The sequence below is a fragment of the Panthera tigris genome, chromosome C1 (assembly GCF_018350195.1).
Source record: "Panthera tigris isolate Pti1 chromosome C1, P.tigris_Pti1_mat1.1, whole genome shotgun sequence".
NCBI lineage: Eukaryota > Metazoa > Chordata > Mammalia > Carnivora > Felidae > Panthera > Panthera tigris.
Window position 1 is genome coordinate 122,775,840 of NC_056667.1, and position 1,153,433 is coordinate 123,929,272.

Genomic DNA, 1,153,433 nt, shown 5'->3' on the forward strand with positions numbered 1-1,153,433 from the left:
TTCAAAGGAAGGGTCTGTGGCTGGGCTGAATACTTGTGGGGTTCCCAACTGTTTTCTATTGAGAAGAAAGAAGTGGGCAGGGCTGGGGATGTGGCACCTTATGCTGCTGGTGGTGGTGGTGGAGGCAAGGTTCTTCCTAGACCTCCTTCTCAGTTTCTCTGGGACAGCAAACAACCAGCACCTTTTGCAAAGAAGTCCATTCAGGACTCTGATGTGTAGTTATGAAGCCCCAAGAGTCCATGCTTGCCCTGTGCATTTGTGGGGGCAGCTTTAAGGCCACGGAGGTCATTTAGCTAAGCACAGTGCACTAATAAGGAGATGAGTTAGCATTTTTTTTTTTTTTAACTCCCTGAGACAGGGTCAAAATCAAATATTCCCTGTGATCCTCACACTATGTGCCCAGGTTTGGGTTGAGAAAACACAATCCCTGTGTCTCTATGTGCATCATTCAGGAGTTCTTTGTATAGCACCCATTGTGCTCCCAGAATTCCCTCCCTGTTAGGAGTGCAGGCTCAGGGTTTGATAGATCCGGGCTAATTTTCAAGTTTCTCACTCACTCTTTTATCTTTTTGGGGAAGTATCTATGTGGCCACTGCAGTTTCTTCATCTTTAAAATCATCACACCGCAGGGTGGTTCCTGAGATTCTTCAAGGCTGTTTTTAGCACAGGGCCTCAGCTAGTCCCTTGGGATGGACACAGAAATGGGATCTATTTTCTTCCTTCCAGGCAGTGGTTCTCCACCTGGGAGGATTTTGTCCCCCTAAAGGACATTTGGTACGTCTGGAGGCATTTTGGCTATCACTGTTGGGGGGCGGGCATGTAGGAGCTAAACACCCCACAGTTCACAGGACAGCCTTCTCCTCCTCCGCATCCATTACCTATGATTTACCTATGATTTTGGAATTAGGAGCTGAAATGGGTCCATTAGAGGTTTTCCTCTCTCTGAAGAGAGGGAAAATGTCCTGATCCTTAATGCCATTTTTACACTGTGTCCCTGTTGGGGTGGCCTTAGTGTCTTGGTCGCAGGTCCCTCAAAAGGACGCGCCTCCCATGTGGGCATCCTGGAGGAGTGTGACATTCTCACATACACCTGCTCCCAGTTAAAGACTTCGCGAGGGCCCCGCAGTGCGGAGGAGCACAACTGAGGGGCGGGGGTCGCGTTCCTCCGGTCCCTCCGCAGCAAGGGAGGCTCTGGAGAAAGGCAGGGCTTTTAGGGAGCTCCTGGTAGCTTCCTTGGGGCTCACTTCGTGAGGCAGCTGGGAACACCCCGAGCGTCGGAAGATAGGGCACCAAGGAGGCAACTGCTTGCTGGCTCCCCCAGGGCGGCAGGCCAGGGACGCGTGCACCTGGGTCCCGCCGCTCCCATGCTGGCGGTGGCACAGCGTCTGAAGGGACATTAGGGCAGGGAGGGGAAGTTCGTCGTCGCCAGCCTCAGCCCTGGACTGCAAGTCCGGGAACGTACTCCAGCTTCCCCGCGGCCGCGCCTCTCCGGAATGCGCTTCGGGACAGGAGGCGACCGCTGCCCCGGCGGTGGCCGCGTGGGCGGCGGGGCCACTCGTTGCCCTGTGCTCCGGGGCCAAGATCTGATTTGGGGACCACGACTGCGTGCTGAGTCAAACCCCGCTGCCGGGCTGGGTCTGCAGCGGGGCCCCGGAGCACAGTGCGCGGAAGTTAATGATTAATCGCTGACCGCTCCTCCCCCCGCAGCTCTGGAGAGGGTGCTGCAGGGGGGTGGGTTGGGGCCCGCAACGGCAGGGAGCCCGGAGCCGGGGCGGGGGACTCCCTGGCGGGGCGCGCCGAGCGGGGGCAGCGAGGGGAAGGGCGGGCGCTGGGGGTGCCGCGGAACTCACTCCCCGCGGGGAGAGTAAGACCTCCTTCCTCCTCTCTCCCCGCCTGGCTCGTACACACACACACACACACACACACACACCCCAAACTCCACCCCCAGGCGCCTCCCGGGCCCCTGCTAGGTTGGGCTGCTCCAGGAAGTTTCCATGAAAGCACCAGAAGTACTAAGTTACTCTTTCCAGGTGAGCGCGGATGAGCAAGCGCTGGGCCGGCCCTGGTGAGTTGCAGCCCAGAGCTCTGGGCTCTGCTGGCAGGAAGAAGGCAAGTTGAGGAGGTCTTTGGACCGGGTGGCGTGGCTTTCAACCTCATGGCTTCGCACAGGGAGCCCAGCAGTGACTGCTCCTATGTCATCGATCACACCCACGTCCCCGAGTTCGAGGTGGCCACCTGGATCAAAATCACCCTCATCCTGGTGTACCTGGCCATCTTCGTGGTGGGCATTCTGGGGAATAGTGTCACCATTCGGGTCACCCAGGTGCTGCAGAAGAAAGGTTACTTGCAGAAGGAGGTGACGGATCACATGGTGAGCCTGGCTTGCTCGGACATCTTGGTCTTCCTCGTTGGCATGCCCATGGAGTTCTACAGCATCATCTGGAACCCCCTGACCACGCCCAGCTACGCCGTGTCCTGTAAGATTCACACTTTCCTCTTCGAGGCCTGCAGCTATGCCACGCTGCTGCACGTGCTGACGCTCAGCTTTGAGCGCTACGTTGCCATCTGCCACCCCTTCAGGTACAAGGCCGTGTCGGGGCCCTTCCAGGTGAAGCTGCTGATTGGCTTCGTCTGGGTCACCTCCGCCCTGGTGGCGTTGCCTCTGCTTTTTGCCATGGGAGTCGAGTACCCCCTGGTGACCGTGCCCAATCACTGGGGTCTCTCCTGCAACGTCTCCCGCACGCGGCACCACGAGCAGCCGGAGACCTCCAACATGTCCATCTGTACCAACCTTTCCAACCGCTGGACTGTCTTCCAGTCCAGCATCTTCGGCGCCTTCGTCATCTACCTCTTGGTCCTGGTCTCTGTGGCGTTCATGTGCTGGAACATGATGCAGGTGCTTCTGAGGAGCAGCCAGGGCACGCTGGCCGGGAAGGGACGGCGGCCGCAGTTGAACAAGTCGGAGAGCGAGGAGAGCAAGACAGCCAGGAGGCAGACCATTATCTTCCTGAGTGAGTCCTGGGGGGAGGGGGGGAGGGGATAACCAGGGAGCTGGCCTCCCCCTCCCCACCCCCCATTCCCTGTGCTCCTCTTAGCTGGTCGTCCTGCCTTGCCGGCGTACACCTCCGTTTGCTGGGGCTGAAGAGGCATTGCTCTGAACCTCTGCATGCTTCTTTCCTGTGTTTTGGGGACTTGGGTAACAGAGAAAAGAACCCTAGACCAGGAGCCGGAGTCTGCCTATGTTTCAGGACAGCAGCTCTGTGACTCTGGCAAGTCACAGAATACCTGGAGTAAAGTGGAGTTAAACATACTGAGAAGTGTGATGGTCATTAGGTAATGTGGGAGAGGTGAAAGTCCTCTGAGAAGGATCAAGGTCTGTGGAGATAAAAGGGGGCATTCTTATCTAGCTGTCTTTACCCTGGAGAACCTTCCTCAGGCAATTGGATTTTGTTCCCATTTTTCTCCTCCTTGGGAGAAGCAGGCTGCCAGAAACACACACTCTCCAGGCTGCAGTTACATTCCCCTGGAGAGATCTACCCAAGTCTTAAGAAACTGGAGCTTTCAGACACACGGTCCTCAGGGTACTTCTCAAGTTTCTCTTGTGTTGGCTCTATACCTTTATCAGAACAGAGAAACGTGGCAGGTATGGCCAGCCTGTTTGATCCAGAAAATCTGGTGTCACAGGTTCCTGGGACTTGATTGATCATCCCAAATACTCAATTCCACTGCAGAGAAAGCTGTTTGCTTTCCAAACTTTTGTTGTGGTGCAAATATTTAAAGCCAGGTCCTTCTGTGTGTCAGGAAAGAAGGAAGGAGCCCTTTCTAATGTGGCATCAGGAAAAGGAATAAATCATGGCACTGTTTGTTTTGGTGTGGGAAACCTGAGTAACAGGTTCAAGGGCCAGGGGGTTGACATGGAAGAAAATGTGAAGGCACTTGAGAAGGGATGGAAAGAACCTGGTCTTGTCCCAGCCCTGCCCCTGGCTTCTGCTGTGTCTGTACAGCAGACTTGACTTTTCTGTTCTGTATAAAATGAGAGGAAGAGCTTGCAATTTTTGGATGCCTACTCTGCATCAGGGGCTGTGCTAGGTGGTTTATATTTCCATTTCCTAGAGGAGGAATTTGAGTCTAGGAGAGAGAAGATCTAATTCAAATAAGCACAGCTCCTACATTGTGACCTTGCTTCCCAGGGCTGGGAAATGAGTGGTTCCCAGTGGCTTACACAGGCTCATGTTGAAGTGAAAATGAAACAAAAAAGGACTTTGAAAAGGAAGGTGCTACCTAGATTAGGCTGGTGGTGTTGCTGCCTCCTAGGGCCAGCCTCTGGAAGTTGGAGTAAGGAGTCTGTGGCAGGTGTTGACATCTGGGGACTTGGGAAGGACACCCAACCCAACTCAATCTCTCACCCACCTCCTGCTTCCCAGAGTATTCCAGGAAGGAATGGATATTAGATTGGCTTGAATATCCATTGAAAGGCTAGTTCTCTCTTCCCTGGTATACCCTTAGGCATGTCTTAAACTTTTAGCAGTAATTTATACTATAGTGTGAATGAATCCCCCTCCCTTTTTTTTTCTGAGTAAAGTGCACTACCTCCCGGTCTAATTTAGGAATTAAGGCTTCATTTGACCAAGGAAAAATAATTTATTTATCTTTGTTCTCTGTTGGGCCAATCTCTGTATTTTTTTTGTTGTTGTTGTTATCATTTCTCTGAATAGTGGGTAATTTTTATATTTATCCCAATGGGTATTGTTCCAAGTTGAAGTCAGTCTTCATTTTGTAGCATCAAATTGGAGTACCACAGACTTATACTTGGAGATGAATAGGACCTTGGGGATCCTCTCCTCCAGTTAGTAATTGCCTGTGAGGAGTTTGTTCTCACTGCTGCTCTCATTCTTTCCTTCCACTTCTCTCCTTCTTTCTTAAAACAACTATGTATTCATCGCCCACTGCTTTCCCGGGCAGAAAGATTGTTGACTGGCAATCAGGTGCTCAATGTGCGATCATGTCTTGGGGGAATTTACCGTTTGTATTAGCTCATTTCCTTTGCAGTGGGTTTTCAAAGCAGTTCTTGCAAATGTCCCTCTCTCCCAATGAATTTCAAAGAGCTTTTAAAAATAGGAACCTCGCTAATTAACTCAAGTTAGGAAATAAATTAATGGAGTGAAGAGGAAGAAATCACGGCCTGCCTCCATCAGATTAATACAATGCAATTTACTTTGTGGGTGTCATAAAACTTAGGCTTTGGGGCATTTTTAACCCAGAACAACTGAATATATAAGTTGTTTACAAATCGCTGAATTTAGTATAGTGATTTAGCTGTCTTTTTAGCATTTCAGTTAACAGATGTATCAAATTAAAACAAATATTTGCTCATTTCAAACATATTTTGCATTTAATGTGAAATGTAAATGACGACATAGCACAAGATGTCTTTGGAGCTCTTGAGGCAATAAAAAAAACAATTAAAGATTTTCCCCCCTCATTGTTAAAAATGCTAACTTCTGCATAACGGAAGCGAAATTCATAAATCTACCCGAGATGAGGAAGTCTATGTAGAAAATATTAATTTTCCTTTCTGCCTCTTTTGCTATTGTGCCTCATTCTGGTTGAGGTTCTCAGCTGGGTGAATCATGAAAACAAATTGGGAAATCAGGGAAAGAAAGAGATGCAGGGCCGCCTCCTGGCTCTCAAGCAGTTAGCAGGAGAAAACAATAGTAATGTAAAAGTGAACATTCCGGGAAACGTGAGTGTCTCTTGCCTCTTGTTAGCCCAGTGAGAAATCAGTACCAGATAAATTTCCATTTGCAAGGTTATGGCTGATATGGCCATGGTAATACTTGGTGATGCCAGAACAGAGGTTGTTGGCCTGGAGAAGAGAAACTGCTGCGTTATTTATTCCTTGGATGTTAAGGATATGCAAAATAAACCTTCCTTTCAAAACATTTTCCCAGACCTTCCATTTTATCTTTCTGAACTCTCACTTGGAGTTATCCACACCACATGTGGCATCTGGGTCCACAGACACCCATGTTTGTGTCTGTGGCACATGAGGCTTGCTGTCCAAATGTCACCTGCTCAAAGTGGAACAACAGAGTAGTTTAAAAGAAGTATAGTTTTAATTAGTAACTTTCAAGAGCGTTAAGTGGTAGAGACTAGGTTATAGTTACCTCTGAGAGATCTGTAGGCAGTGATTGGCTTTCAACTGTGATCATGAAACCAAAAAGCTTTACAGAGAATCAGGAAATTACAAAATTCAGGAAACATCATACAAAATTCAGAACTCTGTAATGATTATACTTCTTTGCATTCTGATTTCTTCTCCTGAGTGACAGAAAGGGGAGTGAAATGTAGGGGCAGGAACTGCAATACCAACGTGGGTAGCTCATAGGAGACTATCTTGAATATGGACATCACCCAGTCAAGTGCATCTGGGCGGAAAAAAGATTAAGAGTTGCTGCTGTAGGGGCACCTGAGTGGCTCAGTTGGTTAAGCTTCTGATGGCAGCTCAGGTCATGATGTCCCGGTCCGTGAGTTCGAGCCCCACGTCAGGCTCTGTGCTGACAGCTCAGATCCTAGAGCCTGCTTCGGATTCTGTGTCTCCCTCTCTGTCCCTACCCTGCTCGTGCCTCTCTCTCTCTCTCTTTCAAAAGTAAATAACCATTAGAAAGAAAAAGCGTTGCTGCTGTAATGGAGTGCTCTAAAAAGAAGGTTGATGTGTATTTAGATATGTGTGGGTTGAGAGAAGGAGGTAAGAATCATGTCCTCTGGGTTTTAGACCCCAGATTTGGAGGTCAAGTCATGTCTCCTGTGTGTGTGCAAGTCAGAAAAAAAAAGGGAGGGGGATTCATTCACACTATAGTATAAATTACTGCTAAAAGTTTAAGATATGCCTAAGGGTATACCAGGGAAGAGAGAACTAGCCTTTCAATGGATATTCAAGCCAATCTAATATCCATTCCTTCCTGGAATACTCTGGGAAGCAGGAGGTGGGTGAGAGATTGAGTTGGGTTGGGTGTCCTTCCCAAGTCCCCAGATGTCAACACCTGCCACAGACTCCTTACTCCAACTTCCAGAGGCTGGCCCTAGGAGGCAGCAACACCACCAGCCTAATCTAGGTAGCACCTTCCTTTTCAAAGTCCTTGTGAGTTCCAGCCCCGCGTGGGGCTCTGTGCTGACAGCTCGGAGCCTGGAGCCTGCTTCGGATTCTGTGTCTCCTTCTCTCTCTGCTCCTCCCTGACTTGTGCTCTGTCCCTGTCTCTCATAAATAAATAAATAAATAAATAAATAAATAAATAAAATTCATTTTGCACCTCAGAAACATTTTCCATGTAATCAGTTGATACACATTAGTGTATAGGGGTTGATTTTTCAATTATATTTTGGGGTATGGTCTGCACACGAGGTGCAAAATTTCATGAAGTCAGTGACAAAGGAGCTGAAGAAACACATGACTCACATGGCGAGTCATTGACAAAGGAAGGTCTGGCCACATAGACCAGTTAGTCCTGACAGAATGGAAAACTGACAAGAAAGATGCCAAGGAGAGGTGCTTCAGTGAGGGTGATTTAAGTAGCAAAGAATTAGGAGACGCCCTTGGGAGAAAGCCCTCTTTACCATCTTGCTGAGAAAATCAAACACAAAGGCTATCACAGAATTTTGTCAGGAAAATCAGGCCCTCAAAAAAGCCACATTCTGGCAAATTATTCTGAGAATTAACATATAATTACAAGCTATGTTTTATAAAATAGGAGACAAATTTCTTTTCGTGATTTTTGCCTTTGTTTTTCACGATGGAAGTCCCAATCAAACCCGTTTCCACATGAAATTTTGGACTCAGTTTTAAGGAGCTAATTTTGGGGTGCCTGGGTGGCTCAGTCGGTTAAGTGGCCGACTTCGGCTCAGGTCATGATCTCACGGTCCGTGAGTTCGAGCCCCGCGTCGGGCTCTGTGCTGACAGCTCAGAGCCTGGAGCCTGTTTCAGATTGTGTCTCCCTCTCTCTGACCCTCCCCTGTTCATGCTCTGTCTCTCCCTGTCAAAAATAAATAAAACGTTAAAAATATATAATTATTTATATATATATAATATATAAATATTATATTATATATAATATATATGTAAATATTATAGTATATATAATATAATATATATATAAACATATAATATAATATATATATAAAATATGTATATAAAATATATATATATATAATATATATTTAATTTAAAAAAAGGAGCTAATTTTAACAGTTCTTTTTAGGTCCTCACCGTCCTCAGATGAAGAGGACCCACTGCCACCATCTCAGCTCCAACTAAGCCACCCAGGTGCCCCATGATTTTCTTAATAGTGTTTTCTTTTCTCTAGCTTACTTTATTGTAAGAATATAGTATGTAATACATATAACATACAAGATATGTGTCAATCAAGTGTTTGTTATTGGTAAGGCTTCTGGTCAAAAGTAGGCTATTAATTCAGTTTCTGAGCAGTCAAAAGTTAAATGCAGATTTCTGACTGGGTGGGGGTTGGTGCCCCTAACCTCTGTACTGTACAGGAGTCAACTGTAGTTGCTTTTTCTTGACTAGTTTAAAAACTGATCTTACAATCACGTTTATATCATTAATTTTCTTATCAAAGGCTATTTCTTTGCTGTGAAGCCCTGTGCCAGTGCAGTCTTGCAGGGAAATATCACGAAAATTAACTTAGTGACTTTTCAGATGTGAGATATTATTTTGGCTCCAATATTTGGATATTTCAGGAAAACGTTTTGCCTCAAGTATTCAGGTTACCCCCTCTATTCTAGAAGGGAATTTATTGGTGTAGATGTGACTGTAATAAATAGTATTTCATGTGTGTTTTTCTATTTGGGATATCTGTCATAAATTGCAAGTGTCCTGTGATCATCCTGGCAGACAAATATAATAATGCTCCTTTATTTTTATAATCAGGCTGTCTCAAAGATTTCATTTCTCTGTTGGAGAGATGCATAGTTCCCATGGAAGGGGACATTGGAATCTCAGTCCTTATTCATTAGCGTGCCAGTTCATCCGTCTTAGTCGCACGCCTCATGGGGGCTGCCACAGTGTAATAAGGCAGCAGAAGCCTCAACTGAGCAAAGTGTTCAGCTTATTAATGCTAAAACCACTCAGAATAAAAGCCATTTGTGAGTGGAGACAGCACAGAGGAAGAATATTGAATTAGGAATCAAGGATCCCCATTCTGCCCCAATAGACCAGGTCCCCCGATCACGTGGATGACACTGTCATCTCTCACTGCCTTTTCCTTCTGTCCACCTCCCCTGCCGTGCTGCAACCCTGGGCCAACCCAACGAACTCTCCACCCCTACTCCTTGGTTTCTTTGCCCTGGAGGAAAGAGTGCTCATCATTGCTGCTGAAAGTTCCTGCAAATAGACAAGTGTTCAGCCTCACCTGGGCCCCCTGTTTGGTGAGCACCTTCCTTGGCAAGTGCCTTTGAGAGGCATGAGCTTCTGGAATGCCTCTCCTATCTTGTTTCCAGCACATGTGCTCTCTGGATGAGAGACAGAGAATTGGTGCGTCATGGCTGGAAGAATATCTGCATCGACTCTCGCCCTTGTCCGAGCGGCTGTTATTCATTGCACAGCCACTGGGATCTCGCTGACACCCCCCTCCCCAACCCCATTAAATTCAGACCTCTGATCAGCTTCCCATGGCTCTTATGTCAAGGATCAGAATCCTTAACATGAAGCCCCTCATGGGCAGCCGCCTCTCCACCTTTACAGAGGACAGTTTTCCCCTTATATTTGTAGGTGTGTGTGTTGTGACAAAATACCACAGGCTGAGTGGCTTAAGCAGTAGATATTTATTTTGTCACAGCTCTGGAAGCTTAGAAATCTGAGATCAAGGTGCTGGTAGGGTTGCTTTCTGGTGAGACTTCTTTGGTTTGCAAATAGTCACCTTCTCACTGTGTCCTCACTTGGCTTTTCCTGTGTGCATGCAAAGAGAGAGAAAGAGAGAGTCCTCTGGTATCTCTTCTTATAAAGGCACCAGTTGTCTTGGATTAGGGGTCCACCCTTATGACCTCATTGAGCTTAATTACCTCCCTGAAGGCCTCATTTCCATATACAGTCACAGTGGGGGTTAGGGCTTCCACATATGTATTTTGGGGGGGTACATGCTTCAGTCCATAACATCCCTTAATCGCTCCACCCCAGTGGGCTCTCTTCAGTTCCTCAGACAGATCATGGTCATGCTCTTTCCTACCACCTGGCCTCAAAGTTAATGTCTTCAGACCAGCCCCCAGGAAGCTTGGCCCATCCTCCCTGACTTGACTAACCCTTCAAATAAGACTCATAGTTGTAATGTTACTTTTATTTTTCTTCTTCACTTTCTTTTTTTCTAATTTTTCTTTTACAATTTGCTCTATGAGATTATTCGTTTGACGTCTGTCTGCCTTCTCATTTCTTGAGGGCATATGAGCTCTCATATTTTGCTCAACACTGCACCTCCATCCCAGCATAGTGCCCATTCCCCGTCTCCCCCCGCCCCCCTGCACACAGCAAATGTTCAATGGGTGTTGGTTGACTGAATACATAAATGAGCAAGCCTCGCCTTGGAATTGGGAAGCAGCGTCCTGTTTTCCCTTGGGCAGGTGCTCCTATAGAAGTGTATCACACTACACAATACATTTGGTCAGTCTGAAGTGAAAGATGCTCTCTTTGAAAGGAATACGATTCCTCCCAGGCTTCCAGAAAGTCAGGCCATCATGGAGGACACGTAAAATTTTCTCTCCCCTGAGCAAAGAAATAGTCTGTTAATCAGCCCCTGAGTATCAGCTTTCACCATATGTACCTGCCAGAAGTAACCATGAAATGAAAGTGATTAGGGTGATGTTTAACAGTCCTTGTTAAACCCTGTTTAACAAGATGTTAATGCAGTGAGACAGCTCTCAAAATTATCTCTTGGCAGGCCCTTTCGCCACCTGTTCAGAAGGGGGTTCTCAGGATAAAGGGGAAGAGGGTGCAGTGGGGGTAATATTTTAAAAATATTCAACCCATATGTTTTCTCTTTACTCTTAAATTGCATGCACTTGTAGCCATCCGCCCCCTGTCTGAGCCATGAGGCTTCTCCCCCAAGGGGGAAAAAAGCAGGAACTACCTGGTACAGAGGTATTGCTGATCAGCGTTCAGTCCGGAAGCCAGATTGCTTGACCTCTTTCACCCTTTGCAATGGGTGCAAAAGGGCTGCTGAAATATGTAGCTCTTCCTTTAATGTATCATCAGCTTGGCCTGGTGTGCTGATTAGCCACCACACAGCCACTGCCAGGGAAGACCTTAGCTAAGGGCTCGAAATTCCTCCTTGGAAGCCATTGGAGGATATTAAGGAGTAAGGCAGTAGAGTGAAATCTGTGGTGCCGCTGGTGGGGTGACAGCATGTCTGGCACGGCACTTCGAGTCAACATGTAGGCCCAGACATGTTCCCAGATTGAAAAAGAGGAAACCCTTTCATTGGGCCACAGTACTGGTAGAGCCGCTGTCACTGGTGAGTCCTTCCTGCCGGTAGCCGGACCTCTGGCTCTTGGTGTTGGCCAGTCTTGCTGCTGTCGCAGACCTCCACAGCCAGAGACCCACTCTCCTTCTGCCCAGCTCCTCACATCGTCCTGGCACAGAGGCCCCTACTGCTCAGCATTGCTTTGGCTCCAGTTGGGAGGCAGCTCCAGGCTGCTGAGCAAGGCCACGGAAGCTCCAGCTATCTCTGTGGTGCGGTGGTCTGCCTGTTCTTCACCAACAATCTCAAGTCCTTGCTTCTTCTGTGAAGCCTCCTGCACTGATCTTCCTACAAATGATGAGCCATGTTAGACATTTCTCAGAGGGGGGCATAGATGTGGTCTCCCGACTCTCCTTGGAGCTCCATGGGACCAGGGATGTTGCACACTCCTATTTTTTCAACCTTCCCTATGAGGCTGAGGCTGGGGACACAGTGGCTGTACATTGTTTTGTAGGTTTAGAGAATAAAATCCCCGGACACTGGCTGCTGCTCCGGAGAAGAGGGAAGCCACATAAACTGTGATACTCAGGGAGGCACTGTGACTTTATCTGCCTTTTCCCTCTCCTTCCCTGGGGTGGGCAGAAATCGCAGATGGCTCCAGAAGTTCCTAGACCTGGAGTACACATACTTGCCCCACTTACTCGTTGAGGTGGCACCGTGAAGGGATTTTGCAGAAGTAAAGGAGGTCTCAGATTGGTTCACCTTAAAGTAGGGAGATTTTCCTTATGGGCTTAGTCAAGTCACGTGACCCTTTAAATCTGGGTCTAGAGGTCAGAGACAGGAAAAGTCAGAGATTTAAAGCAGAGGAAGGGTTTGATGAGCAAGAAATTCTCCACACTGGCTTTGGAGCTTGAGGGGACCCCTGGCAGGGAATGTAGGTGGCCCAGAGGAGCTGAGAGCCAGCATGGCAATGGAGACCTGAATGAGCTCAGGTGGATTTCCCCCAAGAGCCTCTAGAAAAGAACTAGCCTGGCCAGTAACTTGAGACCCTGAGCAGAGATCCCAGGCATGCCATGTCTGGAGTTCTGATCTACAGAACTCTGAGATAATAGATTTGTTTTAAGCCACTAAATTTGTGTTAATGTATTATGTAACAGTCAAAAAACAACAACACATTCCCTGAACTCTGATAGAGGGGCTCCAAGGTAAACATATGTCCTGCCTTAGTTATTTCTTTCTAGAAAGGCCCAGTCTCTAGAAACTTATGTTTGATAAGTCTCACCTTCCAAGAACTGCACCATTGGCCCAAGCATTCATTGACTCACTTCCCATTGATTGACCCTCTGTGAAGCACTCTGTGAATGGAAGTTTACCAAGCTCCAGGGCACCATAGAATTTTCACTAGGCTTTTAGATTCTTATTTGGGGAATTGAGAATGTATAGGTTTGAGTCCCACCAGCTAGATTTTTGGAATCTTGGATACCTTGGTTCTCAAAGAGGAAGACTGTAGTGGATTGATCGAATTACCATCCTTTGGATAGCTCTTTTTCCCCCTAGGCTGGCACTTAGTAGGTGTTGAATAAATGTTTGGTGAATCAATGAGTGTCTGGGCAGCTTTGCTGCTTCCTGGAGCCTTCCTCACTGGAGGAGAGAATGCCTACATACTTGGTCATTTAGCTCCAAATGGGTTTTGGGGGAGAAAGCCAACCCCATTGTTGAAGGCAAGTCTGAATAAGAGAGATGTCTCAGGCTGACAAACTTTACCATTTTCTGACATTAGAGTTACTGCCAATTGAAAAACTTGACAACATTTCCTGTTTGTATTTCCTGTGTTTAAGAGCCATTCTGGCAGCCAGAGGCTTTTTAGATACCTCATCACACTGCTTTACACATCTCAAGGGTGGCTGGGTACTTGGAGAGCAGTGGCGTTACCAGAATCTGACAGATGGGGATCAGGAGGCAAGGGTACAGTGTCAGATTGCTATTGTACTTGTTAAATGTCTAACTGGCTATGAAACCCGAGGCATGCAGAAATGGGAGTCAGGCCCAGTTGGGAGCAATGAGGTTCATTGAACTTGTAGAGAAAAGCCATCTTCTTTTTCTAGTGAGGGGGGAAAAACATCCAAATTACCTTAGAAATAAAACACTATCCATGGGATGTTTGGGCAGAGCTGAAGTCATTTGGTCGTTGAGTTTATGTATTATTATTCTTTGGAGGACACGATAAACTCAGCAGAAACAAAGCTTTCTGGGAAATTTATGGGTTTACTTTTTATATGCTGCAATTCTGAAGGATTAAATATCGTGTGGAAATGACAGCTGCGTATTTTGTTTATTTAAAGGATAGCTGATGGGTTGTCACTGTTTCTCAAGTTCAAGTTGTCTCTACAGGGGAGGCAAATGGGAGGCCTTGGTGATTGAAGGTTGTTTTCCAGAGGATAAAGGAAACGTACACAGAAGCAGGCTGTTTTCCTTCTTGGACTTGGGGTTTCCTCACTACTGAATCAATTGAAAGACCTACTTCCTCTGGGAAGCCTTCCTGGACTGACTTGCCCCTATCAGGTCTTTAAGTTTCATTTTGGTGGTTTATTCAAGTATTTATGAAAGCCTAAGATGTGCATGATATCATTTGGACCACAGAGATCAAGGTCCTGATTACCCCCTTCAAGGAACTTAGTATTTCTGTAGTTGGAGCATCAGGGTGTAGAGGTAGAGCCTTATAAAAGGAAGCCTAAAAATACCCTTGGTGAAGGGGCGTGGGTAGTGGCTATTTATCAAGTAAGCTGGTTCCGGAATTTTTAATAGGGTAATTAATTGGACTTCACTCACCCCAGAGATATTGTCTATGATTCTGATATTCACAGCATGGTGTATGGATTTGCAGCATCAACATCACCTGGGAAATTGTAGAATAAACTGAGTTTTGGGCCCACCCCATACCGATTGAATTTCAATCTGTATTATAAGCAGGACCCTGTGATTGCTCCGCACATTGAAAGTATGAGAAGCCCTCGTCTATGACGCTTGAAGGGGATTCTTTAACTCAAAAGGAACACAGAAGGATGAGCTGAGAATGGCTAACCTCACCATTTGTAATAACAACTATGAACATCTTGCAGTGTAGTTGTGACTGGTAGGAATTTGCTGCAGGACACTTGGCTGCAAGAAACTTCACATTGTTTTTAAAAAGAAACTTAATGGGGTGCCTGGGTGGCTCAGTCGGTTAAGCATCAGACTTCGGCTCAGGTCATAATCTCACGGTTCATGGGTTCGAGCCTGCAGGGCTCTGTGCTGACAGCTCAGATCCTGGAGCCTGCTTCAGATTCTGTGTCTTCTTCTCTCTCTGCCCTTCCCCTGCTCACGCTCTCTGTCTGTCTGTCTGTCTCTCAACAATAAATAAACATAAAAAATTAAAAAAAAAAAAAAAAAAAGGAAAGTTAAATCTGGCTCCTAGCCTCCATTGTAGAATAGTGAAAATTCAATCTCAGGAAAGTGTGGGGAAAGCTTCCCCTTCCTCATGGGCTATGAAGATTCAAGGATTCTGCTTCCAAGGCTGCACCAAGTACGGGGACTGGCCAGCCTGTATATCACATCACCATCATGAGGGTAGAACTATATGCACTTTTCAGAATTGCTCAAGGTCATCACCCATTGAGATTTGAGCTGGGATCTCACTCCAAAGTGCATGCTGTTTCCCTGAGCAGAAATATGGGCTCTTAAAAGAAGATGTATTCAAGCTGGGGGACTTTTTATAGGCAGTGAGGGATGGGAAGAAAGAAACCACAATGCCAAGTCTGAGGTACATTTGTCTTGCTTTTAGGCTAGCCAGCAGCTTTTGAATATCCTTCTTGTGTTTGGAGGATTTCCCTCTCTTTGAGTCCTGCTTCCCAAAGGTGGTGGTCAGAAACTTGCTTTCCCAGCATCCCTTGCAGCTAGGGTTCAGCACGTGGCCTGGGCCACATCGGTCAGCTGCACTGGCATGAGATGCTCCTTTGTAAGAGAGTGATGGGAAGGAGCAGCAACCATAAGGAGTCTCCTTGGGGACAGGGCCAGTGTGTGACAAAGTGATATTGAGAGCAAGGTTGCTTTTAGAGAGAGCAAAGACAAAAGAAATAAGGGTAGCATCCCAGGCCAGGGGTTGGCAGTGTCTCTGTGGAAAGGTCTCCACTGGCATCTTGGTGGGATAGCCTGATATGATTGTTGGTTGCATACCCGATTCTCTGGCCCTCCCAGGGCTTATGTAAAACAACAACAACAACAACAACAACAACAACAAACAACAACAACCAACAACAACAAAAAACAATAATAACACCAATAACAACAAAAAACCCCAATGACTTCATTTCCAGTTTAAACTGGAATGAGCTTTGTTGTTTGCACTAAGAACTCTGCGTGTCCAGATTATAGGTAATAGAACAATTGGATTGCAGTGGGGGGCCCAAAGGGGAGCAGTGAATAGTGAATCTAGATTGGAAAGTAGGTGGGGTCAAATAGGAAGGAAGTTGATAGCTAGTGAAAAGGATTCACGCTACATAGTAGAAGCAGTGGGGAGCCACAGAAGGCTTTAGAGAAGAGGAGTGGCAGGAGGAACTACAAGAAGACTAATGCAGCCCTGGTGTGTGTTGCAGGCAGGGGAGGTGATGTGAGGGGTGTGGGTATGGAAGTGGTTCTTGTGCTGTGGGTTCTAATGATGGTGAATGGACAGGTTTGCCCCTGAAGCGTTATGAGGGGTGGTAGTTGTGAACCGTGCTTACACATTAGAATCACGTGTGGTGTTAAACCATGTCCCTCAAAACCTTTGGGGATGGGTCCCCGGGCATTTGTATTATATCAGCTCTGTAGGTGATTCCCGTGTGGGGCCAGGACTGAGAGCTGGGGATGAGGGGTTTGGAAAAGCAGGCTGGGCCTAGAGACCTCCACTTTGGTGGCTGCACTAAGGTTCTTTGGCTGCAAGCCACAAAACCTGATTCTGATTCTTCTTGAAGGAAAAAGGAGTTTTGTGGAAGTGTAAGGAGTAGTTCACAGAGGCAGAAGAAGGGGTAAAGAACCAGACTGTTCAGGGATCCAGGGGAAAGAAGTTCGTGGACAGCCTGCTCAGGCTCCACCATCACGGAGAGACTAGCTTCAGGCATCCTCCTGTGTCTTGTCGCTGCATCCAAGGTCAGGTTCCCACAGGTGACTCTTCCTGGACTGGCCAGGGTTTTGCTGTGCTCCCTGGTGAACAGCGTGGTGGACAGTGCCAGCAAGACTGCATGCGATGAGAGGCGTGGTCCCCACAGGAAAGCCAGTGACAGAGACAGGTGCAGAAAACACACCACCTCTGCAGGGCCTCATGAAGCTCGGTGATTAACATCATCATAGTGGCGTCTTCACTCCCTATAGACTTCCTGAACTCTGTTCTTGTGGGTTATCTCTCTGTACCTCCTCTTGCCCCTTGTTGAGTCTTTAGGGATGTTTCCCAGGGCCCAGGTCATCTTAGTGTGTGAGCCAGCTGGAGGGACAGCCCAGAGACTAGCAGCAGAGCCTCTGTGTTCCTAAATGTGGCTGCTGGGAGGCTGGTTAATACCAAATCCACGTGGCATGCTTCCTGCCTGGGAACCTGACTCATTCACCCAGGTTCCTGACCAGGTATTAGATTGTGGTTTGTCGTCACCACAAAATCAGTTTCTATCTGAACCTCGACCTGGAAAACAAAGGTCTCTGGTGGTGTCTCCAGGTCACCTGTGCCCTCTGCTTCCTCGGGGAATTTCCCAATTATGTCTGAATACCAGGCCAGCCTTAAGCCAGGCTCCTCATTTCAGATGTAAAATCCCACCTTTGATGTCAAGTGTATTTCCCATGCAAAGTAGGGAGTAAGACAGGTGCATTCATTGCCTTCTGGAAATTCAAAGCAGTATGTAAGAAAGAAAAAAGCCACTTGTGAGGAATTTGGTTTAGAAAATGTTTTAGTTTCATGTTGTAATGCTGATTATTCTTTGATTTTTAGATCAGCTAGATTCCATTACCAGGCCAGTTGCTGTTTTCTATCCCAGCAAGTTGAGAAGCAAGGAGGCTGCCCTCCCAAGCACAGTCTCACGGTCTGTCCCCGTGGTGGTGGTTCCAGGGTGGGCGAGCACCCTGAGCCCTCTCCGGGGAGTCGGACATGTGCTGTATATAGAGAGCAGGTGGCAGGAGGAAGGCGCCCGTGGCCCTCACAGTCAGAGGACGGGGCCGTAAGTGCTCAAGTACTCTATCTTGAGTTGTGTGATGATGGCAAGAGTGGTGTGTTAGTTTCCCATGGCTCCTGTGACCAAGTGCCACAAACCTGGTGGCTTAAAACAGCAGAAATGTGTGCTCTCACAGTTCTGGAGGCCAGAAGTCTGAAATCTGTTTTACCAGGCTAAAACAAAGGTGCCTACAGGCCATTCGACCTCTGGAGACTGGGAGGGAGAGACCCTCCCTTGGCCCTCCAAGTGTTTGGTTGTTGCTGACCTCCTTGGCTGTGGCCACCTCACTCCAGTCTTCAGGATCTTCACGTTGTCTTCTCCTCTGCATGGGTCATCTGTCTCTCTTTCTTTCCTTCTCCCATGGGTACATCTGAGGAATTATGGCCCATGCTCTTAATTCAGGATAATCTCTCTGGCTCAAGATCCTTAGCTTAATCACATGTGCGAAGATGTTTTTTCTTTATCAGGTAACACAGACTCTAGGGATTAGGATGTGGCTTTCTGGGGAACCTTTCTCAGTCTACTACAGGAGGCAAAGGGTTGCAGAAAGTGTAAATTGAACGTGGTATGTGATCATAGTCTCCTGAGCCATGAAGAAATGCTGTGGGACATGACAAAAGAACTATGTTCCGATCCCCTTTCCATCACTTACAAGTGGGTGTGACCTTAGGCAAAGTGGCTCAGAACTTCAATTGCCTCATCCATAGGTTGGACAGACTCTGACCTCAAAGGTTGATTTGAGTTTCAGTGGGAAGCATGTGGAGGCCTCCAAGGCATAGCCTGGCATGAGGTAGGTCCTCAGTAAAATAGAGTGACCTTGTTGTAGTGCAGAAAGAATTCTGGTTGAGGACGTGAAAGAACTTTCTTTTAGTTCTTGCTAGCCTGCTGGTGTTATCTTCTTCAGTGCATCTCAGCTTTTCTCTTTGAGGAAGCCTGAAGGGGGTGAAAGGGGTGAACTTGAGGAGTTTGTCTGAAGAGTCTCCACAGAAATAACACAAAAGGGGGATCTGGGTTCTAGTCTTCACTCCATGGAGTAGAAAATCTGTGAAGTCACCTCTTCACTGTAAAGATGCGTGGACATTTGCGTTTCATTCCACTATAGAGCATTGCAGGATGCAATGTAAAAATGTTTTCAGTTCCCTTCCACAGAGTAAAGGTGGCAGCCAAGGAATGGTGACTCTTGATGACTTTGAGGAGCTTCTGGAACATTCTCAGGTGGCCCTAGCTGTGTGCTCATCCCGGCTGGAGAGGTTTAGGCTCAGAAGCTCCCTACACTTAAGAAATTGTTTGCCTTTGACCTTTACTCCATGGGAAGTTACTGGAAGAACACGAGCAGCTTCAGGCCCTGGCAGCCCATTCTGGGTGGGAGCTGTTGATGAATGAATGTGCTGATGTTTTCTTCACGCACCTGTAAGGCCAGAGCATTATTGGCCGTGGCAATCAATATATCAAAATGAATTTTTGGAAGAGTGTCATCAAGCTGAGGTTTATTTCCAAAAACATGAAAAAAAACTCTGCCCCGGGGAGGGAAAGATGACTTTCATTGTGAAATAAACAAAGTTGATGGCTTAGACATTACTTACGTCGTGCTACTTGATCTGAGATGTAGGCTGTGTGGTAACCAATTGTTCCCAGAATCCACATTCCCGACACCCATTAAAACTCGCAGCACTGAAATCATGTTCTCTCCATTTCGCCCATTCTAATAATAATAATGAGAACGTTAAAATGACATTTTGAATTTATATTGCACTTGTCTGCACGGCGCTCTGAGCACTTTCCAGACAGTGTCTCATCAATCCTTATCACAAAATGGTGGGATGTTGGTAGCAGGTAACATTTGCAATTATATTCAACTTAGTAAAGAGCCCCCTGGGCTGGAAGGAATTCTGGTGATAGGGGATAATGCTGCCTTGTGGGTAGAGAAGAGGTGGAAACTCTGACTGCAGGTTTGACTCTCTGCTTTACACATCTCTCCTGGCCTCACTTCTATCTGTCAAATGGGATAATACCCCACATCCCTCAGCAGTGTGATGTGGATGCTTGTGTGTGCTAATCCTGTTAGCTAACTTTGTGGTCTTTTGAGTACTCACTTTGTACCAGGTGTTCCTTTTTTTTTTTTTTTTTTAAAGAAGTCTTCAGGCCCAATGTGATGGTCAATGAGGGTCTTAAACTCATAACCCTGCGATCATGACCTGAGCAAAGTTCAAGAGACTGACACTCAACTGACTATCACCCAGGAGCCGCTATGTGCCAGGTATTGTAAGAGTCTTTTGTATACTCATTGAATTTTCACAAAGACCCTGTCAGGTGGGTATAATAATTTACTCTACAGAAAAAGCAACTTGAAATGCAGGGAGGTTAAGGAACCTGCCAAAGGTCACACAGCAATTAAGGGGCAGAGGTGGGTTTGACCCTGGGAGACAGGCCCCAGAGCCTGTGGTGTTCCCACTTCCTTAAGAGTTCTTTGGGAGCGGCTGGGTGGCTTAGCCTGTTAAGCATCAGACTCTTGATTTTGGTTCAGGTCATGATCTCGCAGTTGGTGGGATGGAACCCTGCATGGGGCTCTGTGCTGACAGCACGGAGTCTGCTTGGGATTCTCTCTCTCCTCTCTCTGCCCCTTCCCTGCTCATGTTCTCTCTCTCACTCAAAACAAACAAACAAACAAACAAACAAACAAACAAACAAACTGTAAAACAAAGTTGCATGGGCTTTTATACTGCAAACAGTACACAGATGCACATGGGTACACTTGCACACACAGCAAATGGAACTTTCACCAGACAGTATTCACCCACCTTTGACAATGTGAAACGCAGTTTGGTATTTTCTATTCATTTCGTTAATACAAATGCCAGCCTGAGCCACTAAACTGATTTTATGGTCACGGGTAAGACTTGAGCCACACTTTGAAAAGCTTTGCACTATACCATACACCTGGTGCATGCTCGTGGAAACAGGCTTGGGAAGGGAGACGCATGGTGTGTGTGGTGGGGGGCGTGGGGGCTCGGAGAAGGCCAGAAAGCGTGAGGGGTGGCCCCAGCGCTGCTCCCACAGCATCGCCTCTGGGGATGACCGTTTTGTGTCTGCAGGAGTGTACCTGGGCCTGTGGGTGGGTGGGCGTGAGCAGGGGCCACCTCACTGTCGTCTCCTGCCTTGCACTGTAAGGGTCTTTAGTGTCTTCTCAGCCTGTGTGCCTGGGCTTCAGCTCGAAATTAAACCGAGGTCTTCGCAGAGCAGCCAGTATGTGCTGGGCCCGTACTTCTCAGGCTCTGTATGGGAGGGGTCCTGACTTGAAAGGAAATCGCAAGCTCTCAGGAAGGCAGACAGACAGGGGAAGGGAGAACCAGAGGCAGCTGAGAGGTGAAGGGAGCCAGAGCCTCAGATTCAAGTCCTGCTTGGCTCCTCCTAGTAATGAGACCTTGGATGACATGCTTGCCTTTTCAGAGCCTCTCTCCTCTGGCTACAATCGAAGTTTGAGTGAGAGAACAGGGAAGTGTTTGGTGGCGCATAAAGTGTTAGGAGGAGGGGAGCAGCCTTTGTCACAAGCGGTATTGCCACATACTGAGAACCTGGTATGTGGCAGGAGTAGGGAATGGGCATGCTGTAATAGTCCATGAAGACTTCCTGGAGGAGGCAGCATTTGAGCTGAATCTGAAGGAGCATTTTCAGTTTCTGGCCAGAAGGATCGTGGCTGCACTCGAGGGGTGGACAGAGATACGCCAGGTCCGACCAGTCTTGTTTGATTCATGCTTATGTCTAATCAGATCATAACTCCGACTCAAGTAAGAGGATCCTGGGCTCCTTCTGGAGTTCTGTGTGCCCTCTTGGCCCGAGGTCACTAGCACACAACCACGTAATTTGCTGAGGCCAGGGTTCAGCGAACCCATGGGCAAGACCTGTGTTTTGTAGTTCATGACCTATAATATAAGCCTGAATTTTACATTTTTAAAGAACTGTAGGGAAAAATAAGGAGGAATGTGTGACAGCAACTATGTGGCCCTATAAAGGCTAAAATATGTACCACCTGGCCCTTTAAAGAAGTTGGCCAACTTGTGCCTTAGGCCCCAAAGTGCATGATCGTTGTTTTATGTTGAAGGCCTTACTTAGTTCTGAATCACCCTTTACTCATTCTTCCTGTCCTTCTGTCACAACCTAAGGGCACTGGAGAGAAGGGGAAAATATGCACGCAATTGCTCATTTTCTCACAGCACGGCTGTCAGGAATTCCCCTGCTTTTGTCTCATGGCACATTAATATGTAGCACTGAGCATGTATATATTTAATTCTTTTGACGTGTGGCACATCAGTGATTAGTGCCAAATGCCAAAATGCTGGGCTACAGCCATGATGCCATTTATAATAACATTCATAAGAATATTCCCCCGTGATACAACTTTCCAGTTTTCCAACATAAATAACCTGGGAGGCCAAATTGCAAACATGATTTCTCTTCATGCTTCACCTGGCCATTTGTAATAAGAAGGCAATGTGAAATTTGATCTTAAACAAGAAGTTCAACCTGGAAAATCATAATGTAGTCAGGCCCATCATTTATTTTAAAAATCAAGAGAAAACCAAAGGTGAGTGGCTACTTGGTGTGTGTGTGTGTGTGTGTGTGTGTGTGTGTGTGTGTTTTACTAATGGCATCTTGATGACAAGCTAATGTGCGGCTCAAAATAAAAGTAATAAAAGTATTGTGGATAGAGATGGCCTTTCAGACACACTGAGACAATATGCCAAGGGGCTTTTAGCAAATGGCGGTGAAGGAGGACAGATTACTTTAACAGCTCTGTTGAAAATAGAGAGTTGTCCTGTGCAGGTGGCTCAGACACGGCTATACTTGACAATGGTGGGACTTTTGTTACAGGAAGATTAGATACCTTTGGATGGGTCTGAGATTGTCCTTGTCTTTTCCATATAGAAAAATGCCACCACTTAGAACAGAAAGTTGAAGAAACATCCTGATTGAACGTCTTCCATAAAAGGGATGCTTTTGGGAGAAACACTTCAATTTGCTTCTGATGATTGTTTGGGGGCTCATTCCTGAAGTGGTTTCATTCTGATACAGGCTTAGATGGCTCTGAAGAGAGAAGTGATTTTTTTTTTTTTTTAATTCCAGGGAACACAGAGTGTTCATCCATTTTTCCAAGTCCTGAACACATCTCACAAAACACAGTGTAGAGATGAGAGGTGGCCAGGATAAGCTTTGTTTGTTGGGCCCAGTGTTTATCTGTGCATTTGTTAAAGAACTTGACTACCACCAGATAGCACGAGCTGCCTCCAGCTTGCCGCGGGCAGCCCTGTTCGGCTGCATCAGGCTGTTTCACACGTTTGTCTAGGAAGGAATGGGAGCTCAGGATGCATGGTCAAGGTTTGGGGGCTGCACCAAAACATGGCACCTTCCCAGCCCAGCAGCTTGTGACTATAGAACCCCAGCAGGCGGGTCCCTGAGGCTCAGGCTTACTTGTAGGGAAACAGCTCCGAGACCCACTGTGCTGATGGCAAGTCACAAACCCCAGCCTTCTCCAAAGGACAGAGTTCTATTGCTGCTGCCATCCCTGGAAGAAATGTGAGGTGAAGGGCTGGTGATCGTTTTCTGGCAGTGGCTAATTACAGCAAGTAGTGTTGTAACAGAAAGTTCTGTAAAGCCGCTTCCACCTGCTCCACAATAGGCTGAGCTGTGGTTCTTGGCTAGACAGGGCCAAGGGGTTGCTGAGTGAGGAGCGTGGGTTTCTGGGCTCCAGTTTTCTTTCTTCCCCTCACTGGGGGTGTGAGCTGAGAGGCCTGCCTGGCTTCTGAGGGGAGGAGCGTGGTGAGCTGGGTGAGAGATTGGTAGAGGGAAGGGGAATAGCAAGTGGAGATGCCCTTGACATTAATGTGAGTTCCAGAAGTAGGCAAGTAAATGCCAGCCCGGTACTTGGATTAATGGCTTGATGGGCACAAGAAAGAGATCTACCAGTTAACAGAGTTTAATGGTGACTGATGTCAGGTCAATGGTGAGGAAGGGATTAATAGTGAACACAGCTTAAGTACTTTAGAGCATATTCGGGTTTGAAACCTTTTCAGTCATTGGGGTTTAAAAGAAATAATCATAGGTCTGTCATTAGAGAGACAGAGATGAAAGTGTCTGGTTGGGACCAGAATGGAGATGAGAGGCACTCACGCCCTGGATAGGGTGGGTTTCAGCAACCGTAGGGCATGGGAGTGCTCAGAACTGACGGTCCGTCTGGCCTGCCCTCTTTGTCCCCCTGAAGGACACTCTGCTCTCTGCCTTTTGTCTATGTGAGTGAAGGCCTCAGCAAACAGCCATTACTATTTCAATTAAAAGTCCAGGCAGGCTCATCTTTAGCTTGTAATAAGCCTGTCTTGAGTGATTATCACTATTCTTCATTTCTTGATTCTTTCCAAAAATAAGTACAGTGTTCCCATTTCTTGATAACCTCTACTCTGGACCTCAAAGTGACGGGAATACCGCCTGCCCTCCAACCCCCACCCCCACCCTCAGTTCTACCCAGCAGCTTCCAGTACTAGAAATGAGAAGTGTATATAAGTGACTTGGAAGCTAGACCCTGTGTGGTATGGTGGTCAGGCAGGCAGTTCCCTCCTTGCAAATATGTGGCATTCCACAAGTTAGTTTATAAAGCCTTGGTTTAAAAACTGGACTCATTTGCCAGTTGAGACCTTCTTTTCGTGCATGAATGCACTTTTTTTAGACAGAAGATATTTACTGAATACCTACCATAGAAGGAACTGAGAATACCAGGAAGAATAAGCATTGCAATGTCCTTCAAGTGGGGGAGATAACTGTCCTTAAGAAACCAATGTGGTGAAATGCTGGGGTTGGTGCTTTACACTGAGGGAGCTGTGTAGGGGTACCAGGGTGGGCTCTGATACATGGAGGTGTTAAGAATTGCCTCATTTTCTTCCTCTTCTTCATCAGCTCCAAGCTTCCATTTCTTCAGTTCATCCATTGTGCTAGGTGTTGGAAGGAAATCAACTCATTTCATTTGAATTTACATGTGACTATGACTTTAGGGGGATGTCAGTACCCTCCCTGCCAAAGGGAATTTTCTGTGTCTTAATGAGCTAAGACTCAGCTTCTCCAAGGTCTGGCCCTGGAAAGAGACTCTTCAGACAGAGAGGATCATTTACCCTTTGCTCTGACTCAAGCTCATGAATGAATTTGTACCTGCTCTTGATAGTATTTTGCTTCAGTCCCCATCATACCTGCTACTGGGGTGTTTCTCCTTCGTGGTGGAGTTATCTCTTATTTGGAGACTAGGCCCTAAAATCAGTGTAAAGGCAAAAGGCCAGTGTGGCTCCAATTTCTCTTGAAGTCACAAAGGTCCCACACTGGAAATCAAATTACCTTCTTTCAGTAAGTGCAACCATGTTTCCCTTCCTGCAGGAACAGATCTTGTGATTGTTCATTCAGAAAGCAGGCAAAATGGGTGGGTAGAAGAAATAAACAGAAAACTACAAATTGTGAAAACACTAAAATTGCGCTCAGTGTGGGCCCTTGGAGGCCCTTGGTGACAGGAGCCCATTGAGACCAGTGTTGATTCCCAGATGTCATGTCAAACTCACTCCATGTCTCAGGGGCATGGAAATTCTGCACTTTGGTCTTTGTGTGTGGGTCTGAGGGGCTCCAGCCCTGAGTTGTGCTTTAGAATCACAAATATACACACAAACTCAGTAAACACAGAGTGTTTACTCTGCCACTTAGAACTTGTTTCATGACCCATCACTTTAAACATGTGTTCTCTTGACCACGATTACCACTGCTCAGGTCCCAGGGAAATGCTTTCCCTCAGCTCTTGCCCTGTGTCCTTGAAAGCAGGTGAGCCTGTGTGAATGCTGTGAAGGTTTTTGGGTTTTACCACTGCAAGAGTCAGACGCTGCTTTGGAGTGCAGGGAAGATTTGAGTGGCAGAAGTGTTTAAGTAAGAGGAAAAAACAAATTAATTATCTTGTCAAATTTCTCCTCTCATATAGAACAGATGCAGTGGATTTTTGCGTGATGAATACTGGTTTTCTAGTAGTGCTGACCGCCCATTTTCTTGCTTCTCTTTCTCTTCCAATTTGTGGTAGCAGAGGTACTCCTGGATCCCCAATGGTTGCATATGGTAACTAAGAAAGGCAGGAGAGGGTGCCTGGGTGGCTCAGGCAGTTAAACTTCTGACTGTTGATTTCTGCTCAGGTCATGATGTCATGGTTCATGAGATCAAGCCCCATGTCAGGCTCTGCCTCTCTCCCCCTTTCTCTTTGCCCCTCACCTGTGTGTGTGCTCTCTCTTTCAGAATAAATAAATAAACATTAAAAAAAAAAGAACTGTAGGGGAGGGAGAAATCTTCCTCTACCTTCAGGGTCTTCTAGCTGGACTTAGAACTAAATTCACATGAGACAGGTAAATGGGAGGAAAAAACCCCCCAGAGATTTATCACTTGCACACAGAGCCCTAATAGTGAAATGAGACCAAAAGAAATGACCAAGGCAGGCAGTTTTTATATGTTTTACATAAAGAGGTAAGAAATTTATGGATAATTTACAAGAGAAGGAAAACAGGTGTTTGTGAAATTTAGTTAGTAAGGAACTCTAAGTGGAATTTGGGCTGAGGTAGTAGATTAGTGAAAAAGTGACAAGTTTGGTGTTTTACAGATTTCTTAGCTTTAGAGTTCCTATCTCTGTCTTTTTACTTGTCAGTGTAGGGAAGGTATTTTTCATATGGGAGGTTTGTTTCCTGCTTTCAGGGGGACAGAGGAGGGTTTGGGTGTCCTTGTGCTGACTGTTTCTTAAGTAACTTTTATTTAAAATCATCAATATGCCAAAGAAGACATACAGATGGCCAGACACATGAAAACATGCCCAGCATCACTCATCATCAGGAAAATGCAGATCAAAACTGCAATGAGATATCCCTCTTACACCTGTCAGAATGGCTAAAATCAAAAACACAAGAACCAAGTGTTGGTGAGGATGTGGAGAAAAATGAACCATCTTGCATACGATGGTGGGAATGCAAACTGGTGCAGCCATTCCGGGGAACAGTACGGAGGTTCCTCAAAAAGTTAAAAATAGAACACCCAGCTCCATGATCCAGCAATCACACTACTAGGTGTTTACCCAAAGAATACAAAAAGACTAATTCAAAGGGATACATGCACCCTGATACTTATAGCAGCATTATCTACAACATCTGAATTATGGAAGCAGCCCAAGTGTCCATCGTTGGATGAATGGGTAAAGATGTGAGATATATGTAACGGAATATTATTCATCCATAAAAAGGGAAATCTTGCTAACTGCAACATTATGGATGGGGCTAGAAAGTATAATGCTAAGCAAAATAAGCCAGTCAGAGAAAGACAAATACCATGTGATTTCACTCATATGTGGAATTTAGGAAACAAAACAAATGAGCAAAGAGGAAGAAAGGAAAGAGCGAGGCAAAACAAGAAGTAGACTCTTAACTATAGAGAACAAACTGATGGTTACCAGAGGGGAGGTAGGTGGGTGGGGGATGGGGATTAAGGAAGGCACTTGTGATGAGCATCAGGTGTTGTGTGGAATTGTTGAGTCACTGCACCTGAAACTAATAAAACACTGTGTTGACTAGCTGGAATTAAAAGAAAAACTTAAAAAAAAATTAAGTGTTTTAACATTATGTGTATTTTCTTGACATCTCCCTTAGCCATTCATTTATTGATGAACACGGGGCTGCTTCCAAGAGGCTATGGTAAGTAATGCTGCTATAAACATCAGCGTGCATGCATCCCTTTGCATAAGCGAATACCTAGCAGTGCGATTACTGGATCGTAAAGTAGTTCTGGTTTTAACTTTTTGAGGAACCTCCACACTGTTTTTCAGAGTGGCTGCACCAGTTTGCATTCCCACCAGCACTGTGAGAGGGTTCCCCTTTCTCCACATCCTTGCCAGCACCTGTCATTTCTTCTGTAAAACACTTGATTTTTAACAACATAATTAGCATTTTCGCTGAAATGAGGGAACATAAGTTGTATGAAACAAATGTATAATTTATGAATTATTTATGCTCATTCAGCATTGCTGAAGTATTAACAGAACACACAGACATGTGTAATGATCAGTAAATTTGTTCATCTTTGATATTTTGCAACTTGCAGCCCTGTAAAAAAAACCTTAAACACATTTAAAATACCATCTTTATGAAGGTGTATTGGTCAAGGAAGGAAGAGAGAACACATTTTATTGAATAATTTGGCAGCTTGACTCACAACTTAAATATTTATGTGGGCTTCCATTTGTACTCTTGGACTGACGCCAAGCCAGAATCACTCAAACTATTCAATTATTCTCTCATCTCATGGCAAATAGTTCAATTCTGTTAGTTCCTAGTGGGTAGGGCTATGAGATGCTCCTCTAACACTGTGATCTAGTGAGGCTGCTAAAAACCGTCCATTTGCTAGAGTCTGGATTATGCCTACTTGTGGAATGGAGAGAGAGGGCATTTTGCAGTTGCTTTAGAAAACTTGTTAGGCCTGGTAATTGTTTCAAAGATGTACATTGATGAAGTGCCCAGAGCTATCAGCTGGGAGTGTCATGAAGGAGGAGAGAATGGCTTCGTATCTCCAGTTTCTTTTGCCGTCCTTGTAATTTAGTTCAGAGTAGCAGGGGCCCTTCCAGATTAGAAGCAACATGGAATATCGTGACGCGTCAGTGAACAAATGTTGAGTCAGTCTTCATTAAAGAAGGACAAAATCACTGGGTGGCATGTCTCCCTTACTGGGAACCAGATAACTTGCCCTCAGCTCATGGGTTACAACTCTCAGGTCCGTTTAATGATGCCAGCAATCCACTTCTCAGTCCCTTTTTGAAATTGGATGACACTACTGCATTTTTTTTAAATGACAAAACTGTCGGGGCACCTGGGTGGCTCAGTCAGTTAAGCGTCTGACTTCAGCTCAGGTCATGATCTCGCAGTCCGTGGGTTCAAGCCCCACATCAGGCTCTGTGCTGACAGCGGTGAGCCTGGAGCCTGCTTCGGATTCTGTCTCTTCCTCTCTCTCTGCCCCTCCTCCACTCACACTCTGTCTCTCTCTCTCTAAAAAACAAATAAACATTAAAAAATCCTAAAAAGATAAATGATAAAACTGTCATTTGAAAATCATTCTTGATTCATCATCCTGACACATTGGTTTCATTGTGATGTATTAACACACACACACACACACACACACATGATTGCATTATTCCAATCAGCGTGTGCATGTTATTTATATTTTCTTTGTTTGTGTTATATGTTATCATATATTTTTACTGTGTTCCTGTGGTCCCCACAATTTCCATTTTTAGAATCTGCATAATACGGTGGGATGATTTTAGATCTCTTTTTTGTTAGATGGAAATGTGAGAGTAAAAGAGGGGACTAGTTCATATCCCTTATAGAGCTTTGAGTTTTTATTAGCCCTGTGGCTTCCCAGTCACTCCTTAAAACCCCTGCTGATTTGGGGCACCTGGGTGGCTCAGTTGGTTAAACTCCCGACTTTTAAACTCAGGTCATGATCTCTCGGTTTGTGAGTTTGAGCCCCACATCTGGCCCTGAGCTGACAGCTCAGAACCTGATGCCTACTTCCGATTCTGTGTCTCCCCCTCTCTCTGCCCTTCCCCCACTTTCCCTCTGTCTCTCTCTCTCAAAAATAAATAAGCATTAAAAAGAATTTTTTTAAACAAAACAAAAAGCCCTGCTGATTTCAACTTGGCCAGGAAACTGATTTGGCAATCAAGGTTCACTAATAAAGGTACGTATCAGAGTTGTCATATTTCTTTTAGGTAAAATTTTATGATATAATGGACTTAACCTTGGTGTATGAACCCCCATATAATTGACGTGCATTGGACATTTAAGCCTGTTTTCTAGGTCTTTTCTTTCATTGTTTTATGAGGCTTTTAAACGCAATACAGAGATTTATTGTTGTGTCTTTGCTTCTATGACAAATTGTTGGTCATACCTGTGATTTATTTTTTTACTAATTCATTCTCAGAATGAACAACCTTGAAATGTAACTCTTCAATGCAACACTCATCCTATGGGGAAATGAGGTCTGCACTCTAATAGTCTGCCTTCTAGACACTTCTGGGTTAAAAAGTAGCCACTGCTGTGTTTGTACCAGATAGATACCAGTTGAGGACGGCCCCCTGTACTGATGAGAAGTGATGGTCACTGGTCAAGAGGAGCCTCAGAATTGTGTGGCATAGTCTCTCCCACAAACATTTATGTAGCTGTAGGCATCATTCAGGAAAGTGTGGGGGAGGCAAGGCAAGCCAGGAGTGGTGGGGGCTGCTTTAGGAAAGCAAGGGAGTGCAGAGATAGGACTCATGAGAGAAACATGTGGGCAAGTCTTGAAATAATAGGGAAGGGTTAGTGGATTAAAACCGATTTTTAAATCACGTTTTCAAGATTTTCTTAATTGGCATGGGAAACCCTAGGCTGAAATCTGTATCAGGTGCCTGGCCCCGTGCTGACACACTGTACTCAGCGTTTCATTCGCTCAGCTGTTGTTGAGCATGCTGTTTGTGCCAGAAATGTGTGGGGCCTCAGAGGCGCACGTTCACTAAGACATGGCCTCTACCTTCTATCTTTTTCTGGTTCAATGGGACAGACACACATATAGACCAGATGCTGCAATTCGGAACGGACTGTGAAGACTGAACAAAAAGTGCTAACACAGGGCCTTGGCAAGGCGCCATGGAAGCACTCATTCGCTCAGCGTGTCTTTTGATTTTCTGCTGTGCACCAAGTACTGTGCAAGGTGCCGGGGTACAGGAGAGAACAAAGTGGGTAACAGTCTCTGCCTCGTGGAACTTAGGGTTCAGCGATGCCAGGATTCCGCCAGATAAAGGGTTTTGTGGTTTCCACCTGGGTCCTGGAAGCCTTCTTGGAGGAGATGCTGCCAAGGCTAAGTTCATTCTTATATTTTTTCAAGTTTATTTATTTTCGAAAGGGGGGTGGGAGGGGAAGAGACAGAGACAGAGGATCCAAAGTGGGCTTTGCACTGACAGCAGAGAGCCCCATGCAGGGCGCAAACTCACAAACCCTGAGATCATGACCTGAGCTGAAGTCTGACCCTTAACCAACGGAGACACCCAGACGCCAAGTTTAAAGAGAAGTAGGAGTGGGGTAGCAGGAATGAAGGTAGGGTGGGGGCAGGAATGGAAGAGCGATGGAGGTAGAGTAGGGGCCAGTGATAGAGGTGGGATGGGGGCAGAGGTGGGATAGAGTGGAGTGGAGGGTTGGGGTGGAGGTAGAATGGGGGGTGCTGATGGTGTGGTGTGGAGGCAGGGAGGGCAGTGGCATGTGGGAGGAGCAGATGTTTTTCTAGCACAGTGAATATAATGGCACCAAGACTCAAAGCAACTTGTTTAGGCCTGAATATACATTCCATTTGTGAGGAGAGATCCTGGGGCCACGGGCTATATGAACAATGTTGGGCAGACAAGGGAAATGCGTGAAACAGATAAAGTCCTTGTATGGCCTGGTGGAAGAAGGTGATGAATTTTGCAGCCCCGGGTGCACATTGCTCAGCAGCAGAATCCGAGTAGCCAGCCTGTTGCAGCAACCCTTGATCTGGTCTCCATACCTAAGTCCTCACCCAGCCCATCCCTCTAGTCAGTTGTGAAATATTTCCCAGCAGCTCCTGAGTCCTGGGCACAGTAGATTCTGCCCATACGAAGGTAGTGATAATTAAAAAGGAGTCTGTCCTTCTAGGGCCTCGTAGCTATTAGAAGATGAAGGTAAATGTATGCAATACCCAGGAGCAAAGAGCATTGTTTCATCTGAAATCTGAATGGAACATAGAGGGTCTGGCTGACATTTTCAGTAGGGCTTTGTGGCCGACAACATGTGGTTTTAATTTCTTAATGCCTCATTCTTGTCTGTCATTTTGCTGAAGCCTGCTCCCCACGCTCTTGCTTATGAAGATGCTCAGCTGTGGTCTGACCACAGTCCATGTTCATGAATTTCTCCAAAGGCTAGTATTATAATAATTGACTGAATGCATGTCCCAGTTAGAACTGCAAGTGGCTTGAGGATAGGAGACTTCTTTCAGAGCCTTCTCTGGGCACTGGTGCAGGTGTTCCAAAATATTTTCCCACAATTGGAGTCACTGGGAAGAATTCATGAAAAAAATCTTTAGAATGTAAGAGTAAAAAGAGTGTGGCTTTTTGATAAAGCTATTAGTCCTTTGATTCCTTTTAAAAAATGCTTATTTATTCTGAGAGAGAGACAGGGAGAGAGAGAGAGAGAGAGAGAGAGAGAGAGAGAGAGACAGGGAGAATGAACCAGGGAGGGGCAGAAAGAGAGGTAGAGCGAGAATCCCAAGCAGGGTCCATGCTGTCAGTGCAGAGGCTGATGTGGGGCTTGATCTCACCAACCATGAGATCATGACCTGAGCCACAATCAAGAATTGGATGCTTAATTGACTGAGCTACCCAGGTGCCCTCTTTGATTCCTTTTGTTGAGTGCCAGCTCTCCAAATATCACCAACAGAATGCAATCTGTTGATAAGACAAAGCTATGTTTACTATTTGTGCAGTATGGGAGAACAAAGCCTTCATAGCTTTGGTGGCATCTAAGAACAGAAAGTCATGGTTGAAATGTGCTAAGAGTTGGAAGTTTGGCCTAAAGCAGATCTAGATCTTTCAATGGGAAGATTTAAAAAAATTTTTTAAACGTTTATTTATTATTGAGAGACAGAGTGTGAGTGGGGGAGGGGCAGAGAGAGGGGGAGATACAGAATCTGAAGCAGGCTCCAGGCTTTGAGCTGTCACCACAGAGCCTGATGAAGGGCTCAAACTCACAAACCACGAGACCATGACCTGAGTTGAAGTCTGACGCTTAACTGACTAAGCCACCCAGGCACCGTCAATGGGAAGATTTAATAGGGATGGATCCCCATGTAACCATTCAGGATTGGTGGAAACAGCAAGGCGAGGATATTGGAAGCAAGGGATCCCAAGAATTCTAGGATGTAAGCTGTTGATGAATGCTTTCTGTGGAAAAGTTGATGGGTCCTTCTGGAAATTCCTGTGATGAACAATCATTATGTGCCTAAGCAGGAGTCTCCTGGAATAGTCAAATCGTAACTATGACAGTGAAATAGTGCAGTCATGCTAACATAGACGGTAAGCTGTGTGCAGGGTGGATGGTTTTGAATCTTAGCCAAGCAGGAGGTAATTGATGGCAGGAAGAAAAAGGCAGGGAAGGCTTTCTCTAAAGTTTTGTTTGGGATCTGGGGTTTTGCTTAGGCACATACAGAAGCAAAGGGGGCCTTCTGTCCATGAAGATGTGCTCCACGGAGGAGATCAGATTTGTTGACAGGTGGCTGGGTGCTGACCCTTGGGGGCTTGTCACATGCACCCGGCATCCTGACTTTCTGTCCTAACTCAGCGAATACCAGGCCTGCTGCAATCCAGCGATGTGGCAAGTCTCTGTCATCCCTTGTTCCTGTGTCACATCTTTCTCATGACATTTATCTTTCTCATGACATCTAGAGGATGTCTGCTAATGCAGGCACTCACCAGATGAAAACGTTTAACAACCTCCGGGTACTGTATTTCGTATTTCATTAAGTCAAAAAACTGCCATGGCTCTTCCATTTCATGCCTACTACAACCAACTCACCTCTAAATGCACTGTGAGAGAATCATTCTTTTCTTTAATCATGTGGCAAAATCTCACCCAAGGAATCTGAAATTGATTTCTCATCCTTTCTGTCCAGACGGTGCAGCCCCAGACACCTTTTTGGTCCCCTTGTGGTGAAATGGGAGGTCAGCCCCTTGTCATCTGGGCTGATCCAAATTTCAGGGAAAAACAAAACAAAACTTTACCTTTCCCAGCCTGTTCTCTGCAACACCCCCCACCTCCAGGCAGTTTGCTGATGGCAGCTTTTCACATACCACCTTAGATAGTATTAAACCCTCTTCTTTCAGTCCAAGTTGAGCAGTAAATAGTCAAAATAAGTGATTGAGTTTCTGAGTAGTAACAGGTGGGCAGTGACTGTAGCCGGGGCAGTCATCACTACGCACAAGGTTCCGGCAAACGTCCTTCCTCCCCAACAAAACATGTGGCCCCTCCCTTTCTTAATGGAGCTGTTTGAAATTCCACATGTTTATCTTGGATATGAGGGCTTCTCACCAGCCTTTTTCTGTTATTTTTACTTTTCAAAACCATTCTATTTCAGTTCTCATCATCTTTGTTCCTCAGTTCCTGAGAACAAGTGTGTTTTTAATGAAGCACTGATCCTTTTTTTTTTCTAAGTGCTTTTCACCAGGCCTACATGATTGGCATTTATTATCATTTTCTGTCCACCTTCTGTGTAAAATGTAGAGGATCTTTGGAATTATTTTCTCACCTTTACTAGGGGCCCAGTGTGATGTCACTTCTTCCCTGCTTACCCCCCACCCCCCGCCATTTCCTCTACTTGTCTTCTTTCCCTAAACCTCTCAGCACCTCCTGATACGGAGCACCTCCTGATATGGAGGCTCTTTATAATCTGTAGGGTGGAAGTAGCTGGGCTGACTCAGACAGTTGAAAAAGAAAGAAGGTCCAGGCAGAGAGGATCCATGGCAGAATCTGGTCTGTCAGCTTGCTGCTGGTAGCTTATGGCACGGACCTTTCAGGGCTCCCATTGCCCTCTGTCAATATCAACATCCTTTGGTCATGACCCAGGCCCCAGCACGGTTAAAGAAGGCCTGAAATTACAGTCCCTGGGGCTGAGGTTTGTAGCAGTGTGCTGGAATCAAAATTGCCTGATAGGAGTCTGGACGGAGCTCTTTAATCCCGATATTGCAACTGTGCCTTCAGCAATCTCCACCGCTGATCACAGAATTCATGCAAAGCAGATGGCCACCAGCACTGTGTTTTCTGCTGTCATCCTTCCCTGGTTGTGCTTTGCAGAATTTCAAAGTAAGGGGAGTTGACCTCCATCTTTCTGCTGACACCCACTTTGTTTTTTTTTTTGTTTTTTAACTGAGAAAACCGTTTTTTTTTTTTTTTTTTTGGATTGGAGTATAATTAGCATATAGTGTTTTATTAGTTTTGGGCGTACAATATAATGCTTTAGCAAGTCTATATATTACTCAGTGCTTATCATGGTAAGTGTACTCTTAATCCCCTCCGTCTGTTTTACCCATCTCCCCACCCACCTCCCTTCTGGCAACCATCTGTTATATGTATTGAAGAATCTGTTTGTTGTTGTTGTTGTTGTTTGTCCCTTTTTTGTTTGTTTATTTCTTAAATTCCATGTATGAGTGAAATCATATTGTGTTTGTCTTTTCTCTGACTTATTTCACTTAGCATTATACCTTCTAGGTCCATCTATGCTGTTGCAAATGGCAAAATTTCATTATTTTTTATGGTTGAGTAATATTCCATTACATATATAAACCACATCTTCTTTATTCATTCATCTTTTGATGGACACTTAGGTTGCTTCCATATCTTGGTTATTCTAAATGATGCTATAGTAAACATACTATAGTAAACATAGTAAACATATAATGCATATATCTTTTTGAAATAGTGTTTTTGTATTCTTTGGGCAAATACCCAGTAGTGTAATTACTGGATTGTATGGTATTTCTATTTTTAATTTTTTGAGGAAACTTCATACTGTTTTCCACAGTGGCTGCACCAGTTTGCATTCCCACCAACAGTGTACAAGGATTTCTTTTTCTCCACATCCTCACCAACACTTCTTATTTCTTGTGTTTGTGATTCTAGCCATTCTGATACTTATAAGGTGGTATCTCACTGTGGTTGTTATTTGCCTTTTCCTGATGATGAGTGATGTTGAGAATCTTCTCATGTGTCTGTTGGCCATCTGGATGTCTTCTTTGGAAAAATGTCTATTCACATCCTCTGCCCATTTTGTAACTGGGTTGTTTATTTTTGTTTTTTTTGGGGAGTTGAGTGGTATAAGTATATATATATATATATATATATATATATATATATATATATATATCACTATATATATATAGTGTTAACTCCTCGAATATATCATTTGCAAATATCTTCTCCCATTTAGTGTATTGCCCTGCTGTTTTGTTGATTGTTTCCTTCATTGTTTAAAAGCTTTTTACTTTGATGTAGTCCCAGTAGTTTATTTTTGCTTGTATTTCTCTTGCCTGAAAAGATATATCTAGAAAAATGTTTCTATACCCAATGTCAAAGAAATGATTGCCTCTGTTTTCTTTTAGGAGTTTTACAGCTTCAGGTCTCATATTAGGTCTTTCAGCCATTTTGAGTTTATTTATATGTATTGTGTAAGGAAGTGGTCCAATTTCATTCTTTTGTGTGTAGCTGTCCAGTTTTCCCAACACCATTTGTCGAAGAGACTGTCTTTTCCCCATAGTATATTCTTGCCCTCTTTGTTGTAGATTAATTGACCGTATAAGCATTGGTTTATTTCTGGGCTCTCTGTTCTGTTCCATTGATGTTATGTGTCTGTTTTCGTGATGGTAGTATTCTGTTTTGGTCATGACAACTTTGTAGGAAATCTTAAAATCTGGGATTGTGATACCTCCAACCTTGTTCTTCCCAAGATTGCTTTGGCCGTTCAGGGTCTTTTGTGGTTCCATACAAATTTTAGTATTAATTCTAGCTCTGTGAAAAATATTCTTGGTATTTTGATAAGAATTGCATTAAGCCTGTAGATTGCTTTGGGTATTATGGACATTTTAATAATATTTGTTCTTTTAATTCATGAGGGTGGAACATGTTTCCATTTGTTGGTGTCATCTTCGATTTCTGTCATCAGTGATTTATAGTTTTCAGAGTATAGGTCTTTCACCTCTATGGTTAAGTTTATTCCTAAATATTTTATTCTTTTTGTTGCTGGCACCCACTTTGTAATAGAGATTTTATTATGGGAGCTTGGCTGAGAGGTTTGTACATTTTTTGACATTAATCTTCTGAACTTCCATTTTCTTACCCGCATTATTGTTATTACCTATGCCTGGGATTTGTAAAAGTTCGGCAGGAAAGCATACATTAAATACCTGGTGCAGAGCCGGACATTTGGCGGCCTCTCCATAACTGTTGATTCCTCCCTCCCTGCTTCTTTCACTTACACTGTCTGAAGCTCTAGCCAGGCAGCTGGGTGCTAGTAGGTGCCTAGGGAATAGGCACCAAATTGAGTGCCACTGGAGAATGGACAAGAAAGCTTTCTGTATTGTGTTTGAACTTCTTCCCTTCCCTCTGCCAGCTAGCTGAGCTAACATAAGATCAATAACAGCCAACCATTTCCTTTTAATTGGTATCTCCAATTCTGAGGCTTCAAACAGCTCCAGCAGACTGCAGGGTTTAGTTTTTAGTTTGCTTAGAAAATACTCTGCAGCTAATTTGGTGAAAGGTACCCACGTTTTCTGTAGCAGTCTGACTCTGTTTGCCATGTGAGCTTGATTTTATCTGATTTTCAGCCCAGATTCTAGCTTTTCCAGTGCTCACAGGTGGAGGCCCAAGGAAAAGGGCTGGTGAGTCTGTGAGCTGCCCAGAGAGCTTGAACAGAGATGATTAAGACAGGAGGCAAGGGGACCCGGAAGCTGTTGGAAGCAAGAGCACATTTCTACTGTGGAGGGCATGTGTGTGTGTGTGTGTGTGGGGGGGGTGCGTGAGTGTGTACCTGTGTGCATGCATGTGTGTGGAGGGAGTGGAGGACTCACATCTACAGAGGTAAACTGCCTAATTTTGGGGAGGAAAACCCAGCTACCTAAATTGTAGGCCTGACTGACTCAGGCATTTGCTAGGTCCTTATCTGCCCCTAGATGTTTGCCCTTGATGGTTCATCTTCATGGCAAGCTCACCTGTCCTTTATTTCTGACCTCCAATAGCTTCTCTCCACTAGCACCTCCTTACTCTCAGTCCTCACTCTGCTTAATTTTTCTTCATAGTACTCACCACGACTTGGCATTTTATTGCACAGCTATTTGTTTATATTATGTCTCTCCCCATTAAATGTCTGTAAACTCCATGAGGGCAGGAATCTTGTCCATTTGGCTCATTGCCTTATCCTCAGCACTGGCACATGCTAGGCACTTAATGAATATTTGTTGAATGAGTGAGTGGGTAGGTAAATGTTAGAGTGTCTGGGGCAGCAGGCAGAAAGGTGAGAGGTTATTATATGACATAGACTTGACAGAAAATGGGAAGGAAAGCTATCAGATTGATCTTCTGCTAGTACATTCTTCTTCCTTTTCCTCTCATCTTTCACTCTATTTTATGGTTATACTAGTTTTCTTAGTATTTCCCTTTCTGCTGTTAAATAAATATGTTTATTAGGTTTTAATATCTTTACCTTCCAGCTATAAAAGACAATGAGTACTATAGGTTCTTCCTCCTTCCTCTTCTGTGAGATCAGATCTATGCTGTCAGGGATTATAGCATTTATAACCCATTTCTTAATCATAAATCCCAACTTATTTGAGTCCTACTCCTATATTTAAATAGATTCAGTGTTCTCCCCCAGGCTTTTGCTATTATTTTCCACTCATCTCTTAGAGAGCTGGAAAGTTCTTTAATAGTTTCTTCAGGATAGGCTCATGGGTACAAAATGCCTTAAATTCATGCACGTTCAAAAATGTTGGTTTGTTATCATTGTAATGAATGATAGTTTATCTGGGTATAAAACTCTTGTCACACTTTGTGTTCTTGAGGACTAACTACAAAGCTGTCAACCTGCCATCTTCTGACAGTAAATGATGCAGTGTTAAAGTCTGAGTCCAGTGTCTTATTACCCCCATCATCAGTGAGGGGTGCCTAGATGCCCAAAGATTCTTTCTTTGAAGTCTTATAAATGTACCAGATGACTTTGTCAGTTTCTTCCCTGAATATTCTGTGACCTTCAATGTATCCAAGTCTTCTGTGTCTGGGAAGATTTATTGAATCTTATTTTAAATACTCTTTTCTGTACTCTACCAATCTTCCTTTTTTATCATTTTCTCTTTAATCCCTTTAAATTCTTCATATATTTTTATTTCATTTTTTCCCCTCATATTTCCTATTATTATCCTTCCTTTTCTATTCCTTCTGTGTTTTTAGGAGTGTCTTGTTTTCCTTGTGCTGCTTTCAATTTTGCCTTTATTTCTGTTATTTAAAAAAAAATTCCACTTTCTATATTTCAGCTACTTTATGCTTTAAATTATGTGTCTTACCACATTTTTCGTGAGCTCTTATGTATCTGCTGTATTGTGTGTGTGTGTGCGCGTGTGTGTGTGTGTTTGATTGCTTCATTAACTTTTTAAAAATCTATGGCAAAATATTTAATCATGTGCGTTTTTTTTTTGTTTCTGCCCCACAGCAATATTTTTCTGGAAAGTACCCTTTGCCATTATTTTTCTTGTTCTTTTCCTTATTTTTCATACAATATTTTTTAATACAGCCTATGCTAGTTTCTTTTTGATGACTTAGTTTTGACTTCCATGGTTTTTTTGTTGTTGTTGTTCCAGACCAACTATTTATAATTCATAGGAGGTTTGTATAAGGAAGAGATCAGTATTCAAGGAGGGATTTTTCCTTCACTCCAGTGTGTTGCGTGAAGCCTTTTCACCCTCACCTCTGTCAGCCAATGAAGCCAGCAACTGCAGAGCCCTTCACACGCTAAATTCCTTTCCTCTCCCATCATGTGGAAAGACTCATTTTGCTCACATGACATGTCTGTGTGGCTCCTTATTCAACCCAATCTCGTCTGCTTCTTAGAACAAAGCTGGGTCTGGAGAGGCTCAAGCTGACAGTGTTGTGCAGCCTATTTCCATTGTATTATTCAAAGTAAGGGAGTTTGATTCTTTACTTCTTGATGTGCTCCTCACCTTAGAGTGTGCCTTTCTTCTTCTGAAATGGCAGCCCAAGTGCATCTTCTCTCTTTTTCTGGTCTTCCTTCTTATTGTGTGTTCGTATTTTCTTGTCTTCTGGATTCATCAAGAGTGGAATTTGTGTTTGTGTCTTGATTCAGAGTTATTGTTGAAAGAGGAGAATGAGTGCTGTGTGCTACCACATTCAAAATGGAGGACCTCAGCCCTTTCTGAGCTATCTATCTCTTTCTTCTCTATCATAAAGTCTGATTTTCCACACTTCTGGTTCTCCCAAAGAGCAGCTGTTTTCTTGTCCCTTTCTGGCCCTCTTCAGGTTTTCAAGTGAGGTCAGATTCTTTGTCCCCAGAAGGCTTTACCTTGACCATCTCCCTCTGGATCCCCATTATACTTATAGTCTATGCTGAGTGTAGCAAATACTGCCTTACATTGCTCCGTATTTTTTTTTTTTACATGTGTGTACACTTCTTTAAAAACATGATAGGGCATTTGGGGGCATAGTCTGGAGCATGAGTGCTCTGTGTCCTTTCTAGACTAGCACAAGTCATTCTGTGCAGTAGGTGCTACATTCATGCTTATGGACTATTCCCTTACTATTATGGTTTGCATTGATTTTTGAAATACTTTTATCGTGTCTCATTAATTCTGAGTTTGTGTATTTTCTTCCTGGGCATTGTTCTTATGGAATTAAATATCTGTGTATTTGGCATTATTATATATGATATACAGTCATGAAGATTTTATAACACATATACTGCCTCTGATAATGAACTGTGGGTAAACACCCTTCTTGAATTTAAATGACATTGGTCAATGTCATTAGAAATCACTTTAGCTTTTAGTTGTCTTAAGGATTATATAGGTGAGTGCTCCTTTTAAAACCACTCTCCCTAGGTAGAGCCTTTGTCATCATGTGGTGATGTTCCTTATAGACTATATCCTATAAATGTTAGTCACATTCCAGGTGTCACACCTGAAAGTAAAAGGGAATCACTAGGCCAATGTTTCTTATAGGGCTCTCAGCCCTGCTTAAGTAGATGCATTTCAAAACTTAGGATTGAAGGGTAGATAGTTTGAAAAACCAACACAAATATTCCGTGTAATCCTGATAAAACTCCTAGGGACCTGTGTCCCTATCTCCGCCTCCAGACTCCTAAAGATAAATGATTCAGTCTCCTGCCTGTGCTTCAAGGTAACATTTGACCTGGGCATTCCTCCCAACCTGGTTTGCTGTTCTTGCCCTTCATATGATAATCTACAAACCACAGATGGACAATTTCTCTGATAGATGGATCTGATGCATCTGAAGGTCAATGAATGCTAAAGTCAGTCTTGGTGTCTGGGATGGGTTGAGTGGAGGAAGAAGACACTATTTTAGGAAAAAAGGAGCCAGTAGAGCAGAATGGAAAATGTACATTTGACACCAATCAATGAACCTGTGTTCAAACTGAGATTTTCAAATATGATAAAGGACTAGAGAAGCTAAAATGGTAATTCAAGCCAGAGCAGCCTCTTTGACCTCAGCCAGTTGGAGACTCAATGGAATAAACCATTGCTTCTCCAAAAAGAAAAAAAAAAGAAGAGGAGGAAAAGGTTAATTTCCAATTTCTGGGAAGGTATACCTAAAACACGACAGATTTGAAACCTCTGCCAACAGTTTCTCTTTCTCTGTCTTTTTTCCCCTTAACTTTAACTTTACTGTTGCTGAGATACTAGTCTTTTAAATTTCGTTTAATGTCAGTAAGGCAACTCCTATCGTAACCCCAGATGGGAAAGAGACGGATAGCTATGGAACACATCCAGTTCTGGACAGGGGCTTGTTCTGGGTTAACGCTTTGGATGTATGGGTCAGCAGAGTCAGTAACATGCTGCCAGAGACATCCTGGAACTCATTGGCACAGCCTGTGCATACCTGGCAGAGGAACAGGCTTGGGGGAGGGATGGAGTGTCTAAGACATTTGGCCTGCATTGGGTTTTGAGATGCAGAGCTGGGATGGATGAGGAACAGAGTGGCTGCTGACCCTGCCAAGTAAATTCCAAAACCATCTGGCTCCTTTGATGACTCTTGCCCTAGAATAATGATGTGGGACCCTTGTGGATATTATTCTCATTCTGTAAATGAAGAAAACAAGGTGCTGATAAATGTGGTGCTTGCCTCTAGTTACAGAAGTAGCTGCTGACAGCTCAGTTACAGTCCTTAACTCTGCGCCCTTACCTCACCATCCTTTCCACAGTATTTCACAGTGCTCTTTCTCTCTCTGCCTGTTACCCCTAGTAGATATTTCCTAAGTACTTGCTAAAGGCTAACATTACACTAGGGTAATGTGATGTAAAAAGTTGTTACAACAATTCCAGCCTAAGAGGAACTTACTTTAAAATATTATTGACTACATTTTCTATTTTGAAAGTGACATACCACATTTTGGAAATTTTGGGAAATAGCAAGAACAAAAAACATTTAAAATAACCTCAGCCTGCTAACACAACTGCTATAATTATTTTGGTCTATGGCCTTCTGGTCATTTTCGTCATGCATTTAGCTTTTTAAAAATTCTCGTGGAAACTCTATTGCACGTACAATTTCACTTCTTGTTGTTTTTACACAGCCTTTTGTTATAAGTAATTTCCCCCATAACCACTTTAATGACTGTGGGATATTTGCAAAGAACTTAATCACAAAGCAGTTACTAACCATAGTATTAAAGTGTTTTATTGTATTAATTCAAGAAGTGTCTGTGAAGCGTCTTGTGCCCAGGCTCCACTGGCAGCCATCAACCTGGTGACTGTTACCTTGGTGTGCCAAAGGGTTTGGACATTTGGAACCGTATTAGTGGGATCCTCATATGAGTTACTGAGAGCTCCAGACTTTATTTTCTGGTCTTTCCTACATTAACAGACCGCCTGATGGCACAAACCTCATTCAGGCTATCTGGGGCCAAGATGCGCTAAGACCATCATAGATCTAGTGAATTCATCCTCATGACTGTTGTAATCACCTCCTCTTCAGGCCTGTGGTGAGGGAGGGATTCCCTGCCTAGGGTTATGGGGATGGCCAAACACACAATATCTGACACTAGATAAATGAGGTCAACATTTCACAGTCACATGTACTGACAGCTTGGTAAGGAGGACCCTGCATGCCACTCAGGGCCACACAGGGGTTGCAGTCAGGAACAGAGGGAGCAACCAGGGCTGGGGGAGACAGACTTTATTGTATCAGAAGGTGGGGTGCCCCTGGCTCTTTTGGGAGGATGCATTTTACTCATTTGGATAATTTGTGGTCTGGCAAAAAAGTGAAACCTACCAGTCAGTGATAAACAGGAACTGAATGTGGTCTGATTGATAAAGAAGGTAGTTTGGTTAGAAAAAGCACCTAATATTGAGCTTTAATTTTAGATCTTACACCCTAGGCACAAAAACTGCTTTTCCTTCCTACTGGCCCTGCCATTTTCTCCAAATCTTCCCTCATATATACTTTTTTTTTTGTTTTTGTTTTAAACTCCGAGTTTGGCTGACTTATCTTTAAGAGGCTGTATGATGTGGTGATTAACAGTATACACTCCAAGACAGGCAACCTGGGCTCACGTCCAGGCTTGGCCATGTGCTAGCTGGGTGGCCTAGGCAAATTACTTCCCCTCTTTGTGCCTCATGTCACGTTTCCTGGGAGCCAGCAGGTCCCAGTACGCTTAGCTATAGCCACCGTTTTGAAATGATGATTTGATTTGCTTATTTGCGGGATATGTTTGGATTTGTGAGTGTAATTTATTTGACTGGCAACAAGAAGGTGGTAATTTGGAATACGTGGAAGTGATTGGTTCCCTCTGCCCAGCATCTTCCTCTAAGTGGGAAGAAATGGATTGAGACAAAACCAAAAACAAACACAAAAGAAGCCCATTTGCTCTGCTCAGAACTGGACAGTTACCTGGAACAAATCTGTAGGAACAGATTACTGGACCTGCCTCCAGTAATCTGCATGTCTCTGTGTCCTCAGTTTTTAAACCAGGTGGCCACCATCTCCCAGTCTTGGGAACCCAGTGGCTGCTGGCATGTGTAACTACGATAGAGGGAAGGTCAGCCCTGGAACTCTTTGCTCTGCTTCCCCACACCCTGTCCCTAGCCTGTCACCCCGGTGCAGTTGGCTGTGAGAGCAGTTGCGCTGTGGGATATCACTGGTCCTTTGCTGCAACCATTGGTGTTTCCTGGGGAGTCTCTGGTGGCAAAGAACCTGGTAGCCAAGGAAGAGGCATCTGGGTCTCCCTCAGCAGGTGTAAGCAGGTTTGTCCAACATGCTAGAGTAGTCAGAGTTTTTGAATGAGCACTACTTAATGTTTAAGAAGGAGAAGGTTGTATAAAAAGAGGAGTAAAGGACATAGAGTTTAACTGAGATGGGCTCATTCTTTTACCCTGCACTTCATAGCTGTGTGACCTTTAGTAGATTAATTAATCTCTCTGATCCTTAATGTCATAAACTCAGAGCAGTAGTGCAAGAAGAATGAGACAGTGTGCATCATCCATATAAGTTGGTGCCTAGCATAATGTAAATACTTAAATTTGAGTCCTAGGTGATGGAAATCTAAATGATATGTTTTTCTTTTTGTTTGTATGTGTAATATTGGCCGAATTTTCTGTAATGAATACGTATTTACTTTATAATGAGAAAAAGAAGATTTGAAACTTAAAAGTTTAAAAGCCATCTCCTTGCCATGCCTCACATGTTGTCTCTTGGGCTGAGCCTTTCCCGGGTCACCCATGCTTAACATATTCTTGACCTTGGGTCTCTCTGAGCAGTCATAGTACATTAACATCAACAGGGGCTTAGAAGGGTCCATTACTTAACTGAGTGAGTGAAGAACTATTTGTCACTGACATGGGTAGAGTACTTCAAATATTTTCTCAATTTTTCAGTAATTACAATTTGAATTGATTTTTTTCATCCAGAATCATTTTCTCTTAGCAGGGTCACTACCTGGATGTTAAAAAAAGAGGGGAGAAAAGCCTTTTCCTTTCATGCGATTGTCCTTTTTTCCAAATGTATTTTCCTTGTGTTTTAGTTTTTGTTTCTCTTCCAGCTAGTAATGAGATGCACTTTGCAGGAAAGGTCAGGGAGGGCTCCTGCAAGCTTTGCAGCTCTGAGGACAGTTCACGGGGCCAGGGTCAACTGAGTTCTGCGGAGTCTGCTATGAAAACCTCTGGGGTGCCAGGCTTCTGGGTTGCTCTTCTCTTTTAGGGTAAGTGCAAAGAGGGCAGTATAACCCCCAACCTGATAGGTCTGGGCCCTTTTTAAGAAACTCAACACATAGGTAGAGTGAGCTGAGTGAGAACTCCTACTGTGTGTAAATTAGTTGTTGAGTCTCCTCTGTTATTCTCTTCAGGTCTATAAAACTTTAGATGGAGAAGGACCGGTGGAGGATTTCAAGGCTGTTTTTTCATGGGTAACTTCCAGGATGTAGAGAATGGTATTTGCACTCAGATAGCGCTTGTTTTTTCAACAGTCTACTTGAGCTAAGCACACCCTGACTTACTCTACTGGGTACGTGGAGTTGTTTCTCCCAGCCTGGACTATAAACTCACTCACCCTGCATGTCATGGCTGCTCACTTTCTGCATGTTTTGTAATTTTTGATGTCTTGAAAAGTACCTGTCAAAAAACAGAGCTTATATATGTTTACTAATTGGCAATGAAGACCTAGTGGGAATTGTAGGAGTTGGAAAAATGTTAGGCAACAGGAAACATCAAAATAAATTTCCTCCAACCTCTTCTGGAGCTAAGTGGAGACGCTATAGCATCTCAGTCTCTATGGGAAGCCCATGAAGAGTGAATCAGTCCAGAGGTGGGTTGTGAGCACAACTCCTACCTTGCAGGCCATTGGCCAGTGGGGAGCATTCAGAAGCTTCAAATATAATCTCTCTGTAGTCAGGTCGGTGAGATAGGGGTGCTTCCTATGAAACTTTGAGCTGTGTGGTCCTAAAGTCCGTGAAGCCAGGGAACATAGTGGCCCAGCTTGTTACAGGAGGCCAGAGTGAAACTGGAGTATCAGGGTCAGGTGGCATCTACACTGATTACCTTTTCATACCCATTTAGAGTGAATCTCCTTCCATTTCTCTTAAGCTTCAGAGAATCTCCCAGAATTTAGATGATTGACCAAGTAGCCCTGAGCTGATAAAATCTAGTTGTTAATTTCCACCCCTTTTTCACCCTCTCTTGAGTATCTTGTATGCTTTCCATTCCTCAAAGCCTCAGTCCTGGTATCCTCTCCTCAGAATTCTTGCCCCTAACACTCTGCCTGATGCTTGATAGGGGATTCTTTTCTCAGCTAAATAAAGCCAACCCTTGTGAAAGCCCCACAAAATAAACACTCTTCAAAATTAAATTATACCCAATATTCATCAAGTCCTTGTGGTTTTTCTCTGTGTATATAACTCAGATGAAACAGTGAATAGTTTCTTGACCTCATAAGACTTTACCTTCCAGACTAGGAGAAGAAAATAACTATATTGCAGGATAGAGTGTGAGAGAAGCATAACAAAGAAGGATGAGATTAACCCCAGAGGGGCAAGGATTCATGGAGGTGGAGGGATTGGGCTAAGTCCATAAGGAGCTTGTGAGATTTACAAGTATGGAAATTCACAGTGAGCACAGGGGTGGTAGGACATTACATCCATAGGGCACATTTTTTTTAATGTTTATTTTTGAGAGAGAGAGAGACAGAGAGAAAGAGAGACTGAGTGTGAGCAGGGGAGGGGTAGATAGAGAGGGAGACACAGAAATCGAAGCAGGCTCCAGGCTCCGATCTGTCAGCACAGAGCCTGACGTGAGGCTCAAACTCATGAACTGCGAGATCATGACCTGAGCCAAAGTTGGATGCCCAACTGACTGAGCCGCTGTAGAGGGCACATTGTGAACAGAGCCACAGAACTGACAGGAACAGGAAAGAGTCCAGGTTTGGCTGGGGCCAGGGATATACATGGGGGTCAAGGCCGTTAGATTGGAGCCACAAATGGCATTTGGAACATGATGCTGAAAGGTTGGGCCCTATCCTTGAGGCAGGGAAGATGCTGGAAGAATTTTGAGCAGGCAAGGGATGTGAACTTTAAGCTGGTTTTTCTGGCATGTGTGTGGAGCAGAAGGCTGTGAATTGAGAGCGGGAGGTGAACTGCACTGGAAGGACTGGTAAACATTCTATCTGGCAATCACCTACACTGATGGTAATGCAGGCTGAAAGTAGGGCAGTGGTGGTGGGCCTGGAAGGAGGGGACAGGTGAGAGAGACAGGCCAGGGGATGCTGTGCTTGTCTTTTTTCCTCCCCAGCTAAGGTGACACTGTCACATAGGCAGTCATTTCAGGATTGCAGGAATCTGATGCTTTTGACCACAAAGGGAATGCTGCCCTTGAGATTTGACAATGAGAGCCAGAGTCTATCTGGCTAGGAAGTTGTTTCATTGATTCGGAGGCCTTGGAGGAGCATCTCTGGGACTTTGGGTGTCTCACCTTCCTGGGAGCTGCTCCATTCTTCCTGTGCACCTCCCCTAGATGGGACCACTCCCTCGCGCTAGTGCGTGGCCGGAGGCCCACTCCATTCATTGGGCAGACAGCCTGTGCAGATGCAAGGGAAAGGCTAGGCTCCCATTTTTACCTTACAGCACTTTACAGCCTCTACTGACAGATCCTATTCAAGCTAAAATGAGTGGCTGGGGGCAACTCATACATAATTTCCTTCTATTTAGTGACTTCCTACACCATGGGTCTGCATATTTCTGTTCATTTAATTAAAGGTTATATTGGCAAATTGTTATCCTTGGGAGTGTGGGTGTGCAGGGAGTGCTTTTGGAATACATTACAGGGTAATTCCCTTTGCCCTTTATTGCCTCTGCAGGCCATGTGAAATTGAATCACAAATAACACATTTTGGAAACAGGCGGAGAGACTGAGGCCTTAGCTTCCTTTGGCTTTAATAAGACAGTAAGCATGTGTATGTAAACGACTCTCTGGTTATGCAGGCAACATGGAGGAGGCAGAGTTACAGAATGAAGGGGAATGATTTCTGCACCCCAGACAGTGAGCTCAGATGCCTTTCCTCCCACCGGGGGAACTTGAATCCAGTAGCTGGTTCTGCCTTTGAAACATCCAGAGGGTCCATTACTGTTAATGGGAGTCTCCTACGAGCACCACTAGAGATGAGCCCCACTTACATGCTGACTGGAGGAAATGCAGTTGATGAAACTTTCCGTTTCCAATCTTCCTCTCCAGAGGTAGCTGCAACTCCCAAAGTTCTTGTGCATGAGGGAAGGACAAACAGGTGAACACTGTTATAGCAAAGTTGCTCCCTGCCAGAGCAGATGGCAAAAGTCTGGCAATTTCAAAGAATGTAAAGTCTTTAAGTACTGAGAAGTCATTGCAGTATGGTGGGGTAGGGTATGGGCTGAAGGCATGTTGTGACCAAATAAGACATAGCTTCTTAGAACCCTCCTCTTATGTGGGAAAGGACTATCATCATGAGTGGATATGGCTGCCTCCAGTCTTAGGATGCATTTGTTCCTGAGGTTGAGGGACTGGGTGTTAATACCTTTGTGCCCTATAACATCCTTAGTGTTGGTGAGCCATTTCTACAGAGGAGAGGTGTGGGGCTGCCATCTTGTTTGCAGTGGGGATTGGGATTGCTATGGAAGGAGGGCATGAAGGTAGGTAGGCATTCACATTAAGTTGTGTAGTTAAGGTAACCTCCCTGAGAAAGTAACATGGAAACAAAATTTTGAGGAGGAGAGAGAGTTAGATGTCCAGTGGGAGACTCCTTCAGACAGAGGGCACTGGCATGGAATCCTGAAGCAAGAATGTGTCTCATTGATGGAGGAATAGGAAATGTGAGTGGAACAGAGTGGGCAAGGAGGAGAGGTCAGAGGTGGGCTTGGGAACAGAGTACAAATTGCTCTGTTGGCCTCTGTAAGAACTTCAGCTTCTCTCTGGGTAAAATTGGTAACCATTATGGTTGAGCAGTGGAATGATGAGGCAGACATGAAAATAGACAATCCTGTATGAGGCAAATGTGTGGATCCAGCTACATGAAGGAATCACAGAGAACTGACATCTCTTCCAGCCTAAGAGGAGGAGACGGAGAGGGCAAGGAAAGTCTTCTTAGGGGAGGTGCCAGCATTTGGCCTGGGTCTTAACTGATAGCTGACCCATGACTTCCTTGCTCCCCTGACACCTGACTTCCTTTGTGTACCTCTTACTGAGACAGCAGAGGATGGGCTTCTCTTTTCTGGATTTTTGGACTGCTATGGTGGTCCTTCTTGCCTGTGATTTGTCTGGAGTCTGTGTCCAAGCTATTTGTGTAGGGCTCAGTCCCCACATGATGCTTAGGACCCTAACTCTGGCTGGGAATCCAGTTCCTACCCACTGCCTCCTGGAGATCAGGACCCATGTAGCAGTCTCACCTAGCGGAAACCTACCTGCTAATACTTTCTTAAGGGCTGCAATCTCAGGACAGAGTGTCGGAGAGAAAGGACATGAAGAAGGGAAGAAGGCAAAGTAGAAACAAGAGTGTCTATTACCAAGCTGGCCACACCATCACATGAAGATAGAGCTACTTCCTTGGTCACATAAAACATCTCTGGACAGGCCATACAGAACCACTGGAATAGTCCATCAGAGTTAAAGTGGAAGGGAAAGGAATTAATTTCTTGGCAACATCATGAGCTAAGAAATACTACTATTCCATCTTGGCCTTAGAACACTGTAGATATAGTCATGCTTAGCTCATGATGGACAGCTCAGGTCACATGGTTACTGGGTGTTCCAAGGTCATTGTTCGTTTCAGCTAGGACTCAGTTACACACAAGGAGCTATTTAAAAACAAAGTAGTTCTTTGCTGCAAAGGAGGTGGTCTTGTTTCAGAACTCTACAAGTCTGTACTGTAGATCTCATATTGGAATTAGCCCTGTATCCTGATCCACATGGATCCCACGTGTCATCCCAGTTTGCTATAACATGCTATTCAAGTGGCAGGCAGCTTGTACCACAGTCTGAACATGCTATGGGGTCTTCTCTTCTTCTGGCAGCCTTCTTAGTCACCAGATAAATAAACCTGAGTTTTTCCAATTGTGCTAAGTGCTGCATCAAAATTCAAGAATTCTAACAGGTACTCTGCTGCTTTTGTAGTAGTAGCTATACAGGATGTACCGATTTCTTCCTGAGAGGCATGTCCAGGAATGCCCCAAGGCACGTCCAGGAATGCCCCAAGGCACTGGAAGCTCTAGAAATGTCACTGATTGGGTAGTCCCCAAGTATCTTTGGGATTTATATCTCATTTTCCAACATGTGTGAATCTTATTATTTTTTTTTTTTCAGGGACAAAGAACAGTTTATTATTCACAGCAATAGCAACTGCCAGAGTATCGCTGTTTTTTCTTATACCAGTTTACCAAAGACTAATTCCTGCAGGGTGACACAGAGTCAGGTAATACCTGCAAACATAGGGGTGCATTAAAGGAGAGGAACCCTGAGCTTAGGGAACACAAATCTTTTTTTTTTTTAACTTGTTTTATTTTTTATTTTTTAAAATTTACATCCAAATCAGTTAGCATATAGTGCAACAATGATTTAAGGAGTAGATTCCTTAGTGCCCCTTACCCATTTAGCCCATTCCCCGCTCCCACAACCCCTCCTGTAACCCTGTTTGTTCTCCATATTTATGAGTCTCCTGTTTTGTCCCCTTCCCTGTTTTTATATTATTTTTGTTTCCCTTCCCTTACGTTCATCTGTTTTGTCTCTTGAAGTCCTCATATGAGTGAAGTCATGTGATTTTTGTCTTTCTCTGACTGACTGATTTCACTTAGTATAATACCCTCCAGTTCCATTCACATAGTTGCAAATGGCAAGATTTCATTCTTCTTGATTGCCGAGTAATACTCCATTGTATATATATACACCACATCTTCTTTATCCATTCATCCATCGATGGACATTTGGGCTCTTTCCATACTTTGGTTACTGTTGATAGTGCTGCTATAAACATGGGGGTTCATGTGTCCCTTCAAAACATCACACCTGTATCCCTTGGATAAATGCCTAGTAGTGTAATCGCTGGGTCATAAGGTAGTTCTATTTTTAGTTTTTTGAGGAACCTCCATACTGTCTTCCAGAGTGGCTGCACCAGCTTGCATTCCCCATGTATTTTGTTATTAAAATATCTAAGATATTGCCATTTCCTGCTCCCCAAAGCAATTAGTGTGATAATCATCAAAATAATGGACCAATGTGTTATTCTAGAGAATGTCAAGTTCCCGGAAGACTAGATTATAACAAAAGAATTAACAAGCCCTAAAGCTATTATGGTGAAGGTGTACTATAAGTCAAAATTCCTTTTGATTCTATCTCTAATGGGTATTGAAAGGCAAAAAGCACTCATCAACTCAGTAGCAACATACTAAGTACCAGAGTCCATATTGGCCTGCTTTAATGATGATATTACATCTAGTCCACCAGTTGGTATTGAGGCTACTGCTTGGTTAATTTTACAGTAGCTTGTGGTTATCAAACACAATACATCTGGATCCTGCAGAGGCCAGTCAGGTAAATTGGGAGATATGATGCAGACCAATATCCCTATCTCTTTCAAGTCTTGGGTTGTGGCATTAATCTCTTTGGTTCCTTCAGGAATGTAATATAGCTTCCAATTTATTATCTTGGTAGAAAAGGGGGCACTGACAGGGGATACATTTGGCCCTTATTACTACAATGGCTCCTATTCCACAAGTCAGCAAGTAAATGTGAGGGTGCAGCTAGCTAGTGAGTGTATCTAACCCAATTACATATTTAGTGACTGGGGAACTAACCACAGTGTGAGTCATTGGCCTCATTAGGACCACTGTGACTTAGGCTAAGTAAGTCCTCTAACCAAAATATCATGGTGGCATGTTTTAGGTCCTTTTGTATTCGTGTTGGCTCAGACCCTATATTTAACAGTTCTTTAAATTTCTGGATGTTCCCTTTTCTCAGAGGCTAAGTTACCCAGGCAAATGGTCACAAGTCTCTTTCCAGGAGGAAGGAGAGGTATATTTTCTGCATATACTTATGCTAGTGTGTAGAATTCTTCCTCAAGGAGAGTTAGCCTCCTTTTCTGTCTGCCTCCACTACCCTCGTGTCTGCCAGACCAATAACCATGGGCAGGATTTACTACAGTGTGAGCAGGGCTGAATGGGCCCTATTCTAGGAAGTAATAGACAATACAGCAAAGGGATTCTAGGGTTTGGCTAATGTATACATTGAGTATAGAGCTTTGCATCTGTGAACTGGCTTAAATCTGGAAAAGAGACAAGAGAACTGTTTCTAATTCTCCATTGTGGTTGATGTTAGTCTTCTGCTGCTCACCAGCTCTTGTGTGTATCTGTGTGTGTGTTTATTTTTTATTATAGAAATCAAACAACATCCTAGTCAAGCTTCCCAACTTGCCTCTTGGAACACCATGCTCTATCACCTAACACCATAGACCGCTGTTGGTCAAGGGACCTCAAATGCTACTCCAGCCTTGCTGCACATTATAGTAATTGTGTCAAACTTTCCTCTCCTTGTCAAGTACTGCTTCCTGTACTTCACCATTCTGGGATCCCAACGTCCTCTTTATATCAGGGAACTCTGTTCCATGGTCGTATATTCATGGCAACTCCTGTTGACAGGGGGCACCACCATAAAACATCTCAACAATTCTTGGGCCCCTTCATTGGTACATTTCCTACTTCCAGAATGAAGAAGTGAGCTCTCCCAGAGAATTTAATCACATGGTGGAGACTCAGATTTTATGTAGTAAATCCCTTCTAACAGTTCACCTCTCTGAACCCTCTGACCCCTTCTTCAGAGCTATGCCAACGAAGGTCCAATGTCTTCACCTCATCTATTTAGGCCACCAGAATTCCAGTGTTTCTAGGAATTTTCCCAGCATGATGTTAGGATTAGCCTCTGGTGTCCTGGTCAGCTCATTGGATCCCCAGTCTGAGATGGTGCCCCTCACCTGTCCCTTATCTGTCCTTTTACTCTGCCCTGTATGTGATCTGTCACCCTCAAGATTCACTTCTGCACACATGCAAAGTCCTGTAGATCCTTTGGTGTATAGTCTGTTACTTCCTGGAATAAGGCCCGTATATCCCTGCTCACACTGTGGTAAGTCCTGGAACTGGTTATTAACCTAGAGTTCATGAGTGGTAGTAGGCAGACAGATCTAGAGAAGAATAAATGCCATTTGCCAGGCATCTTTTCTTTTAGGTATGCTTGGTACATGGTCTCCAGGCAGGTTGAGGAGGAGGGAGGGGGCTTTTTTCCCTCTGGCAGTGGGGAGAGGCTTCCTCTACTGGCCCGGGGGGTCCAGGATTCTCAGGCTTAAACACAAAAATGTCCCCATCCCAGGTTTCACAATCCCACTCTTACCAACTGGGACTCTGATGCTGACATAGGAGACATGCTGAGGCTGCACATTTAATTTCCTTTGCAGATCTGCCATATGTAAAAATCATATCCTGGGCCTGATTTTCTGCACAGTCTGCCTGAAATTGCAGTGTCTTTTAAAATGACATAGAGTCTAAACTCTTTTAAAACATGCCTGAAATTGGCAATTAGATGCCCCATTTAATTTTCTTTTTGCAGAGCCTCCAATGCCTTCGAAATAACCATTTTACACTACTATGTTTTTAGTTATCATTATCCCCATCCATCAAGTGATGCAGCCGTTTGACCTTTCAAGGTGGTGCTTTACCTGAACCTCATCTCAATCAGGTGAAAGCTTTACTAATTGTGATGTGACTGTGTGCCAGGGATTACTACCATCCTGTGGTCACCAGACAGGTGGGTGTCAGGAACTCTGAAGAGTAAGACTGGACTCGAGTCACAAGCCAATCACTTAGCCTGACAGTTTCATGGATGCGGGCAGAAGACAAAATCCTTGATCTCTTGCTCAGCCGGGCCATGTTGTCTGTAACAGAGACTCATGGAGAGTTGTCTGCCAGCAGTGGGCATTCCAGCTCCAAAGTCTTAGACTGAGGGTCTCCTGTTCCCAAGTTTTCTCACTCAGCATCCCTGGAAAACAAAGCCTAAGGCCAGGTTTATGCCTTCATGTAATTGAGGAATATAATTCACAGGGCACTGAGAATGTAGGGGACAGGAGGTGAGGTCAGGCTGGAGGAAAGGCAGATGCCACCTTGCCAAGCTGGCCTCAGTATCACAACCAAGAACAAACCAATGTAAAGTAGTCATTTTTCCCATTGTGTAGGCCAAGCTGTTGTGCATCAGAGCAGTCATTCTCGAGCAGGAAGGGGGAGGATGAACCTGCAGACTCCTGTCTGTGGAGGCACTCACCAGCCTGTTCTTCCCAGTGCTGCCTGCCTCTTGGGCAGCCCCTGGGGAAGCGAGATATGGTGCCCACATCTCATTCTGGGCATGGTGGGAAGAAGCCCAGCCTCTGTGGTCTCTCTTCCTGTTCTTCTACCTCTGATTCTCAAGATGGTCTGCTTCCCTTTCTCGTTCAGCAGGAATAAGAATGCCTGCACTGCTTATGTTGAAAGATTATTGCAGGAAAGAAAACATTTTGGAAAAGTGCTGTAGAAAAGCTATTTACTTTCCAAAGATTTCTTAAACTTGCATCTGTAGAGGAAGAAGGAGGACTTGAACAGTGCTTGGGAGCACGGGTAGAAGATACCTAGATGGAGGCACAGGGAAGGGTTTCTCAGGTGGAGCATTCTGTAGAAGCAAGGGACAGAGAGGGGAGATGATGTAAAACTGGGGTTGGCAAACAGGGCCAAAGGCCAAACCCGGCTTTTCACATCTTTTTGTAATACAGTTCTATTGGAATGTAGTCACACCCATTTGTTATTCACCTTTGGCTGTTTTTGTAGTATGATGGTAGAATTTGGTAGTTGAGACAGAAATCACATGGCCCATAAAGCCTAAAATATTTACAATCTGATCCTTTACAAACCCCTGATGTAAGAGAAAATGCCAAGTATAATACAGTGTAGGTTATTAATAAATATGAATTGCCTTCCTCCTTTTACGTTTCTTCTTTAATAAATAATGAATAGTGATTAGAAGTTTCACTCTTTATAAAGATATTTGATACCACGATTTCTACCAAATAAAGAGTTAATCCCAACACATTTACAAATTTAACATTATGACCATATGCTGAAAAAAATGGGAGGCAGTTTATTTTATCTCCTTTGCTCTAACCATAGTAACAGCTGAGACGCTGTGATCTCATCTGTTAATTGGGTCTAGGACCAACTATTTGAAATTGGACTGTTCTAGGAAATCTGGATTAATTTTGATTCAGCTTTACAATGACTCTTTAAAAACTATAAACTGTGATCAGGGACATACAAATCAAAACCACAATGAGATACCACCTCACACCTGTCAGAATGGCTAAAATGAATAACTCAGACAATAACAGATGTTGGCAAGGATGTGGAGAAAGGGGAACCCTTTTACACTGCTGGTGGGAATGCAAACTGGTACAGCCACTCTGGAAAACAGTATGGAGTTTCCTCAAAAAATTAAAACTAGAACTACCCTATGACCCAGCAATTGCACTACTCGGTATTTATCCAAAGGATGTAGGAGTGATGATTTGAAGGGGCACATGCACCCCAATGTTTATAGCGGTGCTGTCAATGATAGCCAAAGTGTGGAAAGAGCCCAAACGTCCACTGACTGATGAATGGATAAAGATGTGGTGTATATATATATATGATGAATTACTAATATATACATATATATACATATATATATGATGAATTACTAAATTCTACTCCTGAAATCATTATTACACTATATGTTAACTAACCTGGATTTAAATTTCAAATAAACAAACAAACAAACAATGGAATACAAAGACTAAGTTTCCACAGTCACCAAGCACACAGTGGGATATTACTTGATAAAAAAGAATGAAATATTGCCATTTACAACAATGTGGATGGAACTAGAATGTGTTATGCTAAGTGAAATAAGTCAGAGAGAGACAAATATAATTTTACTCATATGTGAAATTTAAGAAACAAAACAGATGAGGGGTGCCTGGGTGGCTCAGTTGGTGAAGTGTCTGACTGCGGCTCAGGTCATGATCTTGCAGTTCGTGAGTTCAAGTCCCGCATCGGACTCAGTGCTGGCAGCTCAGAGCCTGGAGCCTGCTTCTGATTCTGTGTCTCCCTCTCTCTCTGCCCCTCCCACATCTTGCACTCTGTCTCTGTCTCTGTCTGTCTCTCTCTCAAAAAATAAGCATTAGAATTTTTTTTTAAAAGAAGCAAAACAGATAAACATAGGGGAAGGGAAACAGAAATAAAATAAAAAACAGAGAGGGAGACAAACCATAAGAGGCTCGTAAATACAGAGAACAAATTGAGGATTGCTGGTGGGATGTTGGCTGGGGGGATGGGCTAAATGGGTGATGGGCATTAAGGAGGATATTTGTTAGGATCAGTACTGGTGTTATATGAAAGTGATGAATTACTAAATTCTACTCCTGAAATCATTATTATACTATATGTTAACTAACCTGGATTTAAATTTCAAATAAACAAACAAACAAACAATGGAATACAGACTAAGTTTCCGCAGTCACCAAGCACAAATCTGAACCATTTCCTAGACTCCTTGAGGGGAGGAATCATCTCTTATGTGACTTGGAATCCCCAGTGCCTAGCATAATGCCTGACAAATAGAAGGAATTTAATAGGCTTGCTGACCAAAGGAAGTGTCTGGAACAGTGCCTGGCACAGTTCTTGGTAAACGTTTGTTGAATTATCTCGCAAAATTCTCCATTCATTCAAATGAGAATTTTTAGGCTACGGAACATAGACCATTGATAGACCCAGACTGAAGATCTCTGTAAGGTGCACACAAATAATTTAAAATCTACATCTAATTTATTTTTCAGAGTGTTGTATCACCACTGGTTGGCCCCAAATACTGAAAGAGCTATCCAATCAATGTTGTCTAACAGGAACAGCTATATGGCAAAGATGGAGAGCTCAGTTGGGTGAGACCTCATGGCTATGCTGCTTTAAGGCCAATTAGCTAGTGCCTGACATCTTCCAGTAAATCTAAATGAAATGCATTCTTGTGAATTCTAATTTCAAGTGAGTTTAATTGAACTTGAGAGAGAAGCTACTATTTAGTGAGTAAAATGAAAATGAAGTAATTGAATATTTTTCCAGAATTGTATTTGAAATGTGTGCTCCATCAAATGTTTCAGAACCCAAATGACCAGCTGCACGTGGTTAATATTTGGAAAGGAAGAAGTATTGAAATGTCAGCTTGTAGCCACTAGGAGGGTAAATGAAATAGCCAGCTGTTCAGTTACTCGACGTGGGCTCTGTTTGGCATTCAGAAAGATCTTTTTTTTTTTTTTTTAATTGGAAGCTAAATAATGTGATCAGGAGAATTAGGATGAGTCTAGATGACTGAAAACCAAAAACTAAAATCTTTCCCCAGTCCCATCTCCCCCTCTTCTCAACACATACAAAAAAGAGAATGCCACTGTTGATTTGAAATTGTAGATGTTTTGATGTGCTTAGCCAGCTGATTGCACATTAAAATGTTGAGTCTTTTATTTGGAACTATTGAAGGCCTACAGTGTTTTAGGCACTTGGAAGACTGATGATTGAACAGGACTCAATCTGGGGCCTTAAGGAACTTTCTGTTCAGGGTGTAAGAGGGGACCCAGGAATACATTAGTGTAGAAAAGGTAAATGTGACACATACCATAAGAGCAAGCACGGAGTGCTGAAGGAATAGTTTTCTGACTGTGCAAACGTAGCACTCCTCTTAGGGGAGATGCTGTCTGGGGTGTACATATTTGTAGGAGGAAAAGAAAGTATGGGCCCTGTTTGGAGTATGATGAGGCATTTAATGGGGCTGATGTGGAATGAAACATTATGAAATAAGATATATGTGGTGCAATTATGCAAAGCCTTGAATGGATTTTACCTTATTCATTAGGCAGCCTCTATGAGGGGAAAGAGTTTGACCAGAGATAGGGAACAAAAAGATAGATGTAATGCTCAATATCATTCATCTATCAGAGCAATGCAATTTAAAAACCACAGTAGATACCACCTCACACCCATTAGGATGGCTACTGTCAAAAACCCCAGAAAAAGACAAGTGCTGGCGAGGATGTGGATGAGGAGAAATCTAGAAACCTTGTACACTGTTGGTGGGAATGTAAGATAGTGGAAGCACTAAGAAAAACACTATGGAGCTTCCTCAGAAAGTTCAAAACAGAATTACCATATGGGCCAGCAATCCCCACTTCTGGGTAGATGGCCAAAATAATTGAAAGCAGGCCTGGAACAGATATTTGTACACCCATGTTCATCACATCTCTATTCACAATAGCCAAGAAGTAAAAGTAACCCAATGTCCACTGATGGTGAGTGGGTAAACACATTGTGGTATACACATACAGTGGAATATTATTCAGCCTTAAAAGGGAAGGAAATCCTATCACATGCTACAATATGGATGAACCTTGAGGACATTATGCTAAGCAAAGTAAGCCAGTCACAAAAAGGTAAGCATCATGTGATTTTGCTTATATGACATATCTAAAGTAGTCAAGCTCACAGAAGCACAATGCGGGTTTCCAGGGATTGTACAGGAGAAGCAAAAGGGGAGTTATGTAATGCGTATGGAGTTTCAGAATTGCAAGGTGAAAAAATTGTGGAGATGTGTTTCATGATCCTGTGAACATATTTAACACTACTGAACTGTACACTTACGAATGGTTAAGGTGGCAAATTTTATTTTTGTAGTTTTTACCTCAATTAAAAAAAGAATACAGATGTAGTAGGGTGGTGTGAGTTGGCTTGTGGGTTGGGAGAGGAAATGCGAAATTAGTTTAGGGGTCATTGTCTTGCACTAGTTCCCTTAGTGAGAAGTAACTAGGGCAGGGACAGGGGTAGGATGGGCGAAAGGAGTTATCAAGGTTGAGTTAGCAAGAGTTGGCTCCTTCCAGAAGCTAGAATGAGGGCACAAGGTCAGAGGTGCCTTGGAGGTTCCCAACTTGAGATAAGGAGGAAATGATGGAATCTTTCCCGACAAGAGTTACTTATGTGGGGAGAGAAGGAATTTAGTTTGAGATGAATTCTGACTGCAGCCTCTGGTGGGTTGTATGAGATCTGGTCTGATTATACTGTGTTTTAAGAGCTATTGGAAGCTATTTTTTTGTTTGTTTTATATTTTCTCTCATTTTTCCATGTGTTTGACCTTCACCTTCACCGTTGGCCTTGCTCGGTAGTTTTTTGCTCACTCTTCAGGTTAAGGGTGGGTTGCACATTGCAGAATCTGGATCTCGAGGAATTCTTTTCCCCAGTCCCTCAATGTGAGGCTGAATGTTCTGTAGAGCCATACAGTCTAGGGAGCTGTGAAGCTTCCTTTCCTAAAAAAGACCCTTTTTGCCCTTAAATTTTTTTCCCTCATCTCTTTCATTAGAAACTGTATTTCTAAGCTGGTAAAATGGGCAATACCCTTACCTTTTGTTCTGTGGTGTCTTATTCATCTAAGCTGGAAGGAGCCTCGGAGGTATGAGCTCATTATTTTTTATTATTATTATTTTTTTTACTTAAGGCATTTCATGGTGACCAGAGGCTTACAGAGGTATTTGTGTTGTGTGCTAGAAGGTCGCCTCCTCCAGATTCCTGGTGTGGTGGCAGTGGCAGATTTGAAATTCCAAATCTGTGTGTTCACAGAGAATTGTGTTGAGGATGGAAAAAGAGAGCCCTGAAATAGCCTGATTTCACCCCCATGTGGATTGGTTTACAGAAATAATTACCCATTTGAGTCCTGCAAAGTGTCCTTTTTTTTTTTTTAAGTAGGCTCCACATCCAGCATGGAGCCCAACACAGGGTTTGAACTCATGGCCCCTGAGATCAAGACCTGAGCTGAGACCAAGAATCAGGTGCTTAACCAACTGAACCACCCAGGTGCTCCCTGCAAGGTGTGTTTTTCATATACCAAGAGGTATAGGAAACATTTGGGGTATTTGCAGAGGCCGGAATCTGGGATTGTAATGGAGTGCACTTTTATGGGCTTCAGTGTGTCACCTGTATCAGAAAGAATTTTATTACTGATATTTGGGGACAAATGGTTACTCATGCTGAAGTGAGGTTGAGCTTTGCTTAATGCCTTAACATAAATATTTCAGCCCTGGAAGATTCAAATTCTTAGAAAATTCACCTCAGGCTTTGGAGAACAGCTTATATTCTGAGACAGGAATTTTAATGACCATATCTGACTCTAAGAAACTGTAAATAACTTTTATTTTGGAAATTTCAGATTTCCATCATAGAATTTTTAGAAAATGTAGATGAATACAAATGACCTAAATTGCCACCCCCGTAACAGACTCCTGTTTGTATGGCGTCCCCTGTCCCAGTATTACGGGGGTGTGTCTGTGATGTGAGCATATGTGTATTTTGAGTGTGACCGTATTGTGCATATTAGTTTGCAATCTGATTTTTTCTTTTAATATATCAGGTGTGTCTTTTCATATGACAGTTTTCTCTTTTAACATCTTTTGTAAAGGTCACATAGTTTTTATTTTACAAATTCTCCCTTCTGGACACTTAGATTGCTTCTATCTTGCACTATGGTTTATACCTGTTATCTCCTGGCTTATTGATTACTAGCATTTCCTTTTCAAGTCAGAAGTGTCCCAGTTCGGGCGGCAAAGAATAATAGCTACCCTAATTATTAAGAAAAATGGTGGAAATGGATACTATTTAAATTTTGTGCATGTCTGTTAGTATGTCCTTGATGTAAACCTCTTAAGAATAGAATGTCTATGGTAAACAGCATATGCTGTCAAAGGTACTTGATGCATGAGAACAAGTTGCCCTTTAGAAATGTTATAAGGAGACTATAACTTTGGCCAGTACTAATCACCCTGCTAAATATATATGTATGTATTTAAATATGTACTTCTGTTGACTTAGTTCAAAGTCATTTTGATCTTTAGTTAGTAGGAAAATAAGCATAGATATTATAGACTAGGAGGTGTTAAGGAGTGGAGGGCAGGGGGAGATAGTGTAGAATATGTTGGAGGTAATTGGAGAGTAGCACAGTTATAATCCTACAGGTACTTGATGGTAATGATGATGTCAATAATCATCATCATAATAGTGGCGGTTCCATTTATGGTGGGCTGAATATCTGCAATAAACTATTTACTTCTCAAAGCAACTCTGCAAATAAATGTTACGTTCCTGAAGAAAGAATGGAGGTACAGACATGTTGAATAAGTATATACAACTAGTAAGATGCAGAGCTGGAATCTGAACCCAGTGTATCCATTTCCAATACCTAGTTTCTTTCTGCTTGGCCAAGCTTCCTCCCTTGATTCTCTGATCTGCCTTATCTTTTGGATGTCCTCATTTTTTGCCATCAGACATTAAAGATGGATGAGGAGAGAGGTTGATAATGGGAGCCCATTGTCCAAATCCCCTGTGCTAAAAAGTTGCTATCCATGGTTATGTCTAGGCAAACTCAAGAAATCCACTTCACTTTAAGGGCTACCTGATTTTCCTTATGGATTGCTCAAATAGAACAATTTTCTTGTTAATTCAATAGTGTAACAAAGAGGCAAGATGATGGGAAAGTGCTGAGGTCATTGTTTGGCGGTCTTCATTAAATAGTTGAGTTTTTCACTTATTAGAAGACAAACTGAGAGTCTCTGTTGCTTTGATAATCAGAATATTAGAAAATAATTGTAGAACAGACAGAACAGATGTCATCGAAATTTTTTAAAAATCAGATACAATCACAAGCAAGCGTTTGTTAAACTCACACTTAACAACAGGTTGAAGATTTTGAAGCAGGGCATCAATTAGGCAATAGAAATAGATTTATGTGTGGAGTAATCCGACTTTGACTTATTTCATTGCATTTTGATGGAATATTTCCCGTGAAAAATTATCCTCCATTTACAGTCATTATCAAGTTAAATATTGTGTTAAAAAGGAGCCACTGAGTTATCATGTACAGAAAATGGTTGAAATGGGACCCTGAAATGGGACAGAGTTGAAGGGGAACTCTAAAATGAAAGTCATGTTATCTTTAGATGCGGCTCCTAGCCAATGACCTTCATGCTACTGCTCAACACTGGATAAGAATATGACACTCATAGCAATGTCCCAGCCATGGCTGCCCTCCCCAGCCCTCCTCATGACATTGTTGGAAAGTGCTTTCCTACAGATGAAAGCTGTACAGAATCTGGGCCCAGGGAAACTGCCTCATTTAAACCCATCTTATTGACACAGCCAAGGGAAGCTGAACCTCTCTAGACTGGACAGTGACTTGTGGGTCCTTCTCTGTGTTGTTGATTTTCCCTAAACAATGGATCTACATTGATCTTGGACTGTTGTCCAGAGTGGATCAGTGATTTTCCCCTTTTCCTTCTCTTATACCTCTGTTTGCATCCTAGCAATGAACTGATTAGGTCCAAAGTTTAATATTTGACCTATGTTCTCTTTTCCCTCCCAGCTTTATGGACTCACAGATATTTTGTTCACTGATCTTGTCCCAATATTGACAGGTCTTTACACCCAAAGTGTCTCTGATTGTTGTCCCTAAGCTCCTCATTAACAAGACATTTCTGGCCTGCCTTTCCCTCTTCAAGATGCAGAATTACGGATCAGTCTTTTTTTTTTCTTTTTCTTTTCTTTTTTTTTTTTAGGAGTTACTGGGTTTTTGTGGGTGAGAGAGAGAGACTGAGGCTCAGGCCAGGGGTTGCACAGCTACACAGTAGCTACTGGGGGCAGGCAGGTAGCTTCAGTAATGGCAGGCCTTAGTTCCAGAATGGGATAGGATTTTTTATGCTTGGGCGTTCATGCATTTCTATGTTTTTAATATAATAATCACTTTGCTAAGTTACCTGTCTAGGTCTAAGCCAAAAGCATCTCAGGTTTTAGTCTCCTACTTTTATTTGAGCTAACTTCCTCATATTATTGCATATTATTGCAGATTTGACAAACTATATTATGTATTATCATAGTAATCTATGTATCTATCTTAGTTATCTTTTGCTGTGTAATAAAACCCCTTAAAACTTAGGGCCTTAAAACAACCATGATTTTTATTTCTCATGATTCTACAAGTTGGGCAAGGCTTGGCTGGCGATGTTTCTATGCCATCACGGTGCCATTCAGCTGCAGTTAGCTAGTGGCTGAGCTAGGGTGGGGACCAAGAAGGTTTCACTCATGTATCTGGTGCCTCAGGGCTCCTCCATATGTCTCCTTAAATGCAGCTAGCTTAGCCTTCCTCACAGTCTGATGGTCTCAGTATCACTGGGTTTCTTAGAGGATTGCCGGCTTCCAAGAGCACAGAAGTAGAAGTTGCCAGTCTTTCTTCAGGCTTATGCCTGGAACAGGCACATCATCACTTCTACCACACTACGGTAGCCAAAGCAAGTAAAAGGCCAGGTCAGATTCAAAGGGAGAGAAATAGGCTCCAGGTCTGAGTAGGAGAGTCGCTGAAGATGAGGAATTGTGGCCATGTTTGGAGACAATTATACTACATATTGATTTCTTTGTAAGCACCAATATTGTGATACCAAACTGGTAATACCTTTTGGGTTCCATTGAACCAATATTTTTTAAGGCTTTGGATATCTTTACCTGGGTTCCTGACTAATAGTAATTTACAAATCAGATGGAGTCAAATTATAGCAATGCCAATTTCTCCCTCAGTGCTTTATCTTCCTTTAACAGAATTGAAACTCATCCACACACCCTCTAAAAAGAAATACTTACAGTCTAAGTGTTGAGTGACTATCACAACTGACCTACAGAGTTATCTTATGTACAGCATTTAGCTCTGCAAGAATATTCCTACATGGTATATGGCATTGTAGTGTAGCAGTGGAAAACAAAGCCTCAGGAACCAGTTGCCTGAGTTTGAATATGAACTTTGTCATATATGAGCTGTATAACCTTGAATAAGTTTCTTAAGCTCTTTGTGACTCCATTTCTTTATAAAATAAAGTCTTTATAAGTAAGACACAAGCATATAGCATTGTTATAAAGATTAAATGTGGTCAGAGCTATTGTAGACATATTAGTAACATACAGGATATGTCAACTATTGTTATTGACCAGGACCAGCCCTTTAGGGCAGGATGTGCGTGAGACAATTGGAACAGCCAAGGTACAAGGTCAGCTGTCATCAGTCAGTAGAATCTCGTGGGTTCTAGCCCACAACTGTGTCCCATCCTTTTTGCCTCATCCAGCTCACTGGTGGGTACATGGCACAGATGCCAGCAGTCTGGGCAACCCTTGATGTTGGTTTCACTTCCACATAAGATGGAGAGGGTCTGTAGTCCTTTGACGTTGTGCTAGAAGTATATCTCTGTCACTCAGGCTGTGATTCACAATTCTAGTCTCATGGTTATATGGCTAATGCCAGTCTTTTTGGTTTTTGGTGTTACACCAGAGCACAGTACCAGGTGGTATGTGTCTCTCAAAAAGGTATCTAACCCTTAGCCCCTGTTGACGTTGTTTGACTCCAGGACCTGGTTGCTCTTTAGTTTTCCCTCAGTGGAGATCACTGACTCCGCACTGCACTCAAATTCACCACTGAGAATTCTAGCTTTGCATTCTCTTCCAAGGCTTATGCTCTTCCAAGCCCCAAGAAGGCCTTTTGGTGTCTGGAGAGCTGCCTCTTGGAGCATTAATTATAGCCTTCCTGGATACTTTGGATAGAAGCTGCTGTAAAATTCTTAGATTGGAGAAGGCTGCGAGTAGCAGTCCTGGGAATCCCTGTGGTACATCAGCTGCCCTCTTGTTAGTAGGTGGATCAGATGTAGGAGCTTTTCCTGACCTTGATAGGAATATCTCTGCTCAGCCTCATACACTTAACCCCAAGGAACTGAATACATAACGCTGGCCCTGGATCCTGTTCAGGTTAATGACCCATCTTCAGTCCCTTAGATAACTCAGTAAAGGTAAAAGTGTACTTTTTAGTGCAGTTTCACCTTCACTCATGATCACTGGTGTGTTGCATTAGCTACAGGCTGGTGGCTAGCTCCAGAGGCCAATATTCAGTGAACATGCCTGTGGCCAATTGCAGGATGTTAACATATCCCTGGGGCTGCATGGTAAAGACATCCCTGTGTCTTCCTTATCCAGCTGCTTAGCTGACTAGAAACCTTGACAACAACTTCCCTGCTTAAAAGAAGTGAAAAATACTAGCTAAACCATTGAAAAATATTTTAAAAGGTATTGGTGAGCTAGCAAGAAGCAAAGACACATAGAGGTCACAGACTAAATGGAAGTAGGTATTTGAGAGGTACTGTGGACCCATGTGGGCATTTGCCAGATTAGATGAACTTGACCCTTGATGTGTATAGGCATGGGACACAGATCCCTAAAAAAACCCCAAATGAGAAGCTCACTTCTTCTGTCCAAAGTGGGAAGTCCACTTGGAGACTCTGAATATCCTAAGTTAGGACTGCAAATGGTTACAGACTCAGGGTAAGGATGAATAAGCCCCAGGGGACAGTAAGAAACATTGTCTCCTCCCTTGACTGAATGGAAGGGAAATATTCTCCCACAAGTGTTCCTATATATGAATGTCCTCTCATAGGTTTGTAGCCCGAACTCTCACTATATGGGTGGTTTGAAAAACCTCACTTGGAAAATGGAGTTTTAAGTTGAAGTCAGTGTTGGTTGTACCTTGGGCACCTGGCAGAAGGAAACAAATCTTCTCTGGAGGAACTCGCCTGTAACCTAGGCCTCAAGGAATCCTTACAGATAGCATTCTGGGAAAAAAAAGAGCTTCTACTTTGAGAAGAAAATTACAAAACCACATATGGAATCAAAGCACTAAGAGCAAAAGCCTGAAAAACCAAGACAGCTGAAGCATAGCCGTAGTAGTTTCAGACATCAGAGCTATAAGGCGCAAATTATAAAATAAGTCTAGGGCGATAAACAAAGTGACTTAAAAAATAAGACAGGGGCATGAGATTTTAAATAATCACACAGATTTGACAAAGACCAAATACAAATTTTCAAGGTGAAAATTATAATAGTCAAAATTCAGCAATTCTATTTAACAGATTTAATAGCTGATTAGACATAGCTGAAAAGATTAGTCAACTGGAATAAATTTAAAGAAATTATCCACTAACGCAGTCTAGAGAGGCAAAGAGATGGGAACATGAGAATTAGCAGTTATGAAGGATAGAATTGCAGAAGGAGAAAAGAGAATACTGGAAACAGATGATACTGAAAGAGATAATGGCTGAGATTTTTCCAAAACTGATGAAACTAAACAGATTCAGGAAACCCATTAAATCTTGAGGCGATCAAATTATTTTTTTAAGTTTATTTATTTATTTTGAGAGAGAGAGAGAGCGCAAGTGGGGGAGGGACAGAGAGAGAGAATCCCAAGCAGGCTCTGCACTGTCAGTACAGATTTAAAAAAAAAAAAAAACATGCTTAGACACACCCTAATGCAAATGTGATATCAAAGAAAATATAATTAAAATAGCTAGAGGAAAAAAATGTACATAATTTTCTAAACATCAGCCCATTTCTAGGTCCTATTTGCTTTCCATATTGGTCAACAGAGAAACTGAATGTAAGTAGGCAAATTGCTACCCTTTTCTGGACCTTCTTGATTTTGTGTAGTGGTCTTAATTTTACCAGAGGAATTTCTGGTGAACATTTTAGAGAGCTCTGCAGACTTCAGTTAGGATAATCACAGTGACTTGCAAGTCCTGGGTGAGAAAACAGTTGTGTGTGAGGGTGGGGCATGGGGGGGGGTGGACAGAAAGAGGGAGAGGGACACCTTTACTTGATCAATGGTCATTAAATAAGAATAGAGTCCCAAGCAGGGTCTGCAGTGTGAGTGCAGAGTCCCACATGGGGCTCAATCTCACGAGCTGCGAGATCATGACCTCAGTGGAAATTGAGTCTGATGCTTAACCGACTAAGCCACTCAGGCATCCCTAAATAAGAGTGTTATTACTGCATGGATCAGACCTTTGTTCCAATTCTTTTCATATCCTTTTCTTGTATATGTGCACCACCATCCAAGAAATTTTGCTGTGTTAGGAGTGCTGTGTATTTTGTCAATTTTTAATACATCGTAAACCTAATCTGTAACTGGAAGCTGACAAACTACTTTAGAGGGTAGAAGAGGCTCAGAGCCCAGTTTGTTTGGATACAGACCCAGGAGCTAGAGGGCCAAGGGTTAGCTCTGGCGAGACCTCTGGGAGAGTCTGAGGGGAGCTGTGTGTCTCTCAGCACGTGGTCCCCAGGGCGCCTGGCTTATAGCTGCCTGCTTCCCTGTACCCTCTCTTGCTTTCCGTACAGCCCAGTCAGCAAGCCACGCTGTTCTCTGAAGCCCAGCTCACCCGGGGTGCAAAGGCCTTCCCTTTAGGAAGATCCAAAGGAACGCCTCCTTTTTAAGAAAGGAGGGGATGAGAAGGAGATGGAAGACTGGGGGTGCACGAAGTAGCTTGTTGATGCACATATACTTCTCTTCATTGTGGTGTTGGAGACAGCTGGGAGATGGAGAGGAAAGAGGGGGAAGGGGATATTCCAAAGGAAAAAACCTAAGAATGAGACATTGCTCGTAGTGTAAAGAAATACAGCTTTCAGTCCAAATCCTCCTTCATGGAAATCTCTAATCATAAGCTCTATATTTAGACTAAGGGGGGTTATTCAATATTTATCATATATTTAATGGACTTCTATTATATCCCAGGCACTATTCTTTTTTTTTTTTTTTTTTTTATTTTTTTAATTTTTTTTTCAACGTTTATTGATTTTTGGGACAGAGAGAGACAGAGCATGAACGGGGGAGGGACAGAGAGAGAGGGAGACACAGAATCGGAAACAGGCTCCAGGCTCTGAGCCATCAGCCCAGAGCCTGACGCGGGGCTCGAACTCACGGACCATGAGATCGTGACCTGGCTGAAGTCGGACGCTTAACCGACTGCGCCACCCAGGCGCCCCCAGGCACTATTCTAAAGAGTGGGGGATATAATAGTGAAAAAGATAGACAAAAATGCTGACCTCACAGAGCTGACAGCCTAGCGGGGGAGCCAGAGGGCAAGCCAATAGTTCCTGGTAGCTGGTAAAGGCTGCAGAGATGAGGCAAGTGGGGAAGACGAAGGAGGGGCTGGGGAGCAAAGGGTGGCTCTTTTCGGGGTGTTCATGGGAGGCCCCAGAGGCAAGGTGACAGGAGCAGAGCTCTGCAAGAGGTGGTGGAGTGCCGGTCCCCAGGTGGTGGGCAGGCTTGCTTCATATTGGACGGAAGCCCATACAGCCCCTCCGTAGCATGGAGACGTCAGCATGCCCTGATGGTGGGTCCCCAGCTCCAGGCAGGCACTGCTGAGCCGGGGATATCCCAAACATCGCCCCAGGTTGGAGAGAGTGGAGAGACACTCTTGAAGGCTGGCTGGCTGCAAAAGCTGGGGTCGGGGGGGGGACAACCATGGAAACCAGGCCCTCGAGCTGAATCTATAACTGGGTGCCAGCTCAAGTGTGAACCACAGCACAAGGAACTGCTATAATTTGCGAACCTTGAACCAAGCTGAGCCCCAAATTAATTTTTTTTCCACTGAGCTGAGCATTCAACCAAGGATTTTTCAAAACAGCAACACCTAGTAAGCCAGTCTGAACCAGAACCAAGCCTATTCATTTTCTAAAAGTATTGAACTGGAACAATATGGGAATATTAAAGTATCTTTCAAACTAAACCAGAATTGAACTGATCATTCACAAGTGCTCAGCTTGAGATGGGAAAAAAAAAACTTTTTGGAGAGACAATTTTGTGTATATTAAATGTCTGGCTTGAGAGTCCACTGCCCGTGACCTCTTTTAAATTGTAATCTTGGGTTTAATTCTTACATTTAATTTTTTCATTTGTGCATTTTATTTCCCTGCTTTTTCAACATGTTCTTGACAACAGGAGCCCCATTTTGTATTGCCCTGTGATCTCAGCACAATTCTGGTACATGATAGGTGTGTGGGTGTGTATAGGTGTGTGTGGGGGTGGGGAGTAGGAGGGGTGGGCCAGTGGCATGAAGCCACTAAGAGATTGAAATTTATTTTTCAAGTCAGAGGAAGCCAGGGGAGGGTTTTAAGCAGGGGGCAGTGTGCCCAGATCTGAGTTTCAGAAAGATCACACTGTAGGGCAACAGTGTTGAAAAGGGGCCGGGCCGGAGGGGAGGCAGGGAGGCAGGTCAGGAAGTGATTGTGGTCATCTGGATTGGAATCCTGGCTTCACATTTCTTTGCCTTGTGACCTGGCACAAGTCATATTTGTCTGTGCCTCAGTCCCCTCTCTTGTGGAGTGTGGAAGCTAATCGTGCTCACTCCATCATGTGTTCATGGTTTACACGACACATCACGCGTACGGTGTGGAGAGCTTAAAAACAGTGCCCGACAGTAATTGGCACCCAATTAATTTGTATTAGTGGGCAATGGAGAAAAAGTAATAAATAGGAGGCACATGTAGATAGTAGAATCAATGGGTTTGTATATAGGGAAGAGTGAGAAAGGGTTAAGGATGAGTCAAGTTTCTGATTTAGGCAGCTAAGTAGATGGTGGCCACAAGAGTGTAGGGAATTTGGGAAAGGACCCAGGTTGGAAGGCAGTGCTTGAATGTACTGAGACAAAGGTGCCTTGGTCTCATATATCTGAGTATTAACAGAGCAGCAGAGGCTGTAACTGGGTACAGACATGCGAGTCATTTGCAGAGCCCCTGGGTGTGTTGAACTCCCCAGGGAGAGGATACAGAGTGAGAAGGCTAACATTCAGGGGAAGGCTGATACTTCAGAAGCAAATTAAAGAAGGCAAAGCTATAGAACAGAGGTTGAGAGAGCCCCTGAAGAGGTAGGAGGCAAACCAGGAACGAAGGGGAGTCACAGAGCCCAAGGAGGGAATTCCAAGTAGGTCATGATCATCAATACCAGATTTCAGTGGTGACATGGCTTCATTGGCCCCCACTAAGATGGTTTCTCTGGAGGGAGTAGGCAGATTCCAAGGGGCTGAAGAACAGCTGGGAGGGGAGGGGTGGAGAGGGCATGGGTAGGCAACTCTTTCAAGAATCTTGGTCATAAAGATGTGGGAGCAGATACAGATTCTCAGAGTTGCTTTCCCTGAATTAGGGTTTGGATTTTCTGGCCAAACTGGGGGATGTTATAGAAATGGTCCAAATCTTCACCTGGCTGATGTCTCTGCATCCTCTGAGGAAGACGTACCCCTCTCCCAGTCTCTCTGTTGAACCAGTATGGCAGGAACATGTTGTCTCCCTCCCTCTCTCTCTTTTCTTCCCTTCCTTCCTTCCTTCCTTCCTTCCTTCCTTCCTTCCTTCCTTCCTTCCTTCCTTTGTAAAATACAAGGTCCACAAAGGCAGACATCTTTCTTGTCTGTTCCCTTCTGTTTTCGCCTCACTAACTAATGTCTGGCATTAAGTTGGCATTAATTCCTGTAATTCACTTTATCACACAGGGCTCCTATTGTGGGATCCAGGACAGAAATTTCCCTCAGGCTTTTATTCCAGGCATGATTTTCCCTGAGCAGTGGAAATGTTTTCATCACATGGACATTGTGCCTCGTTTCATGTTTCCCTCTGATTATGTTCCTCTCTTTGAGGAACTGAGTCAAATTTGCATCCCATTTAGCAGATGATAGGACATTCAGGCATGTTTTTGTGTGAATTCATTCAACACATCCCTAGCTTCAGTTTTATTTTTCTGTCACTTTATTTTTTCATTTCCCTGGTTTCCTCATTTCCTAATATTTATTTTCGTAGCCTGAATGCATCTTTCCAAGTTTCGTCAAATACTTTCTGAAACAAAGTGTGTGTATACATCAATAATGGGAAAGATAGGGTGGTAACTAGAAGAAGCTGTGAGGAATTCACTTTGGAGGCTTAAGAGAAATGAAGTGGGGAAGGGGCTGAGATAATAGGTAAAGGGAGGGGATGTGATCCACAGCTCCATTGGGTTTCCAAGGGATTTCAGCCTTGTTGGAGACAAATCAGAGACACAAGGAAGAGAATAATAATATAACAAGGCCATACGAGCGTACGTCACCATAAATGGTTCAGGTGAGGAGGTATATGGGTATCAGGAAAGATCATCCTATGTGACTGGCATGTTCTAGAAGGCTTCTTGGAAGACATGGGACAAGAAGAAATGAAATCTAAATAGTGCAGATAAACCTTATGTTCACTGAGAAAGGATTGTGAATGGCAGTAGCTAGTGAACCAGGTGGCTGGGCATCTGGATCAACCCATTCTGGGAAAGAGGCACCCACTGGAATTAGGACTATGACTTGTAGGGGTCAATTTGTAGACCTCCATTTGGAAGCTCAGAGGTGGGTGTCTCTGTCAAGGTCAGAACAGCACAAGACAAGTTCTCTCTTGCTTGACTGCTTGACCTGCCTTTCCTGGCCAAGGTTTTTGGATAAGCATACTCATTCCTGCCCATTCTGATCTGCTGTCTACGCTGACCTCAGTGTCAGTAGAGAGGGCAGGCTGGATTGAAATTCTACTTAAGGCTCAGAGAGCACACCTTCCTTGCCGATTCATCAGTCAGCAATAAATGGAACTTCTTGACAGTTTTAAATTTCCTGCCAGGAGCAGCTGGTCAGTGTTCTTCCAGAAAAGCAGTCTTGGGGAAGTTCTATCAGCATCTAGCTAGAGAATGTATTTTTTCTGTCTCCTCCCTTTTCCATCTCTCCCCTCCCCTCCCCTCCCCTCCCTGCTTCTCCCCTTCCCTCCCCTTGTCCCTTTTACCTTTAAAGATTCTGCTCCTCTTGGGTCCCTAGTCACTGAAAATTAATTTAGGGACAAGAGAAGGCTTTCTCTGCACAGCCTGCTGAGTTACTCATTACCGTCTTTAAGATTCAAAAAGCAACTCTCTTTTTCAAGGTTCTTTTAATGAGCCATTTCAGCATCGGACTTCCAATTTTCACCCCTGCCAGACAACAGCCGCTGGGAAGGCCTGGAAAACCAGTCTCGCTTCCAGACACTTGCAGCTACTGGGCCACAGGAGTGATATAATTATTCCCCATTAGTGCTCTGTGAAAGTGCAGATGGTGTGCAGAGGCCTGATGCTGTTTGGCTTGCCTTTTTCCCTCACTGAAACATTTTGGTTTATGCCCCTTCATTTCAGAAAACAAGGGTAAGGCCTGGCTCAGTGTGTTTACCAATCTCTCCTGCTGGACAGGTTAATATCAGAGTACAGTGTAATAAATTTCCTATACGGAACCTATAATTACTTATTTACCCAGGCATATGAAGATACATGTTAGCCTCCAGCAGGGAAACGTGTTAATCAGAACTCCCTTTGCTGCTGCAGGAAGCACACAGTCCAAGAACATCCGTTACCTGAAACCGAAGGCAGAGCTGAAAAAGAACCTGGTGATAATTTTATCACTGATCACCAACAAGACCATTAAAACAGAAATGTAGCTGTCATCTAGGGAGGAGATTGTGGGCCTTCACTGGGCTCAGTCTGCCCCTCCACCAAACCCTTTTTGCTTTCTTTCCACTTTTCCCTAGCTCCACCTCTGTTTGAGATTAGAAGTATTTCTGACATGCTGTGCAAATATATGCAAATTCGATATGAGTTCTTGTCAACTCCACTTTGCCCAGTTTGGCTGGGCTGCTTTTGCAGCATTGGGCGGCTGGCCTCCTGGAATCACAGCAATATGGCCCATGCACCCCATGCCAGGGGCCATTAGCAGCCTTGATGAGTCGGATTAAGGAGCTCTGATGGGTCCACGGTCTCTGGGTGTTATACCGGGCTCTTAGGGTGTGGAATGGCACTAGGTGATGTCAAAGGCAGGAGGGAAAGAGCTGACTTTCACTGATATTTACAATATCTGCTTGGTTTCTGAGTCTTACTTTCATTTTTATGCAGCCATCGTGGAAATTTGCTATTCTGACAGGAACAATTATTTGATGACATCCTTATTCGTGTGTCTCTTTCAGAGCTGGTCTAACAAGCCAGTGATCACTGCTGAGACTATCCAGAGGCAGTCATGCTGATGTGTGAGTGACTGGATGCAGAGATACCATGTATAGATACACATTAAGAGTGCCATCATGACAAGGTCAACATCTCACTTGCATATGAATTCCAAATAACCATTATGTGGCTCCAAATATGGACATCCTCAAGCAACTGGAAATTTTTCTCTATTTTCTTGAGGTCGTCATGGGCCATCCTCCTCTCCTTTTGCTGAGGTCTTTCCCTCCCCTCTTCACTCACCTTGATTGCCTGTTCTTTGTAGCTGGAGGTGAGAGGAAGAGTGGGTTCTGGTTAGGTGGGGGCCAGAGGAAAAGTTGCAGGTAACTAGAAGAGAATTCTATGTACTCACGTGACTACCATCACCTTTAAACACAGCTCTTCTTAAACCAGCCCTGCTAGAGAGCAGGGGATCCTTAGTGGAATCTGCAGTCTTACCTTTCTTGCATATACATCACTGTGCAAACAGTAAAAAGATGAATCTTGGACTCCTTTGGGACTTTTATGTAATTGTCATAACTAATTAAGAGTCATAATTATTTCCCACTTTGGAACAAAGCTCTTTGTAACACTCTACTTAGTATGCCACATGTGGAATGCATATGAATAAATTCCTGTTGCTCCCCACCCTGAAGCTGTCCAAGTAAGAAATAGCTCAAACACACCTTAACCCCCTGCATTTAGAGTGTGTGCCCTAAGGACTCACTAATGGTTCTTGAGAAACATAATCTCTGCAAATGTCTGAAAGAGAAGTGAATGGTTTGAAGAGCTCAGTAGAACCCCGGGAATAAAGATTTCTCTAAACCACACCCTGTTGAAATGCATAGCTGTTAGCTGGAAAAGGATCTGTACTCTGGGTGCCTGAAATAGGCCCCACCCTGACATTACCATTAGAAAGACATCACTTAGCTCAGTGGTCAATTACAGATGACAATTGTGTCCAATTTTTAACATTAAACTGGTGCAGGAGTCTTCAGCTACTAAGAGTCTAAAACCATCATTATTTCCTTTTGCACGACATCGAAATATGCATTTCATGTGTCTCTTGACTGGCAACAAAACGTCCCTCAGTAGAACTTTGGTTTCCATTACCTGTGAAAGAAAGAGCAAGCCACTTCCAACTGGTGTCAGTTGATTCTAGCTTGGGCCCTGGTTCCAGAGACTCTGAGTGGTGACTGCCTATTTTTTGGACACTCAAATACTCCTTGGGCTTGAAGCCCTGAAGAAAGACCATCTATCTCTACCAGCTTCAAAATGTTCTTCCTGCAGGTGTCCCTTATTCACCCTTAGAAGTGTCTGCCTTTCCCGATAGGCTCTCACACATAAGTTTCCCCTCAGATGACTGTAGGACTCTGGTCCTTGTCAATTTTAGCTGTGATAATGGCATTTTGTGTGACATATTTTCCTTGTGTTTACACATTACCTAGAATTAAAGCAACCACTTAAAAGAATTAATCAACATTTGGTGAGTCGTTGTCATACCCGTAAAGTTCTAGCACAATGGAAAAATACATATCCAGTTGTTGAACTCATTTGTTGAACTGTGTAAAATAATTGTTTTTGGTGTGAAAGAAAAATAATTGTTGCACTCGGATGGCTCAGTTGGTTGAGTGTCCAACTCTTGATTTCAGCTTGGGTCATGATCCCAGGGTTATGGGATCAAGCCCTGGGCTGGGCTCAGCACTGAGCATGGAGCCTGCTTAAGTTTCTCTCTCTCCCTTTGTCCCTCCTCCCCTGCCCTGCTCCCCTGTGTGCTCTCTCTCTATATATATAATTTTTAAAATTATAAACAAAAGAAAAACAATTGAAGTGCTTCATGGGTTCCCCAAAGGAACTTTCTGTGTACTGCTTAGCCTGTATTTGTGGTGAAATCACCTCCATATACCTCTTCAGATTTGCTGAAATATCATCCAACTAATTCTCTGTTATATGCTAATAAATAGGTATGTAAAAAGGACCAAACTTTATTTATATGCATATATGATATCTAAACTAGTTACTAGAATAATATTATGCAGTGCTCAGCAAGATGTGAAAAGGGGTGGGGCAGACCAGAATATTCTCTATTGGGTAAGACCTTAACACAGACAATGAGGTCTTTAACAACTGGGAGTCTAAAGATAAGGAAAGGTAAAGACAGAAGTCCCTATCATGCTGCTTGGCAGGGTGTAGGTCTCAATAATGATAGGTAACATTTATGAATGCCTACAGATACCAGCTGCTCTGAACATTTTACATGTGTTTTCTCCCTTGAATGATTCAGATGTAGGCACTGAGAATTGAAAAGATAATGGCACAGTAAATGGCAGTGACACAGCTAGAAAGTCCCAGGGTCAAGGTTAGGACCCCCCCACCCCCCCGCCACTGCCAAAATCTGCACTGAAATTCTGACTCTATCTATCTGGAGTTGCATCATATTTCACAGCTTAAAGACATGATCCCCACGAACCTGCTTTCACTGCAGACACAACCTGGAGGCTCCCTGGTCACCCACATCTCTGACCAATTAACTACAGATTCTGGTGTTCCTGTGCCTCTCTTAGGTTTGATAACTCACTAGAGTAACTCCCAGAACTCAGGAAAGTTGTAGACTACGATAATAGTTTTATTATTATAAAGGATACTAATCAGAACTAGACAAAAGAGATGCATATAGGGTGAGGTCTGGGAGGGTCACAAACACAAAGCTTCCATGTACTCAGAATGTGGCACTCTCCTGGCACAGTAACCAGGAATCTCCACTGAGCTTTGGTTCCAGAGTTTTTATTGGGGTTTCCTTATGCAGACAGTTGGTTGAATCATTGGACAAATGATTGAATTCAATCTCGCCCCACTGCCACCCCACCTCTTCTTCCCAGTAAGGAGGCTAGGCCATACCACCGGGTTCTAAACCCCAATCCTCTAATCCCAAGGCTGGTCTTTGGCAAACCAGCCCCCATCCTGAAACTATCCAGGAACCTTGCTGAGAGCCACTTCGTTAGCATAAACTCATGTGTGGTCTGAGGTACCCACCTTGAATAATGGACAGGTCTGTCACTTAGGGGAATTCCAAAGGTTTAGAGGCTCTCTCCCAGGGGCCAGGACAAAGGCCAGCCAAATTTTTTATTATAGAACACAGCCTAACTGCAGAGACACATTACAGCCTACAGAAGCCTCTCTGCTCCTTTCTTTCCCTGGGCCCTGCATCAAGCCTCTGCAGTGTGCCTCCTGGCTGAACAAAGACTTCTGTTTCTGAGCCCTGGCCAGGTGGGTAAGGAGAAGGGCTACCCTCTGAGAATCAGATGCTGAATGCTCAGGATTGGATCAAGTTTCCTAATGAAAGATGTAGATTTCCCCTACAAAGACAGGAAGCCACCCATTTGGACAACAAACTTTTCTACTTTTAAATGGAACAAGCTGCAAAAGCTTTTCCCAGAGACCAAATGCACCACATTCTTAGGTGCAAGAAAAACCATATTTATATGCCACAGAGGGCAGTGCTGGGCTGTTATCTGCTATCAGCAGCTGGGAGCCCCGGAGCCTCTGGTCTACCATTTTGCAGACAGAAATGTTGGTGAAGGGGGTGGGGCCACAGACAGCCTGGGGCAGAGAAATGCCCGTTGACACTTCGTGTCCACTATTACCAGCCCAGATGCCTTGGACCATGGGACCCAGCTCCTAGGTACAGCACTCTGGGTGCTTGGATTAGCCCTTGAATCCACAGGCTTCTCAGCTTCCCAGGAGAGGGAAGACAGATAGGGAGGGAGAGCCTCCTAGAAATCTAGAGTGACTGTGTAGTGCAGGAGAGAGGGAGGAATCAGAAACTGCTGGGGAGGGTCCAAAGATGGGAAACCAGAAATAACTGTTTTCAGAATCTTCCCTGATCACTCTATCTTCTCCCCAGCATGATTTATCCCCTCTCACCTCCAGGCTTCTGCCTGACAGCCCTGAGGCAGACTGACTCTCATCCTGCTGTGATGGGGGTTGGGGAATGAGCAGCTTAATATGAGTTGCCTGGATATGGAAAAAAAAAAGTCCCAAACCTTTCTGATTGTTAAAATAATATATGAGCATTAGAGAGAAAGTGGAAAGATGTGCAGAGCAGAATAAAATTCCTAAATGCTGCCCATTCTATAACTCAAAGAGAACAACTTGATAAATTTGCTATTTTCCCATCTAAAACCAATGCCAACCTAACCTCAAACACCACACATACTCACACACACATGTACACGCAGGCTCACACACATCCACACATGTGTGAACATGCATGCTTACAAGAATGCATGCACACCTACATGTATATGCCCACACATATACCCCCATATGTGTACACACACTCACATGCACATGCATTTATACATGCACACACTTCCATATGTGTTCATACTTGTGTGCACATGTACACTCATACACTCACACATGTCTCCTATTTGATTACTCATTGTCTGAACATGGGAACCAAATACATTCAGAAATGGAGCCATGCTTATAATCATATTTCAAGAATTTTACTTACATTATATTGTAACTATGTTTGCATTCCTCATAATTCTTTAAAAAATAAAATTTTGGATAGTTGTGGCCTTGAGCAAATCTCTTAATTGCTTTGACTCTCAGGTTTTTCGTTTGTAAATAGGCATAGGGATCCCCGCCTTACAGACCAGATGATAGGAGGTCTTAATGAGATGGGAGGTGAGGAGGCACTGACACTGTGCAGGTGGTCAACAGATGACACACCGCCATTAGTGTGTCACCGTTAGTTCCATGTCTGACTCTGTCACCATTGTCTCTGACAGTTTTATCCTAACCCCATTTTGGCTCACCTGTCTGCAGACACCTGTCCAGGTGCTGAAGCATCTAGGTGGAAAATGCCACAAAAGTATAGAGGAGGGAGGCTCTCAGGAGGTTGTTGGCCATGGGTGCAAGGAGTGTCATCCAGGATGGGTAGGAAAGAAGTATTTCCCAACCAGTAACTTTAATTTTTAAAAATCTGTGTATGCCCCAATTGTGACTGAGAGGCCCCTCAGCACCATTGCTGTGGATCAAATGAATGGGCTCACGGTCAAGTCGGTTGGTCATGACAGCTGTGCGCACAGCCCTAGTACACGCAGTCAAGTAAGTGTAACAGGTTATTTGAATTTTGACTCCTTGAAAATTAGCCATGATGGTGACTTAGACTGCTCTACAGTATTAAATTCTTTTTGTTCTTGGTTTTACTTTGTTTACTACCATAATAGATCTGGTAACATGGATAAGGCACATTGATGTTGAAATGTGTGAAATGAATGAAGAGCATAAACATGATGATAATTCTTCAAATGTGCTTTGAGATGATCTTTATCTGATTGCACATTGCAGTCATTGGATTGTCACTCATGCGTCGTGCATCAGGGTAGCTCTCCAACTCCAAGAGCCATTGTTTAAAAAGAGAAAGTAAAGCCATGATTATATTCAGTTGGGCTTTTCATTTATTCAGAATAAAGAGTATCTTTATCCAAAATATGTTATTTGCAGATATGCTTAAAAAGAAACTCTGAAAAGAAATAAGCCTCCTTTATCTCATTATCTAAAAGGAAAACACAAGAATTATAAAAATTAATGAGTTTACTTTTAAAGTGCACATTGCAAGAATTCTCTGCATCACATCATGAAACAGGGTTTGGTTCAGATGTGGCCATGAATTTTAATATATATTCAGTCCCCAAATCAAACTTGATATATTACAACACTTTGAAATTTATTGTCAACAAATCACGTTTTTCTTACATAATTAATCTAGAGTAAATTAAACTTTGTGCATCACTTGGTAAATGCAAATATGTACAAATTTGACTACATATTATGAATATTATTAAATACGATTGAAAGTAAAATTTATAATGAATTCTTTAATAGTATACTGATCTCAATGAGATATTTTAAACTTAAAATCAGTTCTGTATGATATTCTAAACACAAATGACTAAATGGCTTTTAAAATTCTGGAGGCAGTTGGTTAAGATTATATATTACTGCAGGCAGCATTCATGAGTCAGGGCATGAAATGCTGAGAGGGGGCTCCGGAACTCTCCTGACAAGCCTGTGGATTGAACATCCAGAGTAGTGTTATAGGTAGGCGGTGGTGGTGATTAATGTTTCCTCAAGTAGGCATGTTAGGGTTGGGGGCCATTTACTGTCTTGGCAAATAACAGCAAACACTTATTTAGTGCTACTATGTGCCAGGCATCATTAACCACGCACTTCTTAGTATTAGCTATTTAACTCTCTCAGCCATTGTCTGAGGCAGGCACCATTCCTAATGTCATCCTCATTTTATAGACAAGGAAACTGAGACACAGCAGTCCAAGCCAGGTGATGACTGAAACCCAGGCTGTCTGGCTACAGACTCCATACATAGAACCACTGTGCCACATGCTTGTCATAAAGCCCACAGACTCATGGTTGACCTCTCATGGTGTGTGGCTTGTCATTTTTCCTCACCTTCAACCCCAAGCCCTCAGCCCGAAATCCAATGCCCTTGCCAGGGATATGAAGTTCGTCCTGTGTTAGCCTGGGCTCTGTCCTCTCGTGAGGGAATTAAGCTGTTTCTTGACCAAATGTGTCTGGGGATAAGTGTGTGAGTCAAGAATAATTATATTTCTTCATTCTTGCCTCTACAGTTCTGCACTTTTCAGGAGCTGCTACTGAGCTGTAACAAATACAAAGCATATAGATACTGGCATAAGTACTATACCATTTCCTGGGAGAAGAGGCCTAGTGTAACTGGGACTGGCATAGCACACCACCCCAGCCCAGCAGTGGGGAAGATTGAAGGGATTCTAGAAGAGATATTTATTCAGAGACAAGGGCACCCAAAGGATGAGAGTAGGGCATGGCCCCTCTTTCTTGGCATTCTCTCAAGACCTCTTAATAGCTCTAGTCCTCTCCATATAGATATATTCTGGTTGTCCTTGATGGTTTTGGTTTGTCTTTGTGGAACTACCTCAGGCAGAGCAGAGGTTGGGGACCCCAGGTTAGAAATCAGGCTGGGATGTGTGTTCTCCTCTTTATCAACTGTGTGACTTGAGGTGACCTCTCTGAGCCTTTGTGATCTCACCTGTATTCTTGGGTTAATGATAATTTTTACTTAACAGGGTTATTGTGAAGATTATGCTTGTGAAATACCTGGCCCAGAGTAATTACAAAGAGCGCTGTCACATATTTGTGTTCATTGCACTTAGTTATTTGTTGTCAACAACATATCTATACCTATACTACAACACATCCTTATACTGTAACGTGTCCATATTTGTATGTAGGATGCATACATGTATTTCTTCTTTTTTATCCCCCTGGGTGCCTAGGAATCTTAGACTTACTGATTAATATCTTTATTACAAAAACTTGACTGCTTATAGCCTACTGCAGACCAGAAGTGTTACTGATAATGTAAACAGTCAGCCAACACATATTTGGTATGGTATATGTATTATGTACTGTATTCTTACAATAAAGTAAACTATAGCAAAGACAATATTAAGAAAATTTTAAGGAAGAAAAAATACATTTACAAGATTAGGCTGTATTTATTGGAAAAAATCCTCATATAATGGATCTGTCCAGTTCAAATTCAAGTTGTTCAAGGGTCCACTGTAGTAGCTATAATTGTAGTGGTCATTGTCTCCCATCAAGATCATTTGCTCAGTTTTTAAAAAAAAATTTATTACATTTATTTATTTTTGAGAGACAGAGAGCACAAGTCGGGGAGGGGCAGAGAGAGAAGGAGACACAGAAACTGAAGCAGGCTCCAGGCTCTGCACTGTCAGCACAGAGCCCGATGTGGGGCTTGAACTCACAAACCATGAGATCATGACCTGAGCTGAAGTTGGATGCTTAACCAACTGACCGAACCAGGCGCCCCATTTGCTCACTTCTTAGTGGCAAGTACCAGCTCTGGTTACCCTGATAATGGCCTGCCCTGTGACTTTGGCAAACCACCAGTGGCAGGTGGGATTCTGCTAATGTCTCCACCACATCCTCAAGGCCCCTTCCAGCCTGCTGTCCCTCATTCTCTGTCATCTGGCCACAGTAATTGCCTGAGGGCAGTGGGTGAGCAAGTGTGAGCTGCTGACCAACTGACACTTAGCAAAACTCTTATTTATTGAGTGACCATCTCTCCAACTAGAATGTGACCTCCCAAGAGCTGGGACTGTCACTGCTGTATCCCCAGCAGCTAAAACAATGCTTGGCACATAGCGTACACTCACTAAATGTTTGTTGAATACTGAGCAAGTGTTGAGTCACTCCCACTGCTCCTCCCCAAGCACCTGTCTCACGAATGCCTTTGTTTCCACTTCCTGGGGCCAGCCCAGCCCACAGAGGCTCACTTCTGTGCCCTGTCTTGCTTACCAGGCTTTTGGGGGGAGTGAAATTCTCAGAGTCATTATCATTGGTAATTTTTCACAGGTCTCCTTAGAGAGCTGTGAGTTGAGGAGGGCTATACATTTCTGACTAACTCAGCTTCTCAGCATACAGCTTATTGCTGGGGTCTGAGTAGCAGGCTCTGCTTAGTCTTTGGTAGCAGAAGGACACCTATACTCTATACCAGAGTGGAGAGCACTACCTCGGGCTGCTGGTCAGCCTGAGGAGGAACAGCCTGGGTGTTCAATATGAGGCAGAAAAGCACCTACAAATGGTAAGAGAGTGTTTGGGGGAAGGGGAGTGCAGCTGACTGATATTTCCTATTCTGAATATTCTCCCACTGCAAGCACAGGACATAGAATGTCAGTGCTGGGGGCTTGTCCACAGACAAGTAGGTCAGCAGTTCTCCAAATTTTTTAGCTGGCCACACTTTGAGAACCTCCAAGCTGGGTGTTCTACCATTATGTACAAGTACTTCATAGAAAAAAAACCCAGTGTGTGTTGTGGATGATCTGCTCTCTGCCTCCAAATGTAAGTCTATCCTCCTTCAACGAGCTGTGATGGGCCAATGTGACATAACCTTCACCCTCTGCTGGGGCATCTTAGTGTGGCACCTGGTACAGGTGGACACACAGTGAATGCTTATGGGGCAAATGAGTGAATGACAAAAAGTGAAGGGAGGGAGAGAGGAGTGGAGAATTATTTCGTATGGATGATGTCAGTGCTAGTTTAAAATCCCCTGAAATTTTATAGTAGCAAAATATTAAAAAGAACCCGAGTGTCAACCTTGGGGGTCTGATTAAGTAATTGCATAATGCAGTACAATGAAGCAGTTAAAAAAAATGCAGACGTTCTCTATGTACTGCTATAAAGAAACTTCCAGATATTAAATGCAAAAAGCAAAGTCACTTTGGTGTGTGTGTGTGTGTGTGTGTGTGTGTGTGTGTATGTGTGTATGTATGTGTGTGAAACTACTTTCATGAAAAAAAATGGTAGGGGGGACAGAAAAATAAGACCTATATGTTTACATATGTCATAGAAGCAAAAGAAACTCTGAAAAACTACATAAGGCCTAATAAAAGTAGTTAGTTTTTGGGGGGATCTGGAGAGTCTGATAGGGAGAGGAGAGGAGACTTTTTATCATATATGCATTTTATGCCTTTTATAATTGATGTGCTTGGAAAATGTATTATTCCTTCAAAAAATGTAAGTTCCTTAAGTCAAGACTACATTCTAGTTGAATTTTCGTTATCTGGTGCCCAGCATAGCACATGACTGGAGCTCTCCCTCAATCATGACAAAATTGATTTCCTAATAGAATCTGATCCTTCTCATTCTAGCCAAATCTACCTCATCTGAATTGTTGCTCTCCACTTACAAGAGAGAAAAAGAAGATGGCCTGGCTTGAAGGACATGCTTAGTTACCGATACATCTTTTCACTTCTCAGCTGGGGTGAATTATACTATTGATCTCCAAATTTGTGGACAGTTTTCACCTTCAAAACTATTCAGTTTTACAAGTAAATGGTTTTAGCTGTCAAAAAATTGATAAAATTCAAGTGTGGATACGACTTGCCATACTTTCTGCAAAGATGCCTAGTCAGAAACCAGTTTGTTTTAATACCTTTTCTCTCTCTGTCCTTTGCACCTCGAGCTTTCTTTGAAAACCTATCTGTTCAACATCTTTCATGGGTGTGACTTTAGATGAAGAAAGTCAGATACATGTGTGGGTGTGTAGAAACCACTGATATGTCCATAAGAGTCTGCCCTTCCTTTCTCCCTTTCCCTCTTTCTCTATGTTTGGGAAAGAATGGTAAATTATTGCACTATAAATGTATTGGCATAATAAGTGGCTGATATTCTTTAATAACAATTGGTAATTTCCTGAGCCATTATAATCAGGCTTTAACATATTAACTCAGTGAAGACTTGATCAATGTCTTTATTGAAAAAATATGTTACGACCCAGCACATTTCCATCCATTACAGTGTTCTTGGTCAATAATCATAATTTTTATTGTAATTATTGAAAGCTCGTTTCCCCTCTTGTGCAGAAGATTGTGAATGTAGAAGTACGTGATTGTGCGGGATCAAGGTGTCATCTGTAATAGCACATTCAGCCGAATTTATGTCCCTCTCCAATTAGGGGACAATCAAGCTCAAATTAATTTAGCTCTCAGCTACTAATGAGCAACAGCAAAATCAGCTCACTATAAAAATTGTTATTGAATTTTATTTCCTTCAACTTGATGCACCTCAGTGCACTGGGAGGTAATGCCGGCTTGAGGTCTGGGGGTTAGGGACCTTGGGGTTGTCTCACCTGTTCTGTCCGTGGGCTTCCTGACAGCTTGGTCCCCTAGAGGACCAACACCTAATGAGTTGTTAGGGGTCCACAGAGATGGGCTGCTTTTACACACTCAGCCTTCCCGGCTGCCTTTTGAGTGAATTCTGTGGTCTAGACTGTCATCCAATGTAAATAGAATTCAGGCCAAATTTGTAACTTAAAATTTTCCAGTAGCCATGCTTTAAAAAAGGTTGGAAAAACAGGTGACATTAGTTTTGATATATTTTATTTCATTCAGCAGATCCAAAATATTATTTCAATGTGCCAAAAATATAAAAATATTCATGAGCTAGCTCACGTTATTTCCTGTGCCAGGTCTTCAATATTTGATGTGTAATTCCCATTTGCAGTATTTCTCAGTTCAGCCTGGCCTCAGTTAAGGTGAGAGATCGCTACGTGTGGCTGGTGGCTGCCACACTAGACAGGGCCAGGCTGAGTGAATTTCTTCATTTGTAACAAAGATTACTCTCCTCATTAGGGTTTGCGGGTTGGGGGCGGGCATGCCTTGGGTGCTCAGTGGCAATAAAGAACACACACACACACACACACAAAACACACAAGCACGAGAAGATACTACATTTTCATTTTTACTATTAGTCTTGCAAGTCATTGGCAAATTTACAATCTCTGTGAATTGGCTTACAGCTCCTGTCACCATCTACCTTCTACGCTAATAAAGGCAGAATAGATCCTCATAAACATCCTGTTTCCTCATTATCAGAGCTTGGCTTCACCCATTGTGGTCTCATAAAAAATAAGGTTTTGAAAAAATATTAGTATTATTTGTTGCTATGAAAAATGCACATTTTTTTTTGATGCCTGACTCTGGTGCTTTTGCTTTGACATCAAACAGAGCATGAAGCATATTGGCAAATATATGTTTGGGGAATAAGGAGCCGCTGAGTATTTTATCTCACTGGCAGTGTTCCTGAAGAAAGCACAGACTTAAATCTAGGAAAGATTTTAATTGTTTAATATTATAAAAGTTTAATAGGCATTCCAAGGCGTAATGCAAGGACACCATTTGTCACTGAACTTGATTACTGCAAACCAGGAGACATGTGATGTGAGCCTGGAGCTCTGGCGTTTTTGTCACTTGGAGACCCCCATACTCTAATGCATGGACGCTGGGGAAGGCGGAGGAGGCAGGGAAGCCACCCTGATGCTCCAGTGGATGTCTGTTGCCTCAAATGAGGCTGCTGCTTGCCAGTGCAGAAGGCCCTTGGATGCCTCCCTGACAGGCTTCAACCTGGCACATCTCATCTCAACACTTATTCCTCCTCTCCTTTCTCTTAAGTGAGTAGGTGTGCCACATTCCTGGTCACCATGTCTTGTCTTGTTGTCCTCAAATTTATCATCCACAAAGCTTCCAGGGAGATCTGTCATGTGCCAGTGGGAGCCCACACCTCACTGCTAAGCGTACTTCAATGCCTCTACATTGCCCTTGGGGCAAAGACTGTTTCTTGAGAGTGGTGCATGGGCTGCCCTGTGATCTGGCCCCTGCTGACTTCCCTTCCTCTCTCTCCCTGCCTGCTTGCCTCCCTCTAACCTTTAATTTATGCCCCTCCTTCTCCGAAGCTCCATGATGCGCTAACCAGATGCTTTCCCCCACTGCTCTCCTCGGGCCCCTTCCTCACTGAGAACTTTAGTGCATCTCCTTTATAGGACTATAGGCTCCACCTCCTCCAGGAAGCCACATCTAAGCCTTCCCAATTCCACTCCAGTCAGGTTAAATGCCTGCGGTACATTCCATGCTATAATACTTTTAGCAATTATACATGCATCAATCATAATGCCTGTGCACCGTCTCCCATCTGAATAAGGCCTTGCCTCACTTGTTTTTTGAATTCCTTATGCCAAGTTCAGTGCCGGATGCAGATGTTTCGTGGGTGTCTGCTGATGGGTTGGACCAGTTCTCTGAGACAGAGGTTTCTGGGCCTTTCCTCTCTATTGGCAGATGAGGCGTGATGTCTCAGTGAGCTCCAGGGGAGGGTCAGCCATTCTCCTTCAAGGCTGAGCCATCCAAAGCCTGCTTTCCATGGAGGCCTGACCACACACATTGCATGGCAGTGAAAATGGATTGCTTTGGTTCGGTGTGATGAGGTCTCAGAACCCCACCAAGAATGTAGGGTTTGGAAATGGAGAGGAGGGGAGGAAGGATAGAGAGGTGACGCCTGGGACGTTGGGAGTTTAATCTCCATCGAGATGACAATGGGAGCATTTTTAGCAGGGAGTGGAGAGGACGTAGAGCCCACCTTCCACTGCACATATGTCTCTGTTAGTCTCTGATCGGGGGAGTGCAGAGGACGAGGCCAGAGGTATCAGACTTATATCAGTTAACAGCTGCATTATGTTATGGGTGCAAGATAGGGGGTTATGTTTCTTTCACGTGACCTGAAGCCTGGAAATGGGCCATTCAGGGCTGGTGCAGGGACCACAGTGTCATCAGTGTCTGTGTTTCTTTGCTGTTCTGAGTACAATGGACTTTGTCCTTAAGGCCACAGGATGGTTTCCCCTTTCAAGCAGGAACAAGGGGGAGAGGTTAAGTTCAAAGAGCCAAGAGAAAAGCTGCCAAGTCTCTTTCCTGGATGGCCACCCAGTGACCTCTGGTGGCAGCTCATTGTCTGGCTTGTAACCCATGGACACTATTCCATGGACATTGTGAGCTATAGAGGAGCCTAGGACATTTTGTCCCCCCCCCCAAAAAAAAGGGGTTCTGTTAAGAAGGAATGAATGAATATTGGGTGGGCAATCAGCCTTACCACTGGTCTTCTACCATCTTCCTGTGAGGTCATTTTATTTTCCTTGTAGCACCCAACACTCTCTAGAATTATTTATTTACCTGTTGGCTGGTCCACCCCTAGAATATATTCTCCATGAGGAGGAGGGCCTTGTCACTCTTGTTCGGTCCTGCCCATTTTGCCTGTCACATCATAGAGGGTCTTCTTTTTTTTTTTTTTTTTATTTTGCTTAAATTTTATTATTTCCTTTCAGGTTTATAAAAATAATTTTCTTGAGTATAGTTGACATACAATGTTACATGGTTACAGGTGCCTAACATAGTGATCTAACAACTCTATACATTATGCTATGCTCACCACAAGTGTAACTACCATCTGTCACCATAAAATGCCGTTACAATACTATTGGCTATATTCCCTATGCTGTACCTATTATTCCTGTGGTTTATTTATTCCATAACTGAAAGTCTGTGTCTCCCACTTGTTTTCATCCATTTTGCCCATCCCCACACTCCCAGTCCTCTAGCAACCATCAGTTTGTTTTCTGTATTTATAGGTCTGATTCTGCTTTTTGTTTGTTTTTTAAGATTCCAATAAAAGTACAATCATGGTATTTATCCTCTGTCTGACTTATTTCTTTTTTTTTTTAATTTTTTTTAACGTTTATTTATTTATTTATTTATTTTTTTTATTTTTTATTTTTTAATATATGAAATTTACTGTCAAATTGGTTTCCATACAACACCCAGTGCTCATCCCAAAAGGTGCCCTCCTCAATACCCATCACCCACCCTGCCCTCCCTCCCACCCCCCATCAACCCTCAGTTTGTTCTCAGTTTTTAACAGTCTCTTATGCTTTGGCTCTCTCCCACTCTAACCTCTTTTTTTTTTTTTTTTTCCCCTCCCCCATGGGTTTCTGTTATGTTTCTCAGGATCCACATAAGAGTGAAACCATATGGTATCTGTCTTTCTCTGTATGGCTTATTTCACTTAGCATCACACTCTCCAGTTCCATCCATGTTGCTACAAAAGGCCATATTTCATTTTTTCTCATTGCCACGTAGTATTCCATTGTGTATATAAACCACAATTTCTTTATCCATTCATCAGTTGATGGACATTTAGGCTCTTTCCATAATTTGGCTATTGTTGAGAGTGCCGCTATAAACATTGGGGTACAGGTGCCCCTATGCATCAGTACTCCTGTATCCCTTGGATAAATTCCTAGCAGTGCTATTGCTGGGTCATAGGGTAGGTCTATTTTTAATTTTCTGAGGAACCTCCACACTGCTTTCCAGAGCGGCTGCACCAGTTTGCATTCCCACCAACAGTGCAAGAGGGTTCCTGTTTCTCCACATCCTCTCCAGCATCTATAGTCTCCTGATTTCTTCATTTTGGCCACTCTGACTGGCGTGAGGTGGTATCTGAGTGTGGTTTTGATTTGTATTTCCCTGATAAGGAGCGACGTTGAACATCTTTTCATGTGCCTGTTGGCCATCCGGATGTCTTCTTTAGAGAAGTGTCTATTCATGTTTTCTGCCCATTTCTTCACTGGGTTATTTGTTTTTCGGGTGTGGAGTTTGATGAGCTCTTTATAGATTTTGGATACTAGCCCTTTGTCCGATGTGTCATTTGCAAATATCTTTTCCCATTCCGTTGGCTGCCTTTTAGTTTTGTTGGTTGTTTCCTTTGCTGTGCAGAAGCTTTTTATCTTCATAAGGTCCCAGTAATTCACTTTTGCTTTTAATTCCCTTGCCTTTGGGGATGTGCCGAGTAAGAGATTGCTACGGCTGAGGTCAGAGAGGTCTTTTCCTGCTTTCTCCTCTAAGGTTTTGATGGTTTCCTGTCTCACATTCAGGTCCTTTATCCATTTTGAGTTTATTTTTGTGAATGGTGTGAGAAAGTGGTCTAGTTTCAACCTTCTGCATGTTGCTGTCCAGTTCTCCCAGCACCATTTGTTAAAGAGACTGTCTTTTTTCCATTGGATGTTCTTTCCTGCTTTGTCAAAGATGAGTTGGCCATACGTTTGTGGGTCTAGTTCTGGGGTTTCTATTCTATTCCATTGGTCTATGTGTCTGTTTTTATGCCAATACCATGCTGTCTTGATGATGACAGCTTTGTAGTAGAGGCTAAAGTCTGGGATTGTGATGCCTCCTGCTTTGGTCTTCTTCTTCAAAATTACTTTGGCTATTCGGGGCCTTTTGTGGTTCCATATGAATTTTAGGATTGCTTGTTCTAGTTTCGAGAAGAATGCTGGTGCAATTTTGATTGGGATTGCATTGAATGTGTAGATAGCTTTGGGTAGTATTGACATTTTGACAATATTTATTCTTCCAATCCATGAGCAGGGAATGTCTTTCCATTTCTTTATATCTTCTTCAATTACCTGCATAAGCTTTCTATAGTTTTCAGCATACAGATCTTTTACATCTTTGGTTAGATTTATTCCTAGGTATTTTATGCTTCTTGGTGCAATTGTGAATGGGATCAGTTTCTTCATTTGTCTTTCTGTTGCTTCATTGTTAGTGTATAAGAATGCAACTGATTTCTGCACATTGATTTTATATCCTGCAACTTTGCTGAATTCATGTATCAGTTCTAGCAGACTTTTGGTGGAGTCTATCGGATTTTCCATGTATAATATCATGTCATCTGCAAAAAGCGAAAGCTTGACTTCATCTTTGCCAATTTTGATGCCTTTGATTTCCTTTTGTTGTCTGATTGCTGATGCTAGAACTTCCAGCACTATATTAAACAACAGCGGTGAGAGTGGGCATCCCTGGCGTGTTCCTGATCTCAGGGAAAAAGCTCTCAGTTTTTCCCCGTTGAGGATGATGTTAGCTGTGGGCTTTTCATAAATGGCCTTTATGATCTTTAAGTATGTTCCTTCTATCCCGACTTTCTCAAGGGTTTTTATTAAGAAAGGGTGCTGGATTTTGTCAAAGGCCTTTTCTGCATCGATTGACAGGATCATATGGTTCTTCTCTTTTTTTTTGTTAATGTGATGTATCACGTTGATCGATTTGCGAATGTTGAACCAGCCCTGCATCCCAGGAATGAATCCCACTTGATCATGGTGAATAATTCTTTTTATATGCTGTTGAATTCGATTTGCTAGTATCTTATTAAGAATTTTTGCATCCATATTCATCAGGGATATTGGCCTGTAGTTCTCTTTTTTTTTTTTTTTAATTTTTTAATATATGAAATTTACTGTCAAATTGGTTTCCATACAACACCCAGTGCTCATCCCAAAAGGTGTGTAGTTCTCTTTTTTTACTGGGTCTCTGTCTGGTTTAGGAATCAAAGTAATACTGGCTTCATAGAATGAGTCTGGAAGTTTTCCTTCCCTTTCTATTTCTTGGAATAGCTTGAGAAGGATAGGTATTATCTCTGCTTTAAATGTCTGGTAGAACTCCCCTGGGAAGCCATCTGGTCCTGGACTCTTATTTGTTGGGAGATTTTTGATAACTGATTCAATTTCTTCGCTGGTTATGGGTCTGTTCAAGCTTTCTATTTCCTCCTGATTGAGTTTTGGAAGAGTGTGGGTGTTTAGAAATTTGTCCATTTCTTCCAGGTTGTCCAATTTGCTGGCATATAATTTTTCATAGTATTCCTTGATAATTGTTTGTATCTCTGAGGGATTGGTTGTAATCATTCCATTTTCATTCATGATTTTATCTATTTGGGTCATCTCCCTTTTCTTTTTGAGAAGCCTGGCTAGAGGTTTGTCAATTTTGTTTATTTTTTCAAAAAACCAACTCTTGGTTTCGTTGATCTGCTCTACAGTTTTTTTAGATTCTATATTGTTTATTTCTGCTCTGATCTTTATGATTTCTCTTCTTCTGCTGGGTTTAGGCTGCCTTTGCTGTTCTGCTTCTATTTCCTTTAGGTGTGCTGTTAGATTTTGTATTTGGGATTTTTCTTGTTTCTTGAGATAGGCCTGGATTGCAATGTATTTTCCTCTCAGGACTGCCTTCGCTGCATCCCAAAGCGTTTGGATTGTTGTATTTTCATTTTCGTTTGTTTCCATATATATTTTAATTTCTTCTCTAATTGCCTGGTTGACCCACTCATTCGTTAGTAGGGTGTTCTTTAACCTCCATGCTTTTGGAGGTTTTCCAGACTTTTTCCTGTGGTTGATTTCAAGCTTCATAGCATTGTGGTCTGAAAGTATGCATGGTATAATTTCAATTCTTGTAAACTTATGAAGGGCTGTTTTGTGACCCAGTATATGATCTATCTTGGAGAATGTTCCATGTGCACTCGAGAAGAAAGTATATTCTGTTGCTTTGGGGTGCAGAGTTCTAAATATATCTGTCAAGTCCATCTGATCCAATGTATCATTCAGGGCCCTTGTTTCTTTATTGACTGTGTGTCTAGATGATCTATCCATCTCTGTAAGTGGGGTGTTAAAGTCCCCTGCAATGACCACATTCTTATCAATAAGGTTGCTTATGTTTATGAGTAATTGTTTTATATATCTGGGGGCTCGGGTATTTGGTGCATAGACATTTATAATAGTTAGCTCTTCCTGGTGGATAGACCCTGTGATTATTATATAATGCCCTTCTTCATCTCTTGTTACAGCCTTTAATTTAAAGTCTAGTTTGTCTGATATAAGTATGGCTACTCCAGCTTTCTTTTGGCTTCCAGTAGCATGATAAATAGTTCTCCATCCCCTCACTCTCAATCTAAAGGTGTCCTCAGATCTAAAATGAGTCTCTTGTAGACAGCAAATAGATGGGTCTTGTTTTTTTAACCATTCTGATACCCTATGTCTTTTAGTTGGCGCATTTAATCCATTTACATTCAGTGTTATTATAGAAAGATATGGGTTTAGAGTCATTGTGATGTCTGTATGTTTTATGTTTGTAGTGATGTCTCTGGTACTTTGTCTCACAGGATCCCCCTTAGGATCTCTTGTAGGGCTGGTTTCGTGGTGACAAATTCCTTCAGTTTTTGTTTGTTTGGGAAGACCTTTATCTCTCCTTCTATTCTAAATGACAGACTTGCTGGATAAAGGATTCTCGGCTGCATATTTTTTCTGTTTAGCACACTGTAGATATCGTGCCAAGCCTTTCTGGCCTGCCAAGTTTCAAAGGAGAGATCAGTCACGAGTCTTATAGGTCTCCCTTTATATGTGAGGGCACGTTTATCCCTTGCTGCTTTCAGAATTCTCTCTTTATCCTTGTATTTTGCCAGTTTCACTATGATATGTCGTGCAGAAGATCGATTCAAGTTACGTCTGAAGGGAGTTCTCTGTGCCTCTTGGATTTCAATGCCTTTTTCCTTCCCCAGTTCAGGGAAGTTCTCAGCTATAATTTGTTCAAGTACCCCTTCAGCACCTTTCCCTCTCTCTTCCTCCTCTGGGATACCAATTATGCGTATATTATTTTTTTTTAGTGTATCACTTAGTTCTCTAATTTTCCCCTCATACTCCTGGATTTTTTTATCTCTCTTTCTTTCAGCTTCCTCTTTCTCCATAACTTTATCTTCTAGTTCACCTATTCTCTCCTCTGCCTCTTCAAGCCGAGCCATCGTGGTTTCCATTTTGTTTTGCATTTCGTTTAAAGCGTTTTTCAACTCCTCGTGACTGTTCCTTAGTCCCTCGATCTTTGTGGCAAGAGATTCTCTGCTGTCCTGTATACTGTTTTCAAGCCCAGCGATTAATTTTATGACTATTATTCTAAATTCACTTTCTGTTATATTATTTAAATCCTTTTTGATCAGTTCATTAGCTGTTGTTATTTCCTGGAGATTCTTCTGAGGGGAATTCTTCCGTTTGGTCATTTTGGAGAGTCCCTTGCGTGGTGAGGACCTGCAGTGCACTTCCCCTGTGCTGTGGTGTATAACTGGAGTTAGTGGGCGGGGCCGCAGTCCGACCCGATGTCTGCCCCCAGCCCACTGCTGGGGCCACAGTCAGACTGGTGTGTGCCTTCTCTTCCCCTCTCCTAGGGGCGGGATTCACTGTGGGGTGGCGTGTCCCGTCTGGGCTACTTGCACACTGCCAGGCTTGTGTTGCTGGGGATCTGGCGTATTAGCTGGGGTGGGTAGGCAAGGTGCACGGGGGGTGGAGGGGCAGGCTTAGCTCGCTTCTCCTTAGGTGATCGACTTCAGGAGGAGCCCTGTGGCAGCGGGAGGGAGTCAGATCCGCTGCCGGAGGTTTGGCTCCGCAGAAGCGCAGAGTTGGGTGTTTGCGCGGAGCGAGCAAGTTCCCTGGCAGGAACTGGTTCTCTTTGGGATTTTGGCTGGGGGATGGGCGGGGGAGATGGCGCTGGCGCCTTTGTTCCCCGCCAAGCTGAGCTCTGCTGTCCGGGGGCTCAGCAGCTCTCCCTCCCTTTGTCCTCCAGCCTTCCCGCTTTCCGCGCAGAGCTGTTAACTTATGACCTCCCAGACGCTAAGTCGCGCTTGCTGTCGGAACACAGTCTGTCCGGCCCCTCCGCTTTTGCCAGCCCGACTCGGGGGCTCTGCTTGGCCGGCGAGCCGCCCCTCCGCCCCGGCTCCCTCCCGCCAGTCCGTGGAGCGCGCACCGCCTCGCCGCCCTTCCTACCCTCTTCCGTGGGCCTCTAGTCTGCGCTTGACTCCGGAGACTCCCTTCTGCTAATCCTCTGGCGGTTTTCTGGGTTCTTTAGGCAGGTGTAGGTGGAATCTAAGTGATCGGCAGGACGCGCTGTGAGCCCCGCGTCCTCCTACGCCGCCATCTTCCGGAACCCCCCATAGAGGGTCTTCTGTACTTCCCATGCCTCCAGACCCAGAATAGAAATCCTTAACTCAATTCCCCAGTGGGATATTTGGAAGCATCTCCCAAAGGGTCAGAGTCTTTCTGACACTTTTCACATGATTCATTTCACCAGGCTTGTTGCCTTGTCTCCATCTCTGGGAACTTTATTTATTTTTTTCCCTCCTAGTGAACAAATTAGCCAATGTGACACTGGACAGTAATTAGCAATTTGTATAGCAGTTTTTTTAAAAAATTGGCAGAATTCCATTGTTTTTCTCTTTAATTCTTAATCTACATTTTTAACGTACTGCGTCTTCATTCATATGAGAGGTTTCCTCTTCTGAGTATGTCCTTAATGGAACAACGCATTCTTCCCCCTCAAGTAATTATGAACATTAATGCGTTGGTCAAATTATTCAGTCATCTTATAATTTGAGCTGAGAATATTTATGGCCTTTTCTCTCCTTCCCTTTGAGCCAAGGTAATAGTCACTTGTGTAAGTGTGGCTCAAAATGTAGTGGCGTTTGATACTTCTAGAACCTTTCCTGTGGCCCTGCATGCTGGAGATTTTAGAGTCTTTGTCCTCCTTGACGTAGGACATCCTTAACCTTTTGGTCAGCCTTGTACTGTCATGTAAGTGGTCAACACCTTCATATCTCCCTCTTAGGAGTCCCTCACTGTGCCCACCCTTCTGGCTCCCATGTTAACCTGTGCTTCTACAAACAGTTCTTCCTTTGTTATTAGATTGCTCCTTTATTTGTTCAGCAGAGGTTTTGGCAGGGGAGGAACTATACCCTATCCATCTATATCTCCCTAGTCCCTCAAGGGTTGGTAGATACCGATAAATGAGTGTGAAGAACTGAATAACAATAAAAGCCCACATCCAAATGTATTCTGTATGACAGGTGCTGTTCTTGGTTGCTTTAAATACATTCATGCATTTAATCTTTACAATTACCCTATCAGGCAGGTCCTGTTGCTTTGATTTAATCAACGAGGGAGCTACCAGAGGGAGTCATTGAATAGCATGCCCAAGATTACATGACTGATACAGAGGAGAGCAGGATTTGGCCCCAGCCATGTGACACTAGGGCCCACCTGCTTCTACCCTGCACCACCAGGTCTTCTGGTGTGCATGGAAACCACCACTTACATATGTGGCATGAGGGGTGGGAAGCAGAGCTTTTCTCTGATTCAGAGGTCTCCCAGTGGGGATCCCCATGCACTTCCCCCACCTGACTCCAACAACTATCTGAGAATAGAAATTAGTGCAGATGGCAGGAAGCTGAATTGATGTGAACCTTCCTTAATGCCTGGGGACTCCCTACCAGATAATCTCCTCACACTTTCCCTAGGCCTGCGTCTGTGGCTACCAGCAGCCCTGAGAAAAGGAGGGTCACCTCCATATGGGACAGAGCCCTTGAAGAACCTGCAATAAGGCTAAAGGGTAGAGGACTGGCCTACGGAGTAAGTGACTCTGCTGCCACCGATGCATGTGACACGTCACTTGAGCCACTTTATAAAATACAGGTGTTCTCTAGGTGCTGGGAGGCAGAGTGGCAGAGTGCTGTCACTAGGAATTTTCCAGACCAGAATTTTTTTTAAACGGAGAAGGGACAGAAATTAGGTCTTCATCTATTTATTTTTCCACGTAACATTAAAAAGGGAAAAAGAAAAAAGATCTCTTGCCACCATCATTTGATAAAAGCACTTTAACTCCCTAAAATGTAAGTGGGATTATCTTAGAGAAAAAGGAACAATTCATGAAACTGAGCTCAGATGGTTAATGTCATGAAAAACTCAAGACTTTTTGTTTCGTTCAGTGCAACTTGGGCCTGTGAAGATGCTGTCAGCCATCACTGAGGACCGGTTTATGGGAACAACTAATGTAGGAAAAACGAAGGGACCTGCTGTCCACTATTTGTGTAACCTCAGGCAATCTATGTAGCACAGCCGAGCTTCGATTTTCTCCTCTATGAATTGGGGGCTGCTTTCCAGGGGCTCTGGGAAGCTCAAATGAGATGCCTGTTGAGGATCCATTACCTGGGAGTTCAGTCCATGCTTAGAGATTTTAGAGCAGTGGTTATCAAACAGTGGTCCCTGGCAGGAAGCATCAGTGTCACCTGGGAACTTTCTTCAAATGCAGATTATCCAGATTATCAGGCCTCACCCCAGACCTGCTGTGTCAGAAACTCTGGAGGTGGAGCCCAGCGATCAGTGTTTTAAACAGCCCTCCAGGTGATTCTGATGCATGCTCTGGTGTGAGAGCCAGTGCTGAGGAGAACACGGCCATCTTTGCAAGGGCGGCAGCAGCAGTGGCTGGTGTTTGAACTCTGACAGAGCTCCAAGAGCACCTGCGAAGAGGGGCAGTGAGAAGGTGCTGCTATTCCTGATAATTATCCATCTCAAGCTGCACTTTATTCTCCAACCATCCCTCCTGGAATGAGGCTTTTCCTGGATGTGTTAATCATAGATCATCTGCTGGCCTGTCTCTGTCAGATTCCTCACAGGTAAGCTCAGAGCACCAGTGGCCAACTTCTAGTCTGGCAGTGGGGCAGCACTCTGCAGAATGGGGGTCCCTCCACCCATCTAGCTCTCTCTGACTTCCATATGCCAGGAGCTAGGGCAAGCTACACCCTGCACTTTGTGGTTGACTAGCTTTTCTAGATATGTCTCTCATTTCCACTGGATGAAGCTTATAGGTAGGTGCTGTGGCTGGTGTCCCTGTTTATACAATCTCTCTGCTCAACTCAGGTTCTATAGGACACTCTCAGAATCTTTGACCCAATGAACAACTTTGACTGAGTCACGCTTCCAATCAAAATGGTCCCTTCCCAAGCCACCTGCAGAATAAATCCAAAGAATTTGGGGGGCACTTGGCTGGATGGTTTCTCTCTGAACCATATAAACTTAGCTGGGATGGCTGGAGCATGTACTTCTGTCATGTTCTGTTTGACAAAGTGCTTACAAGTTCTGAACAGATTCAAGAAGGGAGGAAAATAGACCCCGCCTTCTGATGGGCACAGCAGGATTGCATTACAGGATTGCATGACAGGAGGACATGGGATGGGGAATACACTACTGGTTTTGGAAAATACAGTCCCCAAAGGGGGCTTCTAGGCAGATCATATGCCTGTGTGGAGGAATCTGAAATTCTAGTGCAAAGAATTATGATGGAGACAACTTGTGGTGCAGAGAAGCAGAAATATGATTGTTCTTCTTTATATATGTGTGATGAGAAAAGTAGGTAGTTGGTGTTAGGAGGGTGAAGAAATTCCATGTGCCTCCCTCTCACCCAAATCCTACCCACCCCGCCCTCCCCTTCCTATTCCCCCATCCACAAGGTGCAGAAAGCATCTCCAATGTCTGCAGAATGTACAAATTAGAATATAAAGGTTAATGCTACAAAATATAAAAGTTAGGATTTAGTATTAAGGCCTGCTAAAGCTTATAATGAGCGCTCCCCAGAGAGTTAGGTGTGAGCTCAGGAAGGCAGTATGAGCCCCAAGGCCCTGGAGAATTACGGAAGGAGGGGCGCACTCCTGGTGGAGGGAAGTGGTCAGGAAGGAAGATCCAGCTGTCCTCATCTCACAGGGGCACCGAAGGGGTATTGCTGGGCCTGGTGCCTGCCTCAGCTTCCCCTCTTCTTGCCAAAGTATCATCACCTGATTCCTTCAGGGGACCTCCCCCCCATGTGCCACGTGGGTGTCAGGATCTTGTGAGCTGGAGGCGAGAGCATCATGTTTCAGAAATTTGGCTAGATTGACAGGCAGGGGAGAAACCCACCAAGGAGCACTTTTATTTCAGCATGTTAAAACAGTCCTCATCTGGCCACCTGGGCCTGTGGGGTTTGTAATTTTATCTCAGCTGCTGCCCATTACTGCAAGTGTGCTATTAAAGGCAATCTTGCTGCCACTGCTGTGAAATGCCAGCTGAGAGCTGCCAGTTTCCTGGCTGACCGGTGACTGGGGCTTCCATATCTTTTCACTCCAGAGTGTGGTGTGACATCGAAATTGAGTTGGGACTGGATTCTTTCCTCCAGATGAGCCTCCTCTGAAAGGAAAAGAATCCCTATAAAACCAGGGATCAATCTGACTGATGAAGCTCCCACACTGGCAGGCAATCCCAGGCCTCCATGTTGGATTATGTGCTTGGTGGCATCTCTGAGATGATAATCCTGCCCTGGCTGCCCTGCGTTCAGCTTCTCCTGCCCCTCATTTTTCTCTCTGAACTGGGGTCAGCTAGCTGGAATAACAGACCTTCTGGAATATTCAAATCATAGCCTGAATTTTGGGAGATAAAGAAGCACATTTTCAGTATTCCATAGTTTTCTATGATCTATGCCACTAACTCTCTCCTTCATCATTGACAACATTTCCTCACTGAAAAGCTAAGGAAAATGATGTGGCAGGCCAGTTCTGTGGGGTGAAGAACCAGGGTGGCGGGACCAGGGAAAGGAGCAGGAGTGAGGGAAATCCCAGAAGGAAAATAGGCAGGGTTTGTGCAGGGTGTTTTGGGGTGGGGTGTGGGCAGAGGGCTTGAACTTTTTAGCTCACTTGTTGTCACACCATTTGTGAAGGAGGCAGAGGCAGTTGGACCAGTTTATTTTACCAATGTGGGCTTTGGTGTTCTCAATGGAAAAATGGAGATAATAGGAATATCTTTCTCATTGGGTAGATTGGAAGATTCAGTGAGACAATATGTGTGAATGCCAAGAATAGTGCCTGGAACAAAGGAAATAATAAAGGTTCACTGTCATTGCTACTGTTACTCTTTGATAGAAGACTAAATGAAGGCACAAGGAAATGAATGAAAGAAGGAGCACATAGAAAAGAAAGTCTGCTGTGCCAGATGCACATGGGCAACCCTTGGGTCTGTTGGGGAGGAAAAATTTTCTCTGTAAATCAAGATTCTTCTAGCTTATCTAAGAATTAAATTGACATGAGACAGATTAACAAGAGAAAATCAAATTTAATTATGTACATATGGGGAATCCACGTAAACACAAAATTCCAAAGATAGTTAAGCAAAATGATGGATACATGTTGTCCTGAACTAAGGAGAAGGAGGTGAGGATCTGGGACTTCAAAGGGAAGGAAGACAACTCACAAGAAGATGAAAAAGATGAACTGTTTGGTAAACAAATATTTTCTGGACCATACAGAACAGTAGGAAACAGAGAAGAATTTTAATAAACAGACTTTGCTAAATTCCTCCCTAGTTTATATTATAATATAGTTATCTATGGTGACTGCTTCTTCCTGGAGCTGGCCTTCTGCCTAATTTTTTCTAGGCAGTTAGGGAAAGGGTCAAAGGTCAGGTCAGAGTCAAGGTCTTTTGGGCCTTGATGTTTTTAGCCTGAAGTAATCTGCATGCCAAAGGGGTACATCTTGGGGCAACTTGTTCTGAATTCCTACAGGTCATAATCCCAAATCATGTGACTTTGGTAAATTCTTTAACCTCTTTGAGCCTAACTTTCCCTTCCTGCAAAGTAAGAAGATTGAAGTGGCTGGTTTCTAAGTCCCTCCTACTAGAAATGTTATGAACCTTCTCTGAAGAATTCAACATCAATTAGGGCTTCCCATTATAGACCTAAAAGGGGGAGGAAGAAATGAGGGTGGGATGGAAGGGGGCATGTGGAAGCTGGGGGTGGGCATGGGATTCCAGAAGCATCTGTGCCACTTCTAGAGTTTTGCATAAATGGTCTGGGGCGATGTGGCCCTGTGTGGGAGTGGATAGAGCTGGTGGTGGTTTTAGCAGGGTGTGTGTGTTGGGGGTATGGGGGACAGGATGGCTGCTTAGGAAATGTCCTCAAGTAACAACTGTCATTACAGCCCCTGCAGTTGTCCTGGGATACTTTTGAAATGACCTTGATTCATTGGGTTAGCTTGTCTCCCCCTGGTTGAACGCTGAGTACTTTGTGGGGTCAAGTCCTTCTGTTGACATCCTGAAGGAATGGGCTGATGCATTTATTCATTGTGAAAATTGTACTTCTGAGACCCCGCAACTAGATTGAGAGATGGCCCCCTCAGCAAAAGGTGATGGAAATACTGGATATCCAGAGTCCAAGGAGGAGGAAGAGGCTGGAATGGGAATTCTCCAGTAAGAGAGGTCATTGATGCTCAGCTTAGCTCAGACAGGGTCCATGGGAGAGAAGCAGAGGGAGCTTCATAGCTGGAGGAACTTACATTTCCCCAGCCCGTCTTGTCACCCACATGGGAAAACTGAACCCCAAATGTGGAGAAGGTGCATAAGGCCTTTTGGGCACAGAAACAACAAAGTTTGGTATTTGGTAATACAAGGAATAATGCATTATATATGCAGGGTGGTCTGATGTCCCCTCTTCTGCATCCCTGTCCTGCTCTCCCTGACCCCTGTCCAGCCTCTCCTCTCCATTAAAGAATCACACAAACACCCAGCAACACCAAGCTTCTAGGTGGCCTCATCTAATAGAGAAGTATGAGCTGTGGGTAGACAGTGTCCCTCAACATCCATTCTCTCTCCTTCCCTTATTAATAGGATCCCCTGTTTGAATTGGTCACAGGCCATGCAGGTAGAGTCTGCATCTTCCAGCCTCCCTTGCTCAATAAGGCCAGTGACCGAACCAAAGCCAGGGGGATGTGGGCAGAAGTGATGTGTGCAGTGAAGGGCCCCCCTCCTCAAAAGGAAATTGCCTTCCTCCACACCATTCTACCTTCCCACGGGAACCCCAGCAGGGGGTTGGAGGTCCCATTTTCACTTAGAGCATGAAATGGCATTGTAGGAGGGATGGCACACCTGGGTGGCCACGTGCAGCAGAGGCATTTTAACCTCTGGGTCCCCTATCTTCTTGGACTTTTTCATGAGACAAATATAAAACTTCTGTTTTAAGTCCCTGTTACTTGGTCTTAGGTTAGGTCTTAGCAGCCAAATAGGGGTGCCATGGGAGTGGGGATGGAAAGACAGTAGTGAAAAGTAATTTGTGTTGGGTCTTGAGACAGTGACAGTATCTAAAATATTGCCCCATCTGAAGCCTGGGCTCTAGCCCCTGATTGGCCAGCCCAGGAAGCCTGGGTTGGAGGCTGGGGTAGTGGTCATTTCACCTCTCATCTGTGACTTGGTAGGGCCTGACCTCCAGGACCAGCATTCTCTGATCTTCTAACTTTGGATCATTATAGATGACTCCACGTCAGTCACTTTGAAACTGACAGCCGTTCACTTCCTCTCCCAGAGAGGTTGGGGAATCAGCCAGGTGGTACGTGGGAGGCAGATGCTTTACACACTCTGCATAGCCAGTCTTTTGTGATTGGGCATGTGGTGGGATTGGAGAGTTGTTCTCCATAAACTCCCTCAGATCCACTGTGCACCACAGGGTTTGCAAACCCACTAGTAGAGTTTATTCCTGGATTGAGTTATTCCAGGCTTCGTAAGGGTTCAAAAACAAGGATTCAAAAAGAAGTCCTTCATTCACTGTTAGCATTCACTCACCAGACACATATTCATGCTGAAGCTCATACAGCTGGCTGGACTCTAGATACCAGAGACCCAGCATTGAATAGAGCCCAGACTGCCCTAAAACTGCCTCACATCCACAGCACGTGTGCATGTGTGTGTGTCTGTGAATGTGCAGAGAGCACTCGACTATGACAGTTCTCCACCTTCAGTGTGCCTCTGAGTCCAGCGGAGACCTTACTAAATGTAGGTTCAGATGAGCATGTCTGCGGTTGGGCCTGAATTCTGGTTTCTTAATTTTTTTTTATGTTTATTTTTGAGAGAGAGAGAGAGAGAGAGAGAGAGAGAGAGGGAGAGATGGAGCACAAATGGGGACAAGGCAGAGAGAGAGGGAGACACAGAACCAGAAGCAGGCTCCAGGCTCTGAGCTGTCAGCACAGAGCCTGACGCAAGCCTCAAACTCATGAACCGTGAGATCATGACCTGAGCCAAAGTCAGACGCTTAACAGACTGAGCCACCCAGGTGCCCCGGAATCCTGGTTTCTAACAAGCTCCCATGGGATGCAGATATATGACACTGCATAACAAGGGACAGTGAGACCCTGTGGTAATTATAGTTGCCCGGTGAGCAGAAGGCTCACACAGGAGAGAGAGAGTTTTCCAGGCCAGTGGTTGGAGGATTGGGGAAGGTTTCCCGGGAGGTTTCGTGTTTATCCAGGCCTCCCCCAGATGAATAGGCCATCAGCATCAGTAATCCGATTGGCATGAAGAACAGTTTTTCAGACTTCTTACATTTTTTTTTTCCAATCTGCATTAATGACACACAGCCAAGAGTCAGCTTTGTCTGGGAATTTGGCATGTGGAGAAAAATGGAAGACATTTGTAGTAACGGTTCTGAAACCCAAGTATGCATCAGAATCTCTGGATGGCTTGTCCAACACACATTGCTTGGACCCCACCCCAGGGTTTCTCATTTAGTGGGCTGAGGCTGGGACCCAGGAATTTGCATGTGTGACAAGTCCCCAGTGAGTTTTGAGAACCACTGGTTTATAGTAAGAGCCCCCCTCACCACACTGCCCACAGGCTGTGATGCGGGCAGCAGAGAATGCTGTGGTGGGAGTGATTACTGGGCATATCAAGGGGTGGGCAGAGAAAGAGAGACAAGTATATCAGGAGTGGTTGCTGGCAGGGATTTTGCTAAGACTTGGTCCAGTACAGTTTGTGAGAACAAGATGCTGAGTTGTGAACTGTGGTTGAGACTGCTCATCTACTCTTATTTTGCTACCACCCTGCACTGAGAAGACCCGGTCATCCCAACCAAAATTACTCTTCCTCCTTCCCTCTGCTCTTTCGGAAGCATGCTGACTTCCAGAGGCTGGCTATAGAAATGAAGATCCAGTCTAGTCCCACCAGGCCTCAGTGGACATTGGCACCATGGGGACATTGGCACGAGGTCAGGAGGCTCTAGAGCTTGACAGAGCCTCCATCTTTAGAGGAGCCTCCATGGGAAGGAAGAGGCATCTTATACAACTATGAAAGGAAAAGAAGAGAGGGAGGGACTGGCTGACATTTTGGCTGTTCCTGGATCTTCTAAGAAGAAAAACCATTAGTGCTTGGATTAATGTCAATTCAATGGAATATTTTCATAAAGTTGTCCTTGGAGCAGCAAGACGATGTGTTTCATATTTTCTCCGGCCCCTGGCAAACCATGCTGATGGATGGTCACCAGGGTTGCAGTATGAGGAATCTCACTAATTATATTACATGGGATGTTTGTGCATTAGCTTGGATGGAATTGTCTCCTAACAGAGTCCTTTGGGGAAGGGTGCTCTTTCAGGTGGAGGATGGAAGAAAACGGAATTGATAAGTAATTGGAATTTGCAAAGGACATTTCCTTGGGCCCTAGACAGAATGGGTTCCGCACGTCCAGCAGGGGGCAGCAATGCTCAAACATTATATCCTGTCATGTGAATCCAAGCTCGGAGTTGTCTCCGAAATCACAAAGCCATGAGGATGGCTGAGGCCTCTTACAGAGGATCTCCAGAACTAGCCAAGCTGGGCCTGTCACACCCGCCCTTTCCCCGACAACCAAACCTTTGATTTTTCTCGGTATGCTGAGAAGTCATTAAATGTTTAGGTCGGCTGGGTTTTAATTCTAGAAATTTTCTTTTTATCTTTTGGCTGCTTTGTGTAATTTAGAATTTCTGCAGCCTGACTGAAAATTATAAGTAAACTAGGATTAAGAAGTCGGCTTTATTAATATGATAGTTCATATAATAGACATTTAAAAATTGTCATGCAATTCATCTCCTTCTCTGGGTTGAAATTTTATTAGTGCTATAATTGATATGACACCCACACACCCAGCTGGGGAACTTATTTGTTGATATCCATTTTAAAGTTGAGGAAATGAGACTGACAGAGTGCAAGAGAAGAAATCTCAAAGAACAGTCCGTTTTCCCCCATTTAGGGATAGAAAAGACCTATTCGTTTGTCCATTCCTAAGTCTAGGATATGTGGCCCTTAATATATTTTCTCAGCAATTTGTCAAGTTTGCTTGTAAATGACTTTAATGATAGATGGCTTTGCCTGCTTTGCTGGGCTGGAAAATTCTGCAGCCTGGCATACTTTTCCTTTGGGAAGCTTCTTGCATTTTGTATAATATTTCTCCCCACCATCCTCTACCATTATCCCCCCTCCCCAAGGTTAATTTAATCCTGTTGTTCTTAAATGAAACACCCTAAATCATCCTCCTCCCCTTCGTTGTCTTCCTCCTCACTGTTTAAACCCTTCAAGGATGTAATAGTCTGGAAAATATTTCAATCATCATGTCTCCTTTTCAGCCGGCCAATTCCATTTGGTGTGTTCTCTGTGGCTTGTGCTGAAGTGCAATTTTTCACAGCATTGTTTTTAGTTTAAATAACATGCAGTGCACAATTACTAAAGGTCTTCTGGAACATTCCACTTGGGGTCTTGCCATTAAATAATATTTTGATGGAAAACTAACCCAACTTTCCATAGGAGGAAATGCTATTGGCTCCCAGCGCTAATTGGCTATAAATTTAGCTAAAGGTCCATCTGCCTTCAGAGTTAGACCATCTTCTCTGAGCTCAGAGTGGTGCCCTGTATTAGATGTTTAATGGATAGACTTAGTGAATAAATATGTATTTGTAAGTGCATCATTTAGAAAATAGTCAAGTGCAAGGAATTTAACTCTGCTAAGCTAGCAAATGTAATTTTTCTCATTTCTTACGCTATCTTGCCAGATGTCAGCTCAATTTACCAGCTCTATGACCTTGCATGTGTTACTCAACCTTGATGAGTCTCAGTTTCCTGCAAACTAGGGAAAGCAAGATCTCTCTAGGCTTGTTGTGAGGACCAAATAGAGGTGCACAGTATTTAGCAGAATGTATAGGAAGTCTGTAAGACATAGCAGTGACTTTTCACTGTTTTTATTATCATCACTACTCCTCTTATCATTCTGTGGTCTAAATCTCATGTTTGGGTGAGATTTTTTACCAAAGTCCTCTGCCTATACATTCTCATTTTGCAACAGCACACATTAATTACTTAAAGAAGCCTTCTCTAACCATCCAGACTAGGTCAGGGCCCCTCCCCTCACCTCCATGAGTCCCTACTCTTCTTTTCTCCTAAATAGTCATGGCAAGTACACCTTCATAGCCCAAGTGAGGCTAGGAATCCCCAAGGGCAGGGGTGAAGGCTTTCCCTATCAGTGGAGCCTGCGTGACCTCACACAGGACTGGACACTTGGAAGGCTGCAGTGTCTCCCTGTGGGGCTATGAGACAGTGAAATCTTTGCTTCTGGGAGAGGTCTTATCCATCTTTGGTGCCCAGAACATGCCATACCTGGAGCCTCTACATGGTGGGTGTTCAGTGGGGGTTGCTCTGCTGATTAAGGCAATATGCTTACCAAGCCGTGTCCCTCCATACATGGAAGCACGTTTCCTCTTAAGTGTCTGTTTTACTATTTAATATGACTGAAAGGCAGCAAGTCCAAATCCCCACATTATTTCACTTTGACTGTGGAAGATTTCCTTAATTAAGGGCGTTAGAATGACATTCTAAGGTACTTGCCCTAAGAATCCCATGTAACAAATGGCCTGGACATGACTTCTTTTTAGTTAATTTACATGGATGCCAAGAGATCAGCATGTCTTCTTGTGATGTTTGAAAACAACCTGTTTAATAATCCATGTTGCATTTTTAAGGAGGACTTAGGTCAGGATGAACTGCCTATACATTCTGAAATCAGCTTTTCTTCTTTCTGGAACTGGGGCATTTGCTCAAGTACTATCTCCTGTCTTCTCTAGGTGCCTGTGGGAATTACTAACAGATCCTCTGAATATTTTCTTGAATATTCCTCCACATCCCACATGTAAATTTACTGATCTGACACCTATCCATTACCATAGCTTGACCATTTCCTACTATCTCCTGGCTTGGTGTGGACTTGGATTGTTTCCTAGGACCCTGGCTCTGCCCCGTCCAATTTGCAGACGCTTCTCAGTGCCAGAGAACATAATAGCCTGGTTGGAATTCTAACACTTCGTTTTGTGTTGCCTATTAATTTTGCTCCCACCAAATATTTTAGAATCTTCTCGTGTTGTCTTTATTTCTCATAAGCCTCCATAACTTTTGGGATTTTACCTGGATATGTTTCTTACAAGACCTTGACATATTTTTAAGATTCATCTTGACTTGCGTGTCTCTCTCCATCTTTTGCCCTTGACTTTTAAACACCCGAGCTGAGCAAAGAGGACCCTGCATAGCTTTCTTGCTTCCTTTAGAGGTTGCCCCTCTCCTGCCGTTCCTTTCTTCCTAACTCAAATGTGGTAGTGTGGTCAGAATTACATCTTGGAAGCAGGAGATTCTAATTACCACACAGTGGCAGCTGGAGCAGCTTATCTATATAGTCCTCCTGTCCTCCAAGGGCAGCTGCTAAGAGGGTGATGATTGTGTAAGCAAACATGGTATTAATTTTCTCTCCAGGGGGGCTGGTATGGGGAACAGGAGAACAAATGGGGATGGTTATGTTTCCCTGGAAGGAGAAATAAAGAAGGCAGTGCTCAGGAACAGTCAGGCAGGGGAGGAATAGCTATAACAGGTGCCACAGGAGGTTTGGTTTCCAAGCACTAGTGGTCGGTCCCTGGCCCTTCCCCCTGGACTCAGATGACAGTTGGGGTTTGTGCTGGGCTTCCATGCCAGCAGTGGCCAATCACTGCCCCCAGGGGGTAGAGTCAGTGACATCACTCAGTCTTCCATTCACCAGAGTCTCACCCAAGCCTGTCACCTGGTGGTTCTATCAGAATCATGTGGATTTGAATTCTATTAGCATCCCCGTGGGTGAGGTGCTGGTGTCTGCAAACTTCATTAAGATGATTTTCACATCCTGGGTGTTCCTCTTTCTTTCCCTGTCTTCTCCATTCTTGGTTATGTATGTTCCATTTTTATTTCCCAGAAGGCCAGATGCTTTTCTGGGCTTACTTATAGCCAGAATTCAGGTCACCCAGTGTGTGCAGGCTCAGAACCCTCATCCTATTTCCCAATCTCAGGCTCTTCTTGTCTCCACATTTCCACCTACCATTGTCTTCTCAAATCAAGACTTGTATATTTAGCTGAGAAATGTTCTTGAATTGCTGAATCAGGAATCACTTCTACATATGTATATTTTTATATTATTCTGCTTTGAAGCTAAAATATATGGGTAAAGAGGCAATGTGACAATAAATGTGGAAACAATGATAGAATTCACAAAATTTACATTTTGTAATTTACGGTGAAATTGCTGATTCAGGCAATGATCATCAGTGAATGCCACCATTAGTTAAACTTGATGGAGAACTTCACATGGGGAGGAGTCAAGCTGTCACCTTCTGAGCCCACTCATTAATGATAGCATCATTAAGAGGACAACTGCAGGTCAAGTGCCTCTTGAAATACAAACCTTTCAGCCCTACCTAGAAAGTATTCTTGGAAAAATAAAGTTAAACTTAGATTTAATCAAGCTGCAAAGCTGAATTTCATTTAATAGAGAGACAGGGAACAGAGGAACATATAAAATGACACCACAGAGAGCTAAGCTGACAAATTAGGAATACAAAGCATTCTACAGATGTCACTATAGCAAAGGCATAAGACTTCAGAGACAAAACAATCAAATGTAACCAAGTACAACATGGGTCATTGTCTGGATCCTGATTTGAGCAGGCCAACTAGACAGTTGAGGATATTTGGAATTATTACTAATTTTGTTTGACATGTTAATTGTATTTTTAATATTTATTTATTTAAGTAATCTTTACAGCCAACATGGGGCTTGAACTTACAACCTGAGGTCAAGAATCACATGGGGCACCTGGGTGACTCAGTCAGTTAAGCATCTGACTTTGGCTCAGGTCATGATCTCCAGGTTGATGAGTTCGAGTCCTGTGTTGGGCCCTGTGCTGCTGGCTCAGAGCCTGGATCCTGCTTCAGATTCTGTGTCTCCATCTCTCTGTTCCCCTCCCCAGCTTGCACTCTGTCTCTGACTCTCTCAAAAATAAATAAACATTAAAAAAATTTTTTTTAGAAGTCACATGTTCCTCCAACAGCCAGTCAGGAGCCCCTTGACATCTTTGTTTTAAATCAGGGTGATTAGTATATGGAGGTTAGTTGAGCCATCTGATATTTCAGTATGTTTGAAAATGTTTTTAATAAAAAATGCTTTTTGTAGATTAAGAAATGAAGCAAGCTGGTCAGTTTACTTTTTTTTTAAGTTTATTCATTTATTTATTTTGAGAGAGAGAGAGAGAGAGAGAGAGAGAGAGAGAGAGCATATGAGCAGGGGAGAGGCAGAGAGGGAGGAGACAGAGAATCCCAAGCAGGCTCCAAACTGTCAGTGCAGAGCCTGATGTGGGGCTCAAACCCACAAATTGTGAGATCATGACCTGAGCTGAAATCTAGAGTCAGACACTTAACTGAGTGAGCCACCCAGGCACCCCATGGTCAGTTTACTAAGACAGAGCGTCTAATATACAATGACCAAAGTGAGTGATCCTGCCTGATTTATATCCTGTTTTTAATAACTTAGGAGACTTGTTTCTAAGTTTAAAAGGGGGGGGGGGAGGTGGAAATTATTATTAGTAGAGTGGTTGGATTTTTACAATAACATGTTTATTTAACACAGCTTTGGTTTTATCATGGAACTTGGAGGTTACATAACTGCTTTCTTAGTAGATACAGAGTATCTGAAGTCTTGAAGGAACCTGGGCATCCATTTAATCACCCTTTTCTCTGAGCTGGACCACTGTAAACCACCCAGAAATGATGGACAATAGATGTTCCTAGTATAGTCTTCCAGAAAGGTGAATATGTTACCTGCCCGATAACCCAAATATAATAGTACTCACTGTCAGGGAAGTCTTCCTGAGATACTAGGCACTCTCTGTCTTGTCCTGTCAACCAGGAAGAGGAGGAAAAGCCTCTTGGCAATAACTCTTCACATCCAGAAAGACTGACATTAACTACGTGGCTCTCGGGTTCCCTTCCTTCTCTTTTCCTTCTTCTCCCTCCTCTTTGGGGTTTATGCTCCACCCTTTCAACCATCTAGAAGGTTCTTCTCTATGACCCCCTGCTTTCCTTGTCCCCTTAGAGGTGTGGGGGCTGCCGGTGTTGAGAATAAGGTGCAAGTTCCTGAGTACACTCCCACTGGCCCCACGTCTTCTGGCCCTTGTCTTGGAGTTGCCCTTTCCTGATTCCACGACCCTTTTATAGACCTCCTAGGAAGTCCCAAACACTCTCCCTCCACTCTGCTCATTTGGTAAGTGTGCACGCAGAGCAAGGCCTCAGTTGTTTGGATCCTACGCTTCCAGAATCCACAGGGCTCAGAAACAATCCAACTTATAAACACAAACATGAGGCCTTGTCAAAGAGGACCTGAGGGGAGAGTGAAGGTGAGTCCCAGATGTAGGGTCAGATGGCCTGGTGGGAGCAGGGCAGCTGGTTGGGTGGTGGTATCTACAGAGTGCCAGCTTTCCCCACACAAGCTGAGGAAGTGAGAGCAGGTGGAAGAGTGGAGAGAACATAGAGCAGAGAGGTGGTGGTGGGGGGGCTGGAGAGGGGAGTTGAAACATTAGCAGCCGTCCCTCTGTGAGCACACTGGAACATGCCAGCCTGCACTATGCAAGCTGTCCAAATAATGGTCTTCCCTTAGGGGTGGAGGGCTGCCCTGACATCCATGCACCCACCTCTCCCCCATTCAGTTAAGGAGCCCTACTCTGGGCTCATGGTGCCACATGCATACTTCTGTGCTGCCCTTAGAACCCTGTAGTACAGTATTCACTTATCTGTGTCTTCTACCTGACTGTAGGCTCCTGAAGCCAGCAGGTGCCCCCTTTGATCTCTGATTACCCAGCACTTAAATATGCCTGGCATGATGCCTGCATCTCTGTACAGTGGCTTTGGGAAGCTGTGCAGGGTGTGACTCTGGTGAGGGAGAGAAAAGGAAGACATCTGGGTACCCTCCTGAAAGCCCACCAAATTATTCAACCCAGTTGACTAGTTCAGAATTCACCACACAGCACAAACCGAGCTAAATTTGGAATAATAAAACACTGTAGCCTGGACAATAATGAATATGTAAGCAGCATAACAAAGTGGAGTACAGAGAGCATTCTATGGTAGATGGTTTAATCTTCCTTTAGTGACAGATCGAGGACAACAGCACAGAATGATTGTGCTAATTTGAAAAAGAGAAAATGGATAAGTAGCTAATATGGACAGGATGAATATAGGGAAGCGTTGAATCAGTCTATCCGTGGTTTGGGTATTCTGGAAGACGGCAGATGTAGGTCTCTGGATACTAAGGGACCAGCACCTACCGTGGGCCGTATCTTCCTCCTGGAGAACACGTTAGGACTCTGCGTTGCATCTGTAGTTTGCATGGTGTGAAACTGCCACTACCTTTGCCCCAATGCACTTTGAAGAGATAGTTCATATTTATGAGCAAGTGGGTTTGTCCTTTCAAACTTACACAAGGCATTAGAATGTCAACTCCAGAAGCTGGAAAGCAGCCAGCAAATTAGGAGGCCACAGAAGAATTTTGTGAGTTTTTATTTCAGTCTTTAGTTTACATAGAATTTACATAGAATGTCCTCCCTTCCCTGCCAAGGGGATCCCCAGGTTACCCAGTTTAACTCCTTCATTGTATAGATGAGGCCCATAAACAATGACTTACCTGAGATAACAATGTTACTAGTGGTTAGAGTTTGAATTTATGGTTCCTGATTCATGTATCAGTGATTGTTCCATTATACCAAGGCTGTACTCCCATCCAGAACAGTTTTATAATGCTGATTAAGCTGGGTTATACTGGTGAATTTTGCCGACACATCGTAGATTTCACCAAGGCTAATTTGTGAAGGTGGCTGTGTTAAAGCATTAGAGGGCCTCCTGTGGCAGTTTCCCTAGAGTAAGTGGAGGAAGAGCATCGACTGCGTTTACTCTTGCAATAAATAAGCTTGGTGGCTGTAATATACTGCCATCACTGTTATTTAGGAAAGCTTTTGTCTTAGTGAAACAGATAACCTGACCACAATTGCTAGAATGAATGTGGGTTCATTTTTCTGACATTACAAGAAGTCTCGATGTAGGAAGCTTTGGTTTTAGTTTAGCAGCTTAGTGATGTCAGGACAGATGCCTGATTCTCTCTTGGCCTTTGCCTCCTGGTCACAAGATGACTACTGCAGTTCCAGCCATCATGTCCATATTGGATGCAGGAAAAAAGAGGACTGGGTGCAGCCCCGTGCATCTTCCTTGTTACTAGGGGAGAAAACACTTTGCCATAAATGCCGAAGAAGTCTTCTGCTAGGATCTCATGGCCACAATTTTGCCATGATGCAAAGAAGCTGGGAAAATGGGGAATAGGAAGGCCTTAAATTGGCTTAAACCAGTCATGATCCATTCCCTGGGGCTGAACACATAACCAAGGCTTTCTAATGCTAATGAAGAAGAGAAAATAGCTGAGTATTCCATATCACCCTAAAACTGTCAAGGTCCCTCATGTATATATGATATGATCCTTTCAGAGTACAATTTTGATGCAAAGATGGGCAGTGGGTTTTTTTTTTTTAAGTGTCTGATTCTGTAATGGTTTTCTGCCTTTAGTGGAAGATTATTTCAGTAACAAACGCTTATCTGAGGATAACAAAGCAATTCCATTGCCACACATTTGTAGTGCTTAACCAAATAATAAATGTCTGGAACACTTTTTACCTGCACCTGTAATTCAACCTGTAAACCTAGGTTAAAGGAGAAATTTTATGAAAAGTTCATTAAGAGTAAATACTAGACAGATCTTTAAATCTCATAATATAAAAGGTATAATTTTTAAATGTTGCCAGAGTTCTGTTAGGTCATGTAACAGTAGCATACCAGTGACACTTTACAGTTTTCAGAACTCATTCAATAAAAATTTGAGCACAAAGTTGTGCTGGGCTCTCTTGTAGGTACCTGGAATATATCAGTGAACAAATAAGAAAAAAAAATTCTGGACAGATGAATGGAGAAAGAAACTGTGGTGTATATATACAATGGGATACTGCTCTGCTTTTAAAAAGAGGAAAATTCTGTAATATAAACGCAATATGGAGGAACCTTGGGAACATTATGCTAAATAAAACAAGGCAGTCACAGAGAGATGAATATGCTTGATTCTACTTATATGAAGCATCTAAAACAGACCAATTCACTGAATCTAAGATTGGAATGGTGGTTGCTGGGGGCTGGGGTAAGGAGAAATGGGGAAGTACTAACTAGTGGGCATAAAGTTGCAGTGAAGCAAGATCAGTAAATTCTACAGATATGCTGTGTAACATCATTCCTGCAGTCTGCAGTAAGAGGCAGATCTCATATTAAGTGTTCCTCCCACAGTGAAATAAAGTTTTATTTTTTTTAATGTTTATTTATTTTTGACAGAGAGACAGAGTATGACGGGGGGAGAGGCAGAGAGAGAGGGAGACACAGAATCTGAAGCAGGCTGCAGGCTCTGAGCTGTCAGCACAAAGCCTAACAAGGGGCTTGAACTCACCAAGCTTGAGATCATGATTTGAGCCGAGTTGGATGCTTAACCGAGTGAACCACCCAGGCGCCCCTGAAATAAAGTTTTAAAAGAAAAAAGACAAGTTCAGCCCTTGTGGAGTTTACATGTGGGGTGCGGGTCTTGGGGAGTATATTAGTTAGTGTTTTCCAGAGAAACAGAACCAGCAGTGTATATGCGATTGTGTGTGTGCGCGCACACACACACACACACACACACATACACACACACTCACTTTATTTTCAGTAGTTGGCTCACACAGTTGTGGAATTTGACAGGTCTAACATGTGCAGGGTAGGCTGACAGGCTGAAGTCCTAGGTCCAACTTGATGTTGCAGCTCTATACCAAAGGCGATCTGGAGGCAGAATTCCCTCTCTGACTGAAGTTCAGTCTGTTTGTTCTTAAAGCCTTCAACGTATTACACGAGGCCCACCCACATTAGAGAGGGGCATCTGCTCTACTCAGGGTTTACTGATTTAAATGTCAGTCTCATTTTAAAAATACCTTCACAGCAATGTGGGGACTGGTATTTGACCAAACATTGGAGTACCATAGCCTATCCAAGTTAACACATAAAATTAACCATCAAAGGGAACCAGACAATAAGCATAATAAATAAAGTTTGTAATACCCTAAAAGACAGTAAATGCTGTAAAAAACAGAGCAAGGTAAGTTGCAACTTAAAATAAGGGGGTTGTGCCCTTAGGAAGAAAGCCTGAATGTATGTAGAAAGATTTTCGAAAAGTCTTTAAGGAGCATTTACTACATGTCGAGTGCTCTGCAAAGGAGAGAGAAATGGGGAGAAACACAGTCTCTATCCTCAGGGGTTGCTTCACCATCCATGAGATGAACAAGACCCTCAAGGTGCTACGTGGTGGGTCCCTGAGGAGCACGGGGCACACGGGTGTGGGGACAGGTACAAGTGTCCTCTCTGACTCCATTATCCCTCTAGGGTAGGTCCAGTGTGAGACTGAGAGAGCTGGACTGATTTAGCTCAAGTTCATAGAACCCAGCCCCCCTGGCTTATCTTCCTGCATCACTTTCTAATAAGGAAGACCCAGAAGGTGTTGGCACACAGCCTCTCTGAAAGGTTACCAGGGAGGGCATCCTTTACTCTGCATGAGGGAAGACAGTACTGGGCATTGAGGGGAGAAAGCAGCAGACGACGTCAGGAGCCCGGGGTCCTTGTGGCTGGCTGTACATGGGACACAGAGGACGCTGGTATTGTGGAACTGCTCACCGCCACAGCAAAGGGGAAGAATGTTCTGGAGTGTGAGGAAACCTCTGGGTATGAGGCTGCTTCTGCTCTGCTTCCCTCATTCACACTGTGGTGCCTTACTAGGCCCTTGGGAGAAAGGCTAATGATCCAGCTGAATAGACCATCTCGAGATGGACACGTGAGAAACTGGTAGCAATGGTGGCCTCCAGGGAACAGAACTGGTGGGGACCCTGACTTTCATACCTTTTGGGTTTCGTGCAATGAACATGTATTACCTTGAAGTATTATGTTAAGCCAATACCAAAGATTTTTCTGAAGACAGCGAGAGTTCTTTGAAGCCCACCTGCTGGATTACAAAGGGCTTGGGCTCTGAGTCAGACCGTCCACAGCTCTGCCACTTATTAGCTGGGTGACCTCACTTATCTGCTCCAGGCAGCAGTTTTCTCCCCAGGAAATGAGACAGTCATAAGTTTGTGTGAGGAATGAATGAGGGGGTTTATGAAGGTTCCAGAAACCAGAAGTTGGCCTTGTTGGTTAGCCTCCTAGGTGTACTGAAGGCGGTCACTGACATGCAGCCCTGGGTCCCCAGCCATGTGCCCTGCCAGATGTCACAGAGATGACATCTGTGTGCCCTGTATGACTGGTTTTCACAACAAACATCTCACCTCATCAACAGCAGTGACTTCCTATTGCTTCTGCTTCAAAAGCTCAGGAAGGGGATAGTGTCTTTAGAAAGGGGACAGAGTAAAATGCTGTTCCAGGGTTTCAAGGCGGCTGGAAAACTTGACCATGCAGCTTAATTTGTTTTTCAAAGAATTTATAGGATCATTTTTCTCCCCTAGACTTGTGATCTCTTCATAAATACCACTTAAAATGTTTACTTTTAGTGCATATGCCTCTTATGTCCCATATAAGCAGTAAGCTTCTCTTCGGAAAAGACCTTCTTTCATGAAACTTCATTCTGTTGAAACCTCTCACGTGCAACTGCCTCCAAGCAATTTCAGTACCCTGCGATTTATCTGCTGCTGGTTATCCATGGCTGTGCAGCAAATTACCCAAACCTTAGTGTCTTAATTCTCACATTTTCTATGCATTAGGAATTCAGGAGGGGCTTGGTTGGGTGGTTCTAGCCCACGGTCTCTCTGGAGATTGCAGTCCTATGTCAGCTGGGGCTATGGCATTTGAAGGCTTGACTTCCAAGGGGTCTCACTCACATGGCTGGCAAATTGGTGCTGGCTAGTGGTGTCTCAGTTCTATTCTCACGGGCTTCTCCATAAGTCTGCTTGACTGTCCTCATAGCATGGTGGCTGGGTCCTACCAGAGCAAGTGAGCCAAGAGACCAAGATGGAAGCTACAATGGCTTTTATGACCTAGCTTCAGAAGCCACACGTCAGCATTTCTGACCACTCTGTTGGCCACAGAGACCACTGGTGATTCAATATGGAAGGAGACTAAATAAAGGCACGAATGCCAGGAGGTACCCTGGAGGCTGTCTTGAAGGCTGACTGTAATACCAATCTCATAGCACACAGTAGTGCTTAGAAAGTACATGATAATTTCTTACCTGTGGGTATGAGTGGTACAAAGAGCATACAATATATAAATGGTGAAGGCCAAAAGTTTGTTTTACTTTTTCTGGATAGAGTTTAATATCTCAAACTTGAATGTGCATTGCAGTTACTTGGAGGGTTTATTAAAGCACAAATGGCTGGGTCCGTTCCTAAAGTTCGCAGTTCAGTAGATCTGGGGTGAGGGGGAATTTGCATTCCAAAAAGTTCACGGGTAATTCTAATGCTCCTGATTCAGGGCCACACTTGGAGAACCACTAATCTAATTTGTATAGAGATGCTAGTGGCTCTTTAAGAATATTTGCCTCAAAGCAAATACCACCTTGGCCTCTTAGAGCTAAATACCAAATGGTTAAATTCATTATGCATGTTATCTTAAACCTGAGGTTTGCTGAATGATATGGAGATAATGTACACATTGGAGAAAGGACAGTATATGGGCAGCACTAATCAATGGTGTACTAGCAAATTCTCCAAAAGAAAGAAAGAAAAAAAAAAAAAAAGAAAGAGGGAGAGAAGGAAGGGAAGGGGAGGGGCTTTAATTTGTAACTTTTGCTGATTTCCACAGTGTAAATGCTCCCACCATGGCCAGTTATCACCAGATTCCCGAAGGTTTCACAGCTGACTCCCTAGCAGGTACAACACCAGCTGCAGCACACCCCTAGCTCTGAGCAAGCTCTTCCCTTGTCATGTGTGATTCTGGAAAGCTGCAGCCCAGGTGGGGTCTGTGCCCGGCCAGTGGTTCTAATAGTGAGTCCTCTGTACGCTGAGGCTGTTAAGCACCAGGTTTGGTTTTCTTCCTGGCTAGAGGGAGACTTTCTGAGGAAGCTAAAGTGACAGGATATAACTGTGCAGACAACTCCATGTGCCATAGGCGAATGCAAAATGTGACTCCTCAAATTCTCTGAGACACATGCCATCCCCACCTGGTCCAGTCAATTCTAATGACTGCTCCAGGCCTTCTCCTAATCAGGTTCAACCTCTTAGAGCTTCCTCCTCATCAAAGCCCTCGCTGGCCTTCCCTCCCTTTGGAAACTCCCCTCTCTCAACACGCCTTTCCTCAGGTGGGTGACAGGAGCTACTTTAGTGAATTCAAATTTTGAGCTGCCAGGATGCCTGTTAAGAGTATAACATCTGAAGGTGTATAGAAATTGCATAGAAATTTCATCTGGCAATTCACCTTGTAGGAGGCTGGAGACTTCTCTTTACCACCCTGAACTGTTCTTTAGATTTGAAGTGGCTGTTTAACTTGTAAGCTTCTTGAGGGTATACAGGCTTATTTCTGTATGTTCCCCACAGCGTCTCCCATGGGGCCTTGGGTAAAATAAACCCTTATAAACATTTAATGAGTCCTAATTTGGAATTCTCTCCATTACAGAAAACACTGTCATCCTAACAGAGAGCTTTAGTTGCCTTAATACCAAAGAGTGAGTAATTTGGGAATTTCAATTACCATGAGAAATAAGTGGAGTATGGTTCTTCCTTAGGAAGTCCTTGCGGGGTATCCCATAATGCTTCCTTTTGTCATGTAACAGACATAGTCTTTGAAAACTGGAGTCATGACAATTTAGTGCAATAACAATAATAAAAAAAGCATAGCTTTTGAGGTGGGCAGATCATGACTCCTATGGGAGCTCATCCTTAATAGCCTTAGTAGCTATCCTATTCTGGGTGGCTTTCTTAGACTCTCTGAGTCTCAGTTACCTGGTCTCTAGAATGAGACTGATAATAATCACTTTGCAGGTCTTTTGTGAGGATGGAATGAAATAATCTGTGAAAAGTGCTAGAATGGAGGCTTATGGGGAGTGGACTTATGGTAAGCTCCCTGCCCCACTTCATTATTTGAGGGAATCCCACATACTTGTTTCAAATAAATCCAGGGCCCCATGACTGACTCTCCTGACAAATTCTTATTTTTTTGATGGTACATGCTTGTTTTGCTGTGAATTTCTAAGATATTTCTGTTTGTTTGTTTGGGTGTTTTTTTTTTTTTTTTTTTTTCAATTTCTAAGGCAACATTAGTGACAGTGATAAAGGTCTTCTTTCCACACAGCATGACTGGCAGGTCTAATGAGCTGGGGGGGAGGGGGGAGGGGGAAGGAAACATCTTGAGTATTAGCATCTCTGGAAATGTTTAGTAGGGAGAAAAGAAGCTATTTCTTTAGGGCCTAACCTGATTAATAAGATGATAGGTTTGAGATTCTGTGGGCTGGATTTCTCTGCTTTCTGTCTATTTTCTGAGGCTCCTGGGTTTCCAGGTTATTTTAATGGTATGGCAGATACTAAGCAGGAGTGATCAGTCATGAATCCCAGGTTTGGAAAGGACAACTCTGAAAGACAGGGGCAGATCAGGAAGAAGGAAATAAACACTTAGCAGGGTGCTTAGAAGATTGCCCCACAATTAATATGCTTCTTGGTCCAGTTTAGCTGTGAATGGTAAAGTAGGGAGATAGTTCCTCTCCACTTGATCGGAAACACATTGACTAGGCACCAACTATGTACTAAGACCCAGAAGGGATAGAAAAACAGCAAAGGGACTGATTTTTCTACCCAAGAATTTACCAGGTAGATTAAAAAGCTATACATGTTTGCTGTTTAGTTGATCATTCTTACTTTATTAGAAAACAGATTTCCTACTCAGAAACAAGTAGAGGAGATTTTCACACTTGGAAAATTAAGTCATGGTGAACCTCTGATATTTTGAAACACTGCATTTCTTTCTAGCCACTTAGGAAAAGAGACTGCCCAAGTTTGGGACCTGAGACCTGAGCTTTATGGCATGCAAAGTAATCTGAAAAAGTGAGATATGGCTTTCTGAATTTTTATAGAAAACAGCAAACCCAGTGCTTTCCCAAGTTTTTGGGTAATATCAAGCAAATGAACAGTAAAGAGTTGGGGCTTGATTTATGGCTTTATTTGTTTAGTATTTTAAAACAGGCATAACTTTCCATGTGCATAAAATTGTCACAATGTATGGCTTAGGACGCGGGAGTGGGAATCAAGGGTCTGGATTTCATTCAGAAAACACATGAGCACCTTATAGGGGACTGGCTTTATACCAGGCAACCTGTTGGGTGCTCAGGATAGATGAAAGCAACTTGGTACCATCCAGATAAAGTCTATGGATACACATTTGAGGCAGCAAATAGTTCTTCCCAGCAAGGTCTTGGGGAGACTCAGAGAGAAGGTAAAACTCACAGACTTTTTTTTTTAAATATGAAATTTATTGTCAAATTGGTTTCCATACAACACCCAGTGCTCATCCCAAAAGGTGCCCTCCTCAATGCCCATCACCCACCCTCCCCTCCCTCCCACCCCCCATCAACCCTCAGTTTGTTCTCAGTTTTTAAGAGTCTCTTATGCTTTGGCTCCCTCCCACTCTAACTTTTTTTCCCTTCCCCTCCCCCATGGTCTTCTGTTAAGTTTCTCAGGATCCACATAAGAGTGAAAACATATGGTATCTGTCTTTCTCTGTATGACTTATTTCACTTAACAACTACGTGGCAATGAGAAAGAATGAAATATGGCCCTTTGTAGCAACGTGGATGGAACTGGAGAGTGTTATGTTATGACTGACAGTCTTAAAGAAGGAGTAGAATTGGTGAGAGACCCGTGTTGCAAGCAGAGTAAACAATGGCACGCACATTTCATGGTGTTTGGAAGGCAACAAGAACTGTAGATGACAAAGTCTAGAGCAGTGGTTCCCACCTGGTATTGTACATCCCTGTGGATCTTGTTACAGGAGGTCTGGGGTGATATTTGAGATAGCACAATTCTAACAAGTTCCTGGCTGATGCTCAGACTGCTAGCTTAAGCCCACACGTTGTGTAGGGTGGGGGTCGAGCCTGGAATGTAGGAGTAAAAATGGGGGCTGGATGGAGGAAGGGGTGAATGGTGAGGGCAAGGGCCTGTCACCTGGGGCTGATGGCTGCCCCTGGCATGTCTGAGCTATCCCCACCTTCGTACTGGTGATAACGTCTGTGCCGTACCCATTCTCCTGTAGGCCTGGTGCAACACTCAGCCAACACGCTTTCTCAGTCCCAATAGCAGTGATACTGAATTTTACTATTTTCCTCAAATCTCCTGCCACCATCTACCATCATGGATTCATCAAATAGTCTGTTTTCTAATCACAGAGAAAAGAGATAAATTATTGGATGGCGTTTTCTTAAGGTATGCATTCTCCCTACCCAAAGCCCCACCTGTGTCTTTCATGCTTTTCTTCCCCCACCTGTCTACTTCTGTCCTTCCCTCTGCTTCAGGCTGAACCCTCCACTGCATTCTGGAAGGTGTCTCCTCTTCTGTTTGGCTTCTTGTGGTCCTCCATCCATCCATCACTCTCCTTTTTCATGTGTGTCCCACCTCTTATCTCCCAGCTGTTTCTTCTGCCATTGATGTGCTCAGAGATCTCCTTTCTTGCACTCGCCCCCACTGAAAAAATGGCCTTGATCCTGCTCCCCTTCTAGCTACAGTCTGACCTCTCACCCTCCCCTCATAGCCTGATTTCTTGAGACCAAGTCCACACTGCTTCTCCTCATCTGTTCTCTGCGGACTACTATCATCTGACTTTTGCCTTCCCCACTCCACTGATGTGGCTTATCTGAAGTTAACTATGCCCTCCCACCTGCCCGGTCAAGGAATTTCAGTCCCGGCCCTATTTATCCTTCACATTGGCAGTGTTGACCTCTCCTGCATTGTCTTCCGTGCTCTCTAGATCCTATTTCTTGGGTTTTTTGTTTGTTTGTTTTTTAAATTTATTTAAATGAAAAGAAACAAACAAAAACAGTTCATCCACTTCTCCAACCTCCCATCCCCTGCCTCTGGCAACCACAATCTGAATCTGTTCTCTGTATCTATGAACTTGTTGTTTTTTTTTTTTCCCTCAGATTCCACACATAGGGGAGGTAATATGGTATTTGTCCTTCTCTGACTTAATTCACTAAGCATAATGTCCTCGACGTTCATCCATGTTGTCGCAAATGGCAAGATTTCATTCTTTTCTGTGGCTGAATAGTATTCCATTTCATATACACACCACATTTCTTTATTCATTCATCCATCAATGGACACTTAGGTTGTTTGCATGTCTTGGCTATTGTCAATAATGCTGCAGTAAAAATAATAATGTGCATATATCTTTTCAAATTAGTGTTTTTGTTTCCTTCAGATAAATGCCCAGAAGTGGAATTGTTGGATCATAAGGTACTTCTGTTTTCAGTTTTTCTGAGGAAACTTCATACTTTTTTCCATAGTGGCTGCACCAATTTACATTCCCTTCAACAGTGCAGGAGGATACCTCTTCCCCCACATCCATGCCAACGCTTGTTATTTCTTATCTTTTTATTAATAATTATTCAGACACATGTGAGATGATATCTCTTTGTGGTTTTGATTTGCATTTCCCTGATGATCAGTGATGTTGAACACCTTTTCATGTACCTGTTGGCCATCTCTATGTTTTCTTTGGGAAAATGTTCAGGTCCTTTGCCCCTTTTTAAGTTGGATTGTGATTCTGTTTTTGCTATTGAATTTTTTGAGCTCTTTATATATTTTGGATATTATCCCCTAAGTGGATGTATGGTTGCAAATATTTTCTCCCATTCAGTAGGTTGCCTTTTCATTTTGGTGATGGTCTCCTTCAGTATGCAGAAGATTTTTACTTTGATATAGTCCCAATTGTTTATTTTTGCTTTTGTTGCTTTTGCTTTTGGTGTCACGTTCAAAAACTAATTGCCAGGACTTATGTTAAGGAGCTTACCCTCTGTGTTTTTTTCTAGGAGTCTTATGGTTTCAGGTATTATGTTCAAGTCTGTGACACATTTTACATTTATTTTTGTGTATGGTATAAGATAGTGGTCCAATTCCATTCTTTTGCATCTTGCTGTCCACTTTTTCAAGCACCATTTTTTTCTTACAGTATTTTGCAACTTTGTATTATATTTAGTATATACATATATGCATAGGAAAAAAAGTAGGATTAAAGATGTTTTCTCTTTGCTCTGCTTTTCTTTTTTTCTCCAAATTTTTATTTAAATTCTAGTTAGTTAACATATAATTTAATATTGGTTTCAGGAGTAGCTTTTAGTGATTAATCATGTATATACAACACCTAGTACTCATGATAATAAGTGCCCTCCTTAATACCTTTCACCCATTTAGCCCCTCTCCTACCTCCCTCCCTCCATCGACCCTCAGTTGGTACTCTTTTGTTAAGAGTGTCTTATGGTTTACTTCCCTCTCCTTTTTTCCCCCTTCCCATATGTTCATCTGTTTTGTTTCCTATATTCCACATATTAATAAAATAGTATGATATTTGTCTTTCTCTGACTTATTTAGCTTAGCATCATACACTCTAGCTATATCCATGTTTTTGCAAATGGCAAGATTTCATTCTTTTGAATGGCTGAGTAATATTCCCTTGTGTGTGTGTGTACACACACACACACACACACACATATATATCTCACATCTTTATCCATTTATTAGTCAATGGACACTTGGGCTCTTTCCATACTTTGACTATTGTTGATAATGTTGCTATAAACATCTAGGTTAATATACCAGTTCGGATATATATTTTTGTATCCTTTGGGTAAATACCTAGGAGTGCAATTGCTGGACCATAGAGGGTAGTTCTACGTTTAACTTTTTGAGGAACTTCCATACTGTTTTCCAGAGTGGCTATATCAGTCTGCATTCTCACCAACAATGCAAGAGGGTTCCCCTTTCTCTGCATCCTTGCCAACATCTGTTGTTTCCTGTGTTGTTAATTTTAGACATTCTAACAGGTGTGAAGTGGTATCTCATGGTGGTTTTGATTTGTATTTCCCTGATGACGAGTGATGTTGAGCATCTATTCATGTGTCTGTTGGCCATCTGGATGTCTTCTTTGGAAAAATGCCTGTTCATGTCTTCTGCCCATTTCTCAGCTGGGTTGTTTGTTCTTTGGGTGTTGAGTTTGATAAGTTATTTACAGATTTTGGATACTAGCCCTTTATCAAGTATGTCATTTATAAATATCTTCTCCCATTCCATTGGTTGCCTTTTAGTTTTATTGTTTCCTTCACTGTGCAGAAGCTTTTTATCTTGATGGAATCCCAATAGTTCATTTTTGTTTTTGTTTCCCTTGCCTCCAGAGACATGTCTAATAAAAAGTTTCTCTGGCTGAGATCAAAGAGGTTGCTGCCTGTGTTCTTCTCTAGGATTTTGATGGTTTCCTGTCTCACATTTAGGTCTTTCCTCCAGTTTGGATTTATTTTTGTGTATGGGTAAAAAAAAGTGGTCCAGTCTCCTTCTTCTGTTTGCTGCTGTCTAGTTTTCCCAACACCATTTGTTGAAGAAACTGTTTTCCATTGGATATTCTTTCCTGCTTTGTCAAAGTTTAGTTGACCATATAGTTGTGGGTCCATTTCTGAGTTTTCTGTTCTGTCCTGTTGATGATATGTGTCTGTTTTTGTGCCAGTAGCATACTGTCTTGATAACCACAGCTTTGTAATATAGCTTGAAGTCCGGAATTGTGATGCCTAAAAAACAGCTTTGTTTTTTTGTTTTTTTTGTTTTTTTTTCCTTTCAGAATTGCTTTGGCTTTTTGGAGTATTTTGTGATTCCATATAAAATTTAGGATTGTTTGTTCTAGCTCTGTAAAAAATACTGATGGTATTTTGATAGGGATTGCATTAAATGTGTAGACTGCTTTGGATAGTATAGACATTTTAACAGTGTTTGTTCTTCCAGTCCATGAGAACAGAATTTTTTCACCATTTCTTTGTGTCCTCTTTAATTTCCTTCATAACTATTCTATAGCTTTCAGAGTACAGATCTTTTACATCTTTGGTTAGGTTTATTCCTAGGTATCTTATTGTTTTGGGTGCAGTTGTAAATGGGATCAATTCCTTGGTTTCTTTTTCTGCTGCTTCATTATTGGTGTCTAGAAATACAGCAGATTTCCATACATTGATTTTATATCCTGCAGCTTTGCTGAAATCATGTATTAGTTCTAGCAATTTTTTGGAGGGGTCTTTTGGGTTTCTACATAAAGTATCATGTTGTCTATAAATAGTGAAAGTTTGACTTCTTCCTTGTTGATTTGGATGCTTTTTATTTATTTTTGCTGTCTGATTGAAGGGGCTGAAGACTTCCAGTCCTATGTTAAATAGTAACAGTGAGAGTGGATATCTTGTTTTGTTCCTGACTGTAAGGGAAAGGCTCTCAGTTTTTCCCTACTGAGGATGATATTAGCTGAGAGTCTTTCATATATGGCTTTTATAATGTTGAGGTGTGTTCCACCTATACCAATTTTGTGAGGGTTTTTATCAAGAATGGATGCCATATTTTGTCAGAAGTTTTTTCTGCCTCTATTGAGAGGATAATATGGTTATTATCCTTTCTTTTATTAATGGGGTGTATTGTGTTGATTGATTTGCAAATATTGAACCAGCCCTGCAGCAGAGGAGTAAATCCCACTTGATCATGGTGAATAGTTCTTTTAATGTACTGTTGAATTTGATTTGCTAGTATCTTGTTGAGAATTTTTGCATCAAGTTTCATCAGGTATATTGGCCTATGATCCTCCTGTTTAGTGAGGTCTTTGTTGGGTTTTGGAATCAAGGTAATGCTGGCTTCATAGCATGAGTTTGGAAGTTTTTCTTCCATTTCTAATTTAAAGAACATTTTGAGAAGAATAGGTATTAACTCTTCTTTAAATGTCTGGTAGAATTCTCCTGGAAACCTATCTGGCTCTGGACTTTGTTGGGAGATACTTAATTACTGATTCAATTTCTTTGCTGTTTATGGGTGTGTTCAAATTTTCTGTTTATTCCTGTCTCAGTTTTGGTAGTTTGTATATTTCTGGGAATTTGTCTATTTCTTCCAGATTGCCCACTTTGTTGGCATATAATTTTTCATAATATTCTCTTATAAGTATTTATATTTCTGGGGTGCCCAGCATCATTTATTGAAGACACTGTGCTTCTTGCTTCTTTTGTACACTCTTACCTCCTTTGTCATAAATTACTTGACCATATGGACATGAATTTATTTCCGGGCTCTCTATTCTGTTCCATTGAGCTATATATCTGTTTGTATATTAATACCATACTGTTTTGATTACAATAGCTTTGTTGTATAGTTGGAAATCAGGGAGCATGATGCCTCCAGCTTCTTTTTAAGACTGCTTTGGCTATTCGGGGTCTTTTATGGTTCCATACAAATTTTACATTTCTTCTATTTCTGTGTAAAATGCCACTGGAGTTCTGATAGGGACTGCATGGAATGTGCAGATTGCTTTAGGCAGTATGGACATTTTAACAATACTGATTCTTTTAATCCATGAACACGGAATATCTTTCCATTTAGTTGTGTCCTCTTTGATTCTTTCAATTAATGTGTTGTAGTTTTGGGTTTTTTTTTTTTTTGAAGTTTATTTATTTTTGAGAAAGAGAGAGAGAGAGAGAGAGAGAGAGAGAGAGCATGCACTAGCAAGGTAGCAAGGGAGGGGCAGAGAGAGAGGGAGAGAGAGAGAATCCCAAGCAGGCTCTGTGCTGCCAGCATAGAGCCCGACGTGGGGCTCAAACACACGAACCATGAAATCATGACCTGAGCCAAAACTAAGAGTCAGGTGCTTAACCAACTGAGCCACCCAGTTGCCCCAGGTGTTGTAGTTTTCAGTATACAAATCTTTCACCTCCTCCTTGGTTAAATTTATTGTTTTTTTTTGTGTTTATTGTTATTGTTGTTGTTTAAAATGTAAGATCCTGAGTTCTTTTCTGCCCTTCTCAGCCTCATTTCCTGGTTCTTGTTTCTGTGACCGGTCTTGACCAGTTACCATTTCGCAGGATTCTAGCCTCAGCTTTATTCTCCTCCAACCCTAAACATCCTCTCTTAGGCATATCACTCACACATGACACTCACTAGTCATATATGTGTATGTGCCCCACATTAAAAAAATAAACCTGGCTCCTCCTCTTCTCTCCTAAACCTTCTCTTCCTTCTGAGTCCCACTCTAGGTGAATCGTACCCCTTGTCACAAACCCCAGGCTTGGGGGTTATGCTGGACTCCTCTCCTTAACTTGCCAGCCAGCCGTAATGGTCTTGTTCTCTGCCCCCTTCAACTCCTATCTCATGCATGAGATACCTTCACTCCATTACTTAGATTACTGCCTTTGCTGCTACCTGAACCTTCCAGCAAATACCTGTTTTTTTTACCCCAGCCACAAAGAAATCACTTGGAGAACTTTTAACAATCCTCACGCCCAAGTCACACCCCAAACCAATTATGTTAGAATCTTCAAAGGTGGGGCCAAGATGATTCCAATGTGTAGCCACAGTTAAGAGCCTTGCATTGCATCTCTTCTCCCTCAAATCCATTCTCCACACTGCCACTAAAGTGTTTTTCTTAAAACTCAAATTGGATTATGTTTGGTTCCCTGTTCAAAAATCCTTCAATGACTTTCCATTGCCTTTGGAAAAATTCTTTAGTGTGTTATACAAGCCTTTTTTGGCTTGTTATATGAGACCTTTCATGATTGGCCCTACCTAATTCCCTAGCCCTACCTCCTGTGGGTCCATCAAAGGCACCATACCCAGGCCATTGTGATCCACCTCCCCAGGCTTTTTCAAGGCTCTCTGCATGTGCACAGACTCAGGCCTCAGTCTGGAGTATCTGGCCAACTCAACTCTCTCTGTGCTTTAATATCCTGTTTAAGTGTCATCACTTACAAAAAGCTTTCTGGGGGGTGCACCTAGGTGGCTCAATCAGTTAAGCATCTGAGTCTTAGTTTCAGCTCAGGTCATGATCTCACGGTTTGTGGGTTCAAGCCCCATGTTGGGCTTTGTGCTGGTAGCACAGAGCCTGCCTGGGATTCTCTCTCTCTCCCTCTCTCCCTGCCCCTCCCCCACTCACACACACACTCTCTCTCTCAAAATAAATAAACATTTAAAATGAGAATGACAACAAAAAAACTAAAAAGCCTTCTGGGACGCCCTCATGTTAGGTTAAATGCTCCTTCTCTGAGCTTCCTGGAAACTAGGCTGCTTCTACTACAGCAGCTTTTTTTTTTATCTCTACCACTAGCACAGCTGCTTGATGGCAGGGGCAATCTCCTGTTTACACAGCACCAAAAGGTAGCACACGGTAGGCACTCAGTATATGTACAGTGAATTTATCCATCCATCTCTTCCCACATCTCTAACCTCATAACAAGCTCATGTAGCAAAACAGAAATATAGAGTTGAAAGCTCAGTGAGTTGTTACAGCAAAGACTTAAACCCAAAGCAGTAGGCTGTTCGGACCTTTCTCCTCATTACACAAATGTGCACTTAACACAGGTGAACCCTCCCCCCCCTCCTTAAAGCAGCAGCATTATCCACAGAGGTCCAGCACAGCTGAGTGTGCTGAGTGTGCTGGCACACAGAGGGTGGTCCTGTCCCCTGACCCCACTGTTACCAAATGGGTCCTGCTACATTAAGTGCAATGTTTGCTTTGATTCCAGAGATGAGGTTAAGACAGAGCTCATTTTATTTTTTTAATTAATTAATTTTTAAATTTGAATTTCACATTTTTTTTTCTTAAATAAGTTCGTTTTTTCCAAACTCTTAATTTATATATATATATATATATATATATATATATATATATATATATAATTTATTGTCAAACTGGTTTCCATACAACACCCAGTGCTCATCCCAACAGGTGCTTTCCTCAACGCCCATTACCCACTATCCCCTCTCCCCCACCCCCCATCAACCCTCAGTTTGTTCTCAGTATTTAAGAGTCTCTTATGGTTTGCCACCTTCCTCTCTGTAACTTTTTTTCCCCCTTCCCCTTCCCCCGGGTCTTCTGTTGAGTTTCTCAGGATCCACATATGAGTGAAAACGTATGGTATCTTTCTCTGCCTGACTTATTTCACTTAGCATAACACTCTCCAGTTCGATCCACGTTGCCACAAATAGCCAGATTTCATTCTTTCTCATTGCCAAGTAGTATTCCATTGTATATATGAACCACATCTTCTTTATCCATTTGTCAGTTGATGGACATTTAGGCTCTTTCCATAATTTGGCTATTGTTGAAAGTGCTGCTATAAACATTGGGGTACACGTGCCCCTATGCATCAGCACTTGTGTATCCTTTGGATAAATTCTTAGCAGTGTTATTGCTGGGTCCTAGGGTAGATCTGTTTTTAATTTTTTGAGGAACCTCCACACTGTTTTCCAGAGCGGCTGCACCAGTTTGCATTCCCACCACCAGTGCAAGAGGGTTCCCATTTCTCCACATCCTCTCCAGCATCTATATTCTCCTGATCTGTTCATTTTAGCCATTCTGACCGGTGTGAGGTGGCATCTCAGTGTGGTTTTGATTTGTATTTCCCTGATGAGGAGTGACGTTGACCATCTTTTCATGTGCCTGTTGGCCATCTGGATACGACAGAGTTCGTTTTAAAAGAAGAGTTTGGACCAGAGCAATTCAAGTACAAAGGCAATCAAGTTTCACTAGTTCAGAATAAAGAGTTTGAAAACAGACCAAATGTGGAGAGGGGGTGATGATATTTACAAATGGATTCTTCATCTTACTGAAGATCTATCTGCCAGAGTATCCTTTCAAACGGGAGCTTACTTTGAGCACTTAAAATTAGCATCCAGCTTATAAAGGTGCAGGGCAGGTGCACATGACTTACAAAAGAGATCCTGCTGGATCATGCCTTCCCTGCCATGCAAGGATGGATATGAAAATGACTTGGAGAGCTAATAAAGCAGGCTTACCAGTGAGGGACAGGGTCTGGACCTTCTTCCCGATTCCCTGGCAGATTCTGATCCTCATCACGATTATGGTAAGGGTGACCACAATCGGGCTGTGATCCGCCATCACCCTCCAACTTAGTGCTTCTTAATACTGGCTCCACATTAATCTTTGGGGGACTTTCAAAAATCCCAACATGCGGGGCGCCTGGGTGGCGCAGTCGGTTAAGCATCCGACTTCAGCCAGGTCACGATCTCGCGGTCCGTGAGTTCGAGCCCCGCGTCAAGCTCTGGGCTGATGGCTCGGAGCCTGGAGCCTGTTTCCGATTCTGTGTCTCCCTCTCTCTCTGCCCCTCCCCCGTTCATGCTCTGTCTCTCTCTGTCCCAAAAATAAATAAAAAACGTTGAAAAAAAAAAAATCCCAACATGCAGGTCTTACACCAGGCCAGTTAGGCATTAGCCCTAGGAGTGGGCCACCAGCACTGGAAGTTTTAGGAGCTCCTGGAGGATCAGCTGTGGGTCTGGGGATCACACCTCTAGCTTCCTGGTTCTCAAACTTGGCTGAGCTTTGGAATCACCTAAGGGCCTTCAACAAACATTCCAATGCATGGGTAGGCAGGGTATACAGTAGTATCTAGAGATACCATTGTAATTGCTGTGGGATGCAACCTGGCACCCACATCAGGATTTATAAACGCTCTTTGGCAATTCTAAAGTGCAAAAAAGTGTCAGAACTACAACCACAGTTCATCCTCCCACAGTTCCTAAAGAGCTCTTTTACTTTGATAGAAAGAATCCATTGTCATAGGAAGATGAGAAACCCAACTTGTCAGGAACATATTTATCCTCCTGGCTGATCTCAAGTGACTGAGGTGGGAGTTCCCTTCAGAAAAAACGGTTATTATCTGTGCTGGAGGGAAAGTAACAGAGTTAGTTAGTTTACAGATTAAATTCATGGACACCAAGGGCCCCGCTTCCTGTGCCACCGGCTGAACATCCCTCAGTTCCCCCACTGCCTGAGTGATCTCAATTGCCTTGACAGGTCGCCATCCCTCCCTGGAAACATGTAGAGTGGCATTACAAATAATAAACGGATACTACTAATGGACTCAATTATTGTAAATTTCTGGGTCATTGCTGATGGCATTTTCCTCCCTTCTTTCATCCTTTATTCAAAATCTTTCTCCTTATACTTCTCTATTTATGGATGTGAGGGCTGAGTTAGTGCCCTGTTTTGGGTAGGCAGGCTACAGACTGCCCCTTTCCACCTCATCTCTTCTTTATGGTGTCAAGGTGGTAGCTTGCCCCTTCATCTTGAAAAAAGGCATCCTCTTCTGTAGTCCCAAAACGGGTTCAGGTGACACCACTCTCCATCTAATCTTAGAATCTTAACACTCCGGGGGTATACTCTCAAACAACTCCATTAAGTCAGTGATGAGGATTCTCATATAACACTTTTTAAAAAAATGCTGGGGCACCTGGGTGGCTCAGTCGGTTAAGCGGCCGACTTCAGCTCAGGTCACGATCTCGCGGTCCGTAAGTTCGAGCCCTGCGTCGGGCTCTGGGCTGATGGCTCAGAGCCCGGAGCCTGCTTCCGATTCTGTGTCTCCCTCTCTCTCTGCCCCTCCCCCGTTCATGCTCTGTCTCTCTCTGTCTCAAAAATAAATAAAACGTTAAAAAAAATTAAAAAAAAATGTTTATTTCTTAGAGAAAGAGAGACAAAGTGTGAGCGGGAGAGGGGCAGAGAGAGAAGGAGACACAATCCAAAGCAGGCTCCAGGCTCTGAGCTGTTGGCACAGAGCCCTACGTGGGGCTCAAACTCACAGTCCGTGAGATCATGACCTGAGCTAAAGGTGGACGCTTAACTGACTGAGCCACCTTTGCCCCCCCCCCCCACTTCTTTGTAATGAAGATACTCATTGGTTCACTTGGATGTTGAACATAGGATAGCGGTTTTGAACTTTGGCTTCACACTGTAATTACCTGGGGAGCTTTAAAAACTATTGATGCTTATGACTGTCTCCTAGAGATTCTGATGGAATGGTGTGGGGATTGGCTGGGTCAATGGTATTCTTTTTTTCAAGGCCTCTCAGGTGATTCCAGTATTTAGCAGAGGGTGATACCACTGATATTTGTCAATAGGAGAGACAGAAGAGAGAGGCCAAAGGATACCCAGAGAACATCTCTCAAGTCTCACTCTTCCAAAGGATTCTCTGTATGAGCCAACAGAGGCATTTGTCCCATTTAGATTCTTTATGAGCACAGGTGGTTGAATGAATTTCCTAGGAGATCAGAAGCAACAATAGGCCACAGAAGAATCTCAATTTCTTTTCAGGGGCCTTTTCTTCTAGAAGTGCTCATCTAGGGCTGCTGTCCCATGGCTCCTGCTGGCCCCTCTGTCCCCATGGCCCATCAGCATTTGTGCAGTGTTTCTTGGGTACCATGGATGCAGGAGAAGAAACTCCATGCCCTGCTGAGGGTGAGCAGGGAGGAGTGGGATGCTGTGTGAAGTGTGAGATCTTGAAGAAGCTCAGGATAACCGCTGGGCCCGCACACACTGTGCTGCCCTCCCAGGTGGACATTCCCTGGTCATATTTGTGGTTTTCCCCTCCCTCATCTTTCCCTCCAATCCTCTTTCTTTCGCTGAATGCTTTCCTGTCCTGTGTGCCGTGTCTTTTGAGTGCCACCAGTGGGACTGCCTGTGACGGCCACAGTCAATGGCCTGCTCAGCACCCATGTCCCTCCACCTCTTTGCTGCCTGCAGAACCTAGAATTTTATCAGGCCTCTGGCCCAGCAGCAGGTGGTGAAACTTGATTAGCCCAAACAGTGGTTTCCCATATTGGCTACCTATTAAAAACACCCAAGGGGTTGTTGAAGCAACGCTGATACTTGGGCCCCACCTCCTAGAAACTCTGATTTAATTGGTAAGTAGCAAAACCTCCCAGGTGATTAAAATATGCATCCAGGATTGAGGATCACTAGGACAGTCACGGTATTTTAGTTCCCCTCACGAATGCTTGATTCAAGATTGGGCAATGAGGCCATTTGGGTTGTTGAAACACGTGGATACAGGGTGGGGATGGGGAGATTTGGAAAGAGGTTTCCTTGGCGTTCGGAGAGGATGGTTCTTCTTTTTCCCGCATGGTCTCAGGAGTTATTTGGGGGAAGGATGAGATGCTTGGAGCCACTGCTGCTGTCTTTTACCTGTGAGTATCCGTGCCAGAGGACATAGATGTTTCTAATGAGAATGGCAGAGTGCAGTGTTAAAACGAGTCTAGGTTTTAACAATGTCTCTGAGCTGCTCAGCTGGTCAAAGTGGGAAGCCCCTGTTGTCCAGGCTTCTTGGTTTGCAAGGCCTGCCCGTTTTTCCCAGCCTCACAGCAGGCCTGGGCTAGAAACGGGTCACGATCCCACGTTCCAGGTTTCCAGAGAGGCATTTGTGAGCGTGCCCTGCTAGACAGGCACAGCACATCTGGGGGTAAAGCTCCCTAATGCTGATGAAGCCATCCACCCACCACCAAGGGGCCTCCAAGACCCAGCCACCTTGCTGGGCAGGTTTTCTGGGGAAGTACTGGCAAAGCATGTCTGCCGTGGAGAGCTCTGTGCCACGAATGAGGCAGGGGAAGTCTTGGTGGAGTCCGGCCAATTCCGGCTTGAATCCTGGTTACTGATTGTGAAAATGAAGTCAGTGAAACTCTGTGTGCCTCAGTTTTACCATCTGTACAATGAGTTAACCTCAAAGAGTTGTTGCTATAGGTCATTTAATAGATTTAGCACAGTACCTGGCACTTTTTCTTTACTGTTAGTAAATGGCAGTTTTTTTGCTATTAAGGTTTTTTTTAATGTTTGCAAGAGAATTTGTGAGGTGGGAGGGGTAGAGAGAGAGGGGGGCAGAGAATACAAAACGGGCTTTGTGCTGACAGCAGAGACCCTCATATGGGGCTCGGACTCACAAATCTTGACATCATGACCTCAGCTGAAGTCAGATGCTTAACCAAGTGAGCCACCAAGGTGCTCAAGTTTTTGTTTTTGCTATTATCTGTTGACTCTGTGCTGTAATAAGCAAGAGGTAAAGTTCTTGAAAAGAATGAGAAGAGAGCTGGTTGATTTTCATAGGCCTGACTACTGGTTTAACACTTCAGAAAGACTGAACAAGTTTGTGCTGGTAGTTCTCTCTGCCTGGAATCTGTCCACATAATTTGAGCATGATTTGCCAAGTCAGCATAGATGCTGGGTCAGGTGTAACTGAGCTCTGTTCCCACCCCAGCTGCTGATGGGCTTGATTGATATCAATCAATTCCATAACTGGCTGCTGCTGGTTTTGGAAAGGAAGCAGCTGGGCGTGGGGTCACACCTTCCTGGAGGCTGTACCCTGCTTGCGACAGGAGCTGTGACAGAGAGAGGAGGCTGGTTAGCCTGTGAGGGTTGGGTCTTCCAGTGCCTCTTGGCTTCAGAGCACTGTCCACACCGGGGTATCCTCTCTCCCTCGGGACTGGCTGTCAGCCCTGACTCACGCCTCCAATCAGGACTGGGGGTGTGGATATTGGACTGGTGTCTCCAGTCGGCTGCGAGGGCATCCCAGAGATTCTCAGAAGGCTCACTGACCTAGTGCTCTCCCCACTCATCCTCTTCTTCCTTCCTCCGTGTCTCTGATCCATGTGTGTGTTCTCCTCCCTTCTCTGGGCTTCTCCTCAGCTTGGCTGGGACATCCTCTGATTTCCACCTCCTGCGTGCTCTGACTGTCCTACTCCATGTCCCTTCTATCACTTTGGCCCCCTGTTGGGCTTCTGTCTCTTCCGGGAAGCCTGCCTCTGGGTACTTCCACGAGCACCTGCTTCTCGCCAATCTAAAACGTCCCTACACCTCCCGCTGCCCACCTCTGCTGTTCAGACTTAATACTTCCTCTGGGCTTGATCTCTGCCCCTGGTGACCTCCTCCCCTCTGCCAGCAGCAGTGCTTTGCTTCTTTTGTTTTCATCACTGTTGTTTTATTCTTGAATTCCCTCCAATGTCTCCGCCTCTGGTCCATATTTAGTTAGAATATTCTCTCCTCCCACCTTTCTGGGGGTCGTGCTCTATCACTCTATCAACCATCCTTTATCTCTAGAACTTGCCATTTCTTTCTTACTACTTTTTCATCCATTTTTAAGTATGTTTAGGTTTCTGCTATCTTAAAAAAAAAAGGGCAGGACGCTCTCCTTCCTCTACTGTTCCCATTTCTGCTCGAGTTGGGCCTCTCCTTTTCCCCACAGAAAGAGTTGTCCAGGGGGCACCTGGATGGCTCCGTCTGTTAAGCATCTGGCCCCTGATTTTTGGCTCAGGTCATGGTCTCACAGTTTGTGGGATTCAGCCCTCCATCAGGTTCTGCACTGACAGCTCCGAGCTTGATTGGGATTGTCTCTCACTCCCTTTCTCTCTGCCCTAAAATAAATAAGATAAAAATAAAAATAAACACACCTGAAAGAGTTGTCCAGGCTCATTGTCTCCCGTTCCACTCCTCTCCACACACAGGAGTGTGTCACCTCCTCACGTGCTTTGGAAACTTTCTCCCCAGGGATAACGGATCACCGTGGGTTTAACTCCCGAATTTTCCAGAGGCAGTACAGCCTAGGGGGATAGGCCTCTTTAGAATCCTGCCTACCTCTTAGTCCAGGTTTGACCTTTCCACTAAATTGCTTAATTCTTTCGATGGACTTGAACTTTCTTGAAGGCCGGGGCTGTTGACTTCCCAGGGTCTAAGAATAATTAGGGTGAATACATACTGCAGGGGCGATGGGGAGGTCAACTCTACGGATACTGTGTGCTTCTTCAGTGGAAGATCAAAAATTTTTGCTGGATGAATGAATGAGTTTTGCCCAAAGATAATACTTAATATTCCCACAACCATCTTCTTTCCATTCACCAGGTCCCTGGTTTATTTTCTGATTTAAGAAATCATAAAACAAAGGTCTTCCTTATGGCCAAATCTGAGGTGTCTTCTAAACTGACATCTCAGACCATTTGAATCTAAGCTAGGACTGGAACAGGAGAGGTGCCTTTGGAGTGTCTGCTCATAGAAGAGTCACATCTTGATCTGGCATTTGATTTCAGACAGTTAAGTTAATATCCCTCAGCAGTGGAGATGTGGTCCTTTTGGTTGTGATCAGGCAAAACATGTTTTAAATTCTAAAATCCAAGCCCTCCTCTGCTATTTGTGAATATAGAAAACCAGGGGTTAGAAAAATCCCCCTCAGGGTCCTAGACTGAAGATCTTTTAATGGGAAGGAAAACTACTGTGTAAAGAGAAGCAGGTAGGTCAAATGGGCAGTTAAAATCAAACAGTTGAGGGGCGCCTGGGTGGCGCAGTCGGTTAAGCGTCCCACTTCAGCCAGGTCACGATCTCGCGGTCCGTGAGTTCGAGCCCCGCGTCAGGCTCTGGGCTGATGGCTCGGAGCCTGGAGCCTGTTTCCGATTCTGTGTCTCCCTCTCTCTCTGCCCCTCCCCCGTTCATGCTCTGTCTCTCTCTGTCCCAAAAATAAATTTAAAAAGTTGGAAAAAAAAAATTAAAAAAAAAAAAAATCAAACAGTTGGATGTCTTAATTGGAATTTCATTACCCTTGTCCTTGGGAGTGATTGTAAACACCGGCTGGGAAACAGGGGGGTGGGGTCTTAATCAGTGGGTGGTAGGGGTTGGTGAGATCTACTCAGTGCAGGGCCTGGGGATGGGGGTTCTGGGCAGTGGGAGCAGAGGCCTGGGCTTGACACAACTTGCAGTCTTCTTGAGATTAAACTAACCCCATAAAAAGCAGAGCATTTGATGTGAGACAGTGTAATTAAGTGCTAAATTGTGGCACAAGTGCTAACTGCTAGCAGAAACTGGATGAGAAGTTCCAGGAGTCCTGGAATAGCTTATAAACCCATAGTAGGGATGAAGGATTCCATTGGAGTCGTAAGGAATGGGCCAGGCTCCTATGACTCAGGGCTGGATAAGCCGAAAAGACAAGTGAGGGGTGCTGGGCAGGTACCTTACAGTCATAAATGGTGAGTGAGATGAGGCCCTCCCAGTGAAGTGATTGAATAGGCTGTACATCCCTGGGCTCTTCCTGGCCAGAACTTGGTCCACAAATCCTTGTGGGGTGCTAATGTGTGCTTCTTATCTCCAGCCTTTGCGGCTGCCCTGTGGTATCTATCTTCCTCTCCTGACCTGCTTTCTATGGTGGCAGCTACAGGCTACTTTTGTGATCTTCTCAGGTCTGTCAACCCAGGCAAGCTCCTAGTGGCCCTTCTGCCCCCCTTCCAGCTTCCCCAAGACATGCTGGCTACCCATTGCCACATCTCTCTTAACCCCCTGGTGATTAGAAGCCCCTTCTCCAAAGGACGCTAGGACAGGCCCCTGAAGGGCTAGGAGTGTCATAGAGGGTCTCCACCAGCTGCTTGATGTGCTCTTACTTTCCTTCTGACCCCTGGGCCTGACTTCCCAGATCCACCACTCTCTATGTTGTGTATAAGTTAGTTGTTTTTCCTGAGAGCTTTTAGTGGAACTCTTGGGGTTGGAAGAGATGGAAAATGCATTGTAAGCATTTTGAAAAGGACAGATGAATTTGTTGAATCTTGAAACCAAAATCTACAGGTGTTTATGTGTGGCTGAATGCAGGTGATGCCAGGTGTCTATGGGAGGTTGTTGGGCTCTCTTGGGCATAGTCCCTTTTCCCAAATGACCACCAGCAGCAACAGGCTTCCACTCTGCCAGCTAGACATCTTGCCCTAAATAGTCCTCTTCCCCATAGTCCTATGGAAGAAATCACTGAATTGATCATGAATTGTCTGCTTTGGATCATCGACCCAACCCTGAATCATTTTGGCCAAGGAAATGAGATACTGCCATTGACTAGGACTGTGTCACATGCCCAGTGGAGGTAGACTCAGGATGAGGTATTTCCCTAAATGGAAGATGTGGGTTTGTTACCAGTATTAAGAATGCTGGTCAGGCCCCAAATGGTGTCCAGTAGAGAAGTAAAATGGCTCTCCCAATGGCCAGCAGCTGTGATGTCTAGTCATGGGTCCCATATTGCTCATATGTAGGGCTGCTGCACCAACTCTTACTCTCCCTCAGAAATGCTCAGAGGCAGGCCTGAGGCTTCCAGTTTGGGAGTCCAGTCGAGGCAAAGCACAGAACTAGATTATGTGGGGAAATGTGGCTAAGATTATTTTCAAAGATTTTGGAAGATCCTCAAAAGCCTTCATTTCTTCCTTCTGCCTTCCTTATTTCCCCTCCTTTGTGGCAGTGGTTGACAAGGGAAGCTGTTGCGATCACGCAGTTCACTGGTTGTTTCTTATTTTGTTGAGCGACACCTTGGATTCCCAAATAAGAAATGCAACCAGGGAGGTTTCAGAGTGATGTGGAGAGGGGAAGAGAGCGGGCCAGGCATTTTCAAGCAGAACATTTGTACAAGGACAGAATGCCAACCTTCCTGTAAGGTTGGCAGATGTGCCCCCCTCCTCTGCCCCCCAGCAGGCAGTGACAGAAAGGTAATCAGAACCATTTGCCACTTTCCATTCAGGGAGACATGGAACCAAAGTGGGAGCAATGCGTGATGATAAATTGGTTTTTGCTCTTCCTTTGAACTTCAAGAGCCATCCCCCTGGGTCCCTCCCATCTGATGGATTGATGGACAACTCAATGGGCTTAGAGAGGATTCCACATCCAAGCATCTGAGCTGCATTAAGGGGATTCTTCTAAACTAATTGAATGTGAATGTCAGCTAGCACTGATGGAAGAGAGGAAGAAAAGAACCAGCTTTAGCAAGGGAGCTTTCAAAGGCTGAGAGAGAAACCAAGTGGTAAGAAAAGGCTCCCGAACCTCTATTCGACATCTTTGGAGCCCCAGCAAAAGTCAATTTTTCACTGGGTTTTAATTATTTTAAGTATTTATTGCCTTTCTGCAATCAAGAAATTGGAAGCTAGAAAGCAATAAAATTTTAATTGACATAATTTTATATGTTCAGTTTTACATGCTGATGTTTTTATTACATCATGAACATTGTAAGCTAATGCCATTTTTCAAAGCCATCACGAATGGCTATATAACATGCTAGGATAAGGGTGTGCCGCACTGCATTTCAACGTGTCTTTCTCTTTGGTCATTTGGAGTATTTCTGATGTCTGATGACACATTGTTCTAGCTTCATTCCTACAGCAGTATGGAGCTGTGTTCATTCATTTTTACCAACATTGAATATTATTTTAAGTGGTTATTCTTGAGAGAGAGAGAGAATGAGAATGAATGCCTGAATGAGCAAGGTGGGGGGAGGGAAGTGAGGGAGAGGGAGATACAGAATGTGAAGCAGGCTCCAGGCTCTGAGCTGTCAGCACAGAACCTGACATGGGGTTCAAACTCACAAACGGTGATATCATGACCTGAACCGGAGTTGGACACTTAACTGACTGAGCCACCCAGGTGCCCCTGAATATTACTTTAAAAGTCTCCTGCTGGGGTGCCTGGATGGCTCAGTCAGTTGAGCGTCAGACTTAGGCTCAGGTCATGATCTCACAGTTTGTGATTTCGAGCCCCGCATTGGGCTCTGTGCTGACAGCTCAGAGCCTAGAGCCCTCTTCAGATTCTGTCTCTCCTCTCTCTCTGCCCCTCCCCAACTCCTGCTCTGTCTCTCAAAACTAAATAAATGTTAAAAAAAAAAAAAAAAAGGTTAAAAGTCTTGGGGCGCCTGGGTGGCTCAGTCTGTTAAACGTCTGACTTCGGCTCAGGTCATGATCTCGCAGTTTGTGAGTTCAAGCTCCACGTCGGGCTCTGTGCTGACAGCTCGGAGCCTGGAGCCTGCTTCGGATTCTGTGTTTCCCTCTCTCTGACCCTCCCCCACTGTGCTCTGTCTCTCTCTATCAAAAATAAATAAATGTAAAAAGAAAAATTAAAAAAAAGTTAAAAGTCTCTTGCCAATTTGATAGGTAAAATGACTTCTCTTTGAGCCACATATCTTTGATTCCGGATAAGGATATTGTTTGCCATATTTATTAATCATTTGTATTCCAACTTCTGAAAATCATCTTTATGCTCTTGGCACATTTTTGGTGACAGTTAACAAGATATTGATACATTAATGTATTTAACATAGTGTAACATCCTTCATATATAACTATCTTTTATAAGATTGGTTAGTAACATTTTGCTCTTTGTATTTAAAACTAGCATAGAGGATATAACTCTATTTTTCTGATACTGTTATTTAAGAATGATTTTTTGAAGAATAGTATAGTCACAGGATACTATGAGTATTCACTGAAGTGTCTCCAGTCTTGCCTTTGTGTCAGTTCCCCTTCTCAAATCCTTTGTTACCAATTTCATGTGTACGTTGAGTTCCTTCTATATAGTACACATTTACAAATTTCTGTATTCCTTTTTCCTTTTTATACAGGTGCTAAGGTAATATCTGTACCCTATTACAGCTTTCTCTTTCCCTTAGAGATTTGAAGTTCATTTTCTATCATTACAGAAACAGCTTCCTTATTCTTGGTATGGCAACATAGTATTCTATTGAATGATGTAGAGTAGTTTTTTGAGTTACAACAATTTTTAAAGATTTTATGATCCTATCTGTATCTTTTTATTTATAAATGTATCTATTGATTTTATATTTAAAATTTATATTCAGCCCTGCAATCATTTAAACGCGCCTCTGTGTTTTCTTCCTGTGTGGTTTTGGTTAGACTTTTCTTTTAAGGTAAATGTACATTGACATGCAATAAGAGGTAATACAGAGACATTCCTTGTATCTTTTACCTAGTTTCTTTCAATGGCAACATCTTGCAAAACTGTAATAAAATAACACAACTAGGATATTGATATTGATACAGTTAAGGCAGAGTGTTTCTGTCACCTCAAGAATTTCCATGTTTCTGTTCTATAGCCATGCCCACTGTTTCTTGCGGTCTTTAATCTCTGGCAACCACTAATCTATTCTCCATTTATGTAATGTGGTCATTTCAAGAGTGTTGTGTAAATGGAATCCTACAGTATGTGACCTTATGGGATTGCCTTTTTCACTCAGCATAATTCCCTGGAGATTTATCCCTGTTACTGTGTATATCAATAGTATGTTCGTTTTTATTCCTGAACAGTATTTCATGATATGGATGTATCACAGTTTGGTTAACCATTTACTCATTGAAATACATGTGAGTTCCCAATTTTTGACTATTTAAAAAAAAATTTTTTAATGTTTGTTTGTTTTTGAGAGAGAGACAGAGCATGACTGGGGAAGTGGCAGAGAGAGAGAGAGAGAGAGAGAGAGAGGGATAAGAATCTGAAGCAGGCTTCAGGTTCTGAGCTGTCAGCACAGAGCCCAAAATGGGGCTTGAACTCACCAACTGGGAGATCATGACCTGGGTGAAGTCAGACGCTTGACCAACTGAGCCACCCAGGTGCCCCAATTTTTGGCTATTTCAAATAAAGGTGCTATAAACCTTTACATACAGGTTTTTGTGTGAACACAGGTTTTTATTTCTCTGAGATAAATGGCCAAGAGTACAATTGCTGTGTTGTATTGTAGTTGTAGGTTTAATTTTGAAAACTGTAAACGTGTTTTCCACAGTGGCTCTACTATTTTACATTATAACCAGCAAGACCTAATGACGCAATTTCCTGCCTCCTCACTGGCATTTGACATTGTCACCATATTTTGTTTTAGACAGACTGATAGTAATGCATCGATATTTCAGTATGGTCTTAATTTGCATTTCTCCACTGGCCAATGATCTTGAACCTCTTTCATGGCTTATTGACCATCTGTATGTCCTCTTCATGTCTTCACACTTTTTTCTACTTTGATGGTTTTTTTTTTTAACTGCTGAGTTTTAAGATTTCTTTATATATTCTACATTCTAGTCCTTTGTTGGATATGTAATTTGAAATTTTCTCCCAGTCTGTAACTTGCTTTTTCAGTTGGGTAACATGGTCTTTCGCAGAGAAAATTTTTAAAACTTTTAATGAAGTGCAATACATCATTTTTTTTTTTTTCCTTTTATGCATTGTGCTTTGGGTGTCGAGACTAAGTATAGCTCTAGATCTTGAATTTTTTTTTCTACAAGTTTTGTAGTTTTATAGTTTACATTTAAGTCTATGATCCAATTTTATTTTTATTTTATTTTTATTTTTCTAAGTAGGCTCCACACCTAACATGGGGCTTGAACTCACAGCCCTGAAATCAAGAATTAGCTGCATGTTCTATCAACTGATCCAGCCAGGTGCGCACCCTATGATCCAATTTTATATAAAGTGTAAGGTTTAGGACGGTATTTTGTTTTTCTTTTGGCCTATTATGTCCAACTGCCCCAGCACCATTTTCTGAGAAGTCCGTCTTTGTCCACTGAATTGTTTTTGTACCTTTGCCAAAAATCAGTCTGGCATATTTGTATGGGTCTCTTTTTTTCCCCTCAATTTTGTTCCATTGATCTAGGTGACTAATGCCTCTGCCAATACTACACAGTCTTGATTACCGTAGCTCTCCAAGTTTTGAAATTGGGTAGATGGATTCCTCCTACTGCATTCTTTGTCAAAATTGTCTTTAGTATGTTAGTTCCTTTGCTTCTCCATATAAATATTGGAATAATCTTGTCTCTATCAACAAAAGCATTTGTGGAGATTGTGGAAAGAATTGCATTAAATCTGCATGTCAGTTTGAGGGGAATTGACATCTGTACTGTGTTCAGTCTTCCAATCCATGAACACCATACGTCTCTCTGTTTAGATCTTCTTTGATTTCTTTTGTCTGCACGTTGTATAGTTTGCTGCATACAAGTCTCAGGCATGGTTTGTTAGATTTCTATTGAAGTATTTTTTTGACTAGTTTTTAATTTTTTTAAGAATGTTTATTTGAGACAGAGACAGAGTGTGAGCGGGGGAGGGGCAGAGACAGAATCCCAAGCAGGTGGCATGTTGTCAGAATGGAGCTGACATGGGGCTCGAACCCACGAACTGTGAGATCATGACCTGAGCTGAAATCAAGAGTTGCATGCCGAACCAATGAGTCACCCAGGCGCCCCTTGGTCTTTAGGTTTTGCTCTTGCTTTGTCTTTGATTTTTGACAAAATGATCTGGGAAGTGTTCCTTCCTCTTTTCTCTAGAAGAGATTGTGGAGAACTGCCGTTAATTCTTTAAGCATTTGGTAGAATTCTTCAGTGAAACCATCTGGATTTGAAGATTTCTTTTGTGGTGATTTTTTAAAATTAAAAATTCAGTTTCTTTAATAGTTACACGTTTGTTCCAATAATTTCATCTTGTGTGAGTTGTGGTAGGGTTTAGTGAAGAATTTGGTCTGTTTCATGTAAGGTGTAAAATGTATTTTGTAGACGTTGTAGTAGTCTCTTAATATTTCTTTAATGTCTGTAGTAATATATCCTGTTTCATTCCTTATGTTGGTAATTTGTGTCTTTTTTTTTCTTTGTTAGTCTTGGTAGAGGTTCTTTAATGTTATTGATATATTCACAGGACTAGCTCTTTGTTTAATTTATTTTCCCTATTGTGTTTCTGCTGTCAGTTTCATGGATTTCTGCCCTTTTATTTCCTTCCTTCTGCTTACTTTGGGTTTATTTTGCTCTTTTTTGGATCCTTGATGTAGAAGCTTAGATTATTAATTTGAGGCTTTTCCTCTACTCTAATGTATGCTGTTAGTGCTATAAAATTTCTCTCAGCCCTATTTTGGCTGTGTCTCACAAATGTGGACCTTTTCATTCAGTTCAAATCATTGAATTTTTTTATTCCTCCTGAGACTTCCTTTTTGGTCCACAGATTTTTAGAAGTATGTTCTTTAGTGTACAAGTGTATGGAGAATTTTCTGTTACCTTTATGTTTCTGATTTCTAGTTTGATTTCATTACAGCCAGAGAAACTATAGAATTTCAGTTCTTTTAAATTTGTTGAGGTTTGTTTTATTTGGCCCAGGATTGGGGTTATTTTTGGTATATGTTTTGTAGGAACTTGGGGGGAAAAAGTGGATTCTGCTTTAGTTGGGTAGACTCTTCTATAAATTTTGACTTGATTCTGTTGATAAGGATGGTGGGGCTGAGTTCTGTTTCCATGGTGATTTTCTCTTTAGTTCTGTTGAGAGAGGGGTGTTGAAGATTACCAACTAGAATTCGGAATTTGCAGATTTCTTCTTTCCGTTCTATCAGAGTTTGCTTCACATACTTTGTTCTTAGTTCCTGGTCTTTGGCAGACATTTTAATTAGAACGTAGGCTGCTAGACTGAGTTGACAAAAAATTGAGTTGCCACTGTTGGATTTCTGAGCAAACGGTTTTTAGAAGCTGTTGAGAGAATATGTAATTTGTATCTTCTGATTTATCCTGAAATAAAATCTTGTTCAGCACGAAGCACATTGTATTTCTTAATTGTTCTTAAATGTTAACATTCTGAGTTCCAAGAGGGGAATGAAGAGGCTGAGTTCCCTGTGACAGGACCTAAGGATTATGTATTATTGGGATAATTGGTTGTAAAATGCCTCCCGTTTTAGTCTGCTACTGACATCTTTTCTTAGTTCCTTTTAGGTTAATTTTTTTTCTAACCTATCTATTATTGTTCATTCAGAGATTTTGGAAATTGTGTTACAAAAGGCTGCTAGAAAATTGTGTTACAAAATGATTAAAAATAGGGGCTTTAGGGGCAAAGCCTGGGCTTGGAGTCCTGCTTACACAGGTAAAGTCCCTGATAGTTGGCTCATTGGTGAAATGGGAGTGGAAACCTTTCAGGATTGTTTTAAGAATCCAATGAGTAACCCAGTGACAAGCGCTTCATCAATCTCTTTGTTTTTATTGCCTCGGTTAGAAAAAGGGACTGAACCAATGAGTTTGGCATTGGCTTTACTTCCAGTCCTGAAAAGTTTTCCCATCATAGAACAGGTTTCCTTTCAGTTGACCGTCATGGTCATGGGCCCTTGAGCCACAAAGTGTAAATGGCTGGGAAGTAGTCTGTCCACTTAACCAATCCATGTTTCCGATCATGGGTCAGAAACGTCATCTTTTGAAAGTGAAGGTGTGTTTACTTGTATACTTAACCCCACTAATGGGCTATGACACAGAAATATTTCTGCATATTTCATTGGGTACACCTGAGTCATGGAGATATTTGGCCATCCCCCAAGTCAGGTATTAGAACCAAATACAGTGTGTGCCATCCAAATTCTGCTTTGTAAGTATTCCTTCTGATCAGACATTAACTGTAAAACTGGCTTCTTTGAAGTGATATAAAGATGAAAAAATATTCTGTGTTTGGTTTAAAGAAACAAAAAGGGTGACAGTGGTTGGGAGAACCTCTGAGGAAGAGCAGGTTTTACGAAGACTGAATATCTTAGTTTTACAGTGACATTCTCCCTGTGGGTTTCATTTCTTAAATCATCTTGATTTAACAGAAGACCAAGAGACCAGAGCAAGAGAGGCTAGTTGGTGGGAAACCTTTAAATCTTCTATTATGTATTTGTTTCATTTGACACAATACTCAGTTGGGGGTCTTTCTAGGGTTATTGGAAAGTAGTGACTTTCTTTTCTTCTTCTTCTTTTTTTTTTTTTTTTTAAGGGGAAGAATGATCTTTTCTAAATCTAGAAAAACACTTAATAGGTCCAGGAGTTCCAGAAGCCATGCAATGGCTTTGTAAGGCCTTAAAAATATTTTAAAACAGTACTTGGGGACAAAAATGGGTCCCCTGGATGGTGACCTCATGATCTTTTCTCATGCCCCTTCCCCCACATCTTTATTGCTCTCCATATCAACGATCAAGAAACTAGAATCAAGAAACTAGATGTTTCAGGCTGACCCTGACCTCACAGCTCGCAGGGCTCGACTCCCAATATCCATGGGAAAATGTAGTGTGGATCACAGGGGAGTGAAGCCCTGGGGTTTAGGGGCAAAATAGATGGTCTCTAAAACTAATTGGAGGGAGGAAACATATTTAAAGAAACCAAACTGGTTTTTACAGCCACCCTCTTCAGGGAAGGAATTATCTCCATCGAGAAGCTTTTATTAAGTGGCTAATGAAGTATGATGCTCCCTGGGCCCATCTTCCTGTAGGAGTGGTTCTTTCTTGCTTTCTTTTTTAAACTAGTTATCCAAATAAGAATGTGTGTGAACTCCAGTTTCACTGAGTTCTTAACTGACTGTGGTGTTATTTATGGGTGGTGTTGATAAAAACAAATGGGTTTAAACCAGCTTGGGCAGGAGGCCTGGTGGTTAGGGGAAAACTATGGATTGGCTTTGCCTGCTGCTGCTGGGGTCACCTGGCAGCCATGTGAGCCGGTGATTAAGTGACAGGTGTGCTGGGGCCAGGGCCAGCCAGCTGTCCTCCAGGCCTGTTGAACGCCATGGCAGGTGGCCACTACTGGGTGTGAGTCAAAGCTGTAGGTGATGAGTGAGGATGTTTGCCTCCCTGTGGTCACCTCCGGAGGGCCATGTACTGTTTGGGGGAGGGAATGTGCTTATAGAGGAGGAGGGAGGAGGAGGCTGTGCTTATAGATGGAGAATAAAACCAAGTCACTGCCTGAGTGACAGAGACTTCATTCTTAAAGATGCTAGTGAGCCATGGTGTTTCACTTCATGACTCTGTGAGGAAGAAACTGCACAATATAATTCTTCAGTATTTGGCAACTTGCCTTCTCAGGCAGGCTTTATTGCAGTAATGTACCAGGCTAGTCTCAGAGCTGTTCCTGGAAACCAGATGAGTGGGTGCTGGCTCTGTTCTCCAGCTTAGGATAGAGCAGGGGGAGAGCAATGTAGACCATGGGTCTGGTCAAGTCCTGCCCTCAGATCTTCACAGAGCCAGGCATTTATCTGCAGTGGGTAAGGTCAAGTTGGCTGAGCATCTCTGAGGCCTGGGGCCCTGGTTGGGATTCCTAGCGGAGGGAGTGCTATAGGCTGGCAGACAGTGCCTCGAGGGAACTCTGCTTAGCTCTGCCAGGTTCCCATGCCTGTCTTGGACCATCACTATTCAAAGCAGTGCTCTTCCCACTGTGGGCTGCCACCAACTAGTGGGTTAGGAAACTGATTTAGTGGTTTACAACAAACATTGGAAAAAGGAGAACAGAGGATCAGAATTCACAAGTAGTACATACTATTTGAGAGTATGCTGCGTTTTTGTTTGCTGGGTAATAATGTAAAATGTGTTTCTTACCATAAGTCAAAGAATTCCAAAGCTATTGGACTTTTCCCTTGCAATTATTTCTTTCTACAGATCTCCCTTCCCCCAGCAGACACACATCCTCGAAAGGGAAGTGTTGCCAGTCCCCCAAAGACAGGCACATTTAATCTGCCTTAAAAGAAAGAGACTATTGTAAGAACACTAGTCAACCTGTCAATTAAGGTTAATTTCCTCTGGTCCCCTGTGAATTCAGAGGGACTGAATTTATAGGAAGAGGGCTTGGGGGACATTTCAGTTGTTATTGCTGCAAAACAAACACTATGGTAACTAAGTGCCTAATGAGCACAGGCCCATTCTATTATGCTGATGAATTACATGTGTTAAGAATCAGGGATGACCTTGCCCCTTCTTGTCTAAGGCTGGAAATCTTGATGGCTGGAGGTGATCTGCCCCCCTGGGGGCTGGAATCAGCTGGAGGTGTCTTCACTCGAAGGTGTAACATTTGTGCTCTTGGTCAGGGAAACCTCAGCGGAGGCTGTTAGCCAGAGCGCTGCCCTGGGCTCTTTGTGTGTGCTCCAGGCTTCCTCCGGCTTCTTTCATAGCTGGCCAGGGCTCTGAGCAGGTATTCCAGAAGCCGCTGGAACCCATGTGGTCCTTTCTGACCCAATCTCAGAGGTCCATTCTGTTGCATTCTAACAGCTACAAGCAGGTCCTCAGGAGAAGACCTACACCACCTATATTCAGGGAGGAGAGGAACATTTTCAGGGAAAACTGGTGAGAAGTTTTAAAGTTGCCACGGGTTAGCTGAGATGTCCTTTTTGAGAGGGGGAAGGATTTTAGTGACTTTTAAAAGAAAAGCTGTACTTGAACGTGGGGGGACAGTGCCCACCAAGCCAAGGCCCAAGGGCACATGACCTCTTGCAGAAGGGAAGGGGGGAGTAGTGGCTAATAACAGTGGAGGCCGTGGGACCAGAGAGCTACGGTCAGACCATTTATTGTTTAAATGTTAGATGCAAGGCATTCCCCCAAAGGCCTGAGCATTACACGCTAAAGCAAACAGACTAGCATTTCACTAATAGACAAACCAGTCAAGAACAGCCATTGCTAGGAAGTCACTGTAGGAAGAGGAAGATACTTAAGCAACAGGTGTGGTATAGATGACACTTTGGTACTTAGGGTTTTACTCCATTCCAGGAAAAGCCCAGGGACTTACCTTGGGTTGGGGAGGTTTGGGCCTGGGATTCTCTGCCCTATTCTCAGAAAGCCAGGTCTGCTTTCTGTCTTGGTGGGGAGGCCTGGCCAAGTCTCCGGCTCTTTCTGAAGGAAAACATGGTTTCATTTCAAAAGTGAAGATAAAAGGATTGGGAGATTTACTCACTTCTACAAGCTTCTAAGAAAGAAAACCCTGTTTCCAAAAGCAGACCTGCTCCATGCAAATAAGGCTTTCAGAGACAATTTGGTCGGAAATGGGATGCCTATTACAGGATTACCACACAGTCCTTGCTCTCCCAAATTTGAATAATCCTCTTAATCTAGAGGCATTCATTTGGATAATCTGCAAAATCATATTTACGGACTTGTAACAATTGGAGAGAGAATTCGTGCAGACTGATTTCCACAGATCGCAAAAGCCTGGTCAAACAAACCTGGACATGGGGGAAGGGATGGCCAGTGACACAGCCAGGTTGCTCTGTACCACCTTATCCCATCAGGGTGGGGTGGTGGGCCAAGAACGCCATTCATAGCTTCCCCCTCTCCCTCCCCCCCCCCCCCCCCCCCCCCGCGGCTCAGCCGGCTAAACACAAAATTAAACTAGTAAACTAATATTTTTGTATCACTTTGGTCTCTTGGCACTCTTTAATATACCAGGAACTCCTAGGTGCATAATAAACCTTCTCACCTGTGAGGGATGTTGCGCTGATTTGGGGCAATGTTCTCTAACACCCATCACTTTCCCCTCCAGGAACTTTCTGGCTGCCCTGGACGCTCGGCGGGGGATCTCTGCTGGCTTGCAGGGGGTCCCTGGCCCTCCTCCAGACAGCCCCTATCTGGCTGAGGCAGAATCCGCCCGCCATGTTAATCAAAGCGAAAAGCTAGATTTCCCTCCGGGCTTCAGGGTGATTTCCGCGAGTTGCCAGGTGCACATTAACAAACTTGGCCCAAAGTGGCTTTTCTTTGCGTGGATCGGCTGTCTGTGTCTTGAGGACCCAGCCTAGGCTGTAGGCTGCACCGTATGGCACCATGCCTCACCCCCGTTGACGGCACTTGCTCTTGTGCGCCGTCTCGGGGCCCTTGGGGGCGCCCGACCAGGGCTGGAGCAGAAAGCCGGGACTTGGGGGGCTGAGCGGTGGCGGGGGGGGGGGTGCTGTTCGCTGGGTCTCAGAGGCCAGGCCAGCAGCATGCTTTCTAACGACCTACCTCCTGGCACTTCGGAGCTGGAAGAGCTTTGCTGGGCATGAGCGCGCCGCTGCCTCTCTGCGCTCCTGGGCCCCACAAGGCGGGGGCCCCTGGGTTGGGCCTTAGTTGCTTCGATTTTGGGGTGGGGCGGTGCGTGGGGGCGGGGAGAGAGGAAGAAAGGAAGCCCCAGCGGCAGGGCTCCTACACAGGTTTTTGAATGCTCTTCTCAGAGCAATGAATTCCAGGGCGAGGCTTCATTAACACGCCCGTTAGAACTCTTTGATTCACTGCCGCTGCCGCCAGAGGAAAGCTGGAGCCTCCACTGGGAGGGCAACTGGGCTTCAGCTTCAGCTAACGCATGCGTTAATGACACTAATGTGCAGCATTTGGTGTTCCTCAAAGAGAGTAAACCATGCGTGCCGTCTTCACCAATATTTTAAACAGAAAGGGGTTGGGGGAGGAAGCCACACCAACCAGCCAAGCCGTCCACTTGCAACATTTAGAGTCCGCGTTCATAGAGGAGAGCAGCCTGTTGGGCGTTCCAACCGGACCGCGCCTGTACGCAGACCCAGCTGCCTGCCTTCTTCAGTGATGCCCATTGCAGATGCCTCCCGTGTGGACGTGAACTCGGGCATCTGAGTTAGAAGAGCATGCTGGCTTACAGAAGAGTTTCCCTTGTCCTGTCCTCTCCTTAGAAGGAACGTGAGGTACCATCTGTTTGCTGTGTTTGGTGGCACTCCTGAGGATTCACCCAGTTGAGGCACCTTTAGGGGCTCCTTGGAAATCCTGTGTGGCATCAAACAATTAAGCAGCTTCAACTACTGCTTTCTTGGATAGACGTCAGTCAAGTTGTTTCCATAGCAAAGCTGCTGGAATTGGCCCTGACAAAGCATCACATTCCATACTTACACCACAGGATGAGAGCCTCAGAGCTTTTAATTAGAAATATTCTAGGGGAATTAATTCAGGCCTTGATTGCATGGAGCACAGAATCCGGGTCTTGGAATTAATATGATACTGGTTGAAATTGCAGGTCTGTGCTCCTTGTATGGGATTCTTGATTTCCTCCTTCTACCAGGCTTAAAATGATTTTGAGCAGTATTTGTTTTTTGTTTGTTTCGGTTTTTTGTTTGTTTGTTTGTTTGTTTTCTTCCAGGAAACCAGGTTTAGTTTGGTCCTTTAGACTTCCAAGTTACTGCTATTGGGGGACGGGAACTATCTCTGACATAATTAACTGGCTGCAGTGGAGAGTGACGTTTTAAAATCTGGGACTCTCTCAAATTGTGTTAAGAGCAAGTTTGTACATTGAATCTGGTTTTCTGGTTGGCAGTGTTAAAAGATTGAAGATACGTTCCCACAGCGAAGAAGATTTTTCAAGTCCTCCAGCAGGGACTGCATTTAAAAGCTTCAGTTCAGGACGGATTAGGGTGGTCTAAAGCGACTCTGATCCAGGTTGATTACTGCGGTATTTTGCCAGCCCTCTGCCTGCTGATACTGGAAGCTGTGAAGTGTTTCAATGAAGTCATGTGGTCTTGTTTTCTTTTTCCTTTTCTTGTTTTTAATAGTGTTTCCAAATAGACAAAGCATAGAAACCAAGATTCTGTAGCACGTTAGGAGATCTGTGGCTCTCTGGCTGTTACTTCTGTTATTTTTAGTTAATTCTCTGCATAATAGACCAAGAACTAGGGTACTATTAGAAAATCGCTCTCTCCTAGCTGGGGCCAGTGTTAGGTTAAGGTACTTCATGCAAGTATAAATTTTTTGTGTCATTTGGCCTTGAGCTCTGGTAAAATACTTGGTTAAAAAAAAAAAAAGTTTCCTTTCTGGTTTCGGTTTGTCTTGAATAAATGTTAAAATAAGTTATTTTCCCCTGGCTATGCACTTTCTGGTGATGGAAAATAGAGGGAAGGTTATTATGAACATAAAGATTTGGGATAAAACTAATGAATGAAAAGCAGCTTTCTTAAGGCCGAGGAATTTCATGCTAGTGATGCCCAGGTCTCTTACCCAGGGATTTAATTGCTACAGCTCATCAAGTATGGAGTGTCTGCATCTGATTGAAGTCTTGAAGATTTAGTCTAGGAGAGTGGATCTGGTGGCTGAGAAGATGGGAGGTAGGGCAGGAGGGGAGAGGCAGTGGTGACTGTGATGGGGGACAATGGTGGAGTTCATTAAAGGCACAGAGTGGCTAGCAGTCTTAGGATTACTGGCCTTTGGGGGACTGGTCTGGCTCCTGTCCGAATTCCTGTTGTAAGGGAGTCTCCCACTGTGGCTTCCTCCCTACACAGCAAGTGCTACCAACTCTTTATCCTCTGGTGGGAGGAAAGGATGACTTATTTCTCTACTCTGAACATTTCTGACACCAAATATGTGGGTTTTCCACATCACATGATTGTCCAGTTCTCTCTGTGGACATCAACTGGGTGTCCTATAATTCAGTTCACTTCTGACACTGACCAGAGTTAACACAAACCCCACAGATTCAAGCGTCAGCCCCAAAAGACTGCCCCCAACTACAGATGCCAGTCTCAAGTAAGGGACAAATACAGGGTTTCTCATGACCCCCTCCTCAGGTTTGATAATTTGCTATAACAGTTCACAGAATTCAGGGAAACACTTGACTTAGATTTACCAGTTTATTTTAAAGGATATTATAAAAGATACAAATGAACAGCCAGGTGAAGTGGTCATAGGGCAAGGTGTGGAAGATCCAGAGGAAATGAGCTTGTCCCTGTGGGGTTGGAGTGCATCACCCTCCTGGCATGTGGATGTGTTTACCAACCCAGAAACTCTATGATCCCCATTGCTGGAGGTTTTTATGGAGGTCCCATTACATAGGCATCATTGATGAAATCACTGGCCATTGGTGATTATCTGAATTGCCAGGCCTTCTAACCTTCCCCCAGGTTGGAGGTGGGGAGAGGGCTGAAAGTTTCAACCGTCTGGTCACCTGGTTGTTTTATCAGGCAACCAGCCCTATCCTCCAAGAGCATAAACTCAGTCATGGTGGAAAGGAGCTTATTATGAATAACAAAACACTTCTCATCCTTGTCACTCAGGAAATTCTAAGGGTTTTAGAAGCTCTGTGCCAGGCACTGGAAGAAGACCAAATGCGTATTTCTCATTACATCACATTATCGTAGTGGTTAAGGGTCTTATTTTGGTTACTGTTGTTAAACTACCTCAAAATTTACTGACTTAAATCACGGTTTCTGTGGGTCAGGACAGGGCACAGTGGGAATGTCTGGTCTTTGCTCCTTGATGTCTGAGACCTCAGCTAAGAAAACACAAAGGCTGGGGACTGACTAGATGGTGTGGGGCTGGAATTATCAGGAGGCTGCTGCACACACTTGTGTGAGACCTGGCTGCTGGAACCAGTAAGGTGACTACCTGTCACTTGGCTTCTTCACAGCATGGTGGCCTCTGGGGACTCAGACTTAAGTCTTCATATATTGAGGTTCAGGGCTTGAAGCCAGTGAATGTTCCACTGAACAAGGCAGATGGTCCATCATGTTTTATATATGGCCATGGAGGTCCCACCGTGTCACTTCCATCACACATCATCCGTAGAAGTACTCCTAATGTGTACCCATGCAGAAGGAGAGTAGGACTGGACTCTACCTCCTGATGGGGACACATTGCAGAAGAGCACGTGGGATGGGAGATACTGTTGCAGTGGCCTTGGGAAAATACAGTCAGCCACAGGTAGGAAGATAGAGGAACCAAGCAGAAGAGATCCAAGGGCAAATCTGGCTGTTCTTGCTCCAGCCTCACTTTAGAACCCCTCTAAGACCGGTTTGTGCAATGCCAAAGCAACTGATGGGTCAAGTTGATAATTTTTTTTTTTTTGAAAAATCGATCAGATTTGTCACTATGGGTTGCATAAGCCAAAGAAAAATGGATTGACAGCTTTTGACCTTTCCAGTGACTGTGTTGTGTTAGTTAGGTCCAAGTAGGGAAATAGGGGCCTTGTGTGCAACAAAAAGCTAAGAGATGCCTTTCTGGCATGTGTTTTCCCCCAGCCCTTCTGCCTCCTTGGTTACTAATGGGTTACCTGGCAACCAGGTTTCCCCCACATCAGCTGCAGAGCCAAGAGGCTCAGCCTTTCTCTTGTAGCTCTCAAATCTCCCATGGATCACTGGGGACAAGATACATAATGAGATTTTAATTGTCACGTAGTATCTGATCTTTTTTTCTGTGTGCGTATCTTCTAGGCAGAGATGTAATTTCAATTAATTTTGCTTATCTGATAAAATTTTCATATCCTTTAAGCTAATTTTATTGGAACTAATAGGCACCATGCTCCCTTTTGAGTTCCAGCCTGGATGCCTTATCCAGAGCAGAGATCTCCTGCATACTCCATCACATCAAAGAATGTTTGGATTGTACATGTGGAAGTAACCTTGAGAAGTGGCCTCTCTTCCCAGATGGAGCTAGTGGGGTCTTTCCTTTTCTTTCTTTCTTTCTTTCTTTCTTTCTTTCTTTCTTTCTTTCTTTCTTTCTTTCTTTCTCCCTTTCTCCCTTTCTTTCTTTCTTTCTTTCTTTCTTTCTTTCTTCTCTCTCTCTTTGTTTTTCTTGAAGAGCTTTACTAAAAACTGAATTGATTTTACTGTTTTTCAGATAAAGGCATCAATATTTCCCAAACAATAGGTGCCCCGTTGCTTTCAGTGTCAGACTCCTCAAGATTAAAGTTATATTCATCTTGAAAGAGTTCTTATTTTCCTCCCTACTTCTGCAGGAAAAGGGGCAGCTCTATCGCAGTGTTGGGTCTGGGTCTTTGTTTTATTAAGAGAAAAAAGACGGTGGGGAAGGCCTTGTACTTTGTTATGTGAGGCAGAGGGCTGATGCCATTTCTCAGTAATTCCTATGTGTGTGCCAGCTCATGTTAAAATTCATTTGAAGCAGAAATGTGCCTTTGTAAAAATTAAGCTCTTCCCATTTTTTTTTCATATGGTACAGCTAACCTACAAACTGAGTTTCTCATTTATCCTTTGACATGGTACTGAGTTCAAGCAAAAGCTTGAAGTGTCAAGGAATAGTGGGTCACATGCAAAATGCAGAAAGGCAGTGCTTCAACAAAGCACACACGGATCTTTGGTTTTTGTTGCTTGCATTTGCAAGCTAGCAAGTTTATCTATCGCTTACCATTTCAGGAAGAGAAATCTAAGGACTACGAATGAAAGGGAAAGGTTTAAGCAAAGGGGAAAACAGAATTACTGAGGCTTAAGATATACATACCTTACCCACACCCACGCATATTAACAGGGATGATTGATTGTTAGGCCCTCAGAGGACCAGCCTTGGGGTTCTAGTCCAGACCGTCACTGGTTAGCTGTATGACCTTAGACAAACATTTAGTACCTGTTCCTACATGGCCAGAATGAGGAGTGGAGCAGGACCTAAGGGATATAGGGCCCACTGATGTCTGCCAATCTTGGATTCAAAACCTTGTGACTGGAGTTGCATTGGGACCGCAAGGGCAGACACTGAGTTAGGAGCTCTCCGGAAGTGCAGAGATGGTAGCAAAGTGAAAATTGATTTGATGGCATCACCCAAGTCCAAACATTGCCCCTCACCCTCCCTGTCAGTGTAGTGAAAGTGGTTTCATCTCTTAGGGATGGACTCATACCCATCACCTGGAGCGACTGGTGTAAACACACACACACACAAAACAAGTGCCAATTTGAACATTTATAATAGAAATGTAGCGTGAAAACCACATTTGTTATGTAGATACCAGTGTTTGTATCTGCATATCCACACATTCATGATGGATAAGCATGCTACAGGAAAAACCAACTGGTGCTCACCTGTTGAAAGACCTCTTGGTTATTTGTAGTTTGGGGCAATTATGAAGAAAACTGCTATAAACACTCACATACAAGCTTTTGTGTGGACACAGCTTTTTAGTTCATGGGTAAATAACTAGGTGTGGGACTGCTGGGTGGTATGGTCAGTGTATGCCAATGTGTGATTGGTTTTCAGCCAAACTGTCTTTCAACGTGGCGGCACTGGGTTTGTATTCTCACCCAGCAATGAATGAGAACCCGAACTGTACTGATACATTTATTTGCTGAACAGGGATTCATTGTGCAATAAGTGTTTGTTGAGGGTTCACTAAATGCCAATGTGTACTCTAGAGATTGAGAGTAAAATAGACAAATTCCAGTCATTATAGTTAATAGTTTAATGGAAGGGTTGATAAAATTTTAAAACACTACGAAGAGTAGGTATATAGCATGCTAAAAGGTGATTAGTGCTCAAGAGAGGACCAAAACATGGGCATATACTTTGAAATAGGATAGTTAGCAAGGATGCAGTGAGAAAGTAACATCGAGCAAAGACCCAAAAGAGGTGAGGGAGTAAGTGAACCATGTAGGTATCTAGGGAAAGAGCATTCTACATAGAGGGCAGGAAGCTACAAAAGCCCTGTGATGGGAGTATATCTGGGATGCTGAGTGACGAGTGTGGTGGAGTAGAGTCAGGGAAGAGGGGTGGTAGCAAATGAGGTGGAGGAAAAGTAGCAGTGAGGGGACCAGATCCTGGAGGAAAGTGGTGAAGACTTGGTGTTTTTCTTGGGGTTGGATGTTGAGCCATTAGAGGGTGTAAGCTGAGTAATGATCTGACCTAAAGTTTTAACAGGGTCACTCTGGATGCTGTGTTGAGAATAGCAAAGAGGAAGAGGAAGAGAAGAAGCAAGGAAGATGATTAGAAAGCCAGTGGGGTGGGGCACCTGGGTGGCTCAGTTGGCTAAGTGTCTGACTTGAGCTTAGGTCAATGATCTCGTGGTTCATGGGTTCGAGCCCTGCATCAGGCTCTGTGTTGACAGCTCAGAGCCTGGAGCCTGTTTCAGATTCTGTGTCTCCCTCTCTCTCTGTCCCTCCCCTTTCTGCATTCTGTCTCTCTCTCAACAATAAATAAACATTAAAAAAACAAAACAAAACCGTTGTTGTAATCCAAGTGGGAACCTAGGGCTTAGGCTAGGGTGGAAGCAGTGGAGATTGTGGCAAGTGATCAGATTCTGGGGGCAACTAGAATGGGGGACTCATACTAGTTTAGCCATCAGGAAATGACCTTCTGCTATTTACTGTCATATCACTGGGAATTACTTCATACTCACCACATGCTGCCTTCAAACTGACCCTAACCAGGGGCAGTGGATCACGTGACCCTGGGAAGTCACTTCAGTCCATTAGGGCTATTGGACATGACTTGTAAAATGGAAATGGTTGAATTTGATGATTTCCCAGGTCTCTCTTAGCTAAAATGATCTTTTGGATTGCTGCTGCTTGTATGCGTATCTGAGTAAGTATGCCTGCACCTATGTGTCTTGCCTCCCAAATATAGTCACATATTTATGATGGGGAGTTAAGAGATTCTAGAGCAGAACAGACCTGACTTGGCTTGGTCCCGTCTAGTATTTCTCTCCTATCTGTCTAGACATAGGAATTGGTACATATTAAATGCTCAGTAAATATTTAGTAGTAGTGAATTGAAACTTAATTTGAATCTCTTCCCTGCCTCCCATCCAAACCAGACCAAACACTTTGGGCTCTGGGTTCAAAATATTTTGCGCACACACACACACACACACACACACACACACGTGCACACACACATACACACAAAGGAAGTAGGGGAGGGACAGAAGAAGGCAGGGAGGGAGGGAAACTTTTAAAGACAGGCTACAAAGGCAAGAGTCCATTTCTGGCTGGGTTTTATCCCCAGTTCACCACTGCAAACTCTTTTAAGGATTACTTTCACCACTCTGTGCTCCGATTTCCTCATCTGTAAAGTAAATCTCACAATCATACTTACCTTATAGGGTTGATCTTGGGACTCAACAAATTACTATTTGTAAAGTACTCAGTGTGCTGGGAGTAGGGCATGGCCCACAGTGGAGGCTGTATAAGTGGTGGTCGTTGTGGTGGGTCAATGGTGAGCTGACTTTCTTTTTGGTCCAGAGTCAGGACTGGCCAGATGGGCTGTAACACCTGTAGCATGGAGCTTGTTCACTTAGCATGGAGGACTCGTACTGGCTTAGCCATCAGGGAATACTTTCTGCTATTTACTGTCATATCACTGGGAAATATTTCATACTCACCCAAGCTAAGGTTCCTAAGGACCTAAATTAGTTTTTGTCAAGGGGGAGATGAGTTCCCTCTCTGTTTCTTCAGAGCTGCAGCCTGTGGGTCTCTGTCCTGGATCAGCAGCTGGCCGTAGGTGAAAGTCATTCCCCTGGAGGAACGGCACTCCTGCAGAAAATGACTCCTGCGACTCCTGTGAATCTCCAGGTCACTGGACACAAATGGTGGCTCCTTTCATTTTTAGGAAATATTCTTTATTTGTGTTTGAGGAGAGTGGGGACCAAGTCTAGTATCAGTAGAATTTACCCCTCATGATGGCCCACTTAGCACAATGTGCAATTTTTTGTTCGGATCAAAGCATATTTCTGCTCCTACTGAGACCCTGAGCCTCGGAAACAGAGCAGCAGCTCGGGTTTTACAGCCGAGGTACGAACCGCTAAAACAGGTTTCTAATGAAAATGCTAAGGAAACTTTAATTATAACTGTGCTTTTGGGCTCCCTTGGCAGCCTCTTCTTTTTGATTGTTTTCAGAAAAGGAAAAAAAAAATGAAGCTGCTGTTGATAGTTCATTTTCAGGGGCCTCCGTGAACTTGAGGCTTTGCAAAGCAGCCAAATCGTCCACCCCCCATGAAGAAGCAATTCCTCCCAGGTCCTGGGAGCCCTGCTTCCCTCCCAGCGGGCCCGTTCCCAACACAGGGCAAGGACGAACATCTTTAGGAGGCTGGCAACTAACTGCATGTGAGAAGGAAAAAGACCAGGTTGTGCTTAATGAAAACCCTGGGGTTGTTGTGTCCCCTGGGATTTTATTGAAATTGATTGCCTAGTGCTGTTGACTGGGCTTTGGGGGGACAGGTTACACGTGTTTGCTCAATCTTCTTCATTCTCACTGTGAAAAATTCCCTCCCTTCCTCTCTTCCCTTTGTTGCCTTTGTCTCCTTGTTCTTTCTTTTTGCCCTCTCTTCGTCCCCCTCTCTGGTGAGGCCCCGGGCTAAATGCGCGTGGCACCCAGTAAGCTCTCAAATACCATTAGTGTGCCTTCTTGCCATCTGGGTCTATCCTGGGCCTGTTTGTTTTCTCTTTCTTCCTCCCGCCTTCCCCAACACTTATATTATCTCTATCTATTGGCCTGGCCCCCTTTCCCCTGTCCTTTTCCTTCCTGCCCTGGGTTTTTCTTCCAGACTTTCTCTGTTCCCCTTCATTTCATTTAATCTCAGTCCAAATCTCTCCCCCTCCCCCCATGTCTCTTCTTTTTGCCTCCCCTGTGGTCTCTACCTCTGTGTTTTCAGTCTCCCTTTGCCACAATGCTCCTTAACCTTGGCTTGGAACATTATAATCACTGGAGAAGCTTTTTAAAAAATCCTAATGACCAGGCTGAACCCTAGACCAATTAAATCAGGTTTATGGGAATGAAAGTCAGGCATCAGTATACTTTAAAAGCTCCCCAGTTGATTCCTGTGCATAGCCCAGGCTGAGAAGCATTGCTGTTCTCCTGGTTGGAACATGTTTGTTGTGCGAAGCCAGCTTTATGTTGCTGTGGCTTATTAAGATGTCTCTGGGTGGTTGGTGTACTTGGTGTGCTTCAGTCTTGAATTTGGTGGAATGCATTTCCTCTAGTTGGGGCCTGGGGTCCTTGCCCTTCTTTCAAGGTCATAAAGAACTGTTCAGAATTGAAAGAGAGATGAGACTGGGCTTTGATCAGTGTGGGAGTAGCACAGGGACTTGGGATGGAGCCCAAGGAACTCTGTATTCTTGGCATTATCTAATGCTGGCCTAAATGCAAAGAGACAGTAAAGGCATAACCATGGACTGGAACCTTGTTTTAGACACTTGAGTGGAAGGCTGGCTTGGGTTTGGGTCAGACTGCATCAGATGGGATACGTGCCCTGCAGGAATGTCAGCTGCCCTGTTGGGGGGGGCAGGGGACACAGAGAGCATGCCATTACTGGCAGTCTCTGCAAATGAAGAGAGTAAAGGCGTTTGTTGCACCCCAGAAGGAAACCAAGCATTTGCTTAGTGAACTCAGATCCCTAGCACTTTGTCAGGCAGAGGAGGAAGCAGCAGATCCAGAAGATTTCTTGGAAACACTGCCTAGTGGGCTGATGCTCCGGGGGTTTTACGAGGCAGACTGTGTGGACCTTACTAAAAAGTTCTAAAGGGATAGGCACTTGGTGTGTAGTTTTCCACACTGGACATGTGTTCACTGACCACTTACACAAATTGGTTGAAAAGTGTCTGGTAGCTATAAGGAGACTGAAGTCAAAAAGCGAATAGGAAAACGATCGTGGACCTTTCTCCATCAGGTTACAGGGGTGGAATACAAGGATTCAAATACTATGGGCCAACTAGGCAGATGTGTCCTCCACCTCAAAGTCGAGAAGAGAGTGCAGCGAATATCTCTGGCTCTTCTGACTTTGTTGTTCTCTGGTGAGGGTGCTGAGCCAGCCCAGCCAAGGTCCGCTAACCCACCAGTAGCAGTTTATTCCTGAGAGTGAGCAGCAGTAAGCTGGGGCAGCAGACAGTGGAGGACATTCTCTGCAAGGGCTGGGTGGCCTCCTTGGCTGCGACGTGGCCTCCAGCTCAAAGGTGGCAGGATGAGTTGGTGGCAGCCCCTTGTGGGGCTGGAAATTCACTTTCCTTGCTGAATTTAACCTTACCTTTAGTGAATATCTAGGGGGTACTGGCTGATGGATACAGATCTGTTTAAGGCTTCTATTACTTGAGACATTTATTTGCATGTATTCATTCAATTACTCTGCTTGAGGGTAGCCTGGTGAAGCCCAGTGGCTCTCAACTCGAGCTAAATTTAAGAACCATCAAGCATTTTTTTTCTGTTTTTGTTTGTTTGTTTGTTTGTTTGCTTGCTTTGTTTTAATATACAGAGCTGGTGCCCAGGATCTATCCCCAAAGTTGCTTATTTGGTTGGTCTTGGGTGGGTATCTTATTTTAAAGCAATTGGCGGTGGTGGTTTTTAACGACCCCTAATTTTAATGTGAATCAGGGATGAGGACACTGGTAAGGTGGAAGGCACATGGACCGGCCAGGATAACTGAGTTCTGAGGCTCTAGAGTTCAGGTTTGCCACCCATAGATGTGGAACTGTGGAACGATCAGGCCTATACTCTGTAATTTGAGGTGTGGGCTGCATAGAAAACTAGAATGAATATCAGACTTCACCAGGGAGTCTGGAAGCTCTAGGAAGTCTCAGGTTGCCATTGCTAGGGGGTAGGGAAGGGTAAGCAGTCTCCATGGGTGATGCTGAGCCACTGTCTTGGAGGTCCCTACAGGCTAGAAAGTTTAGGACCCTCTGATTTCAAAAAGTGGCACCTTGCTTGTGTGGGAACCCAGACATCTTGCAAAGTCCTAGTCCTCAAAGCACTAGAACATGGTTGGCCAAGGTGGGGCACATGGAGAGAGCAAGGGACAGGGAGCTAGAAAATGAAGCAGCCACAAAATGAAAAATCTCAATGTCCATTAATAAGAAGGCAGGAAAGCTGAGGGGTGATGCCTATGCCATTTACACGACTGTGTGAGAGGGCTTACTGGAGGACAGTAAGTTCCCTGTCTCCACCAAGAACTCTTAAGGATCTAAGTTGTAATGAGAGCAGAGGAAGAAGCTCCCACTGGGGCAGATACGACCGTCTTCAGAAGACTGTTTTTAACAGGCTTCCAAAGGAGCTTATGGGTTTTTTCTCCCATGGGACCTTAGAAATAAAACTTGTTTAAGAAGTAGAGGAAAAAGTCTGCTTTTCCCATATGGCAATAATTTTCTGCTGACCCATCATGAGAAAACATGGTGAGTCTTTTGTTTTGGCATGTTTTTTTGTTTGTTTGTTTTTCAGGAAAAGGGATGGCTGGGCGGTTTTTGCATTCTCTTCTCTCCCTTGGTCTGCCTTTGCAAGACTGCTGTAAAGCAGTGGACGAGGCTAGAGGTGCTATCTGTGGCGCCGGGGAGAGAGCATTTCTTTGTAGGGATGACAGCTCCATTTCTGCACTGCTTGGATTCTGGCAACAGCATCACAAACCAAACTGTAGGGTTGTGGGCAAATCACTCCACCCTGTGGAGGTCTCAAGTGTCCACATCTGAAGCAAGTGAGCTATATTAGGTGGTCCCAGAGATCCCTTCTAACTGTGATCTGTACTCAGATATAAATGAGCTCATTATTTCTAGGGAATAAAACCTGGAGACTATGCTCTATAATGGGATAACATGAGGGCAAGGTGCAGTAGTGGGGGCACTGGTGAGTTGCTCATCCTCCTCTGGACTTCTTGGGTCCTACAAGAACTGTTAGGTCCTACAAGGGGGCCTAGTCAAGGGTATGGGGTTAGATTGGAATCTAGCTCCAACTCTACTTGCCAAGCTGACCATGCTCTGGTGGCAATCTCTCCAAGGAGGTGACATTTAGCCTTACTCTTTTTTTTTTTTTAAGTTTATTTATTTTGAGGGGGGGAGGAAGGGCAGAAAGAGAAGGAGAGCAAATCCTAAGCCAGTTCTACACTATCAGTACAGAACCCGATGTGGGGCTCAATCTCATGAACCATGAGATCATGATCTGAGCTGAAATCAAGAGTGGGATACCTAAGCCCCTGAGCCACTCAGGTGCCCCTAAGCTTACTGTTAATAACACCATAGGTCTATCCCTGCTTGAAGTATGGGTAAAAAAGCGTCCTTTTTAGATACTGGGCACATCTGTCCGGGAATGCTGTTTCTGTCTCACTGCTGAGTCTCCCCATACAGGGGGCCATTCCATACCTGTCTACACTTAGAACTTCTGCTTAGCCTAGAGTCTCCAATCAAAAGGTAATTACAAAGGGTGTGCATGTATATGTATGTGTGTAATGGGTTCTTGAAATCCACTGAAGTTGGAAGCTATTCATCAAAAGCTGGAAAGGTTGGCATTGTTTTCAACAAACTTTTTGTTCACATAGACTTCCAAGCAGTAAGGGCCACTGATTCATTCCCAGGACCAGAAAGACACTGGTGTTTAGGCCTGATTTTTAAATGATGCATTATAGTGTTGGAAGAGCATGGGTGTGAGAAGGGAGAGAGACCTAGAGAGATGGGTGCACACTTGTAAGTGTGCATGTGTGCCAGTGTGTGTATTTGTGGTGAGTGTGTAGGTTTGAAAGAATCTACTTCCGAAGACAGCCTAGGACTTGGCGCCTTCCAGAGCCTCTTTCCTAAGCAAGATATCCCGGGTTTGCATCTTTCCTCTGCCTACTATGTGAACTGCATAGCATGTGTGATCTTGTTTTTACTCTGAGTCTCAGGCTGTTCCGTGTATGTGTGAAATAACCTACCACACCTGAGAACCATCAGGTCAAGGCACTGTCCTCTAGCTGTGAGTTGTGTACATCACTTGACCAGGCAACTGGCCTCACCGTCTATGGTGCTCATTCCTTCTCTCTTTCCGTGGCAGGCAGTCCATATCTGGGCACGTGATAGATGGACCATTAGCCCTTGCCATAATGACTTTGAATTAAGAAAAAAAAAAGAAAAAAGGAAGCGTTCTTCATTTGAACTACAGTAGCTCTCAGAACAACCTATCAGATGCTAAGGTTGTTGAGGGCATTCATTATCACCAACAAAAACCTTTGAGTTCTGAGCTCTAAAGACATAAAAGGCACTGGCTTTGGCATCATAAGAAGCTGAGCCAACAGTCCTGGGGAGAGAACACAACCTATACACAGAAGGATCCAATTAAACCCAGCATATACCTCCGAGCTTGGTGCTAAAGACGTAAAGATGAATGTAACTCATCTCTTGAGATCTGCAGTTTGATGGCACATACAGACTTTTAAACAACTAACCATAAAGCAGAAGGCTAAGCGCTTACATATAAGGTTATGTATAAATTTTGTGAACACATAAAGAAGGGACCAAGTCTGTTTGCGTGCTCGAAGAAGGCATGTCAGAGGAAGGGGCATTTGAATTGGACTTCACAGGATGACTAGAAGTTTGTTGGGCAGAGAAGGGGCAGTAGAGAATTTTAGACAAAGAGAATTAAGACAGGACCTGTAAAAATGCATGGTGTTTGTAAAGTGGGGAGCAGCTTCATGTAGCTGAAACTGATGATACCTGGCTGTGTAGATTATAGAGGGCAAGAGATGAAATTATGTAGCATTTACTGAGTGCTTACCATGTATTGGGTATCATACTAAGCACTTTACATGTTATTTACTTAATGTTAAAAGCATGATTTATAGGTACTGTTTGCCTCATTTTACTTTTGGACAAATTGTGTGGGAAAATGAGTAATTAGGAAAAAAATTTCTCAAGGTGACATAATGAATAAATGGTGGCACTGGGATGTGATCCCAGGCAGCCTGAAACCAGGCCTTGTGCCCTTCACCACTATCCTGTTTGTGAATATTCCAGAAGTCCTGAGGATTCTTGATGGATAGGGTTGGGGAGACATGGCTTCAGGGAGGAGGCAGCACCAGGAAGGGGTAAATGAAGAAGAGGCCGGTTAGGGGTGGGGTAAGAGGAGGCAGGGGGTACCTTGCAGGCAAGGAGGAATGTTGTGATCAAAGACTGAGATGCAGGAATGAGTACATTCCAGGGACATGGATGTGCTCATTGGTCTGGTCAGTGGCTCAGTTGTTTTGGCACAAAGGAAATTAACATGTCATTGGAAGTCCCTGGAGCATTTCTGCCCTCAAGAAAGGTCCAGTAAACTCTCAATTTCTCTCTGGTCCTTTGCTTCAAACTGGCTGAGGAAGATGTAAGCATACAAAGGAAGGAAGACCGAGGGCTGCAGGAAACCCATAGGGCAGTCTTCCCCTCTGTTACATGTGGTTTCAAAAATGTGTCTTCTCCCAAGTATTCCTGGGTAAGGACTGGTGCTATTAGTGCGATTTAATGAATCCAGCAGTGCCTTCCTTCCCATTATGAATCTCTGAGGGGTATTCAGCCTGCAGAGCAGTGGAAGGTTCCAGCTGCACACATTTAAATAAGAGAGACATCAGGGCAGTGTAGTAGAGGCCAAAGGGAGAGTGCTCCCCAAGTGAAATTGAATTTTCTTGGAGTTAAATTGAGATGCTGAGTTGTCTTTTTATAAACATATTCATGGGATTGGCTGTCACTTTCATTTAGTGGGCTTGTCATCTGAACTCTAGTAGGCTGGCCTAGCGGTGGCCTCCCCTGCCAGGGAATGCAAAGCTTCACCCCTGAGGAGCTGGGAGCCTGGGTGGGGTGGGGATTATGTAAGGAGGGACAAGCCCAAAGGAGGGTCTCATCCACAACTGCCACTTTCCCTATCAGCTGCTTCCCCTACAACCTGGCCAAGAAACGGCAAGATGAAAATTGTAACATGACACAGGAGAATAAGCATGCTAGTCCCACAGACGGGGTGAATAGCTATGTGGACATAGGAGAGTCCTTGAACCCCTCTGTGCCTCCATTTCCTCCCTTATAAAATGAGCTTGAAAATCATATTGATCTTAGACTCATGGAGACAGCTAACTGAACTAATACCTGGGAAGTGCTTAATTCAATGCCTAACCAGAAGTAAGCCCTTAATAAAGGTAACTTAAAAAAATCATGTATGATAGGGGCGCCTGGGTGGCTCAGTCAGTTGAGCATCCAACTTTGGCTCAGGTCATGATCTCACAGTGTGAGTTCCAGCCCTGCGTCAGGCTCTGTGCTGACAGCTCAGAGCCTGGAGCCTGCTTCCGATTCTGTGTCTCCCTCTCTTTCTGCCCCTCCCCTGCTCATGCTCTGTCTCTCTCTCTCTCTCTCTGTCAAAAATAAACATTAAAAAAATTTTAAAAAAATCATGTATGATAAACAAATTGTATGCATGGGTAAGTAGGAAGGCATTTGTATTTCATGATACCTGCCTAGCAAGGATGAAGTTTCATCCTTTGCAGTATGTTCCTCATCCTTAGGCATTGCCTTTTTGAGTCTTTTTTATAAAGTTTTATTTGCTTGGGAGGGAGCCATGGGTCAGTTCTAGTAGAAGGAGGTGGGAAGCACCAGGTTAGTGTAGCATGGCAGGGGCGTGAGGTAGGTAAGGTGGGAGAGCTCAGTGCTGATGAGGAAGCGAGACAGACTTCATCATTTGGTGGAGACAAAACCCTGGGTAATAACATCACAGAGAGGTTGTTACCAGGGTAGGAAGGTAAGAACAAGGGCTGTTGGGAGGGTGGTCCCCTTGGGGTTTGCAAGGTTTTCTGTAGGAGAAGGCATTGAGGGTTTGAACTGAAGATGCTGTTCAAGGTCCTGAGGGAAGAGGCGATAAGTTTAGTGATGGTCTGGGGAGCTCCTGTGGGGGAAGGTGGCAGCAGTGCTTTCTGTCTGTTGTCTTTAGTGATAAGTGCTTCTTTCTCTTATAAGGGTTGCTGTTAATGGAGATAGTGCACAAGGGATGCCTTGAACAATGTCAAAGTGAGAAAGGCAGCTGGCAGAATTGAGAGCCGGGAACTTTCTTCCAGACTCATGGCCAAGGAAATCCAAGGCTCAGGTTCTCTAGATTCTTGCCCTGTGACCTTGGACAAGTACCTTCTGCTCCCTGGGCCTTTGTTGCTGTATAATGCAGGAGCCAAACGAAGGGCCTCATGTTGGTCACTGGGGCAGCACAGTGAACACGTGTGCCTCCGGAGGGGCCAGGTGCCTCCTGCCTCTTTTAGCCTCAGTCAGAAGCTCTCCCTGTCACCCAGGCATCTGACCTCAGAAGGTACATGAATTTTGACTGCATACCAGGCAGATCAGATGATCTGAGGTCCCTCGGTGCTCTGTTATGTCAGTGTTCTAATGCCTGACTATAAGCACCCTCAGCTCTTAACTTAGGGGTTCTTAATCTGGGGTCCTCAGAACCATAAGGGTTCATGGGACAGAATTTAGGTGGTTCATGAAATTGGATAGGATAGAAAAATAACATCTCTTTAATTTCATCATCTCCTAATGGAGATGTAGCACCTGCCTGTGCTCCCTAACTTAGGAATCTAGGTAACAAACCACAGTCAGAGTAGCAGTCCCTGCCACTCTGTCACCAGTGGAAATCACAGGTATTTCCCGTTACTGTTTCTCTGCCCTTGGAGAGTCTCTCCATCACGCACCTGGGCTGGGCTGGTGACATGCTTTAGCCAACTATGAATGTAGAAGAAATGATGCCATATCAGTCTTGGACTTGGCCTTAAGAAAGCCGGGTAGCCTCCACTTGTGTCTTTTAGGGGGATCCCTGAGAAGCCATATAAAACATCTGGCCACCCTGCTGGAGAGACCACACAGAGGGGTTGTATATATAGGCCATGTGGAGAGAGGGAGGCCCTGGGACTACATGGAAATAGAGAACATTCTCCCAGTTCTAGGGCCTTCGCTGAGCTCAGCCTTCCAGGCGTCCCCCTAGGATGTCCCCCAGGGACATCACTCTCTGGAATATTCTAGCCCATTCCAGCCTCCCCGCCCCATGCATGCAACCCCAACTACCATGATGTGAAACAGAAGAACCACCCAGCCAAGCTGAGTCTATTCACAGAATTGTGGGGTATGTTAAAACAGTTTTCATTTTAAGCCACTAAAATGATAATGCAGCAAAAGGCAATTAAAATAGAGCCTTTTTAGTTTCACTATGTAGAATCTAAATTGAGTCCCAAAGTGTCTATATCCATTTGATCTACCACATTTCCAAGTGTTTGACATCCTTTGTGAGCCAGCAGGGTGTGCCTACCATTCCAAAATCATTACATGATGATAAAAATCACAGTGGACTATTGGCTGGCGTCTACTTTTGAGACCAGCTGTGATGGTGTTCGCTGTGAGGAATGCCTAGAACTCCTAAGAGCTGGATACACAGCCCTTTCTTGAAGAAACAGACCATTGACAGCTGAGTTCTACCCTGACTTGGAGCAGGAAAGCCTCTTAGAGAAGACTTGAGTCCCACTTGGAAGGAAGGGCAAAATTTGGAGTGGTTGAAGAAAGAAGGGAAGATACATAGTGTAAAAGAGCTATAAGCAAATTCACAGATCAAGAATGTGATGGTTAATTTTATGTCAACTTGGTTGTCCAGGTATTTGTTTAAATATTATTCTGGGTGTTTCTTTGAGGGTGTCTTTTTTCTTTTTAATTTGATTTTTTTTGCGTATAGTTGATAACCAATGTACATTAGTTTCAGGCATACAACATAGTGATTCAGGAAGTCTATATGTTATGCTGTGCTCACCACAAGTGTAGCCACTGTCTATCACCATACAATGCTATTGAAATTATATTGACTACACTTACTATGCTGTACTCTGTATTCCCTTTGCTTATTCATTCCAAGCCTGTATCTCCCACTCCCCTTCACCCATTTTACCATGCCCCATTGCCTGCAACCATCCATTCTCAGTTATTTGTAGGTCTGATTCTGCTTTTTGTTCATTGATTTTGTTTTTTAGATTCCACATGTAAGTGAAATCATATGGTATTTGTCTTTCTCTTTATGACTTCTTTCACTTAGCACCATACTGTCTAGGTCCATCCATGTTGTTGCAAATGGCAAAGCTCTCATTCTGTTTTATGGATGAGTAATATTCCCGTGTGTGTGTGTGTGTGTGTGTGTGTGTGTGTGTGTGTGTGTGTGTGTATCTGTATCTGTGTGTATCCATATCTCACACCACATCTTCTTCATCTATCCATGGACATCTGGGTTGCTTCCATATCTTGGTTATTGGAAATAACACCACAGTAAGCATATCTTTTCAAATGACTATTTTCTTTTTGGGGGAGGAATTCCAGTGGTGGAATTATTGGATCATATGGTATTTGTATTTTTAATTTTTTGAGGGACCTCCATATTTTTTTCCACAGCATCTGTACCCATTTACATTCCCACCAACAATGCATGAGCATTCCTTTTTCTACACATCCTTGCCAACTCTTGCTATTTCTTTTTGAGTCTAGCCTTTCTGACAGGTGAAAGGAGGTACCTCATTGTGGTTTTGATTTGCATTTCTCTTATGATTGGTGATATTGAGCATCTTTTCATGTTGGCCATTGTATGTCTTCTTGAAAAAATTTCTACTCAGGTCCCATGAGGGTGCTTTTTGTATGAGATTTATATTTAAAAAGGGATTTTGAGTAAACCAGATTGCTCTCCCCAGTGTGGGTGGGTCTTATCCCATCAGTTAAAGGCCAGAATATAGCATAAAGCTGACCTCCCCTGAGCAAGAGAGAATTATGCACCAGAGGGCCTTCAGACCTCATCTTCAAAATCCACTCTTCCTGTTGCTGTAGTGGATTGCTTTTGGACATGAACTGCAGCTCTTCCCTGAGTCTCTGGCCTACTATTCTCCATCATCAGATTTTGGATTCACCAGCACTCCACAAGCACATGAGCCAGTTCCTTGAAATAAATCTCTGTCCATATACATACACATCCTTTTTGGTTCTGTTGCTTAGGATAAATTGAGTAATACAACGAGTGGGCTATTCATAGTAGGAGAAGACCTATGAGCAAATTCCCCAATCAAGGCCAAGCTTGTTCAGAGTTTAATAAATTCTTATCGGAGTAGAGGATTTGTGTTGACCAGTAGAGAGTTTGGTGTTTGATCAAAGGAGTTTCAGGTACTAGATGTTTGAGTGTTTTCTATCAGTAGAGGAGGCAATGGAAGGTTGGAACAGTTGAAATTTAATAAAAAGTATTTAGTGGATGCCCAATTTCTATTCTAATCCACACTGTTCTCTCATCCTGTCCTCTCTGGTTAGCCAAAATAATCTGGTTGAACCATTAAGTCACTCCTGAGATCCTGGAGCACCAACTTTCCTTCTGGAATCCCAGAATGTCCTTGCAGAGTGAATACAAGGGTGGGGCCCAAGGACATAGGATGCTTCCACTCCCTTCCTAAGGCAATGATTTGCCACCATGAGGGGCAAACAATTCAGCAGGACCTTGCTCTGATCTGCCTGTATAATTTTCTCTACTAACTCCTTATCTGAGAAAGCTGTTGAAAGGCTGAGGGCAATGTGGATGAGAGCTTCCATGATGAGCATGAAAAGGAAGCAGAGGATATGCATGCAAAAGTGATTTGGGTCTTATTTTGTATCTCAAGTATTAGCTTGCTCTGGGCTGTAGATTTCAGTAGGTGACAGTAATTGCAAAGTTTGCAAGATGTTGTTTTCTTTTGTTTAAAATTCTAGCTTATCCTTTTCCTGTCCTTTGGTAACTTTCCATATTCATCCATTCATTCTTCATTCATTCATCCTATGTTGAATGAACACCTGTGTAAAATTTATTGGGTTGACCAGAAAGTCCATCTCTTGCTCAGCCCTGAAGGAGTAAGAAATACCGAGTCAGGGGAAGAGGAGTATGCAGGATGGCTTTAGGCTTTGCAGGAAAATGTCTGCGATTCTATTTCTAATGGCCTCAGGGGCCAGTCTGAGTGGAATCTGCCCTTTTAAAATGATGCTTGTCTATAATTAAGAGAACCTTGAGGGAGGTTCTCTCCTGCAGTCTAAAGTTATCCTTGAGGTCTGACATCAGCAAGAGGCAAATTTTATCTCAGGAAACAAGCCGCTCATCCAAAGGAGATAACAGCTGTGAGAAAAATTCCCCCAATGCTGGTCCTGTTGACTTATGTTTCAAAGGAGAACAATTTCAACATGGAGTTGCACTTTCCCTCGAGCTGCTGATGCAAGAAAATGGCTGTAAGCTGCAAAAACTCTTTCAATATGGCATGTATTAAACCTTTCAGAGGTAGTGCTTTGATTTTTAATTTTACGCTCTTGGCAGGCAATCAGGGGTCTTTAATAGTATGGAGGCCAGAGGGAGAATGTTTCAAAACAGTGAGGATCTTATCATAGTGTGCAATTAATGAATAATTATTAAAACCCAGAAATAGCTGGAAGAGAAGGCAAGAGGTGGCAGAGCAATTCTCTGGTTTCAGGCCTATAATGAAACCTCCAGAGAGGAGAAATATGATATACAGTTCCATGCAATTAAATCTTCCCCTTCACCCCCACAGGAAGATCAATTTAAATAGAAAAATAATGCCCATCATGTAAAAAGAAAAAGTACAAGTCATTTACTGACATCGATGCATCTGTCCAGTTTCATTTTTCAGCATTTGTGATTACACTTAATAATAATAAGGACAACAGTGAAACACCTCCTTGACATCATTTTCTGAGAGTGGGCAGCAGAGTTGGGGCTTGTTGGGGGCCCCAATTAGAACTGTTAAATTGTTGTACAAATGCGCTGCATGAGCCACACAAGTCCGAGCTGTCACAAAGAGAGCCCCTGTGCTAGTCTTCTGAACACACGTCCCCCAGCTTCTGTCGTTTCCAGGCCCAATTTTGTCAGCTCCTTGCTGTCGGGATCTCTCCCCTGTAGGTCTCAGTCCTACTGTTACCTTTTTGAGGCAGCTCTAGAAGACCCTGTCATCTGTCAAAGGGCTGTTTACAGTTCAAACGCCAGCCTGCCCAGCGGTCCTGTCTCTGGCTGCCAGTCAAGCACACAGGCTACCACTAAGCAGGTACAAATGACCATCGCTCCTCGGAACCCCTCCAACCAGAAAGCCCGCCATGCAGGCAGGCAGCAGTGTGACCGCAGACAGAGCATTTATTCATTTGTGAGCCACCGGCTGCCCCTGGGCCCCTGCTGGGGCGGGGGAGCATCTGGGGTCAGCTGGCCTTGAAGGAGCCATTAGTTCCCCCAGCTGTGAGGCTGGGGCAGGTCAGAAGGGAGGGGAGCAGGTGGAATCGATGGGCGCTTGAGATGGCAATTTCCCAGCATGGGGTAGCTCGTTACTGAGGGCCTCAGTGCAGACCTGTGTTTTGGTGATTGATCTCAGCGGCATTTCAGGAGGCCCGTCAGCATCAAGGGGCCAAATGGGCCTTCACAATAAATAAATAGGTAGATAGACAAATAAATGAGTAAGGGTAGGGGTTGCTGTTATTTAGGGAGCAGAGAGAGGACATTTTCCAGCATGTCACATGGTACAAAGGTGCCTGGGGTCATCTTATTTGAAATTCATCTGTGGGAAGGCATAGGACAGCAGATTTTGAATTTGAGGGTCATGGGACCCTTAGAGGCCAGATGTGCTATACTCTGCCCAGAGTATAGGAATGGGGGTTTTAGGGAAAGGATTGGTTCATTTTTTTCCCCTCGTTGTTAGCCGCATCCCTCCCTTACTTTAGTCAGGCCAGACACTTTCTCTGGTCAGGATACTAAGAGCTGATCGTCTTTGAGCACTTACTGTGTGCTGAGCACTGTGCTGTGGGCTTCATGGATGTCCGCCCATGGAAAGCTTTGAGAACAATGGCAGTCACCTGGTCGTTGTAGAATGGAAAAGAGCTTATAGAGGTCAAATCACTTATACAATGTCATATAGTTAGGGACCAAGGGGTGCAACTGGATTTGTGGGTCCAGTTTAACTTCTCAATCGGTGTTCTTAATCACTCTTCTAGATGGTTTGTCACACAGTCCCAGGCTGCCCCTTGTAGCCTCCCACCAGCAGGGGGAGTTTCTGGGGGCATTGAATGCCAGCTGGCTCTGGACTCACAGTAGTAAGTTTACTTGCCCCTCTCATCCCTGGTCAGTCTCTGCAGCCCCCTCCTAGCTAGGGCCCTGTTTCTACTCTCTGCTAATGGACTCTCTGTTCTTTCTCTGCCAGGGACACACTCAGAACAACTCTGCTGGGTCCCAGTCCTTCCTTCCCACCACCCTGACAGGAGGAGGGTCACGTTTTTGAGCATGGTCTCAGAGACACTTCTTTGGTGTCCTTGTTGCTGAGCCCCTCTCCAGAGTCACTTCTGGCTGCACTCTAGCCAGACTGACCTTTGTAATTTAGCGCAAGGGCTATTTCCTTTTTCTACAGCTCCATCCCTTCCTCTGCTCCACTTACACCTCTACCTGGTCCCTGCTTGTTCATTCTTCAAGACTAATTTCAAACATCGCTTGTGTGGAAAGCCTTTCTTTATTTTGCAAGACTATCCACTTGTAAATCCACGTGTAATCTACTCTAACTCTGAATGCATTCATGCTAACGATCTGATCTGGTTACCTGCTTCCCTCATGCACTGGACTGTTGCATGAATGGGAATACTTCACCCTTTGATTCCTACATCCTCTGTCAGGTCCAGAGACTCTAAATGCTTATGTGCTCCTGTGGTTTGTTCTTTTCTTTTGTTCAGTGCAGATGGTCCAGAATGGCCTTGGCTTCAATACCAAAGCTGTAAAATCACCCAAATGTTCTAGACATAGTCATAATCCAGGAACATTCTATATCAATTAAGAAAACATTATCTGCTGTAACAAACAAATCCAAAATGTATCATGGATTGAGGTTTATTTTTCCCTTATGTAAAACCCAAAGTGGATGTTCCTGATTGTTAATAGGCTCCCCAAGTGATGATCTTTCTTGCTGGGGAGCCTGCTGTCGTCAATTCATGGCTCCCAAAGTCCTTGAGCTCAACTGAATCAGGATGACAGAAGGGGAAAGAGCATAGAATACTAAGTGTGGGAACCTTCCGGGGCCAGGACTGAGGGGGTTCAATTACTTGTATTTTCATTTCATTGGCTAGATCACATGGCCCTGCCTGATCTTCAGGGAGGCTGAGAGATGAAGCTCCTTGTGGGCCAGTTAGTCTCTGCCATACTATTTCCTTCACCATAGCACAGTCTGCAAGATTTTGAAGCACCCAACTTCCTATGTTCCAAGTCAGGGAAAAGGGTCTCTTCTCAATTCCTTATGGGAGAACATGATGCAGGAAAATCTGTCACTTCCAGCTTGCTCCAGTGGCAGCTGCATCTGTGATTTTTCTTTTCTGGCAACCTAAAGGGCTGCAGAAGGGCTAGCTTCTAGATTTATTAGGGCTCTTTTACTTGGCTGTCAAAGATTTCCCACAATGCCAGGTGGTGAAGATGGATGGCCAGTTTGGCAAGTTGAGAGTAACTCAGGTAAAGCACTCTTTCCCCTCTGCTGTCTTCTAGAAGCAGTCTGTCACTTGATGTAGTTTTTATTTCAAGCAACAGCAAGTGCAAGTTTAGGTGAGAAATTAGTAACCCTCAGAACACTGGGGAGAGATGAAGTCATTTGCATATCTCTGCTTGGGTCAGGATTTGCATATCTCTGTTTGTCCATTCATCTCGTTTGGTGGTTATGACCAATTTTCTTCTAGGAAATTGCTCTGAAGTCTGCTCGAAGGCCTAGTGTACTGATTTGCAAAACAGGAGCTTCTTCTAAGACATGGCTCAAAGCACCCCTCCTCTAAGAAACTTGATCTGATAATGTCACTCTATCCTCCGAACACCCTTGACCCCCTATGCCCTTCGTATGTGGGACCCAAATTATACAGTATCAATTACTGAATTTGACTCAATTTTTTAAAAAAGAAATTTCCTTCTGTGAGCATCTACATGTAGTAAACATCTTCTATTTTCCTTCCTCAGGGGCAATTAGTGAAGTGTTTATTGGAGGCATTAGCTTCTATCATGCTGAAGCAATTGAATGCCCTTATGACCAAAACTGGGTTTTTCATCTGCATACTTACTTATATTACAGAATTGTCAGCCTAAAGGAAAGCAGCTACATGAGTTCAGTATGCATTTTCCTTTGCCCAGAAGCTCTTCCTGCTCATGATTGCTCTGGTGTCTTTTTCCATCCACCCAATGTTGCAGCGTCCTGCATTGACCTCCCTAAATCACCATGTTAAACTATAGGAGCTCAGGTCAGATACTTTTTTTTTGCTTTAAGACACCAAACTCAGACATCCTTTTCACTTTGTTCAGCTTTCATTCCTTACTAGAAGTGAAATAAAGTTTTCTTTCTGTCTCAGGAACTTCCGCTAGACCCATGCATCTCTTTCCTTCCTTATTCCTACTCCTTTGACACCGAACAAGTCTTGCTTGGTTTATGCTTTGCTGACATGAGAGGTATTTTTTTTTTTTTAATTCTCTGACCCTGTGGTTTTAATCAGGTCCTGTTTCATTCAGTTAGTGCAAGGAAATGTTTGCTCACTCCAGGACTTGAGGTGCTTCTGTGCTTCCTTCTAAAACATCTTTCACCCTTAGATCAGCAATCGTTCTGGAATTGATTTTTGTGTATGGTTTCAGCTAAGTCACAAGATTTATCTTTGCTGTTTGAAGATCCACTAGATCAAGACTCATGTATTGAAAAGTCCATTCTTTACTGCTCTGAAATGTTACTTTGTCATAAATCAGGTGACTGTATATGTGTAAGTGTACTTCTGGATCTTTTGTGTTTTGTTGGCCAGTTTCTCTATTCTTGTGCTAATACCACACAGTTTTTAAGTATTAACACTTTATAGCATTTCATGATATCTGGTAGTATAAGTCCTTTATCTTTGTTCCTCATCTTCAAGATTACCTTGGCTATTCTTAGCTGTTTGCATTTGTATATAAATTTTAGAATCAGCTTGTAAATGTCTACAAAATAACTTCTGGGATTTTAACTGATCTAAAATTGATTTGGAAGGAATTTATATCTTTATAACATTGAGTTTCCTAATCCATGAGCATGGTATACACCTCTTTATTTAGGCCTTCTTAAATGCTTTCATTAATATTTAAAGGTTTTCAGTGTACAGGTCTTGCCAGTATTTTAAAATTGTATTTCTGTATTTAAAAAATTTCCATTTTTTTAAAATGCTATTGTACCATTTACAAATCAACTTTGTATCTAGGGACTTCATGAGATTCACTTACTAATATGAACAGTTCCTCTGTAGAAGCTTTTGGATTTTCTGTATATGATCATGTTGTCTGTGAATAATGAGAGTTTTATTTCTTCCTCTTCAGTCATTTTTCTTTCTTGTCTTGTTGCTACCTGCTCCAGCTTTGTCACACTCCAAATAGACTCTTGTGCAACAGTAACAAATGTGTCTGTAAAACTTTCAGTTCTCTGTTGTACAAGATATGCTAAGTGCTGTTACATCCACCCAGAAAACCCTCCCTATTTTGATTTTGTTTAGGTAAAATTCAGGCACCCTTCAGGTCTCAGCTCAAACTCTTGCTTCTTCTGGAAGATTTCATTGATCCCTCTGAGACTGGATGTAGGGAGTGGGAATTGCCCATCATCTGAGGTGATAGAGCACAGCCCTTAGGATACTAGGCTGAATTTGCTTACTCATGAGTTTGTCTCCTCTGCTGAACTGTAAATTCTTCAAAAGCAGAGACTATACCGTTTATTGCTCTATCACCATTATTTAGCACACTGTGTGGCATATGATAAACACTGCATATATGTTAGATTATCATCATTCTTATCCCTACCCTAATGCTTGTCTTCCTCCTCTAGATAATGAAGCATGACCCTCATCAGGGTCTATGGAAATTGTTGAGTCATCCCTCTTTTTCACCAGATCATGATGTTCTCAAGGGCAAAAATCTTTTATGCTTCTATCTCCAGTGTTTCACACAGTGCCTGCCTCTTTTTAGACACCTAGCAAAGGTGTGAGAAAGTAAAGGAGTAAATGAATGCATTGGTGGATGAGTAGCCTTCACTCTATGAAACTGAGATCTATACAGAATGACTTGGGTAGCAATTTATGATACTCGTGCTGCAGAATTATAAGCCTAGAGCCAAAGCTAATTAGTTCAGTGTGAATTTTTCTTTGCCCAGAAGCCCCTCTTGATGTCAATTCTCCTCACATCTCTCCACCCATCCAGAATTACAGTGTTCTGATAACTTTCTTAAATCATCTTAAGCAATAGGAGCTCCACGACACTAAGGCTAGATACTTTCATACAGTAAGAATCAATACTACTTATCATAATTTTCAAAAACCTTTGGCATTCTTTCCTCCTCAGAATTAAAGTTTGCTTTTGATCTTGGGACCTCTCCCTCAACCTATGCATCTCTTCCCTTCCTGGTTCTATCTGCCCCTCTCTTCACCCCAGTCTTGTTGCTTGGCTGCTTAAAAACTTGAGAGGTGAGGGGCGCCTGGGTGGCTCCGTCGGTTGGGCGTCCGACTTCGGCTCAGGTCACGATCTCGCGGTCCGTGAGTTCGAGCCTCGCGTCAGGCTCTGGGCTGATGGCTCAGAGCCTGGAGCCTGCTTCCGATTCTGTGTCTCCCTCTCTCTCTGCCCCTCCCCCATTCATGCTCTGTCTCTCTCTGTCCCAAAAATAAATAAACGTTAAAAAAAAAATTAAAAAAAAAAAAAAACTTGAGAGGTGAATTCTCAAGTTTTCAGATACCATGGATTTAATCATATCTGCAGGGACCTGGAAAGAGCTTGAGAAAAAAAAAAAAACTATTTTTCATGATCTGTCATCAGGAACTGTGGAAACTCAGCCATAAACTCACAATCCAGGGACCTCCATTGCATACGTTTGAAAAACAGAATGAAGCTCTGCAGGGTGCTTCCCCAGAATACTTGATCTCCAACAGGGCAGGTGACTTTCTTTCCTTCAGGCTCACCTGGAGCCCTGCCCCCTTCTTGGTGTTACTTTCAACTTGCAGGCCTTTATAGAAGGCATCCTTGCACATTGCCTTCTCATCTAAAAACTCAGTTCCACCCCACTGAGATGAGCCAGGCATCAGGATAGGTCCTGACAGCAGCATGTGCTTTATTGGAGAGAGTGGAGCCTGGGATGTTAATATCAGCTGACTAGAGCATTGCAAAGAGTGGGGTAGGGCCAATGAACAGGGGAGACAAGGACCTTGTAAATACAAACTCTTGCCCCAGGCTTCCTAAACTACAAATTATAACTACACTCACCCACCTCTCCTCTTACTCCTAAATAAGGATGTCTGTCCATCCAGGGCCATCAGTTGCTTGCTTCTACCTAAAGAAGTTTCACTATTTAACTCAAGAAATTCATTTAGAAGCCACTGTTGTGACCTGGCTCAGGACTAGGGTAAGGCAAGGTAGGCACCTTGGCAAGAAAATTTAAGGAGATACTCATTCCCAGGTGCTGACTTTGCACTTGAACTGCCTTGAGAGTGAGCACCTCCTTAAGTTTTTTGCTATAGGCACCTTTCTTGCCTCACCGCATTTCTAAGTTTTGATCCAAATGTTATAAGCAGGTGTTCCTTCAACACAGATTAAGTAATCATGGTGAGATAGATGTGAATGCAGAAAACCTTCCCTGTGATGTTTCTGTCGAACCCTGGAAGGTTTTGTGAGTCCATATCTGCCCTGCTTCTTCCCTCAGATGAGGGCTATTTGTTGACAGCTTGATAAATGCTGGATTCTGGGTGAGGTCCATTCTTGATAATTTATTGCTCTCCAAGCAACTGGGTAGTGTTACCCAGTTTTGTGGATGAGAAAATGAGCAAGAAGAGGTTGTTCCTTGCCTAACTCTAGAAAGAAGAAGAACCAGAATTAGGCCTAGGTTTGTTGGACACCCTGGCATTCATGCCCAAGAGGGCATCTGCAACCACACAAGGTAAAGCCGTTGAGTTGTTCAGTGGCAGGGATTTGAGTGTATGGGAAGGCAAGGGGCCCAAGAAAGGAGTGTAGGGAGGAGATTCTGGAGGTAATGCAAAGGGAAGGTCAGAGAAGCTCCACTCTCCAATTTGAATTGTTCACAGCAGACTTTAAGCATGAGACATAGAGGGTAGTGCTGGGCCAAGGTGAGCCTCCGTGGATTCCTTTGGCAAGGGGGCAGCCTCCTCTGTGCTCAGTCCACCTGTCTGTACCTCACCTCTGCCTGGCGGCAGCCCTGCCCTTATTAGGGCTATACTCCGATGTTTTTAGCTTAGGCCTAGACCAGAGAATGAGTATAGAATGGCTTTGCTTAGCAAAATGTCACTTGATATTCTCTCAGTGCCTTGCTCATGTCCTCCCTTCCTTGATACCTTTTTCATCCTTTTCAACTAGTAAAATGCTACTTCTGTCTCAAGGCCCATTGTGCGAATCACCTCTCTAAGAAACTCTCTTCAGCTTTTCACGTTCTCCCTTACCTTCTGCAGAGGGAAATGGTTCTCTCTTGCCATGAATCTTTATTCTCCTGGTTTTGTGGGGTCTCCTGTTGTAGAGTTGTTTGCCTCTGAATGCAAGTCCACTTCTGATCCATTATGCACTCCTTAAAGGCAGAGGCAGGGCTTGTTTTAGTGATTCTCTACAGTGTTCCAGTTGTACTATGCGTAAACCTAGAGCTTCTTTTCCCACCTTCTTAGAGAATGTCCTGTTTGTCTTAATAAAGTTAAAGAATCAAAATGCATCAAGCTATATAAAGTGGAAATTGAAACTCCCTTTTCCTCATCTGATTTTACTGCTCAGTGGTGTCCACGGTGGATGCCTCTCCCAGAGGTTTCCCTATACAAGCACAAATGCACAGATGCACATCTAGCATCTAGACCCATGTCTCTTATTTCTTCCAAGAGCACAAACTAGGCATGTGTTATGGATTGCTTTTTTCTACTTAATGGTGTAATGCGGTCTTGGTCTATTTCAGTGCATCCAGTATTGGTTCAACAGGTATGTGTAGATGTACCATGATTATTAAATATCCCCTGTTGTTGGATATTTGGGTGGTAATGTTTCTGGCAGTGAACTTCCTTGTACTAAAATATTTGTGCATCTGAGGGGCACCTGGGTGGGTTCAGTTAGTTAAGCGTCCAACTTCAGCTCATGATCTCATGGCTCATGAGTTAGAGCTCCCCGTTGGACTCTGTGCTGACAGCTCAGAGCCTGGAGCCCACTTTGGATTCTGTGTCTCCCTTTCTCTCTGCCCCTCCCCTGCTCACGCACACTCTGTCTCTTTCCTTCAAAAATAAATAAACATTAAAATAGTTGCACATTTGAATATTTTTATGGCTTGGAGTCTCAGAGATGGAGTTCCTGGGGAAACTAGTATGTGCCTTTGGATTTGGATTTTGTTGCTTCCAAGGGGACTAAGCAGGTTTTCTCTTTAAAAATTTTTTTTTAACGTTTACTTATTTTTTTGAGACAGAGAGAGACAGAGCACGAATGGGGGAGGGTCAGAGAGAGGGAGACACAGAATCTGAAACAGGCTCCAGGCTCTGAGCTGTCAGCACAGAGCCCAACGCAGGGCTTGAACCCACGGACCGCGAGATCATGACCTGAGCTGAAGTCGGCCGCTTAACCCACTGAGACACCCAGGCGCCCCAGGTTTTCTCTTTAAACAGTGAATGGGAATGCCCCCTCCCTCCTTCCACCTGAACCTCACTAACACTGTATAGTACCAATCTTTAACACCTAGGTGAAAGGTGAAAATGATTCTTCATTGCCGTTTTGATTTACATTTCTTTCATATATTGGTAAAGTTAATTATTTTTTGATGTGTTTATTGCTATTACTACTGCCTATTCACATCCTTTGTCTATTTTCCTTTAGACTATTAGTCTTTCCCTATTGATTTCTAAGAGCTCTTTATATATATAATATATATATATATAAAAATATATTTTATATTTTTATATTATATAGGCATTTGTTTGCCATATGTACAGGAAATATTTTCCCCAGTTTATGTTTTTATTTATTCTCTGGGTTATTACTATTAATATTTTTAATGAAAGTCTTTTTGTACTTAAATACTTCTTAAAGAGTCCGATTTGCTTTACTGTAAAATAAGAGCATAAGCTTCGAACTTTGATCAGAGTTCAAACACAGGCCACACAGCTGTCTCTGTGGACTTTCCCAAACCTTTTAACTTCTCTGAGCCTCAGGGTCCTCATCTGTTACTTAGGAATAATGCTGGAAATAAATCAGGTATAGAGTAAGCATTGACAAGAATGCACGGAATCAGCAGAGAACCATCTCTGGACAGTGGAAGTAGGCTCTCTCTGGCTCAGTGCTACCTGCCCTTCCTCTACTGCCCTACTGTAGTTCTTCCCTAAAACTTTCCTCCTTGGTCTAGGGGGTTGCTTCCCCACCAAACGTGCCCCTCATTTTCCCACCTGTGAAAAGTCAGGTGAGGAGATCCTGGATGTCTCCTCCCTGATTAATAGGGAAGATAGAATAAGAAGGCATTCATTCCCGAAGTTAAATCTCTGCTCCACCGGCCAGGCCATCTGGCCACCTGGCAGAGGTCACCCCAGCATTCTCCCACTTACGTCGCTAAAACTTACTGAACCTTATCATTTCAGCCTCAGATCAGTTTGCTAGATTTTCATTTTGTTTGCGAGTTGTTCATTCCCTCTTGCATTCAGACTAGTAATTTCAGGGGCTGTATTATAATTTCGAGATGTTGCTTTAGAAGCATTACAAAACATTAAAGTACATTTAGCCTTGAATTGTCACTTAAGATTATTGCAGGAAATGAGGGCTTTCTGGATCACAAATGTGACAATAGATTGAGAACACAGCTTCTATTATGACTAAATGGGGACAAAGAGTAAAGAAGTGCTAAGTACATAGTGACTGCTTGTGTGGGTGCCAAGGAACCCAGGGGAATCGAGGCTGCCAGACGATGGGGGCTGGCCTGGGCCATGGTGCTCCGGAGGGGCATGAACCATCCCTGAGTAATGGCACACAGAGGCCTGGCCCTACCTGAGAAGCATGCTGAGTGGTTTGTGGGATGTGGGAGCACAGACTGGTTTTTCTGTTCACCTCCCACCCTACTGCACTCCCGTCCTCTTCTACCTTTATCTTGAGCGTAACCCATAGCCAGCCTGGCAATGCTTGCAATGGTCAGTTTCCCTTAAGGTCGGGGTGTCTGCCCATGACCACTGCGGTTCTCACGGAACTGCGGCCTTTAGAAGGTGAGAAGGAGGCCAGGGGCACTATGTGGGGGGTTGGGGCACCCTGCCCTGTGTGTTTCTTTGGTTTGGGGTGGAAATGTGCCAGGAGTACCAGTGATGCTCCCTGGGACTCTGCGGGAGTCTGTAGCCAAAGGCGTAGCTTGGGGCACTACAACTGCCTGCGAGCCGGAGAGCCCCCTGTAGGTGGTGGCCGTAATCTCTAAGGTCCTGCCTGGGTCTTGGGCTCCCAGCCCACAGGCCTGCCGACAAACATTTGCCTCTTCTGCCTCTGCTCTGAGGTGGTGTCCCCTCATGTGCTTTTCCAGGGTACCTGGTTCCTGATGTGGGTCTTGCAGCCTAGCTTGTTTTCTTCTGGACTTGAGGTCAACTTGGCCTGGCATGAGATCACTGCCAGGCACAGTGTGCAAGGCTCAAGGTCTCTTTGCAGCCAGATTAGGACACATGTGTCCTCAGGGCCAGCAGTGTTGGCAGCAACTCAGGCCTCGGGCAGGATGGCCAACAAAGCCAGTGGAAGGTCTGACAAGTGTGAATAATGTTCCTATAGCAGGCTTCTTATGCTCTTGGCCAAAATGAAGTGAAGCAGGCCTCCAGGCCATGGCACCAACACAGGGTCCCAGCAGGAAGGGGGAAATAACTTCCTTGCTTCCAGTTTCCAAGAGCCCAACTCTAGTGGCAGGCAATAGTAGCCCCATTTTACAGATGAGGTGCAAAGAGGTCAAGGAAGCAGGCCAGACAGTACACACAAGCCAGAGGGAGAAGAGCTCCATGTGGGCCCCAGAAATCTGTCACTTTGGATAAACTGGGTGTTCATTCACCTCTGTGTTGACCCTGTCTTGCTGCAGACCGTAGCAGCCTTCAGTCTCCTATCCCTTGTCCAAGCAAGAGGAGCTCCTGAGAACCCATGTTTGTCCTATATCTGTCTTTGTGGCTGGAGGGGCGGGGAGGGGAAATTCCTCTTCCCGCTATGACTCCCTTGCCATCACACAATTCCCTTGGCCTTCTTGCCCTCTGGTGCTTCCCCTGGCTGTTCACAAGCTGCCCTGGGCCCTTCCTAACCTCTCCAGGAGCAGAGTCCCTGGGGGAGGGGCAGGCAAGCAGTGCCTGGCCCTGATGTATCTTGGATGGATGCATGATGGGAACATGTCCTCTCACCTCAGCCCTTGTTCAGGTTTGATGGAGCTTTGCCCTTCTCATCAGTTGACCGCATCCTGCTGTCTACCTGAGGCCATATATCCTTTTAGGGCAGGGACGAGTTCTGCTCATTCTAGACTCTATCATTTAAGTACAGCTGTTAGCTTGGAGAGGATATCGGGAGCCTGAGCCTGGGGACTTGGTCTCCTAAGTCACTTGTTCTGGGTCCTTAGAAATGCTTGAGTACTTGGTGCCCAGGGGCCTGTTGCCTAGCCAGACATTCCTCAACAAAGAGTTTCCCAGATGCTGAGAGGAAATAGCCTGGTGTCCTGTGGAATACCCATCCCCTTCAACACTGATCCCCCTGATATAGGAGGCCCCCCTCTCCCTATGCACTTGGTGCCAAGATGTCAGCCTAGGGCCATCACCTTTGCATGGGTGGTTTTCTCAGGATGGCTCCTGATGCTCTGTGCTAGGGCATCTCAGCACTGTTTAGTTTATGACACAGGCATGTAAAGGATATTCTGGGGAGAGGAGGGGGCCTCTAACAACCCACTCAAGCATCTCCTGCCACCTTCCCCAAGTCCTTTTCTCTCTATTGCAGTTTCCTGGGACTGTGAAGCTCAGAGGCCATGCTGTCCCCAGGCTCGTTGCAGACACTGCCCCGTAGTGCCCATACCTCACCTCCTGGGGGATCTGTGTAGCTCAGAGCCCCTCCTTCCCTGCCCCTGGACAGGATCACTTGCTCTGTGACACACAGGAAAGGTCTGGGAGGATTCCTGCTTCAGGAAGCCTTCCCTGCCACCCTCCTGTGTCTCTAGGAGCCACGTTTGCTTTACTTTGCTTATGCCCAGGCACTTGACATCACCCCATATTTTCCTCTTTATTTCTCTGTCACCAGTGGGTCCTATTGAACTCATCAAACTACAGCCTTTGCATTTTTGATATGTCCATTCTCCAGAGAAATCTGGAAAGGCCTACTATGCAGCTCTTCTGCTTCAGTGGTTTTCTTTTGGCCACAGCTGTTACCTGGCCTCAGTCCCAGCCCCCAGAGCCCCTCTCTGAGCTGCCACTGGAAGATTTCCAAGTTCCTGCCTGATTTCCAGAGCTGGCCAGCTGAAAGCTGGTCCCTGAGCTCCAGTGAATTCCCTTAGCTCATTACCAAAGTGTCTCTCAAATAGCACATTAATAGGGGAAGAAGAGTGTCATTGGCTTGCTGCAGATGTCTGTGACTTAGAGCTTACGCTCCCTGTGCTGGTGTCTGGAGTGGCCATTGCCCAAGGTCTGAGCAGGATGGTGTATAAGGTCAGCAGCACATTCTTAATGGTGATAAGTACTGCTTTGTTTCCAGTTGATTCATCCAAAGGAGGCTGTTTTGTCATCACTACCGCCAGATATTTGTGGGACAGGCAGTGCCTGCGAGGTATCTTACCACCTGTAGTCCTGGCCACATGGCTCATCTATTCTAATACTTGCCAATTTGCCATTTTTTGGTGCAAACGGGGCAGTGGGGGCACAGTAGATTGGGTGAGTATGGTGGGGGCAGAATTAAAATCTGGCCCCAGTCTATCTAGCTGGTGTTTTTGGTCAAGTCTATGTTGTCTGTTAAGTGGATTGAATGATCCACTTCCAAGGTTCCAGCTTCCAAGGTTATTTTGATGGTTGGATTTGTAAAGCCCCTGAGCTGGGACAAGTCAATCCATCATGGCCTTTTGGTTCCCTCATTCTAAATAAGAAGGCTGCTTGTCTGTTTCTAGTACCTTCCATGGAGTCCAGTGTTGGAGAGGCCCCATCACAGAGCTCAGGCTGGAGACAAAGGGAATATGCATTGAAAGGACCACTCCTCCACCCACCTCTGCTCATGTTTACTGACCCCCCTCATCCTTGGTTGGGGAGAGGAGTGGATTTCTGTCTGGGGAGAGTTTTCGGAGAGGCTTGCTCTGCCACCCAGAGAGCAGCTGGTGCCCACTGGGTAGATGGGGAACCATCTGTACAGAGTTTCAGTGATGTGCCTGAAGGCACACAGGTGGAAGAACCCAGCACCCTGGACTCTATATTCTCAGACACTTGGAGGAAATCCTGCAGTGGGACCGAGGGAAGAATAAAGAGGATGGTGGGAGAAGGGAAAATGGGGGAAAACATGGAGATGATAAGCTTGTGTAGGTGCAGCTTTAAAAGACAGAAACAAAGCTAAAGCTTATGAAGGAAGCTAAACTATTCCTTCCCTACATCTCCTCATCCCATCCTCCAAAGAGAGGAAGGCAAAAATGATTCAGTGCACAAGCCCTGGTCTGGAAATCAGAGTGTGGCAGCAGATTTAGCCCCCGCTCTACCATTAACTAGCTGTGTGACTTTGGGCCAGCCTCCTAACTTCTCTGGACCTTTCTTTGCTCATTTCCTCACTCATTCTCCTCCAGAAGGCTTGATGAGAGCACCTGTTGTCTCTTCTAGCTGTAAAATTTTCTGTGACCATTCAAGCAAAAATCCCAGAGCTCTGACAGTTGTGTGAATGCTCTGAGATGGGAAGCCAGCAAGATTACCTTAGGAGACCTGCTGCCTTATTCTTCAGCCAGAGAAGGCTCTGGAATGATGGAAAAGCCTGGGGCAGCCTGAAGCTGATGCTGGTGTAGAGGAGCAGTCTCCCACCCATCCCTTCCACTTCACCTCCACCCATGCTGCCCAAACCTCTTTTACCTCCCAGGGAAGCGCCTATGTAATATCTCAATACTGTGTGTGAGAGGAGGTCACAAATAACCAGGGTGACTGTCTCAGTCAGTGTGCGTGGCCATAACAAAATCCTGCAGACTGGGGTGGTTTAAACAACAGAAATTTATTTTTCTCACTATTTGGGATGGTAGAGGTCCAAGATCAAGAGGTCACCAGATTTAGTTTCGTGAAGTTTTTCTCCTTAGCTTTCAGATGGCCACCATCTCACCGTGTCCTCACATGGTCGTCCCTCTGTGTTCCTTTAAGGATACCTGGTCATATAGGATCCTAATCCCACTGTAATTGTACCATTTTAACTTAAATACGTCTTTAAAGACTATCTCTAAATACAGTCCCATTCTGAGGTATCTGGGGCTAGGACTTCAACATAGGAACTTGTGGGGGGCAGGGCACAACTGAATCTATAACAGTGTCTGTGACATTTATTGTTCATGCTGGAATTCTTTTTAAAAAATATTTGAGTTTTTAATTGAAATATAGAATGCACACCAAAAGGTACACATCTTAGAAGCTTACAGCTTGAACACATTGACATAAACAGATTAAGAAATAGAGCATTACCATTACACTAAAATTTCTCCTTTTCCCCTTTCACTTACCCCCACAAAGGTAACCATTATCCTAACTTCTCCTACCATACATTAGCTTTTCCTGATTTTGTACTTGGTATATACAAAATCATAGAATATATAATCTTCTGTGTTTTCACTCAACATTATGTTTGTAAATTTCATCCATGTTGTAGGGTATGTTTGTATTCTGTTGATCCTCAATGCTGTTGCTGGTGTATAGTGTCCCACTGTGTGAATATTCCAGTTTATATGTTCTACCATTGATGAGCTGCTTCAGTTTCCAGTTTGGGACTGTCATAGACAAGTTGCTATGAACATTCTTATACATGTCTTCAGGTGTTGGTATTTTATGCAGTTCTGTTGCCGTATACATAGGAGCAGAGTTGCTGGGTCATAGGGAAGGCATACATGCAGCCTTAGGAGAGACTGTCACATAGCTTTCCATAGTAGTTACAAATTTTAGTCCCGTAAACAGCTTATGAATGTTATGATTTATCCATAGCCTTGCCTACACATGTTTTATATCTCTTTGTATTTTCATTTTAGCCATTTGGTTCAGTGTATGGAAATATCCCACTGTGGTTTTAATTTGTGTTTATCTGATGATTAATACTGTGGAGCATCTTTGTATTTGTTTATTGGCCATTTGGTTCTTTTTGTGAAGTGTCTGTTCAGGTTTTTTGCCCTTTTTCTTTTCCTACCAGATCATCTGCTTTTTTCTTGTTGTTTTATAGGAAGACTTTACACATTCTGAGTCTCCTGATTTGGGGACAATTTTGAGAGGAAAACAGGGGAGCTAATAATAACTAGGTGTGACCAGTATTGGAAGCCAGGATCATCTTAGGAAAAGCAGGCAAACTCCAGCAAGCAACACACAGTGGGTTTGAGTTTTAACAAGATTTTAAAAGGCAAATAGGAAGGCACCAATGGCTCATGTGAGGTGGAAACAAAAAGAAGAAGAAAAAAGTTATGTTTGTAGTACATGGCTTTTCAGGGCTCTCAGTTCCCTCTTTTCCTGTATCCTCCTGAACATGCTTACCTTCAGATTCCAGTATTGGAGGGAATTTTTATTGCCATGTGATGCTGATTCAGCACTTAGCTTTCTCTCTGCCCACAATGTGCTTTAGGGTCATTAAACTTGTGACATTTTATGATCCTCTTAGTCCAATCTCTGATTTTATTAATGAAGAAACAAATCTTAAGTGGTTAAATGACATTCCCAAGGTCACACAGCTGGTTGGTTAGAGAGCTGGGACTAGATTGCAAAGTTGCAGTTCTTTCTTCAAGGGCATTTTGATGTCTCAATATTTAAATCAGCCCATGTGCAAGGTCACTGCAAGGAATTGATATCTGTTGAAATACTCGGTGGGAGGGTGGAGGGAGGGCACAGACCTGGAAGTCAGAGGCTCAGCCATCGATGGTGTGAGGTTTGCCATTCACCTTCTGTTTTCTCATTGGTCAAATAGGACTTTACTGGAATGTCCTCTGATACACCTTCCAACTTTAAGTCCTACATCCAAAAATATTTTGCATGAGGGAGGAAAAAGGGATATTCAAAAGAAGGTTTTTGCAACAGGAAACAAGTAAATAAGTATAGATTTCCTATGAAAGGCAAGGATTGGGTTGCCTTAATCAATAAAGAGAAAAGAGAGAAATCAAGCTTCAAGTAGATCAAGTCCCAGTGGTATGAGTGGTGGAGAGCAGCCACTGCTGCCTCTCACTTTCTCTTTTACTTCAAATAGGCCAAAGAAAATGTTTGTTTATAGGAGAAAGGGTTCAGGTTATACTTGAGAGACTGAGTGATGTTACCTTAGGAGGTTGAAGAATCTCCTCTGTAGTTCACTAAATTAAAGACATTTATGTAATTGAGATTGTTATGGTTGGAAATAAGAGAAAACCATTTTAAATTGGCTTAAGCAAAATATGTGTAGAATCCAGACTCAAATAATGTTAGAAACCCATTGTCCTCTCTCTTGCAAATCTTCACTTTGCTTTCCTTTGCGTTGTCACCCATTTCAGGGAAGACTGTCCCATCTTAGGGTAGTCATGCCACATGCTTATAAGCTTGTATTTTTCTGTTTTAGCAATTCTAGCAGAGTATTTTTTTCCTAGTGGTTTCAGCAAATGCCCTAAGACTGGCTCTGATTGGCCTGATCTGGATCCCTGTTCATCACTGAACCAGCTACTGTAACTCTGATTGTCCATTCCTTTGTTATCTCTCTACCTTTGGGGTTGGAGAACAGAGTCAGCTCCCAACATGAATTTCAGAGATTGAGTCATGGATGGACATTTGTTCCCCAAAGGACTATCAAGGTTCTCTTCTGGAAGGAGGGAAGATTAATTCTAGGCAGACAGAAAAACTAATGTGTACTTTACCACCTGTGATAGTGTGATTTATAAGAAATACACGTGGTCTTTGGAATTTGTCAAGTGAGGAGAGCAATCAAGGTATCTTCTGTCATGTTTATGAGGTGACTTTTTCAACGTTTTTTTTTTTTTTTTATTTTTTTTTATTTTTGGGACAGAGAGAGACAGAGCATGAACGGGGGAGGGGCAGAGAGAGAGGGAGACACAGAATCGGAAACAGGCTCCAGGCTCCGAGCCATCAGCCCAGAGCCTGACGCGGGGCTCAAACTCACGGACCGCGAGATCGTGACCTGGCTGAAGTCGGACGCTTAACCGACTGCGCCACCCAGGCGCCCCATGAGGTGACTTTTGGAAAGCATCTCCTGATGGGGCTGGTTGCCAGCAGAACCAACTTTGTGATTAGAGGATTGGAACTTGCAGTCCTACTCTCACCTCTGTGAAGAGAAAGGGGCTGCTGCAGATTAAATTATTACCATCAGTGATGGATCCAATCAATCATGCCTCCATAAAACCTGGAAAGGATGGGATTCAGAGTTTCTTGGTTGGTGAACACATGGAAACAAAAGGAGAGTGGTGCCCCAGAGAGGGCATGGAAGTTCCATGTCCTTTCCCTCTACCTTGTCCTCTGCTTCTCTTCCATCTGGCTATTGCTGAGTTACATCTTTTTATAATAAGCTAGTATCTAATAAGTAAAATGTTTCTGAGTTTGGTTAGCTGCCCTGGCTAATTAATGTAACCCAAGGCGAGAGACATTGGAACCTTGAATCTATAGCCAGTTGGTCAGAAGCACAGGTGACAACCTGGGCTTGGGACTGGCATCTTGAAGTAGGGGCAGGGGGCGGTCTTATAGGACTGAATCCTTAATCTGTGGGACCAGATCTATCTTCAGGTAGACAACATGAGACTTGAGTTGAATGGTTGGGCACCTCACCATAAAGTTAATGCAATCCACGTGCAATGGTATGCAGAATACCATGTTCCAGGGAGGATGGTGGCAATGGTATTACTTTGTCTTTCCCTCCAACCCAGGATTCTAGGAAACCTAGAAGGGAAATAATATTTATTGAGTAACAATATGCAAAATATTGACATATAATCTCATTTCCATTGGCTATATATGTATGTGTATATATTTGCATATATATGCATATATACATATGTATATGTAATACATATATACATATGTATATGTAATATATATATACATATGTATATATGTAATATATATATACATATGTATATGTAATACATATATACATATATATTTGCAATAAAAAGAAACGATAGCAAGAAGTTTAAGTTACTTGCTCCCCAGGATCATACCACTCATGAGTGAAGGAGCCCAGTTCTCAGCCAAGGGTTCTAATCCTAAAACCACCATCAATGCACAGTGCTATTTTCTAAACTGGGGCTTCAGTGCCTCAGGCTGTGAAAGTCCTAAATGTCAGAGTGAAAGGCAGAGTCTGGGCTGTAGGAAAGGAGAAAGGGGTCGGGCTGAGGTCCTGCTCCTTTCCTAGCAGCTGGACAGCCCTGTGACCTGAGATGAGTCTCTCCTGCTGTGGACCTCCCTTTCCTCATCTATAGTATGGTGGGGTTGGACATATCTGTAAGGTTGCTGCAAAGCCAAGTGTGACCAGTCTGTGATCAGGTGAAGAAGGGTGCCTGGCCATGCTGGCTCTAGCCTGAGCAGACACATCCTAAGGGGGCCGTGGATTTACACTGGGGGGCTTCTGACCACGCTCAGTCCCAGCATGCACCAGGTCACGCTGGTGCCCCACACCACCTAGTCTCCCCCTGGTGCTTTGATTTTTCCCCCACCTTAGATGTGTCCCACAGTGTGTACCCACCCCCTCCACACACATTGGGACTTTGCTCCAGGCCATGCCAGTGCCTCACACTCCCCAGTATCCCCCTTATGCTTTGTTTTCCCCCCACCTTAGATGTGTCTTGCAGCATGTGCTCTCCTCACCACACCCGTCTGGACCTGCCAGTGCACACTCAAGTAGAGCCTTGCCCTAGGAAGCACTTGTTCTCAGAGGAGTTCGAGATCTGAGGCCCAGAAGCCTCTGCCACCCTCTGCATTCCAGCCTGCCTTTCCTGGGTTGGGCCGGTGTGCTTGAGGGGCTGTTTGGTCTCCTGAGTCTTTCTTCAGCCTCTGCCAGACTCACAATATGCCCAGAGACTTGTTGCCACTTAAAGCCTGAGAGATTTGCAGATTCTAACATGGCCCCAAGCAGGGCTTTGGCAAGAGAGAGGAAGATTCCTGTTCTTCATCCACCCAAGACCAGTTGGGTGGTCTTCCTGGTGAATAATGGAGCTGTCCCAGTGCCTTCCTGCCCTGTCTCCAGGTTCTAGAACAACCTAGAGTCAGTCTATTTTAAGTGCATCTTCTCAGGTTGGGAGAAGTGGCATCTGATTTTTCTTCTAGAAGTCCAAAATCATTTTCTAAGTACCATTCCCTAAGGAATAAAATGGTGTGTGTGTGTGAAATCAGTGCAGTAGGGTTACAGTTTAGTCAAAAATTCAGGATAGGACCTTGGCATACATTTTAATGGGATTAAAGATTTTCATACTTTTAAGAAACATGTGTTGAGGGCTTATTGTGCTATGCTAGGCATGAGTCAGTGTCTGGAATATGTATGGCCTTTGCTCTCCAGTGATTACAGTAGGCCAGCTATGGAAATTCATCATTAAAGTAGTGTGGTTATAGGGTGCTTAAGTGTTTTAGTCTGTTAAATGTCCAACTCTTGATTTTGGCTCAGGTCATGATCTCTTGTTTTGTGAGATCGACCCAGCTGAGAGCACGGAGCCTGCTTGGGATTCTCTCCCCTCCCTCTCTGCTCCTCCCCCTGCTTGTGTGCAAGCACTCTTTTACAAAATAAATAAATAAACTTAAAAAAAAGTGTATTATCGTGCAAACAAGGACAAGGTCGGAGAGGTTCCTTCTCTTTGAATGGACAGGGAGCCTTTCCCAGAGGAGGGAATACTTGGTCAAGTAGGAGATTCCTGGAGTCTGTTGTGAGCAAAGACCTGGTATGTCTTGGAAATTAGGAAAGGTATGGGGCTAAGTAGGGGAGTGGTAAAAAGGCTCAGAGGACAGGCAGCAGGAAAGTGGGGAAAGATCGAGATGCTAAGTGATGCTAAGAAGCTTGTACACTGTAGCACAGGCCACACAGATTCTGATCAGCAGGTCGGTGCTGGGGCCTGAGAATCTGCATTTGTAGTAAGCCTTCAGGGGATGCCATGGACCACAGCCTGAGTGGCAGGAGTGAAGCCATTTGGCTATCACTGAGGACTTTACATAATGAAATGATTGTAATCCTTAGAATTTATATCCCTGGAAATCCTAAAAAGTATAAGAATCCTGTCTAATTCATACAACATCCCTGTGAAATGTGATTCAGATCACCCATAATTTTTTTAGATGAGACTCCTGGCATACAGGGAAGTTAAACTAGAGTCTCACAGGTGGAAAGGGCCTCAGATAATCTAAGATACACGCGTATTTTACAGGAAAGGAAACTCCTTTGTCATCTCTGAGGTTTTGGGGGCGTCTAAAAGCCCAAGTTTCTGAAATTTGACTGTGTAGCTCAGTTAATGCAGGTCCTTGCAGACAATGGTTAGATTCAGATCTTCAGTCTGTCCTGGGAAAGGTCCTGCACTTGCCTCCCTCTCCTGGGCTAAGCTGTGGGAATGGGTGTGGGACTGCATCTCTGGAAGAGAGGGTTACAGACATGGACATACAATGCTGGAGTAATGTACTTAAATTTGTGAGTATCTTTGGTTGGAAGATGCCAGGTTTTAAGCTTCCGGTCTTTTACTCATTTTCTTTGTAACCAGTATCAAACCGATTAAGTGTCATGTATGTCACCATTTTTATCAGTTAAAAATAGGGATGGCAGCCCCCACCCATCTACCTCACTACATGGTTAGGAGCAGCAAGCCCTGGCAGGTCTTCCCTCAGGTATTGTGCACGCCTATGTGCCACGTGCTGTTCCAGTCACTGCAGACCTAGAATAGGACAGAGCCAGCTCTAACCCCATGGAGCTCACATGGCTGAGAAGACAGACACAAAAGGCACATATTCCAAGTTAAATACATCAGAATGTAGAGTGTGATCAAGAAGTATGGGGCAATGGGGGCTTAAAACATGGGTCTAAACTGGAAGTCTCAGCTTGTTGGAAGAAGCAGTCTTTTAGCAGTGACTAAAAAATGAATGTGAATTAGAAAAATGAGGGGAAGGGAAGCTGGCTGGGTAAGGGCTCTGAGTCAGAAGGGGTTGTCTGGCTCTAGGAAATGAGAAAGTGTCAGGTGTTGGAAGGAGACAGAGCAAGCAGAGAGGGTTGTGTAAGGAGAGCCCGAAGGAATAAGCCAGGTAAGATCCTATAGGACTTGTTAAAGACTTGGGACTTTATTCTAAGGTCAATAATATGCCATTGGAAAGTTTTCAGCAGGGGAGTGATGTGAACTTTTTAATTTAACAAGATGATCCTGGCTCGTGTGGAGAGTGGTTTGGTCAGGAGTGATTTTGAACAAGACCAGTCAGGTAGCTGGTCCAGGCATGAGAAAATGGAAGCCCGCATTAGGAATGGGATGGGGAGAAGGGAATAGATGATGGAGGTATAACTGATAGGCTTGGGGACTGAGTATGGGAATAAGGAGGAGGAAATACAATAGGGAGACTTTCAGGTTTCCAGCTAGAAAAACTCAGTGAGTGGTGGAAGAGTTTATTAAGGTTGGGAGTAGTGGAGGGAGGGCAGGTTGGATGAACATATCTCATTATAGGTGCAGATGAGCTATCCAAGCCTTGATGTTGAGTAGGCTGTGGATGTCTACCAAGGCTGGCAACATTGACTTGGGATCGCATTATCCATAGAGATGGTATTTCAGGGTAGAGGCATAGAGGAAGTGCCCACCTTCTAGATGGCAGAGATCTGGGGACAGTATCTAGAGGTGCTCTGCCATTTGGTGGTCAGGTGGAAGAGACAAGTGAGATAACAGATAAGGACTAGCTTTAAACATGAAAGCAGGATGTTACTGTTGGGCTGGATTGGATTTAGTGTGTATAATAATGTGCATCTTAGACAGTTACTGCTACACTCGGATAGGAGAGCTCACGCTTCATTTTCCCAAGTCTACAAGGCTATTTCCTCAAAGTTTTTTTTGCCCCTATGAAAAGAAAAAAACTACCAGGAGGGATTTATTCTTATCCTGTCATGCAACAGTAATTTCATTTTCAAATCATTAACAGGAAGGCATCCTTATCTGATCATTCTTGATACAAAACTCTATCTTAGAAGCCTGATACCATCTCCTCAACTTCCCAGAGAGCTTTACTGATTTTCAGTTGAGAACCCTCAGCTCTAAATAAGCCACAGTATAAGCCCAGCTCCTTCCTGAACCTCTTTTGGTATCTCTCCCATCAGCTGATTCCTTTTTTTTTTTTTTTTTTTTTTTGCCTCCTATCCTGGCATTTTGCTATAGATTGTTCCCAGAATTTCTTTACTAACTTACAAGATATGAGCAGATAATGGGGAGCTGAACTTACTTTCTAATTTACTTTGAAACAGAATTTTAGATTGTATTTATGAGGAGGGGAAGAGGCAGCCTGTGATGGGTGAGAGTAGTCTTTAACTCTGAATTTAAATGAGTCTTCATAGGAAAGTATCCTTCTCGAGAACTCTTGCTGTGGATAGGAGTGGGGGTGGGGTAGAGGTGCTTGCTTTCCATAACATAAATCCAGTCCAAAGCAGACCTTCTCTAGTCTAGCCTGCCACACTTCTATTCAAAGCTAGTTTGTTTCTTTGAAATCCACCAAGCTTTTCTCTTCATAATCGGAAAATGCTAAATGTAAAAAAGGCCCTTTCAAGCTGATAGCATGCCTTATCAGAGAGATGTGTTGGGAAGGGGTGTTTATTTTTACTTATTTATTTTTAACCTTGTAGCCATTTGAATTGAAATACCTTAATTTGAGTTTGGGACTCGGAAAGCATTTGATCTCTGATCCCCCTGAGGGGTCCTGCAGCTGAGGGCAGCCTGCTGGGGCCGGGTGATGAAGAACACCAATTCTGGCTGCCTGGGTCTAACTTCTGGCCTGTCCTGGCCAGCTGTGTGAGTCTGGGCAAGAAATTTAACCTATCCACACCATCACTTACCTTATCTGTATAATAGCAACAAAAGTCAGTAGTGGCCATCCAGTGGGGCTTAGTGTAAGGTTTAACTAAGCAAGTTTAAGTCAAGTGCTCAGAAGAGTGTCTGAAATACATATGCACTGTATTAATTTTAGCTGGTATTGCCTTCACCCTGGGGCAGCTGATGGGATTATGTAATGAGTAGTAGGAGCTGTGGTTCATGCAGTGCTGCTGTGCTAAGTCCTTCACGTGTATGCATGTCCTTGAGCTTTTCTTACACTAACTCCATGAAGTAGATACTGTTATTTTACCCATTTCACAGAGATGTAAGTCTATGATCACACGGCTGGTAAATAGCAAGGCTGAAACTTAAACCCAGGTCAGTCTGACTCCAAATCCCAGCCCTCACTCCCGCCACTGTACTAGAGCTTAGCCTGAGGTGACAGGGCCATGGGGCACTGGGTGTGGGTGGGGATGTGTGCTGGAGGGTGGAGTAGAGGATGGAGGAAAGAAGCAAAGATTCTTAGCTGAAGTGACCAGATGAACAGGCAGTCATGTAGCCTCCCTGCCACTTGTCATTCCTCCTGGAGAGGAATTGGGCAGAGACAGGGACTTGGGGAAGGGCTCAGGGCTCCTGTCTTCCTGGGATTTGAAATTTGTCCTTTCTCTTTAAACTTGCCTTCTGTTAGTTGTTTCCTTTATTATGGCCTCTACTCATTGACTCTCTTCTTAAAACCACAAATACCCATATGTAGCTATTGAGGAAGGGATAAGTGGTTCAGAGTTACAGAGCAGAGTGACAGAAGCTTTAAACCTAAGTACTGGAAAGAACTTTGACTAGGAAATGAGGAGACATAAGTCCTGGTTATCTCTCTGCTACTGATGAGCAGGACAACCCGGCTAAAGTCATGGAATCATTCTTGGCTCTATCTATAAGTTAAGGATCAGAAGGTGTCTGAGATCTGGTGGATCTAGGCAGCCTTCCCCTGGATCTCTGATCTCTGGGAGCTATCTGGAAGTGATGGCAGTAGAGGAGGTGATGGAGCCAGTGATGATGGTGGAAGTGGTGGCAGAGAGGGTGATGGGGTGGAGGTGGAGATGATGACTGTAGAGGAGATGATGGAGATAGTGGTGGCAGAGGTGAGGATGGTTGGTAGAGGTGGAGATGATGATGGAGGTGCTCATGGTCATAACTACAAAAAGCCCTTGTCTGGCAGCAAGCACTGCATTTAGCACTTTATTGCCACATTTCATCATCCCAGCAGTTGTTCTTAGATCCATTTTGTAGATAAGAAGCCTGAGCTTTAGAGAGGAAAGATGGGCATTCCTTGGTGGGTGGAGTTGCCCAGGTTGGATGGAAGCAAAGGCAGAGGTGCCAGGAAATACACTATTGGAACATTAGTTCCTGCATAGAGCAGGAGGGGAGGTAGTTTGACCTTCCTTGTGTTCTCTCCCCAGATCCTCTGCCTCTGTGACCAAGTTGTGTCCCAGTGGAAATTGAGGGTTATAACTGCAGGACTGCATTCCCCTGGGGCCACACAGCATGTAACATAGAAAGTCTCACCACATTGACCAAATGCTCTTCTAGGTGCTTTCTCTTCATCTCCAAGTTATCACGTTGACTGCACACCTCAACCCTTAGGCTTTGAGTCTTGGCCTGCAGCTTCTCTGACAAAGACTTGTAGCATCTTCATGGGGGCCATGATTTATCACATTATTTTGGGACAAATGAATGTCCTCTAGCTCCTCTCTTGGTAAATGTGGCTTTTCTATAACCTGTTTAACGGGCTGACCCTCAGGCCATCTTGGAAAGAGATTGGGCAAGAAACACATTTTTAGTGTAGATCATCCAGGGATTGGCTAGTTAGCACAGTGGGGTGGGACACTAAAACTGTTGACCCCTGAAGGCCTTGGTCAGACTCAAAATTCTTCAACCCCTCTTTCTTGGGCTTGGAGGTTCTTGTCTTGCTTAAATGAGAAAGTGATCCCTTCATGCAATTCCTACTGTCTACTTCTCTTCACCTGGGGATGGGGGATTGGAAGCATGAAGGCACCAGGCTCTGTGTTAGGAGGATTAGTACTGACCGCTCTGGTCAGGGAAGGTAGCTTCAGATTGATTGTGTGTACATCAGAATACACTCCAACACCTGGAACCTCCAACACTCTGCCTGCCCCCAACAAATGTTGATGGAACAATCAGTATGTAGCAGTTTTCTGTTGTGTGCTGAGGATACAACAGTGAAGATGGGGCATCCTGCCCCCATGGAGTCGATGGTCTCGTTTATGCTGTATTGTTATGATGACAGGGACAGGAGTAAAAGATGCTGGTGAACCTGTAGTAGAAACTTGACTGAGCCTTGTGGAGACAGGAAGGCTTCCTGGAGGCAGTGACACTAAGCAGAAACTTGTAGAATAAGAGCTGGGCAAAGCATAGGCAGTGGGGGGAAAGGAGGGGGAGGGAGGAAGGGACACAGGAGAACAAAGAGCAGAGGGTGGGGAAGATGTGGTCTGGGCCCAGGCATGTGCAGAGTCTTGGAGTCTAGGAAAGACACACTAAGGGGCTGCTTGCCTCACCTGGGCCTGGCCTGCCTCAGTCATAGGCACTCAACACCAGTTCTCCCAGGGTCTCCGTCTGTTGTGCTGTACCGAGGGGGCATGAGCAGGGAACGAGAGACGCAGGGGGAGATCTGCAGGTACTTTGGCTGGTCTCCACACTCCCAGAATGCCCGTGTTGCCTCTGCTGAACTCTTGGCCGAGTGCGGCTTTACTCAAGGGCTGTGTGGTTTTTGTGTGTTCTGAGGGGAGGTCGTGGCCAGTGCAGACACCATCAGACTGAGAGGCCCTGTTTTGGACTCCGAGGCTGTGTGAATTTAGGCTCCTCATCCACTTTGCTGGGGATTCTGCTGGTTCACCAGTACACTCAGCTCTTAAGTTTCTTGAGTGCTAGCATTCTGAGGCTTTCTCTACCATTTGCAGGAAACTAAATTCCATTAAAAATGGCAGGCTTTCAGCCATAAAAAGTGATGGGTGTTTATAAGTGACATGGCCCAGGTATGTGAGTGGGAATGAGTTGATCCATTGAAGGGCGGCCTGGCCATCCCACAGGCTTAGAGGGCATCATGGCCCTGGTTCCCACCACCCACTCCTGTGCTGTGTGTTACGAGGCAAGAAGCATTTGCCTTCATCTGTCTTGCTGAGGAACAGCTTTTGGCATTTGTAGCTACACCACCCATGGGGACTTAACCATCAGTAGATTCAGAATAGATTCTTTACATAGAAAGCCACACAGCTGCATACAATTGAGATCCACATAGAAAAATATTTATTCAGTGGATTCCAGTTGATCATTTAGCATGCATTAATAAATGAATAGAGGCACTAAACCACCACGCTGACTCTAAATGCTGTTTACTTTGAGTGCATGTGGCTGTCCTACAGCTCCCAGACAGCAGGGCTTGCTTTAGAAATATATATCTGCGATTGTAGCGATTTATATAGGTTTTTCCTTGTCCTGAAGCTTGTAGAGCAGAATGAGATGGATGTAATGCTTAGCAAATTGAAGGCCATTTTGGAATCTGGGTCTCTGGCCTCCACATGGTGGCTGGAGCCACAATGGGGACAGAGTCCTTTCATAGGCTCCATCAAGTAGCTGGGGCAAAGACGGGACATCAAACCATCTGTCTTCCTGGACAGAAGCGGCCATCTGTGGCCTTTACATCATTTTAAAGTTGTGGCCTGTGCCCTTCTCTGAAAACAAATTCTAACAGCTTTTTAGTCTTCTTCTAAACAAAATTTTTCAATAGAAAAGGGTGCAAGAGGCAGATGGGTTTAAACAATAATCACTAAGCTGACTAGTCACTGGAAAAGTGACTGCAAGTATCCAGGCAAGCCCTGGCAGGGTCAGAGGGCATGGGATGTGGAGTGGACTCCCAGTGGGGGTATGTCCAGTGCTTGGCCAACACCCAGGTCCCTCACATCCCATCAGCATTGCTTCCAAAGCCTCTCAGATTTCCTTTGGCAAGCCCTAGCAGTGCATGGTGACCACCCATCCAGGAAGCCACCTTTTAGCTGTTAGGAACTTGCCTGCTCCTGATGGAATCACCTTCTCAAAGCCATCCTAGAAAGTAATGGAGAAGGAGAGAAGGTGTGGGTGGGCAGTGTGGGTGGACAAGGGCTGTATATGGCCTGGTTTATGGTGACCTTAGGAAAAGATGGAGGGGAGAAAGAAGAAAAAGAAGAAAGGTAGGACCAAGGCAAGGGCAGTGCTCAGGAATGAGGGAAGGGGGTCTCGGTTATTATGAGTTCAGTCTGCACTCAGGAAAATGGGATGCTTCAAAAGGTGGCCAATGTGATAGTGATAGAACCACAAATGCCTGAGAACCCAGGCTCCACCTCAACTTGGGGTTGTCTTAGATAAGTTCTCAAATTGGAGTAAACATCAGAATCAACAGGTGGGCTTGTTAATTCCAGACTGCTAGGCTCCACTCTCAGAGTCTCTCATTTAGTAGATCTGGGTTGGGGCCTAAAATGTGTATTTCTAACAAGTTCCAAAGAGGTGCTAAGGCTGCTGTTCCAGGAACCCTGCTTTGAGAGCCACTGTCTCAGAGATTAGAGACTAAACCAAGGTTGGTGCTGATTGGGGCTCCTTGGATGGGACAAAGTCAGTGAGATCAATGTCTCAAACTGGCTAGCAGAAGCAGATTGGCAAACACAAAGATATAAATTGAGTAAGTGCTAAAACCTTTTATTGGATGTATTTGTCTTTCCCTAGCTCTTCATTCAACTAACCATATGCTTACTTTCCACTGACAATTGCTATTTAAATGTCTCTTCACAGGCAGCTGTTCCTCATCCTACTATATGCTAGTTGATTTATTGTTCACAAAACCTGATGGAGTGTTCTCTAATGGGCCTCATTTCCCACAGTCTCTACCCACCCTTCATGTTGTTCTGGCTCTGGAAGCTGGCAGAGTCAGCTGCTATTACAGTCTTCCATCCCTTGCTCATGCTGTGTTTTTGCCTGGGTGCCCCTTTGCAGGCTACCTCTGACTCTCCTTTAATTTCCTGAGCGTTCACCCCCCCTGGGAGGGTCAACCAGCTCTTTGCTTCCATAAAACTGTACCCAGATAGCTCTCAGGACCCTTGGCAAGCAGTCACCTGGCTGTGGCTGCCTCTTCCTCCCCAGCCTTTAATCACTAGTGCTTAAGAAAGGGTCTGTAATAGGCCCCAGCTAATCAGGAGATGGCTGCTGAGTGAGTAAAGTCCAGAGAACTTGAATTAGAGGGGGGGGGGCAGGGGAGATCACTAACTCCTGCTCACTGTGGTCACAGTTAGAGAGAAGTGGACTATTGGGGCAAGAAGAGGTGGAGAATCTATGCTAAACACAGAAAACCTAAAGCATTCTCTACAACCTCCTCTGTATCCCAAGGCTTCAATAATTCAGTAAAATGGGACCCTAACACCAAGTGGAAAAGCAAATCTTTGTGATTCAAATCACACAAACTACCTTGACTGGATAAAGATGGAATTTCCTGAGCTTTTTGGAAGCTCAGTATTTAGGAAGCTAAGTATTCTTTTCTAGCAGGTACTCACGTAAGATGGACAGTCTGATGGATACATGGAGTCCTTATCAGCTTGATCGCAAGGTCGTAACCTGGAGTCATACCTTGTTTTCCAAACATGCTTCAGCTCCCTTTGGGGAAAGCTACATTTCACCTTCCTTTAAAAGGGGGAAAATATGTGCTCCAGGGCTTTGTTGTGTGCCTGTTTTTTGAGGAACCTGGTCCTAAAACTGAGTCCAGACAGTGTACAGAGCAGGTGTTGTGCTGACTTTAGGATCTGAGGTTGGCCTGCCTTGCATTGTATTCCAGATGGGGGATGGCCAGCATTTGGGCCTAAAACTGGAGTGAAGAAAACTACATTTAGGTAAAATGATGGGGGTGCCCCGTGGCTCAGCTGGTTGAGTGTGTAATTCTTGATTTGGGCTCAGGTCATGATCTCACGGTTTGTGGGAGCGAGGCCTGCACTGGGCTCTATGCTGACAGCGTGGAGCCTGCTTGGGAATCAATCTCTCTCTCTCTCTCTCTCTCTCCCTCTCCCTCTCCCTCTCTCCAAAATAATTAAATAAACATAAAGAAAATAGAATGATAGGCTTGTTTGTCAATCAAAAGTCAAATCCCATGTTCTGAGCCATAAGACAAGAGGTAGAGAGAGTCGTGCCACTCTGCCTTTGGAGATCTTGGGTGAATCAGCCTCAGTTCCATCATTTGTAAGACAGAGGGGTTCTGGGCCTAGTTTCCATGGGAGACCTGCTCTCCCATTCTCTGACGACTCTAAGGTGAACTCGGGATCACAGGAACAGCTTCCTGCACTGGAAAGGTTTAGAAGGGAGAAAACAGAGCCAGAGTCAGATGTTAAGAATGTTGCCACATCCCAGGTGGCATAGCTTCACGTTTTCCGCAGATGAAACCATGCAGGCTGACTCAAATGCTAGTATGACATGTTGTTGGCCATCTCTATTACTTCTGTTTTTTAAACAACATTACTTTGCCGAGAATAAATCTGTGTCATCGTCTAATGGCACCTGTCATTTTAGCGTAGTGATCACGGAGGACAAATGGAAGTACTTTATGTGGAAAAAACAGATAAGCTATGAAGGTATTTCTTACCCAGAGGGCAAGGCTGTCTTCAATATAATACAGATCTATCAATAATATAGTTAAAACAGTTTGCCGACTTAACATGACTGGGTTCAGTTCACTGATCTTCATTCAAGTTCATAGTAAAGTTGTTTTTAACTGTGGGCTGCACATACCATACAGACCAAAGCATTATAGATTTTTCCAAATGTAAGTCCAAATCTAATGCAGCCAAACATAAATTTAGTCAAACCTTTAATATACTCTATTAAGGCATGAATGTAAGATTTTAAAGCTTTGTCTCAGAGTAGCTGGGACTAGAGCTGAACTAGTTGCACAAAACCCAATAAAAAATTACCTGGGACACGACAGTCTCAATGTCATCTCAATGCATTTTTTTTTCAAATGTAAAAGTGAGCCATTACCTTATAAAATGACAAATTTTACAAGGGGGCTGGTTTGTTCCCCCTTGCTTCCCACCAGAGGCTAACTTCTATTACATGACCCATGGAGGCACATGTCACAAGTACCAGTGGTGGGTGCCTGTATGCCTAATCCTCCATTTTCCTAGAACAAAATTGTGTTTCAAAGCAAGGAGGAAAGACACCAGCCCTTTTTCCCACCTCTAGTTGTGGTGGGAGGGTTAAGAAACATATTAAAATAGATTTACCCTGTTTTTCTACTTTCTGAATGTGACTATTCAAAATTTTAAGTTGTAAGCCACCACAGTAGCTTACATTGTATTTCTAATGGTCAGTGCTGTTTTACATCCATTTTACAGGGTGGAATTATGGCTCATATTTACTTGCCTGCATTTTCTGTATTTTTCAAATGGAAAAAAGGAGAAACAATACTGTGTCGTTCAAAAAAAACACAGATGTATAATGGCTTTTGGAGCCTAGCAAGCCTGTGTCCTAGCTATAGGATGTGGGCAACTAACCTGAGACACAACTTCTTCCTCTGTACAATGAAGATAATGACAGCTTTGATCTCACCAGGTGATTATCAGAAGTGAGAAACACATAGGAAATAAACACAGAGTGCTTAGCACAGAACCTGGCAGAGGGAACACTCAATACATTATTCCTGGTTATGTGTCAAGACCTTTCTGATGCTTAATTGTTAACCTCTGTGGATTTCTAACTCAATTTCTCCTCTCTTGTTCTCCAAGTTCATATTTGCTATCCTACCTTGCTACTCTACACCCAGAAAGCAGAGATTTCCCCTTTCCTCATCACTGGAGAATCTTGGGTCTGGTTCCCTATTTTCAGCAACTTGTTTAGAGTAAGTTACCTCCCACTTATGGACGAGCTCATTTCGATTTCAGAGCAAAAATTTTATCCTGGCTAAAACGACAAATCAAGTTACAATTCTTCATCTGGTCTTCTGCCTTTCCTCATACCCAAGATATTTGGTCTTGCTTTTTACTGCACTCTGCTTCTTTAGACAGGAAGGTCAGTCAAGGACAACTGATGCCGGGTGTAGGGGGTGAAGGTAACCAGCATAAGGGTCACGCACATAGGAGAGGGCCAAAGAAAGGACACAAAAATAATGACTTTGTAACTTGCCCCACAGCCCTGGCCCCTTTCCTCACTGCCTTTCTTCCCTGGGCTTGAAAAGTGATGCTGTGTTCAACCAGAGTAAGTACAAGTGGGTTCTTGTCCCCTTGCTAGATTCTTGCTGCCTGAAGTATGGCCTCCCACAGGGGATCATAAGACACACCTAAAATCCTGTGCTCAATTTCCATATTCTGGGAAATACGTCTTCAGATTAAGATGGTTGTACTGATCTGAAATGCAGTGGTAGAGAAGAGAACTTAAACCTTTGTGAAGACATATAGCTTCCCTAGGTAGGGGAAGCTTCCCAGCTGCTTCAGTTAATGAGATGAACCTTTCAGTCAGAACTGCTTCTGCTAAAAACAAGGAGAAGTAACTTATGAACCCACTTCGAAAAGTACACGTCTGGAAGCATCCTTGCTTCTCAAAGCAGTGGGAGGAAAAAAGCCCCCGCTTCCTTGTGCAAGTATTTAAACACAGAAAAATGATGATTTTTGTTCCCTTCCAGCAGCTATAACTAGCTGATTCAGAATATACTCTTGACTTAAGGTGATTTTTTTTTTTTTTTTTTTTTGCTTTTTTATCAGATCAATACGTTACTTTGCTCATTGTATTTTTAGACTTAGGTTCTCAGGGAAGCAAACACAAAGGAAAGAGATAAGCAAGTAAGTTTGTGTTTCCAGCTTGGGCTGAGGGTTGACAAGAGAAACGCTTAGAAATGATCAGGGGAGCAGAGTTTCCAGAACCTTCTTTGCTGACAGCTGGGATTTGTGGAGGATTTGTTCAGGGAACTGGGTTATTTCCGGGGCAGAGAACATACCTAGGGCTGCTCAGCTACCAGGTAGGGCATGCTCAGGTGAGTGTGTGGGAGGGCGAACCCTGGTTGCATAGACATGGCTGGTTTTCCTGGAGCATTTATCAATGAAATATTTACTATGGATCAGAGGCAGAAAGGGATTATTGCCAACCATCACTTCCTTGTGGTTTCCTAGAAAATACAAAAGTTCAAAACATGAATGAATTTTCCTTATTATAGTAATCAAATTTAGGAAATGGAGGAAGTATTTCTGACAATCCAAAATACAGCTTTAAGATCCCAGCTCTCCACACAGGAACTTACTTTCTGGTGTGTTGGCTTCAGAGCAAAGCGCAAATGTTGTGCAGATTCCTGATCTTCCTTTTCTTGGATGTTTTGTCACTGTAGATAAATGCTCCTTTGCTCTGTCAGAGGTCATAGAAATAGAGATGGTGTAAGTTGGAAAGCAAACTTGTGGACATGCAAACATGTCCATTCAGTCAACTTTTGATCTCATGGGGTCACCAAGTGGTGTCCCTTTAGGGCGTGATCATTTACCGTAGTTCAGTGCCACAGGCAATGAGCACACTACTGGCTAAACTTTAAGGGGGTTTTAGATCTGTTGTCTGTGGGTAATGGTCTTTTTCCCCCATGAGGGTGAATAGACGATATAACTAAAAATTTCTAAAAACAGGGTGCTGTTGCAGATAGGAGCATGAGAATTACAGGTGTGCACACTGCACGGAGTAGACATGTTCAAAAACCATTCTCAGTGACAGGCTATTCCCGGTTTTGTGTCCCTTGAAATTGAATGCAAAGTCAGTGTCACTAAATATGCTTCTTTGTTACAAGGGACACCGTTTCCATTTGTCTTGAAAATATCACTGGGTTGTCTTTATGTAGACATTCTTTGAAATACAAATATTGTTTCACCTGATACGACATAGGGTACACATCTATTTCCTTAAAACAAAATGACAGATTTTACTGGACTATATAAAATGCTTTCTGGATACACAACAATGAAAACATTTTTTTTTTTAAATGAACAGCCATCAAAAGGTATGCATAAATACTTGAAAGCATTTAATGGTCTTTAACACAGTCAACTCCCCCAGCCTTGAAACACACTGTTCGATTCTTTTTTGCTAGTGGCAAAAGAAGCAGTCGAGCACAACACTGAAAAATTGGTAGCATTTCCTGGCCAGTAAGCACAGAGCTGGGGAGCTAAATATTTTGTGGCTTTGATTGTTGTTCTCATGCTGTTTGTGTCGGTCTCTCCTTTTGCCTGCTCAGGGTTGATTGTTGTGACCTTGGCTGTCTGCTGGATGCCTAACCAGGTGCGGAGGATTATGGCCGCAGCCAAACCCAAGCACGACTGGACAAAGTCCTACTTCCGGGCGTACATGATCCTCCTCCCCTTCTCCGACACCTTCTTCTACCTGAGCTCGGTCATCAACCCGCTCCTGTACAACGTGTCCTCGCAGCAGTTTCGCAGGGTGTTCGGGCAGGTGCTCCGCTGCCGCCTGACACTGCCGCACGCCAACCACAGCAAACACCTGCGTGCCCGCGTCACCTCTGCTGCGGACAGCGCTCGCTCGGCACGCCGCCCCCTCATCTTCACCGCTTCCCGGTGCAGTTCCTCTGCAAGAACTAACAAGGTTTACTTGAGCACTTTCCAGAACGGGGCCGAGCCAGACTCCAAGCCCCAGCAATTGAGTCTTGAGGCAGCAGAACCCAACGTGCAGATGAAACCACCCAACTCTGCCGCAGGGAATGGTTTTCAGGAACATGAAGTGTGAATGTCAACTATGGAAGCCTTGAGGACTAACCGGCGCCCCCAATGAAAGCAACATGATCCTGACACACGCAGTGACAAAATAAACCATGCCCCTATGAGGGACAGGAGTGGAAGCGAGGGGTCTTGGAAAAAATGGATGCCTCCCTAAGTGTCTTCCAGGGACTGATTCTGCCAGCCCGGCCTTGCCTCTGGTAATAGGGGACAGACTTGGACTCCCCTCTTCCCTTCAAGTACACACTGAAAAGTCAGACTGAATTTATTCAGAGCTTACAAAAACTGTTTTACACCGAGCTCTTTGATTTGCAAAGGAACTGAAAGAGAATACGCTCCCTCCCAACCCACAAAAAAACGACACCCAGGAGAAGCTTGGGGAGCAGGGGGAGCGAGGGCCTGAAGGACAATGCAGGAGGGATGAGCATCTCCAACTTCAGCAGTGAGCCAAGAGGAGGGCAAGTTTCAGGAGCAGGATGGTGGTGGGGAGCCCCGGCCGCAGGGTCAAGGCAGAACTGCTCCGTTTCTTGGGCCGGGGCCCATTGCAAAGTGGGGTGTTGCAGCAGCTGATGCACACTGAGTTCAGTTTCCCAGGGGAGCAGAAGGATTGGTACCCAGCAGAGGCGATGAGGCAGGCTGCTGAGGAGGCACAAGATTTGCGGTACATGATCCCTGCAACACAACCCAAGAAGTGGGGTTAACTGGAGTTGGCCAAGATTCAGCTCCTCCTCATTCCTCCCACAGCCCAGCTACTTGGTGGGACCAGCAAGGTACTTTTGGTTGTTTCACTGAGCACACCACCCCCCCCCCCACCAAAATATAAGTGATGATGGCTTCTTCACCATACAGCTCCAGTAACTTTTGACAAATTGTTCCAAAAGCTATTAGATATTGGTATCAGCAATGAGCTATTAAAATCAAAGTTCACTTAAAAAAATTCACACACAACTTATATTTGCCTTTTGTTGTTGTAACTATCTCATGCCATGGAGAATGAGATGTTTATTATTTTATAAGTGATACAGAGAAAGCTGTCATCTATGTGTTAAATCCTAGAGTTCCCTGAACTAATTCCCATGAGATCCCTACTGAAGGGGCCCTTATTTTTCTGAGGTTTCAGGGTCCACTAGAGATACTGGTTACAGGAAATAAGCTTTGCCCTCAGAATATATGGCCACCTGCCTAGTTAGCATCCACAGCCACCATTTAGTAAGGTACTGTGAAGGCACATAAAGGAGCACATAGGACACATGGGAATTGCAGCATAGTCACCAGTTAGGTTATCTTGACTAATCATTTAAGTTATTAAAGCTGGAACCTTAATTCAAATAATACTAACTTCATTTAAAGGCTTTCCTGTGTTCCAGACACACTACAGAGGGCTATGGTGTTCTAGTTGATTTATCACTACAGCAAGCCTACAAGGGAGATCCCCATTTCACAGACGGGAAGCATAAGGGCAAGAGAAGTTTACAAATTTGCCCGAGGTCACACTACTAGAAAATGGAGAAGTTGGGATTTGAACCTAGAATTCTGACTCCATTCTATCCATATCCTTACTAGTATACATACCAAAGTAGCCAGCCAAGAAACCACAAAAAATGTTTTTTGGGGGGGAGGGTGGGGTGGGGAGGGGGAGATAAATAATATGTCTTACAAAACTGGGCTTGGAAGTGAATGGCTTTAGCTTCTGAACTTCCCCGCACACCTGAGGGCTCCAGCATATTCGACCAGTAGCCGGGGTCCTTATTCTCTGACTCCCTGCAAGGATGTGTGTTTGCAGGCAAGGCTTTGGTTTGTGCCTCCTTCATCTGCCTTATGAATTGTTGCTTTGGGTTATGGAGAAATGGCAAAAAACTGAGCTACTTCAGACTTCCAAGTGGGAGGTTAAAGAAATACTTTGGAACATACAATTTTAAGTCATTTTTGTTCTAGAACTGCACATTTGAAAGGATGGATTTTCTAACACTGATAGAAAATCCTGGACAGTAGCTGCTCTGGTAAGATTTATCAGGTAAGATAAAGTCCACACAGAGGGTGTGTGTGTGTGTGGGAGAGGTGCTGTATGATTTCCAAGAAACCTGCTATGGGGCTTTGCCCATTTATGGATTTCCCAAAGTTTCTACATTTTCTATCCGTTGCCCATTTTAGGAAATTTTACTGTCATTTGCTAGTTCAACTTCAATAAACTTTCTTCAAGTGAATTGTAAAAGTTAAAAAGAAATAATATACTTTTCACTGTAAAAAAAAAAAAAAAAGCCCAGGGAGATCAGGTGGAAATGCCCCCTGACCAGATAGTTGCTCCTCAAAGGTAACCACTCTTGCCAGTTTGGAAGGCCTCCTTCTGGGCCTGTTTCTATATATGTATGTGTGTGTGTGTGTATATATATATATATATATATATATATATATATATATATACATATATATGTATATATATATGTATATATATATGTATATATATATATACACACACACACCCATGGAAAAATAAAGTGTATGTATATGTGTACACACACAGATTTGTTACTGGTGTCACATCCTAGATGCTGATTTACAGTTTGCATTTTTATTTAGTGACATGGCTGGGTATTTATTTTTAAGCCTAACTCTATAGGGCTCAGGAGTGATGATGAGGAAGGTTAATTAGGTAATGAATGCACAAAGACAGCCCTGATTTTTGTGACTGCCTCCCAGGGGATACCTCAAGATCACCTGTTCTGTTGGCCAGGCGAGCTTATGCCTGTGGTCCCACAGGACCAATATGTATACACAGATATTTCTATTTCTTAAAGGTGGTGGATGAAGGTCTGGCTTCCAATAAGCCTGAATCTAGGTGCTGAGATCTTCCCTTTGAGGACACTGAGTGGGCTTGGCACATCCTCAGCTGCTGGGAACTATTAAAGTAAACATAGGCTGCTTATAGAAACACGAAGAAGAACCCAGCAAAATGAAGAATATGCTCCAAATAAAAGACCAAGATAAAACTTCAGAAAGAGCCTTACAGAAACAGAGGTAAGTAATGTTCCTCAAGAGGCTCACCAAACTGGGTGAAGAAGGGATGAACACAGAGCTTCAACAAAGAGAAAATCTCAGTATCAAGGAGAAGTCACAGAACTGAAGAACACAATAACTGAACTGAAAATAACACCAGAGGGTTTCAACATCAGACTAGCAGAACCAGAAGAATGGATCAGTGAACCCAAAGACAGGGCAGAGGAACTCACCCCATTAGAGCAGCAAAAAGAAAAATAAAAAGTGGAGGTAGTTTAAGGGACCTAAGAGACCACATCAAGTGGCTAACATTCTCATTTATAGGAAACCCAGAAGGACAAGACAAGGACAGAAAACTTACTTGAAAAAATAATGGCTGAAAACTTCTCTAACCTGGGGAAGAAAGAGACATCCAAGAAGCCCGGAGAGTTGCAAATAAGGTGAACCCAAAGAGACACACTATAATTAAAATGTCAAAGTTAAACACAAGGAGAGACTTACAAGCACCAAGAGAAAAACAACTTCTTATGTACAAGGAAACCTCCAACTATACTATCAGCAGACTTTTCAGCAGAAACTTTCCAGGCCTGAAGCGAGAAGCATGATATATCTAAAGTGCTAAAAGGAAGAAAAAAACTTCCAAGAGTACATGGCAAACTGATCACTTGGAAGTGAAAGAGAGAGTGTCCAAGACAAGTAAAAGGTAAATGAGTTAATCACCACTCAACCAGCCTTACAAGAAATGTTAAAGGGACTTCTTTAGGCTGAATAGAAAGGGTGCTAATTTGTGACAACATATAAAAGATATATATCTGATAAATATATAGGAAAGGTAGTGGATTAATTACCTATAAAGCTAGTATGAAGGTTAAAAGACAAAAGTAGTAAAAATAACTACTAGTTAGTAGTTATTAGTAGTTGCTAGTAATTAGTAATTATTAGTAATTAAAGGATACATGGGCTAAAAAAAGATGTAAATGAAATGAAAAAAACAAAATGGAGGGGAGAAAGTAAAAATGTAGAGCTTTAGAACACTTTCAAGCTCATCAACTTACAGTAGACTGTTGCAGATATAAATTGTTTTATGTAAGCCTTTCAGTAACAACCTAGCAAAAACTATAAGTAGATATACAAGAGATAAGAACTGTAAGCATACCACCAAAGAAAGTCATCAAATGACGAAGAGAGCCACAGAAGGAACAAAGAAACTGCCAAACTGCCAGAAAACAATTTTTAGATACAAATACTAAATTCTTCAGTCAAAAGATATAAGTGGCTTCATTAAACGACATCAACAAAATAAGACCCATCTATATACCGCCTATAACAACTAATTGCAGATCTGCATATACAAAATAAGCTTTAAAACAAAGACTGTAATAAGAGACAAAGAAGGGCATTACATCAAGGGGTCAATCCAGCAAAAGGACAGAACATCTGTAAAGAAGTATGCACCCACCATAGAAGCACCTAAATATGTAAAGCAAATATTAATAGACCTAAAGGAGAAATAGTACAATAATACTTGGGGACTTTAATATCCCATTTACATTAATAGATCATCCAGACAGAAAATCAACAAGGAAACCTAGGCCTTAACATATACAGAACATTCTATCTGGTTCAGTGTTACATCCATCAGAAAGCAACAAAGGAGATGGAAAGGATGTCACTACTAGTAGGAGGTTCCTGAGCTCACCTCATTCCACAGCTATACCAAAGCAATAACTACATCTATATAACTAACTGAAAATTACTTGCAGGCTAGCAGAACAGATCTTCCACAACTCCTCACAGAGAAAAGGGTAGGAGGGATAGGGATGCAGTTGAAAAGCAAAACCCTGGAGCAAATAACCAAAAATCAGAGAGACATCACAAGCACAGAGGAGTGAGGGGATCAGATCCCACAATGGGTAGCCCTAGCCCTGAGGATTTGCACTAGGAAGACAAGTCCCCACAACGTCTGGCTTTGAAAATCAGTAGGGCTAAATTCTGGGAGAACCAGACGGAAATAGGAAAGAAAGTCCCCACCCAGAAAGAGATGGCCAGATAAACTGGCCTGAGACACAGCACAGAAACAGTAGTTGAAAAGCACCTGGCATGTATGTAAAGAAGATTTCTTGACTAATCTTAGAACTTGTGCTCTAGGGGCAGGGATCTTTAGGAGATTTCTCAGGAACAAATGTGCTGGTGGGCACCATTTTCCTGTCCTCCCCTAGCCTAGGCAACAATCACTTGCAACAAAACACCCTTAAAACAAACTTGTGGCTGCTAGAGGGGAAGTGGGTGGGAGATGAGTGAAGCAGATGAAAAGGATTAAGACTCACAAACTTCCAGTTCTAAGTCACAGAAATAAAAGAAGTACAACACAGAGAATATCATCAGTAATATTGTAATAATGTGTGTGGGGGGAAGCAACAGAATATACATTCTTCTCAACTGCACATGGAACATTCTTCAAGATAGATCATATGTTTATAGGACACAAAAACAAGTCTTAAGAAATTTAAGACTGAAAACATATCAAGCATTTTTTTCAGACCACAGTGGTATGAAATTAGAGATCAATTAGAAGAAGCCAACTAGAAAATTCACAAATATGTGGAGATTAAACAAGTTACTGAACCATCAGTGGGTCAACAAAGAAATCAAGACAAATTAAAAAATACCTTTACACAAATGAAAATGGAAACACATCACACCAAAACTTCTGGAAAACAGCTAAAGCAATTCTAAGAGGGAAATTCATAGTGATAAATGCCTACTTCAATAAATAAGGAAAGTCTCAACCTTACCTTACACCTCAAGGAACTAGAAACAGAACTGAGCTCAAAGTTAGAAGAAAGGAAATAATAAAGATTAAAGCAGAAATAAATGAAATAGAGAACAGAAAAACAATAGAAAAGAATAAATAAACTAGGAGTTGGTTCTTTGAAAAGATAAAATTGACATACCTTTAGCTAGATACACCCAGAAAAAAGAGGATTCAAGTAAATGAAGTCAGAAATGAAAGAGGAGACATTATAACTGAAACCCCAAGGATCCTAAGAGACAACTATGAACAATTACAGGCCAAATAAGAGTCAAAAATATACAATGGGGAAAAAACAATCCCTTTAATAAATGATGCTGGTGTAACTAGATCAGTCTCTAACACCAAAGACAAACATTAACTCAAAAAGGATTAAAGGCTTGAACGTAAGACCCAAAACCATACAACTCCTAGAAGAAATCACGGGAGGTAAGCTCCCTGACATTGGTCTTCATGAGGATTTTTTTTATATTTGACATCAAAAGCAAAGGCTACAAAACCAAAAATAAACAAATTGAAAAACTTCAGAACAACAAAGGAAACCATCAGCAAAATGAAAAGGCAACCTACTGAAGAAAAAATTTATAAATCATATCTGATAAGGGATTACTATCCAAAATATATGAAGAACACATATAACTCAACAGTACAAAAAACATTCTAACTAAAAAATATGCAAAGGTTCTGAATGGACATTTTCCCAAAGACCTATAGGTAGCCAATAGGTACATAAAAAGATGTTCAAAATCGCTGATCATCAGGGAAATGCAAATCAAAAGTATAATGAAATACCATCTCATACCTGTTGGGTTGGTTATTACTAATCACAAGTGTGAAAATTTTGGGAAGGGAAACTCTTGTGCAGTGTTGGTGGGAATGTAAACATGTGCAGCCACTATAGAAATAGTATGGAATGTCCTCAAAAACATTAAAAAAAGACATACGATATGATTAGGAAGTTCTACTTGTAAGTATTTATCTGAAGAGAACACAAATACTATTTTGAATAGATATATGCATCCCCATGTTAATTGAAGGGTTATTTACAATAGTTAATAAATGAAAACAACTTAAATGTCCATCAACAAATGAGTAGATAAAATGTCACATATCTACAATGGAATATTATTCTGCCATAAAAAAGAACAAAGTCTTGCCATTTGTGACAACATGAATGGGCCTTCAGGATGTTATGCTAAGTGAAAAATGACAGAGAAAGGCAAATACCATATGATCTTACTTATATGTGGAATCTAAAAACAAAAGAAAACCAAAGTCATAGATACAGAGTACAAATTACTGGTGCCTAGAGATGGGATGTGGTAGGTGGGTGAGATGGGTGAAGGGAGTCAAAAAGTATAGACTTCTAGTTATAAAATAAGTCACAGGGATGTAATGTACAGCATGGTGACTAGTTAATAATACTGTATTGTCTGTTTGATAGTTGCCAAGAGAATGTATCTTAAAAGTTCTCATCACAAGATGGGGCACCTGGGTGGCTCAGTTGGTTGAGCATCTGATTCTTAATTTAGGCTCAGGTCATGATCCCAGGGTCATGGGATCAAGCCCCGTACTGGACTCTGCACTGAGCATAGAGCCTGCTTAAGATATTCATTCATTCTCTCTCTCTCTCCCTCCCTCCCTCCCTCCCTCTCTCTCCCCCACTCATGCTCTCTCCACCCCCGCCCCCCCTTAAAATGTTCTCATCACAAGACAAAAGCCTACAACTATATATGGTGATACATGTTAACTAGACTTACTATTGTGATCATTTCGTGATATACAAATATTGAATCATTGTTGTCCACCTGAAACTAATAATGTTAAATATAAATTATACCTTAATAAAAAATATATTTTTTCAAAACCCTGGAAAAATAATGCCTGAAGTTACAAAGAGATGTACCAACAGAACCACAACCTGTACTTTTGCTGATACCCTCACATCTTTAGTTAGAAGCCATTTATCTTTGTAAGATGTATGTGTGTGTGTGTGTGTGTGTGTGTGTAGTGGGGGGGGCAGATTTATGGCCAGGTGAAAGCCCTTAAGAAGGTAGTTCATGAATAGATACCACAAAAAAGACTCCAGGAGGGGAAAAGTTGTAAGCTCCACCCACCCACCCCCTCAGAGGTGTATTTACCTCACAGAGAGAGGGAAAACAGAAAATGGGTCTGATGCAAGAAAGACATGTTAATTGAATGGGTGGCCACTCCAAGCCAGGGCACCATGAGGAGGTCCAGGAGTAAAGAGAGTCTGGAATGATCTGCCCATGATCCACGAGGTTCAGAGCAGCTGCCCTGTTCATAGACCACTGTGAGCCTTCCACAGTGGAGTCCAAGTCCTGGAGACTACAGCTAGAGATACTGTGGATGAAATCAGAGGTGATTAAAAAGATTTCTAACCAGATGGAAGGAAATTTGGAGCTAACAGATATCAAAACTAACTGATGGGCAAGCAGCTGACATTGGGGTATTAAGACCCTGGCTTTGGAGTTATTCAAGAAGAACAAAGAAATGATGCTCTAATACTCAACTGTTGGCAGAGGTAGAGGAAGGAGTAGGAGGTGTTATACTAGTAGGAATGGGCAAGTTCAAGATTAAAAAGAACTTTGAGAAAATAGGCACTTTACTCATCTTTTTAAAATCAAAGCAGTAGAAATGTCCAGCTAAAACTGCCTTTGAGAACCTGGGGACGGAGCTGCGTGGTGAGGCTGGGACAGAAGTGCTGCTGGTTTATAATCTGCAAAGAAGAGAAAAACAAACCTCAGAGTCTCAGAGAAAGAGGAGGCTTCCAGTTCCATTCTAGGCTCTACAGCAGGGAGGATGGGATGGGGAAGAGGGCTGGGGACAAACACGAAGTGGTTTTGGGGAATGCTGAGAATTTCCCTACAAGGAGTGTGTGACTAGACATCACACAGGCAGCTATGGAGCTTTAAGTAAATGTCCCTGAGTTTAGATGTGAGGAAGTCAGGGTGACGTGTGATGACGGAAGTGGTTAAGAAGACCACGGGAAAAATTCTGCAGAGGCAAGGGGTAGGCATAAAGAATAGTAATCAGGCTGAAAGGAAATAGGTAGGTTGCTAAGTGTGGAGGGTCAGACCACAGCTTAAAAGTATTTACCAGTGCCATCACTCACAGCTTATCAGGATAAATTCCAAGTGGCTCTAAGATGTAAATGTTGAAAAAAATCATAAAAGTACTAAAAACCACTTTGGGACCTGTGAGATTTGTCATTTAAGAGTAGTGAAGGCTATTCTATGATGCACACTCAGAAACCATTAAAGAAAAGATTAATGAATTAAACTGTGCAAAAATTTTAAAAATTCAGAGATAGAACAAGCAATCTTAAAATTGGTATGGAACCACAAAAGGCCCCCGAATAGCCAAAGCAACCTTGAAAAAGAAAAGAAAAGCTGGAGACATCACAATTCTAGACTTCCAAGTTGTAGTACAAAGCTGTAGTGATCAAGCTATAAGTATGGTACTGGCACAAAAAATAGACAAATAGATCAATGGAACAGAATAGAAAACCCAGGAATGAATCCATAACTATATGATCAATTAATCTTTGACAAAGTGGGAAAGAATATTCTGTGGGAAAGAGACAATCTAACAAATTGTGCATGGAAAACTGGACAGCTACATGCAAAATAATGCAACTGGACCACTTTCTTACATGGTACACAAAAATAAATTCAAAATTGATTAAAGACCTAAATGTGAGGCCTGAAATCATAAAAATCCTAGCTAGAGGACAACATAGGCAATAACTTCTCTGGCCATAGCAACTTCTTTCTAGACATGTCTCTAGAGCCAAGGGAAACAAAAGCAAAAATAACTATTGGGGCTTCATCAAAATCAAAAGCCTCTGCACAGAAAGGAAATAATCAACAAAACTAAAAAGCAACCTTCGATATGGGAGAAGATATTTGTAAATGACATATCTAATAAAGGGTTAGTATCCAAAATACATAATGAACTTAAAACACCCCAAGCCAAATAATCCAGTTAAGAAATGGGCAGAAGACATGAATACACATTTTTCCAAAGAAGATATCCAGATGGCCAACAGACACATGAAAAGATGTTTAACATCACCCATCATCAGGGAAATGCAAATCAAAACTACAATGAGCTACCATCACCTCACACCTGTCAGAATAGCTAAAACTAACAACACAAAAAACAACAGGTGCTGATGAGGCTGTGGAGAAAGGGGAACCCTCTTGCATTGTTGGTGGGAAAGCAAACTGGTGTAGCCACTCTGGAAAACAGTATGGAGGTTCCTCAAAAGTTTAAAAATAGAACTACTCTATGATCCAGCAATTGCACTACTAGATATTTACCTTAAGTATAAAAAATAGTAGTTCAAATGGATACACGTACCCCTTTGTTTATAGCAGTATTACCTATAATAGCCAAATTATGGAAACAGTGCAAGTATCCATCAACTGATGAATGGATAAAGAAGCTGTGGGGTGTGTGTGTGTGTGTGTGTGTGTGTGATGGAATATTAGCCATAAAGCTAATAGCCATTAGCCATAATAGCCATTAGCCATTGTCACTTGCAATGATGTGTTTGGAGCTAAAAGAGTATTATACTGAACCAAATAAGTCAGTTAGAGAAAGACAAATACCATATAATTTCACTCATATGTGGAATTTGAGAAACAAAACAACTGAGCACAGGGAGGAAAAAAAGAAAGGGAAGCAAACCAAGAACCAGACTCTTAATGATAGAGAACTGATGGTTACCAGAGCGGAGATGGGTGGGTGGGAGGAGTAAAACAGGTGATGGGGATTAAGAAGTGCACTTGCTGTGATGGGCATCGGGTGTTCTATCAAAGTGCTGAATCCCTATATTATACACCTGAAACTAATCTTACACTGCATGGTAATTAACTAGCATTTAAATAAAAACTTTAAAAAAATACAAAAAGTAAAAAGCAAATTACTAAAAAAAAAAAAAGAAAGAAAGAAAAGAAAAGAAGAAGAAAATAGCATCAGTGAGCAATTCCCTGAAGTAAAATAACAAATTTCTTTCATTAATAAATGTATAACAAAGGTACGGGAGATAAACTGATACCAGAGGTAAACTGCAGGAAAATTTGTTCTTATGGGCACTTGATTTAACATTATATCATTTTAAAAAGAGCATGATTCAGTGATATTTCACGTTCTAGGAGAGTCCATAAGACTACATTTTTTCTCTTGAAAAGTATATAAGTTGTTTCCTTGTCATTATTATTTTTTATTTCAGTCTATAGAGTGCTTATATCCAAAAGAGTGCTATTGATACAGAACAGGGAAAATAAAAGTCTTGCTTAAAAAATAATTCCGTCTAGTAAAATCACTAAAAAGTGAAATATTGGGAAAATAATTGCAACTCAAATCACAAAGAGCAAAATTACTTAATATGTAAAAAGTCCTAGAAATCAGTAAGGAATAAAAAAGAACCCACTAGAACAATGGGAAAAGCAAATAAAAAGTTTACAGAAAAGAAAATAAAGTGAGTTTTGAAACAATAAAAAGAGATTTACTCTCACTCCATAAAAAGAAACACAAAGCTACATTGAGATACAGTAAAACCTTGGTTTGCGAGCATAATTCATTCCGGGAACATGCTTGTAATCCAAAGCACTTGTATATCAAAGCAAATTCCTGCATAAGAATAATGGAAATTCAGATGATGCATTCCACAACCCCAAAATATTCATATAAAAATGATTACAATACGTAATAGAATACAAAATAATAAAGAAAATGCAAAATATACAGAAAAATAAACAAATTAACCTGCACTGATCATTGAAAATCTTTGTGGCTGGTGTGAGGGAGACAAGAGAGGAGGGTTATTGTGTAGGACAATTTTCACTATCACCAACGGAATCACTGCTATCTATTGGCTCAATGGAATCTTTTTCTTTTCGTGCAACAAAGAACCTATCCAGTGACACTTGCTTTTGCCTCCTTTTGAGGATTGTCATTAAAGAAATTCATTGCTTGCACTGCTACAGCCTTATTTGGGTGTTGCTTTTCTACAACATTTTGCACTGTTTTCCACATTTTCCACATCTCCCTAATCTCATTTGAAGAGAGGGATTCCTCCACCTTTTCCTCCTCCTCTGTATAGGAGATGCAGACATCGACTTCTCATAAAATCTTGCAATTTTGGCCACTTGCATACTTCATTCATCCTTCTCGATGATTTCTTTCTTCACTTCCACTGTAATCATCTCTTACCGCTTTTCCTTTCAACCTTTTTCTGCATAGGGGCCACTGTGTACACTTGCACGGATGCTGACTACAGTACAGTATTAAAAAGTTGTTGTCATACACTGTATTTGATGCTACTGGCAATAATGGGGCAGAGAAAAGGGACTATATGTGCAGGCAGCTTTACCTAGAATGAAACAAAGCATTCCTAAGCTTACCCTTGTATGGAAAAGCAAGGACTGTCCATACGTGCTTTGAAGTGACAAAAAATACACCAGTGCCAGTTGTGGGCACCTTTGAACGTCTTGAAAAATCACTGATTTCTGCCAAACACCGCAGCCTGAGGCTGAGCATCTGAGAATGGGAAACAATCACCCACATTCCCACAGCAAGAGACAGAGAGAGAGAGAGACAGAGAGAGAGAGAGAGACAGAGAGAGAGAGAGAGAGAGAGACAGAGAGAGAGACAGAGAGAGAGAGAGACAGAGAGAGAGAGACAGACAGAGAGAGAGAGACAGACAGAGAGAGAGACAGAGAGAGAGAGAGAGACAGAGAGAGACAGAGAGAGAGAGAGAGAGACAGAGAGACAGACAGAGAGCGCGCACGTGTGCTAGAGAGACCGAAAAAAACCCATTGTCTTGTTGCGGTCATGTGACATTTGGCATCATGTACCACTTGTATTGCTAGGCATCGCTCATTTATCAAGTTAAAATATACTAAAAATGTTCGCTCGTCTTGCAGAACACTCGCAGAACAAGTTACTTGCAATCCAAGGTTTTACTGTACCATTATTATTATTTACCACTTGGGCAAGGATCAGAAGTTGATCACCATATAGCCATGAGTCTTGGGAAATAAGCCCTTTTCCACACTGTCAGTTGAGAGAGTAAATAGGTATAAATTCCACGAACGCAATATTGTGGTATCTATCAATATTATGAAATTTGACCAAGCAATTCCAGTTTTATGAGTTTAAGTTGCATATACAAATTCACACACATGCAAAATGACTATATATGGGGTTATTAATATCAGAGGGATTTGCAACAGCAAAAAAAAAAAAAAAGGACAATCACACTATCCATCACTAGGGTCCTGATAAACACCGGAAGCTCATCCACACGATGGAATGCTACACGGCTGTAAGAGGAGGAGGAATAAGCTCCATGATATTTTTTTTTAATGAAAAAATAAAACATGACACCAGAGTAAATATTGAAAATTATCATGGGCACAAATGGCAAATAGTACATACACATATATACAATTTGCATACATACTCATATTATTGGAAGAATACACAAGAAAAAGGCAATAGTGGTTGTCTCTGGTGCTCACTTTAGCAGCACATATACTCATATTGGTTGCTCTGGGGAGGGGTACTGGGTGGCCATGGGATAGGGTTAGAAAAAAAAAACCTGTACAGCTAGCTTTTATAATCAGAACAACGCAAATGAAGCACATATATTTTTTAACCTCCTGAAATAAATTACGCCCCAAAGAATCATTTTATTAGATGCCTTCTCTTTGTGTCTGGCACAAATCCCTTCCTGTCTGTGTCCACCAGAGGGCTTCTGGGAATAAACACACCCTTAAGAAGAGAGCCACGAAAACTTGGCCCCAAACCTAAGCCTCGGGGTCACTGGGCAGAGGTACTCACTCGTGTCTGTCTTTTCATTTTCCCTTGAACCCAGTCCCCAGGAGCTCAGGTCTCGGCCCCAGAGAGTTAGAGGCTGCAGGGAAACCAGAAAGTGCACTCGTGGCTGCTGGAGGAGTAGAACAGCAGTTTGGAAGGATCTACACTAATTTGAAATGTACAAATCGAACAGTGGCGTTTCTCAGCATTTACCCTTCAAAACAAAACGCACTTTCGCACGTGCACAGCCTTAGGAGGAAAAGGATGCACTTATACTGTGGGATGTTAAACACCAGTTCAAGGTCATGTGCAGAGTTCTGTACTTATCTGGCTCATTATACTGACTGAATCACTCCATATACTGATGTGGTTTTCAATAAGTAGAAAAATGAATTTCCAAATGATATACATGTACGATTTATGTAAAAAAAAGTAATACAATGTGTGCTCTTGCAGTGTGTGCTATGTGTGTGAGTTTATGTCAGAGACAAGGGGCCATAAGGCTATACACTGAGAAGTGGTTATCCTTTTAGAAATGGGCCACAGTCAGGAAGCACTTGTGCTTCATTTGTGATATTTTAATGCTGTGCAGAGGGAATATGTTTGTAGATTGTATCAGTAATGACAAATTAATAGACACGGAAATTATACACGGAGTAAGCCACTTGACTGACCTGAGCTTGAAGTACACAGCAGCACATGGCTCCAGGAGGGCAGACAAGGGTCCATACCACTGCACCACAATATAGCCCTCATGGCCTTGGGGCTTCCCTAGAACCTCAGGCAGGTGCCATCAATATGGCCATGGTTCTGTGTGGCTTCAGCAGCACCGTGGGCAAGAAGTGGTAGGTATAGATGGTCATGGGTTTGGTTCACCTGCACCTTTGTGAATGCCCTACAGCCCACAGCAGCCACCCACTGCAGGAGATGGCAGTGTCTAAAAGCAGCAGTGAGGGCACCTGGGTGGCTCAGTCGGTTAAACGTCTGACTTCTGTTCAGGTCATGATCTCACGGTTCGTGGGTTTGAGCTCCGCATCGGGCTCTGTGCTGACAGCGTGGAACCGGGAGCCTGATTCAGATTCTGTGTCTCCCTCTCTCTCTGCCTCTCCCCCACTTATACTCTCAAAAATAAATAAACATTAAAAAATAAATAAAAGCAGCAGCGAGTCACCTTTTGGACACTTCCCCAAACAGCTGAAGGACGCTCCTTCCCCATATGACCTTTCTTTTAATCACTAATATTCTACATGTTTTTACTATCAAATCATTTTTAATAGAATGTAGCTCCAGTAATTAGAGCAGTGCTTGATACCTAAATGGCTCAAAAAATACTGAATGAATGAATAAGGGAATGAAGGGGAAAAGGGGAGAACACAGAAGGAAAAGGATCATTTAAAGGGGGCCCAGAGGCCCCATGATAGTGGGTACTTTTCTGACTAGTAGCAACCCCAAATTTTATTCTTGGGCTGGTGGGGCCTGGGTAACAGAGGTTACAGAAAGCTAGCACAAACCCACAGGCCTTACTTGAAACAGGCCTGCGTGAAAGGCAATGCCTTGGTAATGGGCTTTCAGACCCAGAGCTGGCAGGCTCTGCAGGGTGATGAAGTGCTGTCCATCACCCACAGCTGGGCTAATCCCAGCTTGGGCCTGCTCCCAGCCATCCCACCCTGCAGGGACACAGGGACGTGTCCTGCCTGTGCCAAGTCATTTCTCACAGCTCCCATCTGCAGACCAGAAGTGTACTTATGGAACATACCACCCACTATCACCAAATTGAACAAGAGCCCCAGCACTTAACACGTTAATCCTCTTTAAGTCTTTCGAGGGGTGATGGCCTCCTGGTAGGGGAACTCTTGGATTTAGATGGGTGGTTATACTGGCTTTCAAAATACCACAAATTGTTCTCCTGGAGTAAGTCAGTCGTATTAATCTGCCTTATTTAGGATAATGATAGCCATGGAGAGGAATGAAGGAAAGGTAAAATAAAATACTGAGGTTACTTCCAGGGAAATTCATTCCACTGTAGCAATGGTACCTATTTCCTGGGACTAGTGAAATTAGACTTTGAAGGAAATCAAGCTTGCAAGAGTTAGGCTGAAATCATAAAACATGGAAACAGGAGAAAAGGGATTAAATCATATGTGCTCTACACACTGGAATTAAATGTAAAGTGGGAGGAAATGCATCCAAATAGATGGTATGAACACATTTCAGTACCACCACGTGTCCTCCCTGTTTTACAGACACTAGAAACGATCTTTCCAAGTTAAGAAACTTGGAAAAAGTTCCTGGCACAAAGTAGGTGCTATATAAGCGTTTGCTGTTGCTATTTTTATTGTTATTATCTGTCCATGGTGTGTTTTCTAATTTGAACCCTTAATTCACAGAAGTGGCTACTTATTAAATTTATGCACACCACGGTACATCCCTCAGAGGGGATAGCGACTTCAGTAATTACTGATCTGCTCCATCATTGAAAATCACTGGCTCCTTTTCCCATTCTGTCTCCATTCCTCTTGGACTATATTTGGGTCACATTTTAGCCAACATGCTCAGTTTGCATTCAGATCAAGAAAAACCAAAGGCAGACCAGGAGACGGGGCAGCAGGGAGAAAGAACGAAAGAAAGAAGCGTTAGAAGTTAGTATGGATGCTGGATGGCCCCTGTCGTCTTCTTTGCAGCAGGCATTCCATCAGGCATCGGGCGGGCTTTACAGGGTTGAATTATTGATTATACAGGGAGAAGAAGAAAGATGGTGTTTTCTCTTTGCTTGAGTCCAGCTCTTTCTGCCTGCCCCTAACACAGCTGGGTCACCACAGATGGAGCAGGCAGAATAAAAGGCACCTGGAACAACTCTGGTTGACATCAGCCCAGAAGTGGTCAGGGCTTAGGAATACAACATCAGGGAGAGTTACACCATGGCTCCGAGGCTGGCATTCTGACCTGGAAGTCTCTAGGCTGACCTGGCTGGTGGCACACAGTGCAAAAATCTTTAATGTGCTAAATCACTGGTGTGGCGATACCTTTGGCCCAAACTCTCCTTCCTCGAGGTTCTTTCCTGTGCACTTCACTAAGGGGCCTGTTATAACATGCACCCGCTCTCCAGATGGGACCTGGAAAGTTCTAGAACCCCAGCAGGTAAAAACTGCCCAAGCAGTGTTTCTCAGACATCATTGTGCAGAAGAGTTACCTGGGCATTCTTTAAATACAGATTCCTAGAACCAACCCCGGATGATTCAGACACAGGTGGCCGAAACTTCCCAACTGCCACTTTGGGGAGGGAGCGGGCACATGTAGGTTCTAAATGCACAAAACACAATTTATCCAGGGAGAAGTCTTTCACTACCTGCAAAGATTTCATTCGGCGTTACAGGCCAGCCCCTGCTCTGCCCTGCACGGTGAAGGCTGTGACAACTCTGATGATCCACAGCCATGGAGAAGGAGAGACGAGCCAGTTTTTCTTCACTGCTTTCCACTCTTCTCCTGGACCACATTTGGTCCATTGCTACCTCCCTGTCACAATAGGTCTGTCCTATCAGCCTCATTTGAGGACAGGCTCCTCTGCCTGCTCTCCAAGGACTTCAGTGATTGAAGGTGGGAATGTTCACTGTCAACCACTCAGCTTGGGTGTGAAATGACCAGCTTAGAAGACCAAAACACTCCTGGAGGTGATCAGGCCAGGGCTAGTTTGAGTACCTGTCAGTAGGGGTTTTTCTTTCTTCCCTTTGGCCCATTCATATCCCACTGGGGTGGCTTTTTCTGTTTAAAAGCAACACTGTACATGGTAAGTTTCTACCCAGGGGTTGGCACACTTCTTCTGTGACAGGCTAGATAGTAAACATTTTGCTTTTGAGGTTAAATAGTCTCCATCACAACTACTTGATTCTGATATTTTATCATGGAGGCTGCCAAAGATAATGCACAACATATGGGGGTGGCTGTGTTCCAATAAAGTTTCCTTTATAGAAATCGGCCACAGTAGTCCACTTGGGCTGTCACAATAAAATATCCCAGGTTGTGTGGTTTAAACAACAGAAATTTTACCGGAGTTCTGGAGGCTAGAAGGCTAAGACCAAAGTGCTGGCAAAAATTAAGCTTCTGGTAAGAACACTTCCCTGGCTTAGAGTCAGCTGTGTCCTAATAGGGACCTTCCTGTGCATATCTCTCCCTCCCCTATAAAGAGGTCAATCCATTGGAAGCCATACCCTTGGACCTCATCTAACCCTAATTATTCTCAAAGGCCCCATCTCCAACTGCAACCACACTGAGGGTCAGGACTGCAATATATAAATTTGGTGGGGGCTGGGAGGGCAGTTCAGTTCATAACACAAGTATTGGGCTAGATTTGGTCCAGGGGTCAGAGTTTGCTTACCTCTGTTCTATCAAAATCCAATCACCTTTACCTAATAACACCTATCCCTTTCACCTGGTCTTTCCTCTCTAGTTCTATAAGAAATACAACCCACAGTTTGGAACATTTACCTTTTTTTTTTTTTTTAAGTTTATTTATTTGAGAGAGAACTCAAGCAGGGGAGGGGCAGAGAGAGAGGGAAAGAGAGAATACTGACAAGGTTCCACACTGTCAGCACAGAGCCTGATGTGGGGCTCGAACCCATGAACTGTGAGATCATGACCTAAGCCGAAGTCAGACACTTAACTGACTGAACCACCCAGGCATCCCTGGAACATTTGCTTTTTGAAGAATGTCAGAGGGGCGCCTGGGTGGCTCAGTCGGTTAAGTGGCCAACTTCAGCTCAGGTCATGATCTCACGGTCCGTGAGTTCGAGCCCCGCGTCGGGCTCTGTGCTGACAGCTCAGAGCCTGGAGCCTGTTTCAGATTCTGTGTCTCCCTCTCTCTCTCTGACCCTCCCCCATTCATGTTCTGTCTCTCTCTGTCTCAAAAGTAAATAAACATTAAAAAAAAATTAAAAAAAAAAAAGAATGTCAGAAAGGATCTCTGGGTTCAAAATTCGACCAAAGGCCTTTGCTGGCTTTAAACTATTTGGAGAATTTTATATCCATATTTTACTATGTTTTTTAATTGAACCGTCTCTGTAGAAAGTACATTCTTCACAGCATACACAAACATCCTTACAGAAGACATAGGCACAGCTTGAAGGCAAAAATGAGGGGGAAAAAAAGGGCACAGTTAGAACCACTACAAGAACACTGTTTCCAGTGTGGCAGGATGCAGATTGATTAAAACTCACATTTAGAGGTCTTGTGGTTCTGTTGTACGTAAGCCAAAATGGAGCAGACCCCACCCTGGGCAGACCCCACTTTCCACAGTGTATCTGTGCAACTGTCCCTAGCAGTCAACATTTTCTGACATGCTCTGTCACAAGGTCCTGGGGTTTTTTTCTACAGTGGCTGTGAGATAACCAGAAACCACCTTATTTAAGAAGCCTAGTTAGTTCATGTGATGTCCTTGTTTAAGCCATGGTAGATCCAAAATACTGCCTGTGCTCCATTGTTCTCCCATATTTTCTGCTTTGAAGAAGCCAAGAGTGCCTCTTAAAGCACATTATAAATATTGATGCGGTAACCTGTTTCCCCTATGAGTTTAATAATACTTTTCTAGATGTACTTTCAGGAATTTAATGATTTTCTAAGTCTTCTTAAAATCATCATATATCGAAAAAAAAAAATAATGATTTTTTTTTCAGAAAACACCATTTTCAAATGAACTTATATTGCCAAAGAGATAAACTGGGAGTTCAAGAAGCAGCACTACTTACTAGGAAGGCATTTGGTAGCACAAGGGGCTCCTGTTCAGGTTTTTTTTTTTTTTTTTTTTTTTTTTTGTGTGTAATGTATTATTTCTTGACCTATCCAAAATGATCACTTAAGCTCGAAGATGAGTGGCATCTCGTCATTGCTGGCAAACCCAGTGGGAAATTGTATGTCCTCATAAAGCAAGGAAAGGAAGTTTCAATAATAAACTGAAATTGTTAGAAATTGTTAAACTTAATTTTTTACCAATAAAAATCACCTTAGAAGAATTACAGTGTTAGATGTAAAGAAATATTAGCCTAAGTGCAAGATCAGGGTCTACCATTAATTTCTCCCATTAAGTTCTGGGTCTTGAAGAAATCTTAATCTTCTCATTTACAGACCAAGGTGGGGCAAGCTGAAGTGAATAAGTAAAATGTTCATGTTTCATTTTGCTTCTGAATAATTCTTTACATGGTGGAAAAAACATGGACTCTGAAGTCCAACAGGCTTAGACTAGACTTACCACTGAGATAACACACTAAACTTCTCTAAGCCTGTTTGCACTTTTGAAAAGGGAGAAAGGTGTACTGACCCAACAGACTAACATGTGATGATTAAGGTGACAATGACTGCAAAGCACCTATGATTGTGTCAGTCCATAATACGTAACTAAGAAAAGTCAACTTCCAGGGTACCTGGGTGGCTCAGTCAGTTAAGTGTCTAACTTCAGCTTTGGCTCAGGTCATGATCTCGTGGTTCATGAGTTCTAGCCCTATGTGGGACTCTGTGCTGACAGCTCAGAGCCTGGAGCCTACTTTGGATTCTGCGTCTCCCTCTCTCTCTGCCTCTCCGCTGCTCATGCTCTGTCTCTCAAAAATAAGTAAAACATTAAAATTTTTTTTTTAAAAGTCAACGTCCTTGACTTGAGGTGGTTTTTTAAAATTTATTTTTATTTTAGAGAGAGAGAGAGAGAGAGAGAGAAAGCGCGCATGTGAGCAGGTGGAAGGGGTAGAGAGAGAAGGGGAGAATCTTAAGCAGGTTCCACGCTTACCACAGAGTCCAGTGTAGGGCTTGATCCCATGACCCTGGGATCATGACCTGAGCCCATATCAAGAGTTGGATGCTCAACTGACTAAGACACCCAGGCACCCCTTGTTTTTCATTTAAAATACACAACTACCATGGAGAAGTGATAAACAAGGCTGAGAGAGGGAAAATTAAGATGAGTCTGGAGTATCTTATCTTGTGGTGCCAAAAAATAAGGAAGTCTTCAAAAAAAAGATGGGGCATGCTGAAAGGACACGGAAGTCAGTCTCCCAGGGGATAGCTAGGGGAATCTGAGCAACAAAATAACAACAGTACTGGATTAGAACCCACAGCATGAAGTGAATATCCACCAGTTCACCTTTATAGAAATAAATAAACGATTAAATAAACATTTGGAGGAGCAGGGACAGCTATATATTACAGAAAGATTCCAAATAATAAAGTCAGAAGAAATTTTGCAGAAGAATAGAAATTTTAGAACACCACAGGAATAACTTCCACAGTAAGGGAGAGATATACCAACAGGTGCTGATATTAGTAAGCAAAGTTTGAGGAGAAACAAGATATCCGTATAGTTTCAAAGAATTTCCTTCAAGTTATCTATTAATTACAAAGAGAAAAACAGTCATTTGTGGGGAAGCCCAGCAGACACCATCTTAATTAAGCGATCAAAGTTAACATCACTAGTCATAAGACATGCTGACATCAAGTACCTCTTGATATAATGCACTGAAAAATGATAGCACATCACTTCCAAGTAGTCTTCCACAATCTAACCATCAGAAAACATCAGACCAACTCAAATTGAGGGACAGTATACAAAAAGCTGACGGGTCCTCTTCAAAAGTGCCAGCATCACAAAAGACAAAGAAAGAATGAGGAATTGTTGGGAGACTAGCCGAGACCAAGGAGGCATGACAATGAAATGCAATGTGTGATCCCAGATAGGATCCTGGAACAGAAAAAGGAAAACCTGGTGAAATCCAAAAACAAACCATGGGTTAATAGTGTTGGACCAATGTTAATTTCTTGGTTTTGGTCATTATACTGTAGGTATGCAAGTTAATCAACATTAGCGGAAACTAGGTGAAGAGTATATATAAAGTCTGTACTATTTCGCAGCTTTTCTGTGGCACATTATTTCAAATAAAATTTTTAAAATAAAAGACATGACTATGAGTGAGGGTCAAGTCTGTATCACTTTTCTATGTACGACCCAAACATAAGCTACAGTGAAACATCCCCAGTCACTGCCCATGCTGATGACCAACACGTGACCCATGCAGCCCCAAACATCTGTGCCACTTAACTACTCCACTCTTGCCTCAAAGATCTTGGAGAATCCTGAAGTGACTATTTTTGGGGGTCGGGGGAAGGGTGGACTTCAAGGAAGATTACTGGGGGAATGTTTTTTTGCCCATCTGTTTCTTTCCACACAAAGGGAACTAAGGGTACTCTGGGCCTCTCTCAACCTCTAGTCCCTCATCCTCAAAGGAGTGACCTGATTGGTTAATTTGGGAAGAATAAAGCAGACACACTTTGTTCATCTGCTTTCTTTTCCTTCTTGGGAGTGAATGGCTTATAGCAAATAGGTGTTCTGCCATGCTCCTCAGGACAAGAAACTTCCCCTCTTTGGCCTTTATGGACCGGGTAGACCAGCTCATTTGGAAGCCTATTTGACATTCACCCCAAAGCTATTCCCTTCAACTTAGTCTTTCTCAGTTACTATGGTGATATTTTTGCCCTCGTCTGCCCTGTTCCGTTTTATTTCTCAGTATGCTCAGAACCTGGGTAAGAAGAAAAGCTGATAACCAGTGGGCATTCTCTAGACCCTGCCAGGTTCCATGTGCCCCAGTCTACGTGGTATCCTAGGACCTAAGTCTGTAGCCATGATTCTCTCTGAAGTTGGGAAGCATTTTCCAACTAATCTTCTATTCCAAATAGACTCTGGACTTTGAAAATCATAAACAGTAATGACTTAACATTGTTTTTTTGCTGGGTGAGTTGAGCTGCACTGGGGCAAAAAGAGGATCAAGACCATCATACCCTCAACCCACTCTCTCACACACACACACACACACACACACACACACACACACACACACAGATGTATGTGCAAATCTGACCCATCCCATAGAGTATGGGACTACAGTCCTGTTAGGACACACTGGCTCTAAAGAGGTTTTTAAAATGAGCTATTTTCCTGGTTTTCTCACTTTAGTCTCTGCCCCAACAGTCAATTAAATAGAGGCATAAAGCATGTGTTCCTTCCTTTTTACGGACCACAGTGCATTTATCTTTTCCAACAGTTCCCTTTGTGTCTGCCTTCTTTGCTGGTATAAAGATGGAAATTTCTCAACAGAGCCTTTAAAAGTCCATTACTTTCACCCCACGTTGTACAATTTAGTTTTAAAGTCAACTTCTATGGTAAACTGCTACTTGTGTGAATGCCCGTCTGGGAGTGAGACTAATCTTCCTCTACCCAAAGAATAACCAACACTTACTGCACCAGAGTTATGATTACATCACAATAAATATTCTATGCAGAACTAGGAAGAGCTCCTCAAAGAAAAATGCTTGGAAACGGGTAATTGGAATGAACTATATGCATTTTCACTGAGCTTTGAAAGAAACTGCGAGAAAAAAGATCTTCGATCTGTTCTCAAGTATTTTTTTTTCTCTTAAAGAACACCATGTGAGGAGTTTTGACAGTGTCTGCATTCTAATGGGAACATCTCAGGAAGAAGAGGCTTATCTATATTTGTGCCTTGTTACTGCCATGATGGACACCATTTATCAGGCATAAAGAAGGGAGAAAACCCAGAAGGGAGTTCTTCTCTGGACAGTTTTGTGTTCTGGCTCTTAATTACTTTTCCTCTGCCATGGATGTGAATATTTTAAAAGCCAAAGAAGCCCCTCCATTTGAGCTACAGATGGCCACAGGAACCAAATAAGAATGCGAACAACCAATTTTAAAAGGCAAAAAACAAAAACAAAAACAAAAAACCCAAAAAAAACAAAAAACCCTTAAAAAAACCCAAAAAAACTCAAAATTCAAAAACAAGGGAAGTGCCAAGTTCCACATTGCACATCCAAACTGATGCCAAGTCCATCTTAACCATGCTGCTAGGACCAGAAATTGACAGTAATGTTAAGGAGCTGCAGTGACCCCGAGGGTAAAAATAAACATGTCTGTTAAAACAAGCACCACCAACACCAGAAAATAGACATGAAACAAGATGCCACAGGAACATTCCTTTTCCTTATAACAGGGATGTGTTAACTTCACTATTCAGAAACCTTTGATTACCCTTTTCAAAAGTTTTTTTGGTTGAGTTTAATTTTCAAGGCTGTTAACCACTTGATGCCAACTTAATTATAACAAGCAAGTAACCAACCCATAATGTATGAGGCCAATTGTTAGTTTCACTTTAGCTTCACTTTAGGGTTGGACTTCTCTGTTCATTTGTAACTTCCTGAACCAGGAAGGTTCTGTACAGTCACTTGCTTTTCCTCAGCTGGTGTCTTTGTTTCCCTGTTTGCCATGGAGGCTTGGGGGAATAGATATTTATGACTTATTATCTCAGTGTTAACAGCGCCCTTCAATAATTTATGAAACTGGGCTCTTGGATTTTTAACCTTGAAGTCCCTCTGATTATTGTTCTGAAATGCTAAGGGCTCAAACTTTAATCATCAGATTCTTGCACAAAAATTCACTCAAAGGTAGGAAAAACAGGGTTGCTAGTGGCATGATGGGTCCAGATGGGGTGGGCCAAGAACACCTTAGTCTTTAACCCTAACTTCCCTTTCACCTGTTGCCAGAACATGGCATTCTCTTCTATAGAAAATATCCTTGTTTGGGGCACCTGGGTGGCTCAGTCAGTTGAGTATCCAACTCTTGATTTTGTCTCAGGTCATGATCCCAGGGTCATGGGATTGAACTCCACTTCAGGCTGCTCACTGAGCATGGAACCTGCATAAGAGCTTAAGATTCTCTCTCTCTCTCTCTCTCTCTCTCTGCCCCTCTCTCCTACTTGTGCTTGCTAAGAAAAAAGAAAAATATCCTTGCACCAAAATGTAGTTACACTCTTATATCTCAGCATTCAGTAAACCCAAATATTCTGGAACATCACAGACATCTTGAATTAAACTTCAGGACATCACTTGCCAGTGTGTGTGTTTCTTTCCCTTTCCAGAATGTGATAATCATTTAGGATGACAATGCATTTCAGTGTTCACTTTAGGCAAAAGAGAAGGTGATGTTCAAGAAAGGGAATTATCCCTGTTCTTTCTCTAGGGGATCCTGGAGGCATTGTGCCCGATTTTTCTGATTTTGTGCATGGATTTCTCAAAAGGTGATTTGGCAGACACTATAGCTGGCCACCCAATAGCCACCCTCTACCATCTTCCTTATAGCAATAATGACCATGAGACCATGTTCTGACCAATAAAAAGTAAGCAGAATTCTCTTGGGGAACTTGGGGAGAGTAAAGCTGAAGATAAAAGCTCCCGATGCTATTCTTTCTCTTTAACTTGAACAGAGAAGTCACCTTGTGACCAAGAGGTAACAAGCCTGACAGCAAAAAGCCAATACGCTTAGGAAGTGAGAGGGCAAATGAAGAGAACCGTGTCTTTGATGGCATCACTGAGCTGTGGGAACAACTCCAGGACCACCTACATCCATACTACTGGTTAGGTAAACAATAAATGTCTTTATGGCTTAAGTCCCTATTACTTGCCACCAAAAGCATTCTTCAGCAATCCAGAAAGTGATGTCTGGGATGCAGGTAAGAGAAATCTGCCCGCAGCAATGGCTGGTTTATTCTTTTGAAGCTGTGCCCCATAGACTAAAGAGGGGATAGCACAGTGTTTTATTTATTTAAATATAATTTACTGTCAATTTGGCTAACATACAGTGTGCTCTTAGTTTTGGGGGTAGATCCCCATGATTCATCCCTTACATACAACACTGTGCTTTCTGATGCCTGGGAGCTATTGCAGCCGCTTCCTTGAGAATGGCACCCGGGTCTCAGGACAATGATATTAATGATAGTTAATAAACAGAGCAAGAATACAAACAATTAGTTGGCTCTTAGAGTTCAGTGAAACACAGTGTAAGTATAAGGCAGACAGTAGGAGAGCAAAAACATGGTCTTTTTTTCATATCCCGTGTTTCCCTCTATGGTTTAGTCTGTGCACACTCACGGGTTTAGAAGTATGTCCCCCAGCTCAAAGTCTGGATGGTTTCTATCTTGAGTAGCATACCCATTTGTATTTCAAATTTGCATTGGTGTATGGGAGGGATCTATGGGCGGGGGCAGAGGTCTGCCAGGGGAGAACTAGTATATGACTATGTGTGGGGTGGGTTACTTTCTCCCTTAGGAAGTTCACGACCAAGGTGGATCTCCACTGTGCAACAGAGTTCCTAATAACGTAAACCGCCAGCTGACCAGATTGTCTAAGTGGTGTCCTGTCCCTACCTGGCTTGATTACCAAACTAGCTGGATGTTTAGGAGGGAGGTATATGTGTTTCTTTCCAGAAAACTCCTATGCAGAGCACAGCCAGATTGGCCTCAAAAGTGAGCTGACAAACCAGAAAAACTGGGTTTATTATACTTCGGAGTTGTTCCTTAAATGATAACCGTGACTAACAGGCATCAGTTGGCTTTTTCTGGTTTAACTGAAAAGCAAATGGTATATTAAGCTTAACTTTGTTGTATTTTTCTTCTTACGCTAGAGATTTAAGCTCCCTCATTTCTGGTCTATTATTTTTTAAATACCAATCAATCTATCTGTTTTTGCTTGAAACTTGATTTCTTCAAGTACACTCATTCAGCAGGTATATATTGTGTGTCTTCATATGAGCGAGCGAGTCTAGGTGTGTGGGTGTAAGAGAGACAGAAGGAGGGGGGCGGTGGGGAGTATGCAAGGGAGAGAGAGGATGAGAACAGCTTCCTTTCAGGAGCCCTGTATCCAGAAATGAAAACCATGAATGGGCTCTAGTGCATGAAACTGAGGTTCAATTGGATTAGGAAAAGATACTCTAAAAACACTGAAAGGCTCTGTCGCCAGGCACACTGCTGGCTGGAGAATGTGGAACAAAGATAAAATTGTCAGAACATCCTGTCTCCACCTACACCAGGAAGGTCAAGTCTAAGATGCTCGTCCAAGGGCTCAGGTAAGCAGGGTCCCTGGCTGGCTTTTCCACATACAGCCAGTTTTAACAGGGGTTGGTTTAGTCTCTCTAGATCTTAACCCACTCTTAGGTAAAATGCCTGCTTCCGCCTTGCTTTATTCTTCTTTCCCTCCCAACAGCCAGTGCCAGGCTGAGTAGAAAGTTGTTTGACCTTTCAAACAAAGTTAGCTAGCTCTTCCCTCAGTAGGGGCAGCTCCGCCCACCAGCTGCCTCTCCCTCTGAAGGCAGGGAAATTCTCCTAAGAATCGGGATTGGCTTTGAAGCCCAGATCTCTTTGCACTCCTAGTTTGGATGTCTTCACTGGGTGGAAAACTAGCCAACCTGCCCAGCCTCTTGTTATTTCCGAACAGATTCTCTGAAGTTACAGGAGACCCAAGTGGTTTGGTAGATTTTGCATAAGCAATAAAACAGTGCATAAAACCCACGGCCCAGCATCACTTAATATACCTGCTTCCGCAGACGCTCTTTGAAGAAGCCTCAGCGGAGGGCATTGTAAACTGCTATGCACATTCGTATTCATGCCGAGCACAGCATGCACGGGTACAGCGGCCGAGTGCCGCACGCCTGGCGCCACCCGCCTCTGGCACTGTCTCCAGTCATTCCTCTGCTCCCGCCAACAAGTCCAAGAAATAGAAAAACATAAAAAGCTATTGTCCATGTCCAGTGAGAAATGAAATGCACTGGACCAAGTATCACAACTTCCTTAAAATAATACAACACTTCATCACTTGTGCATCTGGATCCCTCTTCGTGGTTTGCGAAGTCATAAAGCTCGAAATCGACATCCTGAACCATCACTGCTTTTTTCTATTTAAGTGCATTCCTTTAAAAAAGCAATTTATTAGCAGCTCTCTATGGTTTCACCTTATCTAAAAAGCACTTAATTCAGTTCATCTCCTGCTTTGCTTTGTACTGTTGCAGGCAATCAGAAGATTGAAAGCAACGTATTAATAAGAGAACATGCCCCGAAGCTCTGGCCCATGAAAACAGCTCCTGAATCACAATGTAGCCACAACCTGAAGTTCACCATGGACAGAAAGAAGTAATGACATATATCATAATTCTTTTTATTTGTAGGCTGATTCATCACAGATTTGGGTGAAACTCCTAAGTTATAGACAAGACCTTTTGTAGAATGCCCAGGGAAGGAAACGTATTATCCACTACCAGAAAGTCTCCTCTCCCCAAAATACAATCACTTCTACCACAATGAAAAAGTAAGGCAAGGAAGAATCCAGCCTAGTTTTTAAGGAGGGAATAACAAAGGGGGGAAATGGAGTAAATGGTACTGCCTACATAAAAGCTATAATCAATGATTTGGTTTGGGAGAAAAAAGCCAGACTTGCACAAGTTCCCTAAGTATTCATTGTGGATGACCTAATCATTCCAGAATCCCATTGCCTTAATAAAAATGCCTTCCCAGAATAGGTCTCAACCTGCTCTACCCTCAAGCCTTCTCAAGGGAAGAAAGAGAAATGGACTGCTCAAGATGTTTAAGGCCTCAGGAAAAAAAAAAAAAAACTCCTTTCTTTTCATCTGTAAAATTATAAATTTAAGATCTCTTCTAGCCTACAAAGTGCGTGATTCCTGAAAACCCTGGCCTATCAGTGATGCTGATCAGGGATGGGTAGCTGGGATCCTGATAAGAGCTTCAGGCATTAGGAATAGTGCATCCAAGTGCCTCAGAATTCTTGCGTTAACACAAGCCAATTCAAGATTCCCTCATGGAGAAGCAGATTGACTCTTTGATAGACAATGGGTGGAAAGCCCAGCACTTGGCACATAGGTGCTTGATGAACATGAACTCCTTTGCCCTACAGTTCACTGGAATGATTTGCTCTTGGCACAGGTTTTTAGTTCAGCTCAGTAAATTGGCTAATCATCCCATGGAGTTTCAAGTTCACCAACCACCCCATCTTATCCCCTCCATAATTTAGGCATTTTCCCAACCTGAGCTTTCTCTTCAGTTCTTTGTATAAGCAGAAGGAAGGAGATCTCAAACTGAGAGGCGAAATGGATGAATTTAAAAAGTATTACCATAAGCAAAAGAAACCAGGCACAAAAGGCCACATACTGCATCATTCCATTTATATGAAATGTCCAGTAGAGGCAAATCCATAGAGACAGAAAGTAGATTAGCGGTTCCCAGATTAGTGACTGCTAATGGGTACAGGGTTTCTTTTTGGGGGTGATGAAAATGTTCTGGAATGAAATATCTATCTGGAATTAGATTATATTTACAATTCTGTGAATATACTAAAAACCATTTTAAAAGGGTGAATTTTATGGAACCTAAATTATAGCACCAAAATTGTTATTAAAGAATGCCCCAAAATAGCATTATGATGATTGCAAAAATCCTAAGGAAGGCAAAGGACTTGAGTTTTAGTCCCACTGGATGTGTGGCCCTGAGCAAATTGTTCAACCTCTGTGCATCTCAGATTCACCCGCTATTAGTTAGGATGTTATCTCACTGTGAACCTTCAGGCTAATTACAAGGATCTTATTGTAAGGGATCAAAGGTTACATTCAAGGGCGCTCTCAGTCTGCAAAAGGGAGAAATAATATGCCAAGTAACCTAGACTAAGACCTCTGGGTCATCTTCAGAGACAGGTAGAGATAGGAGATGAAGCAACTCTGTCAGGTTTCTACTTTCAGGATCGATTTCTAAAGATGGTTATAATGACAGCAATCCTCAGTGTCTTGTATCTCACAAGAAAACAGCTGGCCTGTTCCTATATTTTACAGGGGAGGAAGCTCAGCCCCTGGGACATTAAGTTACATCTTCCTGGGGAGCCTGAAACATGGGTGTTTTCTCTTCCAAAGGAGCTAAGTGGCCTTCCCACTCAACTAGTAAAAACCCCAGGGGCTGGGTATTGAATCCTTGTAAGTAGTGTGATAATACTATGCCATGTTTGGGACTTAGAACCTAAGACATTCAATCCTTTTAGAAATTTGAAAGAAAAAAGAAAGGAAGGGAGGGAGAGAGGGACAGAGGAGGAAGAGGAGAGAGAAAGACTCAGGAGACAGGCAAGAAAAAGAAAGCAGCGGGGGAAGGGGAAGAGGGAGATAGAGGAAGCAGGCTGTAGATTTAGATCTTTCTCTTTCAGGAATATACAAGGGAAGCAGGTTTCCTTTTCCAAGTTCAAAGGAAACGGTGTGTTTTGTTTTCATACTCCGTTTCATTTTTCACTTGGGAAAAAACCCAGCTTTGAAGCCTCTCTGTTTAAATTCATTAGGAAAACCATCAATGATGGAAGCTTTCATGAAATTGTAGTGGGAGGAATTAGTGTTATGGGAGAGCTGGATCAATCTTCAAACATTTTAGCTCTGGAGTTGGGAGGTCCGCATTGGCTGCTTGTTCAGCTGGAAAGTTAACATAAACAAATGCTTCACTTACTGGAGAGTCCAAGGGACTAATGACACTTGATATTTACTTTCCAAATACTTCCTTAACAGCCAGCTATGCCTGCCACCTGAAAAAGATGGATGCTTCTTGAGAGCTAAGTGACCAAAGTGACCAGCAGAATGTCTCGCCCCGAAGAAAAAGGTTCTTTTAGAGGCCTGCCAGAAAGGAGGTAGTGATATTGACATGCACTGCACAGAATCTTTTCCTGTGTAATTCATAACCTGATCAAGTTGGACATGGAAACCTTTTCAGCATGGCTGTGTTAATGTTTAAGGAGATCCTTCTTGGCATCTGAATCTTTCTTAAAGTGTTGCAACCTGTTGGACTCTCCTTAGCAAAGTTAAAATAGGGCAATTTGTTTTTGACTTCTGTTTTTCATTTCATTCTCAGAGCATAGTCCATAGCACAGGTGATTGATTCAAAATGGATTTGAGGGTGACAAAGTAACCACTACAGGTGGGATGCAGGAGAGGACAGTGAAGACAACGGAGGAGAAGAAATGATATGGAGCAGACAAGAGGGCACTGGAAGATTAACAGATACTACTGATGCTCTTACAAAATCGTTCTGGGAAAAAAGTTAGAAAATGTCTTCATGCATACAGTGTAATACAGATTAAGTAATTTATGATCTGAATGTCTGCAGAGAAGGATGACTTTTTTTATTTTTCTGATAAGAATTATATAGGTGTATGCAAATGAATACAGGTAAAACTGTAAAAATATACACACATTCATGGATATGCCATTGTGTGTGCATCTGGGTGCACAAACATGCATATGTGCACCTTAAATAAATGAATCCATGTGCAAAAGAATTATGATATAATATTGATTAGCAGACTTCTTCCTGACAAGTCTACCCCAAGGACAAACTAGAGCCTATTTTTTTTTTTAATTGAGGTGAAATAAGGAGTGCATAGATATAAGAACACAAAGGCCACAGTTAGATTTCCATTTCTACAATGGAAACTACAGTGGGTAACTCCTTGTTTTAGGGACATCAGGTCCTCACTTGCTATCCCTTATTTAGCTTGTGAGAAAATAAGGCATAAAATTAATCTATCCAAGGCATGCAACCATCCCTGCCCAACTTAATGAGTGACTAACTAATCCAAAAGGAAAACAGCCATTACTTATACAGCTATAGCGTAGATGCAACATGGCATATAAATCAGTAACTCTTGTATTGCAAAACAGACAAATAGATTAATGCATGTTGCAAAAGATGGGTGAAGAGATCGATTAGGTTACTGATTCAGACCATGAACTTTCTCTCAATATACTGCATTTAACTTTTAAATAAGGTTTAGGAGAACCTGTAACATTTTGCTCACTGACAGAGCTATATTTTACTTAGGGCAGAAATTGGCTAGTCTATAAAAATTAAATTATGCCCCTTTCACTGTATCTAGTCAAGAGGAAAAACTCTAATTACAAGATTGCACTGTCAAACAAATGCAAATTCACATTCTTTATATCCTGGTTTAAAAATTCATATGGGGGGAGCTTCTATTTTGAAATGAGAATCAATATTTGAAATATTTTTCGGAACGCAGTGATAAGCAAGAGCAAAAGAAATGTCATTATCAAGGGTGCTGGTAAGTAGAAGCTAACTCATTAAGAGCAGAGCTTGCTAGAACAAGTCATTCGTTATGCAAACATTTAAATATCAATTAGTAAGGACAATGAATGAAGGCTCTCCTTCCCCACAGCCTGGTGCCTTATAACTCCAGAAATGACCAAGGGGACAAAAAGCAGTGGAAAATCTCTGCACCTAATAGGAATGCCACTCTGGGGAATAGGTAAAGGTTAATTTTAAATGTACTTCCCAATTGAAAATTAAATGTACCTGCCTCCAAATTCATAAAAGCTGAGTTTGCAGACTTAATCCAGAAAGGACTAACTAAAGACCTAGGCATATTGCATCGCTGGTATTTTTTGGAAAGAGAATGCCTTTCATCACTGCTTAATGTCAAACTTGCTTGGTTCATTAAAATCTCTTCGTCTGTTAAAACTGTGCTTTTCCTCGACCTGTGAAAAAATGCCAATCCATACAGCGCTCAAACTTTAAAAATCCTACTGTTGGTTCTCATATTCATTTAATATCAATTTCATGGCCTGTCCAGTCAACCAGTTCACAAAGCCTGTAAGGTGAATATGGTGGACATGAAAACCATTTAAATATTTAGCACTTTGCTTGCATTATCTTCTCAGGCAAACCTGGTGTTATATTTTGCTAGAAGGTGCTGGCTCAGAAAAGCAGGTGCGTCTTGGAGAAAGTCGGCTGGTGGACATAGACCAGATGCGGAACTTTTCTGGCTGTTGTTTCCCTCCTCTACAAACAAAAGTCTGGTTTTTCCAGACTTAGGGGACCCCACAGTCACGTGGGGAGCTTATCAAAGACCCACGGCTGGGTATATCACAGACTAACTGAACTGGCCGCTTCAAGAGTGACGGGAGACATATGGATTTCAACAAAACTTCCAGGAAAAATCTGACGTGCACCCTGAATTCTGAGTCAATGGGCCTTTTCAGTTTTCATGCACTAAGATTTTCAGAACAGGTTATTGATCCAATGAAAATAATAATTCTAACTTCAGTACCTAATACTATTACGTAACAGGTATGACCTTCTTTCTCCAAAGTGGAAAGACTGAAACTGCAGAATTTATCACTGGTGCGTTAGGGGTTAGGGAAACCAGGACCACAAAAGAGGACTACTGGATTTCATGAGACACTCTGTGTAAGACCCAGGCAAGTAGCTGCTATGTTCCCATGTTCCCATGTAGCCCATGTTCCCAGGACTGTGATGCTTGCATTCCATGTGGTCACTTAACAATCCAAGTCTTAGCTTGGCTCTCCGTCCCTGTCAGCATCAGGAGGGTTAAGTGTCATGTCTATTCATTGGTCTAACAAGTACATGGAGACAAAAATCCAAGTACCTTGGAAGGAGCAGATCCCCAAACATTGCTCTTTTGACACAGGAGCACGCATTTGGCTAACTTTACTGAATTCAGGCTTAGAATGTGTGTCCTTCCCGCTTATCACAGGCTTTTCTTTGGAGTCCAAACTGTGTCTGTTTTCCAGACTTCTCAATTGGTATTGCTTTATTATTTCACTCTCTGTGTACCCTTTGGCCTATGGTCTATGGCTGGAGGAACCTAGTTTGGAGAGAAGGTATCCACTTGATCCAACTAATAGCAATTTCAGCCCTGGAGACTCCCTGTGCTAAAGGTTCCCCTAGGTAAGACAGGCATTATAATGCCCCCCTCTGCCTTTTTTTTTATAATGTTGTTTAGAGGACAGAATAAAGCAAGATGAAGAACACCACTATGAAAATGGAGTGTGTGGTATTTATCTTACATATACTTCTAGAGAGGAAGAAACATCTCTCTGAAAAAGGACATCTCTTCTGGCTATAGTTTGGGTTGTATCTTTTTCTTTCCTTGTCTCAACCATATCCCAGCTCATAAAACATGATACCCAGGTAAGCATTGGCCTAGAGGATCCAGAGGAAGTTCCTAATGTGTCCACAGTTTATCCCTATTTTTTTCTGGCTCTAAATTACCATTTGAAAGAAAGCTGCAAATATTTGGCAAAAAACAAAAACAAAACAAAAAAACAAAACCCCAAAACAAAACAAACAAAAAAAAAAAAACGGTAAAGCGTTCAGAGTGATTACAACTAAAATTGCAGCAGTACCTCTGGAAAAAGGGCAGATTTTACAGGTAAAATCCTCAAGAATGAAACACAAGGAGAAAAGAAACAACTTACCAAAATCATAGTTATCAATCTTAGCTACAGAATCGTCACTAAATTTTATTTTGCTTTTGTAATAGCCCGAATCCCATGACAAATGACAGAACAATGCATGCTGCTTTTCTTGGGACAAATTATTCTTGAGAGCAATTATGTATCAGACTTCCCAAGAGAGCGCTTTCCGTGGAAAGAATCCACACCTAATGACCTAAAAAGAACAGCTTTTAAAACTGCGCACACATACCCTCTCGCCACACATTGATGAGCTAGCTATCTGCTCATCAAATATCTGTGCGGTTAGTAGCAAGGTATTTCCAGGCCCTTCTCTGAGAAGAAACTACTTTTCCAAGGTGCTGCCTTTAAAACTGTAGCCTTTGCATTCATTTGCTAGTAGGTTAAGAAAAGCACTTGACAGATTTAATCCCTTCAACCAAAAGCTCTGGGGGGCTATGCAGTTCAGCCAACAAAAGAGGAACAGAACTTCGGTTCACACCGTATCATTCACCACATGATGCAATTTCCCCTCTTGTTAATATCCTGAAAATGGCAAGGTCTAGCATTATGGGTTTGACCTTGGAATTCAAAGTAGAGTTCCATTCCTTTCCCCAAAGTTCCAGGTGCACTTGTAGGGGACTTTGATTTCTGGTAAGGCTATTGGGAGTGGCTGGGGAGTTCCACATCAGGGAGAAAACTCTGGTCAGCTGAAGTAAGTGAGGTTTGCTCTCACAGGATGCCCTCCTTCTCCACATAAAGCGCAGCACCTTTCATCAGCCAGCTAGCAGCTAAGCTTGTGGGGCTGGAAACTACATTCCTTTGAACATCTTGGCAATTGGTGCCTGGAATTTGATGCAGTAGCTCTAAAATTAAATAAAGATCCTGTAGTGTTCTTCTAAGAAATACGGCGTGGCTCTATGACAAAACACATTTTTCAAGCTCTGACCTCTGGGAACTTCAACTAGCTTCATATTTCAGGCTGACACTGCTCACAGGCTACTGTCTAGTTGCCCAAGCCGAGCTGGTTATCCATCTATTTTCCAGCCTCCTGATCAGCTTTTAGCAGAGAGATGAGGAGAGTAAATAAAAAGAGGAGAGCCACTAATTTAAATGCACTTCCCCTCCAGAGTCCCTTGGGGAGAAGCCCTGGTAATTAACTCTAATGAGATTAACTTGGAACTCTTCCGTTTGCCAGCATTGTAAAAGTAAATCTGTGGTAACCAGTGTGTGTGCATTAAATCAAAGTCAGTCCCCTTTCTTGTAATTTAATGCCCCCCGGCCCCCCACCTCCCACTCCTACCCCTAACCCAGGCTGGAGGCAGGTGAGCGCTGCTTGGTTCTTACCCGCACTTTGCTCCATCACTTCTTTCTGACACATGTCTTGAACATTCACCGTGCAATTCACTATAAACTCGGGGGAGGAGCAGTCGTTGTTCAGCTGGAATTCTTCACATTGGTAACACTGGATTTGCAGCGCAAAGCCTGTGGGGACAGAAGCAATCGGATTTAGATCCAGCCCTCACAGAGACCACCCCAGAAACCGCGGCCCTCCTCTGCCCCAGCCAGCCACGGATCCCGACCTCTGGGGTCCTTGGGCTCGGCACCCCTGGGTCTCCAAGAAAGGCGTATGCGGCTGAAGCCTGCAGCCGGCGGCGCGGACACCGAGGGTCCTGCAGGACAAATGAATTCTGTCGGCGACCCCCAGACCAATGCTCCAGAAACAAGAGAGCCCGTCCGACACCACACCTGGCCCTTCCGCCACGGAAGTTGAGAGGCCGGGTGCACAACTCGAGAGCGAAGTAGCTCCAGAGACATGCTTCAGCTCCAGTGTACAGCTAAGGATTTGCCTAATTGTTAATTGGTTACAAATTGCTTAATTACTGTTTTGGCACCATTCGCGGTTGCATTTGCAGACGCCTTTTTAGTTTTAGTTTTTGTCGTCAGCGTTCCTGTGCTGGGGCTCCGAGGCTCCCTACGCGACCACCCAGGAACCCAGGAGGAAGTGCCAGACGCCAAGTGTGCTGCGCCCCGAGTGTCCGGCCTTTCTTCGGGACAGTCCCCGCAGCAGCGCTGGGCGGGGAGGCGCAGCGTGTGCAAGGGGCGTGTGTGTGTGAGCGCGCGCGCGCCCGAGCCGCGACACCACAACCTTTTCTTCTTGGCTTTCAGGGCAACCATTTGGCTAGGGTCCGGTGGGGGTCCCCGCTCTGCAGCGCTCGCTCGAGAGCCGTTTGCATAATTCAGAGGACCGAAACGTTTTCGCATCTCGCAGCGTTCCAGCCTGGCTGCTCTGCCTGGATCAATGAGCTCCTGTCTAGACCTAACACCCCCTGCAGCCGGACCCCCGGGCTTCTTCCCAGCTCCACAACGGCGGCTCTCCGGGCGCTGCAACCCAGCCCCGGCGCGCCCGGGCCACAGGCTGCCCAGCGCTCCCGTCACCTGTCGGCGGCGCCACTCCCACGGGTTGCTGGAGACGCCTGCTAACTTGGTGGGGTCAGGGGCTTTTTATCACCCCCTCTCCGTCGGCAAGGCCCCAGCACATCTCGGACCCTCCGTCCTCCCCAGCTCAGCTTCTTCTCCCGCAGCCCGGGCATCTGCAGCTCGGGTCCCACAAACCCATCGCTCCCGCCTCTCCTCCTGGAGACTTTCCCACGTCGCGACTCCGGGCACCAGCACCCGTCACCGCCGCCAAACTCCCGCTGGGCAACCCCTGCGCAGCACGGGCCCGGAGGTGGGTGCCAGAGGGGCGAAGGGGCAGACGGGTAGATGGGGTGTGCTCGCCTAGCGGGGCCGGTGGTTTCTTCGTCTCCCTACCTTGAAGCAAGAACAATCCGCAAAAAGTTGCCGCGATGCCGAGGACCCACATCCTCCCGGAGCCGCGGAACCGGGAGAGGGCAGGCGCAGCAGAGGCGGCGACCGCGGCGGAGGCGGCCCGGGCCGCAACGGCTGTGGCTGCCGAGGCTGCTGGGGCCCGCGCTCCTGCCGCCGAGGCCACCGCCGCCGCCACGAGGAGCCGCAGGTGCCGCCGGCGGCGCCAGCATCGCCCGTGCCGGGACTCCCGGCTGCGGGTCGCTGCTCCTCCCGCGGGCGCTCCCGGGCAGAGCGCGGCGCCTCCGGAGTTGGCGGCTGAGACTGGAGGAACTACTGGCGAGCCGGAGCACCCAAAAAACTCTCGTCTCTTCTCCCCACCTCCCACTCCAGGCACCACGTGACGGCTGCCGAGTTGGGGTGGGGGTGGCGGGCGAGGAAGGCTGGGACCGTCTTTTCAGGTCCCCACCCCCTTCCTATCGCCCTCCTCTCCCGCCTCCGCACGTCCCCAGGACAGGGACGCCAGAAGGAGAGGCAGAGTGTAGTTTTCCAAGGTTGGGAGGCTTGGAGATTGGGGAAGCGTGAGGAGGGCGCAGCAGGTGCCGAGGGGACTGGCCGGGCGCTGACTGCGGGACCTGCGAGGTGGGGTCGTAGGACCGCGTGCCCCACTAGCCCTCCGCGCCCCCCGGGGCTGGTCCACCCAGCTGGGGTTGCTGGGAGGCCCGCATTGGGAGCCCAGTGCCGGGGGCGGCTGGCTAGAGGGGCGCGTGCTCCCCTGAGTAAGACGAAGTTGCACACCTGCAGGCTCCCTGAGGGGGCCGGCGCAGCTGCGCCTTTTCTTCCTCGTAGAGGCCCCTGGTTCAAGACCAGGCTTGGCTTCAGCGGCCGCAGAGCGGGCGGGGTGTGGTGAGGACCCTGCCTGGACAGGCGCCGTTCGCCCCGGGCGGCCCTCCTTCCGTCTGCCCGCTCGCACAGCTGGAGGGTGCAGTGACATCAAGCCTAGCCTAGGACAGGTTGGCCTCCCGGGGACGACTGTCACGAGTTCCCACCAGAAAGCAAATCGGGTGAAGAAGGGAATATCTTTGCTCTCTTTTCCTCCCAAAGGCCGGGGATCTTCATCCAGCTTTTCTCAAAGTCACGGGTTATTATTAGTGCGTCCTCCCAGGTCCTCTCCTGCATCACGCTTTCCCAGCCCAGGAGTCAGTCGCAGGCTGCCTTGCGCCTCTGTTTTAAGACCCCGTCCCATTCCCCCTCTCTCAGTCAAGCGACCCACCTTGAATACTCCCGGGACGCCACCGGGCTGAGTTCGTCTTCCTTGGAGCGGAGCCTTGCAGCAGGTGGTGTGGGAGCCTCGGCGCCCCCGCCCCCAACCCCGCACGTTGTCACCCTTCCCCCTGAGTCCCTGGGGAGAACCCATTTCTGTGGAAATCGCTTCAGAAGCTTAGCTCCTCTTCACCGCCTGCCCTTCCCTTCCCCGCGAGGAAGCTCTCTCAGGCCAGGACGCTGATTATTTATTTTCCCATCCTGCCAGCGGAGCAGGTCTGGAAATGGGCTTAAATGACTTTCTTGTAATTCCTCTGCAGAGATCGTTCCATATCTGCCTCAGGCTCCTTCTCTCCCTTTGCCCCCCTCTTCTTTTCATTTCTAGTTGGTTAACCCCTCGGGGAGACTGAACGCTCTGACCATTACACCCTTGTCTGCAGACTCTGATCTTACAATTGGCTGAATTACTATCTCGGGAGCAAAGGGGGCCAGTTTATTTATTTCTTCCGGGAATTGATTGTCTGGAGCACGTGTGAGAGCAAACAACTGGGCCAAAGGATCCTTGAACAAGTTCTTTGCAGATTTCAGAGGGTGCCAACTGTGATAGAACTTTTATTCAGAAATGAAACAAAAGAATTTTTTCAAAGTCTGAAAGACAATGATACTTTACATAATTTTCATTTAGGACAACAAAATTCAATATAACAAATTGCACAAATTAACCAAATAACACTGATTATACAACACTCTTTAAACATACAAACGTGTGCTGAAGTAACCATATAGATCCTAAAAATATTTCTATTAGGCCTACTTTACAAACTCCTGTACAAAAGCAATTATAAATAGTTCACATCTAGAAAAAATACAAATAACCTTTAAAATAGAATTTATCCTCACATATACACAGACTTTGTAGGGAAAAAAAAAAAGATCTTAAAAAGTAAGAATTTTTTGTAGCACCAGCAATTCATTTTATTTTTAAAAAAGTGAACATGACAGACAGGAATTTGCTTTCATTTCTAGTTTCCCCAGATTTTAATAAAAAGAGTAGGAAGATAAAAAATCAAATACTGTTGAGAATCATAGAGAAGCACTAAGCAGAAGAGGTTGTAAGAAAATGTTTGGAGGGAAAACCTGTGGTTGAACATAGAATTAGGTCACTTCTGATCCACATCCTTTCCCATCAGTGTCACACTGGAGTACCTGTTACATTTTTCAGTGGAAGCAGAATTACACTCACTCCTAGAACCTGAATCTCCCTGGTAACAATTTTGAAATTGCATTAGAATTAAAGTTTATATCACATTGAGATTGTGAGTTGGAGAGGACAGTGAGCCCTCTGGTTTTTGGCAGGCCCTGTTTTAGCTTTACAGAGTGTACCCACAAACAATTTGAGGACTAGGACAGTGAAGTCAACAAAACACTTTAGCTGGAATTTTTGAAAAATATATTATCAACTTCTAACACTTAGTACATCATTTCAAGAGCATGGCACTGATTCAATTTATTGCTGTCTTTTTTTTTTTTTTTGCTACAAATATAATTTCTTTTCCAAAAATTTACAACTTCTGTACAAGTATTCAAAAAAAGTGCAAAATTAAGACTTCTGCATTGTGGGTGTGTTTACATCTAATCTTGGTGAAACACAACAAATGGAGTCTATTGCCCTGTCAGAAAAGGAAGCTCCAGTGGGTTACTTGTTATGAATCTGACAATGGAGGCTCCGTTGTTGCCATGGTTTATTGTTGCCATCTCTGTTCCCCTCCACACAACTGTTTCTTAAGTGCTCCATTTTCAGCTAAGAAAAAACAACAATAACAACAACAACAAAAACGGTCCTTTATACATCATTTGAACCCTGACTTGCACAGGAAGAGAAGCTGTCATATAAAGAATCACTCAGGGATTCCAAATTGTCTACCCCAGGCCTATCTGAGCTACTCAAAGATGCCTCTTCAGTTTTTTCTTTTTCTTCCTTTTGTCTTTCAACCGTGTTTAGAGAGTTCTTCTCTCTTTCTAACAAAATCATAGTTTTGCTGTTATATTTATTGAATGACTCCAGGGAAATTTTAGATAATCTATTCTCAGGATCTTCTTTTGTTTCTTCAACTTGTTTCAATTTCTGCAATAAAAAGAGGAAAATATTAGAAACATATTTCTTTGGAAAATCAAGTTATTCTATCCAATATTCAATTATTGTCTGTATAACGTGCAGTTTAAAGGGATAGAGAGAGCCTACAAGTCTTTAACAACCTTCTGGTATAACTAAAGGTAATAATAAAGGCTATTTTAGGGATAAATCAAGACTTTAATCATTTTACTGAGATAAATAGGTCCCGATTTGCAAACCAGTAAAGTGCCACTTAATTTCATTTTAAATGGATCCATTTGAAATTTGTTCAGGTAAAGTGCCTTATATTTCTTCACCAAAGTTTCAGACTCCTCTCTTTTCTTACTAAGTATTAGTAGTTGTCTTGTTTTTAAATATGGATAAAGGATTGAGTTTCAGCCAGAAGTTGGGGTTATATGGGGGGTGGGGTGGGCAAGGCATACAATCCCTTAAATTGCCATGGGAAACATTATCATATTTCTGTTTTCTCCCTTTATGAGCCCAAAGATATTTGAAAGAGATCTCCAGGTCTGTGGGTGTAGATTCTAGAAAGCCCAAAGGTGGGGGGGGGGGAACATAGTAACACTTCTGCCCATTAGTAACCTCTCCCTCCAGGAGGTTCCAGTAATACCACTCTAAATGGGGATATTTGTAGGATGCTACTGGCAGTCTCCAGGACTTTATAAAACACTGCAGCCATATTCAATAATTATACTAGGTGAACTCTATAAACATGAATATATTCTATTGCTCAAGTGGTTCCTAAGGTCTGAGATGAGAGAAGAGAGAGGTACAGATACAAAAGCAACACATGTAGACGTGTTAAAGCCACTAAGGCATTTCCTCTTTGGGCAACAATTCTATCCAAACACCAGGAAAAGGTAGGAATAGGGGCTTAGACATGGTCATGATAGTTACGATTTATTAAGCATCCACCATGTAAAACTCAATGAATATATTTTATCTAGAAGCATTTTCATAGGGGACTTGCAACTTACACATCTTCATTTTAAAGAGGAAGAAAACAAAGCTCAGAGCAACAGAGCTACTCGCCCAAGGTCACCCAGCAAATGGCAAGAGAACAGGATTTGAATTCCAGGCTGGCTGCCTTCCATGCTCTTGTTCCTATTAAACCATGCTCTTATGTAATAAAAGACAAGATGTCCTGTGTTTTTGTTTGTTTGTTTGCCATCCATATATTGTTCATTTTGCCACCCATATATTCCACTTAAGTAACTTGCCAAACCATCTCAATTGCTACTGTCCCAGACTCTGATAGTGCAGTTCTGTTCCCCAACCTACCACAACCCCACACACATTGTTACAATGCATGCACACAGGCACAATGAGGAAATTGTGTTCTGATCCAGGGAACAACACACATAATCCAAGCCTATGATTCTCCTTTGCTAAATATGTAATAGAGAAAGAAAAAGATATGTAAGTGGATGCCTTTGGTGTCCTAAGAGCAGGCCGAGACACAGTTTCTCTTTCCATTATGGAAATGGCATAATTCTATAGGAATATTTGAAAATCACCCTTGAAGTAGTACTTATTTCATTAGACTGTTAATGTACAGGAGCATTACTCTCGGAGCTCATTTTCAACCCCAAATGGCTGCCTTGAAATCAGAAGCAAGCTAAGGAACAGATTTCTAGGTGATTACAGAAAAGTGGCTCCATAATTAGGAATAACACCATGCAAAAGCCCCTTTTCATTGCCATGCCAATTTTTAGACATTTCTAATAAAGAATTATACAGTACCATCCTAACAATGCACGGAGAACAGGAAATGCTTTGATGTACCAAATGTAGGTAAGTGAAGGACCTTCACTGCAATTTTCTCCTCACCTGAACACCTTCTCCCTGTCTCTTTATTCAAGAACCACGAGCAGTTTCCTTGCCTATTTCTGGTCCATATGGATCTCAAAGTCACTTAATAAACACTTAATAGAGAAGGGGGCATGACACAGGTGGAAGGTGTTGGTGTTGGTGTTGAGTATATACAGCTAGGTGGCAAGGGGAGCAGGTGAGGCCCTGGAGGCAGACACACCTGAGCCTGAATCACACCTTTCCCCTTTTATTGGCTGGGTGAGTGCCCTCCAGCTCCCTTCTGCAGGTGTAAAATCGTAGGACACACTTTTATTTCAGGATTGTTGGGAGTAGTCGAACTAAAACACCTTAAGACCTGATACATAGTAGTAGGTGGTCAATAAATAACAGTAAGGCAGGATTCTTTTTCTAGATAGTGTTTCCGAAACTGCTCTACAGGCCATCAGCATGGGCATTTGGGAAAGCTTGTTAGAAATGCAAATTCCTGAGCCCCACCCAGACTTACTGCATCAGAGATGCTGAAGCCCAGCAGATGTTTTGAACAAGCTCCCCAGGTGATTCTGATACTTGCTAAACTTTGACAATCACCTAGTCTGGAAGAACTTGAAGTCTTGGAAGGAAGATAGATGATAAGTATGACTCAGTGTATTAAGGTAGAGATGAAGACGGAATTATTTACCACTAAAACACCCACTGTGTCAGATATAAATAGTACGTCATGTTTTTCAAATGCTTCGTGCTTGTCAGTTTGTTTCTTCAGCTGGTTGAAACAAAGGCCTATGGAGGTGATGAAAATGAAGGAGTGGCCCATTTTAAGAAAAATCACATGGCTTTCTCAGTCTTCCTTTTATTTTCACAGTTTTTAATGAGATAGTTCTTGACTATCAGAACAGTATCAGTGCAAGAGTGACCAATACAGCCACCTGGCACCTAGCCTCAGTGTTGGGTAGTGACACGGAGTGGTGAGGACTGCGGTCAGCTCAGAGCACGTGCCTGCTCTGGAGACAGAAACAGCTACTTAACATCTAGCTTATTGTCACCATGCAGAAACGTGGGCCCAGATCTTTAGATTTTAAAGAGGAGGCTATCAATGTAGAAGACTATTTGCTTGTGTTTAAGATCCTCTCATTTTTAATTAGTTTGCTTATATTAAGAAAAAAACAAAATAGCAACCCCTCCGCCCCAGCACACTGTATATGTCCAATCGCAGTCTTCTCTCTGTTTGGACTTCTGAGGTAGAGATCACGTTTTATACATTTTATGTCCTGTCTGACCCCCTCCTCCTCCTTCCCCCACCAGCTTTCTCCCCAAAGGCCTTGTCCAGTGCTCTGTCATCAATAGATTCTCAGTGGAGACTTGATGGGTTCAACCTTCTCTGGTTCAACCCTCTCTAACAGTCTCAACTGTTTGCTTGGGTTTTGCCAGTGGTCCTGCCAGCTAAGAATAAAAGCACTAAAGTAGCTTCCTTCCCTGTCTCCAATTAGAAGCACACCAGGCTGTCCTCAACACTGTCTTGTCAGATCTCAGTTATTTTTAAAATTTTGAGGTCCTATAACATTTACATTTAAAATACAAGGAGGGCTTGAGGTCAAACAGTAATGTGCTAATGATGTATCTATCGAGTGGCAACAAAACTGCACATTGGTTGGCAGTGACTGTATGTGAAGGTGCTTTGCAAACTAATCATGGTAATAACAGCATTTAATTGAGAGTCTGTTCTGTGCAGACACTCTGCTAAGCACTTTGCACAGCTTATCTGTTTTCATCCTCACACCAGTTCTGTGGCAGAAGGTGTCACTAGTATCTTCATTTGGGGCCAATCGGGGCTTGAAGAAGTTAGGTAACTTGTTTAAGGTCAGGCAGCAGTACCTGTGGAGTGTGGATTTGGACCTAGGCAGTTTGCCTGCAGAGGCCAAGCTCTTAACCTCTATCCTGGAGACAGCTTTACAAATACCAGCCACTATTATCTTTAAGAGGAGCATCTGAAATAAGGATTACAGAAGAACAATATTAATGATAAGAAGCCCTGTGAAGGTCAGTGTTTGACAAGGATTGTGTTGGTTCCATAAGACATCTTCATTTCTTTCGTATATTCATCTGGATTGTGATCAAACTAATGTACTACATTTGTCACCTATAGGTGGCAACAGTTGTACAGTTCTCTTTCTGGTGGGGCTTTTCACCGCACTTGGGAACCAGGTATGGCTAAACAGGGCAGGGGAAAATATATTTTCATGTTTAAAATACATAGCTTTGCATATTCTTAAAATACTTTTCTGCCTTTCGTGTAACCGTGGCGTTACTGGTGATAATTCAAGCAAGTGGATAGATAGAGTTTGCGGAAATCCCCTGGGAATTGTAACTTAACTAATTTAATTCCTTGTAGTCAAACAGTTAATCGATCAATGAAACCAATCTGCTATGTGACGGACTTTGTGTGAATAACTGTGTGGTCTTGACTCTCAGAGAAAGTTCCACGGAAGAGGGGCTGTGGAAATGATTTTGATTTGTGAATATGATGGAGATATATGGTAAGTAAGAGGGATGGCATTCCAAGGAGTTGCCATTTAATAGGCCCCTGTTGCATCTGTACACCGTTCTGTGTCTACTTTAGGCCCATAGGTCATTGGAATAGTCTCTATCCTTGCCCTTTTGGGTTCTGTAATGGACATAATCACTGTAAAGGCAGAAACGCAGATCATAAGGGGTTCTAAGAGCCCCAACCAGGTTCAGTTTTAAGTATCAGCTCAGTACCTGGGTTATTAATAATAAATAGCTTTTGTTTCCAGACAGCTTTCCCATCCAAGATTTCACTTCACTCTTACATCATTCTGGAAGGTGAAGAGGCTAGTGTTGGCTGTTCTCTCCATGGGGTATTTATGGAATTTGTGGTTCATACAAATTCAAATTCAGGGGAAATTGGACCTGGAAACTCGGTCCCCAATTTTCAACACAGAAATGCATACCATTTTTTTCCAGAGTCAACAATGATCGTAGACTAGAGATTCTGCCTAGACCAATATCCTGAACTCTAGGAAGGATAAAATTGAAGGCTATATGGACCCTCACCATAAGGAAAAGATGGGAAAGATTATATAAAGTGATAGAGAAAAACTTAAATGGTAAACCAGAAAAAAAATATACGCTTAATGACATCAATTTCAAAGAGGTGCATGCTATACATGTACAGCCAGAAACTCCTGCCCATAGGGGAAAAACAAGTCATAAATTCATGAAATAGTGTAATGGATTAGTGTTTTATGATGGAGGCTACTCTTTAATTATTTCAAAGAAGTTTGCATCCATTGATTGTATCTTGAAACTTGGTATGTCTACTACAAGCTGTCAGAAAGAGATTCACATCTTGTGAAATTCAAAGGCAACATCACTCCTCTGCTGGACATTAATCCTTACAAAGAGGACTGGCATTTTTAGCACAAATTAATGTAAACATCAACATAACATAGTCTTATTTCTCTATTGCTGTAGAGATTTGCTGCCAATCAGTTCGAGAAGACATGTGGTAGGAAAATAGCTACGTTTATAAAGTGTTTTTACTATGTGTCATGTCCTGGGTTGAGTGCATTGAACGAATTATCTCATTTAATCCTTCTCCTCCCCATTACTTGCATTAATGTTAAAACACAGGGTAGAGAGGTGTAAATATTAGCCACATACTCCTGGTTAATAAGTTAGGGAATTAGAATTCAAGCAGAAGTAGCCTGACTACAGAACTTGGGATCTTAATCATTATGCCCTAGAGCAGGTATTTGGAAACCAGTGTTTAGTTCCCTGGAATTGTGTTAATTAGCTGTGTAACCCCTCTATGCCTTAGTCTTTACATTAAAGTTTTTAGAATCTTCCTGCTCTGTAAAGCTCTGTGACTCTAAAATATTCTTAATTGGGTGTCTTCCAAGCATCTATTATTGGCACAATAAATAGCTCTCTTCCTCACCTATGTTCTGAACAAACTGAAGAATAAGATGAAAAGGCTGGTGGGAGAATAAAATATCAGCTTCATTAATGGGGAAGCTTACATTGGAGAATGAGGTTTCTAACTGCAAAGAAGGGAGTTTCCTCATACTCATTCTAGAAATAGGCTTGGTAACTAGGAGCCCTGGACTGGGGGCAAGTGTCCTCCCATAAAGCTTACAGCACAGCCAGCCTGACTCCAGAGAGAGGGTGAGAAGAGGGGGAGGTGGGTTTAACATTCCCTGTTCTCCTAGACTTGCTAATTACATAAGCCAGCCCTCCTTCTTTCCTGGACAAGTGAATGAGGGGAGCCCAGAGTTGCTGAGCTCCTAGGAAGTTACCCCCTCCTGGAAAGAGGCACTTGAAATTGGGAAGAAGCATCCCCACCATGCTCCCTACCACCACCCAACCCTTTTCATTATGTATGGTGATGTAGATTTTAACTAGTCATAAATGCCCCAAGGCCAAGAAGATGCAGGAAGTAACACTGGGGGGGGGGGGAGGGGAATCAAGTTTATGAATGCTCTGCCACTTAGTTGTCATTAAAAATTATTTTTACAAAGATGCAAAAACACCTCATAGAGGGCAGTAGGTGAGGTTGGGCAGAAAAACCTCCTCATAGGCAAAGAAATAAGAGAGAGGGGAGTTAGTAGATGTGAAAGACATAAGAGCTGCCAGGTGGATGCAGATAAATCTAATAGAGGGGACAGTTTGGCTAATCCTGGACATAGGGTTCATGTTGAAGGTCTGATTTCCCTCATCCCTTTCATGATGAGTGAATCTTGGGCACTGGGAGGATGGATCCATGGCAGAGTTTTGTGTTATGGTCTTGTTGTGGGAATGGAGAAGAGGTATTTTAAGCCAGGGATTCTTGGTTGAAGCTGTGCGCACATTGCAAAGTCTACGTTAAGTGATATTTGCTGGGGGAAGGCCAGTCTCACAGGAAAAGATGCAGCCGAAGTCATTTCTCTTTTCTCAGAGGCACTAATCTCTTCTTTAATGCCACCTCTTACTGTATTCCTGGCGGAGCTACTTTCTGAGTAAGACATAAAAATAGATAAAATGACCTTTGGTGAACAGGAGAGACCCTCCAGACTTTTCTTGAGAGTTGTGGTGTTAACCCTGTTAACCTGGTCGAATTCCAACCTGGATAATTACTTTCTCCCTGTGCTCAGTTCCTTTTATTACCTCAACTGGACACATTACTCTTCACTTGCCCTTCTGAAAAATTAATGTGACGGATCGGTAATAGAGAACCACTCTCTCCATCCAACAACTGGTCGGGAGATGCGATTCAGCACTTGGGGCACTCTCTGTTTCCTTACTGGGGTCCTGAAGATTCTTCAGTATCTCCAGGGCAAACTGGTTTTATTAGGTGAAAGAGTAATTTTCAGCTGAGATGTGTTTTTATGACTATATTATTAACTATATTTCTGTCCTTTACCAGGATCAATGGCTTTTAGTGACCTCTGCTGGACCCCCTGAACCCAGAGGGAAAAAAGCGAGCTTACTTTTTGGAAGAAAAAAAAAGAAAAAAAAAAAAAGGCAAGCAGAGAGAAGGTCAGTAAGGGAAGAAACAGGGTGGCTAGAAAACAATATACCTTACAGAAAGAAAAAGAACTCAGCTCAGAGATAAACAATGGCCCTGAGGACATTTAAAACTAGATCCAAAGGGCAGTAGGAAAGAGAAGCCATTTTATCAGAGAGATCAGAAATGCTCCCATATATGGAAAATGGAGGAAGATGTGGGGCCAGGTGTGTCAGTGGGAAGAGAAAAAAGGAACATAAAGAAAATCACAAATGTAGCTCATGGCAGATTAAGGCATTTGGAAGAGGAAAGGCCTGTCATTATAAGTTTGACTTAAACTACTTTATGAACATGCAAAGGACATGTTTGTGAGTTCTGTGAACTCTAACATTAGTGCCATCACATGCCCATTTAAAGTCATACTTTTTGATTTTTGTTTTCCAGGTTGTGGATGAATCCACAAATGTAATTTAAAATATAGGCTGATCACCTTAAGTAATGCATTTGATGGGATCAATATTGTTCAATGTCTCCAAAAGTAAAAACCTGCAGTGTTTTAAAGTGACCTAGAATCGGGATAAGGATCCAGCTCATTGATAGTGGTTTGTGTAATTAGCTTAAGTAAATGGAACATGCTAACCTCTGTTCTTAGATTCCTTTTTCTTCTTCTAGCACAATAATATTAACTACAAGTTTTATTCAGGAATGAGAGTTGTATGCTGTCTGTGCAGCATAAAGAGCTCATGAACTTCATCAGAGGAAGATACAGCATGAAGGGGCCATCTGTGTATTCCAGCACCAGATAGCTATGTTTTCACTTTGGACTGATAGATCTGAGGCTGCTCTAATAAGAACAAAAATACTCTTATTTGGAGGATGATGAGTGTAAAAAGGTTATACTAATTTTTCCCCCCATGGAAGTTCTCCGTCCAAAGATCTCCAATACCATCATAATGGTGATCATCATAAAAGTGTATCTGAAAGTGCCAAGTTTTTATTACAATGTATTCTGTGAGGGCCAAAGCCAGGGAGAAATATTCCGTGTTATTCAGTAACTGAAAATTGGCAATCTGAAATTACTTCTAATGGAATTTGGTAGACCATTTAAGAGCTGCAGTACACCATGGCAGCCAATCTCTTAGGCACTTTACTACAGTCATTGAGTCCAATGGGACTGTACAGTAAGTTCATCCAGGAATGCACAGATATTTGTACATGTTAGAATGTTCACTCTCTTCATATTTAAGCTATTCATCTCCTAATGCAATTCATGTTTCAGTAGGACTGGTCAGCCTTCCCATTGGATGCAGTTATTCCCAAGGATATGTGACATATTGAGTCCTAGAACCAGGGCAACTCAGAATCAGCAATTTATTGATCCTTGTTCTAAAGAGAAGATTCCTTGGTGGCAATTGTTCTAAAGATTTAGGAACATTAAGCTTTACATTCTGTATTGTATTCTATTTTATTGTGACAATTGTAAGATGCTCTTATACCTCATTACCCAGTAAACATGAGGGATCCTAGGATGGAAGGATGTGCTAGTTGGGACAATGTCAGTGGAACGTGCTTTCATTCTGGATTCCATCCCTTGCTCTGCCACAGTATGACAGCAACAGTCATTACCTCAACTCTGTACCCAGATCTTCACGAATATTTAAATATGGATTATGCTGCTCTTGCCACATCACTTATTTATTTATCTATTTATTCAACAGATATTTATTGGGCACCTAATATGTATTACATGGTATTCTAGACCCTGGGGATAGAGTGGTATACGAGGTAAAGCTACTGCTCACATGGAATGTACTTTGGAAAAAGTCTTTAGTATCATGTCAATATAGAACAAAGCTTCAGATATTTTAGGAGATTAACCCCTGAGAAATGGGCTGGAATAGTCTATCCAGCCTGCTCTTTGGCCTAATAATGGCACTTTAGAACTCAAATATCTTGTCAATCTCAAAGTTGTGGCTGTGTCCATTTTACCCCAATCCTAGTTTGGAATGAATGCCCTCAACTTGCTTAGCGTCTTTTGATCTTCTTCCATTCTTAGTCTGTAACAGCTTTTGGGCAAAACATTTTTCACAGGTTAACTAATTACTATTTCCATTCACCTTTTTTAACCACCCCGGGCCTAGTCATCTCCTAAATTCAACATGCTTAAATGAGAATTTCTTCTCTTTTCTTCAGTTCCATATTGTTGCCAATGATAACCAAGTTTTACAACCTGATCCTTTTTTTTTTTTTTTTTTTTTGTTATTCAGAGATACTCATTCTGTTTCTATAATAACTCATTCAAAGGATCTTTTCCTCTATGAATTCCTGGCCTAAATGTCCAAATTGTCCATTTGACTCTGAACTTATATCCATTCTATTTTATAGGCTGTTTCCATATCAATGTTCCACTTCTCAATTAGATTATATACTTCTTGAAGCCATGGACTAGATTATTTTCTGCTTTCTTTCTCAGATTCTGACACTATGCCTTGTATCTCTTGGAGTTGATATTCATTGCATATCCATAAAGGTAGTCTGTATTAGATCTGTTTTTACTACACCATTTCCTCGGGACCTCATAGACTTGACCAAGTTTTCTGTAATGTCTGCTTTTCTGTGCTGAACATGTAAAATAGGATCATTTCAGATGTTCACGTGACTTGTGATAGTATGGCCCCCAGACATATTAGCAGGGGCATGGCCTCTTGGATTCCAGGTTAGCATCACGAACCAGGATGACCCTTGCAATATTGGATGTCTGACTATTATCTACTTCAAAAAAAGCAATCCCCTATCTGCGTCAAGGGCAGAGACATGTGCACTCACACACAATGGCCATGCTGGTCGGGCAGCTGTGCTCTGAGTCAGCCTCTCCCTCCTGAACCCCGGTGGGTGTGGCCAGAAGTTGGGTGACATGGCAGCTGCCATCATTTCCTGGAAACCCAGGAGTGCTAGCCAAGATAATAAAGCTTCTCAGGGGATGAAATGTTATTAAAAAGAACAGGCCCATGATAGATGGCACAGACATTGGCTCTCTTTCTTAAATGCTTCCTTCAGCCAGCGAGTGCTGCCTCACCTGATCTGAGCCAGTGGCAGGCAAGGTGCTCAAGTTCAGATTCTTATCTCCTTAAAACAGGGGTGGGGGAGAACTTGTGATGGGAGTTACAGTGTGAACATGAAAATGATGACATTCTTAGGGGCAGCAACCAGACTGACTGTTGAGGTGACAAACCCACCGACGTTACTGGGTATATCAAATCAAGAAATTAAACTGCATGGAGATTACATTACAGGTGCCTTGGTACAAAATTCTAGAACGAGGCAGCATGCGGAAGGTTTCTGTTCTGTCTCTGCCACCTGTAATAGATTCAGTTGGCAAACTGACTCCTGCATTATAAAAGGTATTCTCTTCATAAACCACCTAGGCTGGCTCAGTGCAACTTTATGAGGTTTAATTTAGCTATCCACTACAATAAAAAATAAACTATTTTTGTCTCAAATGCACAAAACAATTTAATTTTTAAATTAATGTAAAAGCAAAAGGCGCCTTGCTTCGAGTGAAGCAAGTTTGCCCCACACAGCTGTGTAAACAGAACTCGATCCCTATGAGAATTAAGTGTGGATCAACAAAATCAATAGTTAATTGTGTAACTCAGGGTCTTTCATTTCAGATCTAATCTGTAAAGAAGGTCCAGGGAATGTTTGTGTTTTGATTTTCTTAAGATATTATTTAAAACCTTTCTGTCAGGCACAAGAGTTCACTCAGTCTTCACATCATTTCCCTAACTTATTTGGCTTGTGAGCAGTCAAGGTCGTACTGACCCTTCAGCCTCTCCAGTCTTCACCTTCTAAAGTTCGGTGTCTTTGTCAGCCAAGCCACCTCATTCGGGAGTCTGGCTGGCACTAATGCTGAAAAAAACTTTATTGCAGAAAACAACCCAACGTGATAGGTGTCTCGGTACCAGACATGGCTGCATTAGTTGTATTATGAACTACCTTTTGGTCTATTTCACCACACTATGTATATAGCAACTAGGCAGCCACCTTCACCCCCACCCCCATCAGTAAAATATATTGTGCTGTGAAGATGCACGGTTTTGTGATGTGGCAACAACACGTAGGTTAAGCCAGTAAGAACAAATATGCTATCTGTTCCAGCAATCTGAAAGGGACCCGAGGGAGGGGGTGCTCTTTGAATAGAACCTATAAAAAAAGTCATCCAATCTCATTAGCCCAAATGGATGAGAAGGGAAGGAGGGCAGGGAGGCCTCCTTTGCAAAGGGGATAGTACAATAACATTCAGAAGACCACGGGAGTAACAGATGGACTGCCTTGACCCTTGTTATATTATGGCAGAGCTAAAAATGTAATGTTTGAACTTCTTTTCCCTTTAAAGTGTAACCTTTCATATAATAAGTTAAGCCTTTCTCTCTCTTACATATTGTTAGAAGCCTTCATCCATTTTGGGGACTGAAGGCAAAATAATTCTGGAAATAATGAATCATTTTTCTTTTTCCAGTGTGTCCAGAAATCCCATGATTATTTTGCTATTGCAGACAGTGACCTTCTCAAAGGAGGCCTATCAAACATTCAAGATAAATAATGAGAGGGTCTCTTTTTCCTGCCTCAAGGAAAAAACTGCATGGAGGGAAGGTGTTTGTGAAAGCCTCACTATGTTCATCTCAGGAAGGGCAACAGCGTCCTCCAAGTGAAATAGAGCAGCACGTGTGTTTGTGTGTGACCAGCGGCCCCATCCAGCGGGACTCCCAGGCAGCGTCCTTACAGGGACCTTGGGGGAGACACCTAAACTTTTCACCCAGTAAAGCTGGAATTGAATGTTTCACTGGTGACAGGTAGAGCACGTTTTAAACTTCTTGACTTGTAAGCTAGTTAACTAAAGGAGAGGAAGCTCTGGTTAACGCCTCCTTCCAACAGTATAGAAAAACATGGTTTAGGCAGAGTAGGGCCCAGGAGCTAAGACTAATCGTAATGAATCTCCCCTTCCTCCCATAGCCCCATCTTCCCACCAAGCAACAGATACTCAAAGGGCAAAAGGAGCCTTTCTTTTGTTCTCCCTATGGAAGCAAGGTCTAAGTAGAGAGCCGCAGTTGAAATAGCAACTTTCCTGTGATTTGAGCACTCTGGGGATGCACAGGAGTATGGGCCAGCTTATCAGAGAAAAAGTTATCTGTCCACCTTTTTATGTCTCTGTGGACAGCTGTACTCAAGTCTCTGTGGACAGATGAGGACACAGACCCTAACTTCAGGAGTAGGTACAAGACCTTCCCAGATATGCCTCCAGTCTCCTCCTTTCCTTTGTTGAAACTCCTACCTTGCCCCATAGATGGCTAGTGGATGGCCTGGTTCTAGACCAGGGGAAGAAAATTCATTGCCGGTGAGGAGGATCTGACATAAGCACAGATGGGTGGATGGTGTGAGTGGGTAGTGGGGACTGTGGTGAACTCAAGAGCACCTGCTCCAGTCAGTTAGTGGGGCAGCTAGTGCTTATTTAACGAACACCTACGTAGTACTTATTGCTATCACACATAGGGTAAGGAATTATCAAAACACACTTTCACAATGAAGACCGTGTGCATTTCTATAGGTTTGCATTGCACCTGTCACTGACTGTTCTGTGACTTCCTTCTATGATTTTTTTTAAATGTATAGGATTTAGGTTGATATCTAGGAATATAGCAAGTCTAGTAGTTTGTGTTTTTTTTTTTTCCGTGTCAAAATGAAAAGCCAGTGATGAAATAGAAAGACATTTCAAAGATATAGGGCTCCCTATGGAAAGGGGAAGGAGAATAGGGGAGTGAGAAAGAAAGTGCTCTATTTCCAGGCAAGCTCAGGAATCAATGTGTTCAACTAGGCAGTATCCAGTGGCAATGCAGGGGCAAGGGTAAAAAAGCAATCTCAAAAGTAATCAGGATACAAATGATCCAGGGCTTTAAAGATAAAATTGAAACCGTTCAGCAACACCTTGAAAACAAGCCAGTAAGCATGCAGATAAGGATCAAGCACATTACTTAGCTGGCCAGCTGAGGATGGCAACCAGCTGAATTTTGAGCCCAGAAAGGCAGTTAGTATCTCTGTGTTCTGGCTCACATATCTTCCTCTCTCCAGAATGTCCTCCCCACTTTTCACGCCAGCCAATACCCACTCATCTCTGGAGATTTGGATGGAGGAAAATATCCTATGAATTCTTTTCTAGCCAGAGCCTTGACCACTTTCCCTTTTTGTTCTCACTTCATTCTCTGTGCAGACTATTATCATGGCATCAGTGGGCCTTGGATGTATATAGTGGTGGCCACAGCTCAGTCTCCTGGGTAGGCTATGACCCTCTTTATCTTTTCATCCCTTGTGTCCAGAACACGCCTGACACATAGGAGGTCCAGAAACATGAGTGGAATGAAGGGAGGATGCTAATTATATTTCTTATTTACTGATCATCTTTTTTCTTTTCTATAATGTTTCCTTATCTTTTACCTAATGCCGTTTATTGCCTTTGAAAGTGATTGAGTCCCAAGGATAAGATGCTGTACTGTCTGGTAGGGAACATTCATTTATTTCCCAAGGGGTAGTTGATGGTCTAATTACCCAGAAGACACTTAAGTTTCCTTTATTTAGAAAGTAGCGATAATAACCTCCCCAGTAAGTAAACAGGAAAACAGATTTTCATTTTCAAAAAAATTTGATTAACATACAATTTTCATGGAGTATTTCTATTGCCACAAACCAAGCTCCTTACAATAATCAGCAGCACTGGTTACACAGATTAAAAGACATTAAATAAGTCAAGATTATATCATGTAGCAATGGGAAGATTAATATGTCAGTGAGGCTTTCTAAACATCCAAGTAGTTTCATGGGACAGAAAAAAATCCTCATTGTGCTCAAAATGGGGGAATTGCCTTAGAATGAAGGTTTGAGAATACTATGATGAATTTCAAGAGTAGTGGATGTCCTTAAAGAATACAAGAGATTTTGGAGAGTTGTTGAATGACTGCATCCCCTAGATGTAGGACAGGGTGACAGCTTAGGGTCAACTCGGGAGATGCTCAGCCTGGATTGTGTCCTTAGGCACACAGGGGAGAAATGCAGTGTGGCAGAAACAGATCACTGTAACAGGTAGCAATTTTTCCCATATCAGAACTAGCATCGGCTACAGTCGTGTGGGTGGGGGACAATTCTCTTTTCCTCAACTCTGTGAAAACCTAGAGTTTCAGTGAGTTAAATGTGAGTGGGCCGGTGTTTCTCTTTGCTGGATTCAGCGCATATGGTTTCTCTGTCGTGTGTATCTACAATTCTCTTAAGTGACTGGAAAAAATACTTTTTCTTCCATCAGTGTTAAAGAAGTCACTGGCAAACTGTCCCTTAACTATTCCTGTTGGGTGATATCAAAGGATTACTTAAAGGCTGTTCCAAAAGCTATTCCCCATTGGAAAATGACTAGGAAAAAGACATTTCAGGCCAGGTCTGCTATGCATAGATACTTACATACACACATATGCGTGAGCGCACATGCACACACACACGCATCCTTCTGATGCTTTCAGGGGATGGCTATAGAAATGTCATTTGAAGCAAGGAAAGAAAAAAAAATCACCCTCACAAAAATGTTTAAATGAATTTTGGTCTCCTGGTCAGGGCCAATAAAGATCTCTTGCTGTGAGCCAGCTCGAAAAGTAATGCGGTGAAGGATGTTACACTTTATGTGGTCTGAATGTGATTAGTGATTAGCACGGGTAGCCTCGGTCAGCTGGGAATAGCAATCAGGGTTTCTCTCCTGCAACCCTGAAGGGCTACAAACATGACTGGCTTCCATTCCATACGATGATGGGATATTAACTGAAAACCTAATTAACCTGTGAATGAATTATGGCCTAAGAAATACACTGTTTTATAATCAATTTTAAGTGAGTCCCTAACAGAAGATAAGAAGAAGAAAAAGCTGTAAAATTATAAGAGGTTAGTACATTCTGTTCACTGTGACTGATGATTTTGAGGGAGATAATTTTACAATCCATCAAATTTTAGTCATTTCAAAAATCATGCCTCCCAATGTATGCTGTAAATTAATTTTAAAATTTACATATTCATTAAAAATCGTACTGAAAACAGCAGGAAGTGAGCCCCATTTGAATAATAAAATAACTTGTTATTCCACTGGAGATAAAAAAACAAAAAAAATTAAAAGATTTTTATTTGTTGCTAATAATCACATAAATTGCTATCTGAGTTAGTTAAACCAAGAATTTACATTCACCAGAAGCATTGCCATAGTATTACAGATAATCCCCCAAATTCTCATTTTGGGTGGAGGAAGCAGGTCTTGTAACATGTAAAAATCACCGGAAGAAAAACAGGAAGGTGAAGACCATGGCTCTTAGCCTGCTGGGTGTGCATGTCTGAGGCAGGGCTACAATCACCCTGGGGGGAGGGAAAGGGGTTTGCAGACAGGAAAATATGGCCTGGCTCTGGGGAGGAAGAACACTTGACTTATTATTATTATTATTTTTAAAACCTCTTTATTTTACTTTGCAAAATCTATTTGGTTGGATTTCCCATAAAAAATGGAAGGCTTGCCTGAGGTACAGAACATTCCAGATGTCTGCATTAGCCTTGACTGCTGAGGGGCTGGTGACCAGCAGGGGTTGACTTCACAACACCAGGGACGTAATTGGAAGGGCACAGAATTGTAATTAGAGAGCGAAGCCATGCTACATCTGAGTGAACACAACCATTCGCTCTAGATTAACCTCATAATAGACCATCGACTCAAAGATCTGGCCCCACGGTATGAACAGCCTAGATTCATCTACAGAACAATGAAAGAGTCAAAGGGAACAGAGGGGGTATGAGGCACCATGTGAATTCCCTAGTAGAATGTACAATCCACTGGGCAGGACACAAGGTGATGTTCTCTTCAAATTCTGGGGAGAGGTAGGGGAATGACAATAACTATTTGCCATGAAATTCAGTTTCTTTGTGGCTCTTTCTTTCCACAGGGGATTCAAGATAAGGTATTACCATTATCTTTAAGAAGACAAGAGATCCCTTTACGAAGTGCTGTTGGTGAGGTGCTTGGCTTACACTGGCTCCACTATGCAGAGTTCACTGCTTGAGTGTACACATGGCTAATATTAGGCACTTGTGTGGCAACTGCTTGCTACATGCCCATGGCAGGCAGTGCGTACCAATCTCTGTACCCCACGCCCCCAAACGTGGATACACTCTCAGACCCCTTTTCATACACTGATTCAGGCAACTTCTGCCCATTGGTTGTTGATATCATTTGAGATGAAGGCTATTTGAAATCGCTGCTTAATGTGTGTGTCTGTGTATCTGTATACATATGTATATGTATATGTACATATACATATATACATGCACACATATATACATACAGAGTGTATACTAATGTATATAAATATACTTACATATCAGAGTATCTTTATATTAATGGGGGAGGTAGGTCTCTTAGTGTATGTGGCTAATATTAAATATGTATATTGATGCCTTAGTATATGGAGAATTTAAGTTATCTTTGACTCTTCTCTTTCTCTCATACCCACATCTACCAGTTTTATGACAAATTGCCTGTGTGTTCTCAGATGCATTCCTCTCCTTTTTGTTGCTTTGCTCTGCATCATAGGGAATGACATTTTCCAGGTTCCTTCTCTATGTGGCTTCTGGGGAGACTCAGCCAATAGCAAGCAGTGGCAGAAGACTAGAGGACAGGAGAAGGGGAAAAAACAAGGCATTTCTTCCCTTCTCTGTGACCTGTGGTGTTCCTGGAAGCAGCTTCTCTAAGGCTCCATCTCCTGTCAGATTGTCCCTCCCTGCCATGGTTCCATTGGTCTAGCTACTGGGCTTTACTGATACCTTCTGCTATTGTCTCTCCACCCCTAGGAGATGACTGTCACTTCCTGCCTCTGCTTGTCCCTGGATTGACTAACTGTCCCCTATAGAGCTCAGTTACTCCATTATCTAAGTAAGTGATTCCCTGTGTTAAATTCTAGAAAGACTTAGAATGGTTCCTGTTCCATGCTAGACTGTGGCCAATACAATCATCTAATTCCATTTGCTCTACTTTTTAAACATACCCTAAATCCAATAATTCTCCATCATTTGTTTTCTGCTACCATGTTAGGTCAGGATACCATCACCTCCTGCCTGGATGACCACAGTGGTTTCCTATTCTGCATATAGCAGCTATAGCATTCCTCAACAACCGTAAATCAGATCAGATCATATCACTCCCCTGTTCAAAATCCTCCAACAGTTTCCCTTTGCCAAGGATGAAATCTAATGTTGCTGCCACACCCACAGGGTCCTATGTAACTGGCTCCCGGATTCTTGTCCACCCTACTTGCCTTTCTCTCTATCTCTCTGCTCCAGCCATAATGGTCTGGATATAAGTAGAAAAATATGAAGCGTGATCCTACTGTATTTCTGCTGATATGCATCTCCTTTAAATAGTAACATTTCCATGTTTCACCTCCTTCAACTTTCTTCAAATGTCCCCTCTTGAGATAGAATTATCCAATCACTCTCTCTGAAGCAGTACCCTTATTTCCTATCTAGTTATTCTGCTTGACTTTTTAATAAGCTAAATCACTACTTTATATTATATTACCTTTTGTCTGTTTATTATCTTTCTTCTCTATAAAACATTAAATCCATACAGGCAGGGGCTTTGCCTTTTTTATTTTTAATTTGCTTTGCTCTCAATGCCTAGAATGCTACCAACTAAATAGTATGAACTTTATAAATACTCTTGAATCAGTGAATATGAATGATAAGCCTATATCAGACTGTGAAAAACAAGTAACACAAAGGAATAATTAGTTGTGTTATTAAGAATACAAATAAACATATAAACACTTTTCTATTTAAATTAATATACATGTTCAAAATGGAAACTAACTGTAAGCCACGGTGTTGCTTGGTAGTTATGAAACAAGCTAAGTTAGTGAGTGAACTGTACTCTGATTTTATTCTTTCCCATGTTCACAACCCTACATATGTCCTTTTCAGGCAACTTTCCTTGGTACCTATGTTTAGTGCACTTGTACACGATGTGGAAATACTCTGAAATTCGCATTAGTGAAAGGGAACCAGATAGTTTGTAGATAAAAATCCTTTGGTTTACTTGTTTCAATTATATAAAGTAGAAAAATATATCTGAGATGTCTAGAGCTATTGTCCCACCACCAACTTCTTCTGGCCAGCATTACAGCTATGAATGACCTCTTGTTTAAGGGACCTGATATTGATAAATCCTAAGAACTCAGTAAGTCAAAGCTGATTTCTTCCTATTGAAGTTGAAAGTCTTAATACTTATCCTGTCATCTTTGCTTTTTGACCTTGAGTATTCTCATGGGTTGATGTGTCCCCTAAAAAGATACGCTAGCCTCTGATACCTGCAAATGTGACTTTATTTGGAAATACAGTCTTTGCAGATGTAATTCAGATGCAAGTTAAAAGGAGTCATGTTAGAATAAGATGGGTCCTCAATCCAATACAACTAGTGTCCTTATCAGAAGAGGAAGAGAGTCAGACATACACAGAGGGAAGATGTGGAGAGATACAGGGAGACACACACACACACAGAGGGAATGCCATGTGAAGACACAGACATACAGAGGGAAGGCAGCCATGTGACGATAGAGACAAAGAGGAGTGTTGTGTGGCTGCAAGGTAAGGAATCCTAAGGGCTGTTGGCAACTACCAGAAGCTAGTAGTTGGCCCTGCTAATATCCTGATTTCAGACTTCCGGCCTCCAGAACTGTGAAGGAATGCATTTCTTTTCTTTTCATTTTTTTAAGTTTATTTATTTATTTTGAGAGAGAAAGAGAGAGAGAGAGAGAGAGAGAGAGAGAGAGAGAGAGAGAGAGAGAGATGAGAGTGAGAGCTAACAGGGGAGGGGAAGAAAGAGAGAGGGAGATAGAGAATCCCAAGCAGGCTCCACACTGTCAGTGCAGGGCCTGATGCAGGGCTCAATCCCTCAAACAAATCAAGAGCAGAAATCAAGAGCCTCAGGCTCAACCAATAGAGCCACCCAGGCACCCCGAAAGAATGCATTTCTGTTGTTTTAAGCCCCTCAGTTTGTGGTGTTTCATTACAGTTTGCAGCAGACCTAGGAGACTAATAGATACTTGATACTCTCTAAAATATCTGTTATCATTAACAGAAGCCATTTTAAGGCACTAAAATTCTAGGTTTATCATCACATGATTATTAGGTGTTTTGTTTGTTTTTTTAACTGCTGAGGAGAAGTAAAGTAAGCTTTTTTTAGTCATTTTTTTTATTGGACTTAAAAATGTGATGCTGAAAGGGTGCCTGGGTGGCTCAGTCGGTTGAGGGTCTGACTTTGGCTCAGGTCATGATCTCGCAGTTTGTGGGTTTGAGCCCTGTGGTGGGCTCTGTGCTGACAGCTCAGAGCCTGGAGCCTGCTTTGGATTCTGTGTCTCCCTGTCTCTTTTTGACGCTTCCCTGTTAATGCTCTGTCTCTGTCTCTTTCTCTCAAAACTAAATAAACATTAAAAAAATGTGATGAAGATTAAAAAAAAAAAACTTTGGTTTAACTGTGCCATGTGAAATTGTGAAATTATGGTTGCATTAATTTTATAAAATATTAAAAAAATTCATTTGAAAAGGAAAATAATCAGAAAGGAAGTTATATTTAGAGTATCAGGAAATGATGGAATGCAACATTTGTAGAAAGCTTTTGATGCTAAGCTGTGCTAATGTGTTAGTTACCCTGTTTCCCTTGTTGGCTCACTCCATGAGTGGTAGAAAATTGTAATCAACATTTCCTTGCAAATGTGTACTTGGCTCAAAACTCTTAGAGTGCCAAGGTTCTTTCTCTTTAAAAACATATTCAAATTTAATTCTCCCTTAAAATTTGAAAATGCTAGAATTAGGCACAAAATTCTACTTCTACCTAGAATTTCTCCCCACAGCACGCAAGTGGAATATAACTGGAAGGCTGTAAATATAAAGGGCTTAACTTCCTTCTTTCACTTAGGGATGATATGCAAATGAGGGAGTTACAGACCAAGTTAAACTCATGCCAACCAGAGGGCCATCTGGCATAATGATCAGAATATGACCAACTCATTTGAACCCGCTCTTCTTGGAGTCCCTATTGCGTCATGAAAGTTAAGGTTGGCCCCAAAATTTGAGTCAAAGATGAACTCAGGTGCTCTCCCCCGAACTCCAGCATGGTCCTCAATAAAGTTTTGGACCCACTTGGGTCAGGTTTTGCTTATAATGGAGGAAGAAGTCTCATCTTGGAATGGAAAAGACCATTTGATATTTTCTTGGTAAGGAGAAAAAAAAATCTCAGAATGAACATCGTTTCTGCCCCAGAAGGTATATCGAGAGAAACCTGGTTCGGTGATGGAAAAAACAATCTAGAAGGATGTAGATGTCAGAGCTTACTATGTCTGTAAGGTAGGAATGGCCTTTTGATTCTAGAGCTTCTTTTTATTCCTTGCTTGATTCCTGGCCATAGAGCCCACTTGTGCCTCATAATACCTAATTAAATGATGGGTCATGACAAATTTTCAATGGAACTGCCTCTATCAAGAGGAAATGTGTCAGTCTTAATTCTACTGGTTACATACTATGACCTTTGGTGCATAAGGTGGGAATGATTAAAAAAAAAAGTAAGCCATAGAGAATTCCCGTATCGTATAAAATTGTGCCTGTATTTGAAACAGGCTATAAGGATACTTTTTGCTATTCCTATTCACTTCAGCTCATGTACCTTTACATTTCCCCCATTTGACTTTTAACCTTTTACACTATACAATTTACAATTTTATATCTTTCCTACTGTTCTATTGTTTTTCATTTCTTTTAACTCTTAAAACCTTTAAAATCATCTCACTTCAGAAATGTATATCCTTCTTAGCTTTGTTGAATTCCTTTTTCTACTGAAGATTAGATGTGTCTTCATATATCACCTATACTAGCAGTTAACTTTCATTGAGTATTTTGGCTTCACTCAACCCAAAGCTAATAAATCGTGGTTTTGTTTGTTTGTTTTTTACATTAAACACTTAGGGAAATTAGTTGGCAACAAATGTGCATATATTTATTTTAAAGTTGCGATTATGAATTTACATGGACAGAGAATGAACAAATAAAATGCATTGGCTTTGTATGTAAAAATGAGGCCATGACGACCCCACAGAAGGGAAAATTTAATGACTTCTATTTTTCGGTAGCACATATAGGTTTCTTTTGGTTGATCCATTCTATATAGTCTAGTCCTCCTTATGACCAGGAGTTTACATGTACAAAAAGCTTACTAGCATTGGGATGCTACAATTTTTGTGAGCAGTTAATGCTATTATTTTATTAAAAGCTAATTGGCCCATGTAGAGATAGTGATCATGCAAACACCTATTAAATACTTCCTGTGTTCAAGGCACTGTGATAGAGGCCCCATATACATCATCTCCTTGTGATTCCATAACTTAATGGAGGTAGATTCTCTTATGCCCATTATAGAGGTGACAAAACTGAGGTTCAGCAAAGTTAAGGAGTTTATGTAAGGACAGAAAGGGCTTTCAGATTCTAGAGCTCATAGTCTTTTTATTGGGATCATTAGAAGAAAGTTTAATTGTCTATATTCACTGGCCATAAATTTGGACAGATTTTAAAAGCTCTCAGAATTGAGGGAGAGAAATCAAAACTAAGGAGTAATTCTCCTAGATTGACAGTTGGCAATGCTTTATATGATTACATTAACCATCCATAAGTAGGTCACACTAGAATAATTAAAAGAGAGCAGGGGTGCCTGGGTGGCTCAGTCTGTTGGGCGTCTGACTTCAGCTCAGGTCATGATCTCACAGTCCGTGAGTTCGAGCCCCGCGTCGGGCTCTGTGCTGACAGCTCAGAGCCTGGAGCCTGCTTCAGATTCTGTGTCTCCCTCTCCCTCTGCCCCTCCCCTGGTCATGCTCTGTCTCTCTCTGTCTCAAAAATAAATAAACATTAAAAAACATAAAAGAGAGCAAATAATATAGATCTCTGAATGGTGGATGGTCTCATGTCCCCATGCTTCTAACTACGGTCCCTTAAATGGAGAGCTGTCCTTTTGTTGTCTGTCAGGATGTGCTCAGAGGATATATACAGTTCAGTATAGACCAAGCACCATGATAAGTGCCACTTAAGTTTATATTTTACTTCGGGTAATTTTGTGCATTTATATTTAAAATGTTTATTTATTCTGAGAGAGAAAGAGAGAATGAGTGAGCATAAGTGGGGGAGGGGCAGAGAGGGAGAGAGAAAATCCAAAGGAGGCTCTGCACTGTCAGCGCAGAGCCCCCCATGTGGGGCTTTATCTTATGACCCCATCAAGAGTTGGACACTTAACTGACAAAGCCACCCTCTGCATTTAAACTGCAGAGCTGTAAATCGCAAACTATCCAAATCATCTTTGTCATTCTTTATTATTAAAAATACTGGACCCCCTGAGAGAATGTCATATTAGGTCCTTTTCTGTTCTGAAACTTACAGGCTTCTCAGGATATGAAAACAACACTGGAAACACTAACAAAAATAGAAAGAAAAATGGCATCATTGTTTTCTGTTGAGCCTTTTGTGATTTTTCTAGAGGCTTCCACAGGTCAGCTTAAGGTACCATCTTCAGGTACCATCTATGGAAAAAAATTTCCATATCCTGAAGAAAGCTAAGTGTATATATGATGACATTTTTCATTTTAATATAGTTGATCTATTTTCCAGACTGTAGAAAACCGGGAAATGACTTTTCATTTAAATATAAGTTGAAACCCTTTGGGAAAGTAAAATAATTCAAGAAATATGGACAAATGGTTGTTTCCAAGCCAACAGGAGAAAGGGAAAGTCTTTTTGGTTTTCAAATCAGTTGTTAGGGAAAACGTTTTTCTTCCCATCAAACTTTCACTTTTCCTTCTTTAAAATAGATTAATCATAGCTGTGTAGGTTTGGTTTCCTGCCTGCTTGTTAAAATGTGGAAAATATGAACAGTGGCTGCAAACTTTTATGAGTAAATTGTCATTTTGTGCCTTTTATTAGCCTATATTTCAAACCTCACATTGTGGGAGCTCACTGCTTACTTCTGAGCCTTTCACTGGTAAGAATATGCTAATGGGTTATGCAGACCATGTCTTTATGAACTGACAGTACAATTCCAGAGGACAAAACAGCTTCCAACCATAATTCAGTAGCACAGAAGTGTTTTGTCAACCAATTTGATGGGTTTTTGGAGTTCACACATTTTAGGACCTAATAATACACAGACACCTGTGTATCTTTTCCTGCTTTGAAAAGACCAAACTCATTCTGTGCTTTTTTTATTTATCTTTTAAATTTTGTATTAATTATTTTAGAGATCAAAATAGCACCACTGTAAAACTATACAACCTGCTTTCATCTTCAAAATGACTCTTTAGAGCACAAAAGGCAGCCATATTTGGCAGAGCTGCCAAAATATGAATATGGCTATGTGATGGACAAGTCATTGAACTTTTCTATGGTTCAGTTTTATCATGTTTAGCATGAGGACTAATGCAGAGTAGTCAGAGCAGTATGTCTCAACCTGTGATCCCCAGACCAGCAATATCAGCAGTACCTGGGAACTAGTTAGAAATGTAAATTCTAGGGCCCTACTCTGGTCCCAGAGAACCAAAACTTCGGGAGTATACTAACTGTGTATTAATCCATGTATTACCAAGCCTCCATGTGATTCTGATGCACACTCAAATTTGAGAACCGCTGCCATAATGAGTGAGAGAAGACAGCTCTTAGCTACAATCTCATAGTGAATCAATTGTAAAACCAAACTGTTCCATCAGCTGCTGCTGCGTGGACCCCTTTCCTACACACGAAGTGCTGGACAATCATTTGAAAGTCCCTAATGTTATGCCAGACACTGTGCAAGGTGCTGGGCACAGGGATTAAGATGTGGTTTCAGCTCTGAAGGAGCTGATACAGGTAGAAAAACACAAATAGTTTTGCTGTCTTTAGAAAACAAACAACAACACTTATTTCTATGGCATGTTTCCTACCTAATTTGACAATCCAAAGCATCATTCTTTGATCCCAAAGATAAAAATGGTGAGGTTAGAAGTCAACACTGGGTTTCCCAAGGCCAACTAGAGGGAACCTGAAATCTACCCTAAGTTTCCACTTTGAAAGTTAAAGGAATGAAGAATACATGATGACAAATGATATAGGGATGATTGTATTGTGCTGTGCTGTGATTCACAATGGCTACATCTGTCAGACTTTTTGACAAATGGCCTCAAATGTTCCCCAATTAAGTGAACTGTGTAGAATTGAACAGTTGCTGGGAATAAAAGAATGTGTCCTTCCATTTTGGGGAATAAATTTACTCCCATTCACACAAGGATGGGTCATCATTAAAAGTGTTTATGTGCCATAGGAAAAAATAAAATATAAGAAGGCAGTGGACGTAATGCATCCTCTAAGGACCTCCCAGCCAGTGCCAATTTGGCAGAGTTTGTGATGGGCAATGAGGAATGACAGCTGCTCCCTGGTGCCACTCTTGGATGCTAAGGACCCAGAAATGAAAGGAAACTTCAACTTCTTCTCTACCTACCTCCTAAGCAATGGGAAGACATTTTAGATGATTAGTTGGCCTTGGGGAAAGAGGTGGAAGAAGAAAGACTAACAAGCCGTAAACAGGTCAGCCTAGAGGTGCAAGAGACCCCTTGAGATACAATTATCTTCCCCTAAGAGTTTGGACTCCGAATCCAAATAGTCCCCAAGGCTCACACACTGTGAGGGAATGGCAATCTGTTCACACCACTTACAGAACACTTATCAATTTCTAGTTCTTGTCTTTTCTGTTTTTCATCATCATATCTTGCCTGCCACCATCATCATCAAACCCACTGTCTCCTCCATGTCACTAAGTTTCCTTATGGAGATTACCTTTAGCTGTCATTCCCCAGCATCCCCATTACTTTCTTCCAGGATCACTATAGGTCTAGGAACTATAGGTCTAGGAATCTCTGACTTACCGAGTGATTTCTAGGATTTTCTAGTCTGTTTCCAATTGAAGATAAAAAATATTCTTTATTGTTAGATTTCCCACAAGATTGTGAAAAATTTTCAAATAGCTGACATACTCAGTTGTTTGCATCCAAGCAAATGCTGTTCTTTTCAATATAGTCACCTTAGACATATATAAATTTATTCTAATAATTCACTTTGGAATATTTTCTTTTGAGGTTCTTTTCAGAATCAGTTCATCAGACTCATTATTTCATAGCCACATTTGGTATTGACCAAAGATGGTATTATTGCCTGGATTCGCCAGATTTGCATCCGAATCATGCTGATTCCAAAACCCAAATTCACCTCCAGTGGGTGAAGATATATGCTCCCCTGAAGGGAATATAGACATCATATTAATTAATGAGCTGGATTTTCCTTCTCAATTGAAATGGATAGACATGAATTGGTTGAGTCATTCATTCATTCACTCAATAAACATTTTTTTTTCCAGCACTTATTTTGTGTAATCATTGCTGTCAACACAGAGCCTGATGTGGGGTTTGAAGTCATGAACCACGAGATCATGACCTGAGCCAAAATCATGAGTCTATGCTTAACCAACTGAGCCACCTAGGCACCCCAAAAGTTCATAGTCTTTTAATCTCTAATAGTATTTTGAATAAATTCAGCATTACTGACATAAATGTATAATTCCTGGCACTCATTTAGATGTCTAAGTTCTTTTTGTTTATTTTTTAAAAATTAAAAAAAAAATTTAATGTTTATTTATTTTTGAGAGAGACAGAGACAGAGTGTGATTGGGGGAGGAGCAGAAAGAGAGGGGGACACAGAATCCGAAGCAGGCTCTAGGCTCTGTGCTGTCAGCATAGAGCCCAATGCGGGGCTCAAACTCATGAACTGTGAGATCATGACCTGAGCCAAAGTGGGACGCTTAATCGACTGAGCCACCCAAGTGTCCCAGGGTTCTTTTTTTTTTTTTTTTTTAACGTTTATTTATTTTTGAGAGAGAGACAGAACACGAGAGGGGACAGGGCAGAAAGAGAGGGAGACACAGAATCTGAAGCAGGATCCAGGCTCTAAGCTATCAGCACAGAGCCCCACACAGGGCTCAAATTCCCAAACTGTGAGATCATGACCTGAGCCCAAGTCAGACGCTTAACCGACTGAGCCACCCAGGTGTCCCAAAGTTCTTTTCTTTTAAGTTTATTTATTTATTTATTGAGATTGAGAGAGAGAGAGAGAAAGAGAGAGAGAGAGAGAGAGAATCCCAGGTAGGCTCTGTTAGCACAGAGTCCAACACAGGGCTTGAACCCATGAACCACGAGATCATGACCTGAACTGAGATCAAGTGTCAGACACTTAACTGAGTGAGCCACCCATGCAGTCCTTGGATGTCTAAGTTCTAATTTGTTAGATAAATATACAATGATTATTTAAAGTCATTCCTTATTCATATGTGATCACAACTGTGACAAAGACAATTGTCACCCAATATCTAATATGCTATTCTGTCTTTTAATATTTGAACCTCCTGAGGTTTAATTGATTCTTTTTCTCCCACCTACAGACCACGTTTCATAAGTACCTTTGCATATAGGTATAGTAATATAACTAAGTTCTGACTGCTGGGACCTGAGTGAAGTGATATGTGTGTCATTGAGGGCATATACATAAAATAGAGATCTTTGTCCTCTCATTCCTCTTTTCCCCTTTCTGGGCACTGAAATATGGATGAGGTGCTGGTGAGTCAGCTTTGGATGTAAGAATGAGGTTAATACCCCAGCAGATGGTGAAGTAACAAAAGGAACAGAAGTATCTGGATGGCCTTATGGAGCAATGCCAGCAGGAATCATCTTCCTACTTCTGGACTGTAATTTAGAGGGAAAGAGACTTTTCTCTTGATTGACTTATTGTGTTTTGGGGTCTAACCTAAGACTAGTTTATATTCCAAGTCTATATTCCAATATATTCCAGACATATTTCAAGTCACATGTCTTTTCCATTTTGAACATTTACAAGAAAACAAATTAAATCCTTTCATTCATCTCTACTCTGTACTGGGTCATCTAGATACAGCCTATGCCTGCTTTTTTAAGAATTTTTCCACCATGAATGATAAGAGTATCCTTCCTTTGGTCTCTATATCTCTTTCAGAAGCTCTGAAAGCTCCCAGCAAAACCACTCCTCCACTCATCTCCGTACCACCATTGTCTGGAGAAGTTTAGAGGAAAAAGTTCTTCAGATAAGAATGCACTACTCTGCAACTCCACATCATCACTGGCAGAACTGCTTCTGGAAAGACCTCTACTATCCTCTTTACAACACAATAATATCCACAGTCTTGCCATTATTATTTTCTTTGGAATCTCATGATTAATCTCATTGAGCCCCATACACGTGTTTTTATTACTAACCACAGGAACCTTAAGGCTCTGAGGTCATTCATAATTCCCTAGACTATTATGTTCATTTGGGTCTGTATAACCTCCTTTAAGGATCAATTTGCCACCCCTCCTATGCCCCTGTGCTCTTGAAACTCAACGCTAATTAATAGAAAAATTATCTTATATAATCTCAACCTCTTTTCTGAGTACTCACTTAAACTTCTAGTTCTTTTTTGGGGGGTGCCTGGGTGGCTCAGTCAGTTGAGCATCCGACTTCGGCTCAGGTCATGATCTTGCGGTTTGTGAGTTCAAGCCCGCGTTGGGCTCTGTGCTGACAGCTCAGAGCCTGGAACCTGCTTGGGATTCTGTCTCCCTCTCTTTCTGCATCCCACCGCCCCGCCCCCCGCCCCCGCCCACGCTCACGCTCTGTCTGTCAATAATAAATAAATGTTAAAAAAAAAAACAAAAACTTCTAGTTCTTTTTTTTTTTTTTAATGTTTATTTTTGAGAAAGAGAGAGAGAGAGAGAGAGAAGGGGCAGAGAGAGAGAGGGAGACAAAAGATTCCGAAGCAGGCTCCAGGCTCTGAGCTATCAGCACACAGCTCAATGCGGGGCTCAAACTCAAGAAATGTGAGATCATGACCTGAGCCAAAGTTGGACACTTAACCAACTGAGCCACCCAGGTGCCCCAACCTTCTATTTCTAACAGAAATCAGACCTCTGGGGAAATGACTTCCCATGGAGTCGTCTCAAGTGGTGGCTACTTTCTTCCCTATACCCTTTGTATCACTGGACCTGGAGGTGGAGTATGTATCTTTCTCTCCTTCCTTGTTGCCCCAGGATTGATTTTCATGCTGTCTGATTGCCACCCATTTCACGTCCTTTTTATAATCATCTATGGATTTCCTGGTCATTTATTCTAATTTACTAAAGACTGTGGTTCACTATCACACTCTCCAATACAACTCTATTCACAAATCTCGATGATTTCAATGTCCATGCAGATGATCCTTTGAACACCCTGGTGTTCTCTCTCTCTTTTCTATTTTATTTTATTTTATTTTATTTTATTTTATTTTATTTTATTTTATTTTATTTTATTTTATTTATTTTATTTATTATTATTTTTTAAACTTAAAAAAATATTTATTTTTGAGAGAGAGAGCGTAAGTGGGGAAGGGGCAGAGAGAGAGAGAGAGAGGGAGACACAGAATCTGAAACAGGCTCCAAGCTCTAAGCTGTCAGCACAGAGCCAGCGCGGGCATCAAACCCACAAACCGTGAGATCATGACCTGAGCTGAAGTCAGTTGCTTAACCAACTGAGCCACCTAGGCATCCTATGTGTCTTCTCTTTTCTATAGATCTTGTCTTCTACCCACTTCCACCACCACCTAGTGAACGCCTCAAGAAACTCAATTTTAAATTTCTCACTCTCTCAGTTTCCTTGTTTACCAGATTACTTCTTCTAATACTTTAACCTAACAATCTTTTGATTGGAATCCAACATCCATTAATTCTACTAATTTTTTAAGATTCCTAGTATCCTTCATGTACACATTTCGATTCTTTTAAGTTGTCAGATAAGATTTATTAGTTCTATTTTATGAGTAATTTTAATTTACATTTATTTATTTATTTATTTATTTATTTATTTATTTATTTATTTATTTTAGGTTTTATTTTATTTTTTCCTAATTATTTATTTTTAAAATATAACTATCATCAAATTTCAATTCTTATTCAGCTTTGTCTCCAAGATTTATCTTTGCTATCACTTCCTTTCAAACACAGTCAACTCTATTGCTCCTTTCTTTATTGTACCATCTGACCCAAACCCAACTTCATTAAGTCCAGCTCTCTACCTATTTCATTATTGCTGCTGAATATGCAAATAGATAGATACAAAACCCTGCTTATTGGTCTCATTTAATTCACAAATACTAGCTTCAAGCTGACAATCCTCATAATTTTTCTAGTCCCCCTCTTCTAGACTGTTTCACACGTTCTCTTCTTTCTTCACAATTTCAATATGTCATTAACAATATTTAGTCTCAGCTGATGACCCTACTGTCTATTTTCCTAAGAAAACAGAAGCAATCAGAAGAGAATTTTTATAAGGTCCTGCTCATATCATATCTAATTGCATCTGCCCATAAATTCTCCTACCCTCTAGTCATCATGGATGAGCGTCATGCTCCTCTCTAAGAACAATTCTCCCCCGCACCCTTGTACACATCTCCAACATCAATTTTTCTCCCACTTTCCTGGATTATTTCCATCAGCATACAATGTTTGGCAATTTATCCTAGTTTTTAAAAAAAGCCCTCTCCAGTGCTCCATTTATCTATGCCCTGTTGCAAAAATACTTAAAAGTTTTAGATATACTTACTGTCTCCAATTCCTCTCATCCTACTTTCTTGAGTTCTTCCTAATCAGAACACCGACCTATCACTCAACTGCTATTTCTCCTGTCAAGATATTCAGTGTCCTTCAGATTACTCCAAAGGTTAATTTTCAGTATTATTTGACATACTTAATATCTTTTCCACCTTGAGAACTCTTTCATAATCATATCTTCATAGAAAAGTCTAGTCAGGTTTCATGTAAATTGCTGTGCAAAGTCTCAGTCGTATCAAATTCTGAATTAGGAGGTATTCACCTGTACATGGGAAATACTGGAAGGAAATGAAACAAATAATGAAGAAGAAGGAAGACCCAAGAGCTTGTCTTTAAAACTGATGATGCTCACATTTTAGAAGAGATGTCTGTAAGCTAGAAAAACCTTTAGAATTTGTATAGTCCAACACTTCTGTTTTATAATGAGGAAGACACTGAGGACCGGAGGAGTAGTGATTTCTCCATTGTTACAGAATGGCAGAGTTGGGACTAGCACCTAGGACTTCCACCTTGGAAAGCTTACTTTAAGCAGTTTACACTGCTATACCTCTGATTATATATATATATATATATATGTATATATATATATTTATATATATACACACACACACATATATATGTATATGTATATACCTCTGATATATATATACATATATATGTATATATGTACATATATGCATATATATGTATATATGTATATATGTATATATGTATATGTGTGTGTTAATAAATACTTTAGAAACAATTATATAAATAGATATACAGAATAATATATGTACAAAATATATAAATATATATACATAGAAATATCACATATATACATATATATGTACGTATACAAGCATATAACATCTATGTATATATATTTTCTTAAGATTGGTTTCTCCTGAATGAAAGAAAGAGCTCATGCACTCCCTCTCTGTCCACTGCTCTCCTCTTAGATATCCCTACTTGCTCTCTGCGGGTCAAGCCCATCTTCCATTAAGACAGAGCTGATACTGAAGCAAAGGACTATAGGAAGCCCTTGATTTGGCAGACCACTGGCTGAATATAAAACTCACTGCCCTGTAGCACTTTTTTTGTTCTGCTGATGAAAAGAAGCTGGATCGGGGGATTAGGGAGACTTAGCTCTGGTGCTGGCAAACTCACTGCGTGACGTTGGATCTCATCTGAACCAAGAAGAGGCTGTATTAGGTAAAGTCTTCATTCTTCCCTTCTACCCTGAACTGCCCCACTGCAGGGTACCTAGAACCCCCAAGTTACCTATAACTTTTCCTCCTGATCTTTGCTCCCTCTCCATGATCTACTGCCACCTCAGCACTGAGCTTCTTGCCTACCTGATTGTCTGTCTTGATTAGCTGAACTGACTTCTATAGGTGGGATTACTGGACTATACGATCTGGGGTTTTTGCCAGCACCCTTCCTATCTAATTTGACTCTTGGTTCAGGCTACTGTTAGCTACTTCCCAGTATCCAACATGACATGAAAGAATGAATAAGCAATGGGGAAAGCTGGTCTTGTGAGGCAAGAGAGGCAATTCAAAAGAGCACTAGAGCAAAAGGAAAGACAATAAAAGGGAAGATGAAAAGAATGGCATTATGACACTCAAGCATAACACTCTCTGATACTGATTCTGGCCTAGAAGAATACAAGGAGCCTAGGGTAATATGTGACTTGTAACTAAAAAGAGTGTGGCATTTAATACTGATTAAGAGTCCATGAGGTGCCAGCGTGGCCCAGTCAGTTGATCATCTATCTGACCCTTTTTTTTTTTAATTTTTAAATGTTTATTTTGGAGAGAGAGACAGAGCATGAGCAGTGGAGGGGCAGAGAGAGAGGGAGACACAGAATCCAAAGTAGGCTCCAGGCTGTGGGCTGTCAGCACAGAGCCTGATGCAGGAGACCGACGTAGGAGCCCAATGCGGGGCTTGAGCTCACAAACTATGAGAGCATGACCTAAGCGGAAGTGGGAAGTTTAACCAACTGAGCCACCCAGGCACCCCTCTGACTCTTGATCTCAGCTCAGGTCTTGATCTCAGGGTTGTGAGATCCATGTTGGGCTCCACACTGGGTGTGAAGCCTGCTTAACAAGAAAATGAGTCCTTCTAACATCTAAGAAGGTTGCAAAAGGCAAAAAATTGGAGGTAGATAATTTGTGGGTGTGCAACTCAAAAAAATGGAACACTGGAAAGTTCTAGAATTCTAGAGGTCTCAGATCAGGCTATTCTTTAATGGTCACTTTTCCTACAGTTATTTTAATATAAAAGAGATTTAAAAAACTTGGCTCTCAGATTCCCAGAATGGGATTAATCACAATCTAATATTCATGACAAATTATTGGACTACACATGGTCCTTTTTCATTAATGATATTTATTTATTATACTATAGTGAATGACTGTGGAACCACTACCTAATCCAAGGACTAGGATGTTTTAAAATTGCTTATGTCTGCCTACTTTTTCTTCTGTATGCCATCCTGTGCCTTCCCTACATAAGTAACCACTATGATAAATCCTGTTGTTATCATTTCTTGCTTTTCTCTTTGTTAGTTTTATCACATACATAGGTATGATAAATAATGTTGTTTAATTTTCTTGTTACTGAACTTTATAAACAGGGTATCATACTACAAGCATTCTTGTGAGACTTGCATTATTCATTAAATATGTTACTTAAATAATTCCATAGACTTGGTTCTATCTATGGTTCTTTCCATTTCCCTGTTGCATAATATTTTACTGTGTGAATATGGCACAATTTGTTTTTCCATTAACATGCCAATGAACATTCTGGAGGTTTCCAGATGTTTTTACAATTACAAACTGCTGTGGATAGCCTAGGACAACCTTCCTGGTACCCATGTGCTAGACGATCACAAGGGCATGTTTCTAAGAGTGAAGTCAGTGGATAAAGGAGCATAAAAACAATCACCCTTAAACAACAATGCCAAATTCTTTTTCAAGGTGATTCTTATATTTACACTCTCAAAAGAAGTGCAAAAGAGATCTTGCAATTTATGTCCTTCTTCAACACAACACATTATTAGATTTTTAAATTTTTGTCAATTAAATACATATAAAATGGTATTTCAATGCTGTCTTCATAAAACTTTTCCTGATTACTAACCTAGTTAATCATCTCTTCATGTGTTTACTACCCATATAATTTTTTCTATTCTTTAAAATGCCTTTTCATGTTGTTGGACCTTTTATCTCTTAAATCCTTATCTTTTTCTTATTAACCTATAGGAAATCATTACATATGCATGGTGCTAATCTTTGTTAGCTATATGCAATGCCAGTCTCATTTCTTAGTTTGTATTCTGGATTTCTTTTTTTATAAGGTATCCACTGATGAACAGAAGTTCTTAATTTTCATGTGCTTTTAATGCTTTCTGCATCTGGTTTAAGCAACCTCTCTTTTTACTCAAGTCAAAAGGAATTTTTAAAAGTTATAGTTCTAGTTAATTGTTATTGTTATTAGAAATACAGTAAACTCTTTTATATTGATCTTGTGTCCAGTCACTTTGTAAAACTTTCCTGCTATTTCTAGTAAATTTTTTCAGTAAATTCTTTAGGGTTTTCTATGGACATATCTATAACATCTAAACTAAAGGAAAGAAATAGTGGTATACAAAAAGAAAAGAAAAAAAAAACAACTCCAAAAACCAAAAATATTTGATCACAAAAAAGGAAAGAAAGGAGATAAAAGAAATGTGGAAACATAAAAAATGAATAAGCTACATGTTGTGAAATAATTAAAATGAATAAAGATGAAGAATAAAATAAATGAATATTTATTTAAACTGAATAAAGATGAATAAAGATGAAGAATAAAATAAAGAATAAAGATGAAAGAAGGGGAGATGATAAAAAATAAGAGTAGAAATCAATAACATAGGAATTAAAAATATTAGGTTTAGCAAAGTTAAAATTAATTCTTGGATGAGACTTAAAATTTGACAAATCAATGGTTAGCTTGATTTAAACAGAAAAGGTTAAATAACTTATATTATTAATAAAAAAGGGGATGTAACTACATATATAGTAGGGATTAAATGGATAATGAGCAAATTCAATCAACTGGTGTATGTCAATAAACATGTAAACTTAGACCAAAGGTCCATATTCCCATAAAAATTTATATTATTTATCAGAACTGACAGAAGATGAAATAGAGAGCCTGAAAAACTTTATAACTTAATGAAATGGAAGCAATCACTAATCTTTCCACAAAGAATATATCAGGTCCATATATAAGTAAGTTTTTTTTACACTTTTTCAAGGATTAGATCATTCTAACTTATACAACTTCTTAAAAAATAACAGAAACAGGGAATACTCTCCAATCATTTTATATAACCAGTATTACTTTGGTAGTAAAGTACATGAAAGTACGAGGTAAAGAAAGCATAAGAAAATAACAACACTGAGCCATTTCAACCCATTTAATAAAATGAATTAATAATAAATAAAATAATAATAATTAAATGGGTTAATATATAAATATGGATGTAGAAATCTTTAGCAAACTATTAGCTAACTAAATTTATCAATACATACAAAATATATTATAATGTAGCTAGATTAGGTTAACCCCAAGGATGTAAAGCTGGTTTGACATTTAAAATATATAAATATCTTTTACTTTATTAAGAGATTAAAGGTAAAAATCACATGATTATCCAAATAGATGCATATATACCTTCTGATAAAAAAAATCAACATGAATAAATGATTAAATTAAAAAAAAAAAAAAAACTAGGGTTCTTTGTTAACTAGGGTTAAAAGAAAATATCTCTAACCTGATAAAGTTAATTTACCAAAAAATAAAAGCAACAACCAAAAAAGTTATAATGAACATCATCATCCTAAGAAACATTGGAAGTAACCCCTTTAAAAACCAGCAATAAGACAAGAATGCCTATCATTGCCACTTCAACATTAACTGAAGCTTCTTTCTTCTAAAAGCATACATCCTTTTCAGAGAATCTCATATCAACCTTCCCTTTAAATGTAACTCTAGAAACAGGTGTTCATAGATGCAAGGTATAGTGTTCTGAAGAGGTAGAACACTACACCCTCCCCCAAAGTCATTATCAAATTTCTTTTCAAAAATAATGCTCAGCAGCATGGCACATTTTAACAGTCATTTAAAGAATGGAAAAAAAGAGGAAAAGTATAATTTTACATAGTTAGTTGTAAATCTAGGAGCATTATCCAGGCTAAATATCATCTCATTCTGGGACCAAGGAATTAAACTCATTTTGCTTTTTCTTTTCCAACAAATGCAGACCTTAAAGAGCGGTTTTAGCCCATAATTTTGTTCATCTTATGATCCAACTGGTATTATGCTGAAAAACATTTGTAATTTAACTCTATTATGTGTGTGAACTTTGCACTACAAGGAGAACTAAAGAGACATTTTATGGCACTGAAATGATAATTTTTTAAAGCCTTTTTTTTTCCTTTTGAGAAAGGTATCAGAGAATCTGTTCATTTATGCTTTGGGTTTTTAGTGAAGAGAATGACTTATTTCAGGACCAATGCCTTTTGCTCATTTAACACATAGTTATTAAGTGCCTCTTGTGTGCCAGGCACTGTTCTAGGCACTGGTGATACAACAGTGAACAAAACAAAACATTCAGTCCTTATGTTGTTCAATGTCCAGAAACACATGAATGCTACTCAGTAACAAACAGGGCAAGGATGAGTCCAGGAGGGCCTAGAATAAGGGTCCCCTGTCCAATATGTGCTTTCTTCCTCTCTCTGAAAACCTTTCATTACTACATTTTAGGTACAAGAAAAGTGTCCAGATTTATCACCTTCCAGTCTTCTCTCACTGCTCCATACTAGAGCTACACCTCACCGAGTTTTTCTTGGTAAATTAATTTATAGTAATAACAATAGCCTGAACTGAAACAGCATCTTTCAGAAAGGTATGTTGCATATGCTGTTTCATTAAAATCTTGCAGTTAGGTGTTATTATATTATTTGACAGAGGAGAAACTGAGGCTCAGAGAAGCTCAGTGATACTACATATTATGAATAGTAATTTGACTCTTAAGAATTCATGAACATTTTCTGTTATATCTGGTTGACTGATTCATTTTCTCATGCATGCATGCATTCATTCATGCATGCATTCATTCTTTCATTCACCATCTCAGCAAATGCTGAGTTATATATCAAAGAAAATTTTGGATTTCATGTTGTTGTCCCTGAATGCTGAGTGTAGTCTTTATCTACAATCCATCAATGCATGGATATTCCCCACCTATGTAACACTGTACAACCCAAATGTACACACATTTTCCTTACCTCTTCCTTCACCAGTGTATGGCATAAAAAAACTCAATAAACAATAGTTTGAACAATTAGAGTTTTTTTCCAACAGAATAATATCATTTGTAAAGTGATGAATACCCTAATTACCTACTAATGGGAGAATCCAAGCAGAGGCTGAATAAGAATAGGATGAGGAAGATTCATTAAAGTATCCATTGAATGCCAGGAATTAGGAGACTGTGGCACAAAACAAAACAAAACTCTTCACCCTCATGGAACTTACATTCCAGTGATAGGGAAGGTAGATGAGAGGACTCACAAATTCTCTTCAAACATAAAATCTCTAGGTTATTAGACATGGGGATAAAAGCAGAAAGAGAGAAAGTGAGTTTTTTGTTTGTTTTTCAGCAAAGGCTATAGGACAGATTCATATGTAAGCACAGATTCTGGGAAGAGTGACTGCAAATCCAAGCCTGTTCATTATCTGTGTCTGTGCTGACCCTCTGCTCACCTTTCAAACTCACTGGCACACATAGATCACAACCACTGCCAGTTGGCACCGGCTTTACATTACAAATTACTCTCATAAAACCATATGTCCTTCTGTTCTGTTAACTGCCGAGGGGGAAGGCTGGCAGGCACTGCAAGTCACTGCCCTCTTCTGACCCTCTCTTCATTCCCCAGCTCACTCACTTGTCCATAGGAAAGATTCCCTTCTCCTTCATGCCCACTCAAACTTGACTCTTCAAGGCTCACCCTAGAAGTCCCTCCAGGAAGACACCATGACTACTTTATTCCTTTTGCTGGGAACCCTGTTGGCACTCAATGTCAAATGCACAGGCCATTCAGTTACCCAGGCCTTCAATAAACATTCAGTGAGCCCTTGGCATGTGCTAGAGATTCAGTATAAAAGGTCACAATTCCTGCCATTAAGAAACAAGTAGGGGAGACATATGAGGACCGTAGCAATTTGACAGTTATGGTAAGACTAGAGTACCTCGGGGGCACCTGGGTGGTTCAGTTGTTAAGCATCTGACTCTTGATTTTGGCTCAGGTCATGATCTCATGGTTTGTGGGATCAAGCTCCATGTCAGGTTCTGTGCTGACAGTGTAGAGCCTACTTGGGATTCTCTCTCTCTCTCTCTCTCTCTCTCTCTCTCTGCCCCTCCTCTGCTTGTGCACTTTCTCTATCCCCATTTCAAAAATAAATAAACATTAAAAAAAAAAAAAAAAAGAGGACACCTGGGTGGCTTAGTCTGTTAAGTGTCCAACTCTTGATTTTGGCTCAGGTCACAATCTCAGTTTATGGGATCAAGCCCTATGTTGGGCTCTGTGTGGAACGTGGAGCCTGCTTAGGATTCTCTCTCTCCCCCTCTCTCTGTCCCTCCCCTGCTCATGCTCGCTCTCTTTCTCTTTCTCAAAAATAAATAAATTAAAAGAAACCCTTTATACGTTAAAAAAAAAAAAAAAGACTAGAGTACCATGGAATCACAGAGGAGGGACAGAAGCCTAAATCTAGAGTTCTGACTTTGAAAGCATCTACTCCACTTGAAATGAGAAATAAGACTTCATTTGACGTGGGAAGAAAGACACTATGATAGTTCAAAATGTAAAGTCACAGAGGAGTTATGAGAGGGGACAGGAGGGTATGGGTAGGGGTGGGAGGCTCTGTATCATCCTTTTGGGAACTTATTTATATGCAGCTGGTCTTATTAGTGGATTTTTTAAAAATAAAAGTATAATTTTCATACAATATTCTATAAGTTTCAGGTGTTCAGCACATTGATTCAATATTTTTATGCATTACTAAATGATTCCCATGAAAAGTATAGTTATATCCCCATGACTTATTTATTTTATAACTGGAAGTTTGTATCCTATTTATTTATTTATTTAATGTTTATTTATTTACTTTGAGAGAGAGAGAGAGAGAGAGAGAGAGAGACAGAGACAGAGACAGAGAAAATGAACATGAAGTGGGGGGGCACAAAGAGGGAGAGAGGAAGAGAGAGAATCTCAAGCAGGCTCCAAGCTCAGCATGGAGCCTGACGTGGTGCTCATTTTCAAAACTGAGAGATCGTGACCTGAGCTGATATCAGGAGGTAGATGCTTAACCAACTGAGCCACTCAGGAGCCCCTGTATTTCTTTTAATGTCCTTCACCCATTTCATCTGCCTCCCAACCCCTAGCCACTCTGGCAACCGACAGATAGTTTTCTGTATCTAGGAGTCCATTTTTGTTTTGTTATTTTGTTTTTTAGATTCCACATATAAGTGATATCATATGGTATTTGTCTTTCTCCCTGTGACTTGTTTCACTTAGCACGATACCCTCTAGGTCCATCCATGTTGTCACAAATGGAAAGATCTCATTCTTTTTTATGGCTGAGTCATATTCCACTGCCTATCGCTACCACATCTTCTTTATTCATTCATCTATAGGTGCTTCCATATGTTGGCTATTGTAAATAGTGCTGCTATAAACATCAGAGTTCATGTATCTCAAGTTTATAATTTTTCTCTACAACTAGACTCTAAGCTCCATGTGGGGAGGACCATGTCTTGTGTTCCTTCTCTATTCCCCACAGAACTTAACTTAGTAATGATGCATGGTGAGTTTCTAAAAGTACTGAGTCTCCTCATAATCAGTATAAAAGGAGAGACTTTACTGTCTAATTGGCCTAAGATCCTTCTCTTGCACATTTAACTTCCTTTCCTTCCACATGTTCAGGCCTCTAATATAAGTGCTTCAAAGATCAGTTAGTAACAGAAGGATAGTACACTCTATGAATTACCTGGAAGGCTCTTGAAAACAAGCACTTCTTTATCTATACATAGGTCTTATGGTCCTTTTCCATCAATTAGGCCTCATGGTGAAATGACTTAACACAGCAAACTCCAAACTCCAGAATGTGGGGATAAAAGGCTCAGGCTGGTCAGTTAAATCCAGCCTTTAAATGTGGAACAAACTGGGATCTTTTTGTTTTACCCAGTTACCAAATTGTCTCCCTCATGTCATAAAAGAAATGGATTGACTTTTTCTTTTGTTAAATTATTCCTTTAAAACAAAACTGACTTGAAACAACTGGATAGTCAAATTAAGAAGTTAGAGCCATATGTGAGGAAAATTCCAAACTGTATGGGTACAAGAGTAAACATGAGGATTATTTTTTCCCAATAACTTTGGAGTGGGAAGGGGCTTGTCATAAAATAAGAGATTTATGAGCTTGTCCATATGAAAATAAAACCTTCTGCACTGCAAAGAGCATCATATGTGATGTCACAAGCAGATGAAAATCTGAGAACATTTAGTTTGTATTATAAACAAAGGAATATCCCTAAACTGAGATGAAAAAAAGACTAACAAACCAATAGAAAATTGGGCAAAGGTAACAAACAGATGATTTACAGAAATAGAAACACCAGTGGCATTTAAGTAAGTTTAAACAAAAGTTCTCATCCTCACTCTTTTTAAAAACATTTTCAATGTTTATTTATATTTTGAGAGACAGAGAGAGGCAGAATGTGAGTTGGGGGAGGGCAGAGAGAGACGAAGACATAGAATCCGAAGCAGGCTCCAGGCTCTGAGCTGTCAGCACAGAGCCCGACGCGGGGCTCAAACTCACAGACCGCGAGATCATGACCTGAGCCGAAGTCGGATGCTAAACCGACGGAGCCACCCAGGCACCCCTCACCCTCACTATTAATAAGAGACATCAAATTCAAACCATACTGGAAAATTATTTCTTCTGTGTAATATTGACAGGACACAGAAGTTGACCTTGAATTTGTAGGTGAGGCTTTGGGGAATAAGGCATGTTGATCACTGCAGGTGGATCTGAAAGCAGCACAAGTCCCCCGAAGATACATTCACTTTTTGACTCAACAGCCCTATTTGGGAATCTATTCCATAGAAAACTAGTTAAATTAATTATAACACAGCCACACAATATAGCTGTGCAAAAGAACATGGGAGACTTTTATGTGCTGACATAGAATGGTCTCCAGGATATACTGCTGAGTGGAAGAAAGCAAAATGAAACAAGATGCTGACAGTGTAGATAGTAAGCTTCCTTCTGAACACAAAATATTTATCTGCATTTGTTTGTTGTGCACAAAGACTGGGAGGATAAACAAAAAAACAGTAAAAATGGTTACCCCGTATGGGGCTAGAGGCACGGAGATTGAGAAGGGACTTCTGTGATCAATGCAATAAGATCAAAGTTTGAAAAATGACACCTGAGGGAGACTGCAAGACCTTCTCCAAATAGCGGAGACTGCTGAATACTGAAGCATGAAGCTTGACAAGTAAGCGAATGCAGCATTTGTGCTAGCATGTGTGATAGAACACTGGGCAGAGGGATGGGAAGACACCTGCTTGTTTCAAGTTTTGTATTTGAGTCCTTCCACACCTCTCAAAGAATCATGGGCACAGGATGCAATGAATGATGTCAGCACAGCTTCAGGCCTTCCCTAAAAATATTGATCCTATAGACTTTTCTACAGAATCCTAATTAAGGCTCAAGGAAGGTGGGGCGCCTGGGTGGCTCAGTCGGTTGGGCATCCGACTTCAGCTCAGGTCACAATCTCACAGTTCGTGAGTTCAAGCCCCGCGTCGGGCTCTGTACTGACAGCTCAGAGCCTGGAGCCTGCTTCACATTCTGTGTCTCCTTCTCTCTCTGCCCCTTCCCTGCTCATGCTGTGTCTCTCTCTGTCTCAAAAATAAATAAACATTAAAAAAAATTTAAGGCTCAAGGAAGGCACCTGATGGTTTCTGGGGGCAGGGGCGTCCCAGGATGAAAAGGGTCAAAATGACATAATTATAGCACAGGATGGGCCAAACAGATCAAGAAGGTGAAAAAGACGAGAGGGGAAGAAAACACTCCTGAAAATGCTTTTGGGGGCTCATAAGCAGGGAAGCTGGGAGCCAACCACCAGCCTTCTCTGCCTGCACAAGAGGGAGAGCCAGCTTGGCCAATACCATGGAAAGGACGTTATCTCCTTTTCTAATTAAATTCCTTAAAGAGTGCGCTGATTTATTAATTTATAATAAAATCCCTGGTCTAATTAAAAATGGTACTTTCTCCCACCTGATGTAACTTCACCATATTTCTGATTCCCATGTAATTGAATCTGAAAACAATGATGCTGAGTGATAGCTTGGGATATTGCTACTTATTGTGAAAATAAATAATAAGGAAGGAGAATGCTGCTTGGCTTGTTTCAGGGAAGTTTAAATCACCTCTTTCTCACTTCGACTGAATTTTAACAACATTTAAAGATAATATGATATTTCCCATAATGAAACTGTATAATGTTGGCTAATTTATGGGAGAGGTTTACCTCTCTGAGGCTTTAGCATCCTGTTAATTTGGCCCACAGTTTGCAAGGTCTCTGAACTCCCCACCCCTATTTCATATCCTCAACCTTAAATTCCAGGATTTGTTTTTTCTTTCAACCCATTGTACATAATACTGCTCATATTTATTTAGCACTCTGCAAATTGGAAGACTTGTGACATCTATTGTCATGTCTGAACTGCTCTGGGAGAAGGAGGCAAGGTGGGCATCATGTGGCAGACAGAAGGGAGGCTCAGAAAAGTCAACACTGGTCATCCAGGATCACAAAGTCTATTTACACAGCTTGACCTAGAACCCAGGTGTCCTAACTCCTGATTGTGGGCATGTTTAACATTTCCAGCCAAATGACCAAAGTTTTTGGTTTCTAGGTTCCAAGAGATTCACAGGGCAGCTAGTTGTGTTATTCACTGAATGATGCTTGACAATTTTTCTTGGCAAAACTCCTGTTTGCTGCTTAGGAAGGAACCGTGTGTGTGTGTGTGTGTGTGTGTGTGTGGGTGTGTGTGTGTGTGTTTCCCCATGAACTCACCTGCTTGGTTGTACCGTATGTGTATGTTTCTAGGTTTCTGGCTGGTTGAGGAGGAGCAAATTGGCATGGGAGAATGTTAGAAATGATCCCTTTCTCTATCCTTGAAGTTTAAGAACAAAGCACTCTAAATAATTAGAATATACCCATCTTCTTTCCCTTCATACCTCAAAGGTTTGCATACCGTATTCCTGGTTTGCATACTATAATTACTTCTAGAAATAGTTACTTCTGAACACTAAGCCCCTTCTTTTTCCTACTTACCCCATTTCTTCAAGAGCCTTTCTTCTATTGACCTCAGCAGTTTTATTCCTGATATTTATGTTAATCTTCTAAGTCTTACACATTCAGAGCGAAGAGTTCTGGCAAGAGGCCCTTTCCAAATGTCACTATGTGCTTTTTAGCCAAAAATGAAACTCTAAGGTTCCCAAGGAAACCCAAACACCTGTTGACTATGTTTTTTCTTCACTTTTCATCTAATTGCAATTTACCTAATTCACTAGAGCAGTGTGAGGATTAACTGTCCTCTGGTTTCTTTCAAGTCTATAAAGGATTTCCGCCTCCTCAGGGCATATGTTCTCTAAGAGAGACAGAAATGAAATACTAATAAGAGATTTCATGTACAGCAGTCTCAAATAGTCTGTGCTCTGTGTTACCATTTCAGGCAGTTGGTGTCTCCCTACCACCCTCTGACAAAGGCTCTGGTCATGCGGTCAACAGCCCAGTGTGAAAGGCCCAGACAGACACATGAACTTCTTTTCAAAGCCCGTTGGAGGAAGTGCATTTTAACTACCCATTTAGGTGCTGAACCAGGCCTGGGGTGCCTGCTGGGAAGGCAGAGGGATTTGGCTGCTATCATATTTTGGCATAAATATTTGACAGCTTGTCCCTCCCAATGAACATTTCTGATGCCTTAAAGGGTAATCTTCCCTTGGCTTCTTCCCGGTATTGTTGACATTTTGTGCAGGATAATACTTGGTTATTGGGGGCTGCCCTTGTGCATTATGGGATGTTTAGCAGCCTCCGCAGGCTCCACACACCAGGTAAGAGTCCCCTACCTCTGAATGTGAAAATTCCAAATGTCTCCAGAGATTGTCAAATGTCTCCTGGGGGCACGACCATCCTGTCTGAAAGCCAAATCCTGTGTGAACACTCACGGTATTACTTGGATTATGGGCAACCTCTACAAAAAAGCCATCCTTCAATAGGCTCATGGGGCTGTCTTGGAGGTCCAGCAAGCGACACCCCCTTCTGCTTCCCCTGCATGAGGCTGAGAGGACGCACAGTTTCCCAAATGATGTGTCATCCAATTCACTGCTTAGATATTTTGTTTCAGATCCTTTGCCCAGTTTTCTTTCTACCCTGGCAGCCAAAGATGGCTAATTTGCACAGCATTAAGTATTATTTGCTCCCCCCACATATTCCACAACAACAAGAGATTTTTTACTTCGAAATTCTACTTTGCAAGCTCCTGTTTAAATGTTTCGGGCTACCACACATTTGAAGTTGAGAAGGTAGCACTGGGGGTGCTGTGGTAATGATTGGGGGGAGAACGTCCGTCAAAGAGTGACAAACTCCAGGAGGGGGGCGTCTCTTCCCTCCAAAATGTCTCATTAGGGTCCCAGACTTGGCCTCCCTCTCCTCTATATCCCACAGTCCAATTTAATTGAGCGACGGCCTCGCCACGGCACACTGCTCTTTCGACAGGAGGGTAAACTCATTCTGTCCATCATGACATTTGCTTTCTTAAGGGCTTCACAATATGCAGCTTAAATAATTAAATTCAGGTCACATCTCAGCCTCCCTTTTCAAGCTTGTCTGAAGGCACATTGGGTTTTTATTTTTTTCTTCTGATGGTTACATTTTGACCATGTGATTTTTAGAAGCCAGTGGGGTTTTTGCTTCTTTGGTTTTATTGTTGTACATGACACTTCTTCCCACTGAAACCCCCAAATCTCAGCATAGTACAAACCCCCTCCAAAAGCTGAACAAGGGCTGTGGGTTTTCTGATGGTGGACAAAAGGTGACAGAGAGAAACTTGAGACCCTGGTTACTGTAAGGGTCTCAGAACAGCCTGCTTGTCATGGTCAGTACTTTTCATTTGTCACCCAGGAAAGTTTATTGCTAAGAGATGAATCCCTTGTGTTTTATTGCCTGTGTCCATTTACCTTGAATTGGGATGAGCTTGTCAAAAATAAAGCAAATCTTTAAAATGACCTAATAAGAGTGAAGTTCCAGGAAGGACTAAGGACAGCTCTTACCTGGAGTGTCCATTTTAAACAATAGATTTCTCTGGGGGAACCTGGGAGTGATTATAATGAGTTTGGATTTTGTTTAACCTAATGCTAATTTTGCACATTACAGAGATTTGTCATCTTTAAGTCATATGCCAGATGAATGCTTTAAAATAGATGCAACTTTGTGTGAATTTTCTATAATATAGCAAAATCTGATTGCTCTATTAATAGCCAAAGTCCTCGGCCTTGGGAAGGCAGGGTGGCAGAGTTTTTAAAATTCATCTTCTCTGCATAATTAGTTGTGAATCTCTAAGTATTCAAGCTGAGGAATTAACCAGGACCTGGAGCTGTTATCCTTCAGGGTCCCTTTTAATATTGTTCCACAGTCATCATTTCCCTGTGTTTTTCTAATTACTGCAAAACCAATTGTTTTTAACTCAACTGCCCTAACTCTTTGCAATTTGTTGAATGTAATCACCTTCAAAGGAAGAAAGTACACTTCGTGTTCAGAAAATTGGAGCTTGATTAGATCAGCATCATCAGGTGGCTATGGGACCCTGGTTCTGAAGCTTCACTTATTTGACATGATCATTACATTTTGAGGGCATGGGGCTCAAGGAAGGAGGGAGTGTTCTTGAAAGTGAGCTCAAAAGTGTGATCCATAGATCCTCGTGGGATTTAATTTGGAGAAGCAGATTTATGAAAACTCAAAAGAAATAGGAATTTAGCTTTCTTACTCTGAGAAGCCAACAGTATGGCCTTGGGCAGTAGAACACAACTGTTTAGGGTCCTTGATGATCTCCTCACTTAGATGGTGCTTCAGGTTTAGAAGCATCCAGGGAGCAGCGCTGTCACTAACCTGGCCTCAACCCCCAGTGTCCAGCATTGGTATGGACACCAAGCAAGGGCCAAATAAACCAAAATGAACTAGTTTAGAGGCCAATCATCTTCTTTGTTTTTATTCTTTTGCCAGTCTCATTTACCTATCCAGTTATCCAGTTCAACATGGAAATTTTCAAAGAACAAATATGGCAAGAACAAAGGTTTTCAATCTTGATTTGTCTCTTTCAGATCTCAAGGGTATGATGCATTTTCATCAGTAAGACTGACTGTCTGTGACAACAATTCCCAAAGTGGGGAAGAGATTATGAAAATCAAGCCAGGGTTCATGGAGCCATATGAAAGAAACAAAAAAGCAACAGATTCTGAAATGCCTCCTCAGCACCCATGAAGAATCATCATTGAAGAATAAGCTAAAATTCTACATCCTTAAAAAAAAATGGAAAATGGATTCATTGCTTTCTCCAGCACAGCCACCAGGGAAAGAGAAATGTCCTAGTAGGTAGCAACTCTGGGTCTTTATTTCTCGGAACAAGGAAAAGTCCAAATGGAGCTTGATTAGAGGAGCTAACCAAAGGCCTTAAAAAGTTTTGAGAGTTAGTTATAATTTTATTCAATATTTATGATGCTGTTTAACATTTATTAAACTAGGCCTTGTGTTAAGTGCAGAACATAAATGAGGGGCAATCTTGGCATTAGTGAGAGAGTTTACTGTGCAAAGAAATAAGTACAATCTCAAGTGACGAGTGGCAGAAATAAAATCAGGGTATTACAGGAGAAGAGACAAGGAAGAGTAATTGAGGTATGGCTGATGGAGGAGCATCTGGGAGGACTTCCTAGTCTGAACTGAATCTTAAAGACTAAGTTAGTAGGAGTTACGTGAAGGTTAGAGAAGAAAGGTATTGATATGAAAGATATTCCAGGAAGTGAGATCACAAGAGCAAAGGTATGGAAGACCCTAACAGCATCATGTATTCAGGACAGAGGGAGCATTCTGATGACACATAAAATTTAAGACAGAAAATGGAAAAAGATGAAGTAGGAAAGGCAAGGCCAAGGTGGGCCTTGCAAACCTTATGGAGGAGGAGATTGGATTTTTGTTCGTGGGTAATAGAGAGTCCTAGAAAAGCTTCCAGCAAAAGGAACAACATGATAGGATGATGCATTTGTGTGTGTGTGTGGGGGGTTGGGACTGGCAAGAGGGCTGTGTGGACCAAGGAAGGCCCTACAGGGGCACGGGTAGAGGAGCTAGAAAGAGGGAATATTCGAGAAGTATGTGGTAGGGAAGCCAGCAGGCTCTCAGGACTGCCAGAATGTGGAAGGTGAGAGAAGGGTCCAGGAAAACTAACTTCACAGAGTATATTCCTAAAAGAAGGGCAAGACCACCAGTTAAGACAGAGAGCCTGGGAAGTAGACATTTCTAGAGAGAAAAAGACCAGCTTCAGTTTGTACTTCTACCATTGAGGTACCTGGGGGGATTGGTAGTGGTGGTGCGCAGCCTGGTAGATGAGCTAGAAGCTTGAGAGACAAGCATCAGCTAGAGACTGTTATTTGATTTTTTACTAACCAGGTCCAGCAGGTTTGGCAGGGGTGAGACTCCCCTACCTCCCTTCAGAGATCGGGGCTCCATTGCTGCAGCTCGCTGGGTCTTGCCTCATCTGACATTCTGCCCCTGGCTTGCTCTCTCTCCCCATCCCCTTCCACCTTTGCCCCATGCTCATGCCTTCTCCAAGCCCCTGTATGCAGGAAAGAGGCAGGAATGTTTGTTATGCCCAGCTTGGCAAATGAGAGTGGGCATCTCTGTGGAAACAAAGCCAGAAAATTACTTCTGTTGGAAACCTCACCCGCTGGGCCACCTACCCAGCTCCTAAATCCTGCTCCTGCTGCTCTGCTCTAACAACCTGGACTTTTCAAATATATTTCAAAGTTAAGCTAAAGAAACCAACCTTGAAAGAAAAGACATGTATTTACTTTAGTGTTTTATGAGCCCGTAGGCAGGGTTTTGGAAAGTAGGTTTCTTTGGCCACATTCAGTATGATTTAAAGAAGCAAGTGGGGAGGAGAAACCAAGGGAATGTGGGGTCACAGGACACTCCGTTTGAAAGGAAAGGCTTCCCAGGCATGCTGTCATTGGCAGGGCAAGTGGCTAATGATCGAGCAGTTGCTTGGGGGAGGGGTTGGTGGGTAGCGTATGGGGTGCGAGGCAGAGGTCCCTGACTCTGCGTTTCCCACAAACCATGGAGGGAGAGACTGCCAATGTCAAGAGCCTTCCTCTACCTGTGGGAAATTGCAAGAAGCCAGGGAGAGAGGGCGTATTTGAGAAAGGACCATATCTTGGAGAACATCCAATAAAGCTTCCTGGTCTACTGGCAATTCCATTCTGCAGGGTGGGGACCTCTATTACAAAATCATGTTACTTAAACAGGGAAGGGTGGGTCACTTTCATAGGTGCATGTGATGAAAACCAGGCAAAATGGTGACTGGAAGGGAAGACAATCTTAACCACATATCCAGGACATGCATTCCTTGTAGTGTTTTTCTCTGAATCGTTTCTATTTCCTTTTCAGATCAATTTTGCCAGCATTTAAGAAGTTAACACTGCTGCGTCCACCATACCTGCCCCTTCCTGGGGTTTCTTGGAAGCCAGCATGCACCCACAGCCACGCCAGCTGTCTGCATACGTTCTTTCTTCCTGGCAACACTGTCATCAGCCAGGATGAGCGGCCACCTGCTCTGTGAGGGTGTGTAGATGACACAGCTCTGGCAACAAGTTCACTATTAAAGGCAGAGGGCAGGTGCCAGGCTAGAGGAAAGCATCTTCTTGCTGGTGGTGCTGCTTCCAGAGTTACTCTACCTAGACCTTAGCTTCTTATCCAAAGAAGCACCATTCACTCAGAGGCTGCAGCAATACTATGAAAGGAGCCACTCCTCTCAGATGGGATTTGTTCTGGGTAGAGAGATTAGGATGAGCAAAGTGAGTACATTGAGAAAACAACTCAGTCTGAGACTCCCTTCCTTTTGCAAAAAGATCAAAAAGAAAAGTTAAAGGAACAAGTTCACTGTTTACCAGGATCCCTGGCCATCCCCTAACGTTCATTCCTGATTGCTTTGCATGACTCATTTAAACAGAGCAATGTTAAAATTTGCACCCTAAAGTAAGTTCTTTCATACTCCAGTAGCTGTTCATTGACACAGTTTGGTTTAATCTCTTTCTCTCTCTCTTTTAAGTTTATTTATTTATTTTGAGAGAAAGCACAAATGAGCACACATGAAGTGGGGGGAGGGGAGGGAGGGGAGGGAGGGGCAGAGAGAGAATCCCAAACAGGCTCCTCACTGTCAGCGAGGAACCCCATGCAGGACTTGATCCCACAAACCATGAGATCGTGGCCTAAGCCAAAATCAAGAGTCGGATGCCTAACCGACTGGGCCACCCACACACCCCTGGCTTAATCTGGTTTCCTTTTCCAAGATGTTTTCAAATTGCCTTTGGACCATCTTCCTCTTCCTCCACTTACTTCCCTCCAAACCCCACCCACCCCTACTCCCCACTGGAAGCCCACTGCCAGAGGGAGAGACAGGACCACTGAATGCAAAGCTTGTATCAAGCTACATATGGAATCATGGAACTCCCCCTCAACCTCTGACATCTTTCTACACCGGGCTCCTAAGACACCACACTTCCCTGGGTCTCCTGCTCACTCCCTACTTGCTTCTGCTCAGTTTCCTTTGGGGGCTGTTTCTTTTCTCCCTGACCTGTCAACTTGGGAGGACCAAGTCCTCTCTCTATCAATACTCCTTCCCCTCCTGGCCTCACTTGGATCTGCTATGTGCTGATGCTCAAATTTACATCTCTAGACCAGACCTCATCTGCTGAGCTGCAGATGCCTACAGTACGCTGCCTACCCAACACCTCCACCTGCTTCACAGGCAGCTCACACTGAGCATGTCCAAGATGCTTCCTCAAGCTCCAACCTCAGCCTTCTCCATTTCAGTCAGTCAGTCCCTGCCAGGACCCAAACATCAGATCCACCCTTGACTCTGCTTTTTCCTTTACCCCCACCCTTTAATCTATCAATAAATTATGTTGTCTTTTTAACTAGGTCTGGAATCAGACCATTCTCACTCCCTGTGTTGTATTAGATGCATGTGGTTATTAATATTTAAGTTGAACTTAATTAAAATAAAAAATAATAAAATAGAGGAAAAAATGGAATGGGCCAAGTAAGAACTCATAAGAAAACAAGAGCAAAAATTAAATTTAAAAATTTAAAAATTAAATTTAAATTTCCTTACTTATACTAGCCACATTTCAAGTGCTTATGGACCACATGTGGCTCGTGGCTCTGGTACTGGACAGTGCAGATGGAGAACATTTCCATCCCTGCAGAGAGCATTACTGGCCAGTGCTGCTCATTCCTTTCACTGAGACCACCCTGTTCCAGTCACTAACATCTCTTGCCTGGATGACTATAATAGTCTCTGAGCTGATCTTGCTTCTTCAGTCTTCACGACATGGCAGCCAGAGTGATCCTTTGGAAATATCTCAGGTTATGCCTCTCCTCTGCCCAAGGTTATCTAAAGATCCCATGCATGTCTATCAGAGAAGAAGCAAAGTCCTCAGAATGGCAAGCAAGCCCTTATGAGCTCTGGTACCTTTTACTTGTCTGACCTCATCTCCCCCACCTTCCAAACTGCTCTGACCACAACCATGCTGGCCTCCTACCACTCCAGCCTCCAGGTGCCCACACTGGCTGATCCCTTTGCTGAGCATGCTTTTCCCCCATATGTCCTCCTGGTTCACTCCCTCTACTCCTTCCAATCTCAAACACCACCTTCTCAGTGAGGCTTATTTAGACACCTTTTAAAAATGTTAACCTCCCCCCAGGCAGTCCTGCCCTCCCGTACCCTACCCTGCTTCACCTTGTCTTTTCCACAGCACTTATCTCCTTTCAGCAAATGATATGCATTTACTAGTTAATCATATCTATTGTTTACTCTCTGGCAGGGAATTTTGTCTAGATACTCACTGCCGGAGAGCTGGCCCAGAGGAAGCTTTCAATAAATATTTGTTCAATAAATAAATGGAATTTTGGAGTTGGAAGGGGCCATGGAAATCATTCTTTAATGGAGCAGCTGAAGGTCAAGTTAGCTGGAGGTGAAGTGAGTCTCTGTGGACCCACAATAAGTTCAAGGGAAAAGCTTGGACTAGGAGCTGGCCTGGCCCTAGGTGTCTTCTGGACAGTCCCATAACAATGACCTTCCCTTCCCCTTTCTCTGCCACAACCAGAGGGGCACTGACAAACCACAGGGAGCAGCAAGGACAACAAATGGGGGGACAACAACCTAACTACTATGCCAGGGGTATTTGTCACTTCCTTCCTGGTAAGACTTTGTATGACTTAACCATTGGTCTTGCTTCTCAGATGACTAGTAGGAAGCAAGGAACAAATTGGAGGCTCAGGCTAATGGCCAGTGCTGGTCACTCCTTTCATTGAGACCACCCTGTCCCAGTCACTAACATCTCTTGCCTGGATGACTATAATAGCCTCTAAGCTGATCTTGCTTCTTCAGTCTTCACGACATGGCAGCCAGAGTGATCCTTTGGAAATATCTCAGGTTATGCCTCTCCTCTGCCCAAGGTCATCTGAAGATCCCATGCATGGCTATCAGAGAAGAAGCAAAGTCCTCAGAATGGCATAGCCAGAATAGGCCCATATGTTATATTGCCAAGACTCTTGGAAACTGGAAACACATGCTTGATAGGTTTTCCCTAAAGCAATATATCAGTCTTGTTTTAAAAAAGAAAGTCATGCTTTCATCATATAATTGATAAATTAGTATTAGAAAAAAGTTGATTAGTATGAACAAAATGATTCTCCATTGCATCACTGAAATACTTTGGACAATCCAGAGTAGATTACAAGGAAAGTAGATCCCAGATCCCAGTTTGTGTTATGGGTCCATCTGTCCTCCTGTAGCTATAAGGAAGGGCCATCTGAATATACACATTTTTAAATGCCTCGGGATGATGGTTTTTCTGCTGCCAATTCTGATTCAAGAAGAAAATACAGTGAGCAAGTCTGAACTTCACAAACAGATCTGTTCATAACAGCATGGCTCACAGGTGCAGAGCTACACAGCACGATATTAGTAAAAGGCCTGGAAGACTCCATCCATGGCTCACTGGATGATTTAACTTGCCAGAGGATGTAATTAAGAACAAAGTTATCTTTCTAGTCATTCCTTCATTACAGAGATAACTCAATTGGAGACTTTTTGGGAGTTGCCAGATTTGGAAATAAAATCCTTATAGACTGCACTGAAATGTCATGAAGATTATACCAGAAAACAAATTGATACACATAGACAATCTTCTGTACATAGCAGAAAATTAGATCTCAGGAGAAAACGCGGGGCTAAGATGTAAAGTCAAGGGTGGGGGCATGGAGGCAGAGTACTGTGAAAGGCAAAATCAGCGGCTTCCCAGAGAGAGAGGAGCCCCGAATGCCCAGGTGCTCCCAGAAATTACCTTGGGTGGCGCTCTTCATTGCTTTCACTAACTTGCCCCTTCCAGCTCCAAAACCATTATTTCCATAGTGCAGGTCACTGTCACTATCATTGCCACCACTGGCAGAGTACGCACACATTCTGGGTACCTTGTCCTGAATAAGTAATACGAGACTGTTAAGATTATTCACGCAAGTCAAAACGGGGCAGAACATCCTGTGAGAATGGCAAACAGTTCACAGTTGGCTGTCATTGTGCGCACAGAATTCCATTCTGCTGCCCCACCCCCAAGACCAACTCTGCTTTTCCTTTCTATCTGCCTCACGCCGAGCTGGCACAGTTTACTCAATTATTGGAGCTGCAGAAACAGGGCTGTGGTAATGAAGCCATTGACCACTCGGAAGCCATTGTCCCAAGCAGAGGAAAGTCCTTGCATTTACCCGCTCTGCATTTTGTACCCTTCTTTATGGGGTCTTATTTTTCTCAAGTGCCTATTATGAGCTGCTCTTTTAAGCCTAATGGCTTATTTGTTTAACTGATCTCAGCATTGGCTTTCGAGTATCAGAGGGTATGAAAAAAATCAACCTTAAGCACAAAAGAATGCATGCTTGCCTAATTTATAATTTTCTTCTATCCCTTGAAAGGACAGGAGCCTTTAGAAGTGTGTGATTGCTAACCCGATATAATCCTTGAATCGATTGAAAGTTCATGGGTTGAGGGACTCAGTCTCCCCTCTTGCTCACATGCACACACAGCCTGAGTCTTGAGACATCACTGGTGTGGTGATGCGGCCTTGCCAGGAATTGCTGAGGTGGTTGATAGTGTACAAACCATTTCCCCTTTGTGCATAGAATCAGAATACTAGATCCAAGATTGCAACCCGGTGTAAGGAATTATAAAAGAATGTCTTTTAGGTTTGAAGGCTTTCCCATTAGAGCCCATTATACCTCACCCATCCTAGACAGTTCAGGTACAGATGTATGGGATAGGTCTCTAAAGTCTGTTAGGGAGGATGTCATTCAGTTGGAAATTATAAAAACTCATTTTAGGATGTAAGCTCCCTCAGCTAGGGTTACAAGTTCAAGCAACAATTCATTTCCTTTATACCTTCATTCATGTATTCATTCATTCACCCATTTAACAAATGTTTATTGAGTGTCTATTCTGTGCCAAGAGGTGTGCTAGTCTCTGGGGTTACAGAGCTCAATACAAGAGATACCAGTAGCCCAGCAAGGATGATGTCCTCATGGATAAATGTCCTGGCTGTTCTACGGGAGCCCCACATCTAGAGTTCCAGCAGGACCTCAGTAACATTTTCTGGGTATGATAAGATGCACATTTTCATCTCTCCATTCAATAAACACTAGTGGAACCAGGCACTGTGCTGGTGCTAGAAATGTAAGCTAACTCTTGCTTCTAAATTTCCTTCCCTGGTAGTCAGCAAAGCAGGGTTCTAAGTTCCAAGCCACAGCAATCACTCTCTCAAATCAGAGCAGGATTTCCAGTGGGCAGAGCTGGGGCAGGATGAGGGAGAGAACCCCAGAGAGGGGTATGTATTTGGTGGGCATATATGTTGGGGGAAGAGTGTTCTTCCCTCACATACAGGGGGACAGCAGTCCCTGGGCTGGCACTCAGTTGTTATTACATTTACTTTCTTGAACTTGCCTAAACCTCTTTGCCACTGTCACCACCTGTTGTTTTTGAATGATTTCCCTTCCAACTCTGGGTGTCTTTAGGGTTTTCTCAACTTTCCAGTTCCCAAAGCAAGCACAGAGTCCTTGGGACAGCCCATGGACCAGCAGCATCAGCATCACCTGGGAATCTGTCAGAAATGCTTGGACCTCAACCCAACAGTACCAAATCAGACATGGTATGCATGGATCTATAGCTGTCCAGGTGATTCTGATGCCCACTCAAATTTGGGAATCATTGATTTGGAGGAGTCTTAACATTTTTATGTTTAAATTAAGGCATGATAGGGGCGCTGGGTGGCTCAGTCAGTTAAATGTCCGACTTCGGCCCAGGTCAGGATCTCACAGTTCCTGAGTTCAGGCCCCGCGTCAGGCTCTGTGCTGACAGCTTGGAGCCTGGAGCCTACTTCAGATTCTGTGTCTCCCTCTCTCTCTCTCTGCACCTCCCCAGCTCATGCTCGCACTCTGTCTCTGTCAAAAATAAATAAACTTAAAACAAATTTTAAATTAAGGCATGATAAAGTACACTGGCTTACTCTTTTCCCTCTTAGGCTCCTGCCTTAGAGAGGCTACCCTTCTGAGTGTTAGACATGGAATTCTGAGGGCTGAATTCTAGTCCTGACTCCTTTCCTGTGGACCCTGAGCATGGTCCAGCTTCTCTCTGGAGTTGTGTTCTCTGCTATAAATTGAGACTCTGGGCCCAGAGGATCTCTCTCTCTCTCCTTTTCCATAACACCATACTGAGGTGCTAAAGGCTGAAAGAAGGTTCGGCCCCAGTGACTGTGGGGGACCCCAGATGTGAGCTAATTTGGGTATCTTCTCAACATAAGTTGGTAGAAACTCTAGTAGAAATAGCAATGGGTGCTCCTAATGCCAAGTTTGGGAGAGGCAAAGGCAGCAGGAGTGGGAAGATTCAAGGAAGGGTGGGGGAAACTCTGATAATTGATCCATATGTTCCTCTTCCCCCACCTTGTCACTACCAGGTGCCACCAAAGACACTGAAGGGGCCCAGCCCCAGGAAGTTGAGAAACAGTGAACAGTTTGAATATGGCCCAGGTAACTAGCTGGAAAAGGTAAATAGGAGGAAGCCTAGGAGAGAATATCAGGTAACCCCAAGGGATGATAGAATGTCCTTGAGCCATGAGCAACTTCCCAGGTCCAATCACACATCAGGAGGCATATGTGTGCCATCTCAGGGTGGATGAAGATCCCATAGCAAAACGATGGGACTGAAGACACAGAGATCTCACTGACACTCTGACACTGGCAAGTCACTGGCCTACCCCAGACCTCAGTTTATTCCTCCCTAAAAGAAGTATAATTATACCTCCTTTATCTGTCTCATAGGAGCAAGGTAAAGGTTAAAAAGTAAGAAGAAAATAATGAAAAAGTATCACTGAATCATTCTCAGTGGTGTTCTTATCTTGGGAATGTTCTATGCCACCTAGTCTGGACAGATCATCTATGCCTCAAGAATCTAGGTGCAGATCTGTGGAGGCGTTTCACTTCCTCCCAACAATCCATGCTATCACTTAATAATTCAGGCAAAAAGGTGAGCTGTGGACCTTAGTTTTTATTCACCGAGCCAATGGCAAATTTGATTCAAAAGTTGAATCTATTGTAAAAGTGTTTAAGGAGATCATTGTTCACCGTCGGGGCAATAAGTGGAGGTACCCTTCTGTCAGCCTCTCCCTTACCTGGGTCTCAGCCGTGGGGGCTGCACAGCCCCAGTCTGGAAGCTGCTCAGTTGCCATTGTGTTTTCAGCATATTCAAATGACGAGCAGGTCTGAGGCCTTGGCTCTGCTTCATTCTGCTTTTGGGAATTGATTTTTCCTAAATGAGAAAATGTACATCAAACCACAATCAGATTTCTTGAACTCTTTACAAGTTCAGGGAGGGAAGTGAGGGAGACATGCAGGAAAAAAAAAAAGTCCAAATACACTCAAAGCTGGGTAGCCCAACATTCTGTCCCCTGTAAATCTGTGCTAATTAAACATCTGCATTGCATGTTGTGTGTATCTGTAGAGGATGTCCACCTTGGAGAGCTGAAGGCAAACTTTCCCACAAAACGATGATAGACTTTTCACATTAGGAAGAGGTTAGGGGGAAAATCATTTGGGAAACAATGATTAGTCCTCAAATAGTGTTATCCATCAAATAACAAACAGGTTTCCTTTTTGGATCACTTCTCAGAGCCTTCATTGTGCTACTGGAAGTTGTCATGATGTCCAAAAACAGGATTTAAATTAGAAGCCCTTCCCAAAGATACTTGGGCAGGGAACCCTTATTTTCCTAGAATACCCATTATGGTCATTCCCAATGCACTCATAATGTACAACGGGAAACTTTGCTCTTAAAGATCTGGCAGGGCAGTGCTTCTCAAGCTTTTATGTGCATACGCACCAGCCGAGTTTTTGTTAAATTGCAGATTCTGAATCAGGAGGTCTAGAGTGCGGGTCTGAAAGTCTCCATTTCTGAAAAGCTCCCAGGCAATCCTGATCCCAACTAGCCGATGGATCACACTTTGAGTAGCAAGGGTGTAATTAGCAGGGAATGATTAAAGAAAGTGCCTCCATTACCCTTAATAGTAGATTAACCTGCAGAGTGTACTCCTTCCTTGTGCCAGAAAGGAGAATTGCTATTATTATCCTCCAGCCTCAGTGATTACCGACAGGACATGCTGTGATAGCCTCTCAACAGCATTCTGCTTGTGAGCAGAAGCAAAGTAATTGTATTTTCATCAGCACTGAGAGGTTTGTACAGTTACCTCTATTTTTGATAGGGGAATAAGTGAAAAACCAATTCAAATACAGGCATTAGGGGAGCCTAGGTGGCTCAGTCTGTTGAGCATCTGACTTCAGCTCAGGTCATGAACTCACGGTTCATGAGTTTTCAAGCCCCATGTCAGGCTCTGTGCTGACAGCTCGGAGCCTGGAGCCTGCTTCGGATTCTATGTCTCCCTCTCTCTCTGCTCCTCACCTGTTCACATTCTGTCTCTCTCTCAAAAATAAATAAAGATTAAAAAAATTAAAAAAAAAAAACAAAGAGGGGCGCCTGAGTGGCTCAGTCGGTTAAGCGGCCGACTTCGGCTCAGGTCACGATCTTGCGGTGTGTGAGTTCAAGCCCCGTGTCGGGCTCTGTGCTGACAGTCAGAGCCTGGAGCCTGTTTCAGATTCTGTGTCTCCCTCTCTCTGACCCTCCCCCGTTCATGCTCTGTCTCTCTCTGTCTCACAAATAAATAAACGTTAAAAAAACAAAACAAAACAAAAAACAAAGAAAACAAATACAGGAATTAAACAGGAAGTGACTCCTCCTCTAGGCAGGAATAACCTCACTCTCCTTTTGTTCCAGCTGTTTTTCCACTCCCTGGCTTTTTAATTGAGTAACCAATGGCCATAGAGAAAAGAGAAGCCTTGGAAAGGCAGCCCTGCCTCTGGACCACAGTGATGGCATCATTTGATAGATAGGAAGCTTTGGGGTGGGAGACACAAAAATACCCTGCAGTTATGTTGACCTCACTCTCTACCATATACTACTTTTTTATAACTCTTCATGACAATTTAATTAAGACACAAACCTCCAAAATCCAGCACAGTGGATATTAGCAGTAAGATCAGAACAATCTCCTTCCAATCCCCTTCTTATGAAGCAATTCAAGGCTTGTGGTTTCTATTCAATTTGTTATAATGACAGTGTTTAATCATGAAGTCTACTTGGCAGCCCGCCGCTGAATTGAGGTCACACATGTGACTATTCAAGCATGGAGCATATAATCTATAACTAAGATCTTGCCCCTGAATCTCTGGAGGCTGTGTCATTAATTAACAATGCATTTATTTAAAAAATAATATGCATTACAGCCTTTTAAAATGTAGCCTTGGCTTGAAACGAGCAGAAGTTTGTGATGAAACATTCATGGCAGTTAGTATTATTGTATGAAGAACTCAGCCATGGGATTAGCTCAATCACATTTATTCAAAGATATTTAATTAAATGCCTTCTTTTCTAATTTCTCAAAAGCCTATAGTATAATTTCTACTTGTGGCTCCTTTCTAGTCATCAAATTATAAAAAATTATAAAAGAAAGTCTTTAGAGTTCTTGTTCATATGCTTATGCATGTCATAAATGCAACATAAGCCATGCAAGTTAAAAATTATTTAGTATCATCCTGCACTGCAATAAATATTTTTAATCTTGAGGGAACAATGAAAAAAAAAAAAAAACTTTGACCCTTAGCCTGCTCCTGTCTTTAATCATGGAAGCTTGTTTCAATTGACGGTGACGAAGGGCGGTACGTCTCAGTGCAGAGGCTCATTCCACTGCATTGCAGCTAATGCACAATCTACTGCTGAGATATCAAACAAAGTTTTTTATAGTTCAACATATAAATATATTTGAGCAGGATGGGAATATGTCAGAAGACATACATTTCTGGTTAGAGGGCAAACAACATTTCAGCTAAATTTATGTCTTGAGGCTAACCTGGTCTATATTCAGATTTAGGTTTTACAAGATAAAATCCTATGGGTATGTTGTGTTTTTTTTTCTCTTAATCAATTTATATATCCATATACCTGTGCTTAGGTGCTTGTTTCCTTTATATGTGTGTACACTCTTTAATGTAATGCTAAGAGTAGATGATGTTTAATAGTCGTCTTTTTACTTTTTGGTTGAGGACTTACAGGAATTTTCATGCATCCATGTTTCCATTGGGCAGAGGTCACTGACTGACCTCCTGGTGGAAACCTTCTCTGCTGCCTGTTTTCCACTTTTTTTGTTTTTTAGCAAGTGCATTATTTTGGTGTGGAAACAATCTAATTTGGAAGGTCATGGGTGTTTTACCTGAGGAGGCTGGTTTGGGGAGGCGACTTTCAAGAGGACGCATCCCCCTGGTGGTCATGATGGGGTCAGATGTGGAATGAACAATGGCATTATCTGCAGAGACATGGCTGTCTGCAGAGGAAGGCACTTCTCGTTCAAGGGTCTGAGCTCTGATAGAGGAAGCTGCACAAAGTGCTGGCTGGAGAGGCAGGATGGGTTCGGTGTCCTCTGGGGAGTCTGGGTGGCATATGTACCGCCCTGTGGAGCGATTTCCAGAGTCTGGGAGTGGGAAGGTTCCGATCCCACTGTCCAGTGTCCTCATCAGGCAGTTTGATTCTAGACAAAGTAACAACATAGTGAGGATTAAAGAATATTCACATAAAGGAATAAAAGTATCACAGGCATTTGTATCTAATCTGGAGGAAGGGAGATATCTAGAAGGAAGAAATACTATTAATGGGGTAGTAAATTTCCAGTGAGTGGCATCATAAGATTTAATTAAACATGGAGATACTCCCTTCACTTAATATGAGGTAAGGCAGCCAGCCATTCCTGGCAGTGAGAGTCACATATACATTTTCCTGGCTGGTTCTCCAGAATTATCATACAAAAAGAACAGTCATTAGAGACCAAAACATATTTTTGGTAAGCTTTATTTCAACTGGGAATCATATGACTTCAACCAATTAGGTGAAATTTATTAACCGAAATATGATGAGTAATGAGCACACATAACACATTGAAGTGATGTCCTGACAAAGGTAATTGTGCATCTCTTACATGAATTATCATCCACTTGTCAGTTAACGGAGTCTCTGGCCTCTCAAATTTAATTGTGAGGGCAAGTAATTCACACGCTACAGGGATCATCCCCAAACATACCTTACCCATGATAACATCACTGTATCAAGTGGGCTTCATTTGGCCCAAGTGCCATTTGAACTCAATTTGTTGAGAAGACCACAGAGCCACTTCATGTCTTTCAGTGACTTTATGCAGTGACAAAACCCATCAGTACCTTTGAATATCTTGTCACTCCCAGAGATCTCACTACTCCCTAAAACAAATCAAGTTGATTTTACCATATGGGGGTAACATATTCTGCTGTGTCTCATCTTTAAGAAATTTTATACACAGATAAAAATTCAGTATCTGAAAAATTTATTATGTATTTCACTTCTAAAATGGTGGTATGATTTACCAAAGCCAATGAGACAGCTTCCAAGATCTGTTTGTCACCCCAAAAGTCTCATGTTTATATAACAATCTTCGAATAAAGTATCCTTAGTAAAGTTTTTGTCAGCAGCTTATACATCTAAGACTAAGTAAGAGGCACAATTCAGCACCCTTTTAGGCATGGCAGAGAATATAACGGAATAGGGCATAATCTTTGCATCAAGAGGCTCAACAGTGAATATTTTACAGTGAACAATGGTTTGGAAAATGGTAAAGTCAATAACTTTTACACGACCCCAACACAGGATTCTTAACCTCTTGAGGTCTCAGGTTCCTCACAGGATTGCTGTGAGGATAAAAATGTTTGCCAGCAAATTTCTAGAATTGAGAATGACACCAAGCATACTGTGAAGTGGCTGGAGGAATTAAATAATGAACAGTGACATACACAAAATGCTTAGTATATATATTAGATATTAGCAGATAGTTTATCCATCAGTGCTTTTCTTACATAATTGCCTTTGATGCTGAGCAATTAGTATCAGAATTCCCAAATCTGTCCATTCCCTACCCTCTTCCTCAAAACCTCTTTGCTGTAAATGAGTGGAAGAATTCTGGGAATTTCCTAATAGTAAGGTAAAAAAAAACAAAAGGGTAGGGGTGTGGACAGACGTGGTTGTTGTAAGTTCTAGTAGGTTTGATGCTGGTTTTGGAAGCACTGGGAAGACAGTCCCTATCAAAGGAGAAGCTTCTGTTTTCAAAGGGATATTTAGTGGGAAGATGCAGATACGCTCTTGCATTTAGCCATCTCCTATGCCATCTGATCTCAGATACTGGTTAGGGATTGCAGGGGCCTTGATTCATATGACTATGTTCTGGGGTAGGCTTTTGTTTTGCAGGATCACAAGGGCTAAGTTTAGCTCCATTCATTTCAAGGCCTCCACCTGGGCAGCTTTACTCTCTATCAATTTTAAAGATTATTCTTTATCTTCTCCATTCATTTTCTCCTCAATTAAGGGGACCTGATTGTTACAGAAGGGCCTTTTTGAAAATGAACAGATGTTTGCATGGGGAGGCATTGCCAGAAGAGTTCAAAAAAAAGACCCTGCTATTCAGAATTTGAGGTCCTTTTTTCATTTTAGCCTAGAAACACAAAACCCCTCGGCTTTAGCATATCCACGCGTTGTACTTGGGGCAATTCTAAGAGGCTGAACTACTTCAGTATCATTCATACAGGAGCACGTGGGTCTTCATCAGAACTGGTCCAGTGTCTGGGAATGGGAAGCAGACTCAAGGCACACAGCAGTGGAGGTGTGTTAGTCTCCACGTGCCCCAGGCTACCTCCCGTAATAATTTACTCCCAGCACCTTCAGGACTGCACCTGAACTAAAGAGTGCTCATCAGGAGGAGGCAGGTGGAGCTCTTTTCCTTTTGTGGGCATGCATCATCAAATCCAGTTACTTATTGTGGCCAAAGGACTTTACTCCTTTCTTTGCATCAGTCTTCATCTTCCAAACTTATAAGGTAAGAACTATTATCACCATCTGCAAATGAGGAATCATAGCTCAAAAGGTCCAAGTAACTTGCCCAAGGCCTTGCACTATAAAAAAAAAGTTTGGATTTGAATCCAGTCAGATATATTTACAAAGACCATGCTCTTAACCATCAAGCTATCCTGATACTTGCCCAAAGTACGGATAAGTCCAGATGTGGGGTCCACTCATTTAATAGCCATTGAGGCAGCCTTGTGAATGCAAAGCTCACAGAATGCCCCTCTGCTCCTAAGCAGGAGTTCAGCTTCTCCTCTGGAATTGGAGCAGGTGCCTGAATTCTAGCTGGTTCTCCTGCTCCCCATCCTGAGGTCTGAGTCTACTGTTGACATTCTCTGTGTCTAGGTGGTTGTTGCCCCATCATGCAAGATGCCTGCACACCCTGATCTGCATGGTTCCTGAGAACCACTATTGCTCAGTAACTCTTCCCTCTGTCTTCTTCAGTTGCATCCATAGACTTCCATGCCAACATTTTTCTGGCCTTAATCTTTGCTCTCTGGACTAGGTGATAGGCATTGTCTTCAAGGGCAGTTTTTCTGGCTTTGTCTAAGAACTCTCTCCCCTACAAGTATTCGATGGGGAGCACTGAATCCAATCCTCTCAAATGGAGACTCAAAAAGCAAAATGAGATCCATGGCTGCCTCTTTAGTGAGCTTCTGGGGAAAAGCTACAGACACCAAAGCCTGTGTGTGCTGTCCTGGCCTATAACACAAGACAGAAAATAGGGTAAGGAGGGGTATTGGGTAGGAAAAATGATGAAGGCTGTTTAAGTATGGTACTCTTTGGAAAATACCAAAATTTTCTGGTTTCTGTCTCCTTAAATCATTTTTCTTTCCCTTCTTTCCTTTTACAATACTGTCATACTAGAATATATAAAACAGGACTTTTGGTATTCCTGAGTTCTCAGATTCTCTGAGAAGTGTGTGACACTAAACTCACAAACCACTAGCTATTAAAGTCATTTTTATTTCTAATAATTACAGATGCCAAATGTAGTGAATTTGAAGAACTCATTTGTAAGTACCTATGAAAAGAGGTGTAGACAGTCAGGGACTCAGACACCATATGCCAAGTTTCACCCTCAAGCAAATTTCTCCAGAATTGCATCAACCTTTGGAGGTGGAGTTTATATTGAAAAATGCTGACCCCTTCGTTATGTACTTTCTTTAAGGTGCTGTAAGTTTCTCACAGTTCATAAAAATACTGTAACCTGAGAAAGTATAAGATATTGTACTTCTGAAGCCAGTTTTTTTTTCTGAGAGAATTATAAGAACCACAACGTAATTAAATGGCTGTGATAGGAACAAAGTTCAAAGTGGCAAGCTGACCTTGCATCTCAAATGAGTTGACAGTCTTGATCTTGACAAGTCTAAGTTCACATTTGTGGCTGTGAGAACAGATGCCAACAGGGCCTTGCTAATGAGTTCAAGGGTTGGGTCTCTGGATGGACCCAGCAGGTTTCATTCTTCCAGGGTCACTAATCACTCCTGTGACCCTGGTCAGCCCTTCCATGTACTTCTCATTGTCCCATTTGCCTTTATCTCCCATTCTCTCAAGGTTAAGTTCTCTCACTTATGGGCACCAACCAGCCCTAGACATTTCATCAATGACTCACAGTGGTGCTTCCCAGTCCTTTTAAAGTCATGGCACATATAGAAATTTGTAGCTCACTGAGGAAAACACTGGCTACACCAAGGAAAACACTGGCTACTTGAGAGCTGAGGGCTCACCATCTCAGCACCCCTGAGTCCCATTTAGGGTGTCAGCAGCAGAATGGCAGGGAATCTTTTACAGGATGGATTCAGAATCTTCTGCTCACCCCTCGAACCTAACCACCTTGTAGATCTCTGGCAGGCAAGGAGATGGATATCTTTTTGGTCTCTTAGCAGCTGATACAGAAATTTCTATGCCCTCCTTCTTTGGGAAAAAAGCTCAGAGTCCTTGGGTTAGGAATACTGTCTGGCATCAAAGCTTCAGTACAGGGGAACTTTACTGTACATAAAAGGGAGAAAAGCAGCCCATGAGTGGGTGAGTAGCCAGAAAGGGTGAGGTTCTGCATTGGATGGTGGCAGAGAAGAAATTCTGGAGAAACCTTTCTATTGCAGATTTGCCAACTGTTAACTTAGGGTGCACAATGTAAAATCCCCACTCACTTCACCAAGGAGCATTAGCACTTAATGCTCCTTGTACCAGAAACCTCAGCAGGTGGTTTTAGTTTTCTCATCTGAAAATTAGATCATACAGCCTTCTTCATGGGGGAGCACTGAGGACTAGAAACATAGTACCTAATACACATAGCATGGTGCCTGGAGCAGGCACAGAGCTAACATTCAGAAAACAGCACAATTCTCAAAATCAATGTTATTAGACTGTAAACATCCTGGGGGCAGACTGGATCTTATTAATTTCTTATATAAGTCCATTCCTGATTCTATATTTTCTTTTTTCAACAGTATGGTAATTATATGCTGATAGAGCTGATAATAACAATAGGCTGATCAAGTATTCTCCATCATCAGTGCTCAGCACAGCACCTGACACATACATAGTTCTCACTGAGTGTAATGAAAAGAACGGGTGGAGAAAAAAAAAATAACAGCTCTAATCTTTAGAAAATTCTTCCTGAAATTAAATTTAATATGAAGCTTTGCTTTTGAAATCCCAATCGGCTGCCTTTTGTTCTGACTCTAGCAACCAAAGAAAATAGCTGACTTCCTTCTTCTGTATAGCTATTTTTCACATACAGCCAGACTTCATTAATTCAGATAGCCAGAGGGATAAGATCATTGAGAATTATTGGATATTTTAAAGACCAATTTCTTAAGACTTCCAAGCCGTTAGAACAAGAGTCCATGACCAAGACAAAGGACAGCACCTGGGATGATGTTTCCGTGTCCTCCTCAATCTCCTGCCCCTCCTCTTCCGCCCCCCAAAGCATCACTGGTCTGAAGGTTTCAGATCTAACAGGAGCCAGAGTGGCATCATCACCCTGGCCCTCATCCTCAGGAATTCTTGATGCCATGCTGAGTGCTGGAGGCCCACTTGACATCAGTGCCCTTAGTACTGTACGAACTAAGCTCTTACAGAGTCAAGTTCCTGGGAACATTTGTAGTGAGTAGATGAGATTATGCAGTAACATCTTATATGTATTTACACAAAACAATGAGTTTCTCTCTTTTAAAACAATTTGTTCTCTCATGTGGATTGTCTAGGCTTCTTCCAAACTTGTTTTGTACTATTTCTTTACACAGTAATGTTATCTTTAAAAATAGCTGCAAAGGGAAAAGTTTATTTCCAGCACTGTTTCAGTTAATATAAATTTCCAGGTTGGTGGAATCTGAATTAGCAATGATTTTGAGTGTTTGGAAAATGTTGCTGATTTTCCCTCAGCCTTCTCCTCTATGGATTAAAGTGTCTCGAACGTTTTCTCACACAATTCTCTTTTCTCACACATTTTTGTGATCCTGTGGCACAAATCTTAATTGCTTGAGTTTGTAAACCCAAATTCCTGGTATTATTAATGTATTTGTCCAAAGAGATTATTTCACAGAATAGGCTTGACAAAACCTGACTTGAGTTCTAAGTTACTCAGAATATTCAGAAGAATGAAGTGAAAAAGAATAGGTGAAGTGGAAAGGAACAGGCCTCAGAGCCGGAAAGAGAAGGCTTGAAGACCTGTGGGGCTACCTGCTAACTGTGTGACAACAGGGTTTGGAAACGATTCTGACTGCATACAACGACAGCACATTTGTAATGAGCCTGGCGCAGTACTCATGACAAAGCAGGTGCTCTGTAAGTTTCACAAGTGGTTGTGAGGGAAAGGTGGGGGCCCCTCACACACACTGTCATGGAGCCCAAGGTAAATCAAATTTCCATCTGCGTGGTTAGTATATTACTGCAGCACCTGGGTACATTTTACCAAACAACTACCTTGTGTTTGTTTCCTAAGAGATTACCTTTTGGCAACCATTTCCTTAGGCCGGGGGTGGGGGGGGGGTGGAGGGTGGGGGGTGGGGGGGGTGGGGAGGAGGGGCAGTTAGCTGATTGCAATCATTAATGAGCAATTGTGAAGATCGAGCAAAGTACTTGGAGTTGGCTGCAAGCTGCCTCATATATAGAAAAGGTGGAGTCTGTTCTCTCAAGAAGTCCATTTTGGAGTTGGCACCTGAAAGGCTTTTTAAAAGCCTAGATGAATGATGCTTACTGATGTCGCTTTACCTACAGACTTATTACATTCTCGGGGAACATTCAAAAATTAGTAAGCCATGATTTTCCGTTAGCAAGGGTACAGCTCATCTATCCTAAACAGTGTACTTGCTCCCATGCAGTGATCTACCCTCTCTCACGGAATCAAACAAACTACTTTAGTAACCGCTGATTTTTGTCCTCTTAAGCACTAATAAATCCTAGAAAAGTGGAAAATTTAAAATCCAAACTCTTTTTTACTTTGAGCATTTCAATCCTATCTACAAGTTTCAGCCCAGAAATGCAGTGAGGATCCAATACAATGCACCAGCCAGAAAGGGTGTCTATATGGGTGCTTAATATTCATGCCACATTATTAATTGGCATGCTTTCTTCTAATGCAAGTGGTCATGTAAAGAAATCTTTGTATGAGTTCTCTCCAGGTTCCTAAACATCTTTAAGCTACGTGCGGTGTTGGCACCAGAAATTTAAACCACAGATGGGAGAACAGATCTCTTTATTTGCACATCCTTCTCTTCATCTGTATGACTGAAACAAGTTAAAAAAAAATAATCCTGTTGCCAACGCCACAACAATTACATGGAGGTTATGCATTCTGAGTTGGCTCCATGGTTTTTTCAAAGTCGTCAGAGATGACTATATTGGCTATTTATTCACAACCATGGGGTAACTTTGGCTGTGGCATTAAGATGACCTTTTGGAAGAGTAAATTCAATTTGATGGCTTTGGAATGCATGAGAATACTCAGCCTCTGAATTCCAAGTGGATTTAAGCTTTCTGAAACTTGAAAAGTTTATAGAAGAATGGAAATTTGTTTTCCATTCCCCTACACTCTCTTTGATATAAAGGAAGACCTGGATGTTGGATGTTGGGGGTCTGGAATTCTATTACACAGGGAATGAATATGAGAAAGAATACAGGAAATTAACATGACAAAAAATTAGAGGGACAAACCAGACCATGGAATTTCTTTATAAAGATGAAGATAAGTTATTTAAACTAACATAGAAGAAATGCCACCTTAGGCTGGGGTTGGTTTCTGGTGAATAAACATTCTGCATCTGATAGTAGCATCACATAAAATACTGTAGTGAGATGTCATTTAAGAATATAAACTGGAGAAGGTTAGAGACGGGTTCTAAATGCCCATGTAGACCATCAATTCATAGAAATACTTCTTGAATTTAGTCCCATATGCAGCTGGTAAAACCCTTGAAGGAAAAAAAAATCCTTTGCTTGCTATGTGTTCCTTCCTGTCACTGACACTAAAACAACGTTTAAGGTTCTGAGGGTGGTCTTGGTCTAGTATTTTGGGATTTGTTATGCAACTTTCCAAACCCTTCTTGATTTTAAAAATGTTAATAATTATCTCTATTCTCGTATCCCCCCCAGACTGAGCAATCTTGAGATCTTCACATATTCCTTCATTTCATGCTATGCTACTATGCTTGTTGTATAAAACTATGCTCAGACTTGTATGCAATATTTACTGTGATATAGAAGAGTATGACCAGTATGGTTTAACTGACAGCATCTGTTTGAATTGGTCAGCTGGTCTAGGAACTTTGATCACAGACTCCTACATCCTATTTTGGGAGTCACCACTTCAGGTCAAAGTCTTAGATGATGAGTATACACATAGATCCCTCCTAACTCCCCAAAAAGCAATGCCTACCCCTTGACCACTTTCCTATCCACATGTCAAGTCTTGCCCTATTTACTTTGATATTATTCTAACTTAAAAGAAAACAAAACACAAACATAGTACTCTCATTAGCCAAACTTTCTAGAATATAACAATGTGGAACCACAATGGTTCCAGCCCTGATCTGTGATCACAATGTTTTATTTGGAGAAATGCGAGCTTATTTCTCCCTCTTGTTTCCTGTTATCCTTGTTCATTCTCTATCCATGACAGAATTACTCTATCCTCACCTTTTTTCCTCCCAATCTAATTATAACTTAGCTGTCTGCATCTTCTTTAAATATACTTTTGGACTGGTGCTCATGAACGGCATGTTAAACATCTAAACAAATGATGTTTACAGATTCTCCTTTGTTTGCAGACTCATTATATTCTCAGATTACATTCCCAAATTAGTAAATCATGATTTCCTTGTAGAGAAAGTACAGCATATCCATCCCAAAGGTTATCCTTGAATCTGTTCAATAATCTAACTTCTCTCCTGCATTCATTCCATCTCTATCTGTCCTGCCAAAGGAAGTGAAAAGTTAAACAATTATCTGGTGAATCTGATAGACACAGATGGCTCTTATGGGTAATTCTGTGTCTCTAAATCTCTTTTACTCCATATCAGGTTTTCTGAATTATATGGACTACTGCCTCTATTCTCCATTTCACCTGCCTAGATAATATCTGCTTTGATGAAGCAACTGAGGGAAGGGAGGAAAGAAAATAAATTGGGGGTAAGATGTTGCAGGAAGAGATTCAAAACAGTTTGATTTGGTAAGAAGCATATAAAAACAAAGAAACACGGGGAGATGCAGACATATCAACTTAATAACAGATAAAAATTTATTAAAGATGTTTACAAGAGCTAAAGCATCTTATGTATTATTACCCAAACTTTTTTTATATTAATTTTTTACATGCTCTAAAATTGCAAATTATTTCAGTTTGTTCATATTATTGTAGTTATAGATATTTAATGAAAGCCTCCAGAAAGATACAAATGTAAAGTTCACAGATGTTTTTCTCCATTTGTCTCTATATTTAATCAGTCTCAATGATTTTTTAAATTATATGCAGAAAGGAAGAAAGCCTGAGTCTTCATACTCCTAAACTTTCTTTTTTTTTTTTTTTTAATATTCACTTTAACACACCTTACTTGCTTGGTTCAGGATTTTAATTATTATATGGTGATCTATTTTAAGTGAATATTTAAGGACCATTTATTTTTCTTTTATGTGACTTCAGTTGAAATGTGGGTGAAGAGAAGGCTGAGGTTAATGCGAGCCTATCTTTCCATTTCAGCTGCCACTCTCCACTCTCCAATATTCCATGGTTGTCTCTACAGGAAGATAATAAAGAAGTAATGAAATCCAACAGACCAATGGATATGGATATAGGTAAAAATACAGAGAGGTTTTTGCTTCTGTCCATTAAGTATTAACTGCAACAATGCTATTAAACACTTTTTCAGATATTGGACAGTAGGCAGCATACGACTTGACCTCTGAATCATGGGAAACAAATGAGGTGAGCCCTACAATCTCCCCAGCCTTCTTCCTGACTACCGTTTCCAGACTGAACTACAGAGAGAAGGAATACAGAGCCTGCAGGTCCTGCTGAATTGAAGAGATAAATATAGGTGCGTGTGTTTGTGGGGTGGGGTGGGGATCAAGGTTGCTAGAATTTGCAGGGCGGTATATTGTAAAGAAAAGATAATAGCAGAGGTATGCCTAAAGTCTTTGGCCCTGTACTAATCTGAACATGCATGGGGTAACTACATTCATGATGTCAGAGAAACAATTACTATGAAGCACTAAGTTAAATAATTTCTTGAGCTCACATAAAGCTGAAAATAGTTTATGTTTCCACCATTCAGGGAGGCTAGGCTTTCCAATATATGGGCTATAGGCTAGAGTTCTAAGAAGGGACATACTTAATAATGAGGCTAAATTATACTTTGAATAAAGGTTTCCCTGAACAAAGAACAAAACTTGACAGTAAGCCTTGAAAAATAAAACTAATCTGCAAATACTTTTAAAAGAATCCTAGAACATAGTCCAAAAATTTTTATAGGACTACTGAAATCTGGCACCCAACAATGTAAAATTTATAATTTCTGACATCCGGTCAAAAAGCACTAGGCATGCATAAAACGGAAAAATATGATCTGTAATCAGGAGAAAAATCAATCAATAGAAACAAAAGCATTAATAAGAGATAATGATGTTCAGGAGAAAAATCAATCAATAGAAACAAAAGCATTAATTAGAGATAATGAAATTATCATAAAGAACCTTAAAATATTTTTTTTTAATTTTTTTTAACGTTTATTTATTTTTGAGACAGAGAGAGACAGAGCATGAATGGAGGAGGGGCAGAGAGAGAGGGAGACACAGAATTGGAAGCAGGCTCCAGGCTCTGAGCCATCAGCCCAGAGCCCAATGCGGGGTTCGAACTCACGGACCGTGAGATTGTGACCTGAGCTGAAGTCGGACGCTTAACCAACTGGGCCACCCAGGCGCCCCAAGAACCTTAAAATATTATAGATATTATAAATATGTACAAAGTTATAAAGTAAAACTTGAACATAATTAAGAGATATCAGAATAATAAAAATACTCAATCAAAATTATAGACAGGAAAAAAACTACTAAAATTGGAAAAAAAATACACTATCTAGGATTTATAACAGATTAGCAGAGATATCAGAAAAGAAAAAACCAACAGTGAATTTGAAGACATAACAATATAAATGATCCAAAATAAAGTATATAGAGAAAAAAGACTTAAAGAAATAGAGCATCAGTGACCTTAGAGTCAATATGAAGTAGTTTAAATATGTATAACTGGAGCTCCAAAAGGAAAAAGAGAAAAGAGAAGAAAACTTATGTGAAGGAATAACCAAAAATGTACCATATTTGATAAACTGTAACCCTAAATCTAACAGACTCAATGAACCCCAACCAGAACCAACATGGAGAAAACTCCAGTAAGACATATCATAATTAAGTTGCTGAACATTGATGATAAAGACAAATCTTAAAAGCAAATGAAAATAAAGATACTTTACAGAAGAACAACGATAAAACTGACAGTAGACTTCATGTCAGATGCTATATAATCCAGAAGTTAGTAGAATTACATCTTTAAAGTGCTGAGAGAGAGAGGAAAAAAACTATTAACCTTATAAAATTAATTTAAATTAATCAACTTTTCAATTATTGTAAAGATCAAGGAAAAATAAATATTTTAAAAACAAACAAGAGCTGAGTGAATTCATTGCCAGAGGATCTTTAGTGTAAGAAACATTAAGTGTATTTTCACAGGCAGATGGAAAATGAGTATCAGGTAAAAATCTGGATGTAGGGAAAAAAAAAAAAAAACACCAGAAATGGTAAGTATGTGTTGTAATATAAAATGTATTTCTATTTTTAAATCTTTTTAAGGATAAGTAACTAAAGCAAATATAACAGCATATTGCAAGGTTTCTAATATATGTAGACATAAAATATAACAATAGCATAAAGGAGGGAGAGGTTACAAGAAAGCAATCTATGATATATTATTTAAGATAGTGCTAAAATAAAGATGTAGACTACATTTAAGCATTACATTAAGCACTAAGGGATAACCTGCAAGTAGAGATAAAGGGGAATTATGAAAAAAATGACTTAAAAGAAGACAGAAAAAAATGCAAAACTATGAAGAACAGAGGGGACAAGTAAAAGGTAACATATTAAGATGGCAAATTTAAACCCAACCATTTAGATAATTACATTAAGTGTAAATGGCTTAAACATGCTGATTAGTAGGCTGAATCTGTCAGAATTGATTACCCCCCCCCCCCAAAAAAAAAGCAAGATCCCATTATTTTCTATCTATGAGAAATCCACTTTAAATATGTTCATGGATTAGAAGATTTAATACTAGGGGTGCCTGGGTGGCTCAGTCAGTTAAGTGTCTGACTTCAGCTCAGGTCATGATTTTACAGCTCATGAGTGTGAGCCCCATATGGGGCTCTGTGCTGATAGCTTAGAGCCTCGAGCTGCTTCAGATTCTTTGTCTCCCTCTCTCTCTGCTCCTCCCCTGCTCATGCTCTCTCTCTCCTTCAAAATAAATACATTAGAAAAAAAATTTTTAAAAAGAAGATTCAATATTATTCAGATGTCAAATCTCTCCAAATTCATCTGTAGATTCAAGGCAATTCTAATGAAAACACTACCAGTCTTTCTTACAGACAGTGACAAACTGATTTTACAATTATTTAGAAAAAATATTTGGAAAAATTATTAAATTTTTTTAACTTTTTTTAATGTTTATTTATTTTTGAGAGAGAGAGAGAGCGAGCAGGGGAGGAGCAGAGAGAGGAGATGCAGAATCTGAAGCAGCCTCCAGGCTCTGAGCCGTCAGTACAGAGTCCCACGCAGGGCTCGAACCCACAAACCATGAGATCATGACCTGAGCTGAAGTCAGATGCTTAGCCGACTGAGGCACCCAGGCACCCCAGGAAAAAAAATATATATATATTAAAAGTAAAACAATGTTAAAGGACTGATGCTACCTGAATTCTATGTGGCTATACGTGGTACTGGATGAGGAGTTGCACATTAGACCAGTGGAACAGAACAGACATTCCAGAAATAGACTCACACATATATTGTCAATTGTCAAAGATGACAAGATAATTTAATGTAAGAAAGATAATGATTTGAAAAAAGGTACTAGAAACACTACATACTCATATGGAGAATAATGAACTTCACCTCTTTCTTCACACTGTGTACAAAAAAGTATAGACTAAAACATAAGAGTGAAAAACCATAAAAGTTCTAGAAGAAAACAGAGGTTATCTTTGCAAGCTTTGATTAGGCAACAGTTTCTTAAATAGAGCTCAAAAGCAAAAAACATAAAAGAAAAATGATAATTTAGACAATCAACATTTAAAAAAACCTTACTATTTAAATACACTATAAAGAAAATTAAAAGGCAACCAACAAGCTATAAGAAAATAGCAAAAAAGTATATCTAACAAGGGGTTTGGATTCAGAATAAAAAGAACTCTTATACTACTAAGAGAATAAACAATTCAGTACAAAATTGCACAAAACTTTGAATGCCTACATCACCAAAAAAGATATGTGCACACCAAGTAAACATAGGAAAGGATGTTCAACATCATCAACCATGAGGGGGATGCAAATTAATATCACAGTGAGATACCACTACATTCCCATAAAAGCGGCTAAAACAAAAAAGACCAATAATAATAAATGTTGATGAGAACGTGGAGTAAGAGGAACTCTCATACATTGTTCTTAGGATCACAGAATGGTAAAACCACTTTGGAGAACAGTTTGGTTGTTTCTTGTAAAGTTAAACATACACTCATCATGTGACCCAGCAATAACACACTTGCTCAAGAGAAGATAATATATATGTCCACCCAAAGACTCATACACACGTTTAGAGCAGTTTTGTGTATAATAGCCCAAACTCAAAATAACCAAAGTGTCCACTGGCTAGTAAATAAACAGATGTGGTATATCCATACAATGAAATACCAACTGGTAATGAAAAAACGAAAACACAACTGTGAAGACATACAATATAGATGTTTCCCAAAAGCATTTACATTAATTGAAAGATTCTATTCACATTAAATTCTAGAAAAGGCAAAAGTATAATGATAGAAACAAATCAGTGGTTATTTGGGACTAGTGGTGTTGAGAGTAGATTTTATGTAAAGGAACATAAGGGAATATTTGGGGGTGATGAAAATGTTCTGTACCTTGATTGCCATAGTGGTTACACAGCTCGTATACTACTCAAAACTCATGAGACAATATACTTATATAAGCCTGCATTTTGTTGTATATCAACTATGTCTCAATATTCCTGATTCTAAACATTATATGCCCAGCCTTCTGATAAAGAGTTCATGAAATCCAAAAGTGCAATCCTGGTTATCTGGGTTATCTGCAATCCTGCACTTATCTGGTTGAACATGGCTCAATAGAGGAACTGGGCTTTCTGAGGTATAACCTTGAATTCTCCTTACAGGCATCTGAACATCATCCTGGGAAGGAAGGGTCTTCAGGAGTCACTAGGGAGCCAACTGAGGCTATTCCTTAATCCCAGATCAGGCAGCACGCAAAGGACTTTGTTTATTCCTTTCTCCTTTCAACAATCCTGGCAAGTAGCTACTATTATCCCCATTTGACAGAGGAGGAAAGCAAAGCTCTGGGAAAACAGGGTCACTTGACATAGTGCAAGTCTGACTCCGAAACCCAGGCCCTCTCTATTCATTAACCTGCCTCCCAGTAGGGTTGGTGACCCCTAGTATCAGAGATCCTGCCAAGTACTCTAGAGCCCAGTATTTCTCTAGCTTGGGGGTGGTGCACAGACTCCTGGATTCTCTGGCTATGTGCCTGACTCTCCTCTGCAAAGGTCTTTAAGGACCATAGCCACTGAATCGTGGCTGGACATACCATGTGGAAATGCATTTGACCTTCACCATCCCTCATATTTCTGCAGAATAACAACATTTGCAGATTGCTAACTACAGGGTGAATGCTGTACTTGTGTCAGATCATGATAAAATATGCAGCGGACACATTTTACATACAAGGAAACTGAGATTTAAGAAGGTTAATAAAGTTTTCCATGGTCATGTAGCTACATGTAGGAGAGCCAGGATTTGGAGTAAGGCCTATACAAATCACAAAAGCTCATAGGGCTGACTGCTACGTGATTTTAGTGTTGTCTTCTATATTCAGTTTACCAAGCACTCTGAATCAGTAAGGATGCCTTTGGTGGAAAGTAACATATTAAATAGTAAGGATGCGTTAGCACATAGTCCAGAATTCAAGCAAGCTTCAGGGCTGTCTTAATCTAGAGCCTCTGTCTCCACCTCCCTGCGGTTGTCTTGGCTCTGCCCATCCTGTGTGTCAGCTTTGGCTTCATGTCTGTAGGAACCAGCTCTAGGAGCTCCATACCAGTTAGCTGTATACTCCCAAGTCCAGAAGGAAAGAGAAGCTGGCTCTTCATGTGGTTTCTCTCTACACCTCCAACCATTCTGTCCCCTGAAGACTAGCCAAATGAGGTCACAAGCTCATTCCTGGACCAATCCATGTGATTTGGAGAAGGCCATTCACTGACTGGCCCAGCCCAAGCTTCTTGAGCCAATTGTTTGCAGGGAAAATTACCATAAATGCGTTAATAACTTCATACCCCTGAGGTGGAAATGAATATTGGGAGGCCAACCATAATGTTTGCTACATTCTTTCTCAGTTGTTATTTCAATAGAAATTTACAGTAATGCTATGCCTCAGTGACAATCTCCTCTTTACAGATGAGAAAACAATCAGAACGTGTATGTCTCAGGAAACAGGGACATGTGCAGCAGCTAGGATTCGAAGTCACGCCTTCTCATTCCAAGTCAACAGCTCTTTCTCCTACTTGGACAACTGCTATGACTGTACCCCACTTGCCTTCTTTAGACCACATTCCAAGATGTTGCTGAGAAGATACTCATTTTCGAGCTCTGAGCTTCTGGTATGTATCATCATTTTTTCCTAATTCAGTAACCACTCCATTACGGACTCCAGTGAACCATTTATAAACAAGTCAGGAGGCTTTTTTTCAGCACTTCATTTCTAATGAGGTTTTATAGCTATCATTTAAAATAAATACATAGTCTGATGTACCTTAAAACCTATTTAGTGTTTTGTAGACATTCTGCTCTTTTCCCTCTTTAATTTCACTTTCTAAACAATCTCATGTTCAAAAAGACTGTCCTTTTCAAATTCTTCTTCCACATCTATGGTCAACACACTATCAAAACATACCCCTGGCCTCTGGCTCTCATCAGCTCTATTCATTCTCTGTAACAGACCTAAAAAGAAGGTTCTGGCCTTTGGGCATTTAAAGCGAGAATGTCACAAAGGCAGTATCTTTTTCCTTAAAAAGATGAATAAGATTAACATGATGGGGAAAAAAAACCCTCAAATATCTGCTTAACTACACAGGGCATTGTTTCAACTAGAGTTCCAACAGAAATGGGGAAAGATAAAAGGCTGGTGGATGATTGTGGCTTCAGTACCTAGCAGAGCCCCAGATGTTGGTAAAAGGAATCCCTTGCACCTTGGGTCTATCTTACATTTAAGGCATGCTGTCATGAACCTGATGTCCTTTGATTTTCTTGGCAATAATGTCCTGAGTTGGGGAAGGCAGAAGTCAGTATATCCAATTTACAGACACAGAAACCAAGGCAGCAATCTGCTTACTAATAAGGGACAAAACTGTAACTAAAACTTAGGTATTCTTCTTCCAGGTTCAGCGCTATTTATGCCACATTATTTTGATACCTAAAAAGTTAGGAAAGATGTATGAAAGATATGAAGGCTCAGAAATTAGTTTAGCACCTCTAACTCCAGATTTTAAGTTTGAATGTTACATATTTTTGGCCTTTCCTTGGTGTTAAGGAAAAGTAAACAAGACTTGACAGAAAATCTGATGAGAAGCTGCAATCATTGTGACCCAAGGCCAATACATAAAAATTCAAAAGATGTTATCAAGAATATATGTTGGTACCAACTAGGCCAACTGTCATAACACGGCCTTATCATTGCATGTTAATTAATATCGAATGCTATCGATTCTTCAGACAATGTGTCTCTCTGCAAGAACAGAGGAAAGGGATGAAAGAGGCATAAAAAAAGACTCTTATTTTTCTCAATGTGAAGAACTGGGAGTAATGGGGGGAGGTCTTTAAAATAAGGAGCCTAGCTGGAGCATGAGGAAAAGATCACAATAGGGAAGTGACCATGGTGAGGAGGAGAAGAGGAGGCTGAATGGAATCTGGACCTTGGAGGCCATATTGAAACATCTGGAGTTCAGCCTGGAGATTTTGTTTATAAACAGTGTTGCTGGGGAAGCAGAAAGAACAGCTATAACCAACAGCATTGCTGAAGGTGAGGTTAAGGAGGAAGCCAGAGGCAGCTGAAAGAGCTTCAGGATGTAAAGGCTGGACATGTCTCTGGGAAGCTCAAGCAAGTCATAGGACACTTAGTGATCCCTAGGCCCTCTCTCTCCCTAGCTGATTGGAAAAGGGTCAGGAATGGAGCAGAATGAGGCAGAGGTTGAGTGGGTCTTTCTGTGGGATCCTGAGGACTGTGGCAGAGGGGAACATGCTAGAATGTCAAAGGTTTTTGATAGCTAAATCTGCTTAAGTGTGCTGGGGAAGGAGAAGCTTTACTCTGAATGACACAGCTCAACCTATTTGTTTCTGAAGAATTCCTCTTGGCTTCTATTCCAGATGCCTGTAGAACATCACCCTACAAATGGAGTTTATTATCCTTGTAAATACACACTCACTAATGAGGCATGGCTTATTGTGAAGCAAGGCACGTGCCCCACAGCCGTGTCTGATCCTACTCCAAGACCTCCATCATCCCAGGACACTTCACTCAACATGGCAGGATTCACATGCTTGATGCAAAGCCTGACTGGATTCAAGGATCCTTGTGCAATTAAGGAAGCAGGGGCAGGTATGTGGATGTGACCCTAAGGTGTCACTTTCTCATATGGAGGTTGGCGAACAATAAGAGTTTCTCACTCCATGCACAGCAGATTGCTTTCTGTCTGGCAGCTTAATTACAACATTCTATACAAGTTATATCTATAAATGAAGGCCTAGCACAAATTCATCACAGCACCTCACACACTGTGGAATCCTGGACATGCTGCTTTGAGGGGAGGAAGGCCATTTACCCCTATTCCCTGGCAGCCCAGTCTTCTTGCAGAGCAGAGCAGCATGCGAATTGCACAGTGTGCTAATTGTCATCCATGCCTCTGGCCATTCAGCACAAGTGCTTACATGGAAAGCAACTCCCACTGATTTCAGCAGGAGCATCTCATGAACACCTGAAATCATCATTTTTGCCCTTAGAAGAGTTTGCTCTAAAACACCAATTCTAATAGGGATCTATTACTATGTAATGAATAAATATTCCATGCACATGTGCATGCATTTTTCCAGGGGCCTTGGGCCCTTTCATCCTGCAAATGCCTCTTGAATCTTTACTCCCATTGGGTTGAGAGGAGCTCATCTGTAGAGGGCACACACCTCTTTGAGGAAGTTCACATCTTACAGACGTCAGAATGGGTTTTGATCCCGGATTCGGTTGAAGTAAAAAAGAAAAAAAAATCTAGCTTTGTTTGCTCATGTGAAAGTGGAATGCTCAACTGGAGGGCTCCCAATACCTGGGGGTCCACTAGGGCCTCCCACTCCCCTGTTTTACATAAATGGTGATGATGTGGGCTGTCTGATATTTGACTCCTGGCATTTGCAGTCTCCCTAGCCCCTGCCCAGTTTATAGGATAAATTCATCTGCTCATTTTTTCCTTGGCCCAGATGAAGCAAACTGGTAGTCATCTGCACAGATGACAGCAGTTCAACTTCCTCTAACTAGCTGATATTCTAATCATCTTGTTAAAATCTAATTACGTGTATTGTACAGAGAAACAGAACCAGTAGGCTCTGTGTGTGTGTGTGTGTGTGTGTGTGTGTGTGTGTGTGTGTGTGTGTTGTAAGGAATTGGCTCATACAGTTATGGAGTTATGGAGGCTGGAAAGTCCCAAGGTCTTCAGGGAAAGTAGGCAAGTTGGAGACCCAGGAGAGCCAATGGTTCAGTTCCAGTCTAAGTCCCAAGGCTTGAGAACCAGAACTGTCAGTGTACTTCCAGTGTGAAGACCAGCAGACTCGAGATCTAGGAAGAATTATTATTCCAGTCATTTCTAGTCTGAAGGCAGGAAAAAAACTAACACCCCAGCTCAGAGGCACTCAGGCAAGAAAGAGAATTCTCTCTTACTTTGGGTAGGGCCAGTCTTTTTTTTTTTTTTCTGTTCAGGCCTTCAACTGATGGAGGAAGCCCACTGCACTTAGAAGGGCAGGCTGCCAATGTAACTGTTAGTCTTCTCCAAAAACATCCTCACAGAAACATCCAGAATATGTTTGATCAAATATCTGGGCACCCTGGGGCCCAGTGAAGTTGACATATAAAATTAATATCACAGTAATTAAGGAGTGGTTGTTTGTGGCACACAGTGATGATTAAGAAGCCAAAATGTGTGTGGGGGGCATTTTTAAATTAAAACATAATTTTTATACCCCCTTCAAGTAAGCACATGCAAGATGGCCGATTTAAGATGAGCTTAATGGAAACCATCCTCCTAATACCCTCCTCCTCCCACCCCAACGCTTGGAAAGACATTGCTATTACTTAGGAACGAAATCACTTTTTTAAAACTGCTTTCCTAACATTTTCTGATGGAGACTTCTCAAACCTTATGGAAATTGACAGAGAATAATGCTAAGTCCTCTTCCCAGATGAGGCAAATGAGGCACATGGGGGAAGAAATAGCTTGTCTAGCATCGTAATATTTGGAAAACAAATGTGTCTGCACTTTAAGAACTCAGGATTACATCCCCCTGCCTCTTTTTAAAAAGTGTATGGTGCAATTTCCTCGTGTAGAAAATGATGGATATGTTGGTTATTAAAGAGCTGATTAAAAAGCAGGTGGAAAGCAAAGGATTTAGGGGCTATTACTTTTAAACAGGGGGAACTCCAGTAGGTGTCCCCACAACAAGGTAGCTTCTTTTTTGAGACATCTGGTGCTAGTGTGGGGTACCAGATTTGTTGGTTTTTGGATAGCATGCTGGCAGTCGCTGGCCCATCCACCTTCTAGAGACTTACTACTTGAGTGTGCCCCTGCTGAACTTCAATTGTCAGTAACTACACCTCTTCCCCCGAAGGTAACAGCCCCAGAATCAGCCCTTGGCTAATCAATGATGGGAGGTGGTGACGAATACCCAGTTTCCTCAATCCTTAGGTAGGGAAACTGCAACTGGGGTGCTATAGCCTAGTGTGTTCCTTCTGTCACTTACATTGATAGCCAGGGCTGGCAGCAGGTGGGTGTGACCTGTGTCCTGCTGTTGCTATCTTGAAATGCTTAATAACTTTTAGACAATGGGCCCTGCATTTTATTATACACTGGTCTATGGGAAATATATGGCCAGTCCTGGTGGTAGCTGGCATGATAACCCACCCTTTATTGGTTGATTCCCCTCCCCTGTCTGACTTCTACTAATTGTTCCTGTACTAATAATTGACTCATCTCTAATTCCTTTTTACAGGGTCTACTTCTGGGAGACCCCAAATTAAACTGTTGCAAATGTCACCAGAATCCTGACAAAAACACTATGAAGAATTAACAAAAGCCATGCTACTAGTTTTTAAAAACAAAACAATAGTGCACATGGGTTTAAAAATTACTAAAAATAGTGTGGTGATTATATAAGCTGTCATTTCCACACCATACTGTAATATCTAGGGAGGTTTTATAAGCAAGTAGTACCCAACTCAGCTTCCCAACTTTGCTGCATCTCAGATCAAGTGCCCAGGTGAATCCAGCACGCAAATATCTCCCTGAAGAAGTAGGCCAATAAATAGCAGCAGAGTTGACATTTAAACAATGGCTCTGAACGCCATCTGCTTTAAAGAAATTATTTGTCTTTGCCAGCATGTCAAGAAGAATAAGTTCACGTAATTTAGGAACTCCTAAGGCAAATAAATTCTTGATTATTTACAATGACAAGACTATCTATAGCCAACAAGTTTCTTTTAGTAATGTCCGACATAATGTCTTAAAAAAGGGTTAGGGAAATTGACCTAAGAGGAACATACTAGAGCGATTCAATCTTCAACTAAAGTTTAAGAAAGAGATGTAAATGAGGATTCTGGTTCCAAATAAGATCAGCTGAGCTCACCAAATCCAAGAGCCCATGTCGTCTCTCTTTTTGTATTCCTAGAGTCTAGCGCAAAGCCTGGAATAGAGTCAGTGCCGAATCGATAATTAGGAACTGACTGAAAGTTTTATGGCTGTGCCTTTGAGGTTTGAGTACCAGAACATGAAATTGTCTCACCTCTCCTGGGGAAGAAGCTCTAGGTTTTCCCGTTGGCCCTATCTTACACACTGAAATTTGTTAAATGGGTGTAAAACCAGTGCATGAGGACCAAGTGAGAGGAAGAGACGGGTGGGACACTGCATGTGGTTGATGGTTGTGGTTTAGGTGCGTTGGCAGCATGTGGGGGACGCAATACTTGAGAAATGGCTGGAGAAACATAAAGCCATGTTAGGTCTTTCTCTCCATGTGTGAGATGTACATCCAGGAACTTCTGTGACCAAATCCAACCATCCTTAAGTCATATTGGTTTTCACTGTGAATCCTGTTACCACCATGTGGTGAACTATAAGACAGAAAACCTCGTTGAGCCTCACTCTCCTCATCATTTAGAGAGATGATATCCAGATTAGTGGCTTTGTAACAACGGACAGATATCCTGACTACTTCCCTCACCTTCCTCAGGATACATAAATGTTAGTGCAGTTTGATGGTTAAGTGAAGCTGTCCCCAGAAAGGCTAGGCTTTTTAGGCTGCTTACTGGATAAATATTAAGGACAGAGGGGTTAAGAGGTCATATAAACCCATTTGGAAATGTTTTAAAATTTAAGAGTTTGTCCTGACCAATTTTGGAACATGATGTATCTTTCTGATCGAGTTGTATGAAAACATTTTTCAGTGAAAATTCTTTGTCCAAAATTCTTTTGGACATACAACCAGTCCAGATAAAAAATGTGGGTGAGAATTTAAAGATGAAAAAAAAAAAGGTAAAGTTCTGATTACTAAGTGGAACACACTAATTTTGTACCAAAGGGGGAAAACAAATCCCCAGTACCTGGAGAGTAATGGAAGTGAGGTAAGAAGGGAATTAATTATCTTTTTTTTTTTTTCCCTCAGAACTATTCCTGGATGCTTTCCCCTTTTCCTGAATGAAAACGCTCCCCATGCTACTTTTCCAAGCTGCTGGTGAAGGCCTTGCAGTCAAAGTGACCGCTGAGCCTAGGATCACACCTGACACCACCAATCACAAGACAGCGAAGGTGGCTTAGCTCCTATATTTTCCACAGACGACACTTATGTATGCCATTGACTCATGGCATTGATAATGACACTGATGCCATGGACAAGTAGAGCTGTTTGAAACTGAATGCAGTATCTCTGTAACCAAGAACTAACCTGAATTATTTCTGGCTAGATTGGGAATCACACAGTTAGGAGCTCCAAGATGGGCAGCCACATGGGGCCCATTAACCTGTACCTCTGACTCATGTTTGTCCTGTTTGGAGTACCTTAAAGACTGTAAACCTTTTGTGTCCAAAAGTACCATGTACTGTCCATGGAAATGTCCTTCTTGTGTCCACGAGGATGACCCTATCAGTGACTACCATGACACTATCTCAGCCTGGATGGAGACATTCAAGTCAGCTTCAGATTAATTGTGAACCTTTAAGGGGAATAACTGAGGCCAACGGTTTGGTCTCACACTGCTGTATGGAGTCCTACTGATAATAATTTTGCTGTAAGACGTTTTGGACAAGGGCCAAGGTGACAGATTGCAAAGAAAAGAGTTGTCGTAGCAGGTCTGACCAGGCTTACCTTTAGAAAGGCCTGATTGCAAGTCTGGCCCTTTACTAGCACTGGGGAACGTGGATTTTGAGAGGGTTCCCAGCACCCTAACTGATGAGAGTGACTCACTATGCCTAAACCGTTCACGTGAACAACGTGGTTTGTGGTAAACACATGCTTTCCTTTGGGGAAAATGGGATCTTTATATGTGCTGGTCAAGATGGTACCTGTGTGATCAGCCCCCAATAAAAGCTGGGCTCTGAGTCTCTCAAGAGCTTCTCAGGGGGATAGCATTTCACATGTGTTGTCATAACTTGTTGCTGGGGGGATTTAGCATGCCCACAGGAAGGGGACCCTTGGAGGCCTGGGCCTCATTACCTCTCAGTGATGCTCCATATGACATTTCCCTTTGGTGGTTTTGCTTTGTATCCTTCACTGTAATAAGTCATAGCTATGATTACAACTAAAAACAAAAAAACAAAAAAAAAACAAAAAAAAAAGGAAAGAAAATGATGTCCATAGATACCTATACTTTACCCAGTATCTATCTTAATAATAACTAGACTAACAATGAAGACGAAGAGTTGAGTTCTTGCTAGCCCCTGGCATAGCTGTCAAGCACTCATCTGCAAAAAGCTCATTTCCTGCTTCCAACAACACTTCAACGTAGGTCCTTCTGTTATCTCTGTTTGGCAGATGAGGGAATGGAGGCTTAGAGAAATTCAGGAGCTTGCTCAAGATCACAGCATCTGTTAGGTGGCAAAGCGGGACCTGGAACATAGGCCTATGTGACTGCATCCCCCTGGCTGGGATTTGAGGGGATCCATGGGAGCACTAAAAAAACAACAACAACAACAAAAAAAAACCGCAAAACTTTAGGCAAATGCACGATGGGTGACGCTACTGTGACAGATGATGACTAAGTCCAGCCCAGAAATTGTGAGCATGTTTTGAAAATTTCTCCTTTACTCTCCTTTACTGTGATTGAAACCTCGTCTTCTCACAGATTTATGAGAAGTGGGGACTTGACATGGACTGGCATCTTGAAGATCAGGTATACCCCCATTCCCTCAAAGAGTGTTAGAAATTGGTCTGGGCCAAAAAAAAAAAAAAAAAAAATAGAGACTACGTAAAATAAATTCTCATCTTATGATTGAGGAAACAGAGAAATGCAGCATTTTGCACTAAGACATAAAATCCCAGACTGGGCTTTGGATCCTGACTCCATTCATTTCCTCAGGACACTGCCTCCTCCTTGCCACTTTTCTCTTTAAAATCAGACTCCAATGTAACCCAGTATATGAAGAGTGCTTGTATTTATTATTTTTTAAATTATAACTTACATAGGAAAGTGACCTGTCTTGAAGCAGAACTATACACAAAATACTTCTGACATCGGAGAAACATTCTGATGACTGGGTCAGTGGTGAAGGGAATTAACACCTTTGGAAATGTAATCCACTCATCCAGAAGCAGGGCAGCAGATGCCCACTCCAAATGTGTTCTTACACACATAGGATTCCTTCCAAATGGACCCTGAAGGCAGAACACATGGCTGAGTTTCAAATGGGCAGAAAGTCACCTTAAAGCATATTTCCCCTCCATTTGGGAGTTGACACAATCGAGTTACAGGCAGAGACTGTTTATCAAGGTGGCATGAAAGTCTCTCTTCAAATTCCTCCTGCTTTTATAATCAAACAATAACATCTCCAGAGTATAGGTTTTAGCTACATAGGAAACATATTGGAAATTGATTCAATGCTGCTGGCTTGGCTGTAACAATGTTTCATAACCCAGTAACCTCTCTGTTTGTTCTTCCCCCTTCCCGAAAGCTTTTAGCTGTACCAGGGTGGCAAAGCATAGATAAAGCAAACATCATCCTTTTATCTGATTGTGTGCAAAATGAGTGGAGAGGCATTGTACCACTGATAAGATGATTGCTAAATGAGTCTTCTCAAATTCTATCAGTGGGCTTATGGAAGAAATTAAGACTGACATTGATAAGTTACTTTCTCAGGCACTACCTTTTTCACAAATGAGGGCTTGTCTTTCACAGCAGTTAAGCCCTACTTGCACGTGTATGATTCATTAAAAAGTGCCCTGATCAGTTCCATGTTGTAACAGAGTCACTGAGATGCCTTCCTTTCTCTGCATCCTGTTCTCTTCTCTAGGACGCTTCTTGAATATGGATTCATGCAAGTCAAGAGCACCCTATTCCCAAGATCACGTTTCTTCTTTCCTTCCTTAGTAGCATATTTCATTACACAACTCAATTTTCATCTCTACAATTTTCCATTGCCTTCACCTGATCTATCATTCTGGCACTCTACACTTCCCTTGTGCTAAGGTATTTGCTCCAATGTGCCAGACTTAATGAACGTATTACTGGGATTCCCCATGGACTGGATGTGAGGATCACCTTAATTGAGGTTTTTTTTTTTTTGTTTGTTTTTGTTTTTTTCATCAGATATATACTATTGAGTTCTTACAGTAGGAACAGAGCCTTCCCAGTGTCTGGAAAGCTACAAGTTCCTCTCTGGCAGGATCTCTCTCTCCTTCCTTTTCCCCTCCCTCCCTTTCCTCCTTCCTCCCTCCCCTCCCTTTCCTTCCTTCCTTCCTTCCTTCCTTCCTTCCTTCCTTCCTTCCTTCCTTCCTTCCTTCCTAAATCACATCTACTTCTCAGTCACTAATTTTTCATCACCTTCACACATAAGCAGAACTGCTGGCTTTAACTGCACTTAAAGCACAGTTGGTTCAGCCAATCCATAATGTGTGGTCAACTCAGAATTATCTGTGGTCGACTGGACAAGAAAAAGACAAAAATTCAAGAGTTTCCCACAATCTCTGTTTCTGACTTATTCCTCTGACACTTGATGTACTTCAGAATTGATGATGAGTAACTTAATATGGGTGGTCAGGGCCGTGTTCCTTTCCTCCCCTCTCCCTCTTCTCTAGGCCAGTCTCTCTTCTGGAGATGATAAAGGGCCAGCCAAATGGTAGGAGGGAATGGAGTGCGGTGACGGATGCATGGTATAGACCAGAAGGATAAATGGAAGGCCCATTCAGCCCACAGATACTTGCCAAAATATATTTGTGTTTTGTTTTGGATGGTATTTTAATTTTTATCTTTTTTTTTTTAAATTGTCAAACATACTATAAATACAAGAGTAGATACAACATATAGATTCATTTAAATCACCACCATAAAAGAACACCCATAGCCAACCTTAACAACAGAAAGAGTGTTTTTAAGACACTCTTGTGCTCCTCTCTGGTCATATCCTTCTACTCCTACCTCTTCATAAGACAATCACAGTGTTGAATTTCATGTTACTCATCCACTTTCCATGTTATTTTTGTTTTTACAGTAAAAAAATGACATTTTTATTAAATTTATATATAAGCTCATCTACAGAGTTGTACTGATTTATGATGTAAACATTTATTACTGTGGATACTTGTCTAAAAGTTTGAAAGACATGGCCATTCAAAAAATCTTGGCAAGGACATCAGGGAATATATGGCACAGTGACCACAGAAACATTGTCATAATAGAAAAAAATGGAAAACAATCCAAATGTTCATCAACAGTAGAAAGGATAAGTTTTAAAATATGCATGCTATGGAATACTATAGAGCAGTGAAAACTAATAAATAGCAGGTGCATGTACCCTCATAGATTCATCGCAAAAACAATGTTGATATAAAAAAAGCCAAATGCAGAATACTGACAGTATGATTCTAGTTGTATAATGAGCAAAACTAAACAAAACTGTAATAAGGCTATCCAAATAAAAATGAATATTAAAAGATTACATGTGTATTATATATATATATGTGTATATATATACGCACACACATATACATGCATACATACATACACACGACAATTTCTTTACCCATTCATCTGTTGATACACTTCGATCATTTCCATATCTTGGCCACTGTGAATAACGCTGCAGTGGATGTGGACATGCAAATGTCACTTTGAGATAGTGATTTTACTTCCAAATAGAAAATAGAGGTATCACACAATGCAGCAACCCCACCTCTGGATAGGTATCTGAAGGAAATAAAATCCCTATCCCAATATGTAGATTTCCTTTTATTTATCTTGCTTGGAACTAATTTGGCTTTCTGAAACTGAGAATCAGTAACTTTCTTTAATTTAGAAAATTCTTAGTCATGAATTCTTTTAAATTTTTTTTTTCAACGTTTTTTATTTATTTTTGGGACAGAGAGAGACAGAGCATGAACGGGGGAGGGGCAGAGAGAGAGGGAGACACACAGAATCGGAAACAGGCTCCAGGCTCCGAGCCATCAGCCCAGAGCCTGACGCGGGGCTCGAACTCACAGACCGCGAGATCGTGACCTGGCTGAAGTCGGACGCTTAACTGACTGCGCCACCCAGGTGCCCCAGTCATGAATTCTTTTGATATTATGTTCACCCTGCTCATTCCATTCCCTCCTTCGTGAGCTATTATTAGATGCATGTGGATTTTATCACCTCTTACTTAATGTATTTTACCCTCTCCTTCACTTATCCACCCCCTTGGTTCTCTGTGACACATTTTATATAATTGTTCAACTCTGTCTTTTAGTTGAGTAACACTCTCATCAGTGGTAATCAATACTAACAGCTTTTGATTTTTTGAAGTTCTTTGTATCCTTTTTTGATATCAAACTTTCATTTGTTTGTTTCTTTGTTACTGTTCATTTCCATTTGTGTTTACTTTGAATACATAAAATATTTTTATTTTACATCCTCTATTGGATAATTCTCAATTCTGCAGTCAATGCAGGACTTATTCTATAGCTTGCCTTTTTTTTCTTCCCTGCCACTCGCTAATGAAATTGTTATTTCCCCTTCTTAGTGATCTTCTATTGTGAGTTAATCTTCCTTGGAATTTTATCCATGTGTAAAGTTTAGAGTGGTTGCATCAAGAGAAGATCTGCATTGGATTCTGCCAGATTCCTACAAGCACTATCACCTTGAGTCTGCGCTTTTTAAAACTTTTCATTACGATAAATTTCAAATATTCTCAAACAGTGGGGTTGCACGGCTCGAAAAATATTAATATTCTGCCATTCATGTCTCAACTATTCCAGTTTCTTCCAGTTTCTTCTCTGTAGTATTTAAAAGCACAGTTCAGAACACTTAAAAAAAATTCAAGCTGGGGGATTTAGGGGACACAGAGAGTGAATGAGTGCCTTGATCCACAGGAGTGTGAGCTAAGGATTCAATCTTCAGAGGAGACTTTTTTTCCTTTTTTTCTTTCTTTCTTCAGCTAGAGTTAAGACTGAGTTGAGGCTAAGTTAGGAGCTTATCCTTACGGTCTTCCTCTGGGTTTGTTGCCACTGCTCTTGGGAATCCAGCCTGATGCGGGTGGGGAAGGCATGTTTTTGATCTAACACCTTGCCCTGCTCAGCCCCTGGGCTCTCATTATGTCAATAGTTTAGCTCCTTAACACCAGGCTCCAGGGAGGATGACAACTGTTCCATGTCATCCATATCTGAGGGACTTCAGTACTAAGTGAAAGTGAAGGCAAACTAGGACAGCTGGTCACCCAAGCCCTTGGTCATCAGACCCTGGGGTAAGTGCTGGTTACAGCACTTCCCCCCACTCCCCGCCATGGATTCTAGCTCTCTTGCCATCCCTGCCTCTGACACATTCCTTGTAGGCAGCTCCACCATGCATTTAAAAGAATATGTGTATTTTTATATTATATTCTACACTTTTAGTTGTGAAATTCTGGGAAAGGACTTTGAAATTCTAATCTGAAATATTGCCAGATAAAAGAAAGTCTCTGAAGATTTGCTTTTTACAATTGAGCCCGCATTTTAAAATGTATCATATGTCACATAAAAAATCTATATTTTTTGGCTTCTGGTGAAAAATGGAAGGACTTGGTTACATAGGACCAGCCTTCTTCTACAGTGACAATGGAAATTGACAAGTAGCTGCTCCCCTGGGGTGCGTTGTATTGTCTCCATTCCTTAAAACTCCCATCACTCATGTAATATATGCTTGTATATGCCAAGTCTGGCCTATCTCACTCATTGAACCGGGGGCTTATTGGAGTTTTCAACCCCCAACCAAGCAATCTACTAAAGGGATCCTTGAACTGTGGTGCCTGCAAGGTGGCCAAAAAAGTACCTAGCCATCATTTAGCATTCTTGGGGGTTGCTTTGGTTCACAGCTATGGACTGAGCTGGGTTTGGATGCTGGCTCCATTCCATACCAGCCACGTTGCTGAACAGAGTATGTAACCTTTCAAGACATCCATTTCCCCACTTGGAAAGGGTGACCATAGTATCTAAGCTGCAGGGTTGCTGTGTGGATAAAGCAAGGCAACATACATAAAATACGCTGGTCAGTGCCTAGCATATAGAAAGTTTTTAATAAACAGCAGATATTCATATATGACCATCTTACTTCTTTTAGAATTTACTGTCACACTGGGCAGGTTTCTAGTTCAGGGTCTGAGGCACTCTGCTTTTTGACTTTGTTTTGACCTTTTGCCTATTCCTTACTGTGCCATAAGTTACATACACGTGCTTATGTTTGCTTTAATTGAATGAACTTCCTCTTAAGAAATTGAGGGAACTCTACAAAATGAGGTCTATGTATAGCTATTTCAGATTCTCCAACTTACACTGTACAGTGATAGGCCTTGGAAAAATGTGGGAAAAAGGGCAAAAATTATTTAATGTGTCTACCATTACCTATTTGGTGAGCCCTTTCCCCTTCTCGCACCTGGGTTAATTCCTGCCACCCACTAGGGCTTCAGGTCTGCCTCTGCCTCCAGCAGCTGAGTGTCTCCATCTGAAGAACACCATGCTTACCTTTCCTAAATGTCAAGCTATTCCTTCTTCTGATTCTCAGTTCCCTGGAAGGAGAATATACCAGCCTCATGACTCATCCCTTTAGGGTCTTGCTGGTACTAAGCTGAGAAATGCACTACTGCTATTAGTCAGTGAGGCTCAATGTGCACCCTTTCCAGAGACCAGGTATTGTGTAACAAGCCACTTGAGGGCCTTTCCTAAAGGGGTCACCAAAGGGTAGGGAATTCTAATATGCTACCAGGAGAGATCTTTTGGGGCAGAGACCCCTTTGGCAACCCTTAAATAATCCTGGGTGTCTACCCTTTCACGTAAATATGTGACTCTATTCATCAGAGCACACCATTCAGGAGGAATCAATATGGTGCATATATATAAAAAGGTGTTACAATTTTAAAAGTTGGAACATGAACATGAAAGTGATTGGATGGGCACTTCTGATCATGTTAGCCTTTCTTTAAAAATCTCCACAGTTTGTGTGTTATTCTGTAGGATAAATTTCGAATATCTAAGGCTGGCTTTCAAGGTCTCCACAATCTAGTCCCATCTTACAAACCAACTGTATCTGTACCTTATTCTCAAAAATTACTCTCTACTCTAGCCAAGCTGGTGTTCCATTAACTATCATCCCCTGCAGTATGCCACATTCCTATCTTCAGGCCTTTGCTTACCCTCTTGCCCTTGAGTTGAAAGACATCTCCCTGTCCCCTTGGCTGATGAGATCCTAACCTTTAACGCAGTGGTTCCCAAACCTTGCTCCCCACCGGAATCACTTGGGGATCTTTAAAAAGACACTAATGGGTAGCTCTTATCTCCAGAGCTTGTGATGTGTTATGGGGTGTGACCTGGGCATCAGCATATTTAAAATTTTTTATGTTTATTTACTTTGGGGGGGAAGGGCCAAGACAGAAGGAGATGCATGAAACAGGCTCCAGTCTCTGAGCTGTCAGCACAGAGCCTGATGTGGGGCTCAAACCCATGGACCACAAGATCATGACCTGAGCCAAAGTTAGATTCTTAACAGACTGAGCCACTCAGCTGCACCTGGGCATCAGCATATTTAAAGACTTCCCAGGGGATTCTGATTTGTAGCAAAGTTTGGGAAACACTGGTGTAAATGGAAAATTCACTTTAACTTCAATATCTTATTCTCTTACTTTTGTCTTTTCCTCACACATGAAAATCAACCTTCCTGGCTTTACCAAAGCTGGATTCTACACCAATCTGTACACTCATATGTATGCAGAGTATTCCTGTAACTTAATGTATGATCACAGTGTATCTGTTGGCTTTTCTGTCTCCCTACTAGATGGCTGTTCGCACAGTAGAGGCACTGTGTCTTACTCATCCCATATCCCCAGCATCTAACCCAGGTAGTGGTTTGTAGAAGATACTCAGTATAGGCTTGTGGACCTAAATAGAACTCAGCTTCCTGGTGTAATCTATAGGAGCAAATATTTTCCAGGAGTAAAAAAAAAAAAAAAAAAAAAGTCATACATTCAACTCTCCAAGTCTACAAATCTCTATCTCTAGTGAAAGAAAAACAAACAGAGGAAGGGAGTCACAGACCAGACTTTAGTAGGCTCATAAATACAGAAATCTCCACCAGAGCCTCAGCTAGTGACTCTCTCTGGTAGTTAGAGGGAAGTACTTATCAGAAACAAGTTTACAGATGACAACAACAGAAACCCAGCCACAAAGGAATGAAAAAAACAAAACAAAAGCAAAACCAAGGAGGATGACCTGTAATATTCCAAGCACAGGACTTAGTATGTAATAGATATTCAATGGATGAAAATTGATATTACTCTTTCCAGTCCTTGTCAGAAGAAATCAGATGGTCCTATTTCCATGGTTCTACCTTCATGACAGGTAGTCATGGCTGTCAGATGCAAAGCTTCCCCTTTAGAGTTTGTCACTTGCAGTTGTAAATTGCAGAACTCTATGTAGTCACATGGAAGTGTCCTTTCCCAACCTATTACTTTATAGTACCTCTTAGATGTCCAATTTAGGTACACTACTCCATCTTGTTCCCCATCCATAGACATTATTATCTAAATAGTTCTCAGTTCAGTGCCAGTCTGTTAGCAGTCAACAGAACATCATTTACTAAAATTGTTATTGAGAACATTTGTACTTCCCACTCACATTTTGTTTTGATCAATAACTCACCCTTTCTACAATTAAGCTTAAACATGTCGGCACACTATTTAAAATGTGACATTTGACTTAAATAGCCATCTACTCAAAAGTTGTAAAAGTCTCATCAAGTTTCTACAATATGCTTTAATTTTATTTTTAGTATGAATGACACTCCCTGTATACAAAATTCCTGATTTTTTTCAAGTTTTCTCAGTGGGAAAATTGGTAATATTCTCAAAATGAGACAGATTATTATCATTAACTTTAATTGACTGGCACCTATAGTCCTGAAAGGCCTGGTACCCTCTTGGTTTTAAATCTAGAGAAAGGAAAATTCTAGATACATTATATTTCAGAGAAGATTTATGTGAGCCTTTATATACTTTGTGGGTGACTAAGTATATATTACTCATAGACACAGTGGTGGCAAACTAATCCCCGATCAATATATTTTCTCAAAAAGTTACTCAAGATTAACTATACTAATAGAGAGTGGTTGCTCAGGTCATGCAAAACAAAAACTAAGCATACATCATTAAAATTCTGTATTTTCCAAAAACTCTTCAAATTTATTTTCTATAGTTTTCTTAAATTACAGTGACAATTTATGTTTCTACCAAGGAGGTAAGCTTGGTAGGGGGTGAGCAGCAGGCTAAAAATGGTATGTGTCCTCTGAAAGCCATTGCCCCTTTCTTCCAAAGAACTTCCTTTTTTGTTTTTCCTCCTGGACATATGGCTTGCTGCCTGGCATGTTTCCTATCCTATGTACTACATACTGGCCAATGGCAGAAGGCATGGGTCAACCGCTAGGAAGTATTCACAAAGGGATCTTGCTGGTTGGAAAGTGAATGGTTTTTCAAGCCATCTTGAACCATGAAGCGGCCTTGGGAATGGAAAACATATAAACCAGAGGGGCAAGATAGGAGAAGTCTGGCACTGTCCTAACATCCTGGATTACCTTCTTCTGGACTGTCCTGCGTGACAGCAAGAAAATTCTGTTGTTATTTAAACCACTGTATTTTGGGGTATCGTTCACTTCCATCTGAATCTAACCCTACTGATACTAATAATTAAGGGAAATCCAGTCTTGGATTGAAAATAATTGTGGTCTGGGTAATTCAAGCTGTATAATCTATGTACAGATAATGACGGTTGACCATATTGTATTAGGTCATTAATATTGATGAGGGAGCAAAAGGCAAGCTAAGGACAAAGCAAAGCTAACACCCTTGCACCCCCTAGCCCCAACCATGTTGCAATATGTTTGCAATTGTCTTAATGATTTACAAGAAAAACAGCAATCTCTAGAAACCTATAGACTCAATTTCCTGGAGCCCTAATATCTCCCCTCCATAGAACAGAAAATCTTATATGATCACTCTTCACAGCCCCAGTGCAGCCTTTTCTTTCCATGATCCTGTCCCTATGCTTTAATAAAATCACCTTTTTACACCGAAGACATCTCAAGAATGTTGGCCGTAGGCTCTGAACCCCAACACTCCAAACCACATCAATATTAATATAATAAGATAGGTTCCAGAACTCATTCCATTCGGATGAGATCCACATCTAGGTTTTGATTCTTAAGTTCTCCATGTAACTGAGGTACTTGATTCAAGAGTCTGTGAGACTTTCTCTTTCTCTCCTAAGAACCACAGCCAGAGACACTTTGACTTCAGTCCAGGCCTTCTCTCCTCTGCTGTGTGAAGAAGCTACTGCATTCCTTGACCTTCATTGGAATGTGACAATAGAAACTATGTGTCATATGACCCTTTCATCCTTTCTGTTTGTATCAAACTCCAGATTGGGCACAATGCTATGTGGATTCCATGCTGTATGGCTGAGTGAGAAAAGATTAGGAGAATGAGGTCTGTATATTAGGCAGAGGTGAAATGGTGATTGTAGCCGGTTATCTAAATCTTCTCTACTTGGCTCAACACAGCTTTGTCCCACTGCTTAGCCTTCAGGCAGTCTATTTCTCAAAAGTACAGTTATATGACAAAATAATTTTTCCTCCCTGGCACTGTGCCTTGTGCTATTTATTGTCTGAAATCAGGTTAATTCTGTCCTTTCTTCCTCACCCCATAATTTGCTCAAACCAGTGATGTGAATGCCTGAAACTTTAATACAAGTTTCAAGAGTTCCTCTTAACTGGAGGTAAAACTTTTCTTGAGTCTTTGTTGTAATGCAAATATGTGACCTGAAAAGATACCTGCTTCACCTATTACTCCACTGATGTGAGTTAGTCTACCAGATTGGCTAGCTAAAGTCTAGGAGAGAGCAAGGGATAGTGAAATGAAATGTCCTGGGAAAATGGAAATAAACTGGTGAATAGTCTGGTAAGTAAGTCAAAGGGGATCTTTATTGAGTACCTGTTATCCTCCTGCATAATATATTAGCTGCTGGCTAAGGCCAGTTTGGGGAAGAATGGAAAAAGGAGGAGGACAGAAAGATCACTTGGGGGAAATTCCTGAGGTGGGTAGGAGGGTACCAAGCAACTCCACAGAGCTACCCAAAGAAAGCCAGATTCTTGGGGCTAGACAATGCCCTTTGTCATGCTCTCCTTTGGTCATAGGAGCCAGAAGCCTTCCTTTAGAACTAAGAGACAAAGAGGGCAACCAACCAACAGGGGAGGGTAAACAGATTTCATGCAGCCATGGGGCACTGGGACATTTGACCATTGGGCTTTTGGACAGATTATTCTTTGTAACTCTTTTAAATTTGGAGAAAATAATACATATCCTTCATTTCACTAGAGCCTACCATGAATCCTTGTCTTCTTGGATATCATTCAATTCTGCTTGGTTTCTTCCTTAAACTCCTCAAAAGACATTTCCTCCTCTTTAGAGGAATTTCCAGATCCTCTGCCTCTGCTTAGAGGATTATTTTTGATACTATCACTGGCCAGTGTTCTTAATATGAAACAATGTTTTTTGAATTCCTACTGATCATTTAATCCCATTAGATAATAAATATAATACACAGGGTGAACCTATTATAGTTAAATAGCAGGAAAGAACAATTAGAAATATGAGCTTTATGATCATTTGTGATAGCACTTCTATTAGGCTGGGCTAGTCATTTTCTTGTTGTTTATTAACATGGAAGTCTGACATTTATCAGGGTGATTTTAAAGAAAAAAAACTAGTTGTATTATTTTAGTTAATTTATGAATCTTGAATTTCAATATAAAGCAGGCTTAGTTAATGCTACTTTATGTTATAACCAACTCCTAATATTTTGATTAAACTAACATGACAAAAATGTAAACATTCAGATTCACAAATTTTCTGATTATTCTTCTTTGTTAATGACATTAGCTGTTATTTGGTTAGAAGGATAACATATTTAGATTTGCTCGGTTGCAAAGCATATTCTATGCTTATATAACATTTTGAGGCTATGTGACAATACTTAGCTTAGACAAAATGAAGAATATTGGGTTTACCAGCATGCTAAAAATACCTTCTCAGTCATTCTTGTGGAATAAAGAGAAATACCCACTTGTTTGTTGAGTCTCCTTCAGTCTCCAAATGGATGAAGTTTTTACAAGGTTTGCAGTGATCTTATGGATTGATTAACCCAGGGAATGTTCTCAACCTTGTTCTCTCTGCTACCTTATGCAATAAAGAGTAGCAATATACTGACTTTCCCAGCATCCTTTGCAGCTAGGATTGTCTTTATAATCTGGTTCTCCTCAACGACATGTAAGATGGAGTCTAGCAGGTGGATTGTGATGGAGCTTTTACTCTTCCTTATACTTTGCGCCTTGAATATAAAGGAATGCCCAGAGTGGTGGAAATCAATTTGCAACCCAACAGGTCTGAGGACAAAAAGCCAGGGCTTTTGATAACATTGTTGAGCTGCTACCCATCTTTCATGTTTTCCTTCTTCCAGTTTTTTTAATTGTGTAAAATGATCAAATGGCTTTATTCCATATAATGATTACTCAGATTTGCAGTTGTTGTTTTATTGGTAGCCGATAGCAGCTTATTCACATAGTTCCCCCCTAGTTTGAGGAGATAAATCTCCATAGTGTGAAGACCAGGTCAGGTCTCTGTCATAAGCATGGTCCAAATTTACTTCCAGGAGAGTAATCTAAAGCAGCACTTTCCAACAGAGCTCTGTGTGATGATGGAAATGTGCACACAGACCACATAGGATATGTAGCCAGTGAGCACCTGAAATGTGTGTAGTGCCACTGAGGAACTTAATTTTTAATATGACATAGTTTTAATGAATTAGAACTGAACCTGAAATGGCAACATGTGGCGACTAGCTATTGGGTCAAACAATGCAAACCTAAAAAATCACTAGCCTATGAAAGCATACATTACTGTAGTTCTTTTGAAAAAAAATCAGCCTCGAATTTTATATGTTATTTTACAGGCCCGAGAACACCTCATTATAGAAAAATGATGATCCAGCAGGGCATTACATAGTGTCATGTTTGAAGGTTGTTAAACAATATTTAACTTGCATATTAGCTAGCTACACAGAACTGATACCAATTTAAGCATTTTACATTGACAACTATAATAAAAGATGTCTTCTTGGAATAATAATCTTATTCAGACTGCACTCATTCAGCTGTTTGTTAAGGTTTTTGGCTCCTCAATTACAAATGGAAAGAATAATAATGGAGTGCTGGTCTCATTAAGCTGTGGGGGTACAATAACTCTCTGAGAGAAACTGTAAGTTACAGTTTGCAGAAGACTTCTGGGTACACGAGAAAACCAGCCATGGAGGGTCTCTATAGGACCCAAAGAGTGGGGAGGTGCTTGAAGCTGGCAGCTGAAGATACAGGAGCAGTGGATACTCTAACCAGACTAGAAACCAGAAATGTGTGGGGCTGTCATGCCCTAGAACATAGGATTCGATATCAACTGCTATACCCAAATGTGATTAGAAGAAATTATTCCATCATGCCTTGGTATCTGGTGTAAAACTCCTTAATTGGCATGCTTGCTTTCATAGCTATTTTTGGAGCCTGAGGAAAAACTAATTCTGTCATCATCCAAGGTGGCTGCTATCACCTGACAAGGATTATAGTCACAGACAACTACCCCACCAGTTACCTCCTGGCTGCTGAAAACAGGTCAGCAAAAGGTCAGCAAAGTCTTTTCGTGTTGGGAAGCTGAGTTCCTTCCACCTAGGCCTAGGCACGATTTTAAGAAATAGCTGACAAATCAAACTTATTTCACACACACGGATACTTGTAATCAGGGTTCTAACAGAAATGATGAAGAAAATGAGTTGTGAAGTTTCAGCAAGCCATGTACACCGAAATCTATTAGGTTCTGTGTGTAAAACATATTCAATTAAAAAATGATTCCATTTAAGAAAGCTACCACCCCACATTTCTATGGCAGTTGTGCAGAATGCTTCTTGAGACAATTATAGAAGCTGGATCGATTCAAAGTTGATTTTTTTCCTCAGAGAAATTATTTACACTCAGCATTGTTTCCATTTCATCCTGACAAGTACCTACTTCTCATCAGTTTGCAGCGCATTGCTCTGAAAACACGCATGTTTTCTCTATAGGTCCTGCTTTGAACCACTTACTTTATGGTAGCTTCCAATGCCTGAGAAGATAAAAGGAAGCCTGTGTGAGAGGTTAAGACCCAGTGCTCACAGAGGTGAGGCATGGGACGTGCTCTGTAGGAACACACTGTGTCTGCAAGAAGGTTGCATTAAAAAAATATCACCCATGAAGATGTACATGACGTGGATGTTTACCTATGATGTGGCTCTGAAATGTGGGCTCCGCGATCACATCTTCATCCTCTTGCAGGTCTCCGCTTGCTTCTTTTATCTGCGGCAAGAAGAAAATACTGTAAGTTCTTCTTTATTACATTCAACAGATTGTCCGCAATCCTCAGAATGGTGGTTGGTTCTGTAACAAATGTGGGCATGTGTGAGTCAGCTTGTGTATGTACATATACATATACAAAGATTCTTCATTCACTTGGCTTTATGACAAGTTTTAATCACAAGAGCATATTTTCAGAAATATAACCCCAGACCTGAAAATGAGGATTTTCAGGGTAACTAATTCTCCAAAAAAAATTAGAGATAATAGCGTTGGCTTTTAATACTTAATAAAGTCATAGCTGTTAGGAAAAATTAGAGTCAAAGGACATATAATTCCTCCAGAGACAGTGACTTTCACCACAAGTTATTTTAATAAGAAGAAAGAAATATACTTAGATCTCCTGGCCCTTTCCTGGAATGTAACTCTCTAAGAAAATTATTTTTTTTGTTCTTTCTGTGATGAAACATAAGGTGACTATGATGTATGCTTAGTGGACTAGAGCAGTGACACATTTATATCGATTTTTTAGGTCAAAAACATTCCCCTTATATTTCAGTTGAAATATCCAGATGCTGAAGGGGGTAGCATTCAGCAGAACTCTAGAGACCTGAATAAAGTCACAGTGTTTTACAAATGAGAATTCTGAGATCCAGTAAGTTTCCATAAACATATTGTAAGTGGAAATGCTGGGATTACAACTCAGGTCCCCTCCTTCTCAATCTAGTGACAGTAGTAGCAACAATAACATTATCAGTACCAACCGTAATTTAAGATTTTTTTAAGTATATTTATTTTCAGAGAGAGAGAGAGAGAGAGACAGAGAGAGAGACAGAGAGAGAGAAAGCAAGTGCAAGAGATGGGGAGGGGCAGAGAGAGAAGGAGAGAGAGAGAATCCCAAGCAGGCTCCTAGCTGTCAGTGCAGAGCCCGATGTGGGGCTCAAACTCACAAACCATGAGATCATGATCTGAGCAGAAGAGTCAGATGCTTAACCGACTGAGCCCCCCAGGTGCCCCGGTACCAGCCATAATTTAAAAAGCAAGCTCTTAAATACTATAGAGCAGGAGCTGTTTGAGCTCTTAATGCCTATGATCTCATAATCCTTAGAATAATGCTAGGTGCTATTGTTAGCCTCCTCTTCCTGAAGAAACAGACAAGTAATTACCCAAGTGGTGGAACCAGGATTCAAACTAAGTAGTACCGACTCCAGATTTGTGTTCATTTGAGGGAAATTTGTTGTTCTCAAATGTCCATTTGACTATGCCAGTAGACTTGGCTTCAATATCAAGGCAGCTTGTGGTCCTTGGCAGAATGACCCAAAAAGCCCTTTTAAAATATATCCCCATCGGTCACCTGGGCAGCCAATGATAATGATGTGAACCATGCACTGAATGCAATGGAGTTCTGCTTAGGCACATGCATTAGAGGCTGCCAGTGGACATGTGCAGGGGCTTGAGTAGAATGCCAAGAAACTCTTATTTCATACTTGCAATGTTGAAAGTCATATGGTGCATAATGATCTTGAGATACATTTAGCTTTTACCTATTTTTCATATTTAATGGAATAAGACCAATATTTATATCTTAAGACTGCAGTTCCAATATCAGAATGTAATTGGTGCTTATTCTGTATATGCTGATAGTCAGACGGTGGTGGACTCAAGAGAGTATGTAGATGGCTACCTGAACCTCACAAGGAGAGACCAAGGGTTCAATATCCAGAGGCCATGCTTCCTCACTTTCTTTCCTCATCAGCCTTTTGCTCTGCAGGCATCCCCCTGTTTGTTAGCATGTCCAGAAGAGGAAAGTTAGGGAACGGGGCAGGGTGTGGTCGGGGGGAAAGCCTTCATCAATAATCTCTGTTTTCAGTAGTGGACATTTATGCACAGCAGAGAAGAAAAATGCCATGAGCATCAGCAAGGCTAATGTGTTACTTATTTGCCTTCCAAGCTTTGCCTAGCTCAGGGATCTGTTTGTGACAAGGCGATCAAAAGACTCACTGAAAAAGGGATCCCAAAACACCTTCATTTCCATCAACCCAATCTGAAGCTTCCAACCTCATTTATAGACACATCAAGGAAATCTGTTTGTATTTTCAGTGCATACCAACTCTTATGCCAACATATTTAATGTTTTTCCTTACCTGTTATGTAAAATAATATTTCCTTTAGGTTTTCCTAAACTGGGGGTGCCCTGCTAACCTGCTGGAATGTAGATGAATCATCATCTTTATCAGTCTGTGAGATTCTAAACTAAAGATTCCAATAATTAAAATAAGATTCTCATCTTACAGATGAGGAAGAGGCTCATACAGGGTTAGTGATCTCTTCAAGGTCAGAAAGGATTTCAGTTTTAGAGGGGGCGCTCCTGGCCCCTATTCATTGCTATAATTAAATTTTTCATAGTGCATGATACTGTCACAGATGTCCTTTCTAGACCTTCCCAAGAACTAGGATATTTTTTTAGTGTCTGCCAGTTAGATATGTAGGCAGTACTCCACGTATATACAAGCAACATTTTTATTTAAGAGTAGCAAAAATTTTCCAAGTGTATGTGTGTGTGTGTGTGTGTGTGTGTGTGTGTGTGTGTGTGTGTGTTTAACTTCCCTGCTTCCCTTCCCTTCTTGTTTCCTAACCAATCTGTGGAACTTCACCACCACTTTTCTCCAAGTATCATATTCAAGACAGAAAAAAAAGGCCATCCTTTTGTCCTACCTTTCAGCTCTCTGTCAGAACTTTTCTAGGGCGTTCTGTGCTTAACAGCAAATGTTAAACGTGGCCTCTGGGTATTTATCAGAGGAACAGGGCTTGTAGACAAGGTCCCTGGTTCTTTCAGCTTTCCTAGGCTGATGACCCGTGAGGAGTAGATGACCCATGAGAGGAAAATCCAAAGGAGATGGGTGAAGAACTAGCAAAGGAGTGGAAAATGAGGCATGCCTCAGAATGGCATACTTGTTGGTTCTAATCATCTATACAAGTAGATTCCAATGTGAAGTGGCGAGGAATTAAAAAAAAATCCATTTGCCTATGGAAATGAGGGGCATGATTTGTTTTGGCAGCAGATTCCCCTTGCTAATTATATTTTTCATCGGCTGAATTTAAAATGAATTTTCATTCTTGATCGCACAGGGTCTGGGTATTGGTGAGTCATTGTAGGAACTTTGCTGGGGATCAGGGGCTGCCAACTCAAGATTAAGAATTTGCCAAAGATAGGCACAAGTGGGACGATCTTCACATGACGAAGCCCTTCAAAGATAGGAGTGGTCACAAAACCCAGAAGTTTGGCTCAGAAAAGAATAGTGATTAGAGATGTAGAATTTTCTCAAGCATTGTTCTACCAGAAACAGACACAACCTAATGTCAGTAATGTCCTATTTGATAAGAAGTAGCAGGTAATTCAAGCAATAACTATGGGCTATTTTTGGTTTAAGTTTGTTGTCAGTATGTCAGGGGCCTTCTAATGGTACACTTCTAACTTCTGTCCATCTTTTGGGGTCTGCAGTTGTAGCCAAGAACTGTACCAAATACTAATCCCTAACAGGAAACCAGTAAAGTGTCACTGTGCCCATTATATTCTATTCACCCCTACAATTAGAAAAGGCAGGGAGGAATGAGTTTACAAAGGACCCTGGAGGAAAATGGAAAAAATAATTCAACACATGCACACACAGACACACACCCAACATTTGGGGATACCCTTCATTTGGAATTCTGCTTCTATGTCTTCTATAAATCATCCCAACATAAACTGCTTCCCAGAAAACAACATTTATTGCAAAAGAACAGAATATAATGAACCTAAGTGAGACAAGAAGCGATCTTTGGAAGGAAAACTCTAAAAGGCATTACTTTTAGAAAAGTTAGTCATTTAAAAAAAATTGCAGGAGGAGGTCAAAATATGCATGCTTCTTATTAGCATCAAAATGCATTTAGTACAGAACTGTTCAATTAAGGATGTTGAAATTACAACATTTTGCAGAACTTAATAAGATGATAACAATTTGCGTAATTATTGTACTATTTTATGCTATTTCATCACCACCGTATCATTTTCATGGGATAGTATTTGATGCTTTTTTTATTAGCATATGTGATTTTTTTCACACTATGGGACACTGGCTGAAAAAAATACTCATAATTTAAATTAAAATACCCATATTAAAACGGCCATCTCTTCCCAGCGCATGAAGAAGGTATACGATCTCGTTAATTTTGTTAACAATTTTTATTTTGTCCAGTGATAGTCAAGTAGGAGCCTGGAGCTGTCTTCCCTTGAGACTTCTTATTACACAAAATTATCTGAATCCATAGGAAGGAAGGATTTATAACACATAGCAAGTAGAGTGCATTTCTTTCTTTCTTATTTACTTAATACCTATGCAATCTTTCCTGGGGATGCCTTTTCCCCTCTTGTCATGATTTTATATAATTCAAGTAGAAGTACAAAGTAACATGGCCCTTGTCTAAATTACACAAAAATTAGAGCTAAGTGGTCTGTGAATGATGGCCTAAATGGGGACATAAGCCTCTAATTAAGGTTCTGAAAAGAGAAAAAGATTGAATTCAGCAAAGAATTAATGGGACTTTTACACATATTTTAAAATGTATCTAGCAATCCTGAAAATGGGTATTGATATGCAGCTACCAGTGAATGCAGTGCAGGTCTGCTACATACATGAATTTGTTACATGTATGGAAATGCTCATGTATCAGCATAGATTAGAATACAGTCCCTGAGGACCCTCATAACTGAATATAGTCTTGGTGTGTAAAGGGAAGAGATGGTGGTATATTATAACATTTTGAACAGTGATTTCACTAAAAAACAAAACAAAACAAAACCCATGTGACACGTAATGTATTATGCGTAGCTACTGTTTTCATCCTGAGTGAATACTGTCAGAAAGATTCTCTGCAATAGAGTTTAAAATAAGCAAATGGGAAATTTACCTTGAGCTCTAGTAGGGGAAAATTCCCTCAAACTCTGAATTTTAAGAGGTTCATGGGCATTCCCATCAATGTGCTATGGTATTACAATATATCCTATTTTGCAACTAATTTCCTTCCTGTACAGGCTGATAACATATAATAAATAGGTTTTCACTGCTAGTCTTGTACTAGTCCCAAAGGAGACTATGGCAATGTCCTTTCTGAAATTAGTAATTTTAGTCCATTCCACATTGATGATTATGGAGATGAAACAAAAAAACCCCACTGCATTTTACATTAAAAAAAAAAAAAAAGACTAGGTGGTCAACTATCCAGGTTAATAATATTCCTCTGTATGGAAAAGCTTCCCAGCATGACTAATTTCCTCTTGCAGCTAACTAGAAAAAATTAGCATATCCCTATTGATTATGTATTTTGGGGTGGTTAAGTAATCTTTGTACTTCACAGAAAATAATAAGAATGTTTCTTGCTGATATTCTGGAAGGACCAAAGGACACTTATTACTACCCTGAAATGTAGTAATTCAGTGAAAGACTGAAGACGAGAGACAAAAAGCACAGAAATTACTGTAGTGTTAGGAAGTAACGAGAAAGTAAAAATGAAATTGTGAAAGCCAAACAAAGGTTTTTTGTTTTTTTGGTATTTCTGTGCAGCAAAGATATATACCCTAAGCTGTCAGAAACATATTAAATGGGGCATAGTTAAATTGAGTGCCTCTGATAAGAGGCTCTGCCAGGCTATCAAAGTTTTAGATCAGTTGGATTGAATTTCTGGCATATTGCACGTTTCCACACTGTTCATTCTCTCTTTCCTTTCGGTGACACTACAAGGGCAGCCTTACATATGCTTATAATTTGTGATTTTACAACGCGGGGGACATTTACATTTTCAAAGAAGGGAGGATACCATGGAAGCCCAGAAGAAAAAGGCAAAAGGTGGGGGGGGGGGGCCTTTTGCAAGGACCTAGTTTGCAATATGACTTCAGAGCATTTGACTTTATAGCTCTTCTGAGTCCAAAGCTATTTGAAAAAAATGTGCATTTGTGTTAAATTAAATTATGTCTATGAAATTCTAAGGGATCCTAAATATCAAGAATTAATTAAACTAGTAATTAATAATAATGAATGCCAATCATGATTACTTCTAAAATCTCCTGTGAAACACTCTAGAAAAAAAATGTATAATTACTTTATATTTCAGGTTTTCCCTAAGAAAATGGTAGTATGTACCATATTTTACAATCTCTTTTATTATAGTACAAAAACATATGGATACAGTAATTCTATAAAAAGAATTTCTTTTTGTTTGTGGAAGTGCTTCAAAACTTATACAAAGGAACAATAAATATCACCAAATCAATTATGCAAGAACAGAAAGAAGGTAAGGAGAGCAAATGCAATTTAAGGTAATTTTAAAACCAAAATATTATTTGAAACAAGCATATCCTGGGGAAATATAAAAATACTCTTTCATTTTTTAAATATTTATTTTTGAGAGAGGGAGAGGGAGAGGGAGAGGGAGAGGGAGAGGGAGAGAGGGAGAGAGGGAGAGAGGGAGAGAGGGAGAGAGGGAGAGAGGGAGAGAGGGAGAGAGAGAGCTCACATGACACATGAGCAGGGCAGGGGAAGAGAGAGAGGGAGATAGAGAACCCCAAGCAGACTCCATGCTGTCATCACAGAGCTAGACTTGGGACCAGATCTCATGAATCATGAGATCATGACCTGAGCCAAAATCAAGAGTCAGCCACTTAACAACTGAGCTACCCAGGCCCTTTCATTTCTTAAAAGAAATTACCCCTGAGTTGAGTTTTTCACTTCATAATTAAGAGACTCAATAATAGGGAATCAAGTTCCAAAATAGATTTCTTCAATACTTTCTGTCTTAGGTGAGAGGAATTGGTACATACAGCTTTCAGAAAAAAAAAAAAAAAAAAAAAAGAACAGTGCTTAAATCGAGCCATCAAAATAGCCAACAATCTCTCCAATTGTTTAGCACTATTATGTTTTATAATCATGTCCACGCTTTTTTGTGTTGTTGGAAATGAAGGAAATGATCATCAAAATAAATCCCCTGCACGGGAGCCTAATCTGAAGATGACACCAGCCTGTCAGTTGCAGGCACTCTGGTTATACTGCCCTGAAAGGCAGCTAACCCAGAAAAGATCCTGGAGGCAGCGACTCCATTTGCAATATTGCTCTCACTTCTCTGCTGTCACCAGGTGTCTCTCCTTTTCCTTGAACTTTCTCCCCCCATTCACCCAATAATCTTGTGCTTGTACATTGCCATCAGCTTAGCTAGAAAGAACCCAACCAGATTCACTTCATAACCAGGATGGGGGGAGCACTTACCAGGGAGCTTTTCGGTATTTCCACATCGGCTTTGGTTTTGATGTTTTTCTTGTGGTTTCCTTGAGTGCTCGTAGAGCTGCTGGTGAGGCAGGAACCCTGGGAGCTGCCCTTTAACACACTCCTGCAGGAAACATTATTTGATCCACTTTCTGTCTGTTGAGCGGCTTTCTTATCAACTCTGCAGGTAGAAAGTGATTCCTCTGATAAATTACATTGCTCTTCTTCAATCACTACTTTTCCCAATCCTTTGATGTTTAAGGTAACCTCTTTGTATCTCTTTGTCTTTAAACCTTTGAGTGATAAATGTTTGTCAGTGGCCTTGATCAGATCTTCACCTGACATCCCAGGAGTGTGTCAGTTTAGATTTGATATTTATTTATTTATTTATTTATTTATTTATTTATTTATTTATTTACTTACTTACTTACTTACTGCTTGTGAGATGGGGGAAGGAGGGAGCAAAATAAAAGCCACTGAAGAGTGATTGCTAAATACATGTCTGGCTTGAGATCAGCAGGAAATGTAATTACCTCTGGAACGTTTCTAAGTATACGTTTGCTTGCTTGGCACAATCAATGAGGTCGGCATACCTTAAAACGTATGTGTAATTTTGTTCCATTTCATGCCATGTGGGTACAATCCACGGTCCCAGTGTAGGCTGAATTTCTATCAACCTTGATAAAACTTACCATTCTTTAATTTCAAAGACCATTGATTTGGTTAACAAAGTAACATGGACTAAATTATCATTTTATGGCTAACTTTTATTTCATTGTTTAAATTCTGGCTAATGTACAAAAGACTGCTGCCACTGTGCATTTCTATTTGCATGAAAACATGCTTGACCAGCATTTCATGTGCAGGAAGCAAACGACCCTCCCTGTTTTGGGGGGGGACCCCTTGACACTGCCACCCTCTTTGCCAAGACCTTACCTGTTCAAAAGTTCCGTCATAAATGTATCTTTCGTTGAACATGTGACAGGGCTGGGTCTACTTCTTGGTTCAAACTTCGTTTGGTCATAGACGTCTTGTGGGGTCTTCAAAGTATTTTTGCTTTGTAAACTACTGTCTGGACTCTGTGCCAACCTAGTGTTCCTGGCAAGCTCATTTTCCATTTTACACTGCAGCTCAGGCTTCTTTTTCTCTTTTTTTCTCTCCGATTTTAGCTGTTTGTTTCTAAACCCCAAACCTTTTGCATCCTTTTTTTCCACTTTGGTTTTGGAGACATCCATTTTCTTGCTACTGAGAGCTGGAAGTCGACTCCTCCGAAAACCAAACCAGCTGGCTAAAGAAGGCCCCGGCTTTGGCTTCGCTTCCACAGAGGGGGACTTTGTTTGCACTTGGCCCTTTTCCACGTTTTCCTGAATGCACAACATGACCTTTTCTTCAATTGTGGGTGAGAGGGGGGCTTCGGGGCTCACAGCACCAGTCCTGGTTGTAGAAGTATCTGGACACATTCCAGAAGTTTCTAGCTTGGAGGTCCTGCTTGTTTCAAAACTGTGTGGACGCTCTGTCCTCCCCGGATTCTGCGGGGCTCGTGGGCAATCTGCTGGGGTGGGTGGGCATGTGTAGTGGTCACTGTTTGGTTCCTCAGGGACAGCCATGGTGGGACATCCTCCCTCTGCATAGCCCTGCTTGTCTTCCATTCCACAGGGGACAAGGAGCCCTTCAGATGTTGGAGGGACCCTCAAAGGCAACTTGCTTGGGCTCCCATGCTGGTTACTGGGGCTGCTGCCTGCACTCCCTAGGGAGGCTTGCCTGGTGGAGAGATGTCCCAGAGGCCTCCCCACACTGGGGAGACTGTCAGACATGGGAGCAGAAGGGGTCTTGTTGGGCGAGACTTCCGTGGAGGAGCTCTGTCGAGTGAGGGAGTTGCCTCTCTCAGCGGTGTTGGTAATAATCTGAGTTCGAACTTTGCCTGGCCCTTCCATGGGGGGAGTAGGGGGCTTGTCACCCGAGTGAGCACTGAAACTCTGGCTGCGGGCTTTGGCTCCATTCATGCCTAGAGCTGGTTTTAAGTGTGGCTTATTGGAGGAAAGGGATCTTTTCACAGCCCTGTTTTCTACCCCATCTTTTCCATCAGCCTCAAGGATGCTATTATCCAATGACTCTGGCATTGCCGTTTCCAGGGGAAGCCCTTCAGCCAAATTGCCTTGTGCCTGAAAACACAGTGGAGTCACAGTTCTTTCTCCCACTGTGGTCTCCATGCTCACTGGATTCCCAGCATCCTCTGGCTTAGCCTTGCTCACAGCCACAGAGCTTTTAGAGGCTTCATTCAGACTGTCTTTTTCATGTTTCCCTGGCACTGTAGAACTTTTCCTGAGCAATTGGGGAGATTTCATGAGGACTCTGAGCCCAACCGGGAGGCGAGTTTTCAGCCCTTTCTCATGAGCGCTTTGACAACCATGTGGGGTGTTATGGCTTTTGGAGGAGGGTGATGATGAGTGACTGTTACCCTGAGATGATGGTGATTCATTCGCCCCTAAGAAGGCAGGCTTGGGTGAGGTGGGGACACAGTCATTCATTTGTCCTTTTCTTCCTGGGGACACACTTTTGGGGGATGATATTTCCAGTGGCTCAGGGCCTGAAGGACAATTCTTGGGAGTCCGTAACCCTGTGTCTGCTTGTGTGATCCCAAGCGTTTGTTGAGGTGGGGTTCTGGGGACACCTCTCTTTGGAGAGACCTTTAGGGGCCCTGGGGCCATCACAGCAAATGAGCTGCTTGGGGTATGAGCGGAACATCTGGTTTGAATCACTCTTTCTGTGGAGGGCAGAGGGTGAGTGAAGATAGGCTTTTTGAAGGCCACAGAAGGTTTCTTCCCTGGCACTTCTGTCATGATCTGATTAGAAGAGATAATAGGAGCAGAGGATCCCTTCAGAGGTGGGGATTTGAATATGGTCCTTGCTGTTTCATTGGGGACCCTGGTGTCAGGCTTGGCAGATGAGGGTGGTGGCAAATAGTCATAACTGGGCCTGATGAGAAGGGAGCCTGACCTGTCTGGAGGGGGTGGGGGGGGAGGTGATTTCATCCCTGCCTCTGGCCCAGGGTCACAGTGTTTGTCCCTTGTCGGGGGTTCTCCATTGTCACCTGGCTCATTGAGGGGCCTTGGCAGTAACTGTGATGCTGGAATCTGACTCTTGGAGCACTGAACCCAATCCTTTCTGCTGGACATTTTGGAGCCATGAGGAAGTTGGCCAGGGTGTTTTGGAATGTGTGAATCTGGCTGCAAATCAAAAAGGGGTGCTGGGCCCTCAGTCTTCTTGAACCGTGAGAGCTTCCCAGGAGCTAAGGCTGGTGATTTTTCAAGAGACACTGGGCCCGATGAGGGCACTCTTGAGGAGAGTTCAGGCTCTATCATTTTTGATTTCTGAGGTGAAGACTTGCCCCTGGCAGGGATTTTTGTCAGACTTTGTTTTTGATAGATACCCATGGACACTGAAGACCTAGAATTACTCTGGCATGACACAGTGAGTGTTGGTTTGGCTGGTCTTGGTTGCTGAGTATTTTGTGTGACTGTCCTGGGGCTGAAAGAGTCAGTGGGTGCCACAGTAACATTATCTATGTCATCTTTTGGAATGTTTTTCTCAGTTTGCTCTTCAGGTCTGTTCAAGAAAGTGTAGTCTCTTGCTGCAGCTCCTGGCTGTAAATGAGCCATTCCCTGAGGTAAAATTTCAGTGTGTTCTGCCTTGGGTCCAGTAGGGGCCGAATTGATAGAAATTTCATTTCTGGTAACAGTGACAAAGCCAGTCTGGTGAGAGCTGAATTCAATGGGCTCGCCATCTTCCGCGTCAAATATGACGGTAATGCATTCTTCTGAAGAAGTCCTTTTTACAACCCTTTGCTGCTTAATGAAGCTAAATGTCTTTGGTCTACTCTCTAAGGGGATGGGCACTTGTTTTTCCTCCTCATCAGGAGACCCCAGTTGAGATTTTCCAAATCCCATAAGGATGTCCAGATTCTCCATGGATCTGTCAGTGTCAGCAGTCAGTGACAAGTCTGAATGGCTTTTCTCGTCACTGCTACCAATGTGCAATTCATCAAAGGCTTCATTGTCATCGGTGTCTGAAAGCTGTAGACTGAGAGCCACATGGCCCTGACCGCGTGGCTCCCTCTCTCTCTGTACTTGAGGCGCCTGCACACTTGGGCACAGCATCCTCTCCAAGGGGCAGTTGCTGGCACAACTGGTCCGATTCTCAGGGCTTTCCCTGGGGTAAACTGAGGACATACCTTCTGTAAAGTGTTTTCTATTCAGCTCCCAGCCAAATAGGCTGTCAGAAACACTGTGGGTTAATTTATGACTGTGCAGCCTGCAGCTCTGGTTTGGAGCTGCCTGGAGCAAGGCTAAGGAGGAAGAGTCCTCATCAGCATCATCATGGGAATCTGTGTCATAGACAAATGTCTCGTGAGGCTCCTTGCTGGGGCTCCTCGTGTCAGTTGGTTTGCAGGGGGGATACCCCTTGATGCTGCTACTCTTAATTCCTGGAGAATATATTCCTTCATTTGAGTTCATGCAATCTTTATAACCCCATTTTGTTATCACTGACGGGGGTTCAAGTAACACCTTTCGCTTCTGTAGCTTTCTTAGTCCTTCCAAAATGTGACTTTCCTTGATACGAGTGGGAGGTAGTTCATCTGTCGGACTAGCGAAGCCACTTGGGAGCGAAGAGTCAATACTTAGCCTTTTATCCCAGTTTTGTGATGATTTCTAGGAAAGAAAAGTACATGTCAGACATCATTGAATCACGTGGATCACAACTACAAAAAGGAAAAGTACGTGATTAGACTTCATTCTGGTGGTTCAGTATTCCTCTATAAATGCATACCTTAATTAATTAATGGTAATTAATCATTAACTATGTAGCAAATCTCTGCTTTGCCAGCTTCTGAGCTAAGTAGCCCATGATGTAATAAAGTAGTAGATAAGGACCCTGCCCTCAAGGAGCAAGCAAGCCAGCAGAGGAGAGGAGACTTGACACAAATAACCAGAAGTCAAGGGGGCAAACAAGGAGTATGAATGTAGTAGGAACTCCAGAAATTCAGAGAGAGGTCAAACCCCTGTTTGGAAAAGCCATGAGAGGCATATATGAAGATTTTTGGTGTGTGTGTGTGTGTGTGTGTGTGTGTGTGTGTGTCTGTGTTTCAAACCTCCCTAGCCCTAAACAAAGGATGAGTTTGCCTTGGCTGAAACCTAGGGGAAAGGATCTCCAGGTAGAAGAAGTGGGATGGCAAAGACCAAAATAGTGAAGATATGTTGAAGGTGCACTTAGGAAATAATCAGAAGAAAATATGACCTCATTGTACAGTATTTACAAGAGGTAGAGTGGGTAAATGGAAAAGCAAGTTGGTCCCTATATTAATGGTCCCTTCCATTCTAAAATTTGATAGTTCTGGGTCTTCATGACTTTCTTTGATAGAAGGGGAACATCTGTGAAACACATACGTACATCTAACAGTGGGACACTGGCTGCTAGAACCCTATAGTAATGATTTGCCTACTATGAAAGGTCAATTTTCTGTTCTTCATACCATCCCAAATAGTAGTGCTGATTTTGACTAAGAATGACACAGAAAAACCATTCTATCCTACACAGACCTTCATATTTCTCATAGTATTGCTAACCAGAAGTGGAGGGCAGAAGTAGAGAAGTAGCATTTACTGACCATCTGCTGTGTAGCAACCACTGGAACAGGGCTTTGAATTAATATTCAGAACAACACCATGAGGGAGACATTATCAATTCTGTTTTACTAGGGAGAAAACTGAGAGGCAGCATGGTTAGTCTGTTTAAGATTACACATTTAAGGAAGAGCTGGAACAAAGCTTTCAAAAGCTCTGATTTCCAGGGCTCTTCCTGGGACTCGGTTCCAAAGTAGCATTGCGGAGATTCGAACCCAGGCAGGCTGGCTCTCGAGCCTGCATACCCATTGGCAATGCTATGTGACTGGAGCCAAGTCTCTCTGTCCTCTTCTCTATATTGTCAATGTCATAATAGAGATCATACATAATCGTAGACAATCTTCACACCGCTCACACCCCTCTCTTGAATGGAAACTGCAGAGTTTTATCGCATACCAAGACTCAGGGAAATCGGTGGGATTTGGGCACTGACCTCAGTCTTTTTTTTTTTTTTTTAAGGTTATATGATTAAAGGTGAAGAACTTCTATGAGTGAATCTGGTGGTTTCAGACGTGTGCTCTGTGCCCACCTTGCCTAACAGTGCAACTTCTCTTGGCATCTCCATACCAGCTGCCCCCGCCCATAACTGACCACAAACCATGTGCAGAGGTTGAAAAAGTGTCAGAAACTTCACGTTGTAGCCTTGGCTTTTTAGTAATCTGTGAACATTTGTTTACATCTAAGACATTTCCATTAAAATTACTCTTGCTATCTACACCACATGGTGTTTATTTTTTTATCTGTTATTTGTTGATTGTTTTTAAGTCAAATTATATATTTTCTTTAGAAAACTCTCCAGTATCAGAAGTTGCTGTGGATAAATGCTATTTGGTGATGCCTCCCCTTTCCTCTCCTTTTCCTCTATGCCAATAAAACTTCTTTGGAAATCAGGAGAAATCCCATTAGTGAGTTTGGGTATTAGAGACCAACCAGTGGGAGGGCTGCCCCTCCTTGGGTTTCTAAGAAGCTCCATGATCCTGATAGTCACGTTCACAATAAGAAGAGAAGCCAGGCAAAAGTACCCCGCAAGAGCTTGAAAAAGGCAGATTTGTTAAACCCATAGAAGATGTGCTCAGCCGAGCTCACTCTGCCTCTTTAAAGCCTGGCTTCCTGAGGTTGGATTCATCCCAGGACCAGTGACCATAAACCTCCCAGGGCCCAGCTCTCTATCCTGTGGAAAACCAATTGAGGAATGTGGTTAATCTCACAGGATGGAGAGCTGGGCCCTGGGAGGTTTTATAGTATTCAGTAATTCAGTAATTTTTATATAGTAAATATATAGTATTCAGTAATTCAGTAATATTATAGTATTCAGTAACATGAGAAAAGTTTGGAACAATCTGGAAACTTGAAAAAAAAAAGCATGAATCTTCTATAGGAGAGATGAGGGAGGAGCTGGCATTTCCACAGGCAACTTCATGCTGTGCCTGGAAAACAGCTGCTCTGGGAGGCAGTGCAATTGGCTGAAGGATGCCGCTGATAACATAGGGGCCTAGGTTCCACGTCCATAGTCTTTTTCTATTTCTTGACTGGACAATGGTTTCACACAACTTTTTTTTTTTTTTTAATAACATTCTTGGTCTTAATGTAACCAGTCCATCCCAATAATTTGAATAATATTTCAAGCTTGGCTGATTCAACAGGGCCATGACAGCAGAATGGCAAAGAGTGAAAGTTCTGGAACCAACTAGTCAGCTCTGCCACTTACCAGCTATGAGATCTTTGGCTAGTTACTTAATTTCTCAGTAGCCCAATTGCCTCATCTGTACAATGGGGGAATAGGCAAACCTACTTAAATAGGCTCTTATGAGCACTGAATGAGCTAATACTTGTGAAATACTAAAAGAGCTGGGTGGCACATGGTAATTATTCATGAATTAGATCCAGATTCCTCCATGCAGAACAGCCTAATGCATCTCTTGCAGGCTTCCTTTCTGTTTCTATAGAAAAGAATATTAAAAAAAATAATTGTGAATTATCAAAGAGCCATTGGTCACATATTTATTATTATGCAAGTTATTATTGTAGTCATGTGAAAATTCATAATACATGAATTTATTATGTAAGTTAATACTAAATGAGTACTTGGTACGTGGTAAGAACTGTAGAAGTTTCTTAAATAATATAAATTTAAATGTCTTTATGGGCTGGGTCTAGTTTGCTAGGTCCTTGAAAACTGGGACTATGTGAGATGTGACAGGTGTGCTGGTACTCCAATCCATTCTGATTCAGGACCTTATGAAATCCACAGATGACAGTCACCTGAGTGTGTAAAAATTACATAAGAACCTAATTTCTCCTTTCTCAGGGAAGAGGTTTCCCTAAAAGATTAAGGGTTGCTCGAATTGTAAGAATTTCAGGAAAAAGAAAAGAAAAAAAGGCAAGCAAGGCAAAGGACAAAAAGACAAAGGCTCTGAGGGGGGAAGGGGGGGAAAGGGGGAGTGAAGAGAACAGAGCAAGGGCTCTGGAGCCAGTGACAACCACAAAGAGAGGGAACATTCCTGACCATCTTCCCAGTTTGTTAAGAGTCAGGCTCCAGCAGCCATTATTCAGAACTTTGAACATCTACTCAGAAGGAACAACTTTGATAATACACACATGCTGTATTAGGAGTCTGAGTCCAAGGGAATAAGCTCTAAATTCCACTTTGAAATTTTTTCTGAGTTCTTGTTCAGAGTATGACAAAGCTACTGCCTCACTATTATTTTCTGGCAGTTATGAAGCCCTCCTGGCTTCTATGCTTCCAAATCATAAATGGGAGTTTACGCATATGATAGGAAAATGACCTCTGAAACTTCTGATTCAGGGTTTCCATTGTTGTGTACTTTCTGCTTTTCTTCAATATGGGGAAAGGGCAGAAGTAGCTCTTCCACACCCTCTGCTTATGGCAGCCTGCACAGATGCTTGTTCGCTTGTGAGGGCCCACCTAGCAGATGGGAGGCATCCAGCAGCAGGAGTTACCTAACAACCTGGTGAAAAAACTCCCGGCATCTAAGTCAGCGCATGCCTGCCTCCAGTGGAGCCACAGTCCCTGTCATCTACCATGGTATTTTCTCCCTCTGCCATGCCACCCTCCAATTTATAGTCAATTAGTGCTTTATGAGGCTATAAAACTGAGTAAAGGAGGTCAATATAATACATGCCATGCTTGAGTAGTAAATTCCTACAAAGCTAATGATACTTTGAAAACTTTCGGCCATTTATTCTGAGATGATGTACCATCCTCCCTATCATCTGGGAAGAAAACAACATTCGCTTTGAGTTCTCAAGGGATGCTTAGTCGGGGTTGGCTTGGCCAGTGGCCTTGCTCACTGTCATTTGCAGTGGGCATTAGCAAGTCTTTCTGAGCATCCCAGCAATAGAGAGTGTCCATAAAACTAATTGGAAACATCTGAGTTGGCCTGAAACATCGTCACTTTCATTAGGCCAGGGCTCTGGGTTCCAACTTGATATGAATCTATGAGCTTGGTGGGCTCCAGCAAAGCACAGAAGGAAACTGTCTTCTTCCTCCCAACTCCCTCCCATGCTGTCCAAGTCATTTGGGTTAAATCATCCTTCCACCCCTCACTTGCTGTGGGACTTCTGGAAAGTAACTTAACATTTCTGAGCCAGCTTCCTCTCCCATATAATGGAGGAAATGAGATCTCCCCATATAATTCTGTGAGCAGTAAATGCACAGGTACTCAACAAATGGTCATTCTCTTCCCACCGTCCACCTTCCTGCCAGAAGAGGATTCTTTCCTGGCTCACTCTTATGCTAAATTGTCTCAAAAGGAGGCCTTACCCTTTTCCTGAGGTTCTTTCCATCATGCCATGTGTGGGAGGAGCCGCTGGAGTTCTCACTGCAGGTGCTCGAAAGAGACAGCTCACTGCTGCTGCAGCTGTTTCGAGGACAGAGATGACCAGGGATGACGATCCCCAAACCAGGGCATTTCAAAGCAGGGGCACCTGATTTTGCATTCGGCTGGCATTCCTAAAAAAGCAGGACAGCTCTGAGCTAAGGCTTTGCTTAGGGGACAGTAAATACCAACTTGACATCACAGTGAGGTAGAAGCAAATGTAGCCGAGTGCTTCGAAGGACAGCTTTTGGGGTCAAACAGCCTAGAGGTCCAAATCTTGGCTCTGCCTCTTGCTAATATACTAGAAGGAATTATTTAATCCCTCAGAGCTACATTTGTTCTTAAAGTGAATAATGATACTATTATCATTACTGCTTACCTTATAGAGTTACCACAAAGACCAAATGGGGTTCTAGATCAGAAGCATATCACACAGTACCTGGCCTAAGTAGGTACTTGATTATGACGAACTGCCATCACAATGGCAGAAATATCACAATGGTAGTTTCCCACTTTCTCCAGTCAGATGGGTCAAATAATCAGATCCATATCAAGCCATGACCAATGGCACAAAAGAATGAAGACAGAGTAGCATCTTTGGCTGTAGGGTTCAAGAGCATGACCACTACACTGGGAGTTTAGTGACCTGGATCTCAGGCTGCATGTTACCCCTGGCAGGAGACACTGAGTAAAGAAAGCATTTAACTCCCATGCACCTCAGGGTCTTCCTTTGTGTGTGTGTGTGTGGGGGGGGGTGGGGACAGTTCCACCAGATTGTTCTCCTGGCCCCACACACAGCATCATTCTGAGTCAGGAATCAAATACCGAGGAAGTCATGTCTAGTGGCACATCAAACTGAGGAATTAGGAGGTACTGTTGGAAAGGTTATGGAACTTTCCATATCATTTGGCCGTCTAAATGGTAAAGACTGCCACATCAACTAGATCTGGGTTCCATGCCGAAGACCCAGGTGGGGGCACAGGTGACAAAGTTGTAAACATCTAAGCACATCCTGACAGCCATATTCTTGGCCCCTAATTAACAGATGAAGCTCCATGAGCTGGACAAGCTAAATTAATTTAGCACCCTGATCACGAGAAGAAAGTCTCTCCATTACCGTCTCATTCCACTCTCCTATCTATATAAAGCTTTGTCTCAGAAGCTCTTTGATGGGGAACCATCTGTCTTTGTGTCATTCACAGAATGGCAAAGCCTCTTACTTATGCAATTTATTGACACTTTATGGGTGCCTTTATTACCTGAGTACTTATCACTGTTCTCCAAATGCAATTCCAGCTGACAGTGACTAAATCCCCACTGGAGGAAGGAAAGGCATGCTGTTCTGGGAGTACTCAGGGAACATGCTAACCCCCTGCATAAGTACAAAGGGTATATTTAATTTCCTCTCTAATCAATATCCATAACGCTTAATAAGGTTAGATTTTCAACATCAAGCATTGCCTGCTATCAATACTTCATTTTTGCTGCATAACAATCCCTTTAAGTGATCTAAATATGCCAAGAAATTTTACTATTCCATCCCCCACCCCCGAAATTTGGCTCTAAATAGCACTGAGAGGAGAAACTTGTCTTAAAATTCAGCATTCAGCAGTATCTGTTGATTTATGACCTTGTTACTGCTGCATGTAACTTACTTAAGGAGAGTTTATTATTTGCACCTTGACAGATGTCTACAACCAGTAGTGCTATTGCACAGGTTGCCTGACATCGACACTTGGGCCACTGCGTACATCTAGGACAAACTTTCAGAAGTAACACATTACACTCCCCTTCTACTCGTGCACTTTCCTATTTTCACCATCCCCAAACCTCTTTCATATTTTGTTGCTTGAGTAAGCAGGGTGGTGGTTTTATTTAGGACTGCCTCTGCTCTGGCAGACTGGTCTGTTCTCCAGAGGGAGATTGTGACTGTGTCCTGCGAGACCATCCAGATCTAAATTTTTCTTTTTTCTTTTCTTTTCTTTTTAATGTTTATTCATTTATTTTGAGAGAGAGAGATCTGGGAAGAGGCACAGAGAGAGGGAGAGAGAGAATCACAAGCAGGCTCTGCATTGACATTAAGTAGCCCAACATGGGGCTGGAACTCATGATTCATGAAATCATGACGAGCCGAAATCAAGAGTTGGACACTCAACCATCTGTGCCACCCAGGTGCCCCTGATATAAATTTTTCTAATGGCCCTTTTCACACTCTGCATGGCTTTCGGTTACCGTTTGTACTCTACCTTTTCTCGAAGCACCGAAACTTCCATGATTTCCCTGTCTTTCCCACCTATTCCTTCCTACTATACCTATCAAAATTCTATCCATTTTTACAGCTCAACTCCATTCCCAGGACACTTTTTACAAATAAGCATCCTTGCCCAGTTGTTTCCCATGTGTGTACCTCCTGTATGGATGCTGGATTAAGGTGACAGGAAATTTAACCTCAGAGCTACCAAAGGAAGGAATTGCTGCATCTGCCTTTGACCATGAACTTGAGATGAGCCGATGTGATGGAGCATACTTCAGGGAGGTGGAGAAAACCTATTACTGTCATGTAGAGGCCAGTGGGGTTGGGGGTGCTTAAGCAGAGAAGTATCTTCCAAGTCAGGCTTCCCATACTTCAGTGTGTACATGTATCATCTGGGATCTTGTTAAATGCAGATTCTGAGTAATTCTGAGGTGGAATCTGATGTGTAGTATTTTTGACAAGTTCCCGGGTGCTTCTATGCTGCTGTGCCAGGACTTTGAGTAGAGGGTCCCTAGGGGAAGGTATGAAAGAGGTCTACCCCTGATGTGGGTTGCTTGGTAGCAAGTTGTATTACCACACGGCCTGACCTGGACTTTGGAGCAGGATGAAGGGAATGGTCTGAGCCTACCCATGGACCAGTGCAGTGGGGAGAGAATATGAGTATGTGTGTAGGGGGGTGGGGGGGGGAATTTACAGGGTAATTCCTTAAAAGAAGAGGAAGGGTCAGTCCTCCATATCGGATATTCTCCCATATTTCCCCCACATTAGACAATCAATATTTGAAGGGACCTAGAATCAATATTTAATAAGGGACCTAGAATCTCTTACATCATGGCTGCAATGCGAGCTCCTTTTTCCTGAAGTCTCCTTCATCAGCACATGATTATCAAGCAGGATTATCTACTCCAGCGAATAACTAACTGCTGTGTGGTTGAGTGCTTGAACTCTAAGGCCATTTATTAGGTTTAAACTCTGGCCCTTCCACTTGCTAACTCCTTAACCTTGAGAAAGTTATTTAACCACTCCATGCCTCAGTTTCCTTATTTGTAAATGGAGATGATGAAAGTACATATCATACAAGATCACTGTGAAATCTGGACAGCCCCTGGCATACAGCAAAGCTTAGTAACATTTAGGTGTTCCTACTATTATTTTTTTTATATACATGTGTCTTGACTCTCAGACTAAATCACAAGTTCACAGTCTCCCTAAGAGACTCTACGTTATACTTTCTTGTGGTGCCAGTATTGTCTGACACCTTGCACACAGGAACTGGACTGAGCAACAGCCAAAAGTGTGGGTGCCCTTTGGTTCTGGGAATTATTGATATGAAGTTCGGAGACATATACTAGCAGATACTGCTCTTTGTTATCATTCCCCATCTTTGCCACGGTGTTCTGTGGCTGTGGCATAGTGCCGATTATGAAGAACAGAAGAGTGCTAAACGGCAGAAATCTTATTATTGCCCCAATACGGTTGGTGGGTACTGTGGTACATGAATTTTATGTATTGTGGGATTTCATCCTCACCACGATTCTCAGAAATAGAAAAGAAATATCATTATGCTCATTTCTCAGATGGGGAACTTGACGCACAGTGGCATTGCTGTCTTGCGTAAGGTTACCAAGCTAGTACAACATTCTGAAGTCAGGCCCACATCCTAGCCATTATTCTATGGCACCAAGTAAGGACCTTAACAATAAGCAGAAATCCTGGACATATACAGACCATAAAGTACCCAACAGGGAAGAGATCTAATTAGTAATAGATGATTATTATTAAAAAGATTTTTGGCTGAAAAAATGTATAGTGGTTTCCACTGTAACATTATCTTAATTATGTTGACTTCATTGGCAAAATACACCCCTTTTGCACTAGTCGAAATGTTTTTTTCTCATTGTGTATTTTAGATTACTACCTTGGGTGACTCATGCTTTAACATCCTTAGTGTGAGAAATACAAACAAAATCTGTAATTAAAAAAAAAAAAATAAGGAGAGAGGACTGTCTACCCTAGAGAAACCGGGACAACCTGAGGGGCCATAGGTGGGTGATTGCGAACTAGGGGAGATAAAACGGGCTGTGTAGGCATGGAGAGGAGGGATCCCCTTCTGCAGAGAGACAAAGGGAAGAGAAATTGTGGCTGGGGAAGCATAGGACTGTATCTGGACAACAGAAAAAACATCAGATCGGGAAGGAGAGGGATCCCATCTGTAACTGCAGGTTAGAGGATCTCTAACTGCAGATCCCATCTTTGGACTGGGGCTGGTTGCCCTGTTCATGTACCTGGTGAGGAGGGAGCCACCTCTGGGTTCGGTGGTAGATCAGGGGCATGGTCCGCAGCAGGAGAAACCGGTCCCCTCCCCTGAAGTGCTGTGGCACAGGACAAAACCAGCCAGGACCACATATCAGGAGGCGTTTCCCTAGTACCGGGGTGCACAGAGAGGGAGTTTAAATCCCAGCCAAGCACCAAGGCCACAGAGTCAGAGAAGTGAGACAGACAGCCTAGTCTGTGCCCGTGGCACAGTGAGGACGGCTTCAAAGGAGTGATTTGGGACACCAGGTTGTGGAGGAGACACTGGGGGGTTGCCATTTTTCTCCCACCACCACCAAGGCAGGGGTCTCAGGGAACTGACCTCGGGGCCCAGTGGAGGTGGGACCTGCCTACACCAAACCACGCCCCTCCAAGCCAGGTAACCGTGTATCTACTGGAGTGGGATAGATGTTGTGGAACCAGACACACCCCCTCCTCCAGACCAGTGCTTCTGCATTGCCTGGATTAATTCTAGGACAATTCTCACTATACAGATGTATTCTTCCTTCCATTTCTCCTTCTTATCTCTTCCCTCCTCTAGGCTGGTTACTATGGCTATTGGTTTGTTTAAATGGCCATATTTAATCCATTCTCTTGATACAGGTTCTTCTTTACATTCCTTTCTTTCTCTCTGGAATAATCAACCAGTACAGTTTCTCTGTCTGGGTAACTTTACCTTCGTTTCTTTTTCCCCTACCTCCTTATTTTCCTTTGTCTATCTTTGGATTAAGCCTTTTAGTTTCTCTGCCTGGTCATTGTTCATTTTTTCTTTTTCCCCGCCCCTGGCATTTCTGTCTTTGTGTGTGCTCTTCCATCAGCACCGCCTCCACCCTGTTCTTTACTTGTAGCTCATGTTTCTGGTTTTTTGCTTTTGGATTGTTTTTAGTTTTTTGATTTTGTTGGTTTGTTTTATTGGTTTGTGTGTCTGCATGTTTTTGTTTCCTGTTTGTCTGTCTGTTTTCCTTTCCAGGGCTACTTCAAGGAACAAATCTAAGTACATCTGGTAGAGGGTCCAAAACATCACTACAAGTAGGGAAATAAAATAACCAAAGTCACAACACCAGAGAGCAAGTAACACTCTCCAAAAAACACTTACTGAAGGGCCAGGCCCTGGACAGTGTATGACCCTCTTTAATATAGCAGTGCTCACAGGTGCAGAACACATAACAAGCTTTTAAAAATCAAAAGGACAGAAAACTAGCCAAAGTGATGAAACAGAAAAATTTTCCTCAAAAGAAATTCCAGGAAGAAATGACAGTTAAAGAATTGATCAAAAAAGATATAAGCAACATAACTGAACAAGAATTTAGAATAATAGTCATAAAATTAATTGCTGGGTTTGAAAAAAGCATAGAAGACAGCAGAGAATCTACTGCTGCAGATATCAAGGGATTAACAAATAGTCATGATGAATTAAAAAATGCTATAAATGAGGCGCAAAATAAAATGGAGGCAGCCACAGCATGGACTGAAGAGGCAGAGGGGAGAACAGGTGAATTAGAAGATAAAATTATGGGAAAAGAGGAAGCTGAGAAAAAGAGAGATAAAAAAAAAAATCCAGGATCATGAGGGGAGAATTAGAGAACCAAGTGATTCAATCAAATGGAACAATATCCATATCATAGGAATTCTAGAAGAAGCGGAAAGAGAGAAAGAGGCTGCAGGTGTGCTTGAACAAATCATAGCTGAGAACTTATCCAATCTGAGGAAGGAAACAGGCACTGAAATCCAAGAGGCACAGATAACTCCCTTCAGATATAACTTGCATTGATCTTCTGCACAACATATCATAGTGAAACTGGCAAAATACAAGGATAAAGAGAGAATTCTGAAAGCAGCTAGGGATAAACGGGGCTTAACACATAAGGGTAGACACATAAGGGTAGTAGCTAACCTATCTACTGAAACTTGGCAGGCCAGAAAGGAGTGGCAGGAAATTGTCAATGTGATGAACAGGAAAAATATGCAGCCAAGAATCCTTTATCCATCAAGCCTGTCATTCAGATTAGAAGGAGAGATCAAGGTTTTCCAAAACAAACAAAAACTGAAGGAATTCATCACCACTAAACCAACCCTATAAGAGATCCTAAGGGGGACTCTGTGAGTGAAATGTTGCAAGGACTAAAATGTACCAGAGACATCACTACAAGCATAACCTACAGATATAACAATGACTCTAAACCCATATCTTTCAATAATAACACCGAATGCAATGGACTAAATGCTCCAATCAAAACACATAGGGTATCAGAATGGGTAAAAAAAGCAAGACCCATCTATTTTCTGTCTACAAGAGATTCATTTTAGACCTGAGGACACCTTCAGATTGAAAGTGAGGGGATGGAGAACCATCTACCATGCTACTGGAAGTCAAAAGAAAGCTGGAGTAGCCATACTTATATCAGACAAACTAGACTATAAGTTAAAGGTTGTAACAAGAGGTGAAGAAGGGCTAATGCCCTAATTACAGGGTTTGTCCATCAGGAAGAGCTAACAATTATGTATGTCTATGCACCAAATTTGGAAACACCCAATTATATAAAACAATCACAAACATAAGCAATCTTATTGATAAGAATGTGGTAATTGCAGGGGACTTTAATATTCTACTTACAACAATGGACAGATAATCTAGACAGAGAATCAGTAAAGAAACAATGGCCCTGAATGATACATTGGACCAGATGGACTTGACAGATATACTTAGAACTCTACATCCCAAAGCAGCAGAATATACTTTCTTCTTGAGTGCACATGAAACATTCCCCAAGATAGATCACATACTGGGTCACAAAACAGCCCTCAATAAATAGAAAAGAATTGAGATCATACCATGCACACTTTCAGATCACAATGCTATGAAACTTGAAATCAATCACAGGAAAAAGTCTAGAAAACCTCCAAAAGCATGAGGTTAAAGAACATCCTACTAAAGAATGAATAGGTCAACCAGGCAATTAGAGAAGAAATTAAAAAATACATGGGACAAACGAAAATGAAAATACAACAAACTAAACCCTTTGGGATGCAGCAAAGGCAGTCTTAAGAGGAAAATAAATTGCAATCCAGGCCTATCTCAAGAAACAAGAAAAATCCCAAATACAAAGTCTAACAGCATACCTAAAGTAACTAGAAGCAGAACAGCAAAGATACCCCAAACCCAGCAGAAGAAGAGAAATAATAAAGATCAGAGCAGAAATAAACAATATAGAATCCAAAAAAACAGTAGAGATCAATGAAACCAAGAGTTGGTTTTTTGAAAAAATAAACAAAATTGATAAACCTCTAGTCAGGCTTCTCAAAAAGAAAAGAGAGAGGACCCAAATAGATAAAATCACTAATTAAAATGGATTTATTACAACCATTCCCTCAGAAATACAAGCAATTATCAAGGAATACTATGAAAAATTATATGCCAACAACTGGACAACCTTGAAGAAATGGACAAATTGCTAGACACCCACACACTACCAAAACTCAAACGGGAAGAAATAGAAAATTTAAACAGACCCATACTTAGTAAAGAAGCTGAATCAGTTATCAAAAATCTCCCAACAAATAAGAGTCTTGGACCACATGGCTTCCCTGGGGAATTCTACCAGACATTTAAAGCAGAGTTAATATCAATCCTTCTCAAGCTGTCCCAAAAATATAGACATGGAAGGAAAATTTCCAGACTCATTCTATAAAGCCAGCATTACTTTGATTCTAAAACCAAACAGATACCCAGCAACACAAAAGACTACAGGCTAATATCCCTAATGAATGTGGATGCAAAATTTCTCAACAAGATACTAGCAAATTGAATTCAACAGCATATAAAAAGAATTATTCACCATGATCAAGTGGGATTCATTCCTGGGCTGCAGGGTTGGTTCAATATTCACAAATCAATCAATGTGATACATCACACTAATAAAAGAAAAGAACCATATGAACCTGTCAATAATGCACATTTGACAAAATACAGCATCCTTTCTAAATAAAAACCCTCAAGAAAGTCGGGATAGAAGGAACATACTTAAACATCCTAAAAGCCATTTATGAAAAGCTCACAGATAATATCATCCTCAATGGGGAAAAACTGATAGCTTTCCCTCTGAGATCAGGAACACAACAGGGATGTCCACTCTCACCACTGTTGTTTAACATAGTGTTGGAAGTCCTAGCATCAGCAATCAGACAACAAAATGAAATAAAAGGCATCAAATTGGCAAAGAAGAAGTCAAACTTTTACTTTTCACAGATGACATGATACTCTACACGGAAAAACCTGACAGACTCCACCAAAAGTCTGCTAGCACTGATACATGAATTCAGCATAGTCGCAGGGTATAAAATCAATGTACAGAAATCAGTTGCATTTTTATACGCCAATAATGAAGCAGCAGAAAGAGAAATAAAGAAACTGATCTCATTCGCAATTGCACCAAAAACCATAAAATACTAGGAATAAACCTAACCAAAGATGTAAAAGATCTGTATGTTGAAAACCATAGAAATCTTATGAAAGAAACTGAAGAAGACACAAAGAAATGGAAAAACATTCCATGCTCATGGATTGGAAGAATAAATATTGTGTTAAAATGTCAATACTACCCAAAGCTACCTACACATTCAATCCAATCCCAATCAAAATTGCACCAGCATTCTTCTCAAAGCTAGAACAATCCTAAAATTTGTATGGAACCACAAAAGACCCCGAATAGCCAAAGTAATATTAAAGAAGAAGACCAAAGCAGGAGGCATCACAATCCCAGACTTTAGCTTCTACTCCAAAGCTGTAATCATCAAGACAGCATGCTATTGGCACAAAAACAGACATATAGACCAATGGGATAGAATAGACACTCCACAATTGGACCCACAAAAGTATGGCCAACTAATCTTTGACAAAGCAGGAAAGAATAGCCAATGGAAAAAAGACAGTCTCTTTAACAAATGGTGCTGGGAGAACTGGACAGCAACATGCAGAAGAATGAAACTGGACCACTTCCTTACACCATACACAAAAATAAACTCAAAATGGATGAAGGACCTGAATGTGAGACAGGAAACCATCAAAACCCTAGAGGAGAAACAGGAAAAAAAACTCTTTTACCTCAGCTGCAGGAATTCCTTAGTCGACACATCTCCAAAGGCAAGGAAATTAAAAGCAAAAATGAACTATTGGGATCTTATCAAGATAAAAGCCTTCAGTGCTGTAAAGGAAACAATCAACAAAACTAAAAGGCAACTGATAGAATGGGAAAAGATATTTGCAAATGACATATCAGATAAAGGGCTAGTATCCAAAGTCTAAAATAATTTACCAAAACTCCACACCTGAAAAAAAATCCGGTGAAGAAATAGGCGGAAGACATGAATAGACACTTTTCCAAAGCAGATATCCAGATGGCCAACAGACACATGAAAAGATACTCAATGTCACTCATCATCAGGGAAATACAAATCAAAACCACACTGAGATATCATCTCATGCTGGTCAGAGTGGCTAAAATGAACAAATCAGGAGACTATGATGCTACAGAGGATGTGAAGAAATGGATCCCTCTTGCACTGTTGGTGGGAATGCAAACTGGTGCAGCCACTCTGGAAAACAGTGTGGAGGTTCCTCAAATAATTAAAAATAGAACTACCCTATTACCCAGACATAGCACTGCTAGGAATTTACCCAAGGGATACAGGAATGCTGCTGCATAGGGGCACTTTTACCCCAATGTTTATAGCAGTGCTTTCAACAATAGCCAAATTATGGAAAGAGCCTAAATGTCCATCAACTGATGAATGGATAAAGAAGATGTCGTTTATATATACAATGGAATACTATTTGGCAATGAGAAAGAATGTAATCTAGTCATTTGCAGCAACATGGATGGAACTGGAGGGTATTATGCTAAGTGAAATAAATCAGGCAGAGAAAGACAGATACCATATGTTTTCACTCATATGTGGATCTTGATAAACTTAACAGAAGACCATGGGGGAGGGGAAGGGAAAAAAAAATGTTACAGAGAGGCAGGGAGGCAAACCATAAGAGACTCTTGGATACTGAGAACAAACTGAGGGTTGATGGTGGGTTGGGGAGAGGGGAAAGTGGGTGATGGGCATTGAGGAGGGCACTTGTTGGGATGAGCACTGGGTGTTGCATGGAAGCCCATTTGACAATAAATTATATTTTAAAAAACAAAAATGGATGAAAAAAAAAGGAGAGAGACAGAGTGAACGAAGGCAAGAGTTTCTTGGATATAAATTGCACACTTAAAAAATTCCTGACCTTAAGGCCATATTATAGATTGGAAGGCATTAATGTCTTCATGAATGTTTAAAGTGACAGAATTCCACTGAAATTTAATTCCAATCTAAATTGAGAATATTTACCTTTGATATAGAATATCCTATCTACATTGATAAAGTTATACAACAAAATCAAAAGCCAATTATCCACAAATGTTCATCTGTCACTGTTTTAAGCCTAACATTTTTCATTACATATTTATTTGGCTCTTGTATTTTTCAAGTTGCTTTCTTTATGTCAATGAGAGTTAAAAGCCATGCTGGTTAAAGTTTTGCCCAATAAGCACAAAGCTAACCCTAGCTAAAAAAAAATGTACAGCCCATGAATTTTTAAAAGTTCATACATAATATATCATAAAAGTAGGATGAATAATATAGGACATGGGCTTTAATAAAAAGCTCCTTGACCATTTCTCAGAGACTTTGAGATGTAATCAATACCCAAAAAGGTATCTTGGGGACAAAGTCAAGATTTATGATATTTTTGCCAAGAGTGACACTTTCTGCTTACTCTATCAGCTGGGGGACATAATATTGAATTTCAGAGAACACAAGAAAGGAAGGTATTTTTATCTGCCTGACAATGCTTCAAGGATGCGCTTTATGGTTCACTTGTGACATCATATTTGATGGAAGGAAAATAACCTGAACAAGCATTCTGAAGGCAAGAGGGAAACTCACATGAATCTCAACATCAGTTCGTGACTGCGTCAGACTTCGGCTTCTTTCCACGTCTGAGAGCAAATCTCCAGATGAAAGATCTAAGATGCGTGAGTGAAGTTTCTAGGTAAAAAGCAGAAATGTTGCACCGTGGTGATTTAATTGTTTGTTTCCAAATCCTGCCTTGGCCAGCTAAATCTCAAAGGAGTTGACATTTCTAGATTAGATAATACATGTCCTAACCCAAAACATTTATTCTAGTTTATGAGCAAGCCATATGTATGTATGTGAAAACTATAGCTTATAAATAGTAATCACACTCTCACTGTCTGTCAGTTGTGCTGGAAAGTATTAGTAGGAAAAAATAAGTAGGAGGAAAAATGTGAATCATCCAATACACTTACTGGCTAGTATGAAAAATAACTTTCGATATTCACATTAGAAAACAATCACCATGTTAACCTTATTATGTTGAATAGTGGTTAAAATCTGAGCAAATAATTATAAAAGTGACCTTATTTCTAAACAGCATTGATCTTGTAAAATCTTCCCTTGGATACATTTTAACTCAAAGTCATTAATGTCATCTGTTAGGAACAATTAATGTGAATAGAAAATAATTGCATCTGGGAGCTGGGGACGTGGAGGATTTTGCGCATTAATATTCACATGCTATTTGATTATATACTCAATTCTTTATTTCAGCTTTGCTTGGGAGGCCTGCTAAACCAGGGACATTTCACTATATTAATCTTTATACTAATTACTAAGGCTTTTCTGTGGACATTAAATTTGATCTGTTTAATTGCAAATACAATAAAACTCATGATTTATGTCTAATGTTTCTGCAAGGCTGATGACATTTTAAAATGGTACTTGTAGCCTGGTTTGTCTTGGTTACAGCTTTTGTGACTTCAGACACTAAAAAATCGAATTGAGTAAGTAAATAATGTGGCTAGGCGTGCCTCCCTCACCTCTGAAAAGTTTTTCAATTACTTTTTCTCCCTGGAAAGGCCTTGCTGCATACAGATGTTGATCCAGGAAATGTCTGAGCTTCTGTGTCACTAATTAGTGTTAGGATCATCTTAGAGTACAGGGGTGGCCCCACCGGTCACTCTGTTCTTGCAGATGTGCCATTGTCAGCAGGAACCCTAAACTCCACTAAAATGAGGCACATTCACTACGTTCTCCATTTGACTCCCCTCGGACTGAACTTGCATGACAGCCCCTATGTGTGTGGTGGTTAGTTGGCCACTCAACGAACATGCCTTCAGCACCTGCTGGAGGATGAGCACTGAGGTAGAACTGTGCTGCATCCCTCAGCAGGAGGGCATATTTCTATTATAGATCATTGTCCTCCTTCCCAGTGAAGCTCTAAATCACTATTTTCTTAAAATCAAAAAAAAAAAAATAAGTTTTTAAAAAATGTTTATTTATTTTTGAGCGAGGGAGAGAGAGAGGAAGACATATAATCCAAAGTGGGCTCCAGGCTCTGAGCTGTCAGCACAGAGCCTGATGCGGGGCTCAAACTTACAAACTGTGAGATCTTGACCTGAGCCAAAGTCGGATGCTTAACTGACTGAGCCACCCAGGTGCCCCTAAACTCTATCTCTACCCCCATAGTGGGGATTGAACTCACGACCCTGAGATCAAGAATCGCATGCTCTACCAACCTAGCCAGCCAGGCGCCACCCGCCAACCCCCCACCCCCCCGCCATATTTTTTAATGTTTACTTATTTTTTAGAGAGAGATAGCACAAGTGGGGGAGGGGCAGAGAGAGAGATGGAGACACAGAATCTGAAGTAGGCTCCAGGCTCAGAGTTGTCAGCACAGAGCCCGATGTGGAGCTTGAACTCATGAACCATTAGATCATGACCTGAGCCAAAGTCAGATGCTTAACTGACTGAGCCACCCAGGCACCCCCACTGTTTGCTTTAGACCAATAATTGTGCTTTCCTCAATCTGTGTTTGTGGGGCTCCTTTGACCAAAAAGGGCATAAATTTTAAACTAGCTGCCTGTTATTTTGAAAATTCTAACTTTTTCAAAAGAGCTAAGACATCAATAGGTCACTAGAGTCAGGATGTTGTTTCTGTGCAATTTTTAGAATCCTTAGCTTGAGCTCCCTCTAGAAACTGAGTCAGCTGGGGGCAATAGTCATTTAATCCCTGGGACCTATCACAGTGTGTAATAGTAAGTAGCAAGTACCCAACTGATGCTTGTTATAGTCTATAAAGAAAAAGATGTCTTTGTATTTTTTCTACCCACATATACATTTTAAAGATTGAGAGACTGCCAAAAGAATGATAATGTTTTGAGACATAAGGATCCATTTATCAATATGCAAACAGTCCAAGTTATAGGAAATGACATTCAAGAAAAGAAATGATGATTTTGAGTGGTATATCATGTGATATTGGGGAAGAGTCCTTCTAGGTTAGCTATCTGATGTAATTTGGTTCATGGTTGCTCTTCACTCCTTATCAAATATATGATGTCATCCTTTGCTTTCTGTGTGAATCTATGTATGTATAAATGCATCCTCCTAAATGATGTTATATTTTAGCAGTTTATATCCAAATGTTCACTTCCCCTCAATTGAAATTAGTAACATGGTGTGGGAGAGGGGGCAGGTCCTAGGACAAGGGGCCAGGTGATCTGAGTTCCAGCTCTGTCTAAGAGTTTTACCAGATCTTGGGAATGTAACTGCATCTCTGTCTCTGATTCCTTGCTGGGTATGGAGGGATGGAAGTGGCTACTTAACCTACCCCACAAGTAGGGAGAGGTGTTGCCATGGTTAGGAACAAAAACAGACAGGACAGTGTGCGGAAATTCACACAGCCTTACACCAATTACTGGTCAAAACTGAGAGTTGTTGGTAGATAATTTCTTAAATGCTAAGGTACACATGGATCCTCTGTTGTTAGAGTTTCCACACATGTAAGGCAAAGTTCCACATATGCAAATACAAATTGACTTGGGAAACAAAATCTATTTCTGTGTTAAGGCAGTAGGCAAGAAAATGGTGGGTAAATATCATCTTTTCACACAATTTGCCTTAAATAACCAAGAAAGCTCAAAAGTCCATATATATTACATTTATTTTTTGTTGTTGTTACATTTCTTATAAGAAGAATTTTTATGAAAGGCTTATATTTTCACATATGTATAGGTATATATAATACCCTAGTGAACATATTCTCATGGACACACACATACAGGGTGTACAAGAGAATTAGCACATCACTTTTCAAACTGGTACTGTGATGTTATCTGTGCTTAGTAACGATCTTGGCGTGGAACACCTGGGTGGTTCAGTCAGTTAAGCATCCAACTTTAGCTCGGGTCATAATCCTGCGGTTCGTGAGTTTGAGCCCCACATCGGGCTCTATGATGACAGCTCAGAGCCTGGAGCCTGCTTCAGTTTCTGTGTCTCCCTCTCTCTCTGCCCCTCCCCTGCTCGCATTCTATCTCTCCCTCAAAGATCAATAAATATTAAAAATACATAAATAAAGATCTTGGTGCAAAGTAGGTAGAATATAGGTATGGGGAATTCAATTAAAGTTATTGTCAGAAAGAGTATAACTGACAGGAGAATACTGTGACCTCTTGAAAGAAGTCTCCCTGCTTAGTTAGAGGGAAAATTCTCAGCACATACCTATCTATAGTTCATGTTCACGGATAATGTCCATCTGGATAAAATCTCTCACCTGAAATAATTCAAACTTATAATTTTTAACCTGAAAATCGAGAGGAATCTTGGATTGAGACGTGAGTTTTTAAATGTCTTAGACATGAGAGGTAGCAAGATTATTCAGTAGAGGTTTAAAATTGACCTCACATCACCTCTTATATTATCTCAGTAACTTAGATTCCACTTGGTGTTAGAAATACAGATTCCCAGCCTCACACATTTCCAAACCAGAGGTCAGTGAGATCTGTTTGCTCAAATGCTCCCTTTGATGGAGACAGTCTACCCCTCCCTTCCTTCCAGACTGGTATTATCCAGTCCCTCTCACTTCTGAGCTGATGCTTTTGTCTATCTTCTCATGGCACACCTTCCGTGCTCCTTCCCACCCACCTAAAAACCTGCTCATACCTCAGGATTGCATTAAAACCCTACCTGTAAGGTTGTCTGTCATCAGTAGCCCATACTGGATTCCACACTTAGCCAGATGATACCCCTGGCCCATTTTGGCCCTGAACCTGAGGGCCATGATGGCTGAATGGCTCCTGTATGTAGGGTCTATTTTCCTAACAGGGTGATCAGCTCTATGAGAATGCAGGTCCAGCCCTGTATTTCTGCTTTGTCCCTGTGGCAGGGACTGGCTAAGTGTCATGGAATGGATTTCCTCTTTTCTCTGGGCACATAGTTAGATGGCATTTCCCAGCCTCCTTTGCAGTGAGGTGTGGCCATGTGACATAGTTAGTTCTAGTCTGTGGAGTGTGAACCAAAGTGATGTTGTTCCTGGCCCAGGAATACCTTTGGTGTGTGGTGTGCTAGGCTCTTTCCCCTCCACTGGTTTGATGTAGCCAACTGAGCATAGCAATCTTGTAAACCATGTGTTAAAGATGGAGCCACCAGGGAGAAGGAATTTGTGTTCCTGGATTGCCGACTGAAAGGGTACCACCTAGGGACCAGAGATAACTTTTTGGACTTTCAATGAGGAAGAAATAAATGTGTACTGGGTTTGAGCCATTATTCACTTGGGGGTTTGCTATCATGATTAATATTAGCCTGGCTGAGATAGTCCTCCTCTGAGATAAGCACTCTGTAACATACAGGATAGCCACTCCATCAGTCAGTCAACAAACACAGATTCACACACACACATACACACTACACATACAACACATACATAGTCACACGTGTATATAGGGTTAGGTCAGCAGGCCAAGGGGACTTCTCCCCCTGAGGACTTTCAGCTTCACAGGGAAAAGGCGTGCTTTCTGTCACTATGTAGAGACAGGGGTGGGGATTTATGTGATGTGCTAAAGTGTATTGCAATCCATAGTCAGAACACTCCCTCATGCCAGTATAAAATACCAAGCTCAGCTCTGGGGGGCCTGGTGATGCTGGGGCGGCTAGTGCCAGAACCACACCAGGTCACTGATATTTGGTGGATGACCCTGTCTTGGGTCTGCCCACAGTATGTTCTCTGCACGGTTCTGAATCTGTAATTCAAAGCAGAGAAACGTTCCCTTTGACAGACTGTGCCCAGGGCCAGCTGCTCTGTATCTGGTGGGATGAGGGCAGAGTGGCCCCTTCAGAGCAGCAGATACTGATTTGGCAGCTCACCAGTTAACGATGGTAGTGGAGACTGGACGTGGCGGTGCACTTGGGCCTTCAGAGCTGGGCTAGGGGACCAGTTTCCCTTTTCCTGTTTCTCTCCTCATTCACGGAGCTGCAGTTCTCCGGCGCTCAGTGAAGACTGTGCATTTAATAGAATTCTGCCTCTGGGTTTTTGCTGAGGATGGAAATGAGGTCTTCACTGTAAGGCCGCTGATTTCTGAGGTCAGGGAAGCACTGAATCCTCATTTAGTGGCACAAGGTGAGGGTAAAAAGTATATCTTTATCTGAGAAGTTTGGGCAGCGTGGGAAACCAGGCTGGAAACATCAAGTGGAGCAGGGTGATAGAGCAGGTTCTGTGTCCATCAATGTACTTCCTAACGTGTGAAAAGGAACGTGTGGGTTTTTTCATGCCAAGATCTCAGAAGTTATTAACTCAGTGTAAGATGTAAAGAGGAAAGGGCTTTCTTCCTTTAGTCTGATTCGGTGAGAGAATTATTCTAGGCTTATAATCACTCATACAATTTATTCTCCCCTCTAACTATGAAAATCCAAATATTGTAAAAAAGAGAAGTTATGGGAGTGGATATGGTGTACATATGATTAATGGGTTCTACCAACATGAGTAATTTAGGCTCAGCAGCAGAGGTAGAAGTGAATTAGTGTTTTTAACGTGATTTGCCTCAATACCCTTGATTTACTTGACCTTGGTAGATACTATTGTGTGGATATCCAGAATTCTACCTCAGGCCTGTTGTATATTCTCTCCAGAGTTGCTTTTTTCTCTCTGTGAAAAAAGTCTCTCAGTTAAAGGGGATGGCTTCAAAGCATAAGAGACTGTTAAAAACTGAGAACAAACTGAGGGTTGATGGGGGGTGGGAGGGAGGGGAGGGTGGGTGATGGGTATTGAGGAGGGCACCTTTTGGGATGAGCACTGGGTGTTGTATGGAAACCAATTTGACAATAAGTTTCATATATTAAAAAAATAAATAAATAAAGGGGATGGCTTCTGTGCCCACAATTCCTGAATTCCTGTTTTATTTATCAAGTGAAAAGGTCTGTTAATTGCCACACGAACTACTGCTAAACCTTCTTTAGTGACATTTCCCTGAATTCTGTTCACAATATGCTCCACCCATTTGAAGGTATCTTCTACTCTCAAAAGTGCATGGCAGGATATTTAGAAGAAAGATGCAAGAATTTTTCAAAATCTGCCCCCTCACCATTGGCATCTTTAACTGTTCAGCATCCGGCCCACGAGATGGGATATCAGGGCGTCCTCCTCCCCTCTTCCTGCCTGCTCCTTTGCTGCGCACTGCTGTTCCCACTCTCTTGGCTGGCTGCTCGTTTGAACTTGGACTTTTTTAAGGGATCACCCTCACTTGCAAATCTAGTGGCCTGGATCCTGGGCTGATTTCTCGAGTGGAAGAACTCATTGCTTTTTCAGCTCCAGCTTTGTTTGCTGATCACCCTGACTCCACTTTGAAGAGCTCATCTCAACTCACAGCCTCCAGAAAGCTTCCTCGAGCCCCACTCCTGCTCCCTCAACTCAGCCCCAGGTTGGCCCTGGGGCTCCTGTTTCATCTCCTTTAATCCCACCACATGGGAAGCAAGTCTGGAGTGCACTATTATGAAAGCCTCTGAGCGTCTTTTGATACTCCTAACTTCAGACGATTTCCTGCAATTTCACCACCTTTCTGGATAGCCTCTGTTACAGAGGCAGAAAACACAAGTGGTGGATTTGGTATGTTTAAGAGACGTGTTCTAAATATGGCTCTGAGCTAGACATAACCAGGTGAATAAGCTTTGTTCCTCCTGTTGGATAACAAGGCAATTTTCATAGGTATGTGTAGGCTCCGGAAGGAAATTCAAAGAACTATCAATAGTGTGGAGACTGATTAAGATAATTTCTCCTTGGAAGCTTTACTCACCAGATTATTATCCAAAAAAAACCAAAACCAAAAACAAAAACAAACAAAAAAAACCAAAAACCAAACCAAAACAACCAAAAAACAAAGTTTTACTTTATGCACATACTTAGACTTAATATTTTTGCCATATTCAGGAAATGTGATTTTTCATCAGCCCTTCCAGATACCATCAGGAGAGCAGACCCCTGGTTCACATGTTACAAGTTTCATTCCATTTCATTAAGAATTTATTATAAAACAGAATATGACATAACTGTATATTACATAACTGAGTATAAATGATCATTTCTTAGATTCACAAAAATTTGAGCCTAGGACAAAATCTTTTTGGATAAGAGCTGATGTTTAATTAATTATGCCATTATTTCCATTTTTGGATACAAAGATAAAACATAATATCTGCATTCAGCCACCTTGCTGATGCGACAGAGTATGGTTTTCAAATGTTCTCCTGGAAGCTTTTTAAAAAACACTTTCACCAAGATTTGATCTCACTTCAGAGTCTGAAATTTTATCTCTCTCTCTTTTTTTTTAACCACATACAACAGTTCTTGCTGCAATTATATTTTTCCCAACAACTTCTAGACTTGCCCTGAATATAAATCTTTAGATGCCCTGGGTACATTCTGTTTCACTCTGGATGCCTCTGTAAATGACATGGTCCTACATCCTCTTTTCTACTTCTCTGGGATCGAAGGTTATAAAATACTTTTGAAACAATTATTCCAGAACTATATTCAAAACCTTCTTTAAGGGTCTCTGCTACCATGACAACCTGATTATCTGGTGGCTGCCTAAGGGAGCATTTGGGTTTGATGACTAGGAAGTTCATTTGGGCACTTCTGCAGCTTAAACTGATGACTGGAGTATCTCAAATCTGCCCTGTCCTCTGAAACTCCATTAACAGTGCCCCGAGGACCCACAGGGTGAGAACCAGCAGGAAGATGAATGGAGATGAAAAGAGCAGACCTTGCCCTTGGGAACCTCCACTCTAATTAGTTCAACAAGAAGCATTTATGAAGCATCTACTGTGTACAGAGTCTCGACTATGAACTATGAACAGACTCAAGGAAGCTCATTAGTGGAGCTCACTCAATATCAATGAAGAGCCCACAGAGATGAGACAAAAAAAAAAAAAACATAAGAATTCTTAAGGCAGAATATGCAAAAGAGATCATGGTAGAGTAAGGGTGATACGAGGCAGAAGTGGGGAGGGATGGGGGTCAGCCTGGTAACACAGTTACATATGAGTAAGATAACGTTCTGTGTAATAAATGTTCACACAACAGGGGCTTAGTTCTCACTCTCAAGCTTCCAAACCTCTTGGTCTCTTTATAGAAAACAACAAAAAAAAAGATTCAGAAATATTTAATATGTAACAGCGAAGTGGCAGAATGTTGGGAGTGTAGGGTTAGGGGTTCCACAGCAGGCCACCTGTGGGCAGGTGGGGAGCCAGTTCCGAAGAGTGATTCACACTTGCTTGCCTGTGAATAATCTCAAGACTCTCTGAAGCTTTCCTTTTGTGTTCTTCCCTGACTCTGATCTGAGACAGGAAATGATTCAGCACAGCCTGAGCCTATTCTGGGATCTAAGAGATACAGAAGTGCGGTGAAACTTCCATTTTTATCACTAATTACTTTAACAGGTACTTTAATAAGTGCTTGCCAATTGCCCCTGCTGTTTTGTAAAATTATCTACACTGCATTTTACATTTTTAATCAAGCTTTATTTTTGAGAAGTTTCCTGGATTGCTGAAGCTTTTGCTTTTTACATGTAGGGGGACAAATTTTCCCTCTGATTTCATAGAACTAAAGAAATTAGGCAGGGGTCGGGGGTAGGGGGGGACCTGGCCTGCTATTTTTACCAGGCCTATTGGAAATTATGGTGGTGGCCACTGGAGTCGAACACACCATTTCTTAGGAAGAAATGAATCACTTCCTGCCCTGTGGGGTACGAAGGCTCTGTATGAAGTCTCTGCCCTGAATCTCTATCTCATGGATCCTCACGCTAAATGTGGAAGAAGTTACTATCTTAACTTTTAGGGATGAAGAAATTCAGGTAACCAAATCTAAGGAAGGGATCCAAAGTCAAAAGGTTATATTCCAGTAAGAAGTAGAGCCAGGATTCTTTCTCAGATATGTGTCCTTCTAAGTCCAGACTTCCACATTCCGTTTGCTTCTCACGCGAAGAGAGGGAATTGGTCTCTTTTGCAAGGTGAGTTGTTTATTTCTGCTAAGTGTTTTAGCCCATAATTTGGGTCACTCCCATCAGTAGCTGTAGACATTTTCTGAGCTGTGTTTAGCATCAGGTATGTCTTTCATGTATATTATTCTTCGAAACGCTCATCATCACCCATAGTAAGGACATCATCATTCCCATTTTATAGGTAAGAAATTGAGGTACAGAAGCTAAAAATCTTGTCTAATGTCACATAAACAGTATCCCAGGTAGTATGAGTGCAGGGTTCATTCTCTTAATTTCTATAATTGGAACTGGCTTATGATGGTTCGTTATATAAAATTTACAAAAATAACAATACAAATTAATTAGACAACAAGACAAACCATGTAAGATTAAAAAAAGAAGTACCTCGAAGTATAATGTAATACCTTCCCTTACTACACTCAAACATCATTAATTCATTTATCAAAAAACATACTTTCATTATTATTATTTCATTATTATTATGATCGGTAATTTTATTGGTACTGGTGATGTTTTTATTTCCTCTTTAGAGCTCCACATTCTTTCTGGAAAACACAATTTTGTATATAAATTTGGATCTAACTTAAAATAAAACTAACAAGAAAAACAGCAAACATTTATAGACTACATGCCAGGTGCTATGCTTAGTGCCCCTATTATTTTTTTCTAATTTAATCCTTATACTCACCTCATGAGGTAGAAACTATTATAACTTTGATTTTTCAAATGAGAAAATTTAAAGAACAAGAGCAGGTGAGGTACTGTTCAGTCAGGGATTTGAACCTGGACTCATATGTCACGCCTGCCTGTGATAGGGTCCCCTCTCTAAGGAAAAACACAACAAAATAAAAACCTCAAGGCAACCTGGCTATACGCATACCTGACAACATCCCTCACGACCTTCTAACATGAGACCACTTAATCAGACCACATGTTTGTGTGTTACCATATATGGGAGACAAAGAAGTAAAAAAGGTATTAAAAAACTACGCCACATGGCATTCAGGGCTAAGTTTCTAGGGTATCAACCCAACTGAGCCGTACTGGCACAAATAAAGTTACTTCCTGAAAAGAAAAGCTTCCATGTCATGACTCTGTGCGAGAGTCCTGCCACATGACCTTTTTAGGACACCACATTCTCTGCCACTGTGATGTCTTACCTAGGACACAATGATGAACAAACACAGTCCCCACCCCCAAAGGCACAGGTAGGAAGACAAGCCATTGGGCACCCTCACTGTCATGTGCCATGTAAATCTCAGCAGGAGGCTCCATGGAGGCTTTCCTGAGAAAAATAGCTAAATAGAGAATGTAGGAACAAGAAATGATGACTCAGGTGAAGGAGCCAAGAAAGGAGGGGGAGAAAAAAAGGCCTTCTGGGCAGAACGTATGCAAAGGTCCAGAGATGAAAGAGTGTGACATCTTTCTGCAAACAGTTGAGCAAGACCATGGAGGCAAAAAGATGAGAGAGACATCTCAGCAGTAAGGAACCTGTGACAAGTCATACAGTGAGTAGTAAGGGCTCAGACTTGAACTCATCACTGTCTCCAAGGCACATGCTTTCCCCTTTATCCCTTTGCCAGGCCCACATTTTTTCCTAATGCTGAACTTAGCTGTGGCCTCCGTTACTCTTATCTACGTAAACAAGCAAGGCGAGGTCTATAAGAAGGGACTGGAAGGGTCCCTGGAAGGAAATGCAGACACGGTGGAGACACACAGAGCTTCTGTGCCTTTGAGGGGTGCTTCTTGGTTGCAGGGAAGGCAGGGGTTCAACCTATGATGCTTATTTCACCACTGCGTGCTAAAACTGTGCAGATTGCTGCTAGCACTCCAGAGGTCTCTAATCGCTAATCAAGAAGATACAGGGTGATTTCCTTGGTGAACCAAAGGGGTTCATTTTCCAGGCTGTTGGCAAGAAATCATACCTGGGCCCTACTCTCTTCTTGCAAGTACAACAAGGAGACATCAAAATAAAGAATTAGTGCCTAGCACTAGAAGATTAAACTCCAAGGAAGGGGAAAGGTCTTGGTGTTTTGGAAACAAACAAAACAAAAAACCAAATAACAAAACAAAACAAAAAAACAAAACCGAAAAAAAAAATGGAGAATTATATATAAGATGTGTGCCTCCTTACATTATTAAAAGAAAGCTGAGAACAAGTGAAATTCAGAGTTTGGGAGATAACTGCTGGGGCCTTCACAAACTATAGGATTCACCCTCATGGCACTTCCTGGCATGGAGGCTAGCGTTAAGGACTAGATCAGACGCCCATGAAAATGACTTTTGTGCTATGCACTCATCTGCATTTTATAGGCCAGTGTCCTTGTTCTAATAGGACAAGTTCCTGGAGTCCCATTCATTTAATATTTGTGAAGATGTATTCCGTAAGCTCAATTTCTGGCTGAATGTTCAACGAGGGCCCATAGTCTCACTGCCCCTGATAGTTAATACTAAGTTGTACATTATCAGGGTTTCAGACTTATTACTTCAGTTTGCTTTATAGGCTTTGTTGCCACAGATCCACATCAGTTTCCCTGTGGCTTTATCCCCACAGCAGTTTTTTAAATCCACTGTTACTTTACCCTATGGTAAGAAATGCCTCATGGTGTTACAAACAAGCGGTTGAAAATTGTTATTTATGTGGCTCTCTAATAGCAATTTGAAATATAGGGCATAAAATTACTAACTTACAATACTGTTCAATATTAACAGTGGGAAAGGTAATATGTTAAACAGCCATTAAAGGATTAGTTGTAAAATACATTTCACTAAGCTAAATCATTTCTTGGCAAATGGCAGTTTTCGGCTATTACGTAGGATTTATCAAGTCAAGTGGATTTATTTTTATTTTTCTATTAGTTTGCTAAATATATTCTATATTTAAATTTCAATCTTGTGGATTTTTTTCCCCGGCATATTAAGAGAGGCTGTTGAAAACAGAATGTGAAATAGAAGTGATGCCAGACTTTCAAGTCAAAATCGCTCCTTGGTTTCTCCAGCAAATCCTCCAGCAAATCGACTAAAGACTCAAACGTAACATCCAAGAGAAAAGTAAATGGATATGATTTTACAAACATTTGTATGACAGATAAGGGAGTTACGACTGCATCAGAGAATACAGTAAAAAGGCATGTTCTCCACAAGACATGAAACAGTGTTTCTACTCTTTTTCTTTCTTTCTTTCTTTCTTTCTTTCTTTCTTTCTTTCTTTCTTTCTTTCTTTCTTTCTTTTTTTTTTTTTGCTTCAGACAACACTTTGTTCTAATCAAGCATGTTCAGTAAACGTTTATGTATTTGTGAATCAGGCACGGAGGAAGAAGGTGGAAAGAGAAATTCCTAATCTCCCAGGGTGGAAATTGTGAAGCATTAAATGGATATCCGATGCATAAATACAAATAACATAATCTCTCTATTTTCTTCTGAGACAGTCACCAGTTACAATAATCCTAAAATTATCCCATCTTCTCAAATCCCTCAAGATTTATTAATTTTCATAAACTGCTTTGATGGAAACTTTCTTAAAAGATGCAAAGTAACCTTTCTCGAGCTCTCCTTTTACTTCAGATCATGGACAGCATTTTCAACCTCAGAATACCAAAAGTGAGTTCTTACTTTTCAAAGGAATTGGTTATGGATCTATAAATAACTATTACAAAGAAATGAGCATTATGGAGCAAAGAAACTGCTCTTATACTCATTTGAGAAATGATGACAGGATACAGATTCCCAAGAAGTAATTATTATTATAAAATTAAGGGTCTGCTTTGAACACTTGCTAATCATCATCTGGTTTTAAAGACAAAATTTTTTTCCCCAAGACTGTGAGTCGCAGACGATAAAGATTTCTCCCCAAATGTCCCTGTTAATAATTCTAAATGGCTTCAAAACATTTATTACATATAAATCTTTACTTTTTTTGTTCAGCTGTTTTATGTGGGATGGTAAATTTCTTTTCATAAATACTTTTATATTGATCAAAAACTAATGGAATAAGACGCTGTCCAACTTGAGTACATAAAAATACAGTCAGCGTGTAAAATGTGCGTCACTTATTCAGAAAGCCGACGGTTGGTTCCTGGAAGATGTCACCTAGCCCAGCAAGTCACTGAGCTAGGCTAGGATGGAGTCCGGGCCCACGCACTGCGGCCATGTTCATCGCATCACCTGGACACCTCCATCAACTGGAATCCAATGAACCCCAACCCTTGATTAGCTGACTTACTTATTATTACCTTTTTAGCTGACATATTTAAGACAAAGATGATCAACAACTAGAAAACTAGCTTTTAAACATTCAGGATAAATCCTGGGTCTGAGTTTACACATTAGCTCCCTTCCCCATTTGCCACATCCATAACCAGGGAGGCAAGGCTGGCACGTGGCCAAGGTATGATCAGGCTTGGGTTCAGATCCTGGTTTTGTGTAATTTAAGGCAAGTTACTGTACCCTTTGAGCCTTAGTTTCCTTTATGGATAATAGTAACAACATCAACTCAAAGGGCCTCATTGAAGATTTGATGTTCAAGAGAAGGAACTCTGGAGTTATAAGGTTGTGGTAAGAATTCAATTCACCAAGGGGTTTGGACACATGAAATGCTCAACAAATGTTAGCTATTTTCATAACCAGTGACATAACTTGTGCAATGCAGGGGACCATTTGTAAAAAAAAAAAAAAAAAAAAAAAAAAAAAAAGATACTAAGAATTTCACAGTGGTGACAGAACAGTATTACATCAAGCACAGGGCCCTTCTAGCCCCTGTGTGACTGTACAGATTTGCACCCAAGAAGTCCACCCTGGCTCTTATCTTCTCTGATTATTTATTATTAGACTCGGAAAGATACTCCCAGACCAGAAAAAGATCTGGTTATGTTCCCTTTGCTAAGCTTGCTGAGGTAAGAGTAGACTTGAATCTTAACATAATTTTCAAAGACAGAATAGCATGATTCCCACCCCCTCTTGCATCTACCCTCAATTAGTGTCAGTGCCAAAAGTATGCCTGATAGTATAAACCAAAAAGAAGTCCTGAGACAGCTTCCTAATATCATTTCCAGTGAAAAGCCACCATTTCGGTAGCATGTAGGTGATAATTTGCAACACGAGACCTCAAACTCCAGAAAATGCCAATAGCAGGGTATCCAGTTGAGACAGAAAAAAAAATACACAGAGCAAGGGAGAGTGGGGTCAATATTTCTTGGAAAATCAGTTTTGTCAATTCTGAGGTAGCTGCTTTATAATCAGAATGTTAGGTAGGAGTGGCTTGTTCTAAGTCCCTCCTGTTTCCACTTATTTCCTTTCCTGTTCCTACAGGAAGATTGCCCATATCCTGGAAAATGCTCCTGCCTGGACAGGAAACATGGGAGAAACCCCTTGCTGAGACATCAAGATGGCTCCAGGTGAAAGTAAGCTGAGCTGTGTCTTATATTCACATTTTCATTTCTGTGCCCACCCACCTGACTTTCCTGTCCCACTCTTTATTTTGTAATGTTTATTTTTGAAAGAGAGAGAAAGAGAGGGCACATGCATGAGTGGGGGAGGGGCAGAGAGACAAGGAGACATAGAATCTGAAAGCAGGCTCAGGGCTCTGAGCTGTCAGCACAGAGCCCGAAGCGGGGCTCGAACTTGTGAACTGGAAAATTATGACCCGAGCTGAAGTTGGACGCTGAACTGACTGAGCCACCCAAGAGCCCCATTTCTTGTCCTACTCATTAGCAACCCCTTTGTCATAACACTCCCTGATGTTCCCAATCCTGAAATTCACTTATACTTGTCCTGTTGCTACTCATGGTCTCTAACATGACAGAATCAAGGAGCAGTTCTTAGTAAAAACCCTAGGCAGACAAACAATGAAGTTATATAAAATGGCAAATAATGACTTCAGAATTCTACCCATATAACCTTTCCAGATAAATCTCTGAGAACAGTTTCCTTTGCCACTGCACTATCTAGACATGGCCTCCCAAAGGATACATATAAGTCAGAGCACCAAGCTATTCCCCTCCCTAAACTGTAGTGTGTAGCTATAATTGCTAAGTACAAAAACAGCTATTATTATATTATACCATGTGGTACCACTATCACATATCTCTCAATATGAAAATCCTTTAGCAATGTCCAATTAATCTTAGCCTGGGCCAAGACAGACTCTGTCATGTGCCAGCAAAGAACCATGTAGCCTGCTGCTGGTCAGTGGAGTAATTGTGAACCTCTTAAATTCTTTTTTCACATTTACTTCTTGAATCTGTCACCAGACCCTAGAACCCTCTGAAAGAACTAGGCAGTTTTCAGTACGATCTCATTATTGACATTTATGTTGATTGATGTTGGCTCTTACAGAATTGGAATCTGCAGATCAATTTCCTTATTAGATTCTTTCTCACTGCTGCCATAATCATTTTATCACATAGGCTGCTGCTATCAAATGCTGCTTTGTCACTATGTAATGGGACAAGCCAAACCAGTTCCTCTAGTCTGTTACAAGAAACAGATAATTCTCCTGGTTTTAAATCTGACTTTCCTCGGGGCGCCTGGGTGGCGCAGTCGGTTAAGCGTCCGACTTCAGCCAGGTCACGATCTCGCGGTCTGTGAGTTCGAGCCCCGAGTCAGGCTCTGGCCTGATGGCTCGGAGCCTGGAACCTGTTTCCAATTCTGTGTGTCTCCCTCTCTCTCTGCCCCTCCCCCGTTCATGCTCTGTCTCTCTCTGTCCCAAAAATAAATAAAAAACGTTGAAAAAAAAATTAAAAAAAAAAAAAAGAAAAAAAAATAAATCTGACTTTCCTCAAATTTTAAGAAATTCCCGGATAATTATACTTGAACATCCTCTTTGTAAAAACTATGCCCCATGGAGGAACCAGTGATAATCTTAAGGTAAATGCACACAATACTACTTAGAACCATTTGTCCTTTCCTCTCTGAGACTGTCCAATGTCAAATTATGAAACAGGTGCCATGCACATGGTGACTTTTGCCAGCTAGGTAGAGCAGGTGATCATGTCAGGGTCTCTGGTAGGCTTCCCAAACCTGGCCAGGTAGTTTTGTGTAAAGGGGGAGAAACAAACCCTCCAAAGTGCTTCTAGCCCCACAAGTGGTCATCACTTGTAAGAGAGCTAAGAAAACAAAAACAAAAACAAAAACAAAAACAAAAACAAAAACAGGGTGGCTGTCATCAGAGGATGCATCCCTACTCTAGAGAGAACAACTCAAGGGTATTAAGTAAACATTGCATGGAAAGAATAAATAATCATCCTTGTATCTACACAGGCCTGCAATTCCTAGGAAATATACAGACTCTCGGGGTTCCTTAATGTGAGAGCTCAGAGATCCATGAGTAGAATTCAGAGCCTTTGTGAACTTGGAGGAAAAAACAATGCATCTTTAGTTTCACCAAACTTGAACTAAAATTTAACATTTCCTTCAGTTATGAATGTAGGCATGAAACTACAGTGGTATTAATTGGTGACTGTCACTACAAGAGATCACAGACATCTTCATGTCACATTGCAGTTGTAGTAATATCTCTAAATATTATATATTGGAATCATTACATAAGAACTAAGTTAGAACTTCCATTTGAGCTTGTTATCTCATGCTCTAGGAATGAAGCTCATCTTACATATTTTTCAACACCTTAGTAATGGCACCTCAGTATAATCGGTTTCCTTTTATAATCCCATGTCTTCGTGCATGTAATAGCATTGTTCTGAGAAGGGGACCAAAGGCTTCTCTGGTCTAAAAAAAAAAAAATGGGCCATGGCTAAAACATGGTTATCAGCCTCAATTACGTCACTACTCCCGAACCCTCCATCTCACGTCGTGTGTGATGGTGTGATGTGGAGACCTTCTGTTGTGGCTCTGACTTCCCACATGTGTGAGGAAGAATGGGTGGATTTCAGCCATCCTGGGTCCTGATGATTACCTCCAGCACCTGGTAATGCTGGCTCTGGTTGGGCAAGGAACGTACATTAATTTGAATCTCCACTAAAATAAATGAGCTTTCTTTTCATTGCCAAGCTGAGCTCTACAGCTATGATTGTTATGTATCGTTGCAATCTAGGCCTTAATGGCATTTTAGCCCTGTGGTGGGTTCACAGAGAAACTATTTTCAAACTTCAAAAGGCCATTAAAACATGTGCAGATGTCTGGAAAATTAATACTATTATCTAACTCTCACCCTTTGCCTGTAGGAGGCAAGGAAGAGACAAGGCTCAATAAAGATATTAGAGATCAATACATGGTCATAAAGCAAAGTGCTGTCCTTCCGGGGAGTGCGGGTGGTGACAAGTAAGGAAGCCGACAGTGCTTTTGAAGAGATTTTCTCATTAGATTTTTTTGTCAAAGTCATTCACGTAATCTATTAAAAATTTAAAGAGAGAATAGGGATGGCATGGAAGGTAGAAGAAGGGAGAAAGAGATAAAGATAATTTTCTGCTACCCTACTTCAATTTTGATGTTCAAGGTCCTGAGATCTCAAGAGTGGAGGCGTTCATTCATTCACATGACAGAACCCAGATTTGTCAAGGTTAATGTTGAACAAGTTACAGTTTCTGTTCTCAAGTGTTTTGAATTTGAGAGACTTCAGCACATTCTGTAAATTCTCAGGATACGGAGATATTCTCATAGTTTCAAGGCTTTTATAAAGTTTTTAGAACCATGGTCTCTTTTCTTCCTTTTTATCATTTTATTTCTAACAGATTTTATTCTGTAAGTGTCCCAGCTACCCCAATAAAACATGAAAACAAGACTTAATTTTTTATCACAGAATGGAAGCTTTACACTTTTATTAAAGGATTTCTTTTAGAGAGTTCTTCAATATAGAAAGAGGAAAGAGAAAGAAAAATGTTTTAGAAGACATTTTCAGCAGTTTTTTGTCTGTTTTCTCAGATGGATGGAGCTGACCATGGGAAATATACTGGAAATTCTTAAAGCATTATATGGAATCATCTCTACAGATAGCCCTTCATCAAAAAACCTGAAAACATTAACAGACTGTGGGTAGCGCATCTGTTTAAATTCAAGAATAAAGAAGACTGTGTCAGCCTCAGCCAAGATTGCACCTACCTGTAAGAAACAGAAAAACTGACTCTAAGGGGCTTAGGCATAAACAAATCTTAGGTATCTGTATTCTTACAAAGCAAGAAGTTCGGAGCTAGGTGGTCAATGAGATTATGGGGGTTATTTGTTAGTACATCATAACCTAGCTTATACTGACAAAGCAAGCTCACATGAAATGACACCCAAAAGACCTGTGGCAAAGGGTCTAAAACAGGAGAATGTATTAGCAATCTCTCAACCATATTTTAATTTCACTGGGGTAATTGTGGGTAACACATCCTTCCAAATGGAAAGTTTTCCTTTTCAATTTCAAAATAAGGACTCTCAGGATTGCATTCAGCTGTCAACAACAACAACAACAACAACAACAACAACAACAACACAAAAAGCCTGACTTACAATGTCATAAGCTTATAGTAGCGTTTATATTTCTCACACAGCAAGATGTCTGGAGGTAGGCAGTCCAGAGCTGGTGGTGTAGTTCATTGATATCATCAAGAAGTCAAACTCTTCTCATTCCTGTCTTGTTCTGCCATCTTTTGTGTGAAGGCTCATGCTAAGATAGCTGCTATATTTCCTGGCATTGCCTCCACCTTCCAGATAGGAAGAAGGGGTAAGCATAAATGAACACTATAGCTGTGTTTCACCCCTTTTATCAGGAAAACAAAAGCTTGCCATAAATCCCCACAGCAGATTTCCACAAAGGTCTCATAGGCCAGAAGCAGGTCAACCTGGACTCTCTTAGTACAAAGGGAAGCTGAGAAACAGCATATTTGTCTTTCTAGTATCTGGGGTAGAAGAAATAAGGAAGAAAGGTGTCCGCTGAGTGTGGTGGTCATGAATGCTACTTACTAAATATGTCCAATTCTCTTTCCTTCTCGGGACATGTCTACTTGTGTTTCTTAACGCCTCTATGGTTGAGTGGGGCCATATACTTAGTCTGACGAAAGCATTTTTAATAGTGATGTGAAACCATCCATAGCTCTCTTCTTCTCAGCCTGGTGATTGGCAATGTTTGAGATGGTGGCTACTCCATCAGTAATGTCTCCTGAGTGTCTAAGATGTGTGGCTGGCTCCCGTGCTGACCTACAAAAGTAATCTAGCATAAGAACAAATCTTTGTGTCTGAAGCCACATATATTTTGCAGTTGTTTGTTACTACAGCTTACCATAGCCCATCCTGACTGATTCAATGAGTCAACTTAAAATGTCAACCAGAAGGAACAAGTTTGAGAGGCAAGTAGTCTCAGGTAGGCCAATGTCTTAGAGATCTCTGAAGCAATACTGATTTCAGTGGGATGATATCCTGAGGCCAACTTTCTCTACTTCAAGCGCAGTTAAGTGGTCTTTAATTCATACTGTTATAGCTGTCCTTGTACTGCCCATGGGACATAGACAAATTATCCCTCTCTCCTGTGTCTCTACACAGGTGAGTAGCTAATGAAACATAGCGTGTTCAAGGTAAGCCACCAAATTTAATATGAACTTCCAGGATGACCACCCACAAAAATTTAATGTATGATAATGACGGATGGCATAGTTTATGACAAGCCTAGTTAATGATACAATTCACATGTCTGCATTGCTGAGACTGTCCTTAAGAGGAAGCCAAAAAAAAACTAGGGGTGCGGGGAGGTGACTAAGAGTTAAAGCATTAATGGCCTCTTCAGTTACATTAAGAATCTGATTTTATCTCTGAATATACTATTTCACAGCCTCAGCAAAGTCAATAGAAATTCATTCAGTAGTGACAGGGCTTTTCCACAAGGACTCCAAAGCCACCAGTATCAAGCCACTGTAACAGAGGCAAGTCATTTGGGAGAAGAAAGGGGACATTAGGAGACTTTAGTACAAAGGAGGTGGATTGCTTGACTAGTTGTTTCAAGTTTCACTGTTGCTCATGTTTCATTTTAACTACTACCCCTGGTCTTACCATGGGATGAGAGAAGTAAGCCACATGGATTTGTGCCAGCAAAATGCTTAGTTTCACAAAAGATAGCAACACCGAATCTTCCACGACATGCTTCTGTGCTAAAAGTCACTTAACATAACTTCAGGCTCATCTGGATGGAAATGCGTGGAGAGTAGGGGGAGCAACAAGGAGAGTACTCAATGGCTACAAGTGTCAATGCTGATTCAGTCCCTTCTAGACAGTCATGTTCCAGTTCCCACTTGCAAAGGTCAAAGGTTAGTTTGAAAACAGCAATGGAAGAACAGAAGGTCATTGTCACGTAATGCTACACTTCCATGGGAGCTTTCAAGTGCTCCTTTAAAAGAAGGTATGTGAGGGGTGCCTGGGTGACTCAGTAGGTTAAACCTCTGACTTTGGCTCAGGTCATGATCTTGCGATTCATCGGTTTGAGCCCCACATCAGACTCTGAGCTGTCATGGGTTCGAGCCCCGAGTCAGGCTCTGTGCTGACAGCTCAGAGCCTGGAGCCTGCTTCAGATTCTGTGTCTCACCCTGTCTCTGCCCCTCCCCTGCTCACATTCTCTCTTGGTCTCTCAAAAATAAATAAACCTTAAAAGAAGGTGTGTGATAAACTCTTCCTTTTCTAAACTCCAAGTACACCTTCCCTGCATGTGTACCTGCCTCATTGTGTGTGTGTGTGTGTGTGTGTGTGTGTGTGTGATCTTCAAGTGTGAATTTTTAAAGCAAACATAAATATTGTAACTTTAGGGGCATTAATAATAACGGTTATAGCTATAGTTCCTTCTAAATATTTCAATGGATTCCCACTCTTCCATAAAAAAACATAAACCCTTTAAATCTTTGAATCATTTAATTTTATGTATTCTTTTGGTATTTCATTTGGGAGTTATGGGGTGTGAAATATGCACCATGATGAGAAAACAATTAACCAGCACACCTGTTGTTTATGCATATCGTATTGAAGAAGGGCCAGCTGGAGCTATTATTTTAATCCACAGTATGGTGTCAACCAGGGGGCTATCAGAGGTGACCTGATGACACTGAATTATACTTTCATTTGTATTACATGCCTTGCACTTGGCCCTGATGCTGGAATGATACTTCTCAAGTTAAAATTGTGTCTTTAACTCATAATTAGTGAGATTTTCAGATTTAGTAGAAAAATTAAAGTTCAGATTTACTACAGAAGTAGTAAGTGATAGAATTGTTTGTTTTTTAATTTTTTTTAACCTTTATTTATTATTGAGACAGAGAGAGACAGAGCATGAACGGGGGAGGGTCAGAGAGAGAGGGAGACACAGAATCCGAAACACGCTCCAGGCTCTGAGCTGTCAGCCCAGATCCCGATGCGGGGCTCAAACTCACGGACTGCGAGATCATGACCTGAGCCGAAGTCGGACCCGTAACCGACTGAGCCACCCAGGTGCCCCGTAAGTGATAGAATTGTATTAATAACAGAGAAATTGCCATTTATTATATTACTATAAAACAGGGAATTCACAGGTAAAAAGGTAGGGAAAAACTGGCCATTCTAGATTTGTTCCTAATACAAGAGGAGAAATATTCTGTTTGCTACCTTTCATTAACAGACTGTTGACAGTAGATGGAAGCAATGCATATTTTAAAAAATCTTAACCTCTGCTTTAAAATTTGATTTGGGGCACATGAAACCAATAATTATATCTCTGGCATGCTAAATGTAGATATGTGGGGGTGGAGGGTTATTTTGTTTAAGACAATGGTTTTCAATCTATCAAACCTAGTGCCCCTTGTAAACAAATATTTTTTAATTCCCCATTTGCTGCATGCCAGTGATTTTCACAGTTATTATAACTTACTATACAGTAAAGAATTAACATTGCAGGCCTGACTGCTATTTCTTAAAAGGCTTGCTTATAACCTAGGCCCTGGGCTGGAATCTGAATTACAGAAGTTTCCTACTGTGCTTACTGATCACGGTAGCTTACTGTGCCTAAATTGTTTATACAAATAATGTGGCTCATGCAGAATACCTGCTTTCCTTCTGGGAGTCTAGAATTTGGGTGTGTGCTAGGCAGAGGGTGCCTACCTGACCTGCCCTATTAAAAACCCTGGGAACTGATGCTGTATGAGCTTTTCTGGTCAACAGTATTTCATATGTGCTGTCACAATCCACTGGGGGAAGCAGATGCATCCTGTGTGACTCAAACAGGAGAGTTCCCTTGAAAGCTTGCGCAGGTCTCCCCAGACTTCACTCTATGCCCCTCTGCTGACGGCTGAGTTTGCTTTGTATCCTGTCACTACAATAAACCTTAGCTGTGAGCACAACTAAATACTGAGTCCTGTGAGCCCTCTTAGCAGATCGTTAAACTTAGGGGTGGTATTGGGGACCCCTGAAACACACACACATACCAACTTCAAAAAAATACATATAATATATAAACTTATAGGAAAGGAAATATATGTGTAATTTGTAATAGAACAATACGCTTGTCAATATGCAAATGCTCAGGCATTACTCTCCTACAGGGTGTAATGAAGTGGTCAGATGCCTGCACCGTGGAATGACCACAGCTGTGACACCATAAACACAGACTCTTACAGGTTTCTTGTGTCGGAGACTCAAATATAATGAAGACCGCTACAAACAATGGCGTGCTTTCCTCAAATGGGGAGCAATTCTTGGTGAAACTATAAACAAAACAAAGCTCAATTCTTCCCTTAAAAAATTCTGACCAAATTCAGCTTACATTAAAACCATCCCAAAAATACTTTGAGTTTCTGCGTAAAACAGTGTGAGATGCTCTGCTCAGATAATCATGAGCCCACAGTAAGATCAGGTGGGATGGATGAGGCAGCAAGGTGCACGGGGCTAGGTGTGGCATCTTTGCCTCCAGTCTCTGAAACGCTTCCTAAATACGCTCCAACCAACGATATGCGCCAAACACCTCCTTCACAAGGTGCACCGCTGCTCTGTTCAGAACTACTGGTCTTGGAGAACACATAATGACTCTGTGGGGCCCAGAAGTGGGGCTTATGGGGAATCTGATGTCAGGCGGATGGAGATGCTAAGACTTAATAATAACATCAAGGAATAAAATAGAGAGTGGGTTTCCCTAGTAGCTGAGAGCAGACTTCAGTTCAAATTAGTCTAACAAACCCTTTGTAGGCACGTACAATGTGGTGGGAAAGGACAAGGCAAAAGCAGAGGCCAGGAGAGAGAAAGTGCTTATATTTAGGGGCAAAGAGTCATTCCAATTATCCCCAGAGGTGATGATACAGAAGGGGCTGCTTTTCATACTTGAGCCGAAGAGCACAAAGAGAGGGCGGCAAATATGAAGTGTGTCTGTCATTCAGCTGGGGACAGAGTGTGGGGGTATAGTCATAAAAATAGTTACAAATGCAACAACTAAAACTGTCACCAGCTAGACCCCAGACCTGACTTTTAATGTCCACCTGCTTGTACTCATTAACCTTTATCTTACATTCTTCCCTAAGCTCTTCTTTCTGGTTTGCCTCTTAACTCAGGCAAATGAGACCCTAAACCACCCCTCGGGTGATGGTGACCATCCTGACAAGGCATCCCACTGGCCAAGGCCACCCAGACTGCTTGAGCTAACCCAGTGACCCAGGCCTGCGCAGATGGATTGTGGAGTGAGTCCTGGGATGACTGGCAGTTAGTTTTACCTCTTTTAATACTACAATCTCCACCCAAGGAGGCACCTCAGCCTCATTTGCATAACATACAACGTGTGTATAGGCATGTTTCCTTAAGGCACACGTGTGACCTTACGGCCGCCTCTAATCCAGTGACAAGACTTCCTGATGTAAATATTCATCCTAATCCATGCACCCTCTCTGGGGAGTCAAAGCTTTGGAAGTGATTCCTCACATGATTTCCTTTCTTTGTGCAAAAACACACTTGGAGTTTCTGACTCACCAAGGAGCAAAGTCACACTGGTTGGGTTACAAAATGAATGCACAGCTACTGTGTGTCAGGCCAGGTCCTTATGTGTTATTTCAATCCTCACAACTTCCCTGGGAGGTGGCTATGTTTATTAGTTCCATTTTACAGATGGAGAAAATAGAGGTGGGGAAAGATAAAACAACTTGCTCGAAGGAAAAACCTGGACGATCTGGCTCCAGAGTGCGTGCCCTTAAGTTCTATGCCATGAAGAATGCATGGGAAGCTGTTATAATCACACACAAAATTTCACAGGATTTTCTGAGTCTGTTGATTCATGATCTTAAATAAAGTCTGTTTACTGATTCTTGTTTTTGAATAAAGGCCTCTAAAAATAGATGGTTTAAATGTATTTCAGTTGAGTTTCTGAGATGTGATGCAGCTGCCACATAGCTTTTACAAAGCCCAAGGCTGACCCTGTACCTGTTTTTAGTTCACAGCGGGGCCACTACTATATAATTAAGACATTGGTTAAGACATTGGCTTTGAAGTCAGACTCAAGTTCACATCCAAGCTGAAGCATCTACCAGCTGTGTGATCTTATCTGTTATCTGCAAGAAAGGAATATGTTTCCTCATAGTATTTTATGGTAATGAACGGATACCCTCCAGGGAAAGCACCTGATGGCGCACTGAGGCATGCTCAGTGAACAGTCGTTCTTATCATGACTCCCCTCACGGTGCACAGTCATGTACTTGGTTCAGTCCCAGAAGGGAATTGCCTCTCAGGCCACCCCTCTGGCAGCCTGGTGAGTGTGCTGGCTCAGCACAGAACAAGATGGAGAAGTAGGTGTTTCCTGTTGGCATTCTCCTGTCCAAAGTTCCCTGGGAGTCTTAATGCCCAACACACACAGCGCCCTTCTACAGCCCTGCTCTGAGGCCTGTGCAGGCCCAGTCTGGGCTGTGCTCCATATGACAGGTCTGTCTTCATGATGGCATAGTGCCATCTCAGCTGTCAGCTAAGAGACTTCGTGTCTTATGAAGAAACTGGGGATGGAAGGCTGAAGTGACCATAAAAAAGCACTTACAAATATTTATTTGTATTTACTAAAATGATAGCAAGTCATCTCGCCAAACGATGAAAGTATTAGCTATGCTTTACTTATGTCAGAGTAATAATGGGTACAATGCAATTAGTTTCCAGTTAACATACACAGTATAGCCTTTGTAGGGAAATAAAGTTTGGATTCTAGGCTTGCTAACTGAATGCCTTTGGGCAAGTTTGAAGTTCATTTCATTATCTATAAGGTGAGGGCAAGAATGCCTACCTTATAAAGTATGGGGCAAAAATAAACGAGAGAATTTATAAAAAGTATCATACTTACCCCACAGGAAATTCTCAGTAAGTGGGAGCTGTTACTATTATCTACAACAGGGACTTGCGAACCTATGGGCTAAATCCCTGTTTTTGTAAATATATTTTTAAAGGAACACATCCACGTTCATTCATTTATACATTATCTATGGATGCTTTTGTCTACAATGGCAGAGTGAGTAGTTCAGACAGATACCTTACAGCCTTCAAAAACTCAGATTGTTACTATCTGAGCCTTTACAGAAAAAAAAAAAAATGTTTTCTGATTCCGGATCTAGAGTAGGAGTTTTTCAAGCCGTAGCATGCATCAGAATCACCTGTAGGGCTGGATGAAACCCACACTGCTAGGAGTTCCCAGCTTTCTGGTTTAGATCTGTGGTGACCTGAGAATTTGCATTTCTGACTTGCTGCCAGATGATGCTAATGTTGCTGGGACAGGAACCTCACAGGGAGAACAAACCATCTACAGAAACTTTACCCACCTCTCCTTTCTTCAATTTCAATAGTATACATACATATCATAGGGTTGCTCTGTTGCTGTTGATACAGACATAAGAGGTATTTATATTCTCTATTCTGGCGTTCCAGCCAGATTTTCAGATTGCATGACTAGTGAGGACGACTTTTCATCCCTTGGTCCCTACTACAGTCCAAAGACATGACAGATAAGACTCAAGGTTTCTTCTCCTCTTCCGCTGGCTAGAGTCTGTTCCTTTCTTCTAACTGAAGCAGAAGCAGAAGCAGAAGCAGAAGCAGAAGCAGAAGCAAGGTTTGAGTTTACTTCCTTTCAGCTTCCTTTAACCCTCCACCAAGGTTTTACTGAAGTATCCATTCTCATGTTACCCTTTTGAGCTCCTTTCCAAGTTTCAAAAATTATATTCGGTGACATGCACAGAAATAAAAAAATACCAGAAAGTTCTTGTAAGTGGGACTCCAGTTTTTATTGTTGTCATTGCTGTTCAATGTTCTGTTTGGTTGCTTTTTGAAGGAAGTGGGGAGATGATTGGCTCATTGGCACTTCTGATTATTACGCTAAGTGCTAAGGACAGATAATCCCTTGCTGTTTTCCCCCTTGCTGAGTTACCAGGAACTCAGGAGAGTAAACAGTATTTTAATCCAAGGAACAAAGGACCAAGGTGCAATGTGGGCTCTGGTGGTTGACAACAAAAAAAGATATTTTGGGGACATGAGTCATCCCCAAATCACACCACAGAGATAATAGCACAGTTGACCTTACTCTACCCATCTACTGAGTACTTGGATATCCTTAATATTGCTTCCAGCAGAAGTGAAAATAGTACAAAGCAACTCTCCTCTCATTGGGGCGGATAAAGGTACATATTTATCATCTGCTCAGTGACATCCGGAAGCTGGTCAGTGTTTAGAAGAACAAAATAATTATCAAAAGAATATCAAGTGGATCAATGGCACTTAGTGGCCTTTTAATTTAAAACAATTATATATGAATATATATTTATTATAAATATAAAAATGTTTATCATAAGAAATACATATCCTTATAATAAAACTTCAAATAACATAGAAGCATATGAGTAAAAGTGCAAGTCTTTTTAACAATTTCCCCCTCTTCTCCACCCCCGATCAGTTCTTTTTCCCAGAAGTAACCGTGGTTTATATTTGGTGTGCATCCTTCCAGAATTTACAAACACATGCTGCATTAATTATGCTTTTTTGTTCGTTTGTTTGATGTAGTTTTGATGCTTTCACATGGCGGAGGCTTGCCGACCCTAGAGAGGTGATTTCTCCTAGGTTTGGCCATTTCCTAACCGTAATAAATACTCATGGAAGGGTTGTCTTTCATATGCAAACTAACCAATCCAAAACCCCTACTCCTCAACTATCTCCTTTATTGGACTCTTCTACTCTATTACACTGTCACACTGTACCCCTGCCCTAATCACCTCAGGTTAAACTTCAGACACCTAAGGGCACCCCTACACCCCAGAGCCTGCTGAAATTATTCAAACTAGTCAGTCCTAAATCTGTTTACTCTGCCTCACCGGTTCCTTCCAGCATAAACCACAGTAAAGGTCCTTGCCCACGTTTTCTCTGAACTCCTTCGTCATGATCAACCCTGGTGCTTCCCTGGGCAGCCCCTGCACAGCAATGGCATATATCATTCTCTTGGAACTGGAACAAAGGATCTTTTCAATGGTGATGGTCTCCTCATGCGCTGGCCTCAGCATACCTGACTAATAATAAAACTTGCATCTTAAAAACACATACTAACACACATTTATATATATATATATATATATATATATATATATATATATATATATATAAGCTGATGACAGTACTATGAATATTGTTCTCCAACTTTTCATTTTCCTTTCTTTATGAAATAGACTATTTTGAAATTATTTTTGTGTTCAGTAGATATAGGTAAATCTTACTCATTTTTCTCACTTCACAGGGTTCTAGCACATGGAAGAACCAACCATCCTACTTTGGTTGTTTCTAAGTCATTGTTCTGAACAAGGCTGCAATAAACACCACAATAAATCTATACATGAATGTGTGCAAGAATTTCTTCAGCAGAGAAACCAAGATTAAGCATTTCTGAGACTGAGAACATATATACTTACATTTTTTTTAAAGTTTATTTATTTTGAGAAAGAAAGAGAGTGTGTGGAAAGGGCAGAGAGAGAGGGAGAGAGAGAGAATCACAAGCAGGTTCCACACTGTCAGCACACAGCTGGATGCAAGACTTAAACTCACAAACTGTGAGGTCATGACCTGAGCTGAAATCAAGAATCAGACACTTAACTGTCTCAGTCACCCAGGCTCCCATACATTTTTGCAATAAGGAACCAAATAGCCTTACACACAGACACACACACACACACACACACACAGGTACCAATTCATACTCAACTATATTTGCTTTTCATGCGCCAAATACTGGATGTCAGTTTTTAAAATTTTTGTCAGTTTCTAGTTCTTATCAAAGTACATAAAATAGCCTAACAGGATCTGATTTAATTTTCATCAATCTGGGGAGTTAATATTGCTATTCTTGAGTATTCTCATCCATGGACACTGCATTCTTCCATAATATATATTTCTTACTATCCAATACAATTTTATAGTTTGCCTCACCTATGTCATAGAGCTCTTAAATGGGCTTATTTCTTATTTGTGTTTATTGTGTTAATATTAATGCATTTCCTGTGATAATTTTCTAATTAGTCCATATGTAGAAATGGTGTAGAAGTTTTTCTACTTTTATATTACACATTAAAGAATTTTCTCTCTGTAAAGTTTTTCTAGGAATACCTTGGATTCCATGGATAATGTTTTTCAGAAATAATAACAACTTGGGGTGCCTGGGTGGCTCAGTCAGTTAAATGTCCCACTTTGGCTCAGGTCAGGACTCACAGTTCATGGTTCGAGCCTTGTGTCAGGCTCTGCACTGACCACTCAGAGCCTGGAGGCTGCTTCAGATTCTGTGTCTCCCTCTCTCTCTGCCCCTCTCCCACTCCCACTCTGTCTGTCTCTCTCTCTCTCAAAAATAAATGAACATTAAAAAAAATTGAAAAAAGAAATAACAACTATGTGTCTTTCTTTCCAATACATATGCCACATATATCTTCAGTTTTCTTATTGACCAGTAAAAATTAAATAGCAGTACATAAAAATTTATTTATATTTTTTATGATTTGAATTTAAATGTTTCAACTTTCAATATTGAAAATAATACTTGCTCTTGGATTCTAATAGACAATTATTATCAAGTCTCTTTTAGCTTTTTTTTTCTCTTTAACTAATGAAATATAATTTCTGGCAACCATTGAGATGATCATATGAATTTTTTTATTTTTATTATTTAAAAAAAAATTTAATGTTTATTTATTTTTGAGAGAGAGAGACAGAGAGACAGAATGTGAGCAGGGGAGGGGCAGAGAGAGAGGGAGGCACAGAATCTAAAACAGGCTCCAGGCTCTGAGCTGTCAGCAAAGAGCCCAATGCGAGGCTTAAACATACAGACTATGAGATCATGACCTGAGCCGAAGTTGGACGCTTAACCAACTGAGCCACACAGGTGCCCATCTTTATTTTTTTAATTAGAGGATTACATTAATGAAATTACTAAAGGTAGAGTTTCTTTGTACTACTGGAATTAGCTTTGCTTGGTTATAATTTGTTGTAACTTTTAATACATCACTGGATTTTTCAAACAACGTGTTGATCTTTATAAAGACTGCATTGCCGGGGTAAATGAGGAAAGTTCCTTCATGCATCAAAATCATAAGACTTTCTTTAACACTGAGTATGGCCAAAATACCCTTTCCTCCCATTTCTTACCTTTTCCCAAAATTGCTTAGTGATCTACAGAAGAGGGTAGGTCTTTTACTTACAAGTGTTTAGATTTGAAAGAAAAAAAATGGTACATTTGAGAAGAGGTCTTATATGTATTTGAAAAACAAGGGACCCACAGAATTTGATATGAACAACAGGGAAAATGACATACAAGCTTTTACATACTTCAATTGAATGTGATTGTTTGATAGAGAAAAACATCCAACTGTCTTGTTTGGTTTTGCTCCTAGTTCATTTCATAACTTTCGGAACATGTGACATAAAGTTCTATTGATTAAGGGGGAAGAGGGCTGGTTAACTCTTCATTCCCCTCCCCCATGGATGTAGAAATGCACATATTTTACCTATGTATCCATGAAGCTATAAATATGCCTTTCTAAGAATGTAACTGCCATTATTGTAAGAGCCACTTGAGGAACGTGAGCATGGGGAGAAGTAGAGAAAGAACCTTGCTGGTAATAACAGCAATCTAGAACTGAAAGCCAGATAAAGACTGTTATACGTCCTGCTTCTTAACACAGTTCAAACTTCGCTGTGGACTTCAGTCCACCAAACATAGATGAGAGAAGGATGCATTCCTTTTACCTCCCAGACCACAGAGCTGAGAACACTGGGGGAGTCCTCGAAGTGGTCCTTGTGGTTGGCAGTGAAATCATGCCCACCTTGTTTTGTGCCAGTTTTGTTGTTCGCAGGAACAGCTTCATAGGGAACGACTGACTTGGAATAAAAGGCAAGTCTCCGTAGGATGTTATGTATCAACATTTAAGATTATTGTGTTTTTTTTTTTCCATATGTGTTTCATGAGTAGAGGCTTAGACTCCGTGTTCATGTGGGCTCTTGTTGCCTAATGTCACTATCTGAGTCAGCCTACCCTTCTAGAATGGGAGAGAAAACTTCCCAGCTGAAATGGTTTAAGTAACGATAAAAATCATCTGTGTCAAAAAGATCAGGTAGTACACTCTTGTGAAGGTGTTGCTGCTTTGTTGAGGGAAGGATCTTTGCTGTTCCAGCTTCTTTCTGGGTCATTGGGCGGCGAAGGTTTCCTACCTTCTCTTGAGATGATTTTCTTCTTTTATCTTCTATAGAACATTATGCATTCAGTTTTACTGGTATAAAGCTCTCCTTATCTGTAGTTCACACCATTTTCTAATTCCTAATGTCACTTATTTGCATTTTTACTCTTTTTTTCCTACAACAGGCTTGTTCAAATTTCTCTTTGTTGGGGATGTCTGTTGATTTTTTTCACTTCCCTGCCTTTCCTGGATTGATTAATTTTTCTTTGTTCCAATTTTCACTGAAATAGTTATTATACTCATCATAGCCCTATTCTCATTGTTTTCCTTTTAATCTTTAACTGCCAGTTAATTTCATGTCAATTAATTTTATTTTATCCACATAAAATACATAAAAGTTTAAAATTCCAATATTACTAAATGGTTTATAATTAAAACAAAAAATTAAAAGTCTCTTATCCCACCCTTCTTTACCTCTTGGGCCTATAATCTACTACTGGTTTCCCTGGTATTTGAGCTTCAGCTTTTGGAATAATCATCATAGTTATGGCTAATAAAGTGCTTACTGCATATCAGATACTATTCTAAAAATATACACACAGCAAAGGAAACCATCAAAAAAATGAAAAGCCAACCTACTGAAAGGGAGATCATATTTGCAAACCATATATCTGATAAGGGGTCAATATCCAAAATACATAGAGAACCCATACATCACCAGCAAAGAAATAATCTGATTAAAAAACTGGCAGAGAATCCGAACAGACATTTTTTCCAAATATGTACAGCTGGCCAACAGGTACATGAAAAGTGCTCAACATCACTAATCATCGGGGAAAAGCAAAAGAAAACCATAAAGAAAAGTCACCTCACGCCTGCTAGCATGGCTAGTATCAAAAAGACAAGAAATAACAGGTGCTGGTGAGAATATAAAGAAAAGGTAATGCTTGTGCTCCATTGGAGGAAGAGTAAATAAATGCAGCCACTATGGAAAACAGTATGGAGGTTCCTCAAAAAAAAATTTTTTTTTAAATTGAACTACCATGTGATCCAGGAGTTCCACTTTAGAGTATATATGTTCAAAGGAAACGCAATCATTGTTTTTAATAGACCTCTATACTTCCACATTCACTCCAACATTATTCACAAGAGCCAAGACCTAGAAACAATGTTCAAAAGTGTCCATTGATGGATGAATGGATAAAGAAAATACACACACACACACACACACACACACACACACAATGGAGAATTATTCAACCATAAAAGAGAAGGAAATCCTGCCATTTGCAACAACTTGATAGACCTTGAGGACATTATCCTAAATGAAATTAAACAGAGAAAGACAAATAGTGAATGATACCACTCATGTGTGGAAGCTAAAAAACAAAACAAACAAAAAACCAAAAAAAAAAAAAAAAAACCACCCAAAACGCCCAAAAAGCAAAAAGCTACAAACTCATAGAAACAAAAAATAGATTGGCAATTGTCAAAAGTGAGGGGTGGATGGTGGGAGAAATGGGTAGAGATCAGAAAGTACAAACTTCCAGTTATAAGAAATAATTTTTCTAAAAGTAATAAAAATATACATATGCCATTTAATTCTCATTATCTTTTATTACTGGTGGGAAAATCACAGTTCTGAATCATTAAGGAACTCTCTTAAGGTCACATAGCAAGGAAGTTGCAGAACTAGGATTCAAATTAAGGCAGTATCTGTTAAAAAGAGGTACTGCCTCTCAAAAATGCTTTGCTAACATGTGTTACAGTTATTTCTTGATTTATCAACTTTAGACATCATCTACTGACTTTGCATTATAGTAAATAAAGACTAACATCTCCTGTTACACACCCTCTCCTCCTGCCCCTTCTTATCCTTCCAACACAGTAATCTGCAATTGCTATTTATTTTTTAAATATTTATTATTTTGAGAGACACAGTGGGAGGGACTGAGAGAGAGGGAGAGAGAGAATTCCAAGCAGGCTCCATGCTGTCAGCACAGAGCCTGATGTGGGGCTTGAACCCACAAACTGCGAGATCATGACCTGAGCTGAAATCAAGAGTCAGATGCTCAACCGACTGAGCCACCCAGGTGCCCCTGCAATTGCTATTTAAATCCATAACAATTATATTATCAGGGCCATTGATTGCACAGTTAACCAAACTGCACTATTTGTAATAGGCTATTTCATAATACTATTTCAAAATAGTGACGCTTTTAAGAAACAATCCCTTATTTTCTTAGAAGTAGCTTTAAAAAAATCCTGTTTTGTTCTGAAAACCTGTATTTTATAAATCTCCAAATGACCCTCAATATTTTCCATATGCTCAGATATAAAGTTTCCTTTTTCTTAAAGTTCCTGATTTTTTTGTTTTTGTTTTTGTTTTTTTTCCCTAGAGCCCCTTCCCAGAGCCCTGGGGTGAACTGGTTTCAGAGCCTGCTGCACAACATTTCATTTTATTTATGGGTCTACCCTTCACCATCATTTTCAGTCTTCTCTGTTGATTTTCTGTGTCAAATCCTCCATTAGGAGAATATCACGTTTTCCCACTTACTACTCTATGGTAGCTCTAAGAAACAGGATACCTGCTAGTTTTAGTCTGAGTCCCCATAAGCTGGAAAGTATCTTTAGTCTACCCTCATGCTTGATTAATGTTTGGTTGGTTATAGCAGGTTGAACACATCATTTCACTGTCAGCCCAACAGTGATGCTACTGAGAAATCTGATGCCATTCTGTTTGTAGTTCCTATTTTGTGACCTATAATTGCCCTCTTAACCCCTTGATGACTCTTGCCTTTAAGGAGCTTCTTTTTTCCCCAAGTGTTCTAAAATTTCATGATACATTTCACGTTGGTGTTTCTTCAATCCCTGCGTTAGGTACTCATTGGACTTTTCAGTTTTAATGCTTGTGCTTTTTCCTGCTTGGAAATTACCTTATTCATTTCATAATTGCCTTCTATTTTCTGTCGTCTCTTTCTGGTATTCCTATTCCTTACTCCTGCATTGTTCCTTTAATTTCCTTATTTTGGGGATTCTAATATTTCATCTCTTTTCTCAACTTTCTGGAAGATTACCTATATTTAACACTACAACCTTTCCATTGAATCTTTTATTTTGGTTACCACAGTTTAATATCGAAGAATTCTTAAATTTCTCTCATCTCTTTTCAGGGTAGTAATTTCTTTACCGATGGATTTAGTATTTTCTCTCATATTTCTGTTACGTCTGGGTCTCTCTTTCCCATTTGTTTTGGTGTCTTTTATTTTTGAATTTATCCTGAAATGGCTGCTCATTCTTGATTGCCCATAAACATAGGAGAAAGTATTTCTAACAGCTGATTAGAAGCCTCTGCTCATGGGCGGGGCTTGTCTGTGGCTGGGCTCAATGAGGATGATGAACTGACCTTCCCACTGGGGAGAGCCCCAAATGTCAGGAATTGGAAGCTGTTCATCATTTCTGAAATGAATCCTCCAAGCCCTTTCCCGGCCTGGAAGCAGGGTGTTATATATCTGCATGTTGATGTTCTGGCAGCTGGACAGAAGAAGGGCAGGTATGGATGGGACTCTATAGTGCAGCATGCAGACTTTCACTTAACTCCTTTGCAGCCCTAGTATCCTTAGCACGGAATGCTCCCTGCTCAGTTTCTTCACAGGATCAACCCTTTACTGCTCTGTGCATGTGGTGATGAGTGAAGTGAATCTGGAGGTCTAGCCACAGACACAACCCTCCTCTCTCTAGCGCCTGAGGGTCTACCAAAGGTACCCTGAAAGAGTTCTGCAGGGAGAGTTACTTGCCCAGTGACAATACTTAGGCTGCAACTTCTTCCACTTCATTAATTCTGCTCCTATTACTTGACTTGCTTTACTTTTCTAACGGCTTATAGAGGTCTTTGATCTACTTTTGTTTCCCCTTCTGTACTGTTTTAGTGTCATGGGCTAATTTCTTATTTCTACAGCAAAAGAGACCTGGGAGTAGAAATCCTGGCTGAAAAAGAAGTATGTATTTTTAATTTTAAATATTTTTATTTTTATTAGAGAGAGAGAGAACACAAATAGGGGAGAGGGGCTGAGGGAGAGAGTGAGAGAATCTTATGCAGGCTATGCTATCAGTGTGGAGCCCAATGCAGGGCTCAATCTCACAACCCTGGGATCATGACCTGAGCCAAAATCAAGAGTCGGATGCTTAACCCAATGAGCCACCCAGGTGCCCCTAATTTTAATACATACTGATGGCTGGCTTTGCAAAACTGTAACATATCATAAACACGACAGTACCCTCTCCATGATATTCATTACAGTAAATTAGTATTATTTCTCTCCTAATTATTGCTATAATTGGATTAAAATATATCTAATTTCTGCCTAAATGTTAATTACCGTGAATTCTAGTAAATTTCAGTATCTTTTGAAACATTTGTTGACCATGTGGGTTTGCACTTCTATAAACTACTCTCTCATATATTTGCTCCATTATCTAGTGTATCGTATGTTCCATTTGTCAATTTGTAAGAGCTTTTTGTATATTACAGATATTTGTCTTATGTGTCACAAATATTTTTTCCTCTGAATCCATCTGTCTACTAACTGTGTTAGTGGTATTTTTTTAAGTACACAAAGTTTTTATTATTTATAGAATCAAATATATTCACTTTTATAGCTTCGGGGTCTTCATTTGATTACACATGTGGGATCCTGTATTAGTTTGTAATATCTATCATTTCCATTACATTGACATCTGTACTCTATCTAGAGTTTGTTTATAGGGAATATGATAACCAAGTAGACCTATTTTCTCTATACCTATTTTTTTACAGATAGTTGGCTAGTAGTATAACCACCATCTTTCAAATAATCCACTCATTTTCTGCAGAATTAAAATTCTGACTTTATTGCATGTTATATTTTCAAATATATTGAGATCTATTTCTGAATCTTGTATTCCATTCCCCTGGTCTATTTGTCTATCCCTATGCCAAGACCATATTGATTATTTTTAATGTTTATTTATTTATTTTGAGAGAGAGTTAGTGGGGGAGGGGCAGAGAGCAGGGCAGACTGAATCCTAAGCAGGTTCTGCACTGCCAGCACACAGACCAACCTGGGGCTCAAACTCACAAACCAGGAGATCATGACCTGAGCCAAAATCAAGAGCCAGATTCTTAACTGACTGGCTGGGCCACTCAGGCACCCCAAGACCATGTTGATTTTAAATAGAGTACATTTACTGTATGTTCTTATCTAAGGACACAGGTCCCCCTGACATTTCTTCTTTTTTCACACTTTTCTTAATTTTTTTTTCTTCCTAAGCATCTATTCTTCCAAAACCATGTTAAAATAATTTAATCTAATTCTAATATTTTGGTGTGTGACTTCTATCATGGGGTCCACTACATTTCTTTCTTTTTTTTTTCCTCAGTGTATTTCTTTTAAAATGTCTTCCAAAATGCCTTACAGTTTGAGCCCTGACTACAAGAGGAGTTGACTTTCTGTTTCCATTCCTAGGTGTTTATTACAAGAATAGGCAGAAGCTACTAATTTTTGTTTTATTTTGCCTTCAAATGAACAAGGTTACCATTTTTACTACTTTACAAGAAATTAGAGATGATTTCCAAGTATGTATTTTAAAATGAGTAAAAGAAATAGTTGTTAAGTTCTCCTTTTCCAAAATTTATACCTGCCATTTCATTTTTGTGTCTTACCGCATTTACTGGAAACTCCAATACAATGTAGGCCAATAATGGTGATATCAAGCACTATTGTTTATTTTCAGATTTTAATTGACATTATTTGTTTGCCAAAGAATTGCTACATATTTTCTATTACATGTAATTTGTTTCCATCTTCTCCATCTTTCTTAGAAATTTTAGTGGGAATGGGTACTGAGCTTTTCAAGTATACTTCCAGTATCTTTTATCTTGGTCCTATGGCTTTTCTATTTTAATTTGTTCAAGTTGTTATACTGCATTATATTGACATACTTCCTGATATCGAAGCACCCGGGCATTTCGGGAACTACCTCATTTGGTCATAGTGTATTGTTAAAGATATTTCTTGATTCTGATTGCCAATATTTTCTTTAGAGTATGTGCATCTAAATTCATGAAGGCTGTTTATCTACAGTTTTCATATATGTACTATCTTTCCCTGGTTTTGTGTTATAGTTATGATGGTTTCATCTTTCATATAATCTGAAATGATTCAGATACTATTGGTATTACATGCTTGTTTAAAGGTCAGGCAAGGCTCAGCTATAAGCCTATCCGTTCCTGGGAACTTTGTGAATGGTTAGTCTTTAATCACCTTTCCAGGGTCTTCTGCTGTACACTTCATTTTTTGTTTTTTTTGGTCTATATTTTTTTAGGCAATAGTGACTTCAAATGTGTTGCTATAGACTGGATGTGTATTTATTATAAACTTTTATATTTTTTTCTCTCTTGTATCTTCTGTGACTATGTTTTTTCTCATTCTAATATAGTTCAGTTCTCCTCTTTTCTTTTCTTATTTCTTTTTGGTTAAATGAGAAGATTAACATTTTATTGGTAATTTAAAAATATCTTTTGGAAATATACATATTAACACACATATAAATTTTCTATTTATTAATTTCAGCTTTTACTATTAGGTAATTTCCACTTTGTATTTTCCTTTGGTTTATCTTGTCCTTTTCATAATTTCTTAAAATGAAGGGTACCTGGGTGGCTCAGTTAAGTGTCTGACTTTGGCTCAGGTCATGATCTCATGGTTCATGAGTTTACGCCCTGCTTTGGGCTCTCTGCTGACAGCTCAGAGCCTTCAGCCTGCTTCAGATTCTGTTTCTCCCTCTCTCTCTCTGCCCCTCCCCTGCACGCACTCTTTCTTTCTTTCTTTCTTTCTTTCTTTCTTTCTTTCTTTCGTTCGTTCGTTCGTTCTTTCTTTCTTTCTTTCTTTCTCTCTCTCTCTCTCTCTCTTTCAAAAATGAATAAGCCTTTTAAGAAGTCTTATAATTTTTAAAATGTGGATTAAGTCACTTCATTATTTTTCTCTCCTTTCTAATACTAACAACATTTAAAGATATTCAATTTCCATTTTGCTATGTCCCATACACAACTTCTGCTTTTGTCACCTGCCCATAGATTCTGGGCTGTAGTCTGTATCTTTTCATGGCTTCCTAGATAGTCTGTAATACCGGATTTGCCATCGTCTTTGATCCAAGGATTGTCTAGGAGTATAGTTTATAATTTCCAATTAACAATACGTTTGATAACTTTTTACAATTTATTATTTTGTCAGCTTATTATCAGAGAAACAGCCTATAAAATCCACACACTTTTTATTTCATTAAGGTTTTCTCTGTGGCAAGGCATAATTGATCTTTCCAAGTGTTCTGAAGGCATATGAAAATAATGGATATGCCTTATTGAAATGATACAGGGTTTTGTATATAGCTATTATGTCAAGATTATTGATTATATTATTTGTATCTTTATAGCCTACCTACCTATTATTTGTCTATCAAAGTTGCCCATTTCTAAAAGAATCCACGTCTTTGTGTTCTGAAGTCTTCCTATAATAGTAGGTAGTATATTTTTTTACTACATTCTCTTGGCATTTAGGCTGGCTGCTTTGTAAAGTAGCTGCTGTGGTATTTGGTGCATACAATTTTATGACTAAATTTTTATTCATGGCTTATAATTTTTTTATTATCTAATGTCTCTCTTTGTCTGTTTCAGGCTTTTAATCTTAAATTTCACTCTATCTGTTATAATTCCTCCATAACTGTTTTATGTTTGCATTATTTGGGGATCTTTACTTATTCATTCATTCATTTCCCCTTCACTGCTTTTTTTTTTATTTTGTTTTTTTGTTTTCTTTACATCAATTGCTTACCATTGGGTGTTATTCTCTAACACAATCTGAAGATCTCAGATGGGGTCTATCTTACTTTCGATATCTTATGTTATATTGTTCCCTTTTCTCTTACCAATTCAATATTTTAATTTGCTATGTGTTTCAATGTTATCCCCTTGCTAACTTAAAAGTTCTAGTGTTCTGCCCTGAATAATACACAGATTTCCCACACATTTGAAAAAAAAGCCACGAGATCAACTTTTTCCCCCACAGAGACACATTTCTATCTTTCCACTTCCCTGACATCCTCATTTAAGGCCTGAAGAATACTTACTTCTGCTTCCCCCTACTCTTTCTCACCTTTGTTCTTCCCTTCCCTCACTACTCCCCACTGTAAGGTTTCACTAAGGACAGCTTAGCATTTTAAGATATAGACAAACAGAATCTTCCTTGCAATTATGAGTCATTTGTTTTGAGCCATACGAAATACACATATTAGACATTCTCAGAAGTCCATCGCTATAAACGTATGTGTATGCTTGCCTATGTGTCTATAGCATGTCTCTATATACATAAGTTATTGTATTATTCTCAAATTTATAACATTTTCCTGCAATTGATGTTATTTTAATTTACTTTTATTCTAAGTAATGCTTTTCAACTATATAAGTAATATATGAATACATTTTCACTGTAAAGAATTCAAACAATACAAGAAAGAGTCATGTGGCCATCCCTCATCCTATTCCCTTCCCTAACGCAGCCACTGTTAGAATATAGCATGTAATTTTCCAGACTATTTCCCATACACACACACACACATACACACACACACACACACACAGACATATATACATACATACACGTGTATTTAATATAAATGGTATCACGTGATCTGTACAGGTTTGCAACACACACACACACACACAGACATATATACATACATACACACACGCGTATTTAATATAAATGGTATCACGTGATCTGTAAAGGTTTGCAACTTTACTTAATATATTTTAGAGATCTTTCTTGGTGAGCAAATATAGTTGAACATACTTTGTCACATAATACTGTATAGCATGTGTGTAGCATAGTTTTTTGATGGACATTTATGTTGTTTCTACTAATTTGCTATTGAAAACAATGTACAACCTTTTACATGTCACCCTCTAACATGAATGAGGGCTTCTGTAAACACTGGATCTATGAAATTGCTAAGTCAAAGAGTAGTGTTTTACTATTAAATTGCTACCCAAGAATTGCTGTACTTAACCAGCATTGCATGGAGTTTAGATTTTCAATGACAGTGCATGATGATCCTCTCTAGCATTTTTTTTTTTTATGCCTTTCTACGTGCATTACAAAATGGCTATCATATCCATTCAGTGAAATGACACTGTGTTCAATGTAGTAAATGATAGTATTTTTCCAAATACCTTTTATATGTCTGTGTGTTGAAACACTACTATATGTGTACTATAGAAGGACTAGAGTATCCATTTCCTGAAATAACACTATTTTGCACGTAGCAAACTCTTGGACAGAACTTAATATGATTAAATTTTTTTTACGCTAGTATGTTGGGGGAGAAAAGGTATGTTGTGTTTCAATTTCTACTTAGTAGCAAGGTGAGCATCTTCTCATGTTACCTTAGCTATGTGTGTTTCCTCTCCTGTCAACTGCCTATTTTCATTTTTTGTCTTTCTGCATCTTTTTCTAACGTAAAATTCTAACTCTAATTCACAAGTTATCTATTTATAGAGTTTAATCCTTTATTATAATATATGTTAAATTATTTCTCCCAGTCTGTTACTTATGTTTACCTATGTTTATGGAATACTTGGTCAACACAAATTTTTAAACTGTGAAGTAATCAAATGTAAAAATTCTTTCCTTTAATATGTCTTGGTTTTACACCTTGTTTGAGAAAGCATCTAATACACTAAGATTAAAAAAATATTCTTCTGCAGGCATCTAGGTGGCTCAGTCAGTTGAACATCTGACTTTTGATTTTGGCTTAGGTCATGAACCCAGGGTTGTGGGATCAAGCCTCACATTTGACTCCATACTGAGTATGGAGCCTGCTTAAGATTCTCTCTCTCCCTCTTCCTCTGCCTCTCCCCTGCTTGTACTCTCTCTCTCTTAAAAAAAAAAATTCTGTATTTTCTTCAGTATTTATATGGTTTTGTATATTTATGATATTAATGCATGTAAAATTTATATTTCTTTATGGTAACATGGGCTGTAATTATTATTTTTTTCAAATGGATTGCCAAATGTCCTCCAACCATTTATGCATAGTTCATTATTCCTCACTGCCACCTTTATCATAAAATAAATTCCTACTTAAAAATAGGCTTGTTCTTGGACTTCTCTTACATCAATCAATTTATCTCTTCTTGGTTCAAACCCACACCATTCTAATTATTACAGTATTTTTGTGTATTCTGAAATATCAAAGGATAATTTTTCCACACCACATTTTGTGTAGTGCTTTATTTTGAAAGCTGTCTTGGTTACTGGAGAACATTTTTACCCTCCCAGGTGTATTTTATAATCAGCTTGAAAAATCCCATAAAGAATTCTGTTGGATTTTGATTGAAAATGCATTCAATTTCAGATTGGCTCTAGAAGAAATAACATTTTTATAACATTGACTTTTCTCATTTCATGGATATACAATACTATTTCCATTTATTCATTTCTTCCCTCCTTTTCTAATTAAAAAGTTTTGTCATTCACTTAGATCTTACATGTATCTTATTAGGTTTATTTCTAGGTAGTTCAGATTTTTTATTTATATTATGAATGGAATCTTTTCCCAATTACATTTTCCAATGGGTTGTTACTGAGATAGAAGAAACTTCTTGGATTTAGTGTGTTTTAATGTCAGGCTACCTTGGTGAACTCAATAACCACCAAATTTTCAAAAATTTCTTAAAATTTTGTTTCTACTAATGAAAACTGTATTTTCCAGTACTAAACATTTAATGTGATATAATAAATTTAGAGTTAAGTTTCAGAATCGGCTTTCAAGTCTATGCGTACAGACTATAACCCCCCCCCCCTTATATTATTTCATGCTGACTCAGCATTCAATGAGTCCATACCCCCATTCCATTCCTCTCCCACCCCACCCCCCAAGATTAAGAGAAAGAAGGATTTCTGTTTCTTGCCAAATCCCTCATTTTACCTAGTGAGACCTAAAGAATTTAAATGACTTGTCCAAGGTCATACAATGTAGCACTGGCAGAACTAGATTAGCTTCTGGGAGGTTATTGCCATTTCTAATGTTATAAGAATAACAGTCACTTTTATAAATTGTATATGCTTCTAATATACAGCTTTGTCCGTTTTAGTATTCCATGATATTTGTGTAGGATTTTATGAGTATGTAAGAAATAGGCACATTTCCATGTCATGAAAATACTGCTGGCTTTCAATTATATTTCTAATTTTAATAATTTAATTAACTTTTATTTTAATTTTAATAATTTAACTTATTAATACTTTTCATAAGTAGGAAATGGGTCATATTTATATTGTAACACTATGTAAGTATTTCCAAAGTGGTTGAAGACAATTATCAAAATGCTTGGGAATGAAAGCCAATGAAAAGTTATTAAACCCCCAAAATTCCTTGAGCATTAAGAGTCAACGTGGTGTAAAAAATTGGGCCAAAAATATAATTAAATAGCTATTATCAGCAGTTTAATACACTATACTATGTACTTCACATACACTATCTCACTTAACTCCAAGACACATACAACAACTAAGAGACAAATATTATTGTTCTTACTTTTTTTTCCCTTTCACAGAGGAGATACTAGAACTTTAGAGGCAAAATTGCTTGTCCAAGTTCAAGACATTTGTCAGTAGCAAAGACTGAAGTGGAACTCAGGTGTATTTAACTCCAAAGCCCTTTTCCTAACTTATTTGTTTATTAATCTATTTTGCTTAGAATCCAGCTAAGGATATATATATCCACCCATTTGGCAACACTGCATAAGTACACCAAGTCCTGGGGACATTTTAAACTATTAACTGAGACACAAATGCATCTGTAACCAAAAAGCTTGTCGTGTAACTTACTGAACATTTTCCATGAGTGCCTCTGATGTAGTATTCATGACATATCTCATCACAAATTAAAAAAAAAAAAGTCTTTGTAGAAGAACTGATATATGCAACTACATGGATGAATATCAAACACATGCTAAACAAAATAAGCCAGACACAAAAGAGTATATATTATATGATTTCATTTATATTAAACTCTTGAAAAGGCAAAACGAATCCAGAGTCACGGAAAGCATATCAGTGGTTGCCTGGGGCTGTGTATTATGGCGAATTGACTGGGAAAGTGAACAAGGGAATCTCTTGGGGGTAGATGATACCTAATGCAAATATTCCCTAGAAACAGGTCACAACCATTGGTTGAATTAATAATATACCATGTGGATCTTAAGGTTTGTTTGTTTTTTTTTTTCAATCTGGTCAGAGAACAGCAAAATTCAGCTACTAAAATAAACAGTCTGGAAGCTTAGTGAACAATCAATTGTGATAATCCGTCTAGCTGAACAAAGGGCACACATGAACATCTCCAATGTTCTATTTTGATATGGGATTCATGCAGTGAGTTGTTGTTTCTTCCTTCTTGCAATGGACAGGAGATTGTAATGAGAAGATAATTTTGCATCAGAAGCAGCAGTTTACAGATTATCTCTTTCAGTTTTTCTCATTCTTACGGCAAATTCTGCTACAGCATTCAGAGTAATGGAATTTTGCACTCATATTATTATAAGATTTTTACATTAATTCAAGGATCTCAATGCTTGCCTTGAACAATGTCAAATATAACGGCAAAATATGAGCAAGACTTACTGGAAAACATCTGTATGCATCTCATAACAAAAAAATGCACAATACACTCTATTTTGAAATTCGGATTTTCTTCACATTAAAATTGCCTTCAAATATACCTATTATGCAATATGATTCCTATGACATGATCCTTTATCCATTATCCCCTCCCATTTAATATTTTGCTATTTAAGAGAGAAAAACAATCCTAAAAAGGAAAAAAAAAATGAAGACAATTCTCTCTCTTAAGAGAACTTGTACTTTGAATTTATAAAGGTGAATATTCAGGGATCTAGCACTTTGGCAAAGTTTTCAAAACAGGTATGAAGGAAAAGAAGGATATGAAGTAGAAAGTATCCAATACAAGGTGAATGAATAAAGGTAAAAGGACAGTTATAGTGCACATCATCAGCATAGATTAAATCTTAATTTAGGATTAATTTCTTAATTAAGGAAATTAATAGATAGACTTCACAAGGTCCCTGGACATGTTGAGGTTATAAGCAAATTTTTCACTGCATGTAGGAAAAAAGCCTACTGCCTTGTAAGACTCTCCAATGATTCTGGCCATATGCCGCCCACATTCCCCTAGATTAGATACGTAGCTAATTCAGGGTATATCCTACTTATCCAACACTAGCGTATCTCATACACATATTGTTGCTTAAACATTCACTCTGAGCCACAGAGCTAAAAACCCATAAGGATCTCCTTAGAGCTAAATATTCCCAGAGAATCCCCAGAAATATAAATTCCCAGGAAAATCCAAAAACAACCAAAAAGCCAAGAGCAGAGAGACACTGACTTCATTTTGGGTCTAACACCTCAGACTGGTTTATCAAAAATATTCCTGCTGAGCAAATGGAACACTTATTGCACTTTCCCTGTTCCCTTGCCTCCCCCACACAGGCCAATGACCTCATAGGCAGAGAAAGGAAAGAAGGCAGCATTTGTTCAACTTCTACTCTGTGACAAGCAATGTGCTTGGCATTTTGGACACCTTTCCATGCTTTGTTTGGATGGAAAGTTAAGATTCTGGGAATAGCAGCAAACTGTCCTCACCCAAGCAACCTGTGGTGGAGTGTGGACTTGAATCCCAGCCAGCTTGGATCTTAGCAAATCTTTCTGCCCAACTACACAGTGTCTCCTGCCCCTCGCCTCAACCTCTTTGGTCCTCTCCCACAGGGAGTTGGATGTTTACAGCCAGCTCACTCCAGCTAAACCATTTCCTAGGGGCAACTGGGTGGTTCAGTCTGTTAAGCCTGCAACTTCAGCTCAGGCCATGATCTCACCATTCATGAGTTCGAGCCCCACGTTGGGCTCTGTGCTGACAGCTAAGAGCCTGGAATCTGCTTCAGATTCTGTGTGTGTGTGTCTCTCTCTGCTCCTCCCCTGATTTCTCTTTCTCTCTCTCTCAAAAATAAGTAAACACTTAAAAAATTAAAAAAAAAAAAAAAACATTTCCCAAAGCTGCCCATTACGCCACAAGCAAATTTCTTAGGACAAGCGCACCCTCGTCCTTCATTTAGGTAAATTTCAAATGTATTACTGCATGCTCATGGTGGGAAAGGTACAATGCTGGGAATCAGGGTGCCTGGCTTCTAGCCTGCTCTAAAGAGACTATGTGACCTTGTACCAGGCGCAAATCAATCTAACTATCAGATGGCGAGGCGGGTAGATTACACGATCTCGAAAGTTGAGATGTAATATTCCGAATCTATTATTCCTTGGCATAAACATGTTTCTAGGGAAAGTCATTTGATCATGTTACCATATTATTAGATTCAGTGCCCTTATTCAGGGAAATATCAATTATGCCCACAATGGTTTAGTCCATAATTCAGATTATTAGGACATCACCCCAGTGTATTTTATTTGATTTGTATAAAGTGTAGCACATTGCTAAATCCAAACAGACCCTTAAATGCCATTTAACCAGATGATTTTCTGAAAGCTACTGCAGTATTCTTTGCATGTGCAAGCCTGGGGAAAGTGATGAAGGTGAAGTTGGAGATGAGATGAAGCTCTGAAGCAGGAGAAGAAGGACCATGGCTGAAAAAACGCAACAGCCTCTACGAATTTCATTTTCTTGTATTTAAAAAAAAGCATTAATAATCTAGGTTTCTAGTAAGGGTTCAGTGGGATGATTCTTGTCTGCTAATAAGGTATAAAGTGACCTCAAAGCAGAAAAATCAGGCATTATTTTAGATCTTGATTTTGAGACATGAGTCTGACAGTTATTGATAGAAATTGACCCAGGTAAGGGATACAAGCTGCTTTATAGGCAAAAAAAAAGCTGCTACAACTTGATTGTATAAAAATGACTTTATGGACAGGAGAATGTGGTATTTTCTTGTTTTTTCAACCACACAAAAGTATCCTATTACCTCACTTGTTCAGAGATTTCCATCAGAATTGTGGAAAATTTGACTGGGGCTTGTGTATGTATTTATGTATGATAGTGGTGGTAGGTAGGTAGGTGTTCCTTTGTCCTTGAAGCCAGTCCCAACTGTTCTGGGGCAGCCAGGTACACAAGCCATGCATCGATCATCAGGGGAGGAAAGCACCTTGTCCTGGTATTATTTATCTCTGTCTTCTGACCAGTTTGGAAGCCACTGTGAACCTAGTCCCAGCATATTTCTTAGCAACGGCAGAAGTCCAGGCACAACTAAAGGCCAATCCCATTTGTTTCTAGTGTCTGACCACCCCAAGTTACACTGAGCTTCAGACCTGCCTGAAGTTCTCCCCTCATGGAGACACAGCCTGGTCTGGGCAGGCTTTGCTGAGAGTTTCCAGATGCTTCTATGTGCCTTTTTGGTGTATATCCCTCATTTTCCCCTCCCTTCCCTGACCCATGCAGCCAAGACTTCAATGATATTCTGATAGGTTAAACACTTGTTCTGGAGTCTCCTGGATAGTTGGCAGCAGACTGCAAAATCACTGCCCGGTTCCAGAAAGTGGCTCTTGATTATGTCAGGGTAGGTCTCAGACAACTGTACCCTCATGGCAAGAGAAGTGTTAGAACAAAGCCAAATCGCTTTTTGCTCCTGGAAACACTGGTCTTTCATGTCAGAGTTTGGGTTACTTAATCTTTTTGTGCCAGGAATAAGATTTCCCTGGTGTGACATCCACTGATAGCAATGGACATTCTATGACTTGGAGTGCCAAGAAATTAATGCTTTAATCTGCATAATCAAATCCCCAGGTAAACATCACCATTCTTTTCTCAGTACTTTCTATCCCTTGCATTCCCAAATCCATCCTTACATTTACCCAAAATTCATAAAAATGCAATACTTATAACAATTTTTACTGGGGGAGCTTTTAAGGTTCCTGTGATAAACATTTACTGCATGAAATTCACTAAATCCAGGATCATCAGGTTTTCTTATGCGTTTGAAATATGAAAAAATATATACAGCCTGAATGTTGCATGCTATAAGGTACATTTCTTGAATTTACATTTCAATCACTTAGTCTATTTCAATATACTGTTGATTTATATTCAGGTTTTAAACCTCCATTTAATGTTAAAATCCTTAAAACAAACGGAAGCCACAGAGGGCTTTTCATTTTTCATTAGTTTTCTTAACTCAGCTTAACTCGATTCTTTCTCTTATAAAAAGCTAGAAAGAATTGTTGTTGAAGGGCACAGTGACAGAAGACTCAATTAGCATGATGCTCCTCACAGGTGTCTGTTTCCCTCCAGAGCTCAGTGGGTTAACCTGATATGGTTGGAAGGGACTGGGGAGACCAAAGGAGACCAAATCAGGTTAAGGCGATTTTATGATTTTCGAATTCTGATTAAAGCCAGGATGTGTGGTTGATATAAATTCCAGTATTAAGCTTAGCCTGGAGTTTAGTCTGCAAATTGCTTTTAGAACAAACAACTGTTCCTTGTTCAGTTTCGTGGCCAGCACCTCCTAAGACTTTCCTCACACCCCAGATAGTGTTAATCATTCTTTTCTCAACTCGTAAATATTTGTCTCATTTACTACTCGATCGCACAATTGTTTATTCATATTACCTGTCTCCTTATTGAAAAAAAAAAAAAAAAGAAAACCTGTGTCCTCAGTAGGTGATCAATGAATTGTTGTTGAAATAATGAATACAGCAATATATTCTGGCTGTACTGGGAATATGACTGTGAAGTCTTGTACCAGGTGTTCTGAGCATGTACATCATATTGTAAGATAAACCCACCCTCTCTAGAGCCAAGAAAGAAAAGCAGGTTGAAGACCAAATACAACCCACAGATGTTTTATTGGAGCTCTTTGGTATTACCAAATAGTTAAGTTGGGTGCCTATGTTTAAAAATTGAGAGACTGACCACAAAAGTCTGCATTTCCAGGTTGTTAAAATACCTAAAGCTGTGGAAACACCTCATCAGCATTTCTATGTGGTCACAACTGGCTGGAGCTGGCAGTGGAGTACACAAAGTCCTTTGCTTATTCCTTCGACTGGCTCAGCCCCTCATGGCATTTCAGTTCGCCATGTTGGTCTTATGGCTTGAGATTTTTCAATGTCTCAGGTAGGAGGATGGTTTATGCAGAGGCAGCTGTACGCTCTTGAAAGCGATATTTGGGACACATCTAGTTTTAGGAGGCTACAAAGAACATGAAGCCAGGTGCCTTCCATTAAGTAACTTAAAATTTGGGTAGGGGGTTGGGACAGGAGAGAGAAAAACTCATACCTCTGAAAAAATACAGAAACATCAGTTCCTCGGCTAAAGGCATATCTATGCAACAAAATTCTCTACAGCTCCAGGGAACAAACAATTCCAAGATGAAACACAGATGAGACCCTGAGGTCTCACTGGCAACAGGAAGACATAAAGCAAATGCAAAAAACAAAAGAAACAACGTCAACAAAACTACAGTTCACTTAAAAGGAGAGATGAAGTTCTCCTCAGCTGTTCCAGCTTATCTCAACACAATATTGCAAAGTCTTTCTTCTCTTGTGTGCACAGTACCCTAAGGACTGTGCACACTTCCTTCTTTCTTTTCCACTCCTCATGGTGGCCTCATTTGTGAAGCCATTTCCTTCTAAGCTCCTCTGTTGGCAAGCCTTTCCATGTGCCTCAGAGATTCACTCAATCCTTAATTCACTCTACATTTACTGAGGCTCACCTTTGTTTAAGTTAAGTACTGGGAAGATTCTAAGGTCAATAAGGCAAGGTTGTGGTCCCTATGAAGATAAAAGCTAAAGCAAGCAAGTGAAGACTAGCAGTCATACCCTGACTTCCTTATAAAAGACCACTTGTACCCCTGACCGTTACATAATGGTGACAAGAAGCACATCATAACACAGCATTTAGACATGATACATGGACAATTAAGGCCAGGGCCAACTGACTTGGGAATGAAGAGTAAACACGTATGAAAATAAAGTAGCCTACTTACAAGGTGACATATCAGTACAGCCTGGAACCTGGTGAGCAAGGTGTGTGTAGGACACGGAGGGGTGGGGATGGAATGATTTTATTCCAGGAGCACTTCCAAAGCATATACATATAAAACAGGATTGGAAGGAGGAGGGAGACCTTCCCCATGCCTTCACATCTTTGCATAGGCTGTTTCTTCAGGCTTGTGTTTATATTCTTCCTCGTCCCCTAACAAACGTCTATTCATGTTTCTAGACTCACAAGGAGGCATTCCTTCCTCTGTTAGTCCTTCCCAAAGCCCCTGACCCACCAGGGTTAGTCCTCCTGCCCTGCTGCCCTGACCCTGTAGCATCTCATGCGCCTCTCACCACAGCACCACATTCTCCTTGGTACTTATGGACTACAACTGCTGAGGAAATGCATTTCACCACCGAATCCCCAGCACTAACCTACATTTGGTGCTTCAGATTGATTAAGTGAAAGAAGAGGGATAGCAGGGGTGGATGGGAGGGGTGGGAGGAACAGCATTTCCAACAGGGGAATGACATACAAAATGGAACAGTTGAAGGAAAACCTATGTTATGCTCTGTGGAGTGAAAAGTATTTCTGCTTGGCTAAAGTAAAGAGTTTGTGTCAGAAAGGGAAAAAAAAAGAAAAATGAAGTTGTTGGGGGTGAAGCAAGTCTATAGACGGCCTTGGATACATTACAAAGAGGGGAAAATCACATCTTGCCATAACCTGAAGATTCTTCCCCATATTCTCTGCTACTCTTACTTGATTCCAAACCAACCTTGCATGGGGCATCTAATAATTGAGAACCCTGCCCTGCAGAAGCTGTGTGATCTTTCAAAGTGTCCTTTGCTTCTCAGAAAGGCCATTCTCCATACTCCAGACAAGTGAATACCCTTCCCAGAGCTTATTGCATGAGAACCCCTGCCGCACATTCCTACTATGTTTTCACGTTTAACAGATACCCACAATGAAGCCACCAAAGTTCTCTGATCACGCAGGATAACAAATCACCACTGGCGGTGCTCTGCCATCTGGGCTCTGGTGTCACTCACCATCCCTACAATATCATGACAGACTCCTCCTGTCATCCTGTGGGTATTTCTAAATTAGACACCGGGTCCATAGAGCAGAGCCAGAGGCCCCTCCACACCTGGCACAGAACAGTCCTGAGGGAAGAGCTGATCAATTTTAGAAACTCATAAGGCAAATTTATATCTTTGCAGGGTGGGAAGCCAGGTAGCTGCTCTAAATATGTATGGATTTTTTTTTTTTTTGCCACTTCTCTTGACTCCTTCTTAGCTTGTGGCTCAAGAGAGGCCCAATCAATCCGAATGAAAAGCCTCCAGCTCCAGAAGTGAAGAACCATTGTCCCATTCTTTATCCAGTCCTTTACCCACTCACCTCCTTCTCCCTTGATGCTTTTTGTGTTATTCTAAAGTCTCCTAATTACTTCTTTTCATCTCACTTTTCACCTCAACTCTGTATATTTAGAAAGTACCCTAAAGGCAGGTGTGCACACCTTTTAAAAAGCAAATATGTACAGTTAAAAACATTTAACTGGTTGATGTCTTCTAATTCTCAGAATGACCAAATACCCTGGAGAAGGTACCTTCATGTTGGTTGTTAATTGATTGTTCAGCTCTGGGTAGTTCTGCGTGGCTGTGTTCTTTATGCAATCACAAGTTCTAAGGTAGCAAAGAGTGTAAACGCCTAAAAAAAATCCTTCTTCTCAGAAATAAAGAAAGGATTAAAAATATAAACTGGGTACCTAGCTACAAGGAAACTAATGGAAAAATATACCTAAGTGGACAGAAAATGGCATAATCTTCAAACTAAGATTACAATCTTATCACAGTTAGAAACATCCCCCTCAAGAAGGAAAAAAAAAAAAAAAGAGGTTAGAGTGGGAGAGAGCCAAAGCATAAGAGACTCTTAAAAACTGAGAACAAACTGAGGGTTGATGGGGGGGTGGGAGGGAGGGAAGGGTGGGTGATGGGTATTGAGGAGGGCACCTTTTGGGATGAGCACTGGGTGTTGTATGGAAACCAATTTGACAATAAATTTCATATATTGGGAAAAAAAAGAATGAAAAAAAAAAAAGAAACATCCCCCTCAATAGTGATGTGATCAAGATGGTGATAGAGGTTGCTCCTGACTTCAGTTCCCCTCACAAGAAGACCAACCATCCCTAGATAGGACACCATTATGAAAGTCCCCAAATACAGGAGTGAGGCGGAAGCAGCCCTTTGGACTACAGAGACCAAGAAAGACCACACTGGAAGGGTAAGAGAAACAACTACACTGTGACTGCATCAACTCTCCAAAAGACTGACAGACCACTGCACCAAGAGGGCCCTTGGAGCCTATGGTTTCTCCAGTGGGAGAAAAAAGAGCCTGAGATAGACATCCAGGTCCCTCAGCATTGTGGGTCACTGCCTGAGAGGTTCATTTGGGTCTCATCCCATGGGGATTGCAGAGGACTCTGTGGAGCTTGAACACTGGAGATCAGATTGGGACAGAAAAGAGGGGCAAGGCTTACAGTCACCAGTGCTTGGATCTAGGCAGACCAAGTTCCTTCATGCAATGGCACCTGAGATTCCAGCCAGTGGGTTTGCCTATCTGCAGAGACAAGCCAGTGACCTCATGCCAGAGTACTCAGTATGCAGTTCTGTCTGGTATGGGTCCCTGAACAATGAGCAGTGCCAGCCTCTGGACCTGTTCTGCTATCCCACACAGACAGTGGAGCAGATTTGTAGCCCCAATTACTATTGTAGCTTCCAGCTCCACCTGACCAGGAAACCTAACCAGAGCACCTGGGAAGCTGTGTGCCCATCCTACAATGCCACTTATAATGGCATTTGAACAGAGAGCTCAGCCAGCAGCTCTTACCATCTGCAGAGACCAGCTGGTGGCCTCATACTGCCAGGAAACTTGGTGTACAGTTATGCCTGATTTGAGTCCTTGGTTAGTGAGTTTTCCCAGCTTTGAAACCTGTTCTGCTGTGCCAGCAAGGCAAGGAAGTGGGCTCAAGGCCCCACCTATTGTTGAGTATAGATCTCCATCTTACCTTCCCAGGAAGTATAACTAGAGCACCAGGAGGTTGCATGGCCCACTGTAGAGCCATGTTTTGTAGTGGTACTTAGAAAACCCAGCCAGCAGCTCTGCCCATCATCAGAGCGGATGGCCCTGTCTGACTAGGAGCTCAGTGAACAGTCTTTCCTGATTCTGGTCCACAACTAACAACGTATAACAACTTTGGACCCTGTTCTATGTCCCTGCCTAGGCAGGGAAGAAAATTCACAGGCTTGCTCAACTGCTATGTAGAGCACCCACTCCCACCCAATTAGAAAGCCTAATCAGCAAATGTGGAGCCCATCCTCCAGCTGCATTTTGGAAGGGACCCAAGCCAACAGTTCTATCCAACTGTTCACAGCTAGTGACACTTCCAACCTAAGGTCTAGATCAGTGCCTCACCCAAATGGAGACCCCCCTCAGAGCAAACCCCACTTGCTACCAGCTCGCCTTGCCCAAGAATGCTACCAAAGATATTCAGAAACCTCTTCAGAAACCTATTCAGATATATAAACCTCCTGACAAACAATTAGAATTATCCTCTTAAAGAAGTTTAGTAAACTACAAGAATGCATAGGCAACTACACAAAATTAGAAATACAATGCATAAGCAAAATGAGAAGTTTAGCAAAGATGAAGAAACCATCCAAAAAACAAACAAACAAACAAAAATCATAAAGCTGAAGAATACAATGACTGAAGAATTCAGCAGAGAGCTTCAGCAATAGACTCAACCAAGGAGAAGAGAGAATTAGTAAACTGGAAGACAGGTTATTTGAAATTCTCCGGTCATTGGAGCAAAAAGAAAAAAAGAATAAAAAAGAGTGAAGAAAGCATATAGCACTTATGGCACATAGTCAAGAAAGAACAATAAACACATTAGGAAAATCCCAGAAGTTGAAGATAAAGAGAAAAAGACAGAAAATATATTTAAAGCAAAAATGGTTGAAAACTTCCCAAACCTGGGGAGAGAAATGGACATCCAAATTCATGAAGATCAAAAACTCCTCAATAGGCTGAACCTGAAAAGGCTACACTGACACACATAATAACTAACTTTTCAAGTCAAAGACAGATAATTTTGAAAGTAGCAAGAGAAAAGTGACATGTCACATGCCTGGGAACTTCCATAAAGCTATGGGTGAATTTCTCAATAGAAACTTTGCAAGTTAGGAAAAATGGCACACTATATTAAAAATATTGAAAGAAAAAAAACTAAACCCCAAATACTATACCTAGTAAAGCCATCCTTCAGAAATGAAGGAGATAAAGACTTTCCTAAACAAACAAAACCTGAGGGAGTTCATCACCACTAAAACTGTCTTACAAGAAATGCTAAAAGGTGTTCTTTACATGGGAATAAAGGTATGCTAATTAACATTATAAAAACACATATCTGTATGTGCAAAATTCACTGGTAATGATAAATATGTAGTCAAAGACAGATTTTCTATTATTATAATGATGGTGCATGTCCACTTACAACTCTGGTTTTAACATAAAAGAAAATGCATTAAAAATAAACATAAGTACAATAATTTGTTATTGAATATACAATATAAAAATATGTACATTTTAAAATCAATAACCTAAAATGTGACAGGGAGAAAAGAAAGTGTAAAGCTCCCATCTGCTACCCAAGTTTAATTGTTATCAGCCTACAACAGGATATTATAAATATAAAATATTTCAGATAAGCCTCACGGTAACTACAAAGGAAAAACCTATAGCAGTTATAAAAAAGATTATGATAAAGGACTAAAGCATACTGTTACAGGAAGTCAAAAAATCACAATAGATAATAGCAAGATAAAAAGCAAGGAACAAAACACCTACAAAATTAAAAGACAATTAACAAAATGGTAATAGTAAGTCTCTAGCTATCAATAATTACTTTAAACATAAAGTGATTAAATTCTTCAGTTAAAAAACTTAGGATGGCTGAATTGAGTCTTATAAAAAAGATCCAATGATATGCTGCCCACAAGAGACTTATTTTGGCTTTAAAGACACACATAGATTGAGAGTAAAAGGATGGAAAAAGGTATTTCAACCATGGTAAACCAGGAAAAAAAAACAAGTAGCTATATTTATTTAAGACAAATGGACTTTATGCTAAAGATGGCCAAAAGAGACAAATAATGTCATTATATAATTATAAAGGGGTCAATCCATCAAGAATATATAATAATTATAAATATTTATGCACCCAACATTGAAACACTCAAATATATAAAGAATATGTTAACATAACTAAAGGCAGAGAGATAGCAGTACAATAATAGAGAACTTCAACACTCCATTCTTAACAATTGATAGATCCTACATACAGAGAATCTATAAGGAAACAGCAGATTTGAACACTATAGACCAAATGGACCTAATAGACACACACAGAACATTCCATCCAACAATAGTAAGATACACATTTTTCTTAAGCACCAAGGGAATATTTCCTAGGATAGATCATATGTGAGAAAACAAGTTTTAGCAAATTTAAGAATATTGAAATCATCCAAGCACTTTTTCTGACCACATTAGTAAGAAACTAAAAATCAGTAACAGGAAGAAAATTAGAAAACTTGCAAATATATGAAAATTAAACAATACACTCCTGAACAACCAATGGATCAAAGAAGAACTCAAAAGATAAATAAAAAAGGTATCTTGAGACAAATAAAAATGAATACACATCAAAACTTGTAGGGCACAGCAAAAGCAGTTCTAAGAGGGATTTTTACAGTGATAAACACATGCATCAAGGAAAAATAACAATCTCAAATAAGTAACCAAACTTAACCCCCAAGGAGGTAGAAAAAAAGAACAAATTGAGCCCACAGTTAGCAGAAGGAAGGAAGTAATTAATATTAGAGGAAAAGTAAATGAAATAGTGAACAGGAAAACAATATAAAAGAATAACAAAACTAAGGTTTGGCTTTTTGAAAAGATAAGCAAAATTTGTAAACATTTAGCTGGACTAACCAAGGAAAAAAGACAGAGTATTCAAATAAAAAAATATAAATTAATGAGGAGACATTATAAATGATAATAAAGAAATACTAAGGATCATAAGAAACTACTCTGAACAGTTAAGTGCCAATAAATTGGGCAACCTAGAGAAAAAAACCAGGAAAAATGTCTAGAAATATGCAACCTAGTACAACTAAATCATGAATAGAAAATCTGAAAAGACCGGTAATGAGTAAAGAAATTGAATCAGTAATCCAAAACTTCCCAATAAAGAAAAGCCTAGGACCAGATGGTTTTGCTGGTGAATTTGACTAAACATTTAAAGAAGAATTAATGCCAATTCTTCCCAAATTCTTCCAAAAAACTGGAGTTTATAGAACACTCCCAAACTCACTTTACAAAGCTGGCACTACCAAGATACCAAAGACAGATAAGGATACTACCAGTAAAGAAAACTACAGGCCAATATCCCTGATGAATGTTGACAAAAAAATCTCAACAAAATACTTGTAAACTAAATTCAACAGCAAATAAAATAGATCATACACCATGATCAGCTGGGATTGATCCCTAAGGCACAAAAGTTTCAATGCATGAGAATCAATAGAAGTGATACATCACATTAATAAAATAAAAGATAAAATCATATGATCATCTTAGTAGGGACAGAAAAAGCATTTGACAAAATTCAATGTTCATTTATGATAAAAACTCTCAACAAACTGGGTGTGGAAGGAACATACCTCAACATAATAAACACCACAAGCTAACATCATTCTCACTGGTGAAAGATTTTTCCTCTAAAATTCGGAACAAGACAACGGTGCCCACCCTCACCACCCATATTCAACAGAGTATTGGAAGTTTAACCAGAGCATTCAGTCAAGAAAAATAACTAAAAGCCAATGGAATCAGAAAGAACCAAGTAAAACTGTCTCTATTTGCAGATCCAACAAGCAATTAGACTTAATGAATTCAGTAAAGTTGCAGGATACAAAATCAACATAAAACATCAGTAGCATTTCTACACACAATGAATTATCGGAAAGAGAAATGAAGAAAACAATCCCAGTAACAATATCATGAAACCAATAAAATACTTACGAATGGATCTAACCAAAAAGGTGAAAAATTTCTATACTGAAACTATTAAACACTAAATTTAGAAAGAAATGAAAGAAAAACACAAATAAATGGAGATACTGATGCTCTTGGGTTGGAGAAGCTAATTTTGTTAAAATGTCCATATTACCCCAAATCATGTATAGGTTTAATAAAATCTCTATCAAGATTTCAGTGGTATATTTTACAGAGATAGAAAAAAAATCCTGAAATTAGTTTAGAACCACAAAAGACCCCGGAGAGCCAAAATAAGCCTGAGAAAAAAGAAGCTGGAGGCATGACATTTCCAGATTTCAAATATATTACAAAGCTACAGGACTGAATTTAAATGTTATTGGTAGAAAAATAGACATATAGATGAATGGAACAAAAGTGAGAGACTCTTCCCACCACCCCACCAAAAAAACCCCATGCATATATGGTCAACTAATATCTGTCAAGGGAGCCAAGAGCACTCAATGGAGAAAAGACAGTCTTCAATAAATGGTGTTGAGAAAATTGGATATTCACATGCAAAAGAATGAAACAAACAAATAAAAACTCCTATTTTATACCATGCACAAAATCAACCTGAAATGTCAGGGTACAGGCTTAAATATAAGACCTGAAACCATTAAACTTCTACAAGAAAACACTGGGGGAAAAAAAGCTCCTCAAAATTGATCTGGGTAATGATTTGTTGGATATGAAACCGATAGCACAAGCAACACAATCAAAAAGAAACAAGAAAGACCGCATCAAACTAAATGATTCTTCACGGCAAAACAAATGATAAAGAAAGAAAGAGAGAAAGAAAGAAGGAAAGAAAGAAAGAAAGAAAGAAAGAAAGAAAGAAAGAAAGAAAGAAAGAAAGAAAGAGAAAAGCCAACTTATGGAATGGGAGAAAATATCTGCATATCATGTTTCTGATAAGAGGTTAATATCTAAAATATATAAGAAGCTCATGCAACACAATAACAAAAAATCAAGTAACCCCATTTAAAAATGGGCAAAGGGCCTGAATAAACATTTTTCCAAAGAAGCTATTCAAATAGTCAACAGGTACATGTTTGATATAACTAATTACCAGCGAAATTCAAATCAAAACCACAAGCTATCATCTGATACCTGTTAGAATGCGTATTACCAAAAAGACAAGAAATAACCATGGAGGTTCCTGAAAACATTAAACATAAAATAATCATATGATCCAGCCACTTCTGGGCAAATGTCCAAAGAAAACAAAATCATTATCTCAAGGAGGTATCTGCACACTCATTTTCATTTCAGCATTACTTACAATTGCCCAGAGATGGAAACAGCACAAGTGTTCATTAATGAATGAATGGATAAAGAAAATGTGATACACACACACACACACACACACACACACACACAATCCAATGACACATGAATGAACAAAAAAAAATGTAATATGGGGCACCTGGTTGGCTCAGCTGGTTAAGTGTCCGATACTCTTGATTTCACCTCAGGTCATGACCTCAGGGTCATGAGATCAAGCCCTGTGTCAGGCTCCATGTTAAGCATGGAGATTGCTTAAGATTTTCTCTTAAGAATGGAATATATACATATATTCATATATATATATATGTATATATATGGAATATTATCAGCCACAAAAGAGAAAATCCTGGCATTCTGACAACATGGATGGACCTTGAGGTCATTATGCTAAGACAGAAAAAGACAAATACCATACGATCTCACTTATATGTGGTGTGCAATAAAAGAGAACTCATAGAAACAGAAGAGATTGGTTGTTGCCAGAGGTTGAGGGTGGGAGGTTGGGGGAAACTGGTGATGGTGGTCAAAACTTCCAATTATAAGATACATAAATCCTGGATATATAATATACAACATAGCGACTAGAATTGACAATACTGTATTGTATATTTGAAAGCTGCTAAGTAAGTAGATTGTAAATTTCTTATCACAAGGAACAAATTATAACTATGTGAGATGTTGGATGTTAACTAAACCTACTGTGGTGATCATTTCATAATATTTATGTGTATAGAATCATTCTGTTATATACCTTAAACCTATACAACGTATGTCAGTTATATCTTAATTACTCTGGAAGGAAAAATAATAAAGAAAATGACATTGTTGCACACACAAAAAACACAAACAAAAGAAAATTCTTCCCCCCTCAAATTATATCCCATAAAAAGGTCTGTAATTAAGTGTTGAACAATCACTAAGTACATAAAATGAATACATATTATGAACAGTGATAATATCGGTGGGAGGTAAAATGCCACATTCAGCATGGTTCTTGCCCTCATAGAGATTGAAAGGAAAGGTTAGCATAAAACCACAGTTCCTGGCATTTCCACTACATGCCTTCCACCATCCCTGCCATGAGAGATTAGGATTATATAATTCCATACATGACCATGACCTGCTTAATTGTGTGGGATGGGTCATCAATACTAACGGAGCTTCAGCAAGGGGAAAGTTCCAGGAGCACTGCCATGGCCCTGGGGTCCTTGAAAGCTGGCAGCACCAGCCTAAGTCTCAGAGAATGGGATTCATTGTTGTGGGTAGGTGGAGAGGCCAGTGTACAGTGTATTCTCCTGTCAAATCAGACTATTGAAATAGATTTACACTCTGAAAATAAAGATTTAGGGGAGAAAAAAATAAACAGAAGTACAAAAGAATTTTAAAATCCTCTAATATCATATGAAATAATACCATAAAACAAAACACTAGCAAAAAAAAAAAAAAACACTCTAGGAAGTGACAGCAAATGTTTACACCTTGGTTCTAAGCTGTCAGATTCTCAACTGTTTGCGTGAATAATCTATATTACGCCATTTCTTTTCTTTCTATTTTGGCCTAAGGATATGGGTATTAGGACCCTTTGAAATATCCAATGAGAAGGAAAAGAAAAGAAAAACTGTGTTAGGCAAAAAAATATGAGAATAATGTTTTATCAGAATAAGGATAACACAGGTGTCCAAAATAAGACAAAAACAGAACACACAGGAGAGGGGAAAATCATGGATGCCACAAATCAAGAGGCTTTCAGAAATGTGTAAATATGGTCGTTGCCTTGTTGTGATTTTACTGCAGAAGCCCTCTGATCCGACCTGATCACATGGTCCAGTTAATCAAAATGTCAGTTACAGTATGGAATCAGAAGTTCCTCATTATCATTTGTATTCCATAGAGGGAGCACAGAAGGGAGGGGGAAAGGAGGGACCTGAGCTAGACCATGGGTTTAGATTCCCACTCTGTCAACTACCAGCTGGGGGACTTTGTGCCTAACAGTCCCCATTTGTAAAAATGGGTGCAATGATACTTCCTGCCTCATAGGATTGTAATGGAGACTAAACTGGTGAGCATTGTAAAGGCTGTAGAACAGTATCCTACACATGGTAAGCACTATGCGTTTGTTAAATAACATTGTTGGTAGGGCCAAGGCCACTTCTTTGCCTGGGGATCCTATTATTAGAGTCTGTTTTTTCAGGAGGGAGGGATATCAAACACATGCTTTATGCGATATCTATGCATATGTCTTTGTTTTGGGTTTTCTTAACAATGTAACAAGAACTTAAAATGATTTCCGAAGCAATATGCATACAGAATGCCTCCACAGTTAATATAATTCTCCAGCTCCCATAATTTTTTTAGTTAGGCACCTATATTTCATTTGATCATAAACATTTATTTAGTGACTTGCCTTTATAGATGGCTTTCAAGTATTCAACTTTGTTTTATATAAACAATTCTTACTGTACCCTATTTCATCCCTATATAGTAGTTTAAAAATTACATAATTGCCATTTTAAGTACTACTTGCCTAAACATACTGAGTCACAAAGATGGCTCATTTATGGTAAGAATTCAATTCACCTCACAAGAGAAGTAAAGACACTTAGTAAAGAGTTCTCTACCAGTTTCCAATGTCTGATAAAATGACTGTTGTTTAACATGATTTACAAAAGGAAATGGTGAACGTTGGTTAATGGGCTCAAATAAGGTTAGTTAGAGACTCAAGTTCCATTAAGAACACTACCTTGGAATTTTATTTGCTGTACTGGCTTCTCAAGTCTTTAGAATTTAGCTCAACTTGTTTATTTTAATAAAGGGGCTTGCTACTGTGATTTGTTACCTCCCCTAGTCCCAGAAATACCATTCTGGAAACTGGAATCACCACAGAACATTACTGCTATTCTTAAGAATTTAATTTTCAGGTTAGTTTCTCCCCCCCACCCTGCCTCCAGCATGTACCTGGTCCCTTTATAAATTTCCCAGATTTTTGTAAACTAGCCCATAGAACTTCTTTTTTGTTTCTCCTATACACAAAAAATTGCTACATAATATCTATGTAACCTCATTTTCTATTTCTCAGGACAAAGAACTGACTGGTTCTTATGAATTATTTCCTTTTCTACTTTTTACAGTCTATCTCCTAAAATCATAATGGGTTCAACAATCTTCTTTCTGTATTTCTCTTCAAGTGGGCACTTTACATTGTAGATAATCATTAGGCCGTATTCGGCAGGGAGCAACTAACACAGGTTTCTATGACATACAGAAAACTAGTTAGAAATGTACTGTACTGAGTCTCCAGTCTATGGGCAGAAGCTGTAAGGTCAATAATGTTTGGAACCAGGGGCGCTGGTGGATTTGCCATGCCCCAAAGCCACACACTCCAAAAGGTTCGGCTGGATGGGCACGACTGGGGAGTTCCAAAGCATCCACATACGACAGGAAAAGTTCAGAAGAAGTGAGGGCATAAACTTCCCTTAGGTGTATGCAAAATAACTCCCAACTTACAGAATATATTGGTGTCATTTATTCATTATTCCGTTCAACAAATAAAGTGCTTCCATAGGTGCAAAGCACATACAGCCTGTTTTTATTTTTAGCCAGTGCTCCATCGTGTGTATTTGTGCCACCAGACAATGAAAAATGCAAGTCACATAATTAACAGACCCCCTGAAAAGCCAGAAACTCCGTCTATCTGTGATAGATGGTAGAGCACAGGCATCCCGCTTTCTACCATTCTTCTTTACAGAACCATTAGCAACCTATCTTTTAGAAATGTTATTCAAATTAGAATGGCTCCCGAAAGTGAAGACTATTTGGGGAGGAATACAAAGTGGGTTGGCTGAAAATACCCAGTGAATAAACACTGAGTTCTATTGTTAGCATACGCATCATTCTCTGCCATTTGGATATGGATTTCAGAAATTTGTGACAACCAATGAAAAAGTTTAAATATCCATGGCACATGTGTTTACTCTGGAAATAAGCCACCATGATTCATAAACAGAGACGATAGATCCTTAAACATTGTTCTCAAAAAGCCTGAAGTTAAACTAAGCAAAATGGAAAAATTCATGTACATGCAACAGCTGTTAAAAGTAATTATAATATTGGATCTTGATACGAGAGCAAAAGAAATACAACTTTTTACAGATGCAAGATTCTCTATGATAAACATTTGTTGTGGTTGGGACCAGGAAACAGAGATAGACCAATTTTTTTCTGCATAATTTTTGAGTCATAAATTATGAATGATGCTGTAACAGATAAAGCAGAGAGGAAATTAATTTAGGAGATGAGATCTATTGTGCAATTCAGAGGCTGGTTTTAATTTGGGGAGGGGGAAATTATATTTTGATGTTCGGCTTTACCAAACATCTTTCTTTCCCTGAAATAACCTGCAATTTCTCATTATTTCCCTGAGGAGTCAAGGAAAAATGTTCATACCAAAGTTCAAAGGGTAAATTAGCAACAATGTCCCAGCCATATGGAAAAGTGTTGTCCTGTAGAACTTCCTATGGTGATGAAAATGTCCTATTTACGCACCTTCCAAAATGGTAGTCACTGTCCATATGTGGCTTTTCAACACTTCAAATGTGGCTAGTATGTCACAGGAACTTAATTTTAATTTAATTTTCAATTTCCATGGCACCACATGGTTAGTGGTTACTGTGCTGGGCAGTGCAGTCTAGAGGATACCTCTGTCTTTTCCCTTTCTCTCAGCCAATTAAGCCAGACAGCTGGGGATTATTTTTCGTACGTTGCCCCTGTGAAGCCTAACCCTTTGCTAGCTTAGCCTCAGAAGTGCTCTAAGCAAGGCTCATGGGAGCTTGTCTGAGCAAATATACACATTAATAGGATTTGAAAAAACTCAGAAAACAGCAAAGATCAGCCTTCCAGACCCCTTTGCCAATTCATTTGTCTCCCTACAAATCAGATATAGTCTCTGGTGCTTTTTCAGGGATGGCTTCAAAATGATTCAAATGGCTTGACTTTCCATGACTTTTCATGTTATGAAGGAAAGTAAAGAAGGAGCTCAGGGAGAGCATTTAGATAAAGGCAACCTGAAAACACTGAGGCAGGATATAGGAGGAATCGTGTGTGAGCAGGAACTCTGCACAGAGAGAGGTATGAAAGAAAAACAAATCCCAGAAGAATTTTTGACTACAGAGGGAATGAAATGAAGAAATGTGCTGTGGCATTGCATAAAACTCTTCTTTGCTTATCATGGAACGCAAGATTACTAACATTAGTCCCCAAAGTAATCAATTATTTCCTGACTCTATCCCAAAGTTTACTACAGGACACCTTCTGTCCCTTTTACCTGTTTATTATTTGTTGATGTATTTCATTATCTAAACATAGCTTTAAAAAGTCAGAAATTTAAGAGACATTCAATTTTAAAGACATTCCTTGAAAAGGAAAAGAATCAGGGTTCTGATACACTATGCCTTGCCTATGGAGATCCTGGAAACTTTCAAACTAAAGTAACTTCTTGTCAATAGCATTTCAGTAGCAAAGATTGTTTCCACATAAGCACATACCTGAAGGAGCAGATCAGAAGTTGGTCTGATTCGCTGTTGGAACAGGATGCTTAACGTTCGATTCTGTTGTTCTAAATCAAACACTCTTGTTTTCAACTTTACACATTCCTCCCTTAGATCCTACAACAAACACAGTGAGAGAAAAAAAAATCCATAACTGAAAGACACCCTTGCATATTATAACCATATTTTATCTGATATTTCAGACACATTAGTACAAAAACAGTATTTTTATCCTTCAAAGCCCCCAGGAATAAATCACACACGATGCTTTCTTCCACAGCCCATTGTCTGATAGAATTATTATGTGCAGGGAAGACCAATTTGAAAAAAAAAAGTACCTTGAAATCAGAAGTGCATTAATCTAGTATGCTATTTTTGAAGATGGTAAATGCTAGCGATATGAAGTCAATTTAAGTTTCCACCTATATATTTTGCCTTTTCACTGTCTTCATAAAAGCAATCATAAAGCACAAACCACAAGGACAATAATGTTTTTGCAGTGAATAGAGATGTGATGAACTAAAGAAACTATCACTTTTGATAGAGCCTTTTGCTGTCATTTGTGGAAACAAGTTGGAATTTTCAATGCTGGGGCTAATAGAGCCAGTGATGCATTTAGTGAGAGAGAGGCAACTCTGAAGTGAAGGCTTTAAAAGGCCACTTGAAACTGCTCATGCTCTGAACTAGTGCATTTCCATGTGTTTGGAGGGGTTCATCTTGGTGCTGGGGAAGAAGTTGAGTAACCGTACCTGGGCATCCTTCTGGAGCAGCACTTTCGAAGAGTTCAAAGACCACAGAGACCTTGTCCCCAGCTTTCATGAGGGAGGCTAAGGCACAGGGGCTTTAGGATTCTCTGGAATATACCAAGGAGCTGTCCTGCAAACCAATTTGTGATAACGATACGTGCAGTGCTTAAATGTCTACACCCTCTTTGATGGGGGTTGAGAAAGACCAAGTAGAATAATGTCCCAATTCAGAGTTCTTTGAAAGCTGACCCTTTCCTACATGTCAAACTTGATATTTCTCTATTTCCTAATTTCTTTTTTTTTAAAGGCATCTGCTCTTGCCATATGAAGAACAACTGTCTGCTGTTTCGTTCTCAAACGCTCTCATGCACTCCTGCTACCCCCTGCCCCCACTTGCCATCATGTTCCCTTCTCATCTACCTCGTTGTTCATTGTGACTGATGTCCATTTCAAAATCTGTATCCTCTCTGACACTTCTTTAAAAAGTTTATTTTGAGAGAGAGTAAGTGTACACATAGGGGAGGGGGAGGGACAGAGAGACAGAGGGAGAATTCCAAGCAGACTCCACACTGTCAGCACGGAGTCCGATGTGGGGCTCGAGCCCACAAACCATGAGACCGTGACCTGAGCCAAAGCTGGATGCTCACAACTGAGCCACCCTGGCTCCCTTCCTCTCTGATACATTTATCTGGCATCCCCCAAAGACCATTACTTTTTCTGAACTCCAGTAAGCCTTCAGTACCTCTTACCGGACATTTAGTATACACTGCTTTGTACTGATTTCATCTTTCATGCTCTAGACTTATCTTGTCAATTAGATGGCACATCCCTCAAAGGCAGGCATAAGAAGACAGACCAATAAACAACACCACAAGTAGTTTGTCCTTTCACTCTTTTATTCCATAACCTGGCAAAGCACCACATACAGTATGACCTTAATAAACTGTGTGATTATTTTGGTAACCGGGATGATGATGATGCCAAATTCTATTCTCTAGTGTTAGTGTGACTGAGGCTTTAAGTTTCTCAGCACTTCTAGTTTGTGCTTCTATATATTCTGATGTGGGACAGCTACAGCCTTGCTAAAGCTCTGCAAGGAAGAGAGAGAGCACCAGGCAACAGCTCTGATCCCCAGGCCCTAAACAAGAGTCACACAGGTGAGTGTGCCTGTCCATTAACCTTGTGTCAACCTAAGTGTGAAGCCAGACAGTTCTAGCTTCTGAAGCTTTACCAGAGCCTCATTATATCCAGTTGTATTTCTTCTATTTACAGAGGGCAGGGAAATAGGCCAAGGTGTGGCTCACGGCACAACTTACACTCTCCTCATATTTTTAGTTAAATGGGTAGAGTTTATGCATAGGATGGTTACAACTGATTATAACCTACAAATGCAGAGCATAGAAAAAGAAATGTCATGTTCTTTTAGGCAACCAGGTCCAAGATATAGGAAGGCAGCAGCCATTCAAGGCAGGGGCAGAAGTGTGCGCGCGAAGGGTGCTTGGGTGGCTTAGTCGGTTAAGCACCTGACTTTGGCTCAGGTCATGATCTCATGGTTCATGAATTTGAGCCCTGCGTGAGGCTCTGTGCTGACAGCTCAGAGCCTGGAGCCTGCTTCGGATTCTGTGTCTTGCTCTCTGTCTGTCTCTCCCCCACTCACACTATGTCTGTCTGTCTGTCTGTCTCTCTCAAAAATAAATAAACATTAAAAAAAGTGTGTGTGCACATGAGCAATATGCATTTGGCAGAGGCCACTTTGGGGGCCTAGGCACCGCTCAGATTAAAGGCTAAACTTGTTTCCTTTATTTAGAATTCAACCTCTCTCTGTGTCTCACTTATTCTACTTTTTTCTCTTAACATGCCTAAAACTCCTCTGCACCCAAACACTAATTGTTTTCAGTACTGGTAATTAAGTAATTAATAAAATTTGACTGTGAGGTAAATAAATATTAATAGTACCTATTGTGTTGGAAAACATAATCATTCTCATCTGCAGGTGAAGAAATGCAAGTAGAAACACACAGGTGAGGGTTTGCAAGAAAGGAGACCTGTAAGGAATAGCACTGATGATTTTTTTGCAGCAAAACTGAGATACCTTGAAACAGTTCTTCAGATGGGTAGAAAGAAAAGAACGGAAAAGAAAAGAAAAAGAAAGAATACACACACACACACACACACATACACACACACACACACACACCAAGCTATTCTATAGAGATTTTTGGTACAGGTGCCCAAATTTCAATGGCCATTACTGTTACTTAAGATGGTAAAAGTTCATTTATCAGGGACACGAATTATTGACCTGGAAAACTGTTCATTGGTCTTGGCTCATCTAGATCAGCGCATGGCAGAGGGGGAAATAGAAGGCTTTAGGAATGTGACCGTGGTCTTACGATCGTTGACAAACAGAATTGAACTGGTCTGAGAATCTGTTGACATAAAAGCTCATAATCGCCTATATTGTTCTAAATTCTTGTTCTCTTTACTTAAGTCATGGATGGTAAGTGATGTCAGATAGTTATTATCTTAAGAAAATGTATTAAAAACCATGGATGTGTGCCCATGTGCACACACATAAGCACAACCAGACTGGGCAGATGGAAAGAGCACAAGAGAAAAACAGTAATTTCTCTTACCACTACTAGGCTGAGGCCTAGGCTGACATAAAGGGACATATGACACATATAGGCTGGCTACAAGAACCATTATTTTGACCCTGACAGTTATAGAGGTGAGACCTAGACTATCCTTCTGGTAAAGCGTTAGAAACAAATGAATTCTCCTCTGCTTAGATGCTATCACTGGTTCACAGTGGGGGCTGGGCCACCTGTTCTCTTTCACATCCTTCTTTTTCTTTTTTCCTAGCATGTTCCAGGCCTCAAGACGAGTACCCCACTGAAAATATAGGGTTGTGTCTTCTGAAATGAGAAAGAGACCTTATATAAAATTTTATTTGGGGGAAAATGATGCCAACAGTTTGACTACATTTAATCTCACATAAGAAAGTACATGGGTCTTTGGGTCAAGAAAATAGCCAGACCTGTTTTCCTTGCAATCTACATGTCACTAACAATTGAAAATAGTAAGACAGTAAAGCTGAATACAAGGGCAAAATATACTGAGCAATACTGGTCTAAAGGACCCTGTGTGTCTTCATGATCTCAAACCATAACTTCCCTGGAGTATCCATACACTATAATCCTGGTAAGTTTCATCTGCATTTGGGACTAAAGAAGATTCTGGATCTACTTCTATATAGTACCTATGAGTATAGCTGCTTTAATGCATTTAGAGCTAAACCATTATCCATTGAAGTCAATTTAATAACATGTTGACTGCTTAGGAGTAGGACATATACTGACATCACTAGAGTATTGTTGAAAACTATATCTGATTTTATCATGCAAAAATGATACTATAGTGGTAAAACTGCTTAAGATGGAATGCATATCATGGGAATACACATCAGATTGGGAGTTAGGGGTCTGGACTCTGGTCCTCGTTACCCGTACGACCTTGGAGATGTAATTTATTCTGATTTTGTCTCAGTTCCTTTACCTATAAACTGAGCGACTGCACAAAACAGGGCTTTCAAGAGAATGAAAGTCTCAGCTGCTTCGTGAGATGGCTTTTCAAGTGTCATCTAATTCCTTCCCTGAAGCTTAATGGCCACCATACCTACCTGCTTCTCCTTGTAACAGTCCTTCTCAGTGGCTGTCACTGATATATCCCTATCTTTTCCTAAGATGCCAAGACTTCTGTAAAAAGAAAAGCCCTTTCTCAGACTAACCAAGGGCTTCAACATCAAATATCTAAAAGGCACGGCAGGTAACAGAGATATGTGCCTGCATCAGGCCAGCCCTAATGAACAGGGAGTCGTTAGTCCTGTGGCAAACTGAATACTGCAAGCCTTCATCCCAAAGGCATTTGGATTAGAACATCACTAATCTGGGTGATGGCTGAATAGTTTATGTAATCATAGTAAATTAAGCCCATTACCAAAGCTAGTTGACAATCTCAGTATTAAATGCTTGTTAATAAGGTCCCTGGCAAGTGTGAGATTCTAGGGTCCAAAATAAGATGGATTCTGAGAAAGCCCAACTCCAGATTTCCAGAGTCAGTTTTGACTCCAATATATGCTTTGGAGATCTCACATGGTTTCCTTGCTAGCCAGAACTGGAATGTTCCCAGAAGTTTTAAGAAATCCATTGGCTCCCTCACCTTTTTGTTCTATTTCCTGCGATCTCAACTAATAATTGAATTTCAATCCATCTGTTGATTTCCACAGCCTCATCCCTGGCTGCTGAGCTACAGTGGGGAAAAACAGTAAGTGATCCAATGGAATCTTGGGGGCTGAACACCGCAAAAGGAAGGGGATGGATTTGGAGTGTAATAACCTTAGGCTGAACATATGGGCTTTGCCACTTCCTGCAATCAGAGCTACGGGAGCACTATTTCCTTAGTCCTATCTTAACGGGGTTGCGGTGAGAACAAAATGACTTAGTGCATTTAAAGTGCTTGGGGTGCCTGGGTGGCTCAGTCAGTTGAGCGGCCGACTTCAGCTCAGGTCATGATCTCACGGTCCGTGAGTTCGAGCCCCATGTCGGGCTCTGTGCTGACCGCTCAGAGCCTGGAGCCTGTTTCAGATTCTGTATCTCCCTCTCTCTGACCCTCCCCCGTTCATGCTTTGTCTCTCTCTGCCTCAAAAATAAATAAACGCTAAAAAAAAATTAAAAAAAAAAGTGCTAGACGTGAGGTATGAGTCCTTGTAAGTGCACAGTAAACATGAACATATCCTCTCCGGGGGACTGGATCCTACACACACCAGAGCCAGCCAGGTAGACACAGGTGGCCTGACTGCCCCTCCACAAGGGACAAGGGATATATGTAGAAGTATGGAGTTCTTTCAGACACAAGCTACAGAACTCTGTTTTGCATCTACCCAGTGGCTGCACTGCTGGGTTCTACCACACAGAACCTTATGCCGTGTAGGGAAAGAAAACAAAAAAAAAAAACACCATGTAAATAGTTGCTTATTCTAAAGAACATGCAGACAAAGCTAAAGTTGATATGCTGGAAAATGGCTACAAGAAAAAAGATTTTCTTTGAAGTTTGGTGATAGTGGCAAAAACATAACAAAACAAAACAGAAAAACCTATGGCAGTAAAGAACCTAGGACAGTTACATTTGCAGTGAGTGTAATTGACTTAATGAAGATAAAATATATTTCAGACAAGAATTTGAGGTAAGCCTGAATTATTGATTCACTTGCACTTGTAGCCTTGGACCTATGATTTGGAGTCATAAATGGAAGTGAGCTGGGTTTAATATTGTCACTTTAGCTTTATTGATCTAAAGGATGGACAATCTGCTGTGTTAAGGGAATCCACAGGTTTCTGAGATAAATTGAATTACTTGACTAGAACAGTATATGTACATTTAACAGAAAGTGATAAGTTCGTGGAAATAAAATTTTTTATCAGTATTGGGAAAAAGAAGTACATTCTGTTATTTCAAGATGCTTATCTTGGCCAATTCATGAGATGCCAGAAAAATGCTTCTTTGGTTGTTCGTGGTAGATTTTCTTTGTGTCATAACAAAACAATAAACTCTAAAACTGCATGCTTATGACTGTAATTTCACCTCAAAACAATTTTTTTTGTGTGACTTGGATAAATCACTCAAGATTTCTGCTTTCACTCTGTGCCAGCTACAACCTCTTTAGAATCAGTTTTTTCATCTGCATTTGGAGTACATTTTATTTCCTATATCATGCTCTTAATTAAAAAGAAATCTGAGTCCTTTTGTAGCAATTTTACAGCCCCTATAAAAACCAGGAAGCACACGTTTCTGCAGAACATGATTCTTTTGGAATCCTGGAAACTCCTGGCATCTCTTTTTGCCTCAGAGTGTCCCCGAGGTATGCTATCTCACACGGCACCATGTCTTCTATGTCTTATTGCTTAACAGTACCAAGGTAGATTTATCTGTTTACTAGTTATTACTTGGATTTGTGTAGCTATTTTTTTGTGGCTGACCTGAAGGTCCCATTTTCCTTTATATTGTATCTGATGGCTTCCTTTTCTCTTTCCTGAGGCACCGCTAAAAAAGATGGGCACGAGAAGGTTTCAACAGTTACACGTAGAACTCTCAACAATGCTTCCTTCATTCCTAGGTTTGTAATTAAATGAGCAAAGAGTTTCCACCAGGAGGAAAGCAAATGAGAAATTAAAGCCTTTGAAAAAGAAAAAAAAATCAAGTATCTTGTGACAGAAATTGTGAGATGCACAAAAAATCTGTTTTTCCCATTTTTCCACAATACAATGCCAGTCAATTTTCAGCTGGGCACATACCCAGGATAAAGGCTTCATTGTCAGCTTCCTTAGGTGTGGCTGTGTGACTAAGGTCTGTTCAAGGAGATGTAAATAGGGAGGTAAGAAAGCTTTTGGAAGTCTCTCTTAAAAGGCAGCTAGTGTGTGCCCTTTACCTTCATTTGTTTCAGCTTTTCCTTCTTCCTGATGGCTGGAATGGGGATGTGTTGGCTGGAGCTAAGCAGCCATTTTGGACCGTGAGGTGACCTTGGGAATGAAGGTCATATTCCACAGAATAACAAGATAGAAACCAGAGACCTCATGGAATTTATGGAGCAGAGTCACTGTATCAACCCTATACTGCCTACCTATAGATTTAGATATGAAAAAGAAATAATAGCTTAGGTTATTTAAGTTACCACTATTTTGGATCTCTGTTACTCACACTGGAACCTAATTCAACCTAATAGGTGTATTTAAATCTCTTTATTTATGTGATATTAATGCAAAATCTGAACCAGTTAAAATCATTTGAAACAGAAAGCCATGATATTTTAACAAAAGTAGTTGAGAAGAAAATCTAGCAAAAAATATTATCACAAGGCCTCCATAGTGTAAATTAAAAACGATATTTATTTACATATCTCCATGAGAAGTGGTCAAGCCCTAATAAAATTATGTTTAATGAAAAAAAATTAAAATGTCACAAATTATTTTGCTATCATTAACCATGTATTCCAGAATATGCCACATGATCTAAGATTTTCTTTTACAGAGGAAGTCCCCATCTCACAGAGAGGTAATTCAGAATACACAGAGAGGTAATTTCAGATTTAGTAATCTGAAAGAACTAGAATTTAGCTTCTGAAAAACATTATAGAAAGAGATGGAAAAGTTTCAATAAAATGGACCAAAGCAGCCAAATTTGAGCAATTATCTCCCTCTGCCCATTCTGGCCCAAAGACATGATTGATCTTCATACTATCTGAAGCCAGAATAGGGACATGGCATAGGAGAAGACATACAAATCTCATGCTCAAAAATCATCACTTGTTTTTATCCTTCAACTTTATTGAGGAATAATTGACAAAAATAACTGTATATATTTAAAGTGTAAAATGTGATGATGTGCTACACCTTACAGAGTGGGATGATTACCAAGATCAAAACAACTAACACATCCACACCTCGCAGTAGCTTCTTTGTTTGGTGGTGAGAATGCTTAAATCTACTGTCAGCATCTTTCAAGTATGTAACACTGCCATTTTTTTTTCCATTTACCATGAACCAATCCCTATAGGAACTCCCCTATGTGCTTTCTTTCAAAGAATGGCCACTGCAGTTCTGGGAGGGGGGAAATGTTATCCCCACTCTACAGAAGAGGAACTAAGACCCAGAAAAATTAAATAATTCCCCTAACCTCTAAGACCTCTTCCCTGAATTTTAGGCTTCTGTTAATGCTGTCCATGAAGGCTATTCATTTTATAGGAATTGGAAGAATCCGCTGATATATTTAATGTCTGTATTTACCAAATAAATGGGTGCATGGTAATCTTTCATCTTCTATTACTTTACCAAGAGTTTGAATTTTAGGATTCTATTGGTCACTGATGTTACTTTGTATGCCCATCTAAAACACACACAATTTTAACCTAAGTGAATAAATAGAAAAGTATTGCATCTATCAATCACAATTTCCTAGTTTGACAATATGAGTTCCAACCTATTCACATAAGTACCTTGAAAATAATAAGTCAGAAAGTGACCTACCTTTTGAGTGAGCAGAGCTTGCACAACTTGGTTGGCTACCTTTAAAAAATAAAGAAAGAGTTGCCATTTATAATAATGAGACTTTAGATGCATAGACTCTAATTTACCAATGTGTTTCCCACAGCTTATTCTACCTAATTAGCTCCTTATTTGCCTCTCTCCTCCCCATGTAGAGAACCTGATTATTTTCATAATAGGCCTATCCTTCTAGGTAATATTTTGCTTTTTTCCAAAGGTGACCTTGTTGCTAATTAAGATGGTTAGGTTGGAAAGATCATTCATACCTTGACTTCCACATTTCCAAATTTGGAAAAATAATATCCTTTCATATGTAAAGTACTGCAAGAAGGCTAAAAAATGATACAGTGTAAAACACAATCCTAATTATCTGTACACAATTTCTACACTTTGCTGATTTACAATGTCCTTTGCCTCTCCTTCCTATACTTCTGCTGTGTGACTATTTCACTATTTAAAATGACTTGGAATAGAGATAGGTTTGAATGGTGAAGGATGAGAGCAAATCATCGTTCTACCTATGTTCTTCTTACATCCCCCATATCTTAATTTGTGCCATCCTTTTGTCACTGCTACCAGTAGCAGAGTCTGATAGTTGGTGACTCTTGTATCTATTTCCCCCTTTCTACTAAGTAATAAACTCTGATTTTTTGGCTGAGTACATTCAAATACATACCCTACCCTTCCTTGTAGCTAAGTGTCACTTTGTGACAAGCTTCCGACTGATGAGTTATAACTAGACTTTTCTTGGGCTTATAGAAAGTATCTAAGAAGAAGAGGGCTCACCCTTCTTCCTTTTCCTGTCTAGGATATAAAACTGATAGCTGGAACCTCAGCAGCCACCTTGACAGTGAAATTCACTGAGCCTGGCCCTGATGATATAGGGAGTTAGTTGCACTATCTCTATACTTCTATGAGAGAGAAAACATAAATGTCTACTTTTTTTTTTTTTTTTTTTTTTAGTTTCCTCCAATATGCAAACATATGGAGTTCTAACTCATATATTAACATAACCCTAGTTTTTTTTTCAGGTATCAGTCAAGTTAGGGCAGTAGGAGAAGCTCTCCTCAGTAGAAGCCCCTCTCAACCCAAGAAGGTGAATCTTGATTAATTTAAACCAAACACAGCAATTCCATTTAGTGAATGGTTTAGGAGTGGGTATGTGCACCATTCCAGCCAAGGGCCTCATATAAAACTAGCAACATGTCTCTGGTATTTTGAAGATCTGGCATTTTCTCTAGATAACCATTCATCATTTCTCTGTGCATTTGTGCTAACATTTCTTTTTCACCTGCAGGTTTCAAAAACACTATATAGAGGGGCGCCTGGGTGGCTCAGTTGGTTGAGCGTCCGACTTCAGCTCAGGTCACGATCTCGCGATCCATGAGTTCGAGCCCCGCGTCAGGCTCTGGGCTGATGGCTCAGAGCCTGGAGCCTGTTTCCGATTCTGTGTCTCCCTCTCTCTCTGCCCCTCCCCCGTTCATGCTCTGTCTCTCTCTGTCTCAAAAATAAATATTAAAAAAATTAAAACAAAAACAAAAACAAAAACAAAAACAAAAACACTATATAGGAAGCCACTCACTAAACTTGACCATAACCTTGAAGCTATATACCCATATAGCTACTATTGATAAAATTAAGGTGGGCAGGTGAATTACACAGTGTTTTTCAGGTAGTACATAAACTGTATACACTTAATGTGATCACTGAAACTTATAGCCTTGAAGAGCAATATTTAAATGTCTTAGACATCAGGAGAATGTCTAATGTCTCATTCCTTTCTTCCTTCATTTATTTAGTATAAATATGTAGAGTATTTGCAAAGCTAGATGACTGGAATGTGTTCCTTGGTTCAAAGAGAATATAACTAGTAGGAAGTTGCAAGAACACAATTATAACACAGTGTGATAGGCATGTAATCATCTTGGTAATTCTCACATTCAACCAAAGCCTGACGGACACGCTTTCATCTTTTTCTCTTGATAACCTATTTCTTTTTGGTGATACTCAACTATGTGTGCTTGTTCTCCTGTCTAGTATAGTGGAACAGATTAGGGTAAGAATGTTTTCATGGCGCTTAATTGTTTCTTGACTCAATATTGACAAAGTAGTGCATCCTTAACGACAGTTGGCTACCAATAAGTCTCACAGAAAATTAAAATACAGGCTGTCATCAACTGTGGTTCGGAGGCATTCACAGCACAAGCAGTAAATGATTAAAATCAGATTACCTATAATTGATTAGTTGGACTGTAGGCAGAAGAGGTTTTTTTTTCCTATCAGAATCCTTGCCAAATTTACATTGCTGATATTAAGCAAATTAGAGAGACCTTTCATTAAAACTAACTATAGTTTTGAAATAAAAGTATTATTGATTTATTTTTTTGAAGTCCATCCCAAGTTAAAGAAACATATGTAAGGAATCTCACAGACAAAATTAAACCGTATTTTCCTTAACTGGTAATTTTTTCTTTTTCCTTTATCATTTAATTTATACATGATCATAACAGTGATAAATGTTATTCAGTCCTACAAATTGACCAGTAGTGTCATCTTGAAAATCTTTCAGTTTTTAAACATTCATTCCAATTCGTAAGTCACTGAGAATTTAAAGTCAAACTGGAGGTCATCCATTTTATTCTTGGCAAATTAAAAAAAAATACAACAGAAGAATTCAACTATTCACGCAGCTTGAATCAGGAACAAGGCACCCAAATTAATTCATACCATAAATAATTTAATGCTTTTGGATCTCAAACTTTGGATTTGATTTACAGTCTCATAAAACTGCCTAATATCAATATTTTCTTTCCTTTCTCCAAACTGGTCCCTCACTTAAACCGGGCTGTGGAACAGTGGTCACATAAAATAGCTCTCTCCATGATTTAACGGGAGACATAAATGAATATCCTAACTGTAACAGCCCGCAGGAGGGAATACGTTCTATCTTTGCAATCCGAGTATGTTGCCCTATAGGCTCCATCTCTGACACAGCTCCTTCTGGCAGGTACTTTGGACAATTGCTCTACCTAATAATTGAACAAAGATACACGAATGCATTATTTCTTTACCTACTGACATGGGGTTATATTACCCAGAAGGACTCGCAGGTCCTCTGCAGAAGAGCAGGCCGGTTTGTACAAATGCTTTCCCGGGTACTGTCTATAAAGACAGTTTCCTGGGTTTCATTACTACTTTTAACAGCCAGCTTCCCCGAAGCATCAATAGAACAGCTGTTTGGAGCTTGCGCCTGCAACCTCTAATAGGTTCACAAGATGACCCCTGGAATGGGCCCCTGCCCTCATCATAGAATTACACCCTTAGCACTTGGGTTGCAAATAATCACACACCCACAGGCCCAGCTAATGAGAACAAATAACTTCCAGTGTCACCTGACAGCTTTTCTCTCCAAAGAAAGGAAAAATAGCAGCTGGGCTGGGCCAAGGGGACTTGAGACACACTGAGCAAAGCTGACAGTCCTTAAGCCTCTGGCTTGTTTTACAACCTGCCTTAGGCTCTCTGTGGAGACCTCCCTGCTCTGCCTCAGTGGAGCAGGACTATAGGGGAGCCCGAGATGCCAAGGAGAGAGCCCAGGAACCTCTCTTTTCCCCTGGGTAAGAATTCTCTCAGACAAGCCAGCCCCTCTGATACCGGGCTCATCTTCCACCCACACAGGTCTTTGTTCTTCTTCTTCTCCAGCAGGCTTCCAGGTGGCATCTCCCACCCCCAGTCCCCTGTTGCCGCTGCACTCCCCAGGAAGCAGGTGGGCAGAGGGAGGAGTCAGGGCTGCAGTATTGTCTGCTCTTACTTTCAAAATCATCCCTGAGGCTGGATGTGAAGTCACACTGGTGTGGAATAAACCACACTTATTCCAAGAGGGAGCCAATCCTCACCACATCCAGAGGACAGCCAGGGCTGGGTCAAGGGTGGTAGAGTGAGAAACTCAAAATGCACCAAGCTCTGACAGGGCTCCTCCTGCCTCACAGTCCTGCTTTCATCCTTGCAGGTGCTATTTTATCATGCAGAGCAAGTGTCCTATCAGCACGCCCCTTTAAAAACCTTGTTAAGAAAGGACAAGTTTTGGAAATTGTGCTTTGGAGAAATTTTCAATGCTTCTGAGTTTGATTTATCATACTGAGACAGCTGGGGGTGAGCGAGTGGAGTATTGGGCAGAATCACGAGAAGGACTTGGGTTCAAATGCTGCCTGTGTTGATTATACACTGATATGTATGGGGGTGGGGGGGCAGCTTAACTCTATACATCTATGGAGGAGGGGGAACTGACTACCTCTCAAGTGGTGAAAAGTGCATGAGATGATAACTATAACCGGAAAAACCACCGTGGACAGTACCTGATAAAAAGCAGTCACCCAATGAAAGTTAGATCTGAATCTGAACATATGAACTTCAAAGACTAAAATGCATTTTCGGGTAAGTAGTTAAGAATGGTTTGAGAATAAAAGATGTTATTTACATAGGAATGAAGTGTTTGCATGTGTGCGTTTATAATATGCATGTATAAATATGAATCACTAAGTACCTATATTATTTATTTGCTCTGTAAAATACTGGGAGTGGGAGAAAATCATCTAAATGTGTATGTGGGATTGCAGGGAAAATTAACTGGGAAATTAATTTGGGGCTGGTAATCTCCATTCATTAATTTAGTCATTCAACAAATACACATCAAGTGCATAGTATCGGCTACAGATTATGCTGGATCTTGGAGAAATAATGGTGAATAGAACACGGGTGCTGCTTCATGGTGGTTAGAGTCTGGAGCAGACACAAGAGGTCCCTTATCTGTTGATTTCCTGGTCCATTCTTGCAATGGGCATTTGAAGCATGTGAAAGCCACAAGCAGGATCATCCCCCATCTCCATCGATAAGACACTGCTTTTCAAGATTCCTTAGGACCCAAGTGAGGGACACGCACTGAGAATGTCTGATGATTCCACAAGTCCTGGCTTACAGCATGGGAATCAGAGAGGAAGGTCAGAACTGCCCTTAACAACGTACTATTGCCTTTATTTAGACTTGGTTTAAAAGAAATTCTGGGGCTTCTTTTTTTCTTTTACTGAACTACCTCCAAAGTCTAGTTTTTCCTGCCATTGTGCTCTGAAATAGAGAGCACAGAAAAGTCAAAGACCTCAAATGTGGATCCTCACTGACTATAAGGAACTCACCCTATTCTGATGGTTTGAAGGGGAAGGCAGGTTCTCTAACTTCTGTGTGCAAAGGCTCTGCCTAGGAAATCTGTTAGGTGGCCAATTTCCTCACACTCCATTCTGCTTGGATTTTCAGCTATTTAACTGTGTGAGGTATGAGGATCTGCACGTATTTTTATTTTTTTCTGCGTCATTTTTATTTATTTTTCAAATTTTTATTTAAATTCCAGTTAGTTTTCATATAGTGTAATATTAGTTTCAGGTGTAGAATTTAGTGATTCATCACTTATATGTAACACCCAGTGCTCATTACAAGTGCACTCCTTAATCCGTATTACCCATTTAGCCCATCTCCCCTACCTCTACAACCTCTCCTTGAGTAACCCTCAGTTTGTTCTCTATATTAAGCATCTCCTTTCTGGTTTGTCTCTCTTTTTTCCCTCCTATGTTCATGTATTTTGTTTATAAAATTACACATATTACTGAAATCATATGATATTTGTCTTTCTCTGACTGACTTATTTGGCTTGGCATAATACACTCTAGTTCCATCCACGTGGTTGCAAATGGCAAGATTTCATTTTTTTTGATGGCTGACTAATATTCCATTGCATACATAGACCACATCTTCTTTATCCATTCATCGTCAGTGGACATTTGGGCTCTTTTCATACTTTGGCTATTGTAGATAATGCTGCTATAAACATCCAGATGCATGTATCCCTTTGAATCCGTATTTTTGTATCCTCTGGGTAAATACCTTGTAGTGCAATTGCTGGGTCATGGCGTAGTTCTATTTTTAACTTTTTGGGGGATCTCCATACTGTTTTACAGACTAGCTGCACCAGTTTGCATTCCCACCAACAGTGTAAGAGGGTTCCCCTTTCTCCACATCCTCACCAACACCTGTTGTTTCCTGTGTTAATTTTAGCCATTTGGACAGGTGTGAGGTGATATCTCATTGTAGATTTGATTTGCATTTCCCTGATGATGAACGATGTTGAGCATCTTTTAATGTGTCGGTTAGCCATCTGGATGTCTTCTGCAGAAAAATGTCTATTCATGTCTTCTGCCTATTTTTTAAATTGAATTATTTGGGGAGGGGGTGTTGATTTTGGATACTGATCCTTTATCAGATATGTCATTTGCAAATATCTTCTCCCATTCTGTCGGTTGCCTTTTAATTTTGTTGATTGTTTCCTTTGCTGTGCAGAGCTTTTTATCTTGATGAGGTCCCAATAGTTCATTTTGCTTCTTTCCTTTGCCACAGAAGATGTATCGAGTGAGAAGTTGCTGTGGCTGATGTCAAAGAGGTTGCTGCCTGTGTTCTCCCCTAGGATTTTGGCCTCACATTTAGGTCTTTTATGCATACTGAATTAATTTTTGTATATGGTGTAAGTGGTCTGGTTTCATTCTTCTGCATATTGCTGTCCAGTTCTCCCAGCACCACTTGTTGAAGAGACTGTTTTTTCCCTTAGGATATTCTTTCCTATTTTGTCAAAGATCAGTTGACCATATAGTTGTGGGGCCATTTCTGGGTTTTCTCTTCTCTTCCACTGATCTATGTGTCTGTTTGTGTGCCAGTACCATGCCATCTTGGTGACTACGCCTTTGGAATATAGCTTGAAGTCCATAATTATGATGCCTCCACCTTTGTTTTTCTTTTTTCAAGATTGCTTTGGCTATTCGAGGTCTTTTGTGCTTTGAACATCTGCATGTTTAGCAATTGCTGCACATCTTTCTGCAGAATGGGCCCAGAAACACACTTTGACAGGATTTACTTTTTGCTTGCTCAGATACTGTTGAGGAACTAGAAATAACCCAAAATTTCCACATGGGTCTGTTGCTCTTCTATCATCATATCCAAGTTTGGAAGAGCTTCTATCTTCTTACTGGCACTTTCTGAAAATGTTCTCTAAAGCATAGCATTCAGAGGGCCTAAGTGCAACGGTTCTTAATCTTGGCTGAATATTGCAACTCCCTGGAGTCTTCAAAATTTCTAACACCCAGGCCCCACTTTAGACTAGAATTGGATCAAAATCTCCAAGGTGAAGCCCAGTTGGCAGTATTCTTAAACCTCCCCAGGTAACTCTGAAGTGCAGCTAAGGGTGAGAATCACTTGGACTTCACCTGCTCCAGCTCCTTTGGCTAAAGACGCCCTTTCAGTTCTGTCCCCTTCACTGCTGACTCACCCACTGTCTCTCCTGCTCTTTGGTGACTGTCTTATATGTTCTCAAAGGCCCCAGTGCACCTCATTTTCTGTGTGAGTGTCTCTCATTTCATTCTTCTGTGATTAAGCATCCCCCTCACTTCTTCTGCCAGGCTGGGACCACCTTGACTTTCCAGGTCTGCGTGACACTGACACCCAACAAATACTTATAGGATAGACTGAATCCATCTAGATGTAAGGCAATGGTTTGAGAAAATGTTCTTTTGCTTATTTTTATATGTGTCATTATCCTTCTGTCCATGGGAATTAGTCAGTTCTAAAGGAACTATGGACAAAGCATTAGTGAGAATAAACAGAAATTCACTGTTTGCTAGCAAACCGTATGTCAAACAGCTAGATGAAGAAACTAGACTCAAACATGAAAACCTCCAACCTGCTTAAGAAATCCTTGGTGTTGCCTTTGTATTGCAAGGCAAGGAGATGAGGATCTAGGTAGCAGCAGAGGCGATGTGAAGTGGTGAAGTGTGTGGGCATGCGTGTGTTCTGGCAAGCCCGTGTGTGTGTCTGGATGTGGCTCTGCGTCCTTCTAATAAACATACCCCTTTTTAAGAATACACAGAGGGGATTTCCTACTCCCAAGCGTTTTTCTCAAATCCTCAACATGTTCTTCTTTTCCCAGAAAATAACAATCAGTGCAAAAGGGATTGAAGCACATTTTAAATTTAGATTATACCCACTTGTGTATGTTTTATGAAACCCACTAGCAAGGAAATAGCGTACACGAGGCCTTACCTTGTTAGTTTGTCTAATTAGTCTAAAAAGCCTTGAAAACAATTTCCAGTTGGCATTATTACTACACTCAACTACCCCTTTGAGAACGTTCTCTTACAATGCATGGAAATGGATTGTCTACCCTCATGCAATTAGTTTCAAAACAACTGGCATGTGTAATCAGGGGCCAGTATTATGAATACAAAACATCTGTACTGCTAAGAGGGGTTCTGAGCTGCCAATCACCTCTTTGGCAACAGTTAATTTTTGCAATCAAGAAAAGAGGGACTCTCCCTCTAAAAATTCTGTCTTCAGAAGAAACTCCACGCGAAATGGTTCTGTGGATGAAAAATTATGGTTGGCTCGACACATCCCGACAAAACCTTCAGCATGCTGGCAGAGGGAGCATATGGAAAACAAGACTATGAGTTTCCATGAAGAAGTGCTGTGAGCTTTTTGAGTGATGGGGAGGGATGACCAGTGGGAGAACTGGGACAAATAAGAAGTTTCTATGGTGTGATTCACATAAATTTGACTTCTGAATACAGATATGGTTTTCTCAGAAATTCTGTACAGGAGGTTGAAGTGAAACCTGGCTGATCGATACATATGGCCCAAGGGCAATATCTGTTTCTTTCAATATCCTTGGATGTATCTGGTCTTTCTTGCCCTAAACTTTGTTGGACCAAGAGCCTGGGGGACAGGGTTTAGAAGTGCTAAACTGGCTTTGCTAGACTGAGTCATCGTTCCCCACTTATGTCAACTTACTTCAGCTATTCTTTCAATTTGGGGCCTTGTAAAGATGATTCTGAGTCTTTTTAAGTCCTGACAGGGCAGAGTACTGCAAATGCCATTTTTCTTGAGTAACTAATACATATGGCTAGAAATATTAAACAATTAAAGAACTTTCTGGAAACATGGTGAGGGTTCTTCAACCACACATCAGTAACCATAAGGCAAGGTGGTCCCGGCTATGAAGACAGTGGGTCTCAAACTGTAGGGTGTATCAGCATTGCTTGCAGGGCCTGTGAACACACAGATTGGTGGGCCCGCTCCCAGAGTCCCTTAGTCTGGATGTCTGTTGTGGGGCCTCAGAATCTGCATTTCTAACAACTTCCCAGGTGAGGCTGATGCTGCTGGGTTCAGAGGTCACATTTTGAGAATCCCCGGTGGAGGAAAACAGCAGCCCCAACTGCAACTCTGAGGAGAGAGGCCACTTTGGGTTTGGAGGGAGGGGGGGAAGGTGTAAGGTGGCAGCAATGATGTCATAACTGGGATTCGAACCTGTGTTCTTTATGGCGTCACCTGTCACCTCCCGGGACAGTGTGGGGAAGGGGAAGAAAGATCAAGAGGGGTTTTTTGGAAAAGATTTTCCTAATTGTTAGTGAGGAGAAAAAGACTGAAGATATATATGCTAGTTTCCACCAGTAAGGTAATGGAATGCGATTAAACGTAGCTTTTCATACTTCCTTAAAACCTGTGTCAGCATTTCATAACAAACCTTAAGATGAACAGACAGATATATGCAAGTTTTATCTTTATTTGGACAGATGACTAAAAAAGCCATCCCGTTAAAGTAATAACCACAGTCGCCAACAAAATCCCAGATGAGAGCGTGTCTGTGAGGTGAAAAGCCAATCCCGGTTGGATGATCCAGCGGGGGCTGAGGGTATGATCCGGGGTGGAGTGTGAGGGGAATGGCTGTGAGCAGAACGAGGGCCCCACACACTCTTCCATTTTCCCCTTTCCCACCATCCTTGCCTTCGTCTCTTTATTATCATCAAATAATACTTATCGGGTTTACTCACACGTGTGGCTCTGTCTTCTTCCACTCTGTTCAAATTTTCTTCCTCACTTCCCTTTCTCTTTGTGGCTTGTTCTCAATCTACTGATCCTTTCCCTCCGGCTGCCAACTGTGAACATCATCCCCACCCACTACATCGAGGGTTTGCTTTTTCAGACACGGCATCCAACTGGCGATGCAGCGTGCCTTGACATAGCTTTTCTCATTCACAGCCTGGAATCACACTTACTGGGCGGAAGAAATTTATCATACAGTGAGGCGTACCTCAACTGTGCCACAAGAATATTAAGTAGTAACCAAAAGGAATTTACAGATGCCTGTACAGTGAAATAGGAAGAGAAGGGAAGAGGGAGGGAGGGAGAGGCTGACCTTCCTTCTCAGTGTCCACATACATGTTTGCAACCTTCCTTTGGAGATCAAAATGCTAATGTTCTGTGGAGGCTGCTAACAGACCTATATTAAGATCTGACCAAGGGAATCCTAAATAGTTCAGCCTTTTGTGAAGAGCCCTTCTACTCCACTTACCTCATCAAGACATCTCTCATACTGTTCCCTTTGATTTTCATTTTCCAAAGCCAATGCTGAATTCTCTGCCTGCAGTGAGATACAAAAATAATACAAATAAATCAATGAAATGTTGTGTTAGGTGACAGCTTATTCAATACAGTTACTAAATATACCTCCTCGGGATCCAAAATAATCTTTGAGAAGAATCTTTGACAAGTTTGCTCTAAGTACTATTATAAATAACTCAGGGATGACTTGTGTCCTATCAACTTGTTCACAAAAGTACATTACCATCTCAAGAAATGCAAAAACTTGATATTCTGAACAGGTAGCAAATAAAATCATGGCCTGATATGAGAGCGTTCTGTAAAAAGATTACAATGTTTATTTCATTCTATGAAAATGTCAATGTAAGAAATGCCTTAATCCACTTCATTAAGACCTGTCACAGTTTCACAACCCAATATTTGTTTAGGCCATAGAAAAGAATCTCAGGTATATTCATGAAAGCATAATTCCAAATGCAAACCAAACACGTGGCTTTCCTTGTTAAGCAATGGCTTTTGAACATAAGAATATAATGAGAAATTTAAGAATTTTACTATATTTGAGCCCCTCCCCCTCCCCCTCCCTTTTAAAAATTACTGCCTCTCTGCTCCCCAGAACCATGTGGGTGTCTGAATGTTAAATAGGTTACTATAGGATACTAGGTTGAATATGTTACAAGTGGAATAAAAACGGGAAAACGTCACGCTCATCAGCATATTAGGTTTTAGAAGGAACATGAAATGGTGACATGGGCACTGCCCTCCACATCTGGTGACCTGGGTCCCCTTCAGCTACTACTGGCTCTAGTCTGAATCCTGAACTGTCAAGTTAACCCTTCCCAAGGCTGCAACATTGACCACACACCCTGCTCCCCCAAACAAGCTCCCCCAAGCAAACTGGCTTCTACCTACCCTTCACTACCTACCCCTTCACCCCAACCTGTCTTGACATTTGGAAGCGGGGGTATAGAGTTCTAAATCCGTTTTTTCCCTCAAAACAACGATGGTGATTTCTAGGTGTTAGAAAGAAAGATCAACATTTTCCCCTTATAGTTTCCTCCTACCTGTTTTTTTAACTTTCTATTTGAAATAATTTCAAACTTGCAGATAATTTGAAAGTGGAAAGAACTCCCTCATACCTTCTCCTCAGAGCCACCAGCTGTTAACATTTTGCCACATTTGATAGATCATCATCTCTTTCTTTCATTGTTTTTCCCTGAAACTTGAGAGGGAACTGCAGGCATGATGTGCTTTATCCCTAAATACTTTTGTGTATGTTTCCATTTTCTTACACAACCAAAGTACAGTTGTCAAATTCACGAAATATTAATTCATACGATACAACAATCTTATCTTCAGTACCTATTTCAACTCATCCATTGTTCCAATAATGTCATTACAGCAATTTTTTTTTTCCAGTCCTAAAACCTATCCAGGGTCAGGCATTGAATCTATTTGTCACCCATATTGGATCTCTTAATCTGGAACAATCCTTTGGTCTTTCATGTCATTAATTTCTTTTTCTTTTTTTCTTTCCTCCCTCCCTCCTTCCCTTCCTTCTTTCCTTCCTTCCTTCTTTCCTTCTTTCCTGTCTTCCTTCCTTCCTTCCTTCCTTCCTTCCTTCCTTCCTTCCTTCCTTCCTTTTTTCTTTCTTGGAAGAACACAGGTCAATTATTTTGTAGAATGTCCCTTAATTTGGGTCTGTTTCAAGTTTCCTCTTGCACACTTGTCAGGAATAGCACAAAAGTGGTGTGTGTGTGTGTGTGTGTGTGTGTGTGTGTGTGTGTGTGATGCTGGGTCCTTCTCAGTGCACATAATTCTATCATATCCATATACCTGTTATTGGACATGTTTACTTTGATCATGTGGTTAAGGTGGGGTCTGCCAAATGTATTTCAAAATCACTTGCCTTTTGTAGATAATAAATAAATCATGCAGAGATGTTTTTAGACTATGAAAATGTACTATTTCTCATCAAACTTTTATCAATTTGTCTTAGCAACCATTGAATCTTGCCTGAATCAATGATTATTACGTTTGCACATGTTGATTTCTCACTCCATTATTCTACTTACACTTATGAGTTTGCATTCTTTTCTAAGAAAGTGCTTTTCCTATTTATTATTTACCTATATGAATACATGGGCTCTTATATTATTGAAAGGGTTCTAAGTCATTACTGAATTTATTTTGATGCCCAAATTGTTCCAACTTTGGAAAGGTGAACCCTTGTAACCTGTGCCTTTTGACATGTTTCCATCATTTTTCTTGATGTTTATTCATTTAGTTGGAGAAAGAGAGAGAGCACAAAGCTGGGGAGGGGCAGAGACAGAGGGAGAGAAGACTCTCAAACAGGCTCTGTCAGCCTAGAGCCACACACAGGGCTTGATCCCACGAACCATGAGATCATGACTGAACCGAAGTCAAAAGTCAGATGCTTAACCGACTGAGCCCCCATATTTCCATAATTTTGAGAAAAGACTCTTTTTAGGCACAAGAAAATGTTTCAAGCCCACTTTGCTTTTTCTCTGCCCCATTCCTGAAATCAGCTATTTCTCTAAGGAATCATGTTTGCTTTTTGTTGGGGAATGATATTTGGAAACTATGATCTGAGTGTTAATGTGTTCCCATTGCTACTGAGAGGTCATTTCTTCCAGTCCCTTTCAGTAAAAGGGTTTCTCTCTTCTTCTCTTCACTACACCTACACACACACACACACACACACACACACACACACACACACACACACTCCATCCCTTACAGAATTCTTCCTTGCCTTCTCCTTTTCTTATTTGGGTCTTCCTTTTCTGCAGGGAGAACACAGGCATTCACTATTATTACATTTATTCATTTATTCAACCCTACTGCGCATACAAAATTGTTACACTATGAAAAACAGTAGTAAGAAGAGTTCACAATTTGTTTTTTCTTTAGAATGCAGGTATACATAGTAACAATATTGTGTTCAAAAGTTACTAGATTGGTAACTGTCCCCCTTTCATAATGGTTATGCTATTCATTCCTTCCTGCAGTTCAGTCCATTTGTTTCTGATGGTAGTAATATTTAATTTCTCTTCTTGTGCATTTCACCTCCATTTTTGAATATAGAAAGTGTTAATATGATTCCCAGTGTCAAAACTATACTAAAAGATACACTCAGCAAGGGGTCACTTCCTCTCCCACCCCTTGTCCTCCACGGCCCTCCACCTCTTACAGGTTCATTTATAGTGTTCTCTACTCCCTTCTGTGTCTTCCTTTATTGTTACTATCAAGTTACAATGATGTCCCCTGGCCCTCTGCAATTACATATGCCACAATTCCTACCAATCCTCTTGTCACATTCTTTCTGCTTAAATCAGCATGTTTCACATTCACGTCCCGTTCTTCGACCCTGCACCTATCCTTGTTTTAGCTTCTTTAATACATGATGATTGGAGGAGGTGGTCATATATTTTTCTTCATTTCTTTAGCATCTTAGAATTTTCCCTCTTCCTTTTTCTATCAGAACCAGATCTTCAAATGGCACCTCTTCCTTTTTCCTTGCTTCCCTCTCTCCAGAAACGTTGCTTTTATGAGACAGTTACCTCAGGTCCCCCGCACTTTCAAGCCCTGCCCTACAGCCAGCACTGGGCACTTCCCGTCTCCATCCATGGCCAGTACTGGGAATGTTTTCCCCACACCCTCTGCTCCCACCCTCGCCTGGGACACACAGGCTTGTAGCCTTTGTTCTGTGGATATTTCATTTTTATCTTTCTACTTAACAGTGATTTGGAGTTCTAATGTTCTATTTTCCAGTAACTCAGAAGACATGGGTCATATGTGGTTTTCTTTGTGCCTCTGATGACTGCAATGTTTTCTTTGACAGATACATTAAAAGCTCCAGCTTTAGACCAGTTTGTTAGTTTAATCAACAATGAAATTCAGGTCGAGTGATCAAATGACAACGGGGCACAAAAGTTGAGGGAAATTGCTGGGAGAAGCCTTTTTGGATGTGGTCTTGCTAGTGTTAGATCATCTCACCCTATTCCTGGTTTGAGTCCCAGGATTCAAACCCCTGTTTCTTCTTCAGGTACCAGTACTAATACTCGACTTTGACTTCTTTCCTACATTCTTGTCATGGGTAGACATCTGCCACACCGTCCAGTGATTCCACCTCCTGCTGATTATCTGCTTATTCAATATTGGTTATTCCTAGGCTGTTTCTTCTCTTCGTTTCCACCCCCCCTCCCCCCCACCTTCCAACACTCAACTGAAAGCTGTTTCCTTTTGATCGCTGCTATTTCCTTCAGGGACTGCTGTGGCCTGTCACATTGAACTTCATTCATACCTGCAGCTGGTGTTACCTCCCAGGTCCTCCCTCAGTCGAGGTGGGAGGACCAGTTCTAGGTTCTAGCCCCAGTGTGGCAGTCTATATGGCAATACTCATCATGAAACCTTTAGCGAGCCATTTAATGTTGCTGGGTTTACAGTTCTTTAGGTAATAAATGAAGGGAACAGCCTAGCCAATCTACAAAGCGACTTCCAGTTCAAATATTTGAATACTGTGAATCACAGGGGAACTGCCAGAATTCCAATTCTATAAAGTTGCTGCTTTCTTTGGAGAAATTGAGCTTGTGTGGGGTCTGCTGGTTTCAGTAAGGCAACTGCACAAAGGATAATGGGAATAGATAAAGGAGAGAATGGCAATGCCAGTTTACGTTGTTTTCACTTTAAACGTCTTGGAAAAACTGTGTAAGGAAGTAAAGCTGAAAATGGGAATTTATATGGGATGTCTCTATCTCACTCCTACCCACAATATCATGTTGCAATAACACTACAATCGATCCATTCAGATAATTACCATCATTACACCACTTACATTACTTGCCTCACGTTTACTGCTCTGACAATCTATTACAGGCAAGCAAATTAAATACCTAAAGGGTTCTGGGGAAGACAAAGTCGTCACATTTATGGTTAATGCGTTCTGTTACAGAGACCAATTTAATTGATGTAATCCTACATATCCCAGGGGACAATAGAGATATTAACAATTATGCCAGTGAAGTTCAAATAATCTTGAACCTGTGATCTTCTTTAATGCATTTGCACTTATTAGAAATTCAGGATTTACCTGCTACCAAGATGAGGCAACAGGGGAAAAAAAAAAACAAAAGAAACAAACAAACAAAACAAACCTAATTAAATGTGATTTAAAGAAACAGTGGATAATTTTATGGCAGGGATGGGAAAGGACAGGGAGAGAGGAAAAGAGAAGTAGGTGTTACTACTGAGACTTACAGAAATGACAACACGGGTCTTTTTTAACTTTAAGAAATTATGTTATTAACTCAGTATACTCAGAGGATGTAACTAGAGCATGCATGCTAACTAAATGTACTGGGTCTTGGTATTCAGTTTTGCCTTCTATAACAACCAAAACCTTTTGCCAGACTTACTTCCTGATTTAGAGCTCCGTGTGGTTTCCTCACAACCCCCAGGTGCTGGGATCTAAGTTCCTGATTTCATCTCTAAAGTTCTCACACATTTTTATAAAACTGAATAGCTTTCTAGAGTAAATCTATATCGTTTGGGTTTACTGTGGAGGATGGGTATAAATTAATATATACTTAAAAGGAACGATGTTTTTCAAAGGTCTTGCTCAGTGAATAAATGTTAGCCAAAACTTACAAATGACTGAACAGACCGATGCTTCTAGATTGCTGCTGTACATTAATTCTCTAAATGCTTATTATATTTGAAATCTCTCTATACCATAAATAGCTTAATACATCTTTGATGACTGAATATCTGTGTTCCCCCAAACTCCATATGGTGAAATTGTAATGCCTGATGTGATGCTACTAGGAGATGGGGGAGTGGTCTTTGGGAGTGATTAGGACATGAAGTTTGAATCCTCCAAAATGGGATTAGATTTATATAAAAGAGGCTCCAGAGACCTTGCTAGCTCCCTTCCACCATGTGAGGACACAGCAGGAAGGCGCTGGCTGTAAACCAGGAAGCAGACCCTCAACAGATCTTGACCATGCCAGAGGCGTGATACTGGACCTCCTGGCCTCCAGAACCGTGAGAAATAAATTTCTGTTGTTTATACACCACCCAGCCATGGTATTTTGTTACAGTGTCCTGAATGGAATAACACAACATCCTCTTCCATAGCCAAAGGTAGGATATTTCTGCACAAGAAAGTTCCCTCTGCATTAAGTGACAATTCCACCGTAAGCTTTTTACCTTGCATAGCCTTCCCACTCACCTATCCAACATCCATCTATCTGTGTTTGCTGCTTGAGAGCATGTGGCAGCTCTCAAGGCAGGCCAGCCTCCTGGGTCTCTTGTGAGGACCCAGATCTTGTTTCCTGGGCTGCACGCCTTTGCTTCTGCTGCATTAGCCTGGAGTCTGCCCCACCTCCCTAGTGGCCCTTCTAAATCCCACTCAATATTTTGTGGTCTGATTCAAACATGAACCTCAAAAGCTAAAATGGGGGTGTATATTAAATTTTAAAAAGCAATTTCAGATGTACAAAACTATTTGGAAACCATTACAAAGAATCCTCCTACCTTTCACTCCCAATGCCTCAAAAGGTTACCTTTTTGCCACACTTACGTTATTACTTGTTTATAATCAGAGATCACTAAAAGAATTTTTTTCAAAGTAAGATGCAGACATGATATCCCTTTACCCCTTAATACTGTGAAGAGTATTTTACAAAAAATGCATTTTCTTACATAGCTGCTGTATAGTTATTAAATTCAAGAATTAACTTCCATACAAAATCCTAGTCCACTCTACAGACCTTGTTCACATTTCACCAATTATCCCCCTAATGTCCTTATTGAGTCCGGGATCAACTCCAGGTTCCCTGCACTTAATTATCATTTCTTTGTAGTCTCCTGTAATGTGGAATAGTTCCTTTGTCTTTCGTGACTTTGACATTTTTCAAGAATACAGGCCAGCTATTTTGTAGAGTATCCATCAATTTGTTTCATGCTTCCTCATGGTTACATATAAATATTTTTGGCAAAACTATCACAGCGATGATATCGTGTCCTTCTTGGTACATGACATGAAGAGATATGTGGTGCAGATTTATCTCATGACTAGCCTGCTAACTTTCATCACTCAATTAGGTTGGTATCCACCAGATGTGACCATGAAAAAGGTATTTCTCTTTATAATCAGTAACTATCTTGTGGGAAGTTACTTCAAAAATATATAACTACCCAAAGTCTTTGAGATTATGCAAATATCTAAATAGCCACACATTGTTCATATATTTTAGCATCCGTTGATAATTTTTTGCCTGAAACAATTATTACAGTGATGGTTACCAAATAGCAATTTTTAAATCCCAATATTACTCCTATGTTCATTAGTTTGACCTCTATTATAAGGAGGGGGTCATACATTTTAACAATTAATTATAATGCCTTCAATTGGGATTAATAGTTTTATGAATATTGATAATATTCTCTCAAGCCAAACTGTAAGCCCTTTGGGACCGGGATGATGCCTTATATGCCTCTTTTCAAAAGAGTAAGATTTAAAATTTTACTATAGTTCTGGGTGGAGCTAAAACTCACTTTGATATTTATATGTACTTAATACCAGTGAGTTTGCACAAGCAGTATGTCAGGCACTTTTACCTATGTGCTCTCTGTGGTGGTCACAGACATACATACAGATATATCCTGATGTATCTTTTTGATAATAACTTATTCACAAGTGGGAAGTTAAACAAATGACAAACAATTTTTACTCTTTACATATGTCAATTTATTATTATGCTATCTATTGTTTCCAAACAACAACAAACAGTATACATCATCTGACACATTTTGACAACTGGCAGAATATTTAAAGTTTCTACTTCTCTATACTAAGCAGTATGAGAAATTGGGTTTTTGTTCCTAAAGTGTTAATTTCACTCATCACTAGTATTACCATAGCGGTAGATTAAAAATGACTGAAAATGCTTTATGACGTATGTCCTATACTCTGGACTGGCCTTATTGACTTGTCTGGCTAATAGAATGTAGCTGAAGTGCCATTATGGGGACTTCCAAGGCTAGACCATGAGTGTTTTGGCTTCTACTTTGGCCTCTCAGAACACTAGCTCTTGGAGTCTTGAGCTACCACGTAAGAAAGCTGGTATGTTCACGTGGTATCAGGCCAGGGCCACACGGAGAGGCCCTGGAGGATGAGATGCCCTGTGGAGAGATACAGGCCAGGGAGCACTGAGAAGCCAGATATGGGAGCAAGGAAGCGATTTTGGAAATGGATCTTCTAATTCTAGGTTGGAAATGAATCCAGCTGTGTCCTTTTCAAATTCAGGACCCACACAGTTGTGGGAAAAAATAAAACAGTCATTTTAGGCCTCAAAGGTTATACAGCAATAGATAAGTGGAATGGACATATTTAGGAGATGAGCCAGAACATCAATTTTTCCCTGCATACATCCAGTTACTGATCTCTCACTGTTCTCCAAGAAATATTCTATGGAGGCTACAAAGATATACAAAATAGGGGTTACCTCAAAGAAGGAAATAGCCTCATAGAGGAAACAAATTAATTTCTCGCATTGAAAGCTATCATACAATAAGATTAGAGGGAAAAATAATCGGCTAATTTTACCTGAGGTAGGAAGAGGGAACTTGACCTTTGAATGAGCCTACTCAATAGGCATTCAAACCAACAGCAAAAGTCCTCATTGGAATGAATAAAAGAAGTATTACAATTTTGAACAAAATACCAAGCAAATGACATCTGGCTTGTATTAGGAATTGGAAATTATCCCACCATGATAGAATCCTGGGTGTAGATGCTGCCAAATTATTATGAAAGTGAATAATGTCAGGCACCAGTAAATATCCACTGCAGAGAATATCTTGGGTTCAAGAGTGATGAACAAGAACAAACTGATGGCGTGCAAATGAAAGCAGTAGAAATGCAGCAGGGATACTGTGGTCTGGAGGAAAGAAGGTGGAAAGAGGAAGGAAAAAAGAAAAAGAAGAGAAGTCCAATCCACAGAACTTAAAAAGGATGCATCCCTGTGTCTACCTCTGCTGCAAAAGGTGGTCTTTTTCAGAATGTGTCTTCCCATCTGACCGAAAATCTTTCAGTTCAGCAAAGGTACACAGGTCAGAATAAGGGTAAGAAGGCTATTTGGGAAAGTGTGTTCCTTTACAACTCCCACCCTGAATTGGGGTCCTGTGGTGCTCTAGTTAAATAACTTACTTGCTAACTACAGTGCCATCCAACTCTGGTCTCTGGGCCAAGGAACCTCACATCCAGCCTTTTGAACAAAACAAGGCATGCCCCAAAAATCCAGAATTACACCATAGTCTGTTCTATTTTGAAAGCTGCCTAGAAACACTAGGAGAATAAATCACCACAGGAGGGGCTAAGTCTGCCATTAAGCATGCCATCCAAGTATGCACATTTTGATTTAGTAGAGGGGTGGAAAACCTGATTTAGTAGAGGGGTGGTGTCCTTTGTACGACACCAAGAACTGGACTTGGATATTGAATCTCCTTCCCTTTATCACCATCAAATGAACCTGATGGGGTCTGTATCATTCACCTTATCGTAGCCCGTCACTGTAGTGACTGTGCTAGAGATAGGTGGCTAAGGGGTGTTTCCCACTGACTGTATTTAAGAGCAACAGTCTCTTATACCCAGGCGGGGTCTAGGGCTCCTATACATTTTGGAGGAAAATTCTGTCATCCTAAAAAATTCAGGAAATAGTTATGAGCTGTGCCCATCCACAACAGGAATGAACATGGACACTTGTGTACCCAAACATGAAGACATATCACCGAAATGTCCTTGCTCTTGCACTCTAAAGACCTTAGGGATAGTCGCTAAGTCCAGGCCTAAAACAAGGCAATGGGCACATAAATTGAAATAAAATGTTATCCCTCTTTCAAGGAGTTCAGGATCCCATGCAATGAGAATGTGTTATGTAGGACCTGTCTGCAGGTTCATTTTTGAAGAATTAAATAGAAAACATTTCACAGTGAAACTTCTGTGTACTTCCAGAATTTAAATCCTTAGGTGGGGCTCTAGACCAGTGGTTTGCAAACTTGGGTTTGCATTAGGGTGACTTGGTGTGTTTGTTAGGTCAGCTTGTCGGGCACCAACAGTGTTTGGATTCAGCCCATCCAGGGAAGGACCCATGAATTTGCATCTCCAAGTTCCTAGGTGATGCTGATGCTTACTGGTCTAGGAACTGTATTTTGAGAACCAGTGTCTCAGTAGGATCAGTTTCAGAATGAAGGCAGTGATTACTTTGCACCACCCCCAGCTGTCGCCAACTTTGAACGGCTCAGGAGTTTCTTACTGCTTTTCTGGATTTGGAGGTGGCTGCCATGTGTGTCTTCTCCACCAGAAGCCCTCAAAAATCTCTTGAGTGGAACAGGTGCCTGCTCTCTGCTTCCACAATGTATCATCTGTGTGCCTCTAGGAGAGCACCTACTGTAAAGATTCTCACTTCATGTAGATGAAAACATACAAGTTTGTGCTTTGCTTTCTCTTATTCATTTTATGAGTCCGCCTCTCTCCTCTTACCTCAGTGATTCTCACTGGGGAGAAACAGTCCCTTAGAGGATATGTTGATGTGTGTCTCTGTTTCTGTGCGTGCATGGGAGCAAGTGCGCATGCGCGTTGTGTGCGTGTATGTGTGTGTGTGTGTGTGTGTGAATAGGAAAAAATGTGTGTCACTTGGACAAATATTTGATATTGTACTATATCTGAAAAATAATAAAAGGTAATGCTTTCACAGTAGAAACAGTAAAGAAAGCTCCATAATTTTCTTGCCTACAGGGGACATTCAGGAAAGAAATCCATGTATGGAGTTGGGAGGCGGTAGGAGTGGTAAGAAGGGTATATCATCCTAGGAGCAAAGTCTGAGCAAATGTCCTCTCATTAGGGAGGACACAGTGTGCTTTTTTAATTTCCTTTTTATTCTTATTTTTTATAATGGAAAGAGGCCTGGCCTTTGAAGTCAAGTAAGTGTTTATTTGGATCCTGGTGCTGCTTCTTGCCTGCCATGACCGCAGGCAAGTCACTTGGGCTCTGAGCCTGTCTTTCCTTGGTAAACGAGAGGAAAAGGAATACCCATCACTCCTTTGATGTTGAATGGCATGATGAATGTAAGGTACATCTAACACAGCGCCTGGCCCCTTATAGGATTCGATCAATGTCCGTTTCCTTCTGTCCTTTGTAGAACAACTCTCGTCTGAATCTGGGCCGCTCACAGGCTTCAGCAGGGGGAGAGGCGTCAGCCAGGGGGTCTTTGTGGACTGGGGAGATTCCAGCCAAGAGCAGTGTAACATGGGCCCTCACACCTGGGTCTTTTAAACAGCCTTGCACATAGGTCAGCTTCTGGCACTGGCTCCCTTCATCTGAAGCCTTCTCTTCTCCTTTCCCTCCCTCTCTTACTCCTCATTCCCACTTGCCAGAGCCCATTTATCTACCACCCTCCCCTGCAGAAAATTCGCTATCACAGAGATACTCCCAACTTCCTTCACATTAAGATTCACAGCTGATAAATAAAGCACTAAGAGGATTTGCATTTTAAGAGAGGATTAAGGAGTGAATCTTTAATTGTAGCAATGGCTGAATTAGAAAGCGGGAAAGCAGGCAGGTTTGCAGGGGTGTAGGTTGGTCTGGGATAAGCCATCGCATTTCACCTTAAAGCCATGTCACAAGTGATCACCTACTGGGCTCTCTTGTAAGGCCTAGAAGGACTTGATCATGAGAATCTCTACTATGTTATAGGGCAGTTGAAATGAACCATGTCCCACTTGGTTCTTCCCAAACTGAACATATGAAATAGTCATCTCTCTTGTGGGTTTTGGGTGCCACTGAGCCACTAAGAACAGGGTGCCACCTGTTCTTAGGTGCCTATTCCCTGCCACCCCTTGGCTACAGCACCCGCCACATGCAGTGCAGGGTGGTTGACATCCACCCAACCCCTGGCTCAGTGAAGGCAGGCCATGTTGTTTCCTCCATCCTGCACTGCCTGGGACAAGGAAGGGTAACCAGACCATTTGTAATTCTGACCCTTTCCACGTACAATCCTTACTTCCCAGGGATGTAGACTGCAGCTATGATTATAAAAAGAAATTTTAATTGGTTAGGGGAATAAACACTTCTGTTTTATGCGTCCAAGGTGCTGTTTCTTGATTCTTCTCAAACTTACCTTCAAACCCTTGCCACTTGCCAAGGCCACAGATAGGACGTGTTGAGAAATCACCACCATTGCAGATTCCATCCCCACCCCTACACGCGGTACTATAAACTATAACAGAAAAGTCCAACTAAACCCCTTAGACTGATATGGAGTAAGAACAATCAAGCCAGGCTGAGGGAGACACAGGATAGCCAATGGCTCGGGGACATGAGACAAGAGCTGCACACAACCTCCCAGCAGCGGGACCACATTCTCACCTTCTCAAAACAAGCTCCTCTTTGGGAATGTGCTGGCAAATGTTTAACAATCTGCTCTCTGGGAGAGAAGAGTCTCACTTGGAAGTCTTTTCCAATTTCCATGGTGTAAATACCGCCACCATGATTGAGTCCAAGGCCCCAAACACAAAGTTGGGAGGAGATGCGTGGGAGCATATCATCATACAGTGTCCTCACCATATAGGATATAGAGCTCAGATAATAGTAAAATGGTGTCACTGATTTGAAATGAGATGTGTGCCCCTATGTTTATTGCAGCATTATTTACATTACTCAAACTATGGAGGCAGCCCAAATACCCATCAATACATGAATTTGTAAAGGAGATATGGTCTACATACACAATGAAATATTACTCAGCCATGGAAAAGAATGAGATCTTGTCATCTGCAACAACACGGATGGAACTAGAGGGTATAATGCTAAGTGAACAAAGTCAGTCAAAGACAGATATTATATGATTTCATTCATAGGTGGAATCTAACATAACAAAATGAGCAAACACACAAGCAAAAGCAAAAACAGACCCATACATATGGAGAAAAAACTGGTAACTGATGGGAGTGGGGGCAGGATGGGAGGTACAGGCTTCCAGCTATGGAATGAATAAGTCATGGATGAAAGGTATAGCATAGGGAATATAGTCAAGGGAATACAGTCAATGGTATTTTAATATTGTTGTATGGTGACAGATGGTAGCTACAGTTGTGGTGAGCATAATATATACAGTTGTTGAATCACAATGTTGTACACCTCCAACTAATGTAAAAAAATAGTAAAATGGGGTGCCTGGGTGGCTCAGTTGGTTAAGCGTCTGACTTCAGCTCAGGTCATTATCTCGCAGTTCATGAGTTTGAGCCCCGTGTCGGGTTCTGTGCTGACATCTCAGAGACTGGAGTCTGCTTCAGATTCTGTGTCTCTCTCTCTCTGCCCCTTCCCCACTCAGGCTCGCTCTCACTCTCTCTCTCTCTCTCCCAAAAATAAACATTAAAAAGTTAATAAAAAAATAGTAAAATGTAAAATAATCAGGAAGTGATGAGTTTTGAGTGTGTATTGTCTTTGCCGTTAAATGTAACTGACATAATTTAATTAATAATACTTGCTGTGTTTAATGACAGGCTCACAAAATTCTTGAAAAAATAACAGTTGGATCTCCAAAGCTGGTATGAGCTTCCTTCCACACACCATTATTCCCATCTATCATAGATCTTGAGACTATCTCTCCGATGGGGTAAACGTACCCATTTATATCTGATAATACAAAAGGGTTTACTGATTGTGTTCTGCTTGGAATTTTATTCAGAAACCTACTTGACTCAGCAGTGACCATCAGGCCTCTCAGCTTGATGTCATTCCCAGCTCTGCTCTCTTCCTGAGGTCTGTTTATGCGATTTAGTTTCAGAAACTCAAGTGTCACATAAAGTGTCATAAAGCTGATAGCACAGGGGCCTCCTCCCTCATTTAATGAGGTGCCTTCCTTCACCTCTGAACTTGCTAAGGAGGTTAGCCTCACCACCCCTTCCCTGAAACTCTTTCATCCACCACTTCTCAGGCCCTGTCCCCAACCCCACACAAGCTGGAAGAGGAAAACTGATGCATTCAGCTTGCAAAAGACTGCTTTTGAGAGTCAGACATGTGTGGATTTAGGGAAGTGAAGATTTGTGGGTCTGATGAGTGTGTGTCTTTAAAGGCTGATACAAACATTCTATTATTCCAAACATTTAATAGCACTGTCAAATTATGCCTATTAAAATTGAAAATTTCAGCAATTCAACAAATTACATATTTGAGCTCAAGATGTAACAAGCATTTTCCAATCATGACAGAGCCAACAATTTAGGTACTCTAAAATTCTTAGCAAAAGCAACCTTTACACATATCTCCCCCACCCCCAAGATGTGCTTCAGACATAGAAAATCTATGACTTTTAAGTAATTCCTCAACCTGAATCACCTGCTTCTTAGTAGAGGAAGACAACGTCTGGTCTCAGACATTTCTCAGACTATATTTACTTATATTTTGTTCTTCAAAATATTGAGGAATGGGTATTTTTCCCCGGTACCAAGAAGCAGGTGATTCAATTTGAGGTATTAACTGGAAATTCCTTGAGGAATAGGATTATTTGACTTCTGAGCTATTCAGGAACTGAAGGACAAATGGGAAGAAAACAAGAGCAGACATCTGTGTTCCAGGAATCATTTTACGCCAAACAGGAAGTTACTTAAAAAATGCAAATAAAAGTACAAAGATATACCATCACACACACACACACACACACACACACACACACACACTAGACAGGCACAAATTGAAATTTTTATATGCAAGTGTTGGCAACAAGAACTCTGAGATACCACAGGTGGGAGTGTACATTAGTTATACCCATTTTAGAAGAGTTTGGCTTACAAACAATAAGAGACTCTTAAAAACTGAGAATAAACTCAGGGTTGATAGGGGGTGGGAGGGAGGGGAGGGTAGGTGATGGATATTGAGGAAGGCGCCTGTTGGGATGAGCACTGGATATTGTATGGAAACCAACTTGACAATAAATTTCATATTAAAACAAAACAAAACAAAAACAAAAAAAGAAGAGCTTGGCTTAACCTGATAAAGGAGGACACTCATACATTCTGACCCAGCAATGCCATTTCTAGGTATATTAACTATACACACCTGTGAACATATATACTAGGATGCCCATATACGTGTATTCACAACAGCTTTGTTCTTATCAGCTCCCACAGAGAATTCAAATGAAAATTTACAGTGCATTGGATAATTTGTGGTAAATTTATATGAGAGAATCCTACATAGAAGTAAAATACAGTGGAGTAAAACTACATGGATGAATCTTGCAATCACAGCACTGAGCAAAAGAAGCAAGATGTATATTTAAACATACATGTGTGTATGTATACACACAGGTGACTCTTGAACAACAGGGGTTTGAAACGCAAGGATCCACTTATATGCAGATTTTTTCTACAAATGCAGCATATTTTCTCTTATGATTTCCTTAACATTTTTGTTTCTCCAGCTTACTTTAGTGTAAGAATACAGTATACTGTACATATGACACATGAAATACGTGTTAATCGGCTGCTTATATTATCAGTAAGGCTATTAGTTAAGTTTTTGGGGATCAAAAAGTTATATGCAGAATATCAACTGTGTAGGGGTTTGGTGCTCCAACCCATATTTTTCAAGGGTCAGCTGTGTGTGTGTGTGTGTGTGCGTGTGTGTGTGTGTACCTGCATACATATACACACATATATAAATATACACACACACAATACACACATACATCAATACACTGACATGATTTCCTATACAGAGTCTAAACAGTGAAAAAGTTAAATTATATTGTTTAGAAATACATATATAAAAAGTAAAACTCTACTTTTTTTTTTCCCCCAAAAGTAAGAGAAGGATCATTACAGAAATCAGATTAACTAGTATCTCTAGTAGGGAGAAAGGAAGCTGTGGTAAGAGAAGAGCCCGTGCAGGAGTCCATGGTACTGGCAATATTTCATTTGTTAACCTTATGGCAGTTACTTAATTTCTTTGCTTTATCATTCTTATCTGTCAACGGACATTTCAAGTTCCTTTCTGTACAACACATCACAAACATATGCACACATACTTATACAAACAAACCCACAAATAAGTGATAGAGCACTGGGCAGGACCTGAGGGCCAGGCATTTCTGGAAGGGCCTCAGTGGGTTTGGGGAGCTGAGTTCCACAGTAACAGGTCAGTGAGTAGATAGTAGGTGACACTAGTTAGGGATAAGGCCACAGAGATGGAAGGAGCCAGATGTCAGGGTGAAGGAACAGGAGCAAATGTATATTTCCCTTTTTTTTTAAGTTTATTTATTTTGAGAAAGAGAGAGAAAGCACAAGTGTGGGTGGGGCAGAGTGAGACAGAGAATCCCAAGCAGGCTCCACACTGTCAGTGCAGAGACTGCTATGGGGCTCAAATCCATGAACCATGAGATCATGACCTGAGCCAAAGTCAGACACTCAACCAACTGAGCCCCCCAGGTGCCCCACAAATGCTTATTTCCACTAACTAACCCCAGCACCAGTGACTGAAGGGACTGAAGAGAAGAGGGAGAGATGAGAAAACACATGACTGTCAAGGACGACATGGAGGAGGGGGAGAAAGACATGCATTTGAGAGACAATTCAAAACAGATTCATCAGCTCCCAACCAGGAGCTACATGAGGAGGAGAGCTGAGAAGTGAAGATGTCATGAAGGTTTTTATCTCAGGTCTCTGAGAGTCTGATAAGGTCTTTAGTAGAAATGGAGAACAAAGTGAGATAAACAATATTATGGGAGATTTTTAGAAAAAAGTCTATTGGTTTGCTACGTAATGATTTTTTTTCCTTCCTGCAGAGAAGACACAATGGCCACAAACATATAAGCCTGGTTCTTACGCAAGATTTGCTGGTAGTCACCCTAACTCCTCTCCTCTTTCTTCCATTGTTGGCACGTTTTTATTAAATTCTTAAATTTTTTTTAATGTTTATTTATTTTTGAGAGAGAGAGAGAGAGAGAACAGGGGAGGAGCAGAGAGACAGGGAGACACAGAATCAGAAGCAGGCTCTGAGCTGGCAGCACAGAGCCCAATGCGGGGCTCAAACTCACAAACTGTGAGAACATGACCTGAGCTGCAGTTGGACACTTAATCGACTGAGCCACCCAGGCGCCCCTTCATGAAGTTCTTTTGTTCAGTCATGCCAGTGGCTCACACTAACTCTTCCCTCTCTCTTTAGGGAAGAATAACGTCCTTTTGCTTAAGAATCCACAAGGAAAACATATTAAGCTTTAGGAAGATTGTGGTTCACTTTAATTATGATGCATGACTTCTGGCCTTTCCACTCAGGACAACTGCCCTTCCACACAGGTGGAGGAGACGGACAGTGGAGAGTCAACGGAAGGCAACCTTCAGCCCTGCTCCCCACTTTCATCTACTTCCAACACGAGTGGGCAACAGCTGCCCTAAATGGAAGCTGTCTGCCTTTCTGCAAGGATAGAGTGCAACAGGTAGCATTGTGTCTAAGGCTAATCTAGTCTGGGTTTGGTCTTTAGCTGGAACTTACAAGGGTATATAAAACCCCTGGACTTCTTTGTATCATTTGGTGTCTAGAGATTTCCACTCGGGTTACAAAAAAAAAAATCTAAACAAGATCTGGTCATGAGAGAGGAGTTGCCCTTGAATTTGTGGCAGCTCTCGAAATAATTCTGAAGAAATCATGAATTCAGTTTTGTATATTTGAGATGTGAGAGTAACTTCTGGAAAAGGTGTGTCCAGGAGTTGTAAGCATGGGTCTAATTTAAGACAAAGCCAGGCTGGAGCCATTGCTGTACCTGGGATGGAGAAGAAAAAGGGAGGAGCTCTACAAAATGATGATGATGGTGGCAATGACAGTTAACAAGCACTGATGATGACCATGTGCCAGGCTCGGTGTCCAGCACGTAATATACTTCATCTTCAAAGGGAGAATATGTTGTTCTCTACACTTTGTAGAGAAGCAACCTGAGGCTCAAAGACATTTACTGACAGTCTTTAGCTCACACAGACCTGACAGAATCACAGGTATTCTAAATCAGTACTGTAAACACCTTCCCATTCTGAACTCCCAAATGTTACCCTAAACTAAATATCCTTGTAAAAACCACATTTCCTGTTTCCAAGTCCAAGAGCTGAAAGGGGGTGGGATGATTTCCCGCTCCTCTTTAGAGAACTGGCAAAGCAGCAGGATTTGCTTTGAAAACGGTGGGGAAAGAAGAAAGCTAACACATTTATATACCATCCTAATTCCTCCCAATCCAGCTTTTAAAATTTCCTGGGCTGTTTTGTGTGGGTGAGTGGGTGGGAGCTGGCAGATATTTTTAAGCAGTTGGGACCCTGGGGTGATAAGGGATGAGGAGAACTGAAATGTAATTCCTTTTTGAGGGCTAGGATAAAAGAAGAGTAAACACCTCAGCTTATAGCTCAGCTCAGGTACAATAATAGACATGTAGGCTGAAAGCTAGCAGCCACCAATTTTATTAAAAGACTTTTTCTGTTTGAATTACACATCGCTCTACCAAGGTAATACTGAATCTCTGTGCACACTGTGTACTTACCCAGTGATGCTACTCAAGAGGTATTTTATACCTAGATGACGTCTCATAGAGATATTTTAAGTATAAGCATAGTGTGATATCCAGTGATCTGGTTCTTTAGTTGAGTTTGGTGGTCTTAAAAACATTTTCTAGCAGGATGATGTGGCAGAGAAAACACGGTTTCAAATTCTGGCCACTTACTGCGGCAGTGATCAAGGTGTTTAATTTCTTTTGACTTTATTTTTCTCCCCTCGTAAACTTGCCAGACTCCCTAAAGCCTTTTCCAGCTATGAAATCCCAGACGTCCTCGAATTTATATAGTAATTACCGCAATACTAATCATCATAAAATCATATATTCTTAAAAGATGATGAAGACAATCAGACTTCTACTTCTGTCATGGTTCAAACAATCTCTTTTACAAAATTCTGAAATATATGGCCCTCACTTGTTCCCTTCTTTGAGTCCCTGAGGAGATCAGCCAACTCCTGCCAGAACTCATAGAGCCTAGCTGGCCTCGTTTCTCTAAGCCAGACTTTGATGCAATCTGTTGATCAGAGGGAAGGGTAACCAAACCAGAATGAAGTCTCATTAAGACAAACATAGATGAAATGTAGGGCTGTGTACAGCAAAGCTTATTTCCATGTCTCAACAGATGGCGAGGAAAACAATGTCTTGTTGATCTGGTTAGAGCAAATTATATATGAAGAGTTCTTCTATATAATGAGAGAGTATGTGTTGTGTGTGTGTGTGTGTGTGTGTGTGTGTGTGTGTGTACAGCATATGCCAGCACTGTAGGAATAGGAACCACTCAAGTACCCCAAAAGTAAGGTCTATGAAGAGTTTTGTAAAGTCCTATTTCATGTTGAAGGAAATCAGCAGTGACATATGAAGGGCTTGCAACAAGGTCCTAGAATTGTCAGAAAGGAGCAGTTACAAGTACTGTTCTAAATGTTAACACCTAATGCATTCACACTACTTCCTCTTACTATCATGTTTGTGAACTCCAGAAGAACTTTCTTTGCAACTTGTATAACATTTTCTGTTTTCCAGGTCTTACACATCAGTCTGGTGTACCAATCAAAATGTTTGTGATCCCCGTTACTATTGATTTTGGCCTTGGAGCAAACCACATAAAATAAAAAGATGAAAACCAAAAAGAATAAATAAATAAAAACCCAAAACAACACACACACACACACACATCCCTCTCTACATACATACAAAATAGGGTTACTCAACCTCAGCACGACTAACATTTCGGACCAGATTTTTGCTGTTGTTGTTTTTGAGGGGCTGTTCTCTGGATTGCAGGATGTTTGGCAGCATCCCTGGCCTCCACCCAATACAGACCCATGGAACTTTCAGCTTTGTGAATGCATTTTATTACCTTTTAGACTGGGATATCAAGTCTAAGTGAGTAATTTTATAAATAAAGGAAACTGGAGCTCAGAGATGTAAAATAATGACTGTCCACCTGACCATCATAATGCATCTCTTGGTATAAGACACAAGAAGACTGGAGCTGAAAGAGATCCCAACTTTATCAAAGCCAGTCTCCAGGTTGCAGACAAGAATATGAGACCTCGCTTTGTAATTTTTCTGCCCTTCTACCCATTACACTGATCATCTGGATAACTGGTTCTGATAGTTTGAGTATTAAATAAATCTTCATTTTACCCTTCCAGGTGGCAGGATTTGGGCCCAATTTACTTGAGAAGACATCTTCACAGAGCATGTTCCTTTTGATCAAGTAAGTGACGACAGGTTGAGACAGCTCCAGGCTCAGGTCTCACACCTGCTGAGATCCACTCAGGTCCCATGGCAGCCAGAGCACAATTATCTAGTCAATTGCTCTGGAGGGAACATCATCTCAAAAACATGACCAAGTTCACACCATCGTAATTAATCAGACAACTGCTCTAGTGTGATGGCAGTTAACACTTCATAGACTTGGAACTGTCTTTTTTGATCCAGAAAACACTATTCACATTAAGACTGAGTTGTATTTACATAACCGGAGTCCCACATTTGGATGCTAATTAGCAAAATAATACCCACAATGCAATCCCACTTAAATATTTCACCTCTGGGTGGAAATACATTAAGTAAACAACATGTAGAATGAAATAGGATTGTGTCAGTATATTTACAACAGAAAAAGTACTTGAAGTCCTGTATAAAAAAAACAGGCTCTTTGTATTTCTTTAAGCTGTCCTAGAATTACTGTCTTTGAAAAATGTAGCTTTGGGATACTATAAAGACAGGACTATATAAAGAACTACTTTAAAAGAACAAAGAGCAGAGTTGCTCTGTGCATTAATTGCATGTAAGTGTATGTCAGGAGTCTGAAAGGGGCTGGTTGCAATTTGCAAATCCTAGTACAGGGTTTCAGCCATAATGATGTTAGATCATCTTCTCATGCTTGTGAGCAGAAATGAGACTTAGTCATACTTCTAGGTGACATGTATTTTGCTTTTCAAAACCAAAGGTCCTCATTTTCTGTTAGCATTTGAGCATTAGTTTGTTTCACAGCATTTGAGGATTCTTGAATTTCTGTGCATATTGATTTTTCACTTACCAACATTCAAACACAAAAGGATTTATTATTGTGCATCACAATGATAATAAAACTGACTTTAAAGTATCCAGGCAAAAAAAATACCACCTATATTAGTCTGGAATGAAGTATTCTTAAATCTGAGGAAGTCTATTATTATTCAAAGATCAATCACAACATGTTAAGAAGTGAGCAATTTAAGAGAGGGCAAGGTGGGAAAGAGGCATTTATCAGACACTGAGGGGAAAGCCAACGAGGGTTGATAGGTGAGATGTCCAGTTAGAACTTGACTAGCAACGCAAATCTCTGCTAGGTATCACTGATAAAGGTCAAGGGGAACAGAGTTATGACAGTGAACTTTAAAAATACTGACAGGAAACAAGAGTACTGGTTTCCAGGTGCATTGCTTTGCTATTCACATAAAACCATTAGTCCCTTCACAGAAAGGTTTATTGATTTACACAGACACTCATTTGTCACATCCTGTAAAGTACATTAAAAGCTGCCCAAGTATTTCAAATGTACTCAACAAATATGCCTTCTCACCTGTGTGCAGTCTGGGGCCCTGGCTGTAAGATATTTTCAATGTGAAGCTCTTGATTGAGGAGAAAGCAGCAACTAAAAAAGTGTGTGTGGCCTTAACACCCCTCCCTGATGTCCTGCTGACAAGTCCCTCCCCTGGTTGGGAACTTCTGGTGCCGGATTTCTACATATAAGAGGATTGCATTGCAATGGGTTCAATGCAGAAGGGATTTGCCACAGAGGGCAAGACATGGTTTCATCTTGCTCCTCCCCCATTCCCAGACTTCCCTGTAGTTTGTCACTTCCACTAGCACATGCCTGTCAGGTGGCAGACCCTGCATTTAGTGTGGGAGACAATACAGACTAATGCATTACAGCCGCTCTGTCATCACCCATGTGGTGGTGAATTACAGTACCACAACTTATTTTTTTAAATTTTTTTTAACGTTTATTTGTTTTTGACACAGGGAGAGACAGAGCATGCATGGGGGAGGGTCAGAGAGAGAGGGAGACACAGGATCTGAAACAGGTTCCAGGCTCTGAGCTGTCAGCACAGAGCCCGACATGGGGCTCGAACTCACGGACTGCTAGATCATGACCTGAGCCGAAGTCGGACGCTTAACCGACTGAGCCACCCAGGCTCCCCTACAGTACCACAACTTATTAGCACACTCCTTACCACGTAGCTTCCTCGCCTATAAAATGGGGATATAAAGAATTCCTGGGTTGCAGGTTATTGTGAGGCTCAAATAAGATAGTGCATGGGAAACACTAAAGATCAAGATGCCCACTCCACAACAATGCTACACTGTACAGCTGCATCCACTTGCCACTTGTGGCTATGTATTTTGAAATTAAATTAATTTAAAAATTCAGTGTCTTACTGGAACCCTCTTGCACTGTTGGTGGGAATGCAAACTGGTGCAGCCACTCTGGAAAACAGTGTGGAGGTTCCTCAAAAACTTAAAAATAGATCTACCCTACGACCCAGCAAGAGCACTGCTAGGAATTTACCCAAGGGATACAGGAGTGCTGATGCATAGGGGCACTTGTACCCCAATGTTTATAGCAGCACTTTCAACAATAGCCAAATTATGGAAAGAGACTAAATGTCCATCAACTGATGAATGGATAAAGAAACTGTGGTTTATATGCACAATGGAATACTACGTGGCAATAAGAAAGAATGAAATCTGGCCTTTTGTAGCAATGTGGATAGAACTGGAGAGTGTTATGCTAAGTGAAATAAGTCATACAGAGAAAGACAGATGCCATATGTTTTAACTCTTATGTGGATCCTGAGAAACTTAACACAAGGCCATGGGGGAGGGGAAGGGAAAAAAAAGCTAGAGAGGGAGAGAGCTGAACTATAAGAGACTCTTAAAAACTGAGAATAAACTGAGGGCTGATGGGGGGTTGGAGGGAGGGGAGGGTGGGTGATGCGTATTGAGGAGGGCACCTGTTGGGACGAGCCCTGGGTGTTGTATGGAAACCAATTTGACAATAAATTTCATACCAAAAAGTAAAAACTAAAAAAAAAATAAAAATTCTGTTTCTCAGTCACACCAGTGACATGTCAAATGCTGTTTGGCTCAATGGCTATCATATCAGAGGACATAGCTAGAGAACATTCCCAACACCAGACAAAGTCCTGGAGAGCACTTTCTAGAGGTTGATATACATTATTTTAATTTATAAACTAATGCTTTATAGGCATTATTATTTAATCGGAGGCACAGGACCATGCCTGACAGTCACCAAAAATTAATTAATGTGTTGACTTGGGACATATATGGTGACAAAATCCAACTTACTATATCTTTATTATATTTTTTTCTTCCAAATCATGTTTCCATCTTTATCTCAATTTATCTTCACAGTATCCTTATGAAATAAATATGTTGGACATCTATCATTTTCATCTCATCAAGAGGGAAACATATAAGTAGAGTATATATATTCTATGAGCAATGTCTATCCTTTGGAGAGTTTTGGGAATAAAACAAATAAGGTAATAAATGCTCATCAGCAGTAATGAAGTTCTCATTTTTCCTGATTTGAAATTACTAAGACCATTTTAGAAAAAAAGTGAAATGTACACAAAAGTATGAAGAAAACAAAAATTGCTCAAAATTACATAACCCATAGATAACCACCATTAACATGGGGTCACTTTCTAGAGGTATAAAATGTATATTGTACATGACAGTTGATTTACTAAATGATGATTCTTTTCTCACTTAAAACAAAGTGGATATTTTCCCACACCATTAAAAATGATGACACATTTACTGAATGCAAAAGCGTTTATTGTGGGATATATACTATAGATTATTTTACCTTGTCTCACTTGTACTAGTAAAAATAATGCTACAAAGACTGTGCTTAAACATAAATCTCATTTTAAATCATAAATTATTTCTTTGGAATGGAGCACCGCAAATAGAATTAATGGGTAAAAGCCTTAGAATGTTTTCACTGATTCCTGATACACATTACCATTTGGCCTTCTGTAAAGGCCTTATCGATTTTCACTTCCCCTGGGGTGTATGTGAGTGCTACTCTTCCTTCTCCAGCACCGATTAGTACCATCTAAACATGTTGCCAGTTTTGTAGGCAAAACATCCTCTATTATTATTTAACATTTTATTTCTTTGACTACACGGGAGGCTAATTTTTTCCTATGTTTATTAGCTAATGGTATTTTCTCTCCTGCGAATTGTCTCTTTATATCCTTTGCGCAGATTCCTGTCACAATGTTTCTATTACGAATTTATATTAAATCTTCACGTATTGAGGATAGCAAAAATTGTTTTAGTTCTGATGTCTTCTCTTTTCATGTCTTTTAATTTTGTTTGTAATATATTCAGGTTCATAACATTTAAATGTTTATAAAGTTAAGAAAATCTTTTTCCTTTGTGATTTTCTTCATTGACTTTATAATTAGAAAGTCCATTCCCACCCAAGAGCAATTAAATAGTCACTTTCCTCAAATTTAATAATGTTTCAATTCCCCTTTTTGGTGCATTTACCTCTTTAACTCATATGGGATTCACATTATGCTGTCAGATAAGCATCTTATTTTCTTTCCAAATAATGAAAAAATTGTTCCAGAACATTTACAGACGCAGCCTTTGTCTCCTGGTTGATAGGTGATATCTTTTTTAATTTATTTTATTAAAAAATTTAATGTTGATTTGTTTTTGTGTGTGAGAGAGAGAGAGTGTGTGCGTAGGGGTGGGGCAGAGAGAGAGGGAGAATGTGAAGCAGGATCCAGGCTCTGAGCTGTCAGCACAGAGCCTGATGCGGAGCTTGAATCCATGAACTGTGATGTCATGACTTGAGTTGAAGTCAACACTTAACCTACTGAGTCACCCAGGTGCCCTGGCTTTTTTTTTTTTTTTGAGTTTATTTATTTATTTTGAGAGATAGTGTGTGGGGGGAGGGGCAGAGAGAGAGAGAGAGAGCGGGAGAGAGAATCTCAAGCAGGCCCCACACTGGCGGCGTGTAGCCCAATGAGGGGCTCACCAACTGTGAGATCATGACCTGAGCCATGGTTGGTGCTTAACTGACTGAGCCACCTAGGCACCCCTGTGATATCTTTTTTAGAAGTACTAAACACTTAAATACGGTAAAGTTATTGTCAGATGACTTATACTGTTTTATTGATTTACCTGATCTAGAGCTATAAGCACACTTTAACTACAAGTTGATACCATTTTAATACTTAAGCCATCATTTGTTATTCTTCTTCCTCTCAAACATTTCTTGTTTTTTTTGTTTGCTTCTTTCTACATTGTCTATAGAATCATTAAGTCCTCCTCATTCCCCTCCTATAATCCAATTGATTTTCACTTCTTTTAAAAGGTTATAATCAACCTTTAAATTATTTGGGGAAGAAATATCAGTTTTGCAATATTTGGTCTTCCCCTGCAGGAACATGGTATACCACTTTATTAAATTCTTGACTTCTCTTGATAAGTTGTATACATTTATTTAAATGAGTTCTACACTTTTCTTTAAATAGTATTTTATGACCTTCCTTACAATTATACACTGAATTTTCCCCAATTATTTTTTGAACCATTATTCCTCACTGACAGAAAACAACTGATTTTTGTAATAGTCATATCTGACCACTTTATTACACTCTTTTATTAATTCTTAGGTTTATTTCACTTAATTTCTCAGGTTTGTAGTATAGAGAATGCCACCTGAAAATAACAATATGTTTTCCCTCCTTTCCAATAGCAGTGCAATTTTACCTCTGAATCATGTATTAAGGGAAGTGGCAGAACTTCCAAAAAGGCATTTACAAAGTATGCTAATCGCTGGCACCATGGTCCTGACTATACTTCAATATCTACAGTATATTTTCCTATTGAGAGTGATAGTGGCTGCCAGATAAAACTATTTATCTTAGTAAGGAATTTTACTTTTAGTTCTAATTTTCTAAGAGTTTTAAATAGGGATTGGTTTGGAATTGTCTGCAAGACTTTTGGTCTATTTCTCTAAGGTGGCATTGGGTTTTCTTTGTCAGATTTGGGTATCTTTCTCTTCTACTCTAACTTCTGGAATAGCTAGCAGAACATGAGAAGTACCCAATACTTGAAATTTTACAAGAATATGCCCATAGACCACTTGACTAGAGGGACTGAATTCCACTTTAAGTAGATGAGGGACAAATTAGCTGTTAAAGGAAGTGCCAACAACAGTGGAGAAGCAGATGGGCATTTTCCAGATGAGTGATGATGCTGCATGCAGGAAGTTATCTGGGACTTGTCATCACCCTACAGAAGCAATATGGTCTCATAACCCTCACTCCAAAATTTGGTTTGGATGTCGAGACTGATGATACCACGTATGCACCAAAAAGTTAAGAAAAGATTTATTACTCACACACTGAGTTTTTCTGGGGAGATGAAGGAAGGTTTCCAGGGAGCTCTGAACATGGCTTGGGCAGCCAGCACTTGCAAGGTCTGAACTTTCTGACTGAGACAAAGGAAGCCTTTCTTATCAACTTGCTGAGATGTGGCACAGAAGGGAAAGGAAGAGCGGTGGGATTTGAAAGCTGTCAGCAAACATCCAAAGTGGAAGCCAACTATTTATTTCAGTAGAGGTTGAGGGAGGGGCACAGGAAGACAGACTTGATGATAGAGAGGAAAGGCAAGAAAACTGGTGTCTCTAAATGGCGTTAGGAGTTTGGGAGGCAGGAAAACAGTAATCCTCCTCCACATACTGAAAACTGCATGATGCATAAGGGATTTAGGGTACAAAAGAAATTGTTCTTTTATCTTCACTGGTATAACTTGAATGGCTTACCATTTGGAAGAAAATTTCGTGGATTTATACCATGTACTAGAATTGTGACTTCTGTACCATAATCAGAATATTTGTCATTGAATTCCGAAAAAAAATATTTTAAACATGCAAGAGTAGAAACAAAGAATTTAGCCTCTTCCTAGCATTATGTCTTCCATTTTCGTACACAGAATTACCTGTAGAATCCAAACAGACAAACTTTCTACAGTCATAAGCAACTGAACCAACACTGTGTAATAATACGTACTTATTAATAACATCAATAGCTAAACTTATTGAGAATTTACTACGTGCAAAAGTGCTTAATACTGCATGCATCATCTCATTCAATCTTAGGGCAATCTTAGGTATTCGTATTATTAGTCCTCCTCCTACCCCACTCCCTTTATAGAAGAGGAAAGTGATGATCAAGGAGACTGAGCAATTTACTTCAGATCAAAGAATCAGTAAATGAGGGGCTAAGTTTTCAGCCTAGAACCCTTTGATTCCAAATCACCACTTGCTTTTAACCACTGAGCTGCACTGAATACCTTGTCTATGAACCTACACCATAATAAGTGTGTGGTTCATAGGGTGGGTGCCTGAGCTCATTTGAATCCTAGCTTCCACTTACTAGCAATGTGAGCAAGTTTAAAAAAATTCTGCAAGTTACAATTTTCTCATCTTTAAAAACTAAGATATAACAGTATCTACTTCCTAGGGTTCTTGAGAGGACTGAATGATTAAACATTTTTAAAGGATTCAGTATATTATCTAGTACACATAAATTATGTGCTTAATCTAGGTTAACTCATTTTAGTAATAAGGTCATAGGTAGGAACATTAATTTTTACCTAGGAGTGGTGACAAAATATTTAGAATAATATGTAAAAAAGCACAAATACCTAGGAATTGAAAACCTCTGGGTTGACCTTCAACTCCAACCAATTATTACATAACCAAAGTCAAGCATTTCTGAGGTTGTATAAATGCTTTTCCAACTTAACCTGATCTTTTGCCTAAAAGGTAAGCCATTTTGAGGAGGACCTGAGTGGCTCAGTAGGTTAAGCGTCTGACTCTGGATTTTGGCTCAGGTCATGACCTCATAGTTTGTGGGATTGAGCTCCACATAGGGCTCCATGCTGAGCATGAAGCCTGTTTGGGATGCTCTCTCTCCCTCTCTCTCTCTCTCTCTCTGCCCCCCTCCTTCAAAATAAATAGATATCAATAATAATTTAAAGAAAAAAAAAAGTAAACCATCTTGAGTACCCTACCCGGCTCTAACATGGATGTTTCAGAGATTCAGATCTCTATGGCAATAAAGCCTCAGGTCTACTTCTTGCCAAGAATTTAGAGAAGCCTCTTCAGTTTAGCCATGAGGTATAAACTCCTACATAAAGATGTCTAATTTACTCATACAGACTCATGTTCACACTCTCTTCCTTGCAGCATGGAAAAGATACTTCCCATTGCGTATTCCTGAAGTTATCATTGGCATTAAATAAGAGGCAAAATGGCTGCCCTACAAGAAGACTCTCATCACTGGACAACACAACTTGGAACCATCTACATAACTATTCAATTTAATGTAATCATTCTTTTAAAAGCCTCACATTCAAAAGACGTTTATTTGGTCAATGCTTTTATTTTTATTTATTTATTTTTAAAGTTAATTTATTTATTTTGAGGCGGGGAGGGGAATAAAGAGAGAGATAGGGAGAGAGAGAATTCCAAGCTGGATCCATTTTGTCAGCGTGGAGTCCAACGCTGGGCTTAAACCTACAAACCATAAGATAATGACCTGAGTTGAAACCAAGAGCCAGATGCTTAACTGACTTACCCACCAGGCACTCCTGGCCAATGTTTTTCTACGTTAAAGCTTGTTAGCTCCAAAAACCAGCTCATGGTATAAGTGGACACCTCTAATTGTTATAAATTCTTTCTTTAGATTTTCACCCCTAAAATCTTTATTTATTAACTCCTTTTTGCCTTAAGAAATATATTACATCTATCTATATATGATTCCATAAGAAAGCTTTTATAATATTCAGAGACCTAAGTGATATGTCTTCTTGATTTTTCTTTTCCCAAATTAAGTAGCTGTGGCCTGAGTTCTTTCCATCTTTCCCTACAACATGGTTTTTAGATCCCTCTAAAGGCAAACTATTTCATTTTCTTTCCTTTTCTTTTCTTTTTTTTTTTAATACACCTTCTGGTTTGTCAATTTCTCTCTTGAAGTGAAACTATCTGGAACCAAACCCTTTAAGATGTGGTCTGCATGAGGCAGAATGTGGCAGGGCTAATCACAGTGTCTAGAGAAAACATTATCCTCCTATTAAGCATCCTCTGTCTGACTTGGCTCTTAGCACACTCTTGATGCATACTGAATTTATTTTTAACTACTGTCCCAAGTTTTCCTCCGAACGCTAATTGCTTTGAAGCTCCGGGATTTAACAAATTAATTTTTAACCTACAAATGCAGGAACTAACATTTATTACTGTTAAATTTTATCTTGTTTACCACAGCCTACTGTTCTAAGATACTAAGATATTATAGAACATTCAGAATTATGATTTTGACAAGATCACAGCTATTCTCCCTTCCCAGCTAGTACTACCTATACATTAAAAAACTTGCTTGCCTTCTAATAGTCATGTCAGTGATAACATATGATGAGTAACGTAGTTCTGAAGATAGACCTCTGTGGCATAGGTCTGGAAAGATTTCTCTGAGTTAATTAGTCTTTATTTGGCTAGATCTGTGTACAATGGGGCAGCTGATTATGCATCTATCCAACTGAATGATCCACCAACATATTTCTTAATCCTCTCTGAACATTATCCTGAGTCAAAAGATAGATGCCTTAATGAAATCCTGATACAACCAACTTATAGCAGTCTCATGATAAACAGTTAATTTTTTTAATCTGTTAAAAAAAAAACACTTTATTTTTAGTGAGCTCATGCTGTGTCTTAGTGATTCCATCTTTATCATTTGTTGCTTTCTAGACATTTTCCAGGTACCAATATCAAGTCCCTGTGCTCTGGTTTTTAGAACTTTTTTTTTTTTTTCCTTTATAGAAATAAGAACTGTATTTTCCCATTTTCTGGTCCTTTCGCTTATCTCCAATATGCCATTTCCTCAGGGATTATCAACAGTGGTTCTAGAATAGTATCCAGTACTTGGAATGCAATTTACCCAGACTGGAGAATGATGAGTCATCTAGGGTTGCTAACTGCCTTACCAGTTCTGGAAATCGATTCTCCCCTTGGGATAATGAACCCATCCTTCCCAGTGTGAGAAACACTTTACAGAGTCTACAGACAGAAAGTACGAGGTGACTAACTTTGCCATTTACTCTTGCTGCTGCAAATGCTGCTGTTTTCATGATGTTACCAAAAGGCCCAAGTGGTTGAGGAAACATATGTGTTTTTTTTCTTCTCAGAAGGATGAGAATAGTACAAGGTTTTAAAAAGCCCTCACTGAATATGCTAGGCCTTGTTAAATATTTTCTATAAAGTATCCCATTTAATTTTTACAATAAAGCTATGATAAAAGTACTGTGATTGTTCCCATTTTACAGACGGAAAAAGCTTACAACTGGAGTAGCTAAGGAACTTGCCCTAGGTACAGCTAGTAAGATGTGGACTTGATATTCAAACTCAGGTGTTCCTGATATCAGTGACCATAAGTATTAACCATTATGCCACAGGGCAATTTATTTAAAAAATGTAAATTTGGTTGACACTGTTAACGTTTGGGTTTGGTAAATTTTGGCTTATTAACATTTATATTCAAATATGCTATTATTTTAAATTTGTGTCTCTTGTCCTTTGTAACAGTCCTTTCGTCTAGTGAATGTGCATACCCTTTAAAAATCTGGTTTTATCATTGAACTCCCTGTGTGATTATGTCATTATGTTAAACAGCTCACTTCCTTCCTTCTCACCCTACTGTGGTTCAAGAGATTTGTTATGAGTGTGTCCATGCACGCACAGATGCTGCCACTGTCTTCAAAGTGCCTCCCACGTGCGTGGCCAAGCTGCCCTTTGCCAGGGTAAGTGGCCTCTGTTAGATGAGAGGGCCCTGGTTTCCATCTTAAGGTGATAATGGAGAAATGTCTCTGCAGCACAAAAGTAGGAAGATTTGTTATTTCCTGGGAACCCATTATATGTGTCTATTCTACTTTGTGGTGGCTTTGGTCAACTCTGGGGCTGCTGCCAGGGGGCCCTTCCAGGCCCTCCAGCTGCTTGAGAGCCAACAATCACTGCTGCTGGCTGCTGGCATAACCTGGATGAGCTAGTGAATCAGGGCTGTTTGCACAAGCTATGAAAGTGCGCCAAAGAAGCTCATTGGTGAAAACAGCCAGGTGAGGGAATAGTTCACATAGTTACCTATTCAGCAGAGCCCTCACTCTCAGAGCCTTCTGTCCAAAGTCAGATGCTGACCTCCAGGGACAATACTGTAGTGACAGAAACAGGCAGGCGTGGGGACCTCCTACAGGGCCACACGGGGACTGCTCTGCCTGCAGTCAGCCATGCTCTCCTTCTGTGGTATGATGCCATTTAGGAAAGATCACCAAATTTGAGCTCACGATGTAACAAGAGTTTCCCAATCACGACAGAGCCAAAAATTCAGATACTCTAAAGTTCTTAGCAAAAGAAAGAAGTTTTAAACATATTTTAGCCCCCACATGTGCTTTCAGAGATACCAAATCTGTGACTTTCATGCATAGAGTGAATTTTGTGCTGATCCCAGGCCTGACATGCAACTTCATTTCAGTCAAGCACAAGAAGGCGAGTAAGACAATGTGTTCAAACAGAGAACCCTCAGGCTTTAGATGGAACACTCAGACTTTTTCAGAATATCTAGGGCCCACATTAGAACCTTCAATCCTTTGTGGGCTGTGTTCTCTTTCAGAGTGTCCATGACTTCACTGTTACATTTTCAATGAATCGTTTGATATCTTACTTCTCAAAAACCAGGTAGGGTATACAATCTAACTATTGCTTTGGTTCCTCTTGTTCCATGGATGCTCATTTGCTTTCTTAAGTTTTTCTTTATGGCCTAAAATAATAATAATAATAATAATAATAATAATAATAATAATAATAATAAAGGGGCGCCTGGGTGTCTCGGTCGGTTAAATGTCTGGCTTCAGCCTCTGTCATGATCTTGTCATTACCAAGTTCGAGTCCCACATTGGATTCTGGGCTGACAGCTCAGAGCCTGGAGCCTGTTTCAGATTCTGTGTCTCCCTCTGTCTCTGCACCTCCCTTGCTCATGCTTTGTCTCTCTCTCTCTCTCAAAAATAAACCAACATTAAAAAAAGTTTTCCTTTACTTCCCAAGAAGAATCAGATCCCTCCCGATGCTCCCGATGCTGAGTTAAGCACACAGTTATGACCCCCTCTTCTCCCTCTGCTCTCAGAGAGGGAAGCTACTTCCGAGACAGGTCAAGAATTTATGAGAGGCGATGCTTGCCGCAGCCTGAAATTCCAGCAGGCTAGCTGAGATCCCACACCACTACTTCTACTGATGGTTTCTTTCAAATCAGATGAGATTAATCATCCTCCACCTGCATACTCTGGCTTCATCTCTCAACCCTCCTGATATGTGCTGTGCAGCTGTAAGCTACTCATTTCTGAGTACAACTTCACAAACTTCTAGTTTACTTCCAAACTTGACTTTTACCCCTAAAGGATATTAGAAAAAACATGGTTTTCACAACCTACTAATTGCATATTAAATAAACTGAATAAATTATTCATTTATTTAATAAACTAAATTATTGTGGTTTCTTTCCTGCACCTAACGTTTGGAGCTGGGCTATGCCCTGGATATGAGAGCCAAATCATAAATGTGGACGGTGCTCATTTACTGATAACCCACTATGTGCCAGTTGCCTACATAACATAGTCCAACGCTGAAATGTTATGTGGTAATCATACAGGCCTACATTACTAATTTATAAGAAAAAAAAATCAACTAATGGGCACAGATATTCAAGTCACATGGTGGTTCAGAGAATAGGCTCTGGAGCCACATGGCCTGGGATCTGACACTATTAGCTGTGTGATCTTAGCTAAGACTTTGAACCTCTCTGTGTCTCAATATCCTTTTGTGTACGCACAATAAGAGCAGCTGCTATAAGCTTTTGCAAAGAGCAACTACGAAGTGAAAAGTGCTTAGAACATGTTGGCTACATAGTTCTCTCTCAATGAACGTGAACTGTCATCTTAATTTTCATTATTATTTATAAACCAGGGATTGACCCACATGGCATTACAGATGTGAAGAGCCGTTTTGGGGTATAAGCTTCCACCAAAATGACTCAGACAACACCGTGTACATCGTGCGCTTATGGTAAAAATTTGTTGAATGAACATTTGAATAAACAGGCCTTCAATTTTTAATATACCCGCAAAGAACAGGACCAGCACCGACTGCATGGAGAAAATTCTCATCATAATTTTCCATCTTCTCTATCCTCGATTAGCATACTTATCCTCTTCCTCAATCTACAAGTAAATTTGAAAAACTAATGGAATTCAGATTTATTTATGAAAATGAATCTGCTTCTTTGTTTAGGGCAATGGACCCAGTTGGTAATATTTCTCAAGGTGTTTTTTTTTTAAGATTCTTAAAGGAAACATATAGTTAAAACTCAAGCCAGTTTAATACACCTTGAAAAATAAGCATAAGAGCCTTAATTGCCTTTTTCTTGGCATACATCAATTCCTACACATAAAAATGCAGCACCGAATAACAATAGTGAGCCACGTTCCTTTTAAATAGCACATCCATGTGAATACTAGCTGTCTATTATGTTTCTTAAAATCTAGGAGGCTGAACCATATTTGTGAAAAGAAACTTTTTAATAAAATTTAAAAAGCCTAATTCTCGTGCAAGGAAGAAAAGCTAGAAATGTCTTTCTCTCTCTCTCTTTTTTTAATTAATACAAAACCTCCCCACATGCTTCAAAACAGTAACAACGTGATGTTAATATAACTCATTATAACTGCAGTCGTTTATTACAGAACATTCTAGGCAAAAAATAATGCTGTGTAAAATATAAGAAAGAGGGAAGAGGACATTTGGGGAATTATAAGCAATTTCCTTTTCAGATAGAAGTTTATAAGTCCTAACAGAGTTCTGTTGTCCCTTTGACCAGTACTCACAAGTATTCCCATAGAATGATACTTCCATTGAAATACAACCCTACATTTGGGGAGCCTGGGTGGCTCAGTCAGTTAAGCATCTGACTCTTGGTTTCAGCTCAGGTCATGATCTCATGGTTCTTAAGTTTGAGCGCCTCGTCATGCTCTGCGCTGACAGTGCGAGTCTACCTGAGATTCTTTCTCTTTTCCTCTTTCTCTGCCCCTCCCATGCTCAAAGTCTCTCTCTCAAAATAAATAAACGTTAGTGCCTGTGTGTGTGTGTGTGTGTGTATATATATACATATATATATATATATATGTATATATATATGTGTGTGTGTGTGTGTGTGTGTGTGTATCCCTACATTTTTTTCTTAAAGTAGATTTCAGAAGCCTGGATATATTTTTTTTTTTCATTTTAGAAAATCAAAATGAAGTTATAACAGTGTTCTTATGCACATCAGTGACTAGTTTCACATAAAGCCCCAAAATTTTATGCTAGAAATAGTCACTGAAAATTCAAGTACACTCCCCATGTCCCACTGGTTTTTAGGGGAGCTAAAAAATCTCTTGACACTGGTGGTCAGAAATGAGTCCTGGAATTGATTTCACTTATTAGAAGATGTGACCCTGCCTGTATCTCTTCTTTGTTCCTGATATCTATAAATTGAAGGGAATAGAATCAGAATCAACTGGAAGTTAAAAAGCAATCCCTCCCTCCCCTGACAAACACACACATACCAACTTCATTACAGAGTTTTTAAAGCCTAAATGGTTGGGCGTTATGGGCAGGAAGACTGTACTTTTTATAGAGAACACATGTGATCTTGTTGCACAGCCTGGTTGAAGGACCTCTTGGTTCTATGATCGTTGAAGTTATTCAGAGATTGAAGATCTGTGCATTTCACTGTCCATAAATTTTATTTCAATAGAAAAAGTGATAGCTTTGGGGCACCTGGGTAGCTCAGTCAGCTAAGCATCTGACTTCAGCTCAGGTCATGATCTCGCGGTCCATGGGTTCAAGTCCCGTGTCAGGCTCTGTGCTGACAGCTCAGAGCCTGGAGTCTGCTTCGGATTCTGTCTCCCTCTCTTTCTCTGCCCCTCCCTCACTCATGCTCGCTCGCTCTTGCTCTTTCTCTCTTTCTCTCTCTCAAAAATAAATAAACATTAAAAAATTTTTAAAAAGTGATAGCTTTGTGATTCTGATGGTCACTGAAAATGTTATTGGAAGCCACTGGGTAAAAACATCTATCCTGCGAGGAAGTGTGCATCTCTGGATATGTGAGCTCTGTGGCTTCACCACTGGAGCAAACACTGCTATGTTCTGACACCCCAGAGAAATCATCAGTTCCCATCCTGAGTGTCCTCAGTGGCAATTTAAGATGTAGCCAGAACTCAACCAGACATCAAGTAAAGCTATGGTGAACATGTCTGTGGCATACCTTTCATGTCAACCATGATGTTCCTAAGAATTTATCTAAGGACAGAATTTAAATGATAATTACAGATGTGCACAAAAGATTCAGGTGCAATATCCATATGATAAGCCTAAGTCAGGATGGGTCACTTGATGCACCTGCCAGACTTAAGGCCAGGGCAGTGCCGGTGTGTGTCTGCCTGAGTTCACGTTCTTTGGAAAGGAAGTCTGCAAGGCGAGAAGCAGAAAATTCCGCGGTGTTATATCATAAAGGAAAAGGAGAGGTGGGCATGCTGTGTGATTTCCTATAGAGAAAGGGACAGGAGGCTCAAGTGGATGGGTCTATCTTTTGATAGGATTTGGGAACTAGTACTCTCATCCCCGGAATGACACTTTGGGGCCCACAGGGGAAAGGGGCGTTCCTGCCATTTTTTCCCCCTAGGAGACCTAGGGAATGCAAAACAATAGGAACAAAATATCTGAGATAAGGCACAGCAGAGCCCTCAAGATTATTAGTTGTGCAAAACTGAAGACAGAATATAGCCTAGTGAGGGAGACACCAGGGTCCTTGTGGGGGTTCCTAGAGCAGCAGTCACAGACAGGGGCCTTCTCTAAATTGCTTTCCACCCAGGGCTGTGTGTATTGGAGGGTCAATCAGGGAATGGGAGAATGTGTTTTCATGTACATATAAATGAGCTTTCTGGGGATTTCTGAAATGACTGTGGAGCAGTTGTTTTTGTGTGTGTGGAGGGAGAAGAGTGAACTGAGCTTCTGTATCATCTGGAGGTGGGAGAAGATGGAAAAGAGCCAGCAACATTTGAGTCCTTCATGTGACATAATATGAACTCATAGGCAGATGAGTTAGGGAGATGGGGGAGTTACACTTATAATATAGTAAATTTGGAAACAAAGAAAATGTCCAACAGTAGTGAGTGAGAATTAAGTGAACTATCACACATCCATACAATGTAAGGCAGGGCTATATGACTCAAAGAATAACTGTGTATATTTTCTATGTATTTCACAGCCCACTATTCTCATTCTCACTGTTCCTCCAAGAGCATCCTGAGACCTCAGTGAGCAGAGGCAAAGCTCAGAGAATTTGACTGCCAAAGTGAAGACAGTATATTCATGTCTGCAGAGCCTGCCCCCTTTTCTTATCAGCATCCACAGATGGGAAATTCTGCTGCTGAAGGAAACGTGGGGCAATTAAGAGGGGCTGGCAAGTTCCGCCTGGGGTTAAAAATGTCACCATGCGTACAGTGACCATAAACTTTATGATCAAGCATGGTCACTACTGAGACTAAAAGAAGGCACTAATTGGATGGGCAACTGGGGCTTACAGTGTCCCATTTATGCATGGGGCTGGTGGACCCCCTGCCATTGTTACAAATGGAAAATGGATCACTACACAACCATTAAAGTTGAATCTATAAACCACACATCATGATGTGTAAAGGCTCCACCTGTGACATTATAAAAAGTCATATTACAAAATAGTACATGTATATGCTCCCATTAAAATAGGAAAATACATAGAAAAGAATAACTGGAAGTCCACATGTGGAGAAGAATGATTATTCCTGGGTAACTGTATCAAAAGGATATTTAAATTCTATAGTTTTCAATGTATGTATTAATGAACATTTATTACTTATACAACTAAATTTTATGTAAAAAATATGAAACAAAGTTGATGTTGGGCCAAAAGTTTAAAATTTTTTTAATGTTTTTATTTATTTTGAAGGAGAGAGAGGCAGAGCATGAGCAGGGGAGGAGCAGAGAGAGGGAGACATAGAATTTGAAGCAGGCTCTAGGCTCTAAGCTGTCAGCACAGAGCCTGATGCGGGGCTGGAACTCATGAACTGTGAGATCATGACCTGAACCAAAATTGGACACTTAACCAACTGAGCCACCAGGCGCCCCCAAAGTAGAGTTTATATGTGGCACTAGATGCTTAATTCTGAAATACAAATTCTCGCCAACATTTGGAATTATGACTACTGTTTTTCAGTGGACTCAAGTTATAATTTTCTCAAGGATATGATCTGTGTCTTATTTCATGTTTTACACATTTATAGGGATTGGGATAACACCAGTTTGTAGTGTGGATATAGGTTAATATGTGGCCTCTGTTCTGGGGTAATCAGATTGAAATATTACATTTTAGGTCTTGATTCTCTAATGCAAGATTTACATAACAGTGAGACCCAAATCCTCAGTACCGATGCCTATTAAAGCTCATAGAATGACTTCCATGTACCCTCTGTCAGGCAGTATTCTAAGCCGTCTACATGCTTTATTTAATTCTTACCATTATCCTATGAGAGACTACGAACTCTTATCATGCCTATGTTATAGATGGGAAAGCTGAGTTAGAAAGATGGGCAGTGACTTGTCCAGGGAACTAAAATGCATCATCTCTCCTCCATCTACAATGGCCTTTCTGAGACTACTCAGCTGCTCTTAAGTCCACTGGAAAAAGGAGAATTTCAGTGGTTTTCAACCTTGGTGAAGATTTTATGCAAATAGCTGTTTTTTTCTTAATTTTAATATATACCTTTTTATAACTCACCTATAAGATACATACGTTTGGTTGCTTATTATAAATAATTTGTTTACAGGTACACTTTACTGTTATACTGAAAAGGGCATTGCAATTATAGTTCACAGACTCAGGCAACATGGCCCTTTAACTTCCAAAATGGGTCACTTCTGGTTTGTCCTTTAATCTACTAGGGTGGTTTGTTCCTTTGTTGTAAAAACTTGCTGATGCTCTAGTGAAGGTATCTTTTCTGCTGTAAAATCTGTAATTCTATGATTATTTTTATTTGCTGACCAACCTGAAGAACAAACATAAACAGTGCTGATGAACGTTCTTTGACTTGACTGGCTCCAGACCAGGAAGACACAGATATGCTGGAGCACCTGTGTTCACGAGCAGAAGTGGGACTTCACTATCCAGTCCCCATGGGCTCTTGACTGAGGCCATTTGAAACACTAGCCTATAACTCTCATTCCTTTTAACGTGTCTTTAGGGCTACAAACAGTAAGACTTCCTTCCCACCAATCACTCCATCACTTTACTCTGAATTCCACTTACCTCATTTCATAAATTTACTTTCTCTGGGGATCTTTCTATTCCTCTGAAGAAGGACCAATTTAAATCATCATTAAATCATCACATTAAACACCAGTTACCACTGGCTACAAGCGGAGCCAAGAAGTGTATTATACCGAGTCTTAAAATGCTGTCCATGCCTTTTTAATTTTAACATAAAATCAGAACTAGCTATTTTATCATGGAGGATTTAATAAGTTTACCTTTTAAACTAATGGACTATAATGGGTTCCTTAAATTTTGCATGTAAAAACCCCTGGGATGGGAAACTTTCAATTTCTCCTTAGTAACTCATCACTATAAATCAGATTCTTTTAATATACTAAACACCAATGCCGTAAGGAGCTCAGAAGGAACTTGTACCATTTTCCTTCTGATGTTTCGGCCACAAGGAAAGGCTAGTTTATTTCTGAAAGGTAGCACTCAAAGCAATTTCATTTTATTTCCCTCCACAGAAGATATCAGATATTTAAGCACTCCCATAAAAGATCTACCCTTAGATATTTCAGAATGACCAGTTTCTTGGAGATTTCATTGGTTTCTCCCTTGCCAGAGAATATTTTTTTTTTCCTAAATAGGTTTTAATTCTGTCATCGTACATTCAGTGAATATTTTATAATATAATATTGGTTTTTTTCACAACCAGTAGTTAAATATTAATAGTACAACACATTTATTGGATCGTTTCCCCTCCAATTAAAATGTTGCACTAATTATGATAATGGTGCTGATATAACATCGATAATGTCAATGCTATTGTAAAATAACAACATTGATTTATTTTTGGTCCTTCTCCAACACTTTGCATTCATCTAGATTTCTACAATAATAAAAAAAGGATGATAAAATCTAAGTTGATTCAAAGGTCAGTATAATGTAAATAACAATGCTTTCTGAAGATTCCAAGTTTAAGAAAAGCCATGAAAAGAAACTGTTTCCTGAATACTGCACAGTTAATCACAATCTGGTCCCTAAAGTTCTCCTACAGTGAAAGGTCTACACACTGTCAATTATCAGGATGAAAACTCAAAGTTGTTTTTAAAAATTCATGCTTTCAAACATCTGATTTCAAACAAAAGAAAGATATTCCCATTCATTCACAGAGTTGGTACCATGTTAAGTCATGGATGGCCTGGATTAGCTTATTCTTTAATGATTAAAGGATCTAATGGTTCATTTCATGGGCCTACAACCTCAAGTCAAAGGGGGGAATAGAAATTGTCAAGTTTTCTTTATTTCAACTTAGCCAATGTGACATTTCATATGGCAAAGTGGATTTGCAGTGACAAGAGAGGAAACGGATTTACATGCATGGTTGGACAGTTGATATAGCCCTCTTGGTCTGGGGCGATAGAGAAGAGAGTGAAAACCACACATAGAGGCAGGACACTCCAGGGTGGTGTTTACTTCAGCTACGAATTCATCAATTACCATGCCACTGAGAATCCCAAGATTATAATATGCCATGCAGTCAGAGGATGTGGAGGCGCAGAGCCTCTGGTAAAGAATGTTCCCGTCTATCCTGTTTTGATTGTGGGTTCTGCACAGTGGCACACAGAGCCCGTTGGAACCAGGGCATCTGGAGAGAGGGTGGGCGTGAACTGCAGCTGAGGGGGAATCGTTCACTGAACATACTTCACAGAAATTGGCTAAATGTTATCAAGCCACAAAATTAATGTCAACACCAATCATAGGATTAAATATACAACATTTGATGCAAAATCAACAGGAAGATGATGGTAAAGCTTCTGAAAACAGGTATACTCGACCATAAAGAAATCAGATCAGAGTGAACAACAGAAAGAAAGGGAGAGACTGAAGGCAGAAGAAAGGAGATAGGAAAGAAACAATAGAGAAGAGAAAGGAAAGAATAAAGGGCTAAGGGAGGAAAAAATACGATCTCTAGCAGACATGTTGTATACCTCCTACCGCACCATGCATCAGCTCTAGAGAAATTGAGAGTTTATGTGAAATACAGCAATTTGTCTCAAAATCATTGAAAGATGCTGAGGCTAAATGGTCTCTCATGCAGCTTTCTCATGGGCAGGAAGCACCTATAAAGCTAGAAGGAGAGGCCAAGCCTGCCTTGTCTCTCTACCTTAAGGTACCAATGGGAGGAAAGGTGCCCTTGTGGCGTAGGTGCCAGTGATGGTCATGGTACAAATTGCTAGAATCCATTTAAAATCCAAATAGCAAGAGTGTTATCCCTTGGCTATTGCCTACATATATAGCTGTGCCTATGTGAGTGAACGCCCGGGTCCCACCATGAACACCTTCTCCTCCTTATCACAATAGGCTTCTTATTAACTTTTCTTTGGTGATTAAACTGCTAATGGTAAGCTTTGGGTATACTGATGTCAGTTCTGAGGTCAGACAGTTCTCAATCCCGTTTCACCACTTACTTAGCTTTGTTACCTGAGACAGGTTACCTACCCTCTCTGAGGCTCGTTGTTCCTGGGTAGGAACAACAACGTGTACCTCAGAGGAGGTCCCTATGCCTATTTTACTCTCACATTCTACAAACATTCTCAATTATTCTCCTTGACTATGTACTGAACACTATCACTGGACTGGTTGACTAATATTGTACAAACTACATTTTAAAACAATGACTATAACAAGATACAAAGAAAGGCACTATATAATAATAAACGGGACAATCCAATAAGAAGATATAACATTTGTAAATATTTGTGCATCCAACATGGGGTACCCAAATATATAAAGCAATTAATAATGCACAAAAAGTTAGGGACACAAGAAAGAGGCCTCCTTTTGTTCACATATCACCTCAGAAATTAGGGGAGGGATAAGGGGAAAAGTCAAGCCAGGAATTAAGCAAATGCTTAAAAAAATCAATGTGAAAATACTTGCTAATCATGCATCTCGTAAGGAACTGATATTCAGAATATATAAAGAACTTCTTTGACTTAACAACAAAAAACAAACAGCAGATTAAAAAATGGACGAAGAATTTGAATTGACATTTCTCCAAGGATGATAGGCAAATGACTGATGAGTATATGAAAAGCTGCTTAACATCACTAATCATTAGGGACATACAAATCAAAACACAATGAGATATCACCTTAAAATGGCTACCGTTAAAAAAGGAAACAAAACAAAAACCGAAAATAACACATTTGCAAGAAGGTGGATAGAAGGATGGAGAAAGAGCCCTGAGTCTAAGACACGATATGGGCTTGCAAATATGGCTATGCAGAGAGTTTGTTCTGAGTAAATACATCGCCCTAATGGCTTAAGCCAGCTTGCATTGGATTTTCTGCCATTTGCAACTGAGAGAGTCCTCACTAATAAGATAGTTAAGGAGGAAAGGCATGTTCTAGGAAGAGGGATCTACATATGCAACAGCCCAGAGTCCAAGTAACCAAGTGCCATTCTGTGTACATAGTTTGGTGAGAGCGTTTAGTAGGTGTGAAGAGTGATGTGGAGAAGCTGCAAAAGTGTGGAAGAGCCAGATTCTTCTAATTCAGTGTCACTCTGCCAGAGCCACTGTAATAAAATGCAAATGTGATTTCAGAATTCCTCTCCCCTGCTTAAAATACTTTAACGACATCCCAAAGGTTTTAGGATGAAGTTCAAACCCATTAGCTTGGCACCCAAGGCTCCTGATGACCCGCCTGCTTCTTCTCTCTTAAGTTCCATTTACCACATCTCTCCCATGGGTACCCTGTGCTCCAGAGAAGTGGAACTACTTACTGTTTTCCAAACATGCATGCTGTTTCATGCCCTTGTGCCTTCATTTTACATGCATTACATCATTTACTCCTCACCAGAGCCCCAGTAAGTGGGTGTTACTGTCCTCATTTTCCAGATTGGGGAAAACAAGGAGTGTAGAGAATTAGAGGAACATCAAAAGCCATACGGTCAGTAGAAAAGAGAGTGGGATTTGAACACATGTCTGTCTGACACCAAAGTTCTCATTCTTTCTTGTTGTTGTCACTCATCCTACCTCTTTTGCCTTCTGGTCCATGGATCTGTATATTTCATAGACTGGTCTTTTAATGAACTAAATACAATTTTAGGATCTCTGGAGTGGGGCTGCAGAGATGCTTACCAACCAATTCAAGCTACTTTGCTACTAAAATTGACACTTGCATTTTCTTCATTTAGTCCACAAACATTTCTGAGCATCTCCTTTGTGCCAGGGAGTGAGCAAGGTGGTGGCACTGCTGGGGTGATATTTATAGCAGCAGTTTCAACAATTGCCAAATTATGGAAAGAGCCAAAATGTCCATCGACTGACGAATGGATAAAGAAGATGCGGTTTATATATACAATGGAATACTACTTGAATATGAGAAAGAATGAAATCTGGCCATTTGCAGCAACATGGATGGAACTGGAGGGTATTGTGCTAAGTGAAATAAGTCAGGCAGAGAAAGACAGATACCATATGTTTTCACTCATATGTGGATCCTGAGAAACTTAACAGAAGTCCATGGGGGAGGGGAAGGGGGGAAAAAGTTATAGAGAGGGAGGGAGGCAAACTATAGGAGACTCTTGGATACTGAGAACAAACTGAGGGTTGATGGGGGGTGGGGGAGAGGGAAAATTGGGTGATGAGCATTGAGGAGGGCACTTGTGGGGATGAGCACTGGGTGTTGTATGGAAACCAGTTTGACAATAAATTACATTTAAAAAAACCCCAAAAAACACAAAACAAAACAAAAATTAACAAACAAAAAACAAAGCTAGCCATAGCCCTTGACTCCATGGTGCTTACAGTGATCTACGCCTTCCACCTGATTCTCATTGAGAAGCCTTCCTGGCTACACACAAGAATGAATACCTTTTCGCTTTCATATACACATAGCACTCCATCATTGCTGCTGCTGAGGAAATATCATCAGCTGCGTTATTCTCAACCAATGCTTATGAGTTATATCAGAGATTAATTGATCAGGTAAATGGGATAAGGAGGAGAATAGACTGGGAATAAATCAATGAAGGAAATAGTGTGCTGTGTCTTATATAGCTGGGATCAATTGTGTTATAGCTCACTCAGTGAGGCCCCAGATTGCAAAACAGCCTGCTTGGAAGGGGTCATGAACAGGGCAAATCACTGATTTAACGACATAAAAAATTTTCATTGCTTTATTTATAGTCAATTTCTTACTAAAGTGAACACGGTCTCTCAATAGTACTAATTCTGCAGGATCAAAAACTAGCAATGTGTTCTTTTCTATTAATTGGGAGAAACCTGATCATCATTCAATAGGCTCTTTGTGGAGAAAGAAATATGTAAGAATTAAGAATTAAAAAAAAGAACACAAACCACAAATTCAGCACCAATAATCCAGTGAAAATAAAAAAAAAAACTGTTTTAAGATCAAATCTTTAAAGGTACTGTTAGAAAATCGAATAATTACATTGTACCTATTATTTGATAGGCTGGGTTATGGTAGAAAAACTGATGGAATTTTGCCAACAAAAATTATAACCAAAAAATAGGAAAATATTATTGAGAAATGAAAAATTCAAAGGGAAATGTCTAGTGTCCAAAAGCACCTTTTGTGAACATAAACCTGTATCAGTCCTTCATTCCCCAGCGAGAGCTGGATGGGGTCTGAGAGATGAAAAGCTGGACGCCGGCCTGGTTGGGCTGAGAAGTGATTAAGGCATCATGGGAGGGAAAATGAGCAGCTGGTCCCAAAACTGGTGGGAGAAGGCTTCTCACTGTCCTGCAGGGTGTGCAGAGGGGAGGGCACGCTGGTGCCCAGAGAAGCCTCTTTGGGCAAGCAACCTTCATACACCTCAGCTGCTATTCATGGGCAGGGGCTTTTTCTGCCCTGAAAATGTTGTTTGTGGCAGGAGACATTCTATGAGCAGGAAAAAAAAGCCGTTATCCCACGTGGGAGAAAAGACAGTTTTTTTGTTTTTGTTTTCGTTTTTTCAACTGCAGCGGCCATAAAAAATGGACTCATTTTTCTTGTGCTGCACCCTGGACCCAAAAAATAGTTTCAGAATTTCTAAAAAGACTGTATTGTAGATGGAAGTTTTGTTGCAACCAGCCAGTCAGAAGTGAGGATTAACTTAAAAAAGACTACATTTCAAAAAGGCCCTAAATCCCCAAATTAAGAAAATGTAAAATGTTACTGAGAGATCTCTCCTTTTGTGTGTGTGCATTGATCATGTTTATTCAGTGAGTCACACTTGAAATGCAGCATGTCAAATCCTCAAATAGTATTAATTCTTTTAAAACTACATGAAATTTCCCGTTATCAACACGGACCAATAAAATACAAACAGGCATAATTGGTGGAAGACAACCCTTAACAGCTAGTGCAGGTTAATCCTTTGGTGTGGATTAGATTATAAAAGGTATAAATGGCAATTAATCTCCAACTCTTACATATACATTAGGGATTTTATTTGACTAAGCTTGGTGATTACGTGAGTGTTAACCAGAGTAACTTAAGAGGCAGGGAAGCCCCACACCAAATCACATTAAATTACACAGGAGTTGGAGGGATCCAAACTGAATTGAAGAATTAACATGGAAAAAAAAAACTACGAAATATTTTCATTACAAGTTAAAGAATGTGAGATAGATCAGGACAGATTTTTTTTAAGCTATGGGATGAAATGGAGATTTAATAAGAGCAAGGCAAGAGGAAGATGCTACCTTGAGATTCAGAATTATATGCTTTGCATTTCATATCCCCACAGATACTAGCTGTGTCTTAGACCAGTTATTTGCTACTTTGGGGGGATGGTTAATTCTAGTCTGAAGGTCATCTGTTACAGTTGAGAAAGTGATTTTGCCCACAGTGACATATTAAAGAGGGGGGAAAAAGTTATAAAATTGAGAGTTCTTGGGCATCTGGGTGGCTCAGTCGATTAAGCATCCAACTCTAGATTTTGGCTCAGGTCATGATCTCATGAGTGTGAGAGTGTGAGATCCGTGAGTGTGAGCCCCACATCGAGTTCTGTGCTGACAGTGAGGAGCATGCTTGGGATTCTCTCTCTCTGTCTCTCCTTCTCTCTCTGCCCCTCTCCCTCCAAAATAAATAAATAAACTTAAAAAAAAATTGAGATTTCCAGACAATTAGGTATTGGTAACTACTATTATTTAAATCAAGAACTCGGTTCTATCACTAAGCAGTATGCTACGGAAGTTCACAAAGCAATTTCATTTATTCCCTTTGCTCTTTCTCATGGAGAAGAGGCAAAGAGACAACATCCTGCATGTTGATTTATAATTGTTTTCCAGTTTCACATGTATGACATATATCTGTCTCTTCAAGTAGAAGCATATTTCCATCCTTCTCTTAGACTTCTCTATATGCCATCCACAGTGCTTCGAATATGGGTTTTAAATGCTGTGGGAAACAGCATGGGGGACGGGTTGAGGTCAAACTGCCTGGGGATCCAATTTCAGCTTCATCATTTAGTAACCAATTGATCTTGAGTAAGTTATCTAACCTCTCTGTGCCTTGGTATCTCCATCTGTAAAATAGTTATAATAATAGTCTCCGCTCAGAGGGTTGTTGTGAGGATTATGTGAGTTTTTCACGAAGCTCTGAGAACAATGCCTGGCACATGGTGAGCAGTATATAAGTGTTACATTCAAATAATTTTTCTTTTTTGCTAAATGACCAAATATTGCTTTGCACCTATACCAGTTAATATTATTCAGCAATTGATGAGGCTTCCCTAACCAAGACGTGGTTTGAAAATTTGCTAAACTTAGAACAACTCTCTTACTATTTGAGATAAGCCAGAAGATAAACAATAGCTATGACACACATACCTATCTTGTACGATGTTTCATAATTATTTATTACTTGCTGAAAAACTTGAGTGGGCAAAGGGAGGAACAAAGCAGTCATGTTAACATCTAAACCTCATACAGAGATTTGAACATAACTGCTAAAGTAAATTCAATGGGATCTCCTAAATGGCCAAATGTCACAGTGGGGGCAGGTAGGGGAGCTGAAAGAGCCCAAATATCAGTGTTGGGTATAGATTTCAATGTCTGAGATGAAGTTGATATTAGACTCTTACTTACTGAGGCATTTTATTTGAAAAATATATATATAGTATGCTAATTTTTAATATGAACATTGAAAAATAAAAATGATTGTTAATTTATTAAAAAGGAAAATGAGTAAGTGACAAATCAGATTGAGGGAATTATCCTCTTAAAAAATATACCAATGATTACTTGGCATGGAAGGTATAGTAAATGACAAAAAAAAAATGGCCATATTTTTTTTCTTATCTCTGTATGTTTATCCTTTGCAATGTGACCTTGCCATCCTTCCCATCAAGATATAGGATCTATTTCCAACCTCTTGAATCCAGACTGGTCTTGTGACCTTCTTTGACTAATAAAATGGAGAAGTAAAGTCATAGGAGTTCCAAGTCTTGGACTTGACAGGCCTTGCAGCTTCTGTTCTCATTCCCTTCTACCATCATAGGAAGAAGAGTGGTCTAGCCCACTGAAGGACAAAAGGTCACTTGGAAAAGACATGATCCATATCTGCTGAAGGCTTCTAGATCAGATAGCCAATCACCAGGCATGTGACTGAGGCCATCTTGGACATTTGCCAGATGACTGTGGCCACATGGGTGATCATTAAGAAGAACAGCATGAAAACCACCCAGGCCAAATTGTTGGCCCAGAGAATTATGAACAAATAAAATCATTGGTTGTTTTAAGTCATTAAAAGTGTGAGGTTAGTTTGTTATACTGCACTAGATAACTGATACTGATGGCTCTCAAACCTCTTAAAATGAAATCAAAATTAAGGAACTATAGACATTCAAAATGAGTCAAAGTAGGAAAAACACACAAAAGACTTTGCTGTTTCTACCTACAACTGTTTGATATAAAATATTTTCAAAATTAACAATTAAATTGGAGAATTCTTGGCTCTCCATGCAGAGGTAACTTGTTTTGCTTGATTTGTGTTACCCGAGCTAATAAAAAAAAAAGGTAAAAGATAAAATATCATATTTCAAAATCTAGAAAGTATTTTGGGAACACATTTTAAGAAAATAAAGTCCATTAGATTTTTTTTTAAAGTGTATGAGAATCATTTTTTAAGTCTTTTATTGAGGGAAAGTACTAAGAAATGAATCCACATGTCTCTCCTTTAGCTGAGCATAGACGTCTAGTGACTGGGAGCAAGAATATGGGGAGACCTGTGGAACTTTGCTCCATGGTCCTCAACACACAATCCCCTCAAAATATGGGTAAATTAAGTTCAATGTGTATCTCATTTCCTCTTGGTTGCCCTCATATTTGTCCTCTCTTATGCCTATTTCTTCCTACTTTTGGTCTCTGCGATGGCTTTGTGATGTGTCAACCTCGGTAGGCTGAATTACATTTCCCAGAATCCCCTTTCTTGTCCATTTCAGAGTCACAAGAAAGATGCTTAGGAGATCTGGAGGAGGGAAATGAAGCCATAGACATTGTGTAACTCACACACGTTGTTACCGATCTGCTGATTCAACCGGTGGCCATGAAGCAACAACTGGGCCTGCAATTGTTCTATCTTTTGCTGGATTCTTCTTCACTTTTCCTGACTCCTGAGACAAGGATGTGTGTTTAGCTCTGTGACAAATGGCCCTTGCAGGATGCTGTTGAAACCAAGGTCAGAAGCAAGGATACGAGTTTCAGTTCACCATTATGGACTTCCACCTCATAGCTGTGGGCACCAGCCTACTTGTGATCTTCCCTGACTGCCTTCCCTGTAGACTTGAAACTCCAGCATCGGAGGCAGACACCACAGCCTTATGGAGACCATTTAACCAGCTCCCACAGCTGCATAAGCCAAGTGCCTGTAGCATATTTGCTGGTTTTGGTTTTCTGGTTGAACCTTGACTGACACTGTCATTGTTTTGACCATGATGACACTAATAAGGTTATCTCCAGGTCGGTAGATCCTCCACATCTCTGGAGAAAAAACAAAGAGCCCTCAAGAGACTATAGAAGTGGCTTCACAATTTCAGAGACGGTGGAGATGATGATAGAAAGATAATACATATATAGTACATACTATGTGCAGGTTCCCAATGCTAAAGACTCATTTTATTCTACCAACAACCCTATGAGATATGTACCATTATTTCCTCTTCCTCTGTGCTTTGAGAGTCAGAGAGATTAAATAACTTGCTAGTAAGTGCAAAAGCCAAGAATTAAGCTCAGGCATTCCAACTCCATAATCTATGTACTATGTACTGTTATGATCTATTACATGGCTTCAAATCAACCTGTATCTAATGGTTTTCATTCTCTGGTTACCTCACCTTTTAGAAACATTTCATGTGGGAAGCTAGCCTATGACAGTGTATCAGGACATCTCAGTGCTGTTCCTGATTTCTGATGTTGCTACTAACTAGCTCTGCCGTGGACAGGTCATGCTAACTCCCTTATTCATAAAATGATCTCCATGTTTTCTTCCAGCTATAAAAGTTCACAATTCTATAATGTTCTGACAATGACGTTATAAGGTCTTTGAAGGAAAACAATTATATACAATAAAATCAGATTCGAAAACCTTCGTCTATGGATTTTACTTCCTTGCATTTGCTTTCCACAACTTCCCATATCAAAAATTCCTCTGTAGCTTCCTATGTCATTATAATTATAGGTTTTTATTCTTTTCATATGTGAGGACCCCACTAATCTATTTCTACACACACACACACACACACACACACACACACACACGAAGACTTGTGAATAACCACATAAGAAATATACTTTGACTGTAAATTGAAGAAATATATGACAAAGGCCAAATGCTACATATATACCAATATATGTACCAAATCCTACATTTGGTAATGCTTTTAAGAGAAGTTGTTTTTATTAAGTGTAAGAACATCTGAAGGCATCTGAAAAACATATTCACTGTACAGGAAAAACTGCATGGAGTTACTGATCTTTGGAAGTCTTGGAGTTACATTTTCCTTTCTCCGTGGGTTCTTGGAGTACACACTAGGCAGGTTTTGCTGATCATTTCACTGTTATTCATCTATTTTAATTTTATTAAACTTACGGTACAAATGTAATTATTCTTATGAAATATATGTCAAAAATCAAAAGAAGAATAGTTCTAAATGCCACAGCTTTATCCTCTTTAGACTTACTGCCTAGTTTTTGTTGTTGTTCCCAATGCTAAAGACTGTTGTTTGTAAATCTGTAGGTTTTTGGTCTTATAAAAGTTTCTGATCAGGAATGTCATGTCACTTAGTCACCATCTTTCAGGAAAAGATTTTACAAGAGTTAAAAAGTCAGGAGGATGGGGCGCCTGGGTGGCGCAGTCGGTTAAGCGTCCGACTTCAGCCAGGTCACGATCTCGCGGTCCGTGAGTTCGAGCCCCGTGTCAGGCTCTGGGCTGATGGCTCGGAGCCTGGAGCCTGTTTCCGATTCTGTGTCTCCCTCTCTCTCTGCCCCTCCCCCGTTCATGCTCTGTCTCTCTCTGTCCCAAAAATAAATAAAAAACGTTGAAAAAAAAATTAAAAAAAAAAAAGTCAGGAGGCAGGTATCAAGTTGGAGACAGGGAAGCAATACAGGGTGTAAAAACAATTCAGAAAAATTGAACAATCAGCCCCAGAAGAGTAAGAGATGACTGCTTTTACAGGCTAGAGTCCAAATCAATGGCCTTCAGTATTTGGTTGAGCTGATGGCTATAAAGTAAAACGGTAGTACTGGCACTCACCAGAAGGGTTAAGGTGACATTGCACTTGGAAATGTAGCAATAGCTAAACAAAACGTGGACATGATAGGAACAACAGCTGTGCTAGCTATTTTTCTTGTGTCTGAGCCTATGCCAGAAAGGGGCTTACTTTTCTGAGAGAGAGAGAGAGAGAGAGAGAGAGAGAGAGAGAGAGAGATACACTACATGCATGTATTATGATACTCCTAGCTACACACCCTAGAACTCATTACTTAGAGGACACACAGCAAAAAAAGGTCATTCACCCCATCCCTGGCAAGTTACCTTCTAGGGACAACCTTGATGGGGTTTGAAAGTGATGAAGAGAGGATTAAGGGTTAACTGGCATAGTTCAACACTGCCACCTCAGACAAATCTTTTCTGATGATCCTCTGATTCTACCCTTCAACCACAAGCTGAACCACCCTCACTTCTATATTTTGCCAAACTTGTGCTATTATACATGGCCTTATACTGCACTTTAAAAGTACTGTATATATCTATCTTCCCCATTAGACTGTGACTGAGGGCAGGAACTATGTCTCATTCATTGATCTGTTCTTAGTATCTGGCGTGGAGTCTGACTTATGGACAATGCCCAGGGAATGGGAAATGGAATTAAATAAATCCTGTTATTTTACCCTAGAGAGCCAAATTTAGGATAAGAATCCATGTGGAAATTTTTCCAAGTATGTGTACCAGTTTCTCTGGGGTTGATGACAACTGCCTTTAATTGTGCATAAAATAGGTAATATTTATTCTTTTGTAACTTCACAAAAGGCAACAGCAAAAAGCCTTCAATATGGACATGATCCAAATTAAAATTCTTCAACTCCAAAGAAATAACATGGATCTGATCAAAATGTATGAGTTGCTTTTTTTGTCACCATAATTTAAAGACAGATAAATGGTATTTAGGATTTACATATACATGTGGAGTCCAACCTCATTATGATGATTGTACCTAGAAGCCAGGGAGTTTTGAATCTTAAATGTATTTTCAGAAAAAAAAATGTATTTTCAGAGAAAAAAAAACCCTACAACAATAGCTTTAATTTAACTGGAGACATTTATTGCACAATCCCCAAAGAGCAGGATAAATTGTTGAGAACATCAGCACACTGTCTATTCATCTGGCATATTAGCATGAAAGGGGGCTTTTTGCCCACTGGAGGCTGTTCTCTTCTCTACAGGATCTTGCTTTTGAGATCTGTGAAATTGCTATTTCAAATACAGTACATTGAGATTCACTCTAATCTTAACTATGGAATTAAAAAAGTCATTATAACTTTAAGTATAACTTGTTGGTATATTTGGCCAAGTCACGAATCTTGCCCTTGAGACCAACATCTACATTATACCAGAAAATAGACACATGTACAGCCAATTATCTGTTCCTTTCAGTGATGGCATGCAAAAACTGTGTAAAGGCATGGATAACTAAATATGGCAAAAATCACTACATGGGAAAGATATTCTTTAAAGAATTATCTTTAAAGATATTCTTTAAAGAATTAATGATCACATAGTAAAATGTAGCTTTGAAAATCACAGTTAAAAACATACCTTTTAAATCAATTAAAAACCGACTTGGTGTTCAGACAAGGGTGACTGTTCCTAAGGGATCACATGTGATATGTAATACAATATGGTATCTCTACAGCCCTCTGTGATCTAGTGTGGAAAACTACGTGGCCATCTACTTGACATGCATTCCATTTCTCCTATGAGAGTACAGTGTATAAAAATCATAGGGCTGGTCAGTATGGATCACGCTTTTTTAGGTCTTGTTACCCTAATTTACCTTATCAAATTAGGGTTATGCCATTCCCCTTGTGACAGTAATTGGTTAATATATCCAGAGGATAAACCAATCAGTACCTGGCTTTTTTCTGGCTTTTCTTCTTTTCAAGGGGCTACTCCAGGAAAGAGTATGTAATCCATTTTAGACCCAAGAAGGGGAGGCTTCTGGAGATGGCTCTATATTTTTCAGGGACTCCTGTGAGAGATAGCTTTGGTAATATATTAAGTGGATATGAAACTTGGATCTGCTACAACCATTTATCTGCCTTGAGGGAGCCATCTTAGAATGATGTGAACATATGGAAAGGTCAAAGGCAATAAAAATTATACAGAAAGATGTAGCCTGAACCTTCACAAAATTGTAGCAAAAGCCCAACCTATTTCTGGACTCCTTTAAAATGCTCAATATCTTGACCTCAGTTTTCTATTACTTGCGGCTGAGTGCATCCTGATTATTACAACAGTAAATAGGAACTGTGGTATCAGAGCTGATTTCTGAACGAAGAATACGATTTTGACAAGCATATAATAGGAATAGGAGTCTGCAGAGCCCTTTCCAGGGTCAAAAAATTGCAGGAATAAAAGCAAACAAGTATAGAAGCACACAACGTGACCAGGTTCAAGTGCAGCATATAAGAAGACAGGTGGTAAGTGAAGCTGAAGGGCAGGTGACTGCAGTTGAGTGACCCTTCCAGAATGCTAACTCTGGTAACAGATGGCCACTGGACCAGAAGAGGGAAAGCTAAACACAGGTGGCTATCACAGTAATCCGGATGAGAGATAATTAAGACCTGGGCTTGCACACTGCTGAAGATGGAGAAGAAAGGATGAGTTCAAAGGGTGTGTCAATGACAGAATTGTGGTGTCATACTGCATGAGAGGAAGAGAGAGAGTAAAAAATGGACTGTGATGTTTCGATCTTGAAACATCATTTGGTAAAGGCTAATGCCTTCCCATTAATCAGAAATAAGAATTCAGGCAGAAGCGCGAGTTAAATCACATTAAATCATTTTTGGAATATGTTCTGTGTGATTTTTTAAATGATAGTTACGGAAACAATCTAAATACAAAATAACAGGAAGTTAGATGAATTATGGCACATTTACTGAATGAGCGAAATACTATACAGTGAGTTATTAACATTTTCCTGTGGATGGCTCACTTGATTGCTAATATTTCCATGCCAAACACATCCCCATAACAAAGGTTCTTTGCTCTGTGTGGCTGTAGCAAGACGGTGGGTTACATGTTCATTTCAACTCCATCTCTTTCTCTGCCACTAATAAATCCCTGGGCACCCAACAGTTGATATCCTTTATGAAAAAGAATGTCAAGAAAAATGCTTTAGACTTGGGGAAAAATAACTAAAAGAAGCACTGTTCTGATGTGATGCCAGTTTTGAAAATTAAGAAATATATATACACATGGGAAAAATAAAATATACACCACTTTGTTTATAATCATTAACTTGGTGTGGTAGGATGTAAAGTATTTTTTCTTTGGCTTGTTTATAGTTTTTTCCCCTAAAATGCACATGTATCAATTATATAATTTTAAGGGAACATTGTCTGTTGGGTTCCCCAGAGGCAGATAATGAGATAAGGATTTGCATAGAAGTGATTTATTAGGAAGTGTTCTCAGGAGAAGCCAGTAGGTGGACAGAGGAGTGAGAATAATCAAGGAAGGAGACCAATCGAAGGTATTAAATCAGATAAATCCAATTGGGGATGACTTGAGATCAGTCCCTCAAGGTCAAAGGAGCTGGAGATATTATTACCACTCCTCCTGTTCCTCACTGGTTAAGGGCTTCCCCTGTAGAGATAAAAATGATTCTCTGTGCAGGAAGGAAAACTTGAGGGCAGTCCACCCACCAACAGAGACAGGTGTTGGCTGTTAGGAACACATACAAAAATAGCAAAGGGATGTTAAGGAGTGTGCATGGTACACTGACTGCATCTGCTAGACATATTCATAATATGAAGTCTTCACTGTTTTGTTTAATAAATATGAAAGCCTTTATTTGATGACTATGTCCGTGCATATTAAAACTGTTTACTTTTAGGGGCACTTGGATGGCTCAGTCGGTTAAGCGTCCGACTTCAGCTCACATCATGACCTCACAGTCCGTGAGTTCGAACCCAGCATCAGGCTCTGTGCTGATGGCTCAGAGCCTAGAGCCTGCTTCCAATTCTGTGTGTCTCTCTCTCTAACCCTCCCCTGCTCATGCTCTGTTTCTCTCTGTCTCAAAAATAAATAAAAATGTTAAAAAAAAACTGTTTACTTTTGGTAAAAAAGTAAAAACCCCAGAGGACTGAATAATAATGTACTATTGGCTCAGAAATTCTACAAAGGGAGGTTTGAAAAGTCTTACATTTTAAAATGGGTATGTTAGAAATTAGGACCATTAGGATGTAAAACTTGATGACATCTGGAGATACCAAATGTTGATTTCTTCTTGTTGTTACCAAGCCAAGATGGCTGAAACTTAGCAAAAGGAATCTCCCTTCCTGACAGCAACATGCCAAACTTTTAAGAACCTTTGCAAAAATCAATGGTGGTCTGAATTATTCAACTAGTGTAAAACAGGCTAGAGTGGAATGCAAACTATTTTGTTTCCATCGAAGATCTAGGACGGCCATCAATTATGAATCCCCAATGTAAATACTCCTTAGGAAGAAGAGAAAAATGCCAGATTTGAGAACATTAGCTAACTGAGTTGACCCTAGCTAAACCCCAATGTCTTCTCCTATTTGCTAATAAGAAGAACAGACCCATTGGCACAACATAGGTTGGGAAGACCATGGGCTCTTGTTATGTTTCAAAAGGGACTGGACCAGGCTATACCATCTTCTGAACTTTAAGCTCTCTTCTCTTTTCAATAAATATTCAGTATGTTGAACCTTTAAAAGGCATCTCCTTCTCCAATCCCAGAAGGCTCAGTCTATATGGGTGGCTGCCAAGGTGGCATAATTTAAGGTGTTTTGGAAAAGTTCTGTTTATCCCCAAATAGCTTCTCTCTTCTAGCCTCTCAGCCATGGAAAATCAATCAAAATGGGATATTTTAGGAATCAGGAGCAACAATGGAGAGCAAAAATGAATAGGGATACTCAGGGATTCTTACCCACAGCAGAAGTGATTTTATGGATAGACTTCAAGAGTTCTGGGATCTCATGAAAATATTTGAGAAATATTGCATGCATACATATGAGTACTTTTTTAGGTAATGGAATCTAGGAGTTACATTATGTTTTCAAGGTAATCCATGACCCATGAAAGGCTAAGGGAACAAAAGTGAGAGCACACCTGTATTCTCTATGCTTGATTGGCTACTAACTGGCCAGGTGATCTCATACTGAGACTTTTCCTCCCTCAGTTTAAGATTCATAAATTTCTGAGGACCCCACTTTTTCACTTGGTTAGTTTCAGAGCTCCAGCGTAGTGCTTTTTTGTGCTGCTGTTGTGTTTGTTTGTTTGTTTTATTGTTTTTCGGAGAAGCAAATGGCCTTCTTTCAAAGACTACTGAGGAATATGTCCAAATACTTCTGTTGTACCTGTTCCTTATAGGTCACTCCTATAGCTTGGGGAAGAGTAATAAAATACAACAACATTGGGGCACCTGGGTGGCTCAGTCCATTAAGCATCCGACTTCAGCTCAGGTCGTGATCTCACCATTTGTGAGTTTGAGTCTTGCGTCAGGCTCTGTGCTGACAGCTCAGACCCTGGAGCCTGCTTTGGATTCTGTGTCTCCCTCTCTCTCTGCCCCTCCCCAACTTGTGTGTGCTCTCTCTCCTCTCTCTCTCTCTCTTTCTCTTCTCTCTCTCTCTCAAAAATAAATAAACATTAACAAATTTTAAAAATATTTTAAAATAAAACAACACTACTGGAGAAAAAGGGGGAAGATACTTGGGGGTGAGGGAGGGAAAGAAGGAAGGAAGTCAGAAGGGGGAGGGAAAAAGAGATGGCTTTCCCTAATAATATGGTGTTATCTATGAGGCAGAATTGAACAGAGGTAATGGAAAGTGGTTGTAGGATCAGATTTTTGCCCTCCCTTTCACTTCCTTTGAGTATCGCTGCAACATTCAAATTTTTAAAAGCTCAGTTTTAAGAGGTTTTTAATTAAATTAGGATGGGAGGCAGGGGGAATGCATACATGTGTATATTCTCTTTAATTTTTACATTTTCAGTTATCAAATCATCCATGTCCTCCAATGAGTGATAAAATACAATAAAGTAGAATTTTTACAAGCCTCTTCATTTGTTTAATAGTGATGATGTGGAAAAATGACCTTTTAAAAACACTCAAACATTTAACTTTTGATCCTAAGTCTTCTCCCCACAGCTTAGTTTATTAAAACTGAACACATCTTGACACTATAAATTAGGAAAGACGAGAGGGCAATCCACTATAATTAGAAGTCTGGGCTAGGCATTCTAAGGGATAGATCACTACAACTATTATAATGCAGTTTATTGAAAATTTTATTGAGTCTCATTCGTGCACAAGTAATAGAACTGCCACTCATGAATTAGGCTTGAATAAGAAAAGTCAAAATTGCAACAACTTCAGCAATCCCTGTAGACTGAGATCAGCCTTCTTTCATGCACAAATGTGCTTCTCTCATTAACAGAGGTAAAGGTAATAACTATGGGGAGGGGTAGGCAGAGAAAACCTTTCCAACTCTTTTTGTGGATTCCACACTCCTGACTGTGTGCTCACTTAACACTGATCATCAGCATAAAACAGATTCTGCTCGCACAAGTGCTTGTATGGGCCCATTACACTTATTAAGTACCTAGTGTGCTCAGCATAATTCCTTAGTTTTATTTATGGGAAGAGACCAAACTGGGATTGAGATTAGAGACAGTCCCAAAGACATAACAAGAGCCCATGGTCTTCCCAACCTATGTTGTGCCAGTGGGTCTGTTCTTCTTATTAGCAAATAGGAGAAGGCATTGGGGTTTAGCTAGTATTTAGCTAATGTTCTCAAATCTGGCATTTTTCTCTTCTTCCTAAGGAGTATTTACAGGACTCAGTAAACATTGGACCATAGATGCAGTTAACAAATATGGCCTCTACCACTGCACTCCTACACTTTATTGAGGTATTTACACTTAAAATATATCAAATAGAGAGACACCAATTTGTGGCTTGTAAATACTAGTTATACCTCATCTTCCAGGAACATAAAGTGATATAGAAACTGAGTAACAGTTAAAAATTAGTAAAAAGCTAAATAAGCAACAAAAGAGTAACATGGCAGCATATCTTTGACAATGTAGAGTGCAGCCATTGAAATTACAGTAGATTCTTATGATGAGATGTGAAATTTTAAAAAGTAAGTTTTAAAATGTAATATATTCTTTTGCAAGGATCTGAGCCTGTAAATGTTATTCTTTTTCAGAGATCTGGGTCTGTACTCATGCCAGATGATTTTAATTAAGAAAAACATACAGGAAAAAAATACAATAATAAAACAAAATAGGATGCTAATACTGTACCATGGGGAAGAATAGTTAAAATTATGAGTGATTTTTAACTCTCCTTCTGAATTTTTTATAATTACCTTATAAATTATAGTGTACTCATAATTAACTTTTATACTAATAAACACATTAATAATGAAAATAAACATTAGTTACATTCATATATGAATTCAAAATTTTAAGTATTTCTCCTACTCTAACTTGATTCTTCAACTACCACTTGAGGATAAAAACAAAAATACTAAAAAACCAAGCTGTCAGATCTGAAGACGAAAGACAGTGAGTAAAACTTGGTCAAGTCTGCATTGTTGGTGGACCACACCAGTTGGTCTGGAGCAAAATATATCCTGAAAAACAAGGTTGCTAATACCCAATTTAGCATTCCTTTCTCCCCAAATCACAGTGCTATTTTTGGTATAAACTAAGTACATCTATTAGAGAATGTACTTAAGGGGAAAAAAAATCCCTTTCTGTTACTGCTTTTGAGGACAAGATTTCTGCTGTTTCTACTTCCAGCAACCATTGTATCATTCTCTGGCATCTTTCCCTGATTTTCCTTTGGTAGACCACTCTTCTCTCATTCATGGTCCATACAGATTTAAGTAGAGCTAACTCTATCTCTCATGTCCATGATTATGCAATGGCTGAGTTCAGTGGGCCAGCAGTCAGCACAGTCTAATGGACTCCAACCTCATGTAGTGTGAGTAAGCCCTGAGATCCTGTTGGACCTTAGTTGGAATAATATTCTATCCATTGGGGTTGCTAGGCCAGTAGCAAAGGAACCTAGTGCTACAAATGATCTTTTTTCCTACACTTTGAAAGATCCTGTCTGAAAATGGAATAACCCAAAGAGGAGAACAGCTGAAAATACAATGGGATATTTTCTAGTGATATTGTCTGAAACCTGGATCTAGCAATACCTGAGACTTGACACTATTACTGGACTTTTCTCTTACATAAGTTGATGAATTCTGTTATCTCTTTAAGCTAATTTGAATTTTGCTTTTGTTGTTACCTGCAGCCAAAAGATCCTGGACTCGTATTTCTGCAATTATCCATCAAAATGTACACAAACATACTTTCTGGTCAAACAAATGCTTACTGATTAAAGAAACCACTGTAATTAGATATAAGGTTGTCAAAACTGTAATCATTCAGAACTGTTGTGATCCATTGTACTTCCTCCCCTGGACAAATGTATTTGAGCACCTTTTAAGATACTAAATGAGAAAATACTGAATTAAATAGCTATAGCTATTTGATTTATCTCAAATGTATGTGGTATATAGTTCCTCAATAATTTTGGAAGGAAACAAATTACTTCAGATATGCTCACCCACATTGGGCAATCTAAGTGTCTATGGTGTTTAAAAATGGGTTTTGATCAACAGGTCTTAATTGACAAAGCAGAAAAAGAAGGTGCTTAATTAGCCATCCTTATCATTAACATTAAACCTGAAAACATTTTTATTAATGGTCATAAAATATAATGTAGATTGGTGATTCTCAAACTTTAGCTTGCATCAGAATCACCTGTAGAACTTGTGGAAAAAAAAAAAATTCCTGGCCACACTCCCCAGAGTTTCAGATTCAGTGAGTCTGAGGTAGGGCCCGGGACTTTGCATTTCTAACAAGTTCCCAGATAATGCTGATGCTGAGGGTTGAAGAACTACAAGTTAAGGATCACTTGTTTAGATTCTTTTTTTTTTTTTTTTAAGTTTTGCATTTGGGCATAACTGCTTATATTTATTTGGTGTCTTTGTTTTAAACACGTAAGCTCACATCTTCTGACATGCAGGTATATTTTAGGTCTGAAAATTCTGGACATAAAGGTCATGATGGGCTTTAAAGGTGGATGAGGAATAACACACTTTAATCTGGGCAAAAGCTTGATTAAAATAACTCATTATGGAAGCCAATCAACCTTAATTTCCAATAGGTGACAGGATCAGTCAGGCATTCTGCTACATCAAGCAAAAGTCAGGCTTAAATGTTGTCCAGCTGCATTTATTAGCAAAGTTCAACAGGTCAAAGTAATCAAGATACCACAAATGCTTAGGTGACTCTCTACCTCTGCCTAATAGAACTAAGTGGTTTCTATCTGCCAATAGGGACAAGTAACTCTTAGCAGGAGCAAATAAACAGTTTAGCAAAACCTGTGTAATCTGCATCCAGTCATTAAAATGAGAGTACAAGTCAAAGAATCTGCTAATATCAGGTAGAAATGCCTTATTATTTTGTAATAATTTAATGATACCAATCAATTTCATTCAAGTAAGAGTTTCTTGGACTTGAAACTAGGGAAGGGTCTAAATTGAGTGTTATGGGGCCAAAGCTCAAAATCTCACTGGCTTTCTCTAGACTTGCCTAACGGGGTTTCTATATTGATAAACCACCACATTTCCCCCTATATTCCCATTTAAGCCTTAACCACTGATGAAGTAAGGATCGTTCATAGTTTAACAGCTAAGATTGCATTGTAACAGAAACTTCATTATAAGTTCTATGTAAAATATCTTCTCTGACTATCAATATGAACATAGTTCATTTTAGCATATCTCACTTGAAAAATATATACTTGAAAGGTAAAAATGTGCCAGCATTAGCTTTAAAGCTGGTAAATCACAATTGGCAATAAGGATTTTTATTTCTGTATGGTAAGGAGGTGTGATAACATAGAAGCACAGAGTTGGAGGAAATCTTAGACCTTCTGCTCAATCTCTTCCTTATACAAATGAGGGAAGCAAACTCGTAAAATGGCAATTTATTGTCACAGGAGTTTAGCCAGCTATGGAAACTTATTGAGGGTCAGAAGTTTCTTATTTCCCCAATCAATAGAGGTGCCTTTTCAACACATCTGCAGATGACACAGAACAGGGTGGAGAACACAGATGTTGGGCACAAGACTCAGGATCCAGAAAGGTTCCAAGAGCCTGAAGCAATGGATTACACTAGAATACATCCAGCAAGGTAAAATTTAAGTCAATACAATGCCCCACACTCTAGTTAAAAACCACCATGCCAGAAGGGGAAGAAAAGACATGGTGTCAGCACATGGCACAGAGGACTGACTTAGGGGTTACAATGAGCAGGTGGCCTCAACATTGGTCAACAGTGTGATCACACACCAGGTGTACTTTAACAGGTGTGCAGCACATGCAGAGGGGAAAGAGGGACAAGATTTTATTTTGCCCTTTACTGCTCAAGTGGGACCTGTCATTATGTTCTGTTGGATTTCCCACTCACCAGGCATATGGAAAAATGAGATTGGGGCTCCTGGGTGGCTCAGTTGGTTGAGTGTCAGACTCTTGATTTTGGCTCAGATCATAATCCCAGGGTTGTGAGAAAGAGGCCAGCATTGGGCTATGTACTGAGCATGGAGCCTGCTTAAGATTCTCTCTCTCTCCCTCTGCCCCTCTCCTTGCCTCACACATACTCTCTCTCTAAAAAAATAGTAAAAAAAATTAAAAATGAGATCAATCAGGGAGAAGAATCAGGATGGTGAATACACTGGAACTATGTCACATAAATGCAACAGCAGAAGAAACTGTGGCTATTGAGCCCACAGGAAAAAAGTCTTGGATGGGATGTGATGGGGGTTGTCCCTGAATGAGACAACTTGTCATGGAAGAGGAATGGAACTGTCCCACGTGGCCTCGGGAGACAGAAAGAGCATTCTTTGGCAGAACTAGACTTCAGAGAATTCTAAAAAATGAAAGTCACTCAAAGATGGATGATAGCTAAATAAAATTTTGGCTACCATTTTCTTGAATCCTTATTTTGTGCCAACCTCTGTGCTGAGGATTTTTTGTTACCTCATTTCACCCTTCTAACAACCCTGTATTAGGTTAATTATCATCTTTAGTTTAAATATGAGGCAACTATAGCATAGAAAGCTTGAGTAACTTGTCCACGAAGGCATAGCTGGCTGGTGTGGTACCCTGGATTCAAATCCTGGCTCTCTGCTAAGCCAGGTGCTCGACCTCTGCAGCACACTTCTTTGGGCTGCTTTGAAAAATAGGTTACCTGCCATTGGCAGTGTCCTAAATGTAGGCAGACACTGAGTTAAACATAACCTTAATGTTCTCTTCCAGTGAGAAGAACCTGAGACTCTGTGCTTTGTAGAAATGGGAGAGCCACATTTTGAATGTCTAGCTGTACTCACGTAAGGTAACACAGAAAAGGGTTTTTTTATGAACAAGAGAAAATTACTCTACGAACATTGTGAAAATGCCCTGGGATTCTTCCTAAGTACCACTGTCAGCTAAGGAGTTACTGCCTTCCTGGGACAAAGAAGGGCACAGGGGGGTTGGGGCTTCAGGTAAAACATTTCCCCGAAAACATTTGCCTAAGTATCTGAGGAAAGCAGTCAAACCAAGACAAATGAAAGACTGGGACTGAGGGAAGACTTTGCCCAGGTGAGTTCAGGGGTTAGTGAGTCTGCTCTCATTCCAGAGGCACAGCTACTGGACAAACACCATGAAAACAGTGGACAAGACCTGGGCTTGGCATACAACAGGGACAAGACCTCGAGGCAGGCTATAAACAGGACAGGCCCCAAAACTGTCCATCACCCTATGCACCTGGTAGGGGAAAGGCTGTGCTATTGGTCCTCAGAAGACAGGAGAAGGGAATTTTGGATAATGTGTTCCCTACACCTACACCCCTGAGGAAATGAGGGGCCTGGGGAAGGGGCTCACAAACCTTCCACAGACACACCCGAAGCATGAAACACTGGCGAGTGATTTATCCCTCCTGTGGGGGTGGGAGAAGGAGGAGGAGGGGATGGTGGTCAGAGCACTATCAGGGGTTTCTCCAACTCCTTAACTTACTGAGAAGACCAGAGGGCTGAACAAGTCACACAGGGGGTGTGGCAATCAATGCCAGCAATAAAATTGCCTAAGGAGCAGAAAAGAGGATCTGTAAGCACTTGGGGACTGATGAAGTTATGTCCCATCATCTGGATGCCTGATTAGGAGAGCACAGGTCACTCCTAAAAGGTCACTTTTCCCACAAGCTGGGTGAAAAGAATTTCCTCCGTCTTACCCAGACTTAAGATTCTGCTATTCAATTAAGAAGAAAGAAAGAAGTGTCCCTTATACCACACTTCATGCTAGCTTTTAAATATAGTAGTCTTTGTGGCACAGTGGATTGAGCATCCGATTCTTGATCTCAGCTCTGGTAATGATCTCAGGAACCGTGAGTTCAAGCCCCACATCTGGCTCTGTGCTCATGGTACAGAGCCTGTTTGGGATTCTGTCTCTCCTTCTCTCTGCCCTCTCCCAGTTGTGCATGCTCTCTCTCAAATGAATAAAACCTTGAAAAAAGAAAAGCATTACTTTTTCATTTAATGCATTTGCATATGTATTATTAGCCCATCTTAGAGACACTGTAGCAGAGGCTCAGAAGTATTGATAAAATTCCCCAAAGTTAATAATAGGAGCAGGTTCTGAACCAAGGACTAAAGATTTCAGTCTCTGAGCTCCCTTCTACCATGACGCCTCAACTTTAGGGAAATTTCAAAGTACAGAGGAGTCAAGAACCAAACAGGATAAGCTCTCTTTACCTTCAGTTCTTTGGCTAATAGGTACAGGCAAGTCCCATTTGGCTTTGCCAGAAGATTTGTGTTCAGGTGACAGTTATCCCAAGATATTTGCATTTAACTATTAGACTCTTGGAGTGGGGTAGGGAGCTAAAACTAGAGGAAATGAGTGAAAAGGGGGATAAGTGAGGACATCAGATGGGAAGACAAAGGAGGCTGGTCATGTGATCACCTCTCAGGCTGTTTTGGTAATCAATGTCCAAGTCTACTTCTGTAAAAGCAGCTGGGAGTGAGGTTCTCAGCCAGATACTTTTTAAGAAACAGGCTGTCCTCTGGCAGAGCCAAGATAGGTGACCTTCTAGGACATCCAGAGGAAAAGAGGCAATGGATATCATATCCAGGGCTGTCTTCAGGGTGAACACCCGGATTTAATTCAGTGGTAATGAGTAATGATGATATTTTTTGCTGGTCTTTGGGATTTATAATGACCCTATGGGAAACAGCTGCCCTCAGAAAACATCTATCTTTCTGTGAGTGCTCACTAAAAACTCACTGCTCCCACTTCCCCAAACCATCTCTAATTTCTGTGTTGAAAACCAATGAGTAAGTAAAAACTTACAAAAGTGAGCTAGCAGCTTCACTTCATGAATGTTTTATCACCTTCTGAAGTTCATATATGAGACCAAATTATCACAGGATTTATTTTTGAAAAGCAAAAGTTAATAAGGCATTTGAGAAAGATGGATGAAGTCAATGAACAGGTGTTTCCTACACATACAATAAAGACTTCTTTCTCCCAGGGGCGTGCTACATCTACCCAGAGGGTCAGGGTTCATTTAAAAGGTTACTTGTTTATCACATGCTTACTGTGGGTTCAAATACAGGTGGCAATCCTTAAATCAAAGAAAAAGCATGGTGAGACACAGAAATCGAATAGGAGAACTACAAGAATTACACACTTTCAAGTTGTTAACATTGGGATCTTTTAAAAAAAAGCTCTTATCTTGGGTGTTAAAAATAATAAAAGACAACCTATGGATTCGTTAACTCTGCCTAAAAGTCATTACATGGCCTTGCATAGCAGCGTTGATTTAAAAATAAGATATGCTAATTTATGTACCTATAGAACAAATGAAAACTAGAAATGATGCAAAGTAGGTGAGTCTATCCTGGGCTTTGTCATTTCTTGGTTTATCAGTGTTAGTAATTATGTGTAATTTTAAAATAAAATGATTCCTTTAGCAGATAGCACACAATTCCCCGCAGCCCATGAACGGAAGACAGCCTAGTACTATGACTATTATCTTGGCTTACGATCACTAAAGCAGGGCCCCTCTTCAGCTTTTAAACCTTTGTATTCATGTGTAGAGTCCATGGTCTGGAAGATGCAGGCAGACACCACAATTCAAGCCTGTGGGCACTGTCCAACAGGGATACAGGGTGAAATTGTCACTATCTGTCCTTGCCCTCCAGGAGCCCACACGTTAGGGTTGACAGGACACTTGTTTTCTTTTGGAACTTAAATCCCAGATAAGGGAAATGTGAATTCACAGCACCACACTTTAGGGGACAAATATACTGCACTGCTTCACCGGTTTCAGTTGTCACCTGCCCCAGGTTGCCTTGTGAGAATTGCTTCTTATTCCTTAGAAAGGATTAATACATACTTTCTGCTATAAAATTAGCTCCAGTGCTGAGATACACAAACTTGCTACCAAAACTGAAATCATCCGGACCCAAGATGCATGGGGGCTTCTGAAGTCTTTCTCCAGTTCCTTGGCATCCTTATAGTGCCTCCTGAAGGAATGCCCAAGGGATACAAGGAAGGGAGGGGAGCGGGGACAAGTATCTGCAGACTGGCTTAGATAATGGTAGACTGTAGTGATGACTGTCTTTCTGTCTTTCTTTCTTTCTTACTCTATTTTTTTTTATCATCAACACAGATCCCATGCATTTACTATTTCATATGAATCTTTTCTCTGTACTTTTCCTGAAGCAATGATACAAATGAGCCTCCAGAGAAAAGTGGGCTTCTTTATGAATGACTGGTGTGGGGGACTACTGTGGCTATATGCAGGTTTGCAGCTCGTTGTAACACGATCCATCTCAGCCGGTTATGTGCGGAGAGCAGCTGGCAGCAGGTGCCCAAATAGCTGCTGAGAGAAGTTAAAAGGGACTACTGCCTGCTGAGAGAGCAGAAGAATGGCTTTAAGGACTCCCTATAGCACAGCCTCCAGCAGCCAAGGGGGCATTGGCAGGGAGGCAGGGAAAACAGCAGCAGCTGACAGCCTCACTGACAAGCAGTTGGAGAAAACATAAATTGGCCATTCAGAGTGAAGGTCTGGGGACCAAATGGGAGTCTAGGAGGTGGAGTGACAAATGGTGACAAGCTATTTGGACAACCTCAAAGGAGAGGCTGAGTACGAAGAGATCCATCCTCCAGGCTCTCTCTGTGCAAAGTCCAAGATGAAAGACACCAGCACAGAGGCAAATCTTGGCCAGCTGGAACACAGAAGCCCTGGTTTTGGAAATAACCATAGACCCAGGTAAACATTTTGCCTTCTCCCCTCCCTCCTCCTCACACCTCCACTTTGGCAAGTGAAAAGCAATCCCTCTGCACAAATAAATCAAGTTTAGAAACTAAAATATCATATGATTAATATAAGGTGACTAGCCGATTCATTCTAAACAACTCATTATGTGGAGGGAGAGGCAAACACAAATGGAATGAAAAGGATAAATGGAATCAGCAAAAAGAAATGTGATGAGGAAGAAGGACAAGAGACCCCCTGTCCCTGTCCATCTACCCAGTGATGAGAAGAAGCAGAGAAGCTGGTGAGTGAGTAAAATAGGAGGATCAGTAGTGAAAGACAGTCTAGAAGTTTGGAAGCAAAATAGCCCATTGTCCCTAAGTCACAAGATGCACTAAAAGAATGTCCATTCTCAGATACCCATGCAGCTTGAGGGGGCAACGCAGTTGTGTGCAATGCACATACACATGGGGTGTGTGTGTGTGTGTGTGTGTGTGTGTGTCTGCCTGTCTGAGAGTAAGTAAAGGAGGATATAAGAGTGACAGAAGAGAAGGAGGAGGAACAAAGAATTCTTCTCTACCTCTTTGAAAACTGCCTTTTATAACAAAGACATTAATTTTTTAAACAGACCAAACTTTAATCTGTTCACTATACATTTACTCCTAGCATGTACCTTACTAAAAGTATTTTTGAAAAATTCCTTCTTTTGGAATTACAAGCTGATACAGTTTAAGATTCATATGAGATTATCAGATAAGTATGTTTTAATATTTCCCCCCCCCCCCAAATGTATTACCAGTACATTTACCATATTTCTATCCGGCTGGCCTCAAGAGGTTGCAATGTTATATAATTGTTATAATTATTATATTCAGTATATACTTATTAAATAATGAGCATAATTTAGATTGGCTCTGATGATCTATGAAGCTTTTAACACCTTTGTGATGAGGCCTTCAGACTCGCTTTTGGGGCACTGAGAATTGGGTGAGGCCACAAGTGGGGTCTGCCTTCAAGAATTTACATTCATCTCAGAAAACACCCAGACGCTGAATTTGGGGTGAAACATAAAATCTGTTTCTTTTCTTATTTGTCTCTCTCTCATAAAACTAGACTGCTGGGGGATTTTTGGGTATTTGGGTTTCTCAGGAACCCATTTTATCACATGGACTTAGACACATCGGCACTTCAACACACTGTCTGCCTATAGTTGCTGCTCATTTGAAGCTGGAATGACCTACAGAGTTACTTCCCTCGAGTTACAACACTGTGCGGGAGGCAGTCTCCTCTAAATGAATTCATGATGAGCTTGGTATTTTATGAGATTACCAAAACCAATTTGACTTTGACCCTAGGCACATAAAAAGCAAAAAACAATAATGATGCCACATGAAAAGGTGTTTGTCATGCTTCTAAGAAAGTTCCTGTGGCTACGGCTACAAATGAGACACAAGTGACAGAAACCTCTCTGTCCTGAGAAAGAAGATCCAAACTTCCTGAACCGATTATGTTCCCTGATTGTAACTGTAAAAGGATTTCTTCTTTTTCCTTTGCTATGTTGAAATAGTGTCTTCACCCAACAAACAATAGGCACTTATTACAAACCACACCTTCTTGAAAGCACAGTGGAAACTTGCTTTCTAGGAGAGCCCCACTTCACTGTATTAGTTGAAAATACTTATGAACATGGAGCTCTGAAAGAGAGGTTGTACCGACTTGCGGTGTGCTATCACTAATGAGCCCCAATTAGGAAGCCAGGGATGCTACTGGGCACGCTGAGGATGTTTACATTTCCTAAGTTACATTCACAAATAAGACCAAAGACGTATTTTATGTGGTTCTAAAACAGAAGTGATTATCTAAACTAATACTGTGGAGATCCTTCCACCCATGGTCCTTTGCATTTATTAATCTCTCCCCTCCCCGCCATGTTCAAATCTCAAAATCCCTGATTCATTCTAGCAGTTGGTCACAGTGCTTTGGTAATAAAGTAAAACTGTATATTTCTCACTCCCAAAGCAGAAAGGCTCTAGGGTTGGGGCTGATTTGAATGCTAATGAGTTAGATCCCCCTCAAAAGGCCGCCATGAGAAATCAGAGTAAGTAGATTCCTTACAACACTTCATAGTGTTAGAGTGGCCATATTTCCTGACTCAGCTGCTAAAGGTAATACCTATGCATATAACAAGGACACATTTCTGGACCCCATTCTGGAGCCATTTCTCCCCCCAAGGCTGTGTAACATTTTCTCCTACCAAATGAACAGAGTTTATAGAATGCCCTGGTTCTGTAACTGGGACTGCTCATCAATCATACTGCTTTTTGAATCACAGCTTCTAATTTTTATTCATGACACTCAGGTATGTTACTTAGAAACGTCACATCTAGGACAGCTCAGACACCCACTGTGGAAAAAGAACCAAGATTTGGGGTTTTGTTTTCCAATTATACTCATGACATACTAAGCTTAATCATACTTTGTAGATAAGGATTAAAATGCTAATTGGCTGTAACTGAGCAAATTGAGGCCTTTTGATTAATCAAGCCGGCCAGCTTTCAGTTTCTGACATCAAAATTTATACTCTCCAGGAAAAAAACAAGGCCACGGCTACATAACATTAAACCAACACACAATTAACAACACTTTGTTCTAATTATCTGTGGGCACAATTAATGTTGGCTCTATGGTTCATTTTTCTTCTTTGATGGCTCTTAAATATTTATGGAGATTAGTCCTTGATGCATTAGCCTTCTCTAAGATCTGGGGTTTTCTTACAAGCTCCCACGCAAATCTGAGTAGGGCAAAGTAACACATTTATGCAGATTAATTCCTGACATATTGGCTGTTTTCTAACATCCGAGGTATTTCCATCAAGCTTCCCCCCAGATCTGGCCCCACAGGGGCATTGTAGCCACAGGTGCCCTAACACTTGAGCCCACCACCTCCCACTGAGGACTTTTTCTTTCCCCTCAGCAGTTGGTCATAACCGATAAAAGGTTATGTCTTGATTGAACAAGCTTCCAGGAGCTGGAAGGCCAGAAGGGCTGCTGTAAAACAGTGCTGTAGATGCTAACAAAACCCAAGGTAAGAGGAATCCTCGGCTGCCTGTTACTGGGGAGAGTAAATTGCAGACAAGTTGAGCTCCCTCGCATCAATAGTAAAGAGACAGGCAGAAAGACAAGGAGCGGCGATCAAAGGCTTTCAGTGATTGGTACAACTTCTGTTTATGGTACGCACGTATTTTTCTACACTCCAAAGTCAGTGGGGGCCTAAGTTTTAAGGCCATAAATATTCTCCCCAAGACTCAGAACTGTTCACACTGCCACTCGTGTGTTTGTTTGGCCATGTTATGTTATGCGGTAAGCGGGACTGAGGCTCCTGGGGAACTACAGCTCCAGGGTACTGTGGGGGCTGGAGGGGCTGTTAGTTACAGATGTCTCTAGACAGATCGGAGGTGTGATTAGACAACTCCATAAATTGTAAAAAGGGGGGGCTGGCACCTGGGTGGCTCAGTCAGTTAAGCATCCCACTCTTGATTTAGACTCAGGTCATGATCTCATGGTTTGTAAGTTCGAGTCCCACACCTGGCTCTGTGCTGATGGCAAGGAGACTGCTTGGATTCTTTCTCTCCCTCTGTCTCTCCGCCCCTCCCCTGCTTACTGTCTATCTCTCTGTCAAAAATAAATTTAAAAAATAAGCTTTAAAAAAAAAAGAAGAAATATTGTTAGCTCTTAATATATATGTGTGTGTTGGGTAGATGGGTATTTCCATGCACTTGCACACAAAGGACAGGAAAAGGTTTTCATTCTAATTTATGACCAGAAGTACCCTAGACTCAGGCAGGCCCACTTGCTGGTGGCTCCTTGAGACTTGTTCAGGCTTTGCTGCTTTTATCAAGGCAACTCCCTCTGCTTCTCCTCTTACTGTTTGCCTGTAAAATTTGCATACAGCCTTAAAAACTTGGTTCAAGCGGCACCTTCTTATCTCTATGCATTCTCGAAAAGAATCCAGTCAGGTACTTCCATCTTGGTGTTTCATTGATTCTCGTACATAATTTTTAATTTTTTTGGAAATTTTAGCACACATTATTATTTTCATTATTTAAATTAGCATATTTTTGTCTTCCTTCCAACAGTGTGAATGTCTCAAGGACAGAGAACATGTTCCATGGATCTTTGTAAGTCCAACATCCCATAGCAGTGAAGGTCTAGAGATGCCAAAGAAGGGAGAGAGGAAGGAGTGGGAAAAGATAGAAAGAGGGAGAGAGTGGCAAGGATGAAGAAGAAGGAAGAAGAGAGAAGAAAGAGAAAAGGAGGAGGTGAAGGAGGACGTGGAAGGGCGTTAGAAGAAAGAAGATAAGCACAGAAGGAAAAGACTATATCTAAGCACCAACCTACCTTCCTGAGTGATATGAAAGCATTTCTGACATTTAAGTAACCAAAACACTAGAACTTTGCCAGATCATGGAATTGATGGGCCTATCAGTCGAGATGCTCTACCCTCCAATGGCCAGGGTATGAACACATGCCAATGTCGCCCCTCTCTGGAGTCTGGGAGTTCTCACAGAACTACTAGAAAGAGAAGCGATCCTTTCACTGGTGTTGCTGATTCAGTGGGACACTAACCTGGAAGCTTCTGGTTGCATCTTTGCCAACACATAAAGAGAGCCTGCGTAACAATGAAACCCACTCAGAGGTGCCTGGGTGGCTCAGTCAGTCAAGGGTCAGACTCTTGATTTTGGCTCAGGTCATGACCTCATGGTCATGAGAACATGTGTGGGATTCTCTCTCTCTTTGTCCCTCCCCTGTGTGCATTCTCTCTCTCTCTCTCTCTCTCTCTCTCTCAAAACAAACAACAAAAACAACAACAAAAACTTAAAAAGAAGAATGGAACCTACTTAGAGGAAGGCAAAGCTGAGCGAGGGCAGCTGCTCCCTGACCGGCCTGAACCTCGGCATTCACCTGTGCCTCCAGCCATCGTTATACCTCAGTCTCTAGTTCTGGCAACATGCTATTGCCTAACTCAGCCAGAGTAACGCCTCTATGATTTGTGATTGAAAGAACAATCACAAACAATACTTTGAAAGAAGAGCAGGATGGCCTGCATGGTGAAGTTTTCCCAAGAATTCAGATCTCTGGAATTGCTTGAGCAGCCCCTGAACCATCCTATCATTTTATCCTGTACTGAACAACCAGGGTGGCTCCCTAAAGGGTGGCTTGGGGGCTTTTCCCTAACTGTGCTGTCCCCACCAGAGTCACCTCTGGAATTATTAATTTCAGAGAGCCATTTATTCTTAATTAGATATGAAGAGATCTGCCTACTTGCATAACTTTAAATTTTTTTAATGTTTATTTATTTTTGAGAATGAGAGAGAGAGAGAGAGAGGGGGCAAGCAGGGGAGGGGCAGAGAGACAGGGAGACACAGAATCCAAAGCAGGCTCCAGGCTCTGAGTCGTCAGCATAGAGCCTGACGCGAGGCTCGAACTCATGTACTGTGAGCTCATGACCTGAGCCAAAGTCAGACGCTTAACCGACTGAGGCACCCAGGAGCCCCTAACTTTTTTAAAAGAATGGTCATATTCTAATATTATATTAAAATATACGCATAAAAGTCTTAGGTACCAGGATTTTCATCACAACATTATAATAATGAAAAAGTGTCAACAACCTAAGTATTTAAACCAGAGATTAAATAAATGGTACTTTGTATCCATTTGACAAATTTTTGCACAGCCATTAAATCATATTTTAGAATTAAGATAGAAAAATAATATTGATGTATTTATTACACGAAGGAGCAAGCTACTAAACTGTATAATGTGATATTTTATAATTTTCTAATTTGATTAAGTACAACAGAAAAAATGGAAATAGACATGTCATATAACATATTTCTGAGTGGTATGATTACAATCTCTATTGCCTTGTATTTTCCTTTCTATGATATGACTGCTACTTTTATAATCAGAAAATTGCTAGTAAAAAGTTATATACTGACATAGGATTTTTTTTAACTTCAAGCCCCTTTGCTGAAGAGAAGTTTTTGTCTCTAATCCTAGCTTTGTGATTGTTGCTAGGTGACCCACAGTTGGATACAAATTAATCAGGAGAAAGATATACAGCAGATGCTTTCAGACAGGGATGTCTGGAGTTACCTGTCAGCAGACTGTCATAGAATTTAAAGATGAGAAGGAAACAGTTAAGGATTTCTATTCAGACTACCACCAGCGTACTGCTTTATTCCTTTAAAATTTCCTTTTATGTTATCTTAGGATAGGAGAGGGTAAAAGTGAGAGGAAGGACAAGATAAGAACTTAAAGCTAACTGGGAATGTTAAGAAATGACACCTCCTCTCATCAGCAGAGAGCCAAAGCTAAGCCCGGTGTATCACCCCCAATGCCATGTCAGGGGAGCCATCCAGGCAGGGCAGAAGACGCTTCAGAGCACTTGTGGTTACAAGCTTTCCTCAGGCTCCAACACACTCTGGCACTGAGCATGTGAAGGTGGGACTTCTGCATCTGAGTTTGAACATTCGTGGAAAGGTCTACTCAAGACTGTGTTTGGTACTGAACTGAACCTAAGGTGTTTGAAGAGCTTTTAATATCACCCTAAGACTCTACCATCTGTGGTTCTCAATCCTGGCTGTGCATCTCAATCTCCCACAGGGCTTGACGACAACACAGATGTTGATTCTCCATTTCAGACCTCACGCGTTGGAGTTTCCTGGGTTGTCATCTAGGCACCTGAAGTATTAGAAGCTCAGTTTCTGCCCGGGTTTCACCCCCTGTGGATTTCACTCCTACATTTCTATTTCTCTCTCCTGCATCAGGGATTTTGTCTTTTCCACCACATCACTCCTATTGGCACACTAGCATGCCCTGAACAGTACCCTGCTTTTCTTTGCTGTTGTTTTTAAGGGCTTGTACTGTGTCTCTCTTCAGGCAGGACTGTCCCCATGTCGGCCCCACTTCACAGGAAAACTTCTCAAAAGAGCCTCCTGTATGTGTTTTCTCCACCTCCTTGCCATCCTACCCATTCACATCAGAAACTGTTGCCATCCAGCTTTTAGCTCTCCCCATCCCTTGCCAGAGTCAGTGATGGATTCCGTGCTTTATCTTTCTTATTCTGTTAATGGTACTGACAAGGCTGCCCTTGAAACACTTTCTTCTTTAGACTTCTATGACACCTCACCTTTCTGATTTTCCTCCTACCTCACTAATGACTCTTTCCCAGTCGTGTTGGCTAGCTCTTCATCCTCTGCCAGACCTCTAATGGAGGGGCACCCCCGGGGTCTGTCCTCTGCCTTGTTAAGGTCCACATTTACACTTACTTCTGATGTGGCCTTATTAAGTCCCATAACGTAGAATGCCATCTATATGCTGATGACTCTCAAATCTATATGCCTCCAGCCCTGACCTTGGCCTTGAGTATCCAACTGCTTACCAAACAACATCACTTGAAAGTTTAGTAGGAATCTCAGCTTAACATGGACAAAACGAACTGATGATAGTATATTCCTTTCACCAAGTCATCTTTCCTCCAAGCCTGGCTCTTTTCAGAGATCTACTACAACCCCATATTCAGTTGCTAAGGCCCGAACCTAAAGGTCACTCTTGATTTCTCACATTCTCTTACATTCCACAGCCAATCCTTCAGTAATGCCAGTAGGCTTCGCTTCTAAAATACATACTTACTTGACCATTTCTTATCACCATAACATAGTGGAACCATACTGGAGTTCAAATTCTGACTCTCACACTTATTGACTGCATAGCCTTGGGCAACTTACCTAGCTTTTAGGGGCTCAGTTTCCTCATCTGTAAAATGGAGATGATAATCTTATCTACCCACCCCCACAATGTTATTATAAAGATTAAAATAGTGTGTGTGTGTATGTGCACGTGTGTGCATACATGTGTATGTCTATATTCACAGACAGGTAGATAAACTGGAACAGTGCTTGGACATACTAAGCTCTAAGTCAGAGCTTGCCACCACTGTCACTATCATTATTCCCCTCTAGTCCACTGGTCTAATGATATTATTATATATTATTATTTCCTATTAGTCCTAGGTACCCGTTCTAGACCGGTCTACTAACACCTCCCATCTAGACTCTAAAACTACCTCCCACTTGGACTTCCTGTCCTGCTATTAGCCCACAAGCAGCAAGAGTTGTCTCTCTAAAGCACAAGTCAGACCATGTTATTTCCCTAGTTAACGATCGCTGATGACTTCACTTTAAATTCATAATTATATTCAAAGTCTTTTCTGTGACTGTGGCCTATAAGATTTTAAAGGGTTTGGCCGTTGTCTACTCCTCCAAATTCATCTTCTTCCCATTTTTTAACCTTATACCTGTGTCCTAGGGCAAAGATCTTTCTTTTGTTTCTCTAACTTGCTAACTTTTCTACCATATCTAGGCTTCCTCACCTGCAGTTTCTCTTTGTCCTTTGTCCACTGTCCATGTCTTTATTCAGTTGTCTCCTTTGTGTTACTTATGGCCTGGTATCAGCTGCCATTGTAGGTAAATAACTCCTCTGTTTCTCTTCTCCACTCTCCCTAGACTATCTCACCTGACTTTTCTTTTTCAGAGTCACCCATTTGCCTATTTATCTGTTTGCTTGCTTATTTATTATTTAAGTGTATAATTTCTGTCTCTGTTCACTGGGGTTTTGGACCATGAAAATTGATCTACTCCTAGTGTTTGGACTATAGAAGGTATTCAATAAGTATCTATTGACTATGAACTCAACATATAATTGTGATGTGCAGACAGCTTTGAGAATTATTATTTTAAACTACCTCATTTTAAATAGGAATTACTGATTAGCAAAAATGCTTATGCTTAGCACTTTAATTGTCATACTTTCATGGAAAGGTATAACTGAGTAGAAAAAGCTGTTATCTACTTTAACATATTTAATTGCCATATTTTTCCGCACAAAGTAAATCTTTTATATAAGAAGCCAAGTTCCTCTGACCTTGAGGCTATAGCTAAGGCATCAGCATTTACCTGGAGGCTCAGAACTCCCAGGTTGTCTCAGGCCTGCTCTCCCTCTGGCTAGAGTCTGGGAATCAGTGATGCTATGGGAGTTGAGAGTGAGAAAAGGGTATGTCCAGCCCTTTTCTAGTCAGGTGTGCAGCTGGTCAATGAGTGACGAGAAAGAGCAAGTGGGAATGTGGGGAGAGGGGCCTGAGGCAAACAAATCATGTATTTCAAGGAACATGCCCATAAGCAAATCCATAAGCAATCCTGAGGCCAAAACCCAGGGAAGACACAAGATCAAGTCAATGGATTGTGGAGGTGAAGTCTGGGAAAATCCCTTGAATCAGTGGTCAGGGATAGGGTTGGAGAGAGGGGTGGTCCTTTCACAGATGTGGTCTGTGACAGGGAAGTGCTACTGAAATGATGAGCTTGATCCTAAGTTGAGTAAGCAGTCTCTTAAACACAAGTCTTGGAAATGAAACATTTTTAGAAAACACTACAACTGGCACTATAAAGTTATAGAAAATATGCAAGTGGCATCTGAATGACCCATGTGGCCCTTATGACACAGATATAAAATACACCAAATGGCTCCTCCACCAGATATCAGGACCCTAAACAAATATTACAATCTAGGGAGGGGAAAGTAGTTGCTGGGTGGTGAGGGTAATGGTCTACCCTTCTTCATGAACACTTGAAAATTACTGAAACCAAGATACTGAGCAGAGAGAAAACAATTCACAAGGGGAGGGGGAGGAGGGGATATTAATAATTATTTTGATTTCTGGCCCTGGAGCTGTTTTTGGAAGGTAAATGTCTTATTTAGCAAAATACCTTGATGAATTCTGGGAATGGGATTGAATGAGACCAGAATTGGAGTACAAGGACAGAGTATAGAGCTCTGCACAATTAGTGATCGGGGCCTTGGCCATGGGAGAAGGAGCAAGTGGGAAAGACCTGGCCACCTCCTGTGCCAGGAGACTAAGAAAGGGGCAAGGGAGAAATGCCCTGTAGCTGGAGGACTTGGAGGAAACAGCTAACTAAAGACCAAGTTCAAAGCCCTTAGCTTTGAAATATTCTGCCATGGAGTACCCTTTAGTGAATATGTGTCCCCATATGCTTTGTGGGGTTGGGTTTTGGAAAAATTAAGTAACAGGATTCTGTTTCACATGAGGTTGATTCTGAAAGGAAAAGAAAGAGGGACTGAAGCTGAATCATGTAGGAACTAATCCCCAGAAAGGACCACAACAGGGAACAATCCTGGGGTGGGACTGGGAACACTTGACTCTCCTCAGGTCAGGGAATAATGTGCTTGGACAATATGAACTCAATTCTCAAATTCAGGGGCTCCTCAGATATGTTTTAGGTAGCTTTTGAATATTATTGTAATATTAATCATGAACATAATATTGGAATTTAAGTCTATGAATCTTCTCCTTTGGCACACTTTCCTGGGAACTGTGTGGGGAGTAGGAATTAAGAAAGGATGATTTCCATCAGCCTATGGAACATCCCTCTCTACTTCCTCTAACACCAGGAGCCAAGAGATTAGGGTACACAAAGGCGAGTGTTTCAAAAATACACTGATGGAAAATATTTTTTGTTTTCCTAAAATCGTGTTATATAACATCAAATTTTGCCAAAGTAAGTTTGAAGCATTATGGTTAATTCCCCTGCCATCTTCCAGAGGAACATTTTGTTAAAGTGTATACATCTGGGTGGGGGGACTATGCCCAGCTCTGAGTGCATTCAATTTTCCTACAATAACTGCTAACTTAAGCAAAAGATTCTATACAGAAAGCACATGTAATAGATGTTTAAAAATTAAATTAAGTAAAATATTAAATTCATAGGTAAATTGTATGACACATATATATGGTTTGTATGTGTATTTTATATGCACACACATATATATTAATGAAAAAATATAAATATATATAATGAATATCTATTTTTATTTTCCATTCAAATAGATGGTGGTGAGCATTGTGGGCAAGGATAGAGTTCAGTTAATATTGAGCAAAAAATTTTAGGAAACGAGCAGTGACACTGTGACCAGAAGAAACTAATTTAGAAAATAAAATATTTTTGTGGATTAAAATTGTGCGGATTAATCACACTTAGAGATATCATCAATTGCATCCAACTAATGGACGCAAGACTTGTTGCCTGAAGTATAAAGATCTCTGCGAAAGAAAAAAAAAATACTGTTTCTCTCTTACTCAGCGAGGGTTTAAGAAACATTTGCTGCCAAAGATATTTTTAAAATACCTCTTAGCTTGATTAAATAAAATGTCCTTCACAAAGTTGTCTCAGTGACAATTAGATGAACTAAGAGCAACTGTCACTATAGTTAGGAATAAAACTAACAATTTAAGCACATGGTTCTGGGGAAATAAGAAACTGTAGTATCAACTCATTTCTACTATTACATCCAGGTAATTCAAACTCTAAACGAAGCTATGATTTTCTCAAAAGTCTCAGAGAGCAACCTCAGTCTCCCTTGAGAAGGTTTTCCCACCTTCCTCAGTGACTGTCTGAGAAACGACACAAGTATGAGAAGCTTTGGGAAAATAAGGTTGATTCCTGGCTGTTTGCCCCAGGGGAGCTGCCAGAAGCTCCCTAAACTGACTTCTCTTCTGCCCCATGTTTGGTATCAATTGCTTAACTTGTCAATCCTTAGTCACTCATTTGTGGAGTAGCTCAATTTTTTCATTCATAGTTCTTGTGTTAATCATTATAACCAGGTAAATAAGGACAAAAATGATTTAGCAGAAGTCAGGAGCCTTGCAGTAGGTGGATGGAGGAGACCATGTGCCAGGCACCGCTGTGCAGACATTAACTCTGCATCAATGACCTATAAGGTAGGTTACTGTTATGATCCCCATTTTTGCAGTTGAGTAAACAGAGGCACAGAGAGCCTAGTGAACTTACCAAAGATTTCAAAACTAGAAAGTAGTAGAGTTGGGATTCAAAAACAAAAAACAAAACAAAACAAAAAACCACATGGGAATCTGGCTCCAAAGTCCATAATCTTAACTCTTTTGCTTTACCTTTGCTGAGGAAATTAGTGTGGAAAGGGCATGCTCACTATAGACAACATGGTAGATTGGAGGCAGAATTGCAGTGACCAAGCATAGGAAATAAGACCTCTCTGGGGTCTTGTTTCTTCACATTAATTTTCAGGCTTCTGTAGACCCTACTGTTGAACTATATTTTGTAGATGTTAGCTGAAGGATCCTTGCACCTAGTTAAGATGAGATGGGCTCACCATAGGCTGGTTAAAAAGTAATTCTGTTCCTATTCTATGCTAAATCAACTCATAGAAAAAGGCATGTTCACTGAGTCTTTCAGCATGTGAGATATCAATCAAGAATAACTGGAATGTGGGGTCCCTGAGTAGCTCAGTTAGTTAAGCATTCAAGTTTGACCATGGTCTCATGGTTCGTGGGTTCAAGACCTGTGTTGGGCTCTGTGCTGACAGCTCAGAGCCTGGAACCTGTTTCAGATTCTGTGTCTCCCTCTCTCTCTGCTCCTTTCCCATTCATGCTCTGTCTCTGTCTCTCAAAAATGAATAAACGTTAAAAAAAATAAAAAAAAGAATAACTGGAATGTTCTTTGAAGACTTCTATAAATGTTCAGGATTTAGCACTTGCAGGGATGTCAAAGGCCACTAAATAAAAGACCAGTGGTTCCAAAGCGCTCTGGAGGCTCCAAATCCTCCTTAAAGTACCCTTAGCTCAGCCTCACCTCTACATGTATCTGTTTTCTATGCTAAATTTCCACATAGGTTGTTATTGTTTTTGTTTAAGACATGCTTCAACTACTTAAAATTTTTTTTCTTGCAATCATCTTTATATAGTAATGGATATTTTATTTATTCACTCACTCAAGTATTCATTATATTAGGCATCGGGAAAACAAAGTGAAATACCACACAGCACCTTCCCTTGAGTGCATGCCATTTTAGGAGTACTGATCCAGTTTGAGGGCTGAACTGAATTTAAAATGAATTATTGTCCTATGTACACTGTTTAAGGCATTCCAATCAGAGTCACTAGGGCAAGACTCTCAGTGCTACAAATTTTAACCGCTTACTCATCAATTGCAAATGATTCACAATGGGAGATCTTAGGATCCTATTTGTCTAGGAGAACCGAGAAAGGAAGACTTATTCTCACTCAAAACCAATGTTAATAAAAGAAGCAGAGCACTGTCATTTTTCCTCAAACATGAAAAAATTGTTTCATTTCTTACCTCTAGAGCTTTCAATCTTTCCAACAGCAGTTTGGTGTTTTCTTTCCCATCGTCGACACTGCTACTTTCGCTCCTCGAATCCTCATCCACCACCATGTGAAGACCTTCCAAAGCTTCCTTGTGTTTTCTCTCTTCCTCTGACAGTTTTTCCTGAAGTGAGAAAGAATTATTGCTTACGGTAATCTCCCCTGAAAAATAAACAAGAGTCTAAGGCATAAAAGTTTGGAACCTCTCTATTGCTTTTGCATTCTTTTGGGGCTGAGGTAGAGAAGATTTTGTTAAACAAATTCTCAGTGGTGCTTATATTAGTAAAACACAACAGAGAAATTAATGAATCCTCGCAGGATAAAGCCATTGGGTCAATACCTCTGAATGCACAAGTCCTCTGCCCTGTTGGAGTTGACCCAGCCAACAAAAACCTTAGGATGGGATCATGCGGTTAATCCGTTTTTAGCTGCACCATGGAATTCAGCTGTACTCTAAACTGGGAAAAAAGAATAAATCAACCCTTATACCTTGACATGTGAAGAGCTTAGCTCCAAAACGTAAGATCATTAAAGTCACTGGACATACAACTATTTAATTATTCTAAGGGAAAATAAAATATTATGAAATATTGAAATGATAGTGATTTCAGATTTCTAAGCTGAAACCAATTAGTTCCTTTGGCTTGATGACACAGCTCTTAAGGACCCTTTAGTTCCTTTTCTAACACTTCAGGATTTGTCGTATAGCCTTGAGGCAGACATAAAATGTTGTTATCTTGTCTTTCCTCCCTGTTGGAAGCTCCTCACTCAACCTTATCGCTGGCAGCTTTGGGAAGTTGAGAAGTGTTAATTTGAGCCTTATGATTGCCTCTTGTTTTCAAGGGAAAAAGAAATGTCAAGAGAATATCATATGAAAAGAAAAATCTCATCCATTCTATACATATATTAATACTCATGTGCTCCGGAACCAGGTGACATCATTCCATCACACTATTTAATTCTAACAACACACTGCAGAAGTCCTTGTCTTAATACAACTGGTTGTCAACCATGTGGGCTAAATTGCAACATCAGAGGTGAGAGACTTCTTTACATTTAGCACTAAATAAAATCATTTACAAATAAGAAGCACAAAAGCTAGAATTCTTAACCTCTAGGTCCCTGTACAATCTACTTACAGGGGGAAAATTCAGGTTTTCAAACTGTTCCCAAACTGTTCACAAAAGTGCTTTGGAGGCTCCAAAAATGTTTGATTTAACGTATTTTTGAAAATAAATTATAAAGTATGTAAAATATGTCTTAATGTATAAGTACATATATATAGATATACATATATTTGTATATAGGTATATACATATACCTGGAGACCACATGGTAACTTGACTCATGTTACTCTTCTATACAGATTTCAAGATAGAATTTCTTCTGTCATCTCTCTATAGAAATGCACAATTGGTTAGGAAGGTGAGAGCTCTTTACGAAATCAGGCCTTGGCATGTTTAACCACATACGACAGGCAGATATGTTCACTTCTATAGCACATATATTTCAGCCCAGATAAATGTCAGGCAAGTTTAAGGTGGACATCCTCAGGGCAGGGCAAAAATCCAGGTTATGACAGCATTTTTATAGATTTGATTCTTTAAGGTCTGGTCACTTGTCAGACTTTCATTTCCATGATAAGGAACATAAAGTATATAGAGTTACCAATTGAAATGAAGAGGTCCTTTTATTTCTCTTTTAAGATTTGAGACTGTAATTACAGTCTCAACACTAAACTGGGGTTGTAAAGCAAGCCATGTTTTAAAAAATGCCATCTACATCTATTTCTCTGTGTGAATCATGGTTTGCTCGTTCCTCCAATTCCACATGTTTTTTCTCCCCCTTCCTCCCTTTATGTCTTATAATAATTAGGATTCTACACCTAATTAAAACAAACAAGAGCTACTGGTGTGGAGAATGAGAAACCAAAAGACTTGGTTATATGACAACCGGATTCCAGATCTACCATTTACCTGCTTGGCAAATAATCTTGGGCAAACTCCTTAAATTTCAATAGCTCTTGGTTTCTATGTCTTCTAAATACCTAAATGAGGTTAATGCCAAAAAATAGAGCATACACACATATTTAGTCAATTCTCATTATTCCTGATACTTCTGTTCCATAAAGTTGCCATGAACACTGAATTAGCAAATACTGCTTCTACGGAAAATACAGGGTTAGGTTCCTGTAGGCAACATTGTCAGCACTAATCAATACATTGTCTTGATTTATGAGTGTTTCTATTTAAAGACACCTTATTTAATATGTATTGCTAATTCATTTACATTGAACTAGCAGCCTACAGTTCTACAATGCATACCTGAACAAAGTTATCTAACACCTGTTTTCTCCATAAGGCACATCACAGCCTTCTTAGGAACACTAGGTAGCATTTCAGTCCTATGTTTGGAGGCCATTTTGAACAGCAAAATCACTAATAAAAAGCATAAAATATGAAAAGTGTGGTACTAAATAGAACACCAAAGGACATTTATTTACAGTAGGAGATCAAAAACAAGCAGGCAGAGTGGTACCTTGTTTGACCTCAGCCGGGAATGTGTGTGTTAGGTGACTCAGAGTTTTCACTGTTCTGTTAAATTTACCATCAAAGCACTGCACATATTGACTGCAACCAAATTTTAGGGAGTAGGTGAATTCAGAAATACAAAATCCAGACATAATGAGGATTGACTGTAGACACACACACACACACACACACACACACACAAAGTGTCTAGGCACAGTGCCTAAATATTATTATATGAAACAACTGGAAACGATTCAAGACGATATAGATTATATGTGAGTGCTTAGATTACATAAAATGCACGAGTGATTTTACACAGTTTGAAGAAAGGGCGATCAATGAGGACTGTGGGATGTAATTTCACGGTAATGTAACATGACTTATGCTTTGATACAGTGATACAACTTGAATAGTTAAAGAGACAAACAGTGGGATTTTTTGGTTGAAGAGAAAACTGAAACAAAGGCCCCCAGGAAGGAATTAAGTTTTGTCCCTACTGGTTTATGAGAAAACCAGTTAGATTATATTAACACACGAAAATATTAAGAGAGTAGGTGAGTACAGGATTGTAGAGTAAAAAGAAAGGATTCTGGGAAATGAGTAATAAAAATTCAGACACCATTCATTAATCTGTTCATCCTATAAATGTTTATTGAGTGTGAACTATTGGCCATTTGCTGTTCTAGGTGCCGGACATATGGCAGACACGACAAAATTCCTACATTTCATGAATTTATATTCTGATGATGGGAAACATTCCTAATGCCAAATCAAATCAAGAAGTTATATAATTGTAGCTAGTGGTAAATGCTATGAAGAAAATAAAACAGTATGATGTATGGTCAGCAGTGTGTCTAAAGAAAATTTTTAGATAGGGTGATATCAATGTAAGGTGTATCAGCATAAGAGAAGGTGGCCATGTGAGCTGAGACCAAATGATGAGGAGGAAGCAGTCAAGCAACGGTCTGGGATAAAAGCATTCCAAACAAGTTAGAGCAAGGCCAGAGTCCAGAAGCAAGGCTAAGGTTTCCTTGCTGACCAGCTAGGAAGGAGTCCGTGACTGTAAGAGCATAGTGACTGTAAGAGCAAGAATAGTAGGAAATGCCATCAGAGAAAGAGTTAGAACATGGGAGGTCTTGCAGAGCATGAAAGGAGTTTGGATTTTATTCCAACTGCAGTAGAGAACTGGAGGCTAATTAGGGAATTGAAAGATTCTGGTTTACATTTTAGAAACCTCATCCTGACTGCTGCAATGGGCTACGAAAGGAAGGAGCTAGGAGACTGGCAAGGACACCTTTATATAGGAAGAAATAAAAACTAGGAACACTGTGAACTTTTTAAACAAAAAATTCCCAAAAACAGTTCTCATACTAGATGGAAGGTCAGAAGCCCTGGATTCAAAGCCCAGCTTTTACATGTTTGCACCTTACTGGGAAAATCATCCAACTTTATTAGTTCTCAGTTTTCATCCAGATGTGAAATGAAGCGGTTGGACTAACTGCTCCTTCCATGGCTAAAGTTCTAGCAATTCAATTACACAACACAATTTTCAGGAAGGAAATGTCAATATGCTCAATGGTGGCAGAGATGACAGGAGAACAGAAAAAGAGCCTCTACATTTTGTAATAAGAAGGTTATTAGTGGAGCCCTGAGAGCTAAAGTGTGATGATGGTACCCACATTGTCAGTGGTTAAGCAAAAAGTGAAAAAAAGAGATAATAGAGGCAATTTTCGTAGATGCTTATCTGAAAGTCTGGCAGGGATGGGAAGGAAATACAAAAAACTGTAGCCAAAGGGCATCACAGAGATAAGAGGAAACCTTTCTCAAGATACAGAAAACTGAGCTGTTTGAGGAAATAAAGAGAAGAGGGACAGCACAGGTGGGAATGGTGAAGAGGAGACCTCCCAAGCAGAGGGGGCAGAGGATGAAGGACACTGATGGAAAAGTCAAGGTTTTTCAAATGTGGCCCCCTGAAAAATATCACTTTGCAGCTTAATTCCTGAGTTAGTGTTTCTATATCACTGGTTAATGTCTAGCTTAAGTTCTTAAAGAATGAAGATCTCAGAAACCAGGCAACACAAGGATGAGAGTGACCAGGGAAGAGATGGGAGCCATTAAAGGGCATAACACAAAGCAACTACAGCTGAAACCACAGAACACTCAGAAAAATGGGGCCAAACACAGGCTCAGAATCATTCCACCCCAGAGGTGAGGAAGTTGGAGTTTTTAGGCACCAACCACATAAGAACAATGGTTGTGGCTACCTGCTGGGATGTCAGTTTCCTGGTATTTCCAGCCTGCCATAGGCAGTGAAACTACCCATACTTCTCACATAGAAGTACCCCCTGGCACAAACACTGATAGCTGGAAGTCAAAGGAGTACTCTAGATGATTCTGGAGCATGGGCAGGGCACTGCCAATGCCAATTACAGACAAAGAGGGGACTTGCAACTGTTGTGATATGACACTGTCTAAGAAAGAAAGCCATATCTGTCCACTGCTTAGACCAGTCACCATCCTAAAAGCACACTTTGCTGTGTTCTGTACTGTAAATGCCCTGAAACCAATCTGGAAGGTAGGATGATCTTTCCTGTCCTTTCCTTCACTTTTGTGTCTCAACCACTTACTGGTGTGAGAATGTTAGAGTATAATGTAACAACCAGAAAGAGGGAAGATAGAAAGGACATATACTACATAAGTAGGTGAGCAAGAGAAAAATAAGCAAAGAGAAAGTGGTGGAAGAGAGAAAAATCTGAGAGAGCTGGAAACACAGCTATACCGTACTTGACAGGTCACTACTGTCCATTTCAGAAAAGCTAGCTACTGAATTTATATTAGATGCATAAAAGCATGACAATATATTTTTTAAATCAAGTATCTGTATTCTATCCACATGTAAATAACTCATTTCAACCAGATTTTAGTTTGTTTGCTAAATAATCATCTGTGATACACATGGCAAGAGAGAAGACAAAAACATCTGGTTGTAAATGAAATATATTCTTTTGAACCTCCACGTAGAAATAAATAAATAAATAAATAAATACATACATACATACATACATACATACATAAAAATAAGCCAAGTCTACTCCTGAGGATGTCAAACTGTGAACAGAATAAGTTGATTCCAGAGGTGACCTGTTTTCATGTTTTAGTTCTTTATGGACTTTAATCAGCAGTGAATTCTATAAAAGTGAGGCCAGCACACAAACAACTTTCACTCCCCACATATTTCATATATGGTTGAGACCATAAGCTTGTTTGCCTCAACAAATACCAGCCAGTATGCAGGAAGCTAAAGATTTAGGAGCTCAGTTACTCTCCAAGGGTTTAAATCAAACTTTGCCTTGTCAGTACATAAAGCAATCCTTAGCGCTGTAAGTTTCTCTAAGTGGTTACCAGGGTAATGATTCACCTTTGGGGGAGCCCTCATCTTTTGTTCTCAAGTGGTCAGCATCATCAGGCCTGTGTAAAATAATATCAATCAACACAAAGCTCTGGGTCATATCGGTTCATCTCAGACAGATGACAGTCCAGGGAGCAGAGAGCATGCAGTGTAGCTCTTCAATGATGGCCAGCGACTGTTCACTCAAAAACACTGTGGAGGAAAACGATCATAATGCGCTTCCCCCAAAAGCATCTTTTACTCATCTTTGGGTCACCAGTTTCCCCCAGCCCAGCACACAGTGGGACCCAAGGAAAGTTTCATGTGGTCACCTTACTCAATAACTAATTAATCCATCCATCCAATAAATAATTACTGAGCAGCTCCTATGTGCCAGGCACTGTGGAAGATGTCTTGGGAAGAAACGTGAATAAAAACACAGGTGGCCCCTGTTCTCGGGAGCGTAGAGTCTTGAGGAAGGAGACAGTTACTCAAAATGTCACAAGCAAATGTAAAACAGTACTGCTATATGCATTGTGAGAAAGACTTTTCAGTTGCTCTAAGAACAAGTATCAGAAGGATGCAAAAGAAAGGCCGGAAAAGTGTGGGAGTTAGCCAGGAAATGACTATGAGTTGGGAAGAAGAGAGGTCAGTTTAAAAAGTCTGAAAGGAGGCCTGATGGGCTGATGGGACTATGTCACAAGTCAAGGAACTTTGCCTTTACCCTAAGATCAGTGGGAAGCCATTGTTTTCCTCTGCGCACCTGTGTATGTGCATGTGGAAGAGGTGACAGGGTAGATTTGTGTTCTCGACTAGCCCTGTGGTACACTGTGAAGGATGGATTGGAGGGAGGTTAGCATAGATGTGGGGAAAATAAGATACTACTGCAATCATCTAAGTAGGAGTTCACTGAACAATGATTAAAATGACAGTTTCACAAAATGAGACCTCATAGTTTGTAAATCATCTTGTAATTTTGGTTGTTTAGTAAGAAGCTCCTCCCACAATGACAAATAACTAACACTTCCTTGGGTCACTGTTGTTCACATAGTGGGCCAACAGCAATTGGCATCAGAGTCAGGGTGGCAGTGACAAGGAAGAAGTGTTGTTTGTTTAAAACGCAGATACCTTGGCCAACTACGGCACTAGTCAGTCACAGTGTCTAGGAGTGGGGTCAGGAATCTTTCATTTTAGAGAACACCCCAGGTGATTCTAATCCATGCTTAAGGATCTCTGGATGAAATGCGTAAGCATAAAACATAAATCACTTCAGATAAGCTTTTATGGCTGCATATTTAATTCTTTATAAATTAATATGTAAAATGGACACATAACTAATCATCCAAACCAATACCCACTGGAGACTAAAGGGGGATAGTGGCTATTCGTAGTAAATTAGGACAGTAGGTGTAAGCCAGGCAAACTGGGACATAGTCACCCATAACTTGCTAAATCCTACTTCGGTAATAGATGTCAAATATTGACATATAATAGAAACTACTCTATATTAGTGTGACAAGATGCCCTTGGGAAATTCCTATTTGAGGTCTGACACTTCAGTGCCCACCATGTTATGATTGTTCCTTCTCACAGATGGCATTAGTAGTTTATAACTATTAATTCTGCAGCAAGGAACACTAAATTTCCAAGAGATAGTTTCTACATGTGCAGTGTGAAAGAGTTACAACTCCCTTGCTGGGAAAGCCTTCCTAATTTAAAAATAATGCTTGCTTTCCCCTTTCTTTGGATTGAAAAAATAAGGAGAAATCTGCCCATTAGAGATTTACATGAGGTAGGAAAGAGGCAGCTGGTTGTCACAATGATACTAAGAAAAGTGATGAAAGAAGTTTAAACCTTCTGGCCCCTTCCCCCTCTTCAGTCCCACTGGGAGTGTAGTTGCCTGGTTATGGTACAAAGGCTTGACTTCAAGATGGTGGCCCTGTTGTCTCCTACCCCATCCCTGGGGCGTGATGCTAGGTCAGTCCAGGACTGTAAGGACGAATGAAGCACCCCAAGTCAGGGCAGAGGTAAGAGGCACTGTGTGTCACTATGTTGGCATTTTATTTGACAGGAGGAAAGGAGAGTCAACCTCATCCATTTCTTGAGGGCCAACAAGTTCCATGTCACTGTGATCTATTCTGATCCACAGTGGGAACAAAGGCCCTTTGTACCCAATTTCAGAATAAGTAGAAATAAGAAATCTACTTTATAGTCCTAGCTGTGCCACTAAACAGCTGTGTGATTTTAGTCAAGTCACATAATTTCTCTCTCCCTTGATTTCTTCATCTGTGAATAAAAAGCACAGAAATAGACTAATCCAAAGGTCTCTTTAAATTTATATGATTTTGGGGCGCCTGGGTGGCTCAGTCGGTTAAGTGGCCGACTTCGGTTCAGGTCATGATCTCGCGGTCCGTGAGTTCGACCCCCACGTCGGGCTCTGTGCTGACAGCTCAGAGCCTAAAGCCTGTTAGATTCTGTGTCTCCCTCTCTCTGACCCTCCCCCGTTCATGCTCTGTCTCTCTCTGTCTCAAAAATAAACAAACATTAAAAAAAATTAAAAAAAAATATATGATTTTGAGCATCTGTAAAAACTCAGCTTGGGATGATAAGTATATAAAATACTGCTGAAAGTTTAGAGATTTTAATACAGAATTCTATTAAGATTAGATCCAGAAGATACCTTGCCTCCTAAAATCTTTGTGCTTCTTTTCCAGCATGTATTTTTCTCTCTTTATCCTTTTTTTTTCCCTTGAAAAACCCATTCCTCTTTTTGCTGTGTACTTCTCTTGGGCCCTAAGATACAAGTCACCTAATGTGGGGCGCCTGGGTGGCTAAGTCGGTTTAGCATCCGACTTCAGCTCAGGTCATGATCTCACGGTCCGAGGGATTGATCCCCACATTGGGCTCTGTGTGCAGACAGTTCAGAACCTGGAGCCTGCTTCTTGGGGCGCCTGGGTGGCGCAGTCGGTTGAGCATCCGACTTCAGCCAGGTCACGATCTCGCGGTCCGTGAGTTCGAGCCCCGCGTCAGGCTCTGGGCTGATGGCTCGGAGCCTGGAGCCTGTTTCCGATTCTGTGTCTCCCTCTCTCTCTGCCCCTCCCCCGTTCATGCTCTGTCTCTCTCTGTCCCAAAAATAAAATAAAATAAAAAAAATGTTGAAAAAAAAAATTTTAAAAATAAAGAACCTGGAGCCTGCTTCAGATTCTGTGTCTCCCTTTCTCTCTCTGCTCCTCCCCTGCTCATCCTCTATCTCTCTCTCTCAAAAATGAATAAACATTAAAAAAATTAAAATGTTAAAAAAAAAAGAAGTCACCTAATGCAACCTTTGCATTTAGCACATTCCATTCCCTGCCTGTAAGAAACAAAAAAGGTCTGGTGAGCAACAGTAAGAGAGTTTAGGGAAAGACACTTCTAACACTCACAGGAAATGATGCCCAACCAGAATCCTTTCTGAGGGCATTTGCTGATGGGAGGAATGACAACAAGCATCTACTGGTCACCAGGCTTTAGAAATTTTTTTTAAAAATTACTCATCTATCAATTTTTATTATTTTTTAACTCTGATGATTGGCATAAAGCCAACACACAGACACAGTGGGTGGATAGTAGTGATAGTTTTACTCTGTTCTAGCATATTACTTATTTTCTGATGGGGACTACCTTATCTCTTAGTCCTGCTCAAAAAAAAAAAAAAAGAAAAAGAAAAAAGAAAAGAAAAGAAAAGAAAAAAGAAAAAGAAAAAGGAAGGAAGGAAGGAAGGAAGGAAGGAAGGAAAGAAGGAAGGAAAGAACCCACCTCAAGTACCCATAGTTTTCTTACCTGTAGACAGCAAAACGAAACCAGGGTGAATGTGAAGACACATTAAACTATCCAACCTTGGAAAGCTAGACAGTTGTAGAAGTTAGATTAGAGTTATTTCATTTTAAATATCCAACCATGTGTTAAATCCACTGACTAATTAACAGTAATAATACTTTAGGACCGATCACATAAAGCAGAGACTTGGGAGATGTTAGCACGAAACATCAAGTTCCTTTTAGGACATCAAAGGCACAATAAATAGCATCTAGTATTGGTATAACACCTCGGAGTTAAACCAAACAACCTCATAATACCATTTTCCATGCTCAGAGCAATGGGGACATAAGGCAGTCTAGACCCCCTTTACAGACAAGAAAACAAACTCTAATAGGTTATTAAGTGATTTGTTAACAGGAAGTCAGAGATCAAGAATTTAAAAGCAGCTCTGATTTCCAATGCCATGCTCTTTCCACAGACTCAAGTTCTTTCTTCTAGACTTTCTCATGCACCCATAGATTCATCCTATGTGGTAATTTTATCTGAGAATCGGGATATTTATCTAACTATGAACCATGCTGCTAACAACATCTCTTCCAAGGCTCCTGGGCCATTACTCTAGGGAGTGGGTGATTTTATCAGAGATGTCAGGTTTGGCCTTAGACTATCAGCAGAACAGGTTTAACAAACCACTACCACTTCCATAGTTAATGATGATTCAATTAGTTCAAAATATAAACACACACCATGATACAAGCTAAATGGAAATGTAGAGGCCAATTGTCTGGCCTACAGCCACCCCAGTGCACACTCGTGGCTTCAGCTTCTAGGATTTATTTACTCATTTGTTTTCTGGTGGTGGGGAGGGTGTACAGAATATATTGTCACTTTAGATAGCACTTCACCAAATACTGTAACAACATTCCCAGGGACTGCTAGCAGCTTTTGTTCAGTACCAGCATACTAAATTTTAAAGGGGGAAAAATAGCGCCATATAAATCACAGGATTTTAAAAGAACATCCCAATTTGTTCACAGTTTAACATTACTACTGTCAGGCAAAACATATAAAACTCTTCTTTTTCATCCCCGGATTTGACTTACAAAGTGAACCAAGCACACAGTAAAATCCCCAAGATTAAATGTGTATGATGGATAAGAGAACAAAGTGTTTTCTTTATGTCTCTAATATGAACCCACGACCACTGGCATATCAATTCACATCTACTCCACATTATTCTTCACTCAAAACACTCCTCAATGTTGCAAACTATCTTCCATATTGAACAGTTCTGTGAAGTTACGTTAATAAATTTTCAGATGATGCTTTTATTGTCTGTTCCATCTATCAGCAACATTTATTTCCTCGAAAAAAAAGTTCAATTCTAAAGGCATTTTACATAAAGGAAAACTCTACTGTGGAAAAGGATGGTGTAAAAAACTCGGCCATAATTTTCATTAAAGGTATGCTCCAGATGGCTGGACATCTAAGAAGATTAACAACAGAAATTACATGTTTATAGTCCCTGGATGGTTGTCTGAGTGTAACCTGTGCAGAAAGAAACCAACAGCAGTCAGACTGTCATGTAGATGAGGAATTTCAGTGGCTAATGGTTAAACTTAAACACTTGGAGCTCATTAACAATAACTCATAAATTAATGTCAAAATTTGCACCCAATCTTTCTCTTCCTCCTCTGCCCCCTCTTGCCCTGCCCCCATTTTGTGAAAGAATTCATAGGACAGGGGATCCAGAGAGGCTCGAGTGGGAAGCTGAGCTCATGAATTGAGCAACGGCCATCCCAAAATGAACTGATAATTAGGCATTAACTAGTTAGCAGTATGTGGGTTGCTATATTACTGATGTCTTTATATATGTCTTCAATAGCTATATGTCTGAGATTCCTGGAGAACATTTTAAAGTAAATTCAAACAATTTAAAATTTTCTCTCTGTCCCCATAAATACACATTGTTGAATGACCAATATGTCCAAATTTTTGTTTCAGAAAATATGGTCAACACTATATATATATATTTTGATCATTGATGGCAGAAATTAATTTATCTTCTGTGTCTGTTAAACTCAAGTGAATTGGGAGGCAATTTTGCTTCTGCTAAGAGAGAATTCTTTAAGTGCTCAAATATGATAATAAGAAGAGTAACAACAACAACAACAGCAGCAGCAGCAGCAGGGTGCCTGAGTGGCTCAGTTAAGTATCTGACTGTGGTTCAAGTCATGATCTCCTGGGTTCTGAGTTCAAGCCCTGTGTCGAGCTCTGTGCTGACAGCTCAGGGCCTGGGGCCTGCTTTGGATTCCATTCCTCTCTGCCCCTCTCCCGCGTGCGCTCTCTCTCTCTCAAAAATAAACAAACATTTAAAAAATTTTAAAAAATAACAATAGAACAACAACAAAATAGTTCATATGGAGAAGAGACTTTATCATTCTGATTTCAGTAAACAGACACTGTATGTAGTTCAACAGCTCCCAATTATAATTCAAGACCTTCAGGGGCAGGAATAACATTTTACATATCACACCACATCACTACACCCTGCACAATACAGAATGCACTCAATGAATATCCAATATTGTCGAAAATGATGATGTTTAATGAGGATGATATTACCTTGTTTTACTTCTAATGATACTGTGTGTAATATTAATGCTGAATGACTTAAATATTCATAAGAACTTTCGACAGAAAACTATTTTTAAGCAAGTATTGTGCCATTAGAAACATAAAGCAGTGGACTGATAGAATATTTGCATAGAAGATAAAAGAACCATTAAATTGATTTCCACTCTTAGAAAATGAGATTTTGCAAGCTTCTCCTTTAACTGACATGCCCACCAAATGTATCTCATACAGGAACACATCAACTTTTAAGCCATAAAGTTATCTATCCTAAAATATCCTGGGAATTTCTGGAGACTCATAGACCCACTCCTAGCAAGGCATTCCATTCTTCCCACCTTTTTTCCTTCCCAGGGTTACCTAAAAGAAAAGCTCTAATGAGGTGCATTAGTTATACTTTTGAAAGTCAGAGATGGATTATATAGTTAATTCTCCTGAGGGCTTGTGTCAGATCAGACAGAAGCCTCACCTATTTGCACCTAAATGGAACTTAAGGATAAAGCAAGAATATCACATTTTTTTCTAGCACAATTTACATAATACCTGCTCTCTCTAGTCAGGCAAAGCTCATAGAATAAGACCCAACTGAAGATTTCACTGAAGAAATGTTGCCAGAAATACTGTCCTGGTGTGCTTTTTGACATTAAAACTATTATTTTTATCCCTAACCTCTGAAAGCAGCAGGAAGCTATCACTTGAGGTGCTTCTTTGTCATAGAGTGGGATGTACATTCTGACAAGCCACTCCGAGCCACAGTGGGAGTGGTGAAGCAAAGGGCTGTCTGGTGAAGATACCTATAACCCTGTCAGATGATTCATCTTGGTGAATGAGGGAAGGAAAAATTCAGATAAATTAGCAAGAAATAAGCATGATCCTAAAAGATAATCAGAAAAGTCATTATATAAATATATATTTAAATATAAATAAATATATAAACATATACATGCATCACAAACTTACATAGCCACTCTTCATGCAAAGTCACTGTGCATTTAAAGAATAACGAACTGGGCAAGTTGTGGCTCCCAAGACAAACGCCTCTCCTACAGGTCTTCCAACTTGCCCTGACAAATAGTCTTCTAGATCCCACCTCTGGTCATCTTAGGGCTTCCCTGTTGCCACAGGGAAGGAAAAAATATAAAACTAGCCACGGACCTGGTTTCTTGTTCCAGGTCTGCTGCTCCTGGGCAGTGTGGCCTTGTGAAAGCCCTTTGGTTATCTGTGACACTATTTTCTCACATGCAAAATGCAGTGGCTAGATACTGGAGGTAACTTTCCTCCTGAGCACCTTAGACTTGCTAACTATCCTGTTCATCTCCACACTATGACTCACCTTCCTGTGTCACACAGCAACTGCTCTCTTAGAGAATATGGATAGCAGAGACTGGCCACCTTGTACACAGCCACATGACAATGAACAGCTGGTAAACACATCCTATGTTCTTGATTACACTAATAATGAGATTATCCAACCCCTTCCAAGCAGCCCTCCTCTCCAAGATACCAGAAAACCAGTTTATAGACTCTCCCCATCACCACAAACACTAACCCTGAAGCATTCTGCCCATAACTCTGGCTACACAACACAGTAAGCATGCCAGTTTCACAGTGTGACATGCCATGAAACTCAGATGATTTTGTGCACCCAGAACTATCCCAGATGCTGGTAAAAGTGTCAGAAGCAACTGTGCTTCAGGCCATTCTGGAAATTCAGTTCCAAATGAAAGGCTTTGAACTTGTTGGGATGAGAGGGGTTCCAGGAGTTCCTTGTGAGGATCAGCCCTGGGTTCTGGCTGTTTACATCCTCTCTGCCAAGTTTATACTGTCTTTCCAGGGCCTGCCTTTCATTATGCCAAGGACAAAGTCTTAGTTTGGTAACTCTCTAAAACTTGCTAATTGTTTGAACTTTACAAAAGGAAAATAGGCCTCAAGCTCAGTTAATAGGCAACACTAATTAGGGTGAATTTAGAATCATGTCTTGTTTTCTTTGTGTCCATGATTCCTTCCTATTTATGCAAGTGAAATGGTTTTCCATTTCCAGCAGGGTCTTCCTACCAGCAGGGATTTCCTTGACACTACTGTTTCCTCAGACCTCTGCACTAGGGCTCACTCCTTCCAGGCTGAGATCTCCAAGCTGGGCCTACACTATGCTCCGGTTATTTTCCTGAGTGGCTCATGGACCTAGCTGTCTCAGTGCCCTCATGTTCTCCCAACAATCCTGGCCTGCCTTCTACCCCTCCACTGCCTCCCCAGCAAAGAGCTCACTATAAATCCACGGACTGAGTATGACTGGGAATAAGGTCCCTAGGACCTCAAGAGGTTAAGTCAATCCTCAGTCATTACAGCTTGCATGGCTCAGTCGGGATCTGGACCCAGGCTGTTGGTCTCTTTAAAGGCTTTAAGCTCACCCATAATCCTCTGGTGTCTCTCGTCAGGATACCCATAATCCATTGCTGAACCTCACTGGAATATCCAAAATCCTCTGCTGTACCTCACTGGAGTTCCCATAATCCTCAGCTGTCTCTCATCACAGTATCCATTGAAGCAAAGGATCTCTCCATTTATCTGAATTTTAGTTTCTTTCAAGGACCAACCCACCTCCCACATTCTGCAGAAGGTCAACATGCCTCCTAAGCAAAAGGGACCAGGCCAGCTACTCTGGAGGAAATGCTGGTGGCAGGATAATGAAAACAAGACCCTGGCTGCAGGATGCTTTAGCATGATGAGCAAGAAAAGAAAAACATATAGCTGAATCTAATGCCTAGTCGTGTAGTGGTTCTCAACCCAGACTATGAATTAGAACTGACTTGGGGAGATTTAAAATTTTGGGTGCCCAGAACACACACCAGATCAATTAAATCAGAATCTCTGGGGTGGAACCAGGATATCACTAATGTTTAAAACTCTCTAGATGACTTCAAGGCATAGCCAAATGTGAGAACCACTGGTGTAGAATGTAATTAATGCTACCCCTGCAAGACTATGGGACTTGGAATCAAGAGGCCAAGTTGACTGGAGCCTAATGCTGTATGACCTTTAGAAAGTCAAGTGCCTCTGTCAAACTCAGTTGCTTTAAAGTGAACATGAACTTATTGTATTTTGTATTTTGAGAGGTTAATGTGAGGATCAAATGAGATGGTGTTGTGAAAGTCTACACTGTAAAAGAGAATATTAATTGTTACTGTGGCAATTTTCACTACTGTTTCTCTAATGGTGTTGTCTAGATGTTTAGGAAAAATAGGTAATAAGAATTCATGGAGGGGTGCCTAGGTAGCTCAGTTTGGTTAAGTATCTGAGTCTTGATATCAACTCAAGTCGTGATCTCGTGGTCATGAGATTCAGCCCTGTGTTGGGCTCAGTACTGAGTATACAGCCTCCTTGGGATTCTCTCTCCCTCCTTCTCTACCCCTCCACCCCCATTCAGGTGCATTCACACGCACTCTATCTCTCAAATAAATACATAAACATTTATATAAAAAAGAATTAATGGAAAAGAAAAAATACAATAGTAGGGCTAGACAAGTTAAATATAGTGACCCAAGAGAAATACAACCTAATTCAGATCGTAGGAATACATTTACAAGTTATTTTGTAAATGAAATAAAAAGGTTGTAAGAGCATGCTTGCAATGAAATTGTTTTCAGACCATCACTTATAATTACCACAGAAGTTTACTTACTCAGACTAAGATGTAAGCTTGGCATTAGTGGGGAGAAATGGATTTAACTGTGCTAATTTATTTATTTCTATGAAAAATTTTTAACATTTATTTATTATTGAGAGACAGAGACAGACAGAGCATGAGCATAGGGATTTGGGGGCAGAGAGATGGAGAGACACAGAATCCGAAGCAGGCTCCAGGCTCTGAGCTGTCAGCACAGAGCCCGAAGCGGGGCTCGAACCCACAAACCACAAGATCATGACCTGAGCCAAAGTCGGACGCTTAACCAACTGAGCCACCCAGGTGCCCCTGATTGTGCTAATTTATTAATTTAGTTCAAAAACAAAATTTATTGGGGGAGAATGACAAACCAACCAAATAGAAACATGCCTGGAAAAATGCATTTTGTTCTGTTTACAAAACAATGCAATCATCATGAATGAGGATCTGTCCTTGGCTATTCATTTAAACAGGTAAGGGAAGAATATAAGCCATTGTAAGACCCCAGTTCAATGAGCTTGCTCTAAATTTCCTTTCAACCTGTCAGTTTGCCACTTGGTACAGTCCACAAAGGACATGCAGTAAATGGTGCTGGGACAGCAGGCCATGACTTCAATAGTTCATTTTGATAGTATCAGCCTGAGGTCTGAGCCCTGAGAGTACGAGGGGGGGAGGGCCAAGAGGAGCAATGCTTCCTCTCTCCTTTGTATGCATATGATGCCTGGCAAACCAGAGAAATGATGGCTGTAATTTGCAAGTTGCATTTGCTCCTTTTTCTCTTCACTTCTTTATCCCTATGCTACTTCCTAACAACTCTGTTCCCTGGCACTCCTGGTCAAGAGGGAGTCTCACCCAGACTTAACCCAGAGGCTTATAAACTCCTAAATTCCTTTAGAAAAAGTGTTTTCCTTTCCCCTTCCACTCTAAACCCCACATCCTAAATTCCAGTGTTCTGAGACAAGCAGTAAGAACAAAGCCCACAGATTTAACCAGTTCACACTAACATGTGAATGATCTTCCCTTGAGTATTTTATATTCTGGAATCTTTATTTCTTACATGGGATGGTGCTTTAATGGATGGAATTTCAGAGAACCATATCTAAGGGAGAAAATGTTGGCAGATAGGGTCTGGGGATGACAGATGGTGTAGTAGGAGGAGATATTACCACAAAGGCCAGCCCTATCTGGGAACCTGACCTGGGTTCAGCACTCTTGAAATGTTGACATTTCTAAGCGTTCCATCATTTTCTCCAATTCTGAACTTTTAGGTTCTCAATAGCCTCCATGGCACTAGCCACTAAGGTAGACTAGAGTGGGGGCAGGGTAAGAGGACAATCTGCCTGTGTGAAGAGAAAGAATGGACGAGTAGACAGGGCTACAAGTGTCATAAGAATACTAGCGACTGTGTGTTGAATACGTAAGATGTGCTGAACACGTTACCATGTGCTATCCCCCATTGTTAGATGAACCATCTGGGGAAGCACTTTAAAAACGGCAGCCTTTCTAGTTAGCCTTATTAGGCCCATTATGGAGAAGAGAAATGGGAGACTCACGTTAAGTTGCCCCAGCTGACAAAACTGAGTGAGAAAAATGAGATCCGCTCCCAGGTCTATCTGACCCCGAAACTTTGTCTTTAATTCCCCTTCATATGTTCTCCAACCATAATCCTTTATATGCATAGTCTCTAGAAAGTGAGGAGCTGCTGAGAGTTCACAGCATCCTTTTTCATGATCCACAACTTTCCTCTCCTCAGATGTTTCTTCCCATTATTAATCTGAATGAGCTCTTACACAGGAAAAGGAAGAAACACTGAGCACTGTTTGCATCTCTATTAGAATGAGGGGCCAACAGACTGACATGGGATGGAGGGGGCAATGCATGTTCAATGAACTTCTCCACTATCTCCACCCTTTGAGAGCCTGAGGACTTACCAAGCCCAGTGCACAGGGGGCAAATCCTCTGTCTTTGGGCACTGGCACAGCTGGCACAGGCCTTTAGCATCCTCAGCTTCAGTAACCTCTTGTTCCAGGCAATAGAAAAGTAGGAGCAGGAGGGAAAGCAATCATTGAGTTGTCGTTGACCTTCTACATTCCCCTCCACCTATAAGTCAAATGTCCTTATGATGCTACTTCCTCCACTGCTCTTCACAGAGTTGGGCTGGCTAGAAAAGATCTCCAAGATCACAGAGTTGGCCCATTAGCAATGCTAGTGACGTTAGAATTACCTGGAGACATTTTTAAACACACCAAGGCCCAGGCTCTTCTGCTGGAGAACAGGTTCTAGGTCGAGGCTCAGGCAGGTTGAGACCTAGAACACAGCCTAACCCCATGTCTTTCAGCTGAGTTCTGGGAAAGACACATTCTGGAAGTGGGCCAGAATTCTCAAGCCCAGAAATTGCTGTACAGAGAGCAAAGACAAGCTCCTGAGCCTGCAAGGACTGTGGTTCTGCTCCTCAGACATGTTGGACAGGCCAATTAACACCTGAATCCTGCAATGACTTCAATGCAGACAGCAGACTCCTAGCCAACCACTCTCCTCTCACCCCACACACCGTGATTCCTCTTCACTGCATTGCAGTGCTTGGTGTGCAGATGAAATCAATAAGGACAATACAGCTGAAAGGTTACTGTACAGGAGCTCTCAGTAATGAGTGTGTGTGTGTGTGTGTGTGTGTGTGTGTGTGTGTGTGTGTTGTCCAGCAGATGCTTTCCACTTCTTTCTTAACTATTTCCTAATTCCAAAATTGTACATTTGCCCCCACAGACTATTTTATCTCCATTTTAGAAGGCATTTAGCCAAGTCCTAAAACAAAGAAAATTACAGTTTTATTCCTTCAGGTGAGTTAAGAAAATAGGATCAAAGCTCATGGACTGATATCATCATGATTTTGCTCTGTTCAAATTCATTTATTTCTAAGAGGAAGAAAGAACTGATGTGCCTGGTTAATGATGTGAACTACCCAAAGTGTCTGCATGAGCTACACACTTACTAAAGGGCAACATCTTTTGGTTTCTACCTACAGAACCTTTTGACCTAAGACATGTACTGGGTATTCCAAAGTAAAGTGTGGCCCTTCCTGAGATGAGTTGAGGAGAGCAGCTCTCAAGTTCATTGGCAATAATCAGCTCACCTGTATGAAGAGAAGGTGCTTCTCCAGGGCACCATTCTATTCATAAGTTACATTTGTTTTAACAGAGAGACCATATTCTGCTTTGACTTGGTAAGAGTTCCGTTCAGGGTCAAAACATCTAACAGAGAAAGTGTTCATGTCTGAGCACAAAATTTAGACAGAAACTGAGAATGAGAAAGTAGAGTCAGAACCCATTAAACCAGGGAATTTAAATTCCCGAGAAGAACGGAGGTAGTTATTTAAACTCTGAGTGCTATTATTTAAAGCCTCTGTTCCTTTCAAAGTATTTAATATGACTTTGGCATTTCATAGGTGAATGCTCTCCTCAGTCAGATGTCACCATATGAGATTGTTTTGAAAACTTCTGGAATTCTGGAAAGTCTTCTGTAGAGTGCAAAATCATAAATTCTTCTTATGGAATAATTTCAAAGAGAAAACGATTTTATGAAAGACAATGTTCTTAGCTGTCCTGAACCTCATCACACACTTTGGTTTTGAGAAATCCTGTCTCCTTTACCTAAATTTACTATCTGAATAGAAGATGTTGCTTAAAACAAAACAGAATAGGACAAAAAGAGGAAGGAAACCATTTCCTCGAGGAGCAGTTTCAGCCATTTAAGACTTAACACACAATAAAAATACTCCTTTTATTACCATTACTCACTTCAGCAGCTACTCAAAGTTCACAGCAATTCAAAGAAAAGGCCAAATTTCTTAAAGCGGAATCAAAGGCATTTGAGATTTCCTGAGATTACAGGTCACAGACATACATAAAAAAGCTCAATAAAAATATTTCATATTCCATTGTGTATTATAATTTTATAAATGCCTATGCAAAGACTTAGCCCTCTATCAACAGATACTCAATAGAATTTTAAATCATTTTTTTTTTCCCAACTGGTATGCACTCACAGAAGGTACTCACTTTTGATCTGTTTTTGCATTTGTTTACCACATTCTATTTAGATTAAAAAAGAACAGGGAAAAAACCCCACTTTTCTAAATCACTTATATGAATTACAAACAAGCTCTTTAAAGAGTTCTAAAGAATTCAGCTCTCTTGGCTAATTAACTGCCAGAGCGCTTACTGAGATAAATACTGTGCATGAAAGAATCAGTATAGATGCATATGCATGCACTGGGCTGAGAATGGGGCTCTGAACCTCAACTCTTGTTTTCTCCTTTGCAAACTGTGGGAACAGGGGTGGTGGAATGGATGGATACTAAAGTACCTCACAGGTTCCCAACATATTTATGGACCAGAAGAGTCAAAATGACTCACCAAACTTAGGGGAAAAAATGACAAAACAAAAGAGATCATCCTAAAGAGGGGTCCGGAGAGCTCAGTCTGTTATGATTCCTTCAGGTGATTCTGCGACTCAGCCAGGAAATGGAGCCAGGAAACTTGTAGCTTCTAAAAATCACAGGTATTTCAATTTTGCCTTGCATTTACATATATTCATGAAAAATGGTTTTATGTTAAAAGTTTGAAAATATCACACTTGAAATACGCTAGGAATATTGCTATTGAAAAGAGCTTTCTTAGAAAGGTAACTTTTGTAATCGATTGTTTAATATAATTTTTCGAACTTAACTTTTCTTTCTAGTGCACTGGAATTTTTTCACTGAATTTTTTTAATGTTTATTTTTTGAGAGAGAGAAATAGAGAGAGAGACAGAGAGACACACAGCACAAATGGGGGAGGGGAAGAGAGAGAGGAAGACACAAAATTAGAAGTAGGCTCTAGGCTCCAGGCTCCAACCTGTCAGCACAGAGCCCCACACGGTGCTTGAACCCACAGACTGCGAGATCATGACCTGAGCGGAAGTGGGACGCCCAACCGACTAAGCCACCCACATGCCCTGAGTACACTGAAATTTTTGAATTTGCTTCAGTCATTACAGGGAAAAGAGGTGAAGTTTAAAGTCAAAACTTTCCCACTCCTGATAAGAATTCTAATTTGTGAAATAAGTAACATCTCGGCTGGGCAGGTCTTGAGCTAAATCCTGGCCTATGTCAGGTGCTTTCTGTGTACATAAAAGGGTCTGGATATATTCTTGATGACTGACAGATTTTAGGATAACTAGAAAGGATCCCTTTCCCCAAGCCATCACCTGGTTCATCATATCTGAGAATACTTTGAAGGAACTGCTTAAGGAAAAGTCATTTTGATTTTCAATTAAATCACTTCAAATGGAAATGATTTGGGTAACACACTAGATTGCTTTAAACACAATCTACAGCATCAATGACTGAACATAAGCCATCGTTGGAAATAATGGAGCTGGACTCAGAAAACACACAGCTCAGGGGTGCCTAGTTGCTTGAGCGTCCGTCCGAGTCTTGATCTTGGCTCAGGTCCTGATCTCATGTTTCTTGAGATTGAGCCCTGTGTCAGGCTCCTGGCTGACAGTTCAGACCCTGCTTGGGATTCTCTCTCTCCTTCTCTCTCTGTCCCTCCCCTGCTTGCGTTCAAGCATGTGTGTGCTCTCTCCCTAAATAAATAAATAAACTTAAAAAAAAAGAAAAGAAAAGAAAAGAAGAGGAAAGGAAAGGAAAGGAAAGGAAAGGAAAGGAAAGGAAAGAAAAGAAAAGAAAAGAAAAGAAAAGAAAAGAAAAGAAAAGAAAAGAAAAGAAAAGAAAAGAAAAGAAAAGAAAACACACAGTTCAGGGCTCTCCACGGAGGTGGGACAGAGTAAAGGGGTAAAGAGAGGGAGACTCAGACACTGATGCAATGTGCTCTCTGCTAGGACAATGACTTAGGCACCTTTTGGAAACAACTCTACATTCCATTGTTATGGTGATTTACTCACTCTGCTAAAAGGGTACAAAAGAGCTCAGGCAACCTAACAAGGGTAATGTGTAACTTTTGGTAATATGTAATTTAACCTCTCTGTGCCTCAGTTTCATCTTCTGTAAAATAAGGAAGATGATAGTACCTACTTCAAAGCGTTCTTGTGAAAGTCCAGTGTGTTCACCCTTGTAAAATGATTAGAATACGACCATCCATAGTAGGTGCTCAGCAAGTGCTGGCCAGCAGTAGGTCAGAGTGCATACCGTCGCTAGAGGCACTTGGTGCCCATACTCTGCGTAGACCAAGCCATGCAGGACTGCAAAGAAGTGTCAAAATCCCAGAGTTCTAAGAGCAAGAAGAAACCCTAGAAATCCTCTTTCTGTTTTGAGGATTGGCTTTAGACTAGCATATTTTACGCAGTCCATGTATAAAAAAATAAGCCACTATTTAAGACTAAAAAACCCATAAAAACTGGAACTTCAATCTTCCTTTGAAACATAAGGCCATCTGCCCACACTGGTGACTTCTGGGTGGGACTGTTTCCCTGAGACCACACAGAGGCTCTCAGGGTGCCAGTCTCTCCACCACTCCTGAACGCCCTTTGGCATTAAACTGGGTGTGGGTTGCCAGTGCACAGTTTTCAAAAGCAAGGCTTTTGTCTTTTAACAAAACAAACAAATCAACCCCCAAAAAACTCTCTCTGTACCTGTTTCCCTACCGAAAGTAGAAAAATAGAACGTGAACCCTTAGAGAAGATTTGACCTTTCTCATACCTGGTCCACTTGGGCCATATATTCATATGAATATGAATATATATGAATATTCATATTCATATGAATATGAATATATATATGAATATGAATATATTCATATGAATATATTCATATATTGGGCCAATAATTCTGCTATTATTATATTAACTCAGTGATAAAAGCCTCAGAATAAACACTTCCACGATAGAAAATGAACCAAACTCCAGCTTTCCCATGGGCTTTAGCTTTCCCTGGGCCTCCAGCTCCTGTCAGAGAATTCTCACAGTTGGAAAATCTGAGTCAGGTGTGCTAATAACACCCCAGATTATGAAGTAATAGATTTTCCAACTCTTACCTAAAACAAGGAGGTGTTAACTGTGTGCTCTACTGAGACCGCCATACACATCTTGCACACCCTCTTTGGGCCCCTCAGCCATATTTAGACTAGAATCAGTGACATGACAAGGACCTTCTTGGGACTCAGTGCCAACCAGCAACACTCTTCTTTCTCTTCTCTCCATTCTGTTCCTAGAACCCTCAGAGAACAAGGTTGTGCCTGGTACATACTACAAGCTCAATAGATATCTCTTGAATGTATAAGTGACTTTTATGGATCATACAGCCCATGTCTCTCTCCCATTTTCCAGACAATGAGCCACAGGCCAATTAGAGCAATAACTAAAAAATCCCTTCCATGTTGCATGAATTCGACTTAGTAACTGTCTCCTCCCAAGAGAGAGGAGCTAATTTCTCAAATCCAGCAGACTGGGTTATAGAGAGGAAATCGTTTTAAATAACATTTTTAAAACTGTATCTGTTTTTCTAAGTAGCTTCCAGTTTCACAAAATGAATTCTGATGCTAAGTGCCCCATAATGAGGAGATCTGGAAAAGCATAAGAGCAACACTGAATTATTTAGCTCTAACTAAAGCCTGGTGTTACCTTGAGGAGGAACAAATGACTTATGTTTCAGATTCTTTTAGGTTGCACAGAACCACTTAATGCAGAACCAAGTCCTGTTTTACTTGTACCTCCATTTTCTACCAAAGCACAACTAATACTTGGGAAAACTTTAGAGCGAGGAGGACTTAAATCCTTATCCTAACTTCGGGTGACCACACATCAGGAAGAGCTGGGCAGGCATTCCTTGTGTAAAGACCACCCCTTGAGAAGAATCTAAACCCTTTCCCTAGAAATGGACGTTAGTGATATTTTTTTCCTGTTTTTTTGGAGCTAACTTTCATCTCTTCTCTGGTAGCTTAAGTCAATGGCTTGCACTGTTGTCCCTGGAGCTGGAGAACAGATGTTCCCCTTATCATAAAGTAGCCTTGTATGCTTCAAGAGTCAAATACTTAGTGCACACACTTGTTAAGGCTACCCATGCCTAGATTTCTTAACTTCGTGTAATACTATAACGTTTATTATCTGGTCCCTTCTGATCTTCTTCATAACAAGTTGGGTTGTAGACCCCTGAATCCATACACTGAGGGAAAATCATGTGACATGATCTTTACCAGACAGGTTTCCATGCGTGCCTCCCCAGACACTCTTGCTTTTTAGTCAGAAAAAAATCTAGGGTTGCCCAGTGCTTACCCCCAAGTTTCTGCCCATTTCCTTGCCTTATTTAGCTGTTGGGGCTCCCTATGCTTAGTTGTACAATGGATAGCAGGTCTCTATTTGTGATTTTAAGTGATTTCCAGTAAAAGTCTTCAATTTCTCTATGTCGGGTGCCTGTGCTCTTTCTGCTGTATTTCCCTTTCCCACCTTGCCAGAGCCGTCTCATCTGTGTGGCCAACTTGGGTCGTGCTCAGATCGGAAGCCCTTCTTACCATGCTGGCTGCTTTGCTGTGTTACAGAACCATGGAATGAGGATGATCAGAAGACAGTGACTGGCCACTTTGTCTACCACTTACCAACTTGGACCTCTTCTGAGTCTACAGTGCCCAAGGTGCAAGGCCACACCCATGAGCACAACATACAAGCATGACCTCATCCAGCTCTTCCAAGTACCCCCAGTCTCACCATCAAGATTTTTATCTCATCAGGCCATTATTTACTTACTTTGAACTTCTTATTCTTCTTGAGCCTGCCATGCAAATTCACACTACTGTACCTTTCTCTAGGCTACCCTGCTGTTGGCAACATCCTTCCTCCTGTTCTCTCTCTCTCAGGTCCCTAAGTGTCATAACTCTGAAATATACCAAGTGTCATACCTTCTTGGAGGTATGGCACTTAACTTCCCAGACAGGATGAGTCACTCCCCTCCATATTCCCAGAGAATGCTACAGATACCTCTGTTATCACCCTGACCATGGAGTATACACTGAGGTACTTTTTATTTAATTATTTCGAGAGAGAGAGAGAGAGAACACAGATGGGGTAAAGGTAGAGAGAGTGAAATCCCAAGCAGGCTGTGCACCGTCAGCATGCAGACTGATGCGTGGCTTGACCTCACAAACTGTGAGATTATGACCTGAGCCTAAATCAAGAGTCAGATGCTTAAATTGACTGGGCCACCCTGGTACCCCAAGTACTATGGTACTTTTATAGGTTTCTCTGTTTCACTATAAACTTACTTTTTGCAGCTTCCTATGACCCAATCTACAATTTGTTTCACAGAGTCCAAGATATGAAGGAGTTAAATAAACATGTATGTGATTCCTTAAGCAGAGGTGACTGTATGGTTCCCAGCACCTGGGTCTGGACCACACTTGTTTATTTATCTCTGGGTCAGGGAGGACAGAGTTAGAGAAATACAAGAAAAACAAGCCAACTGGTGCCCAGCCAAGAGTGAGAAACGTGGTGTACCTGATAGACCATTATATTAACAGTTTCTTCTTTTTTCTGCTCTGGAGGCCCTTGACTCTGCAATAGATTTCGCACTGTTTCTTCCATCCTGAGAAACAAACAGACAAAATAAAGACTTTCTTTAGAGATGGTTTGATTAACATGGGGCTATTCCAGTTAGTAGAAATATTTCTTCAGTATAGTTCCAGTATAAGCTTATACCTGGAAATCTCTTTTCTCTTCTCTCTCCTTCATACCCTCCATTAGGAATCTGTCATGAAGTCCTTTAAAATTAAGAATGTCTCTGAGTTCTCTTTGTCTTTACCATTCAGGTCCCTATCACTGGCTTCCTGCATTTGTACTCATGCAAACATCTCCCACTATCCCTCTTCACTTTCAATCACTCCCCTTTCATTTGACACAATGTCACCACATTAATCTTCCTGAAATACCACTTTTTCTTAAATCAATTTTCAAAGTTGGTGACGAATATTACATGAATGCATCTTCGCTGTTAACAAACTGTTACATCTTTCCAGGGTGGTCTGTGTCAGCACACAAAGATCTATTCTTTTCAGGTACTTTCTGGTATTTCATGATGCGAATGCACCATACATTATTTAACCATTCCTCTACTGATGGAACTTAAATTACTTCAGATTTTTTATTCTTTCAAATAATAAACATCTACACATACAGCCTAGTGCACATTAATTAGTATTTCTATGGGTTATAATGTAACTTATATTGTATGTTATAATCCTATATTGTCTTACATTCCTACTTCCAATACCCATTCCCCATTGCCCAAAAGTAAACAGTAAAAAAAAAAAAACAACACATTTCCATTTCCACTTTGAGACACTGTCTCATGTTGTTACTCCTTGAAATGGCAAACCCTGCATCTTCTCATTTCCATCCATCTTTCAAAATCTACTTCAATTTCACTACCAAAGAAACATCTTCACGGCCTCCCTCCACATTTCCTTGAATTTTTACAGCCTTATGCTTTACATCACTCATTCTATCATTCAAAAACTCCCCACTTTAATGCTCAAATTATATGCATGTTCTTTCTTCTGAAATTAATTACAATATTTGGTATAAAACCATGTCATAGATTTCTTATGTGTCTCCCCCCAACTACAGATAAAGTGGGTACTCAGTAGACAGTTGCTATATGAATCCTTTGTTAATGCATTTTTAAAAAGTATTAAGTAGTTACTCTGTGCCAGGCATTGATCATGTATATTCAAACTGTGTTTGGATGACCTTGTCTCTGGGGCCCATCTATGAGGATACATGGACCATACTCTTAGGGGAAGACACCTGAGCAGGATGCTCTGGACACAGTGAGTGCTCTCTTGCCCAGAACCTGAGTTGGCTGTTTCTATCAGTCCCATCCTGAAGACTGTATTTCAGTGACTCAGTATGATACTAGTTTAAAAGATCTGAGGAAAAGCAGGCTCATCCAGCTTCTTTCTCTCACTAAAAGCTTCTGGCAAGACAAATTAAGGGCTCCAGGAGGCGACTGAATTCATGAAGTGGCAAGACCATTACAGTAAACAAAGGAGTACAGTTCCAAATGCCAAACTTTCTAATATGGCATAAAACTACTTAGTGGCAGAGTGAGGAAACTTCAGATGAACTGGGCCAGTTCAAGTCTAGGTTATAATTGGAGAAATTCTGCCTTTACAGGGTATGCCATCAAGATCCACTCAAAATTTTAGAAGACAGTGGACATTGATTATGAGTGCTCAAAGAATGATTTGTGACTATATTTATATAAGCCATCTCTTTGTGCATCCAAACAGGAGAGCAAAGTCTGGCTCCCTGTATTTTCACAAGTCTTACATTATTAATGATAACATCAAAATTAAACAGTACTTTCAACTTGTTGAAGAACTCTCATCTACTAATCATTACAATGTACTTTTAAAAGATCACTACATCACTACTACACTGTGGTGGATGAGAAGCAGAGACACAGAAAGGTTAAAGGCTAACTGACAGGATCACAGCTAGCTGGGTAGGTTAGGATGAAGCCATTTTGCCTGAATATCAAAGAGCGGCTTCTTTCCACTAGATCTTATTTACATACAGGAAATGATTTTAAATGAAGAAGAGTCTTAACTTCTAATCAAGAGTTACCATGGTGAACATCTATTGGGTGCTGAGCCCAAAAAGGCAAAAACACCATTTCTGACCTTAAGCTCTGAGAGTGCTCACGATCTTGTAGAAGAGACAAACTGAATTTATTTACCAAAAAAAAAAAAAAAAAAAAAAAAAAGAAAGAAAAAGATATAGGGGTGAAGAAAGCACAGATTCTGAAATATTAAGTGATCAGAGCCAATTTCTAATATTCTATTTCACTGTATGAAAAAAACAAATTATCTCTCAAATGGTAGCAGATTTTCCATGACGTTTGTCAAATCTATCATAAACAAAAAAAGTAATGATAATGGTGAGGAGTTGCTCAAGATCAGGCAGCTTGTGTATGATAGATCAGGGACTGGCCCCCAGCATCCTAAATATCAGTCTATTTTCTCTACCTCAGTACAGAGGCTGCAGGTCTTTCTTATTTCAATCCATATTTCATTCATTTATAAATATTTGGTTTAAAATGTGTCTCAAGTTTGTTAGATTCAGTTAAAATTAAATCTTGTCTTCTTTTAATAAGTTGAAATATACCTCTGTCAGTGCATATCTTGCTGAATTATCTCTTCTGTATAATTAAAAGTTCCATACAGAAGTTGCTAGATCAAAAAGAAAAACATCTATTCACCTTCCCCCATTTTTCTTGGCTTTATGTTGAGAAAAAAGAAAAGAGAAAGAGGCAGGCAGGAAGCTGTTAGATTCTCAAGCAGCCAAGACCCACAGTAACACTGTGAACATCATTTTCTGGCACTACTTCATGATTAATTGAAACCAATTACATTTCCAAGCCATATCTTGGAACAGAGTTGCAGGGACCCAACCCAACCTTTGGTAAAAAATTAACTTGTCTCATCTTTTCATAACCTTTATGAATCTGGTCATAGACAAAATAGTTTGAACCTGATGAGAAGATACGATTATTTATTCCCTGATGACATCTTCTTTCTTTTAATTCTCATTTAGCAAACATCTCTCTTCATTTTCCTGAAAATCAAAGACTGTGAAGCACCATTCATTGTCGTTTGAGGTCCAATGGTATTTTACTTTATCCTATTATTTTGATAGCTGATGCGTGAGGGTGTGCATTACCAGCCTTTACATAAAATACTTCCACTATCTGTTTTTCCAAATGTGGCTAAAAATAAGCAAATTTCTTTTCCCAGACCAGATGTGGGCAGAGATTTTCTTTTTTTCTTTTCTTTTCTTTCTATTTTTACAAACTGTTGATTGGCTTAGCATCACCCTTAATCATTGTCTTTTAGCTCTTTTTTCTTTTTTTTGGGGGGGGGGTCTAATCTGTGACTAAGTTCTTTCTTCTCCTAAATACTGGTCAAGTGGCAGTCAATGAAAAATACATAGACCTTAACTGCATTTGTTGACATGTTTTAAGCTTTAATGTATATTAAGAGAACTATTTTTAAAAAGTTAAGTTCTATACACATCAGAGAAAAAAAACTAAATTCATTTGTCAACAGTGTATTTCAGATACCATAGGTATAAATGTAGGAGTTTTTGCCTCATGAAGCGCTAGATACTGAGCAGAACATTAGACTGAAATGTTCTTTTGTGACTCCTCTGATCAGATATTCAGTTTAGCACAGGTTAGTTTTTGACAGAAATAGAACAAAATAAATGCAGAACAAGAAGCCACTCTCCCCAACTCAAACTGATAACTGATGGGACTCTTTCAACTGAAAGCTGAACTGAGTCATATTTCAAGAAATATTTTAATGGGTACTTGCAGATTAATCACATAACACATTAATAATGAAATAAACAATGAAATTACTCAATATTCTCTCACTGTCTCTTATGTGAGAGGTTGCAAGGTCATAATCAATTCATTTCTGCCTTATTAACAAAATCCGAGTTTCTTGAGGTCAGTGGCTCTGCCTTGTTGCTTACGTTATCTCTAGCAACTCAGCATAGCTACTGTTACGGGATAGGTAGTCCATAAATTCTTTTTAAATAAATGAATGAATCTAAGTGTTTCTTCACTCATCCATCCCTTGGCTCCTTTTGATTTGCAAACAGACCAATATGTAAATCTGAGTGGTCAGAGAGAAGTAGACAAATGAGAGGAGCCAGCAAGACTGGAGGGTAAGTCTTACACTGACATTTGGGGCTAAAATGTCCAGCTCCTGGTCATTAGTAAAACAAACTAGCTATCTCTCAGAAATAACTCCCTGCTCTTTCTGTAACACTGAATGTGCAGTCTACTGTCAGTATTAGGCTAAACTAAGCTAAGCCAATTAGCTTAGATGGCTAGAACAGAACCTTAATGAGGCCAGGGTTCTAGATTCAGTCCCCAGCCTGGACATCCTTTAACACCATCAGACTCCTGGCTGACTAACCTCTGCACAGACAGTCCAGTGTTCTGCTTCTGGGGCAGAGAGGATAGAATTATCTAAATGAAAAACATATTTTGCATGACCTCCCATATCACTTGCTTTCAATTTCTTTTTCTCATTCCACTTCCATTGCTTTGATCAACAAGCCATTTTACCTCCCCATTTTAATTGCAGTACAAAGCTTTCTTCAAGTTTAGGAGTGGAAAGAAAAGCCTACTAATTTTCAATTCCAAGAGGAAACCATTCATGTGGAAATTTTGCTGGTTTAGTATAGGGTTCTGCTCAACTGAACCAACTTGTTTCCTCAGAAAATGAGAGTTTCCTCACTTAGAAGCTAGCATATCTAAGCATGTAGGCATGGACAATCCCCAGGTCCACTGTGACTTTAATGTTCTTAACCTAGTCTCTGCTGATCCCCACTGCAATAGTTAGGAACAGTAAATCTACAGCGAAAATAACTGAAAACTTCACAGAAACTGAAGCTCACTCTGGATAAATGTCGGAGGGCCAGAATCTCTTCTTTCTTTCCTAGATGATATATATTTTTAATTCAGCACAAATTTTGCAAGAATAATACTGTTGCCCAGAAACCACAGTGCTCTAATTCACTCGTGGGGATGCAACACCATTCATAAACAGATCGAAAGGTGCTGGTCCAATTTGAATTACTGCATCATATTCTCTTCAGGGCCATCTGTATGTAAGCAGAAAGCACCATAAATTTTCTCCTAGGCAGGCTTGTGCTGATCCTGCACTGGGAGCTTGCTGAATGGCAGACATGGAGAAGGCAGGGGAGCAGAGATGCCATTCAGGGGAGAAGCCCCATTTTCCACGTGGAGTTGAAGGGAATCCCCTGAATGTTAACAGGTAAATCTCAAGTGTTTTTGCTCACTGGTGGCAAAACAAAGTTGCATTTATGGATTCATGTGACTGTAGAGTTCATATTCATCCAGAGAGAAAAAGAGAGAGACTCCCATGGGTGTGAGTGCCAGAAAGAAGTGTAGCACACCTGCTTTCACTATGGTTAACACTGGTTAACACTTTGAAGGTAGGGTTTGTACTATATACCAAGAATCCTTGAGAGGTCTGTAAAATGGGTTACTTCCCTTAATTGAGTGGAGGTTTTAATTAATGCAATAATTATTAACTATTATGATGATGTCTTATTAATACAAAATAATTAATGGTCAATATAACTACCCATGTCCAGTCTCATGAGATCAAGAAGTTAGTAAACTTCTAAAGCTATCCTTGTATAATGAAGTTTCATAAACAAACCCAGATTTAGTTCTTTTTAAAATTTTCTCAAGTAATCCAAAGCAGGAATGTTCTTTGAGTCTGATACAACTCAGAAAGCACTTTGAATTGCCAAGATAAGTAGTTTTAATATAAATGTATTACTTGAGGGATAGATCTTTATAGTTCAGCATTCAAATGTTAGGGGAACTTTGAAGATAGCAGACAGTTCAATTCAATTTATTGTTGGCCTTCACTATTTATTCTTTTTACCTATGTTGATATGAATAATAAAAAATACTTGAATATATCATAAGAAAAATTACTGAATTTTAATTAGAGACTATTCTGTTCTAGAAAACTTATGTATCAACTTGGAACATCATTTTTCCATTTCTTAAAACGAGAATTTTCTAATTTTGTCTTAGTCAAGGAATAATGTGAACTGGACAATCAAGATTTCTTTCTTAATATTCATTATTAAACTTTTGAAACTTTAAATATAGCAATATAATGGTGTTACTCAAGATGAAGTTCACTATGCTTCAGACAAGTTATGCATTTCTCCATAGTTGTAATTGGCTCCTCAGCAGATAGTTATAACCCCAAAGAATACATCAAACATATGATACTCTCTTCTCTCACAGTTCAGACCTGTTTGGGATATGACCCAGAGAAAATTAAATACTTGAATGAAATGATTGGACTTGATTCTCATTGGCAAACTCATCTTGAATTTGATTTTCATTTTCCATATCTTAAAGGCTTTTTATTGGGGGGGAGGGGACCTTGACAAGTGTTAAGTCATTAAAGCTTAGGGAGGTTAAATCAACAGTGACACCGGATTTTAATAATGTACAAGGCACAGTAAGTAAAAGGTGCTAATCTGTGACTTTTTTTTTTTTTTTTTTTTTTTTGGTATGTAGGAGAAGATCAGGAAAATCCAGTTGGCCCTATTTGGGATCAAACTATAGCATTAAATTTTCTGGAAAAATAAAAGTATAATTTTGGCAAAGAAGTGCATTATGAATCCATAAAACTGGCTTCTGTATCCTCATGAATGTCCATAGGGCATTTTCACTGGGCCTGCTATTTAAATCACATAGTTCTTGTGGCGTTTGATCCACAATATTTCAGAGTGGTTTCTCTTAAGCAAGTAGATAGGGCAAAACCATAGCACATCCAGAGAAGTGGTGTTATCAAATCCTCTCCCAACCTCAACCCCTGTGGCCACAATATAGGCAGTATATCTCAGTCCCTGGCACTCCCTAAAGTGGCAAAAATGGGTGTGGGGGTAGATATTCTTATCAGCAATATAACTTAGAACAAATAACTTTCCCTTTCTCTTTCTTTTCTTTCTTTCTTTCTTTCTTTCTTTCTTTCTTTCTTTCTTTCTTTCTTTCTTTCTGAGAGAGAGAGAGAGAGAGAGAGAGAGAGAGAGAAAGTGGGAGAGAGAGGCAGAGGGAGAGAGAAAGAGAGAAAGAATCCTAAGCAGGCACTGTGCTCAGTATGGGGTCTGACATGGAGCTCAATCCTACAACCTTGGGATCATGAACTGAGTTGAAATCAAGAGTTGGATGCTCAACTGAATGAGTCACCCAGGCGCCCCAGAAAAATCACATTTTCTAAGCCTCAGTTTCCTTATTTGCAAAATGGATATTTCATGCCAGCTCTACTTACCTCAGAGAGATGTTAGGAGGATTCAATGAAACAAAATGTAAAATGCTATATAAATTGGCACTTGTTTTCATTGTGGTTTATAAAGATAGTTCTTTTAGAAGTCAAGGCCCTTTGAAATAGAGATCCTTCGGCAGTGGTATTAGAAAGGCAAAGAATAGGCTCCTTGGGATTATCAGCCAATCAAGCTAATACTTTATGGAGGCACCCACCTTTATTGCCTTTTTCTAAAAAGTATAGAGAGATATAGCACTTCTCTCCAAGTTTCAGACAACTGGTTTGAAGAATAACTTACTGTATTGGTCATGATACAATAGGTTATGCTCTAATAACGAACAATCCCAATAGCTCATTGACTAAAAAATAACTAAATTTCTTATTGATCCAAGGTCTGATCACCTTAGCAGTCAACTATTCTCCTGGAGTAGAGAGGTTCTATGTCCTGGTTTCCCAGGACAGTCCAGTTGATGTCTATTATACCGGTATAATTAGTAATAGCACCCTTTTTATTGCAAAAAGTGTCCTGGTTAGATCCCTGTCAGTGGAATAACTTAAGTATTCTGGCTTCTCTAACCTTCTCAGCATGAAACGTTCATCATTGCTGGGAAAAGAGAAACTGGAGAATGTTATAGGGATTTTTATTGCCTCATTCCAGAACTTCACTTCAGTTTGAAGGCTATTGGCCAGAACTAGTCACATGGACCAAATAACTGCTAGGGCTGGTGATAAATTTAGTTTTGTGAGAACCCAGCAAGGAGAAGAGAACCAGTTATTGGTGCTAACATAATGGCTTCCATACTTGTATTTTCAGAACTGAAGACATATATGGAACTACGTCTCAGTGACTGTCTACTCTGCCTGTGTAACTACACAAAGTTTTTTCTAGGTGACTCAGTGTCCAAATACAAGAAAGGCAGGAAGCAGTGGTCTTCTTGGCCCTTTCTTATTGGGTATTACTTATCTCCCTCTGCTGGGCAACTGAGCTGTCACTGCTGAAACTTCTCTCACTTCCCAGCTAGATATTGATTGTCACCCTTCTTTCATTCATGCCAAATTGATTGCCAGCCTATGCAATTAGTCTCTCTGAGCCTTCTGAACTGTTCACAAACGTGTTCCCTCTGATGGAAGAATCTTCAAACAAACACCTTCAAAGTCTGCCTTGCTTTGAAGAACACACTATTAAGCTTCACTGTGACAGTGGATAGTCATGTTTTTGATGCAGCTTATTTTATAGTAAATATCTGTCAACATGGAAAAACAGCCTGCACTGCCACAAAACTTTTGTAACCTTCCAAATTTTACTGGCAATGAAAATGAAAGACATACTTTCTCAGTGGTGTCAGTGGAGGGAGATATCTGATGTTTTACTACTGCTCATCCAATAGTCCTTGTTTAAAATATCATCACCATCCACGATATGGCAGTAACAGGCATGCTTGATCCTTAGAAACTCTGAAGTGTAGAAATGTGTCAAGATTTAACCAGTAAAAGTGAAAACTGGGGAAAAGAAGTCAATTTAAAGTCTGCTTCTATGTTAGATTTAAAAAAAAAGAAAAAAGGAAGCATCAGAGTAATATGCTATCCATATTATTTCCCAGAGTCAATTGTGGGATATCACAAAAATGCATTTTGTCAATCATCATAATCATCTCTTATTTGGATAGAGACATTTCTGTCAATTACCATAAGAAAAGGATTCCCTCCTTCCCCTCCTTGCCTATCCAAGCATCTTTCAGGCTCCAGTCTAAGTCTCACCTCCTTTTTCCCTGACAACTCTAGCCCATAGAAGTCTCTCCTTAGTCCATTGAAAAATATTTTTGCTGGAACACTCTGCAGAAAATCACCAAAGGTTCTCATTAGCAGTTCATATTACCAGGTTCAACTGAGACCTAGTAAATCAGAATCTCTGGGAGTGGAAGCCAGGAATCTGTATCTTTTACAAGCATGTCCTTTCACATTAACCTATGAGAATCTATGTCTTACTCTCATGTCCTCCCAAAACACTTACTCATATACTAGCTGGCACTGTTAAATATCATTAAAACAATTTCATGTCCAGGTTTTTTAGTTTTACAACTAATTTGTTAGCTTGTTAAAGGCTCCAGTGTATCCCATGTCTTCTTCTGTTACCCAAATCACGTAGTGGAGTACCAGTTGATCCTGGGTAGGTGGAACTTCCCTAAACTGTGGAGTTACATCATTTGGGGTATATACAATGTTGAAAACTAAAGGGAAAAGTATATTTAGATGAATCTAATTTTAATTCCAAATGCAGAAAACTTAAAAATAACACTTGTGATATGAATACTCATTCATTTATTCAATCACTCATTCATTCACTTATCTGTTCCTTTATTTGATAATCATGCTTACTGTGTGCTTTGTGCTATTACTAGAAACTCAAATAAAGAAAAACTGCCAAGTGTGGGAGATAGGCAGGCCAACAATTACCCTACAGCAGCATCAGTGCCAGAAGAAAATGCTAGGGAGGTTTAGAGATATAAGAGGCTACCTCTCTTGAGGTACTGATCCATCCTACACTTTGGCAAAGGAGCAGGATTTGGCTTGATGGAGAAGGGATTTTCAAATGTAACTACTGCTTGTGTTTGCAATTTTTAAATTGTGTATTGTGAGTTCGCTTAATGAGAAATATACTTCAGTGCATGCATACTAGTCTATATGTCTACTGAAAATAAGGGTATTCCATTTTAGTTTTATACAAGTGTTGGCATTTTAGGAGCATGTGGGTGGCTCAGTTAGTTAAGCGTCCAACTTCTGATTTTGGCTCAGGTCACGATCCCATGTTTCATGAGATTGAGTCTCATATTGGGGCTCTGTGTTGACAGCATGGAGTCTGCTTGGAATTCTCTCTCTCTCTCTCTCTCTCTCTCTCTCTCTCTCTGCCCCTCCCTAGCTCGTGTGTGCACACACTCTCTCAAAATAAATAAACAAATGAATTTTAAAAATGCAAAGCATTTTAAATCATTGTTAATACAAATCAGTTAAGGCTCTTCCAACTGAATTACATACATTTAAAGTTATGTTCATTGATTCATAGGAGCTTAATAACTGCCCTTCACATAATGTCAACCAGGACCTCTAGGTAATGCTCCCCCAATGGGCACATATTCATAATTTGAGCATTTGTCTCCTTATGTTCCTTGTACATGTGTATTTTTCCCAACAATTTAGGATGTTTAGGTTTTCCCCAGTATTTAGAGTATGCCCTTCTTGGCCCTTGATGTCTATGAGAAAATAAAGAATAACCACATCAGAATATCTTTTGCTAAGAAAAAAAAACTGCTCTAATAAAACTTATACCAATAACTGCAAAATTCCCCAACCACGAGTTTGACATTAAATAAAAGTCAATTGTTTTCAAATGTTTCTTATCATGGAATACAAGTTTTTATATAGCACTATTATCACACATTCCTGCACAATAAAATGGATGTTGAAAAATACAATGACTTTGGGCTAAAATAGTGTCCATTTGTCCTTGAATTTTCAATGCTACAAAATGAAAGCAAGGTTAGTTGGGAGGAAAGGGCAGAGAACCTATATAATGACACTAACTTCAAAAAATAAATTTACTTTGATAAGTAAAATCACCAGAGAAAGAAGCACAATTTTCAGATTTATTATAAAAGAAAAAAAGTAAACTAAGCAAAGATACTCAAAATCTGCCAAGTGATAAGATTTTTGAAATATAATTGATGAGCTGTAATACAGTTCACCTTTGAGCAACACATCTAGGGGCACGGACCCTCCAATGTAGTGGAGAATACACATACAGCTTTTGATCCTGCATAATTTAACTACTAATAGCCTGCTGTTGACCACAAGCCTTACCAATAACAACAAAAAAAAGTAAATTAACACATATTTTGTATGTTGTATGTGTTCTGTACTGTATTCTTAAAGTAAGCTAGAGAAAAGAATGTTATTAAGAAAATCACAGGGAAGAAAGTTACAGTACTGTATGGAAATTAACCCATGTGTGAGTGGACCCATGCAGTTCAAACCCCTGTTCTTCAAGGATTAACTGTGTACTATGTTGATTAAACTACTGGAAAATACCATGACACCATGCATAGATATACACAGTGTTAACTACTTTGTATCTTAAAGCTGCGCTGCCTTGGAATGTTCAATCTATGGCCAAAAGTCCTTTTCCTGCTCCCTGCATATAGACAAAAGAAACTCTGCAGCCCTCTGCTTCCTGTCAATCCATGCGTTTATTGTCATTTTGACAAAGACTAAAAACCTACACTAAACGAACGTCAAAAACCAAGTAATAAGCAGCACATCTGCCTTTCTTCCGAGGATCTTGCCTCCCCCAGACAAAGAAGAGAAGCAGGCTTAATTGTGAAGTGCAGAGATTTCTCCCAGCTTGGGAAGAAGGAGGAAAGGGCCCCTTCTGCAATACCCGGCTACAACATGGGTCCCTTAGGACTTAATTATCTCTCTCTTGTTAGGCTATAATAGGGGCTCTAAAATGATATTGCAGTTTTTCTCCAGCCAAGAAATTGATTAGTAAAGTTGTATAAATCAAATGTCAACATTCTTTTTATGTTTGAGTGTGGCCTGCAACCACAGCCTGCAACAGAAGTTGTCATTATCACGCAACAGTTAATGAGGGTAGCTACTGAGGCAGGGAGCACATCAATACGGAAGAGGAAATTTGTATCCACATTGACTGGTAGGGTTTTTGGTGGTGCTTATTTCCAGATTTTCTATATAGATGGAGTGGCTGATTATCACTCTATGAAAAACGTTGCTGGTGTCCTTGCTTGGACATCATACTCTCTAGGGGAATTCATTATGTTCATGATCATCTCAATGGCAATGCCAATTAGAATACTGACAGACGTGGAGGCTTCTGAACCCTCTCTTCCAGGGCTACTACTGGAACCCTGGATTCTGTTCTTCCCCACATTTTCTGGACCTTTGCTCTCAACCTGCCGTTTTGGCAGCTTTTTTGTTCTTTCCATGAGGTTCTGTTTTCATCAAATGTCAAATAAGTTAACATAAACTTTATCCTAGTGGAAACTTCTTTTCTCCCCACTCTCCTTTTGCAATTTATCCATCCTTCTTGTCTCTCTACCCCCTACCGCCAGTAGTTTATATGTTCTGCTTTCACATTTCCCCCACCAAATCCATCTCAACAACTACCTTTAATCTGACTTTTGTTCTAACCACTATGCCTAGAGTGGTTTCTTATCATCAGTAGATGTGAAATCACCACATTCAATAACCTTTTCAAAGTCTTTTGGGTTAAGCCATTTACCTGCATTGGCCACCTCTTCCTTCTCCAAGTTTCCCTCTCTGTTGCTTTCCTGACTACATGCCCTCCCTTCCTATTTGAACACTTCTCTGCTTCCTACGGACATCTCCAAAAATGGCCACATCTCCTGGCCAGGGTGTCATTGTCCCTCTCTCGGCTAGCTCTCTCTGTGTCTGTCTTTCTCTCCAAGCTCATCTATATCTATTTTGCTTCAGATTTCCAAATCTAAATCTCCAAGCCTACATCTGGCTTTTCAATAGCCCATAAGACATGCTCAAGTCAATGGTTCACCATAACCTAATGCACATGTGCCAGTTAGCATATCCTCCCTAGACACTCTACCTTATCTTGTCTTCTCCACTGGGACCCGGGCAGTCTTGCCAGCCTCTCTTATGCTTTCCCTGCTGGTTAAGCATGAAGTCTGGGAGCTGCATCTTCTCAGACTCTACTGCCAGCTTTCAGGTTTTGTGAATGAGGTGCACTCATGACATTCTGGAAGCTAAAAGGAGGCATATGCTTTTTCTCCCCTGCCAACACTGGTGCAGACCCTGTGAGTTTGCCCCAGGTGGCGGGACTCTGTACTCCCTGACTGTCACCTTTCTCATGGCCGCACAGCTGCTGCACCACTGGCAGCAGCTCACAGTCTTTCTCCACCTTGGGCAGCAGCAGCAACCTCCCAACACTGGACCACAAGCCCAACTTGACTTTGGCTGCTCGTAGAGGCCCCCCAACTTCTGCTCCTTGAAATGTGCATTTGTTTTGCAGGTATGTGCTTATGTGGGTTAAGTCCCTCTGTGCTGCAAGTAGACCGTCATGTCTCTTTTCCTGACTGATACTCATCATCATCACCCGTCACTTGGAATGAAAGGTTTGCAGCCTCTTTTCAACTGTCTCCTCCTTCCTACCACTTCCCAAGGGTTCCCAATTCCTCCCCTTTGATGCCCTCCTCTTCTCTTGGCCCATGTCCTGTCCCTACCTAGACCAGGCTCCATTTCCTTTTCTTAAACTTCTCTATAAGTGGTCTACCTAGTTCTCCTACCTAGTTAGTTACTTCATGGTTCCCACCTGCATTAGGTCAATCTTCTTCAAACAATCATTCTTACTGTTTCAAGAATTTAGTTGAAAACCTTACTAAGACTCATCCTTGCTGCCTACAGCACAATGAGTGAACATGAACCAAGGCATCTGCAATATTTCCTTCTTCCCATGGCCTTATTTCCCCCTTTTCCTCCTCATATTCCATATGCACAGTCATTCATGGCTACGTGGAATTATGCTTGCAGTATACTCTTTGCTTTCCAGCCTCTGAACCTACTTCTTATTATATTCCCTTCTAGAATGCAATTTCCCACTACCCCTAGTGAAGCTCTTCAAATCCTTATTAAAGAATCAGTTCAAATATCACTGAAAATCCCCATATCCAAATGTATTCCTGCAACATACTGAACCTAACCTATATAGCTCATGAGACCATTCCAATTTTTGCATCTCAACAGTGTGCTGTCTCTGTGGCATATTATGGGTGCCACATAACTTTTATTTGAACTATGTTCTCTACACTGGGCTTAAATCTCTGGTTTGGACAATTGTGAAAACCAAGAAAACATGAGACTCGGTTCATTTACCATGTTTGTGATCCAGACTAGAAAATAAGATCTGGGCATGAAGGTCTTACCACATTTGAAGCCTTACCTATTCAATAGTTAATGTTGTATCCAGTGAACCTCACAAATCTCTTTGCCAAACTATAGTTTCATTCTGAGTATTGCTTGAAATTAGTGAATCATGAGAATATAAACTTTCTCATGTATAATTTTTCCATTTCAAGACTTTCTGCTTTATAGACAAGAACTAAGATTCTAAATGTGTAAATACATATATATTAATTTGAACCGTATGAAACTGCTGATATTTAACCATTTTTCGTCTATGAGTTTTATATGGTTCAATCTAATAAATACATTAAAAGGATTTTGTTGCATAGTTACTTTCACAACCGGGTTTGCTTTATGTAGTAAGGCACAATAAACAAATGTACTTAAAAATAGATACATCTCATGGGAAAGGGCTTTAATAATGACAGCAATAATAATAGCAAATACGTATTGAGCACTTACCATATACCATCCATCATGGTAAGAATGTTACCTAAATTATTTCTCTCTCTCTCTCTCTCTCTCTCTCTCTCTCTCTCTCTCTTTCTTTCTCTAATTTCTTATGATAACTCAGTTTTAATCACCATTTGATGAAATAAAAAACTGCTGTTTGAAGTGCCTAAGTAACTTGCCCAAAGTCACATAGCTACTAAACAGTGGAAGAATTTGAAATAGGGAAGATTATTCTAGAGTTGCTACTTTTGACAATATTAAAAAGTTAACTATTTTTTCTCCAGAGGGATTTTTGTCTCTTTTGCCCTCCTGGTGATACTAGGAAAAAGAATGAAGAGAAATGAAACTCAAGAAAGAATTAAAATGTCACCTCCTCTTAAAACCATTCCTTGTCTACTGGGGCTTTGATCTGTTTATTGTATTTCTCTATAGCCATTTATCTTTTTTCCCTTCTATGTTGGACTTAGCATATATTGCTTCCTCCCATAACTCCACATACATGTTTAAACTTCCGAATAAAATTGTAAAGTTCTGATAGGACAGTAAGCATGTCTAATATACTTCATCTCCAAGAGCAAGGAGCTCTCTTTTATTTCCATCCAAACACAGTCCTTCCTCTCTTCCTTCCTTCTTTCCTTCCTTCTTCCCTTCCTTCTTTCCTTCCTCTCTTCCTTCCTTCCTTCCTTCCTTCCTTCCTTCCTTCCTTCCCTCTTTCTTTCTTTCTTTCTTTCTTTCTTTCTTTCTTTCTTTCACTCTTTCTTTCTCTTCCTTCCTTCCTTCTGTCTTCCTTCCTTTTGTCTTCCTTCCTTCCTTCTTTCCTCCCTTCCTTCCTTCCTTCCTTCTTCCCTTCCTTCCTTCCTTCCTTCCTTCTATCCTTCCTTCCTTCCTCCCTTCCTTCTTCCTTCCTTCTATCCTTCCCCCCTCCCTCCCTTCCTTCTATCCTTCCCCCCCTTCCTTCTATCCTTCCTCCCTCCCTTCCTTCCTTCCTTCCTTCCTTCCTTCCTTCCTTCCTTCTTCCCTTCCTTCTTTCCTTCCTCCCTTCCTTCCTTCTATCCTTCCTTCCTTCCTCCCTTCCTTCTTCCCTTCCTTCTATTCTTCCTTCCTCCCTTCCTTCCTCCCTTCCTTCCTTCCCCCTTCCTTCCTTCCTTCCTTCCTTCCTTCCTTCCTTTCTTTCTTTCTCTTTCTTTCTTTCTTTCTTTCTTTCTTTCTTTCTTTCTTTCTTTCTTTTCCTTCCTTCCTTCCTTCCTTCCTTCCTTCCTTCCTTCCTTCTTCCCTTCCTTCTTTCCTTCCTTCCTTCCTTCCTTCCTTCCTTCCTTCCTTCCTTCCAGTAATTAATTACTGGGCCTTAACGCCTTAACATTGCAGAGTACAAACAACAAGATAAAAGACTCAGTCTCTACTCAAAAGGAACTTACTACTGTTCCACAGGGGCACACAGAGTGTGTCAACATAAACAATGGCACAGGTTGCATACCTTCAGAGAGCAGAATATAAAGAGGGGAGCCACCAGCAATTACTTACTGCTGTGTGAGTTAGTTACTTCAGAGAGAAATTTTAAAAAAACTGATACAGTTTGGGTGAAGCCTAAAAGGTAAAGGAGGATTAGCCAATGGAAAACCTTGAGGAAAGCATACCCAAAAAGAGGGAACAGTGTGTACAAAGGCACAAAAGAGCCTGGAATATTTGGGTCACTGTAAGTGTTTGGTTTGGCTCAGCGACAGGACCAAACAAAGGAAATGGGGAAGAGAGTTAGGTGAAAGAAAGGAAAAAGGAAGAGAACAAAATTTTCTCTTGAATTTAGAAAAATCCACATGAGAGGAAAGCAGTGGCCCCATGCCAAACAATAAAACCAGATAAACTCAAAGCAACTGTCCAGTGACCAGACTGATGTCAATTACCTCAAGCCCAGGCCCATATACAAGAGAGCTTGGTATGTGGGATGTAAGAGAGTCACTATCACATGAAATTTGATGATTTATAATAGATTTGGGAAAGTTGGAAATACAGTCAGATGGACACAAAAAGCTGATGAAAACAAAGAAGGTCCTATTTCTACCTGCTCTGGTAATTGAAGCTCTTTAGCTGAACAGATGGTGCATTTCACCAAAAATCTGATGGAAACAAATCTTTACAGGCCTTCTGTATTAAGAAATAATTTAGCAGCCTTCCCTGGAGGTTTGGCATTTCTTTGTCTAAGTATAATATAATACAAAGAAACTAGTCTTTAGGAATCTTTAATTAAATAGTCTTAATGCTATATAATAAAATGTGGTCTAATTGCTATCCAAAATGAATCATAATAAGAGGAGGTTTTCCAAGTCTGGACATGTTGCTAACAACACTCAGTATAAGAAAGGATTTTATTATATTTTTTAGAAGTATGTGTCTGAAAGGTTCAGGAAAAGAGAGCTGAATCTGGACAAAAGAACAGAACTGATGACCATATCCAAGGTGATTAACTTCACAGACAAGGCATCTGCTTGCCTAACGAGGAAAATGTATTTTGACAGAAGACTAGAAGATACAGTAATGCAATATTTATGGATTGCAACTCAAATGAAAACACCTTTTAATATGTAATCGAATGACATAACAAATTTATAATGTCTTTTCCATTTCATAAATTTGCATTGAATAATGACAAAGGGCAAGGAAACTACCCCATTGTTAACTGATTGATATGCAGTGTGAAATGTGTTCAATATTTATATTCTTTCCACACCAATCTTCTATTTTTATTTATATGATCATTTCCTGACAAACATAATATGAACAATGTCTGGAGAATTTTTATTAACAAAGTGCTAAGACAATACTGCTCTGCCTATATAAAACCATTTGCTAATGTCTGATGTCAACACCTATTTATATTATTTTTTTCCTCCCCATGTTTTCCGAAGGCAATCATTTCCCATTAAATTAATCCTCACCACCTTCAAGGCATTTGAGTATTCTTCTGGCATTTCACTTCTTTGGGAAACCTCTGGGTATTCAGATTCATTATGGAAATTCCTAAAACCAAAGCAGGGTGAGGATTTGGAAGTGTCATATACCTTTCTTTTCCTAATGTAGAACCAGAGGGCGATGCACAAATACAGTATTTCATTTTGCAGTTAAGTTCAGGTGAATTATTCAAACTTCAAAATGTGAAATATGCCACGATTACCATTATTAAAACCCCAGTAATGCCCCCACCCCTTTTTTTGGAATGGAAACATAGCTGAAGGTGCCCAATTAGTAATGAACAGAGAAAGCCATAGCATTCTTGCCTGCAGATTCTGAAGAAAAATCTTTTCTAACAGTTCAAATCTTCTTCATTTTACTAGACCAGAGACTCATTTCACTGACAAATCCTTATGCTCCAGGACTTTTTTGGGGGCAAGTTTCTCCCTTCTTCCTGCCTTCTTCTCCACACATGGGAGCAGTAACACTGAAAAAGGCTTCATGGACTGCAGTGGAGGCTCCACAACTATGAAGCTTCAGCTTTACAATCAAAATCATGCTTTATGATGGGTACTACTTCTCACCTACCATTTAATTTCTTGGGCTCATCCAAGATGGTAAAAAATGAAAGAGCAGCAAATCTAAGCTCTTAATGGCAGGTGAGAAAGGGTAAGGGAGAGTCTTTTCAAACCTTTCTGAGTCCTCTGACTCAAGTCCAAACTTCCTAGGATTCTCTCTTTGACCTCTCAGATCTTGCTGGTTTTTCAACCAACAATTCCTCAAGCAGTTGTTGTCAGTAACACTATTCACTATTCCATCACTCATATCTTGTCTTCCAGTGTTCCCTGCAGCGGTCTAGGTGTGTGTCCTGATGATATCCCAGGCAAGGTAGAATGTGGCCATCTGACTCTTCATCCCACCCATGTCACCTGGGAGAGCACAGGGTACCCCCACTCGTGCAATGGCTTACCAATCAAGTTGCCTTAGGAAACCACATAGAAGGAGCCTGAGGTCTTGTGGGCATGCTGTCCTGTTTTAGTCTTGTTTTTGAGTCAAGCATCATCAGACTGTCTGCATGCTGGCTATTAAGGTGTTAACTTCCTCAAGAGACAACACATTATTTGCATAAGGATCACAAGGAAGAGGCCAAAGAGCAAAATGGTTAGTGTTACTATCCCTGGTTCCAGAAATCCAAGGTTTTACTTCTACTAGATGTAATACCTCAGTGTCTCGGTATCCTCACCTCTTATACAGGATGTGAAGATGACAAGAGTTTTAAAGAATTGCAAGCATTGAAAACTGTACACAAGTGCTCCTCTTGCTCACGTTCTCAATGGGCGTGTGTTATCATTTGCTCTGGGATTGAGAACAATTAGCAACAGCCCCTGAAAGACAGACTCAAGGCTCTTTTCCAGTTTGTTTTTGCTGTGGGTATTCAGAGTCAGGAAGAACACAAATCTTCATCTATAGAAACTGAAGGGAAATTTTATTTTCAAAAGAAACAAGCTCATGGTTGGCATTATGCAATGCCAAAGAGTGAGCCTGCAAATTGTAAGGAGTAGAGCGTGCCTCAAATGCTTCCAACCCTCTAGCCTGGTTGATTTTTAAAAGTCACCCATGAAAAGTTCATTTATTTACCTTGAATTATTGTCTATTAAAATGCAAAGACTCTTGGAAGGAAAACACATTAATGAAGGAAAAAGGCCTAGCCATAGGAATGACGATAAACCTTAGGTGTGATCTTATTTCTTCTACTTTTCTACTGTACAGTATAATTTTATGGAATCTGCTTAACCTCCTTTTTATCAAGTACAAAATAGGGATACCTCATTGACTGGCAATTTAGAGTGGAAATCATATAAGGAAATCACATAGTTGAATGCCTGTTATACAGAAGGCACTCAATATGTTGCAGCTCTCATTTATTTTTATTATTTCAACTCACTGTGAGTAGTTTACCAGATTATTCTGAAGCAAACATTCATTGATAGTAAAAGGTAGGAGAATGCACCATTGCAGTATATAAGTGTAGGAACTCAGGTGTACCACCCCAAAATACACCACTTTGGCATATTGATTATTCTCAGCTATAGGCACCTGAAAAGTGGCAAATTTAGGAAGAGGTTTTCTGTGAACTCCCCTTATCTGCCTAAAGACAGATCTTCCAGAAGCAACTCAACTGCCATCAGTTCCCTGTGTGTGAATCTCATCAGCCAGAGAAGGACTCTCATTGAAGGGTAGGAGACTAGAAGTCCACACCACCCCTAGACCAATTTTGTCACACTATCATACCTCCTGTCTATTCTTCTAAGTGTCCCTTCACTTCCTAAAAACCATTTGCCCTCCCCTAAGACCCCGACATCTCTCCTGCCTTTTCCCTAGTGGAATGACATTCAATCCTGAATTCTAAAGCTATCTCTTCAAGTTACTCATTTTCCCTGGATATCTCCCATGTAGATACAAGGTGTACATGTTAATAAACTCCCATTCATTTTTTCTTATTAATTTTTTATTGCAATAACTTTATTAAAGAAAGGTAGAGGGAAAGTTATTTCTCCTCTCATATAAGATAATTTGATAGAGGAGACAGAAAAGAAAAGGGGAGGGCACTAGCAAAGGTGCAGAGAATCAAGGCAGCAAGAGGCCAGTATAAGCAGAAGACACTAGAGCTTCCCCTGCTCTGAAAGCCAGGGCCTGACCTGTGTGTGACTTTGTTTCTCCCTTCACACTGTTTTATACCTTAATTAAAGTTTCTTAATTAAGTTCTGGAAAAAGTCCTTCAAAAACTCAGCCCTTGACTCTGATTATTCCCTGACTTTGCAGCCCCAGAAAAGAGTAACGAGGCCACACAAGACTGAGCTGGAGGCACCTGGGTCATCCCCACAGAGTAACAGGAACGCTGGACTCAACTCCAGTGTGCAGTGGGCGTACCTAATCATACTCAAGAAGTTGGGAAAGCTGCCTAAACCAATAACCCCTAAAAGAAGGAAGCTTATCGTCTGAAAACACAGATAATTATAGGTAAAATCACAATGGAATAAAGATAAAAACATAATCATCTCTGAAATGTGTGATAATGACTATAAAAAACAAATCCTCCACTTACATCTTCTGGTTTACCCTTATTTTTAGTGAAGTTGAAAATGTCTGCCTGGGTCAGACCCTGCACACTGCTAAGGGAGATGTGCTAGGTGTCACTGCCTGCTTTCTTTTCCAGGCTCGGCCACTGACCAGTCATGTGGCCTTGGGTGAGTGACGTGTTTCTGTTTCCTCATGGGTAAAATCTGCCTATCATAAAATAGCTGCTCAATAAATGTTACATCCTAATTATAACTGAAATTATTTCTCAATTCAAATATTTATTAGCCATTTACCACATATTTAGACATTGGGGCAATCAAAGAAGACTTTGAGTGGGTCCATCTTTGTTCAGTTGAAGGTAGGAAGGTTGCTAGGAACATAGTGTAAAGAATATTCAGTGATAAGCCATAGAGTTTGGCTTTGATTCCACAGCAGATTAGAAACAATGGGTCTTTTAGAGAAGAAAATTACTTAACAAAAGAGATGTCTGTGGACCCTGAGTCCTTTGGTGGTCAGCTAGAGACCGAGGGCCACTTGGTCCAGACAGCGGATGAGGTGGGTGGAGATTACAGTAGGAAACAGAAAATAAATAAAGAAATGCATAAAAGAGACACTTTCAGGAGTCAACAGGACTCAGAAATAACTACATAAATTAGTAAAGCTGAAGGAAAGCCAGAAGGGACTGTATGTAGTTGTGTGCATTCTTCCCACAGAAGAATTTTGTGTGCATTCTTCCCACAGAAGAATTTTAAGGGAAGCTAGTTGGGGCCTAGGTCAGTATGAGTTTGTTTATTAACTTTTATTTTATTTTATTAAAAGAATTCTTCCCATAAAAAACAAAATCTAGGGACAATATAACTGGTTTCAAATACAATGTAGTGAGCTGCATGCAATTTTGCACAAAGCAGAGGTCAAGCAGAAGGCAAGTATGTATGAACTAGTCTGCCTCAAGGGGTCCAGGGTATCTTCCCAACAAAAGGCAAAATCTGAGTGGGATCATGAAAGGTGGAGAGGCATTCACCAAACAGAGAAGTGGAGGAAGGCTATTCCAAGGAGAGAGAGCAGAAGGTACAAGGATGCAAGGGTGGAAAACGGTAGAGCCGTGATGTCAAAAAACCATCCCAATTGCACCCAGATGAGCAATGTCAATGGCTGCCTACTCTTGGTAATGGTGCAAATGCCAAAATAACCTCCCCATCCACCTTGGAGCACACACTAAATCTCCATCCAACACACTCCCTTAAGGAAGTCCTTGTGAAATAAACAGTTCAGACTAGCCTTCCGTTACTTTTGAAGGAAATCAGATCAGCCAGCTATGACAGGGCAAATATTTTTGATGCATTATGCATTGTAGTATTTCAGAAAGTAACACCCTTAAAGGAGAAATAGGTCACAAGATGCAGAGATTTTATTGGAAAGAAGTATGGACATATTTGGTGCCTAGAAATCTGGGTTCCCTTGCAGGGAGTGAATCTGGGGAACAGCAGGACGAAATTGGTTTCAGTGGGCCTGAAGGCAGGAAAAGCTCAGAAATGAACAATGAATATATACTAGAATGTTTATTTCTAAAGCCTTGATGAAAAATTTGTTTAATATATTTCTATTTATGAATGTGTGTATATATATATATATGCACACATATGTGTATGTATGTATATCTAAACATATGAGTGTTATGTATATGTACATACACACATGCACAGGATACTTAATCCATGAATTATATTTGCTATTATGCAAATTTCTGTTCTTGAGCACAATAAAGGGCAATGGTATTCATACTTTTGAGATGACTCCCAATGATCTCTGCTTCCTGTCATTTATGAGTGTGAGGTCGATTTCCCTTGAGGATAGGCTGGAATTACTGACATGCTTCTAACCAACAACATACAGCCAGTTTAACGGGATGTCACGTCTGTGATTATGTTACAAAAGTTTGTGACTTCCCCCTTATTGGCAAACTCTCTGTATTGCTTTCTCTGCTTGCATGCTTCTATGAAGCAAGCTGCCATGTTGGAAAGGTTCATGTGGAAAGGAACTGAGAACTGCCAGTGGCCAAGTTGCAGAAAGAAAGTGAATCCTATCAATGCCATGTGCTCTTGGAAGACAATCTATCCCCAGTGGACTCTGGAGGTGCTGACAGCCCCAGCAGACACCTTCAATGCAGTCTTTGAAAGACCCTGCAGCACAGAATGCAGCTAAGCCATGCTCAGATTCCAGACGCACAGAAACTGTGAAGGAATGAATGTGTGTGAGGTTCTAAGCTACAGTTTTGAGGTAGTCTGTTACAGGGCAATAGATTACCAGCATAAGGGCCAAGTGTTAAAATATATCCTCTTTATTCAAACAAGGAAAACTGTAAAGTTTCCCTCAATATTGACTCTGACTAGCAAGAGTCTCCTAAACACATGGTTAATTTTCTCTCATATGTTTTTATATGTATTCTATTGTAATTTATTTACATTTCTTCATCCTATTTCCCTGTTGCTTTGTTTCTCCTTTAATTATAAAGTTTAGTTGTGAACCTACCATCTTCTTTATAATCAGCAAGGAACTTCTTGCCAATGCAGGTCTTATATCGAGGACTAGCTCTCTTTGATATATTCAATGTACATTCTTTATATTTGAGACATGTATGGATGTATTAATTGCTTCTCACTGACATGACTGTAAACTACATGAGAGCATGAAGGATATCTAATCACACAGTGTAAAGATCTATGACCCAAACAGAATTGCTTGTACTTCATAGATCTTCAATGCATATTTGGAATTAATTTTGCAGATATAGTACAAGTATTCCATAGCTCTGCCATGCATACTTGGGATTAATTTTGCAAATATAGTACAAGATATTTCATAGGAAGTTCATAGGACTCTTGAAAATAAGTCACAAAAGGAGAAATTAGTGAATGTCCTCACTTACTACACAAATTTGAAATAAGTTATACAAAAACATACTTTCTCTTTATATATTTTTCAGTAGAATATAAGCCAAAGATGCTAACCACTGGACCCACATAAGGTATCAAAACAAAATAATTCAAAGGGAAGTTACACTTTTACATCACAGGGCTATCTACAAATATAGTGCTCATTATGCAATAAAATAATAGACCTTAATAAGCAAATACAAACTATGGCATTTTATTTAATTCTAAAAATTTAGAGTTAACTTATCTCTTACGAAGGATAAACAAAACATTTTTTAGAGATGTTGAAAACTCATTTACTTGTATTTAGCACAGAAAATGTGGAAGAAAGTTACACACTTATTTTAAACAATTATAATTTCCCAATATTGAAAACAACAGCTGTGGAAGAAAGTAATTAACATGATTTACTATATAATCATTCTATCATTATATGCTATTTAGAAATACAGTAACAAAACTGAGTGGCTTTCTTGCTTGTGCTCATAAAAGACAAAACAAAACAAAAAACCCTGTTTTCTCAGTCTTCTCATGCATCAACTGTGCTTTAAAACAGTTTTGTTCATTTATGAGAGAACATTTTATGATATGTTTCCTTGTATTTTGGAACTCATTACCCATTGCCAGGTACAGCTGTTTAGTATGTTTGCCTAGCCCCACCTACCCTGTGACAAAGAGATCTAGTGCACATCTTCCTGGAGTGATAATGCATTTGACTATGTGCCACAGAAAAGATGAGGATGAGTTTGAAAAGATAACCAAGTCTTCTACTTGCCTATTTCTGACTATGCTTTTAGGTGTTTTGCAAAGAATGAAAATACCAGGTGAATTAGTCCAATTACCCCCCTAGAGAAAGGGACAAAGAAAAGGAGTTTTCCCCCTTCACTTTACCATCCTTATTACTATCCAATTTTCTCAAACTTATTCCTCCCACTGCCTTTTGTGGTGGAAGTATGATGCAGCCAAAAGACTTAAAAACAGGCAAATATCCGAAACATTTTCCTACATAGAGTAAAATGTTTCTTAGTGCTGTATCTCTAAAAATAACTAAATGTTAGCTATCTATAGCTTAAAACTATTAATAAGTCAGCATATCATCTATTTGATCTATGTTTATTTTCCTTTGTTTCCTTTTGAGGCTAATGATGATTTTTGAGAGTGTAAAGACTCATACTTTGTATGTTTCCAGAACCAGAAAACTAAGATCCTGTCATTCAGTGAAATACTATATGTTAGAAAGAGTATGTAGAGGTGTAAACAAGGTATTACTTCAAATTTCTAAGTGGTTAAATGTCTGTAAGAGGTACAATATACTGTCACTAGACTGTGCTGAGTGTTGTGCATAGAGGTGAGTTTTAAAGAAGAACCCATCACTTTTTAATTATGGCATCAACACTCCACTATCTGTTAGCAAGCAGTAGGACTAAAAAAGATAAGACCAAGAAGAGTGAATGCAGACTTTCTGAGTAACTACAGCCCAGAATTAAGGTAACAGAGGATTTTATAACACAGTCTATTTGGGATATTTCCAGTGGAGTCACTATAGGCCCAAGTTCATTCTTGAACTCCAGGGATGACAGTCATTGGGGTCTGTCCAGTGATGATAGCATATTTTCTCATCATGGCCATCTAAAACCACAGTCAACTACATCTGTCCTAATTTCTGTTAAAGAACACAATCAGGGGTCATTGTGAAATCAATTTCCATAAACTCCCCTTGCCTTGGGAATAAGAGGAGGCATTAAAGAAAAAGGTAAGGGGGCGCCTGGGTGGCGCAGTCGGTTAAGCGTCCGACTTCAGCCAGGTCACGATCTCGCGGTCCGTGAGTTCGAGCTCCGCGTCAGGCTCTGGGCTGATGGCTCGGAGCCTGGAGCCTGTTTCCGATTCTGTGTCTCCCTCTCTCTCTGCCCCTCCCCCGTTCATGCTCTGTCTCTCTCTGTCCCAAAAATAAATAAAAAACGTTGAAAAAAAAATTAAAAAAAAAAAAAGAAAAAGGTAAGGATGACAAAGAGTTCAAGAATTCAGAAAAACAACTGTCTCTCAACCTGAAGGGTATTTTGCTATTTTGACCAAAAAAAAAAAAAAAAAAAGGAAGAAAAGAAAAGAAAACTCCTTCAGAGGAAAAAGATGCAACTTTCTTTAAAGGCATTTAAACTTGCCTTATTAGATTTCATGTTTAGGCCCACACATTTTTAATCAAACGAGGGTTTGTCTGGGAGGCTCACACAGCTTTGGGAATACCAGTGCTACCTAAGGCTCCCAGAGAACTATCCTTGGTGCTGACTTCACATGCTTTCTGCCAACACTTCCCTTGCTAAGATTTTGATGCTAATCTTTTCATAGACAAAGTCCCCCTCACTCCAGTCCAGGGTGCTCTTTTGAGATACACTGCTCATCTGACAAATAGTTTAACCAAACAAGGATCTATCCAGACCTCTATCAACCCTGTCTCTTCTGCCCTCCTCTATTCCTGCCTAATTCATTAGGTAGCTACCATAAGAGTTCACTCCAGTCAGCACGACAGGTAGCTGTGAATTGTGCTATTGAATGGGGGTAAGAGACACACTGCCTTGGACCTAAATGCACTTAGGAGTGCAAGACATTCAGGAACAGTGAATGCAGCTCTCCTCTCAAGAGACAATAAGCCCCTATGTCTATTTCTCCCTTGAGCTGGTAACCATGAAAATGACTTGTGACATCAAAACTACCCCAAGCATTGAGAGATGATGGTTCTACTCACATCAGTTCACACACATCACCCAGTATGTAATACCCACAAACCACACTGCAAACACCCTTGAGTTTCTATTTCACTCACTGCAACTCCTAAAAGATTATAGATTATAAGGCACTAAACACAACAATTTACTGGCACTTATATTCTAGACATGGTTGTAAGTGCTTTGTATGTGTTAACTCATACCATTTTCAAGATAATAATCTCTATGAGTAGCTATTATCATTATCACTCACTCACCTACCCCTCTTAACTTAGATGAAGCAAATGAGAGAGACAAGTTACGTGACTATCTCAAGGTCACACAGACTGTAAGTGGTACAGTGGAATATGCAATGAGACAGTTTGGCTCTAGTATCCGGTATCCAACCTGCTTCATGTCCCTGCCAGCTATATAGGGAACTTGTACAGGGAGGGGACTCTTATCTTAAAAGGAGGGCTGGACTAAAACACTTTGAATTCTTCCAGGCTGAAATTTTTGTGGTTCTAAGAACAGTTTTGCTTTTGTTTTTGCTTAAATAAATGGTCTTTCCCAAAAATGTATATTATATGTTAAAGTACAATTTATAAACATAATAATTATAATTTGTTTAAAAAATACTCCATTATTATTTGTTGCTTAATTGCTTAGTTATTCAAAATTTTCAGTTCTATATTTGCTTATAAAATACTATATGCATTGTATTACATTGAGTCTGTACTTGTATTTTAAATTTATTGATCTTAGGATAAAATTCATAGAGGGAATTATTTGACATTCCTCAGAATATATTTTCTCATGGACTCAGAAAATTTAATAATATAAATTACTATAATTACTAATATTTCTATTCCTATAAGAACAAAAACAAAATATCTCAATAAGTTGTGGGGTTTTTTTGTTTGTTTGTTTGTTTGTTTGTTTGTTTTGCCAGATAACTATTAACTACCTATTAAATCAAACAAACTAAAAAAATCTTCTGGTAACTTTTTTTCCTAAAATGGGCCACATACTTTTAAGTTTCATTGGTATGATCTGAACATAATTTAACCTTTCCACGGCCATTTAGGACAGTCATTATAACTATCAATTGCTGAGTATATATATTTTTCCTATCCTTTTTCTAATTTGTTATTTGTCTGACACTGTTAACACCATACTTGCTTCTAACAGTTATTTATATATATACAAGATCTCCCTTACTGGATTTCTATGAACTTAGAAACTTTATAACCCAGCTGATTAACAATGTGTCTAAAATAGAAGCAAAATAATTATGAATGAGAAGTGAAGTTCTCTCCAAAAAAAACAGAGCAAGTGCATTTAGTATACAAATCACAAACCATTTGTTTTCACTTCCACAAAACATTTTGAGTCGTTTTTTTTTATATTCCCAGCTGTGTCCTAGGAAGCTGAACTCATCCCATCACTGAATTTCATACACATTTAATAGCCTTATCAGTAGCTGTAGCATTAACTATAGTAATGACATGGATGTGTATTTTTACATCAGCTGTGGTGCTAAGATTGTCACATGCATTATGACATTTTCATTTTCCACAACTTTCTGAAGTGGGCATTATTGTCCATATTTGAATACTATCATATAAAGGTTACAGAGGTAAAGTAAGTTGACTCAGACAGTTAGAATGTGGTGGGGAAAGAATTCAAACCCAGGTCTGTATGACCAAGAGTAACACTAATCATTATCCTAATTGTGTGGAGAGAAGGAAGAAGTTTATTCAGGGAAGAATTTATCACTGGATAGAGACATAACTGTGGATCCAATTCAGCTTTTATAGGCTGTCTTAGTTATGTCCAGTTATGTCCAAAATACCACAGGGTAACTTATAAACAACAAACATTTATTTCTCAGAGTTCTGGAGGCTGGAAAGAGCAATATCAAGGTGTCAACAGATATGGAGTCTAGTGAGGACTGTCTTCCTCGTTCACAGATGGCCATCTTTCCACTGTGTACTATATGGCAGAAGGAGGCAAGGAGCTCTCTAGGGCCTTTTCTATGACAGCACCAATGCCATTCTCAAGGGCTCACTGCTCATGACCTAGTTACACCCCAAAGGCCCCACCTCCAAACACCATCACAGTAGAGATTCGGTTTCAACACTGAATTTGGGGATAACACGAACACTCAGTCTGTAGAAAAGGGCCTTCAAAAATGGTCCATATCTAAAAGTAGAAATGCTACCTGGTGTAGTATGAGCTAACACTAAGAAGGCTGAATCAGTCAATATTTACTGAGTATCTACCTTGTGGATTTCAATAATAAATAGCTTCTCAGGGCCTTGAAATGAGTGGTGCCTGCCCCATCTAAGGGTGCAGGCTAACAATTGCCCTCAGGACATATCAGGCTTCTCAACGGGGAGCAGAAAGAGACAATGGGGCAATGAGCACAGCCGGAAAATGCTCACTGAATGTCCATTCCTGTTTGTTCTCCTCCTTCAAATAAGCCATAATCGACTTTGGAAACCTACTGGACAAAAAAGAAATGTTAACAAGGATTTTTCTGGTTATATAGCTAACCCCATTAGAAAACAAAATATCCCTGAGGGTCTGGTGAGACTGGCTGCCCAAATCAAGAAAATCCTCTTAGTTATGTACGCAGCTGTCAATGCAAACAGGTACTTTGCAGAAGCTGTTAGCCAAATCCCCCTCCTGCACAGAAAGTGTTTCAGAAATGCGTTCTGTGGTATACAGAGAAATGTGCTCTGTGGTACAGATTAGGTTTCAGTGAAGAAGATAAGAACTTTTATCACTGACAAATTTTCTCATCAAATCACATAATCAGAGCATTGATTTTGAGACAGGAATGACCTTGGAGGTTATAGTGGGATGGCTAATAATGGAACAGTAGTGGTAGTGCCTATTCCTGGGATGATGGATGAGCAGCCAGACACCAGATTCCCCAACCAGGGTCTCATATTCAGTGTCTTTAGGGGCCAGGCAGGCAAAGCAAATCAAGGGGCTGGCCAGGGGAGCAATCCAGCCTCACTTCTATCTTATCAGGCCTGCTATACAGAGTTGATCCTGTGTCAAGAGATCATGCAATTCTCAAGAGAAGATAGAAATCCAGATTTTATAGCTATCTACATATTTTGAAATCAGAGAGGGGACCAACACCCCCCTCCCCTCCCAGGCTGCCAGTATCATCTCTGACCCAGAGAACAGGCAGGTAACTCCAGATAAGTACAGGATATTCTGACTGGCAAGTTGGATGAAGCCTGGTTATTAACACGTGGAAATTTTGATAAGATAGAAAAATTAAGCTATTAAAACAGTTATTTTTTATTATAAAATCATAAGTGCAGCAGGTACTCAGGCATAAGGTAAGCCTTAGGGATAGAAGAGGAGTCAAGGATATCAGTACACATAATTTTTGCTAAAACACACACACACACACACACACACACACACACCTACCTGTGAAAGACCCCAAATTGTGCTTTTACATTTTGATGTGGCCATTTGGATGTCACAGGATCACAAGTGCAGCTTCCTATCATCCCTTTCAATAAAGATACCACATCCGATACACTGTGGGAGTGGACAACATGTCTCTACAGTCAGTGTCAGGGCCAACTCTAGTTCAGTGGGTGGCACTTTTCAGAGAATGTTAAGGGGTGTTGGTCAATGTCTTGGCCAGTGGGAAAGTGGACAAATCAGATAATATTAGTTTCTGGTGGTCATTTTTGACCATAAACTAAGTAGCTTAAAACAACAGAAATTTGGGTCACGTGGGTGGCACAGCTGGTTGAGCATCCAACTTCAGCTAAGGTCATGATCTCACGGTTTGTGAGTTCGAGCCCCGTGTCGGGCTCTGTGCTGACACCTCGGAGCTTGAAGCCTGCTTTGGCTTCAAGCCCTCCCTTTCTCTCTCTGCCCCTCCCCTGTTCATGTGCTCGCTCTCTCTCTCTCTCTCTCTCTCTCTCTCTCTATGTATATGTGTGTGTGTGTGTATCAAAAACAAATAAATAAACATTAAAAAAAAAAAAAACCAGAAATTTAACTGTTCACAGTGGTGGAGGCCATAAGTCCAAAATCAGTCCAAAATCATGTCAGCAGAGCATGGTCCCTTGGCTCTGGGAAGGAATCTGTTCTTTACCTCCTCCAGTTTCCAGTGACCATCAACATTCCTTGGCTGTGACCACAGCTCTCTCTGCTCTATGCTCACAATGTGTTCTCTCTCTTCACTTCTGTGCATTTTTCTTACAAGGATACCCATGATTACATTAAGGGCCCACATAGATAATTCAGGATAAGCTCTTTCTCTTAAGATGCTTGACTTAATCCTGTATTTTGCCATGTAAAGTAATATTCACTCTTTTGCCAAATAAAGTGTGAGTTAAGAGAAAGTATATATTAGTCTCTGACCCTAACTCCTGTCATGGAGCTCCTAAAATCCTTATAAATTTCTAAGCAATAACAACACTAGGAATGTCTTTTGTTCTGCTGAGGCAACTATAAATGGGCTCCTGGATTAGGACTGGTTACCAGAAAGACTAAACCATGATTAGAAGCTTGCAATTTTCAACCCCACACTCCATTTTCCAGAGAGGGGAAAGAGGCTAGAAATAGTTAATAACTGATTGTGCCTACATGAAGAAGTCTCTATAAAATCCCAGTAGTAAGGGGTTCAGAAAACTTCCAGGTGGGTAAACACATTCACATACCAGCGAGTAATGCACCCCAACTCCATGGGGATGGAAACATTTGCACTTGGGATTAACCCAGACCTCGTCCTATGTATCTCTTCACCTGGCTGTTCATCTGTATCCTTTATCATATCCTTTAATACACTGGTAAACATAAGTAAGTGTTTTGCTGAGTTCTGTGGGTCACTCTAGCAAATAAATCAAACCTGAGGAAAGGTCATAGGAACCTCCAACATGTAGCCAAATTGGACAGAAATTGTGGGTAACCTGGAGACTTTCTTCTTACAAATGCATCTGAAGTAGAGTGGCAGCAATCTTATGGAACTGAGCCCTTAACCTGTGGGAACTGATACTATCTCCAGGTAGAGAGTGTTGAAATTGAGTTGGATTATAGGACACTCAACTGGTATTACAGGGAGTGGCTTGATGTGGGGAAAATCTCGACACATTTGGTGATCAGAAGTGTCAGAAGTGAAATGTTTTGTGTGAGTAATAAAGGAGGAATACAGGGAAGAAACACAGAGTAGGGGAGTTATTTCCTAGAAAGGAAAATTAAAAAAATATTATTTTTTCTTCACATAAAGTGATGCTTACAGGTTCTGGGGCTAGGGCATATGGATGTTTTTTAGGGAACCACCAATCATTCCACTATAGTGGCTAATTGAGGCAGGCAGCAGAGACCATTAAAGGTCTCCAGAAATTTAGAGCACTTCATAAGATCTCAATTCTGGGAAACCTGAAGGGGCTTACAGGATTTCAATAAATGAATTCAAGTAGATGAGATCAACAAGTGGTCACTGTGACAAGGAAACCCACATGACAGGATCTCCTCTGACAGGAGGAGAAGGTGTGGGCAGCTGATGGCTTAGGAGTCCTATCCATGGCCTATTTCCATTCCCAAAGGTAAGAGAAGTCCCAGGACAACAGATAAGATTCAGTCTGACCATTGGTTTTTAGGCATCTTGGAAAGGTTCCGGATTAGCTGACCTGTCAGTTGGCAGATGAACAAATGCCTCTGAAACTGATACTGCTGAGAAACACATTCAGTGACGTAACATACACCTCGCAAGCTCCCCTTTGCATAGACTATCGGGGGCCGAAATGCTATAGAGCAAGTTGAGTTCTTCCAACTTACCTTAGCTATTTAACTTTAAAAACAATTTTAATGTTTATTTATTTTTGAGAGACAGAGCATGAGCAGGGGAGGGGCAGAGAGAGGAGACGCAGAATCCAAAGCAGGCTCCAGGCTCCAAGCTATCAGCACAGAGCCTGACTCAGGGCCCGAACCCACAGACCACGAGTTCATGGCCTGAGCCGAAGTTGGACATTTAACCGACTGAGCCACCCAGGTGCCCCGCTATTTAATAAAGGAATATTTAAGTGATTTTCCAGTCATCATCAATACAGACACAAGGTTCTATTTTTCTTAGTACCAGAACCCCTGATCTTGAACTTAAGAAAATAGTCCAACTACCTTAAGATTCCTCATAACTAAATTCTACTACAATTCTGCATATGCCATTGTATGGCAAGGGTTAGCCCTGACCTAGGAGTTCAGATACCATGAGATTAGGAACACATCATTCCATCACCTATATATAAACACACTAAACTTTTGAGCTGCCCCTGCAGGGCCAGGTCTGGACAATGGAGTGCTGAGCCCAGAGTCAGGCAAAATTTTCAGAGAGGTTGCTAATGACATGTTCCTTAGTATCAGGCAGCCACCGGTGAGCTCTAAACACTGGTACTGTCAGCCAGAAAGTTCACAGAACCAGGAGAAAGTTCAGTGTACACACTCCTCAGAGAGAGGGGTCAGGATAAAAAACTGTTTCATGGACAGCTTTGTTTTGATTTTTTACAGAAACATTTTTTTTCAACTCTTTAATGATTTCTAGACAAATTACTCAACATTTACTGAGTATAAATTTTAAACAATTGAATATGTCAGTAAAATTCTAAGTGGAAATAAAAAAGAAGCCACTCCATCTGTGAAACTGTGTCTTAAGAGATACAGGGAAATAAATATAATTCTACTACTTTTCTGAACAATTTAAATGACCATGGTGTTAAAACTCAGCGGACACAAATTGGGGTAGGTCATTGTCAAAATGCAGATACCAGGAATTCAACTCCAGAGTTTCTGAATCTGATTCAACAAGCACCCCCCAAGTAATTCTATTATAGGTGGTCCAGGAACCACACTTTGAAAAATACTTTCCTAAGGTAAATGGGTGCTAAAAAATTAACAGGAATTATTTGAGAAATATCTATTCATAATAAGACCATAACTGATATCAGTGTACCATAAACTGAAGTTGTTAATCAAACATGTCAGCTCAGGGATTTCAAACAACATATTTTTAATTTATTTTAAACATATCCTTTTTTATAATTTTTTAATGTTTATTTATTTTTGAGAGAGGGAGAGAGGGAGAAAGAGTGGAGGGACAGAGAGAGAGGGGGACACAGAACTGGAAGTGGGCTCCAGGCTGTCAGCACAGAGCCCAACACGGGGCTTGAACTCATGAACTGTGAGATCATGACCCGAGCTGAACTCAGAAGCTTAACCAACTGAGCCCCCAGGTACCCCTATCATAAACATATCCTTTATCTGGCAGATCCTTGATTTGGTTTTACTCCTTCCAAAGACTGCTTTTAAATCCTATATCCCTTTTACTCAGGGAGATTAACATCTTAAACATTTACAAAGGAAAAAAAATATTTAAACCTTTTTACTCATTGAAAAGCACATCTAGCTTATCTTAATTAATAGAAATGATAATTAATGAAAATGTGCTACAATGCTCTTCAACCCTCAACTTTTGTCTAATAAAGATTATCTGGTAAGGAGCAGCCTATACACTTTACTGATCCTCTTCCAGTTGGTTCTTGTATGCTGGTATTCCCCAATATTTCTCACATTCTGCACTATGATACATTTATCTATGAATGTCATCCACCCCATTAAACTACATCCTGTGGAATTAGGGCGATGGCACTCTCCATCCTTGTATATGGCCTCAAACACTGCCTTGAACAAGACTGGTATAAATAAAAGTTTATTAAGTTGTGAAATGGAATATGTTCTCTTTAATTATATACTCCATTTTATGTGCATCTACGTGTATTTTTAAAAAAATCTATGTAAGTCTACCAATTTGTTTCGGGAAAGAAATTGTTTTCTAAAGAAGGAAAAATAAAAATGTATACAGGATACTGTCAAATTTTGAAAGAATCTCAGGCATATAGATGTAATCAGACAGTGATGAGTTCCTTTACAAAAGAGAAATGACTTAGATCCATTTGAAGTGGGAGGGTTGTGAAAAGTTGGGCTGGTCTAACCTTTGAGACTCACGCTACATCGGTAACATTACTGGTTACACATAATTTCTCTATTTCTACAGGCCATGCAAATTTAATTAAAAGCTACTGAATTTTCTCCTAGATAATTTCTGAGCTATTCATTCAAATTTGGAGTAGATAAGAGGTTCAGAATGGCCTGAGTGCAATGACAAATGTTAACTTATGCAAGAGCAACATCCTAAGAAGAGTGATGATTTGGTAAAATACCCAAAAGAGATTTGCATATTTCAGATTCTTGAGTGGGGTACAAATGCCCATACATATGTGAAAACTATGAAATTTGGAAAAGGAGATACTCTATCTCTCTCTGAACTGATCCGGAAATAAAGTAGGGGAAAGAAAAGGCAAACTGTGTAAGGAGTGCTGAGGGTTCAGCAAGACATCTTTTATACACGCTTTTGCCTAGAACTGGAAAAAAACCAAGCCTCCCTGCTACAATAAATCGTAGAACAAGAATCACAAAGCCAATCACTGTAATGGAAATGACTGTCCATTGTGATAAAAACAAGGATGGACCATGGCAAATTCAGATACAATTCTGATGATAGTACTGATAGCAAGAATTTTGCAAATAGTGTTCATTTATTGCATGAACTTTAGCAATATTCTATATCTTAATTTTCCCCCATCATCTATACCTATTCATTAGGCAAATCATTTAAATCATATGTTTATGCAGTATTGATATGTAAATAGTTATGTGTATATAGCATTGAACTGGTCATTATTCTGAAGTCTATGAACAGAAGTTATCTTTTTTTTTTTAAATAAAGTTTATTTATTTATTCTGAGCAAGGTAGAGAGAAAGCACAAGAAGAGGAGGGATAGAAAGAGGGAGGGAGAGAATCCCAAGCAGGCTCCATGATCTTAGCTCAGAGCCAGATGCAGGGCTCAAACTCAGGAACCATGAGATCACGACCTGAGCTGAAATCAAGAGTTAGACACTTAATGGACTAAGCCACCCAGGTGCCCCTATCTTTTTTTTTTTTCTTTTTTTATCTGAGTTGACATTTAACTCAGTTCCATTTGAAGAAAGGTTGTCTTGCTTCATCTGTTAAATGAACTCCTATAAAATTACATGACACAAAATATACACTTCAGGAAAGAACCTGAGCTTGTTCAAACATCTGACCAATGCACTCAAGCACTAAACATAGACAAGTCCTTTGTCCTGTATTGATTAAAACTGCAAACACTGACTCTTCTAAATAGAATATTCTTAGTCTCATAAGTAAGAGAGAAATAAATAACACCCAATACATATTACTTACAAAGTAAAGGAATAAATCAGGTTTTTATCCGAAAGATTTTTTCTAATAAAATTCTCATTTAACATTATTATTCTCTTTGCAGTTTAAATTCTATAAATGACAAAAAAAGCAAAGAATATCATATATTCCACTGATTTCCTCTGTTTTTATGATATGCTTGACAATTTCATCAAAAAATCATCTGATAATTAACTGTAGTCAGTTTTTAGAATTTGATTTAGTTTTTATTATAAGAAACAATCACACAATCTAAGTTTATAACAAGGCATCTTTCCAGGGATTTTCAAGTTTCTATATGAATTCAACAGCCCCAACACAGTGAAATGGTAAGGTATAGAAAGCACCTACCACAATGTCTGGCAGAGTGAGCAGTTAGGAATTGTTTGGTGCTCACTAAATGGCTGCTGGTGTATAATGGCAAGTAAGTGGTTGAGGTGGGAGGAGGTGATACAGGCAAGTGGTATATTTCTTTCTTAGCCTCCATGTTAATGTTTAAGATGTTCTTCTAAACGGAAGATGAGCAGACAGTAAAATAATTCCTACATGAATCCAAACAATTATTCAGTGAAACATAAAGTAAATATAATCATTACTTAAAATATATCTGATAGGTCACTGGACATGACAAACTTATGCTTCTTTTAAAATTGCTTTTCTATTAGCATACTAAATTTTTATTGATAATAGGAACAGTGTAACTACTCTGTAAACTAGTCTAGATTCATGTACATGAGAGAGAACACATATGTATGTTTTTTTTTAAATTTCTTATAACTAAGGATTAATGTTAAAGACTTGAATCTAACAGATTTATCCATGTAGGGACTTTCCATTGGCATTATTTAATCACAATTAAATAGATAAGTGAAAATCACCATTTCTTTAGGGTGGCCTGGTCTACCTAATTCTTGTAATGTACTTGTTCTTTTGTATGGGAAAAAACACTAGAATTTATACAGATAAAATAATTCTAGAGGATCATCAAATATGTAAAAATTCCAAAGAAATGCTTCTGATAAGTTTAAGGGTTTTTTTTTCAAAAAATAAAAAAATAAAAATACATTACGGTAAAATAAGACTCTAGTCATTTTATGTAGAAAAAGATAGGATTCAGTAAGCAGAGAGGGAAACATTAGAGCCTGAGGTGCCTGGATGGGGAAAAACATGTATTTTGAAACAATTCTGAGAGTGCCTGCCCACAGTACACCTCCTTAGGCATAAGATTCCTCTTACGAATGTAACAAACCCCACCTACTCCCCCTCAGGTTTCCCCTCAGGAATTTGACAAAAGACCTAAGTATGGCCCTAGACCACTCCTCATACAATGAAAACAAGCCAATCAGGAATGGACAACCCAGCACCTAAAGCTATCAAGCCAATAATGGTAGAATCTGAGAAAGAACAAGGGGAAAGTGGAGGGGGAGGGCTGACCAGAACCTTATAAAACAAGGACCCTCGCCAAGAATCCTGGGGCATTCAGTTTCAAATGTCCACTCTCTGTAAAGAGAGCTTTCTTACTATTCTTCCTAATTTTACATTCTAATAAACTTTTGCCTGCTGCTCATTTTGTGTCCACCTCTTCATTCTTTGAAGCAGCAAGACAATGAATCCTGGGTATTGTGGTAAAAATCCTGCAACAATTTGTACTAACTATTTTTGAATTATTTTCTATATTCTTGAAGCTGTGGCATAGGAGTCCTTGCTGACCAGAGAGACTGCTCTTAGTTGGGGGGGGGGGGGAAGGGGGCTACCTAATGCCTATAGAAAACAAACTGCTTTCCTTCAGATCACACCTTTCACATGCAAACAAACCAATCCAGACACCAAACTTCAAAACATCTCTTCTATCTGGTTCTTAGATTCCAGGAGGTAATGTATTTCTGCCATAATCACCCATGGCCAGGCAAAAGAAACCTAGAGCAAGTACCTACAGTGGAGCTCACTGAAATTATTCAAAATCAATTCTAAACCTGCTTACACTGATTTCCCTTTCCTAAGGAAATCATATTAAAGGCTCCTGCCTATGCTTTTGCTTTCTGACCAAGACTGGTGCGTCTCAAAGTGACCCTGGATGGAATGCTATGCCTCCCATTTCCAGGTAGATCTGTAAGTACAAAATGTTTTCTTCATGATACTTATTTCTGTTTCTGTGTGTCTTACCATACCTGATTACAACAAATGTCAGGTACATACTACAATACCATTAATTAGGTAATTAAAGATATCATTTGAGGAACACACCTGTCAGGAGAGGCACAACACTCCTTCCAATATCAAAGAAAGATGTTTGGGAATTTCAGTGGTAGGATCCAGGATCATGTTGTGGGCATCAGGACAAGTTGTGAGTGAGTGTGGGATTGGCTTCTATACTAACAGTATGGAAAGGCTGGCCTTCCAGAGGGTAGAGATTCTCATTTGAGGTCCACTGGGAGTAGACAGAGAATCCCAGAGAACTCTGATGATATTTCTATTTGGGGTTTAACATTTTATGTCACATATTAGCTTGTAGAGAAGAGTTAGAACAGTTTGCCATGGAACTAATTTAGGTTTTAGTAGAGAAATAGAACAGAAGAGATTAAAAACAAAAACAAAAACAAAAACTGGAGTTTAATCAGTGCTGAATATTTATACTCCTGTTTACCCATCCCATAATCACACTTTGGCTGCTTTAGAGTAAATTATATATTGCCAAACTCTCCCTTAAATTTTCTAGCAATTACAAACTAAAAAATACAATTTAACAAAAATAGGGTAATAAGTTTGCTCATTGCTTGTAGAGTACCCTTGTTTCTAGGCCCTTTCTGCAGACAGAGCTAGGAAACATATATGTGAATGATAACACATGCATATACACACACCTATACATATTTTTATACCTACCCATAAAAAGCTTGCTGAATTTTTTTTTTAATTTGGGATAGTGTTAATTTATAAATTAAGGAGAACCTTAAATATTATTTTAATTAACAGATTAATTTTTCCATTTGTTCAACTCTATTTTTATGTACTTATTAGGTGTTTTCATAATTATCTTCATGTAGAAAAAAATAAATGGAAAATAATAGTATAAACATGTACCAACCATAAAAAGTTAAGGATGGGATTAACAGACAATGAATTTAATATTAGGTTAACTCTAAGACTGGAAGAAGGAGCATCAGATGAAGAAGTAATATATGACCATCACTGCATTGTAATATTCTATTTTTTAATCTGGGTACTGAGAAGTGTTTATTACATTATCCTTTATGAAATTTTGACACAAAATATTATTTAATTTTTAAAAATATATAAATAAAAAAAATTAAACATTTTCTTAAATAACTTTTCTTAAGACTTAAGTTCTTTTAAGAAGTTGTAAATTCTTAGAACAAGTGAATGCTTCAAAAGAAGAAACCCTCCAATAGAGCTTTAAATTTCATTAAAGACAGAAGGTACCTAGACTCTTAGAAATTGCTGAAAAACCATAGAGGGCAACTGGTAAAGTACTGCAAATCATTTGCTTGATTTCAGAGAAAGCAAGAAACAAGTTCTGAAAATGGAAGTATCAGCATGATTTTTCTCCCAAAGGGAAATAACATGAAGGGTCAGGAGAATACGTGGCTCTTTTTGTTGGGGTTGATTTTACAAGCATCCCTCTCCTTGTTGCTATCCTGTTGCTGGCTCCACCTCCACAATCCAAGTAAATTGGTAGGTTGACTCATCAAAATAACTCATGCCAAAAAAATATTTCTCAGTGATTTGCCCTTGTTCCCCTCTTTAACAACAGAGACCCACTTAAAGTGCAATAGTCTGCACTTGTCCTCAGTAAATTCAATTACATTTCTTTCTGGCTACTTCAGCTGGCCATGATGATTGTAAATTATACCCTGCCCCCATCTTCCTGGCTAATTTTCATCCCCACAATGTGAACTTGATGGGGATGCTTTGTTTTTTCCACTCCAAAGTTCTTTTAGCAAGGACCAAATTATAAACAGTGCTGTGTTATGCACTTTTCAAAACCCTGTCTGTAGACAAAGTCTCAGCAACCCTCTGCACCTCACTTCTGGGATAACTAGTACCTGTTCATGCCCAAACCTCTGCTTTCTCATGAACTTCCAATATTCACTAAAACTGCCAAGATTGGTGATCGTCCTGAAAAACCTTCGTATGAAGTAAGTCCAATCTGTGTAGGTTTGAAAAATACAATAAAAAATATGCTGAATTATGAACTCCCAGAGTATTTTTTTCCTATGGATAACTGGAATGAGAAACTTTAAAAAATATTTGCTATCATTTTTCAAAATGATTATTTTAACTTTAAACATGTAAGAACTCATCTGCCCCCATCTTCCTTCAATTGCCTGGATGATTATGATGTAATTGCAGTTATAATTACAAAGGACTTCAATTCAATTTAATTTTAATTATTTAAAATTTGTAAACACTCCAGGAAAACCTCATTAAGCTGGCTGAACCAGCTCATTTGCAAAAGGGACCAAGGAGTCATCATTTACAATTATTCACATTACAACATCCATTCAACTCACACTAACCATTCTGATTAACTAGTAATCATACTCACTTGGGGTGAACAGCACTGGCAAAGTTTGTTATAGCTTTTAAAAAATGATTTGCAAAGCTGCATATATAAAGCAACCCCCACATTCAAAAACAGCCAGAACTTTGGCCTGTAAGCACACCGGAGGGTAAATAGAAAGATTCTCACAGAATACATGCATTTTAAAATATCTATGTGTAAAATTGATGTCTTGGAGTCCCTATCGATTCAGGTTTGTCTTTTTTTACTTTAAGATTACACGATCTGCACACCTTCCTCAGAGAAAGCACATCACTGTGATGTGAGGCTCACAGTCAATCAGGGGAGTGAGCCTAAGCCCTTGCATAAGCTGTGTTTAGAATTAAAGTGCCCTGCTGTAGGAGGGTAGGAGGGGGAGAGAGTGCTTGAGTACTAAGTGTAGGAAAACCCAGCTCAGTTGGAAGCCTAGATCTTTCAACCTCTCTGAATCTCTCCTTAAAATAATCCAAATACGAGTAACTACCTCACAGAGTTTTGCGGAGGATTAAAGATGCCTGGCAAATAAATAGAAGATGTGCAATATGTATAGTTTATAACATTAAAAATGCAAAGCTAAGGGTTAGCGTTCTGTTACTTAGTTAACAGCTACTAACATTCTGGTGAATGATGTGTGTGAATATATTTTAACTAAAAAGGACTAAACTTTTCAGAAGCCATCATTGGTTAGCTTACTTATGAGAATTATAATAATTAGTGAATAAAGAATGTGGGTTATACAAAGCACACATGGATAATTTGCACAATAAAATGTTGTCCTATAACACACATTTTCTAGACAATATGAGGATTCTTGAATAAAGATATTTATTAGGCAAATTAAAATCCCACCTGGTGATATAACACTCATATTGTCACATTTAACCAGATCTATTCTCATCTATTATTAAAATTTTGGCACTTCCTGCAGAGACTTGGCTAGAAACAGAATAATAATAATCACTCTTATTGCTCACTTTTACAAAGGGCTTTTAAATTTCTGAAATGATTTTAAGATCCACTGTTTGAGCTTGTCTCCACAACGATTTGTAGATTTTGAGCATGAGCAGATTTTACACAAGTGCACCAAACAATCAGTGGTCATGGCTGTTAAGTGGCAGAAAGATTGCCACTTTGGGATTGGGTATCATCTTTCTTGTGAATATCTCAGCCCTTTCCATAGTTACAAAATTAGGGCTCAATAGAGATGAGTTAATTGTGTGTAGAAGATTCAGCGGGCAAGAAGGAAGAAGACGTAAGAGAAAGGTTTTTTTGTTTGTTTTTGGTTTTGTTTTAAAGAAAAACATAGTAATGGTAAGCTAGTTTGGGGAAAAGAGGGATGGTTTTATATGGGGGAGTTTAGGTGGGAAAAACATAAATGTGTAACCTTTGCACCATTTGAACTCTGCATTGTGAAATATATATATATATATATATATATATATATATATATATATATATATATAATGGGATATTATTCAGCCATCAAAAAGAATGATATCTTGCCATTTGCAATGGTGTGGATGGAGGTGGAGTATATTATGCTAAGTCCATCAGAGAAAGACAAATATCATACGATTTCACTCATATATGGAATTTAAGAAACAAAAGGAACGAACATGGGGGCAAAAAAAAAAAAGAAAGGCAAACCGTAACACAGACCCTTAACTACAGAGAACAAACTGAGGGTTGTTGGAGGCGGGGTGGCTGGGGGAATGGGCTAAATGGGTGATGAACATTAAGGAGGGCACTTGTGATAAGCACAGGATGTTGTATGTAAGTGATATATCACTAAATTCTACTCCTGAAACCAGTATCACACTATATGTTAACTAACTAGAATTTAAATAAAACCTTAAAAAATTAAATCAGCATTTTACTGGATAATAGAATGTAATCTCTCTTATTTCCAAAATGAAAACCATGAAAAGATGCTAACACACTTTGCACTAAATCTACTTGGAGAAGGAACAACATTTTCCTGCATTCACTCAATTCATCCTGGAATATAATACATAAAATTGTAATTCAGAGCACATTATCTATGCTGCTATTTATTTTCTGAAACATTAGTCCTGTAATACTATTCTACATTTTATATTAAAATATGTTCTGTAAGATTCATGCATTTATTCTCAGGGGAACTGGTCTATGTAAGTTTTGTAAAATGTCGACCAACTATTTGAATGAAGAACTGAACCAAAGATCATTGATATTCTTCATTTATCACTAACCAGGCTTTGATAGTTGAAAATATTTGTTAATCATTCTTTGCCTCAATTTTATCACCAAAAAGAAAGAGGAATAAAAGTGGTTGCTTTGAAATGTATGTGTGACTGCACACATTTGTGAAATTCTCTGAGATTTTCCAACGGAAATGCTATTGGAATCATTAAAATTTAGTGAACCTTGGGAATTTGAATCCTTTAATACTCCAAAGGTAAAGTAATCAGATTAATGGATTTTTTTTCCTTGGTTAATCTTGTCAAGAGTCTAGGTTGTTCAAGATCAGATGTTTTCCACCTCTCTATTGAAAAAAAACTGACTTGACGCCTTGAGTCAAGAAATAAAAGCCAGCTTCCTAATTATTCCCTCTGTGTGGTCCTCTGAGACTATAGCTGATCTGGGGTTAAACTTACTCTTTAGCTAATTAAACTCCTTTTTTGTTTTTAATTAAGCAGCCTTAACGACCTTCCTTTATGGACAGCTGGCTGCGCTATAATCAGAATAAGTTTCTTATATTTAACATGGGGTAGGTGAGTGATGACCAAAAGGGTCTTAAGAAACTGCTTTTAGTTTTACCAAATACAACCAATAGTGGGGAAGGGGACAGGGAAGTGGGCTGGAGCAATTCCAAGACTGAAGTGGTCACAACCGAACAGGTGCAGGCTCGGCAAGGCCTGAGGACCTGGGAGGGATGTTCTGCCAGCATGCACAGCACGTCAAACCAGGTCTGCAGCGTGTACCCTGAGCACCTCAAAGAATTAAAAGAGACCAGATGTATGGATTAAAGCCCATGACGAAACTGCCAATCCATTATTTTATAATGCACAGTGAATATCTAAAGAAATCAAGTCCTCCACTCCCCCTGAGGTGATTTCATTGTTTTAAAATATTCAAATGTACCTGCTCTAAGCTACCATCAATTTTTTCTGAAAATGAGGTCTAGAGAAACGTAGACTTTCAGTATGTATTTGTGGAATATCGCATGGACGAATATAAATGAATAAATGAAAAAGCAAAAGATCATTTATGAACCCGATTCCATATCCTCATTCTGTAGATGAGAAAGGTGAGGTCTAGAAAGCTTAAATGAAATACCCACGCCCCCAGGTAGGTTTTTCAATAAATCTTTACTGAAGACCTACTAGATGCCAAGCAAACTGGGGGCTATAAAGATGATCAAAGCTGCCTTTCTCCTGTGCAGATGGGCATATCCCTTTACAATGTTTGAGACAACCCATTCATCATTGGTTTCCAGCAGCTGTGCAAGTAACTTTCAGGTTCACAAGTCAGAGGCTTGAAAACATTGTTTTTACTTTTCATCAATGACAAAATAAACATTATTACACCAAGTCAGCTTCTTATTTCTCTGAATCCTGTGCAGTACCCAAATTAGGATTTCACATAGTAATCATTTACCAGGACCTCCCTCCATCTGGAGCCAGGCCACAGTTACTAGAGCATTCTTACTATAAAGCTAATGGTGGGCAATGATTATGAGGACAAAATGTTGGTTTTCCACCTTTCTAGAAAGGGATATGAAGGTGGAGGCCTGGGTGGGCAAGAGGAATGAAGAATGGAGGTTTTGCTGTTAAAAAGCATTTACATTTTACCTGAAGAAAAAAAAATCTGTTTTCTTCCTTAAACTTGTGAACAATTTAATGTAAAACATTCAATACCATTATGTTAAGATAAGCCTCTTTGAACTTCGAGTGAAAAAAAGAGAAAAGTTGCAAGAAGGCAATAATTAAACAGAATGTCAGAGAGAAACAGAATCAAAATCATAAGAGTACTACTTTTTTTAAGGTTTTTTTTTTTTTTTTAATTGAGATAGAGAGAGAGAGAGAGAGAGCGCGCGCGCTGGGGAGGGGCAAAGAGAGACAGAGAATCCCAAACAGGTTCCACACTGTCAGCACAGAGCCCAGGCTTGATCTCAAAAACTGAACTCTAAGACCATGAGATCATGACCTGAGCCAAAAATCAAGAGTCTGAAACTTAACCAACTGAGTTACTCAGGTGCCCCAAGAATACTACTGTATTCTTTCTGTGTTGAGGAATGAGAAACAGGAAAGAACAAAAATGTAGAAGAGAAAAGGAAGGGGGGGAAGCACAGTCTTGAGATAATTTTTAGTTCCTATTCACCTGAGCTATAATCTTCAATGATAAGCCAATCCCCTGTTGTCCCACCTTCATGTGGTCAGCTGGCAAAGTATTCTTCATGGCTCTGTCTCTGCTCCAGTCCTAGGAGAGCTTTTATTCTAGAGTGGCTAGATCTAACAATGTATTCCTCCCCAAGCTGTAATTTTCAGGACAAAACGATACTGTCCAGAAAGCAAGATGGTGTCTACTTGAGTAATATAATTTATGGCTAGAAGGTTGCCATCTGTAGTCTAGTGACCCAGAATCCTCAGGAAAATCAAATGTTCCACATGAGTGGCAAATACAAACTCACATTCTAAGAAGGTGCTTGACACCCACTTGCCAACAATTCCACTCATAGCTCTCCTTTCAGCCTCTTGATTTTACAATAAAATTTTCCTTTCTGAAATATAGCTTGGCTATGGAAATAAATTTTAATTATATAAATTTGCAAGGTGACCTTTAAAAAACTCAAAGGTTAACTTTCTTTACTGTCTAAATCCTACTGTGCCACGCACAGCCATGCAAATCAGCACCAGTCTAATCTGTTTCCCTTATGATTTCTACTCTCTTTGGCAGATTTCCATTTTGTTTTTTCAAGTCTAAGTTGCTTACGGGGCGGGGGTGGGGGGGGGTGGGGGTAAGATTTCAAAGGAAGCTCCAGTTCCTGGTGTCTTCATGTAACTTTGGTTTTAGTTACTAAGGAAATACTTCTTTGCAGCAGCTACACTATAAATCCTTTAATTCCTCCTTCTCCTAATTCTTAAGTAATCCATTCAAACTGCAAAAGCAAATACTATGAAAGCATTCCATAGAACACAGAGCTTGCAACCGGATATATATTTGCGTGTGTGTGTGTGTGTGTATAAATAATTTCAATTTAAATATATTTAAATCTCTCTATATAAATATATAAATATAAATAATTTTAATTGAAATATATTTAAAACTATACAATTTAAAATAATTTAAATATAATAAATTTTAAAAATAATATATATATAAAACTTCAAAATTTCATATTAATTTCCATTCGAAATTCAAATTCAAGTAGTCCATGCAGGGTAACTAGATGAATAGAAGCAGTGTATGATAGATAAAGTTAGTACATGCAACATAATCCTGCATTGTTTATCAGAATCAAGGAGGATGGCAAAATCAAGTCAGAGGCTGGCATAAAATTTAAGGCTAAAACTATCCGAGCTTGTAAGAAAACATAGGCGGCATTTAGTTATATACTAAATCTAAAATGCTTTGTCCCAAAATGTTTACTAACAAACTCAATTATTCCTTTCTCAAACAGTGACTGAGATCATACCTTGTCCAATAAAGTACTAGGAATAAAATGATATGTTACATCCCCTGCCCAAGAAGGAAGAGAACCTATACAGAAATAACCACAGAACAAAGAAAAATATGTTAAGGGCTAAAGAAAGACACAATATGCTATGACAGATGGATAAGAGAAGAATTTAATGCTGGTTGAGGTGTTGGGATAAGCTCTAATGTAAAGAGAGACATTCGTGCTGGGCCCTGTTACCAGTGGACCATGCCAAGATGGTGGCTGTGAGAAGACGTATTCCAAGCAAGAGCGCCAACACTGGGTATGTTTGCGAGTGTTGACGTAATGGCAAGTTGGCCCACTGTCCTAGAAGAGGTGGATAGATTGAAGCCACAACCAGGCCAAGGAATTAGAGTATTGAACTTCAATACAATGGCGATGGGTACAATTTCAGGTGTTTTTAGTAAGGCTGGAAATATAAAATAGTAAAACTAGAAAGTATTCTTTACAAGGTAGAATGACACATTCCCACTTTTATCAGATCTAACTTGGGGTTTCCTCATCTATTAGACCTCCAGGAGACCGCCGTGTGTCATCATTCAGCAAAATCATGAGTTAAGTGTTGACATGTATTAAAGCTTTGGTCTTTCACCAGGTAAGCATTTTCATTTCATCACACAAAAATAAAAACTTGATGAAAACACCTATAAAACACCCCCACTAATATCTTAAATTGACACACTTTTTTTGTTTGATGACTCTGAATCATTTCTAATGATCTACCTACCAAAAGTCGATTTTAAAAATAATGCATTATAATTCAGAGAATGAAGTAGGGACTCAGGAGTGAGGAGTGGGGTTATCAAAAAAGGGCCAAGGTAGGGGAAGGCAGTTCTCATTTAAGAATCAGGGAGTATACAGATCCAAGGGTCACTAGGGAATTATAACGCAATCAACCAAAAGGGAAATGTGAATGAGTCACCCAACCAAAAGAGTACAAAACAATATCAAAGGCGATATAAAGAGTGAAGAACAGAAGGTTTTAAATAACAGCAAACAGCCTGAAGCACTTCATTTTTATCTTAAGGTATGGAATGTAGTAGATCAGCCATATTGAAAAGGCCAGAGGAGGATATGCTAACAGATACCAGTTTATTTAAACATTAAAGAATTAAGATGCCATTTTATACAAATTCAAACAAAAAATAATATCAAAATAAAAGACATCATGGTTATAGTCGATTTAAGCTCTCAAATACAGAGTGAAGATAAAATGACAATGTTGTGTGGCATTTATTGCATTATTTAATCTACCCAACAGTAATTCTCTCTCTCCAAGTCTCACAATAGCCAGATGCAGAGCTGCAGGAAAATATGACTTCCAGCAATGGTACTTTCTTTCTTTCTTTCTTTTTTTTTTTTTTTTTTTTTTTTTTCAGTGAGGGAGTCAAACGGAATTTTCCATCTGGCCAGTCTGGTTTTGAGGTTCACCTGCCTTCCTTATGGGGTGGGGGGTGGGGGTGGTTCATTTCTCCGTGAGCTTTAATAATAGGAACAGTAAGTATTTTCTTCTTAAGATCATTTGCAACACCTTAAGTTATTAAGATGCTATTAACCAATATGTAGATAGATGGACAGATAGAGAGACAGACAGGTAGGTAGGCAGATAGGTAAATAAATTCTATTCTTGCTACCCATGCTTCAATCTGTCCCTCTACCTACTTCCCTATTTTCCCCAGTTAATCAGATCATTCTTGAATCCCTAATATTAAACTATATTCTAGGCAGGAGAATTTCATGACTGAATCTTCTATCTGATGTGGATTCTCTTATCTGCACCATTTTTCTCTATGATCTTACCATCTGGAATATTTCATTTTTTATTTTTATTTTTTGCCTTTCTAGGACTATCCATAATCTCTCTATCCCTCAGTGGCCAGCTTACTTCTGGCCTCTTCATGAAAACTTCCTGAAAGGCAGTGTCTCTTCCCTGATTTCCTACACTCATTATCCCCACTGTAACAATTATACTCTATCATATATTAGTTTCAAATTATTCTACTATGTGATTCCATGCTCTTCTATAACTCTCCATTGCATCCAGAATGGTATCTGACAGTCTTTCAAAAGTACTTATTAATAGATAAATCCTAAAATTTCATTTTTTCAAAAAGTTAAGGGCTAAGTAAATAACCTGACTTGCTTCTCTTAAATATTAAGCCTTCAAGTATCTTTCTGTTTCATTTTCAATGAAGATTTCTTATAATTACATATCAAATGCTAAATAACAGTAGGTGTGAGAATTGTGCCTAACTAAATATGACCAGGGTAAAGACTATATGCATATCTTTTATCCTTTAAGTCAATAAGCACTTCTTAAGTGCATACTATTGATGACAAGCAGAAAACCTTGGATTTTTTTACAAAAAATGAATGTGCACATTTGACAAAAGCAAAACTCTTTTTTTTTACATTTATTTATTTTTGAGAGACAGAGAGAGGCAGACCATAAGTGGAGGAGGGGCAGAGAGAGAGGGAGACACAGAATCCAAAGCAGATCAGACCTCAACGCGGGGCTTGAACTCACAAACCGTGACATCATGAAGCTGAAGTTGGATGCTTAACCGACTGAGCCATCCAGGTACCCCCACAGCAAAACTTTTTTGAAGAAAGACTTACTTTCAGGCGATTTTGTTTAATTTTTTTTTTAATTTTTTACTTTTTTGCAAATTGTGTTTAGGAATCTGTGGCTACAAAGCTGAAGAGTATCAGGGTGGTTGTTTTACGTTGCTCAAACTGGCAGCTTCTTGAGTATAAAACGATGAGGAGGACAGGGAAAGTCCCCTCACCAGCCAAATCAGCTGAGATAATCCAGTGATCACCATGAAAAATGACATATATTGCAGCCAGAGGACCCTACCCTCCCAGGACATGGTGAGATACCAAAATTGTTAACTCCAAAGAAATGCCTAAAAAAGTACATTCATTCTTCAGTGGGACTAAGAAAATCATCCCAGGAGCTAAACTTCAAACTACTTAAGATAAAGAATTACATTTAACAGCATAAATTTCAAAAATCAAAATTATGATATGATTGTAATATCTTACATATGTAATGACAAGTTCTTTTCTTTTGTAACTACAAATACAAAAACCAGTAGCAGGTGGTGGGTATCTTCTGGGAAAGGAAAAGATCAAACTTTCATGGAAGGCCTTTTTTGGGAAGATTGATTTCAATTTTTTTAAACATTTATTCATTTTTCAGAGACAAAGAGGGACAGAGTGTGAGCAGGGGAGGGACAGAGAGAGAGGGAGATACAGAATTTGAAGCAGGCTCCTGGCTCTGAGCTGTCAGCACAGAGCCCAATGTGGGGCTTGAACTCACAAACCGCGAGATCATGACCTGAGCCAAAGTTGGACACTTGACCAACTGAGCCACCCAGGCACCCCGGGAAGAGTTGATTTCAAAAGGAAAAGTGCTTTTCTGAAAAAGTCCTACAGAATATATCTATCATGACAGGTTGTTGTAGAGCAAAAACCCAGTTTATTCAAAATTCCAGGTATCACCAAATATAAACACCACGGAAGGAAAGGTTTCCAGTGCCACTAGATTTTATAGTTGCATGTTCCTGTATACATTTTCATGGACTAGACTGATCTAAATATAAGAGACTATCTTCTTTCCCGTTTCCTAGCTGTCCCTGAAATCTACTTTGCTGCCAGCTACAATCCTTCCCCGTTTTTATTTAAAAGCCATCAAGAGTCTACAGTAGTAAAATTGAATGGAGATTTCAAACATGGACCAATTTTCCTTTCTTATGACCTATGAAGATAAATGCACACACAGTTGTAAGGAATACAAGCTTTGCCCAAGATATACACTAGAATAAAGAGACATCATTCTTCTTTCTGGAGAGAACTGAAGATTTATTAGAAGACAGCAGGTCGGGCAGTCTTTCAAATATCTTATAATTTCGTTTGTGACATTCTTTCTTTCAGGGGCTTCATCATCCAGGCTTCTTTTCCCTCTCCTTGCTAGATTCAGAGGCAGCTTATAATCATGATAACTAACCCATCCACCATCCACGGAAAACCATGGGGATTGCCTGTACCTGTGAACCTGCAATTAAATAAAGGCACTGCATCTGTAACAACCATGGAGATGGAAAAAAGCAAAACTAGCTTCCAAGTCCTTGAATGCCAAAATATTCGAGAAAAGTAGTTTGAAAAAAATTTTTGCATTATTAAGACTGTCAAGAAATTGGATTTTACACTGGAGTAGATTCAAATTCAACCACTGTATCTGAGTGCTGTTCCAGGCACTGTCATTGAGGTACTTGAATATATATTAGCTCATATGATCCTCAAAACCTTCTTAAGAGAGATTTAATCTGCATTCATAGTTAAGAAACTGACACTCAGAGAAGTGAGCCAGCCTGCTCAAGTCACAGAACCAGATGAAGAGCAGAGCTAAGACATGAACTCAGGTTTTAAGTACTCAGAGAGGACAGAATTAGAGAAACACATTGTCTGCTGGAACTTCCAAATCTCATCTTTGAATTTGTTGGGGAAAATGAAAATTAAGGAGTAGAAAAAGAGAGAGGAGTTTTCAGAGGAAGAAAGAAATCAGGCTTGTAATTGATCAAAGTCCTTCTCTTCCTGTAGGACTGAAGCTTTACTATTAGTACCTGGTGGCTTCTGGGCCACTAGATCTGTTCCATTTTAAGCAAACACCACCTAAACACCTTTCTCTGTCCTCCAACCATTAGGTGTCATGCACATTGATTCCTTGGGAAGTTCACAGAAAAATATACATCTTGCCTATCATGCAAAATATCATTCAAATCTTGCTGTTCTTCTGTTCTCTAAAATCCTTCTGATGAGCATTAAACATGAAATGTAAAAAGTTATAGAGATGGAACAAGCCAAGTGTTAGAAACAAACCCTAGGTGCTATGCTTTTGTAAGGAATTATAATGGCTAGGGAGAAACCATTAAAAATAAATTTAACATTCAAATTCCATCTCCACAGTGAAGACAAAAGGACCAATTACATATATTTGGTGTTATTTTGAGCTCTGGTTAAAGAGGAAATAGAGACCAAGGAAAAAGTTAATGTATCACTTTACAAGGTTGGTATCTATAACTTCTGTTAAATGAGGGATGAGGCAATGCTCTCTGGCAACATCACCTGGGTCAGGTAAGTGTATCTGCAGATTTGCAGTAGAGATATTAAGCAGAATTTTCAGAAGAATAGGGCAATGACTATTATTACAATGCCAAAGAGAAAAGTATAAATGCACAACCTGAGATATGAAGACTCAGCATCATCTTGAGGAAATAAACATTTCTGTGTCCTTCAAATGAGCTACTCAATAGTTGTGAAAAACAAAGCAATCCTTTCAGGTAGAAATTCATCAATCATTCTGCTTCTTCTTGCAGAAGTACTGAGGTATGGGATCCGGTGGATGGCTTGAGATACGTTTTTAAGAGAAGGGCTACAGGTTTAAAAATATATTTAAAAGATAGTTCACATTTAATTTTATTTCTGGTGAGATTAATGTTCTACAACGTTGGATTAACTAAAATGCTCTGTGAAATAATTTGCTTGGTGAATCAATCTTTATAGTTCAACTGCTTACAAGGTTTACAAAGAAATCCTTATAAAACCAAAGAGTCAGTAAAAAGCACCCATAAATTGACTCACATAGAAAAAAAAAAACAAGACTATATTACCAATATATTTATATCTAAATAACAGAGTAAGGATTTGAATATGTTAGAAACACTGTAATTGGTCCAATCTTTCCCTGGGTGTTCTCTTCCTACTTCAAAGTGGGGGCACTAGAACAGTCAGGCAAAACCCAGCTCCTATAAAAGGCAGCAGTATACATATTATTCCAGACAAGCAAAGCAAGGTTAATGCAATTCCCCCAAGAGAGACATCAGAGTGACTCTAGATTAATTAATCACAGCAGGAAGAAGCTGAGTGGCCAGGGATGTTGCTAAGTTGCCCCTATAGAATGGACCAAGAGGCGCTGGCTTCCTTAGGAATGAAATGGAGATGTGATTCCGAATGTCACATTTTGGATTTATAATCAATAATTCTATTGTCAGATCATTTACAACAAATGTGTTTATTTAGCTGGCATTGACAGGAAACTCAATTTCTTATCTCTGAGCTATTTGAAGTTATATATATACACTGCCAACATGCATTTATAAGTGCCGAATCTATCTGCAGTTTCTCTTTTTCTGCTAGGAAGAGTTCATATAGCTTACCAAAGAGCCTGACCAGATCATAAATCAAGGGGAAGCAATTTCTGATAACTGAATATGAGTTTCCTCTAAAGCTTTTATGTGACGAAAGTCTGAGGAGCTCTGTGACTAGCACAAAAGAAAACCCATCACAACCCCCCACCCCCATCAATTGCTGGCCTCTTTGTTCTAGAAAGCACAACCATAATCGGAAGGCTCTTTTCAGCACTTTGAAGCACATATGCCCTTAGAGTCAGGAAGGCCTCCGCCGCTTAACTTTCTTTCTGCTCACTGCTCTCCTCACATCCAATATAAGCTGAGCAGAGTGAGCTACTACCAACTTCTGACTCCTGCCCAAGATATGTTTTCAATTTGCAAGAAAACTCACACTACCTAATTTGTATATCTTGTGAGGGGAAACTGCTGACATTTGAGAACGAGGAAAAAGCCTTTAAGATCTGCTACAGGGCAAATGACAGTAAGTATAAGGAATACCTAACCAACCTGTTGCTCCTTTAGAACTGTCCACGGTCATTGCCAACAATGAGAACTTTCTAGGTGCCAGGCACCACCAAATCAAACTCAGCCTCAGTGACTCATGAATTAAGATTCCTATTTCATTTCCCTCCTAGCAGAGATGCTGAGGAAACGTGGAAGATGCTGACATCAACTTATGCTGCCCTACCTTATGCAGTCTGCGTCTTTGCCTGGATTTTCATTGCTAGCTATAAAACTATAAATGAGACACCATCAGGGAACTGAACTGGATATAAACAAATTTGCAATGCTTTACCAAGTTGCCTTCAGAGCTACCCCCCACCCTGCCCCACGCCCCTACCCCAAACAATAGTAATTACAACTGGGAGATAAAGCTTTAAGTACACTGATATTTTAAGTGCCGTTTTTTGTTTTATTACAGCTTTGCCTATGAGAAGAAATCTCTCTAAAAGGGGTCTTCTAACAATATAAAAATCACATATGTGCCAGAAAGAATGCTGAACTGAAAACCAAATTTGCTTCTAAGTAGATAATGCCACTTTCCCATGATTATACAACTGAAAGAACAGATTAAGAAAAACTGTTACAGAGTTTTTCTTTTACTGCAGCAAAACCATTTCAAAGAAAAGATAAACTCAGGGAACGATTACAAATGTTGTAAAAAGCCGAAGAAGCCTTGGTAAATAAGGAAGTTTTAAATTACTACTCACATAAAAATAAATGTTACTGTCCATCACTGCTCTGGGTAGGATACGCTTTGCATAAGGGATACTTAGATGCTAGAAGGAAGAACACCGAGAAGATTGTAATGCAAACTCCGCATTGTTTATGAGTTTCTTCGCCTTCTAATCTCTCTGAACAGAACCATTTAGTAACCACACCCATGACATTTTCTTTTATTTCAAATTCTGCCAGAACTTAAAAGTTCACTGAAGTAAATGGACTGGTCCATCTGAGGACATGGTGTTACTATCAACCTCCTTAGCATGTGACTAAAATCAGGGTGCTTCGAGGGGCTTTGCAACCAATGTTTTTACTGAGCAGCAACAGCCAAACTAGATTAAAATGAGGAGGACAATGAACAGTCCTGTAGCCTCACCCTTTTGCTGAATGTGTTGATTGCCACCAAATTATTAGAAGAGTGTTCTCTCATCTCCAGCCACCAGAGTAAGCAAAAAGGAAACATCTCATAAATCTACATTCTAACAGCCATACTTGTAATTTTTAAAAAGCTCAGATGGTAAAAACAGCTGTGAAAAACCTTTTTGTGTCTTTTTCTCCTTCAACTGAAATTGTTCCCTCTTGGGGTGCCCAGGGGGTTCAGTCGGTTAAGTGTCCAACTCTTGGCTTCAGCTCAGGTTACGATCTCACAGTTCGTGAGATCCTGTGCTTGAGATTCTCTCTATCCTTCCCGACTAATGCGTTCTCTCTTTCTCCCTCCCTCTCCCCCCGCCCCCCCCACATAAACAAACAAACAAACAAACAAACAAACTTAAAAATAAAGAAAATAAATTTAGGCTCTCTTTGTAAAAAAAAAAAAAGGAAACAATTTGTTCTCTCTTATAAGTTAGTTCACTATACGGAGGGATACAAAAACGTACTTCGGGGGGAAGATGGTACAGTTGAAAGGTTACTGACTGGGCATCAGGACACCTGTCTAGGTACACTAGGTGGCCTCATGACCTTGGCCAAGCCACTGAGAGGTCACATTCCTGAAAGTTGTAGGAGAATCTTGTTTGGTGGCTCATGTGTACTCAGGTGACATTATGAGATAATATGAATGTTTGGTAGAAAATTGTTTATACTGCTACAGTTCATGTAGATATCATTGATTCATTGTCCCTTCATCTTAATATGAACTGCTAGCTCTATTCACCCTTAATGTCAAGTAGTTGAATAAAAGAAATGTTTGAAGGTGTATGTACACATGCTTGCGTATACATGTATTTTTCTCATATGCTTCAGTTAGATAATTAGAACGGAAGGAAGCATAACTGATGAACTAGAAAATTTAGTACAAATAAAGCAAGAGAAATCTGGAGCTTCAGTGCATCAATACAGTGAAAGACAAATTAAAGTCTTAATTACCAAACTGTAGAAGCTATTTAAAAATTATGATTCATGTTAAAAGAACTCACAATTGAAACAGCCTTGTCATCATATTTCCTTTTGTTTTCAATAAGTGTCCCCATTTCTTATCATACAGAAAACTGTCTTCTTTTTTATCCTTTAAATGCCTCTTCCAGTGCCACAATTAAATTCAAATCCATCACAGAAAGTATAAACTAAGTTCTCTGGATGAGATACATAAATAGATACTGCCAAAGGAACTCAGTTAAGAGAATCCACCAAAGCAGAGAAAGTACATTTGTTTCCAAGTCATCCTACGCACATTCTCTGTCTCCCCGCTCTCTTTCTGCCCTCCACTCACACATTCCCTTATACACACATACGCTCATAGATGGAAAACAATGCAGACCTGGAATGTCACATGCTATACGTTTCATTATTCTGAATAAGAACAAATTCATTTTCCATGCAATTAAAAGGAAATGCCATACATCCCTTCACATGTAAAATCCTGTTGTGTATTTATTCTGGTCTCAGAAACATTAGACTAAACATTCTGCAATAATTGTTGAAATGGTTGGGGTAGGAGTGGGGAGGATAGGGAAGAAAAGGGAAATATTAATATCAGAGATAGCCTCTATAAGAACCTTCATTGGTATGGGACACTGTAGTGGAATCTATTTTTTCTAGAGTGTTTACCTCAATTTAAGTGGAACAGTGGCAAGTTTTAATTTTAAACAAGTTGTGACTTAGGAATTACTCCATTCAAGTATTTTTCTGAGTCCCTGGGGGAAAAGAACACCCAAATTTGGGAAAATTAAGGGAATCAAATGCCATTTTGTGCAGCTAATATTCAATACGATTTTTAAGGTGTGACATCATTTTATTATAAGAGTTAGAAGCTTCCCATCCATATTCTGGGATTTTATTACCCTTCATGTAAACTCCAGTTCTATATGTTCAATAGCTTATAAGACATTCTAACACAAGCTAATGTCACTTAAATTTAGTATATTTAAAACAGGAGACAATATTTCTCAGTCTGCCATCAAGAAAATAGGCAACCAAAATCACAATTACTTAGGCACGAAGTTTGCTGGAGTCTAGCCTCTAAAAAATGAACAAAAGGAATCCAGAATCATGTAAAAATGGGAGTAGACACAGCTGATTAGGTTTTAGAGCTAACCTTAGCAGGAGGAGCCAAGAGTCAAGTGTGCAGGTACTTGAAGGGGCTGTCACCCCTTCACCTGGTTCCACCCAGTAGAGTGGATGGGAGGTCTAAGCACCAGGAGATACTCAAAGTCAAATGGGAGGTGACATACTCATTCAAAGAAGAATGCCTCCCAGCAGCTGGAAGTATAAAAGCGAGTTTCAACCTGAGTAGAGGCTGTGTAGGATCAGTTAGGTTGCAAGGGCCTTAGCAGGCCAGGCTGCTTTATAGGACAGCATTTTGGGCTCTGTTCACTGAAGAGTTTAAAAGATTATTTCCCTAGGAAACAGACTTTGAGAGAAAGATTAATATGCAGGAAACTTATTGGAGGGGAGTGCTTAACAGTAGGATTTAGTAAAAGTAACTCTAAAGCCAGACTAATCCCACAGAATTGCCACCAATTAGAGTGATGTGACCAGGCCTTTATGTCCCTCGTGAAGTAGTCATTGCATGTGGGCCGACCCTGAGAAGAATCATGAACCTGGGTAGGATGTCTTTCTTCACATGATGGAGATTCCCAGAGAGGGATCCATCCATACTCCCAGTAGTTGCAGGAAGGACTAGGAAGTCCTGATGGGGAAGGGTCTGGAGAGTGCATCTCAGCAGTCACTACAGGTATTCAGCTGGCAGCTGAGGTAGAAATCTACTGGGAAAGGTGGGGTTTAAGGTCACCTGAATCTTTGTAGGCATACCAGTGCTGAGAGCCACTCAGATATACAAAGCCTATACTTTGGGACCAGCAAGACAGAGCTACACAGGTCCTTCCTGCTTCCCTTCAGAGCCACTGAGAAATTGTCTTCTTAAAATATAAATCCTCCTGGTCTTTGGATGATCAATTGTTTTATGTCATCTGCATTGCTCTAGTCACAGTAATAGTATTAAGATGGCCATCGCCTGAATATACTGTTGGGGGTTTGAAGAAAAGGAAGTGAATGGCAATGGGCAATGCCATCCTGCTTAAATCCAGTACCCCAGGCAAATGTAACAAGGGCCCCCTTCTGGACGTCAGTTCATAGATTGGTTCCCTGATCAATGTTGGGACTGTTAGAACAGTAACTCCAACTCTTCCCCCAACAACAAAATTAAGAAAAGTTAAAACCACTGTGTGAGGAATTATCTGACTTCATGCAAGTCACTGGCATCTGGGTGAGGACTGAAATAGTGGGCCACACAGAGGGGTCTGTACCATGACACTGCTTGCTCATTAGTGACTTACCTGTCACCCAAGGTGTCTGAAACAGGCTTCACAAATGGCCAAAGATTTCAGAATATAGATATACAGGAAATACTCTTTTCTAAAGGTTCAGCTGACACATTTGTAACTAAGCCAAAGATACAACATGAGTGAACCTTAAAAGCCAGTTAGGGATGAATGCAAGTATGAATTAAATTCAAAGTTTGAAATCAGGAATTCTACAGTTGTAGATTATAGTTTTCTGCTGCTTACTCAGTCGGATAATACACATAAACTATGACACTGTGTTACAAAACTGTGCCTCAAGGACTAAGCAATACAGATTTCGGGGACCAACATTACATGGTGAGGTATTCATGATTCACAGAGAAGTTGAAAATTCGATGCCTTGAGATCTTTCTATATAGATCCCTTCCAGTCCAAGTAGAAAATAACTTACAAATGTAAAGCACTGAGACATAAAATTCTGTTATTCTATACATCTTATTTTAGTTCCTTTCTAAGCCCACTTGCTAAATCATTTCCTTCTTTGGGGATATCTTGGACCCCTTTCAGATCCCAAATCTACTCTTTCTGTTCCCCACCTGCCCAGAGATGACCACTAAAGGAGATAACATTCTGATGTGGTCACCTTCCCATGCTGCACACTTTTTCTTCTCATTTCCAATCAAAATCTTTTATTTCATTCCCCCAAGGACTTTCTCCCTATTAGGCAATTGATGAAATAATAAAAACTAGGTAATGATAGCCATTGTTACCTAATGGGGCACCCACCCCAGATATAGACAGATACTGAAGTTTTATTCATCAGCCTTTTAAGTGCTATTATTGCACAGCAAAGTATGAAAAAAATGATAATATTACAGTAAAGCCTGCAGTTTCCTTCCAGCCCCATAAGATAGTGGGTTTGCTGAGGCTGGGTAAAATGGGAATAGTTTACAAGGTAGTTGCTTGATAGTGACTGCGTGAATGAAGGCAGAAAAAAGGTACACGTGATTTACAGACAATAATAGATTAACAGTTTAGAGTAATGGTAGGAACAAAAGTCTAGCACCTTATAATTAGAGAAGTCACTCAGTAAATATTTATAAATTTCATTGATTCATTCCACAAATATATGCTCTATTTGGAATCTAGTATTTGCTGTTCAGTAGGTACCTTTAATTATGTATTCCAAAATGATCATTTGTGGCTGAAATTTCAACAGTATGACAGGTATGTAAGAAAGCATATTTGTACAGAGAAACCCTTGCAATGTAATTAATATCACCTTGCATATATGGCTATTAGAACTAGAGATGAACCCACCTGGCAAATTCGGACACTGATATTTACATATTGAGTTTGTCAATGAGGAAGAAAAAAAAGGACATTTCAGTGTGTGTTTATCATTTCCTTTTGTAAAAGGTGATATGAGAACACTGTCTCCTTACTTAATGAAAAATACAATTAGCACACTCAAGGCTGTTAAGGAGAATTACCATGTAAGGATAATGAGTGGAAACTAAAGAAAGACTAAATTAAAACAGGATGATATAGCTAATGAAATACGCCTTGCCCACTAGGCCAACAGATCCTTCTCATCCAAACTGGATCAATTTTTAGGTAGGGCTGGTTACAGGAAGGGAGTCTTAGTACCCACTCCCCAGAAGAGAGAATTTCACATCAATCTACCTATACCCAAGAGAAGAGGGCAAGGAAATTTTTCCTACATCTTCTCTCCAGTGTACCTGAGGACTAACTTCTTGGTTCCCATTTCCTAAAGAGGGCCAGTCTCTTGCACAAATTCATGGAGTTAGAAATGCTCACCACCTTGCTGCCATTCTAGACTCCACAGGAAACCTGGATACCTTAAGGAATGAATGGCTCGTTCTCAAGTCACTGCTACTTGAGGCCTCAGCATAGTAAACCAAAGAAAAATTCATGCAATAACTGCCAAATTCTTATACCATACAGTTTTACTGGAGACGTGTGTGTGTGCACGTGCATGCACATCCACTTGTATAAGGCAGCTTATTTTCTAGAATATGTACCCATAATATATACAGTTTTCAAAACTATGTATGTATAGTTTTCAAAAATCTTGCTTTTGTAGACATTATGTGAGTATCCAACCTCAAGACTACTTACTAATCTTAACAATTTAGTGGTTTAAATGTACATGAAAAGTCACCTCAGCAATTATAATTCTCACATCCATTAACTACTTCAGGGACAAACTAATGGAATAAAACTTTAGCCATAAGAAAGACAAAAAATGACACTAAAAAAGCAAAAGGAGCATAACTATTCATTTCCAGAAAGTTTTAACTGTAGACTAATTATATTGGTGGGGAGCAACAGAAGAGTTAAAAAGGTGTGAATTGCAGAAAAAGAAGGCACTATCAGAGTTATGTTAACTGCAGCATTATCTATAATAACCAAGGTATAAAGGCAACCTCAGTGTCCATTGATAGATAAATGGATAAGAAAATATATAGTGTATACAGTGTGCACACACATGCACACATGCACTGGCATATTATTCATTCATAAAAAAGGATTAAATCTTGCAATTTGTGACAACATGGATGGACCTAGAAGTATCATGCTAAGTGAAGTAAGTCTGGCCAATAAAGACAAATACCATGTGATTTTACTTATATGTCGAATCCAAAAACAAAGCAAATGAACAAACAAAAAAAAAGAAAAAAAAGATAAACAGATTCATAAACATAGAGAACAAACTGGCGGTTTCCAGAGGGAAGAGGGGTGGGAGATGGAAAAAAAAAAAAAAAAAAAACAGGTGAAAGTGATGAAGAGGTATAAACTTCCAGTTACAAAATAAGTACCTCACAAAAAAGTACAGCATACCGAATATAGTTAATAATATTGTATGTCAACTACACTTAAATTTTCAAAAAACCTATTAGAATATTTTTTTTAAACAGAAGGAAGACCTACAATTGGATTACAGTGGTCCCATGTACCAGGAATAGTGGAATGCCTGTAGAGGAAGATGTCACTCTATTACCCTTACCAGTTAAATTATACTTAACAGAAATCAGAGAAAATTCATGAGGCTGGGCAGTCCTCTGATTTGCTAAGATGCTCTGAGTATAGAACCATGGGAGGCCTCTTATTCCTTCTGAGCCTCAGTATTCTTAGGCACAAATAAAATCCAACCCTCTTGCAAGTGATCTTAAAGCTATACTCGTTGAGTTCTGAAATTCAGCAAAAAAATATTAATACATTCCAGGATATCATATGCTTTGAAAGGGAGAGACAGGAAGATAATTAACATTTCCTAAGAGCCTCCTATATAAAGACACACTAGCACCATGGATAAAAGCAGAGGCTCAGAGCCAGACTGATGGTTTCAGATCTCACCTCTACCATACACCAGTTCATTCATAGAGTGTTCTATGTATCAAATGAAGTAATACCATTGCATAGCATAGTAAGTGCTCATTACGAGTTAGCTATTGTTTTGCTACTCTGTGCTGGATCCTTTCTTACATGTTCATGTCCTCTCTTACTTCAGTTATTTGCTGTGCTTTTCTGTTTCCCTAGATTCTTCTAATTCCCCTCATCTTTCTCCCTCCTGCCTTCCTTTCTTATGCCCTCTCAACATGTCACCATTTCCAGGAAGTACTGCGTGACCTCTCCAGATTGAAACAGGAGCCCTCACACTCCCATCTCACCATGAACTCCCACCATGTGTCTAACTGTAGACAACTTGAGAACAACATCCATCCCCAGGGTTCAACCCAATGCCAGGCATTTACAAGGACTCCACACTTACTGGATTAATATGTTCCTTTGCTGAATCCCTATGATAGCCCTACAAAATAGAAACACTACTGTTTCCATTTTACAGTTGAAATATATGAGGAACACAAGACTGAGAGGTTTGAAGTAAAGATCCAAAGAACACATTAGTAGTAAAAGCAGGTTCCAGGATATGAAAAACATCTGTCTGAATCCATAGCTCATGCTTTTTCCTGAGTCTACCCTCCACGTGAATGTGACATTATGGATTTAACGAGAGACTCATTTACAAAAGTGAATCTATGCCTAAAATGACAAGCAAAGCACACAGGTTTGGTATAAATTGTCAGCCTGGTTTCACTAAGGGAGATGTGCCAGCGAAATATCATCTTTAGAACAGCCTTCTCAAAGTGTGGTTCTTGGACCAGGAGCATCAGCATAATCTGGGAACTTGTTATAAATGCAAATTATTGGGCACCACCCCAGAACCACTGAATCAGAAATTCTGGGGTAGGCCCTGGCAGTCTGTATTTAATGGGTCTTCCATGTGATTTGAATGCTCAAGTTTGAAAATCACCTGTTTCAGGTATGTTCATTCATTGATAGGTACTCCTCTACTTCATATGCACAACCAGTGTAGAAGCGGGATGTTTGCGGGTTGATACAGGTCTGTAACTCTTCCACTTAGTTATAAGCCAACAACATAGCCAAACTTTCCACTGAAATCTTAAATACAATGAAATATATTAGGGGTGTTATGCAATTTATTTTGAGAAGATGATGCCATTAATTATTATTAACAGGCACTTTTAAAATAGAGTTTTGTTTTTCAAGAATCCCAACATTTTACTCATTCCAATTCCAGATCATTAGGTTCTTAATTATGGCACATTAAGTGTCATTTTTAATTCACTGGTGAATATTTATTGAGCAACTGTCAGCCAGAACTTCTCTACAAAATGGGATATGACGCCAACTAAACAATGTCCATGCCCAGAGTTTATGGTTAAAAGCATTCTAATAGCAAGCCAGTATGGCAATCAATGGTGTTTCAAATGCAAATTTTTGCTTGTGAAAAATTAAATATGCTTAAAAATTAAACTATCAAGTCATGTTCAAGAACCACTATGTCTACAGCATTTTAAGCATCTACTCCCTCTCTCTCTGCCCTGCCCCCATTTGTACTCTGTCTCTCTCAAAAATAAATAAACATTAAAAAAACCTTTAGAACAAGGGGGAGGCACCTGGGTGGCTCAGTTAAGTGTCCAACTTCAGCTCAGGTCATGATCTCACAGTCTGTGACTTCGAGCCCTGTGTCGGGCCCTGTGCTGACAGCTCAGAGCCTGGAGCCTGCTTCAGATTCTGTGTCTCCCTCTTTCTCTGCCCTTCCCCCACTTGGACTTTGTCTCTGTCTCTCAAAAATACATATTAAAAAAATTTTTAATAAAAAAAGAATCCTTACAAAACTGACAGAATCCTCAAAATATTTACTTAAAATCCAGTTAAGGCTTCCAATTCTAAGATGCAGTAAGCATACTATCTATCCCACTGATCACAATAAAAAAGATAACTGAATAGAATACATATAATACCTATTTGAAAACTCTGAAAAGTTAAAAAAGAACAGGTGGGTCAGAACTCAAGGAATCACTCATTAGGCAATGGAATTCTTGTTACTTTTTTCTTTCTAGATTTTTGGTCTAGACTTGAGGACAGCCCCAATTCTCAAATTGTAGAGCAGCTATGAGCAGAAAAATGTCCAAAAGAAAGCATCACTTTTTGGCCAGAAGACAAAGAAGGGGGACATTAGTCAACAAGTATCTATAAAAGTCACTCTCCTCTCCTTTTCTCCCCTCCTCTCCCTCTTTTTTCCTTTCCTGTTAATTTCCCAGCCATATACTGAGTAGAGCCCTGATGATGAAGATGTGCTCATGCCAGGGAAGCAAGCATTCACATACTTAAAACTCTAGAAGAAAATGTCTATGGCTCCTCTGAAAGGGGGTCTTCATGGTCAGAAGAGTGTACAGAAATTCCCCATTATTTTTTTCTTCCTATTTTGTAACAAAAGTTGACTCATTTGTGGAAGCCATAAAACAGTACAGATAGGTTGAAATCTAGCTTTGTGGCTAGGGCAGGGAAAGGGATATCCTGAGAGCTAGAAAGGATTGGGAAAATCACAGAGAAGAAGGTGAAGACAATGTATACCTATTATACCCAGTATAAAGTCCCTGGCTCACTCCCAACATACGCATTTTGAATTGGCCTAAAAAAGCACATCAAGAGATCTAATAACTAAATCAGAATGTAGACTACTGCCCAAGCCCCAGATGGATGCCAGCTTGGTGAATGTGCTGGACAGGTCTGAAGAGTACCACAGAAGTTCTGAAGGCTGCTAGAACCACAACTCACAAAAGGAAAGATGGGGCTCATGATCTAAGCCTAGTTAGACTGACTGCTTACTAAAACAAAAAGAACCAACATTCATCAAAAGACTTCAACAGAACACAAAGTCTCATCATAAGCAAAATGCCCAAATTAATCCAAAGTAATTTAGCATACAAAAAAATTAGAAAAAATTAACTCTCAAGGGGAAGAAAAAAATGGATAGAAACCATTCCTAAAATTATGCTGTTAAAATTTCCAGCCAATGAATTTAAACCGTCTCTTATAATCATGCTCCACAAAATAGGGACAAGCACTCTTTTGTTTTTTGTTTGTTTGTTTTAATTTTAGTTATTTAACATACAGTGTAATATCGGTTTCAGGAGTAGATTTCAGTGATTCATCATTTACATGCAACACTCAGCGCTCATGACAACAAGCGCCCTCCTTAATACCCATCACTTATCTAGCCCATCAACCCACCCACCTCCCTCCATCAACCCTAAGTCCGTTATCTATAATTAACAGTGTCTTGTGGTTTGGTTCCATCTCTCTTTTCTCCCTTCTTAATTTTATATTCAGTTTTTTTTTTTTTAATTTTAAAAGACAAACACTCTTGAGATGAATGAAAAGATAGAATTTTCATAAAAGAAAAAATATATGTAGTGATACAAATAGAAATTTAGATATTAAAATTTTATTTTAGTTTATTTTCCAATGAGAAATAATTTGAGCTAAATTTTATTTTTTAATATAATTTATTGTAAAATTGGCTTCCATACAATACCCAGTGCTCGTTCCAACAAGTGCCCTCCTCAATGCCCATCACCCACTTTCCCCTCTCCCCCTGCCATCAACCCTCAGTTTGTTCTCTGTACTTAAGAGTGTCTTATTGGGGTGCCTGGGTGGCTCAGTCAGTTGGGCGTCTGACTTCGGCTCAGGGCATGATCTCACAGTTTGTGAGTTCAAGTCCCACGTTGGGTTCTGTGCTGATAGCTCAGAGCCTGGAGCCTGCTTTGGATTCTCTGTCTCCCTCTCTCTCTGCCCCTCCCCTGCTCATTCTCTGTCTCTCTCTGTCTCAAAAATAAATAAAACATTAACAAAATTTAAAAAAGAGTGTCTTATGGTTTGCCTCCCTCCCTCCCTCTCTGTTTGTAACCTTTTTTCCTCCTTCCCTTCTCCCATAGTCTTCTGTTAAGTTTCTCATGATCCACATATAAGTGACAACATGTGGTATCTGTCTTTCTCTGACTAACTTATTTCACTTAGCATAACACCCTCCACGTTGCTGCAAAGGGCATGATTTCATTCTTTCTCATTGCCAAGTAGTATTCCATTGCATATATAAACCACATCCACTCATCAGCTGATGGACATTTAGGCTCTTTCCATAATTTGGCTATTATTGAAAGTGCTGCTATAAAAATTGTGTACATGTGCCCCTATGCATCAGCACTCCTGTATACCTTGGGTAAGTTCCTAGCAGTGCTAATGCTGGGTGTTAGGGTAGACCTGTTTTTAAATTTTTGAGGAACCTCCACACTGTTTTCCAGAGCAGCAGCACAAGATTGCATTCCCCCCAACAGTGCAAGAGGGTTCCCATTTCTCCACATCCTTGCCAACATCTGTTGTTTCTTGAATTGTTCATTTTAGACACTCTGACCGGTGTGAGGTGGTATCTCAGTGTGGTTTTGATTTGTATTTCCCTGATGAGGAGTGACGTTGAGCATTATTTCATGTGTATGTTGGCCATCTGGATGTCTTCTTTGGAGTGATGTCTTTTCATGTCTTCTGCCCATTTCTTCACTGGATTATTTGTCTTTTGGGTATGGAGTTTGGTGAGTTCTTTATAGGTTTTGGATACTAGCCCTTTATCTGATATGTAATTTGCAAATATCTTTTCCCATTCCACTGGTTGCCTTTTAGTTTTGTTGACTGTTTCCTTTTCTGTGAAGAAGTTGTTGTTGTTGTTGTTGTTTTAATCTTAATGAGATCCCAATAGTTCACTTTTGCTTTTAATTCCCTTGCCTTCAGAGATGTGTCAAGTAAGAAATTGCTGCAGCTGAGATCAAAGAAGTTGTTGCCAGCTTTCTCCTCTAGGGTTTTGATGGTTTCCTGTCTCACATTCAGGTCTTTCATCCATTTTGAGTTTATTTTTGTGTATGGTGTAAGGAATTTATTTTAAATTATTTTTATTAAATAATTTAAATTTAATTTATTTTAAATTTATTTTAATAAATTAAACTTGAAATTCACTATTCAGGGTTAATAGCAGAATAGAGACAGTTGAAGAAGGAATCTGAGAACTTGAAGATAAATAGAAAGTATTTTAAGTAAACAAGGACAAAAATAATATACACAGAGACCAAAGGAACCATATCCAAATGTCTAACATTCATGTCATTGAACATTGAACTTGAATGTCTAATATTCAAGTCATGGAAAAATAAGAGAAAAAAATGAAAGAGAAAAAAAATTTGAAGAAATAATGGCTGAAAACTTCCCAAATTTGATAGAAGACATAAACTGGAAGGTTTAAGAAGCTCAGTGAATAAGACACTAAAAAAAAACAATGATAAAGAAGAAATCTTGAAAGTAGCCAGAAGAAAACACCACATGATACATATGAATGATTTAATAACTGGAATAAAGTGAAAATTTCTAATCAGAAATCATGGAGGTCAAAAGTGGAATTATATTTTTAAAGTGCTGAAAGAAAATAACTGAAAGAAAGTAATTCTGTCAACATAGAGTTCTTTATATAATGAAAATATCCTTCAGGAACAAAGGTAAAGTAAAGGCATTCTCATATTAAGAAAGATAAAGGGAATTCATGGGCACCATAGCTGTTCTAAAAAAGATGGGCATTGAGGAGGGTACCTGTTTGGATGAGCACTAGGTGTTGTATGGAAACCAATTTGACAATAAATTTCATTAAAAAAATAAATAAATAAAAAATAAAATAAAAGAGATGCTAACAGAATTTTTTCAGGAAGAAGGGAGATGATGCCAGAAGGAAATCTGGAATTTCAAGAAAGAAGGAAGAGCAAATGAAATGTTAAATATCTGGATAAATATATTATTATTATTTCTCCTCTTAAGTTCTTGGAAATATGCATGACTATTGAAAGTGAAAAAAAACCACTTTGTCTACTGGGGTTTTCAATGTAGGTACATCTACGTGTAATAACTACATAACTACTACTTTGTACCAAAGGCTGACCCATTTGTGGAAAGGATGAAACAGCGCAAGTAGGTTAAAATCCAGTTTTGTGCCCAGAACCAAGGAAAGGCACACACTGAGAGTTAGAAAGTATTGAGAAGAAGGTCAAGAAAATATAAAATACAAAGAGACCTATAGGGCTGAAGATTTCTATGTTCTACTTAGGGAGTTAAAATATTAACTCTGAGTATACTATGAAAAATTAGGTATGCATATTGTGATCCTTAGAGCTATCACTATAAAATCTATACAGGAATATATGTGAAAAACAACAGACAAATTAAAAAAAAAATAAGAAAACAGAAAGTCACTTTTTTAAAAAATTTTTTTAACGTTTATTTATTTTTGAGACAGAGAGAGACAGAGCATGAACAGGGGAGGGTCAGAGAGAGAGGGAGACACAGAATCTGAAACAGGCTCCAGGTTCTGTGCGGTCAGCACAGAGCCCGACGCAGGGCTTGAACTCACGGACAGTGAGATCATGACCTGAGCCAAAGTCGGACGCTTAACCAACCAAGCCACCCAGGCGCCCCCACAAAGTCACTAAGAGAAGATATGAACAACATTATCAACCAACTGGAACTATCTTGCATATCTAGATCACTGTAGCCAGCACACATGGAACAGTCACCAAGATAGCACACATCCTTAGTCATAAAGCAATCCTTAACAACTTTAAAATAATAAAAATCATAAAAATGTTTTCTGATAACAAAATTAAAGTAGAAATCAGTAACAAAAATATCTGAAAATTTTCCAAATATTTACAAGATACTTCTAATTAATCCATGGGTCAGAGAGGGTGTCTGTCTCAAGGGACATTAGAAAATATTTTATACAAAATAAAAATGAAAATACAACATATCAAACTTTGTGGGAAAGGGCTATAAAGGTTGCTGGTGAGAAATTTACAGCATTATGCACTTACATTAGAAAAGAGGAACGTCCTGAATCAATCATGTAAGCTTCCACTGTAAGACAGTAAAAAAGAAAAGCAAACTGCACTTAAAGCAAAGTGAAAGAATTAAATAATACAGAACAGAAATCAACAAAATTGAAAACAGGACAGTACAAGGAAAAACACAGTAATCAGAAAATAATTCTCTGAAATCTATCAATCTTCTTGCTCTTGGTGTCCAAGAAAAAAAGGAAAGAATATACAATTTAACAATATAAGTAACAAAATGGTGAGTATCCCTACCGAATTCAAAGACATTAAAAAATTATAAAGAAATAGTATAAACAACCTTATACCAATAAACTCAATCACTGTGATGAAATAAACCAATTCCTTGAATGACACAAACTGCTGAAACTCACTCAAGGATAACAGACAACCAGATTAGTCATCTCTATTAAAGAAATTAAATTTGTCATTAAAAACCTTCTAAAAAAGAAAACTGTTGACTAAAATGGTTACACTGGTGAAGAGAACCAAACACTAGGGAAGGAACATTTGATTTTTATACAATCTCTTCCAGAAAATAAAAGAAGAGCAAACATTTCCTGACTCATTTTATGAGGCCAACATTACCACTAGCACCCAAATCAGAGACAGAAAATTATAAAACAGTATGCACTTTAACATAGGTGTGAAATTTCTCAACAAAATATTAGCAAATATATTCCAACAATATATCAAAATGATAGTACATCCCAAACAGTGGAGTTCATCATGGGAATGTAAGTGTGGTTTAACATTCAAAAATCTATCAAAGTGATTCAGTGTTAACAGACGAAAAAGATAAAAACACATGATCATCTCAAAAGATGCATTATAGAATGAGAATAGGTAATTTTTTAAAATGATAACTTTGGATAGATCAAGCTGCCTGATTTTAAGAGATACCATAATGCTACAGTAAACAAGACAGGGTGGTGTTGGCAATAGGACAGACATATCGATCAGTGAAAGAAAATAAAATAAAAAAAAAAAAAAAAAAAAAAAAGACCCACACAAAGAAATGACTACAAAAGAATAGGATAAGGAAACTTTCTGGGGTAAGAGAATTTGTTTTAATTTCCCAGTTGTTGTATTTACATAATTATGTGTATTTATTAATGCTAATAAAACTCTATATAAAAAAGTAGATTCTTGTTCCAGTTAGGAAGGGTGTTCAGTTGCTTCTAACAGACTCAAGTTTACACAAATTATGGGATTATTTTACACTCACCAAAAAGAGGACTAGAAGTGGGCAGTCCAAAGCTACCAGAACTACTTGTCTGAGAGTGTCTCGAGTCTACAATACATATTAGTCTGCTCTGTAATCCTATGAGTGTAACTGCTTCCACCCTTGAGTTCACTCATGGTCATATGATGACTGCTGGTGCTATAGCCATCAGGTTCAGATAAAAGGAAGCAGGAAGAGCAAAGGAAGTGGAGAAAGCAAAAGGGCAGCTGTCAGCTGAGTCAGCCCCATTAAACAGTGTTCCTGTAAACTGCATAAGCAAATTCAATCCTACATAAATCGCACTATCTCTGCAAAAGAGCATGGGAAAGGTATGTTTTTTTAATTAAAAAAAATGTTAATTTATTTTTGAAGGAGAGAGAGACAGCGTGAGTAGAGCAGGGCAGAGAGAGAGGAAGACGCAGAATCCAAAAAGGGCTCCAGGCTCTGAGCTGTCAGCACAGAGCCCAGTGCAGGGCCCAGCTCAGGGCTAGAAACTTTTGAACACGGATATCATGACTTGAATCAAAGTCCGACGCTTAACCCACTGAGCCCCCAACGCGCCCCTGCAAAATGTAGTTTTAAAAGCTGCACTCACGGTCATCATCCACAATACAGAAATCTTGTTAATAAGAGGAGAAAGGGAAGAATAACTATGGGGTAGACAAATAGCAGTTTATGTATTTAAACAACTAGTCACAAATTTGGTACTAGTGGTTTGGGACTCAATTTTAGAAAAGCAATTCAAGTCAGTGGAATTCAACAAGAAAGGAAAACAGAGAACCGTGAATCCCATTCACATATTTGTAAAAGTAGAGCCCTACTTGTAATGCTTAGGAAAGGCAGTATGACACAACTGTTTTTACCAACATAGTTGTTTGAACATACACTGATACTCCATCCCTCAAAATTATAGAATCATCCTATCTTAGGGTTTTAGGATTAATATGAGTAAGTCAAATCAAACTGGAATTAACCACGCATGTTTTTTCTCCTTCTTGATGGACCAGAAAAAGAGACTCAGAAAGACATGTGTGTTTAGGTCATTCCTTCCTTCTCCATACACAGATTTTGCTGGCTGACCCTGTTCCAGAAGTGTGGATGCATGTGGTGATGAAAGGTCATTTCACGACTTCACACATTACAGATGGTGACTCTTTCTGGTAAAAGCTAGAAAAAGAAACTTCTCACTACTTACTGTTGCTAGCATTTTGTTTCCTGCCAACACAAAAACAAGTCCTGATGATGGGACAAAATGTTTTCTCCAAATGCAGTTTTGTCCTTGGAAAAGCAGCGGTGTAGGAAACATGGAGGGAGGGGATGCTGGAGGGAAGACAGCTCCGTCGGAGGCTCAGCACTGTCACTAATCAGCTATTGAAACTTGTGCATGTTATTTCTATGACTCTCAACAAGCTTTGTATATGTGCTGCCGAAGCGAGCACACTCTCAACAAGTTTTGAACAAGGATTCTCATATCTTCATCTGTAAAATGAAAACCAGAATACAGTGACTTGTCCAAGAGTCACATACAGAACACGAACCCAGGTCTCCTGACTTCCAGACAGTGCACACTTGCCAAGCGTATGTTTTTTGTCTAAGATGCCCATAGTTTCTCCCACTCTCTTCTACCTCTGTGCAGACAAGGGAAGATTGCAGAAAAGTAAAACAAAAGGCCAGCATGCTGGTTCCAGCTCTCTGACCAAGTACGTACGCAATCTTAGGCTCAGCCTCCTCAGCTATAAAACAAGAAGGCAATCCTAGACTGATGACAGCAAATGACCCCCACATATATTTGACACTGAACTTCATCAGATATTTTATCTTACAGCAGGAAATGTTCTTGGATCACCTTTTGGGAAATGTGATCAGTGCCATTCAACTTCTCAAGTCATGACACACAGAAAATGAAGGTATGAGCATTCTATTCTAGCATAAATGGAAGAGAACACTTGAGGTGGGAACGTGAAACCACGCAGGTGCCCTGAGGGTCAAGGGGCAGTCAGTGCCTCTTGACTGACTGCAGTTTCAGCTGCCACACATGAGTTGGGAAGCCAGAGCCTAAACTCCAGCTCAGATCTTTAAGTGCATTCGATACCACTCTGGAACCTGCAGCTTTATGGTTCTTGTAAGACCCAGCTCTGGGTGGGGCAACTCCCTGAGATCTTTGCTGCCAGACAGCGAATTGGGATGAAGGTGGCAATCCTTACAACTGAGGAGACTCAAAACACTGTAAGAGGCAGACAGGAAAGCACCTACCTCACCAAGACAGAGGAAGGAAGATAAGCCTTTCATCTGCTCACTTTCCCTACTCCTATCTCATCGCCCCACCACCTAAACCAGACAAAGGCAGAGGAGAAAATGATAGAACATCCCTCTTGAACATGATGCACAAATTTAGATTGCATTTTGATCATTGACTGCCTTTGTAGAACCTCCTTTCCCCATAAACCTATGTGCTGTTCTCTTCAACCTGGTTTCACCTGGTAAGGACTTCGGCCAGTGAAAACACTATGGAATTTTTTGGTTTTTGCCCCAAAAGATAATCCTACTCTGGCCTAGTCAAAATTAGATAAACACCCAGTGGCCAGAGATGACAGAATTTAAACAGCAGGCTTTTCATATTTTACTGAAGTTACAAAAGAGATGGAATACATGGAATAATAATCTGGAACAACTACACATTTAGTAACTAGGAAGTTCAAATCACTAGATTACTATGCTACTTTTTTTTTTCTTTCTCTAAACTAAGCAAGCATTTAGAAGAAAAAGGACACACAACAAAACTCACTGACATCAGGGATTTATTCAGCAAAGCAATTTCCAGAGGCTATCCTGGAATCATTTCACATTCAGCTCAATATTCTGTATCTTCCACATCTATATCTTTTGTCCTATACAATGATAATTGATGGCCAGCATTACAGCCCTAAGGTCCTACAACACACTGAATCATCAAAGGGAGATTCAATTGTATTCATAAGACTAGATGTGCCATTGCAGCAAAGGGGACTTAGAGATTGAGAAGGGTTGAAACAAAGGATTTTCTGGTTAACCCTTACTGAGTCAAAAGGAAATGAAAAAGATTCAGTGCTATGCAATATTCTGGTTGATAGAGAGAGATTTTGATATTTGAATGTGCAAAAAAATGAGCATTTATGATCTTACAGCCAACTCAGCAGCAATTTTACTGGAACAAGATTTTGCATTTTTGCCCAGCAGAAAGTTGACTAACTTTTTATGGGGGCTATGCTTTATTGTGATTTTGCATAATTAAAAATATATTGTAGGTTTATTTTTGCTTTTACATAAATGATATATGGGCTATTTTAGAAACATGTAAAATATAGACTCAAAAGAATAGAAAAGATCTTTGGGAGTTTTACCACCAAGGAAAAGTCATTGTTAATATGTGGTAGGAACCATTATCACATTCCTTTACCTAGGCATATATATATATACACACACACACACACACACACACACACACACACACACACACATATATATGTATTTTAATTTTTAAAAAAGATTTCCCCAAATCCATTTTAACCTATTATTTTACTTAACATTGCATTTAATGTTACATTTCAATAATTTCATGTAATTAAAATTATTCTATAATATTATTCTTAATGGTTGTAAAATACTCTGTCAAAGAGGTCTGGCGCCATTTAATGGTTTACCATTGTTGAATACAAGATTTGTTACTTGCTTTTCATTGTGATAAACAATGTTGCAACTGACAGCCTACAATTCATAGAATTCAATCTTTGCTTACTTCCATAGTGACCCATCTAGCACAGCACCTGGCACACTGGAGATCTTCAGTAAATAATGATTTCTTCAGCATATTTTCCAGAAGAGAATTGATAGATACAAGACTATGAATATATTTATGACATGTCAAAGTGCTTTCAGAAATTTTGGAACAATTTATACTCCTGACAGCGCTGTGTGAGGGATCCCAGAATAAATATTACTCTTAAACAACCACCACCAAAGTATTCACTTGATTGCTATATTCTGAGTAACCATTAAAACACTACTGGGGATGTTCTGGAAACATGTCAGGGAAACTCAGACATGATATTGGATTGGTAAATGTGACATGTCCCACACGATTTACACTGTCCTAAGTTAGTCCCTCTAAAGTCAATGGGCACTCCCTAAGAGAGGTTTTCCTAAGCTTTAAATCGGGGCCTGGCAAAATTCTCAGCTACTGCCTGTTTTGTAAGTAAAATTTTATTGGAACACAGCCACACCCACTGGCTTACCTGTTGTCTACAGCTGCTTTTGTGCTACGATGACAGAGCAGAGGAGTCACAACAAAGACCATTGCAAAGCCTAAAATACTACTATCTGACCCTTTACAGAAAATGTTTGTCAACCCCTTCTTTAAAGCTCTAAATTGACATTTGGTATTGTGTGTGTGTGTGTGTGTGTGTGTGTGTGTGTGTGTGTGTGTGTGTGTTTAAACCTAACTAATGGTGTGTACCCATAAGAATCAGATAGCAATATTTACTGAATGCTGTGAGGCATGCTAATACTCTCAAATTGAGAGATGTCTCTAATTGTCGAGACAAGACAAATAGACATGTAAGAATCAGTCAACAAGAGCATTACAGCATTGGAAGACAGTCATGGAATGAAGAGTGGAAGTACAGAAACATTTCAAAGGAGGGAGAGAAAAGGTGGGATTGAAAAGTTAGCAAATTTCACTGACAGAAAGAAAGCACTTGAATTAAGCCACGCATTAAAAGAACATGGCTGTGAAAGAAGAAGGGGGTGATTGTTCTAGAATCAGGAGCATCAGCAGAAGCAGAAGATGTGGCTACATGTGTACTGCAGGTGGACCAGAGCACCTAAGAAGATGTCAGGACATAAGGCATAAAAATACAATGTGCCTATGTGCTTTGAAAGCATTCATTTTATATTTAAAGGAAGCCCAGGATACATCTTTTACTTAATAGAAGAATCCTTCTGTGAAGCAATTGTTTATCGTGCAATCCCCCTCTATACCTCATAATATCAAACTTTCATGTCCTTCCAATTCTAATTCAGAGTTTTTTTTCTCCAAAAATACGAATACCAATGCAAAAACTACAGTGAAAGATCAGAAAGCCTAGGGAAAAAATAGGGCCTGAAGACAAATACACAGAAACACAAAAGAAGGACCAGCAAAAGGATCTCCATCTCTTCATATGTGCCCAGCCCCCATTTAACAACGCATTTTTCTAAATCTGCCAAAAATACAATATGCTTATTTTCTAGCTCCTTTCATCCAAGCTAACACAAATGCCACTTCAAAATGAAGGTCTTTATTTTTGTTGTTTACAAATTTTAAGATTCAAAATGCTTTTTAAAACATGCAAAGAAAGATACATTTACAGTGTGATCATTATTATTCAACAAATCTTCATGGCAAACCACACTCTTCTTAACGCTGTCGTCAAGCACAGATGAATAAGACGTTAAATATATTCTCTTTCTCAACGTCTTGTATGTGAAGGGGCAGGGGTAAGGGGATGACCTTTTAGGAAAATGTGGTGTGTGGGAGAAACTTTTCAGAGAGATTTCACAGCAGTTTTTGGTGAAGGAAAGGTTAGTGAATAAATGTATCAAAAATGCCACCAAAGAATTTTTGATCCCAATATAAAATGTTGTCAGTGTTACTCTCAGCACACACTGTTCAGGACTGTATCACTGCTCCAGTCAGTTATCCTTGTGTTAACACACATCTGACTTACGTGATGTGTTACACACGTAGGTAGGTTTGAATCACAGAAGCAACAGGCGCAAGACTAAAGGCTTGTTTCCACAAAAAGAGTTAGGAAGGAGTCATAGCATACTGCTTTTTCACTAAATGAATATTCACTGGGAAGGCTGATGGGATGAAGGAGAGACGCCCAGTTCACTCTATTCATCTCCTCCTGGCCAGGGACCTCCTCCCCATTACCCAGGTTGCCAATGGAGTTCCTATCTTTCTTACTCCCTTCCTGGGTGTGCAAGGTCAGTTAGGAGCCCCACTCCCTTGAGAAGCAGTGGACTGAGAGTGGGAGCTCTCCTTTGGACATCTAGGTAAGCACATCCAACACCCCCTCAGGCAAGACCTATCCCTGGTGTCAGGTTATGGAAGCCGAAACATTTTGAGTTAATGACTCCTGTGAGCCCCAATGGCCTACTGTTTAATTGTGTAATTATAGACAGTTAAAAATGCATGATATGTAGTGGAGAGAAAACAGTTGGTGCTTCGGGAGCCATTATGGATTACAGTTTATGAAAATTTAAAGCTATGCAATATTTATATGAGCTGGGCTGCGCTGAGTTATCCTGTAAATGCGCCCTGTTCTGTGGCCATTGTTCCTCTCCAGAAGCTAAGAAAGGTAGATGAGGATCCAGAAAGATGCCACAGAGACTGAGGATTTGGAGAGAGAGCATCTTCAGTGCTCTGCTTCACAATACTCTTTAAGTTTCTGTGCTTCAGTGATCTTATTTGTAAATAATGTCAAGAAAATCCAGCCAACAACGCATTTTAGTAACTATTTGATAGTTGCTCAAATTCTTCTATAAGAGGATTGCAAGGACTTTCTTTTTATCATCACTTGGATATTAGGGCTCCCCCCACCACAAAAAAAAAAAAAGCCCACACTGTATTAGTCAGCATTCTCCAGAGAAACAAAACCGATAGGGTATATATAAGATGGTATTGGTTATAGGAATTGGCTCCCATGATTACAGATGCCAAAAAGACTCACCATCTGCTGTCTGCAAGCTGGAGAATAAGAAAGCCAGCGGTGTAATGCAGTCTGAGTCCAAAGGTTTGAGGGTGGGCATGGGGGGGGGGTGGTGGCGCAGAGAAAAGCTGCTGATGTAAGTCTGGGAGTCCAAAGGTCTGAGAAACAGAAGCTCCTATGCCCAAGAGCAGAAAAAGATAGGCATACCCGGTCAAGAAGACAGAGACTTCTGGAACACATGGGTGGCTCAGTTGGCTGAGCATACAACTCTTGATTTCAGCTCAGGCTATGATCTCACAGTTCGTGAGTTCAAGCCCCACATCAGGCTCTGTGCTGACAGCCTGGAGCCTACTTGAGACTCTCTCTCTTTCTTTCTCTGTCTCTCTCAAAAATAAATAAATAAACATTAAAAAAAAAAAAAAAGGACAGAGGGGCGCCTGGGTGGCTCAGTCGGTTGAGCGTCCAACTTCGGCTCAGGTCATGATCTCGCAGTTCATGAGTTCAAGCCCCGCATCGGGCTCTGTGCTGACAGCTCAGAGCCTGGAGCCTGCTTCGGATTCGGTGTCTCCCTCTCTCTGCTCCTTCCCCGCTCATGCTCTCTTTCCGTGTCTCAAAAATGAATAAACGTTAAAAAATTAAAAAAAAAAAGAAGGAGAGAGAGATAATTCAACCTTCCTCTGCTTTTTTGTTCTATTGGAACCTCAGTTGATTTTGTTCTATTGGGCCTTCAGTGGGATGCCTGCCCATACTGGTGAGGTTGGATCGATATTCTTTACTAAGTCTACTTACTCAAATGCTTATCTCTTCCCAAACACACTCACAGACACTCTCAAGAACAACTTTTTACCAGCTATCTGCCTGTCCTTTAACCCAGTCAAACTGACACACAAAAATCACATACATACCAAGCTAAAAGTACCTTAGATATCTTTGGGGATAAAGCAGTGGATTAGCAAGTATTTATAGGCCACCTGGCTGTTCTTTAAGGTTAGGCCTACTAAGGGTCTTACCAAGCATAAAACCATCCAGCCCACAGGTAGCAATGGAACTAGTCACCAGGAGTATGCTGGAGATTGAGAAGAAAAAGTATAAAAGCAACAGTAAATAGCTACATAATCACTAAAACTTAACATTTGGTTAACACCTGATGCGAGATCAAATTGTATTCAATGAGGTTCATGTACTTAGGCTCTACAGGAACAAGGAGTGATCTCTTTTCTTCCATCCTTCCTCCTCCTTCTGACCTCCCTCCTGCTCTTCCTCCCTCTCTCCTTTTGTCCCTTCTTTCCCTTCCTCTATTACTCCATTTGTTTGCTCATTCTTTCCCATTCACTGAGTTGCCAAAATTTAAGGAGATCTCACTATGTATGTGTCACGATTCGTGCTAAGTGCTAGCTTAGGAACACAGCACTCATCTTTGATCTCAGTTCTTAAGGATTCAAGTCAACTGGCAAAGAAAGGAGAAAGAACTTCTTTCTGACTACCTGAAGTATATGAAAGAACAATCCTAAGAAGTTCAGAGGATCTTGTGCAACTGCCTGTAGCAGTCAAAGATGACCCCAAAAAGGACGTGACCTTTGAGGTCGCGTTTGAAGGATGAATAGGAGTTGCTGAGCACAGAAACTGGATGAGGCGTCCCCGGCACAGCGAGCTGCATTCACCAGTGCTTAGGAGCTTGAAGAACAGAATGCATGAGGAAGCTAGTATGCCAGTCAGGGTGGACGAGTAAGAAAAAAAAAAGTGAGGGAGAGGAAAACGGCAAGAGAAGCAGTCACATTGCAAGGGACAACCTTGACTATCATATTGAAGAGAATTAAGTGCATCTGGAATGCATGGGTAACACAGTTTTACCTGGGAACCTGTCATCACCCTTTAGTGTGATGACATCCTAGAAATACACATGCTGTGTGCAGAAACCATGTACCTGGTAGAGACAAAATATTATGGATATTTAGAGTCAGATCTGCTTTCAAATCTGTACTGCAGGTATTAACTCTTTGACCGGAGCATGTTGCTAAAACATCCCAGAATCTTGATTTCCGATTTGCAAAACGCACTTTGTGGGGTTGATTTCAAGAATAATTGGGATGTGATGAGAAAATGCTTAGCCAAGTATTTTCACTAGGCTATGAATTTGTCTCTTGCCTTACCAGCCTGAAACACATCTACATGGTGTCTGTCTCTCATCTTTGATTTCAAAAGTCCAATCTCACCCTGCCCTTCAACTAAAATAAATACATAAATGAATGAAGCTTTCCGCTCCCCAAAGTCACCTTTTTCAAGAGCTCTATAGCCACAACCCATGACCTCAGCATCACTAACGTCAGCATGTAGTGTCCCACATACTCAGATGGTGCCCTTAGGTACTTTTTCACATGCGCCCTTCACAAATCTCAAGGCATTTTTCACATAGACCTTCCTCATCTCCCCCGTAGGTGGAGGCATGACTTTGCATATTCATAATAAATTTAAATATAAATCTTGACAGGAGCTGACAAAGTTTTCCTGTGAAAAGCCAGATATTAAATATTTTAGGCTTTCTGGGTCACATAGGTCTCTGTGGCATATTCTTCTTCTTTTTATAAACACCTCTTTAAAAATGTGAAAAAAATACGTTCTTAGCTAGTTGACCACACAACGACAGGCAAGAGAGGGGGTGGGGGGCAGATTTGGGCTGTGGGCTATGGTTTCAGTAACCCCTCGGTGAGGACAATAACGTGATAGTATCTGGCAGCATTCACAATACTTGCTTCAAGGAGTATAAGTTGCACTACTATAAGCTCCAAAAGTGTGCGAAGCTCACTAAATAAGCACCAGGCATCCACTATTTTCAGCAAATTTAGAGATGATGCAGCATTTAACAGAGAATTGCAAAGCAGTAACTCTCTAGGTTGCGTTTGCGGAGAGAGAAACTTTATAACCAGTACGACTACAACTTTTTAACACATTGAATTAGATACAGAAAGGCACACTAACATACACGCAATGACAGTGAAAGAAAATACATGAGATTTTTAACAGTAGTGACAGGATAGATTTGGGGAGCTGTTTTTGTTTTTGTTTTTTTCATTTTGCTAGAATGCCAGATGGTATAAAAGAAAATCCACCTATTCCTTCTTGTCTAGTCTTGGAGTCACCTAAAAGTGTGAAGTCCAGTAAATGCACAATCAAAAGGGAACTTTTTGTATTTTTTTAAACATGCATTTATTTTTAAGAGACAGATAGAGACAGATCATGAGCAGGGGAGGAACGGAGAGAGAGGGAGGCACAGAATCCGAAACAGGCTCCAGGCTCCGAGCCATCAGCACAGAGCCCGACGTGGGGCTCGAACTCATGAACCACGAGATCATGACCTGAGCCGAAATCGAGTCGTACGCTTAACCGACTGAGCCATCCAGGCGCCCCAGAAGTTTTTGTTATAGGCCCATGTTTCAGGTCTTTGGGTAGGGACGCTCACTAATTGTTTCATTATTTGTTTAGATCCACTGCCCCATCCCTGGCACTCCACGACTATAGGGACAGGGCCCCTACTGCATAGCAGAAGAAAGACTAAAATATACCACAAATGAGAGCCAGAAGCAGATGTCACCCCTTTCCCTATGGAGTAGTTAGAGGGCAAAGGAAGCCAGTAACGGTATTCTCTTGGTAATAAGTGTCCCCAATATACACTCAATTGCATTTTTCACAGATAAGAGCCAACCAGCAAGCACACAAACTCCCTAGATATTGTACAATCAACACCTGCTACCAGAACCTTCTTCTCTCAGTTTCTAGTTAGAGAATTGTCTAACTAGAGAATTCTACATGCACAGTCTGAAGCAAAGATATAGTTTAAGCCTTAGAGTCAGCATAGGACAAAGCTTTTTGCTACTTCCTGTACCACCTTTTCTACATTACAAAAGTACTGTCAACGCTCTTTGACTCATGGACATTAACTCAATATAATCTGCCTATCAGGCACACCTTACTCACAGTTTTGCGACAACCTTATGGCATTTCTTGGGACCCCAGCATTTAGTCCTCCTTCTCCTATTTCCCAGCCTTGCTTATTTGTCAGGTGACGCTTCCCAGCTCTGGCTCAAGGTCTGCATCCCCAAGCTGTAGAAGCTGAACTAAAAGACCTGTTGAAATCCTCTTTGATTATTTTTTGTCGTTTACTGAGCCACACCATACATGTCTCCTCTGCCCACTCACGGGACATACCAGTGTTGAAAGGAGAAACTCTTGGTTCCTGGGATGCTATCGTTCAAGTGGAGGAAGAATCTGAACAAACTGCTATTTTTTATTTGATGCCAGATCTAGTCTATTTTCCTTTTGAAGTCAAGTGAAATACCACATTAAAATAATTTGAGATCAATTGTTTATAGTGTTTTGCTTATATTTTCTCAAAAATAACACTGAGAGAGATCATATTTGCTTCATAATGAGTGAAGAATATACTAACTGATTTGATTTTTTATGTGTGTGTCAGCCTGGGCAATAATTACTAAAGGGGACTGGATACATGGTGGGGTGAAGAAACACTGAGAGAAAGAAAGAGCCTTGAGGTGATCTTAGAGGTGAATGTTTTGTGTTTCTATGATACAGGAATTTAGTTACCAGACAACGATGTTATCACATTGACATCTCTTGGGTACACTAAAAAAATATAGAGAGAAAGTTACTTTTCAAGAGCCAGGACTGTAAAAGGTGGAACCAAGGAGAATTCTTGGCCATACAATTTGTTAAAAACTTCATCTGGGATCTATTAATCTCTGAGTTTAATTAAAAGTCCAAATGAACAAACTGCTATTTTATCTGATGTCCAGTTCCATTTGGTTTTCCTTCTGACACTAAGGGAGGCTGACTCGAACTTTTCTTCCCTATCTACTTTAATTTACTCTTGTAAATGAGTTTAGACCTAATGTGTGACCCCCCTGGGGCATTCTATAACTAAACTAAGTTACCGGGGAGATTTGCAAGTCCAGTAACAAAGTAATCCAAAGACCAAAAAGAACAGTCTAAAAAAATGCTGTTTCTCTTTTTCGATCAATCCTCAGGATTCAAGGCAGAATTTATTGATAAAGACAGAGAAGTAATCCTCTGATAGAGTGAGTTGGTATATCCATGTTCTCCATACTCATTCAATTAATAGACTTCACTGTATGCAAACACTGATAAGTGGATGAAATGTGTTGCTTCTTAATGATCTAATCTGTATTCTAACAGGATATAGGCTCTGCTACACAAACACTTCGCTTGGTTATTTCCCCCAAACATTTATGCCTCAAAGTATGCAAGGCATTTATTTTGACAGTGGGGCTTGATGCACATCTCTGCTGTTAATAGCTCTGCAAACATTTTACAATGAAAATATCACACAACTGGAGCTAACCTCATTATTTTCCATATTAATAATTCTTACAGCAAGCAGAAGATCATCAAAACCCAGAATGGTAATACACAGATGTTTAATGTAGATGTTCAAGAGCTCCTAGCCAAGTCATTCTTTCTGTCAACAAATATTTATTGAGCAACTACTCTGTTCCAGGCACTGTGGTGTTTGTACATACTTTTAAATGTTTTTTTTTTAATTTTTTTTAATTTATTTTTGAGAGAGAGAGAGAGAGAGAGAGAGAGAGATTGATTGAGCATGGGAAGGGCAGAGAAAGAAGGAAACACAGAATCCAAAGCAGGCTCCAGGCTCTAAGCTGTCAGCACATAGTCTGACGTGGGGCTCGGACTCGTGAACTACGAGATCATGATCTGAGCCGAAGTCGGATGCTCAACCAACTGAGCCACCCAGGAGCCCCATTTGTACATATTTTTAATAAAACAGACAAGGTTCTTTTTCTCAGGGAGCTGCCATTCCAGTGGGAACATTAGGCCACTGAGTTTAACAAACAATCAAATGCATATTTACAAATTGGCATAAATATTACAAAGACTATACTTTTCCTCACCATAACCTTCCTTAAACACACTTCATTCCTGTCTCACTATCAAAAGCCCGGTTCTATTCATAAGTTTGTGCCAAAGTTCTGCTACTTCTTTGTTTTTCTTCCCAATTCAAAAGTTAGCTGTAGATTATTTTAGTTTTGATCTGATGTGAAAATATTAAGCCTTTGGTTCCAAGAATTCCACATGAACAGCCTGAAATGAAGATAATTATAGTTCATGCTTTAGAGTTAGCACAGGACCTGAACAAAGCCTGTTGTTAATTCCTATGCCACTTTCTTCTGTAACTTTATAAAAGGGACGTCCCCTCTCTTTGACTCATGGGGACATTAATTCAATACAACCTGCCTATCAGGCACCCCTCATTCACGGCTTTGAAGTAATCTTACAGCATTTCTATGAACACCAGTAGTTAGTCCTCATTCTCCTACTTACCAGGCTGGCCTCATTTCCCTCAAACATGGAGTAGATTTACTCTTTCTGTCAAGACTTCTCACACCTCTTCTTTTTATTTATTTATTTTTTAATCTTGGTTTATTTTTGAGAGAGAGAGAGAGAGAGAGAGCAGGGGAGGGGCAGAAAGAGAGGGAGACACAGAATCCGAAGCAGGCTCCAGGCTCTGAGTTGTCAGCACAGAGCCCGACGTGGGGCTCAAACTCATGAAATGTGAGTTCATGACCTGAGTTGAAGTTGGACGCTTAACCGACCGAGCCACCCAGGTACCCCACACCTCTTCTTTTTAAATAAAGCTCAAAGTTTCTGTCCCCTCCTAAGCACATGTGCACAGGCTCTCCCACCTTTTCTTACCTCTAGCGTTACCTGCCTTGCCACCCTACCCTCTCCTCTTACTACCCAGAGAGAGAAGGCTTCTTCTGCCTTTTGCTTTTGTTTAATACACGTGTGGTGCTCTCACATTTTCAACTGTCCTGTTATTTATGGTAATGATTTTCAACCCTATCAGATGCAATGTTCCATTTTATAACAAATGTTATGTAATACTCTCTTTACTATCCTGAAATGAAATTAACAGATAATATAACTTACCTACAACATTATTTCAAGAAAAAAAAATCAATATGATGCCCTAACTGTATTACAAAGGCAAAATAAAAGGGAAGGGAAGTTGTTTGTAATAAAATAGTATGTACTGAGAAAGGCTATCCTTGAATACATAATGAATTAAGCACAAACATGCACCTGCATACAATTATAATGGATAATTTTGAATTTAAAAGAATTAAAACAGGGGCACCTGGGTGGCTCAGTCGGGTAAGCGTCTGACTTCAGCTCAGGTCATGATCTCACAGTCTGTGAGTTCGAGCCTCACATCAGGCTCTGGGCTGACAGCTCAGAGCCTGGAGCCTCCTTCAGATTCTGTGTGTCCCTTTCTCCCTGCCCCTCCCCCCACTTGTATGCTTGCTCTCTGTCTCTCTCTCTCTCTCTCAAAAATAAGCAAACATTAAACAAATTTTCAAAAAAAAATAAAAGAAATAAAACAATTTAAGTCCCATACAAGAAGCACAGAATATAAAAGAACAGAGGTAGAAGTTGGCACTAAAATAAAAAGTTTGGGTTAACAATACCAGATCGGATTTATTTTTATATGATAAGAAACAGAGGAAGACAGCCATAATTAGAACATACGAGACAAATTACAGACTGTCAAAATGGAGAAATGAGGAAGTATGCTATTCTCATAAAGGACCTGAGCCGTATTTAAAAGTGAATCTTCTACATTTTCCATTGAGTTATGACATGCAACAGGGTCATGATAATTACCATAGAAAACATCAATTATCCTAAAATCCCACCTTCTGCTGAGATGTGTGTTCTACCTTAGTTCTTAAAACACTTTGGATGACACACTCTTCAATAAGCCCTGAGAGGTAAGTCAGTTAGAGAAAGATAAATATCATATGATTTCACTCATATGTGGAATTTAAGAAACAAAACAGATGAACATAGGAGAAAGGAAGGAAAATTAAGATAAAAACAGAGAGGGAGGCAAACCATAGGAGACTCTTAAATACAGAGAACAAACTGAGGATTGCTGGTGGGATGTTGGGTGGGGGGATGGGCTAAATGGGTGATGGGCATTAAGGAGGACACTTGTTGGGATGAGCACTGGATGTTGGAGGTAAGTGATGAATCACTAAACTTTCTGCCTGAAACCATTATTACACTACATGTTAACTAACTTGGATTTAAATTTTAAAATAAAAAATAAAGAATAAATTAAAAATAGGCCATGGGAGGTAAAGGATGAATGAAAAGGTGGAAGAGTAATTCAAGAAGCTGAAATAGGTTTGTGTGGCTGTCTCTTTGGACAGAATCAGAATATGATGGAAAAAATGCAGAAAAAATAAAATAAATAATTTTTAATAATTAATGTTTCTTATCATGGTGTTCCTATATACATATATATACATATATACATATATATGTGTATATATGTATATACGTATATATATGTATATATATGAATGTATATTATAGCAAAAATATGAAATATTTTTAAAGCAAGCTTTAATAATGAAAGTCAATGAGGTCTATTGAGCTTTACTTGTCTCAGTAATTTAACAATGTTTGATTTAAGTGTTTTAATCAGAATCTCCTATCTCTGTTACATATTTGTAGAAGGCAACTACAAATGTAGACAGGTGTTTGAAAACAGGAGTCTGTTTTTGTTAACTTGATGGTACAAATTATGATCCAATTGCTGACACAGCTTACCAAAATGGTGGGAAAAGCTCTTGTTAAGATCTATAAAATAAAGTACCCACACTTTGAAAAGTAGGTGCTTTATGGGAAAAAATCGGCATATATTAAAACTATCCAAAACTATTTTGGGTGTGTACATAAAGTGGAGTCAGGTTCCAGGCACTTATTTGTGCCTATGTGAATGTCCAGCAGAAGCAGGGGCAATTCTTAGTTTCAGAATCTTTACCACATATTGAAGGGCATCTAGCTTTCCTGGCTCTGACACGCTAAAAGCCAATAGTGCACCTATAGGAAGGAAGATAAAAACAGAGCCCCTACAATTTCAAAGCATCACTTAATGGGCAGCACTTTCCTAATTAGGACCATCACTTTGTTAGAAACCTTTTCAAAATCAAATCTCATAGTATTCTGCCTTCCAGTTCTGCCCTATAGCTTTGAATCTTACAACCTGTTTTTCAATATGCCTTGTTATCCACCACCCCAGGTGTATGAGGGTGAAAAATGACTCCTGAAAAGACTTGTAAGTCAAATCTCTAGAACCTAAGAATGTTATCTTACTCGGAAAAAGAAGATTTGCAGCCATGATTATGTTAAAGCCCCTGAGATGAGTAGATAATCCTGGATTATCCAGGTGGGCCCTAAATCTGATGATAAGTATCCTTATAAGAGAAAGAAAGGTAGATTGGAGACAAACAGAAGAGGACACAGAGAAGAGGAGGAGGCAATGTGACCATGGAAGCAGAGACTGGAATGATGTGGCCCCAAGCCAAACACTGCTGGTAGCTACCAGAAGCTAGAAGAGGCAAAGAACAGATTGTTCCCCATGGAACAGAAGGGAGCAAAATCATGGGACCACTTGATTTTGGATTTCTGGCCTACAAAACCATTAAAGAACAAATCTGTGTTGTTTTAAGCCACCAAGTCTGTAGTAATTTATTACAGCAACAAAGGAAACGAATGGATCAGATAAGTTGGTCACTGGCAGGGCAAAATTAAAATTAATACCATGCTTTGTTTATGTGTTTGTCTTCCCCTAAGACTTTCATATTCCCTAAACCGGGTTGAACACTGGCGGGGGGGCGGGGGGGGTGGGGAAGACAGAATGAAACATGTTTACTCTCTCATGCACCCCACTCAGCCTTTTGCAGGATATGGATCTCAAGCTTTTCTTCTGTATTACTCCATTACACAAACTAGAATAGAACAGCTTTTTCTCTTCTGCGATGAGATTCCATTTTATAAGCCAGAATAGAACCGTCCTCCATTCTTCAAAGCACTCACCTCTTTTTATTTATTTATTTATTTTTTTACAATTTTTTTAACGTTTATTTATTTTTGAGACAGAGAGAGACAGAGCATGAACGGGGGAGGGTCAGAGAGAGGGAGACACAGCATCTGAAACAGGCTCCAGGCTCTGAGCTGTCAGCACAGAGCCTGACGCGGGGCTCGAACTCACAGACCGCGAGATCATGACCTGGGCCGAAGTCGGCCGCTGAGCCACCCAGGCGCCCCATTCTCACCTCCTTTTAAAGCTAAACATTCACTCCTGTGATTCTTTGGCAAATACTGGTTTCCCTACAAGAATGCAAGCCCCTAGGGGAACCTGGGTGGTTCCCTCGGTTAAGAATCCAAACCCCTAGAGAGAGAAGGACCTCTGGGTGTATCATCTCATCACTGTTTTTTCTACAGCTTGGCATGGTAGCCACATTTAAACATGTATCTATAAATATGTTATGAGTGAATATGTATATACAACCATTTACAGATGTTTTGGTTAGGAAAAAAAAAAAAGAGACAATTGTCATTCGCTACCACAGTAGCAGCAGCAATGCATGTTTTTCCAGAATAAAGCAATGTTTTAATGAGTAGATTCTTCTACATACTGTATTTGAAATTTCTGTTTCAGTGGTCTCATCACCCCAATGTCTGATTCAATAGTTTATCATGGTCAGTTCTTGGCCAGTTTAGAAGGTTGAATTGTGCCCCCTCCCTGACTCCAAGTTCATGCCCAAACCAGAACTCAGGGGATGTGAACTTATTTGGAAATAGGATCTTTGCAGATGCAGTTCAAATTAAAATGAAGTCACACTGGATTAGGGTGGGCCTGAAATCCAATGATTGGTGCCCTTAGAAAGACAGATTTGCATACATGGAGACAGAAGTGACACATACACAAAAGGAAGAGGGCCAAATGACACAGGCAGAAATTGGAGGAGTTCAGCTACAAACCAAGGAATATCAAGGACTGCTAGCAACCACCATAAGAACAAAAATTAGAAAAAAACAAACTAACAACAACAAACACAAAGAGGAATCCTTCCCTAGAATCTTTAGAGGAAACATGACCTTGCTGACACCTTGACTTTGGGCTTTTAATCTCCAAAACAGTAAGAAAACAAATTTTTTTTGTTTTAAGCCCCCCCCCCCCCCACCTGTGGTACTTGGTTATGGCCATGTTAAAAGCTAACAGACAATAAACCATGGGCATATTTTACAGTTTGTCCATGGTTCTTATAATAAGTCACCTCACCTTAGTAACACCATTTCTATTAGCCAGTTCTGGCCAACAGAGAATGATGGGGACTCAGGGGCTCAATTCCAGGTGAAGACTGCAAACCAGTGTCACCTGAGCAAGTGGTACTGCACAGATGGGCTCAGGGGCCAGGTGGGCTTCTTGGTTTTATCATGATCCCTGTCTCTTTCTAGTTACAAGACCTTGGTTAATTTACATAAGAGCTCTGTGCCTTAATTTTCTCATCTGTAAAATGGAGATAAAACCCCTTACTCACTGATTTCATGCTCCATGTAAAATGCTTAGCATATTTACCTAGGACAGGATAACTCTGTTCCATAAATAATAGCTATTACTATTGCTGGCTTTAGTGATGACTAAAAATAAGTCATCACTTCATCCAATAAAACAAAACTAACCAGGTGGTTGCTGTAATACAATTCTGACCAACTAAATACTTTTATTCTGTGTAAGGAGGACTTTATTTTCCTTATACATTGCTCAGGACTTTGACTCCATGAGTTGCCTTTAAATGTAAAAACCATTCCATTTTGGACTAGCAACACCTGCACACCACTTATGGTTGCCTCAACTTGCTCAGCTTACAATACAGGAAGCTTAGCACCCAGCAATGATTTCTGAACAAAGCTCAAAGTCAGGAAACATTATGCTACTCACTGTGGATATTGGGAGACAAACCCTTCTCCTGTAAGGTTTTTATAATTAAACGTGATGATATCTAATGATGTGTTCGACCTCTTCTCACTCGTGCAAAAACTTTATTTCTACTGGAAATGCAAGGCCTGCTTTCCTCCTTCTAAATAGTAAAGGAAAGAATATGTAAATATCTCTGCAACAGTTTCTGGTACAGCTGGTGAGAGTGGGCAGGATACATACCAACTACTACTAGGGTTTTCAAAGAATATGGCTATGGTCCCTGCTCATTTTACCATTTGATAGAAGAGGAAGAGACAGATGCATGTAAGTGCTACGGAAGGGGCAACTTGAGAGATCCTAGTGGTAATGGAATGTTTTATTATTTTATTTTTTTGAGTGTTTCCTATCTTGATAATATTAATGTCAACATCCTGGTTGTGATATTGTACTCTCATTCTGTAAGTTACCATGGAGGGAAACTGGGAAATGGGTCCATGAATATCTATGTATTATTTCTGACAATTACATGTGAATCTATAGTTTTCTCAACACAAACCCTCAAAACTTAATCAAAAAATATCCAGAAGCCTCCAAAATAAAAATAAAACACACACAGGTTATCTGAAAAATACAAAAAAAAGAAAAAAAAAGGTGATACATTACGAATTAATTCTTCTAAAACACAGACTAGGCAACGAATAATGTTCCCAGTATGGGACAAACAGTGGGGGTAGGAGAGCACTGCCTGATGAGAAAGAAAGGACATTGGTCTGAGCACGGGAGCCGTCCTGGGGGCCCTGTAATGTCAGGTGGGAACAATTCACTTGCTAGATTGCAGGAAGTCTGAGCAGCTCAGGCAGGGGCATGTGGTTTCAAGTCTTAGGGACAGGAGGACAGTCCAGTTGGTTGCAGGATGCTCAGGGGGGTTGGGAAGTGGCTATTTGCCAACCAATGTGGAAATATTTTAATATTATGGCATATATGTGTCTATCAAGGCACCAGTTGGTAAATATCGACCCTGGATAAGGCTGTGATGAATTGGATTCGCGCAATGATAATAGCCAAACCCTGGAGCAGTCACATAATAGAAGAGAACCATGAAGAGACATAAGAAAGCACCACTGTGCTTCAGTGCAGGCAAACTCAGTTCTACAAAGAGTCAGCAAGGTGAAATGTCTGAGTCCTCAAATTCTAGTTTAACATATTTTCTTACTTTCTAATTATATTAATTCAAGAACAAAATATCCTTGTTAAAGAATTAAACATTCCCATTAAGGCTGAATAGCATCTACCTTCCAATTTTTAATCTATTCCCCAGAGCTAATTACTCTTAATTTGGTAAACTCATCTCAGGTATGTGTATTCACACGCATTTGGTATTGTGTTGGATGTTAACTATGTGTTTACATATGTGGTAAGCAGAATTTTAAAATATTTCCCTCAAACTTCCTGTCTATTCCCCAGAACGGTGAATATGATATCACACCCTGATTATGTTGTTATGTGGCAAAAGGAATTTTGCAAATATAATTAAGGTTGCTAATGAATTGACTTTGAGTTAATCAAAAGAAAGATTATTCAAGTGGGCCTAATCTAATCATATATGCCCTTTAAAAGTGCAGTTTTCTCTAGGTAGTAGCAGAGGGGAAGTCAGAGAGACTCAAACCACAGAAAGAATTTGAGGTACCATTGCTGGCTTTGAAAATAAAAGGCATCGTATGCCAAGGAATGCTGGAGGCCAACAGAAGCTGAGAGTGGTCCTCCAGACAGTCAGCAAGGAAATGGGACGCCAGTCCAACAACCACAAGGAAGTGAATTCTGTCAACAACTTGAATGAGCTTGGAAGCGTATTATCCCCCAGAGTCTCCAGGTAAGAACCCAGCAGTCTGGCTTACACCTAGGTGTCAGCCTTGTGAGACCCTTATGCAGAGAACCCAGTTGAGTCCACTCAGACTTCTGACCAAAGGAAGTGTGAGATAATAAATGGGTGTTTTAGGCAACTAACTTTGTGGTAATTTGATACATAGCAATAGAAAATTGATACCACATATCATTCTGCAGTTTGTTTTTAATGAGAATTTGTTATAAATATAAGCAAATTAATTCATTCCTTTTTACCTACTTCTGTTCCACAGTATAAGTAGAAAAAAAATTTTTTTCCCAAAGATAGTTACCAAGAATTCCTCCCATCACTTACAAAGCTGCCACTTTCTTATTTCCCTCTCTTTGAATCTGGGCTGGCCTTGTGATGTGTTTTCACTATTAAAATCTGGTGAAAATGATGTCCTAGGACTTCAGAGTTCGGATCTTAAGAGACCTTAAAGCTTCTGATTTTGTCATTTTGGGATCCATGTAGCATGTATAAAAGCTTGAAGTGAACTACTGAGTGATGAGAGATCACCCTGGGGAAGAGTGAGGAGGAAGGAGAGGAAAGGCTGGGAGGGAGAGAGATAGAGATCTAGACAGACCCAGGCAAGCTTGTGGTAATCTCAGGAGTCTCTATGTGGAGCAGAAGACCGCTCAGCTAAGTGCAGATAGCACAAAGAATTATGAGAACAAATACTAAATCATTGCCTGTTTAAGCCACTGAATTCTGAGGCAGTTGGTCATGCCACAATAGATAACATTACAATAAATAAACCATGAATAAATTATGAACATTATATTTTCCTTATCAATTTCTCCTACTGTTGGACATTTTTTAAAAAGTTTATTTATTAATTTTAAGAGGCAGAGGAAGAGAGGGGGGGTGCAGGGACAGGGGGACAGAAAGAATCCCAAGCAGGCTCTGCATGATCAGCATGGAGCGTGAAGCCCAATGCTGGGCTCCAACCCATGAACAGCGAGATCATGACCTGAGCCAAAATCAAGAGATGGATGTTTAACCGAATGAGCCACCCAGGCACCCCCATTTTTGTGTTTTCTAAATATTAAAGTGGACCACATGAAACTGACATTCCTGTAAGTCAAAACTGCTCAAACGTCATCAATTTCTTAAGGTTCCATCATACAAACACTCTGGTCATAAATATCCCTTCACGTACCTCTGTGCACATGGAAGACAATGTCACTGCAGGGCAAATACTTAGTAGAACTGCTTAGTGGTATGATAGACACATTCTAAATTTTAACAGATGTTGTAAAATTGCCCACTAGAATAACTATCAATCTATGTGCCTATTACCAATGTATAACGTTATCCTATGTCCCTTGATCTATATATTCCTAGAATTCCATTTTAACAAAAATAGGGCTCAACATGAAGCCTACTTCACATGGACAAATATAAAACTAAAGTAGTGCTGGCAACCTGATATAAAGTCCCTGATAATCCACAAGGCATTTTAATTTGAGTTTTAAATAGCCTACGGTAGGTGACTATTTGAGACTAGATAGACCTTCCTATTAGTACAATAGTTAAAGTAATATAAGTCGTGTTTATGGTCTATGAGTAGAGCTTACCTAAACACTGGGAATGGAACTGGAGTAGAGCTATACTGGGAGTGGAGGAGTGCACCAGCCTAGGTGGTCACACAGTTTCAGTGACACTAGAAGATGAAACATAAGGACACTGTGCTCCACAGATAACAGTGCTATCCATCCATGTGCCAGTATCATGATGGTTGGGAGGGTGAAATTTTGAGAAATGTTTAGAACATGTTTATAAGATGTGGCTTACCAAACATTTGTCCATGGCAGAGGCATAGACTCTTTTTATATAGCATTTATGTGTGGAAGGTGTACTTGTTCCCAGGATCAGTTCTGCTCTTTTTCTGTAATCACACAAATTTCACTGGGTATCTGGTCACACTGCCCACCTATCTTACTTGATGATCAGAACCTTTACTATGAACAGGATTCAATAAGAAGGAAAATAGGAGTTACCCGGAAGATTTGGTGAGTGGTTACATGAGTATAGAGACGTCCTTTTAAAACAAAAGAGGCCAAACACCCAGAGGATGTAACAAAAACTGACGCTTAGTTCACAGCATGGCTGCACACGTCTTACCGCACAGAGGCAGGGAAGAATCATGAACCCACATGGCCCCAGTTGACTGGCAGTTCACTATAAATTGTTTTGTTTTCTAAACATTAAAATCACATGTTGTGAAGCACATGGCAGCTAACACAATTTATCAGGGGACTTGCCAGAGCTAGGGTTGTTGGGTATTCCTGTGTGATCAGTAACCCATGTGTTTTCTACACTGGGGTGAACACTATTACCGAGGAAGGCAACTGACACTCTCTCATCCCAGTGAAAAAGCTCCATCTTGGTAAGTCACCTGCAAAGTCAGTGGCCTTTTGGCAATCTATTATACCCTTTTCAAAAGTTGCATATGTTTAGAAAACAAAACAATTTACTTCCCCCAAAGCAAATACGCAGAAAAAAAATTCAAGAAAAGCATTCAAATAAATTAGAACTATTCCAAAAACGGAGTGGGGAATGCCTTCTGAAATAACGTAAATACCTCAAATAAAAAATTTCCAAGGTAATGTGTTTTTAATCAAATGCATCAATCTCAAGTTTTTACAACATCTGCAAACTTGAATACTATTGTATAATGTGACCAAAATGCAATAAAATAATTGCATTAGGGTTTTGGCATCACTTTATAATAAGTGGACAGTAATTGTTGCTAAATTACAGCTGAATCTCTGCAGAATTAGATATTGCATCATATTAGGATCGAATGACTCTGTCATGATTAATGATACTGCAGTGAATACCAAGAGAATTAAAATGATTAGCCACTTATTCTAAAGTGTTGACATTTTTCCATGATTTTAGAGTAGTTTCAAAAGAACCTTGAAATTAAACTTATTGCTAATGGCTACGGAGATAAATCCAGAGACAAATATTCCTTAAAAGGTCAACTTTATTAATGAGAAAATATTAAAATTTTTTAAAAAACCACTTAGCTGAACTATCCACCTTAAATAACTAACAGCAAATGATGTGTTTAACGTCCTAGTTATATTTGAATAATACAGACATATAATTAAGGGTATTCAGCTATAATTAAAATCTTCATATTAATTCTCTTTCTAAATAATTTATGCACTTCAGGCTACATATGTGTGGTGAAGTAAAAAAATGCATTACCAGTTTCAAAGAAGTTTATGTTATTCAATTATAAGGTCTTTTGGCAACTTTTTAAAAAGAAATTACAGAGTAAAAGCAAAAATTGGTGTTTAATTGTTTATGGAATATGTTTAGGTTATAAATTACTTGCAAAGAATTCTCAGGAGAAAATTTGGTGGCAATTCATTAGACCTACACTTGGCAGTGTCTTACTAAAGTAATCATACACCTGAAAATGGACATTAAAGAAACATTCATAGAAAGTGATTTGTGTTTTTCCTACTGCTTTAGTATTACTGAATATTACTTCCTAAGATAAGTATCAAATTACACAAGATATTGTGGTTCTTAGAACCAGCTATTCTTGGCCCCAAGAGTAATTTTGTAAATGACTGAGAAATGCAAACGCTATTAAAGAGACTAAACATATGGAAATAACAACTTTGAACTGGTACAAAAACAGCCACGAGCTGAAATTTTGAATTTGTGTCTAATTTACCCAATGATCTCTCTGGAATATGTTTTCTGCACACACGGGTTCAATATTTTTTTTCTGACCTGGTTTCTCAGTAAAAAATAAGGTAAGAAAGATACATGAAATACAACTGAGAAAACATGTAGAACTCTTCAGAATAAAGTTAATGTATCACCTCCAGGGTTTATCACTGTGATTAGGAACCCTGCCTCCATCTTCTCAGAAACTCATGTATAAAATGGAACAAAATTTGAACACATAATATTGGGGTCAAGTAGCAACAGGATCAGGCATTCTTATTGCTTAGAGCAAACTTGCAAAACTTCCCCCCAAAATCTTGTTTATTTGAAACTCCATGTAAATTATATTCTCAAATGTCATTTCTCTTTTGATCAAATTAGGAGTAATACTTTCTATTTAAGCAGTTGAAATGAACTCTCTTCTGTGGCTTGGAGAAATACAGTTGTATTTCAAAATGCTTCCTTACAATGATTTTCCCCATACAGATGTGAGATTAAAGTTACCATTTTTTTAAATACTATGTTTGTATTCTTAACATTTTTGTCATATTGACACTATACATAAATGATTTATAAAAATAACATTTTCTTTACAATTCAACAACAACAACAACAACAACAAAAAGCTAAAAGCAGACACTGAGGCATGTGGAGAGGCAAACCCTTAATATCAAAAGTTGTTTCTGGATGTAAGTGGAAGAATGTTCCAGTGGGGCTTCAAGTCTCACTCAGAGGTTTATGTTTGGCTCAATAGGGAAGAATGTTAGGAAGTAAGGATCTTCCCTTGGATGCTGTATAGCTGAATGCAATGAAAGATACAACATGCGAAAGATAAACTTATCATATGGCATTCAAATCAGTCACTAGTGTCCTCAAAAACATATCAGAAAGGCCCCTAAAAGCACATCTTGGCTCTGAAAATGGAGAAGAAAGAGGAGTTTCTGGAAAAAGTATATCTTAGAAGAAAAAGTGATTTTGTAAAATCTTAGCAAAGGAAGCAATGATTGTTTTTTTTTTAATATGAAATTTATTGTCAAATTGGTTTCCATACAACACCCAGTGCTCATCCCAAAAGGTGCCCTCCGCAATACCCGTCACCCACCCCCCCATCAACCCTCAGTTTGTTCTCAGTTTTTAACAGTCTCTTATGCTTTGGCTCTCTCCCACTCTAACCTCTTTTTTTTTTTTTTTTCCTTCCCCTCCCCCATGGGTTTCTGTTCAGTTTCTCAGGATCCAGAGGAAGCAATGATTGTAAGAGAAAGCATGAGGTCATTAGGAATGCATCATGCCAAACTGACTTCTTTAGTTTTCCTTTTTTTTTTTTTTTTTTTAATCAATAGATTTCTTAGCTCTGGGAAAGGACATAGGTCAAAGCACAAAGGAAGGAAAAAAAGGAAGGAAGGAGCTGTTTTGTTAATCAATTTCCTACAAATATTTTGTTAATTGCTACTTGTCTAAAGCTCATTCAGTTGTTTCTTCAGGATCTTGATCTCAAAATCCAAGTTCAAACGTGTTTTGCTCTAATACATCTTCTACTTTATTCACACCTTCAATTGTCCCTAAAATATGCCTATGGCTCTGGCATTGCCATTGGCCCAGGTTTTTTTTTTTTAATTTTTTTCAATGTTTATTTTTGAGAGAGAGAGACAGAGAGAGCATGAGCAGAGGAGGGGCAGAGAGAGAGAGAGAGAGAGAGAGAGAGAGGGAGACACAGAATCCAAAGCAGGCTCCAGGCTCTGCGCTGTCAGCACAGAGCTCAACGTGGGGCTCGAACCCACGAACAGCAAGATCACGACCTGAGCTGAAGTCAGATGCTTAACTGACTGACCCACCCAGGCTCCCCGTTTCAGATTTAATTGATAGGTCAGACAAGCATGTAAACACACACACCATGTATACAAACCAATGTATACAAACACGTTGGTCTCATGAGTCCTTTCCATTAATAATCATAAGAATCTGACAGGGTACAAATTTGGGACTGAGCTCCTGCAGAACTGGATTCAGGTCCCAACGGTGCAGTTAGCTCAATGGGTGACTTTGGTAATGTCACCCTTCTTCAATCTCCCCATTTGAAAAATGCTGGGCTTGGATCAAGGATATTCCTTTCAGCTATGAGTATGTTTTATCATCCATGAGTCATGTCTGCTACTTCACCCTGTTTCTATAGTGCTAAAAGCTCATTTCTCTTCATTTTCCCCAGCGAGAATGATTGCTAGCTTTCCTCTTAGCAATCTCATTACATATTTTTACATATTTGTTGGTTATTATGTTTTCTTTCCGTCACTTTTACACATGAATGAACAGCATACGTTATCTTCAGCTTCAAAAGCTTCAACTTCATTTTTCACTATTTTCTTTCATGGCTACTTTTTGAATCCTATTTCCTAATATCCACGTAGGGTTGTGGTTGAGAGTGAAGTCTCTGGATTTAGGCTGCCTGTATTTGAAGCCACTTTCTGGAGGGGAAATTTTGGAATGATCCTTTGAAGTGATGAATGGTAAGTATTCTTATTTATAAAATGAGTACATTTTAACAGCAGCAAACTCTTAATTATGACACTTATAAGACAGAATGCACCTTCAGCATGCACTGGAGGTCAGACACATAACTGACGCTATTTAAATTATTATTTGGGGTGTTTTTATAGTTTCTGATACCTCCTCATCTCCAGGATGCCCCAGAAAACTGGTGCTTTCAACAGAATTTACCCAAATGAGCACTAAACAAAGCTGAAGAGAAATAAGTCCATCCACTTAGGAAGACATGGTACTTTCTTTTTAATAATTAACTACATGACTAAGGTGAACTCTATTTCTAATCATGCCCTAGGCCCTTGTATCAACTGCCTGAGCCCATGACCTCAGGAACAATCTCTCAGTGTTTCTGGCTAAGAGGTAACCATTCTGAGTGGGGAAAGGACTCCTACCTTCTTGACCCGAAACAAAATCATTTAAAGAACAGAGAAAACTACAGATCTTACAAAATGAGAATAAATAAATAAATAAAAGTCAAAAGTGTGATTCTTTCTTAATTGACAGAGAAATGAGCCAGCTGTAGTGCCACCTTTGAACACAGCACCAAAGAGATGTGTCCACAAATCCACCAGAACTTCTACCTGCTGAAGATCTAATTTCTGCCAAATACCTAATTACATATCTTTGACTATGTCCTCCCTCACTGTCAGGAAACTGGAGGTGTTACTGGTGAGCCCAACAGTTCATTGCTTGATAAAACACTCATAACCTCAAAATGTAAAGTTGGTCACTTCCTCCTAAGCAACCACATTTGTGAAGCCAGACAGAGAGGTGGGTTTCAGAATCTTGAGTGTGTAAAACTACATGAAACTGACACCAGTGTCAGGGGTTTGCAGAGAATGATGGTGAGAATGACCATGCTTTCTCTTTAGATCTCATTTCTGTTTTTTTCTTCCTCGATTACCTTCAGGACATGATCTTTTATATTACTGTTCTAAGTCTGCACTTTCCTGTGGCCTTTTATATGTTGTTCTTACACAAAACAAACTTACCTTTTTTTCATTCACGTGCATCCTTCCTAAATACTCAAAGATCATGTCACCCAACCTGGCCCTCCTTCAGCTGTTTCCTTTAGGGTTCCTAAATGAATTTCATCAAACCTCAGAGATTTCAACATATTCAATTATTGAAGTGTGCCTTAACCTGCTTGCTCCAGATGAGAACTCACCCAGATGCTCATTAACTGTTACTGTATTAGCATCCTTTGACTATTAACCTTTATAGTGGAGGCTAAAGAGAAGAGTTGGCAATGATTTCCCAGCTCTCCTGCCAGGTGCCTGCCCCCCACCCCTCTAATAAGTGGCAGGCCGCCTCCTCTGGGAGAATCTTCTGTCTTTTGGACACATTACCCCATTTCACTTCATTTTCTAAAACAAAAAATCACATTGTCTTCCTGTGTTTTCTGCTCTATTCCTTTCATCCTTCATATTTTTACAGATACCTTTGGACTCTACTACCAATTGTACCTAGAATTTTTTTGTTTCCTCATTGAAAATTGTACACGAACATATATATATATATATATATCCTCATAGGATTCTTTATTTTTAACCTTCAACCAGGGAACACAGATGCTTAAAATCATTTCATCCTAGATTTGATAAGGGACATTACTTTTTTATTTACCAGCTGGTTCAGAAGGACAATATGTACATAGACATAATTACTGTCCTTTCTGCTGGTTTTAGTTTGAGAGATTCTCATTATTCTCATCTATAAGAGGATAAAATAAAATTTTCATTCAAATCTCTCCAACTCTCTTTATCACTCTACTTGGGAGCATTTCTTTTGTCCACCTACTTTCTAGAACTCTCTATGTTGCTCATTCTTATGCCACTCAAAATTGGGCTGTGTCTGCATTAGCCATTTTATTTCAATTAGTAGGTTCTTCATCCAAGCAACCCAGGCACAGTCAACCTACCAGCATTCCACCATGCCGACCAGTGGTACCACCAAACTCTTACAGGGAATGTTGGGTTCCAGGATTAAAATCCAGTAAATCTTAACTGGTGTTCAATACACTTGACAGGCATAGGAGCAAATGGGAACAGGGTCTGAAGGGAGGATCTCCATACCTATTTAGAAAAATGCCTTCATAATGCTATATTTAAACTTCCCGCTTATGTTTTTGGCTAAAAAGTGTTTTGTGTGTATGTGTGTGTGTGCATGCATGTGCATGTGTGTGTTTCCCCTTTTCTCTCTCAACATGTTTATATTAAGCTTTCACAAGCAGGGAAATAAAACATAAATCCTGATCACTCAAGCCAAAATACAACCATATGTGCTCTTCTCACCTACCCACCATCCTTATATTTTATTCCTTCTCTCCCTTGGCAGATGTCTTCCCTTAAAAAAAAAAAAAAAAAGAAGAAGAAGAAGAAGAAGCTGACAGTATTGGAAAAGGAAAGCACAGTGTGGGCTACATACCAGGGGATAACTTTTAGGAGATATCAAGAAAGTGGGGCCACCTCACCACATCTTTTAAAAGTCATCAGGGCCAGCAAGGCCTGCTTAGTGGCAATTATTTGAGGCACACCTATTAGGCATCTGCCCAGCTGCTATTTTTACCCACTCTCCAGAGGGAATATAAATGCTTTGTTCCCATTTATGCAGATGCCAAAAAATGTCACCCTGTTTCAGAAAACATACAAACAGTGATATTTGTATTCAGTCATTTTTAGGTAATGACTTTCTTCTTTTTCTTAAACGCTGTTTGGAAGTGGTGAGGCAGAACTTGTGTGACTATAAAAATGGCACTTTTTAAAAATATGGTTAGGCCAGATTATTGAAAGACCAGAATTGTGAAAACAGCTGCTTTGGAAGTGTGAAAATTTTTATGGACTCATAAAATGTTACAGTGAGAAAGAACCCGAGAATTTATGTTAGAAATGAGGAAACTGAGGCCCCAGGATATTAAGGGAATTTTTCAAGGTCATTTAGCATCTTAGGGCTGAAGTAAAAGCAAAAATCAGTCTGGTGGGTTTCCCAGTACATGCTATTGTCTCACCCTTTTCAAATGTCAATCTTTTTGTTAACCTGGCCTTATACCGGAGAAATTTTTAGCCTATTCCACTGCTGCCTGAATCCAAAAGAATGTAGTGTGAAAAGGTCATTTTTAAATTACCAAAGCTTCCAAAACGTTGGTTCAGAAGGGATCATCTAAATGCTCTTGCTGCTTCCAGGTAAAGCTACAGCAAACCCTCTCCACTCTGCTCTGTCAAGTCCCAAAGGGTAGGAGGGCCCACTGCCAGTCCCCACAGCCTCCGTGTCATTACCTAACAGTACAGACTACAGGCTAGAAGGGTGATGATGGGCTCCCACAGGTTCTATGGGTCATGGCTATGTCTGCAAGTCAAATCATACCCTTGCATTTTGCTTTGCATGAACTCTATATTACTGCAAAGTTGTAGGACATAGTACTAATGTCATTTTAGAAATCTGAATTCTAGCTCAAAAGCAGCAGAACATCTCAATCTTTAAAGGAGATTTGCAACAAACTGCACGAAATGTCAATAACATGCATTAACATTAGTCAATCCATTTGTTCATTTGCTGAATTTTCATATGGAGATCTTGTACAGTAGTGGCATATCTGCATGGAGTGGAGAAAATGCCTTTGAAAAACCTCCCAAACCCCCAACAGTGCTAGAAATCTGTCCATGATGAGCATCTCTAGTGAGACGTTTATTGATCATCCACTATGAAGTGGGTCCTATGTTATGTTCTGCAGATATAGCCATGGATAGATAGAACCCTTGGCCTTGGGAAGCTCAAATCTAATAGGAAAATATACCCTTAAGAATAAGTCAGGGCCTCAACTAAAAGGTTTTGTTGGGCTCATTTCATCATCTTATTTCTGTCCTTCTAGAAGGCACATTCCTCTAAGGTAGAAAATAACCTTTCAACATTATCTAGGTCACCTGCCTGGCCCTAGGCAAGAATAGGACTTAACCATTACTGTCATTTAAAGAAATCAGCCTCTTTCCAATAGGCTCTCTAATATGTCACTGTATTTCCTATTAGTATATAGTAATATTACTTCTAGCTTAAATCCCTCATGCTGTAATTCATGTTCCCTTCCCTTCTTTTATTGACTCTTTAGGGAAGATGGGATTTTAATAATTCCACTAATTTAACTTGAAGACTACCTCAGTTTCCTGTTTTCTGGGATCCATAGTCTTGATTTATAATTAGGTAGGTAGTGTACATAATTCTCCTCTGTGTCCGTCCTAATCCAGAAGTCTGAAAATTGTACACAGCAGACACAGAATTATCTGCCAAGACAATGAACATTTTAGTCAGGATTTCACCAGCACTAAGACTGAGGCATGCCAAAAGACAGTGTTTTCTTTCTTTTGTTTTTCTTAAAGTTTATTTATTTTTTTGAAAGAGAGAGGGACAGTGTCAAGTGAGGAGGGGCACAGAGAGGGACAGAGGCAAATCCAAGGAGGCCCAACACGGAGCTTGACCTCACAAACCATGAGATCACAACTGGAGCAGAGATTAAGAGTCACATGCCTGAGCCACCCAAGTGCCCCTCTGTGTTTGCAAGTCAACATTCCAGGACAGCATCTCTCTTTTTAACAACAGTCTTCCAGGGAGCCCCTTGTGAGACTAACAACAGTGACCTATCTCTTTAACTCTTCTTCCTAACCTAGGATCAAACAAGTTCACCAGCATGATAAAAGTTTTCATTTTGAATGAATGATGAATGAATGAATAAAAAAACAAGGAGTTTCTACTCTCACTATAATGACCCTTCTTATATAATATTTTTAATATTTGAGAGAAATTTGTCATGGCCCATAATTTGTTTTTTAATCAAGTCTCTTTAATAAAGTCATTCTCTTTTGTCTTCTTCCACATATTTGTTAAGGTCTAACCATTCACTCTTGCACAGAATTTGCAAAAGAAGCAATCCCATCAAACCCTTCCTGAGATTGAATAAAAAGTCCCTGATCATACATGAAAAGGCCTCAAATTACACAAACATTAATTTAAACAAAATAAGCTCCCTGAGCACTCAGGATAATAGTGCTTTGCAGAATTCAGATCTTTTCTTGGCTGTAATGTATCTAAGAGCTATACAGTCAGACCTTTAAACTCAGATGAGTTTATTTATAGAAACAAAATTCTACAAAGCAATTTGGAAATAATATGTGCTACTGAAAACCCAAATACTGTAAATTATCTTCAGTACTAAATCAAGGAATCAGCAACTCTCAACCATTAAATCAGTAATGTTTTCTATAGAGAATTCTGTCTCCTGTGTGCTTGCAAATGTAAACAGAGCTATTAAATAGTTACCACACAAGGATATAGAAAGCAGAACACTAGAAGGTGTTAAATTCATGATGTTGCTCTAATTTTACTTTTTGTAAAGGCTTAGAAAATCTGTTTCATTTAAGGATACCTGTATGTCATAAAAAAAAAAAAAAGCTATAATGATTTCAAGTTTGGTATTTTTGAAGGTCTTTTTCAAATGAAGCATTCTTCCAAATTCAAGTAATTAAGGATATTAGAAATATTTCTCAAGAACTTATTCCATTAAGCACTTTCAATGGAATCAAGATTTTTCTTTTAAAAAATTAGAAAACCAAGTAGGAAGACATTTTCATGCAAGTATGTTAGGGAAAGTCCTAAAAAGGAGGTAAGAAAAAATAATAGCAACATAAATTCAATTATTGTTCCAAGTAGCCACAGAAACATGCAGAAACATGGTAATTCAAGTAAATAAATTATTCTCATTTTGCTCCTAGCTGACACAAATTACTCATTTCCTTGGACTTGATACAAGAAGGCTTCAGAGGAAAAGAAGAAATGCAATCAAAGAGCCAAAAAAAAAAAAAAAAAAAAAAAAGCACATTACTCATCGTCTGCCAGCCTTGAAGTAACTGGGATTTACTATCATCCCTCATCCCCCACAGCACTGAAGGAGATGTTCATGAGCCTGACTCTTACATGCTTAAATGATCTCATTCATAGATTTGATTTGCTTTTGTAGGCTCCTGCAACAGTTCTGAATGGTGGCATTGTGACTTCCAACCAATTGCAAAGTGCCTTTAGTTATTTGTTACCAATTAAGTATTGAAGTTTGCAAATGACATGCATTAAAAAGCTAACTGAGTTTATTTCTAAAATAAGCAGGGGCAATAAAATATTAAAAACTAATAATAGGGCCTGGGCATCCACAGACCAGAAAGAACTCAGGCCTGAGTGGGCTGCCACTGTCCCAGGTGCTGGATGGTGGGTGGGTCCAGGGTACTAGAGAAGGAATGTATTAGTGCAGACAGCACCAAGAAGAGGGAAGCCTGAGAAACCTAAGCTTTTATCAACCAGGAGAGAAGTATCATGGCATCTTAATACCCTGGTGCATGTACCTATTAGGGTGAGATAAAGGGAAATATCATTTTGGTTAAGCAAATTGGCCTCACTCACATATTTACAGTTGCATTTTCTTGAAGAGGAAAGGAGGTGGGGTGACGTGCTAGAAGCTACACATAACCCATGGCTTTTCCAATCTGTGATCCCAAGGAATTATGCCACATATAAATATATGAAGGCAGGGTTACAACTCTGCCCTTTTGTTCTCCTACACTGTGTTCGTCGGCTAGGGCTACCAGAACACAAAGCCACAGACTGGGTAACTTAAATGAGCAATTTATGTTCTTGAAGTTTTCAAGACCAGAAACCCAGATCAATTGGTCATCAGGATTGGTTTCTGGTGAGGACTCTCTTCCTGACTTGTAGAGAGCCACCTTCTCAGTGTGTGCTCACATTCTGTATGCACACAGAGAGAGAACAAGCTCTGATATATCTTCCTCTTCTTATCATAATCCTGTCCAATTAGGGCCCCACCGTTATGACCTAATTTAGCCTTATTTACCACCCTCCCCCAACCTGAGAGGTGCCATGGCTTTACAGTTACTTTGGAGATTAGGGCTTTAACATATGAATTTTGGGTGATATAATTCAGTCTATCACACATACCATGTGAGAGAAAGGGAGGCCTGCCCCCACATATTCTCTACTCTGACCAATGTAAATGAAAGTGAATTCAGAATTATTGGTAGAAACAAACAGCCTTTAAAAGCAGACTGCCACTATAGCATTACCTGTCCTGTATTCATCCTGAGCCGAGCCTCACTGAGGGATGGGCCACCTTGACTAAAACACCTAATCACTGCCACTTTCCAATTTATCAGCCAGAAAATACTGATTAGATACCAATTTTATTCCCAGACCAAGGGGTTATACAAGAAGATCCACATGGTTTGAGGGGAAATGAGTGTATATAAGAATCAACCAGTGGATAAATCAGCTTATTTCCATTTACTCAGTGAGAACCAGAGTCTTCATGACAGCCATGTGAAATCTGCACAGGTAGAATAATACACTACAAATACTACTGTGATGACTACTCTGTCATGTGTCTCTGCCATGGTCTCTATGGAAACAAGGATGTTCCCTAGCACAAAAGCATGTCCCAGAACAGACTGGGCCTTGGTACCTTTGGTGCAGGAACAGCAATGTAAGTGAAACTGTTTCTTTTTCATGGTAACCAGTTGCAATTCTACTCAGGAGCTCCATTTATATTGCACTCTTGTGAACATTTGGTGTACAGGATGCTTAGATTTAAAAATACAGAATAGTGATCACAGAATAAAGGGTAAGTCAGTGGAAAAACACATGATGTTTTAATTCTAGGAAAAGAGAGACACAGCAGAGTATTAGTAGAACCTTCCAAAAATAGAAACCAAGATTATAAGTGAATTAAAGGAGTATATGAGAGGACAATGAAACAATTCTGGATGAGATATAGAAGTGCAAAATTCTCCATACAAAAAATGGGAAGATCAAGGGCAGTACAAAATATAGAAAGAGCATAAAACTTTGGAAGTACAATATAGAAGCACTTACTTGTTTTATGGCCTTAGCTCTCTGAACCTCAGTTTACTCATTTTTAAATAGATACGGTGCCATAGATTTCAGTGGTTAACTGCAAGGATTAAGTCAACACACACAAACCCAGGCACATATACGCACAGAATATCCATAACAGAGCCTGATAATACACAGTAAAAACACTCATAAGTATCTGCTGAAGGAATAGATGAACAGTAGAATTACCAGCTACACTTCTGATGCAAACTCTCAGCTGAAATACTAGCAACAATAATGGTAATGCCATTTTTAGTAAGACATAAAAATCTTAGAATCCCTTCCAAGTCTTTGTGCAGACAAAAGAGTAGCATCCATTTAGTTTAATATAAAATTATTGTCAGGGCTACTCTATAATTTGCCTCCTATAAATGTCCAGATGCCACTACATTGGGTGTCCAATGTCTAATGTCCAATGTAGTGGCATCTGGACATTTGTAGGGTAGAGCGGACGGCCTCATGATTGCCTTGTTCTATTAGAGCTGACCCAGAGCCAGATGTTTGCAGGGAGTCTATTGCTGGGCTTATACTTTGAATAATTTTTAGTATGAAACTTGTCTCCAAATGATAAGCCAGGGGGCAATCAAAGCAGTTGTCCTTGCTGAATTCTGTTTACAGCTGTTCCCCAAGAATATCCTTCCTTCTTCTAGTAAAGTTTTCTGCCGACTTAACATAGCAGTGTCTCTCTGGCTGAGCACAATTGTATTTGTGTTGTAGAGTTAAGGCAGTATAGTCCAGTGCCCCCACCTTGGACACATCTATTCCTTCAAGGATGGTTTGAAAAATTAGGGATTTTTTTCCTGAATATGTTTTGAGCTGATGTTAATTCTACAAAGTAGACAGGCAGCTAAAGCCTTTGAAATTGCTAAATACACTTTGAGAGCAAAAAAATAATTTTTTAGGAAGATTAATGTTCAGTTTGTATTTCACTTAAACTGTTATCAATATTTGAAAAGCCAAATGTAAAAAGCAATAAAATATATCAAACCATGAAAGCAAAATTAAAGGTTTCTCGTATGAGTTGTAGAATTTAACCTAACAGTCCTATCCCAGGCATGATATATCAAGGTCTGAGCTGTGAGCACTAGGAGACTCCACTCTGATGCTTCTGTAACCCCTCTTTTCTATCAGATGAGGACTCCTTAGAGTCAAGAAGATGTGCCTCCCCTCTGCCCCATGATGCTCTGTTTACTTGTGAACCAGCAATTTCCTTCCAAATGGCCCTGAGCCTATTGCCAGGACCAGTGCGAGGCCTCTCTGTGCTCTTAAGTCCCAAGAAGTGACAGTAGGGAAGGAGTGTGGGCAGGGTAGACACCTAAAAGCTAGGGTGTCCGCTGGGTGCACTAAGGCCCCTTGTGGTATGGGATGATGGGGCCTGGGGTAGGGAGAGAAAGGCAGATAGATAACCAAATGATTGGGCTGCATGCTGGGACTTTGGAACTGGTTGTCGGTACAACCACAAGCCAGCAAAAACACCAAGGAATGAGAGAATTTTAAACTCGAATTTGGTCTTCCAGGACCTGATGAAGGTATATTCATCAAGGTAAGAGACTAGAACATATTTCATTTGGCAGTTTGCTAGCTTGATTTATGATTTTTGCATATTTAGACCTGTGGAATATGGCCACATTTCTTATACACTTGCCCTAGGCTCTGTAAATGTTAGGGGTCAGGCTGTAATGAAATTAACTTTAGAAAATTACAAGCATATAAATGAAAGAATAATTGTATTAAGTTCTGTTAATTTCTTTAGCAATATTAAGATTACAGCTAATAATCTACAAGAAACTGCATGTTTTTGAGGTTCTTTTTGTTTTTAATGAAAAGTTACAAACTTCTACAAAAGTAGAAGTTAAAATATAAGAAACTCACAAAAATGTCTCCCTCTCTTTATGCCCTCCCCCGGCTCACACTCTGTCTCTCTCTCTCAAAAATAAATAAACATTTAAAAAAAATTTTAAAAAGAAACTCTCATCTAGTCAACATACAGCTTCACTATAAAAAACTGAAAGCCAATGAGGCTTCATCATCCTTACTCCTGATTCTCCCTCACAGTTATTAAAAGCAAATCACATATTTATGTTAATTTGTGTGTTTAGAACATGAAGCACTTTTTAAAAAAATGTGCCCATATATCACCACACTTAAAAACATGAACTGTATCAAATGTTCAGAAAGTATATGAATCTTCCAACTAATTCTTTTCACTATTTCTTCAAATTAGGATCCAAATAATGTTCCCACAACATCTCTTAAGACCCTTTATCTATAGGTTTTCTCCCATCCTCTTTTCTTTCTTTGCAGTTTATTTGTTGAAGAAACCCGGCTGTTCTTCCTGTAAAATTCCCCATAGTTTGGATTTTTCCCAACTTATTCTCATGATGTTTCCCATAAATTGGTCATTAGATCTATAGGCTTGATTAGATTCAAGCTCATTTTTGTGTAATATGTTTTCATAGATGGTGTTGGGTATTTTTTTAATGTCTATTTATTTTTGAAGGAGAAAGAGAGCGTGAGCAGGGGAGGGGCAGAGAGAGAGGGAAACACAGAATTAGAAGCACACTCCAGGCTCTGAGCTGTCAGCACAGAGCCTGACACACGGCTTGAACTCACTAGCCATGAGATCATGACCTGAGCCGAAGTCTGACGCTTAACCGACTGAGCCACCCGGGCACCCCGGGTATTTCTATCATACACACACAATGGGAACTGTTTCTCTCTGTGATGTTGTCAGCCAATGATGCTCACTGCCTAGACCCATTATTTCATTAGGAGTTGCAATTCTAATGACATTCTTAATAACATTCTAATTATACAATCTTATTTTTCATTTATTAACTGAAATATCCTATGAAAAGAAACTTGCCCTCCCACCCAACAGTGATTTAGTTATAGTTCTTAAAGAAAGGCAGGATAAATGCTTGAAAATGTTATTTATCAGTTTTGAAAATAATGATGGGGCACCTGGGTGGCTCAGTCGGTTGGGCGTCCAACTTTGGCTCAGGTCATGATCTCACAGTTTGCGGGTTCGAGCCCTGTGTCAGGCCTTTGTGCTGACCAGAGCCTGGACCTTGCTTCAGATTCTGTGCCTCATTCGGTCTCTGCCCCTTCCCCACTTGTGCTCTGTCTCTCAAAAAATAAATATAAAAATATTTTAAAAAATAAAAAAAAATAAAATAATGAGCTGGTTCTCTAGCATCCTCGAAAATTTGTGTTGGGGTTCTTTTGTACCATTATGAATGAAAGGATTTAAACATAGATGATGCATTTCAATACACTGCAGTCATTACTCTTATTGATGCACAAATGGAAACATTTTTGACCGGTAGAAGCCTTTTCAAATTGGATCATGCAAACTTTTAACTACTGTCTCAGGATGACAACATTAACACTGCCTCCAAAAATATGATTACTAAAAATAATTACTTGTTTTTTTCCAGATAATTGAATTTATATTTTGTTCCATTTTAATTTCTATTTGACAAATAGTAGCATGGAATTAGTTTTAGGTGTACAACACATTGTGTCTTTTTGTTTTTATGTGGTGTGTATGTTTTTGTCATTAATAAATCCTAATATAGATGTATAAAATTCTATGCCTGGAAGTCATTTCAAATGATTTTGTGCATGTGTAGTTTTGTCACCAACAGTTAGATGTATTTGTTTTGTTGTGTTTTCAATGGGTGAAATTTTAAATGAGATGTTATAATTATATTAAATATTTTAATATTTGTAAAGTCAAATTCTTTTTTAATTTATTTAATTTATTTTTATTTTTTAAAGTTTATTTAGAGAGCAAGAGAAGTGGAGGGGCAGACAGAGAGGAAGAGAGAGAATCTGAAGCAGGCTCTGAGCTACTGGCATGGAGCCTGATGTGGGGCTCAATCCCACAAATCTGGGATCATGACCTGAGCCAATAACAAAAGTCAGAGGCTCAACTGACTGAGCCATTCACGTGTCCCTCTAAAGTCAAATTCTTAAAGTTTATTCAGAGAAACTTAGCTCCTATTCTTGTTGCATTCTCTGTTCTAATATCTATAGCTATTTTTAAAGTTTTACTTTGTCCTTCTAAATACATTTCTTTCAATGTGTTTGTTTGCATGTCCACATACACATGTATACACAAATCCCACTTTCTTCTTAGATTAATTATAGTATATTAAGCATCTACTTTTCTCTACCTGGCACATTTTTCTCTTTCTTCACGTAATTTGATGATTACATTTATATGAAAATAGGAGAAAAATATTGACTGAAACATTGAAAATGAGAAGGAAATCTAGATGAGGGTTTTTGAGAAGGAGTACAGTGGAGAGGATGGTGAGCTCCATAAATCACCATATTTGTATCCAGCATTCATTTCAAATTTAACTGAAGATCCATTTCTCAAATTGTTAAGGGTTCATTAATCAAGCAATTCTTGAAAAGGACACACTGATATATGAATTTAATTAGTACAAAGTTTTATAAGTTTCAGAGTGAGTTGGTTTGAAAACACATGCCTACAACCACATTTTGTGTCTTGTGCTAAATGATAGAGAAACTTGTTAGTCATGTAGAGCATACCCCAAGCAATAAATGGATACACATGGATCCTCAAAGACACTGGAAGAAACATTTCAGAAAGTAGCATACATCTAAAACACTGTTTTTAATTTCTCCAAACACAAAGACTGAAGTAAAAACCTCCTCTTTGAGAATCTTAACATCTATTAATTTCATAGTATACAATAAAAAGGGAATATATGTCAAAGGACAAATGAGCCTGAATGGAATCCTGGCTTAGCTATTTAGTGGCTGTGTGACCTTTTGCAAATCATTCAACTTCACTGGGCTTTATTTCTCTTTTCTATAAAATATGGATGCTAATACTTCCTCATAGAGTTTGTCAGCGAAGAGATTACATGTTTAAAGCACATTCCCAAATCCCAAATGGTAAAAGGTCAACACTCAGTACACTTTAGCTCATTTTTTTTTTCTTTTGTGGATAACAAACAGGAAACATCACAGAGTAATGGCTAAGTTCAAATCCCAGCTATAATACATTCAAGCTGTATGACAACGGGTAAACTATTTAACCCACATAGGCCACAGATTTGTCATCTGTAAAAGAGAGATAATTGGAATATTTCCCATGGAGAGTTGCTTTAAGAATTAAATTACATGTGGGGAATCTGGGTGGCTCAGTCAGTTAAGCATCTGACTTCGGCCCAGTTCGTAATCTCACAGTTCATGAGTTTGAGCCCCAAGTCAGGCTCTGTGCTGACAGATCAGAGCCTGGAGCCTGCTTTGGATTCTGTGTCTCCCTCCCTCTCTTCCCCTCCCTCACACATGCTCTGTCTCCTTCTCTCCCTCTCTCTCTCTCAAAAATAAACATTAAAAAATTTTAATAAGAAAAAAATGAATTAAATTATAAGTAATATGATGGTTCCTCCATTACAAACTGCTATATCCCTGGTACCTAGAATAGTACCTGATATCTGGTAAGTTCTCTTTAAATGCTAATAAAAAACTAATGAGTTAAATACACATCTCATATATCTTATGTTTAAAGGGTCATTTTAGGGGTACCTTGGAGCATCAGTTGGTTGAATGTTCAATTCTTGGTTTCATCTCAGGTCATGAGCTCACAGTTTCATGAGTTTGAGCCCCGCATCAGGCTCTGTGTTGACAGCTCAGAGCCTGCTTGGGATTCTCTCTCCTCTCTCTGCCCCTCCCCAACTCATGCACATGCTCTCTCTTTCTCTTTCTCTCTCTCTCTCTCTCTCTCTCTCTCTCAAAATAAACAAATATACTTAAAAAAAAATAAAGGGTCATTGTCGAAGTTTCCAGTGCGCAACTTTTCTGTTTTTTCCATCTGAGAGTTCTCTCCTTGTGCATTTAGATGCTGTCCTTCTGTGCTTCATTCAGGTTTTATTAAATGATGGATGTTCTCACTGTCATTGCAACCTCTAAGGTCCTGGCCTTTCCTGAACTGGGCTTTCCATGAATTGAGGCAGTAACTACAGCCTTACTACTCTACCACTCAATTCTTTACTCAGGAGAGACTGCTTATAAAGTCCGAGTTTGCAGAATCTTGAAACCATTCAAATCTATTACAAAGACCTGTAGGGTATTTCCTGATAACATAGCGTGTGCTTTGGTGATTGTTTCTGAAAAGGCAATAGACTTGTAAGTGTTATATGTGTCATGCATATTGGAAGTATACTAAATATATTACTACTTCACTAGGGACTCTCTTGACAATAATGTGAATTGCTGAGGGAATAGAAATCAATTCTTTAAGTGTTTTCTGACATCAAAGGTGACCGCTGGGCTTCAGGAAAAGGGTTCAAAATAAGACTGACTTGTGTGATTGAGATATTCATAAGATCAACCTGCAAAGGTAGGCCAGGCATTCTTTCACTACCCAGGATGCAAGGGGATGACAAAAGCCTAAATTCAAACAGCTAGTGTGAAATAAGGGCCTTAGCAGAACTAAGCTCGAGCAATACACAACTGTTAGCTGCTTCTGAAACCCATCACGGATACTCACACCTTTAGACCTATCTTTGCGTTCTGTTCTCTTAACCTAAAATGCCCTTCCTTCAGTTCCGTATTAAATCCTCCTCACCTACACATCCTTCAATAGTCATCTCAAATAAATCCCTTTCTGACATGCTCAGTTTTTCTTAGGTCATTTTTTTTTCTCCCTTTCTTGCAGTAAAGATTTGATTTCATCTAGCATTAGTTTTTTTCAAGTGTGACTCTTTCTTTACCATAAGATTCTTAGAGAGAGGGGAAATGACTTATTTTGTGTCCCTCTACCTTGCTTAGCACAAACCAATTTTGTCATTTTCTTTTTAAACTGTCATACTTTTTGGTCTCATTAGTTCTTGTAAAAACTTACTGCCTGTGCAACAATACTATCTGAGTGAAAAAATTTTAAAGTGAAAAAAATAAATTTAGGAATCTGTAAGTGATTTAGGTAAATATGATATGACAGAATAGCCAAATGTCATCCAGAGTAGGGGTTCAATAAATGGTAGCTTAATATAGCAATATGGCCAATTGGAAATATTTATTTCAACATTTATAAAACACCTACTATGTATCAGGCAAAAGCTATAAGAAGTTTACATTCTACTGGGGGAATATACTATATTGAGGTCCAAAACCGTTAGCAAATAAAAATATATACTTAATGTATTTACAATATGTATAATAATTAAGTGAGGAAAGTGGAATTAAAAAAAAAAAACATCAGAGAGAAGGTGAATTTGGAACTGGGTTTTATTAGCTAAATATATACTGTCCAAGTCCATAGCCAAGGGGAAATCTGGGTCATCTCAGCTAAATTCAATGACTACACAGTTCATGTAATAAATATAATTGTATTTTGGTGGTAGGCTAGATGTCTGAAGGTACCATTTTCATCATCAGTCCAGCTGGTTTAATGATGCTGTACAGAAATATACTAAGAAAGTAGAGGCTATAAAAGGGATACGCACTAAAGAGAGACAACTACAGAAACTTCTTTATGGACTCTGAAATGGGAAAACAGTGGCTACCAAGATCTCCTTTTAATTTAATAGAATTTCATTAATCACTGGGGCCCAAGTTTCTTTGGGTACAATCTCAGTCAACTGATGATAAAGTCTAAGAAACCTGGTGAGTGGCAGAATGTCTACATATACAATCAAGGCTGAAATCTACATGAAACACAATTGTTTCTAATATTTTTAGTATCTTCATTTTCTATCAATGATCATAAACTACAAAATGAATTAACGAGGAAATAGACAATATTTGTCCAGATGCCAGAAGTCCTGGGGTCTAGACTGAGATCCACCTAGCCATGTGACTGTGGACAAGTCACTTCATTTTGGTAAAGTTGTGACAGTGTTATTTATTAAAATTATGATATCACAATGTGCCTTTGCTTACAATGCCAAAGGTTAAAGTGAAAACTGAATGAAATAATGTAAGGAATGGTTTTGGAAACATTGAAAAATAAAAGTATAAAACATGATATTTGTGACTATGTTGCTATCAATAATAATAAAAATGCTTATTATAAAAGAGAAGTTTGAAATGTTGCAAAAACTACATTAAACATGGCAAAAGAAACTCATCTTTGTGCTTTGTGAAAATATATCCTGTCACTTGCTACTACTCCAAATGAAAGGTGAAAACCTTCAGTCAGAAGAAAAATACAAAGAATTCTGAAACACAATTTTTTTTTTAATTTTTTTAACATTTATTTATTTTTGAGGCAGAGAGAGACAGAGCATGAACGGGGGAGGGGCAGAGAGAGGGAGACACAGAATCTGAAACAGGCTCCAGGCTCTGAGCTGTCAGCACAGAGCCCAACGCGGGGCTCGAACCCATGGACCGCGAGATCATGACCTGAGCTGAAGTCGGCCGCTTAACCAACTGAGCCACCCAGGCGCCCCCTGAAACACAATTTAATGAAAACCACAACTTGTTTCTTTTTTCAGAAGCCCACAGCTTCAGCACAGCTAATTCTGTTTTATTCTCAGAAGAACATTCCTAAAAGCTCCAGGCTGTTCGTTAACAGCAGATGTACATATTTATAAACAAGAACCATGTTAACTGAATAATTTTTCACAAATTGTATCAAGGATCCCAAAGAAGAGTTCCAAGTGTTTACAGCCAGCACTCAGAGACACACTCTGTGGGGATACCATTCATTAAAGGCACTGCTTATGGACGAAAAAGGTAATCAGAAAATAATCCTCACTCCTCAGATTGCTGCCATTGCATTTGCCCCATACGCTACCATAGAAACACTCGTATAAATGTTATCTGAGGGTCATAAAACACTCTCTGAAAGTAAACTTTGCCCTATGGGAAGTAAACTTTTAATGCACCAAATTCCATTTAGTGCCCTGCAGACAGGAATTCTGCAAAGAATATTCTGAGAAAAGGCAACTCATCTTTTATAGGTGAGTACTCTATCATAGAAGCTCAGGAATGGAAAATCGGGTCTTCATCCTCCCCGGCCATCATGGTTTATGACTCTAAGAATGATGACTATTATCAAAATTTTACAGATTCACAGGGAAGGCCATTCTACAACTTCTCTTGGAAGCAAATTTCTATCATAAACACACTACCTTTAAAATTCTTCCATGGTTAACCTTAGTCGTACATAGTGCAATTCTGGCCGCATCTTTCTGTTTAAGTGAAGATATTCATTCATTCTTATATTCATTCATTCATTCATTCATTCATTCATTCTTCAACCAACAAATGTTTATTGAATGCCTATTATGGAAAAGGTTATTGGTTGTAGTGTAAGAAATATATGGGGATATGAGAAAAGATCTCCACTCCTTAGGCAACAACCCTGAACTCCTTATTTAGATCATTACTAGCAGCAAAGTATAGAAACAGATGCCAATTTGCAGAAAATATGGAGGACAGAGAAACATGTTCAATTGCCCCAAGAATAGAAAACAACTAAGTTAATTTAAACTGATAAACTCTGTAGGTCAAATGCTCCAGGTTCTTCAGTAGATATCTGAAAGAAAATCAAGTGATGGAAGGCAAGCTATTCATTAAAAGAAACCTAAAATATATAACCAGTTTTATAACAAACAACCAAGACTAAACTAAAGTGTCTGGGGATGCACATTAAGTGATAGCACTATTAAAAACACCAGGAGGTTATTGCTCTAAAACCAAGATATTAGTTATTTAGTTGGGGAAGATGAAGGTTGAAATTGGGAAGAGGCCCCTAGGGCCCTCTGGGGGGCTAGCAGAGTTTTCTTTCTTGACTTGATGTTGGTTACAAGTGTTCACCTTAAAATAATTGAATAAGCCAGGTATTTCTTGTGTGGTTTTCTGTATCTGGGTTTTGCTTTTCCAGATGCATTTGTTAACATGGAATAACTCCTAATCTTTGCTAGTGAGAATGCAAAATTGCACAGCTACTTTGGAAAAAGTTTGGCTGTTTCTTGTAAAGTTAAACATATATTTCCTACATGAGTTTGTAATCCGATTCTTAGTTATATACCCAAGAGAAATGGAAAACAATGAAACTAGAGCATGAAAGTTGCAAGTTTATAGCAACTTTATACTCCTAAAACTGGAAGAAACCCACGAGTAGCTGCATGGATAAACAAATAGGTACTTTTTTTACAATGGAATGTTACTAAGCAATAAAAGGGAATGAACTACTGACACATGCAACAACAAGGATGCATATCAAAAGACACACGAGGTGAAAGAAACCAGACACAGAAAGTGAAATACTTGATAAATTAAGTTGTATGATTTTCTGGAAAAGGCAAAACTATAGGGAGAGAGATCAGTCATTGGTCATACATTTGGCATATGGAATCGGAATGGACAACAAAGGGAAATAAAGAAACTTTTCAGGGGCAGGAAAATATGCTGTATTTTGATGGCAGCGGTAGTTATATGATGGTGTATGTTTGTCAAAACTGATCAAACTGTACACCTACAAAATGGATTTTCTGTAGACCTGACCAAAAAAGTATTTATTATTGACAGTAAGAATGAACATAGTTTACAGTTTTAAAATAAAATGGATTCTATATCCTGTATTTTCTTAAAAGAAAAAAAAATAGGTTGGGGTGGGGACAGTAACACAGTAAGAGTGTGATGGGTAATTAAAAAAAAAAAGTTTAGAAGAGAGACTAAATCACCGTTTTTGTTTGTTTTGTTGGTTGTTCGTTTTTACTGATGGCTATTTCTTCAGAGAAATTGTTTAAAAGTGAAAACAATTCTGGGTGTCATAAAGTTCTTTCTGTTCAGGCTTTTTCTGAGCCAGTTCAAATAAATCCTAAAGCAGACAACATCAGAGCCGAGAGCAATAATGGTTACGTCCACTGCAGAGGATTGTAGCTTCCTTTTGCCAGTCAGGTTCCTGAGTATTCAATTTTGTCTGTCCTCAACAGAAATATTTCATCTGGGCACGGCAGCTTTCTAATCTTGATGTCTCCAGAGTCAAGTAACCAAAATAGACATGGTGAAAGCCCACCGTCTCCCCCTCCCCCACGGAGTTACACAAGGATCATACTGTAGAGAGCAAGACAGTTCACTCCAGGTTCCCAACACAAAAGCCTGGTGGTTAGAACTTCAAGAAGGTCTGGTTAGAACTTCACTCAAGTAATACATTTCAGTTTAAATATAGTTTAAATTCACTGTCTTTTAAAAACTGTAAGAAGCATTATAAAACTATAAGCAATTCAACTCTTTCACTTTACAAATGATCAAACTGAGTTCTAAAAAGGTCGAATTACTTAACCAAAGTGATTAAGTTAGCTAGAGGTGAAGCTAGAGGGGAACCTGGGTGGCTCAGTCCATTAAGTGTCTGACTTTGGCTCAGGTCATGATGTCGCAGATTGTGAGTTCAAGCCTCCCATCAGGCTCTGTGCTGACAGCTCAGAGCCTGGAGTCAGCTTTGGATTCTGTCTCCCTCTCTGTCTGCCCCTCTCCCATTTGTGCTCTATCTCTCTCAAAAATAAATAAACATTTTTAAAAATTTTTTAAAAAAGAAATGGAGCTAGAACCACATCCTAGAAAGCCCATTTAATAAGATGTTGCTCTGTGAAATAAAACCGAAACTATAGTCTGTGTTAATACTATTTTCACTACTAGAGATAAATAACACACAATATAACTTCTAAGTTTTCTACTCAACAACGTATACCTCTATTAAGAATTTAGGAAACATTTGACAATGTCATCATGCCTTATGCAGAAACAGAAATACAAAGGAATTAAGAAATGCTTATTATTAAGTTAGCTGTTGCTCAGGGAGCTGAAAATGGTCTTCCCCATTCCCCCTCCCCCAGCCATTCTCTTATAGTTGGTTTTAGTCTCCCTCTGCTTTGCTCAAGCAAGAGCTTAAACACTAGATCACTAAGATATAAACTTCTTACATTAAAACATGATCCATACTATGTGAATGAGGCATTTTAAAAGATGCTATTTAAAAATCTTTCTTCCATCTGTGCGATTTGAAGAAAATTTATCATTTAACCAGCACTGCCTTCTCATTTTAAACTTCTGGTAGATTTTCTCAAAGGAGATGAGAGACCTCCATTCTTATGAAAAGTCTTAGCTAGAAATATTGCTTATAGCATGGAAATAGCAACTCCAAATCAACAGAAAATTTCCCTCTATATTCATCAGGAGGAACAAGACGCTCAGGAGAACGAGCCCCTGTGATAGGTTAAAGTTGACAAAGGTCTGAGATGGGAACAAATGTAGAAAAGGGGCAGAAGAGCTCTGTGCTATCGATTGTCCTAAGGTCAATTGACAGCTTTTCTCATCTTGTTATGTTTTACTCCTTCTAAAGATGTAGAGAAAATGTTCTTTTAATGCACCAGACAGATACAGAGGCAGAAGGGAATACGTGGGTAGAACATTTAAGGGCATATTATCCTCTTCAACACACACTTCTATGCCAGGTGCCTACAGCTTCGAAATGGGCAGCAGAAAATGAACCCTAGAATTCCATAAAGTTTCTGAGAGCCGATAATGTGAACAGCAACCAGTGAACGAGTTAAGTAGTAAAACCATCTCAATTTACGTCTCCTTCAAGTTCAGCATGCAGCCGACTGCACTTAAGCATAGCAATCAACTGTGATAGAAGAAATCCCAGTTATAGTAAGCAAAGAAATAGCTTCAAGGCAGCAGATAACTGTGCAGGGAGAGAAGGTCAGAACAGGTGAAAAGAAATCCTGGAGGTAGAGAGTGAAAGCTTGGACTCCATTTGGGTGATTTTTAACTACCCTTGCCTATTATGGGTGACAAAGCTTAACTGTTCCCTTTACTTAAATTTACACTGCATGGTGTAAATATGCACATATAAGCACTTGCGCGTGCATACACACACACACACACACACACACACGCACGCACGGGGAACATTTCAAGGCTGTGGAAAAGCACTAACTAATTCCTAATGATGCTATGAGTGCGATATGGGTTGCTAACAGTAGATAGTTTATGAAATATGTCTTCGTGGTGGTGAGTCTACCAGGTTGATTCTAATTTAAAGCTTCAAATATACTGCAGCACAGAGCTGTCATATGATAACCATGTGTATTATTATTGCTAGTAGCACTAGGCAATCACTCATTTATTTCACCTGGCTTGATTCATGCTTTTGCATGATAACATGCCATTAACAAATATCAAGTTTGGCTGTCTTGAATTTGGATAAAAGTTCCCTTTATTTACAGCTATGCTATATATGTGGGGGTTTTTTGCTCATTTACATATATAAGTCTTTTCCATGTGGAGTCCACATTTTGTGAGGATACATACTGTGTTCTATTTTATTGTACACACAATAAAAATGGTTGATTGTCTGATAAGAGCAACAGCTTTCAGCAATAATCCACACATTGACTGTACTGCTTCCAAAGGAACCAACTCAAATACAGGTGTAAATCATGCATGGGTGACATGATATCAGTACTCTGTATTGCTGATTTCTCCACAAATCTGTTTTCTTTCAAATCATTGTTATTTTACCCACCTGGTTGGAGAGAGTGTTCCTTAAGTGCTTCTCTAGGTGAATCTAAGGGATGCACAACCACCTCATTTACTCAAGGTAATGACGCTGGGGGTTCCAACACTAATCATCTTTATATAGGAGGGAAGGCAGTGACATAGCCTCACTCACAGCATTATTACCTCAGCTGCCTAGAGATGCACACTTCAATAGAACAGTTAAAGGGAGGGTAGAGACAGCTACCCAATTATAGAAGGGTGGGCACAAAGCTAATCTCACATAAAATGTGCCCAGCCATGTATACCACACAGATGACAGGTCAAATAATCATTATGACATTTGGAAGGCATCTTTGATTTATATCACCAAATAGCAAGACAAAGAAGCCACCTGTCTCTAAGCACCACCCTATTGAAATGTTCCTTCATCTATGGCAACGGTTTAATTTGGAAACACCTTTTCTGTTCTCCATATTTATATTAAAGGATGTAATGGTCAGAATCAAGCTTGTTATGGCTTCCTGAATCATCCTCAGTACAGGCGATTTATGATTTATGAGCTTAGAGCTGATTATGTAATCTATGGTCACATCTCTCTCCATTTTTTTATTACCCAAATTTTGGACCACTGCTGATCATTATACCCTAATCAGAGGTCAAGAGGAAAGGGGGGGGATTATAAGTGAAGGTTTGGTGGCCACATAAAAAGAGAATTACTCATGCAAACGTTTTTACAGATGTTTATGGCCTAAGTGATCCTACTTATGGCCTAAGTAAGGGGATCACTTGTTCAGGGGGATAATCAGGGGGATAATCACAATGTTCAGGTTTGTCTGGTAACTTTAAGGCACCATATCACCTCACTGAAACTGCATAAAATCAAGCCCTGGACTAATTATGCTGCAGTGCTCATTCTGATGCCTGAACTCTACCTCATACATACACTTAATTGTCCCAGCTTCTAACTTCACTATCTGCTTTCCTCTCCAATGCCTCACCTCATCTTGAATCTGAGACTCAGTATCTCCTTTACTACTGTTCAGATGGCCCCATGGTGACAATACCATCAACTATACCAGGAAAATACTTCTCGTAGCTCCACCCAGTCCTCAGCATCTCATGTCTCTGTGCCCCAGGTTAATAAAATAGGTACTAAAAAGATACAACACATGTATATTTAGATGTTGCCGTGAACTTGCAGTACAGTGCCTGACTTGAGAACCGTGAGCACTGGAGTTCTGTTTTACTCATTATCATTTAGATATGAACCCAGCATTCCTATTTCACATACTGTGAACTTCATAAATTCCTTAACTTTGTAGACATAAGTGAGATTACAGAAGCAGCAGTACTTCTAAGAATTAATCCTACTCTGAACCATTTTGGACCACTGTCTATTATATCCTCCTGTGCCATCTCTGAAGGGGCCGAGGGATGTGTTCTGGTATGAGTTTGTTACCAGAGATAATGTCTCTCTCCCTGAGGAGTGGCAGCCTTTGTCTAGGAGATAATGATTACATATGCTGTTATACATTCCTTTTGATGTTGTCCACAAGGAATGTTAGAGGTAAATCAAATGCTCACTGTCAGAAAACATGTCAGGCCATGTAAGCATGATAACTTGCCACATTATCCTTTTATAGCTTTTATTTTCTATTATCATTTTATTAGTCTTATTGTAAAACTACCTTTTACTGTAAGCTACTTTGTGTCTTTTGAAAAGGTGAATTACTAGCATTATTTTTCAAAGTAAACTCATCCCATAAATACACTCAAAGTAAATCTACATCTCAGACAGCATGATGTACAAAATAAACTCATTAACCCAGGGAGAAGAAGGAGAAAATTATCCATATACATATGGGCATTTAGACACTGACCACATCCAAAGGTGATGAGCTATACAAATGTTCTATAATACAGAGAATTTTACAAAGACCTAAGTTATAGCAACAAGACTGTTCAAGTAAACATAGCTAGAAATATCTCATAAACCACAGTTTAAGATGTGAAAGGTCATCAAAAACGGTTCAGTGGTTCTACTTAAATTATTGCCTAACTATCCTACCTGCGATATATGCTTTTTTTTCCCCATCTATTGCTGAATTACATTAGTTCTTTGGCTGTAATTGGACTTGAACTTTTCAGTTCCAATGATGCTTTATATTAGGAAACTGAATATAGTGGTGGAAAATGTGGAGTGTAGAACCAATCACTATTTGTTCGACATATAATTATCTTCTCTTTCAGCTTAGGATGTAGCCTTGGCTCTGGTGCAACTCAAATCTGTATGGGTGTCATCTGATTTACAGCAGATGACCTGGTATCATATGAAAATAATTTACTGTGCCATATGTCTCCGGCTCTGTAAATCAATAGCTTGAATACAGAGACATCTCAATTAGACAGTGCAAGAAGGGTAGGGCAATCTACCTCCTCCTTTCCTATATCATTAAAATGGCAAGTATTACAAAGCAGTGCTTGTTTTAGAGTTGCTTCAAAAGTGGGGGCTGGATCTATTATTTCAAGTTGGGAGACATAAAGTGAGAGTTGCCATCAAACCAAATGAAAAACTGAGCACAAGGTTGTGTAAGTAATAGCTTATGAGGGGTGGGACAAACATTTGTTAAACTACTGATTGGTGCATTTCTACAGCACCTGTGTATTATCATGGGCTCAGAGAGTGGAATGGGATGTTAAATTATGACTCGGAATACAGAGGAGTCACCCATCCTTTCTAACCTGCTCCCCTAAGAAGTCTCTAAACCAAAGTCACAAACATTCATGGTATTCATCACAATGAAATAAATCATCTGTAGGCTCAACTTTGGTTTCTCCCTGCAATGCATTCAAAGCTTAAGCTATCATTATAAAAGCTTCATAATGAGGAAGCCAAATCATCTATCACTGATCACATCCAAATCCCAATAGGAAATTAAACAGAAGATCCACATAGATTGATCGGAAAAGATTTAAGGCAACTTCTCAAACTTGATTCTGCCTGGGATAACCTCAAGAAAGAGAAAAAAATAACGCAAAATTAATTCCCTGATTTTGCAAATGGTGAAGTGAAATACAGAAATGAAAGTAAATCGTCTTTCACAGAGTTCCCTTATCAGGTCCCAGGATTGGAACTGCACAAGTCTGTTTTTTCCATGGAATTGAACAGACTTTAAATAACAGACTGAACCTTCAACTGGTCCCATAGTAACTATAATTGGTAGCTGAAAGATTCTGACTGTGCAGGAATTAAATCTAATCAGAAGCCTCCTTCCAAATTCAAGTTACGTCTTTTTAAAGGAAAGAAACACATTGATTTAGAGTTTTTTAACCATTGGTAAATGTTTCCTTTAAGTACTGAGTAAGTGCTTCCTGAACAATTAGATTCACATTCTCTGTCCTCTTTAAAATAGAATTATAATAACTGGTAAACTTTCATCCTCCTGGTTGGTCTTTCACAGGGCATTCCTACAGCCACACAGCGACTACTTCTTCCTGGAAGATCCCTTGGAAAGCCATGAGAGAAGAAAAGACAACCAGATCCAATAAAGCCAAGACTATGTGAGGTGCAAATATCAAGTCTCAGCCAATCAACTCCAATACTATCTGATGGCTGGGCCAGAAAAGAAGGTCTAAGCTCTTAGGAAATTAGCTTCTCAAATTCAAGAGAAGCTTTCACAATGAAAACTCAAGCACAAGTGCTATTGGTGCAGGAAGAGATGCACCTCCAGAATCAAGAGGCTCAGTTCAGAGGCGTACCTAGAGAATTGTTGCTGCAGACCACGCATCTGAACTCGGTTGCGCTCAGACTCCAGTGTCACCTCCTGCAACCGCTTCTCACTCTGAAGACGTAAGTGTCTCTCCTCTTCCAATTCATGCATCAGCTTCTCATGCTATAAAAGGCACAAAGGGAATGACTTTTTAGAAGGTGTTTCTTAATTACTATGAGAAAAAAATAATTAGTAAGAGCTGTCAGTTACCAACCGCTAAGTTGGACTTTATATATAAATTAATTTCATCCTCATTACAACCCCATCAAGTAGGTTCTATTATTAACCTCCTATTACAGATAAGAAAACTAAGGATCAGAGACATCTAAGTAATTTGTCATAAAAACCAGAAGGTAACAGTTATCAATCCTGCCTGATTTGTCTCTAATGCTTGAATAATTTTCACTAAACCAAGTGGCTTCTTGTGCAGATATGAAGATCTATGACCCAATAATGCTATCAAATATGTTGTAATTCAAGTAGTGATGAGTAAGATCATTAGTAGGCTGTTCAGAATTATTTCATACCTTCAATGTCTGGTATATGCTTTTAAAGAAACATAACTGACTTTTTTAAATTTACCATCTTAACTATTTAAAATTTTTTTAAGTTTATTTATTTATTTTTGAGGGAGGGAGGGAGGGAGGGAGAGAGAGAGAGAGAGAGAGAGAATGAATAAGCGGGGTGGGGGCAGTGCCAGAGAGAGGGGGAGAGAGAAAATCACAAGTGGGCTCTACACTGACAGGGTGGAGCCCAATGTGGGCCCTAACTCATGAAATGTGAGATCATGACCTGAGTTGAAATCAAGAGTGGGATGCTAAAGCAACTGAGCCACCCAGGCGCCCTGAAAAATAACTAATTTTTATACAATGACCTGCAATTTCAACTTAATTAGGCCATGGAGTTGATGAGAATAAGGTTAAATAATTTGTTTTTATTTCTCTAATTAGGTTTTCACAGATAAAAATAGGGTAAACCACTCACTTTATTATTATCCCAGAAAACTAGCCCATTCACAAATGGGACTCAGGGTTTCAAAGGACTAGATGACTCAAAATAGATGGTCCAGCAAAAACTCATTCCAAAAACAAGGAGTCAAGTTGGCGAAAGAGTAGGGGAACCCTAATCTTGCCTCAGCCCTTGAACACAGCTCGATGAATATCAAATCATTTTGAACACCCAAAAAATCAACCTGAGGACTGAGAAAACAAAACTGCACAACTAGAGGTAGAAAAATGGCCACATCATGGAAAGTAGGAGCTGCAGAGAGTTGATTAGGGGGAGAAAAGAACTGTGGGTGCTGTGATGGGGAGGGAGCACTGATCAGAGAGAGAGAGAGAGAAGTGAAAGAGAAAGAGAGAGAAAGAATGAAAGCACGCACAGGGGACTTCACAAGAAAAACTCTTCCTCAAAACCGCTGGCTGGGAAAAGGAGAGAGGATGACTACTACAAGTGTTTATAAGGAGCAGAGCACAGCATCTGGAGCACAGATTTGCAGGTCTGCACCATTGCCAGGGTTGTGCCTGGTGGGCTTGGTGGTACTCCGGTGGGGAAGGAAGGTGGAGACCCAGAAGTGGGCAGTGTGGTCTGAGGCTCCCCTGGGTCACAGGCAGAGAAACAGTTCTCCTGCTTGGATACATTTGGGAATGGAGGCACGGCCTCTGAGGGAGCAAAAGAATTGACAGCACCAACATGCTGCCCTGTTTTCTAGCATAGGAACAAAGACACTGGGTGAGAGCTTCAAACTTTGGTGCCGGCTTTTTGTTGCACTTTACCATAAACTCTGAACCACTGCCCAATCGTGTAACTGATTGCTGAGACAAACCAGCACCGGCCACAGTGCAGTGAGACCCTCCCCCAGAGGATCAGTGCAGGTCCAAACTCTGGGAATCTCTAAAACTTGAAGTTCTTAAACCCAACCACACACCTGTGATAAAACACAGATGTACTGTGACACCTGGCAGGCAGACATCTCAGGTACAGACAGGGCAAAGGCAGGGATCTGGCAGAAGCCAGGGACACAAGAGAGTTGACTGTTTGCTCTTCTGTGGGGGCTTCCTGAAGAGTGGTGGACAGTTGTCCACCTGGGGATGACAGAGTGGGATGATGCCATTTTGCCCCATGCCCATTGCACTGATGAAACTCAGTGAGCTAAACAGCAACATTCCTTGTAGGTTGGAACCACTTACACCAAGCCCCACCCCCCGGGCCCTGCAGGGGCATCTCCATTAGTTCAAGTCCTCCTGAGAATCAGTACAGCAGGCCCCACCCCTAGACCAGCACAAAACCTTCACATGCACCAAGTCTACTGCTTATAGGGAGCTGTAAAGCTTCAGCTCTAGGAGAAATAGGATCTAGCTTCCTGGTGTGTTTGTTTGTTTGTTTGTTGGGACCTAGCTTCTTTAAACCCGCAAACCAAAACACACCTAGAATCTAGTTTCCTTTTTTAGGGGGCTGGATATGGTACCTCTTCTTAATATAGGCATTATGTTCAGGAACATAAATACAATAGGTTTTCCTAACAATCACACACATTCAAAAACAGTGACCCGGACAAAATGACAAGATGGGGGAAGTCACCTGAAAAGAAAGAACGGTAAGTGGTCACAGTCAGGAATTTAATTATACAGAAAAAAAAATAGGATGTCTGAACCAGAATTTAAAACAATAATCATAAACATACTAGCTGGGCTTGAGGAAAGCATAGATGACACTAGAGAACCCCTTAACAGAGAGATAGAAGAATGAAAAACTAGTCACACTGAATTTAAAGAATGCTGTAACTGAGATGCAAAACCGAATGGATGCAATTACAAGGATGGACAAAACGGGGGAACACTCATCTAAACAGAAAATCAACAAGTAAACAAAAGCTTTGAATGACACAATGGACTAGATGGACTCAACAGATCCTAAAGCAGCAGAATAAACATTCTTTTTGAATGCACATGAAACATTCTCCAGAATAAATCACATACAGGTCATAAATCAGTCCTCAACAAGTACAAAAAGATCAAGATCATACCATGCATGTTTTCAGACCACAACACTATGAAACTTGAAGTCAAACACAAGAAAACATTTTGAAAGACCACAAATGCATGGAAATTAAAGAACATCTTACTAAAGAATGAATAGGTTAACCAGGAAATTAAAGAATAAATTTAAAAAATACATGGAAGCAAATGAAAATGAAAGCATGACAGTCCAAAAACCTTTGGGATGCAGCAAAGACAGTCCTAAGAGGGAAGTATACTGCAATACATGGCTACATCAAGAAGCAAGAAAAGTTCTCAAATATACAACCTAAACTTACACTTTAAGGAGCTAGACAAGAAACAGCAAATAAATGTTAAAGCCAGCCGAAGAAGGCAAATAACAAAGATTAGAGCAGAAATAAATTATATAGGGGGGAAAATGATACAGAAAAGAAAAACAAATAAGAACTGGTTCTTCAAAAGAATTAATAAAATTGCCTAGTCAGACTTAACAAAAAGAAAATAGAAAGGACCCAAAAAGATAAAATCATGAATGAAAGAGGAGATATCACAACCAATACCACAGAAATATAAACAATTATAAGACAATACTATGGAAAATTATATGCCAACAAACTGGGAAATCTGAGAAAAATGGAAAAATTCCTAAAAACATACAAACTACCAAACTGAAACAGGAAGAAATAGAAAATTTGAACAGACCCATAAGCTGCAAAGAAATTGAATCAGTAATAAAAAATCTCCCAATGAAGTCTAGGACCAGATGGCTTCCCAAGGGAATCCTACCAGACATTTAAAGAAGAGTGAATACCTATTCTTCTCCAAATGTTCCAAAAAACAGAAATGTAAGGTAAACTTCCAAACTCATTCTTAAAGGCCAGCATTACCTTGATTCCAAAACCATAAAAAGACCCCACTAAAAATGAGGATTATAGGCCAATATCCCTAATGAGCATGGATACAAAAATTCTCAACAAGATACTAGCAAATAGAATCCAACAGAACATTAAAGGAATTATTCACCACCATCAAGTACGATTTATCCATGGGCTGCAGGGCTGGTTCAATATTTGCAAATCAATCAATGTGATACACCACATTAATAAAAGAAAGGATAAGAAACATATGATCCTGTCAATAGATGAAGAAAAGGCATGTGATAGCATTTGAAAGCATCCATTCCTGATAAAAAACCTTCTACAAAGCAGGTATAGATGGAACATATTTCAACATTGTAAAAGCCATATATAAAAGACCCACAACTAATATCATCCTCAATGGGGAAAAACTGAGAGTTTTTCCTCTATAGTGAGGGATAAGACAGGGATGTCCATTCTCACCATTACTATTTAACATAATACTGGAAGCTTTAGCCTTAGCTCTCAGACAACAGAAAGAAATAAAAAGTCATCAAATCAGCAAGGAAGAAGTCAAACTTTCACTATTTGTAGATGATATGATACTCTAAGTAGAAAACCTGAAAGGTTCTAAAAAATTGCTAGAACTGATGCATGAATTTAGCAAACTTGGAGAATATAAATCAATCCACAGAAATCTGTTGCATTTCTATACACCAGTAATAAAATGGCAGGAAAAGAAATTAAGGAATCAATCCCATTTACAATTGCACCAATAACAGTAAGATACTTATGAATAAACCTAACCAAAGAGGTAAAAGATCTATACTCTGAACACAACAGAATAGTTATGAAAGAAATTGAATAGGACAAAAAGAAATGGGAAAAAACTCCATGCAGATGGCTTGGAGGAACAAATGTTGTTAAAATCTCTATACTAACCAAAGCATTAGACCTATTTAATGCAATCCTTATTAAAATACCACCAGCATTTTTCAAGAGCTAGAATAAACAATTCTAAAATTTGTATGGAACCACAAAAGACCTGAAGAGCCAAAAGCAATCCTGAGGGGAGGGGGGGGGGGGGAAGTGAAGCTGGAAGCATCATGATTCAGGACTTATATAAGAAAACTGTTGTCACCAACACAGTATGGTACTGACACAAAAACAGATACTTAGATCCATGGAACAGAATAGAAAACCCAGAAATGAACCCACAACTACATGATCAACTAATCTTTAACAAAGCAGGAAAGAATATCCAATGGAAAAAAGACACTTTCTTCAACAAATGGCATTGGGAAAACTGGACAGGAAACAGTGGTTTTGATCTGTCCAGAAGAATGAAATTAGACCATTTTCTTATACCATACACAAAAGCAAATTCAAGATGGATGAAAGACTTAATGTGAGACAGGAAACCACCAAAATCCTAGAGGAGAAGATTTGCAGCAACCTCTTTGACCTTGGCAGGAACAACTTCTTACTAGATAGGTCCCCAGAGGCAAGGGCAACAAAACAAAAATGAACTATTGGCAATATATCAAGATAAGCTTCTGCACAACAAAGGAAACAATCAATAAAACTAAAAGGCAGCCTATGGAATGGGAGAAGATATTTGCAAATGACATATCTGATAGAGGGTTAGTATGCAAAATATATAAAGAAATTCTAAAACTCAACACTCAAAAAAACCAAATAACCCAGTTAAGAAATGGGCAGAAGGCATGAAAAGACATTTTTCCAGAAAAGACATTTTTCCAAAAAAGACATTGGCTGGCTGATAGACACTTGAAAAGATATTCAACATCATTCATCATCAGAGAAATTGAGATCAAAACCACCATGAGATACCACCTCACACCTATCAGGATGGCTAAAATTAACAACTCAGGAAACAACAGATGTTGGCGAGGATGCTGGAAAAGGGGAACCCTCTTACACTGTTGGTGGGAATGCAAACTGGTACAGCCACTCTGGAAAACAGTATGGAGGTTCCTCACAAACTTAAAAATAGAACTACCCTATGACCTAGCAATTTCACTACTAGGTATTTACCCACAGGATACAAAATTACAGATTTAAAGGATACATGCATCCCAATGTTTATAGCAGCATTATCAACACTAGTAAAATGATGGAAAGAGCCCAAGTGTCCCCTGACTGATGAGTGCATAAAGAATATGTGGTGTATACACACACACACACACACACACACACACACACACACACACACACACACACACACAAACGATGACATATTACTCTCTCACGAAAAAAAGAAATCTTGCCATTTGCAATGATGTGGTTGGAACCATAGTATATTATGCTAAGCAAAATTAAGTCAATCGGCATAAGACAAATACTGTATGATTTCACTCATATGTGGAATTAAAAAAAAACAAAACAGATGAACATATGGGAAGTGGGAGGGAAGAGGAGAGAGGGAAACAAACCACAAGAGACTTAATGATAAAGAACAAACTGAGGGTTGATGGAGGGAGGTGGGTGGGGGAATGGGCTACATGGGTGATGGACATTAAGGAGGGCACTTGTAATGAGCACTGGCTGTTATATGTGTAAGTGATGAATCAGTAAATTGTATGACTGAAACCAATATTATTCTATATGTTAACTAACTAGAATTTAAATAAAAAATTGGAAAGAAAAAAAAACAGTCACGGAACTGGTAAAAAGTATGCAAACTCAGATCCTCCTGATGTTACTGATTCACCCATGCTAATGTCTTTTTGTTTTTGTTTTAGTTTTGTTACTAGAACTACTTTTTTTTTTTTTTTTAGCATGTCATTCTATTATGGCTATGGTTTCTACTAAATTAAGTATTTTGCATGCAGAATAGATTATCTTCTGATAAAAAACAAAGAACGGTTCAATGCCTGACTTTGAGGGACCTACATTCTTTCAGGGGAGAAGGGAAGCAGAGACTGCAGGCTCCAAACAGGACAAGGTGACTCTGAACTATAGATTACCCAAGATGAAATGCAATTCACTGTATCAGACATATTCACCAGGAGTGATAGGAAAGGTGGACTTTCTCTAGCTCTAATTCATGGGGGAAAAGTTCTCCTGAGGATCATGAAAGAAGCATTAGAGTATGATCTGGAAATAAATCAAGATCTTCTAAAAATATTTGCGCATTCCCTTTCCTGTATATTTTTGACCACGCCCTTCCTCCTGGGAGGGCAACAAGTCCTTTCAGGTCTCTGTATTCAAAATTAAGATAGCTTCCAGGTTCAGCTTTGAGCCACCTCTCTGGAACTTCCCCACATCAAGTCTGTCTCCCTTCCCTGATTTCCACACCACCTACACACTTTACCACCCTGTACGCCCTTACTTACTTTCTTCTATTATTATTTTTCATGTGCATTTATCATGATTCTCCACCTATATAAACATCTGTTTAAGATTAGGACTACATCTAATGTGCATATGTATTTTTGTACTTAGCACACTGGAAATGTTTTGCTTATTGATTCTTGAACTGGCGCTTAGCTAAGTCAGGCCTGTAACTTCTGTCTCAATCTCGTTGGTGGTCAATTTTTAATCTCCACAAAATCAGTTACTTCTGTCAGATTCAGAAAAAGTAAAATCAAACTCAAATCTTTTTTCTGTCATGTTCCTGCATCTTTGGCAAAGGAGAAAAACATGGTTTAAAAAGAAAAACATGCTAACTAAAGTCAAACCTATAGAGAAAAAGAATGGCAAAGTTTATATTACATGCATTTTATCATTTATTTATTTTAGTATTTATTTCACTATTTCTTATTTGTTTCCTTATTTATATTTTATTTTTTTGATAATAATATACTGTCAGGTCAGGGACGCCTGGGTGGCTCAGTCAGTTGAACAGCCAACTTCAGCTCAGGTCATGATCTCGGGGTTTGTGAGTTCGAGCCCCGTGTGGGGCTCTGTGCTGACAGCTTGGAGCCTGGAGCCTGCTTCTGATTCTGTGTCTCCCTCTCTTTCTGTTCCTCCCCCACTCACACTCTGCCTCTCTCTCAAAAATAAATAAATATTTTAAAAAATAAATAAAAATAAAAATAAAAATATAATTTACTGTCAAATTGGTTTCCATATAACACCCAGTACTCATCCAACAAGTGCCCTCAATATAAATATATTTATATTTTATTACATATATTCACCACAATAAAAATATGAAAATAAAATCTACTCTGTTATTATACATAATCAACACTTCTCTCTGTATAAACTCACTGGATCAAAAGGAACATGGATAAGTTACCTATATTATAGAATTTGCAAGACTGTGCTTTGGTTCCCAAAACAAAACAAATATGTTAAATATGTATGTTAAATAGTTAAAAAGCACATCCTATAAAAAAAGGGTGAATTTTAGCAGAGAAGACAGTATCCCTTCTTCCTTCACAAGTAAAGAATGTTACATAGATTCACGCATTGTCATATTGATGAATCCCCAAAATCTAAAAAGGGAGCGCATTTTCCATATGAATAATTTTTTCTGTTCAATTTGTTAATGCTTTTCAAATAAAAGGAAAATGATAGCCTTACAAAACAGTGAAAGTTCTAGGGAATTCTAGGACTAATGAGGCAAAAGTTGTTTACTAAAATATATTCCCTTTAAATGGTGTGTATTTCAATTAAACCATCAAAGCTTGACTCTAAGCCACATCTACTTTCTAAATGTAGGGGAAAAAATTTTACCCAAATTATAAAACATGGATAAAAATAACAGTAGAATGTGTCAATAGACTGGCCAGATTTTTTTTTAATAGTTGTACCCTGGATATAAACTGATCTGTCCCCAAAGTAATTTTGATTTTCCCCTAGGTTTGCTCTAGATCTTTTAGAGCGGGGAGTTTTGGGAGTGAGAGACGCAGAATAGTTGAGTGTTATTTATATGGTGCTGCTAGGTACTGAAGAGCAGTTAGTAAAAAACAGTATCACAGAAATCTGGGTTACAGTATTGGATGCGGCCAAATTTCTATGGCATCTCTCTTTCCATAGAACCCATGGGCTGGGCTGGCTGTAAGAAGCCATCTTAAAAAAAGCTCTGTGTTTTTCAAAACTCACTGAAGATCACTTTTGTATTTCTCCCAGTTGTATTTAGCAAGTTCACCTCTTCCCTTTCTCCTCCTTGGCTTTTCTTACCATTGTACCTAAATAGCTACAACAGGAACACAAACACTGGCCCACGGGCTAAGTCTAAGTGATGTGACACATATGTCCACAGGACACTTTGCCAGCCATACATTATTCATTCTGTTTAGAGTCATGGACTTTACTTTCATTAAAAAGGCAGGTTTGCATAATTTTCTCAGCAAAAACTGACTCTGAGTGGGTAAACTTTCAACTCCATGTTCCTCTTTAGTTGATGCTTCTACCTATGAAATAAGTTCTATGAGAAAAATTTTGAGTTTGGAGAAAACTTTACAATTTACAAAATTTTCCTCCTTCATTGGTTCATCTAGTCCTCAGGACAACTTGACAACGTCAATAGTTATCAATGCCATTTAAAGATAAAGAAAATGATATAAAGAGATGGAAGGCGCTTGCTCAGGGTTGGTTCCACTGTTAGAAATGATAGCTCTGGGACTAGAACCAAGTATTTTTTTCTGACCACAAGATTCCCTCCAAACCCCAACTTTTTTTCCCCTTGGGATAGTCAGTTCTGCTCTAACATTTATTTTTTAATCTTTTAATCCTTTATTTATTTATTTTTAAAATTTTTTAACATTTATTTTTGAGAGAGAGAGAGAGAGAGCACAAGCAGAGGAGGGGCAGAGAGGGCGGGAGACACAGAATCTGAAACAGGCTCCAGGCTCTGAGCTGTCAGCACAGAGCTCATCATGGGGCTCGAACCCACAAAGTGAGATCATGACCTGAGGTGAAGTGAGATGCTTAACCAACTGAGCCACCCACGTGCCCCTATCCTTTATTCATTTTTATATTTGACATGTTACATATTAGTTTCAGATGTACAACATAATGATTCAATGTTTGTATACATTGAAAAATAATCACCACAAGAAGTCTAGTGATCCTCCATCATAATGCATAGTTACAAAGTTTTTCTTTTTATTCTCTTGTGATGAGGCCATTTAAGATTTATTCACTTAGCAACTTTCAAATATGCAATATAGTATTATTAACTATAATTGCTATGCTATTACACACCCCATGACTTATAAGTTTGTACTTTTTGACACCCTTCACCTCTTTTGCCCAACCCCCATCCCTCCTACCCTCTGACAACTGCCAATCTGTTCCCTGAATCTATCAGTTTGGTTTCCCTTGTGGCTGAGGTTGGTTTTGTTTTTACATTCTGTATATGAGTGAGTATATATGGTATTTGTTTTTCTCTCAGTCTGACTTATTTTACTTAGCTTAGTGCCTTCAAGGTCTAGCCATGTTGTTGCAAATGGCAAGAATCCTTTTGTGTGTGTGTGGCTGGGTAGTAATCCATTGTGTGTGTGTGTGTGTGTGTGTGTGTGTGTGTGTGTGTGTGTGTATGTATGTATCACGTCTTCTTTATTCATCTATCCATCCTGGACACTTAGGTTGTTTTCATACCTTGGCTATTGTAAATAATGCTGCAACAAACATAGGGGGCATATATTTTTTTAATTAATGTTTTCATTTTCTTCAGATAAATATCCAGAAGTTGGGATTGCTGGATCATATGATACTTCTACTTTTTAATTGTTTCGGGATTTTCCATACAGTTTTCCATATTGGCTGCACCAATTCACATTCCCACCAACTGTGCACAAGGGTTCCCTTTTCTCCACATCCTCACCAATGCTTCTTATTTTTTGTTTTGCTTTGATTTTGATAACAACCATCTAACAGGTGTGAGGTGATTATGTGTCTGTTGGCCATCTGCTTGTCTTCTTTGGAAAAATGTCTGTTCAGATCCTCTGCCCATTTTTAAATCATATTTTTTTGCTATTTATTGTAGTTCTTTATGTATTTTGAATATTAACCCTGATGGGATATATGATTTGAAAATACATTCTCACATTCAATAGGTGGCCTTTTAATTTTATTGGTGGTTTCCTTTGCTACACAGAAGCTTATTTCAGTTTGATCTCATTTGTTTACTTTTGTTTTTGGAGTCAGATCTAAAAAATCAAAACCAAGACCTACGTCAAGTAGCTTACTGCCCAGTTTTCCTTTCAGGGGTTTTACGGTTTTGAGTCTTACATTCAAGTTTTTAATCCATTTTAAGTTAAATTTTGCATGTAGTGTAAAATACTATTATAGTCTCATTCTTTTGCAGGTGGTCAGGCAGTGTTCCCAACACCATTTATTGAAGAGACTGCCCTTTTCATATTGTGTATTCTTGTCCCCTTTGCTGTAAATTAATTGACTGTATAATCATGGATTTATTTCTGGCTCTCTGATCTGTCCCAATGATTTTTGTGTTTGGTTTTTATGCCAATACAATACTGTTTTAATTATGATATCTTTGTAATATAGTTTGAGGTCAAGGAGCCTGATGTCTCCAGCCTTGTTTTTCTTTCTCATGACTGCTTTCACTATTCAAGCTCTTTTGTGGTTCCAGACAAATTTTAGGGTTTTTTTTCTATTTCTGTAAAAAATGTCACTGGAATTTTGATAGGGATTGCATTAAATCTGTAGATTGCTTTGGGTAGTATGGACATTTTAACAATATTAATTCTTCTAATACACAAGCACAGAATATCTTTCCATTTATTTGTGTCTTCTTTCTTTCATTAAGGTCTTACACTTTTTGATAGACAGGTTTTCTACCTCCTTAATTAAATTTATTCCTAAGTATTTTATTCTTCTTGATGCAAGATCATGACTAAGTACCTTTGGGCCCTCATTTCATTTTCTGGCCCTCAGCTTCATTTTCTGTTCTTCTTCCTGTGTCCGGTCTTTACTGGTTAACATTTCCCAGCATTCTGATCCCAGTTTTATTCTCTTCTAACCCTAAGCATCCCTACTTTGGACATGTCACCCAAACTTGGGATGTAGTCCCTAAGAGCACTTCTTTAGGCCTCTAGCGGGGTGGCAGACCAGGGGCTTGCACCTTAGACCCAAGCTCCCGGACACACAAATACACCTCCTTGCAAAGACTGGTGTGTTTCAGTTCATGTACAGTGACGGTTGGGGGTGGTAATTTGTCAAGAACTGTCTCTCCAATGGTTTCCCATGGTTTTCAGGAACACAAGCCACTTTGGTCTCCAGATCCATTTGCTCAGTGGGTCCTCTGGTAGCAGCCACAATCACCAGGGTATCAGATGTAAAGAAACCAGGGAACCAGATATGTGTAAAAGACCAGGAAAGCAGGTATGTGTAAAAGCTTCCCTCTTGGGAGATAATGTCACTGCAGCATAGTGGCATTAGTGAGGCAGAGGCAGAGTCTAAGGATGGCATCTGTCTGTGCCTCCATCCCTGGAGAGAATGCCAAAAGGCACGTGCCCCTTCAATGGATGCTTTAAGATTAGCAAATGAAACTCCTTCACATATAGTTGGATGCTTTTCAAACTGCTACTCCTGAGCCAGACCCTGGGGTGAGCCAGTGTGTGCATGAGCCTTTTAAGAGCTGTTTCTTAGTTCACTATAAAGCCTTTGGGTCTCATGGAGGCAAGCCCCAGGAGTCTTCAAAGCAGATGTTTTGGGGGCTCATCTCTCAAGTATTGGTCTTAAGAGTTAGAGTGCCTGATATAAGCTACAAACCCTTCACTCCTTAAGGAGAGGCCCTGGATTTGTGAATTCCCTCCCAACTGCAAGTGGCTGAGCTGGGGGTGGTTTACAGTGAGACTGGATCTCAGCCTCTCCTACCCTCCTGAATGAGAAAAGGACTTTTCCCATCTGATGTGAAAGAGATGTTCAGATGGTTTTCAGAGAGAATTTTTCCATATGTAGTTGTAAATTCAGTGTATCTGTTGGAGGAGGGTAGTTTAGGATCTTCCTACAACACCATCTGGACCACCTCTTAACACTTATTTTAAAAGCGTAAATGTGTTTTAAGGTAATGGCTCTGTTAGGGGACAATGTGAGCATGACCCAAATCTCACATTTGCTTATGCCTGATGTCATTCACAAGAAACATGAAGTGAACACAGAAAACTGCAGCCTGCTGGACCTAGTGTAGAAAGAACACAAATCATACATATCTAAGACAGATGGGCCCTCATTTAGTGTGCCCATTACGAGCCACCCCACCCATATCTGGTGGCACAACTTGCCCTCTGATTTCAGGCAGCCTTCCTGCCACCATTTAACAATAACTCACAAGCTGGAGCCTGCCCTTCCAATGACCCCTTCCACAAGCCAACTGCCTGTCTTTTTTCAAGGTGAAGTAGCATATTTATTGTAGTATTTATGTATTTCTTAACCATTTAACACACGTAAAACTTAGCTGTCATTTTTATTAGATTTCTGTCTTTTTTTTAATGTGTTACTGACCAAGTTTTTGACTCTTGTGTCCTACTTCCATTTTTCCCACAAGCCATGTGCATTGAGTTTTAGGAATGTAAGGTTTGTGTTATAATGAAGCTGACTGTGTATCACAGTTGAGAAAAATAAATCTGAATCAAAAGCAAAATTCCAAAGTCCTTTCCCTATTTGGGCACAAGCAAAGAGTTGGGCCTTTGACAAAGAATCAAACATACAAACAAAAAGAAAAGTGTATTATGTATACCAGTGATCTTGTTCTAGCTCATAGAGGTAGAGATCTCGTCTCTATTTCATTTAAGGGCTTAGCAGAGACCTTAAACTTCCTCAAACTTAATTACTATCCTCTGATTAAGCCCCCAGGGAAGAAAACTCCACAATTTCCCTAGATAATCCATTCCATTTTCTTAAACTTCTCTCCTGATAATTTTGTTAGACTTGCTTAAATTGTTTCAAGTATTGAAAAGCCATTTTTATCTGCATGTTCCCAGGAAATGGATAAAAATCTATATATTCTAATAAACATAAAAAAAGAGCTATGTACCCACATGTATTTGAGCAAAACCCACATGGATTTATTCATTCCACTCAGATCACAAATGTTTACTGAGAAGTTACAGGGTGCCAGACACTGGACCAGACCAGGAGACCAGCAAGAAGTTGAATAGAAAAGGTTCCTGACAGCAGCCTATTTACACACAGTGAAGAGGGCAGGTGCTAAATGAATTATCACACAGGTGAATGTTATCAGCATAAACTGATGGATAATTAAGGGTTTGCTGAAAGATGACAAGAGCAAGTGATAGTGTTTGGTGGCTTACAGGAAGGCTTCTCTGAGGAATTAACATTTAAAATGAGACCTCTGTTGGGGCGCCTGAGTGGCTCAGTCGGTTCAGCGTCCGACTTCGGCTCAGGTCATGATCTCGCGGTCTGTGAGTTTGAGCCCCGCATCGGGCTCTGTGCTGACAGCTCAGAGCCTGGAGCCTGTTTTGGATTCTGTGTCTCCCTCTCTCTCTGACCCTCCCCCATTCATGCTGTCTCTGTCTCAAAAATAAATAAACATTAAAAAAATAAAAATAAAAAAATAAAATGAGACCTCTGTGATGACTAGGAGTCACCAAGTAAAGAGAAGGGACCAGCACTCTTCCTGGGAAGGGTCTTCAGTCACATATGTGAAGAAGGAAGAGTAGCCCAGTATGCCTGGAGCCTGCTGAGCAAGGGGATGGGAATGGCATACGATAGAGGTACAGAGAGCAACGCATGGGCCATGGGGGACCATGAAGATTGTATTAAGGATATACGATCGCATCCTGAGTAAAACAGTAATTCATTGCAATCAAGTGAGTAATAGGATCTGGTAAAGAATTTGCAATTATCACCTGACTACTGTGTGGCAAAAAAATGAATTCTAAATAACAGAATGAGAAAATATTTAAATAGAAAATGGTGAATGCTACCAGCTTCTAGTTTAGACTGCATTTGCTACTCACACGGTTTTGGACAAGCCACTTAAAAGTTAAATGTTTTAAGCTAGTTTCCTCTGCATACTAGAGAGAGTAAAATTGTCCAAGCCAATTTCATAGGATCACTGGGAGGAATGAGCAAAATAATGTACAGTAAAGCACTATAAAAACTTGAAACTCTCATATAAAAATAAGATATGACTAACTAGAATTATATAACTTTTTCATCTAATGTAGTTTAGTTACTTTTGATAAATTTCATAAAAATTTTAGTTTTTAAGAATCACTACATATTAAATAAATATTGTAGTTATAGACTATTTTTAAAATGCTCAAAATGTGTTTGAGTGGATCAAATTTTAATACATTTTAATGTAAGAACTGAAAGATTAATCACAGATATCATCTAGAATGCAGAAAATGCTGTGTTTAGACATCCCTAAAAAACATTATTTTTTAATCCCACTACCTAGTATCATTTTAAACAGATGGCTTGATCTGTAGGGTGCCAAAACTTCAGGGGTTAATACTGAGATATTAACACTGAATTTCAAATATAGAAAGTCAATAAATAACTCTATTTTAGGCCTAATTATATTTGGTAATTCTAGCTACTAGCTAGTATGCTACTAGCAAAGTTAGTTATAGAAAATTCAAAGAATTTGGAAAAGAAAGAAGAATTTTCTTTACTTGCTATGAAAATTCTAGCACCATCATACATGGTCATGTGTCAGGTGAAACACCTGCTCTAACAAGAGAGGTGTCTCCCACATATGCTCCAGGTACTCTGTGTAAGTCCTGAATAGTGAGTGACATGGGGCATCAACTCATCCAGAGGTATTCTACGTAGACGACATTAAAAGAGATACATAATAATACGTAGAAAGGTATTCACTATATGTGTACATTTCAAAAGATTTCCTAAACTGTGTCCAAGTTATAATATTCTTGTCAAACATTTTATGATCAAAGAATCGTGGGAAAAATACTACTACTCTTAAATAACAAAAGGATCGGGGCGCCTAGGTGGCTCAGTAGGTTAAGCATCCGACTTTGGCTCAGGTCATGATTTCACAGTTTGTGGGTTTGAGCCCTGGGTCGGGATCTGTGCTGACAGCTCAGACCCTGGAGCCTGCTTCGGATTCTCTGTCTCCCTCTCTCTCTACCCCTCTTCTGCTCGCACTCTGTCTCTGTCTCTGTCTCTCTCAAAAATTAAAAAAAAAACATTAAAAAATAATCTAATAAAAGGATCTAAAGTAAGAAATGAAAAGAGGCCATTAGAGAAGGTCATAAGGATTATGATATTCTTGGGTATTGATGAAAAAAATATATGAACTCATTCAAGAAATGCAGAATCTGGCAAACAAGTCACATGTTACACAACGGAGATTTTAAACTAGACTATTAGGAAAGATAGGTACATTTGATTCAGTAATACAAACATAAAGTGTGGTATTAAGACTCAATAATCAATTCAGAACTTCAAGATGTGCTTAGATTTGCTTATTAAATGGTGGCCACACAGTCACAGATACTGCCATGTGTTCACCAATTAACATCTAATGTATACTGACACATTTTAAGATTATACAAAGACCCCAAATAACCATTCTAATTCTCTTGCTACCTATTGAAAACCTAAAATTGGCAAGTGATTTTTATCTTCACAAGTCCATAAACCAAACACATATCAGCAACAAAATCAAAATGTTATATTTACATGAAAACTCATTTTTAATGGGAAAAACTCTATATTAACCAATTTCTAGCAAGCCAATGTAAAATGGGGTCTGAATTAAGCTACAGTTATTACATCTAATTGCAGCCTCATTTTTGCTTTTTACACAAATTGCAATATATTTTCCCCATAAGGTTCTCTGAATTCGATATCTCCATTAGTTATGAAAGATTCAGTTATCCCAGAAGCAGAGAAACAGATAAGGAACCTAAGAATTGATTTTTTTTTTAAAGCCCACACTGTTGGCTGTAACAGAAGAATCAGAATCAGATTTTGAGATGCTAGGATAGAAGCAGTGCAGTGTACATCCGCAGTGCTGATAACATCGCCCAAGAGAGACAAAGCTTTTATTCTAACAACAACAACAAAAAATATACAGAGCTTGGTTTAAAAAAGAGTGAGAAGGGGGAGAAATGGTGAGTGAGAGAAATGAATAAGAGAGTAGGGGGAAAGAGGAGGAAATTTCAAGGGTAAAGAAGACAGATGGGCACTTAGGAGGATCTTAAAAATGTCCTCATGCTAGACAGGAGCTCTAAAAGAAAAGTGCCACAGGTGAGTCACTCCATAAGATTAAACTTTCTTAGGCAAAAATTATGCATATGAATATGGTTTTTTTTTTTACTTAGCAAAGGAATACAGATGTGAGCTTTATGGAAGGACTATTTCCAGGGTGGGTTATACGGAGAAGCACAATAAAATGAAGGCTTGGCATCTCAATATTGATATGGTTTGTAAAGGCATGTTGGAACAAATTATAAGAAATTGTGGTATCCTATACAAAGAGAGAAAATGAAGCTGTCCTTTGCTTATAGTCAATGATCTGTATTATTTATCAATTGGAGCTATAAGTGAAAAATAAAACAGCAATACTATATCCACAATATAATGTAACACAGTTTTGATTATATTATCATACAGCTGACAAAAATTGGAAAGTTATACATTGCTCCATTTCCCACATTTTTTATCACCTTAAGTGTCCTGATGTTCACCATCATGATTCCAGTGGGTGGAGTAAGCATGAGGCTGGTAGTCTGGGTTATTATCTTTTCAGTTCTTCTATTAGATGGCTGTGCAACTTTGGGAAATACAATTACCCTCTTTGGACCTCCTTTTAAAATGGTATGGTCCCTTTCAACTCCCACATGTTATATACCCATGAACTTAGTCATAATTATGGTGATGGGGTTTAGGACACCTTACTCCAAAATATGGCACCCTGCTATACTGAATATCTTAAGCTAGAGAGTTTGAGAAACTGTCAGAGGCAAAAAGGTCACTCCGACCTCCCCTCTTCCCTGCAACAGGTCATTAAATCCCCATGAGAGAGGTGTCCTTCCTACAGTAATGAGGAAGTAAGGCATTCTTATCACCAGAGACAGGGAGTTGGGGGCCAAAATATCTGTACAATCAAACCTTGGAAAACTAACCCTTATCTTCCTAGTTACTTCTTTACCCTTCTACACCGAGCCCTAATCCATCTGTCTTGTCAATTCTTCACACATTGGTTGTTTCTTTGTCTAAAAGGTATAAAAGCTTCCTGCTTTGGGTCTTCATTCTCTTTTAAAGGCTCCCATGTATATGTAAAAATTAAAAAAAAAATGTGAGCTTTTTTCTTACAGTCTGTCTCATATCAGTTTAATTCTTAGACCCAGTCAGAGACCTTAAGAAGGTAGAGAATCTTTCCTCCCCTAATACATCAAGGAAAAACATAATTACTAAAGATATGAAGAGTATAAGGAGATGAAATCTAATGTTTCTAAGATGGGGAGGGTGTACGTATGTGGGAGATTAGTCATAGTGTGGATTTCATTTGATAATGATAAAGGTGACTGGCATCCCCTGACAGATAACTAGGTGGGTGAAGCTGTGGATTGAAGAGGCTAAGGGCATGGTTTCCGGGGCTAGTGTAAAACAGGCAAGGCGATGTTAAAAAGGTAACATGGGACAGCACACAACTGGGAAGAGAGGTGGTAAAATGCAGCCCCCAGAGGCACTGGATTTAATTTGATTCCCAAACTGTAGGTCTCGGTAGATCTTGAGAAGAATGACAGAATCTAAATGATGTTTGAGCAAGATAATTCTTCCTCAGGGTAGACTCCAGAAGTGAAGGACTACTGTAACAGGGACAAGCATAGACTGCTTCTTTTTTATTACTGTCATTCATTAGCAATGGTTCCTTGAGTTGGAAAAAACCTTTCCACAGGGTTTTCTGGCTCACTGACTTTGACTTCCACAAGCTTCTCAGAAAGCCATTTCCTCCCAAGCCCTGTGAGTATCTGATCATTATGGGGGCTGACCAAGGAGAGCAAAACATTGAGTAATAAACCAAATGAGTTAGTAAGCTTGTTATCCATGGTCAGCTGCCTAATTCAGACACATTCTTTCTTTTACCCCAATCATTTCCTTGAGTTTGTGTGGTCAAAAGGTTCAATTTTCAACTTTACTTAGAAAACAGCTTCATTTACCCTACCACTGGGTCCTCTTATAAGAAGTCAGTGGTTCCTTCTTTTCCTCTGGTCACAAATCTTTCTCTGTTGTCACGTTAATTGATCACAATTAACAGTAGCAATTAATTATTCTATCCCTTTGGGAGTTCTCAGAAGTCATTTTTTTTAAGTGCCATCCTACCTGATTGAAATTGTAAGTATTCTCTTCTGTTTTATGGATGCAGTATATTTCATATGCAGAATGGGGAGGATCTCAGTTCTTTGAGGATTTTTACTTCCAGTTCTCTGCCCTGAATGAATCTTTAGACTTTAGAATGGTCCTAGATTTATTCCCCAGTTCACCCCCACTCTGTTCCTTTTCTGTCTATCCCACAATGTCCAGTAGGCAAATAAATGGCAGCTTTAGCAGATTTCGCTTCCATTTCAAAATCCAAATCACTGTATTTCTCTCCTTGCTCCTTATTATAGAGGGTCCAAGATCTTGTGTTCTCTATTCTACACTCCTATCTTGAACTTCAGCTACATTTAGTGTACAGGTTAACACCTGCACCACTTTTCTCCACCCTAATGTCTCTTCGCTGCCCATCTAATTTATCCCGTACATTGGTGCTTCTAATATTCAACTTAGCTTTTTTTTTTCAAATTAGAGGTCATATTTCTTGCTAAGCATTTCATATGTAATCATTACCTCATATCTCTTCAAGCAACATGTTTTTCTTTAGGCAGGTATTGAGCCTTGCCCTTGGTAATGAAACCCCATAGAATATTAGCATATCGTTGAACATGTCAAAAGTGTTCAGTATACTCTTGTTGAGGTAAACTGATTCCTCTTGACCTCACACTACTCCTTTCCCTTAGTTGGCAGCCAGCTCTAGGTTTGCAAAAACTCTATCAATGACAACTTTCAGTCTTTAATCACTCTGAAGATAGTGTGATGAGATTTTCTTTTGTTTAGAAACCCCATAGACACAGTTTACCCTGTGTGTCATTTCCTGTCCTTTACACAGCCTATGTTTTACCTTCTCCCAGCAGCCCAGAGAATGTAATCCTAAACTTCATATTCTAACCCCTTATCTGCTTAGTCACTTTCTCCTTAACTGGTAAGTCAAAAATTTCTTTTCTTAGAGGATTTGAAGTGACTTCCTATAAAAGCATTTCTAATTCCATTATTTGGGGATAGCACATTTTACTGTTCTTATTGTTCATCCCACTAGATTTTACAGAATTGTAGGTGGAAAAAAAAAACCTATTCAGATAAAGAAGGCTTTTTTTCTCTATGATTAGAATCCTTATATTCCTGTCTTTCTTCACTGAATGGCTGTAATTATGTGTATGGGAAATTAGAGTATTTGCTATGATAATTATTCACTCTTCTAAAATAGGAGAATAATTATAATGTCACCAACAGACTGTTCAAGGTACTACTGGAGCTTTCATTTTAAATCTGCCAAGAAATAGCTTACGGGACCATCCCCTCAGTAATTAATATTAATTTCTCACAATACATTTTATTCACTCGGAAAACACACTAGAATACCTTCCTATTTCACATTTCATTGTGGAAATGTCTCTTCAATATTTTTTTAAACAAAGCCCTGAGAATATCTGGATTGGTTTTTACATTGCCAGCTTCTATTATTTTATGATACTAGATGATATTAGAAACCTGAAATTTTATAACAACATGATTTTTAGAAGTCTGCCTTATCCTTGTTAGCAAATGCAAACTTTCACATTCTATCATTCCATTAAAAGGTCAACTATAATATTTAAAAGATCAATGTGGAACTAATCACAAGTTTTGGTTCACTGCTTTAGTATTTCATTTCACACAGTTACCAACTTAGAAGAAATTGAAAATACTACATATTGAATAATTAGAGTGTGTTATTTGGGGAGGTAAGGTTAAAAGAAATATCATTTTTCATGGGGAAATCATTAAAAGCTTATAAATGAGTTGAGCGAGTATAGTTAATCTATAGAAAAGGAAAATGTATATTCTTAAAAGGCAATCTGAGCACCTCTTTTAAAAGTACACTAACATCTTGGTTAATCACATAAATAAAGGGGGAGATTTCAGTAGATAAGCTCAGTTTCTAAGTGGTGGGAGATGATCAAAAGAGGTAGCAAACAGAAAACATGGTCCCCTATTATACAAATAATAGTCATGAAAAACCAGTGTAGACTACAGTTACCACAAACAATGTCTGTGACATGGCTGGATCTCAAAAAGCTCACACAAAATTCATGGTTATAGGTCTTTTGTGTGCAATTTAAGTGAACAACAGTAATGTGTTCTCAGGTGCCCTGTTTGTAGTCTTCTGGCTTCTTTCCAGCTTCACACTCCTGGCTGAATGTTCAGACCTCTCACACATACAAGTAGTCTCACTTGGACAGCATAGTCAGACTTGAATGAGTACAACCAAACTGTCCAGCTAGGGTTTCATGTGGATGCATTAACATCTTTCCCTTTCTGTAGGTCTTGAAATTTAAGGGAAATGGAAATCTTTAGACTTGAAAGGCACTTTAGTTTATTAAGTACAACTGAGGTCCTAAAGGTACTAAACACTAAACAATCTAGTCTATCCTTTGTCACTGTGCACAGAAGATTGAACCTTCTTTGTGAAGCCTCCCTTCCCAGGTAGTTGAGAGCAGATTTTTCAAGAGCTTGTTGGAATTTTGCATCTGAACCAGTAGGAATTATAGGTAAAACTTTTATTTACATTTATAAATTAATTTCCTTTGCAATATAAACCTTTATACATACGCTTAAAATTAAACCCCTACAAGAACACAGAAAAGCAACCAGCGAGAAAGATCACAAAACATTTTAATCATTATTATATTAGTATATTTAAAAGCCCTCCTAGTGGGAGAGAGCCAAAGCATTAGAGACTGTTAAAAACTGAGAACAAACTGAGGGTTGATGGGGGGTGGGAGGGAGGGCAGGGTGGGAGGGAGGGCAGGGTGGGTGATGGGTATTGAGGAGGGCACCTTTTGGGATGAGCACTGGGTGTTGTATGGAAACCAATTTGACAGTAAATTTCATATATTAAAAAATAAAAAAAAAAATAAAATAAAATAAAAAATAAAAAAAAATAGGAGCTGACAACTTTAAGTGCTTTTCAATCATATATTCTCAGATGCTGAAATAAAATTTCAAGTCTAACCACTCATTAAAATCAATTCGGTGCACAATAAGACCCTTTAGCATACACATGACAGGCTGTAGCAGAAAAACCACTTCACCATCTCTCTACCAAAATTTTTATATTTACTATGTGCTAAATAAATTACTCCCCTACCACAGCCACTAATTCAGTCTTCATGACATCTGAATTGATCTGGGAGAAAAAGACTTAAATTTGTAATCTATACCTTGTGTAGCCCTTGGGTTGTGCCTCTTTTACTGATAATTTAACTCCACAAATTGGGTTTTCGTTCAGATTTTAAAGACTTCAAAACTTCACACATCCTTTTGTTTGTTATTCATGGATTGCTGTTAAACTAAATGTTTTCCATTCTGGGAATAATAGTTTCTCACAAAAATAAACCCAGGCCTTGACAAGCAACTCCACACCATCTTACAGCTTTCCTAAGAATGAACAGCATGAAAAACTACTACCTCCAAGAATTAAAAAAAAGAACACACTGACTTCAGTGCTTATGCAATGTTTACAAGTCTCTTAGAGCTGAATCATTCCACTATAACAAAACTTCATAAATTAGAAAGCTATTGGATGGTGAGCTTTCTGAGAATAACAATACATCTTTGTCCTTTATTACTGTTTCAAATCATTGCAACCATACTGCTCATGTTCATTTTTACATCTTCTCTGGTGACAAAGTTGTTAAACAGCAGTCGCTAGATAAAATGGGGTTACAAAATATAAACAATGACTTTGTGTTTTGTGAGACAACTGTCCCAGGACAGTTTTATATGGCTTTACCACTTTTTTTTTTTTTTACATTAGTTGTTGCATTTTAGACCACAAATGCAAAGCATGATTTTACATGGGACTTTTTTACATACTCTAAGCTGTGAGTTCCTGGCATTTGTGAACATGTAACTTCCAGTTATTTGTTCATCACATGATTTCCTCCTTTAATACAAGTTCCAGTGGGAATCCATAGTGGATGTGAAGCATGGCAGCCAGCAGCATATATAACGTGTACTCTGTACAACCTTTCTCTATGACACTAAATTCCCAAAGCATATAACACTCTTTTCCATCAATAAGTATTTAGTTGTCTGGGTGAAAGCTAAAGCAAGTTGGGGGGAATAACACCAAACACTTCCAAATACAATAAAGAGGAAAACAAGCCCTTCAAATGCACACACCTTCAGTAAGTTATGCCATTCCTTTGCCTTCGTGTTTATTAGCCAAAAAAAGAACTCAAGGAACAAGGACTTTAAATCATTTGAACCTTGCATGTGTTTATCCGTGACAAACAGCAACAAAGGCATTTACAATTTTTATTAGCAGCAGTTGATATTTCCTGCCAACAGAGATGGTTTTGCATTGCAGTGAAGCAATTCAATGATCCAACTCCAAGGTTTTTCAAAAGATGCTTTCTATTTCTTGCTCCAAGATAGCACTTCTAGGCCTTAGCTCAAAATTGCCACCAAGTGGACGGACAAACACTGCTCTGGCTGTACAGCAAATGGCTTCTTCTCACTCTAGGAGAACTGAACAAGTCATAACCACCAGCATTTACCGAATACCTACTACGCACAAGGTGTTCTTTTAGATACTGCAGATGAGATGCATTCTGATTACGAGCGAGAAGGCCAAAGCCCTATTATGGTGCCAGTGTTCTCTAGACCTCAAAGTATACATTTATTTATTTCTGTATACTAAGGGGAGACAATAGCCTGTTAATGCTACTGTACTGAGAACAACACTCAGCTTGGGGAAAGCTTTCTTATTGTCAACAACTATCTAATTATATGAACAAGAAGCTCCTGAATACATAAAATTAGAGTCATTTTTAAAACCACTGATAGCATCCAAGAGACCAATAAAATGAAGGTTATGTGGACCCTCCCCCCACTTTTACACTCCTTCATGGAGATGCTGTTCTAGAAACGATAGTGGTGGTCATCACTCACTGTAGTACTGTAACCGGGACTAGGCACTTGCACAGATGAAAAGCATCTGCATGCCTAGCTCCTCAGCTGCCTTTCTTCCCACTGGTTCACCCTGACCTTTCATACCGTAGAGCTTCGGGTAGATGAAACTCCAAAGGGAGAGAAGCTGCAAACATATTTGATAAACCAATTCATTTAATGGAATATCAAATGTATTCACATGTGTGATTCTAAGTCCTATTTACGCTAATCCTCAGCTTCTAGCATTATTTATTTTGCCCTATAAAACCTATCTTCTCTCTTGGAAGCATGGGCACCAAAGGGAGGAACAGTAACTTTTAATGGGCACAGTTAGAACTAGAAATTTTTATCTGAAAACCATAAAGCTTTTAAAAATGAATTTGCAAATGTAATTGAGCTTCTAATAGCTGCTACTGATAGTAATTAAAGAAATCTCATTTCCCTAAATTAAACATAATGAAATGTTTTTCAAGATCAAATAAAACTAGAAAATGCCATCAGGGTGATAGAATTTGCCTCTAAAAGTGGTATTCTGGAATTTGCAGGGAAGCTTCAGTTGCTAGCAAGAGCCAAAGGCTTATAGGGTGATGGGTAATAGGGAAGTCATTTTCACTGTTTTATATCAACTTTTATTGACTGATAACCGATCTGAAAGGCAGTATATTGCAGGGCTTCACATCGCAGTGCGCATGCAAATGTAACAGACATCCTTAAAGCTCTTCTGTTAGGGCCTTTAGGAGTTTGTTATTTAATTAAATGTCAGCTTGTCCTCAGTTCAACTTGTGCATTTCATACTTTTAATGTCTGATTTTTACATTTACATTACTTTTGCCTTTTCTTAAAGTAAAAACCGCATTTGGGGGCCAAAGTGACCATGACACCCTGGCCTCTGTTAACAGGCAGGGAAGCGCTTTAATAGTTCAGAACTGATCACTGCCTGCTGCCTCATTTCTTCATAGTCTAAAAAACAAACAAACAAACAAACAAACAACATCTATATTTATTTCTCTCTTTCTCTTTATTTTAGCAGTTTAAATGTCTGGTGGTCAAGAAGTTTTTCCTTCTGTTGGATTTAAATATTGTGTGCCTTAATTTAATTCTTTGTCTTATTATTTACACTTCTACAAAGCTAAGAAAGAATTAGTCTCACAACTCTTCATAAAAATGCTTTGTTCCAGGAGAAAATAATTAGGTCAACCTTTAGCCTTTTATTAACAGATGCCCTACCTCTCATACAAGTGGTATAAAGTATGAGAGGTATATCTCTCATACATATGGCATAAAGTTTTTGATCATTTTTGCTACATTCCTCTGTTGCTTTTACATCCCCTTTAAAACTGGTTATCAAAATCAGATACAATAACTGTAGCTAGAGTTAGATTACTGTCAAACTAGGCAAAGAACCACTGATGGATCTTACTAAATGCCAGGGCTCTATGCTGCACCCCATAAATGCACAAGGGCTCTATGTGCATCCCTCCTATCTCCCCATACCACCAACCCTTCTCTTCTGAGAACCTTCCATTTGTTTACTGAAGTACATGTAATATGTAGTCAACAAATACCTATCTTTGACTAATGATTCTTTTCTAATTTTTGGTCTATAATGACCCCTCCCCCACCAATTTTTTCCTCCATCATTAGTTCCTCGATCATCTTGCCCATTAAAATGGTGATTTGTTTCCTTAGCCCAGAACAGAGCATACTGCTTGTATTAATTAATTCATTGGCTATTAATTTTTTATTTTGTGCCAGGCACTTAATAGGTATTGCTAATTCAATTCAGACTAAGACGAGACTACCATCCTGAAGATATTTAAAATCTAATCAGTGATATTCCTTTCAAGTAAGATTTATTTTAAATCATTTTAATTTGTACATCTGTTTTTTAAAGTATAAATGAACTGTCCTATATTAACATTCCTTTCAAACTGAGGGATGAGCATTTGGTAACATTCTATGTGTTGACTTGGTCACTCACTCACAGGTTGCATTTGTGAAAATTCAGTGAGCTTTACCACTATGCAGCTTTTTTGTATGCACATCATACTTCAGTGAAAAGTTTAAAGAAGAGAAAATCTAGGTAATTTAGATACAACACCAGGAGCATGATTCGTGAAGGAAGAAACTGATGATTGGGACTTCATTAAAATTAAAAACTTATTCTCAGGGCACTTGGGTGGCTCAGTCAGGTGATTTTGGCTCAGGTCACGATCTCACGGTTTGTGGGATCAAGCCCCACAGCTGCTTTGGATTCTCTTCCCCTCTCTCTCTGCCCCTCCCCCACTCTTTCCTCTCTCTCAAAATAACTAAACATTAAAAAAAAAACGTATTCTCTGTAAAGACTGATAAGAGAATGAAAAGATAAGTCAAACTGGGAGAAAATCTTTGCAAAACACTTATTTGATAAAGAACTGGTATCCAAAATATTCAAAGACCTCTTAAGACTCAACAATAAGTCACAAACAAACTGATTAAAAATATCTGAATACACATCTCACCAGAGAAGTTATACATATGGCAAAAAAGCATATGCAAGGATGCTCAGCATTATATGTCATTAGGAAACTTGAAATTAAAAGGGCAATGAGATACCACTATACACTTTTCAGAATGATTAAAATCCAAAACAATGACAATACCAAATGCTGGTAATGATGTGGAGCAAGATGAATTATAATTCACTGTTGGTGAAAATGCAAAATAGTACAGCCAGTCTGTAAGACACTTTGGCAGCATCCTACAAAGCTAAACACGGGCTTCCTAAAAAATCCATCAATTCCAATTCTGGGTATTTATCCAAATGAGTTGAAACCTTATATAAACACAAAAGCTGCACATGAATGTACATAGTAGCTTTATCCATAATTGCATAAACATGGAAGCTACCAAAATATCCTTCCATAGATGAGTGAATAAACAGACTGTGGTATATCCTTGCAATAGAATATTATTTGGTGATAAAAAGAAATGAACTACCAAGTCATGAAAAGGCATGGAGGAACATTAAATGCATATTACCAAGTAAAAAAAAAAAAAAAGAACATTGTAAATGCTGCAAACTATATAATTCCAACTTTATGACATTCTGTAAAAAAAAACCTAATAAAAGATCAGTGGTGGCCAGGGGTTCAGGAGTGAGCAGATGAATAAATAGGTGTCACAAAGGGGACTCTTAGGGCAGTGAAACTATTCTGCATGATTCTATAATGGGGGATGTGCGATATTATGCATTTGTCAAAACCCAAAGAATTGAACATGAAAGCAAGCTGTGGTCTTTAGCCAATAATCATGTAGCAATATTGGTTTACCAATTATTACAATTTTACATTGTTGTACCAAATGTACCACACTAATGCTAAATGTTAATAAAGGAGAAACTGGGGAGTTGGGGAAGGTAATATGGGAACTCTGTACTTTTTGCTCAATTTCTCTGTAAACCTAGAACTGCTCTATTTAAAAAGGCACAAAACAAACTGGTTTGATAGCTTCAAACTATTAAAAGGGCTTCACTCAAATCTAATCAGATTACTCCAGGGATCATAGACCCTGAATGTCTCCCTTCTATCTATGGGATAAAGTTGACTTGTAGGCATACAATGCAGAGTTGTTGGTAATCCAGCCCACTCAGTCCAGCCCCATTTCCAGCCACTTCCTCAGGTGCAGTGTGCTCCTGGCACACCTCCCTATTGTCATTCTTATTGGTCCTAGAATACTTCCTGTCTCAGTAAATCTCCATCCCTTGGTCAATTTTGTCAACTCCTCATTTTCTTAAGCCCACTTTAAATAGCTCCCCACCTGGAAGTTTTCTTTGCTACTCTTGAGTAAAATGAGTACCTCCTTCTTCTGCCTTTCAATCATATGCTGTCCTATTAATATTGTTACTGTTCACGTCTCTGCCTTATTTGCTGGGTATGAACAACTTGACAACTTGAGGACAAGGATCATGTCTGAATTATTTTTTCACTCTCTGGTAGAGAGTAGTTGTTCAGTAAGATTCTACTGAACAACCCATCAATAAATGACATAGAGAAGCTCCTTAAATTACTATTAATAGTAACAATTGCAACTCACGTGAGACAAAGGTATAACGTCAATGTTAATGATGTAATTTCTATGAAGACCTGAAATAATATGGACTAGGTAGCTGCCATTCTGATTATATAATTTACCATTGCAATGACACTTAAAGGTCACAGCGGAATCACTTGTTCATTAGACACACTCTTTCTCAAAGACCAGATGTCTCAAGTAAGACACTGGTAAGTGCTAGACCACAATCCAATTCATGGCTGAATCATCTGATGAGCACCACAAGGGTAGAAAGTCAATGTGTGATGGATTAGAGACAGATATATATGCTTTATATGCTAGACATGTTGAAGTCAGAGGCAAGCATTCTGTTTGGAAAATTAAGGATTCTGACTTACAGTCTTGACCAGGTGAAAAGCTAATTCTGTTCAGCAGTGTGAGTCCAAGATGAAATGTGATTGTGGAAGTATCACAAGTCATTCCCACCATTTAAACATGCATGCTAGGGTAAGAATCTATACCTGGGCTACTTTTCTTTCTTCTTAAAGTCTGCTTTGGCAATTCTATCTACTCTGAAACCTGAAGCATTTATCTCTATGTGAGGAACTCTCCGGTCTGTGTGCCCCTTAATGCAGGGACAGAATAACTTCCATTTGCCCTCCCTGACAAATTCTATACCATTTTCCACGCTGATCTCTGTCCTGGGAGGATGCCCTAACTGGCCCTCATTCATGGGTTTTGTGCTCTCTGGCTTCCTGTCAGGGCTGGCTCAGAAGCAGCCCCAGGAGGAGATCAGAGGGGGATGTAGGAATGTGTATTTATTTACCTAACTCAATTAGTTCTCAATGCTGTGTGTTAGAGCACATCAAAAACACACAGAAGAAGGCTTATTAACATGCAAATTGTTATGACCACTCCCAGTATTTCTCTTTCTGTAATGCTGGGGTGAAGCCTGAGCATTTGCACTTCTAACAAAGTCTCAGGTGGTGCTGATGCTGCTGATCAGAGCACCACTTTGAGAACCACTTGCACATTTCCCTCCCTGAAAGATACTTCTGAGTTACTAGTATCCTTCCACCCAAAGTCACTGCTCCTCTCAAAGTGATCCACCCCACATATAATTGCAATGGCCGACTTCATGTATCAACTTGGTGAGGCCATAGTACCCAGATGTTTGGTCAAACATTATTCTTGATGCTGCTGTGAAACTATTGATAAAATTAACATTTAAATCAGTATACTTTGAGTAAAGCTAATCACCTTATATAATGTGAGTAGGCCTCATCCAAGCAACTAAAGGTCTTAATAGAAAAACAATGACCTCTCCAGAAGGAGGAGGAATTCCACCAATGAACTACCTGTGGATTTGAACTGCAACCCTCCTCTGGGTTCCCAGCCTGGTGTCCTATCCCAGCGATTTTGGACTTGATAAGCTTCCACAATCATGTGAGTCAGTTTCTTAAAATAATTTTCTCAATAGATATACAGACAGATAGATAAAAGAAAGAATACACACACACAAATTCATGCACACACACATCCTGTTAGCTTTGGCTCTCTGGAAAACCCTAATAGAAGGACAGTATCCCTCCAGGAAACATGTTTCCTACATTTTTCTTCAGATAGGAGGATACCGTTTGACTGCTTTGAAGTCTCTGGTATCTGCACTGTGTCTTATGGTGTCCCTATTTCCACACTTTTGTAAACAGTCCCTAAGTAATATAATCTTCTTGTATTATCCTATTTCAAATGTGTCATCTATTTCCTGTAGATATCCAAGCTAGTACAATGCATCTTAAATTCAACGAGTGGAAAGTCAACTTGCCTTCTTTCATTCTAAGCCTGCTGTTCCTGCTGTGCTCCCTCTTGTGATTAATAGCTTCCTCCCAAGCACCCACACTTGTAAGCTTAGCATCAGTTTTTGACTTCTCATAAATGTTGGTTCAACTTTCTAGGTTCTCTACAATTCTGGAAGTCTCTTACTACAGTGCATGTCTTTTTTTTGTCTTTGTATCTCCAGAGCCTAACAGCATGTGCTAGTTACAGGCAGTCCCAAATTATGTGCTAATGAAATAAGAAGTTAAAAATTTATATGGATTAAATATGCTTTCATATACACTGTTTCCAAATCCCAACAAGCAAAGGTCTTCCAATGAGCAAGACTGACTACTAACATGATGGGTGTTGGTTCTTCTTCAACAATAATTCTATCTATTCTCCATTCCCATTTCCAGAACTCTGCTTCATGATTCTATTATTTGTGACCCAGATAATTATATTAGCCTTCTAACCTGTTTTCTTGCCTCCAATCTCTTGTTCCTTTAATCTAGTTGCATCTTAAATCTCTGACCATGACTTTCTCCATATGTCATGACATTCTACTACCCAACTAAGATAATCCACATTTCTTAGTTTTTATTTGTGAGAGTCTTCAGAAGCTGGTCTCAAGCTAAATTCTCAATCAATCTTATCACTTCTTTGTATGCAATATCTAGTCCAAGTGCATTCACTTTAAACACATTCTGAGTATCTCCAACTCTGTATCGTACTAATCCCTTTGCTTGAGCCCATTTGCTACTCATTTTCATATGCATCTGTCATAACCAAGCTCCTGTCCTGTTGTTGCCACTATGCGAACCTACAATGACTTCTCATTGACTCAAATACTTTCAACCGTTATTGCCTTCACCTCACATCTATAATCTATGTATACATGTCTCATTTCTCAAAATAGACTGTAGGTAACCAAATGACCTACCAAATGGTGCTCTACTTTTTGTACCCATCCAGCCTAAATCATAGGCATTGCCATAGCCCAACCATGGTACTCAACACATCCTTCAATGTGTATACCTGTGGCCTACGAAAAGGTATGCCTCTAAGGAACCACTACTTTGCTCCTACTTCAGGGCATTAACAATACATATAGGAAAGTGTTCCCATCTGCATGGGGTTTACAAATTTCAAAAGGGGAAGCAGACTCTATATTTAGCTAGTTTTACTGAGTGTTGTGAAAATAGCACTCTATTATATGCTTTGATTCATGGTTTCCACATTTCTGTGGTTTTTTTTTTTTGTAGTCTTTTATTTTTGTTTTTGTTTCCGTTTTGAGTAAGAAGTGTGTGTGTGTGTGTGTGTGTGTGTGTGTGTGTGCGTGCGCGCTATTTTGTTTAAGATGTACTCGTAGGTAATGTAACTCAGAAGATTTTAACGTAGCCCAGGAATCTCCATATTAATGAGCACCCTAAGTATTTAAAATCCTAGTGCTTTTTGTTTGTTTTTTGTATTTGGCTCCCACTTTGAGAAACACTGAAATAATGTATAAAAGAAGAAAAGAAACAAAGACCTCATGCTATTGATGGAGCATTGTAAATAACACTATTAAATATGTCCTATTACTTGAAATGCTTATTAAATTAATTTTAATCTTTTCATTTAAAAATTCATGTAATCCAATAAATTATTTTTCAACTGAGAAAATGATTCTCCATTTGCCTCACAAATCTTTACCCCACATAACTGAAGGTATACTAGATAATGTTTTATCTCATAAAATACTGAGGGGTAGTAATATGGATATTATATGATATAAAACATATTATGCAATTCAACTAAAGGGTGAATGTGCTTCTAAATGAAAGACAGTATGGGTAGCCAGAGAGGGAAGTATTGCTCTATACATATAAAGCTAAGCAGAAATCAGACAACTGTCCTTTAGGAAATTTAAAATCCATCCCTCCTTTCTGTTTGCTCTTGGTTAGGGAGGTTTTCATTGAAACCTATTTGAGGCAAGTGCTGAGTATATTTGCTATCATTGTGTTCTTTGATCTCAGTATATTGGATGCAGCTGTAGAAATAGGTAATGTGGGCAAATACGAAGAAAACAAACTGCTGCCTGCAGATAATTTTTTTCTGGGCTGTTAAGGGAAATCCAAGATGATTACAAATTTTCCTCCATTTATTTTTAAGACAAGAATAGCGACACACACTTCAATCTTCAGAATAACAGTTTCACCTTTTGAACTCACTTTGAATTATGAGTCAAGAAAATTCATTGTGCTACATTAATTCATTTGTTCATTCAAAAATATCACCGAGATTTTATACCAGGCACATAAATAAGGCACCACCTACTCTGACAGTAGTACCCAGGTGTCCTATTCACATCCCAGAAAAATGGATTCTCCCTCTCCACAACAACCGAGTTACATAAACTGTTACCTCATTTCTACATTAGCTCTGACACTTGCTGTTCTACATACTTCAGTATTCTGTGGTCTCAATCTATTTTATATTCAAGCAACAGAACTGCCTTCTCAAATATAATTTAGATCACTAGCCATTGGTTCGATAACACAAAATGGTGTCTCAGGGATTATCAATCGTCCAATTAATCAGTCAATAACTAAAGTTATTGAGAACCTACTGCTGTTATAGGCCCTGGGGGTAGAGGTAAAGGAGAGAGGGAATAAACAACAAGTTTAACATGTGACTTTGGCTCTTAAAGACTGTGGTGGGCTGCATGACAGCACTGGAAAGATGTCCACATCCTAAACCCTGGAACCAGTCATTTAACAAAAGGGATTTGGCAGATGTAATTAAGGTCATGGATTTTAAAATACAGAGGTTATTTTGGATTATAAAGATGGGCCCAATATAATCCATGAGACTTTCACAGAGGGTTTCTCTTGCTGGAGGCAGAAAGAAGTGGGAGTGGGAGGTCAGAGAGATTCCAAGCAAGAGGATTCAGGGCACCACCACTAGCTCTGAGACATAGGGACCCACGTACTAGGATTGGAAAGAGGCCTCTGGAAGTGAAGAGCGGCCCCTGGTTCAGGCAAAATGAGGCGCTCAGTCCCACAACTGCAAGGAACCAGATTCAGCCAACAACCTAAATGAATATGGAAGTGGATTTTCCCAGAGCCTCCCAATAAGAGTCCAGCTGACCAACACTTGATTTGTGACTTGTGAGACCAGGAGTGGAGAAACCAATCAAGCCAACCCAGATTTATGATCTACAGAACCTAAATAAAATATTATGTATGTGTTGCTTTAGGCTGCGTAATGTATGCAATTTGTTATGGAAGCAATAGGGAACTAATACAAAGACCCTATAAGTGATCTATATGAGGGTAGTACTACTTTATAAAGCAACACATTCCATAATTAAGAAGATGCAGAGTCTCGTAAGAACCACTGGCATAGTCCTACAAGGTTTGAAAAGATTCAGACAAGAGAAAAGCGTTTTTGTTTTGTTTTGTTTTGTTTTTTTAATTTTGTTAAATTTTATTTATTTTAGAGAGAGAGAAAACAAGGGAGGGGCAGAGAGAGGGAGAGAGAATCCCAAGCAGGCTCCACATTCAACATGGAGCCTGATATGGGGCTTGAACTCACGAACCATGAGATCATGACCTGCGCTAAAATTAAGAGTTGGACACTCAACTAATTGAGCCACCCAGGCGCCCCAGGATGAAAGAAAAGTTAATGAGGCTTGTAAGAGTCACAGAAGATTTTGTGAAGGAAACAGAATTTGAACTGGTTGAATAAAGAAACTATTAGATAAAGAGAAGCAATCATTTTTAAAAAGTCAAACAATTGGCAGGGGCAGAAACAAGTAAATTGAGATGACTATGAGAAGGGTAGTTCAAAAGTGGCCAATCTTGTTGGTTAGCATGAGGAGTAAGGCTTACTTATTAAACACCAGCCTGACAATTGTTCTTAGGGGTCACCCTTGGTCAAAGTTTGGAAGAGGAGCAAAGGGAAGGGAAGCTCTCTGGGCACATGATGGGGGCCTCTCTCCCCATCCCTTTTTCATTCAGACTTTTTCCACATTGACAGGTTTTATATTTGAATTTCTGGGTAGAGCTGCATTTAAACAAAGATTACATGGCACTATCAGTTTGCCAAGGCTACTATAACAAAGGACCACAAAAAAAGTGACTTAGAACAACTGAAATTTATTCTCATAAATTCTGCAGGCCAGAAGTCCGAAATTCAGGTGTTAGCAGGGCCATGCTCCCTCTGAAAGCACTAAGCTAGGGTCTGTTCCAGGTCTCTTCCCCGACTTATGGCTATATAATTGCAACCTTTACATGGCCTTCTCTATGTGTGCATGTCTGGGTCAAAATTTCCTTTTTTTAAAAAAAAATTTATTTATTTATTTATTTTGAGAGACAGAGTAAGCAAGGGAGGGGCACAGAGAGAGGAAGAGAGAGAAGCCCAAGCAGACTCCACACTCAACGCATCTGCAGGGCTCCATCTCACAACTGTGAGATCATGACCTAAGCCAAATCAAGAGTTGGACATTTACCCAACTAAGCCACCCAGGCTCCCCTTTATTTTTTTTTTAATGTTTATTTATTTTTCAGAGAGAGAGAGAAAGAGAGAGAGTGTGAGTGGGGGAGGGACAGAGGGAGTGAAGGAGAGTCAGAATCTGAAACAGGCTCCAGGCTCTGAGCTGTCGGCACAGAGCACAACACGGGGCTGAAACTTGGGAATGGTGAAATAATGACCTGAGTTGGATGCTTAACCAACTGAGCCACCCAGGAATCCCCTTTCCTTTTTTTTAATAACGACCCGCATCTTTGGACTCAGGGCTGACCCTGCTGCATTAGGACATCTTAACTAATTACATCTTCAATGACTATTTTCAAATAAGGTCATGTTCTGAGTTATTGGGGGTTAGGACATCAACATACGAATTTGGGGGAAGACACAATTAACCCATTACACGGCTAAAACAAAGTTTGAGAACTACATGTATCAAAGAGCAATTCTGACCACGGTTGAAACCCCTTCATACAATAACTTACCTTCCAACGTGCCCAAGCCACACAATTTACTCATTCTTCTCCCTACCTACTACCTCCTTCCTCTCTTAAAACTTCCTATACCCAGGTCCAAGGTTCAGTCCCAGAATTTTCTCCTTTAGGAAAAATTCATATGATAACCTATTTCTAGGGAGATTATTGAGCTTTATGTATTATATTAGCAATAAGCTATCTTGTTAATAAACTGCTTAGTAACCACTGCCTTGGCATTCTCTATGAGACTGGAGTCAATACCCATGACTCATCTGAATCTTCTTGTACCTATAACCCTGTTCTATGCACTCACTAAAATTAGTCCACCCAAAAATATATTCAAACACTACATACCTAAGAACAGTGAATTCAAAGCTTAATCTAAACTTTGTTCTGTAGAAATACACCTCTAGCCCAATATTTAATTCAAGCATACATGTCCCCTATCAATGTGTCAACCACTGGGACTGGCAAATACTGCATAATACCCATGTAAACTCTACTGCTGATGTTCTGAGACTCAAGCCTTCCACTCAAAACCTCAAAAGCACCACCTAGTGTTCCAATGTCAACATATATGTCAACACACTACTGAGCAAAGGACAGTGGTGGTCGCCCTGGCAGCCAGCATACACTGCAGGTAAAAATTAAATCTTAGAAGCTCTCCAGTAAAACTCACGTTTGAAAAGTAACCACATCCCAGAAAGCTCAGGCTTGTCCTAAGAAGTTTTTGCTTTATATTTTTTTATGAGAGTAGGTAATAAGATACAAGGAACATTGGTGTATGCATAGACATCTTTGCCTATAAGCACCAAGGATCTATAGCTAAGGTAAAAAGTATAGATTGTTCTTAATTTCCTTAACAACTCTTTATTTAAATGTTTATTTATTTATTTCTGAGAGGCAGGATGGGTGGGGCAGAATGAGAGGAAGACAGAATCCCAAGCAGGCTCCATGCTGTCAGTTCAGAGCCCGACATGAGGCTTGAACTCACGAATGTGAGATCATGACTTGAGCCAAAATCAAGAGTTGGACACATAACTGATTGAGCTACCTAGGTACCCCCATAAAAAACTCTTGAAATATAGGTTTAGAGTCAAGAGGCTTTACAGGATTTCTTCACTCCCAAAGGACAATTTGGATCAGATTTGCCCTTCTCTTTCTTGTTCTTATTTTGTGCCCTCTCAGAGATCGTAGAGTCTATAATTATGCATTCACCACTTTCAAAAGCCTATGTTTTCCCCACCATACCACTAACCTCCTCAGAAAGGATGTTCCACAGAAGTAGGCGAAAGGCCAAGAAAAAAAATTTTTTAAAGTTTTATGTAATTTTTATCACAGCCAAGGAGTGGTGTTGCAGAGACATATCTTTTTTGTAAGAAGTCATTTAATTACTGCATTTAAAATTCGCAGAAAGCACTGTGCTGAAGATTAAAGATCTACATGGAAAAACATTGTTGAATTTAAAAAGTACCATGCCCACATTTACAAGAGTTATAGCATCTTAAGTTGAAAAGGGATTGCTCTATGGAAAGCAGAAGTATAAATACAATACTTTAAGCCACAGCATCTTATTTATTTTTGGAAAAAGAAGTGCAGCACTTATTTACCCCTGTAAATATAGTGTTACTATGAGGGGAAAAAATCAAAGTGATCTATAGAAGCCCTAAATTCTTTCCTGAACATCCTTGGGATGGTGACTCTGCTCAACCTCCACACCTGATGCCACATTTTTACTCTTAAGGAAACACTGAATTGACTTCCTTGATGCAATACTTTTTTTTTAATTTAGGAAATATTCCATTCAAGTCTTTACATCTTCACAACACACAGTCTTTTAAGAAGACAAGCCAGAAAATTGAGAGCTTCCCAAGCCACTTGTGACTCCTCTTAAATTACTTTCTGCAGTTAAAATAACTGTGTTTGTAAACCAAGTGGTTTTCAAGAGTAGGATCCCCCAAACAGCCATATGTTATTGTTTTCCATGGAAGAAAATGCATTATTGTGAAGGCTCAGTGACATAAAGGTGGCACTAGAGAACTAGGGTGATGCTTTCACTTCCATAAAAGGAGAAATATAAAAGAGAACAGCCCAAGGAAACGCAGGTACGATGCTTCATCTCAACAGAGGCGAAACATGTTCTGAAATGTTCTACCTTTATATGTTTAAAAAAGATGGAGAATTAAGTTTCAAGGAACTTAGAAGTAAAAAAGAAAACACAGCAAACAGCTCTTCCGAAACCTCAGGGGGAATTAGAGAACCATCACTCCACGTGACAAAAGCCCAGCATTTGGGCTACTTGGCGTCTGCCTGCATGATTGGCCTTGAAGGCCCCATTTACACTGGTGTTCTCAGATCACAGTTGTTTCTCATGCTTTAACTTGATTGAAACCGCCCGATGCTACTGGAATCTAAGCCTTCCAAAGTTCCTGAGTTACAACCGGCAACAAAAAATAATAATAATAATAAACTTTCCCCATGGGAAAGTAGGGACAAATATTTAACTTGCCAAAAGTTCTCAGACATTTTGGAAACACTTTCTATTACATTTCCTTAACACTGAAAGTTGTCAGTCAACACTAAGTCAGGCCAGCTTTATACTTTTGCTGGTTTACCGGTAAAACCTCAGAATAAAAACTGTTTGGCACTGTAACTTTAAAAGGCACAAGCTTCTGCATAAGGAATTTTATAATCCAGAGGGACTGGAATTATATTTACCTATGTGTTCTTGAAAAGGTATAATGAGGAATAGAGTTTAATTTTGCTGCCGTTGTTATTTGTTTAAAGTTTTCATTTTCCCATTGACCTCTCATTTTAACAGAAATTTCATTTTGATTTCTCAGGTACCTTAACACCTTAAGTTTTAGTTTCTCTGGCAAGCAGTGATTTCATTAGATGAATTCCAATTCAAAGAACGCTGTTATTTAGAGGCAGCCTTATAAACTGGGTAAGAACATTTTCCTGCATACTTAGACTGAATAATTTATCTGTTTTATAAGTCTGTATTCTCAAAACTTAGATATCTTAAATATGGGCATATCTCAACTGAACAAAAAGAGTGCCAACTGAACACCTACTTTAAGCATAGTAATGCCTAAGAAAACAGATGATATAAAGCAAGTTAGGCACCGCAAACAATGAAAGTACAATTCCAAGCCCATGGGCAAGAACTCCCATTTCAAACACTTCAACGTGTACAGATCCATTTTATGGGGATGCAAAGCACGGAAAAGCTCCCTGTGGAGGCAGGCAAATATTCTTTCATGACAGATAAATTAATCCCTTTCAACAGTATGTGGTGGCTCATCCACGAAAACAACTATGGTGCCAAATGGTGTAAAAATTTCCAACCTGCTGCTGTGTTTCCATTTTCAAATATGGCTCATACCCACAAGAGGAGGGAGGAAAGGAGAAGGTTAGAAAAGTGGGCTCTGGAGGAAAAGCGGAGTATGAATCCAGGTTCTGCCTCTTTCCAGCTGAGACCTAGTGAGTTCGTTTACCCCTGGGTACCTATTTGCATCCTTTTCCTTGTCTTTGCCGAATTCAATAAAATAATAATGCACTAAACATATTTAACTTATGACTATGTATTATTACTGTTATACCTTATAACACAAATGTATGAAGTATAGGCTGGAGGGTTTGGTGACTGGGTAAGACTCTGCTCCTCATCTTGTCTATTACCATTCCTACTGTGAATCAAGTACCCATTTTTGGCAGTTCTCCAATGTGGCTTACAGATGTCCACCCTATTTAAATGACACACTCAGGTCTGGTTTGCCCAGATTCCTAAACCCCTGCCCTGTAGTCTCCAAGGAACCTCTTCTTTCCAAGAATCCACCCAAATTAAAACTTACAGCATGTGGGCTGGTATACCAGGAACACCCTGAAAATTGGAAAGGATATAACTTGTTTTAGAAGACAGTTGTTGGAAAACACCTTAACAAAAAGCAATAAGCTGTGTTTGGGTGTCTGAAGAGATTCCTCCTCTGAGGCATCATCAATCTGTACCAACATGCCTGGATTTGTGGTCTTAACAGGTACAAAGAAGGACTAGATAATACTAAGTGTTGGCAAATACACAGAACAGTTCTTAAGCAGAATGGTTCTCAAAGGACAATGGTTTCGCCTCTCTTCCTTCAGGGGACATTGTCCATGTCTGGAGACACTTTTGGTTTTCCAAAAGGGTTCTGAGGGTGCTCAGGGTGCTACTGACATCTAATAGTGAGAGGCCAGGAGTGCTGCTAAACATCCCACAGTCCACAGACAACCCCCACAGAGAATCATCAGGCCCAAAATGTCAACAGTACTGAGAGTGATAAACTGATCTAAAGTTGCAGTAACTCTCAGGCACTGCTGGTGAGATTGCAAACTGCACAACCCCCTTGGAAAACAATTTGGCATTATATGATAATGGCCCAGCAATTCTGTAGAGAAGACCTTCAAGAAACTCTTCCAAGAGTCACATTTAGTATCGTTTGTAGAAGAAGCCCAAATTTCTATCAGTAGTAGAAGAGGTCAATTATGGTATATCCATCCAATGTAAAACTACAGAGCAGTGAAAATGAGTGGATTGAAGATGCATGCCTTGAGAGAAAGAGAAAGCAAAATGACTCTCCCAGCAGAAGGGAACTGCAGCAAAGAGAGTTGTGGAGACACAGTTAGTGTGAAGCCCATGGCTGACCACAGAGACACTTTAGATTCCAGGGGATCTAAACTTTAGGCTGTGAAATAAAAATGTCCTCTTTCATCACCCAGATCTAGGGATCATGCCTTCAATATCATTTGTCATCCTTGACCCCAAATTCCACTCCCCTAGTCACCCTCTGATTATTAATAAGCTCTTTATGTATGTTGGGGCCCATGCGGCAGAGCCCTGGAAGGTAAAAGCCTTTTGTTCTCATGAAGAGAAGATTTTCCATTACAAAAATTACTAAACTGAGTTCAATGTAGTCATAATTGTTTTCAGCTCAATTTGTGACAGAAATTTATATTATCTTTTGGTTAATTCTATCAGCATTTTCAGTCAACAAATGCTCCGGTGCCTACTATATGCGGGATGTGGTGTTTGGTGCTGTACAAACAGTGGGGACCAAAGAGAGGTCATCTCTGTTCTCCAGGAATGCCAGGCCAACTGAAGAATGTGCTCTGGAAATATCAAATGGGATACTGTGGTAGAAGTAATGGGGTGGGGTGCATCAGGGTAGGTCTGTCCAAGGAGGCAATATGGAACAGAGAGGAGAATATGGAAAAGAGTCAGCTATGCAAAGAACTGAGAAAGGAACATTCCAGGGAGAAGGAACTCTGAAATTTTAGAGAAAAAATAAAGTAATTTTAATGTCATATGCAATTTAATGTGATAGTCATTTTGCCTGGTTCATACTTTACAGAGATGTAATCATACTAACATCAAATTTGCTGTCTTGTTTAACAGTATTTTATTAATATTTTTTTCATGTAACCACACAATCTTAATAAAAATATCATGTTCCACAGATGTTCTACACTTCAGCTATATGACCTTTTACTTAATCACTGCCTTGGCTTTCAGGTGTTTGTATTATTTACAATTTTTTGCCTTCTGAATAGCACTGAAATGAAGGTCTTTATTTACATAATTTCACTATCTTTTGTTTTATTGTCCTATGCCAATTTCCCCTATCTTACATTTAAACACAATACCTATACTAGGATAATGGAGAATGTTTCATTACTGATTCATCTTAATCACTTTTATATTTAAAATCCTTAAGTTTAGAGAATAGCTCATATTATCTAAGTCATAAAATGTCCTTCATTTTGGCACAGTTTCCAATGCTCTTCAAAATTCATCACATACATAAACTAAAGAACTGAACTAGAGCTACCAAAGACTTTAAAATTGGAAATCTGGTTTTAGGAGGCTGACATTTCTCTAGCTTGTGATTTAACGTATGTTTTTGCTTTTTGTAGTCTGGCAGTCAACCTTACATATTTCCTCTTTGAGATGGTTTCTGATCACCAGGCCACATTATATGACAGAATTACCTGGGACTACCTCTGAATTAAGTACCACTAGACTGAATCATGATAAAATTCAAAATTTCAGCTCAAAGCTTTCTCATGTGTCTAGTACCTTGTGGGTCTTGAGGTTAACAAGTTGTGGTGTGTGAGAATCCCTCCTTCTGACCCCAAACTCTGGCCTCTCTCAGAAATCCACTTACATAAAAGCAATAGAGTTGTCATATGATGAAACTCAAGTCCTTTGTGTTAACAGAAATGGTAAGTGATGATTTTTAGTACTGGGATGATAAACGACAACCTGAAGAAATCGTCACCTAACTTGCTTGGCCCATTGCTCTGAATATCACAGAGGGGTTGAAGGCAGCACAATGATTTAGCCATTATTGACTGATTAAACATAAACCACTGGAATAAGTAATATCTTTGCCATCACTGAAGACAATTCCAGTGTGAATCCTTTCTAAACCGCTTCTTGGTGAATGGCACAACAATAATCAAAGTCTGCCTTTGCAAATTTGCTCAGAGATGATACATCACATGCATATATTTAAAACTCCCACCCTGAAGCGAAAGCAGGACAGGAAAATAGTTTTGTTTTGTTTTGTTTTTCTAAGAGATGAGAAAATTATTATTTTAGAGGTTAAGAAATCTGCTTGAAATAGTATATAATTAGTGAGGCAATGAACTCCGGTCTCCTAATTCCAAATCAACTGTTCTGTGCCCTGATATCCTACATGAAAGCATACTGGAAAGGGATGAGGTTCTAGTTCCAGCTCTGTCATGAATTCATAAGTCATATCACCTTATGCAAGTCAAGAAACTGTGGGGCTCAGTTTCTTTATTTATAAAGTGAAAAAATTTGATCACATGACCTCTAAATGTTGAAAATTCCATTTAAAAAAATTTTAAATAAAAATTTTAATGTTCATTTATGTTTGAGACAGAGAGAGACATAGTGTAAGCAGGGGAGGGGCAGAGAGAGAGGGAGACACAGAATCTGAAGCAGGCTCCAAGCTCTGAGCTGTCAGCATAAAGCCCAACACAGAGCTAGAACTCATGAGCCGTGAGATCATGGCCTGAGCTAAAGTCAGATGTTTAAATGACTGAGCCATACATGCGCCCCTAAAATTCCATTTTTAAAATTATTTTTTATTATTAATTATTGAATTTATTTAAAGTAAACAACAACCAAACAGTTTACCCATTTCTCCCAATTCCAACCCCTTCCCTTGGGCAACCACCACTCTCTTCTCTATATCTTTGAGCTCACTATTTCTTATTTGTTTTTAATTTTGGATTTCACATAGAAGAAATATAATACAGTTTTTGCCTTTCTCTGACTTATTTAATTTAGCATAATACCCTCGAGGTCCATTCATTTTGTCACAAATGGCTAGATTTCAATTTTTTGTATGTACGAATGATATCCCATTGTTATATATACCACAGATTCTTATTCATTTATCTATCAACAAACACTTAGGTTCTTTCCATATCTTAGTTTTTGTAAATAATGTTGTAATAAACAGGTGGATGCATATATCTTTCTGAGTTAGTGTTTTTGTTTTCTTTGAATAAATACCCAGTAGTGGAATGACTGGATCGTATGGTATTTCTATTTTTAACTTTTTGAGGCACATCCATATTGTTTTCTATTATAGTAGCTACATCAATTTACATTTGTACAAATAGTGCATAAATGTTCCCTTTCTTACACATCCTTGTGAACAGTTCTTGTCTTATTGATGACAGTCACTCTAATAATATGTTATGAAGTAATATCTTACTGTGGTTTTCATTTGCGTTTCCCTGATGATTAATGGTGTTAAGAACCTTTTCATGTACCTGTTGGCCATCTGTATATCTTCTTTGGAAAAATGTCTATTTGAATCTTTCTTTGCCATTTTTTAATTGAACTTTTTTTTTTTTTTTTTTGGTGTTGAGTTGTGTAAGTTTTTTTTTTTTTTATATAGTTTGGATACTAACCCTTTATCAGATATGACATTTGCATTATTTTCTCCCATTCTGTAAGATTTCTTTTCATTTTGTCGATGGCTTCCTTTGCTGTGCAGAAGCTTTTATTTTGAGGTAGTCCCAATTTGTTTATTTTTTATTTTGTTGTCTTAGTTTTTTGGTGTGAAATAAAAAAAGATCTTCACCAAGACCTATGTCAAGAAGTTTAACCTGTATTTTTTCTTCTAGGAGTTTTACGGCTTCATGTCTTATATTCAAGTCTTTAATCCATTTTGAGTTAGAGCTTTGTGTGTGGTGTAAGACAGTGGTCCACTTTTATTCTTGGCTGTCCAATTTTCCCAAAACCAATTATCAGAGAGACTGTCCTTGCTACAGTGTATACTCTTGAGCCCTCTGTCATGAATTAGCTGACCAAATATGCATGGGATTATGTCTAATCTCTCTATTCTGTTCTATTGATCTATGTGTCTGTTTTTATACCAATACCATACTTTTTAAATTACTATAGCTTTGCAATATAGTTGGAAATCAGGGAACCCAATGCCTCTAGCTTTGATCTTCTTTTTCAAGATTGCTTTAGTTATTCAGGATCTTTTGTGGTTCCATACAAATCTTACAATCATTTGTTGCATTACTTTAAAAAATGCCATTGGAATTTTGATGGGGATTGCACTGAATCTGTATATTGCTTTAGGTGGATGGACATTTTAACAATATTAACTCTTCCAATCTATTAGCATGGAATATTTTTCCATTTATTTATGTCTTCAACTTATTTCATGACAATAGTTTTCAATACAGGTCTTTCACCTTCTTCGTTACATTTATTCCTAGGTATTTTAATTTTTAATGAAATTATAAATGAGATTGTTTTCTGAACTTCTCTTTCTGTTAGTTCATTATTAGTGTATAAAAACACAACAGATTTTTGTGCAATGATTTTTTAACGTTCAACTTTACTGAATTCATTTATTCTAACAGTTTTTTGATGGAGTTTTCAGAGTTTTCTCTATATAATATCAGGTCATCTTTAAATAATGACAGTTTTACTTCTTTCTTTCCAACTTGGATACCTTTTATTTATTTTTCTTGCCTAATTGCTTCTGTTAGGTCTAATACTATTTAATAAAAGTAGGGAGAATGGGCATCCTTGTCTTGCTCCTGATTGTAGAGGAAAAGCTTTCAGCTTCTCACCAGTTGAGTATGATGTTAGCTGTGTTATTAGTGTTCAATTGTTGTCAGATATGGTCTTTATTATGTTGATGTATGTTTCCATTGTAACTGCTTTATTGAGATTTTTTATCTCAATAATGGCTCTCATCAAAGGATGGTAGATTTTGTCAAATGCTTCTTCTGTATCTATAGAGATGACAATATGATCTTTATCTTTCATTTTATTAGTGTTGTATGTCACACTGACTGATTTGCTGCTGTTGAACCATCCTTGCATCCCTAGAATAAATTCCACTTGATCATGGTGTATAAGTTTTTTAACAGATTATTGAAATTGGTTTGCTAATACTCTGTAGAGGATTTTTGCATCTATGCTAATCAGGAATATTGGCCCATAATTTTCTCTTGTTGTGGCATCCTTGTCTAGTTTTGGTATTAGGGTAATGTTGGTCTCCTAAAAGGAGTTTGGAAGAGTTCCCTCCTCCTATTTCTTGGAAGAGTTTAAGAAAGATTGGTATTAATTCTTCTGTGAGTGTTTGATAGAATTTACCAGTGAAGCCATCTGGTTCTGAGCTTTTATTCAATGAGAGGTTTTTGATTACTGATTCAATCTTCTTACTATACATCAATCTGTTCAGATTTTCTATTTTATCATGAAACATTCTTGGCAGGTTGTATGTTTCTAGAAATGTATCTGTTTCTTCTAAGCTGGCCAATTTATCGGTGCATAATTTTTCACAGTAGTCTCTTACAATCCTTTGGTATAGTAATTTCTGTGGTATCAGTTATAACTTCTCTTTCATTTCTGATTTTATTTGAGTCCTCTCTTTATTCTTGGTAAGTCTAGTTAAAGGTTTAATTTTGCCTGTTTAAAGAACCAGCTCTTAGTTTTATAACCTTGTCTATAGTTTTTATTCTCTGTTTTATATGTTTTTGCTCTAATTTTTGATATTTCCCTCCTTCTACTAACTGGGTTTCATTATTTCTAGTTCCTTAAAGTATCAAGGTAAGTTGTTCACTTGTCTTTTCTTGTTTCTTGAAGTAGTCATTTACATTTATACATGTAAGTAACCTCTATTTATCTTGTGTACCTCTTAACTAATAACTGTAATTATAGTTATATTTACTATGTTGTCTTTAATCTTCATACTAGATCTATAAATGATTAATCTACTAACTTTATGATTTAATGTTCCAGTGAGATTTATTCTTTCATATGTGTTCTTATTAGCAATAAGTACCCTCTCTTTTCAGCATAAAGAGGTCCCTTTAACAATTCTTGTATATTCAGTTTAGTGGTGATAAACTCCTTTAACTTTTGCTTCTCTGGAAATCTCTTTATCTTTCCTTCAATTCTGGATGATAACTTTGCCATGCAGAGTATTCCTGGGTTGGAAGTTTTTGTTCTGGTTGGTTTTTTTTTTATATTATTATTCATTTTTTCTTATAGAACTTTGAATACATAGTGTGCCACACCCTTCTGGCCTACAACGTTTCTGCTAAAAAATATGCTAATAGTCTTATTGAGAGGGAAAGAGGGCCCCTTGTTCATGTTCTCTCGCTGCTTTTAAGATTCTCTCCTTATCTTTAACTTTTGACATTTTTTAATTATAATGTGTCTTAGTGTGTGTCTCTTTGGGTTCATATTATTTGGAACTCTCTGGGATTCTTGAACCTGGATATATGTTTCCTTCTCCAGATTAGGAAAATTTTTAGCTGCTATTTCTTCAAATAAGATGTCTGCCCCTTTCTCCCTCTCTTCTCCTTCTGGGGGTCCTATAAGGTGAATGTTAGTCCATTTGAGGTCCTATTAAGTCTCTTAAGCTACTCATTTTTTTCTTTTTTCTTTCTGTCATTCTGATTGGAATAATTCCACTGCTTTGTCTTTAACTGATTCTTCCTTCTGCTTCATCTAGTCCCTTGTTGAACACCTCTAGTTTATTTTTCAATTCAGTCATTGTGTTCTTCAGTTTTGTGACTTTTGTTTAGTAGTTGCCTATACTTTCCATCTCCTTTTGATTAACTTCCCACTGTGTTCATGCATTCTTCTCCCAGTTTGGTGAGCATCTTTATGATCATTACTTTGAACTCTTTATCAGGTAATTTATTTATCTCTATTTCATTAAGGTTTTTCCCCCTCTGAGGTTTTATCTTGTTCTTTCATCTGGAATGGATTTCTCTATTCTTCATTTTGCTTGATTTCTATATAGTATATTTCTGTGTTGATTCCTATACAGTAGATAAAACAACCACCTCTCTTAGTCTTGAAAGAGTGGCACTGTATAGAAGGAAACTTTTTTTGTTCAACCCTATCCCAGATCTTAATTGTCTTTCAAACCTTTGTGCTTGTCCAAGCAGCCTATTATATTTTCGATAGCTCCCAGAAGTTGAGACTGTGTCCTGAAAAGGAGGATCTCAGCACCTAGATTCAGACTGACTGGACGCCAGACTCTCAGACATCAGCTTTTAAAAAGTATGCAAATATATATATACAGTCCCATGGGGCCACAAAGTATCAACCCTGCTGGCCACTAGAACCAGACAATCTGGAGGTGTCCTCTGTGTGGCAGTTGTAAAAATAGGGGCTCCAGACAAGTGTATAAGCTCTTTTCTCAGAGATACCAGCAAGTTGGAGCAAGGCAGAGACAGAATGCCAAGATAACACCCACATCCTACATTCCTTGAAAGCAACTCCACTGTGCACTAATGTGTGCTCAACATGAATCTTTGCCCACAGTCCAAAGTTCCATGACAAGCAAAGAGGCCTCCTTCACAGAAAGCCTGGGGATGTGTATGGAATAGGCCTCAGTCTGTTATTTGTGCAGTGCCCTGGGAGTCATAGCCTTCCAAGTACTGTCTGTCTGTCTGACTGCCACAGTTCCCTGGGACCCAGGAATGAAAGCTCCCCACCTTAGCCAGCAGAGCCACATGATAAAGGTATGTCCTCTGGCAGCAGCTTCCATAACCTGAATACCAGATATAAAAACAAGGCCACCATACAAGTGTAAAGCTCATCCCAGCAGACTCACAGTAGAGGGTGAGCACAAAGATAGTGCCCACCTTCTGACATCTCTGGAAAAACTTATAGCCATCCCTTAGATGCATGTTTAATTAGGAACATCCTCTCAAGCTGCAGTCATGATGATTAGCTAATAGGCCTCCTTCACAGAAAGGCCAAGCTCCTGGGTACTTTGCCTCTTGCCGTGCCCTGGAGCTGGTAGCTGTTAAGAATTCTTTATTGGTTACAGTCCTGTGAGATCCATGAATATAAGTCCCAATGGCCACCAGCATCAGGTGAAGTAGATGTGCCCCTGGCAATAGCCACAAAAATCAGAGTGCCAGACAGGGATATGAGCCCCTTTCTGGGTGACTCCAATTATTACCATGCCACAACACCAGGATCACAAGCTCCATTGGTCTCCAGAATCGGGCTATCAAGAGGCATCCTCTGGGCACAGTCACAAAAAGAAGGGTACCAAATGCATGTAAAAGCTCCCTCCTGGGAGATCCTGGTGCTCTTGAGCATGACAAAGGGAAAGCATGACGATGGCACCTGCCAGTCTATATGTCCAGAGAATGTTCCAAAAGGCTCCTATATGTGTGTGTTAAATTAGACTGCAGCTCCTTAAGCCGATGCTTTACTACAAGTGGGTGAGCCTCCTTTACTTAAAATTTGGACATGATTGGGGGCACCTGAGTGGCTCAGTCGGTTAAGCATCTAACTTTGGCTCAAGATATGGTCTCACAGCTGTTGAGTTCGAGCCCCACATTGCGTTCTGTGCTGACAGCTCAGAGGCTGGACCCTGCCTCAGATTCTGTCTCCCTCTCTGTCTGCCCCTCCCCCTGCTTGCATGCACTCTCTCTCTGTCTCATGCTCTCTCTCTTCACTCTCCTCAAATATAAATAAATATTTTAAAAATTTAAAAATTTGGACATGATTGGTTGCCTCGGAGCTAGGTCCTGGTGTGGGTTGATCTGAGTGCATGAGCCTTTAAGAGATGTTTCTCAGATTGCTACTATCTTGTGGTCTCAGGACAGCAGCTCCATTGTTTTCAAAGTTAAATGTTTTTGGGAGCTTGTTTCTCAGATGTGTATCTTAGAAGTCTGGGTGCATGATGTGAATCCTTCTCTACTCAGTTAGATGATCTGGATTTTGAGTTACCTCCCAGTTGTGGGTCACCATTCTGAGGTGAAGTTTATGGGGAGATTGTGCCCTAGGTTCTCCTACCCACTTTGAAATGGTTTTCTTCTTGTCTAATGTGTAGTTGTCATATAGCCTACCTTTAGTGTTTTTTTAAGGAAATTATTCCATATGTATCTGTAGTGTGAGTGTGTTCAAGGAAGAAGATGAGTCTGTGATCTTCTTAAGTTGCCATCTCATCAAAATTCCATTTTCAAAAAAAATAAAAATAAAAAAAAATAAAAAATAAAAAAATAAAAAAAAAATATAGGGGCACCTGTACCCCAATGTTTATAGCGGCACTCTCAACAATAGCCAAATTATGGAAAGAGCCTAAATGTCCATCAACTGATGAATGGATAAAGAAATTGTGGCTTATATACACAATGGAATACTACGTGGCAATGAGAAAAAATGAAATATGGCCTTTTGTAGCAACATGGATGGAACTGGAGAGTGTGATGCTAAGTGAAATAAGCCATACAGAGAAAGACAGATACCATATGGTTTCACTCTTATGTGGATCCTGAGAAACATAACAGAAACCCATGGGGGAGGGGAAGGAAAAAAAAAAAAAAAAAAAAAAAAAAAAAGAGGTTAGAGTGGGAGAGAGCCAAAGCATAAGAGACTGTTAAAAACTGAGAACAAATTGAGGGTTGATGGGGGGTGGGAGGGAGGGCAGGGTGGTGGGAGGGAGGGTAGGGTGGGTGATGGGTATTGAGGAGGGCACCTTTTGGGATGAGCACTGGGTGTTGTATGGAAACCAATTTGACAGTAAATTTCATATATTAAAAAAAAAAAAAATTCCATTTTCTGTTACAGCCTTTTTTTCTTATTTACGTGAGAACAAAGTGTCTCCCCACTATACATTCCTGCTCCCCACTTATCCAGTTATACTCCTACCCATGGTAAGTATGTAGATAGTATCTGATTCACTAAGTGAACCTCAATGCCATAATATAATAGTGGTAACAGTGATGAAAAGATATTAATAGCTATTTTTAATTTTGTGTTTATTATATGGAAGGCACTATTTTAAGTGCTTTATATTACAACTCATTCAATCTTCATGATGGCCCTAGAACTAAGTAAAGTTACTATCCCCACCTACAATTAGAAAACTCGGACCTGGAGACATAAAATAATGTGTTCAAGGTCAGCTGGAGTCAAGATTCAAAGTCAAACAACATGATCTTACAGCACATGCACCTAACTTCTACTCTATGAAGCCACATTCCTTAACTTAAAATTTTGTCAAACTAGACTTTAAGAGTGAACTTCAACTAGGGCGCCTGGGTGGCTCCATCGGTTCAGCGTCTGACTTTGTCTCAGGTCATGATCTCTTCGAGCCCCACGTCAGGCTCTGTATTGCCAGCTCAGAGCCTGGAGCCTGCTTGGATTCTGTGTCTCCCTCATTCTCTGCCCCTCCCTGCTCATGCGCGCGCTCTCTCTCTCTCTCTCTCTCTAAAAAATAAATAAACATTAAAAAAAAGTGAACTTCAACTGATAAACATGATAAACATTCTTGACCACAGATCTTGCCTGAATCTGCCTTATCTAGAATAGTACCCTACTACTATGTGAAAAGACCCCAACCAGATTTTCCCTAATGGATTAATTCTTGTACATTCTTGATAGAGATGTCTGTACTGTTTATAAGGTCCCTTTCATTATAGGGACTCCTGACACCAAAGGAATTACCTGGGCAATGCCCCACTAAAAGAGATCTACTACAGTGTGACGTCATCAGAATGGGTCCTACACAATACTTGGCTCCTTTCCTCTACTCCACCTGCTGGACTTTCTGTAGAGCTCCCTTCCTCTTTTGAGTCAGTAGAAAGTCAATTAATTCAATTTGCTATAAAATCTTCCACTCCTAGGAGAAACATTGAGACAAGAAACCATAACGGGGAAAACAAAAAACAAACAAAAACAAAACAAAACAAAAAAACCTTCTACTTTTAACTCCAGGAAGAAAAAAACAAAATATGCACAGTTTTATTATCCATGTTCAGTATTAAATGAAAGCAATTTTCTTGCATTTTTGTAAGGTCACATTTGTTTTTTATGTTAATGGGGTAAAGTTTTCAGAGCAAAGAGGCTGAGATTATCCCTCAAATAAAAATAGGGTTCCTAAATGTGTGGTCTATGAATTTAGCCAGCCCCAGTGCTTCCTCTCTGCACCATGGACAGTGTCCTCATCTTCTAAGTAGCCCAGCAAATGGAAAGAATGTCCCTCTCTCCTGGTAGCCCTGGCACTAAGGGCCATGCTAGTCGTTCTCCTCTCCATTATTCATCAATTTCCTTGTAGAGCTGTAGAACACAGCCCAGGACCCAGCATCCCAGCATAATAAGGGTGACTATATAAGAAAAGTCCACCAGCATTTGTCAGCAGCAGTAGATGCATACAAGAAACATCCTAAAGTTATAACAAAGACTTCTGAACAGCTCTCACCAATCTCATCTAACTACCTTGACTCTGAAATGCCTAAGTTTACTGAAGTAAACCATAAGGCAACATATCAAAGTTTCTCACTGCTGTTGTGTCTCTAGAATTCCACCACCACCCTAATCCTGATACCACCAATGAGATGTGCTACAGTAAATCTCACTCCCACTAATCAAGATGGAAATCTTTTCTTTCCCAATTACGTCCAATTGCACAAATGAAGCAGCACATCTGTTTGCCTTTCAAGGAGGCTCACCCAGGGGATTGTGGAGCCTTACTGACATAGCAACTAGATGGTTTGTCATCTATCTCTTCCTCTTATGGAGCGTTTCTGCCATCTTTTATCAGTGGTGATACACAGCTTCCTTTTTGTGACAGTATTAACCCAGGACTGCTGCTGTAAGCATCCAGACTGTGCTCGCCGCCTGCAGGGACTTCTGATGAGAGTTTATCAGGACTGCTGAGGCTGGCGCTTTTATATTAAAGTGGCTCCCACTCACAGTTATTAGTGTGTGTGTGTGTGTGTGTGTGTGTGTGTGTGTGTGTGTGTGTGGCAAGCCCACACCTACACGCACATCAGGCTAACTCACCAAGAGAGGGCTTCATGGAGCAGTGGGAATCTGTTTCCAGTTAGAAAATAGGATCACTTCTGTGCAGTTGAAAAACTAATCTGATATGAAATGGACCTGGCAGAGTTTAGAAGTAATGGCTCATACCTAGATGTGGCTGCCAAAGTAAGGTATTAAAAGAGTTACCAGCATAAGGTATCACTGTGCAACTCAGGGTTGTTTGTAAAGCAATAAACAAACCAATAGATGTAAAAGATGCACTATATTCCCCAACCACAGTATAAGGAGGCTGAAATAACCAGACACTGACTTTTAGAACATGTTTTCCCTTGGATGACTTTTTTTAAAATAATTTTAATATGAGCATAATATTATATCCTACATAAGTCACAGAGATTCATGCGGAAGCAATCCTCTTTAAAATGGCTAGAAAGATAGGCATTTCCAATGGGAAAACATTGACAAATGTATAATTTCATTGCCTTTGGGGGCGTCTTGTAAAAATGTAAGGCACAGAGTTGGCAACTTGGACTCTGGGGTCAGACAGAGTTCAAGCCAGCTCTGCAATGCCCTAGTTGTGGGAACTGTACTCTGAACTAGTACAATGGGGGTATTAATAACAGGAGCCTCCTACATGGGTTGTTGTAAAGAGCTTGTGCAGAGCCTGTGAAGAGTAAGTGTTCCACAAATATTAGCCCTTGTCATCATTATCCTGAGTGTATTGTGGTTTCTGTCATTGTGGGTTCTCAAAGGACTCTGCAGGGGCTGTAACAAGGAAGTCTGCCTAATAGCTTCTGGTATCACCCCTACCTTTATGACTTCCACTTTTGGCACTGTGTTCATAGTATTGTAATGGGTGGGGAAAATGGAAAAGGAATAGTGCATGCCTTACTCTAATGAGAAATTCTATCCATATCCTGGCAACAACGGGAATGCGTACAGCCTATGTTGTGGAGCCTCCTGACAAGACTCCATTCAGGGCAATGGTGCAGTGGATGAATAATCTGAAGCCATCTGTATTCTCTTCTTTTCTAAATTTCCTTTCCATACTGTGTCTGTTGAGGTCCCACTTTGGTTTTGCTTATGATTTGGGTCTGAGACTCTTCTCAACTTAGGAATAACCTTTCTCCAGTTGTCTTCAAAACATAACCATCTCCTTAGCACTGTCATGTTCGTTCCTGCACTATTCACAATAGCTGAGATGTGTAAACAACCTAAATGTCCATCTACTGATAAACAGGTAAGGAAAATGTGGCATATGCATACAATGTAATATTATTCCGACTTAAAAGAGAAAGAACTACAACATGAATCAACTTTGAGGACATTATGCTAAGTGAAGTAAGCCAGTCGCAGAAGGACAAATATTGTGTGATTCCACTTAGATGAGGTATCTAAAAGAGTCATATTCATAGACTCAAAGAGTGGCTCCAGGTGGTGGGTGGGTAATGGGGAGGTACTAATCAACAGGCATACAATGTTGGTTAAGACAAATAAGTTCTAGAGATCTTCTGCACAACACTGTGCCTGTAGTCAACAGTACTGTATTATCACATCAAATTTTGTTAAGAAGGTAAATCTCATGTTACGTATTCTTAGCAAAACAAAATAAACACATACACAAAACCATCTCTTGGTTTGGTGTAGTCACTCAGACAATAAGCTTCCTGAGTCTAGTAAACTAAACTAGTATACATAGTCACATGGATCCTGACACATTATAATTATATACAGCATGGCAATAATTTAATCTTGAGACTCTGAAGCAACATGGAATAATCAAGTAATTTTTCACACTGGAATTTTAGACGTTTGAGCAGGTTGGTAGACAAAGGGAGAGTTTTGAGGCTGGATGCTTTTGAGGACATCTCTCAGATTATAATACATAAGTTACAACCTAACTTTCATACTGTGACATCAACCCCACAAAAGAAGAAACAGATGCTTTTGTGGAATGGTAAGGAAATGTAGGTTATTACATGTTTAATTAAAGATTCAGCCATTTTAATCCAGCAGAGATGTGATCCCAACTGAGTAGAAATGTGAGCTTTGAAGAATATAGTATATATATTTTTAATTTTTGTTGTTTTTTTGTTTGTTTTTGCTGATACTGTTTTAATAGAGAAAAGCATTAGGACCTATCTACTCGTTGCAGGGCTGAAAACAACCTCATGTTACCAGCCTTCGGTCCTGTTATCTGAGGCAGTCTCCCTCCCACCCCAAAGGCCACATCTGGTTCCATCAAGCTCAGAGTACCATGCCACATGCATTCCATCTGGAACTTGCTGAGGAAAGAAAGAATTCAACTTGGATTTTAAATGAATGTGGCTCCCTCTTCTGGTAGAAAGCAAGAATCAATAAAATTCTCTGAAAAGGAGAGCAGGGGATTAACCTCTCTCCCAGCTCCAGAAATATTTGTCAACACAATATTCCAAACAAAGGGACAGACCCTCCGTGGTTCTTATATTTTGATACAAATGCTAATGTGTCAAAGAGATCCACAGTAAAATGTATTAACAAGGGAAGGAAAGCACAGAAATCGTTCTTCAGAATAGAGAAAAATGAGACACTAATGAAAGAATTCTCCAAGGGCTATGTTTGAAGATAGCATTTGAGGTTAAAATAACTAAGTGTTTTCCTTAAATATTAAGATATTGCCTTATGTTCCCTTGGTCTCTTAAAAAAGAAGCCATTCCTATAAAGTTACACATGGATGGAGGGACTGAAAGACAAACCACACACTGTGACCAAGTACATATGTTAATATGCCAAATGCTCATTTGACACTTTGATTTTTTATCAGGTCAAAACTGTGACACTAAAATTATCTTCCATCACATCCCTACAAGTAGGTCTCATGAAGGAACAGTTTGAGAAAGAGCATTTTGCATGCGAGAAATAAAAACTTGAGCCCCAACCGTATAATTGTTTATCATTAAGGCAAAAATGTAGACAACCGTAAGAGGCGTACCATATACCTATGCTTTCACGAATTTCAACAGCAACACCAATTTTGTATTGCTGATGCACACATGTGCCAGTTCCTAAATAAATCCTAAAAGGCTGAGCACTCTAGGGGCCTAAGAAATGGTTAAACACAAGACAAAACAAAAGAATAATCCTAGCACTCCAAATAGAAGAGTCCATTTAGACCCCCAGATTTTGTCTCTTAACACTTCAGTGATTGCTAGATTATATTCACTCCTGAATGATCCCAATGTTTCTGGATCACAAACCCTGCCACTTGCTGGAGGCTACAGCCCAGATTTATCATGTCTTTATGAAAGAGTTTCAAGGCTGGATGCAATGTATTGTGCTCCCATGCAGAAGGTTCAAGTTCAGGAAGGCAGAGAGCTACACTCTCATGCCAGGGGCACCCAGAAAAAAACCCAGGTGCTATTTTCTTTGGTTTCTGAGGACACTTCACTCACAACCTCAATGAAGATTAGGTAACCTATTCAGAAGTGGGGATGACAGGAGGTTGGGGATAGGATACTACCAAGACAGCTTGGAGAGATGTCACATTCTCTGTTCTTTTTGTATAAAGAGGTGTATTGCAACTCTGGGGGGAGCCGGAAGAAAGCTAATGGATATGGAAACATCAAGTATCATGCATATCCACATATAACAGATTTATCAGGAATTTGGAAACCAGGAAAAGGGATAAAGAGAATGGAGAGAAGACAAGAAAATATGCACTTTTTTCACTGATAAAAAATACATGTAATTAACATTGGTATAACAGCATTAACTAAAATAAAAAGCTTATTTAAATTTCATCGATTTTTCTACTAATATCCTTTCCTTTTTCCAGGATCCCAGATTGCATTTATTGTCGTGTCCTTCCAGTTTCTAGGAGTTCATCAGTCTTTCCTTGACTTTTATAACCTTGATAATCATCAAGAGTACTGATCAATTATTTTGTAGATAGATCTCAATTTGAATTTCTCTGATGCTTTCTCATTACTGGAACAAGTTTATATATTTTGGGGCAAATATAATACACACACACATGCGCACACACACGCGCGCGCACACACACACACACACACACACACACACACACACTGTGTTCTTTTCAGTGAATCATATCAAGCAGTTAATAATGCCACTATGTCTTAATACTGGTGATTTTCATTATCTTGATCACTTCATTGAGGTGTTATCTGCCAGATTTCTCTACTGTAAAGTTTCTACCTTCTCTTTGTATTTGATATATATCTTGGGTGAGATCATTTGAGGCTTTGAATACTCAAGATTCTGCCCACTAATTTTTAGCCTCGATCAATATGGACTCATGGAAATCTATTTTATTCTACAGGTTTAACTACAATACTGAGGCTTTCATATTATTCTCTCACTCAGATAGTTCCAGCTTTGGTTATTAAGATTTCCTTCAGGTTAAATACTATGTTCTTTTTGAGAAATTCCCATCTATTTGGGGGTGTTTCCTTTTTCTGACACAACAAATATTTCAAGTTCATCTTGTATTTCCTGCTCCTGCTATGGAATCAATCACTTCTTTAGAGACTCAGTTTATTTTATTGGAGAGTAAGTGTTTTGAAACCAAGATCTGGTCTCGAGTTAAACTCTGTGACTGGAATGCCAATGGTTCAAGCCCTTTCAATGGACAGAGCAAGGAAATCTATGTATTTATAATAAATTATGCATACATGTATATCTACATTTCTGTACCTATAACGTGTGTGTGTGTGTAAGTGGAGTATACACCATGTGTGTATGTTAAAAATACACACACACACACACACACACACACATGAGTTTTTACTAATACCTCTAATCCCAAATATCAACGGGTTCATTTTAGCTTTATCCATTTCTTTTTTGATAACTTCTTTCTCTAAGAATAAAAAACCCAGTTTTAAATATCTGCAATCATCTACAATATACCTACTTGCTTAATTCTAGTATACAAAATTGTTTACGAATTTCTAGCCCGTACCCTGTGAGAAACATTTTACCTACTAGATGACAGCACTTATGTACAATTCTCTTTATCTTTCACCTCACATAAGTATCCAATCAAAATACTGTTTTTCACCATTACTTAGGTTGGTTCTTCACTCACCTCCTTCACTTTATCTGTTAATATTTTAGAATATAGTTAATATAGACAGAATATAGAATATAGACAGTTAATGTGTTACTGTCTTTATTCCATTGGGGGTTCCTCACACATCCTGATTGGTCTTAATCAATTGCTTTTTTGAGGACTATGTGGAGAGTATGGGAACAACCCTGTGACTCTAGAAGTCAGAGCTGTACAAAGATTCGGTGTGTCACTTTTTGCTCATCCCCCCTACCTTGCTCCCATTACCCACATTTCCCACCCCTTATCCAACCAATACCTATAGGTAACCAATCACTTTATTCTCTCATTTCTTCTTCGTGTTTATTTCTTTTATACCAATGGGCAGATATGTGTATATTTCCTTATATGCCCTTCATTCTTACATGAAGAGTACCATACTATAGATATTCTCTTGGGCTCTAGTTTTTCATTTAACAATGTACTCTGGGAATCATACTACATCAATTCATAGAGATCTTCCTTTTTTGTTTTTCTTCTTCACATTCACATATTATTCCATCGCATAGATATCCTACAGTTTATTCAAACCATCTCTTATGTATGGGCATTTAGGTTGTTTCCAGCATTTGCAATTAAAAAGTGTTGAAGTGAATAACCTTGTGCCTGTGTGCTTTTACATTGCTACAGATGTATCGAAGGATAGACTCTTAGAAGTAGGATTGCTAGGTCTAAAGGCAAGGGTATATGCAATTTTGTTAGATAGTACCAAATTTCCATTCAGAAAGACCAAACCAATTTGTGTTCCCACCAGCAGTGTATGATGGTATTTTTTCCAGAGCTTCAACAACAGAATGTGTTATAATATTGTGTAGTCTTTATCATTTTTATAGGTGATAAATGATAGCTCAGTGTTGCTTTATTTTGTATTTCTCTAATTATGACTGAGTATGAACATATTTTTCATTTGTCTGTGGATCATTTTTATATGTTTTGTGAATTGTATGTGCCCGTTTCTTTTCCTTTTTTTTTTTTCTGTTGGATTTTTGATACACTGACCTCAGTTTTAAGGATTTTTAATATGCTAAGTATGTCAGTCCTTTATTGTGATATACATTGCTAGTATTTTGCTCTAGCTTGTCAGCTGCCTTTCGGATTTGTTTACAGTGTTTTGGGTCATGCAAAAACGTTTAACTTTCATGTTCAACTTATCAGCCTTTTCTTGCATCTGGAGTTTGAATCATAGTTAGAAAGCCCTTCCCTAAACCAAAATTAAAGAGAAATTCGTCTGTTTTCTTCAAGTATTTATAGTTTCATCTGTTACATTATAGTTTCATCTGTTACATTTGTTACATTTGAATTGTTACAATTCATTGTTTGTCACAATTGAAGTACACAGAACTTTTTTTGGTGCTGATTTAAAGCTTCATATCCATTTATTCTCACAACATTCTAAGAATTGCCTTGATTTTCCTATTTTGACTTAGACCAAAGCTAACTCCAGCAGTAAGTAACTTGGAGTAATCAGCTGGATCTGACCGTCAGACTGAAGCTTTATGCAGTCCACATTTTCCTCCTTTCCTTATCTTGTCTCTTCTGCTCAGTGTCTGCCTCTGTCTGTCTGTCCCACTCTCACCTCACAGATGGGAAGCTAGAACTCAAATGATAAGCTTAATTGGGTTAGGGGCAACAATGGAATGATTTCCTGACAGCCCATTCTTTATTGGAGGGTACACTCTAAGCTCCATATACCAGCCCTCATTGTGAAGTACGAATGCCACTGACCATGGTAAATCCATTAATAGGACTTGCTTCCCATTATTAGCGCCATCTGAGTCTGTTAAAAATCTTAACTAGGAGTTTAATTTCTCTACAGAGGGCTTTAAATTAATTAGGGGTTTACATGCTAACAAAGAGCCTGATACATTCATAAATCAGTCCGGTGTAGGAGGACTATGTGAAGAGAACGTCTATTCAATGGAGACCTCAAATCCAGCATCCCCGTTGGGCTCCCAACAAAAGGGTGCAGGTGTGGAATAGGCCACTGTGACAAGGAAGTCCCAATAATTATTTTGCATCACTTAAACCACAGCAGGTAATATGGCAAATCAAAGTCCCAGGCGCTCAGCAAGTGAAACCCATGTTACCATGAAAAGCCACATCATATCACTTTAACCTCTGTAAATGAATTGCCATAACACTGTGATTTATTTTATACCAAGTCCAAGAATTAAAAGGACATTGATCAAAATGATCTCCTTCTCCCCCCCGCCTTTTGTTAGGAATAGAAAGTAACAGATGGAACCACTTTTTTTTCTACCCCCCCCCCTTTTTTTTAATGCAGGAAACATCACTTCAAGAACCTTTGAAATTGCTAGCTCCTTTTACCAAATACACTTGCCTTAAGGATTATACTCACAATCTGTTGTTTGAAAAGAATGTTACTCTTATTTCTTTAGTTAATCACAAACTTGTACTTCTGAATCAAGTTTAAAAATGCCTAACAATGATTCCCAACCTTATACATTTCCAAGTGATAGCAGTGTTGTGTTTTTTTTTTGTATCATTTGATTCAAAAACAATCAAGTAATGACAGACTCACTTTTAAAAGATTTTGTGTTTCATCTGTCACAATAATATCCAGCACTACATGAAAACCATGAGTGTATGTATGTGAGAAATGACTTTTTTCAATCGTGGATTCATTTTTGAATAATTTTGTATTTCACTTGACACAAAAACATCTACCAATAATATGAAAGACATGAGTGTATGTATATTTTTAAAAACACTGTTTTATTAATTTTTTAAATTTTTTATAGGGGGAGGAGCAGAGAGAAGGGGAAAGAAAGAATCCCAAGCAGGCCACACGCAGAGCACAACGCGGGGCTTGAACTCATGAACCGTGAAATCAAGAGTTGGATACTTAACTGACTGAGCCACCCAGGGGCCCCAAAAGACTGCTTTTTTATAGTCTACAAAACTATCTAGCTTACATGTGGATTTATAATAGTAAATTGTCACTCTCTATGACAGTTCCCCTTGCAGTCATGTCTTTGTAATCTCTTTGTCCTTGCTGTTCAATCTTCACTCCCTTTCCCAACCACAGGGATCTGAATCCCACATGGTGGAAGCAAAATCTATATAAGTAACATTTAATAATTAATTCCTCTTTGAGATGAAAACTTGACTATATCAAATTTATCCCCCTCCCCAAAAAGCGTTAAGAAATCAATAGTTTTAGAATATGAAGCCAAAAATTCTCAGTATAAATATAACATAGAAAAAGCTATTGTGGATTTAAGCTAAATAATCCAGGTTGCAGTTCATTTTAAAGTTTGGGAATCATTGGAGTGAACACTAAGAATTTTAGTGAGTGACACAGGATTTTTTTTCCCCTATACATATGATATAAAAAGCCACACAAAGTGTGTGTTTTCCATCTAGCCGTGATCACAGCATTTGGTTAGGGTAACAATGATGTAGGCCCTGCAGAGTTTACTGCCATGGTGAAAAGACAGAGAGAAAGAGAGAGAGAGAGAGAGGAGAAGGAAAGAAGGAAGGAAGGAAGGAAGGAAGGAAGGAAGGAAGGAAGGAAGGAAAGAAAGAAAGAAAGAAAGAAAGAAAGAAAGAAAGAAAGAAAAAAGAAGGAAGGAAAGAGAAGAAAAAAGAAAACTAATGAAAAGAAAGGGAAAGGGAAAGGGAAAGGGAAAGGGAAAGGGAAAGGGAAAGGGAAAGGGAAAGGGAAAGGGAAAGGGAAAGGGAAGGGAAGGGAAGGGAAGAAAAGGAAAGGAAAGGAAAGGAAAGGAAAGGAAAGGAAAGGAAAGGAAAGGAAAGGAAAGGAAAGGAAAGGAAACATTGTATGCCAAAGAAGAGGTATTTAATCACATTACCTATTCTGCCCTACCTCCACCCCAGTGTAAAGAGAAGTGTGAATGACAGGGAGTAGGGATCCAGAATTTACTGCCCAAGCCTTTCCTCAGCCTCACTTTACCCTTTTCCACCATACAGATGTTCTCAGAATGCAAACATGCACTGTGCCAGCCAAATTTTAATAACAAAATAAAACAAACAAACAACCTCTTCCTCTGATCCTATAGTTCCCTTAGGCTATCACCTCAATTTTTGGCTAATACAAGTTTCTATAGATTGTGAAAGAGTGATCTCTATTTGAGATCCCAGCTTCTATTTTGGGCATTTTCTAGTCTAGATTCCCATACTTGTGAGGCTATGATGAGGCACCTAACACAACTTACAGAGCTAGTGTCAAAGAAGGCCATAGCGGGAGCCAGACCTTGCACCCTTGCCAGAGGGTAAGTGATCCCCTGCTCCGCATGATGTAGGCGGAGGTCACCTGGGAAACCTGGACTTCCACCTCTACCCAGGGCTAAGGAGGCACCTCCAGTCCTCTGCCCACTCTCTGTGGGATAGTGTCAGAGAAGGCCTGGGGAAGAGACGGCATTTTACACCATCACTCAGTGTTAAGGAGGCCAAATTCCCCTCATGTCACAGCAGGCCATATGGGACAATAACAAGGCACTCCTACCCCTCTGCATCTGGGGGCATATCACTGAAGGTCTATTAGAAAGTTTGAATTCCCATTCCTGCTTGGTAGTAATGAGAAGGGCCCCCTTGGGTATCAATGTAGGCTGCTGGGGAACCCAGGCTTCTTCCCTAACCTGAAGAAGAACCTCCCCCTTCTGCTGGGCAGTGTCAATGAAGCCAGGAAAAGCAGAAGGTTTAAATAAGGTCCAGAATCTCACAGCACACAATACCCAAAAAGGTCCAGATTGCATTGAAAAAAAAAAAAAAAAATCACTCATCATACCAAAACTCCAAGATCCCAAACAGAACGAAAAAAAAAAAAAAAAAATCAATAGATGCTAATTCCAAGAAGACGGAGATGTTAAAATTATCCAAGATTTTACATTGGCCATGATAAATACGCTTTGATGAATAGTGATGAACATTTCTGAATCAAATGAAAACTAGAAGGTCTCAGCAAAGAAATTAAAGATATAAATGGGAATTTTAGTACTGAAAAACTCAATAGACAATATAAAAAACAAGGGCTCGACAGCAGAATGGGGTACAGAGGGAAGCAGCAGAGAACCTGAAGGTAGAGTGGTAAGAAATACACACTCTGAACCACAGAGAGAAATCAGACTGAAAACAATATTGAACAGAGCCTTAATGATGTGTGGGACTCTAAAAGAGGATCTACCTTTCATGTCCTCAGAATTCTGGACAGAGAGGAAATAGAAGGGTAGGGCTGAAAAAGCACTCAAAGGAAAAAAAAGTGGGTGAAAATTTCACAAAGTTGACAAAAAAGCATAAACTTACAGGTTTAAGAAACTGAATAAATCCAAAAAAGTTAAACCCAAAGAAATTCCATACCAAGATACATCACAGTCAAACTTCTGAAAATAAGTCTAAGGGTACCTCTTGAAACCCATGAGAAAGAAATTACACCACACTTAAAAGATCAAACAGAATTTCAGGAGATTTCTCATCAGAAAACATGGACACCAGAAGAAAAGAGCATATTTTTCAAGTGCATAAAGAAAAAAAGTGTCCACCCAGGAGACTCTAGCCAGTTAAAATATCCCTTGGAATGAAAGGGAAATTAAGATATTCTCAGACAAAGGACAACAGAAGAGAATCTATTGCAGTATATCTACCCTAAAAGAATATCTAAAAAAAATTATCTAAATAGAAATGATTAAAAAAAAAAAGGGAACCTTGGAACATCAGGAAGAATGAATATGATAAATAAAAATATGAATAAATACAATAGACTTTCCTTCTCCTAGTAAAGTTTCTAAAATCTGTTGCAAAGTTGAAGCAAAATTTAAAACTCTGGGGGTTATATTTATGGGATGAATCACTGGATTATACTCCTGAAACCAATACTACACTGTATATCAACTAACTTGAATTTAAATAAATAAATAAATAAATAAATAAATAAATAAATAAATAAATAAAATTTAAACTCCTGGTTATGTGGTTCTAAATATGTGCAAAGGAAATATTTATAATATTTATATTTAAATGGGGGAGAATAAAGGAATATAATGCAAGGTAAAATTTCTGTACTTGACTTGCACTGGTAAAATTATAGTACCAGCAGACTGATAAGCTATGTATATATAATGTAATACTTAGGGGAACCACTAGGAAAGCTGTATCAACACATAACTAAAAAACATTATAAGTAAATCAAAATATAATTCCAAAAAATGTTTAAGTAACCTGCAGGAAGGCAGGAAAAATAAAGGACAGAAATGAAAATAAACAGAAAATAAACAGAAAATAAAAAATACAAGGACAGACTTAGGTCTTAGCATATCAAAAATTCTTTTGAAAGTAAGTGATCTTAACAGATCATTTAATATACAGATAATTGTAGAGTAGATTTAAAACCATGACTGAATTATATGTCATCTACACTAAAAATGATATATATAATACTATAATGATATGGTCAGGTTAAATGTACAAGGATGGAGAAAGATATATTATGCAAATATTCATCAGAAAATAACTAGAATGGCTATATTAATATCAGATAAAGTAGACTTCAAAGTACAGTAAGTGAGTGGAGACAAGAGAGGTATATCATGTGATTATAAAAGGGACAATTCACCCACAAGGCATGGCAGTCCTAAGTTATCCATGCACCAAACAAAACAACTAGAAAATGTGTGAAACAAAAACTAATAGAACGGAAAGTGTAAATATACAAATTTACAATTATAGTTGAAGTCTAACACTTTTCTCAACAACTGATAGACCAACTATACAGAGTATCAACAAAGATAGAGAGGAACTCAACAGCACCATCCATCAAAGGGACCTAATTAGCATTTATAAAACATCCCACACAACAACACCACAACATACACAAATACTTTCTGGTCTCCATGGAGAATTTGCCAAGACAGACCACATCCTGAGCATAAAACAAACTTCAGCTGGTGCTGGAGACATTGCACATCCATAGGCAAAAGACAAACCAACAGAAACAAAACAAAACAAAACTTCAAACTAAGTCTCTTTTCAGATTTAAAAATTAACTCAAAATGGAGCCAGGTTTAAAGGTAGGTATAAAAATGGTAAAACTTAGAAAACAGGAGAATATAGTTGAGACCTAAAGCAAAGCAAACAGGTCTTAGACTTGATGCCAAAAGCACAATCCATAAGAAGAAAAATGGAAACACTGGAATTCATTCAAATTAAAAACTTCTGTTTTATGAGATATTCATCTTAAGAAGATGTAAAGACAAGCCACAGTCTAGGAGAAAATATTTGCAAACCAGAAATCCAACAAAGGACTACAATATACTAATAGCCTTTGACAGAATATGCAAAGGACTCTCCAAGACTCAAGAGTAAAAATATTCAACAACCCAATCAGAAAATGTGTGGGCTGCACCTGGGTGTCTCAGTTAGTTAAGTGTCCAACTTCGTCTCAGGTCATGATCTTGCGATCTGTGGGTGCAAGCCCCACATCAGGCTCTATGCTGACAGCTCAGAGCATGGATCCTGCTTCAGATTCTATGTCTCCTTCTCTCTGCCCCTTCCTTGCTCGTACTTTGTCTCTCTCTCTCTCTCTCAAAAATAAACATTTAAAAATGTGCAATAAAACACAAAGAGGTTTCCAAGTTTATTTATAGAAAGCAATTAAGCACATGAAAGATATTCAACATTACTAGCCATTAGAGAAACACAAAAACCCAAACAAAATATCACTACACATATATGAGAATGGCTAAAGTAAAAAGGACGAACAATACCAAGGATGTGTAGAAACTGGATTACTTACACAATGCTGGTGGGAATATCAAGTAGTACAGCTACTCTAAAAACAGTAGGGCAGTTTGGTAAAATAATAGTCATGTAACCCAGCATATTTCAATTCTGAAGTATCTATCCCAAAGAAATAAAAAATGTTGACACAAAAACATGTACATGAGTGTTTACAATAGACTTTATTAACAATAGTCCCAAACGGGAAGCAATCCAGATGTCCTTCACAAAGTGAATGATTAAACAAATATGGCACATCCATACCATGGAATACTATTTATCAGTAAAAGGGGGGGGAGGGGGCCTCTGTGGCTCAGGTGGTGAAGTGTCAGTCTCTTGATTTTGGCTCAGGTCATGATTTTACGGTTTGTGAGTTAGAGCTCCACATTAGGCTCAGCACTGAGCATGGATCCTTCTTGGGATTCTTGCACTCTCTGACCTGCTCCTGCTTGTGTTCTCTCTCTCTCTGAAAATAAACTTGAAAAAAAAAAAAAAAAACGAAACCAACTATTGCTAGATACAACTAACTGGATGAGTCTTCAGAGAACTATCTGGAGTGAAAAAGGTTATATACTATATGATTCCTTATTTATAATACTCTTGAACTGACAACACTATAAAAATGGAGACTAGTGACTGCCAGTGGTTAAGGAAAGGGGGTGGGTAAGAGGGAAATCCATAAAATCATAATAGGAGAGATCCATATGATGCTAAATATGTTTTATATCTTGACTTTATCAATGCCAAGTGATATCATGATTTTTACTATTTTGCAAGATATTGCCAATGGGAGAAACTGAATAAAGGGTACACTGGGACCCTTCATTATTTCTTACAACTTCATATGAATGAATGAATGAATGAATGAATGAATATGTCCCTTCATGATTTCTTACAACTTCATATAAATGTATATTTCTCTTTCAAAAAAAGCTTAATTTAAAAAAAGCTAGAGAAATGATTATTTTTTTTATGAAGACACTTTCACTTCTTTCCAAACACCTTAAAAATCAGTGTTTTGGCAATTAACAATTAGTTTTATTAAATTTGTAAGGGAAAGTAAATAAGTAAAAGCTAACCAGTTAGTTGTAGTCTCTAAATCACATGGTATTTCATTTTATCTTTTGAATATGAAAAATAAATGTCTAATTCCAAATTATATCTAAAAAGAGAGTTTCCATAAAATACCAATATATTTCAGTAGACAATTAAGGACACTGAAGGTTGCCTACTTACAAAGAGCACTGGTGATCAGGGTTAGAGTTGATAAGGGTAACCTGACACTAAATTAATTCACTGCTTTTAAATTTAGTACATATTTGCACAATTATATACACATGCATACAGAATGTTCTTATTAGTACATACTGAGGTTAAAAATAATGACTATTTCAACAATAGCCAAAGTATGGAAAGAGCCCAAATGTCCATCGATGGATGAATGAATAAAGAAGATGTGGTGTATATATACAATGGCATATTATTACTCGGCAATCAAAAAGAATGAAATCTTGCCATTTGCAACTACATGGACGAAACTGGAGGGTATTATGCTAAGTGAAATTAGTCAAAGAAAGACAAAAATCGTATGACTTCACTCATATGAGGACTTTAAGAGACAAAATAGATGAACATAAGGGAAGGGAAACAAAAATAATATAAAAACAGGGAGGGGGACAAAACAGAAGAGACTCATAAATATGGAGAACAAACTGAGGGTTGCTGGATGGGTTGTGGGAGAGGGGATGGGCTAAACGGGTAAGGGGCACTAAGGAATCTACTCCTGAAATCATTGTTGCACTATATGCTAACTGATTTGGATGTAAATTAAAAAATAATAATAATAAAAAATAAAACAAGTTAATAAAAAAATAAGAAAATAAATAAATAAATAATGACTATTTTCTAAGACTTTTTAAAAAGACTCATGAGAGATAAAAGGGGCAACAGTTTTCTCTGACAAGGGTTCACAGGTGGTTATTCTGTACCTGATATTAACCAGCCAATCATTTAGGGCTATGTGCCTTGGTTTACACATCATCAAGCAATGAAGTGATTTTCAGCAAATATAATATTGCAGTTCTAATAAAATGTTTTATCCAATAATTGAGTAAACATCTTCTTCCTCCACAAAGTCTTTGAAATGCATCTTATTCCACATATAAGGTAGGGACATTATTTTGTCTTTCTATTTGAACCACTAGCAACCACTAGATAAAACATTTGAAAAAAAAATTCTCCATAGATACTCAAGGAGATACTTTACTTGTTTGGGCCAAGAACAATGGTGAAAGCAATGGTGAGGATTAACCAATGTGGAAACTCAGGATAAATACCCTTGAAAGGGGACTTCATCACAGCACCTTTCATGAGCTCTTGGAATATCATGAAGATCAGAAAGTTTGAAACTGAATTTTAATGACAATTAGCAAAGAATTTTTGACAAATTTTCTAAAGCAATTTGATACAGAAAGTATGTCTGTTTAACAAATGGAGCTAAAAAAAAAGAAATAAATCAAAATTAGAATATATAATCTCAAAATAACATTGTTTCCACCATAAAAATGAAAACGGGTCTGACAGAGTCAAGATTATAAATTTTAAAATCTCATTAGAGAACTAAAGATATTAAGAAACATGAATGGACTGAAACTCAGGAACTGATGAATCCCCACTCCAAGGAATCAAGAGACCCATGGTGGCTTTCATCCTAAGAAAATGGATGGATGAGAAGTCTGTCATTGATGGGAGAAACCAAATAAAATGTTTATAAGTGTTTTAAGTTTGAGTGTGCTGGTATGTTTATTTAGAATCCTTAGGAGTCACAGCTACAAAAAGAATGTGAAAGGGCAACACTTTTGCCCTGCTGGTAGGAATGCAAACTGGTGCAGCCACTCTGGAGAACAGAATGGAGTCTCTTCAAAAAATTAAAAATCGAGCTACCCTACAACCCAGCAACTGCACTACTAGGTATTTATCCAAAGGATACAAAAATGCTGATTTTAAGGGGCACATGCACTGCAACACTATAAACAATAGCCAAATTATGGAAGAGCCCAATTGTCCATCAACTGACGAATGGATAAAAATGTGGTATGTATGTATGTATGTGTGTGTGTATGTATATACATACAATGATATATTACACACTGATACAATGATATATTACTCATCTATCAAAAGGATAAAACCTTGCCATTTGCAACAACATGAATGGAACTCAAATGTATTCTGCTAAGAGAACTAAGTCAGCCAGAGAAAGACAAATATCATATTATTTCACTCATATGTGGAATTTAAGAAACAAAACAGATGAACATAGGGGAAGGGAAGGGAAAATAAGATAAAAACAGACAGGGAGGCAAACTATAAGATACACTTAAATACATACAGAGAACAAACTGAGGGTTGCTGGAGGGGTGTTGGGTGGGGGAATGAGCTAAATGGGTGATGGGTATTAAGGAGGGCACTTGTTGGGATGAGCACTGGGTGTTATATGTAAGTGATGAATCACTCCTGAAACCATTATTAAATTATATGTTAACTAACTTGGATTTAAACAAAATTTAAAAAAAATAATAAAATGGAATATGGCTTAAAAAAAAGAAGAAGAAGAATCTGTACCATCTGCCAATTTTTGTCCACTCTTTACTGAACCTTCACCTGGAAGCACTGGGTCAGAGAAAGAGAGCTGAGAAAGAATCCCCCTAAAGTGTGTGAGTATCAAGGACCACTAAGGCCAAGGGCAGGGCAAAGAAACCCGTGACATACACTTGACTTTCAGTAAATACTCATCATGGGCTGTTAGCTGATGGAGTGTCATAGAGATCTGAGAGAGAACTACCCCAAGGGACATATACAGAGAGAGAGTTCCTAAAGCTGTGGGTAAAAAAAAGAACTAAGGGACACAGGCACTCCAGCTCTCCACTGAATATGCTGCTACAACCCCTATTGTTAGAGGCAGGGCAACAAAGTGGAGAGTGATCCTTAAGGCAAAGAAAAGCTCAGAGTGGGACTAGAAAGCAAAGAGTACTCCCTCTTTGCTACAGATGTTGGAATTTTTTTAAGGCATTAGAAAAGCAAATATATCATTCTTTTATTTTTTTAATGTTTGTTTGTTCATTTTTAGAGAGAGAGTCAGTGAAGGGAAGGGGTGGAGGGAGGGAGAGGGAGAGAATCCCAAGGAGCCTCTAGGCTGTCAGCATAGAGCCCAACATGGGGCTCGAACTCACAGACTGTGAGATCATGACTTGAGCTAAAATCAAGTCGAACACTTAACTGAGCCACCCAGGTGCCCCTTTCACTCTTTTCAACAAAAGAGCAAACCCTTGAAAAGGGGCAGGGAGATGGAAACAATATCTTACCAAAGAAATAGAAGATAAAAATAAAGAAAATGTTGAAAGTAAAAAATAGAAAACATAGGAAAAAAATTGAAAACTAAGAGACAGAAAAACCAAAATAAAACATTCACTGGATTAACTCAATAGCAGAATGGAGACAACCAAGAAACAACCTATGAATGTGAAGATACATCAATAGAAATTATCCAAAATGTCAAGAGATAATAAAAATGAATATAAACTCTGAGATCTGTGTGATACTACCAAAATTTCTGTGATTCAGAAGGATAGAGAAGGATAGAGAAAAACGGGGTCTCAGAAGGATAGAGAAAAAATGGGGTGCAAAAAATGGTCAAATACATAAACTTACTAATTCAAGAGGCTCAATGAATCCCCAACAGGATAATTTCAAAGAATTCTATGTTCCAAAACATTGTTACACTGTGGGAAACCAAAGACAAAACAAAGCAAATACACAAACAAAACAACCAGAGACCAAAATTAAGGAACAACAAATCTAATTACTACAGATTTCTCATCAGAAATCAAGGTAGCCTTGATGGGATAAGCACTGGGTGTTGTATGGAAACCAGTTTGACAATAAATGTCATATTAAAAAAAAGTAACAATAAAAAAAAAGAAATCAAGGTAGCCAGAAGGAAGTATAACATCATTTTTAAAGTTCTGAAAGAATGACCAACATTTAGAATATAAAATTTTTAACAAGATTCATTTCATTAACACCAAAACCCAGAAAACAATTAGGGTTAAATTTAATAATAAGGTGTTCAAGAGCTCTGCGCTGATAATTGTAAAATACTACTGACAGGTAGCATTTGAAAAAGATAGAGAAACAGATATAGGGAACAGAAGAGGGAATCCAAATATAGACTTGTACATCTAGAGGGAATGGTTTCCAAAAACAACACTAAAGGAAGCAAGGTCAATTCAAAAAATGATACAAAAATAAGTGGTATCAGTATTTTTAAAAATGAACCCCAAGCCTCACGTCACACCTTGAACAAAAATTAAGTACCAATGAATCAAAGATATAAACATAAACCCAAACATATAAAGCTTCTAAAGGAAAAAAAAAGAAGGTATTTCAGTCAATACAGGGTATGGAAAGATTATTTGATTACAGAAAGCGCTAATTGTGACTGACTAAATAAATAAATGGAGTGTTATCTTTGTTAAAATGCTTTTGCTCATCTGGGGCTCCTGGGTGGCTAAGTCGGTTAAGCATCCAGCTTTGGCTCAGGTCATGAGTTTGAGCCCCGCATCGGCCTCTGTGCTGACAGCCTGGAGCCTGGAACCTGCTTCTGATTCTACCCTCTCTCTCTGTTCCTTCCCTGCTTGAGCTCTTTCTCTCAGAAACAAATAAACATTAATTTTTTTTAATTAAAACAAATGCTTCAGCCATCAAAGGACACCATTTTTTTTCAAATGAAGAGGCAAACCAAAGAATGGGGAAGGATGTGCAACACTTATTTTGACAACAGACTTGTATTCAAAATATATAAGAAACTTATGAAACTCAGAAAACTTTTCACTTCCCTCAAATAAGCACAATTTGCCAGACATATAAAGGGACAATAGGTGGATGAAAAGCGCTCAACATCTTCCATCATAAAGGAAATGCAAATTAAATCACAATGAGACACCACCACGTATCAGTTACAATGTCTAAAATTAGGGGCGCCTGTGTGGCTCAGTCGGTTGAGCACCCCCACTTTGGCTCAGGTCATGCTCTTGTGGTGAGTTTGAGCCCCAGACCCTTTGCTTCTTACACACACAAGTTAATGATTACTGTCTGACTGTTTTCTCCATGTTCACATGTGTAAGATCTTGTTTTCTTCATGTTCACCACGTAGGTAATATCTTGTGAGCTCAATAAATAAGGAGACAAAACCCCTGTTTGGGGCTCTTGTCTCCTCCTGGACATCAGCCCCTCCTATATTCAATTCTTCATCCACTCTCTTGATGGACAAGAGAGAATTCCAGACTCATATTCTGAGACACAAAAGAGCCAAAAATACTCAGTGGAGAAAAGACAGTTTCTTCAATAATGATGCTGGTCACTTGGATCATTACACTCAAAAGAATGAAATTAGACCCCAATCTTCCACACTCACAAAAATTAACATGAAATGGATTAAAGACTTAAATATAAGACCTGAAACTATGATACTCTCAAAAGAATATGTAATAACAAAGCTCCTCAATATGGCTCTTGACAATTAATTTTTGCACATGACACCTAAAGCACAAACAACAAAATAAAAAAAAAAAATTAACAAGTGAATACAATAAACTAAAAACTTTCTGCATAGCAAAAGAAACAATCAACAAAATGAAAAGGCAATATGTAATGATTAAAAATATTTGCAAACCATATATATGATAAGGGGTTAGTATCCGACATATACAGGGAACTCTTATAACTCAACAGCAATAGTAGTCGTAGTAGTAAAAATAAATTTAAAGAATAAGCAAGGGACCTGAATATTTTGTCAAAGAAAATAATATAAATGTTCAACAGGTACATGACAAGATGCTCAACATCACCAATCATTAGGGATATGCACATGAAAACAGTAAGATCCCACCTCATGCCTGTTAGAATGGCTAGCATCAAAAAGACAAAAGACAAAAGACAAAAGACAACAATGCTGGTGAAGGGTGTGGAGGAAAGGGAAATCTCAGGTACTCTTGGTGGGATTATAAACTGGTGTGGCCACTATGAAAAACAGTATTGGGTTTCCTCCAAAAATTAAAAATACAACTATCATATGATCCAGCAATTCCACTTCTGGGAATATGTACAAAGGAAATGAAATCATTATGTCAAATAGGTGTCTGTACTTCCATGTCCATAGCAGAAACTATGACAGGAGCTAAGACATAGAAACAACTTAAGTGTCCATCAGTGATGGATGAATTGATAAAGAAACTGAGGCATATGTATATGGAGGGAGACTATATAGAGAATATATACATATAATTCTATATAGATATAATTAAATAAATATAGATAGGAGTGAGAATATAGATATAGAATATGTATCATATTCCATAATAGATATAATTCTATGTAGATAGATATAATTTTATATAGCTATATCTATATAGAATATATATGGTATATATAGAGAGAGAATATAAATAGAGAATACAGAAAATATTCTCTATATTCTATATAGATATATTCTATACAGAGATAGAACATATATCTATATAGAATTGTATCTATATAGAATTATATATATATCTCTATAAAACTATAACTATATATGCCTATATATAGAGATATATAGAGAATGGAATAATATTAATTTATTAAAATTGAGGAAATCCCACCACTTGTGGCAACATGGATGGACCTTGAGAGCATTACACTAATTAAAGTTAAGTCCAACAAAGAAAGATAAATACTATATGATCTCACTTATATGTGGAATTGAAATTTAAAAAAGAACTCATTGAATTAAAGATGAGATTTGTGATTATGGGGGCAAAGGTACAATTGGATGAAAGTGGTCAAAAGGTACAAACTTCCAGTTATAAGATAAATAAGTGTTAGAGAAATCATGTGTAACATGAGAACTGTAGTGACCACTGCTCTATGATAGATGAAAGTCATTAAGAGTAGATTCTAAGAGTTTTAATCACAAAGAAAAATATATTTATAACATCTGCATGTAATGATGGATGTTAGCTGAACTTACTGTGGTCATCATTTTACAGTAAAGGTTAAGCCAAGTCACTATGCTGTATACCCCAAACTTATACAATGTTGTATGTCAATTATATCTCAATAAACTAGACAGAAAAAAAAGAGATACAAGGAAATAACAAACCAACAAAAACAGTAATGGTAGTATATCAATGGGACACAGGAGCCAACTAAAGTGACTGCTAATGGCCCAAGCTAGAACAATTTGAGCAAAAAAAGATTTTATACTGGTTGATAATCTTAAATATAAACATCAATGCATTCATAATATAAAAAAAAATGATTTAAAATAAATGGGAGGAAGAGACAAATATCTCAAGCAGAAGAATCCAAACTAATTTAGGTAGATACTCCACCCTCAAGGAGGTGGAACACAACTCTCCAACCCTTAATAATGGGCTATGCACAGTGACTTCCTTCCAGAGAGTACAGTATGGAAGGGCGTGGAGAGCACCTTTCCGGGGGGAACCTGACAAACACCACCTCAGTCAGGTGATCCAGGTATACTTCAACAGTCATAATTATATTGATAATACCCAAGCCTCACATGAAATGATGAAAATAACACTTTAATTTGATATCTACATTTAAAAATATATACCCATCTAATCATGAAAAAAACATCAGACAAATCTCAATGAGATAAATCCCTAAAATTCACTAACCAATATTTGAAACTGCCAAGGTCATGAAAGGCAAGGAAAGTATGAGAATCTGTCACCACCAAGAATTTTGGGAGACATGCATAATGAGGTGAATCTGAATGAAATCTGTATTCTATATAAGATTCTGAAAAAGAAAAAGGGACATTCAGTAAAACTATGAAAATCTGAATAAAGCATAGACTTTAGTTAACAATAATGTATCCATATTCATTAATTGTGACAATTGTAACACAATAAGATAAGATGTTAATAATTGGAGAAACTGTATGGTACATATGGGAACACTCTGCACTATCTGTGAAATTTTTTTTGTAAATATTTAAATGTTGTAAAGTAAAAAAGAAAGTTTATTTTTAAACAGTGAGTTGGGATGTCTCTCAGTTTCTTTTTTCAGCACCAATTTGTATAAAACAGCATTTCTTTCACTAAAGGTTTGGTTGAACTCTGTAAAATCATCAAAACCTCGCAGCTTTTTAGGGGGCAGATTGTTAAAAACTTTTAACACAAAACAATTTTTAAACATTCATAAAAGTAAGAAGAAAAGTACAAAAAATAGTCAGCATCTGTAGTTACCAAATATGGCCAATTTTGATTCCTCTAAATCACCTAATTCCTTTGTCCAGTATATTTGGAAGTAAACCTAGACATCAGAAACCTGGACAAACCTAGGAATTTTACTGGTGAATATTACTGCATGTATCTCTAGACAATAAGGACTCTTTTTTAAATATACAACCATAGTAGCCACAGTATACCTAAACATTAATAACTCTTCATCTCAAATACCCAAAGTTCACATGATCCAAGTGCCTTATCATTCTTATGCATAAATTGATAAGTTAGTAATTGCTGACAATTTTATGATATTTCTTCACTTTGTAATTCATTGGTTTTAATTTCATTATTTCTTTCTTCATTATTTAGGTTTTTTTAAATTCTTCATTACTATTTGACTGGATGATTAATTTTAAATCTATTTTTTGCCTATTTTGTGCATTTAATTTAAAGCTATACATTTCACTTTAAATTTTAATTTGATTGCATCTCAAAATTAGTGGTTCCATTGTCAGTGAGTTTAAATATTTTTAAGGTTCCTTATAATTTGTTTAAAAATGAGTTACTTAAAATATTATATTTTCATTTTCAGATTTACTCAAAAATTTCTGTCTATTAATGATTTCTAATACTACTGACTAAAAAGGGATCATGAAAACTAGGACACTGATGTATTTGTATAATAAGTATTTTATATTTTACATTTCATAAAAGCAAGGACCTCATTCTATTCTCTGCTGATACTATGTTGAATAAACAAATGAACAAAATAATATGTAGGGCCTATTTCCAAACTTCAGCACATTTACAGAAACATGTCCTGAAGTTTAGAACCTACCATTCTCAAATGTTCATAAATTAAAAGCCAAGTAGATAGAAATGATTTTTTAAGTTGGCTTTTATAAGGAAATTATAAATTTCTGCTCTTTCTCCAGGTATATATTGTGGATATATTTGAGCAAGTGATAAACACTGTGAACGATGTTTTGTCCCCAGTGTTCCTCTTCTTTGGATGATACTTAGAAGTCAACAATACTGACTACTTTCTACATAAACCTATTTACACAATGAGACAAGTCCAAGCTTTTCAAACTGTTAAAAACACAATTTTTCAAAAATCAGTTGAACTTCCATATACTAATAGTGATCAGAAGGAGAAATTAAAAAAAACAAAAAAACATTTACAAGTGCACCAAAAAGAATAAAATACTTATGAATCAATTTAACCAAGTAGATAAAAGATTTATATGCTGAAAACTGTAAGACATTCATGAAAGAAACTAAAGGTGACACAAACAAATGAAAAGATAGTCTGTGCTCAATGACTGAAAGAATATTATTAAAATGTCCATACTACCCAAGCAATCCATAGATTGAATACAATCCCTATTAAAATCCCAATGGTATTTCTCATAGAAATAGGAAATTTAAAGCTAAATAGACAATTTTAAGATTATGATGGAATCACAAATGACCCAGAATAGCCAAAGCAATCTTGAGAAAGAAGAATTATATTACAAAGTTTTAATAATCAAAACAGTATGATATTGATATAAAAACAGACATAGAGATCAATGAAACAGAATAAAGAGTCCAGAAATAAATGCATGAATATTTGGTCAATTAATCCTTTGTTTACAACAAAGGAGTAAAAAATATATATGACAGTCTCTTCAATAAATGGTGCTGGAAAAACTGGACAGTCACATGCAAAAGAATGAAACTGGACCACTATCTTAGACCACACATAAAAATCAACTTCAAATGGGGTAAATACTTGAATGAAATACCTGAAATCATAATACCAGAAGAAAGAATAGGGGTAAGCTCCATAACATTCTTGGCAATAATTTTTTGGATATGACACCAAAAGCAAAGGCAGCAAAGGCAAAAATAAAACAAACAGGATGATATCAAACTAAAAACCTTCTGCAAAGGAAACCACCTACAAAATGAAGAGGAAATACTTGCAAATTATATATCCATTAAAAGATTAATATCCAAAATATATACAGAACTCATAAAACTCAATAACAATCTAATTACAAAATAGGCAGAGAATCTGAATAGGTATTTTTCCAAAGAAGATATAAAGATAGCCAACAGGCACGTTAAAAAGTGCTCCAATAATACCAATTATCCAGGAAATACAAATCAAAACCACAATGAGATATAACCTCACAATAACACAATAGTATTAGAATGACCATTGCACACAAGACAAAAAAAAAAAGTGTTGCCAAGGATGTGGAGAAAAGAAAACCCTTGTGCAATATTGGTAGGAATATAAATTGGTGCAGCTACTATGGAAAACAGTATGGAGATTCCTCAAAAATTAAACAAAAGAAATACCATATGATCCAGCAACTCCATTTCTGGGTATTTATCAAAGGAAATAAAATCAGTCTTGAAGAGCTATCTGTACTCCCATTTCACTGCAGCATTATTTACAACAGCCAAGACATACAAACAACCTAAGTGTCCAACAACATGAATGGAGAAAGAACTCGGCCATAAAAATAAATTAATCTTGCCTTCTGCATTTGCAACAATGTGGATGGACCTTGAGAGCATTGAAAAGATTTATGGCAATGTGGATGGACCTTGAAATAAGTCTGAGAAAGACAAATGCCATATGATCTTCCTGATTTGTGAAATCTTAAACAAAAACAAATTATACATGCAGAGAACAGATTAGTGAATGCCAGAGGCGTGGGGGTTGGGGCATGAAGTGAATGAAGGTGGTAAAAAGGTACAAATTTCCAGTTACAAAATAAGTAGTTCCTGGGAACATAACATATAGCTTGGTAACTATAGTTATAATACTGCTGTATTTTCAAATTTGAAAGTTACTGAGAATAAATCTTCTCATCAAAAAAAGTTCTAATCAAAAAAAAATTAAGTATGAGTAAAAGTTCTCATCAAAAACAAATTAAGTATGGTGATAGATGTTACCTAGACTTTTTTTTTTAAATGTGCATGGAGGGGCAGAGAGAGGAGAGAGAGAATCTTAAGCAGGTTTCACGTCCGGCACAGCACCCAATGTAGGGCTTGATCTTACCACCATGAGATCATTACCTGAGCCAAAACCAAGAGTTTGATGCTTAACCAACTGAGTCATCCAGGTGTCCATAGACTTACTGTGGTAATCATTTCACTATGTATACACCTATATCAAATCATGTGTTGTGCTCCTGAAGCTAATATAGTATGTTAATTGTATCCCAAAAAAAGGTAAAAGGAAACACTTAATTTGCCTTGGTCACATCTTAACCCCCTTCTTTGACTACTATTAGATAGAAAATCAGATGTATGACCTACTGGACTATTGCAAACAACAAACTTCTAATTACATCAAAACCAAATCCTGATCCCAAGAAAACTACTAACGAGAACTGATATTCTTAGGGACTATGGCTCCATGTCCATCCTGGCAGTGTCTGAGTATCTACATGCAGGATAAAATGGAATCTTAACAACAAAGTAAATGGACTTTCTTTGTGTCCTTAGTGCCTTGAGATGAGAAATCAAGAATTGATATTTTTCTTTTTCCCAAGTAGAAATTACTCAATGAGATGAAAAGGATCTATACAGAATCTAAGATTTGGCATAATTAGCCCAAGCATTTCAAAAATTGTGTTCAGTAGAATAATAGCATTCTTTGTAAATAATATCTCTGATACAAAACAAAGATAAAGAGTGGCAGAAATGATACCCTTCGAAAACTTTTTTTAACTTAAATTTAAGAAAACAGCAAATATACTTAAGCCATTGTTCGTGTCATTTTTGAAATGGTCTCTCTGTGGTAATTTATTGTGCTATAAATATAAATAAAAACATTATTTTTAATGTAAATACATATTTTTTTAACTCAAACTCTTATTGTCATTCACAAATAAAATTGTCTTTGTAAGTTTGGAGAAAAAAATATGATTAGAAGGAATCTGGCCTACAAAGTATTAAGTAAACTATCAATTTCTAGTAAATAAAACAATTTACAATAGTGTAAGAATCAACAATCGTTAATGAAAAAGTACAACCAGTTCAGGAGTTCATGTAGATTGATAGGGGTATTTGGAATATGGTGAAGGTGACAGCAAAGGTTAGACTGTTTAATAAATGATGTTGGGAAATTAATATCAATTTGGGAAAATATGTCTTTTCATCTCTGCCTCACACCAAATTAATTCCACAGAAGATGAAAAGATTTATGGCAAAAAATATATATACTTTCCAAAAGATAATGATAATGAGTATCTGTACACTTTGGGGGTGAAATAGGTCTTTCTACATATAATAAAATTTAAGATGACATTAAAGTCTTAAGGACAGAATAGATTTTACGCAAACTGAGCCAGTGTTAGGGAGTAGACGCTGAAACAGAATCTCCTTGAATAAAGAAAAGCAAGGTCTTAGAGCAGTCTGTGAAAAATAATGAAAAGTAAGTATCAAAACAATAGTGATAGTTATTCCATGAAAGAGTTAAGAGCAAAGGAAACAAGTATGAAATATCTAATTGCTGGAAGAAGGCTCACCCAAATAAATACTTGGGTTAACAGAACAAAAGAGCAGGCAGAATTGATAAAACCTGGTAACGTACATAGGTAACTACTGGCAAGCTCATGATCTTCTTACTTCCACATATGTATCAACCAGCCATTACAAAGCAGTCTCTCTAGGGGCACCTTGGTATGTCAGTGGGTTAAGTCTCCAACTTCAGTTCAGGTCATGATCTCACTGTCTGTGAGTTTGAACCCAGCGTTGGGCTCTGTGCTCAGAGCCTGGAGCCTGCTTTGGATTCTGTCTCCTTCTGTTGTGCTTCCCCTCCTCTCTCTCTCTCTCTTAAAAATAAACATTAAAAAAAAAAAAAAAAAAAGCAATCTCTCTACATAACAGTGTGGTACTCTGGATTGAATCCTAGATCATAAAATGGAAATTATTGGAAAAACTGGTGAAATTCTAATAAAATATGAAGTTTGGTTAATAGCAACATGCCAACAGCAATTTCTTAGTTTTGATAATTATACCATGGTTCTGTAAGACACTAACATTATAACTCCAGATCAAGGGGATACAGATGTGAAACTTTCTTCTAAGTCCAAAATTATTCAAAAACAATAGGTGAGCTAAAATAATACAATAAGTTTCTCAAAAATGGTGCCTTGAGTACTATCTTAAAATTTCTAAGTAAAGAAATGTATTGCATAAAGTCAAATTTTTAAAAGGGCATGCTTTGCATTAAAGACTTTGATTATAACAAGTCCATTGATGATTTAAAAGAAAGAGCTGACTCAATTATATGTTTTTTTTTCAAAATACTTACTAAACTTTTCCATACCATTTTTCCTTTCATGTGGATAAAAATACAGAATACTGTAAATAGTAGTCTTTAAATAAAGTGATGTGGTTGTGATGAACTGCCTTCTGCTTTTGCTGTAGACATGACAAAGTTCTGGGCTTGTAACAGCAAGAGTTAAATTTAGAGGATGAATAGAAGTGCCTGATTTTAGGAGCTGTCAGATACTGAAAGAATCAGGACTTCAGAAATAAATGAATCCTACGAGGAGAAAAGCTGAAGCATGTAATTAAGTAGAAAACCAGACTTAAGAGGAGAAAAACCTTGAGAAAAAGGGAAAAGAAACAAAATAAAGGACACTAATGAAAATCAGGGCTTATGGTGTCTCTAAGATTGCGATAAATCATAGAAGGTGAGTGGGGGGAAACAGTGATATGAATAGTAGTAAATCACATCATGTCACTGCATCACACAAAGCCTTCCAGTGGCTCTTATCACTCAGACCATCAGCCAGAGAACCCTGGGGACCCTGATGACTTACCATTCTGTCCCCAAACACAGCTCTGACTTTATCTTCTACTATTCACTCTCTCCCTCACTCCTCTCCAGATAGTCTGTCTCCGTGTTCTTCCTCGGGCACCCCAAGTCTTTGCACCTGTTCATCTCCCAACATAAAATGATCCTCCCCCAGATAGTACCATCATTCACTCCTTTGTCTCCTTCAAGTTTTGCTCAATTACTAACTTTTCAGTAGTAACTAACTTCACTACTATAAACTTTATTTAAAATAGTGATTTCCTAGAACTCCCAATCTTTCCTACCCTCATCTTATTTTCTCATAGCTGCTTCCACCATTTATCACTCTAAATACATTCAATGTCTGTCTCCACAAACCCTAGAATGTAAGCTCTCAGATTTTTGCCTGTTTTTTTTCTTCCACTGATGTTTCCCCAGTGCCTAGAACAGTGCTGGGCACATAATAAGTGCTCAATAAGTATGTGTTAAATCAGTCAACACATAAGTGTGATTTTTCTTTTTAAAATATTTTTTTATTTTTAATGTTTATTTATTTTTGAGAGAGAGAGAGAGAGACAGAGTGCGAGCTGGGGAGGGGCAGAGAGAGAGGGAGACACAGAATCTAAAGCAGGCTCCAGGCTCTAAGCTGTCAGCACAGAGCCTGACGTGGGGCACGAACCCAAGAACTGTGAGATCATGACCTGAGCCAAAGTCAGACACTTAACCGACTGAGCCACCCAGGCACCCCAAGTGTGATTTTTCATTACCATAATTAAAATATGAGTAATAAAATACTAGAAACATCTCCAACGTTGTTTTCTGAGCAATGAGAGTAATTTTTTTGTCTCCCTGCGTTTTCTGGGTATTTTCTACCCTGAACAATTACTTGTACAATATTTCAAAAGGGGCTTTTATCTTTTTAAAGACTAGTGAGTTATCTGCCGGAGATTATTTCAACTGAGGTTCATTTACTGGCAATCAGAAAGATACATTCTTCAGAGGCATGTTCTTATGAGCTTAAATAACATTTAGCTATTACCAGGAAAAGCTCCTCATCATAAAAACTTTACATAAACAAATACTCAGTAACATGATCCACTAAGCTAATGGAACCATAAAATCCCAACCTCCTCATTTTGAAGATGAAAAAACAGAGAGCTAGAAAAGTTGTCACTTCTTCCCATTCAGTTAGGACACAGCTGATGACATGTACAACAGGAGCTAGCCTGAAACAAAAGACTGAAACACTGCAGAATGGCCTAGCCCATACACATTTCCCAATACAGTCCAGTCCCAAAGTCCAGACTGGACATTCTCAGTTTACTATTTGACTAAACCTTCACCTTCTCCAGTTTACTTCCTTTTCATTGTGCAAAGATGCTTGTGAGCAGTTGTTTCTTATCATTTGGACATTCAAGATTCTCTTTGCATTAAGATCACCAGAAGAGCAAACAGTTGATCACTTAAGGATTTTAGCACACTCAAAGGCCACTGCACCATTCCAGAATCCACTCAACATTCCGCCTCTTGCTCCAGACCTTTGCCTTCCCTGACAGAAGGGAGAGTCCAGCAGATTTTACAAATTTCTTATTCTTTTCGGTGGATGGATTGTCAAGTAGCACTCAAAATCCAACAGACACAGACTGCAAGGTCTAAAAATGTACCACTTCTCTTTTTTATAAAAGATAATTCTTGTGCTGAAAAACTGCACCTGTGCCATTGTTTTGTCATAAGTGAGAAAAAAAAATCTGCTGTTCTAGTTTTTGCTTAGAGGTAGCAACAGCAGGTAATCCACACACGTGCATACTCTGGGTCCCCAGACAGTCATCTCTGATGTTAGAGTGGCACACAGGCAGATACTGTGGCAAAGAGAGTCTATAAAATGAAGTTGCTATGGACCAAAACAACATATTGATTTTTTAGTACAATTCAAAACACAAGGAAACATCAGTTCTCTGAACAGCACACACTGGAAAAGACAGGGAGAAATATACCACTGTGGCGCACAGAAGGAAAAGGACAGATGATAGTCACATTAGCAAACATCCTAGTGTTCTTTTCGATTGCTTGTTTCTAAGTTCAAAGAACTGAGAGGCTTAAATTATGTCGAACTGTTCTTATCTGAAAACCCAAGATTGCTCATTTGCCAACACTGTGCTCACAGCTGGAAGCCTGGGTCTTCCGGAAATAAAGCCGTATAACCCTCTGAATGTTGGAACATCCTCTTCCATGTCCAAATACTTATTTCTTTTTCTCAGTTAATACAGTCTCCCTCCTTCCCCACCCCCGCCCTCTCTCTGTCATTCTCTGTAAATGGCACAACTGTCCAAACTGCATTATGAACACATTATTTACCAATACATCATTAAGTCTGCTGCAAGCAAATATTTTTCTTAGATAGCCTTAATGCCACAAAATGCCTTTCAAGCCAGAAACCTCTGGCAGGGAGGTTCAGAATCAGGAGAAAGCAACCAGCACTTACCATGGCCCCCTCACTTCTTCTTTGGGCAACTTCTCGCTGCAGTCGGGCCACGGCCAACTTCTCCCTGGAGAAACAAAAGCACATGGTTAGTTGACTATTCTTCTCAGGGTAGAGGTACACTGGCATGGCTTTGAAACATTCTTTTGAGGTCTCCAGAGGAACTCCTTCCTCGGTTTAGCTCACTTCCTTAACTAAACTTTCTATAAATATTTGAAGTAGTTCGTGCATTGTTTTCATTGAGTGTCATGACAGAGATTTTTTGTCTTGGGTTTTATAAAAGCCAAATAAATGTTGAATGCTGCGTAAAAGCTTCCCTTTAAGCTCATTAACATATGTAATTTGTAAATAAAAATTTTCCATGGCTAAAACATTTCAGTTGTCCTTTCTGTATCAACTTTGCTTGTATATACTTATTTTTATTTCTTTTGTTGCTTTATGCAGATTGTGAATTTTATTGTTTTTATTTATTTAGTTTTTAAATTTTGCTTATTTTTCAGAGAGACAGAGATAGAGACAGAGAGAGAGACAGAGAGAGAGAGGGAGAAGGACAGAGAAAGGGAGACAGAGAATCCAAAGCAGGTTCCAGGCTCTGATCTGTCAGCACAGAGCCCAACGCGGGGCTCAAACCCAGGAACCGTGAGATCATGACCTGAGCTGAAGTCAGACATTTAACCAACTGAGCCACCCAGGCACCCCTGATTGTGAATTTTAAAAGGCAAACAGATATAAATCTGTATCATTCTTGAAATAATAATAGAAAATCCTTTACAGACTTGCTACATCAATGTACCATGCTGAGTATTTTACCTGATCTTACATGAGTCTGACAACAATCCGATAATAGGCTTTATTATCCCAATTTATGTATTTGGAAACTGAGACTCAGACATGCTAAGTAACATACCAAGCTCCCAGCTGGTATGTATCAGTATTAGGATCAAACTTCAGTTTAGTTTTGTTTTGTTTTTTAATTTCACAAATCCTAAATAAAAATTTTGCTTATCATTGTTCAGAGCCTAGAAAATTTGTAAAATTTAAAAACCTTTTAGCATTCTTTATTTTACAGTGGGGTTTATCTAGTACCTGATTTCATTTACAAAAAAAAATTAATACTCACTAAAATTTTAAGAATTCTTTGTAAGGAATTTTGGATAGCTTTTCAATTCTTAAAAAAAATAAAAAATAAAAAATAAATAAATAATAATAAATTTTTAAAAAACAGTATATAGACAAAGTAGGGACAAGTGAACATTCTAGTAATCTTCCAATCTTAATTTTAGCAAGGATTTTCCCTGAAATCCTTCTACTGCTATCAAGATGTGAAAACACTTGTGTGATATTTCATCCCTCAACCTTACCCCTACACAGGATCACAGGACTGGAAATTTGCAAACAGCAAAAACAGCAAGGGAATAACTGGATGCCCAGCTGAGTGAGAGAACATCTCCTATCCTAACCGCTTGGGTCTTTGAAGTGCCAACAAGGCATGTGCTTTACTCTGGTTACAGTTGAGTACATTTTTTAGTAGGGATAGTTCTATTTGAATTAGTGCCTACAGAGACAGATTAGAAGGAATAAAACTAGAATCAGGAGACTCCTGAGGGGACAAAGTTTTGGGAGCTTGGGGCAAGACCCATGCATAGGTCCTGTGAGAGAGGGCAACGAAGTCAAGAGGACGAAGCCCAGAAGAGATTAAGTTATGCACCTCTCTTTGGAAGGCAAGCAAGGCAGAGATTATACATGTGTTCTCTGACCCAAGTCCTAATGATCAGATGAAAAGAACAAAGAACTGAAAAAGAAAAATATGACTGACTCCTGGTTTAATATGAAAAATAAACACATGGTAAATATAAAGACAAAGAAACTGGAGAAGAACATACCCTATACTCTAGGATTGAGCAATTCCACCCTGGGATATAAACCCAACAGAAATGCATATGTATGTTCAGTAAAAGACATGTACTAGCATGTTCATAAATGCATTATTTGTTATCACCTTAAGCTCAAAATGCATACCCAATTAACAACAGAATGGATAAACTACAACATAATTATATATGGGGATGCCAGAAAGCACTGAGAAGGCTAACCACAATACTATATGGAATACCACAAGCATATGAAAGAAATAAACACAGAAAAGTATACAGTTTATGATTCCATTTATATAAAGTCCAAAGATAGGCCAATTAGGCCAGAAAAATAAAAGATGTGAATGTCAAAAAATGAAAAGGTAAAAAACTGTCTCTAGTCACAGATGACAGTTTTCTAAGTAGAAAATACTATAGAATTTTCAAAACAACCTAACAACTAGTAAGTGAATTTGGCAAAGTCACAGGATAAAAGCGAATACACAAAAATCAATTGTGTTTTTACATACTAGCATCAAACAAGTGGAACATTTACTTTAAAAATTTCATTTATGGGGCACCTGGGTGGCTCAATCAGTTGAGTATCCAACTCTTGATTTCAGCTCAGGTCATGATCTCACAGTTCATGAGACTGAGCCCCTAGTCAGGTTCTGTGCTTGAGAGATTCTCTCTCTCCCTCTCTCTCTGTCTTTCCCCTGCTCATGCCATCTCTCAAAATAAATGAATAAATATTTTTAAAAAATATTTGTACTAGGGTCAAAACAAAATACTTAGGGAATAAATCTACTAAAGATTTGTCATACTACTACAGTGAAAACTATAAAAATAAACTCAGAACAATTAAAGGAGACCACACACACACACACACACACACACACACACATACACCTCGCACACTCTGCAGATCCAGATCTCTTGAAAGGGTCTTGGAAACACTCAGCATCCCAGGACCATGCTTCAAGAGCTTAATCTAGAATATATAGAATTAGAAATGGAAGAACGGTTTGGAAAATTTCCTGGAAAATTTTCCAATCCTTATTCTTCATTGCTGAATCTTCAGCGAAAGATTTAATATATATAACAGCATGTTAATTTTCTACAAGAGCAGTTTAGCATAAAGAAGTCATTCTTAGAAACAGAGCAAGAGTCTAGCTTAGCACAATCATCCTACTAAATGACGAAAGAGCTCTCACACAGTTTAAAGGTTAGGAACATCACTGTTTTATTCTTAAAAGAGTTTGCTTTTATAACACTATTAGGAATTGTCACACAGTATAGGTGCATGTCAAATCTTATAAAATGCCATTTGTAAGAAAAATTTAGTGGTTTTAGCCATTACATAGTTTTTAAAAAGGAAACTATTAATACACCATGAATTTTATACTCTGCCCATATGGTATATTTTTAGTCATTTAATAAACAGTGAGTGAATCAATGTGAAAGGCTCACGTTTGAAGTAGCAGCATGTTAGCCATTCAATTCAATGAAACAGCAAAATATGTAGAACTTGGAAACATCAGCTTAGGCCTGACCTACCACCACATGAATACAGATGCCCCGATTTCCAACAGGCATATGGAAATGCATGACGCAAACATGGAGAATCTCAATGTAGTCTGAGTCACAGAAAAGACCATCCCCAACCTGAGCCCTGCAAGCTAGTCCTCTTTACTTAAAAGTTGTAAAGTTGGGTAAGTCTAGTTACTTGGGAGAGACCCTGATTCAAAGTCGTTAGGTAGTGAGTGAGCAGAATTCTCAGGAACAGCAAATACAACTGTCTCTTTAAGACCATACTCTGTAACTGGTTTAAATCATTGATTCAGGAAATGCAATACACGTAATGTCATGGAGCATGAATCTCTAAGGCTTGCAAGTAACAGCTCAGGGTTTTCTATGATGTAGGTGGACAAGAACAGTGCCATCTAAGTCCCACTATAGCAAAGCACCCCCATTTTGACCTATTTAATGTAGTAAGTTTATGAACCCTATATCCTTTGAAAATAGAGTGTCAACGCCACAAAACAAACAAACAATGATTACTTTCTTGAGGTTGAGAATTCTCTATCTCCCAAATCTTTCATATCTTTGGTATTTCATGTATTGGCAGGGTTTTGTTTTTAGTAGGGATTATATTTTATTTTCATATGAAGGAGCTTTCATTCTTTATAAAATTTAAGGAAGTGATAGAGTCATTGATGGGTGAAAGCATCTATGGTGAAATTCTCAGCATTTCTATATATTCACATTTCCGGGCTCAAATTATCAACTTAGTCAAAGTATTAAAAATAAATGGGTCTGCCTTTTTACAGCCATCTCATTTGCCCTTGGGTTCAGCAGTCCCTTGGCAAACCATATCTTTAAACCCCCAAGGTCCCAATATATGTGTGAAAACAAATGGGACCAGCATCTTTTTCATGCAAATTCAGCGTTCTTAAAAACAGCTTTGTTTAAAAAATAAAGAAAGAATCCTTGACTTGCATGCTACCCAAGGCATATTAAACACAGTCACATACACATACACTCTTGCTCCTATTTGAGGACCTTAGCTCATCTGCTGGAAACAGACAACTGTGCTTTTGCAATGCATTGCTGTTTTGTTTTGTGTTTGTAGCAAAGCCAGTAGCTCATTATGAAGGGGGTATTGACTTTATGATTGCAAAACAAATGCCCAGGGATACTTTTATTGAGAGCTGTGGATTCTTCTTTACAGAATAGGGATAAAAGAAGGATATAAAGAATATACACACAATGAAACAAAAGAGACCACAAGCACTTCTCTTTCAGATAAATGCAAAGAGAATTTTTCTCTCCAAAAAAGATGAAACAGAACTATTTCACTTATTCCATTTTTTACCCAAAAGGTGAATTAGTACCAGGTTTCTGAAGTCTGTCAGTATAGCCCCAGATAATTTTAACTAAAGATAATAATGGCAACAGCAAAATTATTTATGTGAACCTTGGAACTTCACAATACCACTAATACGAATGCAATTTAAGTCCATGGGAAGACGGTCCTCCATGAAGACAACAGGATGGTGGCATTTGTAAAATCCAGGAAAGACCTGCAAGGTCTGCATGGTTGGAAACACAGCAGCTTGCAAAGAATATATTCGGTTTGTGATGTGTGGAGATGGCAAACTGAAGGGCACTGCTGAGCCATCTGTTGCATGAGTGCGGAAGACAGGACTGTCTGGAGACAAATCAATGTTCTATTGCGACTCTAAAGGCAGCCCAGCACCCACCCTGAATGGGTGAGAATGAAACCAGTGAGCAGCCCCTGCTCTCCACTAGGCAGATGGGAACCCCCTGAGGATGCCCTGAAGGAAGAGCAGCACCAGCACACAGCCTAAGTGTGAAGAATTACATCTACTCATTGTCAGTCTTAATGCCCCAAACTACTCCATACAAACAGTGCATTTGAAAGGTACAGATCTAAAGGCACATCAAGGCAGCTGTCAGTGTATTAGATACTCTGTGTTTTGATGAAGCTGCCAGACAATTTGTGTCATCTCTACTTGACTTTCCTAGAAAAATAAAGAGTAACAAGAAATAAAATAAAGTATAATCAGAAATTATAATAAACTATAACAAAAACAGATATAAGGAATAAAGGATAGACATGCTCATATATGTATTTAAAAAGAAAAAAAATTCTTTGGCATCTTATAAACCCAAAGACATTGTGGTATTTAAAGAAACCTGTAATAGCTCCCAAAATATCCTAACTTCATGTTAGTTCTGGTTCTTAGGTTAAGTTCCTACTTTCCACAGTATTTCAAATTATTTATTTTTTAAAGTTTATTTATTTTGCAAGAGAGAGAGACAGAGACAGAGAGAGTGCACGTGCATGCACATGAGAGGAAGAGGGCAGAGAGAGAGAGAGCGAGCGACAGAGAGAGACAGAGAGACAGAGAATCCCGAGCAGGTTCCATGCTGTTAGCACAGAGACTGACGAGGGGTAAGATCATGACCTGAGCCACAATCAAGAGTTGGAGACTTAACCAAGTGAGCCACCCAGGCACCCCTCAAATTATTTAAATATATAAACAGTTATATATGATATGATATACATATCAATCTCTTAATTTACTCAGAATATTCTGCTAAGTGACTATACAATCCAATGATGATGAAAATTCTGATTAATTCAGCAAATAATGTGAATTCGCTCTCTGCTTGGCACAGTTGTATGTCCTGGGAAATATAGTCCACTTTCAGAGAGCTCAGGGTCTAATAGACAGCACACCTAAGCACACCAGTGTAACGAGAATGTAATAAACACAACAGAAGAACAATATATTCAAAGCTGGATTTTAACACTAAAGTGAGGTGATAATTTTATCAAAAAATTGAAATTGAACCTCCTTTACATGGGAAGGCACATTCTACTATTTCTAAAATCAAGTTGTTTTTTAAAGTTCATACTTTTCAGCAACAAGTCACATAGAGAAAGCAGGTTTTTCCCACAAATATTTTAACTATTAAAAATCTCTGTAACATGTTTTGGCTGCTATTCCCTAAATGCCTCAAGGCATTTTAATGCAATGGTATTAGACTTTACTGCCCCTTTGGGTCATGGTTTTATCCAGGTCACTTCTTTCAGAGACACATGAGTGACTTATTCTTCCTCTTCTGTTCCAAAGCATTGTACCACCATATCCCCAATTTAAAAAGGCAACAGTAATAGCTAACATTAGTGAATAATTACTATGTAAAGCACTACCCTCAGTACTTTACATGAAACATTTAAAGTCAAACAATGCCATGACATAGGTATAATTAACATCTCTGGGATATAAAGCAATAATTCTCAAAATTTTTGGATTCAGAGCCTCTTTACACTTTTGAAAACAATTACCATGGACTCCAAAGAGCTTTTGTTTCTGTAGATTGTATCTATCAACATTTACCATATTCCATTTTAAAATGAGACCTTGAAAATACATATTAATTTATTTGAAAGAATAATTCCATCACAGGTTAATTTAAACAACACCTAACTACGAATATAACAAAATAAAACTTAGTAAGAGTGGTACTATTTTATACATTTGCAAATGTCTTTACGATCTGGCTAATAAAAATTACATCTGAATTCTCCTATCTCCTTCTACATTCAGAATGTTGCAATGACACACGATGAGTAGCCTCTGGCAAAACAGTATATGCCCACGACAGAAGGACCATGAAAAAAGGAAAATAACGTTTTAGTATTCTTATAAAATTCGTCTTGACTTCTAGATCCCTGAAAAGGTCATAGGGCCCTTGCTGCCCTGTGGTTCACAATTTGAGCACTATTGATGTACCTTCCATGAGGAAACTGAGGCTCAAATAGGCTGAAAAACATGCCCATCAAGCCATTGTTCTTAAATTTAAATGCCATCGTGCATGTTTTTCCAAACCTGCCAAATAGCAGTGAATACATACTCAGTTAAAATCTCACTTGTTAGAACTTGTGCCTCTGTATCTACTATCACCTGTTACCATTATCTCTACTGCTAGAGAAGGAGTCACAAATAATGCAAGAAAATTTTGCAGTCTTTAAGGATGAAACACATTTCCAAACCATTTTTACGCCAATCAACGTGAAAACCACTAATAGAACTTTTCTGGAATGCATTGAATTCCAAGTACTATGAACCTCCATTTCTGGCAGAATAGAATAAAAATGCTAATCAAACCCCCAATATAAACCTACGCTCAGGCAAGAATTCTGTTTCAAATAATACCCCCTCCCCCACGCCTGGCATTTTTCCCTGCAAAGATACCACCAAATGCCTAAAAGGAATTAGAAAGATGATTACTGTCATTTATACCTTGGGGCAGAGAGCCACACTTAAAATCTTGGGGAAAGGTTTCAATTAATCATCAGCCTTCCCCATTTGTGAGCATGCCCTAAGAACAAGAGCATGGTAGTGACCTAGTATGTCTGTAAGGAGAGCAGGTCAGCTCCCCCAGGAGGCCTAGGACCATTCTCTGCACACAGAAGCGTCCTGGGGAGTAACCCGCATCAGAGGCATGACAATGCCTAGTGCCAGGTGTGCCTGTCGAGCAGGCAGATGGGGAGACCGGTGGCAGCCGTCCCTGCATAACAGTTAAATTAATTAGCCTTTCCAAAGCAGATCATTTAATTACTCATCCACTCAGATATTCAAGGCGAAAAAAACTTCAAGAAACTTCTAGAGATACAACACAGAGGAAACAAACTTCTTTATGCACTTTTTCCAATATATAATGTCCACCTTGGCCCCAACACTTTGAAACACAAAAATTTACACTTTTATTACCGACTTTAAGGGATTTTATTAGCATCCACAATGTATAAAAGTCAGTAAGTTGAGCGTATGTTCTAAATTGGTGACCTTCATACGATTTTGTGCAGTAATTACTAACAGAGAGCTGGACAGAGCATGGCCAACATGCACACCCCACTGACTCTGAGAGAGAGCAGCTTAATAATGTTATGCTGTGCTGATTAAGGAATTCCCCTCTCTCCCCCCAAAAATAATTAACACAGACACTTTTTAAAGAGGTGTGCTGGAATACAGAGATCATCAGTAAAAACAAACCCTAATTTTAGCTACCTGCCTTTCTGAAGGCACATGGTCCTTCATCCACATGGTCCTCCTTATCGAGCTTTCTGGAGCTTCTACAATTTTTTTTTCAAAATTTCGAGTATTCCAAATACTGCACCATGTAAGTGTTCTTGAAACCATTCTTCCCTGAATGTTCCTCCATTCGCAAAAATGAGGTCTCAAACTGAACGTTCATTTTCATTTACAGATTCATGGATTCATCTAGAGGGTCACTCCTGCTGCCTACAGCAATCACCTGCTTACCTTTTTTTCTCCCCAACTGTGCTCTAAGACCCAGAGGACTGGGACTTTACGGTCTTCCTGTGTCCAAGGAACACACATACCTGTCAATGAATCAAGGATCATGCTTCAGAGCAAAGATGGCCTCACTGACTTGAGACAAGATCACAGGCTGCCTCCACCCATATACAGATACCAGAGGTTGGTCCCATGCCCAGAGCTTAATGAAGTGTGCCAATGTAACCACACAAGCTACCTGCAATCCCTACCGCTATCATCACATATGAAGCATTTTGCACATTTTAGATGTACCAAATAATATTGTTAATAAATAAACACACCTATGAAAGAATGAACTTGTATTTCTGGGTTTTCTCCTTTTTATTTTTATTTGGAACTGTGAGTAATACACATTAATTGTTATTAAATGTTAATTACAACATTTTTGATACAAAGGGCTCTACTGATTTATTTAATGCAATACTGAGTTAAAGAAACTCCATTATCTTCTCTTCTCTTTGTTAGGGCACAGTGAAATCCCAAAGCTCCCCTACCTAATGTGTTTCTGAAATACCTATTAGAGCAAAAAACTATCCTTCCACCAAGTTTAAATGGGAATTTCTAGTCTTAACTTTTGCAGTAACTTATTTATTGAGCAGAAAGTCAGTTCAGGGACCTCAAAAATCATTTCCTCGAGATACAGCTTTTATGAACCATTGAAGAGCCACTTGACTCCTTAAACTTAATTTTCGCTTCTGAGAAACCTAGATTTTAGACTGAGGATTCCTTATATTTCCATGTTTTTTTAAAGAAACTTGGAATTCCCCATGTTTTCATGCACTTCCCCCATATTCCTTCCCTTAATATTAAAATTCCACTAATAAGACATGATTCTAGCTGTGTATTATGTCTGGCAATTAAGAAAAACTTGGTAAACAACAGAATTGTATTAATAACGTTTGATTTTCTTCCATCAATTTTGGTAACGTTCAAAAGTGATGGGCTGTATGTAGTTTCCTACATAAAGGGAATTCGAAGGAAAAGAAAACACGTACTAGCCATCTCCTAGGGAGCATTCCATACTGTCGATGTCCCCAACAACGGCCCTTATGTGACAATTAATTTTGTTTCCATGGCTTTCAATTATCAGTGGCCCTGAAATTACATTCTGTCTCCATTTTCATGAAGGTCCTAAGATACTACCTGTGACTAGATTTAAGGCGTCTGTCTAGACTCAGAATAATAAAGCTTACAGGTTCTTAAGAGGCAAAAAGGTAATGCAGGAAGCCCTGGTGGACTATGATACAGCCTAGTTTACACCTAAAACCTCCTTCCGTCATTTTTGGGATGAGTTAGACACACAAGGTGAATGCTGTTCAACAAAAGGGTGGCTTTTATGATAGACTGGTAATGCCATCAATTCATTCCACCAATATTATGCCGCCTCCTATGTTGGAGGCACTTTGGTAGGCTCAGTAGAAGATACAATGATGAGGAGGCTTAATTGTTCCCATCAAAGGGCATTCTGTGTCTACATACCGTGTTACAGGTCCCCCAAAACTCCTCTATAGAGGTCCTGACTCCCAGTAACTCAGAATGTAACCTTATTTGGAGGTAGACAAATTAACATAAAGTCATTAGAGAGGACCCGAATCCAGTATAACTGGGGTCCTTAAAGGGACAGATTTGAAGATAGACACACAGGAAGAATGCTATGTGTGATGGAGGCAGAGAATGGGATGATGTGTCTATAAGCCAATGGATGCCAAAGATTGCCAGCAAGCCACCAGAAGCTCAGAGAGAGGACTGGACAGATTCTCCCCTATGGACCTCAGAAGGAAGCAACACTGTGACACCTTGATCTTAGACTTCTAGCCCCCAGGACTGTGAGATGATACATTTATGTTGTTTAAGTTCCCCAATCTGCAGTACTTTGTTAAGGCAGCCCTAGCAAAAAAATAAAATAAAATATACCAACCATATATGTTTGAACACAATGTATCTCTCTATATACAAGCATACACAAAATTCGGTAAAATGTAATGGTGCTCCAAGTAAGGAGTAATATATTTTCAGCAGGACTGTTTACTTCTGATCAGAAAAAGAAATGGAAGTCTTTATAGAGGAAGTGGTAGTCACATTTCACACACGTTAAAAGCCATAAAAAGTCACAAGCCAAACATAGGAATTTATGACTATAAAACTATAAACTATTGACCGCAAAGCTGTTTTGTTTTTTTTTTTTAATCTAAGGAGCTCACTTCTTTTACATGCCATTTCTCAAGCGAGTTCAAGACAGCTATATGAAGGGTTTATTTTTTTAAGTTTATTTATTTGTTTTGAAAGAGACTGAGTGTGCAAGCAGAGGAGAGGAAGAGAGAGGGGGACAGAGGATCCAAAGCAGGCTCTGTGGTTAAAGCTTAACCCACTGAGCCACCCAGGTGGCTTTCCCTATATGAAGGATTTAAATGGCACACTTCATACCTGAACTTCCACAGGTATGCATTCTCTTAAACAGAAAAGAGTTTTAGTAATATCATCTTCCTATTCTTTTTACTCCCTCTACTGTGATTTCCAGTATAAGATAAGGTGCTGTCTCAATGCTCCATTACAAGAATATTGACTTGGTTGGCTTTCTAGACCAGGGATGGCTTGCAAATACACTAGCTCACTCTCTGGCTGCCGTCCCCCTTTCATGAGTATGCACTAGTCACTTGCAGGTGACTGAGAGTTAGGAGACCTTTGCAACTGGAACTGGTCTGTCTAGAGACAAAACCATAACCAGGCCCTCATCAGCTCAGGTCTCTACCCAACCAAACCATTATCAAACTTTAGGAGAACTACAAATTGCCTGACTTTCATAAACCATTCAACTTAATAATCTTCCCCAAAGCGTTCAGTATTTTTTGATGCTTTGATCATTTGCCAAATCATTTTTATAAGTCCGTAATCTAGCAGAACCAAGATCACCTACTTTCCTTTCAGAATCCTTTTCCCTGTTGAGCTTTGTAACCTGATTAGATTCTTCTTTTCTAATCTTTTCATATGGATGGTATGAATTTGATTTCTCCTGACTGCAAGAAACAGAAACAAACTCCAGAAAGAATAAGAAAGATGAAGCATAATTATTGAGAAGATTATGGTATTTCAGTAGCAACTGAATGGCCAAACTCTATGAAGGGCAAGAATGAGGGCACCTCCAAGGGAATCTGCAGCAAGAAGTCAAACACCTTCTCATTAGATGTTCCCATGAATCCCTGGCTCAGCTCCAGGGACTTGTGGTTTCCATTTCCCATCTCTTTCACATTTTAAACTCCCTGGAATAAAATCCTGATTGGCATAGCTTGCGTGAGGCATACACTCTGGATTGATGAGCTTTTGGCCTGGGGTCAGAGTCATATAGCACTATCTTAGACATGCTCTGGCCCATTATGGACTCAGGACTGTTCTCAGAGAAGTAAACAAGTCTTATGTCTACCACATGGTTTGGTCATCTGCACTTCATATATGTCTTGTCTTTTTTTTTTTGGAAAAAGCTTTCTATATATTTCCTAATTAAAACTTACTTGGACCTGTAGCAAAAATAAATAATCAGATATCTTTCAGATATCTTGTATTTTTTAATGTAATAATTTTTATATTCATTCCAACTAAGCTAACTCCATTTGAGATTTTCTGTTAAAACACCTAGCTGGAATTGAGCCTAGATGTTGCTTTCTTCACATTGTCTTGGCCCCACCCACTATCACTATGACTTAAAAATCTATATTGAGCTCACTCCTCATTTGTTTCTTCTAGAATACAGAAATAGCCATTTGTGTATATATTGCTTTCTGGATATTGTCCTATAGTCTCCACTGTCAGCATGACTTAATTTATATTGAGCACACTCCTAGAAGTGTTATCAACTATCAAGCATGTACATGTTCACACAACATGTATAATATCAGAACTAGAGAGTACAATTTTAGGAGACACAACAAACCAGGAGATACCTTCCTACTCTAATTGCTATCCTTCACACCATTAACAGCAAGACTGTTCAAATTACCAACAAAAAGATTTTAAAAGACTCAGTGTAAAGGGATGTCAGTGTAGAAAATCTAGAAGATAAAAGAGAAACTCTTATCTCCCAATATTCTTTGTAAATAAATAATCTAATGGTGGCCAAATATGTGTAATACTCAATTAGTGTCTGAGCTGACCAGTAGCTAAAAATCAACAAAAAAAGTAAAAAAATTGGAAACTTTAGAGGGAAGAAGGAAGAATAGAGATAAGAGAATAAAGCTGAATGTCTAAGAGATGAAAAATGAATGGCGACCAATCTGTGAAATAATTTAATATATGTTATACCAGGTAAGACCGTAATGGGGAGGAAGAATACTCTCAGATACAGGACCATCTAGGATACTCTCAACAGAGATAAAAGTCTTTTAGAGAACAGGAAAGCAACTGGTATGCAAACAAAAGCAGATGTTTTTGAAGAATAATAATAGCACAACTACCGGGCAGAAAAATTCTGTCAAAATAGGTTACTGTAAACTTTCTGTTTATATGCAAAGAAACCTAAGCATTTATAATTACCATGTTTTATTGATATAGTAAGAGAAAAATTTTTAAATGAAGGCATATTTTGATTCTTAAAACAAGAGAGGGGAAAAGCAAGTGGTAAGTGGTTCAAAGAGACAATAAAAAGCCACTTTCTGAAGGATGATAGACACCCACTATTCCTGAAGGCAGATGATGGTTAAAGTGGTGAGCACTATTCTCTGCACACATTTTGGTTACTTTTAAGCTAAAGGAGAATATGAGTAATGGTGACAATAATACTTTCATAGTGACTATAATCCAAGCACTTTCCAGATGGTTATTAACTCATTTAATCTTCACCCTAACCACAAGGGGGGCACTGTTATCTCCAGTTTACACATAATGAAAATAAGGCACAGAAAGATGAGGTATCTTCCCCATGATCACAAAGCTCGTAATTGATGATGTCAGGATGTGGACACAGGACCTCTTGCCTCCAAAGTCCCCTTCTTAACTTCTTATGCTGTCCATGTGATTCTAGCCAGACTTAGAATTTTCAAATTGCATGTAGTCGTTCAGAATGTGGACACTAAAAAAAAAAAAATCTTCATGTATTTCATAAGAAGCTCTCAAATCCTATCTTAATTCCCCTTGGCACACAGGGAACTAAAGAAGCAGAATAGAGTTGTGGTTCACAGAACAGACCTGAGCCAGGCTGCGTGGGCTCTGAATCCCCTGTCTCCCACTTACCCATTCGATGACCTAGGGAAATTTACTTACCCTTTCTGTTACAGAGCATCATTATTTACAACCATGCACTGCCCCTTTTCTATAGGAGGATCTGACTTCCCTACCCCACTGGTATCAGCTTTGGTCATAGAAATGTGTGTGGAAAAAATGTGTAATTTTTAGGAAGCAACTAGGCAAGAGCCAGGACAAGGAGTACCATGTTCTCTTCTCTCATTGTGATCAGCAGTGTTAGACAAAGAGGATGGCCTGCGCCCTGAAGTGAGGTTGCCTCACAGCAGAGCCAAAGACGCATCTCAGACATCTAGAAGAGTAAGAAATATGCCATCATTGTAACTCACTAGGATTTAGGGGCTGTTTGTTACTAAGACCCAACTGCCTCTCTTCACTCATACATTCTCTGTTCCTCGATGCCCTAGCTGTTTCTAGGGCTGTTGCAAGGATTAATGGAATTATTTTTATGAAGTATGTAGAACAGTGGCACATGAAGTGTTACTCCTTATAATTATTTTTATCTATAAATGGAGGGAGAGAGGTATTAGTGAGCCAGATACTAACCTGAAAAGAATACAAGCAGAGAAAAAGACTGCCAAAAGGAAACATCCCCAATACTAATCAAATCAAATGCCTTTCTGTTTCTCAAATTCTTTAAACTCAGTTCTCACATCATACTGGTTGCCCTTTAGGCTTTTTGCAAACTTCTCCTCAATGCTCCCTTATCAACCCAGGAATCTTATTTACTAGATGACAATTCAGGGTTTTAATATTGCTGACCAGGCTCCAGATACTTTTCCTTCAACAAAATACAGTTACTTTGGCCATGAAGATATTCCTCCTCCATTTCCCTCAGCTGTCTTTCTGGAAACAGAGTTGAACACAAGTTTTCCCATCTGTGGAACACAATTTTAACGAGATAATAATAGCTGTTACCTCTGTTTCTAAGGGTAAAGGATTAGATAACTTTGACAAGTTTCTTTGTTTCATGAGTTTGGATTGGCTTTCATTTGTTAATGTGAAAATTTTTATGATAAAACTCTTGCCAATTAACTTTTCACACAACTTGCTTTCAGGGGACACCTCAGCTGACCACTCCAGGTAGTATAATAAGGTAGTCTCAATAATATTGAGACGTCTTATGCCCAAGAGGAAGATACTGTGAGCCTCCTTCTAATCCATTCTAGAAATCAGACCACTTAAGTGGGGTCCAAAGAGATCTTTGATATCATTACCCTCATTTTAATTTTTTTTTTTAGTGTTTGTTTATTTTTGAGACAGAGAGAGAGTGTGTGAGTGGGGGAGGGGAGGGGAGAGAGAGAAAGAAAGAAAGAGACAGACAGACAGACAGAATGCTAAGCAGGCTCCAGACTCTGAGCTGCCAGCTGAGAGCCTGACACGGGCTCGAACTCTCGAACTGCGAGATCATGACCTGAGACCAGGTCAGATGCTTAACCGACTGAGCCACCCAGGAGCCCCTCATCACCCTCATTGTAAAGATGGGAAAATGGAGACTCAAAGAAGGTGAATATCTTGTTGACAAAAATAAGTCAGTTGAAGAGCAAAACCTAGATAGAACAGAGTCATTATCTATAGGAGCCAAGCTAGTGCTATTTCCAGGGCTGATTGTGTTCCAGAGAAAACCACTGGGACACATGAGTGTATCTGGATACAATGAAAATATGTTAAAAATTCAGTCCACAAATTCATTCATTCCATGTAACTGAGCATTTTAACTGGGTTTTAATCTGACCTATTCACAAAAGCCAAATAGGTTACTGAGAAAGATACAATAACAGAGCCCCATTTTATGAAGTTGATATGTAAAGCAGGTTGGTAGGACTGAGTCAGTATCAGGGCTTAACTAAACTGAGATATAAAACAGAGACTGAATTAATTTATTACATCAAAATGCTTTATTTGGCAGTTACTTACTATATAAATAGCTCACCAGCTATTTTCCCCAAAATAATAATGATTAGAATGGCTATCATATCCAACAAAAAAAGTCTGAAACAGGCAATAGCAAGATCAATGTTCAGAAAATAAATACTGAAGGCAGCTATAGCTGCTTTTGGCTGTTATTGGAGGCAAATAAAACTCAGTTATTTCTAGCACTCATCACTTTAATGATTTCTAAATTTGCTTCTCTAAAAAAAATGTATCGGAGATTAATAAATTTACATGAAAACAAATAGAAGGTGTAAATTGCTAAGGGCTTCACTCTCTTCACTTTCATTCTAGCCATTTTTCCCAAATCCAGAAGAAAGACATTCCCTAAAGCTTTGCATGGCTTCTGGCAAAATCATCTCCCATATAACTAAATAAAGAGAGGATGTATTTTTTTAGTGGATAATGATAAAACTGAGATTTATAGCTAAAAAGATTATTGATCACAAAAGCTTTGCTTTTTTTTTTTCTTTTTCTTTTTTCCTTCCACTCCCTGGCTAAGTTCTCATGGCTAAAAGACAAAAGAGAAAACAAAACAAAGAGAAAGGGATTCTATAGGCACCCATATACAAGAAAGTTATAATAGTTGAAAGTCACAATAAAAACAGATTGTCATAGATGGGAATTCCACTAGAGCAGGACAATACATCTGCTTTGGAGAAGGGCTCAATCCCTTTTTAAAAAAATTTACTGATAGACAAAGTCCAGAGCTGAAACACATTTGTGGGATCAAAGGCAAAGTAACTAGCAATGTCCTAGTTAGCTCAAAAGGAAAGCAAATCAAGCAACAAACAGACTCTCTTGCAAATGGAGAATGTCTTTAGTACAATACAATAAGACTGTTGTATGTGACACCTTGATAAATTAAAGAAACAGAAACACTGTCACAAAAAGAAAAGGAAGAAAGGAAGGAAATTCACAAACAGTGCCCACAAAAGATGGATAAGAAAGTTTTAAGAGAATACATGCATTGATTAAAGGCAAGCAAGGAAAACAAGATAGCTGCTCTATCTAGCTAACCCCCAGTGCACATGTCTATTGTATTATTTCCTTTGGCACTGACTACAAGAGAGCTTCATCCTATGTCTCATAATGCTATTATTTATAAAATAGAAGAAAAACATCCTGATAAGAATATACCTCAATAGGAAAAAAGTCTCCTATATAATCTGAGTGAACAGATGAAAAAGAAATGCTTTTTCAAAGTAATAACAATTACAAAGCAACCAGTGAACAAGATAAGCACTTGCAGAAGGGAGCCACATGAATCTATTCAACCAACCAGCTTTTCTGTTATGTGAATCCAAGAATGGATCACTGTCGCTCACTGGGAAAACCTGTGGTGTTGTAAAAATCAGCACCATCAGTATATGGTTGGGGAGAGGAATATGTCCAAGAAAAGAAGAAAGTTTAGAAAGAAATAGAGCAAAGGCTGACAATACAACTCCTTGTAATTCTTCATTCAACATTATGTTCCTTGACCTACTGCATTTAAAGTCAATATGGAAGACACAGGATTTTGAAAAGTACACACATACACGGTGGCTCCTGATCTCCAAAAGTGAAAACTTGCAAAATAAGTATTTTGGGTCCATGATATTATCAACGCTTGTTTCTTGCAAGTATAAATAGAATGTTCAACTGTGTATGTGAAGTTATTTTCATAGTCTGGCCCCAAGTATTAGTGTCCCTCATACTAAAATCATTTTGCTGATACAGCACATTATATTGAAATAAAAAATCAAAACAGTGAATTACAAGTCCAAGTTTATAAACAATCTGTTGAATATGGGTGTTTCCTCTTTTGTAACTTTATACACAATATGTACAGATAACTACATTTAAATACCAACAATTTTATATACTAAGTGCAAGGTGATCAGTTATTTCAAAGAGTATTTTGATAATTTGCTAGAGGTGGGAAAGAACAAACAAATATACAATACAATTATTTGGCCAGTACTTACTGAGCCATTATCTTACTTACTGCTCTGTTATGATCCTACATGCATTATCTTACTGAATCCTCACAAATCTCTCCTTTTCACCCATTAGCAATCAGACCTTCTGAATGAAGCTCCTATACTTTAAGCCACTGCACTACACTCCTTCACAGCAGATTTCTGTGGTACCTAATTCGCTGTTGGCTACAAATGGAGTTTTATTCCGCCTTTAAAACATGATCAAACCAAGGATAATTCTGGCACTGATCCCCCAGCAGGTCTGTGGCAGGATAGGCCCCACAAGACTAGGACCTTTAAGCAGACCCACACCCCAAGATATGGCAGATAGTCGGGAGCTCTTCTGATCAGGGTTCAATGTAGGAAACTCAGGCATGCAAACGACACGAGCACATTCTGACAGGGTACAGGTAAAAGTCCAGATTTCCAAGTCCAGAATGTCATGAAAGGCAGGGTCCTATAAAGGGATTTAAAAGCTGGTGGTCAGCTGAGGGTGTGAGGTTCAAGGACAGAATTCCCATGTCTGCAAGGTATGATGGCCAATAGCTAAGACTCTTCGATAAACTGAAGAATGTGGCAGAATTTCAAGATATTCACACAGAATGAAGCAAATCAGCACAAGAATGATTTGAACACACACCTAGGTACTTTTAAGTTTACTTCTCAAGAAAATCATAGTCTTTAAATGAAAAGTATCAGTTAACTATTGTTCTATTGAAACTATGGCACTATTAGTTTTCTGGACTCTGATAGGTATGTTTTGAAACATGGCAGGTCTAGATAGCTACAGCACTGATATTCCATGAGGAATGGGCTAGCTTTAGAAACATTAATTACAGTACTGACTATTGTGTATTCTTTAACACATTGCTCATATCTGGAGACATCTGTTAGGAACAAAATCTAAGCTTGTACTTTTGTTGACTTATCTTCCACTTTAACTCTCAACTGTTGGTGATGAGCTAAACTTTACGGATTCATTCAAATTTCAGACAGAGAGACAACAGAAGGCTTGAGATCAAATTTTACTTTTAAAGTATCTATGGTTTTAAAGATTGTCTTTGCTTTTTCAAAGAATTGAATATATTAAGGGAAGAACTAAGGGATAAACATATTTTGATAAAGTATGCAATTTATTATTAAGTAAACATTTATATGAATATAGACATATATTTAGGGAAATGGACCCCGTCTTACTCAGTATAGAGCTCAGTGCACATTAGGCCTTAGTAGATGCTGCCTGCAGTGAAATTACTTAATATCTGATTTCCAGATTCATTATCTTCAAACTTGAGTAATAACATCTTCATTCTTCATTATTCACACATTACACATTTGTAAATTTGCCTACTCAATAAAGTTTTTTGCAACCCCAAAATCAATACTTGAGGCATTTCACAATCACTTGCAGAAATGAATTGACCAACAAAAAATCAGAATCACCAACCTGCACAGTCCCAGATAAGGATGAACAAGGTGACACTCTGTAGCTTTCATAACTGTAAACAAGTGTCCTTTTCATTATTTATTTAGTGCCACATTTTTTTCACTTTTATGGTTTTTGTTGGTGATTTTGCTTTTTGAAATTGCCCCTAAATGGAGAGATGAAATGCTATTTATTGTTCCTAAGCAAAGACAGACTGTTGTGTCTTATAGATAAAAATCATGTGTTAAATTAGTTTAATTTGGCTATGAGTTACAGTGCCATTGACTATAAGTCTAATGTTAACGAATCAATAATATATATAAAGTAAGGGTCCTTAAACAGAAACACAAAAAGAACACACATGAAGTTATGTACTGATCAGTTGATAAAACTGTTATGACCAGAGGCTCACAGGAACCTGTGTATTTCTCCTAGAAGCAGTGCTTCAGCATTCGCTAATCCAGTGTTTGTGGAAACTTTATAGAACATAGTTACTACAACTGATGAGAATAAACTCTACTTTCTCCAACAAGTTTTTGTGTGTGTGTGTGCTTGTTTGTTTCTTTAGGTCCAGGAAAATGTAGGCTACTAATCTGGTGAAGTAACCAGCACAGGGAGGCACTTAAAGAATTTTTACCTACCTAAAAGCAAAACCATTGTCATCTTAGGCATCTGCAAACAACACAACTGAAAATATCAAACTCAGATTCACTATATTCCATTGAAGAGGATATAAAAAAGGAAACTGTATTTAAATGTATCACTAAAGTCAATACATTAGAAGAGAGAAATATGAAGATATTTATAGTAAGTCAAAAGGCATCTGAGGTATTGGTCAGGATAATGTTGTTAGAAAACATGGTATCAACTCTGCTAATTATAAAATCATGGTCTCTTATGCATAAACCATTCAAACTAATCCAATTAAAGTGGCAATTCAAATGTGAGCATATCAGTGACAAGTCTATTACATCTATGGGTTTCAATTATGAAGTTGTTATGATAGTAAAAAAAACAGGATTTGAACATAAAGCATGCATAAGTGCAAAATCTTGTCAGCAAGAAATACCCCAGTTAGATGAAACTACAAAATTTACTTTAGAAAATGTTAGTGTATCACTTAGCAAAAAAAAAACAAAAAAAAAAAACAAAAAAAAAACACAAAAGTTTGCACCTTGATTAATTGAGAAATTCTAGTATTCTGATAGATATGTGTACGTGTGTGTAAAAGTGTAACCAAGAAACTCTTTCTCAGTAGAGGTAAGACCATTTTAATTCAGATTTTACTAACTCAGAATCAAGAGCTAAACAGGTATTTTAACAAAATTACAAGGATAAAAGAATGATAAAATTACATTAAAGGAGGCTGAACTTGTAAAGCACAGTATTAAGAATTAAAAACAAAAACTTGTCAAGATTATGAAAGCATCTATTTACATATAGCTTATTTATTCAACCAATATGCATTAATTCCCCAACAAATGTATTGAGTTCTGCTCTGGGCCAGCCATCACAGATTCCCCAGAGAACACGGCAGACACAGAACAGCATTTCTGAAGCTCAGATGCGAGTAGGTGAGACAGACTTGTCAAGAAATGCATTGCAAGGTGATAAATACAATTGAAGATGGAAGTGCAAAGCAAGAAAAACGTTACCAGGCTGAGGCTGGTACTTTGACAAGAACCTCTTAAACATGTGTCTCATGTTTAAAGCTTACATTAAAGTAAGGCTTCTCCAGGGGCCACTTTATAGACTTAACTCTAGTGAATAGAAATACCAGAAAAATAACACAGCTGCAATTCCAAAGGGGTGGGAGGGAGACCTCACTAACCCAGACCAGTTTGGACCTCTCCCCTCTCACTCTTGGGTCACTTTTGCTATCAAAACCACAGCCAAGTAACTAAGTTACTAAGCCAGAGGATAAAGGCATTGGACCCTTCCCATGGTGCCTCTGGCTGGCAGAGACCATGCAAGGAGAGCACTCCCAACTCTTTCCAATGAAAACTTGTCATGTAGTCTCTCCTGCGAGAAAGAATTAGATTTCCGTTATCTTGAAGTTACCTGGCGTAGTCAATTGATGGGAAGTTTACCCACTTTAGTCCCCTTGTGAAAAATGACACTTGAATATTAGGAGCACCTACTTTATCCCTTTCTCATCCCCCTCTGTTTTTAAAACAATATGTATGTGATTTTATGTCCTTTTCCAGGCTTAGGATCTGAACAGTTTATGTGTCTGAGGCTGCTGGAGAGGAGCAGGATTGGTTCAAAGAACTCAGTCCCCCACAAGTAGGTGCCTACACACTAAATGTCAAGAGCCTAGAGCCAAGGAGACCTTGCTGCTGAACATGAGGTACCTCTACCCACCCTGACTGACTGGGCTGTATTTAAAGTGACCTACAAAGTCCATTCCTCATCAGGCTTCCTTCCTGGAAGGAAGGTAAGTGCTCCCACTCCAGGCACTAGGGAGATGCCGATGGGAAACAGAAAGAAGGCAAAGGTTCAGACATCTGTAAGATTTCTGGACATAAGGCACATGACAAATTAATTTGAACACGACATCAAAGAATGAGCAGAAAAACGAGGAAAGGAAGTCCAATATTTTAAATGTAAATTGCATAAACTGCATTGATATGTTAAAAAAAAACAATTCACTCCTAAGATAAATTTAAAACAAAATTATTTATGTATTTTTATGTATTTATAACACTTTTTATGTACATATAACTTAATGTATTTTGTATATATGTATATCTGTACATTTACATATTTCATGTATATATTATATATTTGTGCATATTTACATATATAGCACTCCATATATTTATGTATATATATCACACCAATTTTAGTGTTTATGTACATATAACACTATGTATATATAATGCTATATTTGTGTATATATAATACTAATACTCAACTGTATATTATACACACACATATGTGTGCAAATATATGGCTGCTATTTACCCAAATCCATTTCCTGTTCTTGTAGGCACAGAGGTAAACAACATTTCCCTGCCTCTTTTGCAGTTACGATTCCAGTCAATGAACTCTGATCACAGTGATTTGTGCTACCCGTAAGTTTGACCCATAACAACATTTTACAGATGGTTCAACTATTTTGGCACATGAGGATGGAGGGGACCTACAGAAATCTTGGAAACCACAGTTTGAACACAGTAGATCTTCCATCAACCTGGTTCCTTGAGCAACTGCATGGATGAAGTTTTCCCTCCTAAATCTGAACATATATCTAGTTGTATTATATAAACAGAAAAGAGATTTATTAGCTAAACAACTAGAGATTTGAATTATTTTTATCACAGTCAAACCTACCCTCTCTATACCCTCACTTTTCTGGCAAATAAGGAGATAGAAGTTTATCACAACATCATAAATTCTAACATGTTTCCAATGCATCTTTCCTATTTCCCTTCTATTCCTGTGCTTGCCTGTCTTTCTGTCTTTGCATGGGGATGTGATCATATGAGTCAACAGAAAGAAGGACATTTATTTGAGCAAACTTCTGTCAATATCATTTTTAGGGGTGGAGGCCTAAGCATGCACGTGGCATCTGTGAGAGAAACTGACTGACCATCTTAACTTTTCAAGATGTATGCAGACTGCAGTGCCATTCATTATTCCAAATCCAAAGACAAATACCACAACCCCCAGAGAAACACAAATAAAACACTGAGTGTAATAATGAGCACACAGACATCAAAAACTAAAACCCAATCATTTCCAGCATTCTATCGGAAGGTTGTGATTGTGAGTGTGCCTTTTCTCGAGGCTGAGGACAGGAATGTAGAAGCGTGTCTGCAGGTTCTAGCATCTCATGGGCACAAGGAAACATGATTTTAGTGTAGGACTCAAGGAGGTTGAATTCAATGCATAATTTCACAGAAAGCCTCACATTAGCTGAAAAACTAGAACACAGGAAGCAATCTGGAGATCACAGCTCTGGTAAGCCAGCTAAGGAAATCTGGTTGTGCCTCCCTCAGGTTAGTGTCTCTACCATTCAGTACTTACACTTGTCTAAACTTTCTTTAAATGCCTTCCAGAAAAGACTCCCAAATCTTACGAGGCAGCCCAAATGAGTACCCTCAAAGGCAAAACATTCATCTTATTTTCAAATGAAGCAGCTCTGTGGTCACTTCTCCTCCATCTCTTTCTTTCCTAGACGAGGTTCCATGAAGACATGTTTGATGACCAGGAGAGCTAAGAGAGCATTTCAGATGCAGAGACTGAGCTCCAGCTTCTAGTTCTTCCTCCACCCAAATGTATGTTTCCACATAAATCACAACCTCGCTGTTCTTACTTTCCTCATGGCAAAGCAAGAGGAATGGATAAGAGGCTCAGTACATCCTCTTCCAGCTGTATCAGTCTATGTGTTAGCTTGCAATTTATCTTCTATTCTAGGCTAATAACCACCCCAATTCCTTTATTAGGTCCTTATGTTAGACGTAAAATCCATAACGTAAAAACTGGTTTTAAAATGCCATTTTACAGTCAATCATGATGGATTCCCATAACTATGATTTTTTTGTACCTGACAATCAAATCAGTCAAATGCACTTATCAAAATCCATTTAATACATCATGTGCTGGCATCTTCCAAAATATGTTCCCTTATTATGTTTACCAGAAAGATTTTTTTAATGAGCAGCTGCCTCAAAATTAATTAATGATACAGCTCACACTATAAAGGTATAAGCCAAAGCCCATTATAACTAATGCATTTTCAGTGTAGCTCAAATTGCAAAGGATAGTGAAACTCCAGATGATGACCCATTTATTTAGAGCAGTATGTGAATCAACAAATATACAGAAACATGAAACAAACAGTCCTATTCTTAATGCATATTTTGAGTACATTCTGTGAAATACTGTATGATGAAATGCTAGAATATTAAGGAAATCTATTGTAACTTATTTCTTCCTATATACTCTTAACGTTTTCTACTATATAACCAGACTATAGGAAATCAGAGTATTTAATTGTACCTGCTAGATTCCAATTCTTTCTACCCACAGAAATTCTCAAGCCAAAGAATTATTGTATAGCCCATTAGCTGATTTCCTTTAACACCACCACTTTTCATTTATACCCTGCTCACGCACTACATTCCAAAGTGTTTTGAAGGAAATAAAAATGAGGTAAATAAAACTGAAACACTCCTTTGCCAACATTTTTTTTAAATCAAAATCAGGTGTAATTGAAAGAAAATGATTACATGCTTTGCTGGCACTTGTTCCATTTTTTAGAACAAATGTTCACACTCACCTAGGGGATGTTTCCATCTGCTTCTCTCATTTTGGTTTCCTTTAGCTTTAAATTATAATACATAGATAAATTACCAATATCTTACTACCTAAAAATATATAACTCGGGCCTGATTTTTTTCAAATACACTCTACCAAAAATGAGTTCCGTTTTTCTCAATTCAGATTTCAACAATTAATCTTTAAGTTAACAGAAAAAGAGATCCTATCACCATTTGGGGAAAATCCAGATTTCATCATCATCCAAAAGTACTAATTCTAGAGCTGCACATCCTATACTTATGAACTCAGCCATGCAGAGAGATTATCTATTCCTTTGGAACCTAAAATCCAAATTTAATGTGTAGGTATATTTTGAAAAAATAGAAACTAATAAAATAATAAGTTAAAAACATTAAACAGAACACAGTAGACAATACATTACAACTGGACATCAAGTCATATGCATTTGTGGCTCAGGCCAGTACAAAAGTGACATTGTGAAAACAGATGTGACAAACCTTGACCACACCAAACCCTGGTAAAAAGCCAAAGCTTCAGTACAGCATCCATACACATTGGCACCCCCATGTCTCACCTCTGACGCCCCCAAAGTAGCTGCATAACTGATTTATTTTCCATCCAGATGGTTGGCGTCCTGTAGACAGACTTAAAATGCTAACTGTGTCTTGGGCATGCTTATTCAGTGAGTCTTGAAAGCCATTATTCACTAATTTCATGTGGAAATGAAATTTCAGCTTCCCATTGTGTACAAATAACTTGGCCACTTATACCACATACAAAAAGTGCTTTTCGCCAGGCAGGAGTGGATGGCTGGAATGCAAAAGCCTTCCTGTGTGCTTTCCTGGCTCGGGCCCAAGCCGGCATATGGCGGCCCCACCAACCACCTCCATATAGAATACTAGGTGAATGCTTTAAGCAAGCACTGATAATGTGATTTACAAAGCCCACACTGGACGGCTGCTGTTTGCCTCTATTTTCATTCAGGATAGAAGATTAATCTTTTCTCAAATAAAAGCATTTGATGACATTTTGGGCTCTCACATCCATCCTCCCAACGTTACTCACTACTAAAATTTTGGTATATCTAGAAATAATCTTGAGTTTCTAAGCTTTCTTACTTTACCATTATCTTACTCTTGAATGTAATTCTCAACATAGGCATCACCCTCTGTTTCAAGTCTGGAACTGGCAGGCAAAGAAAGGCTGGCTTTCAGAGAGCCAGTCAGAGGTTTTAGTAAAGCTCATGTGTTTTGCTTCTGTGCAACATTTCCACACTGTGCTTATAAACAACTATTGATATTTTCTGGAATTTCATTCCAGAAATTGTTTGCTTTCACATGTCAAAGAACTCTCTTCCCTTCCCTCCTTGGAATTTTTTTCAGAATCGGCAATGCTACTCATCAGTAATAAATAAAATTTCACGTGTAGATATATATTAACATTTCACACTGTGGCTGAGGAGCTCAAAGTATTTTACAAACACTGCCAAAATCATCAGTGATTTCCAGCCCTGAAATCTGACTTTCGGATCTTCCCAAGAAGATTTATTTATATCACGTTTGCAAAATACAATGTGTATTTATAAATACAGGCATTTATCTAATACTCAGCAACAGATGCAACAAGTCATATCCTGGGACTGGCAGAACTTCCCAGAGAAATGAGATATGCCTGCCTAGGGTGATCCTTTCTCTCTCCTTCTGAGGTATAAATGGCTTTTCCTCATCTCCTACTTTTATCTACCCTACCAAATAGCTCTCTGTTCCTCCCCCCATATCTGCAGAAGGCTAATGACCCTCCTTGTCTTAGATACCCCAGGAATGTGTTTTTGTCCATTGCCCTTCCCCAGGCTTGTCTGCTATGTAACTGAATTTCAGGATGAGATGAGTGACATAGATTATGAAGATATTTAGGACAATAAAAATAAACATGATCAAGACAAAAGAGCTCAATCTCTGTTCTGCGTTACTCATCCAATTTCTGAAAATAGCAATGCTGTCAGAGTCGACTCGGAAAATACCGTTATCTTTTATTTTCTTTTTCTTTTTTTTTTTTTTGTAACAATAAAAACAGCTGATAGTGCACTCAGAAAAATCAACTCTGACTTGTTCCTGGAATCACAGCCCACTAAAAGAAAGGGATATGGCCTTCCATCAAACAAACAAACAAAAAAAAAGTAAACACAAGTTAAAAACAAGGAACTGGCTCCAGCATGGAGGTGACATCCAGAAACAAACAGTGATCATTCCAGAATTTCTAGAAGGGGATTCAAAGGAGCAACCTAGTTGGAATGAGGAGAAAGGGTATTTGTCTTAAAGCTTTATTTGCAAAAGCAACTCACACTTATAATTGGACTGTGGGTTAATGAAGAGTGGCCAGAGCAGGTGGTCAATGTACATGCCATGAAGTTAACCACTTCAATAAAAAACCCTGGAAAGAACAGGGCTACTGTATGCACTATCACTCAGACCCTTAGAAGTCAGCTTTCGTCTATCAGCTTTAAAATAATTGTAAATAACGGGGAAAAAAACTTTGAGACACAATAATGGCACTCAAAAACTGCACAATTCTAAACTGAGAGACACACAAATATTGAAGCAAAAGTGAATGTCTATTCTTCTACTTATAGCATCTTGCAGGTCATTACTGGGAAGGTTTTTGTTTTAATAGAAGGCCTATATGATGGAGTACTTTTTACAAAAGCATCATTGGCACAAATATCAACTGACTACAAAAATAGAGTAACATGATATTCTTCAGTGTATAGTCTGTGTCCCAAACTAAAATACAAAACTATGTCATAATAATGTTTGTTTTAGATTTTAAGTGTATGTTGCTTTTGGCTGACCTTATTATAAAGAAAGTCAAAAGCAATCACTTTTAGGGTCCTTTGAGAAATCACCCTTCATTCCCATCTTAAAAACAAAGTCAGAAGCAATAAAGCATGGATTCTTCTATAATTAAAGTGCAGCCCCGTTTTTTAAATCATGAAAAAGAGTTTCAATTGATAGAGGGCGTGTCCACAAAGTTGTACCTGGAGAAAACCTTTTCCGCAAGTCTGTTTTGAACAGAAAGGCAGCTCTTGTTGAATCTGGGATATGTGACAAGATTCTCACAACAAAGCAAGTCTGCTTCTAACAGACACTAGATTGAAGCATTACATAGCATTTCATGCAATGAAATGGAATAACTAAGCTACTGAAAAAAAAAAATACTTCCTTAGTAGCTACCACAAAGCAGTGAAGGTAGCAAGAGAAAAAAAAAAAAAATGCTGTGACAGCATTTTCTTTTGATTCAGCCCAGTAGCTATGGAAACTATCTTTTAAAGACCAATTGGTGCTCTTCCCTGCAAACCATATGAAATAAAACTATGTCTTAGCCTCACGGATTCCATGGTTTGAGTCTTCATTTTTCAACACGTTCAACTTATGTAAGCTCAACTCGAGCTTTAGCTCAGGTATTTGCAAGTTGAAGCTATCATATTTGACTGATACTGTGAATTTAAATTAGAAAACCCATGAAGGTGTTTCTGGATAAAGCTGCAAGGAGTCATAATGCTCAAATGAGGAGAAGTAAACATTTGTTAAATCTGCTTGATGTGCTCCAAGAAATGCAATGTTTGCTTCTTTCTATTTCTCTCTTCTTCTTCTATGAGGTAAGAATGGATGGAAATTCCCAACACTTGCCATGTCATCAGCCCAAGTGTTTTCTTTCCTGTGGCTGTACATACACCATAGGTGATGAGTGGCAATTCAGGGTCAAGAGTTTCCTCCTGTTTTAAGATTTTTTCTTTTGTGGCTCCCTCAATAGGAAAATTGTAGGCAAGCTAAAAAAGAGAGCAGGTCTATGGTCTGGCTTTTTTGCCTATATGAATTTTAATCATAAACTATTTGAAATTGAACTCTCTTCAGAAATCTATTTCCAGACTTATTCACTCTAATTCTTTAAGGTTAACCATTTTATATCCTTAATGATATTCATTTTTTCTTTTGAAACACAATTTCATAAAGATGGATATTCTGTGTGCTCATTTTCCTACTCTAAATACCACCTTAATTCATCTTCATTGTGTCTTACTCTCTTCAGTCAAATCCCCTCAGAATCTATTCTTTTTTCTGCATGCAACCTTCTCTTATCAAAGAACCCAATTCTTTGATAAGAATTTTCAAAATTATAATTGAGTAACTATTACCTTCAAACATGCATGACTTTGTCTGATTGAATTGGTCAGTGTCATCTTTCTCTTTAACCTCCAAACAATCTCACAAAAAGTATCAAAGTATCACAGCCTGTTTACAGAATCTTACTTTGTGCACGGTTAGCATGACACTTAAAACATTAAAGGCTGTGGGAAAAAAAGACATTATATGCTGTGTATGATACAAAAGCTAATCCTGAAGAACAATGAAGTACAAGATTTAAACGACATTAAGAACGATTATGAAATAAGAAAATTGAGACTATATGCTTAAAGCATATGTGTTAAAATGCTTAAAGAATTTGATCCATTGAACAAAACGGAGTCAGAAACAGACTCACACATAGACAGTCACTTGATGTATGACAAAGATGACAAAGCAAAGTTTTGGGAAAGAACAATCTTTTCACTATATGATTTTGGGTCAGTTGGAGGAAAAAATGACTTTTTATCCTTTGGCCATATCACAAACCAAAATCAATTCCTAAAGGACTACAAATATAGAACTAAAAGGCAACATAACACAGCCTCTATGAAAACAAAACCAAACAAAACAAAAACATAAGAACATGTATCTTCAGGATTTGGGAATAGGCAAAGGTTTCTTAAGGAAGACACAGCAGGTGCAAAGCATAAAGAGGGAAACTGACACAGGGGATTTATGAATAGTAGGGATACCTCTTCCTCAAGAGGCACATTCAGGAAAAAAAGGTAACCCATGGAGTGGGTATATGTACATATTATATTATATTGTATTATATACATTATATATTAAATTAAATATATATATTTGCAATACCTATATCCAATTAAGGACTTGAATCCATACCATATGAAGAACTACTAAAAATTAACAAGAAAAAAAAAGATATAACCCAAAAGAAAACCGTAAAAATGACTTGAACAGACATATCACAAAAAAGAATAACTAAATGGTAAGCAACCAAATGAAAAGGGCCTTGACTTCATTAGTCATCAGGGAAATGCAAATAAAATCACAATGCAATACTGCTACTACCCACCAGACTGGCTAAGATTAAAAAAAAAGAAAAGAAAATATTAAGGGTCTGTGAGCAAAGATGTGAAGAATACAGAACTCTTGTATGCTGGTAGTGGGAATGTAAATTGGCACAATCATTTGGGTGAACTGGCAGCATCTATTACAGTTGAACACATATACTCGGGAGCCAACAATTCCATTCTCAAGAATATAATCATTAGAAATATGAAACCATGTTTACCAAATACATGTACAAGAGTGTTCACAGTAGTTTATACTCTTCAGAAAAACCTCAACCCAGGAAATACCAAAGTGCCCATCAACAGTCAACTGTATAATTAAATTGTGGTATATTCAGTTAGCAGAACACTGGACACCAATTGGAATGATCAATTTCCAACTATTTTCTTTTTTTTTTTTTTCTTTTTTTTTTAACGTTTATTTTTGAGACAGAGAGAGACAGAGCATGAACGGGGGAGGAGCAGAGAGAGAGGGAGACACAGAATCGGAAGCAGGCTCCAGGCTCTGAGCCATCAGCCCAGAGCCGGACGCGGGGCTCGAACTCACGGACTGTGAGATCGTGACCTGAGCCGAAGTCAGACGCTTAACCGACTCAGCCACCCAGGCGCCCCAATTTCCAACTATTTTCAACAATAAAGGCAAATATCATAAACACAACATTGAATGAAAAAAGAGAAAACAAGAATTAAATGTTGAATGACTCCATTTTTATAAAGTTCAAACGCAGGAAAACCAATATATGCTTACAGAAATCAGGATAGTATTGACCCATGACTGAAATGGTGAGGTAGTTTCTTGGGGTATTTTCCTTGACTAGTTACATTGGTGTTTCCACTTTGTTAAAAATCAGTGTGGTAATACTTTTGATGTGTATGTGGCTGTGGGTCAAAAAGTTTTCAAAAAATTAAAGGCACCATTCCCATTTTCAACAAACATAATTTTAAAGTCAGAGCACAGAGAGAAAAACATGAGACTGTTTTTCAAGCAACGCAGCACAATTAGTATCAATCAGCACATATTCAGCAAGCTCCTATACTCTTGGCCAGTATTTTAGGAATGATGAAAAAAAATTATAAACATAGGGGGGAATGTCCGGCTTTCCAAAAGTTTATAAGTCAAGAAAAAGAACTAAGATTTAATTTTAATAAAGAAACAAAATAGAGAATAACAAGAGACACTACCTGATTATAATGCTGGGGCCCACAGCTATCAGACTTTCCCCTGGCTGTGCTACAGGGACTGGGAAAGAAAGAAAGGGACTGGGATTGAAATGACCAAGAAAGGCCTCATGGAAGATGTGGCCATAAGTGTAAAATACAGACCAGGGCAGTGATGAATTAATAGTCTGGAAGAGAAATGGGAATGATTCCAGGGAAGGAGAATCCTGGAGCAGATGAAAAGGAGACAGTAGGGAAGAAAATACTCAATAACAAACTGTATTCTGGTAGAGACAAATAGCAAAATCATTGTCCACCTTCTGATGGAATAATGACTTGAAAAAAATCTTGTTAAAAATGTACTTATTCATTCAACTATAATTATTGTAATGTTATGGAGACTTTTCAAATTATGGGTCACAACATATCAGTGAGGAGTTCCTCAATCCAGCACTCCTTTCAACATCATCAAATGAATTTGGAATTTAACCATGTCCTGCATTCATTGCTTCCCACCTGCTCTAGATCACAAATGTTGAGACCTTGCAAAATCATTGACATCCCATGTATTATTTAATGTAGTGTCGGTATGTATTTTTAAACTGTGTTCCATTTGGAAACACCTAATATGCATAGCCCTGCCCTAAGAAGGGTCAGGTATTTGGCAATTTGGGGAAGGATTCTGAGTTGGCTTCCCTTAAACTATCTTGATAGTTGTCATGTTTCTACATCAGTTTCACTCTATAAATCTAGCTTCAGGAAGGCTAATGGCTATTTGATGATAGAGCCATTAATGATGTGGATATTAAAAACTCTGACAAATGTAAAAAAATATTTTTTACATAGAACAATTTTATTCTGTATTAATTTCCTGCCCCCTCACAATTTTGCAGGCTTCCATTAAAATCACATAAAAATTTCCCAACCCCTTCAAATTTTACAGCATTAAATTAAAATTCCCTAAGCAGCTTCCACCCATGCAGCCACCCCCATCACTTTAAATTAAAAGGAAAACTCACTAGGAACCCAAGGTCTCATGTAGTAATAGCATTCCAATCAGCTACACAAAGCATTTATTGTGGGACAATGTGCATGAAAAAAGACCCACTTAAATATACAAATGCATGTTTTCTTTATAGAAGCTCATACTGGGAGTAGAGAAGACCTTCAATTCATTCTGAATCCTGGAGACCTGGAAGTAGGCAGGCATGGACTACTTCAAGTGCACATTCACTTCCTCTTCTACGTAAATCTGTCTTTCCCCATATCTTATGGTTTCGCAATTTTTTCCCCCTCACATCCTATTTTCTGCTGAGGTGACTTAAAGTCATGTCTGTCTCCTGTGACTTGTTCCAGAATTACTCTAAAATACTCGCAAAGATGTTGCTATATTAGGAAAAATGAATGGAAACTCTTAAGGTTCTTTCAGGGACTTTGCAGCTCCTCTGCCAGCCATATGTTGATTGCTTCCTAATTGGCCCGTCACTTACTGATGGAGTGTTCAAAGCAGTTTAGGAATTTATTCCCAAAAGCTGCATGGATATTCTAGATAAATTATTATCTTACTGCCTAGTTGGAAAACATGCTCAATGCTAAAAGGGAAGTGGTAATGAACTTGTCAACGTACAGTTGCTTTCATATTAGGTAGTCAGTCACACAACTTCTTCTAACGTCTTTAAGCCATTTTCAGAAGATGGCAGAATTATAATGCTGCACTAAGAGGGTGAGTTGATATGCATTGCTTCTCCTTGAGATGAACTATTCCTAAATATATACCCAATCATGCAGGGGTATGCATATTCCACCTTCTGCCATTTGCTCCTTAAGATTTCTTTTTTTTTGTCCTCTTCCTTAAACAAAACCACACAGGGCTCCACCAAACCAAAAGCAACCCACTGTTTCTGGACAGAGGTAGTGAGCATGTGCCCTACTCCCACACTCCTCTCCCATGGCCTTCCTCTACAGTGAGGTACATGGGACACTGACACGTGAAACAATTTCAGAGGAGGAACTGTTGTATGATGGAAAAAAAGGCAGGAGTGGAGCCAAGAGCCCTGGTTTCTAGTCTAAATTCTGACACCAGGTAGTGATGTGTCATTGGGCAACACATTTGGACTTTTTATGCTTTAGCTTTCTATTTTATAAAATTCAGGGGTGAGACTAGATAACTGCACTGCACTCCAGCTTCAAAATTCTGTTTTATATTTAGTTGAATAGTTCACACATTTGCAGTGACATCCTTTACTAAGATTGACTCAGCACAGGGCACATATCAAAACCTTGACTCTTTCTGTTTATTTTTCTACCAGATCAACAGACTCAACCCTCATCCTTGGAAGAACCAATTTCCTATTTCCTAAATTCCAATGTATACCTTCTCATTTACAACAGGAATAATCTCTTCACTACTGAGTTTTAGACTTGGCACTACCCAGTGATGTTACTCAGTATCTTACTTATGTTTTTCTTTCCTTAAGTTCTGTCAAGGAAGATACCTCTAAGTTCATTTGCCCTGAATTATGGATTTTCATTTAGTCACCCTCTTCCCCTGCAGCTCACAATGTGCATCAAATCCCTAATGCCTTCATATTCCCATTTAGGTAGCTGTGGTTGGAAAAATAATGCACCCTTCTCCCCAAAAAAGACGTCTACATTGTAACCATCAAATTTATGGATTTGCTAACTTAAATGAAATAAAGGACTTTGCAAGTGTAATTGAGTTAAGCATTTTGAGATAAGGGAGATTGCCATAGGTAACCAAGGGAGGATTATCTGGGTGGGCTCAACATGTCCTTTTATTTATTTTTTAAGTTTATTTATTTGAGAGAGAGAGAAAGAAAGTGAGTTTTGATCCCACAAACCATGAAATCATGATCCAAGCTGAAATCAAGAGTTGGATGCTTGACAGACTGAGCCACCCCAGGTGCCCCAAGTATCATTTTAAAAAGGATGTGAAAAAGGGACACCTGGGCGGCTCAGTAGGTTGAGCGTCCTACTTCAGCTCAGGTCATGATCTCATGGTTCATGAGTTCCAGCTTCATGTCAGGCTCTGTGCTGACAGCTCAGAGCCTGGAGCCTACTTTGGATTCTGTGTATCCCTGTCCTTCTGCTCCTTCCCAGATAGTGCTCTCTGTCTCTCAAAAATAAAAAAAAAAAAACATTAAAAAAGTTAAAAAAAAAAAAAAGGAGTTGAAAGAGTCAGAGTCACAAAAGGAAATGTGACTCTTCTCCACGGATGTGCTATCAGAGTGATCCCACTGCCAGAAGAAGCCATAATCCAAGGAATGTGAGCAGCCTGTGGAAGATGGAAGGGCAAGGAGTGGATGTTCCCCTAGAGCCTTTAAAGGAACACAGTGCTGCCAACCACTTGATTTTAGGACTTCCGACCTCCAGAATTGTAGGATAATTCGTTTGAATTGTTTTGAGCCATTAAGTTTGTAGTAAGTTGCTATAGCAGCAATAGGAAAATATCATAGTAATTATTAAGTTTTTTATCTTTGAATCCCCCCAAAAGAGATAAACCACATCCCCCATCACAGCCTGTACCTCTACCAGTTCTAGCTATGGCTCGGATGTAAAAAATAATACATCCAAAGCCTGTGTATCTACGCTGGAGTAGAAAACATCGATGCAGATATTCATGTGGAATACAGAGAAATGAGGAAGGAAAAGAGGAAGAAATGAGGAAATATCTATCACCAAACTACAAATATAGCTGTCAGACAAAGGTCCCAAATGAACAGATGAAGGACTTAGTGAGTTTGTTCCTGAGGGATACCTCCTTAAATGATGTGTGCAGGCCCACCATAGTCCTGGCCCTGGGAGCCACTTCCCCATTCCACACCGCTGAGGGCACAATGGTAGTAAATTTTTCTGAAGTGGGAAAATAACTTCTGGGTAAACCCAGCCTGGCCAACCAAGGATCCTCTATAGATTTCCAGAGGGACCCATGTCCCATTGCCCCAAGTGTCCTCTTAAGTCAGGGAGGACACAGGAGGACCAGAGGCGAGTGTCATGCAAGCAGAGGTCCCCATACATACTGTGGGGATCACTCCAGTCCGTCTCCAGCCTTGCTACAGAGCTGAAATCCAGCTGGCCATCAGCAAACCCTTGCTGAGCACTAACTCTGCATGCTGTACTGTGTTCCTCGCTCTTGGAAGCAATGCCACCAGGGAGTCTTTAGCCTGGCATAACACTCTGCTAGACGGGACCCACATTAAAAGGACCTGCTGACCCACACCTCTTACTTTAGCCCCAGAGCAGCCAAACCCATCATAAAGATGTTCCTCCTTAGCATTCTTCATGCTTTTTCTCATCAACCTATGTCCCACCTCAGAGCATATTTCTGACTCCTCTGGCTCTAGCTTAGATGTCCTCCGGCTGACACCACCTCTCTCTGTCACAAAAACTCTATGCTAGGCCAGATAATGACCCTCACCCATCAATATGTCCCCAGCCTAGTCCCTGAAACCTGTGCAAATCTCACATGGCGAAAGGGAACTTTGAAGATAAAATTAAATTATTGCTCTTGAGATGGAGAGGTGATCCTGGGTCATCCAGGTGACCCAAATTTTATTACAAGAGTCCTTATAACAAGAGGAAAGCAGGAAGGTAAGTGTCATAGAGGAGGTGTGACCATGGAAGCAGAGGTCAGAGTGCTCTAACGGCTGGAAGGAGACCAGGAGCAAAGGAATGCAGGTGGCCTCTGGAAGCTGGAAAAGACAAGCAAATGGATTCTCCTCAAGAGCCTCAAAAAAGTATGCAGCCCTGACAACACCTTTATTTTAAACCTGAAAAATCCATTGCAGACCAATGACTTCCAGAACTATAAGACAATACATGAGTGCCATTGTAAGCCACTGCATTTGTGGTAATGTGTTACAGCAGCCATAGAAAACTAATACACTCTCTAAGACTGCTCTGGATACCACCATCCCCAGCCTGACCTGATCTGAGCATGCTTCTTCCTTTGTTCTCTTGGTCCTTCAATTAAAAAATGACACAGACACAGTCTCTATGTTTATAAGCTGACTCTCTGACCCCAAATCAACTCCAGTCAATGCTATGAGAGCTCCAGAGGAGGCATGTGATGTCTGCTATGGATCTAATATTTGTGCTCCCCAAAATTTCATATGTTGAAGCCCTAATCCCCTATGTGAAGGTACCTGGAGGTGGGGTCTTTGAGAAACAATAATGAGTCATGAAGATGGACCCTTCATGAATGTGATTAGCATCCTTACGAAAGACACAATGAGAAGGCAGCCAGGAAGACATCCTTCCCCAGACACCAAATTGTTTGTCAGCACCCTGATTTTGGATTTCCAGCTTCTAGAACCATGAGAAATAAATGTCTGTCACTCAAGCCACCCAGCCTGTAGTATTTGTTATAGTGGCCCAAGCTGACTAAGACAAGGCACATGGTCTTGTGCCTTGACCTAGGAGGGCCCTGACCTAGCCAATGGAGGAAGGAAGTTTAAACTAAGACCTAAAGATAAGGGTTACACAAGAGAAGAGAGACAGGCAGCCAGCAGTGTGCTTTCACAAGCTAAGGAAAGAGAATGGGGGCAAAGGAAAGCAAGAGGAGAAGGCAGGGCCCAATAAGGCCCAATGCTGAGGCCTCAGCAAGAGAGATTTTTCTTTGTTCTAATTCAACCTAAGTGGGGAGGTTTTAACCAGAGGAATGACAGGAGATCTGCAAGAATCAGGTTCCTGACAGGACATCAGAGAATAGAGTCTACAACACAAGGGAAAACAATGGCTTCAAGCCTTTGAGGTTTTGATGAAATGTGTAAATATTTCCTACAAGGGACTGCTCATTAATCTGCAGCTATGTGATCGACCCTTAGCAGAAACAACTCCTCTCCTGCTGAGCTCACCAGTAAGCAGTGCCTTAAGGAAGTAGGATGGGGAGAGAAACACGCCATGGAGAATGGAGAAAGCATGCAGCCAGGATGGGGCCTGGGAGGCCAAGCCCCAGCAGGAGCTTAACCTGGGGTGGGCCAGCTGGCAAGCAGCCCAGGCCCCAGATGAGTGGGGACAGTTAGAGCAGGACCACCCACCTCAGCCACTTCAACAGGTCACTGCTGGCCAGAAGCCTGCATGGCTGGGACTTCTGTCTCACCTGGCACTCACTGCGGGAGTGGGAGTGATGCTTTCCTTGGCTGAATTCTCAGTCTCACAGTCGAGATGAAGCTGGGAACAAGCCACCCTTCAGGAGTGCTAAGAAACAGCACCAAACGATCCTCCAGATACCTCGAGGAGGGCAGAGGATGAGGTCGGCTGTTCCGGAGGCCAGCTCTGCCCTCCTGGGTATTTTGCTGCCTGCTAATTTCCCAGTGGAAAAGACCCCATGTGGGAAACAAATCTTCTCAGATTTATTTTTATTAAAGTTGAAAGCAAATATCTGCTGCTAGTCATAGAGCAACCAAACAGAAGACAGACAAATGTATGTATTTTGACCCAGACCCTAAAACTACCATTGAGCTCCCAAAGACAGGTCAGGCCTTCCATGAATATGTTGGTCCTTATTTGGTGACATGGCTCTCACCTCAGCAGGCTCAGGGATCTTAAGGAGGTCAACAACACTAACCACAATATCCAGTACATGAAAGATGACCCCCACCTCCAAAAGCATGGAAAAGCACAGAAGGCACCATACCCAACTTCTGAAGCAGAAGTTTGCTACCCACTAAGAATTTAGATGTGAAGTTTAGAAAATGCAAATAAACTCAGTGCATATAAAGAAACATGAACTCTTAACATTTATTTTTAAAAGCTTATTCTTTTTAATAGCAATGGAGATCAGACATGATACAAAAGCAGAGTTTCTGCTCTGTGCATAATCCACTGCATTTTGTTTATTTGAATGGTTCTCTGAAATGGAGGTCTTAGATCCCAAAAGTAGGAGGAAGTCTCCTCATATTTGGCCTTGGCCATAACCCATTAAAATATTATTTTAATTTCTTTAGAAAAAAAATTATCTCACAGACCTTGAGTTCAAGAATTAGAAGTACATAATGTAAAGGGAAGTTAGCTGCAGTAAGTTAATAATGTCCCTCCAATACCTGAAGCATCATTATTCACAAGATGATGACAGTCTAATCCCCACATCTGCTGATTAAACAAACAAGAGAACAGAAGCTTGGTTTTCAGGCTGGAGAGATGTTTATTAGTAATGGGGAGAGAGCTCATGGCAGTAAAGATTCCTGAGGAAAGTTCTAAAATCACTTTTCCAGAGATCTTTAAAAAGAAGGAAGAAATGTATGTGTTCAGGTCAGTTTTGAGGGACCCATGCCTAGAAGCAATTGAAGAGAGGGGACACTCTTTGAGCTTTGCATTCTCAACACACAACTCTCTTTCTTGTTGCAGCCAAGCAGACACACAAAAGCCTAACCTTCCAACAATGTCCCAAGTCAGAGACATCTCATCAGTGGCTGAAGCTCGGCCCCTCTCTGCATAGATACCAACAGATCAGACCATAAGAGGTCTGTGAGCAAAGCTTGCCATGTTATGGTCAATTTTTAAACTCCAAGGATATATTTCTTCTACCCTGATGTTGATTCAGGCAAAGGAGGGTACACTAACATTCTCCAGCATTCTTGGCGGAGTGAGCGCAAACATTTCCTTTATGGCCCAGAGGTATATGAGGCCAGAGTCAGGCTGCCCAGGAGCACCACCAAATGGAGAAAAGTGTCTCTTCAATAATGTCAACCAAAAAGAGAGCCCAGAAGGCTTCTAGAGTCCTAGTGTATGGTACCTACAAATTTAAATTTGGGATTGACTTGCTGCTGGTAGAGTTCATGTCCTGAATAATCTTCTGAAGCAGCCATTTACAAAAGCAAGCCACAATCCTTTATCACTCTTCTTAACCAGAGAGCAGTCCTGGGGTGCATCCACAGACTACAACTTTGTTGACATGTGAGGTGAAGACTTTGCCAGCAGTATTCTGGACAGAGGGATCCATTCACATCCCCAGTCCTCTGACAGGATAACTGATTCTGTATTTCAGGGTACAGATGCCATCTATCTAAAGCTGCCTCTGAAGTGGGCATCCGTAACATCATTCCTGGTGCAAAAATCAAGCAAGCAATCCCCAACTTTATCCATTCATTTATGATGACACAAAGTACACTGATATTGCTCAATGCATTTCAAAATATAATCTGTGTTCAGCTCTGTGGCCTGAGAAAGCAGATTCCTTAAGAAACACAGGAAAGGAGGAAAAGAAACACAGGAAAGGAGGAAAAGAGAACAAAGATATCTGGGATGTCTAATATATGCAGGCACTCTGCCGGACCTTTACATAATTTACTTCTTTTAACATTGATGACAAGCCTACAAAGTGGTTAAGGCAAGTATATTCTTCCACCTTTCCTGGAATAGACAGTGTGTGTGTGTGTGTGTGTGTGTGTGTGTGTGTGTGTGTGTGTGTATAGATACATATATATACACATATATCCCACAAATAAAACAAATGAAAGCTGTAGAATAGAGAAGTGAAGGGCTGGAGCTCACAACGCAGACAGTTGTAGAATTACAAAACACCCTGTGAGCTCATGTCCTATCTAGCACCCTAATTGTCTTTTCAATACCCTGCACTCATTAGAATCACTTGACACTCACACCTCCTACCACCGCCACCCCCCACCCCTTTCATCACACTGACCCCTCAAGTGGAAGCAATATGGACATGTGATGTCTGAGGTGCACAAGCCCTGGGTTGGAACTCTATTTCTGTGTTTTCAAGCTTTGTGCCATTGGGAAGGTCATATAAGTTCCTAGTCTCAGTTTCTTTATCTATCAAATGAGGATATAGGGCAAATCCATGTGTACTACAGTGAGAGAAAAAGGACAAAATACATGAAAAAATGGCTTAAGATTATAAATTCAGATGTGATTTGATATTATCACAAAATCCCTCCCAGACATGTTCTACCAGCTCCTCTACCACGTGAACCTCATAGTGACAGAAAATACTTGACTTGAGCATGTTCTTTAGAAGAGCAACCATTAATTCCATTAATTCATAGAGTGGCAGAGAGCTAGACAGACATCTATCATATTCATGGCTCCACTGCAAAAGCCTGAGAAAGATATCCCTACAACTTTTAGATGACAAGCAGGACTCTGATAGTTGGTTTCTAAAAATGGTCCACCAATAACTCATACTTCTAGGTATTCATGCCCTGGTTTAGGCCCCTCTCTCACTGAAAATACATTGGTCTTGTGAATCACTATAACCTATAGAACATGGCAGAAGTAATATCCTGCCACTTCCAGGATTTAGCCTTAAGGAAGTCTAGAAGCTCTTATTTTTGCCCTGGGTCAGTATATAAGAAATCCTCCTGGAGCGCTGAGATGGAAAAATCACATGAATCACATGGAGATCTAGAAGTTTTTATTTTTTCCCTGAGTCACCACATAAGAAGTTCTGCTAGAGAGACGGGATGGAAAAATCACATGGAATGAGACCAATCCAGCCATATCTGCAAGCCAGCTGAGCCCAGCCTTCTAGTCATCCCCAACAAAGCACCAGACATGCAGGTGAGCCATCATCAGTCCAGCCTCAAGGTGATTACAGCCCCGGCCAATAACATGAGGAACAGAAGAAATACCCAGCTAAGCCTAATCAACTTTCAGACCTGTATGAGGGAGTACAATAGTAATTGTTTTAAACCCTAAGTTTGGAGGTGCCTTATTATGGAGTAATAGATAAAAGTAACAATGAAGAGGATGGAGAGAGCTGCCACCATTTGAACATTCACTATATGCCTTACCTTCTACATACATCATCTAAATTAATATTCACTACCATAGTGTGAGAAGGGCATTAAGACACCAATTTACACACGACATTGGGTGAGGTTGAACTCTCCAAGGCCAGGTAGAGATGGATTTGAAATCAGTTGTGATTGCTGAGCCCATTTTCTCAGGAACTGTGTTAACATTTCTCACTAAACATGTCACATAATTGTTGGTCTCTATTAAAGAGGGAGAGTATTGGGTTAAACAAACAAACAAACAAAAAAAAAGGTTGTTAATTATTAGACATCTATTTTAAATAATATAAATGGAAGCCATGTGTTACAAGGAAAATCGCTTTCAACTAGGAGTCTGGAAACTTGAAATCACTAGCTGTGGGAAATTAAACAAGCAATTCAATTACTGAAAAAAGTTTCCTTTTATAAAAGATGAAAATAATAAAATGTTTTCTTAGATTTTTGTGGGTGCTATGGGATCAAAATGAAATAATGAGTATGAGGGACTTAGGCAAAGAAAAAAAAAAGTTTTCTAGAAATGTGAAGAATTGTTGCTGAATTAACCTGAGCTGTCAAGCACTTCACAGTTATCCCAGAAGTTCTCAGTTCCACTATTTGTATTTTCTTGCTTTCTTTAGGGATGAATGTTCACATAAATACTGTTCTGTTTTCAGAGATTTGAAACACATCGTTTTTTTTTTCAAATGGGAAATAAACTCAAAGACAACTATTTAATACATTACTTATTAACATTTTTAGAAGCAAAGCTAAAAAGCAGAAATCCTTGGGCTTCTAGTGAATGGCTATATTCCCCATTCCTTTGATCCATTGATTTATTTGAGTTTTGTCCCTCAGGGAAAACGAAGGTGTAAGCAATGGCTTTAGGGAATGTGTGTCCAGAATACTCACAGTCCTAACATAGGGTGAAGGAAGGTCTAGTGATACTGGATACCAGAAATTAGTACAAAATATAGCATGGCTATGTTGACTGGCAAAAAGTGAATATTTGGACTTACCTGTTCTGTCAAATGAAATGAGATATAAAAATCCTCATAAAAACAGGCCCTTTGCCCTTTGGGCGGTCAGTGGCACCCAAGAGCACTAAGAGTCCTTTGAACTATCCATTTACCATTTTTTTAAGTTTATTTATTTTGAGGGAAAGAGAAAGAACATGAATGGGGGAGGGGCAGAGAGAGAGAGAGAATCCCAGGCAGGCTCTGTGCTGTGCGGACAGCGCAGAGCCAGATGCAAGGCTGAAATTCACAAACCGTGAGATCATGACCCAAGCCAAATCAAGAGTCGGATGTTTAACTAATTAAGCCACACAGGTACCCAGAGCTTTTGTTTTGGAAAGCAGATGGTGTCACTGGTAGTCTCACCCATTTTTTTTTGTATTGGAAGAAAAATCTAATACCAAAATAAGATAATCAAGAGTTGTATTAATGAACAACTTATGTATCAACTCCTAAGTAAAACATGACAGTGGTAAGGAACACGATTTTTATTAAAGATTCAGTCGGTTGAGCATCCGACTTCGGCACATGTCAAGATCTCGCAGTTTGTGGGTTTGAGCCCTGCATTGGGCTCTGTGCTGACAGCTCAGAGCCTGGAGCCTGCTTCGGATTCTGTGTCCCCCTCTCTCTCTCTCTCTCTGCCCCTCCCCCACTTGCACTCTGTCTCTCTCTCTCTCTCTCTCTCTCTCTCTCTTTCAAGAGTAAATTAACATTTAAAAATTTTTTTAATAAAAAAATAAAAATAAAATTATATTCTTCCCCAAACCCCAAAGCATATACATTTCTATTGTATGAATAAACTAAATATTGTGGTTTCTATTTAAAAGTAGAAGGAACAATGGGTAAATTAAGACTATATAAAACATTCAGTCTAATGCCCTATTTAAAACTTTCAAACAAACTAAGGGTGAAGTTAGAAATATAGTTTGATCTATTTGGTTTTAGATGTGTGATTTAGTTTGTGGGAAATGGTACTCATCTGTATATTAACATAATATGTAAGATACATGTGTATGTTTATACTTATGTGATATTATCTCTTGTTCACTGAACAAAATGGAAACTTACACACTCTTCTTAAACTTAATTTTGTAAAAATAGAAACTGTGAGAAGGAGCTAATTAAATCCTTCATTAAAATTAAGAACCCCATTAGGAAAAGTTGTGCCCACAAAACAACTATTGTACAGTGATTATGGTCGATTTGGCATGTCTTTGTTCCAACCTTCTTAAAATGCTGTTACAATTGCTTTATTGTTATAAACATTAATAATACACTGTTCACGTTTGCTTTTATTTTTATCAAGTAACATGTATAACACTGAAAAATACTCTTAAATTTATATGTCAAAAGACAAGGTCAACATTCTTTTTTTTTAATTTTTTAAAAATGTTTATTCACTTATTTTGAGACAGAGAGAGAGAGGGAGGGAGGGAGGGAGGGAGAAAACAAGCAAGCAAGCAGGGGAGGGACAGAGAGAGAGGAAGAGATAGAGAATCCTAAACAGGCTCCAGCACGTTGTCGGCACAGAGCAGACAAGGGGCTCAATCCCATGAAACATGAGATCATGACCTGAGTGGAAATCAAGAGTTGGATTCCTAACCGACTGAGCCACCAAGGCACCCCTGCAAAGCCAATGTTCTTAAAAGCACATTCAACTGTGGAAAAAAAAAAAAAAAACACGAAAATCTTGAGTGTACGGTAACTTCTAACTAGAAAATAAATATGGCCACATGAACCATTAGAGATAGATCATTGTTTTGCATTCATTATCATTCTACAATTAATGAAAAAAACATAAAAACATTCTATTGTTTAAAAAAAAAAAATCCCTGTCTAAATTTAGCACACTAGGGGCCATGGACAACTGTGCCCAGACAGGGAACTCCTTCTAAGCTGTGCCCCTCACCTCCCATTTCCTTCATTTGCCACACCTTATCTCTTAGATTCACAGGGCGATAGCAGGCCATTTTATGCTAACTAAACAAACAACAACAATAGCTGGACACATCATAATAATTCCTCCACAGCCAACAGTCTGTAACACACTTATGAAGAATATACAATCACTACTCAGGAAAGGAAAAGAAGATTTTTGCAATTATGCAGTGAATTTAGCCAATGAAGACAGCCAAATGAAGAATTCAGGGACCAACATGACCTTCTTTAGCCTCAAGGAGTCACCACGCTCAATGACACTGGTGCATCTACACAGTGTAAGTTAATTTAACAAGAAGACACCAATGGGCAGAGATCCATCCAGGAAGAAGCAGAGAGAAATACAATTCAGGGTTTTCAAGGCCATGAGAAGTACAAATAAGCAATATAACTGGAGAATCACAAGGATTCAGACACTTTACGGAATTCCACACAACAAAAGAGAAAAATACTCAGAAATGTTCACACTAATAATGGCAAGTACTCTGAATCATTTGCAAGCTTCCAAACACACGAACAGGGTTATAATAGGTGTAGGAATGGAAATAAGTAAATGCAGAGAATAAATGAGTTATTAAGCATTTAAATGCATTTATATTCATAAATATGTAAGAAAACTGGGAAACTTATCATAACCAATTATTCCGATGAACAATTCTAGAGAAAAAGCAGTGAAGCTTCTCATTTAATACCACTGCATTATACTACTACCTATTTTGGAAAAGGAGTGTTAAGAACATTTCTCAAAGGCAGAAAATAGTCAAAGAAAAAGAAAAAATCATTATTTTGTGTATTCTTCGGTGAACAGCCAAAAGCCAGAAGCCTAACTCCCGTGCACAGATTAAATAGAATGTGAAGACTAACCCTCAGAGACCAAACAGACAAATGATGGGACTCAACACCATGCAGTGACATCTCTGTATCTCTAGGGATGAATAAACTCAGGAGAGCTGACAACAAAATCTGCATGACTTCTGTGTGGTGTCCACTGTCATTTCTGATAAAGCTCCCCACGATGAAGAAAAACAATAAAAGTAGTCTTGAGCCAGACAAAGAACTAGATTCCCAACAGTGGGGTGCAGGGTCTCTTCCCTGTGCTGCAGACAACCCCTTGGTACACAGAAGCCACTTCCTTCCAGAGGGAGATGTGATGACCGCATGGAGACATTTATGGCAGTATTACACCTGATGTGAGGCTTAAAATAGCAGGGCCATGTTTTAGTCATATTCTCTTGAGGAAACATTTGGACTATAGAGCATCCCTCCAAAAAAGGTGCATGTCTACAAAGTTTAGAGTAAGTTCAGGTGTGTGTCTCATCAAGTTCAGAGTACATCTGGAGTACTTCACTGCTCTTGAGTGTCAAATAAGATACTAGAAATTCAGAAATCCAGAGAGAGTTTGCTACATAAGATTCCTAATGCAAAAGAATCTTAAAGTTTAGAGCCATTTTTCATTCTCACACCTTGGCAGCTCTTTTTTTTTTCTGGTCATTCAAAAAAGAGTAGGGGTTCTCACACTCCAGTAATTCATGAAATCTACCTTCCTTCCCATTCTCAGGTTGTCCCCTAACCCAGTCCTCTGTATTGCTTGATACAGTCACTCTCCTAATAGCCCTGTGCTCCCCAGTCAGATCCCAATTTACACCATTTTCAGGCTCATTTTCCTAACTTTTCACCCAGATAGCCTGTAATTCAAAATTATCAATGGCTTACAATAGCATTTCCCAAAGTAAGATCCACAGATATCTGCCCTCCCAAGATGTTCTATTACAACTGAATTAAGTGATTAATATTCATGGGGAAAAGGGCACCTGGATGGCTCAGTCAGTTAAGCATCTGACTCTTGATCTTAGCTCAGGTCTTGATCTCAGGGTCTTGAGTTCAAGCCCTGCACTGGGTTCCATGCTAGGTGTGGAGCCTACAGGAAGGAAGGAAGGAAGGAAGGAAGGAAGGAAGGAAGGAAGGAAGGAAGGAAGGAAGGAAGGAAGAGGGAGAGAGAAAGAAAGAAAGAAAGAAAGAAAGAAAGAAAGAAAGAAAGAAAGAAAGAAAGAAAGAAAGAAAAAGAAAGAAAGGGAGAAAGAAAGAAAGAAAGAAAGAGAGGAAAAGAAAAGAAAAGAAAAAAGAAAATTGGGGCAATGCTTAGAGATTAATAATGCAGATTAGCATATTAAAGCCTCTGAGAAACTCTGTAGGAGAGAAAATTTTTTTAACTTTTTCTCAGCTTTTCCTACCTTCAACCACAGGGTTGTGTTTTGACTTACACACCTACATCCAGCAGAACTACCATCTTTGGAAGATGGGCTTTGGGAAATGTTAGCCCAGAGGATAAAGTTGATATTGCTTACCATGGATGCACTGACCCATATTAATGGGTTCCTGATGCACCTCTCCACCTGCTCCCACCTGTCTTCGGGGGCTGCTCAAGTGCCCTCCTGAGAGTCTGAGTGGAAGTCACCTACCTCCTGGCTCGCTCTTTCTCCCTGTTTCCTCATATCCAAGCCCACTGGGGTCAGCTTACATTCTCTTTCCCTCCAGGAAGCCTCTGTCCTAGAAGTCTCAACCACCCCTGCCCTCACTCGTTGCTTCATCTTCCAACTACTTTTACACATATTTCCTTTTTCTATTTCACATGGCGGGGGAGCGGGGGGTAGGGGGGAGGTGGGGGGAGGTTTGGTGCCTTTGAGGATATGTCATACTCCACCTGGATAGTATACTCCTTGCAGGCATTTGTATCTTTTTTTTCTAATGTTTATTTATTTATTTTGTCAAAGAGAGAGAGAGAATGGGTATGAACACGCATGGGGGAGGGGCATAGAGAGAGGAGAGAGATGGAGAGAGAGGAGAGAGAGAATCCCAAGCAGGCTCTGCAACAGAACCCGATGTGGCGCTAGAACCCGATGTGGCGCTAGAACAGAACCCGATGTGGCGCTAGAACCCAGGAACTCTGAGATCATGACCTGAGCCAAAACCAATTGCTGGGACATTTAACCAACTGAGCCACCCAGGCACCCCAGGCAGGCATTTGAATCTCTATAACTAGTTCTATAACTGACTTATATCTAATTGCATTTTATGATGATTTACTATGAATCCATAAAACCTGGTACAAGATCTTGTGCAGTGCAAGTGATCAATAAATATCTTTTTTAATGTTTGTTTATTTTTGAGAGAAACAGAGACAGATTGTGAGTGGGGGAGGGGCAGAGAGAGAGAGGGAGACACAGAATCCGAGGCAGGATCCAGGCTCTGAGCTGTCAGCACAGAGCTGAGCAAAGAGCCCAATGCAGGGCTTGAACTCATGGACTGTGAGATCATGACCTGAGCCAAGTCAGATGCTTAACTGACTGAGCCACCCAGATGCCCCAGAATAAATATCTGTTAATGAAAATAAAGTGGATTTCTCCAAATATTTCAGTACAGAAAGAGGAAGAAGGAGACTATGTCAAGTCAGAATGAAACTCTCAGAGTGACTGAAATTTAGCAGAGTGGGTGAAGGAAATTCATAAAGCAGCATGAGAATTCCAAAATTTCAACAAAATCATCACCAGTGCTGAAATGTCTAAGGAGAAACCACACACCTGAGGTCATGTTCACCAAACTCTAAAGGGGACTGTCCTATACAAAAGATATGTTCCCTAATCTGGTCTTAAGGAGACATGATGATTTTCAGGAGGAGGAGAAAACATCCCAAATCAGATATTTTTCTAATTCCTAATACAGTAAATTCCTGTTTCCTTCCTTCTTTCTTTTCCGCCTGCCCTCTACTCAACACATTTATTGAACACCTGCTAGGCATTCAGCACTGAGCAAAAAAAATATCTGGAAATGTCTCAGGGAAAATCAGAACTATGAGGTACAGAAGAACAAAGGCTCCTACCTTGTGAAAGTCTTAGTGAAATGCAAGTACAATTTAAAATAGTGCATAAGACAACAAGGATGAGATAGCCTGAAATACTATCTTAAAGCTGACAAAAGCAGGAAGTGTGCAGAATCATGCCATTTCAAAGTTGCATGTTTCTTTTGTTTATTTGCTTCTTTTGAGAACTAATAACTTTCTGTCTCTAACTGTTCCATATTAGAATAATGGGCCCTGGTCATAGTCACTCTATGTCCAACATGTTGCCTGACACATGGTGGGCACTTAGCAACAGTCTGATCAGTCACTTACTGGACAAGAAAATGAATAAGGCAGGAAACAAGTCCTTCCAGCTATGTGTAGAAATGCTACATTTGACTGAAAATTTTGGTGCTGTAAGTCCTTTAAACCAGAACACAGTGGATGGTGAGCTGTAAAGAACAATCTATGCCTTCTTGAGTTAAACAAGTTTCCTTTAAAAATACCATTCTGAGAGATTAAAATTCAGATGCACAACAAAATATTTACATAGCCTACATGATTCCCCGTTAATGTTACAGTAATTTAGGCAAATTTACTATTCCTGAGATAAAACCATCACTCCAGAAATTTGGGAAGACATTCTATTTCATACAGTTTTAGTAGGAAAAAAAAAAATGAAGAGTGACAGCTGAGTTTGGACAATTGTCACTTGGGAGAAGGTGGGGAAAATGGTACTACAATACTAGAATATTAATACATTTAGGTAATTAAAAAAAACACAAAACAAGAAGTGATTACAAGTAAAAACAAAAGAGGAACAATCTGGGAGAAGTCAAAATGATGTACATCAGGTAAAATGTGTGTTGTGTACTGTTTGTCGATTGTGCCAGTAAGCTGAACTAAGTTTACATTTTACAATGCCACCCTTAGCAATCAGCACAAGCACATGCGTGAGTATAAAACTTGGTATAAATTAGAGAACATTTTGGCAGCCTAAATCCCATGCCATTAAAAGAATAATCATAAAATTATTGATGATAATGTGGTCTTTAGATTAAGGAAAAGCCTTCTAAGAGAAGGAAGATATTTCCCTGAAGGCATTTGCAATGAACATGAACAAAGAACAGAAAAAAAGGACAGAGATAAATTCCTCACTGGCTAATTAACAAAGCCCAATCTTTTCTTTCTTTCACTTCTACAATGCTGTCAACAGAATGTAGAGGATCAAGAGACTGCAGAACCCAAACACGACCCTAGATAATGTAGTTATTAAATAAATCACATTCACATTTCCAAACAATTCATTCAAAGCATTGGCAAAAACCACCTGAAGTAGGCTTATCTGGTAAGGATAACTTTCCCCTTTGCACCCCATAATATTTTGTTAATAACACCACTCTGGCACTTAAGTTTCTTATAATATAATATCTTTATAATGGAGAAAATAACATCTGAGTCACAGACAGCATGACTGCTTCCTTTAATAAAGAGAATGTGTCTGACACTCATCAGGGCTTAATAAATGACAGGTGTCTTTATTATGATGCTGTTCCTTCTTACTATGCTGTTATCATTATTATTATTTATCATATCAACCCCTGCTCTCTTGGAACTTGAAAGCAGAAAACGAGACTGTGGTTTTCATTTTTGCATTCCATGCAACCCAGCACAGCACCGTTCTCAGGCATTTGATGACTTAATGTTAACTGAAACTTTCTAGGGTTACCATATGGACTAAATTTTTTGTGCCTGAAAGAGAAAATTGGTCATCAGACTTGTAGAAGGAACTTGCTCCTCCTGAAAGTAGCTGCAATTGCTTTAAACTATAACTTCCCTATAATGGTTGTTCTCTGTGAAGTTCTGGGAGATAGTTCAGAAATGAGCTGAATGTGAAAAAGTCTGACTAGGTCCCAATCGATATGAAAATAACACTAAAAGACCTTAGCAGATAGCATATGTTAACCTTCTGTGCATTAGGGACAGTTCTATGTCCTTGATACATGTTAGATTTTACTCTTAAAAACTTACAAGTGCATATTTTTTTTTTCATGTTTTACAGGTAAGGAAACTGAGGTCATTTAGAGAGATTATAATTTTGGCCCAAATCACATCAATAGTAAATGCTATGGGAGTGTGACCCCAGATCTGTAAGACTCCCAAGTTTGAACCCTTAACCACTGAAACATACAATTTTAGTAACACTCTGAGTTCACAATCCATTTAGAAGCCACAAACTTACCTCCAGCAGTAAGTGCTATGACTTCTTTCCAACATCTTCCCACACAGAATAAACTGATTCATTTCCCTCCCTTTTCCTCAACTCTCCTACCTGAGTTACCTGAGAATCTAGTTACTGGCATCTTCCTTAATGAACTTTGTAGGTTACATTCTCGAAAGCAGTGTGAAAGAGCCATGCCCTGAGAAGAGCAACAAATTTGTAAGAGCCAACCTGCTGACCGGGAAGTCTGAGCAGAAGGGGGCATGTGCAAACAGAGTTTACATAGGTGGAAGAATAGAATATCCAGGAAGCAACTGCAGTCAGAGACAGCAGCCCTCAGTACTACTTCACTGCAGCAAGAAGGCCTTTCAAACACCGTCATTCTGCGCCCTTCAAACTATACCTGCAAGAACTCCACAGGACAAAACCATCAGATATTTGAAAAGAAGATGCCTGTTGGCCAGGCATGAAATGCACAGTTCTGCAGAAAAACAAACAAACAAGCAAACAAACAAAACAAAAAACAAAAAACTAGGGGGGCTTGGAGCACAGACCCTATTCTCTAAAAGCGCTCCCTAGGAAATACCTATTGGATGAATGAATGAATGAATGAATGAATGAATGAATGAATGGTGGGCCCTACATTAGAGAGTTGTGGGGAAGACTGATGACCCTGAACCAGGCTGACATTAACCATCATCACCACAGTGCCAAAATCTCTGTTCCGTTTACATCTCTCGCATTAAACAGGGAAATGTGAGCAGTATGCCTCAGGTTGGGATCCACTGCACCTCCCTCTTGACTTCATCATTTTGAAACCTGAAGCTGCTGAAGTCTGTCAGAGGAGCGCCAATTAGGTCCATCTAATTTCCCAAATATACGTATATTTGTTATGTGTTTTTCATTGACATACAAGTTCTAAACTAAACTGTAAACGAAAATGTTATAATTTCTAAGAATGAAAATAATATATGGCAATGCCAAATACAGAGTAATGGGCTTTGGTAAACAAATTCTCCAGCAAAAAACCTAAGGAGAAAAAAAGGACACTCACAAAACCTACCCATCTAAAAGTTCCCACAAAGCCACATGGTACTAAACAGTAAAAAGCTACTTTGGTCATCTCCATTTCTTCCTAGTAACAGACCTTGCCCTGTGATTACCTCCTTGGCTTATCGGTTAATCTGGTCGTACCCACAGCCAGCCTCTGGCCATAATAAGCTCTCAATGATATACTACCTTGCTTGCAAAACTTTGAAGAAAACGTTTCAAAATGACAAGGAAGAGTATTATCAAGATGTCTGAAGTGCCAACCAAATTTTATAACTATCAGCCAGCATCCTAAAAATCATTTTTGGCGAAAAGTCATGAATGATATTCACAGCCCAGAAGTGAGAAAAGGCTTCCGTCCATGCTTAAGGAGGCGATGAGAAAATGAACACATCTACGTGAAGCCTTCACACGCATTCTCCCTGCAGATGATAAAAAGCAACACTGCCACTTATCCACCTGAGATATCCTCAGTTCTCAAAATAATGGGTGAAAATGATCAAAACCTTAATTGTCTTCATATGGCTCAGACAAGGTACATAAACTCATTTTTTTATGCTCCCAGCACAGAAAATTGCTTCATTTCTAGAGTAAATATATACTAGAAACTTGCGGATATCTCAAGAATGCCTTGTAGCTAAAGAAAGTAACATCACTGCCTACTCATTTGGCTTAATTTGCTAGTCTCTCAGCAACTTCATGCTTATGCTTCCAACCCCTTTTAGATCCTAGGATGAGGCAACAGTCCAGAACCCTGGAAAGTCGCCGTCTCCAGCAGCCAGCAGTTTACTGAGCCACCATGGTCCCAGGATGGACTTTCTTCTCAGGATGCCTTCCTGGGAATGTGCATGTCCCATGCATTCCACTTATCTTCTCTAAGCTACATTCCAGTAACTAAGCTTCATAAGCTTCTTCTGAATTGTTTATTCTGTGTTCTAAAGCTCCATCCGCTGTTGAGATGATTTGCAAGATTCCTTTTCTTTTTTGTTAAGCAGGATTGGTGAGTATTACCGGGCCTTTAGGTGGAATCACTGCTATTTAAAATTCCTGCTGCCGAGATTAAAGGAGATAAAGCCTGTGAAAGCCTTTTGTAAACTGTAAAGTCCTGCTCATATGTAGTGTGCTGTTATAATATTAGCCATAATAGCAATAACCCCAATCCAGTTGTAACACAGGCTTTAAAATGATAATAAGCATTTGGGTCTTGTCTTTGTTGCATTCCCAACGGGGGCCTACACTGGTGCCCAGCAAGGGGAAGCCTCTCGAAGAAAGTTTTGTTTGGATGCATAAACGAATGACTCTAAAACATCACATACTTGTCCAAATTAATGTCCACAGGCAAAACGAAGCTAGGCATGACAATTTAGATAATGAAAATACTTGGCAAAAATACTGTGGTGCTGAAAAGAAATACTGCAGAAAAAGTTCTTCTAAAGATAATTCCTTCAGTAATGAAATCTGGCCCTTTGCAATCAGTATTGGGGAGGGCAGGGCGTGGTGGTACAGGTTGGGGCAGGTATTTCCATTAGTCCTGAAAATCTGCCCTAGTTCAGGATAGCTTACAGGAGGAGGCTGCCATCCCAGAAAAAGCCTAGGGTAATGAGTATGAGGGGGTTAAAAGGAAAAAACAAAACAGAACAAAACACAAAAGGAGCAAAGTCTATCCCAGCAATGGGCTTATTTTCAGGCTCTTTCCAGGGGTGGAAATGACCGAATTCTCTGTGGGAGAATTTTAGAAGCATTTTAGAAAATGCTTTTAGATGCATCTGTGCTAATCACTCTGGTCATTGAAGGGTTGATCTATTTAAGGACCTGTATGCAGGAAAGGGTGTGGGAAAGAGGTGGAGGATGAAAATAGAAAGGAAGATGGTAGTGTCCAGGAACTGGGGACTCATTTATCCTACTCAACTGAAGCCTTGAAAATAAGAAGGGAAACTCTGGAGTAGCAGCTGATTACTCAGGAAAGCAAAGGCTGGCACCGAATTTAACCCCAGAAGATGAGGATATCCTAACACCCTTTTTATCTAAGGGGCCGGGTGGGGTCTAGAGAAGAGAAGGAAGAGAGGCTGCTACCTGGGCGGTCTGCAGGGCTCCAGCGGTAGGGAGGGCCTCTGCATCAGCGGCTGCTAAGCTCCAGAAAATATCGTATTTCTGCCCATCAATCAGCATTAAGCTGCTTTGGGGGCTGAGCTTTCGGCACTGGTAGTTGCCAGTAGCAACAGGGCACACACTCCTCACTCCTGGCGAGCTGGGGCGGCAGCAGCAAGGGAGGGGGCGGTCAAGCCTAGAGGCTGTGAGCTTGGCAGACAGGGTCGGGAATCCACTGGTGATGGGGGAGGGGGACGGGTACCAGGTAGAGGAGGGCGTGCCCTGCAGGGGCCAGCCGAGGTAGCGGACCAAGCCACTGGCCTGTGTGGGTGGGAAGTTTTGGGGTTTCTGGTGGCACAGCAATGCCCTTGCCAACCTCAGCAGCCTGCCGTCCAGCCTGGAAATGTCTCACTCTGCTGGCATCTGTACAAGAGAGTCAAGGCCGAGAGGGCAGAAGCCAAGCTGGTACTGCTCGTGGGTGGGTTGGGGTTCTAAAGATCCACCCCCTCACCCGCCACCCCTCCACCCTTCAGAAGTCTCTGGAGAATGCCAACGTGGAATTATGTCTGCACGTGTGAGTGTTTTCGTTTGCACTTCCAGCACAAAAGCGAGGCCCCACAGGTGGAAAGGAGGTTGTGCGTGCGTGCGTGTGTGTGTGTGTGTGTGTGTGTGTGGTGCTCGGACTGCGTGTGAACCGTGAGATGGCTGAGGCACACGCATGCGGCTCCCACCCGCCGTCCCGCCTAGGGCGTCAGGGGTGTCTGGTCTCAGGCACTTGGGGAAGAGAGCCAGAACCGCGCGCCACCTCCCCGAACTTCTCCCCCTGCCGTCGGGATCCGGTAAGGTGGGAACGAAGGGCAACGGAGAGGGAGGTGGAGGGCAGAGGTAGACCCATGAGAGCACAGGAGCGGGCACGGATGCAGGGAGCCCTTGGGCACCAATAGGAAGGACGGAGCTGAAAGGCCAGTGGACAGGCCCGGGCTTCGGGCGCAGGGGGCGCGCCTGCGAGGGGCGAGGGCTAGCGTCTCCTTACCTGGCCTGTGCTGGAGCATTTTGCAGCGGGGCGGGGGCGGGGTGGGTGCCACCCTCCCTGGGGGCCGACCCTGCAGTGCTGTCACTTCGGGGGGCAGCCAGGCGTTGGCCGCAGAACCCGGAGTTGACAAACTTGCCAGGTCCGGAGCGCGCAGAGGTGGCCCGGGCCACGCACGCCGCACAGCCCACGGCAGCCGGGACACCGCGCGCTCCCAGGAGCTCTTCCGCTTTGTTGTGTTCCACTGGTCTCCCCGCGCCTGCCTCTGGGTGTCTCCGCGCCCTCCCAGCAATGGGACGTTTCGCCCGCGTTCCGGGAGGCCCCTCGGGTCTGTGTGCCACTTTCCTCCCTGAGGCGCGTTAAAGAGCTGCCCTGGAGCGCCTGGCGGGGCTGCGCAGTGCGCTCCTACCGGGCGGCTCCGGCCCGCAGATTCCCGCCCCCCACCTTCTCCCCCTCCCCGCCCCTCCGCGGCACCCCCATCAGAAGCTGCTTAGGATCGGGCTGTCAAATCCAGCCCATCTGCTGCAATCATAATCAGTCTCAACCGAACGGTTCTGACAAATCTCCGCCTGGAGCCGGAGTTGGGGAAGCCGGTGGGCGAGGGGCGGGGAGGGGAGGAGGGGGCCACAGGGGCGAGGGGGCGACAGGGGCTGAGCTCTGGGAGAGAGGGGCCTAGAGGCTTCCATTGTCTGTCCCAAACAGAGGAACTGAAATGGGAAATGGGGATCCCCAAAGCGAAATACTGTTTTCCTTTCCCAGTTCCTAGTAAGAAAAATCAATCCACCCTGGCAGGCCCTGGCATACCCCACCCCCATCCCAAGCCACTGCCTGCTGTGTCTGGGTGGAACGAATTTCTGCTAATGAACTACACAAACAGGTCCTGTAATCTTATCAGGCTGACCCACAGACTGGCAGAGATACCCAAAGTATTGTAATTGGCAGGTAAGAGCTAGAACTAACAGCCAATTGTCTGGAGTCAGAAGTTGATTCTCAAGTACATTTGGAAATAAAGCTTACAGAGGGAGAACCGGCCTGTCAGTGGCAAAGAAGCACAGCCCTTCCAGTCGTGTTGGCATTTTGGGAGATAAAAGGAACATTTGTTCTGGACAAGAAAATACTGAACTTAGCCCCAAGTTGGAGCTTAAAGAATTTTCATAATTTTTTTCCCATTTTCTCGTGAAAATGCTTTTTAAAGAAAATCTATTTTAACAGAAAGTGATAACTTCGAAAAATGATTTTTCCAAACTAGTTTCTTCTACAGATGAAATAAGGTGCTATACTTTGAACTATTTTAATGTGCCACTTCAGTATAACCACACATAGATCTACTGCTTATACCCTTACAAAGAAATAAGGCAAAAGTTTTTAAAAATCAGTGAAAATAACAGTGGTCCTACATATACATAAACAATTCTTAAAGCATCAAGAATACAACCAGCAGGATTGTGTATGGTTTTGTACATTCTTCTCAAGTGCTAGAAAATGTTCAGTTGCCCTGAAGGACGGTAGTTGTTGGGGAGAATAATTGGTTGGATAAACACATCACCAGTTGAAAAGCTGAAGGGGAAAATTTTAACCCATTTATTCGGATAGGTATAAGAGCCATGCAAAAATAAGTATACTGTGAAAATTTAACACAGTTTGAAATTGGTGCTCAAAAGCATTCTTTTGCTTTGTGCTGTCGGTGAGAAATGTGGGCATGCCACATTAAGTGCCCACTTGTCTAGGCAGATACTGTGTCTTCTACTTTTCTTATAGCCCAGTGGTGCTTACAATAGCAATATGTAGCTATGGGCTGATGGTTTGGAATTTTGATTTACAGGTCAGGATTAAAATCATATATATCACTGTGACTTGCTTGATAGGTGAGGGGAAAAGAGGCTCAAGTGTTACTTTTCCCAGTATGTAAATAATCTGAAGTCAAGTGCAGCTTCTGATCAGATTTTAAGACATTTTTATCAATATTTAAACATCTGAAGTTTTTCATTGTCAATTTGTTTAATGTGTTATTAATATTAAGACTTTTAATTAAAAGATTCATCAACATGGTGCCAAGAAATAAGGATTTCTGAAGAAGTCCTCTCCATCAGAATCAACTTTCATGCTGGTGACTAAAGAACAGTGTCCAGGAAACTGCTGTTGCCCAGGGGAGAAAAGAGCTAAGCTGAGAGATGCCAGGCTGCAGGCACCATCGTGGGTTCTGCTATGTCCTTCTCTCAGGTTGGTCGTTTCAATTGCATCAGGGCCAAGCAATTGGCCATAGGCATAATGGGCGGTCCCAACCTCCAATTCATCAAGTCCTTGGTTCTAACTTCAAAATATATCCTGTCTAGTTCTTTCAATTACTTATATGAGTGAAAAAAAATCACACAAATATTTTTGACTTTATGGAACTTACATTCTGGAGGGGAAGAACGACATTCGGAAAGAATACATAAGGAAATCGTATTCTCTGTTATAAGGTAATCAGTGCTATGGAGACAAAGCAAGGAAGGCTGAGCAGTATCCAAGTTTAAACAGAGAGCTCAGTGAAGGTCTCACTGAGAATCTAAGTGTAAGTGCATGATTAAAAGAGGTGAGGGAGTAGGGAAGCCATGCAGGTGTCAGAGATAAGATGTTGGTACAGTGGCCCTTAGGATTGAGCCCAGTGAAGACACTGCAGGGGGGTAGTAGGGATGGAACAGGGCGAGTACAGAGGGTTAATGGAGATGGTCTGAAAGGACAGATCACTGTGTGAGACCTAATGGGCCAATTTAAGGACTGGCTTCTACCCTAAGGGATATGGAAGGACAGGGACACAGAGGGTTTTGAGGAGAGAAGTTTCACGATCTTTTGTTTTAATGGACCATTCTGACTACTATATTGTAAATTACAGGTGGAAAAGGAGGGAGGACATGGGAAAACCTGTTATTAGGCTACTCTTAGACTCAACGTGAGAGAGGATAGACAGGGCCATGGCAAGATGGATAATGAGAATTGGTGGCAATTTAGGATTGTTTTGAATTTAGAGCCAATAATATCTGCTCAGGACAGGGGATTGGGGAAAAAAAAAGAAACAAAAGTAAAGAATAACTCCAAATGTTTTGCCTTAGCAACCAAAAAACATAGAGTTGTTATTAACTGAAATGGGGAGGCCTACGGGAGGAGCAAATTTTGGTGGAAGGAACAGGGATTCAGTTTTGGATTTGTTAAGACTGGGATACTTATGAAATTAAACTTTAAATATAATTAAAGATCTTAGAATAGTTCCTAGACTTTGGTAAAGGCCATATGTTTGTAGCGGTGGACCTTGTGTTAGTGAAGTTTGTATTGGGTGTCACAGTTATTATTGATGTTTACCAACCAAAAGGAGATATTGATTTAAGTATCTGAATAAACATTCAAGGATTGTGTTCAGGGGACAATTCTTTAGATGGAGATGTGAATTTGTAAGCTATGTAATATATACATAGTTAAATCCATCACATCAAGTAGGCCATTAAGGCTGTGAGTATAGTTAGAAAAGAGAAGACATTTGAGAATGGAATCCTGAGTCATTCCAACTTTAAAAAGCCAAGAAGATGAAGACCAATGAGTAGAAGAGACCATCCTAAGGGGCAGCTTGGGAGAGAAAGTAAACTAGGAGTGTGGGCTTCTCTAGAAACCTAGTAAAGAAGATATTTCAGTAAGGAGGGAGTCATCTGTGAGCCACAGTCTCCCAATATGATTGGCATTGCAGAAAACTCAAAGAAAGGGGCACATGGGTGGCTCAACTGACTCATGATTTCAGCTCAGGTCATGTTCTCACAGTTGGTGAGTTGGAGCCCCTGCATCTTACTCTGTGCTGATAGCATTGAGCCTGCTTGGGATTCTTTCCCTCTCTCTTTCTGCTCCTCCCTGGCTTGCACTCTTTCTCTCTCTCAAAAATAAATAAACACTTAAAAAAAAAAAAAGAAAGAAAGAAAACCTAGGGGCGACTGGGTGCCTCAGTTGGTTAAGCGTCCAACTTCAGCTCAGGTCATGATCTCGCCTGAGTTCGAGCCCCGTGTCGGGCTCTGTGCTGACAGCTCAGAGCCTGGAACCTGTTTCAGATTCTGTGTCTCCCTCTCTCTCTGACCCTCCCCTGTTCATGCCCTGTCTGTCTCAAAAATAAATAAATAGAAGTTAAAAAAAATTAAAAAAAAAAAAGAAAACCCAAAGGAAAATAGAAGAAAACTATGAGAATATTCATCAAGGTTATTGGATAACTTGTCTAATGTCTGCTTATAATACTACATCCAAGGTATCCTAGAACCCAGGCAAAGATGAGGTGCATGAAAAATATTCAGTGTATGCTGGATTAAGTAATGAATCAACCAAAGGACTAAATGCCTTATGCTGCAAAGTATTTCTCAAATTATGGCCCGAGGATGATTTTGGAGAGGTCTTCTGTTCTCTAAGTCAAGAAATATTGATGTAGGACAAGGTTTATAAGAGGGAATAGATTGGGAAACATGATGTGTTTCCCATTTATTAAGCAATGTCAATAGACAAAGACTTCTAGCCCATAAGTCTCATATCAAATATTTTCTCCAACCATATTTGATAAAATTTAAGTTATTAACAAAGAAATAACTCACATACATACAGAAGTGAAAAAATACACTTCTGTAAGTAACCTTACAACTTGAGACAACAACCCACTTAAAATAAGCAAAAGATTCAGAAATAAACTTTAGCAAAAAACATATATATAAATAATAATTTTTAATAAATAATTTTAATAAATAATTGCATGAAAAGTTGCTCATCATCATTAGTCACTGGATAAAAGCAACTTAAAATCACAAAGGAAAAGAGATATGCACCCCTAGATTTAGTGCAGCATTATTTACACGAAAAGATATGGAAGCAAGTCAAGTGCCCAAGTTGTCAACTGTCAAGGGTCAACTGTATCTATAAAAGGTAACAACATACATGAATCTCTTCATGGCATTATGCCAAGTGAAAGAGTATCATACGTTCTGACTGGCTTCTGCTTTATTCTGTTTGATTCTAAAACACTCTAGAGACAAAAAGCAGATCCATTTTTGCCTGAGGCTGGGGATAGAGATGGGACAGACTACAAAGATGCACAAGGCAAGTATGTAGTCAGAAATATTCTATATCATGATTGTGGGGGTGTTTACAAAACTGTCAAACTCATCAAGTTATATACTTAAAAACCGGTGATTTTTATTGTATAAGTTATAAGTTATAACTTAATAAAAAGATTTTTAAAAAAATTTTGTTTTTAAGTTATCTCTACACCCAATGTGGAGCTTGAACTTGCAATCTTGAGATCGTTACATGCTACACTGAGTGAGCCAGCCACGTGCCTCCTTAATAAAAAAAAAAATATTTTAAAGAATCAAGAATTTAAAGTGAGTACGGTTTGCTTGTTTGTTTGTTTTTGTTTTCTTTTTGTTTTTGCTTTATTTTAGTAGGGGAATTTTAGTGCTTTCCCATTTGAGAAGAGGAAGCTTACTTCAGAAATAACACCAGTTCACAATCCCCAATGAAATAACTGATTCAAGTAAGGATCATCAATAGATACTGAAAGATGGTAAAGAACAGGAAACTGAATATTCATATTTTAACAAATATCACTCCCTAATGTTTGCTAATTGCTAAGGGAAGAATTTATATTATACAAGGGAGAGATCACCTGCCATGTTCCTCCTTGTATGATGCCATATGAGAGCGTAAAACATTGCTTACGGAGTTTTTATTGCAAAGAAACATGTTCAACCTGAATCCAAGCAAGTCTTTTGACATAATTTTTAGCTTACATGAAATATGCAACCTAGAGAATTAGATAAATGACACCATAAGGAAACAATGAGGCATATGCAGGATAAAGGATGCTCCTGACTTTTCAAAAAGCCAGTGTCTATGAACAGAACAAAGTAGGAAGACTAAAATAGATTAAGCAAGGTAGGGCATAACTAAGTGAAAGTAATGCGATTGGTCTTTCTCCAAAATGAACAGCTATGAAGACATTGTGGGAACTAGACAAATGTAAGTCAGGCTGGTATTAGATAAGAGAAGTTTCATCAGTTTTGCTAAGGGTAAACATGATATTGTAGTTAAAAAAAATTTTTAACATTTATTTATTTTTGAGACAGAGAGAGACAGAGCATGAACGGGGGAGGGTCAGAGAGAGGAGACACAGAATCTGAAACAGGTTCCAGGCTCTGAGCTGTCAGCACAGAGCCTGAAGTGGGGCTCAAACTCACGGACTGCAAGATCATGACCGGATCCAGTCGGCTACTTAACCAACTTATTTATTTATTTATTTATTTTAACGTTTATTTATTTTTGAGACAGAGACAGAGCATGAATGGGGGAGGGGCAGAGAGAGAGGGAGACATAGAATCCGAAGCAGGCTCCAGGCTCTGAGCCATCAGCCCAGAGCCCAACGCGGGGCTCGAACTCACAGACCGCGAGATCGTGACCTGGCTGAAGTCGGACGCTTAACCGATTGCGCCACCCAGGCGTCCCAAGTCAACTTATTTTTGACCAGAGCAAAGGCAAGACAATGGGGCAGAGATAGTCTCTTCAACAAACGGTGTTAGAACAACAGGATATTAATCATTCAATTAATCTAGAAACAGACTTTACACCCTTCACAAGAATTAACTGAAATGGATCACAGGGCTAAATTTAAAATACTAAACTATTAAACTCTTAGCTGATAACCTAGGGGAAAACCTGGATGACCTTCAGTACAGTGATACTTTTTAGATACAACACCAAAGATATAATTTATCAAAGAAATAATTGAAAATATGGACCTTATTACATTTAAAAACTTCTTCTCTGTGAAATATAATATCAAGAAAATGAGAAGACAAGTCACAGATTTGGAGAAAATATTTGTGAAAGATACATCCGATAAAAGACTTACCTAAAATATACAAACCATTAAAACTCAACAATAAGAAAACAATGCCATTTAAAAAAGGGCCAAAGACCTTAAAAGATACTTTACCAAAAAAGATACACAGATGGTAAATAATCATAAGAAAAGATGCTCCACACCATGTCATCGAGGGAATGTGAATTAAAACAATAATGAGATACCACTTTATACCTGCTAAAATGGCCAAAATCCAGTGACAGCACCCCCTGGGGGCAAGGATGTGGAGCAACAGGAACTCTCATAGGTTGGTGGGAATATAAAATAGTGGAGCCAATTTGGAAAATAGTTGGATAGTTTCTTACAAAACCAAACATACTCTTACCATATTGATCCAGTAATTGTGTTCTTTGGTATTTACCTAGAAGAGCTGAAAACTTAGGTCCACATAAAAACCTACACATGGATGCTGACAGCATCTTTATGCATAGCTGCCAAAACTTGGAAGCAACCAAGATGTCCTTTAGCAGATGAATGGATAAACTATAGTACATCCAGACAAGGACTATTACTCACCACTGAAAAAAAAAACAATGAACTATCAAGCCATGAATAGCATGGGGATACCTTAAATGTATATTACTAACTGGAAGAGCCCAATGTGAGAAGAATATATGCTATATAATTCCAACCATATTACGTTATGGAAAAATCAAAACTATGGAAACAATTTAAAAATAAAGTCAGTGGCTCCTAGGAGTGAGGTGAGGGGGAGAGATGAACAGGCAGAGAGATGAACAGGAGGAATCTGATGGAAGTGAAAATACCCTGCATAATATTATAATGATGGATATGCCATTATCATTTGCCTGAACCCACAGAATGAACACCACCAAGAGTGAACCAAAGGTAAACTATGGCCTTGGGTTGATTATGACATGTCAATATAGGTTCACTGTTGGTAAAAATGTACTACTCTGGGGATTAATGTGGATAATGGGGGAGATTGTGCATGTATTGATACAGAGGGAATATGGGAAATCTCCATACATTCCCCTCAGTTTCACTGGAAACCTGAATCTGCTATTTAAAAACTAAAGTCTAAAAAAAAAAAAAAACAAACAAACAAACAAACAAAAAAAAACAAACAACAACAACAAAAACCTCTTAATATAAAAAGCCAATCTATAAAACTTTTTGAAGCATGCTCTGGATTAAGACTTTCTACTTCAGGTTGGGAAGTAAAATGAAGTACATTGAATCTCTGTGGGGAAAAAAAAAAACATTACCGTGAAGAAAAAGAAGTCAAGGCACAGTTTAGAAGAATCTTTTTTGAAAAATATATATCCTAATATGAATCCTATCCCAACTTTTAAGCTAATCTCAAAGGAAAGAGAGAATTCAAACTGAACTTTCAACTTTTCTAAAAAAATAATGATAAAACCACTGGATGCATTTAAAGCAGTGATCACAGAAAAATTAACAGCACAGTTAACAATAAAAATTTGAAGATATAAATAAATTCTCAGCTCAAAAGGCCAAAAAGGGAAACTTAATCAGTGAAAGCACAGGAAGGAGACAAGGATAAGAGCAACATGTACTGAAGTAGAGAACAGAAAAGCAATAAATACAGTTAAGAAATCAAAATCCGTCTTGTTTCTTTTAAACAGATCACTACATAACTTAATCCAAAGCTGTCAAGGCAAAAAGAAAGCACAAATATGCAAGATAAGATATGACTATAGGAAATAACCACTGAAATAGAAAGAAAAATTAAGAGGGGACTAAACAGATCTCATCTCTATGCAACTAAATTTGAAAATACACATAAAATGGAATAAGTCTTCGGAAAAGATTTTACTGAAGTTGGTTCTATTCAGGATAGAAAACTTAATCAGACCAACTTTTTTAAAAAAGCAATAGAGAAAGCAATTAACTCTCAAGATTAGACCACTCCAAGATTCCATATTGTTTTTCCAGAACATGAAAAATGAAGGAAAACCTGGTAATTATTTTTATAAGGCAAGTATATCATTAACAGTTACTATGGACTGAATGCTTTTATTCACAATAAATTCCTATGCAGAGAGCTTACCTCCCAATATAACAGTATTAGGAGGTGGGGCCTTCGGGAGGTGGTCAGGATTAGATAAGACTGTGAGCATGAGCCCTCACTAATGGATTACTGCTCTCATAAGAATCATGAGACAGCCTACTTCCTCCCTCAGCTCTCCACTGTGCAAGGATACCAGGAGGATGAGGACACAAAAAGTCAGTGGTCTACAACACAGAAGAGGGCCTTCACAAGAAGTCAACCATGCCAGCATGCTGATTGCAGACATTCAGCCTCCATAACTGTGAGAAATGAATTTCTTTTGTTGATGAACTAGCGAGTTTATGGTATTTTGCTGTAGCAGCCAAAACTAAGAAAACAATTTAATCTGATTAAAGACAGTTAAAAAGTATGATAGCCCAATGTCACTATATATCAATGCAAAAAATGCTAAATAAATACAAGCAAAATGATGCAAGACTACATTAAAAAATATACCATGACCAAAAGCCACTTGCATCTGGCTCAATATTAATATACCACATCACTAAATCTAATGAGAATAACCGCATGAGTCTCTGCACAGATATTTTTAAAGCCTTTGACAAAATTTAACTCCTTCCCTGATAACAACCCAAAAATATAGGATTCTATGTATATTTTCTTCACATAACACACATACACACACACACACACACACACACACACACACACACACACACACACACATGCCCTCAATGTTCACACCAGTATCTTAGAGAAATACTTGAGGCATTTCTAGTAAAATCATGAACAAGGCAAGGCTGCCCACTGTCCCTACTACTATTCAACATTTTAGTGTCATCAATGCAGTCATACAACATAAATCAAATGGGAGCTAAGAATTAGAAAAAAATAAATGCAAACTATATTTTCAGATGACATGATAGTACGCCTGAAAAAATAATGCCAATCAATGATAAAATTAATCCAAACAATAAAAATTCAGGTTCAATAAAATTAATATACATAAATCAATCACCATCTTATATACTGTTGGGGGGTATATTGTTCTAGAAAACCTCATTTACATTAGCAACCAAGACAATAAAATATTGAGGGAAAATCATAAGAAGAAATGTATAAAACCTGCATGAGGAAAGCTTTAAAATGCCACGAATCATGAAAGCAGACTTGAAAAAATAGAAGACCTTCACTCTGCTATGATACAATGACTCAGTATTATAAAAATGTCACTTCTCTCTAATTGAATTTATAAAATTAACATAACTCCAATAAAAATACCAACAAGATTTTTTTGGAGCTAGACAAGTTACTACTGAAGTTCTTACAAAAAGTCTTGTAAGAATAGCCATTAAGAAAAGCTGGAACGAGAAATATAGTTTACTGTGGAGCAAACAAACTATAAATCTCCTGTAATAAAAAAAAAGTCAGGCACTGGTGCATGGATAGACAAATAGGGTAGGAACAGATGACAACATCCAGGAAGAGACCTGGGAACACGTGGAAATCCATGATCCACCAAAAACAGCATTTCCAATCACAGGGACAACAGTGGGTTTTTAAATGAAGAATGCTGAACAAATGACTGGCCATTTGACCAAAAAGAGCATTAAATTCACACGTAAACCATACAGAGCACGAACTGCAAAGAGATTCAGAATTTTAATGTAAAAAAAAAAAAATGAGGCCATATAAGAAAAACAGAAACAGGTAACTTCTCTATAGCAGTGACTCAAAAAGCAGATACAGGAAAAAATCAATAAATTTCAGTGTCTTTTTAGACAGCATGTTATATTTGTTTTTAATGGCTGTTATAACAAATGATCACAAGTGTAGTGGCTTAAAACAACACTAATTTACTGCCTTATAATTTACAGTAAAATTCTGAAGTTCTCACTGGTTTCAAATCAAGGTGTGGGGAGGGCTGCACTGCTTTCCAGAGACTCTAGAGGAGAATCTGTTTCCTTAACTTCTCTAGCTTCTTAGATGCTGTCCACATTCCTTAGCTCCTGGCACTTTAGTCCATCTTCAAAGCCACAATTGTGCAGCCGTATGACCTTTTTTTCCAGCCATATCTCCCACTCACTATAGCCAAGAATGATTCTTAGTTTTGAAGGGCCCACCTGAATAATCCAGGAATACACTTTCCATCTGAGGGCACTTAATTTAATTATAACTGCAAAGTACCTGTTGCCATGTAAGATCATCTATTTACAGATTCTGGGAATTAGAACATGGACATCTTTGGGAGCCATTATTCCTTCTACCACACATAGCAACATGAGCGCACATGCGCGTGTGCGCACACACACACACACACACACACGCACACACAAATAATCAAAAGACTACTGATGTGCTAGGAGAAAATATCTGTTATAAATCTTAAACAAAGACTAATATCCCTAATATACAAATACAAAGAACTCTAAAAGGAAGGGGAAAATCTTAAAAAATTAGTAAAAGTTATGGACGATTGACATGATGTGAAATTGGTCTCTGAGCATATGAAGTGTTCAAGTTTACTCATCACTAGAGAAAAGAAAATGAAAACTACACAGAGCTATAGCTTCTCATCTATTCCATGGTAGAAAATGGAGACATTCAAAAACTTCTTCTGTTGGTGAAACTGTGCATGAACACACATTCTCATATATCGCTAGTGAAAATATAAATTGGTACAAACTTCCTGAAGGAAAATTTGTCAACATCCAAAACACTTCATTTGCATTTACCATTTGAGTGAGCATTCTCAGGTTTTGGAGTTTCCCCTGAAAGCACACTTCTAACTATACAAAAATGCATAGGTACCCTGGTTACTCATTGCTGCACTGTTCATAATTTTAGGTTGTTGCTGAAAATGTCTCTGACTTATTATTGCTTTCATAGATTCCTCTTTCCACTTATTTGATGGCTCATCTTTCAGGGTGGATTATAAACTATTTTGTCATCTTTTACAGGCAGTTTCTACACTCTACAGTAGCAATGAATCAATGTTTCCCGATTTTTAAATTATTAAGGTTGGACAATCATTGTTTTGAAAGAAATTTCATTTTGAAATAAAGCTCTCATATAAACTAACACTGTATGACTTATTAATTTTAGATTTGCCCCAGACTGGTATCTATTATACTAATTTCTACTTAGTTCTTACTAAGTTTCTGCGTTTTGTTTTTTGTTTGTTTTGGTTTTATTTTAAAGAAAGAGAGAGAGAGAGAGAGAGTGCGAATGGGGGAGAGGAACAGAGAGAGAGATAGAGAGAATTTTAAGCAGTCTCCATTCTCAGCACAGAGCCTGCCACAAATCTTGATCTTACAACCCTGGCATCATGACCTGAGCTGAAATCAGGAGTCAGACACTCAACCACCTGAGCCACCCAAGTACTGCCTAAGTTTCTGTTTTATCACAGCCAGTCTTAATCAGATAATTTTGGTTTCTTCAATAATTAAACCTCTGTGGCCAGGGCTGAATTGAGCCCAGCTACTCAAAGCAAGATTCTACTGGACTTCCCACACTCTTTTACTGACAACTGAGCAGACCCTTGTTCTAGGATAGCATTATCATCATTAATAAAATATGTACATAGAATGTACTTAAGGAGTGCCTGGTTACTCTCCTGGGGCTTGGTAACAATACAAATAAATACATACCCATGCTCTATCAATCATTCTACTTTTAAACTTGAATGGCCTTACATTAGTAAAGGTACTCATTCAACCATCATTTATTAAGTAGTTATTATATCAGACCCTGCGCCAGATTTTTAAAATCAACTTTATGGTTTTCAAGCTAAAAAAGAAAAGGTGTATAACTTCAATTTTTAACAGCTAATTTTGTGTATTTTTTGTTTGTATTCAGATCCTGTCTTTACATTGTCTCCCAAAATCACTGCCTGTATTACTTATGTTAGTATGAACATATATATGTACATATATATGCACACATATTGGTATGTTTATATATGTGTATATATATAACATGTGTATGTCTCTATAATCCCATACATGACTTTCATCAGAATACCTCCCTTTTTGTTGGGAGCCTATTAGCAAAGTAGTAACATATGCACAAATTAGGGGGAGGACTCCCCTCCTTCACACATCTGCTTATTTTGCTTATTTTCGTTTGCTTACATCCACCAAATCAGGGCTCAGAGCAGCATCCACACATGTGTGAAATGACTGTGTAAGTGGGATAGTAGAATATATTTAAACTAAATTTGCATGTAGGAAATTCATTATCTCCTCCTCTACCCTAGCATGGGGATAGCTCCTGTGGTTTTCCAACAACCTATACAATGTAATCCTATGAAAGTAATATAAACATGTTTTTGAGAGGAACTCTAACAGAAAATTAATAGTGTGGTATCTTTCTCACTAGATGATAAAAGAATTTTACAAGGATCTTATCAATCCTCTCAGTTTTTACTTGATGAGTTAGGGGTTTAGATTTTTTAATGTTTCTCATCATAGAATCACAGAGAGAATATGTTTACTGAAAAGAACCTAATACCATTCCTGCCTGCATTATAGATGGGGAAATTGGGCTTGCGTGGTATTTAGGACCACACAAGGGATTCAGAGAGAAAACTACAAGTTGGCTGCAAAGTGTCCCCACCCACTTCCCAGACTGCTAGCCACTGGATTGATGGGGCTTGAGGTGCCTGTGGGGCTCAGCACAGCAGCTCTAAGCATGGGGGAGAAGGACATGGAAACACAAAGTCAAATTTGGAACGACCTGCAATGCTTCTTGACATATTCAGGAGCTGGTATGGATGGGGTTGTAAAACAACACAAGAAAGTATAAAAATTCATTCTAGATCAGGAATTGGCACCCACGGTAAAATCTTGCCTATTTTCCTAAAGTTTTATTGGGACACAGTCACACCCACTCACTTATGCACTTCCTGTGGCTGCTTTTGAGTTCCAGCTTCAGAGTTGGGTAGCTGTGACAGGGACCATAAGGATACAGCCAGTAAAGCCAAAAATATTTACTTTCTTGCCCTTAACAAAAACGTTTGTGGACCTCTGCCCTACATAATATTGTCCTCTTACCAGGCACTACAAACATGAATAAATACACTCTAAAAAACACTACTAACAATTATAATTTTGAGTTACACTTTGAAATAACTATGGTAATTAAGTACATGTTATAAATTCTAATGAGCCCTCAAGTTTCTGGTACAAGTTGTTCTACAGCATATACATTCCTATGGAATGTTAGTGACATTCCATTTTTAATAATAAGAATAGGAGGCATTTTAGCTAATTAACTTTTAAAAATTAAACCTAAATTAACTTTTTATAGTCAGTAATAACTACAGCTGAGATTACTTCCAGATAATTAAATTATAATGTTCCTAATGAATGGATCCACTCTAACTTTCTCTACAAAGATAATTATAGTTGCTTATATAGTTTCATTTTGTCCTTTGTGCATACAAGATTATTGTACTTTCCCAAAATGTAAACATGGATTTTTATTGTTAACTATTTATTTTTTAAAGTTTATTATTGTTTTAGAGAGAGAGAGAGAGAGGAAGAGAGCATGAGCAGGGTAGGGGCAGAGAGAGAGGAAGAGAGAGAATCCCAAGCAGGTTCTGCACTGTCAGCGCAGAGCCCAACATGGGGCTCGAACTCCCAAACCATGAGATCATGACCTGAGCCAAAATCAAGAATATAACACTTAACCAACTGAGCGCCCAGGTACCCCAAACATGGATTTTTAAAAATCTATTTTTTTTTTGAATTAAGAATACAACATTTACCAGATTTTTAAAATAGCCTATACAATTTTTAAATTGCAAAATTACTGTTTGGGCAAAATCGTAAATTCGAAGAAGTGTTATGAAAGAAATAGAATTCTGAGACATGTTCTGGAAATATATGGGGCATAAGATAAAGGGAAGAACTATAGCTGAAATTGACATGTAAGGGATTGAAATAAAGTAGAACCATCATAAATTATTAATTTTTAGGAAGTATATTTGGCCACCAGAGAGAATCTGTTCTGTCTTTATACTATTTTTGGCCTGTATATGGAGTCAGGATAGACTAGGTTATATTATGGTAACAAACGATCCCCAGATATCCCTGGATTAAAGTGAAAGCTTATTTCTTCTTCACACTACATGTTGGGAAGGGCCTGTACTCAGTCATTCTATGGCTCCAGTTTTATAATAAACCATCATGCTGAGCACTGATCGCTGCCATGCCAGAACAAAAGAGCACATTGGAGGGTTGCATATCTGTAATTAAATGCTTCAACTTGGAATGTTACTTTTGCTAGCCACTCATTGGCCAGAATGAGTCACATGACCTCTCCAACCACAAGGAAACAGGAGTTGCAATTCTGTAATGTGCCTATAAGGGATAGAACTGGAAATATTTATTAATAACTCATTGAATATTTAATGATTAAGGACTCAAGCTGTGAGCCAAACTAGTTAATTGTCTGTGCTTCACATTCTTCATCTGTAAAATGACACAAACACCAAACCTCATAGAATTGTGAGGATTAAATGAATTAAATAATTGTAAAGTGCTTCAAAGAATACTGATATAAAGTGTTATCAAGTGCTTTATTTCAACCTTTGCACTTGCCACACCGCTCTTCAGAGTCAACAACAGAGGAGAGCTGTCTTAGAAATGCTGACTTGGGCCCAGCAGGGATGCCTAGGAAAAGAATTCTGGACAAAAAAAATACATGATCAAATGAAAGAAATCAAAACGCTGTATCTTCCTTCAACATACATTGATCCAGGAAGCAGGAGACAAGTCATTAGTGAGGTAATGGTTTAGTTAGCAGAAGTTGGAGGAACAGGGGGATAAAGACACCAAAAACTAATAGCAGGTCTTAAGAAATATGAAGGCCAAGGGTGCCTGGGTGGCTCAGTCGGTTGAGCGTCCAACTTTGGCTCAGGTCATGACCTCATAGTTCATGGGTTCGAGCCCTGCATCAGGCTCTGTACTGACTGCTTGCTCGGAGCCTGGAGCCTGCTTCAGATTCTATGTCTCCTTCTCTCTCTGCCCCTCCCCCGCTCACACTTTTTCTCACTCTGTTTCTCAAAAATAAATAAATGTGAAAAACAAAAAAAAATTTTTAAAAATAAATATGCAGGCCAGAAGGTGAATAGAGCATGTGAACACGCATGGAAATGGTTAGTAGAGGATGCTGGATAGGGCAACTCTACAGTATACATATTTAAGGAATACAGTATGTGAATTGAATCTCCCTAATATGCGCTTTACAAAACTTCCATCAGGCTAGAACTGAGAGCAAAATACAAGACTCCAACTACCAAGGGCAAAGCCAAAAATAAAGAGGAGAAATGGGAATGAAGAGGAAGTAAACCAAGAATCAGTGTCCAGGAAATATAGTCAGAGAGCTCCTCCGCCATAGAAACACAGCAAGTGGTGGACTGATGGCAATGTTCATTCCTATCAGAACACCCGTTGCCTCAGCACTGGCAAGTGTGTTTGCTCTGAATCCCTAACCCATGACTGTCCACCCCTGACAACCCATGATGACCATGCATCCATATGCATGCAAACAATCCTGTACTGTTAGGCACCAGATGAAGAGATGAACAGACATTATTCCCTCTTCCACTAGCTTACTGGTTAACAAGAGAGCCAGAGGAGTTATTAACCCACCTATAACATAAATCAGAATGAAGTAAGTTCTGTGCGGCAGTCACATGTCAATTTTGTGGGAGTACAGAAAATGGAGCAGCCCATTTTCAGTATGGAGTCAGAGAATGCTTTCTGGAGGAGATGGCTTTGTAACTGAGTTGTTTTTTTTTTTAATGTTTATTTATTTTTTAAAGAGAGAGAGAGAGAGAGACAGAGCACAAGTGAGGGAGGGGCAGAGAGAGAGAGAGACATAGAATCTAAAGCAGGTTGCAGGCTCTGAGTGTCAGCACAGAGCCCAATGTGGGGCTCGAACCCACAAACTCTGAGGTAATGACCTGAGCCCAAGTCAAATGCTTAACTGACTGAGCCACCCAGGTACCCCATGTAACTGAGATTCTTAAAAGAAGAGGGATAAAAATTTGGAGGATGTAATAAATACCAAAATAATGGAATATCATGAGCAACCATGAAAGTATGGACCGTTTGGACCATTAGGAGTGGGTACAGGATAAATAAGTTTAAAAAATAAAAGGGAGCTTTTTTTCCCTATATATTTCCTATAGAGTCACAAATTCAAAAGATCATAGAGCTGAAAAGGAATTTCAGCTCAAATTCCTGCTTTACAAATCAAAGTCAGTGCCCAAGTGACATACCTATGGTTACAGAGTGTCAGACTCAAGACTAGAATTCCTACCATAATACTGAAAGTGTATGTTACTTTAAAAGATAAAAGATTCAAGAAAACAAAAATGATTATGAAGCTACTCTTGTGGTTTTTCTGTGAGCATTCTGTATCAGAAGCAAAGTGACTTACGTCTATATGGTTATAAATGATATGAATAGAGTGAAATCGAATTATTCATTAAACCCTAATGTGTCTAATGGAGGGGTCACCACTTGAAGCTTGTATGTGTTTAAGCCAAATAAGAGGAAGCTGCATTCCACAAAGTAGGGATTAATTTTATGGAACTTATTACCCAACAAGAGGTGGGAGAGGTTAGAAATACAAATAGATTTTAACTGGCTTATATAAATTAATGACAGACTCATCATAGTTAATAAAAAAATGCTATGTTTGGGTCATGTTATAAATGTTTGAAGTTAGTATCAAAGAGGCCCTGCTTGCCAACTTTGCCAAAGACAGAGACGGCACTGGGCCATGATGCTCCTTGACAATTTTTGCTTCCATTTGTGAAAGCCTCCAAATGTTGCATTTCGAATGCCATGAGAAACTGCCAGGTTTGTGAATTGAAGATGGATATTCAAGAAGCCAATCTGTAACAATATATGAAGCAAGTCAACTATATCTGAAGTGTCTGCTTCCCAAACAAGTATAAAGGGTATTTTTATGCTCCAACTTTACATGAAGAATCAGGTCTTAGAAATCCCATGAGAAAGTTTTCCTAAGGATTTATCCACACTTTCTTCACTGGTTTGCTCAAATGAGAAGCAGGAAACCTTCCAGACATTTTGAACCTCTGACCTTTTTGTGGTTTTCCCATCAACACATGCAAACCTCCATGCAGCAATTCAAAAATCTCTTCTCACTGCATTATAGCATGGCCGTATATTATCCCTGTATCTAGAACACTTCCCATTTCCAGCCCATTATAAAGGGGTTTAACTGCACGTTCCTTAGGAAAAAGATCTCATTGGTTCATAAATGTAGGAACCCAGTATCATATATACCTATCTGGTTTTTAAAATGATTTTCCCAAGCTGCCCCTAACTGACCCTTCCCAAATGTTTCCAGTTGATGAGTGAATAAGCTTTTGCCTTTCACCCAATCTCAGCTCATGCCTTCTCCTTGATAATATCAGGATATCCACATCTGATGACGGTCTGGGCTAATTCATTTACTCCAATGTCTAGCAGCCATCTGACAGGAAAAATAATCTACACGGTATTTATTGCAAAATCTTCACCATTGTGACAAAGATGAATGCGAACTTCACACCATCATTTTTCAACTGTTATCCAAACTTGAAAATGGTTTTCAAATGTTAACATTAAAATTATGAAGAGGAAGATAATGGTTCTACTTTAAAACTGCTTGGAAATGGAACTTCTGTAACAATGCTTTAGCATTGAGCCAGAAAAATAAACTTGTCTACTAACATAGTAAATGGGCCAGAAATAAATCTGTCCAATATGGCGGGGGTTGGGGGTGGGAGCGCATAAAGAAGAGGCAGTGGAATTGAATTTCCAAAATAAATGATCTGAAACTTTTAACATAGTGTATCTTCAAAAAGCACAGTCTTCTTTTGTGAAATGTGCATATCACTGTCACAATATAGTTGAAACTGGAAAAATCTAGATATGAACCATGAGAAACATCTACAGCACTCTACTTTAATCTCTGTCTTCAGCAGAAAATCCGGTAGTTCCATTCACTTTGATGCACTCTATATAAATATTTTCTCATGAGCTTTGTTTCTCCCTTCTAGCATTATCCTCCCTGACAATCTTTGACTTTGGGACTTTAACTGTTAAATTAATAATTGTTCACTTCAGTGATGATCAGAAACTCACTCTCTTCTCCCTCCTGAAGGCAAGAGTGATTGGCCAATAAAAGTTCCACCAAGGTCAGGAATGGCCTAATTTACTTGTAATTATTAATTGTGCTCTGACCTCATAACCATAAGTAAAGCCCTGGCTTTGGAAAAAAGAAGATGTGAAACAGGACATGGCAATTTAAAAAATAAGAGAATAAAGGCGCACTAGAGAAAAAGAGAATGGATTTTCTAAATTTAAAACACTCTTTACCCTTACTTGAAATAATGATTTATATTCTTTGAGTCCACAAGAGACTAAGCGGATATGCATGATGCAATGCCGGAATTTTAGGTATTTTGCCTAAAGGTTATTAACAATTAGTACCACTGGGGGGAAAAATCATAAAGTTAGAATAAACAACCCTCTCTCAAAGGATGACTGGAACTAGACTTGTAATCTGGTCATAATAAAATATATTGTGTTTATATTAGAGCCTCGCATGTTAACAGGAGAATTGACAAACTAGAATAAATCTAATAGGTGGCCATGATTAATTGGGGTCTGAAAAGTAAGTTGTGTGGGGAGGAATGGAAGAACCCACATCGTTTCCTTTTGGAAAAATGAGCACTGAGGCCAAACATGTAAAATGGTCTCCAAATATTTAAAAAAGAGATGGTACACAGAAGAGGAAATAGTCCTTACAACTAGAGCTACTGATGGCAACATTAGGGCTGGAGAGTGAGAGTCAGATCATTAGTCATCTGGCATGAAGGGGTGGCTGGCCTCTTCCTGTCCAGCGTAGCAAAATCCACTCTATGCAACATCAGAAAGATGGGCCCTCAGCTTGGACTCTCACATTTGCAGTGGTACACAGCTCATTATCTCAAGCACACCCTCTTCTACATTAGAGGCTAGAAGCGTCAGAACATTCCTTTCTAGTGTTGAGTTGCCAACTCTCAGGTTCTAACTTACACAACTGGTTAACTAGTTCTGTCTTCATGAGTAACTCAGGATGTGGCTAATCCCTTCTCCACACGGCAACTCACTGGAGTTTTCACACAATTATAGGTCTATCCTTCAGTTTTCTATTTGTCAAACTAAATAACTCTAATTTCTTTCACCATGATTAATTTATTCTGCACATCATACCATTCTAGTCACTGGCCTTCTTGACTTTTGATGGTCTGTTATGTCCTCAAATGAAATCTGAAATAAATATCCTTGATACAGTGTCACCAGCAAGAATACTACATAGGACTTTTAATTGCCCCGTTCGAGAGAATCAGTTAATATGTGTTAGCTGAATACTTATTATGCTCAACCTAAGCTAGTCACCATTTAATATATAGGAGAAGGCCAAGTGCTGTCAATATCTGTACAATTAAAATTAAGGTACATGGGAACAGTTCTGGAGTTTTTGTAAGATGTGAATCATTACATGTACATTTGTAGTATAATCCCAAGTTAAGGGAAGATCAGAAAAAGAGTGGAGCCCAGGCAGGCTGAGGAATCCATGGGAGGAGTTATAGATCAGGAAGACCCAGACTGTAATTTGAAGGATGATACAAGTAGTCTGAAATGGAGACAAGGACAACAACAGAGAGAGTATGTGTGTACCAATAATCAGTAATAAAGGAGGTCAGGGTCGGTAGGGACATGTGTAGCTAGATATAACAATATTCAGATTTGTACTGTACCATTTCCCATAGAACTTTCTTTCTTGTATTCTATTTCTGGGTATTTATCTGAAGGAAATGAAAACACTAATTTGAAAAGATATGTTTACCCCTATGTAGTTAAAATAGCCAAGATATGGAAGCAACCTGAGGATCTATTGATGGATGAATGGATAAATAAGATATATATTTATAAGTATTAGCTATGGAAAATTATTCAGCCATAAAAAAAGAATGAGGCCCTGCCATTTGTGACAACATGGAGATGGGGAGCACTAAAGGGCATTATGCTAAGTGAAATAACTCAGACAGAAAAAAAAAAACACCTACCATATGATTCGGTTTATTGTGGAATCTAAAATAAGAACAAGACAAGATAAAACAGAAACATACGAGTAGAGAGAACATAATGGGATTTCCAGAGGGGTGAGGGTAGAAGGAACAGGTGAAATAGGTGGAAAGGAGCAAGTGTTGCACACTTCTAGCTATAAAATAAGTCATGAGGATGTAATATTCAGGGCAGGTAATATAGTCAATAATCTTGTAATAACTTTGTACGGTGATATGAGTAAGTAGACCTATCTTTCTGATCCCTTCATAATGTATACTAGTAACAAATCACCATGTTATACACCTGAAACTAATAATGTTGTATGTCAATTATAACTCAATAAAAAATAATAAGTAAATACATATGCTTGACTTTGCTAAAAATTTTCCAGGACTCTGATTTCCACAGGCATGTAATCTGGCAAACCAATCCGTGAAAGAGTACGAAGAACTAAGAGAGTAATGTTAGGACTCTCATCAAGTGGCAAAAGTAAAGATTTCAGAGGTAATTTTCTGGGTACCCAATTTCCTTTATTTCAAGCATGGGAATTCTAGGCAGTCCAGTGGGAGAAGTATTTTTGGATAGATGTAACTTTTGGTACATTTTAAATTACATCATCTTGGTAACAAATGGTCCCAAAGGCCAAAGTCCTGAATTTTGTATCTCATCCAAAGAATTTCTTTTAGAGTGGCCTTCTATAACTGGCCCCATTTATATCTTCATTTCCAAAGCAAAGATACAAGAAAAAAATCAATTAGACAATAACAATGAATAAATCCAGGTAAATACACATTCTGGCTTTCAATTAACCAGCGAGTCTGTGAATCTCCAGGGACTACTGAAGAGCCATCATAAGACAATTCAATTTCCCTTAATAGGGACCATAACCCCAGAGTTGCTTTTTTTTTTTTTAATTTTAATATTGTGCAATTGACTTTTCTTATACCATGCTGTGCTCACAGCCTCTGTGGAAACTTAAACATTATTCAACAGGACAATTTCCTGAAAAACCTTTTGAAAGTGGTCACAGACTGTGACCCTGCTCGGGTGCCCTGGGTCTGCCAGCATGCTGTTTTATTACCTTTGGAAGTTTCCATGCCAAAACACAGCCCAAGGATTAGAGCGTAAAGAAAACACGGTCCATATAAATAATGTTCTGCCTTCTTTCAAGAAGGGAAACTGTCACCTTCCACTCAGTAATCCCTTGTATCTGTCGCTTCTCTCCCAACCTCACCTCCCAACCCTTCAGGAGTCCTACAAGGTAATCAGTAAGAATTACAGATTGTGAACTCTCAGAAAGGACTGTTGAAAACACTTTTTTCACCCCTTTCTTATATCAATGGGAAACCAAGCCCCCAAATGCCTAAAACCTGTCTCAAGACCGGTCTTGGTCTTGGGCTGTCCCAAGACCACAGCAAGTGGCAGCATCAGCACCTGCAAGCCACGAACTAGGAAGGATCTGTTACAAACTTAGTAATAGTACAGCACAGTCAGCAAACAATCTGAAGAGAGACACTGATGATACTGTTGAGCCAAGCAATGCCAGCCCTAACTAGTCTGAAGTGGAGAGCAGCAATATTTTAGAAGAGAGTGCCCCTTATTTGTAATTACGTTCTCTAAAGCACTTAGCTAATAAAACGGCAATTTCCTTGTACTTGTTGGCTGTTCTCTTTACTCACCTTTATTTTCCCCCACTGTTTTCCATGTCACTAATCCCCTGAAGACTCACGCTCTGTTCAGTAGCCTAAGTCAATGCTATTAGGTTCAACTGCACTCTGACTTCAAAGTCAATGTCCATCTTCATGAAATTTCTTACAACCTTCTCTGCAAATACCCCTTTCTAGCCTTTTAGATCAAGCCTTCATTCTGTTTTTAAAAGTAACTTGACGTGTCTAACATTTTTCTGCAACTCACTTTTACACAAGGTGGAAAAGAAATAAACGCTTGTGATTTCAGGTTTTGATTTTTAGCATAGATTTTTTTTTAACCCATCATAGTCTCTTAAGTCTTTTCTTTCAAAATTTAAGATATTCTTACATTGCTTCTATTGATAAGGTTCTTTGCAGCTCAAAATTGGTAAACAAAGGGAGCAAACACTGGGGGCAGAAATACCAATTTAGAGCCTCACCCAGGATGTGCACCCATGATGCAGACATGGCACACCTTAAAACTTCTTACTGTATGACTGCCTTTTGAAAAAAGCATAAAGTAAAAGTCTAGTAAAGCAAGCACACTTCATGATATTTATCACTAATAACACATGCACCTCTTTATTAAGTGTCCCCATTTTTACTTTCTAAGAGTAATTGTCTTTAAATAGTGTGCCCCCTTTAGCATTTGTACGCCATACAGGCAGATGACTTTTTACTAGACTTCTTGACTTTTTTCTTGCACGGACTACAAATGAGCTCAGCTCATCCCCAAAGAACATATAAGCCCTTAATAATTTCTCTTCTTGAATCATGATTATTCCCTTCCATGGCTATAAAAGTGATTAGGTTGTCTAAAATGTGAATTAGTAAGTTACAGAGTTGACTAAAATACTTCAAGTTGTCTCTGTGGTTTTGAGGTAAACAAAGTTTCATGTTTGAAGTTTTAGGTCTTAATATAAGTGCTATGAGACACAAGAGTAATGAGAAGATCTGCTTCTTTGGGTCGCAGACCCTAGGGGTACAACTGGCCCTCACAAGGAAATCAGAAAACAAGCATGATTCAGAACTACCTGGTTGGACCTGGTATAGTGGCCATTTAGGGTGAGGACAGAGCCACCAGTACATGTCTGGAGTATTCTTGCTGAAGTGTTGTCCTCCTTAACTGGACTTAATTAGTAGAGATCTCCCCAATTGGTAAAACAGAGTTCATGGAGTAATGCAGGATTGAGAACTGGAGTGGTCTTTCTCTCCTAGGCAGATGGTTACAGATAGCGAAAACCTATGATTATCTCTACGGAGAGGACATGTACGATACTTCATGAGTGAGTATTCAGTAAAGAGCAACGCCAGATCATCAAGGCAGCCGGGTTCCATAAAGCAATCTCCTGAGGGCTCCTGGGCCATGAAACCAGTCAGAGGTTGCCAACCTCAGCCAACCTGACAACAGACGTTCTTATCTTAGAAGTTCTTTCTGCCCTGAGATACCCAGAGTATGCCTTTACCAACTACTTTACAATTTCAACCTATTCCTGATTCTTTGATTCGAGGGCACACTTCCATCCTCAGCTCTTTGTTGGATTATTTATGAGTTCTAATTTATAATTCAAAAGTATTCAATATGCCATATAGTCAAAGCCTGAGGGGGAAAAAAAATTACAGTTTGCATTTCCTCTTTTCAGAGAGGCCAGATAGCTCTCCCCAGAGTTAAGAGGGTGGAAGTGAGGTTCTAGAAATCCCTGCTTGCTGCCAGCCCTCTAAGTACAAAGATTCACAAAGAATGAAGGTGTGTGTGTGTGTGGGGGGGGGGAGTAGATAAGCAGAAAAAGGCAAAAGTAAATTACTCCTTTTAGCTTCATAGTTACTGACATAGCGATATGTAGTTATTGCCTAATAATCAATTCCTTAAAAAAAAATCACAAGTATGCTTAAGCACTAACAGGTTAGTAATTTTGTTCCATTAAAACTAAAATTAAATAGAAAGCTAGGGTAATTACCCCTTTCATTCCTTCTTCCACCAAAAAAAAAGGCACTTCATCATTTCTTACTGTGGGTGTACTTCAGCCTCAACACACGCATTTAGATCAAGTGGGTCATTTATATTGTTGCCTGCTGGAGTTTTTCTCCTTTCAACTTAGTAGGGAATATTTGGTATCTTTATTACCCTAAATAAATCTACAAAATGCCTTTTGCTTGCGCTCTTCGTTTTAACTTCGGATAAATAAATCACATTAGGTTCCTGGCCGTCATATTAAAATAAGCATGGACCTAAAGATAATAAACGTGTTTTAAGCCAAATGTTTTCAGATTAGATAGAGGTAAATTTCTCTGGATGGCCCCCAAATCCTATTGATGTTGAAATATTTGGGGGGATTTTGAGAGTATTTCTTGAAGGAAATAAACCTGTTTAAGCTAGAAGTAGAATTAATTTCAAATCACCTATGGACCTGCATGTATAAAAGGATTCAACACAAGCTTCCTATGGCAGCCATAAACCCATCTTTCAAGTGGGGATACTTCCCCAGTTGTCTTGAAGGGCAATTTTATAGCTTCATGGGTTCACCTAATGCCTTCATCTATAGTGTGCTTTATTAACTATAAAAAGCTCTAGACCTGAATTTCTCATCATCTTATATACAGTTGTATTCAAAAGTCTTAAAGGCCGTGCAAACTACATCTATTCAGTAACTGATTCTCCCTCTGCTCTCATGCCCCCAGATTTGCTCCTCTTCAGGAGTCAAATCCAACAGCCCCTCCTCAGGGAAACTCCTGGACTTCTGAAGGACAGTCTCCTAAAACCTGTTTAACAGATTCTTCCCCCTAGGCCCATTGAGTGACCTTGATAAATTTAAGTGAATTTTCTTTCAAACAAGATTTGGAGTGAAGAGAAGGAGATAAAACCCATAGGGTTGTAAATAGCCTATTTTAACTATTTATTAGGTTAGGACCTAAATAGACCTTCTGTGCTGGAGTAGCACAGTCCTTTAAAGGGTGGACAAATTTTATTTAAAAGGGGGGTGGGGGGAAGGAAAATCCTGTATATAAAGTTGATGCAGAGTTTCACTATGGCATTTTTGATGTCTCCTTGCCCCAGAAGGCCTCGGTTCAAATACTAGGCAATTCCCTAAGTAGTTAAACATGTAGACCACATACAGGTCACCTAAATAAACTATAATGTTGATGAATCCTCAAGTACAAGGTCAGATATGAACCTGAGTAATCTTCCTGTTCAGTCAATTCAGTTAAATTTCTGGGCTTAGTTCTATTAGTCCCTTTTGCTACTGAACAGAAGTCACCTTAGAGACAAGAATGCCACTTCACCCGGGTCTTCAGAGCTGTGAGAAGATGCCTAAATGCTTCCTTGTCCCTTTAAAGCAGCACCATCAGGCTATAGTAAGTATCCTTTGGGATATGGTTCAGCCCACCAGCCCCCTGCACATTGTCTAGGGATGACATAACTGGTGAAGCATGTGGCAATACCCAATTTCCAGAGCTCTGATTTATTCTCCCTTATGCTGGGCAGAGGGCATGACTTAGAGGCAATACTCTTATCTTGGCAGGGGTTTGAGACTGTCTGCATCTCTAAAACAACCCCTGGTGGGTAATTGAGAAATGACATTGATGGGTTTCCAGGGTGGCCCTTGTGCTTACACTTGCCCTATAATACAGCTATGATTTAGAAATCCAGCCCAAGGGTTGAGAGGAGGGGAAGATCATGCAAAGCACGCTAGCCCTGGTCTCCTTTGACCCCGGCAGAGTGAGACAGAGGTGCAGAGCTGGGGGACCATGTGCTCTTATTGAGTTGGCATAGCATGAGGTTTGCTTTCAGAGCTTTTATTGCTATTAGCACTGAGCTCTCTCTGTTTGCTGCACATTTTATCCCCCAGAGATAGACTCTTTTTCTCCTGAAGGGATTTAGAAAACAAATCACAGTTCTTATTTTATTTGGTGTCCACCATTAAGAATTCATGCAGAGCAGTTTTACTTGTTGCCAATTAAGATCTCCCAGTGGAAGTCTATGATTACAGCAAAGGCAACCTGTTTAATACTCGGCATCTCCTTAGTCTACATAAATTAACCCCATGAGGGTAGAGATGGGCTAATTCTTAAGATACCTGGATAATTTGATTTTAAAATCCAAGATACACAGAAGGTAAATCTCCAAGAGCTCTGGGCTGGATTTTTCTCAGGGCATATGTGCTTGCTTCTTCTTCTTACTTCCAGTTTACAACTATAAGTCAATTTCTAGGTAACCCATGAAGAAAGCATTTTCTTTTCTCAGGAACAGAGTAAGAGTATGCAGCCTCTCTATAAGCAGTTGTAACATCACTCACATTTTACAGAAATTGAGATCAGAGCTGAAATGAATTGCAGGTACTTGTGCCAATTATCTCCACCCAAAAATGTATAAAGACATTGAAATTAGGAAGACCATCAATGAGTGTTTGAAATGTGGATCATTTCATTTGAGTGTTCACACTTAGATAAGCAACATTTTGAAACATGAGAATGAAATACTTTTTGTCCATTTTTTTCTTATCTCTTAACTTAGCATAAGAATCACAGATAAGCGAGAAAGCAAAAGTAAAAGTCTATTTTAAAGAATTTTGGGAACAAAAAAAGACCCTGAATAGCCAAAGCCATCTTGAGAAAGAACAAACCTAGAGGTACCACAATCTCAGATTTTAAGATACACTACAGAGTTGTGGTACCCAAAACAATATGGTTCTGGCACAAAAAGAGATACACAAATCAATGGACCATGACAGAGAGCCCAGAAGTAAATACATGAATATGTGGTCAATTAATCCATGATGAAGGAGGCAATATACAATCTCTTCAATAAATGGTGCTAGGAAAACTAGACACATCCATGCATAAGAACAAAACTGGACCACTTTCTTATGTTGTGCACGAAAATAAACTCAAAATGGTTTAAGGACCTCAATCTGAGACCTGAACCATAAAACTCTATTAAGAAAATACAGGCAGTAATCTCTTGGACACCAGCCTTTACAACATTTTTATGGTTATGCCTCTTCATGCAAGGGAAACAAAAGCAAAAATAAACTACTAAGATTACCAAAGTAAAAAGCTGTGGTATAGCAAAGGAAACCACCCACAAAACATAACAAAAAAAGCCACCTATTGAACAGGAGAAGATATTTGCAAATGATATATCTGATAATGGGTTAATATTCAAAATATATTTTTTAAAATGTATATAACTCAACATCAAAAACCACAAATAATTCAATTAACCATGAGCAGAAGACCTGAAGAGACATTTTTCCAAAGAAGAAACACAGATGGTCAAGAGACACACGAGAAGATGCTCAACATCACTATTCATCAGGGAAATGCAAGTCAAACCCATAATGAGATATCACCTCATACATGTCAGAATGGCTAAAATCAGAAAGAACTAACACATTTTGGTGAGAACTTAAGAAAAGGGAACCTTCATGAAGTTGGTAAGAATGTAGATTGGTGAAAACACTGTGGATAACAGAATAGAGGTTCCCCAAAACAATAAATATGGAAATACCCTATGGTCCAGTAATTCTACTACTGGGTATTTATCAAAAGAAAACAAAAACACTAATCCAAAAAGGCATATGCACCTCCATGTTTACTGCACCATTATCTACAAGAGTGAAGATATGGAAGCACCTTAAGTTGCCACTGATAAATAATGTATGATTTTACACACACACACACACACACACACACACACACACACACACACACACTGGAATATTACTCAGCCACAAAAAAATAATGAAATCTTGCCCATTTGTACCAACATGGATACACTTAGAGAATGTTATGCCAACTGAAAAGTCAGAGAAAAACAAATACCATATGATTTCACTCATGTGTAGAATCTAAAAAAAAAAAAAGAAAAGAAAAAAGAAACAAAATAGAAACAGACTCATACAGAGAACAAGAAGATAGTTGTCAGAGGGGATGGAAGATAGACAAAAAAGTTTAAAGGTAAATGGATCAAGAGGTACAAACTTCATTTATAAAATAAATAAGTCAAGGAGGTATCAAGTACAGCATAGGGATTATAGTCAGTAACATCACAATAATGTTGTATGGGGACCAATGTAACTATACCTATGGAGGTGAGCATTTTGTAATGTATAGATATGTTGATCACTATGTTGTATACCTGAGACTAGTAACATTGTATGTCAACTATACTTCAATAATTTTTTTTTCAAGTTTGGGTACACTAAAATTATAATTTTATCATTGGATGGGACAGGTCTCAGTGACTTTTATATCAATCAGGGATCTATACATCATTTTCAATTAGATATCTTACTTCCCTTGATGATGTAGGAAACCATTACATTTCACATTTCCTCCTTCAGGAAGCAGGAGTTAAATGCTTTACTAGGGCCAACATAGCCAATGATCAATAGTTGTTCAGATTCTTGAAGTTTGGTGCTGAGGCTTGGGCTGCTCCTCAGGAAAATGATGATGAATTAGAAATTGCATTTTTCCTACATGTACATTCCCCTCTTACTAATAACCTGCACTCTTCACACTATTAGAGGACCTTTAATTACAGTATCCATCCCAGTAGCAGTGAATTATAGGAAGAGGGAAGAAATTGTTATAACCATGTTTCCGTATATATTTCTGTATATTCTGAATATATTTCTGTATATTCTGTATATTTGGTGACTGAACTGGATAGATCACTATTTCCCAAAATATGTTTCTTGGAATTTTGGTCAGAATAAATACTGCAAGAAAAATAGGATTTTTTTTAAGAAGTCAAAGTTCTCTTTTATACTCTATTTTTGAAACTCATAGCACATGTTAGCCATTTAAATTGCTCTGAGAAATTCTAGAATTCAAACAATTTTAAAACTTGGTTTTACCTAATATATTTCAAATTTGGACACAGAGAAACCCATTTATAAAAATCTGAACATTTACCCGGGGTATTCATTTTTCTTGGAATGGGATTAAGAAAATGTTCATAGATCATTTAGATCACAGGTTCTCAACAGGAAGGAAAGAGGATTCTGACCTCTGGGAAACATGTAGAAAATGTCTGGAGACATTTCTGGCTGTCACAATACAGGGGGGGAGAGGGAGGTACTGGTATGTGGTAGGTAGAAGCAAGACATGATGTTAGATAACTTATAATGCACAAGACAACCTTACTTTTACCCCCCTCCCAAGATAATGGTCTGGCCCCAAATGTCTACAGTGCACTGACTGAGACTCCCTAGCATAGATACAGCATGTTCAAATGGGACTCTGATCTGGGATCTGTAGGCTAGCAGGTGGCACTTTGCATTCACCAGATCTTGTCATTTAATGTTGGCCATGCAGACCTTATTCTTTATGTACAGACTACTGATAACACTGTCTCCAAGTCAATCTATGAAAATCTGAAGTGAACACTTTGATATCATCTGGTGAAGTTATCAGCAAGCTGTTAGGTATCTCTTTTATTTTACTGATTTCTAACTTATGCTCCTGAAAGCTTTCTATGATATATATGTATTAAATGCTACAAAGTGATCCATCTGTATAATTAGAGAAAAATAAGGTTAAACATGTATCTGTAAATATTGCATAAATGTATTATTTTAACCATCATGTATTTCAAATAATCTCAGTGTTCAGTAATCTTAAAAACTAGCTTTACTGATAGCTTCTTTCTACAGGAAAGGAAAATTATTCCAGAGAGGACACCCCATGGCCAGTTTGGGAAGGCCAGGCCTAGAGTCCAAGCCTCCAAAACTTCTGGTCCTCTTTCCTTTTCTATAATCATGCTGCTTCCATTTTCCACACTTAATTTTATATGTGACATGAAAGAGTTATTAACACCATAAATATTCATGAATTCAATTTGTATCTCCCAACTGTTTGTGTTTGTTCTCAACTCTTAATTTGAAGCTGCGAATGGATAAAGGTTTCTATCAAATGTTACAAGAAAGACATTCTCAGTAGTCGTTTTCTTATAATCTCTCTTGTCAGTCAGATATATTTAGCCAAATCAGAAATGGCAGCAGATGATACAAAAATCATTAAGTGACGGGGCATCTGGGTGGCTCAGTCTGTTAAGTGTCTGACTTCAGCTCAGGTCATGATCTCACAGTCTGTGAGTTCAAGCTCCGCATAGGCCTCTCTGCTGACAGCTCAGAGCCTGGAGCCTGCTTCAGATTCTGTGTCTCCCTCTCTCTCTGCCCCTCCCCTGCTCATGCTCTGTCTCTCTCTGTCTCAAAAATAAATAAAAACATTAAAAACTTAATTGTCAAAGAACCTTCTTATGCTATTCTAATCTTCCACATTAAAACAAATGAACATGCAGAAATTTAACATCCCACTTCAACATCTAGTAAACCAGTTGTCACCAGGAATGTTGATTTTTCTTCATCAAGCAGGGAGGTGCAGAGCAAACTAAGTCAACCCAGACTTGTGGTCAAATCTTACACTGGATTTTAAATTCTGACTCTACCTAGTCAGATGAATTCACACAAGTTTTCTGTTAGTGTCGAAAAATGTCTTTTCTGAGCTAAATGACAGCTCATTGCTAGACAGCTATATTTAAACTTCAAATTTCTTTGCAATTTGAAAACCAGAGACAGATTATAGGTCTATTTCAGTAGAATACTAAACAGGGCCCCCAAAATAACTAGTTATCTTGAGAATATGATTATGACAATATATCTGTGTCACAGCAGATGTTTTATGCTATAAGAAACAATGACAATCTATTAAAGACTAGTGGGCCCTTCTATAAAAATAAGCAAAGACTTAATTTTTGTATCCCATCTTGTATCAATCTTCACTGGGTCCCATTCTTTTATCATTAGCCAAATAGCAACAGTATGTCATGTGTCTATCATGCTTTTGATCAATACTCAAACACTATAGCTATCAGTTAATGCTGACTACAATTATTGTTAGAACATCTAAGCATTCAAGATTTGTCTATGTTATATGTAGGTTGAAGTATAAATGGGAGGCCATCAATTAATATCAGCAGCAATGATAATAGCCCACTTCATGAAAATTATAGCAGTTACAAATCAAAAGCATAATAAAAATCAGCAAAAGTTTATACTGACTTATGGGGACATTTGTTTAAGTGTGCTTGAGACATGACATGCTATTCTTATGATATTCTGCACATCACCGATTTTACCCTAAGTCAAGAAAGTATTTTTAAAATTTAATCATAACCAGAAAGAATTTCCCACCTTGTTCACTGTCACTGGCATATCCCTCACCGAAAAACAATTTGGCTACAGTTGCAGTTATGATATTGTAATAACCATCAGAAAGCCTACCACTTTAAGTCAATCAAGATCTGCTTATAAAATATAACCAAGTATAATTTCATGATTCAATAAATAGTATATAAATCTGCTATTATTGGTTTTCATTTTCTTTTCAATACTACCCATTCCCATCTTCTCTCAGGTAGTTATTCTGACTATTCAAATGCCATTGCCCTTTATTGTTATTCAAATGAAGCCTTTTTATTAGATCCTCTGCCACTATATATAAGGCTCTACTTCTCCAGCAGCAATTATTCTATTTCTGAAGGAAAATAGAAGCGATTGCACACAAAATTCTGAGCTCTTCCTTTATGTTAGGTTAAGTCTATGCCTGAAATTGGATTTTCATTTAATCCTATCCAAGAAGACCAAAAGGTTTTTTATCAGCTATCTTATCAAAGCAGGAAAACATTCTTTTCCATGCAGGTTTTTTTGGTTCAAAACCCATGAAATCATAACTCCTTCCCAATGATGTATTTAAGACACACTTACTGACCAAATTAAACTCTAATTTGTTTCATCAGGTGGTATTCATCTTTTTTTGTATATATTTTTCTTTAAAAAGATAGTGAAAACCAAATATCCTTTATAAATAGTTGGAATAAAATTTATAATTCATTTAAATAACTTTTACACCTTGGAAGAGATCTATGGGAAATATAAGCCAAAAGATACATAACTATAAACACACTGTTGCCAGTTTTATTAATACAATACACTGGTTAACAAAAGAAAACTTTATCGATACCAGGTTATAGCTCTAAAAAACATATCTAACAAATATCACACAGTTATATAAAATTAACTTGTATGTCTGTTAGCAGCAAGCAGACTCAAAAAATATTTTCTTTTGTTGTATCCTACGAGAAGTTTTTCCATGCACCAAAATAGACTGTCTGTTACTATAAGCACAGATCTGTTCTTAAGCAGGGAAACTGATATAAAGCACAGAACAAATGAAATTATTAGGCACTTTGCCTAAGAACTACAGTCCCTCAGAGAAGACAAATTTCAAGGTTATTAGGATTTGTTACAAGATGAGTGAAGAAAGGGCAGAACAGCCTAGTACAGAGACCAATGATGATACATTTGGATGAGATTGGACAAGAAAGCCACAGGGTTAGCAAATATTTACCCACCATCTCTGTATACAGAGAGAGTACTCTCCTCCACCCATGCTGCCAAGAGATAAGAAATAAAGGACTTCAGGGGCTTACTGACCCTGGGGAGAAAAAGCTAATTACATTAAACAATTCTGGCACTATGGGAGGCATCATGTGATTCAGCACTAGCATATTTATTCCAGATAACAGGAGCCGTAGGAATTTAGGAAAAGCAACCACAGATTCCATAAGAGCACCTATGCAGAGCATGACCACATAGAAAATAACATCATAACCATTTTGATCAGCCTCAATTCCCAAGAGGCCCCAGGGACCAAGTATCTTGAAAATATGCCTTTTATGATATTAACTTTTTTTTTTTCCAAATTACCTATACCAATGTTCTCCCATAACTTTCTTTATCAAGAATCAGAGCCCACCAGGAAGAACAAAAAACTAAACATGAGAGGCCTATAGAATAGCATTCTTAAAATATCCTCCTTTCATATGAAGAGAAGCAGACATTTTAAGCAGCTGTATTCAACTTTTTAATTACAGGAAAACTCACTCTTTAAGCAGGCAAGGGTGAGAGAATTTGGGTTCTAGTTTCCACAATGTAAGTTTGCTGTGTGGCCTTGGACAAATTAATTTCCTGACCTTGACAAAGTGCCATGATTTGAGCAGGTCCTTGACTTAAGCACAACTTTTGGCACTATTGCTTTACTTTCATTAAAGGTATAAAATTCTCTAAGGACCCTCTGGTGATTTTTGCTTCCAAAGGTGATTTTGACATCAAGTGTAAGAAGAAACAGTTTACCAACTCCCTGACTCTGTGATCAACACCAAAGCTATCAGGCCTGCTATAAGTTAAAGGCATGGATTTCACTCACCTCCATAGACTTCTGTGTTGTTCCTCGAGCTGAGTTAGAAGATGCTCAATGTATTTATTGGAGTCCATGTATTCCTGCACATGTAGACACACAAAGACAAATAAAGCCTCATTACAATAGTCACTGGAATTTGGATTATATTTCTCTTTGCAGAAAAGATTTTTGACAAAATAATCCCTGATCCCTCTCAGTTCTAGGAGTCAATGCATCTGTGACTTACATGCAGAGTTCCTCATAGATAAATATTTTCTCCATAAATTTGGATCATTCTATAAACAGAGAATTTGACTTCTACAAAGTTAGCATAAAAGCCCTCTTATTCACAGATGAAAGCTAAATTTCATGGTCATCTACACTGTGGTACACATATTTTACCATATAAAAATAAGTAAGCCAATGATGCTGCTGACCTTAGAAGAGTAAGAATAAAGTAGACAATACAGGTCTTGATTACACTGGTCTTATTATAATTACTTCCTAGTAAAAACACTACTTTAAAAAAAAATTTAGTATTTATTTATTTTTACTGTCTATTTATTTGAGGCAAGGGGCAGAGAGAGAGGGAGACCCTGAATCTGAAGCAGGCTCCAGGCTGCAGCTGTCAGGACAAAGCCCGATGCGGGGCTCAAACTCATGAATGGTGAGATCATGATCTGAGGCAAAGTCGGATGCTTAACTGACTGAGCCACCCAGGCACCCCGAAATATTTATTTATTTATTGAGAGTGAGAGAGAGAAAGACAGAGAGTGTGCGCACACGCATGAGTGGAGGAGGGACAGAGAGAATCCCAAGCAGGCTCCTCACTGTCAGTACAGAGCCCAATGTGGGGTTCAATCCCACAAACTGAGATCATGACCTGAGCCAAAATCAAGAGACAGATGCTTAACCAACTGAGCCATCCAGGTGCCCCTGAAAACACTACTTTTGAACTATATAGAATGCTTTATATATTCACTGAGCATACTGTTTGCAATGATGAAACATGTCCATTTCCCTTTATCTCTTTATATAAAAACATAGTCTAATTAGTTTGGGTTTTTCCCCCCTTTGGTCTCCTAGAAAAAAAAATCTACCTTCTAAGAAGATATGAAAACAAGGTATATATTTTTTCAATATGTCAATTTTTGTCAATCAAAATGTTTTCAAGAAACATTTCTGAAAAAATAATGAATTCCCTTACAACATGAGATTTATAGAAGTTTAAAGGTTATTAAAATGATTTTTTAATTAGTGATTTCTGAGTATGAGGTTCATATGCAATAGTTTCATTTGTCATCTATCAAGCAAAGCACAATGTGTAAAATTTCTGATGATTGATTTCATCCTGAACCTGATACTTCTTATACTTTTCTTTGAACATCTAGCCTGCAATCCTCTGTGTTTATAGTATATCTATATTATGGAAGAGTATGCAATGATTTCTGTGTTAAGGTACCCATGAAAGTTACTGTTTTGTTTCTTATGGATTTGAGATAAAATGAGAACTTTGATTAATAATGATTCTTTCTGAAATAGATTTGTTTTGATTAAGTGCTATGTATAATCTATTGCTCCTATAAGAATATGCATTATAATGAGGGAGGGTAGAAACTACACAGTAAGAAGGGAGCTGATATTATGGAAAAAGTCCTTTCCTGAGTTTCTGGACCTAGATCTGCTCGTGTAGCCCTTTTTACCTTTCTACAATATTTCAGTTAGACTAGATAGCATACCACATCCTTTCTTAGCTAAAACTGCTAATTCTCTAACAGTATAACTTTATTTCAGATGATTAGCTAAATAATATTCTTTTCCAGGTTAATAATTTAAACAAGACCATTGAGCATATTAAATCCAAAGCAGAAATCTGTTAATGAAGAAAGTTTTAACAGTTTGTAGATATGGTATTATGTATCCTGATCAAGATTTAAAGATTTAGAACACTCAGTTACCAAAGACATTAATTTTCAAATACACCCATGAAATAAATTTTAAACAGGTTCCAGTTAGAAACAAATACATAAATCTCAAAGTCATTCATTCATTCTTTAACTCAATTGTTTTTTTTTTCAAAATCTATTATTCTCCAAATGCTATTCTAAGTTTGGTTCATAGAGTAATAACCAAGAGGGAGAAAGTTCATGAAGGAAACACACCAGTGATGAGAGAATTTAAATGGGGAAGGGCACCTCCCTGGTATAAGGTGGTTGGAAAGAGATCCAAACAAATGGTATTTGAGCTAAGACCTGGAAGAGAAGAAGGAGGTAGGCATATAGAGAAAAGAGAGAGGAGTGAAAGGAAACAGCATATGCAAACATCCCCAATATGTGATGCTAAAGGAACAGAAAGGAAGGCAGTGGGGCTGGAAACAGAGTGACTATGGTGTGGAGTCTAAAATACAGTTAGCAAGCTAAGCGGGGCCAAAGCATGAGCAAGCAAGCTCTGGAAAAGGGTTTGCGCTAAAACCCATGGATTTGTTATTTTGTTCACTCTTCTTAGCTCAAGCAAGAGGATGAAGCTGAAAGGTATGTGATTATAGATAGGATCTTTCAATCAAGAGTTAGGTTCAAATCCTAGTTTTGGTACTTACTTAGCTATGTTCCCTAGGTCAAATTATTTAATCTCTCCAAGCTTTATTTCCATCATCTTCAGAGAGAGAGAACTCATAGTCAATTTACAGAGGTGTTCTAAGAATTTAATAGTTTAAGTATGCATATATTATAGTGTCTGCCAAGAGGTAAGCATAGGCTTTTTCATAATACCACTCACCTCTTCTCAAAGGCAAATCACTTCACAATGTGAAGGTAATATCCATTTTCTCTTATCTTACCCAACATCAAATTTTTGAGTGTATGCTTCTTCAATTACAGTTGCTGAATATTAGAATAGGATGTTAGACAGAGATGAATAGTAATAATACAGATTTTCAACCATTAAATGTAGGGGCCGCTGAATTGGGATTTACAAGCTATTTCAAGTAATGATATGGGCTGTTTCAATTTAAAGTAGCTTCACCTGGGGTGCCTGGGTGGCTCAGACATTTGAGCATCCAACTCCTGATTTTGCCTCAGGTCATGATTTCAGGGTCATGGTATCAAGCCCACACTCAGCACAGAGCCTGCTTAAAATTGATTCTCTCTCTCTCTCTCTCTCTCTCTCTCTCTCTCTCTCCCCTCCTCCTCCCCCTCCCTCCCTCTCTCTCTCCCCTCCCTCTCTCCTTCCCTCCCTCTCTCTCTCTCCCTCCCTCCCTCCCTCGCTCCCTCTCTCTCCCTCCCTCCCTCTCTCTCTCCCTCCCTCTGTCCCTTCCTCCCTCTCTCCCCCTCCCTCCCTGTCTCCCCCTTCCTCTCTCTCCCCCTCCCTCTCTCTCTCCCCCTCCCTCTCTCTCCCCCTTCCTCTCTCTCTCCCCCTCCCTCTCTCTCTCTCCCTCCCTCTATCTCTCCCTCCCTCCCTCTCTCTCCCTCTCTCCCTCCCTCTCTCTCCCTCCCTCTATCTCCCCCTCCCTCTCTCTCTCCCTCTCTCCCTCCCTCTCTCCCTCTCTCCCTCCCTCCCTCTCTCTCTCTCTCCCTCTCTCCCCCCCCTCCCCACCTACTCCGCTCTCACTCTCTAAAATAAAAAAGTAGCTTCACCCGCAAATAGACGGCCAATAGACATGTGAAAAGATGCTCAACATCACTAATCATCAGCGAAATGCAAATAAAAGTTACAATGCAATATCACTTCACACCTGTCAGAATGGCTGAAATTAAAAACACAAGAAACAACTGTTGGCAAGGGTGTGGAGAATAAAGGAATCCTCTTGCACTGTTGGCGGGAAAGCAAACTGTGCACCCACTATGGAAAAGAGTATGGAGGTTCCTCAAAACATTAACAATAGAACTACCTACCACAGGATCCAGTAATGCCACTACGGGGTACTTACTCAAAGAATGCAAAAACATGAATCTGAAAAGATATATGCACCCCTATTCACATGCAATATTATTTACAATAGCCAAGATATAGAAGCATCCTAAGTGTTCACGGATGGATGAATGGATAAAGAAGATACAGACAGGCACACACTAGAATATCACTCAGCCATAAAAAAAAAAAAAAAAAGAAAAGAAAAGAAAACTTGCCATTTGCAACAGCATAGATGGATCTAAAGGGTACAATACTAAGCAAAATAAGTCAGTAAGAGAAAGACAAATACCATATGATTTCACTCATATGTGGAACTTAAGAAACAAAACAGATAAACAAAGAAAAAGAGAGACAAACCAGAAAACTCTTAAGTACAGAGAGCAAACAATGCTTACCAGAGGGGAGCTGGGTGGGAGAGAGGTGAAAGGGATTAAAGAGTACACTTACATGATCAGCATGAGGTGTTGTAAGGAAGTGCTGAATCACTAGATTCCACACCCGGAAGTAATATACCACTGTATGTTAACGAAACTGAAATTAAAATTTAAACAGCATGTAGAAACTTTTAAAACAACAACAAAAAAAAAATATTAAGAATAATATAAAGATTCCCACTCTCTAACTGCTCCATGATTGCGAGACAATTTAGGTGGGAGCTCTCCACAGTGTCTGGGTAGGATACCCCCGGATCCAGCCAGGAGAACATTAGTTGCGTGAATACTAGAGTGTGCTATTGCTAAGGTGCAATGAAGAAGCTGAATCTAGTTCAGCAGATAGCGGTTATCACCAGGAAAATTCAACTCATGCAAAGGTTTCCTGACCTATTATTTTTTCTTAACGAAAACTTACACAAAACTTCACTGCATCAGGCATTGGGCTAAGTACTTTTGCAGTATTTTCTCATTTAAACTCAATATCCCCAAAGGTAGATACTATTATTATCCCCATTTTGAAAATGACGTAATAGACTTTCCAGGGTCATACAGCAAGGAAGTGGCAGAACCGGGATTTAAGTCCTGATATGAGTCCAGTACAGAACCACTCTGTATGTTCTTCCTAAACCCACCCTGCTGGCTGACTCATCCCCATTATGTTTGTATATGCTATTCCTTTTGCGTAGAACACTTAACCAAAATATCAATAGTGGCAACAGTAATAAAATTTATTATTAAAATTAAACAAATAAAGTACTTTCACCCATTTTTCCATTAAACTAACTACAGCAATAACTATCAAGTCCTAACCCACGTGATAATGGGAAACTAGAATTATGACTTTTCCCTCCTTTTGAGCTTTATTTTTCTCCATAGCGCTTTCCCTCTAACATCCAATATGTTTTACTTGAGTACTTTTTGGTATTGCCTATACCACACTCGTCTCTCTTCTCTTCTCAAACACACACACACACCTAACTGAAATTAATTGAGAAAAAAAAAATATGATGCTTATATGTACCTTCTGTTAATTTCTTCCCTGGCTGAAACAACTTGGGCAACATTCTCATACATTTATCATTTCTGTCCCCTGAATTGAAGAAATTGGTTAACTAATAAGAAATCCCTATCATTTTATAAGAATAAAAGAGGGTTCCAATGGGAACCACTTTTAGCCATCCATTTGGATATTAACTCCAAGGAAACAATGGATGGTGAGGGCAGATTGGTTTACAGTGAGCTATAGTCATTATGAAGTGCAATGTAGCTACTATACCTAGAGCAAGAGCTTGGGTATCAAGCACATTCTGGATGTTACTAAACAGGGTCTCCACTGTTTCAAAGTATCTAAGGCACAGGCAGAAAGAAAGGGCATGACAAGATTCCATCTCACTAAAACAGCTCCCCAGATTGCCTGAAAGACACTGGATATTTGGGAGAGCTTAGAGAAAAATTTTCTATACATTCAGATGGACAGAAAGGAGAATGGGCACTGTCCATAGAGTATCTGGATGGATCACTCCAGAATAAGCACACTGAAAACATACAACATAAAACCCATGACAAAGCACATCACCCTCAGTCACAGGACAGCATGTCACTCTGAAAATGATTAAGAAAAACATGAAAAGCGTTTTAGAAAGAACCCTAACATGTTCAGTAGTATCCAGAAAGAGTGGGACTGTCTGAAACATGCGCAGAAAGCTTTAAGGAAAGAAAAAGGTGCAGAGATGAAAAGACACCCAAATTAATTTTGTAAAAATGGGTAAGCTGAAACAATAAAATGAAATAAAAAGGGAGGTGGGTGAGCTAAGAATTTCAAGGAAATATCAACCACCATTGCAAAATTGAAACCTGTTGATCCTACACTGGGATTTTTATGATGGGGTGATTCTCCCCATCATGGAATGATGCCTTAGTGAAGAGGGGCCAATGGGTGTTGGTGTAATGGCACTGAACTGGTCACACAAATGAAGTCTACTCCTCAAGTATCTCATCTAGAAACCATCTAGGTCAGGTCCTTAAATACTCTTCTGCACCTTCTATGGTAGGATTCACTTAGTGTGTCTACCATCCAGTTAGTGAAGACTGAAACTACTATAACCTAGAAAAATACATATGCACATATCCCCATTATCCTTGGTGTCAGAGTTCACGGTCCACAACACAGTTTGCCTGTGAAGACTGTCAGTGTCTCAGGCATTGCTTTAGCCAGCATTTACTTCTTATGTCCTCACCACAAAGACTTGATCCAAAGTAATGCTATTAACTTGATAAACATTCTAATCTACTCATTTTCCTTATGAAAAAACCCACATCAGGTACAAGAGTAGAACTGATGATGAAATCACATACACAGTCCTGTGGAGGACAAACCAAATCTAAATAAATTAAGTAAAAGATAAAGATGAAAAGAGAGACACAATGGGTATTAGGTCAGAAAACAGGTTTATCTAACAATTATGGCTTTTGAGTATTTTACAAGATTTGGAATGGAAACAATGATCTAAGAGATAATTAAATATTTCAGAATATAGAGGAAAAAAGAAGACTTGAATATACACATCAAAAGGGCTCATCACATCACATTCCAGGCAGAAATTATGGGAAAACTATCCACACATCCACTTGCATAAGAGTAAAAGAAAAATAGTGGATGGGGCATCCAAACTGACAAAGGGGTTTCCTACCAAGGATTTCAGGTAGGCTGTTCATAGTTTCCAGCCATCCCTGATGTCCACTGAAATAAGGTACACATTGAGTTTTATTCCATAGATATCACCAATCACGTAGCTATTCTATAACAAAGCAACAGAAAGATATTTTTAGCTATTCATGAACTCAGAAAGTAAAGCACCGAATTTAATTGAAAACATGTGTGTATATGTACCTTGAACTTACTTTAGGGTGTATGTATATGTACGTATATACCAAATGTCCAAGAGATGAAAATGTACCTAATACATATACATATGCGTGCATGTGCATGTGTGTATATACACATGCATTCTAAACCTGAGTGATGCATAAAGGATTTATAATATAAAGCAAAAATTCAGAAGAATTTAAATGGATTTTATGTCCAAAAATGTAAATATAAAATTAAACAAAGTCCCAGAAGAAAAATGTAAAGTATACATTATGTATCTTTGTCACGGACAGAGGAGGGGAACAAGAAAGAGGAAAGCAAGATCACAGAAAAGTCTCTGTACATAGGAACAAATTCTTGTTCTATACTTGACTTGATAATCATAAAAAATTAAGTACAAGGGTATATTTTGTCTACATGTTTAACAATTGGGGGAAACAATTTGATAATAGATCATGCAAATTAAAATGTACATGTACCTTCGACCCAAAAACTACGTGTCTAGAAAACACCCTGAGTAAATAAATTAAAACAAATGATGTTCAGATATTATTTATGACAGCATGGAAAAACTGGATATAGCCTAGCTTCCAAAATTGCGGGAATTATTAAGAAAAAAGCACACTTTGGCCATTTTAAGAATTATATAATTTCTTAAATTTTTAAAGAATATATAATAAAATGGAAAACACTATAATATTAGGAGAGACATAGGATTTAAAACAATACAATCCTTTTTTAATCACAATTTTGAAAATATACACAAAATATTAAAAGAGAATAAAACATGGTATATGGTAGTACCATAGGTTAAATTTCTTCTGTATACTTCTCTTTCTAGTTTAATATATGTTCAATATACAAATTTAAAAAGTGATTTTTTAAAGGAAAATACAGCCCCAGAAAATAACATCCACACAAAGATTTTATAATTAAATTTTAGAAAGTGAGATCTAAAATATCACAATGCAGTAGTTTATGTTCTAAAGCTAAGCTGGTGTTTGAAACAATAGTCCTTCTTTTTTTATTACTTGCCCTTGTCAATGTTCTGCTAAAAGCATTTCACCCAAGTTACGATTAGAGAGGAACACTAAGTTACACCATGATATATTTGTATAATATGCTTAAAAGTTTAACAAAGGTACAGCACTAAAAAGACATCTGCTTCTTGGCTAAAACTTATGCAAATTAGATTCATTTTGGAGATGTATTTCAGGAAATTTGCCTTTCATTTCTTTAATGCACATGTTTCAAGGCAATTAGTATGAAACATTTAAAGCGATTAGAGGTTTATAGATACACCTAACATTGCATATCTGTGTAGCATAAGCCCATTTAATGTGAACCTCCTACTGTCTGATCTAGGTCAGTTCTGAGCAAGACCCATTATAAATGAATTCTAATGACGGGAGGATCTGATGTATCATTAGTTTTAAGTGGAGTTTAAAATATAATACTAAAATCAAAGCTTGCAGAGATCCCAAATCCATCCACATAATCTTGATGTTATAATCAGTGTAAGTTACAGCAGAATTTGTAAAAACTGTGTCAGCACTCTTGTACGGTTCCCAATTCACCTTTGGGCAAAGAAACACACACCAGGAGGCCAGCTGTTCAAATCACCGCAACTAACATTAAATACAGGGATTTCCATAATTAGAAAATGACTAACAACTGTAATAAATGATGTTGCCCTCAAAAATTATTTGTTACCTTAATGAAAAGTTGCACCTGCACAGTGATAGTAAAAAGCTCAAACATACCAACTTTGGGAATTACACAGCACTAGACAGAAAGTGGCCTCATATTTGACTGGCATCTGTGCCAACATAAATTCTTCTAATGAGATACAAATCAATTCAGGAATACCAGCTCTAACAAATTGATCTAACTGCCATTATCTCTCCATCAGCCATCTCTTACTCTTCCTTGTTCACTCATCAAACAACTCAACCTTGCTTCCACTCACACTGCAAACTCTTCTGTGGAATTGTTCTGTTAGAGTCACAAGTGACCTCCACAGGTGTAATCACAGGTTCCTTATAATTAGTTCCTGCAGCACTTGACATTTTCAACCATACTCTGTGCCTTCTTGGTGTTCTGTGAAGGGGTTTCTGGTCTCCTGCTACTGCTCTGAGATCTTGGACTTTTTCCTTCCTTCTTCCAGCCCTTTATGTATCAAGAGTAGGGTTCCACCCTAAAGCCTTCTTTCACTTTCTACTGGCAAATTCAGTAGAGTACCTGGGTTTTCAAAATCACTAAAAATCCAGAAGTTCCCAAATATTTACCTCCCTGCTAGGTCACTCTTTCGAAGTCCAATCCTCTGTATCCTGCTATTTACCAAAACAGGTTCCTTTGGATGTATACCACTCTTCAGAGCACATCTTACTTCATTTTTACATCCTCCAATACTTAGCAGAGAAGTTGGAACATTCCAAGTACTTGAAAGTGTGTTAAATAAATGAAAGCATCAATTTATTTATTCAGTTTCATAACAAGAGAATCTGAAATTATAAAACTATCACTCTGGTCTTCCAGAACTGCTTTTTTTTTTTTTTAATTGAAAAGGTTATAACAGTCTTATAGGCATTCAGGCATTAAAACAGGCATTCAGCAGTTTTTCCAAAATTACTGTATACTCACTTTTTTCCATTATTACAAATCAGAAATGGCTTCTCAAAGATAACCTAATGACAATTTTGCAAGAAATCAGGTTTTTCTGATCTCCTAATCCTGAAGTAGATCTACGGACATTAGTTATCTATGCCATGGAAGTCATATGAGCTCGTAAGGATCAATACAATGCAAAAGTGATAACCAAAGTTTGCTATCAAATGGAGGGATAATTGATAGCATGATGAATAGAAAACCCTACAGAATACAAACATCTCATAACCTCTGCCATGTATGAACATTTCATTATTATCCATTAATAGCAACATCATAGATACATATAGAAACCAGAGCCATTGAAAAGTTTTATTGCCTGCTATTTTTGTATCAAGGCAATGTAAGCAATACAAATCAAATTATTAGTACAGCTTAGCAGTACAATACATCTCAATTTGTTGGAGACTACCAACTTGTCCCCCGTTATACACATTCTGTTATTTCTTTTAAAGACAGCTTCCAGTTGGACACACGGCTTCTAAGCTAGAGATTCAATTTCCATCAAAGTCAATGCGAAGATGTAACTGAATGCAAGCCAAAAAGACATGAGCAAAAATGGTCCATGCAATATCCAAACAATGTCCAACCCAAAGACAAGGTAATTGCCAATTTATACATTCACCCCCCAGCTGGGAATGCTAACAACCTTGGGCCCAGAGACAGAAGGTTTATGTTGCTGATGGCAAGACTGACTGATCTTAAAGTAGCTGTCCACCCACCCTTAACTTTCCCTTTGGCCTCATACATGAAAAAGAATGAAGTTTCTGGTTTATTTAAAACTATTTATTTTGGGTCTCTATGTTACAACAGCTTGGCCTATACTGTAAGCAACAGTGTAAATATTAGTCAATAGTTTTGAAATTAATACAGTAAACACACAACATTAAATACTAAGCGGCTAACTTTACATCTCTGTATTGATTTATGGATACAGGTTTGGAGTCACAGCTTTCTGAAGCACTTTGAGCACTTTGGCATCCTTCTATCTGATCCTTCCAACAGTCTTGTGTCATGCTCACCATTTCAATGTACAAAACAGAGGCTCAGATTGGGGTTAAATGATTTCCTTGGGGTCCAACAGTGACAGATTTCAAACAATTGCTCAATCTAGTACATTTTTCACTGCACCAGGCCAAACTGAAGCAGAGCACGCCCTTCCCACAGCCAACTGCTCTCAAGGTAGATTCCATGTTGGTAAGACCAAAAATGGAAGCAGAATGACTTCATTGTCCCCTTCATTTAGGGAGATGTGGCTATATGCAATGCTGGAAAACAATGTCAGAAATAAACCTCCAAATTCAGGATAATTATATAATCTTCCTAAATTTGGCTTTGGTTTTGCTTTGATTTGCCTGACCGGGTTGAACAAGGCCAAGGGAAGAAATTCGGTTGTCATCTCATGTTTGGCATTCTCTTCTCATAAATGGAATAAATCCAAACACACACCTTTTAATTTTTATCAAAATTGATAAAGATGCTATTACTGATAACTATGTATTCTTTGAGGAAAAACATAAGAATTATACTTGGTTTTAGGTGGGGAAAAAAGATGTGATTATTGTATTTCTAAGCTATGTATGCTATTAACGGCAGTTTGGGAAATCAGTATGTATAGGTTAAATGAAGGAATTCACTTAGGTGGTAAAAATAACTCAACTTATATTTAGGTGCATCCCCACATGTTGAAGGTGAAATGAGAAATAATTCTCCCTCTCCTAAAGTTCTGCAAGTCAGTAACATATCATTAGTCAACATGGCAGTCAATGGTGTACATACATACACACACACACACACACACACACACACACACACACACACGAAAACAAATATTTAAGTGACATAGCAGAGTCTTCATTTCAACTTTGATTATTGCTTTGATGGAAATACACTGATAGAACTTTGAATAAGTGGACATGCTCAGTTAGGTAGGTCACTAGCTATTGTGGGTAGAAGAGTTCAGCCACAGAAAGTTTAAGGACTACTCCAAATCTGGTAACACATCAAAACACAGAATTGACTGATGAATCCATTTCATCATTATATTGTACTTTTCTCATGTTTTTTTCCACTCAAGTATTGGATCACACAGTGCCATTCCACTCATTACAGCATAACAGAGCCCCCTCAGTCTACTATCAGTGCCCTTCAAAATCTGGACAGTTGTGTTCTAATTTTATCTCCTATTACTCCTCCAAAGTTGCCCTGGGACACTGAAAAAGTCAAACTCCTTGCTTTTACTAAAAAGGTCAAGATATACACTATAATGTCAACACCTAGTATAGGACTTGGAAATATGTGCCCAGAGGTACACTGGCACCAATGTCATCTCTCCCCCCAGTGAGAGCTTTAGGGCATTTTAAGAGACTTGTGCACTTGAAGCATCACCTGGGGGATCATAACACATTTGTTTACTCAGCCATGGTTCTTTTTTGTTCACCTGAATCATCTAAATCACCTGGGCTGATTAAAACAGATTGTTGGGCTCAACCCCAAAGATTCTGATTTGGTGGGTTTGGGATGGGGCTGGAGAATCCATATCCCCAACAAGCTCCCAGGTGATTCTGATGCTATTGGTCTAGAGACGACTTTTTAAGAATCATTGCCTTACTGTTACAGGCAATAGTTTATTGCTTAGCTCTATTACCATTCACTGTTCTCTTTAAAAAAATAATGATATCAGTGTAGATAATGCCTAATTCAATAAGCAACAAATATTTTTTAGTGTGAATTTATGTTCAGCACTCTTCCAGGTCAGGGAATGAATCCATAAACAATATAGACAAAAGTCTCCACCTTCATGAAATTTACATTTTTGTGGAGAAAACAGACAAAACAATTCAATTCAGTTAAGTTTTATTTAGAAAAATTAAAGAGAGTAGAAGGAAAAGAGGAGTTGAAGTAGAAGACTCAGGTGAATATAGACTGATAAAGGAGGAGACAACACTTGAGCAAAGGCCTCAAGGAAATGAGGAAACTAACCCCAGACAGCTATCTTGGGAGACTCATCATAGGCTGAGAGAAGAACAAATACAAAGACCTTGAGACAGAAGTGTGCTGGCAAGTTCCAGGAATAGCACAAACATGGGATACGGAGAAGAGACAGATCCTAAGGGTCTAACTATCCTGGTAAGAACTTTACTTTTGCTCTCAATGAAGTAAGGAACAATCTCAGGGGGATTTTACCTGAGGAGGCAAACCATCTCACTGAAGTTTGAAAACGATCCCTCTGCTACTGTTAAAGGCAAAAATGGGAGTGTATGTATACAACAGGAGCAGAACCAAGGGGACCAGCTGGAGGCTACTGGCAGGAGAGGATAATCACTTGGACTAGGACATCACAAGGAGAGTCATCAACTGTTCCATTCATATGTATTTTTGAAGATCAAGGTGACAGAATTTACTACCAGGTTAAATGTAAGAATAAGGAAAGAGTAAATAATCAAAGATAATATTTCGGTTTTGGCCTAAGCAATTGAATAATGTTCCATCTCCTAAGACTATGGAAAGAGCATGTTTGTATAAAGTTGTTGAATAAATTGTTCTCCTGTGGGCAATTAGGTTTGAGAAGTCTACTGCATATGGAAGAGGGAATGTTGATGCGGACATTTGTCTTCAGATTAAAGGTCTGGGTGCCAGAAATTTGGGATTCCATAGTGAGTATGAATAGTATTTGAAACTATGGGACTGAGGTGAGATCACCTGATGAAGGAACAACACTGAAGAAAATGGGATCCAGTAATGGAAGTTTGGGAGGCGGAGAATAAGCCAATAAATTAAGGAGAAGCCAGTAAGAGAGGAACAAGAAACCAGTACTTCAGAATAGTGTTTCAGGAAGAATGGAATAGCAAATGCAATCAGTGTTAAAGTAAGGGGGCCCCCAAATTAACTATTGCAGTTTTCAATATGGGGGCTATTCGTGTCCCGGCAAAAGCACTTTTAGTGGAGTAGGTTTTCCAAAGTCCTCACTGGGGAAACTAAAGAGACAAATTGGGCCAGGGGAAGACAGAAACTATGAGCAAAGTTTTCTAGAAAATATTAGGTGGTTGTTAAAGTTCAGTGTTCCTGAGAGGCTACAGAGGCTCTGGGGAAAATGGTAGATCCCAGGTCCCAGCCAAGAGATACAGATACTGTAAGTGTGCGAGTTAGGTGGGACCCAGATATCTAACTTTAAGAACTAGGGAGAAAGATGTTGCCAGTTATCCCTGAGGCACCTTTGGAGAATGGTCTCCAAAATAGTGATCTTGGTCATTTCTGAGGAGCTCACAAAACAAAACCAACCCATCACCAGCCATCAACCAACAAATCAAACCTTCCCTGAACCACTCACATCACTTATTCTATTGAGGCAAGTTGGGGCCTTAAGTTTGTTGACACTCCTGTATCATTAGCAAATAAGACTGAAAGTAAAGATGTTTTAGAAAAAGAACAGGTGGAGATGCCTGGGTGGTTCTGTCAGTTAAGCATCAGACTCTTGGTTTAGGCTCAGGTGATGATCTCATGGGTTTGTGGGTTTCAACCTCACATCGGGCTCTGCGCTGGCAGAAAGGAGCTCACTTGGGATTCTCTCTCTCTCTCCCTCTCTCTCTCTCTCCCCCCCTCCACTTGTACTGTCCCTGTCTCTAAATAAATTAATTTAAAAAAAAAAACTTTCAAAAGAAAGAAAAAGAAAAGGAACAGGTGGTCCCACTCATGTCAGAGCCAGGAACTCTTGTAGGAAAATCTGGGCTGCCTATCCAAGGAAGATGTCCTTTGCCACACAAGAGGGTTATAAAAATATTTTTAAATGTTTCCATATTCATCTTCAGTAAGAGGCTTCCCTCAGGAGATGGGGTATTTCCTACTGGGTGAGGGGATTATTCATTTATACATTAACACATAAACCTTGTTTGCATTTTTATTTTCTGAGCCTGAAATATTCAAGGATTTGAGTATGTTGCCTGTTAAACTGCACTTCTCACTTGTGAGCACATAAATCACACTGGAGAAAAGAACATTGTTCCTGGAGCAAGGTATTTCAAATACTTCCCTTCCACTGCCTCTGGAAGGGAATGGGTGTTACTCAGAAGTAGATGTCATTTATGTCTATTTTTCATTGTAAAAAATAAGAAAATGAAAGTAATGGAATGGATCTTAAATTTTCCTCACTTTCATGTGGGTGCAGGCTGTTGTTTTAATTATTTAAACATCCAGACTTGTTTTGGTGAAGAGAAACACTTACATTTTCCTGTTGCATTTTCTAAAACAAAAGGCAGCAGAACATATGAATTGCCACACTGACCACCATGTTCTCCTCTTTCCCCCGAATCTATTCTCCATATTAACATCAAATAATGTATATTGGGAGACCACGGGTGTCCCCCTGCCACACGCCACAGGAAATAACGGCTGGAAGCTCTGAGGAGATATGCTGTCCCCTCTCAGCTACCTTCTCAGATGCCATATTTTGCAAAGTATGTGTGTGTGCGTGTACACACATAGAATAAAGCTGTATTGTCAATGCAAAATGCACAAAAGTACTAACAGCAAAAAATTATGCAAAGTCAGATTTTCATGTGATTGACAAAAGCTACAAAACCACAGTAAAAAACATTCCCAAGAAAACAACTAGTATGAAGAGCTGAACCAGAAAACCTTTAAGTTCACACCAAACTTTGAAAGAGTAAGTGGGTTCTCTTGGACAACAGTCTATGTGATTGATGTGAGCATAATATCTGTGGCCATCCCCCTCCCTGCACATACTAAAGGTCAAGTACAAGGGAAGTTCTAACTGAGGTTAAAAGAGAGATGTCCTCTATGGAGGGTTAATTTCATCCTGAGAGTCAGCGCCAGGAGCCTGGGGTAGGACTTGGGTTCTGTTGGAACATGAGGGTCTAAGAAAGAACAAACCACAGCTCGAATTCACTGGAGTCTGTGCCGCAGACACTGTGAGCCTGTTCAGTAGAACCTTCTCAGTCAGGGCTGTCAGTGTGGATGACCCCTAATGTAATATGGAGGGGAGTAGGCCATTTCTTCAGCTGTGGCAACCCCAGTGCTGAAAAGAAAACATTTGAACTTGCCCAACATCCTTCAGGAAGAGGCCAATTCCACAGAAACAGATTCAGCTCCTTGAGGGCCAGTTAAGTGATATTTCAATATGGTTGCCGATGCCAACATCAATAAGGGTGCAATGGGCATGGAGGTGGGGGGAGAGAGCAGAACACATCTGGCTGCCACTCTTCATATCTTTAAATATGACCAGAAAAATGCCAAGTGGGGACTAATAGGTAAGAGGGGAAGGCCCCTCTTTTGGCAATGGGCCCCTGTGTCCTATAAATAAAGAGATTCCATCAGTTGGCTGACTACCACTTTCATGGAGCAGCCCCTCTTTCCACTTTGTAGTCTTAGCTCTGCCAAGGCACATAGTGGAGAAGTAGACCAGTGGTTAAACATGCACCCTTCTGAGACTACAGAACAATTTTCTCCTTTGACTTTGCCTTGCAAGACACTGAGCCTACAGCTTCACTGAGTATCTGAAATGGCTTCCAGGAGAATCTTGCCTAGGAATCAGCTGCCAATCATACGAGGAAGATTTTACATAGTTTTGGAAGATGGAGAGAAAGGACTTATGAAGTTCAAGATACCCCAATAAAAAAATTCAGTAGCAAACTTTTTCATTTTTTTCTCAGAGACGGGATTAAGTACCATCTGTTTCCTGGTACCTTCCACTCTCAACGCGGTAGCTTATTTTATGTGGAGAAAAAAAAACCCTGAGATTATCCTCCACGGTGCCCCAAATGTGGTATAAAATGATTACCACTCTTCTGATTAAAAAGTGTTTTTATTAGTGGTAACCCAAAGGGCTGATACAGCCTGAAGGAAACTGCACTGTTCTCTTGCTTGAAAGGTAATTAAAAAGCCATTTTTCCCTGACAGTGGAAAACTCTCTGATTCAGGAGAAAAGAAGTTTCTTCTTTCTTGAAGGGCAAGACAAATTAAGTATGTGTTAGAATGTGGTGACACAAGTCTATAATGCTCCCACTTGGAAAATCTAAAGAGAAATATTGCTAACACATAGCAACTTTTAATTTAGAGCAAAACGTCATGCTCAGAGCCTCTATTTCTGTGTCAGTTCACCCCTGGAAGAGAAGCAGGGTGGTAACACACTGTGTTCTCTGGACCAGCATCATTAGCATCACCTGCAAACTTATTAAAAACATAAATTCTTGGGACTTTCCCTAGACCCGTGAATCAGAAATTCTCCAGGTAAGGCCCAGCAATATGTTTTCTTTTGGTTTTGTTTTAGTTTTTTTTAATGTTTTCATTTATGTATATTGAGAGAGAGAGCACAAGAGATGGAGAGGCAGAGAGAGAGAGAATCCCAAGCAGGCTCCGTGCTGTCAGTGCAGAGCCCAACAAGGGGCTTGCTAGAATCTACGAGCCACAACATCATGACCTGAGCCGAAATCAAGAGCCAGAGGCTCAAATGACTGAGCCACCCAGATGCAGTATGTTTTTAGCAAGTCCCCTGAGGACTCTGATCCCACTCAACTTCGCAAACCACTGCTTAATCAACAGTTAATAAATTAATTACCCATCATCATTACATTCATTACCCACATGTTTCCCCCTCCCCAAATTTAATTGCCCAAGTCTATAATTCATTTGATTGCCCAAGTCTATAATTCATTTCTCTAGTTGCCCTGAGCATTGAGTAACAATGCAAGGTGTATTTTTAACGTATCTCATTTTTGAGTGTAGGGTGCTGGAGAATCATTAAGTGACTTACTTCATTGCATCTGGTGAAAAATCTAAGTTTAATTAAAATAACGTAAAACCAGCAATAGCCACACCGCCGTGAAGCCCACATTGCTACCAATCGTGGAGGTGCCATTTTACAAAACAACATGAGATCAGTACCCGTGATAAATAAAATGGTAGCAGGTGCACCTGTGCTGTTATTTACAATTTTTTCTTCAAGTATTTCCTCTAAAACTGCAAAAGCCTGTAACTGAATGGACTGTACAATGTCTGGGACCTGAAGAGTCAGGGAAGTGCCTTGTACCGAAACAATCATCCAAGACAGGAAGTCCATTTTAAAAAATACATGTATGGGGTAGCCATGCAGAGAGTTCACTTACCAGTGGATAATAATTTAACTATCCTAATCCTTATTTTTGATGAAAATCAGCCACACTTAGACAAGGCAGATGTGCTAAATCAATTTAGGAAGGCAATTTACTGTGATGAGGTTGTTACTGAGTCAAAAAGAACATCAGGGAATTTATGCAAATATTTTGGGGAATTTGTTCTGAGTATGCAAATGCCACATAATTAGTTATCACGCTTTTCATGCAAAATTAAATTTGCTATAATAACAAATCACACTCAAGAATAAGGCTAGTTAACATGAAAAGGCCCCTCATTTTTATGACTGAAAGGCTGCAAATTGAGGGTAAACTGCAGGTGAGTCTAATTCCAGCCTCCAGCATTGTTATTCATTTTAGTCAAACAAACCTACTACAACAAGAGGTGGCAGGATTTTGAGGATTTTGGACAGCACTTGTATGCATGAGGGAACTACACGAAGTAGAAGCAAACGGAGCCTCTGCTTTGGGACTAGGCTGTCTCAGGAATGATTAGCCAGATAGAGTATCTTTTACCCTTTTAGCCTGTAATTATTTGTGAAGGACTCAGTGCTATGGTTTAGTTTACCAGAAAAACAAAGTCAAATTTCTCTTTTGGACTATCTCTAAATTCTCACCACTGCTTGCTTTCTGCCTGTTCCAAGCTGACAGGCTGGAGAGAACTTGGACTTCAAGCACACTGGTTCTCTATGACTCATTCAGTCAGCATCCTCCCTGGTAGGTGGTCTCTAGACCTCCACTTGCTGGCAAACCTCTGTGTCTGCTGTCCTTGCTGAAAAAATATGGGAATTGGGCTCTAACTACCTCCAGGCCATTTCAACTGTAGTACAACTGGCTGAGAAGTTTCTTAGTATGTGAAGCTTTCAGTGCTAACACTGGGAAAGTCTTGAGAAAATTGGGACAAATTCGACACTCTTCCATGATCACCTCTTCCTCTATTACTATCAGCCTCTTTGCCCATTCCTCATAACTGGGATTCAGTTTTTCTAAAAATGATGTGAGAATGAGCTCAGCCTTGAAGTTCAGTGCTATGGACCATCACTAACTCTAGGACAGACTTTTTTTTTGCTCATCCACCATCCACTGAAGCAGTGGCTGTTTGTTCCAGCATGGCCCATAACTCACCCAGATCTTGCTTCATCCTAAGTGGACTGCTCCACTTGGGACCAAGTGGTCACCATCATCTGAGGTTCACTCTCAGAGCTCTCCTCCTCTCAACTCCTCCCCCAGATCAGAGCTCCAAAGATAGGTCTGTCTACATCACAGCCATGCCCCCACCTTGGATACTGTGCTTATATCAATTTCTGTTCTGTGTCATTCACTGGGAGGAATCCTTCGACTATAATAGACTCAATTATACTCTTGGATTACACCTAAGTCCACACTAGTTCATTATTGATATTCCTGTTTTAGTGCTTTAAATAGACTTTGCTATCCCTTACGGAAATGACTGGAGTACTTTTTGAACACTGGTGCTCTCTTTTCTCACAGATCACAAGCATTGGGCATACTGTTGTTTTAGAATCTAGACTACTCACCTGCTTTGCCACATTAGCATAGTGTATATAATGACAAAAACAGATTCTACTACCATGTTTTTTGGAAAAACACAACACAAAGCTGTACTGAAACTAGGATACTCCAATGTTTGAAAGCTGCATTTATCCATTAGACAGAGAGATAAAATGACAAAAATGGTAGGGATATTTTGTAAGAAGCGGGGAAGTGAATGATAACAGCACAAGGTCTGTCTGGCTGCCCGCACATGGAGACATCTAGTTTCCTGTTAAATCTGGCTGTTTAAAGCACCTGACTTCTCCGGTTTCAAGAGCTCAATTACCTACTTCTTGCCACATCCCTAGCTTAACAATCAAGTATCCCTGGCAAACTTCAGTGTGTTTGACCCCTTCCTCTTCTATCTTTCTTAGACTGAAACACCAAAACCAGGATTATAACCAGATCAAGTCCCGATTCCCAATAGCTGTTTAATTCACTCCAGTTTGACAGTATTGCCTTCTCAACTTTAATTATAACTATGCCTTGTCTTTGCCCAATACTCAACCTAACTTGCTAAATCTTAAAACACCGAATGTTTATGCATTTACTTTACATGAAAGTTATATTTTTGTAAAAATTATGTGTCTAATTTTTAAACATTTTGTAGCTACTGTATCTCACAATCATTTGTAAAGTATCATCCCTTCATTCATCACTTTGGTAAAGTCCATTTTATATACACTAGGTTTGCTTAGCAGAAAGTCAATAGATTTGATTAGACAGAGTCCTTCTAATCTGTAAAGACACAAGTAGTTTAAACAAATATTTTAGTACCCACTGTACAAATGACGCTCTGCTAAATGCATCAGCTTTGGCCTCTGAAAACAGGAAAAGCATGGACACAGGAAAGTTATGTATAGTAAATTACGGAGACCTATTTTATAATGAAAGGCTATCATTCCACCCAGGATTGAGGTCCAGAGGTATGATTAATGCCTATTAAAACTGAACTTGTGGGAAAATAATTTATAAAAATCACATTTTACCTAAAGTTTCATTCTCAACATAACACCATCAAGTTAAATTATCTTTTACAATATACCAGTAAAACAAATACTTCTATCTCCATTTTACTGATAAGAAATCTGGACCCATAAGGTTCAAATAACAATATTTGAGTAAGTACTTGAAAACAAAATGTGTAATCATCAAAAATGAAAGAAAAAATATTACCTTTCTTTTCATAATTTTCCTAGCCCATAGAGAATATTCTTCAAAAAACTGCATTTCATAATCTGTCCTGGGGTCAGAGCCTAGGACATGTAGAAGCTATATAGACTATGAGTCCTCTGGGTTTCAGTTTCCTTTTTTCATAAAATGAGGAGATGCAGCCAGATCAGTGGTCAGCAAACTTCAGGGAACATCAGAATCACATGGAGGGCTCGTTATAACACAGATTGCTGGGCCCACCCCTGGAGCTTCTGATTCAAGAGACCTGAAGCAAGACTTGGCAATGGGCATATCTCACAAGTTCCCATGTGATGGTGATGCTATTGGTCTAGGAGCACACTTTGAGAACTGCTGGACTATATCACCTCAAAGGCCTCTAAGATTTTTAATGTGGAAAGATTTAATTAATATTCTTCCATTTAGACCAGTTGCAAATAAGCATTCATTAATCCATCCATCCAACCATCCATCCATCCATCCTTTCATCTATTTGTTCAACAAATTGTTTTGGACATTTATTACTAGTGTGTTTTCAAATAGATCCCAGTTTGGGTAAAAGTGGAGAAAAGGATTTAGAAAAGAAAATAATTTATATCCTTTATGGGTATTTGACAATACTCTTTAACTTCACTCCTGTGATCACGTAAAACCAGAAAAAATGAATTAAATCAGAGAAAGCATATAAAAATGAGTAAGATAGTATCTGCCACAAAAGATGAATTCAGCAAACATTAGCTGCATGGATCATTGACACACAGATAATCCATGGATCGTACTCGTTTTTCTTTTCTCACGGTATCGTTAGAGCAGCTAGCATCTCTCCTTTTTACAGCATTTTGGGAATTTCCTCCATATTTACTGGAGGTTAAATAAGCAAAGACCAAGGTTAAGAAACCAACGACCAAGACCATGCTGAAGAAGGGAGACGCTGGGTTAAGAGAGGTGAGGAGAATCACCTATAAACAACATAACTGATTCCTAACACGAGTTACCCAATTAAAAACAAAATTCCTGCCTACACATTATGTATTAACATTCGTTAAGGCCAACCGTGCCTCAAGGCACACATTTCCTGTGCACCACCTCACTCCTGGCCATGTGGTTGGGGTAGGAGCAGGGAGGGGTGGGCGGCACTGGCAGCAAGAGAGATAAAATAAATAAAACTGGCAAAACCAGCACAGTTGTCTGTGGAATATGACAGAGAAGTAAATTAAACCTAATCACACTCCCAGACCAAATCACATTTCTAAAGGGCTAGAGTTCTGCAGACACATGTTTAAATAATAATAATATAATAACATTCCCGATGCTATTTTGATAAGACTCTAGCCCTCAGGTGCTCTTAGCTTCTTACTGTGGGAAATGGTTGTCCCACCTACAGCCTGGCACCAACCATTTCAAATTATGCCCAAAGAAACTCCCAGAAACTCCCCCGGGAGCTGCTGAAAGTCACCCGCACTGCGTGAGATAGATCTTGAGCTCTGGACGGAAATCTTAATTTCCAGGTCTGTCTTCTAAAAATACCAGCCCTCATATACATCCTTTAACCTCTTCTGGGATTCTAAGATACAACAAAGTTTGAAATTAAAACTTTAAAAAGGCTGGATTGCATTAAATTTAGCTTACCTCTCCCTCTACAAACCAGAATGCAGGGGTAAACCAGGCCTTCCGAGCAAACAGCTCCCTTTCTGGCTCAAGGAGCAAGAAGGACCCTCCTGGGACAGCACAGAAGGCCTGAATGGCATTTCAGTTTCTCTGAGCTTACTTGTGGCAGTAAAACGGACTCACTGAGAAAACCCTTTAACAATATTTACTTGGAATTGTACAAAAAAAATATTTTAAAAGATTTTTAGGAAGTAGGAAAGTCTGTTTCACAGCCAGCTGTGTGAGACAGAACTGCAGGAAGGCTTCTGGAAACTTTCAGCGGTGCTGGAGCTTCCTAGCTGTGTGGCCTGGAGATGTGCTTCCTCAGCGAGGGCACAAAAAGAAACTCCTAGAATTTCTTCAAAGATTTCACGTGGGCTTTACAAAGAAGCCCTGATTTTAGCCAAACAGAAAGAATACGTTAGTGTCACACATGACCATCAATTGCCATCAAGTAAGAAAAGCAGAAAATACATATTTTATTTTTACTTTAATTTTATCTTCTGAGAGAGAGAGAGAGAGAGAGAGAGAGCAAGCACTTGCGTGCAAGTGGGGGGGGGGGTCAGAGAGACAGAGAGAGAGAGAGAGAGAGAGAGAGAGAGAGGACCCGAAGCCAGCTCTGTGGTGACATCAGTGAGCCAGATGCAGGGCTCGAACTCATGAACCATGAGATCACAACCTGAGCTGAAGTCTGATGCTCAGTCCCTGGGCCACCCAGGTGCCCCCAAAATACATATTTTAAAATACACGCTGTATGCCATGCAATTTCAGAATCCATGTATTTATTCACTCAGCAAGCTCTACGATGCACCTGCTTTTTGCAGTGCTAAGAGCTACTGAATATAATGGTGACAAAGATAGATAGGGTCCCCTTCCTCACTGCCATACATAATCCTCACAACCACCCGGGAGGGGGAAGGCACCATGATCTTACTTCATAAATGAGGAACTAAAGCTTGAACATGGTAACCCACTTCTCCAACTATACACAGCATGTGAGGGAGAGCCAGATGTTATAATGAGGACTCTGTGTCTCCAGAGTGTGTACTCTAACCTTTAGGGAAAGATGGGTCCAAATACTGTAGGAAAACTGGACTACTACAGCCTGTAAAGACTGAATTTATGGGTGAGTGTCTACATAAGCCTAACAATAAGGTGCTTTTTTAACAGAAACTGGCTTTCTTTCATAGTACAAGCCCTTTGAGATGATGTTTCCCGAGGGATTTTCATGCACTATAACTCATTTTTATTATTTCAACCCTAGCCTCCCTTAAGCACTGGCATCTGGGGTTTCTACCGCACCGCTCTGCACTGGTTTAAGGGACACTGCATTGCTTGAGGTTATTGGTGGGCACCTGTGGTGGACATAATGTGATTCAGGAGATCAGGAAGCCCCCTTCTTTCTAAGAACCACTCCTCCCCTACCCTGTGGCACTGGATTCTTGCTCCCAGGGTGGAACCTGTGACCTGAATGAAAGGCAGGCAGCAATCACATTCCCCTGGAGATATTGATGGGTTCAAGGATGCGCAATGAATCCAATCAGAGACAAAGAGGTTTTGCTGGGACTAAGATGTGAAGAGCATCTTCTCTTTGCTGACCTTGGGGTTGCCAGCTCAGCATTTGTTACAGGGATCATCACCACCTGTGTCCCTCACACTGTGCCTTTGACCTGCCTATCCTCTTTTCAACAGGCCTGAAGTGTACACTTTTACCAGACCTCATCAGCAAAACGCTGCTGATGATATGAGCTACAGAAAAGGTGAAACCATCCAATAAATGTTACCATGGATGAAGGCATGATGCTGCCTCTCAGGAGTTATGATTAACAAATAAATATAATCATGCAGCTCTCTTTTACACTCATTTCGCAGGGTGGGCCGATTCAGAGATGAATGGCTCAGCATTTCTGGCAGAGGAAAGGCAGCTACTTAAGACAGTCCTGAATGAAAAACAATAAAACCCACCTCCGGGCTGGTAAGATTGGATCACTGAGGGCAAAGGGTCCTTAAACAACAGCTAACAGTTCTACCTTCCTTCAGAGATACTTTGCAGACTCTCGTGTGAAATACTTTAAGGAAACCTGAAATTCTGGACATTAGCAATATTGACCTGAAAATTCATATCCTTCCATGCCCCTGTATCAACAGCCCTCTGTCCCATTGTAATGACATGTGAGATCTGTGACATCACCCACAGAGCAGGATTCAATGATGACTCACTCATCCTTCTTTCCTCCCCCCCCCCCCACCAAGGCCACCAGCATCCCTGCTGCTCAAATGGAGTGCACAGACCTGAAGCATCAGCATCTCCTGGGTGCTGGTTAGAAATGCAGAGTCCCCGGGGCGCCTGGGTGGCTCAGTCCTTTAAGCGTCCAACTTTGGCTCAGGTCATGATCTCAGTTTGTGAGTTTGAGCCCCACATTGGGCTCTGTACTGACAGCTCCGAGCCTGGAGCCTGATTCAGATTCTCTGTCTCCCTCTCTCTCTGCCCCTCCCCCGCTCACGCTCTTTCTCTCTCTCTCTCTTAAGAATAAATAAACATTAAAAAAAGAAGAAGGAGGAGGAGGAAGGGGAGGAGGAGGAGGAGGAGAAGAGGAGGAGAAGAAGAAGAAATAATGCAGCATGCCAGGTCCTGCCTCAGCACTAGGGGCTCAGAATCTGATTCTAATAAACTCCCAGCTACTTTTCCTGGACTGTGGGCCACATTCTGAGTAGAAAAGGTTTGGGCTTCAGTGTTTCTTAATCTTACTTGATCATAAAGTTCCCCTGGGGAATCTTCTTACAAATACCTATTTCTGGGCACAACCCCAAACCTCTCAAATTAGAATCTCCACAAAAGAGACTTGGGCATTTACCAGGCAGCCAAGGTGATTATGGGGGGCAGGCAAAAATGGGAAATCCTGGGAATCAAATTTCCAGTGCCAGCCTGTGCCCTCAGCTGCTAACCCTTATCCTGCCTCAAATCTGTTGCTTAGCAGATGGAAACACACTACTGCTCCCACTTGGGCTATGTCTTTTTCCCTTTTTTCCCTCCAGAAAGCTGGCTACCAAATGCTCCATCTCCATCTTCAGCACCTACAACTTTTTTTTTTTTTACCTTTATATTGTTATGTGAGAAAGGACCTCAGAAATATTAAAATCCCAATTCTATTCAAAGAAATGAAGATAGCTTAATAATCATGGTCCAGTGCCATTGCTATTTATGGTCTTAGTGTACCCAAAATGAAATGAAGATCCTTTTTTTTTTTTTTTAACGTTTATTTATTTATTTATTTTTTGAGACAGAGAGAGACAGAGCATGAACAGGGGAGGAGCAGAGAGAGAGGGGGACACAGAATCCGAAACAGGCTCCAGGCTCTGAGCTGTCAGCACAGAGCCCGATGCGGGGCTCGAACTCACGGACCGTGAGATCATGACCTGAGCCGAAGTCAGACGCTTAACCGACCAAGCCACCCAGGCACCCCTGAAGATTCTAATTGTTCTGCAGGTTGTAGACCAAATGTATTGCTTGGACTAAATAAATGACTTTTTTTTTGAGGACTCACAAAATGCAGCAGTGTTAGTAATGGAAAAAATGGATAGAAATAATAACTCTCTCCCCCTAGGATCTAGGAAAACAGCATTTGCTAAGGTTTTCTATATTGCTTAAAAACTAGTAAATATATTTAATATGGTTGCTAAAATTCTTCAGGCCTCTGAAAAATCCTTAAATATTAGTCCTTCCTTAGCCTTGGATTCTTCATAAGACAATAGGATATTCATACCTGTAGGGTTCTTCCAGTGATAAGTCTAAAAGGGAAAAGGTATACCAGTGCTTGCCACTGTGGGGTGACCTTGAACTCCAGGAGACATTTTTTATTTGGTTGTTGTATCTGGGAAAGAAGGGAGGAGGCCCTGGCAGCAAGTGGGTAAAGCCAGGGACATTGCTAAGCCTCTTATGATATTCAGGACAGTCCCCACAATGATGAATTTTTCAGGCTGAGATATCAATGGTGTCAAGGTGGAAAAATTCTGATGCAGACCAGGCACTGTCCACATCCTCAGAGCTCAAATATGAACATCACCCTACTCTCCACCTACTTCCATTCAGCCCATAGTTACCTAGTCAGTAGAACCAAATTTGAAACCATGTTCCTCTACCTCCAAAGCTGTATTCTCTCTATTCCAACATGCTACCTCTCACTGCAGAAAAGACTATGGTAATCTTCCCATGTTGATTTATACGCGTCCCTGCAAATTGGAAATCTTGTACTCCGTCCTCAAATTCATTGAACATTGAACACTCTCATTATGCCGTTTTGGGTGGAAAGTGGCAAATAGAGGACTTGAGGAAGTGGATGAAGCCCAAGATGCAGAAGGTTGGGGAAGACTAGTATTTTTTAATCTATTTTGTCTTCAACAGAGCAGCTGAGTTCTTATGAGAATCAAGATGTTTAAAACTTAGTATGTTTTTAAGAGGAAAAATTGAGATCCAAATGACAGAGGCAGAAGTAGAAGTTGAAAAAGATTAACACTTTCTGACTTCTCTTACCACCAGATACAGCTCCTAGAGTCTCCCTGGCCTGGACAGTACTTGACATACTTTGACAGCCAAAATGTTAAAAATTTAAGAGCATTAAATAATGAACACATAACAGAAACATGGGGAAAATACCAAACACTGTGAACTCAGTTATGATGTCTTGGTAACAAGGAGTGAAAGCAACCAACCCATCTACAAATGGAGAAAAATATATACAAATTTTATTCGAAAGGTAGACTGGATGCATGCCTCATGCTTAATTTAAAATGAACTTGCATTTCAACCTTGGATGAGTAGTGCTGAAATATGATTAAATGCTGGAAAGTTTCATGGAAAGAAAAACTTACAGCAATCATAATATTAGATTTTTATTCCCCTAGGGTGTCTATAATCATAGGACAAATGATTAAATACACCCTTTATGTGGAAATGCCCTGTAGTTACCATGAACCTCTTATTATGAAGAAAAAGTAAGACAATAAAATGGAATTTGTTTAAGGAAACATTTAGAGTTTCATTTAACTATTTCCTTTACCCTCATATATCAGCCATTAAACCTCTATTAAAATTTCAGAAGATAGAATTGAGTTTTCCACTAAGTTGTTGAAGAAGCCTGAAAGGGGGGCTATTTGAGAGGGGCTGTTCTAAGACAGAGGCTACACTGGCAGAGCCATCAGGAGTGGTTCAGCCTTCACATCTGGCCTTGTCAGCTACTCCTACTTTGCAGTGCACCGGCCCGTGGTGGACAAAGTGCAAGCAGGGGGTAGCAAAATGGCCAGTGGGCAAGGGAGGGGTTCGTTAGGGACTGCATTTAAAAAGAAGAGGGATGGGGCCCCTGGGTGGCTCAGTCGGTTGGGCGGCCGACTTCGGCTCAGGTCATGATCTCGCAGTCCGTGGGTTCGAGCCCTGTGTCGGGCTCTGTGCTGACAGCTCAGAGCCTGGAGCCTGTTTCGGATTCTTTGTCTCACTCTCTCTCTGACCCTCCCCAGTTCATGCTCTGTCTCTCTCTGTCTCAAAAATAAATAAACGTTAAATAAATAAATAAATAAATAAATAAATAAATAAATAAATAAAAGAGGAGGGAGTTCCAGGCATGCTTCACAGTTTTCCAGTAGATGTAGCAAAAGAGAAAAAAATAATAGAAGCAGAGGAGCTCGAGGTGGAATTTACCTACCAAAGACACCATCAGTTTTAATAAAGAGTAGTTAAGCCTTAAAAAAGAGAAAAAGAGGGGCACCTGGGTGGCTCAATCTGTTGAATGTCTGACTGAAGTTTAGGTCATGATCTCATGGTTTGTAAGTTCAAGACCCACATGGGGCCTGTGCTGACAGCTCGGAGCCTGGAGCCTACTTCAGGTTCTGTGTCTTCCTCTCTCCCTACCCTGCTCCTACTCTCTCCTTCTCTCTCTCTCTCTCTCTCAAATATAAACATTAAAAACTAAATTTAAAAAAATATAGAGTCCAAAAGTCCATCAACTGATGGATGGATAAAGAAGATGTGGTTTATATATACAATGGGATACTACTTAGCAATGAGAAAGAATGAAATGTTGCCATTTGCAACAATATGGATGGAACTGGAGAGTATTATGCTAAGTGAAAAAAGTCATTCAGAGAAAGACAGATATATGTTTTCATTCATAAGTGGAATTTGAGAACTTTAACAGGACCATTGGGGGGAAGGGGTGGGTAAAAATAGTTTCAAACAGAGAGGAGGGGAGGCAAACCATAAGAGACTCTTAAATACAGAGAACTGAGGGTTGATGCGGTGTGGGGGAGAAGGAAAAATGGGTGATGGGCATTGAGGAGGGCACTTGTTGGGATGAGCACTGGGTGTTGTATGTAAGCAATGAATCATGGGAATCTACTCCCGAAGCTAAGAGCACACTGTATACACTGTATGTCAGTTAACTTAACAATAAATCATATTTAAAGAGAGAGAGAGAGAGAGAGAGAGAGAGAGAGAGAGAGAGAGAGCGCGCATAGCTGATAAAATCAGAGGTGTGAGATGGGCAAAGCACTGGAGAGAAGCTGAAGGGGAGAATGGACTGGACAATGGATGTAACATAAAGTCACCTGAATTGTGAAATTCAGGTTAGATACAAGAGAAAATATTTGTACTACGAGACATCAAATGATTAGTCTATTAATTAATTTAGTCATCACAGCTAATTCTGGAATAGTGTGTGCATTTTATAACTGCTGAATGCTCCAGAATTTTGAATACATTAAAGAAGACAAAGGACTCTACTATGGGCTGAATTGTATACCCCCAAAATACATGTTTAAGTCCTAATCCTCAGAATCTCAGAATGTGACTGTATTTGAAGATACAACCTTTAAAGAGGCGAATACTATTAAATAAGATCATTAGGGTGGGCTCTAATCCAACATGACTGGTGTCCTTATAAGAAGTGGTCATTAGGACACAGAGAGGCACAGAAGAAAAACTATGTGGACATACCAGGAAAAGACAGCCATCTACAAGCTGAGGGGAGAAGCCTCACAATAAAAATGACCTTGCCAACACCTTGATCATGGATTTCTAGCCTCCATAACTGTGATAACATCAATGTTTGCTGTTTAAGACACCCAGCCTGTGGCACTTGTTACGGTGGCACTAGAAAACGAATACAGACCATCATATGCTGTACAGGGAAGAAGAGTTCACCACCGCTCTGCCCAGCTTCACCAAATCACCCAAGGAGTCTTACAATATGAATTCTGGTCTTCTGATCTGTGGCTTTGGGACAAGTCTGAGGAATCTATGTTACTTAAATGTTCTCCTGTTACCCTTGAGCTGTAAGCTTTAACCTGGGGGGTGAAGATGCTATGAAAATGAAAGAGAATGTAATACTGGGTACTATTTTCCAGAATTAGAAGGGAATAGGATAAAGAAAAGTGTTTTTTTTTTCCCTTTAATATATCAATAGCTAACTTTTTTAAAAAGATGTGTTGTATACTGTTTTTTAAAAGTATAGGCTCAGTCATTTAAGCATCCAACTTTTGATTTCGGCTCAGATCATGATTTCATGGTCAAGGGACTGGCCCCTGCATTGGGCACTGCACTCACAGCATGGAGCCTATTTGGGATTCTCTCTCTCCATCTCTCTCTGCTCCTCCCCTGTTTGTGCTCTCTCTCTCAAAATAAATAAATAAACATTAAAAAAAAGTACAGGTTTGTGGCATAAAACATCTATTAACAAAAAGAAAAATAGTTTGCAAGTCTCTTAATTATAACATTATTTTTGATGTATAACTTACTGAATCACACAGTGTTTGTGGCAGCTAAAAACTATTGAGCATACACTATATACAATTAACATATATTAATTTATTTATTTCACACATAGATGCACGCACACATATACACACACATCAATGTGGCATATAATTACTATTAGTCTACTTATTTTACAGATAAAGAAACTCTGGGTGAAGACGTGCATGTAAGTGAATGTGTGTGTGTGTGTGTGTGTATGTGTGTGTGCAGTTTTAGGTGAAATATAAAAGGTACCCTAATTGTCCTTGACTGATACTAAATTTTTTACACTATAATTAATATTCTTGTGCTGCACAGATTAACTTTTATCAGTTCTGGGGCTGAATATAAATATTTATACTCTCTCCTTTTCTTGCTGGCAGGGTAGAGTAGTTTAAGACACCTTTGTGGAGAGGGTGTAAGATGAATAGCAAACAACTGACGAATTTCTCCAAAGTTTTACATTAATGATTAAACAGCATCATCTGATGACTTACTCAGCAGCTCGCAGACAATAAAACATAACTAAATCTGTCAATTAGCATTTTCATCTTCTCTCCTGACAGAGCTTAATGGCATCTGCAAAATGCAATTTCCAACCCCGAGCTCTTTGACATTTTCTATTTCCTCCTGTGTTTCTCTCCCGTCGCTCCTGTTATGACTGAAAGCAGCAGCGTGTTATACTCCATGGTGGCAAATGCATCACCTGTGGTTGAAAGGAAAGCAATTATTGTGTCCTCGCTAAATCTCAGGGTTGACTTGGGTACCGCTTTTCCACTTAAGTGCATAAACAGCCAACCCAGGACCTGTTTTAAGTGGCTGAACCTTAGCGACAACAGCTGGACTGCAGGCTGATGCCACCTGAGGGTGTGGGACGCTGCCAGAGAAGAGCGCCTGCCCTTCCAGTAGCTACAAACACAGCACTCCACATTCCCACCTGCAAAGTGACAAACAATGACTGGGAAGGTAACATATGTACTTCCCTTTCCTGCTCCCTTGGTTTGAGGACAGTGACCCAGAGTGGAGGTTGGGCTGTTTCTCAGATGGTTCTCCAGCTGGTGGGAGTGGATACTATTTACACAACTGTCAGGAATTACATTTCTTTCTTCCCCAGGCAGCTATATTTAGCTCACGTATGTGTTACATATGTGTCAAATCCTGTCTAACTCTGCCATTTCCGAATAGTCAAGAAAGGATATTCCAAGTGATAAAGAAGTATGCCTTCAGGGAAACTTCAGAGCATCACTGGGGAGCTATGCATCTAATGGGGACATCTTCATTATTTCTAGGCTCAAGAGTCAAGTGCCCTGATAAAGAAATGCTCAATGTAACATTTCCTCTTGAATTATTTTTTAATGCACCTTTGCCTCTCTGTGCTAAAGAAATTGTCTCATTAACACCATCAAGCACCAAATGAAACATTCCATTCTAGACAAATACTGCAAGCCCCTATTAACCAGAATCCAATGAACTGATGCACATAATTAACCAGATTCAGGTCTAATACCCCATTTCTAGAAGAAATAATCAATGCTCAGGAGGATATTTCATTTCAGCCAAAGAAACAAATGTCAATGCTTTTTCTGGAGTCAGTTAGCTCAGTGGTCCAGTCTGCAGTGTCTTCTACAGAGAAAGAATTTTTAGAATATTGACCCTGAGGAAACAATCACACGGTCATCATAGAAAGGTAAAATTATGACCATGCCTGCACTTATGACTTGAGCATTTCAGAAATATTTTCCATGCAACGGGACAAAAATTTGTAAAGGATGTTAATGATAAAGCAAATAGAAATGTATATTCATGAATATACCCCTTAGCCTCTAGTATTCCAGAGTAAAAATTTTAAGGGCTGCCTTTACTCTGCCATTTGTCTTACTTTTGAGGGAGGGATGTAACCATTCTCTCACTTCATAGATAGGTGACTTGAGCTGTGAGGTTAAATGACATGCTCAGAGTTGGACAGCATGCCGATACCCAATGCAGGTTAGACGCATGAGCTTTGGGCTGAACATCTCATGAGTAAATCCATCACTACAGAGGAGGACCACTTGACAACACTTCTCTAAAAGGTTCCCTTTTGAGAGAAAATTCTGGCTTTAAAAAAGGGGTTTCTACTACCCAACAATGGGACCTCTTCCTTGCTAGTTTTTTGGAATAATTAATTACGAGGCTAAGATTTGCCCCGGGTTGTCTGAATTGTCCCTTCTTGGTAACGAGCAGAATGAACGCGAAGCCTCTACAAATTAATCTACCCAGGGCTAGTTCAGAAAGTACAATTTCTATTGCTCTATCAGCTCCAAGAGTTTTACAGGCTGCAGGTGGTTAATTCATTTGTGAGCTGTTCTGCACACACAGTCACACACACACACACACACATATACAACAAGGGATGAGAATAAGCAGATCCAGTTTTTTTTTTCTTTTTTACATAAAACTGGATCCTGGAATTTGAAGAGGTATTGATGAGGGCGTGGTAAATTGGAAGAACACAGTAGAGTTCACTTGGTCTGACTTCGAAGCCTGCTCAGCCATTTAATACATAACCAATGCTCTCTGCTTCCTCACAGGACTAGGAAAAGCCATGGCCTTGAGGAGCTCAACAAATACAGTGTGGAAGTGAAGTCACACAGAAATTCTTAATGGCTGCTCATTCCTACAACTACGATGCATCTAAGTCACACACCATCACCTTTTCAAGAGTTAGTAGTACAGTCAGGAGTGATGGCAATTGACCATCTTCCCATCTTCCTTCAAGACTTTCCATAATCATGTCTGAAAATGTCTTGAGAGTCAATCAGACTGCATTGCTAAACACGTTGGAATATGATTGTCCTGTCAGAGAAAACTCCTCCAATCTTCTTTGCCTCAATTTTTTTTATTATATGAAATTTATTGTCAAATTAGTTTCCATACAACACCCAGTGCTCATCCCAAAAGATGCCCTCTTCAATGCCCATCACCTCCCCTCCCCTCCCTCCCACCCCCCATCAACCCTCAGTTTGTTCTCAGTTTTTAAGAGTCTCTTATGCTTTCGCTCTCTCCCACTCTAACCCCTTTTTTTTTCCTTCCCCTCCCCCATGGGTTTCTGTTAAGTTTCTCAGGATCCACATAAGAGTGAAAACATATGGTATCCGTCTTTCTCTGTATGGCTTATTTCACTTAGCATCACACTCTCCAGTCCCATCCACGTTGCTACAAAGGGCCATATTTCATTCTTTCTCATTGCCACGTAGTACTCCATTGTGTATATAAACCACAATTTCTTTATCCATTCATCAGTTGATGGACATTTAGGCTTTCTCCACAATTTGTTTGCCTCAATTTTTATACTATTTGTTGCTTACGTACATGGTGGAGGATGGCATAAAATACCTTGGGGAACCAAATGTGAAAAAGATGGGGAAGGATCTTGCGGCCTCCCAAGGGAGCCATGTGCATTTGTGAATCTAGTACAAGGTGGTGGTAAGTGCTACGGAAGGGACCCAATTTACTATGAGAAGGAGAAGCAGAGGAGGAAAGCCAGTTACCAATCTCTTCAGAGATGGTTTATTTCAGTGGAATGAGAATGGTTTATTTCAGTGGTATGAATGTGGATGCTGGAGTCAGCTGGCTTGGGTTCAAGGCCTGGTTCTGTAATTCCCTGGTTGTCTGACCTTAAGCAACTCCTTTAGCCACTTTGTGCCTCAGTTTTCTCATCTGTAAAATGGGACTTACACTAATAATTATTCCTGCCTCATATGGGTTTTAAGAAGATCAAATGAATTAATTAATACTTGTAAAGCTGGCACTCCGTAAAGCTAGGCCACTCCTTGTAAGCACTGAGTGGGCACAGCGAAGCTCTTAATAGTGGCAATTAAAATTACGGTCATGGAGCGCAGGCCATGGGACAGATAGATATCAGCTCAGGCACTTTATGTTCATCATCTTATTTTATTGAATCTTCCCAGCAAGTAGCTATTATTTCCCCATTTCATAAGTGGTCACTCCCAAGAGTTGAATAACTTGTCCAAAGTCACATAGGTGGTGAGTGGCAGAGTGGAGCTCAATCCTATGACTGTCCAGCTCCCAAGTCCATGCTCTTTCTATCACTCTACACGGTCTGCTACTGTTCTTCCATATTTGCACATAAAAAGAATTTCCTTCAGTGGGGTGCATGTGGATTTGGCTTCGTTATCAAGCTGTTCCCCATTCATAACCATCCCCTTCGAGAGGACTGCTGCACGTCTTACAGAAGAAATATCAGTGCATGCTAATTAAAGCGTGGAGCACCAGATGCTTTGCCAGAAAGTAATTAGTGAAATTCCTGAATTAGGGTGCCCCTCACACTGGTGCAGGGCAGAAAACAGCTTCTGATGTTAGATTTTTCATCTTGAGAAGAGGGATCAGCTCCTTTAAGTCCTGGCTGAGCTGGGTCTCTTCTGTGAATCGAAGATGTGTAGATACCCAAGCACAATGTATAGACATCGAAGATGTACAGACATTAAGTGCAAATGACATAAATGAAGGAAATGTTCATTTACTTGTCATTGTTCACTAACTTCTTTAATAAAGGCAAACATTAGCTGAGTGCTAATTGTATGGCCTGCATTGTGCTAAGTGTTTTATATTAGGTATCTTGCTCAAGTTCTGTGTGGCCCAATGGTGTGAGCCTTATTGTCATCGACACTTGGCAGATTACCAAATGTGGACACAGAGCCGGAAGGTAATCTGCCCAGCTTGTTGCATATCTGTGGAATGTCTCAATGGAGGTGGGATGCAAAAGTGGCAATCTGCTTTCTGATCTATAGTCACTGTGTTATAGTTTCTTCCCCTCTCACTCCTAACCAAAGCAACAAAATGTTTACTTCCAACAAGAAAATTGCTATCCCTCACCACAGAAATATAACCCAGATCCTAGTTCCTAGATTACTGGAAATTCTTCCTATTTGACCACTAACTCCTGCTCTATGGGATGCATATACCTTTTCCCTTTCCTTTAGTTGAACAAACACATACAAGCAAAGACTGTGAATATTGCAATTCATATAGGGAGAGAGCTAAAAATCAGTCTAGGGTTTGGGGGCTGGGTATCACCAAAAGAAAAGCTCCTTAATCCTGTATGTATTTTACCTTTACTCTAAATCTCCTTCATTTTAAATCTGTCACTCGCTCTATAAGAACGCACAGAATAAAAAACCATAAAAAAGTTAAATAAGAATTTTAGCCTAATGATATATTGATTGTGCATACATATCTTTATTTTTACATATTCTGTGTTATCATAAAAACCCCATTAAAAGCTGAGTTTAAATAATTATTCACTTCTCATGTTACTATTGTAATCAATTGCCTATTATGAAAATTATGGCCATCTTTAAGAATTACTTTGCTAAGTGAAGTAATTACAACTGATATTTTATTTTCTATTTCAGTTCCCCAAATTGATTTTTTATGCTAATCTTTGTATGAAAAGTGGGATATAAATTTCTTAAAGCAAAATGAATGGCTAGTCAGGCTTCATGTTTGATACTTTATATGGTATTTGGGGGTTTTCAAGGCATGTTGCTCTTAAGAAGACATTGGTGATTATTCTATCTGTCAGCACTGAAGGAGGTAGAAATTTCTCCATTTTATGGTCTTAAGTATCTGATATTCCAAGAATACGGGGGGGTAGGCCTTCCACAAATATAAGGGTTGAAAAATCACACCTTCTGTCTACTAAAATAGCCATAATTTCTTAGAGCTTCAAGAGAAAAGCAGGGAAGAGACAGATGCCATTTACAGAATGTCTTGGATGTACCTGACATTAAATGCAATGAAACATATATTTTCGCAATTCCTTACAGTTACCTGGCCAGGCAGTTATTATTATCATTCATACACATAAGGAAACAAGTGCAGACAAGGAAGGCAATTTGTGTTCTATCAAACAGCTAACAAGTGGCTGTGCTGGGAATCAGATCCAGGTCTAGTGGTTCAAAGGCCACACTTTCTTGTTTTCTTTAACCCTGCCAAGTGCCAACAGCTTAAATGAATGTGTCTTAACACAAGGACTGAAATTCACGATGATTTTACCCTTTGACAACACTGTCTTGCTAATGTTTCAAGTTGAAGAGAATGCCCACCCCAGTTGTTCACTATAGTGAACTGTAGAGGGAAATGCATGAAACCCACAGGGTGAACATGTGTTAGAAGCAAAGGCGTGAATAGTAATTATGGATATAAATGGAGTTAGTGAGTTGAAGTGAAAACCGCTCAGTGAAACAAGACAGTCGTCCTAATTCTAGAGGAGCTGATAATAAGCTGGGATGTTTGAATAAGTTCCTCCATCATTGTGGCCTTGAGATAACTCATTTGTAGAGTGAAGGGTTATACTTTTCAGGTAATGACTTCTCTTTTGCTACCAGAAATGACTAAAACTGAGTCCACTTCTGAAAGTGACATGCAGGAGGGCCTCTGTCAGGCAGACGTGAATCCCTAACGGCATCTCATGGCTTCAGGATCACAGCAGGCATTCATTAAATAATGTCACCCTGATTTGTTCCCAGGATCCTGGGTGTCTATTAGTGACACATACATGACATTGCTATAATAAATACTAGACACTAAAAGCGTCAGATCCTTCAGGGGCTCCTGTGATAAATCAACAAACCCCTTGTGGCTATGTTAGAAGTCAGGCCTCTTAGCAATTGAGCTTTCACACCCCCTCCCCGCCCCCCCAACCCTACTCCCAAACCCACTCCCCATCTTCTTTATTATTATAAGGAATGCAGGGCTCCTGGGTGGCTCAGTTGGTTAGGTGTCTGACTCTTGGTTTTAACTCAGGTCCACCATCACATGGTTCTTGAGTTCAATCCCTGCATCAGGCTCTGCACTGACGGTGCAGAACCTGCTTGGGATTCTCTCTCTATCCCTCTCTCTCTGCCCCTCCCCTGCTCGTGCTTGCTCTCTCTCTTTCTTAAAATAAACAGATCAACTTAAAAAAAAGGAATGCAACTTACAAATACATCAATGTAACGGACTATGTTTCCTTCCTACATGACGTGTTCAGTTCACACTTAGTATATCTGGGTTTTGAGTTTAGCTCTGCCACTCCTTGAACTTAGCTGTACTCCTTAAACTTCATCCAAACTTCTCTGGCCTTGGAGTCCTTACTGGCTTGAGATGGCTCATGTCCTAGGTGCTCCAAATTCAGGGCAGCTCTGTTTAAGATGCAGGTTGATAAACTGGGGCTCTGCATTAATGCCCTGCTAAATGTCTTTGTTACAGGAAGGGGTTCAAAGCAGTCTGATGTAGAATTTTCCTGATTGTTTGGGGCTGACTTGTGTCCCACCAAAATCCACACCCACCCCAGTACTTCAGACTAGAACTATGTTTTAAGACAGAGCCATTAAAAAGGTGATTAAATTAAAATGGGGCTGTTAAGCTGGTCCCCAATCCAACACGACTGGTGCTCCTATAAGAGAAGACGAGGACACAGAGATGTCAGACACAGGCACAGAGAGACAATCACATGAACACACAGCGAGAAGGTGGCCGTCTACCACAAAGAGAAGCTTCAGAAGAAACCACACCTGCCGATATCTAAATCTCAGACTTCTTCCAGCCTCCGGGACTGTGAGAAAAAAAAATTCCTGCTGTTGAAGCCACTCAGAGTATGGTACATTATTACGGCAACTCTAGCAAACTAATATCCTCATTATACCAATAATAAATCTCCTGGGGAAAGATGCGCCATTCTTATGATAAATTCCATGCTTTCACAGAGAACACATAAACCTAAACAAATTTACCTTCAAAGTTAGCAATTGATTCTTTGGACTATAAGCAAATGCTATGATAGGTGCTATACTCTGAGGTTTAAGTGTGTTTTACTCCATCAGGTACATAATGTTTCAATCAAACTTTTAAGAAGTCTGGATTTAAACATTAGCAAGTAATAGTAAAAATTCTCAAAAATTTAAAGGGTACAATTAAAGGAAAAACTGATCGAATGATTTCTTTAATTATTTGTTTGAATCAAATTTCTAAATTTAATAATTTGGTTAGAAAAAAACATCAGTTTATCATTACTGGCACTTCATTTTTAATGGGGTAAAGGACTGAAGTTCTGCACAAAGTAATAGCAACATGCTATTGTCGAGGGATACCAATAAATGTTTAAAGATGTGAGAGTCCCATAAAACATCCAAGTTACTACTAATAATGAAATTCTGCTAGGAAAAAATGCACACCCATGGCCTGCCATTGCATTCCAGCTCATTAACAACAGAGAAAATTACATAAGCATCCACAGCCTAAGAAGACCTTGACACATATATTAACAACTGGATAACGCACCCCTGTCATACAGTGCAGCTCTCGTTCTGAGATTAAATACTATTGCACTGTCACTGATCAATTATGTTCATTCTTACAGCATTCTTACAGTAGAGATAATGGGTATGAGGATCTATTTGATATGTCAGAGAATTGAGGCACTGATAAGAGATTTGCTAAAGCAAAAGCTCTATTAACTGTTTGGAGTTGACAAGACTAGAACCCAAGAAATCCCTGGGACAAGTACTCATCCTTTCCAGGAGAAGGTGCTATGACAAATATGCTTCAAAATACAAGGCCACTTTCCCTTTCTGTATGATCCAGCTATTGTTATATGCTAAGAAAAAATCGAAGCCACTAATATAACATGAATTCTTGAGAATTTAACTATCCATCTTGTTTCTCCCTCCTCCCTCAGGCCACTTTCACAACAGAGAGGAATGTTAAGTTGTATACATTTTTAAAAGTGAATCTGCCAGAGGAAAGAATCTTCTAGAAATAATGAGAAGTTTATGGAACGTCTTCTCTTTTGATCTTTAAGAAGAACACAAGGTTAAGTTGTGGGGGGAAACAAAAAGTTTTATGAAACAGGTCCCCTGGGCTGTGAATCCATGCCTCTGAGCTATTTTTAATAAAGCATATAAACAGTGGGTTGCTTTGGTCTTTGAAAGCTTGGACTTTGGAACAAGGAAGAATGAAGAATTCCATGACTTTTGACACTTAAGAATCTTTATGTGTGTGAAGGGGAGCTAATTGAACAAGTGGGCTGGGCTTCTAGGATCAGAGATAGAGGAGACCTACTTTAACCAAATATTGTTAATATGCTCAGTGGCGGCCATTAATTTATTTCTACTAAGACAGATAACCTTCTGTTTGATACCAGTAAGAAGAAATAATTAAGAAAATCTAGAGCCAGAGCAAAAAAGATAGGGTATCTTTTGACAAGGTGATTCTTCAGTCTATAATTAGCAACTGATAAATTGCTATACGGGTTAACGTTGGGGAAGAACAGCTAGTTATTTAATACTAATCTCATTTACTTCTTAAACCACCTTTCACTGACATTTGCCCTATTTTGTCCCATCCTGTAAGGAGGCCATTTGTTTTATAGAAAACAAATTAATTTAAAAAGCATCAGTGTATACCAGCTATGGTTCTGGAAACATCAGCATAGTCTTTGCTTTTAAAAGTTTGGTTTTGGGCGGGGGGTGGCTGGCTGGCTCACTCAGTAGAACTTGTAGCTCTTGATCTCAGGGCTGTGAGTTCAAGCCTCACGCACTGCATGTAGAGCTTACTTAAAAAATATACACAAATAAAATTACATTTAAAAGTTTGGCTTCAGAAGCAAATGCAGTCATCACCACTGGCAATCATCTGGTTATTTTAGCCTCCTGGGGTTAGAAAGCCAATCCCCACCCCCATGTCCTGCACACTTGCTCTTTACCAAACTTCCCAAAATACATATTCCTTGGCCAGCAAATTACTGTTTTCTTTAATTATGCCAGCTGACACACACACACACAAAAGGCCAGCTTTTCATGAAGCAAGGGGCAAGCATTTGAGAATTACATCAGATCACAGAAATAGCAAGTTATTCGCAATTATCTGGAGTTAACTAGCATTTTTTTTTTTTATAGCTTGGAGGTAAATGTCTTTTCGTTTAAATAGAGGATGATAAATTCTAGTTATCACTTTAGGAATCACTTTAGGAAAGAATGCTCAAAGAACTCATTTCCCCTCAAAAGTCCTTTTTTCTGGCCAAACTGTATGTTACCAAACTACATGGTATTTTAAAATTTGGGAGTTTCCGCTTTCTCCTTCCTCCTCTCTCTACATTCTGCAAATATTTATTAAGATTCTATTATGCATTAAGTTGGATCCAATAGAACGCAATTGGTTTGACTTACAAAAACGACTCTGGATACCCCTGAACAAAATGTGGGGAAAGAGGAGACAGGAAGATCTATTACCCACCCTCAAAGATCTTTACAATCTAACTGACAAAGCCAAGAAGCAGATAATTAATGGCTCACAACAAGAGACCCTAATAAACATAAGCTGAGTGACATAAAATGGTGAAAGTAGTAAGAGTTGAAAGATGGTGACAGTCCCCACCAGTGGAGTAGACAAGATTTCTTTGTGGAAGGATGGCAGTAAGCTGAATTCTACAAGTGTATTCTGAAAAAGAGAGGGCACTGTAGCATCCAAGCATTTCACTTCTTATGCCTGACTGAGCTATTTTCTCCTCTATCTCAGCTCATATCTGGCAAGGGGCATCGCTGTTTCCAGACTTCCCAAAGAACATGACGAAAATGGTTATATTTAGCTATCATTTCGTGTCACTTGCTTCATCTGAAGCATACTAGGGGTGTTCACAGGTTTTCATAGGTCTTACTTTCCTTTCTTTTTTTTATTTTCTATTGTCAATTCCATGAATCACCATCCACTTCTGAATGAATTACAAAGCCCATCAGATCAAATCTATTCTTGTTATCTCTTACAACCATGCTCATTTATCCCATAAGATAAATATTTATCACAGTCTATACATGGCTGTAAAAATGTCAAAATAGAACAAGGTAAGAACTGCCCAACGGGGTGAGACCTACCACCTGTCTCTGACTTGCCACTCTGGAAGTGAGCAATAGTTTTCCATTTTTTTCTGTGTCCACACACCTGAACGCTCTCCTCACAACAGTAAGTCCTTCAGGCAGTGCTTCTAAGCAGCAGGGGAATGGGTTTTCTTGCTGAGAGAAATAGAGCAGATGCTCCCATGGGAAGAGAGGTATGTAATTCAAAACAGACCCTCAGTAGGTGATGGGCATTGAAGAGGGCATCTTTTGGGATGAGCACTGGGTGTTGTATGGAAACTAATTTGACAATAAATTTCATATAATAAAATATAAAAAAATACAGACCCTCAAGTGATCTTGATGTTCTCCTTCTCCTCATCCTCAGGTATCCACCCCTGAAAATCACTCTACTGGATATATGAGTTTTTTTCTTAACATCAAGCTCAATGAGCACCGTGCTATCTTGCCTTGATAGCTTGTTATCAATCTGTCATCTAAAAAATTACCTAAATAACTTTTAAGTTACCTATAGTTCACAATACTGGTGTTCCAATGCCCTTTAAAAACTTACCAGCTGTTAAGTAGCACAGCACTGACCACACAAAAACCACCCTAGATTATCTCTTTACCTACGTGTCTCTCCACTCACACTCTGAACTTCTCAAGGTCAAGGACCATTTTGTTTTTTTAGCTTGCATTTCCAGTACCTGAGACAGGGCCTGAAATTTAGCATTACTTAGAACCTCATTAAACCACATTTTTGCTACTCATACATGGTCACATATCAGCAATTTCATAAGATTCAACTTAATTGTCGTAAGCAATGACAGATGAATTGGAAGAACAAAAGACGAGCCAATACATTCTTGAGGGCCTCAGAGAAAAGAAACAGAGAAGAAAAGAAAACCAACATCTACTGAGATCCTGATGCAGTAGGTCTTGGGTTGGAGATAGGAGCCTACATTTGTAACCAGTCACACAGATGATCTTATGCATAACGTGCATGGACCACATTGTGATAAAGGCTGCTCTTTGGGACATAAAGGGAGTAGAATGTGCTTCTGGTCAATAAGGGGGAGATAAGAGACAAGCCTGCCTCCCACTTCTCCTGTCCATGCTAATCATCTTCATCTGACCCACAACTGGCTGTGCAAGCCAGATTCAGAGAGCCCAGGACAGTTTGGATGGTTGTCCTCAGGCCTTACACTACTATACTTTTTACAAGGATATTTTGTCCTTTAGAAAGCACCAAGAAGTGCCTGAGTGGCTCAGTTGGTTGAGCGGCTGACTTCGGCTCAGGTCATGATCTTGCTGTTTGTGAGTTCGAGCCCCTTTTCAGGCTCTGGGCTGACAACTCAGAGCCTGGAACTTGCTTTGGATTCTTGGTCTCCCTCTCTCTCTCTCTGACCTCCCCCGCTGGGGCTCTGTCTCTCTCTCTCTCTCAAAAATAAATAAACATTTAAAAACAATTTTTTTAAAGTCACCAGTAGCTTTGTGACTTTTGCACAACAATGCCCCCCCATGTCTCCCCTTCCCAGTCTGCACGATGCATGCATGGTGTACGATCGTCTAGTTCCCGTGTCCCTGAGTTGTGCCTCTTTTAGGAAACAGTTTCTGCAAGATGCTCAGAGACAAAAGCACCCAGAGGTCACTGTGTTCTTTGTTCAGATGGCCTCAAAGGCTGAAAACACTGGGGTTATTTGGACAGATTTCATCGTGTTGTGATTAATTAGAGCCTACACTTGACAGGCTAGGAGAAGGTCACCACAGTGGTTCCCCACAGGACTCACACCATCTCTTTATGTCAGAATAGTAAGAGATGGGTGAGAAGGTGATCTCCAAAACGAGATGGCAGGAAGTAACCCTGTAATGTGGGCTGCAGGCTTGCCGGATGTAAACTCCCCTAATGCTATCTTCTGAGGAGTAAAGGTGAAGGTTTATTCTGTAAAATGCAGAAACACAAACGCTCCACGGACATGCAACCCACAGATGCGGATATGTGATTGACGTGCATGCTGGCTAATGACTGCACGCGCTACAATTTCACTGGTGCTTTGAACCAGGCACTACTCATGAGGGACAACGCATTAAACTCATCATGTTATGTCACCAGACATATCATGCAGTGTTGACATGCAGTATCAACATACTAGCCATTAAGTATATTTGCCTGGGTTTCTTGGTTTTATTGCTACCATGAAGAATACCAAGAAAATATAGACATATTTAATTTAGACAGACACATGACAAGAAGACAAATGTTATTAGCTAAAAATGATAAATATGATATGCCTGTCAAAAGAAATCACATGTAAAAAAAACAGAAGAAGAAAAGAACCTGTATACTCATGTTTAGAGCAGAGAAATATTTCAGAGAACAATCATATAAGGAAAACATAGGGGAGAAAAAATAAGAAATTTGACCCTTTGAAAAATTGTCCTTCTGAAAATTACAATGAGACCCTCACCAAAATCTGACTTTCATTCAATCATTCTGTCAACCACATATCTCTCCATCCATCCACTCAATAAATGTTGACTGAATGCCAACTATGTCCAGGTACTATCATAAACAATTAAAATGTGATCTTATGCAAAAGTCATACTAAGTCCCCATGCTCATGGAGCTTAAATTCTATTGGGGGAGACACACTCAAACTCATAAATTCATAATCTGAATTCATATAGTCAGAAGCACTGGTATAAATGTCCAATAAGCTTTAGCAAGGGAGCACTTGATTTGTAGCTTTTGCCATAATGTAAATACTCCTACACTGGGCAACCTCAAACATCACCAATGCGATGTCATAATCAATGCAACGAAGTGATATGTACCGTCAGGACTGTAGCAGAGTAGTATAAGCTGTATAAACAGTATATAAGCAGCTACAACTCATGCCTAGACATGGAATGAAGAAGCAAATCATGGCAAGGGGCTAGGTATTACAGGGAATGGTGGATCTTTTAGGTAAGTGGTTGGAATAATTCTTGGGCTAATGACATTTGGGCAGCGACCTGAATGAAAAGGAAAGAAGCCATGAAATCATGAAGTAAAGAACTGAGGGGACTGGGACAGAAACAGTAAGCACAAAGGCCCTGAGAGAAGAGATATTTGTATGTCTAAGAAACAGAAAGGCCACTGTGTGAGGAGAGGTAGGCAAGGGCTAGGTCATCTAGGGCTTTGTGGGCCCTGGGATGAATTTGAATTTTTATGTAAAAGATAGGAATTCAAAGAAGAGTTCTGAGCAGGCAGTGATGTGACCTGACTTACCTTTTTAAACATTCAGTCTGGTTGCTGAGGAAAGAACAGAAAACAGTGCACTACAATAAAAGTGCCCCCTGCAAAGGTAGAAACATGATGACCACTTAGGAAGGTAAGAAATGAAAGTGGCTGGGAGTACAACGGTAGAGGTAGATGTTGGAAGAAATGCTCAGGTTGGGATATAATTGATGGGTAAATCTACTAGAAGTCACTGATGGATTGAATAGGAGAAAGTAAGTGGTAAATCTAAGGCAATCTCAAGAATTGCTTAAACTTAACTACTATGTGAATAACAGTCTTAGCTACCAGGTAAATAAGAGGCTTGGCTATCATGTGGTACCATTAGCTGAGATGAAGAATACTGAGGCAAGAGCAGGTGTAGAAGCAAAATCACAAGTTCAGTGTTGGTCATTTTAGGTGAGAGTTACTGACATCCAACTGGAGATGTCAAGTAGGCAGGAGGATATACAAAAATCTTTTGCTTAGGGGAGAGGTCAAGAATGGAGATACAAATTTGGAAGTCACCTGCTATCACTAATCTTAGTGATTATGCCATTGAAGCACTGTCTGAGAACCATTCATTTAGAATGACGAGACTTCGACTTTAAGGGGCCCCTGGGGAAGAGGCAACCTGTTACAGGGAGATATGTGAGACCTACCTCTCCGCTGTCAAGCAATTCGTGTTCCTGAAGCTACGGTTATTAAGAGATGCTCCTTTTCCAGAATGACCCTGTTAACATCCATACAAATACCTATTAAACTAGAAAAAGATTTCTTACCTATCCACTAGAAAACTGTGTGTTTTGATGCTCAGAAGATAGAGCAAAGGTTCTCAGCCCTGGATACACATTATAATCCCCATGGAGCTTTGAAAAATACTGACACCTGGGTCCCACCCCAAGTGATTCTAATTTACTTGCAGCATGGTGGTAGGAGGCACGGCTTTATTTTTCAAGGAGTTAAACCGGACAAGGGATAAGAAAAGGCAGTGATAGAACCAAAAACCGGAAGTCCTCCACAAAGTTGAGGATGCTTTTTAAACTCATCTGGGAGGAGAGAAGGATGTGGTCTGAGAGGGGGTGATGACACTGTGATTTTGAAGGCGGTTCTGGATGTGGCACAGGAGGTGAGATGAATGAGAGCAAAAACATCACTGGGGATGAAGGAACTGAAATAACCGAAGGAGGCAGGGTGTTGGAAAATCTTTGGGAAGCTTGCAGTGTTTGTCTTTCTATGTCTAGCTTATTTTACTTAGCGTAATATATTTCAGTCAATCCATGTTGTCACAAATGGCAAGGTTTCCTTGAAGTTTGCTGAGAAAGCAGATCTCTAGTGTGCATACACACACACACACAATTTGCTTTGCCAATTATGCCTCAACAAAGCTGAAAAAAATTCATTCCAAGTTTCAAACAAATACCTTTTACAATATAACTATTGATAAGAAGGGGCCCGTTCTTACATGCAATTTTATTTGGAGAATACTGTTTAGAAATCATTCCAATATTTAAATCCCCATCCTTTTATTTTATTAATCTACCTAGAGTGACAAAACACAAAATCTGCATTTCATTTTTGGGCAGTGGGAGTAGTTCTCAGAAACTATGAAGAACAATGTTACAGCAATACCGTCTCAATATCAATCACTTCCCCAACATTCCCAGATGCCCACCACTGCCACTATGGATACCACTAACCTGCATGCTGTTCTGCGATTTGTATTCTCTTGATCATGAGAAAGAGAGGTCCAAAGATTACTAAGTGCAAAGAAAACTTCTTTTTCTTCCTGACTCCTGATCCCCTCATATTGTTAAAAAAAAGAAAAGAAAAGAAAAAAAAACCCCACAATGCAGACAACAATTTCCTGATGATGGTTAATGAATGAAGTTCAATATCCGGCAAAGACTGTGACCTCCTGCCCAACGGGGAAGGACTTACAAGAAATAAAAAGACATGTAACAAAGAAAAGCTAAAGTTTTAAAAATCTCCAAAGATGTGCAAGCAAATAAAAAAATAAGCAACTACCAAAATATTTCTTGTTAGAAGTTTTTCAGGATTGGTGACTTTCTCTTGTTCTGAGTAATATAAAATATGCTCTCCCCAAAATAACTCTCGAGCACATTTTTTTTTCAAAAGCAGTTTATTCTGAGCACACATCCTTCCCTACCTCTCATTCCTTAATCTAAAAATGTCCTGTCAACTCTTCCCTTTCCACTGCTTTCTCTCTATCCACCAAAAGGGAAAGGGGTATATTTTAGTCACTTGTATGTGGTCAATTCAAACCCTGTTATCACCATGCTGTGGCCTTTGGTTTGGGGAAATGTCATTCTGTTTCCCTAGAAAGAAGAGACCATGGCATAATGAATGAATTTGCTTCTCCAGGTACCACTCTTACTGCCCCCAGAAGACCAGGAGGAAAACAACATGTTAGAAGGGCAGCCCCAATGCCCCCTGCTACTCTTCTTCTAGTATTTCTCCTGGCAGAAATCTCAGAGAACATAAATGAGATGTTCAGAGTAACCTGCTGTCTTTATATTTTAAGCATCTCTTGAATAGGTTCAGTTCTTTCCAATACCACCACACCATTTTGCCCTCAACTCTTGCATGGTCTACAGAACTAGCCTGCTCACCAAATTCTGTGTTTCCAACTGACCTCTTATCTTCTCAGCAACCAGAGTAAGCTTATTTTTTTTTCCTTTTGAAATAAGTTTACACTCACAAGAAATGGCAAAATTAGAACAGAGAGTCCCTTGTCCCCTTCATTCAGCTTTCCCAATGATAACATTTTATATAACCATAAACACAACCTCGAGGAAATGGATGTTGGTCAGTGCCGTTCTCTAAATTCAGAGTGATCCTTTAAAAATGCAAACCTGATCATGCCAACTCTTCCCCCTTTGATAAACCTATTACTGGCTTCCCATCAACTCTTAAGAATAAGGACTAAAATTCTTAAACTGGCCTTAAATACTGTCATCATCATTACGGTCTGGCCAGGATAGACCGGCTTCTCACATGTAGTGCCAACAAACTATCCCATTTAGCATTTTAGTACACTCAAAAGTATTGAAACTGAGGGTTCTGTGTCTAGTCTGCCTGGGGAGACATCCAGCTTTTGTCTTGTGCCACTCCACTTCTGGCTCCTCAGCCCGTGACACAGACCTTCTGTAAGCTCCTAGGATAGGATGCTGGATGTACAATGTTTCTTCCTGTCCCAGGACCCTTGCACATGTTCTCTTTGCCTGAAACACTTTCCCTCCCCACTCCCCATTTGCCTTCTTAGCTCCTACTTGTCTCCGCTGAGCTAAATCATCACTCAGTCCCCAGACTAGGTCACATTTCTCTATTAAATGCCCTCACCATGCCCTGGACTTCTCCTTTGAATTGCTAATCACAGCCATAATTTTATATTTGTTTCTATAAATAGAGTAGGCTGTAAGAAGTCAGAGGGCATATCTGCACAATATTGTATCTCCAGAACCTGCAGGAGCTTGCTACATGGGATATGATGACTTTGTAGCTGAGAACTGAATGAATAAAAAGCTCAGTTCACAGCTTCAGGAGCAACAAAAGCAAAGTGGTTAATGGATTTATGAAAAAACAAAAGCAAAAATCTCTTACATCACCTTTGTAGGGCGCTCCTCACATGGCTCATTTATAATCATTTCAAAACCCAGCTTTGGGGTGAGACAGACCTAAGGTTAAAACTTGGTGCCCATTAACTGAGGAACTTTGTGCTAGCAATTTAACTTTTCTAAGCCTTAATTTTTTTCATCTGTAGATAGCAGTAGTAATAATGATACTAAAGTCATCTGCCCTATAATGACAATTATAATTATTATAATAATGTGATAATTATATAATTATAACAGTTATTAAGTACATAATAATTATTATTATAAGTAATAATAGTGATCACACTTTTGCGAAGGTTGAATGAAAAAATGTACAGTGCTTAACACTCAGGCATTCCTAAGTGAACATGAACGCTATTATAAAGTTTTTTAAGTGTATCATTCCCATGTCTAAGACGATTTCCTTGTTTCATAGAAGACACGCAGGGAGGACTTATTGATCCTCACCTGGCATGGTCACCCCATCATTGGCTCCCCTTTGGTCTCCTCGGCTCCAACAAGCAATGCTATCCTTGCCCCCAACGGGGCCAAACCTGGCACCTTCTTTGACTTTTCACTTCTCTCTTCCACACGCCACATCCATCAGGAATGCTGGTCTGCTTTCTCCTTGAGATACATTGAGAACCCTGACACTCCCCATTCTACCTGCTGCTCCCCACCCCACCTTATCTACCTGGATGACCTTCAAATAGATCTCCCTGCCTCTGCCCTTGCCCTGAAGAGCAGCCAGAGTGCCAATGTTAAAATGCAAGTCGCATCAGATCTTTCTCCTGCCTAAACCTTTCAAGGCTTACGGGGCCCCATGGAATAAAGCAGGACATGTTTTGTGAAACCTGCATCCTCTCTTGAATTCGCTCTGGTCATTCCCCCTTTCAGATCTTCTCTCAAAGGAGAGTCTTACCCAAACACCCTACTTAAAGTCACAACCTCAACACTCTACCCCTCCCTGCTATGATTTCTTCAGACTACTCAACACCTTCCATACCTTGTGCTTATTTATTTTCTTTATAATCTGTCTTCCCCACTAGAATGGCAAGTCCAGAATGGCAGGAAATTTTGTCTGTTTGGTCCCTGCCATCTCCCTAACATCTAACACTGTGCCTGACATGGATTAGATGTTCAGTAAATAGATCTGGAATGAATACAGGGGTGAGTGAATGAATGAATGAATGAATGAGGCACCACTGCTCCTAAGACAAGACCTGTCCCGGAAATAATTTGGCATAAGTTATGAGGCACAGACTAAAACTCTAAACCTGTGTCAGTCATGTGTTCAGAGGTCCAGGAAGAGGAGGAAAGTTAGGGCATACCTAAGCACATGCTGATGCCTGGCCTGCTGACAGCAGCTGCATCAGTCTTAGCATGGACAGTGATAACAGCTTGGTAGTAGCAATGCCTGCCTCGCCACTTTGGGGCTGCTGAGTGGCTGAGTAGACAAGGATGAGTGTGGGTGCTATCCACAAAAAGGGAAGCAAGTGTTCACATTCAGATAGTGGCCTGAGCTGGTGGGCCTACCAGTGATGTACGTGGGCTGCCCAAATTCAGGAAGATGTCTCACAGAGAAGACTCTGGACAGAAACCCTACTAGCGTGGGGGCCAAAATGAGTCCATTCTGATACTAGCCAAATTAATTTCCTTTTGTCAATATGTATGGAATTTCCAGAAGCACATATGCTGAGAAACTCCCTCAATAGCCACTGTCCAGATGTTGTCAAAATACAGGCCAAAAAAAAGAAATATTTAAAGTCGCTTGTCTATCTTGTGACTCCACAGCTTTTTGCCAAACAAACAAGCTTGTCTTGTTAGAAGCTCAAGAATGAGCCAAGGCTCTGGGTGGACTGGCCTTAAAAGAAACTTTGGGTCGTATTCAAACAAACTTGGACCGAGAAAAGGACATTGAATTCTCAATTAGAATGAAGTTATTCACAAACTCAAGGGAAGTGAACTTTGACAGGAAAAATATGCAAGAGCTATAGCACTGAGACCTTGTAAAATCAGCCTACAAATATGAAGCCTGGGTTATCTAGTACTGTCACGAAAAGGTATGAAGCTGTTTGTACAGAAGGTACAAACTGGAATATTACTTAATATCCCAAGAAAGGAGACCTTCTCACAGTCTTTAAGGCTAGAAGGCACCTAAGAGACACTCTGGTCTAGGTATCCCATATAAGTCCCTTCCAGATTCTTGCCTGCAGTCTCCCTTGATGTTATCACATCAGTTTGGGGTAAGTAACAAAATCTCCAGTAATCGTGGTCTAGGGAATTCTCAGCAGTTAGTCTGATACATAAACTAATAGACAAAGTCCTATAAAAGATAACTGAATCACTACCTGGCTTATTAATGATAAAAGCAAATTAATGGTCCAAGCCTTCTGATTCCTAACAGAATACCTTTACCACATTAGAAGGGTAAGCAAAGTAAGTTAGCTTCCAGTTTTTCTAGTTTGTGTGCAAAACCATATATAACTTCCAAAATATTGAGACATTATAACCATCTGGGCAACGTGTCCTAAAATCTTAGAAAACAATGCTTAGTCAAAAGAGTGTCAGTCAATGTATGTAAGGTATACAATAAAACAGCCTGAAGAGGTCACTTTAAGTGACCAGAAATATTAACCACATACATTCTAACTAGCTTCTATGATAATGTCATTATCTAGATGAAAGATAAAGCAATTCTGGATGGTTAACATGGTGTACAATAAAATATTTACAGCTCTTAACATTTGTACTTAAAATAATTGCTTGAGGCCTTCACACAGAATCAAAATTAAACATTTAATAGCTCATTGACCTTTATGTTTATCACTCCTAAAACTGGATAAGTGAAAACAGATATTTTATTCAAATGAAATCATAATATTTTTGTAGCTCAAATTTTTTTCTCTAGCTCAATTTGGTAATAGTGTGCTTCTTTACATGAGTGATTATGAGGCTATCTTAAACTGTAGTCATTGCCCTAAAGAAAATGTTTATGGCCTGACTGGCATAATTATATTCTCCTATTAAATATCACTCCTCCAGGGCTAGTTATTGTTGAGTATAAATGTGCCACTTTATATGCAAATAAAATGTACTGAGATTTGAATAAAAGGTTCTGCATATATCTACTCACAAATCATCTTATTATGATTCATATTAACAGATAGAACTTCTTAAGACATAAGATGCTAATACCGCATACAAGAGGCAATTCTTCCCTTGAACTTTGGTTTTCAAAATGTTTAGATACAGCTGGAAATATTTCCTCTTCTCATAGCTACAGCGGATTGGGGTCTGCATTCTGAGTTGTATTTTGAGCCAAAAGATTTTACCGTATTGTGATTACTTATTACCAAAACGTGTTGTTTCTTCTGACCCCAATTTCTCTGCAATCCTTTTCTTACATACCTACACACCTGAAAAAAGTCAGGACACCTCAGAGTCCAGAGTTTCCAAGGCTTCTTAAATTCAGCCTAGAAGAGAGCTTCCACAAACATTGCAAAGAGTATAGTCATTTCATGCCACATATGTGAATTTTCTCTTTAAAAAAAAAAAAAACCTATATTCTTTGAATTAGAGCTTTGAGCAAAAATAGCACAGTAAAACCCATGATTCTGTTTCTTGCATGTGAAGAAGCAATTTTTTTTTAATGTTTATTTGGCTTTGAGAGAGATGGAGAGACAGAGAATCAGTGGGGGAGGGGCAGAGAGAGAGGAAGACAAAGAATCCAAAGCAGGCTCCAGGCTCTGAGCTGTCAGCAGAGAGCCCCACACGGGGCTTGAACTCAGGAACACCGAGATCATGACCTGATCCGAACACTTAACTGACTGAGCCACCCAAGTGCCCCTAGAAGCAATGTTTTTTTTATCTCAAACCCCATCTCAAAGCAGTGCCTTATATTTTTATTAACCACCTTTCATGGTGCTATGAAACAACTATTTTTTTTAATATGAAATTTATTGTCAAATTGGTTTCCATACAACACCTAGTGCTCATCCCAACAGGTGCCCTCCTCAATGCCCGTCACCCACTTTTCCCTCCCTCCCACCCCCCATCAACCCTCAGCTTATTCTCAGTTTTTAAGAGTCTCTTATGGTTTGCCTCCCTCCCTCTCTAACTTTTTTTTTTTCCTTCCCCTCCCCCATGGTCTTCTGTTAAGTCTCTCAGCACCCACATAAGAGTGAAAACATATGGTATCTGTCTTTCTCTGTATGGCTTATTTCACTTAGCATAACACTCTCTAGTTCCATCCACATTGCTACAAAAGGCCATATTTCATTCTTTCTCATTGCCAAGTAGCATTCCATTTTGTACATAAACCACATCTTCCTTACCCATTCATCAGTTGATGGACATTTAGGCTCTTTCCATAATTTGGCTATTGTTGAAAGTGCTGCTATAAACACTGGGGTACAAGTGACCCTATGCATTAGCACTCCTGTGTCCCTTGGGTAAATTCCTAGCAGTGCTATTGCTGGGTCATAGGGTAGATCTATTTTTAATTTTTTGAGGAACCTCCACACTGTTTTCCAGAGTGGCTGCACCAGTTTGCATTCCCACCAACAGTGCAAGAGGGTTCCCATTTCTTCACATCCTTGCCAGCATCTATAGTCTCCTGATTTGTTCATCTTAGCCACTCTGACTGGCGTGAGGTGATATCTCAGTGTGGTCATGATATTATACATGGAAAATCCGATAGATTCCACCAAAAGTCTGCTAGAACTGATACATGGATTCAGCAAAGTCACAGGATACAAAATCAATGTACAGAAATCAGTTGCATTCTTATACACTAATAATGAAGCAACAGAGAGACATATAAAGAAACTGAACCCATTTCACAATTGCACCAAGAATCATAAAATACCTAGGAATAAACCTAAACAAAGATGTAAAAGATCTGTATGCTGAAAACTATAGAAAGCTGATGAAGGAAATTGAAGAAGATACAAAGGAATGGAAAAACATTCCATGCACATGGATTGGAAGAATAAATATTGTCAAAATGTCAATACTACCCAAAGCAATCTACACATTCAATGCAATCCCAATCAAAATTGCACCAGCATTCTTCTTGAATCTAGAACAAGCAATCCTAAAATTTGTATGGAACCACAAAAGACTCCAAGTAGCCAAAGTAATGTTGAAGAAGAAGAAGACCAAAGCGGGAGGCATCACAATCCCAGACTCTAGCCTCTACTACAAAGGTGTAATCATCAAGAAAGCATGGTATTGGCACAAAAACAGACACATAGACCAATGGAATAGAATAGAGACTCCAGAATTGGAGCCACAAAAGTATGGCCAACTAATCTTTGACAAAGCAGGAAAGAATAGCCAATGGAAAAAAGACAGTCTCTTTAACAAATGGTGCTGGGAGAACTGGACAGCTACATGCAGAAGAATGAAACTGGACCACTTTCTTACACCATTCACAAAAATAAACTCAACATGGATAAAGGACCTGAATGTGAGACAGGAAACCATCAAAACCCTAGAGGAGAAAGCAGGAAAAAACCTCTCTGACCTCAGCCGCAGCAATTTCTTACTTGACACATCTCCAAAGCCAAGGGAATTAAAAGCAAAAATGAACTATTGGGATTTCATGAAGATAAAAGCTTCTGCACTGCAAAGGAAACAATCAATGAAACTAAAAGGCAACTGATGGAATGGGAAAAGATATTTGCAAATGACATACAGACAAAGGGTTAGTATCCAAAATCTATAAAGAACTCACCAAACTCCACACCTGAAAAACAAACAATCCAGTGAAGAAATGGGCAGAAAACGTGAATAGACACTTCTCTAAAGAAGACATCCAGATGGCCAACAGGGACACGAAAATATGCTCAACGTCACTCCTCATTAGGGAAATACAAATCAAAACCACACTGAAAACAATTATTTGAAAAAAAAAAAAACCAACTAGATGATGCATATTTTGTCCCTATCTGTGCAGAGTTAACAATATAAGATGAATACTAACTATTTAAGGAAGCAACAAAGAAAAGCATTTCATTACCATTTTCACTACTTTCCTGCAGCTCTGCTATCCTTGCCTGGAGCCATCAGAGGAATATGGGAGAGCCAAGCAGCATGAGTGTTGAAGAATGAGCTCTAATTTTCTGGCCAGTGCATTGAACTCCCAGAGTCAAAGGATCAGATAGATGAATGGGAGCTAAAGGAAAGGATGTAAATGAGGACATCTCAGGGCTGTTTCACCAAATCAAGACATTAGTGCACATTTGGGAATGTAATTACTTATGTTGAAATGTGGAGAAAACCCTGTTTCCCACAACCTAGAAAGTCATTCATCCAGCAGTCAAAATTAAATATTTATACTTCTTGAGAAATACCTACAATTTTATTTTTGAAGTCAGAGTCTGACTATTATACTTTTTAAATCAGAGCTTAGGGGTAACAGGAGATATCATCAAGTTAGTAGCTGCATTAAATTGAAAGAAGTGGGGAGGCCTTTATGTTCTTTTCTAGAGAGTACAGAAAGCCATGTTCATTGTCAACATTTCTTCTCATACAATTCAAAGACAATTGGTAGACACCTGTAAAATGCCAAGGGGCTGAGATTCTTGATCAACCTGAAAAGCAAGACCCGTATAAGTGGTATTATGGGATATATTTATTAGACTGCAATTTCCAGAAGGGTGACGTTCCTGTCTGCTTTGCACATTACTGCTTCATTCTTGCTGAGAACAGTTCTTCTCACCTAGTAAGCTCTCAAACACGTTTGACAGAGAGATGAATAAATGAGTGCATGCTTTTCCATTCTTAGATATTGCACTATTTCTTATCCATTCTTCCAAAACTATAGTCACCCAACACTTACTCCTAATACTTGGGACACACACACAGACACACACAGACATATGTGAAAATACTTTTCACTAGACTTTAAAAAAATTCTTCAGTGTCCATAATTACTAAGATGTTCTGCCTCAAAGCAGAGAAATGGACTAAATCTATCCTAAAAATGAAAATAGTTTCCATAATACAATAGCAAACCAATTTAATTAACACTTAATGGTAACAGGACATAGCTAAAATCACCCTCAGAATAATGAATTTAAGTAAAGATTGTCATGGATAGAGAAGGCACAAAAGGGCCAGCATGGAGTTCATTCTTGCTCCCTAATATTTGAGACAAAGAGATTAGGTCACTAGAAAACTTTGTGCCTCAAAAATGACCTCTTTATCAATCTTCTTGTCTTTAGTCTTGCCCTCGCCAGTGCCTAATTCCAATTTGCAGAATGGAGTCGGGTATCTATCTAAAATGCAAATTGGGTCATGTCACTAGCTTGCTCAAAACACATCAGTACTTCAGTAGCTCCTACCTACCTTTTTGAGAGCAACTGTTTTGGCTCATTTGCTTGGCATGAAAGGCCTGACTTGAACTGTATCCCTCCTACAGATCCAAGCCCATTTCCTTCCACCCCTGGCCTTAAGTGATGATAAAACAAACATGGTAGTTTTTACTTTGCTGAACACATTGCATTAATTCATACCTCTGGACCTTTGCACATACCACTTCAGTTGTGTGGAATACCATCTTCCCCTTTCTTCACATTGTTGACACTTCCTCCCTTTCAGACATGTCAAGTCTCCTCTAAAGAATGCTTGATTACATGCCCTTCTGTTACAGTCCAGTATAAGCATGAGCGTATCTCAGTATATGTGCTGTTACATTGGAATTAACCAATTACATGTCTGTCTGTTTCTGGCCCTACATTCTAAGTATTCCCATTACACAAATTATGTCAAAGTCATCTGTTTGCTTCTAGCACCCATTTTGAAGTCAGAGTCACAGTACCAGTGGAATTAATATGTACTGAACCAAACTGAGTATGTAACATTATCTTGCTCTTTTGCCCATCAATACTGCCTAAGTCTTCAATGTTCTGTTGTGGCCTGGGAGTTTCCAGAAATCATCATCCTCGTTTCTTATATGAATTGATTAATTGAGCTACTGATATCCTTTGTAATCTATTAGTAAATAACATTATATTGAAGACTCAGGTGGGAAACATACCAAAGCATGAGTTCACTTTGTGTGCTAACACTATATTATTAAAAATAATTATTTAAATTGCAAGGGATGTTTGCATTAAAGCATCACAGTTAAATTTTGTAGTAACTCAACTACACATAAACTTCGCATATCTGGAGTGCTTCTACATTTTTTTTTCATTTAAGAGCTCAAGCAAGTTTTATAAATTCAAAAAATAATTATAAAATCATTTCTCTGTGTCAGTCTAGTAAGGCCAACATATTCCCTAGAGAGATTTTCTTATAGTTGTGATAAACTCAGAAAAAAGTATGATAGAAATGCTAACTTCCCTTTAACAATGGTGGTTCTAGCTGGCACTTCCTATTATCAATAAACACTGTGGACCCCAGTCTCCAATCTCCAGACAATGCAGTGACTTAATCAATATTCTCCGAAGCACAAAGCACACAACCTTTTTTGTCCTTTGTGCATTTTTCACATCTTAGGATTGTCCCCCTTCAATCTTCCTGAGTGCCACCTACCCACACATCCATCCCACTGTATATCACTAGTCTTTACAATTTCTTCTGAGTTTGGTTTTGTTACTGTGCTGAAATCTTATGCATAATTATGTGAAGTTGCTATGGAGATTTTGTGTGATTTGTCATGAAGAAAATCTATTGTGTTTGGGATAATTCTACATACTAATGACTCAGGTATCCATTTCCCTCCTTATTTTCTCTGGGATTATAACCAACTGCATATATTTGAATATCTATAAGCAAAAATCATTTTATAAATAACACAACCAGAAAAGTTATTGAACTCACTACTAAGATGAAGTGCTTTAGTGCAGCCAGACCAGTTTTTCATGATTTAGAAAAAACTTCTATTACAGGACTTTTTTGAATACCAGCTGAATTCTTGCCTGCATCCTTTAGGAAGAGATCCCAAAGAAATTCTTTTACAATTATATCTCTTAGAATTCTATCACTGATTATCTGATATATATTTTGGCTGTATTATCACTTCGAAAAGGTAATTTTGAAGAACGTATTAAACTATTTAAGTGAAATTAAGAACAACTTAAAAAAACCTTACTAAAAATCATTTATTTGTCATTTTTATATGTCAAAGACATTTTGGAGGGGGGATCTAAGGGTGACATTAATTATTTGACATTAATCAAAGGCAGTTCAGACTAATGACTGGGATCTGAACCACAGAAAGCAAACTTTAGACCATCTAAAAAGGTTCATGATTTAATCTTTCTTGCCTGACCTCTCCACTACCAACCCTGGACAGAGGAAGTTCTGAAATATCATATCGATTATCATTAGACAACTCACATAAATCTCTCTTCTAGCCTCTAGATTGGCAAAGCCGATTTCAGGATCATGATTGATCTTTGGAGACAGACATTCCTAAGTCACCTATAGGTAGAAGAGAATTTTGATGAATCTAGCAATTTGCCGTCAGAGCATCCGGAGGATAAAGATAGAAGCTAGAGAAGTCAAATTTCAAATCAAAGGCAGACAAACTATAGAAACAATTCCTAGGCAACACTTCGTCTGAAAACACAACCACGTTACCAGTTTCTCAAACAACCAGTTCTGAAAAGAATGTATGATATTCACTTAGGATAATTTAATTGATACCACAGGTACCTAGACAGAAACCCAGATGGAGCCGAGATAACAAGGAGATGAGAAGGAGGGGGAACAGAGCTGGAGAGACTGAGGTAGATGCTGTGGGACAAGTTAGATCAGAGCCAATGCTTGTGTGGTCCTTTTAAAGGTAGAGCTGATATTGTTTTGTATAAATCAGGGCTGGTGAGTAACCCTTAACTACTAAGGCAGAGAGGAGAAAGAACAAAAAAGAATAAAAGGAAGGAAGAGGAAAAGATAGACATCACTAAACTGCCTATTCCCATGCTGTGATAAAGGAAAGGTAAAAAGGAAACTATAAGCAAACTTGGCAGAGAGGAAGTCTGCATGTCAAGGCTCCCGGAGGAATTTAGGTGCCCTGACAAAGGACTCCAGATCAGTCAGGCACCAGATGAGTCTGGACAGTAACAGGTTCCTTTCATTGCCCTGGTGGTAATGCAGTGAAGTACTTTCTTCCTCTAGATTGGCAAAGTTGATTTCAGGGTCATGGTTGATCTTTGGAGAGGAACATTCCAATCTCAGGATTATCCATGAGGAACTTGCCAGTTAGGGTCTTTAAAGTACCAGAGCAGGTGACAGATCGTGGGGAATTATTCTCTGTGCCACAGCTGGTTAGAAGAAAGAAGTGTTCCTGGAAACAATAGAAGATCATCCATGGGGGAAAACAGGAGACAGCTTTTGTAAGAATGTGAACAGAAAATAAAACTAGTCTCAAAAGGCTGCTGGGTAGAAGATCATGGCAAATCAAATTGGAGCTGGACAGGAACTCAGAAACTGGAGCTAACAAATGCTTAGAAGGTCTTCTCTTGGGAAGAAAAAATGACCAGCTCAGAGGGAGGATTCAGAACCATAATGCAAATGGTAGACACAGCATAGCAACGGTCAACCCGCAGCAGCAGACGAGGACCTGCTGTGGTCCCTGGACATTTCTTACAAGGCTTCAGGGAAAGTGGGCTCCTGTCATATCACGAACCAGGGCTGTGGGCCTTTCCTGGGAACAGGTATCTGAGGTGAGAGGGAGAGCCTCACCCACTCCACAACCAACAAACATACCCCACTCTTAATTCAGGTAGAGCAATGATAAAAGCAGAGACACTGGCAGGGAGATCGCTGGTGGCTTTAAAACTCAGCAGAGAAAATGAGAGAAATCTTGAGACTGCAGGCAGGCATGTCCAATTCAAGAATGTCTAGGAGAGGAAAGTGGATCATTTGGGGAGTAAATAGCTGAATGATTAGAAAAAGTAAAAAAGATTTGGTTATCTCAGTCAAGAATCCTTAAGCAGAGCAGCAAATAGAGATTCAGAATTTCCTCAGTATCCAAAGTCCTCTTATAAAATTTTTACAAAACTTTAATAAATACCTTTAAACAGTTTATCTCATATTAGTGGCATAAAAATAAATATTAAGTATATTCAGAATATATTAATAAACAACGTCTTATCAAATACAGCCATGTGGTCCAGGGTCATCTTTGTAGTTTTGTTCATGATTATCTTGTCAAAAGCTAATAAAAAGAGAACAGAAGTAGACTAAATGGGCTATTCCTGCCACAAGTAAAGGCAAAAATGATGTATTCACACATGAAACTAACATTATGTAGCTGGAAGTGTGAAAATTGGAAAGACAGCTGGTCATCTTCCATCACAAGACTGTACAAAGCAACCAAATGCAAAAGAACCTACACCTAATAGAAAAGTCCACAGAAGACCAGTCAAGATATAAGTCTAACAGATGCTTCAGCAAAACGCCATGTGTCATTCAATTCATGTTATATATTTAAATTTTATCTGGTTCTGTAATTAAATGAAAAGAATTAGCAGTAGAACGTACAGAAGGAAAAACAAGTGATGAAGGAAGAAAGAAACAAGTCCGTAAAAACAGTATCAAAAAGTCCAGGGTAAGCCATGGCTTACAAAACCTGGTGATATCTACAGGGTGTCGAGTTACGACTGTGTTTAGAGTTAGATGAGAACAAGGACAGAATTGACTTACTGCTTGATGCAGATGATGTCATGCTAATACAGAAGCTGGAGAAAAAGCAGAATCATTCAATTCCTGTATCACTTCCCCCTTTGCTATCAAGGCAAATGATCTCCAGGTTGAAAAGAAGAGGAAAATGTGAAGCCCAAGATAAGTGACGAGATCCCAAAGGAGATCAGCAAGCTTCTCTGCATAAATCCAAGTCTCAGCAATAAATTACGCCTTGGGGTAATAAATGGACTTCAGATGGGATGAGGGAGGCATTGTTGGCCATCTCTGGGGAGTCATGAGGAGTCAGAGAGGGGTCCATATTAAAAGCAGAAAAATGTGCTTATTTTTTAAGAACATTTCAGAATAGTTTTTATTTTCAAAATCAAAGGAATAAACTGCACTTAGAAACTATAAATCAGTTTCTAGGCCAACCTCTTGCCCCTCGCCCTCCACACAAATCATTTCTAGAATGCAATGTTTTAAAAGAGGGTGTATGACAATTAGAAAAGAAATCAATGGTCACTTGGAGTTACAGGGGCTGCCTAAGAACAGCTCCCATCCATATCTTTTTGGAAAAAGTCAACAAGACTGAGAGGCAAAGTGAATCTGGAATTCTGTTGAGTGTTTAACAAAATAATGCTTGATGACCAAGAAGAAGGATACAGAAAGAGGAACGAGATGATGGTTTGAGGGAAGTGAAGCCAGAGAGGCACACTGCAGTGTCCTCTGTCTACCACGTGTGCTAAGGATGCGTCTAAAGACCATGAGACGCCTGGACTCAGAGTCAGAAATCCCTCACCTCTGCTGAGCACAAGCGTCCACAAATCTGGTGCGCTGCCTGTTTTTGTTAAGTCAAGTTTTACTGGAACATGGTCACTCGTATTTGTTTACCTGTCATCTGTGGCTGCTTTCGTGCTTCAGCGACAGAGGAGAATAGCGGCAGCAGAGACCCATATGGCCCACAAAGCTAAAATATTTACTATGGAGCCCTTTACAGAAAAAGTTTGTCAACCCTCTGACTTGTCACATAAGCTAGGATGGAACATAACCTCTGATACTCATTTTCATCTTCCACGGTATTAGAGAGTGATGGTAGCAAATGCTTCGAAAGGGATTTAATGAAATAATGTATGGGTTGTAATGTGCTATATGCGTAGAAGTCATGTGTTATTAGCATCATTCTGTCTGGTCAAAGATTAATAGCAGTGCTTTGCACATTAAAGACTTGCCAGTCTGCAGTACATCAGAGACTCCCCCAAAATACTGAATGGGCTTTTAGATGACTGGATGGATGGATGGGTGGATGGATGGATGGATGGATAGAAAAATGGCTGACTGGCTGGTTGAATGATAATAGTAACCACACCTTACTTGGCAATGACTATGTGCCAAGAAGCTGTTTTAAAGACAATGCCTTGTTTTATCCTTGTAACAGACATGGTACATTATTTATATTTTAATGCTGAGTAAAGGAAAAGAGATCTGAACAATAACAACAACAGTAGCAACAGCCAGTATGTGTAAGGCACTTGATATGTCCCAACCACTGTGCTAACTACTTGTTAAATGTTACTTAACTGAACCTCTCAGCTTTCCCATGAAGCAGGTATCAGCACCACCACCACCATAATCATCATCATCACCATCATCCCATAGTTACTGATGAGAAGATGGAGGCCCAGCAAAGCTAAGTAATTTCTCAAAGTCAAACATCTGGCAGGTGGTGGAACTGAAATTCAAAACCTTGTCTTCCTGACTCCAATAGTCTAACAATCATATGTTGGGGCAACCGATTTACATCAGTGAGCCTAAGTTCATTGAGGATAAATGTCAAGTCTTATTAAAAGTAAGTCATGATTAAAAATGAACTGTTTGAAGTGTCTGATGTAATGAACCTAGAAGCAGTTTCTAGGAAAAATTTGGGATCCGGGCACAAAAGAATGGCAAAAACAGTACAGAATTCCCATGATATTCCATATCCAGCTTCCCCTGATGTTAACATACTGTGTAAATAGAACATGACAGTAAGAACCAGAAAATTAAAATGGGTACAGTACTGTTACCTAAAGATCTTACTTGAATTTCACCAGTTTTTCCACAAATGCCCTTCTTTTGTGCCTGGATCCCATCTGGGATCCCACTATGCACCTAGTTGCTATCTCTCCTAGACGCTAACTAGTCTAGAGTTACTAGACTCTTCTAGTTAGTAACAATTCTTTCCCTGTCTTTCATATGTTTGACACTTTGGAAGAATATTGATTAGCCATTTCCTCAGATGTCTCTCAGTTGAGTTCATCTGATTCTTTTTTCCTCATGACTGGACTGAGGCTACCTGGTTTTGGCAACACTCCAGAAATACTGTTGTGTCCTCAGTGCATCATACCAGGGAGCTCATGATGTCAACATGTCTTGTTATTTGTTCTAACAGACTACAATCTCAGTAAGCTGACACTCATGCAGCCCAGGTGTTAACACACACACATACACGCACATAAATACAAAATCTAATGACAGTCCCAACTGTGTTAAGAAACTTTTGAAAACCATGAGCAAAAATATTAATATCAGTCCTACCTTTCTTTCCAATGTCTAGATTATTGGGAAAGTGATGGGTTGAGAGAGAGGCTATGAGCAATCAAGTTGACTTGCTCTGCCTTGCTGTATCCCTACTGGCTGGGGAAGCATGTTGACTGGACTCCGGTGTGTGCATTTAGGCCTTGAAGATAAGCCCAGCTTGGATCATACTTCAAACACTCATTCAGTTCCTGGTGTGTGCTGGGCTAGCCTCAATCTCCTGTCCCACCTGTGGGCAGCCTTATTGGATGATGGGCTCTAGGAGGAAGAATCTTCCAGAATTCCACCATTACACTTGACCAAATACTACCAATATATTCCTTGATTCTATATTTAGATTCAAAAATCTAAGTTCTGTGAAGATAAGGGGAGTTTATTTTTTCACATCTTCTTTAACAGCACATAGTCAACTTTAAAATTGCAACTGAACACAGAAAGAGCTCACTGTGCATATGCTAAAAATCTATCACTCTGCTCACACAGGCATAATTATGGAGGCTGTAAGAAGACTCACTTTTTATTTATTGATCTGATTTCTATAAGTTGCCTGCATTTCAACATTTTTTCTCTCATTTTCCTGATAGATTTATACTGTCTGAAAACTATAGCTTCATTCCATTTGAAATGTGGACACTCTACAATTCAGTCACTGTAAGAAAAAGCCTTTAATAATTAAAGTAGCAAAGGTGCACCCTGCTGGCTCTAAAATACTCTGGTAAGATGTTAGCCATCAATATTTCTACAGAAAATGCCCTATTCAACAATATGTCCTTATTATTTCACTTATAGACAATTATCTGATAGCGTGCATTTAAAACCTGTAATAAAAGAATAGAGGGAAAAGAAGATTGGCTCATATTAAAAACACCTATCTAAAAAAAACCTGCAGAAGTGGGGAAACTAGCACACAAATTTTTTTGAAAGTTTAGTTTTTGCAATTTTTGATGACCATTTTAAGTAACAATTACCATTCTGAGAACCTTTCATTATTAATTGCTTATCAAGAGTAAAAGAATAAAGAAGATAAAGTCAGAAATGTGTTAGAGATTTTAAAAATAATACTGAGGATTTAAATGTTAAATAAATATTTTAATTAAATACCAGCAACTAAATAAACACTTATTTTGATGGAACTTCCTTTTCCAGTACTCATTAAATTCAAATGACATTTTAAAATTTATAATGTTCCAAATATTAACAACAGTAAGGAGGCATGTGAAACAACTTACTGATTTAATAAGTCTCCTATAATCAAGACTTGAAGGGACTTGAAGCATCACATGGGGTATAAACTGGTATAATCTTTCTGGAGGACAATCTGACACTGTGCACATAGAAAAGTTTTAATAATGCATGATACTTCTGCTCTCCAGATTCATCATAAGGAAATGGTAACACAAACATACGATAATGTATGTTCATTTTGTTCATATGGCTTTACTTGTACTAAAACTTTGAAAATGACATAAGTCACCCAAATAAATTTTAAGACAAATGGTCCTCAACTTTTAGGCCTTCCACCTTGAAATAACCTGAACTTCCAAGTAAGGTCCTTCCAATTCTCCTTCTATGCTCAATGTGAGCTCTATCCATCTGTCCAAAAAAGACAGCCAGAACAAAACAATGGCAGTAACATCCACAACAAACCTCTTCTGGGCCAAGGAATGGTGGCACTCTCTGCCTGGCCAGTGAGCCAGGTCACATGGCTGCCACACTGCGCTCCTTAGTATCTCAGAGCCTGAGCAACTGTCAACATTTACTACAGCTGTTTTCACCAGAGCAGAGGTGACCTTGGGGTGGAGGAGGGACTCAGTGGACCAATCTCTGGGTTCCCTTCTAGGGAGAAGAACTTTTATCTTGACTTTTATCTTACATAAGGGGTTGGTTTTCTAAGCGAGATTTTATCTGAAAACACTCACTGTTGTAATGACCCAAAGTAGTATTATTATTACTTACTTTTTTAAAGTTTTTATTTTAATTCCAGTTAGTTAGCATTCAGTGTTATATTAAGAACAATTCACGGGTGCCTTGGGTGGCTCAGTCGGTTAAGCATCCGACTTCGGCTCAGGTCATGATCTCATAGATCGTGAGTTCGAGCCCCGAACTTAGTAGGTTAAGTGTTGACTTCAACTCAGGTCATAAGATCGCAGTTCATGGGTCCAAGCTCCACATCAGGCTCTGTGCTGACACTTCAGAGCCTGGAGCTTGCATCAAATTCTGTGTCTCCCTCCCTCTCTGTTCCTCCCCCTCTCTCTCTCTCTCTCTCAAAAATAAATAAAGATTTAAAAAAATTAAAAAAAAAAAAGAATGATTCAGCAACTCCATACATCACCCTGTGCTCATCATAACAAGTGCACTCCCTAATCCCCATTACTTAGTTTACTCATCCCTCGACATTACCCCTCTGGTAACCATCAGTTTGTTCTCTATAGTTAAGAGTCTATCGTTATTATTTTTTTTAATTGAGTGCAAACAAGAAAAACAAAGTGCTAATTTTAGACACAGGGATTGAAGATTTCATCAATTTAGAACAGGGCTACAATCTCTCATTCAAAACCCTTTGTAGTAGATGCATTTTTCAGGGCTCCTGGTTGGCTCAGTTGGTAGAACATTGTGACTCTTGAGCTTAGGGTCATGAGTTCAAACCCCATGTTGGTCATGGAGCTTAGTTAAAAACAAACACACCAAAACGTGAGGTGATTTGGGGCATCTGGGTCGTTCAGTCGGTTAGGTGTCCGACTCTTGATTTTGGCTCAGGTCATGATCTCATGGTTCATGAGTTCGAGCCCTACATCAGGCTCTGTGCTGACAGCTTTGGATTCTCTGTCTCCCTTTCTCTGTCCCTTCCCCACTCATGCTCTCTCTCTCAAAATAAATAAATATTTAAAAACATTTAGATGCTTTTTGCAAATCAGACTATTTTATATTTATTGGACAGTTAATAGAGAAATGTATTCTATATTATGTATCACTCCCAGGAAGGACTTAGGGCTGCAACTCAGTCAATACATTAATATTTCTTATGTGAAACATATAAATGTCTGCACCAAATGAATTACATAAAAGCCATAAATTGCCTCACTTCAATTTATATCAGGTTTTTCTGCCAACTGAGTTAGGCCAAACCTTTAAAAAAAAAAAAAAAGAAAGAAAGAAAGAAACTTTTTTGATTTCTAGAGCTGTTGGCTATTGAGATTGGGGCAAAGGGACTGTGTGAAGACAAAGCTGGACTATCCGAGGAGTCGGAAGCAGAGGCCTCAGCCCAGTCAGACGCACCCACTGGACTGGTGCCAGCCGACGGAGGTTCAGTTAGAAAGGCAGAGAGTCACACAGAAAGTTCTGTATCAAAGGTAGAAATAGCTCATCAAAGATGACAAGCAGGATAGGACTTCTTTCAGCAGTCAGTAATGATGTCTGTTCTGATGTCATTCTTTAAAATATGGTTTAAAAAGGGCCTATATATGCTTTAATATCCAAACAATTCCGTAATCATTTGGGGAAGTGAAAATATGTGCACTTTGTCTTGTTAAGCAGGGAAAGCGAACAAGAAATAAGTATTTACCCCATTAGTAGATAAATAGATGATTGATAGGTAGATAGAACTCATACTCATGAGTACACATGGATTAAAAGAAATCTATCTGAAATGAAAAATAACAAATTGTTAATAACAGTCTTTATCTCAGGGTTGTGCAAATTGAGCTAATTTTTAATTTTTGCTTTAACTGTTTCTGTATTGTTTAGAAAATTTTTTAGAGTGAAAAATTATTTTTATAAAAAGAAGCAGCTCTTTACCTTTGGTGACAAATGTAATTATTTGCAGTTTATATATAATTTAGATCTTCAGGACTCAAGTAATTCACCCAAAGTCACAGTGTTCATTTGTACCAAAATTGTATCTGGACTCCAGTCCTTTAACTTCAAGCCCTGTGCCGTCTCCATTTTTCCAAGGCTACATTTCAAAATGAGGCATGAGTTATGGTCCCTGTCTTGGAAACACTAATGACTGAGTAGAGGAGAAGACACATATAGATAGAAAGCAATGATCAAATATCACAAGATGCTATCTACTTAAGTAACTTCTGCAAATCCTTTTAGAATCAGTGTGTGGTGAGGGGATACATCCAAATCTCAAATAAAAAAGTATAACATTATATCCCATACCCATCACAAGTCTCCATGAATTCAGAGGAGGAGAAGATTTAGAAGTACCAGAGAACACTTCATGGATAAAAGATGGATTTACTTTGAATAGCCCAAGATCCAGGAGGTTATTTCCACAAGTACATACCCAAACAGCATGGACAATGACTGACAGCAAAGGTAAGATTCCTGTGTGGGGCATGTGGGTGGCTCAGACGGTTCAGCATCCAGTTCTTGGTTTTACCTTAGGTCATGATATCACTCGTGGTTTGTGAGACTGAGCCCCATGTCTGGCTCTGTGCTAACAGAGTGGAACATGCTTGGGATTCTCGCTCTCCCTCTCTCTCTGCTCCTTCCTCACTCGCTCACACAGGCTTGTCCACTATCTCTCGCTCAAAGGAAACAAATAAACAAAGAAAAAGGATTCAGAGGCACCGGGGTGGCACAGTCTGTTAAATGTCTGATTCTTGATTTCGGCTCAGGTCATGATTTCACGGTTTGTGAGTTTGAGCCCTGTGTCAGGCTCTGCACTGACAGTAAGGAGCCTGCTTGGGTTTTTGTCTCTGTCCCAATCTCTCTCCTCTCTCTCCTCTCTCTCTCTCTCTCTCTCTCTCTCTCTCTCTGACTATCCTCTCTCTCTCTCTCTCTCTCTCTCTCTCTCTCAAAATAAATATTTTTTTTAAAAAAAGATTTGTATGTGTTGGGGAGAAGGGGGAACTGACTAGACAGGTGGAATGGGGCCAGATCAGGACAAGCTTTGGGAGCTACACAAAAAGTGATTTAGATTTGATGAAGAGAGAAATGGGAGCAAAGGACAACTTCACCAAGAAAACGGTATGACAAAAGCCATATAACTGGTGTGAATCCTCCAGCAGTGTATAGGATAGGATTGACAGGGGGAGCCTGCATAGCAAGAGGTCAGATACACGGCTGTGGAAATGATAACAGGCCATGCAAATTGACAAAGGATCAGAATCAGGGCTGGAAGTCAAAGGCTGAGTCACAAAGATGCTAAGGTTTTGAAAGAATGCCTTTGAAAACAGTGATCCCTTGACAGAGACAGATGATTTTAGTTAGGTTCACTATCTCTGAAGGGAGAACAAAGAATTAAAAAACATGAAGTGTTCCCGTTCATTAATATTATACTATGATTATTTAGCTTTACAGATTTGAGTACTGAGGCCAAGGGGCCATTCAAACTTCCAATTTGCAACAAAGTGTGATTCTGTCCTGAAACTGAGGCCACATTTCTGCTCATTCTGTGCAGCTATCACAAATGCAGGGTTAGGCCGACATTAAGGAGCACAAGTCAATACAATTAAAGGAAGCCAACAATTAAAAAAAAAAAAAGCAAAAATCTTCCAAATATGAACACTAAATCAATAGCACTTTCTTTTCACGGTGGAATAGGACCTTATGTGGCTTGAATAGCATTCAAATGTGTTCTTCTGATTTATTTGTAAAAGAGAAAGTATTACAAACGTAGAGACTGGATAAAAATTTAAGCGTTTGTGTGTTCCCTGTGTCTGCTTGGGTATTTTATATTTTGTTTGAAGTGTTTTTTAAGAAATGATTTATTATCTTCATCCAGTCTGCCTCACCAGGGACACCCCACTGGGTCAGAGTGGCCAGTTTAGTTGGGATCCCGGTGCTTCTGAACCTTTAAATAGACAGTGCTTTGAATTTCATCTCCGGGATCAGGTCACATCCAAATCCACTTAACATTTCACTGGTATGGTTTTTGATGTCATCAGAGACCTTGATGAAATTACAATCCTATTAGTCACGATGGGGGAAGACAGGAGACCTTAGGTGGCTAATGTTCCATTCATAACAAGAAAGAGACGTTTAGCATTTGTAAAGGGCATTGATTTCTGATAGTTCCCTAAAGAACAAGGCTCAAGTGAAGAAATATAACCAGAAAAGGCTTGGGGGGAAAAAAAGACAGAGAAGGCAAAGTTGCACTAATCCAAACAGCTTTAACTCCGTATACTTTTTACAACTTTGCTTGAATAAAAAGAATTGTGTATTCATGTAAATGTGGGTAGGGGGAAGGGCAGTGCAGGACAGGAAGGACATGCCTTGCTCCACAGAGATTCTCTTACTGAGAAATCTGGGAAATTACACTGAGCCCTTGATTGATGCCAAAGAGGTGCCTCTAAATATAAAGGGTAAATGGAGGTTACATGGAAAGGGCTTTTAATCTGAGTGATAAATTGCCAGATTCCATTATGCTTAATGAGTCTCATCAATGCATAGCTGGACTCAAGAAAATAATAAGATCCCTTTCAGAGCCTAGTATAAACAAATTAGAAGAATTAATAATAAAAATCCTGTTAATGTGTATGCAGTTTTAAAAAGTTAATGAACTCAATTTTATAAGTTTGGCTAATGTATTTTTAGCATTTAAAAGAAAAATGCCGGGTCATCAAAATGGATTCATTCTTTAGTTTCTTTTATGCAAGCATGTCCTGCATGAGACTTCAAGGATAACATTCCTTTTGGTTAACTCTTCTCCAGGGAGAGCCCTGCTTAGCAGTTCCAGGATGTGACAAAGAGTGTCACAGGCCCTAACACGCTTAAGATGCTTACTGACCTGAAAGTAACAAATGAGATTCATTCAAGTGAATTTGCCCAGCCTCATAATATGCTTCCTACCCAAAAGGATACTACAGGAACACAGAGATTCTCAGTCACCAGGCTGGCTGGTAAAACACAAATCTTTTGATTTTTGATACAGTCCCAGGTAGCACACAAGAAACAGGATCTGAAAACATCTATGCAGGGCTCAAAATAGAAGGGATGGTCTCCCATCAGCTAAGACCCCTGAGCCTACTCAAGAGAAAATTTGCTGGTTTTGCATCAACAGATATTTGTGCAATATACCATCAGTCATGGATTAGAAATCAGGCTCTCACTTTTGGCCATCAGGATTCTTTGAAGCCATCATTTAAGAAAGAACCTCAATGCTCAAGCATATAATCAAAGCATGTGGGAGATGAGAAAAAAGGTAGCCTCTGTTTTATAGTTAAATCCCTAGGCGAGAAGACATAATCAGACATCTGTGCTTAGTTAGATTTCCATTAAAATGAATGCCATGTGCTCCGTAATGCAATGTGAAATAACAGAACTCATGGTTTTCCAATGGCACCAAGGGGCATGGAGATTGCTGGCAATGATATCCACCTCCAAAGTTAGGAACAAACCTGTTTATAATATTACAAGATAATATGTATAGTGTCTGGCACACAGTAAGCACTCAATAAATATTTCTTCAGATTTGAATGGAAGAGTGACTTCTTTTATATACAATCTGCTATATAAAGTTTGTACATCCTCTATTTTACTATAAAAATAATATATGCTCTCATGCACATCTGCTTCAACCTCTGAATCAATAAGGAATGAAAGCCAGTCTCTCCTCAAACATTTTCCCCCCGCTGGGCTGCTAATGGGCTGCATCCACACCTCTGAGGGGTGTGTCTTTAGCAGGCTTCCTCCTCCTGTCACTTGTTGCTGTCTCAATCCTGTTTTGTTTTTTTTAGCCTTTTTAAAATTTATTTTTATTTATTTTTTGCAGTTACTCACAAAGTCATTGAGTTTCAGGGTTTCAACAGATGCCTTTATGCAACCTTGTCCTTCGCTATTCACAAACACACCATTACACTAGATTTTATAAGGGACAAAGAGTGGAATGAATCTAAAGTCTCAGTGTTTATGCAATACAGTGGAGTAAGAAACGAACGTACACACACAAGGTTAATGATTTTAAGGCCACACGCGTGAGCAGGCCCAGAAGAACCATAATCAGAGAGGAAAGAACGTCGTGTTGCTGCTGGCAAAGGAGCTGAGATTTGACTTCATCCTGAAGGATGAGTAAGATTCATGAGTAAGATTCATGCATGGACAACTCTGGGAGGAGACAGTATCAAGAAGATTAACTATTATGAGCAAGGATGATGAGGATGGGAAAGTATGTAGCTGGTATGGGGTCAGTGAGGAGACTGTTATGTCTGCCACAAAGGTTTCATTATGGGAACAATGAGGTAGATGATGGGCAGGCACGTGAACCCATCTTGGGGTCCTTCAAATGCCAGATTAAGGAACGAGATGTTATCCCATAGGAAAAAAGGAACCATATGGGATTTTAAGCATGGAAGAGACAGTAATAATGGTCTGCTCCCCCTATTTCCTCTGACTACAGAATACTTTTTCAGAATCTCATCACTCCATGCTTGTTCCAAAAACACTTATTTCTTTTCCCCATGTCCAGGGGCTCAGCCATTGAACCACCCAGGTGCCCTGACTACTACCTGTTATACAATGAACAAAATATTTAATCTTGCTATTCCTCTTCCTTTCAACCACCCCATTTCCTTTTAAGCCCACTGCAATCACTGTAACTCAGAATTTCCTTATCTGTGACCAGTTACCACCACAGGCACCTTTTGGGTCAAATCTTGCCCTCCAATATCAGTACCTTCTTTGTAGAACTCACTTGGGCTCTGGGAAGACAACATAACAGGTTAGATCAGTGGTGCCTAGATGTCTCAGTGGTGCTGATTCTGTTGATGCAAACACTTCCCCATTAGGATGGGAAGGAAGTTGAAGAAACCTTCTGGGAAGCTCAAATCAGGATCTGATGACTCGTTCACTCTATCTGGATATAGGCCAATCTACCAGTCCTTGGTGGCAATCCCTCCCCTCTTAGGCAAGCCACTCTCCAAGTAAATCCTCAATGAAGATACCTCCTCAGATAGCGCTCTTTATGGTTGCTTTCATAACCTAGTTTCAAGGATGATATAAGTTTCAAAGAGATCAGCAGTTATGTTATGATTTCAAAAATCTTTTCCTCACTCATCCCAACCTACCACACCCCCCATGAGCATCTAAAGTATCTCTAAACCATGACTGGTTTCAACTCAATGCTCCCAAATGAGGTATTCGTTCAAATGACTTAAGATTTGCTCTCTTTAAATATGTTACATTCCCCAAAACTCAAGACCTATCTGCTATTTAAAATATAATATACCATTTACTCTTAATGTGGGGCTTAGGGGCACCAATTTCCTTCACAGCCAAAAGTCTGTGTATAACTTTTACTCTCTAAAACTTAATTACTAATACCCTACTGTTGCCCAGAAGCCTTACTATTAACATAAACAGTTGTTTAACATATATTTTATATGTTATACATATTACATATTGTATTATACAATAAAGTAAGCTAGAGAAAAAGAATTATTATTAACAAAAGCATAAGGAAGAGAAAATACAATTACGGCGCCATACCTACATTTATTGAAAAAAGTCCATGTATAAGTGGACCCATGCAGGTCAAATCTATGTTGTTAAACAGTCAACTGAAAGTTAAAAGAAAAGATTCTGGAAACAGATTATCCTGGGTTCCAGTCCTAATCCTTCTGCTTACTTTGTGTAACTTTGATTACATTACATAAACATTTCAGTCTCAATTTCCTCATCTATAAGATGAGAATGATAAAAATATTACCCAGAATATACGGCTGTTGAGATGATTTAATATATATATTTGTCAAAAGGCCAGCATATGGTAAATACTTTCTAATGTTAGATATTATTAGTATTCCATTGTGTTTTTAAGCTTATATATTATGTGAAGGCATTTATCCAATCCTCACTCAGTGTTGAAAAAAATGGCAGAAAAAAGCTATAGGTGTAGAACACCAGAGGTAGAATAAAGGGATACTGTCAAGGGTCAAATGATGTACAGAAAAGATGGCGGGAGAAGAGGGAGAGTGGACACCAGACCTGGCTTGCGTCAGAATTTGAGGCAGGAGTGGCCCTGCCTTGGCAAATGATTTACGTGAGCCAGATTTGCTTTCTAAGAAAAACAAGATTTTATCTGACAAAGAGGAGTACAGACAGCCTGAGAGCACATATAAGACAAAGTAAAGATCCCTTTAGATTCTCACAGGACTCTTCCTGGAGTTCACAGAAAAAAATCTCTCCATTTCCTTAGAAGATAAATATTTTAGTTTTAAAATAAATTATTTTAGAAGTCACAAAATGTAGTAGTATATTTAGCAATACCAATGCAAACAATGCTCTTATTGTCAAGGGATTAAGTTAAATTAGAGGAGTAAGAATAGATGACTATAGGCACACACATGTCACATACAAATAGCCTTGAAAACACCAGCAGGAGGGGAGAGGCACATAATACTTAGGTTCAAAGACTATATAGAAACCCATTGCATGTGCTTCGTAGAAAAATAAACAAATAAGTTGCACATTCTCAAATAGCCACCCTCCTTTCAAACATAATCTTCAGCCAGTAGAAAATGAAAGAGGTAAAAAGTGAAACAGAATAGTAAATAGTAATTAAGCAAACTTTGTTTCCCAACAACAAAACTCAAATTCATGAACAGAAATTTTCTTTTTTAAAATTTTTTAAACACACACACACACACACACACACATACAGAATCCAAAGCAGACTCCAGGCTCTGAGTTGTGAGCACAAGGCCCAACCTTGGGCTCGAACCCACAAACCGCGGAATCATGACCTGAGCCGAAGTTGAATGCCTAACTGATTGAGCCACGCAGGCGTCCCCAGAAATTTTCTTCTATTTCCACTGTCTGTAACTCTCTTTTTCTTCCTCCCCATGGTACCACTGACTCAGTTTATTCCCCCACACACTTCATGCACAGATCTCAGTGATTAGCAAATGTTATGCCATCATTAGAAGCAAAATGAAAGAGATCTGTTTATAGAGCAAAGTGCTCTGATCCTGGACCTGCCAAATTACTAGTTTAAACAAATGACTACAAGTCCATTGGCCTTAGTTCCCTATATGAAAGTGAGAATCCAGGTGAGATTCCTGAGGCAGGGCTGGGGACCAGTGCTTCCCAGGTGTATAATCCATGTGAACCTGAATGGCTGGCCTCTCCCACCTTACAAGGCCTGGTCTGTAAGCCTTGTAAGGCTTACAAGAGGCTGACGACACTCTCCCACAACCATCCTCCACTTCTCCCCATCAGTCACAAACCCAGGGAGGGGATGTATGGGCTTGTTAGCAGCAAATGCGTTTCCAGCAACTCAACAGTGCTGGCTGAACTTCCTCCTCCTTTCTTTTGGGGACCTCAGTTTTCCCATTCCCACACCTCTCCATTATGAAAAAGAGTGAGCAGCATATATGCAATCCCGATCACAGATGTGGAATAAAGGAAATTAGTCTGTGAGGCAGGGTTTGTTCCTTCTCTGTATGCATCCTGTGAGGGATCAGAGAGAAGATTCCCTGGTGTCTAACACTGTTCATTCTCTATCCCAAGAAAAAGAACTTTTCTTTTCTTTCCCAAGAAAAGGAACTTCCTAGACTTTGACCTTCATATTGATTCTCCCTTCTTTTATGTTATCCACCTCCACTTAGCAATTCCTTCCCCCAGACAGCACTGAGTTGCCTTAGTGTGTAATCTGTACCCAGGCTGATGAATCACCTGGATATTCTCTCCAGTTGGGCATGCTGTTGCTAGGAAACACCAATGGGGTTTTGCCTTTGATTCTCAGAGCCCTCTAGGATGGTGGCTTCCTCTTCTCCTTAGATTTAGGGAGGACAAGTCTGCTTTGCTTGGATCCAGCTACATTGCCCTGCCTGTTTCAGGAAGCAATTTCCTCCTCAACAGTAAACTCCTCTTCCAGACTTGCACCTTCATCTATAGTTATCCCCAAATTCTTTCACCAACCCATCTTTCTTAGACCCCTTCTAACCAGATAAATCCTCCCGATTCACTTCTCTGTACTTTCAAGTCTTTAGTTTTTTTTAATGTTTATTTATTTTTGAAGGAGAGAGAGACAGAGTGTGAACATGGGAGAGGTAAAGACAGAGGGAGACACAGAATCCGAAGCAGGCTCCAGGCTCTGGGCTGTCAGCACAGAACCCAATGCAGGGCTTGAACTCACAAACTGTGAGATCGTGACCTGAGCTGAAGTCAGACACTAAACTGACTGAGCCACCCAGCCACCCCTCAAATCTTTTTTAATTGAACATATTCTAGTTGCTATCCAATGGCTGAAAATTTCTTTCTTATTTTCTTCTTTAACATCCCCTCTCCCACCACCACCACCCAAGTCCATCCTATCTCCAGCCAACATCAGGTCACACAGATGGCAAACAAATCACAAAATAAGCATGGAACCTACTTTTCTCTGTGCTGTTGGTCTTTAGGGAAAGGAGATGCATCTCCAAAGCACATTACAGTAAGACCCACACAACTGGAGAAGTAATCAGCCTCAGGAAAACACTTATTAGACTTTGTGCCTAAGACCAGATTTACTGTCTTTCCTCTGCTCATAAATACTCAGAAGACTCCTGAAATTCCATTTTGGATAGACCCCAAGCCAAAGGGCCCTCCAACAACTGGATTTCAAACTCTTCTAAGTGGGACAACCCTAAATTCATAAATTCATAAATACAGCCACTCTCCATCCCTATGCCCTTCTTACGGTATTGCCACATCCTTGCAGGAGGTAAGGAGAAGTAGTGTTTCTCTGGAAAAGGTTCAAATCCCCAAGAGGATGGTTTTCAGGTGGAAAATTCTCCTGTTCCAGTTCCACTACCATATGAATTGGTAGATATTCAAAAACATACTGTTCCCATGATATTACCCTCTTTGTCATTTTAGAGCTTACCCACCCTAATTTCTCACATTCCAATATATATGTATATTTTTTTTTCTATGGTATTAGTCATGTTGTAAAAAGACAAAATTAGGCCAGGGTTGGCCAAAACTATGAAATGAGCCAGATGAAATGAATCTACTAGCATATATTTAAATATCTGGAAAAATGGATAACAACCTGAAAGCCAATATTTTTCACAGTAGGCATGTAAATGAAAACAGAAATGTAAAAAGGTAAATGGGTCTAATGTCTAAATGACCAGCACAAGCAGGAAAAAGAATGCTTTAGAAGGTGGCCATTAAGACCAAGTCAGGGAAGTTGGCTCTCCAGGACCTAAGGCCTGGCTAGGCATTCAGGGAAGTGTGGTGATCCCCATCAAGGACTGGGCAATAAATGAAATCATGCACAGGTACAATAAGAATGAATAGAAGACATCAGAGTTTTTATTTCAACGCAAGTCTGGCACACATCATCAATAAACACAACAAACATCTGATGAGTGAATGAATGTATGAATGAATGAATGAATGAATGAATGAATGAATTTATAAAGAGATAGGTTTCAGAAATAGTGAATTACCCCCATGCATTATAAAAGATATCTCAAATTCAGTATACTCAAACCTAACAAAAATGAATAATTTATAAGACAATATAATTGGTATTACCAATTGGGAACAAATTCCAATAAATGGTGATTGACAACTGAAACTCATCATGCTCACACCCAATTAAAACCATTTGCAATATGGTATCACTATTCACCACTCACAAACCAGGAGTGTGGGTATCATCTTCAACTCTTCCTCCTCCTCTGTCTGCTAGGGTACTATGCCACCAAGTTCTCTTGGACCTACATTCTAAATATTCTTTAACTACATCCCTTTCTCTCCATCTTCATGGCCAATGTTGTTACAGTTATGTCTTAATTGAGCTTCACCAAGACCCTTACAAACACTTCCTGACCAGTCTGCCTGTTTATACCCCCTCTCACCCACCCTCCAAACAGCAGCCATGGTGGTCATTCTAAAACTTAGATTTGATCAACACACCTTCCAGCTTCAAACCTTCCAGTGACTTCCCACTGTCTATAGGATCAAGTCCATAGCATTTAGGCCTCGCATATCTTCCCAATCTCATCTTTTGTCATTTCCTATCTTCACCACTCCGAGGCTCCAGATATGAAAGGCAGAGCAGCACTGTTATGAGCCAGTCTATAGTAGTAGCACCAGCTATTGCTGGGGATGTCTGTCTGAAATAGAGGCCAGGTTGTCACTGACATGCCCCATTCCTGTAGAGAACTTGGATTCTTTTTTGGACAAGCACACCCAACCTCACAGCTCTATAGGGAGGCCTGAAATCAATTCTGGGAACTGTTCATCTGGCAGCATGGGCAGAAATACATTAGCTACCAGACATAATGTTTAGGAGTTCCTGAGTAAAGGTATCAGGGAAATACAACAAATTTTAAAAAAATCATACAGGTAAGTGCCTCATCCTGCATTTCTGAGTCACCAAAATCTGTCCTATACACCAGACTTTCTCATTCACCTACAACTATCCACTGGAAACTGATATATCTCTATTATTGCGTACTTTAGCTTAACTCTGCCAAACTAATAATCAAAATAGAAAATCTGCCACAAAATCCAACATTACTATTAATTCCAAATTACCATGACTACAACTAATACTATTAATAACAGTAATGACTATTAATTCCAAAGCTTAATATAAATTACTTGAGATCAGCCAAACTTTAAAAGTAATAAGTCTGTCAGTGAATTTTTAAAAGCACACAACTTTAATAAATACAGTAGAAATGTTACAGCAACCTTCTTAAATTCTTAGTAAATGCTGCAGCAAAGCCTTTGCCACCAAGTACACTATTTAAAATTCACTAAACAAGTAGGAAATAAATTATTCCCATTATCATTCTTTACCTGGATCAAAACTGGGAGGAAAAGCAAAGGGAAAACACTCAACCGAAGTATTTCACATGAAGAACCTTGAGGTCGAACAAAGGAAGTTAGAAAACAGGGTTACAGAGCAACTTCAAAATCTACCTGGCCAGGCATCCAGTGCTCTCCCTTATTTACTCAGAAATAATTCACAGACCACCTACTATGAGCGTTAGACTGAAGGCGTTAGACTGAAGGCAACATTCTGAGGGTTCCAAGGAGTGCATATGACGTATAAAGACAGCTGATTTAAGGGCAGATGGAAAGCAGGGCAACAATGAGGGAGGTGAGAGCTGGCCAGGATGAGTGAAGGAGCCAGCAAAGCTAAAGGCCCCAAACCAGCCTTGGTACCACAAGTCAAGTGCAAGCTCTGACCCAGGCAGGAAGCAGGACGTCGGCCTGTGCCAGTGGTTGCTTTTACAAACTGCCCTGAAAGTCAGCAATCATAGGGAAACCAACCCTGGGCAAACACAGGGTTTCTCAGGATGTGTCGTTATATGTACCCCAGGGGGGGTTGTGGGATGCCTGCAAGCAGCTCACAGAAGAATATATTTGTATCTTAATAGCTATGTATTTATTTCAGTGTGTATCAGAAAAAACATATAAATAAATAAAACTAACTTTTTATAATAGTTTTATGATGAGATCAACCTCATGATTTCATTAATTTTCGTGCTTCTAGTTATATCAAGAAAAAATATAAAGAACAATTGTACAGAAAATATAAATAAAAAAGCTATAAGTGAATGATGGTTCAGGTCTTACATATAGAGATCAGAAAGATTATACTGAAATGACTGACGTTTGGAAAAAATGGGAACTTAACCAAAGAGGGAAGGCATGTCAGTAGAACTGAAAAAATCTAATGTTAGCATCAAAATGATACACTCGGAGAGGTTTTCTTCTGCTTTTCAGATCAATTTCAGACACAAACCAATCTGAATTCTTATGTAAACTTCCAAATTTTCACAGAATAACCAGTTTGGGGAATCTGAATCCAACTTCTTAGCTCCCATCTGCCAATTTTTGCATCCAATTGCATAAAGTCAGACCGGAAGGGGTGTCTTCCCTCCAGAGCATACAAATCACAGCTTGGGGCTGGGGCCCCAAGAGTGGCAGGTGTAATTAACCTGGCCGACCTTCCTCCCCAGGCCTCCTCGTCCCAGCACAGGGAGAGGCCCACAGCCGGGAAAGGGTATCAGAGGAAAGCAGCGTGTGTGCCACCAAGGAAATTAATTGAAAAGAACAAAACCTCCCTCCATTCTATCTCACCCCGATTCAGAACATCTTAATTGCAGAGAGCCTAAGCTCATTAAGTGCGGCTCAACGGTTGTCAGAAGATTATCAAGTATTAAATTTAAAACCTATATAGTCTTCACGCCTCCTGATAAAAGTTTGTAAGGGTATTTTTTCAGAAGCTCTGTCTGGAATGACTGTGCAGTGGTGATTTGCTAAGGAGCTTATCCTACCAATGCGGGTGTGAGTAATTTGTTTCTAATTATTTCAATAAATGGGCTATATAAGAAATCCGAATAACAAAGTAACTTATGCCACAGAAGAATAAATCCTGGTGCTCTCAATGTCCAGATAAGTAACCATGCTATTAAGAGCTGCCTCGTAGATAATTGTAGTTTTGTATAATGATAGAACTCTATTTACATAATATGCCAAAGGTGTCTAATGCAAAATAGGGTTTACATATAACCTTGTTGAATCTGCAGAATGAATTCATATTCCACCCTTGCATTGGTCAAAAAACATTATTTCACACTCCATCGCCCTAACAAATAAATTAATAAAGCTTACCGCTATTCCTGTAAATCCCGATATGTGTATCTCTCTGGATTCAATATAACAACAACTTCTTAGTCTTGCCCTTGCATGTCCTTTGAAGCACTCAGAGAGAGAGAATTATTCTCCAGACTACCCCACCCTGCATCTGACCTCCAGATATATTTCACCAAACTGGATTCTGGCCAATGCTGGGGAAGAAATCTCAAGGCCAGTGATGGCCTCATCCTTTCATGTCAAACGAAGGAGGAAAGTTACCAGGATTCTCTCCTTCTCTTCTTAAAAACCTACAAAATACCAGGTTTTATATTTCCACAGTAAAATTCTAGTAAAGCACCCCAGGCTCTTTATCTTTACGTGGTTGTCAGGGCAGGGACAGTGGCCTTCTCATTTATTCGCCTTTATAACCCTAGTGTCTGGAACACGTGGATTTCTGGAACACAGGTTCACTACCTGGCCCATAGTTGGTGCTCAATAAATACGTATAGGATAGATGAACAAGCATTATTAGTACTGTATCCCAGATATGAAGAAACGATCCATTGTGATATCAGGACAGCTCAAAGGTCTGTAAAATTCATGAGGCCTGTATTTACCAGGCATCTCAAACCTGTCTCTGTGTAAGGTATTTTGTAAGACATAAAAGAATAAAAATTGTGATTTACAGTCAGATCGAGGGAACCAGCTGAACACAACTAAAACACTGGAAAGCAAACGGTTTATGCACTTATTTGGAAATATGTTTCAATATTATAAGTGTCAAAAAGCAAAGAACAGAAATATGGAAGAGAAAGGAGAGAGGAAATCTCACTTTGGGCTCCTTTGAATCTCATCCTGCGGGACTTAAAACCTAATTCCCACTTTTAGAAAGGAAAAAACTATGTTTGTTTTTCCCTCTAAAATCTTTATCTGCTGTTTATGCTGTTGTTTATGTTTATATAGACAGACAGACAAGATTTACACAAGCACAGGAAAAGTCCAAACTGTTCACACTGATCAATGATGTTATTAAACTGAGGGCTAGGACTTGGAGAGGGTACTATTTCACCTTCTATTTTATGTATTTCTGCATTGTCGGAATTTCTAACAATGAGTAAGTATCATTTTTTATAGTTAAACAAAACAATTACAAATTTAAAAAGAAAACTACAATTAAGTAACTACATTTTATGGTACATATTGAGCATTCTAGGAGCTCAATAAAACATTAATTGTCCAGAATGCAATTAACCAAAGACCTCAATCATCTGGTATTTTTTACTGCATTATACTCTTAGGAAAAAGAAGCAAGTCTTATAATTCATACCGAGAATTTAGGGAGCAGTACTGTTTGTCAAAAGAAATCAGTTTGAGGGTATGGCTAACTACCAAACATTCAGTTCCTCTAACTTATCTACCTCCATCTTTGTATGCAATTATTAGTGCTGTTTAGACATTTGCTATTCTATGTGTGGCCTCGGACAAGCAGTCTGTCAGAATCTCTGGCCCCACGCAGACCCACTGAATCAGAAACTCTGGGGGTAGACTCCAAGAATCTGAATTTTAACAAAATCCCCAGCTCATAGATATGTACATGAATGTTGACAAGCCTAGTACAGAATATTAACCCTGAGTTGCTGCATGATTCTCAATCCACAAAGAAGGACATATTTATTTCCATTATATTGTCCTTTTAAAAACAGAAAAGTAGGCATTTTATATTTTCTGCAGGAACACTAAACAGTATTAACTGATAAACAAAATGAACTAGACACATAGTCATCCCTCTCTTATTATTCCACAAAATTGTTGGAAATAACATTAGAACTTAACACAATAAAAGATAGTGGAAAACTCCTGCTCCAAAACCACTCTGTGAAAAGTACAATCCTGCAATTACTTTCTTAACCACTAAACAGTGCTCATGCATTGTCAGGACAAACAAATACCAGATCCCAGACCTGGGACAACAAGGCATGGCACTTAACATGATACCATTCCCCATTCCACGCCAATGACAGACATTACCAATCAATTATGGCACTTTATCCTTCCATCCAAGATGGTGCATCAGAATCCTCAACAGAGTACCATAGTTAACCATGGCCCATGAATCAATATTAGCATTTATGAGGAAATATTTATCTATATTTAAAAATTGCTAGAAATGATAATAGCCTGATTAAGGAATGGTAAATGAAGGATCTGTAATTTAAGGTCCCCCTGTGTGAACAAACCAAATGAGATTACAAAATGGCCAAAGATTATTCATTCTCCAAACTGTTTGATTACAGAAGATAAAGATTAGAAATTAGAATCAATGATATTCTAGACCCAGAAGGACTCTTAGAGACCATCTAGCTCAGCTGTTTCCATTACACAGGAGGAAATATTGACCTAGAGAAATCACACTGGCTAAGTCACATAGCTAGTTATGGCAGAGTCCAACTGGGAATCATTCTGTCTAACCAAGAATTCTCCCACTGTATCAAAGGGTTCCAAAAACCACAAGAGCCACTGGTAGGATGAACTGGGCATAATATGCATACATATTTGGAGATAGAGGACAATATCATCCTCTAGTCTAGGGATGAACCAAATTCATGTAATGATACACTGTTCTTGGTAGTACAAGCCCATCCTCAGCCATCAGGTGGAGTGGAGATAAGCTACAAAATGGCAAGTTCCACCAGGGGGCACTGCACAGCTACTTCTGGAAGTCTTGTAGGAAAGGGCACCGGGAAGGAATTTCACAGGTCAGCTTTGAGGCTATATTTGCAGAACATCTGTTCTTAGGTCTCCCAACAATACTCAGACTAAAGACGTCCAAAACAAACTCATGGTTGGCACTGTGTACCTGTGCCAAAGCAGCAACAACAAACCTAGTCCCACTCTTCCAGGTAGTTCTCTCTCAAAGAAACCACTATTTATACAGTTATGCCTGATGGAAGACTAGGGGTCGTCCCTGGTTCCTCCCTTTCCCCAACCTAAATCCCATCAACAAAGCCATAAATTTTATCCCTAGATATTTTGGGAATTAGACCCTTCTATGTCCCCCATTACTTGGGTATCCTTGAATGCTGCCTTCTCTTGCCTAAAGTTCCACAGCAGCTCATTAGCTGGTCTTCTCTTACTTACTATGCTCTTCTCCCCAGTCTGTTCACCATTTAATGGCCAGAGTGATTTTTTTCAAATCAAAATTCTGTGTCACTCTCCTCCACTTAAAACCATTCAATAGCTTCTCATAGGTTTTAAGAAGACGCTCAAGTCTTTACAGGATCTGACCCCCTCCATCTCTCTTGCCTTGCCCCTAAATTTTCCCCCAACCTTCTGCACTCCAATACACTGGTCTCTCAGTTTCCTGGCTCTTCATTACTTCTTTTACCACAGGGTCTTTATACATGCTACCTCCTCTTTTATTTTCCATCCTTCACACATCAGTTCCAGTCTCACTTCCTCAAAGAAACCTTTTTAGACTCCCCAGTGTAGGTCACTCCTCTACAATATATTCTCATGGGTAAGTATTTGTTTCCTTGGGAGGACTTACATGAGTTTACAATTATATATTCATTAGTCTCCTCACCCACCAACCTGTTCTCAGTTGTCTGCAGACTCCGTGAAAACAGATCCATTCTGCTCACTGTTTCATCCTCAGTGTCTAATCAGACACTGACACATAGTAGACATCCAGCAAATACTGAGTGAATGAATGAATGAGTGAAGGCTTCCAGGCATGTATGAGAGTCAGGAATTCTAGGATTTCTGAGGAAAAACAGCTTCTTAGCTATATCAGTCATTCATAAAGCTTATCATCATAATTCTTCTGCAAATGGCCTGTGCCTGAGAGCGGTATCTATCCTAAGCTCCAAGAGAAGCCATTTCTCTGAGTTCAGACATCACTGCCATGACATCTTATATCCTGTCATCTCAGACTGATTCTCCCTTTCAGGTATCAGCCTCACAATGTGGTCAGAAATGCCAAGTATGTAAGCACCCACGTTAGTCTCAGGCATGGGATAACGATGAACCTGAGAACTGTCAGCAAAAGAGCATACCAGGGGGCAGATCCTAATGCTCTGGTACTTGTGAGAGACTCATCATGGAAGGTCAACAGAGAACACAAGGTGTTCCCGCTCTATACCATAGTCTTAAGGCAGTTTCTAATATTCAAAACTGATAATTAACTATACTGAGTAATCCACATATTTCTGAAGTATGCCACAGCCAAGTGGACCAAAGTGTTTTCTAGAGAGTCGAAACAATTGGAATGTATGCTTTTGCGCTTGCTCATATATTCATGTGGCTCTCTCTCTCTCTCTCCCAACCCCACTGACCCTCATGTTCACTTGCTCGGGTTCTCTCTCTCTCTCTCTCTCTCTCTCTCTCTGTGTGTGTGTGTGTGTGTGTGTGTGTGTGTGTGTTCTCATTTTCCAAAGAACTCTAATGTTGAACAATGAACTAAATGTGTATCATACAAAATTACTTATCTTTTACAGAAAACGTCTAGGGACTTGTTCTGCAACAAGAGAATCTTGAAACTGTAATTAACGTTCGGTTAATTCAGTTAACAACCTGAATTATGGTACGGCTTTCAGGTCACCTAAATTATGCTTTGATTAGAACAGTTCCCCTATTTGGAAAATACTGGAAGCATCTCAATCAAATCCTCAGCAAAGACACCTTCAACCTTATCTCCAACAAATTCCCTCACTAAGAATGGTAGCTACTGTTCACATGGTGACACTTGCCTATTACTAAAAATATGAAAAGAAATTAGGTGCCCTGTGTGCAATTCCTGGCAACCTGGCCCCCTGCTGTCAATCCCTGCATCTGTACACACACCTGTACACATACCAATATCTTATAGGAAAAGACCACGTTTGGTACCCTTCAGGACCCACGATGGGGAAGACTGCTTCCAATGACTTCTACTTTACAACTGGAGACTAATTTAGTCCCTGGAAATGTTGTGGGTTCTAGTCAGTCATGACTAGGTCCTTGACTTTCTGGTTTAAAGTACCTATTATATGCATATCAAAGAGGACATAAAGCTACATCTACATGGCCTGATGCATCGAGGAACATGGGCCTATTTCCATACTAGTTCCTCCTTTTAATCCCGCTCCCCAGTTTTCCTCAAAATCTTTGCCTTCTTTCTTATGGAATATGTTCTTTCTAATTGTAATTTTCCCATTTTCCAAAACTACAACACTCCTTGTTTTTTTCTTGGCTACTTTTCCATTTCCCAGTCAGGACTTCCATCTCCTCCTTGCCCTTCCCAAATGACTTCTTATTTCCTCTAAAGCATTAGTTCTACACGCTGGCTGCATGTCGGAGTCACTTATAGATGTAAAAATACACACACACGTGTATGCACCTATGTCTAGGCCCCACACCAGAACAATTAGGTCAGTACTCTGGGGAATGAAGTGTGGTCACTGATAATTTTGTAGGCCTTTCAGTGATTCCACTCATGTACTCAGGGGTGAAAACCTCTACCTTACAATTTGTTTACCTGATTATACCTTTTAACTTTCATTCACATACTCAGACTTATTTATCAATAATTTATTCATTTTTGCTTATTGAAAACTCCAGAGGTATCATTTTGTTAGACACTGAGAATGGCTAGATATATAGATGTATCCCTCTTTGATGTTAATGTTCTGAATATTTCTAACCTCAGTCTCCATGTTCTTCTTACCTATACTCCCTACCCCTCACCTGTGAGAGCTCTCTGCCTTTATCATGATGCCAACTACCTTCTACTTCCTGAGAGCTCTAAATATTTAGTCCAGACACTCACCCTGATATTCAGACTAGGATATCTAACTACATATTGGACCTGTTGATTTGAGTGACCTATGGACAAGTCAAATTCAGCATGTCAAGAAAAGGTTCTGACTTCCCCCTGAACTCACTCTTCCCCCTACATCCTCTTAGTTGGTGGTCCCATCATCCAAGTTTAAACCTGAAAGTCTTGCTTCCTGTCCCTCTCTCCTGCACTCCCACCCCTCACATAACTTTGGTGTTGTCTCCAAAACATTGTGTTCATCCACACTGTCAGTGCCCAATGCCCTAATTCTGGCTACTGATGGGTATCCCTGCCCATATTTTGCTAGCTACAGTCCCATCTTCAGCAGAATCACCAGAGTAAGTAGTCTAAAGGGAAAATTGACTCATGCCACTGGTTTTCCTTCATTCCTAAGTAAAATGTAAGGTCCTTAACCTGGCATACAATGGCCTCCAAGATCTGATCCTACACAACTCTCCGCCACTACTAGCATGGATTACTAACCCACAATTAAGGCTATTACAACACAAAATGGTGTACAGCTTCCATTTTTCAGCAGGGATCTTTCTCACTCCCACCCCCAACATTCCATTCAGTCACCTCAGTATGCAAAATTCAGCACCACCTACCCCTACACTCTTTGGTTGATTATATTGCTCTTACATTAAGTGCATATCTCAAACAATATACCACTATTTTTTTAATGGTATAATAACCTATCTTTGTTTCTATCTGCCCAGTTACATGGTGAGCTCCCTAACTACAGTAACTATGACTGTATTATTACTGTTTTTGTTATTTTTTCTTTATATTTTCAAAATGTAGCATAAGGGCTAGTATATTTCAAGTACTCAGTAGCTACTTATGAAATGAATGAAAACTTCCCACCCTTAAGAAGCTTAAAATTTTTAAAAATATTATTTTAACTTTTATGTTCATTTATCAAATTTCAGACATAGTTTCTTTGCTCTCTAACTTTAAAATGTACCCCCAAAGCCCATTACACTCAAATACAAATAAGGCCATTTAAATCTACCTCACTATAATTTTCCAGGAATATAGAGGGATCATATATACTACTAAATTATACGATTGATGTAAAATGACACTCTTGGGAAGCAACAGAGCTTAAAACTGCCTTGGTGCTTCTCATAATTTAAATGTTTTGCAGAAAAAGTTCCCAGCAGAGGATGGAGTCTACAGTCATCTCCATATGGAAACCAAGTTACACAATCAGACAAATATTGAGGCTGGTCAGCTGAATTGAGTGATATTGACTGACCTGGTCCCGCATTCAAGTCAATGAGTGCCTGTTGGAAACTAGACTTTTGGATGGTATACCAAATATGTGAATGAGTAGAGTAGAGCTTTCCTGAGGAGGAATTACAAATAAGCTTATTTTATTAGGGATTCAAGTCCTGAGTAATAAACTCAGTTTGACCCTGTCAAAATCCTACATCTAGCAGCATTTTGAGAATTTGTTGGTTCCACTGCTTCATTCCAAGTTGTTTGTAGTTTAGTTGAGCACATGGAAGCTTTCAGTTATCAAAAATGTGCTTAAATATGCACATTATTTCACATTCATCTGCACCTGCCTAGCAGTCATCACCAGAGGCCCAGGAATATTCAGGGAACCACTGAACTGTGAGCAATAGTTAATAAAAAATTCCTGCAGTTTTAATTACAAACAAAAACCAAGCATGTTTCGACTCTATAAAATGGATCTGGAGTATCCAGGGAGCTGCTGCTGTTTATAACCACACATAAATTATATTCATCTTTCACATTGAGTTAGTGCAGCATCACAAATACACAGATAGATAAAGCCAGCAGGATTCAGTATCATAAAAATATAGTTCTACCACCTGTTTCAGGAATTTTCTGGAACAAATAGAAACTAACAGACAATTTACTCATCTTTCCTATCATGGGGATTTTTTTTAAGTCATCTTCCTATCCATGGAACTAAACAAAGGACTACTAAGAACCTTGATGCTATAAATATTGAGAAGTAAAATTTCTGTGCATTATCCAAAAATCATTAAGGGTAGGAAGAAACCAATAAGTAAGCCAAACATCACAGATTATCCTTCCTTTTGAGCTCGGACTACCAAGAATCATGGTGAAAGATGTCTGAGATTCTTATCAGGGCTTTAGGTCTCCATTTGCTTATTCCTTCATTTATCATGTATTTGTGACCATGTCTTGTACTGGGCACTCAGCACACAAAGGCAAGTTATAAAGGTCTCTGCCTTCTTTGCAGAGATGCCCTCTGTATAATGGGTGATTCACACAAGCAATCACACAATTGGGTAAATGTGAGGATGAAGACATGCCTCCTTTACTCACGCTTTCAACAAATATTTGGACTTGAGTTTTAAAATTCAGACACTATATGAGGCACTAGTGAACTAAATCCAGTGCTTGCCTGTGAATCGTTTATGAAAGGTGTTCACACAGTAAATACACAATTACAAAATAGTGAGATTGAGCCAGGGTAGGCCAAGGACACGGGAACATCTGTCAAGGTCCCCCAGTTCAGACACAGGGGTCAGGGAAATTCTGAGAAATGGAGCATCCAAGGCAAGAGCTAAGAATGGACATGCACTAGTCTGATGGAGGAAGTGGTGGGTGTGGGGATGAGGGCAGCAGGGAGAGGGAGCTCCATGTCAAGGGACCTCAATGCCAGAAGAATGTACACACTGTGTACCTTTAAGATTTAAAGACTAAAGCTGGGATTACAGTACTTATGCCAAAGAGTTTTTGTATGGCAAAAGGAACATGAGATATTACAACTCCTTAATATAAGATTTGTAAATGATTATTCAAACCTGGGAAGGGAATCCAATAAATAAGAATCTGGGGGAAGGAAGCTCAGAAAACACATAACAAAATTAGATCACATAAGGGGAAAGGCAACTCGATTCATCAAAAACGTCACCAGAAAGGTGTGAGGAGAAAGCAGACCAAAAAATTATGAATCGTCAGCCTCAAAGTTAAGCCCAGGAAGATAGGATCAAAGCTTTAAATCACATGTGAAAACGCCTAACCCAGGGCCTGGGACAGAAATATTTAAAAGGTAGATTTATTTACCTGGTCTTGAGATAATAGGAGGCACCATTCCTACTATTCCACTTGAAATGCTAAATGAGAGAAATGAATACCTAGCAGTATGCCTGACAGCAGTATGCTGTCACTGCTGTTGGTACTGTTACTATCAGCTATGAGAAACCAGTTAATAATTTAGACAGTGTATTAGTTCAGCTAGGAAGGGCATTTCTTACTTCAGGAACCAACAGTCCAGGCTCAAATATTAAAGCTTTTGAAAGGGGTGTGGAGGGTACCCAGGCTGGGGTGTGAAGAGCATGCTCTGTCTTCCTGAGAGAGATGGATGAACTGGAAGAATTATGTAACTAACTCAAGGTGGACCACAAACTTTTATTCACAGAAACACCCTTCAACACTATGAGGAGGACCCTTCCATTCATATAGGTATAGTAGCTGGGGCTGAATATTACCTTGAAAATACCCAAGCCTTGTTTGGGTCAGAACAGATAAGATCAATAAGCCCTTTGCATTGAATGGTATTGATTACCATTTGGCCTTGTGGTTAACATGCAGGAGAGAGACTGAGCATCTAGTCATTATTTAAGTTGTGTGTATAAATATTTCAAGGAGATTCATAGAATTATCAGATCATTGTGTAGTCACTTCTGTTAGTTTCCAGGAAAAGAATCCTGTGTTCATCCACACATCTTCTATTCTCCTTAAGACCCAAACTGCCACATACATAACAAAGATAAATTTATCCCCCTACTCAGCACACCATTTTCCTAAGCCTACCCCTTCCCCGTTTTCTTTCTCTTTCACCTTTCCCATTCATTGGCTGTGAATGTATCATGGAGGAATAACTGAATTACCAAGACATGCGAAATCCAACAGACAGGGCCAGCGAAGTTGGCAAGCTGAGGAAGGTTGTAAATATCCAAGTTGGAGTTTAATCAAAGTACATAAAGTTGAGTGAACTTTGTCTATTCCAGTAAAAGGGAGAAACAAAATTATTAGGCATAAAGCGAAACCCCAGCTAAATGAACAACATCATAAGAGCTTTTTCAGTTTTTCAGGCGCTTGCATTTACCTGGCCTCAGGCTCTCCCCGCTGAGCTAAGCCAAGCTGGTTTTCACTGAATAAGATTTGCTTATCCCAGGCTGATGGTTTCCTTTTCCAAACCCACAGTGGAGCCCAAATGCATCTCACATTGTATGCAGACACCCAACATGGGTTTCAGGATATTTATCCTTGGCTTCTAAGCATGTGAGTTAAGATACACGGTGTATTAGCTTGCTAGAATGGCAGAAACAAAGTCCTACAAACTAGTGGCTTGAACAACAGAAGGTACTTTCTCACAGTTGTGGAGGTCAGAAGTCAGAGATCAAGGTGTGGGCAGCACTAGTCCCCTCTGAGGGCTGTGGGGGAGACTGTGTCCCATGTCTTTCTCCCAGCTTGCAGTGGTTTGCTGACATCTTTGGCATTCTTTGGCCTGTAGATGCATTACCACATCTCTGCCTTTATCTTCACATGGAGTTCTCCCTGTGTGTGTCTGTCCACATTCCTCTTTTTTTTTTTTATAAGGACACCATGCATACTGGATTAGGGCACATCCTAATGACCTCATTTTAAATTGACTACTTGTGTAAGACCCTGCTTCCACACAAGGTCACATTCTAGAGTACTGAGAGTTATAACTTCAATCTAATAATGGAAGGAAGTAGACATTCTTTTAAATACTATGAATTTTTAGGGGACACTATCCAATCCATAACACACAGTAACATCTTTACCATTATCATCATTCAGCTGAGTCTAATAATGGGAAAGACACAGGCTTGTAGTTAAAAGGACTTAGCTTGAAATTCTACCCTGTCACATGCTCTGAGCTTCCCTACCACGTGAGACAGAGAAAATCCCTATCATGCAAGAATAATGTGAAGAAGAAGCAGGGAAAGCAACTTCTATAAAGAAGTAATGACAAACCTTGCACATTACAGATCACTGACAACCATTTACACCCAGCTAAAATAACCTGCCAAGTCAGACCACTCTTTCAATAAAATAAACATAAGACAACAAAATCAAACTTATTTATTTCCTTGTGAAAAATGAAACCTCTTAAAAATAGTTTCAAAAAAAATCTCTCAACTCTCTTTGTTTACCTCTGAGACTCCAAATACCCCTTTTTCCTATAATAAAGGTTTTTATTTATGGTGGTTCACCCAACTGTATAGAAAGCAATCCAAAGTAATCCTTTCTGTTTGCCTTTTTATATTTGAGTTTTTCTGATTCTTTGATTACAAACTCTTGGAATGGAAGAACAGTGTATTCAGTGATATATGAAAACATGTTCCAAAGATAGTCTTTTTATTGACTACCTTCTCTATGTAATTCAATGGGAATTTAGTGAAATTGTTAAGGGCACCTCTGTTTTTAAGTGCACTGTCTACTGGGGTATTATTGTTGCCTCTGTTAGGCAGAAGCCAGACATGAGCAGTGAAAGGAATGCCCTGAGGTAGAGTCCCATGTCCTTGAAAGGGAATGATAGAGACCCGAGCTGGAGGCAGGCAGGGTGATGAATAAACTACATATCAAAGACGTGGAGGTACAACATCCTGACCTGTGGCTGACAGATCAAGAGCCACAGGTGCAGAACACGTGCTCTTCTCTTCCACCTGTCAGGTATCTCCTAAACTCATTATAATGAATTTTCATGGCAGGTACAGCAACCTCATGGAGAAAGGCTACCATGATCTGACAGTTCTGATACAAACCTGATACAAAAACTCCCCCTCCCAACCTTTGGGAGGAGGCCCCCAAATGATTGGAAGCAGCCTCCATTAGAGACTACCCCACTCTTCGTTATAGCTCCTCCCAACCCACAAAGACCCAGCCAATTCCAAAACAACCTAGGGGCTGGTTCCACCTAGGAACCTCCTCCTCTATCCCACCTTGAGAGTGTACTTTTGCTTTAATAAACTGCTTTGTGCTTGCCATTTCCTTCTATCTCTATTCTGAGCATGGAACCCCACATAAATCTTCTCGCAGGGAATCCAAGGACCCAGACCTCCATTCATACAATGCACACTCTCCCACTGGTAACACCTCTATCCTTATTATCTAAATCTGCTTACAGAAAAACCATTGATGCATTTCTGGGGATTAAGTAATAAAGTGCCCTGGGGCTGCTGGGTAATATCAGGCAGGTTGTAGACTGCACAAGAGTGTCTCAACATAACCACTGTCAATTTTTATATTTATTATGACAATTCTCTAGCAGATAGTTGCAAAATCTTGTTCTACTATAAATGTGTAAATTATAAAAAAAATTTGTAATCTGTACAACAAGGGATGATTTCTAAAATTTGTACAAGGCAATGCCTGGGCTAACTTTGTCCTTGCTGCTGGTAATGCTTCCATGTAACTCTTTCAGGCTATTCTCAGGCAAGAAGATTGAAGCCAGAGCAAAAGAGCCCGGTGCCATCTTTAGCACCAGTCATTGTGAGGAACTGAACTGGAGAGAATCTTCTGAAGAGTTCTGTATCAGGGTCGGCTTCCACCTTAGTGTCAGCTGCTGGAGGACAATTTTAGTCAGGAGGGTGTCCTGCGGGAGCGGTGAGTCTGCTGCCCATCAATGGTGCTCACCAGAGAGATGAAGGAGCTAAAATATGAAGTTCTTTTTGGCAAATTTTCCACTTTCTGGTCCCCACAGAGCAGCAGAAATCTGATCCCTGCAGAACTGACAACTGTCTTCACAACTGAACTCTCTGGGAAACAACTGATGGAAGGTAGCATGTGGTAGAAATCTGGCATACTGGTATGTGATCAAGACGTTGATCTGGTACATTTTAACATATCAAAGAGAGATTTTTTTTTAATTTATTTTTTGTTTGTTTGAGAGAGAAGGGGTTGTGGGCAGAAGGGCAGAGAGGGAGAAGCAGGCTCCATGCTCTGCGTGGAGCCCAGCACAGGGCTCAGTCCCACAACCCCAGGACCATGACCTGGGCCAAAATCGAGAATCAGACACTCAACCGAGTGGGCCACCAAGGCACCCCAAAGGAAGAGTTTTTTATTGTCTCAGTACAAAATAGCAATCTGACCAATTAGGTCAATCGATGGAATCACTCTGAACCATATATTCTAAAACTTAATGAGCATAAGAAGTAGAAGAGGGGCACCTGGGTGGCTCAGTCAGTTAAGCGTCTGACTTCGGCTCATCTCATGGTTCGTGAGTTCAAGCCCTGCATTGGGCTCTGTGCTGACAGCTCAGAGTCTGGAGCCTGCTTCAGATTCTGTGTCTCCCTCTCTCTCTGCTCCTGTCCTGCTTGCACTCTGTCTCTCAAAAAGCAAATAAATGTTAAAGAAAAAATATATTAAAAAGAATTAAAAAAAGAAGTAGAAGAAAAAGAGTTTGTTTTAAACAAATGCATACTGTAGGTGCAGAGTATAAAAAAGTCACAATAATAAATTTGCAGGGGTGGATAGCAAAATCATCTGATATATCAACACCGACGTAATTGGAGAAAAATGTGTGGGAGTGATTGAGAGCAAAGCACAGTGCATGGAGGTTTGTGAAAAGCAGAATGGAGAGAGGGAAGCCCCTCAAGCTTAACAACTCCCCCAGCAGGAGCAGTGCAGAACACCATGGGGCAGATGGGAGGGAACAAGTTTTAAACACCTGATTCACAGTCAGCCAATAAAAAACATCGGGAGGCACAGTGTGAGAATGTATAACATGGAGTTGGGCTGGCAGCTGCCATCACAGGTAATGGTGTCAAAGGTCACATAAACCAAGATTCTGCTACAGAGGCCACTTTTCAAAGTGTAATGAAGAAAACGAAAAATTTGAGAAACAAGGAGCCAAGTAGATATAAACAGACACAGACGATCAGAGGAGTATTAACACAGAGACCACCTTCCAGCTAACTGAGCACTTCCTGAATCCCAGGGTCAATTCCTGCCAAGTGCATTTCCTTCCAGAGGGGGCCCCAGAGCCTGGCCACAAAATGTTCACTCTTTATTCCAGCTAGCCTCAGTGAGTTTATGCTCCTTATAATCACAGCTTTGTAACAAGAACTCCAGGAATGCCAGGCACAGGAGGATAAAGTCTGAGGGGGGCAGTGAAGGACAGTTCAAGGGGAGATGTCCCTGTGGGAGAAGGAGAGAACCAGGTTATGGTTTCTGCAGCCAGAAAAGATCCAGGGTTTTTACTGCACAGATAAAGAATGACTCATTGGCCCTAAGATTAAAAGACCAGCTATCATTATGGAGACAGAGGAAGGGTGGGGTGGAGGTGATGGAGGGGCAGTAAGCAGCAGAGAGAGGAGAGCTCTCTTAAGATTATGCACATATTCATAGCAAGAATTCAAACTGGGGAAGTCTACTTCAGGATGTTTTTTTCAGCATTTTATATGAGGTTTTAATGCCTCCCCAACATTTCCAAAGAAGAGAAATCCCCTTCAATAAGAACACTTTCTGCAGATTATTAAAAGGGACAGTGTGAAAACTTCACTAATATTTAGAAATATATGTAGGAGAACTAACTTGATTCCTTCATCACATTTTCAAGTAACTGGTGTGGGCTCCATTTCTGACCACATAGCACAGTACAGATAGACTTTTGTGTATCAAAATTAATGAAAAAAGCGGGGATTTAGGGATCTCAGTAGTTCTCCCAATTTAAATACGCTTAAGTAACTGTGAAAACCGGTCAGTTTACACATAAAGTCATGCCAATTTAAAACAGAAAAGTTCCATTGATATTGACCACATTTTTGGCTCCTTTTAAATTGCTACATAAATATATAAAGCAGGTCTGTAATACTATATGTCTGCAAAAACATATTTTTGGCAAACAGAAGTCTTTCCATTTTTAATTTCAATCTTCCTTACTCAGTATTCTTAAATATTTCTAAATTACTTTTGGTTTTAAGTATCTTCTCTGCCCTCCACTCCCCCCACCCCACCCCACCACCCTTTTTCCATCTTGAATTTATTCATCCTTTTCTTTTACGGAGTCATGCATAAAATAGTTTGATATTCATGCAGATTGTAATTTCCGGTCTCTCAAAATCCAGCTTCCAGTTGTCCTTGAAGTAATATTTGAAGTGTGATGGTATGGGACAATGGTTAGAGTGGGTTGAATTGTGGTCCCCCCAAAAATACACCCATATCTGAACCCCTGGAATCTGTGAATGTGATCTCCTTTGGAGAAAGAGTCTTTGTGGATATAGTTAGGTTAAGGATCTCCAGATGTGATCATCCCATATTATGTGGAGGGCCATAAATCTAAAGGCAAACATCATAATAAGAGATATTCAGAAGACAGATACAGAGAGAAGAGAAGGGAGAAGGAGACCAGATGAAGAAGAAGGCAGAGACTGGAGGATAGCAGCCATCAGCCAAAGAAGGGCCAGAGCCATGAGAACTTCAAGGGGCAAGGAAGGAGTCTCCCTGTGGCCTTCAGAGGGAGGGGACCCTTGTTGATTTCAGGTGTCTGGCCTCCAGAATTGCAAGGCCAAAATTTGTGTCATTTTAAGCCAAATGTACAGCAGCTCCAGGAAACTAATATAACGATTAAATGAGATCTCTTTATTTTTCATTTGCTTTTCATTAAACTTGTGAATCATACAAAATGCTGATATTTTTGCCAATATAACCCCTAGAGTTATTAAAAATAAGTATATTGGAATAAAACATTAATAAAATCAGAAGCCAAGATAAAGTTTATTTCTGAGTGCTGTTTAGTTTTAAAAAATCACAAAATGGTTTTAAATGGCAATGGTGTTTACATATTTATGCACTTTCTGGCTTAATGTTGTCAGCTGCCACAACAATTGAATGAAAGCTATAACCCATAAGAAAAGACCCAACTCCCTCTAGTTTTAATATATTCTGCAAAATAAGAGCTGAATGAAGCCAGTAGAAAGTACAACATTAATGAGAGCCATGCTTTTAGTATCAGAATTAATATGTAGTTCAACTGAATTCCTACTATGTGTCAGGCACTGTGTGGGAGGAGAAAGAGGTCTTATCTCTCTATTAAAGTGCATTTACTCTACTATGGGGATAGGTATATAAGTAAATTGGCTAATTTCTAAATTAATTAAATTCAGAATACAGTGCCTGGGAGTTTTAGGAGATATCTCACCTTCAGTGCAATATCTAGTGATTCTGAGTCATTCTGTAATTTAAGACTAAAAATTAAACTCAAAATAACTGGTTTCAACATAATCCATATTGACAAAATCTGTAAAACATATTCACAGATTAAAACATCTGACATCTTAAAATTGGGCAACCCCGGTAGAATACTGCATGTATATTAAAATACATATTTGAAATTGGTTTGGGGTTATTTGACTAATAACAATCCCATTAGTTAATTTAGGGCTATGTACACATCCTATGGCAATACAGTTAGCAATTTAAATACAAAGTAGCCCTGTTCAAAGTTAAGAGATTTAAATGTCTACGGAGAACAACTGGCCATATATATTATAGCATATTCTGCAATTGTTGAAAATAATGTCTATGAATATATTTTAATCACAGAAAATAATTATGAAATAATTCTATCACATTAAGTGATAGAATCAGAATACCTAGCTGCAACATGACCTCAACCAGGTAAAAATATGCATAGTAATTATCTCTGGGAATTTATATTATGTGTGGTCCTGGTAGTACCCAGAACAATTCTGGACAGATTGTTAAATAGTATTACACAATCAATTGTTGAATATCTACTCATCGTTTCCACAGTGATGATTTTAGCATTTTTTAAATAAAGAATATGATAGTTCTATCCTTATTTGAACTAATAGGACCATGTTCTCAAGGAACCTAAAAAAAATGCTAATTTACAGATAAATTCCCCAAATCTGTGCCACAAATAAGGCCAAAACACCAGAACTATCCATGCTATCGTGTTCACTAATGCATGATACGTCACTATTAGAGTTTCAATCCATTGTCTCCCAGTAAAATGCAAATATCACCAGGGGGATCTCTGATCTGGAAGGTGACACCCTTGGCCTGTTGCATCCCATAGAGGAGACTTCCAGCTTTTGTGATCCAGGCACATCGTAAACTTTGGTATACATCTGCTGACATAGCTGCCTAATGAGAGGAAAGGCAGTTAGTGTGGTTATGTATATGGGGCACTTGGTAAGATAACAGTGAACCAAAGGAATCTGGAATGTGAGTTAAGTGCAGGTGTAGAGCAGGAATAAGTTCCAGACTTTTTTGCAGGAGGAGATAGGTCAGAACGAGGAGAATTTAGAAGTGGGACTAAGACAGGAAGACAGGAGAACAGGAAAATTTTTATTAGTAAGTCGCAATTAAAATGGGGGAGGGGAACTAAGTGGTAAAGGCATCAGCCAGGCCAAATGAGAAGTAACAGCAGGCATTTCTCATAGAAGAGACAGCACAGCTCTGAAGGTCTGGGTTAGCATTTCTTTGGTTAGACTCATGGTAACTGGTGTGTTCCCTCCACCCTGATTTTCAAGTCAGAGTTCTACCTGGGCCCTTATGGAAACCTCTTCCTTGCTTTTCACCTTCACTGGCTTCCATTGTCCATAGGGAAAAGTATATCAAACACTTGGGCATTGCAAGGAAGGCTCTTACTTACCTTTCTGAGCTCCTCTCTTCCTACACCTTCTCTTGGACCAAATGCACTAGTCTAATCTACTCGTGGCTTCCAAACCTGCCTTCCATGACCTCTCAAGTCAGCTCAAGGAAGGAGAGTGTGAAATCCCTTATGCCTTCCAGGGGGGCCATACTGTCAGCCTCCATCACAACCCATATAATTTCATCAGGGATGCATTAAAGATTTTTGTCTTTCAAATTAATAATCTGGAGCATTTTAGTTAGGATTCAATCCAGGAGGTTACTTCTGGTAGATGGATAGAGGAAAAGGCAGAAAGCCTGGGTGTTCAGAAGGCCCCAGTGCCAAAGAAGGTGGATTCAACTTGCAGTGTTGTTCAAGACTGACTGGCACCATGTACATTCAAGCCTTCTGGTGATACTGAAAGCAGATCCATTCAGAGAGGCCTCATGAGAATTAAGGCCCTGAGTGGTCATCCAGAGGTGGGGAAGAGATGAGAAAGGAGATTGGATGGAAAGTAGGGGCTTGGATTAGGATGCTAGCTTTGGTAACTGATGCAAAAACTCATTTCCCTTTAGGTTGTAGAGATGGGTGATGCAAGATGAGAATAGCTGGAGGTCACCCAGGACGGTAAATTAATAGCAATGTAGAATATAAGACACAGCTCTTTGGTGGAAACACATCCTTATTTACTCATCTGGCCATATTTCTCTAAGAATTTCTAGTGAGTTGTGAGGGACCAAAAGATTATCTTAGTTGTGTTAGTAATTGGCCAGAGCTATGTTGTATATGCCAATGGAGGAAGATCTCCAAACCTAAGATGGCATACTACTTATCTTTGAACAGTTTTGAAAATAAAATCATGGGGCACCTGGGTGGCTCAGTCGATTCAGCATCCGACTTCAGCTCAGGCCATGGTTTCATGGTTTGTGAGTTCTAGCCCCGCATCAGGCTCTATGCTGACAACTCGGAGCCTGGAGCCTGCTTCACAATCTGTGTCTCCCTTTCTCTCTGTCCCTCCCCTGCTCACACTCTGGCTTCTCTCTCTCTCCCTTTCTTTCCTTCTCTCTCTCTCTCTCAAAAATAAATAAACATAAATTTTAAAAAAAAATCATATCACAAAAACCAACTAGTGATGTGATTTGTCAATTATGCTTCAGAGAGTTAAGAAAGTCCTAGGTTTTCACTAATAAAGTGGGTCTGTAAAAATTCATGTCTAAAACAAATAATGTAACACTAAGTTCATTAGGGTTAAGCCATTTGTTTTGTAAAGAAAGTGAGTAATGGATAATTAAAATGCCATGCATCACTGATTATTAGCGACAATTGGTATTTTCACAGCATTCAAAAAATACAGAAATTGATTTAATTAAATTTACTTTAGCCAGTACCTCATAAGAGTAAAGTAAATGGCCTGTGGCGGATACATACGACCACATGGCGTTATGAGTTATTTCTTATATGCGTCACTAAAAGTATTTCATCTAGCCGCCAATGTTTTATTGAGTTTTTAAAAATCTGAACGTCTAGCATTTAACACAAGCCTCTTGGTTCAAAACGACTATATTTCACATCCATGTGAAATGTATTAGATTTTCAGGAAAGTCCATATATTGATGTAATTCTAAGAACTCTAGGCTGACGTTAGCTTTAACAGTGAGGGGTGCAAACTGGTTTTGTCAGCGTGGCCCTTCCTGCCTCCTCCTATGCCACATGCTGTCCGCTCAAACATCCCCACTGGGGCACAGTCCCTGTGATCCTCCTAGGACTCTTTCATCCCACTTCCACCAGGCTCAAAGTCCCCTCTGAATAAAATGGAACAAAGAGGGTTCATGTCATTTCAGTTCATCCTTGTGTTCCTGTCAGAGGGTAAGAAAATGAAATTGCTTATCCAGTGTGTTCCATCACTGAGCTCCCATGGGAGCCCTGGAGCTGGGCAGGGTGTGTGGAGAGGGGAGACCCCAGCCCCCTGGCAGACCTGAGCTAGTGACTGTCCTGCACTGGGCCTCCCCTGGGGAACCAGCTTGCTCTGCACACTCAGGTGGCCTGGGGTCTGCTTGATCTACGTTACCTGTTACCTTGAGTGCTCTGAATTGAATGAGTTAAGAGACTGGCTTTGGTTTTGTCAATATTCTGACCATGACTGGGGGAGAATGGGCATTTGGGCTCCCTGTCCCACTGAACTATTGAAGTAGAACCCCCAAATTGAGCAAGGTATAGCAAAAGCACAATAGCATGAAAAGCGATATGAGGAATTAAAGTTTTGTTACAGATTTCATTTAAAAAAGTTTTTTAATGTTTATTTATTTTAGCAGGGAGAGGGGCAGAGAGACAGAATCCCAAGCAGGCTCCACACAGGCATCATGGAGCCTAATGTGGGGCTCAATCCCACAAACCCGTGAGATCATGACCTGAGCCAAAATCAAGAGTCAGATGCTTAACCAACTAAGCCACGCATGTGCCCCCAGATTTTGTTTTATAAGCAGAAAAACTATACCACTCTATGCTTGTATTATGCCAAGGGACATTTGCCAATTGTTCTTTCTTGCAAATGACTGTCCTTCTCTCTTGACTTTTGGGATATTCATATATCCTTTATTTCAATAAATGATGTTACTAGCAGATGACCCCCTTGCCTTTCTCTCTCCAGCCATCATTTTTCCTCCTGGATTTCAAAACTCACTTTCAGTTTGTTCCTTTTCTGTCAACTCTCCGGCAGCATTTAAGTACTCAGATCATGCAGTGCAGGGATTCACTACCAATGGTCAGGCTTCCCACATTTGTCAGACCTAGATTCAAATATGATCTATCTACAAGATCATGATCTAGCATGATCTACAAGAGCAAATAGAAAGTGACCACTGCCTACATTTCCTGTTTCTTATCCAAACAATATTCTTGTTTGTTATACTCCAGCTACACTTACCTCTATGTTTCTTAGCCATGTCAACTTCATTCCTACCTCAGTGCCTTTGCACTTGCTGCTTCCCCCTTCCTAGATCACACTTCTCCCAGATCTTTGAAGGCCTGCCTCCTTATTATATTAGTATCTTTATTGTCATGTAGGTCTTAACTGCACCCCCCCCCCCACAAACCACCAATTCCCCCTTGGTCCTAACTGATCTTATCCCTCTATTTAATTTCCTTCCTACCATACATCTTTCCCAGGTGTTCCTATACTACTGCTATCTCTCCTTTTAGAGGTATAGCTCCATGGGAACAGTGGCTCGTCTCTCTTAACACTGTATCCCAGTATCTACAACAGAACACAACACAGTAGGTATACATCTTTACTGAATTAATTAATGGAAGTTGTTTTTATAAGTTGTCTCTTTTGGTAAAATAGAAAACAGGCCATCCTTTGATAGTATCTAAGCTTTGGGGGAATAATTTAAACATCTATAAACTCCCTAATTTGAAGATCCACAGCTTTTTAAAAGCACCTTCTACAAAGCTCCAGCCTATTATCGTTTCTCGTCATGTTGGGATTTTACTTAATCACACATGTCATCAATAAATCAACAGCAGCATCTCAAATTAGAAGCCTGATTTAACCTTTGAGTGAAGAGGGGATTTTAGGCAGTTTTACCTTAGTATTGATAAAGTTATTCTCTTCTCTCCCAGATGAATGAGGACAATTTCCCTTCACTTAGCTACATTGATTTGCACTAAAAGAATGAATCATTCTGATGAGTCCTGAGGAGTTCTGGAGAAAGGCCACTTGTGAGAGAAGATAAGAAGTGGGATGCCAGGGGAAGGGGTTGTGTGGGTAGCTAGAATGGAGCATAAAAACCCTGGAATCCCAAGTCAGAAGGGCCAAGCTATGACATAGGAGGAAAGAGACAGGGCTGGGAGGGCTTTCACCAAGCACCTCCCCATTCCACACTTTTCCCTGAGGCTGGGTCTGCCTCATGTCCTTTTGGTACGGCCCCAATTTGTTCAACAACAACAAAAACTCTTAATAAAGATGGAAGGAAGAAAGGAGAGAGGGAGGGAAGGGGGAGAGAGAGAGAAAGACACTGAAAAACAGTAAAAGGAGTTTAATGGGGGAAAACAGTTTAATGATTAATTAAGTTAATAGAAGATCAAAGTTGGGAATCTATTTGTGAAAGGAATGCAGACAGAGCTTTCTGCTGAGTAAACTCCATGCACGCAAAGGCCTGGGCAGACACAGACCACATTGGTGTGTTCCCAGGGACACTGACCTAAGCCACACTGTAGCTCCTTAACCTTCATGCAAAGAAGCAAAGTCCATTTCAAGATCCACCTGGCCCTGCCTTCCAGGAGGATTTGCACTGTTCTTATCAACCAGACTCTTGTCTCTCCCACTGGAGGCAGGGGAGTCTTCAGTCTTTAGCACTATTTTTAACATGAACCCAACCTTTCTGACAACTCTCCTGAGTCCCCCTGTGTCTCAGATCCAACAAGAAGAACACTCAGAGAGTATTCCCCCAAATAGGAAAATGAGGCATTTCTGGGCCCCAGGTTCATACTAGACTCTAGCCACATCTGTTCTGGCAAACAAGTGAATTCATACAACACCAAATGAAAAGCACAGGAGCTGAGTTTTATGATAAGAAATGCTTATCATAAAGAAATGCTTATTAAAGATGAAATAAGGGTTCCAGGAATTTTGCCTTAACTTGCAAGTAAGGAGATGCTATTGTTCAGGTGCTGATCAGTGGAGATTTTCAAGTTTTCTTAGAATCACAAGTGTTTGCTCTCAGGATAACTACGTTGTTTTCCTTTAGGGCTTGTCTGTACACCATGAAAACAGAGAAACCAGTCTAATCCTGGTCCCAACTGTTGGCTTCTTTTAAAACCTTGAGTGGTTTGTAGTCCAAACCAGATTTGCCCAGTTTCCATTGAAGAAAAATCCATTTACCACAGCATTCAAAACAATTCAGCAAACCTGGGAAGAAGATGGGCAAGGGATAGGGCTGGGGGCTGGGGCTGGGGCTGAGGCTGAGCGGGTGGGTGAGATGGAGGGGAGGCAAACAATCACATTCCCTGCACCCCTACACAGGATGGGGAGAACGAGGCAGTCCCCTTAATAGGCTGAGCCCAGGGCTCCTTTAGAAGAGCCCAGTGCCATGGGGACATCTGGGTGGCTCAGTCAGTTAAGCATCTGACTCTTGGTTTTGGCTCAGATCATTGTCTCACAATTCGTGGGTTCCAGCCCCACAATGGGCTCTGTGCTGGCAGTGAGGAATCTGCTTGAGATTCTCTCTCTCTGCCCGTACCACACTCATGCTTGCATGCTCTCTCTCTCTCTCCTCAAAATAAATAAATAAACTTTAAAAAAGAAAAGAAAGAAAAGAAGAGGCCAATGCCATGAATGAGTGTGTCCCCAGCTCCCGAGCTGGCTGCTGTGAAATACGCATCACACTGCGACTATTCTGAGAAAAGATACCCCATAAGTGCCATCCTGGACAGTGCAAAACACAGAGAACACTACAATTGATATGCAACAAATTCTTCAATTTCAAATCATGTAACAACAAAACCAAAGTTTGGGGTTAGACAACAAATTTATACACACACATACACACACACACACACACACACACACACACACACACACACTGTATACATACACAAGTGAGCCTGATTTTATAGTGATGTTTGAGAGGGGGAGATTACAGGGTATCAAGACTAGCCAGCATTAGGATAGGAGAGAACAGTCTCATAATTCTTAGCTGCCCTAACTGGAGGGGATCTAGGCCAAAGAGAACCCAAAGGCAGATCATACCTATGTATCTGGGGTCACAGACTTCATGAGCTAGTCTACAGGTCTCATTTTCTAAGAGAAAAATCCAAGGACCCAGAAAACTTAAGTAGTGTCCCTAGAGGTACACAGCCCATAGACCTTTCTTCTCACTGCTGAGTGGGGACAAAACACCTGACTGTAGGTGTGACCACAAAAAGGGGAGTCATGAAACCATTGGTCTCTCCTCTCCTGGAGCCATGGAGTCAAGTCAGTGCTGCCACAGAACAACAGGCCCACTGTTCCTACTCGTACAATAGATTTGGGGATGGCCCAAAGTCTGTGCTCTCTTTGTGTGTAGTATATGTATTTTTTCAACTGTCTGAATGCTGCTCCATGGTAAACCTAAATGCTCTCTGAGGCACAAATTATTTCTTCCTTCTAAGATTAAAAGCTCCCCAAGGCCAAGAACTATGCTTTTCACATCTCTGATTCATTCCCATCTTGCAAACGGATGACAATTGACACATACTTGTTAATGCTTAAGGAACTGACTGTAATTGACATTCCATTGGTGACTAAGGGGACAGAGAGGCCTTGTCTAAGGCCTTGTCACGTACCTTGGAGGGTGATAGATTATACTATCTGCTCATAATTCTCCTTTTCCTCCTACTCCCGCTGGTAGGACAAGTTCAAAGCACCTCCCACCACCAATGACTTTGGGCAGAAGTCACAGCCAGTTCCAAGCAGAGCCTTCTGGCCTGCTCCTCTTGTGTTTGTGCCTCTTCCAGGAGGTCAACATGCCCCTGCATAGCAGGGAGGATTGCTACTGCAGTCTGGGCTCTGGGACAAGGTAGATGGAGCAGGCCCACCTTACAGGCTGGAGTCTAGCCTAGCCAAGCCTAGGAAGGACCCAGCAGAGCCATAGCAACCCCAAAGAATGACAAATAAATTTTGCTTATTGTAGCCACTGCATTTTTCTGGGTTGTTACCACAGCAAAACTTAATACATGGAATCTCTCTTGAAAGTAAATCTTCCATAGAGCCAGGGTGCTGTAAACTGTTTTCCACCAATCTGGTTGCACAAAACACAGAGGTCCTTTTTGGTAGATAATGACATCTATCAAACAAGTCTGACCTTGCTACTGAGTTATATATAAAAAAAAGCAAACCTAGATCAGATGCCCCTACACATATGTAAATATTTATTCAATAAACATGGATTAGCCAACAGGCATGAAAAAGGCCTTAGCACCTGTTGGGCAAGTACAAGGAAGCCCCACATCTAGGTCCTGGTTATGCCACTCTCACCACCTGTCATGAAAGGTTTTCTAGAGGCAGACACCAAACATCCCAGAGGCAGTATCCTATTATCCTTTTAGTAGACATTGAGCAATTATAACTATGCAAAGACATAGGAAACAAGATTCGGGGTGCCTGGGTGGCTCAATCAGTTAAGTGTTTGACTCTTGATTTCAGCTCAGGTCATGATCTCACTGTTGGTGAATTCGAGCCCCATGCTTGGGATTCTCTCTCTTTCCTTCTCTCTCTGCCCCTCTCTTGCTCTCTCTCTCTCTTAAAATAAATAAACCTTTAAAAAAAGAAAACAAGATTCAAGTGCCATCTCCAAAGGAGCAAGTGACAGGCCTTACTAGTCTTCAACCCTGTTTATGCTTCAGTGGTAAATCAAGAGAGAGAGAGAGAGAGATAGGGAGGTAAGCTTACAGAATACATATAACTAATATATATACAAATAGCTTACCCATATAGATCAAATATTAATACCTTGAACTTCACCAATGAGATCATTTCTAACATTTGTCAAGCTAACTAGCAATTCACTAATTTCACAACCAGAAGCAAATTCTGACGTTCACAAAACTTCAGGTATTAACAAATGGGTAGCTGGCTAAAATGCTTCTAGAAGCTTCCCCTGGAGTATGACTAACCACACCTGGCATGGGAATTCTCAGGAAATCTGACCGTCCCCTATGATGAAATTTAAACTAGCTAGCACATACTTAAAATCACACTGGTCTAAGGGTTTTGAAGTAAATTGTGAATATCATAACATGGAGATTACTCTCCCTGCTGCATCCTCCAAAGATATCCAGACTTCCATGCCCAGGGTTAGAATCTTCCCTGTTTGTGCCAGGTTGACCACAGAAACCAGCTTGGGGATTCATGCTTCAAGCCAAGATTGCAGAGAACAACATGAAATAAAGAAAAGAAACTGTAGGAGGCAGCTTTGACAATCTAAGCCCAAATAGTCAGGGTTCATGGCACTAAATCAAGTAGAGAGAACACAAGGCAAGGAGCCACATAGTATATATAGACTTAGTGTCAGAGACCAGAATACACTGACATCATGCTACAGGCTGACTCAGACAGAATACTCCCTGTACTCCTCCTGCTGGGCAGCCAACAGAGGTCTGGGGGTAACTTGTCACACCATAATGTCCTGACATGCTGTTACAAACACAACATTTATGTCACAGTAACTACAAGTACTCAACACCTTTTCTACCTCATTGGTCTTACAGAAATCATTCATTCTCTGACATTGACTGAGTACCTTCCTAGCCAGACAGTGCACCTGACATTACAGATACAACTTCAGACAGTCACAGACTTTGTCATAGAGAAGCTTTGAGCAGGGGTTTCTGAATCTGGGGCCTATGGCTAGGATCCATGGATGAACTTCAGTGGTCTATGGATGCTCTGAAAAGCAAGGCCCTCTGCGTGTGTACTACTCTAGGAAAACCTACACTGCTCATCAGGTTCATAAAGGAGCCCATGACTCAAGAATGATGAAGAAATGTGTGTCCATGAGGAAGCTCATAAGAGATGACTTTATAATACGTGCATTTACTGGAGTGTCTGGGTGGCTCAGTCGCTTAAGCTTCCAACTTCACCTCAGGTCATGATCTTGCAGTTTGTGGGTTTGAGACCCACATCGGGCCCTGTGCTGAGCCCCACATTGGGCCCTGTGCCAGCTCATAGCCTGGAGCCTGCTTCAAGTTCTGTGTCTCGCTCTTTCTCTGCCCCTACCCCACTTGCACTCTGTCTGTCTCAGAAATAAATAAACATTAAAAAAATTTTTAGTATGTGCATTTACTCAGACTTTGCTATGGAAGATCAACCTATACGGCTGACCACATAAAAATAGACTTTTTTAAATCAAAATGTCCCCAAAAACTCTTAGACATAATAACTGGAATAAGGTAAAAACTTATTTAGGAAACATCCTTGTAACATAACTAATGACTAATAAAAGTGGTACTAGAGATGCTATAATAAAGCCAACTCCGTCTTCTCCATTATAAAAGTCAATCACAGACCCGGTAAAGTGAGAGCCCAAGGCTGCTTTGAAACGTGACTCTATCCACAGGGTAATATAATGACTCTCAAGCCTCATTTTACCCTCCATTTGCCTCTTCATGTCAACTATGAAGTAGAATGGGCAGAATTTATATCCATAATTTAACAATCTACTGCACCTTGTTGGCTCCACTGGCCTAGAATATACATTAAAGTTAAGATAATCAATGTACAGGTAACAGGGGTATTTCCCTTTGAACTGTCCAAGCCTGTTCAGCAAGGAGTATGGCTAATGCCAATGAAATTCATGGACCAGGAAGTTATGTGATATTCACAGTGTCATTTCTATAATCCCTGCTACATCCCCATGTATTCCAGTTTGAGAAGCAAAGATTTAACCTCTGTGGAGTTCAGTTTCCTCCATATATTAAATGGGAATAATAATACCTAAATCAAAAGGTTCTTGGGAAGATGAAGTGTCACCTATAGGCTAAATCATATAATGTAATCAATCTGCCTGGTACTTAGCCGGTGCTCAGTAAGTATGAAGACCTATCTATGCCCCAAATTTCCATCCACATATGTGCAAAGTTGCGATCCCAAACTTTGATGTGCAGCAGCAGCCTCATGGGGAATTTGTTAGAAATGCAAATTCTCAGGCCCACCACAGACTTACAGAATCTGAAACTCCAGGACTGAAGCCCAGTGACAGTGTATTACCGAGTGCTCCATATAGTTCTGACAGGTGCTGAAGCTGATGTAGAGGAGGAATCTCAATCATGGCTGTACACTAAAATCACCCAGACTGCTTTTAAAAACTATTGATACTCAAATCTACCTCAGACTAAATCAGAATCCTAGGCACTGATCATTATTAAAAGGTCCCCAGGGGTAAAGTGACTTACTTCAAAGCACTCAAGGAAGTCCCCTTCCCTCCCCTCCTATAGTCCATGACATGAGGGGTACTGGAAATCCCATCAGTATAAAGTCCTCCCCTGGATATGGAGCTTCCATACCTGTGAGACCTTGGAAAAGTTTCCTACACTTCTCCTAGCCTCAGTTTCTTCACCTACAAAAGAGAGACAGTAACAATCCCTACCGCATATTACTGTTTTCAGATGTGAAAACTGAAGGGCAAAGCCTCTGTCATTTGCTGTGTCCCACAGAGCAGGATCAGGAAGAACAGGACCCAGTCTTTGCCACGTCCTCTGCTGCAGAGTCATGTATATCAGTGAGGGAAGGAGAGATACCTGGGATCATAGAGAAGGCTTTTGCCTTCTGAAAGGCAGGGCTGCCAGGTAATGGCTGGCATAACGAATGTGCCATCTGGGAAGGCAATGGCAGGGCTTGTGGGACACAAGGGAAGGCATGTGTGGCAAAAAGAAGGATCATCAGAGGGAAGAAGAATGACTAGTGTGTGTGCCCAAGGATGGATGCACCACTCATTTCCACTGCGTTCAGTGGAGAGGCAGGCAGCGCTGGCCAGGACCCATGGAGACTCAGCCTTCAGAGTCAAATTGAGGAAGGGCTTGGAGAAACCAGGGACAGTACAAAACAGAATAGGAAGAACACCTCTGTGCTCTCTGGTCTAACTGAGATAAAGGGAGTGGGGACCCAAGCACAATTTAGCTCCTTTCTCCTAAAATTGATTTCTTTTGCTTGGTAAGGGAAGCATAAGCCCAATGATCCATTAATTCAACAGTGTAGGAGCCCAGAAACGAAGCACAGTTGACCCTTGAACAGTGTAAGTTTGAACTGCATGGATCTACTTATATGTGGAATTTTAAAAATAAGGTACAGTACTGTAAATGTATTTTCTCTTATGATTTTAACATTTTCTTTTCTCTAGCTTATTTTATTATAAAAATATGGCATGTAAAACTTTTAACATACAAAATGTGTTTTAATCGACAATGTATGTTCTCTCAGTAAGACTTCTGGCCAAGAGGAGACTATTTGTACTTAAGTTTTGGGGAGTCAAAAGTCATATACAGATTTTTGATCATACAGGGGGGTTGGCACCTCTGGCCCCATCTTGTTCAAGGATCAACTATAGTTAATTCCAGGGAAATTTGACTTTGGGTTTATTTTCCCATTATTTCTATCCCCTTCTTCTTCCCCTGCTTCCTCCCTATGATATACACACACTTGAGAATCACCATTTCTGCTAGATGAGGATGGTTATTGTCATCTGAGAAGGAGCTTCAAACTAAGTTTTATTATTCCTACCTCTAAATACTGTTCATGCACAATATTGAGGGGTCAAAAAATGGAGAGAAGGCAGCTGGCTATGGACTGTGACCCACCAAAGGCCATAATGGTCACTGTGTGCTGAGGAAACACTAGGCTATGCCCCTTTTCTTCCCTGACATGTTCTTCCTGATTCTGAACTCCACGTTCCAATGTTGGCAATGGTACTCAGAAGGCTTTGGTCTCCCTTACTGTGCCTTCTTCTGGAGTAATGCCTCTTCCCACATTTTGTCATGGTGACCAGGAATGACCAGGAATGGCATGGGAACTATTTCTACACTTAGGTTGGAAAGATGCCAAGGTCAGTGAGGACAATCAAGAAACACTCAGGGCAGTATCCAGCTTCACTTATTACAAAACAGAAAGAAATCTAGAAGCATATTTCAACCCCAACACTCTGAGACTTTATTGGCATTAAAAAAAAAATACCATAGAGGCCTTAAAATCACTTACAGTAGAAACTGGCTTTTTATGACAGATGTTGTAAAAACAAAACAACTCCAAAGTTGTAATCTCCAAATCGCGAATCACTTTATTTAAACAAATATTTGAGATTTCAAAATTCCAGCACAAACAAATACTTTGGGTATGCACCACCTTGAAGTGCTTGCTTTCAGTGTGTGTTGGGAGTTTAGGGGAGAAAAAGCAGGTGGGAGGGAATTTGAAGAAAGCAAGTATGAGATGGTTGTGAGTCCAGTGGGCCTGCAAGGACAGGCTTGCCTGAAGGACACAAGCAGAATCGACCAAGTTTAAGTGGAAGCTGAGGCCAGCATGTGGGTGGGGATGTACCGTGAGGAAAGAAGGTGCAAGTGTCAGAGAGAGCCCACACTGCACACACAGACAGGCAGGGAGGGAGTGGAACTCAGACCAAAAGACTGGAAAAGCATTCCGGAAGGAAGAGCTAGGAGAGGTTTACCTTCTAGTAAAGTCCTAAACAGCTTTTCTAGCTTCAGCAGTGGGGATCCAAAGAAAGGCCTGGGCTGGTCTCCTAAATCTAGCAAGAGTGTAATATACAGAAGCTGCAAGCAGAGGTAGTAAGACAGTCCAATCCTGTCCATCAGATGTGCTCTGATTGGTCTGCACGAAGTTTAGCAATAGTGAGCCAATAAGGTCAGTGTATTGGATCCGTGTATTGGTGTCAATATCCAGGTTGTGATCCCTGCTACCAGAGCATGCTAGATGTTACCATCAAGAGAAATAAGAGGAAAAGTGTAGGGGATTTCTCTAGATTATTTCTACACCTGCATGCAAATCTACAATTACCTCAAAACAAAAAGTTTTTTTTAAATGAGCTAACCTTTACAAATCAGAAGATTTTATATAAAAATCTTCATTTCTAGCTGTTCTTGAAGAGTTGTTAGATCTGGCAACACCAGGCCCACACCATGTTCCTGCAGTAACGTGTTATCCTTTCATAACAGAGGAAGCAGAGTAGCATTGTATTCCCCAAGAAGGAAATGAAAATCTGTGCCGTACCCCATTCTGCATCAACCCTGCTTGACTTATTTACGTTATTGTTCCAGTCCCAATGGACACTAGATTTTTCCCATTCTTCTGTAAAGAGTGATGGAGTTGAAGGGTTGGTTGTTCAAAAGGTCATAAGAGTTTGTACAATTTGTCTGGAGTTTAGCACTGCATCATGAGTGAGAATACAAGGACACCTCACTGTCCTGGTTCCCTTGGGGCTGTGCACATAATAGGTATCATTACAGTATTCTTCTATAGTTGCAAAACCACTTACGATGGGTTCCAAGAAAAATCAATGCCGTACTAAATGTCATGCTATTGCAATTTCTGTCATAACTCAGAAGTCACATAAAACATAGTTCTTAAAGTCACAAATGCTCTAAAATTCTTACAAAATAAGAATTAGGTTAAGGCTAATTCTTAACCAAAACTGAGAGTTATCAGGACACATACTTTAATTAGATTTCTTCATATATGCACACTCTGTGATTCAGAGACAGGCTGTCATTCCAAACTGAGTCTGCCTTCTGGTTTTCTGAGGTTAAAGCATTTTCCACATTGAAAACCTGTCCCCTTTGGTTTTCACATGGTAAATTGTTCAAGTGGAATCATTTACCCCAAGGGCAATGAAATGCTCCCATTATCACTAAGCAGCAAAGGGCAAAAGAGCCAAAGGGTAAAGACAGTGAGGAAAAATTGAGGTCATTCCTTGCTTCATGAAAAAAAAAAAAAAAGGAATGACATCGATTCACATTTAGGCCCATCCTTGTGTTTATGAAACACAAATCCTTCCTCGGCTCAATATAATGCCTATCTCTCTACCACCTTGCCCCCACCATGTACATCATGCTCAGATGCCACAATTCTTCCTGGCTAGGCCATTCTAATAATGATGCTGTCACAATTTCAGCTATAAAAATCAGATTTCCTCTGTAAGAAGTCTATTAGGGCTGCAAATGGGGACAAAGCATGATATTTTTACATATTCTTTAATACACGAGTTAACTTATCAAGAGAGTTAAATTGCATTTAAAATTCAGGGACAGATGTAGGCCCTGGCTAATGGTCCCTCAAGTGGTCTGGTGTGTCAGGGACTCACTGACAGGTTTCTCTCATTCCTCTCTGGTGTTGAACTCTGACCCACAATATGTTCCCTTTATGCTTAGCCGTTTCCCAAATCAGTAAATACACAGAGCAAGCTGCTTCTCTCCACTACATCCTCAGATTTACTCAGTTGGGTTAAACGGGTTAATTCACTCCTGCAGTCCCCACTGATGCGACCTCACTTCATACTGGCAAAAGTGGGTTATTCATGTTGCCACTAGGACTGTGTCCCAGCCAAAGAGACTCTGTATCTGGAGTTCCTTGCAAAATGCCAGAAGTCTGTGAGTTGGCGGTGGCCAGGGGCTGCTGACGCAACCACAGCTCGTGCATTTGCGAAATTAAATTATAAACGGGAGGTGCTCCCTCTGCTAGTCTGAAAGTAATGGCTACGACATGCAAACCGAGTCATTGTAGATGAAATATGGAACTGGTCTGCACTGTGTGGGGCATCAACTGAACCCTGCCATAAGGCATCTGGTGGGGCCATGGGTCCCCTCCAAGTTTTCCTGTGTGTGACAGCCAGCTGGCAGAGCAGCTGCAGGCCAGTTTACTGTGGGTCCAGCTGACCATCCCCCCTCAGACAATCCATTGAAAGGTCAGAGGGGCTTTGGCTCTTGCTTTGAACAAGTGTTGTTTGCTCACCAGGGGTTCCATTGACCACAGGGCAACAGGACATGCAAATAATTTGCAACTTCCTTAATTAAGGTAAACTCTTAATTCCCAAAATAGAGCTCTACCTCAAAATGGGATTTTTATTTCTTTCTCAAATATTTTGTTGTAGCCACACATCCCTTGTCTGTATACAAAGACTTTTTTTTTTTTTTTGAGGCTTTTGGGGCAAAAAAAAGGACAAAACTATTTTTCTTTTTTTTTTTTTTCCATTTTTGAAGTACATCACTTATTCTGAATGGATATATAGTCCTAGATACAGGTGCAGACAGCAATCAAGTATGGTTTTGATTCCCAGAGACGAATTTATCTGAGCAAAAGTAAAACATCACTGTGAGCGGTAGTGGTAAATCGAAAGCAACTTGGTTGGATTTTGAGAATCAGTGAGTTATACCAATAGTCACAGTGAATGAAATATTTCTACTCCTCATTTAGTGTCAGTCCTCTCTGCTGCTAAGAAATCTTAGGTTTCTGTTTGGCTTGGAGAAATCTGAGGTCTCCCCTAGGTCTTCATGATGCGGCAGGTTACTACACATAAAACAAGTAACTGGACAACGCCATCCTCCATGCCAGGGGCCTCATGGGACCCTGGCTCCAGTGGGAAACAGGACAGATGAGGTCCCTTCTTTCCCAGAATGAAATCAGGACACATCTTATTCCAGTCCTCCTTTCCTAGCAAATCCACGTGTTCTGTTTTCTGAAACAGGCTCAGTAGAGACACCTTTTGGATGTGTTTGTCAGAAATCACATATCAGACTATAGAGAAAAAAACATTTACTCTGGAACAACTTTTTCACATTTGAGAAAGTCTCAGTATTTGAGAATTTGGCACCTTTCGAAGGGGAGAGAAGCCATCCTCTGTGCTGCCTTGATGAGAACAATCCCGGCAAATGGACACCCTGGGCTTCTGAGAATGGCCTGGCTATGACTGAAAGATGGGAGTCCCCCTCTACTGTTAAATTGGATTTGCAGGGGAAAGGGTCTAGTGCCCAACCTAGCATTGAAAAGAATCGGTTTGGGCATTATCCAAACAAGTTCATTGGGTATCATGTTGAAACAGCCACACTCCGCAGGATGTTTATTAGCTGTTTTTTTTTCTGTTTTTGTCACTCAATAGGATTTCAGCTCCGCCCAGACTACCCATTCTATGCTTGTGTGAGAAACCTCTAAGGACCCAAGATCAAAGGGGCTTATGCTGGAGAAAACTCTATTTCTAAAGCAACATGCGACTTTCCAAGTTTAGGAAAAACAGGCCTCCAAGTGCAGCATCTTTTTATTTTACAAAACCCTTCTCTGCCAAACATTTGCGTTTGCATGCATCTAAGCATGGGTCAATGTTTAGAATGAGAGTAAGAAACGCAAGTTTCAGTGAACGGGTTGCCAGATACTCTGCTTTAAAAATGTTGCTTAAAATGAAAACCACTTTTCTTCTCACACTTTAATATGAATAATGAAAATATCTTTATTTTTGTCCCAGAGAGTATATTTTAAAATACAAAAAAAAAAAAAAAGTAGCATTTTGTTTTGTTTCTTTTAAGGGAGCACATTCTCTTCCATTTGACTCATCTGGTTTTTCCAATTATTGGCCCCTGATCATTGGCACTTTGCTGGGATCAGCCCCAAAGGAGCCAGAAGGGCCAGTTCTTCCAGTATCTCATGATTTGTGACAACCCCAAATGGCGATTTCCCATTAGCCTCCAACTGCCTTTCCCCCTCCCCCGCTCCCCGCTCCCTGACAGAAGGCACACACCTCTCTCCCAGGAGGTGAGCTTGTGGCACTCCTAAAGATGTCACAGCATGGAATCAACCCCGGACGCTCTTTCTCAGGTTGATTCCGTGAGCTCAGGAAGTCAGCCTGCCAACCAGCCAGCAAAGTGCCCGGTCAGTGGCAGGTGTCCTTCCAGCAGAGAGCTCACGCCTCTGCGCACTTTGTGGGAAACATGCTAATCCGAGGGGTTGGGACGGGAGCTCCGGGCTTTGTGACCTCTCATTTGAGAGGCCTCAGTGCACTGTTTACAAGATGGAGCTATTGTCCTCCATGCCTTCAATGGGAGGATCCAGAGGACCACAATGTAGATCAAAGGATAGCAAAATAGGACCTGGGAGCAAAGGCTGAATCATCCCGGCATTATTTTGCCTGGAGAAGAGAAGGCTGGAGATGGAATATGGGTTGAATAGACCAGCACGGCAGAGGGCTATTAATGTCGTCAATGCAGCCAGCTGTTCAGCACTTTCAGTGAGAAGAAAAGGAGCAGGAGGGAATGAATGTCAACCGCAATGAGAGAAATTTGTCTGAAACTTGTAACAACAACAACAACAAAAAATTCAAACAATGGGGGTTGTGATAAATGCTAAGCTGTGACGGGGAAACACACTGTTTACTTTAAAACTAAGACTTCTCCGTCAAGAGTTTCAAAGGCAAATTTGCCTGAATGCAAGGAGCAGACAGGAAGAAACTTGGAGGCTCACTTCACTTAAATACAGGCAACATGTGACTTGGGCCTTTACCAACTGCTCCCTACAGCTGACATTTATTTCAGAGGACAGTGTTACAAGCTACTACCTGGGACTTCTCCGCCCTTGCTTTAGCGATTTATTTAGCTGAGGCAGAAACCATCAGTGCAGCCAAGTGACCGACAAGTACGTTGGGTGATGGGCATCCTGACTTCAGTTCTGCAGCTCATCACTCCACACCGTGAACGAGCACTGCACCTCAGTCTCATGAACTGTCAAATGGGAACAGCAAATTAATAAAAGGAATGAAAAGTACAGCAAACCCAAGTGTGTGGTACTTGGACTGCTCAGACCTCAGGGCTACTCCCAAACAGAGAAATATGCGGCTCTTCTATAACTGTTTTTATTTTTTTTATTATTATTTATATATTTAATTTTATCTTTTTAATTTATCATCAAGTTAGCTAACATGCAGTGTCTATAGTGTGCTCTTGGTTTCGGGGGTAGATTCCCATGATTCATCGCTTACATACAACACCCAGTGCTCATCCCACCAAGTGCCCTTGTCAATGCCCATCACCCATTTTCCCCTTTCTCCTGCCCGCCCCCTTTTAGTACCGTTTTAAGTTACTCCCACACCAGCCTCTTGTGAGAGAAATGAAGAAGAATTCTAAGAGCAGTGAACTCAAGACCGCAGCTCAAGCTGGTATCCAGGCTGTGATTTCCCACAGTCTGCAACCCAGCATCAAGGCACCACTGCGTGGCACCCACCAGGGCAAGGCAGACACATAGTGCTTTCATTACTGGGGCTGCGGTCTGGGCCACATTTGGGCATCTTGACTGGAAACATTTCGCCATGAAATCCTCAAATATCAGAACTAGAGAACTCCATTGCCCTTGGTGCTTGTAACAGGTAGGTTTTAAATAAATAAAAAATAGACAAAGTGTTCAACACAGTAATAAGGTGATGCATTTTTTTTTTTTTTTTAGCCCTATGAGTTCAGGCTGAGGACATATTTGGTCACAATGAAAGAAAATAAAACTTGTCCACCTAGAATTCTATTCACAGAGGAAATATCCTTCCAGAATGAAGGTAAAATAAAGGACCTTTTCAGCCAAAAGTTGGGAGATCCCAAAAGCTGGGAGAAGACTCACACTGTAAGAGGGGTAAAGGAGGCTACTTAGAATGCCTTCTGCCTTGTAAGTATGTCGTCAGTTGGAACACTAGGTTTCTGTCCATAATATATTCCACATAATGTGTCAGAGACAGAACCCTGAACTGGGGCTGTCCTTATGCAAGCCTGGAACGTTAGAGATGAAAAGGCCAACTGAGCTCATTTCATCAAACCCCCTTATCTTCCAAATAGGAAACAGAGGGTCAGAGAAATGGGGACAAACCAAGAACAATGCAGTCATTGGAGGGACGACATGGGAATTAGCCCCCAGATTTTATGGTCACCAAGTAATATGCTTTACCTCACTTGAAAGGCCACAAACTGATCCCCAGTGGGGCCAATGTGATTCACAGACGTATTTCATTTGGACCAAAAGTGGGTTTAAAAAATTAAAATTAGTTGCTTTAAAAAACGAGAAGACATTGCCACGTAAGCTCAAGTACCTACATGAGCACAATCAACTCAAGTTCCAATGTTTTCTGCCCCTTTTATACAGGATACATACTCTCTGGTTTGCCACAGTCACCCCCACTCCTTAATGACTCCACAACAATAAGGCCATGGGTGACTTTCTATGACTCGTTGCACTCCCAGCGTTGCTTAGCTCAGACATGTATTTCATTTATTTACCTCATTTCCCCGGGCCATTTGAACATTTGATTTTGCAACCCCTTCCCTTCCATATGCTGCTTCTATTTTCCTAAGCAGTAAAACCATTCATGATTTTTTTTTTTTTTGCAAACAAAAAGCGTGTTTATATGCATGCCTGGCACACACTTGACCCTATAGTGATTATGTATATAGAACTCAAGACATATAAAAGTTCACATAAGCTAGCACAGGAAGCTGGTTTATTTGATCCACTTTTACAGAAGACTTTAAACAGTGCCAAAGACTCATTTGTTGTAGAACAACATTCTGAAGGAGAGACGTGAGCATTTTGCCATTTCCCTTAACTTCTGCAGGGGAAAATGTGGCCTACCCCAGTATTTTCTATTGCACTCTCTCAAAATTCCTCAGGAAGATGGGGTGGGAGAGCCTAGTTTTACAACCATATTAAAAAGATAAGATAGGAGCACCTGGGTAGCTTAGTCGGTTAAGCATCCGACTTCGGCTCAGGTCATGATCTCACGGTTCGTGGGTTTGAGTCCCGTGTCGAGCACTGTGCTGACAGCTGGGAGCCTGGAGCCTACTTCGGATTCTGTATCTCCATCTCTCTCTGCCCCTCTCCCCCACTCATGTGTTCTCTCTCTCAAAAATAAATATTAAACATTAAAAAAAGATAAGATAGACACATCTGTCCACACAAAGTCTGCTACATGAATTTCATAGTAGCACTATTCGTAGCAGCCCCAAAGTAGAAATAATCTAAATTTGCACCGAGTGATGAATAAATAAGATATTGTATCTCCATACAATGGAATATTATTTGGCAATAAAAAATGCTACCACATGGATGAACCTTGAAAATATCATGATGAGTGAAAAAGTAGACACGAAAGATAACATACTATAATTCTACTTTTACGAACTGTCCAGAACAGCAAAAATCTATAGGGACAGAAAAGAGATCAGTGTTGTCTAAAACTGGGGACACTGAGAGGAAATGAGGAGTAACCACTAGCACATATGCAGTTTCTTTTTATGATGAGAGAATGTTTCAAAATAGGTAGTGGTGATGGCTGCACAACTCTGCGAATATCCTAAAAACTACTGAATGGCACACTTTTTTCAATTTTTTTTTTTAACGTTTATTCATTTTTGAGAGACAAAGAGACAGAGCGTGAGCAGGGGACGGGCAGAGAGAGAGGGAAACACAGAATCTGAAGCAGTCTGCAGGCTCCGAGCTGTTAGCACAGAGCCCAACGTGGGGCTCAAACCCACAAACCGTGAGATCATGACCTGAGCTCAAGTCGGATGCTCAACCGACTGAGCCACCCAGGCACCCCCAATAGCACACTTTTAATGGGTGGGTATGAGAGTATGTGAATTGTATCTCAATAAAGCTGTTATCCAAAAAGAGATAAATGAAAATAAGCCTTTTGAAGTTGGGGAAGGGAAGTTGATATTTTGGACGGAACTGCTCCAGACCAGGCAGACTCCAGTGTGGCTTTGTATGTCTTATTTCATTCAAGCCTCACAGCAACCAGTCAGGTGGCTTCATTCCACCCATTTCACAGATGAAGAAATACAGACCCCTGGAGATTAAGCTGCCTCGGTCACTTGCTAAGCTGAGATTTGAACCCATGTCAGCCACCCAGAATTTTCTCCTTCCCTAAAAGACAAGTGAAGGTACTAAAAAGAAACTACTTGCCTTGGCTGTTTCTTCATGCTGCCTGTAACTATTTAATTATGAGCAGGACACCAGCTTTTCTTTGCTTAAAAACTAACCTGAGATATTTCAACTGATTAAAGTCTTTCTAAAATCAAATAAGGTGTTTTTCTCAAGGTGACCCGTATCCCTTCCTGAATGCAAAGCCAGACCTGCTTAAACCATTGCTCTGACTGCTGTCTGTTGGCATTTTCTCACTACCCAATATTCTCCTTGAACTCACCTCTGCTTGCTCCCTCATTTGATAGGAGAGCTAAAAACACTGCCTAATGTATGTCTCCCTCCAGTCCCACCCCTGCATATACAAAGCAGCATCCAGGTAGCACGGCACACTTTCATGACCCTATCGCTATGCACGTCTCTAATCGTTAGCATCAAAGAGCACTCACAAATGAATTCATATGGACAAAGTCCTCAACTAAGCATTCCAAAGGCATGCACCAGCATCCAACCCCAATCACTTTAAGAGCTTGTGTGAAAGCACCAATCATTTGGGAACGTGCTAAGGTGGGGTGAGAGGAGATAGATTCAAACAGAACTCATGTTCCTTGCCTTAAATGAGGATCATTCCAAGCTGTACAAGAATGGGCGGCCAGCAGAGTGTCTGGGATGCCAGCCATCTCTGAGCCACAGGCACGGAGTCTGCATTTACTCATATCACAACCCATTATCTTCCCAGCCAGGCTCCCAACCTTACCTCTACTGAAGCAGAAGCCAAGTGAACCAGCGAATGACCTTCCTGGGTCATCAGGACCACAGCAGCCACTCAGTTTGGCTCCTTACCACCTCAGCTCTTTGATCTGACAGCCACAGTCAAACCTTCCTTTCCTCTTTCTGAACATTCCCAGTATGCTTCCTCCTGCCTGTCAATATTTAACTACCCTGTCAAGTTACATTACATCACCTGCACTAAATCCTACCCCAGCGATAGCTAAAGGGTGTGCCTGTTTGATTTAAGTCAACTATTCTTTATCAAGAGCCTTCCATTCATTCATTTCTTTCAACATGCATTGAGCACTTACTGCATTTGGCACTGGAGATACAAAAGTGAAAGATCCAATCCCCAGAGCCTACTTGGAGAGACAGACAAGACAGTGTGGTGTGTGCTATGATGCTGAAGCACAGAGCACAGGACTGTCTTCCATTACAGGCTGGCTGTTGAGAGATGCAGTGAATGGGACCAGAGAGTTCCTAAAGAGGGCAGCACTCAGGGAGACCTCTCTGATGGGCCAACCTAGATCTGGGAAGTCACAAGGATGAATGCCTGGCCTGGGTCCTCAAGGAGCTTAAATTCAACACAAGGAGATCTGTCATTCTACAGGCTGGCAGTGACTTACATAAGTGCCACAGGAAGATTCAGAATATAAAACCAAACAGGATAGTCATTTCCTATATTTTCTTGATGAGTCTGATCATCAGCCATTTCTAAGACTAAATATTTGAAAAAGGTGTCTCAAGAGAGAAAACTGACTCCAGCCAGTAGATCCTTTAGTGTTGTAAATATGAGTGATTCCTGAGATCTCTGGAATAGCAGATAAACCTATTAGTAAAGGAGATTGCCTGTGACCCATTTTCAAGACCAGGGAAACAAGAATTCAAGTAAGAGAGTAACATTTTTCCCTGGCCAAAGGAATTAATGTGGGACAAAATGGCTTGGCCACAGGTAAACCAAGATCTGTTACATACCCTTCTAATGGCTCCATGACTTTTCCAACACAAAATTTCCTGACATTTTACATAATATAGACAGACCTGCAGAGCCACTGAGTAATACTAAACTGTGGTCTTTAACTCCATCTGGGATCAGAAGACTCAAAAGCTACTCACTTTGGGATTTTTTTCAATGTTTGAGTTTACCATCTAAGCACAGCTCACAAATATGCCCCACATAGTCTTTTTTCTACAAAATCTTACTGTAGCTTCATGCTCCAGAGAACAAAGTCCCCCATGTATGTATGAACAGTCAAAGGACCCCACCACTGGGGAGCCTAAGAGTCTGCCATGGAAAGTACTGGAATTTGTGAATTTCAAACTACGGCTTGGCAATCTCAATATATCTAATTTGGGATATGTTCCAAGCTCAAGAGCATCTCTGCATGGAAGCAGTTCTATTAGTCAGTTTCTCAGGTAATTTTCCAGGTCCACATGTATACTTACTTCTCCAAGAGTTTCGAAGGCAAACATTTACAGTCTATTGTTGCAATATTTTACTACAAGGTATTTAGGGTTTTGACAAATACTAACTGACATTGCCACCATTCCAGTGAAAATTGATGACCCATATCTAATGCCTACTACTTGGTTGTGGCTGAAGACATTTTTTAGTGAGTTACTGATTTTAAGCAGAACACTGCTCCAGACCCCTCTTTTACATTCTGGAAGAACGGTTTGATTTCAGCCTTTAATAAATCCACACTGCATGTTGAATCATCACAAAACTGAAGTTTTGCCACACTCAAGATTGTTTTTTAAATCAAGACTTTCTCAGAGCCTTTTTTTTTTTTTTTTTTGCTTAATAACACACAACACACTTGGCATTAGAAATATTATACATTATTAATGGAACAATTGTTACCACTAATTGCCAAATGCCCAGGGATTTCTGGATCCAATTAGAATGGATTTGTGTCATTTATCTTGCAATCGCACTAGAAGGAGGAGGTATTATATGACCTTTGTTTGTTTTTATAGGCAATTCTAGCACACGTGAGGTAAATGTTTCAAATAATATTAATATCATAGGTAGTAAGATAACTAAAATTCCATGGAGAGTAACCAGCAATTGTGACTAATGTTGCCACATGTAAACCATGAAGAAATTCAGCTTTCAAAAGACAGAATTTTGAAAATATATCTGGTTTATCTCTGGGGTATACAGCTTTACAAAATTGAAGAAAGAGAAGTTTTCAGGTTTTTGTTTTTAATAAGTCATCTTAAGGAGAAGTTCCAAAATAAAACTAATCGCTCAAAATCCAATTTAATACGCATTGCGTTTAGAGAGTGAGTAGCACTGTGTACCCACCGTGAGTATAGATAAAGAACTTAAAGCCTCAGGCAATATTACATGACCCTGGGTAACCCACTTCATCCCTGTGATAAGGGTCTAAGCCTGCTTACCTCTTAAAAGGAGTAATTAAGGAAAAGTGATTTGTTGTTTAAGCTACACACCAATACTGTCGCAGGGAGTATTGTGCCTTTTCTAAAAACGTTTATTTACTTTGAGAGACAGAGATAGAGAGCAAGCAGGGGAGGGGCAGAGAGAGAGGGAGACAGAGAATCTGAAGCAGGCTCCACAGTGTCAACGCAGAACCTGAGACAGGGCTTGAACTCACGAACCTTGAGATCATAACTGAGAGATGCTGAATGCTTAATCAACTGGGCCACCCAGGCACCCTGAGGAATACTGTGACTTTTAAACACTTTGGGAGCACAAGATGTGTTCTAGGTCACAAAAGAGTCCTTCTAATGCCACTACTAACTGTCATAGTGTCCCCACACTGAGGCATTCCCTGAGAAGCACAGCTTGGAGTGCTGAAACCAGGAAGTCCTGGGAACACTATGGGTTGACCACTCCACAAGCTCTATCTCATGTCATGTTAGAACTTCATCTTGTTCATATTGTTTCGCATCTTGTCTGAGCCAACAAATTCTGATTCTCCAAAATTCAGTTGATTTTTTGAAATAAATATTTATAGCTAAGCCTAATAAATAATACGGATTTTCAAGTTGTTCGAACCTATTCACGGTGTTGGGGCACCTGGATGGCTTAGTTGGTTAAAGTATCCGACTTTGGTTCAGGTTGTGATCTCACTGCTCGAGGGTTTGAGCCCCCCACATCAGGCTGTGGGCCGACAGCTCGGAGCCTGGAGCCTGTTTTGGATTCTGTATCTCCCTCTCTCTCTACCCCTCCCCGACTCATACTCTGTCTCTCTCTCTCTCAAAAATAAATAAACATTAAAAAAATCCATTAAAAGAATGAAACATTATCAATTACAGAGATTTTTTTTTTGAGGAGCTCAGGAACTAAACACAAAAACAAACTCAAAAAAAAATTTTTTTTCAGAAGGACTTCATGTCCTTGCTACTCAAAGTGTGGGCCACAGGATTAGCAATATTCCCAGTACTGGAACTTGTTAGATCTGTATAAGCCTGACCCACCCCAGACCTCCTGGCTCAGAATTTGAATATCTATAAAAATCCCTGAGTGGCTCTGAGGCAGAAGCCAGTTTGAGAAGCCTTGTTTTAGAATGTGTTTAAGCCTGGGGTAAGAAGGAGCAAACCTCCATAAAAAATGTTTGATAGAGTTATAAAAATAAAAACATTCCTGCAACTCAAAGCATTTTGACCAAGAAAATGAAAGGTGTTATTGTAATTTACATTTTCTGGGCCTTGTGAATTTTACCTTCATAGTCCGGGAGGCCATAAAATGTAGCTACACTCTAAATGAGGCCAATGATTCAACGGTTTTGCTACAAGGAAACCTATAGGATGCCAGGATCCACTTCAAAGGGTACAGCCAAGCTGTGAGGGGACCTCCCTCTGTGCACAGGTCTGTACCACCACCCTCTGCCCCTAGCATCTCCCTTGAATAGGGAATCAAACCTGAGATGACTCCTGGATTTTAGGTTTACAACGGAAACATCAGTGGGCAGAAGAATGCATGAAGAGCAAGTTTCTGACATATAAGTCAAGGGGTCTATTTTGGAATGGGGCGGCGGGGTGTGAGTGCTCTAAAAATCACCTGGGTAGAGACGAGGTTGGTATTTGGACATACTGGTCTAGAGCAAACCAAGTTACAAAACAGTATGCATATGACTCATCTTTGTAAAATAATTTGGGAAGATGTCAGCAGAGGGGCTATATCAGATAATAAGGGGACACAGGATTTTATAGAAGAGAGCATTTCAGGCCTAGAGGGCAATGGAAACTCATGTCCTGTGGCTAGAGGGAAAAGAGGGTAAAACAAAACAAAACCAAAGTGATATACCAAGAATAACTAAAAGTTAAAGTGGAATCCAAAGAGATGACAATAACCACAGTGAATTCTAATAATATAAGGGTTAAAATGTTTTCTGTCTTGAAACAGAAGATGACGTTATAATGTCCAGTACAGTAAGATTCTGAAACCCAAATTCTAAATATTTCAAACAGGGAGCCAGAAAGACACTGAGTACAAAAATCTTATTTGTGTATATAGAACTGTGTCATTTGTACCTTACACACAGAAAATGCAGTCTTTTTTTATGTCTATTGGATATAAATTTACAGAAAGTGATTACCTATGTGGCCACAAAGAAACAGTAACATTCCTTGAAGCAAATGAGGAAAGAACAAAAAAAATCCACAAAAATCTAAGTGGATTTAACTTAAAAAATAGTCTTCTAACTAATCCAAGAATCAAAAATGCAATAAATGTATAATACATGTTATTTAATATGAATATAACAATCAAGTATATTTCATATCAAAACTGGGATGCAGCTAAACTCAGAAGAAGATTTATAGCTTGAAATGTTTTTATTTTAAAATGAAAGGATAGGGGTGCCTGGGTGGCTCACTTGGTCAAGTGCCCGACTCTTGATTTTGAATCCGGTCACAATCTCACTGTTCATGAAATTGAGTCTCATATTGAGCTCTGCGCTGACAAGCATGGAACCTACTTAGGATTCTCTCTCCTCCTCACTCCCTGCCCCTCCCCTACTCATGCTCTCTCTCTTCAAAAATAAATAAACATTTTTTAAAAATTAAAAAAAAGTAAAAAATGCTGAAAATAAATGAATTAAATATTTAACTTAAGGAATTAAAAAACGTAAGAAAACAAACTTGAAGACAAGAGCACAGGAAAAAAAACGGAAATAGGTTGGCTTTTAATCAATTTATACATTAATTCAAGAAACATTCATTGAACAGTGACTAGGAATTTTATTATTATTATTATTTTGCTACTCTTCTAGATTCAGGAATATGGCAGTGAATGATTGCTGATAATAAATAGATGAACAAAAAATTCACGGTTAAATAATTGATATAGATATTTGACATGCAATGAAAAGAAACAACTCCCTACACTTTTAATACAATCTAGGGACAGAGGAAGGAAAATAGTTAAATTCACTGTTGAGAAACCTGACAAATACTACCTGAGCCAGGAGATCAAGGTCAACGTTGTCTGTGATAGATCCTGTTAATAGTATATACCCTTGAAAAAAAAAACATAACCCTTGTGTAATCATGAAAAATAATGACAAATTTCAGTCAAGGGGCATCCTACAATTTACCTGGTCAATATTCCTAAAAACTGTCAAAATCATCATAAACAAAGGAAGATTGAGAAATTGCGGTAGGCCACAAGAGTCTAAGGAGACATGACAACTAAAAGTAAATGGATTCTAGATGGCATCTTGGAACAGGAAAAGACCATTAGGTAAAGGTAAGTAAATGTGAATAAAGCACGATCTTAATTAATAACAACGTGTCATTAATTGTGACCAATGTACCATACTAATTAACATAAGCTGTTAATCACAGAGGAAACTAGATGTGAAGTCTACAGTAATCCTATAGAATCTTTTCATTTGTTTCTCTAAATTGAAAATGGTTGTAACAAATGAAATCTGTTTGAAAATCTAAAAATCAGTGGGTAATTTCAGATAGAGATACAAGTGATCAAGAACACAACATAGGGTAACGTAATAGGATGGCCTAGGATGGGACGGTGGCCATGAAATGTCATCAGCAAAGTTTTCTCTGAGGCACTTGAGCTGAGACTTTCATAATGAGGTAGGGAGAAAATCTTAGGGAAGAGAAAGGGACAACATCAAAACAGAAACTCAAGCAAGCAAGCAAGCAAGCAAGCAAGCAAAGGATAAATTAAGCTGAAAGCTGAATATTTCAAAAGACAAATAAAATAAGCAACCCTTTAGCATCCTGATTAAGAAAGAAAAGCACACAACACAGAGAGTAAGAAACAAAGTTTACTAAGGCAGCGTATCTTAATGCAAAGTCTGATAAACCTGGCATAAAAAAAGAAACTCTAATTTCCTTTATAAAATTAAATGTGTTTTAAATAGAATGTTAGAAAATTATATTTAGCCTTGTGATAAAGTAAACTCTGACTGAGAACAGTTCATTTTTTATATAAGGATGAATCAATATTTTAAAAATCAATTAAGTTTATGTTAACAAATTAAAATAAAAATGTGATTATGTCATTAGATGCTAAAAATCATTTACTACTATTTTGTAAGAACCCTTCTGGGGGTACCTGGGTGGCTCAGTTGGTTAAGCGTCTGACTTCAGCTCAGGTCATGATCTCACAGTTCGTGAGTTTAAGCCCCATGTCGGGCTCTGTCCTGACAGCTCAGAGCCTGGAGCCTGCTTTGGATTCTGTGTCTCCCTCTCTCTCTGTCCCTTCCCCACTTGCACTTCGTCTCTCTCTGTCTCTCAAAAAATGAATATAATATTAAAAAAAATTAGAACTCTTCTTGACTTTAAGTAAAATAAACATCAGAGGATGCTTCCTATGCATAAGAAAGCATTTACCAGAAGCCAATATAAGATGCATTTATATTAGAGTCATAAATAAGAATGTCCTCTATCACTATTTACTTTTCAACACTGTTTGAGAGCAGATGTAATAAGATGTGAAAATGAAATAAATAATACAAATACTGGAAATAATCTAATATATAAAAACAATTACTCATGGAATATATCTAGAACATTCAAGAAATATAACAAAATCTTTTTAAAATCAAACTGTAGTAAGACAACTGAAAATAAGATAAATATAAGAATACAGTAGTGTTTACTTATACTATGCATTAACAGGAAATAAAGGTAAAATAAAAATCTCAAAACTCTTCTTGTATTTTGAGAGAATTTGTTTTACCGAGATGCCCAAGGACCAATGAGATAGATACGAAATAAATTAGTACTACATTTGATACAGCCTCAGAATTTGAAGTAATAACTCCCCAGAAGACAAACATCAACCAAACTTGTCTTTTCCATCAAGTTGGTCAATCCCACTCTCCATGTTTCCTATGTTTACATGAGCTGTTTCAAGCTGTCTCCAAATGTGTCATCTACTTCCAGCATAGAATTAATTACTGTATGTTGATGCAACAATTTACCCACTGCCCACTCCTACTCTGGCCTTTTAGAGGCAGAAGAGGAGAGTTCCATGTCCAAGGTACACATCTCGGAAGCCCTGAAGGCTCCCTCGTTGATGTGGCCTTTGTGTTTCACTGATTTATTCCTGGAGAAAACTTGCTGGAGTTGTTGAAAGGTCAGCTGAGATCTCTGCAGGGTAAGCAATAACACGAGGCTCTACAATCCCTGCAGAAACACAGGGGCACAGAGAAACAGGGTAACCTGGCTAGTGAGTGGTCTTTTGAATAGCAGGTTCATAATTTGTATATATATGAGAGGATTATTTTATTTTATTTTTATCAGACATACCTAAACCTCAGAAGCAAATGCTTCCTCATGATACTGATCTCAAACAAGGAGGAGGGGGCCAGAGGTGATGTTAATAAAGATGAAAAGGGAGAGGGGCACAATTCCCTTTACCATTAAAACAAGAAATAAGGAATAAGTGTTCCATGTGAATGAAGAGAAGCATCAAATTCATTTATGTGTAAAAAAAAATTAAAAAATCACAACCCAAGACCCCAAAGCATGTGAATGATTCATAACTCTGTAAAATTATCCATATAAGAAGGGGCCCTGTGAGGACCTCTGTGAGGTGCGCCTGGGTGGCTCAGTCGGTTAAGCATCCGACTTCAGCTTAGGTCATGATCTTGCAGTTCCTGGGTTCAAGCCCTGCATTGGACTCTGAGAGGACAGCTTAAAGGCCTGGAGCCTGCTTCGGATTCTGTGGCTCCCCTGCTCACACTCTGTGTCCCTCTCTCTCAAAAATAAATAAACATTAAAAAAATAAATTAATTAAAAAATAAAAAGAAATAAAAAACTAAATATGTTTCCCTCTGAAATAGACACATTTACCACATACTTGGATCCAATGAATACCCAAAACATGAAATCTATCATTACATCATTCCTTAGCCTTTGCTTCAATATCTGCAAATTAGGTTGAAAGTGAATTTTTTTAAGCACCTAATGTTGTTCTTTGTCACAGCAAGAGGTCATTAAACTTTGATAAGGGAACATCGAAGTTTGCAGTGGAACTGCAGGACTAATCTTATCCCATTATCTGTATCATGCAACAAACTTAGCATCATTATAGTTTCATGAGATACAATAAAAATTGCTCATTAATTATTCATACTCTGTTTCCAATACACAGGGTAAAAAAAAAAAAGAAGTACACGAGAGAAGCAGAAATGCTGTTGTCCTAAACATTTAGTTAGGTCAACAGAAGACTCAACTGAGCTTAAAAACATTAGATTTCAGAGTTCCTAATAGCATTGATGGCCTGAGTGCTTTGAGAGTTCCACACCTCCTTTCCTACATGCTATCAAATGTTCCCATTACCTATTGTGTTCTTAAGCCACAGACAAACACAACATCAAGGTTATCTATCCTGTACATTGACTGAGTCAGCCCCAAACCAAGTCTGTCCAGTAAAATGTTTAATGCAAATCTTTAAACAATGAAAATGGCCCTCCTAAATACCTGGCCATGAAGGTAACACATTATTTTCATTAATATCTAGTTTCCTACCAGATTCTAAGCTTCCTGGGCTTGGTAGCAAATGGTATTATTTTGCTTACCACTGTAGTCTCAGAATCTGGAAAAGCACTTGACACACAAAAGACAAATATTTATGTCTAATAGATCCTAGACTAAGAGTATCTCTACTTTATGCACCTATAAAAATGGGCATATTATGGGGTGCCTGGGTGGCTCAGTTGGTTAAGCATCTGACTTCAGCTCACATCATGATCTCACGGTCTGTGGGTTCAAGCCCCACATCAGGCTCTGTGCTGACAGCTCAGAGCCTGGAGCCTGCTTCGGATTCTGTGTCTCCCTCTCTCTCCACCCCTCCCCTGCTCATGCTCTGTCTCTCTCAAAAATAAAAAAAATAAATTAAAAAAAATTTTAAATGGGCATGTTATAATTTCTGTAACCATTTCTACATTGTTGGGCATTTAAGTTTCTTCATATAGTATTTTAACAATTGTGATTAATATCTTTATTCATGTGATTTCTTCATATTTTGGGCTCCCAAAAGGAGAATTAGTGAGTCAAAAAATCAGAACATTTTTATGGTTCTTGATACATAGTGCCAAGTTATTTATGGATGAATACGACAAGTAAAACATGGAAGAACAGGGGTGCCTGGGTGGCTCAGTTGGTTAAGCATCTGACTTCAGCTCAGATCAGGATCTTGTGGTTCATGAGTTCAAACTCCATGTCAGGCCCTGTGCTGACAGGTCAGAGCCTGGAGCTTGCTTCAGATTCTGTGTCTCCCTCTCTCTTTGCCCCTCCACACCTGCCTCTGCCTCTCTCTCTCTCTCTCTCTCTCTCTCTCTCTCCCTTTCTCTCTCTTTCTCTCAAAAATAAACATTAAAAAATTCTTAAAAAAACACGGAAGAACAAATTTTACCATGTGCCCATGAAGACCAGCTATTAAAACTTTTTTAAATAGTAGATAACTTAAGGGAAAATTGGAATGCTATCATATTTTTTCTGTAGTTTATTCTTAATTTCTCAAATTGGGTATTTTTCTCTGCTTAAGTAATTGTATTTTCTCTTTTGTTCATTTGCCAAGGAATGATGGGGTCACGGCCATCCCTCTGTATATGGGAGCCTTTCTCAGATACTTAAAAGACCATAACTTCTCTGCCAATTTCATTCCTTTCGCTTCAAATACTCTTTCTCAAGAACACAACAGAACTTTTGAAAGCTGGAGTTTAGGTGATACTTCTATTGACCAGGGATCTTATTACTAAATGAACTTATAGGATAGGCCAGGAGCCCGTCAGAGGTCATGATGAATCCCTTATGATGGTCATCTAGATTATTTATGTGTGTGTTGATAAACACTGCTAGAGGTGGTTACTCTGGAAGAATTAGTGATTTATTTTACAGAGTCAGACCAGTTTTATAAGCTAATAAGTACTAGCCTAAGTAAGTCATAGTCAGGGACCAGCCTACACAAAGAAATCCTAGATCTACAAAAGTTTCAGTGGTAATGCAATTGAAAGCTGTCACCAAATCCTGTTATCTATCTGGGTAGAAAAGTGCTCAACAAAATTGTGATAGCCCAGAAGGTAGAGAGCTGAATTAAGGGCAACAATAACCTTTGAGTGAATGGCAGATTCAAGATAATAGCTGAGTGATAAAATAAAACTTTCCCAGTAACCCAAGTCCTAATAAAATTGCTCTGTAAGTGCTTTGGGGCTACTGGTCTCTTTAACTTCTTTGTGTTCCTAGGGCTGGAGGACATTTGGTTTTGGCCGTACGCACATTTATGGATGTGCAGGCAATTGAGGCAACTGGTAATGCAGCCCAAGGTGGAATGTGGTTTGTATAGCCTAGCAAAAGTTGGCATTCTTGTGTAAATATTTACCTATGACTTCTAAAACAAAGCAATCTGTCCTTGTTCTAGACAGCAATCCTTAAACACTTGGAATGAAAGATTCCAAGAATACCTATAAAACTGTTTTAGATTTAAGAGGTCAAAAATCCTCATAGATAACCCAAGGTATGCATGGTAAAGCTAAATGTTTACCTCTTCCTTTGTTTCTATTTGGCTAGATAATGCTTGATAGGAAGAGAAAGAGCATTTATTTTAAAAATGCTCCTTTTCAAGAATCATTTATATAGAGAGAACTAAATGTCAACCACAGATGAAGAGATAGCCACATTCTACAAATAAGTTAATTTCAAGGGGAGTTTCTTTTCATCTCCCACTGGAGATCAGAGTTGAACAGGGGAAAGAAAGTTTAGTGATTAAGAGCACAGATTGGAGACAACCTCGGTTTAATCCCAGTTCTGCCTTTATTAACTGTATAATTTGGGAGGTGCCATTAAATTCCATATTCTTTCATTTCCTTCTCTATAAAATGAGGTTGATAATGACAACACCTACCTCATAGTGTTGTTGGGAAGAGGAAGTGGGTTAAATATGTAAAAACCCTCTAAAGCAGTGCCCAGTATATAGAACCATATATTTTCCAATAGAAGATTAAGAATATCTTAAGAGTGGAGTTTATAGAACTGTGTTCTCTAGTACTCAACATTACTGCAGCACATAGTAGGTGATCAATAAACAATTGATGAGTGAACATTTGACTATAAAGAATTTTCTACTAGAATTTCTTTACAGAACAACATTTCCTTGTCCCATCAAAGCATGACAATTCAACAACAGGACTGACAGACTGTTTTCAGAAACAATTCCAGGGTGAGAGTACGTGCACCCCTATGCATCAACAGAATGAATAATGAGAGGGCAATGAACAATATTAAATAAAGAGTTTTAATGTGAATCCAAATGACTTTTCATTAATGCAAGTACTATTTTCTTGGCATAGCCCCCGCCTGCCCTTCTATTCTTTACTGATAAAGCCATGACTATTACACCATCTGGGATAGGTCAAGACCAAGTGGAGAGTCTGAGCTCATCCCTAATTACTCCATTATTCAAGCAGGGGTTAGAGAGTGGGTGGGAAAGTTTCAGGGAAAGATTTCAAATGACACAGATTCACTAATAAAATGCTCAGGAGCTGATTTAGGCCTATTTAATCTCCAAGACATCTGAAACAAGACAACATCTGTAATGACTTCTTATCCTGGAAAATCCCAGAGCGCTTTACATTTTTTTTTTAATCCATGTATTTAGCAGTCACATCACTCATTTATGAAATGTAGTTCTTGTTTCTAGAGTAAAAGGGAGAAATGTTTTTAATAGGTACCGCAAGATAATGAGATGACTAGACACACAGCTCACATCACTGGAAATGGAGACAGACTGGCTTTACCAAGTTGGAATGGGGCCAGCCTCCCAGCCTTAACAGAACTCACCATACTCTGGGGGTGGCATCACCAGCTTCCTCCTTGGATAGAAATGGGATAAGAGACTAGGTAAGTAAATGAGTGAGGTAATGAGTGAATTATTAAATGAACAAATATAATAAAGTTAAAGAAAGTACTGGCCTACAAAGATTTTAGTAGAAAGAGGTAAGGCCTTTCCCATTAATCAAATCTGCCAAAGAATGGATTCCATTTTAAATATCAACATGTGTCAGGGCACCTGGGTGGCTCAGTCGATTAAGCGGCCAACTTCGGCTCAGGTCATGATCTCACAGTTCATGAATTTGAGCCCTGCGTCAGGCTCTGCACTGACAGCTCAGAGCTTGGAGCCTGCTTTTGATTCTGTGTCTCCCACTCTCTCTGGCCCTCCCCTGCTCATGCTCTGCCTCTCTCTCTCTCTCTCTCTCTCTCTCTCTCTCTCTCTCTCATTTTCTCTCTCTCTCTCTCAAAAATAAACATTTAAAAAAATTTTTTTAAATATCAACATGTGGCTAGTGGCTATGAAATTACACAGTGAAGGCGAGATGAGTTCCTTAGACATCTCTTTTTTTTTTTCCTGTGTTCTCTTCCCTCACTTTCTGCTTACATATGGGGTTCCTCCTTGGCCCCCTGCTTTTGTGACTATGCACCCTTTCCTTGGCTGTCCTTGAACCACCTGATATTCTGCATCACCAAAATCTAACTTTCATCCTCATTTAAAATACCTACTCTTCATGAATTTATTACTTCAGCTGCAGGCACTATAATCCACCCAGGCCCCAAGCAGAGAACCCTTCTTGACAGCTCATCTCTCTTCCTCCACCCCCATTGACAGGATTATCAGTTCTTGCTATATTTATGCTTACCTTCCAGCGATTTTTCATATCCACCTTCTGCACCCCAATTACCATTGTACACTCCGAATTGTCACCCACTCTTTCCTATATTTCAACTGACATTCTTAGTTCTGGCTGCACATTAGAATCACATGGCAGGGGTGAGATGCCTGGGTGGTTCAGTCAGTTAAGTGTCTGACTTTGGCTCAGGTCATGATCTCACAGCTCATGAGTTCGAGCCCTGTGTCAGGCTCTGTGCTGACACCTCAGAGCCTGGAGCCCGCTTCGGATTCTGTGTCTCCCTCTCTCTCTCTGCCCCTCCTCTGCTCAGGCTCTATCTCTCTCTCCTTCAAAATAAATAAACATTAAAAAATTTTTTAAAAATCACATGGGGAACTGAAAATATGACCAGTGCATGGATCCACACCAGAAGATATGGTTTGGTGTCCCTGGGTGGCTCAGTCAGGTAAGCATCTGACTCTTGGTTTTGGCTCAGGTCATGATCTCATAGTTCCATGGGTTCGAGCCCCATGCTGGTTCCATACTGACAGTGCAAAGACTGCCTGGGATTCTCTTTCTTCCTCTCTCTCTCTGCCCTTCTCCCACTCACATTGTCAATAGATAGATAAATCTAGATAAATAGATAGATAGATAGATAGATAGATAGATAGATAGATAGGGTTTTATTCAGGATGAGGCAGGGCCCAGGCATTGGTATTTTTTAAAGCTCCCCACATAACTTTTGTGCAGTGAAACGTGAGAATAGTTCATCCTGCTCATCGGTCTGGATCTAGTTTTACTGCCCCTGTAGCCACATCCTGAAAAAGCACCAGGCTGCTCTTTCTAGAATGTTCATCCAGAAAATGAACCCCAAATTCCTTACCTTTTCCTAGCCTTTCTACTCATGTGCTGACATTCCCAAACTCACAGAAGCAGATAGTAGGATAGTGGTATCCAATGCCTGGAGTGGAGGAGGGGGATGGGAGTGGAGGAAGGGACAGAAATTGGGAAATGGTGATATCAAGTTTCAGTTATGCAGGATGAATAATTTCTGGAGCTCTAATGTATACTTGGTGACTATAGGTAATAACAATGCATGGTATTACTTGAACTTTGCTAAAAGAATAAGTCTTAAATGTTCTTATCACACATGCACATAAAAATAACTATGGGAGATAATATTTTAATTAGCTTGATTGTGGTAATAATTCACAACATATTTGTATATCAAAACATCATGCTGTATATCACAAATAAAATTTTTGTCAATTATGCCTCAATAAAGCTGGAAAAAACAAGAAGATCTGATACAAAAAAAAAAAACTAAACAAAAACAAATCATCACTTATCCATTCCTTAAAAATATATTTTTAGATAACAAACTTAGGTCTTCTCTCCCAGCTTCACATCACTTATTGTACCTTTGTGTGATCTCTGGGGATGTTCTCTAGGGATACTGGAGAGGGCTCACATGTCATCAGGTGGTGAGGACCAAAGTAGAGATGATTCCTGTGGACAACCCAGCCCATGTCTGTTCTCACAACAGCAGGTCTGCTTTTTGTGGCCAGGGACTTGTGCTCTGGGGTGAGACTATCTGCATTTGAAGTGTGGCCTTCCCCTGGGAGGGTGCATGACTTTAGTGAGTTATATCAACTCTCTAAGCCAGCCTCTCTATACCAACTCTCTAAGCCTGTCCTCATAATGGAGGACACTGACACGCTTACCTCATGCAGCCCTTCTGAGAATTAAATAGGGAAAACTAAGAAAGGAATTTACATGGTGCCTGTTACAGAGAAAGCTCTGAATAAATAACAGCCCATATCACTTTATGATTCTTGTTGGACTTACAAATAATATTCTTCTAAAGAAGGGATTTACCCGCATTTTTAAACACTTTTGTGAAAGCATTGTTCTAGAATGTTGTGACTGTAGAGAGGCCAACCTCGTTCTCCCTTGGGATCTGTGTAATTTGAGTTGCTAATGGATCCAGTGTTATTTCTTTATTCTGCAATTCAGAGACTGAAGTCCACACCTTGCCTGTTCACTAGATCCTGTCAGTGGAAAAGAAAACACCAACCTAGGACTCACATTTCGATGCAAAAGCCACAGGTGTTGGTGGGTGCCAGCTTCTGGCAGCATGGCATAAAAAGAAATGAATGCTCTTGCCAATGTTGAGAATATGACTGCAGTATGCCTATTACAAATATTTACCTTTTTAGCTGGAATACCAGGGGACACTAGGGTTTCTGTTTAAACAGTGCTTTGAGGCAGAACTCATTGAAACAACATGGAAAGTTTTGCATAAATAAACTCTTTTATGATTATACTTGTAACACATCATACAATCAGACTGCAAAATAAAGCTTGGAGGGACAAAATAATCCCACTTATTTACATGTAACTCTAGTTTCCAATACAGATTTGTAGATAACTTTGCGTAAAGGATAGTAGGATATATTTTATTCCTGGAAAAACAGGCCTATCTACTAGGGTTGAAAAAGCAGCATAATTTGGGGTTATAGCATAGGGGCTATAATCAATGACTTAGGGTCAAACAAATACAGGTTTGAGAAAAATAAGGCACTCAGAGCATCTAGAACCTAAAATAGATGCTGTAAATTTTAACTCTGATAATAATATCATCATTAATAATATGATTCTCTAGGGATATGTGACATAATTTTACCAAACGAAGTAATTAGGTTGTATTTTATTTTATCACATTTTGTTTTATACTGCTGCTGTTAATTTGTAATTATAGATCAACCCCCAAATATTCACAGACTTCAAACCTGGTTTCAATAATTTCAATTTTCTCTGAAAGTAAGCGGATCAACACTGAGCTATGGAAATGAGATTGAGGTGTCTGCATTTTCATGACCAGAAGGCATGAGAACTTGTCCTAAAATTGTTTGATCTTGTTACCATTTCTGCTGAACACTTTGAGTCACGCCAGAGTACAGAATGCCTTTTATTTAAAAGCTTCCAAAAGAGAGATTGCATCGACAGAAATTCAGAGCAAGCTGCTGAAAGGCTATATTAATCCCGATCCTAAGATATTACACTAAATATTTGACAGGAATCCAAACTTTCCTGTAGCCTTCCACTAAGAAGCTAATCTTTCATAATTTTAACTGTGAAAGTGGAGGACTTGATCTTTTGAAATGGAAAAGGTGAGTCTAATTGAATTTCCTTCTTTGGTTTCTTATTAAAGATGGGACCGGATTGAATCATATTCAATTAATGATTGTACTTGGATATATTGTTCTTTTCAGAAGCTGGAAATAAGATTAACAAAGCCAGACAAAGATGTAGGGGGCAATGGTGCCAACTCAATACTTAAAGGGCTAGGCATGCATAGAAGTAAAGACCTATTTCAATGCCATTGATTCTGGAGTAGGCTGCTGTTCTTGACCAATTCAAGGACTGAGTGGAAAGTTGTGTGATACTGGGCATCACCTATTGAGGAAAAATAAACTTACAAATGCTACAAATAATAATTGAGACGTATCATTCTAATCTCCGCCCTTCTCCTGCGAATCCAGCAAATACACCATGATCCTTGTCATTGTCAACTCAGTGCACACCTGTCCCGAGCTCACTGCAGCCTGCCTACCCAGTTCCCAGCCACCAAAGCTCAGGTTTAGACTGTTTCTCTCCATAAGGCTTAATGCAAGTCTGGTAACCATGGAGCATGTTTTATGAACCAATAATTGTGATATGAGATCTGATAAATTACCATAATTAAGCCAAACATTTTAAAACTAGGACTGTCCAGGAACACAGATTCAGTAATTATGGTCTCTCTAAAACTGTCCCTTCTTGGGGCACCTGGGTGGCTCAGTCAGTTAAGCATCCGACTTCAGCTCAGGTCATGATCACACAGTCCGTGAGTTTGAGCCCCACGTTGGGCTCTGTGCTGATAGCTCAGAGCCTGGAGCCTACTTCAGATTCTGTGTCTCCCTCTCTCTGACCCTCTCCCATTCATGCTCTGTCTCTCTCTGTGTCAAAAATAAATAAACATTAAATTTTTTTTATATAAATAAATAAAACTGTCCCTTCTATAAGCTTCTCTGTGAATATTTTTCTTCTTTGTCTTAAACACTGGCATTCTACCATAACAGAACTGGCCATTCTTTTGCTAATTATCTCACGTCTTTATTTGTGTATTGCCTATATAGTGATGGTATAAGTGTTTCCAGGGCAAACTTATCAGTTCCTCTATTCTTCAGTGTTGACACAGTAGAAGACACATGATATGTGTTTAATTAGTACTTCTCTAAATAAAGCTTATTTGTGGGGGTAGGGGAGGAGGTGGTACAAGTTTGGAGACAGAATCTTCTAGAATTTCATTCTGTCTCTGACCCTTGACATCTGTATAAGCCAGAGTAAGTCCACATTTTAGGATGGGCATAATAATACACAACACTGTGATATTATGTGACATTTATGCAGTGCCTGGCATGTAGTAAGGCCTTCAACCATATGTATTCCCTCAGTGAACAGAAACACTGACCGAAGAGAGGTTTTAGAGTATGAGAGGGAACGGAGCATAGTGCCCATGAGCATGAGCTCTAGAACCAGACTGCCAAAATTCAAACCCAATTCTAAACTTCCAGCTATGGGATTTGGGGTTAACTGCTTAACATCTTTGTGCCTCAGTTTCTTCACCTGTGAAATATAAACATTAATGGTATCTACCTTCCCAGATTGTGAGGGTTAAATGAGTGAATACTTAAACAAACAGGTGGCTTTGGTATTACTAAGGATGAGCTCAATTAGGAAATACAAATGAACTTGGTCAATTCTAAAGGTCTTTTAAAATTCTGGATGCATAGTACTATGAATATATATACTTTTGCCTTTAAAGCCCCACATATAAGAGAAGGTAACATTCATACTGAGACAGGCTTTACTGCCTACACATGTAAGTAAACAGCAGATACCTAAGTTTAGCTTTTTCCTTCTCCTCTTACAACTCACATATCTGCCACCTATGGTATCTGAGCCTATTCAATTTATGATCTCCCATAACCAGCTAGGAAGCTGAATGTGGAAGAGAAAGCTGAAGCCAAACCTGAGATTCAGTTTGAAAGACTGTTTATTAGAATAATCAGTCTTCTGCAGAGATGGTCTGAATGGAGACCTCTAAGTGATTTGTCTAAGATAGATGCCCAAGGTGGGAAGGTCTGGACTCAGAGCCTGACATTGAACTGAACCTTCAAGGAACCTTCCAATCAAGTTCATCAATGTCAAATTTAAGGTCCTTGCAGCAGGTGGACTATGTCAGCACAAGGCTCATTACTTAACTAGGCAGAAGCCATGACAGGGCTAGGACAAAAAAACACTTGTCAAGAAAAACTAGGCACTACAAGAGACTCGTTTTAGACCTGAAGACACATGCAGATTGAGAGTGAAGGGATGGAAAAGCATTTATCATGCAAATGAAAATGAAAAGACAGCCAAATAGCCATACTTATATCAGACAAATAGACTGTAAAACAAAGACTTGTAACAAGAGACAAAGAAGGATACTTGTATAATCATAAAAGGAACAATCCCACAAGAAGATATAACAATTGTAAACATTTATGCACCCAATATGGAAGAATCCAAATACATAAAGCAGTTAATAACAAACATAAAGTAATCAAGAGTGATACAATAATAGCAGGGGACTTTGACACCCCACTTAACATCAATGGATAGATCATCTAAACAGAAAATCAACAAGGAAACTGGCTTTGAATGAAACATGGTACCAGATGGATGTAACAGATATATTCAGAACATTACATGCTAAAACAGCAGAATACACAATTATTTCAAGTGCACATGGAAGATTCTCCAGAAAAGATCACATATTAGGCCACACAGTAAGTCTCAACAAATTAAAAAAAGACTGAAGTCATACCGTGCATCTTTTCTGACCACAATGTTATAAAACTAGAAATCAACCACAGGAAAAATCTGGAAAGAACACAAATATATGCACATTAAATAAAAAGCTAGTACACAATGAATGGGTCAACATAATGATGGGTCAAGTCATCAAAGAAGAAATCAGAACGATATGGAGACAAATGAAAATGAAACACCACAGTCTAAAATCTTTGGGATGTAGCAAAAGCTGTTTTAAGAGGGAAGTTTACAGCAATAAAGGCCTACCTCAAAAGCAATAAAAATCTCAAACATTCTAAACGTGCATCTACAGGAGCTAGAAAAAGAACAAACAAAACCCCAAACCTAACGGAGCTAGAAAAAGAACAAACAAAACCCAAATCAGTAGAAGGAAGGAAATAATAAAGATTAAAGTAGAAATAAATGAAATAGAAACTAGAATGAATGAATGACTAAACAAGCGAATAAATAAATAAATAAAATAGAACAAATCGACTAAACCAGGAGCTGATTCTTTGAAAAGATCAACAAAATTGATAAAATTTTAGCCAGACTCATTAAAAAAGAGGACCCAAAGTCAGAAATGAATGAGGCAAAATAACAACAATCAACACCACAGAAATACAAAAATTTTAATGAATTTTAATAAAATTCATTCATTTAAAAATTTAATGAAATACAAAAAATTTAATGAAAAATTATATGTCAACAAACTGGACAACTTAGAAGAAATGGATAAATTCCTAGAATCATATAACCTTCAAAAACTGAATCAGGAAGAAATAAAAAATCTGAAAAGACCAATTACCAGCAATGAAATTGAATCAGTAATCAAAAGCCTCCTAAGAGGGGTGCCTGGATGGCTCAGTCGGTTAAGTGTCCGACTTCGGCTCAGGTCATGATCTCGCCATCTGTGAGTTTGAGCCCTACGTTGGGCTCTCTGCTGACAGCTCAGAACCCAGATCCTGCTTCAGATCCTGTGTCTCCATCTCTCTCTGCCTCCCCTGCGCTCTCTCTCTCTCTCTCTCTCTCTCTCTCAAAAATAAATAAGCATTTAAAAATTTTTTTAAACTCCCAAGAAACAAAAATCCATGACCAGACAGCTTCACAGGTGAATTCTACTAAACATTTAAAGTAGAGTTAATATCTATTATTCTCAAACTATTCCAAAAAGTGGAAGAAGAAAGAAAGCTTTCAAATTCATTCTGTGAGACCCGTATTACCCTGATACCAAAACCAGATAGACACCAAAGACAGATAAAAGATACCAAAGACAGATAAAAATAGAACTACAGGCCAGTATTTCTGATAGACATATGCAAAAATCCTCAATCAAATATTAGCAAACCAGATCCAAAAATACATGAAAAAAATCATTCACCACAATCCACTGAGATGTCAATATCTGTAAATCAATCAATGTGATGCATCACATCAACAAGAGAAAGGATTAAAAACTGTATGATCATTTCAAAAAATGCAGAAAAAGCATGTGACAAAGCACAACATTGATACATGATTAAAAACCCTCAACAAAGTAGGTTTAGAGGAAACATACCTCAAAATAATAAAGACCGCATATGAAAACCCCACAGCAAACATCATACTAAATGGTAAAAATTGAGAGCTTTTCCCCTAAGACAAGGAAGAAGACAAAGATATCCACTCTCATTGCTTTTATTCAACATAGGACTGGAAGGCCTGACTGCACCAATCAGACAAAAAAAAAAAAAAAAAAAAAAAAAAAAGAAAAAGAAAATGTATCCAAATTGGTAAGGAAGACGTAAAACTTTCACCATTTGCAAATGACATGATACTCTATAAAATATCCTAAAGACTCCACAAAAAAACTACTAAAACTAGTGAGCTCCATAGGGTTGCAGGATACGATATCAGTGTACAGAATTTTTTTGAATTTCTTTTTATATAAGTTTATTAATTTTGAGAGACAGAGAGAGAGAGAGAACAAGTATGCAAGCAGGAGAGAGGCAGAGAGAGAGGGAGAGAGAGAATCCCAAGCAGGCTCTGTGCTCATCACGGAGCCCAGTGCAGGGTTTGATCTCACAACTGTGATGGATACAAAAGAGTATACTTATCATGATGAGCAGCAGGTGTTTGTTGTATGGAAGTGTTGAATCACTATATTATATACCTGAAACTGATGTAACACTGTATGTTAGCCATATAGGAATTACAAATTAAAAAAGTAAATTCAATACAATATTTTTAAACATATATAAAAATTAAATAGAAAGACTAGGTACCAGTTGCCCTTATAGTTGCACATTGGTAAACTTGCAGTTTGCAAAATAATTCAGAAATTCGAATGAAGGTGAGAGTAACAGCACCATCAAAATGAACACTAAACTAAGATAATAAATTAACTTCATGACACATTCAGCATTGACATTCTTAGCAGCAGACCTCAGCTACTAATAACAACTCCACACAGTTTTCATGCTACTGGCTTTGCTGCCTTCTTCTTCTCCATCAGGCTTTTGAACCAGGATTCCATAGGCTATGCCAAGTTAGCTTAGGCACTTCCCTTGCCATCTCAGAAGAAATCAATACCATATCCAAAATCATTATTTATATATTTAAGAGTCTTCTCTCCATCAGTCTTGTTCTTTTGGTCTCTCTGCCATAAAAATTCTACCAGAGATCACTATTTTTCTTACTCTCAAGTATGATTCAAATGCATTTCAAATCAGGGAAACCTGATTGTGTCCATACCATTTTCAGGATGGAACAAAATGGAATAACAAGACAGATCTACTACAGAAACAGACAGAAGGAGGTTTCATGGGAAAATCTCAGCTGAGCGCTGAGGAAGGCAGATTACTGGAGAGCTCTCTGCAGGAACAGCAGGTAGATACTAAATGAAACCACAGTCCTTGTTAGAGGCATCCACACAAAGAAGGCTATTCGGTGTTCTGCGACGACAGACATCACCTCACACCTAAGCTGTGTTCAGTGAGAGAAAAGGAGTCAGGTACATGGATCAAGACAGGAAAGAAGAGGAGGTAGAGAGGAAATAAAATAGGAAGAGTTGCAGTAATTGGACTGAGTTAATTGGACTCTAGACAGAGCTATACAAATAGGAGAAGGTGAGAGGCTGTGCCCTCCCCAGGAAAGACTTCCCGCACTCCTTTGCACCCATCAAAACCTTCCCCATCTTTTGGTCATTGCTGAGACCCAGTGGCCCTCTAAGAACTGCAAGCCACCAACAGCTCCCCTTTGACACCTGATGTCCTTAAGGTCTGCATTAGTGTTTCTCAACTGGAGGTGATTTGGCCCACGAGGGCATATTGGCAACATCTAGAGACCTTTTTGGCTGTTACAAACTAGGATAGTGGGCCAGCATGTACTGGGTGGAGGACCTGGATGCTGTTAACATCTTATAATGTGCAGGTCGGCACCACAGCAAAGAGCATCAGTAGTGTTATGGCCGAAACCTCTGGTCTGCGTCACTATCATCTGGTCCCAACTCCTCCCGGCCTTGAAAAGTAGTTCCATGTTCTGGGTGTCTGTGTTGACTCTCAGGCCAGCTTATAAGTATCTTTGGAGCATAGAGCACACTTGGTACTTCATACTGTCACCAAGCATTCTGGCACAGTGCCTGAATGCAGTAGGTAGGGTGTGTAAAGAGTGAAGAAGAAAAAGGACAAACGTGTTCATTGTGCTGGGTCAGAGCTAAAGGAAGTTGCCTCTTGGTAGCATCATCATCAAACCCTGCTACAGAATGCCATGGTAGAATGCCATCTGAACAGCGAGCAAGGGGTGAGATGCTCGGGCAATGAGGAGAGCCTGGGAAATAACTAAGAATGAAAAGGTGGGGGCCAGGCTGCAGCATCACATCCAATAGTCAGTGAACGAAAGCATTGAAAAATGGGCATTTCAACTTTTAAAAGATGCTTTTAGACATAATTTAGAAAACAGTCCAAAAGCTGCACAAACCGGGTAAAAATTGATCTGTGCACCTCACAGCGCTTCTGAGCCTCTGCTAGTCTTCTGCAAAGAGCTGAGTGCAGATACCCCCGGGCTTTTTGAGGTTTTTGCTGAGGAGAAACAACATGAAAAGACTCTCTTTATTCCCGCCTACTCTCTCTCTCTCTCTTTCTTTTTCTCCCCTCCAACTTCTCTCCCTCTCCTTCCCCCACTGTCTCTCCTGCTCTCTCTCTCTCACTCCCCCCCTCCCTCTTTCCCTGTCTCTCTCTTCTTCTTACCCTCTCTCCCTCTCTCTCTCCCCCACCCCATCTTTTCTATATCCTTTCCTCCATTCTCATAAGTCCAGAAGAAGTATAATCACCTCCACCATAGGGCTTCCAAAGGCCCATCCTGCTTCCACTGTGCTTGAGTATAGATCTTATACTGTACTTCATAATTGATGGTTCCAGAGCTGTTACTCCACTGGGCTGTGGGCCAGCTCCACGGTGCTGAGACCACACATTATCCTTTAGTCCACCAGCACCTAGTGGAGTGCTAGGCACATCCTACATGCTTGATAAACAGAAATTGTTGAACTGTTGAACAAGAGAAGACTTGTGCCTGTCTGAGACAAAGCCACACCTCAGTCAAAGGGCCAATTCCCAGCCAGCGTAGCACAGAAGCTGGGCAGCTTCAGGTCAGGACACCTCAGACACTGCTCAAATGACAAAGTCTGTAAGCTTGAAGGCATTCCCATCTGGGAAAAAGCAGCAGCCACAAAGTTCCCATTCTAGAATGTCCTTACCATCAACTGCATGTAAATTTCTAAGTATTCATTTCCAATAAAGATAAAGGACGTTTGATGCGGCCCCTAGATGTTAGTTTTTTTCAAGCAATATCAACTGCATAGTTCCAAACACACATTTGCCAAGATGTAGCTTTTCTTTCTCAACCTATCCTGTCTGATGGCAAAAACAAAAACAAAATCTTAAACTAGTCACCCCAGAGTTTTCTCAAGTTAATGTTCTCAGGGATTCGGGTTTAAAGGACTGTCACATTTAGCATTAAAACGCTCTCCTTTGTCTCTCCCTGCCTTGCCTGACTGGGATCAGTGTGAACCTCACAAGTTCCTGCAGGAGAGGGGGGAACGGTGAGTGCACTGCCTAGTCTTACTCTCTGTCTGTTCAATGCTGGCCTTTGGTCTAGACGTGTCTGTCTCTTCTTGTCTGGACTTTAATAGAACAGTACTCCTTCAGTGATGACCACTGGCTGATCTGCAGAATCGCATAACTCCATTCAGATGGGTGGCATGGGAAAGCATTGAGGCTCAGCCCATCCCTGGCAGGAACCCTCCTGTTTCAACTGACCCTCCTCCATAGGATCAGCCCTTCTTACATGGGCCTTCTCTCTCCTGCGGCTCAATGCTGGACTCTGCACACAGACACTCCCCTAGACCTTTGAACTGACTGCAGTGTCTGTGGCATGAATCACCCTGTGCCATTTCCACTGTGCTGCAACAGCACAGAGCACGTGCCCCAAGGTGGCGGCTGTCCCTGCTGGACCACACCCCTGGACAGTCACACGTTCATCACCAATCCCTAGGCTTCAAGAAGCTTCCATCAGTGACACCCAGCTTACCCATGAGTCACCTGCTTCCACTTCAAACTCTGCTCCACAGAGCTGTTTTCTCTGTGGGAAGAGGGGTGCTGCAGTAAACAGTGAGTATAGGGACCTATTGAGTCTATTTGCATTCTCCTGATGACCTTCTCTTTTATCTTGATAGCTGTATCTTGAACCTAGAAATCAATATTCTGGTAAGCTTATTCATTGATAGATTTCAGACAATTTCATACCCCTACCTAGGGTAACAGGCTACCCTTAAATGCATGTGAGATTATTAATCAGTGTATAAGAAAAACTTAGCAATTATAGGATTTTGTTACATTCCAATTCACGTGAAAAATGAATGGCCAGCCTTTTCCTTTTCTAAGTCTACTTCATTTTCCAAAATGTCCCCATTCTCATGATTGACCTGCTTGAGGTCTTCAAATAAAGTTAGTAGGGATCCAGGATTCTGAGTTTGTCCCCTTCTTCAGATGGGAAAAGAGAATATCTGACAGAAGGAAGGACTAGTGTCCTGAAGTTTTGGTAACATGATCTAGAGGAGTACCCAGGGCACCTTAGGGTCCTTTAAGCAAAATGGAAATGCTAACATGAGGACATAAGGGGCCCAGAAACTTTACCTTATTGTAAATAACTTAAAACATTTTTTTAATATTTATTTTTGAGAGAGTGAGCGAGTGAGCAAGTGAGTGTGAGCAGGAGAGGGGCAGAGAGAGGAAGACAGAATCCAAAGCAAACTCCAGGCTCTGAGCTGTCAGCACAGATCCTGATGTGGGGCTTGAACTCAATAACTTTTTTTTTGTCCTAAATAACATTTTTTTAATATCAAATTTATTGTCAAATTGGTTTCCATACAACACCCAGTGCTCATCCCAAAAGGTGCCCTCTCAATAACTTTTTAAGACAAAAAAATTAGAAGGATTATTTTTTTTCAGTTCTATATCTCCTGGTATTGCTTGAAAACACACCTTCTTTATCTGCTAGAGGTAAGTGCAGACCCATTGTCCTTCTCCTTTTTGTCAAGCAAAAGGATACTGAACCTTACCCTCCATATCCCAATGGGGTGTTAAAAGGGTAAAGTGAGAAAACAGATGTGAGACACCAAGCTACAATCGGGAGATTATTAGAAGTCTCCCTGTGAGCACTCTCTCTGGGGATTTGTCAGGGCTCTGTGTTTCCCTTCCTTGTACTCAGATCCTTGTTTTTCCACAGAGTCAGGCAGGACAAGAGTCAGGATCCTTTCTCCCCTCACTCACTTGCCAGCACCTCTGAATTCAAGGCCTGACAGCTGGGCAGGAGGTGGCCCCACTGCTCCTCTGAACGCATCTGTTCTCCAAATGATCCTTCCTCAGCAGACTTCTTTGACCTTCACTCATTAGGATTCCCCATGGATTGTGCTCTCCATGTGAAGAACTGCCTTAACTAATTCCTTGCCTTTTAGCACCTCAAGGGGCCAGAATAGATGCTATATGATGATAAGAAATAATCTCTTAGATCATTTTATTACTTCTATATGAGGACACTAAACATTTCTTGTGATTGAATGATTCGTTCAGGAAAGAAATAATTTAGTAAAAGGCCATTCTCCTATTCAAGAAAGCAAGTTGTAAAAGTATCAGATAATTTCACTTTCTTGCATTTCACTGCCTTGAAACAGCTCCCAAATCCAAGTTGGTCTCCGTTAATGTGAGAAATTGGTTTTTGAAAAGAAGAAATTCATGGTAAGAAGATTTTACAAGTTGAATCTGATGGATTCATTCACAAATAATTTTATTCAACACTTTTATGCTGAAAAGCCTACATTGTGTGAAGTGTTGGGGGGATATAAAGTATTAAGAATAAAGTTTTAAATGAAACTAGTTGTTTTGCATGGTAGTTTTAAAACACTTTTCATATATATCTGACTTCATTCTCAAAAATCTGTGATGTATTTGCTGTTATTGCCATTTTAAAAATGAGGAAAAGGAGGCTCACTTTGGCATCCCTGAACTAAAATCCCAGTTCCTGTAACTTGAAACTCCAAATCCTTCTCATTACACAACACCCAGCCCTTTGGTTTGCAATAAGTAAGTGTCCCTCAGAGTAGTAAATGCAAAGTGCGATTTGGTTCTTCCAGTGAGCAGTCACTTCTCACTGGAGTGATACAAGAGAGTTTAATAGGGTAGGTTGTCATTCCACTTGGTCCCAGAGGAAAGAGGATCTTGATAGCCCTGGGAGAGTGAGTAGCCAATAGTTCAGGGAGAGGGGAAGAGATGAACAGAAGCACAGAAGTAAAAGGAAGCTAAGCAATTTTGGGGACTGGAAATTAGAGCAGACTGCTATAATACGGAGCCCCTGGAGAAAACAACAAAGGAGCAGTAAGTGAAAAAGAGAGGTTGCACAGAACCTCATTACTGGGTTGAAGGATTTATACATCATTCAATGACCAGTATGTGTGTATTTGTGACAGGGTGGTGATGGTTTTGGATGAAGATGGCATGATTCAGCTTGTGTTTCAGGGAAACTAGCCTTAACGTTATGCAAGACAGACCTGCAAAAAGAGGAAGTGAGGACTGAACAATTGCCAGAGACAGAGGAGGAAGCTCTCCTATGGATTCGAGGAAGAATTAATGCAGTGATCATGGGAGAGGAGAAGAGAAAGGAAGAGAAACAAGAAACATAATACTTAGAAAATCTAAAAGGCTTAATAATTTATAGAAGGTTGAAGGTGAGAGAATGGAAGTCCTATGATTCAAGTTGGGCCACTGGAAGACTGATCGATATCATAAATATATATGATCTGAAAGATGAGAATCTTGCAGAAGCCTTAAGTTTTCTAAGGAAAAAGAAATATAAAAATAGTAAAACAGTAAAAACAAGCACTTGCACACTTATACAACCAGGCGTCTGTTGCTCATGCAATTTTTACAATTTTTTGAGTTGCATAGGATTATTACACTTACTATCATGGTGAAGACACTGAGGCAAAGAAGGTTAAGACAACTTGCACCAAGATAACCCAGCTAGGAAGTGAGGGAGGCAGGAAGGAGGTTGGCCCAGGCAACCCGGCTCCAGAATCTATGCTTTTGACCACTATGATCTGCTACCCTTCTAAGATAAGCGTGTTTCTGAACATGCTGGTTTTACAATGCCCTGGAGATGAAGATTCCTAATAACAAGGTCAAACTCAAGCTCAGAAGAGTAACTGGAAACTAAAGGTGCATATCTGGAAGGCATCTGTGTGGAGGTGACAGCTAGATTTGTGGAGGGGATGAGGACAACCAGCGGTGGGGGCATGGAGAGGCCCCAGGAAGTGAAGGTGAAGTAGGATCCAGGATGGGGAAAGAAGATAGACAACATAAGCTGGAAAAGTAAATGTTAAGTGGGTGAAAAAAAAAAAGGGGGAACCAAAGAAAGAGAAAAGAAGAGTGCAGTCAATGAAAGAAGGCCTTCGGGTGAATTTCAAGCATTATCCCAATAATATGAAATGTGGAAGGCCATTTAGGCAAGGAGCTGACCAAGCAAGGGCTATTGGTAAAGCTGAGTGGGTGATTCTACACAGACAGTTGGGTAAAGTTCATGGCTTTATTGTGAGGAGCCAACATGGATGACACTCCCACCTGCAACACCCAATTCTACATATCATCCACTCACTGCCCTCCCCCCAACCAATCTATCAGTGGTACAAAATCAAATTACATAGACCCAAGAAAGGCTCAACATTGCAGAGAAAACTCCATGTGCATCTTTTATTGAGCTATGTGAGAATTCAGAGATACATGGCAAGGTCCCTGAATTCATTCTTTTAGTAAAGTTGTCTTCTTATGTAAATAACCCAAAGTTAATCTGATGAACAACTTATTTTCAAAGTCTGTTTCTTTGTTTTAAATAGAGGAAAATTCAGCCTCAAGGCAGTGCCACCTTGCATCTTTTTCTGTGGCCCTCATCTTGGTGCCCTGAAGAGCAGCCAGTGTCCAGCCTGCTGAGACAGGGTTCCACATACAGTACTTCTAATGACCCTAGCCACACATATGGGCCACTTGTCATATTCAGCTTTAAGCTCACTGCTGACAATACTTATCAGATCAAAACAAACATGCCTATTAAACATATTATAAATTGGTGTACATGAAGCAAGAGACAGAGTAACAGAATAAAGCAGACATAGTGTGGCAGAGGAATGTCCTAAGCGCGTATACCTAAAATGTACATTTCTAATTTATTCTTCCCATAGTATTGTATGTTACCTCTGAAATGAAAGCAAGTATTATTCTCCTGTTGAATTTATACTTCTCTTTGTCATAAGAAGTTTGATATTTATTCTAGGGGGGACAAAAGGCATGATATGTAAGTTTCCAGAAACTCTGTGCCACAAATCAAACCTTTGAACCATCCCAACATGGGGAAGCTCATGCATTTCATTGACTCGGGAGGAAGAACAAGCACAAATTTAGCTAATCCATTCTGTATGGAATCATGTCAAGTAATCCAGTTGTTTATCTTGAGCAGTCAAGAGGAAAGACTTGTTAAATCTAAAGCAAAAGTAGCACATGTAAGCGCTTGATTTGGTTTTCTTCAAGATATCTCCAAAGGCTGCAAATTGAACTCTGCCTAGAAGTGCATGTTGGGGCAGCTTTTCCTTAAAGCATTTCCCTTCCTTTAAAAAAGCCTACTGATAAAAGAAAAAAACACATTTATGAAGATATTTTAACCCTTTAGTCTATGTGCGTCTTAATCTTTCTACCCATCTTCCTTCTTTCTACAAAATAACATAGGTAGACAAGGCGCTATGTTTACATAAACATACGTAAGATGTACACGTGAGCAAAGATACAAGCTGCTCCTCATGGCCTTTTTCTCAGTGTGACATGATGTGCTTTGACACTTCCATGCACTGTGTATATACCTCCATAAGAGCTCTTATGCTACTGGGTAACATTTCTCCCTGCTAGGCTGAACATACAAAATCAAGGACGGTTTCTGACCCACTCTGCATTACCATTACCTATCACAAAATAGCTGCTCTGTAAGTCTCTGCTTGATCAATGGATGAATAAATGAAAGCATGTTCCCAAAACTGCTGTTAACTCTCATGCATATTAGAAATGAATTTCTGCCTCAGGCTTTTGTGCTTTTTTTTTTTCTTTTTTTATTTCAACTGTAGCTTGAAGATTCAGTGCTCTTGTGCCTGAGGCAAAAGTGATTGAAAGTAATCTATTTTATACTCAGAATATTTAAAGGAATTTTATAACATATTAGAAAAATGGGAAATTATCAAAATAGATGAGTGGCATTTTATAGATCACAGGGAATATATGTTCTCCCAAAGACAGAAATACTAAACCCAGATACCTCTGAAATTTGAAATAGGTGGACTTTTAGGTCCCTTCCAACCTTGAGAATTCTCTCAACAAGGAAATAGTAGTTTGTCCTAAGGAACTACTGTTCCTTTTAATAATATGACTCTCTAACTTTCAGAATTCTCTGTCTCCAAAATCTATAGGCCAGTCTGAAGTGGATTTCATGTCAAGGTTGAAATCAGGGATTGTATCATCCTGAAGGTACCACTTTTCTCTGTTATATGCCATATTGATTTGAACTACAAAGGGAGGTTAATATATATAATGAACATCATTATGCCTCATCCAAATCTCATAGAGTTTTATGGTATTTTTCTTTCAAAAGGAGTTATAAGACACAGAAGTATAAGGACTCTTAGAAACCAAATACCACAATTTCCATCAATTGTCTGAACTACTCTGACAACTCTCTGTCAAATGCTTGTGTCTGTGCTTGAACACCCAAAATCCAGAAACTCACCATCTTCCAGGCAATCCTTGGATCTCTGCAAAGAAGTCCTGTGACAAGGTATCAAAGATATACCTTCCAGAAACATCCATTGATTTGTTAAATTTAGACTCTTGGGGCAATACAGGCTAAAGTTGAATCCTTCCAAACACTCATACAAATAACTTTTAAGGATTTAAAAGAAAGCTTATTTTTTTCAGTCTGATTCTTCCCATTTGTTCTTCGGACCAACATTCAAAGTTCCATCCATCCGTCCCTCAAGTAATGTCATCTTGAGTCATTTAACTCTCATGGTCATTTTTCTCTGAATACATTCCAAAATGTCCAATGAATTTCATTAGTATTTGGTAACCTTCACTGAATATAATTATTTTCAGTATAATTTGAAAAGTCCAAAGTAGAGGAAGATGATGACCTTCTTTATTCCATTAATGGAGGCTCTGGATTACATATTACATTTTTAGGAGTCATTCACATTGAGATTACTGTTGACTGTTTAAATACATATTGTTACTAAGCCAATAGCCTTCTGATACTCTAATGTACACTTTATTCTAGAACCATGCCAAACTTCACATTTATTTCTATTAAATACCTTTTGTCATCTTTTTTTTCTTACCCTCTAACATCTTTCTTTGGCTGAAACTTGAAAAATTTCAATGGTGTGCTATCCTCAAATGGGATATATATAGCTTCAATTATCTTTACTCACATCACTGACCTAAACACTGAACAGCCCCAGGACCATGAAAAGAAGTGTGTAGTATGCCACAAAAACCTTCTTCTGGTTGACATCAGTCTCCCTTTGAGGGTAATAATTCAACCAAGATCTAATCCACCACATAGTATTAGCATCCAGACCACATTTCTCCACTTTTTCCACAAGGGAAAATGAGAAACTTTGTGAACAGTTTCCACATGATAAAACTAAAAGACCGTTTTGCCAAAAAACAAGACAGAGAAAAATTTATTATTGTATTACTCACCCTGTGTGTATGGGGTTAAATATTCACAGCAACCCAGAACCTGGAATGTGACCTTATTTAGAGATAGGGTCTTTACACATGTAATCAAGTGAAGATGAGGACATACTGGGGTCTATAAAATGACTGGTACTCTTATAAGCAGACAGAGATTTGGACAGAGATACAGAGAGGAAGACAGCCAGGTGAACACAAATGCAGAGAATGGAATTATGTTGCCATGAGCCAAAAATTGCTGGCAACCACCAGAAGATGGAAGAGGTAAAGAAGGAATCTTACCTAGAGTCTTCAGAGGGAATGCAGCTGGGCTGACCTTGGATTTATACTCTAGCCTGCAGAACTCTGAGAGAATATATTTGGTTTTTTCAAGCACATAGTTTGTAGTAGTTTGTTATAGAGGCTCCGAGAAACCAACACATTGTGTGTCATATGGAGAACACTCACTTTCTCCCTTCAACCTGTCCAAATACTATGGGCACATCAACTATGCCCCTGCCTCAGTCTACTTCAATTCCATATATATCTCTCCCTTCCTTTCACTGTTCAGTCATTGAAATGAGGACTACACAACTTGGCAGCTAGTAATATACTCATTATAATATTTTACAATTATTTTTTGAGTGGTACGCTTGTACTTCCAATTAGATTATAATCTTAATGAGGGTAGGACTAATACTTTGTCTTTTTGTGTAGTTTACAGCATCAAAACCCCACTCTGCCCAGCGTTGCTACACACACACATACAACACTCCAACCATTGACCATGATAAAACTGGCCTGGAAAACAAATTCAGTTAGGATACAGTTGGAATAGTTTATCCTGATAAATACTATAGCACTTTTAAAAAATATGTTACAATATGTTAATGGAGAGAAAATGTGAAGGAAAGTCATATATTTTAAGGAATTTTCACTAATGTAAATGTTAAAATTAATCTCTTCACTTGTTGGAGAGAATGTTCCCCTTTTTTAAATGTTTATATACTTATTTAGAGAAAGACAAAGAGAGCATGAGTGGGGGAGGGACAGAGAGAGGGAGAGCTCAGAAAATCTTAAGCAGGCTCTGTGCTATCAGTGCAGAGTCCAATGGGGGGGCTCAATCTCACGAACCATGAGATCATGACCTGAGCTGAAACCAAGAGTCAGATGTTCAACAGATTGAGCCACTCAGGGGCCCAAAGAATATTCCTTATAGTATATATTTTTTCCTCTTCTTTCCTCTTTCTTGGTTATTTGTGTTGTCCTAGTCGTAGCTATTTCTTTAACCTAGGATACATGAATGCCCTGTTAGAGAAATGATCTGTAATACGAATATGCTTTCTGTAGATTGCTTAATATCATGCAGGCTACTCACTAGGCAAGCAGGAAATCTTGTGATCTGTTGAGCCTCAATAGGGATACTTAAATGAGACTCAGAAGCCATCCTCTACTCCAGTGTTATTTCATGGATCTCACTACTTCCTTTTCATCAGCAGCAATTGTGAAATGCAAAGCAAGTTCACTGGGAACCTGCTTTCATCTCACCCTTCTCCACATTTCACATTGCCAAGAAATTGAAGGCCCACATTTCAGTGAGCTGGGCCAGGACTTATTCATGTGCTGATATCAGAAAACTTATACCCCAGTTTCAACGAGTATCCTTCCCCATAATCAATTTCATCAGTGAAAGCCAAGTCGTTCTCTGCTGAAAAGTGAGCTGTGATATCTTCTCTGTCTTCTAATGGATCTTTTCCCTGGAATGCCACACACAGTCATGTAACAATCATTCAAAGGTACAGCTTTTTTTTTTCCCTGCCAAGGTAACACATTCACCTCAATAAGAATACACCGATTCTTTTAGCAAAACCTTCTTTCCATAGCTGGGAAAAGAGGGTGACCATATTAATATCTATCAACCAGATGGCCTGTGTCTCTAATGGTAACTGATGCCAGGTAACCCCACAATCTCAGAGACCCTGGCCTGAGAAAGGAATTATGAATTTTGATTCCTTCTGGGCTAAGGCACGTATAGGGCTCTGCCACTTGGTACGTGACTAATAGGCCCTACTGAGGACAAGTCTTCTTAACCCAAAGGAGTGATAGGAACTTCAAAATTTCCTTTCTAAAATAGAACTGTATGTGATCTTCCCTCACACACAATTATCACACATTGAGTAATGGGGTGAGGGAAACATATGTACTGCAAAGGAAATTTAAGGAAGAAACAATAGGAAGTATTTCATTTAGCATTCTTTAGGACAGGTGATCTAGCATATCTGAAACAGCTACCCAGCTCACTCCACTACATTAATATTTCAATTCTCTGAGATGGAGAAGAAAACAACCAACTGGCCAAAACTAATAATGCTTGGTTAAAAAACAATATGATGCCAAATGCAACCACCTCTCCTTGAGAAGACTGTTTCTCATTTATGCAAGCTTAGGTCACACTGAAGGACATCCCTGTTCCCAGGACAAGGGACCATCTAAAGAACCAAAGCATGAAATACAGCCTATCAAGAGAGTCTTGGTGACTGGGAAAACAACTAGCAGTTCTGCAGGCAGTCTATGAGAAGGGGAATATGGGGTTAGGGGAAGCCTTGATTAAAAGAAATATGTGTCCAAGAAGGAAATCCACTGATGGAGAATAATACATCTGCTATAAATTTAGACTGATGGCTGACACTAATGGAATGAGGAAACTCTCACTAGGAAAAGTCATTCACAACCATGCATCTAAGTGGCAGAGGTGAGGAGGAGGGGCTGGGGGCCTGCTGATGTATTCCCTGCCTGGATACAATTCTCCCAAATGGCCCTTGTTAAACAATTTCTGAAATGTAAGAGGTGACATGACAGAAGGCTATTAGAGGAAGCAATGTGAAATCAATCTGTCCATTCATTCAGAGCAACACTGAAGCATCAGGAGTCAGACTGGAACATGCAGAAAAAGTAACTGAAGTGAGGTACAATTTTAGATGCTCTCATTGTGTAGTCCCAGCACCAATCCCTACCTTTAGAAGTGAAGGGTGAGGGGAAGGGGCACCTTTCCTCTGTATTGCCATTCCCTGGTTTTGGAAGTTACTATATTTCAATTTGTACATACACATTTTAGTATAATATATTTATTTGTGTCACTAGACAACTGAGCTCCTTGAGGGATCCTTTCCCCTTCATATTTTCCTCCTGTTCCTAATATTGCTATGTAAACAAATTCATTGTTGAATAAGCAAATTTATACACAGAATGGGAGAGATCTAAAAACTCCAAATAAAGCATCCAGTAATGAATCAAAAACTAGCTTCAATTTCATCAAAAAACAAGGGAATTGGAAGTGTTTTATTACCTTTAGCACCTGATTCTAAAGGAGGAACAGCAGTTAAATAATATATGATGATTCTCCCTAGTCGTCAGCAATCAGCAAACATGATAACTAGAAAATCCAAAAAGCAAAGATTACCAAAATGAACGTATCATCTACCTATTTCAAGATTTATGGAGCTACAGGATAAAGAACACTGTAATCTTCCCTCTCTTTAAACCAATCAGTAATTTTAAACTGAACTGCAATAACCTCAGTAAATGAAAATTTCTACTGATTTAAAGGATTTGAAGAAATATTCTGTATAGTATTGATCAAATAGCTTCTCTTTTAATAAAATTTCCTACTACATTAGTAACAGATATTGACAAATCCTTATGAATAAAGATGTTTGTTGCTTTTTACAGGGAAGGAAGGAAGGAAGGAAGGAAGGAAGGAAGGAAGGAAGGAAGGAAGGGAGGAAGGAAGGAAATTCAGTTGGAATTTGAGGCAGGAAGGAAATTCAGTTGGAATTTGACAAAATATTTGTTCAATGTAATATAATTTAGCCAGTAAAACCATTATTAATTCAAATGTTATAATTCCACGGGAAAATATGGATAAGATGGTGCTCATGAAAACAAGAAATGAAAGATTAAATGATTTGTAATAAATGAATGGTTGGGCAGATAGATAGATGCTCCCAAGGAACGAAGGCCAAAACATGAGGTGAGTTTTCTTTTTTTGAACATTTTAGATATATTTATATGGAGCAATGATTATTCACAAACATATTAATGATAAATTGCAAAACTAAAGTTGAAAATAAAAAAGGGACATAGGAGAGTGACAGATTTTGAGAACCACCGCCAATTAGTTTCAAATCCATTATTCATATGTTAGAATTTATCATCTATTTCTAACTTACCTTAATAGTTATCTGAAAAACAGCAATTGTTTCTGTTCATTAAATTGCTTTTTTTGTTTATCTACAGTTGCAAATCAGTAAAAGGGGCAGTATATGTTCATTTGTAGTGATATGACTACAGACTAAGAAATTAGTCACCTATTGGGGCAACTGGGTGGCTGAGTCGTTTGAGCGTCCGACTTCAGCTCAGGTCATGATCTCACAGTCTCTGAGTTTGAGCCCCGCGTCGGGCTCTGTGCTGACAGCTCAGAGCCTGGAGCCTGCTTCGGATTCTGTGTGTCCTTCTCTCTCTGCCCCTCCCCCATTCAAGCTTTGTCTCTCTCTGTCAAAAATAAATAAACATTAAAGAAATTAGGCACCTATGAATAGAAACTAAGAAATTAAGCCAATAATATTCAAATTTCTCTTTCAAGCTGCATTAAAAAAAGAATTTCTCTTGGGGGGTACAGGGTATGTATACTGAATAATATCATTTAAATGAAATTAGCCACTCTGCATGTTGTGATTACTATATATAAAGCACTGCCGGCTTACTTCAAAATCAGTATTTGGTATAGAATCATAGTTCAGCATACTACTGAAGATACTGATAAATATAACGTTTGTTGCCTGAATTAGGTCATCAGGGACAGGTCTTCAGAAGATGAAAAACACTTTGGAAACCTGTAACTGTGCTCTCAGCACCTTTGACACAGGCCTATCAATGGTACTAACATCAAACCACGTGATATTTATTAAACATTCATTTGCATCAACATCTGGCTATCAACGCTGTGGATTAAATCACATACTTATAAACTCAAGCCCTTCTTTGCCCAAGAAAAGGGTCTGTTCAGCATTTCAGATCTCAGCTTCTGTAGAAACTGAAGTGTTTTTCACATGGCTGAGATTTTTGAAAATAGTCACACCTATTATACCAATGAAGCCAAGTGTAAACATTTGTACATTCTACAAATGGTTCAAAATTTCAAGACTGTCTGGATAAACAGGTTATGTGGACCTACATACTTTCAGACATGTTTTCCTTTTCCCTAACTTTTGTTTAACAGTCCAAATATTTTACCTAGAATTATAAAGACTTATTTGCACAACGCAACATACTCTTTCTATTCTGGTAACCAATCAAAAATGAAAACAGTGGGATATTACCTATCATATAGACAAAACATCTGGGAGAACAGTCACATATTTTTATCCAAAAGGCTTGAATTGAGCAAATATGTGGCATGATGCTTAGTTTTAGGGTATTATTTTCAGCTTGGGTGGAAACATTTTTGACAGCGTAGACTTCCTCACATGGTAAATGCAATTAAGTTTCCACTTGGATCTGAGAGAAAGGCCAAATAGTAATTTTCAAAAGAGCCTTTCATAGGGAGTTCAAAGAGAAAGGTGTCAATATATTTTCTCTGAGAAATATGACAAACAAGATATTTGCATCCATTGAACTGCACTGGGTCAGGAGACTGACCAATCCAAGGACACACAGACCAATCCAAGGAGGTATTAAGGCCATGAAAGCAACCCTAGATCATAGATCGACTGTATTCTCAAAGACGTAACAGTCGTTATTTGACAGCCAAGACATTTTGCAGATCAAATTAATCCAACTCTACGTCTCAGTTTTCAAAAACCATTTCATGATCACTTGTGTCAGTCTTGGTTAAAATACTGGATGCAGTACAGTTTTCTGCTAGCAACAAAATTTTCATTGAGTCTGGATTTGGTTCAAGCAATCCCAAAAGAAAAGGGTATTCTTTAAGGAAAGAGTCCAAAGCAAAAGGATCTCTAATTTTTCTTGGTATGCTTATTATATTGTAAAGTCATAATTAAGATACTTTCTATGAAGTCTAAAATTACCCATGTCCACAAAAACAAAAAATAATGAAACAAAATAAAATGGCACTTGTCAATACAGTTCTTCTTTATTTTGCCCCTCTCTAAATTCAAGGTCAATTGTTCAAAATGCCTTTATGAATATTAAAATTATGACTTCTTTCCCTTCTAGGATTTATTATGGCCAATTGGCTTTACTCATTTTCCTGGGACAAATTTTCCAATGTCTTCATTATTATTCAACATCCACCATCCCATACTGTCACCACTGAGACCTATGTATCACATCCATTGCTCAGGAAGTTCTATCTAATGGAATAATTATGTCTAGAATGTCCTATATGATGATCTTTTAAACTTTGGTCCAAGTTACAACCTGTTTCTGCTTTTTATTTCTTTTTTGGATTTTTCTGCTTGTGCAAATTATGATCAGAAGCTAAGAGGCCTTCATGTCAAAATGCTTTTTCTGCCACTTCTACCACCACCCGCCCCTGAAAAAAGAAAAGACAATATCAAATGAAAGCATAAAGTATCCTCAGTGAATAAGCTCTTGCACTTGAGAAACCAAGCTAATTTTTTTCTTTATGGAAAAGCAGAACATAAACTGTTTTTAATGTTTGGAAGCCTGACAATCAAATAGCTGCCAACTTAAGATTCGCAAGCATTAAGTTTTACATCAGCCATGGTTAGATGTAAATAAATTCACCTTAAGAATCAGTCAAGGCAAAAGCACATCATAACTTAACTTCCCCAATCACAGGAGCTGAGAGGAAGCTACAATGCATTACATCAAACAATATCCAAAAGAAAAACATTCAGGCTCTGTATCTACTGAGTGATGGTGTTCCATATCTTGTTGGATTCTCTGAACATTTATTGTTTTACGAGCAATAAAACCATTGCCTTGTAATCCCAAGTGAGGACCCACAGCAAGCAAAATGAAGGATGGAAACTTTGGCAGAGACTGGGACTTTCCTGTGAAATCTTTATTACTCCATTTGTGCTTCACTAATAGCACCCCACTGTTGCAAGGGTAGCAATGTACCCAACTGTAAGAAAACATTTCCTAGAATCACTCGAGGATAGAAGTAACAATCAACAAACAAGCTAAAACCCTTACCAGTGTACAGGACTTCCAGGAAAACTCTTCAAAGGTCTCTGAGTTGGCAGATACCCATTTGCCCTCCTCTCTCCCTCTTCCTCCTGCCTAGACTCCCATCAGCCATAGTGTGACTTGAGGTGACATTGAAGTGACCTTGAGAATGCAAGAGAATGATGGAACAGAAGATAAAGGAGTATAGGTCTCTGATAACATCTGGGAGTCACCACTATCAGTGGGAATGCTTCCTCCAGACCTCGTGTCCCATGGAAGAAAGGTAAATCCTTTCTTAAGTTATGATAGCTTAGATCTCTTACTTGCAGGTGTACCCACCAATTCCTAAATTATATAACAGCTTTATTATAAGTGAATTTGAAGAAGGCTGCTGACTTCAAATCAGTAATACATTAGTCTTTAGTTATTCTTCCATTAGTGAGAATAGGTTGGATAAAACAAACAACTTTTTTTTTAACGGATTCTTTTCAAGACAAGTACATATTTCCTAGATATTTTGAACTAAAGTGGAATAAAAGTACCAGCCAATGTAGGTGTCAGTCCCACACACCTAACCACATTTCTCTCAGCAGCCATATAAATGTGCTTGCTAAAGTAACTGGGACAGTTGGATATATCATTAGTGTAACGAGATCTTTGTTTTTCAATTCCTGCACTGTCCAACCAGTTCCTTTTATTCACTACTCCAAAGCTATAAACTCAATTTCCAAGAAGCAACACAGGTAGCAAAGAGACCCCAGGTAAGAGTCACTGCTGAGGTCAAGAATGCATCATATTTCATACAAAAAAGGAACTTGACTTCTCTAGAGAGGTATGTGATAAGAAGAGAGATTCCATCTGACAAAGTGGTTCCCATGTGGCCTGCCTGGAGCCAGGGGAAATTGGATTAAATAGTTTCTGATGGCCTCATCCAGGATAAGATTTCAATGATCTTTATTAACTTCCATTAATCATGTAATCATCTTTCCATTTTGTAACTGAATTTATATCATTTTAAGATAATGGCTTCCAGGGTCTATAGAGCTAAAGCTACAATATGACCTCAAAGACTCCTCCCTCCCCTTGGTTGAATATCAAATGCTGCCACTGAGAATTGTTTTCCATTTGATGTGAAAGGAAAGATGTCCACAGAAACACTTATGCCATGGCCAAGGCAGAAAGGCAATGAAGGCTTAATCTTCATCCTTCAAAATAGGATGCTTCCTAACTATTCTACAGCTGGCTCAAGGACAAGTGTAAAATGTTTAGGATGGAAAGATAAATTTTAAAGTAATTACTTTTTAGATACCTTGTAGGAACAAAATCTTATGGACGCTATTTCATTCAGGAAAAATAATAATAAACATCAAAAATAATATTCATGAGTTGCTAAGTGGGAAGAAGTATAAGGCAACTCAGTAAGTCCACTTAACAGCATTCTTCTGTGTAACTTGAAAAAAGCACAAAAATCCATTCATGAAGGGCCATTTTCTCCCCTTCCTATTTTTTTTAATCTTTTTATTTAGAATAGGAGTGATTCTAAAATTCTATTTCCATTTTTCATGCTGTACACAATAATTAATTATAGAAAGAAATGGTATTCCTTGAAATTTCTAACACTTCTCCTAAGACAAAAGTTAAACATGATTTTCTCCCTTTTCCTTTGCTTAAATGAGTGTGTGAGTGTGCATGCCCTTTTTTCATCATTTCCTGTGTTCAGTTTTGATATCGGGCCTCTGTCCCCTCACATTGCAGCCAATAAATCTTTTATGAGTTTGGCTGATATATGCAGCCATGTCTGATGGCTACATTATGAATTCTGAGTTCCATGAGTATCAACAAAAATTAGTTGAGTTGAAGCTAAACAAACAGAGTTAAAAAGAAACTCTGTCGAGTTTAGAATGGACCTGCCCATCATCACTGGATGAGGTACTGATGGGTACTAGCTAGACTCACATATGCTGGATTAGTGAAAACTTACTAGTTCCCAGAAGAAAGGTGGCTAGTATTAATTATATGGTATTAATCACAATAAAAACAATATCTCTCCAATTTAAAAACATGAAGAATGTTATGTATTAGGCATCTAGATGTTTCAGATGTGCAGAGCCAGGGAAATTCTGAAGGGCCACTATAACTTCTTGGTGGCCATGGGATCAAAGCAGATGAAGTATGGAATGGGAGGTGGGTCACTGCCTGTCCACACAGCACACATACCTTCTAAATCTACAATGTGACACCAAGGCCTCAAGATTCTGAGTGTTACCATTGTTGAATCTACCATGGGGAGAAAATAAACCCACAACAATCTTTGGGTTGTTGTTGCTATTTACTCCTCCATAAAATTTGTGAAGAAATAATTCCTGGGTATAGCAGGACTATAAGAGGAGGGATTGAGGGTGTTACAAGGAGGCTGAAAAAGAATCTCAGGATTTGAGAACAGGTACAAACTATTTAAATGGTCAGTTCATCAGTGCTGTTGAAATGGGGAAACTATCATCTGGCCTATAGAGAATTCCATCTACACACAGACATTGAATTAGAAAATCCTTAAAATGGGGGCACCTGAGTGGCTCAGTCGGTTAAGCATCCGACTTCAGCTCAGGTCACAATCTCACGATTCATAAGTTCAAGCCCTGCATCAGGCTCTGTGCTGATAGTTCAGAGCCTGGAGTGTGCCTCAGATTCTGTATTTCCCTCTCTCTCTACCTTCCTCCCACTCATGCTATCTCTATCTCTCATAAATAAACAAACTTTAAAAAAAATCCTTAAAATGACTTCCTACAACCACAATAAACTTCCCTACAGGAGACAAAAGTCACTCCCTGCCTTGGGAAATCCACATATACATATATCCCATTTTGGGGGTCTTACAGTCTGCCCCAGCTTTGCTAGAACTTTCTGCCATCTTGTGTCCTTTCCTCTCTAGTGCTAAGCTCATCAAAAGAAGAACTAACACAAAGTCCTGGTCAATAACAGGTGTAGCACCTGACATTTTCTTACCATTTTTCCTCACAAAGCCAGACTTAATGTACATTTCTCCCATACTTGAGATGTGAGCCTAAGCAAAGCCCAAGGAGTTATGGACTAGCAATTTGTCTCTTTGGCTTATATGAGTACAACATTTCTATAGGGTTCCTCTGGGGCCTAGCATTGGAGGAGCCAGGGGCCAGTTAGACCAGGCCTCCTGCTCATCAAATCTTCAAACAGACTTCTGGTGTTATCTCCAAGTGAAATTATACCCATGGATCGAGAGATACACTAAGGATTGAAGGAAGACCACATGCAGGATTGAACTTAAGTAGGTTAATGGAAAAAATTTAAATACCACACAGTTTTCCTTTTTGAGAGTTCTGAATTTTTTTATATATAAGCATCTTCAAAAAACTGAAATGTCCCAGACTCTGTTGATCTCCTAAAGTCTTACAGAGGTATTCAAATATATAATAATGAATATCTAATATATATTCAGGACTGTGAAGCTTCCTCATATTAGGCAGCACTCGTAGCTGAAATATTACTCAAATATGCATAAATCCTTATAGAGTAAAAGTAATTTGGCTTAAAATATTGACTTCAGTATATGTTTGATCATTTAAAATGCTTATAAAGTACATAAAGTATAAGAAAAGGAAAAAAGATAAAAGTTTGTTTTTCCTTCATCAATTAGGAGGTAGAAAAAGTGTGCTATTTTTAACTAATGTTTAGTCGTATGGTTTGAGATTGTATTCTGTCTCCATGGAGAGATAAGGAAGAGCCTGCTAACTACACTTTCCCCTTTTTGGCCTTACCTAAATAACAGGGAAATTAGCTCCCACACATTTATCATCTAATATGGTTTCATTCCTAGTTATCCTCTTGGATATTAAGCAAAAGTTTCAAACTGCTCATTTACTGAGCTGACTCACACGTAGGGCTGAAAGAGATCCATAAAGGAATTACGGCGTTGCCAGAGGTATACTTACAGCTACCTGACTTTTAGGATTAATGGCAGAACAAATCTTAAGAGAAAGACCAAGATATTTTAATCTTGTGCATATTACCTATTTTAGCAACATATTCTCACACTGTTTTTGCTGTGAATATCTAATTACTACTAAGTATCAAAGGGAGTTCAGAAATATCCACCAATATAATTCATATTACAACTTCAAATGAAATTAAAATTTAATTTACACTTTTTACAATAAAATAATTGTAGCTCATTTACTAAAATAACACTTAATATGAGCAGATGCATATGATTATAAAAGCATGAAAGAAAAGCCATTTAACTTTTAACTAGAATTGTCATATATAAACTATAAACTATAACAGAAAGTAATCTTACTTTTTCCTTTAACCAACAGAAATAGCATCCCAATAAATTTATAATAGCTAAGAAATTCAATCTTGAGAAAAGATTTACTTTTTTAAAAGGCCTGCCTTGTAGATATTTTTCTACTTAAAATATTGCCTTTACAAGATAGCTAATATTTAATATCTCAATAAGATTTCAAAATTTCAAAATTAAGCCAAAATATAGAATTTACAATATTTAAGCTAATTAGTACATATCATTTTTAGAGAAGAAAAGCTACTTCTTCTGATATAGTAAAATAATACCTATTAAAAACTCTTTTTCCAAGTTGAGTTTAAAAAAAAAGGGGGTACCTAACAAGGGAATAGAAGACACAGCACAGGGAATGTCATCAATGGTATTGTAATAGTGTTGCAAGGTGACAGATGGTAGCTACCCTTGCAGTGAGCACAGCATAAGCATAGAGAAGTTGAATCGTTATGTTGTACACATGAAGATAATGTAACATTGTAGGCCAACCGTAGGAGAGAAAGAAAGAAGAAAGAAGAAGGAAAGAAAGAAAGAAAGAAAGAAAGAAAGAAAGAAAGAAAGAAAGAAAGAAAGAAAGAAAGAGGGAAAGAATTAATTAAAATAGGGAACTTAAGTGACTCTTTTGATAGTCCAGAGGAAACTAAAGGGTGTTCTTTCTGGATAAGCAGCACAAAGCACTAAATTTTATTGCAGCCAAACGGAAACGGGACGGGGTCCAGTGAATGAAGAGTGGCAGGAGAAGGAGTCTAGTCTTTGGCAATCTTCATGCTGTGCACATTTGGAGGAAAAGCCTCCAAATGTGAACATTAGTTATCTTTGGAGGGTGAAAATATGGAAAACTCTTCCCATTTACCTACATTTCCTTGTATTTTATCAGGTGTCTAAATTGAATGGAAATTATCTTTTTTTCCTAGATGTTCTATTTCATTCTTTGTCAAATCTCCTTGGTCTTTTTAATAGTTTTTTTGGGTTTTACTTATATTTTCATGCTTCTTTATTTTAAACAGATTGCATTAGGAAGGATAAAGCTAGAGTTTCAACAATACAATGCAAAGACTTAAAGAACTAGGAGGTTTATAGTGATCTCATCTGGTTTCTGTGTGAATGGTCCAGGTCTCTCTGTGCCCATTCAGAGACCCAGGCCCATCCAAGCCATTGCATCTCAATCCCCTGGGACACCATCAACAAGTGCCTGGTAAAGCCAGGTTGTTGCCCATCTATGCTCCAGCCAGGACTGAAGAACTAAGAGTGAATAGTGATACACATCACTTCCACTCACATTGTATGTATGGAATCCTCCTTACATGGCCACACCTGATTGCACAGCCAACTGAGAATGTAGCCAAGCAAGGTAGCCACATACCCTCCCCTCCACTTGTATTCCTATTAAATTGGTGACAATCAATTTTATGGATCACTGGCCATCTCAGCCACAACATGAAACATATCAAGATTTTATATTATGTGCCTCATGTACCCAGTGTCAAAGTCTCTACAGGTCTGATTCCGCTGTCTACTATTTCTTCTGATTTTCATGTGTCACATTCTATTTCCCTTTGTGTTTTGTGATTTTTGACTGGGAGTTCATGTTCTATGGAATATTATCTATGGGAATGTTTTGAGGCCCATGTTGGAGTTACATTCTTCCAGGGAAGGAATATATTTGCTTTTGCCTACCTGATTTGTAACTAAATTATTAATTTAAGTTCTGGTTAGTCCTCACAGGCAAATGTCCTGTCAATCTCTTATGGGAAGTGGACCTAACACCAGCCCTCACCACTTAAGATTGCAGCTTTGGGAGGACACAACTTGAGTGGGCCCTGTGCTTATCTGCAGATCACATCAGACTCTGAAGCCATGAGAATGGAAGCCAATGGATTGCCAGACACCCTCAAATGCTGTGGTGCCCACTTACTTCCCAAATTTGAATTATTACTTAACTGTTGGCCTCTCCCAATTCCTTGCTTTTGTACCAGCTTTGCAATACATTTAAAATTATGGGTCTTTTCTTGTTTGTTTTACATTTTGATCAGGATTTTAGTTTTCCTTTCAGAAAGATTATCTGGGGTTTCCAGTCTAAGGTACCATCAGAGATAAAAGTACCAAATATCATTTTATATGACATACTTACATATATGCACATACATATCTATATGTATATGTATATATATTCTATTTATATATATATATATATATATATATATATATATATGATTAATAAATGACTTAAGGGAGATCATCAAGAGAACATGAGAGCTGCAATCAGAAGCCTAGAGCTTCCCTCCTTAGTCTTGCCTGTTATGTCATTTCTTCATCCATACAATGGTAAGAGCAATAGCTATCTTAACCATTTCTATGAGATATAATGATGATCAGATGATAAGAACTTTGCAAAGTCTCCAAACGATACTGCCAGTTGGAATTTGGACCAAGAACCTTACAAGTTTAAAAACATCCATATGTCAATAGGTACAGAAGTGTTAAAAAGCAATGATTTACGAAGTCTTTTTCTTGATATCTTCCACAGCCTCTGCCCCTGCTGAGTTGGCCCTCCAGTTATTGGCTTCACCTGTGAACAGTTCACCGCCACTGCTGACTTCATCGAATATCTTCTTTGTACCTCCATCTGCATTTTATGTGAACTCTGGAGCGATTAGTTGCTAGTATCAACAGTGGTGCACAGTCTAGGAACATTTATTGCTCCCCTGCTTGGCTTAATGTTTCTGACTTGGTACCATAATATTATTAATAGTCACAGGGCACAATAAAAGAAAATTAAGTGTTTATTTTGTTTAGGATTTAGCCACTTTACCTACAGCCTTTTTCCATTACATTTGCACATAAATGAGCATACACTACATTTTTGAGATGCAAATCAGGTTTTAACTTTGCTAATCATATAGTTTCCTTTCTGGGAGTCTTCCAGGCTGGCTTCAGTGTTACTCCTGATGCATGTATATTGTAGCAAATGAAGAAATGGCCATGTGGTAGATGTTTGCCCATTTGTGATTCATTAATAGTTGTTTTTGCAGAGCAACTATACTTTAAAATCCAATGGTACTCCACATACTCCTTTGCAATTCCAGGAGTGTATGTATTAAATTCCAGTGTGAAGTCAATTGTTCAACTGAAGATCATTTTCTAATAAATAGTTAGAAACAATTGCCTTGAAATATGGAATCAAAGACCTGAAAACTACTTCAAGTAAAATATACTGGAACCAAGTTTCAGCATTTAAAGGGTCCTCACTTTTCAGCATGAGAAAAAGCCCAAAGATCTGAGACATTTAAGTGGGCATCCAAGGTCAACAAAATGAGTTTACTCTACATTTTCTGCCTTCCCTACCACCTCCTACCTAGTGTTCTTCTAAATGAATTGTTTGTTCTGCCTTGAAAAGATAAATTAATATTTTACATGGCAAGAACTCTTTTATTCCTTGGTGGGATATTTCTAACTTGATTTATATGATGGTGTTTAAATGTTTAAAAGCTTTTGTAAGGCAGGGTTTCAATCGATTAAAGAATTCAGGTTCCCTTGAGGTCCCTGCATCAGGTATTATCTCAGAAGGGCTCACTTCTAAAGATTTACAATCCAATCTCCTCTTCCTGTTAACCATATATTCTGGTGAGAATCCCATTGGACCGAATGTGGGGATTTCAGCCCAGCACTGTCACACAGAGTGACTGCAAACAGCACTGTTGAGCCTTCATTTCCCAATGCCCCATCAACGGGCTCTGGGTCATACCAGATTTGGGTCTGCTCACCTGGCAATTTGTATGAGACCTCTAGGAGTTCTGAGAATATCAAAACACAGGTTCAACACAGGTTATTGTAAGCAGAAAGGCAGAAGATCAGTATTCTGGGAGAATCTGCATAAAATGAACTAACGTTAAATCCAAGGTAACTCTGAAAAATGTGAATAAACTTTTTGCATAATACTTTGCAGTTTAGAAGACTTTTGTTTTTAAATATTCCATTTCATCTTTACTACAAAGGCAGGCATATTGTGATGATGGGGATTTTTTTGGTGAAGAAACACAGTCACGGAAATGTGGGGAGATGGACTCAGGTCTATTGGCTCCAGATCCAGACTGTTCCTTCTTCATATTTCTTGGGCAGGAAACTCTGGCTCCAAACTAGGCTGTCTTCCCTACAGACTTCAATGCACCTTCATTACCTTCCTCCATGGCATCTTCTCATTACACTTCATTACACCAAAGGCCCTTGTCTCATTGCCTTGGTTTTGAAATCCTGTAAAAAAACAGCCACTACCCCACCATCTCTGACATCTCCTCCTCCAAAAGTGACCAAGATCAACATAACACAAAGTGTTTTTGAGGACTCTCTTTGGTAGGATATTTGATTTTACCATAGTTTTACGTAGCAAGACCACTGTAAAATCATGTAACTCCCTTCTAATCCATCATTGGTATTCATTTTTTATTATTTTATGCCTTGTTTTCAATAAGAAGTTATTTTCATTATAGTGACAGTCTCTCACTGTAAGTGCATCTTTTCCCCTCTTGTCAAAGGACTCTAAGTACTAGAAGAGTCGTAGTTATTAAATTTCCCCAACGCTTTACATTCTCCCCAGCCAATGATACTCATCCTGAAAAGGACAAGATAGCAAAAATCCCTTTGTGAAACACTCCTGTCTACTTGACCAGCCTTATGCCTTGCTAACGAACCATCATCCCTAAAAAGAAAAAAAAAAAAAAAAGCATTTCTCTCTAGTTAGCTAGTTATTTCAAATTTGGTCTGCCTTTGCAAGGAACCTAGGGTTAGCCATTAGCAGGTTTTAAAATCAGGGAAAGTGAAAAGCCAGGAGAGGGTGGAGTGCCTGGGTGACTCAACTGGTTAAGTATCAGACTCATGATTTCAGCTCAGGTCACGATCTCATGGTTCTTGAGATTGAGCCCTGAGTCGGGCTCCGTACGGACAGGGCAGAGCCTGCTTGGATTCTCTCTCTCTCTCTCTTGCTCTCTCTCAAAATAAATAAGTAAATAAGCTTTTTTTAAGTGGTTTTATTAAAAAAAAAAAAAGGCTGGGAGGGAGGGGAAAGCAACCAGGCAGGGTGAGACCAAGTTGTTTATTGCAGGGTAAATATTCAGAAAGATGCCACCTTTGATGATCCTGATGGTGTTTTATCTGAACTCCTGATGTTTCAGTTGTACAAATGATGCGCCTTCCTCTAATGTTTTTCCATCATACTAAGGTCTGGGTAGGGCCAGAGAATTCACATTTCTAAGAAGTTCCAAGGGGATGCTGATGATGTTACTCTGAGGACACACTTTGAAAACTACTGGTCTATATAAGAGAGTATATAAAGTTTCTAATTGTGCACATTTTAAAATCTGGGCTCAGTTTATTCTTCCAGCCTTACTTTGTAGAATTTGTCCAGTGAAATTTACTTTCCTGCCATGCTAAAACTGCCAACCGTGCTCAGTCCCTGCCTGCTCTCAGAATTGTCCCTCCTTGTATACGCTGCTGGAAGAGCCCTTATATCCGAGTTCTCTTTCTCTATTGACAAACAACCACTAGAAAAATGCCAAACTCAAGCATGTATCTAGACCATGTAGGTAATAAAAATGCATAAAACACAAGAAGGACAACATAAACAGGGTTCTTTAAAGGAACAGCTTCTACCTAGCCCCTATGTATTATCTTCCAGAGGCCCATGCCAATCTTCAGGCCAAAATTCCAGATTTTTTAAGCCAAATCTCCAGATTCTTGGATACAGATAATGGATTTAAAAAAAATTTAAACCATGAAATCGCATGCTGTCTGAATTCAGCCAAGGCCCATAAATTTCCAGTATATAGTTGCAACTTGGTCTTCTCAAAACTAAGTCCAGTATCTGATCCTTGATGCAACTTTCCTGACATGCTTGCCCAACAATATACTTATTGTGCACATATACATGTACAGGCTAAGTTGTACTATCATTTCTGCGCCTATGGCACTTTGCTAAAATTTATATGTAAGTATTTGTTTTCTTTTTTAAATATGGGTGACATAGTACAGGTGACATACAATGTTGCTGTATTAGTGTCAGGTGCACAACACAGTGATTTGACAACTCCATACATTAAGCTACACTCACCACAATCAGGGCAGTCATGATGCAATCCCACTACAGTATTATTGACTATGTTCCCCATGCAGCACCTTTCATCCGGTGACTTATCCATTCTAAAAGTTAACACTTCTTAGTCCCCTTCACCCATTTTGCCTATCTCTCCAACAACCCACCACCCTTTCTACCACCATTTTATCCTCTGTATTTATGATTCTGTTCCTGTATTTTGTTTGTTTTGTTAGATTGCATATACCAAAAGCATTTGTTTCACTATTTACATAAGTATTATCCCCACTACAAAGTAAAAAGCTCAATGGCAAAAACTAGGTCTTATGCTTCTTCTAGTCTTCTTTCCAAATGTAGGGCACCCAACAAATATTTATTGAAGGAAAGAAGGAAGACCGATTAAGTGAATGAACGAAAGTAAACTCTCCCTTTATGATGTGGCATAAAGTATTTTTTTTCCACATATCATAACTGCCCTTTGTTTGGACTTGCTCAGTGACATGCTGTATTTCCCACAATGAAATGTCCATATTTCAGCCATGCTTTCAACAGATGTACAGAAAATGTTGGTCCAAGTAATCTAATATAAACACTGGAAGTATTTGAATCGAGCAGTATTATCTTGGCCTGTCTTTCAAGAGGGAAATGATGGGTGTGATTCATGACAATGACTAAAAGCATCAGTATTCCCTTATCATAACTCCAGGTAATCTTTCACATGCAAGCAATTAATTTCAGCATTTAGAAATAGGAAGATTTATGCATCAACCCAAGAGCCAGCTGTCTCCCACCTATTTAATCCAAAGCAAAAAATAAAAAAGAACAACAAAAAACAATTCTATACTGTGTCTAACAGAGAGGAAGTCCAGCCAAAAATTCTTCTGTATCCTCCATCCATACCTTTCTTATACTTCTAGAGTTTTCCAGACTCATAAGCCTGTGTGTGATTTGAAAGCTGTCAAATACAAACCTAAAATGGAATTTAACCAGAAGGTTTCTTCAGCCCTAAAAGTCTTCCCTAATGAGACAATGGTATTGTCAATGGTGCCCTTCGATTCAAACTTTCAGTGTAAATAGAACTCCTTGTAGATTGGACTGCAAAGTCAGGTATCCCTTTCATTTTTTAATAAGCATTAAAGATAATTGTGATTTTCTTTAATTACAAAATATAACTTCATAATTTGTAAGGCTTCTTATTAACAGGGTTCATTCAATTCCAATCAGGTGGCCCTCACAATGGAGTATAATGAAAGCTGCCTGTTCTGCTGACAGCATTCTTCAGCTTCCAGAGCCTTTATCAATGGCGGATAAGCCATCAAGCAGCACGTGATAGCCCTATATACTGCCTTCTGTGCCTTTACATTTTAGTAGAGAAGCTAATCTGCACACTTTTAATTTATTCTTCATACATTCTTCCCCTAGAGTCAATGATATTAATCAGTATAAAAGAAAAAGAAATTAACAGGTAAAATTATATTTTAAAATGTTTAAATGGAGCGATCCATCTTTAGTTGTTTTCCATTCATATTGAATATGCTTCGTGCTCTCATATAGTACATTGATTTTTATATTATGAATTAATATTTTCTTCAGGAAAATACATCTGATTTCCCGTATCCTCCAATATAAAATACCTAAATCAATAAGGTAGTTGCTGATGATGCTGTTATAATTACCTCTTCTCTTTCTGAACACTTTTGCATTATGAGCTAGATGTGAGATTGGAATTCATGCCATAGTCCCCTGTGTAAAGTCACCCAAGCTAACCACAACAAAATCTACCCAGTCTCACTCTGTGTTCCCTTTCCTTCCTTCGCTTCCTCTTTTGTGGGTGAGCTTCAACACTCTTTCCCAAAGCATACTTTTAATCATGATTTGTCTCTCATGGAGAAAACTTAAGGTTGGTTGAAACTAGCCTGGGATCCATTAAACACTTTTCCAAAGCTGTTGAGCAATATGACCCTAATTTTACTTTCTTAGAAGAGAAAAATGGAGGGGCGCCTGGGTGGCTCAGTCGGTTGAGCATCTGACTTCAGCTCAGGTCATGATCTCACAGCTCACGAGTTCGAGCCCCATGTCAGGCTCTGTGCTGACAGCTTGGAGCCTGGAGCCTGCTTCGGATTCTGCATCTCCCTCTCTCTCTACCCCTAACCCACTCACATTCTGTCTCTATCTCTCTCAAAAATAAATAAACATTAAAAAAAAAAAAAAAGAAGAGAAAAATGGAGAAGAGAGCATTGCCCTTCATTCCAGGTATCCTGACTTAGCGGCCTGATTAGCTGGCTACTACTGCTATAGGTTCAAGGTCAATGGACTCTGACCATTGCCTTTAGCATACAATTGGAGAGTTGTACCTTCTCCTTTTGAAAAAATCTTGGCTGATTTATTTCAGCTTGGCAATTCTGCTCTAGAAAGACCAAGCTGCTTTTGGTACTCTAACTTTTACACATCTTCTACTTCATAACTGAGTTTTACATGACATTTTCATGGCAGTGTTTTCCATAAACACTCTCCTGTTATTCAGGTTCATGCAGATTCATAGTATAGCTTTAAGAGAGAGAGGAGACATAGAGCTCTGCAAAAAGAACCAGATCTTCACAGTCTGGCTTCAAACTCATTTTCTCTTTCAGGTCCGTCACAAAGAATCTCCCCAGCTCCAATCATGCCAGCAAGCACTCTGCACTTTATCCATACCAGTAGCTATATTTGCACCACAACATATATTCCCTTATATCCCCAATGCATATTTCTGACATATTTCCTTGTATTTTTTTTTTCTGAGACCTTATTGGATAATGAACTCCATAAGGGCAATGACCTTTACTTACTTGAAAATTTCCTTCAACAGATGTAAGCACAACCTTAGATCTGGAGGCAGCAACTCCACCATTTGCTAGTAATAGCACCTTGAGCCTCTCTATCAATCTCTTAGAGGCTTGATTTCTTATCATTAAATGGAGATAACCATGCCACTTTCCCTGTCACCTCAACAGGCAGCACTGTGGCTGAAGATCATATAAATTATAGTGTGCCAGAACACTGTAAACTGCCAAGGGCATACAGATGCTGTAACAATTATACTGAATAAATACTGCTGACACATAAACCAGGAAATATTTAAGATAAGACAAACAGAACAGAGGTTTCACTGCTATAAATATAAATATGAATATTAACATAAATATAAATATGGTTTCACTATAGCCAACTAAAATGCATTTTTAAGCATTGTGCATTTTTTAAATTAATTTATTTATTCATTTAATTAGAGAGAGTGCATGAACAGGGCAGAAGGGCAGAGAGAGAGAGAATCTTAAGCAGGTTCCATGCAGTATGGAGCCCAACATGGGGCTTGATCCTACAACCCTTGGATCATGGCCTACGCTGAAATCAAGAGTTGGACATTCAACCCATTGAGCCACCCAGGCGCTCCTAAAATGCATTTTAAGTTGTTATTTCTCTTATATTCTTCTGAAGAAGCTGGAGTCTTAAACACAAAAGTGTAAGGATTACGAGGTACTAGCATGTGTAAAGTACACTTGGCATAAGATTTTGTTGAGGCATGCCGAGGGCTGCAGCCAACTGGAGAATCCACGCCTTGTCTAAAGTAGGAGCCGGCACTGGGTTCAATTAATTATACCATGCAGAAAGGTAGGCCAGACATTTCAAGAGAAGTGGCAATCCATATTTTTATAAGCAAAATATCTAGATTTTTAAATTGTTGGTTTTTAACTCAATTCTTAAAATAAGTGTAAAATAAATGTAAAATACAAATACATATCCATTAATGGATAACTCTCATGGTTCGCAAGAATTTGCAACCTCTAATACAAGGTTTTCAACAACTAAGTTTGTATGAATAATCAACAAATGTTCATGAGCCCCAGTGAGAACTAATTTTGAACCAAGTTTTTTTTTTTTTTAAATATCCAAAACAAGTATAAAGCATGGTCTTTGTTTTCAAAGCAGAGGAACTATTAATTATTAAGTGCCTATCATCTATTCAGTTACTTTGCGTAGGTAATCAGTTCACATTAATGTAATCCTTAAGGTGATTACTCTCATACTCATTTTATGGATTATGTAAGCAAGGGAGACTATGGCATAACTAGTAAGTGATGGAATAAGAATTTTAACTCAGTTCTGGCTATTGCTAAAATTCATGTTTCTCTGCCAGGGAAAGGAATGGAATCAAATATTGAAGATCTAAAGAATCATTGAAGCTTAAGCTGGGTGGAGGGGGGACACTGTAATACAACTTCAGAGAAAGGAACACTGGTGAGGAATATGTCACTCTGAAAGACTTGGTGGAGGATGTTGGCCTTGGGTTAGTTAAGATTTAGATAAATTGAGAAGTAGAAGAAAGCATGAATGAAAGATTGTGAAGGAGTGACTTACCCGGTCCTAATAACTTCTCTCTCCCTAAAAAAACAAAAACAAAAACAAAAACAAAACAAAACAAAAAACTCCATTTAAGGAATATCTATTGATTTCGCTTGCCTCAGTGTTCCTTCATCTTTTGGTAATAGTACCTTTTTGCCGTCTTTTTTTTGGAAACTATCCAGCCATTATTTTGTCCTGGAGCATCACTAATGTGGTCACTAGAGTCACCTGCACAAAAGCATACTCAGACATGCCATACCTAGACGTGAAAGGAAGTTAAGCCCACGGAGGCAATACAAGACTACTGGTGCCCCCTCAATTCCTTGGGTATACAGTTATGCTCTTCAGAAGGTACCAGATAGACTGAGTACTAGTTGCCCATAGCAGTGGCCAATTCAGTATTTGCATCATCTTGCCCTCCTTCTCAGAATCACTCTTGCTCTTTCCCTCTTCTTGTTTCCTACAATCACTTCCCAAATGAACTACCTGTTCCAAGTCCTTGACTTATGGCTCCGCCTTGGGGGAAACCCTAAAACAGTTCTTCATGCTGAGATTCCCAAACTTCCCTTTATCCATCTTTCTCAAGGCAAGATTATTCAGCTTTTATTTTCATACTGATCTCTCCTCTACTTTTCTAATAACTTCCTTGCTTCACATATATCAGCTAGCACGGATTTCTGTTTCTTACCACCAAAGAGCCCCAAGTGATTTATAGCTTCATTTCAAGTGGACCCATATTACACCACTGGATAATAGAAGGAAAGTTATACATACATACAAATATAGATGTCTTGCTGAAGATCTGTGTGGTTGTTGCTTTAGATGGTGAGAAACTCTGAAATATCAGATAATATTATTAAGTGGCTCTTAAAAAGCTAACATTACAGGTGGACTGTACAGTCATCTGGCAGGGAGTGATTCATGGTGTTTCTGCCAATGTCCACAACTCGCATGATAAAGTGTTGAAATCCAACACTTCCTTGATAACTGCCAGGTCATTTAAAACTGAGATACCATATGGTTATATACCTTTTCTATTAGTTCACCTATAACCTCTCTGAAATCATTACCTTTTGTTGTTTCTCTCCTAAGCACTACTCCTGTGATAGAGTAATCCTTGGAGGAAAATATAAATTATTTCCTACTTCTCCAGGTGAGAAACTAGAGAAGAGATGCAAGATTCAAACTCATATCTTTTGGTTTTTTAAGTTACTGTTGACACACTAAATCATACAGCTTTCCATTGCCACTTCAATTAAATGGGTTAGATTCCTACTAAGGCCAAGTGTATCTCTCATCTATCTACCTACCTACCTACCTACCTATAATCTTCCTCCCTTCCTTCTGTCCATCCGTCCATGTTTCCTTCCTTCCAATCATCTATTGTTCTATCTAATTTACTAAGTGACTCCAAATACAAGTATAGCCCTGAAGAGTGGCCAGTTTTCAAAAATCTGCATCTGAAATTACAAAGAGAAAACCCACATTATTATAGTGCATCTGGTACTTGTTAATTCTTAATCTGTTGTATCTTTTACTGTCATTTCTCCAGATGTGAGAGTCTATCTCATAAGTTAATATTTTGCCTAAACTACACTAAAGAATTGTTGAAACCAAGTTGAAACTCCTTGGCCCCCCACTCTTTCTATACAGGAGCTGTCTATGTCTAGCTGACTAAATTCCAAGATCATAAAAATCCACTGACTAAGAAACTTGCAAATGAGTCCAAGATTCTCCCCAACTTCACGGGGGTATGTGTGTTTTATACGCTGTTGGGTTTATAAAAGAAAAAAATGCTAAGAAAAATCCAGCATGTGCTAAAAATTAATAATTTTTTGAGAACTTTGTTAATATTCTACAAAGAAATGGTCCTTTTATCTCCTAAAATAGAATCCAGGACAATGGATTTGCTTTTGAACAATGAGTTCAAAAATAGAACTTGCCATTTGGAAAGTTTCTCAAGATTTTCTAGAACAGTGGTTTCTAAATGCAGCTCATCATTAGAATCACCCAAAGGGCTTTAATAAAAAAGATGATTCCAGGATCCCACCCTAAAACTACTGAAGCAGAATCTCTGGCAGGTAGGACCAAGTTTCCTGGTGATTCTGACATTCAGCTAGGATTGAAAACCAGAGCTAGAGTCTAGAGTCTGAACATTAAATATTGCCTTAGCAGTTAAAATTTTAGTGCCTGTGATTATAATTTTATTATATTAATTTCCTTTGGATTTATATTTTGGAAGAAAACCCTGGATGGGAAATCATTTGGCCATTATTGGTCCAAATTCTCCATTTTGAAAAGGCCCTTCAAGAAGTTTAAAGAGACCTTCAAACGGTAGGTTTGTCCTCCAGTATCCTGATCCTTTATTGCTGTATTTCTGTAGTTTTGTCAGAACTATACCTCTAAGGACTGAAGACAGGCCTTCAGGGAAGATGGGAAGTTATTTCCATCCTGGCTGAATCATCAGGGTTGAGTCAGAAAACTGGAAAGGACCAGGAGAGACCATCTGGCTTAGTCTCTGTCTTGATGTGGTTGTGATTTGCTTCTAGGAATTTCAAGGCAGGGAGAGTTCACTGCTGGTGTTTGAATGTCCCAACAGTGACTAAATCCTTCTTTAGGGCCACTTTGTGCTGCTACCAAGCCAGCATTTCTTGATCTCCAGTGCAGGGATTCTTCTATCCCTCCCTGATTTAATCCTTAAAACCAAAAAGCTACACTTAAAATAACATGAGAGGGGGGTGTCTGGGTGGTTCAATCAGTTAAGTGACCAACTCTTGATTTCGGTTCTGATCATGATCTCCTAGTTCATGAGTTTGAGCCCCGTGTCGGGCTCTGCTTGGGATTCTCTCTCTCTGCCCCTCCCATGCTGGTGTGCTTGTGAGTGCTCTCTCTCTCTCTCTCTCAAAACAAATAAATAAACAAAATAAATTAACATGAGAGGATGGATTGTAATCTCAATAGGAGCATGGTATAATAAAGAGAACAGTAGATGGAGTGAAAAAAATGTAGACAGCAGTCCCAGTGTAGCCACTAACAGAATGTGCAAATCAGGCCAATCATTAGTGATCTCAGTTTTTAGTTTCTTCATCTGCAAAATGAAGAAATCAAACTGGTTTTGGGCTTTCTGTGTTTGTCTATCATTCTATCATTCATTTATTTCCTTATGGATGTCTTTAATTGCCTTCAGTAAGTTTCAGTGAGCTGTGCACTGAGTAAAAGTAGGGAATAAGACAAACATGTTCTCTGATGACAAATAGCTATGGTCATAAGGAAAACATAAATAATAAACAAACAAATATGTAATTACATTAATATCATTTCTGTGGAGGAAAAGAAAGGTGTTGAAGCAGCCTAACGGAACCATTTAGGCTGGAATCTCCCCTCCTCTAGACAGCACACCTGGCCCTCTAAATCACTGAAGTGTGGAAAGGCAGATGGCTGGTGTGTTCCAGGAACTCTCCAAATGGACCGGTTGACCCATTAGCATGGAACTAATCAATCCTATTAGATTTTGGCAGCTTCTAGATGACCATATTGGTGAGGAAGTATCTATGTTTGCTTGCACAACTATATAAACATCTTCCAAGAAAATCAATAGGGTCTCCAAACTTTAGAGGCTACACTGATTGGCCCCCATGACAGCACTATCACTGGCTAGGAACTAGTGACAAGGTCAAAGACACAAATTTTGGCCCATTAGCTTTACTTAAAAAGGGTGTCTCACAGCCACAAAATAAACTATTAACACTGGCTCTCCTCCCAAGCAAGAACTGAATATAAAGGAACCCAACAATATATGGATAGCTTGGTCAAGTTTATCACCAGTAATGGAAAACATCTTTTGTGGTATCTTCTTTGCTGAATATTGAAGTGGGGGCTTAGCCTAGTATCAGTGAACTCTATTAACAGGCTACTACTTTATACTGGGGCAGTTTGTAACATAACTTTCCAGAATGCCTTCAGGTCAGTTGCCACAAATTATGTAACAAATCTGTAAGGCAGATGGAATGATATGTGATATCACCTGCCCATCAGAAAAAAGAAAACTATGGGGAAATGAATCACTTCCAAATCATGTAGCTAATTGGAAAACATGCACACATGTATATGTGTGGACATATGCATGCACATGTGTGTGCACACACTCAGACCACAAAACTGTGTCTCTACCAACGGACTACCATGCAGACAGTGGTAGTCACAAAGTCATAAAAAGAACAGAGTACATGAAGGACAATACGTAACTAGATTACACAGAAGAAAACAGAGTACAGCTAGCCTTTGGATGACCTAAAAATTTCCATTCCACTCTTTCTTAAGAAGCTGAGTTGCCAGTGAATATACTGGAAATGCCAACATAGGTAAATATCACATGCCTTGTTTCCTTGTTTGTTCTTAAAGAAAAAAGATGTTAAGTAAGACACCCCAGTTACTGGTTTAATTTCACCTGAAATATTTCACTATTATCATTGTTGTCAGCAGAAGCATCACTACCATTTTTATTATTCTTTTGAGAAGAAAACTCAAACTCCAACAATGTGAAGCTGGCCATTATTCTGTCACCTGAGGTACCATTTTTAACAATTCCTCATACTTTTACTTGCTATTTAAGCATGAAGCCCCAGGACACCTGGGTGGCTCAGTAGGTTTACTGTCCAACTTCAGTTCAGGTCATGACATCACAGTTCATGTGTTTATGCCCCACATCGGGCTCTGTGCTGATAGCCCATAGCCTGGAGCCCATTTCAGATTCTGTGTCTCCCTCTCTCTCTGCCCCTCCCCTGCTCACACTCTGTGTCTCTCTCTCAAAAATAAATAAACATTTAAAAAATTAAAGAGTGAAAGCTCCTATACATACAGTCTGAAACAGAACTGGAGACTACAGATGGGTTAGCATTCAGCACATGGGAATAAAAGAACTATGGTTCAGTCAGCTAAATTGACCTCATTAGGTTATCAGAAATTTTGATTCTATGACAGAGTAGTGAACTTTTAAAAATATCTTTTGCTCACAGCAATCATGCAAAAAGCCAACAGTATGATGCTGCTAAATAGGGTCAAGCATTATGAAGTGCTTCTTACTGTTTTTGTTCTGATAAAAACAATTAGTACTCTATTCCTGAGAATCACTGATGGACACCAGTTCATTCAATAGGTCATTGTGTTTCCTGTGATACAGTCTTCCCACGCTTTTGCACAAGGGCAGCCATTGGCTGGGGTCTTCTTTGGGGGAGACAAGCCCTTGAAGAAACAATAACTACAGATTTTCGGAACTGCACCCTGGAAAACACAGCCCAGCCTGCTGTGGGGGTAAAAGGCAGTGCCCAGTCCTGCATCTTTGAAAGCATGGCTTAAAAATAGCCCAGAGCACTTTCCTGTTTGGAGGACTCAGTAACAGCTGTTCATAGCCTGCATTTCTTTCATACTTCCCTCCCCACCACAAAGAAAATACAAAGTAGCACTGGCTATAGGAATGGACATTATTCAACATTAATGTGCCTTCAACAATAGCACAGGAAGAGTCATAGACACAATGAAGGGAAAATGGGGAAAACTCAGGAGGAGCAAAGAGAGCAGGGAAGAGATACTTTTAAATAATGAGAAATTTAAAATAAGTATGAAGGCAAGAAAGAAAGGACAGGATTTGAAAGGTTGCTTCTGAGAGGTGATACGGTGGTGTGAAAAGGGCACTGTGGGTGGAATTCTAAAAATCAAAGTGTTTGCTAGCTCTGTAGCTAACTAGCCATGTTTTCTTGGGCATGCCCCTAAGTATCTCCATGTCTCCTTCCTAAAATGGGCAGAGGACAGCAGAAACACAGCCAGTCATCTTCTAAAAATCCCCTCTAATTCTGAAAATGGTATACGGTATGAATGTGGACTATAGACAGCAGAGACGTTGGGAGAAACACTGGATTTACCCTCCAAAGAGGCCCCTACAGAAGGAGTTCAAACATGAAGCAAACTGAAGTATACCCAGATTCATGGCCACCTGTTTCTACCATCCTAGGAGGGCTGCTTAATGGACAGTGAGAAAGTGGTTCTTATCCCCCATGCTATAGTGGCAACACCCAGGGAGCCGCATGGTCCGAGATCCACAAGCACAAAATTCCTTCCTGTCTTCCATGGTTCCTTGAAGTTTCTATCCCAGGGTTCACAAAGCCAAGATGGCAGAATGCATGTCCTTTGACTGGAGGCCATATAACAGGCGCTGAGCAGATAAAGAGCAGGTAGAGCATAACAGGTAAAGAACAGATGTGCTGGAGTCAAACAGACCTGCATTCTCAATTCTGCTGAGTACAGATCCATGACCTTTGCTAAATATGTTAATATTTCTCTGATTTTCAATTGCCATTTTCTCTTAATTTCTAAAAATGGAGATAGAAATGCAGTTATCAAAGTGCATGCCACAGGGTAAGCACTCAATATACATCACCTGTTATTATCTGTTATAATTATTTTCATGGAGTGTTTTCCTTACTTTCCTCGGAGAAATATCCTTTGGCTTTCTGAATCACCCTATCATCTTTGATGAAAACATAACAAAGGACCTTCTGGTACGGGATGGTCAAGTAGCAGTGGATCACCTATTGACTAAAGCTTTACCAAGCAGGCAAAAATTAGTCTGTAAGTTCCTAAGATGACCTACTTAGTAAGTAAATCCAAACACTTAAATGTTGGACTCCAATTTTGTAGATGGAGTTCCACTGGGAAACAAATGTAAAATTTTACAACCAGCATAGATTTGCCAAGCGTTTCCCTTATGTTCACTCCTTCCATCAAGAGAAAAGACACAGCAAGTCTCCATTTGGGCAGTTTCACAAAATAGGGTATTTCTTCTAGCTCTCCTGTGACTGGACTAGGCTGAGAAATCAGCCAAAAATAAGTGTAAACTATAGGCCTATGTGCTTCTCTGAAGTTAAGACTCACTTTAATGTTAGTCTTTTCTGTAGACAAAGGGATAGAACATCTGAAAAAGCCTCCATAGGACAAATCATCTTAACTGAGAGAAGAACCCTCTGAAAAACTAGCTAATATTCATGGAGATAAAACTGAAAAGTGGGTGACATAGGAGATCTTTCTTGGCAGAACTGGGAGAACAGACAATCCTCCCCCAGAAGGGCTCATGAGAGTTTCTGTATGAAAGGAAGGCTTTGATAGAACTGTATTTCCTAGTAATTTTTTTTTACTTCTAACACACTGATATGGCCTTCTTACAACAAAATAGAATCATAGAATTGTAAGGTAGCAAGAAACGATATAGAATGTTTACTTGAAACTCTTTATTTTATTTGCCCAAGTAATTAATTCCTTGTCTGTATTTTTTTTTCTTTTTTTTTTTCCATCCTTGTCTGTATTTTAAAGTGGATCCCAAATGACCTAAATCTCAGCCCAATAAAATCACATACAACATGTGGCTTTGTCATTATTTTTTATTTTTATTTTTTTGCTGGGCACCAAGTAAATCTGTCTAAATGTCTAAGTTCCTGGACACTGGAGCCTTCAACTTGAACATGGTGGCAGCGGTATGCCTAAGGACCTGCCAAAGAAAACAGAACACCAAGAAACCCAGAGGTTCAATCTGATGAAAACTGTGGTAATCAAATCTTCTTAAACCTATGGTTTCTGTCTCGCATGGAACACTGGCCAGGCTCCAAAGGGAGATTTCCAGGGTGCGAGGTAAAGGTGGTTGTGGAGGAGGTTGGGAGAAAACAGGCTAAGGATGCTGGCAGAATTCAGGAGCCAGGGGGGTCTGAGAGACAAGGCACCAGTCCTGTAAAAGGTCAAGGACCTCACTTTGGCAATTTTGTCCTTTTTGACATAACAATTTCCCTAATGTCCAAGTTAGGAGCACTCACAACAAAGCTCCCTCTGCCCAGTATCACTGACTAAAACCCTGGAGCTGGGTACAACCCAGGCATTGCAATGACCCTTACTCCCATGTCCTGAGTGGAGTCTCTCTAGGACATAGGTCCCCAGGAAGGCCAAGAGCAGGCCATGGAGAGTACTTAAGATAATGCAAGTTTCTCTAGCTCCCTCCCTAGGGAGCACCTATTCTCAGGTGATTCCAATCCTAGCCCACAAAGCAACACAAGCAAATCCTGTCAATACCAATTTTAGATTTCTTAGGCCCACTCAGCGAGCAGCTAAGATCTGCCCATGACAATAATAATGTGTGCAGAATAGTGCAAGAGAATCACCAAGGTTATGACTGAATCTAAGAGCACCTCTTAGTAAAAACATCCAGGTAAGCAATAGCAAGAAGGGCAATGGCCAAAGGCAAAAAAAAAAAAAAAAAAAAAATCCTCCACCAAAAATTCAAAACACAATCTCTATGGCAGGCTGTGTTCTGCACTGTCAGCATAATGAAGGCAAGGTCTCGAGCCAAGAGACTAGGGTTTGCTCAGAAGGAAAGTCAAGTGAGGACACAGAGAGAAAGAGGCACGTTATGTATCCCCATTCAGTATTAAGCAAGTATTTTTAATACCACTGGACATAACCAGTGAGACCCAGGCAAACAGAACTGACAGAGCTAACTACAAGGTTTGTGGTGCTTGATTCCAGGAATATGTTCCTTTTTAGCCAAGTCTTCCTTGTGGACTCAACCTCTAGCTGTATGCTTCGCATTCACTAAGTTTATTATCTGTTTTATGATTTCTGTTAAGACCTAGGAGTTTTCCTGAAGAAGAGGCCTAACGTAGGCCTGCTCGCTTTTCCAAAAGAACCAGAAGAAACTTCAGGCGAAACACTAAAATGGGGAAATGGGAAAAGAGTGCAGTTTGATACTGACAGAGAACATGAAAAATTCTCAAACTCAGCTCACATTCACCGAAGGTTTCGTATCCATCTAGTTCAATATTCATTCATACATTTATGAATTCATGCATTAATTTATTGAAAAAATATTGGATGTCTATGACATCAGGCCCTGTTAAGGTACCAGAGAAATTGTAATAAAAAGTTCCTCTTGTGTAGTTTGCCACCAGGCCTGGGAGATGGACAATACATGCATAGATAAGTGTTTTCATGAGTAATACAAGTAATAGGAGCAATCAGTCATGAGCAGAGATCCCTGTAAAGTGAGGCAGGGAGTTTTGGTACCAGATGGAGGATCAGTGAGCCTTACCTCAGATGCAAACAGAGTTCAAGGGGCCTCAAGATGACCAACACAGCCAAAGCCAAATGGGCCAGGTTAAGGTGAAAACATGATACAATGTAGCTAGTTCTCTCTGGAACTCCCGTTTTCCTGGAGGCTTTCTGTAAGACCCTCCCAGCCACTCTAGGCCAGGAGACTTGCTCTCTTCTGTGACCCTACACCTATTCTGACTCTACTGCTCTGCATAATATCTGCTCCATCAGCATCAGATGCTAGATCTAGTCTTTTGTGTGTAGGGCCATGTCATCTCTAGAGAGACCCTGGGTAAAAATAAAGTCTTGGGAGTCCGGAAAGATGTGAATTCTAATTCCAGCTCACCACTCACTTGTTGCAAACTAATTTCTCAACCTCCACTACAAATGGGATGAGAATGCTAGTACCTACCTTATCACACAGTTGTAAACAGGGTACAGTACAGAAAGAGTGCTCAGTAATGGGAGTTGCTATCAGCAGATGAGTCAGGGTCTTATGGAAAGGAGCTATGCCTTTGATTTTCAGTTATGTCCCCAGTACTTATAACACAGTATGTTCCCTATCAGTGGTCTGTGAAAATAGCACTACATGCTCCCCAAAGCACTATTTGGAATCATCAGGGATAAATTCCTTGAAAGATTCTGTCACTGGGGCACCTGGGTGGCTCAGTTGGTTAAGCATCTGACTTCGGCTCAGGTCATGATCTCACTGCTCATGAGTTCGAGCCCTGCGTCTGGCTCTGTGCTGACAGCTCAGAGCCTGGAGCCCCCTTCAGATTGTGTGTCTCCCTCTCTCTCTGCTCCTCCCCTGCTCATGCTCTGTCTGTCTGTCTGTCTCTCTCTCTCTCTCTCTCTCTCAAATATAAAATAAAAAAAAAATTTAAAGATTCTGTCACTTACTAGTTATATTACCAAGAAGGATGGTTCTTTGCCCCAAGCCTCAGTTTTCTCATCTATTAAATAGGAATGATCATACCAACCTCATAAAGTTATTAGCTACAACCCATGAGACAATATATGGAAAAAAGAAAGCATTTCCTGATCTAAACTTCTGGTTCAGTGGCTCTTAAGTCTTACTGATTTAAAGTCCAGTTATGTGAATCCACAAATCCTTTAAAAGGGAATTCACAGACTGAGTACCTCTCTTTGACAAATTCTTCCTGGACTGGAAGAGCAGGGTGTGGTCAGATCCATTTAGCTGTTGCCTAGAACAAAAGTCACAGAAGAGGACCAATGTTTCAGGTGTATGTGACTCAGCTCGTAGTTATCGGAATTCCATGTGTTTATTTCCAAGGTGAAGGTCATTAATGGTCTCTGCACTGGTAAATCTGACAAACTGCTTTGTATTTATTTCAGGTTCTACATGAGCCATGTGATACCTTAAATATCTCCCCAAGTAGCAGTAAAAAGCTGGGTGTAGCTAGGGAAGGTCACCATGCCCTAATAGACATGTCCAACAACTTTGTGCAATTCTAAATGGTACTCTGATCTTGATGGGATTTACATTTTACTGACACACTTCAATGTGTTGTGGATAGATGTAAAGCAGTCAAAGAATAAGGCAGACATGAATGCCAGTACAGGTCCACAGGGCAGAAATAAATGAGAATGAGCATAGGAAAAGAAAAAATAGCCTGAAAGCAAAAATTACAATTAGCCAATGACCAAACACCTCCATACTATTCTTGTTCAAGACCATCGCATTATCCTCATGATGACTTTGGTAAGCTTATAAAATCCAGTGCCAGTATGAACATTACTGAAATATTTTGTAAACCCAATATGTAGACCTCATGAGAGCAAGGAATTTCATCCATTTTTGTTTATTGATGGTGCCTGGCACAAGTAGGTACTCAATAAATAGTAACAAAAAATGAGTGAATGGATGAGAATCTTGTTTTGGGGTTTCCTACTGGATTCTAGTGTATCTTATATTGCTGTTACACTGCACTTTGTGTTCGTCATCATCCTTTCACACAATTAAAACTTTCCACTAATTATTATCTATAGCTGACTTCCCTATTTGCTTATTTTCTATAACTGACTTCCCTATTTGCTTATAGTACAGAAAAGAGTAATAAAGCAAAATGGGCAGCGCCATCAAAAGAGAACTGAGTGTAATGAATAAATGATGAGGTCAATTTCAGGCAGAAAGACAGTGACAAAAGGGAGTCTCTAGAGGGTCTAAGCCCAGCCAGATCCCTATGCACTATCACCTGAAGACCTCTCTGCTCACTTTCTGGGAAGTAATAAAGTAGAGAAATAGGGTCAGGTTGTTCTTCCATGGCCAAGAATTCATTCCACCAGGGAAGGATGGGTTTATGAGAATAAGTTGGTGATTCTGTGGCTTATTCTACATGGACATACATTCTTTGAGTTCGCCTTTCTACTAAGACATCATGCCACCATAATGCATAATCCACCCCCTCTGGGATGGGCAGTAAGAGGCCCACATAGGGCCCCTTTCCATTTCTTCTTACCATTACAGAGACTTACCAATAAATTTGCTCATACAGCCAACTTCTTATCTTGTCCCAAACCTAGGCCTTACAGCTTTCCCTTACCCTCACTTCTCATACACTAAAATTCCTTAATTCTCTCATAATAATCTTCTTCTCTACATTCCCACTACCATGGTCTTAGTATAACTTCATCTTGGATTTTCCCTAAACTAACAGAAATATTTCCTAATCAAACTTTATGCCTCAAGTCATGCGCCCCTTCAATCCATTTTTCATACTTCCTTCCCAGGTGTGATTCTAAAAGGCAATCCTGATTATATGTCCTTGTATTGGAAAACTAAATTCCTTATCACAGAATATAAGGCCTTTTGTAATCTGGCTCCTGTCACCCTCTCCATCCTCATGTTCAACCTCTCCTCTGATGGCACTCCACCTCCCAGCTCTGCTCACCCACTTGCCATTCCCAGAGCACCCTAGTTCTCCTTACTATTGTGCCTTTTCCTTTACAGTTCTTTGTCAAAAATGTCCTTCCTTCTGTCATCTGCCAGCCACTCTCATCTCTAGGGATGAGAGGATTCCCCTACAGCCATTAGGCAGACCTCCACCCAACCCATCCTGAGTTTCCCCAGCACCTGCTCTTTCTATGATAGCAACTATAATACCAGATTAAAAATTACTTGCTTACTTACCTCTCCCTGAAGTTAAAGACTGTGTTTCATTTATAGGAACACACACACAGAACACAGTCCTCAATACACAGTTAACACTCACTAACTCAATGAATAAATAAATTCATCACTGTCTCTCAGAGCTGCCCTTCCATTCTTCCAGCAAATAATTTAGTTTCTGATCTCCCAGATGCCAGAAAGCAGCCACTTGAGTACTTAAAAAAAATCAACTGTACTGTAATGCTACTTAGGAGATTGAAGGGATAGAAAATGCATCCTACAATACTCAGACAAACTGGTCTGTAAGAAGGAAAGAACAAATATCCAATTACTGTGTTTGAAAGGGGAAACTGAAAATACAATCATTGGCAGAGTTCTTCAATCAGATGCCTTGTCTTCTCGCCATCAAGGACTAGATACACACAGTCTGGAAACACTCCAACTCTTAGTGCAGTTGACAGGGGACTTGACCAAGCAACCTGTGCACAGATTTACACACTCAGAATGAGCTGATGACCAGCTGTCACCTGCCAAGAACAATTACAGTTTAGACTCATCTGAGATTTGTCAAGTCCAGGGACAGGGCAGCTCTATTAGTTATTCTAACTGCTATTTCATGAAAGCCTATTTCTGAAGGGCTATAGTTATCTGTGCATAGAAAGACTTCCCAACTACTAAATAACAGGATAATGCAGAAGGATTCAATCCAGAGGCATGGGCATGGAGAGGGAAGGTTGGGCCTCAATGAATTATACCTAGGAATAAATCCACCAACTCATCTGGGTAGTATAAATAGTAGACCAAGGTAGAGTTACCAGCTAAACGTAACATTTAAAATAAACAAACAGTAAAGCATTTCCTTGCTGATTACTCTCAGGCAAAATTTTATGCCTGCCTCGTATAACGTCATGATGTCTCAAGATCTAAGTTAAATAACGCACTTGCTTTGACAGATCATTTGTTTATTCAGAAATTCATTAAAACCAGGAGTGTGTACAAAATCTAACAATATTCAAGGCTCCAGAATGTTTTTTTAACCAGGATTTCAGTCAAATATATCTAACAAACTGCTTTTGGAAATGACATTAGCAAACAAGTTTAATTCTGTGATATTATTTATAGACAAGCTGACATTACTCACCTAACAAAGCCATGCTTGTCTAATCCCTGATTAATTACAGCAGAAGGAAGCCTTGTAGAAGAGGACATCTTGCTCATCTGGAAAAAGGGTGACCTTGTGGGTGACACATGGGGCACCTCTTGAACCCAAGTCTGGCCTACCTGTTAATTTCTGACTGAAGATTACATGCTTTATGAAAATTTCATTTTCACATGCTTTGTGGCCAGCCACAGCCCAATATCTTCTCCCAAACCCACCGTGAGCCCTCCAGCCCATCTCACCTCTCTTTCCTTGACTCCTTAGACTACTTACACAACCTTGCTTTTGCATGTAACTTACACATAATCGAGAAAGTAGAACCATCTGATGAAATTTAGGACAGTGCTAACTAAGCACAGAGCAAATACCCAAAAAATGCTTTCTGAGCTTTGTGTCTCTTTTTACAAAGCTTGTGGTTCTCAAGGTGTGGGGCCCAGCAGCAGCAGCAGCAGCAGCATCACCTGGGAACTTGTTAGAAATGCAAATTAATGGCCCCACCCAGACCTGCAGAATCTGAAACTCTGGGGATGGGAGCGGTCACCTGTGTTTTAATGAGCCTTCTACAGGATTTTGCTGGAGTCTCAAATTGGAGAATTGCTGCATTAGGATTACAACTCTGCACCTATTTGGAAAAATTTGACCAGTTTATGAGAAGGGGAAAATATCAAGGTTCTTATGATGAGTTTGAATAAGTTAAAAAACAAAAGAATTTCCAATTGTCTTTGCAAAGAACTACTTCTTGCAGAAAGTAAACACAGTAAGATTAGGCATCTGAAAAACAAACAACAAACAAAAACCCAGGAAAATGTTTGTCTAATAAAACAACACAGATTATATTTCTAATTATCAGGAGAATCATTTAGCACTGAGTGTCAGGACAACCACAGCCTCCTGAATTAATTCTGATTCTGAGCTGAATGAATGTGCCAAGCTTATTCCCATGGAAACCGAGCACGATACAGATTGATAGGGTTATAGAACATATAACGGAGCTAAGGCAATTGCCAATTTTAGAAGATTAGCATAGAAAATGTGATGCCACACATTCATTTTCCAAATATCAGATGTGCTTCATCTATATTCGAGGATAAAGGACTGTCAAAATTTGATTTAAGAGAAAAGAAAAAGCCCTAGTACAACACAGCCTATCATCTTTGAGTTCTGGCCAAAATGAGGCAGAGGTTCTGTTTTCTTAATACTGCTTTAATTACAAGGAGACTGTTTTGAACATTGGTATTAAACAGGTTGCTATGGCTTCCTGCCTAAGAATTTGGCATGCAAGCTGCAGTCATGGGCGAGCTCTGAATGGTCTGAATAAGGTGCACACGAATAGAGTTTCTCAGCCTAAACCCCTGGCATAGAGCATCCATCAGGAAGAACACCGGGAGGTAACAGAGCACTAACAGAGGAACTGTCTCTCTTCACTTTCCTAGACACTCCTTCCATGGTTCTTACTGATCACCTGGTCATATAGAACACTCTCCCTGTATAAAAAGAGGCTGCTTCAAACAGCAGCAGACCTGCTGCGGCTGTTTCTGAGCACGGAGAACCACGTGGAATGTTGTTTAGACTTCCAAAAGATTTGTTTGTTCCCTGGGCAACTTTGGCATTTCCAAATTTTATATATGACTGTGACTAACAGGGAAGAAAGCAAACAAGAAGTTCAAAGCTGAGCTAATTATGCTCAGATACACGTTTTTGTCTCTGGTAAATAATAGAGAAGGAACCACGGGGGATTTTATCTCTGTGTTCCCAGAGAGATACAAAGACCCTCAGGTAACACAAACACCAGAATGTTCAAAATTAGCAAATTCAATCTGCAGAGCTATGTTTATGCTTAATATCTATTCAGATATCTAAGACTCCTTCTGGCCTGAAAACTTTCCATTTCTCTGATCTCACAGCTTCTCATAGGGATGGTGTCTTTGAAATTTCATGCCAGGTTTTCACAATTTAGGTTTTTGTCAAGAAAAGAAAAAGTCCATAAGCAACATATGCCACAAATTTGAGGTTGTTTTTGTAAACACCCAGCATTTGAGAGCTGTGCCTGACATTCAGAAAAGCTAGTGGTAGAGTTTCATATTTTGAAAGGGACGGGAAGAGAAACATATTTTTGGTAAGCAAATTGTCTGCGTTGGGGCTCCAGACAAGTTCATGGATTCCTTTCAGGATAGAGTAGTCCCCTCTTATCCATGGCGGATACAGTCCCAGACCCACTGTGAATACCTGAACCAGTGGAGAGTACTGAATCCTATATATACCATGTTATTTCCTATACATACATACCTATAATAAAGCTTAATTTATAAATTAGGCACAGAGAGAGATTAACAACAACTAATAATAAAATAGAACAATTAAAATACACTGTAGTAAAAGTTATTTGAATATGGTCTCTCTCTTAAAATGCCTTATTGTTCTGCGCTCATGCTTCTTGTGATGATATGAGATGATTAAATGCCTACATGATGAGATAAAGCAGGTGAATGATGTAGGTGTTGTGACGTAGCATGAGGCTGCTATCAACTATCTGATGATGATGATATGTAAGGAGGAAGAGCATCTGCTTCCAGAACACAGTTGACCAAGAAATGCTAAAACACAGGTAAGGGGGACGTCTGTATTTACATTTACATGTAATGAAGCATAATATGTGTGAGGGAAAGGTGAGGCAGAGGTAAGAGATGGAACAACTAGTAAAGGGTATTTATTTATAAATAAAGGACCAAAAAGAAAATGACAAAAACAGCAAAGACATCCTGTAAGAGAAGAAGGAAGTGATTTTACCCTATGTCTTGCATTCAGCTATGCTGACCTGAAGGTCTAGAGAAGGTGAAGGAGTTTGTACTCTTTGTCCAAAAGGTCATTAAACTCATATCCTAAAGCTTGACATGATTATCTCATAAGCTATGATAGGTCATTATCTCAGCTTCCATAGATAAATTTGTTTATGGTTCCAAGAATAACCCAGTCCACTCTGAAAGTTAGCGGTCACACCCAGGCCAGTGACCTCCTGATTCAAGGAACCTGCTGGCTGACAATATTATTTGAATTCTAATACAGGTTTCCAACCCAAGATTGTTTTCTTTGCATGGGGAGAAGTAGGCTCTGCAAGACTAACTTGGAAGTTATGGGTAATATTTCAGTTACTGGATTGGGGCTGCCAGATGTCACTAGCTTTATCTTCTTGTTTGCAAATGTGAGGCAGATTGACCAAAGTCACTTAGGGACTTATATCAAAGAATTATTATCTATTTTTGGTTTGAAACCCAGTACCAAATTGGTAAAATTAACCAGACTTTAACTGGGAAAAAAAAAAGTCTGGTTAATTTTCTATTATCTGGATGTGATATAAATATTTAATTCACAAAGCTTATTTGCAAGTTTAAACTACTATCACAAGAGAAGGAAATACTCAAGTCCTTTGACTTAAGTCAATCATCTCTGGGTTCTAAAAATGCACAAGCTAGATGGAATCAGACATTTTTTAGAAAGTTAGGTGATAAAAATCCATGCCAGGTGGACACATCTTGCTACCTCATCAAAGATCAAAAACCACAAAAACCAACCCATGACTCATGGCCAAGGAAAAGTGACATACAAGCCACATGTTATTGCAGATCCCTTGATTTTCACAGGTAAAGAATGGATCCCAATTTGTTTCTGATGCAATACTATTTTTTCAAAGAGTTTCTCTCATCATTCACAAGCATTTAGAAGAGCATATACTTTAAACATTTATAAGTCTGGACTTCATTACCTGGAAGTGTATAATTATTCAATCTGAAATCTTCAGAGTGTAAGTCATCTTGTAGCAAAAAACACAGAATTTTATGAAAAGGACACAGACTGCTTTTAACAATTCGGAGGTCTGATTTTAGATTTGAAAAGCAATGCCAACCATAGATCATTGATTTATTTTTTTGTTCTATTTATTTTTATTCAAGTGTAATTAACATGAAGTTATATTACATTCAAGTAGATATGATCGGATGATTCAAGAATTCTATATGCTTCTCAGTGTGTATCAAGGTAAGGGCACCCTTAATCCTCTTCACCTATTTCACCCATCCCCCACCCACCTCCCCTCTGGCAATCACTTACTTAAGTGAAAAAAGTCAGAGAAAGACAAACCATATGCTTTCACTCAAATGTGGCATTTAAGAAAAACAAATGAACAAAGAGAAAAAGAGAAACAAACAAACAAACAAAAAAAAACCCAGACTCTTAAATACAGAGATAATTCATTTTTCAAAGCAGACAGAGGAAAATTCTATTTGCTATTAATTCAACTATAATTTAAATTTGGAAAGACTTAAGCTTCGTCCTTTTAAAAAAAAAAAAAAATACTCACTTGGGGAACCTGGGTGGCTCAGCCGGTTGAGCGTCTGACTTTCGATGGGGTCATGATCTCATGGTTCATGAGTTTGAGCCCCACGTCTGGCTCATTCCTGTTAGCGTAGAGCCCGCTTCAGATCTTCTGTCCCCCTCTCTCTCTGCCCCTTCCCTGCTTGTGCTCTCTCTCTCAAAAATAAATAAATCTTAAAAAGAATATATTAAAAAATATTCAATAGGGTAGTCACTGTACTCCAAATCTTCCAAATGAGTGAGGTCTTACCATTTATTCAACCCCTCTGAAGTTCACAAAAGTGTGACTTTTGGCAAGGCTTTTCCTTGTAATTTACAACTCAAGCATATTTATCAGATTGGAGACACTGCTCCATTGACACATGTCTTTCTGCAGAATTTTGGAAAGCAAAAGAGTTCTGAGGTACAACTTGAGTAGAAGTTCTGCAAACCAGACACAGCAATAATTTATCTCAAATATCAGAGTGTCAAATGGAATGGCCACACCTGGATGAGCCAATAATGCCCTTGGCAAAACAGGATCCTTAAATTGATTTTAAAGGTAACAGGGTGTCCATCGATAGATGAATGGACAAAGAAGATATGGTATGGATATACAATGGAAAATTACTCAGTCATAAAAAAAGAATGAAGTCTTGTCATTTGCAACAACACAGATGGACCTAGAAGGTATTATGTTAACTGAAATAAGTCAGATAGACAAAGACAAATATCATATGATTTCACTTATATGTAGAATCTAAGGGGAAAAAAACCAAATGAATAAACAAACAAAAACCAGAAATGGATCCATAAATACAGAGAACACACTAATGGTTGCCAGAGGGAAGGGGGATGGGGAGATGAGCAAAATGGGTGAAGGGGAATGAATAAGTTAGAGAATATCTTCCAGTTAGAGAATGAATAAGTCATGAGGATGAAAGGTAGAGCCTGGGGAATGTAGTCAATGGTTTGTAATAGTGTCGTATGCTGACAGATGGCAGCTACACTTGGGATCAGCATAGCATAACAGATTTGTCAATTCACTATGTTGTACACCAGAAACAATGCAACATTGTGTATCAACTAAAATTTAAAAAGTAGAAAAAGAAAAGTTTATAGGGTGGCTTTGGGCAAAATGGGAAAACCAAACATTAAACTGGGATTACAAACTGACTTTTAAAAGGTCTATCTTGAAACATTTGAAAGGAATTTAAGCAAATAACTAATTCTTAGATAGTATAAATTATCTAATATTAAATTTCCCTCAGAAGTGAACCTTAGGGTTCTTATAATGGTGATATATTTCTGACATAAATTTCTTTCCCTATAATATTTCTCTCTTCTCTGCTCACTGATGCCTACAGTCCCATCATTAGAAATTTCCACCTTTATCACTTATTTAAATGCAGCACAGAGGAGAGGCCCATTATTCTTGCTCAGTCACTGAAACCCATCTTTTGCTGGGAACACACTGATAACTGAAATCTTCTTTTCTCCTTTCTTTGGTATCTCTCACATTGTACAAGACACTTGCTATCATAGAGTCATTGAGCTCTAAGGAACTTGACAAGTCACTGGGGACCCAACCTGTTATCACAAAGACAAGCCAGTGAAGCTGAAGCTTGGAAGGGAAAGGAGAATTGTCCAGAGTGTCTCATCCAGTTAGTGAAAAAGCTGGGACCAGAGTGTGGAGCCCAGAGCCACTCAGCAATTCACTCCCTAGGCATTTACTGAGCCCTACTATGTGCTGGACACTGCATTATGTTGGGGACATGGCAATGAGAACTATAAATATCTTTTCCTATAGAAGCTTGAGATCAAAATGAGTTCCCAGACTCAAAAACCAATACAATGAATCTACCTATCTAAGTGTAATTATAGAAGGGAGTCTTTGATTAACTCTTTTCGATTCAATCTAAGGAACTCAATGACTAAGATATAAAGATTATTTCCTTAGAAATTTTCCCCTGAAAATAAGTACTAGAATTTAGATTCCACAGACACATTTTTGACTGAGATTTCCACAAATATAATTTAACTTACTAATGAATTTTTTTTCTTGTATAGAGCATGAATAGAGAGCTCAAGCATTTTAGTTGTATACTCAGAATTAAAGTTGTTTATTCATTTATTTAGTCTGTTTATTAGGTGTGTATACAAAGATGATGGACACAGAAATATTGATTTGATTACTCCTGATAGTCAGATCTAAACTAGTTACTATTAACAATAGCAAAGTTATTAACTTTTCTAATGGATCAATTTGTACGTTGTCATGGATGATGGTGAGTCTTATTCAAGTGTGAAACCTTAGTCCATTCAATTTTCCATTAATTCTCTCAGATAATTAGTTTCAAGAAATACCACCATGTTACATCTTACACTTTTCCAGTCCCCCTGGGAATATCTGAATCATGTGACAAGATCAGAAACCACAAAATTCAATAAGGAAGGGGTATTAACAATACTGGACAAGCAGTCTTTGCTTCATGAAAGCATCAAGTCTCCCTACATTTTTTTTCACATCATGTACTTGTCACAACTGAATGGCCACTGCTTTGGTGTCTGGCCTCGGGTTTCCCGCACATCTCAAAACTCCATGACGGCTCTGTCAGTCCATGTGCACATAGCTTCATCTAGTTTACAGGCACCTTTTCCCGAATGTGCTGTATTTATATAGTTTGGGGAATAAGCAGAAAATACAATGCTTAGTTTGTGATCTACCATTTTGGTAGCTTTTGCAAAGCCTCCTCCAAAGGTATATTATGGGCCACTGCTCTGTTTCATTCTGGAACATCACATAAATGCTAGCTGCTTTCTGAGGGCTGAGTGAGCAAAGAAGAAATTGGATCCACATGTTGGAAGGGAGTTGTGTCCTTGCCTGACTGTAGAGAGTTACTCCAGTCTCAAGACTGACTCAGTTTTCTACCTTCATTCCTCTTTCTGTCATATACAGAGGTTATATTATTGGTATTCATACACAGCCAAAGGGAGGAAAGCCTCCTGAACCCAACTCCTCAAGCGCGTGCTTTAAGCTTCTATGACTTCCATCTGTGTGGCTCCCCACTGGGGCTCTCTCGCCACCAGAGTTCTGAAGGAAGCATTGCAGAAATTCAGAGAAAAAATGCTGAATTTTTAATATAGCTATATTTTTTTAAAGATTTTAATAGGAGCACAGAGCCTCAGACATAAGGTGCTCAATGAAATTTTGATAAGTGGAAGAATGGATGGTGAACTTCCAGGTGTGTCTGAGAAATGAAAAATCTCCCTGTGGAGGGATGTGGTGCCTTTTCCTTGCTCTGGACAGTGGCAGGCTTCAGGAAAGATCTTCCATTGTGTACAAATGAGTGAGCCTGCTTCCTGGGCCTCTTGAGAGTGGTTGAGCACCTCCAGCTCTCAGGAACGTGCCATCTTTGGTTATTTAATTAAGAGAGTGTATGGATCACTTATAGTACTTGCCAGGATAAAGCTTTACTTAGCGGCTGCAGGGACACATAAAAGGAACAAAGCCAGTGCCTCCAGCAATGACACTTTGTTTTCTCTTTATTAGAGTGACTGTTATCATTCATGTTTTCCTTTTTCCCAGCCATTCATGGACCATCTCTCAAAGCTCCCCTCTGCTGGGCTAGACTATGGTAGACTATGGACAAGTTAAAATCCCTGTTCCATTTCCTAGTTCTTTCTTCATCACATTTCTCCCTGGTACTGGAGTTTAACTTTTTACTCTCTCTCTCTCTCTCTCTCTCTCTCTCTCTCTCTCTCTCTCTCTTTTTGCTCTTGTGCCACATGATACTTTATAAGTAGAGGAGAAAATAGAGGCTCAGCAAAATGTAAAGGGTTGAGGAGGGCACACAGCTAATCAGTAGCAGAGCTGGTCTTATTTTATAATGCTAGGAGCTGTGTGTCCTTTCTGTTAGCTGGTTTCATTTTCCTTTCTAAAGGATCCCTGCAGCAACACGCTTATCAACAGCAGCAATAATCTTGAGCTGGATCCTCTCTGAGCAGAGGACTTTGAACACTACATGTGTGACTTGAATGGCTGTGCCTTCATAATAACCACTGCATTTGCTTTTTTCCAATTTTCCCCTGGGATCTGGTAATCACATAGGAAAAAGGATAAATGTTCTTCCTGCTCCTGCAAGACTAGGACTCCTTTTACTTAACTCATTTTTTTTGTTAAAATGTTTTTTAATGTTTATTTATTTTTGAGAGAGACAGAGACAGAGAGAGAGAGATCGAGGGTGAGAGCACAAGCAAACGGGGGAGGGGCAGAGAGAGAGGGAAACACAGAATCCAAACAGGCTCCAGGCTCTGAGCTGTCAGCACAGAGCCTGATGCAGGGCTCAAACTCACGAAACATGAGCCCATGACTCAAGCTGAAGGTGGACCCTTAACTAACTGAGCCACCCAGGTAAGGTTTTGTCGTTGTTATTTCCAGACAGGATTTCATTAACCAAGAAGTACAGATCTGATCCTTAATTGAGTATTCCAAATAGTACAGAGTATAGAATAACTAAGAAACTGGCCTGTGGTGACTTTGGTCAGACTTGGTTCTGGTTCAGAAACTCGGTGCCCACTCTTGCTAACTTAGGTGATTTTAAGCAAGCTATTTAACCTTTTAGAGCCTCAGTTTCCACATCTCGGAAACAGGAATTATGCTACATGCATCACAGGTTGCCGGAAGAATTAGATGCATATCAACTCTATGAGAGAAGGACAACAGTTGTCTTGGTCACCATAGAATTCTGTGAAGAACCAACCACAAAAAAGATATGTTGAAAGAAAGAATCAAAATATGTATGATGGATCTGTGCAGTTCCTGGCACATCACCAATGGCCAATAATCTGTGTCTAAGTTAATTTTCCATCTTTCTTCTTTCTCTTTCATCTCTCCAGAAGATTGGGTTCCATGGTATGTGTAAAAGTAAACATTTAACGGATATAGATTGCAACAGTGGAAGAACTTTTGTAGAGTCACATGCCAGAAGTCCTTCAGAGATTAGAGGAAGAGTCTGAAGATAACGGAGTCACTCTGGATTAAATGTAGGATACCAGCCATTCTTTATTATACAGCACACTGCTGACCATCCCCACCAGAGCTCAGAGTAAGATAGACACCTCCAGGGAGGAATCAAAATCTGGGATTCCTGGTTATGACTTTGCTCTTTGTCCCGAGTAAAAACTCCGTCCTTACACGATGACACGCACTCCAGGCTTTTCAAGGGCTCCTGGGGAAAGCATTTCAACCCAAAATATCATCTGTGATCTGTTTTCCATCACAGAGGGGGAAGAAAAAAAAAAAAAAAAAGGTCTGATGTTGGACATTTAGCTCCATGGGAAACTACCACCACAAATTGAATTTTGAAAATTCAATTCAATTTAAAATGCATTAAGGCCTATTTAAAAAAAAATCTTCTGGGGAGTCCTTTGTTATGTCAGGAATTTCTCTGGAAAGATGAAAAGAACCACGGATGCATCTTTTGTATAAACCTGGATTCACATATATAGAACTTTCTTAAAATGAGGTTTGAGGGCCTCAGGGCCTGCACCTCTTCCAGGCACTTCTTCAGAGAAGCTTTCCCCATTTTTGCACTGCTCGGAACACTAGTAGAAGCTCTCATCACAGCACACAGGAAAGTTTCTACACACAAGGGAGGCCAGACTGTTATCTGAGTAAAAAGCTCCAGGGAAACTACTACAGAGGAGAGCCACCATAAAAAGTGTCATTGAAGCTATGGCACTGAGATGGCATTCAGAAAGAAGCCAACCCCAACACCAGAGGAAGGGGAAGCCAGAAAGCTCACTGATCAAAGCACAGAGAGGCATGCTCCCCCCAACTTTGAAATGTGCTTAAGGTACACCTAGATGGTACAGGTATTAGCAGCATGAGTGCTGTGGTAAGATAGACCTCGGAGTTTCCTAGTCATGTGATCTTGGACAAATTATTTCATTTTTAGCCTCAGTTTCTTCATCTCTATAAGGGGATGCTATAGTATCTCCCTGTAGAGTTGTTGTGAAAATTAAATGAACTAATACAAATAAAATATTTAAGTCCAGCACCCAGGATATAATAAATATGTTATTGGCTATAATTATTATTATCAATAGCACCAAGTCAGATGAAAATGAAAAGCCATATGGAATGATTTAAAGTCATCTGATTACTCACTAACACCATCATCATCATTCCATACTAAATGATCACACACTGAGGGGAATGTGTACTGGTCCCTCCTCCTTCCATCCCCAGAATCCAGTATCCCCAATCAATGGCTGGATCGTGGTCTCTTTCCCTCCTCAGAACCCAGTGGTCCTGTGCTTCATTTTCTCAAAGTCCTTTCTCAACCAAATGACAATCGGATAAGCTTCATGTCAGCCCTTTCAAGGGACATAATGCAGCTCAGTTTAGCATTTAAAAACTAATTTTAATTCTAGAATCTCAGTACCAGTCAGTGCTCACATCCAAGGTACCAACATACCCGAGTAGAGGATTAGGCCCTAATTAGAAGCAGGTCCTAAAATATTATATGAGGACCCTGGTGTTTCTGCTCGGTTTAAGTTACACTGACTTCCAATCATGCATTTTATCTTTTGGCATGCATACATAGGTGCCCAATAAATGTTACCTTTGGTGATAATAAAACAAAAGCCTAACTTTCAAAAGTGAAATAACCAAAAGACCATTGTCTGCATTCTTGGCAGCGGCCAGAGAGCCAGTTTTCCCAAGTCAGCAGCCTCTGAGGAGGCTGGCCAGGGGCCAATTCCCAGGGCTGGCGCATTCCTGGGGCCTGGCAAGAGGCCACTGGGACCCTGTTTCCTCTTGCGTTCTCTTTATGTAGCGGAAAATCTTTCCCGCTTCGAACTCTCTAAGTCTGTTTTGCCCCCTTCGAAGTAAAGAGAGAGAGAGTCACATGGGAAATGATCTTCAGCCCCTTCTCCAAATCAAGTCTCCCACTGCTCCGAGTTGGCACAGCTCGAAGCAATTGAAGGCATAAGACAAACAAAAGAGAGCTCGGCTCTGTAGCCCAGTCTCCAGCCTGATTCTATCAGGGGCAGAGGGCCTGGGGCCGAGGACCCAGCAGGACCCTGTGCACAGGGAGTCATTGTACACTTGTTTATAAGGCTATGGGCACTTCTGCAAGCCTTTGGAATAAAATTGCCTGTTATAAATAGACACTGGCTGAGCTTCAAGGGTGAGAGAAGTAGGCCAAAAGTTCCAGAAAAATATAATGCTCCATATAAGAAGGTCTGGAATACAGCTCATTAACAGGGGACTACTGAGGCAGTTGGCCTCAGAAGAAAGGAATCCAAGGTCTTGTCTGATACAACCTGTAGCTAACACCTGGGGAACATTTCTGGCTGGTCACATCATGGATATGCCATTCGGTTTTTAAACATCATGTATGAATATACGCAAATCAAACATTTAGAAAAAAGTCTTTTCTGAATGTCTCTTTCCATCTGCAGACAAAGAAAACTGCCATCTGGAGTTGCGACGTCAGCTGGCTCCACATATTTTCAGGGAGGAGGAGGAGGTAACACGCGGAGCACTATGTTGTGTGCTCCATTTGAACCCCTTCCCTTGATTCTAACAGCCCAAGCTCTTTCTACTACATTACGTGGCATCTATTTCCTCTGCAGCCTCTAAAACGAGTGCCCTACACACAGTAGGCTCTTCGTATGTGCTTTTCCTGAAGCTGACCCTGCTGCTTATGGTTTTGAGAGGCTGAAGTTTAGCAGTGAGGAAAGCCATCATGGCTATAATATGATACGTTTCATTGGCATAGAGTCCTACAATCTCCAAGACAACTTTCTGAGTCTTTGTTTCTCTTATGTTCATGGCAAACCCACTATCAAGGAGACAGAGATTCAGAGAGTTTAAGAAACTTGCTGAAGGCCACACATCTACCGAAGGTCTCACCTCAAGTTCAAATATGCAGACTTGGAGTTCTAATGCAATGATCAATCCATTATATGACACTCCAGCCACCCCACAGCATTGCACTAGGCACTTTTATCAGGACCTCTTAGACAAGACAGTGTCACTGGCCATGTGGAACTTATGCTGTGAAGATACCACATCATATTGTTCTGGTTAAACCAAGTTGTTACCAACTTCCAAGGAAATGGGCTCAAAAGCAACTCATAGGAAACTGTTTCTAATAATATAGAAATAGTAACCTAATCTGGTTTACGATAGTGTTTTCTTCCCATTCCAGACTAGGTGTGGTATAGATTATAATAAGATAAATGTGCTGAATGTGTTCTGTTGGCCCCTAAACATCCACTTTCTATCCTTCTTTACCCTGCTCTGTGCCCCCAAGATGCTATGTAGGCCCCTTTCCCTCTGGTTTCCAAGTGGGTTCAGCAAATGGGAGGTGCCAGAAGGCCCTGGAGAGTGGGTGGGGAAGTGGACTTTTCATGCCCTGATCCCCACCCTGCTGGGCCAACACTGGTTGGCTGCATCTCTCTATCTAAGGTGACACTTGCTACTAAGTGGCTCTCTCCTTCTGGCCACATGGTTGTATGGTCACGTCATTCCCCTGCCCTGTTATCCTGTTGAGTTCCCTACATCCTGCCCCGCCTTTGTAAGAGGCCTTTTATTAAACTGTCCTCCACGGGCACCTGGGTGACTCAGCTAGCTGGTTAAGTGTCTGACTCTTGATTTTGGCTCAGGTCACGATCTCACGGTTCATGGGATCAAGCCCCACCTCTGGCTCTGTGCTGACAGCATGGAGCCTGCTTGAGATTTTCTCTCCCTCTCTCTCTCTCTGCCCTCCCCTGCTCTCTCTCTCCCTCTCTCTCAAAATAAATTTAAAAAGTAAATTAACTTAAAAAATAAATTGAGACAGAGAGAGACAGAGCATGAATGGGGGAGGGGCAGAGAGAGAGGGAGACACAGAATCGGAAGCAGGCTCCAGGCTCCGAGCCATCAGCCCAGAGCCCGACGCGGGGCTCGAACTCACGGACCGCGAGATCGTGACCTGAGCCAAAGTCGGACGCTTAACCGACTGAGCCACCCAGGCGCCCCAAACAAACTGTCTTGAGTGTGCCATCAGTTTCCTCCTAGGACCTCAATTGATGCAGTAAATAAGGAAATAATATTGTTGATGCAGTCTTTGTAGGAAAAACTATGTAAAGTTCCTAAGGTCCTCCTAAGAGGATGAAAAATTCTGACCACTTTAGATCTGGCTCTCTTCTACTTTCTCTTCCTCTTTGCTAGACCTCACCAAACAGGAAGTAGGTCAGATATTGTGCCTCAGGGACCTATCAGCAGAGCTCCAAACCTGGCCCACAAGATCTCAGAGTAGCTACCTACTGCCGCCACATCTGGCTGGTAATTTCAAACACTTTGCACTCAGCCTTGTGCCCACTCACACCAGATTATGGCAGCCTTCATGACCTGGCCATCCCCAGGGACAGCAGGCCTATGACAATAGCTCCTCCTCCCAGAAAGGCCAACAGAACCTACTTATCTGCTGGCTCTGACAGATGGATCCCAGAGTTTATCAGACCAAATGATTTTATTTCCCTCAACACATCTATGTGCATGAGAGCAGTCAATGAATTAATTGTATTAGGAAACCTACCAAGCTGAAGACAATTGCTTATGACAAGGACTAGAACGGTGCTGAAAGACAGAAGGCAAGCAAACCTCAGAGGCATCTTCGGAAGTGGACAATTATGATCCATTAAGCCTAGTTAAGGAACTGAAATTTTTGAGGAGGAAACATCTGGAACTGCCTGGAATGCAAAGGAACCAGGAGGAACCACTGTTTGGGCTTGTAGAGAGCAGCCCAGACAAATGGGATTCCGTGTTAGGCAAGAATTGCAAAATTAGTACATGAAAGGGACAGCATTGAGGCAGTGCATCTGGTGTTAAGTGAAGCGTTTTAATACAATGGCTCCTGGTTTTGCTCTTGAAATATTAATTGAAATTGGGATGAGTATGAGGGCTGTCACATGAATAGAAAACTGGCAGAAAGATCATAAATACTGGCTAAGCTGAGCCAAGGCAACAGAACATGGCAATAGAAAGGGAAGTGAAAATGCTGCCTAATTCCCAGCCATGAACCCTGTGGATGCTTACTACATATTAATTGAGAATAATGAACTATACTAGAGGATGGTAAATTAGTGTGAGACAGGCTGCTGAAATACAGCTAATATATATGTACAGTTGGTATAGCATACACTGAAAAATGAGAAGAAAGGAAATCAAAATGATTTAGCTGTGTGATGTACCAGGAAGCGTGGGTAAGAGGATGGGGGAGGGATGGCAAGAGGGACAAGAGGAAAGTTAAGACAATAATTCAGGATCACAATAGAGCTTTCTTAGGGTCTCGGCAATTCCTCAAGTATTAGCCAGGCACCTTTGAGTCATACTCTATTCTTTTAAGACATTGTGGTTTTCTCAATAAACTTCTTCTTTAGGGACCTCAGGGACACCACAGATTAAATTTGGACCAATTTCATGGATGGAGATAAAGCTGTCCTCCTTGGGAAAGCCCTCTCTGATCAATACAGTCAGAAGAGCAAACTCCTTCCTAAATCCCATCACTCTTGTTTGCACCACTGTATACCTCCTGGTATTACTATGATTTGTATATATGTGACTATATTTTGTAAAGCTTCGTAAAATGGAAATCATGCTTTGCATTTCTAATTGAGTGCTAAGAAATAGCACTTCACAGTGCTAAGTGACCTTAGTAGGTGCTCAGTTCCAGTGCTGATCAATTAGGAACACTACAGAGGAAAACACGCACCTGTCAGGGAGAACACGCCTACTGGGTTGGAAGACCAGCTTCTAAGGAGATCGATAAAAGCTCTGCCTCTTGTTATGGACAAAACACTAGAGAATCTGCCACGGGAACAATCTTAGGCTGCCAGAGGAGGATACAGAAACCTCAGTTGCCATGGAAACTTGTATGATCTGATGACTCCCATTGTTGAAATATGGTGAAACACCAGGAGAATGACAAGCAGATCCCTGAGCTCTAAGAAAACACAGAACACTCCAAGCAAATGTCGCTGCTTATTTGTACCTATTTCTTACAACGCAGTATCATTTTATCATAAATAACAGAGCATTTACAAAGGGCTTTCAAAATGTTTCCAGTTCCTATCTTGATTAAGTGATCTCTGAGACCCCAAGTATGTATAGGTCTATGTCTGCAGCAGGCAGACAGCACTCACTGCAGCAGGTGAGTACAGGTGATGGAGCCAGGTGTTTCTGAGATCCTGCTTTGTGACCTGGGTAAGGTCAGCCATCTGTGTGCAGGTCTTATGGACCAGGCTTGCTAGACTAATGACAGAGGAAGCTACCTAATCACTCTTGGGTCACAGATACCTTTGAGAATATGATTATAGCTATGGACTCCCTCCCATAAAAAAGTGTACATATGCACATACATATAAAATTTAATACAATGCATTTCGGAGAATTCAAAACCCCTGGAGCCTTTTCATAAAGTTGCCCAATCAAGCACCTTGGAACTCAAGACGGTCGAGGTATCATGTTAAAAATCTCTGATGTAAAACAAAAGTCTTTATACACACACTGGAATCATCCTTGGTAAAACTGAAAAGGTTGTCGTCCACCCTCCCAAACGTTTGATCCAGCGCTCAGTGCCTCCCTCCTCCAGGTAGTGCCCCCTTACTCCATATCCATACCTCCTGATAGTGTGTACTGAGTTCACAAATGGCCACTAACTTGTGAGTTCACTCATTCATTCACTCATTCATTCATCCATTCATTCATTGCACAGCATGTTTTTCATGTGTCCAACTTGAGGGACCCAAATGTGAGTATGACAGGGCTCATGTCCTCTAGGACCTTACAATTCAGCTCAGTCAGGCCTGATTTTGCTTTCCAGGGGATACTGGGCAATGTCTGGAGACAGTTTTGGTTGTCACAGTTGGGGGAAAGGTGCTATTAGCATCCAGTGGATAGAAGCCAGGGGTGCTGCTAATATCCTACAATGCACAGAACACCCTCAACTTCGCAACAAAGAAATACAGCATTCAAAATGTCAAATACACTGAGAAACCTCAATTTATGACAGACAGGCATGTGACAAAATGTTGAACGCAGTGATAAAGACCAGAGGTAAACATTATAGCAGCTCAGGAAAGGGCATTTTAATAAAAACTTTGGAATATAGGATTATGGCAACAGACTGCCTTACTTTCAATGACAAGAGGAAGGAAGAAGGGAAGAGAAGCCATTCAGGGTAAGCCATCACCATACTGAAGGGAGTCATTCCTCTGTGTAACACCAGAGAAGGGGGCATCAATTTCAACTGGTGGGCAAGCAAATGGCATTTTGGGGGGAATTCCCTCAGGGGAAATGATGTTGGCACTCTACCCACCCCCATCACTCAGGGGCTCACCCAAAAGAATGTGCAGCCATGTGATCAGTTCATCACTCAAGTTATAAAACCTGTTGCATACTGCGTGACAGCTATACTTTGGATGCACCTTGTAATCCATAATTCCTCCCTACTCTACTCCCAATCCACTCTATATCTCCATCTAGTACATGTATACACCACAATGAGTCCCCAGGTGGGTAAAAACACAAAGTTATAGATACGATATATTATAGAGAGATTTTATATATATAAACACTATCATAAACTTTAATCTCTGTGGAAGCTGGTTCCAAGACTTGGTTAATCAGAAAAGGCACAAGACCAGAAGTCAGACCTAGACTGAGTTCCAACATATGCATTCTTTATTCTTTGTATCTCCCTCCCAACCTCCAACCCTTTGACAACTGTTTTAGTAAAATCAGGCCTGGTCTGTCTCATCAGCAGGGAGAGATATGGGAGATGTGCTGATACACCTGTATACTTCTAGCCTGTTGAAGCTGGGGCTGTTTACAATTGGAAGCACAATGCAAGGAGCTCCCAGTCACTGCCATACACTCCCAGTCACTGCTTCTGAGCTGCTACCTGTGGAGTGACAGCATGATCTGGAGGCAGCCACAACGGAGTTGAAATCCCAAGTCTACCACACATCAGTTCTATAGCCCTGAGGAAGTTCCTTAACCTGTTAAGTTTCAGAAGTTTTATTCATAAAATAGGAATAATTAAGGGTCGTCATTAGTGAATGACAATTTCCATCTTAAGCACTGAGCAGAGTGTCCTGGCACATAGTAAGCCTCAGTAAATTTCAGCTATTATCACCAAGGGAAGAGAGCCATCCTGGTTCATACTCAGTGCATGGTCACTGCCTGAACATGCTAAGCTGTCTGCTAAAGTGGCTTGGAGGGTAGACTTTACCATCATCCTTGTGCAGGAGCCATGCTAATATTCTCCGTATCACTCCAATTTTTAGTATATGTGTTGCTGAAGCAAGCACAAAGATTTTTTTTTTTTATCTTTAAGTAATCTCTACACCCAATGTGGGGCTTGAACTCACAACCTGAGAGTCACATGCTCCACTGACTGAGTCAGCCAGGCACCCCAGTAGACTTTACCAGTCCCCACTGCCAACATACTCTATGTCCACTGCTTAGGTATATTCTGTTTCTGCTCCTTTGTCCTGCCTTCCACTCAGATTATTTTCAACAGCAATATTGCTCATATCTCCAGCCTCCCTCCCAGCACTGTTCTTGGTGGGTTCTGATATTTTCCTGCTCATCTGGGGCCCCTTTAAGACCCTTAGCAACCAGTTATTTTGGGCTGTGCCTACCTGGCCAAGCCTCCCTGTCTTTTCCCAGCCCATCTGCACCAAATCAATCCATAGCCCCCAGGTGTCTGTGCTGCTGGAGAGAGCTGGTCAGGACATTCCTCCAGCATGTTCTTGACCTACCATGATAGGCTCAGCTAGGCTGCAAGGCAGATTCATTAGGTATTCACTTAAGCATTTGACACTTTTCTCATTCCACCATTGCCTACTGTCAAAGGGGAGCAGTCAAAGATTCAGCACAACATTTTGGGAAGGTAGCTAACCCAGGCCAAAGCCAGTCTGTTCCCCACCTATTGCTTCTTCCCAAAAATGAGCTTTGGCTGGATCCTCAGCACCACACCTTCCCACCCACACCTGGATCCAGAGCATGGTCTCTGTTCTTCTTGGGATATCCAGGAGACAGCTAAGATAACAGCCCTATTGGGGGGGATAATGTAGCTGAGGAATAAAAACCTCCCTCTTATTTATTGACCTTCCTCCACTTGATGCTCACTTGAAAAATTTCAAACAATCTTGATATCAGAGCACAAAGGTCAGGCTTCCTGGAGGGCAAGCTGACCTTTGCCCAGTGGTGAGAGGCACTGAGTAAACCATATTTCACATAGGCTTCCATTAGTAGAAGGGGTCACAGGTAGCTGGGATTTGAGTAGCTGGAAACCTCTAGCAACCTAGTGATTTGTGCTCTGTATAGCATTGCTATGGTGAGAGGTAGCTCAAACATAGCACCAAGAGTCAAGAAAGCTACAGGCATGCCAGGAACACTACGAAAACACAGTCTTGGTTAGTATTCACAAGCCACTGGCTATACTGAGCAACACTAATAATGCCTCTCTTTTGCATTTAGAAAAAGTCTCAGTGAGTTTTGAGCTTTCTAAAATAGTTACCTTTGCCCAAATTCATGTACTTGGGTATATATATCATTGTTTGACTTCCTAAACCTGCTCCTTTGCCTGTCTCAGCATATTGTGCATCGTGAGGGTAAACACAGGTCACTACTCAGAAAGTCAGCACCCAGGAAAAGTGAACTAGACCTTCAAGTTTCCTATTTACCATGTACAAATATCCTTTAGAATCCAGGCTGCTGCCCTCACAAATAAAGTTTCATTGGAACATAAGTCATGTCCATTTATTCACGTATTGTCTGTGGCTGCTTTCCTGCTCCAGCAGCAGAGTTGAGTAGTTGTGGCTGCTCATAGGCCTGTAAAACCTAAAAGATTTACTATCTGGATTTTCAAAGTTTGCTGAACCCTGCTTTGGAATTACTTCCGGTCACTGAACAGGGGTGAAATAACTGAAGATAAAACAGTAGAAATCTACATTTGTGTATTTGTCAGAATTTGTCCCTCTGTAAATATAAATATACATATAAATATAGATTTATTATAAGGGATGGACTTGTAATTATAGAGGCTGAGAAGCCCCATGATATTCTGTCTGCAAGCTGGTAACCCAGGACACCCAGCGCTGTAGCCCCAGTCCCAACCTGAAGTCCTGAGAACCAAGGTAACTAATGGTGCAAGTTCCAGCCTAACTCCAAAGTCCTAAGAAGAAGGAGTGCTAGTTTACAAGCACAGAAGAAGATGGATGTCTCAGCTCATGCAAATGGCAGGTATGACCTTTCTCTGCCTTTGTGTCCTACTCAGGTCTTCAGTCAATCACATGATGAGGGCAAACTTCTTTACTGGATCTACTGATGCAAATGCTAATCCCTTCTGGAAACACCCTCACAGACATGCCCAGGAGTAATGTTTTGCCAGGTATGGAGGCATCCTTGAGCCTAGTCAATTTGACTAGGAAAAGCCAATTCAGCAATGACATGAGTTATTACCAGAGGGTATGGGACAATATCCTTGGGTTGCCCCTTTTTTCTCTGCTCACCCACCAAACTGTCCCCATTGTTTTAGTTGTAGTACATGTGCTACTGAAGCAAGCTCTCGAATCACCTCAGTGCACATTCTACCTCCAGCTTCTTCATGGTGCTCCTTACACACTCCCCCCATGACTTGGTGCCTCTCACAGTCAGTGCCATGCCATTCACCTCCTCCATGTTCTATCATTTTTTCTGCTTATTAGGTTGGCTTCCAAAAATAAACTATTGCCTTGTATCAGTCAGGGGTTCTGCACGAAAATGATGGCACACACAAAGTATCTAATTGAGATTTGGGTAAAGGACCTATGCAATAACGTGTGGGCAGACTTAAAGCAAACCAACATGAGATGGACTGGCAACATCCAAGAGTTATTACTACCAAGAACCCTGAAGGGACATGGGAAGAGGAAAGGTGCCAGAACACAGAGAGAACTGTGGTTTTGTGGGAGAGGGTTGCTCAACAGAAGCTGTGACCTTAGACAGAGTGGTCCAAACACTGTGGTCCAGGACCAGATGAGGACAGAACAGGAAAGCAATGATCTTGATCTCTCTCCCCGCCTGACCTCTGATCTCCTGCTAGTTACCCCTGTTGGCCAAAGCTAACTAGATGCCAGAAGACATAGGAGCCTATTGACAAGATCTGTGTGATACATCCTCCAGGGGTGCACAGCCAGGTAGAGAAGGATGGAGTAGAAATGGTGACTATCCAGCATATCCCATAGCTACTAAAAAGTCTCAAATATAAAACAGGTTTTCCATGATGCTTGTTGGCTGACTTAATATGGGCCTGTGGAAGGCTGAATTACTCTAATGGTTCTGATACAAGCCATCGAGAGGCTAAAGGATGAACTGAAGGACTTGTGTGGGGCCTTTCCTGCGCTTATGAATTTATCAAAACCACACTGTTTTCAGAGCTGAGGATCTAGTGTGGCCAATGTTTTCACTTCCTTCTGGTAGGGGGAAAAAGGAACAGGGTACCATGAAAGAATTTTCCATTCATAAAAGAAACCTACTCCCATCCATGCTGAAAAGCAAAAAGTAATTTTTCCTCAAATTAAAAGAGAATTTTTGCTATTTATATGTGAGATGGTAAAAAAGATAATTCACTCCCAGCCTTCTCATCAGCTAAATGCTATCACAGCCACAAGTACCAAATAGCTGTACAGACAGCCTGGGGATGATTCTTACAAATAAAAAGGCACAGTGTGAAATGCTGACTTTTTCTGATCAAAAAGCATCCTGGGGTGGGCTGAACAGCTGTGGGTCAAGAAGAGGCCTCGATTTCTGGGGTGATTTTTATTGCTATCACAGAGAAGACTGTACTCGCCGTGAACATGCGGCTACTCGATGCACCCCTCCCGGTGAAGGCAAACTTGCAGTCACTTGTCTTTCTCTCAGGGTATGTACCCCCCACCTTGAAACATATTTTTCATTTCAGTTTCACTTACCTGTCACTTTCTTCTTAAAAAGAGTGATTTATCAAGTAAAAAATCAACATCAAAGAGCACTTCAACGTTGCCAGGGTACACACACAGACACACGCAAAAGCATACACACTCAAACCCTCCCGTGTCCTGTCCTGAAAGCAAAATGATGACTAAAGACCACCAAGGACTATCCCCCAGTTGGAGCTTTTTTCAGCATCAGGTCTGTGGGTTTCTTCACGCTGCGGTTCCGCCAGCCTACAAATTTAAAAGCTGTTGCAAGGGAGCTATAATTTCTACTCAACACTTCATGATTTGATTATGTAAAATAAAAAGTATAATGAAGTTAATAGCACCTTATTCTTGCAGTACATTATGAGGAATTTTTTTTTTCCCTGCAAAATGTGGAAATGGAAATTACCTCTGGGCCTTCTAACTCTCAAAAATGTGGGTCATAATGGTTACTGCGGTGGAATTTCAAGACTTAAGATTTAGTATATTTCTCTTTCCTCTCTTCAGTTTTCCGAAGGGACATCTTCTCTTACTGGGATTTTATGCAGTAAAATGCACAGAAGTGGAGTGATGGGCAGGAGACCCACATTGTATGCTGGTTGTGGAACCTCAAGAAGAACATTTAATCTCACTGAGTCATAACCTTGTCTGCCAAGTGAGGAGACTGGATAACCCGGCCCCAGGTTAGCACTCTAGGATTTTTAAAAAAATAACATCAAGTGAAATAAGGTAACCCTTCCTTGGGAAAGAAGTGTAGTATAGGATACCAGGTGCTTCTTTTCCCTTGTATTTTCCAGCAACCCTTATCCAGAATCATCACGCTGTGCTTCTTTCCTAATTATTTGTGTGGTTTCAACATGGAGCCAAAGAGGAGGACAATGTCTTGGGTTCAAGTCCTTTACAGCCAGTCAGCTTTGACCTCATCCCTGTCTACCTCTCCTCCTGATGGCTGCAATAGAATCCACTCAAGGGACTTTCAATGGGTCTCAACCTCGAAGCCCCAACTCAAAACGAGCACTCTTGCTGTCACTGCCTCAGTATCTTATAGGAAGAAAGAAGAGAACACTCAAACAGAAGGCAAATTTACAGTCACATGGCCTAAACTGTATACTGTTGAGTAGCATTTGAGGACTCCCATATACCAGACCACATAGTCAAAAGAGAGCACACTCTTTCAGGATTTTCCCAATTATCCCACATGCAGATGTGACACTTAATCTGCCTCCAGGAAACAAGGAAGATCCTTCACCGGTGTAAAAAAAATCTCCTAAGCGTCACTTGGAGAGATTTAATGGGATTACGCTTCTCAGGTGGTGCCAAGCAACGAGTTCTTATTTTTCCAGTGTGCTTTTATGCTGGAAATCAGAAATTGGATCTTCAGGCCCCATAAGACTCAGGGTAGAGCCATATGCCAAGGGGAACCCAAGCTTGTCTTTGGGCTTTCAGCTAGCACTGGTACTATGACAGGCTTTGATTTATGCTCACAATCAAGCCTGTCCCTGAGCAAAATTTAAATGTGGACAACGATTTCATTAATGATGTTTCCCCTTTCTCTGACTTGCAGGTACCCAACCCCCTCAGGATAATTCACTACTTTGTCCCTCCCTGCCCCAACCCAGCACTCGTTGTGCTCTGAATCCTTTTGTTCACTAATTCCCTCAACAAAATGTTGCTCAGCTGCTTGACATTTGGGAAAAAACCAAGACCTCTTATTAATGAGGGCTACTACGAATTACTGAAAGACAATAGCTTTGCATGCTTGCATTTATAGAATCTTTGCATATTCTCTGGGACTGAAGGCAGAATTGAGGACTGTAGGGACTAATCAGCAAGGATATTTTGGGGTTAAGAGAACCTTTCCTGTGCTGCTCATATTATAATATATGGGCATCTCAGTCCTCTGCTTAGGTATATGACAGACCCTGTAGGCAGGTTAATAGGTAAAAAGTGTTTTCTTTGGAAAAGGAGAGGCTGAGAAATTATCTTTTCATCTTAAGTTCCCCCCAGAAACTATCCCCCAGGGAATATACATATAAGCACACACACACACACACACACACACACACACACACACACACACAATTTTCATCACATTCTACCCACAGGTAGAAAGACTCAAGAGATGAGAAGAGGGCACATATATTTGGAGGAGAACCTAAAATGCTACAAAATTTCTTAGTCTCTGAATGTAGGCTGGTAGGTGCATAACCCACAGAGACACAGAAATTGATTCTAAGAACAAGAGAGGAAGTAGACACAAAAGTGTCACGTAATCCTCTTCCCCATTCCTGGAAACTCACATCTAGGAATAGTTTGTGACATTAAGCCTCAGAAATTATGAGTAAATAGCTACTCTATACACTGGCAGAGCAAGACCTACAGCAGCAGAGTCAGAAAAGTGCAACTCCTAAATCAATTCAACAAATATTTGATTGGATGCCTACTCAGACCCAGACACCAGGCCAAGTCCTGGGAGCACACAAATGAATAAAACACATCCCTCCACGGCATGCAAAAGAAGATGCTGAGCTAAATGTCTATTTTGGTAGATGAGCAAAAGATAAAGGAGTGACTTGTCTGATTTCTTACACTGTTCATATGCATTAGGGAACAGAAGAGGGAGATACACCTCTGAGCCAAGCAACTGTGAAAGAGCGGCCAACTTTCAGAAATCAGTGACTTTGTCTCTTTCCTTGCACGAACCAGATTCTCATACACGAAGGCAAACACAACTAGGTTGTTAATGACACTTATCAGCATTAACACTTTTGCAAAGAAAGTTCATAAACAATTGAACCAGGGTACGTACCTAAGAAGATCTTAGAGACGCTTCGCTCTTCCATATTTGAAGCTCTATTGAATTCTTGTTCAACTTATCCCCAAAATTAAGATAAATGGGTGATGGAACAACTATATATAGGCTTGGCATTTGGCATCAGCTTTACAGTAGTGTTTTTGTATAGGTTAAAGTCTACTTCAGCTGGAATTAATGTAATTATATATAATGTTGACAGATTATGACATTTGCCTATTAAGACACTATACAAACATTCCAATTATTTGCTGGCTTTTGACTTTGTAAAAACTAAATGAAACAAAATCCCAGGGGATATGGCTAATGGGGTAACTGGAATAGAAGTTTCAAAAGCACAGTGTTCAGGAAATAACAGTCAAAGAATAATGCATTTTAAGCCAAAACATATAGAGCGGTAAATGAATATTTAGTACTTACCACAAGACTGCTGTCTAGAGACAGCCTTTTTCCAAAGTCCCTTTTCTCAAGCTGTCTCTTTCCCTCCATGGGTGAAGTTATTTATTTTCCTTTGTGATTTATAAGAATTCCCCTTCTGTTTCCAGGGTCACTGTAAAAAGTGAGCATGTGTTTTACCATCCAAGTGAACAGTGTTTAGACCCTTGTTTTTAGCTTTCTAACCAGAAACAAGTGTTGAAGCCAAAATACCCAGACCCAAATCATAAGTACAGAACTGGGCTCTCTCAACTCAACAGACCTCTCCGTGTTGCAAACGTCAGAGTCATCTTTATGGAGGCCCCTGTGTTTTTACAGGTCTTGCTAATGGCGCTGGGGAATGGGTTTGCAGGTTGAATCAGCAGACTGTGGAAAAAAGCAAACAGTCCGTTTCATGCCACGCTTGCTCCACACTCGTCTTCCCTCTATCAGCCAGAATCAATCTGTTACTATGCACATAGATGCAGTCTGCAAATTCCATGAGATCAAACTGACAAAACCAGACTCCATAACCAAGAGCTGCTGAGCCCAAGGCCCGAGGAGGAGAAACTGAAACCTGAACATGATTGTTAACACTTCCTCATAAAACGTTTAAACATATTGGGGGAACATTATAAGATGCATTCTCTTTAGGACAGGTGGATTCCAAATGGATGGTGGAGGATATGTTATGGTCAATGAGTATTTGAATGTCCACTGCATTTTACCATACCAGATATGGTTAATCCCTGTACTCCACTGTGGTTGCTAGTTTTAGAATGAATAAGTGTCCCGGTTAGTAAGAATAGATCATGTTTATCGAGCACTAGCTTGCAGTTTCACCAACATATAAATGGGAGGAAGTAAAAGAAATAGGTTTTAGTCCAGGCTCTCCTACCCATTAACCAAGGTATCTTGGACAAGCCATTCAGCCCTCTAAAACTCACCTTTCTAAAATGAGAAAACAATTAATGTTGGTGATCAAACGATATATGTAAAATGATTTAAAGGCAATAAACTACAATTTACATGTAAGTTATAATTATGCACACATTAAATTAAAAACAAGTTACCCTTAAATACTAACTTAACATAATTTGTCTTTGATGATTGAGAAGGCACTTGGAGGTACAGAAATTGCTCATAATTGACACAAAACATAAAGCCGTTGTACTGCTATTGTAGAAAAACTGAACTTAATAAAATACCAAAACAATCAGTTTTTGATAAAATTGAAAAGAAATATGTTCCACAGCACTCCCAATTGCTCCAAATCTAATGAGGATGTAACAGACCTGACCTCACAGCCCACAGCACATGGTCTCCTTCTCCTTGTTTCCCTCACCAGGAGGAGGGCTGGGACAGCTGTGCCCCAGACGGCATATGCCCAAATGATGGTCTGTTGTAGGAAACTGATGGACTGCCTTCCGGGACATAGGCTCTCTCCTCCATCTTCCACCTCTCACTTTAGGAAAACCAATTTCAATTCATTACTTGTCCACTCAGAAACTCTTAGGGGGCGCCTGGGTGGCTCAGTTGGTTAAGCCTCTGACTCTTGGTTGTGGCACAGGTCACGATCTCACAGTTTCCTGAGTTCGAGCCCTGCATTGGGCTCTGTGCAGGCAGTGTGGAGCCTGCTTGGGATTCTGATTCTCTCTCTCTCTCTTTCTCTCTCTCTCTCTCTCTATTCCCCCTCTCTCCCCCTCTCTCCCTCTCTCCCTTCCCCACTCATGCTGTCTCTGTCTCTCTCAAAATAAATGAATAAAACTTAAAAAAGAAACTCCTAGAAGTCCATTGTGAGTTCAAGATATAAAAGCAAAATTTTCAACATCATGTTCGAGGTCTACTTCCTGCCAACTAGTCTCTTACAGTCCCTGAACACACAAGGCACATTCCCAAGACCATGCTTTAGATCACACCCTTCACCTCCCCTGGGTCTAATTCTCCCCTTGCTCCAGTGCCTGGCTCATATCCCATCTCCTTCACGTGACCTTCCTGGTCACCCTACTTAGCAAAGACTTTTCTCCCAAGTTCCGTAGGGGTCCTTAGGGACTTACCTTATTAACTACCATCATCACCTAGCATGGTTTAAATATAGGAAGCTCTTATTTTTTGCTACTGGGTAGCACCTAGTAGTTAAAAATAAACTCTTGGCAGCATTTTCCACAACAAAGTTAGTTGCATGCTATTACTATAGGCAAAACTATTAGCCAAGTGAAATGCGTTCTAAGGGCTTGCCCTTCCTATTTTCAGCTGTTCCCATCCACTTTGCACCACCCACCAGCACCACCTCACCTCACTGGTAGCTCAGAATACTCTCTGTAATGATGGATCCTGCTACAGAGACTACTCAGGGCCTGAGATCTGTCCATCAAAAACATACTCTCCTAAGTCATTTACTTGTTGTCATTTTTTGTATGTTTCTTGCCATCCTAAGTCTTATTCCAAAGAGCCCTGGTATTTGATAGGTCACGATAGATAATCCTTTGGCATTTAGCATGTATTTATTAAATGCCTAATGTATGAAGAACCCAGTACTTAGGTGTTGGTGACATTGCCATGTATAAGGGAGATTAGGTTCCTGCCTTCATGGAACTTCGTGGAAGATACAGAAAATAAATAAGCAAACAAACAACTCCAAAACATGATAGGTACCTGCTACAAAGAAAATAACACTCAGTAGGCACTATTACAGCGTGTCAAGCATGTGGAATCGGAGCACATTTTAGAAGAATGGTAAAAATAGAAGCCAGCCATATAAAAATCCAGGTAAAGAGCATTCTAGAAAGAGGGACCAGTCTTTTTTCACTGACAAAGAGCTGGAGAAAGGTTTGTGTGCCCCCAGAATAGGGGATCAGTTTTTTTAGGAATGAAGGAAGCTGGGAAGACAATGTGTGAGAGTTCTACGATGTAAGCAACAATTCTATCACACAGAGTCTTAGAGGTCAAGGTAACTTGTTTGTTTTGAACACAACACTTAATCTTAAGGTTTGATTACTCCTTACTAGTGGATAACATTAAACAAACTATTTAATCTATATAGGTTTCAATTGATTAATCTATAAAATGGCATTAATAATAGGACCTTCTTCATAGTGGGGTTGTGATGATTAATGAGATGATCCATTTAAAGAGTTTTACCAGTACCTGGCACACAGTAGGTAAGAGTTAAATATTAGATATATTGATTATCTTTCTGGGAAATGTGATTAAACTTTCACAAGCAATGCTAGTAACTGGATTTTATGCTCCATAATACGTTGTCGGGATGGTCATTTTGGGAAACAGATCTTTTCGACAGTGGTTTAACCTGATCAATTTCTTTTCATACTTTACAGTGCCAATTATATAGGCAGAGATTGACCTTCAAAACAGTTAGCAACTGATAAGGCACAGGGATGGGCAGTCAGAAGGCACAGTCAATGGCAACAAGGACTACAGCTTTAGCAGTGTGTCCTGGCCAGTTACCATCCTAAATGTATCTGCTACCCCTATCCCAAGAACTTGAAAACTCACAAATTATACCATAAAGCAATCACAGAAAGGATCAAAGTAAAGTTATCCAAAAGGATCAAAGCAAGACCACTCCAGAAACAAAATGGCAACCAGGATGTGTCAATATGAAAAGGGGAGGGGTCCACAAAGGAAAAGTCAGAAAGGCTGACACACTCTGTCTCCAGCACTGTCGGCAAAAGAGAGTGCCCACATTGACATATACCCAGCAAAGACCGCAAGTCTGGAGGGAAAAGGAGTATGTCAGATGCCAGACACTTTGATACTACACTGGCCACTTGTATCATCCAACAAACCTCCTTGCTCAGAGAACACTGCCATAAAGCAATCTTCTAATTTTATTTGATTCCCAAGTAATTTTACTTATCGAAGAAGAATGGGATGACCAGCAAATACAAGGAGCCAATCTTTTGGAAATCTACATTTTTAATATGAATTTGCAATTCAGCCTCTGACTCTTTATATTCATCATTTACAATTTGCTTAGTGTATTAGCTTGAGTTGCCATAAGAGAATATCAGACTCATTGGCTTAAATGATAGACATTAATTTTCTCACAGTTCCGGAAACTGGAAGTTCAAGATCAAGGTGCTGGCAGCGTGGGTTTCCGGTGAGACATCTCTCCTTAGCTTGCATTTGGTCACCTTCTGTGTCCTCACATGACCTTTTCTTTTGCACACATGCTTCTGTGCCTCTTTCTTTTTCTTTTTTTATAAGGACATCAATCCTATATGGTGAGGCCCCCACTCTTAAGACTTAATTTAACCTTAATTACCTCCTAAAAGGCCCTATCTCCAAATATAGTCACTTTGGTGGACAGGGCTTCAACATGAATTTTCAGGGGTTACATCTCAGTCCATAAAAAGTTTCAGTCAGATGCCCAAGTCTGATCACATCTCAGCGTGCTAATAATCAAATTTCTGAATCTAAAACCGGACATAAAACCCCAGGTATCAGTGGCTACCCCCAGACCCTGTCTCTCTCTGCTGGTTAATTCACTGTTGGATTTCACCATCACTACTACCCTTTGCCTTTCCCTGCTAGACTCTTCCCTATATTGTGGGTCTACAAGGTGCAAGCATTATCAAGACTTCTTAGTCAGTTGGCCAACTTGGATTCTGCCAAGAGGAGGCAGTGAGAGATCAGGAAGCAACTGGAAACAAAAAGCCCTCTGCTTCCGGCTGCAGATGAGCGGCATCAATAGCAGGTGACTACACAATCCAGTAACTTCTGTGATTCCTCCAACAAGCTCAGTGTAAGAAAAAGCAGTAGCAGCTTTCCCCGTCTTTGAGTATCACCAAATTCTGCCTTTTGCTCCTCCAGCTTTTTCAACAGTTTCATTAAAAAATTCCTTGCATTGGGCCACCTGGGTGGCTCAGTCGGTTGGGCATCCAACTTCAGCTCAGGTCATGGTCTCGCAGTTTGTGAGTTCGAGCCCTGCGTCAGGCTCTGACAGCTCAGAGCCTGGAGCCTGCTTCAGATTCTGTGTCTCCACCTCTCTGCCCCTCCCATACTCATGCTCTGTCTCTCTCTGTCTCTCAGTAATAAATAAACGTTAAAAAAAATTTTTTAATTCCTTGCATTAACTCTCTCCCTGCTTGAAATATACAGACCAGTTTCTCCTTTCCAGGCCTGACAATAACTGATTCACACTCCATAAACATACTGCTGCACAGGCAGCCAGCCTTCCTTGGGCAACTCCTGGTCTCCTTTTTGTGAGGCTCCAGAACAATAGCATGGAATTAAAAATCTTACCAGACACTAAGTTCCTGGAGAGCAGGGACAATATTTTATGTTCCGTGTCCTCCTAGGTAGAATAATGCCTGATGCATGCAACATGGCAGACACTCAATGAGCATTTGTTGTTTGCATGAATAAATGAATAAATGAACGTTTACAGCTGTCTTTGTGAACACCTAAAGAGCAGGGAAGCAATATAACATTGCTAAAGCAAAGAACTGCTATACACATTTATAATCCTGAAATTACTTTTATAGCCAAACACACAGTTATATTCAAACCTCAAAGAAAACATTTTGTCAGTATTTTAAAACTATTATCAACCTAAAAATTACTGCTTAGGACCTGCCTCAACTAACAAAGCACCAGAACTGAGTCCTGTCCCTGCCTTTTCTGAGGTTCTAACAACTCTTGTTATAAAGAACACACATTTGCCTCCAAATGATGGGTTGGAAGCCTCTCCTTCCTTGTACTGGGAGGAAAATGGTCAAAGAGTTGAAGGAAGACAGGATATTAAGCATCTTTTTTTGACTGATGGACACTGATACTGGTCTCCCCTCCCCTCTCACATACATCACTCCCTAAGTGATGAAAATACCATTTCTTGGTATCTGTAGAATCTGTGTTGGGCTTAATAAACTCTCTTGAATTTTCCTCACAGATAGTAATGGCCTTTCAAGACTAAACAGACCCTTTAATATTCCTAAAGATGTCAGTAATTTCTTTTCTCTGCCAGACTTTATTAACCAACTGTATAATTTTCAAGGGACAGTAACCAAACAACACCATTAAATAAAACCGCAGAGGCATATTTCCTCACATGCACGTATTCATACGCACGCAGACACATTCACACACACTCGCTCATCCACTTACACTCTACTCGGGGAACTTTTCTCCGTAGCAATCCCTGCCTCTCTCATTCCCCCACTCTCCAGCCCTGCTTTGAAATTTTCATGGTAGTGCCAGAAGAAATGGAGGAAAAAAGTAGCACCAAAGGCTTTAGAAGATCTGGCTCTCAGCCCTCTTTGCCAGGTAAACTTGGGCAGGTCCCCTAATTTCTGTGAGTTCACATTTGTCTATCTCTTCTCACCACATTACTGTGAGGTTGAAGTGAGACAACGTATGATTCAGGGTATTTTTCAATCAGCTTCATTAAGCAACAAACTGTGCAAAATAGGATTGTTTGCAGCCCCGTACACATCCAGAGAACAGAAATTGTGTCAAACTTATTGACATGTCCCCTGCAGGACCCAGCATAATAGCTCCTATATGGTATAAATCCTATAAAGAATAATTTCAGGGGGCACCTGGGTGGCTCAGTCAGTTGGGTGTCTGACTTCGGCTCAGGTCATGATATCATGGTTCATGGGTTCGAGCCCCGTGTCGGGGTCTGTGCTGACAGCTCAGAGCCTGGAGCCTCCTTCAGACTCTGTGTCTTCCTCTCTCTCTCTGCCCCTCCCATGCTCACATTCTGTCAATCTCTCTCTTGAAAAATAAACATTAAAAAAAAATTTTAAAGAATAATTTCAGACTTGAACATGCCAAAGACAAATCAAAAGGGCAGCAAGTTTCTTGTCCTTGACAAAGATGAAATCTTTTCATCCCACCCTGGATGCTTCTTCAAATCACCTGGGAACCTTGTAAAACATGCCAATGCCCAGACTCCGTTCCAGACCACTGGAATCCCTTTTTTTTTTTTTCCAGACAAAAATAAAGAAAAAAGTTTTATTAAATTCCAGTTAACATGCAGTACAATATTGGTTTCAAGAGTAGAACTCAGTGATTCATGACTTAGACTTAACACCCAGCGCTTATCACAAGTGCCCTTCTTAGCACCCACCTAGCCCATCTCCAACCTACCTCCCTCTGTCAAAATTTATAGTTCTCTAAGAGTCTCTCTTCTCTCCCCTTCCCCTATATTCATCTGTTTCTTAACTTCCACATATGCTATCATATGGTATTTCTTAGTTATTTCACTTAACACACTCTAGCTCCATTTATGTCATGGCAAATGGGAAGATTTCATTCTTTGGCTAATACTCCATTTTATCACTTTCTTATATATACATGCCTGCACGTGCACACACATACACACACCACATCTTTATCCATTCATCAGTCAATGGACATTTGGGCTTTCTCCATACTGTGGCTATTGTTAATAATGCTGCTATAAACCTTGGGATGCATGTACCCCTTTGAATCTGTATTTTGTATCCTATAGGTAAATAATAGTGAAATTGATGGATCATAGGGTAGTTCTAATTTAGTTTTTTCAAATATTCATAGTAAAAAAAAAACATAATTCTTAAAAATCCTTGTATGAGTTTCCAGATAAATTATTAATTGTTCTAACTAGGACTGATCAGGATGTAGTACATTTTACTGTGAGGAATTGTTTTAAAAATAGGTTAAATATTCTAGAAAATGGTGGACCCAGAGATTGAACCAAAGTAGGCTAGCTTGGAGAATGTAAATGTAGTTCAGAAAAAAAAAAAAACATGAATATTAGGCACACCCATCTCATTGTCTTCAGTGTTCCAGATTCAGTCCCAAAGTGTTTAACTCTCAAAAGCCCACCTCTACTAACAATATGACAATTAAGCTGAAATTAAGTATCATCAACAGGCCACATTCCCTCTGGCAGCTATGGAGGAGAATCTGTAGACCACTAGAATCTCTAGGGGAAGGGACCCCAGGCACCAGAGTATGGTGACAGCAGCCTGGGTGCTGACCACTGGTTGAAGCAGTGGTTCTCAAACTTTGCCATCTATGAGAGTCACCTGGGGAGTCATTGAGAGCAAGTGAATCAGGATTACTAGGGGTGGATGCAGTCACCATGATGTTAAGTTCCCTGAATGACTCCAACCTGCAGCGCCAGTTTCAAAGGGTGAAGCTGTGCCCCCTTTCATGGCCTCCTTCCCTTTCTCAAGGGCTGAGGGACATGTAGTTGCTGGCAGAAACAACTGCTTTCTTTAGCCACAGCAACCAGCAATTCTTAACCTGAAAACACTGACCCCAAAGAAGAATGTCAGATACAAACAATTTGGATCAGCACCTTCCTCTGTATGCCCACTCTGTCCAGCTCAGTAATCACCCTGCATAAACCGGTCTTTCGCTTTGGGCAAAAACTAATGTTGACCGAAGACGGAAATATCAGATCTAGAGTCCAAATTAATGCACAAACATCTCAGAAACTCAGAGTGAGGCCACCCATTTAGAGAATGAGGGAAAGAACTTTCAATACCAAATACAAGGATGGAAGAAAATCCTGATTCAAATGCTCCCAGGCCTGCTCCTTCCTTTCTCCCCACTGTTCTCCAAACATACCTGGCTCTCATTTCTAAGTGCAAAGAGTAGGAGGGAAAAGAGGAAACTGTGAATCTGTAAGATTTGCTTAGAGCTACCAAACAGAATCTTTGAAACTCCTGTCGGCTTTGTACTGAAATCTTTTCATCCACATGCATCAAGTCTACATAAAGGAAAGAATTGGCTTGTCTTATACTTTAAATACATACACACAGCAGTTTCCTTTTAGAAGATATATTGCCTCAATACCTTTCTGCTACCGATACACCTATTTGTGAAGTACACAGGTAGGGGTGTATATACACATGCACACATGTATATATGTATATATGTGTGTGTTTGTGGGTTGCACGCTACGTGAACGTGTAGAAGTGTGCGTGCTCATGCATGTGTGAGTGTACACACTCCCAACAGAAAACCACTCTCTCCATTCTGGACAGGAGAATAAAAAAAAATACCAAATGATGGGACTTTCAGCCACAAAATATCTATTTAAATCCGAACAGCACCCTGAAACTGATTTAGAAGACTGAATGCTAACAGATTTCCCGAATGTAGCCCATCCTTGCCAGATAAATTAGGGGCTGGAAACACTCTCTTCGGGATGTGACAACAGCTTTTTTCTTTGAAGTGGAGGAAAAGTTTGCATGATGATGAAAATTGGTTTTTAAAAAATGATTTCATGAGCTCATGTTTATTAAACTTCTCACCCTAGAAGCTACTCAGTAGCCTATAGCTGATAATCTAAATGCCAGAATGGAACCCTAGGAATTACTGCCTCGTGGTCTCCATAAACGGCTACCTCCAACACAGGAACTAGTGAACCCTAGTCAAGTCAGGGTCTGGAAATCTTGGCAGTTACTCAGCATGCAGCTTCAGTAAAACAGTTAAAGAATTGATACTAATTTGAATTAAGTTCCTTAGGAATGGAGGACAGGGAAAGCTCTTTGAACCCCTAAGATATCAAAAATTCAGCGATTTCCAACTCCTTACCATTTAAATATTTTTTTAAGTTGAGATATCACTCACATACCATTAAAGTTCAGCCTTTTAAAATATACAATTCTGTGTCAGCCCTTTTTATTACCAAAACTTATTTGCTATAGAAACTCGGGTTATGATTCTCCCTCAGTAGGGACACAAAGAAGTTTCCTCATCACTGCTTCAGGCTCCATCAAACCTGACTGTGTCATGTCCCCATCATTCTGGGTAGCAGCATCAGGGATAGTCCTGAGTTCAAGCTCTGCAACTGAAAAGTTCTATGACCATAAACATTTTCTGTGAGCTTGAGCAATTTAACATCACTTGGCCTTGTTTTCCTCATAGATAAAATTCAGATAATAACGATAGCAGAAATCACCTTAACAAGATGGCTCTGAAGTTTAAAAAGTTTGTTTTAAAATAATGAGTAATGGAGCGCCTGGGTAGATCAGTCAGTTAAGCATCCAACTTCAGCTCAGGTCACGATCTCATGGGTTCATGGGTTTAAGCCCCGCGTCGGGTCTGGGCTGACAGCTCAGAGCCTGCTTCAGGTTCTATGACTCCCTCTCTGCCCCTTCCCCACTTGTGCTCTGTCTCTGTTTCTCAAAAATAAATAAATGTTTAAAAATTTTTAATTAAAAAAATACTGAGTAAGATAATAACTGTTAGGTATAATTCAAAAGAATTCATTTGGCTCAGAATTCATAAATAGTATTTATCCAATACCTATTTTGGTCCCAGACCTGTGTTAGGCCCCAAGAGAGAAAAGTAGAAAGAAAGAAAAAAAAAAAAAGATATAAAGCACACATCCTCAAATTTTAAGAAGGGGGGGCAGTTTATATTGTAAAAAGGTAAAAAAAAAATGTGAATGAATGAATTTTTTGGTACAAAGGAGACTCACTTTCAGTTGGAATAATCCTGTAAAACCTGTCTTTATTTCATTCAAGTACTTCCAGCTGATTTCCAGACAGAAACTATTGCTACATTTTTACAGTGTATGAACCAAAAGCTAAGAGACAGAACGGCAGGGCTTTGGAACAGGATATGCCTTTCATCTCTGGCTGCTCTTCTCCAACCATCTGTTCTTTCTCTCCCAGTCCTTCTTAGTAAAGCTTCTCCCCCCATTAAATTTCCTCCTCTACCTCTTCTCCATTTATCGCTTTAAGGAACGTTCCTAGTTCATTACATGAAATGCCCATACGTTGCCCAAGAACTCCTTGGGGTAAAGTCAGTGTAAAAATGAAACAGATAAATAAATGACTTTTAAAAATAAATAAAGTGTGCACATAACCCCAGAGGATTGGAAGAATATTCAGATAAGTGACTAGGGAAAAGAATTTTCACAATGTGTCATCTGCTAACGCTAATGAGTTAATTAAATTAGAAAAATTCCACAGCCAGAAGCAAAAACATCCAAATACGTGGGATGCTGGGGGAATTATAGACCATGCTACTAAATGCATTCTGTTCAAGCTACCCCCCCCCACCCCCCACCCCCCCACCGCTTTGAAAAGGCTGTGGAGAGCTACACTTAAAAAACCATCCAATTTCAAGAGCGTATTTTCCATCTGGGGCCAGTTGGGTAGAATATGCTCTAAACTCTGCAAAGCCTGCTGAAAGACAACATGACTTGTTAAGAAAACTGTTTATGAAAAACAATGTTTTGAGAAGATCCAGCAAAAGGTTTAACTGTGATGTCCCCCAACATTGCTGGATTCATTATTTCCCATTAAATGCCTGAGCATACAAGTGAAAAGCCAAAACAATTCAGGAAATGGATACAATCAAATGAGCTGGACGACAGTACATTTTTGCTAAGGCTTTACATGGTAATTAGAATATTTCCAGCTACCTGGAAGCTTTTCTCTTCAAAAGGTTTTTTCTTTTCTTTTATGGTAACCTCCTTCCACAACCCCTACATCCCAAACAATCCTGTGTGGAAAAAAAAATGCTCAAAGCCTAGGAAATCAAGATTGAAATTACCATTAACATACTGAAACCAATAGAAAGGATTCATAACAAACCATAAAATGTAGAATATAACATTAAATGTCCTAAGTATTAATAGCTGTCAAAATCAAATGTATGAAAAAAGTCTCAAAGATGTTTATCTTTTTCTATTCAGTGTTTACTTAAATTGCGAGCACTATTCACTTGTGAGGAGGGAGGTGAGCTGAAGTCCCTTTCAAAGGTCAAACAGGTGATGACCACCCATTTACACGAATAACTAGAGAAAGTGAGGTTAGGGGTGTGTGTGTGCATACATGATGTATACATGTACTACACATACACTCATGTGTATATACTTACATGTGCATATATGATGATATTTCTCTTCTTGTTCTCATGTCTCCCAGATTATGAACAGTGCTAATGAAAACTTCTAATTATTAAGGATTTTTTTTTCCTTGCGATGAGTTGTTTCTTTTTATTTGGGCTTTGAAGGCTCAGGAATAAGAGAAGTTCTCTGGATAGCTGGATAAACCTTCTCATATTCAAGAATAGGAATCACCAGTGGATTCATTAAAATGCAGATTCTGACTGAGTAGGTCTACAATGAAGTCTGAGATTCTGCAAGTCCAATAAGCTAATGCTACTTTGATACTAAAGGATTAGAAATTTAAAATGGGGAACATATCTGTGTCCACTTAAGAGTAAATTTTCTCATAAAGCTATGCTCTTTCTAGCTAAATGTCCTAAGTTTGTTCTGGACATAATCTAAGATATTGAAAGGACTACATAGGTCATGTAGCTTAGGTCTTATGCAATCATTTTTATGTTAACCGCTATTCAGGATATTTGGAATCCCAGAACCTGAGGTTTAAATGGTTTCTTCCAGGGGCGCATGGGTGGCTCAGTCAGTTAAGCATCCGACTTCAGCTCAGGTCATGATCTCACAGTCTGTGGTTCGAAACCGCATCGGGTTCTGTGCAGAGTGCTCCTCGGAGCCTGGAGTCTGCTTCAGATTCTGTGTCTCCCTATCCCCCTGCCCCTCCCCAGCTCGTGCTCTGTCTCTCTCTCGCTCTCACAAAAACATTTAAAAAAAATTTGATGGTTTCTTCCAGACCCCTCTTCACTCCCCACCGCAATATAGTCATTGCCTCTAAAATAAACCTAACAAATTGTTGGCCTGTCTCTGCTCATCTCTTCTGGTGACAGAAGCTTCCACCACATTCCTCAGAAGCCCATCTCATATTTGGGGACGTGAATAGTTAGCAAGGTTCACTCTGTCTCCTGGATTTCTACCCACTCGGCCATAATTCTGTTTCCTGCAGCAAATAAAAGTTTTCTCTTATTCAAGCAAAATACCCCCAGTTTCTTCAACACTTTCTCTTGTGAGAAAGTTTCCACAGCCCTTGGCTTCCTTGTCCCTGTCTCTGAAACTTCCTAGAACTTAACAAAAATCTAGAAGGTGATTAGTTTTATTTTATTCAGATTCCTTTAAAAAATTATAATACATGCATTTATTCTCTTTGTAAAAGACACAAGGAGTAAAAAAAAAAAAAGTACATAGATTGTAATGTGAAAACCATACAGTTTTCACTCCTGTCCCCAGAGATAATGACTTTTAATAGTTTTCCCACTTGTTTCCCTGTAGAAATATGTAAATATATATTCATTTTTTCTTTCCATATAAATGGGATCAACATTTCTTTGTGACTTTTTTCACCTAAGATATTCAATACAGATGGACCTAATTCATTTTTTTACAGCTATATGTTGTTCTATACAATTAACAATAAGTCATTTATTAACTTATGGGTAGAAATTGCAACAGGCACTGTTGTTTTCTATTTTAGACAGTGCTGCCATTAGAATGACATATGCCTCTTTTGTGCTGGTGTTAAGTTTCTCTATAAGGTATAGACTTCTAAAGATAGAATTACAGTATAAAAATTGTATAATTTTGATAGAAATTGCCTAATAGCTTTTTTTTCTTCCAAGATTTTATTTAGATTCAAGTTAGTTAACATATAGTGTAGTACTGGTTTCAGGAATAGAATTTAGTGATTCATCACTTACATATAACACTCAGCGCCCATCACCACAAATGCCCTCCTTAATGCCCATCACCCATTTATCTCATCCCCCCACCCACCTCCCTCCATCAACCTTTGTATAGTTTGTTCTCTATAGCTACAAGTTTCTTCTGGTTTGCCTTGCTCTCCATTTTTATCTTATTTTACTTTTCCTTCCCTTCCCCTATGTTCATCTGTTTTGTTTCTGAAATTCCAAATATAAGTGAAATCATATGGCACTTGTATTTCTCTGACTTATTTCGCTTAGTATAATACACTCTAGTTTCATCCACATCGCTGATAAGGGCAATATTTCATTCTTTTTTATTGCTCAGTACTATTCCATTGGTAGGAATGCAAACTGGTGCAGCCATTCAGGAAAACAGTAGGGAGGTTCTTCAAAAAGTTAAAAATAGAACTACAGTAAGACCCAATAACTGCATTACTAAGTATTTATTCAAAGGATACAAAAATAGTAATTCAAAGGGTTGTATTCCCCCTTAATAAATTTTGAAAATATTTTAAGAATGGATGTTACCACTAACAATGTATGATACTGTTTTCCATAATTGTTGTTACTGAAGAGAACCAATCTTAAAACGTTTCCAAAATTGTTAGCAAAAGAAAAAAATAAAGATCTCATTGCTGTAATTTACATTACATCATTATTAGTGAAGCTAGATGTCTTTACATGTTTGTTAGTCATTTGAATGATTTTTCTTTTTATTGCCTACTTGAGTTGTCTGCCCATTCTCCCACTCCTATTGTTTTTTTGTTACCTCATAGGAACTATTAATACATTTTGAATGTTAATTATTCATGAATGAACATTGCAAGTATGTTCTCCCAGTCTATCTCTTGGTTTTTCACTTTGTTCATCTTTGTATAGAATGTTATAATTTATTTATGGTCAACTGTGTCAATCTTTTCCTTTATAGCTTCTAAATTGAAAAAAAAAAACTCCATTATGCTCTCTTAATCCTTTATGGTACTATCTGAATATACTTTTTCCATAGTATAAAGCATAGATTTAACTTGGTCTTTGAAAAGTATATTCATTAATTCTGTGATTAAGGTTCTGCCACTGATTTGGAATGTCCCTGCATAATAGAAAACTTCAAGATATGCATGGTTCTTCTCCTTGGACTCTCTACTGGAAAAAAATACTAATCTAGCAGCATCCGGTTGACTCAGTCAGAAGAGCATGTGTCTCTCGATCTTGGGATTGTGAGTTTGAGTCCCACATTGGGTATAGAAATTACCAAAAAAATTTATTTAAAAAAAATACTAATCTACTTGCCTAATCTCACACCATTACCACCCACACTGCTTTAATTATGAAGTTTTAGTAAATTTTGATATCTTGCTGTTCAAGTTTCCCTTGTTGTTCTGTTTGGAAATTTCCTTTGCTATTCGTGCTCAGTTTTGCCTTCCAGTTGAGCTTTATGATGATTTCACTATGTTCTACAAAAAGTATGGTACAGATTTTTATTGGATTGTATTTAACTTTATATATTATTTAGGAAAGAATTTAGATTATATTTTTGAGTCTTCCTGTTCAGTTATGTAAATGTGTTCAGCTATGTAAATTTGCTTAATGGACAAAAATTCTTCCCATTTCAGAATGCCTTTTCTTCCTTTGAAATGTGTCTTTGATGTTCTTGCAGTCTAGGGATGGTGTCCATTCCAGTTCTTGAAAATGAAAGGGTTTAGGACTCTTTTGACCGACAAAAAAGGGGGAAAGGATAATGAGGTCTGACACTAAACCTAAAGTGAAGTTTCTATCTTCTATCTTAGAACCCTGAAACTACTGTACTATGAAGAATTTCAGTATAGCTCCCTGGAAGAGGAGAACTGAGGTGCCTAGCCACATCAACCACAAGATGTCTGGGTGAGGCCACCTTGGACCCTCCAGCTCCAGTCAACTCTTCAGGTGACCACAGCCATAAGAATAAACTCAGATGAGAAAAACAGAAAAACCACAGAGATTGCCAACTCATGGAATTATGAGAAAAAATATAAGTCATTTTTGTGTTAAGTTAAAGAAATACTAGTTTGTTATGTAGCAAAAGATAACTTAAAAAGAATATCTCTCCATTAATGTGGGTTATTGTTCATGTCGTTTAATAAATAATTATAAATTTCATTAAATAGTCCTTAGGCATGCCTCCTTTAAATCTGAGATATTTATTTATTTTTATTGTTCTTGAAGTTAAATACTTTTTTTCTGATTACATTTTCTGATTGGTTATTAGTAGTGTAGAAATAAACTATTGATTAATAAACTTTGAACTTCAGTTTAGACATTATCCTGAACACTTTTGCTAGTTCTAAATATGCTTATTTTATTTGGTTGGGTTTTCTAGATAGAAAATAGCAACATTTTTGGCTCTTTCTTTCCAGTATTTGCTATTCCAATATTTGCTGGTCATATTGCATTGGTTAAGATAGCAAGTTGATAGTGGGAATTTTATTCCTTACTTCAGTAGAATGAGTTGTAGTTTCTTCACCAGTGATTATGAGATTGTCTGATTTCTTTGTAACTAAGAATTATCAGATTGAGGAAATTTCTACATATTCTTAGATCACTACAGTTTTTTTAAATGTTTTATTGTTATTAAATTTTCAAACATATTAAAGTACAAACGTTGAGGTACCCACTGCCCATATTTAACATAATTAATCTTTTGCTATATTTGCTATATTTGCTATATTTGCTGTAGTCTTTTTCTAGGCTTTATTCCAGGGATATAAGAGTGATTCAGTATTCACAAATTGATCAATGTGACACATCACGTTAATAAGATAAACGATAAATGGTTTATATGTGGTTTTTACCATCTGATTATGTCAACAGATGAAGGAAAACTTCTGACAAAATACAATATCCACTCATGATAAAAACTCTCAACAAAGTGGGTTTAGAGGGAACATACTTCAACATAATAAATGCCATATATGAAAAACCCATAGCTAAACATCATACTCAATGTGAGAAACTGAGAGCTTTTCCTCTAAGATCAGGAAAAAGACAAGGATGTCTGCTCTCATCACTTTTATTCAATGTGGTACTGGAAATCCTAGCTGCAGCAATCATACAAGAAATAAAAAGCTGAACTCATAGAAACAAAGACCGTAATGGTGGTTGCCAAGGGCTAGGAGGTGGGGGAAAATGGAGAGAAGTTGATCAAAGGGCACAGACTTCCAGTTATAAGATGAGTAAGCTAACTGTAGTTAATAATAATGTATACTTGAAAGGTGCAAATAGTAAATGTTCTTACCACAGACACACACGCAAAATGGTAATTATATGATGTGATGAAGGTGTTAACCAACCCTGTTATGGCAATTATTTCATAATGTATTCATGTACAAATCATCATGTTGTGCACCTTCAACTTAATGATATAGATCAATTATATCTCAATAAAGCTGGGGATTAAAAGAAAAGAAATGCTTTATTACTTTTTGCAGTTGGATTGAGTAGCCTCCTGTGCAGTTGGATTGAAGACAGTATCTCTACTCTGACTTGATTACTATTTTTTTATACATTTATTCAAGGTTCTTGGCATAAGAAGGAGCCACATCTGACAGGAAAACATTGGCCTGGCCATTAGTCTTTCTAAGGACTGAGTCCTCCCTCTATTTCACTGTTTCTCAAGCCTTTAAAAATTTTGTATCACCTTCCTTCAGCACCCTTCATTTTTTTTCCTAATTGCTCTACTTCTCCCCATGAATTTTTTTTCAATTTTTTATTACATTTATTTACCTTTGAGAGACAGAACACAAGTGGGGGAGGGGCAGAGAGAGGAGACATAGAATCCGAAGCAGGCTCTGGGCTCTGAGCTGTCAGCACACAGCCCAATGCGGGGCTTGAACTCACAAACTGTGAGATCATGACCCGAGCTGAAGTTGGATGCTTAACTGACTGAGCCACCCAGGCGCCCCTCCCCATGAAATTTTAACACCACAGATATACTGTATACCTATTTCAGTACTGTTGACATTTGGAGGGGCTACAAACAATTGTGATTTCAAAGTTTTTTGGTCTCAAGAGCCATCTCTGTTAAGAATGTTTCTATCTAGAGATTCCAAACACTTTCAGGTTTCTCAATTTCCTGTTTGGAGCAATTCAGTTGGACTCTCTTACATAATCAGAAAGGCTTGTGATTTTCTTGACCAACAGAAGCTGGCCATGGTGACAATGAGTTCTGAATTATTGCACTAGGTGTACACGCATTTGATGAAGCACCTTACAGGGAGAGGAGAAGAAAAAATGATTGGGCAAAGACAGGGATGCAAATCGAAAGAGCTAATAAATCAGGAAGGTAATGTAAAAGAGGGAAGCTGGCCCCAGGGAAACTATGTCCACCTGGAAGTTCATGTTCTGCCTAAAATGGGCAGCTGACGCTCAACTGCATCCAAACCCACTGGACAGGAATGAAGGTTTATTTTATCAAACCACTCAATTTCTAAGAAAAGTAAGAAATTCAGATATTTTTGTAAAATCTCTCACTTTTTAAAGATTGCTTCGATTTAAAAAATTTATTTCACAAGCCCCAAAGATTCGTCTTTCAGAAGTATGCAGCTTATGAACTACAAATTTGCAAACTTTGGCTACATGAGTCCTCATGAACCTTCCACCTCCTCTAAAATTTGATGATTTTTACATTTTTAAATTAATGTAAGACTCCAAGAAAACTCAGTCTTAAACATTAACACAAAAACTCAGAACAGCAATGGGGAGGGGGGATTTAATTTTCCATCACCTGCCAATGCAATGGAGGAAATTCAAACCTTCTTTTCAAAGATAATTTTACTCCTTTTATGTGATGTCAAAATGTGAAAGCAATTATCAAAAGTTACAGAATAAGTTCAGAAAGCTTAAAAGTTTTTTCTCCTTACTTCAAAATTAAAATAATACTTGGGTTACTAAATAATTTTTAGATATTCATGGATGCCATTACAGCACATAGATTAAAAAGCCTTTCCTTCAAAGCCAATTTTATACATTTCTTCAATTTAGTAAATTCCCTGAGGTATGTGAGTATGTACTTCTGTAGTTTTTTGGTTGTCTTTATGTTTTTTATTCCTTGTTGGCTTTAGTATGCTTGTCTAATCCACACAAAAAAGTTGTGAAGATCACATGTGGATATTTTGATAGGTCATGCTAATTAAATGGCCTGAATTATGGTCATACTTACATCTCATATTTTGCTATGTGGATGGCTTCTGTGGGGTTTAGCAAGTCTTATTAAATTTTAGAAATTCAAATGTAAGATATGTATATCTGGTTCTGTTAATAACTACCTATGTATCTTCAGACAAATTATTTCTCTATTCTTCAGTTTCCCCCTTTCACATACAAAAGGAAATGAACTAAGTGAACTAAGGCCCCTTTTGGCCCTCAAATATTTTGATCTAGAAAACAATGAAAAGGATTAAAACCTAGAGTTTTGAATTCATTGCATCTTTTTATTTAAAACTTTATTGAGATATAATTCACGCATCATAATATTGACCCATTTCGAGTGTACTTTTCAGTTGATTTTAGTGAATTCAGAGTTGTGCACTCATCACTACAGTCAAATGTTAGAATACCTTCAAAAAACAAAAAAACTACAACAAAAAACCCCGACATGTTAGTTGTCCATCTCCCCACACCCACTGCCCACCACCTAGCTACAGCAACCCCTAAATCTATATTCTGTCTCCAAGGATCTGCTTATTCTGGACATTCCATATAAATGGAACCATAATAAGTACTGTTTGTGACTTCTTTCACTTAAGATGAGGTTTTAAAGAATTCCCCATGCCTTCGCACATATTAGTACTTTACTTCTTTTTATGGTTAAATAATATACCATTATATGGATTACTATATTTTATTTATGTATCCATTTCTTAGTTATTAGACATTTTAATTGTTTCTGAATTTTGCTACAAACATCCATGTATAATTTTTTGTATGGACATATGTTTTCATTTCTCTTGGGTACATATCTGGAAGTGGAATTGGTGGATCAAATGGAAACTCTTAGTTTAGCACTTTGAAGAACTGCTCAACTCTTTTCCAAACTGGCTGCAACATTTTAAACTCTCATCAGCAATGAATTAGGGTTCCAATTTTTCCACAACTTTTTCAGCATTTGGTATCGTCCATCTTTTTTACTATAGCCACTCCAGTGGGGTATGAAGGGCTATATCTCACTGTAGTTTCAATTTTTATTTCCCTAATGACTGATAATGTTGAGCATCTTTTTCTGTGCTCATTGGCCACTTGTATGTCTTCTTTGGAGAAACATCTATTCAAACTTTCGCCCATTTTTTGATTGGCTGATTTGTCTTTTTATTGTTGAGTGGTAGGAATTTGTTTTTTATTTTCTAAAAATCTCTTGCCAGATATATTTACAATTATTTCCTCCCATTCTGTGGGTTACCTTTTCACTTTCATGATAGTGCCTTTGACACACAAAAATTTTTAATTTTACTAAAGTCTAAGCCATCTATTTTTTGTTTTGTTTTGTTGTTCATACTTTTAGTGTCACATCTAAAGAAACCTCTGGGGGCGCCTGGGTGGCTCGGTCGGTTAAGCGTCCGACTTCGGCTCAGGTCATGATCTCGCGGTCCGTGAGTTCGAGCCCCGCGTCAGGCTCTGTGCTGACAGCTCAGAGCCCGGAGCCTGTTTCAGATTCTGTGTCTCCCTCTCTCTGACCCTCTCCCGTTCATGCTCTGTCTCTCTCTGTCTCAAAAATCAATAAACGTTAAAAAAAAAAATTAAAAAAAAAAAGAAACCTCTGCCTACTCCAAAGTAATGAGAATGTACTTGTATTATAGGAGTAATTTTAGCTCATACATTCAGATCTAGGATTTTTTTTGACTTAATTTTTTATGGTGTGAATTAGGGGACCAAATTCATTCTTTTACACATGGATATCCAGTTGTCCTAGTACTATTTATTGAAAACGCTATTTTTCTCCCCAAGGAATTTGTCTCAGCACCCTTGTCAAAAATCAACTGACCGTAAGTGTGGCAGTTTATTTCCGTACTCTCCATTTTATTCATTTGATATCTATGTGGAGTCCTATGTGTACCGCACTGTGTAGATTTTAGTTTTGTAGTCAGTTTTGAAATTGGGAGTGTGAGACTTCTAATGTCAGTTTTCATTTTCAAAATGGTCTTGGCTATTTTTCATATAAATATACCTTGTATTTCCATATGAATTTCACCATCAGTTTATAAACTTCTACAAAAATTTAGCTGAGATTTTGATAGGGATTGCATGGAGTCTATAAATCAATTTGGAGAGTATTACCATCCTAACAATGCTGTGTTTTCTGATCCATGATAATGAGCTCTCTTTCTACTTGTTTAGATCTTTTTTTAGGACTCTTTCAACAATGTTTCACAATTTTTTGGTGTATGACTCTTACACTTCATCTGCTATATTTATTCTCAAGTATTATATTTTTTGGTTACTAACCTAAGTGGGATTGTTTTTCTTTTTAATTTTATTTATTTATGTTGAGAGAGAAAGTGCACAAGCAGGGGAGGGGCAGAGAGAGAGGGAGAGAATCCCAAGTTATCAGCACAGGGCCTAACGTGGCACTCAATTTCATGAACCATGACATCATGACCTGAGCCAAAATCAAGAGTTAGATGCTTAACCAACTGAGCCACTCAGGTGCCCCTGTTTTCTTCATTACAGTTTTAGATAGTTTATTGCACTGTATCACTTTTAAGTTTCAGGAGAAAAAGTAGGTCCTACTTCATTCATGCCAACTTTTTCTTTCAAGTTTCAAGAGAAAAATGAATTCGTATTTCATTCATTCCAACTTTTTGGTGTTTTGCTTTAAATGATGTATTTATTTTTATTTTACTTCTAAGTAATATATTTCTATTTTCCCATTTTATTTTTAAATTTCATTTTTATGAAGGCATGACAAGACTCATAAGAGCTATACACTGTATATTTGAATTGAAGTTAAGCTGGACACAGCAGGTCAATTAAATCACTTACAATAAATAGCAATAGACTTCTATCATCTTTTACTAGCACCCGCTGAACACTTACTGAATGCACAACACTAACATTGTCTCAGTAGCCTGTATTTGCTGAAAATGCATTCATTGCCATCTAACAAGCAAACTGCATTTAACTCTCATGACCTCAGAAAAACAGTTGTTAAGAGACCAAAACATAAATAAATACCCTCATCATTTCAAGCTTGTTGTTTTGATTAAATATTTGCATTTTTTGCATTAAAGGAAAAATGTCCTTTGACTGCCAAAGAAAAAAAAAAAGTACTATGAAGCTGAATTTCAATTTTACTATTCAAACGTTTCCAAAGCTGCCACTGTACATTGCCTTTTAAATTTATGTTAATGTTATTGAAGGTATAAAATGTTATTATATGGAAAGGAAGAGGAACAAAATATATTCAGACTAGTAGATATTTTCCTGACAAATACAACATGCATTCAAATGGAAAGTCACATTAGGTCAGTAGGAAAACTTTGAGGATCAGAGGAAGTTAAATACTCAACACCCTGGAAAAATACAAACATTTAACATATGTACATTTTTGTGGACAATTTTAAGGATTCATGGTTACTCTGCAGCCCAGCCAAGGATAAATGGACCTTAAAGCAAGAACTTCCTATTAAATAATATTTGAAAAAGATATATAACTGTCACAGATAAATTCTCTGGGAAATATAAACAAGATAAATATCCTTATGAACCAGAAACTAAGCTCAGAGAAAAAAGAGGGTACACTGAAGTCCTGGGTTTACTGAGTTCTGGGTCTAGACACATAGAAAAATGAGAAAGATTTTATGACACCTAATATGTACTAGGTGTCAAAATCTTTCTATAAAGGTTTAAAGACAAAGGCAGCAAGCTCTCTTCATGAAAACATAGTCAGTAAAAAGGATCCCTCAATCTTGAAAGAAGGTTGGTAAACACTAATTGCTGCCTGAGGCTACAGTTTGTATAGGATGCTGATCTTCATGGTAGAAGGAAAGTTCCCAAGTTCGGACTTGAATCAAGTCATTTTCTAGCTTAGTTTTATCTAAGATGTGCCCAATTTTACATTACAGGGTAGATACACTATGTTATTCATATAAACCCTGGTTATCTTGAAAGCCTGCAGAAAGCATCCACAAACCCTCTAGATGGAGAGGAGTGTGCAGAGACAAGGGGGGGGAAATTTCTCATTCAAGATAAAATGGAAAAATTAAAGCACATGAAGACTAATACTGACAAAAGAGCCAAATAAAAAATAAAGAGAATTCACTGATAAAGAAATGAAAGCAGTGAAAAAACTAAAATTGACATCAGAAGAAGACATACTAATATGGCAAGCAAGTACATGAAAAGGTGCTAGACATCACTATCATCAGAGAAATGCAAATCAAAACCACAATGAGATATCACCTCACACCTGTTAAAATGGATATTATCAAAGATATAAAAGATAACAAGTGCTGGCAAGGATGTGAAGAAAAGGGAATGCTTGTGCACTGTTGGTGAAAATGTAAGTTGGTGCAGCCATTATGGAAAATAGTATAGAGTTCCTCTAAAAATGAAAAATAGAACATACAATCCATCAATCCCACTTCTGAATATATGTCCAAAGAAAACAAAATCACTATCTTGAAGAGACATCTATACTCCCATGTTTACTGAGATAGTATTCACAATAGCCAATAAATGGAAACAAACTAAGGGATTTAAAACACACACACACACACACACACACACACACACACACACATGCACGCACACCCCATAAGATTATTCAGCCTTAAAAATTAAGAAAACCCTGCCGTATGCAACAACATGGATTAATGTGAAATAAGCCAACTCAGAAAGAGAAATACTGCACTATCTCACCTGTATTTGGAATCTAAAAAAAGTCACACTCATAAAACGGAGAGAATTGTGATATCCAGGGACTACAAGGTGGGGTGGGGGAAATGGGTCAAAGAGTACAAATATTCAGTTATGCTAGATGAATATGAAGATCTAATGTACACCATGCTGACTACACCTAATAATACTTTATTGTGTACTTGAAATTTGTTAAGACAGTTGATCTTAAGTGTTCTCTGCACACATACACACACACAGAATTGTAACTATTTGAGGTGATGTATATGTTAACTAGCTTGATTGTGGTATCAATTTCACTACATATATATCACATTGTATACCTTAAGTATTTACCATTTTTATTTGTCATCTATGCCTCAATAAAGCTGGAAAGAGGAATGAGTAAAAATCAAAATATAAAATTGGAAAAACATTCATAAAAAGAATGAGAATTTATAACACAAGAACATGCATATAAGGAACACAAAAAAGGACCTATTATAAATCTAGAAAAGAAAATCATGGTCTGAAATAAAATGCCATAACTAATATAAAGTTTAGACAAGACAATGAAGAGAGAATTAATGAAATAAAAAATTGTAGTGAAGAATTCACCTAGAATGAAGCATAGAGAAATAACTCAAGAAATATCAATTGAAAGTTTCTGAAATACATCTAAGAAATTTAAAAAAAAAAAAAAAAAGAGAGAGGGAGAGAATAACATAGAAGAGATATCCTAAGGAATAAAAACTAAAATTTTTTCAAAACTAAAGAACGTGTGTTATGATTGAAAATACAGAATAAATAAATTTAGATCAACATGTATAATATTAAAGGTACAGAGCATACCCAGCAAAGGGAAAATCCTAAAAGGTAGTAGACATGTTTGTTTTTTTTTCTAATATTTTACTTATTTTTGAGACAGCACAAGCTGGGAAGGGGACAAAAGAGAGGGACAGAGGATCTGAAGTGGGCTCTGAGAGCCCAATGTAGGGCTTGAACTCACAAACCTTGAGATCATAACCTAAGCTGAAGTTCAGCACTCAAATGACTGAGCCATCCAGGTGCCCCAATACTAGAGATGTTTTTTAAGTGACATACAAATGAGCCAGGGGATATTGGTGGGGGGAATGGGTGAAATGGATAAAGGGTACAAATTTCCAGTTATAAAATAAGTAGACCGTAGAAATGAAAAATACAGCATAGGGAATATAGCCAGTAAAATTGTAATAACTTTGTTTGGTGACAGATGGCAACTACACTTTATCATGGTGAGCACTGAGTGATATAGAGAATTGTTAAATCATGTCACACATTTGAAACTAATATAATACTGTATGCTGATTATACCTCAATAAAAACAGCCTTTTGCTTAAATAATAACATAAAAATAAAAATAGAAATACAATAGGATTTATCAATCAATTTAAAAATCAACATAATTCCACTGCTGGGTATTCACCTAAAGAAAAAAGACAAATGCACCCCTAGGTTTACTGCAGTATTATTTACAATAATCCAGAAATGGAAGCAACCCAAGTGTCCACTGACAGTTGAGTGGATAAAGATGTGGTATAGATAGATATACAATAAAATATTTGCCATAAAAAAGAATAAGATCTTGCCACTTGCAAGAACATTAATGGACCTGGAGGGCACCACACGAAGTGAAATAGGTCAGACAGAGAAAGCCAAATAACCATGTGATTTCACTTACCTGTGAAATCTAAAAAACAAATGAACAAACAAACAAACAAACAAAAGCAGAACAGATCCATAAATACACAGGACAAACTTATGGATGGGAGGGATGGGGCAAAATGGATAAAATTGAGTGGGAGGTACAGGCTTCTAGTTAAGAAATGAGTCAGGCACAGGGATAAAAGGTACAGCATAGGAAATATAGTCAATGGTATGGTAATTATGTTGTATGGTGACAGTCGGTAGCTACACTTGTGGTGAGCACAGCATAATGTATAAACTTGTCAAATAACTGTGTTGTATACCTGAAACGGAAATAACATTGTGTGTCAACTATACTTCAACTTTCAAAAAAATTTTTAATGTTTATTTTTTAGAGAGAGAAGCAGAATGTGAACTGGGGAGGGACAAAGAGAGAGGGAGACACAGAATTAGAACCAGACTCCAGGCTCTGAGCTGTCAGCACAGAGCCTGATGCGGGGCTTGAATTCACGAACCATGAGATCATGACCTGAGCTGAAGTTGGAAGCTTAACTGACTGAGCCACCCGGGCACCCCTATACTTCAATATTTTTTAATGTTTATTTATTTTTGACAGACAGAGAGAAAGAGATAGAGATAGAGAGAGAGAGAGAGAGAGAGAGAGAGAGAGAGAAAATGAGTGGGGTAGGGGCAGAGAGAGAGGGAGACAGAGAAGCAGACTCCAGGCTCTGAGCTGTCAGTACAGAGCCCGATGCAGGGCTCGAACTCACAGACCACAAGATCATGACCTGAGCCGAAGTCGGACACTCAACCAACTGAACCACCCAGGCGCCCCTATACTTCAATTTTTAAAAAGCCTATTAGATAGCTAGACTGCAAGCATATTTGCAGTCATCACAAATAAATGCCTGAACACAAGAAAATAATGTCTTCAGAATGTTGAGGGCAAGTAACTGTGGACCTAGAATGCCAAAGTGAGATAAAATATACCCTAAGAAATGAGAACAGTCTAAAAACTCTTTAGACTTACTCAAACAAAAATGTTTACCTTTCCCAGACACTCACTAAAAAATTACTGAAAAATGTAGTGAACACAAAATTCACAACTTTTTTCTTATAGTCTTTTTTACTCTGCTATAACTTTTGGTTAAAAAGAAGAAGTAGAGCACCTGGGTGGCTCAGTCGGTTGAGCATCCAACTCTTGATGCTGGTTCAGGTCCTGATCTCTAAGTTTGTGGGTTTGAGTCCCACTCCGGGCTTTGTGCTGACAGCATGGAGCCTGCTTGGGATCCTCTCTCCCTCTCTCTCTGCCCCTCCCCCCTCTCTCAAAAATAAATGAGTAAACATTTTTTAAAAAGTTGTAATAATCTTGTAAATTTAACAATCAAGTTGCTTTTTCAAAAGGAAAAGACAATTTAGCGGAAATAGGGAATTATGTAAATGAGAACAAAAATGAGAGCAACATCCACAGAAAAAATAGTTTAATATAGTAATACAAAGTAATTCAAAAATGGTTAGAATAAAAAGTTTTAATTTTATGCAACCTATGCTAATTACATCATGGCCCTTCAAATTCTTGATATCCTCATGCATCCTTGAGAAAATCCTTGTGAAAATTACTTAAAGAAACATTCCTGGCTGTATACAGAATATGTGCACTGGAGGGAGAAATAACATCCCAAGAATCATTACCTTCAGTATCTGGCTTATTACACAGCAAATAGCAGGTAGTTGATAATTTTTTGTTGAATGAATATTTGCAGAAAAACAGAAAAAGAGCAATAATTAAAGACTAGTGTCAACACTGTGCTGTAGCTGATGCTAAGAAATAAAGGACAGTATTTTAAAAACCTATTGGTACCTCACAAAATGGTTGGAAGGGCTGGGAACTCAACACAGGACTCAGCTGCCAGAAACAATTCTCAAAACCACACTGCAGAACTGGATGATGAGGAAGCTGTTGTGCTGCCTCCACAGCCCAGCTCCCCTGTACCCCAAAAAGCTCAGAGCCCATGACACCATCCATTCAATAAAAATGGAAAGCTTTGCATTGGGACTGTTTGCACACTTTACTCCCTTCAGAGATGAATTCTGTCCCCTAGTACATCTGGTTGATGGAACTAAAGTCATATGCCTGCATTCCATCTGCAAGGGAGGCCAGAAATTTGCATTCTGGTTTCAATGTTGGAGAGGAGGTAGTCACAATGTAGGAATGTCCCCAAACATAGAGGAGCTGTTCATAAGATGACAAGCAGCCACAGACATGACAAATGTCTCTGGCAATATACTTACAAAAATGGTAATATTCTATATACTTCTCCACCTCCAGCTATGTAGTATCATTTAACCCCAATAATTATTCCTCCACAGTATCAGTCTTGAGGACTGTACAGCATCTCATTTACTGGATATACCATAATGTGTTTCAGCCATCCCTTATTATCAGTCATGTAAGTGATTTCTAAATCTTCATGACAGTTGCTTAACTTTATGAAGACCCATGACCATTTCCTTCAGGCAACGCCATGACCACAGAGATACTCTTGTTTTTTAAGTTCATTTATTTATTTTGAGAGAGAGGGGGAGTGAGAGGGGGAGGGGCAGAGAGAGCGAGGAGCAGAGAGAATCCCAAGCAGGCTCTGCACTCAGCACAGAGCTGGGGAGATCATGACCTGAGCTGAAATCAAGAGTTGGACACTTAACTGACTGAGCCACCCAGAGCCCCAACCACAGAGATACTCTTAAATGTCCTCCACCACCTCTCTTCCACCCCACAGCATCCAGTCCTACTTCCCATTCATATTGTCTCTGAGTAATAAGCTTTGGAATGTGCCGCCATGTTTGGAGCTCAGTTCTAGTTCTGGGTTTCCCTTCCCTCAACTGGGGGTAGGGCCAACCTTCCCAGGAATTCCTGGACATCCCATACACTGTGATTTTCATCCTATCACCATGTCTACAGTCTATTTGGATTGCTAGGTGTTATATTCTTATCACCTCCTCGAAATGCTTAACCTCTGAAAACTAGAACTAGCAGATACTCCTTTTAGAACAAAACCTAATAGTTTTAGCTTCTAGGTGTAGAATTGGCATAATGGGGTGCTGCAGCTTTTTGGGTCTGATGGTATAATATTGTGTAACTTACTTTCTTTGAGTTTCAACTTTTCCTAATTGTAAAATGGACATCACTGCACCACTATACGATAGGTAGGAACACAACACCATTTACATCATAGGATATAAATAGGATTCAGTAACTCATATGAAGTAGTCCAGCACCAAGCACATCAGTTACTAAAATCAACCATATAAAATTGCCTCTTTTTAAGTACCTGAAAACTTCACATCCAACATTATTATTTCAATCTAGTATTATCTCTGCTAACTTCCAGAAATAAACTTTTCATCAACACCAAAATCTCTAGTCTTTTAACGGTCTTTGTGCCCCCAGGCCATCAGCCCTTTTCTGTCTTCCTTTCCCCTGTATCCATCTCAGGCCCCAGCATCTGCTCCATATCATCCTTCATGAAAACCTATTTTTTATCTCACTAAAGATATTTTTTTTCCTTTCCTTTTCTTTCTTTCTTTTTTTTTTTTTTCCTTATTCTCCTGTGAAGAATTTCACACAGCCTTCTTTTGGAGGGAGGACTCATGAATAATTTGTAGATGCTCACATGTCTGTCCTTCCCACAACTATTTGTCCTCAAAGACGGACCACACCTGGTTCACCCAGTCACCCAATCCCAGGGCCGAATGTTTGAGATGAGCTCAATTTGTTTAAAATGAAATCAAACTCCTGAGCAGTGAGTGTCTTTGCAAATAACTTCTGCTGCTTCATGCCAACTTAGAAATAGCCGGCAATTTGGATCTTAACAGTTTTGATTTGTATATTAAATTAAACATTCCCATGTCTGGAAACTAACTCGGTCAGACAAAAGTTGGGATTCTGTTCCTCTTTTATCCTACCTTTGGTTACCTCAGGTTACTTATCTGGATAAAATAAATCCTTTTCTCATGATTCCAGGAAATATTCCTTCAGAATAACCCCTTATTAAAACATAAAGATAAATATACATGTACATATACATACATATACATATGGCCTTTTTAAAAAGTAACACATGAATATATTCTCAAAGTAAAAAGTTAATATTATGTAGAAACCTCTGTGGAAATCAGTGAAAGTTTCCTTTTCACACACTCCCAATTACATCCAACAGAAAAAAAAAAAAACTATTAACAATTTATCTTTCTACAACTTTTTCTAAGCATTTCCATACATATATGTACATTATTAAAATACATATGGTTCTCAAACATAAATATACCCTATTCTACATATTTCTGACAACTTGATTTATTTAATAATATATCAAAGAGTCTTTCCGTGTGAGGGTATAAATAACTCTTCTTTATTCTTTTAATGGCTAGATGACTCTGTAGTGTGAACAGAGCATTATTTGTTTGACTTTTGCCCTGTTGATGCCATTTAGACCATAAATAACTTATCACTATTGCCTATGATGCCCCAATGTGCATTGTTGGGCACTTCACATACAAGGATGAACGGTTTTCTAGGATAAATAGCTGTCCCCTCTACTTTAGAAATTCCCATAAATCAAAATCATTGACTCTTTCCTGTTGTGGTTTGGATTAAGAAAGACAGAGAATGATGCCCTCAAGTTTGGGGAAATTTAACTACCAGCCTTCAGAATCAAATTCACGTCTAGCTGAAAATATCCTCTGCCTACAGAATAATTCAAGTCATTCTGTCATTAACCCAGAACTCCCATGCCACCAGTTTTCAGTGCCCTGCAAATCACAAACTTCACCGTAAGGGTTACAATTCTCATTAGTTCTCAAAGTCTGATTAAGGATTCACAGGAAGACAGAGTTGCTTTGGATCTTTAGGCAACAGAGTCTCATGCAAAGTCTTGACTGTGTCTCAGGAAGGACACACCCAAAAGGAAATAGACATGCAACCAAGTATTGAAGACAGCTGGTGTGGAGAATTTGAGGCTAAAGTCAGTTTTTTCCTCATCCAATTTCCTTCATTATCCATTACACAATATAAAACGTATTGTTTAAGCTACTCTTGGCAAAACTTTCTGCCTGTTGCTGTTTGAAGTCAATGTGGCAGGAGATGCAGAAGTAGCTGAGTTGGGTTGCCTAATTTTCAAGGTGGTTCCTAGGATGGGACTTCTTTATCAAGGAAACTGACCAACACACTTAGGTCTCTACTTCTCTCTGCCTGTGACTGGCACAGATTTAATAAACTGGAGGCCCAAACAGAAAATAAAGGTGGTGACAGAAATTCTGAAATATACATACATCTCTGAAAATACACATTTTCATTTCAAATGATGGGCATCAAGGTATAACATGTGGCGAGTTGTAGGACTACCTCCACGGCAGCCTCTGTGTCCAATTAGCTTCAGTGGTCATCACATGAGCACCTCTACATGCTAGATGCTAACTCTGAGGATCTACATTGCATAATGCTTCCATTAACACTCACTAAGTATACATCTACTGCACCTACAAAACAAAATTGAAACACTTTGAAGTCACAGGGAAGAATTCTGTACCTTACAAGACACCGAACAGTGGTGTGGGGGGTGGGGGTGGTGTCAGAATTCAATGGTCCACAAACTTATCTTTGAAAAAAATATATAATGGCTTAAGAATAATCTCAGTGATATTGAAGGAAACAGCACAGGGGCACCTGGGTGGCTCAGTCAGTTAAGCATCCAACTTCGGCTCAGGTCATGATCTCGCAGTTCGTGAGTTTGAGCCCAGCATTGGGCTTTGTGCTGACAGCTCAGGACCTGGAACCTGCTTCAGATTCTGTGTCTCCCTCTCTTTCTCGGCCCCTCCCCCCACTCACGCTCTGGCTCTGGCTCTCAAAAATAAATAAACATCAAAAAAGAAAAAAGAAAGAAAAGAAAACAGCACAAAAAACCTCTTCATTACATAGAAAGTACTTTTGATTATAGCAGAAAAGATTAATGCTACTAGTTAAAATACCCTGGGATTATTTTATTTGATAATAGTTTGATAAAATACCTTCTAAATTCACTTACTCTAACATGGAAATCTGAGGATATATAAAATGACATTGGTTTGGTCTAACTGAAATGGTAAAAAACAGAAAACTGGAAACTCCAATGCACATGCTCACATGCATATATACACACCCCTGCATGGGCATGTTTGCTCACTCTTTTTCTCTCACACACACACACACAGCTCATCCTACCACACTCATTTGGCTCAGTTCATACCTTCTGATACAGTCCAATACATTGAAAACCAATGGTAAAAATGTACCCCCACTGAGGAGAATCTATACAAAAAGAGATTTTTATACAAAAAGAGATTTTCAAAAAAGGACAAGTAGAGAGAAAATGTCAGGGGACTCAACACTGTCCAAAAGATTATGTATTTCTAAAACAGTAGTAAAAGCCTAAAAGGAATATTTAGAGGAGTACAATTTATTAGATTTTCCACAATGACTACCTCTGTAGAACTTCCCCAGAGCATTTTTCAACTCTGTATGAGATACCTGCCACCCCACTCAGTTATGTCTTATTTACCAAATACAGCTTGAACTGTGACTTTTTTTGAACTATAACATTTCAAGTGATCTCATGGATGTGTATTTTGACATAAAGACATGGTGACCATCTTGAATGCAACACATCCAATGGGGCTTTGAAAGGGGAAAGAGTAGTTCCAGAAGTTTGAGGGGTCCACCCCCAGCCCTGTGTCCAGAATATACCTGGTCCACAGAACCAAGAAACTATAACAGCAACAACAAAACAGCTCAGGGTAAAGCCATCTCAGGCAGATGAAACACTCTGAGAGGCACAGTGCCCTCTTATTTACTCTAAAACCTTATCTGTGCATTGTGCTAGCTTCAAATACAAGGGCCTAGAGGAAAGGGCAATTATTTGTTTAATGCTTCAAAAAATGTAAGAAAGGGTTCAAGGAAGGAGACAGAGAGGAGTGGAAAAATAGAAGAAGGAACATCATTTGTACAAGGCAAAGACCTTTTCTTATCATTCCAACCATCAGCCTTTAGTTTTCTGAACACAGCTCCTATATGCTTAAATCATACAAGATATGATGAAGGCATGAGAAAAGTAGAAGTCAGAGTCCATGGTTTAGAAAGTTTTGCTATTGCCAGGGAAACAAGATTTCTGTACATTAAAGTATTACAGAAGAGTACATTGTTTTTTCTGCTTCTTCATTTATTTATTTCCAACTTCCTTCCCCCTGAGGATTTGCAGTTACCTATAAAAGTATATACAAAAACAAAATGATAAAATAAATAATTGGGGAAGTAAAGCCAAAGGGAAAATACAAACAAGAAAATAATTAAACCGGGGTTAAGATTAAATAAAGAAATATACAATATGCTGTCCAGGCTAGAGGTGATGTATAAATTTGGCTTAAAGTTTTGAAAGCCTTAAACATAGACAGTAAATCACACACCACACCATGTACAGAGTCATAAGACCGTGGTGGTTAACAGGGACAGGGCAACCCTTGCCAAACCAAGCTGCCCATTGATATCACCTGAGAAGGTTTCCCAAAATTAGGTAATGAACCCAAATTCCCAGAGCAGGCAGAGAGGGAGGGAATGCTGAGAATCTGCATACTTCAAAATGCAGTGACTAGGATGCTGTTAGCTCTGAGACTAGGAATGACCTATAGAGATTTAGAAATGGGAGGACCCTCCAGAAATTAGATTACAAGAATTATGGAGGATGTAAAACTCAAGCTGAGCCTCTAATTTTGGATGCAGTTAGGAGAGGAGGACAGTGGGCATTCCAAGTGTGGGTAGACACACAAGTCAAATCACAGAAGAAGAAGGGACCCTAATGCCATGGAAAAGACAGCACCATCCGTAGTCACTCTGAAGTAGGTGTCAGGGGCCCTAGGACATATTTAATTTACTCATTAATCCATTCAATTATACTCAAATCACAAAGGAATTAAAGAAGCATATACACAATAAATGACCAAAATAGAGGTGAGAGATATGTATGTATTAGCTACCTATTGCTATGTAACAAATTACCACAAATTGAGTGGCTTAAAATAATATACATGTATTATGGCACAGCCTCCATGAGTCAGAAGTCTGAGTACTGCTTAGCTGGGACCTCTGTTCTGGACTTATAAGGCTGGAATCAAGGTGTCAGCAGGCCTGAGTTCTCATCCGAGACTTGGAGTCTTCTTCTGAGCTCATGTGGCTGTTGGCAGAACATTCTACATCTGCAGAACTCATGGCCACTTGCTTTTTCAAGATCAGCAAGAGAATCTCTAAGACTTTGATTCTCTGACCTTGAGGGACTTTAACGGACTTAACCAGATTAGGTCAGGTCCACCCAGGTCCTTTTTTATTAACTCAAAGTCAATTTAATTACATTTGCAAAAATCCCTCTTTCACCTTTGCTATTTAATGAAACCTAGTAACTGCAGTGACATCCATCATATTCTCAGGCTCTGCCCACACTCAAAAGAGAAGGAATTATATACCAGATTCATGTGTAACAGGAGGCTGACATCTTGGGCTCCATCAAAGAATTCTGTCTACCACAAAGATGAGAGGATGAAAAAATGCAAACATGCAAGATAGAAGAGTCAACAGAGCATGTGTAATTAAACATGCAAATTTGCTCTGAGCTTCCTGGAAGTTGAAGTAAAAAGGAGACTCGATCAAATTTTCCAGTACTCTATGATCAGTTTTTAGTAGTAATTTATACAAGTCAGTCTTACAGAAGATATAAAAATACCATGTCTTTACATAGGAATCATGAAATGATACAGTGTTAAAATAAAGTAGAAGAAATAAGATAGTTGAAATTTGATCCAAAATAACTCTTTGTCAAATTGGGGATGTGTTTGTCATCACCTGGCTCCCCCACCATAGGGGAATATCAGCTATGATAGGAATACAGTTCAATGGGGTGCTTGGTCAATAGCAGGTACCATGGGCTGATGACCCAAGTACCCATAACAGAGGTTAACCATGAAGAGGCACCATGAACTGTTCCAGGGGAAGTGAGAACACCAAACTGCAAACAAACTCAAGTTAGAAATCAGACAGACCAAACATATGGAAGAGCAAGAACAGTTCAAACACCACACAGCCTCCAGCAGGTCCCACAGAAATGTTGTGTGATTCTTGTTGCCCCAGTAAATTCTACCTGGCCACCTCCCTGTGGAACAGCTTTACCCCAGGGCATCTTATAAGCATCATATGATCTCTGACAGGGCTGGTCATAGTCTCTGCTTTACTTTATGCTGCTCATAATAATTTGTTCTAAGCATTCAATAGAGTGAGCTGTGTCAACCTATATGGCATTCACACTCTAAAATATACGTGCAGTGGCATGCCAACCTCCCTACTCTCTTCCATCTCCTAAAATATTATCTCTTTTTATGACCCCACTCACTTCCACCCCCTCCTGCTCAGGCCTACGTAGATGCCTCCCTTCCTGAGTGGCTTCTGTCCTCATGCACAGCATCAGCATTGTCTATGGAATCATTCCTGTTTACTTGTGTCCAGTCTCCCACAGTCTGATCATCTGGGACACCGCACCAAACAACCTCTTTCCTCTTCCAGTTTCCATAGAGCTTATTAGTTTAGATTTACAAAGCTTGTAGATGGGAGAGGCCGTGGAATCCCCCATCTCACTGTCTTCCTCAATGAAGTCCAACCCATCACTGTCTGAGCACTTCCAGGGACAAAGAACTATTTCATAAGGTCCCAGACTCTTTCTGTGAATTTTCAAATGATCAAAAGTAATACCTAATATTAGGTGACAATCACTTCTCTTTAACCTCTACCCTTAAGTAGTAGTGAAAGTTTTGTGTGTGATTGTTCACCAATGGACATGTCCTAGAGTATTCATAGCACCACCATTTGTAATGGTCCCAAACTGGAAACTATCCAAATGCCCATCAACAGTAGAAAGGACTTATTAGGACACAGATACAGTCATACAATGTAATACTACACAGCAATGAGCCCCAAATGTGGTATGTCATATGGATGAATCACATCCCTATAGTATGGGTGAAAGAATATAATATATAATGTGTGATTCCATTTATAGAAACACAAAAGCAGCCAAAATTGATCTGTACTACCAGATGTCAGCATGTGGATTACCTTAGGGATGTAACTGACAGGAACTTGAGGAAGGCATCTGAGCTGCTGCTATTTCTTGGTATGAGAGCTAGAAACAGTATGTAACAATTTATCGAGCTGTATACTCAGGTACATTTACCTGTATCTATGTCATACTTAAAAAAATTGTTTAAAAGTCCTCTTCCTCCTCCAAATGACCTGAATAAACAAAATTTCTTTAGACATTTCTTATAGATATGGATTTTAGAATGTTCAAGATTCTAGTCATCTACTTCTAAAACCTCTGATCATTCCTTTGGAATGTAATCACACTGATTGGTTTGTAGCGTTCTTTAAATGTCCCATGTGAGATTACTACTTTCCTCCAATATGTTGTGAACTTCTTAAAGATATCTACTTTCCCTTTTGATTCTCTAGTAGCACATATATTCAGTGTCCACTGTATACTTGGAAAGTATTCTTCTTCCCTCCTCTTCCTCAGCAAGTGCAGATAAAAGAGAATCAAATTCACATTGTTTGATTAAACAACTAAGTATTTTTTTCCTTTCCTTTTTTTTTAATCAAAGGCTTAATACTAATTTATCCAGTGAAGTCAAATTCTATTTTGTTCTTTTCCTTCAAGTTGATCTAAGGACTGTCCTTTGCCCTGATTTATGAGCCCTTTTCAGACGTTTCATTATGGAGAGGTGGAGACTATTAGATATAGAGAGGTGGAGACTATTAGTAAGCTGATCCCTCTGCAATACTGATTTAGTGTTCCTTACGTTTTGTCTCTATCATCCATATTGACCTAATGTTGTACTCCTTCCATATAATTTTCTCTTCTCAAGGAAGAAATACTAATTTGGACAATGATAATGATGAGAAAGAAGCATTCTAATTTCATGTAAAGTTAGTGGTAAATCCTTCTTTGATGGGCTAAACAGAAGGTAAGATAAATAAGTAATAGAATACAAACCACATTTCTAATGGAAAGAAAGAATTGTGGATTCTAAACTATGGCATGAAGATAATGCTTTTGATGCTGATAAGGCTCCCAGCTGATAGCTTATCTTTTCAGAGCAAATATTGCCAGAGAAATCTACAGACATTCTCATCACGAATGCTGTTCTCTCTCTGCTCACACACTTTCTCTCTGCTTGCACACTTGGCGCCTGGCATCCACAAGATTTTCTGAATTTTCCTTTCCTACTTTGCAGTTTTTTTCCCAGAGAATACTCACAGACATCAGTCACTTCTATGAACAAATGATAAAAAGAGAGGCCAACTTCTTGACCATATTCTTATACCCATCACCCAGTTGCCTTTGTAACCAATGGTTCAGTCTATAAAAGTATAGCCCACCCTACTCCAGGTTTTCTAGATATATAGATGTAAGGATAGATAAATATATAAATAGGAAAAAGAATGAAATTATGAATCTGGGAAGATTCTTACGATGCCTGTTGAAGAACTATCTCTAGAAAATTTAAGACACATGTCTGTTCTTTATAAGGATAACACAAAACAGAGAAGGAAAATCTAAGAAAGCCACTCATGCAGAAACTATTTAATCAAAGAGTAAAGACAATTATAACATCTGTTAATCTTCTGGGGAGGTTATAATTAAATGCTTTGGGGAAACACCCTTTCAAGGGTGATCCTTTCACATCTGTTGTGAGGACACACAGCATTGTGCAGTGACGAATCACTTCGGCACTTTGGGAAAATGGGACTTCTGGGGATCACAAACACTGCAAGAGCCTCCATGCATGCAGCCCGGACCTGAGCCCACTGTGCTTTGCTCCTCAGTGCTTTGGATAATTGTCTGTATGGTGAGTCAGGCTGCAGTCATTGTCTGTTAAGGAATAACAGGATCATGGGGCTAGAAATGGCCTTGAGACTATCTGATCTCCCCCTTCACCTTGCAGATGGGGCCACTTGATCCTACAGCTGGCTTGTGGCACTTTACAAGCAGGGTTGTTCAATCCTCCCAAATTACACTCCACCCCACCACACTGCTGTCTCTTTGGTTTCTCTCTTTACTTGGGCTTGTAATTCAGATGTGTTCTTTGTTATAGGATCACCATTAATAAAGAAACCCTAGGGTTTTTGACATTTATGGAGAAGTGGGGAAACTGAAATTGTTCCCTTCTTCTCTACCTCCTGGTCTGCTGAGAAACACTGACCATCTTCACTCCCCCTCTATTTTCCTTTCTGGGGAGGATGAGGGAGAGGAGAGAAAAATGAAGATAAAGAAGGAAAACAGGAAAAGATAGGAGTAAATCAAAGGAGAGATGGAGAGAGAGGGAAGATTGAGAGAAATAAGGACAGAAAAGTAAGGTGAAGTAGGAAAGAGAGAGAGAGATGAGAAAGAGGCAGGGGCAGGAGGAGCTAGGGAAGTTGGTCCAGGGATACAGAAAAACAGTATCAAAAAAAGACTTCACCGAAAGGAACTGGACACTCCTTATACCCACCTTACTCCATAACCAGGTTCCACTATACTTCAAACAAGCAGTTCTACACATACAAAAGTCCACCGGACTTGGCAGTTTTGCTAAATGAAATGCAAAGATTGTAAAGCCAAGGGCAGCACATAAACAGATGCAATGCGTTGAGCAATGAAAAATATGTCCATATGGTAAGAACATAATAAATGCATTCATGGACAGGAGGGGTGTGGGGTGGGAAGTCTCCTTGGTAGTTGTTTATGGCTACAAATATTAGTATGTGCCAAATGCTGCGTACATGGGGCTCTTGACATTTGGCGTTGGGATTATAAGTCCCTATGACCTGGATGCAGTGTTGCCATCAGCCCTCCCAACTCCCTCCAGCAATCACCTACTTACAGGGGCCTACATGTCTTCAACTATTAGGAGCCACTAATGGTGATAATGCCCACCATGTACTGTGAGTCTATTTTTGTGCTGGCATTCTAGGTGTTTCATTTCATTTAATCCTCACAATGATCCTATAAGGAGGTAATAGAATCAAAATATCCAGTTCAAAGTCTTACTATGCAATCTGGAACAAATTAACCTTTCAGTACCTTGGGTTTCTCATCTATAAAATGGGATTAATAGTAATATCTATCTCAGAGGGCTATTTTGAGGATTAAATGAGACAACATTCATAGAAAATACATCAGGACCAGACACAATATAAGTACTTCATAAATATTAGGTGAAATCATCATTGCTATTACTATATTGTGTGGACAAGGAAACTGTGCTCAATGAAGTTAAATGATTCACCCCAAGTCAATAGAGACCAAAACATAAACTGAACCCAGGTATACCCAAGGATAAATGCCACATGGTCATGGGCTGTGTCTATTTTTCTCTGCTACTCTGTTAACTGAGTCCAAAGATTCTGATGTTCCTAGTATATGATGCAGCCTTTCAGGAAAAAGGTATCCAGAACATCTCTGGCCCAACCTGGGAAACATAAAAGGGCACATTACCGAGTTCAGGACATCATCCTCTCTCCACTTTCTTGTCCTCATCAATGAGAGAAGAGAAATCCTTGTCCCTTCTCTTCATTTACCTTCACATCTTTACAGCTCCCATTTGATAAATGCCATGAACACTGATGCTCACATGACTAGAAATAGAGTCACTCAGTCACTCACTGAAAGTTAGTTAAAAAATAATACCATGCCTCTATGCCTTGTGTCCACAGGCATTTGAATGCCATGAGATTTGAATGTCATCAGCTGAGTTATAAAAAGGAATGTGTTCATAAGTATAAAAAATGGAGAGGCCATAGCACTAATCAAAATCAAAAAACTTGTTTATATCCATCCATTCACCAAATATTTGTTGGGCACCTACCATTTGCAGCTACTGTTCTATCTAAGGCTATAATATTAAACAGGATAGACAAGGCTTTGCCTTCATGGAACCTGTACCTTAGACAGGGAGATGTTCTTAATCAAATAGTTGACCACACATTTAACTATGCTACTGACAAGTGCTATGGAAAACAAGTACCTAAAGCTATCAGAGTATATACCAAGTAGGGGAAGACTTCCTGAGGAGGGGCCATTTAGGGTGAGCAGGAGCTGTCCCAATGACAGTGGTGGGGAGGAGGGAGACTTCTTTCCCAAAAAATAGAGATTTCAGTGAGTGGGAGGAGCTGAAAACACCCAGTGAGGATGGAGAGATGAGCTCTGCCCTAATCCATTAAATGACTTTAGAAAAGACATCTCCTTTCCCTACAGCTCTGCTTCCCTCACTGGAAAATAAGTGTGAAAGAGTATGTAACAAGTGCTCCTGCTCTCACATATTCTCTTGATTCTCCTTCCCTGTGTCTTCATCAAGGGCATATCACAGGATGAGAAGATTCTGGTCCAGGTGCAGGGAACAGAAAACCCATTTTTGTTTAGAGTGGGGCTCACTCAAATGTAGGAAGCAAGTATAAAAAGAGAAGAGAACCATCGTGTGTTTCTCCCATATTCAACATCCAATACTAGATCCCTGAAGGCTCCAAGACTAAGACCCCAGCTCCATAAGAATCATCAGGTATAGGCTGGATGTCTTAGCACTGGAGTCCTGGTTTGATTGATGGGCTATCAATACATTGAATTCTACAATTTTTCCCCCTAAGAAAACAATGAAAATGAAAAGTTAAGACTTCTCATTTCTCTAGAAAGAAATACAATGTGCTTGAAAAAATAACTTTGGTAGGTTTACTGCTCTTAATCAGGTGTCCTTAAAAAAAAAAATTGGCTTCTTCAACAAGGTAACTGTTTCAACTAGTCTGTGAAATTTTATTTAGTTTAATAAGGCCCTCTACTGGCAATCTCCAAAAATACAGTCTTTTTCAAATAATTTAAAGTATTTTAACCACTCCCAACAATAAAGTATCTCACATTACCGATTATACAAATCTAGACTGAAAGAATGAATGAGAAGAAAATGAGAAAGGAAATAAATGTCATTTCAAGTGGCCATTCAAATTCACTATCCATAAAATAACTTACAAGAAGTATCATTTGCTTTCCTCTGATGAAACTATTCCAGATGTCAGAGGTACGCAGAAACAAGGATATTTATCACATTAAAATGTATGGAATATTCGTGGAATCATAAAACCAAATTATGAATGCTATTTACCACCTACAATAAACCAGATCATTTCTATTTACCCACATATGAGTAATTGACTATAATTAGAATTTTTTAAAATGTTGAAGGCAGGCTCTTTAAAATGCTTCTGATACAGCACAACTGGTAATTAAGTTCTCTCACTTGACAAATGACAAAAAAAACAATATATGGTGACCTGAGAATTTATTCATATAAGAAGAATATTTTAAAAGTAGATTGCCTTTGACACATTTGTCAAAGGGCTGGTAGAACTGAGAAAATTTAACTACAGATTTCTAGAAAATTAAGTAAATTTTTTAAATGAAGCAATTAATAACTTCAGGAAAAATATGTTTAATAGAATGGAAATGTGATAATACATTATTTGACTCAACAATAAGCATGAAAAATGTGCACTAAATATTAATTTAATCAACAATTGTGATATATAATTCCATTGGAGAACAGAGAAGGTGTGTGAGATATAAGAAACTTATACTGTCTGTTGTAAGAGAAAATCAATAATTTTATATTACAAATAGATATAAAACATTATTTAGAAATATTATAGGGCCGCCTGGGTGGCTCAGTCAGTTAAGCATCTGACTTCGGCTCAGGTGATGATCTCACAGTTTGTGAGTTAGATCCCCACGTCAGGCTTTGTGCTGACAGCTCAGAGCCTGGAGCCTGCTTCGGATTCTGTGTCTCCATCTCTCTCTGCCCCTCCCCCCACCTGCACACTCTCAATGTCTCTATCTTTCTCTCAAAAATAAACATTAAAAATTTTTTAAATATGTTCTAGAAAAAGCAGCTAAAAGAGTAGAAATTTTCTCTGAGGAGCAGGACTGGGGAAAGGGGTGGGAAGGATGGCTCAGGGACCACAAAATACATATATCTTCATATATATATGTACATATAGTACTATACATGTATTTATACATAATATATGTAGTTATAGAGCCACACAAACATTTGTTTTTCTACATTATGAGCATATATTACTTCAGTTTTTAAAAATTTTTCTAATAATACAATTACTACTGACAATGGGAACCATGTGGGACCTATCTTTTGAGCTGGCCCAGATCAGTGTTCTGTTTCCAGATTCAATTTGCCAAATGAAGCAAGTACCCTTCATGGAGCAGTTTGTCAGACATGCATCTCGACAGTAACATTTGTTCCCACATTTCAGAACTAACAGCTCTTCTTTCAACACCATAATATTTATCTGCCATATTATGGACTGAGCTTATATTCCAAAATGTGTTTGGGACTTTCCTCTTGAACTCAGTCCATTGGGTTTCTATAGTCTATCCAAATTCTACTCAAAGGACTCACTAATCCAGAAAGTTTATTTCTAAGAAGGAGAGATCTGGTTTCTTGCCCTGAAAATACCAAGATTAATTTATGTAACTACTGGGAAGTACCTTGTGTAATTGAGGCTTCCAAACTGACATGACACACTTCATTAGACAAGTATGTATTGGGGCATAGTAAATGTTGCGGGTAATGTTCTACGCATCCGAGAGATTTATTATTTCATCTATAAGAAAACACAACTGGGAATCCAAAGTTCCAACGGCATTAAACTTTGTAGAATTAAAGACCTAGAGAAAAACAAGGCTATAAGTTACCTTGTGTTTAACTGGTTCTATGGCTTGCCAGTGTTCACTGTCAACCATCTTGGTTATTTAAATCCACTATCACAAAATGCTGCCATTTCCCTTGGTAAACTCTTTAGGAACAACCAAATGGCCAACCATCATTTCCATTTTTTTTTTTTAACCTAAATCACCTGGATTACACTTGACCAAGTTGAACTCCGCCAACCAAAACCCATACCAAGAATGCAAATAATCTTGATGTTTAGCCATAAACTTGGACTAACCCACAAGAGGATTCATATACCAAATACCAAAGAACTGGGCATGTGCTTTAGACATTTCTGAAAACTAGAAAATGTGAATCACCAGTTCAACCAGTTGACACCCAGAAGTATACATCTGATTTGCTGCTGTGCCAGTACAATCAGTCCAGGAGACAAGCAAAATCAAAGTTCCATCACTGGCAAAGTTTATGAGGAAAAAGACACCTTCTATATCCAGAGTACAATGAAGGATTAAGACCATGGGCTCTGGGTTCAAATCCAGCATCTGTCTCATACTGCCATGTGATGGTTACACATTACCTCATCTCTCTGTACCTCAGTATCCTTGCCTGGGAAAGGAGTATAGTGACCATAATGAGACAGCATGCAAAGAGCTTAGAAATGAGCCTAGTCTACTGTAATCACTCAGTGGTGATTGGGGGAAGAAAATAGTTTAAACAGTTTAAATATTTCCCATTAAACATGTATTCATACACTTTTTTTCATCATTTGTTGGGAACTCACTCTGTGCCAGATGCTGAGCTAGGATGCTGACATTACAAATTTGGCAAGGCTGTGGAAGATAAATTGGGTGGATAGAGAGGTGCCATGGGCAAGAACATAAAGGTACGAAAGAACATACAAGCCTAGCTTGCTCAAGTAACAGAAAGTAGCGTGGGTAGCTAAGCCAGTCATTTCCATGCGAATCATTGGAGGAACTTTTTAATAATGCCTGGATCTGAATCTCACTTTGGAGATGCTGATTCATTAAGTCTGGAGTGGGACACGAGCATCTGCAAGGTAAATAATAATGACAATAGCTAACACTCATTAGTACTTAATATATGCCTGGCATTGTGCTAAGTGTTTTAGCTACATTAATTTATTTAATCCACCCCCATGTCTTCATGAGGTAGGCACTCTTTTTTTCTTTTCATTTATTTATTTATTTATTTTTATTTAGTTAGTTTTTAGAGAGATAGAGTGTGCTCGAGTGAGAGGCAGAGGGAGAGAAAGGGAGAAAAAATCTTAGGCTCCACACTGAGCATGGAGTCTGATGTGGGGCTTGATTCCACAACCCTGGGATCATGACCTGAGCTGAAATCAAGAGTCAGATGCTCAACTGAGCCACCCAGTCGCCCCACCCTGGTAGGAAAACCTATTAGCCACATTTTAAAGAGGAGAAATACAAACAGAAATGTTGAGTGAATTAACCAAGATCATAAAGGCAGAATGTGATAGAAGCAGTGTTTGAGCCTGGTCAGTTCAGTTCCAGATGCCAAGACCTCCATCACTATGCCATGCTGCCCCTGGACCTTCAGTGGAAGGTCTGGGTGAGCTGTCAGGCTAAGAGCCTTGTGGACAGATATGGAAATACATGCAGAGGAGTGGAGAAGAAGGAATCAGAGTAGGATGGTGGGTATTACATCAGGAATAGCCCTGTTGGCATGCTCAGGAATCTGGCATCGAAGGCCTTGAACCCCAGTGAAGAAGAATGTAAAGCCACTCAGCACGATTTTGTCAACTACGTGCAGAGGCCCGGATGCTTGATGAAGAAAAGGGGATGTTTAATATTAGCCATTCACTTATTCATTTATTTGGTATTATACATTGAGTAAGATTCTGTACTACTAGGTGCTGTGGATATAGGAAGCAGTAAACCATAGCCATTGATTACAATGGACAAAGGGATTTAAATGGCAAAGAGCTCCAGATTCCAAAGCACAAGTTATCACAAGACACCATGAAGATCCAAAGAAGGAAATCACTACAACCCGCAGCAAGGGCAAGGAAGGTTCCAGAGAGAAAAGGAATGTAGCATGTGGGGGGGGGAATCTAGCTGAATGTTAGAATCTGAGGTCCAGGCTGCGGTGAGAGGATGAAGGGGGAGGGGGAATCAAAGAGAAAATGAAAAGCTTATACTGGCAAGAGGGGCTCCAAAGGGGAGGAAGGAAAACAAGGTGTGGGCAATAAAAAATAAATAAATAAAAAATACAAAGTTTGAGACTTGAAAGTAAGGTCGAAGTGCAGAATGTCAGAGCTGGGAACCACCTGATACCTTGGGAACTTTACATGATACAAAATGCCTTTTGTACTATTTCAACTGCCAGAATCACCCCACTTTGCCTTTTGGCCATCGACTGTAGTATAGTCACAGTTCTCTTTGGTTCTCTAGCAAAAAGAATGAGGAACAGAAACATCTCGAAGCATACCGAGAGCCAAAGTCAAAACAGGAACAGGGCCAGACCACCTTTATCTCTCCACCTTCACACCATACTGTTCCTACAAGAAGGCCAGCAACCACATGTGGGTCCTGGTTTTTCTATAATCTTTAGGAATGGAAATGTGGAATGTATGCTGGCATGAGAACCAAAGACTTCGTTCCTTGTTGTAGCTCTGCCACCATCTTGCCATGTGACTCTGAACAAACTATTTCCCTTCCTCATGCCTCAGGTTTTCTTCTGCAAAAGAATTAGCTGTGACTAATAGTTTGAAAACTGTTTTAGTAGCAGTTCCCTTATTTTAAATGAAAAGTTGCAAAAAGCACTGAGCATCTATCTTAGCACGGTGTGCTCTGATGGAAAAATTTGGGGCTCACAAACAGGCGGGAGGGTGCCCACCTTAGAAATCCATGGAAAACACTGAAATATTGTAGGAACTTTCTGGCACTGGCTTCTTAGAATTTTGTGAAGCCAGAGAAAAAGGGAAAAGCAGTGAAGGCTGTCCCTGCTCTCCTGGGCTAGTGACAGAGCAGCTGAATTGAGGAACAAGCTGGGGCTCCAGGAGTGAGTCACAGGGTTCGCGTGCTGGAGTTAACACGCTAACAGCCAGTTCTTGCCAATCCATGCAGCAGGGCTGTCCCTTCTAGATGGCAGGAATCAGCTGCGATTTGCTACTGGCTACAAGCACAGAATTGCAAAGCCAGAAGCCTGAAGCACAGAAAAGACCAATGCACGCATCTCTAAGGTAGAACTTCCAGGTGGCCCCGTGCTACTGTGATCAGAGCAAGCCCATGTCCAGCTCGCCGCACGAGAAGCCCCTCTTCCTATTCCCCCAAGAATATCTGGACAGTTTTAAAGAGTCAGGAGGAAAATCAAAGAGAGGATGTGGATCTGAAATCCAAACCTAGCTGAGTGTCAAAATAGGACTTTTTTAATAGTACGTTAATTCAGGTTCCTAACTCAGAAGACAAGTCAGAACAGTGAACATTTCTCCAGATACTCAATGGGAAAATATCCAGATAGGAACGGTTTCAATTTCAAAACATTCTTCTATACTTTCAAATTCCCAGAGAATGAATGAGCCTGGGTGTGTGTGTGCGCGCGCCTATGGGGAGAGGGTGTAGGCAGGAGGGAACTAGACACTGTAAACAGCATGCACATATTAGAAATCTATAAATCGCAGAAGGGATCAGAGACAAAAAAAAAAAAGTGGGCTTCCCCCTCCAGCACACCAGTTAATTAATAATTAAGTTTATAGTTTTCTATTAAAATTCCTAGGTCAGCCTCATAGTTTTTGGTATGGTTGGTTGCTTCTTATTTGAAAAAAAAAAAAAAAAAAAATTCCAAACTCCCAGCAGAGGCAAAAAAAGGACTAGGCATTCACTATCTATTATCATCTATATACTGGTGCCTGTTCTTAGACAAGGAGTCCTCTGCACCTACCCCAGCAACTTCAGCGCACTATAATTACTAGGAACAAACACATACTTGTGGCAGCCGAGAGAACCTGTGGAAACACCTAAACATCATCACCTCACCTTAAAAGGAAAGCAAGCTGTTTAAGCAAGAAAAACTGTTACAAGAGTTTACAAAACAAACAAACAAACAAAAAACAAAACCCACAGCTTACTTGTAGTTAGCTCTTCAGTCAATACATATCACACAGTCCTGGAGACAGACACAGCCACGGCTCTCTCCAGCTAAAAATTTCCTCCCAAGTTTATCCTCTGTTTATTTTTGAAGCGTTAAAAGGCCGCACCAAGAGAACACGCTCAGTTTTCCTGCACATCCAAAGCAGCAGCAAAGTCCTGCAGCGAATTCGGAGCAAGTTTGCGGAGACTTGCTCCCCGGGCTGCGGCTCCGTGGTTGCTCCGAGCTTGTAAATACAAGCTCCGTGGACAAAGTCCCAAATGACATCACTGGCAGCTGCTTATTGTTGAGTCTTTATTAACTGACTGTCAAAAAGAAAGGAGGGGGTGGGGAGCGAGAGTATCTTTTCTGCAGCAAAGTCGGCATCTCGGGGCGGACTCCAGTGATACATGCTTAAATAATCCCATTGATTCAAATTTTCAAGAGCTTGGTTTTTCTCAGGTCAGAGCCTTTCTCCGGAAAAACACCCAGAATCGCCTCCACCAGTTGAGGCTGGATAAACTGGAGACGAGCAGGGAAAGTGTGCAATGCCAGCATGGCCCCGCAAAGTTGTTTACCCACCTGTTTCCAGTCTGCTCCAGAGTTTGATGATTCACAAATAGGAATATTAGTTATGGCTTCTGTAGCCTGACAACTTTTATTGTGATATATACACCCAGCTCGTGTCTTTCTGAAATGTGTTATCCTGGGGTGCAACTCTTTTTAGACACACTCGAAAGTTTTTCAGCTTGTGGTAGAAGAAAGGGTTTCCTGAAATGAAGGCAAAATTTTGTGTATATGTGCAAATAGGGTGCTGGAAGCTTTCTTTAGATTCTCAAAAAAATTTTTTAATGTCTTTTTAATTCCAGTGTCGTTAACATACAACGTTACATTAGTTTCAGGTGTACAATATAGTGACTCAACACTTCCATATATTAGGGCTTATCAAGATAAATGTATGCCTAATTTTCTTCACCTATTTCACTGGATTCTCAACATTTTAATGACCTACCTGCACCACCCCCATCGGGCCCCCCCAAAAGTAACCTTTGCCAGGTATCTGTAATAGTCTCATGGAGTACTGTAAGCCCCAGTCACTTCTAACCAGCAAGACAAAACTGGGCATTTTCCTGCCTGTTTTCCACTCTCTCATAGAAGCTCTTCTGTCAGCTGGTTCTTACTGTTTTTTTTATAGTTCTCTCCCCACCCACCCCACCCCCACCTGGGGAAATCCACAAATCCTCCACCACGTCTCTGTCATGAAGCTCAACACTCTAGACCACTGTTCTTCCTTCCTCTGAAGTGCTATAATGATGCTGACTATTTATATTTATTTGCAGCTTTTTATATACTGACTTATATTTTTAGCTTGTTTTGTAGCCATCTGTGTTCCGTCTCCCCAACCCAGTTTGAAAGGTCTTTGAGGGCAACCATTGTGTTGTGTTATTTGTTTATAACCCAAATAGCCTGCCATAGTCAATCTTAAACAGAAACAGGGGGTGCGCGGTGGGGGTGGAGACTAAGAAGGGAGGCAGGAATAAGGTTGGCAGATTCCATGGAATGGGTGTATATTTAGATTAAACACTCTCCTGGCCCTTGGGAAACAATGACCTCACATCTCACTACTTCCCCACAGTGGATGCTCAGTGCATGTCCAAAAATTATTTTTTCAAAGAGCAGCAGTTGATTTGGTAGGCTATCAAGGCCCCAAAATATTCTACTTTCATATAGGAGTCACTCGAGGTACCTGAGTGGCTCAGTCAGTTAAGCTGACTTTGGCTCAGGTCATGATCTCACAGTTCGTGGGTTCGAGCCCCGCAGCAGGCTCTGTGCCAACAGCTCGGTGTCTGGAGCCTGCTTTGAATTCTGTGTTCCCCTCTCTCTCTGCCCCTCCCTCACTCACACTCTGTCTGTCTCTCAAAAATAAAAAAAAAATAAACATTAAAAAATTTTTAAAAAAAAGGATGTACCTAAAGATTTTCTAGGTACAAACCCTTAGAGCCAGCAGTTCTACTTTTCCAGAATGAGCCCACCACTATATTCACAAAAGAGCCCCAGGATATAAGCTGAAAAATGTTCTGTGCAGCATTATTTGTAACCCAATAAAATACAGATAACTTAAATATCCATCAATATGAGAAAAGGTAAATATAGAAATGATGGTACATGCACAGTACAGAAAACTTAGAAAGGGATGAAAAAATTTGAGGTAACTGGGCATGTACTGATAGGGAAAGAAGTAGTTGCTTGCTGAATGAATTAAGCAAACTGCAGTATAGAATGTAGCGTGTGATGGAGGACTTATACAAATTATTAACAGGGGTTACCCTTGGGGAGTCGGATAGGGGAATTTTCATTTTTGTATGCTTATGTGTGGTCTGATTTTTTTTTCAATGAGCATATTCCACTTCTGTTATTAAAAAGATAATAATAGTATAGGATTGTACAATTTTCAAAATAAATCACAAGGAGAAAACAGCTATTTTTTCAACAAGTCTAACATATAGTAGGTAATCACTACAGATCTATTGATGGAACACATTTTCGGAGTCTCTGTGAGGATACAGCAGCACACGCGGGGATGGAATGGGGTTAAAAAGACACAGAACCAGACACTGGATTTTCCTTCCTGATCAAATGACCGACACCGTCCCCCCCCCCCCCGCCACCTCCTTGCCATTACATTAGAGAACTGGTTTGAAAACCTCTCAGACTCTGTCCACCTTAAGCAATGATTAAAGTTAAGTGCTCAGAACATAAAGTGCTGACCTTTCTGTTGTGCAACTGCTATTTGACAAATGGAATTTTAAGGTAAGACAAGTATGAACCTCTTTGGTTCCGTTCGCTGGTTGCTAGCAAGCACGAGGGAAAGTCGGAAAGCTTGTAAGGGCATAGGTTTGCCAAGCTCCTTGTCATGGCTGGTCTAACATTAAGGAACTCTCCAGAGGAAGGTTAGAAAAGTCTAACCCACAAAGAGTCTTCAGAGCTTTGTTAAGGACTCTAGGCTTTGAAATTCAGTGGCCTGGGGTGATGGCATAATGCACAGGTCTGTCTCCTCTACACAAGGCCTACATGACCTCTATAACTGAAACCCTCAGGCATAAGCCCTGCATTAGATACTACACTTTTCTTTAGGGGGAAAATGTCCAATAGAAAGGATGACTGAAAATTTCCACCAAAGTAAGAGAAGTTTTTCAAAGCACTATTTCCATTCCCTAGAGAAAGCACGTTGGAGTCTTATCTTACTTCCTAGTGAGAAGATATCTTATGTCTGTAATAATTTCAAGAAAAGGAAAGTACAGCCCACATTTCCTGCATGTTTTTATTTTGCTACGATCCACACATTATACGAACCTGAGGACAGATTCTGTTTAAATGCTCATGTGGAGCCCTTTAGGTGTGATACTGTCACACTTTCGCAAGTGAGAGTTAAAGACAATTATTTAACTTGACTTACAACTTAGTATAAAAATAAATAAGGGAAAGATGATGGTGGGGGGCTGTCTTCTCCACCTCTACCAGGTGATCATTAACGCTGCTGCCCAAATTACCTCACATGCTAAGATGCTTAGCTCACCTCCCGTTTCAGGGCCTTCTCAACCCCATTCAGGCAATCCCCTCTCTCCCATGAGGCTTGCCCTCACCCATGGAAGACTGCCAGGCAGTGTTATAACAGACATATGAATGTGTATTTATCTGCTCCATTTTCAAAAGTCTGGTGCTGTATTGTTCATGATTGAGTGTTTTCTGGAAAATCCCTGAAGTCAGAGATGGTAATCAGATCCGCAAGGTGTGAAACAGAGCCCAGAGGTCCCTGAGAGATGCTTGCTGGTGATGGTCATGTAATATTGGTGACCTACCAAGACTATCATCACAGGTTTCTATCTCCAGTGTCTGATTTCCCCTCCCTCTGCCTCTTATACCCAGAAAAAAGTATAACTACCACCATTTATTAAGCATTTATGTGTTCTATTTGCATTACATGCATTATCTAATTTACCTTTAAAATAACCCAATGAGTTACATACTATTATTATCACTTCCTTTCTACAACTAAGGAAACCAAGGCCCAGAAAGATGTGTTACTTAAGTAATCTGACTACAGTCACACAAATAGTAAGAGGTAGAGCCACCATTTCAGTTCAGGACTGCCTGACCTTCCAGTGTCCTGGGGTGGGCTAGATTCCCCTGAGGATTATAAATATTGAGAAGAGATTTGATAAACCAATATGAACAAAGACAAATTGTCTTTCAGTACACCTTTGACTTGAATCTTTAGACATTCAGTACACCTTTAGACTGGAATCTCAAACTAGTGTGACTTCTGCTCCTTCCCATAACTCAGCTATTCTGCTTAGCTTTTAGAGGACATACGGTGTAGGCCTCAAAGACAAGTGCCAAGACCATGGGAATCACACTCATGAAACTTATCCCCAGAGCATCACCTTGGAGTAAATTCTCCATGCCCTTACAGATGGGCAATACCCGATTGTGAGGAGAAAATGCTGAAGAGCAGGCATTTAAGTGTGTTTCTTATTTCCCTTTACACAGAGCCTTCAGTAACTCACAAACCTTTGCTCTGATATCTTTTGTTTCTTGTGGAGCTAACAGTTCTACCAATGCTTAAGAATAGCCTGTTGCCAGTTAGTCTACCCCGCAAAAGTTAATCTGATCAGAAATAGGAAGCAGAAGAGAATTTAGAAGGAGTAACCCTTCAATATTCAAATCAGCATGGCTTTTAAAAAATTTTTTAAAGTTTATTTATTTTTAAGAGAGAGACAGAGCATAAACAGGAGAGGGGCAGAGAGAGACAGTGACACAGAATCCCAAGCAGACTCCAGGCTCTGAGATGTCAGCACAGAGACCAATGCGGGGCTCAAACTCATGGACCTCGATATCATGACCTGAGCGGAAGTCGGATGCTAAACCAACTGAGCCACCCAGGTGGCCCATCAGCATGGCTTTTTAGGTAAGTCTCGAGGGGCCCTGGAATCTGCATGTTGGGGAAGTGGCCCACATCATTTTCATGCAGGTGGTTAAGCTTTAAGAAGCACTGACTATAACAAGAGAAATGAATATAAGACTTCTGGTCTACAACCAGACATTGATAAAGACGAAGGAGCTTTGTCCAGGTTCCTTAGGAAAGAGCACTGTGATCAACAAGCAAATTCTTGGTAACCATTAGTGACATGAATCACATCTGGCACAAAGTTGGTACACAAAGTGTGACTCGGAAGAGACAAAACAGGTGCCACACTGATGGCCTCAAACACATAGTCGGATAAAAACATTTTCAGGCTTTAATCGCGACAGATGTTACAACAGCCTCCATATGTAAACTAAACAAAAACAAGAGTAAACCATGAAGTGTGAAGTCCGACAAAGTTCAGATTACTCTCACAACTGCTTTGATACGTTTCATGATAAATCAAGCTTCAAATCTACAAACGCCTTTTTCCTCACTGGGGGAAAGGGAGTTCACTTGCTGGTACCCTCAACTCGCATGTAATCTGTTGAGTTGTTGACATTATTGGGGCACCAGGGACCTCCGGAGAGGGGCTGATATAGTCAACATTTGCTGAAAAAGGAGGTGAAGGGGAAAGATGTAAAATTTGACCTACTATGAAAATTTGTCCTGGAAATAGGGTGCTAGCCCCCCACACCTTTGCTTTCCCACCTAGCTCAGGCTCTATCTAGGTCCAGCCACAGAGGAAGAGCAAGGGTTAATGTGCCTCAGGCATGAGAAGCCTTTTGATGAAAGGCCCTATGTAAGTATAAAGTATCACCATGAAGTTGGAGGATTTTATTTCAGCCTCTTCATTGTGTTGTTGACAGTGCATACTGTGAGTTTGACATTTTTAACTACTTTGCTTGCCCCAAATAAAAAGGGCTGGGCTGGAGGAGGTGGGAAAAGAGGAGGGGGGGAGGGGAGCCATATTCTCCCCCTAACTTGGATTTTACACCAATCTGACGTGTAGCATTAAAGTCCAGTTTGCCAGCCGAGTCCCACAATGCTACCTCAGAGATTTATGTAAATTCATTAAACTGCAAGATGCAAGTTGCATTCCTTTTAATCTCAGAACAGAGCCCTGAAACCAGAGCCTGAAGGAGGCCTCAAGGGACATGGCTGTCTATACACTGAGAAAGCAACTCATTGTGTGGCCTGTAGGGATTGTCTAAATAAAGAGACCCTGAGTTCGATTTTCACCAGATACAGAGAGGCCATTAAAATCAGTGATAGCCCTAAGGGAAGGAAGAAGGTGGAGATAGCCACCTGGTAGATGTGTGAGACCCGGATTATTGTGTCATTAGTGCCTTTAATAAAGCCTACTCTGGATGGCATGACAGCTCCTCATGGTTCCTAAAACACTGGGGCTCTGGCACCCAATAGCACCTGCCCCCACTCCACATATGAGCCCCCGACAACAGCCCTGGGATGCAAAAAAGAAAGGTTGATAACAGGGTAGGGCGCCCCAGTGAGGAGGCAGGATGGGTTCTCAAGAGGACAGACTCCCAGGCTCTGGAATGCCTGCCTGCATTTGCCCAAATGGCCAGCAGAGCCTTGGGCTGTTGGGCCTCCCCCGCCCCCCACCCTAGGCCCCAGAATTCCTCCTTTCATGCTGACAAAGCATTTTAAGTAAAGAAGACAAAAGTGGGTGTGCTGGAAGAAAGGCAAGTCAGGGGTCTGTTGAAAGGATGGGATGGAAGAGGGGTGTAGCTTTCTTCTTTCTTCTTCCCCTCACCTTTGGAAGTATGCACATACATACACACAAACATACAGGCAACAGGAGTTCTTTTCTCTGATGGCTTGATATGTTAGGTTCCAGAAACACCTTATTTTTGTGTCAAGTATTCCTCAAGGGCCCTTTAGAAAAGGCATCCTTACAGATCAGAGAGAGAGAGAGAGAGAGAGAGAGAGAAGCAACTCGCTCCACAGTCTGTCTCCAATCAGACATCCCTGGGAAGTCAACAGAAGTGGCAGAAACAGAGGGGTGGAAACAGAAGAGAGCTGATCAGTCAGGTGCAAAGAACACCTGTGGAAACCTGGGCCGAGGCTCCAGGGGATGTGTCAGGCTGGGCTTTGCCCCAGGTGGGCTTTTACAGGTCCAGGGCAAGCACTGTCCTCTTGCCCTCTTGCCCTTGTGAAGAGAAGTGGTCACCATGCAAGCAGGGATGATGCACATTTAGCATATCTCCCCAGAGAGGAAGTGCCTATTCTTTCCTCGTATTCCCAGGCAAAGCTCACTCTGGTGTCTAGAAACCATCCTTTGTGCAGGAAACCACACTGTACTAGGATCCTCCATAATTGACCTGAGGAATCAGAAGGCCTGCGGGACCTAACTCCGCAGATAATAGAGCCCCTCAGCTCCATTGTCACTGCTGGTTTAAACTTTATACTTTAAATAAATCCAGGGGGTTGTTTTAAGACAGATTAAGCTGTTTCTGGGTACAATAATCTATTGTTAAACCTAAAAATCTACCAGTGGGGAAATTATTTTAAAGTATAGCCTTCCTCATAACAAAGAAGAATACCAATTCATTTTCTTGGTTATCACTTATTATTTTGACTGATCATAATAACATGAGTCTTATCAGTGTAGGTCATGAGAGGCTAATGTTAGGTTAAAAACACTTATGATATGGCTAATACCTTCTGAATAAATATAAAAATGATAAATTCCTTGGGTGCCTGGGTGGCTCAGTCGGTTAAATGTCTCTCGACTTTGGCTCAGGTCATGATGTCATGGTTCATGGGACTGAGTCCCACATCAGACTGCACTAATGGTGCGTGCCTGCTTGGGATTCCATCTCTCCCTCTCTCTCTCCGTCCCTCTCCCACTTGCTCTCTGTCTCTCTCAAAATAACTAAGTAAACATTTTTTTTAATGATAAATTCCTTGTTTGTATAGGAAGGGTATGGGTATTATAATAAGGAGCATTTAGAATGCTATTTTAGCAATAGGATACTTTTGAAATAAAATCTTCAGTAGCATTTGGTTACATAAAACAGTCGTAGGATGGTAGCCCTAATGGCCCACAGCCTGTCCTGCCAGACATCTCCCACTCCTACCTGCCGAAAAGAGCAGAAAAGGGACACATATTTATAGGCAGGGCCAAATAAATTGAACTCAAGTACGTTATTCTTTGCCTGTCTGCTCCACCCCTTATCGACCCTTGCTCTCTGAACTCTTTTGACCCAGAGCCTCTGCAGCACCCAGTTTAGCACTTAATTATACACAGCAAGGACTTCTGTGTTCACATTTGCTTTCGATAAGCCACTGTTATCTCTCAATCAAGTTGGTGTCATTTTGACTCAGAGACCACATTCTAGACTTCATAGTTAGCAGGGCATTAGGCATGAGGCCTAAAAAAGTAAGGACAAGCAGGTGGATTTGACCAAACAGGGGATGCCAGTCACAGACTTGAATGGGTGCCAGGGAAGCAGGAAGGCAAGGGATCAGCACCTCACATGAGGAAACTTGACAGTTTTTCTTCTTTTTCTACTCTCTTTTCCTTCTTCAGCTCCCCCTCTTCCGAGCCACATGGCAGATGTAGAGCATCATACCTCGCCACTCCTCCAAGATGCAATCAGTGTAACTTAATAATGGTGAAAAATAGTTTTGGAGTCCAGAGAAAATAATATATTTTTGTCTAATAAATGTCATGTGATCTTGAGGACTATACCATGTCACTCATCTCTTAAATCACTATCTTTTTAATTTATTATTGAATCCTGTATCCTAGGCTCTATGCATATTTTGGAATCTGAACAACTATGAATACTCATGGAATATTCAGTGGGTGTCTAATGGTGGAAGTATAATAGAAAAATATTTGTGCCCCTGTTTTGAGGAAAATAAAGTGGAGGGGGCCATTAGCCTAAGGGTGAGAGGTGGTAACAGATTATGTGTTAGAAACAGACAATAACACGCAGCTAATTGAGCATGATGCATGATGCACTAACCTCTTGGATACAAAGAAATTAAGTCATTAGTAGGGAGCCTAGTTCCTCAATGGTATTGTTGACTAAGCATGAACTGTGTTTCACATGAGGTTAGAAAGTCCAAAGGTCACCATTAGTGAAACATATCAGCTCTTTAGGGCCTTTCTGTAGCACATTCCATATATTGGACATAAAGTAAGCAGATCTTGCTCTCATTTCAGTGTAGAGACAAGATCAATCTCCACCAAAACTTTTTGGCCTTGGACTTGGATTAAGCAATCCTTAGAAAAGCACTCCCAGAGGCAGGTAATCTCCCCATTCCCTACACCAAACTTCCATACCAGCACTAAGTGTCCAGTCCCCAGGAGAGACTCATTCACTCTGGGATGGGTGGGTGGTGGATAAGCCAGACATCAGTTTTGGGTGGAAGTGGGCTTCTTACTACCTTTGAAATACATATTCGATCTCTGGTGAGAGAGAAGAGAGGAAAGAAGGAAAGGATACTCCAGAATCAATGAGGTGAGGGCAGGTGTAGAGGAGGCTCCAGGATTGTTCTGTAATGCACATGGGTATGAGAGCATCGCAGTCTGGACTGAAGATAATGGCTCAGGGTCTGGCCTGACCAGTAAGGCAACAGAAGTATTCAGGTGCACAATGGCATTTAGCTCTGGATTGTATCCTCAATTAATTGCCTCTTTTACCACTTTCCATTCTTTCCCTATCCTCAGCAGTGTTTTTGAAAAAATTTTCTCTTTTAATTCACTGTCCTCATGTTCCGTTTCCTTTTGATCTCTATTTGCTGCCAAGTACATGTGAAGCAAGTTTCTCAACTCCCTGCTCATCCCCCAACTTCCTACCCATCCACGTCCATGGCTTCAGTTGTAAGTCCATGAGGTGCCTTGGGAAAGGCTTTGTTTGACCCACATAGAATCCAAGTTTAGCACTAAAAGTCAAACATGCTGGGAAACCACTTGGTCTAGGCACACCAAGAGGGTTGATCACCCTAAACCCATCCAATTTCTATTAACAACTTCCCAAAATCTATTTTTTAAAAAAGGCTAAGTAGAAACAGTGTGTTTCCATACAAGCCACCTAACACTCCCAAATTGCTTCCATCAGCCCCTTCCGTGTAAAGATTCTGCATGGCTTCCTCTATTTCCTGCTGAGTCCCACTTCCTACAGCAACATAAACCTCTGCTCTAGTCTTGTGTTTCCATCTTCCTGGCCACCCTTCCTTCCTTCAGCAGTATCCCTTACCCTTGGACAACCTCTTTTCTTCCCACACCCATCTTAGTAAAAGACATCTGGCCAAATTCTGAACTCTTTACAAAGAAACACTGTGACATGTCCTCCAGGGAAGGCCTCGTCTTTCAGTCTGGAACTCAACTTGTGGAGGATGCTAGCTTGTGCTTCCCAGATCCCTCCTCAAGCAGCACAGGGCCTCCAGCTGCCACCTCCTTCAGGATTTGTCTTGTCCAAGGGACCATCCTTCCCAAAGTGGCCCACATCCAGTTGCTGATCCATGTAAGAATATAAAGGCCAGGGAATGTGAGCTGATTCACTCCATGGGCCATATGCATTTGGCAGTTGTCCAGAGGGCTGGCTGAGGCTTCGTGAGATCGGCATCACAGTTCACCTTCTCCTTGTGTTCAGTCCACATTCTTCCCTTCCCTTCTGTGGGTACCTACCCTAATTAACTCCCTCCACCCTGCAACCTGTATTCTAACCCAATCAATACAGGCTCTATCTCAATTTCAGCTTCTAGAAAGCCCAACCTGTGTTATAGCCTCAAACCTTATGAATTTTAAGTGCATATGGGGAAAGAATGTGTGGTTTCTGCAGAGTCCTCAATAAAACCGGTTTTCTTAGATAACTATGACACTGAATCAGGGTGAGAAACCACAATCTGGAGAGCCACAGGATATGCTCCAGTACAGAAGGAACCCAACAGATCATATGAAAAGAAACACACTTAAAGCAGAGTAGAAGCTTGAATAATTAAAGAAACTACATAAGGTCAAATAATAATAGCAGTAACTATAATGACCATAAACACTGACATAGCACTTAGGATGTGCCAAATGCCTCTCACGCCACTTTAAATGTCTTCGCTCAGTTAAGCTTCACCGCGGTTATGTGATTCAAGTCCTTTCATTATCCTAATTTTACAGTGAGGAAACTGAGGCACACATAGGTTGAGGAGCTTGCTCAAACTTGCACAGCTAATGAGTGGGCAGAGCTAGGACTTTGACTCAAGGAGCTGGCTCCAAAGCCTCCACCCAAACTAGATATGATGTGAAAGCAGTTAGATGTACTCCATGTATTTATGGACACTAAAGCAAGGGGAACCAGTGAGAAATCAGGCAATGAGGAACTTGAAAACAAACAGGACTCAGAGGGACAGGTCAGATGGAACATGACAACCGAAAATGACAGCAGAGACCTCAATTCTCTGGCCAGATTCTAGCCTGGCCTTTATCCTTTCTATAGGGTAGGAGGTCAGCTCAGGGTTGACCAGCATAGGAACATGTGTGAAGGCAGATAAGTGGGTATACCTAGCTAAAGTAAAGGATTTGAATACAGAAATGCAGACAGCTCTTAACAGAAATAGGAAATAAAACTGCCTCAGTGGAAGGGAAACAAGTGATAAGGCTAATGCCCTCATCCCACTCATGGCAATAAACACTACCCTCCATCATCAATAAGCTACATCAATACTTTGATGACCTTCCTTTTTCCCTAGATAAGGAAATCCTCTATTTTTTTTAATGTTTATTTATTTTTGACAGAGTGAGAGAGAGAGAGAGACAGACAGAGCATGAGTGGGGGAGGGGCAGAGAGAGAGGGAGACACAATCTGAAGCAGGCTTCAGTCTCTGAGCTGTCAGCACAGAGCCCGACGCAAGGCTCGAATCCATGAATTGTGAAATCATGACCTCAGCTGAAGTCAGATGCTTAATCGACTAAGCCACCCAGGCGCCCTGGAAATCCTCTATGTTAAACTGAGATACACTCAGCCCCAATTTCAAACCTCCATGTCTATATCCCAGTGGGTTTCATATATATACTTTTTTCTCCCCATTATAGTTCCACCATGTAAAAACAATTCTTTTATCTCCCAGAAATATGGGATAAACAACACCATAAGTATTTTTGGTTTCTGTGCATGTCAACACAAAAAAATAGAGATTAAATTGTTGTCTTTCCCTTTTCTTTTTTTTTTTTAATTTTTAACGTTTATTTATTTTTGAGACAGAGAGAGACAGAGCATGAACGGGGGAGGGTCAGAGAGAGGGAGACACAGAATCTGAAACAGGCTCCAGGCTCTGAGCAGTCAGCACAGAGCCCGACGCAGGGCTCGAACTCATGGACCTCGAGATCATGACCTGAGCTGAAGTCGGCCACTCAACCGACTGAGCCACCCAGGCGCCCGTCTTTCCCTTTTCTATCCAACTCTGCTGCTGCAGAGAAACCAGACAAACCAGTGAGCCCACTGCCAACAACACATCAGTCACAAGTTACAGGTGCAAGCCATGGGTTCCTTCCTTGACACTCAGGAGGCCAAAGTTTCCTGGCTTCCCCTAGCGACCTGTTTGCTTGCCCACAAGCTACTGCTAAGTTGGGATGACTCCAGTCATTGCTGCCTCTCAGATGAATTTTTAAACCACATTCTTTCTTCTACCTCTCTGTAGGAAGGAAGAGAAAAAGGTGAAGATACATAAATTTTTTAAAAATCGTACACTGCAAATTACTAATATTCCAAGTCTTTGGTCAAGCAGGATCTAAATTTTTGTACCTCTGTTTCTCTGTGCTGTGTGTATTATTCAGATGGATGTGGAAAATTGAACCCCATGCTAGATGCACAGAAGGGAAAATAGCTATTTTCTCTTTTGCCATGGAAACCCTGTGCACCATGGGGTGCTAAGAAGAAATGAACAGCTTTAATAACTTGGGGGGACGGCTGCCTCTACCTTAGCCAGCATAATAGAGTTACAGTACAGCATAAATCACAGGGTCTAAAGCAAGCTGTCTCTTGAAGGCCCAGGGAAGCCTCTTACTCACTTAGAACAATTCAGCATGGTTTATTTCCAGGACAGGGTAAGCATTTCCCCCACAAGCTTGAATCACCTCTCTGTACCTTAGAATGCTCAGTGTGCAGGTCTTCAGAGGTAAGGGAACATTGTGGATCACATTTGTATGTGATGCTTGCATCCCGAATACACAATCACATCATGAAAAATAATAGATATTATTTTTTAGGATCATGATTCAGGCATATGCGCAAATACATGAATATATGACCCATCCAGAGTGTGTAATCAGTATAAATAGTTTAAAGCCAACCTCTCTCTCTCTCTCTCTCTCTCTCTCTCACACAGAGACTTTTAGAAATAGTTTTAACCTCAGTAACGATTTGCAATCAGTTATTAAAAAGCTCAGTTGACATCATGTTTCTTCCCACCTTCTTCCTCTCTCCCTTCCTCTTGCCCATCCTTCTCATATGATTTAAGTCAAGAACTTAATAATATCCACATTAGCCCCTAACACTTACTCTTTTTCAGAACTCTGTTTCACATGGAATGACCTCATCCCAAGTTAATCCTCCATTGCTGCTAAAATAAATCTGTATTGAATGAGAACATTTGTTTTCCTGTCTTCAATATGAGTTTGAAAAAATTAAAAAGTAAACGCGGGAAGGAAACGTCTCAGATACATCTGGGCTCCCGGTGAATAGTATCAAAATGCTACATGCTTGTAAGACATGGCTAGAGATGCTTATCTAATTGGATGTCTGTACTTCTTCCCTTTCCCGGTCCACTTTCTGCTGTGCAAAATTCTTCCTATGGAGAGTGAGCCCATTTTATTGGAACCCACTGGCTAACTTAGGTCCCTCTGTTCTGCTTGTGGGATCTCACTGGCTGCCCTGAGGCCCAGGTGTTAGTTTGGGAATGCATTCTCCCAGGGCAGGCATCTGGCCCTGGGTCCTTGGCAAACCAACTGTGACAGGTTCCTCCAACAGCTGCAATGGAAGCCTGAGCGTCCAGGTGATTAAATAATCCTGCTTTCTAGCCTGCTCATGTGTCTGGATTGGAGCCATTTCCCTGGAATGGGACTGAACGGCTCTCTGCTCAATGACCACAGCTTGGTGTCCATGGGCTGAGGCTCCTCTGGAATTATGAAATATCCCTTATCTTTCCCCGCCACTCAAACCCATAGTTATCACAAACATGCCCTTGGAAATAGGAGATCCTCCATTTGCCTGAAATGGAGTTGAAATTCCATTTCTTCATTGTAAATAACTGTTAAATTTGATAGCTGGGCATTGAAAAGCAGAGGCCAATTCTAACACTGACTGGAAAATATTCTTTTCTTGCAATGCCAGGCATGCCCACGCAACACACATTTGACAACATGTGTACTCCAGATGAAGATACAGACCAAGAAAAGGGATACTCCGTGTATTTCATTTACATTTTCCAAAGACACAACACCATGTCCTAGAGAAATAATTAAAAGACGGCTTTTTGGTGAAGTTTAATGCTTCTGATATGCAAATACCAGTGGCCTCCCATTGAATAAAAACACAAATCCACAGCAGGTGGTGGTTTAATTTAATGACAGCTAACTGCTACAAGGGGATCCTATAGACCAGTGATTTTTAACATGTGGTCTCTGGACCACAGCATCAGTGTCACCTGAGAGTGTATCAGAAATGCAGATTCTCAGGCCTACCCCCATCGACTGCATCAAACTCTGTGAGTGGGACCCAGCAGTAGTTCAACAGCCTCCCATGTGATTCCGATGTAAGAAAAGTTTGAGAACCACCATTCTAGGTGAAGCTGGTGCTTGATATGATCTAACTGAGGGAGTGGAAGGGTTGCTCTGAGAGCAAACATGCTCTCGAATAATCACTGGGTCTTAATCTACTCCTACTTCAGCTAGCTCTGATTCATGCTGCTGACTCTCTCCTAAAAGGTGCTACCACCAGGTAATTCTCTGCTCTCACACAATTATATCCCCCAATACACACAGGAGTAATGAGCTGGTGATTTGCTGCAACATGTGCAGCTCTACAGACATCCAGATGTATCCACTCACCATTAAGTCCTACTCAAAATTCCTCCAAGGGACAGACATAAATGTCCCCATTTTATAGATGGTGGAAATCTAGGTTGCCAATGGTCTTTCAGTTACCACAAGATAAAAAGAGATGTGGGTTCACTCTTTGTTATAGCAAATAGCAGATTCCTAGTCTCTTGGTCCACTCAATCTGGTATAAAATCAAAAATCCAAAGACACTTTTCCAAGCCTCAACCACATAGGAGGTTGGGCTAGGGATATACCATTACTGGTTCAAGATGGTTCCAGTCAGCTGATACAAAATTTTGGTAGACAAAATCATCTTGCAGAACAGAATCTGGGATGATAGCCACTACTGATGAGATCATGGTGAAACAGTCATCTATATGCAATGCCAACAGGAGTTGTAAACTGGTACAACCTTTCTGGGAAGCGATTTGGCATATCCTTTGACTTATTAATTGCACTTCTTAGGATTCATCAAAAGGAAATTGCCCACAGGTGCTAAAAATGGTTAATATATAAGAAATTTCTCTGTAGTAATATTTTTATTTTATTTATTTATTTTTTACAGTTTATTTGTTTTTGAAGGAGAGAGAGACAGAGCACGAGCCTATAAGGGGCAGAGAGAGAGAGGGAGGAAGACATAGAATCTGAAGCAGGCTCCAGGGTCTGAGCTGTCAGCACAGAGCCCAACACGGGGCTCGAACTCACTAACCATGAGATCATGACCTGAGCCAAAATCGGACACTTAACCGACTGAGCCACCCAGGTGCCCCTGTAATAATATTTTTAAAAATAAGAAAGATATTGGGGCACCTGGGTGGCTCAGTCGGTTAAGCGTCCGACTTCGGCTCAGGTCATGATCTCATGGTTCATAGGTTTGAGCCCCACATGAGGCTCTGTGCTGACAGCTCAGAGCCTGGAGCCTGCTTCTGGTTCTGTGTCTCCCTCTCTCTCTGCCCCTCCCCTGCTCATGCTTTGACTCTCTCTGTCTCTCAAAAAATAAATAAATGTTTTTAAAAAATGATTTTTAAGTAAGAAAGATATTTGTCTTTCTCTGTCGCACTTATTTCACTTAGCAAATACCCTTGAGGTCCATCCATCTTGTTGCAAATGGCAAGATCTCATCCTTTTTTACACCTTTGTAATACTTCAGAATGTGTGTGTGTGTGTGTGTGTGTGTGTACACAAAACATTTTAAACAATAAGATGCTATGTCTTAATTTTTTTATTAAAAAAAATTTCTTATGTTTATTTATTTTTGAGACAGAGAGAAACAGAGCATGAATGGGGGAGGGGCAGAGAGAGAAGGAGACAGAATCTGAAGCAGGCACCAGGCTCTGACCTGTCATAACAGAGCCCCACACAGGGCTCAAATCCACAAACCGTGAGATCATGACCTGAGGCGAAGTTGGACACTTAACAGACTGAGTCACCTAGGCACCCCCCAAATTTTTTAATGTTTATTTATTTTTGAGAGAGACAGAGAGCACAAGCAGAGAGGGGGCAGAGAAAGACAGGGACAGAGGATCTGAAGCAGGGCTCAAACTCATGAACCACATGAGCCAAAGTCAGATGCTTAACTAAGCCACCCAGGCATGCCAGTAAGATGCCATTTCTTAAAACTTATGAGTTAATATGCAATACACTACCAACATAGATCCATGTGAATACACAGAGATATTCATTGAAAATAACTGATTAAAAACCACTGATATATTAGGAATGATGTTATAGTGTTTTATTATACCAAACCTGGGAAAAAATAATATCCCCATTTTGCAGGTAAGGGAATGGAAGTCTATAAACACGAGTGATTTTGTTCAAAATTACCTAATAAATACAGATCAAGGTCATGCTTGTCTGAATCAAAGCCCATCCTTTGCATATTCTATTGTCCACTGCCTCTGACAGTTTAAGTGGTTACACATCATGGTTGAGCTGGGAATGCAAGCCAGGTTTCTTAATTTTGTTTACTATCTATTGCAAAAAACTTACAAAATATCATTTTCTCATAGGTCATAAACCACTTCTATTTAGATTTTTTGCCAACCACCTCAAGAAGCAATGATAATAATTGGGGGGCCTGGGTGGCTCAGTGGGTTGAGCGTCCGACTTCAGCTCAGGTCATGATCTCGCAGTTGACGAGTTCAAGCCCGCATCGGGCTCTGTGCTGACAGCTCAGAGCCTGGAGCCTGCTTCGGATTCTGTGTCTCCCTCTCCCTCTGCCCCTCGTGCTCTGTTTCTCTCTGTCCCAAAAATAAATATAACCATTAAAAAAATTTTTTTAAAAAGAAGCAATGATAATAAAAATTACAATTATTGAATGCATAATATGCATTAGGCATGTGCTAATCATTTTACATGTTACTTCATTTAATAGTTTTCATGACAACTCTATAGACTACAAGCACAATTTACCTTATTTTACAAATGAGGAAACTGAGACTCAGAGGGTTTAAGTATCTGCCCTGTACACACAGGTAGAAATTATCAAAGTAAGAATTCAAACCATCTGTTGGACTATAAAGTCTATGCTCTGAATTTCCTCATTGTGAACGATTTCTAGAGAAAAAGAACTTCTCCAGCTCCTTCCATCTCTTATTCTGGCATCAAGTTTATGTGTTTTGGCATAAACAGTATCTTGGCATGGTGCTGATCATTAAACAAGAAAAAGTGAGAACCAGCACTGTTGGCCCTTATAAGAGTCTGGGATTAAGTACTAACAGATATTAAAGATAATAGGCAGATCTGGCATTTTCTCCTCAACCACTTTAGCACAGAGTTCATTAAGTGCTGAGGTTTTCAATGGTAAAAGCTCATTCAGTTACAATTTACTCAGACCCTTAGTAGGACCCCAATGAATACTTAAATATTAATGACCAATTGAAGCCAAACATTCTCTAGGTATCTAAATGCCTGAGTCTCAGACTGTCCAGTAAGCTGTCAAAACAGGTACCATGTGACTGGCAGGCCAATCACCGAGTCCTCAATCACTTCCTTTCCTTCTGTTTCCAATTCCTAGGCTATCCCTGAATCCCTGTGTACTTGACCTGGGGGCTTACCTCCTTGCCCTCCCTCACCTGTAAGACCTGATGCTTTATGTGGGTGGTTCACCATCACCTTGACTTCCTCCCTTATAAGCCATTCTCAGTTGTTATTGGATCACATGCTATTATGTCAGCTTCAGGAAAAGAGGCACCAGATTATTCCTTAAGGTCTGGTGCTCCCAATGGGCTCTCCTCCAAAAATTGGGAACCATGTGCTCTCACTTAGATGTGAAGCACTGTGAGAAGAAAGCTAGCCAGTCCATGCCCAATCCGGCATCTCTTAATTCTCAGAGTGGTGGTGTGGGCAGATGGGGCTACACCATGGTAAAAGATCTAGTGTAAAGTCAGTTTACACTTGATCCCATTTAAAGACAGCAATATCACATACACACACATACACATATGTACACACACACACACACACACACACACCACAGGTGCAAACTGCCTTCAGGAATTAGGGAGGTAATGCAAATGAAGAGCAGAGTGGGGATACAGTAAAGAATGGTGGGACTGTGATGAGCTGGAAAGTGCATGACCAGCAGAAGGCATTCAGATTATAGTTTGTTAACTTCTTAGTGGGTGGAACAATAGAGGTCTTCAGAGGCAGTTCACAATCATTGAATGAGAGAATCAATTTTTAGCCTCGACTAACTGTATTTTTATCAAATTTGAATTCAGGAAAAAGTAGGGTGAAGACTCATACTAGGCTACCATCAGTACCCAGGGAGTTCTCTTGTTTCACTTCATGAAGCAATAGGCTGGCACCAAGTTCACCACAATATCAGTCATCACATTTTTTAAGAACAAGCAGTGTGCAAGAACTAGAACTCAGGAGCCAGATTGCCTGGGTTTGAATCCCAGGCTCCCCGTTTACTAGCTAGGTAGCCTTGCATAACTTACTTAATCACAGGCAGATCTGTAGACTAATGGTACCATTATCTCATAGAGTTGTTGTAAATTACTTAGAACAATGTCTGGCACATAATAAAGGCTCAGTGTCAGATAATAATCATTGTGTGACCAACTGAAATGGCTCACTTCTGCTCCTGAGAAGATAACCTGAGTACAACATATTCAGTCATCTTTCAGTTTGGCAAGGAACATTGGAATGGAAAAATCAAATGCTAATTATATCTTCCTGGGAAAGACAGTCATATGGATGACAGAAGAGCAGTTAAATTTTGTACACGCAGTCTCCACCTAAAAGGAAGGATGGGAAAAGTCCTCAGGGTGACAGAGGAAAACCAGACAGGGTTTGAAACTGGGCTTGTCCCAGTTTGAAATATGGTCAATGTAGGGAGAGAGTCTGGCCCTACCCAACTTTCCTAAATCTTGAGAAGGACAATGTATTCCTGGCATCTCCCCATCCCACATCCTCCTTTAACATCATCTTATCTTAATTTTTTGTTGGGGTTTTTTTTTTTTTTTTTAGTCTCAAACCATTTGTTTTTAATTCAAGTTAGTTATCATATTGTACAGTAATGGTTTCATGAGTAGAACCCAGCAATTCATCACATACATACAACACCCAGAGTTCATCCCAAGTGCCCTTCTTAATTTCCATTACCCATTTTAGCCCATCCCCCCCACCCACCTCCCCTCCAGCAACTCTCAGTTTGTTCTCTGTATTTGAGTCTCTTTTGGTTTGCCTCCTACTCTTTTTTGATCTTATTTTTCTTTCCTGTCCCCTATATTCATCTGTTTTGTTCCTTAAGTCCCACACGAGTGAAATCACATGATATGTGTCTTTTTCTGACTGACGTATTTTGCTTAGCATGATACACTCTAGTTCCATCCACGTTATTGCAAATGGCAAGATTTTGTTCTTTTTGATCACCGAGTAATATTTCATTGTGTATATATATGCCACATCTTCTTTATCCATTCATCAGTCGATGGACATTTGGGCTCTTTCCATACTTTGACTATTGCTGATAGTGCGACTATAAACATTGAGGTGCATGTGCCCCTTCAAATCAGCATTTTTGTTTCCTTTGGATAAATACCTACTAGTGTAATTGCTGGGTTGTAAGGTAGTTCTATTAATTTTAAAACACCTTGCTATCAACCTGCAACCCATGCCTCTCTTGTCTCAAAGCACCCGTGTTTTAAAATTGCCTCTTCTTCCCCTACTGTAACCAAAATGCAAAATCTCATAAAGAAAGGAGTCTGATTTAACTAATTCACAGGATGGTGTACATTATTGAGTACCTCACCTGCAATTTAACCCTCATCCCCATCAAAATTTTCCAGTCCCTCTAGTATGGTGTTTTTCAAACCATAATGTATATTCCATTGCTGATTACATCAGTTTAAGGTGTCCAGACCAGTTTTGTGTTAATGAAATAAATTAGTAAATGCTAAAATGGAATTAAAAGGAATAGAAACTAGAGTGTGTACCATGGGGTAAAGACATCTGTATCTATATATGTCAACAATGTCATAATGTTAAATGTATTTCTTACTGAAGGTCTGTGACCAAAAGCCTTTAAGAAATACTGCTCTAATGCAAAATCCCATTGTCTGATATGCTTGGATTTGGGCCCAAAAGAACTCACAATACCCTTCTCATTTCTTCCTCCCTCCTTGCCTCCCTGCCTCTCTCTTGCTTCCTTCCTTCCTTCCTTCCTTCTTTGCTTCCTTCCTTCCTTCCTTCCTTCCTTCCTTCCTTCCTTCCTTCCTCCATTCATCAGAAAATTACTTAAGACCTACTGAGAGCCAAACACTGCTTTAGGCAATAGAGGTACAGAAGAAAACAAAACCCATAAACTCCCTACTCTCATGGAGCTCACAATCTAGAAGAAGAGAAGTTAGGCAATAAACAAATAAAAAATAGGGGCGCCTGGGTGGTGCAGAAGTTTAAGCATCCCATTTCATCTCGGGTCATGATCTCAGTTTGTGGGTTTGAGCCCCTCATCAGGTTCTGTGCTGTCAGATTCTGATTTTCTGTCTCCCTCTCTCTCTGCCCATCCCCTACTCATTCTCTCTCTCTCTCTCTCTCTCTCTCTCTCTCTCTCTCACTTTCTCTATCTCTCAAAAATAAACATTTAAAAAAATAATAAAAACACAAAAAATTAGACATAACATGTATAGTATTGTTAAGTGTTGTGGTGAATAACTCAGAGCAGCAAAGATGGAGGTGATGTAGTTGATCAGAGACTATCTCTCTAATATAGAACATTGAAGCAAACTTGAGAAAAATGAGGAAGCAAACCATGAGAATATTTAGGGACAGATGTTCCAGGCAAAGGGACCAGTGGAGCATGGTTGCTGAGATGACAATCTGCTGGTGCTGGAAAAGAATGGCAAGAAGCTGGTAGAACGGGGTTGAGGGAATTAGGGAAACTGGGGGTAGGAAATGAGATTGGGTGGTGGAGATGGAGATCAAGGTTGTAGACAAGGTAAGGACTCTGGCTTGGACATGAAGCAAGATGTGGGACCACTGGTGGTTTGCGAGCAGAGAGCTGACATTTCCTGCTTACATTTCTAAAGAAATGCCAGGACTACTGGGGAAAGATGCACTGCAGAGAAGTCAAGGAGGACACAGGGACACCAGATAGGACATTTTCTGTAATCCAAAGAGTGATGTGATGGGTGGCTCTGACCAGAACAGTGGAGGCATTAGGATGTGCTCAGATCTGGGATATACTTCAAATGTCAGTCCAATGAAGTAAATAGCAGTGAAAAGAAATTTAAAAGGCATGAATAAATTCAAGGATTTCTCCTTACGATAAACCAGAACGATTGAGTTACCTTTCCTGAGAGGGGGAAGCCTTCAGGTGAAGCAAGTTTCAAGAGGAAATTGGGAGTTTTTGTGAAGATGTCAAGTTGAAAGCCTAATGAAGCATCTAATTGGAGATGTCCAGAAGGCCATTGGATATACAAGCCTGGGATTCACAAGCAAGATACCGGATGGAGATCTAGATTGGGGAGTTGTCAGTATATAACTAGTATTTAAACCCGTGAGGCTGGATGAGATCACCAAGGAAGTACACATGAATAAAGAAGAAAAGATATTCAGACAGTGAGGTAATATTCAGGCACATTATAATCTTCTTCATGTTCACCAGATGGCCAAAGCCCCTTTATATGTATGTAGAGAGCCATACAGAGATACCTGGACCACTGCATCAGGAAGGCTGCCATTCTTTCGTTCAATAGTCACTGACTGCCTACCAGTGCTGGGCAGACAGCCTCAAGGAGAAAGAAGAGGCAAAAACATTACACCTTGAAGGAAGAGAAGAGACTCACTAATGGACACAAGACTCAAGCTGACCTTATTTCCGCACATAAAAGAAATTTCACTGGGTCGCTCTAAGCTGCCAGAACAAGGCCAGGTCACTGTGCACTATAAAGAACATGGGCAGGCTGGGCTTAAGCTTGTCAAGTCCCCATGGAGGGGCACACCGCACATCCTTCTCCTGCTTCCCTCCTTGTGCCCTGCCCTGCCTCACCCCCCTTAACTCCACAACGTTCTCAAAGGAGTGTCACTAGGCTGGACCTGCTGAGCAGCACAGCTTTCTTCTTCCCTGTCCTGAGTGCTCTTCTTTCACCACCTTGAGTGAACTGTGGTGTGCCTGACTAAGGGTGGGGAGGGTCGAAAGGGGATCCTGACAGCCAAGGGGAACCACCAAACCCAGCTTCAGGGCGGTAACAACCCAAGAGGAGGAGGAACTGGAAAATTCTCACTTTGTGAATTGTCATGTATCTTTCAACACCATTGCCTAAGGCATTGCTACCGCTCTTTTTGCCCAGCCCTTCAACTCACTGAGGCAGAGACTGTTTTGCTTTAATAAAGCAGAATTCTTGATCCATGCTCCTGTTTCTGAGCATTTCTTCACAAAGTATATGGCACTGTGAGTGTGTAGGAAGTGTGTGTGTGAGCGTTTATATATGCTGTGAGGTTGTTTCTTTGCTTGTTAGAGAGAGAGAGAGACAGAGAACAGGGGAGAGGGGCAGAGAGAGAGGGAGACAGAGGATCCGAAGTGGGCTCCGTGCTGACAGCAGCAAGCCCAGTGTGGGGCTCGAACTCACAGACTGCGAGATCATGACCTGAACTAAAACCCACTGAGCCATACGGGCTCCCCAAAAGAGAAAGAGAATCTTAAGCAGGCTCCATGATAAGCACAGAATCCGACATAGAGCTTAAACCCATGCACCTGGGGGATGATGAACTGAGCCAAATTCGAGGGTTGGATGCTCAACCTACTGAGTCACCTAGGCACCCCTTATATGTTGTAAGTTTGAATGAGTAGCACGTGTTGTATGAGTGTGGGAGCGTGTGTAAATGTGTGAGTGTGGGAGCATGTGCATGTGAGTATGTGAGCTGTGTGGGTGTGAAAGGCATGTGTGTTACAAGTGTGTACAGTGGTTTATGAATGTATTTGTGAGTGTGAGTGTGAGTGTGTGTGTGTGTGTGTCTGTGTGTGTGTGTCTGTCTCCCTCTCTGAATCTGTGTCCCTCCTGTGCTGGGGCCCAGACTGCCAAGCAGCTGTAATAGAGCCAAGACCCACTTGGCGGGAACTTCCTACCCCTCTTGGAAGATAAAGTAGGACTGCGTGTCAGGTGGGGCAATGAATCATTATTTAGATCCCAATGATCAACATTAAACTAAGAGCCCAAATAAACAGTGTGAGCTAAGTTTGGGGCCTCATAAAGCATTTGGATTGCTGGATTTCCCTTCCTGATGAGGCGGTGTGTTTGCCAACCGAGGCTTCATGAAGTCACGTGTCTCAGAGAACAGCTGCCCCATTCTGCTGCCAGGGCAGCTCTGCTGTCTCCTCCCCTTTCCAGATAATTCAGGCATCTCCCCCTGCGTCGGGAACACAGCCCCACGTGTTTCCAGGAAGGAGGGGGAGAGCAGTGCGGGCTCCAGGCAGTTGTCTGAGGCAGGAAGGGAAGCACAGCCTGAAGTCACGGCCCTCTGTAATGGCTTCGGGAATATTTCAGCTGCAACTGTCACTGTTGGTACCAGGCTCCATCACCCTCAGATGGAGGGCTCCTGGGCTACACTAAGAAAGAAAGAAAGAAAGAAAAGAAAGAAAGAAAGAAAGAAGAAAGAAAGAAAGAAAGAAAGAAAGGAAAGAAGGAAGGAAGAAAGAAAGACAAGAAAAGCCCTGGAACCCACTTTGGAATCTGCAGAGAACTGTTACCTGTACCACACCTTTTGTTCATCTCATCAACCCTGAAAATTGATCAGATGCCCAGAACATTTTGTGTCACAGAAGCCATCTCAGAAACGAGACCCACGCCCAGGTAACATCGGCTTACAGTGGGGATTTTTAATTTTTTCAAACTGTACCGAAGAGTATAAGACAAAAGTAAAACAAACAAACAAAAAACCACCTCTCTTCACTCCAATAACTTCAGAAACATCTTCAAGGGTAATTATCTATTGCTACCTGTGTGGTCTATGTCCTTCCAAAAAGGGTCAATCATTTGCACACAGAGGTTTGTTCTTTTTAAAAATATAAACAGTGTTATTTTACACACACATTTATATGGGTATAAGGCATTTTTTACTTGACAATATACCTTGCATAATTTTCATATCCATATAGACTGTCTACATAGAATTCTCTTGAACATATGCACCCCATTTTATTTAACCAGTTCTTTGCTGATGGATGTTTAGATGGTTTCAAACCCAAGACGCTCAAATGTGCCTAGCAGGCTTTCCTGCTAGTGAGCTACCGTGCACTAGTCAGAGAAGGAGAGTTCCAGGTCAGCCCGAGGCAAAATAAAAGTTATTTGTACGCGAAGGCATTTCTTTCTTTGTACCACACCTAATGTCAGCTAAAGCTTAAGGCCTTCATACTTATATCTCTCCTTTCTGAATCTCTTCCTCATTTGCTATGCTCTTGGACTTTTCTCCATCCCCTGTCAAACCCCAGAATTGCTAGCAAAGAACTGGAAAACAAGTTTTTGACTTCATGTACACCTTAGACTTTTCCAGCTCACAGTGATGGGAACAATTCATTAGAATACCAACAACAATTCGATACCACAAAGCAAACTGCTCACTGAATTTTTCACTTTCAATCATTGGTCTGATGTCACATAACACATACAGGAATTTGTAGATTAAAAGCTGTTTACTTTTAGAAAAGGATCCTTGATTTTTCTTCCTAATACACTTTGCCTCCCATGACCTTTAATAAAAGGAGAGCATTTGTTTGTGTAATTGTTTGTTTGAGATAAGATTCTGTGTTTAGGTTTTCATGAAAAGTGCTTTTTATGTTTCCGTTTTGTCTGAAATACAACCATTTTGAGACTTAACGTTATAGTTGTAGGAACATACCCAGCTGTGTCAGGAACTGAAGGGGAATTCATTTGGGTTAAGCCTTGTTCTCAACCTCAGTCCAGGCCCCAAGAGGCAAAATATACAGTATCTTTGAAGCAGAAAGCAGTTGAGTCATTCCTGTGAAAATAATTTCCAATGACATCTGTGAACTGTGGGCAGTCAAGCCCTGGATTATCTTCCCTGAGGAAGATTGTATAGTTCACAGTGGTTATAAGATAAACAATCATTACTACCATAATTTTAAGTAGATTAGCTCTGGACAAAGCTGAAGCACAATCCACAAGGGAAGCCCAGGACTTCTTTTCAAGATTTATTCAATGTTTCAGCTTACTCCATAGACGTCTGTATATAAATACAACTGTGTGTATGCACGTACATACATGTGTGTATCATTTTCTTGGCCATCCTCACAAAAGAGAAGGGAGAAGGTGGCCTGACCAGCTGTGTAGTATGGATGAGGGGTCCTGGACTTGGGAATTTCCTGAGAACATTTTGTCAAAAAGCAATAGGATACACCTCAGAACCAGGGACTGGTAGCTTCTATTATCATTACTGCACATACACACAAAGGGTATTTTAATGCCCTCCCCAATTTTAAATTTTCTTTTTTTTAAGGTTTCTTTTTTATTTTTTTCATGTTTATGTTTTGAGAGAGAGAGACAGAGTGTGTGGGGGGGGCGGGGGGGGGCAGTGGACAGAGAGAGAGGGAGACATAGAATCCGAAGCAGGCTCCAGGCTCTGAGCTGTCAGCACAGAGCCTGATGCAGGGTTCCAACTCATGAACTGTGAGGTCATGACCTGAGCTGAAGTCAGACGCTTAACTGACTGAGCCACTCAGGTACCCCTATTTATTTATTTTTGAGAGAGAGAGAGAGAAAGAGAGAGAGAGAGAGAGAGAGAGAAAGCAGAGGAAGGCAGAGACAGAAGGGGAGAGAGAGAGAATCCCAAGCAGACACCACACCGTTAGTGCAGAGCCTGATGTGGGGATTTAACCCATAAACTCGAGATCATGACCTGCCTGAGCCGAAATCAGAGTTGGAGGCTTAACCAATTGAGCCACCCAGGTGCCCCAAATTTTAAAATGGATTCTGATTAAGATGATGCTAAAAATTTAATTTACAAGAACTCCCTGCAGTATTTTTATTCTTTGCCTTTGGCCAGAGGTTGGGGAACCCCAGAAACAGGGACCACCATTTGGGTGTTATGGTATGGCAACCGGCCACTTATTAACCCTCCAGCCTTGTCCACGTTCATTTATCTCTCCCAGCACCAGCTTCCTCTTCTGTGAACTAGAGCCAATGACAGGACTGCCCACACAGGGGCGATGTGAGGATGAAATGACCTGCCACATCTGGAGGGTACAGCATGGCACAGCCCAGAGCAGCCTTCAGTACTGTCTCAGACAAACTCTTGAGCCGCCTCTCCCTGTGCACGTGCAGTGTGCACCCAGGCGGGTTCCCTCCTGGGAGTCCAGCCAGGAGCCCAGATCCACGCAGGGCCTTATGGAGAGATGAGGCGATGTATTCAGGCTCTACTTTCTTCCTACCCAAATCTTCTCCAACCTACAATTGGCAAACATATCCTCCCTCAGGGTTGCAGTACAGCCACTTCATGTGGGGCCAGTCCTTCTGTGATGCATTGACGAGGCTAGTAGATTCAGGCGGGTTAGTTATTGGTGACTCAGTTGAGATGAGATGGGTGGGGGCTAGTGCCATCTCCAGCATAGGGAGAGTCTGACTCTACAGATCTCTTAGTCTGAAGGCTGGGGAGAGACACCCAACCTCAGTGAGAAAAGTCCCTCCCTGCTCTCTACCAGGTACGTGTGCCCATCTGGCTCCTGAAACCTCTCACTTCTCTTGAGGCTCCCTCGCCTGCTGCTGTCACAAGATGGACAAGCTTGTCGACCTAGTTAAACTGTGACCTCCTGGAGTCTGAGACTGTGATTTGTTCCTTTCTGGGTCTTTGGGCCTAGGGGAGTGCCTAAAACAAAGCAGGTGCTCAATCCACTTTTAGTGAGATGTAACTGAATGGAAGAGCCACGTAAAAGGAAGGAATTTCTAGCTATCTGATTCCCCTGATATCACCAAACCGTATTCTGCTGCTCCTATTTTTTACAAGACAGAGATCATTCTTCCCACCTTCCTTCTCTCATAGAGTGTGTTTTTTAATGTTTATTTATTTATTTATTTAGAGAGAGAGAGAGAGAAGAAGAAGAAGAAGGGGCAGAGGGAGAAGAGAGAGAAAATCCCAAGCAGGCTCCACACTGTCAGCGCAGCCTGACACGGGGCTCAATCTCATGAACCATGAGATCATAACCTGAGCCGAAATCAAGAATCAGACGCTTAACCTACTGAACCACACAGGCAACCCCTCTTATAGGGTGTTGTAAAGAGATGACAAGTTGGATCAAATCTGAGGACACTGATGAAGCTTAAAAGGGGTTAAAAACAATATAATTGTTTGAAGCCATAAAGAGGATATTTTGCATCACTTCACTCTTCTGTGAGGATCACAGGATTCTGCTGAGTCACTGAATTAATTCATTTCCTCATGTATACTTTCGCTCATTCATTCTACAAACACGCTGAGCATAAAAGCTGAGTGAAAAAACACTCCCCTCAAGCAGCCAAGAGACTTATGGCAGAAACCAAAGAGTAAATAAATGTTCTCAAGGCGAAGGAATTTATGCTGTGACAGACACAGTCCCAGAGGCCCAGAGGGACATCAAACCCAACTTTTTGTGCAACACGGTCAAGCCATGACTCCTGGGGGAGAGCAAGAGTCGAACAGATGAAGATAGAAAGAAGGGCACTCCCAGCTGAGGGACAGCAAGGTCAAAAGCAGAAAGACAAGGAGCCTCATGGTGGAACCGGATGCCCTGTGGCTCACATGGCTTTCATTTTGTATTGTTTTGTTCTATTTTACTGAATGTTTTTAGTGAGGCATGCACTGTCCAGTTCATCCAGGGCCTCAGCACCACTGTATTAACTTACCCTGACTATTGCTGTGTGTCTTTTTTTTTAACATTGCCAGCCTGGGTTCTGATGGCATTTAAGTTTGCAAAGCCAGGAACCAAGGAGGGTGAGGCAGAAGACATAGGAAGGGGACAGATAGCGGAGGTCTTGGGAGGTCTTGGTGGGCCGTGGTAAGGAAGCTGAACTTTACCCTGAGGCCCCGGAAATACCACAGAAGGGCTGCAAGCCCAGGAGTCACCAAATCTTTTCTCTAAGGGGCCAGGTAGTAATCACAGTAGGCTTTGTGGGTCATACCGTCTCTATCACAACTATGTATCTCTGTGATGGACAATGAGAGCAGCCACAGACAATCTGCAAGCTAATCAGCATGGCTGTGTTCCTGTAAAACTTTACGTATGGACAATGGAACTTGAGCTGCATATCATTTTCCATGAAACCAAATGTTGTTCTTCTAATTGTTTTTTGGGGTTTTTTACGTTTATTAATTTTTTGAGAGAGAGAGAGAGGCAGAGAGACAGAGAGCACAGGAGGGGCAGAGAGAGAGAGAAGGAGAGAAAGAGAATCCGAAGAAGGCCTCACACTGTCAGCACAGAGCCCACACAGGGCCCAAGCCACAAACCATGAGATCATGACCTGAGCCAAAATCAAGAGTCAGATGCTTAACTGACTGAACCACCCAGGTGCCCCTTGATTGTTTTTAACCATTTAAAAATATACAAACCATTCTTAGCTTGTGGGCCATATAAAAGCGTATGTGAGCAGGTTTGCCTGGGACCTTAGTTAGCCACGCCCAGTTTTCTATGGGTCATTCTGGAAGCAGTGATGAGGGGGTGACATTTGCAGCATAGAAGGCAGCGGTGGCAATTAGGAAGCATTTGCAATGGCCCAGGTGAGACAGGATAGAGACACGCTCTCATGGAATAAAGAAGGATGGACAAGCACTTTGGGGAAACTGTGATATTGGATGCAGGGGAAATGGTCAAGGGTGACCTCCAAATTTTTAGCATATTCATTACTATTCATATTAACTGAGAGAAACCAGAGAAGTGGGTTCCAGGGCAAAATGGAAACAGAAGCTTAACATGGGGTCACTTTGGGGAGCTTACAGGACATGCAGGAAGAAATGGGTAAGGCCATTATACCAACTGGAACCACTATGAAGCATCAACAAACACATGGCTTATATCATCACAGACTTCAGGGATGGAGGGGCGGGAAGGGGGAATCTTGGGAATCCCTCTGCCCCAAGAGAGAATTAGACCTAAATCATTTTGGACCAGGGAGAATTCCTCCTTCTCTGCAGTAGGTTTAAGTTAACATCCTTCGTGCAAAATGTGAACCAGTTCCCTCTCATTCCGCTGCAGGAGAGACAGAGGACTGCTGGCAGGAACCCCTGAGGACATGGCCACTGGGAAGCTCAATTTGCTCATCTTCACGAAAATCACCGCTTGATAATTTTGCTCCCCTACATGAGTCACCAATAGCATACTTGGGAAAAACCACATCAAAGATCTCAGTATATTGTCTCTGTGATTATCTAAGGAGCTGACTACAGCTTCCACCGCAGCAGAGTGGAAATTAGCTTAAAGTAATGTTTCTTAAAGTGTAGCACTTAGACTAACTATACTAGCATCACCCAGAAACCTGAGAAAATGCAGATTCTTGGGCCTGAGTCCCTCCGCCCCAGACCTACAGAATCAGAGACTATGGGGGTGGGCCCAACAACCTGTGATTCAACAAGTCTTCAAGGTAATTCTGACGGATGCTGAAGTTTGAGAACCACTGGCCTGGGAGAGGCGGCCAGAGCTGTCCCTGACTCCATCTTTGGCTCCCCTGCCTGCCCCTCTTACTGCTCAGGATCATCACAGACAGTTGATATCAGTCCTTTATCTCCAAGCGCGTTCATCTCTGGAGATGCTGCAGAGCACCAGTGGGTAGGGAAGTCTGGAGTCCAGTGATGTAAAACTGACTTCACCCATCTGGATAAATTGTGAGGAAAAGGGCCCTAAGTGGTGTTGTGGTTAAGAATACAAACTCAGGGGTCACCTGGGTAGCTCAGTTGGTTAAGCGTCTAACTCTTGGTTTCAGCTCAGGTCATGATCTTACGGTTCATGAGTTCGAGCCCTGCATGGGACTCTGCACTGGCAGCACAGAGCCTGCTTGGGATCCTCTTGCTCCCTTCTCTCTGCCCCTCCCCTGCTCATGCATGCTCTCTCTCTCTCTCAAAATCAATAAACTTTTTTTTTTTTAAATGTGATAAAATAAAAGAAGAATACAACCTCAGGAATCAGACTTTGTGAATGGAGATTTTCTGCTCTATCACCTATAATGCTGGGTAGCCTATGAGAAGTTACTGAGCTTCTCTGTGCCCTTTCCTCAGCCCTTTAATGGAGACAATGAGTACCTAGCTCACCAGGTTGTCGTGAGGATTACATGAGTTAATATCTGCAAAGCAATTTAACAGTGCCTGGCGCTGAGTGCCACAGGAGCGCTATTTACTATATTTCTATGCCAGAGATACCTCATCTTCAACAAGCAACACAATGCATAACATACTGCAAGTTCTTGGGACAACAGTGCTCCAAAGATCTCCTAGAAAACTTAAGCCTTTTCCTGGCAACTTTATGCCTCTCTCCAAAGTCCTATACGGAGCCCTAAATTGATGAACCAGGCTGGACCAAACGTCTTTGAGAAAGTTCCTTTTCTTCTCTTCTAATTCAAAGCGCTTAATGTGAGGCAGACCTAGTGGGCCTTTCCCTAAGATGCACAGCTCGACCTTAGTCCTGTGGCTGTCACAACTCTAGGAGTCCAGTGGTGGACCGGAAATGGGTCTGGCCTAAGAAACTCTCTCCCTGACAAAAAGGGCCTCATTGCTTTAAATTGCACATGGTGGGCAACTTTCCCCCAAATCCCCGCTGGACCTCCCAAAGTGGGTGAGGTGGAGACTCCCCCAAATAAGTGGCTGGCAAGTTGTACCTGGTGCATAGGATTCTGGCTAGGATGTACATGTACTGATATCCCAGGGCAACCGAAACAAATTATAACAACTTAAGTGGCTTAGAACAGAACCATTTTCCTCTCAGTTCAGGAGGCTATAAGTCCAAAATCAAGGGCTGTGCCCTTGTGTGGGAAAGAATCCTTCCTTGCCTCTCCCTAGTTTCTGCTGGTCGGCAGCCATCTTTGGCTTATGTAGCTCTATCACCTCAATTCTGCCTGGGTCAGCACATGCTCTTCTCCCTGTGTGTCAGCATGCCTCCAGATTTCCCTCTCTTTGTAGGACACCAATCATTGGACTGAGGGCCACGTCAATCCAGTAGGACCTCATCTTCACTTGATTACATCTGTGAAGATCATACAGGGCAACCGAAACAAATTATAACAACTTAAGTGGCTTAGAACAGAGCCATTTTCCTCTCAGTTCAGGAGGCTATAAGTCCAAAATCAAGGGCTGTGCCCTGTGTGGGAAAGAATCCTTCCTTGCCTCTCCCTAGTTTCTGCTGGTCGGCAGCCATCTTTGGCTTATGTAGCTCTATCACCTCGATTCTGCCTGGGTCAGCACATGCTCTTCTCCCTGTGTGTCAGCATGCCTCCAGATTTCCCTCTCTTTGTAGGACACCAATCATTGGACTGAGGGCCACATCAATCCAGTAGGACCTCATCTTCACTTGATTACATCTGTGAAGACCCTTTCTCCAAATAAGGTTGCAGTCATAGGTAACTCAGTGTTAAGACTTCAACATATCTTTCTAGGGGACACAATTCAACCCACAATGAATGGCAGGTGTCTCACCTTATATGCAGACTCAGGGTTGTTGGAAGTGGGGTGTGTGAGGGGCTGTGTGAAAAGCACTGAGGCCCTCACACCGCTGTAGGAAGAAGCATGGAGGTCCATCACTGCCGCCTTTGGGCAGAGATGGGCAGAGGCTCGCAGGCTCTCCACCAGGGGTCTGCCTCACCGACCCAGTGAATGGGCGAGTGCAGAGAAGCAAAATGGAATGTCTTGGTGGGGAATCTGGGAATTTAGGTTGGCAACAGGAGGGTGCCATCTGACTTTTGGCAGAAGAGAAGCACTGAACGGAGTCCCTGCTGAGTGCCAGGCACACTGAATAATTGGATAATGCATACATTATCTTGCATATAAGACACACTTCACTGACTTCAAGGCAGGTCTGGCCGTGACTGTGTTGACTGAGAAGGAGAAGACTCTGAGAGGAGAGAGGAGAAGGAAAGGCAGTGGCAGTTATGGGAACATGGGATGCTGGGAAACCCAGCGAGGCCCCTCTTGCCCTCCATGTCTGGGACAGGGTGAGACACTGGCACTCACGAGTATCCCCATATGCGTCTGCCTGGAAACCCTGTCCACTGCCCCAGAGGGCATGAAATCAGAAATGGGGAGGGCACAGGGGCTTTCTCACTGCCTTTTGGGAAGAATCCAATATGCTTATCCATGCCTAGCAACGGTTTTAAAGCCAATCAGTCACACACCCTGTGGTGAGGTGAGGGAATGCCAAAAGATGTCTGAAGAGTCAGAGTAGAAGCCGCCTTCTGTCAGACCTCTGGAAGGCGGGGTCTCAGCTTCACTGGCTGGGTCTCCCATCTGGTCCCAACAACGCCACTCTGCTTATGTGTCGCTGGTGAGGTGGGAATCTCCTAGGGGACCCATGACAGGATGGGTCCAGACACACGGTTCTCAAGAGAATAAACTCATCACACGAGATAGCACTAAGTGAGCACACAGAAGGCCAACTTAAAAACGAGTAAGCATGTTTTGGCTGTCATTTAACAACAGATCTTGCAGAAACTCATTTCAGCTCAGGAATCAACTGTTTTCATGCGCATATCCAAGGGGCCTGAATCTTCAGTAGAAATACATTTGATGCCATGAGCATTTGCCTGATAGAAGATTTCTCTTCTGCTTTCTCAAGACCAGAGCTCAATGTGTGTGTGAGAGAGAGAAAGAGAGGAGTCAGGAAATAGGGAAAGAAGGAAGGAAAGAAAAAGGGAGGCGGGAAGAAGACAGAGAGAGAGAAAGGTTGGCCTCTAGGGACAAAGTGAAACACTTTAGTCCTGGCACACACTGTGGCGAGCACACAAAACCTTTTTTGTTCCAAGGCCAGACCCCAAACAATGGGCCATAGGGACGCCTTTGAGAAATGCTCACGTGCCCACTGAAGCAGAGCTGACCGAGTTACAAGCCGAGAGCCCAGGAGTTGTCTGTAAATTGGTGAAAAATGGAGCTTCATTATAAATCCCCTTAACGGGAGGCGACATTGGCACCTCTTCCTCTTGATGTGTGGTACTTTCACTCTCGATGTGAGAAAAGGTCCCTTCCAAGGAGGCAGTGGAGAAAGTTCTTTACCAGGAACTGCCTCCTGAAGGATGGACAGCTGCAGCAGCAGTCAGGTCTCCACGTGTGGAGCCCTGTACGCTCCCACGGCGGTGGCTGGATGGGCCCGGGAGGCTCCTATTCTGAAGGGGTCACCGACGCAGGCCTGGCCCACCTGCAAGGTTCCTGTGCTACGAGTCAGGCCCCCAGGCCACAGCCCCACTCAGGCTGAAAGTGGGCCTGAGCTGCCTTCTCACATGTCCTGCATTCGCATCCTATTACACTCCCAATTTCTACTTCTGTGTTCAAATTTGTTTGTTCTCATGAGGTCCCGTTTCACCTGTCACCTGGCCACCACCTTTCCAGCAGCCACCACAACTGCTCTTTATGAGGATGATGGATTTTACTTCTCTTCCCCGACTGAGCCCCCCAGTGGAGCCCACCCAGGGGCCTCACAGATGGCATGACCACACACGGCATGATGGGAGGGTGAGTGAACGGTCTGCAGATGTGCTGACAGAAGTGAACTCAGGCCTCTGGAAATAAAAGGCCGCTAGCCTTGCCTGCCAGCCTCTGAATGAATGACCTGTGAAATGCGTTCATTCAGCTCCCCATGCCACATTGGGGGACCAGGAAGAATCATCCTCTTAATCATTCATTCAACAAATACATACTAATACTAACACTATGCCAGGCATGGTTCTAGGCACTTGGAATACAGTGGGAAACAAGTTTGATATTTTTTTCAACCCCTACCTTGAAGAACTTTTCTTTTTTTTTTTTTTTTTTAGTTTTGTTTATGTATTTTGAGAGAGAGAAAATGGGCACATGCATGGGAGAGACAGAAAGATGGGGAGAGAGAATCTCAAGGAGGCTCCACACAGCACAGAGCCCTATGCCGGGCTCAAACCCATGAACCATGAGATCATGACCTGAGCCAAAATCAAGAGTCAGATGCTTAACCAAGACACCCAGACAACCCCCTCGAAGGACTTTTTAAATGCTTTTTGCATGTGAGAAAATTCTGAGACAGAAACAAGCATGGCATGTTTCAGAGCAGATAACAGGTGAGCATGGCCAGAGTAGAGCTGAAGCAGTGGCCAGTGGAAAGCACAGAGGTTAGGCAGAATTCCGGGTTAGACCCGGAAGCCCAAGGTAGGATTGATTTTATTCTACCAACAATGAGCCGGGGGGTGAAGTCATCTGAATGATGTTTTCAAAATATCGATGTATGTGCTATATGGAGAACAGATGGCAAGGGAGCAAGGACAGATACAAGAGGCCAGTGGAGAGACTACCACAGAACTATCTATTCGGCACAGGCAAGCATAGGAAGTGCCTCAAGAAAGCTGATGGGAGGGGTGTCCGGGTGGCTCAGTCGGTTAAGCGTCTGACTTCGACTCAGGTCATGATCTCGCAGTTCGTGAGTTTGAGCCCCGCATTGAGCTCCGTGCTGACAGCTCAGAGCCTGGAGCCTGCTTCGGATTCTGTCTCCCTCTCTCTCTGCCCCTCCTCTGCTCACACTCTGTCACTCCCTCTCTCTTAAAAATAAATAAGAACATTAAAGAAAATTAAAAAAAAAAAAAAAGCTGATGGGAACCCAAAGAAAAGAATGTCTGGAACTGTATTTCCAAGTGTGGTGACAACAGAGGCGGTGACATTGGCCTTAGAGATTTGGGAACAGCAAAGAAGAGAGGAATTAGGGGTCTGTTCTGGATGATGAGCAGAGAGGTGATTTAGGAGATGGGGTGTAGGCAGGGGTGCTGGAAAAGCAGAGGTCATGAATGCTGAGGGGTGCCAGACAGTGAGGGCCTAAATGCCAGGCCCTGCAGGTGAGAAAGCCACAGGGATCCTTCAGGAGCGAAGCAGAGCGCCACTGGCTCTGGGAACGGAGTGTAGTGCCGGGAGCTGCAGACTTTAACTGTGAAGGGCCAGCCAGTGACTAGTTTGGGCTTCGCGAGACCTAAGTTTTCCCTTGCAACTGTTCAACTCTGCACCCCGAGACAAGTACATAAACAAATGAGTGTAGTAGCTCTGTTCAATCAAATGTTTCTCAAAAATGTAGGCCTGGGGCCTGGCTTGGAGGACTGACTGGTTGTAGTTTGCCCATCCCTGGGTTAGAGGAAGGGAGAGATGTGAGGCAGCCTCGGAAAGGATGTGGAGGAGTGGGTTAGACTAACGACAGAGGGAGAGGAGGACACAGATGTGAGAGGCTTTGTGCAGACTGTCAGTGGAGGAGCCCAAGGGAGGGTGATTCACCATTCCTAAATTTCTAGACTCAGGCAGAAGCACTTTATTCACCAGCTAAGATAAAGAGCAAGTAATGGGCAGGAGGTAGCATAAACACGCCTCCCGCATACACACACATGCGGAGGAGGAGAAAATGGAGGGGAAGTTGCATTTATGTCTACTGGACAGCAAAGAGACACAAACCATGAGGTCAACTGAGAAACAATGATCAGAGAGTCAGGAGGTGGCCTGCAGAAGGATGCAGCCGCCGGGGAGCTCCCAGAAGGGTGACGGTCCCCCAGAGGCAAGCTGGAGGCACTGATAGCTTTAGGGATTTAATCCATTGCAAGGCTTCTCCTGCATCTTATCCTGGTCCCCTAGTATGAGGTAGCACCTGTTATCTGAGCAACTACCAGGTATTTAACCTTGGACTAGGGACTCTAAGGGGCCTTGAAAGACAGGTGGTGCAGTCTTCACTGTAACTCATAGGGGAGGCAAGAGCCACTGAAAGGCTGTGGGCTGTCCAGTTCACCGCAGTGTCTGGGAATGCTTCCTGGGGGAAGGGGGCACCTGGAAAAGCAGGCAAAGCAGGTGAGAAGTGTCCAGGTGGGGGGAGAAAATGCATATCAGCCAATAACGGCAATGAGCGGAACTTCCCAAGAAGTAAGGATAGCCAGTTTTAGGCTGTTACATAACTAACATTAGAATGCATGGGGAGAATTTGATTGTGTTCTTCCTTCCCCCCAGGCTTACTGAAGCTGCTATTGCTGAGAGGCAGCAGAGCACAGCAGCTAAGAACACACTCTGGAGACAGCAACCAGGTTTGAGTGGCAAGTCTCCATGACTGTGTGGCTTCTCCCTTCCGGGGCTCGGTTTACTCCCTCTGCAAGCAGCCTGGATCATAACAGAGCCCACACATGGCACATGACACTCACGATGGATGCAGGGCTCACACCCACATCAGCCTCGGTGCAGGATGCCCTTTTCCGGAGCTCACCTCTGGGTTTCCCTTACTGCTTGTGCTGGGGTCCAGTGACAGGGGAGTGGAGCAGGACTAGAGGTCAGAAGAGTTCCCCCCTCCCCCAACCCACTCAGCACTGAGGATTGTCCTTTCTCTTTCTCACTCTGCACCTTAATGCAAGAACAAAAGAGCACCTTACAGCCATCACTATATACTTCCCTTGGCCCCTGCCTTTCAGACAGTTTATTTTCCGTCTCAAGATTGAAACTCCTCAGGTAGAGAACATTTTGCAGTTTTAATTAATACAGATTAATCTATCTCCCGGGGCTGTTTGCAGTATTAATCCCTACCGGGTGCCTTAAGCTCCTTAGCAGACAGGCACTGCATTCTCACCAAGTAGACTGGACTGGATCCTGAAGCCCTATTCCCCCTGCCACTGCCTCTCATCTCATATAACGGCCTCCTCGTTCTCTGTAAATTGGTTGGTTGGGCCCTGTGAATTTGAGTTTATCCTCTGCCTGGTGCAATTATGTGTGAAAATCCTTGATCCTTGCCTAGGGCGAGGGGAGGCAGGGATATTTGTGTGGTCTGGGCACTGAGCTCGGGGTTCAATCCTGCTATCTCTGACCTCCTCCGTGGGTTCCTGAGTAACTCATGGAGGGTGGGAGGGGTAGGGTGAAGTCATGGCTGGGGGACATGCAGAGAGACAGAAGGAACAACACCCAAGAATACTGATGGATTTGATAACTTGGCATAATAGCCTAAAACCATGGTCCCTGAATTAGTCATAGGGACTTGTTTAGAAATTGTTGCAAGAAATAACTCTGCTCATCGATTTGTGAAGGCTTGTTATATATAGGGTAGGTATATCAATATAAATAATTTGCATTTGTGGTTTTGCCTAGCTCAGTGCTTTGTTTTTGTTGATTTGATTTGTTCCTATGTGGGCACCCTATTCCCTGAGAAAACCCAAAAGAACAAAGTGTTACAAATGCATCTCAGCTCTTTGGGTGTATTTAAAATTTCATTCCTTGCTACTTTAGCACATGTCTTACAGAGCTGCAATGACCTGGGTAAATGAAGCACAAAAAGACAGCAGGAACTCTCCTCTGAGGCTCCATGAACTAAAAAACCAGAACAAAATGTTAAAAAAAAAAAAAAAAAAAGAGGAATACACTCACTAAAATTGAAGCAAACTATCTCTTTGCATACACTGTAATCCATAATTGCATTGGTAGGTTAATGTAGGAAAAAAATGCTGATTTTTCACAAGTTCACCTTGGCCTTGTTAAAACTGACAAACCTAAGTTGAATCAGATTTTAATATAGCTCCAAACATTTCTTAAAACAGAACTTCCTAAAGAAAGAAGCATGCACCTTCATTTGTCTGGTAATATGCTCTATGAAAAAAAATATATATGAGGTGCAAATAAATTTGGTAAATATCCCATATTATGACATCTCTTGGAAATCACAATGAGAATAAGCACATTAAATGTTCCAGGAATTCTGTAGAAAAGTGACTTCTGTAAAATACTTACTTTAGGAAGCCTGTGTATCACATAGAACTTACAAACAACCCCTCCAAATACCTTTTGGAGTTAGTCCATAAATTCCAGGAGGAAGCTCATGCTGCCTTCTCAATATTGGTGATAAATACATCGGCCAGATTCTTGAATACCCATCCCCCATCTAAAACACATGGGTCCCCACTGACAAATAAGACTGGTGCCTATATCTACAAAAGCCTCTAAAATGATGCTTCTCAAACTCTGGTATGTATCAGAATCATCTGGCAGCTAATGAAAGCACAGATACTCAGCTTGTCAAGTTAAGACAGGACCTGAGCCTCTGAATTGTTACTAAGTGCCTCTGTGATTCTGACACACATCAAGCCTGAGAAGGGCTGTTCGACAAGCCAGATCCAGGGATGGAGTGGAGCCCAGGAGAGGTGAGGTTTGGGCCTGGCCTATGAGCTTGTCAGAACACTGAACCCACAGGGGCTTGCTGAGCGTCAACCAGCCACCAGCCACCAGCCATAGGCTACAAGAGGGCTACTATTGGGGGCATTTTAGAAGATGTACTATTCGTGGGGGGGGGGGGGTTAATTCTTTGTTTGCTCCAGATATTTCCCATTGGGAGACTAATAGAATAAAATGGAAGGAACACACAGTATAGCTCAGTTGGTCTCCAAAAATCCCTTTTCCTAAACAGGACTCCACCACTGGTATCAGAGGATGTAAAAGTAGCTTGAGAGACTGGGAAGGAAGCACAAAGGCCTGAGTCCAATACAAACTACAATCTTTTTAATGGCTTTTATAATTTCTTAGGTCAGTATCGACAGTATATAGAAAGCCTTCATCATTTCCAACTCCTTTAAATTGTCATTTTAATCGTTCTGACTTGAGGAAAAAAATGTCAAAAAGCTGTTTCCAGGTAACCTTTTCACAGAAATTGTCTAATCAAATCATAAATCACTCTGAGTCATGGACATGAGCTGACCACTTCCCTCCCAAGCCTGCTGCCAGGCATGGCAGTACCCTGCTGGACCTGGGTGGAGCGTCTCCACTTGGATGGGATGAAATTGGGCATCCTCTGTCCATTATTCCACCAGCTCACCAAGCCTAACCCATGTTAGAGTTGAGTCTTGAGTCTCTCACTCAAGAATCAACTAGGTAGACATGTTTGCCCAGATCAAACAAGCCGAGACAACACTGGATTAAGCCTGGGAGGTGTGGGGGGAAGGTTTGAAAGGGACTGAGGAAGAAAGACTCTTTGAAGAAACCCTCCTGTGAATAGCAGATAGTCTACCTTATGAGATTCATCTGAAGATGCCTAAGGGTATTTTCAATGTTTCCAAAGTTTAAATATGACAGAGTAGGGGGGAAAAAAGCACCCATAATTTTCAAAGTTTAATCTTAAGTTTACTAAAGGAAATGGTGAAATCTCTAAGCACTCGCTTAAAAAGACCACGTATCACGGACACATGGGATGCAAAGCCTGCCATCACTGCTGACATTCCCATCCCACCCAAGTGGCCACAAGGAAATCCCTGGGTATATTTTCTTGTGGAGTGAGTCTGGGACTCATTTTAAAGACTGTATAGTCACGGGTTTCTGTTTTCAACATGACAGTTCAATCCTAAAGAAACCCAGTGACAAGTTACTGGTATTAACTCACACCTTCTTAGAAAATTCCCACTCCTAGATCTAGCTTCTGTATTTGGGGAGCTTTTTTTCTTTTCATCTGTGGATCCAGTAAATACCTAATGTGAATATGATTTTAACATTTTCTCTCCTTCCAATACAAAATTATTCTATGTGATGACATTCCTAAAAGGTAACTTGTATTCGCATGAAACAACTTGAATGAAATAAAGCTATACCTCTATAGTCCTTCTTACTAAAACTAATTGCTGGCCTTTGTTTCTCCTACATGTCTTTTCTAATGATGAAATAACTTTGCTCTCTAAAGATATATTTCACCCACTTTCTGGGTTGCCTGGGTAGCTCAGTTGGTTGAGCACCTGACTCTTGATTTCAGCTCAGGTCATGATCTCACAGTCTGTGAACCTGTTTCAGATTCTGTGTCTCCCTCTCTCTCTGACCCTCCCCCGTTCATGCTCTGTCTCTCTCTGTCTCAAAAATAAATAAAACGTTAAAAAAAATTTTTAAAAAAGAAATAAATTTCAGCTGCAGAGGTATCCAAATGGCTGGTAACTAAAGAGATGGGGAATCACATGCATATATGGTGTAGTTAAAGGGCACGTGTCCAAAATAAGTTTGACAATTCATGGTAACAAAATTTACCCAGAAGAATAAAATAATAACAGCAACATTGCTCCTTTGGTCAAAAGCTTTATGCCCTACAGTCGTGATACTCCTTTAGCAATTTGGAATCGAGAGCCAATAGTTTATGGGAAGACACACAATCATAATGCAGAGATCCTGGAGATGCACAGTCCGTTTCTTGACTAGGAAAGGAAAGAGTCCTAATAGCACCAGGATTCAAACTAAGAGACCGGGCTTCTTTGAGCAGCTCTGCATTACTTAGCATGCCACTCTGGGCAAACCCCACCCCCTCTCCATGTGTATTTTTCTCTAGGTAAAATGGAGGTAGCAATCCAAACATGATTGCCTCAAAGCTTTCATTCGAGACTCAAAAATAGAGGTCAATGTGACGTATCATTGCCAGTCTCACCTTTTCAATTTTTCCTAAAATGCCCTCAGAATTTGGATTTGGGAAACTCTTTTTTTTTCTCCTAAAACACAAGTCCAATCATAGAACTCCTCTTCAGACACTCTTAATTGTCCATTATCTGAAGAATAAAGTTCAAATTCAAGATCCCTCATAGTGTGTGCTTCCCCACATCTCTCGGTGTTCCCAGACCAACCACACTGAATTTGTTGGCATTTTTAGGATGTTTCATGTACTTTCACCTCTGGGTCTTTGTACGAAGTGCCCAGTCTGTTTCTGACCAAAATCGGCCCCTCCTCAACAGCCAGCCCAAATGGAGCATTCCCTTAAAGATATCTCCACGATATTATTCATTAATTCACTATTATGAACTGTTTTTCGTGTGCCAGGTATCAGAATAGTACAATTTTATTTTCCCTGCAATAGTACTTCATGTGTTTTCCTAACACAGTGCTACTTTAAGCCTATTTTGTGGGATTTTGGTTACTTTACCACTAGATCAAAGCTCTTTGAAGAAAGAAGACTCACACCTCTCTATCTCCATGATGGTACACAAAAAGCACTTGACAAATGTTTGTTGAATGAATAAATTGCATTTTATTCATCTTGAGATTCTCATAATTTTGTTATTAAGGCAGTCACGTGAGCTTAACGGCACATACGCTCTGAATGGATGAAGGGCAAATCTTCTGCCACATTTCCTTCTAGAAATGAGTGCAACTGACTGTGAACAATGCAGGGTTTGGGGGCTACTGACCCCCTACACAATTGAAAAACCATGTAAGTGGACCCACACAGTTCAAGGGCTTACTACAGTTATAAGCCACACATATTAAGACTGGATTTTATTAACTACCAACTAGAAAAACTATGTCCTTATCTGATACTTCCCTTTCCCTCCTCAACCCCTTATTGTCTACGGGCCATGATGGGAGCAAAGTTGAGACTGTGGCCAATCTTCCTGATTTACCTTTCCTAAAGACAACCAGGCTTCTAACTTCATGTCCAGGATAACATCCATTGGCTAGCTTGGCCTTCTCCATCTTGCTGGCCCACCAGAACTGGGTTTGTAGAGACAAATACATAATAAACATGCATCAGAAAGTTTAGAAACATTTTTGAAGAATGATAAAGCGCAAACATTTGGAGAGGGTGTGTCAAGAGTGACTCATAACAAATAGCAGTAATAAATAAGGCAATTAGTAGAAAAGAGGGTACCACCCACACAGAGCAGTACCTTAGGAATTTTAATTTAAATTCCTGGGTCAGCTTTATTCTATAGAAATGTGGTACTTCTTAACCTTCAGAAACCTACTTAAACCCAAGAGGAGACAAATGATCCTACGAGAAGTTGGTGTCCTATCCTGGTTTCTTAGGCCTCCTTCCTCCTCAATGTGAATAAGTAGCATTCATGTTTTATATGGAACTCATGCTAAATCATCTTTTCCCTCTTTAATGTTATAAGCAGGGAAACAATGGGGTGATTTCTGTGCAAAATTGACCTGATGTCTACAAAAGGCATATTTTTTACACAATAGCCAATCCCACAAGTACCCTGTAGTCCAGAGGGTTGATGAAAGAGACAAAGGAGATAATAAACTGGGTTCGGATGAAGATGGATTGGAGATGTATTTATATAGTGGCAGTGTGTGTCTTAGGAATATACTGGGAATGTGAGGGAAGAGGCTGGAAGAGATAATTTCTCAGCTTTGGGCTAAGGGACCGTTGTTCCAGGAGCCTCTCCCAATCACTGTCCAGGTGTCGCTGATCTCCTTTGCACTAATGAAATTACCAGTCAGTTTCCTCCTTCCCTTTAGGTGGTCCATGCTAAACACAGAAGGCAAAGGGGTGCTGGAAAGTTCCAGGCAACCCAATATCCAGAATAAAGGAGAACAGTCTTTTCTTCCAGTGAAAAATGAAGGCCCCCCAAACATTCTGGCATTACTCCACTGGTTCAAAGTTAATAAGCAAACACACACCCTCAAAGCTCTTACAAATATACTAAAAGGGGGCACCTGGGTGGCTCGGTCGGTTAAGCATCAGACTTTGGCTCAGGTTGGGATCTCACAGTTTGTGAGTTCGAGCCCCACATCGGGCTCTGTGCCAATAGCTCAGAGCCTGGAACCTGCTTCAGATCCTGTGTCTCCTTCTCTCTCTACCCCTCCCATGTTCGCACTCTGTCTCTCTCTCTCTCAAAAATAAATAAACATTTAAAAAAACCAAATATACTAAAAGAAACTATAACAAAATATTTACAGTGCTTATTCTCTAAGGATAGACCACTATGGCTTATTTTATCTTCCTTCTTTCTGTTTATCTATATTTTCTACAGGAAACATAGTACTTCTCAAATCAGAAAAAAAATTATATTAAATTCTTGCCCACTGACACAGATTTCCATGAAAATACAATCCGTGCCAGTCAGAGGGGACTGTGGGGCTAACAAGGTGCTTCAGTAATAAGAGAAGAACACAGAGTTTTTATTTTCAGGGCTTTCTGGGGCTTTTGTACTTTTTCTTTTCTGTTCTTAGAAATGTGAGAGTGACCTCCTGCCCAGAGAGATGACCTTGGATTTAAATTTGAAATGCTAGCACAATCTGAATGCCTGAAAAGGGGCACTGCACTCAAGAACACAAGGTGAAGTGTTGCTCTGTTCTTGGCTGACACTTGATGCACCCACCAGAGCACTCGCATCATCTCTCAGAGACCCCTCCACCTCTGCTGGCTGCAAAAAGCATTTGTGGTTCCCTCCTCTGTCCTCATAGTTACAGCAGCCATAGTCTTTCCAGGTGGGGCCCAGAGTGCTGCTGAGAACAGGCACATGGTCATATGGGGAAAAATTCACCCTTTCATTTTATCGCCTTCTTTTGCAATATTTGTCAGGATGGCACGTTCATGGGCCCCTCAGTTCCCAGAGGTTCTATGTTTTCATGTGTTGGCTTGGCTGTCTGTCAGAGACAAAAGGGATTTTCCCCTCTAAAAAGTTTCTTGAGTTATTTTTTTTTTTGTCTGTCTTTAATCCTCAATAATATAGCAAGACTTCTGACCCCTCATGAAGTAACATAATGTCTGATAGTTGCTTTAAAATATTCTACCAGGAGTGAAAGCCTGGGTGAGGGGAGTCTGGCAGCTAACAGGCCCTCCTGGTGGGCTCCTACTGGCTATTAGAGACACCCCACACTAACTAATTTCTAAAAGAGAGCAGCTAACACATCCTCTCTGCTATTAGACTCCCCTCAAATAATCCTTGTTTTCAAATCTCTCATCTTTTTTATAGACTGGGCAGGATGATGGTGTTGACCTAATCTGTTTACTTACAACACATCCTATGCCAAAGTGTATAGTGACACCCTATAGAATGTGGGTGCACTTGTCACCACAGACCAGCTTTGGCACTTCAGCCAAAACTCTTAGACATCAAGAGAGTCATTTGGATGCTCTACTATGGTCACATAGGTACATTATTAATTTTGCTTACCAAGAAAAAGTAAAATTTCTCTTCATGGAAAGCTCACTATTTAGTCTAATTGCCATTAGTAGGATACAATGGACCTCCCATACTCTTGAGAATTCCAACAACACCAATGTTGACCTTGGAGTTCAGAGGAAAGATAAGATGAACTTTTGAAACCAGAAAATGCCAAAAAGACTTCTAGGGAGATACTCTAAGTCTAATCATGGAAATAAGATATTATTGTGTGAAGAAAAAGACAGGTAGACATAGGCTGAAATATCTGGATTTAGTTTCACAGCAAATGACACCACTGAGTTATTCCCATGGGGGGGGGGGGGAAATCAACTAGAGCATGTCCATTGAAAAGGTACATCTTTCTTTATCCCTACGTGATCTTCAATCGCAAACACACTAAGGATTGTTTTTTATGAGGACATTTAAAAGTATGGCACTTTGCTGCATAATTAATCAATCCTTTTAGTCTCCCAAGTAATATATATTGAAGTACTTTTTAAATTGCAAAATGATGAACAAATATAAGACATCATCATCATTAAGTTGGCATTTTTTTTTTTTATGATTTTAAGCTCTTTTTTTATGATCAATGTGAACATTCTCTCTGGGAAACTTCATTTCTCCTTGTCTCCATGTTAATGTGCTGGCGCTAAGAAATGCTAAGAAAAATGTAGATGTAAGTTTTATGTTCTTAGACTTGCCACATTATATTAGTGTGGCAAAGAGGGAAAAATGGATCAAATTAACTCCAAGAATTACTTTGGCTTTGTCTGCCAGAACTGTAAGAAAGATCTAATGGATGCAAAACCTTCGGCAGTGTTGTCCTTGAGAGGGTGTTGCTGTTCAACTACCCAGTCCATCAGGAACTTGGACTGAGCACCTACCATACAACACAGAAGTAGCAGGCACTGAGAAGGGATACCTCAGAGCGGGTGCCACAGAACAGATTCCCATGGAGGGAATTTACAGTGTTAAGAAAGCAAATAGCGAGAAGAAATAATTTATGAACTAGATATAGCATCCTCAGAGCTGAAGCCAAGTTAAACTTGGATATCCAGACAAAGTCCCCTGAAGACACTTTCGCCTTGCTTCCTCAGAATCTCTGAAAATAAATCACAGAACAGTAGATTCAAGCTTCTGTCCCATGTAGACATTCCCCCAGCAACATCTCCATCCTTTGAGGGAACTGCTTCCCTGAAAGAAAGCTCATGATATGAGAATGGCCTATTCCACTCCTCTAATACCCAATGAATGCAAAAGTACTTTGTAATGGGAAAGAGTTATACCAATGTCTGCTGCTATAATTCTTGAGAAAGAGTTTCCTCATAAAGATGGTTTATCTTCCATCCATATCAGGCCAGAACTAAAATTAATGTTGCAATATCAGTAACAAAATCGTATTTATCTAGCTCCACCTCTCAACAAGGAATTTTATCCCGTATTTGATTATTCAAAACAACACAGGAAGTTTCTCACGTTAGCTTGAAAATAGAATAACCTAGGATATGAAACGAAGTTGGAGACTTCTAACACAATCTTTGGGCTGTGGTGGGGCACCAGCCACAGCTTTCCTGCCTGCCTGAAACATGCTATTCATGCTATTTCTTGAAGTCCACTGGAGAATAGCCTCTACAACTGCTTCTATTCCACATGAGGACTGGCTCCCTTCCAAGGCCTCCCTACCTTCTCTTCCCTGTTCCAGGGGTGGTTCAGCACTCCCTTCACTGAAGTGGAAAACAGACCCTTACCCAATCTTGAATAGCACATGATTATGCTTGGGCTATAAAGCAGGAGTTGGTTGTGTTCCTAGGGTATGAACAGAAACTTGAAGGCACTCCTTTTGGTTTGACCTCCTTTCTCACAGCTCTTTCATGAGTCCTTGGAGAGAGCATTCAATGAATCTTCTGAAGCAGCCCTCTCCCATGATCCATTGTCAACAAACCAAGTTCCCTCCCTGAAAAGGAGTTTCTACCCATATGTTTCTCAGTTACTGCTACAAATACAGCCCCAGGGGGGATTTGCCATGGAGCTCCAAGCCCCTGAGTAAGACCACCACAGCCAGCCATGCTCCATCCCCCTCTTCCTCCCTCTCTGGGTTTTGTTTGGGGCACAATTTCAGACACTTAGAATTTTGGCCGCATAGTCGAAGGGATTAAAAGGCTCAAAACAACAGTAAACAAGTTGGCAATAATTATAATACAACTGTTCCACAATGTTTCTTGGTGCATATAAAAGCACTCCTAGTCAGCACACACTATTCCTTTGGTCCCCCTTCAGCGTTAGGACTCTATTTGTGTAGAACCATTTCCGGTCCTAACAGACCCTTTACAGACTGAAGATTCAGAACTGATATGTTTCACCACACGTATAATGACTTGGGATGCCACATTATACATACCATACTCCTAATGGCACTTTCGATTTGATGTTCCAACTAAGAGATACAGCTTTAAGAATAAAGATTTACATTAAAAAAGAAAACAAAACAGAGACTGATCAAAATTTAACAAACCTTAAAAACTGAAAGCAGAGTGAAACACAGTAACTATGTCTGGGTTGGTGGATAATGTATAGAGAAGAGAAGGCCTTGACTGACGGTCATTGAAGGGCAAAGGAGTCACACAAAGAAATTCTCCTTGCAGAAAGATCACTAAAAACTATGTGGAAGAAGGACTAGAATGAAGATTAAAGACCAGTTAGAAGATGTTTGAATGATACGGATAGGTTAGTGGCAGAAAGAGTTCAAGGAAGAGATGTATTTAAGTGATATTAAGCAGGCAGAATCCACATATTCTGTGAGTTCTGTCCTGGTTTCTATTAACTTCCTGATAATGCACACTTATTAAGGACTGTGGAGACTCTGATGACATATGGCATCCCACATAAAAGTCCTATCCCTGTTCTTTTGGGTGGTTTCGACTTTGCTTTTGTCCCAGTGGGAGATAAATGTTCATTCCAGCCTCTGTGTGGTGACCCCTACTTGTCCTGTCTGTGGCCTGAAGGTAGAGTTGCTTCTCCTTTCCTGAAATTCACCATTGTATTCCTTTGCTTCTTCCCAATCCAGTCCTTTTTCATCCCCCAGCTTTACTGGGATATAATTGACGTATAACATTTTGTAGGTTAAGATGTGTAATGTGATGATTTGACAGAAGTGTATATTGTGAAATGTTTAACTCAGGCCTTCACCTCACATAATTATCATTTTTTTCTTGTGGTTGTGGTAAGAACATTAAAGCTCTATTCTTCATAGCATCTTTCCATGTAGTACAGTACTGTTACCTGTAGTCAGTGGAATTCCTTAGTGGAATATATCCCATGAAGACATGTGCGCACGCACGCACACACACACACACACCCCTAAACTAAACAAGTTACAAGTCTTAAACTCTTTACAGTATTCAATTGTCGGGATGCATTTAGTGGTTATTCTGAGACCACTGCATACATACTGTGAAACAAATCAAATCAGTAATTAATGCTGGTATCACTGTATATTGATTTTTAGCATTTTAAAAAGAAATACAGGTGTAAGATCAATATGGTTAAAATTCTATAGTCCTGAATGTGCATCAGATGAGCCTATTTAAATCCATGGCACATTTTATCTTAAAGGTAATATACATATTTCTCAGCTCTGCATAATGAAAAAAGTCTCAAACAATGACCAACCCACTGGCAATGAGCCCTCTTAGAACTCAAATCAGGCTTTCCAAATACCAATTTTCACCAGAAGGAACCAGTCTTCCTCAGATAAATAAATAACTTTCCTGTGAGGCAAGAGAGAAACACACAGAAACTGAAACGCCTGTCATGCCAGAGAATAAGGAAGTTTCTCTCCAAAGACCACTAAGTCCATGCCAAAAGGATGCAATAGTGAACTTGAAGAGAATACTACCAGTCAACATGAGAAAAAACAAGAACATCATCAATGATAATAACTGCTGTGGCATAAGACACATTAAATGTGTTTCAATACATGAATTCATAATAATACCAAAAAACAAACCAAAAACAAAAACAAAAACGAAACAAAACAAAACTAATTGGTCGCCAGGGGAGGATACTAAAGAACTAACTCATCATTCTGAAAACTACTAAATATAAGTAAAGAATCAAGGTTCTCTTTTGTAAATCCTACTGCAGGTAAGCCAATGGACAAGGGAAAGTTTCTTTTTATAAAATTATTCTTCCAGGGGTACCTGGGTGGCTTGGTCAGATGAGTGTCCGACTCTTGATTTCAGCTCAGGTCATGATCCCAGGGTTGTGGGATCGAGCCCCGTGTCAGCTTCTGAGCTGAGCGTGGAGCCTGTTTAAGATTCTCCCTGTCTCTCCCTCTGCCCCTCTCCCCGCTCATGTGCTCGCTGACTCTCTCTCTCTAAAATAAAATTTAAAAAAAAGAAAGAATTATTCTACCAGTAAATGAGGATGAAAGAATACAATTAGAATACTAGTCCCTAGGTCCATAGTGAATGAATGGATCTAGGCAACAATCATTCATGATTATGATCCTCCAAAGAAAATCAACCTGATAAAATGCACATACCAAAATAAATATAAAATAAGATCATCTAGGAAATATTCTTACTCAAAAATGGACTCTGAGTCTAACCAAGCTTCTAGGTCAAAATACCAAGCTAAATGAAACACAAGGTAGAGAAACATGTCAAACACCACCACAGGATACAAACAGCAAAATTTTAAATGTGAAAAAATTTATAGGACAACATCTTTTCTGCCACAAATACATTGCAAGGGAAATAAAAGAGGGGAAGACTTATCAAACTAAAGAGAATTAAGAGAACTATGCACCAATTGCAGTTTATTTACTTACTTGGATTCCTATTCAAAGTATGAAGAAATCATACCACAATTGTGAATATTTTGTATTAAAGAGAATTACTATTATTTGGGGTATGATAATAATAATATTGTTATGTTTTTAAAAGAGTCTTTATCTTTCAAAAATAGATGTTGAAATGATGGAATACCTGGATTTGTTTCTAAATAACCTGGAAGTAGTGAGGAAGTAATTAAGAATAGGTCATGGGGCACCTGGGTGGCTCAGTCGGTTAATGTCCAACTTCAGCTCAGGTCATGATCTCACAGGTTGTGAGTTCAAGCCCCGCATCGGGCTCTGTGCTGACAGCTCAGAACCTGGAGTTTGCTTTGGATTCTGTCTTCCCCTTCTCTGCTCCTCCCCCGCTCATGCTCGCTCTCTCTCTCTCTCTCTCTCTCTCAGTAATAAATAAAAAATGTTAAAAAATTTTTAAAAAAAGAAGAAAAGAATAGATCAAATAAGATTGGGTATTAGTTGACTAATTTTCTAACCTAGGCACGGGAAACACGGATTCACTGAACTGCTTTCTCTAATTTTAGACGTCTTTTAAACTTTTCAGAGTAAGTTTTTGGAAAGAGTATATAAATTTTAAATTTTTTAATCTTTATTTTTGAGAGAAAGAGACAGAGACAGAGACAGAGACAGATTGCGAACGGGAGAGGGGCAGAGAGAGAGGGAGACACAGAATCTGAAGCAGGCTGTAGGCTCTGAGCTGTCAGCACAGAGTCCGACACAGGATTTGAACCCACAAACCGTAGGATCATGACATGAGTCTAAGTCAACTGCTTAACTGACTGAGTCACCCAGGTGCTTGAGAGTATAAATTTTAAATGAAGTTGAAGAGAAGCAGCTATTTGGGGAAAAAAACAATTTCTATAATATCACATTATATCAATGATATAAAATTGTAATATTGGAAAATGTCCACAATGGAAAATTAAAGAAATCAGATTATAGAATTATATATAAGGTATGATTTTTAATTATGCAACTGTATGTGTGTTGTATCACAGATGGAGATATGACCTGAAGGCTTATTTTAAAAACCACTCTTCTAAAAATTGCACGTAGTATCTCACTTTATCTTTGGAGAGATTCTTCCTGGCTTCTGTATGGTCCCTTGAAGTTATGCAAAATAGAGCAAGAGTGAATATGTAAATGTGTTGAAGCAATCTACATGCAAAAGATTTTGACTGAGATGTTCTGTTTAGTAAGTATAGAACAGTTGCATTTAAAAATTATAACTCTGAAGAGTGGTTCCTTTAGAGAACGTTTCTTCTCTAAGCCTGGGCTTAAGGGGCCCAACCACATACCTTTAAATCATGGCTTGTTTTTAAAAAAATGTGATGTTGTTCTGTGAGCAGTTTTTTGTAGGGGATGTAGGTTGGCACCTTGGTAGAAATAGAGATTCGATCTTATCTTCCAGGTCAGAAAAGATCCAGAAATTAAGGTCCTTGTTGGGCTGGATGCAGCAATAACCTAGACTTTAGGAAATTCTTTCTGAGACCAGTGTAAGGAAATTACTTGTCCCCATGGCCAGATAGACCAACCCCCTACAGGTGGGGTTGGGGTCCTCTATTCTCTGAAGAGAATGGAAGCTCCTATTTCAATCATTCTGGAAAACAGAGTAACACTGGGGCTGTCACTGAAAGCTGAAGGCAATTCTTGAACTCCACTGGAAAGAGGGATTTCCACTTCCAGCGAGGCTAGGGCCAGTGCAACTGTATGAGTGGGCATTCCTACAAGCAGTTTTAATTTATTTTCTGCTTTACATTTCTCTTTCCTATCCCCTAAACTTCAGTAAATTCTTCTGAAAAACAAAGCCTGTTCCCAGCTATGCATTGGGAAATTATGGAAGTTCTGTCCCAAGAATCAGAAGGCAAAGCCAAGAGATAGTCAGTGTCTTGTTGCGGAAGGTCTAGTGGTGATATTACCAGTGGTCACCAGGGGAGGCCTGAGGAGGAATCATCAAGTTGGTCATGTCACATGGGCAGCAGCAGACATAGCACAGCAGTATGAGGTGGAGGCCAGAGTGGAACAACACTCTGTTTCTGAGCATTTAGGAGACCAAGCCTCCGAAAAACCCTCAGAAGCTGCTGGGGTGCACTTTCTGGCAACTACATTATTGGAACTCAATTCTGCATAACTAGACATTAAAAATGAGAGTTAAAGAGGGGCACATAGATGACTCAGTCAGTTAAGCATCCAACTTCGGCTCAGGTCCTGATCTCTGGTTTGTGAGATTGAGCCCTGAGTAAGACTCTGCTGACAGCTCAGAGCCTGGAGCCTGCTTCAGATTCTGTGTTTCCCTCTCTCTGTCCCTCCCCTGCTCACACTCTGTCTCTGTCTCTCTCTCTCAAAAATAAATAAAGATCAAAAATTTTTTTAAAAAAATTAGTGTTAAAGAAAACTAACCAGGTGACCTTATCTTGTAGTCTTGGGTACACAAGGGCCTTGTGGGTTAATACTTCATATGCAAATATGTAAATGTGCTGGAAAAGAAAAAGAACACTTGAAGGACAGGCACCAAAATGTTAACTGGCCAGGTCAATCCTTGCTGTGGGATTATTAGAAATGTTTATTTTCTTTTGTATACTTTCCACATTCTTGCAAAATGTCTACCAGAATAGTCAGAGCAAATGTTACTTTTTAAAACTTCAAGTAGCCTTCTTTTAGCCTGGTTTGTAGATGTCTGAAAGGTTGAAGTTCCCCAGAACTCTTCTGTCGTATCCTGTCTGCCTCATACATTGTCCATCTCCTCCTAGAAAGTCTCTATTTTGTATTCACAGTGACGTCATTTCTCTTTCTTGCCTCTTTACCCTCGTTTCAAATATGTTCTTCCACGCTGCCACCCTTAGGTTCTTCCAGGAAAACTTACTTTATGCTTTTTTTTTAATATTTATTTTAGTTTTTAGAGACAGAGAGAGAGCAAGAGTGGGGGTGGGGGCACAGAGAGAGAGGGAGACAGTGGATCTAAAGCAGCTCTGTGGTGTCAGCAGTGAGTCCGACAGAGGGTTCGAACTCACAAACTGCGAGATCATGACCCGAGCCAAAGTTGGATGCTTAACTGACTGAGCCAACCAGCAGCCCCAAAATTTACTTTTTAATGGAGGTCTAAGTTAAAGAAATACAACTGTAATCAGAGCAATCCAGTCCATAGCTGAAAAGTGAGGAGGGCATTTTTGGTTTGTTTGGCCTTTCCCTGAAAGTAAAAAAATCATTTCATCCACACAGGTGCCTGGACAGAATAGATTTTTTTTACACATCATCATATATAAAGCCAGAGTCTTTGAACCTTTTTTCAGAGGTTAGGACTGCAAGGGGCTTGATGGGTGGCTTGAAGGAGAACTTTCTTTCTCCAGATCCTGCCGTGTAGGCTGCTTTGTAGTAGCAACACACAAAGACTGACCACAACCAGCTTTCATCTGCAGAGACTGGCAGCTTGGTCCAGAGCACCGTGCCTGTTCCTCCAGGACACTGTGCAGAAGGAAACGATTGGTAAGTGCCCAAATCCTAACAGAAACGAATGAGTTCTTCCTTCCTGATTCCTGTCACAACAGTAGTGAATGTGGGGAAGGTGGCACCAGAAACGGAGGGAAGGGCATAGACTGGAGACATGATGTTCCTGAAGCCAACTGCCTACTTTACAACCTGACCAAGGAGAAGGCTATCAAGAACCCATGGCACAGCCCAGATGCCATTGCTTCCCCTTCCCATGCAAATGGCAGCCTTCCTCACCAGCCACGGGCTTTCTCACCAAACCAGGGGAGCCTCACAGTCTTTCTCAACACATCACTTCAGGCAGACAGTGCCAGCTGACTGGGGTCCTCACGGCAAAAGACAGCCCCCTGCCATACCCAGCCTAGGGCAAACAGTCTCCCTCATCAGCAATGCACCGGGAAAGTAAGGTGTCTCAAGATATTCAGAAACAAATGCAGGCGGGAAGTACATGATTGCAGGAAGATGGGCACCATCCCGCATGTCAGGCTCAGCCAAAGAGCTGAACATAAAGACAGCATGCATATAGAAAGGGGCACTACTACCTTTCACAAAGCAGTTTACAAACACCAGCCAGTTTGCATCTAAGAAACCTGGTGTAGTCCGCATCACAAACCTGAGAGGTGAACAGTATTAGCTTCATTTTATAGCTGAATAAGCTGAGGGTAAGTTTATGTCATGATCCCAAGGGCAGAGCTACAAGAGATTTGAATCCAAGTCAGTCTGATTAGAAAACTCAGACACTTTCAGTGACATTAAATATTAGTTATATGAAGATACATACACCATGATTGATCAGGCTCATGAATAAATCCATCTTGCCCCAAATCACACAGTCTTGAAAAGACTTCAGTGTCTAGGGCTTGGGCCAAAGAGAAGAGATCATGGGACTGCTCAGCACATAGAGGTACCCTGCCTCATCCTGAGCAAAGAACAGAGTTTAATCCTTCAAATAGAAACTCTTATCTGTACAAGAGCAGAATGAGATTGTTACCAGCCACTTCAATCTTACCTTCTCACCGCTGTGCAGCTCCTCCCCAGCTATTGTCTACTACACCTCTCTCTTACTGAATATTTCATACATGAAGTAATGGAATGCTGAGCTATGGGCTATATGCTATCCTTTTGGTTTCCATTTAAATTTACAGCTTGCCTGTATGAAAAGAGTCCCGGGGTGCTAACTAAGGTGGTGATTATACTGTCCATCAATTAGTTTGCATTTCAGCACAATGTTCATGGCCCCTTTCCACTCCCTCATAACAAAGGGCTGTTTAACTCAACACATATACACGCATGCTTTCTCCCAAGCATTTTTACTGAGTGTGTGTCGCCCAGATGTGCCTGCCACAATATGTTAGTTGTATTGGAAAAATTACCAGAAACATACTTAAGCTAGTAAATGCCGCTAGCTGAGACCAGTTTTTCACTACAATCTCCTTTTTCCACCATCCCACTTTAGAATGTTACCATGTTACCTTCCTCTCCACACAGAACATTTGCAAGCTAAGGAATCTTTGTTTGATAGTTTTCCAGGGAAAATGCTTTTTTGGAATCTTCATTTCTGAATGTAGAAACCCTTTGTATACTTTTTAGATAATTATGATGATAAGGAACTAAGAAGCTGAAAGTGGTACACACATAGGGTTGCCAGATAAAGCACAAAATGCCCAGTTAAATGGGGTGCCTGGGTGGCTCAGTCAGTCTTGATTTCGGCTCAGATCTCACAGTTCTTGAGTTTGAGCCCTGCATCAGGCTCTGCAGTGACAGTGCAGAGCCTGCTTGGGATTCTCTCTCTCCCTCTCTCTCAAAAAATAAATAAACTAAAAAAAAAAAAAAAAAAAATTCAAAATGCCCAGTTAGGTTTGGATTGCAGATAAATAATGATTTTTTTTTAGTATATGTCCCAGGCAATATTGGGACATATAGTAAAAAATTGTTCATTGTTTATCTGCAATTCAAATTTATCTGGATGTCCTGTATTTTGATATGCAAATTCTGGCAACCCTACACCAAAAGAGAAAAGGGAGAGAAGACTAGATTCACAGGTGTTTAAAAATAACTTGAAGGCTGATGTAACAGTGAAATCTATTAGAACAAATGTTCTAGATAGGCATAAGATGCATACATCTACTGTAATTTATGCATTGCAATAATTTTAAAGTAGAAAAAGAAAAAAGAGATTTGGGGAAATAAATAAACATAGTTCAAAGGCCATGAAAGTTATAAGATGCTTTTTGGGAGGACTTTTTCATGAGATCCTAGGATTTCCCAGTCTTATGACCATCAGCCTGATGGAAAATCTCACATAAAAATAGGACTCCCCTGAAAATATAAGAGATTAAGAGAAATACTCTTCCAAATTGAAAATGAAGATTAATACTGCTTATGAAGCTCTAACAATTTTTTTAAGTTGATCATTTTTTTAGTAAAACCAGGTTTGATATTTTAAGTCCCAATTTGTCCTCATAA

General features: G+C 40.2%; 3 protein-coding genes, 4 long non-coding RNA genes and 1 pseudogene across 9 annotated transcripts; 3 read left to right on the plus strand and 5 right to left on the minus strand.

Moving 5' to 3' along the window:
- The first annotated feature begins 2,064 nt into the window (after positions 1 to 2,064).
- Positions 2,065 to 201,714, plus strand: GPR39 (G protein-coupled receptor 39). Its single transcript, XM_015545078.2, has 2 exons — positions 2,065 to 3,011; positions 201,208 to 201,714. Exons 1-2 carry the CDS (start codon positions 2,156 to 2,158, stop codon positions 201,711 to 201,713), a joined length of 1,362 nt encoding a protein of 453 aa, XP_015400564.2. The 5' UTR covers positions 2,065 to 2,155; the 3' UTR covers position 201,714.
- On the minus strand, positions 197,094 to 200,700 carry LOC122240894. The gene is made up of 3 exons (XR_006220660.1): positions 200,236 to 200,700; positions 199,936 to 200,103; positions 197,094 to 197,291 (listed from the first exon to the last, which is right to left on the minus strand). It is a non-coding gene; the product is annotated as an uncharacterized LOC122240894 (long non-coding RNA).
- A 16-nt stretch (positions 201,715 to 201,730) lies between the features above and the next one.
- LYPD1 (LY6/PLAUR domain containing 1) lies at positions 201,731 to 238,624 on the minus strand. The gene is made up of 3 exons (XM_042994288.1): positions 238,294 to 238,624; positions 236,827 to 236,964; positions 201,731 to 202,375 (listed from the first exon to the last, which is right to left on the minus strand). Exons 1-3 carry the CDS (start codon positions 238,343 to 238,345, stop codon positions 202,140 to 202,142), a joined length of 426 nt encoding a protein of 141 aa, XP_042850222.1. The 5' UTR covers positions 238,346 to 238,624; the 3' UTR covers positions 201,731 to 202,139.
- A 45,864-nt stretch (positions 238,625 to 284,488) lies between these two features.
- On the minus strand, positions 284,489 to 960,883 carry NCKAP5 (NCK associated protein 5). The gene is made up of 18 exons (XM_042993887.1): positions 960,752 to 960,883; positions 843,488 to 843,561; positions 755,582 to 755,645; positions 673,884 to 674,017; positions 553,285 to 553,372; positions 527,764 to 527,913; positions 448,768 to 448,836; positions 438,312 to 438,350; positions 429,482 to 429,601; positions 366,407 to 366,508; positions 354,807 to 354,995; positions 346,278 to 350,050; positions 345,345 to 345,522; positions 337,974 to 338,049; positions 300,116 to 300,430; positions 296,969 to 297,105; positions 293,603 to 293,735; positions 284,489 to 284,577 (listed from the first exon to the last, which is right to left on the minus strand). The coding sequence occupies exons 1-18, from the start codon at positions 960,800 to 960,802 to the stop codon at positions 284,489 to 284,491; spliced, it is 5,781 nt and encodes a 1,926-aa protein (XP_042849821.1). The 5' UTR covers positions 960,803 to 960,883.
- LOC102967774 lies at positions 377,003 to 384,847 on the plus strand. 3 transcript variants are annotated; one of them, XR_006220662.1, is made up of 5 exons: positions 377,003 to 377,318; positions 378,733 to 378,861; positions 379,375 to 379,410; positions 381,118 to 381,209; positions 384,688 to 384,847. It is a non-coding gene; the product is annotated as an uncharacterized LOC102967774 (long non-coding RNA). The 3 variants fall into 3 exon arrangements; XR_447230.2 differs by lacking the exon at positions 378,733 to 378,861; XR_006220661.1 differs by lacking the exons at positions 378,733 to 378,861; positions 379,375 to 379,410.
- On the plus strand, positions 480,669 to 485,782 carry LOC122240895. Its single transcript, XR_006220663.1, has 2 exons — positions 480,669 to 480,749; positions 485,368 to 485,782. It is a non-coding gene; the product is annotated as an uncharacterized LOC122240895 (long non-coding RNA).
- On the minus strand, positions 518,313 to 519,087 carry LOC122240896. Its single transcript, XR_006220664.1, has 2 exons — positions 518,915 to 519,087; positions 518,313 to 518,448 (listed from the first exon to the last, which is right to left on the minus strand). It is a non-coding gene; the product is annotated as an uncharacterized LOC122240896 (long non-coding RNA).
- Positions 960,884 to 1,045,077: 84,194 nt separating the features above from the next.
- LOC122241715 lies at positions 1,045,078 to 1,045,154 on the minus strand (annotated as a pseudogene).
- Between the last annotated feature and the right edge of the window lie 108,279 nt (positions 1,045,155 to 1,153,433).

Bases quoted from the DNA above. Each gene is read 5' to 3' on its own strand.
- GPR39 (XM_015545078.2), top strand. From the start codon at position 2,156: ATGGCTTCGCACAGGGAGCCCAGCAGTGACTGCTCCTATGTCATCGAT. The intron at 3,012-201,207 runs GTGAGTCCTGGG...TTGCCTGCTCAG, and splicing joins GCAGACCATTATCTTCCTGA to GGTTGATTGTTGTGACCTTG.
- LYPD1 (XM_042994288.1), bottom strand. From the start codon at position 238,345: ATGTGGGTCCTCGGCATCGCGGCAACTTTTTGCGGATTGTTCTTGCTT. The intron at 236,965-238,293 runs GTAGGGAGACGA...CTGTCCCCACAG, and splicing joins CGGATTGTTCTTGCTTCAAG to GCTTTGCGCTGCAAATCCAG. The intron at 202,376-236,826 runs GTAAGAACCAAG...GTTGTGTTGCAG, and splicing joins AGTGATGGAGCAAAGTGCGG to GGATCATGTACCGCAAATCT.
- NCKAP5 (XM_042993887.1), bottom strand. From the start codon at position 960,802: ATGACCCAGGAAGGTCATTCGCTGGTTCACTTGGCTTCTGCTTCAGTA. The intron at 300,431-337,973 runs GTAAACATCCAC...TACTTTGTCTAG, and splicing joins ATTTCAGAGCCACATCATAG to AATCAAACTGCCTGATGAGG. The intron at 284,578-293,602 runs GTAATTTCTGGG...TGTCTCTCTTAG, and splicing joins AATGAAGAGCGCCACCCAAG to AGAACATATGCCCTGAGGAG.